Source organism: Schistocerca cancellata, chromosome 8, assembly GCF_023864275.1.
Source record: "Schistocerca cancellata isolate TAMUIC-IGC-003103 chromosome 8, iqSchCanc2.1, whole genome shotgun sequence".
NCBI lineage: Eukaryota > Metazoa > Arthropoda > Insecta > Orthoptera > Acrididae > Schistocerca > Schistocerca cancellata.
The window spans coordinates 10,721,896-11,875,328 of record NC_064633.1 but is presented as its reverse complement, the minus strand read 5'-3'; the positions used below and the strand labels follow the sequence as shown (position 1 = coordinate 11,875,328).

The window sequence follows — 1,153,433 nt, the reverse complement described above, 5'->3', positions numbered from 1 at the left end:
ACGGTGCGTAAATTCCTAGGAAACATCCTTCTTTGCGATCCATTCAAAATTGCCCATGTGCACAAGTTGCTTCCTGTTGACCTGCTAGCAGACCTCTCATGGAAGTGGACAATGATTGGCCGTGGAAGATTTTGTGGACATACGAAGCCCACTTTCATCTGACAGGATACGTCAATACACAGATGTGTCGAATATGGGCAACGGAAATCAACACGCAAATCAACTAGTACCACTTCATCCTGAAAATGTCGCTGTGTGGTGTGGGTTTACGGCATCATTTATCATAGGGTCATATATTTTCGTAGAGACTGGTGGTTCCGGTCCTGTTACCTGTACCGTCACTGGTAAGCGCTATGAGTGTGTTTTGCACAACCACGTGACCCCAGCTCTCCAACAGCGCGGATGTGTGGATGGGATCATTTTTTGCGCAAGATGGCGCACCTCTGCACATTGCAAATACAGTTAAGTAGCTGCTGAAGCGCACTTTAGGAAATGCTAGAATTATCAGCGGTCATTTCCCTATAGCTTGGCCATCCCTATCACCTGATCTTAATTCGTGTGACTTCTGGCTGTAGGGCTATGTGAAAAATGTTGTGTTTAGAGATTCAATTGCAAACTTAGCTGCACTGAAGGTACGCATTGCGCAACACATTCAGAACGTGACCCCGGAAACACTTCGCTCAGTTTTGGAGCATGCTGTTTCTCGACTTCAACTTATTGCAGAGAACGGTGTACATGTTTTTCACCGGTCACACGGAAATTAATAATCCGATTTGATTTTGATTTATGCTCTTTATGCCGTTTTTGACCTCAGGACAGTTAAAAATCGATGTGAGTGATGCTATTTACGCGATTTTTGGCCTCAGGACAATTAGAAAACGATTTGTCCCATCCGATATGACATGACGTTGCCATGGTGGATGGGCTTACGTAACTGACAGTATCACACCTGTACACCAATGCACACTGAGTTGTACAGTTTGTTTGACGTCAGACGTACACGTTAGGCATTGTGGATTATTCATTTGTCATTTGTATTCGACCACTAAATTAGGATGCTTACAGTACCATCTGTTGGTACACTTTGTAACTATTTATTTTTCTTCTGCCATACGTTTTCACCCTTCTAATATAACATTCCGCTGCAATTTGACGTCATTCTGACCAGTGGTGGTATTTCTACAGAGGTTTGAAAGTTTAATCCTAATTGTAATCACCCTGTATCTAAGGAATTTTGTCTTCCCTAGAGATTCGATACATCGAGGTTTGACTGTATTTTGTAATTAAGCCAGAGAAATGTATTGTTGCTATCATTTTGTAACATAATTGTTTCTGCTGAAAAGGGCTGTGATCGAAACCAATAAAAAAAAGAGGGAGAGCAGCAGTCTGCGGCCAGTCACACGCAGCAAACAGAGGGCTGTGTTTCTATGCGTGTATATCGGCACAATCGGGCCGGAAAAATTTGTTTGTGTGGCCGCAGCCGCAACGGAGGTTCAGTTCAATACTGAATCCGTCGACACGTTTCTTTTTTGTACACCCCCTGGAGTCACACTCAGATAGGCCTTCCAACACTTATATTGCCGATCACGGATGAAGACTCACAAACCCGGATATTTGATGAAGTCAGTTCAGTTTCTCTTTCAGTGCTGACAACGCCTCGTACCGATCAGCAGCCATGATACAAATAGGCCTAAAACCATGACGAGTTAAAGAAATCATCACGAATATAAATTACTGAAAGTTGCATAAAGCCTTGTACCTGCAGTGTCGAGATACTACAATCACGGAACGGGCGTGTGGAGTTCAAAAATGGTTCAAAAGACTCTGAGCACTAAGGGACTCAACTGCTGTGGTCATAAGTCCCCTAGAACTTAGAACTACTTAAACCTAACTAACCTAAGGACAGCACACAACACCCAGCCATCACGAGGCAGAGAAAATCCCTGACCCCGCCGGGAATCGAACCCGGGAACCCGGGCGTGGGAAGCGAGAACGCTACGGCGTGTGGAGTGAAACGTTCACTTGCACAATTGGCTTGCTGCACAAGCAACCGTTTAGCTGGGGGGCGGTGGCGCGGCACATTCGACCGTCAACTGTTGGCGACTTCTCATAGATCTCAACACAGAAGTACAGGAAGTGTGTATATGAAAGCATCTACATGTGTTCGCCCCTGGTTTTTTCATACAAAAGGAACGGAGCTACTTTATCACCAGTCCTCATTTAATGACTTTTAACTAAGATTTATTAAAATCTATTTACTTCCAAGCAATCGAAATTCTCCCGACAAAGAAAGGTCCGGCTATACCCCAGGCAGCTTTATAATGCCCCACGTCGTCCCCCAGTCCATATCATGGACGGACGCCGTGAGAACTATGACAAATCCGGGGAAACCCTGACGTAGGGTAGCTCCATTTTGAGGTGAAGAGATCGGTACATGAGATGTAGTCGTAGCCGTTTCCATCAAACCAATAATAAGAGATGTATGTAGATATCGGCATACGATTTGCAGGATTGTAATCGTCTTCCCAGGTTTCTTTTAACCTGATCAGAAATTTTGGTGTGTAAAATAAAATAAGAAAGTGAACCAGTGCAGAATAACATTGCACAATAGGAGAAAAAATGACACCAGTGGCTTCATTGGTCACAAGTGCTGCCTTACGCTGTCTGTGTTGGACGCGGCGTGAGGTACAGAGCGATATGGCAAACGCCAACGGAAGGTGGTATCAAGCTCATTGTGGTTATTGCTATGCTAATTACCACGTGAACGTGTACCAATCACTTCGTCATTAAGATATACTACGTGAACAAAAGTATACGAACACGCCCACAAACATACGTTTTCATATTAGGTGCATTGTGCTGCCACCTGAACCGTGTATTTACTTTCAAAATCTTTTCGTAAAGAATTTACTTTATTTACTAGCGATTTATCAAGAACATTAACACATTTAACCACACTAGGTGAGCGTGGAAGTAGTTGCCAGGAAGTAACTGATGGAAAATTAAATTACTTTTAACAAATGATAATTTTATTCCTAAAAGTTTTATCAGAACTGATTTAAAATTATAAGCAGAAAAGCACCCCCCAAATATCAAGTTACAATTTTATTTAGAGGGAGAAAGAACAATATTAACAGTAGGAGCCTTTGGGCTGAGAAACTTGCCTGCTCCCTCTCAACGCGGTCATAGTCATGACCGCTCACAACAACCTATGAAAGAGTACACTGGTGCAAATCTGCAACCCACCAGATTACTTTAAAGTAAAACAAAAAAATTTTTAACAACTCACACAAACCCCTTAAGAGCGATGGAAATGGTACAACACTCAAATTATTTGCCACCGAATGTGCAATTTTTTTAAGGGCTCTTACGGTGGAAGGGTGGCAACCTCCTAACCTAATATCACTATTTAAGTAAATCCCATAAAATGCAGACTTACATAAAATGTACAAAATGCTCTACATTACACATATACCACCTCGCAAGATGATAGGCAAGATAAAAACGTATTTCAAGAATTCGGCCTTTAAGCAAAAAATTCGTTAACATCGAACCCGACAAACATGACAGAGGCAGCTATTAACGTACGGCAGACCGACAGACAGACACTAACTGCCTAACAAATGCGGACGACAGACCAACGAGCAAGCTGGGGATGAGAGACTGACCGAGAAAACAAATAGAATTTAACTAGTAACTGAAACAACATATAACGCATCACGTAACTTCTAGTAACAGCTATTTCTGGTGAAGACCTGGCGCAGCACCCTGAAAACGCTCTCCCGAACCCTTCGCTGCCAGCCGCTTCAACGGACGCAGGAAGGCGCGCCGATCTCCCGATTCACGGCATCGCAGCTCGACCCGGCCAGACCGATGTCGTGGGTTGACTCCTGTTGCTCTCGTGTCAGCCGCGAAGCCACTACCCCTCGATATACGGCGCGGCCACTGGACTCACGTGGGAACCTCACATGGCGCCGACGCTCAAGGCGGACAAGTCATCTTGTGTCCAAGTGCACGACCGACCAACCGATCGATTTAACCGCCAATGCCCATTGCCTGAGCCAACTCGAGAAGACTGGCGGCCTAACACATACTAGCAATCCGGACGACAGACAAACACTAACCACCTCACCAATGCGGACGAGAGACAGACCCAGACTAACTTGGCTGACCAACTGACCAGACTTGCCAACTCAGACTGACAGACTCAGACTGCCTCCGTGGCTCCAACTGACTTCTTGGCGAGTTTTTTTTTCCGTTTATTGTATTTCGATTCCCCCCGAAGGGTTCTCGGCGAGCTTACAGCGGCCCTTAAATACACATGAACAGGCAACCTTTTCCCTTTTCCACCGGAGGGAGACACCAAAGATGAGATAGCCACAACGGGGCCGCCGCAAACGGGGGGTTACTACTTTACACTAAACGCTGCAGCGCGATCTTCAAAACAGCAAATTTTACCACGGCTCACCACCTTCTGCCAGGTACTCGATATCAACGACCTCATTAGAATGGAATGGGGTGTTCTGCAAAATTCAAAGACTTCGAACGTGGTCAGGTGATGGGGTGTCATTTGTGTCATACGTCTGTACGCGAGATTCTCACACTCCTAAACATCCCTAGGTCCACCGTTTCCGATCTGATAGTGAAGTGGAAAAGTGAAGGGAGACGTGCAGCACAAAATCGTACAGGCCGACCTCGTCTGTTGACTGAAAGAGACCGCCGACATTTGAAGAGGGTCGTAATTTGTAACAGGCAGAAACCTATCCAGACCATCACACTGGAATTCCAAACTGAATCAGGATACACTGCCACTACTATGATAGGCAGGAGGTGAGAAAATTTGGATTTCACGGTCTAGCGGCTGCTCATAAGCCACACATTAAGCTGTTAAATGCCGAACGACGCTTCGCTTGGTGTAAGGGGGGTAAACATTGGACGATTGAACAGTGGAAAAACGTTGTGTGGAGTGACGAATCACAGTACACAATGTGGCGATCCGATGGCAGGGTGTGGGCATGGTGAATACCCGGTGAACGTCATCGGCCAGCGTGTGTAGTGCCAACAGTAAAATCCGGAGGCGGTGATGTTATGGTGTGGTCGTGTTTTTCATGGAGTACCTCTTGTTGTTTTGCGTGGCACTATAACAGCACAGGCCTACATTGATGTTGTACACACTTACTTGCTTCCCCCTGTTGAAGAGCAGTTCGAGAGCCCTTGTGCACAATTTGTTGAACAGTGGTTGCCTGTGCGAGTAAGATTGCCGGTTTTGGAAGCACTTGAAATACTGGCAAGGAGTGTATACCTAAGTGCGTATCTGTGCACTCCGAAATAAGCACAGGTTTGATTTTTTGGCACTTCTTTCTGCGTTTTACTATTATGTGTAATCAACCTGTAGTGGCATTCTTTTGTAAAGTAGAGAAATTTATGACAATGTTTTACATCTTGTATGTAATTAGTATTTAGGGTTATAAGACCGAGTATGTGTTCTGGTTTCTACACACTCTACAGTGTTCTCATGGTGAAAGTTTATGTATCGTAGTTTCTGTGCAAACAGAGTGTGAACTGCTGTTGTAGAAAATGATTGCAGGAGATTTAATTTCTCTGCAAAGACTAATTGTATTTGTGTTTTGCATTTTTTCTAATGTTTTAAGAACTGCGTTACTCTTGATCCTGTACTGCCGAGTTGCTGTGTGATTTTATGTTGGTGTTTCAGTGGTATAATCAGCGGTGAGCGTAGTCCGTTGTAACTGTCGTTTAACTTGGAGACGACGCCTTGGCGACGGCCTGTTTGAATAACTGTAACCGGTAGCGCGGTCGCTGTGTTTATCGGTACACTCCTGTTTTTCGGCGAATTTAAGCTGAGTATTGTATTATTTATTCCAGGTGACACCGCGGTGCCCATCTTTCCTTCTTCACCGTTCCTTTCAGCTTTGATTCAGGCTCGATCTGAGTTGCAGTTTCCGCCCACCTCTGTTGTGCCATTACCTGTCACTGAAATTTTGTAATACCTGGAAGATGCCTTTCATAGTAATGGTTTTTTAATATCTTATTCATAAAGAGAAATTGCGAGTTGTTTCTGTTGTTATATCTTAAAAGGTGTCCTGTTTCTGTGGGTGTTGTTCTCAGAAAGCCATTCATTGTTTAAATGGTTCTTAAAGACGGTTTTAAAATTATTTATTGTTTGGGATGGGCAGACATTTTGTCTGTTTAGTTGAATATCAAATTATAGGGCAGTTATGTATATTATTCTGGGGTAACAGAAGTTTGATATTGTAATGTAATTGTTAAATAAAATCTGTTGAAAATTACGAGCCAGAGTTTGTGTTTGATTGGTAATTATTGCCTTGTCTTTACTGAGTTGAAGTATCTGTAAGCGTGTGTCCCACGTCTCAAAAACTTGTCAGAAAGGCAATAATACACAATAAAAATTTGCAAAAGAAATATGTAAAACATTTTGAATTCATGTAATGCATGTGAAATTGTCCACATAGATATATAATAAGTAAGAAAACATGAAATTTATTCCCATTTAAATGAACTTGTCATAAAACGTGACGACAGTAGGCAATGAAAACCTCGTAACTTCATCTATCTGTTAAGACTTAGTAGTTCCAGTAACCAGTAACTCCATTATCAATAAGATATTTTAAAGCGGATAGATTTGTCAAGTCTGTCAATAACTAGCCTTCTACTATATAGTTATACATGTGTCTGATCACTTTATGTAGTTTCAAAGAAATCGTTTCTGCTTTTCCTGTAAAATTTAACAAAATGGTGTTACGAGGTTTTCATTGCCTACCATCTGTATAAATGTTCGATACCTGGAGGTGGATATGATTAATACTAGAATGTTGTAACCAAGCCTCATAAAAAAAATAAAATTAAAAAAAGAAACTTATGACATGTTTACAAACATCGCATTACTGCAGTAAATTTGTATGGACGTCAAACTGTAATAATACTCTCAATATTTGATAATTCAAGTAATATATATAACCAGTGTGTGTGTGTGTGTGTGTGTGTGTGTGTGTGTGTGTGTTTGCTAAGAAATTCATCAGTGAAGCAGAAGTGTTTTCCCACCAATAGATTTCATAGGCTCTTCTTAAACTTACCTCTATTACCAATTAATGTTTTTATCGCTCCTTGCGAGTTACTAAAATACGCGTTCCTGGCTAATGGATACCTTTCTGGACCAAAGTACGAGTAAGTGAATGTAAATCTTTGTGAATATTGTTCGTATTTCTACTACTGGGTTCATGAAGTTGGATATGGGTTCGAAAAAGAGTTATAATTTTTATCGCTGATTTCATTTGGGAACAAATACGGGCTAGGCCATAAGTTATTTGTCATGAGCAGTGCTTGGAATTTGCTTTGCCTAGCGTAGTGGTAGTTGTGAAGCTGATTGGTGCATAGTACCCATAGGTCAGTTGACACAGCATTTGTGGATACATCGTTTGTTGCCATGTGAGAAACAATTAACAGTGTGTATTTGTGTTGCAAAGACGGAAACATGGAAACGTTTCTATAATTGCAGTGATGTCTATGATTTGTCTGTGGAACTTTTCCCAAGCGCCGAACATATTTCTTCACAAGATAGTGGCAAATTACATACAAGGTCTGAAACGAATGGGTCAGCACCATAGCTTCGTTGTGCAGGTAGGTCTAACTATGTTTGCTACAGAAGAGAATCTTAATGTTGTCACACAGTCACCGACTAAATTCAAACAAAAGCATCCAAGAAGTATGGAATAGCAGGAAAAAACCTACGAAGAATCGAGAAAAACTGGAATTGAGCTCATACAATCCTACTTTACTTCAAAGCGTGCGTGAGAATGATTCGTATAGGCGTACGAGGTTCTGCTACCTGTACACAATACAACAAAAATGTGATAGCAAATTTCTCAAAAGCGTTCTTTGGAGAGACAATGCAGCTTTTAAGGTGAGTCACAGAGTAAATAGAGGCAACTGTATCTACTGCGATGCTACAAACCCCCTGTGGCGGTGGAGACGGGGTGGAACTCACCTGACGTGAATGAATCGGCAGGGATTTGCACCGCTGGGTTAATCGGCCCTTATTTTCTTAACGCTTCTATCACTTCCGTCAATATGCAGATGTAGTTAAAGAAGTGTTTTTAGAAATACAAAATAACCCACTTTTTTAACTCTGCATTAAGATGGAGAGTTCCTGCATCGTGGAACTATTGCAAGAGTCTTTCTAAATGAAAACTTTAAGATGAATTGACTGGCAGACAGGATATCACTGAATGGAATTCACGATCTCCAGATACCTCCGCCTATATCTGTGGGCCATACTAAAAAGTGTTTACAACGTCAAGATTGGTGACGTTGAGCATCTGAAAGAACGAAGCCATTCGGAATTTGAACACCTCTATCCCGGAAAATTTGGGAAAATAGTTGTTAATCTCTGTTTGAAAGAAGGAACAGCATGGAAATCGCTTTGAGCATCCTTTCTGGGTTCAATGAACTATACATATATTACTGTGTGATTATAGATTTGTATTGTATTTTTTTAGCATTATGGCCTCAAACACATTTCTGACAATTGATTTACAGCTCACGTCGTATGTTCGGAAGTAGTAGTTCGTTTCCTTAGTTACCTACAAAGGACATTGCAGAATGTCCTTCAGTTCACATCATAAATAATTCTTGCTGCTCTAGAAGAATAGGAACTGGAAATATCACTCGTCAGAAAATACAGTAATTACGCTGACTTATTGACAGCAAGCTGTCACAGCAGTATTAGTTACTGAATTATTAAATATGTACGAAGCATCCCATAGTTGTTTAATTGTCCGCATCGACAGAGCAAAAATCCTACTGTGGGTGCAATGTATTAAGATACACTCTGCAGTTAAAAATTATTCCAAAAAATAAGACTATAACGACATAAAACATTGTAATGAGAGTTCAACTGGAAATGGCAGTGTTAGAATATTTAAGTGGTTTTAAATCAAAATTTATCATTTTGACGGTTTCAAACTGTTTGTAGAATTAGGAAACGGTACGGAGACACGTATTCCCAGAGTAGCAACGTTTCATTGGCGTGATACTAGACTGAGGGGTCACAGACAGTTGCAGGAATGACTTTAACTTGTGGCTCAAATGGTCGAAATGCACGTAAGTCGACGTGAACCAAAAATACGGATTGCGCTTTTCATGCAAAGCCAGCAGAAAGTTCAAGGCCAACAGTAGAGGCTAATACAAAATCTAGAAGAAAAAGGACACCGAATTTTGAACCATTTTCTTTTCTCCAATCACCATCTTTACAGCAAATGCTCGAAATTCCTGCCTCCAACAAAGTTATAGTGTTGTGACTAATAGCTGGTGAAGTTAATGCTAACAGTACAAACACTATTGTTTCTCCTGCTAGCAGTATAATAGCAGTAATAGTAATAATAGTAATTGCGATAGTGGCAGTTATAGATGTATTTGCGGATGTAAAAATATTTTTTGACGTAGGGAGAGAAATTTAGGCAGATCGCTCCAGCTAAAAGCACTGGAAAATGAGGAAGGCCTGGTGCAGAGAGAGATGTAATGGAACAACGAGTGCGTACAGGATCAAATGTAGACATTAGTATTGCTTCACTAGATATATCATTAACTGCATTTTGGAGTTGGATATGTTATTTTTAGTTCCCTGATATAATGAGGAATGTCCTAGTGGAGCAGAAAGGATTTTGCTCTGATGGCAGCAGGTGTTTCTGCCATGTTGTTCTAACAAGAGCGTTACGAGGCAGAGACAGCAGACGAGACAGAGTGTATGGAAATTTCTGCACTTGTGTGCACGTAGCCAGGTTAGCTATGCACGCAAAGGTGAAGTGTGATCAGAGTCCAACATCACAGATATAACGAACACAGGCGTTCATAACTAGTTCCTGGCGCTGTGAACTCTCCTGAGACATACCTGATAGGATAACATCCCGGTAACCAACAACTGGAGGTAAAAGCGTTTGTATAAGTTTGTTTTTCAGGTCGAAAGTGAAAATGATTCAAATGGCTCTGAGCACTATGGGACTTAACCTCTGAGCCGGCCGTTGTGGCCGAGCGGTTCTAGGCGCTTCAGTCTGGAACCGCGCGACCGCTACGGTCGCAGGTTCGAATCCTGCCTCGGGCATGGATGTGTGTGATGTCCTTAGGTTAGTTAGGTTTAAGTAGTTCTAAGTTCTAGGGGACTGATGACCTCAGATGTTAAGTCCCATAGTGCTCAGAGCCATTTGAACCATTTTTGAACTTAACTTCTTAGGTCATCAGTCCCCTACAACTTAGAACTACTTAAACCTAACTAACCTAAGGACATCACACACGTCCATGCCTGAGGCAGGAATCGAACCTGCAACCGTAGCGGTCACGCGGTTCCAGACTGTAGCGCCTTTAACCGCTTGGCCACACCGGCCGGCTCGCAAGTGAAGAGATCATTATATTTCGTGAGGCATGTAAAGGTACTAATGGCTTCTTGCACTTGCAGCAATGAGTTCAGTGCAGTTCAGATTTTCGTCTGTCAGTATTTCTAAACTCTTTGCTGAGGGAAGAATAAGATTAAAGATGGTAGCGAATCCCGGTGTTTTCGGCTAATGAGACTAGAATGACCAACCAGAACCCCTTATATTCTTTGCCCATTTTGTCAGTGCTCAAGGTCAGAAATTAAATTATCGATAGCTGTGTCCAAGTTTATTGATTTTACACTTAGGTGTAACTCTAGGTCTTCAGCGTACATAGGGTATTTAATCAGTGCTGAAGCGGAAGTTGATGGATTTATTACGCTGCTCTTATAGGACTCGTACTTCGTACTGTACATCAGAGACAGCATCAGCGGAGTGATGAAGAACCGACGCAGCGTTGGTATTGACACAGCGAAGACGGAGGAAACGCATTTCGGGAGCAGCAGGGGTGGGGTCTGTGGGCAAAGGGCCCGCGTCTTCTCGGCTGGAGCTCTGCTTCCTGGCAGCCAGATGAAAAATGACGTCAGAGGCCTTTTTCTGCCGGCGACCGTGCAGTATAAGGTCCTCGCCGATCGTGGAAGTTCCGCGCGGAGCCAGCTGCTGTCGGATCGCGTATGCCAGATGGTACTTTCGGCGCAGGCAGAAGTGGGAACGGAAGGGTGGAGTGTAAGGCAGCAGCTGGTGCCGCAAGCGCTGCCGATCAATGCGCCGCCGGCCGGAGTGTGAAGGGCAGTCACAGGTGGCTGGCGTCCCGCAGGGACCACTTTGTGCCGACTCCGCTCTCTGCACACAGTTTAGTACTCCCTGCCAGGCGGGGATCTACGAGGGATGGTGGAAGGGGGGGGGAGGGAGGGACAACCGGGGTTTCTGCCCAGGGCGGCTATTTCAGGGGGCGCCAAATTCATGTTCTTGAAGAAAAGAATCCCTTGTATTCACAAAGTGCCTAGCATACAGTCGACTTTGAAGCCACATCCCTATTGGTTTTGAACATTTGAGAACACATTCCGAGTTGATTTCTAAACGAACCATGAGTTGATTTTTGAATGCGTACATAGTGCCAGGGGAACCCCCGTCGCACCTAGGAACAAAAACGTGCTGGCATATGCTGACGCCAGCACACCATGCGGCATAGAGATTATGAGAGTATCGACACAGGCCAACGACAAGACTCGCTGGAAACACGCCGCCAACGCCCTCTCATCCGCCAGTATTTAAGATCCCCGCCGTACACCGGAGGGCCAGTTTAGCCTGTTACGTCAGTTCGTTCAGTTAGTTCGAGTGTGTATGTCATGTAAGATAGAGCGTGTCTCCGAGACAGAGTCGCAGACTTAGCCTCAAGAACAGAGGCAGCTCATGGCAACCTTACGTTGAACATAGTGGACTTCTACTTCCACAACATCGAGGCTACGTGGACTATTCAGAAGAGAGCTTGTACCACAGCACATGGAAACTTAAAGTTAACCGTGCTGACCACACCACCAGGCTCCTACGTCTGGACCACACCATATGCCTGAGAAGCCTACACAATATAACTGTCTAATAATGAAAACCACTTAAATAATTACAGTTTCACGATATGGGTTAGGGTCAAATACGTTAAATAACTTTGAATAGCATAAAACCAATGTATATTTCCTCAAAAAACAGCAAAACAAAAAACAACCAAACTCACAAAAATTAAACAATAGTAGTCCGCTACAGTCGCAGGTTCGAATCCTGCCTCGGGCATGGATGTGTGTGATGTCCTTAGGTTAGTTAGGTTTAAGTAATTCTAAGTTCTAGGGGACTAATGACCACAGATGTTAGGTCCCATAGTGCTCAGAGCCATTTGAACCAATAGTAGTCCAAACTTCATAAAAGTAACAAAAATCCAGTACAATATAAAATCACGTACAATTAATAATGTTTTTTAGAACTGAAACCAGTATCACAAAATTCATTGGAATTTTCTCGTTTTTTACCGGTACAAGTTGGACAAAATTTTTTGTGGTGCTCACCACACACTGGCAACTTACGTAAATCACACAACATTTTTTATTTCCTTTGCTTTTTGTAGTCAGAAAACGTACAGTAAGTTCTTTTGGGAATAACTCCTTGCTCAATTTCTTCGCGAGCTGACTCTGCACGTGGCGTCATGTTCATGCATCTATAAATATTGTTCCACAAGTCATGGGGAATTGGTGTGTCAAGCCTAGCCTTCATACGAGTTTTTATAAGCTGTTCAGAAAGCGTCAACATAAAATCAAATCGCGACAATGGTTTTGTTTGATCGTTGTTTCTCTCTTTCCCTTTGTTGTTGTAGAAGTTATGGAGGTACACAGTACAGGTATTTATTCAAGCAATGTTTATCATGTTGTAAAACCCGCATACATTCCATCGACATGTTTTCGGCCAATGTTATAGTACTGACACACTTGATTAAACGCGTCGACACCCGCTTGGGTTTCGTTGCAGTTGACAATCGTATAAGGTTTTTTGGGGTCGGGATATACAGCATCATCTCCATGCATGGTTGAGATGACAGTAACCATTTTATTTTTCTTGAGTTTATATGAAACAGCTGTCATGTCGTCTAGGAATATGAAAAGCGACGTTCCAACTTTGTGGTCCTTATACTTCATATCGAAGAATTCAGTGGGGAGTTCTCGGTTATTTTTATCTACGGTCCGAATGAATGTCAGTTGGTGGGTTTTCAGCAAATCAATGGCAAAAGGAATATCAGTAAACCATTTATCCCCGGTGATATTACGATAAGTACCATAAACTGGTTTGGTCAGTAGTTTGGTAAAATAAACAGCAGCTGGAACACTGGGTGGCGTGGAACCCTTACCCAAGCATGGAATAGCATTTATTAGATATCGAGTTGCTTGATTTCAAATCATTATGGTCTTAAGCCCGTATTTTTGCGCTTCCTAGGTATGTACATTTTGAATGGGCACTTAACCCCAAAACCCACTAACTGTTCATCTGTAGTAAGGTATCAACTTGGTTGATAACCGGTCTTACATTTTTCGGATAGAATACTCGAAATATGATAGATTAACGCGAATTTGTCTATCTTTCTTCTTCTTCCGCCTGGGAACCGGCAAATTGTAAATTGCTACTAATAAAAACAAAGCAGTTGCCAGACAGTGTAGCTTGGAATCTATCTCCTCTTACTGTGCGGTCGTACAGCCGTTTCAAAAAATGGTTCAAATGGCTCTGAGCACTATGGGACTCAACTGCTGAGGTCATTAGTCCCCTAGAACTTAGAACTAGTTAAACCTAACTAACCTAAGGAGATCACACACATCCATGCCCGAGGCAGGATTCGAACCTGCGACCGTAGCGGTCTCGCGGTTCCAGACTGCAGCGCCAGAACCGCGCGGCCACTTCGGCCGGCACAGCCGTTTCATTGGAACATGATTTTTTTTTGTGGCTCCAGACAAAACAAGAAGACTAATAAAAGCTTCTAGCTCTTCTACAACAACTGGTTTGAAGGGAGGCTTGCATTTATTCTCTGCTGAAAAACGCATTTTGTTCTTGACCATCTTTTCATTAGTGTATTTCACTACGAAATGCATTGGGGAATGTGTGAAAAATGCTTTCGAGCATCAGGAGCGGGGCCAAGGGTCTTATCTCTCAGATGTACTGTATTTTTGTTAGTGTCTTCGTCGCGGTTAAAACACGCCATATTACCAAAAAATCATATAGCATAAGTGCCTCTCAGTAGCCATAAAAGTGAAACACTACAAACCAATCACACAGCCGCAAATAACACATGCCAGCGAAACTGTATTAAAAACAATCAACACTGTAGCAATAGAAAGTGGAAAGAAGGATAGGTAGAACATGTATAAATAAAAAATACCACAAAGACGGAGTTAGGAAAATATCTTCAAATGAAACAGCTTATAAGGAAATAGAATGTCTTCAAATGAAACAGCTTGTAAGGAAATAGAGTCAGTGACAAGAACAATGAAAAAGAAATGAATGTCTTTCCCTCGGACGTTTTATGAGGACAACAGGAAATAGAATTAGCAGGAGAATAATTGAGAAGTTATGGAACAGTAAGAGCGGCATTTTCTGGATCACAGCGATCAAGGAGAATGTGATGAAATTACAGATTACGATGGAGCACTAGGAAGGCAATACAGCTTGCTCAAGGTACTTCATGACAAACGTATCACACTACCAATAAAAATTAACAAACTGAGAATGGGAAGAGTGAGTAGAATGGGGAGAAAACAGCACAATCTGGAAGAATGAAAAAGTATTTGGCCAACAAATAACAATAATTAAGAAAAGAGCATAGGAATTGTTAGCACTGTAATTGGAGCATAAAATTATATGTGTCGTTACCTTCACTTGTTGTTATTTTCTGTATAAAAATGGTATGATGCATCTCTCCAGGCTAATCAGTTCAGTCTAAGCCTGTTCACGTTTGCCTAACTGCTAAAACCTCCAGCTGCACGCTTCAAGAAAAGGTATTCATCACAGCTTTACTTCAAAAGTCATGACAGAAAACAAAAGTTGGCTTTCACGCACCTATAATCATTTGAAATGTGTCCATATCACCGAATACTAATAATAACAAAAATAATGATAATAATTGTATCGACAGCGTTCCTGATCAAAGTAAATATGTAGTGGGGCGTCCCTTCAGTGGGATGGAGGCTGGAATTCGTGGTGTCTTATCGTCGATCAGATCAGCGAGCCAGCTCTAGTTCAAATTGCTCCACTGCTCAAAGGCGACTCTGCGTAAATCGCGCAGAGTATGTGGTCATTGTCGACTTCGAAAAACAGGTCGTTTCAATAGACCCGTCACATCTTCAATTGGGTTCATGTCCGGCCACTCCATTCTAGTGATCCTAGCAAGGTGAAGGAGAACAGCATCACTGATAAAGGTACAATTGTCACCTAAATGTTGGAGATGCGGTCGCACTATCGGCTGCAGAATCACGTCCCTCTATCATAGAGGAGTGAGGCTGCCCTCAACAACCAGGAGAAGTGTATTGTGGTCCCATGTAGTGTCACTCCAGAACAATACTCCGTCACTGCCGTGTTGATCATACGTGTTACTGTGTCGCGGGCGTTCTATATTACCGGTTTGTCTCCAAACACGTTGTCTGCGATTATCAAGGAACAAATAGATCCGATTTCCATCCTTAAATAACACAAGACGGCAATCCTGGGCCGTGCATTCTGCATGATTTCTTGCCAACCAGTAATGAAGTTCATGGTGCTATTGTGTGCAACATATTGCTCCAGTTTTCGTCGGGATTGGAGATTCGTATCATGCAGTCGTTTACTAAGAGTCTGATGTGATACATGGCAAGCAGTACCCTCTTCAACCTTGGAATTCAGATGTGGTGCACTCAGCCCGTAGTTCCTTTGTCTCAGACGTTATGGATATCGATCACACTGTGCACCTTTCGAATGTGGATGGCCTGGGCTGTGTTAAGTCCTCAAACTACCTGTCAGCTGGAACCGATTCCATATCCGCACCACATCACCTTGACTCCGGCGCAAGCTCCGTACAGCTTTCCTGATTGACAAGCTATCTACGTGACCCCGATCACTGGTTCGATTGTCTTCGTGGCATTGTTCACTCTCTTGTTCCACATAGGTCTAACGCGTCCCCACTGGTTCAAATGGTTCAAATGGCTCTCACAAGGGAACCTCCCCATCGCACCCCCCTCAGATTTAGTTATAAGTTGGCACAGTGGATAGGCCTTGAAAAACTGAACACAGATCAATCGAGAAAACAGGAAGAAGTTGTGTGGAACTATGAAAAAAATAAGCAAAATATACAAACTGAGTAGTCCATGTGCAAGATAAGCAACATCACGGACAACATCAGTTCAGGAGCGCCATGGTCCCGTGGTTAGCGTGAGCAGCTGCAGAACGAAAGGTCCTTGGTTCAAATCTACCCTCGTGAGAAGATTTTAATTTTTTATTTGCAGACAATTATGTGACGCACATGCCGTCACCAGTGTCGTATAGAATATATCAGACTTGTTTTCCTGTGGAGGAATCGGTTGACTTATGACCTTGCTGTCAAATGTTATCGGTTCCCATTGGAGAGGCACGTCCTTTCGTCTACTAATCGCATGGTTTTGCGGTGCGGTCGCAAAACACAGACACTAAACTTATTACGGTGAACAGAGACGTCAATGAACGAACGGACAGATCATAACTTTGCGAAAAAAAAAGAAGTAAATTTTTCACTCAAGGGAAGATTTGAACCTAGGACCTCTCCTTCCGCAGCTGCTCACGCTAACCACGAGACCACGGCGCTCCTGAACCTCCGCTCTCCATGAAGTTGCTTATCATGCGCATGGACTACTCAGTTTGTATATTTTGCTTACTTTTTTCATAGTTCCACACAACTTCTTCCTGTTTTCTCGATTGATCTGTGTTTAGTTTTTCAAGGCCTATCCACTGTGCCAACTTATAACTAAATATGAGGGGGGTGCGATGGGGAGGTTCCCTTGTCAGCACTATGGGACTCAACATCTGAGGTCATCAGTCCCCTAGAACTTAGAACTACTTAAACGTAACTAACCTAAGGAAATCACACACATCCATGCCCGAGGCAGGACTCGAACCTGCGACCGTAGCAGTCACGCGGTTCCGGACTGAAGTGCCTAGAACCGCATGGCCGCCGTGACCGGCGCCCCCACTGGTCTTGCACTACAACTGTTACACTGCAATCTATTCAAGTACGGCGTTCTAACAGTAGGTCCCGCTCATGGCAGCCGTGTGTATATTTACAAATGACAGTGGTAGCCTTCCGATCGCTAGGAGAACAGACACAACACCAACACACCTGCACGACACATCGGGGAGACGCAACACTTGTTGATATGTGTATATGCACCTGTTTCCAATATTCATACCTTTCAGCTGCCTGTATGATTTATAACCCCCACCGACCAAATCACGCTTCCCTCCATTACCAAACTGACTGTGCCCAATCAATCGATCCCTTCCGCGATGCAGGCAAAGGTGTTTCATTTTTACCAACTTCGGTTCTGTACGTCCTCATTAGCGCCACATTTCAACCGTTTCTATTCTCTACCCATCCGAAACATTTGCAGTCCACGTTTAACTTCCGTACTCTCCTGGACTTCTGATAAATACCCTCAGGAAACACTTCCTAACATTAATTAACATTCGATCTTTAAAAAGACTTCTTTCTCTCGTGTAAATTTACTGTAACTGCTGCTCTGCGTTTTATATCCTCTCTTCCTTGACCAACATCAGTCATCAACTACTTTTATTACGTCATTTGTCAGCTTAATTCCCTAAGAATCAACGGATTAAATTCGAATTCATTAGTTACAGTTATTTTGCTTTTGTACACGATTCAGGGCGCTATTCACTCCGTTGAACTGCTCTCAAATCCTTTGCCATCTCTAACTGAAATACCGTCATTAACAAGCCACGAAGTTTTTATATCCTCATCCTGACCTTTAATACCGTTTATAAATTTGTTTCCTTCACTGCCTGCACGTAACGTTAGGAACAGGCTACGAAACTTTCCCACTACCTTCCCAGCTACTGCTTCTTTTCAAGTGATTTGCCTCTAACACCAGCAGTCTCGTTTCTGCACAAGTTGAAGATATCCTTTCGCACTCTGTAATCCCAGTTACCTATTGAATTTCGAATACTGTATTCCAGTCAACATTGTCAAAAGCGTCCTCTAAATCTATAACTGCTATAAACGTAGAGTTGTCTCGCTTCAATACGCCCCTTCTCCTTAAACCTCAGCAGGAGTCCACGGAGCTGCACAGGCTGCCTGAACTCGCTACAACTACCTTGCTGCTGAACGTTGCACGGAACCGAAAGCACGACTATTACATGAAAGCTGTCGATAGCAGCCGAAGCCTTCAGTAACCCGTGTGCTTCCAAGAAGTGACAGCGATTGTAGGCGTGCGCTACGCAGCTCCACAGGCGTGCTGAGACAATCGTTTCGAGAAGTAAGAAGTAGCCTCGCGCAGAAAAACAGACGATTGTTTTAACTGAACGACTGAACTGATGCTGTGCTTTTTGACGTCAGAAGTGTTGAATATAGCAACTGTACCGTTAATCGAAATATGCTTTACGGTAAAAGGTACCGACATGTATCGCTCACAACATCGGAACAAAGCTCATGGGATCTGGCCTATACTGCACCACACACACACACACACACACACACACACACACATTGTCTCACCCCACGCCGCTGTCCATTGCACCACGCTGACTACCATCATGGGCGTACCCAAACATTTTTCCATGGATGGGAAGTCTAAAACTGCCAGTTACTGTTATATCCCAGAGAAAAGATGATAAACCAATCATTATATGTTATAGGTAGATTACCTTGATACTTTAATAGTATGATTTGATGATTACCTTCAAAGTAAACCTTTTCGTATTATTAAAATGATTATGGATGTGATCAGTGACCTAAAACTATTGCCTTTTACGATTAAATCTGACATATTACATACAACAGTATGATAAATAAGTTAGGAAGTAAAGTAGTAAAATAGTTAGATAATATATATTTATAAATATACCAATAACGTCAACCTGATTGAATGTGAAAATTAGAAATGGGAATACTGTTGGATATAAATAAAAATAACCAGTCATGAAGAACGATTGATTAATCTTCCTCGAAAGTGAAAATGAAGATTCAGATTTTAAAGCTGCTGATAGGCTGTTATCTGTAACTCTGATTACGTAGCCTACATCTACACGCATTCACTAAAAACGCAGTTTCAATCTTAGCAAATGAAAGCTTTTGAGTTACAGTTGAAAGTAATAATAATAAATAATTGTTTTCCTAAAAACAGCTGATGAAGGAAAGACCAACGATGAAACTACACAGAATTTATCATAACACGTAATCCTGTTTGAAGACGATGCTGTTGCACACATTTGTGAAACACCTTTTCTGTGAACAATCACCACGTATTGCTCAAATAACCTATTTTTATTCGTTGCAGAACACAGAACATATTTACCTTAGAATTGTTCAGTTGTACATGTAGTTGCAGGCAAAGCAAGAGCAATTATTAATTTATTAGAACCTTTTTCATGAGAGGAAGAAACTCTGTCTGTTAATCAACAACACAAGTGCTTGATAGATTTATAGGTATTTGTGCTCTTATTGACCAAAAATCCTACCAGTGTGTTGCTTCAGATAAGAAGTTATCAGTATATTATTTTTCAGCTGCTTTGGTCCTAAAATTCGCCGCACTGTGAATTATCAAGTATGTATATCACAGCAAAATAAATCTCATTAGAGTAGTTTCGATGAAAAAAATACCAGTAGCAATTCTGTGCACATCTAATGTCAGGTGTTGTAGAAAATTACGGAGTGAATCTGCCCAGTATTGTGACCTGAGAACCTATAAAATACAACGTACCTATCGTCACCAGAAACAGTATCGACAGTATGGGGTTATTTGTTCTGAAGTAGATATTTTTACTAAAGAGAAAGGGCTACTGGAGAACTCTCCAGAGAGTGTAAAGCTGACTGCACTGCCAAATTCCCATGCCAGAGGTATACCTCCTTCTTCCCCAAAGTGCGAATTACTTAGTAATGGAGTCAGCTCACGACTTGTGAAGAACTGTTCCCTATTTAGAAAATCATTCGCTGACTCCCACCAGGCCTTGCCAGCACTGAAAAATTCCAATGATCGTTGTTTCGGACTTTTGCGTAGTGACGTCCACTGCAATAGTCTTATTTAGATTACGAATAGTTGGACCTGGCAGAAGCGTTGCCTTGTTGTTAAATGGACATGACACACTAAACTAGCTCACCAGGCTTCCTTCCTCATGCTACACGACCTTCCAGCACCATGCAATAGCGTAACGTACTTTTGAAGGCCCCCATGGGTGCAGACCACAAAGCTAATTTGAAATCGATCGTTCCGCCTCAGCACAGCGCACACGGTACCGTTCTTGGCATTCTGCGAAACGAAACAATGCTCCAGAAAGTGCTACGTTCAGTCATTGCCGATTGCCTCGACATAGAGATGGGCAAATTGAAACACGTAATTGTTTCGAAACAAATGAAACAGTACAATGTAATGTTCCGATACGTTGTTTCGAAACAGTGAAACAGTTTGTGTTTTGTATTCTAATAAACCTACACATTTTATCATCTTGAATGTCTACTGTATAAGTATGTCCATATAAACACAAATGAGATGCGAGAGCGCTAATCATGTCGCAGAAAATATGAAACTATCACTTAGGCGTCTTGGCAGTTTCGTATTTCCTGCAGCAAGTGCGCTGCTTTCGTGTCGCGTGACTTTCATACTTTTCAATTGGCTGAGGACAGCCATAGCTGAAGACAGAAGAACCACCAGGAACGGAACTGGAGGTGGGAGCAAACTGCAGAAACACACATTCCGTTAGTATGGGTAATATACCCATCCTGCTAATTTCCATCTACACAAAGGGAATCATTGTGGATAATAGGCACAGTGACTATAGACTCACAAATAACGCCAAATAATTCGAATAAATAACAAAATATAACAGAAAACTTTTTTGTCTTTCAAGGTGTTTCGAACCGTTACTATAAATTCACCATGCTTCCCAGTCCTTCCCGTACACCATTACACTATCAGTGATTTGTCAAACAGATTGCTTGCAATTATACCTACATCAAATTTATGTATATGTCTAATAACTGTCACTCTACGCCTTTTTTTATTCAAAATGTTTTAGGCTTACTTGCGTTTTTTAATATGATTACTGTACATGAACAGAGAAGCGTATGTTATAAAAAAGTGTAATTTAACTGAATGATTTTCACATATTTATTATTTTGAATGTGAATAGTATGCGTTGTTTTATTGTTTGGTTAGTGTTTATAAAGCAGATGTTACGCCATTTCGAAACAGGACAGTCAGCTAGAAATGAAGCTTTATTTTCGGATATCTTAAGCTTCATGCTATTGCTTGTCAAAAAGATTTCGACACTCTTGAAAGAGTTTCACGAAGTGGAATGTTGTGTTTCAGTACCTGTGCCGAGCCCGAATCTCGTCCGACACAGAGTGGAATGAAACATCACTGTTTTGATACAATTAGTCCGTTCCAGGCACAGGTGGACTGAAACAGCCTTATTTTGAAACAACGATACAGTTTCTGTGTCTGGCTCGAGATCGAATCTGGTCCGAGACAGGGGCGGAATGAAACACCACTGTTTCGAAACAGTGAACCACAACCGTTCCGAAACACTGAAACAGTTCCACATATCGATACACTGTATCGAAACATAGAAACAGTGGCCAAGTCTACTCGACAAGACTGCGACGTGCAATTCCGCAACAGTTGGTGTACGCTCCGTAGCTGTCTTCACGACAGTTCTTTGGAGAAGCCAGTGAAGGATGTGGGGTACGGCTCAATAGAGCGACTCTTCCTCCTTCGCTTTGTTCGTTGTACAGTAGCAGCGTGCTCATTGCTATGCAACGGAGGACGACTCAACGAACGAATGAAGCCCGCACTCCGCTATCGGGTGTCTGGGGTTACTCTTTGCAAAGAGAATATGGTGATTGCAATTGTATTTTTTCACTGCGATCAGCTACATAATGCTACAACTGGCTGACGTGTAATAACGGGAAAAATTGGAAATTTGTTGTAGGTACTATGGGACCAAACTGCTGAGGTCACCGGTCCCTAAGCTTACACACTACTTAAATGAACTTAAACCAACTTGGACAACACACACATCCATTCCCGAGAGGGGACTCGAATCTCCGACGGGGAAGCCCCGCGAACCGTGACAAGGCACCTCAAAGCGAGAGGCTACCCCGCGCGGCAGAATCACGGGAAATCACTTCTAGAAGTGTATGTGAATTCTGTAATGAATAAAAACTCTGTACTCAGGATCAGAGGGGGACTGGTGGGGTGGAGGGGGGGGGGAGGGGAAGGGGCTGGTCCAGGACAAGTGCCTCCACTTGCGGACATCTACGTCACACATTGTTACGTTTGCTAGTGCCGGAACCACGGGAAATTATAGTTGCTCGGCGATTGAATACACGTGTATTACTTTAAATCACAGGTGCTGACTTGTTTCCGCTAGTTCAACAAAAATTTTCTGGTAGGTGCCGGAATGCCTTTCGGGGCTCTCCTGCCGAAATTAAGCCCTACCGTCTGCTCTCCAACATTCGAGGAACCATTGTCAACCGACCTTTTTACTGTTGAGAAAAAATTCATAAAATTCGTGATGCCTCCATTAATGTTACATGGAAACAAGCATATTTTGTGCGTTTTGTAATTCTGTGTCCACTGATAGATCATGGTATCTTGTAGTGTCTATATTTTTCAGTTAAACACAATTACAAAATTGCTAAATTACGCAAATTGCGTGTACCAAAGAGACTGTCCTCAAAATATTATTCCATCACACTGTGCACCATACTACATTACATTACAATGGTCGTATTCCAGACAATTTCAAAATGAAGGAATCTTTCTGACGTTCAAATTACTGCATTAAATGCGCTCATTATGACCACAACTCTCTGTAACTATTAGTTGTACGTAATACAATAGTACAGTTTGAAAAGACAAAAGAGCTTCAGATCGACACATGCTGCTGCAGAACTATACGTGTAGTTCATTATTCACAAACTAATTAGTGCGCCTTATAGTCTTATACTCGTGGTGTCTGTCATCTTCGTTCCCTCCTCTCTGTTTCATCGCCTTGTCTGTGGAGATGTGTCACCGAAATCAGTTGTTATCGTAATAACGTTTTTCACAAATTTCATCATTAGCGTCAGTATCTGATATTGTCATAGTTGCACGAAATGGATCAAACGATCTACATGACTCCTCACGGTGTCCAAAAAAATATGTTCAGATCGTTCGTAGCTAAGACTGCTGATATTTTTACTGTAATCCAAAAATGATTCAAATGGCTGTAAGCACTATGGGACTCAACATCTGAGGTCATCAGTACCCTAGAGTTAGAACTGCTTAAACCTAACATCACACACATCCATGCCCGAGACAGGATTTGAACCTGCGACCGTAGCAGAAGCGCGGTTCCGGACTGAAACCCCTAGAACCGCTCGGCCACAGCGGCTGTCCTGCAATCCGATGTATCGATATTTAAAATAGTATCATTAGAGGCTCTCGATATATCGGAGAAGGTACCGATATATCCAAGGAAGAAAATGACGATGTGCCTGCCTACAGAAATATCGGCTGCACATTGTAAATATACTGCTGTTTCAGAGCTGTATATTTAAGTATTGATTTATTATTAGATATTCTGTACATCGACAAGCTAGCAGCCCGGCTATCTATCCCTTTTAGAGTAAGAATTGAAAGGAAAACGATGCAAGTTGACGCTTGGCGATAACCACTTTGCTAACAACGGTAACTGCATGTAAGTGGCACAATAAGAGGCGTCCGATGGGTTCATCGTTCGGTTTCATCGTACATCAGCTTTGTCCTTAGCACTTCATGTGGACTTCCCTGTCTTTTATTTCTGCCAACGCCAGCGAGGTAGCAGTTGTAGTGTCAAAATTGCGTGGTGAAGCTAAAAGTTGCAGTTTCTGTAGGTAACGCCGATTATGTCAGCATTTCCCCTCCACACATCTCCGCCCACCGTAAAGACCTATCTTGCCATTTATATTTTCACTGATCATTTTCGGCAACAGTGTTTGAAGAATTACGATGTGAATAATGGTAAAATTAATAAAATTCCAGTTGATAGAAATAGTGCAATAACACCTCCCAGTTTATTGGGAATTGACCGTAGAATTGCATAAGCAAATAGGAAATGTCATTCTGTTTTGAATATGAACTGGTGTTGCGTTAACAATTGCTTTTCAACGCACCTAGGGTGCTATTTCTTCACATCGGAAATATTGTTATTCCAGTCACACCGCTATCCCCTAATGCGATTTGACTTTTTCTTTTGTGCCACATGTCATTGTTTCACCCAGTAAAAGAGAGAGATTGGACGTGATGACAGCTCAAAAAGTATTAACACTCCTTCACACAGTGGAAGTAAAATTATATTCTCCTAGAGTTTCCTAAGAACAACTTCAAATATTTGCCGAAGATAGAGAAAAAAAGTAATATAAAGTAAAAAATCGGCAACAGATGTTGTCATTTTGATAGTGATATATCTGGCGGAAAGATATTACCAATACATATCGATATTTATTGGGAAAATATCGATATATCAATGTTTTACCATCAGCGCTAATTGAAGCTTAACTTGGAAGCCAGCTTCTCTTGTGATAGGCTTAGTCGTGTTACGCCAAAGCGTAATCCTATGCCAGGGCCGAATGTTCGCCCTGTACTAGTCATCTCGTAGCACCGCCGATTCTGGAAATATTGTGACGACATAACTATCAACGAAATCGTAGTGAATACAGGCATATCAGACGTAAGGTGTGAAGTGTCAGACACACAAGAGCGTCTGCTCTCGCGATACCTTTTAGACCTTCCTAAGGAAACGCAAAGACTACCAAAGTTATATGTGAAGAGCCGTTAATTTTCTTGCCGGAGAACTGTAACACCGAATTCTTAGATTGCCATTCTTCTGTTACGATATCACTGGCGTCGCTAACTTCGCTAATTTCCTCATGGCCTGAGAAAGAAAATAATATATTTGGTATTGTGTCTTCTGTTATGCCTCCTCTTTGTTAGATTTCATTCCATAGCTGGTTTACGATCTCCCTTCAACGAGATCAAATTTTGTCCTGCCTCGTGATCGAAGTAGATGGCTAATTTAACTGAGCGGAATGGTAATGCGCACTGTCTACCGGAACTGACATTTGATAGCAAGTGGGTAACTAAGCAGTCTTGAAAAGGTTCAGCGTTAATTTCTTCGTAGTTGTCTACAGGCTGCATTTCTTTTGACAAAAAAAAAGAACAGCATTGCACCAGACACAAAACAGTTAATAGTGCTAGCATGAGACAGACTATGTCGCTCGCCCATCTCATTGTTCCGTGACGTGTATCGTTTATTCACGTGGCTGATCTTGCATAATGCTCGTTGACCCGCATTTCAGCAGTCTGCATTATATATTCTCTGGATTACTGCAAGCACTTCCCGGAAGAAACGACATCTCCACGCCACAGTGTGACCGCGTTCCTTTACATCTCCACGCCACAGTGTGACCGCGTTCCTTTAATACTTACCAGCCCGAGAAACTTTTGCACTTGCAGCCAAGTTCTCTTAAAACAATGGGTGAAATTAAACTTCCTGGCAGATTAAAACTGTGTGCCCGACCAAGACTCGAACTCGGGACCTTTGCCTTTCTCGGGCAAGTGCTCCTCTGCAAGGTTCGCTTCTGTAAAGGTTGGAAGGTAGGAGACAAGGTACTGGCAGAAGTAAAGCTGTGAGTACCGGGCGTGAGTCGTGCTTCGGTAGCTCAGATGGTAGAGCATTTGCCCGCGAGTGGCAAAGGTCCCGAGTTCGAGTCTCGGTCGGGCACACAGTTTTAATCTGCCAGGAAGTTTTGTATCAGCGCACTCTCCGCTGCAGAGTGAAAATCTCATTCTGGAAACATCCCCCAGGCTGTGGCTAAGCCATGTCTCCGCAATATGCTTTGTTTCAGGAGTGCTAGTTCTGCAAGGTTCGCAGGAGAGCTTCTGTAAAGGTTAGAAGGTAGGAGACGAGGTACTGGCAGAAGTAAAGCTGTGAGTACCGGGAGTGAGTCGTGCTTCGGTAGCTCAGATGGTAGAGCACTTGCCCGCGAAAGGCAAAGGTCCCGAGTTCGAGTCTCGGTCGGGCACACAGTTTTAATCTGCCAGGAAGTTTCATATGAGCGCACACTCCGCTGCAGAGTGAAAATCTCATTCTGGAATGGGTGAAATTGTCGCACTGCCTGTAAACAAACGGCTTTCCGGCAGTGTAGAATTACGCTGTGACAAAACATGCATATAACAAAAGACATAGTCTGCCCAGTAATGCTACGACCCATTTGAACATAAGTTTCCACAGGTCCTGAAGAGTCTTTGCCGTAGTTCGTTTGATCCATTTCGTACAATTATGATGACAGAAGATACTGACGCTGATTTACGTGTAGGGTATGTTATCTTTCCTGCTGTAATGTACTAGGAGTGTTCAAAAGAAAAAAGTACGAAACGATAGCGTGGCTATAAATGAAGTCTGTATTCAGAAGTAATAACCAGCAGCCTGAGTAAAACTACCCTAATGTTTTACGAGCAGGAGGAGTCCCTGTCCTGGGAAAGCCTACGGGTGTCACAGCAGCCAGTCCATCAAGATGTTTAATGGACCAAACACGTGGAAAACAAATTCAGGCTCTAGGGCGGCTACCCACTTCGACTTCGTCGTTTCACTTTGTAATAAGTTTCCTTTGATTTACGTCTATGGTCACAAACTTGTTGTTAACAGATTACCGGTTTCGGTCTTTAATGACCATCATCAGATCTGTTTCATAAAAAATGTCCTGTTTTATGAAACAGATCTGATGATGGTCATTAAAGACCGAAACTGTTAATCTGTTAACAAAAAGTTTGTGACCATAGACGTAAATCAAAGGAAACTTACTACATATACGGTTCACTGTTTTTTCGCGATAATGTCGCAGCTTGTGTGTTTCACTTTGTGTCGTCTTGGAAATGTGTGGCCGCGTGTTATCCGTCCGTGAGCAGCCCAATCCGTTTGCTCGTGATGAAGCTGATTGTCTCACAGTACGCATCACTGTTAAGGATTTTTCCGTAGTCGAGGAATTCGACGAATATCGGATCTCAGACATCGAAAAAGATAGTGTCACCTGGCCTGCTGAGGGTCAGCTATGAATATTTTAGGAGGAGGTAACGACTCATACTTCTATCGCAAGGTGCACCTAGAGGTCTCACGACGTTTCCCAAAGCGGCACATGGAAACTGAAAGAAGTTTAGTTGTTACGACGTTCCGTATCTTATCATTTGAACACATACACAGGGTGTCGTCAGGAATACACTCCTGGAAATGGAAAAAAGAACACATTGACACCGGTGTGTCAGACCCACCATACTTGCTCCGGACACTGCGAGAGGGCTGTACAAGCAATGATCACACGCACGGCACAGCGGACACACCAGGAACCGCGGTGTTGGCCGTCGAATGGCGCTAGCTGCGCAGCATTTGTGCACCGCCGCCGTCAGTGTCAGCCAGTTTGCCGTGGCATACGGAGCTCCATCGCAGTCTTTAACACTGGTAGCATGCCGCGACAGCGTGGACGTGAACCGTATGTGCAGTTGACGGACTTTGAGCGAGGGCGTATAGTGGGCATGCGGGAGGCCGGGTGGACGTACCGCCGAATTGCTCAACACGTGGGGTGTGAGGTCTCCACAGTACATCGATGTTGTCGCCAGTGGTCGGCGGAAGGTGCACGTGCCCGTCGACCTGGGACCGGACCGCAGCGACGCACGGATCCTACGCAGTGCCGTAGGGGACCGCACCGCCACTTCCCAGCAAATTAGGGACACTGTTGCTCCTGGGGTATCGGCGAGGACCATTCGCAACCGTCTCCATGAAGCTGGGCTGCGGTCCCGCACACCGTTAGGCCGTCTTCCGCTCACGCCCCAACATCGTGCAGCCCGCCTCCAGTGGTGTCGCGACAGGCGTGAATGGAGGGACGAATGGAGACGTGTCGTCTTCAGCGATGAGAGTCGCTTCTGCCTTGGTGCCAATGATGGTCGTATGCGTGTTTGGCGCCGTGCAGGTGAGCGCCACAATCAGGACTGCATACGAGCGAGGCACACAGGGCCAACACCCGGCATCATGGTGTGGGGAGCGATCTCCTACACTGGCCGTACACCACTGGTGATCGTCGAGGGGACACTGAATAGTGCACGGTACATCCAAACCGTCATCGAACCCATCGTTCTACCATTCCTAGACCGGCAAGGGAACTTGCTGTTCCAACAGGACAATGCACGTCCGCATGTACCCCGTGCCACCCAACGTGCTCTAGAAGGTGTAAGTCAACTACCCTGGCCAGCAAGATCTCCGGATCTGTCCCCCATTGAGCATGTTTGGGACTGGATGAAGCGTCGTCTCACGCGGTCTGCACGTCCAGCACGAACGCTGGTCCAACTGAGGCGCCAGGTGGAAATGGCATGGCAAGCCGTTCCACAGGACTACATCCAGCACCTCTACGATCGTCTCCATGGGAGAATAGCAGCCTGCATTGCTGCGAAAGGTGGATATACACTGTACTAGTGCCGACATTGTGCATGCTCTGTTGCCTGTGTCTATGTGCCTGTGGTTCTGTCAGTGTGATCATGTGATGTATCTGACCCCAGGAATGTGTCAATAAAGTTTCCCCTTCCTGGGACAATGAATTCACGGTGTTCTTATTTCAATTTCCAGGAGTGTATTTTCTCTGGTCTTTCCGGACGTATGAGCAGGTTCGTTTTTGCAACGCTTTGCTGGAGTGAGACTGTAGTAACACCGCTATAACATGCTTCATGCGACACCCTGCGTCTATGGAAACTTCGATTTGTTTTCCATTGCAAAACAAATCATTTTTATAGCAGAATTTTACGCGCCCAGTCGATAAAGCTGTCCTACCTTAGACTAGTGCGATATTCGTTTTACCTGTGTGCTATACAACGACACTGCAAAAAGAAGAATGAGTAGTACTCCACTGGCGACAGCAACATCGTGGTCCGTGCTGACTGCTACAGCTATGCAACAGCGCTATTCAGTCGCTGGTGGCGTTCTGGTTACTCTTCGCGTTTCAATGTCGTTGTTAATGCATGTCGCGAATATTACTCTAGACTAAACTGGGATTGCTTTATTGAATCGGCACGTAAAATTCCGATTTAACAATCGTTTTGTTGGTGGTGGGGAACAAACCGACGCTTTCTGTCGATAATGGTCATCGCATGGAAAATTTGATGGGTTAACTCTAGCAACACATTACAAAACAGAAATTGCTAATCAGTTCAGAAACGCCAGACAAAATACGAGAGTTGCCCAGAAAGTAATGTACCGCATCTTTTTCGACAATTCTTTATTGAACATAATGAGAATACACGCTCGAAAGAATGGTGTTTTATTGACACTCGCAGTTTTTCCACGTAATCTCCATCCCGTTCTATGGCCGTCCTCCAGCGTGAAACAAGGGCGTGTATGCCCTGTCGGTACCAATCCTTGTCCTGATGGCGGAGCCAATGCTTCACTGTGTGACTCACCTCATCATCGTCCTCAAAATGTCTTCCACGAATGGGGCATAGATCACGGCCGTAGGTTGGATTGGGTAACACGGTCCAATCCTGTTTTGCGACGTATTGAGCAGTTCAAATGGTTCAAATGGCTCTGAGCACTGTGGGACTTAACTGCTGACGTCATCAGTCCCCTAGAACTTAGAACTACGTAAACTTAACTAACCTAAGGACATCACACACATCCATGCCCGAGGCAGCATTCTGCCCTGCGACTGTAGCGATCGCGCGGTTCCAGACTGTAGCGCATAGAACCGCTCGGTCACTCCAGCCGGCTTTTTAGCATTCCTCAGACTTGTGTGGGGCTGAGCGTTATCGCGTTGCAGCAAAAGATCTGCTGGGTTGCTGTGGCCCGAAGTCGCTAGAAGCGCATCTTGAGTTTTGGTAATGCGTTGACATTTGCTGGTGAGTTAACGGTACCGCCTCTTGGCATCACGCCAATGACAATCACACCATCACAGTCCCGGAACACGATCGCCATGACCTTAACAGCGGAAGCAGTTGCGTTGGATTTTTTTCTTCCGCGGGGAGTGCGAATGGCGCCATTCCGTCGGCTGTCATTTTGTTTCGGGCTCAAAATGGTGAATCGAGGTTTCATCACCTGTCACACTCTGGGACAAGAAGGCCTCCGCCTCAGCTTCAAAATGTTGCAAACGAATCAAGACAAATGTTTTTTCTATGCTATTTGTGACCCCCCGTTAGACACCATGGGACCCGTTTTGCACACACTTTTGAATATCCAAGATTGCAAGTAATTGCAGCCTCACTTCCTTTGCTGATTGACAGATGCAGCGCCAACTTTCGAGTCCTAACGTGTCTGGCCTCGCGAATGAAAACATTAGCTCGTTGCAACATGTCAGGTGTGAGAGCCTGTTCCAGCGACTATAATTCTGTCGACAGCAGATCCTCCACAGATTTTGCTCAAACGTTTGTGAATATTCCCCACTGTTTCTTTCTCTGCAGTGAGAAATTCAATGACGGCACGTTGCTTGTAACGTACATCACCTACAGACGCCGTTTTGGAACTGTCCTGCAGCTACGCTATCTGTCGGAAGTGACGGAAACTTGGCGCGCTTACTCAGGAGACTTCAAATAATACATACGTAACGTTACGCATTCGTAGCGCTATTTTCGGCTGAGGAAAAAAAATGCTTTGCTTTCTGGGCAACCTTCGTGCATCTGGCGACTCTCAGGAGGGACGCTCTGTACACGCCGACTGTTGCCTTTCCTTAAAAGTTGCCAACACTTCTCACTTGCCACATTATTCCCCCTCGTCTTTGCTAACGTCACAAGAACAGAGCTTCCAGCTGAGTTCCAACTCTTCTTCACCATTTTCAGTGTCATGCCTGGCACAGTAAATATTCTGAGAGTTTGTACCCCTCTGTCCATTACGCCATAGGCTGGTATCAAAGTATCGCCACTGCCTCTTCCCTCTTCAAAGTAACCCCGTTGTCGGAACGCAAAACCACGTGCTTGACCCTTCACAGATCATCTTCCCCAGACTTTTTCTTTCCTGTGAAACAAAAAGCCATTACCTTAATAATCATCAAGAAACTCATTGACAGAGTCCGTGGAAAACGCCGGCGCAAACTCGAACTGTATGCGCAGAGACCACCTAATGAGAACTCCGGAAACACTGAGGCCTTGCCTTAGAGACATTTAGTAAGTCGTGTTACGTGATTAGTTGAGGCACGTGCGCGAAGCTGCTGCATTCAGCCATCTGCAGTTGTCTGGCAGTTTCTTACGCCGAGGCGGCTATAGTATCATTTGGTTGACAGCATCGCTTATCCTCTGTCACAACGCCTAAGCGAAAGCCACGCCACCATTTTAGAAACAATATAATTAAGGTGCAGTCACTAATACGTAATCAATTCTTTTCGCCACGAGTTACGAATGTACTGAAATAAGACTGATATAAATTAGGATACGTAGAGGATCACCCACGACAATTTGAAATCCTACTGAATTTTGTTTTATATTGTGTCCTCCGTCAGGTATATAGTTTGAAGAAATTTTGTTAATAAAATGTGTATAGCATAATAAAGTATTTATTTACAGATAATCATTATTGTAATGCTTTTGTATCATAATAATAATAATTTATTATTTTCAAGTAAATAAATTCATGTATGTGGAAATGTAAGCAAGAAAACAAGAAAAGTAGAAAAAAGAATGTAAAACGTAAAATAATTCAAAACAATGAACAAATATAAGTAAAATAAATAACTAGACTAACAGTGAATGTTTAGGTATCTTAATAACTTATACTGAAAATACTCTGATAGCACATTACGTACAGTTTATTTTCAGAAGTGGTATTTCAGAAATCAGCTTTATGATGCATGGATGTATGTGTCCTGAAGGCGTTGTAATTTATGTTGTAACAACTGTTTCTTTTCTTCATCATTAATTAATTGGGGTGGGTTATTCTGCAAAATTTCAGATTAATTCATTTATGTTTGCAAGAAAGGTAATTACATACCCACTTTAATAGAAGAAACCTTTTTTTACATATCATTGCCGTGCGGGAGTAGCCGAGCTGTGTGAGGCGCTGCAGTCATGGACTGTGCGGCTGGTCCCGGCGGAGGTTCGAGTCCTCCCTCCGGCATGAATGTGTGTGTTTGTCCTTAGGATAATTTAGGTTAAGTAGTGTGTAAGCTTAGGGACTGAGAATCTTAGCAGTTATGTCCCATAAGATTTCACACACTTTCTTTTTACTTATCATGCTTTCGAAAAAATTCCCTCCAAATGTGTTTTACCCCTTCCAAGTGAAATTGGGCGCAATGAACTAAAATACCTAGTACATTATTTTGCCTCCTCTCCACACACGCAAAGTGTCATCAAGTTCGTTTGTTGACACTTGGGAATGTTCCCTTGTCGCCTGCACCACTTTTTCTTTCTCTATCTCAGATTTTGTTTCTAGCATTTGTAGACTTAGAGAAAGCTTTTGACAATGTTAACTGGAATAATCTCTTTCAAATTCTGAAGGTGGCAGGAGTAAAATACAGGGAGCGAAAGGCTATTTACAGTTTGTACAGAAACCAGATGGCAGTTATAAGAGTCGAGGGGCATGAAAGGGAAGCAGTGGTTGGGAAAAGAGTAAGACAGGGTTGTAGCCTCTCCCCGATGTTATTCAATCTGTATATTGAGCAAGCAGTAAAGGAAACAAAAGAAAAATTCGGAGTAGGTATTAAAATTCATGGAGAAGAAGTAAAAACTTTGAGGTTCGCCGATGACATTGTAATTCTGTCAGAGACAGCAAATGACTTGGAAGAGCAGTTGAACGGAATGGACAGTGTCTTGAAAGGAGGATATAAGATGAACATCAACAAAAGCAAAACGAGGATAATGGAATGTTGTCAAATTAAGTCGGGTGATGCTGAGGGTATTAGATTAGGAAATGAGACACTTAAAGTAGTAAAGGAGTTTTGCTATTTAGGGAGTAAAATAACCGACGATGGTCAAAGTAGAGAGGATATAAAATGTAGACTGGCAATGGCAAGGAAAGCGTTTCTCAAGAAGAGGAATTTGTTAACATCGAGTATAGATTTAAGTGTCAGGAAGTCATTTCTGAAAGTATTTGTATGGAGTGTAGCCATGTATGGAAGTGAAACATGGACGATAACTAGTTTGGACAAGAAGAGAATAGAAGCTTTCGAAATGTGGTGCTACAGAAGAATGCTGAAGATAAGGTGGGTAGATCACGTAACTAATGAGGTGGTATTGAATAGGATTGGGGAGAAGCGAAGTTTGTGGCACAACTTGACTAGAAGAAGGGATCGGTTGGTAGGACATGTTTTGAGGCATCAAGGGATCACAAATTTAGCGTTGGAGGGCAGTGTGGAGGGTAAAAATCGTAGAGGGAGACCAAGAGATGAATACACTAAGCAGATTCAGAAGGATGTAGGTTGCAGTAGATACTGGGAGATGAAGAAGCTTGCACAGGATAGAGTAGCATGGAGAGCTGCATCAAACCAGTCTCAGGACTGATGACCACAACAACAACAACATCTCAGATTTGTTTCAGACTCCTCGTCTTCTCTCGCCAGCCCCTCCTTTCCACACCTTTTCTGAAACACACTCCCTCCAGCAATCCCCCTCCTCCCTCCCGCGCTACACATACTGCTCATTTACTGTTCCCCAGTCCTATAACGTGACATACTCCAATTGACGACGACAACAATATTTTAATTTAAATCTCCAAGATACAAACTATGTCCCGTTTTGATAACTGTTAAAGTAGCTGCTGTGTAGATTTTATATTTCAATATGTGTTTGTAATATCTGTTTGTATATAGGCAGAGTTTAAAATCATTCCCTGATTAAGACAATTTATTTACGAAGAACTATCTTTCATACAGCTGTGCGGTTTGTTGCAGTGTTAACTTAACACATAACTTTTTTATAGATACATTTTTACATGTCTATGCGCTATTTGCAAAGGGTAGTTTTACACTGATAAACCAGAACATTTGACGTGGATAACAGCGGCAATGCGTTGTTGCATGCGGTTTGTTGGAGTGTTAACTTAACACATAACTTTTTTATAGATACATTTTTACATGTCTATGCGCTATTTGCAAACGGTAGTTTTACACTGATAAACCAGAACATTTGACGTGGATAACAGCGGCAATGCGTTGTTGCATGGAAGCGATGAGGCCTCGGTAGGTCTCTGGAAGGAGTTGTCACCACTTCTGCACACACAAGTCACTTATTTCCCCTAAATTCCGGGTAGAAGGGCGATGAACTCTGACGCCACGTTCAATCACATCCCAGATGTATTCGATAGGGTAGAGATCTCGAGAGTTGGCGGACCAGCACTTCAACTGGAACTCGCTGCTACGTTCCTCGAACCACCCCATCAGACTCCTGGCCTTCCGACACGGCGCATTATCTTGCTGAAAAATGCCACTGCCATAGACAAACACGATCGTCATGAAAGGGTGTACGTGGTCTGCAACCGGTGTACGATAACCCTTTGCCGTTATGGTCCAGGGCTCCACTGGACCCTTGGACGGCCATGTGAATGTTTCCCAGCCCGGCAAGTTGTCTCTGTCCCGCAGTACAGGTGTCATGGAGCTGATCCCCTTGAAGACCTCGGATTCGCGTCCGCCCATTAGCATGATGAAGAAGGTATCGGAGTTTATCAAACCATGCGACACTCTGCCACTGCGCCAACGTCCAGTGTCGACGGTCAAGTGCCAGTTTCATGCGTAGTTGCCGATGACGTGGCGTTAACATTGGCACACGCTTGGGTTGTCGGCCGCGGAGGCCCATCGTTCGGAGTGATGATGATGATGATGTTTGGTTTGTGGGGCGCTCAACTGCGTGGTTATCAGCGCCCGTACAATTACCCAATCTTTGCTCAGTCCAATTTCGCCACTTTCCTGGATGATGATGAAGTGATGAGGACAACACAAACACCCAGTCATCTCGAGGCAGGTGAAAATCCCTGACCCCGCCGGGAATCGAACCCGGAACCCCGTGCTCGGGAAGCGAGAACGCTACCGCGAGACCACGAGCGGCGCACATCGTTCGGAGTGTTCGGTGCACTCTGTGTTCAGACGCACTTATACTCTGTCCTACATGAAAGTCTCATGTTAGTTCTGTCACAGTTCGCTGCCTGTCCTGCCCAGCCTACGACATCTGTAATGAGGGGTGACAGCCCAACCCCACGACGTTGGACGTGGTTTCACCGTGGTTTTGCCACGTCTTGACGACACCGTGCACAGCATTCCTCGAACACCCGACAAGCCTTTTGGCTCCCGAAATGCCCGTGCTGATCCTCCGGGCCATCACTGTCTGCCCTCAGCTAAACTCAGATCGCCCGCCTTCCCCATTCTACACAGGGCAACACGTTCACTGATACTACATTTCACAGCGAGTGTTTCTGACTGGCAGTAATTCTTCGCCGTGTACCGCTGCTATCGCGTGGACGGGCTTAATATCGGTAGTATGTAGGTGTTCATTATGTTCTGGCTCATCAGTGTGCATTCATATTCAACACGTTTTCTAGCTCCTTTCATTTCTTTCCTCTCTCTTGCTACAGGCAGCGTAAAGTAAGAATGTTGCTGTCCAAGTGGGGTCTCTGCAGGATAAAAAGCGCAAAGAGGTTTGTGGATTCATGGAACACGGTCGCCTATCACAGTTCAATGACAGCTGCAACGTGCCCGTGTTCAATGTCAGGCAGATGCTAAGAGCACTAAAGGATGGTACCAATAGCGTAAAGAGACTGAGGTGTTGATGACAAGGCAAAGGGTGAGTGACGATGCTGTTCACACTGTGCGTACAGCATTTCAGTGCAGTCCTCGAAAATCAACGAGTCGTGTTTCAAGAGATACAGGCGTACCTCAGACCAGGACTGTTGATATTTTCTAAAATATCTGGAATCCAACATATCGATATTAAAAAAAAATATCATTATCGGTTCACAATATAACGAAGAAAAGTTCGATATATCAATATATCAACGAAGGAAATGTTGACGTACCGGCTTATAGAAACAACGGCTGCAAATTGTAAATATACTGCCGGTTTTAGAGCTGTATTTTTTAACGGAACCACACCCTGCCTATCTAACCCGTGTTAATTTAGGCATGTATTTGACCCATTTCTGAAAAAAAAACTATTTGATGCAGGACTTTAATATTTTTACTGTATGTTATATGATGGTAATAGAGTCAACTGTAGTAAAATCTACTTTATCCATTTTATAGTTTTGAAGAAATATTTTTTTAAATTTATTAACAAAAATATTAAGTTTTTCTGCAGAAAATATTTTTTTGTGAGCTTCCTAATGGGGGAATATTAATGAATGTAGTACGAGAGGTGGCTTTTATGTTATGCAGAGTCTCCGAAAATTTTATTAATTTATGTATGATAGCCTCTGATATAATGGGACATATGTACTGAAAATTTTAGTTTGTGGGAAATTAACTTTAAAGAAAAAGCTATTGAAATTTGTTACTTACAGTCAATTAAAACTGTCCTGCTGCATATGATGGCCCTTCTTTGGCCTCTGGTAGGTCTTCCAGCTTCTTTTTCGCCTTCCTGGATGTTTGTCTTGCTTTCTTGGCCATATCAGATGCAGACCTGTCTGCATCGGCTATCCTCCATTTATCGCAATGTTGCAGCGCAGTGATCATACTTTCACCAGGATTAATTCCCAGCTTTTTCAGTACCCAACACTTTCCAATATTACCACAACTGAATGTAATAACAGCATCATGAACTCCTAGTTTCATTGTATGCATGCCTACAAATAAGGTTTTAGTAAGGCGGTTCCTGGAACCGCAAGACCGCTACGGTCGCAGGTTCGAATCCTGCCTCGGGCATGGATGTTTGTGATGTCCTTAGGTTAGTTAGGTTTAACTAGTTCTAAGTTCTAGGGGACTAATGACCTCAGCAGTTGAGTCCCATAGTGCTCAGAGCCATTTGAACCATTTTGAAGTAAAGCGGTTCCAAATTGTGCTCTTGAAACATTCTGTGTCTGCCCATGCAGACATTTCCTTAGAAGGTCAGGATGAGCCAAGTCTCTGAATCCCGATCGGCTCGTGCCGAGGAAAATGAAACTGTATGTAGGGGTGGACATGGCCCCCAAGAATGAATGCATACTTCTGTTGATTCTTGTGCCTTTCTGAACGACGAGATCACAGAGTTAATGCCACGAAAGCATTCCCCAGGCCAGGGCTTCCCAACCTTTGCAGCTGGCGGACCCCTTCTTCAGTCGAAAATCCATGGCGGACCCCTAGTGAGTCAAGAGCACAGCAACTTTAAATTTCAGAGAGAGCGAAACCCATGGGAACTGAAAGCTGCTTAATGCAAGTGCAATGTTCCCAATGACCCCCCCCCCCCCCCAAAGTATCAATAGTCTTTGGTTTAGAGATGAGTGAAAACAACTTGAAATTAACGATCCAGTTTGAATTCCCACTGTATCCAGACACTTACTAGTGGATTTACTCCCTTTGTTCAACACACTACAGCCTGATTAAAATTACTTGGTAATTGACATTTCACACGTTGGAGCTGCCGTCCTCTAAGAGCAATCAACGTCACGTCCAAACTGTTCGCTGTTGACAAGCTGCCGCTTGTGGTCTGTTCACTTCCACTGTTTGGCTACTGCTGTGTAAGGAGCATGCATATTTCGTAACAGTCGTGTGTGTGTGTGTGTGTGTGTGTGTGTGTGTGGTTTTTCGTGAAATCCGAAGAAAAATGTTCAAATGTATGTAAAGTCTATGCGACTTAACTGCTGAGGTCATCAGTCCCTAGTCTTACACACTATTAACTTAAGTTTAACTTCCGCTAAGGACAACACACACACACACACACACACACACACACACTCACACTCACTCACATGCCCGAGGGAGGACTCGAACCTCCGGCGGGAGCGGCCGCGCAATCGACGACGACATGGCGCCCTAGACTGTGCGGCCATTCCGCGCGGCTGTGAAGAAAAGAGGCAGACCCATGATTCGGGATACAGACACATCACGAAAGAAAAGAGGCCAAGGAAATGCCTTTAAAGGAGTATTGTGACATCTGTTGTTGCAATGTGTGGGAATAGATTCACCCAGTTTACATGCGTCTCCAAAACCGGATTTCGTAAGCAGATGTCCCATTTCCGCTTTTGGTTGGTCAGGTAAACACGTCAATGCTTTTATAAATCCGTTTTCCAGTTCCACAATCGATTTTCGTGCCCATGTTAACAGCTCGGAAAGTCTAGTGATTTTTACGTCTTTGTGTATCAACTGAACGGTAGCTGTCAGTCCATAGCCGGCAGCTAGCAGGCGGCGTTGCAACAGTGTACTGTCAGTTGGTAGATGGCAACTGGTAGGTGGCGTGGCAACAGTTTAGCCACAGCGGACATCTTCAACTACTATTTGGACACAGTATCAACCAAGACTGTAAACAAATTAGGAAAACAAACAAACAGACTCTCTTATTTCTATATAAGAAGACAAAGCATTTCACAGAACGTAAGACTTTTTTTCTAAAAGGAAACAATTATGGCAGAGGAGGTTTACCTTTTACAAGGTGGCACGTGAAAAAGTCCTCATTTGTTTACGCTTGCAGTCAGTTGCCACAATATAGTGTCAGAGTAATAGCAAGTAACTGTAATTAAAGTATAGGCAGGCCATATTTTTAACTGAGAGGACGGAATATATTACAAAGAAAAGAAATTAGCTTTAGAGATCATTTTAATTTTCGCAACAAAAATATCAATCCCAACAGAATTCAATTAATAATTATTTTGTAAATGATAGAAGACAGAAACAAAATTTCTACAGAGTTATAGTTCAGGTACGTTCACTGAGCATCTACGAAGAAAAATGCTTTCTTCTTTACTATAGATGAGTCTGTAGGAATAATAATAGAATCCTAATGTGATGGTTGAGGGTGCTTCTGCTGACACAGTTTTGAAAAGTTGGGTTCAGTTCTTGACAACTGGAGACGGATGTCTGGTTCCGCATCTAGACGGCTTCGGTACTTAGTTTTGTGAGCAGCATAGATCGAGAATCCAGATTCACACATGTATGTTGTGGCAAACGGAAGAAGTACACGTTTTGCCTTTTCAACAAGGGGTAGTATTTCTTGTTATCCAAACGGATCCAAAACTGTGAGTAACCGCCAATGTCAAAACTTGATTTCAAGTAAGGGTCTGTGGCAATTTCTATCAACAACTCATATTCATTAGATGATGGAATGTTCGGCTTTTTGGATAAAGTGAATGGGTTGACCACCCATTCGTATTTCTGCAGCTTCTCATCTTCAGCTGTTGGGAAATAATGCTCCAACAATAACATCAAGCTTCGGAGACGTTCCACGATATGATGAAACAAATTCTTCCCAAGCGCCAATGTTTTGTTTTTCAAAAATTCCTTGAGATGAAGAAAACACTCGACCTCCCCCTCCTCGACACTCTCTGCCAAAACTTGATTTTCCTCTTGAATGCTCGAACTTTGTCGATAGCAGTGACCATTGTTTCACTTTGTCCTTGGAGTGAAATATTCATTTCGTTCATTTCGAAGAAAATATCTGACAAATGGACAAGTATACACTGCCAATTTTCGTCATTAATAAGGCCTGCTAATTTGGTGTTATGCCCCAAAAGGAGAGCTAAGACTTCCAATCTTAATTCGTACAACCGAGAGAGTGCATTCCCACGTGAGAGCCACCTCACTGATGTGTGTAGAAGCAGGAAACGATGAAGGCTTCCCATATCTTCACACAGTATTGTGAAAAGTTTTGACTTAAACGGCGTTGAATGGATTCGTCTGAAACTTTCTTGAACGAAACAGGCATTTGTTTCGTAGTTAAAGCGTATCTGTGGAGAGCACAATGACTACTGCTGCAATTCTTGGCGTTTTCTTTTATTTCCGTTATTGCTCCGACAGTAGGACCAGTCATAGCTTTTGCACCATCTGTGCACACATCTATATAATTATATCATGAAACTTCGCTAGTCCTTAAAAAATCGTCCAATAGACGGAATATTTCAGCAGCTGTTGTGCTGGCAGGTAGTGGTCTGCACAATAAGAGGTCCTCCTCAAAACATCCAGAACATTCATAACGGAAAAAAGCCAATAAAATCGCTAATCCTGCAACATCAGTGGATTCATCTATCTGCAGAGAAAATGAATTTTGTTGGATGCGAGAAACAATAGTGTCTTTCACATCATTTGACACGTCTCTTGACAGTATTCCTTGAGAATGGCACCGAAGATACAAGCTTTACTGCCTTTTCGTCTAGCACGCAAGAAACAATATAATTAACACACTGCTTTATGAGACTTTCTGCAATGGTATGAGCTTTACCTGTTTCTGCCACTCGATAACTAACCAAGAAAGGAGCTTTTAATGAATTTTCATTAACTGTGTTTGAATGAGTTTTCATGCAATGCTGAGAAGCAGCTAGTTCAGCACTCTTCCTTTTGAAAAAATCTATGTGTTTAGCCTGGAAATCCGGGTGAGTACCTTCAAAATGACGGCGCAATTTAACTGGGAGCATTGAACTGTTCGGAAGGACTCGCGCACAAATTACACACTGAGCTTTACCCTCCTTTGTCACCATAAAGCCCATTTCTAAATAGCTTTCGTTGTACTTACGCTTCTTGGTTATTCCACTTCCACAGGATACTGTAACCAATGGAGTACTTGGAGCGTTTTCTTGTGATTATTCTTCCTTTGGTCGTCCTCCCTCCTCATTCATTTCAACTGGAAACTTCCCTTGTTGTGAAGGCGATGGAGAAACTGCATCCTTCTTCAATGGTCCTGACTTCAGCCAGCGATCCACGTTAGAAGTAATAAACTGGTCAAAAATCGACTTGTGAAATAGGTAGTGCACTGACAAAGCAAGTTTAACATTTAATGATGCCTGGGGCCGCATACGTGCCAGCGAACGCTGTGATTGGTCGACAAATCTCGCTCCGCGCATGCAGGTTTCAGCGCATCTAGCGCCGTGAGCCGGCGCACAAACGACCCTCGTACTGTTGCGAAACAGTCGATCAGAGAAGCCGCATTCTCCGGCACTACACTGTGTATGCGTTCTCACTTAGGAACCGCAAAGGCTGCTTGGGAATACGACCTGAAGTACATATGTTTTTCACACAAAAAAAATAGTGATGAATTTGATTTTCACATTTTTATTCAATAATTTAATCATTATTTTACACGATTCGGTGAAAGGTGGCCACGGACCCCCTAGAAAGAGCCGGACGACACGTTGGGAAGCCCTGCCCCAGGCCATAAACTGCAGGGTATTTGCGTTCAGGCGTTTCACGCCGTATTCCGGGGGACATCAAACGTGAAAAGGCCACCTCTCATCTGTCAACGGACGCCCACTTGCGGTACTGGCTTGCGAATTCCAGGCTTCGTCGCCGATGAACTGACTGCAGTCAGCACGTACGCTTCAACATGGCGCCTACTGGCTGCCACCTGGGCGGCCGGAGTGGCCGAGCGGTTAAAGGCGCTACAGTCTGGAACCGCGCGACCGCTACGGTCGCTGGTTCTAATCCTGCCTTGGGCATGGATGTGTGTGATGTCCTTAGGTTAGTTAGGTTTAAGTAGTTCTAAGTTCTAGGGGACTTATGACCACAGCAGTTGAGTCCCATAGTGCTCAGAGCCATTTGAACCATTTTTTGCTGCCCCCTGCTGTATCTTCGCAGCCCTCGTTCGCTCTCGACCTCGGTGTCCCGTTGTGCACCACCGCTGGCCTGGCGCCGGTTTTTGGATCGCTCCGTATTGCTATGCGCTGTTTACTTCGACGACTTCGCACGCGAACAGTTTACGAACTTACCCGCTCCGTAAATGCTTACAACCTTGGCCCCAAAGCCAATAATCGTACCCTTTTGGACATGAGATAATCGTAAATCGCTACGCGCATTACGACACCTACCGCACTGTATTCCGAAAATCGCCGACACTCTTTGTTTTCCCTCTACTACTAGTACTGCCGCCTGCGAGTGATTATGGCACATTGATGTCGTAGGCGGTGATCAGATTAATGTGACTGCTCCCTGTAGTGTAGGGTATAGGTTACACGGTCGACAAGCGCAGATGGGGAGGCACACAGCAGTCATTTCCAACCCTATTAGTTTTTATAATGCTTGCAAATCTAGATTTCGGCTATGAACAGCCATGTTCAGTGTATTTTCGTTATGATTCAACAGTCTCGCAGCAGTTCATGTCACCACATGTTCTTGCAGGTGCATAGGCATAAGGAACTCAACTTCTAATGCAACCGCACGCACGCTCACACACATGCGCCCCCACCCTCCCCCCCCCCCCCCCCCCACACACACACGCACACACACAGGGACACAAACGAGCAAAGTGGCGTACTGGTTAGCACACCTGACTCGCTTTCGAGAGGACCACGCTTCAAGCTCGCGTCCGGCCAACCTAATCTAGGTTTTCCGTGATTTCCCTAAACCGCTTCAGGCAAAAGCCGGGATGTTTCCTTGAAAGGGCACGGTCGACTTCCTTCCCCATCCTTCCCTAATCCGATGGGGCCCATGATATCGCTTTTTGGTCCCCTTCCCCCACATCAAACAGCCTACCAACAACCCCTCCCCCCTCCCCCCCCCCACACACACAAAGTAGCGCACATCACTGCGTAACACCAGCTTACTTATTCATGTTGGAGTGTGTAACGCCCCAAGGACAGAATCCCCAATTAACAAACTTGGTGAAAACTTAAAGTAGGGAGGTGAGTCATCTTGACAGCGACAACAACTATTGGTGATAAAAAAAATTCCACTGATAATGTTTTGAGTAACAACTATAACACTTAAATACTGTGAGTAACATACAGAGGAGGAGTTAAACGGAAGGATTGTCATGCATTATCTTTTAAACATCTATAGAATAAATTTAAATTCATATGAACGAAGGTTAAATCCAAGGAGGTAATTCGGTCAAAGATAACATTTACCATGGGAGAGAGTAGTAACCGCATCGAAAAGGAAATTCAATGCACCTACAATGCAGCTCGAATATGAAAATGTTTAGTTAGTTGCTCTTGAGTCGCTCTAGAGTACTATTACGATAGTCTTCCGGAAGCAAACGCTATTAGTTTGTTTCAGTTGTGAAAGTTCGATAGTTCGTAAGAGAGAGACTAAAGCCATACCCAGTCATTCGACTGAATAATGTAATCTTTACCGTTATCAACGCAACAGTGATTTTAATTGAGTGATACTGATTTACTGGACTTAACCTTCGGACTGAAGAACAGTTGCGAACTTGATAGTAATGGATCAGTGACAAGAAAACTATTTGTAATCTTGAGTAGGACACAATAATACGAAGTCATGAAGAAAAACCAATACGCCGTTCAACGTTACGATTACTGGACTGATGAGAATCTTGAATGACATATCGGTGAGTGTGTGTGATAGGGGCAAACAATTAATTACGAAAAGATTAATAAACTATGAGTCAAGAGATAAATCCTACATGATTGAAGGAATAATATTACGTATGTTCATGCTAGAGATTGAGTCTTTTAAACATTTTAAGTGACTGAGTGAAGACAGGAATAACAGACAGTGAAAGGTGAATAATATGAAAATTAGCATTACGGAGTTTACAAGTACGTTACTTCAACGTAAGTGATCTCTGGAGTTACGCTGGCCGCGGTGGCCGTGCGGTTCTGGCGCTGCAGTCCGGAACCGCGGGACTGCTACGGTCGCAGGTTCGAATCCTGGCTCGGGCATGGGTGTGTGTGATGTCCTTAGGTTAGTTAGGTTTAAGTAGTTCTAAGTTCTAGGGGACTTATGACCTAAGATGTTGAGTCCCATAGTGCTCAGAGCCATTTGATTTGAATCTGGAGTTACGTTGTACCGTTGTTAATATTTAGGCGCAGCAACGGCATAGCAACGGAATTACGAACAGCAATTATTAATCCTCGCTAAGGATGATGTGAAAAACGACCGTAATGATAGGATTAAGAACCAAGACTTCACTGCTCAACGAAACTAACAGGGCATAAGATAAAAGATAAACAACTGCAATTTATCAGTTAACACAAACTAATAAGAATGTTACGGACGAACAGTACAATATTTCTTAACTTCGGGAGGAGCTGTGTCTTACGAGAGTTACAGGTGGTGTTCCACGTCATACTGACGGGGACGAACATAATTACGAGTCGCGTCTCCTCCCGACGTGTGCAGAAGGATGGAAGGAACGTCACAAGTGACCTTCTGCCTACACTCCTGTAAGAACACATGGTGACATGAGCTGCCGCGAGTCAGTTGAACTATAACGAAAATGCACAGAAGATGGCTCTCTACAGCCGAAATCTAGGTTTGCAAACATATTAAAAACGAATGGGATTGCGACTTTGTGCTGTATGCATCTGGTCCCTTACAATCGGCGGTCGCTGTGCACAATAGTTCCTGATGGAATCAAAATTGTTCAACAAAGAGAGTACAAGAGTGGAATGTGTGTTCTTATAGGACAACTATCCAAGGATTTCCACCCAATAATATCCAGACAGCAGACTCTGTACACAATTTATTAAATTGCCAATACTAAACTCTTTTAAGTAACAACAAATTCATATAACCTTCAGAACTCAACAAATGGTTAAAAGAATGAGCTTTAAAAACAATAACGGCTGCTTTCCACCATAAAATCAAAGACCGTTTTACAATAGTGCTTTTAGAGTTTACCCAAGAGACAAAATCCGATAATAAGTTAACTTGGCAATGCAACTTAAGATCATTTACAAAAACCTTTAAGAATAATGACACTTGGTACCATAAAATCGGAAAACATTTATAGCAGTAATAAACTAAAATAATAATAATAATGGCAACTTGGCATGATGAAATCAAAGAAGCGCAACACACAACCGATAAATATAACAACAAAATGATGAAAACGTGATCGTATGGCATTCGATGCAACCAAAGGGCAATGGAAACCCCCAACGAAATCACAGAAGAGCGAGCTCTCAACACTTCGGAGCCTTCCCACTAGAAACGGTCCCCGAAATAAACCGCTGAGAGCTCCCCGGCATGTCTTCCAGAACTGCCCATCACTTACGCAGCTTCGTTATGCTCTGTAACACACGACATATAATATCAACACTTGATAAAATTCAAAAATCAAATAAGAATAAAACCTCACGACAGTACATGACAACCACGGCGCCGTTAACTCGGATGCTCTTAACTAGTGCCGGAAGCCAACACCCACAAATCTTAATAAACAATTCTCGCTTCTTAAAACAAAACAATAAAAGCCAAGCGCACATGAATAGTCAAATGCTGTTACACAAACCAAATTGACGAGATCGTGTTGTTCAGGTCCCAGAAGACCACATATACCAAGCAGCAGTAATTCACTATGCATATACTGACCTAAACCGCCTTTCTTAGGCAGACTTTACCTAACACATCAAATGCCAAATATACCATACATGAACGCAACTCCGGGCAGGTAACAGGACCCACTTACGTGAATTCCTTCAAAAAGGAACAAACAGGCACCACCAAAGGTAACGCTGAGCAGACCGGGTGGGCAACGACCCACTCTGCGGCATAACCAAAAGATGCTCCAGTTGAGCACATAAATTAGTACCAAAAAATATCGTAACGTCCCACACACACAAAGCAAAAACTTCCAACAACGCCGTCCCACATCAGAATGAAGTTCAGAAACCGCTGCTGGAGCACCCAGCGGAAAATCTGACGAGCCAACCGATCCCACAACCTAACTTGGCAGACGACTACAAAATTCAGCAACTAGTTGTCTCCGGGCCAGAGTATCACAGGACCCCACCGGACCTCCACATCAGAAAGGCAGGCAGTACGCCGACTCCAATTAATCACCATCGCATGGCGAGCACAGCGGCGAGTCGCCTCCGCCACAGACCACTCTGCACATATTGCGAGGCTTAACAACCTTAGCGCTAGTCACCAGTAGGTCAGACAGAGCGAACTTCACGGTCTGTGCAATACCCGGAAACAGACTACTCTCTCGCTTTCCGATGGCAACCGCAAACATACACCAGCGACGTAACAGCAAATCACTACCGGAGCGCCACCCGCACCAGAACAGCGAACTACACTACTGGCCATTAAAACTGCTACACCACGAAGATGACGTGCTACAGACGCGACATTTAACCGACAGGAAGAAGATGCTGTGATATGCAAATGATTAGCTTTGCAGAGCATTCACACAAGTTTGGCGCCTGTGGTGACACCTAAAACGTGCTGACATGAGGAAAGTTTCCAGCCGATTTGTCATACACAAACAGCAGTTGACCGACGTTGCCTGGTGAAACGTTGTTGTGATGCCTCGTGTAAGGAGGAGAAATGCGTACCATCACGATTCCGACTTTGATAAAGGTCGGATTGTAGCCTATTGCGATTGCGGTTTATCGTATCGCGACATTGCTGCACGCTTTGGTCGAGATCCAATGACTGTTAGCAGAATATGGAATCGGTGAGTTCAGGAGTAATACGAAACGCCACGCTGGATCCCAACGTCCTCGTATCACTAGCAGTCGAGATAACAGGCATCTTATCTGCATGGCTGTAACGGATCGTGCAGCCATCGCTCGATCCCTGAGTCAACAGATAAGGACGTTTGCAAGACAACGGCCATCTGCACGAACAGTTCGACGACGTTTGCAGCAGCATGGACTATCAGCTCGGAGACCATAGCTGCGGTTACCCGTGACGCCGCATCACAGACAGGAGCGCCTGCGATGGAGTACTCAACGAGGAACCTGGGTGCACGAATGGCAAAACGTCATTTCTTCGGATGAATCCAGGTTCTGTTTACAGCGTCATGATGGACATATCCGTGTTTGGCGACATCGCGGTGAACGCACATTGGAAGCGTGTATTCGTCATCGCCATACTGGCATATCACCCGGCGTGATGGTATGGTATGTCATTGGTTGCACGTCTCGGTCACCTCTTGTTCGTATTGACGGCATTTTGAACAGTGGACGTTACATTTTAGATGTGTTACAACCCGTGGCTCTACCCTTCATTCGATCCCATCGAAAACCTACATTTCAGCACGATAATGCACGACCGCATGTTGCAGGTCAAGTACGGTCCTTTCTGGATGCAGAAAGTGTTCGACTGCTGCCCTGGCCAGCACATTCTCCAGATCCGTCATCAATTGAAAATGTCTGGTCAATGGTGGCCGAGCAACTGGCTCGTCACAATACACTAGTCACTACTCTTGATGAACTGTGGTATCTTGTTGAAGATGCATGGGCAGCTGTACCTGTACACGCCATCCAAGCTCTGTTTGTCTCAGTGCCCAGGCGTATCAAGGCCGTTATTTGGCCAGAGGTGGTTTTTTCTGGGTACTGATTTCTCAAGGTCTATACTCCCAAATTGCGTGGAAATGTAATCACATGTCAGTTCTAGTATACCCGTTTATCATCTGTATTTCTTCTTGGCGTAGCAATTTTAATGGCCAGTACTCCATTCACCGAAACAAGAAACGTATTGTAAACACGGCAAGGCGCGTGACCACAGCGCTCCCGTCGAGGGGTGTACAAGGCAGGGGCGTCAGAAATTAAAAAATGAAAGTCGTGTTTAATTTGGCACCTGAGCATGATAAAGTGATCCGAGAACTACCTACCGACCCCTTGTTTTACATTAAAATTTATTACCACTGAAAAAGAGAAATATTTAAGCTTTCAAGAAAAGTTGTTTTTTCGCGTTACTCTATATTCATCACGCCATATCTCCTTAACTGTATGTCGCACAGCAAAAGAATTTTATAATTGCTTCAGTACTATATGTTGATGACGCCCGCAAATTTTCTGCGCAATAGAGTTAGTAATTGTGAAGTAATAAATTAAAATCTCACGTCTGATGCAGAATTTTTACCAAATCATCATCCGAAATACAGTACGCGACAAACTTTTCCCCTTAAAATTTTTTGTGTGGGTTTAAGCGAGAAAAGTTTCAGAAAGGTTTGAATTTAATTTTGTAGTTTTTTCGAATGCGATGGGTGCAACCATTTGCCCTTTACGAGTGGAAACTCAAATGTGGAAATTAGACTGCATTATAGAGGAGAGAGAGAGGAGCGGTTTGTTATAAACCTCAATGAAAACAGTTCAAGTTAGACAGAGTGAACCTTGTTTCGTCCTTTCTCATTATTATTACTGGTATTGTTATTAAAATTAAGAATTGTGTGTGAATGGAGCGTTTTGTTAGCAACCTGAATGAAAATAAATCTGCTTCGCCAGTATGAACTCAGTTTAACATTATTTTAACGTTATGGTTAAATTTATTTCCTACATTGTTGCCCAGGTTTCTCACGGTCCGCTGTGACAGCTCGGCAGCCAGCCGAACGCCGCCAGCCGCGAAACGTGCGCCAAGGATTTTCCACACCCCTACGTATCACGTGAACAGCGAATGCTTTCTCTGGAAACGAGCGTAGTCGCTCACGTGACACTGTTTATGTTTCGTCCCAGCTCTCGGTGAATAGACTGTACAATTAAGGGGAACAAAAGGTGATACATCGACTGCCAACTCGCAGCAAAACATCGGCAATTTGACACCCTGCGGTTCTTCTGCATCAGCATTTTGTTGTATGAGTATAAATAATGTATATGGGCGATGTGGAGTTTACTAAGTTAGGAAACGTTAATTGCGGACTCCATTTGCTGAACAAATGAAAGTTGGGAGGCGACCGCCGTTAACCCTAGCGAGGCAAACGGCTGGCCGGGCAGCAGTTGTACTGTGCGACAGGCGCAGTAAAAGCTAATGGCCAGGTCGCCGGCGTCTCACAGCGGCCCCTGGTCGGACCGGCCCGGCTCTATGGGGCAAATAGCGAATTAATTAAACAAGGAACCGGGCCCTCATCAAATTAAGCCGGCGCGCGCCCTCCAGAGGCGGAGGGAGAAAGTGGGCGGCGACTGCAGTCGGGGGAAGCGACGCAGGGAAACGCCCTTTCCCGTATTGAAGCCGAGCCTCCGGCGAAAACCGGACAGGGGCTCGGCACAAAGTCACGCGGGCTGCCCGCGGCGGCCTGTCTAAACCTCGTAATATGTATGCATGAGTTCTCGGGGTCACACCGGCCTGTGACCGCTGCACGCGCCGCGTGCCGGCGCGGAGATGAAGAGAACCGCAGCGCTGTTGGCAAAAGAAAAAGGCGGAGGGATTTATTTAAAAATTAATACCTGTGCTGCGTCCATTACGCGTTCTCATTAAATTTTCTCGTTCCGTTGTTCTGTACTGCTTCATCCCCTTGCGCTCTCCGCTGTTGTACTTTGCTCAACACTTTGGTTTGTCGTTGGAAAACCCACTGCGCCACGATTTTCACTGTACGAGTATTTCGCAGAACGCGGTATTTCCATTTTTTTTCCCTTTTTATCGTTAACCCAAAGCTCGCCGTGCTTACTTTCTTTACAGTTCCGCCCGGAACTGCACGTTGTTGCACGGCACCCACGGGGTTTTCTGCAGTAGAGACAGCAGAGAACATGAATGGAATCAACCAACTAATAAAAGTACTTCGCAGCGTACCATTTACTGGACTTCTAACGTCTGGCAGCGACAGCACAGCACGTTTTACTACATTAACTCAACTTCTATGGGAAGCAAGCGAGCTGTCTCTCTCTCACATACACGCACCTACAGACAAACACATACACACACACACACACGAGCCAGCCGCTGGTGGCCGAGCTGGTTCTAGGCGCTTCAGTCTGGAACCACGCAACCGCTACGGTCGCAGGTTCGAATCCTGCCTTGGGCATGGTTGTGTGTGATGTCCTTAGGTTAGTTAGGTGTAAGTTGTTCTAAGTTCTAGGGGACTGATGACCTGAGATGTTAAGTCCCATAGTGCTCAGAGCCATTTGAACCACACACACACGAATGGTTCAAAATGTTCCAAATGTGTGTGAAGTGTTATGGGACTTAACTGCTAAGGTCATCAGTCCCTAAGCTTACACGCTACTTAACCTAAATTATCCTAAGGACAAACACACACATCTATGCCCAAGGGAGGACTCGTACCTCCGACGCGACCAGCCGCACAGTCCGTGACTGCAGCGCCGAAGACTGCTCGGCTAACCCCGCACGGCCACGAATGGTTCAAATGGCTCTAAGCACTATGGGACTTGACATATGAGGTCATCAGTCCCCTAGACTTAGAACTACTTAAACCTAACTAACGTAAGGACATCAGGCTCATCCATGCCCGAGGCATGATTCGAAACTGCGACCGTAGCAGCAGCACTGTTCCGACTGAAACGCGTAGAACCGCTCGGTCACACACTCACACAAAATGTAGTGCATATTGTAAGTAGGCTATTTGGGTTTTTATGTTGGTAACGCCACGCAGCGCTCTGTATGAAAATCACTGACTGTGCTGTGTGCAGTCTCTGGATGGTTGGACTCGTTGGAATATTCCCTTGTGTAGTGTTGGGCAGTCGGATTGGAACAGCACGCAGCATTGCGCAGAAGAAGGTGAGCCGCCAGCAGTGGTGGATGTGGGGAGAGAGATTGCAGAGTGTTGAGAGCGGACCATCTGGACGTGTGTCCGTCAGAAATAGGAAATTTGTATGAGTGGATATCATGAACTAATATATATATTATGACTTTTGAACACTATTAAGGTAAATACATTGTTTGTTCTCTACCAAAATCTTTCATCTGCTAACTATGGCTATGAGTAGTTAGTGCCTTCACTAGTTAGAATCTTTCATTTAGCTGGCTAGCAGTATTGGCGCTCTCTGTATTGCAGTAGTTAGAGTAACTAAGATTTTTGTGAGGTAAGTGATTCACAAAGGGTATAGGTTATTGTTAGGGCCATTCTTTTGTAGGGATTATTGGCAGTATGCACTACTCACAAGTAGTAATAACTATAGTTTTGTCCAATCATACAATAACGAGGCGCTTAAACAAGTGTCAGAAAATTTCCGTTACAAACTTCTAGGAATTGCCCTCCACATGAGTGCTAAAAGGAATCCGTTAAACTTCGATTACACGATAAACCAGTCAAATCTAAAGGCCGTAATTTCAACCAAATACCTAACAATTACTGTTGTGTCTAGGAATCCTACCTACTCGGTTCGTCAGACAATCAAACAACTTGCATTAATGAGTTTTATTACAAGAAGACAATTATAATACTTAACTTTGATATGTGTCGCAAGCAAATGGCGACATACAAAATAATCAGACTTCTTCAGAATAGAGAAACACAAGTCTGTGCTACATAGAGATTCCTAGCATGCACTGGCTAAGGTTCACGCTGCTGTCGAAGTGAGCTGCCACCAGTCGGGCGCAGCGCTTATGCCCTCTTTATGTAGGGGGCACTACTGTCGCCTTGTCGTCCTGGAAGTGAGGTTGGTCATCTTGCGATTGGCTGACTTCTTCTCACAGCCTTCTGTTCCATTTTGTTCCCGACTGGTGTGCCGGCGCTGACTTTACGCCGTAACAATTACAATTACGAACAACTTAAGGGGCTCCGGAACGCCCTATACTTGCAATGTTAAAATAACGCTTATAAATTACATCTTTCCTCACAAAGTATTTGAGGTAGGAAGTTGAGCTTTTTACAGATTATTTATTGGAATATGGGCTACAACTTAACACAGGGATTTTACAAAATTTTAGTTCAGTTATTAAAGATGATTTTTTTCAATTGTAATGAAAATTCACAACATTTTTTTGCAATTTTTTATTTATATATTCAAAAATATACAGTTTTTTGGAAAAAAGGCTGTGTTACATTATGCAGAATGTACTGTATAACATTTACTGATAGTTTGAAACAAGTATGTTTGGAAGATCCTTAGAAAACATGTAATTAGTATGAGAAAATAAAAGTTTTGGGAATCGAGCGACAAAGATTGGATTAACTTTTTAGTGCATTCCAGGTCCATAGGATGGATTATCTTCATCCTCTGCAAATTCCTCCTCCAGCTTCCTCTTGTTCCTCCTCCTGTTTAGTCTTGCTTGTATTTCTAGACTCTTTACAGCCCTGCCTGCAGCCCGAAGGCGTTCCTTGTCTAAAGCAAGCATCGCTCGTACCATGTTAGAAAGTTATTATTTACAGTAATAACACATAGCTTTGGCTTTCCAACATTTCTCCTTTTCTTAAAAGCCTTCAGAGGATTTCTAATAAGTTTACTTTTACTCATTATTATACTTCAACAAAACAGAGACTCAAGAAACAGAATTAATTACGAATATTTTGTAGATAACGACAGAGTAAATAAACATGAAACAATCGACAATCACACCAGCGATATATATTGAACCCTCACAGGTTAGCCACAACACATACTTTATCTCACATCACTAAAATGTACCTGATGAACACGGACGTTAATAATAACACCATTTGACAGCAGTTTAACAGCGCCACAGTGGGTCACGCCCATGTAGAACACATTTTAAAAAAAATTTAAAAATAGTTGTAGTCTTCGGAATTGAATAAATTATATATCTATTAAAAGGTAATAGTCTGCAGATTCAGAAAACGCAAAAAAGTAAAAATTGGACTTTTCATAATTTTGAGCCTTTCCGGAGCCCCTTAAATTGGAAGGAACACGTAAAAAATGTTGTGGGGAATGCTAACCAAAGACTGAATTACTGGCAGGACACGTAGAAAAGATAACAGATCTACTAAAGAAACTGCCTACACTCCGCTTGTCCGTCCTCTTTTAGACTGCTGCTGCGCGGTGTGGGATCCTTACCAGATAGGATTGGCAGAGTACATCGATGAAGATCAAAGAAGAGTAGCACGTTTTGTATTATAGCGAAATAAGGGAGAGAGTCTCACTGAAATGATACAGAATTTGCGGTGGACAACACCAAAATAAAAGCGATTTTCGTAGCGACAGAAACTTCTCACGAAATTTCAATCACCAACTTTCTCCTGACCGGATTGCCTCCAAACAAGTCTCCAACGAATGTCTCGTTGAAGGCGTATGCGACATTCATCGGTGAGGAGAACGTGATGTCAATCCTGAGCGGTCCATTCGGCATGTTGTTGGGCCCATCTCTACCACGCTGTATGGTGTCGTGGTTGCAAAGATGGACCTCGCCACGGACGTGGATTGTGAAGTTGCGCATCATGCAGCCTATTGCGGGCAGTTTGAGTCGTAACACGACGTCCTGTGGCTGCACGAAAAGCATTATTCAACGTGGTGGCGTTGCTTTCACGGTTCGTCCTAGCCATAATCCGTAGGTAGCGGTCATCTACTGCAGAAATCTACCCACAGCCAACGTCTATCTTCAGGAGTTCTGGGAACCAGGGTCATGCAAAACTTTTTTCTGATGTGTGTATGATGCTGCCCTCTAACTTGCAAGGAGAATGACCATGACAACTCTGATATGGGTGGCAGACGTCTGTCTTTATTTAAACGAACACCAAGAAAGGGTAAGGGCTGCCCACACGGCCTCGTGCTGCCTCTAAAAGCAGTCTCAGTGGACAGGCAGCCTCAGGGCGGTTCGGTCTGGTAGCAAACAGCCACCATATCACACTGCACTGCAGCGTGTGGGAAGAGACGTCTGCCCTGTAGGAACAATGCACAGATATGGTGCGTGCAGAATGCCATGGCCGCTAGATGTAGAGACAGCAGGGCACTTGTGGGGAGAGCAGTTGTGGTGAAGGTGAAGTTACAGACAGGTTCTGCAGGGGAAATGCCGAAAGCTGAAGGCGAAGTCCCATTCTAAGCTGAAGCCTACACTCACATTTTCTGTAAAAATCAAGTGAGGCCCTCAACGCCCACAGTTGCAGGTTGGCCCTTTAAATAGTTTTACTGCACCTCTGCTGTGGTTATTATCTAAAAAGAATTTCACCAAAAATGCAGCAATTTTTTTTCGCCTGGCTTGTTAACCATTAGTAAGTTTCAGATAAGCGTCATTGGTGACGAAGTTTGAGTAAAACCTACACATTTCTCTTGTTGCCATGTTAAAATTTGCTTCTTTTGCCAAACAACAGCTGTGTTTATACAGTCTCACGTCACTAACATGTTGTGCAGATGCAGTTGCGAAGGAATTCTTTAAAAAAGACCGGTTTGTTAAAGTGAGGAACTCAGGAAAAACGAGGTCAGTAGCTTCTGAAAAAGAAACTTGTATTGTGTTCACTTATGTTGTTCCGAAACCAACAGCATTTATCATTTCACCAGGTATAGATGGCCCTTAAAAATGGCATTTTTTCGTCGAAAAAGTCTAATTAATGGAATGAAGTTTTGAGTAATAATCATACTGCAAAAATATTATTTGCCAAAATCTCATTTCGATGTCTCAAACAGTCTATGAAATATGAGGAATGATGTCAGTATTTCACTCTAGCTTTATCGCTCGTGCAGGGCGATCGCAAATGAGTGTGCTACATCAGATCAATTTTCTCGAGGCTGGTAATAGGTAGAGACCTCCAGCCAAGTCTAAAGAAAAATTCAATAAGTTATCTAAATTGCATATGCTGCAACATATTATGTAATACGTACGCATCAAACGCAAAATCATAGCGACCTCTATGTTACATTACAAACTTTCTCGAATTCTACTCAGTGTCTTCCTTCCACGTAAATATCACAATAACTGTGAGCATTAACGAAATGATACGCACACGATCATGAACCTGACAAATTAAGCTATAAGTAAAACAAAAATAATTTTTTTTACCAAATAGTTCCTGTAAAATCGTTTGAGAGAGATTGCAGGGCGTGCGCCTCGATTCTCTCATCGCCGACCGTCGGAAAGGCTTCAGACACTGTCGGCCTCCACTTCTGAGCAAAAAAATGAACTCGCCCAGCGCTTTGGACAAAAACTGGTCACTGTGCATCGATCACTGTACCCTGAATAGTGCCGAGTCATGACTCCACACCCCAGTAAGTTGTGTACTGCAAGCTACAGCTATAAGACATGAAGTGCGCACATGAAGAGTTCAGAAATTCCGATTCCAAACGCTAGTATGCTGTTGTGACAGCAGTGCAGCCATATCCCACATGACCTGAATTAAAATAGCATGGAACTAGAAATAATCAGGAAACAAAATTGTGCTGTAAACCAAATGACAGGCAGTCGCAAATCTCATAATCTGAAAATTATCTATGACCTACACAAATGTTCTGCATAGACAGTGAAAAATCAGGAGACAGACATTCGTCCTCCTGAGGGTGGATATCTTTGTGGTGGCTGAATTTCAATTCCCCATCCAGGGCTGGCTGGAAGCAACTTAGGCGCCGCTCTTCAGCCAAGAGAGACTAAGTGCATTACAGGAATACATTTAAAACAGCATAAAGGAGCATATGGCGAAACATAAATATAAAAAAAGGGGGGAAATAATGGAAGAGAACATAGAAAAGGGGTGACTGTGAAAGTGGAGATAAAAATCTAAAAAAGGAATGTACACAAAAAACCACACATTGTGATGGTTAAAAGAACACAAGGAAAAGTGCGGCTGGAGCATGTAAGTTGCGATTGGCGGCGTACTACAGAACAATGACAGACAGCAACACTATGTAGAAGTTCAGCACACGAGTGTAATCACAGCACTTAACGTTACAGTAGAACAGCAGCGAACACAACACTGAGGCTTTCTGCGGACGATGCTGTGGTGTATCGAGAGGTTGTAACAATGGAAAATTGAACTGAAATGCAGGAGGATCTGCAGCGAATTGACGCATGGTGCAGGGAATAGCAATTGAATCTCAATGTAGACAAGTGTAATGTGCTGCGAATACACAGAAAGATAGATCCTTTATCATTTAGCTACAAAATAGCAGGTCACCAACTGGAAGCAGTTAATACCATAAATTATCTGGGAGTACGCATTAGGAGTGATTTAAAATGGAATGATTATATAATGTTGATCGTCGGTAAAGCAGATGCCAGACTGAGATTCATTGGAAGAATCCTAAGGAAATGCAATCCGAAAACAAAGGAAGTAGGTTACAGTACGCTTGTTCGCCCACTGCTTGAATACTGCTCAGCAGTGTGGGAATCATACCAGATAGGGTGGATACAAGATATAGAGAAGATCCAAGGGAGAGCAGCGCGCTTCGTTACAGGATTATTTAGTAATCGCGAAAGCGTTACGGAGATGATAGATAAACTCCAGTGGAAAACTCTGCAGGAGAGACGCTCAGTAGCTCGGCACGGGCTTTTGTCAAAGTTTCGAGAACATACCTTCACCGAAGAGTCAAGCAGTATATTGCTCCCCCCTACGTATATCTCGCGAAGAGACCATGAGGATAAAATCAGATTACAGCCCACACAGAGGCATACCGACAATCCTTCTTTCCACGAACAATACGAGACTGGAATAGAAGGGAGAACCGATAGAGGTACTCAAGGTACCCTCCGCCACACACCGTCAGGTGGCTTGCGGAGTATGGATGTAGATGTAGATGTAGATGTAGACATAGCACACTGATGACGAAAAACAAACTGGGAGGATCTGCCAGGGGTACAGATACGAGGGAGTAGGGAAGAAAGGGCGTCAAGGGGTGGTGCTATAGGGGGGTGCAGAGAAGGGGAAACAGGGTGGGGGGGGGGCGCACCGAAGGGCGTGGGGGGTGAAGGATGGGAGAGGGAAGCAGCCGAGGGGGGGGGGGGGGGCTGCAGATTCTGAGGGGTGCCGGTAAGGAGAAAAAACCTCTGGGGGAAGGAGGGGAGAGAAGAAGGGTGGCCCTGGGAAGGGGGGGGGGGGGACAGAGCCATGAAACATGCAAACGTATACTTACCAGGTATGTAGCAAAAATATTTGAGAGTGAAACAAGCTTATATTATTTAAAAATCGACATATCAGATTTCCATCACACCAATGTGGACCTACTGTGAGAATAGGAGTAGGCCCTTCACTTTTGGAAATCGTCTTATGCCTTTCCTGTAGACAAAGTACCAACATTTTTCTTCCATAATCATGGCTCTCAGCTCACTCTGTTCATCCATGACACACAGAAGGCTGCAGATACAGTAGTTTGGAACTGCTCTATTGATTTTACTTAAACATATGGATCTAAGGACTGTTTGAAAGTGTTAGATCATCATCAGCGCATTTGTACCCAGAAGACAGCAACAGAGGAAGTCTGCTGCATATGCTTGATGTCCTATGTACAGTGTAGGACACTTCTAGTTTTGGAGAGGTTCTGTCAGCTCTCTGAATACGTTTCTCTAGCGATTACCTTGGCAATTATTTTATGAAGGAACAAGAGAGAAATTTGTGGTTACCTACGGTTCCGTTCACGACATTAGTGCAGAATGCAATTTAAGTTCAGATGTCAAACCTACAGTCTTCCAGAGAACCGTGAGGTGCATCAACAGCTAAGTACGTACAAGGATAAAGTATTTGAGAGATGTAGTACCGCTAAACATGTGAAATTGCGTGAAATATATCAAACTGTTACGATTAATATCATAAAAAGCATTCACTGTTGGGACAATCTTAAGCTTCGTAAAACACAGAAAAGCAAATGGAACACTTAGATTTCCTGGGAACATTAACAATCTGTTATATCACTAGCACCAGTATTCGTCAAAACTGTATGTGGATCTTCGTATGTAGAACTCTGAGCTTCGTAGAAGATGTGGTTTTGAACTCATAGCAGAAATGAAATGGCAGTGGTTTTCGATCTGTAATAGAAAAGGAAATGCTGCTGCTCTTTGATTATGTAGTCAGCAAATATTGAAACATAGTATTAGTACTCCTGGCTTCTGGTCCGAGATCCAATTATGAAATACTTACACAGGATTTATGACTGAATTGATGAGCACCTAATAAATAGTATGTTGCTCTTAGCTGCAGAGAAAGTAATTATGTTCGTTCATGACACTGGATTGTTTAACACTTCATCCACGTCAGTATCAAATTTCCACCACATCAAGATGTATCTACAGCCAAAATCAGTGTGTCTAAGGAACACATAAAATTATTATGTTATTCCAAGCTAAGGAGTTTCGCGCTGCTTCTTCTACGCTATAAGCCTTGGTAAAGGGGCTGTCCCCTGCAAGCCTTACTACAAAGAGAATGTGGTCTAATGTCTGGGCTAGCACTGAATTGTTAAGTGATTCATCATGTGAATGATAAGTTATGTACGTTGTATGAGGACATCTAATATTTCCAGCAGATTTCAATCCACTACTCACCCATAGCCTCCCTCCCTGTCACAAACACCTTGTGTGGTTGACCTGTTCATTCATTAATTCCGATTTGTTCCAGTTATACATTGTTGTCATTCACCATATCACATTGTGTAAGATACAGATTAGACAGATGTATACAGTATCAACCATCTACCATATGAATTGCTGTCATCTTGGATTTTGGAGTATACTGTATGTACAAAGCCTTAAAAAATGAATTCACGTTTTGCTTTGTCTATAATAATAAGAAGAAAGTGCAGTTTGCAGTAGGAAATATTAATAAATTACTTGGGATTTTGCCTAACGTTATGCATGAACTGGTGTTTGGGAACAGGCAGACCATGATGATCACAGTCGCTTCCATAGATGTATCGAAGATCCGTCCAAAATTTTGTCACCGGTTCAGGATGAACGCCATTGAATTCATATATGGATTAAATTTCATGAAAAAGATTTTTTGTGGATATTGTATATTAGAACAAAGACATGTCAATTACAGCAAATAATAGAGCTTTTGTTAAAACTCTGTAATTTTTGTTATTTCTGAAACTTAAAGTGTATTGTCTTCTGAACAACCTGTGTCTGAACGCCAAAACTAGCTAATTCTATCTTCTATAGCATCAACTAAACTGTAAAGTCTCTCTGACATTGCAGATATGTAAACTACTGACATATGAACTGTTAAATCTGATGTTACAAGTGTACTGAACAAAATAAATTACAACGTGTAAGAAACTATCATTTATTATTATAGATTTTGGTACAACTTTTATACTCTGTGATATCTGGAAAATAAATCACCATCGTGGAAAACATTATCATTAAATTTTTCCTACATCAGCGCTACTCATCACCATGCAATACTTTCCAATTAATAGTATTTTTGTACTTTGAATTCGGAATGTGTGTCACACAAACCAGTTGGAGCACTAATAGTGTTAATAATGCAGACAGTAAATTCTGCTTGTTTGAAATTTCTGTGCACATGAGTAATACTAGCAGACTTAGGTATAGACTGCATACACACACCACTACACACATTTAATTCGTCATTCTCATCATGAACTTCATGTACCAACACATACTTAGCGATATCGTTGAAGAGCAGCTTAATGTAGCTTCGCCATTGACCGAGTCTCTTCCTGGTGACCCGTAGTGCACCGAGCAAACCATGCAGATTCGAGTCACTACACTTTAAATATAGATACTCTGTTGGATCTTGATATGTTAACTTCGTTGTTTCATCCCCAAATACGAATACGCTGGCGACAGATACACTATTTCTGCAGACGATACTGATGTGAATTATTCTGTTTTCATGCAGTCCTCAATGAATTTGAGCTTGAACTGCACCTTTGCACCCTGACGGACATTCTCTATTTCCACTATATCTTCAAAGTCCATATTGTGTTCTAAAGAAAGATTAAGCTAAGCCTAACGGTGGTAGATCTCTGGTGACTCTACATGATGATGATCAAACTTTCAGTATGGAGTGCAGAGCACAAGTAGTGGCTCTGTTTGATGGCTTGTAAGACTGAGGATGAAGGTGTGGTTAGAAAACTACAGTGCCACTCAATCTGAGATAAGTATTTTGGACTGTGCCCATATCTCTGAGTCAGCATTCTTGGATTTTGATGTCATAGGTGATATTGAGGGTATTAGATTAGGAAATGAGACACTTAAAGTAGTAGAGGAGTTTTGCTATTTGGGGAGCAAAATGACTGATGATGGTCAAAGTAAAGAGGATATAAAATGTAGACTGGCAAGGCGTTTGTGAAGAAGAGAAATTTGTTAACATCGAGTATAGATTTAAGTGTCAGGAAGTCATTTCTGAAAGTATTTGTATGGAGTGTAGCCATGTATGGGAGTGAAACATGGACGGTAAATAATTTTGTCAAGAAGGGAATAGAAGCTTTCGAGATGTGGTGCTACAGAGGAATGATGAAGATTAGATGGGTAGATCACATAACTAATGAGGGAGTATTGAATAGGATTGGGGAGAAGAGAAGTTTGTGGCACAACTTGACCAGAAGAAGGGATCGGTTGGTAGGACATGTTCTGAGGCATCAAGGGATCACCAATTTAGTATTGGAGGGCAGCGTGGAGGGCAAAAATCGTAGGAGGAGACCAAGAGATGAATACACTAAGCAGATTCAGAAGGATGTAGGTTGCAGTAGGTACTGGGAGATGAAGACGCTTGCACAGGACAGAGTAGCATGGAGAGCTGCATCTAATCAGTCTCAGGACTGAAGACCAGAACAACAACAACAAGTGATGTCATAGATTTTAAACTTATAGCCATACAGGTTAGTACCTATGCAGTAAGTTATTTCAAAATAAAAACATTTTAGGTTTCTCTCTCTCTCTCTGTCTGTGTGTGTGTGTGTGTGTTTGTCAACATGCTCTGAAAAACCAGTTGTAAAGTTGGAGGGGGGGGGGGGGGGTTCGTGTGCTCTTGAAAAACCAGTTGTAAAGTTGCGGCTTTCAACTTCTAACTTGTGTCTCCATCTGATGCTCAGCAATTTCTACACAGCAAGTGAGCATTTTTACTCTATCTAACATATTAGCATACATAAAATTCAGACATACATTGTTTGCTGCAGTTTTACTTGTTAGATATCTAATTATTATGGTCATATTTAGGAGCAGCAGGATGTACTAATGGACTACACTGTTTCTGCTCCTTTCACTCACTCACTCTCTCTGAGTGGGGCCACAACATCCAGAGATGACAGTGGCCATGTGTATGTGTTTATGAGGTGTGCATGTATTAGTATGTGTGTTTCTTCTGCTGATAAGACTTTGTCCAGAAACTTAATAATATTGAACAGTGTTGTTTTAATGTGCCTGTCTGCCATTCATTACTTCCCCTATGTGGTCAGCATCAATCTGTTCACTTCAAGTTATTTTGTTATTCCATTCTGGATTTTCCTATCTTCTCTTATTGAGATGGTTTCAGTAGTGGTATGAAATTATTGTTATGTCTGTGTGTCATTCCCATATCTCAGGTAAAACAGGAAATCAAAAATTGTAATTGATTCTTATTTACTCACATTTTGCTATTCTAGTTCTTTTCCTAGAATTAGGGGACCCAAAAGTAATAAGACTTTGTTGTGTAAAGATAGAGAGGTGATAGTGACAGGTTCCTCTTCCAGTCTTTGTTTTGAATTGTGTTGTCCATGGAGAAGTGTCAGTTAGGTCAGTGTGTGCCATAAAAGCCGTAAATCCAACTAAATACTTAGATATTACAATTAAGATCAACTTAAATTGGAAGGAACACATAGAAAATGTTGTGGGGAAGGCTAACCAAAGGCTGCGTTTTATTGGCATGACAGTTAGAAAATGTAACAGACCTACTAAGGAGACTGCCTACACTACGCTTGTCCGTCCTCTTTTAGAATATTGCTGCGCGGTGTGGGATCCTTACCAGGTAGGACTGACGGAGTACATCGGAAAAGTTCAAAGAAAGGCAGCACGTTGTGTATTATCGCGAAATATGGGAGAGAGTGTCACAGAAACAATACGGGATTTGGGCTGGAAATCATTAAAAGAAAGGCGTTTTTCGTTGCGACGGAATCTTCTCACGAAATTTCAATCACCAACTTTCTCCTCCGGGTTGCGAAAATATTTTGTTGACACCGACCTATATAGGGCGGAACGATCACCACGATAAAATAAGGGAAATCAGAGCTCATATGGAAAGATATAGGTGTTCACTCTTTCCGCGTGCTATACGAGATTGGAATAATAGAGAATTGTGAAGGTGGTTCGATGAACCCTCTGCCAGGCACTTAAATGTGATTTGCAGAGTATCCATTTAGATGTAGATGTACCTGTACGATGACATCACAGAAATACCATTTCCCTGCTCATTGGTTAACTGTGCTGGAGTGTCACTTGCGGGTAATGTGCTAGAAACTCTTCTGAAGTGTTCCAATAAATCTGAAACATTTCAAGTCATGTTTAGTGTTTGAGGAATTTATAAGAAACAAGGAACTGACCACTGTTGACTATGTAGTACTACACTCCATACATGTCACTCCAAGAAACATTATTTGAAAATGAGTCCAAACTGTGCCGAAACAACAAATCCCCCCCAACTACAGCAAGGAAAATGCTTGCAAAACTACAACTTCCATCACGATCAGCATTCCATCCTTACAGTGCTAGTTGTCAGTCTGTGAGTTCACGAATGCAGTCGCCTTTTATATCAGGGTGGTCATGGTGGAGCTTGCCTATTGTTTTCCTAAAGATTCCTCCTAATGAGCCTTGCGGTGTTGGGCACCTTGCCACGGTTCGCGGGGCTATCCCCGTCGGAGATTCGAGTCCTCCCTAGGACATGGATGTGTTTTGCTCTTAGCGTAAGTCAGTTTAAGTTAGCTTAAGTAATGTGTAAGCCTGGGGACCGATGACCTCAGGAGGTTGGTCCCATAGGAACTTACCACAAATTTCCAGCTTCCAAACGAATCTCAGCGTGATGTATAATCGCTCCAGGTGGCTACTGCTGAGTATTTTTACAGCGACAGTGTATAGGCTTTGTAGTCGTATTTATGTGTCCTAGTTAGATTTATTTACGTTCAGGTTTCACTCCATTTCGCTAAAGGCTTGATGCAGACATCCTTATCATCTATGAACATCCCACTCCCAAACTAGTTTGTACAAGCCGCTGTACAGAGTGTGGCAGAGGGTGAGTTGATTACCCTCCCATCCCACTCTCACTCACTGATCGAGTAAAAAAGATTGTCTTTTTACCCCATTCTTATAAACTGTAGTCCAGTAACATTATAAACATTTACAGATTGGACATTGCAGTTATCTGTGCTTAGTTCTGAGGCAATAGGTGTTAATCATAATAGGAGACAACTACTTTTATTTCAGAAAATCGTTGATTTTAATAAATTAATGCTTCGATAAACAATTGTTTCCATCAAAGAGCTTGCCTGGAAAAAGGTCGGAATAGTGCTCCAATTTATTCTTGATGGCTATTAAGCCTGAAAGCTATGGTTGTATGGTAGATATATCTAGGGAAGTAACTAAAATCATCACAGGCTGTTACCATGCACAAATACACTCCTGGAAATTGAAATAAGAACACCGTGAATTCATTGTCCCAGGAAGGGGAAACTTTATTGACACATTCCTGGGGTCAGATACATCACATGATCACACTGACAGAACCACAGGCACATAGACACAGGCAACAGAGCATGCACAATGTCGGCACTAGTACAGTGTATATCCACCTTTCGCAGCAATGCAGGCTGCTATTCTCCCATGGAGACGATCGTAGAGATGCTGGATGTAGTACTGTGGAACGGCTTGCCATGCCATTTCCACCTGGCGCCTCAGTTGGACCAGCGTTCGTGCTGGACGTGCAGACCGCGTGAGACGACGCTTCATCCAGTCCCAAACATGCTCAATGGGGGACAGATCCGGAGATCTTGCTGGCCAGGGTAGTTGATTTACACCTTCTAGAGCACGTTGGGTGGCACGGGATACATGCGGACGTGCATTGTCCTGTTGGAACAGCAAGTTCCCTTGCCGGTCTAGGAATGGTAGAACGATGGGTTCGATGACGGTTTGGATGTACCGTGCACTATTCAGTGTCCCCTCGACGATCACCAGTGGTGTACGGCCAGTGTAGGAGATCGCTCCCCACACCATGATGCCGGGTGTTGGCCCTGTGTGCCTCGGTCGTATGCAGTCCTGATTGTGGCGCTCACCTGCACGGCGCCAAACACGCATACGACCATCATTGGCACCAAGGCAGAAGCGACTCTCATCGCTGAAGACGACACGTCTCCATTCGTCCCTCCATTCACGCCTGTCGCGACACCACTGGAGGCGGGCTGCACGATGTTGGGGCGTGAGCAGAAGACGGCCTAACGGTGTGCGGGACCGTAGCCCAGCTTCATGGAGACGGTTGCGAATGGTCCTCGCCGATACCCCAGGAGCAACAGTGTCCCTAATTTGCTGGGAAGTGGCGGTGCGGTCCCCTACGGCACTGCGTAGGATCCTACGGTCTTGGCGTGCATCAGTGCGTCGCTGCGGTCCGGTCCCAGGTCGACGGGCACGTGCACCTTCCGCCGACCACTGGCGACAACATCGATGTACTGTGGAGACCTCACGCCCCACGTGTTGAGCAATTCGGCGGTACGTCCACCCGGCCTCCCGCATGCCCACTATACGCCCTCGCTCAAAGTCCGTCAACTGCACATACGGTTCACGTCCACGCTGTCGCGGCATGCTACCAGTGTTAAAGACTGCGATGGAGCTCCGTATGCCACGGCAAACTGGCTGACACTGACGGCGGCGGTGCACAAATGCTGCGCAGCTAGCGCCATTCGACGGCCAACACCGCGGTTCCTGGTGTGTCCGCTGTGCCGTGCGTGTGATCATTGCTTGTACAGCCCTCTCGCAGTGTCCGGAGCAAGTATGGTGGGTCTGACACACGGGTGTCAATGTGTTCTTTTTTCCATTTCCAGGAGTGTACATACAGCATGATAGGCAAAATCCCAAGCAGTTAATGTGTAAAATGTCTCACATTATTTTTCTACTGCAAACTGCAGTTTCTTCTTATTATTGAGACAATGCAAAATGTGCATTCATTGTTTAAGGTTTTGTACATATACTCCAAAATACAAGATTACAGCAGCTGCTGTGGTATACGATTCATACTGTACATCCTCATCTCATATTCGCCCTGCAGCTTGTGATACGATGAACGATCGTTATTTATAGCTGGAATTATATGTATCGAACAGATAGGAATTAAAGTATGAACAGGTGAATCTAAACAAGGTTTGTGGTAGGATGGAAGAATACGGCAAAAAGTGGATAGAAATCGGCTGGGAATGATAGGTGTTGTATGTACAATGTAAAGCACTTATAATTTATCTGACAAACCACTTAAAATGCAGTTCTATTCCTGAAATTAGATCACAGTCTATTTATGGGAAGGGTCTTTGAAATTTAACGCTTCGTCTACATTGGTAACAAATTTCCATTACACCAAGGCGTGTGTTGGCTCAAAAATAATACTGTCACCCATCAAAAGACTGCGTGGGTCACTGGTCGAGATGGTTGAGAATCCTTGGTTATCAACTACAGCTCACAGAGAATCTACTGCAATCTGAACTAGCCGTGAGACGTTCCGTTTGAATCTACTGAACTTACTGCTGTCAATACAATCGCTAGTACTATACCAACTAAGCCACAGCGACCCACACTGGTGTATGAAAAATTACCTCACTTTTTCGTATACAAGAAACCTTAAAAGTCATCAGAAATCAGAAATGATTTAGAAATCCCTTATAGCATTTGAATTATATGTCAATCTTTAATGTATATTACGATGTAGGATGTTTGCTAGCTGTGTTGTCATCCCGGAAACATAACTCATGTTGACACATTTTCTGGCAATTTGGGAATATTGTACGACGTACCATCTAGTGGGTGGATACTACTAAAGGTGTATGTCGCTAACACTAGTTGGACGTTAAATATTGGAAAACGTCTTGTGTCCTTTCTTGAGACAGAGTAATAACATGTACTCCATAAAAAACTGACTGCCTGTAAGTCAGTTCGCTCTGAGACACAGAAGGCTGTAGATAAAGCAGTACAGAACTTCTGTAATGATTTTAGTTTAACATATGGACCTAAGAACTATTTGATGGCGTTAAATCTTCATCAGCACGTTCGTATTCACGAACAGCACCACAAGAAATTGCTGCGAATGTTGGGTATTCTTCGAACAATGTAGAACACTTACAGTTTTGGTGAGGTTCTGTCAGCTATATGCGTACGTTTCTCCAGCTATTAGTTTGACAGCTGTTGTGTGATGGAATGGGAGATTTTGTGGTAATCTAGTGATTTGTTCACGATATTAGTGCAGGATGTAGTTGAAGCTCGAATGTAAAAGATGAGTACTTCCGGAAAATTATAAGGGGCACATCGAGAGATAAATATTTAAAAATAATGTATTTTAGAGATGTAGTACGACTAAAGATTTGACACTGCGTGAAAAATATCGAACTGTTACGATTATCACCATGAAAACCTTTCACAGTTGGAGTTGAGTCACTCTTTGGCTTCATAAGGTACAGGAGAAGCGGTTGAAAGACTTGGATTTTCTGGGAACATTAACAAGTTCTAATATCATTAGCACCAGTGTTCGTCAAAATTGTGTGTGTAACTTTCAGTTTGGAATAGGGTGGGGCAAATAAAACTGACCCGGACGAATGAATATGATTGGACATACATGCGTGCATATACCCACACCTCATGTACACCCGCCACGTGATCCTCACCAGTTCAGAGCATAGTGCTGGCTGTATCAGTACGAGTGGGTCAGTGCAAAGGGGGCGATGGTATTCACAGTGGAACAACGGGTGCTCGTTATGAAAAGTTACGTGGCAACAGGGTCGTGGAAACGGTGCGGTCAGTTGGTTGCTGAGAAGTTTAATGTGTCAAAGAGTATGATAAAGTGCTCTACCATCTGAGCTACCGAAGCACGACTCACGCCCGGTACTCATAGCTTTACTTCTGCCAGTATGGTAGAGCACTTGCCCGCGAAATGCAAAGGTCCCGAGTTCGAGTCTCGGTCAGGCACACAGTTTTAATCTGCCAGGAAGTTTCATATCAGCGCACACTCCGCTGCAGAGTGAAAATCTCATTCTGGATTATGATAAAGTGATTAGTCCCATGGTGACGTCAGACAGGATCTGTTTGGAACACGTCAAAATACATTCTTAAACGTACCCGCACACCAGAAAATGTGACTGCATTTTACAGAATATGCCTCAGAGTCCTATGAAATGAACCTGACGCCTGTGGCAAGTGACTGGCATATAACGTCAATCATGCGGACGAATACTCCACCTGGACCTGCATGTGCATCCTACCGAGTGCCTGTTGTCCAAACATGAAAACCAGTAGATGCTCCTCGGCGCCTGCCGTTTTGTGAGTGGCTGTTCCCTGAAATAACAAGGAATGGTTTGGACGTAGATAGAGTCTTTATGTCTTATGAAGCCTGGTTTCACCTGAGTGGTTTTGTTAACTCACAGAATCACAGTTTCTGGGCAGCGGAGAATTCGCATAACTTCCACGAAACACCATTGCATCATCAAAAGGATGGGGTCTGGTGTGCAGTGTCTCCACGCCACATTATTTGCCCCCATCTTCTTTCATCAGACGCTGATCTGAGCATGTTACATTGAAAACATTTTAAAACCATTTGTGGCAGCAACAACGGAGGAGAAAAAGACCTACAGTTACTTCCAACAGGATGGAGCAACTGCCCCATAGAGGCAAACGAACCTTGCAGCATATTACACAGTCTTCACGCCTGACAGAGTCGTTAGCAGAGGTCAACCTTGTCACGACTCACGCCCCGTCCTCACAGCTGTACTTCTGCCAGTACCTCGTCTCCTACAAAGTTTGGAAGGTAGGAGACGAGGTACTGGCAGAATTAAAGCTGTGAGGACGGGGCGTGAGTCGTGTTTGGGTAGCTCAGTTGGTAGAGCACTTGCCCGCGAAAGGCAAAGGTCCCGAGTTCGAGTCTCGGTCCGGCACACGGTTTTAATCTGCCAGGAAGTTTCATATCAGCGCACACTCCACTGCAGAGTGAAAAACTCATTCTGGAAATATCTAAAACTGCTGTTCCATTATGTTGTCAGTATGTGCTGGATTTTCTGACTTCTGATTGCTATTAAAAACAGTTCCGTGCTAAAATTCTACATTGACATAATATGAATAAAATACAGAATATCAGACGAGCTTTATTAGTGAATTGAATAGTTCCTAAGAAATATTATATTGTTTTTAATGGGTGGACAACTAACTTTGTTCGTTCATGACCCTGGATGGCGTTACGTCCCGTCTACATCAGTATCAAATTTCCATCACACCAAGGCATATCGACAGCGAAAATCTAAGGAACATGCGAACTTATCGCATTATTCTAAGCTAATGACTTTCACATTGCTTAGGCTAAGGTACCAAGGACTATGTATACTCTGCAAGCCTTCATGCAAGAATATGGAGTATGCTGTGCATCGCTGCTTGTTGTTACTTCTCTCTACCACTGCTAGTCAGCAGGCTCGCCTAACGCACTGCTGTCGGTACCACGGGCCTGTAATGATGGTCACACATGAATCACACACAACACTATGTGTTCGGCTTGCACTTTCACACATCATTCCCATTAACATTAGAACCGCTGTTATTTTAACATACCTAGAATTGCCGCTGGGTCACTAATGGTCTACATATGTTTCCTTCTAATTGGCCTCTGTCAGTGGGCTATTGTTACTACTAATGAATCTCTTCTTTGAAATGTTGGTAATTTTAGTACGAAGTCAGCATATATGAAATAGCTTTCCACGACTTATCATTTAATAAACTAACACTTATTTGCTGGGTGCCTTTACTGGCTACCATAACACAATGAGCACAAATATTAGTCGTTTGATGTACATTTCTTGCAGAGAGTTTTCTTGCACATATGAGACTTTACAAATGATTTGCTTCCTTCAAAATTAGACTTTACGCGGCAAGATGTTCACTTTTATTGCCTCTCAGGAATGTCTTCGGGTATGACAGATGTACTGGTCTTCCTGGATGCTGCATAATTCTCAGCAAGCTCCTTCCCCAGCTGCAGTATGAAGGTTCTGCGTTTCAACTTTTTCTCGTTTAGAGCATTCTACAGTACCGAAGTATTTATCCCAGCCAAACCCTGCAAGTTGCAAAATGTGTGAACAGGCCATCGTCTCAATGGTGCTTTGACAGTGTATTTGTGAGCCATTTTGTCGACCATGGTCACTCCATATTTAGAGCCTTTATAAAAGCTAATTATATCTGGCTGCTTTTTCAGACAATCTTGAATTTTAATATAAGTATGCATAGTGCTGAGAATCAGAAGATGCTCATTGCTCTTCCCCGGATAAACTGATAGTGTGGTATCATTCTTCTTCAACACTTCTTTTGCCTTCTTCATACAGACTGGAATTTCTTTGCGAGATCTATTTATGGTCCGAACTAGCCTTGTATAATTCGCTTTCAGGATTTCAGAGAGATCCAAAGATGCGAAAAAATCATTCCTTCCTTTATTGAGGTAAGGTTGCATCAATTTTTTTCACGACAAAATCGCCAAGACGCTCATCACTCGGCCACGTGTAACCCTTTCCTAGATAAGGGAAGGAATTCATAATATATTTGGAGTACGTATCTACTGCCATCCAATACTTTTGCACGTATTTGTCCGGTTTTGAGGCCATGAACTCTGTGATTCCGCAACAGAACTTTGAAGGAAAAAGCTGTTAGTCGATTGTGATATATGGACCCGGCATGTATCTACGTTTTGCGTTCGCAGTGAACTCTTACCAGATTTATGATACCAAAGCAAACTTGTTTTCTTTCAGTCGTTCTGATCTTGTGGGTCTATCGTCAAACCTGACGTAACGAATTATCTCTCTGAATCTGTCACGAGCCATTGGTGACCTCGTAAAAGTATTTCCCCAATTCATTGATCGCAATGTGTCTAATTCTAAGCTCTTCGATCCTGTAGCACCACAGGCGTAGAATACCGGTATAAAAGCTTCCAGTTCAGCAATGTTCTTAGTCCAATCAACTGAACCCAGTACACGACGTGCATCGCTCTCAGTTCATCTTACAATGTGTTAAAATTTTTTTCCAGGTCTCATTCACGTTTCGCTATGCATGCGGAGATCATCCTCCATGTTCTCTGAAAACATTCTGTTGCCCATGTCTGCCAGCTGAACAGTCACCTATAGCTCCCACTAGGCAGGCCGTTCCATGTAGCAGTTCCGATACCTATACCTGAAGGAAACTGAAGTAGTCCACAACCTTGGTCATTTAGTTGTCCGCGATGCCCATGGCCACAAGCTGACCTAGACTTTACTGTAACTAATATTACAACACATATTGGTATGCAATACACTGTGGAATATTAGAACAAAAAACACACCTTCGTAAATGTCATGTAAGACTTGTAAAAAACTTAAGAAAGCAACACTGTATAAACATAAATGTTGAAATGGAAATCTTTGTCTATGCAGCACATAAGAAACCAATAATTATTGCAAAAACAGCACATCAGTATGTATACCTTCCTTATAAAAAATTGTAAATTTGTGGTAAGATCTTAAGGGACCAAACTGCTTTGGTCATCGGTCCCTAGGCGTTTACACTACTTAATCTAACTAAAACTTACGTTATGGACGACACACCCACCCTTTCCCGAGGGAGCTCTCGAACCTCCGATGGGAGGAGCCACACGGACCGTGTTAAGACGCCCTAGACCGCGCAGCTACCCCGCACGGCTTTCTTTATCAATATTCAGTAGAAACTCCTGAGGAGTAATATCGTCCTGTGATGAAGCACTATTTACACAGTTTTAATGCACTAAAAAAACCGTATTACTTGAAACCTAGCACTGTCTACGGAATACTTGCACATGCGGTCAGACGTGGTACAACCTGTTCTCCCTCTCCTCCCCTGCTGGAAAATTGCAACGTCATCTGGCAAACAGATAAAACCGAGTTTTCCGATTGTTGACCAAACTCAATCTAACAATAAGCATGAAGCTACAGGAAAAGTACGATTGTTGTTGCAATTGAAACAGAGAGGTCAGAACTGACCCGTCCGCGGTTCTAGGTGAACGTTCATATTTCTCTTTTAAAACTTCCCCATAAAATGTAAATTTAAGTATAATCGCTAATTACCTTATTTCATAAAAAGTCACAGACGTTCACCACTCTAGGCAATAATGCAAAAGAGTGGCAAACGAAATAATTAAGTTCTAGTGGTAAATGGCTGTTGGTGGAGGCTCTTGACTGCATATTATGTCCAGTAGATGGCGAGAGTTTTCATCTTAAAATGTGATGTAGGTGCAGGTATTGACCACTACTCTTGCAAAAAATGTCATACTTTCGCATCATATGCATTTGCTGCGTTTTAGATGTTACGATATAACCACCCGCCATTCCACACACAAATCTTTGTGGTGAATTTTACAAGCATAGCACCTCAATCTTTTATTTTCTGCTTTGGAGCCACCTCACAGTTGTCCACCGCCAGGAGGAAAAATGTTCATCTTTTGACCTTTCACTATCCATGCAGAATGTGTGGGAGAATTATAGGCGATTTTCAGCTTAAATGAATATTAACTCGCCGTCATTTGGATCAATGCACAAGTATGCTTCCTGCATTTTTCTGCGTTTCCATTATTTTAACTAAGGTTTTGCAGGCTGTGGCTGCAGTGTTATCAGAACAGTATACCGGCGTTGGGAATCAGCAATTCTATACTCCATTCCACATGCAAACTTGATGTCTAGTGCCTGTAGCTTGCATTTCACCACTAGACAATCTATGGGGTCAAAATGTAGTGCAATGTACTTAGCATTTAGCATTTAGCCATGCAGCTGTTCGCTACCAGACCCAACCTTCCTGAAGTGGCTGGTGTTTGCTGACTGCTCCCAGTTTGCATCATGGGGGCTACATGGTGTGGTGCGAGGATGCCCCTACCCCTCCCCCCGTGTTCGTTTAACCAAAGATGCAACTGTTCCTGCTACACAGCATAGAGTTTGGAATGCGAGTTAGTATGACATTCGTGTTGGCCAAAATGGAACAACTGTTTAAATGGTGACGTCAGAAAGGGATTACTTAACTCATGATAGGTGATCCAACTACTATAAATAGCCCTAAAAGTCTCTACAGGCAAATTATTTCCCTCTGACCTACCATCTTGTATTCTGATGTCATGTCGCTGCGCGAGTATTCCAGGCTAGCCACTCTGGATTCTGGCGTAATAGAGCCTGTTAACTTGCTGCAAATTTACACGTAGGAAAACAGCTCTACGTCATAGGGTTGGGGTGGGGAAGACACACTAGCACAACTGGGTTATTTTTTCAGTTCCCCAACAATAATTACAATTTCCCACCAAAATTTGAATATGCCAACATGTTATAAATAGGGCACTTGGCCTTTCTCAGACGAGTCAGACTGAGGAGAAGAAATGTGGGAAATCTGATGATTCATCGATGACATCATCCATTACGTACCTTGGTGCCGCAACTCCCGCTGTTACACTTCTTATGAAACATGCAACGTACGTAAATCATCACTATCTTGTAAAGTAAAAATAGTAAAAATAATCTGTTAAGTGATATTCATATAAAACGTCGGTCTCTACTGGTATTTTTAATGACTTTATTTGTGCATGGTCAAAAATTCATTTTATCAGAACTTTGCAATTTGGATGTCTCGGTTATGTTTTGTAAGCGACTGAATCCTAATACTTTCCTGTTGTCGACTTATTTCACTGTTTTTCTTGTATGATAATACATTCCAAGTCACACTTTTTATCGCATAGTGATTGTTTGATTCACATAGCTCTTCAGACTACAATCATATCTCTGTCATTGAGAGAAGGCAATGTATATACGCCACACCTTCGCAGAACAGATTAGAAACAAGACTTCATCGAGCGAAGCCATAACTACAAGAAACTTTCGACAAAGACAGCCTCACAACGGGCACGGAAGGTTAATTTGCAACAGCGGGCATATACACTGTTTTCCGGAGTATTGTGGACGGAACAAAATATAGGAGAAAGTGCATGGAAATGAAACAATTTTTCTCACAATATTTTAAAGGGTGCGACAATGGCGTATTGCAGAGACATTTCTAGCAACTCAACTCTTTTCGAGACACAAAGTGGACTGTTAAGTTACAATTACAGTGTGTCCATGTGCCTGTTATTCCTAACAATTATACCAGGACGTAATGGGAAAACAGTGACTGTAGGTTTAGTAAGTGAACTGGTTTCTGTATTGACCACATACTCCGAACTGTGTACCAGTGTCGACGTGTCCTCTGTCTTAAACTGATGTGTCGTGCATAAATATGGAAACACTGCCTGTAAAAAGACAGGTTTACGTAGTGAACTTATTTGAGTAGTGAGTATGTATTTAGAACTGTGTATCATACTCAAAAAATACAACGTTCGAGCAGCGGTTGCAAGTGCTTGTCATATGCACTGACGTTGGCACACGTTAGGTGGTTTAGTAGGGATTACTTTTGTTCTGCATCGTCGACCAGCAGTACCTCAAATCACCACTCCCACCGGAGGTACGAGTCCTACCTCGGGCATGGGTGTGTGTGCTGTTCTTAGCGTAATTTCGTTTAAGTTAGTTTAAGCAGTGGTAACTCTAGGGACCGATGACCTCAGTAGTTTGGTCCCTTAAGAATTCACACCCATTTGAACATTTTTGAACTTCAAATCAACAAGTAGACGGTACGCATTTTTACAGTATCTTCATATTATAATTCTCGGGGCAAAAGCTACAGTTTCAGCATATGGAACTGAATACGCCAGCGAAATTGTATCACACTACTACACATTAACCAATTTGTGAAGTAATAAGACTTTTGAAGCTGTTTTATAGTCTACGTCGGAGTTCGATTCTTTAAAGAAACATGAGTCAAGGTACTGGCTGATATGCTAATGTTCCTTTTACTGGTGAAGGATAGAAGGAGATGGCCATGTAAAAATTTCAGAATTTGATATTTAATGTTCTAAGGTTAAGTAGTAGTACCAAAGCCTAAATGCAGATTCACAGCCCATCTCAACTCCTGTACCGCCAGAGCCTGTCAGAAAATAGTTCTTAATATTTTCTATGCTGTTCGTTTCTTAACCCAAAGCGGCGTCGTCATCCTGTGAAGTACACATTACTTACAGTGGTAGTTCCATTTGTGAGACAATTATATTTTGTGCAGCTCCTATCCCATGACGGAATAATGGCGCGATCAGATGCTCCGAATAGTGGTCTTAAGTACCCCCACTATCTCGCCAACCCACTGAAGATGATTAGTCGAGTGACTGAAATATTGAGCGCCAAAAATGAAGTAATCAGACTTTTGAAGCTTTTTAATAGTCTACGTCGGAGTTCGATTCTTTAAAGACACATGAGTCGAGGTACTGGTTGATATGCTAATGTTCCCTTTCCTGGTGGAGGATAGAAGGAGTTGGCCATAGAAAGGTAAAAATTTCAGAATTTGATATTTAATGTTGTAAGGTTAGGTAGTAGTGCCAAAGCCTAAATGCAAATTCACAGCTCATCTCAACTCCTGTATCGTCAGAGCCTGTCTGAAAATAGTTCTTAATATTTTCTATGCTGTTCGTTTCTTAACCCAAAGCGGCTGGACTCTCGTAAGCTTTGTATCAATCATCCAGGTCTAGAAAGCCTGTGAAATAAAAAACATTTTGTAACTCAAAAACTGCCAGGAACCTATGATGCTTATCGGTGCTTACGCTATTGAGGTGACGAAATAAACGTAAAGAGAACGTGATTTGTTTCAATGTCTTTGCATGAAATTTAAAAATAATCGTCATATCAGACATGAGCAAAAAACTGTGTAAGACACGAAGCCGTAGTGTTGTTGAAACTCAAAAGGAACATACAGGTTATAAAACTTATGAGAGTTTACAGTATTCGCAGATTAATACTGGCGCGTAAGGAGAACAACATTTTAAAAATTCAAATGTGCTTGAATTGCTAAGGGACCTATCTGCTGAGGTACTTCTAGTAACTTAAACAAACGTATGCTAAAAACAGCAAACACACCCACGCCCGAGGGAGGACTCGAACCTCCAACGGGAAAGGCCGCGCAATCCGTGACAAGACGCCTCTAGCCGCGTGACCAAACAACATTATACAGTTCACACTAAGTTCCAGATGAGTATGTAACGTGTAAACACAGAAAAGCAAATCTCTTAACAAGCAAAAGTACTAGCAGAAAAATGAGGACGTGGCGCAGTACCTGATTACTGTTTAGTGGTCTCACGTAGCACATTATACGAAAGTGAAAGTACAGTAGATGTATACACAGCGATCATAGCAAAATTGCAACGCTTTCAAGCACACTTTATTGAACACCACACAATAAGTAACTTTTACATTATGGTTCAAACACAGAGGAACATTATGGTTCTAGTAACACACGTAACATTATGTAACCAATTTGAAAGCAGCTGTGGTGTCACCGCCAGACACCACACTTGCTAGGTGGTAGCCTTTAAATCGGCCGCGGTCCGTTAGTACACGTCGCACCCGCGTGTCGCCACTATCAGTGATTGCAGACCGAGCGCCGCCACACGGCAGGTCTAGAGAGACTTCCTAGCACTCGCCCCAGTTGTACAACCGACTTTGCTAACGATGGTTCACTGACAATATACGCTCTCATTTGTCGAGACGATAGTTAGCATAGCCTTCAGCTACTTCATTTGCTACGACCTAGCAAGGCGTCATGTTCAGTTACTATTGATATTGTGAATAATGTACAGTCAAGAGCGACGTTCTCCAGTTATGGATTAAAGTTAAGTATTCCACCAGCTACGTCCATTTTTCTAAATTCTAATTTCCTTGTCCTGTTCCAGACCTCACGCCAACCTGCGTGAGATGAAACGCCTGCCTTTCGGCTTCCTCTAATAACACGGTGTTGGGTCTCCTGCCAACCCCCAAGAGCAGCAAACTATGACGACGTGAGACTGAAATACAGCCATCTAAAAGAAAAGAAAGATAACTCATAAATCAGCATGAGACCATATCAAACATTGGATGAGTATCGTCTGGGTAAATTTCGCTCCCTTTTAAGGACTAGTTTTTCATGCATCTCAATGTTTATGATGTCAGTAGTGGGGCAAAGAGAGAACAAAGACAGTTATAATTCATTCAAGTTAGCGGACACCCTGCTACCCGTGCACCCTAGTGTAGATGTGGCAACAAGCACATTTATGGTATAAAATTGACATCAAATTAATTGACAAATTAGTTAAATTGATCAATTAATTACTGTGTTCCCCCCCCCCCTCCCGTGGGAAATCCCATCAGGGGGCCCTCTCCCTCTGGGAAATCTCCAGACCTGCCTCTAGGGAGATCAAACCTGAGCGTCAGACAATTACTCGAACCTGAAACCTTTACGTTTGGAAGGTAAAAGAAGAGGCTCTAGCACAATGTTGATATCTAATTAATAGACTCATTAATTATATTGATCAACGAATAACCCCTCCTACTTAATACCCACGCCTGGAAAAATGGCGGGAAGTTCAAAAATGGCTGGAAATTCAATATCGGCGGGAAACTCAAATTTTCGTGGTAAATTAGAATTTTCGTGGTAAATTAGAATTTTCGTGGTAAATTAGAATTTTCGTGGTAAATTCAAGTGCTGATTACATTGTATTGCATAGGACATGATAGTAATAGTAAAAATGATAATTAATAATAATAGTATACTCATTATTTAACAATTTGCATATCGCTGGTGTGGAAGGATGTAGAACCTCTCTTCCTTTCATAAACTTTGGAATACTGGCGCCGTCTAACTATGACGTCGCAATCCAGATGATCGATCCAGTCTGGTACGGTCTAATTCTCCTCCTCCTCTTGGCAGGAAATTGAAAAGTCTGTGGGGAAATCCACATTTTTTCCTGTAGCTGTAAGGCATGGGGAGTTGGGGAGTGGTAGCAGTCATTGATATAACGCTAGAGAGTAGCTCTAGTCAGTCTCATCAGTAATTGCTGGAAGTTTAGAGGATATTTTCGCTATAAGTTTAGAACTAGAGGGCTATTCCAGCTAGTTTAGGCAATCGGAATGGTAAGTAATAGTAATGGGACAGCAAACTACCAGCTTCCTGTTGATCTACAAGTGAACTGCTACTGGAAGGCACATAAGGATGGATAATAATATTAGGACAGCGACCCACTGTCCCAGTACTGCTATAAATCCATGCTCCCTAAACAAGGTGTTGGCGTAGGAGCGTGCAAAAATGTAACAGAACACAGAGAATGCTCCACTAAACAATGTGAGGTACGAAACATGGGGTCAGGGAAGCCAGCTTAAGGAGATACGGAAGTAAATTTGTCTACCACTTCGTTTTCCAGCTTCAATGTCGATGTTCGCAAACATCTCAATGCTGTATTTCCTGGTCGCTGGATTGGAAGTGGGGAGGGTCTTATTCCACGGCTTTCGAAGTTTCCTGAGCTGAATCAAATTTTTAGATGGAGTAATTTCGTCAAAAAACAAAGGTAGTGAACAGTCCCCTTTAAAAGTGTACAACAATATCTCATACAATTGTGTCAGCTACCAGGCCTCGTTCATTTATCTCCCTACTGCAACTTGGTGTTGCATTGTACTTGTTTCGTAAAGTGGTATCGAAAAACATTGTTGAAATTGTCTCGAATAAGGTTTTCTGCTCTTCATATAGCACTGTGAATTTATTTGAGGCTACTGACGTTCAGTTCTGGAAACCAAATGTTTCAAACGGTTCGTTCTCACAGTTCGTTTTCTATAATGCTGACTTTAATATTGCAACAATGACGGGCAAAGGTAAATTGTATACAATGCGTGGAATCATGTGTGCGATTCCTGCTTGAGCGCAGAACATGGGAAAGTAACGAAACTCTGTCTCATGCCGAGCTCTACTGAAACAGCAAGTGGCCAAAAAATTCGTCTGCTAACATTCCGAAGGCAAAATAGAGCTGGAATTAAAGAAATTGTTCTGCAAAATGTTTACTTGGAGCAGTCATTCACTAAAGCAAAGTCATTCACTAAAGCAACCAATCACGATTTTACTTGAATGATGGGAATGTTTTTACAGCTTTCTATTTCTGCATGCCAACGTTTTATGGAGAAAAACACAACTGGAGAACCTTAATACAGAATCAAAAGTGTTAGCGCTTCCATTCATCAACAACTCACCCACTGATTATAGTACTATTTTAACTGCTTTAACTTATGCCATCACGGAGAGTAAGAAGACCAAACAGCAAACATTTATCGTGACGTTTCATGAGCTACTCTACATGAAAGCTAATGATGTAGTTGCAGTGGAGGGAATGAGCTATTTACTGATGTAGTTATTCGATTAGGTGGCTTTCACTTGACAATGTCTTTTTTGGGAGCAGTAGTATTCTTAGTGAGAGACAATTTACTCTCTCAGCTTCTGTTCCCCTTATCTGGCCGTGCATACACAAGGGCACTTCAGGCTCACTCTTCAGTCATGTGTGCCCTTTCCATCATAATAAAGGCTACATTTCTGATCTGAGTGGAAACGTTGCATATTTCGGAATTCTGAAAAAAGATCAAGTGATTGAAGAGCTGAAAAATAAATTTATCAACACAGTGGATGATATTAAGCAAAGAGGGAAAACTTCCCAGTAATGGATACAATACATTCAACTTGTCATCTTGGCATTGCGTTTCATCTAGGCAAAGCATATGGTGAATTGGGAGCTCCATATAGAATGTGTGAGAGCTATGCGCCCAATATTCCATGAAACTGGACACTTTCCTTATGCTAAGGCGTGTCATTTTTACCTCCAGGACATAGAAAAACTGAAAGAAATCATGAAACCCGCGGATTTCGATAACTTCACCAAGGACAGTTTCTTCACGGTTCGACGCTCTGATAAGTATTGGTGTGGAATACGAACCGACATGGCGATAGAACAAACGCTTATGAAGACCCCGAAGAGTGTTGGAGGTGTTTCACATGGAAGAGTTTTCACCGATAGTGTGTTGAACCGATGGATTTGCGGTGTACCAACAGCCCATCACCTATGTAAAGCTATGGAACAGTTCAGCAATTTACAGTTGGTTTTGAAATTGAACTAAGGAATGGGCGGTTTGAAATTGACGAGAAAATTCACAGAACTGTTCAGCTATGGTTGCAACAACAGACTCCATTTCTTTATAAGAAGCAATTTTATTCATTAGGATCTGGATTAATAGCTTCTCAGGAAGTAGACTGTTACAAAGCTATGTCTATTGATGGAGAAGCTATCCAAACAATAGTTACTGTCTCGCCAAAATTTGGTTCTCTGAAGCTTAAGCTATCCAGCATGGTTAGGACAATGTGCATGGCAAGTGTTAGGCTTGAAAAAGAAATATAAATAAAGAAGGTACAACGCAGTTATTTCAGAGAATACTGTGCATGTTTAATTCACCTGATGATTTAAAGGGTTGCTTCACGTACGAATTATCGCGTGTACCCATGTCTCTGTGGACTGATAATGAAAACAGAAAAAGTCGTCACTGCACAATCTTTTCAATTGTGTACCTGAAAGGAATATTGACAATAATGAACCGAGGCTTTTTGTTATAGATGAGGGGTTTCTTATTCACCATGTCTTGCGGCCCGAGAATGGAACTTTCGATGACATTAATAAAATCTTAATAGCCTATATTCAGGGACATTAGAGAGATGATGTTGCTGTTGTATTTTACGGATGTCAAAGGCGAATGAAGCGGACCTCAGGAGATATTTTCTTTAATTACGAGACGTTATGTTTTGAATCACAGCCCGCCTTTGTCAGTAATCTCAGCAATAAGGCAGTGTTTATTACACAGTTTGTGCAAAAACTAGACCGTTATGGTATTGAAATCAGGATTGCGGATGACGATGCAGATGTTGGAATTGTTGCAAAGGCAACAAATATCTCGAAGTATTACCAACAAGTTATTATAGCAGGCCAAGATCGCCCTTGCTCCAGACGGCACAAATATAATCCTGATGAAGGAAAGTAAAGGTAGCATCTGAACAAGGTGTTACAGTTCTAAAGATATACGTAACTCCTCACTCATTCATGAATGCAAGAATTCAATACTATTTCTTCACGCAGTAAGTCGTTTTGACAGCACTTCAGCTGGTATGCCCAACTTAGTAATATTCCAAGGACATTCAACGATCCTGCTTCCACTTCTGATACCATTGCAAAGGCAGGAGAGAAATTTAATCCCCCTCTCTCTCTCTCAACACTAAAACAGCAGAGAATCCTGATGATGACATCTTAAATGTCATTCGAGTTAAATGTTTTAATGTACTTGTGGGTCAGGCAAACAATCCTGTTATACTCTCTCGTTTGCCACCAACTACTGAAGCAGGATGCATACACTCTTGCCGTGTTTACCTACAAGTGCAGCTATGACTGGGGAACTAATTGGATCCCAGAAACGGGGGCTGGAGGGTCTCAGAGTCATCCCTCTCCCCTACTCACATGCTCCACCTGCTCCAGAGAAAATACTGCTACTGATTTCATGCGGCTACACTCAAGGCTGCAGAAGAAAGTGCGGATGTGTGAACAACAATGTCCAAAAACTGTCATGGACAAAGCTGCACTAATGTACCTCGCAGTGATTTGACAAAAGGTTTGGATGATGGTTTTATGTGAAAAAAGATATTTACAAGAATTTATTTGTTTGATAGATATTGTGGTATACTCACTATCTACATGCTGTGCATGTGAGTGTAAATATGTTACAACAAAAGCAATTGTTGATTAGTTTTACAGTAATTCTTAATTTTCATGAAAAATGATTTTCATTACAATAATTTAAGTTGCATAAATATAAAGTAAAAGACTGTAAAGCAATATTGTTCTGTATAAATAAGAGTCTGTTTTAAAAGAGCTTTCCCTTTTGTTAACTTCAGATTTTAGCACTCATAAACTAATTACCTTGCTAGAACATGCATTTGTTGTACTCTGAGTAGAATTTCACTGGAAGTGTTTTCTGTCACTTATATAACTTAGTTAATTGAACCGTTTTTCACAAAGTTTGAGAAAAGGAAAGTAAACTACATTAATTCTACCTTAACACTTACAACACCTATTCCTACAAACAAGCGAACTTCGTCTTTATCCACCTCCGAAACATCATCTAAGCCTCTCTCTCTCTTTCTCCCCTCCCTCGTCCTCCTTCATGGCGCCGCAGCAGAATACCATCTTTCATGCTCACCCTGTCCCACCACAACATGGACAATCTTCAATGAAACTTTCCTTCAACCTTACCACACTGTCTGCACGTATCACTGTGTCCTCTGTTGTACCAACAATGACCACCCCTTAGGGTAAAGTGGGGTTTCTTTTGGGCACATCGTTCATATCCCTGACCAACTACAATCCCTACCTAATGACACCAACTAACAGCTTATCCTCGTTGACTTTCTCCCAACCATGACCATCACCTGTGCCACAGTCTATGTTCATCCTGCTACCACCATCCCATATGACTTCCAGGCTCACACTGATCACACCTTATCTGCCTGTACAGTTGCTGCAGACCTCGACGTCCATAGCCATGATCCCACATACCTCCAGTGGTGGCATCAGTTTATTGACTCCATCAAAGGCGATATTGTCCCCTTTCCCCAGCACACTTGACCCAAAAGTAATACCATCCCCAGTGCCATCTTCATCTCCCTCAATCTCTTTGGACACAATACCATGGAAGTCCTCAACTGCATTGGCAGTGATCACATCCCAGTCCTCCTCAGCGTCCTCTTCGCCCCTCGCCCTTCTATCGCTCTCTGTCCAGACACCCTTCCCAAAGTCGTTCCTGATTTCCTCCTGGCCGACTGGAATACTTAAAGGGAATCCATAGACATCCAGGTCGGAAGTCACCCACTCACCTTCCAATACCCTCATAACATCACCTAAGCTTTGTCCTTCATCCAGAAGACCCTGCCTGTCGCTGTGGCAGTCCACATTGCTACGAAAGCTGTCTGTCCCAATTGCCTTACCCTTCCTCCACACGTGATACTTCCTCTCCATGAATCTTGCCAGCTCTACAATTCCTTCCTCCACACTCGTGACTGGGCACATTCCTCCATCACTGGCAAATACACACACGTCCATAAACTTTTGACCAGAGAAACGCCGAGACTGACCTCAGACATTTACATGGCTCAAAGCCACCGACCTTATCAGCTCCTCCAAGTACTTGTCCACCTTCCATCGCTTTACTGGCAGCAATCCTGCCAGCATTGCTACTCCTCCATAGAAGTCGTCGCTTCCATCGTAACCTCAGAAGGGCCAATCATTTTGTATTCTATCTCTTTGACGTCTTCTCTATCCCCAACGATCCTCACATTCACTACTCCATCTTCCCCACTGTCCATGAATGTACCGATACCACCGTCCTGCCACTTACTCCTAGATTCCAGTAGTTAGACCATATTCTTCAGACTGAATTAAACACTCCCATTACAGCATATGACATTCAACTCATCCTCTGCACCAAATGCAACATCACCACTGGTCACAAATGCATCACCTACCACTACCTAAAGGAATGTCCTTCCTCCATTCTCTCCGCCTTTGCCACTCTGTACAACACTATCCTCTCCTGCGGCTTTTACCCCGATCAGTCGAAGACGTCCCACATCCTGCAGAGAAACCTCCTTCTGATACCTCCTTTCATCCAATGTGCCTCACCTCAGTGCTCAGCAAGGTTTTCGAATCCATCCTCTCCTGCTGTATCCATCACCACTAGATCAACACCACCTCCTCCGGTTACCTAGAGTGGCTTCTGACTCTCCTTCTCTGCCAATGACCAGCTCCTTAAACTCACCCATCTCCTCTCCCTCCAATTTAATCCCCATCGCTCTGCCAATTTTGTTTCCCTAGAACTTCAGAGCTTCTATGATCGTGTATGGCATTCGGGTGTCCTTTGGGGATTTGGCATTAGACGGTTCCTGGCAAAAGAAGGGTCATAAATCCCTGAATGGGGTTGTAACTGCTACTTGTGGTGATAGTGCAAAACTGATAGATGTTGCAATATTATCAAAACATTGTAGGTGCAAAAATAAAATCAAAGGAGTGCACAGTGGAACCTGTGTGGCAAATTTTAGTGGATCAAGTGGAGCAATGGAAGTGGATGGACTGAAACAAATTTTTGAATGTTCGGTTACCAGATACAATGTTAGGTACAAATACTAACTTGGGGATGGTGACTCCGAAGATTTCAAGACTATAGAGGAACTGAAACCATATGGAAATGAATTTGTAGTTGAAAAGTTGGAATGCATTGGGCATGTGCAAAAGCGTATGGGTGCACGGCTTCGAAGTCTCAAACAAACTATGTGTTCAAGTAAGCTCAGTGATGGAAAGACAATGGGAGGGAGAGGCAGGCTTACTGATGAGGTGATTGAACGTCTACAGAGATACTGTGGGTATGATATAAGGCAAAATACTAGTAATGTTAGTGATATGCGAAAAGCAGTGTGGGCATTGTTCCTTCATACTGCCTCTTCCAATGAATACCCTCAACACAGCCTGTGCCCAAAAGATTCCTGGTGCAAATATAATGCAAAAAAGGACTATGATCACAAACATGGTTTGCCAGCAGCTGTGATAAATGCAATAAAACCAATTTATCATGACTTAGCACAGCCAGAATTGTTACACAAACGTCTACACAGAAAGACGCAGCATCCTAATGAGAGCGTAAACAATTTGATTTGGAAAGTGATTCCTAAAAGGGTGTTTGTAAGCATAAGAACACTGCACTTTGGCATTTACGATGCAATAGCATCCTACAACCAAGGGAACAGTGTGAAGTGTAAAGTTCTGAAGGCATTAGGATTTACAGCTGGGGTGAACACTGTACGAGCACTAAGAAATATTGACAGAGAAAGGATAAGAGGAGCAGAAAGAAGAGAAAGGCATATGAAGTATGATGGAACAACAGGCCAGAAAAGAAGACAGAAGAGAAAGCTTTTGGAGGATGAAGAAGAAGACCCTGATAATCCATCCTATACTGCAGCAATGTATTGAGAAACTTTGATAGCCATTTCCCGTAAATTAGAATTTTTCGAATATAAGGAATATTTTCTCAAAATCCACTCAAGCTAGAGAGATGAAATTTTTATACAGCACTCCTAGTGGTCAAACTTACATTGTAACACAGCCATTTGGCAATATGTTCAGTAGTTTCATTTCAGTTTAATTATAAAGCAATTATTTGTAAAAAAAATTGGGTTATTAATAAATAAAATATTTGGAAGGAAACTAGAAAAGATACTCCAAAATCCCTCTGTCATAACTGCAATACTAAACCACTCTATATGTAAAAAAAATTCAAATTTTTCTATTTGGTAGTTTATTATTAAATGTTCCTCAAACTTAGAGATTTTAACATGGGCAGCATAGGCACCTCCGGCTCCCCTTAAGATAAACACTTCCAAAACCCAGGCACCAATCATAAGCCACACCACCCAGCTCCTTGATTTCTTCCTTAACATTTATGTTACTCCTATCAATCTTACTCCCACCTTAAATACCTTAGCCTCACAGATGTCTGCCTCTTACCTGGACTCCCCATCTCCTTAGCATCCAATACAAAGCTCTGTCTTCTGAAACACCTGTCCAGCCGGACTTCGGGTTTCCATCCTACCACCATCATGCATACCTACAAATCCTTGATCTGTCCAGTCATCTGTTATGCCACAGTCACATAGATCTCTGCTCCTCCTTAGTTCTATAAATCCCTCTAGATCCTTCAACGCTATGCTGTCTACCTCACCCTCTGTGTCCATCTTCTGTCCTCCATGAGGATCCCCTATGACCTGATCACCATCAACCATCTCCTTACTTACCTGAACACATCTGCATCACCTATACCATCCGCAAATTCGATCCCTCTCAATCCCTGGTGTCTCCTCTGCTCCAAAACCCTCTTACATTGCAGCACCTATACCACTGCATCCCATACACTGTGCACCTCCACAACCTCCATATTGTAGCTCAAAGGCACTTCACCATCTTCCCATCCCGAATGATGAGCTTCGTTCCAACATCTATCAATCCTTACAAATCTGACCCCAATCCTTCTCTCCCCTCCCTCCTTAGGGGTCCCTCTCCTTCCCTTCCCTTTGCTTCATCCTACCTCCTACCCTCTCCAACCCCCTGTTCTTCTCTTGTTTCTTCCCCTTCTAACCAGATTGCTTCCTCTCCCACCCCCCTCTCCCTTGGTGTGCTCCCAGATCCTGCTGCCCTTCCTGCCTCCCCCTCCTTCAACTCTCCACCCTCCTCATCTCCCTTCTGTTTTCCCTTCCCCTCGCCTCCCCTCCTTTGGCGTGTTCTTCCTGTTTTAACTTGTCAAGTGCTTATGTTCTGCTACGAGTACAGTATTTCAAAATGTTTTTGTGCCATGTGAGTAAATGCTACGCCTCACATTTTTATTATGTTGTAAATGCCACCATTGTTCCTACAATGTCTTCATTCAATGTGGTTTTTGCTTATGTTTTCTGTGGCTTTAACTTGTGACAATGTCTCCCATTTATGTTCTCCTTGTTGTATGTACCTCATTCATATTATATCTCCTTAAAATTTTCATAATATCTCTGTTTTACATTTGTGTGTTTCGCTCAGCTGACGAGTGTCATCAAGTGCCACAGCCAGTCCGCCCCTGACCACTTGGGGCAGGTGGACGAAATTACAATGAAGGAAAAAACACAGCAGTACTAAAACAGCGGGTCACTATCTTATCACTATTACCCATTCTTATGTACCTACCCGCAGCTATTCGCTTGTAAATCATCGGCAGTGGTAGGTTGCTGCCCTATTATTATACGTCCTTCCGAGATAGGGCTATTGGTTGGACTTTAATGCTACACTAATAGTGCTAGACTCAAAAGCCAGCAGTTATTGACAAGACTGGCTAAAGCTACTTTCTAGCACTTCATCAATAGCATCTACACCTCCCTTACTAACTCCCACGCTTCACAGCCACAGGAAACAAATATCATTTTCCCCATTAATTTTCTAATTTCCCATGGATAAGAGAAGAGGAGTTAGACTGCTCCATCATTCTTTGTCGGCTGTCTTGTATAGGGACGTAATAGTTAGACTGCTCCAGTATTCGAAAGATGTTGAAATAGAGTATCCTACATCCTTTCACACCAGCGGTATGAAAATTGAATTTTTATAAGAATATTTTCTATCTGCCTACTCGTCTAATATAGGGTGCCTAGGAAGCTGTTTTCGTGGATCGCTAGACAACAATTCAAGAAAATGATAGTAATGGAATTTATTACAGTAAGTTAAATTGACAATACTTAACTTTGCGTATTCACAAAGATGTGTTGCAAGCAAATGGGAACATGCAAATAATGAGTGTCCTACATTATATACAATTTCAACGCAAGCAAAGCAATACAGTTCATGAGGCACTGCTGTAGCGTGTGTATGACGGCTCTTCTTCACTTCCCCGCGGCTAGGCGGCGCGGCGCGATGTTCTCTTTGCACAGAGGCCGCTCCCGTCTTAGTGTCGTCCTAGAGTAGGTTACGTCAGAGTACTATTGGCTGACGTCGTCTCGCAGTCCTCTGTTCTCTTCTGTTCTTGATAACCTTGCCGGAGCTTGTCGTTACACAGGAACACAATATATTATTATTATTATTATTATTATTATTATTATTATGTCCTCGGCAATGCAATATAAGTATCATTTGAATTTACAGCGATAATTTAAAATTACTACGAAAATTTGAATTTCTCGCCATTTTTCCCACTGGGAAGAGAATGGATAGGGGTGGTTACATGATCCATTTAATTAGTTACTTAATTCATTTGATATCAGATTTGCTTTTGTTGATGTTCATATTAAAAGTAAGTCGAGTGATGCTGAGTAAATTAGACACTTAAAGTAGTAAACGAGTTTTGCAATTTGGGGAGCGAAATAACTGATGATGGTCGAAGTAGAGAGGATATAAAATATAGACTGGAAATGGCAAGGAAAGCGTATCTGAAGAATAGAAATTTGTTAACATCGAGTACAGATTTAAGTGTTAGGAAGTCGTTTCTGAAAGTACTTGTGTGGAGTGTAGCCATATGTTGTTGTTGTTGTGGTCTTCAGTCCTGAGACTGGTTTGATGCAGCTCTCCATGATTCTCTATCCTGTGCAAGCTTCTTCATCTCCCAGTACCTACTGCAACCTACATCCTTCAGAATCTGCTTAGTGTATTCATCTCTTGGTCTCCCCCTACGATTTTTACCCTCCACGCTGCCCTCCAATACGAAATTGGTGATCCCTTGATGCCTCAGAACATGTCCTACCAACCGATCCCTTCCTCTGGTCAAGTTGCGCCACAAACTTCTCTTCTCCCCAATCCTATTCAATACTTCCTCATTAGTTATGTGATCTACCCATCTAATCTTCAGCATTCTTCTGTAGCACCACATTTCGAAAGCTTCTATTCTCTTCTTGTCCAAACTATTTACCGTCCATGTTTCACTTCCATACATGGCTACACTCCATACAAATACTTTCAGAAATGACTTCCTGACACTTAAATCTATACTCGATGTTAACAAATTTCTCTTCTTCAGAAACGCTTGCCTTGCCATATATGGAAGTGAAACATGCACGATAAACAGTTTGGACAAGAAGAGAATAGAAGCTTACGAAATGTGGTGCTACAGAAGAATGTTGAAGATTAGATGGGTAATGAGGAGGTATTGAACGGAATTGGGAAGAAGGGAGCGGTTAGTAGGACATTTTCTGAGGCATCAGTGGCTCACCAGTTTAGTATTGGAGGGCAGGGTGGAAGGTAAAAATCGTAGAGGGAGACAAAGAGACGAACACAGTAAGCTGATTCAGAAGGATGTGGCTTGCAGTAGGTACTGGGATATGAAGAAGCTGGCACAGGATAGAGTAGCATGGAGAGCTGCATCAAACCAGTCTTAGGACTGAAGACCACAACAACAACATCAACATCAGAATTGCACCATAACCTCTTCTTCTACTTCTCAAAATTCAAATGCAGTGGTCCCAGGTTCGATTCCTGATCTGGCATACAGGTTTGATCTGCCAGACGTGAGGTCTGGGCTTCCCCAAAGAGCGAGGGGGGAGAGGAGTGACCCCTTATGGGCTGGGGATTTTGCAGTGAGAAAGGAGTAATTAATTGATAATCTTAATTAATTATCACATTAATTTGATATGAGTTTGATATGTAAGGTGCACTCATTGCCACATCTACACCAGGGTGTAGGGGCAGGCTTGGAGGGAGGTTCCGCCATTTTGAATAAATTATGTCCTGTTCTTCTCTTCTTCACTTTTACCCACTACTGATATCATATCTCATGACCTGTGTCGCAGAATGACGTAATTTTGCCAGAACATTCAGCCTCATGATGCATACTGTCTCTGACGAATGTTGTAAATCGTGTAAGTAACCAAAAAGTAATAAACTAAAACTGAAGTTTTACTGCATGAACAGCACTAATGTACAAACAAATTCGCCTTTCATTTCTTTGTAAGGGTTCCAATGGCAAAAAGTTTCGAGAAGTTTGAAATAATGTATAATTATTCATGGAAGCCGTTAAGTGTTCTCATCTCAAATACTGTGTGAATACAATCTGGGTAACTGTGTACACTGTGTGGCTCATGACATACACGCAATCATTGTCATCGGTACTTGTCTTACATCGTTAAACACTTAACGTAGGACACTAAGTCTTAACGAGTATATTATAATAACATTTGAAGTATTAAAATTTGTTCAGTTATTATATGACACACTGAAACCAAGTTTTGATGTTGCTGGTAGTTGTTAGACAGGCATTCTGCCACTGTGACTGGGCGACTTTAACCATTTAATTCTATAGATAATTTAAGAAATATATTAGATGGGAAAATACAAGAAAAGTTAGGTTAAACAAAGAGTAAATCTGTCAGTGTGTCATGATTAATGAGGTCACAAATTTTACTCCGCTGGAAACCATGAATAAAACATTAACAGCTGTAAAGTAATTCTTAGTAACAAACGGTACTGGTCGTGCGATTTGTACTTTTTCTAGAGCTCTTCTCTAAATTGACACTTTTCAGCAGAATTCATGGTGAGATTAACGTTATAACATCCGTCAGGTCACTGTATCGCAGCGTGTTTATGATTTACATTTTCAAATATTTCTTGTCCGAGTTGGAATCTGTTTCAGCCATCACTTCTTCATATCTAAAGGAGCCGACATTTTGATCCATATCGATTTGTTTAACTGCGCAACATTGCTTCTGATACAATAATTAGCACTGCTTCTGTTGCAGCTTTGGTGTAATATAGCGGAAACACGGAATGCTCTCGAATATCTGGCGGACGTGGGCTTCCGCGCCGGAGCACAGTCTAGTCTTCAGCGGTAGCTGAACAGGACTGCTGACGTAATGAAAGGCTTCGCCCTAGGGTGGAACTAATTTGCCGCCGCTGATTGGGCGGTTGGCTCCCCGGTCACGAGCCTCTAATGCTACCCGTTTCTCCCTTTCTGCCTCCACCGGGAGAGTAAACACAGTTACAGATGCAGGCAACCACCCGACCTCCGGGATCCAGTTAAAACTAGTCGAGTCTCGTTGTCTGTGGTCTTAATGTGCTTTTATTGTTCTACCTCTGTCGAGGTCAGTTAAACAATTCTCTGATTTATGTTCTCTCTCCACCTCTCTCTTTGTCCTCAGCACCGAACCCCCCCCCCCCCCCCCCCTTCGTGGTTCAGTTAGTCTCCGTGTTTCTCTTGCACGTGTTCACTCTTTTGCGACCTCCACCTCTGCCTTCCTTGAACCGCCCTCCCCCATTACATTCGTCATCACTCCGCGTCTGTCTTACAGTTACTGGCATGAGAAATGGAGGTACCTAGATAAAATATACATATGGCTGTTTAACTATATGTTTAAATGCCGAATAGTCGCTTTTACTATTTCCTACTTTTAAATATTGCACACTTTGATCCACACACTGATTAGTCTAACTTTCTTGAAATGGCCCGCAGTCACAATTAATAAAATATTCTGTCAGTCAGTCCTAGCTAATATTCAGTCAGTATACGAAAGGAAAGCTGTCAAACCCAGTTTATTGCATGTTAAATGTTAGTTTATCGTTATTCTGTAGATGAATAACGGAAAACTAGAAAACCGAATGTAATTAGTGTTTTGTGTCTTAGCCATGAAGATTTTACATGCTCAATGTCAAATGAAAAGGAGACGGAAGGAAAAAATAAGTAAGCTGTTTATGATTTCAAAGGTGGTCGCCATAATTCATCCCCCTGTGAGAGAAGACAGTCACTGCCTTCTTGTAAAACTGTTTGCGCTTGCCTATGGAACCACGACTGTACGCAGACGTGCAACTGCTATTCCGAGGAAAATCGACGGCCTCCAACTTATTTCTTCAAAGCTCCAAATATATGGACATCGCATGGGGGGATATGGAGAATGTATAGGAAACGTGTAAGACAGTGTATAGGGAACGTGTAAGACAGTTTTGGGCAGTCACAACAACATTGGCAACATTTGGGCGATCATTATACTGCAATTGAATGACACCGTCTGTGAACATTAGTGGCCGTTCCATAGCGCGCTTAAATTCTTGCAAAGTGTCCGTACTGCTGTGGATCACTTGTGACGCCGTGTTCTAGAAAGTCAATGAGGAGTCGGCAGTCACAGATGAAATTATTCACGACTTTTCCGGAGCTGACATGCCTGTTTTTTCAACTACGCTGCACGAGTTTCGCTGAGAAGCCTTTATACTTCCTTTACACAGTCCCAGTTTCTCCGCATGCGATTTCCATATATTTGTAGCCCTGAAGACAGACATTCGTGACCGTCGACTCGCTTCGGACGAAGGGGTGCTCGCTTGGGCAGAATCCTGTTTCCGTAGGCGATCGCAAACCTTTTTCCACAAAGACGCTGGCCGTCTTGCTCACAATCAGTTAAAACAGCGTGTATCAAAAAGTATCATCCGATTTGGCACGTCTATATTTCTGAAACTAATAAACACACACAGTGAATTTAGTTTTTTGATGAACGAGAAACTCAAGAAGCTTTTTTTCATACCATTTCATAGGTGTTCAATGTGCCACCTTCAGATTCACGGCATGTGTCAATTCCGCATTCAAATTATTCCCACATTGCAGCGAGCATGTCTTGAGTTACAGCTTCCACAGCTGCTGTTATGCGATGTCTCACTTCATTCATTGTTGTTGGTAACGGAGGCACGTAAACAGAGTCTTTTATGGAACCCCACAAGAAATGATCACACACAGTAAGGTCCGGGGACCTTGGAGGCCAGTAATGCAAGACTGAATCATTTGGTCCAGTGCGACCGATCTATCGTTCAGTAATCCTTTGATTTAAAAATTCCCCCACTTTCAGATGCCAGTGTGGCGGTGCCCTTTCCTGTTGGTAAATGAGCGAAGCAGACGTCAGGGGCATGTTGAGCTGTGAAGCTGCACGGCGAAAGAGTTTCTGCGGATTCCTTTTGAAACTATGGAAGATGCGTTTTAGACGTCTGCGTCAGACACCTGGGGACAGCTCGGCGATTTGCCTTTACACAAACAACCTGTTTCTCGGAATTGTTCATGCCGTCGTCTAATGCTGTGTGCTGTAGGAAGATCCACGCCATGCCTAGTATGAAAGTCACGCTGAACAGTTATTACTGACCCGCACTGCGCAAAACGTAGAACACAAAACGCGTTTCTGTAGTCCCGACACCATTTTTGCTAGAACTGAAGTGGGTGCACACTACTGCTACCTAACGGGAACCATGAAAACTCGCGAGTTTGCTCTTTCCAACAGTACTTTGTTCACTCATGTATCTCAAATAATATAACAGCTATCATTTATTTTTAAATTGGATGATTCTTTTTGATACACCCTGTATATTAAAAGTTACGCCGATTACTTTTGAAACAATAAACAGTTTACTTACTTTTTTCACCTTACGTCTTCTTTTGTTTTGAATGCCCCTTTTACTGGGCGATTCAGCTGCCCTTACCGATATCGTTTTGTCCTAATTACAATCTCATAGTCTATCTGTTTTTTTAAAACCCACGTGCGAGATTTTCATGTTCTCTCTCTCGCTACAGACAAACTGTTGATCCTACAGGAAAATGAGCAGGACCTTTTCCGTAGGAAATATAATGTTAAATTTCGTACTGGGATACGTTTCCGATAGAGACCATAGTTTTCGAGTTATTCGAGAAAAATATACAAATGTAACCTTCAAAAGCACCCCCACTCCCATACTCAGCTTCCATCGATCAGGATTCCTAGTATGTTGTTCAAGGCACCTCCTCTTACCACTGCACAAATGTTTGGCAACTGCACAAATGATTTCCCACATTCGACCTTCCTTGTTCTTCATTGACTGGCATTATTAGGTCACCGTCTTAGTCGACTGCTTACAGCTTGTAAAACTCAAGTTTGTGTAAATTTTACCTAAAACTTTTGTTAGTTTTACGGGGATAAAACAAAAAATTACATTGTTGTATTGGTCAGGCATTCTGACTAAGAACTGTGCGTGTAAAGGTTAAGTTTGGATCGAACTGTCGACGTCATTATTTCTAGCATAACCTTTACGTAACATGATTTTCTTTTATTATCCTCACGGGCACATGTAAATTAATAACGATAAGGAAATAATCGAGTGTCCTGGTGGCGTAATACTCCAATCACGCAGTTGATGCTGTGGTCTTCAGTCCAGAGATCTTTGATGCAGCTCTGCATGCTACTCTATCCTGTGCAAGCTTCTTCATCTCCCAGTACCTACTGTAACAAACATCCTTCTGAATCTGCTCACTGTATTTATCTCTTGGTCTCCCTCTACGATTTTTACCCTCCACGCTGCCCTCCAGTGCTAAATTGGTGGTCCCTTGATGCCTCAGAACATGTCCTACCAACCGATCTCTTCTTCTAGTTAAGTTGTGCCACAAATTTCTCTTCTCCCCAATTCTATTCAATACCTCCTCATTAGTTATGTGGTCCACCCATCTAATCCTCAGCATTCTTCTGTAGCACCACATTTCGAAAGCTTCTATTCTCTTTTGGTCTAAACTATTTATCATCCATTTTCACTTCCATACATGGCTACACTCCACACAAATACTTTCAGAAACGACTTCCTGACATTTAAATTTATACTCGATGTTAACAAATTTCTCTTCTTCAGAAACGCTTTCCTTGTCATTGCCAGTCTACATTTTATACCCCCCTCTAGTTCGACCATCATCAGTTATTTTGCTCCCCAAGTAGCAAAACTCATTTACTACTTTAAGTGACTCATTTCCTAATCTAATTCCGTCAGCAACACCTGACTTAATTCGACTACATTCCATTATCCTCATTTCTCTTTCGTTGATGTTCATCTTATATCCTCCTTTCAAGACACTGTCCATTCCGTTCAACTGCTCTTCCAGGTCCTTTGCTGTCTCTGACAGAATAACAATGTCATCGGAAAATCTCAAAGTTGTTATGTCTTCTCCATGGATTTTAATTCCTACTCCAAATTTTTCTTCTGTTTCCTTCACTGCTTGTTCAATATAGAGACTGAATAACGTCGGAGATCGGCTACAACCCTGTCTTACTCCCTTCCCAACCACTACTTCCCTTTCACGCCCCTCGACTCTTATAACTTCCTTCTAGTTTCTGTGCAAACAGCCTTTCGTTCCCTGTATTTGACCCCAACCACCCCAATCTTTACAGTAGAAAGAAGGTCGAATATAGAGAATAGTTCGCGTGGTCAGATTTTTTTTTTTTCAGTGGTAGAATGGAATGCCAGGAACAACACCCTAGAACCCCAGAATGGTGAGGGATGAGTATGGGGATGGAGATATGTTTGATGGTAAGTTTCGTACGCGTTTCTTGATCAATTCGAAAACCGTAGGCTCCAGCGAAGAAGTACCGCAGTACCAAATTTTTCTACTTTAAATTTCCGACAAAAACGTCCTGTTCATTTTTCTGTAGGGTTGATAGTGAACGCATATCGAGCAGGAGAATATGAAAATCATGCGCGTAGTATCTGAAAGCCAGATAATCACTGCGGGTTGCATGAAACGACATCGGTAGGGGCACCTGAATCACCCTATAGTTAACAGATTAAGTCATTTGTAAAGTAATGAGACGCTAACTGTTTTATATATCTAAGTTCAATAATTTGCATTATCGGTGTGGGGTTTACTCGTAGTTCGTGAAGAAACAAGTGGAATTAAACAGACGAAGCTTTTAGTGTGGTTGATATGCACAAGTGTCTACCGTATAGCAAAATGGCTTTGAGCACTATGGGACTTAACATCTATGGTCATCAGTCCCCTAGAACTACTTAAACCTAACTAACGTAAGGACATCACACAACACCCAGCCAACACGAGGCAGAGAAAATCTCTGACCCCGCCGGGAACCGAACCCGGGAACCCGTGCGTGGGAAGCGAGAACGCTACCGCACGACCACGAGATGTGGGCCTACCGTATAGCAGTTAGTGAACAAAGCAAGACGTTATACACCTGTATCTGCAGCCCCGCTGCTGTTGAAGGTAAAATAGCAGCTTTTGTCAGTGGAGCTCTTAATCTCTTTACGGGCGACCGCGTCCCGGGCCAGTGCTGTCTGTTGCATCCACAGCTTACCACTAGAGCCGCACGCGGCGATACACTGCGGCCGCGAAGCGCTGCCACTGGTCGGTTACAGAGTTTGTGCGGAGTTCTTTGTACGCTGTACGCGGAAAGCCACGGCGATCTCTGCGGCAATAACCGCATTATATGGCCATTGTACCTCAAGCTCTTTACGCTGCGGGATTTCGTTTCATGTTTGTGGATTTGAAATTCGCTCTGCCAGCCGCAAAGTTTCCATAGCTAAACCGATTTGCGCCAGTCGCGTATTGCTCCATCGTTTCAGGCTCTATTCAAAAGAAGAAATCTTTACCGCACATGCAACACACTTCCGTAACTCCAATCCGGCTGATGAGCTCTGCTAACTTCGAAAGTCTTCTTCTGTCCATCAGTTATAGCACTTCAGTAATGTGATTCATGTACCGAGAAAGGTAGTTTAGGAAACTGAATACAAATCCCCTTATGCTCACCAGATTTACACTTTTCATGGTTTCTTAAATCGTTTAGCTCTTTACCATATTGGATCTTTCCATGAAAAATATGTGAGCGTGTGGGTGCTATTCTGTCATTCTACGCAACGGATTAATCTGAGATGTACCCTTTACCCTGTGGCTCCTGCAAGATGCAATTTCCACCCCCACAATACTACAGAAGTCAGACAGACGCTCGTAACGTTCTAAAGAGAAATGACTGAAAAAATTTCAGTAATAAATATCTTCTGGAGTCGTCTGCTGTAAGGAAATGACACAAAAATTCACAAAATTTCTTACATTACTAGTAGGATACTTGGGTATTGGACTAGTGCTAGTTAGTGTAAGAAAACTACCGAAAATTATTATTTATTTCGCAAAAATTCTGAGAAATCACAGTGGAACTTTTAGTTAAGAACTGAACAAGTTATTTTCGGGTTCTTTTCGGAATGTGAAGTTACCTCTCAAGGCTGGATTCGCTAATGAAATTTCTATACAAAGTTTAAGATTGTTATTGACTTGGCAGAACGGCTGAGAGCCGCACCTACTCAACTTCAGTAATTATCCATTAGAGTGTTACTAGGTATGCTCGAGGCTGTCGTGTGTGAAATCCAGTGAAGTGTACTGTTGTGGAGGAAATATGGAGCTCGCAAGAGCTGTAGCGCAGAATACCGTAAGCTGCGATGACCGATGTCTGCGCTGCTCACTGCTGACAAATAAGATAACTCTCGTCCTATCTGGATTGACCTTTGCCAATCAAACTCTCCCTACGCCTTGATGAAGTCAAGGACTCCTATTCGCCCCTGGTCTAACTACTGGCGTGGTACACCAGTCAGATAACCAGTCCACCGCGATGCCACTCAAAAATTCGCTTGCAGGCGTTTAACTATAACTCTGCTCCGTTCACACCGCATAATAAGTGTGGCGGCCAACACAGTGAACAACGCTTAATCGCAAGGGCTCAATACAGAGTCGCACTCCGATTCGCTCTCGACAGAGGTGCTCTCCCAGTGAAGTACTGAGGAGAGACTTATTCCTCGCTCTTTGAGTACACGTACAAGCGCGCACGCTCTTGTTACGTGTTCTCGCTCCAAGAGCGACAACGGAACGGCCTCTCTCCATGCCAGACGTGAAGGGGTATATCTTTCGGTCTCTTCCATTACTCCTTCAGCTCAAGGCATCAGAAATATCGTCTGCCAGTCAGCATTGCTCTTCTAAAACGATTCGTTTAAGGTGAACAATCCGGAAATCTGTAACATCGGCATTTGGCATTTGCTGCCTCCCTGTGAAAATCTCTGAAACTGCATGCTATGCCGGCCGGAGTGGCCACACGGTTCTAGGCGCTTCAGTCTGGAACCACGTGACTGCGCTTCAGTCTGGAACCACGTGACTGCTATGGTCGCAGAGTCGAAACCTGTTTTCGGCATGGATGTATGTGAAGTCCTTAGATTAGTTAGGTTTAAGTAGTTCTAAGTTCTAGGGGACTGATGACCTCAGAAGTTGAGTCCCATAGTGCTCAGAGCCATTTGAACCATTTGCGTGCTATGTTGTAATGAATGTGCAGGCTGGGTGCTCCCAGACAATGTAGCGGAATTCGCAATGTAGCGGAAGTCGAACACGGGGTCGTTCGCTGGCCGCGGTGGCCGAGCGGTTCTAGGCACTTCAGTCCAGTACCACGTGACTGCTATGGTCGCAGGTTCGAATCCTGCCTCGAGCATGGATGTATGTGAAGTCCTTAGGTTAGTTAGGTTTCAGTTCTTCTAGAGAACTGATGACCTCAGCAGTCCCATAGTGCTCAGAGCCAGAGCCATGGGGTTGTTCTTCCTTTCACTTGGACAAACGCTGTCTGCTGTATGGGCGGTCACCGGCCGATATAGATAGGCTGCGTTGTCCTCTGAAGGGACCGACCCCCTGGCGTGCAATTTTCGTCTCCTGAACTAAAAGCCCCTGCGACTGTCGTGTCTTGAATGTGTGTATGTGTACGCCAGCCTCGAGTATTTCAACCTCAGAGCGCATTTGCGATTTACTAATTATTTGCACATCGTTTACATGAATTCATACAACATACACTTTATCTTATCGACTTTGGGTTTCGAATGAAGCGTCTTTATGTGCGGAATATGATTGTGAGGGCGGAGTATGTAAGCAACGAAGGTCAGGAGACCATGATATCTTACAAATAAAAAAAAACTGGGGATACCTTTCCCTATCCTCATCTGTCCCTAACGACCTCGCCATCGACAGGATGTTTATTTCCAACTTTCGATGTGTGTTCCATGAAACCAAGCTGCAGTGTACACGAAGATACTGTAGTCCAAAGGGCAAAATTTCTAAGCACTTTGCCCCTGCAAAAAGATGTTTATTTCCTCTGATGTTACGTGTCAATCTGGGTATATGTTTCACTTGACACTTGTTACGGCCAATGTTGATGACTCCTTACTAGTAAAAGTCTAGTAAATTAAAGGTTCAATTCAGCCAATAATTCACTTTCGTTACATATGTCCACTTGCGCAGTGGCTACCACACTGGACTCGCATTCGGGAGGACGACGGTTCAAAGCCGTGTTGGGCCATCCTGATTTAGGTTTTCCGTGATTTCCATTAGCTGGTTCAGTCAAATCATGGGATAGTTCTTTTGAAAGAGCACTAGCGATTTCCGTCCTCATCCTTCCTTAATACGATGGGACCAACGCCCCCGCTGTTTGGTCCCTTCTAGAGAGGGACTAAGGCGTTCATCCTTGGGAACTAGTTCACTGGTGATCGATCTTTTTTGGGAAGCCTTTATATTTACTCGTTCACCGTTCATTGTACTTGGTATATGGTTCTTATGAAAAGCTGAAAATTAGTAGCATAGGTCACTGAAGATGGAAGGCGCCAAGAGGGGGACTAGCCTCCACCCTGGAGTACAGAGTTTTTATTCATACCAGAATTCTCACACACTTGTAATTTTCGTGATTCTGCAAAACATCTCGTTTAGCCAACTGTAGCGTTATGTGGGTGATCGCAGTGAAATAATATGAGGTGGCGCGCGAAAAACCGGCCCCGAGTACAGGCTGCTCGCCAATTACGCATAATTTGTTGACCGCTACGAGCAGAATAGATAAACATGTAATAATTAGGCAGTGAAGATGTTCAAATGTATGTGAAATCTTCTGGGACTTAACTGCTACGGTCATCATTCCCTAAGCTTTCACACTACTTAACCTAAAATATCCTAAGGACAAACACACACCCATGCCCGAGGGAGGACTCGAACCTCCGCTGGGGAAGTGATGAGATAAGAAATACGCTAATGCAAATAATTTCGAAACAATTGTTGACGACTGGTAAGTGACAATGAGCAGTCTAGCTAGTACTTGGGGCCGATTTTTCGTGCGACGCCCTGTGCCACAGAAATAGTATTCTAGGAGTTATCATATCCTCTTTTCAAAATGTGACACCATACACTCGATTACGAAGCGCTGGCTTCATTCGGTTGTAAGTCGGTGTACCTTCCATAACAATGAATAGGCTCTTTTCCTCGTATAAAAAACAGACGGAAAATGGTCACTCGTGTGTGCCTTGCCGACGTCCTTTGCATGTGTAATTACAAAAAATCTTGCCTTGTTACAAGTATTTCGTCTGCTATTTATCGAAAGAGTGAAGTAAGCTAATACGCCGTTTTGTTACCTGAAAAGACGGAAAATGGTCACTCGTGTGTGCCGTGCCGACGTCCTTTGCATGTGTAATAACAAAAAATCTTGCTTTGTTGCAAGTATTTCGTCTGCTGTTTATCGAAAGAGTGAAGTAAGCTAATACGCCGTTTTGTTACCTGAAAAGATGTATGTATTACATACCACGTAATTTTTATGTAGTTGACGTAATTATAAAATACATTTTAATTACCGTTCGTGGACGCTGAATAGAATGCGAAAAGAACCAGAAGTTCAAAGTTCAGAAAAGGTTTCTAACAGATCTAGAATAGGCTAGCGAAGCGAACGAAACGAACAACAACAACTAGAAACTGAACTAACTATGAGCTGTCAGTAGTGGAACTGCGACGAGTTGCCACGCGAAGAAGGACGAGTCCGGCCGAGCGAGACCGAGACAGACGGGAACGGGACCGAGGCTGGAACGAGACCGGCCGACGGGCCGTTCACGAACGTGACCGACCGTTTCCCGTTCGCGGGAACTATAAGTAGAAAGCCGCGACCGAAGTGAACTATGAAAGACCGTTCCTTAGAATTCGTTCCTCTCTCGTTCCGTTCATCTTGGTGAACCGTTCCTTTGGACCCGCTAGTTCTCGAACGACCCATCTCTAGTCCCTCCCCCAAAACCAACCAACCAATGATTTCATACTAGCTAAGTACTCGGCGTTGCTGTGGTATGTATTTATTCCCCCCTTCTGTTAGTGAATCTCACCCTAACCCTCTCTATCCATCTCCTCCTCTTCCCACTCACTCTCTGTACATCTGCAGTTGGTTTCTGTTGACCGATGATATCTCATTCGATGCACATCATATTCGTTTCCATTTTCTCTTTATCCTTGTATAAGTGGTGAACATGTTTGTGATAATCGATTCAGTTCAATTTCGTTTCGCTCTTTGCCTTGAACTGCAGCTCGGTACAATCGGAAATTCGTTAGGTCTCTAGCGTAGTGACTTCTGCGACCTAAATTGCTGCGTCTTATTGGAGGCATTGCCCTAAGATTAAATCGTGTCAGTTCAATTTGTTTGTGTCAATTTTGACCCAAGTGCTATCCGATTGGTTGGTTGGTTGTTTGGGGAAGGAGACCAGACAGCGTGGTCATCGGTCTTATCGAATTAGGGAAGGATGGGGAAGGAAGTCGGCCGTGCCCTTTCAGAGGAACCATCCCGGCATTTGCCTGGAGTGATTTAGGGAAATCACGGAAAACCTAAATCAGGATGGCCGGACGCGGGATTGAACCGTCGTCCTCCCGAATGCGAGTCCAGTGTCTAACCACTGCGCCACCTCGCTCGGTGTGTGCTATCCGAAATTCACAGTTCAAATCAAAATGGACAACTGATTAGTTTCTTGCTACTGTCTGTTACCACAAAATTCACAGTATTTTTAGGCAGATCCGTAATTGCGAAACAACACAAAGTAAAAACAAACTTAATTTTAATTAAATTTAGGCCAGAATGGGTTTTTCCAGATTTTTCTTCATATCTGGACTCGCAATTATTTTTCGATTCATGTCATTCCACTGACTTACATCTATTACGGGGGTACGACGATAAAACAAAAAATAGTTATGCATATATATCATTCTAACCGTGTGTTATGCTCTTGGGTTCATACAAAAATCCCATAGGTAATAGCACTGTCACGTTTTCCCAAATTTTGCAATTTTCCGGGCAACTTTTCCAACTTTTCTTTCTCTAAGAACCTAACTCGGACTATTTCGTATATACTTTTAACAAATTAGCAAGATCGGTCAAACCGTTCTCAACTGATAGGTTTACCAACGAACAGCGTTAAATTTTTCATTATACAGATTTCTTATTTGTGACGTCTGCTATTACTGTTATGCTTGCACAATGAGATGCAGCATTTACTTCGCACGTATACCGACAAAAATTGTGCTAGAATAACCACGGCCAAAATTTTTCCACCTGCGTACTGTCGCCTTTCACAAAGATATTTATTTTTTATCCGAAGATGTAAGACGTACACCGAAGAATGACAGAAAACTATTGACTGTGTAGCATCCAATATTCGTCATTTACTTTCATGTAGATGAAGAGTCTAAACAAGCAGCAGAGAAACTACATTAATTCGATGCCTTCATCATATTTGAACTTCCGGATCCTCCTGCAGTTTGCTGTTAGTTGAATTAGGTCTGTAACTTGTGAAAGATAAGACCAGTAACGGAATAAGCTACATCTGTACCGCGTCAGTACGTAATTATCGCCTCTCGTTATTTACGTAGAATATTCCTCTGGTTGTGAATTAATTTTACATAATCAACGAGAATACTTCAATGTCTACAGGACGCCTTTGTCATTCAGTTCCTCGTACCTGAAAATTGACATCTCAGAACGTCAGAATTTAAGTCAGAATGGGTATCATATTAAATCAGTTTCAAAGCAGTTTAAAAGTTGACGTTTATGCCCAGAAGGTTAAATAGTGGTCAGCGCGTGCTGCAGCTCAAGTATTATTTAGCCGCCGTGGCGTACCGAAGTACGCTGATACTGTATGCAGCAGAGACCTTGCTCACAGTGGAGTTTCATTTGTGCTGAAAGGTGGCATCAGCTGAACTGTAGTTACGTAAAACATCTTTCTGGAGGAGAGGACCCTTGACATTTAGTTTTAGGTGTTCCACCGAAAGCGCTACCTCCGTTGCTATTCGGAAACTGGAGAATTAATGACGTAAATTTGCTTGATACGTAGGCGATGGGTATTCAGATTAATAAACTTAAACATATAAATGACTAAGTTCGTGAGCGTGTAGTCAGGAACACTGATGGTAGCATAAAATTTAAGCATACGCCTAATGACCGAATGGACAGCACGGTCTTAACAGCATACATAGGTCTTGACTTCAGATCTGTGAGAATCCTCCGTTTATCATTCAAAGTCATCATCATCATCGTCATCTTAAATAGTTTCCAGCCCCAGGCTGGATCCGTTTGGAACACATGCCTCGCCATTCAGTCCTCTTTCCCCATCATCTTTTGTGATCACTCTGGTCTAGGATTTGTCTCTTTTTTCAGTACACTCCTTCACACCTTTCAGCGATGTTCCCCTTGGTCATTTCCTTTACATCTTCATTTCACGTATCTTCTAGGAATCCTCTTGTCTTCCATTCTGTTTAAGTGCCGATGCCACCTGAGCCTTGATGCTCGTATTCTGCCCTGCAAGCGTTCCTCTTTAAATATTTCCCTTACCTAGTCATTCCTCATCCTATCTCTCCTTGTTACCCTCATCCTAATTCTGAGGAACTTCATTCCACTTGCCTCAGATCTGCTTACACCTCTTTTCTTAATTAAATATGTTTCAGATAATTTCAAGGTTCAATATCTTCTATATATTACTTCCTTGCTTCTTTGGAGGATGTCTGTATTCTTAAATCTTCGCAGGAATGCTTCTGCCTGTCTGCCACGTTCATTGATGTCATTCTGATTTCTTCCATTTTCCAGTATCACACTTTCCAAGTAATTGACACTTTCCACCTTCTTCAGCTGTTCATCTTCAATCCTTTTTTCCGCAGGTTTGGTCCACCTTTATTTCTAGTTGTAGTGAGGATCTACGAAATTGTGCTCAAAAACATCAGACATTTGATTAATTCATACAAGACGGTTTACAGCGTGAGAGAAGATGTTTGGTCTGGGATCCTGTGGTGTAGTAATCTCGACGGCATTCGAGTAGTAGAAGCAGAATTGTAAAGCACCCTCTTATGTGACTGTATGTGGTCACAAGGCATATGTCGTGTATGACATCCGATTCCGTACATGTTTTACACGCAATTCAACTGAATACTTGAATGATGACTATGGCCATAGACGCTCTGCACAGTTGCCTACTGAAAAAGTCAATCAGCACTAACGAACATCGTAACTGATCTATCAGAGCTGACAGACACTATTATGTATACACCACAGCCTGGAAGTCGGATAAATGTGAATGAAGTATATTCAGAAAATATTGTCGAAGAGAAAGGGAACGGAATGGAGCGAATGGAACTTAAAAAAATGGTTCAAATGGCTCTGAGCACTATGGGACTTAACTACTGAGGTCAGCAGTCCCCTAGAACTTAGAACTACTTAAACCTAACGAACCTAAGGACATCACACACATCCATGCCCGAGGCAGGATTCGAACCTGCGACCGTAGCGGTCACGCGGTTCCAAACTGACAGCTTAGAACCGCACGGCCACACCGGCCGGCAATGGAACTTCCAATATTCCATCTGTCACTGAGGATACTACCAGCATCACTAATAACAACCCAGCGAGGTGGCGCAGTGGTTAGCACACTGGACTCACGTTCGGAAGAACAGCGGTTCAAACCAGCGTCCGCTCATCCTGATTTAAGTTTCCCATGACTTCCCTAAATCGCTTGAGTCAAATAACGGCATAGTTCCTTCGAAAGGGCATGACCGACTTCCTTCTCCCTCCTTCCTTTCCTAATCCGATGGGACTGATGACCTCTCTGTTTGGTTCCTCCCCCCTCTCGCCACTCCCCCCAAAATCAACTAACCAGTCAACAAGCCCTATCAGTACTAACACACGTGATAAGCAACCTAAGAAAGCGGCCATTAAAGTGGAAGAGTATAGTGAGATGGAAGAAAGAGTCAATGAAACTACCACCGAGGCACAAGGGAAAGGAATGCGGAGTGGCCTTGCAGATAATGAAAGTAAATCAATCAGCTATGAGGCTATCAGCATCATTGTGAACATACCAGATGGGGAACATCAGAATGCGGCTGTTGAAGCGGAGAAGGATGTGGAGATGACAGCAAGTGGTGTGTATTCAGTGGATGCAAGGTAAGCATTGCTTATCCTGTATAAACTGGAAACAAGGGCTACACTAATGGAAACAAACTTTTCTAGTATCTTTCACATGAGTCGACAAAAGTGATATTACACAATATTTTGAGATTGGCGCTGCTGATTTTTCTTAATTCTCAAATAAATTCCTAAGTTCGCGCTGACTAGAAGTTACTATTCGGGGAAAAAAGGCAAGTGTAAGCAGCGGCTGGAGCGCCTGGAAGTGCGGCTACCTGCCAACCCCGGCCAACTGGCCCCACAATTTGGTGGCTGCGTGCCTTGACGTGTGGTTGGGTTGGTTGGTTGGTTTGGGGAAGGAGACCAGACAGCGTGGTCATCGGTCTCATCGGATTAGGGAAGGATGGGGAAGGAAGTCGGCCGTGCCCTTTCAGAGGAACCATCCCGGCATTGGCCTGGAGTGATTTAGAGAAATCACGGAAAACCTAAATCAGGATGGCCGGACGCGGGATTGAACCGTCGTCCTCCCGAATGCGAGTCCAGTGTGTGTGGTTGGGACTACAAGTTGTAGTTCACTTTCTGCCAGTATTGAAAACGCCGTCGTGGTAAAGGTAAATGAGTAATTCCACCTGAAGTGCATATTTTACGTTAACTCAGCACCACAAATAGCGGTAACAGTTTACCTTTCAAAAACTGAAGAAAAACGACGCACCACTAAGGAATTATCCGAATGGCATCGAGTTCTGTAGATGTGATGTACATTTACAGGCCAACAAATAATTTTAAAAAAATTTTAAAAAAATTGGATGATTTACTCAAGAGAAAGAGCTTGACAAATTGAGCAGATTGGACCATCTCTGACCCCTTGTGAAAGCATTTATTCGGCTTAACATTGATTAATACACTGTAGGATGCCCTGCTGAGAGATTGGTGGTTCACTGAACCCTCTGCCAGGCACTTTACCGTGAATAGAGAGTAATCACGTAGATGTAGATCGTACCAAATTTTTTTCCAGTTGTCACATTAAATTCTCAAAATTCCGTGCTGCTTGGAGGGCTCTGCCCATAATGCTACAAGTGCTTCCAGTTAGCAGAGATACGGCGACCTTGTTGGCCAAGGTAGGGGTCGGCAAGCAAGAAAACAAGCAGTATAAATCGTCACTGTGTACAGGGAGACATTATGTTGCTGAGATATAAGGTCAGGATGACTTGCCATGCTGGGCAACAAATGGGGCGTAGAATACCATCGTCTACATGCCGCTATGCTCGAAGGGTGCCGCGGATGACAACAGAATGGATCCTGCGATGAAAAGAAAATGGCACCACAGACTGTCACTCCTGCGTGTCGAGCCGTATGGCGGGCAACAGTGAGGTCGGCATCCCACCACTGTCTGGGGCGTCTCTAGACACGTCTCAGCTGGTCATCGGGGCTCATTTCGAAGCGGCATTCATCACTGCAGACAGTTCTGTCCTAGTCGGTGAGCTTCCACGCCAAAGAAGTACTTTTTTCGTGCTTGCCATACCATACACTGGCCAGTAATGTCGCCAGATCTCTTCCCTGCTCAGAACGTTTGGGACGTTGCGAGCAGGGCCCTGCAACCAACTCGAGATTTGACGATCTAGCGCGCCAATTGGACAAAAGATGTATCTCTCAGGGGGAAATCTAACAACTCTACCAATAAATGCGAAGTCTTGCTTAATTCAAAAACTTTCTCGAGAACATACATCAAATTTTTCGAAATTATAATCATTTGTTTGTCTGTACACTTATTTCACATCTACCGATTGAATTTTCATTGGGATAATTCCTGCGTGGTCCGTCCCTTTTTCTGTTTTAGACTGTAATAACCATCGCATAGGCACGCAGCTGTTGTTGTGAAGATAACCAACTGCATTCATTGCCTATTGTATCGCTGGGCGGCGAAATTCTGGAAATGAAAACAGGACAGCGCCTGCCTGATTGTGGGGCACAGTGGCATAACTTTACTGTCTGCCGTTTCCAAGAGGAGAACAACATACCAAATACTGTAACCTATAACTGAATCACACATCGTAACTGTGGTGTCACCGCCAGACACCACACTTGCTAGGTGGTAGCCTTTAAATCGGCCGCGGTCCGTTAGTATACGTCGGACCCGCGTGTCGCCACTATCAGTGATTGCAGACCGAGCGCCGCCACACGGCAGATCTAGAGAGACTTCCTAGCACTCGCCCCAGTTGTACAGCCGACTTTCCTAGCGATGGTTCACTGACAAATTACGCTCTCATTTGCCGAGGCGATAGTTAGCATAGCCTTCAGCTACGTCATTTGCTACGACCTAGCAAGGCACCATTACCAGATACTATTGATGCTGTAAAACATGTACTGTCAAGAGCGATGTTCACCAATTATGGATTAAAGTTCAGTATTCCAGCAGCTACGTACTTTTTTTACTAGTCTCAATTCCTTTAACTGTTCCAGACCTCACGCCAGCCTGCGTGAGCTAAAACGCGTGCCTTTCGGCTTCCTGTCATAGTAGGTTGGCTGTCTTGCCAATCCACAACAGTTGGCGACGCGGCCAATTCGCGTTCGTAACTATACTGCACTGATTTACTCGTGTAATGGCTTCGCTACAATCTCCAGATGTACAGTCCGAATTTTATCGCTTACAGAACCAGCAGACGCAGGCCTTACTGGATGCCCTTGGACAGCTCGTCAAGGGTCAACGTGCAGTGCAAAACGATGTGGCCGCCGCCGCTCCACCGCTCACGCAGCCACAATACGCAGTTGCACCAACTTTTCGTCCTTTTTATGCTGCACTGGAAAGCTGGACGGAGTGGTCACACCAATTTGGATTCCATCTCGCCGCCTACAGAATTCAAGGTAATGAGCGGCAGCCTTATCTTCTTTCCTCCGTAGGCGTCCACACGTACCGTGTGATAGTCAAATTATTTCCCCGACGCGACGTAGCAACTCTGTCCTACGACGAAATTTTGTCTGCGTTAGATGCATATTTCAAAGAATCAGTCAATGTAGTTGCCAAACGGTATATGTTCTTTCATACAAAACGTACGGCAGGCCAGACTAATCGAGAGTGGGTTGCAACTTTGCAAGGCCTTACTAGGGATTGTGCTTTTGAGTGTCAATGTATACTCCCTTATTCAGATACTATGGTGCGTGATGCAATTGCACAGAACATTTCTGATGTTCGTATAAGGGAACAGATTTTGAAACTAGTCAATCCCTCCCTTCAACAAGTGATGGACATTTTGGATCGGCAGGACACACTTGACTTCGCTCAGGAATCATTTGAAACTTCGCCACCCGTGTGTCAGGTTAACCGGCCCGCCGGGCGAGCTGCACGGAACAGTAAACGGTGCTTGCGCCCGGCCGCGCCAAAGCCGCCTGGCTCTCAGCCACGTGTCCTGTGCCAGCAAGCAAATGCAGTGAAATCATGCCCGCGGTGTGCTACTAGACATTCGCGTGAGAATTGCCCGTCACGCCAAGCTATTTGCTTTTTCTGTAATAAAAAAGGACATGTTCAAAGTGTTTGCCAGAAAAAGCTCCGATCAGAAGCTCAAAACCATTCCAGGCCCTTTGCTTCGCGCCGGAATCGAACCAAGGACACTCAGGCTCTCGACGCTTCGCCCATGGAAATTCATATAATTCATGCCACTCCTCCCAGTTCCACTCTCTCTACCAGTGACAGTGTTCGTCCCACAAATAGTGTGCGTCGACATCGCCGGAAATCACGTCAAGTCGCAAGTGATTCTGTACCAGTGTCAGTTCACGTTGCACGAGACAGTCGCTCTTGTCGTCAGCAGGACAATAAACTTTTTGTAGATTTGGACATTAACGGCAAAGTGACACCGTTCCAGCTCGATACCGGAGCTGCAGTTTCACTAATCAATCACGACACGTACAAACAGCTGGGCACACCTACATTGCGTGCTGCAAATGTTAAGTTAAGTAGTTATTCAGGACAAGCGATCCCTGTGTTAGGACAGTGCAGCCTTCTTGCAACATACAAGGAACAAACAAAACTTGTGTCATTTTATGTCCTTCGTTCTTCTGCTGCAGTGAACTTGTTTGGTTTCGATTTATTTCAGTTGTTTAACTTGTCTACAGTAAATCAGGTCCTATCAGTGAACCAGACTGTGCCTTCGGACAGTGTTTCTCAACTATGTGAAGAATTTGCAGACATTTTTGCACCGGGCCTTGGTTGCGCTAAGAACTATACAGCACATTTGGAACTGAAAGTAAATGCGTAACCGAAATTTTTCTGAGCGCGCAATGTTCCCCACGCATTGCGTGATGAGGTCGCAAACACATTACACGATTTGGAATCACAAGGTGTAATTGAACGTGTGCAGGCTTCTCTCTGGGCATCACCCTTAGTAATTTTGCAAAAACCTTCCGGAAAATTGAGACTTTATGTGGACTTCAAGGCAACAGTGAATCCTCAACTAGTGACTGCAACTTTTCCTTTACCCCGCCCGGAAGATCTTTCTGACAAACTGTGCCCGGGTAAATATTTTTCGAAGTTGGCCCTAGCAGATGCGTACTTGCAAACACCGGTGGACGAAGAATCCCAGCGCGTCTTGGTGGTTAACACGCATCTTGGTTTGTATCGATTGAAACGACTGCCATTCGGGTGTGCATCCGCCCCTGCATTGTTTCAGCAATATCTACAAACTGTTTGTGCGTCGGTCCCTACTGCAGCAAACTATCTGGACGATAGTGTGGTCTCCGGAAAGACGGAAGAAGAACATTTAGCCATTCTCAGAACATTATTTCAGGTCTTGCGACAAAATGGTCTTCGCTTCCGGAAGGACAAATGTATGTTTCTTGCTCGTGATTTACCCTATCTGGGACATGTACTCAATGCCCAAGGCATACATTCCAGTCCAGAGCACCTCCGTGCCATACAAGACTTGCTTTCCCCGCAGAATTTGAAGCAGGTACTGAGTGTGCTGGGAAAAATTAATTATTATCATCGCTATGTGCGCCACGCCTCTTCCATTTCAGCTCCGCTTCATCGCTTACGCCGTAAAGGTGTTCCGTTCGTCTGGACGACGGAATGCGAACGCACCTTTCGCCAGTTGAAATCGGCGTTCCTTTCCAATACTTGCCTTACGCCATTCGATCTCCGGAAGCCCCTTTTGTTGATGGTGGATGCATCGGATTTCGGGATCGGTGCTGTGCTTGCGCACAAAGATGGTTGGCACGATCGCCCTATTGCCTTTGCGTCCAAATTGCTCTCGTCTGCGCAAAGAACTTATTCACAGATCGAGAAAGAAGCATTGGCTCTCGTATTTGGTGTTACAAAGTTTCATGATTTCTTGTATGGTCGTCACTTTACCATCGTCACCGACCACAAACCTTTGGCATCGCTTTTTCATCCAACCAAGCCTGTACCTCCACGTGCAGCGCAGAAATTCATTCGCTGGTCTATTTTCCTCTCGCAGTACCGCTACGATATCGTGTATCGGTCCACTGCTAAGCAAGGAAACGCCGATGCGGTGTCCCGTTTGCCTGTTGCTGAGGATAGAGCATTCGATTCCTCCGAACTTGCTTGCATGTTCATTGATTCGGAAACCGATGACGTGGTCCAATCGTTTCCGATTGATTTTCGTCGGGTAGCTACAGCCACAGCTGCCGACCCTGTCCTTGCTACCGTTCTGCGTTTTGTTGCTACGCAATGGCCCTTGTCAAAGTCACGGATCGGGGATCCGTTGGTTCGCCGATTTTTTGCTCACCAGGAGAGACTTTTTGTACGACGTGGTGTTTTGCTGTTGCGTTCTAATAATGATCAGTCCAGGGTCGTGCTCCCACGTTCGTTACAGTCCTCTGTCTTATAGCTTCTCCACCAAGGACTTTCGGGTATAGTGAGAACGAAACAACTTGCTCGTCAGCACTGTACTTGGTTCGGAATCGATGCCGCGATTACGAATATGTGCTCTTCTTGCATGGTGTGTGCCAACCACCAATCAGCACCACCGCGGAAATTCTTTGCATGGCCAAAAGCCACTTCCCCTTGGCAACGATTACACATCGACTTTGCTGGTCCATTTTGGAATGCTCGATGGTTGGTTGTGGTCGATTCATTCAGTAATTTTCCTTTTGTTGTCCGGATGTCTTCCACGACGTCATCGGCCACCATCCAAGCGTTATCCGTTATCTTTTGCATTGAAGGTCTTCCACAGACTATTGTTTCCGACAATGGCCCAAAATTCATCTCCGCAGAATTTCAGTCATTCTGCAAGGCCAGTGGTATTCAACATTTGACGTCCGCGCCGTTCTCGCCTTAGTCAAACGGTGCCGATGAGCGATTGGTCAGGACTTTCAAGTCACAGATGTTGAAGTTAAAAGAGTCGCATTCTCGGGAGGACGTCCAAATTTAAACGCAGCCAAAACCTCTCAGGCAAACAGAAGCTAAACGATGTCAAAGTTGGCGTAAGGAGGGCTATGCGTGAAGCGTTTAGTGAATTCGAAAGTAACATACTAGGTATCGACTTGACAGAAAATCCTAGGGAGTTCTGGTCTTACGTTAAATCAGTAAGTGGCTCGAAACAGCATGTCCAGACACTCCGGGATGATGATGGCATTGAAACAGAGGATGACAAGCGTAAAGCTGAAATACTAAACACCTTTTTCCAAAGCTGTTTCACAGAGGAAGACCGCACTGTAGTTCCTTCTCTAAATACTCGCACAAACGAAAAAATGGCTGACATCGAAATAAGTGTCCAAGGAATAGAAAAGCAACTGGAATCACTCAACAGAGGAAAGTCCACTGGATCTGACGGGATACCAATTCGATTGTACACAGAGTACGCGAAAGAACTTGCCCCCCCTTCTAACAGCCGTGTACCGCAAGTCTCTAGAGGAACGGAAGGTTCCAAATGATTGGAAAAGAGCACAGGTAGTCCCAGTCTTCAAGAAGGGTCGTCGAGCAGATGCGCAAAACTATAGACCTATATCTCTGACGTCGATCTGTTGTAGAATTTTAGAACATGTTTTTTGCTCGAGTATCATGTCGTTTTTGGAAACTCGGAATCTACTATGTAGGAATCAACATGGATTCCGGAAACAGCGATCGTGTGAGACCCAACTCGCTCTATTTGTTCATGAGACCCAGAAAATATTAGATACAGGCTCCCAGCTAGATGCTATTTTTCTTGACTTCCGGAAGGCGTTCGATACAGTTCCGCACTGTCGCCTGATAAACAAAGTAAGAGCCTACGGAATATTAGACCAGCTGTGTGGCTGGATTGAAGAGTTTTTAGCAAACAGAACACAGCATGTTGTTATCAACGGAGAGACGTCTACAGACGATAAAGTAACCTCTGGCGTGCCACAGGGGAGTGTTATGGGACCATTTCTGTTCACAATATATATAAATGACCTAGTAGATAGTGTCGGAAGTTCGCGGATGATGCTGTAGTATACAGAGAAGTTGCAGCATTAGAAAATTGTAGCGAAATGCAGGAAGATCTGCAGCGGATAGGCACTTGTTGCATCAAGTGGCAACTGACCCTTAACATAGACAAATGTAATTTATTGAGAATACATAGAAAGAAGGATCCTTTATTGTATGATTATATGATAGCGGAACAAACACTGGTAGCAGTTACTTCTGTAAAATATCTGGGAGTATGCGTGCGGAACGATTTGAAGTGGAATGGTCATATCAAATTAATTGTTGGTAAGGCGGGTACCAGGTTGAGATTCATTGGGAGAAAATGTAGTCCATCAACAAAAGGAGGTGGCTTACAAAACACTCGTTCGACCTATACTTGAGTATTGCTCATCAGTGTGGGATCCGCACCAGATCGGGTTGACGGAGGAGATAGAGAAGATCCAAAGAAGAGCGGCGCGTTTCGTCACAGGGTTATTTGGTAACCGTGATAGCGTTACGGAGATGTTTAACAAGCTGAAGTGGCAGACTCTGCAAGAGAGGCGCTCCGCATCGCCGTGTAGCTTGCTCGCCAGGTTTCGAGAGGGGGCGTTTCTGGATGAGGTGTCGAATATATTACTTCCCCCTACTTATACCTCCCGAGGAGATCACGAATGTAAAATTAGAGAGATTAAAGCGCGCACAGAGGCTTTCAGACAGTCGTTCTTCCCGCGAAGCATACGCGACTGGAACAGGAAAGGGAGGTAATGACAGTGGCACGTAAAGTGCCCTCCGCCACACACCGTTGGGTGGCTTGCGGAGTATAAATGTAGATGTAGATGTAGATGTATTGCTGTTTTTGTCCTCGTATCGCTCTCAGCCCCGAGATGGTCGCTCGCCGGGTGAGTTGCTTCACGGTCGCCCTCATCGAACCTTGAAGTCTTTGCTACATCCGCCGCATCAGGTTCCTGTGCAGCGGCGGACACCTGCTTTTGCCCCAGGCGACGTTGTCTACTACAGCAACTATCGAGGTTCACGGCGTTGGCTCGAAGGGCGCATTCTTCGCTGCCTCGGCCGTGCTATGTATCTGGGTATGGGGGCCTCTGGTGATGTGCGTCGGCATCTCAATCAGCTGCACCTCTGTCGTCGCACGGGATCTGCCGCTCCCAGTCTGCTTTCAGCGACGGTGCCGTCCGGTCAGTGCCCTGGGGACCCATCTACTGGCTCGCCTCAGCCCCAGGTGTTACCGACGCTGCCTTCCATTTTGTCCCATAGCGACGCGCCGCCGCCGCCTGTTCTCCCGCCGGCGACGCCAGCCGTGGACGCGTCGCTCCAACCGCCGGGCGCCTCCCTGGGCCACGCGCCGCCGATCGCTTCCCGTGACCAGTTGTCCTCCGGCATGGAACTCTTGCCCGCTCCAGACCATATGTAGCCTTCGCCCGTCGGGTGCCCCGACCCGATGGAGGTCGACCCTTTCGGCCCCTCCTGTCTCTCTACGGTCGCATACACCGCATGTTGGCGTGCACCCTGAAGCAGGTTTTCAGGCGTTTCCTAGCTCCCCTCGGTCCGAATGACAGGGTGCGGCTGGCACAGCCTCACCTGTAGTTAGACTCCCCACCTCGTCGCATACGTCAACATGGGGTCCTCCCCAAGGCGGGAGGAAGCCTTATGCCACAACCGTCCGCCGATTTGCGGGGTAGGAATGTGGTGTCACCGCCAGACACCACACTTGCTAGGTGGTAGCCTTTAAATCGGCCGCGGTCCGTTAGTATACGTCGGACCCGCGTGTCGCCACTATCAGTGATTGCAGACCGAGCGCCGCCACACGGCAGATCTAGAGAGACTTCCTAGCACTCGCCCCAGTTGTACAGCCGACTTTCCTAGCGATGGTTCACTGACAAATTACGCTCTCATTTGCCGAGACGATAGTTAGCATAGCCTTCAGCTACGTCATTTGCTACGACCTAGCAAGGCGCCATTACCAGTTACTATTGATGCTGTAAAACATGTACTGTCAAGAGCGATATTCACCAATTATGGATTAAAGTTCAGTATTCCAGCAGCTACGTACTTTTTTTACTAGTCTTAATTCCTTTAACTGTTCCAGACCTCACGCCAGCCTGCGTGAGCTAAAACGCGTGCCTTTCGGCTTCCTGTCATAGTAGGTTGGCTGTCTTGCCAATCCACAACAGTAACTAGACATCTTGCTTATAACGTCTTGATACGCTTCTTTACAATAGCAACGTCTTGGCTGTCAGGATACCGCAATATGCAAATCTCGTCGGTGAATGTTACAAGAAACTGAAACGTTAGATCTGAAGTTTTTCCGGCGTATTTTCAATTTGAACAGTTCTAGGGTATTCGACCGGGTAGCGTCGTAATTTCTCGACAACATTTCAGCAGACGTACACGCCACCATCTTCAGGTGGTTCCTTACGAATGCTGTGCTGTTCCTCTCGGCGCCCTATATATACTACCCATTACCACCTCCACCGTTCCTCTCCTGGTGTCTTCGTTGCGGCCGGCGCGGCGGCTACTGGAGGTGGTGGGGGAAGCGGCGCCTGGGTCCGAACTGGGGTCTACAGTCTCCCTGCTGCCGCCGTCGGGGGCGGTCCTCGATCTCTGGGAGACCTGTTCAAACTGAAACGTGATTTCGAATATTCTTCTCTGTTTACTGGAGAGTAAAAGCTATTGCGGAATATACTGATTACTTCTGTTTCGAACATTTTAATTAAGAGATAACTGAGTCGAATTTTGTATCATTCACTCTGGATGAAGTTACTGAGGTACTAGGTGGTTATAATTAAACTTTCTCCCCATGGAAAACAAGTGAGCGTGGAAAATTCTGTAAGGGCATGCGGCAGAGAAATAACGGAGAAACCATTGAAAGAAATGTGCTTTAATTTCCACATGAGAGGTTAACATCTGTTAATTGCTTATCATGTTTACCTTCCAGGTTACAAACGTTGCTCAATGTGACAACCATCTAAGCTGTCGAGCTCAGAAGCGCGGTAGAGATTGATCTATTACTGCCCGAAACATCTCGCGTGGGACGTTGTCTACCTCCGCCGTTACGTTCATCTTCAGTCTCCAGCTTGTGTTAGTGTCCCGTTGATAAAGCCTAGGCTCCAGGTAAACCACAACGAGAAATCACACTGGTTCAAATCTAGTGATATTGATTGCTACGCCGTTTCGAACAGCTGTCAAGTGATTCGGTTAACTCCATACGTGTTACGGAAGAACCGTGTGACTTGACGAGCAATGTGACGCCGTGCTCCGTCGTGTATTGAACATTTGAGTCTAAAGAACGTATCTCCCGTAGTCCAGGGACCACATTTCGGGAAAACAGATCACACTTTTCGAACGGTTGACCATGGAATGCTTAGCTGTCGTGACACAGTTTGCACTGCCTGAAGATGGCACATTGCTTCCAGCGATCTCAGCCGTGGCAACAGTAACTTGTTCAAAAATTTACGCCGCAAATGGCCGTCGGCCTCTCTCAGGTTCATTTCTCAAATCGGCAGTTAATTCGAATTTCCGATTCATGTTCTTCAACCCCATTGCGGAAACAGGACATTTCCGTATTCGTTTAATGCGCAGATACTCGAGAAAAGCAACAGCAGTACTGCTGTTGTTTGGATAAAACAGCTTAACGGGTAAAACGCTGCTCAATTTTTTCGGGCCCATGTTGACTGTCTGCAACTGTTATGCAAACTGGTGCATGTGTTTCAAATCTACGTTGCCGGTGCGTAACGGCAGTTCATGACATTATCACTACGAGCATAGGTATTCCTGCAGCGTACTGTCTGAACATCAGTCCTACATACGGTAACTAGTTTTCCGTCTGCACTGGCTCACCTAGTGAATCTTTTATTATAACCAACTTGATTGTACTTTCTTGGAGGTTTCCTCAGTGCTTCGCAATGGCACACCTATTGGTCAACTCGATGGATGATTTTTACAGTATATGAACATGCCATGAGTTACGACGGAGCTGCAGTTATGGTTGCTCATTTGAACTGATTGCAATCAAGAGCGATAAACACGTTTTGTACTGCAATGTCAGTTCACCGTTTACTGTTCACCGTTTACTTGTCGACTGAAATCAGTGCTACCAAAAGTAATGTCAAAAGATCGAAAAATGTAATAATTTCTGTCATTATCAATACTCTTACTACTTTTTTCCGAAGTCACCCGAAAGAATTATGACTGTAGATGAGGAAGTAAAGAAATGACTGCCTAAAGGTGCCATGTGGTGTTCTTCATATGCTCTGGTGATAATGTATCACAGCCAACTTCTTTCATCTTTCATCTACTGCTGCATGCTAATTTTGAAATAATGATGCTATTCTAATCCTTTCCCATTAAACTGACTCTAGAGCTTACGACATTGGCTCTTGTGTAGCAAGTACTCCACGAAACGTTGAAAATCACGCTTCAGGTATTCCAAACAGCATGGGAAAGAATCACTAATTACTGACACATGAATGAAATAATAACTGTATGTGCTAGCTATTATGCTGCTGTCAATTTGGAAACAAACGTTGTAAGAATCTTCTGTAAAAATTAGGACACAATGCTGGAGTATTTATAATATAAATTCAGTAACTTGGACGCCGTTATTTTTTAAATTTAAATGTGCATAATGTAAATCAATATTAACAGTGTTTTCCAGAAGTTGTACACAATTAGTAAGAGACTTCTGCGAATGATTTATTGTCCTTTTTTCGGAGAAATGCGTCACAAAATTGTTGGTGATTTATCGAATTTTATTGTTAAGTAGAAGCCAGACTGTGTACAGCGAAAACGTAGTACACTTTCAACTCATCCAATGCCTCAGTTGGAAAATGCTTTTCAACCATAAAAAGGATAACAAGCTATGTACGTGGTTCACAAACTCCAGAATGGCTTACATATGTTGCTGTAGCATCAATTGAAAAGATTCTCCTGAGGCGGGTAAGGTGTGAGTTCCGATAATGAACAAATTCAACAAGAAGTTAATTTCATATTTAAAAACCGAACAACTATGAGTAGCACTGTCGTTCTGTGAGTTTGGTACAAACTTAATTGCGTATATAGTTAATACTATTGTATGGTTCATAGGTCTGTTGCAAGACTTTCTATTGCAGGCGACTTTGGTGGCCCTAACCTACCCCAGTTATTCATTCGGGCAAAGCGGACCAACAATTTGACGTGGAGTGCGGTACCACGTGATGTAGCATCGCGTTTTAGTACCTGAATAGTGTAAATTCGCGTAGTCGTTTGTCTTCTGTTTTTGTTTTGAACGGCCAGTGTCTGTTGGTCAGTCAGTGTGCTCCCTGCCGCCGTTGGATAAGCAGCTGCAGCAGCAAGTCGTATACTCCTAGCTCAATCATTTGTTACATAGTTTAATTCTTAATTTCTTTGCGTGTTTTTGGTACTTGCATTGTTTAATTCATAAATTTCGGGCGTATTATAGTATTTGAGAGTTGTACCATCGCGTTTTAGTACCTGAATAGTGTAAATTCGCGTAGTCTCCTTCCGCCGCCGAGCAGTGTGTCAGCAGTGCACAAGTGGCAGCATTACTGGATTTACTAGGCAATTTCGTATATTAATAACTGTTTAAATTTTGTGTCGATTTGTTTGCGCTCTCTGTAGATTAGTTCAGACGTTCTTTGCACAACAGTTTTTAGCATGGATAGGGACTGCAACTGCTGTGTTCGGATGCAGGCTGAGTTGGCATCCCTTCGCTCCCAGCTTCAGGCAGTGTTGGCTTCGGTCACACAGCTTGAGGCTGTTGCCAATGGGCATCACTGTGGGGGTCCGGATGGGGGTTTGTCGGGGACGGCCAGCTCGTCCCACGCATCCCCCGATCGGGCTACAGCTGTGGTTGCCCGGGATACTGCCCGCATTGAGGCTGATCCCTCACCTGTGGTAGAGTGGGAGGTCGTCTCAAGGTGTGGCAGGGGGCGAAAGACATTCCGGAGGGCTGAACGGAAGGCCTCTCCAGTTTGTCTGACGAACCGGTTTCAGGCTCTGTCTCAGGCTGATACTGATCTTCGGCCTGACATGGCTGCTTGTCCTGTTCCAGAGGTTGCCCCTCAGTCTGCAAGATCCGGGCAGGCGCAGAGGGTGGGCTTACTGGTAGTTGGGAGCTCCAACGTCAGGCGCGTAATGGGGCCCCTTAGGGATATGGCAGCAAGGGAGGGGAAGAAAACCAAAGTGCACTCCGTGTGCATACCGGGGGGAGTCATTCCAGATGTGGAAAGGGTCCTTCAGGATGCCATGAAGGGTACAGGGTGCACCCATCTGCAGGTGGTCGCTCATGTCGGCATCAATGATGTGTGTCGCTATGGATCGGAGGAAATCCTCTCTGGCTTCCGGCGGCTATCTGATTTGGTGAAGACTGCCAGTCTCGCTAGCGGGATGAAAGCAGAGCTCACCATCTGCAGCATCGTCGACAGGACTGACTGCGGACCTTTGGTACAGAGCCGAGTGGAGGGTCTGAATCAGAGGCTGAGACGGTTCTGCGACCGTGTGGGCTGCAGATTCCTCGACTTGCGCCATAGGGTGGTGGGGTTTCGGGTTCCGCTGGATAGGTCAGGAGTCCACTACACGCAACAAGTGTCTACACGGGTAGCAGAGGTTGTGTGGCGTGGGCTGGGCAGTTTTTTTAGGTTAGATGGCCTCGGGCAAGTACAGAAAGGGCAACAGCCTCAACGGGTGCCGGGCAAAGTCAGGACATGCGGGGACCAAGCAGCAATCGGTATTGTAATTGTAAACTGTCGAAGCTGCGTTGGTAAAGTACCGGAACTTCCGCGCTGATAGAAAGCACCGAAGCTGAAATCGTTATAGGTACAGAAAGCTGGCTAAAGCCAGAGATAAATTCTGCCGAAATTTTTACAAAGGTACAGACGGTGTTTAGAAAGGATAGATTGCATGAAACCGGTGGTGGAGTGTTCGTCGCTGTTAGTAGTAGTTTATCCTGTAGTGAAGTAGAAGTGGATAGTTCCTGTGAATTATTATGGGTGGAGGTTACACTCAACAACCGAGCTAGGTTAATAATTGGCTCCTTTTACCGACCCCCCGACTCAGCAGCATTAGTGGCAGAACAACTGAGAGAAAATTTGGAATACATTTCACATAAATTTTCTCAGCATGTTATAGTCTTAGGTGGAGATTTCAATTTACCAGATATAGACTGGGACACTCAGATGTTTAGGACGGGTGGTAGGGACAGAGCATCGAGTGACATTATACTGAGTGCACTATCCGAAAATTACCTCGAGCAATTAAACAGAGAACCGACTCGTGGAGATAACATCTTGGACCTACTGATAACAAACAGACCCGAACTTTTCGACTCTGTAAGTGCAGAACAGGGAATCAGTGATCATAAGGCCGTTGCAGCATCCTTGAATATGGAAGTTAATAGGAATATAAAAAAAGGGAGGAAGGTTTATCTGTTTAGCAAGAGTAATAGAAGGCAGATTTCAGACTACCTAACAGATCAAAACGAAAATTTCTGTTCCGACACTGACAATGTTGAGTGTTTATGGAAAAAGTTCAAGGCAATCGTAAAATGCGTTTTAGACAGGTACGTGCCGAGTAAAACTGTGAGGGACGGGAAAAACCGACCGTGATACAACAACAAAGTTGGGAAACTACTGCGAAAGCAAAGAGAGCTTCACTCCAAGTTTAAACGCAGCCAAAACCTCTCAGACAAACAGAAGCTAAACGATGTCAAAGTTAGCGTAAGGAGGGCTATGCGTGAAGCGTTCAGTGAATTCGAAAGTAAAATACTAGGTACCGACTTGACAGAAAATCCTAGAAAGTTCTGGTCTTACGTTAAATGTGTAAGTGGCTCGAAACAGCATGTCCAGACACTCCGGGATGATGATGGCATTGAAACAGAGGATGACAAGCGTAAAGCTGAAATACTAAACACCTTTTTCCAAAGCTGTTTCACAGAGGAAGACCGCACTGCGGTTCCTTCTCTAAATCCTCGCACAAACGAAAAAATGGCTGACATTGGAATAAGTGTCCAAGGAATAGAAAAGCAACTGGAATCACTCAACAGAGGAAAGTCCACTGGACCTGACGGGATACCAATTCGATTCTACACAGAGTACGCGAAAGAACTTTCCCCCCTTCTAACAGCCGTGTACCGCAAGTCTCTAGAGGAACGGAAGGTTCCAAATGATTGGAAAAGAGCACAGGTAGTCCCAGTCTTCAAGAAGGGTTCGCGAGCAGATGCGCAAAACTATAGACCTATATCTCTGACGTCGATCTGTTGTAGAATTTTAGAACATGTTTTTTGCTCGAATATCATGTCGTTTTTGGAAACTCAGAATCTACTATGTAGGAATCAACATGGATTCCGGAAACAGTGATCGTGTGAGACCCAACTCGCTTTATTTGTTCATGAGACCCAGAAAATATTAGATACAGGCTCCCAGGTAGATGCTATTTTCCTTGACTTCCGGAAGGCGTTCGAAACAGTTCCGCACTGTCGCCTGATAAACAAAGTAAGAGCCTACGGAATATCAGACCAGCTGTGTGGCTGGATTGAAGAGATTTTAGCAAACAGAACACAGCATGTTGTTACCAACGGAGAGACGTCTACAGACGTTAAAGTAACCTCTGGCGTGCCACAGGGGAGTGTTATGGGACCATTGCTTTTCACAATATATGTAAATGACCTAGTAGATAGTGTCGGAAGTTCCATGCGGCTTTTCGCGGATGATGCTGTAGTATACAGAGAAGTTGCAGCATTAGAAAATTGTAGCGAAATGCAGGAAGATCTGCAGCGGATAGGCATTTGGTGCAGGGAATGGCAACTGACCCTTAACATAGACAAATGTAATGTATTGCGAATACATAGAAAGAAGGACCCTTTATTGTATGATTATATGATAGCAGAACAAACACTGGTAGCAGTTACTTCTGTAAAATATCTGGGAGTATGCGTGCGGAACGATTTGAAGTGGAATGATCATATAAAATTAATTGTTGGTAAGGCGTGTACCAGGTTGAGATTCATTGGGAGAGTCCTTAGAAAATGTAGTCCATCAACAAAGAAGGTGGCTTACAAAACACTCGTTCGACCTATACTTGAGTATTGCTCATCAGTGTGGGATCCATACCAGATTGGGTTGACGGAGGAGATAGAGAAGATTCAAAGAAGAGCGGCGCGTTTCGTCACAGGGTTATTTGGTAACCGTGATAGCGTTACGAAGATGTTTAACAAACTCAAGTGGCAGACTCTGCAAGAGAGGCGCTCTGCATTGCGGTGTAGCTTGCTCGCCAGGTTTCGAGAGGGTGCGTTTCTGGATGAGGTATCGAATATATTGCTTCCCCCTACTTATACCTCCCGAGGAGATCACGAATGTAAAATTAGAGAGATTAGAACGCGCACAGAGGCTTTCAGACAGTCGTTCTTCCCGCGAACCATACGCGACTGGAACAGGAAAGGGAAGTAATGACAGTGGCACGTAAAGTGCCCTCCGTCACACACCGTTGGGTGGCTTGCGGAGTATAAATGTAGATGTAGATGTAGATGTAGATGTTTCTGGTGATAACTCACCTCGTTGAAAGGTGAGGCTAAGTTAAAACTAAGATCTTAGAATCGCTGTTCCGACGAGACGCGATCCCACTTATGACTAAACGACCACGCCCAACATGTCCGTTAATGTCTCATGTATAGGTTCTGAAGAATGCGTTTCGAAGTATCAAAATATGTGAATTATTTGGCTGCATCTTTTGATTACACTGACTTACTCAGACAGGCAGACAGAAAGGCACACAAAAAGTGACCTCACCGGAGATTCGTTTTCTCTTCTGAGGCACTAAACCTGATGTGTACATAGTTCCACATAGTCAGCGCGTACACAACTTTCCCAGTTGAGCGTGCAGCGCATGCGCAGCGCTCGTCCGTCTCCGCACTACGAGATGGCGCTGCCATAGAGACGGACCAAATTCGGCTTCCGCCGATCCGCGTATTAATATGCAGCACAGCCAATGAGATTGCTGCTAACGTAGAACCTTTTCTCTTTGCGGATCACACTCGCACAGTGATACATCAACGCTCGAGGTATTATAACGAGTGTACAGACCTCCGAGTAGCCAGTCTGCATCAGTCTGCATCAGTCTGCATTAGTCTATAGTCAAGTTTCAGTCTTCACCTAATGAGATTATCATATTCCTGTACATAGCCATTAAGAGAAATGTATAGACACTTTGTCAAGTATCAGAGATATGTGAGAATAAGATTAACATACCAAGACCAAAGGAACTTCAGATTGTCAATTGTAAATACCATCCAGAATCAAGTTAAGTAAGGTTTATAATTGTTATTATTTTAATAAATGTGTGTGAAAATTAATCAAGTTCTGTTTAAAGTTGGTCACCGTCAATCTGCTACTCTAAGCATGCAAGTGGCATTTCTATCGTTTGACCTAACGGCAGAAGATAAACACGCCACGATAAGACCACGAGACATATTGCTGACACTCGCCTACTTCGTTAGAGCGACAAGTCAAATAGCCTGATGGTGTGTGTACCGAAGGTCTTACAGTACGCACACCACAAAACCCTAAGAACGGCATATTCACTCTTGTAGCCCTCTGCTTGAATGAAAAGTTCTGTCCAAGCCACTGCAGCAAATCTTAGCGAAAACAAAGAGCAATTGAGAAAGGGTGAAACATGTTGTTATGAAAACGCACAAAACAAATACGACGGTAGATATTGGACCTACGATGGCACCATGCTGACAAAATCTGTGGAATGTGAATACGATAGTATAACCAGAGGTCTGTGCTGGTTATTATTGTCAGTTGGAGTCGGTACTCATTTTTTGATTACACTCAGATCTAAAACGTGTCGGGAGACGTTCCGGACGGCGATGGAATACGTAGATGTTGCCTGCCATACGGCGCTACATCCAAGAGTGATGGTCTGGTGTGGTATCGATAGCTACAATGCCACTACTTAGGTTGGCACTACGACAGACACTGACGACAGCGCCACTAGCCCGCGCTGGAGAGCTCTACGAGGAGCGCTACAGATTCAGCCCCTTTTCATCAGACAGCCAGGAAACATCGCTTCAGCTTAGTTTGCTATTGAGACTTTGCGTCAGTCACGATGGGGCCACAACGTCACACCTACGAGTCATCACCCAAAGTTATGTAATATGTTTGCATATGTTTATGCACTAGTAAAGGTGCTTTAATTGTATTTGCAGTACCAACGTGTATTACCTTTTCCTGTTCCTACCCACGCGCGCCTTCCAGGCGGGGTACAAAATCTGGGATGCTGATTTCACGACAAAGCAAACAAAATCCCATTGGCTGTCGTATGCGACACCCTTACAGTACAGCGGTAAGTTGCCAAGCCGTGCAGGATCACCCAACCAGCTCGGGACACAGTTCAGTAGATGCATACAGTCACAAAATACGCATTAGACAGAGAATGCGATCGCATGAAGGGAGACTCTCACCCGTCATTTTGGATGGATGGAGGACAACACGAGAGAGAAAGTAGTGTCATGATATACAGAACCATCTCTTCTCTAGTCTTTGAAAGAAATGGGGCAGGAAATGCAAGCAGAGATTAAGAAGACATGTAGTACGAACAGAAATTAATAAGACACAAGAACCAATAGAGAATATAGGAGAGGGGCAGGAAGAAAAACAGAGGAGCTCGAAAACCAGGTCTTGGTATTCCGACCAGGATTCAAATCAGATGATTCAGACGCAAAAAAGTAAAAGATACGAGAAGCATCTTGCGTGGCGCAAAGCGTATCGCTCAAGAAACTCGATCGGGAATCAGTACTACTGCGAAAGCAGACAAACCTGTTCTTAGTAAGATTCACAATACGGTAAAGAAAATCTACCTTCAGACTTGCTAATGGCTGAAGATCATGACGCAGAGTACTGAAAGAATGAGAAAGCTTTAGGCTACTCCAACGTCTTGGAAAGAAGGAGTCCTCTGTCGGTTCAGGATTCAGGCACACGCAGGTGCAATGTTGCAAATACTGAGACGACGAGCATCGCCCCGCTAACAAGCAATAGCGTCACAGCAGCGGTGAAACAGCAGGCCGAGACAGAATATGCGAAGCTCAGCTCCAGCTGTAACCTATAGACAAGAAACAAAACCGGTGCGTGAGCACTCCACTAGTCAGGAATTACAACAATAGCGTCACAGCAGCGGTGAAACAGCAGGCCGAGACAGAATATGCGAAGCTCAGCTCCAGCTGTAACCTATAGACAAGAAACAAAACCGGTGCGTGAGCACTCCACTAGTCAGGAATTACAACAAATACCGGATTGCGTTCCGCTGAGGGGATGTGACACACATGTGAGCGCGTCACAACAAGCAGTAGAAAGGGCACGAACGGAAAAGAAACGTTCGTGTGAGAGAAATATAATAGCAGAGCGGAACAGGAGATAATACGAACAGGTATTCGACCACGAAAAATATTTGACCATGCAGAAATTTCTACATCATAAAGAGAACAGGAACACACTGCAAATCCAAAACTTTACTGAAAAATTTGACGAGGCAACACCGCCATACTGACAGTAATAAAAGAGAATTATTTTTGTGTGTGCTCAATTCGAAGGCTTCGTGACAGTGACAATGACAAAGACAACACGCTCTTGCGGATCGCATAAAGAATCCAAAAATGTTTTCCTTACTCATTTTTGGTGAGCAAAGGCGCAAGAGAGAATCAAACACGAGTTGATGATGTATCGAGACACGGAGTCACCTCGTTTCGAAAGTGCTATAAAATTCTTTGATCAAATTACCAAGAAAAACCGGTTTTTTGACACACCGTGCTCTGATAGCGAAAAATACGGTTGTGCTACACGAAACTGCCGATTTCATACTGTCAAGCTCTGATAGCAGAGGGTGGCGACCACATAGAAACCTTCCGAAAAACTTTATGAGAGGTGGAATTCGTCATTAATGAAGAACAGACCAAAAACAAATGAAGACAACGCGAGGATTCTTCCAATCAGCCAGACAACAATAATAACATTCATAGTCACAACGAAGGAAACATCAAGAGACCAAATAACTGGAATAGAAACGGAAGCAGGCCACAATACAACTGCCAGAAATTCTGCAACCACCATAATCAGAGTAGTAGCTGGAATGGTGATCGTAGAAACAAAGGAACCCAGTTGGAGGGAAATGGGAATGTACGAGGCAATGGTCAGCAAAGAGATCAAGTTTTAGAAGTTCGTCCACGGGAACCAGGACGAGCAGGGGCCCACAGCGGGAAAGACTGTACATGAACCCACACATGAAATTACAAGCACTAACATGAAATTATTTGATTATGACGATTTAGGGGACATACTGATCGAAGAATCGGGCAACGAGATAGAGATATGAGCTGTATGCAATAGTAGAAATCCTAATAACTGAAGGAAAGATGGAAGCTATCTTAGATAGTGGAAGACAACTGCCGGCCATTTCTGAATAGTTATAAAACTATGTGAATGTGTCAATGTTGAAGGTACAAAAAACCAAAGACACGAGGAGATATCTTGGGGAAAAGCACCAAAGCAGGCTTAAATTTATAACTTAAGAACACAAATATATGGCAAATCTGTTCGTGATGCCTGACTTGGCGACCGGCGACATTCTTGCAATGGATTTTCTGAGCGAATAAAAGGCTATAACGAACTTATGACGAGGCATAGTGACGTTAGGTGAAAATGAGAAGCTACGAAGGGGCGGATAGCTTCTAGCTGCCTAACGTTTCTAGTGGAAAATGCGGGTGATAATTCAAGAGAACTTCATCCACGGTACAACGGAGAGAGCGGCAATGGCAGAAATCAATCTGCGTATTGGCGTGAAATTAGCGGAATTAACAGAGACTGATGATGTAGGTAAAGCAAAACTAGAAGGGGTACATGGATCAGTAAAAGAATTCCAGTACCAGTTCAAAATCAAAGCACACAAACTATTCCGTGTTTCACCCAGTGACATCCCTCTGGCTTATCGTAAGAAATTCACTCTTGAGTTGCAAAAGACGATTGACGGTGGGGTGACTGAACAAGCATCCTCCACTTACAACAGTCCGTTACAAGTCGAAGACAAATGGGACGGGAGTATATGTCTGCTCCTTGAGTCCAAGTAGATCAACATCATCATTGTAGAAGAGACGAAGAAATAAGAAACTGTAAACATAGTGTAGAGATTTCTAAATATTGGAATAGAGAGGAATAATTTGCACCATCACGAAGAAACAACAAACGGAAAGCTTAGTGTCACAGTAATTGTTAAAATGGTTCAAATGGCTCTGAGCACTATGGGACTTAACTGCAGAGGTCATCAGTCCCCTAGAACTTAGAACTACTTAAACCTAACTACCGCCGGCCGGTGTGGCCGTGCGGTTATAGGCGCTTCAGTCTGGAACCGCGTGACCGCTGCGGTCGCAGGTTCGAATCCTGCTTCGGGCATGGATGTGTGTGATGTCCTTAGGTTAGTTAGGTTTAAGTAGTTCTAAGTTCTAGGGGACTGATGACTACAGATGCTAAGTCCCATAGTGCTGAGAGCCATTTGAACCATTTGAACCTAACTACCCTAAGGACATCACAAAGGAATTGTACATCCAATCTTTTTGAAGTTGTAATGAGCGATTTGTTTATCTGTTGGGTTCCTTCTGCCTGTCAGACCGACATAGAAAACCAGAGTAGGACTCATCGCAACTGTTAGAGCGATACTCTGTATTGTGTATAGAGGAACTCGACGCATTGTGCGAGCAGAGGTTATTCAAGGAATCCAGGACGATCGCCAGATGAGGCTGGGGAATGTTGGTCGAAGCTGCAAAGTGGAAAGGTATACTGAACAGAGAAGTTGGAGTAGGGTTTCTTTGCAGCTTGTTTATGATAAAATAACCAGCCAGACACTATCAGACATACAAAAATAAAATACAAAATGTCACAGAGGACGAAGAAGTGAAAATGGCGGCAGCCGATTGGGGACGTCCTCGAAACTGGTGGGGGATATTAACAAAAGAGAGTTAAATAATGTATGTTAGTAGTTTCAACTAACTATAATGGTATGGATAGTAGAATGCATACACCGCGAAACTACCTGTACACTTGCATGCTTACGAAACGATCTCTATAAACACTAAACCACGCTGACATTAACGCGTGTTAAAATAATGGCGTAAAAAAAACTAGTAGAAATTCTTAAGATCTATGGCTGAAACATTTTAAGAATATTAACGTTTATTTGGTAAACCCAAAATAATATATAATGTTAAAATTTAGGTCGTTTTTCCTTATTGCAACGCATTTTACTTTTAATTCAAAATTACTATTCATTATTCTGTTGTAAATGACATTTACGTAAATGTAAAGAAGATGATGCATCATTAGTCATATGTAGTAGACTAGGACTCGTTGTACAGTTTGTGTAGGTAACTGCCGTGCGAACGCTAAGTGCCGGCGACACAGAAGAGCTGAAAAGGATTCGCGACGGGGTGGACTTACGGAGAGGCAATGGCGGGGGCCGATGGCATGCCGTCGCTGACAGGAAACCGGGCTAGCAGCTGGGCCCAAGCTCAAAGGAAAGTGAAGGTGGGGGGGAAGTGGCCTATAAGCAGCCTTCGATGGGTCAGGGCTAACAGTGATGGTGGCGCAGCGCATGCCACAGGCTGAGGTCGTGAAATCGGCAGGACCAGATGCCTAGCCATGCAGACGATCGAACCTGGCGACTGTAGGGGGAGAGACGTGCCATCGTGGGTGCCTCAAGCAGAGCTAATCTGCAAGTAACGTGTCACCTCAGATGTCTTATTTCTCCTCCCAACACATTACCCTGGGCAGCAACCTACTTGTCGTCCGCACCAGCCACAACCACGAACAGCTGTATCCGATGTGCGGTGTACTTGCACCACACAGTGCAATAGCTCCGCATGAGTTCGAGCAACTGCCACACCGGCACAAGACACAACTGCAAGGCAGAGCTTCGGACGTCTGGTGTACTTGCGTCATGCCCTACATCAGCCCTGCCTGTGGTTGAGCAGCCGACGCACCTGCACCATCGCAAATCAGCACGCACTCTTCCGGTAGTGCATAAGCCTCTTGCAGAATCGGGCAAATGCACGGAGTTATACTACAGGACAGAGCAGCGTAGAGAAACAAGCAACGTGGAAACAGGAAGAGGCGTCAGACAAGGGTGTTGTCTATCACCGAATCTCTTCAACCTGTATGCGGAATGGCTGGCGAGAGAAGCTTTGAAAGGATGTGGAAACTTCACGATAGGAGGACGCCTCATCAGTACCATGAAGTACGCAGATGACCTGCTTTCTAAAAATCAAGTGCAACACATGGTGAACCAGTTGGTGGAAACTGGAAGGAAATACGGCATGGTAACCAACATCGAAAAATAAAAAGTGATGTGGATATCAAAAAGGAATAAACCTTTGACGACAACAATCGACAATCGAGAACTGGAGGATGTGAAACAGTTAGATTAGGCTACTTGGGAAATTTGGTGACAAGGGATGCCCAGTGCACTAGTGAAATTCGGGCAAGAATCGCTATGGCCAAAACTGCACTCAATAAAAAGAGGAATCTGCTGACCAGCAAGTTAAGCTTGGTATCAAGGAAGAAACTGGTGAAGTGCTACATATGGAGCATTGCACTGTAGGGAGCAGAGACTTGGATCAGGAGAAAAAAGGAAAAAAAGCCTTTAAACTTTTGAAATATGATGCTGGAGGAGAATGGAGAAGATGAATTGGACCAATCGGGTGACGAATAACGATGCACTGAGAAGAGTAGAAGAGAAGAGAGAGATCCCGAATACAATTCTTCAAAGAAAGGCCATCTGGATAGAACACATACTTAGACACGGAGGGCACATATACGAAGTCAGTTAAGGGAAAATTAAAGGAACGGTAGGACGAGGAAGAAGGATTCACCTTCTGGATGACATGAAAGATGGAAAGAGATACAGCAGACTGAAGGGACAAGCTGAAGACTGGGAACATTTGCATCAGAAATTCTCCGTACGAAGACACAGACCTGCCAGTACGCGGAATACTACGTAACAGTAATAAGACCAGTACAGTGCTGTGAGTAAAAGCCCCTTCTCAAGATACAGTGCCACTCCGGTTAAAATTACAGTTCTTCCCCTCTACACACAGTTTTCTTCCTGTGAAAGCTAGTGTTCCCGTATCAGAAAGTAACGTCAGTTCTTTTAAAAGAAGTTGAATAGTTTATTTCTGAAACAACACTTCTCTACTCAGTCACATTTTCCAGGAAATGACAAAAGAATGTAAGAGATAATCTAGTGGGAGGGGAGGGAGGGGGGGGGGAGCTATGGATTTTTTTTGGGTTATATAATAATGAGTACAAATATTTTTACGTCTCGTCCGATAAAGTGAGACCAATACAAAAGCTTACAGAATTTTTTTAAAGTGATACAGAAGTGCTGTTTCTGAAATAAATGGTAATAACGTAGAAAACAAAAGGCAGTAAATCTGTTTCAACAGTCTGTAATAAATTTAGAAACTATACTTCTCGCTACATAAAAGTTTAAACTTATGACAGGTTCCAGTACACATCTATCTATGCTATGCCAGGGGTTGTCAGTAACAAAGAAATTACTGTTGTTCATGAGTCACAAATTTCGACACAGAATATGTTATTTGAAATGAAAAGAAAGAAGTCTTACGACACTTTTGTTACATGGTAGAGCTACACTGTTAGAAACTGAATAAAGAATGAGAAGATAAAAAAATAAAATCTTATATCTATGTATGGAGCTTTATTAATTTATTTTGTCACCAGCTGTAGCTAGTATTCATTATAAAAGTCACGATATTCTGTTGGTATGTATGGCTCCAATTTCTTTACGTCACTGCATAAGCAGGAGCACATGGCAGCAAACGACGGTCGATTGTGGAAACCAACAGTTTAAAATTACGAACTGCCAGTCCATAACTGAAAGTCTTTCATCCGATGCGATCCTCTTCATATTAAAAATTACCTTTGATGGAATGTTACTATTTCATCTTTTTTCTCTCTTCTTCCCGTTGACTTCACTGAGAGTACCTATTTTCTGAAGTATTTTTGCAACCAATTATGAAAATCAAAAATATCAACTATCTGTACTATTTTAACAGTAAATCGGTTGTTCTCATTCAAATTCTACATATTCACTCAGTGAATAGATTCTGGCTAGTGTGACAATCTTCCTCTCTGTAACACCAAAATTATCATCATATGGCACAAGAGAATGCCCACATACGGGAAAATAATGCTGTTCACGTTGTTATCTTCCAGCAGCATTGAGGATTTAGAGAAATCTAACAACACTGCTATTTTTGCTATGGCCGGGAGACCCATCAGAAGATACGTATAGGCACTAAATAGAACTTGGTAACTTACTATTAATGTCATCTAAGATAAAAGAGCAAACTTCATCCAGGCTTTTCTTAGCCTCCCTCTCAAGTTATATGTATACTTTTGCGTTACTGCCCCTCATGTGAATGCAAACTACATTTTTGGTTAGTTGCCTGTAGTAGAACGCTTCCTATACTGATATCTCACTCAGACACATTTAGAGCAGAAACAGGACTTATCCAGGAGAGGTGTCATTCCTGCACTAAACTGAAATTTTACATCTTGTCTGTCACCCGAATGAATGTCCTAACCAACGTAATGCAACTAAATTCTGATGCCCTACAAGGTGATTCTTGTAAACATTGGTCAGACGGATAAGGTGTCAAGCTCCTTGAAATAAAACAAGTTATTATCGGAATTAATTATTGCTCAGCTAATGAGTAAGCTATGCTTACATGCTTGGCTCAAGATACTGAAGGGAAGAGAAGAACAGTCGGTAGTCGCTTTTTATCGTCCATCAAATATATTAAAGAGTTATACCAGATAAGTCACATCCTTCCTTTGATTTTAATACAATTACAGTTTGGAAAAAATGATAAAACTCATAATTATCACTGTACAGTGCAACACTGACAAACCATGATTTTGTAGAGAAATTTCTATTTGGAGACGTTACACGGTCTCCATGTTTATGCTCTCCATCTTCAGTTACGTTACTGTCCTGATACCAAAACTCAGTTTTCTCTTAGGTGCCTCGTTTCTTAACCTAATTCCCTCAGAATTGCCTGATTTCATCGAGTACATTCCATTACCGTTGTTTTAATTTTGTAGATGTTCGTCTTATAACTACTTTTCAAGGTACTTTCCATTCCGATACATTGCCCTCTCAAGTGCTTTTCTGCGTCTGACGGAATTACAAAATCACCGGCAAATCTTAAAGATTTATATCTTCTGCTTTTATATCTTACTAAACGGTACAAGTACCTCAACCACATAACAGACACTCTCCACTCTAATTGCAAACATCTTCTTAGTGACCTGCACGTCTTGTGCAGACTGAATAACAACTAGCATATGCTACAGCACTGTCTCACCCCATTCTTAGCTGCTGCTCCCCTTTACTGTCTTTCGACTCTTTTACCCAGAGTCTGCTTTCTGTACAAGTTGTAGATAATTTTTCGCTCCCTATATTTTATCACTGCTTCCATCAGAACTGCTTAGAGTGTAGACTTGCCAACATCGTCAAAAGCTTTCTGAAAATCTTGGGCTTCCTTCAACGTATCCTCTGAGGTAACTCATACAGTCGGTTTTGTCTGGAATGTTTCTCTGAAATCCGAAATGATCGTCCACGATGTCGCCCTCTCTGTTTTTTTTTTTTTTTTCCTGTGACACTATCCCATCAGGATGAAATTTTGATTAACGTATCTCACGGGCGTGGAAATTCTGTAGTGTACAGGGTGAAAATTAAAAAAACCGACAAAGTGCAAGGATGGATCCCTGACTTGAAATGGAGGGAAATGGTGCTACCAACGTGTGTTCGGAAATGCTCTGTTCTCATGGTATATGGCGCTGATGAGTGCAAGTTCCTCTGACAACGTGCTGTATGTTCCCTGTTTGTTGCAGGCTGTGTGATTGACGCAGCGTACTGTGAGCACAGAATGGTCCGATGTTCAAGTCGGAACAAGCCGAGCTGACGCCTGTGTACGCCCAAGCAAATGGAAACGATCGAGAGGAAACACAGCTATACCAGAACAAGTAGCCTCATAGACACCATTTACAACACACAACCATCCAAATCCGTTTTTGGGCGGTTGTCTTATCGTGGGTCCCTCCAGACAAACGAACGTACAGGGAAACGGCAGGCTGTGCGTACACCAGGTTTGGAGGACTGGGTTCTACAGATATTGAGATGAACACCAGCAAAGAGTAAGATAAGTGCGTTTATGAGTATGCAGCATTAGAACTGCTTCGATCCCTATCATCTGCAACGAGTGCAAGAATTGTCAACAGCGGATTTCCCTCTACGGGAAGGAATTTGTCGATGTTTTTTGCAGCACATCATCCCAATTATGGGATTTCTGTCATCAGTCCTTGAGCCGTGGCTTGCTTGTGTTATAGTTTGCATTAAACCTTGGTTGCTATTGTGTGATTAGTGTCCCGCGGTTATCGCGATTATCCTGTTATCCTCTCTCTCTCTCTTCGAGATGCAGCTGCAGCAGGTATCGGTATTCCCACCCTTGTACTATCTTTGATCTCACTCTTACACTTTCCGGCTGTGCCGTGTGCGGGCAGTTGATCGGTTGGCATGGAGCAGCGGGGAAGTCTCCGTGGTTCTGTGTCTAGCTGGGTCCGCTGGCGGCGTCCACGTTGGGTCGTAGTGTGAGGGGCTGTTCCCATTACTACGAGGTCCTTGGCTCACCGATCCTGGACACGAAAGTTTTTACTTAATCTACCAGCTAGCCCCAACTGTTCACATTTGAATCTCGTTGTGGGCTGTTGGGACATTCCCGCGAGCAACAACGTGTGTTTTCAAGTTGGCGAAATTCTAGTCGCCCTCCTGTGGAGTTTAACTTGACTATTTCTGAATTGACGTGCACCAGCGGAATCTTCTGCCTTGTGCCCGTTAACGTTCCAGTTACCTGCCCTGGCCGTTGACGTAAATTTAAGCAATGTTTTTTCCTCGGCGTGTTGTGGCTGTCCAGCGCGGCCTGTAGTTTGACAGCTGAATGTGTAATTCGTTGTGGGCGCTGATACCTTCTGCGTTGTTCCATTGAACTCCCTGTTGTGTGCTGGTCAGGTGGAGTGGAAGTTGTCCTGTCGCTTGGTCCGTTGACTGTCTGTCTGTTGGGTTGACGTGAGATCGAGAATTATTGGGCCGACTGCCTGTCTCGCCTAAGTTAGTGTTTGAATTCCAGGCTGACTCTTGGAAACTTCTGAGTGCCGTTTGACGTGCAGGCTTTTCTTATTTGTCCTTGTTGCTTGTTTATGTATGGCTTCTAGCAGATTTCAAATTAAAGTTGTTTTGCCCTTAAGGCGTGAGATTGTTTGGGTCTTCAGCCTAATTTAGAGAAATGTTTTAAGATGAGGCCTGCCTTTCAAAATTCAAATTCTTGTTTTTGAATCTTAAGTGTTTGGCCTTCAGCCGGTTTTAAATTAAAGTTTTTTGCCCTTGAGGCGTGAGATTGAATGTCGCATTTAGTCGGGAATTAAGTTCCAAAATTAATGTTTGGCTTGCTCTGTTTTTAATGTTTTCTTTACTCTTGTAATGTTTGTCATATGAAGAAAAGTAGTATGTTCGAGTGCAACTGACAGCCACTCATTTTGGCCCCTTTCCACAAATTAAACTATCTGTCCCATCCTGCGGGTATAGCAGGGGATCTCAGTCCTCTTTACCGGCGAAGCAGCCTGTACCAGAACTGGCATTATCAATCCGCAGAATCGTCATCTGTGGACAACAGACGTGGCACATGATCAGAGGAACTTTCATTCGTCAGTGGCATCCATCATGGCAACGATGCATTTCCAGACACGTGTTCGTAGGACATTTTTTTCTCTATTTCTAGTCAGGAATCAGTGTCTGCAGTTTGTCGGTAGTATTAATGTTCATCCTGTGTATTTACTGGGATCAAATGGTTCAAATTGCTCTGAGCACTATGGGACTTAACATCTCAGGTCACCAGTCCCCTAGAATTACTTAAACCTAACTAACCTAAGGACATCACACACATCCATGCCCGAGGCAGGATTCGAACCTGCGACCGTAGCGGTCGCGCGGTTCCAGACTGAAGCGCCTAGAACCACACGGCCACCAGCGGCCGGCTATTTACTAGGTTCCTGCGGAGTTGTTGATGGAGTAACATTGAGCCGTGGCAGGGTTGCTAGCATCGCCTTTCGAATTCCTGGTGACACTAGTTCGATATGCAGAGTGATATCCCTCTGGTTTGAGGCCACAAATATCTTTGCTGAAGGCGTGTTGTGGCTTGGCGATTTGGGGAGTGGTAACGAAGCGAAGTCGACGATGTGACTGGTCGAACCGACGATTAAGGCGAGCACCTGCGCAAGCCTTTTGGGCGCGGTGTCCAGCGAGTGGATGCTGGGCATACACTCCTGGAAATTGAAATAAGAACACCGTGAATTCATTGTCCCAGGAAGGGGAAACTTTATTGACACATTCCTGGGGTCAGATACATCACATGATCACACTGACAGAACCACAGGCACATAGACACAGGCAACAGAGCATGCACAATGTCGACACTAGTACAGTGTATATCCACCTTTCGCAGCAATGCAGGCTGCTATTCTCCCATGGAGACGATCGTAGAGATGCTGGATGTAGTCCTGTGGAACGGCTTGCCATGCCATTTCCACCTGGCGTCTCAGTTTGACCAGCGTTCGTGCTGGACGTGCAGACCGCGTGAGACGACGCTTCATCCAGTCCCAAACATGCTCAATGGGGGACAGATCCGGAGATCTTGCTGGCCAGGGTAGTTGACTTACACCTTCTAGAGCACGTTGGGTGGCACGGGATACATGTGGACGTGCATTGTCCTGTTGGAACAGCAAGTTCCCTTGCCGGTCTAGGAATGGTAGAACGATGGGCTCGATGACGGTTTGGATGTACCGTGCACTATTCAGTGTCCCCTCGACGATCACCAGTGGTGTACGGCCAGTGTAGGAGATCGCTCCCCACACCATGATGCCGGGTGTTGGCCCTGTGTGCCTCGGTCGTATGCAGTCCTGATTGTGGCGCTCACCTACACGGCGCCAAACACGCATACGACCATCACTGGCACCAAGGCAGAAGCGAATCTCATCGCTGAAGACGACACGTCTTCATTCGTCCCTCCATTCACGCCTGTCGCGACACCACTGGAGGCGGGCTGCACGATGTTGGGGCGTGAGCGGAAGACGGCCTAACGGTGTGCGGGACCGTAGCCCAGCTTCATGGAGACGGTTGCGAATGGTCCTCGCCGATACCCCAGGAGCAACAGTGTCCCTAATTTGCTGGGAAGTGGCGGTGCGGTCCCCTACGGCACTGCGTAGGATCCTACGGTCTTGGCGTGCATCCGTGCGTCGCTGCGGTCCGGTCCCAGAACGACGGGCACGTGCACCTTCCGCCGACCACTGGCGACAACATCGATGTACTGTGGAGACCTCACGCCCCACGTGTTGAGCAATTCGGCGGTACGTCCACCCGGCCTCCCGCATGCCCACTATACGCCCTCGCTCAAAGTCCGTCAACTGCACATACGGTTCACGTCCACGCTGTCGCGGCATGCTACCAGTGTTAAAGACTGCGATGGAGCTCCGTATGCCACGGCAAACTGGCTGACACTGACGGCGGCGGTGCACAAATGCTGCGCAGCTAGCGCCATTCGACGGCCAACACCGCGGTTCCTGGTGTGTCCGCTGTGCCGTGCGTGTGATCATTGCTTGTACAGCCCTCTCGCAGTGTCCGGAGCAAGTATGGTGGGTCTGACACACCGGTGTCAATGTGTTCTTTTTTCCATTTCCAGGAGTGTATTTGTGGACCAATTTGAATCCGTGGCTGACTTCGAGTTCTGTCTTCGTGCGTAGCCTGGCCAGCCAGGCACACCGATGTGAGCTGAATTCTGGGTCCCCTTTGGAACCGGCGAGCTTCAGCTTCGATTCGTGGACTTCAGTAAAGTTCATGATTTCGAGGTCTTATTTTCTTATTGATACCCTTAGGTCTGTTGCGATCATTGCGATTTCTTAGCTGATCTCTTTTATCGTTGGTCCCTTGAATTGTGGCTGTTGCTTGCTTTTCCTGAGTCCATACTGCCTTGGTTGTTTGTTGACAGAGTATCTTAAACTGAGCCGCAGGGATAACGTGTTTCTTCCATGCTGTGGCCGCAGCCCCTCGTCTTCAGGCACTACCTAGATGATTGGGTTTTAACAGACCTCCCTGCCAAACGTCTTAGAACATCAGATAAGTACCTTTTTCTTGTAGTACGACCGGTTGCCGGTTTCGGTCCTTGCAGACGTCATCGCTCCGTCAATTATATTTGTTTAGGAGCTGCCTGTGTCTCAATATTTGCAATTGCTGAGGCTATATAATTGAGTTAGGCAGCCTAGTTTTCTTTCGGGCGTTTCGCCATCGTTGTAGAGGCGGTGTCTTGCAATGACGCGGGTATACTGTTCGGATAGTTATTGTTGCTTTCACGTAATTAAACTTGGCGTGTTTGTATTTCTTTTCCCGATTTGTACCCAACGAAGGCGGGTCTTCCCGTTGTAATCTTTCTCGACTCTCCTATTTGGTCTTGTGTTGTGCTCCTAGCGTATAAACCTTCTGGTGCACCCCTTGTGAGGAGGCAATGGAAACTCTTGGTTACTTAACGGAAAGGGTTTTTCATTAAAGCCTCGCAGTTTTTTATTTGGTGTTCACTTAACTGAAGGTGTTATTAAAGAAAGCCTGAATGTTGGTATTTGACAATTTTACTTACCTGAAGTTGTCATTATTGAAGGCCTCCCTCTTTCCTATTTGGTAATTTTACATAACTGAAACTGTTATTATTCAAGGTCTGTCTGACTTCTGTTTCTACTTTGTTGAATCTGTTATCATTGTAGGACTGCCTGTTTTCTATTTGGAAATTTTACTTAACTGAAGCTGTCATTACTGATGGCCTGCCTGTTCTCTTCCAATTAAATTAGGAGCTATTTCATAATTTGGGTTAGCCTAAACTCTTATTAATCAAGACCTAGATGTTTTTATTCTCCTATTACTGAGATCTGATATATTACGCAATATGTGTCGTAATTAACTGACATTGTGATTGCCAATGGCCTAACTGTTTCTGAGGTATTTATGTCAGTAAGGTAGTAACAGGAAATGACACATGACGGTACGTTTCGCCTTACATCCCTCTATCCATAATTGTAGGTCTGAGCTGGCACTCCTCGCTCGGATACCACTACCCAACACACCACGCAGCATTACGCCCAATCCACCATGAACAACTTCGAGCAAAGATCTTAGGGGCCACAAAACGGAGGGACATTACAAGACAGATTGAATTCGTGGCACCAGGAATTCGAAAGGCGACCCCAGTAACTACGTCACGGTTCAACATTTACATTTTCGTCAGAGTATTGCCCAGTTTCCTCGAAAGTACACATAGTTTTTACTTTGGGTCGTTATGGAATCAAGGAAATCATCAACGTAGCCACAAGGAAGAGTTGAAGTATTTGTCTGCGGGAAGTCAGACTTCTTTAGACCAGTGCTTGCTTGCTGCAGGGCTTTGCTTCTCATCGTCTGAAGGCTTAAGGGGAGCCGGAGGTGCCTATGCTGCCCATGTTAAAATCACTAAATTTGAGGAACATTTATGAATAAACTAAAAAATAGAAAAATTTGAATTTTTTTTACATATAGAGTGGTTTAGTATTGCAGTTATGACAGAGGGATTTTGGAGTATCTTTTCTAGTTTCCTTCCAATTATTTTTTTTATTAATGACCCAAATTTTCTTTTACAAATAATTGATTTATAATTAAACTGAAATGAAACTACTGAACATATTGCCAAATGGCTGTGTTACAAAGTAGGTTTGACCACTAGGAGTGCTGTATAAAAATTTCATCTCTCTAGCTTGAGTAGATTTTGAGAAAATGTTCCTTATATTCGAAAAATTCTAATTTACGGGAAATGGGTATCAAATGTTCTCAATACATTCCTGCACTATAGGATGGATTATCAGGATCTTCTTCTTCATCCTCCAAAAGCTTCCTCTTCTGTCTTCTTTTCTGGCCTGTTGTTCCATCATACTTCATATGCCTTTCTCTTCTTTCTGCTCCTCTTATCCTTTCTCTGTCAATATTTCTTAGTGCTCGTACAGTGTTCACCTCAGCTGTAAATCCTAATGCCTTCAGAACTTCACACTTCACACTGTTCCCTTGGTTGTAGGTTGCTATTGCATCATAAATGCCAAAGTGCAGTGTTTTTATGCTTACAAACACCCTTTTAGGAATCACTTTCCAAATAAAATTGTTTACACTCTCATTAGGATTCTGCGTCTTGCCGTGTAGAGATTTGTGTAACAATTCTGGCTGTGCTAAGTCACGAAAAATTGGTTTTATTGCATTTATCACAGCTGATGGCAAACCATGTTTGTGACCATAGTCCTTTTTTGCACTATATTTGCACCAGGAATCTTTTGAGCACAAGCTGTGTTGAGGGTATTCATTGGAAGAGGCAGTATGAAGGAACAATTCCCACACTGCTTTTCGCATGTCACTAACATTACTAGTATTTTGCCTTATGGCATACCCATAGTATCTCTGTAGACGTTCAATCCCCTCATCTGTAAGCCTGCCTCTCCCTCCTGTTGTCTTTCATCACTGAGCTTACTTGATCCCAAAGTTTGTTTGAGCCTTCGAAGCAATGCACCCATACGCTTTTGCACATGCCCAATGCATTCCAACTTTTCAACTACAAATTCATTTCCATATGGTTTCAGTTCCTCTATAGTCTTGAAACCTTTGGAGTCACCATCCCCAAGGTAGTATTTGTACCTAACGTTGTATCTGGGAACTGAACGTTCAAAAATTTGTTTGAGTCCATCCACTTCTGTTGCTCCACTTGATCCACTAAAATTTGCCTCACAGGTTCCACTGTGATCTACTTTGATTTTATTTTTGCACCTACAATGTCTTGATAATATTGCTACATCTATCACTTTTGCACTATCACCACAAGTAGCAGTTACAACCCCATTCAGGGATTTATGACCCTTCTTTTGCCAGGAACCATCTAATGCCACTACCAAACCCCTGGAACCACTGTTCATTTCTACAGATTCCTCCACTGCTTCCTTCATGGTTTTCAAAGCCACTTCTTCAACAGAGGATCCTACCAGTTCACAATAGTACCCAAATTTGCTTGGAGGCGATGGCAAGTTCATAATACCACAAAACAGTTTACCAGCAGCAGACCCTTTTCCAATGGTTCGAAGACCATACACAAGTCGAACGTTCACATCAAACACTCTAGATCGTCCATTTTCACCAAAGAGACTGGCAAGTGAATTGTAGAAAGTCCCTTGATACTTGCAACATGCACAGATTATCTTCATCTCACAAGCTAAACCAAAGTGCTTTGTTATCTCTAGTCCCACTTCTACACTTGAACACATTTTGCACAGAACACTTTCTTTCAGCACAGAAGATAATAATCCAATATTCAGTACTTCGTTAATATCATCACTGTCACTAACATATTCACGAAATCTGTCACTTCCACCAGTCAGCTTCTTGCTAGAAGATGTCACAGGGCTATGGCAGGCCATGTGTTGCTTAGCAGAAGAACGCACTGTTTCAGTAATTGTAGTATCGCAACTTGGTATTAGTGTTAATTTTCTTTTCCCTACGTTCTCCCTCTTCTTATATACACGGTTACTAAAAGGTGGCATCGTAACCAGAACAACGCTTTGCACAAGAAGTATAATACTACCAACAACAGGCGCAACACTGAACTAATTCGAAACGGTAAACAGCAAAGAGGCGATGTTCCGCGCTCTTAGCGCTTCATTTCTCACACAAAAACAATGTACCCAACCTTTGCACACTCGCTGTTTGCATAACATAAGGCGCTGTATGCGTAACAGGCCAAGAAAATCCCAAGCAGTTCGCCAGGAAGTCACGAGAGGGTGTTAGATGCATTCAGCGGCCGCCCATTTCCTCTGCAGGCGTGGTTGAAAATGGTAATAACTCCACTTCTAACAAGAAACCTCCCCATCGCACCCTCCTCAGATTTAGTTATAAGTTGGAACAGTGGATAGTCCTTGAAAAACTGAACACAGATCAATAGAGAAAACAGGAAGAAGTTGTGTGGAACTATGAAAAAAGTAAGCAAAATATACAAACTGAGTAGTCCATGTGAAAGATGGGTAACATGAAAGACAACGCAAGAATATGAGCGCCGTGGTCCCATGGTTGGCGTGAGCCGCTCTGGAACTAGAGGTCCTTGGTTCAAGTCTCCCCTGGAGTGAAAATTTTACTTTCTTTATTTTCGCAAAGTTATGATCTGTCCGTTCGTTCACTGACGTCTCTGTTCACTGTAATAAGTTTAGGGCCTGAGTTTTGCGACCGCACCGCAAAACCGTGCGATTGTTATTGAAGTCGCGAGCTATATTTGCTGGATTCATATTGCCCACGGAATACATCTCACGTATTTAATGCACTCTCGTCCAAAGTAGCGAACAGTCAACTGCCAGCCAGGGAGCCTCGTTAGCAGCAATATTCTCTCTTCCGTGCGCTGTAGTGTTTCGATGTTTGTTTGAGTGTGGCGTCCCCATACTACGGCGCAGTTACCTCGCATCGGACGGACGGACAGATAATAATTGTCTGAAAATAAAAATAATAAAAACTTTTCAGTCGATGGACGACTTGAACCAAGGAACTCGCATTCCGCAGCCGCTCACGCTAACCACGGGACCACGGCGCTCTAGAGTTCCCATTGTCCTTGATGTTTGCTATGTTGCGCATTGACTACTCAGTTTGTATATTTTGCTTATTTTTTCATAGTTCCACACAACTTCTTCCTGTTTTCTCGATTGATCTGGATTCAGTTTTTCAAGGCCTATCCACTGTACCAACTTATAACTAAATCTGAGTGGGGTGCGATGGGGAGGTTCCCTTGTAAGGGGAGTAGAACAATAATTCAAAGTTTACATTAAAGAGAAATGTTCCAATTAATTTTCGGTAGCAAAGACAAAATCGTAATTTTTTGGGTTTGACCACCTCCGGCTCCCCTTAAAGTCACAGGCACTCGCTCGCGGGTAGGGAACTGCGGTGATCTTTTCCCGGCTGGTCGAGCGGCATTGCCAGCGGCCGGGACGCGGGCGGGATGCGCATCGGAAACCCGTGGCGGACGCCCGCCTGCCGCCGCCGGCAGATGTTAATAGGGCCGGTCGCGGCACGGCCGACTGACGCTAATTGCATTTACAAGTCTAATGGGGCCCCGCGGCCAGGTGGGCCGCCCCACGCGCCGCCCCCGCACCCTGGGGGTGGCACGGACTACCGCCCCCGGGGACGGCCGATCTGTTACCACTGTCCGACGCGCGGTCCCCATCCGCACTCGTAATTCTGCTCACATCCGGAGACATTTTAGCAGATGCGTTACTATTTTTAGTACACCCATTTCCTGATTAATCAGCTAATTTCCGGAGTACAATCAAACAGGAATATTACGAATCTCGGAAGCGACAAGTAAATAAACAGACATGGGGCCCATACCGGGGAGCGGGGATCATACAGCTATCGCGAAAAGGGAAAAAAAGCATTGCGTAGTCAGGTGCTTTTCTTCTAAGAAAATGATTTAAAAGTGGGTGTCACACAGATTTTTAACGGGATAGGAATTGGAACATTTTATGGATACTTGTAAGTTGCCGCTCGTATTTCAAAATATTAAAAGTACTCCATACCTCAGGGTTTAAGTCCCAACCCCTGTAGATTGTCATGTAGGAGCTCTTACCTACAAATTAAACTTATATGGTATTCCTCACGTATTGACATAGCGTACTATTCTGGTTTTTATGCAGTGTCTCAGATCTGTTTGTACCTGTACGGTTTCTCCCTCTAATTGGATTACATTTCACCCTGCTTTCATTTTGTAGCGTCTTTCCTTAACAGTCGGCCGCGATGGCTGAGCGATTCTAGGCACTACAGTCTGGAACCGCACGACCGCTACGGTCTCAGGTTCGAATCCTGCCTCGGGCATGGATGTGAGTGATTTCTTCAGGTTCGTTAGGTTTAAGTAGTTCTAAGTTCAAATGGTTCAAATGGCTCTGAGCAATAGGGGACTTAACACCTGAGGTCATCAGTCCTCTAGAACTTAGAACTACTTAAACCTAGCTAACCAAGGACATCACACACATCCATGCCCGACGCAGGATTCGAACCTGCGACCGTAGCGGTCGCGCGGTTCCAGACTGTAGCGCCTAGAACCGCTCGGCCACTCCGACCGGCTAGTTCTAAGTTCTAGGGGACTGATGACCTTCGAAGTTAAGTCCCATAGTGCTCAGAGCCATTTGAACAATTTTTTTCTTAACAGATCTTAGCAAGAAACATTCCCCAGGCTGTGGCTAAGCCATGTCTCCGCAAATTCCTTTCTTTCACGAGTGCTAGGTTCGCAGGACAGCTTCTGTTAAGTTTGGAAGGTAGGAGACGAGGTACTGGCAGAAGTACAGCTGCTAGGACGCGGCGTGAGTCGTGCTTGGGTAGCTCAGTTGGTTGGTTGGTCTCTGAATAAAAAAACTGAGTGGTAGGATCAATAAACGAACTTGAACGGATGTCATGCGCGTCCACAACGACCAAAGACAACGATCAACAACGAACAAAATGAAAAAAAAAAAACGTTGGTAGAGCACTTGCTCGCGAAAGGTAAAGGTCCCGAGTTCGAGTCTTGGTCCGGCATACAGTTTTCATCTGCCAGGAAGTTTCAGGTCTTAGTAAGTTTAGCAGCTGAAACTATTTATTTGATTTACTTAGAATCTTTTCACACTGAATGACAATACTGTTTTCTTAAACATTATGTTTCAATAATTACGACCATTCTATCAAATCGAAATTATGTGTTATATTGTACACACGAGGGAATGGAGGTAAGCGCGCATATTTTTTTACGTGGTATCTTAATACGTGCACTCACCGGTGTGATGGTTGTTTTTTTCTCTGTGTCGAACAGTGTCCCCACAAACATATCACAAACTTTACATGACCTTCGTACATCCAGATTTAAATTAGGTGATGGTGGGACATCAGCTGGTATAATTTTTATTAAAAATGAAACTCATCGAAGTGTACGGGCCTGAAGATGGCGTTGACGCAACGTCGAAACTAGTAGCCAAATAAAAATGGAATCTTAAATACTGCTGGAGGTTTCCAATTCTAAGAAAAACTTTACTTGATGTCTTGTGCACCACTATTCCTGTCGGGATAGACTATCCATTTTCCGACCACGCGTCCACACGTCAACACCTGACCTGCTACTCAGGGGAAAATAAGCATTAATGACTTGCTCTTGCCACAGGTAGCTGGAGGTACTACCCCACGCCGCGCGACTGCTACGGTCGCAGGTTCGAATCGTGCCTCGGGCATGGATGTGTGTGATGTCCTTAGGTTAGTTAGGTTTAAGTAGTTCTAAGTTCCAGGGGACTGATGACCACAAATGTTAAGTCCCATAGTGCTCAGAGCCATTTGAACCATTTTTGTACTACCACACGTAAAAACAAACAACAAATTTGTTTGCGTGACCATCCACAGCAGCAAGCATAGAAATATTCGTTCTGATTTCTTGCTGCAACAAGCATAGAAATATTTGTTCTTTTTTCTTGCTTCAGCTTCTTTTTTCCAGAGGGGTTTCGCCTTTTTCTTACTCTAAGGTATCTTCAGTGGGCGCTAGAACGGCACAGTTTTGTTATTTTTACATAAGCAAGCAGTTCTCATCGAGTTTTTACTAATTTACAGAGAAAACGCGATATGAACTGCTTGATAATACAAAAATGACAAATCTGTATCGTTATAAATCTCACTTCAGATGCCTTAGAGTAAGAAAAAGGCGAAACCCGCCTGGGAAAAATAAATTAAGTTGCAGAAAGAAAAAATGAAATGTCGAATCAAATTTTTAATTGCAAAAAGAGACACACTTGATACTTGTCGATTACAGCAGCATCTACCAGGAACAGAAAATAATGGTTTGAGTAAACCGAACGTATTTTTGGGGTGGAATCCGAATGTGTGGTAAAAAAGGGGACAGGGATTTCCAATTCGAAAATGCAAAACCGATCCCACCGGTGCAGGAGGGGTAATTAGGAGGTGATCAGTTGTCGCAATGATAGACGTTCCTTTTACTCTCCTCCCGCATACGCCATGAAGGCCCAAAGGTACCGACCGACCGCCGTGTCATCCTCAGACCACAGGCATCACTGGATGCGGATATAGGGGGCCATGTGGTAAGCACACCGCTCTCCCGGTCCTATGTCAGTTTCTGAGACCGCGGCCGCTACTTCTCAATCAAGTAGCTCCTCAGTTTGCCTCACAAGGGCTGAATGCACCCCGCTTGCCAACAGCGCTCAGCAGAACGGATGGTCACCCATGCAAGTGCTAGCCGAGTCCGGCAGCATAAGGTGATCTGACGGGAACTGGTGTTACCACTGCGGCAAGCCCGTTAGCAAAACAGATACCCTGTGTGCAAAAATCAATTGTGGAACATAGCTTGATTAAGGTTACTTACATCTCCAAAATTAAAAACCCTATTTAACGAGGGATGCATTTCGATTTGTTTCCCATTTGTATGGAGAACATAGAGACAGGTGCACATCCTCCGAGCGACCTTAGCTGCTGTTGACAAAAGTCTGACACCAATCGTAGGGGCCGTAGGTAGCACCGGTACATCACTTAAACTTTAGCAAGACAAGACACTACCAGATATGTAACAGAAAGAATCACTTCTCGATTGTAGGTGGATGGCAATGCAAGAAACAACATTCCTGTTGTTTACATAGGTTCACCCTGCAGACCTGTGTTGTCAGTCGTATTGCTGAGTGAAACAGTGGCGACGATGGATACGCAAGTCGATTTTTTATCGAGTGAATCACGAGGCTGAGGGATTAGCGACAGCTTATTGCTGATGTACTGCTTAAATGAAGTGCCGCATGTAAATTATGATTCTTTTCGAAGAATATGTTTCTCTCAATTTTCAGTTAAGTTCCGCTTACAAGGTAGCCGCAGTGATGTAAACAAATTATTATATGAAAATCCTAAATGTATATTACAAGTAACACTGCACCCCCACTTTATTAAACAATCTAGCTCCCACGCAGCTCTAACCTCTGATTATTTTGTGAATGAGATAATCTGCTGTAAAATTGGCATAAACCAGCAACAGGCTTGTGGATGAAGACAAAAACCGTAATAACGGTAGTCTTAATAGTTTCGGATTATTCAGCTATGCATAAATGAAAATGTCAAAACAAATGTCTCGATTATGTTTAAAGTTTATTTGAAGTCACCATGTGGCCTCATTATCAAGCAAAGGATAAGTACAATCTGGGTAATTTATGCTCGTTTTAAGAAACGTTTGTTTTTCACGCATGTCAATGTTAACGGCATAGTATCTCCTGAACTATTTGTCCTGCGATGGTATAATATTGTGTGTGCATTCAGTGATACACATGAATACTGTCTTCGAAATGTGTTGGGAATATAATTAGTAGCAAAATATCGATCTAAATGTAGTAAGCTACCAACTTATTTCCCTTCGATGATTTACGCGTTATTTCCTTTCATTATTTTGTTGTGGCTGGTGACAGCACAAAAAAGTTGGAAAGATTTAAAATTATGGCCGGCCGCGGTGGTCTCGCGGTTCTTGGCGCTCATTCCGGAACCGCGCGACTGCTACGGTCGCAGGTTCGAATCCTGCCTCGGGCATGGGTGTGTGTGTGATGTCCTTAGGTTAGTTAGGTTTAAGTAGTTCTAAGTTCTAGGGGACTGATAACCACAGATGTTAAGTCCCAAAGTGCTCAGAGCCATTTGAACCATTTAAAATTATGAGTAAAGTTTATTGGGAAGCTATGCCTGTCAATGAGTAGATAACGGCAGCAATTTAAATGTGGTCACTACTTGCTGTTGTCGTAAACTGATATTTTAAGACCTGTCTCTGGGTAAAATGTAATTTCATTCTTTCAGCGAAGAAGACAACAACCTGCCACTACTGTTACTGATATCCACACTGAGGTGATAAGAATCATGCGGTACCTGATGGTATCGTGTCGGAACTTCTTTTGCCTGGCGTAGTTCAACAACTCGACGTGTCGTGAACTCAATAAAGCGTTGGAAGTCCCCCGCTTACCTCGCTGCCTCTATAGCCGTCCGTAATTGCGGAAATGTTGGCGATGAAGGATTTTGTGCACGATTAAATCCCATAAATGTTCGATGGGATTCATATCGGGTGATCTTGGAGGCCATGTCATTCATTCGAATGGTCCAGAACGTTCTTCAATCCAATCGCGAATAATTGTGGCACAGTGACATGGTGCATAGTCATCCATAAAAATTCCATTGCTGTTTGGGAATATGAGGTCCATGAATGGTTGTAAATGGTCTCCAAGTAGTCGAACATAACTATTTCGAGTCAATGATCGGTTCAGTTGGACCAGAGGACCCATACTATTAGCTGTAAACACAGCTTACACCATTATGGAACCACCACCAGCTTGCACAGCGCCTTGCTTACAACTTTGGTCGATGGCTTCGTGAGGTCTTTGCCACACACGGACCCAACCATCAGCTGAAATCGGGACTCATCTCATCAGGCCGCGGTTTTCCATCGTCTAGCGTCCAACCGACATGGCCACGAGGCCATGAGAGGCGCTGCAGGCGATGTCATACTGTTAATAAAGGCACTCTCGTCGGTCTTCTGCTGCCATAGCCCATTACCGCCAAATTTCACCACACTTTCCTAACGTATACGTTCGCCGTACGTTCGACATGGATTTCTGCGATTATTTCACGGAGTGTTGCTTGTCTGTAAGCACTGGCAACTGCTCTCGGCCGTTAAGTGACTGCCGTCGGCCACTGCGTTGTCCGTGGTGAGAGGTAATGCCTAAAATTCAGTATTCAGGTCCGCTCATGACACTGTGGATTTCGGAGTACTGAATTCCCTGACGATTATCAAATTGGATTGTCCCATGTGTCTTGCTTCCACTACCATTTCGAGTTCAAAGTCTGTTAATTCCCGTCACGTGGCCATCATCACGTTGGAAAGCTCTCGACGTGGATCTCCTGAATAGAAATGGCAGTTCTGCCAATGCACTGCTCTTTCATACCTTGTGTATGCAATACTACCATCTTCCGTACATGTGCATATCGCCTCACTGCATTTACGTAAATAGCCCTGTAAGCGGTTTTGAACCGTCAGGATTCACTTCAGCCTGCTCTTCACATCAAGATGCACATTTGTTAAAGTTTACATAAGTTTTTGGCTCTTCATTCTACCCTCCTCTTACATGAAACACTGAAATTCAGTGTATTGTTACCCCTGGAAATCGTTAGATAGGTAACCTACAACTGGACTCTGTAAACTTGTAGCCCTTTAGTAACGCAGATTATTGCTATAATCTTACGCATATGCGCAATGTAACCGTAGGTGGAGGAACAGTAAATCAAGTATTACGAACGGCGTAGGTGGAGTGGGGGAATGCTGGCTGGAGGAGAGACGAGAGAAAATAAGAAACTCTGATCCCTAATTTTCCCTCCGCGCGAGCCACCTACTATGATGGTTAGACACCTTTGACACGGCAGGATGTGGGTCAGGATGCAATAGGCCGCTACCCGCAGGTGCTCTTCGGAGCCCAGCTATGAGGTTTGTATGTTCCAGTTATCAATCTTTCACCACATCGAATACATTCACCGTTTGTTCCAACATTGGAAACGTACAAAATACATCATTACGATATTACTCTGCTATTGTAAGCTACTGCACACGTCCCAGGTGAGATATTAATGATCTATTCCCGTGAAATTCATACTACTAAAATTACAAAATCCATATGGAAATTAATAACTGGCATACTTGTATATTAACAGTCATTTATGGTCAGAAATGAACGCAGGGAAGGTGCCATTGTAAGCCATCGGTTATATACTGTCGAATGGTGATAGCTGAATCTTTAATTGGATATACTAAAATGGCACTGTATAACTGATATAATCATTTTGCTAATGCACCAAAACAATGATCAAGGAATTCGTTATCAACGAAACTGAACACGGATCTCCGATAACTCAACTTACAACACGAAAATGTAAAGTAAATGGTTTAAAACGTTGACAATAACAGGCTGATACATAGGCAAGCCTGGACATGAAACCTGGGAGATGATTCAATGAATTTGTATCTGGATGAATCAGTTACATACCTGTAAGGCAACAACCTGATTGCCGAAGGTTACTGTCTAAAGATAGAAACCACTACATATGGCTAGGCATTTGCATCTAAAGCTGGAGCTGAAAGCATGATGAACCTCTACCTAAATAATTATTCAAAATGAGGACTGGAATAACTAAATCTCGTTAAAAATGACTCGACTTTCCCTACAGTTCGCCTCACTGTTGCAACTGTATGCACAACATTCATAACTTACTGATGTGGCTGAAGTAGCGACCCAGTCAGTCATAGGCTTTGTGCCAACAACTTGCATCTGCTCCAAAGTTGACCTCAGCCAGATGAGAGCCAAAGTGGAGTCTGCCACAGACGCCACCCGTCCACCAAGGCGCTGAAATCATAAGTCCGCCGGAGAATTTATTTCTGCAGTGCCCTTCCGACAAGGAAGACTCGGTTTTATTCGTTTCTCTGGCGTCATGTAATTCTGATTGCCTGAAAGATGTATATTGCGAGTGCTGACCAGTGAGAAACTGTCTTAAAAGAGTCTGGTTTCCTTCCATTATTCTCATTTCAGGTGGTTGCAAAATTCGCTAAAGTTGGTACTCCAAACCTGTATTCTGCTCTCTCCCTTTCTCTTTCCACGTTCACATGCCAGCCCATAAGAGTGGACCTGTGAAAGCACAGCAGTATTTCTTAGTGTCACTTCTCAATTCTTTACATTAACTAATGGTAAATGTTTTTACAGTTCTTTAAACATTTTGTCTCACAGGGCATGACTACGGTGGCTGTGTGCCATAATCTTAAAAGATGACCTAAGCTTTTCTGTGCTCGTTCCGCTCTTTGGGATGTTACCCTACACAGCATGTGTGTGTCCGCATATTATGACTACCTGCCATACTTCCCACAACAAAACTTCTTCTGGGACGCTCCCAAAACAGTATACATCCCCAGACCACACACATCTCGCTAAGAATGGTTTTCGTTGTTCCCGAACAAGTTAGAGATGTAATGTGCATTGTGACATTCAGTGCGTGTGCTCCTACTCGGGTTTCCTGAAATCAGTGTTACCGCGAATGTCCCTCAAATACTTGGGAGCGACCCAGCGCACCTTCTGCGAAATTTGCGGGGGCTGTTACCGTGTCGGCTTTCATGAATCGCAGCACGTCTTGTGAAAGGTGCTTTCATAGATGCTCATTGTTGAGTTGTACATGGTACTGAATACAGGAAATCACTAGTACAGATTCGCATTTCATTTATCAGCAGGGATTAACTTATTCTAATTTGATTTGTCTTTCTTATTCCGGGTTCTACATCTGTTACAGGGCAATTTAGTAATAACTGTTATGTAACAAAATTCCCATCTGCAGTAAAATGTGAAAGCTAAAATTATCGTTGAGGTCATAGCGTTACACATTTCTGTTTACCAACATGAAAGACCTAAAAATCAAATAATAAGGCGCAAGCGTCCAACCGTGATGGCGAAGCGCCCTTGCAGACTGCGGTCCGGTAATTGACTATGCGACGTCGGTGAGGAATATTTTCAAGCTCTTGAAGGGGATTCGTACTTGTAGAATGTTTCAATGTTAACGGCAATAATGAAGTTGCTGTTCTGCTATTGCTGGAGCTTTACTGCTACATTCTGTAACTCTTCCAGTTTTTAAACAGACACTGCTGACTCAAAAATATTCAAGCGACTTCCACATCTAAACTCCTACACAAGTCAAAAAGTGCAATAACATCTTTGTGCAGTTTTCTGTTGAAAATGAGTTCACAGTTTACTGAGTTTCCTCAGAGAAAAGATTTAATCAGAATAAAGCTCCAGAAAGCACACTTCTTTCATTTTGTATGCACCACTATTAAAAAAGGCTCTTCACTGATAGATACACACTATCCTTTCCGGTCAAGTAATTATGCTAGTGCCTTACTTCCAAAAAGCATTAAAATCAGATAACCTACACGTCCCACACATCAGTAACACCACCACCCCTTTTCTGTCAAGATACGAAGATAGTGTTAGTCTAAGTTTATGAAACTTTGGAGAACTTGACAGCATTGAAAAATGTGATTTACAGGAAACTTAAACAAATTCACATAGCTCGCCTTCTGTTCAGCAGTGCTGGGATGTGGTGTGGCAAGGAAGCCAGAACTTGGTGTCAACGATCGTGGACTCTTGCAAGGCAGTTAGCCTTGAAATGTTGTCAGACAAACAGTATCACAGGTATGTAAGTCTGCTGGCTTTCGTGGGCGTTGTCACTGAAGTTCTGGTATTCAGACATCTTTCTTTACTCAGAACAAAATAAAAATACTTTTTCCGACGCAAAACGGATGCACCTGATTGCCTCCACAATGCAGGCGTCTATCAAGTGACATGTGGCTGCGGCAAAGTGTATCTAGGCGAAACGGGAAGAACTGTTAAAGAACGCATTAAGGAACACGAACGGCACATGCGGCTAAAACAAAGTGCAAAATCGGCAGTACCGGAACATCATGAGAACTATGGCTCTGACATCTACTTTAAAAACGTACGTGTACTGGCTAAAGAAACAAACATTTATAGCCGGCCGAAGTGGCCGTGCGGTTAAAGGCGCTGCAGTCTGGAACCGCAGGACCGCTACGGTCGCAGGTTCGAATCCTGCCTCGGGCATGGATGTTTGTGATGTCCTTAGCTTAGTTAGGTTTAACTAGTTCTAAGTTCTAGGGGACTAACGACCTCAGCAGTTGAGTCCCATAGTGCTCAGCGCCATTTGAACCAAACATTTATAGCAGAAAGGTCCGAGAAGCGGTTGAAATTTCTAAGAATGTGTAGTGTTGGCAGAAGGGCCAACACTATGTTGCAAGAGAAGGCCGAAATTCACGCGTCAACTCACGCAGGTGGCGCTAGGTCTGAAACAGGATACGTAATGAATGCTATAAAGAAAAGTACGTAGCTGCTGGAATACTTAACTTTAATCCATCATTTGTATACAGCATTCTTGATGATACAAGTGAGACTCTGTCTAGAAATGGTTAATGGCGCCTTGCTAGGTCGTAGCCATGGACTTATTTCAATAGAGAGGACGGCTATAGGCTTCCGACATCGTGGCTCACTGCCATGAAGGAAGTAAATACGCGGCCGCAGTGTGAGCGGCATAAACAACGCGCTGCAAGTCACCTCGGCGGACAATAATATTTTGTGCAATCACCACGACGAACCACGAGTTGAGACACACACCGTCGACCGATAAGCAATCGGCGAGCAAATACACGTCGTCCGGTAAGACGACCAACCGACGATCAACCAAGACCGTCCCCACGGAAGCCATGTGTATCGGCAACGGTCGGAAGAGTCATGGCTATCCGAAGCTAACTGCCGCTCCAACCAGACCAAACTTCCGCCCCGTCCCAACTGTCCGACTGCGAGGTTCGAACTCCATTGCTGGTGCGTTTCAACTCTCTGGACGACACACGACGACCAGGAAGTAATAGCAGTCCACAAAGATAATACGACAGGGCCTATATCGATAAGCGCTGCTGCTGCCGCTCACCGGTAGGCAAGGCAGCAACTCAGTGACACAAGTAATTGAAAATTAACATAACGAGGCGGCAGTTCGTTAAAAATAGGGTGTTAAATAAGATATAGCACGAACCCGAGCCACACACGGCTCAACGTTGGTAATACACTACTGGCCATTAAAATTACTACACCAAGAATAAATGCAGATGATAAACAGGTATTCATTGGACAAATATATTATACTAGGACTGACGTGTCATTACATTTTTACGAAATTTGGGTGCATAGACCCTGAGAAATCAGTACCCAGAACAACAACCTCTGGCCGTAATAACGGCCTTGATACGCCTGGGCGTTGACTCAAACAGAGCTTGGATGGCGTGTACAGGTACAACACGATACCACAGTTCATCAGGAGTAGTGAATGGCGTATTGTGACGAGCCAGTTGCTCGACCACCATTTTCACGTTTTCAATTGATGAGAGATCTGGAAAATGTGCTGGCCAGGGCAGTAGTCGAACATTTTCTATATTCAGAAAGGCCAGTACAGGACCCGCAACATGCGGTAGTGCATTATCGTGCTGAAATATAGGGTTTCGCGGGGATCGAATGAAGGGTACAACCACGGGTCGTAACACATCTGAAATGTAACGTACACTGCTCAAAGTGCCATCAATGCGGACAAGAGGTGATACGCCAGTATGGCTCACAATGTGCGTTCACCGCGATTTCGCCAAACACGGATGAAACCATCATGATGCTGTAAACAGAAACTTGATTCATCCGAAAAAGTGACTTTTTGCCATTCGTGAATCCAGGTTCGTCGTTGAGTACACCATCGCAGGCGCTCCTGTCTGTGATGCAGCGCCAAGGGTAACCGGAGCCATGGTCTCCGAGCTGATAGTCCATGCTGCTGCAAACGTCATCGAACTGTTCGTGCAGATGGTTGTTGTCTTGCAAACGTCTCCATCTGTTGACTCAGGGATCGAGACGTGGCTGCACGATCCGTTACAGCCCTGCGGATAAGATGCCTGTCATCTTGACTGCTTTTGATACGAGGCCGTTGGGATCCAGCACGGCGTTCCGTATTACCCTCCTGAACTCACCGATTCCACATTCTGCTGACAGTCATTGGATCTCGACCAACGCGAGCAGCAATGTCGCGGTACGATAAAACGCAATCGCGATAGGCTACAATCAGACATTTATCAAAGTCGGAAACGTGATGGTACGCATTTCTCCTCCTTACACTAGGCATCACAACAACGTTTCACCAGGCAACGCCGGTCAACTGCTGTTTGTGTATGAGAAATCGGTTGGAAACTTTCCTCATGTCAACACGATGTAGGTGTCGCCACCGGCGCCAACCTTGTGTGAATGCTCTGAAAAGCTAATCATTTGCATATCACAGCATCTTCTTGCTGTCGGTTAAATTTCGCGTCTGTAGCACGTCATCTCGTGGTGCAGAAATTTTAATGGCCAGTAGCATATATTCGGAATGACAGAACAAGATGGAATGACTATGGTAGAGGACGGTAGGAACGAAAAGAAAGGTGAAACTGGCCAGATTTTTTTCTGAATGTCGCTTTGTAAGTTTTGTTAATGCTAAATTGTGGCTCAGTACGTTTCTGTTAAATACAGGCGAGTTCATAGAATGTAACAACTTTTCTCGGTAACTTAAGTAATGACGTAGAGAAGAATGGATGTCGCAAAATAAAATTTTGCAGCAGTAAAAAGAAGAAAAAAGAGTTGTTCGCCGTATTCCATTAATGGCAGGAACGGGGTTTCCAAATGAGTAGTATTACGGTGATGAAAAAACTGAAATTCAATGGTCGCTATAGCAGAAATGGGACGCGAACATGTACCAACTGCTACCGGCTAACACAGAGCGCTAGTAGAAACGACCCACAGGGTTAAAAGCATTTTTAATTTAGAAATAATGCCGCATGTACAGCGCACAGTACACGGTCGCTTCATTAGTAAGTACGCTTCATTATTTTAAAAGGAGGGCACGCGTGTATTTTTCCATCATAGGATCCAGATGTTAAGCAAAGGAATACTTTTCATGAAATTAGTACCGGGTTGTAATTGAATAAAGTGCTACCATATGTTCTTTGCACAGGTCCCGTCTGCAATATCTGCGCCGATACGCCGCCGGCAGACGTACAGACACACACAGACACATTTTGCGAAGCGAGTAATGTATCAAGTTACACAAAAAAGATGACGCGCTGGAAGCGGGGCGCCATGGCGCACAGGGACTGCGTGGTCGGTGCCTCGCACAGCACGCCACCCCACCTTTAATTAACTCGGATTTGCAGCGCCGCAGAACTCGCCGCGCTGCGAACTGGCGACAGCAGCCGCTGGCGCCGAGCCGCTGGCGCGCTCCGCTGGCGCCGTTCCTCCGGTAATAAATGAACGATCAAATATGCGTTACGGTCCGCAGCGACGCAACATTTCCGGCCCGCTAAATCGCTGCTGTCCCTGGCGATAGCAGCTTATCCCAGTCGGCTGGCTACTCGGCCAGGAGCGAGCTAATACACGATATTGGTCAGGGGAGGGGAGGGGCGGGGGTGCTGGTGGTGTGGGAAGGCTGAGAGGGCGATTTTTCCGGGGGGAAGGGGGCGATGTCTGGCAGAATTATCGCATCGTGCAGTTTGTTTTACAGAGCGCCAGCGCTCCGATACGTTAAAGTGGATCGAAGAGCTACCGCGCAACCCGACTGTAGCGTTTTTCTGCCGTAGCGCTCGTGAAGCGTTGTTGTCAGGGGAAGTTTATGTGAACAGGGAGACATAGACACACATTGTATCCAGCAGTCATTTGTGGCTGCTATGAATACAGACAGTATGACGAAAGGCGAGACCGTATCACAGCCACTCGAAACAACTGCTGATGCGTAGTAGCCTCCATGTTACAGTATGGACAGTAACTCTCTACAAATTTCCCGCACACTCAGACATGTTCTTATGCCAGTAACGGGATAATAAAACTTCCTGGCAGATTAAAACTGTGTGCCCGACCGAGACTCGAACTCGGGACCTTTGCCTTTCACGGGCAAGTGCTCTACCATCTGAGCTACCGAAGCACGACTCACGTCCGGTACTCACAGCTTTACTTCTGCCAGTATCTCGTCTCCTACCTTCCAAACTTTACATAAGCTCTCCTGCGAAACTTGCAGAACTAGCACTCCTGAAAGAAAGGATATTGCGGAGACATGGCTTAGCCACAGCCTGGGGGATGTTTCCAGAATGAAATTTTCACTCTGGTCCCGAATTCGAGTCTCGGTCGGGCACACAGTTTTAATCTGCCAGGAAGTTTCATATCAGCGCACACTCCGCTGCAGAGTGAAAATTTCATTCTGGAAACATCCCCCAGTGTGTGGCTAAGCCATGTCTCCGCAATATCCTTTCTTTCAGGAGTGCTTGTTCTGCAAGGTTCGCAGGAGAGCTTCTGTAAAGTTTGGAAGGTAGGAGACGAGATACTGGCAGAAGTAAAGCTGTGAGTACCGGGCGTGAGTCGTGCTTCGGTAGCTCAGATGGTAGAGCACTTGCCCGCGAAAGGCAAAGGTCCCGAGTTCGAGTCTCGGTCGGGCACACAGTTTTAATCTGCCAGGAAGTTTCATATCAGCGCACACTCCGCTGCAGAGTGAAAATTTCATTCTGGGAACGGAATAATAGGTTGCCAAGCCTTCTATCCCCTACTCCAGCAGTGACCGCACTATCGTGCGCTCCATGCCGCAGCAACAACAAAACAAAATTTACTACATTTTCTTCCTCCGTAGGATGCTAATGTATCACATATTAACCAAAGATACTCTGCAGTTCACAACTAGTGCCTGACAGAAGGTTCATTGAACAGCCTTGAAGCTACACTACTGGCCATTACAATTGATACACCACGAAAATAACGTGCTATAGACGCGAAATTTAACAGACAGGACGAAGATGCTGTGATATGCAAATGATTACCTTTCAGAGCATTCACACAACGTTGGCGCCGGTGGTGACACCTACAACGTGCTGACATGAGAAAAGTTTCCAACCGATTTCTCATACACAAACAGCAGTTGATCGGCGTTGCCTGGTGAAACGTTGTTGTGATGCCTCGTGTAAGGAGGAGAACTATCATGTTTCCGACTTTGATAAAGGTCGGATTGTAGCCTATGTCGATTGCGGCTGATCGTATCGCAACATTGCTCCTCGTGTTCGTCGAGATCCAATGACTGTTAGCAGAATATGGAATGGGTCGGTTTAGGAGGTTAATTCGCAACGGCGTGCTGGATCCCAACGGCCTCGCATCACTAGCAGTCGAGATGACTGTTATTCGCATAGCTGTAACGGATCGTGCAGCCACGTCTCGATCCCTGAGTCAAGAGATGACGACGTTTGCAAGACAACCACCATCTGCACGAACAGTTCGACGACGCTTGCAGCAGCATGGACTATCAGCTCGGAGACCATGGCTGCGGTTGTCCTTGACGCTACATCACAGACGGGAGAGCCTGCGATGGTGTACTCAACGGCGAACCTGGGCGCGCGAATGGCAAAACGTCATTTTTTCCGATGAATCCAGGTTCTGTTTACAGCATCATCATGGTCATATCCGTGTTTGGCGACATCACGGTGAACGCACATTGGAAGCGTGTATTCGTCAACGCCATACTGGCATATCACCCGGCGTGATGGTATGGGGTGCCATTGGTTACACGTCTCGGTCACCTCTTGTTCGCATTGACCGCACTTTGAAAAGTGGACGTTGCATTTTAGATGTGTAACGACCCGTGGCTCTACCCTTCATTCGATCCCTGCGAAACCCTGCATTTCAGCAGGATAATGCACTACCGCATGTTGCAGGTCGTGTACGAGCCTTTCTGGATCCAGAAAATGTTCGACTGCTGCCCTGGCCAGCATATTCTCCAGATGTCTTACCAATTGAAACGTCTGGTCAATGGTGGCCGAGCAACTGGCTCGTCACAATACGCCAGTCACTACTTTTGATGAACTGTGGTATCGTGTTGAAGCTGCGTGGGCAGCAGTACCTGTACACGCCATCCGAGCTCTGTTTGATTCAATGCCCAGGCGTATCAAGGCCGTTATAACGGCCAGAGGTGGTTGTTCTGGGTACTGATTTCTCAGGATCTACGCACCCAAATTGCGTGAAAATGTAATCACATGTCAGTTCTAGTATAATATATTTGCCCAATGAATACCCGTTTATCATCTGCATTTCTTCTTGGTGTAGCAATTTTAATGGCCAGTTGTGTATTTGCTTTTACCGTTCCGCTCTAACAGCACACAGTGAAAATGAACATTTAAATCTTTCTGTGAGTGCTCGGATTTCTCTTTTTTTTACAACAGTGACCATTTCTCCCTCTGTAGATGGGCGTCAGCAGAATATTTTCGCATTCGGGAAAGGAAGTCGGAGATTGAAATTTCGTGAAAAGATCTCGCCGCAACGAAAACGCCGTTGTTTTTATGACTGCCACCCCAACTCACGGCTTTATATCCGTGACATTTTCCCCTGTTTTGTTGTGATAATACAAAATCTGCTGTCCTTCTTTGAACTTTTTCGACTTCTTCCGTTAATCCGATCTCTTGCGGGACCCATACTGCACAGCTGTACTCCATAAGAGCGCGGACAAGTGAATTGTGAGCAGTCTCTTTAGTAGACCTGTTGCCTTTCCTAAGAGTTCTACAAATAAATCGCAGTGTTTGGTATGCTTTCCTCACGACGTTATCTGTGTCATCGTTCCAGTTTAACTTATTTCTAATTGTAATCTGTAAACATTTAGCTGAATTTACAGCTTTTAGATTTGTTTGATCTATTGTGTAACCGAAATTTAGCGGACTCCTTTTAGTACTCATGTGGGCAACATTGCACTTTTCATTATTTACAGTCAGTTGCTACTTTTCACACCACACAGATTCTTTTCTAAATCATTTTGCTGTTGGTTTTGATCATCTGATCACTTTACGAGACTGTATATGACAGCGTAATCTGGAAAATAAGTGAGACAGCTGCTCAGATTGTCTCAAGCTTGAAGAGCGCCAGATGGCACTTCTGTTTGACTCGATGAATTCCCATCGATTACAGTGACATTCACTGGCAGAAGATAACAAATCCAGAACTGAGACGATCCTCCGTAGGCACGCAATTTGATTTGAAATCGCTTGGGGCGATAGGTGTCTAAAGCTTTCCGTATATTTAGAGATATGGAATCAGTTTGAGATCCTCTGTCCACATCACTCATGAATAGAGAGCGATAGTTTCTGAACGAGTGCTGTCTATTTCTCAGTGAATCGTTTCCTTCGAGGTAATTCATAATGTTCGAACACAGCAAGTGTTCCAAAATCCTACTGCAAATCGACGTGAGTGACATGGGTCTGTAATTCTACGGATTACTCCAATATCCTTTCTTGAGAATTGGTATGACCTGTGCAACTTCACGGACTTTAGGCAGGGGTCTTTCGTCGAACGAGCAGTTGTATACGAATGCTGACTACTGTGTGAGCATGCATGTATGTCCTAAGGAACATTGCATCCTATTTCCTAACAACACACACTCTGCATTATCATACACTCCTGGAAATGGAAAAAAGAACACATTGACACCGGTGTGTCAGACCCACCATACTTGCTCCGGACACTGCGAGAGGGCTGTACAAGCAATGATCACACGCACGGCACAGCGGACACACCAGGAACCGCGGTGTTGGCCGTCGAATGGCGCTAGCTGCGCAGCATTTGTGCACCGCCGCCGTCAGTGTCAGCCAGTTTGCCGTGGCATACGGAGCTCCATCGCAGTCTTTAACACTGGTAGCATGCCGCGACAGCGTGGACGTGAACCGTATGTGCAGTTGACGGACTTTGAGCGAGGGCGAGCCAAGACCGTAGGATCCTACGCAGTGCCGTAGGGGACCGCACCGCCACTTCCCAGCAAATTAGGGACACTGTTGCTCCTGGGGTATCGGCGAGGACCATTCGCAACCGTCTCCATGAAGCTGGGCTACGGTCCCGCACACCGTTAGGCCGTCTTCCGCTCACGCCCCAACATCGTTCAGCCCGCCTCCAGTGGTGTCGCGACAGGCGTGAATGGAGGGACGAATGGAGACGTGTCGTCTTCAGCGATGAGAGTCGCTTCTGCCTTGGTGCCAATGATGGTCGTATGTGTGTTTGGCGCCGTGCAGGTGAGCGCCACAATCAGGACTGCATACGACCGAGGCACACAGGGCCAACACCCGGCATCATGGTGTGGGGAGCGATCTCCTACACTGGCCGTACACCACTGGTGATCGTCGAGGGGACACTGAATAGTGCACGGTACATCCAAACCGTCATCGAACCCATCGTTCTACCATTCCTAGACCGGCAAGGGAACTTGCTGTTCCAACAGGACAATGCACGTCCGCATGTATCCCGTGCCACCCAACGTGCTCTACAAGGTGTAAGTCAGCTACCCTGGCCAGCAAGATCTCCGGATCTGTCCCCCATTGAGCATGTTTGGGACTGGATGAAGCGTCGTCTCACGCGGTCTGCACGTCCAGCACGAACGCTGGTCCAACTGAGGCGCCAGGTGGAAATGGCATGGCAAGCCGTTCCACAGGACTACATCCAGCATCTCTACGATCGTCTCCATGGGAGAATAGCAGCCTGCATTGCTGCGAAAGGTGGATATACGCTGTACTAATGCCGACATTGTGCATGCTCTGTTGCCTGTGTCTATGTGCCTGTGGTTCTGTCAGTGTGATCATGTGATGTATCTGACCCCAGGAATGTGTCAATAAAGTTTCCCCTTCCTGGGACAATGAATTCACGGTGTTCTTATTTCAATTTCCAGGAGTGTATTTATCCGCTGACACTAGGCAGTGACTTTCAATGAAAATGTCCTCCCCTGGACGGGAATTATGTAATGTGTGTACGAGTACAGGTTTTGAGGCAGAGACGACGAGATATGGATATTGTGGTCTGGCCGTCAATCATGAACGGATGGCCAAAGCGATTAAGGCGACCGCACGCCCAAAGCGGAAAATTCAGGTTGGGATCCGTTCCAGCACAAATTTTCATTGTCTTCATTCCACTACACACATGATGGTTGTTCGTATTCGCAACTTCGAATGCATCTCGTGTTGTTATTGTTGTTGTGGTCCTCAGTTGGATGGCTGGTATGATGCGGCTTCCCATGCTACTCTACACCGTGCGAACCTCTTCACCTCCGAATGCCTACTGCAAACGACATGCTTCTGAATCTGCTTATTGTATTCATCTCTTTGTCTCACTCTGCGATTTTCACCCACCACACTTCCCCCTCCACAATACTAATTTGGTGATCCGTTGATGTCTCAGATTGTATCCTTTCAACCGATCCCTTCTTTTGATCAAGTTATCTGCTCAAATTTCTTTTTTCCCCAATTCTATTCAGTAGCTTCTCATTAGTAACGTAATCTACAGAACTAATCTTAGGCATTCTTCTGTACCAGATCATTTCAGAAGCTTCTATTTTTTTTGTCCAAACTATTTATCATCCACATTTCGTTTCCATACATGGCACTCCAGACAAATACTTTGAGAAAAAATCTTCATATCTCTTAAATCGATGTTCGATGCTGACATATTTCTCCATCTTCAGAAATGCTTTCTTGCCATTTACAGTCTGCATATTACATCGTCTCTACTTCAGCCATCAGTCATTTTGCTGCCCAGATATAGAAACTTATTTACTGCTTCAAGTGACTCGATGCTTGTATTTGTTCTTCGTACTCCAATTTTTGTTTTGTTTCATTTACTGCGTCTTCAGTGTACAGGTTGAATAACATCGGAGATAAGCTACAATCCTGTCTTACTCCCTTCTCTGCCACTGCTTCCTTTTCATGCCTCTCAACATTTATAACTCGCATCCGGTTTCTGTCCAAGTGGCAAACAGGTCTTAACTCCCTGTATTTTACTCCTGCCACCTTCAGAATTTCAAAGAGAGTATTCCAGCCAATATTGTCATTTATCTAAGTCCACAGATGTTGTAAACATAGGTTTGCCTTTCCTCAACTTATCTTCTAACACAAAAACGGAACACAGATGAAGCATGAAGTGCACTGAACTACGCAGAAAAAGAAAAATAGAAACTGAATGGTCCAACATTAAAAACGTAACACTGAATAGCGTGTTACATCCATGGCGTGGTGGTTAAGTGATCACGATGATGGACTGTGAAGTGGACGAGTCATGTTCTGAACCATTTCGTGCCATTTATTTTTATTTTTTTCCCAACTTTATGAACTGTCCGTCTGACCACTGAAACGTTTGCTCTCTTTCTGGAGTACTGGCATTTGTCATACTATACAATGATTGTAAAACATAGTTCCATGTGGTAAGAATACATTAAAGTCACATGATTGTAAAACATATGTTCATGTGGTAAGAATACATTAAAGTCTCAAATAAATGTCATGAATAGTGAGAGCAGGCGAGATACCACGTAAAATTCTCACAGAAACGTAAATAATAAATAAACCGATGTGAACTACATTATAACAAGAGTTAAATCTTCCTAAACAGATCGCAGCTTCAAAAACGTTAAAACATATGTGTTCACAGAGCGCAGAAAAAACTGTTGACTGTGAAACAGTTGTGTTCATTAGGTGCAGATTATGTGACAAAATATTATTTTTAAATCATTTCCTTCGGACTGATCACATTCACATTTATACGAACACCTAAATACGTCAAGGAGGCATATCTCATTCACTTACTCACCAGACGAACAAATTAACTAGGTCCCATAATATGACACACGTAATATCACTAATGCCGTGTGTGACACACCAGATGTGCTTTCCGGTGAGGATTCTCCTTTTCATCAAAGATTTACGGTTGGAATTCGAGCCGTCTGCTGTGGCCGAGCGGTTCGAGGCGCTTCAGTCCGGAACCGCGCTGCTGCTGCGGTCGAAGGTTCGAAACCTTCCTCGGGCATGGAAGTGTGTGATGTCCTTTGGTTAGTAAGGTATAAGTAGTTCTAAGTCTAGGGGACTGATGACCTCTGATGTTAAGTCCCATAGTGCTTAGAGCCATTTGAACCATTTTAGTTCCCATTCGAAATCCACTTCCTTTCGGCAGTTAACATAGTAGATGTGCTGAATCAACTTTCATTATGGGTCCCTTCCTTAAAGTTTGCTGTTGCAAACGGACTTTGCATCACAACACAGACACAAATTTGAAAACAGCGAAAGAAAAATGATATAAAAAAATGGCGCGAGGGGGCTTTAAACATGGCTCGCCCACTTAGCAGTCCAACACCGTAACCACTTTCTTTCCTTTTTTTTTTTTGTACAAGATCTTTTAGGCAACAGCCTTGCCACAGTGGATACACCGGTTCCCGTGAGATCACCGAAGTTAAGCGCTGTCGGGCGTGGTCGGCGCTTGGATGGATGACCATCCAGGCCGCCATGCGCTGTTGCCATTTTTCGGGGTGCACTAAGCCTCGTGATGCCATTTGAGGAGCTACTCGACCGAATAGTAGCGGCTTCGGTCAAGAGTACCATCTTACGACCGGGAGAGCGGTGTGCTGAACCCATGCCCCTCCTATCTGCATCCTCCACCGAGGATGACACGGCTGTCAGATGGTCCCGGTAGGCCACTCGTGGCCTGAAGACGGAGTACAAGATCCTTCAGGGATCAGGTGATGGGTTGGTGGAGGCAGGGTGGGCAAGGGTCGCAACTTGAGGCCAGGCCACAATGTCTCCTCCATCCCGTTCCTGTGGATGTGGTCCAAGAGATGAAATGGTTTTTTATTATTTATTAGATTAATTTTTTTATTGTTTTTTTTGCATTTTGTAGGTGCAAAGCACAACATACCGAACTAAAGGTGCCATTCAACACAACCAAACATAAAACAGCTCCCAAGGCCGACTAGATTTAAAGAATTCGCCAACAAAATGAAAGAGATACCCTGCAACGGTCCAGTTGGCGTGTATCCAGGTGAGCTTCTCACTAATTTAAAAACGGTATATAGTCCCCTGAGTACATCAGGCATGAACGTAAGTTCCTGAACGTTGAGCTATCTTCTTATTTCATTTCTCGGTACTAGAACATTTAAAAGCTAGCCGCAGGGTCCGTGAATAACAAACCCAAGTAATTTGAAAAACATGTTCAATATTTCACGTGTCGCCGCAGAATCACATGTTGCCCTTGTAGTGCGTTCCAGAAGACTATGACGTACTTGTCATCGCTCCGATACAGATAATTCGTCGCCATCCCCTTTATCCGGTTTACGACGTTTGCCCTGGCGGTGGGAAAGTATGATTTGTCCAGGAACAGTATGTCGTCAACTTTGATCGCCGTGTGCGCCGTACGCCAGAAAAGGGCCTCCATTTTCCTCGTTAGAAGCCAATAGTATCCTAGCTAATTTTAAAGAGGAGGTCAGCACTCGCGAAATGTCTGAAGGCTGACTGTAGTTGTGACGCGATCGTGGCGAGCAACGGCATTATGTATGCCGAATAACCTATTTTTGGTGACAGAGATACGTCGGAAATTTGCGCGCTGGAACATATCTGTGGCGTGCAGTGCGTGTCTTCGTACCACTGCGCAAATCTGTCGCAGTAGATGTCGATTACTATCCTCCGCTGTACGTTGTATGTATCCAAGGAACACTAGTCCCAAATAATTGAGAATGATGACCTGTTCTGCTATTCCTAGTGGCAGCCCTGTGCCCACTTTCATACATCGGGTCTTTCCTAGGTTAATGATTCTACCCGCTACCTTTCCATACTACTGAAGCCATCCAAGCGCCACTTGGATTTTTTCTCCTCGCTTCACCAAATTGTTCAAATGGCTCTGAGCACTATGGGACTTAACTTCTGAGGACATCAGTCCCCTAGAACTTAGAACTACTTAAACCTAACTAACCTAAGGACATCACACACATCCACGCCCGAGGCAGGATTCGAACCTGCGACTGTAGCAGTCGCGCGGTTCCAGACTGTAGCGCCTAGAACGGCTTGGCCACCACGGCTGGCCACTTGACCAAAAGGACGACGTCGTCGGAGTATGGGTGGCATTGGAAAGAGGCGGTCGGTCCTTGGACTCCTTCAAGGCGGCATCGGAGGCCGTGCAGTGCAGGTTCAAGAACGATCGCAAATAAGATGGCCGAAAGGGGGCAATTACGCCGCACTGAGCACTGGATCGTGATACGTTCTAAGCTATCACACTTCACCAAGACTGTATAGTGCTCCCTACGAATCAACCTCAAGGTCGTGTCCACGAACGTAACGGGGATTTCATCCACTCCATGAACGCGCGTAGCAATACATGTTCCATTCGATCGGAAGCGTGATCGAAATCCACTGCCAGTAGGGGCCCTCTTACTCTAAAAGCCGACATCAATGCTATTCCATCCCTGCATGCCCCCAGCGCTGTGTGTATATTGCTCTTCCCACCTAGTCACGTTTGATCTAAACGTATTTAGACCTTTATCGCCGCCTGAAGATGGGCACGAAGAAAACGTGCAAAGATTTTGTAGCTTCCGTTTCATAATGTAGAAGGGCGGTAGTTTTGTGGTCTACAATCATCACTTGGTTTTGGAACGGGTGTCATGACTTGTTTAACGCCCCACACTTCATGGCAGACCATCTATGGTGATTGTAGCCAGAAGGCCGTCCATTTCAATGGGATGCTCGGCCGCTGGCATTTTGCGAAGCACGTCTACTCTGTCCAGCTGGTCTTCCGCATAAAAACTGCAATAGTTCAAATGGCTCTGAGCGCTATGGGACTTAACATCTGAGGTCATCAGTCCCCTAGAACTTAGAACTACTTAAACCTAACTAACCTAAAGACATCACACACATCTATGCCCGAGGCAGAATTCGAACCTGCGACCGTAGCGGTCGCGCGGATCCAGACTGTAGCGCCTAGAACCGCTCGGCCACAACTGCAATAGTGGTGAGCGAAAGCACGAGGAATATCCTTCTGTAACGTGGTACGCGATCCGTCGGCCATTTCGACATCCTGTATAAGTGTACGTAGCCGCTGCCTCCTTTCTCTCACTATATACGCACACCCGAGAGTTCCGGAACCTGTACAGAAAAAACTGGAATAGGGATCAACCAACATAAACATCATTTCCGCCATTTTTATGGCTCACAAAACCTCACATTGCATGTTGTATAATCATAGAGCGAGACCTTCAGAAGTGATGGTCCTGATTGCTGTACACACCGATACCTCCAGTACCCAGTAGCACGTCCTCTTGCATAGATGCGTGCCTGTATTATTCGCGGTATACCATCCACAAAGCGCTGTTGGTCCTGATTGTCCTATTCCTCAACTGCGAATCGCCGTAGACCCCTTAGAGTGGTTGGTGCGTCACGTCGTCCATAAACAGCACGTTTCAATCTATCCCAGGCATGTTCGATAGCTTTCATGTCTGGAGAACATGCTAGCCACTCTAGTCGAGCGATATCATTATCCTGAAGGAAGTTATTCAGAAGATGTGCACGATGGGGCGCGAGTTCCCGTCCATGAAGACGAATGCCTCGCAAATATGCTGCCGATACGGTTGCACTGTCGGTCAGAGGATGGCATTCATGTATGGTACAGTCGTTACGGCGCCTTCCATGACCACCAGTGGCGTACGTTGGCCCTACATAATGCCACCCCAAAACAGCAGGGAACCTGCACCTTGCTGCACTCGCTGGGCTGTGTGTGTCTAAGGCGTTCCACCTGACCGTGTTGCCTCCAACCACGTCTCCGTCGATTGTCTGGTTGAAGGCATATGCGGCACTCATCAGTGAAGAGAACGCGATGCCACTCCTCAGCGGTCCATTCGGCTTGTTGTTGGGCCCATCTGTACCGCGCTGCAAGGTGTCGCGGTTGCAAAGATGGACCTCGAAATGAAGTTGCGCATCATGCAGCCTATTGCACACAGTTTGAGTCTTAACACGACGTCCTGTGGCTGCACGAAAGCATTAGTCAACATGGTGGCGTTGCTGTCAGGGTTCCTCCGAGCCGTAATCCGTAGGTAGCGGGTACTGCAGTAGTAGCCCTTGGGCGGCCTGAGCAAGGCATGCCATCGACTGTTCCTGTCTCTCTATATCTCCTCCATGTCCGAACAACATCGCTTTGGTTCACTCCGAGCCGCCTGGACACATCCCTTGTTGAGAACCCTTCCTGGCAGAAAATAACAATGCGGACGCTATCGAACCGCAGTATTGACCGTCTAGGCATGATTGAACTACAGACAACACGAGCCGTGTACCTCCTTCCTGGTGGAATGACTGAAACTGATCAGTTGTCGGACCCCCCTCCGGCTGATAGGCGCTGCTCACGCATGGTTGTTTACATCTTTGGGCGGGTTTAGTGCCATTTCTGGGAATTAAAAGGGACTCTGTCTGTGATATAATATCCACAGTCAACGTCCATCTTCAGGACTTCTGGAAACCGGGTTGATGCAAAACTTTTCTTTGATGTGTGTAGTTAATGACGGCCATTCGTTGTTTAATCCATCGAACATCCTCGCGCGTACTAACTCCTTCCATCTTCACTGCCGAAGACGCAGCAGTTGTGCTCTCATACATAGGGCAGGCTGCTTACGGTCGAGAAACATTGGCTACGTCGCCAGTTCACGTAGGCACAAAATTCGGAAGTCGTCCGTTGCCAGTGTGACTTATCTTGGCCTTGTCGTGTGAAAGTTCTGCGTAAAATCTGTTGGAATCTGCAGAGGCATCATTTAAGCGTTGAATCGTATGAACGTTGATGCCGTGGACACTGACGCCACGTGTCTTCAATCTCCCGTTCTACATCTAAATCTACATGGATACTCTGCAAATCACATTTGAGGGCCTGGCAGAGGGTTAATAGAACCACCTTCACAGTTGTCTGTTATTCCAATCTTGTATAGCGCGTGGAAAGGACGAACACCTGTATCTTTCCGTACGAGCTCTGGTTTCCCTTATTTTATCGTGGTGTTCGTTTCTCCCTATGTAGGTCGGTGACTACAAAATACTTTCACATTCGGAGAAAGCTGGTGATTGGAATTTCACGAGAAGATTCCGTTGCAACGAAAAACGCCTTTCTTTTAATGATATCGAGCCCAAATCCCGTATCATTTCTGTGTTACTGTCTTCCGTACCTCGCTGCCCTTCTTTGAACTTTTTCAATGTACTCCGTCAGTCCTATCTGGTAAGGATCCCACACCGTGCAGCAGCAATCTAAAAGAGGACTGGCAAGCGTAGTGTAGGCAGTCTCCTTAGTAGGTCTGTTACATTTTCTAAGCGTCCTGCCGATAAAACACAGTCTTTGGTTATCCTTCCCCACAACATTTTCTATGTTTTCCTTCCAATTTAAGTTCTTCGTAATTGTAATACCTACGTATTTATTTGAATTTACGGCCTTCAGATTAGACTGATTTATCTTGTAGCCAAAGTTTAACGGATTCCTTTTAGCACTCATGTGGATGACTTCACACATTTAGTTATTTAGGGTTAACTGTCAATCTTCGCACCATTCAGATAGCCTCTCTTTTCTAAATCGTTTTGTAATTTGTTTTGATCTTCTGGTGACTTTATTAGTCGATAAACGATGGCATTATCTGCAAACAACCTAAGACGGCTATTGTCTCCCAAATCGTTTATATAGATAAGGAAAAGCAAAGGGCCTATAACACTACCTTGGGGAACGCCAGAAGTCACGTCTGTTTTACTCGATGACTGTCCGTCAGTTACTACGAACTGTGACCTCTTTGACAGGAAATCACAAATCCAATGACATAACTGAGACGATAATCCATAAACACGCAATTTCCCTACTAGCCACTTGTGTGGTACAGTGTCAAAAGCCTTCCGAAAATCCAGAAATATGGAATCGATCTGAAATCGTTAATCAATAGCACTCAACACTTCATGTGAATAAATAGTTGTGTTTCACAAGAACGATGTTTTCTAAACCAAAGTTGACTGTGTGTCAATAGACAGGTTTCTTCGAGGTTAAGGGTTCTCATCCCGCAAATGGGTAACGTTGAGCTTCCATGGCCCTCTTCTTCGTAATGTCTTTTGCCGTGGCCGAGCGACCGTGCAGATGTAAGCCTGGTGGTCAGCAAAGGCTGTAGGCCACACCTTGACAGTCGGCGTCAATCGTCGCCGTAAGTAGCACACGTGACACGTACACCATATCTAGTCGACTGGATAAATTGCTTGGAAAGTACGTATATTCACCGCTGTCTCCTTGCGTCATCTCCCGAGTGTCATGCAGTGCGTCTATAGCCACAAGCAGGGGAGGAATTGTGGGCGTTGCTCCTCGGGCCACAGTCACCGCCGAGAATGTACGAGGTGCATTCAAGTTCTAATGCCTCCGAATTTTTTTAATTAACAACTCACCCGAAATCGATGACACTGGCGTTACTTCTCGACGTAATTGCCCTGCAGACGTACACATTTTTCACAACGCTGACGCCATGATTCCATGGCAGCGGCGAAGGCTTCTTTGGGAGTCTGTTTTGACCACTGGAAAATCGCTGAGGCAATAGCAACACGGCTGGTGAATGTGCGGCCACGGAGAGTGTCTTTCATTGTTGGAAAAAGCCAAAAGTCACTAGGAGCCAGGTCAGGTGAGTTGGGAGCATGAGGAATCACTTCAAAGTTGTTATCACGAAGAAACTGTTGCGTAACGTTAGCTCGATGTGCGGGTGCGTCGTCTTGGTGAAACAGCACACGCGCAGCCCTTCCCAGACGTTTTTGTTGCAGTGCAGGAAGGAATTTGTTCTTCAAAACATTTTCGTAGGATGCACCTGTTACCGTAGTGCCCTTTGGAATGCAATGGGTAAGGACTACGCCCTCGCTGTCCCAGAACATGGACACCATCATTTTTTTAGCACTGGCGGTTACCCGAAATTTTTTTGGTGGCGGTGAATCTGTGTGCTTCCATTGAGCTGACTGGCGCTTTGTTTCTGGATTGGAAAATGGCATCCACGTCTCATCCATTGTCACAACCGACGAAAAGAAAGTCCCATTCATGCTGTCGTTGTGCGTCAACATTGCTTGGCAACATGCCGCACGGGCAGCCATGTGGTCGTCCGTCAGCATTCGTGGCACCCACCTGGATGACACTTTTCGCATTTTCAGGTCGTAATGCAGGATTGTGTGCACAAAACCCACAGAAATGCCAACTCTGGACGCGATCTGTTCAACAGTCATTCGGCGATCCCCCAAAACAATTCTCTCCACTTTCTCGATCATTTTGTCAGACCGGCTTGTGTGAGCCCGAGGTTGTTTCGGTTTGTTGTCACACGATGTTCTGCCTTCATTAAACTGTCGCACCCACGAACGCACTTTCGACACATCCATAACTCTATCACCACATGTCTCCTTCAACTGTCGATGAATTCCAATTGGTTTATCGCCACGCAAATTCAGAAAACGAAAGATTGCACGCTGTTCAAGTAAGGAAAACGTCGCCATTTTAAGTATTTAAAACAGTTCTCATTCTCGCCGCTGGCGGTCAAATTCCATCTTCCGTACGGTGCTGCCATCTCTGGGACGTATTGACAATGAACGCGGCCTCATTTTAAAACAATGCGCATGTTTCTATCTCTTTCCAGTCCGGAGAAAAAAAAAATCGGAGGCCTTAGAACTTGAATGCATCTCGTAATTCTCCTGACATCCTTGAAAGAGCGGTGACACTTCCTGTGTGTGGAAGGTTGTGCGTTCGTGTCTCTTTGTCGAGCTAGATGGCGCGTAAACATTCTCCAAGCGGTCATCCAGTACATTCAGGGCAATACCACAAGTCGATGGTTAGTGTTCCACATCTTCCGCCACTATTCCTTTTCGTAAAAGTACAGTTGTGCCACCGCTAGCGTCGTAACCTGTTAAACGAACAGAGGTGTCAGGTCACTCTGAACAGAATTTCGACACAAAGCAGCTCAATAGGCTGTAAAGTGGAAGGGGTAGGCTAGAATAGAACAGTGCTTCACCATTGACTAGACACTCACTTATTGAACACATAAGTCAGGTATTTCCCAAAAGGTAAAGGTAAGTCAGGTATTACCCAGTACAAATTACAAAATAATATTCTTTTCCTTTAAGTCACTCAAACATTTAAACAGGCAAATAGCAATCATTTAACTGAAAGCCTTTTAAGAAAGCATGACTAGAAAATTTGAATGATTAGTTAAAATCATATTTAAATAGGCTCTGACCGAGCACATATTTTAAAACGAAATACTTCCTTTAAGGAACCAGCGATCAGAATTAATTACATAGTCCTCAACAACCATATTATATCCAAGACATTTAAGATTAAACAGTAATATATAACATCAGAGAGCTACAGTCTCAAGTTTTAAGCAGCACGTTTTAGATGGACTCCACTGGAAAAGTACAATACAAGTCCCTCAGAGGATCTCCCCACACAGGAAGTTATTGCTGCAATCGACAATATATCAACATCATTCCATGTACAGACCTAAAACAAACTACAAGCTCTCTTAAGTTTGGTACAGTTAATTCCCTTTCAACATAACATACATCACAAATTTAGCCCTCGAACGGCACCGACACCCCGCAATTTAGCACGCGAAAAACTACAGCGATGCACTCATCACGTATCCTTACAAAATCCAAGAACAGAGAGCCGGCTCCCCAATAGCGGAACATATAACCACGCGTAGCGTGCGGGTTTGGTTCAAATGGTTCAAATGGCTCTGAGCACTATGGGACTTAACATCTGTGGTCATCAGTCCCCTAGAACTTAGAACTACTTAAACCTAACTAACCTTAGGACATCACACACATCCATGCCCGAGGTAGGATTCGAACCTGCGGCCGTAGCGGTCACGCGGTTCCAAACTGAAGCGCCTAGAACCGCCCGGCCACACCGGACGGCCGTGCGGGTTTGTGGGATACTGATCTCGCCCTTAACCACAACACCAGTTAAAATACTAGTCAGCCTACAATTTTTAACCACCATACACATTCCTTCATTACTGCATAGAAAGCCAATGCGATAGGCAAACAGACCAGGATATGATAAAAGCTTAAGCAATTTCCTTACTAGACAACCCTTATGAATAGTAGACGTAATTTTTTTTTAAACGTGAGCACACCCACGATCAAAAGACAAACAACGCTAATCATAAGGACAGTAGCAAATAAGAAAGTAGCAGTGGTAACTTCTGCTCAGATTGGCTAAAAATCAGCGCGTGATTTAACACACCAGAGAACAGTCTTTACAACATAACCATCAGTACAATAGCAAAATACTCACGCCTGTACTCCCCCACAATTTCGATTCGCAAAGCCATAGACAAAACGTGGAGAACGTATTACTTAGACCAACATAATGGTGCTCCCTCAGTTACCCCAAATAACTGACTCCCTTAGTTGCACAGCAAAGAACCAGACGTAATGAAACCACCACAGTTTTCGCCTATAAATTGTCACAGTACGCGTGAGACTCAATCACAAATGTAATTTTACATCACCAGCTCCCATATAGTCAATACAAGCTCTTGATTTTCACCCGTTTATAACGGCAGGCAGCAACATCGTACGGAAAAGAGCGTAGACACAAGCTCTTACCAATTCTCTTCTCCGAAAGCAGCCACCGCACCTCTCGGGAACCACTGGGACATCCAATGCAAAAATCTTTACTCCTTCACACAAATTACAGGATGCCCGCTTCCCGCTGGTTGGTACGGCGCCTTCCGTTCAGGGCCAACTTGTATATCCCCATGCGATAGGTTCGGTCCCACACTCGCTGCGTCAACCCGACAACCGTCTTCCACCACGTCCTGGAGCGCACCCCCCTACAGGACCTCGCCTAGTTACTCCTCGCGTAGGCCCCACAGGGCGCTGCTTACCGCCCTGAGCGTGACAGGAAAGATAAACCACCAGAGTGGCACTGTCGATATGAGCCGCCACGGCTCACAAAACTCAATGGCGGCATCGTTTCGTACCGCCTGCATAAAAACTATGATGACGTCTGCTCGTGGAGTATCATGCAGCATTTCGATCTTTACTGGGGCACCAATACCATTAATGTTAACTGTACCAGTACGGTAGACGTGTGGCATCGTATCGGTTGTGCATTGCTAGAACGTCACTCACGAGCGAATCGGTTGTCTACGGAGCATTCTGCGGCCACACGACGCCGCCGTAGACAAGGTTCCCTCCAGACGGAGCCAATGACGGAACGTGGACCTCCTTCATCTCACCAGTTTGCCCCATTTCTTGTGCCGAGTCTCGTAGTGGGCCGAGCGGTTCTAGGAGCTCCAGTCCGGAACCGCGCAGCTGCTACCGTCGCTGGTTCGAATCCTGCCTTGGGCATGGATGTGTGTGATGTCCCTAGGTTACTTAGGTATAAGTAGTTCTAACTCTAGGGGACTGATGATCTCAGATGTTAAGTCCCATAATGCTTCGAGCCATTTGAACCATTTGACCTCCTAATGAATTGACGAGGACTGTCCATGTTGACGGACGTTCATCTACATCTACATCTACATCTATACTCCGCGAGCCACCTTACGGTGTGTGGCGGAGGGTACTTATTGTACCACTATCTGATCCCCCCTTCCCTGTTCCATTCACGAATTGTGCGTGGGAAGAACGACTGCTTGTAAGTCTCCGTATTTGCTCTAATTTCTCGGATCTTTTCGTTGTGATCATTACGCGAGATATATGTGGGCGGTAGTAATATGTTGCCCATCTCTTCCCGGAATGTGCTCTCTCGTAATTTCGATAATAAACCTCTCCGTATTGCGTAACGCCTTTCTTGAAGTGTCCGCCACTGGAGCTTGTTCAGCATCTCCGTAACGCTCTCGCGCTGACTAAATGTCCCCATGACGAATCGCGCTGCTTTTCGCTGGATCATGTCTATCTCTTCTATTAATCCAACCTGGTAAGGGTCCCATACTGATGAGCAATACTCAAGAATCGGACGAACAAGCGTTTTGTAAGCTACTTCTTTCGTCGATGAGTCACATTTTCTTAGAATTCTTCCTATGAATCTCAACCTGGCGCCTGCTTTTCCCACTATTTGTTTTATGTGATCATTCCACTTCAGATCGCTCCGGATAGTAACTCCTAAGTATTTTACGGTCGTTACCGCTTCCAATGATTTACCACCTATGGCATAATCGTACTGGAATGGATTTCTGCCCCTATGTATGCGCATTATATTACATTTATCTACGTTTAGGGAAAGCTGCCAGATGTCGCACCATGCATTAATCCTCTGCAGGTCTTCCTGGAGTACGTACGAGTCTTCTGATGTTGCTACTTTCTTGTAGACAACCGTGTCATCTGCAAATAGCCTCACGGAGCTACCGATGTTGTCAACTAAGTCATTTATGTATATTGTAAACAATAAAGGTCCTATCACGCTTCCTTGCGGTACTCCCGAAATTACCTCTACATCTGCAGATTTTGAACCGTTAAGAATGACATGTTGTGTTCTTGCTTCTAGGAAATCCTGAATCCAATCACAAACCTGGTCCGATATTCCGTAAGCTCGTATTTTTTTCATTAAACGTAAGTGCGGAACCGTATCAAATGCCTTCCTGAAGTCCAGGAATACGGCATCAATCTGCTCGCCAGTGTCTACGGCACTGTGAATTTCTTGGGCAAATAGGGCGAGCTGAGTTTCACATGATCTCTGTGTTGCGGAATCCATGTTGGTTATGATGAAGGAGATTTGTATTATCTAAGAACGTCATAATACGAGAACACAAAACATGTTCCATTATTCTACAACAGATTGACGTAAGCGAAATAGGCCTATAATTATTCGCATCTGATTTATGACCCTTCTTGAAAATGGGAACGACCTGCGCTTTCTTCCAGTCGCTAGGTACTTTACGTTCTTCCAGCGATCTACGATAAATTGCTGATAGAAAGGGGGCAAGTTCTTTAGCATAATCACTGTAGAATCTTAAGGGTATCTCGTCTGGTCCGGATGCTTTTCCGCTACTAAGTGATAGCAGTTGTTTTTCAATTCCGATATCGTTTATTTCAATATTTTCCATTTTGGCGTCCGTGCGACGGCTGAAGTCAGGGACCGTGTTACGATTTTCCGCAGTGAAACAGTTTCGGAACACTGAATTCAGTATTTCTGCCTTTCTGCGGTAGTCATGTTCAGGTGGGCATGCTGCACAGCTGTATCAATTGCATCTGTTTGGTATTATGGCTCCTCCACGGTCTGTAGCACAGACGTTATGGGTGTGACGTCGATCTGGCCAGTCGGTGGAAACGAATCATGAACAGTCCTACTGTCTTGTTCGTCTTCTGTGGACAGCCGCTGCTTCTTTCGCTTCTTCGACGACCGCTGTTTTCGTAGTCGTGCCTCGACGATGCTGAGGTATGCTGTTCTGTGCGATCCTCTAGCGAATCGGCATCCGTATCTGAATGTGAGTTCGACTGCTCGACTGGAGCGTGGAAGGACTAAGGCACCGCGGCTGTTGTGGGGCGTCTGGCTGACGGCGTGGCATCATCTGCGCCGTCAGTGAAGTGGGATCGGGGGAGGTACTCGTAAATTCGATGGGCGCGTCGCCCACGTGCCCACGTCGTTCCGTAGCGCTTCCTCGAACGTAAGAGGCACCAATGTCATCTGCTGTGGTGGGTGCTGGGTGTTCCGAGGTCGGTGCGGCATGGCCCTCTTGAACGTAGCCAGAGCAGGTTTTCGGTTGACCATCGAATGTAACAGAGGAAAGTCCACTGGACCTGACGGGATACCAATTCGATTCTACACAGAGTACGCGAAAGAACTTGCCCCCCTTCTAACAGCCGTATACCGCAAGTCTCTAGAGGAACGGAAGGTTCCAAATGATTGGAAAAGAGCACAGGTAGTCCCAGTCTTCAAGAAGGGACGTCGAGCAGATGCGCTAAACTATAGACCTATATCTCTGACGTCGATCTGTTGTAGAATTTTATAACATGTTTTTTCCTCGAGTATCATGTCGTTTTTGGAAACTCAGAATCTACTATGTAGGAATCAACATGGATTCCGGAAACAGCGATCGTGTGAGACCCAACTCGCTTTATTTGTTCATGAGACCCAGAAAATACACTCCTGGAAATGGAAAAAAGAACACATTGACACCGGTGTGTCAGACCCACCATACTTGCTCCGGACACTGCGAGAGGGCTGTACAAGCAATGATCACACGCACGGCACAGCGGACACACCAGGAACCGCGGTGTTGGCCGTCGAATGGCGCTAGCTGCGCAGCATTTGTGCACCGCCGCCGTCAGTGTCAGCCAGTTTGCCGTGGCATACGGACCTCCATCGCAGTCTTCAACACTGGTAGCATGCCGCGACAGCGTGGACGTGAACCGTATGTGCAGTTGACGGACTTTGAGCGAGGGCGTATAGTGGGCATGCGGGAGGCCCGGTGGACGTACCGCCGAATTGCTCAACACGTGGGGCGTAAGGTCTCCACAGTACATCGATGTTGTCGCCAGTGGTCGGCGGAAGGTGCACGTGCCCGTCGACCTGGGACCGGACCGCAGCGACGCACGGATGCACGCCAAGACCGTAGGATCCTACGCAGTGCCGTAGGGGACCGCACCGCCACTTCCCAGCAAATGAGGGACACTGTTGCTCCTGGGGTATCGGCGAGGACCATTCGCAACCGTCTCCATGAAGCTGGGGTACGGTCCCGCACACCGTTAAGCCGTCTTCCGCTCACGCCCCAACATCGTGCAGCCCGCCTCCAGTGGTGTCGCGACAGGCGTGAATGGAGGGACGAATGGAGACGTGTCGTCTTCAGCGATGAGAGTCGCTTCTGCCTTGGTGCCAATGATGGTCGTATGCGTGTTTGGCGCCGTGCAGGTGAGCGCCACAATCAGGACTGCATACGACCGAGGCACACAGGGCCAACACCCGGCATCATGGTGTGGGGAGCGATCTCCTACACTGGCCGTACACCACTGGTGATCGTCGAGGGGACACTGAATAGTGCACGGTACATCCAAACCGTCATCGAACCCATCGTTCTACCATTCCTAGACCGGCAAGGGAACTTGCTGTTCCAACAGGACAATGCACGTCCGCATGTATCCCGTGCCACCCAACGTGCTCTAGAAGGTGTAAGTCAACTACCCTGGCCAGCAAGACCTCCGGATCTGTCCCCCATTGAGCATGTTTGGGACTGGATGAAGCGTCGTCTCACGCGGTCTGCACGTCCAGCACGAACGCTGGTCCAACTGAGGCGCCAGGTGGAAATGGCATGGCAAGCCGTTCCACAGGACTACATCCAGCATCTCTACGATCGTCTCCATGGGAGAATAGCAGCCTGCATTGCTGCGAAAGGTGGATATACACTGTACTAGTGCCGACATTGTGCATGCTCTGTTGCCTGTGTCTATGTGCCTGTGGTTCTGTCAGTGTGATCATGTGATGTATCTGACCCCAGGAATGTGTCAATAAAGTTTCCCCTTCCTGGGACAATGAATTCACGGTGTTCTTATTTCAATTTCCAGGAGTGTATTAGATACAGGTTCCCAGGTAGATGCTATTTTTCTTGACTTCCGGAAGGCGTTCGATACAGTTCCGCAATGTCGCCTGATAAACAAAGTAAGAGCCTACGGAATATCAGACCAGCTGTGTGGCTGGATTGAAGAGTTTTTAGCAAACAGAACACAGCATGTTGTTATCAACGGAGAGACGTCTACAGACGTTAAAGTAACCTCTGGCGTGCCACAGGGGAGTGTTATGGGACCATTGCTTTTCACAATATATATAAATGACCTAGTAGATAGTGTCGGAAGTTCCATGCGGCTTTTCGCGGATGATGCTGTAGTATACAGAGAAGTTGCAGCATTAGAAAATTGTAGCGAAATGCAGGAAGATCTGCAGCGGATAGGCACTTGGTGCAGTGAGTTGCAGCTGACCCTTAACATAGACAAATGTAATGTATTGCGAATACATAGAAAGAAGGATCCTTTATTGTATGATTATATGATAGCGGAACAAACACTGGTAGCAGTTACTTCTGTAAAATATCTGGGAGTATGTGTGCGGAACGATTTGAAGGGGAATGATCATATAAAATTAATTGTTGGTAAGGCGGGTATCAGGTTGAGATTCATTGGGAGAGTCCTTAGAAAATGTAGTCCATCAACAATGGAGGTGGCTTACAAAATAATCGTTCGACTTATACTTGAGTATTGCTCATTTGTTCATGAGACCCAGAAAATAGTAGATACAGGCTCCCAGGTAGATGCCATTTTCCTTGACTTCCGGAAGGCGTTAGATACAGTTCCGCACTGTCGCCTGATAAACAAAGTTAGAGCTTATGGAATATTAGAACAGCTGTGTGGCTGGATTGAAGAGTTTTTAGCAAACAGAGCACAGCATGTTGTTCTAACTGGAGAGACGTCTACAGACGTTAAAGTAGCATCTGGCGTGACACAAGGGAGTGTTATGGGACCATTGCTTTTGACAATATATATAAATGACCTAGTCGATAGTGTAGGAAGTTGCATGCGGCTTTTCGCGGATGATGCTGTAGTATACAGAGAAGTTACAACATTAGAAAATTGCAGCGAAATGGAGGAAGATCTGCAGCGGATAGGCACTTGGTGCAGGGAGTAACAACTGAACCTTAACATAGAGAAATGTAGTGTATTGCGACTACATAGAAAGAAGGATCCTTTATTGTATGATTATATCATTGCGGAACAAATACTCGCAGCAATTACTTCTGTAAAATATCTGGGAGTATGCGTACGGAACGATTTGAAGTGGAATGATCATATAAAATTAATTGTTGGTAATGCGGGTACCAGGTTGAGATTCATTGGGAGAGTCCTTAGAAAATGTAGTCCATCAACAAAAGAAGTGGCTTACAAAACGCTCGTTCGACCTATACTTGAGTATTGCTCATTAGTGTGGAATCCGTTCCAGGTCGGGTTGACGGAGGAGATAGAGCATAGAAGAGCGACGCGTTTCATCACTGGGTTATTTGGTAAGCGTGATAGCGTTACGGAAATGTTTAGCAAACTCAAGTGGCAGACTCTGCAAGACAGGCGCTCTGCATCACGGTGTAGCTTGCTGTCCAGGTTTCGAGAGGGTGCGTTTCTGGATGAGGTATCGAATATATTGCTTCCCCCTACTTATACCTCCAGAGGAGAACACGAATGTAAAATTAGAGAGATTCGAGCGCGCACGTTGGCTTTCCGGCAGTCGTTTTTCCCGCGAACCATACGCGACTGGAACAGAAAAGGGAAGTAATGACAGTGGCACGTTAAGTGCCCTCCGCCACACACCGTTGGGTGGCTTTCGGAGTATAAATGTAGATGTAGATGTAGATGTAGATGTAACGATGTCACGACGTCCACTTATTGAAAAGTAAGATAGTACGTGCTTCCGGAGTTCAGTTCTTACTTGGCGCACTCTGTTGAGTACGGGATACGGATTTCGTCTCGAAGCTGGTCCACCACTCTGTAGTATGATTAGGGACCGTGCCATATGGGCGAAGTGTTGCGATAACCGTGTCCGCAGAAACTTCGAACGGAAGTTCGAATACACGTACCGTTCTAACTCTGAGATCGCCATGATCAACAGAAACCACACCCACGTTCCCGTCGGCGTGGCAAAAACTGTAGCCGTCGGTGGATCGAAGAATGAGTCTGTCGTACGCTGCGGCGGCCGCTGTGGCCGAGCTGTTTTAGGCACTTCAGTCCGGAACCGCGCTGCTGCTACGGTCGCAGGTTCGAATCCTGCCTTGGGCATGGATGTGTGTGATGTCCTTAGGTTAGTTAGGTTTCCACTAATTCTGACAGGGTACCGAGAGGAGGGTTTCCATTATAAAATAAATCGTAGGGTATTGCCTGATCTTTCTCAGGTAAGCTTCTACCAGTCTTTCCACTATTGTGTAAAGAATTCGTGTTAATATTTTGCAACTATGATATATTAATTTGTTAGCTGGGCTGTTTTCACAACTGTTTTCTTCGGAACTGGAATTACTACATTCTTCTTGAAGTCTGAGGCTATTTTGCCTGTCTCATGGAGCTTGCACACTAGATGGAAGAGTTTCGCCATGGATGGCTTTCCAGAGGCTATCAGTAATTCAGAGACTGTCGTCCACTCCCGGGGCCTTGTTTCGAGTTGGACCTTTCGAAACTCTGTCAAATTCTTCTCACATATCACATCTTCCATCTCATCTTCATCTACGTCCACTTCCTTTTCTATTGTATTGCTTCGAGTTCGTCTTGTAAAGACCCTCCGGATACATCTTCTGCCTTTCAGTTTTGCCTTTCTTGCTTACGAGTAGTTTTCCATCTGAGCTCTTGATACTCATACAGCTGCTTCTCTTTTCCCCAAAGGCCTCTTTAACTTTCCTATCAGCAGTATCTATCTTTCGCCTGGTAAAATATGATTCTATATACTTACATTTGTCCTCTAGTCATCCTTGCTTAGCCATTTTGCACGTCCTACCAAACTGATTTTTTAAACCTTTGTATTCTCTTTCGCCTGCTTCATTTGATACATTTTTATATTTTCGTCTTTCATCGGTTAAATTCAATATCTCTTGTGTTACCCAAGGTTTCTACTAGACCTTGTCTTTTTAAGTATTTGATCCTCTGCAGTCTCTACTATTTCATCACTTATAGCTATCCATTCGTCTTCTACTGTATTCCTTTTCTCTGTTCTAGACAAGCGTTGCCTAATGCTTCTCTTAAACTCTCAGCAATCTGTAGTTCTTTCAGTTTATCCAGGTCTTAACTTTCTTTCAATTTCTTCACTTTTAATCAAGTCTGGTGCTTAAATCTCTATCTAACAATTATATAATAAATCTGAAACTATCTGGTGACTTCATGCAGCTTCCAGACATACAACTTTCTTTTACAGTTCTTAAACCAAGTGTTAGCGATAATTAAATTATGAGCCGGCCGCGGTGGTCGTGCGGTTCTAGGCGCTGCAGTCCGGAACCGCGGGACTGCTACGGTCGCAAGTTCGAATCCTGTCTCGGGCATGGATGTGTGTGATGTCCTTAGGGTAGTTAGGTTTAAGTAGTTCTAAGCTCTAGGGGACTGATGACCTAAGATGTTAAGTCCCATAGTGCTCAGCGCCATTTGAACCATTTTTGATTAAATTATGATCTTTGCAAAATTCTGCCAGGCGGCTTCCTGTATCATTCTTTTCCCCAAGTCCATATTTATCTACTATTTTTCATTCTCTTGCCTTTCTACTATTGAATTCCAGTCTCCAATCACGAATTTTCGTCTTCTTTAACTATCTGAATAATTTCCTTTATCTCATCATAAATTTCTTCAATCTGGTCGTCAGCAGTGGAGCTAGCTGGCATAAAAATGTGCAGAAATAATTCAAAAGCCAAGATCATTTAAATACTGTTTCATCACACTAAAGGTGCCATCGTCGGATCTGATGTGGTGATGCCGACCGTTGTTAGTCGAGCAGCGGTAATGTACGAAATAGTTTTATCTTGTAACTTCGGTTTTACATATCTTATGGAAAAGAATGACCATGAGAGCTGTTGTTCTTTAATTTTATTTCTACGACAGTGACTTTATATCAGCTGGTATGCCTCATGTATCGTTATATCCAAATGGTTTATAAATTCAGATCCTATGGTGGTATCTTTAGGGTGTTGAGACCGATTATCTAGTAAACACTATTTAAGCGATTTGGCATTTGAATTATTTCTACAGCAGAGTGATCGCCCCACTACGCGCTATGTGTTCACTGCAAAATATAAATTTGTACTACTGTGGTAAACATGAACTCCGTGTCTGTCTTGGTCAAGATAATGCATCCACTATGCTACTAGTAGTAGCTTACCCTCATTCCTGTTTTGTGATTCATTATTAAACCCACTCCCACATTAGGCCTATTTGACTTGTATTTAAAAACTTGTGTTCACCCGACCACTGCATGTAATTCGCTTTTCAAATTTTCTAAACCGCCTGCCCGATTAATGGATCCAACATTTCACGCTCCGATCCGTAGAACGGCAGTCTTATTTCTCCTGATGACGACGTCCTCGTGAGTAGTCCCCGCCAGGAGACTCAAATGGGGATCAGATTTACTTCCGGAATATTTTATCCAAGAAGACGCCCTCATCATTTAACCATAAAATAGAGCAGTATGCACTCGGGAAAAAATTACGGCTGTAGTTTCCTTTTGATTTCAGCCTTTCGCAGTACCAACACTGCAAGACCGATTTGGTAGATCTTACAAGGCCAGATCAGTCAATCATCCTGACTGTTGCCCCTGCAACTACCGAAAAGGCTGCTGCCCCTCTTCATGGACCACACGTTTGTCTGGCCGCTCAACAGATACCCCTCCGTCGTTGTTGCATCTAAGGTACGGCTATCTGTATCGATGAGGCACGCAAGTCGCTCCACCGACGGCAATGTACTGAGTCATGTAATCAAACATTAACTGCAGCCTGACCAAGACAGACTAGATTTCAGTATCTCAAAAGGTCACTCGCAACGGGTGGCAAACGGACTTCATTCTTGACCGACAGCATACCCATCCCTGTGCTTGGAAAGCACCTTCTTGCAACATTAAATTTCCATTATATAACAATAGTAGTTATATTTTATGTATCTGTTCCAACAAACTCTCCCAGTAATTTTTTCTTACATAGCCCTTTGAGCAGTTTATTTTCCTTTGAACTGCAGCTTTCGTAGTGGCTGTACAATTCTATAACACCTTAATTCCCTTGAAATTTGGTACACCATAATCAATTTACGTTCATTTGGGCACCGACCTCTGAAATATTTTTAGAGCTCCATCAGACTCTCTACCTCCATCGTGATCATCATAATTCTTAAAACACTGATGTTCAATTGTACAATATGTCCTTCAGTGTTACCACAGCACAAGCGACAGTACTTTTAGATAAGCACTCAACATCAATAACTTTTCCATTCTCCAGAGAAGTAGCGCTTACAACACCACTCAAGGAACGATGCCCTCGACGTTGCCATGTCCCATCAAGTGCAACAGCAATGTCCCTGGTTCCACTAATATTTACAGTTTATTCTACTGCACGTTTCATAGATGCTTTAGACACAACCGCCAAGGCACCTAAAAGTATTTTTATGTACTTGCTGATCCTACTGGGAGGAGGAGGATGGTCCATCAAACTACAAAACGTTTGAACAGCCTTTTTTCCTTTTCCTATTGCACGGATTGCATACACTAACTTCAAATTCACATCATATGAGCTATGCACAGTGTTCGAAGACATTTTCGAGGTAGATTTATTGCAGGATCTACACAGAACAACTAATTTTGGCGCTAAACCCTGTAAGTAGGCTTCCTGCTACGTTATTGTTCAGTTATTTCCAGACAGCCTACACTATCACACTGTTTACATTTCGCCACTTCCTTTATCAAAGAAGATAAGATGCCCACAATCAACAACAACAAATCCACTACAAACAGCGTCATTGTTAACACAAAAATTTGAATCACAAGGAGGCGTGCCATGTGTGTGTTTCTTCCCTGAAGAACTGAAGAACTGGTATATAGTGTACTTTCAACTGTGTGGCTTGCTTTCTTTGTGAACTGGTTACCACGGAATATCCTTTTACTGAATTTCTTGATGCGTGGCTTAGTTGGTAGTTAATGCATTTTAAAGAATATGTACTTCCACAAATATACCTGGTGATCAAAAAGTCAGTATAAATTCGAAAACTGGATAAATCACGGAATAAAGTAGATAGAGAGGTACAAATTGACACACATGCTTGGAATGACGTGGGGTTTTATTAGAACCAAAAAATACAAAAGTTCAAAAAATGTCGGACAGATGGTGTTTCACCTGATCAGAATAGCAATAATTAGCATAACAAAGTAAGACAAAGCAACGATGATGTTCTTTACAGGAAATGCTCAATATTTCCACCATCATTCCTCAACAATAGCTGTAGTCGAGGAATAATGCTGTGAACAGCACTGTAAAGCATGTCCGGAGTTATGGTGAGGCATTGGCGTCGGATGTTGTCTTTCAGTATCCCCAGAGATGTCAGTCGATCGCGATACACTTGTGATTTCAGGTAACCCCAAAGCCAATAATCGCACGGACTGAGGTCTTGGGACCTGGGAGGCCAAGCATGACGAAATTGGCGGCTGAGCACGCTATCATTACCAAACGACGCGCGCAAGAGGTCTTTCACGCGTCTAGCAATATGGGGTGGAGCGCCATCCTGCACAAACATCGTACGTTCCAGCAGGTGTTTATGAGCCAGGCTGGGGATGATGGGATTCTGCAACATATCGGTGTACCTCTTACCCGTCGTGGTAGCAATTACAAAACCAGAATCACGCATTTCCTCGAAGAAAAAAGGCCCGATAACGGTAGATGTGGTAAATCGAACCCATACCGTGACTTTCTCGTCGGGCAATGGAGTTTCCACGACAGTTCTGGGATTTTCGGTAGCCCAAATTCTTCAGTTGTGGGCGTTGACAGACCCTCGGAGCGTGAAATGAGCTTCGTCGGTCCACAACACGTTACTCAACCAATCGTCATCTTCCGCCATCTTTTGAAACGCCCACACCGCAAATTCCCTCCGCTTCACTAAATCGCCAGGTAACAAACAGTTCATGATGCCGATGGATTTTGTACGGATAAAATCATAGGGTAGGCTTCAGTGCCAACCAAACAGTAGTGTATGGAATGCCGGTGTGATGTGCGACTGCACGAGCGCTGACTTCTCCGTGCATAGACGAACCCGCTACAGTCCCGATTTCTACCTGAACTGTCTCAGCAGCATTACACCTTGTGGTCGGTTGGCCACTACGGGGTCTATCGTCTAAACAACCCGTGGCTTCGAAATTCGAAATCATTCTCGCCACAGCTGCATTTGTCAGCGGACCTTTACCCGTTCGAATCCCCTTCCTATGGCGATAGGATCGTAACTCTGAACTAGCACATTCCCCATTCTGATAACACAGCTTCACTAAAAGCGCCTTTTCAGCTAGCGTCAACATTCTGCGACTGCTGGCGCATCCGATTCTCTCGGTCATTACAGCTCCTTTTATACACGATTGTCATGCGCAGTCACTGACGATTTGCTGTCCAGCGCCATCTGTCGGACATTTTGTGATCTTTTTTTTGTTCCAATAAAACCCCATGTCATTCCAAGCATGTGTGTCAATTTTTACGTCTCTATCTACATTATTCCGTGGTTTGTTAAGTTTTCAAATTTATACTGACTTTTTGATCACCCGGTATGTAGCACTAGGGCAACAAACATTCAGTAACACGTGAACAAACTGCTTCAACCGAACAAAAGTAAATACTAGCATAGGTAATCATTTACAGATACTAGAAACGCGCACTGTTACCAACATATACAATGTGTCATACGTATAATCGCTGGAAACAGAAAGTTCACCGTTCTTTTCGAAATAATACTGGTTTCTGTAACAGAAATAAAGGGGGCGTGGCGGCATACATCACCGTAACTATAAAATTTGGTTTATATAGGTCATTTTTCATTTGAAGCCTTATAATGTATGCATCAATGTAATCAGGAAAGAATACAGAATTTAATAAATTCATAAAAAAATTCGATTTTTCCACCATTTATAAGTACCCTGTATCCTTAATACACTATGCGTATCGCATGGATGCAGCACCACCAGGTATAATTCATTCAAGTGGTTGGCAGAGTCCCTAAAGCTTGAGATTGTCAGTCTGTCAACTTGTGGCGTGGCTGGGTTTGCTTTTGCTGTGTAGGCTGCAATTTAGAAATTCACCTACCTCAGAGCGGCGTCTGCCTGATGTCCCTTCACTGGGCAACAAAGATTCTTACAAGATGATGTAAAAGCTGCGTTAATAAAAAATACCATCTGATATCTACAATTACTGAGACTACGAAGCTCTAGTAATGAAATAAAGTTCTGTAGAAAACCTGTCAATAAAATATTTATCGGACGGTAAGATAATAGATTGGCTTCTGGAAAATAATGTCCGAAATTTTCCCACAAAAATTTTTATTTGTTCTTCTAACCAAAGAAATGGTACTATTCAGTCCACATTTAAACTATTGGTTATTTTCGTCAAGTTCGTAATTCATACACTCATTTCGCACGCACAGTAGCCAGAAATATGTCCAAATACAACCCGAAGTAAACAACGTTTCCAGTCATTAATTCTACCACTAACATGAGTTATTACATTAAGTCCTTCTGGTGGGTTTCAAAAAAGAAACTGCTCGCAAAAAATGCTCAGTGGCTGAATACTTAAACATGCCACACGGATATTATGAAGGCCAAATTTTCAGACGCAAATACCATTCCAACAATATATCCAAACTTTACAGAAGTGTCTGTAACTACATTAGCGTTAATCACGACATGTATAAACTGTGAGGAACTCAATACTCCTTCATTTTACACATTATTTTGACTCGCACTACTAACATGACCGTCCGCATTCAAGGCTAACGAGAGACCCCTTCTTTGTGGCCGCAGTCCCAGTATAACTATCAGGTAATGAGCGGGAACCGTCTCAATTCTGATTGGCTAACCACACTAGCTGCCAGTCAGAGTGCTCGCTCATGATCATACTCGCGCCAAAACTGGCCTGCACCAATCCTTACATACAGACGCATCTACGTCATTCTGATATACAAATATTAAAGTAATGTTTAACAAACGAAAACGAAAAGGCAATAAATCTGGTAATGTCCTTTACATAGAGATTTTACTCCAGCTGACTTTCTGGCTGCTCTCTTACAATAGCAATCACACCTAGACATATGTGGGTAAATTATCTATGCCGATTTTCCCACGACAGGCTTGGGTAACTCTTGCAGGTTACTTAAGACAGTATACAGTGTGAGTCACCTAACATTACCGCTGGATATATTTCTTAAACCACATCAAATACCGACGAATCGATTTCACAGACCGAACGTGAGGAGAGGGGCTAGTGTAATTGCTTAACACAAACCATAAAAAAATGCACGGAAGTATGTTTTTTAACACAAATCTACGTTTTTTTAAATGGAACCCCGTTAGTTTTGTTAGCACATCTGAACATATAAACAAATACGTAATCAGTGCCGTTTGTTACATTGTAAAATGTTAATTACATCCGGAGATACTGTAACCTAAAGTTGACGCTTGAGTACCACTCCTCCGCTGTTAGATCGTGTGTATCGGAGAGCACCGAATTACGTAGGGATCCAAAGGGAACGGTGATGGACCTTAGGTACAGAAGAGACTGGAACAGCACATCACGTCCACATGATAATACCTTTTTATTGGTCTTTTTCACGGACGCACATGTACATTACTATGAGGGGTGAGGTACACGTTCGACGGGCGTTTCCTAGGACGTGGAGGACGCATAAATTGGCCAGCCCGTTCTCCTGATCTTACACCTCTGGACTTCTTTCTGTGGGGTACGTTAAAGGAGAATGTGTACCGTGATGTGCCTACAGCCCCAGAGGATATGAAACAACGTGTTGTGGCAGCCTGCGGCGACATTACACCAGATGTACTGCGGCGTGTACGACATTCACTACGCCAGAGATTGCAATTGTGTGCAGCAAATGATGGCCACCACATTGAACATCTATTGGCCTGACATGTCGGGACACACTCTATTCCACTTCGTAATTGAAAACGGAAACCACCTGCGTACGTGTACCTCACCCCTCATGGTAATGTACATGTGCGTCAGTGAAAAAGACCAATTGAAAGGTGCTAGCATGTGGACGTAATGTGTTGTTCCAGTCTCTTCTGTACCTAAGGTCCATCACCGTTCCCTTTGGATCCCTACGTAATTCGTTGTTCTCCGATACACACGATCGAACAGCGGAGAAGTGGTACTCAAGCGTCAACTTTAGGTTACAATATCTCCGGATGTAATTAACATTTTACAATGCAACAAACGGCACTGATTACGTATTTGTTTATATGTTCAGATGTGCTAACAAAACTAACGGGGTTCCATTTTAAAAAAACGTAGGTTTGTGTTAAAAAACATACTTCCCTGCATTTTTTTATGGTTTGTAGTAACCAGTTACACTAGCCCCTCTCCTCACATTCGGTCTGTGGAATCGATTCGTCAGTATTTGATGTGGCTTACGAAATATATCCAGCGGTAACGTTAGGTGACTCACCCTGAATAATGCAACATAAAAATTTGACGAATGTCCCATTTACACACTCTCATTCACTTACATATATTCAGACAACTATCTTAGACACCAATAATTATTTTATCTGATTTTTACATTACGAAAACGAAAAATAATTAAACTTTTAACTTGGAAATCTCAGTTAATTAATACTGCACCCTGCGCGATCTGTTTATTTTTTTAGATCATACCAAAGGATAAACTATTATATTTCCTAACAAAATTTAGTTCCCTAACTGTCGCATTTTTACTTTTTTTAGCAATTTTTTTTGGTCTCTGAAACTATGGTAGGTATAAAGCTGCAGTTTGGATACAATCTTCTCCTGAATGTCAAAAGGTAGTTTACCGATTTTGAAAATGATTGAATAATATTTAATATCATTTACTTAGGTTCTTATAGGTGGTGAATGTACGCTTCCAGTGAGAGACATTGCATAGCTTTCCCACGGCAGGTAGTGACAGTCGCGCGTGTGTCTCCCGGTTAGACAGGCAGATGTCAGCCTCCGAAATTACAGGCATCTAGCTACCCTAAAACAAACGTTCGCTCGGAACAAACTTTTGACGCTAGATACTCAATACAGATTTCTTTCTCCTGCACCTGTGCAATGCCGATAAATATTACGCCATAGCTTAAGTAATAAAAAGAAAATTTATATTCACGAGGGGCGTTTTATATGTAGTCCAACATATTTTTTTAGAAAACCGTTTTGTGTAATTGCGAATTGCAATACACCATATTATTCCCCACCCTTTTGTCTACAAAACCCTATTTTCAACCATAATCTCCGTTCAGTGGGACAGCCTTACGCCAACTTACTGGCACGTGGTATGTGTTGTGGACTGGCAAGACAGCCAATCCACTAGGAGGAAGCCGAAAGGCACGCGTTTAAGCTCACGCAGGCTGGCGTGAGGTCTGGAAGAGGACAGGTAAATGAGACTTAACAAAAATAGTACGTAGCTGCTGGAATACTTAACTTTAATCCATAATTGGTGAACATCGCTCTTGACGGTATATGTTTTCCAGCATCAATAGTAACTGGTAATGGCGCCTTGCTAGGTCGTATCAAATTACGTAGCTGAAGGCTATGCTAATTTGTCAGTGAACGATCGCTAGCAAAGTCGGCTGTACAACTGGGGCGAGTGCTAGGAAGTCTCTCTAGACCTGCCGTGTGGCGGCGCTCGGTCTGCAATCACTGATAGTGGCGACACGCGGGTCCGGCGTATACTAACGGACCGCGGCCGATTTAAAGGCTACCACCTAGCAAGTGTGCTGTCTGGCGGTGACACCACAGTATGTACCACTCTACTGGTCCACGTTGCAGCCAACGTCTTACTGCAGCCATAACCTCCCCATCATCCATGTTCTGCTTCCCGCGGAGTGCATCGTTCATCCAGACAGACAAATGGAATCCGGGATGTGGGAAATCCGGGCAGTAGGATCGATAATGTAGAACAGTCCTGTGAAGTTCTTCTAGCTCCTCTCGGGTGCACAGAGCTGTGTGAGGACTTGCTTGATCATGGAGAAGGAGAAGTTCGTTTGCATTACTGAGGTGGAGAGCTCGCTGAAGTAGCTTCTTTTATTTCTTGGTGTAGCACAATGCACTTCAGAGATGATCGCTGCACTATGAGGGAGGACATCAAACAAAATAACCCCTTCAGAATGCCAGAACATCGTCGCCGAGACATTACTGGCTGAGAGTGCAGTTTGAACTTCTTTTCCGGAAGATAGGCAGCGTGGTGCCATTCCATGGAATGCCATTTCGTTCGAAGTGATGAACCCACATTTATCACCCGCAACGATGATCTACAAAAAATGTCACGAGCAGCCTCTAACGCGCAAGCAATTTCGCACAGATGGTCCATCGTTGCTTTCTGTGATGTTCCGTTAGGCGGAGAGGAAGCCAGAGAGCACGCACCTCATGGAAGACTGTGTCAGGACTACCAACTGAGACGTCCAGCTGTGCAGCGAGGTTTGTAATTGCGATCTGTCGATCACCTCGAATGAGAGTGTCCGTTCGTTCTAATATAACAGGAGTCACAGCTGTCTTCGGCCAGCACGCGTGCGATCGTCCAAGTTCGCGCTATTTGTTGTGATGATGCCAGCCACCTCGCTCAACGACTCACGGTGCTTTTGTTCACTGCCAGCTCTCCGTAGCCTTTCTGCAAGCGCCTATGAATATATGGGATGCTATAGTTTTCCACCAAAAGAACTCAATGAAAGCTCTTTGCTTCGGTCGTGCCTCCATTACAGATTCCGTTTTGAAAGCTATCTATAGCGCTGCGACCAAACTACCGGATATTCATGAAACTCTAGGGGCTGAAGAGAGAATGTCCCACGCTGTCCTACAACAAATCTTTTATTTTTTCAACCCACATTGGCCGAGAAAAAGAATGTGTTGCATTACTTATTGAAGCGCCTAGTACGAGGTGCATTCCAGTTTTAAGGTCTCCGATTTTTTTTTTCTAATTAACTACTCACCCGAAATCGATGAAACTGGCGTTACTTCTCGACGTAATCGCCCTGCAGACGTACACATTTTTCACAACGCTGAGGCCATGATTCCATGGCAGCGGCGAAGGCTTCTTTAGGAGTCTGTTTTGACCACTGGAAAATGGCTGAGGCAATAGCAGCACGGCTGGTGAATGTGCGGCCACGGAGAGTGTCTTTCATTGTTGGAAAAAGCCAAAAGCCACTAGGAGCCAGGTCAGGTGAGTAGGGAGCATGAGGAATCGCTTCAAAGTTGTTATCACGAAGAAACTGTTGCGTAACGTTAGCTCGATGTGCGGGAGCGTTGTCTTGGTGAAACAGCCCTTCCCGGACGTTTTTGTTGCAGTGCAGGAAGGAATTTGTTCTTCAAAACATTTTCGTAGGATGCACCTGTTACCGTAGTGCCCTTTGGAACGCAATGGGTAAGGATTACGCCCTCGCTGTCCCAGAACATGGACACCATCATTTTTCCAGCACTGGCGGTTACTCGAAATTTTTTTGGTGGCGGTGAATCTGTGTGCTTCCATTGAGCTGACTGGCGCTTTGTTTCTGTATTCAAAAATGGCATCTACGTCTCATTCATTGTCACAACTGACAAAAAGAAATTCCCATTCATGCTGTCGTTGCGCGTCAATATTGCTTGGCAACATGCCACATGGGCAGCCATGTGGTCGTCCGTCAGCATTCGTGGCACCCAACCTGGATGACACTTTTCGCATTTTCAGATCGTCATGCAGGATTGTGTGCACAGAACCCACAGAAATGCCAACTCTGGAGGCGATCTGTTCAACAGTCATTCGGCGGTCCCCCAAAACAATTCTCTCCACTTTCTCGATCATGTCGTCAGACCGGCTTGTGAGAGCCCGAGGTTGTTTCGGTTTGTTGTCACACAATGTTCTGCCTTCATTAAGCTGTCGCACCCACGAACGCACTTTCCACACATCCATAACTCCATCACCACATGTCTCCTTCAACTGTCGATGAATTTCAATTGGTTTCAGACCACGCAAATTCAGAAAGCGAATGATTGCACGCTGTTCAAGTAAGGAAAACGTCGCCATTTTAAATATTTAAAACAGTTCTCATTCTCGCCGCTGGCGGTAAAATTCCATCTGCCGTACGGTGCTGCCATCTCAGGGACGTATTGACAGTGAACGCGGCCTCATTTTAAAACAATGCGCATGTTTCTATCTCTTTCCAGTCCGGAGAAAAAAAAATCGGAGGCCTTAGAACTTGAATGCACCTCCTATATCACTATTTTAGTGGGTATCAAAAGTTAAGATAATGAACCATACAACAAGCTACTCTTTTCTTCGCGTTCTAATATTGTGGAGAGTCATCTTCTGGCATCCAAAACTGTTGGCGGGCCGCAATATGAGACGCAGGCCCGTGAGGTGACGCAGGGGGGCTCACGCCAAATTCCTCACGGCAGCGGTCACGGCGGCAATCATCGCAAAAGTTGGATCGCAGTTTCAATACGCAGTTTGCTGCGGAACTTTGGCTGTGGCGGCGATGGCGACTACTTCTGCTATGTTTATATATATATACTCGGACAACAGTTTCGATTCTATATTGATATCAAAGACGTCGTTAAATCCATCTATTCCGTTTCCACTGGTAGATACAGAGGGCTACACGCTAGTAAGGAATGATACTGTAAGGAACCTAGGCATCTTTTTTGATAAACATTTAACCAGGACAGAGCACATCACGAGAATTTGCTACAGAGTTCTAACATTGTCAATGTAGAATGTTAACAACGAATTACAATGCGACTTACCAATTCGTATGTCCGTTTCCTTGGCCACTTCCTCCCACTTCTCAGCTTTCAGCTTCATTTTCAAGTAATCTTCATGGCTTGTATCATACAGAACTTTGCGAACACGTACGGCTTCCATTAGTTTTTCCTCCACTTCGAACTACCCACAGCCAAAACCACCGTGAGCCTCGCAGTAAACTGCGTACAGGAGACTGCTGTCCGCAGGGTCACCAAGCGCAGGAACAGCGTCACGTCACGCTGCGCTGTAACGTGCGCAGGACCATTCAGTTGCGTGGTTCGCAAAAACTCACCGTGAGTCATCCTGTGTTACCTCACGGACCTGCGTCTCATCTTGCGGCCAGCCTTAAGGGATTAAAATTTTTCATCACTAAGAGACATCACGCTAATACCGTATGATGCTTAGTGTGGTGTCACCGCCAGACACCACACTTGCTAGGTGGTAGCTTAAATCGGCCGCGGTCCATTAGTACATGTCGGACCCGCGTGTCGCCACTGTCAGTACTTGCAGACCTAGCGCCACCACATGGCAGGTCTAGAAAGGCGGACTAGCACTCGCCCCAGTTGTACGACGACATTGCTAGTGACTAGACGTACGAAGCCTTACTCTCATTTGCCGAGAGACAGTTAGAATAGCCTTCAGCTAAGTCCATGGCTACGACCTAGCAAGGCGCCATTAGCCTTAAATAGCAATTGATAATTATCGTCTACAGTATGTCTCAACAAGAACGATGTATACCAAAAGGATGGATTAAAGTTAAGTATTCCCAAAGCAACGTACTTTTCTTATTAGCATTCATTGAGCATCCTGTTTCAGACTTCACGATATTCTGGGTGAGCTTATAGCGTGCATAACGCCCCCCTCAAAATAACACTGTGTCGGCACTTCTGTCGACACATAACACTTAGTAAAGGCAGTTCGGCGGGAATAGAGGCAACATGTTTCTTCAGGTGTGCCATTTCTGTCAGAAGCCACTCATTGAGGATTAGATCCCGTAGAGCCCTTAAACTGCAGGGATGTTGATTGTTACGTCGCACCAGCTGTTTCAAATAGTCTCAGACGTATTATTACTGTTATTAGCCGGCCGAAGTGGCCACGCGGTTCTGGCGCTGCAGTCTGGAACCGCGTGACCGCTACGGTCGCAGGTTCGAATCCTGCCTCGGGCATGGATGTGTGTGATGTCCTTAGGTTAGTTAGGTTTAAGTAGTTCTAAGTTCTAGGGGACTAATGACCTCAGCGGTTGAGTCCCATAGTGCTCAGAGCCATTTCAACCATTTGAACTGTTATTATGACAGTAAACAAAGCTGATAGCGCACTTTGATGGATTTAGTGTTTTATCACTAGTCGGACGCTTCCCAGGTGAGTGAGGTTTCACCCGTTTTATTTTCTGAACCCTACATTTTATTCGGACTGTGCAGATAGCAGACGTAATTCGCTGCCTTACGCAGCGCTGCAGAATGCGTACACATCGAAGCAGAATCTGTTTCCTGTGGTGTCACCGCCAGACACCACACTTGCTAGGTGGTAGCCTTTAAATCGGCCGCGGTCCGTTAGTATACGTTGGACCCGCGTGTCGCCACTATCAGTGATTGCAGACCGAGCGCCGCCACACGGCAGGTCTAGAGAGACTTCCTAGCACTCGCCCCAGTTGTACAACCGACTTTGCTAGCGATTGTGCACCGACAAAATACGCTCTCATTTGCCGAGACGATAGTTAGCATAGCCTTCAGCTACGTCATTTGCTACGACCTAGCAAGGCGCCATTACCAGTTACTATTGATACTGAATAATGTACCGTCAAGAGCGACGTTCACCAGTTAAGGATTAAAGTTAAGTATTGCACCAGCTACGTCCGTTTTTTTCTAAATTCTAATTTCCTTGTCCTGTTCCAGGCCTCACGGCAGCCTGCGTGAGCTAAAACGCGTGCCTTTCGGCTTCCTCTAGTAACACGGTGTTGGCTCTCCTGCCAACCACAACATATCCCACGGCAGCGTTGGTAACAGGTGGGCCATATGACGTGGTAGTGAGTCATTGGACTGGGGAGAGGTACCGCTTGACAAAGAATCTTGCTTGGCAATCGGTACGTTGGTGAAGCACAAGTGTTCTGTTGCGAAAATCAGAAATTTATTAATTGAATAAAAGTTACTAAAGCCGTCTTCCGGCATAGCAATTACAAGCAGGAGCCTACAAGTCATCAGAGTTTTATTACCGTAACAACGCTTTGCAATAAACCAGTTATCTCAGTAGACAAATGACTATCGTTAAATTAACGAAAATGTACGAATGGCTGCAAGATTTTAATATATAAGGAAGAGATTTCGGCTGTACGCGTCTCTCCAGTCTTCGATAAGATGTAATCGCAGCCTTTTCTTATGTGTTAAACAATTTTACTATGTTCTCGATTTTTGTTAAAATTTTGAGAGGAATCACTTCAACCTATTAAATTGTTATTGTTTTATGATGGTTGTTAATAAATGCATCGTAGTGGCATCCTGGGACTTATTTCAAGTAAATTACCCATCCGCGCTTCCACTTATAATCACAGGTAACCTGCTTGTAGTTTCTGAAGAGTCAAGTGCACTACAAGAACTGTTTCGAGGGGCAAAATCCACGAGAGATACAATATACAGCGAAAGGGTTAGCTTGTGTAGCGCAGCCTCGAGTGAGAAGGCATGACCAGTACTACTGTACGTCACATACACCATTTGCTATGGAATCACGGCTAAACTAATAACCTTTTACGAATGTGTAGAACCGGGAGGAAACCTTTAAGATGCCAAGTACCATGTGATGTATCGGCAGATACTTCATGCAAATGCCTGTGTTTAGCAGTGCTCCCCGTGTGCCGAGAACTCCTGGGGCTACATTCACAGGTTAACGCCAAATCGAGTCCTCGTATCTGGCAAGTAGTTCAAATTGTTTCTTCTCGATTCTACTACCATCTGGGATGGCAATGTCACTGATCCAAATTATATTCTTCCCGACAAATGCCATGTGTGGTGCACTGTGCTTCAGCATTCGACGTGCCTGAAGTCGGATGTCCCACAGTAAATCGGCACTTTCATTGTCAACAGATTTTCCTCAGTTGTGGTCCCACAGATCCTAGTTACTGGCGTGTTGTAATTCCACCATTGCGCCCTAGAGGATCATTCGTTCCACATCATTGTGCCTCGGCTTGTAATCATTCTGAGCGATCGCTCTGCGACACCTCTCGATGTATACGTTCTTTCAACAGTTTCTTTGCAGTGATTGCTTTTTTGGGGCTCTTGCTGACTTCGGAATTATGGCTTTAATGGAATTGGTTTTGATGACTTTCTCCCTTGCAGAAAAATCTGTTTTTCAGTCTCCGTCTTCGGGATTCCCCTGATAAGGTTCAAATGGCTCTGAGCACTATGAGACTTAACTTCTGAGGTCATCAGTCCCCTAGAACTTAGAACTACTTAAAACTAACTAACCTAAGGACATCACGCACATCCATGCCCGATGCAGGATTCGAACCTCCGACCGTAGCGGCCTTGCGATTCCAGACTGTATGGCCTAGAACCGCTCGGCCACCCCGGCTGGCCTCCCCTGATAATACCAGGTCTTTTTTTATCTGTTTTGCTGCCAGTCTTCCCCAACACCTTCACATTTCCTTCAATGTGCAGGCTCTCAGTCCTTCACTAGAGCACAGCTTTTCGGTACTGATTCTTGGCTCGCTCTATCTTCAGAAGTTTTCTGTTTTGACTTGAATTACAACTGATTCTCTGCTGTGTTCCACACAATGTGCTAATGCATGCCTCACTTCTTCTACTGTCTGCATACGTGATGACGAGTACGGCTCAGCTGTTAGGAATCTTGATGCTATTGTCGCCGTTCAGTTTGATTTTCAAAATTGTTCTGACTCATTGAATGAAATCTTTGATCATCACATTTTTTACATGACCGTGTTTGATGTTGCCCAACTGAAAAATGGCTACTTATAGGCTTCCGGATGGTGGTACTTGTTGACTTGATTTTCCGATTTTCGATGTCTTCAATTTCTCATGGTTTTGCGTTCTTTCCCCCATTCGGATCTCCGGGTGGGGATTACTCAGGAGGACGTTGTTATCAGGAGAAAGAAAACTGGCGTTCTACGGGTCGGAGCGTGGAATGTCAGATCTCTTAATCGGGCAGGTAGGTTAGAAAATTTAAGAAGGGAAATGGATAGGTCAAAGTTAGATATTCGAATCTCCGGGCGGGGACTACTCAGGAGGACGTTGTTATCAGGAGAAAGAAAACTGGCGTTCTACGGGTCGGAGCGTGGAATGTCAGATCTCTTAATCGGCCAGGTAGGTTAGAAAATTCAAAAGGGGAAATGGATAGGTTAAAGTTAGATATAGTGGGACTTAGTAAAGTTCGGTGGCAGGATGAACGAGACTTCTGGCCAGGTGAACACAGAGTTATAAATACAAAATCAAATAGGGGTAATGCAGGAGTAGGTTTAATAACGAATAAAAAAGTAGGAATGCAGGTAAGCTACTACAAACAGCATAGTGAACTCATTATTGTGGCCAAGATAGATACGAAGCCCACGCCTACCACAGTAGTAAAAGTTTATATGCCAACTAGCTCCGCAGATAACGAAGAGATTGATAAAATACATGATGAGATAAAAGAAATTATTCAGATAGTGAAGGGAGACGAAAATGCAATAGTATGGTTGACTGGAATTCGATAGTAGTAAAAGGAAGAGAAGGAAACGTACTAGATGAATATGGAATGGGGTTAAGGAATGAAAGAGGAAGCCGCCTGGTAGAATTTTGCACAGAGCATAACTTAATCACAGCTAACATTTGGTTCAAGAATCATAAAAGAAGATTGTATACGTGGAAGAAGCCTGGATATCCTGGAAGGTGTCACATAGATTATATAATGGTAAGACAGAGATTTAGGAATCAGGTTTTAAATTGTAAGACTTTCCAGGGGCAGATGTGGACTCTGACCACAATCTATTGGTTATGAACTGTAGATTAAAACTGAAGAAACTGCGAAGAGGTGGAATTTAAGGAGATGGACCTGGATAAATTGAAAGAACCAGAGGCTGTAGCGGGTTTCAGGGAGAGCATTAGGGAACGATTGACAAGAATGGGGGAAAGAAATACAGTAGTAGGAGAATGGGCAGCTTCGAGAGATGAAATAGTGAAAGCAGCAGAGCATCAAGTAGCTAGAAAGACGAGGGCTAATAGAAATCCTTGGGTAACAGAAGAAATATTGAATTTAATTGATGAAAGGAGAAAATACACAAATCCAGTAAATGAAATAGGCAAAAAGGAATACAAACGTCTCAAAAATGACACCGACACGAAGTGCAAATGGCTAAGCAGGGTTGGCTGGAGGACAATGTAAGGATGTAGGAGCATGTATCACTAGGAGTAAGATAGATACTGCCTACAGGAAAAATTAAATAGACCTTTGGAGAAAAAAGAACCACTTGCACGAATATCAAGAGCTCAGATGGAAACCCAGTTCTAAGCAAAGAAGGGAAAGCAGAAAGGTGGCAAGAGTATATAGAGAATCTATACAAGGGAGAACTTCTCGAGGACAACATTATGGAAATGGAAGAGGATGTAGAAGAAGATGTAATGGGAGATATGATACCACGTGAAGAGTTTGACAGAGCACTGAAAGACCTAAGTCGAAACAAGGCCCCAGGAGTAGACAACATTCCATTAGAACGACTGATAGCCTTGGGGGAGCCAGCCCTGAAAAAACTGTACCATCTGGTGAGCAAGATGTATGAGACAGGCGAAATACCCTCAGACTTCAAGAAGAATATAATAATTTTAATCCCAAAGAAAGCAGGTGCTGACAGATGTGAAAATTACCGAACTACCAGTTTAATAACTCACGGCTGCATAATACTAACACGAATTTTCTAAGGCGAATGGAAAAACTGGTAGAAGCCGACCTCGGGGAAGATCAGTTTCGATTCCGTAGAAATGTTGGAACACGTGAGGCAATACTGACCCTATGATTTATCTTAGAAGAATGATTAAGGAAAGGCAAATCTACGATTCTATCATTTGTAGCCTTAGAGAAAGCTTTTGACAATGTTGATTGGAATACCGTCTTTCAAATTCTGAAGGTGGCAGGGGTAAAATACAGGGAGCGAAAGGCTATTTACAATTTGTACAGAAACCAGATTGCAGTTATAAAAGTTGAGGGACATGAAAGGGTAGCAGTGGTTGGGGAGGGAATCAGACAGGCTTGTAGATTATCCTCGAAGTTATTCAATGTGTATATTGAGCAAGCAGTACAGAAAAGAAAGGAAAAATTCGGATTAAGAATTAAAATCCATGGAGAAGAAATAAAAACTTTGAGGTTCGCAGATGACATTGAAATTCTGTCAGAGACACCAAAGGACGTGGAAGAGCAGCTGAACGGCATGGACAGTGTTTTGAAAGGAGGATATAAGATGAACATCAACAAAAGCAAAACGAGGATAATGGAATGAAGTCGAATTAAATCGCGTGTTGCTGCGGGAATTAGATTAGGAATGAGACACTTAAAGTAGTAAATAAGTTTTGCTATTTGGGGAGCAAAATAACTCACGATGGTCGAAGTAGAGAGGATATAAAATGTAGTCTGTCAATGGCAAGAAAAACGTTTCTGAAGAAGAAAAATTGGTTAATATCGAGTATAGATCTAAGTGCCAGGAAATCGTTTCTCAAAGTATTTGTATGGAATGTAGCCATGTATGGAAGCAAAACGTGGACGATAAATAGTTTAGACAAGAAGAGAATAGAAGCTTTCGTAATGTGATGCTACAGAAGAATGCTGATGATTAAATGGGTAGATCACATAACCACTGAGGAGGTATTGAACAGAATTGGCGAGAAGGGAAATTTGTGGCACAACTTGACTAGAAGAAGGAATCGGTTGGTAGGAAATATTCTGAGGCATCAAGGGATCACCAATTTAGTATTGGAGGGCAGCGTGGAGGGTAAAAATCGTAGAGGGAAACCAAGAGATGAATACACTACACCGATTGAGAAGGATGTAGGTTGCAGTAGGTACTGGGAGATGAAGAAACTTGCACAGGATAGAGTAGCATGGAGAGCTGCATCAAACTACTCTCTGGACTGAAGAACACAACAGCAACAACAACAACAACAACATTGCCAGTGAGCTCCATTTATTTAATCCGAGTTCCATGCTGATGTCACTGATGAAGATTCGGACTGTTGTCGTCAGAGACTGGATTTTAGTTTCAGATTTTCCATTGAACTTCAGGTCATCCATGAATATTAGGTGTAATAAATTTTGAAAATTTATCACTTTTTAGTAGCCCTTATTTGTCCTATGTAAGAAAGTCTACTGTCTTGAATTCTATATGATAGAAAAATACGACTCTTCTTCTTCTCATCGTTTCTGATAAGAATTCTATGTTCAGATAAATTGCATCATTTCGTCATTTCCTACCTTCTATATTTTCCGTACGCCTAATATTTTTCTAAGATTTGTCTTTCTAGTATTTCTAATTGATTGAAATTATAATACTCGCTTGCATGTATATATTCCCATTTCGCTTCTGTTATTAGTGCCTTATTTTTGTCTTATCTCACTAAGGTATTTAAATTTTGTAACCATTTCAATTTGCATAGGCTTTTCTCAGGCAATTTTCAGCTGCCGATATATGTTTCAAAAATCTTATTGCACCGAACTGCATTAACTGAATTTTATTAGTTCTACCGGTTTCGGCCGTAAGCCATCATCTGGTTGGAATTTCTCATGAATACTAGAGCACAAAGCACTGAATATATTAATCCACATGAAACGCGAAATAAAAAAAATCATTCATAGCTGCACTTGGAAATGTTATGAAAGAGTTTTCTCATTACGTGTTTGATGTGGATTAAAATTTTCGATGCTTTGTGTTTCAACCCGTGGGGTAGCGTCTTTGATTCATAATCAAAACGCCCTCGGTCCCGGGCTCGATCCACGCCACTGCCTAAATTTTGATAAATAATCAGCATTGGCGGCCGAAGACTTCCGGCATAAGAAGTTAGCCTCATTCTGCCAACGGCCTTGTCAAAGAGAGCGGAGGAGCGGATAGAGGTTCAGGGCACTCTCTTGTCCTAGGGGTGGGAAATGGCCCCTAAAGGCGGAAGAATCAGCAATGATCAACGACATGAGGATGCAGAAGGAAATTGAAGCCACTGCATTAAAGACACGTAATGTGTATCCACAGGACATGTAGCCTGTATTTGAAGAAGTGTCATGCTCATCTCTCCATTGGCAAAAGATTCCGGAATAGTCCCCCATTCGGATCTCCGGGAGGGGACTGCCAAGGGGGAGGTTACCATGAGAAAAAGATTGAATAATCAACGAAAGGATAACGTTCTACGAGTCGCGGCGTGGAATGTCAGAAGCTTGAAAGTGGTAGGAAAACTAGAAAATCTGAAAAGGGAAATGCAAAGGCTCAATCTAGATATAGTAGGGGCAGTGAAGTGAAGAAGGAAGACAAGGATTTCTGGTCCGATGAGTATCGGGTAATATCAACAGCAGCAGAAAATGGTATAACAGGTGTAGGATTCGTTATGAATAGGAAGGTAGGGCAGAGGGTGTGTTACTGTGAACAGTTCAGTGACTGGGTTCTTCTAATCAGAATCGACAGCAGACCAACACCGACAACGATAGTGCAGGTATACATGCCGACGTCGCAAGATTAAGATGAACAGATAGTGAAAGTGTATGAGGATATTGAAAGGATAATGCAGTATGTAAAGGGGGACGAAAATCTAATAGTCATGGGCGACTGGAATGCAGTTGTAGGGGAAGGAGTAGAAGAAAAGGTTACAGGATAATATGGGCTTGGGACAAGGAATGAAAGAGGAGAAAGACTAATTGAGTTCTGTAACAAGTTTCAGCTATTAATAGCGAATATCCTGTTCAAGAATCACAAGAGGAGGAGGTATACTTGGAAAAGGCCGGGAGATACGGGAAGATTTCAATTAGATTACATCATGGTCAGACAGAGATTCCGAAAACAGATACTGGATTTTAAGGCGTACCCAGGAGCAGATATAGACTCAGATCACAATATAGTAGTGATGAAGAGTAGGCTGAAGTTCAAGACTTTAGTCAGGAAGAATCAATATGCAAAGAAGTGGGATACGGACGTACTAAGGAATGTCGAGATACGTTTGAAGTTCTCTAACCCTATAGATACAGCAATAAGGAATAGCGCATTAGGCAGTACAGTTGAAGAGGAATGGACATCTCTAAAAAGGGCCATCACAGAAATTGGGCAGGAAAACATACGTACAGAGAAGGTAGCTGCGAAAAAACCATTGGTAACAGAAGCACTACTTCAGTTGATTGAAGAAAGGAGGAAGTACAAACATGTTCCGGGAACATCAGGAATACAGAAATACAGGTCACTGAGGAATGAAATAAATAGGAACTGCAGGGAAGCTAAGACGAAATGGCTGCAGGAAAAATGTAAAGACATCGAAAAAGATATGATTGTCGGAAGGACAGACTCAGTATACAGGAAAGTGAAAACAACCTTTGGTGACATTAAAAGCAACGGTGGTAACATTAAGAGTGCAACGGGAATTCCACTGTTAAATGCAGAGGAGAGAGGAGATAGGTGGAAAGAATACATTGAAAGCCTCTATGAGGGTGCAGATTTGTCTGATGTGGTCAAATAAGGCAGAAGGGATAGATAACATTCCATCAGAATTTCTAAAATCATTGGGGGAAGTGGCAACAAAACGACTATTCACGTTGGTGTGTAGAATATATGAGTCTGGCGATATACCATCTGACTTTCGGAAAAGCATCAGCCACACAATTCCGAAGACGGCAAGAGCTGACAAGTGCGAGAATTATCGCACAATCTGCTTAACAGCTCATGCATCGAAGCTGCTTACAAGAATAATATACAGAAGAATGGAAAAGAAAATTGAGAATGCGCTAGGTGACGATCAGTTTGGCTTTAGGAAAAGTAAAGGGACGAGAGAGGCAATTCTGACGTTACGGCTAATAATGGAAGCAAAGCTAAAAAAAAATCGAGACACTTTCATAGGATTTGTCGACCTGGAAAAAGCGTTCGACAATATAAAATGGTGCAAGCTGTTCGAGATTCTGAAAAAAGTAGGGGTAAGCTATAGGGAGAGACGGGTCAGATACAATATGTCCAACAACCAAGAGGGAATAATAAGAGTGGACGATAAAGAACGAAGTGCTCGTATTAAGAAGGGTGTAAGACAAGGCTGTAGCCTTTCGCCTCTACTCTTTAATCTGTACATCGAGGAAGCAATGATGGAAATAAAAGAAAGGTTTAGGAGTGGAATTAAAATACAAGGTGAAAGGATATCAATGATACGATTCGCTGATGACATTGCTATCCTGAGTGAAAGTGAAGAAGAATTAAATGATCTGCTGAACGAAATGAACAGTCTAATGAGTACACAGTATGGTTTGAGAGTAAATCGGAGAAAGACGAAGGTAATGAGAAGTAGTAGAAATGAGAACTGCGTGAAACTTGACATCAGAATTGATGGTCATGAAGTCAATTAAGTTAAGGAATTCTGCTACCTTGGCAGTAAAATAACCAATGACGTACGGAGCAAGGAGGACATCAAAAGCAGACTCGCTATGGCAAAAAAGGCATTTCTGGCCAAGAGAAGTCTACTAATATCAAATACCGGCCTTAATTTGAGGAAGAAATTTCTGAGGATGTACGTCTGGAGTACAGCATTGTATGGTAGTGAAACATGGACTGTGGGAAAACCGGAACAGAAGAGAATCGAAGCATTTGAGATGTGGTGCTATAGACGAATGTTGAAACTTAGGTGGACTGATAAGGTAAGGAATGAGGAGGTTCTACACAGAATCGGAGAGGAAAGGAGTACGTGGAAAACACTGATAAGGAGAAGGGACAGGATGACAGGACATCTGTAAGACATGAGGGAATGACTTCCATGGTACTAGAGGGAGCTGTAGAAGGCAAAAACTGTAGAGGAAGACAGAGATTGGAATACGTCAAGCAAATAATTGAGGACGTAGGTTGCAAGTGCTACACGGAGATGAAGAGGTTAGCACAGGAAAGGAATTCGTGGCGGGCTGCATCAAACCAGTCACTAGACTGATGACCGAAAAAAAAAAGAATGCATGACAAATGAAATGTTTTAACTGATTTTCGTACCAGAAGATAGCTTACATCCGAAACCGGCAGAACTAATGAAATCCAATTAATGCAGTTCAGTGTCATGAGTTTTTTGAAACATTTTAATTAGGATATACCTGTTTTTAAGAAATTGAGGTGCTTTTCTAGTGTTCATATCAGTTGTTTCGTTTTCAGGTGACGTTTATTCCAATACTTTTATTTCCTCTTCCCCACTCCATCTACGAAATCTTATATTCATTCATTTTTTTATTCATAATGCTCATTGCTTTTCCTAGAAGACAGTTAAGAAGAACTTGTCGTACACATGTGTCTGTTTCGACTGGCTGAGATATTTCTCCTGTGAATTTCTCCTTAAATTCTGTCTTTGTATTTCATTCATCAGATTTGCTAATAAAGATTCTACACCCAATTCTCACATTATTTTATTTAAAATTTGTCTGTCAACGAAAAATGCCTTTATGAAACCAATAAACATTATTACAATATTTTTTGAATTCAGTAATCTGAGGTGAATGATGGACTTCATACTAATGTTTTTCAGTATATGATCTTTCCCTTCCTAAAACCACCTTAATATTCATCTAAATGAGTGTACAGTGTAGTTCCTGCTCCGTTCACTAAAATCATGGATAATATTTTATATACAACTGATAGCAAAAAAGTTCCTCTGTAGTTATTAAAGCCCCGTTAATTGCCTTTTTTATGTAGTGGACATACGAAGTTTGCCTCCTAGTATCGTTCGATTTTTCTGTGTTTCAGATTTCCCCAAATATTAATTTAAGCACATTTTTTTCCTCAACTTCGGTAGAGAGAGTTTAAAAAGCCCCGCTGTAATATATCGTCTTCTCCACTAGCTTCATTGTTGTTTAAGATTTTAATTACTTCTTCAATTTCTTACGTAGTCGGAGGTAAATCTTCTAGGTTTTCCTGAGAGTTTGAAAATTCCACCTTCGAGGTTGGCTCTGGACTATTAACAAGCTGATCAAAATATTTTGCAAATGTTTTGCAATTTTCAGTGTTGCTTATGCCAAGCCCTCCATTTTCATGAAGAACACACTTGGGGTTTATTATTCATTCAGTTTGCCTTTAAATGTCTGCTTTCAACAATAGGTATTATTGGTTGAGAAGTTGTCCTCAATTTCTGCAAGATTATTCTTTTCAAAACCTCTTTTAGTTCTTTTAATTGGCCTTGCTTTTCCATTTCTTTGCTGTTTAAGTTGAACATAGTGTTTAATTTTTCCTGATTAGTTCCAATTTTTGCTATTTCTTGACTTTTTCACACACACACACACACACACACACACACACACACATATATATATATATATATATATATATATATATATATATGTGTGTGTGTGTGTGTGTGTGTGATGTGTGTGTGTATATATATTATTTTATTCGCAAATCCATGGGGACAGGGGTGGTGAGGAAAGTGAGTGTCTCCATGCGTCATTACGCGCCTTGAGCAATCGTATCTTGTGCTCATGCTCCCTACATGAGATGCGCATAGCTGTCAATTTAATGATTGAGCAATTTTCTTCACGTACAGGTTATCCAAATTCACCCAGCTGGTTTCGCGAGAACTGTGTCGTCTTTCCTCCAGCAATTGTCATTAAAGTTCCACGCTAATTTCTGATAGACATTCGCGGAGGACGTACCTAGGTCTGGTTCCACTGGTCTTGAGGGCATATCTAACAAATTATCCTCGATCTGTTGCCTCCATTTCATTAATACAGTTCTCAGCCAGTGTGATAAAGATCGGGAATACATTATCCCCGTCCTGTGCTTACGTCTGCATCAGGTTCCCGTAGTGAAAAATATCTGGCGACCTTGCGGACTTAACCAGTACGCCCATATCCCGCTCACAAACGACACCCTTCCCTAACGAATCAGTACATGCTGACTGGCCAGAGAGTGCGCAACGTTATACTTCCAACGTCTTTGAAAATTTGACTCGAATTTTTAAGTTCCATTATGTTTCCTCCTCCCCTTCTGTGTGGTTCCTTCTTCTCTTGTTAGGCAGTGCATGAGGCCCTTAGAATTCATTACTAATATAACTGCACCTTAAAGCACCATGGGTCGAATGTGTTCTGTAATGCAGTGTCTGCAGCACACCTTCTGATCTTTACAAAGTAATGGCATTACCGTGCTTAAGCACGGTTTACGCAAGAGTAAAGTTTTACCCAGAATATATCACAGAAAACTCCTGTCTCATGATACCAGCCGCAGACAGGAATTTAAAGTTTACCTAGCTTTGACTATTCAGCTGAAACCATTACCTGCAGCTAATATGGTCGGTGAAAGCGCTCTTTTCTTAATGAGCTACGTAGTGCCGTTACCATATTACGAGCAAGTAAATGAGAATTTGTGAACAGTATCGCGAAAGGCGCTGGCAGCTGGTGGGTGCAGGGTGTTGTCATTTCGGTGATAGCAACCGAGCTGTCGAATTATTGCGAGATGGGCCATTGTCGCTGTGGTGTCTAGGAACCTTGCATGCGCGGTTCGACAGACAAACATGCAGACAAGTCGTATTCATGTGTTTTATTACAATAAGGAAAGATACGATACTTAACTTTTGCAATTTCACAGATGTGTCGGAAGGAAAGGGCGACATACAAAATAAGCAGTCTTCTTCAGTATAAACAATCCCATTGTTAACGCTGCTATCTAACTGGGCCGTCACCAATCGGTCGCGGCGCTTATGTCCTCTCCACATATGGGCCGCTACTGTCGCATTGTCGTCCTGAAGGGAGGCCCGGTCAGTATGCGATTGGCTAACTGGTTCTCACAGCCTTCTCTTCCCTGTCGTCCCCGGTTGACATGCTGAGGCTTCCGTTTACGCCGTAACAGTCGCTGTGTGAAACCTGCCAGAATGGCAGTAATGGACATTTTTTGCATTGTGGGCAAGAGGATTAATTCACTCTCGGGTCTCGGATAGTGCTGCCGAGTGCGTGCTTAGAAACGGCCCTCTGGCATGACAGATCCGCTGCCGCCTTGTATGAAAAGCTGTAATTTTTGTAGCACTATCATTGCCAGCCCAGCTGTCCTATACCAGGTCATGGGGCTACACAAGCTGTCGGGTCAACAAGGAGGCCAGCGGCGGTCACGGGTTCGAGTCTCCTTTGCAGTACCAGTTTCCTGCACTAACTAGAGGACCATCAGACGTATTTATCACTGATTTTGATGAACATTATGTATGTTTCGACAGAACTGTCGTTCGTACCTGGCTAGCGGCTTGTCTTACAACGATCCTAATTTCCAAGAAAATCGACGCTCAATTTTTGTGCGTATCTCCAACATCTGCACGTTAAATGTGTTTCTACAGGGTCAGTCTAGTACAGGACCTAAGGTTCACGAGTACTGATTCATATCTGCCTGTGTACCTTCTTCTTCTTTTCTTCATTCAGTTTCGTAGCACAGAATACCATTAAATAGTATAAATTAGGCAAAATTATTCAAAAGTAATCATTTTTGTCGTAGTAATTTTATTAATAAATCAGTAACCATGTCCATTACAATTATCCGAGCTGTTATGCCGTGGTCGGTTGATGAATACTGTGTCGATTCCCAACGTTTCGTCTCCGACTGCGGGAGACATCTTCAAGGGGGTCTGTAGTTCGATGGAAGGTCCAACACACCCACTGGCTCGCTACTGAAACGTTGGGAATCGACACAGTATTCATCAACCGACCACGGCATAACAGCCCGGATGATTATAATGGACATGATATTTCCATCCGTGAAAGTCTACATTTTACATCAGTAACCACAGCACGCTTTTTTCAAAGTTGTATTCGTTTGGGTTTCCTACTTAAAACTGCAGATAGCTGGTCAGCTGCAGAAAGTTTTCAAATATGGCGAAGTATTGACCGCTGCTGAAAGGTTTTCAGATACCGACGACAGTATTCATCCTTTGTTTTGATCTCCACTGTGTAATTAGTATCGCTCAAACCGGGTGCCAGAACCAGTCGGCCGCTTGGGGAAGAAGAAGCGAAAACGGAGTTGAACAAGATTAGTCCTACCTTCACACAGCACAGCACACCATGACAGCGACAGGAAAGATACTCCGTTACGTATTCTCACCTATGCACCTATGCACCTGTACGTTGTGTAAGGCCTTGTTCAAACAAGAGTTGACGACATGATTCATAAATTACAAAATGTGTTTGTGACTTACACGATATAGCGAAGTTCATCAATGTGCTGCACGAAGAATTTTCAAATCTGTCGTTTTTCCATGCATGAGACAAGAAAAGTGTCATTACATTATTGATTCATTGAGAAGGTAGACTGATAAGACAGTTCAGATCCTTGTAGATGAAGAGAAGCATGTAGCTGCACAATGAAAATTAACCCACTTTGCCAACCGCAGGACGTTTATTTTTACAAGCATGTAAAAATTGTCACAGAGAACTGCAACTGCTCACCGGTTTGCTGAAGTGTAATAGAAAAATCGCTTCAAGAGAAGATTCCATAAACATACATTCTTCAACCCAGCATCGGTTTAGTGCACCTTTATTCATAGTAACGATCAAATACGCTTGGTTCGCATCAAAGTTGATCAAAGACAGAATAGCCCTTTAGAATTTAACAGAACCGTCTTCCCCGGTATTGATTCTGCAAAATCCGAGTGCCTGCGAGGCAGTAGCTTCCATGAAATGTGCGTGGTGTGCTAGGAATTTGTGTTTCGGATGCTTCTGCTGCAAATACCATCCGAAATACTGTTTTGGCAGAGGAAACAATGCAAATGATAGCGAGTAAGACTGTTCAGTAACGTAAACTGAAGAGCCAGGGAAACTGATACACGTGCGTAACATCGTGTAGGGCCCACGCGGGCACGCAGAAGTGCCGCAACACGACGCGGCATGGACTCCACTAATGTCCGAAGGAATGGTGGAGGGAATTGACACCATGCATCCTGCAGGGCTGTCCACAAATCCGTAAGAGTACCAGGGAGTGTAGATCTCTTCCCAGCAGCGTGTTGCAAGGCACCCCAGATATGGTCAGTAGTGTTCATCTCTGGGGACTTTGGTGGCCAGCGGATGTGTTTAAACTCAGAAGAGTGTTCCTACTCTGTAGCAATTCTGGACGTGTGGAATGTCGCATTGTCCTGCTGGAATTGCACAATGAACATGAATGGATGCAGGTGATCATACAGGATGCTTGCGTACATGTCGCTTGTCAGAGTCGTATCTAGACGTACCAGGGGTCCCATGTCACTCCAACTGCACACGCCCACCATTCCAGAGCCTCCACCAGCCCGAATAGTCCCCTGCTGACATAGAGGGTCCATGGATTCATGAGATTGTCTCCGTATCCGTACACGTCCATTCGCTCGGTGCAATTTGAAACGAGACTCGTCCGTCCAGGCAACATGTTTCCAGTCATCAACAGCCCAATGTCAGTGTTGGCGGGCCCAGCCGAGGTGTAAAGCTTTGTGTCGTGCCGTCCTCAAGGGCGGGCCCTCAGCTTCGAAAGCCCATATCGATTACGTTTCGCTGAATGGTTCGCACGCTGACACTTATTGATGCCCCAGCATTGAAATCTGCAGCAACTTGGGTAAGGGTTTGCCGGCCGGTGTGGCCTAGCGGTTCTAGGCGCTTCAGTCTGGAACCGCGCGACCGCTGTGGTCGCAGGTTCGAATCCTGCCTCGGGCATGGATGTGTGTGATCTCCTTAGTTTAGTTAGGTTTAAGTAGTTCTAAGTTATATGGGACTGATGACCTCAGATGTTAAGTCCCATAGTGCTCAGAGCCATTTCAACCATTTTTTTGGGTAAGGGTTGCACTAATGTCGCATTGAAAGCTTCCCTCGTCATCGATGGTACCGTTCTTGCAGGATTTTTTTCCGCTCGCAGCGATGTCGGAGATTTGATGTTTTACCCGATTCCTGATGCTCATGGTAGACTCGTGAAGTGGTTCCGCGGGAAAATCCCCACTACATCGCTACCTCGGAGATGCTGTGTGCCAGTGCGCGTGCGCCAGACCATTACATCAAACTCGCTTATATTTTGATAACCTGCCCTTGTAGCAGAAGTAACGGATCTAACAACTGCACCAGACACTTGTTGTCTTATTGTGGTGTGCGTACTGTAAGACCTTCTGTACACACACCATCAGATTATTTGACTTGTCCTCTAACGAAGTAGGCGAGTGTCAGCAATATGTCTCGTGGTCTTATCGTGGCGTGTTTATCTTCTACCGTTAGGTCAGACGATAGAAATGCCAATTGCACGCTTAGAGTAGCAGATTGACGGTGACCAACTTTAAACAGAACTTGATTAATTTTCACACACATTTATTAAAATAATAACAATTATAAACATTACTTAACTTGGTTCTGGATGCTATTTACAATTGACAATCTGAAGTTCCTTTGATCTTGGTACGTTAATCTTATTCTCACATATCTCTGATACTTGACAAAGCGTCTAGTCATTTATCTTCATAGCTATGTACAGGAATATGGTAACCTTATTAGGCACAGACTGAAACTTGACTATAGACTGGTACAGAGAAATGCAGACTGACTAATCGGAGGTCTGTACACTCTTTATAATACCCCGAGCGTTCAGGTATCTCTGCGCGAGTGTGATCCGCGAGGAGAAAAGGTTCAACGTTAGCAGCAATCTCACTGGTTGCGTTACATATTAATACGCGGATAGGCGGAAGCAGAATTTGGTCCGTCTCTAAGACAGTGCCATCTCGTAGTGCGGAGACGGACGAGCGCTGCGCCTGCGCTGTTGTGCTTAGCGGGGCGCGCTGTATTGGGAAAGTTGTGTACGCGCTGACTACGTGGAACGGAACTACGTACACAACACTTAGGTAGGCGTTGCCGACCGCAGAGCCGTATTCTGCTTCTTTATATATCTCTGTATTTGAATACGCACGCCTATACCACTTTCCTTGGCTCTTCAGTGAATTTTGCAACAAACTAAGTACACATTTGAAGAAAGTGTGCTGTAATGGTTGATTTGTAAACGAAATTACTACAACTACTACTACAAGGTGTACCGGTATGAAATGAGTGTTAAGATACAAATGTGTCGATAGGGAACATTTGATGTGAACGAGCCTTCATTTTTTTTTCTTTGGTTGGTATGATATCTGTCAAAGGTATTTAGTATACATCAAGTCATGGAACAAACGACATCATATGTCTTCATCGTGTTAACAATGTCGAATTTTGTACCAGAAAGTGATGATTTGCAGAAAGCGTTAATTTTCTGTTGTCGTTTGAAAAAAAGTGCTGCAGAGTCACATCGAATGCTTGTCGAGTCATATGGTGATCACGCTGTATCAGAAGCAACATGCAAATATGGTTTCAACGGTTCAGAAATAATGATTTTGATGCAAGAAATGAAGAACGTGGAAGACCACCAAAAAAGTTCGAAGACGCCGAATTGCAAGGAATATTGGATGAAGATGATACTTTGAGTCAGAAGTAAATGGCAGCAATGCTAAGTGTTGCACAACAAACAATTTCTGACCGTTTGAAAGCTATGGGAAAGATCCAAACTGTGGAAAATGCGTGCCACATGAATTGAATGAAAGACAGATTGCTTCAAAGACATGAAAGAAAATCTATTTTGCATCGAATTGTTACTGGCGATGAAAAATGGATTTTTTTTAATAATCCTAAACGCGAAAATTCATGGGTTAATCCGGGACAACCATCAACATCGAATGCAAAACCAGATCGATTCGGCAAGAAGACAATGTGTTTGATGAGACCAGAAAGGTGTGGTGTATCATGAGCTTCTAAAACCCAGTAAAACTAATCGCTACAGACAACAAATGATCAATCTGAACTATGCATTGATCGAAAAAACCACCAAAATGGGCCAGAAGACATGGCAAAATAATTTTTTTACACGACAATGCACCTGCACACAAAGCAAAACTGGTTCAGGATACAATCAAAACACTTGGCTGGGAGCTGCTACCCCACCCGCCGTATTCATCAGACTTGGCCCCTTCCGACTACCATTTGTTTTCATCAATGGGACAGGCATTGGCTGAGGAACACTTCGATCCTACGAAGAAGTCGAAAATTGGGTGTCTGATTGGATTGCTTCAAAAGGCGAACATTTATGTTGGCGTGGCGTCCACAAATTGCCAGAAAGGTGGTCAAAATGTATAGAAAGCAATGGCCAGTACTTTGAATAAAATGTCTTTACTTTTCAATTCAAAATTAGTGTATCATTTTCACAAAAAAACGCTCATTTCGTATCGGTACACCTGGTATTTTTCAATAATTTTGCAAGATCTGTATTGTTTAATGTTATTCTGTATAATCATACTGAAAAAAATTGAAGAAGTAATAGTCAGAGCCAGCGTTTGAAACCAGACCGCTAGTTTGGTAGTTTTAAACCTTAGCCCCAGCACAATGTTCGCTCCGTCAAAAAATTTAATGGTGGCGATATGGTAGGTACACACTCAAATTCAACATCCATTTCCTCAGGAACTTGAGGCTGTCGCATGAATACCAACACGGCAGCGCCCTCCCGGACACGGCCGTCCATCGTTGAATTGGCTACCGCAGCTAGATACCTGTCTGCCTTCGCCTGTCACCGAAGTCTGGCGTTTGCAGCGCAGCTCACTTATCAGAGTGGGACGCTAGGCATAGGCGGTGCTGGATGCGAACGTGTTGCAGCCGGCTGGCCGGGACGCTGGCTGACATCTCGCCGTGGAGTGGGGGTGTGGTCGCTTCCTTGCACCGACCCAGCGCTGACGTACGAGTGGAAAAAAATGGCCTCTTCTCCCTGGTGCTTCACTGACCTGTTACACAGCCTGAACCTGCTGCCACTTGCCATCCTGACGAAGTAGCAACCACTGCACCCCTGGGGTCGGCTGTATCTCGCTAAATTAAATGCAACACTTCTGTTGCATTTATAGGACAATTCCCTTACATCTTTACTAGAACAAGACATTTAGCATTAACATTTGCAATCGCTCTACCTATATGATTAAGATTCATGTTATTTGGATGAATTAATCATACCAATTACATATTTACACACCTTGTTCCACAAGGAACACCTCCTGCACTAATATCATTTATAGTATTAATTGAAACGATTAGAAATGTTATTCGACCAGGCACACTAGCAGTACGGCTGGCAGCAAATATAATTCCAGGACACTTACTATTAACATTACTAGGAAATACAGGACCATCCATAGCAATAAACTTAATTTCACTGCTAATTATTGGACAAATACTCCTATTAATTCTAGAATCAGCAGTAGCAATAATTCAAGCTTATGTTTTCTCAATTCTAAGAACTCTATATTCTAGAGAAGTATACTAAACCTATGTTAACAACTCACTCAAATCACCCATTCCACTTAGTAGATTATAGACCTTGACCATTAACAGGAGCAATTGGAGCAATAGTTCTAGTTTCAGGATTAGCAAAATGATTCCACCTATTTAATATTAACTTATTTATAATCGGATTTGGAATTACCCTATTAACCATAATTCAATGATGACGAGATGTAGTACGAGAAGGGACATACCAAGGGCTACATACGGGATTTGTATCAATTGGATTACGATGAGGAATAATTTTGTTTATTGCATCAGAAGTACTATTCTTTGTTTCATTTTTCTGAGAATTTTTTATAAGAAGACTAGCACCTACTATTGAACTAGGAATACTATGACCTCCAATAGGAATTCAACCTTTTAATCCTATACAAATTCCATTACTTAATACAGCTATTCTTCTAGCATCAGGAGTAACAGTAACATGAGCACATCATAGTTTAATAGAATCTAATCATACTCAAGCATTACAAGGACTATTCTTTACAGTATTACTAGGACTATATTTCACTATACTTCAAGCATATGAATATTGAGAAGCACCTTTCACCATTGCAGACGCAGTTTATGGGTCGACATTCTTTGTTGCAACAGGATTCCATGGCCTACATGTAATTATTGGAACAATTTTCTTATCAACATGTCTACTTCGACATTCAATAAATCAATTTTCACCAAGACACAACTTTGGATTTGAAGCAGCAACATGATACTGACACTTTGCAGACGTGGTATGATTATTCCTATACATCTCTATTTACTGATGAGGTAGATAAATGTTTTTCTAGTATAAATAGTACATTTGACTTCCAATCAAAAAGCTTGATATAAATCAAGAAAAACAATCCTAATTCTATCTACAAACCTTATGGCAGTAGCTCCAGAACGGTGCATTTCCGTCCTATCATTATCTGGAATTTCTTCTCCCTCCACTTCACTATCAGGTTGCTTATCACCCTCTTCTTTACAAGTAACTGAGGCCGCTGGTGCAGATGACACCGTAATAAGAAGAGAATGGAACAAGATAGGCTGGATGGCCTCATGAAACCAGTCACTGTTCTGGCGAATGGAGAACATCCGCTCAAAAAGAAAAATCTGTCGGGAATCATTCAAGATTCAACGGCGAAAACTGCATTTCGTACCAACCCCTGCCTGATAAGTATCACACGCCAAAAGCGAAACTCTACTGTTGGAGGAGACGACAGGTTCGTTTGTTCCTCTAGCACTGATCCTGGAGAGAAAGGTGGTTTTATAGCTCAACGTGGCACCGTGAATCATTTTTAACGCTATTGTCACCGGCGGCTATAAAGTGCCAAGTCTGTTCCCCAATGCCTGCGAAATGTAGTAAGGCACCGTTATTTGTCTCGTCATAAATTTACAGCATCTTGTTTTTCGTACCCACTAAATATGTATTAGCTGTTTACGGTGAAGTGGAGGAGCCAAAATTACATTTCCGGCCCAGTCGTAAGCGGGGCTTTATTGCTGCGTGGCAGAATATTCTACGAAACTACCTGGCCGATGTCCTACTGCAGTACTACAGAAAATTGCTCGGCGTCCGAATAAGACCACAGGCGTACTAAGAATGAACCTGTAAAACCATTAACTTCAGTGATGGTAGCTGTAGGGCGCAATGTGTAAGGAAGAGGATCACAGGTCAATTTTGAACGCAGACGGAATATGATATCGCAGACATACAGGGAACTGCGTAAATGGTGCCCCTGACACTGTTCTGACGCTTCTCCTTTGTTTACTAACCCGGTTCAGTTTCCGTCCCAGTAGAAATTTCCCTCAGCAAGCGAAGTACAGATGTCAAGTGCGGAGGTAATTCCTGACAGTTCTTATCTATAGCGTTAGGAGCATGGAGTAGAGAAGCACTGCCTTCGCATGGCAATATAAGAGCCACAGGCGTGAATCTTCTTGACGTAACGTCTTTCGAATATTTCGTTTTCAATATTCCTCTGTAGTAAGATCACAATGCTAGAATGGATATCTAGTTCTACATATAAACTTGACAAGCTACGTTATGGTGTCTGGTGAAGAGTACTTCGTGTACCATTGTAACTTCTGCGTTTCCTGTTCCAGTCGTGAATGGCCTGTGGCAAGAACGGATGCTGACATCAAATCATTCCGATGTTAACTTCATGGTCTCTTCAAGAGACTACATAAGAGGAAGCATAAATACATCGGCTGACTCTGCTAGGACTGTACGATCTCGGGATTTTAACAGTAAACCACACCAAAGAACGCATCTCTTGTGGAGTCTGCGACTGGAATTGGATGAGCATCTCCGTGACACTTTCACGCTTACTACATGAACGTGTGACAAAACGCGCTACTCTTCTTTGGATCTTGTCTGTTTTCTCTATAAGTCCTACCGTGTATGGATGCCAGAGTGACGAGCAGGAATCAACTATGGCTCTTCTAAGCTGCCCTCTACGTGTGTGGACTACACATCCTGAGAAATATGCCAGTTAGTCTCTGTAGCATCTGCCAGACTTCTTGAGATTACTTTCAAGTCGTCGTTTCACTGTAAAGATCTCCTTACCCATCCTGTAGCTATTTAGTGGGTCTGACTCCTTCCTGTAATTGTTTTTATAATCATGTAATCCTGGAGTAATAGTTTTGTGCTATTATTGCGCAATTCGCTAAATTTGTTTATCTTTAGGGTCAACTGCTAATCCTTGTACCAAGCGTTGATATTTTGCAGATTTTCCTTCACTTCGCAACAATTTTCTAGAGTAGCGCCATTCCTCTATACTTGCAGAATAAAAATCCGCTTCAGTTGCCAGCAATTTCTTCATTTACTCGAAAACCAGTTTTGAAGAGCCGCTCCCGCCAGCGCTGTCAGCCAGGCTGTTCCAACCGAGCTCCAGGGAGCCGGAGCGCTCCGGAGCGCTCACTGTGGCAGCTCGGAGCCCGCGTGGAAGGGGAAAGCGAACTCACTGCCCCCTGGCCGCATGCATCCGCAACTGACGCAATAATCCGTGTTCAATGACAGCGATGATTAGCCGCGGGAGCCCTGTATCTCTATTCGAGGAAACCTTTCTATTCATTGAGAGGGATGGTCGTCCGCAGTGTCTTGTATGTCATAAAGTATTTAATTCTGCGGAGAGGTACAATATACAACGACATTATACACGTCTTCACGCAGCGCACTACGATCAGGTAGAAGGCGTTGCACGCAGAGAACTGATAGCCAGGCTTAGAAACTACATACCAGGGGACGTAAGTTTAAAAACGGTTTCGTAATACGGAGGGTATCAAAACATGTAACATAGTTCGTGTTCTATAATGCGTTTATAATTATCAGGTGAATGAGAGCGGAGAAAACACTACCGAATCTGCAATTCGAGCAAGCTGCAGGGTCGTTCACATCATTGCGGCGAGTGGCAAGCCGTTTTCGGTGGGACCACTCGTAAAATCGTGCAAGGGAGGTGCAGGCAATTCAAGGGGTTTGCCTGTCGAAGCAAACAGTATCTCGTTGAATCCTGGACATGGCAGCGGATTTAGAGACACAGCTCAGGAAAAAGGCGGAGAGCTTTGTTGCATTTTCGCTAGCGCTTGACTAAAGCACCGACATATCTGACTCTTCTCAGCTTGCAGTCTTCGTGTGTGGTGTCGACATGGAGCTGCAAGTAACTGAGGAACTCTTGGATGTGGTACCACTCGATTACACCGCACCAATACGTGACATTTTTGACGTTGTTTGTGAATCAGTGGACAATTTGAATTTGCCGTGGGATAAGCTCCATTCTGTAGCGACAGACGGTGCACCACAAATGATCGGGTGTCACCAAGGTTATGCTTCTCGTTTGAAAAATAAACTCAGCGACGAATTCGGGAAAGACATTTTGACTCTTCATTGTTTTATTCACCAAGAGTCACTGTGCGCTGAAACAGTAGAGCTAGGTGGTGTAATGAAAGATGTCGTGAAGTGTGTGAATTTTGTGCCGGTGTGAATCATCGCCAATTCAAAGGATTCCTGAAAGATATGGAAGCGGAGTATGGGGATATACCTTACCACAGTACAGTTCGTTGGCTGAGTCGGGGAAAAGTTCTTGATGTTTTCTTTGCCATTCGTGAGGAAATAACCCTTTTTCTCGAAATGAAAGGGGAAGAAATGCGTTGTCTGAAAGATATAAAATGAATATCAGAGCTGGAGTTCCTAGCTGACATAACTATGCATCTGAATAATTTAAATCTGTCATTGCGGGGCAAATGGCAGCTAATCGTTGACATGCACGACCAGATCAAAGCGTTCATGCAAAAGTTACGTTTATTTGAGAGGCATATGACTAATGGACATTTAACGTTCTTCAATCATCTTGCTTCTTTATAAATACCTGAAGGTACTACTTTCGGCGATTACCAAGCGAAGTGAAAGCACCTCATCACGTCGTTTGAAACACGATTCCGAGACCTCACTAGTTTGGAAATGGAACTTAAGGTGTTCAGCACTCCTTTTTCAGTTTCCCCCGATGACTTGTCATCACACTTCAATTGGAGATTATTGATTAGCAAAATTCAACTTTGTTGACAGACAGGTGCTTCAACACGTTTGATTTGTCATGATGGTATCATTCATTACAGCAAAAAACATTTCCCAAGCTTCACAACAATGCCGCTCAGATCATGTGCTTGTTTGGATCTACGTATTGTTGTGAGCAGCTTTTCTCAGCAATGAAAAGAGTAAAAAGTACGGAACGATCGTTTCTTCAGGATGCAACAACGAAGGCCATCCTCCGCATTAACGCTGCGAACACTTTGACGCCTGATATTTTCGATCTTGTAATGAAAAGAAAAGTCAAGCTACAGAGGCCCAATAAATTTAGTATGCAATTTCTTGTAAAACAGTTGTTTCTTATTTATTTCCTGAACATCGTATTTCCTGGTGTAGCATGTCACCACGTCTTAGCAGCTAAGAGTATGAGGTTGTCGATCTTGGAAGACGCAGCTGGCACATCAAAACGCTTGCCTTGCCGCCTGCCTCAGCCAGCCGTGCCTGCGTGCCGGCCCACTTGAATAGCCACAGTGCACGACACGGCTCCCTGGAGCAGGGAGCGCTCCGCGGCTCACAACGGAGCCGACGAGCTGGAACAGCCTGCAGTGTCAGCTGGCTTGTGAGCCGTCTTCCGTGTCGTGGTTGCTGGTCCTACGCTCCCATGCATTTCTTTGACGTGTGTTGTAAGCAGGCTGTTTAGGTTTTTATGTTTGTATTGTCATGTAGCGCTCTGTATGAAAATCACTTACTGAGGTGTGTGCAGTCTGTGGCTGGTTTGCTTTTTGGTATTTGCTATTGTAGTGTTGGGCTGTTGAATGTGAACAGCGCGTAGCGTTGCGCAGTTGGAGGTGAGCCGCCAGCAGTGGTGTATGTGGGGAGAGAGATGGCAGAATTTTGAGAGCGGACGATCTGGACATGCGTCTGTCAGAAAAACGAAATTTGTAAGACTGGATGTCATGAACTGGTATATATATTATGACTTTTGAACACTATTAAGGTAAATACATTGTTTGTTCTCTATCAAAATCTTTCATTTGCTAACTATGCCTATCAGTAGTTAGTGCCTTCAGTAGTTAGAATCTTTTATTCAGCTGGCAGTATTGGCGCACGCTGTATTGCAGTAGTTCGGGTAACGAAGATTTTTGTGAGGTAAGTGATTCACGAAAGATATAGGTTATTGTTAGTCAGGGCCATTCTTTTGTAGGGATTATTGAAAGTCAGATTGCGTTGCGCAAAAAATATTGTGTGTCAGATTAAGCACAGTCATTTATAATTTTTCTAAGGGGGCGTTTCACTGTGATCCCCCATGACTGTGTCGCCACACATTTATGTTCCCATAATTATTTGGTGGCACCTGAAGATGAAGCTTTATGCTTCGAAACCAGTCGTGGAATAAATTAAGAAATTACTGGCAAGTGACGCAGATTTTATTCTATGAATATGTTCTTCAGTTGCGGACAGTAGCGGGTCGTGATTAAACAGTCTCGGTATTCACAAATTTTTAGATCGATATAAAATTGAGAGTGTGAAATTAATAGCACCTACTGCATAACAGTTAAGTTTATGAACAACTTTGTACGACTACAGTAACTGCCAATAACAATAATCATAATATGCGCCCGCCTGAGGTTGTTGGGTACTTCATCGGGCGCCTCCCCGGGTGGTGGATGGGGGAAAGCTACCCAGATATGGGTGGTACCGAGGAAATCAAATTAAATATCTAGGCACCTCTGAGTGAAAATCACCGGTACTCTTGCCAGCGTCTGTTAGGTCAGTGAGCTCGGATGAAAATATTATATTCCAAGGCCTCAACGACAGTTAGCCCTATCTGGTCCTGTTATTGACCAGGTCAGACCAGTAAAACACAAGCAGTCATGAACTGTGCAAGCAAATGCAACTTTACTGCAGATGATAGACAATCCACTCGTCAACAGACGGCAACTGGACTTTCGGAGTGTGGGGAGTCCAGACAAGCACAGCAAATAACATCTGGTAAACTTCCGTACAAGCAGAAAACTTTTATTGTAGCACTAAACATCAGTACACTGATTCAGAAATGAAAATTACATAATCTCACTCAAGAAATCGACCGACAAAAAATCCTCATAATTGCTCTTCAGGAAACACGACTGACTGATAATGAAACCATGGATTACGGAAACTACCCATCTTCAGAGCAAAACACAACAGAAAATCGGGAAAGGATCACCAATCTTCGGAATGACCTTTCTTGAACAAAAATCCATCATCTACTCTGATACAGAAAACACACTCATCAACAATCTCCTCATGGTCATGCTCATTCAGAGTGCTAATAAAATATATACGATCATCAATGCGCATGCACCCACCAAAAATGAAAATAAGAAAAATCCAGAAACCATCGAAAGATTTTGGAACAAGCTCGAAAAATCTGTGAGTAAAATTTAACATGACGTGAAAATCCTAGTGGGAGATAGTGGGAGACTTCAACGCACAACTCGGGGAAGAAAGAACTTATCTGAAAATAATCGCAAAAATTCTGCACACCAAAATACTAACACTAATGGCACACGCCTGATTCACATATGCAAACAATTCAACCTCAGAGTTATGTCCACCCACTTCAGAATATAGCCACAAAAACAGAAAACATGGCGATCCCCACCCTAAAATCTTGGTGAGTATCAGATCGACCACGTTGCCATATCCTACGCCCACTACAGGATCATCCACGATATTCAAGTCCGAAGAGGTGCGCGAATATCTACTCGGACCACTACCTCACCTGAGTTAAAGCAAAATTCTCTCCGAAGAGAGTACAATATAAAAACCACATATCCAAAAGTTCGACACATCTAAAATTCAGGAAAAAAAGATCACAGAAGAATGAAAAAAAAACAAACAACTGGACTGACTTCTGTAGTAAAATAAGCAGAAAAGCCAAAGAACTAATCCCATTTCAGAAAAAGGCAGGATTCCAACTGCAACCAAGCCATCATCAGTCGCCGAATCGCCTTTCAAAAACATAACAGCACCAAATCGCCACAAACCCTACAACACTTCCTCTGTATCCGAAAACAGACAAACAGAACCATTAGGAAAACCAAACGCAAATACATCGCCGAACAACTCAAATCAGTTGAAGGCAACTTCAGAAATTACAACAGCAGAAGTTTCTATAGAACTTTCTCTAAAAGAATTAAAGGTTACTCACCACAAAATCTGACCTCCAAGAAAAACGATGGGAACTTGCACTCACCAACCAATAAAACTGCAAAGAACTGGCACACTACTTTTCCGACCTTCTTAATTGCCGTGAACCATCCGAACGATCCCAAGTCACACGAAATCCGACGCCGATCCACTGACAAAAAAAGAAATCCAACTCCACATCACAAAACTGAAGAACGGAAAGACATCAGGAGAAGATGGATTCACCGCAGAATTACTGAAAAATCTTGTAACACGATTATTACAGGAAATCACGCACGCCATTCAGGATATACTGCGAAGCGAAGAACTCTCAGACAACTGGAAATGCGCACTCACCCAAATCTGATGTGAATAACTACAGAAGATTCTCCCTCCTTTTCGTTCCTTACAAAGTCGTCTCCGCGGGCCTCTTACAACGCGCACAACTCGAATGCCTAATAGGTGAATATCAAACAGGGTTCAGACCACCGAACAAATTTTCAACCTGAAGTCTACACTGAAAATTCGAGCTACACGAAATCTCGCAACCAACTGCACATTTGTCGACTTCAAGAAAGCTTATGACTCCATCGATCGACAATCCCTGTTTAATGTACTCAGAGAAAACAGTCTGCATCCAAAAACACAATGGATCATCCAACACACACTAACAGACACAACTTCCAAAGTCAAATTCAACGGAGAAGTCCCGCAACCTTTTTCCATCAAGACTGGCGTCCAGCAAGGCGATGGCCTCTCCCCACTACTTTTCAGCATCGTTTTAGACAAAGTCATCAAAGAATGGGAACAAGAGCTGAAAAATCGAAACATCTGGAGACCCATCAGGCTAGGAAAAGAAAAGGATAACATCGACGTCACATGTGTAGCCTTCGCTGTTGACCTCGCGATCCTTTCTGGTGATGAACAAACAGCAATCCATCAGACTGAAGTCCTCAAAGGATATGCTGAGAAAGTTGGACTATAAAATTCTTTTTCTGTAACAGAATTCATGGCTAGAAAACACACCAAAATATGGCACAGTAAACAAGGTTAACCAAGTACTTAGGTGAAACACTAAGATCAGCACAAAGAACAGGGGACTCAAAATGCGGAAAGGATATGGGAAAGTTGCGAGCAACTACAATAAAAAATGCATAAACATCAACACAAACGTTCGACACTACACGACTGTTATCAAACCTGAAACACTCTACACCAGCGAGACTCTAAATCTTAATTACAAAGGACACCTCAAAAATATCAAAAAGGCTCAAACAAAAATCATTGAAAAAATCTTTGGCCAAAAACTCAAAGACGAAGGATACTATCTACAGTCACACACAGTCACAGAAAAATATTCCAGCGTCGAAATCGATTTCCGCAGACGACGACTGAAATCCTACAGACACATCATGAGACTAGATAACAACCGACTAACATAGAAAATTTTGACGTACTTACAGAAACTGAAAACGACAATAGTCTGGGTAAAACAGGTCAAATTGATCTAAAAATGTCAAAATTACACCGACAGATATCGAAATGTATTCAGAGATAAGGTCTACTGCTGGCTAATTTCCTCAGAAAACAAACCCAAGGTACCTAGAAGAGACTGGTCAGATGAACGTCGAGCTAAGCATAGCGGGATGATGAAACAATTCTGGAAGAACAACAGCCGCAGGCCTGCTTTATGTGATCCTCTATGGGTCTAAACAATATAAATAAATAATAATTTGCATAACTTGCCTGAAAAAGAAAGGATTATTTTGTGGAATTTTGTAGTTTTGTACACGAATAAGTATAGTTTAAGAAAAGAACGAAATAATGTTTAAAGTTTCGCTACACCCTGTTTCGCATTTTTGTGTAAGAGGAGTTTTCGTGCTTTTTTAGTTTTTCAGACAAATCTACAAGGTCCGTAACATATGTATTAGTCCACGAATTAACTTCTGGGACATTCTGACGTTGCACCTACATAACAACTTACGCTTATTAAACACTTCTTCGTTAAATGTTCGCTTGTACTCTCGCTTATTTGATTTCAGCGCTGTCTGAGTCAGTGGATCTAATCTGGAAGGCTTTAGATCCTTTGCGAATAACTTATCCTGGTAATTTTCATTTCTGTTAGCACAAACAGATTCAACAGAGTTCATGATGACACTGCACACAAAAGCCGATTCCACAACAGTAAACAAGCAACTGCGAAATGACGTTTGTGGAAATGATTAAGTTCAGGCAGTAATGTGTAACAGCATTGTCACTTGACCTGAATAAAAATGTTGCCCTGAGGACCATAAGGACCAAAAGCACACCGTCGTCAACCCCACATTTGAGTGAATGTCAGACAAACAAGTGAGACAGCTTTTCATGAATGTTTATATATACAGTGGGCCTTCAGCGCAGATGAACCTCACCCACCATAAGCTCAACAAAAGTCAGAAGCATGAATAAATGCCACACTCTCAGAATCAACGAGGATGTGATCTATGATTCACGGCACCTCAAATGGCTTACAGTCGAGCCGTGGTAAAAATCTCTGTTTTGAAGAGCGCGCCGCAGCGCGTAGTGTGAAGCAGTCGCCCTCCGTTTCTGGCGGTGGCGCCGCTGTGACAATCGCAGCTTTGGGGCCTCCCTCTGGTGGGAAAGGGGAAAGGTTGACTGTTCACGTGCATTTAAGGGGTGCTATGAGTTTGCTAGGAGGTGTCCCTCCCTCTCTCCATCTCCACACCCTCCATCTCCTTTCCCAACACAACTTCCACCGTCTACCCCTCCAGGATGATAAGCTTCGCCCTGACATCTACCCTTCCTACCAACTCTAACCCCCTCTTCCTGCCTCCTCCTCCGGGCTCCCTCTCCTCCCCCTCCCTCCTTCTGAGCGGATTTCCCCTCCTACTCCCCCTCCATCTCTTGTGCCTTCTTTCAGTGTCTCTGCGCTCCCTCCTGCCCTGTCTTCCCTTTTCCTCTCCCGCCCCACGTGTCTCCTGCCTCTTCGTGAACCCACGGTTGCCCCTCCTCTCTTCATCCCGCCGCTTCCCCAGATGCCCCATGCTCTCCCCTCCTTTTCCATCCTCTCTGACCTTTCCCTCGGCAGGTCCCACCTGGTAGTTTTGTTCTTCGTCTTGTGTTCTCCAAGTGGGTTTTAAGTGTGTTGCTCCAGAGTGTTTTTAATACTGTGGCCAACTTTTAACCTGTGCATGGGCATCCAGTGTCTTCTCTGTGTTTTAAGAATCACCCATATGGGGCAGGGGAATGAAATCACAATAAAGAAAAAAAAAACTCGCTAGGAGGCGGAGTATGGTCAGTTGGTCAGCCGGGTCAGTGTGGGGCAGTCAGTGTCGTCCACAGTGCTAGTATGTGTTAGGCCACCAGTATGCTCGAGTTTGTTCAGGCAATGGTCATTGGCGGTTGGATCGATCAGCTGGTCGGTCGCGCACTGGGACACAAGATGGCTTGTCCCTCTTTGAAAGTCGGCGCATGCGAGGTCGACACGTCAGTCCAGTGGCCCGCGCCGTATAGCGAGGGGTAGTGGTTTCGCGGCCGAAACCAGAGCAACAGGAGTCAACCCACGACATCAGTCTGGCGGGCACGAGCTGTGACGCCGTGAGACGGGAGATCGGCGCGCATTCCTGCGTCCGTTGAAGCGGCTGGCAGCGGACGGTTCGGGAGAGCGTTGTGAGCGTGCTGCGCCAGGTCTTCGCCAGACATCGCAGTTTATTAGAAATGGATTCGTGATATGTTGTTTCATTTACTTCTTAAATTCTACCTGTGTTCTCGGTCAGTCTCTCGTCCCCAGCTTGCTCGTCTGTCTCTCGTCAGCGTTTGTTAGGCAGTTAGTGTCTGTCTGTCTGTCTGTCGGTCTGCCGTACTTTAATAACTGCCTCTGTCATATTTCTCGTATTCTGTGTTAACGAATTTATAGGATTAAGGTGTAAAGGCCGAATTCCTGAAATGTTTTTTTATCTTGCCTATTAACTTACGAGGCGGTTTATGTGTGATGTAGAGCATGTTGTACATTTTATGTAAGCCTGAATTTCATGGGTTCTATTTAAATAGTCATTTTTATAAAGTTGCCACCCTTCCACCGTAAGAGTCGTTTTAAAAACAAATTGCACTTTCGGTGGCAAATAATTTCTTAGTATGAGTGTTTGTACCATTTCCATCCCTCTTACGGGGTGTATAGTTAATGTGTTTGTGTGAGTTGTTAAAATTTTTAGTTTAAAGTAATCTAGTGCGTTGCAGATTTGTACCAGTGTAGTATTTCAGAGGTTGTTGTGAGCGGTCGTGACTACGGCCGTGTTGAAAGGGAGCGGCAAGCTTCTCAGCTCAAAGGCTCATACTGTCAATATATTGTTCGTTCTGCCTCTAAATAAAATTTCAACTTGATATTTCGAGGGTGCATTTCTGCTTATAGATTTTAAGTCTGTTTTTGGAAAGGCTTTTATGAATAAAATTCCCATTTGTTAAAGGTAATTTCATTTTCATCAGTTTTTTCCTGGCAACTACTCCCACGCTCACCTAGTGTGATTAAATGTGTTAATATTCTTGATGAATCGCTAGTAAATAAAGTAAATTCTTTGGGAAAAGATTTTGGAAGTAAATTCACGGTAAATAAGCTACTCCGAAGTGACGTTTCTAGAAATGATTAAGTTTAGTCAGTAATGTCTAACAGCAACTTCACTTGACTTGAATAAAAATGTGGCCCTGAGAACCATAAGGACCTAAAGAACACCGTCTTCAACCCCACATTTGAGTGAATGTCACGCAAACAAGTGAGACAGCTTTTGGTGAATGTTTGTATATACAGCGGGCCTACAGCACAGATTGACCTCACCCACCATAAGCTCAACATATGTCAGAAGCATGAATAAATTGCACACTCTCAGAATCAACGATGATTCTTGGCACCACAAATAGCTTACAGTACAATAAAATTCGAAACTTACTATACTATATCTCATTTGGAAACTGACAAAACAGCTTTTTATGTCAGTGTAACTGTAGCATATACTGACATATACTATATAGTGAGTGAATTGGTATATCTGAAGAGTGTGCTACGGTCTAGTGGGATTTAAGCCAAGCGAACCAGAGTAAAAGTCTGCTGCAATGTGGTACCACCTGGTGTCATTGATGTCAACGTGTAGCTAAATGGTGAAGGCTAGCTCTGCACGCCAGGAATTGTGCACATGTATATCAAATCCGTATGTATTTGATCCAAAAGGCAACTACGTTACGACAGTTGCGCATGCACGAGAGCTCCTTGAAACAACTGAAGGTATGGTCTCGACTCTGATGCCAAGTTTCACGAAATCTTGGGTAACAATGTAGCATAACGCAAAATATTTATTGTCATGTATTTCATATTACTGAATCTACGTTACATTTAACATCATTCACAGAAAAATAACCAAAAAATCATCAAGATGTCAAAAGTTAGTGTGTTCACATACTTTAGTGCTGGTTGAGTATGTTCACATGACCAATTTTTTTTTGTGTACAGGAGCATTATCCACAAAAACCTACAAGCAGCTTCCCATGTCACCGGCTAGAATACTTATATACTGAAGGGCCAAAAAAACTGGTACAGGAAAGCGTATTTGTTGTGTACGTAGTTCCGCGTAGTCAGCACGTATACAACTTTCCCACTAGAGCGCTCCCCGCTAAGCACAACAGCGCAGGCGCAGCGCTCATCCGTCTCCGCACTACGAGATGGCGCTGCCTTAGAGACGGACCAAATTATGCTTCCGCCGATCCGCATATTAATATGTAACGCAGCCAATGAGATTGCTGCTAATGTAGAATCTTTTCTCCTCGCGGATCGCACTCGTGCGGTGATACCTGAACGCGTGAGGTATTATAACTAGTATACAGACCTCCAATTAGTCAGTCTGCATCAGTCTGTATGAGACTGCATTTGTCTGCACCGGTCTGTGCCAGTCTATAGTCAAGTTTCAGTCTGCGCCTAATAAGATTACCATATTCCTGTACGAAGCCATGAAGATAAATGTATAGACACTTTTGTCAAGTATCAGAGATATATGTGAGAATAAGATTAACATACCCATACCAAAGGAACTTCAGATTGTCAATTGCAAATAGCATCCAGAACCAAGTTAAGTAATTTTTATGCTTGTTATTATTTTAATAAATGTGTGTGAAAATTAATCAAGTTCCATTTAAAGTTGGTCACCGTCAATCTGCTACTCTAAGCGTGCAAGTGGCATCTCTATCGTCTGACCTAACGGCAGAAGATAAACACGCCACAATAAGACCACGAGACATATTGCTGACACTCGCCTACTTCGTTAGAGCGACAAGTAAAATAATCTGATGGTGTGTGTACTGAAGGTCTTACAGTACGCTCACCACAGTATTCAAATAAAGAGATACGTAAACAGGCAGAATACGGCGGTGTGGTCGGCAACGCCTGTATAAGACAACAATTGTCTGGCGCAGTTGTTAGATCGGTTACTGCTACTAAAACGACAGGTTATCAAGATTTAAGTGAGTTTTAACGTGGTGTTACAGTCGGCGCACGAACGGTAGGACACAGCATCTCCAAGGTAGCGATGAAGCGGCGATTTTCCCGTAGGAACTTTTCACGAGTGTACTATGAGTACCAGGAATCCGGTAAAACATTGCTGCAACCGGAAAAGTATCCTGCAAGAACGGGGCCAACGATGACGGAAGAGAATCATTCAACGTGACAGAAATGCAACCCTTCCGGAAATTGTTGCTGATTTCAGAGCTGGGCGATCAACAAGCCTCAGCGTGCGAGTCTTCGACGAGACATCGTCGATACGGGCTTTCGGAGCGAAAGGCCCACTCGAGTACTCTTTATGACTGCATGACACAAAGCCTTACGACTCGCCTGGACTCGTGAACACCGACGTTGGTCTGTTTGGAAAATGTTGCCTGGTCGGACGAATCTGTCTTCAAATGGTATTGAGCAGGTCGACGTGTATGGGTATGGGGAGAACCTCATAAATCCATGGACCTGGCATGTAATCAGGAGACTGTTCAAGTTAGTGGAGGCTGTATCATGGTGTGGGGTGCGTGCAGTTGGAGTGATACGAGCCCCCTGACACATCTAGATTCGACTCTCAGAATCAACGATGATATGCTTTATAATTCTCGGCACCTCAAATAGCTTACAGTACAATAAAATTCGAAACTTAATATACTATATCTCATTTGGAAACTGACAAAATCGGGGACACATACGTAAGCAACCTGTCTGATCACCTACGTCCATTCATGTCCATTGTGCTTTCTGACGGACTCGAGCAATTACAGAAGGACAATGCGACATCCCACACGTCCAGAATTGCTACAGAGTAGCTCCAGGAACACTCTTCTGAGTTTGAACACACCGCTGCCCACCAAACACTCCAGACATTAACGTTATTGAGCATATCTTGGATGCCTTGCAAATTGCTGTTGAGAAGTGATTACATTCCCAAGTACTCTTACGGATTTATGGACAGCCCTGTAGGATTCATGGTGTCCATTCCCTCCAGCAGACATTGGTCGAGTCCATGCCATGTCGTGTTGCGACACTTCTGCGTGCTCGCGGGGACCCTACACGATATTAAGTAGGTGTACCAGTTTCTTTGTCTCTTCAGTGTGTATAATGTGAATGGTATTGGTCCTAAAACAATCCCGCGCCGTACTCCCGAAGGTACTTTTTATGCCAGAAGACTTCTACATAAGCGACATAATGCGTTATGTTTGCTAGAAACACAACTACGCTCGTATTGTGTTCACTAGGTGTCAGTGCGGAAGTGTATCGAATGCCTTCTGGAAGTCGAGGAATACAGAATGAACGTGGAGGCCTGTACCTGCTGCTTTCTGCGTCTCGTGGACAAACGGAGCGAACTGGATTTCACAAGATCCTTCTCTGCTAACTCCATGTTGATTTCCACGAAGGAGGTTTGCAGTTTCCAGAAATGACATAACAGGCTAGCATAAAATATCTTACAAAATTCTACAACACACTGATGTCAGAGATGCTGGTTTTGTGCATCTGTTCGACATTCCTTCTTGAGAAAGGGTACCATCTACACATTATTCTAGTCACTGAGAACGCATCGCTACTGTAGCGACCTCTGGTACACGGCTGAAGGAGGAGGAGTGTCCCGCCCCGGTCCCCAGCGTGTTGAATGCAATGCGGGAGACCCGAGTTCGGTTATCAGTACTGACATCGATTTTTCCATAGTGAGAGGACTGGAACGTTGTACACTCAGCCATCTGATGCCAACTGGAGAACTTCCCGACTGCGATGTAGCGGCTCAAAGTCTGCGAAACTGCCAATGGCCGGAAGACTAGTGTACTGACCACACGCCATCCCACTGGCAGAGGACTACTCTGAAGGGCTGTAGACGTAGCTTTAACTAGAAGAGCAACTTCTCTCAACTTCTACAATGACGAAGCTTCGACAGAAACTGAAAGACTGACGGCTGTACCCAAATAAACCATACGCACAGACCCCATCCCCAGACTCACGCCTTCTGAAAGGAAGAGACATGGGGTTACAGTGATCAGCAAGGGTTTGCTGCCCAGAGCTTTCCAAGCGCAGCTAAATGAATACCCTGAGGGTTCCTTTTCCAACACGTCAACAGCCATATTTTTTCGTAGAACAGTCTAAAAAACAGCACGTCGTAGGAAGTATGGAATCTAGATGCCTCACCATGTGGATCTTTCTGATTCGTGAGGATGTCATCCAAAATAGCCTCAGATGTGGTACAGTTTCTTAGAACTCCCAGGTGAGTTATGTCCGATGTTTTCTTATGCTTTAAGAAAGCTTTGCCAGTTTTTCATAGTGACCCTCGTTAACAATGAAGTATGTATAATCTTTACATATTATAAATTGAAGGCACCCGCCGCCTGTATGTGAAGACTAATCTCAAGGACTACTGTTAGATTTTTACACGGATTTCACTAATAGAAAACCGATTCATGAGGAAAGTTTGTGTGTATGTATAAGTAGTGGAGACTGAAGTTCCTGGTCGAGTTTTCCTGCCTGTATGTGAAGGCTAGTGTCAGAAGCTGCTGTAGAAGTTTCACCGAATTTCACTAACGGATAGACTGATTCACAGAGAAGTTTACTATAAATGTCATTGGAAAGTTTTCAATTTACTTCAGCTATGAAATGTGTGACTCAAGCCACTCACTGAGGCTACAATATCGCAGCGATCTTGATTTTTATGCCGTACCCGGGATTCCAAATGGTTCCAAACGTTTTCAAGGAAGACAAGAAGTTTTATTCGGAAGAATAACGGTTTACTACAGTATGTCACACCAGGAATGTATGTACGAGGCTTAAGAATGTGGCTGTTATGATCTTTTTAAAATGCAACGTGAACGGAAAGTCCGGGAACACTTTCAATTATTTATTGCACAAGAACCAAACATTGTACAGATATACATATGTATTTTGAAGAGAAACCTTGAAAGTTTTTTTTTATGTATACCGCCACAGCGTAGTTTGGTAATTTGCCGATAGTCAGTTCTAGTCGCGAAAATGGCGAGTTCAGGAGCGGAGAGAGCTCTGTTTGTGAAATGACCTCCCCAATCACCAGGTCTCAAGCCGTGTGACTTTTTTCTGTGGGGACACATTAAATATCTGGTTTATGTACCGCGATGATGTTGCAGAGCACTGGGAGAGAATACGGGAAGCGACTGCCACAGTCGACAAACAAAAAAAAAAGGAGAGACAGAGAGAGAAACTTTCATTGTTTCTCTTCAAAATCTTGTTGTATTTATGACATCTGTACAATGTTTAGATTTTGTGCAATAAATAATTGAAAATGATCCCGGACTTAATGTAAACCCTGTATATGTTGTACAATACGCCTACAGTGTAATCGACTAAGCAATTTTGAGCAGTTATAGAATACTGCACATTATAGTGTGACACAGTTGTATTCGAACTGCATTCCTCACTGTCTGTTCGTTTAAGATAGACTTGTTATGATTATCTGATGGTTTAAACAGGCAGTGCATGACAGAAGCAATAAAGGGTGGACACTAAAATACGGAGTCATTTCTCGTGAACTAATGACTGTAGAATGTCGCATTTCATCCTGAAAGAATACTTGAAGTTTCATCTAGAACTGTCTCATTGAAGGTTTTCGAGGCAACAATAACCTAAAATTGGTTAAGTTACCAAAAGAATGTCATTGTGTGATACGGTAGCCAGTACTTCGCAAGAAATATATTACACATACTGTTTTTCTCAGTTTGTCTATTTGCCTATACTATGCAATATGAAGTGACAGATCAGCGCAAGGAAACTTTGTGGTGAGCCACCAACTATTACGTGAGATACAGCAGTTTGAATACTCATCAAGAGAGCTCAATTCTCACCCCTTCAAGTGTGTCAAGATAAGCGTTCAAGTGGTGTTCGGTGCAGTCAACACACACCCAGCTTATTTCCGGTTCTCTGCGTAGTTAACCTGCTCGTTTGAGTTTGACTAGCCATACTATAAAATACATACTAAGGTAACACACACACACACACACACACGCACACAGAGAGAGGGAGAGAGAGAGAGAGAGAGATAGAGTGAGAGTGAGAGGGAGAGTGAGAGTGAGAGTGAGAGAGAGAGAGAGAGAGAGAGAGAGACAGAGAGAGAGTGAGTGAGAGTGCGCGATTGCGCGAGTGAGAGTGCGAGTGAGAGTGCGAGGGAGAGTGCGAGTGAGAGTGAGAGTGAGAGTGAGAGTGTGTGAGAGAGAGAGATGACACAATTTATTTTACAAATAATATTTGAAAACCTACGGCATTTCGTATGATATACTGTACTTACAGGAAATAAGCAGCTAATTTTTCTGTTTCATTTATATTTTTTCCAACCATGTTTTTGAAAAAATTCCATGTAGTCAAACAAGTTTTCTCGTGCAAACTTCTAGCACCACACCAACGTATTTTAATGCCTAGTGTGCGTAATAACTCGTAGGGCTGATGGGGAATGCTGAAAGTTTAGAGTTCTGGAATTTAGAGGAGATGAAATGGGAAACGCAAAATAATATTTCAGGAACAACGTGCGTGTAGGATTCGGCCGCATAGCGTGCCTGGCAGTAACATATGCTTTCCCGGTACAATAGCGCATTTTAAATGGAAACATTATTTTGTTCTAATTAAAATGCTTAATTTTTTTGTTTTTACGGTTCTGAAAAGCACAGAAATATACACAGATGGTCTGCAAACCATATAATTGCGAGTTTGCTATACTTGTGTAATTTTATTTACATTGTTTTATTTTTAACATTTTTAACAATATTTTATATAATCACTTAACATCCGTACCCATCACCGTATGTTTCCCGAATATATACGAATTCTGCTTTCGACTCTTTAAATGACAAGTTTCACAAACAAATAACTTGGAATACTTATAAACTATTATAATTTGTGGTGTATTACTAACAATATGATCAAAATCCAACAAAAATGTCTAGATGAAAACTACTTTCTCAAATATTTAATTTCTGCAGCAATTTTAGCTGCTTCAGCCAATATTTTTGTTTCCTTAGAGTCTAACATTTTAATTCCTTCTCTGGCGAATTCTTGTTCTTGTAGGTTTTCAGTTTCGCTTAGTTTTTTTTCCCTTTTATCGTCTTTATACAATGAACTTGCCTAGGCGTAACAGAATTAAACTTTTGTCGATTTTAAAATTGTTAACACCGCCAACAGTATGTATCGCAGCATAAATGTGCCTTTGAGCGATAAGACTTTTCTGATTCTCATTCAGAATTTATTGGAAAACCTCGTTCTACAACAGCATTTCCATGCGAAAGTATAAAAATGATTTTGAGAAATTCTGCAGAGTTGTAACACTCTTTTTTTTGTGACAATTTCACCACGTTCATCCAAAATTCATCCAAAGTAGTTTCACTTCTTTTGAACAACTTCATCTCTTTTTGAATTTGAGCATTGCTACAAGTATCGACAAATTCATGTTTAACACTATCTACTTTACGCCAGGTAAACTTTCACAAAAGACAAGAATTTCAAGGCACAGTGTCAACATTTTTAAGGCCATTTCTTCATTTATTACTAACGAAGGGTCCAAAAATGAAATGGCACTTGTAAGTTTATTTTTCAGTGTTGATCTTTCAAGTAGCTTTCGTATCATAGCAACAACACAAGAACGTATTTCTTCTTTAAGCCTAACGATGTCTGTCGGGTCCTTAACTTTCTTTAGGGCATCTTATATAGTAAAATCCAATAGAAAGCATTTTGCATTGATCAGAGTCTTCTTATCCTTCATGTCGATCTCTATGAGGGATTTTTCGTTTACCAAATTGTCTGTTCTGAAACCTGATGCATTAAGGAGGTGGCAAAAGTGAACAATTTTTCGAACAAAAAAGGAGCCACATGAACATCACTTTGGACATCATGTAAAAAATCGTCGAAGGCACGTGCAGTTGCAGTAAAAAAGGCAATTTTGGATCAAAGAATTTGTCTTTAACTGCTTCTAATAGAGTTGTAAAACTCACTGAATTACAGAGACTTTATTTTGATCTGACTGAGAAACATAGTTTCTTAGATATGGATGAATGTTTAAAGATCGTTCGGCCACATTTGTATTTTCGGTCCTCAAAATTGCAAAGAAAATCTGAGGAGGGTGCATATTCTGTATATTGACTCCTTCGTGCAGGTGAACCGTAAAACAAATAATATAAGTATCTTAAAAATTGTTCAAATTCCCAATCTGTTTGTGACATGCCAGTTTTGAAAGCACCATGGACTACATGCTGGTTGCAACTATCTAACTATAAACAGTTCGGTGTTTTCAGAAATATGTTTTAGCTCATTATTCAAGTCCTTCCAAACTTTAAAATTCATGTTTGGTCCATAAATCGACAATTGTAAAATTTTTGGAAGATCTGTAAGCCAAAACATCCTTTCAAAGCATCTCGTACGTCACTGGCACTTGTGCCTTGAATAAAAGCAGAGTCAAAATATCGGGTTGAATCCTGAGACTTATTTCGATCCCAAAATCTAACATGAATGTTGATTTGTGATTTTCGAGAAACAGTGTTTAAACTCCCGTCAGAGTCAATAACAACATTGTTACGCTGTTTAATCATGTCAGTGGTTGTCATGAGCATACGGAACAATACCATAAACAATACTGTATACTATGTTTGTTCTTTAGAGTTGCATTTTTGCCGCAATTTGACTAGCTGGAAAAATTTCCGAAAATGATGGTATGTAAGCAGCGGAACTTCAGAATGGCAAATGATTCTAAATTGTATGTATGCACCACAAAATTTCACCTTTTGTGATCTTTTCTGATATGACTGCACTGAAGACTGTTTAGACAGCCAATTTTTTTGTAGCTGAAGTTGTCACACCTGTTACTGTAGTACCAGTTGCCTTGGAAGAATTGCTAGATGCTGAAATTCTCGTAAAATTTAATCAGTGATTAACTCTTCCTATTCCATAAGACCAGTTACTTGCTTGAATGTATGATTACAATTAGATTTTTTCGTCAATTATTACAAAAATATTGGATTGTTACCACAATGTCCTCCTCTTAAAATAATAATAATTCAATCATTGATTTCTCTCTTAAACTACATTCTTTGGGTCGATGTAAATCGCTGTAGGCAGGGAAACTCTCAAAAAGAATTCTTCTATTAAAAAATGGTATTCTGGAACTCTTAACTGCACATTATAATAAGTCATATAACAAGGCTATCTGACATGCACCTGTAAAAACTGTGAAACACAGCAGAAATGCAACGATTTCGTAAATCAACGCAAATAAATCAAAGATAAAATAAAGAACAGTTTAATTTAATTTAAAAGAAGACTCCAAGTACAATTTGGACGATTGTAAAGAAGGGAAAAAAAAGTGATGATCGAAATAGATCACTGAACTCTAAGGAAAATCTGTTGTTTCGTAATGGATCACGTGAAAGGAGGTTGACGCAATGGCGCATAGAAGTTTCAGAGTATCATTCATAACCCAAGGATGGTTCTAATGAACATCTTCCTCCCCTACATCGGCTCAGGATCTCAAGGAATACAGTTCAGGAAAGACCCCTACATTTCAATTGTTCGTCAATTTGTCTGTTTACACGTCAAGTCTAGTAGGACCAAATTGAGGAGAAATCTCCAAGGTCATGGAACGTGTCAGTACATGAAATTACAACGTAAAAGTAATAACAGATAAATACAAAATGTTTGTGAACCAAAAAAGCCAAGCCATTAGCTTAAGTAAACGCAATCAATAATGCCACAAGAATCAGCATAATTTTTCGGCGAACTCCTGAACAGAATAGAGGGAGTGACCCACGAGGAAAATCTTGTTCTTATTTAAAAGCACATGGATTGCTGCTAAGATTTTTGAAATCCTGTGATAGCTTACTGCAAATGGTGACAGCAGTATAGTGCACACCGTTCTGCACAAGAGTTGCGGAAGTCCGATCCAAATGCAGGTTTGATTTCTCCCGAGTGAAAGCTGCTTATTCTTGGGAATAAGTTGATGTAGTTAACAAGAAATGGCAGTAAAGAATATATATATATATATATATATATTGAGAGGCGAATGTCAAAATACCCACACTTGGGAACAGGGGTCGACAAGAGGATCGCGAACTTACACCACTTATTGCCCGAACCGTCGGTTTCCGAGCCAAAAATATCCTTTTAGAATGGGAAGAGCTACCCAAAAATATAATACCATACGACATAAGCGAATGAAAATAAGCAAAGTAGACTACTTTTCGTGTCGAAAGATCACTTACTTCAGATACCATTCGAATAGTAAAAATGGCATCAGTAAGTCTTTGAACAAGATCCTGAACGTGTGCTTACCACGACAGGTTACTGTCTAAATGAACACCTAAAAATTTTAACTGTTCAGTTTCACTAATCATGAGCCGATTGTGTGAAATTAAAATTTTGTTGTGTTAGAAACCGTAAAAACTGAGTGTTACTGTGATTTAGCACCAGCCATGAACTAGTGTCATGAACTGCACTACTTGAAACCCAGCCAATGTTGCACACAAAATCCTTTACTAGTAACCTACTGCCATCAGCAAACAGATATATTTTAGTTACCTATTTATATAAACAATGGACAGAAGTGGCCCCAACACTGGTCCCTAGGGCACCCCCCATTGACTGTACTCCACTCAGACCCCACATCACAGCCGTTCTCAATACTGTGAATAATGACCTTTTGCTCTCTGCTGCTAAAGTAAGAGGTGAACCAGTTGTGAGCTACACCCCCCCCCCCGCCCCCCCCCCCCCCCGTACTCTGTAATGGTCTAACGTCTGGAGCAATATTTTGTCATCAACACAATCAAACGCCTTAGTTAAATAAAAAAATATACTTAGCGTTCGAAACGTTTTGTTTAAACCATCCAGTATCTCACAGAGAAAACAGAATATAGCATTTTCAGTTTTTAAACGACTTCTAAGGCTGAAGTGTGCATTTGACAGCAAGTTGTGTGATGTAAAATGATGAGTTGTCCTTACACACACAACCTTTTCAGTAACTTTAGCAAACACCGATAGCATACAAATAGGTCTACAATTGTCTACATTATCCATCCCTTTATCACTTTTTATAAAGCGGCTTTACTACTGAGTACTTTAATCGTTCAGGAATCTTACCATTCCTAAACGAAAAATTACAAATATGGCTAAATACAGTGCTAACATGGGCAGCACAGCAATTTAAAATTCTGCTAGGCACTCCATCATATCCATGAGAGTCTTCAGTGATTTTTTGACTCAATCTCCCCTTGTCTGTATGACAGAGGAGTATCTCAGACATCAGTCTCGGAAAGGCGTTTGCCAAGAGAGTTATATGATTCCCTGTAGAGACTAAATTTTTATTTAATTCACCAGCAATACTCAGAAATAGATTGTTAAATTCTGTACATACATCTGATTTATCAGTAACAGAAATATTTTTACTGCGGACTGACTTTATATTGTCGACCTTGTGCTGCTGACCGGACACTTCCTTCACAACTTACCATATGGTTTTAATTTTATCCTGTGAATTATCTATTCTATTTGCGTATCACACACTCTTTGTCTTCCTAATAACATTTTAAGCACCTTGCAGTACTGTTTGTAATGGGCTACTGTAGCTTGATTTTGACTAGTTCTTACATTTTCATGAAATTCCCTCTTTGTTCTACATGATATCCTTATCCCACTAGTCAGCCAACCAAGCTGCCTTTTACTGCGAGTACTCCGATTAGAACATTCAAATGGAAATCAACTCTCAAAGAGCATGAGAGATGTGTTAAAGAAAGTATTATATTTATTATCTATCTTATCGGCACTATAAACATCCTGCCAGTCTTGTTCCTCGAAGAGGTTTAAAAACTCTCTATTGCCGTTGGACTAACTTTCCTACATAGTTTGTAACTATATGTGACATTTCTTTGAGTACAAAAGCCTTTTAGTGTTAAAACTTGCGCATGATGGTCTGAATGTCTAACGCAATGTCCATCTAGTAAGGAAGGATGAATAAAAATATTGTCTATGACTGTGCTACTGTTCCCCTGCACCCTAGTTGGAACTAAAGACAGTCTGTATCAGATCATATGAATTGAGGAGATCTACCAACATCCTTTATCCTGCACCATCATATGCAAAATTAATACTGAAGTCACCTCATATAACTAATTTCTGATACTTCGTATAAAGTGAATCAAGAACCCTCCGTAGCTTGAGCAGAAATGCTCTGAAGTCGAGTTAGGGGACCTATAAACAACAACAATTAGAAGTTTAGTTTCACTAAAGACGATGATATCAGAAAAGACTTCCATTTGTTTGTGAAAAGTTTGTTTTTTGCTGTGAGCTTGGCTGTCCACAGCGCTTTTCCCCATTGTTGAAATATTTATAGCTGCGCTGCATCAAGATCCTAATGCATTCGTTTGTAATTTGGTGTTACGCGTAACCCATGGATAAATTGAGTCGTGCGTACTCTCGTATCGAGTTATACTCCGTTTAGGCGTGACTGAAAAACACTGCACTCTGAAAAAGTCATAAACCTGTTCAAATACGCGTTCGATTCCCATTATCCGTCTCCGTTATTGAAGGTTTCCGTTACATTCTTCCATCTCAGAAAGATGTAGATGGCGCTAGTCTCGCAAGAGGTGTAACCACGGGTTCGTTTAAGTTGCTTCCAGAGCGCTACTTTCAAGCACTAAGGCTTTAGTGCGCATGCGCAGCTGCGATGACGTAGAAACTCGTGGTCTTTGCACTGCTTAAGGGGCTCCGGAACGCCCTATACTTGCAATGTTAAAATAACGCTTATAAATTACATCTTTCCTCTCAAAGTATTTGAGGTAGGAAGTTGAACTTTTTACAGATTATTTATTGGAATATGGGCTACAACTTAACACAGGGATTTTACAAAATTTTAGTTCAGTTATTAAAGATGATTTTTTTTCAGTTGTAATGAAAATTCACATTTTTTTCAATTTTTTATTTATATATTCAAAAATATACAGTTTTTTGGAAAAAGGCTGTGTTAAATTATGCAGAAGGTACTGTGTAACATTGACTGAAAGTCTGAAACAAATATGTTTGGAAGATCCTTAGAAAACATGTAATTAGTATGAGAAAATAAGTTTCGGGAATCGAGCGACAAAGATTGGATTAACTTTTTAGTGCATTCCAGGTCCATAGGATGGATTATCTTCATCCTCTGCAAACTCCTCCTCCAGCTTCCTCTTGTTCCTCCTCCTGTTTACTCTTGCTTGTATATCTAGATTCTTTACAGCCCTGTCTGCAGCCCGAAGGCGTTCCTAGTCTAAAGCAAGCATCGCTCGTACCATGTTAGAACCTATCTTCATTCCCATATTTCTAAATACCTATGGGTTTCCAACATTTCTCCTTTTCTTAAAAGCCTTCAGAGGATTTCTAATAACTTTAATTTTACTCATTATTATACTTCAACAAAACAGAGACTCAAGAAACAGAATTAATTACGAATATTTTCGAGATAACGACAGAGTAAATAAACATGAAACAATCGACAATCACACCAGCGATATATATTGAACCATCACAGGTTAGCCACAACACATACTTTATCTCACATCACTAAAATGTACCTGATGAACACGGACGTTAATAATAACACCATTTGACAGCAGTTTAACAGCGCCACAGTGGGTCACGCCCATGTAGAAAACATTTCAAAAAAAATTTAAAAATAGTTGTAGTCTTCGGAATTGAATAAATTATGTATCTATTAAAAGGTAATAGTCTGCAGATTCAGAAAACGCAAAAAATTAAAAATTGAACATTTCATGATTTTGAGCCTTTCCGGAGCCCCTTAAACGCTTCTCGTCCCATTTCTCGTTAGATTTCCGCGGTCCGCAGCTCGTGGTCGTGCGGCAGCGTTCTCGCTTCCCGCGTCAGGGTTCGATTCCCGGCGGGGTCAGGGATTTTCTCTGCCTCGTGATGACTGAGTGTTGTGTGATGTTCTTAGGTTAGTTAGGTTTAAGTAGTTCTAAGTTCTAGGGGACTGATGACCATAGATGTTAAGTCGCATAGCGCTCAGAGCCATTTGAACCAATTGTTTTTAGATTCCCGCGCATAATGATGGACAAATATCTGATACGCTGACCGTACTATTAACAATGAAGTGTAAAAGTGAAATAGCCTGACGCGGGAACTGCAATAGCGTCTAAACGGCTGAAAACGCGTCACAAACAAAACACGAGTCACGTTAAGTGTACCCCCAGTGTATCCGAGACAGCTATGCGTGTAGGTGAGTCTGGCAACTTGGCAGCGCCAGAAAATTTTTCCCGGCTACATTCCGTCTGCTAGCTCTCACTGCTAGTACACCATCAGGCATAGTGCAAGTAGCCAGAAGCGTGATAAGGTACTGCATACATAAGATTTCAGCTCTGTTCATGCACGACATGCTGTCTAGCAGCATGTACCGTTAAAAAACTTACTGTTGAAGGAATAATTCAGATCTGAAGAAAACCCGCCTTCCCACTGAATTCGTGTATTTTCGTGCTCATGCTCACATCTTTTTTGGCTGATAATCAACATGTTAAAAACTTGCAACCAAAACAACACGAAATTGCGTTTACATTTAACACTGCCAATGTAAAGTCATCCACGGGAACTATATATCATTATTACTAACAAAATATCAATGCCAAATTCTACGAGTTTTTAAATTCGAATTATCAAAATGCTTGCAAGTGAGTGTTTCCTGGAAGAGATTTTCCAACAGAATCCAGAAAAAGAAAACTTATCCTGTGATGAACATATCTCACACTGGGGCGGTGTCTAAGAGAGCTGAAATGCGAGAATTTAGTGTAGACAATTGAAGCCTTTCATTCAAGCTGCGATTTCGCACAGACTCTCCGATAACAATGCGTCTCCTGAACAGAGAGCCACGTCGGGAGAGAAATTACGGTGAGTCGTACTGGTGAAGACACTGAAATGGGAATACTCAGGTTATGTCGAAATACGTAGAGTATTATTCCAGTGCTTCTTAAAACGACCATAAATTGATTTAAAAATGTGTTTGCATACAAAAATGGGGTGATTTTTCAGATCAAGGCTTTTTTGCCGTTTTCAATGTGTCAAGGATTGGTGGCCACCCTGTTACCGAAAATGTTGAAATGAACATCCAAGGTTTATGTTCGAGGTTTCATCAGTTAGTGAGCTCAAGTAGTGGTACAAACACTCCCCAAAACACCACGGAACTCCCACCTGCCGGGACTGCAGTATCTACGCACTTCACCTTCCAGAAACGGTAAATAAATAAATAACATCGCTCTTTTCAATAATTTTGTATACAAGTTGCAACTGGTTTATTGTGTCATATTGTTTTCTTCTTTAATTGTACTGTAACATACCGGGTGATCAAAAAGTCAGTATAAATCTGAAAACTGAATAAATCACGGAATAATGTAGATAGAGAGGTACAAATCGACACACATGCTTGGAATGACATGGGGTTTTATTAGAACCAAAAAAATACCAAAGTTCAAAAAATGACCGACAGATAGAGCTTCATCTGATCAGAATAGCAATAATTAGCATAACAAAGTAAGACAAAGCAAAGGTTATGTTCTTTACAGGAAATGCTCAATATTCCTCAACAATAGCTGTAGTCGAAGAATAATGTTGTGAACAGCACTTTAATGCATGTCCGGAGTTATGGTGAGGCATTGGCGTCGGATGTTGTCCTTCAGCATCCATAGAGATGTCGGTCGATCACGATACACTTGCGACATCAGGTAACCCCAAAGCCAATAATGGCACGGACTGAGGTCTGGGGACCTGGGAGGCCAAGCATGACGAAAGTGGCGGCTGAGCACACGATCAACGCGAAGCGACGCGCTCAAGAGATCTTTCACGCGTCTAGCAATATGGGGTGGAGCGCCATCCTGCATAAACATCGTACGTTCCAGCAGGTGTCTATCAGCCAGGCTGGGGATGATGCGATTCTGTAACATATCGGCGTACCTCTCACCCGTCACGGAAGCAGTCACTAACGTTTTGCTGTCCATCGCCATCTGTTGGACATTTTGTGAACTTTGTTTTTTTTTTGTTCTAATGATGCCCCATGACATTCCAAGCATGTGTGTCAATTTTTACCTCTCTATCTACATTATGGAGTGTTTTATTAAGTTTTCAAATTTATAGTGACTTTTTGATCACCCTGTATGTTTCTCTGTAGTGATTGTATCATGGGTCTTTGAAATTGGACGTATAGTGTGCGCCCTGTCGTATGAAGTAGTTATTAAATTTTTTCAGTGCTCCTCTGCAGCCTCCTTCTCAATATTTTTTTGAGCTTGTAGTACATTATTACGGCTTTAATTACACCGCATGAAATACTCTTATGTTCTCGACCTATCGAATAGCGTTGTGTACCTTGTGGTACACAATCGCCAGTGGAAGTCGATAAAACCATGTAAAAACATGAAACACTTTGTGCAGGGAGTGGATTCCGAAACTCTGGTAATTAGTGAATGCACAAATTTGAATATTAATTTCGCGTATGATTCTTGGGCGGCCGAGCATGATACCGGTCCATGCAGACATTTTATTTTATGTTTTGAGTCGATAATAAAATGGATCGGGGCGGTACTAAGTACCGTCAAAAGGGTGACTTCTGTTAAAGTCAAGGCTCTGAGGGAACTTGAACGCTTCCACACGCTTTGACACCCGGATGAAGTTCGCCGTTAGAAGGCTACACTGCGTTGGTTGTGGAAGGTACCAAACAGCGAGGTCATTGGTTCCACCGGATTTAGGAAGGATGTGGAAGGAAGTCGGGCGTGCCTCTTTCAAAGGAGCCATCCCGGAGTTTGCATGAAGCAATTTAGGGAAAGCAAGGGAAACCTAAATCGGATGGCCGGGCGCAGGTTTGAACCGTCACCTTCCCGAATGATAGTCCAGTATTCTAACTACTACGCCACCACTCTTGGTCCTTCACTGCGTTGCAGCTTAACTTCCCGGTCTGAATTCACCTGAAATGCAGCATAAAACAAGTTTTGGTGGCCACTGAAAGTAATGCCACTATAGTCGGTCGCCTGTTTTATTTAGGCGCAGAAGTATTTAATAACACCCAAGGCGCTAAGTGGTTCTCACTCTTCGAACCGCCGTAAAGAAGTGAATATCCACTTCTGGGGAGAAGAATTTTAGCTCAAGGTCACTAGGACCTGCGGCTTAGGCTCCAACCTGTGATAGTGTTCATGAATACCGGAACCTCAGATGACTGGAAAAGCTCGCATCGTTTTACGAGCCACCCGTTTAAGCACCTCATTGCTTGCTAACATCGTGAGATCTGGATTAATGGATATTGAGAGGATAGTTCTAAAGTACGACCGCAACAGGACTAGGAAACATCAGTGTTGCAGCTATGCCAATGCTTTGTGTGCTTGTCTTCACTTTATCGTGTAACTGAACGATCCCCGTGTTGGAATCTCTTCCTTTTCCCCGATTAGTGATCACCGCTCTAGTGAGGCTGGGGAATTTTCAGAATGCTTTGCGCTGATGGCATTGCTATCATTTCGATTAAGTGATTTCCCCATATTTATGGCAAACTTAGCCACCGCAGTTCGCTCGCATACAGTGTATGGTCTGCAGAGAATTTTTTGTTTTATTTAATGGAATTTTTATGTTGTTCACAAACTGCAAAACGTTCAAAGCTTTTCACGCTAATTGAGGCCATATTAGCATGATCTTTTCCGAGTGTAGTTCTGACCAAAAAGTGGAGTTCGAAGTTTTTGTTAATCATGTCTTTTGGGTTCTTGTGAAGATACTTCCGTTGCAGCTTTCATCCGCTAGCAAGTATTTCTTTTTACTTAACCGAGAAGTGAAAAACCAATTCTCATAAATTTAGCTTTAAAATTTTTTTAATATAACGAAACATTTTCTTACAAGTTTTCATCTCCTATTACACTCCCTTAGGGCTTGAATTTCCAGAAACTGCTAAAACACGATGTTTTTAAATTTCTAACCCAGAAGTCAAATATTGGTTATTATAGATCTAGCCACAAAAATCCTTTAGTAGTATTTTAGTAATTATTTATTTTTAAAAAAATGCCATCCACTGTCTTCCCCTCTTAGTAGGTGAATTTCCAAAATTGCTGAAATATGTATTATTTATTTTCTGACTGCGAAACCAAATACCAGTTTTCGTAGTCCTGGCTTCAGATTGCCTTAATAACGAAATTTTTCAAAGAGCCTTTCATCCCCTCTTTCACATGCTTAAGCGAGGAATTTCTGACAATCCCTTATTAAACGATGCCTACAGTAAAAGGTCCATACCATCTCCAAACTTCGAGTTTCTGTCCTCAGTGGTCTGGGCTGGGCAGTGATGATTCAGTGAATCGGTCACACCCTATTTCATCGCCTTAGGGGTTGAATTTCCTAAAACAGTGAAACACGTACTTTTTTATTTCTAAACGAGAAACCAAATTTAAATCTTCATAGATTTAGCTTTAAAATGCTTTCGTAATAATTTTTTTAATGAATATCCCATCCCCTAAGTCTCTTAGGAGCTTAGTTTCCAAAAACATGGAAACAGCTGTCTTTGTAACCGAGAAGTCAAATACCAATGTACATAGATGTAGTTTTAAAAATACTTTATAGTTTTTTAATATTTTCAGAAAAGGTTTTCATTCACCATTTCACCACCATAGAGTAAAATTTCCAAAAATTCTGAAACACGTATTTCTTTATTTCTGACCAAGAAACCAAACACCAATTTTCATAGGTCCATATTCAAAATTGCCTTAATAACGACGTTTTTCAAAAAGGCCCCTCAGCCCCGAATCCACCCGCTTATGATTGGAATTTCAAAAAAATCCCTTCTCAAACGCCACCTACAGTATAGCATCCACACCTTCTCCAAGTTCCAAGCTTCTATCTTTAGCGGTCTGTGCTGGACGAAGGTGAGTCTGTCAGTCAGTTTACTCAGTCAGAATATTGCCTTTTATATACAAAGAGATTTGTTCAGTATATCTGTTTATTTCATTGTGTCTAGAACTCCTGTTTACTTGTAGTCTCCACACCTGCCCTTAATTTCAGTTAGTAACTTGATCATAAGCACAATGTTTATATAAGAGGTCAAACTGGACTACAGCTGCAACTGTCGAAAGGTGCTGGTGCCTGACTTGCGGTCAGGAGAGGTAACTGCAAGTCAGGTGTCCGTTTTAGCAAGAGCAGGCAGCATCGGAAAGAGAAGTGTTGCAAACTTATCTGCCATGTATGGAGCACCACTATTTCAGTATTAGCGAACAGTTATGTGCGGAATTTAAGACATTTTAAAATTTTTGTATATTTTAAAGTCTGTCTCTAATGAAACTTTCATTATATCTTCACACTTCCTCAGGAAGGAATTTCTAAATAATCCTAATTAGTTCGGTATATTATGTCACTTTCCGAATGTCATTTGCCTGACATTACCACTGTCCCCAAAATAATTGACTAGATGCATTTGAGATTAGCCTTCTTCATACCTTAAATATCATGACCTGTCCTAAGTACCTCCTCTCTTATATACATTGCTGGTCATTAAAATCTCAACTCTGGCAAGATCTTTCGCCTTTTTTAAGATAATGAGCAACAGCTTACTTTAAACAGTAAATCAAATTATTATTTCATCTGCCTCCCAAAGGAATCATAACACAACATTTACGAACATTGAAGAAGTTACTGGCTTGCAATCAGCCGGCAATATATGTTGTCTATTGTACACGCTACTATGTAGTCTAGTGACGTAAAAATATTTTTTAAGGATCTAGCGCATAGTTTTGATAATGCTGCAGCTATGTTTCTTGTACTTAGGTATATTTTATTTTCATTTTACTGGTCAAATATCTGATTCCTTTTTTTTAAATTCTGATGGACAGTACCATTTGTGCTTGGTCCCTTTTTGTTAGTTGGAAATAATATATTAAGAAAGTGAATTTTCGTAAAAGATTGCTTTACTAACAGCATTGTGTAGGGATATTCGCTAACTTTGGAATCGCAGCAGCTAGCTTTTGGAGTGATGTATCGTACAAGAATAGTGAAGCCTCTTACGAAAACCAACATATGCGAAGAATTTCTGTAGCAATGTAAGGCAGGAATGTAGTGAAATCATGATTTAATTTTATGTTCATAGTATTTACCCAATACTGGCCGAGGCTAAACTGGCAGTAAACACAATTTAAATTATTTATTAATGTATGAATCATGAAATAGTTACACAAAATAGGTATTATCTTTACGTAACAAAGCTAGATTTAAAAAATGACGTATCCAGTGTATCAATAACAATCGCACAACTACCATTTTGTATATTACTTATTATTAGGCAACTGGGAGGCTCAGACGCATACTTGCTTCGTGTTTGGGACAGTTGACAACAATGTCTCAGAATAATTCTTATCCCATTATTCTCATCCAGGTTTTCGCTGGGTTGCCCGTGACTGTAAGGCAAAAACCGATCTGGAAATCCCTACTAAACATTCCGAATTGGTACTCCCTCGTGTTCCGCTGCCAGCTCTACTGCTATTTGAGAGAGAGAGAGAGAGAGAGAGAGACACAGAGTGAGACAGTCAGACACACTACAGTGGGACGCACATCAAGCAGTTCGCTCCAACCCGTGGAATAGACAACAAACAAAACTACGCTGGCTAGCGAATTGTGTCGGACGAATTGTTCTGAGATTGAGAACTGGGTCGTCTCAATAGCAGGTAGGGATCAGAACGATCATGTCGGCATGTTGTACATGGAAGACAGTTGTGTCTGGGACCAGCAGCGTCGAGCGTTTGGGCCACCTGTGTCACGCCTGGACAAAACCAGGCCTCCACCAGTGCTGACTGTTAACAGATCTCTTACGGTGACCACTGGACCTACCCCTACACTTCTCGTCGAGTGGACGCCGGGTGCAGCCAGCATGGCTCATTTTGTCAACTGCAGACGCCTGTGTCCTGTGTACTGCGGAGGTGCTCACTTCTAAGCTGCAATATTTAGGAATGCGTAGTGAGAACATTGCGTGATAATGGTGCTTTAGCGCACTATTCTGTTGAATGGTTTTTAACTCTGTTGATGTGTTTTCTTTTTAACAAAAAATCTTTTTGCTCCGATGGAGGCTTTTTGTTTCATATACGGCGATTAATATCGGTCTATTGTAAGTCATCCCTGGATGTAGGATATGGATCACGTAACTTTCCCAATTCTTTAAAATTACTGTGAGGGTCTGAAATTATATTGGGTTCCATGTCATTCTGTTTTTGATAATATGTGGCATTGTATTACCACGTGCTACCTTGGAGGATGTAGGTACTCTTGTTGCTGAATTTTCGTGCTTATTCCTTGAATAATAACCAAGAATTCTTCTACACTCTCTTTATCCATTTTTCATTCATTTATTACGTTTTTCATTCTCATTTACCATCTACAAACGTATCGTTTGTCTAAGTTCATTGTTACTCCGAGCACAAATTATTGAATATTTTTTTGCCTTCAACAGAATAGCTCTTCTCACAAACTGCCAGTCGGACAAATTATTTTATTTCTTTGCATGCGTGCTACATTCAACATAAGGTAGGTCTAAGAGACATGTTGAGACCCTGAATATGTTGAGAAAGCCTTTTGTGCTTCTTGCTTTTTAAGACAGGTACTAGCCCATACAAAGGGCAATCTGTATCTAAACCGCAAGCGGTATCTCTGTAAGAGAACATACTCCTGCATTCCTTAAACACCCGTTAAAACCGAACTTATAATTACCGTCGTACTTTGAAAGTTGTTGTTCAATTATGAGTCAGAATCTTGTTGAAACTTAACCCATCTTAATGAAGAGAACTTTCCACGATAGATAATGCTTTACATTATAATTTCGATGCACCTATCGATTGTGTCACGTATCTGCGAATGCGAATCTCCCTCATTCTCTGCCCACGGTACTTTTCTGTGACATAACGGTTGAGTGAGGGAGAGAAACAGACGTGTTCAGTGATCAGCTAAATGCAGCACAGAATGGTCCTCACGAGAAAACAGGGCGTGTTCGCTATCGAGTCTTATGCGGAATTGTTACCGTAAGAAATAGAAGCACAGTTCGTGGATAACGTATGAGGAATTGTTACCGTAAGAAATTGAGAATGGAAGTTTTTTTGGAAAATCTATGCAAAATTCTCCAATTTAAAACTCAGTGGAAAAGTTGTGCGAAACGGGCTATGAAGCGAATTAAATCCTTAACTACCCGAAAAGCGTTCGAAGACCTGAAAACATATTTACTCGGTTCAAGGAAAGCCTGGAACCAAGTCCGACGAAATATGAACGCCGTTTATCTGTGAAAATGCGATGTAAGAGATCGTCGTGTAGAAACATCATGAAAAAGGATCTGCACTTGTAGGCAATACGTCTACTTAAGAGACTGCTTACACTACGCTTGTCCGCCGCCTTCTAGTGTGTCGCTGTGCGGTGTGGGATAGGCACCACATTTGACAGACGGAGGACATCGAAATGTTTAATGACCAGTAGCTCGTTCTGTATTATCGTGAAACAGCGGAGAGATTTCCACGGACATGCTGCATGAATTGTGGCGGCGTTCATTAAAACAAAGGCGTGTTGCGTTGTGGCAGGATCTTCTCGTGAAATTTCGATCACCAAATTTCTTCTCCTATTGCGAAATTATTGCGTTGGCGCCCATCTGTATAGGGGGAAACGGTCATCATGATAAAATAAAATAAATCACAGTTCGGACAGTAACGTTTTAGTGCTAGTTTTTCCCGAGCGGCGTTCGGAAGCAGAACTCTAAGGCAATGGCATGAAAGTGGTTCGATAAAACCTCTGCCACACAATTAACCGTGAATTTCAGAGTAATCATGTAGATGTAGATGTGGGTGTATCCTTACCAGTTTACTGCCTTGCATGAGTTAAAGATTCCAGACAAACTTTATCATATTTAGTCTTGCCAGTGGCTTACGAGTGGAACGGAAACAGTGCTTTTGGATCCCCAGTTTTTCATATCTTCAGATGAGGCCTGGTTCAGCCTATTAGCGTATGTGAACTCACAGAACGATCGACATTATGCATCAGTAAATCCACATCGGTATTTTGAAGAGAAGTTGTACAATCCCAAAATAAGTGATTGGTGCCCAGTGTCCGGTATCAGCGTCATAACACGAGACTTTCACCAGTCTGTTAATCCTAACCGGTACGTAGAGGAACTGCTTAATTCATATATGGATGAACCACTGTGTAGATATTTTCAGCAAGGAGGGGCAACAGCACACACCACCTTGACAATCTTGTCACAAGTGCATGAGGTGTTCTATGAGGAGAACCAGCGGAGGTAGCGCAGTCTCCTGATCACCTCTGTCACCCGATTTCTCTCCCTGTGAGTTTTACCTGTGAGGCAAATCCAAAGCTCAGGTGTACTCAAATAATCCTCACACGCTGAAAGAGCGACGTCAGAACATTTTAAAACGCTTTTTCAGCTGTCCCTCAGTAAGAACTATATTTTAAATATTTTCTGGGCCACTTTTATTTTGCTGACCATGTATTATGTAAGAGCAGAGTTATATACGGATATCGCTTCTCCAAAGAAAACTAACGTCTCCTCCCTGGATTTGGAGGTCATTCATTGCCACCACAATGACCACCATCGTAGGGAGTCGATGATTCAGTTGCACACTCTTTATAACGATTCGTAGTTCGTCGCTGCAGGTGACGGGTAACAAATCTCAGGTGCAAATTTTGTTTCTCATACATCGTGTTTTGTTATTGGAACGCATAATAATTTATATCCCATTTTTCGACTGTTCATTATCCTCCTACTTCACTTATTAAATTATACAGACGTTTGGGATCTCTGTTTAATGTTAATGGAGTAGTCTACAAAGCCGATATGTAAATATCATTGTGATAAAACAAGTGATGTCCCATGAACGATTACCATTTGCTTTCTGTAGATCCCAGTGAGACGACCTGTATTTTCTATTTGTAATTCACTAGACTGGCAATGGCAAGGGAAGCGTTTCTGAAGAAGAGAAATTTGTTAACATCGAGTATAGATTCAAGTGTCAGGAAGTCGTTTCTGAAAGTATTTGTATGGAGTGTAACCATGTATGGAAGTGAAACATGGACTAAAAATAGTTTGGACAAGAAGAGAATAGAAGCTTTCGAAATGTGGTGCTACAGAAGAATGCTGAAGGTTAGATGGGTAGATCACATAACTAATGAGGAGGTATTGAATAGAATTGGGGAAGAAGAGGAGTTTGTGGCACAACTTGACAAGGAGAAGGGACCGGTTGGTAGGACATGTTCTGAGGCGTCAAGGGATCACAAATTTAGCATTGGAGGGCAGCGTGGAGGGTACAAAACGTAGAGGGAGACCAAGAGATGAATACACTAAGCAGATTCAGAAGGATGTAGGTTGCAGTAGGTACTGGGAGATGAAGAAGCTTGCACAGGATAGAGTAGCATGGAGAGCTACATCAAACCAGTCTCAGAACTTAAGACCACAACAACAACAACAACAACAATTCAGTCTTATTTATACAGATATTTAATTGCTTCATGTTGTGCAGACAATCATTCTTCTCAAAATGCATATATGCTGTCTATAAACTTTATTTGTTTCCCAGTTCGCTAGAATCTACATGTCATGTCCAATTAGTGAAGCATGAATACCCGCTGATTCTCTCACGTCTTATTCTACGTTTTAATGTTTTATAAGGCGTGTCATTAACGTAATTGCATTTTTCCGTTTTATTTCCTATCTTCACCTCTTCTTGAAAGACAGTGTATGGCCTAGGAAGTAGAATAAATTTCACTTTTTTGTCCTTGTTTATTTTCACGCACTATCGTACATCATAGTGCTTATCATCCATAGAGTTCTTCAAAATGAATGGTTTTCAATACGACATAACAAGTAACTCAAGAAAGGGCGTCTTCTCGTCGGGTAGCATACCCTGATCTTGCTTTTTTTTCCCTTTTACACTCGGGATGAAGTATTAATCCGGGATGTGCTCAAGCATGCCCTACGGGTTTTAATTTGAGAGCGAGTGGTGGCTGCGGGAATGAAGAGCCCCCTGAACGCATGACGTGGTGCGAGCACTGAATGAATTTGCTGAGGAGGCGGAACTCTTTTTCGTACCCGTTGGCTTCTGGTCCTCCTTCCATAAGACTTAATTAAGAATCTAATTTGTGTTTTTAATCAGGCCTTGACGGAAGGATCAACGTCTGTGTAGTACGAAATCATCTCAGCACAGCTGCCGTCATACACAGTTCGTCCGCCCTTTATTCAGGGAATTACTTGGTATTCTTATTTCCAAAAACCTACATTATTGTGATTCTTGTGAAAGTGGGTGTTTTAAGATGGAAAAGCTTGTTATTCCACAACGCGTGATATTCCATAGTGATGGTTAGATTAGGTTAGTGTTGTTTAACGTCCCGTCGACAACGAGGTCATTAGAGACGGAGCGCTAGCTCGGGTTAGGGAAAGATGGGGAAGGAAATCGGCCGTGCCCTTTGAAAGGAACCATCCCGGTATTTGCCTGAAAAGATTTAGGGAAATCACGGAAAACCTAAATCAGGATGGCTGGAGACGGGATTGAACCGTCGTCCTCCAGAATGTGAGTCCAGTGTGCTAACCACTGCGCCGCCTCGCTCGGTATTCCATAGTGATCCGCGTTCTTAAGACTCGGTGCTTTCCACACGAAATCTATATATCCTATACTGTATTACCAAAGAACTTCCTCCAGACAAACTACTTAGTGATTGTGGAATTAACCCGACTTACTGCCTCACGTAAAGAAATCAGTTATATATCTTGTCGGATATTTCAGGCGAGTACATTTACGTAGGGATGTAACGTTCCGATTTTCACAATACATACCATGGTGGCTAGTTGAGAAGTGTGTTTCAAGCCAGTTGGCTGAGCAATATGATGTAAAATTCATGTTGTTCAACACTGTGAACTACAAAATTTGTAATATTCTTCTTGGCTCTAAAGTCAAATTGGCTTAATTTTTAAGGGGTGTGCTCTGCCTATACCTACAAATGCATTCGTGCTAATTCTCGCTTGATAATTCTGATATAGTAGATGAAATAGATTTGGAAATTCGGTAGTGAATCTTGTGGTGTCACCGCCAGACACCACACTTGCTAGGTGGTAGCCTTTAAATCGCCCGCGGTCCCCTAGTATACGACGGACCCGCGTGTCGCCACTGTCAGTGATTGCAGACCGAGCGCCGCCACACGGCAGGTCTAGAGAGTCTTCCTAGCACTCGCCCCAGTTGTACAGCCGACTTTGCTAGCGAAGCTACACTGACAAATACGCTCTCATTTGCCGAGACGGTAGTTAGCATAGCCTTCAGATACGTCATTTGCTACGACCTAGCAAGGCGCCATTACCAGTTTATATTGAGATTGCAAAACATGTACCGTCAAGAGCGATGTACACCAATTATGGATTAAAGTTAAGTATTCCAGCAGCAACGTACCTTATTGGCTATATTAATTACATTGTCCTGTTCCAGACCTCACGGCAGTTTGCGTGAACTTAAACGCGTGCATTTCGGCCTCCTCTAGCAACACGGTGTTGGCTCTTCTGCCAACACATCAAATCTGAGAAGAATAGTAAAATTTATTATGCTGGAAAACTCTACTTGCTTAGTGTTGGACTCCTCATTTGAAAAAGATGGGTTTAGTTCCCTTTCACGTCCATGTGCATTTGTATCTTAAATCTATTTGTGATGACCTAATAGTAGGCTATGTTCCTCCTTCTTGTTTTCCCTTTTCTTTGAGACATTCGCTTTACACTGCTGCCAATAAACCACCCACTCCATGTTCTTTAATGAATCGAACGCCGCTATATAAAGCAGTTGCAAACGTTAGGTTATTTTATATTTGAGTTACGGTGTTAAATGTTTGGCGTTAAGCATGTAAATGAAAGAACTTTAGGATGAAGTGTTACCCTAGCTGGTATAGATGTATGTACGTAATATATGTGACACTTAATGTTTGAGTGAAGTAATTAAACTTTGGAATACTAAGAATGTCTAATTACAATGTCTTGTGGCTACATTGATAAAAGTTAATATCTGAACTAAGTAAAATTATTCTAGTTAATTATCCAAAGTCCAAACTAACATACCAAGGCCTAATAGCGTCGCAGAACACAAGCATTAATCGTTATATTTTCTACGAAACTGAGTGATATAAAGTACTGAAGTAAAACTGTGACCTGCCAATAAAAGTAAAATTGCAGTTATGGAAGCTCGTCACTTTCGTAGTACAGAAATAGCCGCCGATTGTCTCCGATCGCTTGTGAATTTACTTTCCATAAGTAGTAACATACGTAGAATCTACGGATATTGATTTGCTGCTGTTCAGTTCGCATTTGGTTATATGATGCGAAAGCCGTGAAGCAGATTTCTCTTACCTGCAGGAAAACACTTCCAGAATTTCCTTGACTGTGATTGCTGATTCACCAGGAAACATCACTAACGAAATTTCCGACGTTGCTATATAAGAGCTTGGCACGAATTCATTTTTTACAGATTAAACTACTTCCAGCTGCTAGAATTTCCTTTTAATATATCAGTATATTCTTGCTGAAAGTTACACCAACGGCTTCTTTATCTCTTTCTCTACTCGTCAAATAATTCAGTTCCAAACTATTTTACAAATAGCGTCTAACAATAGACGCTTCTTAGCCTAAGAATCACATTCATATTCACGCTAGCGTCTCTCGTAACAGAGTCCCCGTGGCATACGAGTTGGGAAACTCCCAGAGGTTCTCTGCAACTTCGCTACTGCAGCGCTGCGAAGCAACTGGCCTTTATAAACACAATATACTGCGAAACGATTGTGCAACAGTGTACGTGTATATGGAAGGGGGAAGCACATTCAAATGCAGTCGTATTTTGGCGCTTATTGAGCCGCTATAAATTGTTACACCAATCAAAAATACACTCCTGGAAATGGAAAAAAGAACACATTGACACCGGTGTGTCAGACCCACCATACTTGCTCCGGACACTGCGAGAGGGCTGTACAAGCAATGATCACACGCACGGCACAGCGGACACACCAGGAACCGCGGTGTTGGCCGTCGAATGGCGCTAGCTGCGCAGCATGTGTGCACCGCCGCCGTCAGTGTCAGCCAGTTTGCCGTGGCATACGGAGCTCCATCGCAGTCTTTAACACTGGTAGCATGCCGCGACAGCGTGGACGTGAACCGTATGTGCAGTTGACGGACTTTGAGCGAGGGCGTATAGTGGGCATGCGGGAGGCCGGGTGGACGTACCGCCGAATTGCTCAACACGTGGGGCGTGAGGTCTCCACAGTACATCGATGTTGTCGCCAGTGGTCGGCGGAAGGTGCACGTGCCCGTCGACCTGGGACCGGACCGCAGCGACACACGAATGCACGCCAAGACCGTAGGATCCTACGCAGTGCCGTAGGGGACCGCACCGCCACTTCCCAGCAAATTAGGGACACTGTTGCTCCTGGGGTATCGGCGAGGACCATTCGCAACCGTCTCCATGAAGCTGGGCTACGGTCCCGCACACCGTTAGGCCGTCTTCCGCTCACGCCCCAACATCGTGCAGCCCGCCTCCAGTGGTGTCGCGACAGGCGTGAATGGAGGGACGAATGGAGACGTGTCGTCTTCAGCTATGAGAGTCGCTTCTGCCTTAGTGCCAATGATGGTCGTATGCGTGTTTGGCGCCGTGCAGGTGAGCGCCACAATCAGGACTGCATACGACCGAGGCACACAGGGCCAACACCCGGCATCATGGTGTGGGGAGCGATCTCCTACACTGGCCGTACACCACTGGTGATCGTCGAGGGGACACTGAATAGTGCACAGTACATCCAAACCGTCATCGAACCCATCGTTCTACCATTCCTAGACCGGCAAGGGAACTTGCTGTTCCAACAGGACAATGCACGTCCGCATTCGTAGTGTAGAGTCTTAACCTGGCTCTTTCGTTCAGCGGCTTCTTGTTCTTCATCAGGTGATATGCTCGGTCCAGTACCTAGAACCTACGTAAGATTAAAAGCCTCCTGTCCGAAAACACTTAGTTCGATTACGTCACCTACGCAACTAAATTTCTTCGTACGATTAATCTACCCTTCGTTTAAAATCATCCACCTATAAACTTCTCCATTCTTTTGCTGCAATATAACGTGTGTTTATAACGCAGATAATTTTCACCAATTATCATATTGAAGGCTACTTTAATGATGTCATTTGAGAGTAGTGCAGTTCCATGTTCTGAACAGTCCACACGTATTATTTTACATGAATAAAATTTTGCTTACAGTTACTCATCTGTTGTGGTGAAATCTGCGTTTCTTCTCACCTGGCGTCATATCAAAGGGCTCACTTCCACGACACATACAAACGAATCGGCACATATTCACATCTACCACTTTTGTTTCCGTAGTTTTCAAACATCTTTTTTGCTTCATAAGTGATCCTTAGTTCGGGTGCTTTTCGAATGATTAGATTAGGAAAAAAAGACTCTAAAATAGTAAATGAATGTTTTTAACTATCGACGAAGACGAGTACGTATGACATGCTTGCTGGCAGCAGCAGCAAGGGCGTTTCTGAAAAAAAAGGGCTGTTAAGATGAAATATCAAATGTTAGATAGTCTTTTCTGTAGGTATTTGGATGGAGTGCTACCCTGTACAGTAGTGAAAGGTATGTGATAAACAGCTCAGACGAGAAGACAGGAGAACCTTCTGCAATTTCGTGCTACAAAAGAATGCTGGAGCTTAAACGAGTAAACGTAATAAGTAATCAAGTGCACTGAGTTGCTTTGGGAGTAATGTAAGACATAACTTGACTGAAAGAAGGCACCAGTTAATGGGACCTGCCGTGAGGCATCAAGGAATCGTCAGTTTGGTAAAATCATAGAAGGAGGCCAAGGCTCGACAGAACGCTAGTTCAAGTAGATGTAGGTTATAATACTTGTGCGGAGTTGGAGAGCTTGAACAGAATATCGTAGAGAGCTGCATCAAACCACTGTTCGGGCTGAAGGCTATAAGAAAGAACACAAACGCAATTTATGTAAAACATTTCACTGATATTCGAGCGAGATTTAAAACCTATAAGGAAGAATACAACCTCATTGGTTCAGGAAAATCTTGATAAGATGGTGGAGTGGTGAAAGATCGTAGCAGCTGCGCCTAAAAAAACACTGAAGTTAGAGTTTTTAAATTACCCATATCTTCAATATATTCTTCCGTGAGACTGATACAATTGTTGTAGCTTTCCTATCTCGGGTCAGTGAAAGTCACGTGATCGGTGGTGAAACCAGCTCTGGACCGGCCGCTGTGGCCGAGCGGTTCTAGGCGCTTCAGTCCAGAACCGCGCTGCTACGGTCGCAGGTTCGAATCATGCCTCGGGCATGGATGTGTGTGATGTCCTTAGGTTAGTTGGGTTTCAGTAATTCTAAGTCTAGGGGACTCATGACCTCAGCCCCATAGTGCTTAGAGCCATTTGAACCATCTGAAACCAGCTCTTCGCAGCCTCTCTGTCACTTCTTTACCCTGAAAACGGTTACCCTGCAGGTGTTTCTTCAAGTTCGGAAATAGATAATAGCCCGAGGGAGCTACGTCTAGTAAGGATAACTGAGTAGTTGGAAGCCCAGGTTCGTCAGTCTGGCAGCCACAACGTTGAACGCGTGCACAGATGCTTCGTCATACAGCAAAAGAACCCGTAGGTTGCTTGCTTGATTTCGGCGAGGGGAAAAGCCGCGAGGTCATCGGTCCCGTCGGATTAGGAAAAGATGGGGATGGAAATCGGCCGTGCCCTGTCACAGGAACCATCCCGGGGTTTGCCTGAAGCGATTTAGGGAATCACGAAAAACATAAATCAGGATGGTCGGACGCGGAATTGGACCGTCGTCCACCAGACTCCGAGTCCAGTGTGCTAACCACTGCGCCACCTCGCTTGGGCAAAAGAATCGGTTTGCTCAACTTTCCTCGGCGTTTATTCTTAGTTGCTTCCTTCAACTGGTCTCGCGAGTTAACATACTATTGTCCATTTGTAGTAGATCCCTGGGGTAAAGAGTCTACCGAAACAATGCCGTCTTTGTCGCACAAAACGGACGCCATCATTGTTTCAGCCGTTTTCTGGGTGCGGAACTTTTTCGGTCATGGGGACGCGCTGCGGCGCCATTTTTTCGAGTTTCCTTGGTCTCTAGGTCATAAATGTGAAGACAGTTTTCCTCTTTCGTTACTATCCTAGATAAAATGGTCTCTGGAGATTCAAAATGGCGCAAAATGGCAATCGATGTCTCAACGCGTTTTTTTCCGTGATCCAAGTTCAAACATTTCGGTAACAATTTTGCTGAAAGCTTATACATATCTCTGGTAGTGATAATGAAACCAACACTCTTCCAGAAGATGTCCAGCCATCTTTTCGTCAGATATTCGTCGGTCCTTAGGAATCAGCATATGGATAGCATCGAATGCTGCAATGTTTGTTGTGATTTGAGATTGAACACTGCGGGACTCGACGTTACCAGTGAAGTGGCCAGTTTTGAAACGGTATATTTAAGTTTTCACAGTACTGCAGGAAACACAGTTCTCTTCCAGTGTTTCTAATACCTCAGTGTGAATATCCTTTACGGACTTTCCCTGGGGAAATAAAAATTTCATGACGGCCTGCAACTCCAATGACAAGTAACTTGCTTCTGGTGCTGCCTTACCGGCCATCACCTGCAACACAACAGATTAAGCGAATAGTGAACGCACGATATTTACCCAGTTACATATAGCGCAACAAAGCCACAAACTTTTCAGGACCCCTTCGTGAAGGCCGTATAACTTTTATTGTAATATACTGTGTTCTATCTATCCAAATCTCTGGAAACGCTGTTTGATTGTTGATTCTCTGTGGTTTAAGATAAAGCGTCTGCAGATTTAACTGTTGAAAAATAATCTAAATACGTACAATGTATGACCACACTTGATCCTCACTTCAGAAATCACTTCCAGGATATGAAGGTGGTTTCAAATGGCTCTGAGCACTATGGGACTTAACATCTGAGGTCATCAGTCCCCTAGAACTTAGAACTACTTAAAACTAACTAACCTAAGGACATTACACACATCCATGATCGAGGCAGGATTCGAACCTGCAACCGTAGCGGTCACGCGGTTCCAGACTGCAGACTGACGCGCCTAGAACCGCTCGGTCACACCGGCCGTCGAAGGTGGTTTGACAACACACTTGAATACGTAGAATTCTGTTACGTTTATTGCTACTTGCATCTCAGCGTTGAGAGTTCTGACAGCTTTTGGGACTGATTCTGGTTCTATGTTCGTGAAGTTTTATTGTTTGCGTATTGCGTTAATTCAGAAGACAAAAACTTTTCGAAATAGTGTGAATAAATTCTTTTTTATATATGTGTGTGAAACTTACCCCGAAATCGTTGAACGGAAACTCAGTCCTCCAGTGAATAAGTGCTACTAATTCTACATCGGTTGTAATGCTGCCGGCTAGAACACAAATTGGGCCACCGACGTATATGCTGTTCGTCACCTTCTACACTCCTTGCAGACTAGTTTTGTGTGACAACAACACAAAAACATCGAAAACAAGCAAAAGTGTTCTGTATCCTCATTAATCATTTTCCATTGGGCCTTCAGGTCACAGAGGATAATCGCTGATACCAGTGCCTCCTCAGAAAGTGAGACAGGGACGACAAGTAAAGTGACAAAAATGCGTAAGACGTTGAAACAGATACGCATGCCGATCCAACGTTTCAAGGGCACTGTGAATTAAATAAGTAACAATTTTTGTCTCAAAGATATCTCAACGATCGTTTTCGCAGTTAAAATTTTACTTAGGAACAAGCAGAACTTTCAGCTCTGCGATTAAAAAGGATGGAATCTCGTTCTTCGCGATGCAAAAGTGCGTGTTTGTCGTAACGACCTGTTGTTTCTTTCTGTGATTTTTGTAAGGAAGCTGACATGATTTTTGTAATGACATCGAATACATTGTGGAGACTTACCAATAATTTAAGTATAAATGAGTGGACTTTTTCAAAGATACTACCAAACTTAGTCTGAAAGCTGTCTTTCTTCATAATCGGACAACAGTTTCCTTCTGAATGCACATGCAGTTAATCTTAACGAGACATTCGACAACTTTCTACCTCTGTTCACCTTATCCAAAACGAAAAACACAATTTTCATACATGTGGAAATCTCAAGGTAATTTCAATTGAATGGTGTATATGAAAGGGTATAAATAAAACACTGATCTCTTCATTTCTAGAGTAACAGAAAGACACAAAGAAACATCTATTGTGAGAAAAACTAAGTCTTCTCAAAAAGTTTTTAAAAACCGTGTACAAATATTCAGCGTAATTTATATCCCTGAGAGGGAAGTTTCCAAGGATAAGAGAAGTAAAAAAGAAGGAAGGAATACGGTATTTGCATGACTGCAAACTGGGGAATCACGCAAAATGGCATAGCTGTCTCTCACAACAAGTACCTGAGAGAACTTTTTATGCAGCCATGGGCTAGAGAACTTCTGAGACCATACCGCCTTATACCGTATATTTAATTTGGCTTGTTTGTGGAAAAATTTGAGGCCGTTAGTGACAAGCATGGAGAACGACTTCAGCAGGAAAATTGTCAATACCGTTATGTCGGACTACCACTGGTCCAATTTTTTTTTTTTTTTTTTTTTTTTTTGTTTTGCACCCATTAAGAGTGGAACAGCACAGAGAGGCTGCTGTACGCATTTAAGCATTTACAAAAACCATTATTGTATAAGATCTGAGACCGGTACAGAATTTCTCAAATTGGGTGTGGTTTCAAACGTGAACTGTCTTGCAGAACCATTGGTTATTGTTCCTGTAGCTGAAATAAATTTCTTTTTATTTTACCATTGTTCTCAGGATACCATATCTCAATTAGCGAACCTAATCTACTACTCACATATAGTTTTACTTTCGTTGTGTTCTAAATCATACCAATATTGATTATTTTTTCTTTTATAAATTTTAGAAACTAATAGAAATTCCCTTTTATATAATTAATTCTCATAGCAAAATTTCTTGGTGTATTACGTATCCCCATAAGATGAGATAGGGGAACACATAATACCCCCAGAAACATTGTCGAACATAATTGTTCTGGCGGTCCTGGTGTTATGGTGTGGAGAGGCATCATGTTGCATGAGCTCAGTGACCTCCAAGTAGCTGAACACGGTACACTCATCGGTCAACGATAGTTGAAGTATACAGGCCAATGCCGCAAGCTGAAGAAGAAGAAGAGAGAGAAGGTGTATGGGGATATTGTAATACAGTATGTAAGGGGGGTCATGGGGGACTGGAATCCAGCTGTAGGGAAAGGAGTAGAAGAAAGGTTACAGGAGAATATGGGCTTGGGACAAGGATTGAGAGGGGAGAAAGACTAACTGAGTTCTGCAACAAGATTCAGCAAGTAATAACGATTACCCCGTTCAAGAATCACAAGAAGAGGAAGTATACTTGGAAAAGGCCGGGAGGTAGGGGAATATCTCAGTTAGATTACATCATGGTCAGACAGAGATTGCGAAATCAGATACTGGATTGTAAGGCGTACCCGGGAGCAGATATAGATTCATATCAAAATAAAGTAGTGATGAAGAGTAGGCTGAAGTTTAAGACATTAGTCAGGAAGGATAAATACGCAAAGAAGTGGGATACGGAAATACTAAAGAATGACGAGGTACGCTTGAAGTTCACTAAGGTTATAGATAGAGCAATAAGGAATAGCGCAGAAGGCAGTACAGCTTAAGAGGAATGGACGTCTTTAGAAAGGACCATCACAGAAATTGGGAAGGAAAACATAGTTACAAAGAAGGTAACTGCGAAGAAATCATGGGCAACAGAAGAAATACTTCAGTTGATTGATGAAAGGAGGAAGCACAAAAATGTTCTGGGGAACTCAGGAGTACAGAAATACAAGTCGCTGAGGAATGAAATAAACATGAAGTGCAGGGAAGCTAAGACGAAATCGCTGCAGCAAAAATGTAAAGACATCGAAAAAGTAATGATTGTCGGAAGGACAGACTCAGCATACAGGAAAGTCAAAACAAACTTCGGTGACACTAAAAGCAAGGGTGGTAACATTAAGAGTGCAACGGGAATTCCACTGTTAAATGTAGAGGAGGGATCAGATAGGTGGAAAGAAGACATTGGAAGCCTATATGAGGGGGAAGATGTCTCTGATGTGATAGAAGAAGCCGGAGTCGATTTAGAAGAGATAGGGGATCCAGTTTCAGAATTTAAAAGACCTTCGGAGGACTTACGATCGGGTAAGGTGGAAGGGATAGATAACATTCGATGAGAATTTCTAAAATCACTGGGGGAAGTGGCACAAAACGACTATTACCCTTGGTGTGTGGAATATTTGGGTCTTATGACATACCATCTGACTTTCGGAAAAGCATCACCCACACAATTCCGAAGACTGCAAGAGCTGACAAGTGCGAGAAATATCGCACAATCAGGTTAACAGCTCATGCAGCCAAGTTGCTTACAAGAATAATAACAGAAGAATGGAAAAGAAAATTGAGGATGAGCTAGATGACGATCAGTTTGGCTTTAGGAAAAGTGAAGGCACGAGAGAGGCAATTCTGACGCTGCGGTTAATAATGGAAGCAAGACTAAAGAAAATTCAAGACACTTTCATAGGATTTGTCGATCTGAAGAAAGCGTTCGACAATATAAAATGATAGTTTGTACTGTTCTCGGGTGTCCAGTAGGGTGCAGTCGTTTTCGAAGCACGGTCCTTGTCGTCATCTTCAGGTGATACTTGCAGACTGGGCGTCTCCGCTGAATCTACTCCTCTTTATACTTTGATCGCTCCCCACCCCTTCCCCCGCATCCTGCCGCACGCAGTGCTGCGTGGAGTTGCGGTGGGGAGGGGCGGGCTGCTGGCTGTTGGATGCGAACTGTGGACCATCAGATGTCCTGTAGCCGCGGAAGTCGCTTTGGATCGGCGCTGTGCTTTTATTTGGCTGAGTGCTGGTTCCCAGGCTTTGCTGAGGTTGAACCCGGCGTTTCTGTGGATCAGCCCATCAGCTACACGTATTTCAATCGCCTCCTTCAGAACACAGTCCCAAAAAGACGAGGCCTGCCGTAAAACTTCCGTTTTCGCATACTCCATAGTATCTCCAGTATCCATGTAATGGTCCGCAACCGCAGATATTGTAAGCTGCTTCAGTTCAGTATGTCACTATACGTGGTTTCTGGTAGCAGTGGCCACGAGAATGTATGGTCGCAAGAAGACAGGGCCCCGGACAGCCACGTATTGGTGCATTGTACTGTATCTGAAGCAGCAGTTGGCACCACAGTAACGCAACGAACTATTCGAATGGGCTGCTTCAAGCACAGCTGCGAGGCAGACGCCCAGTAGCGTGCATTCCACTGACCTCAAAACACGTCATTTTCGACGTCAGTGATGCCAACGGAGATCTTATTGAAGGGCAGAGTGGAGAGGTCTGTTGTGTTTTCTGATGAAAGCTGGACCTATCTGGGTGTCAGTGATGGCCATTTGTGGGCCCGTAACGAACCTGTCTGCGTGCATGACACACTGTACCTACACCTGGAGTTGTGGTCCGTGGTTAGCCCACGTACCATGACTAAAAATTCCTACGCCGGTCTGGTGATCCTACCTGATGTGCTGCCAATAATAAACAGCATTCCACGGAGTGTTTTTCATCAGGATAACGCTTTAGCACATACCGCTGTTGTAGCAAGACATGCTCTCCAGAGCGCCGACAAGTTGCCTTGGCCTGCTCGATCACGAGGTATTGTCTCCAGTCGAGCACATATGGGACATCAACTCCAGCGTCCATGATTGACCGAACAGGTGCAACAGGAGTGGAGCTCCATCCCATAAATGACATCCGGCTCTTGTACAACACAATGCATGCACGTTTTCCTGCTTGTATACATCTTACACCAGTTATTAATTGACCACCATTTCACAAGCAATGGTTTATCTCGAGCTTGCATTAACTTATGATTTGCCCGCATCTCGTGGTCGTGCGGTAGCGTTCTCGCTTCCCACGCCCGGGTTCCCGGGTTCGATTCCCGGCGGGGTCAGGGATTTTCTCTGCCTCGTGATGGCTGGGTGTTGTGTGCTGTCCTTAGGTTAGTTAGGTTTAAGTAGTTCTAAGTTCTAGGGGACTTATGACCACAGCAGTTGAGTCCCATAGTGCTCAGAGCCAGCCACTTATGATTTTGCAATGTTAATCGCTTCAGTATGTTACCTAGACAGATGTATTCAAGTAATTTTATTACGCTACATTAATTATTTTTTAGTGTTGCGATTTTGTCGCGTCAGTGTATTAGTCCCGTCAGTGTATTAGTTAAAAGAAAATGCGGAAAGAGGTTCTAGGCAACAGGTGGAGTAATGGGACCATATGTTTCAGATCAAATGAGGAACTATAAAGAAAGACAGAACTAGTACCGTTATCGACTAAAAATAAAAGGCTGCTGTCCTATGGGCACATGTTCAAAATGCTCGATGTTTGTATAAGATGAAAATCTGTAATTCCATAAAGCCAAAGGCAAAAAGCTTGTTCCAAGAATCTGACAAAGACCTGTCAGAAATCGGTAGCCCATAGCACAGAATCACGGATGGCAATGAGTTCACACAAACTGTGAAAAACTGCAGATATTTTAAGCCGGGAGACAGACTCGAAAGACAGAACCGTTCTTCGTCAGCTGACTAGCACTGAGTCATGGACTCAAGAGGTAGTAGTGGTTGGGCATCAAAGCTGGCAGACGAACAAGAGACAAAAAAAAAGAAAAGTATATTGATTGTTATTCCGTAATCCTTATCAGCTCAGTTCGAATGCAAAAGAATGGGAGACTGGGAGACATTCAGCAAACGTCTTACGACGAGATGTAGAGACTGAAAATGGCGACTTGGCGGGCCACATGAAATGAATCATTAGAAGAAAAATTACCCATCCCCGCCTTCTCGAAAAAAAGAATAATAGCGTGCTTCAGTGTTTCTTGTCCACCTACTCCCCTTATGCAAAATCTCATTCTATTAAAGAGAGTCCATTTTCAAAAAAATGTTCAAATGTGTGTGAAATCTTATGGGACTTAACTGATAGGTCATTGGTTCCTAAGCTTACACACTACTTAACCTAAACTATCCTAACGGCATACACACACACACACACACACACATGCCCGAGGGAGGACTCGAACCTCCGCCGGGACCAGCCGCACAGTCCATGACTGCAGTCCATTTTCAGGAGACCTTCCTTGTAATTTAGTTGTAAGCGTTCGACTGTGGTTCCCCGCAAAAATGAGAGCACACAGAGATGCACAGAGATGTGTTGGTACCTAATGCCAGTTTAAGGCCCAAGCGACACAAGTGGTCGCTTGGTGCGCCAAACGCGCAGTACGGTAAAATTTTTACAAAAGGCGAAAATTAACTACTAGCGGAAAACTAAGACGGATAACAGTTACCGATTAAGGATCACTAAAACCTGTGCGTAAACTTGCCCTCGTTGAGGGATTAGTGAATGTATGTCGTCAAAAATTTTTCCAATAAGATCCCATCTAACTGGGCTGAAATTGCACTTAAAGCTTAGCTTGAAAAGAAATACGATACGACAGTCCCTTATAACGGGACATGTTAGAAACAGCCGGCCGCGGTGGCCGTGCGGTTCTGGCGCTGCAGTCCGGAACCGCGAGGCTGCTACGATCGCAGGTTCGAATCCTGCCTCGGGCATGGGTGTGTATGCTGTCCTTAGGTTAGTTAGGTTTAAGTAGTTCTACGTTCTAGGGGACTTATGACCTAAGATGTTGAGTCCCATACTGCTCAGAGCCGTTTGAACCATTTGTTAGAAACAATTTACACACTCGTATTTCTTAATATTCATCTTCCACGTAGCGTCTTCACATTTGAAGAAAGCTTTATTCTCGCCTCTACAGTGAGATATGAATTATTTCATGCACTCCGGAGTAATCTGGTAAATCTTAACAAGACTGTACATTTGCTGCTGCAGTTTTTTAACCGTATGAAAGAGAGTGCTCTACACTTCACTTATGACGAGAGACAGAACAATCCAAGGATTGAGGTGAGGTTACCTTGGAGACTGTGCTCGACGTATATATCACGCGCCATTCTCTCTCGATACGTGTCATCTTATTTTCAGCAGCAAGCAATTCGTGTGCCCCATTATGCAGGTACAACGTTCCCCGACCTCGCGCCAGGTAAGGTGGACAATGGGAGAAATCTGAGCCCATTTAGAAGGAAATAAATCGAAAAGGTAGCATTTCATATTCATTTGTACTAAAGAGAACAATGTTTTACATTCAAGTCGTCACACATTCGCAACTTTGTCGCAGACCCTACGACTTATCTTAGAAGAAAGATTAACGAAAGGCAAACCTACATTTCTAACATTTGTATACTTAAAGCTTTTGCCAATTTTGAGTAGAACACATTCTTTCCAATTTTGAAGGTGGCTGGGATAAAACACAGGGAGCAAAAGGCTATTTACAATTTGTACAGAAACCAGATGGCAGGTATAAGAGTCGAGGGACATGAAAGGGAAGCAGTGGTTGGGAAAGGAGTGAGACAGGGTTGTAGCCTCTCCCTGATGTTATTAAATCTGTATAGTTAGCAAGCAGTAAATGAAACAAAAGAAAAATACGGAGTAAGTTTTAAAATCCACGGAGAAGAAATAAAAACTTTGAGGTTCGCCGATGACATTGTAATTCTGTCAGAGACAGTAAAGGACTTGCAAGAGCAGTTGAACGGAATCGACAGTGTCTTGAAAGGAGGGTATAAGATGAACATCAACAAAAGCAAAAAGAGGATAATGAAATGTAGTCTAATTAAGTCGGGTGATGCTGAGGGAATTAGATTAGGAAATGAGACACTTAAAGTAGTAAAGGAGTTTTGCTATTTGGGGAGTAAAATAACTCACGATGGTCGAAGTAGAGAGGATATAAAACGTAGACTGGCAATGGCAAGGAAAGCGTTTCTGAAGAAGTGAAATTTGTTAACATCGAGTATAGATTTAAGTGTCAGGAAGTCGTTTCTGAAAGTATTTGTATGGAATGTAGCCATGTATGGAAGTGAAACATGGACGATAAATAGTTTGGACAAGAATAGAAGCTTTCGAAATGTCGTGCTACAGAAGAATGCTGAAGATTAGATGGGTAGATCACATAACTAGTGAGGAAGTATTGAATAGAATTGGGAAGAAGAGGAGTTTATGGCACAAATTGACTAGAAGAAGGGTTCGGTTGGTAGGACATGTTCTGAGGCATCTAGGGATCACCAATTTAGTATTGTAGGGCAGCGTGGAGGGTAAAAATCGTAGAGGGAGACCAAGAGATGAATACACCAAGCAGATTCAGAAGGATGTAGGCTGCAGAACGTACAGTGAGATGAAGCAGCTTGCACAGGATAGAGTGGCATGGAGAGCTGCATCAAACCAGTCTCAAGACTGAAGACCACAACAACAACAACATCATCAATATACAGCGTGATTTTTTTCCACCGTATACAGACTCTAGGGATTGATCAATGAGACTCCATGAGAGGATACGAAACAAAAAAATCTGATGAAATGCATTGTTTCCATGCTAGAGACAGTTTATTCAACCTTACTATGTTACGGAGACCTCGGCCTGATACTCTACTATGCAGCCATAGTTATAGTATGCATGGTTTCTCGTAGAGAGTGGTATTGTTCCTCTTTCGTCACGCTCTAGCACCCTTTCCTGCCATAGTAATTGTTGTGTCCTATTCATTTCTCTTGCTGAGTCATTTTGTAGTAGATGTGATACAGCTTTGCACGCAATGGTTCCGTACTGGAATCGAGAGCTTGCCGATATGATGTTTACTTACCGAAAGGCGAACGGCAATGAGCGGCGGGTAGCAAGTTTGTATCAGGAGACCTATCACCTCTGACAAAAACCACAGAATTCAGTGTTTGCAACAGTGTTTCACCCTTTGTATGGGGCAGAGTAATTTCAGGAAATCGTGAAGACCGTACTCGAAATTTTCGGACGCCAGGCTTGGAGGAAAGTGTGATTTACGCTGTGGAAAGCTTGTAACACCATAGCTCTTATGCTGCACGGATTTATTTTGCTTTTGTTTCATTTAATGTTACATCATTGAGCTTCTGTAAATGTGTTTGATTGAATAGATAACACAGAATTGTATACTCCTTTCTTTGTACAAACTTTGATGTCATGGTTTGGTTCAATGCGAAGTAGTGTATCTTGTCATTTAAATTCTTTGTCCCATTTGGAGGGAACAAAACTTACTGTATATGATTGTAATTTTGTGTGAATAATTTTTGGTAGAAATGTCAATATGTGAAATTGTTCTGTTTTATTTAATGTGTTTGGTTGCTGTTATGTAAACTGCTTACTTCGCTTAGGGTTCTTAGTTAGTTTGTATGTAAATGGTGTAGTAGTTCCCCTCGGGAACGGAACTGTGTAGCGCGCGCAAATTGTGGTTGGCCTAGGTAGAAAAGGTGGAACTGATACTCAGTCGGGGTCGAGCTACGTGTCGGGAACTAGCTACGAGTCTGTGCACTGCCATATAAAATATGCATATTGTGCTGGTTCCGAGAGAGGCTTTGTCTGCTACTTTCCAATGCCTCTGATGGATGGATAAATAGCTGGAACTATTCTGGAATTTGTATCTATCATCGCCACCAAGAAATGACAGAACCCAGCAATTCTACCTGCAATTCCGCCTACCAACATGCAGTTGCCGCCACATTGCGCAATCATTACATCGGAAAGCAACAGTGAAGGATCAGCTTAATGGATGTGTTAGTGTGCTCAAATATAAGGTAATTTATATCTGAATTTAAGTATCTACCTTGATTTTTTTCCTTATCATAACACCTCTCAGGGTCCTCTCCGTTTGTACTAAAGTGATTACCGAGTGTCCCTACTGAAAGAACATTAAAAACGAGTGTTTTTTTCTAATTAATGCCTCTTGAACATAGTAAAGAGAAAGTTAAAGTTAATGTGGCAAGAGAGTGAGTTAAAGTCAATAATGCTTGCTGAATATAATTTTCCTAGTAAAACTGCTTATTAATGTGTTGTTGCCAACTTCAAATTAAAAGTTCTTAAGACTGAGGCTTATAAAGTTTTGCTTATTAAATAATCACATTATTGCCTGTTGTAAATCGCAGAAGGTGAGTCAGTATCTCACATATATGTTAATTTTCTGTCTCATGTAGTGAAAGTGGAAAACTGCAGTGTGAAACGTTGTATACTCATGTCTGCTAAGTGTTTGTCTCTCTTGTGTATTGGAAGTGCATATTAACAATATAACAGGATCCACAGTTTGTCTATTGTGTTAATGCTAGGTAACAAGTAATGGGAAAACCACTAATTATGAAAACCATAATTTCTTTATTTAAATGATAGTGAGAAGCAACCTGTTAGTGGATTCCAGTTAACTTTCATTTTAAATAGTAAAGTATTTAACTGAGAGAGACTTAACTTATATCCAATTAATGATTCCTCAGTGAATAGTAATAATAACGTTATAAAGACCATTCAGTTTGTATAAGCCCTGAAAGTAATAGTGTGTTTCGGTATATGTTATAATTTTGCAATTAGTTTGTGCTGCTCTAACTGTTAGTTTCAATCTTACCGTAAACACATGTATGTGTCAGAGTTCACTGCACTCGCGTGTGACAAAGTATAGGTTGTGTTTATCCATTAAAGTTACTAATAACTATTTTCTCGAACGAGAATGTTAATCATTCTCTTGCCTAGTTAGGCTGGCGACCGTTTTCTTTATCCGTTGAACAGTGCAGATAGGCAAAATTTTATTTGTTACTGTTCAAATATTTACGTAATTCTGACTTTATTTTCCGATAAGCCACCTCCGTTAGGTGCAACACGGTCAACATAACAAAATTCCTCTCAGAGGGTAGCACTGCTCTGTTACTTTATACCATAATTGCTTTAACAAAACAGTTTTATTTCACTACCTGTTTCCAGCTTTAATGTTATGGTACAGCAGCAGCAGACGGTAGTGTTATAAGCTGCCGCCATGTCAGTACCAGGCATGTGCCCCGTTAGTTCGATACAGTTCCCCACAGTCGTTTAATGAACAAAGTAAGAGCATATGGACTATCAGACCAATTGTGTGATTGGATTGAGGAGTTACTAGATAACAGGACGCAGCATGTCATTCTCAATGGAGAGAAGTCTTCCGAAGTAAGAGTGATTTCAAGTGTGCCGCAGGGGAGCGTCATAGGACCGTTGCTATTCACAATATACATAAATGACCTGGTGGATGACATCGGAAGTTCACTGAGGCTTTTTGCAGATGATGCTGTGGTGTATCGAGAAGTTGTAACAATGGAAAATTGTACTGAAATGCAGGAGGATCTGCAGCGAATTGACGCATGGTGCAGGGAATGGCAATTGAATCTCAGTGTAGACAAGTGTAATGTGCTGCGAATACACAGAAAGATAGATCCTTTATCATTTAGCTACAAAATAGCAAGTCAGCAACTGGAAGCAGTTAATACCATAAATTATCTGGGAGTACGCATTAGGAGTGATTTAAAATGGAATGATCATATAATGTTGATCGTCGGTAAAGCAGATGCCAGACTGAGATTCATTGGAAGAATCCTAAGGAAATGCAATCCGAAAACAAAGGAAGTAGGTTACAGTACGCTTGTTCGCCCACTGCTTGAATACTGCTCAGCAGTGTGGGATCCGTACCAGATAGGATTGATAGAAGATATAGAGAAGATCCAACGGAGAGCAGCGCGCTTCGTTACAGGATCATTTAGTAATCGCGAAAGCGTTACGGAGATGATAGATAAACTCCAGTGGAAGACTCTACAGGAGAGACGCTCAGTAGCTCGGTACGGGCTTTTGTCAAAGTTTCGAGAACATACCTTCACCGAAGAGTCAAGCAGTATGTTGCTCCCTCCTACGTATATCTCGCGAAGAGACCATGAGGATAAAATCAGAGAGATTAGAGCCCACACAGAGGCATACCGACAATCCTTCTTTCCACGAACAATACGAGACTGGAATAGAAGGGAGAACCGATAGAGGTACTCAAGGTACCCTCCGCCACACACCGTCAGGTGGCTTGCCGAGTATGGATGTAGATGTAGATGTAGATGTAGATGTAGATGTAGTACAGGGTAAACCAGACGACCGTGTGGAACATTCTCCATGACAGAAGTTACTGACCTTATAACTTACAGATTGTGCAGGAGTTAATAGCGACAGACTTTCCACATCGGGAGATATTTCGTCAGTGGTTTCTGCACCACGCAACGACGATTACGGGATTGGTGTCATCCATCCTATTCACAGATGAGGGCACCTTTAACGCAGTGGTATCTTAAACTTTCTTAACGGTCATCTGTGGAACAGTATGAAGAGCCCCCATGGTACGCTGACAGCGAATCATCGGCATCGGTGCAGCCGGAATGTCCGGGACAGGATAACAGGAAACCGAATTTTGGGACTAGTCTTCCTCCCACGTCACCTAACAGGACGGAACTTTTGGCTTTTCTTGCCTCCCCTGCTGGAAGAAGTGCCATTCGAAGGGTTATGTGGTTGCTAACTGATGGAGCAACAGCCTGCTTCGCTGTTAACGTCCGGACGCATCTCAATGGTGTCTTCCCCGGTCGATGGATCGGACGAGCGAGTCCAGCTGCATTGCCTGCTCGTTCACCGGATCTCAACCCGTGTGATTTATGGTTATGAGGCCATCTCAAAAGTATCTTTTACGCAGAACCCATTCCAGATGTGGAAACACTGGGGCTGCATGCTGCATTTGACAGTGCTCGCATTCAGCCTGGACGATGTGAACGTGTGAGGCGGAATATGCTGTGACGCGTACACACACGCGTAAGGCACAAGGAAACCACTTTCAACACACACTATAACTGCGGCTGCATGGTACAGCACGTATACGGCCGCTGTATCTGTAACAATGTATTATTGAATAAATGGTCTCTAGCATTCATTTCCGAACGTAAGTTTATCACACCTGTTCTGTTCTGTATCCTGTCATCAATCAATCTGTGGAGCTTGTACATGCCCGCATATACATATATTATCACGACATATGTATACGAATGAGTGGTAGGAAATTATGCCGTAGAGGATAAATTGCACCTGGTAATCTGGGAAAGAGTACAGACTCATAAGCAGCATTCGGATCATCAGTTGGGTTGAGGGCGGCGTATAGTTTCGTAAGTAGTTGGAGCTGGTGGGTTGGGGGAGACTTAGAGTTTCATAATTACTTGGAAGTTTCGGATTGGGGATGTAGAGTTTCATAATTAGTTGGAACTAGCGGGTTTGGGGGACATGGTGGCATGAGAGGAGGTGTTATGTACTGGCTTCGGTAAAGAGGAAAGAAAGGCAGAGATCCTGATAAATGGAGGCGTGAATAATCACCAGGATTTTGAGGGGGAGTGTCAGAGGGTGGATCCTGCACGCCCCCTTTTGTAAGCTTACTTCGTTTGAAGAAGTTGAAGACATATTGTTGAAAGTTAAATTTTCTTCCATGTCTAGTTCTTTCGTACGTTGAAGGATTTACATCAAGAAAGAAAGAAAGATTGGCGCCTTCTTTCTTTTGTGAAATCTCACCGAGACGATCCAGGAACAGCTTCTGAAATGTAGTGATTTTTCCTATTGCTAGAATCCTACCAGAACTTCATGGGAGGCTGGCGGGTAATGAAGATACACTTCTTGTTGATCCACTTCGTGGAGGTAGAGCTGACAAGATGCAAGGGGCTTCATAAGCGTTGACGGCATGGTCCCCACTACCCTCTGTTACAGCTGGTGATGGTGAGGTCCGATCCTCACCTTATCCCTAGTCTTCGTCGTCAGTTAAGCCCGATGTGTTCTCAAACGGGATCAACATTTATCTTATTAGACAGTAAGTTAATATTATAGGAACATATCTAGGTACACAGTAATCAAGAATACACGGAAAATTTGAAACCTCAATATTATTACAGATGCTCGCTAGTGAAGAACCAACACATCTCGACTTATTCTTTTTTTCTGCAGCATCCTGTAGAAACTCTAATGCATCCCACCACACGTACTTCCTACTAACTTTCGTCTTCTCTCAGTATGCTCATATATTGATCTCGCACATGCTTCTACTTAATCTTAACACTCTTCACTGTAATGCACGTAAGGATGCGAAGTAAATATAATAATTATGCGTAACTCATGTATAGGTACATGTCAAACGAACATTCTCGCACTAAATGAGAACAAATGAAGGAAATATATAAATGGGAAACTGGTAAGTAGAAGATAATATAAAAGAGATACAGCTGTTATTTATAATTTATAGAGCGCAGCAATCAGTCCACTTTTTTTCTTTGTTAGTTCCCTGTTGTTCTTTGAATACTACAATTCAAAGAACTGCGACTGACGCCCGAACAAGAGGGAACTAACATGCATCGAGGTTAGAAAATAGTGCGTTGATAATGCGTACTAAAAGGTGCAAAAAAAAAATAAAGAAAGAAAGAAAAAGACGACTGATTGCTTGCTGCGCTCTATAATTTATAAACCACATAACAGTCGCTGAGTCTACCACTTTCCTAATGGAAGGTGAACTGATACAGCTGTTATGTTTGAATCTGAATCAAGTTTTCAAATGGTGGATAACATTTACACATTTCGAGACATTCTGGATGCTGGCTCAGATGCATGAGTTCAAAGTTTAGATGTGAGGGATGCTTTTGTTGACTACTTTATTGACCCTGGAGCTTTCTCTTTTCAGCAGATTAACAAGTTTCGAATTGTAATTGTTGCATACCTACAATTTCTTCTTTTTTCACTTTCTTTGCATAATATTTATAGACAAGTAGAATGCTATTATTATTATTGTATTCATTTATAAATAAATGACTCATCTTGATCTATGCTTATTACTTTCTTCCCAGTGTGTTGAGTTCGGAACAAGTGCATTTTTTTCTAAACACTGTAGGACTTAAAAAATAAAAAAAAAATAAAAATACTTTAGGTACGTTAAGACAAAAGCCGACGGCCTTGCCGCAGTGGTAACACCGATTCCCATCAGATCGCCAAAGTTAAGCACTGTCGGGCTTGGCTAGCACTTGGATGGGTCACCGTCCGAGTCTGTCGATTATTATCGGCAAGTGGGGTGCACACAGCCCTTGGGAGCCCAATTGAGCACCTACTTCACTGAGAAGTAACAACACCAGTCACGAAAACGTACAACGCCTGGACCACATGCACCTCCATATCTGCATCCGGCGACCGCTAAGGTCTTAGGATGACACGGCGGCCGGTCGGTACCATTGCTCCTTCAAGGCCAGTGCAGACATTGTTTGTTATTTTGTATGATAAAAGAAAACTGTATTTCTGCCAACATGTTGGTGAAACTCAAGTACCTATGTACCTATGGTATGCTTTCACAATCTCCATAATTAAAAAAATAGTAAAACTATCATAGCTAGGTAGCAGGATTGTCTTCTACCAATGTCAGTAACCAGCAGGTACTAGGTTTTGCTGTTTGTCATTGTTTATTTTACTCCCGACTTCGTGACCATCGAACCTTATGTTAAGTTTCTCTCTGTTCTCATTTCTACTACTACTCATTACCTTCGTCTTTCTTCGATTTACTCTCAGTCCATACTGTGTACTCATTAGACTGTTCATTTCGTTCAGCAGATCATGCAATTCGTCTTCACTTTCACTCACGATAGCAATGTCATCAGTGAATCGTATCATTGGTGTCCTTTCACCTTGAATTTTAATTCCACTCCTGAACCTTTCATTTATTTCCATCATTGCTTGCTCGATGTACAGAAGAGAGAGAGGGGCGAAAGGCTACAGCCTTGTCTTACACCCTTCTTAATACGAGCACTTCGTTCTTGATCGTCCACTCTTATTATTCCCTCTTGGTTGTTGTACATATTGTATATGACCCGTCTCTCCCTATAGCTTACCCTTACTTTTTTCAGAATCTCGAACAGCTTGCACCATTTTATACTGTCGAACGCTTTTTCCAGGTCGACAAATCCTATGAAAGTGCCTTGCTTCCATTATTAGCCGTAACATCAGAATTGCCTCTCTCGTCCCTTTACTTTTCCTAAAGCCAAACTGATCATCACCTAGCGCATTCTCAATTCTCTTTACCATTCTTCTGTATATTCTCCTAGTATGCAGCTTCGATGCAAGAGCTGTTAAGCTGATTGTGCGATAATTCTCGCACTTGTCAGTTCTTGCCGGAATTGTGTGGATGATGCTTTTCCGAAAGTCAGACAGTATGTAGCCACGCTCATACATTCTACACATCAACGTGAATAGTCGTTTTCTTGCCACTTCCCCCAATGATATTTGAAATTCTGAAGGGTTGCTATTATTTGTCCTTTCTGCTTTATTTAACCTTAAGTCCAGGAAAGCTCTATTAAATTCTGATTCTAATACTGGATCCCCTATCTCTTCTAAATCAACTCCTGTTGCTTCTTCTATCACATCAGACAAATATTACCCCTCACAGAGGCTTTCAATGTCTCCTTTCCACCTATCTCCTCTCTCTTCTGCAATTAGCAGTGAAATTCCAGCTGTACTCTTAATGTTACCACCCTTGCTATTAATGTCACCGAAATTTGTTTTGATTTCCCCGTATGCTGAGTCAGTCCTTCCGACAATCGTTACTTTTTCCATGTCTTTACATTTTTGGTGCAGTCATTTTGTCTTAGCTTCCATGCACTTCCTATTTATTTCATCCCTCAGCGACTTGTATTTCTGTTTCCCGAGATATTTTTGTACTTAAGTTTCCTTTAATTTACGTCTATGGTCACAATCTTTTCTGTTTAACAGATTACTGGTTTCGGTCTTTAATGACCATCATCAGATCTGTCTCTTAAAAACAAACTCATTAAAGACCGAAACAGGTAATCTGTTAAACAGAAAAGATTGTGACCATAGCAGTAAATTAAAGGAAACTTAATTACATATACGGGTCACTGTGTTTCTTCGCGACGATGTCGCAGCTTGTGAAACATTTTTGCACTTCCTCCTTTCATCAATCAAATGAAGTATTTCTCCTGTTACCCAGACAGAGATTCCGAAATCAGACACTTTCTTTGTACCTATGTTTTCCTTCCCATCTTCTGTGATAGCCATTTTCAGATATGTCCATTCGTCATTCTATAGCCCAAGAGAACTTCAAGCGTATATCGTCATTCCTTAGTACTTCCGTGTCCCATATCTTCGGTATTTATCCTTCCTGACTAATGTCTTAAACTTCAGCCTACTCCTCATCACTAATATATTGTGACCCCTGGGTACGGCCTACTATCCAGTATCTGATTTCGGAATCTCTGTCTGACCATTACGTAATTTAACTCAAATCCTCCCGTATCATCCGGCCTTTTCCAAGTGTACCGCCTCCTCTTGTGATTCTTGACTAGGGTATTCGCTATTACTAGTTGAACCTTGTTACAGAACTCAGACTTTCTCCTCTCTCATTCCTTGTCCCAAGCCCATATTCTCCAGTAATCTTTTCCTCTACTTTTCTCCTACCGCTGCATTCCAGTCCCCCAGTCGTCGTCATTGTGTTCGTCTTAGTATGACTGACATCCAAAGATTCAGTAAGAAGAGAGACCGTTAAACTGTTCTACAAGTAAGGATTCTGAAATTCGCACTCTACCAGTTTGTTTGTAAATAAAAATAAATGTTATTATTATTATTATTATTAACATTATCAGTAGTATTTCTGGTTGTGGTCGTCATTGCGTTCGTCTTAGTATGTAGTAGTGGAGGTTGTTAGGAACGCTGGTTACGCGTACGTTAAAAGGGAAGGAGAGGGAATTTTCCAGAGTGTGTCCTGGCTTCTCCAGCGTTTAGATCCATGATCCGCCATGCAAACCAGTATGATGTCACAGCCATGTCCATTAATCCCTTCCCGCCACAACACCATAGACTAACGGACAATTTGCCTTTTACAGATAAACTGGTCAATATTTTTATGACATCGTATTGACGATAATTCTGCAGGTTAGCCCGTCGCTGTAGCGTACATTCTCCACATTTGGTACGGATATCACAGGACGCATTCTTTCTCAAAAATGGTTCAAATGGCTCTGTGCACTATGGGACTTAACATCTATGGTCATCAGTCCCCTAGAACTTAGAACTACTTAAACCTAACTAACCTAAGGACATCACACACATCCATGCCCGAGGCAGAATTCGAACCTGCGACCGTAGCAGTCGCGCGGTTCCGGACTGAGCGCCTAGAACCGCTAGACCACCGCGGCCGGCATTCTTTCTCAGTTCTGTCTTAAATCGGTAACATTATTCAATGAATATTACAGTGCGGAGACCTTCGATGCAGTAGGGGTGACCGTAAAGATTTCTGGACGGAGTATAAACCTCTTACTAGCATACCAGGCACCAGACAGTTGTATAACTTGTGAACAATTGCGTGAATTGTTCGACGCTGAGCACCCACAGATGATCGTAGTTGATGTCCCTGACCATCATTTGGCTTTGGACACGGCACATACTGAAGGAACAGGCAGATTAATAGCGGAGGTAATGGAATAGGACGATCTTACATTACTGAACGGTGGTTCACCTACTCGGCTCACAAGGCCAGGACAACGTCCCGCCGCGCGGAGTGGCCGGGAGGTTTAGGGCGCCATGTGACGGATTGCGCGGCCCCTCCCGCCGGAGAGTCGAGTCCTCCGTCGGGCATAGGTGTGAGTGCTATTCCTAGCGTAAGTTAGTTTAAGTAGTGTGTAAGTCTAGGGGCCGATGACTTCAGCTGTTTGGTCTCTTAGGAATTCACACACATTTGAATTTTTTTTTCTTTTTTTTTTTTTACAACGTCCCAGCGCAGTGTACATTTGTTTCTCATTGCCTACCATTTCGGTACCCACCGCTTGGGAGGTACTGCAGGGACCTCTGAGTTCGGAACACCTACTAGTTTCATACACTACTATATCGCGAGCGGGCCTGCAAAGAACAATCTCTCACTTCCAAGTGGAATACTAGCTAAGCGGCCGGCCATAGTGGCTGAGCGGTTCTAGGCGCTACGATCTGGAGTCGCGCGACAGCTCCGGTCGCAGGTTCGAATCCTGTCTCGGGCATGGATGTGTGTGATGTCCTTAGGTTAGTTAGGTTTAAGTAGTTCTAAGTTCTAGGGGACTGATGACCACAGCAGTTAAGTCCCATAGTGCTCAGAGCCATTTGAACCATTTTATTAGCTAAGCTGACTACGAAGCACATCAGGCGAAGACTTCGGGAGCACTGACCTACTATGCTGAACGCAACATCGTATGCGAAGACTATGCTAATGTCTTCAAATGATACCGCGATGCCACCCTGTACCGTACTTCCACCAGTTTGATGGGACGAAGAGTGTACTTCTGTTACTGCGGAAAGGCGGGAAGCTTTAAGAGATTTGGAGATTAAAATATTCAATCTCGCTACGACAACCCTGTGTTCACTAATCCCTGTATCGGTTTTGATGCTCGTTGTTAACTCAGGATTATTTGTTGCTAACAGGTGAAGTGTGTTTTCACTCACCGCTCATGAGCTAACTGCACGAAATTATTTTCAAAAAATTCGTTTAGCACAATTTAGGATGATATTTTAAGTGTACGTCCGGATTTAAACATGTATTTTCGCCAACATCGAAGGTAAATTAAAGTCACCACTTACTATTATCGTATGAGTCAGGTGCATGTTGGAAATCGAACTCAAGTTTTCTTTGAACCTTTCAGCAACTGTAACATCTGAACTGGGAGGTCAGTAAAAGGATCCTATTATTATTTTATTCTGGTTGCCAACAGTGACCTCTGCCCATACTAAGTCACAGGAAGTATCCACTTCAATTTCGCGACTACTTCTAAAAGCAACAAACACACCACCGCCAACCATGTTTATCCTATCCTTTCGGAACACCGTTAGGTTCTTCGCAAAAATTTCGGCTGAGCTTATATCCGGCTTTAGCCAGCTTTCAGTTCCTATAACGATTTGAGCATCAGTGCTTTCTGTTAGCCCTTGGACCTCTGGTACTTTCCCAACACAGCTACGACAATTTACAACTGTTATAGCAATTGTTCCTGTATCTATGTTCTTCCTGTGTTCAGCCTGCATCCTTTGTGACTGAAGCCTTTCTTGTGTTTTCCTGAGACCCTCTAGCCTAAAAAAAAAACAAAAAAAAAAGCCCAGTCCACGCCATACAGCCCCTGCTACCCGTGTAGCCGCCTCCTTCGTATTGTGGACACCTGATCTATTCAGGGGAACCCGAAACCCAACCACCCTTTGGCGCAAGTCGACGAATCCTACATGGTCGCAGAACCGTCTGAGCCTCTGATTCAGACACTTCACTCGGCTGGTACAGAGGTCCGCAAGTGGTCCTGTGGACTACGCTGCAAATGGTCAGCTCTGCTTACATCTTGCAAGCAAGACTGGCAGCCTTTACCACTTCTGTTAGCCGCTCAAGACCATAGAGAATCTCTTATGATCCAAAGTGACACATCATTGGTACTGATGTGAGCAACCACCTGCAGTTGGCTGCTCCTTGTGCTGTTCATGGCATCCGGGGGGACCCTTCCCAAATCTGGAATGACTCCACCCGGAATGCACACGGAGTGCACATTGGTTTTCTTTCCCTTCTTGTTAGCCAAGTCCATAAGGAGGCGTTTAATGCGCCTGACGTTGGAGCTCGCAACTGCGTGAAAATATAATCGCATGTAATTTCTAGTATATTTGTCCAATGAATACCCGTTTATCATCCGCATTTCTTGTTGGCAATTTTAATGGCCAGTAGTGAATATCTGAAAGAGTTTTCTGTCACCGTTACACTAGCCAATCGAGAGATGAAGAGAAGCGTGCTCCTGAATGAGTAATCAGAGACGTTGGGGTTCTGTTATAGAGAAGCAGGGAAACTGTATTGAACGGCCGGCCGGAGTGGCTGAGCGATTGTAGGCGCTACAGTCTCAAACCGCGCGACCGCTACGGTCGCAGGTTCGAATCCTGCCTCGGGCATGGATGTGAGTGATGTCCTTAGGTTAGTTAGGTTTATACTCCCGCGGCCTTGTTTCGACTTAGGCCTTTCAGTGCTCCGTCAAACTCTTCACACAGTATCATATCTCCCATTTCATCTTCATCTACATCCTCTTCCCTTTCCATAATATTGTTCTCAAGTACATCACCCTTGTATAGGCCCTCTATATACTCCTTCCACCTTTCTGCTTTCCCTTCCTTGCTTAGAACTGGGTTTCCATCTGAGCTCTTAATATTCATACAAGTGGTTCTCTTTTCTCCAAAGGTCTGTTTAATTTTCCTGTAGGCAGTATCTATCTTGCCCCTAGTGAGATAAGCCTCTACAGCTTTACATTTGTCCTCTAGCCATCCCTGCTTATCCATTTTGCACTTCCTGTCGACCTCATTTTTGAGACGTTTGTATTCCTTTTTGCCTGCTTCATTTACTGCATTTTGGAGAAGAGGAGTTTGTGGCACAACTTGACAAGAAGAAGGGATCGGTTGGTAGGACATGTTCCGAGGCATCAAGGGATCACAAATTTAGCATTGGAGGGCAGCGTGGAGGGTAAAAATCGTAGAGGGAGACCGAGAGATGAATACACTAAGCAGATTCAGAAGGATGTAGGTTGCAGTAAGTCCTGGGAGATGAAGAAGCTTGCACAGGATAGAGTAGCATGGAGAGCTGCATCAAACCAGTCTCAGGACTGAATACAACAACAGCAACAACAAGTTCTAGGGGACTGATGACCTAAGAAGTTAAGTCCCATAGTGCTCAGAGCCATTTTTTTCTTGTATTGACGAATTTAAAGACATATTGCAGGAGAAAAGCGTCAGTAAAATAAAAATGGTGCGAATTTTATGTGCAATGTCTCTCGTGTTCTCGAACCGGCCGTGTGTGAACCAGAGGAATCTTTTGTGAAAGGCGCGGGCACCACACCGGACCCGCTACGCGCCCCCTCGGAGACGCGTGCGCATGCGCAGCGTGACGCCAGCCGCGGCCCCGCCACACCAGCTGGGCCGCAGTGCTGCTGCCGGGCGGCGGTGGCGGCCCGGGGAACCATCGCAGGCCGCCGGGTCCGGTCGGCCGCCCGAGCTGCACGCGTCGGTGCGCCCCGCCGTAGCCGCAGCGCCTTGCGAGCTCGCACCGAGCCGACGCCGCCGCCGCCGACGCCGACGCCTCAGCGACGCCGGGGGCGCTGGTCGCAGCGCGGCGAGACGGGGGCATGGCCGAGCGCCGCCCCCAGTAGCGAGAGCCGAGCCGGCATGGCGGCCGCGCTGCCGCCGCTGCTACTGCTGCTGCTGCTGCTGCCGCTGCACCCGGCCGCGGCCAACCCGGACGCGAAGCGGCTGTACGACGACCTGCTGTCCAACTACAACCGCCTCATCCGGCCCGTCAGCAACAACACGGACACGGTGCTCGTGAAGCTGGGCCTGCGGCTGTCGCAGCTCATCGACCTGGTAGGTACCCGGCGCCGGCCCGGCTGCCCCGGCGTGGGGTCGCGTCGCATCTGCCCGCCACACGCGCTGCTGCGTCAGCCCAGTCTCCGGAGCGGAGCCCGCGGGGGCGGGGTGAGGCCGCAGGGCCGCCGCCAGCCCTTCGGCGCGGCCCTTTGTCGGCCCTGCATGCCAAATTAGCCGCCCAAACCCGCGGGCGGGAACACCTGTTAAACTCCGCTATTGTCGACTCCCCCGTGCAAATCCGTACACACACAGCGGCGGCGCCTAAGATGAACGTAGTGTTGCCACTCCGTTCATAATTCACGCAGCTATACGGCGTCTTGCCAGTCTCACGCTTCATCTTCACCATCGGTCAATCCATTTCCTTATATTCCCATATTGTGTAGGCACTGTCTGTACAGCGCTTCCTCCAAATCAGTGACGTGTCGTCTGTTGTTGGATCGAAATAAACCTTCTATCACTCCACTTAAAAACACATTAAACGTAATTTTTCCCGTTGAGCCCAAACTGAAATTTTGTGCACAAAATTAGCACGCAGCTATACGGCGCCTTGCCAGTCTCACGCTTCAGTGACGTGTCGTCTGTTGTTAGATCGAAATAAACCTTCTGTCACGACACTTAAAAACACATTAAATGTAATTTTTCCCGTTGAGCCCAAACTGACATTTTGTGTACAAAATTAGGTACGTATAGTTCCGCGGTCTACATTAGCTTCAGTATAATCTTTGTTGGGAGACATCTGGCTTCATTTAAAAAATATTAATTGCCAGATCACTATTTGGGCATATAGCCCATTACCAGTGGCATCTGATAAAGAGGACATTCAAATTTATGTACACATATCAGATCTAAAACATAAGAACATTTTCCTTACATTGTCGAAGAAATATAAAAGACTACTTACATACAGCGTACGTGTGCGTCGGATGTGTGCGCTAATTCTTATGATGCTAAAATTGATGTATGTCAAGTAATAGGAGACCAGTGCAGTGCACGGTCTACAGCAATGTGCACTTCAACAAATACTTTCAAGCTGCAGAGCACCTATCGCACAAGACTTGCCCATATATAATTATTACAGAGGTGTTACTGAGTCATATTGCATACACTGTCATTTTGATAAAAACTACATGCAACTTTTAACACCGTCGCGGTATCACAGGGAGCACTTCAAACAGAGATGTGTGTCTCAGAATTTTCAGAATACCCTCCCATGCCACTGCCACTCCGTTTCTTGTCGGAGTGGCCAATACCTCATTACGGTTATAGAGACACTAAAATGTTTATCCATTACAAAGAGCATTTTCCCCGAGATATACAACACCAGTATATAGCGCCCGTCAGTGTACCTGATCTGTTCTTGACTAAGCTGAACAAACACAGACTTTCCACGCCCATTTATGACAACATAAATGTTGAGAACAAAAACTTGTGCTAGCACATGTAGTAAATACCAATAAAGACAATTTATTCTGTGACTTGAAAACAAAATTACTTATATCTAACTCGTTGAAATTAAGCCTCCAATGCCTTCCTTTTATGTTCACATTCTTCTTTAATGAAACTAAAGTACAAGAGTTTGTCTTCCTCTGCAGAATAGTACTTTCCAGTTCTTGCAGGTTTACTGTACTAAGCAGATGCTGCCCTGCAGTAACAACATATTTACCCATCTATATGTCACCGTTATTTCTTCAACATCGTTTGTGTTTTGTACTGCATTGTTGCCAACTTTTGAACTTCATGTCTCTCGTTTCCTGTCACCAAGTTTACTGAAATTATTTCAGACTACTTAAGATGTGCTTGTACAACCAAAACATACTTAAAATTGTATAAAAATGAAGAAGAAACTGTTAACCAATTTCTCGTATCTCAGTAGCAGGTTTACGTATGTTTCCTTACGTTGGGAACACAAGGAACAAATTACAAAATGTTTTTCTCTCAAGCCACTAGATCGTCTTCCATACACTGTTTTTTTTTCTCCCAGCCGTCATCTTTCCTTTCCCTCATTTTCTGAGTCTCCGCTAACATGCCATACTGTAAACAAAGACTGAGTACATTTTTCTGTAAAAAGACGCTCTGTCGAATTATTTTAAAAACGAAAAGCTCATCTGCATAACGCTCATAAAAAGCCAAATTCTAAGTTCTAAAATGTTTTTCGTTGGTTGTGTTCCACAGCTTTTATAAAGTGTAGAAATTACATTATGTGATATGTAAAATACTGCCTGACGAATCATCGTTAAGATACATACTAATACACACTACCACAAATCATTCTTGTTAACAAATGTGAGATGTTTGTCTTCATTCTCCATACATAAACAATAATGCATTTAGTAAAAATTTAAAACAAGTAAAAACAGACGAACTGAAAAAGAGATGAAATATAATATTAAAATAATGTAGCGTACTGGATGCTGTAAACCAGTGGGAGAGTGGAAATAACACACTTTTGAAAGTGGTCATTATCATGGTGTAATGCAAGTTTCTGATTACAACATTTATGCTGGAAAGAAACATTTAATTATGCAGTTTCGAAAAGGACATGAGAGGAAAATCGCAACAGAACAGAAACATGCATCGGTATCAAAACTTTTGAAATGACCTCAAAAAATGACTAAAAATTTTCTTTATAAAATAAAAATGGTCAAATGTTCTGTGAAATGAAAGTAAGAAATGAAATATATTAGAGAAACGTTTGTCGCACCTTTGAATGATGCTCTAAATCATGTACAGCAAACGATGTACCGATCGAAAAATTCATTTTCAATGTTTTTCTTAGAATCTCTGAATTCTGATGAGTGCTAGACAATATTGTCTGGTAAATTATGTCTTCTCGGCGGTGAGCTGCTGTGTGGACTTGACATATTTATATCATTTGTGCCAAAATGTTTGTAAAATTTATAACATTTTTTCAGTCTCAAAAATTTTCGAGCAGAAAATCCTTCAGATATCAGGAAAGAAAATGTGCATTCTGAACAGGAAACTAATTATCTGGAGAGCATCATTCATTCACGCGCCAGGTATTACCCTAATGTATTTTATTTCTTACGTTTAGACAAATCATTTCACAAAATGTTTGACCGTTCCTTTTTTTATTTATTTTTTGTATTTCATGTTGTGTACATGAAACTGTCCTCGAATTTTTTTCTATGTCCATCCTTGGGACTGACGGGCTGCGAGACTTCGGCCGTTCGCTTGCGTAATAAAACAATACACCTGCAGCCGTCGTTTTGATGTTATTTTATTGTATTACAGGCTGTTTCAGTGACTCAATACACGATCGTCAGGCTTGAACTGACGTTAAGGGGTTGAATTCCAATCGCATGTATGATCCCATCAGTGGCCAACATCTGTGAGCTGGCTTCCGTACAATACTGTAAAAGCGATGTCGCGTCTGTAACCATCAACTACCAACTGAGTTCAACCCATCAGCGTCAGTTAAGGCCCAAAGCTGGTGTATAGAGTCGCTGAAAGTGGTTACAGTATAATAAAAAAACGTCCAAACGACGGTGGCAGGGGTTGCATTTTATTATGTGTTCTCTAAATGTGCTAAATGTAGTATTTGATACGAACGAAGCCGTTGTACAAATCAAATATCACGCCAACGCAATACTTTATACGTTCAGTAGATACACCTGTAAGACACAAACTTTCTCACACCTCAATTGCTTTCTTGGCGTCTTCTGTTCTCGAAATTTTGTCAGCTTAGCCCTTCGTTCGAACGATGCCATTCTGGGAGACAAATATCACGCGAATGCAACTTTTTACGCGCAAAACCGCTAGACCTTAAAGGGGAAATCTTTTTGACACATCATTTAAATAGGTAAAAATGTTTCAGTTTTCATTAGCTGGATGACTGTCAAACACTCAAACCCCTTTATGCAAAACTAGATCTCCCGTTGGTCAGTTTTGTACACCATTTGTCAGTTTCCCAGTCTTCGTTTGGCTACGAAAATTCGGACTGTAATTCATAGTGTAATTTGCCCTGAAAGTGTGAGAAAGTTAATCCGGTTAACTTTCAAACAAGTATACAGACCTCATACGGTTGAATTTGCTTCCCCATTTGTCCACTCCACTCTTAGTTTGTCTATGAAAATTCCGATGGATGCCCTTTGTGTAATTTATAGGAAGTCATGTTTTCGGGTCAGTCAAACATTTGACCAACAGCTTTTAAAAATTCGGAAAGCTTGGGATTCAGTTGTGTTTTATATGTTGTAAATGTGACAGTCTTGCTCCAGTCTTCCCGCTTCGAGATATGGCAAACAAGTGTGGAAAGAAGTGTTAATGTTGTTTCACTTTCAGTCACTAATTATGATGTCTGATCTATCCTGCACTTCACTGAATTTTAACTTAAAAGCATCAAATAACATGGAGCATAATTGTGAGCTGATACAGAATTCTGTTGATAAGTGTCCGTAATAGAAAAGAAAGTAACGCAAAAATACTAACTAAGGTCAGAAAAGTAAAAGAACGTTTAAATTCATCGGTAAAATGCCTATAATTTGATAGATTCCTCTACTAATTTTCTGAAGTCATTTTGTATCAGTTCCGATCTACTGAAGTAAGACTGTTTGTGTGGTACAGCATAAGGTCGACTTTTTCCATTTTTACCTCAGGGTCATTTCGTAAGCTGTATGCTTTCTGATACTCTGTAGAACATACCTCAAACGATATTGACAGTAATACTTCCCGTGATGCATAACGCCTTTCTTGTGGCAGCGCGAGACTTCCTCACACTGAACACAGTTCATACTTCCCTTTCTTTTCTGTCTAGTCTTTTAATCATGCTTACCAAAAGGCCAATATTGACGAGCTGCACTTATATCTATGGAAACGAAGCTTTGCATACTGTCTTGATCGTGTTTGTGTCACTTTTATTGTTGCAATTAGCCTGTGCTTGGCATCAGATTCTCCTACAACAATTTTACTGTTGTCTTTCCAGTTTCAATAGCTCCACATGTATACTGCGTCGTTCTTGCTGTTTCCAGTGATGATGGCAAAGGGAAAATCAAGTATCTAACGTCCCACCCCCGTTCATTTATGCGCAATACGTTTCAGTTTTTGAGTTCAGTGTGACTGCCTGTTCGTGCATTAGGGGTCGATCCTCGTTACACTTTTTGGCATTTCGACTTCCTTATATACGAGACCATTTGCTCTAACGACGCCGTGGGCATTCCAAAAGTATGTGCGTCGATGTGTTTAGAGTACGATTCAAAGGTTGAGCAAAAACTGAAGGAGCTGATAGACGAGTCGAAATCAACTTTGGAATATGGACTAATGGTCGTCGAAGTAGTATTGAGCTGCAGTAAAATCTTTAGAACGTAAGGAACAAGAAGGCACAAGCGCCTTAATTTCAACGAAGACAATGTGCTGTTCACGTAACAATGTTGTACTTTACAGAAGGTGCTCAAAATGGCGAACACCACGTTTAATACAAGCCCTAGGAAGTTCTGGTCTTACGTTAAATCAGTAAGTGGCTCGAAACAGCATATGCAGACACTCCGGGATGATGAAGGCACTGAAACAGAGGGTGACACGCGTAAAGCTGAAATACTAAACACCTTTTTCCAAAGCTGTTTCATAGAGGAAGACCGCACTGCAGTTCCTTCTCTAAATCCTCGCACAAACGAAAAATGGCTGACACCGAAATAAGTGTCCAAGGAATAGAAAAGCAACTGGAATCACTCAACAGAGGAAAGTCCACTGGACCTGACGGGATACCAATTCGATTCTACACAGAGTACGCGAAAGAACTTGCCCCCCTTCTAACAGCTGTGTACCGCAAGTCTCTAGAGGAACGGAAGGTTCCAAATGATTGGAAAAGAGCACAGGTAGTCCCAGTCTTCAAGAAGGGTCGTCGAGCAGATGCGCAAAACTATAGACCTATATCTCTGACGTCGATCTGTTGTAGAATTTAAGAACATGTTTCTTGCTCGAGTATCATGTCTTTTTTGGAAACCCAGATTCTACTATGTAGAAATCAACATGGATTCCGGAAACAGCGATCGTGTGAGACCCAACTCGCTTTATTTGTTCATGAGACCCAGAAAATATTAGATACAGGCTCCCAGGTAGATGCTATTTTTCTTGACTTCCGGAAGGCGTTCGATACAGTTCCGCACTGTCGCCTGATAAACAAAGTAAGAGCCTACGGAATATCAGACCAGCTGTGTGGCTGGATTGAAGAGTTTTTAGCAAACAGAACACAGCATGTTGTTATCAATGGAGAGACGTCTACAGACGTTAAAGTAACCTCTGGTGTGCCACAGGGGAGTGTTATGGGACCATTGCTTTTCACAATATATATATAAATGACCTAGTAGATAGTGTCGGAAGTTCCATGCGGCTTTTCGCGGATGATGCTGTAGTATACAGAGAAGTTGCAGCATTAGAAAATTGTAGCGAAATGCAGGAAGATTTGCAGCGGATAGGCACTTGGTGCATAGAGTGGCAACTGACCCTTAACATAGACAAATGTAATGTATTGCGAATACATAGAAAGAAGGATCCTTTATTGTATGATTATATGATAACGGAACAAACACTGGTAGCAGTTACTTCTGTAAAATATCTGGGAGGATGCGTGCGGAACGATTTGAAGTGGAATGATCATATAAAATTAATTGTTGGTAAGGCGGGTACCAGGTTGAGATTCATTGGGAGAGTCCTTAGAAAATGTAGTCCATCAACAAAGGAGGTGGCTTACAAAACAGTCGTTCGACCTATACTTGAGTATTGCTCATCAGTGTGGGATCCGTACCAGATCGGGTTGACGGAGGAGATAGAGAAGATCCAAAGAAGAGCGGCGCGTTTCGTCACAGGGTTATTTGGTAACCGTGATAGCGTTACGGAGATGTTTAACAAACTCAAGTGGCAGACTCTGCAAGAGAGGCGCTCTGCATCGCGGTGTAGCTTGCACGCCAAGTTTCGAGAGGGTGCGTTTCTGGATGAGGTATCGAATATATTGCTTCCCCCTACTTATACCTCCCGAGGAGATCACGAATGTAAAATTAGAGAGATTATAGCGCGCACGGAGGCTTTCAGACAGTCATTCTTCCCGCGAACCATACGCGACTGGAACAGGAAAGGGAGGTAATGACAGTGGCACGTAAAGTGCCCTCCGCCACACACCGTTGGGTGGCTTGCGGAGTATAAATGTAGATGTAGATGTAGATGTAGATAACATCTTCGTATAAAGTGTTGGAGCACTCTACCAAGTACACCAGGCATCAGCCGCTCCAATTGGACCTCAGTTTCCGATCCAACGCTTGCGATATGTGGCACAGATTAGATGACACACTTGCACATCAGCCTGAGCTGTTCCTCCGTCAGGCTACATCCAGATACGATCACGCATATCAGGTAGTGCTGTCTTCAACAGTTGCTGAACTTACAGCGCGAATGCATTGCTGTCGTTATTGTTTCTGCTGTTCCTAAGCTTTCACTGACTCAGGATGAATTCCAGGACCGTAAGTTCCTGTTCCCATGTTGTAGTATTGTGGCTCATCTGTCAGCTCTTGCAATTTTTCTGTAGGATTTTAATCTCGTTGTAAGTATACATGTCAGTAACAGTCCTTAAGAGTTCCTTAAGACATGTACGAAGCCGCTGCCCCATCAGAAGATTTCTCACTGTTGGAAATATCACGTACTTCTCTATTTTCTAGGATGTTTACAGTTTACCCAGAGAGCAATTCCAGTTTTCTGCTTGATTGTATTTTGTTCACTAGCTGACAGTGCACAGAAGACTCAAATAAATACCAGATACCTACGAATACGGCATCAAGGATGGCGCTCCTGATTAAAAACTACAAACTGATCAAAATGGTTCAAATGGCTCTGAGCACTATGCGACTTAACTTCTGAGGTCATCAGTCCCCTAGAACTTAGAACTACTTAAACCTAACTAACCTAAGGACAGCACACAACACCCAGTCATCGCGAGGCAGAGAAAATCTCTGACCCCGCCGGGAATCGAACCCGGGAACCCGGGTGTGGGAAACAAACTGATCATGTTACCTTCCATTCAGAAGGTTGTTGCATGCAGCGACTGTTATACTGACTTGTAAACAATAGATTTCAGCTATCAGTTGTCCTTTTATAAATTTTATTGGAAGGCCCAGATTTCAGCTAGAAACTAGCCATTCTCAATGAACTATCATTTTTGATCAATGCATGTAACGCCTGTTGGTCGGGCTTCATCCACAGTTCATTGAATACTCAATGAATATACTCAATGACTACTTCATTGAATACTCAATGAACTGTGGATGGAGCCCAACCAACAGACATTACATGCGTTAATCAAAAATGATAGTGCATTGAGAATGGCAAGTTTCTAGCTGAAATATAGATCTGCCAATAAAATTAAAAAAAAATGACGACTGATAGCTGAAATCTATTATTTACAAGACAAAACTACAAATTACTGCTAGACGGGCGCAACTTGTTTTCGTTTTATGTTCGGACTCAAACAGTTATCACATCAGGTTCAGATATTATTTCTCTACCGGGCGGAGATTTTTATTTCAAGTCCTGGAAAAATTATAGGTTATATCTAAGCTACTCACTTGACTACCTGCATATCCGCCAGTGTGTGTGCGCTTAACTTTCGAGGGCAGCAGATAATGAAATGCCCTATGTATATCTATAATCCATGCACAGCTGAGGAAAACTTACGGACGAAAGTAACTTCCACTTGATGTTTCACTACCAACATAAGACTGTAACACTTGGACCACACATAAAATAACTGTTACGTTATAGCGCAGAAGGTAACGAAAAGAAATAAATACTTTACGCAAAGACAATAATTACGCTGAAGTCACCGCGATTTCTGATGATCCCCTGGACATTAGGGAAGATGGGACATGATTCTTCATAGAGTGTGATCATCACGCACGGCATTGCATGCTCTGCAATGTGCTCCGACGTCGCCCACAACGTTGCTAAGGAGTTCCTGTTGTACGTCGCTCTGATACTCCATCAGCGTTGCTGACAAAAATAATCGTCAGTTGTAGAAACTAAATAAGTAATTTTTCAATTCAATAAACTTTACCAACAGCCGTACACTTTAAGATATTTTGTTTTATTTCAAAAGCAACTAGATTCGGAAATTCATTGTGCACAACGATTGGGATTCACGATATCTAGTTTTATAGAGCTATACCTTAAGGTTGTTGATTCGAGAAAAAAATAGCGTATGGGTCCTGAAGATGGCAAAACGAATTGCCGAAACTGGTTGCTTTTAAAATTAAATAATATGTCTGAAAGTGCCCGGCTGTTGGTAAAGTTTATTGAATTAAAAAGTGCGTACCAGCCGATGTCCCCTGGGCGTAATGGACCAACAGAGAAATAAGTCATTACTTTACACTTTTAGGGACAAACAAAAAAGTGAATACTGTCATATGTATTACTGCTACATCATTCCATATTAATGTAATACTGCCGCCTTCTGAAGAAGACAGATTTAAACCTGTCGAAACCTAGGTAAAGATTACTTTATCCATTGCAACTGGTCGGCTGTTTTTAGTCTTATTACGTGGAACCGTTGCTGTTGCGCAGCTATGTTTAAAATACTAACCTAAGGATATCACACACATCCATGACCGAGGCAGGATTCGATCCTGCGACCGTAGCGGTGGCGCGGCGTTGAATTACGGCGATGGAGTCATAAGATTTCATTCTGCAGCTGAGAGGGAATTAATAACATAAGACTGGCATTGCTGGTGATACTGATATTATTTACATCTATACAGGTTCATACGGTTGCTCCAAGAAAGACTGATATTTACCTGCAAGATTCTCTAACTGCTTTCCTTGGAACATAATCTCCTCTGTAATTTCGGTAAGGGAGTCCTTTGGTACGAGCTATCTTTTCCTTATTGCTTTCATAATCTGCACTAATATTCTTCCTTTGTCCGAAACTCGTGGTCGTGAGGTAGCGTTCTCGCTTCCAGTGCCCGGGTTCCCGGGTACGATTCCCGGCGGGGTCAGGGATTTTCTCTGCCTCGTGATGACTGGGTGTTGTGTGATGTCCTTAGGTTAGTTAGGTTTAATTAGTTGTAAGTTCTAGGGGACTGATGACCATAGCAGTTAAGTCCCTTAGTGCTCAGAGCCATTTGAACCATTTTTTATTCTTCTTTTTGGAGCCGTAGTAATACAATCAACTGCCGCTCAATGAACATTAAAAGTGACTGTTAGTGCCACAACAAAAGAAGTGGATAATTTAATCAACAATGTGTACTAGCCTGCCAGAGTAGCCGTGCGGTTCTAGGCGCTACAGTCTGGAGGCGAGCGACCGCTCCGGTCGCAGGTTCGAATGCTGCCTCGGGCATGGATGTGTGTGATGTCCTTAGGTTAGCTAGTTTTAAGTAGTTCTAAGTTCTAGGCGACTGATGACCTCAGAAGTTAAGTCGCATAGTGCTCAGAGCCATTTGAACAATGTGTACTATTGGAGGAAAACAGATTCTGCGCGGAAACGAGCAGCATCTGTTGAAAAGAAATAAGTCAGTGAGTTATTTGCTTTCACCAATAAACAGCGTAGGGTGGACCTTCTTTTCTACCACTTGTAGGAGCGTGACATGTTTCATTTCAACACCAACGACGGGCTATACTCTTAAATGTATTATTCAGTGAAAAAACGAGAATTGAAAATTTTGACTTATTTCGTTTCAACAATTTGCGATTCGCTCGATGTTTATTGTGCATATGGACATGCTTCAGTAAGTCTCTCCAACAAACTGCAGAAGTTCGTGACGGGATTTAAGTTAGGGGAAAGGACAGTTGTTCCACCTACGCTGTTCGAGGCTGTCGTGTTTTGTCACCCAAAAAAGTGAGAGCAAGGCCGAACGCACCAATGAAAAGATGCACAAGGATACAGAGTACAGTATCACAGTGACGTAGATGGGTGAGAGTCCCGTGTGCGAAGATTTGGAAGTCAGTGCTCCCATGCAGCTCTATGCCTACCCAAATCGTAATATCTGGACCACCAAAACTATCACCTTCGACAATGTTCCTGTTTGCGTAACATTACCCCACACGGCGAGAGTTGGGAAAGCTTGTCAGTGCGGAAGCACTTTGCAATGCATACACGGCCGTCCGCGGTGGTCACACACCCTATTAAAAGCCACATTCCATCTTCTCTAATGTCCAGGGGACCATCTTGAATCCCAGTGACGTCAATTTAATTATTGTGTTGAATAAAAGTGTCAAAAAATTTTCAAATGCATATGAAATCTTATGGGACTTAACAGCTAAGGTCATCAGTTCCTAAGCTTACTACTTAACCTAAATTATCCTAAGGACAAACACACACACCCATGCCCGAGGTAGGACTCGAACCTCCGCCGGGATCAGCCGCACAGTCGATGACTGCAGCGCCTTAGACCGCTTTTTTTTTCAATTTGTTCGTTGGTGATCGTTGTGTTTGGTCGTTGCGGACGTCACATGACATCCGTTAAAGTTCGTTTGTTGATCCATCCACTCAGTTTTTTTATTACAGAGGCCAACCAGCTCTCTGAGCTACCGTGCCGACACCAATATTCGACGAACCCTCTTACTTGGCAGTCACATATGCGAAATTTACTTTCGTTTATACGGACCTGTGCATGAACTACAGAACCTACCGCGCTTTTCCGGTCTATACGTTATGCTTAGTCTCGGTTATTTTGATACGGTTTTCACTAATGGAGCTGTTTGTGACGAACGTTTGTGTACGTAATTTATTGCTAATTTGCAAGGTTGCGTTTATTCTGCCACAGAACAGTGTAAATTGTTCATAGTAAGGCAAAAACAATGTGAAGAATACAGATCGTAAAAGACTGCAACGTGCGTAACGGCAGACAAAAATATTGTATGTTTTTTTTCCAGCTTAGTGTATTTCCACACACATTCCGACAACTGATTAATGTGCTCAGTATGGGGTGTGGGCACCTCTGGTACCAATACAGGCATTACCATGACAGGACACGCTGTGAAAGTGTCATCAATGTCATGTTGAGGCAATAGCGCCCATTCTGCCCGCAGAACTGTTCGCAAGTCTTGAAGAGTGGCTGGTGGATGCTGACATGACGCAATTTGTCTCCCTAGCGTCCTAGACGTGCTCAATGGGGTTCAAATCTGGAGAGCGGGCAGGCGACGCTATGCGTGTAATATCTTTCGTTTCCAAGGAAACATCAATCACCCGTGCTCTATGAGGTCGAGCATTATCGTCCATCAACACGAATTCTGGGTTCACAGCGCCTCGGTACAACCGCAGATGACGTCCCAAGATCGCGTCACGATACCTGACAGAGTTAAGCCTTGACGATACACGCCTAAAATTTCGTGTTCGAGTGGGCAACATAACTCCTGCCCACACCGTGAGGGATCGTCGTCAGTATCTGTCTCTGTCCTCGAGAATCACTCTCCAAACCAAACTGAGGCTCATCTGTGAAAATAACATTGGTCCACTATTCGACCATCCAGGTGGCCTGTTGATGGCTCCACTCCAGACGTTCCCTTCTGTGAAGACGCGTCAGAGTTACAGACACAGCAGGTCTCTGACAGTAAAGGCTATTCTGTGGAAGCCTTCTGTACACCGTGTGGCCGCGATACAACACATCCAGTAATCCAGTTGATGCTGTGAGGTCAGACGTCAGTTTCCGTGCAGTACTAAGGCGGTACCGTCGTGCTCTTGCAGGTAACTAAGAGTTCTCTCTTTCTGGTGCCGTGTCCGCAGCTCGTGGTCGTGCGGTAGCGCTCTCGCTTCCCGCGCCCGGGTTCCCGGGTTCGATTCCCGGCGGGGTCAGGGATTTTCTCTGCCTCGTGATGACTGGGTGTTGTGTGATGTCCTTAGGATAGTTAGGTTAAAGTAGTTCTAAGTTCTAGGGGACTGATGACCATAGATGTTAAGTCCAATAGTGCTCAGAGCCATTTTAACCATTTTTTTCTGGTGCCGCACGTAGTCCGCCCTGCCCTCGGCTTTGGGATAAACGTTTGGTCCCTATAACCTGTCTCCACATCCAAGAAAGAAGGTAGTGGTTCACGTTATGCCATCGATCGACATTCGTTTGCGACTGCCCTGCTTCCATTCTTTCTATGACAGTTCACCGCAGAGTGTCTGGTAGGCATTATCTCATTGCCATACTGCACTGTCTGCACACAGCGATTGTTGTTGTGAAACTGCCTGGCGAACACTACCCGTTTGATAGGTGCCCTGAGATCATTGTTGTCGTGGTTGTGCGTAGACGGGAGTGTCATCTTCCATTCAGAACACGATCGTACGAACATCCGTTGACAGTTTGTATGATTATATAGTGAATTAGACACAGGGCGGGGAAATAATGACATATTGCTTTAATTTTGAACACCAGTGTAGTTTTATCTGTTCGACATTTAATTGGCGTTTCTGGTGTAAATTCAAGAACGTCAAGTAGAAACCTGTTCAAGTTTTCACACTGGTTCTCAGTATATTTAGCTCTTGATGAAATTTGTTGCAAATAATATGTCTGTGTTTCCAACCGATAGCTCAATACGTGGTACCAACACTACGAATAAGAACTTACTTAGGTCTAAAAGGGGATCCAGTATTGAGGCACACACATTTTAAATAAATATCCAGCAACCATCATGAACTTGGTTTCAGATGAAGAACAGTTCGTACAAATTTGAAAGACTTTTCAGTATCTATCGCCTTCGACGATGTTCCTGTTTGCGTAACATTACCCCACACGGCGAGAGGTGGGAAATCTTGTCAGTGCGGAAGCACTTTGCAATTAATACACGGCCGTCCGCGGTGGCCACACACCATATTAAAAGCCACATTCCGTCTTCTATAATGTCCAGGGGGCAAATCTTGCATCCCAGTGAAGTCAATTTAATTATTGTGTTGAATAAAAGTGTCAAAAAATTTTCAAATGTATATGAAATCTCTTGGGACTTAACTGCTAAGGTCATCAGTCCCTAAGCTTACACACTACTTAACCTAAATTATCCTAAGGACAAACACACACACCCATGTCCGAGGTAGGGCTCGAACTTCCGCCGGGATCAGTCGCACAGTCCATGACTGCAGCGCCTTAGACCGCTTTTTTTTTTCAATTTGTTCGTTGGTGATCGTTGTGTTTGGTCGTTGCGGACGTCACATGACATCCGTTAAAGTTCGTTTGTTGATCCATCCACTCAGTTTTTTTATTACAGAGGCCAACCAGCTCTCTGAGCTACCGTGCCGACACCAATATTCGACGAACCCTCTTACTTGGCAGTCACATATGCGAAATTTACTTTACCTGTGCATGAGCTACAGAACCTACCGCGCTTTTCCGGTCTATACGTTATGCTTCGTCTCGGTTATTTTGATAAGGTTTTCACTAATAGAGCTGTTTGTGACGAACGTTTGTGTACGTAATTTATTGTCAATTTGCAAGGTTGCGTTTATTCTGCCACAGAACAGTGTAAATTGTTGATAGTAAGGTAAAAACAATGTAAAGAATACAGATCGTAAAAGACTGCAACGTGCGTAACGGCAGACAAAAATATTGTTTGTTATTTTCCAGCTTAGTGTATTGCCACACACCTTCCGACAACTGATTAATGTGCTCAGTGTGGGGCGTGATCACCTCTGGTACCAATACAGGCATCACGATGACGGGACATGCTGCGAAAGTGTCATCAATCTCATGTTGAGGCAATAGCGCCTATTCTCCCCGCAGAACTGTTCGCTAGTCTTGAAGAGTGGCTGGTCGATGCTGACATGACGCAATTTGTCTCCTTTTGGGATGTTTTGGAACGCTGACTTCGTGCCAGGCCTCACCTCTCCTCAGTGAAGCACTCCGTGAAGAATGGGCGGTCATTTTCCGAAAAACCTTCCAGCACTTGATTGAAGGTATGCCTGCGTGTGGAAGCTGTCATCAAAGCTAAGGGTGCGCCAACACCATATTGAATTCCAGCATTACCGATAGAGGGCACTACGAATTTGTAAGCCATTTTCAGCCAGGTGTCCGTACACTTTTGATCACATAATGTATATATTTTATTGCCGCTACGTCAGAATGGTCGCCCAAACAAGCTGAGGCGAGTCACCAGTGAACAATAAAAATATCTTTATTGTGAAATAAAAACGAAAGAAGATAATGCCAGTAACATCGAAATCTGCTTATGGGTAAATTTATATGCTGTCTGGCTCTGCTTTCTACCTTGCTTGACCTATCCTTGGCGAACTGGCCACAAGGCGGTGGAGGTGTTTACTGTGTAACCGCCCGCCATTCACCGCAGAGACCCCTCCAGTGTTTGAGGACGGTCTCTGAGACGAATCGCTGTAATGTTCGACAGGTCCCGATGAGGTATAATCCGTCTCATGTGAGCATGTACTGTATGACATTCTATTAGTCTGATTCTAGCGTCGTGGAGGGAAGTGGTCGCGAGCTGGACGCGGTGTGCTCGTGCATTATCGCTTTGGAAAACGAAACAACAACCTTAATATTTGCTACAGGGCACAACAATAGTTTGGAGGGTCCTCTCCCAGGTACTGCGCAGCCCTCAAACTACCGTCGCCTGTGACATGTGGCGTCCTACCAAGTAACATCGTGCCGGCCCAAGACATCACTGATCCCCTGCCTATTGAGTGTGAAGAACAGCAATATTGAGGACTACACTCTACTACAAATACCGCGAAGAAAAATAAAAATGGTGCGCTTGGCGGCAAAAAGAATGCGACGCCACCGTTTGCGCCGCAGACTTACCGAGTGCAGTTCGCTGCGCGTGGTCTGTGACGACACAGCCTTCCCAGATACTTTTGAAAAGGCAGCGCGCAGTCCATTTACATTCCTCTCTGGGCACATATGAGCTACAGTTTGTAGGTAGAGGTCATTAGCTGGTTATGTTGACCGTCAGCGATCAGTATGGTGCACACTAAAAGCTAACTGTGATCTTTGTAGACGTAACTAGTCAAACAAACAAAAATATGCAAGTTACATGAAACTGACAACAATTGAAGGGCTTATTTCAACAGTAGTGGAAGTCAATTTTTGTTCATTTTGAGATACAGAGTGCTAAATGAGCGCTGAAAAATCTGCAGTTGAGATACCAGAAATATTCAAGCATATGGCTTCTTGCTAGAGATGAACCTTTCTTACTGTTTGTTTGGATCATTAATGTCAGAAGCATTATAGGCAGAAAAGTGGAGGTAATGGACTTGTACCACTATTGAAATAAGCCCTTAAATTAATCTTCGCAAGCATAACGGAAAACAAGTTCAAGTGTCTCAGAAAGAAATAGTTAGACAGTACAGCAAGGGAAATAAGAGGAACTAGGAATTAGGAAGCTATTACTGTAATGGAATTCGCCTCATGCATGTTCTTACGTGCAATACACATGTTTACGGACTTTGCATAATGTTAAACAGTCGTGAACGTTATTTTAACGAAAAAATCTGAACTCTGAACACAGACTGAGAAGATAGCATTTGTTTGAACTTTTAATGAGATCATTTGTCATCAATCAGCTGTACGAGCACTTACCGAGAAATGCTATAATATCACATTACGTATATAAATATATGTAATATTAGCGGTATAGTGAAAGGTTTCAGATATTTGCCAGTTAAGCGGGGTATGCAATAATTTTGTGGTCCGTAGAAGAGTGCGAGTTTAAATAACCACTAAGGTACAGAAGGGATAGAACACTGGAATCGCTTTCGGGGGGAGGGCGGTTCAAATCCCCGTCCGACCCCCTGATTTAAGTTTACCGTGATTTCCCTAAATCGCTTCAGGTAAATGCCGGGGTGGTTCCTGTGAAAGGGCATGCCCGACTTCCTTCCTCATTCTTCCCTAATCCGTACAGGCCCGATTACCTCGCTGTTTGGTGGCCTTCTCCGGATCAACAGAAGGGACAACGAGGAATAACAAATATTGAAACCAGAGTAATTAATAATATGTTCTATTAGAAAAGAACTCAGTTTACAGAATATTCAGATGTATACGGCACTTCTATAATCAGCATTGAAATTTAAACGGATTGTGAACGATCAAATTACGTTACAGTATCTACAAATATTGACATCAACGAGTCAAACTAACTTCTGCAGAATGTGAGGCGCTTTAGTAACTAGAATTATTATATTCAGCTGCATAGATGTTTGGATCCAACCAAGACACTCTAGTTGCACCTGTCCACAAATAAACTAAGCTCCGTTTTCGACTGCAATGCCAAATAATGGCACAAGACTTACCGTGCCTGCGTGAAATTTTGAAACAACCACTTCATGCACAAATGCACCCAGTAGCATGTAACGATTGCAGTAACAGATTTGTAGTAGCGTGATGTAGAACAGCAACCTGCGACAGTATGACGAAGCATACTCAGAAGCAGAACGAGCACCAGAAGTAAACGGAGCTCATGAGCAAATTGGGCATGCGCTATGCAGAGCTCAGTACAAAAATCTCATGGCAAGCCACCTGACTGGCCGCTGTAGACAAAAGAACCCCCTTGAGACACGTTACGCATCCATCCAGGCCAAAGAGCTACATGTGTGCTTCTTTGGATAAGAGAGGACATCGTCAAGTTAACGCGCCAGTGAACGAGTTGTGGTGAAACAGGACTCTGTCCAAGATAATGGTGTGTTCTGTCAGGACAGCAGCTGAAAAGTGGAATGAGGTTCGTAGGGGGTATGCAATTCGACAGGTCACATCTGGGTCCAACAGACATAAGTATACAGAAGTCAGCCCTAAAGAATGTCGAACATGTGCAATGCCCTTCAGTATAAGTTGTTGTTGTTGTTATGGTCTTCAGTCCTGAGACTGGTTTGATGCAGCTCTCCATGCTACTCTATCCTGTGCAAGCTTCTTCATCTCCCAGTACCTACTGCAACCTACATCCTTCTTAATCTGCTTAGTGTATTCATCTCTTGGTCTCCCCCTACAATTTTTACCCTCCACGCTGCCCACCAATACTAAATTGGTGATCCCTTGATGGCTCAGAAAATGTCCTACCAACCGATCCCTTCTTCTGGTCAAGTTGTGCCACAAACTTCTCTTCTCCCCAATCCTATTCAATACTTCCTCATTAGTTATGTGATCTACCCATCTAATCTTCAGCATTCTTCTGTAGCACCACATTTCGAAAGCTTCTATTCTCTTCTTATCCAAACTATTTACCGTCCATGTTTCACTTCCATACATGGCTACACTCCATACAAATACTTTCAGAAATGACTTCCTGACACTTAAATCTATACTCGATGTTAACAAATTTCTCTTCTTCAGAAACGCTTTCCGTTCCATTGCCAGTCTACATTTTATATCCTCTCTACTTCGACCATCATCAGTTATTTTGCTCCCCAAATAGCAAAACTCCTTTACTACTTTAAGTGTCTCACTTCCTAATCTAATTCCCTCAGCATCACCCGACTTAATTCGACTACATTCCATTATCCTCGTTTTGCTTTTGTTGATGTTCATCTTATATACTCCCTTCAAGACACCATCCATTCCGTTCAACTGCTCTTCCAAGTCCTTTGCTGTCTCTGACAGAATTACAATGTCATCGGCGAACCTCAACGTTTTTATTTCTTCTCCATGGATTTCAATACCTACGCCGAATTTTTCTTTTGTTTCCTTTACTGCTTGCTCAATATACAGATTGAATAACATTGGGGAGAGGCTACAACCCTGTCTTACTCCCTTCTTAACCACTGCTTCCCTTTCATGTCCCTCGACTCTTATAACTGCCATCTGGTTTCTGTACAAATTGTAAATAGCCTTTCGCTCCCTGTATTTTACCCCTGCCACCTTTAGAATTTGAAAGAGAGTATTCCAGTCAACATTGTCAAAAGCTTTCTCTAAGTCTACAAATGCTAGAAACGTAAGTTTGCCTTTCCTTAATCTTTCTTCTAAGATAAGTCGTAAGGTCAGTATTGCCTCACGTGTTCCAGTATTTCTACGGAATCCAAACTAATCTTCCCCGAGGTCGGCTTCTACTAGTTTTTCCATTCGTCTGTAAAGAATTCGCGTTAGTATTTTGCACCTGTGGCTTATTAAACTGATTGTTCGGTAATTTTCACATCTGTCAACGCCTGCTTTCTTTGGCATTGGAATTATTATATTCTTCTTGAAGTCTGAGGGTATTTCGCCTGTTTCATACATCTTGCTCACCAGATGGTAGAGTTTTGTCAGGACTGGCTCTCCCAAGGCCGTTAGTAGTTCCAATGGAATGTTGTCTACTCCGGGGGCCTTGTTTCGACTCAGGTCTTTCAGTGCTCTGTCAAACTCTTCACGCAGTATCGTATCTCCCATTTCATCTTCATCTACATCCTCTTCCATTTCCATAATATTGTCCTCAAGTGCATCGCCCTTGTATAGACCCTCTATATACTGCTTCCATCTTTCTGCTTTCCCTTCTTTGCTTAGAACTGGGTTTTCATCTGAGCTCTTGATATTCAAACAAGTGGTTCTCTTTTCTCCAAAGGTCTCTTTAATTTTCCTGTAGGCAGTATCTATCTTACCCCTAGTGAGATAAGCCTCTACATCCTTACAGTATAAGTTACGTGAAGTGAAATATGTAAATGTGATCTACCAGTTGGAACAAACTTCTACATGCGCAAGAACACACGGAGACATGAAAATTACATAAAATGAATACCACTGAAGTTGTGTAGTATGGATATCCGAAATATGGGTGGTAAACATAAATGAAAGAATTGGCTGCATTCGTATCTATATGATAGGCCTAAGGCATAAGATATTTTAAAAATAGGGTAAATGTGTAGGTAATTTACTTACAATAAAAGTGGGTACTACGTATGATCTAAAACTGGTATTAGCGAATAATGCAGACTGATGTAGTAATCGCAGTACTTGTTGCTTTTGTCAGTACGATAATGAATGTGGGTCATTAAATTTTTGCATGGATCACCAACAACAAAATGTCATAATGAGTACATAGGTCACTTAGTTAACATATCGTATTTAGCTAAGCTTACCCTTGGTTTTATTTCTATTTCAAATATTCTCAGTTTAAATTTGTTTGTTACTACTGAGTGGCATGTCGCTGCAAACATGCAGCACCTGTTTAATAGATCGTCCTGTAAAAATATATATTCCCCTAGGATTGGCAATCAAACTTGTGTTATCCGGGAGGATTACTCACATGTCCGTCCGGCCAAATTGCTTTACAATTTCCGTGACTGCCAAAAATCACTTAAAGTGAGTGCCAGGATGGTTCCTTTAGACAGGAACGTCCGATTATTTTCCCTGTCTTCCAACAATCCGAGCTTCTGCTCCGTCTCTAATAACCTCATTGACGATAGGGCGTTAAATACTAATCTTTCTTTTTCTGGTGTGAGCTTAGTTGATGTAAGTTGGGTTGTCTCTCTTTAAGATGTACGAAAACGTTAGCCAGACATGTAAAATGCTTCATGTATCTCTGTGAAAAGATTCCTCATGTATAAGACGCGAAATTGAATGAGGGGATGTTTCTACATCTACATCTACATGATTACTCTGCAATTCACACTTAAGTGCCTGGCAGAGGGATCATCGAACCATTTTCATACTACTTCTCTACCATTCCACTCTCGAATGGCGCGTGGGAAAAAGGAACACCTGAATCTTTCTTATTGCTATTATTTTATTATGATGATCATTTCCCCCTACGTAGGTGGGTGTCAACAAAATATTTTCGCATTCGGAAGAGAAAGTTGGTGGCTGAAATTTCGTAAATAGAGCTCGCCGCAAAGAAAACCTCCTTTGTTTCAGTGACTGCCACCCCAACTTGCGTATCATGTCAGTGACACTCTCACCCCTATTGCGCGAGAACTCAAAACTAGCTGCCCTTCTTTGCACTTCTTCGATGTCCTCCGTCAATCCTACCTGGTAGAGATCACACACCGCGCAGCAATATTCCAGCAGAGGACGGACAAGTGTCATGTAGGTTGTCTCTTTAGTGGGTTTGTTGCATCTTCTAAGTGTTCTGCCAAAAAAGCGCAGTCTTTGTTTCGCCTTTAAAATGGTTCAAATGGCTCTGAGAACCAATCCCCTAGAACTTAGAACTACTTAAACATAACTAACCTAAGGACATCACACACATCCATGCCCGAGGCAGGATTCGAACCGGCGACCGTAGCGGTCACGCGGTTCCAGACTGAAGTTTCGCCTTCCCCACAATACTGTCTATGTTGTATTTCCAATTTAAGTTGCTCGTAATTGTAATTCCTAGGCATTTAGTCGAATTTACAGCCCTTAGATTTGTGCGATTTATCGTACACCCAAAATTTATCGAATTTGTTTCAGTACCCATGTGGATGACGTCGCACTTTTCTTTGTTTAGTGCCAATTGCCACTTTTCGCACCACACGGAAATTCTCTCTAGATCATTTTGTAATTGGAATTGATCGTCTGATGATTTTACTAGACGGTAAATTACTGCGTCATCTGCAAACAGTCTAAGGGGACTGCTTAGATTATCACCTAGATCATTTATGTAAATCAGGAACAGCAGCGGGCCTATGACACAACCTTGTGGAACGCCAGATATTTCTCTTTTACTCGATGATTTACCGTCTATCGCTACGAACTATGACCTCTCTGAGAGGAAATCACGAATCCAGTCACACAACAGACGATACACCATATGCACGCAATCTGATTAATAGTCGCATGTTTTTTGGGCCTGTTATTCGAAATAGGATGTTCACTTTGAATTTTCAATCAAAATGAATACAAGGGACGCTCGAATATCAACTTGGGAATAAGCGGTTCTCAAATGTAAACTAGATGGAAAAAAGTAAGTAAAATGTTTCTTATTTCGAAGGTAGTACCCATAACTGTGAATGCATGTATACCATTGTGAGACAAGACGGTCAATGCCTTTATGGAAAAATGTGTGCGGTTGTCTATTGTATCTAGGTTTGCAAATATGTGATGGGCGGGCCCACATTATGCCAAGATTGTCTTGACAACGCCGTCCAAGTTTCCATGAGGAGCCCTTACACATCTTCCATACAGTCCCGACCTCTCCCCATGCGATTTCCATATTTTTGAAGCTGTAAAGGAGGACATTCATGGCCGACGATTTGCTTCGGACGAGGAGATGCACGCCTGGTGGTTCCGTAGGCAGCAGCAAACATTTTTCCATGGAGGCATTGCCCCACAGTGCAATAAATGCAAAAAATGTTATGACGATGACTTTTGAAAAAATAAACAGGTTACTCACTTTTTTGCCAACTTTCTCGCTTTTATATGATTGCCGCTATATGTACTTTAAGAAAACCGTTGTTTGTACTGAAAAAATTATTTTCTCTTGAGTTACATGATTTTCTGAGTTCCGTACCTCATTCGGTGTAAACGGAACCGTTATAGTATCTCTTTGTTGTCCGTCTGTCCGTCTGTTTGTCCGACTGTTGAAAACACTTTTTCTCGGGAATACGGAGACTTCTCAAGTTAAAATTTAGACCTCTTGCTAAGGCCTACGGTTCCTTGGCAGTGCAAGATACTGAAGCTTCTAGGCCAATCTCATCAAACGATACGGTCGTTTACGTCACAAATTTTCTTACTCTCAAAATAACTCATCAAAATCTTTAGGGTACTTTCTGTTGGTCTGGAATCATTAAATTATGTAAGAAGCAGCCTCTCATTGATCAACTACAACAAAAAAATCCTAAAATAGTTAAATTGTAATTAGTATATCACACGAATCTGACCAGTCTTATGTGTGTTAAGCCCCCTTTCTCTTAGGAACAGATAAACGCATTGAATTGAAATTTATGTCAGAGTCTAAGGTCTATAGCCCCTTGGCGGTGTAATAAATGGAAGTTTGTGGGTCAAAACGTACGGTCTTTTATGTTACATGTTTTGATGCTCGATAACTCCCCGATCAGAATCTATAGGGTACTTCTCGTTGAAGTAGAATCATCAGATTAGGTAAAGAGCGGGGTTTGGCAAAACAAGTAAAGGAAACAAAATCAGAAAAGTGTTAATTTGTAATTATATCACACGAAAAAATATTTCTTTTGACATTTGTTTTGTAACGTTAACCTTGAAATTAAAACGTTCTCGAAAGTTTGGGAACTCCTGGGACCGATATCTTGTGAATATCAATCCGATAACAGGCGAAAGTGGTCTAGATTCTCGATTCCCAGAATGGATGAAGTGTCTATATACGTTATCAAGTGTGTAGGGAAACCTCAGGACTCGAGTCCTACCCGCACCTTGCCAATTCTACATCTACATGGATACTCTGCAAATAACATTCAAGTGCCTGGCAGGGGGTTCATCGAATCAACTTCACAATTCTCTGTTATTCCAATATCGTATAGCGCGCGGAAAGAATGAACACCTATATCTTTCCGTACGAGCTCTGATTTCCCTTATTTTATCGTGGTGCTCGTTCCCCCTATGTAGGTCGGTGTCAACAAAATATTTTCGCATTCGAAGGAGTTAGTTGGTGATTGGAATTTCGTGAGAAGATTCTGCCTCAACGAAAAACGCCTTTCTTTTAATGATGTCCAGCCAGAATCCTGTATCATTTCTGTGACACTCTCTCCCATATTTAACCATAATACAAAACGTGCTGCCTTTCTTTGAACTTTTTCGATGTACTCCATCAGTCCTATCTGGTAAGTATCTCGCACCGCGCAGCAGTATTCTAAAAGAAGACGCACAAGCGTAGTGTAGGCAGTCTCCTTAGTAGGTCTGTTACATTTTCTAAGCGTCCTGCTAATAAAACGCTGTCTTTTTGCGTGTGTTTCTAGTTTGTAAAAGTACCATAACGTGTTAAAACAGTACATGACAAAAAGTGTAGTCTGATGTGAATAACGATCCCAAAAAGCCATGATACAGTGGTGTCCAAAATTTAAGCAACAAACCCACATTTCCGCGTTCTATGTCTAATTCGCGATATAATCGTATAAACTGTTAACGGATGTCCGTACGATCGTGTCCTGCACGTAAGGTGGCACTATGGTCAACGGAGAGCCATGCTAACGATGACGTCAGGCCAACGATCAAACGAAGAATTTTTGCCAGGTAGCTACACATCCACAATGACTGAGCACACAGTCACAGTACGGCTCAGAGAAGACGCCTACCAGGTTTGTTGCGGTGGATGACCATGGGAAGAATGGAAGCAGGACAGTCGCCAACTGATGTGGCCCGATGGCTTAATGTGAATAACTCTGTTGTTTCCCCGATGTGGCGACAGTTTATACAGATCAGAACTGTAGACCGAAGACTAACGCTTGCACCGACCAGCAGAACATCAGAAAGAGAGAACATCTGGCTGTAAGGGCAGGACGCTTCCGCCTCAATATTGCACGGCAACTGGCATCTAACCTCGCAGCATGCACTGGGCGTTCTGTAGCGAGGCAAACGGTGTACAGAAAGTTTCGGCAAAGTGGTCTTTGTAGTCGGAGACTTTCTGCGTGTGTACCTCTGACGCGTCTTCACATGAAGGGAACGACTAGAGTGGAGCCGTCAACGTGCCACCTGGGCGATCGAACAGTCGGCCAATGTTCTTTTCACAGACGGATCCCGATCTGATCTGGACAGACGGATTAGCATCTGGAAAGAAGGTGGAACACGATTTCGGGACCCAACCAGTGCCGAGAGAGACTGATATCGAGGATGATCCCTAATGGTGTGGGCAGGTATTATGTTGACTACTCGAAGATCTCTTCATGGAATTGTACGGTTAAATCGGCAAGGTTTAACTGTTATCAGTTATCGTGACGATTTCTTGGGAGCTCAGGTGCCGTTGTTGCGAGGTGCTGTGGACCCAGACTTCATACTGCTGGACGATAATTCTCGACCTCGTAGAGCACGCGTGGTTGATGTTTTAGTGGAAACGGAAGATATTGCGCACATGGCGCGGTCTGCTCATTCTCCCTGTTTGAATCCCTTAGAGCGCGTGTGGGGTGCACTAGGGACACGGCTTTCATCACGTCAGCATCCAGTCACCTCTCTCCGACTCGTGAGCAGCGCCGCAGGAAGAATGGCTGCTATTGCCTCAACATGAGATTGGCGATATCATTCACAGTGTGCTTGTCGTTTGTCAGGCCTGCATTCCTGTAGAGGTGGTCAAACCCCATACCGAGCGCATTAAGCAGTTGTTGGAATGTGCATGTAAATCCCTTAAGTTGGAAAAAAACGAAGAACATTTTTGCCTATCGTTATGTGAGGTGCACTTGTTTACGTTCTGTAATCTTTATATTGTTTCTGGTTGAGTGTCACCTCATTATACTGTTTTGTGGCAAAATAAACTCAACCTTGCAAAATTTCGGTTTGTTGCTTTAATTTTTGACAGCAGAGTACGTGACAAAACACGTCAAAATATTGTTGTTCCTGATGTATATGCAATTATTGCATCCCTCTCATGTACAACATATACACGTGTTGCATGTTCAAAACATAGAATATTTTAAAATTCTCTGCTGAGGCTCCATTTACCAGAAATGATATTTTCAGTCACCATCCTCACCGCATCCGAGCTGACGTAAATACTTGGGCAGTCGTCAAGGTTCGGTCTCAGTATCAGTTCCACATAATCATTCAGGCAGGAATCATTGACGTTTGCGTACTTGGACCATATAAACTGCAAGAACCGCTATAGGGTGGCAACTACTTGCAGTATCTCCAGATTCTGCTTGATAAACTGCGCTTGGATGTACCGCTACCAACGCGACACAACACGCGGTGTCTTCATAATGTCGGCCCTGCACGTTGTGACCGTCCGGTAGGTCGCTATTTGAGTGAACATAATCCCCAGCCAGTAGATCGGACGTAACGAACCTACTGTATGGTGAGTGCGATCTGCTGGTCTCGCTTTACTTGACGTCTGGTTGTGGGGCAACATGAAAGGGATTCTGGACTGCCGACGACATGGCACAACAGAATATCAGTGCATTGCATTAGTGCAGGCTGTTCCAGCCGAGCTCCAGGGAGCCGGAGCGCTCCAGAGCGCTCACTGCGGCAGCTCGAAGGCCGCCTGGAGGGGGAAAGCGAACTCACTGCCCCCTGACCGCATGCAGCCGCAACTGACGCAATAATCCGTGTTCTATGACAGCTATGACTAGCCGCGGGAGCCCTGTACCTCTATTGGAGGATACCTTTCTAGTCATTGAGAGGGATGGTCGTCCACAATGTCTTGTATGTCATAAATTATTTAATTCTGCGAAGAGGTACAATATACAACGACGTTATACACGTCTTCACGCAGCGCGCTATGATAAGGTGGAAGGCGTTTCTCGCAGAGAACTGCTAGCCAGGCTTAAGAACGACATACCAGGAGACGTAAGTTCAGAAACGGTTACGTAATACGGAGGGTATCAAAACATGCAACGTAGTTCGTGTTCTGCAATGCGTTTATAATTTTCAGGTGAATGAGAGCGGAGAAAATACTGAACCTGCAATTCGAGCAAGCTACAGGGTCGCTCACATCATTGCGACGAGTGGCAAGCCGTTTTCGGTGGGACCACTCGTAAAACCGTGCATGGTAGCAGTTGCAGAATGTTTATTTCCAAGGGAGGTGCAGGCAATTGAAGGGGTTTGCCTGTCGAAGCAAACAATGTTTCGTCGAATCCTGGACATGGCAGCGGATTTAGGGACACAGCTCAAGAAAAAGGCGGAGAGCTTTGTTGCATTTTCGCTAGTGCTTGACGAAAGCACCGACATATCGAACTGTGCTCAGCTTGCAGTCTTTGTGCGTGGTGTCGACATGGAGCTGCACGTAACTGAAGAACTCTTGGATGTGGTACCACTCGATTACAGCGCAACAGGACGTGACATTTTCGAAGCTGTTTGTGAATCAGTGGACAATATGAATTTGCCGTGGGATAAGCTCCATTCTGTAGCGACGGACGGTGCACCACAAATGATCGGGCGTCACCAAGGTTCTGCTTCTTTTTTGAAAAATAAACTCAGCGACGAATTCGGGAAAGACATTTTGACTCTTCATTGTTTTATTCACCAAAAGACATTTTGACTCTTCATTGTTTTATTCACCAAGAGGTACTGTGTGCTGAAACAGTAGAGCTAGGTGACGTAATGAAAGATGTCGTGAAATGTGTGAATTTTGTGCGGCGTCACGGTATGAATCATCGCCAGTTCAAGGGATTCCTGAAAGATATGGAAGCGGAGTATGGGGATATACCTTACCACAATACAGTTCGTTGGCTGAGTCGGGGAAAAGTTCTTGATGTTCTCTTTGCCATTCGTGAGGAAATAATCCTTTTTCTCGAAATGAAAGGGGAAGAAATGCGGTGTCAGAAAGATATAAAATGGATATCAGACCCGGCGTTCCTCGCTGACATAACTATGCATCTGAATAATTTAAATCTGTCATTGCAGGGCAAAGGGTAGCTAAATCGTTGACATGCACTACCAGATGAAAGCGTTAATGGAGAAGTTGCGTTTATTTGAGAGGCAGATGAGTAATGGACATTTAACGTTCTTCAATCGTCTTGCTTCTTTAAAACTACATGAAGGTACTATTTTCGGCAATTACCAAGCAGGCCGGCCGAGGTGGCCGAGCGGTTCTAGGCGCTTCAGAACCGCGCGACTGCTACGGTCGCAGGTTCGAATCCTGCCTCGGGCATGGATGTTCGTGGTGTCCTTAGGTTAGTTAGGTTTAAGTAGTTCTAAGTTCTAGGGGACTGATAACCTCAGATGTTAAGTCCCATAGTGCTTAGGCCATTTGAACCGTTTTTGATTACTAAGCAAAGTTAAAGCAGCTCATCACGTCGTTTGAAACACGAATCCGAGACCTCACTAGTTTGGAAATGCTCAGTAGTTTGGAAATGGAACTTAAGGTGTTCAGCACTCCTTTTTCAGTTTCCCCCGATGACTTGTCACCGTCACTTCAATTGGAGATCATTGAATTGCAAAATTCAACTTAGTTGAAAGAGAGGTACTACAAACCGTTGGATTTGTCACGATGGTATCTTTCATTACAGCAAAAAACATTTCCCAAGCTTCACAACAATGCCGCTCATATCATGTGCATGTTTGGATCTAGGTATTGTTGTTAGCAGCTTTTCTCAGCAATGAAAAGAGTAAAATGTAAGGAACGATCGTTTCTTCAGGATGCAAAAATGAAGGCCATCCTCCGCATTAACGCTGCGAACACTTTGACGCCCGATATTTCCGATCTTGTAAGGAAAAGAAAATTTCAAGCTACAGAGGCCCAATAAATTTGGTATGCAATTTCTTGTAAAACAGTTGTTTCTTATTTATTTCCTGAACATCGTATTTCCTGGTCTAGCAGCTAAGAGTATGGCACATCAAAATGCTTGCCTTGCCGCCTGCCTCAGCCAGCCGTGCCACGTGCCGGCCCACTTGAATGGTCACTGCGAGCGACACCGCTCCGTGGAGCAGGGAGCGCTTCGCGGCTCACAACGGAGCCCGGACCCGACGAGCTGGAACAGCCTGCATTAGTGGCTGCTGCAAATGCGATTAGAGGTATACCATAGATTTTCCGAAGGTCAAACAGTGTTGCTTGAAATGGCTGATCAGTTTGTGAATGAAAGTGTAGGAACTTTGAGTACTTAATTTAAATTCTAAGTGATTATTTGGCGCGGTAAGTAAAAATCTCTACAGTTTAATGGTATTTATAACCTGACTTGTCAGTTTTTATGTGATAAAAAAAACTGTCACGGAAAATTACTCCAGTGTGACTCTTACATTCTTATTGAGGGCATATCCCAGTGTACAATTTTTGAAGTCAACAATTATGCCTCATCTGTAAATGTCTCAACGATGGATAAATTCTGCTTCGCTACAATAATCTGTTATTCTGTTGCTTTCTAACTAGCAATGAATTTAATGATAATAAACATTCCTCAATGAGAGGAAAGATCGGTCAGGGAATGTATTTTGTGTTAGTTAGTATGAAGACGTCATAAACAGTTTATTACAAGTAACTGCGGAGCGTTTGAATTACTAGAATTTTTATTCATTGGCTGCTTCCTGCGAGTTAGCACTTTGTTGTGAGTCGCCACCATCAAGGCAACAGTATTTATCATTTGTTGGCGTTTTGGCTTCCGGTTTAAATCTATCAGTGTTGAATTGAGAATTATTCGGGACCGAACACCTTGTAGGCCAAGAAAAACAACTTTCAAAAGGCATGATTGATGCATATGGAAAAACGGTCCAGTTGATGCGGCACTTGAACAGGCGCGTGGCTGTGGGTGCTTGTTTGACTTTGTTGTCCCGACGGGGAAATTTTTCAGAGGTGGGATTATGCTCGACTGTTAATAACGTTCGATGACAGCTGTTAACGAAATCAGTATGCAGAATAACAACTTCTCTCACTGCGAGAACATTTAGGCCTGGGACCGTATTGACATCAATTTGATAAAGCAATCTGCCCAGATCTCCTCGATTTTAAAGAAATACATGCTTTTGATGGAGCAGACTGGTGAAATCTTGTGACGAAGCAGAAAATCGGCCACAACTGTGCAGCATTTTTGCAGATGAATGGGAACAATCCGTCTTTCTGCATATTAGACCTTAAAGGCAAATTAGCTCCACAGATCGTTTATTAGTAACGATGCCAATTATTTCATACATCGAATGTCCCGTTATAAGTGTATCATCCATTAAGTTGGATCGTAAAAGCTTAAGAACGATAGGCGAGGGCACTTCTACAGTAACCACAGTAGCTTCTACTCCCAGATACTTGCGTGACTGGTGCCTGTCAAATTAGCTGCCGTGAATGTCCAGAGACGCTGAACTGTACAATGTATTACAGCATTTTGCTAACTACGGAATTTTCAGAGCAGGAATGTCAAATCAAACACCTTTCAGCCGTCTGAATTGTTATTTTATTGGGCTAAGTGTTTCGTCGATGTATTACGCCAACTTCGGGCCCCCTGACCGGCATGTAGGAGGATTCCCACCTTTGGTCCAGTCAAAACAGAAGCCAGCAATCAATGCCTGGTATCCGTAGACTTTCTGAGACGGCGATCACTTCAAACATCACCACTTTTCTTTACGGTGCTTTCACAATTCAACAGCAACTTTAAACGAGTCACTAAGTCCAGAATAGAATTTCAATAGTCATTCAAATATAAGAAATTTGAATTATATGTACATTAATGAAAAATATGTACATTAATGAACAATGACGCCGTTTCCCTGGTAAAGTTCTAGAGCATGTTAGTTACAGCGTTGAGAAATATGCTGTTAATATCAGACACAAACATATCTGTGTAATGTATAAAGTCTGTAGCACAACAAATTATAGGAATATTTCAGCAAATACTCTCAATCCTTTTTTCTATGTAGTTGCAACAAAATATCAATTTCGTTTTTCAGTACGAAGAAGAAATAGAAGTATTCCTACGTTCTGATCTATGCGCTTTTGAAAGAAACAAGTAAAGCGAAACACTGGCAGTTGACATATAACACGTAACTCACGTGCCGCACCTCTGAAGACTACGTGGAATGGTAGGTAATTCTATGAGACTTTCGATATGCGGCTTCTGGCTAATCATTACTTTATATGTAAAGACATATCATTGTATCCTGAATATTGATACATCCTTAGTAAAAGAAGTATTTGAAAAACATCCGAAATTTTCTTGTGAGAGGAACCGGTAGTAGTTAGAAATATATTTACGCAACTGTAGTTGCCATTATTGTAATCAGTACAAGTAACAATTACGTATACCATGCGTCCAACATTATCTAGAGGAGGGAAAGTTAAAAAGGTTTTCTGAAAAGAACGAAAATAATAGAGAAAAATGGTAAACGCTGTTATTGATGGGACACATACGAAAAAAATCACCTCTTCTTTCTGCAGCGAACACGAGATCATTTCGGAGACAAGAACGCAGGCAAAGAAAACACAATTATTCTGAACAAATGGGAAGAATTCAAAGCTGGAGACGTTTCCACACACACAGAAAAGAGTTCCAAACCGAAACGACTATGTTCTTAAAACACTTCAAAACCAAAGAAACGTAAGCAGAAGCAACTTTCGTTGCCTGAAGGGAGTAACTTTTAGAAGTAGAGCATTCGTCGAATTGTTGAGTGTAAACAAACAGTCAAACTGATTCTGCCCAAACGACTGTAACGAGATTGTATCAAAGCTGGAACGATGACGAAGTGGTCTAGTCGCACCCTCACTGCTGCAGAGTGCCTTCAAACTGGGAAACTAACTGGCGGCCTACTCACCAAGGTAATACATTTTCCCTGACCTGTTTATGTGCTCAAGATTCGCTTCAACGGACAGAGCACACCAAATTAAAAAGCAGAGTTGTGGAACACGACAGAGACGCATGTAATACGCTTACCCTCTATGCACCGATTGACGTAGGTATCCGCCGTGCGATGGACCGTGTACGTTGATAACTTACTCATGTGTGAAAGCCAATGAAGCATACATAACAGAGAGCAATGGAAACCGCATGGGAGACATGTACGTAGTTCAAAGTGAACGGTCGATTCGAAAGTTTCTTCGGCTAGCAGCCTTCTTATTTCTTTTCCTCCTCTTCGAACCGCTTTAAGGTTTTATAATATTTCGACATTCACACACGTTTTCCCACTTTCACCTTGTCTCTCTTTATTCTATGAACTCACTAGAAATGGTGCATCAAAATTATACACTTTTCTCTTTCGCCATTCACACACAGGCTAACCAAGGCAGAAACAATCTTCCGCAGAGTAACTGTTGCGTTGTTCCAGACACAGGTGGTGATCTTTAACAGTTTTTTAAAAAAATGTGTTCATTAAGAAACTTTTTCGTATGATGCGGAATGTGTGTTTTGTATGTCATTAAGTGAAACAAAAAGTATGAGTTTCTTTTTGTAACAGTCTTGGAACCGATAAGAAGTGCAAAGATGTACGATACCATTAACAGAGAAGAATTATTTGGCCATGTGATAACAATTAACAATAGTAGATTCGCAAAAACGTTTTCACCATGACTTAGAAAGTAAAAATTAGCGTCTGTGAATTCATAGAATAAAGAGAGACAAGGTGAAAGTGGGAAAACGTGTGTGAATGTCGAAATATTATAAAAACTTAAAGTGGTTCGAAGAGGAGGAAAAGAAATAAGAAGGCTGCTAGCCGAAGAAAAAAATGAGATACGATTTGAAGTTGCGCTACGTTATTGGAAAGCAAGAAATGAAGCGGAAAATCGAGGTATATGAGTACAGTGGATTACTGTATGTGATTCCTAATTGAATATAATCGAACAAAGATGAAGGAAAAAGGGTGGATGCCTGTAATTCATGTAGCTAAACAACAAAGGTAAGAGGTTGATATTTGTTTTATGAAATACTCACTTGGTTTTAATTTATTTACCTATCTTTCCTAGCTAGCGGCAAGTATCGGTTTCTCAAAGAACGAAAGGTACACAAATAAAATTAAACGAAGTGAATTTGTGAGACGTCTATTTATAAAACAAGTTAATTGTTGGCTACTGACCCACTAGTAAAAATCTCCTTCAGAACTAATGGAGAAATTCAGGCTTAATAGTCATCATCATGAGAAACTACAGGCAATGCCTTGCTGATGCAGCCATTCTTCTCTGTTCTCGCCGTGTTTACCACTTAATTGTAGCAACTGGAGATTCTTATATAGGTGTCCTGCGCCTTTACCTTGATTTTTTTTATAGATTTTTTTCCTTTAAAGACGTTTTTATTTGAAGCTTTTAGGTCGAATTGGGTGTCCAATTAACTTAGATTTCCTTCTCTTTACCATGTTAATAAAAGCTCTTTTCTCAGATTTCCCTTCAGTCCAGAAAGTATATGTGTCACTGCTCCATATTCTCTATTGCTTCTAATTTTTTTATTGTCTCCTTAGAGTTCACCCTTCATAACCATGGCTTGATGAATTTATTTCTTGTTTTAGTGTTAAGGTGTTTGTATGCCAATGAATTAGTGTGTTACGAATTGAGTCAGTAGTAAAGATATAATAAGTTAGAACATCATACATAATTCGGCAGTTTTCCACGCATATAGCGTTTCCACGTTTATTGCGTGACAGTCCCTGAAATAAGTGTCATATAATGATATAATTTCTTAGGTACACTCAGCAGAAGTGCTGGGGATAGAGTTAGTAGTAAAGAAGTAATAAATAAATAGGTCATATATGATGCCTCAATTTTTCACTCATCTCCATATCTGATATCGCATCTCCTGAACTTTGTGCTATACAATGATATGTTTTTGTAGGTACTTTCAGTGATATATGTGAATACTGACTGCAAAACGATTCGTGAATACAGTTAGTATTAAGGAAGTAATAAATTAAAAGGTCCTACATGGGTGGCAATTTTATTGTATGACTATGCAAATGTAGTAAGCGATAAACTTTATTTTTTCATAGTTTCTGAGGGTAGTTAGTAAAAAAAAAACTTCTTAAAAGTTTGAAATTATGTGTAAAATTTGTTGCAAGTTCGATATAAGGTGACCTACAGAAATAGTAAGAACCCCATACGATGATTCAAGTTAATTCAAAGGAATAATAATACGATATTGCAGTGCCTGTATTGTTTAGAAGTACGATGGAATGTTCGTTCTGATATGAATGCCTGAAGGAACATTGGATCGTACTTCAGAACAGCACTGGCACTGCAATATCGTATTCATTCGTCGACGCGGGGAAGCATCTTTCAATTAAAACGTCTCCCCTATACGGGAATATGCATAACGGCTGTGGTAGAAGCATTGTTGATGGCATGTGGAACTTTGGATCTGGCCGTGAGGCGTCCTCGGATGGTGTCATGGTAAGACGACCGCTCACGATAAGCAGGGATTTCGGGTTCGAGCGCCAGTCCGGTACAACTTGTCACTGTCGTCATTGCATTAGTTAATCGCTGGCTGTTCATTTCTAGTATATTTCATGATGGCTGTAGTCGCCAAATGTAAAGATGGCGCACAAGGCGTCCACCGCCGTAGCACAGCGGTAGCGTTACCGCCTACCACGCAAGGCGGCCCGGGTTCGATTCCCGGCAAGGAACTGGGTGTTGTTGTGTCCATCATCATTTCCATCATCACTGACACGCAAGCCGCCGCACTCGCGTCAACGAAAAAGACTTAAAACACGGCAGCCGAACCCCGAAGGTTATATCCAGGCCAATAAATGTCATACCATCACTTCTTTTCCATGCGAAAGTCAGCGTAGTAGCGGCTGGCTACTCTATAAAGTTCACTACCCTTTCATCACTCAGTTCTCGAATGAAAACTTCCTTCCGTGCAGCCGGCCGCTGTGGCCGACCGGTTCTAGGCGCTTCAGTCCGGAACCGCTCTGCTGTTACGGTCGCAGGTTCGAATCCTGCGTCGCGCGTGGATGTGTGTGATGTCCTTAGGTTAGTTAGGTTTAAGTAGTTCTAAGTCTAGGGGACTGATGACCTCAAATGTAAGTCCCTTAGTATTTGGAGCCTTCCATGCAACCGCAGGGCCCGGCAGCCAGTGTCATTACTGTTCCGTAGCCGAGAATGAAAACACTCCCCAATAGCTTTATGAGAGGTGTTATCATTTAGAACGCGCTGTAACTTGGTTTTTTCTCCAGAACAGAAATTCGCCAGCCAATAATGACAAAGACTGGGACATCTGTCCAGTCAAAACCAAGTAAAGATTTTAAACAAGCTCCCATTCTTGCAGATGTTTTTTTCTTTTTTCAAAATGGTTCAAATGGCTCTGAGCACTATGCGACTTAACTTCTGAGGTCATAAGTCCCCTAGAGCTTAGAACTCCTTAAACCTTCCTAACCTAAGGACATCACGCACATCGATGCCCGAGGCAGGATTCGAACCTGCGACCGTAGCAGCAGCGCGGTCCCAGACTGTAGCGCCTAGAATCGCTCGGCCATGCCAGCCGGCTTCTATTTTCAACCAATAATGCTCTGAGGTGAGTAGGAGGGCAGGAAACCCCTCCCACTACATGGTACAATTTTAGAAGGGAGCTACCATAAGCCCGACTCATCAGCACGGCCGAATAACCGTGTGCACTACGAAAATATACAATAACAACCATCTAGAATGCCAAATTCTGAAAGTTTAAACTGAACGTTATTTTGAGGCATCGTAACCAAAATTCACGCGGTCCTCTGGGAAGCGACAACTGGCAAGATATCTATTATTTTGCTAAAAGGCTTCTGCGAAGAATTTTATGTTCGCCTGGCACAGGGTACCGTCCCATATTCCGCTGGGCGAGCTTGGAGTGAAGGAACGGAATGCTTGTTCGTCTGCCTGCCCCTGGCACTTCGCCTCGGTTTTGGAACATTTTTATAGTAGCATACGCCTTTTGAAATGGTCCTTATTTATCCCTAGCCTGTCCGTATGCTCCGAATTGAGCAGTCTCTACACTGCCCTAAAATGAGGAGTGAAAAGAAGGTAATAAAAGGAACAGTCACTAGAAGTTGGGGAACACATTCACAGAAGACTGACCGCGTAACATTATCCAACACGTCAGGTATAGTTCAAGTGCTTTTTAAAATCTGCTAAGAGGATATCGACTACAGTAAACAAACAGTATTGAAGCTACGAGAATGATTACTTCCACGTGTTCGTAACAACATTACACACTGCTGAATATGTGCGTTACAGCTCTTATAATGTATTCCACGGACCCACAAACTAACACACCGGTCCCGTCGAAATCAAGGTTATTAGAGGTATAGTACAAGCTCAGATTGGGGAGGATATCGGCTGTGACCATTCGGGGAAAGAAATCCCGCTATCTGTCTGAAAACTTTATGAAAATCACGGAGAACCTAAATCTCTAAATCTGTATGGCTGGACGGGGATTTGAAGCGTCGTTCTCCCGTATGCGAGTCCTGTGAGCCGACCACTGCGAGACATCGAGCTTTGCACACGTGCTCGCGTAGTTAACATGAATGGCCGGTTCACTTAACAATCAATTTAACTCCATTTTCCAGATTTCATGAAATTGTACGCACATCTCCGATAACGCTATTAACTGAATAAAACTGTCTATTTAGTTCTCCGAGTCACGTAGCCACGTAATTGTAACTGTGATAACGCAATACATTTACACACTTTCGTACAAAAATTAAATTTTCTTTATTACGTACCCTCACACGTTATTCTAACAAACAACGTTTTATCATCCACCATTTATGTGTTTCGTAGTAATTAGGCTACTGTCTATTCCCTTGAGTGCAATAATAATATTATAGTTCCTGCTGTGATACATTAGTTCATTAGTATCTGTTAGTCGGATGGAAAAATATGCGCAAAGACAGTTGTTGAAATAATTAATCTGGTAACGGCAACCATTTAAATCAATCAAGAGGCGTACGACGTCTTCTTGCAGAGGTTAATCAGGTCACATTGCCCGACACGAACACCACACGTCGTACTTCGCCATGTAAATAGAAGAGAAAGTAACTTAATCGCCGCACCATATTGCTGTCCCACACAACGCATGCAAAAAAAAAAAAAGAAAAGTTAAGCAACAAGTCGGGTAAAACAAAACCTAATGAAACTTTAAGACTTGAGAGGTTACATGACATTACACTGAAAGACAATTGAAAACCGACGCTCCATGAATGGATTATCCTAAATCGAGCAGAAAAATGGCTCTGAGCACTATGCGACTTAACTTCTGAGGTCATCAGTCGCCTAGAACTTAGAACTAATTAAACCTAACTAGCCTAAGGACATCACACACATCCATGCCCGAGGCAGGATTCGAACCTGCGACCGTAGCGGTCACGCGGTTCCAGACAGAAGCGCCTTTAACCGCACGGCCACACCGGCCGGCAATCGAGCGGAAATTCATAGGTGTGCATAGAAACAAATTGTGACAATTCTAGAAAAAAAACTGGCGATTTATTCGACAGAAGAGTTTCAGAAACTGAGCAAGTAACAACGCGTTGATCCAGCCTCTGGTCCTTATGCAAGCAGTTATTCTTCTTGATACTAATCGAGAGAATTGTTGGATGTCCTCCTGGGGCATATCATGCCAAATTCTGTCGGATAAATACTCTCAACGAAACACAAAGAAAGAAATATTTTACAGCTTCCTTCCTTCCCAACAACCTTGTGTACGTTTCACTAATGCTTTCATAATAAAGGCTGATTTCTCAGTTGAAGACATGTGAAAGGGTTGGTATACCCTGTAGTCTTCTCCTGTAATAACAGTATTTTACACTCGCGAGGGCATTATGCGAATTTTTATCTACATTTTTAAAGAGACAGTTTTGCATTTGCTTTTGGTGGATTTCAGTGTGGCGGTATTCACTCTCGCAACAACGACCTGTGACCACTAATTCCTGTATACCTCGAGACGCTGCATATTTGCTTAGGATTGTTTGTATTCCTACTACTTTCAGAATAATTTATTACATACATACATTATATACAAGAAGAATGGAGAGACTGATCGAACAAGACCTCTGTGAGATGAAGTTCTACACCGGAGGAATGTAAGACCTCGCGAGGCCAAGATCCTATGACTTATCTTACAAGGTAGACAGAAGAAGGCAAAGATATGTACATAGCATTTATACACTCCTGGAAATGGAAAAAAGAACACATTGACACCGGTGTGTCAGACCCACCATACTTGCTCCGGACACTGCGAGAGGGCTGTACAAGCAATGATCACACGCACGGCACAGCGGACAACCAGGAACCGCGGTGTTGGCCGTCGAATGGCGCTAGCTGCGCAGCATTTGTGCACCGCCGCCGTCAGTGTCAGCCAGTTTGCCGTGGCATACGGAGCTCCATCGCAGTCTTTAACACTGGTAGCATGCCGCGACAGCGTGGACGTGAACCGTATGTGCAGTTGACGGACTTTGAGCGAGGGCGTATAGTGGGCATGCGGGAGGCCGGGTGGACGTACCGCCGAATTGCTCAACACGTGGGGCGTGAAGTCTCCACAGTACATCGAAGTTGTCGCCAGTGGTCGGCGGAAGGTGCACGTGCCCGTCGACCTGGGACCGGACCGCAGCGACGCACGGATGCACGCCAAGACCGTAGGATCCTACGCAGTGCCGTAGGGGGCCGCACCGCCACTTCCCAGCAAATTAGGGACACTGTTGCTCCTGGGGTATCGGCGAGGACCATTCGCAACCGTCTCCATGAAGCTGGGCTACGGTCCCGCACACCGTTAGGCCGTCTTCCGCTCACGCCCCAACATCGTGCAGCCCGCCTCCAGTGGTGTCGCGACAGGCGTGAATGGAGTGACGAATGGAGACGTGTCGTCTTCAGCGATGAGAGTCGCTTCTGCCTTGGTGCCAATGATGGTCGTATGCGTGTTTGGCGCCGTGCAGGTGAGCGCCACAATCAGGACTGCATACGACCGAGGCACACAGGGCCAACACCCGGCATCATGGTGTGGGGAGCGATCTCCTACACTGGCCGTACACCACTGGTGATCGTCGAGGGGACACTGAATAGTGCACGGTACATCCAAACCGTCATCGAACCCATCGTTCTACCATTCCTAGACCGGCAAGGGAACTTGCTGTTCCAACAGGACAATGCACGTCCGCATGTATCCCGTGCCACCCAACGTGCTCTAGAAGGTGTATATCAACTACCCTGGCCAGCAAGATCTCCGGATCTGTCCCCCATTGAGCATGTTTGGGACTGGATGAAGCGTCGTCTCACGCGGTCTGCACGTCCAGCACGAACGCTGGTCCAACTGAGGCGCCAGGTGGAAATGGCATGGCAAGCCGTTCCACAGGACTACAGCCAGCATCTCTACGATCGTCTCCATGGGAGAATAGCAGCCTGCATTGCTGCGAAAGGTGGATATACACTGTACTAGTGCCGACATTGTGCATGATCTGTTGCCTGTGTCTATGTGCCTGTGGTTCTGTCAGTGTGATCATGTGATGTATCTGACCCCAGGAATGTGTCAATAAAGTTTCCCCTTCCTGGGACAATGAATTCACGGTGTTCTTATTTCAATTTCCAGGAGTGTATAAGGAGGGGTCGAAAAGTTTCCATCTGAGGGCGTTGCTGCAGCGTACATGCGATGTAGCGCAACTCCGACGCGGGTTCATAATCTCCGACATGAAGGATAGGTATTAGTGTGGCACTTGTGACTTTCCGACGTGCGTGCAGCAAATGCGGAAACGTAAACTACGGCGAAGGTATTACCAAATGCGCCCAAACGGGGTCAACGTGTTTGTAGACTCTGAGAAGCTCATCTGCAGAAACCAGCACGGGTTTAGGAACAGCAGTCATGCGAGACAGAGTTGGCCCTCTTTGTGCATGATATACAGCAGGCTCTAGATACCGGCTCCCAGGTTGATGCCATACTTCTCGACTTTCGAAAGGCGTTCGACTCGGTTTCGCACTGTCGTTTGCTACAAAAAGTGCGCGCTTACTGTCTGTTCGATGACATATGCGGTTGGATGGAAAGTTTTTTAACGGGGTGACTTCAACAGAAACAAGAGTAACTTCAGGTGTGCCCCAGGGCAGCGTAATAGGTCCGCTGCTTTTTACGATTTACTTAAACGATCTGGCTGATGGCACTGACACCGAATTAGACTGTTTGCCGATGATGCTGTAGTCTACAGGAAAGTAGTATCACACGAAAGCTGTGAACAAATCAATGAGCATTTGCAGAAAATTAATGTCTGGTGTAATGACTGGCAATTATCTCTCAATACTAGGAAGTGTAACCTACTGTGTATAACAAGGCGAAAATCCCCATTAATGTACGAATACAAAATAAATGACCAGTCTTTGGAAGCGGTAACGTCCGTCAAGTATCTGGGTGTGACTATTCGAAATGCTTTCAAATGGAATGATCAGATTACTCAAGTAACGGGTAAGGCGAACTCTATATTGCGGTTTATTGGTAGAATCCTGAAACGATGCAGTCCTTCAACAAAGCAAATAGCTTACAATATGTTAGTTCGTCCAGTCTTGGAGTGTTGCTCGTCTGTATGGGACCCTTACCCGTTGGGTCTGATTCAGGAGATTGAGAAGGTCCAAAGAAGAGCGGCAAGATTCGTGACTGGTATATTTAGCCATTCCGAGAGCGTTACAAATCTCATAGAAAGTTTGAAGTGGGACCCACTGGCAGACAGACGGCGCGCTAAACAGAAGGGGCTCCTCACTAAATTCCGAAATCCGATCTTCACGGAGGATGTAGAGCACATATTATTACCATCAACTTTCAAATCGCGCAATCATCACCATTCAAAGATAAGGAAATAAGAGCTCGTACTGAGGCGTTCAGTCGTTTTTCCCTCGGGCGATCCGCGAGTGGAAGGTAAAACTGCGACAAGGAAGCTGCTGCTTTATGATAACGCACGTCTACATGTCGCAAATTTCGTAACACAGGCGTTATGCTAATGCAGTTGGGAGGCTATGGAGCATCCGCCCTATAGTTTTGATCTCAAGCGATTATCGCGCCTTCGGTCCAGTAAGAAAGGCTTCGAAGGGTCGAAGATCCATGTCGGACGAGGATTTACAGCGGGCAGTTACAGACTTCTTCACGCAGAAAGTCACGGTGTTTTACCAGACGATAATCTCCAACTTCATCAAATTAATTCACAATTGCGACTAAGGACAACAATCAGCTGTAGAATGGAATTACGACAATGAAAATTTCTGCCTGACCGGGACTCGAACCCGGATTTTCCACATATCGCTAGCTGTCGCCTTACCCTTTGTGTATCCGTGCATGAGTCACGGGCAGACCCGAACATCCATATGTCGTCAACCATGCGTGTACGACCTGTACTCGTATTTTCATTGTCATTCCATTGTGCCGCTGATGGTGGTCCTTACTTGCAACTGCGAATTTATTTGATGTGTTTCGTAACGGCTGCGGTCGCCGCAATGCCTGTTATTTCGGCCATGCGTGAGTGTCCAAAGTAACTTTGCATCGTAACCAGAATAACACCTGAAATATCAAATCTTCAACTGGTGCACCCATGCGTTGGTTGCCTCATTGCTAAAGGTGATTTTCCCCGACTGGCATACCGATTCTGGACTGTGTGGTCTTCGGACGAAAACGTTTTGATCGCCCCTTATGAATTTAGATTAAGCATTTGACGGTTTTAAATAGAGTACACTCCTTGAAATTGTGAACGTAGCCGAAATATAATACAGGGAGTTATTTAAAACTTGCACAGAGGGTAGACGGGAGTTCTAATATCCGAAGGAGATGCAAGAGAATCAGTGGTGGAGAAGGAGTGAGAAAGTGTTGTAGCTTATCCCCGATGTTATACAATCCGTAGAGAGAGCAAATGTTATGGGGAGACAGGGAGCAGTTTGGAAAGGACATTAAAATTCATGAAGGAGACACAAACATTTTGATCTTCGTCGATCCATTATGGACCATGGGACAACGACTGGCAAGTATTTCTTGATGCAATAATTTACCAACAGCCGTATGTATTGTAGAAATTTATTTTATGAACTACTTATGTGCTACCAGTTTCTGCTTTACATTGATGCCATCTTCAGGCCCCACACTTCATAGTCGTAAAATCGCTATACACGGAAGGAGCCATATAACTGTGTCGTCTGGCCACCAAGTGCTGTTGCGGGACGATTTGATTCACGGATCCAGTTATATGGCTCCTTCCGTGTATAGCGATTTTACGACTATGACGAGTGGGGCCTTAAGATGGCTTCAATTTAATGCCGAAACTGGTAGTGCATAAGAAGTTCATAAAATAAATTCCTACAATACATACAGCTGATGGTAAATTATTGTATCGACAAACATTTTGAGGTTTTCCGACGCAATTGTAGTTCTGTCAGAGATATGAAAGCACTTGGACGGAATGGATAATGACTTCAATATCAACATAAGTAACACAAGGCTAATCTAATGTAATAAAATTAAATGAGTTGTTGTAGAGGTAATGAAGAGATCAGACGCTGAAAGTAGTGGATGCGTTTTGTTATTTGGGCAACAAAATAACTGATGGAGCCTGAAATACAAAGGATGTAAAACACTTTTCGGCAATGGCAAGAAACGCCATTCTGAAAGTAGTAGATTTATTGGTATCCAATACGAAATGAATTTGATGAATTGTTTTCTGACGATATTTTTATGAAATGTATCCTTGAACGTAACTGAAACTTCGATGATAAACATCTAGGACAAGTAGAGAATAGAAATTCTTTTATGAAATTTCGGACTTGCAGGCGGTCGTCGTTAATATACTTCATGATATTTGGACTGGGCCGCTGCCACTCATCCTCAGATGAGCCATCGAAGTCTGACGAAGACGTTCTCCGTCCCGCAGTATATAGCGTGCTGCTGAGTATTCCGCTCATGCGCCAAAGCCATGTTGGCAGACGGACGACACTTCCCGACTGCAGCTCCCTGTTTTCGCGCCTTGTTTATAACCGTGGTATCTTTAACAATGCGGTGCCAAAATGATATGACTGCAGCCAGAAATATTGTTCTGACATACACCATTCAATGTACTGTGGAGATGCAATGTCCAGCAAAAGTAGACTTTCTTTGTCGCTAAAGGCACGTGCAGGTTTCACGTTCGTTGCAGCGATCTTGCACGCTGACCATGGTGTGGCTTATACAAGTGACATCACACTGGAAAGGTGGTTTGTAAATTACAGCCTCCCTGCGCCGGCCGCGGTGGTCTAGCGGTTCTGGCGCTGCAGTCCGGAACCGCGGGACTGCTACGGTCGCAGGTTCGAATCCTGCCTCGGGCATGGGTGTGTGTGATGTCCTTAGGTTAGTTAGGTTTAAATAGTTCTAAGTTCTAGGGGACTTATGACCTAATATGTTGAGTCCCATAGTGCTCAGAGCCATTTGAACCATTTGAACAGCCTCCCTGCGATAGCGATCTGCCCTTCACTGACCCAGCAGGTCTGTGGTCTTCGATTGGGGGCGAAAAACCACTTTCACCTGCAAATTCCGGAGGATTCTTGCTATTTCATGCGAAATATTTCGAACGAAGCGAAGAAAAGCTAGAGATTTGGCCGGGTTTTAGCCGACCCTTTTAATCTGGCGGGTAAAATGTCCATTTTTCCTGACCACTGTCTTTCGGGGGGCAAGCGCTTTAGGCAAACTGTCTACATCTCAGAACGTGTGAGTTCTTTGTACGAGCGTTTTAAGCGCATTCGTATTTACGTCGGGTGTTGACAACTTGTTGACTGTAAACATCAGTGTTCCAGAGACCCATCACTCTTTCTTCTTACCAAACATACAAAAAAGGAAGACAATGATATTTCTCTCATTCCATAGTGAACCGAACGTTCTTATGAACGGAGCTGAAGTGATAGAAAAACTACATTAATTTGTCTTCCCCATGAGGGCAACTGAAAGTATCATTCTCATACCTTCAAAATACGTCGTTTAGGGACCACTGATCCAAGTGCTCTCTCCTCTAAATTTTCCTTAAAAAGATTGGCCGCCAGGGGAAAAAAAGGTCTACCCATGACGACGCCGTCAGTCTGCACAAAATAATCTTGGTTGGACATAAAATAGGCGGAGAAACAGCGAGCCAAAATAAAGCAGTGATGTCCACCTGAAACGTATTACCAATCAGTGTCAAAGAATCTTCGAGAGGAATTACAGCAGAGCTGACTAAATGGTCCGAACTGCTTGGAAGGAGGGCTCTCAGTCCACTTATGATAAATACGTTGTGTATAAATGCACAGTCCGGGATACAAGTGATTTCTAGTGATGACTCCTAAGCGTTATTTCGACGCCATGCTCTCCTTGCGACGCGTTAAAGAAAACGAATGAGTTTGTTGAACGTTACAGTGGTCACTTGTATGTAAATGGTGTTGTCGTTCCGCTTTTGATTAAGCTACAATCTCATACGTGTTCAGTTTCATTTTGTATAGAGTTACGTCTAAAATGCCAAGCGACGTAATCGGAGCCACAATATCGCGTTTCACAAGCAGGCATGCTATTTGTGTGTTCGGTCAAATACCACTTTAGTAAAGAGTACGAGAATGATGAGATCCTGTTCCTGTCGATAGGACTGCAAAAGGGACTTCAACACAGTGAGAAGTAGATAGGGACATTATTGTAACTATCAGATGAAAACAAGTTAATGTTACTATTTTTTTTTGAGACCGGCAATGTTGGTGAAGTAGAAGAACAAATTTGTGTGTTGCACGCTGCTAAATGGGATGTTCATCAGCCAAACTCTGTTTCTTGGAAAAAAACAAACATCGATGTTTTGGTAATAAGGTGACGAATAGGTTTTTTCCCGAAATTGTTAAGTTGATCCCTCATAACAGTTTTCACACTGTGAACGGTTACCGTTGACTTCAAACTTCCCAGTCACATAACATTATATAAGTTCACACCTGTGTTTCTCCACTGGAATCTGCATCGCGTACGACATTTGGCCTAACGGACATCATAACTCTCTCTTGTAAGTGAAATTCACCAATTTAAGGTAATTTGAATTGATTCGCAGCTACTTTGTTATAGCTATGGTACACGTTTCCGAAGGAAGCCGAAGTCGAAGAAAGATAATACTGAGTGTGCAAAATCCACTGAAATGCCACCGCTACGGTCGCAGGTTCGAATCCTGCCTCGGGCATGGATGTGTGTGTTGTCCTAGGTTAGTTAGGTTTAAGTAGTTATAAGTTCTAGGGGACTGATGACCTCAGATGTTAAGTCCCATAGTGCTCAGAGCCATTTTTTTAATCCCGCGCGGCTCCATCGCAGTCATAGACACTATACACACGCTGCTGCCCCACAACAGCAACCTGATGATCCTGGGAGGGGGAGAGGGAGAGGGGGGGGGGTGACAGTAATAGCTCCGAGCGAAACATTAGTAATTTAGTGGCCCCATAGTTCGTCAACGACATCAAAGATATGCAGGGAAATGATGGATTTTCAGAAAGAGCTTTGTTATTTGGTAGCAGTGATTCAGAATCTCGTACAATAATTAGCTCCATAATACAATACACCAAAAAGAGTCACCAAAAGAACGCACTGTAAATAGTAGATACTGTAATACAGGGTCACAATTATTGAACTATATGAAATAAATTTAACTTCTGAACGGTTTGTTTTAGGATGTTCAAACTGCACAGTTGACAGCGGGGAATGTTGGGAATTAATATGTGCATATATGGTTTGGTTTAAGGGGCTCCGGAACGCCCTATACTTTCAATGTTAAAATAACGCTTATAAATTACATCTTTCCTCACAAAGTATTTGAGGTAGGAAGTTGAAATTTTTACAGATTATTTATTGGAATATGGGCTACAACTTAACACAGGGATTTTACAAAATTTTAGTTCAGTTATTAAAGATGATTTTTTTTAAATTGTAATGAAAATTCACAACATTTTTTGCAATTTTTTATTTATATATTCAAAAATATACAGTTTTTTGGAAAAAGGCTGTGTTAAATTATGCAGAAGGTACTGTGTAACATTTACTCTTGCTTGTATTTCTAGACTCTTTACAGCCCTGTCTGCAGCCCGAAGGCGTTCCTTGTCTAAAGCAAGCATCGCTCGTACCATGTTAGAACCTATCTTCATTCCCATATTTCTAAATACCTTGCACCTTACAATGTTGCCATCATTGAAAGTCGCAACAGCATCATACACACCAAAGTGAAGTGTTTCTATTCCAACAAATACAGTCTTGGGGATTCTCGACCATATAACACTATTTACACTTTCATTGGGGTTTTGAGTTTTTCCGTGAATACACTTTTTCAACAGTTCACGTGCTGCTAAGTCTCTGAAAATAGGTTTAGCCACAACACATACTTTATCTCACATCACTAAAATTTACCTGATGAACACGGACGTTAATAATAACACCATTTGACAGCAGTTTAACAGCGCCACAGTGGGTCACGCCCATGTAGAACACATTTTAAAAAAATTTAAAAATAGTTGTAGTCTTCGAAATTGAATAAATTATATATCTATTAAAAGGTAATAGTCTGCAGATTCAGAAAACGCAAAAAAGTAAAAATTGAACTTTTCATGATTTTGAGCCTTTCCGGAGCCCCTTAACGACGAAGCCCATTTTTATTTGGATGGATTCGTCAATAAGCAAAATTTGCGCATTTTGGGGGACTGAGAATCCGTACTTCGCGATCGAGAAGTCTCTTCACCCTCAGCAGGTGATTATTTGGTGTGCAACGTCCAGTCACGGAATAATCCGTCAATAATCCTTGATGGCACAGTGATTACCAAACGGTACGCGAAGATTTTGGAGTACCCGCCAGGGTAGCCGAGAGCGCTAACCCACTGCTTCCGGGACTCGGGTACGCGCGCCGCCCCCGGATCGAATCCGCCCGGCAGATTAACGACGAGGGCCGATATGCCAGCCAGCCTGGATGTGGTTTTAAGGCGGTTTTCCACATCCCGCTAGGTGAATACGGGTCTGGTCCCCATGTTCCGCCTTAGTTACACGGCTCGCAGACATCTGAACACATTCGCATTATTCCATGGATTACACTAGACGCAGAGAGCTGGGTTACACTCATTCCGTCCCGGGGGGTACGGGGTGGCGGCAGGAAGGGCATCCGGCCATCCCTTAAACATTAACATATCAATTCCGATTAACGATGACTGACCCTGCGTAACTGCGGGACAAGGCTCAAGCGATAGATAGATAGAACGTGAAGGCTTTGGAATCTCACTCCATCGCCATTATCGAAAGTGTTCCTGATTTCGACAGGATGTAGTCTATGCAAGATGGAGCTCAACCCCATCGATGCAGCAGAGTGTTTGATGTCCTGGAGGAGCACTTTCGGGACCGCATTCTGGCTCTGTTGTACCCAGAGGGCACAGGTATGGGCCTCGATTGGCCGCCATATTCTTCCTTTGGGGGGCTGTATTAAAGACAAGGTGTACAGCAATTGCCCCAAAACCATTGCTGAGCTCAAAACAGCAACTGAGGAGGTCATCGACAGTATCGATGTTTTGACACTTTAGCGGGTCATGCAGAATTTGCTATTCGTCTGCGTCACATCGTTGCCAGTGATGGCAGGCATATCGAACATGTCATAACCGAATATCTGTAGTAACATTTTCATATTGAATAAAGTACGTGCACGCTGTAGTTTGTAACTAATTTATGTTCTTTTCGTCATATAGTTCAATAATTGTCAGCCTGTTTCTGCTCTCCGGGAAAAAGACTCTTCCCTTCGTTCATGGCAAAACTTTCCTTTCTCAGGACAACTGGTCTGTTTCCTGAGATGTGGTACAACACTTAGGTAACAAAGGCTGTTGGTGCAGTACTTTTCTTAGCACAGCTGACATTGGCTGAAACATCGCGTTTGACAAAGCATGGCTCTAAATTACTGCCATAAATATCAATACTTCTTATAACTGAATAATAAATTCTTCATTCTTCTACAGAACAAACGGTTAGTGTGAATAATGGCGTCCGTTGCATACCGTGTAGCAAATTACACTTGCCTCTAAAGAATGTCAGCTACATCTATATTTTCACCACATTGCAAAATACGTGACATATAAATTTTCAGATGCGAATCATGAAGTGGGACTCATTTGGAAATTAGAGAGCCATTTCAGAAACAATAGCCATGGATAAAGTGAAACTAGTCCCCCATGTTTTAGAAATACAACCACCTAGTTGATATTTTTCTTTAACACGGCTATTACCGACTTCAGTAACATTCTTCGTCATGAGATAAAGCAGGAACTACGAGGATTCAAAACAAGTAGCACACATTTATTTTTTGCACATGTTCTACACGTTTAAGACGCAATTTCAAACTTGCTTTCATCCTACATTTTCAGTATCTTTTCGAATACTTATTAGTTTAAAATATTTTCACTATAGGGCACTGTTGTTGTTGTGGTCTTCAGTCTTGAGACTGGTTTGACGCAGCTCTCCATGCTACTCTATCCTGTGCAAGCTTCTTCATCTGCCAGTACCTGCTGCAATCTACTTCCTTCTGAATCTGCTTAGTGTATTCATCTCTTGGTCTCCCTCTACGATTTTTACCCTCCACGCTGCCCTCCAATACTAAATTGGTGATCCCTTGATGCCTCAGAACATGTCCTACCAACCGTTTCCTTCTTCTGGTCAAGTCGTGCCACAAACTTCTCTTCTCCCCAATCCTATTCAATACTTCCTCATTAGTTATGTGATCTACCCATCCAATCTTCAGCATTCTTCTGTAGCACCACAATTCGAAAGCTTCTATTCTCTTCTTGTCCAAACTATTTATCGTCCATGTTTCACTTCCATACATGGCTACACTCCATACAAATACTTTCAGAAATGACTTCCTGACACTTAAATCTATAGGGCACTATGGTATTCAAAACATTCAGCAGCTGAAACTGTCCGTCCCGCAAATGCAGTATAATCATGTGATGATAAACAAGATATTTGAAAGCTGTAATGGCAAGAAATAACGTAAAGAAACGTGCCATCAAGTTAGTGGTTTATGGTCATATTATAAAAGAACTATGAAAATATCGTACTGTCATCTACTGAAAAAAATAGCCTTAAATTACTTTGTGTACAACTGCATAGTAAGAAATATGTGAAGGCAATAGTTACTACAACAGATGGCTGCAAAGGGTGGCTAAGCTTTTTCGGCCCTACTGTTTTGCACCCTCCTGTGGTGCAAAAGGTAATGAGAAGTAGTAGAAATGAGAACAGCGAGAAACTTAACATCAGGATTGATGGTCACGAAGTCAATGAAGTAAAGGAATTCTGCTACCTAGGCAGTAAAATAACCAATGACGGACGGAGCAAGGAGGACATCAAAAGCAGACTCGCTATGGCAAAAAAGGCATTTCTGGCCAAGAGAAGTCTACTAATATCAAATACCGGCCTTAATTTTAGGAAGAAATTTCTGAGGATGTACGTCTGGAGTACAGCATTGCATGGTAGTGAAACATAGACTGTGGGAAAACAGGAACAGAAGAGAATCGAAACATTTGAGATGTGGTGCTATAGACGAATGTTGAAAATTAGGTGGACTGATAAGGTAAGGAATGAGGAGGTTCTACGCAGAATCGTAGAGGAAAGGAATATGTGGAAAACACTGATAAGGAGAAGGGACAGGATGATAGGACATCTGCTAACACATGAGGGAATGACTTCCATGGTACTAGAGGGAGCTGTAGAGGGCAAAAACTGTAGAGGAAGACAGAGATTGGAATACGTCAAGCAAATAATTGAGGACGTAGGTTGCAAGTGCTACTCTGAGATGAAGAGGTTAGCACAGGAAAGGAATTCGTGGCGGGCCGCATCAAACCAGTCAGTAGACTGATGACCAAAAAAAAAGTGGTTTGATCACAGTGAGTGCAAGGGGGGGGGGAGGGGGGGGGAGGGAGAGGCATATTGACATGTGTGGAAATAAAATGGCAGAGGGTCCCTCTACGCCCCATCGCCGGCATGACAGGCTTATCTTACAGTTAGATACCGCATATGGCCAGCAGGCACCAGACCAGGGACGTAGCGCCACTTAGCTCATGGGTGTCCAAATGGTTGCCTTTCACAATGGAACCTAGGAATCAGTGACTGGCTGTCTCCGTACAGCAGCCTTTTTAAATGAGGCAGCAATGATGTACGGGTGGCGCCGATGGTGTTACCCACCTAGGGGGCCTTAGAGGTACCCATTGCCGTGTAATTGACACTTGCGTCACTGTCACGCCCGCCGTGGTCGCGTCACAGTAGGGCGTGAACCACGAGGGCTGGAAAAGCATAAGCACTGTTGGTGGCTTCGAATCACGTTCAAATTCCGTCGAACGGCATTCTACGGGGCCTAGTGGTTCCAACCTGTACAAAAGAGCAAATATTGCGGTCGCACCACACTCGAAAGCGGTTCGGTCACGTTCAGTGTTGCTGCTGTGGCATGATGTCGTTGGAGGAGTTTTGAATCGTCCAGCGTCAAAAGATGTCAAGAACGTCTTGCTGTTACTCATCGCACAGCAAACAAAAGATGTCAAGAACGTCTTGCTGTTACTCATCGCACAGCAAACAAAAGATGTCAAGAACGTCTTGCTGTTACTCATCGCACAGCAAACGGTCGCTATCGACAGTGAAATGTGTAGGAACCGACGCCCCAAGGTAAAGGAAGGGAAGGTAAGGGAAGGGGTAATCTTATTGACGCAATTTGTGCCACACCCTGCCGCTTATTCCTGTTGATATTGGGCGGTGGTGTGTCTGGAATGTTTTCCTCGGCCGCTCAAAGAAAACCGTGTGATTTCAACGCTGTGATTTCAAACCTCTGTCGCAGAGGGCTCAAAGGACGGCGTGAAATGTGGGTGAGAAGGGATGTGAGGGACTTCCCATCGTCTGACACAACGACAGTGACGTTAGAAATAATTGCAGTGAAATTTTATGCCAATGTGACGTCCTTAATCCACCTTAAACGTCACTCGAAATACTTGCTTCTTTTCGCATTTGTCAATATCTTGCTGATTAAAGCATTCACGAGCCCGAGGTGGAAATCACTGGACACCACGGGCGTAAACCTTTACAGAGGAAGGTTGTAGGCACCATTCAGCCAAATTTCATGCTGCTGCGATGCTACGGGACACAATTTTGGGGTTTGAAAAAGGTGACTATGTACGGTTACCGTCTGCGGGGTATAATGGAAATATGTTACATGAATTGCTATTACTCTCTTTCTCCGTCCTGTTTTGCTCTGTATTCATACCTCTACAACATGGGCTTATACCTTTAAATACCGGCTGGTAATTTCTGTGCAAATCTCATCGTCGTACTGTATGCTGGGTTTCTTGGTACAGTGATTTTAAGTCATAGTAACGGACCGACGTTAACTGTTTATTGGTTCTACATAGCACCCAAAATGAAATCGGCTTAACAACGCAACGGATAACGGTAACTATAACGACATATTCAGCAGAGATGGCGGTAACCGTTTGGTTTTTCAGGATCATAGCTACGATTCTAGTGATTTCTGTTCCATTACAGTTTTAATTGTTCCTGTTGCAATGTTTTACTCTGTCCTCCAAATTATCCTTTTCGAGGGGGTCACACACAATCTTTATTTAATGAGGAAAGATAGTGGTTATTTGGTTATATCGACAGCAGAACGTCATTCTTTACACTTATCTCTCTATATTAGTCTAAAACGCAGCTTTCAATATAGGGTTATATAACACTGATTCTCAGTATGGAAGCTACATTTCAAATAATGACAACTGTTAAGAATTTTCCGTTATCTAGTCCCCTAAGGTACAAAAGAAGCTTCGGTCAAGGTGTAGACATGGATTAACTTCAGTGTCATTTGGTGAAGCAACATGCAATATAATATTCACACATGAACACGCAAAAACAATAGAGCAGCGGGTGTGCGCTTGTTTGATATTCCGTCTAGTTGCGCCAGCTAATACTGTCGGAAAGCGTAGCAAAACGGATATTCCTGAAGCGTTTGGAGCAACTGCACGTTGACGAATACATAAATAATGCTTTACTCTATCATGAATGCCACTGTAACTGAAATCGTTCTCGTCAAGAAAAATGGGAAAAGCACCATGCCACAAATGTTAAAACTTTCCTTCTCTCACCGGCGATTAGTGTACGAAGAGACCACAACCTTAGAAAGTAACAGGCTGTAGACGAGGTTTCTCATATTTATAAGCGTGTCTTGCGAAAATAATTAGTTTCAGTGGTACACTGCACTTATGATCTGTCCAGAACGCGTTGTTCAGAGTGTGGTTTACTATGCTACGGTGGTAGGATGTGCGACTTCGGTGTGTAAAGTCTTTGCCAATGAGGCTATGAGCACATAATGGTTAATTTACATGGTGAAAGTATATGTTTCTGTTATATGATGCATGGATAAAATTCGTGTGTAAGTAAGCAAATATTATCCAATTAACGAGAACTAGATTTGTTCTTTCACAGCTGCTCGCTTTATTCTAAAAATGGTGAAATTTATGCAGTAGTGGCTGGATATTCAGATAAATTCTGGTACACTTTACTGCTCTCTAAACATTTACCAAGTGTGCTTGAGAAAGGAAGTAACAATATTCTTGGAGGCAGTATTATTTCAGATTTAGCGTTGCGTTTAAAAAGAAAATCAACCATATCACAGTGCCACTTAGTGTACTGGCGCAGCTCCAGAATTCGGTATAGAATAAATTGAAATTTTCGTAGTACCTTTATTTGCCGTGCAAGAGTGAAAATGTTAGATTTTAAATCAGTGTTTATAGCATCGTAGATAACGTCCAACCTATCACACAAAAACTTTGAAACTGTACTTTTCATAACGTGGTGTGGGCCTAATTACCAGAAAAATGTACTTGACAGACGAAAAACTGTCACTTTTGGTTATACTTGGACCAGAACTGCATCTTTAATGTGATTTTTTAATAGGCATCGAATCACACTTCTACAAGTAGAGGCCTACTCGAAATCTGTTTTGCTGAATTTATTTATCGTTGTGCTTGCATACGTCAATTAAATGTCAGTGAGTGTCATTCAGCATACGTGTGAAAGACAAACGTAAGGTTCAATGTGAGACACTCTTAGCACCTAAAGCACTGAATGTCGATGCACATACGTACACCATATTTGCAAACCACTTCGTATAACAGAATCACCAGCATACTGCCATAAAAACAACGCCAGTAAGCACTAATAACTGTAGACAGCTGATGTGCACCAACCACAACCCAAAACGATACAGTATAGTAACTGTAAGCAAAAGATAAGCCATCCTCGTCACTTGAACAAATTATTTTTCCAGGTTATAATCCACACCTAAAATTTCCGATAAAGACTTAGTCCACTTGTGGTTTCCAATAAACCTGTCATTTACGAACTGTATCCCAGGTATTATATTTTTTGTGCTCAGGATGCCACAAACTCCGCTTTCACTACGATTATCAGTTTCTCACAGTTCATGTTTCATCTCGTGTCGGCCGCTATGTTCGAAAAATAACTGATTTGAATTTCACCGGTTGTCGTCCGAAATATGTACGTTTGGATGATGAGGTTGCTTCATTGTGACAGCGCACGTAGTGTAGTACTGATATGGAACGATCGGCCTTCTGCGGCCGATGTCGGTCCTCGGCGGAATCCACCGACATGGGTGCCACAGTGACCACAGCTTTACACAGGCGCGATATAAGGCGCTGTGCCTCAACATCTTTGCCAGTTTCAGTCCACGTGTCCGTGCAAACTTCCATTCCAGCCAATCCTTTTCTCTCTGCGGACTTCAGGTCCTTCCTCAATATTCATACCTTTAACGCTTCACACTCCAATCGTTCTCCGTCCTCTTCCTACTAACATCTTCCTAACCCGTCATGAATCGGACATAGCACAGGCAGACAATTTTCCTCTCCGAATTCTAAAGCCTCAGGCGAGAATAAGATTTTTTTAAAAAGTCGTGTGGCTTCCAGCCTATGAGATGTGGTGTTGTTTTCAGGCTGGTGCAATTCATTCGCTGTGACGCCACATCTGCGACTTGGTTGCCAGTTGCATTGCACGTCCTGTACAGACAAGTTTTATATCACTTATGCAGTGTGGAACGTCCCCTTAAAATAATTATACATGACTGTGCTTAAACTGACACACAATATTTTTAGCGCAACGCAATCTGGCTTTCAAAAATCCCTACAAGAGAATGGCCCTGACTAACATTAACCTATACCTTTCACAAATCACTTACCTCACAAAAATCTTCATTACTCGAACTACTGCAATACAGCGAGCGCCACTACTGCCAGCTAAATACACTCCTGGAAATGGAAAAAAGAACACATTGACACCGGTGTGTCAGACCCACCATACTTGCTCCGGACACTGCGAGAGGGCTGTACAAGCAATGATCACACGCACGGCACAGCGGACACACCAGGAACCGCGGTGTTGGCCGTCGAATGGCGCTAGCTGCGCAGCATTTGTGCACCGCCGCCGTCAGTGTCAGCCAGTTTGCCGTGGCATACGGAGCTCCATCGCAGTCTTTAACACTGGTAGCATGCCGCGACAGCGTGGACGTGAACCGTATGTGCAGTTGACGGACTTTGAGCGAGGGCGTATAGTGGGCATGCGGGAGGCCGGGTGGATGTACCGCCGAATTGCTCAACACGTGGGGCGTGAGGTCTCCACAGTACATCGATGTTGTCGCCAGTGGTCGGCGTAAGGTGCACGAGCCCGTCGACCTGGGACCGGACCGCAGCGACGCACGGATGCACGCCAAGACCGTAGGATCCTACGCAGTGCCGTAGGGGACCGCACCGCCACTTCCCAGCAAATTAGGGACACTGTTGCTGCTGGGGTATCGGCGAGGACCATTCGCAACCGTCTCCATGAAGCTGGGCTACGGTCCCGCACACCGTTAGGCCGTGTTCCGCTCACGCCCCAACATCGTGCAGCCCGCCTCCAGTGGTGTCGCGACAGGCGTGAATGGAGGGACGAATGGAGACGTGTCGTCTTCAGCGATGAGAGTCGCTTCTGCCTTAGTGCCAATGATGGTCGTATGCGTGTTTGGCGCCGTGCAGGTGAGCGCCACAATCAGGACTGCATACGACCGAGGCACACAGGGCCAACACCCGGCATCATGGTGTGGGGAGCGATCTCCTACACTGGCCGTACACCACTGGTGATCGTCGAGGGGACACTGAATAGTGCACGGTACATCCAAACCGTCATCGAACCCATCGTTCTACCATTCCTAGACCGGCAAGGGAACTTGCTGTTCCAACAGGACAATGCACGTCCGCATGTATCCCGTGCCACCCAACGTGCTCTAGAAGGTGTAAGTCAACTACCCTGCCCAGCAAGATCTCCGGATCTGTCCCCCATTGAGCATGTTTGAAACTGGATGAAGCGTCGTCTCACGCGGTCTGCACGTCCAGCACGAACGCTGGTCCAACTGAGGCGCCAGGTGGAAATGGCATGGCAAGCCGTTCCACAGGACTACATCCAGCATCTCTACGATCGTCTCCATGGGAGAATAGCAGCCTGCATTACTGCGAAAGGTGGATATACACTGTACTAGTGCCGACATTGTGCATGCTCTGTTGCCTGTGTCTATGTGCCTGTGGTTCTGTCAGTGTGATCATGTGATGTATCTGACCCCAGGAATGTGTCAATAAAGTTTCCCCTTCCTGGGACAATGAATTCACGGTATTCTTATTTCAATTTCCAGGAGTGTAAAAGATTCAAACTACAGAAGGCACTAACTACTGATAGGGATAGTTAGCAAATGAAAGATTTTAATAGAGAACAAACAATGTATTTACCTTAATAATCATAATATATGTAGCAGTTCATGCCATCCAGTATTACAAATTTCAAAACTCCGCCATCTCTCTCCCCACATCCACCACAGCTGGCGGTTCACCTCCAACCGCGCAACGCTACGCGCTGTTCACGTCCAGCTGCCCAACACTACAATGGCTGACAACAATGCAAACTAGCCACAAATGCACACAGCGCAGCCAGTGATATTCATACAGAGCGCTACGTGGCGTTACCAATAAGAAAACCTAAACAGCCTACTTACAAGTGGATTCCGTGTTTTGTACCTTTACCACTGTTGATGCTACCACAATGAGCAGATGTTCTCTTCCAAATGACAAGAGGAAGATATAAAACCGTAATTTCAGATACCACTATTTTTTATGATTTGTATAATACAATCAATCGGTTGCAACTAGATTTAAATTGACCTAGTTTCGACACCGACTATGGGTGTCTACATCAGAAAATCCAAAACAGTTGCATATATTGACAGATGAAAGGATTTACTAGCAGTCTTTTCTCATCACACATCTTCATCTACACCTGCATCTACATGTGCGTAGATATTCCGCAACTCAGCGTCTGGTGCGTGGCAGAAGGCACCCTGTACCACTGTTAGTCATTTCCTCTCCTGTTTCACTCTCAAGTAGGGCGAGGGAAAAACGACTGTCTAGATGCTTCTGTGTAAGCCCTAATTTCTCGAATCTTATCTTCGTGGTCCTTACGCACAATTTAGCTTGGCAACAGTAGAAGTAAAATAACTTATTAACTTCTTAACTAAAATAACTTCTTAAAATCTTATGTAAAACAATATAAAAATTTCAGAAATTGGAGCTGACACAACAGTGGTACCTGTCAGTAAAAATTATAGCTACATGACGAAGACCACTGTACGCCGCTTAGGGCTGTAAGATGATTTGCTCGTAAATCTGTTCATCTGTCGCTAAATGTAATTGTCTTGGATTTTACGATAAAGGCACCCATCTTCGGTGTCGAAACCAGGTGAAGTTAAATCTTGCTGCAAAAAGTGTGGCTACATTATACAAATCATATTCTTGTGCGAGTGAAGGGTCAGAGCCTATTTTTTTTTTAAAAAAGAGCGTTTGGAAGTACTGTGCGTGCATTGTGGTCCAGTGAGAAAGCGCATGCCTGGAAACTGAGAGGTCACATGATTGAATTCCGACGGAATAGTGGAAAAGTTTCAGTCTGTGTTTAACCTAGCTCAGTGATTTGAAGCTTATGCCAGGAACATTAAACCGTCGGTCCCCTTTCCCGGCTAATACTACTGGCTAAGTTATGGACGCGCAAATCACAGAGGTGGCGGCCAGTTCAAAGACCTGCAATAGGCTGTGGAGTCACACGCAGTTATTGTCCCCCTGGAAGTTTTCAGTCTTTACTGTAGACCTGCTTCCTTCAATGTTGTGACAGTAGCTGGCAAATCTGTGTTGCTATTTTAAGGTGCTTACCTTAGAGAATGGTGCACACCTAATGTCGCTACACATTTACTGTTCTGAACAACAACCTATGAACAATTTTTCATTAAATCATCATGGCATTTTAAAAAATGAGTCATCTTTCGTTACCCTATATTGATAAAGCACAACGTCAAGCCAAATATACACTTAATGCTTGGTTAAACTACAATCTCCTCGCTTTGTTCTGTTGAAGATACCATTTCGAAGCAACCAGTTTCAAATCCGACTACAGTAATTCAAATTTAGATGTTCCGTTATATCCATGGTCCACCTTACGAAAGAAATATCTTCGGGAAAATCTGTAACCAACATTTGACCAATCTTGTCCATTCCAAATTTCTGTTTAGTGCCCAGTATGCTAGCCACCAGCGGGTCACTACAGCATAGTCTCCTCGTTGATGTGGCACACATACACCTGATGCTGACATGTAGCATGGTACAGTTGCGTGTCTTGCTATTACGTTTGCAAGTAACCTCTCATTTTCAAAGCGAGGCATCAGGTAACTAGTGTTATTATGGCCCTGTTGGGCTTTCCACCCCACTTTCGACAAAAGGCCTCGTGAAAATGACAGCTGTCTATATCGTTGTGTGGGTTTTCCACTTTCCTCCCCTTGATCCTTATAACTCTAGACAGCCTTTAACGTTATTCACTCAGATTGGAAATGTGTTTATATTCCTCGCACACGAAATAAGCGGACAGGACTCCCCACTTCACATTCAGTTTTGCAGGGCTTTTGAGTGTAAGATACCACAGAACGTGTGACGAATCCACTTTAAATTCTCTTCCATTTTTACAAATAGGCATTTCAGTTAATCGTCTGTTATTACTTTTGTAATGGAATTGTGAACACATATATTTCATTATTGCTAACCACCCCTTATTGACGTGGTAATCGAAAACTAAATTGTTGGGTTTGATTTAAACCAAACAATTATCAGTTATTAATTTTGAAATCACCTGTTAAATATCACATTCCCTTATGGCTGAAAAATCATGAAATTAGGCTGGATGTCGCAGCCGTTTGTCGCGTTGGCGCTAATCGATGTTGTCTGCACCTAATGCTCTTCGTAGCGGCGGTCAGCTGGTGGTAGACAATAGTTAGCCAATGGTTAAGACTTCCAACTTCAGTAAATTTCTTTCTCATTTACTAACTTGGGTCGTGGCACGAGTAGATGTGGTTTATCTAAGGATATTTGATATGCGGTGGAATCACCGATAATTTCTTTTGATCTAGGAATGGTACCATTCACCATAACACATACAGTTCATGGTTAGTTCGTTCTCTTACGGAATAAAAAGTACGTCTAGTTCTACTGCTCCACTCTCATAAGAAGCAACGAATCTTGTAATATACAACTTAAGTTTTGTCCTGTAACAAGAGTTGCAAGTTTTAGATTTCCACATACATAAAAACTGAGTATGCTGTAACCTAGTTAATGTAACAAAAGTTACGTGCTGTCTTAAGTTCCTTTCATTTGATTGCATGAAAACCTGGCAAACATCGAAGCTCAGTTCCTACATCGACATCCATGCTCCTCAAACTACCTAACGTTGTATGTGGCGGAGGGTGCTTCTGATGTCCTACCTGTACCTTTTCATCTCCTCTCTGTTCCATCCTTGAATGACCGTCGCTAAAGCTCGTATAAAATCTAATTTCTCTAGTTTTCTCGTTGCGGTCATTTAACAAGAGATATGTAGGCACACACCATACACAATCATTAACCAGGACCCAGGGAGGTAGGGTGCCCTTCCCCATTCCTCCACTGGGGTAACTCCTGTCTGGCGCGTCCACGTCGGGTGGTGGGCATCCTACACTTCAAAGGCCGGGGTGCTAGGATGGCTGAGTTCAGGCAGGGACCCAATCCCGTGGGGTATAACACGGAACCCATGCCCAGGGTTACGGGTGAAGACCTTAATGGCAGCGACGGCGGGGAAGGAAGACTTCGGAAGGGCGTAGCTGGCAGATGAGGCAACCGTCATTTCTGGGGATTAAATGAGAAGGGAACCACTGCCTTGTGGTGGAGAAGAAACTCCAAAGGCTAAGGGACATAATCTCAACAGAAAATCCTTTCTTGCGTTAGGCCTAGCAAGCCAGTAGGAAAGTCTTCATATATTGCTTTCAAAATACAGACGAGCCTCTGAACGAACCACTCATTTGAGTCAGTTAACACGGAAAGGCTTCGGGAAGAAATGAAGAAGACAGATATAGAAGATGGATACATTAATGTAATAAAGATAATGTACAGAGACACAGTTGTAGAATCAGAACACAATTGGGAAACTCTGAATACTTCGAAATAAGACAATGACTTAAGCTAGGAATTATTCTACCTCCTGCACTTTTTAATGTTGTGATGGAGGGAATGAATGAGGCAGTTAAAGATATAGGAAAAGAAAAAGACAAAAAGTTGATTTTTTCAGATGATATGGTAATATGGGGTCACAAAGAGGTAGATATAGAGATACAACTTGATGCATGGAAGGAAATAATGAAAAGGTATGGATTAAAAATAAATAAAGATAAGAGTGAAGAATGGTATTTGGAAGAGAGAAAGGTATCAACGGAAATATTACCTTGAATGGAGAACCCCTCAAAGTGATAGAAAGTTTGGCTAAATGGTTCAAATTGCTCTAAGCACTAAGGTTCAAGTGGCTCTGAACACTATGGGACTTAACAGCTGTGGTCATCAGTCCCCTAGAACTTAGAACTACTTAAACCTAACTAACCTAAGGACATCACACACATCCATGCCCGAGGCAGGATTCGAACCTGCGACCGTAGCAGTCACGCGGTTCTGGACTGCGCGCCGAGAACCGCTAGACCACCGCGGCCGGCAAAAGCACTAAAGGACTTAAAATCTGAGGTAATCAGTCCCCTAGACTTAGAACTACTTAAACCTAACTAACCTAAGGACATCACATACATCCAAGACCGAGGCAGGATTCGGACCTGCGACCGTAGCAGCAGCGCGGTTCCAGACTGAAGCGCCTAGAACCGCTCGGCCACAGCGGCCGGCGGTAGAAAGTTTCACTTATTTAAGGAGTGAAATATCTAGGGATGGAAAAATAACTAGCGAAATTAATAGGAGGTTACAGAAGGGAGGCAATTTCTACCAAACAATAAAACACCTGATTTGCAATAAGGAAGTTTCAGAAAAAGCAAAACTCCTTATGTATAGGAATTATTACTTCCCTATTGTCACCTATGGCGGAGAAACATGGACAATGACAGAAAGGGACTGGAGCAGACCGCAAGCAGGGAAATGAAATTTCTTAGAGCAGTTAAGGAAAAAACACGAATGGACAGAGTAAGGAATGTAGAGATTAGACAGGACCTTAACCAAGAAAGTATGAGAGAAGAAGTTGAAAAAAAAAGAGATTAAGGTGGCATGGGCATGTTAAGAGGATGCATGGGCAGAGACTCCCGAAAATTATGGAAGAACTAAATATGAATGGGAAAAGACCTAGAGGGCGCCCAAGAACACAGTGGAAAATAGGAGTGAGAATATCTGTGGAAAGGAGAGATGTGATCTGGCAGCAAGTGGAGGAAGAAAAGTAGTGGGAGGACCGAGCCAAATGGAGAGGACTCGTCAGCACCCAGACCCGGCAGTAGCTGGAGTGGGATCCGGATATAGATAGATGTAGGAGGAATTAATATTTTGTCCGATTCTTCCCAGAAAGTGAGGTGTCGAAAATTCAACAGCAGATCTCTTGCTGATGTGCAGTGTCTCTCTTGCACTGCCTGCCGTCGGAGCTTGTTGGCCGGCCGCGGTGGCCGAGCGGTTCTAGGTGCTTCAGTCCTGAACCGCGCTGCTGCTATGGTCGCAGGTTCGAAGCCTGCCTCGGGCATGGATGTGTGTGATGTCCTTAGGTTAGTTAGGTTTAAGTAGTTCTAAGTTCTAGGGGACTGATGCCCTCAGATGTTAAATCCCATAGTGATCAGGACCGTTTTTTTTCGGAGCTTTTTGAGTGTTTTCGGTAGCGCGCTCGTGCCGACTAAACGATCCCGCGACGCATTGCGCGACTCCACGTTACAGAGCGACGTGGCGCGCTGGTTAGACCTCTGGGCTCACATTCGGATGGACGACGGTTTAAACTTGGTCCGGCCATCATGATTTAGGTTTTCCTTGATTTCCCTAAAATCGTTTCAGGCAAATGCCGGGATGGCTCCTTTGGAAGGTAATGGCCGACTTCCTTCCCCATCCTTCCCTGATCCGGTGGGACCGATGACCTCGCTGTTCGGTCCCCTTCTCCAAATCAACCAACCAACCACTCCTCATTGGATCTTCTCTAATAACTTCTAGTAACCTAACTTGGTAAAGTGTCCCATACTAAAGATTCGGTCGAGCGTTTGTTTTGTCTGCCGCTACTTTTGTTCATGAATATTTCTCTATGATTCTCCAAATGAATGTCAGTATAGGATCTGCGTTTCCTAATGTTTGCTGTATGTAGACATTGAGAAATTTTAGTTGACTTCGTGTTCTATGATAGCTTATGCGATGATTTAAAAGAGGAATGCTATTATGATCTTCCGTGGTGTAGCAGTTTAGAATGACCGAATTCTGTATGATGGCCTTCTCTGTGTCATCTCCTGTTCCGGCATCAGTACCATCAGTGAGTGACGTAATAGATCATTACATTTCGCTTACTTTTACAAAGGGCCAAAACTTCTTTGGATTTTTTGTCGAGCTGATTGAATTTTTCTGGGATTGCTTTCCTAAATTCACTGTGGCTTCATTGAAAACCTGTTTGACTACCAGGCTGCGCTTGGATCGAAGCTGATACTTTATTTCTGCAGCTGCATCTGACACGGCCATTGAAGTACCGTGGTACCATCCCTCACGACCTTGCTCTATGGCACATTGCACAATGCTTTGAGTTTTACTCCTTTGTGATCCACATCTTCTTCCTCAGTTTTGAATATTTGATATTTCCTATTTAGATACTCTACAGTTCCTGTCACTCTTGCTGACAAATTATTTTTCTACCTCTTTTTAATATTCCTTAATCGTTGATACTGTCGCTGACTTGTCACTGATTCCCTCCTCGATGTTAACTGGTTGGAAACGTTCGGGTCTTTCACTTACCATGACACCTGTCACATTGCCCTCCTGTGTAGGTTCCTTAACTACCTTTTCAAAAAAAAATTTGACCAGACATTTGTCAAGACCTACTTGCGACAACACTTTCTCGAACAGATTCTTAGGAGAAGTATCCTTAAAAGTTGCGGCTCCCACACTAACATCTTTGTGGTCTGGAAGACCTCAACCGCTTTCTGTGTAGCCGCGTGGTCAGAGGCACATTGCCACGGTTCACGCGACTTACCCTGTCGGAGGTTCAAGTCCTTCCTCGGACATGGGTGTGTGTGTTGTCCTTAGCGTAAGTTAGTTTAAGTTAGATTAAGTAGTATGTAACCCTAGGGACCGATGACCTCAGCAGTTTGGTCCCATAGGAACTCACCACAAATTTAAAAAAAAAAGTCGATTTCTTGACCAGCAGTTTCGCCTCCTTCTACAGACATATCTTGGGCACCAACCCCATCCAATGTTCCCAGCCTCACACAGACAAAGATAAGAGCACCTTTATCCAGATAGACCATCCTGAATTTGAGGCCTACATTTGCATACTCCCCAATCTCCTTAAAGAGAGCCTTATGAACGAGCTCCACTTGCTACGAGGTTTGTTGACCAATGGATGTCTTTGTTGGACAAGCGCCATCGTGAAAACCGATACTATTGCACTATAGTTCTGTTTCCCTATCTTGCGTCGGCTTTTCTGGATATATTTATCCTCAGAATAGGTAATATTAGACTCCTCCCTTGTTCTCTTGTTCCCTATGTGTAGAAGAAGTCTGGCTACCCCCTTCACATGACAGTCTTTTTTTTGGAGTTCGTAGGTTCAATAAGTTTCAGCTCCCTCCATTCTTTACCTTACTTTTCTTTATGTTCTCTTCCTAACCAGCCCCAGACAACTCTTAGATCTTGAGCTAATCCAACTTTTCAGCAACAGTTTCCATTTCTTGGACCGGTCTGTCACCCTATCCAACTGCGGAACCACCTTGCATCCTTTCCACACCGATGCTTGGGCCTTTGAGTTCTCATCAAGCTCCTCTGTGTTGGTTTTGTTTTCCGTGTTCCATATTTTGGTCACACGAGGAATACGAATCTGCTCGGTGGACACCATACAGGTTGGTCGCCCAGTATTCATGATGCTCCGTTAATGACGCATATTCCCATGCGCTACGCACCCATCGCATGCCATCGCATAGTATCTGGTGAATCAGGGAAACAAATTGGCGAGGATAAGGGAATTTCTTATTCATCGGCTGAGGCCTGTTGAACATGGGAGACCCTGCCAGTAACAGCTGTGCTACAGCTGGTACAGAGCTCAGCTTCTCGCGAACACGCATCCCTCTCCGCCTGCACAGTAAGTACCTCGACAAAGCGGTGTCCCCAAGAGAGGACTGTTGTTATTGCTGCTATTGTTGTTGTCTTCTGTGCGAAGACTCGTCTGATGTAGCGCTCTATGCTATTCCTTCCCGTCCGAGCCTCTTCACCTCCGAACGACTGCTGCGATCTACATCCTTCTGAATTTGCTTACTGAATTCATCTCTTGGTCTCCCTGTAAGATTTTTACCGCCACACTTCCCTCCAATACTAAACTGGTGATTCCTTGATGTCTCAGAACGTGTCCTATCTACAGATCCCCTCTTTTAGTCAAGTTTCGGGACAAATTTCTTGGCCCCAAAGTTATATTCAGTACCTCCTGATTAGATATGCGACCTGCCCATCTAATTTCAACATTCTTCTGTAGCCCCACAATTCGAAAGCTACTTGCCTCGCTCCTGTCATGTACCTTCAGAGAAGACTTCCAAATACTTAAATCTATACTCGATTTTAAAAAAATTTTCTGCGGCAGAAATGCTTTTCTTGTCATTGTCAGTCTACATTTTACATCATCTCTACTTCAGCCATCATCAGTTATTTTATTTCCAAAATAGCATAACTCATCTTCTACTTTAAGTTTCTCGTTTCCTAATCTAATCCCATCATCTGATTTAGCTCCACTACATTTCAGTATATTTAGTTTGCCTTAGTTCATGCTAATCTTGTATCCTTCTTACAAGACACTGTCCATTCCGTTCAACTGCCTTTCCTAGCCCTTTGCTGTCTCTGACAGACCTACAATGTCATCGGCAAACCTCAAAGTTTTGTTTCTTTTACCTGAACTTTAATTCCTACTCCAAATTTTTCTTTGTCTCCCTTTATTGCTTGTTCAGTGTACGGACTGAACAACATCAGGGAAAGGCTATAACCGTGTCTTGCCCCTCGACTCTCATAACTGCCGCATGGTTTGTGTACAAGTTGAAATGGCCTTTCGCTCCCTGTAGTTGACCACTGCTGCCTTTAGAATTTCGTGGAGAGTATCCCAGTCAACATTTTTATAAGTTTTCTCTAAGTCTCGGAGTGGATCAATTTGTATTCCGGAAAAATATAGCAACAGCGAGGCAATACTGACCGTACGGCTTACCTACTAAGATAAGACGTAGTGTCAGTGTTGCTTCGCGTGTTCCTACATTTATCCGGAATCCAAACTCATCTTCCAAGAGACTGGATTCTGCCAGTATTTCCATTCTTCTGTAAAAAGTTCGTGGTAGCATCTTGCAACCATGAATTATTAAACTGATAGTTAAGTAATTTTCACACCTGTCAGCAACTGCTGTCTTTGGAATTGGAAGTACTACATTCTTCTGGATATCACGGCTAGCTCTCCCAAGACTATTAGTAGTTCGGTCGGAATGTCTGCTACTCCCGAAGCCTTGTTTCAACTTAGATCTTTCAGAGCTCTGTCAGATTGTTCTCGAAGAATTATACCTCCCGTCTCATTTACACCTAAGTCCACTGCGCTTTCAAGAACATTGCCTTCAAGTTTATCTCCCTTGTGTCGATCCTATACGTACTCCTTCCACCTTCCAGCTCTCCCTTCTTGGCGTAGGACTAGTTTCCTATCTGAGCTCGTGATAATCATACAAGTGCTTCTCTTTTCCCAAAGGCCTCTTTAATTTTTCTGAAGGCGGTATCTATCTTTCCCTTAGCGAAATGTACTTCTAAATGCTTACGTTTGTAGCCATTCCTGCTAAGACGTTTTGTACTTCTTGTCAATATGATTTTTAACGTATTTATTACATTTCGCCTATTTCATTTGTTGCGTTTTTGTACTTTCTCGTTTCCTCAATTAAGTTCAGTATCTCGTATGTCACCCAAGGATTTCTACTTGGTCTTGTCTTCTTACCTATTTGCTCCTCTGCTGTCTTCACTGCTTCATCTCTTAAAGATACCCATTCATCTTCTACTGTAAACCTATACCCTGTTCTAGTCAGCCATTACCTAACACTTTCTCTGGTTCTTTCAAATTATCTAGGCCACACCTCCTTAATTTCCTACCAATTGAAAATTTCTTCAATTTTAATCTAAAGATCATAATCCATAAATTACGGTCAGAGTCCACATCTGCCCCTAGAAATGACTTACAATTCCTAAATCGCAGTCTTACCATTATATAATCAATCTGAAACGTCAGGTGTCCCCAGATTTCTTCCATTACACAATCTACTTTAATGTTTCTTAAACTAAATGGTAGCATTGATTAAATTATGCTCTATGCTAAATTCTATCAGGCGGCTTGCTCATCATTCCTTTGCCCCAGTCCGTATTCACAAACTATTTTTCCTTCTCTTCCTTTTCCTACTATCGGATTTCAGTCCCCCATCACTATAATTTTTGTCTCCCTTAACTATCTGCATAATTTCTTTTATCTCGCCATATATTTCTTCAATCTCCTCACCGTCTACGGAGCCAGTTGGCATATAAACTTCCACTACTGTGATATGAGTGGGCTTCTTGTCTGCCTTGGCTACCATAATGCTTTCGCTATGCTGTTCTTAGTAACTTACTCGCGCTCCTATTTTCTTGTTCATTGCTATACCTACTCCTGCATTATTCCTGTTTGATTTTGTATTTATAACCCTGTATTCACCTGACCAGAAGTCCTTTACCTCACTTCACTAATTACCACTACATCTAACACCAATCCATCTATTTCCCTTTCTAGATTTTCTAACCTACTTGCCTGATTAAGGAATCTAACGTTCAACGCTCCGATTCGTGAAATGGCAGTTTTGTTTCTCATGAAGGTGCCACCCTCCTGAGTATGGTCTGCCCGGAGATCCGAATGGAGGACTATTTTACCTCCAGAATATTTTAACTAAGAGGATGCAGTCATCATTTAACCACACAGTAGAGCTGCATGTCATTGGGAAGAATTACGGCTGTAGTTTCCCCTCGCTTTCAGCCATTCACAGAACAAGCACAGCAAGGCTATTTTAGTTGATGTTACAAGACCAGATGAATCAGTCATCCAGAATCTCGTCCTTTCAGGTACTGAAAAGGCTGCTGCACATTTTCATACCCCTCCGTTGTGGTTGCTCCTATGGTACGGCTATGTTTGTCGCTGAGGCACACAAGCCAGCCCAATGCCATGTTGTTTATCGAACAAACGAAAGGATGGCTGACGTAGTGTTTAGTGTATCTCGGATTGTAAGACAGTTAAGATCCTTAGACGCCAGGAAGGCATCTGGCCCAGACGGTATCCCCGTAAGATTTTATGTTGACTATGCAACAAAAATAGCACCATTCTTATCCGTCCTCTATCAGAGATCATTGGAACAGCGGAAAGTTCCATGGGACTGGAAGAAGGCCCAGGTCATAGCAATCTATAAAAAGGGTAGAAAATCGGACGCACATAATTAACGGCCAATTTCACTGACATCGATTTGTTGAAGAATTATGGAAAATTTTGTGATCAGACATAATGAACATTCTATAGTTTGAGAATATCATCTGCAGAAACCAGCAAAGTTTTAGGAAGCAGTGGTCATGCGATACACAGCTGGCACTCTTTGTCCATGCTATACAACAGGCTCTAGATACCGGCTCCCAGGTTGATGCCATATTTCTCGACTTACGAAAGCCGTTCGACTCAGTTCCCCACTGTCGCTTGCTACAAAAAGTGCGCGCTTACGGTCTGTCCGTTGACATATGCGGTTGGATAGGAAGATTTCTAACAGACAGGAAACAGTATGTCGTGCTGAACGGGGTGACTTCAACAGAAACAAGCGTAACTTCAGGTGTGCCCCAGGGCACCGTAATAGGTCCTTTGCCTTTTACGATTTACATTAACGATCTGGTTGATCGTACTGACAGCGGCCTTAGACTGTTTGCCAATGATGCTGTAGTCTACAGGTAAGTAGTATCACACGAAAGCTGTGAACAAATCAACGAGGATTTCCGGAAAATAAATGCTTGGTGTAATGACCGGCAGTTATCTCTCAATATTAGTAAGTGTAACCTACTACATGTAACAAGGCGAAAATCCCCATTAATGTACGAGTACAAAATAAATGCCCAGTCTTTGGAAGCGGTAACGTTCGTCAAGTATCTGGGTGTGACTATTCGAAATGATCTCAAATGGAATGATCAGATTACACAAGGCGAACTCTAGATTGCGGTTTATTGGCAGAATCATGAAGCGATGTAGTCCTTCAACAAAGGAAATAGCTTACTATACGTTAGTTCGTCCAATCTTGGAGTATTGTTCGTCTGTATGGGACCGTTCCTAGTTAGGTTTGATTGAAGAGATTAAGAAGGTCCAAAGAAGAACGGCAAGATTCGTGACCGGTTCTTTCCTAATCACTGACAGAACAATGGGCACAGTAGTTCTAGAATGATTCCGCAAACTTATGACGTCAACAGCATAAACTGAGCAAAAAATGTGTGGTACCTATGATTTGTCTTGGTCTCCAGCTGGGCAACCCAAGTAAAGCTTAAAGCTCCTCTGACTATTGTAGCTTTGACAATTGGGCATAAAATTTCCGCAAATACAAGGAAATACACTGCTCGAATTTGTATACTTTCAAGTAGAGGTTATGTTGAAATTAATACATTATTATTAATTTATTCTTAATGATTCCTCAGTTAATGTCATCAGTAGATTTCACTCGCGCCTGAAGAAGAAAAAAGTCCCAGCTTTTTAGTCACAGCTGTAATTAGGATATTTTAAAAGAATTATAATTCCCAGATATTGTAAAATCAACAATGAATGCTACATGAGACATATCACAAATAAGCAGTCAAAGGTAATCAAAAAATGGGAACAAATGAACAGAAACAATTTGCACTAGCCATAGTGTTGTTGTAGGTGATATATGGACTATATTTAAAATCCTTAAACTCTGCGTCTCTGAAACTGTGGATAAAGGACATGGATGGATTACTAAATAAATGAATTATTAGCTGAATACTGTAAACTTCCGTAACAAATTCTTAGAAACAAAACTCATGTGTCCACAGTGTGTGAACCAACGTTTGGAGATGTTCACCACATAACTGGCATTAAAATATTAAACTGTGACTGCATTCGGAACAACGTCCATTATCAACATCAGCGTGGGGTGCCACCCCACTTGCACGAATACACTCGTCCATTCATTGTGACGTGAAGGTAAGAATGCCTTTGAATGCCATGTTAAGGAATTCTGGTCACATCTGGAACACACCATGTGTCACATCATGTGGCGTACTTGTTGTAGACTGTTGATTGTAACTTAGGAACAGTTATTCTCGGTGTAGCGTAACTGCTTAAATACATCTATACCTACATCTACATTTATACTCCGCAAGCCACCCAACGGTGTGTGGCGGAGGGCACTTTACGTGCCACTGTCATTACCTCCCTTTTCTGTTCCAGGCGCGTATGGTTCGCGGGAAGAACGACTGTCTGAAAGCCTCCGTGCGCGCTCGAATCTAATTTTACATTCGTGATCTCCTCGGGAGGTATAAGTAGGGGGAAGCAATGTATTCGATACCTCATCCAGAAACGCACCCTCTCGAAACCTGGACAGCAAGCTACACCGCGATGCAGAGCGCCTCTCTTGCAGAGTCTGCCACTTGAGTTCGCTAAACATCTCCCTAACGCTATCACGCTTACCATATAACCCTGTGACGAAACGCGCCGCTCTTCTTTGTATCTTCTCTATCTCTTCCGTCAACCCGATCTGGTACGGATCCCACACTGATGAGCAATACTCAAGTATAGGTCGAACGAGTGTTTTGTAAGCCACCTCCTTTGCTGATGGACTACATTTTCTAAGGACTCTCCCAATGAATCTCAACCTGGTACCCGCCTTACCAACAATTAATTTTATGTGATCATTCCACTTCAAATCGTTCCGCACGCGTACTCCCAGATATTTTACAGAAGTAACTGCTACCAGTGTTTGTTCCGCTATCATGTAATCATACAATAAAGAATCCTTCTTTCTATGTATTCAAAATATATTACATTTGTCTATGTTAAGGGTCAGTTGCCACTTAATAAAGAAGAGGTCTTCAGTCCACACTGTATACCACTCAAGTTCCTTTCAGAGTATGCTGATAAATTAGTTCCATACTGATCAATCACATACAGCCGCTCCCTGGTCGAATGATCCGTACCTCAAGAATGCTAGGTTGCACAAGTCACACGAATACCAAAGAAAGTAAACAGAAGTGATCCGCTGAATTACGGACCAATGTCGCTACTGTTGATTTGAAGAAGGATTCTGGAACGCAAACTGTATTTGAGCATTAAGAATTACCTCGAAGGAAACGATTTATTGACAAACAATACGGATTCAGAAATTATTATCCTTGTGAAACACAACTAGTTCTTTATTCTCACAGAGTAATGAGTGCTACCTCAGGAGACGTGAAATTAATTCCATATTTTTATATTTGCAATTGACACTGTTCCTCACAATTCTTACCTTATTGCGTACCTATGGAGTGTAGTCTCAGTTATGCGACATTTACTGATTTCCTGTCAGAACGGTCGCATTCCTAGTAATGGAAAAACATCTGGCGCTCCCAAAGGAAGTGTCATAGGCCCTCTGCTGTTCCTGGTTTACACTCATCAAAAAACGTTTTCCACCACCCCGGTTCCCAGAACTCCTGAAGCTAGACGTTGACTGTGGATATTGTATAACAGACACAGTCATTTTGACTGTTCAGAGATGCCACTAAACCCGCCCATAGATGTAAACAACCATGCATGAGCAGCGCCTATTAGACGGAGGGGATCCGACAGCCGATCAGTTCCAGACATTCCACCAGGAAGGAGGTACACGGCTCGTGTTGTCTGTAGTTCAACCATGCGTAGACGGCCAATACCACGGTTCGATCACGTCCGCATTGTTACTTTGTGCCAGGAAGGGCTCTCAACAAGGGAAGTGTCCAGGCGTTTCGGAGTGAACCAAATCGATGTTGTTCGGACATGGAGGAGATGCAGAGAGGCGGTAATTGTCCATGACATGCGTCGCTCAGGCCGCCCAATGGCTACTACTGCAGTGGATGACGGGTACCTACGGATTATGGCTCGGAAGAACCCTGACAGGAACGCCACCATGTGGAATAATGATTTTCGTGCAGCCACAGGACGTGCGGAATAGGCTGCATGATGCGCAACTTCACTCCCAGCGTCCGTGGCATGCCCATCTTTGCAACCATGACCCCATGTACAGATGAGCCCAACAACATTCCGAATGGACCGCTCAGGATTGGCATCACGTTCTCTTCACCGATGAGCGTCGCATAGGCCTTCAACCAGACTATCGTCAGGGACATGTTTGGAGGCAACCGGTCAGGCTGAAGGCCTTAGTCACCCTGTCAAGCGGGTGGAGGTTTCCTGCTGTTTTGGGGTGGCATTATGTAGGGCCGACGTACACAGCTGGTGGTCATGGGAGGCCCTTAACAGCTGTACAATACTCGAATTCCTTCCTCTGACCGGTAGTGCAACCATATCGGCAGCATATTGGCAAGGCATTCGTCTTCATGGACGGCAATTCGCGCCCCCATTGTGTACATCTTGTGAATGACTTCCTTCAGATTGACGACATCGCTCGAATGGTCAGCATGTTCTCGAGAAATGGACCCTATAGAACATGCCTGGATGGATTGAAAAGGACTGTTTATGGACGATGCGACCTACCGACCACTCTGAGGGATCTACACCGAATCGCCGTTGAGGAGTGTGACAATCTGAAGCAATAGTACCTTGATGAACTTGTGGATAGTATGCCACGACGAATACAGGCATGCATCAACGTGATACTGAGTATTAGAGGTACCGGTGTGTACAGCAGTCTGGACCACCACTTCTGAAGGTCTCGCTGTATGGTGGTAGAACATGCAATGTATGGTTTTCATTAGCAGTAAAAAGGGCGGAAACGATGTTTATGTTGATTTCTATTCTAATTTTCTGTACAGGTTTCGGAATTATCGGAACCGAGGTGATGCAAAACGGTTTTTGATGTGTGTACATAAACGACGTAGGAGACAGTCTGAGCAGCCCTCTTAGATTCTTTGCAGGTGATGCCAAAAATTTACAGCTTTGTAAAGTTATCAAATCAGAAGCAATTACAAAATGATGAGGACAACATATATGTAGAGTTCAAAAAGTGGTATTTTAGATAGTGAAAAGTGTGAAGTCATCCACATGATTATTAGTCAGAATTCGTTAAATTTCAGTTACACGTTAAACCACACAAACCTAAAGCCTGTAAATTCAACTAAATGTATAGGGACTCCATATACAAATAATTTCAATCTCAACGAAGACTCAGGTTTACTGGCATAAAACTTAGAAAGTGCAACAGGACTACTAAAGAGAATGAATACACTGAGGTTGTTGTGGTCTTCAGTCCAGATACTGGTTTGATGCAGCTCTCCATGCTATTCAATCCTGCGCAAGCATCCTCATCTCCAAGTCACTACTGCAACCTACATCCTTCTGAATCCGCTTAGTGTATTCATCTCGTGGTCTCCCTCTACGGGTTTTTATCATCCACGCTGCCCTCCAATACTAAATTGGTGATCCCTTGATACCTCAGAACATGTCCTACCAACCCATCCCTTCTTCTAGTCACTATGTGCCACAAATTCCTCTTCTCCCCAATTCTATACAGTACCTCCTCATTAGTTACGTGATCTACCCATCTAATCTTCAGCATTCTTCTGTAGCATCATATTTCGAAATCATCTATTCTCTTCTTGTCTAAACTATTTAACGTCCATGTTTCACTTCCATACATGGCTACACTCCATACAAATGCTTTTAGAAATGACTTTCTGACACTTAAATCTATATTCGATGTTAACAAATTTCTCTATTTCAGAAACGTTGTCCTTGCCATTGCCAGTCTACATTTTATATCATCTCCACTTTGACCATCATCAGTTATTTTGCTCCCCATATAGCAGAACTCATCTACTACTTTAACTGTCTCATTTCCTAATCTAATTCCCTCAGCATCAACTGATTTGATTTGAGTACATTCCATTGTTTTGCTTTTGTTGATGGTCATCTCATATCCTCCTTTAAAGACACTGTCCATTCCGTTCACCTGCTCTCCCTGGTCCTTCGCTGTCTCTGACAGAATTGCAATGTCATCGCGAAATCTCAAAGTTATTATTTCTTCTCCATGGATTTTAATTCCTACTCCAAATTTTTTTTTGTTTCTTTTACTGCTTGCTCAATATATAGATTGAATAACGTCGAGGATAGGATACAACCCTGTCTCACTCCCTTCTCAACCACTGCTTCCCTTTCATGCCCCTCGACTCTAATTACTGCCATCTGGTTACTGTACAGATTGTAAATAGTCTTTCGGTCGGTGTATTTGACTCCTGCTACCTTCAGAATTTACACTTGAGTATTGATGTGTGGTGTGAGATCCACATCAGATGGGACTGACGGAGGACATAGAAAAAGTTCGTAAAAGGCAGCTCGTTTTGTACTATCGCGAAACAGGGGAGAGACTACCACAGATATGATGGGATGGCGATCATTAAAAGAAAAAAAAAGCCGTCTTTCGTTGAGACAGAATCTACTCATGAAACTTCACATCGCATTCCAGGCATCCTCGGAAAGGGATCAGTACGTTCGTCAAGGTGTTTGTGGTGTGAACTGCAGTGTGGACTCACAAACTAGACTTCTGGAAAACACCTGATATCTTAGTGATGGAGAGAATCGAACACCGTTTATCGTTCTTATCATACACTTGCAAGCACTCGGTAGCTATCACCACATGTCCTGTTGTCACATGCGATAGCTCTCGACACCATGATTTCTGGAGTATGAGATGTGCTGCTCTCGTGAACCACTGCTTCCATTCACTAGGTTGGATAGGGATGTGCTGGCGACTATCGCCACAAACAGAAACTATTCTTACAGCTGGACACCACACAGTGCTACTCGATACCCTAGCAGGATCCGGCTGTTCGCCATGCAGTCTCTGTTGTCTCATGTATGATGTCACTAGTAAACAACTTCCCAGCTCAGGTTTCAGTAATGTGTTCCCAGAGGCTCGTCCTAACACTCTGCCTGTAACCTGTGCCCGCATTTCAGCACCTGTCATCGGCCTATTGATGAGAGCCAAGTCGAACAATCCTACGACCTCCTGGCTGTGCAGTCTGTCTGGAAGGGTCCATCCCTTTCCTTCTTGCCAATCTGTGTTGTTCTGAGACCATCTCAAAAACATTCGTTCTGCAGTCATTGCACCACAGTCGCCCGTGTGTGCGACCGTTCGGTATGAAGCTCCTATGTACCTCGTGCTACTTATCCCACCTTTCTCAAAATCCGAAAGACGGCGACGAACTGTACGTGCGCATTCTCTGGGTCTGCTGTGTTGCGATATCTCCGCCTGCAGTAACGTTGGACATTTCCAATAGGCATGATACATTCACACCGTACTCCATCCACAGAAATGACTTTTTTTCTGCACTGTAAATAGGCCAGTAAAAGGGCGGAAGTTTAACTTTCTCACAGGCATGGAAATAACACAGTATGAGTTTGGTAACCGTGAGCACACTCCATCCTCACATCGTATATGATTTATAAATATTTATTTTCTACACTGCTGGCCACAGTAAATGCAACACCAAGAAAGACAAGAGGCAGCACAACAAATTTATTTTGTAGATAACATGTTGACCAAGTATCAAATGATTACGTTTACAGACGTCTGTGACATGTGGTTCCTGCCAGAATCAGTAGCTAGAGTAGCCGCCATTGTTGGAGATCACCGCTGCCACACGTCTCGGCATTGAGTCAAAGAGACGTTGGATGTGTTCCTGGGGTACAGCAGCCCAAGCAGCTTCCACACGTTGCCAAAGATCATCTGGTGTGGCAGCTGGGGATGTAATCTGGGTCACTCGTTGAGCAACCATGGACCACATGTTTTCTATCGGCGAAGGATCCGGAGAGCGAGCCGGCCAGGGAAGCAATTCAATCTGGTTATTGACGAAGAACCTTTGGACAATGAGTGCCACGTGTGGTCGCGCATTATCCTGTTGAAATAGGGCTGTGGCCGAGCCCTGAAGGTAAGGAAGGACAACTGGCTCCAGCACCTCGGATATGTAACGCCGGCTATTTAAAGTACCGGCAATACGTACTAGAGGCGTGCGAGAGTAATATCCAATACTGCCCCATACCATAATACCCGGTGCAAGACCAGTGTGGCGGTGCATAATGCAGCTGTCCAGCATCCTCTCTCCACGGTGTCTCCACACTCGAATCCGACCATCGTGGTGCTGCAGACAGAAGCGTGCCTCGTCAGTAAAGACAATGTCATTCCATTCTGCCGTCTGTCATCACACCATTGGCGATGGAGACGTCTGTGGTTCTGCGTCAATGATAGACGAAGCAATGGACGTCTTGCGGACAGACCACTCTGCTGTAAACGGCGTCTAATGGTACGCGCAGAAACTGGATGATGCGTTACAGACGCAATGTGCTGTGCTATGGTTCGGGATGTCACTGAGCGATTCGTCACTGCCATGCGCACAATTTGCCTATCAGCACGTGCAGTGGTGCACCGAGGTGAATGCAATCGACCACGTCGGTCCGTCGTACCCTCCTGCATCCAACGGTCACATATCCGCATTACAGTTGTTTGGTTTCGTCCAACACGACTAGCGATGATACTCCACAATCTCGGTAAGCCACTATCCTTCCTCTGTCGAACTCGGGTACTTGATCAAAAGATGTTCGCTGTTTTCTACGAGGCATGTGAAACAACCACAAGGTAAACACACGTGCCGAACGTACACTCGTCGAAATCGCCAAGCCTTAAATGGCGCTATGAGGTGGCGCCACAGGCGCGCGTGATGTGCGTCTGCGCTGAAATTCTAATCAGTTGCGTATCTCATCGCTGCAAACTCATGGTGTAAATTTCACTTGATTCGGATGCTTCCTTCAGGGTGTTGCATTTACGGTGGCCAGCAGTGTATATACACGTTTACTTATTCTTGCACGTCACGGCTGGTCGACATGAACCTACGAGTTGGTTGAAGAACGCGTGAACCTCTGGGTCGAGTGATTATAGATGCGTTCTTGCAGCCTTTAAGGTCTGTGCGGAGGTAATTGTTAGCGGGAGTATGTAGAGCGTCGGCGTTTCATGTATACTGCAGTGTTCGTGGACAGTGTTAGCCTACAGTTTTGTGACGCTCACGTGTGAAAACATAACTACACGGATAGGGTGAAAGAAAATGTAATTATGTACCATAATTACATGTAAAGTTTCATTATGGAAGCTCTGACAATAATAGTCACACACAGAAAGCTGTTGCGTGTGTTAGGTTTACTGTAATTTATCTGGTACTATAAATAAATACTATTTTAAGTTCATAGCGTTTCAAAATTGTTAAACAAAACCTTGCTTGAGGTATTTTCGTTTTAACCATCCAGACGAAAAGAAATTAAATATGAATGATTCATGAGCACGAACTCTGTCGCGACAGCATTGTTGTATAAAACATTCTCGGACTTCTTGCCGTGTCGATTCAGGGTAATTGCTCCTGACGAAAAAGATGGAAGTAATCACTAAAAGGTTGAGGTTTTGCGCTGAACTGACGTGGCAAGAAGTCCGAGAATGTGCTATACAACAATGATTCGTAACTATAGGCAAGAGTTCGGAAAAGTCAAAGTTTTCATAAAAGTTAATTACCGTCTCCAAAGATTATGAAAGGTTGCATTGTCACGCTGATTCAGTCATCGTTTCCGAACTGTTCCTGTACTGTACGCTGTACAGAATGCTGTACGATATGTGTATATCGTTCAGCATTTAGCGGTTTCTCAAGCGTTATCAGGAAAGCATACGCTAATGACGAAAAATAACCCCATACCTTAACACAACGCCCTCTGTTGGCACCACGCATGATAGCAGATAAAGTTCTCCCAGCACTCGCGAAACCCAAACGCTTCCATCGGATTGCCACAGGGTATAGCGTGATTCATCACTTCAAATTACTGTTTGTCGTCATTCACTCTGCCGTGTGTTGTGGCCGTGCCGTTTGAGGCGTCATGTCACAGACTACGTGGCCCCTCCCGCCGGAGGTTCGAGTCCTTTCTCGGGCATGGGTGTGTGTGTTGTTCTTAGTGTAAATTAATTTAAGTAGTGCGTAAGCCTAGGGACCGATGACCTAAGCAATTTGGTCCCTCAGGAATTCACACACATTTGTTTGTCATTCACTCCCTACTGGCGTAGCACTTTACACCACTTCAAGCTTAGCTTCGCAACTGGCTGCAGAAATGCGTCGCTTATACGGAGCTGCTCTTACCACTTTACCCCATTCGGCTTAACTCCCGAAGCAAAGTCATGGCTGCAGCTGGACTTCTGCAGGCACTCAGGAACTCACATGTGGTGTCACCGCCAGACACCACACTTGCTAGGTGGTTGCCTTTAAATCGGCCGCGGTCCGCTAGCGTACGTCGGACCCGCGTGTCGCCACTGTCAGTGATTGCAGACCGAGCGCCGCCACACGGCAGGTCTAGAGAGACGTCCTAGCACTCGCCCCAGTTGTACAGCCAACTTGCTAGCGAAGCTACACTGACAAATACGCTCTCATTTGCCGAGACGATAGTTAGCATAGCCTTCAGCTACGTCATTTGCTACGACCTAGCAAGGCGCCATTACCAGTTAATATTGAGATTGTGAAGCATGTACAGTCAAGAGAGATGTACACCAATTATGGATTAAAGTTAAGTATTCCAGCAGCAACGTACCTTCTTGGCTATATTAATTACATTGTCATTTTCCAGACCTCACGCCAGCCTGCGTGAGCTAAAAAGCGTGCATTTCGGCCTCCTCTAGCAACACGGTGTTGGCTCTTCTGCCAACACAATATCACAAGTGATTCATTCTGCCGATTCCATCAGACGTCTGTAGAAAGAAGTTCTGAAAGAGTGCAGTGCTAGTTCTGCAAGGTTCGCAGGAGAACTTCTGTGAAGTTTGGAAGGTAGGAGACGAGGTACTGGCAGAAGTAAAGCTGTGAGGACGGGGGTGAGTCGTGCTTGGGTAGCCCAGATGGTATAGCACTTGCCGGCGAAAGGCAAAGGTCCCGAGTTCGAGTCTCGGTCCCACACAGTTTTAATCTGTCAGGAAGTTTCCACCGGACGTTCTTCAACAGCCCTCCGCGATATTAGACGGTCTCTGTCACTCGGTAGGTGTACTCTGCCTGATATTCCGTTTAGCTGCCGTTGTTACTTCGCGTTTCCACTTCACAGTCACATTACCAACAGTCGGCATGAGCTGCTTTGGAAGGGTTGAAATTTCACTGGTGAATCTGTTACTCAGGTTACCTCCACATGAGAAGTCTATGAGGTCTCCTGATCCACTCAGCCTGTTGTTAATGCGTCTCTACTGACAACACAATGGTCCCCCACCTCCTCTTATACTGGTGGGTCCGCGTCTAGAGACATCCAATGCTCAGTTCCGCATTTCATACGAGTGTTCGAAAACTTTTCATCAGATGAAATGATAATTAAATCAAGACCCTACGCTGCCGACAGGCGTTGATAAATATCAACCGGGACAGTTGAAAATGTGTGCCCCAACCGGGACTCGAACCCGGGATCTCCTGCTTACATGGCAGACGCTCTACCAATCTGAACCATCGAGGGCACAGAGGATAGCGCGACCGCAGGGATTTATCCCCTTCACGCTCCCCGTGAGACCCCCGTTCCCAACTTAATGTCCACACACAACTTTCTTAGTGCCCCTACCAATTACGCTCATTACTCGCTGCAGACAGTCTTACCGACATTCGGACATGTCCGAAAGAATAGATACCATCTTCATATATTTCATCAGATAGTGTATATGGGGGATTAAAATATGGCTGACAGCTGTTGAAACTCGGTTTTGACTAATCACACTACCCGATTCACGGCTTATGGCTTCATATACAAGCTGCAACCTGCCTATTTAAGAATTGAAATATAAACTGCATTGTAAATTTGTGCTATTATACAGGGTTTTCGGAAATTCCCGTTGCAGATGTCTAGGACTTGTAGAGGGGAGTTAGGACATAACAATTTGAATGGGAACCCATGTACGGAAGCATACCGTTTCCGTTCCACGGCCGTTTCAGTTCACATGTCTATCCCGCACACGTGTTCTAAGAGAAAGAGAAATGTCTCAGAGTTGCTTGTCCTGGTATACAGTAGAATGGAGAGGATGAGGTGCAGTATGTCAGATGGTACCCTGACGTCACTCAGTGTCTGCCTTGCATCTCTACTGTACTGTGCCTGCTGTGAGCTTTTTCGATTTGGAATAATGTAAACACGTAATGCTTATATATTAATACAAACAAACGTACTTATGTGATAAATGGGTGTTACGTTACGTTTGCTTTAGAACTGTTACCTAATAATAGTACTGCATCACGCCTAATTCAGTTCCTCAAGCAGAAGTGGATGAGTTAAAAATCTGAATTGAAACCGTCATAGAACAGAAACGGTTCTTTTCCAGACATGGGTTCCTGTTCAGAATATTATGCACTCACTCTTATTTATAAGTCCTACAAGTCTGTAATGTGAATTTCCGAACATTCTGCTTAAAAATCATTTCGAAACTTATATTAAAATTTCTACATTACTCCATCATAGATGAATCCAACGTCCTTAGTGAGGGTACTATCATTCAGAGAATATTGTTTTGGTGTCACCGCCAGACACCACACTTGCTAGGTGGTAGCCTTTAAATCAGCCGCGGTCCGCTAGTATACGTCGGACCCGCGTGTCGCCACTGTCAGTGATTGCAGACCGCCACACGGCAGGTCTAGTGAGACACTTCCTAGCACTCGCCCCAGTTGTACAGCCGACTTTGCTAGCGAAGCTACACTGACAAATAGGCTCTCATTTGCCGAGACGATAGTTAGCATAGCCTTCAGCTACGTCATTTGCTACGACCTAGCAAGGCGCCATTCACATTTGTTATTTATCTATGGATGCCTGTACCGTCAGACCGATGTTCACCAATTATGAATTAAAGTTAAGTATTCCAGAAGCTATGTACTATTTCTGGGTACTATAATTCCTTGTCATTTTCCAGACCTCACGCCAGCCTGCGTGAGCTTAAACGCGTGCCTTTCGGCTACCCGTCCTAGTGGATTGGCTGTCGGGTCAGTCCACTACAATTGTAAACGCAGTTAAAGGTGGAAACAGTGCTTGATCGTAGGCACCAAGTAGAATAAACTAGGTAGGCCGCTTTCTTAGCATCTCAGACTTGACACGGAAGGTGCAGCTTACGAGATTCGGCACCGTATTCACCGGCCATCAGGAATCACTGAATGACGAGGTAAATAGTAATTATCAAATGGAAACTGTGTTGCTATGTACAGGTGACTAAGAGCGCTGGGTCGCTCCCTTAAAACAGTTAACAGTGGAAGCAATCAAATTTTTCCAAAATATTGCGGTGCTTTAAGTCAATGCGAACATTTGACATGTGTATACTGTCTTTTTCATAGCTAAAACATTCCACTACCTTCAATAGATTCAAAACCTGATTGCTCTGTGAAATGCAATGATTGCCCCATGAAAACTATAGGGCAGACTCGTACGTCCTTCAGTAAAAGTTCCAGGGACATTTTAATTTAAAAAAAAAATCCAAATCTTGATAAACCTCGCCCGCGAGGGATGAAGAGCATCGTATCACAGGTCTTCGTGAAATCCTTGCAATCCTCCAAAAGAAAATAAAAAGGACAGGTTTTGAATCTGTTGTAGGAAGTGGAAATTTCTAGACACAATGAAGGCAGTATAAAGAACCCGCTGAGTAGCCACTTGTATTTGAAGTACTTTTTTTTTTTTTTTTTTTTTTTTTTAGAAGGGTTTTGTGGGCGCACGACAGCAAGGTCTTCAGCGCCCGTTCAGTATCAGAGTGAGACGGGTGTCAAGAAAAAAACTCAGAACATTTACATATAACGGAACATAAAACACGGGGAACAATCATTGAAAAATATGTGCTCACCCACACCGAAGCGTGGGATGAAGCAGGGCGTCAGCAGTAAAACATGGACAACACAGGAAGAAAAAGGTAGAGGGTGCTAAAACAATGTAGCAGATGGAAGTGGCTGGCTGACCGCAAGGAAAAAAGGGGAGGAGTCAGCCACTCTGCAATACACTAAAACCTCCAGCCTAAAAGTTTAGGCCAGAGTCCAGACACATCACAAAACTTAAAAACCCTAGACACACACGTCTCATCGTTAGCTAAAACATAGGGCAGATCCCCATCAACTTGTGCTTCTGCCCTTGCATCACGGTATAAAATGCAGTCTGTTAAAATGTGCCGGACAGAGATGTGCACACCACAAGCATCACAAAACGGAGGATCCTCCCGCCTTAATAAATAGCTATGCGTCAGAGGACAGTGCCCGATCCGAAGACGTGTGAGGGCCACCTCTTCCCGCCTGAGCAGCCGGCAGGAGGAACGCCACGGCCGAGTGGTTGACTTTACCGACCGCAGTTTATTGGCCGTCACCGCCAGCCATTCGTCCTCCCACAACTCCATGCACTTCCTGTGGAGTGCAGCGATGACTGACTGCAAGGGGACAGGACACTGGACCACATCCTGCTCTCTGCAGGCCTCCTTGGCAGCCCGATCAGCCTGTTCATTGCCCAATATGCCGACATGACCAGGCACCCAGCAGAAGGATACCTCTTTACCCCGCCGTTTGAGCAAGTACAGTTGGTCATGTATCAGCTGGACCATCTCCTCAGTCGGGTACAGGTTCTGCAGTGATTGTAAGCCACAAAGGGAATCGGAGCAGAGAAGAAATCGATCGCCCCGAACACGATGCATCTGCTCCAGTGCCTTCAGGATCACGTGGAGCTCCGCTGCGAAAACGGTATATTCAGCAGGGAGGCGAATCCGGGTAACATGATCAGGGAACACCACAGAACAGCCAAGGAAAGTCTCCTGTTTGGAGCCATCAGTATAAACGACAGTAAAACCGTGATGCACATCTAAAATGTGAAAAAAACAGAGATTGAAACGTAAAATCTGGTGTGCCATCTTTTTTAAAATTAGTGAAATCTAAAATAAGTTTGGGTCTCCGGAGGAGCCAAGGTGGAGATCTGCTCCAACCGCGACGTAAAACACGAAGACCAGCCATAGACATCGCACCGAGGCAATCCTGTTCTCGAATCCCATAGGGCTGCGTCGCACGTTGCCGGTTATGAAACAATCGTGCCAGAGGAGGCTGAGCAACGGTACGGTATGCAGGGGTGTATGGTGTGGACAAAGTTTTATACGCCCGGCGCACTGTAAGTAGCCGTCGCCGCATATGAAGCGGCGGTTCACCAGCCTCTGCACAGAGGCTTGGTATGGGGCTAGTTCGGAATGCCCCAGTGGCCAACCGAAGCCCTTCATGGTGCACAACGTCCAACATCTTTAAGTAAGAAGTACTGGGAGACCTTGATTGCTTGTACTGTAAACTGTATTGTAAGGGAACAACCCAACGCTCTTGCTCACGTGTTCATCGGGACACAGCGTCCACGTGACGGTTCTTACCTACCCGGGCAGTCAGCGTTTCCTGGTGGCCGGTGAACGCGGGACCCACTCGCGCAACCTGAGCCCCCCGGGGCTGGTTTGAGATGGGAAGAAAGCGGTCTGCCTATTTTATTCTATTTGGTAGCAACGGTTGTGCACTGTTTCCACTGTTAACTACGTTTGAGCTATCTTCGATATCAGCTTTAGCCTTCAGCACAATTTCATTTCCTTATACACTGAAGCGCCAAAGAAACTGGTATAGGAGTGTGTATTAAGAGATATGTAAACAGGCAGGATACGGTACAGTTGACAGATCGGTTGCTGCTGCTACAATGTCAGGTTATCAAGATTTAAGTGAGTTTGAACGTGGTTTTATAGTCGGCGAACGAGCGATTGGACACGGCATCCCCGAGGTAGCGATGAAGTGGGGATTTTCCAGTACGATCATTTCACGAGTGTACCGTGAAGATCAGGAATGCGGTAAAACATCAAATCTGCAACACCGCTGCGGCCGGAAAAAGATCCTGGAAGGCCGGCCGGTGTGGCCAAGCGGTTAAAGGCGCTACAGTCTGGAACCGCGTGACCGCTACGGTCGCAGGTTCGAATCCTGCCTCGGGCATGGATGTGTGTGATGCCCTTAGGTTAGTTAGGTTTAAGTAGTTCTAGGGGACTCATGACCTTAGAAGTTAAGTCCCATAGTGCTCAGAGCCATTTGAACCATTTTTGAAGATCCTGGAAGAATGGAGTAACGACGACTGAAGAGAGTCGGTCAACGTGATGAGGAACACTTCCGCAAATTCTTCAAAAATTTCAATGCTGAGCCACCAACAAATGTCAGCGTGCGAACCATTCAACGAAACATCATCGATACGAGCTTTCAGAGCCGGAGGCCCACTCGTGTACATTTCATGACTGCACGACACAAGGCTTTACGCCTCTCCTGGGTCAACACCGACATTGGGCTGTTGACTACTGTAAACATGTTACCTGATCGGACGAGTCTCGTTTCAAATTGTACCGAGCGGATGGACGTGTACGGGTATGGTGACAACCTTATGAATCCCTGCGCCGATCGGAGTGGACGCGCAGTTAGAGGCGCCACGTCACTGACAGCGCGGCCCCACCCGTCGGAGGTTCGAGTCCTCCCTCGGGCATGGGTGTTGTTCTTAGCATAGGTTAGTTTAAGTTAGTTAAAGTAGTGTGTGTGTCTAGGGACCGATGACCTCTGCACTTTGGTCCCTTCAGAACTCTCTCTCTCTCTCTCTCTCTCTCTCTCTCTCTCTCTGTCTCTCTCTCTCTCTCTCTCTCTCTCTCTCTCTCTCTCTCTCTCTCTCACACACACACACACACACACACACACCAAGGCCCCTGCATGTTATCACGATTTACGGACAGCCCTGCAGGATTCATTGTGTCAGTTCCCTCCAGCACGACTTCAGAGATTAGTTAAATCCATGCGACGTCGTGTTGCGGCAGTTCTGCTTGGTCGCCGGGGCCATACACGACATTCGTCGGGTATACTAGTCTCTTTGGCTCCTCAGAGAGGATCTTTTACGTGCAGTCAATGGTCAATGTAGCGGTTCGATCTATTCGGAAACATTAGCAGAGAATATCTCACGGACCACTTTCCCAAGTAGCCATAGTTTGTATAGATTTCCTAAGAACAGTGACAAGAGTTTCTGAACGGCAATATCTAGATTAAAAACTCTGGATTCTTATGATGGATTAATTTAATAATTTTTTGTGAGTTATTGAATAAGTCTTCAAATAATCTTTATATAAAAGCACAAATTTGCAATACAGTTTATAATTATATTTCAGTCTTTGGACAGTAGTTAACACGTGAAGATCAGCTGTAAGCCGTGAAAGTGGTGGCATAGTTAATTGAAACGAAGTTTCAGCAGGTGGCACCTACACTACTGGCCATTAAAATTGCTACACCACGAATATGTCGTGCTACAGACGCGAAATTTAACCGACAGGAAGACGATGCTGTGATAAGCAAATGATTAGCTTTTCAGAGCATTCACACAAGATTGGAGACGCTGGCGACATCTACAACGTGCTGATATGAGGAAAGTTTTCAGCCGATTTCTCATACACAAACAGCAGTTGACCGGCGTTGCCTGGTGGAACGTTGTTGTGATGCCCCGTGTATGGGGGAGAAATGTGTACAATCACGTTTCCGACTTCGATAAAGGACGGATTGTAGCCTATCGCGAATGCGGCTTCAAATGGCTCTGAGCACTATGGGACTTAACATCTGAGGTAATCAGTCCCTTAGAACTTTGAAGTACTTAAACTTAACTGACATAAGGACATTACCCACATCCAAGCTCGAGGCAGGATTCGAACCTGCGCGATTGCGGTTTATCGTATTGCCACATAGCTGCTGGCGTTGGTCGACATCCAATGAGTGTTAGCAGAATATGGAATCAGTGGGTTCAGGAGGGTACTACGGAACGCCGTGCTGGACCGCAACGACATCGTTACACTAGCAGTCGAAATGACAGGTTTCTTATCCGCACGGCTGTAGCGGATCGTGCAGCCACGTCTCGATCCCTGAGTCAACAGATGGGGACTTTTGCAAGACAAGAACCATTTGCACGAACAGTTCGACGACGTTTTCAGCAGCATGGACTATCAGCTCTGAGACCATGGCTGCGGTTACCCTTGACGCTGCATCACAGACACGAGCGCCTGCGATGGTGTACTCAGCGACGAACCTGGGTGCACGAATGGCAAAACGTCATTTTTTCGGATGAACCCAGGTTCTGTTTGCATCATCATGATGGTCGCATCCGCGTTTGGCGACATCGCGGAGAACGCACATTGGAAGCGTGTATTCGTCATCGCCATACTGGCGTATCACCCGGTGTAATGGGTAGTATGGGGTGCCATTGGTTACAGGTCTCGGTCACCTCTTGTTCGCATTGACGGCGCTTTGAACAGTGGACGTAACATTTCAGATGTGTTACTACCCGTGGCTCTACCCCTCATTCGATCCCAGCGAAACCCTACATTTCAGCAGGATAATGCACGACCACATGTTGCAGATCCTGTACGGGTCTTTCTGGATACAGAAAATGTTCGACTGCTGCCCTGGCCAGCACATTCTCGAGATCTCTCACCAGTTGAAAACGTCTGGTCAATGGTGGCCGAGCAACCGGCTCGTCACAATACGCCAGTTACTACTGTTGATGAATTGTGGTATCGTGTTGAAGCTGCATGGGCAGCTGTGCCTGTACACGTCATCCAAGCTCTGTTTGAGTCAACGCCCAGGCGTATCAAGGCCGTTATTACGGCCAGAGGTGGTTGTTCTGGGTACTGATTTCTCAGGATCTATGCACCCAAATTGTGTGAAAATGTAATCACATGTCAGTTCTAGTATAATATATTTGTCCAGTGAATACCCGTTTATCATCTGCATTTCTTCTTGGTGTAGCAATTTTAATGGCCAGTAGTGTATTTCAGTTCTTCGACAGTTGTTAACTGGCGAAGATCTTCTGTAAGCCGTGAGAGTGGTACCGCAGTTAATTGAAACCAAGTGTCAACAGGTATATTTTCATTCATTATGATCTTCAGCAGCTGCACATTCCCTGCATGTAAAACTATTTGAGATAGTGCATAGCCTTCGGTCGTTATGTTCGTAGTGAAACACTTCCGATTTCTATCAGCGTACGTCTGATTGAAGTATGCTGATGGTGTTAACCCACTGAATTGCATCGCTTATATAGTGCAGAAAATAAAAATCTTCAGTAGTTGCACCGACCGAGTACTTGAAGTACTCGTAATTTTATGGTCGCTACGGGCAGCGCGGCCGACGAATGGAGAGGTCGCGACCGGCTCCCCGCTGGCGGCGGTGGCAGCGCGCTTGTTGCCTGGCGGAATGCCGCCCCCGCCCGCCGCCCCCGCGCCGCGACGCCGCCGGCCCCCCTGCCCCCTGCCCCCCCCCCCCCCGCGCCCCCCGTGCCGTGCCGGATGATATCGACCTGGCGCCTGCCTTTGAGCCAGACGGCTTCCGCCGCGCCGCCGACGGCACAGCCGTACCGCCGCTCCGCGGGACGGCCGTTTTTGCCGACTGCGGCGCGTGCTGCTGACGTGGACGTAGACGGAGCGGCCCGTAATCTACCTGCTGGCCACCTGTCAGGTCGCGGGGCCTTATCGCCGGCGGCGCCCTCGCGTGCGGGGTATATCCGGGAATGGCTTCGGCTGACACCTGTCACTGCGCCGCGAAGGAACGGCCGCCCTACAACAGAGGGGGAACGGCAGCCAGGGCGCTCTCGAAGAGCGGAGCGGCACGAACGCCTGGCAAACGTCAACCATTCGCTACGTGCACCGAAAAGGAATTTTTTGCCGCACATGTTGATCCTCGTGAACGCTGCTGAATATAGGGTTCGAGCAATAATCAGTTGCGGAGGCATCTACACAGCTGCTTATCAGTTTGCAACGCAACGAACTACATCTACTTATATACTCCGCTAGCTACCAAGCTGTGTGTGGCGCAGGGCACAATTCGCGCTAAAGTCGTATTTCCTCTTTTCCACTCGCGGATCTCGCGAGGGAAAAACGACTCTCTCAACGCCTCCGTACGAGCTCTTATTATCATTATCTTTGAATGATGATCATTATGCGACTTGAAAGTTGATGGTAATAATATATGCTCTGCATCCTCGGCGAAGATTGCATTTCGGAATTTACTGAGCAGCCGCTTCTGTTTAGGGCGTCGTCTATCTGCAAGTGCGCTACACTTCAAACATTCTATGAGATTTGTAACGCTCTCGCGATGCCTAAATGTACCAGTCACGAATCTTGCCGCTCTTCTTTGGACCTTCTCAATCTCTTGTATCAGACCCAACTGGTAACGGTCAGATACAGAAGAACAACACTCTAAGACTGGACGAACTAACGTATTGTAAGCTATATCCTTTGTTGAAGGACTGCATCGCTTCGGGATTCTACCAATAAACCGCAATCTACAGTTCGCCTTACCCGTTACTTGTGTAATCTGATCATTCCATTTGAGATCATTTCGAATAGTCACACCCAGATACTCGACTGATGTTACCGCTTCCAAAGACTGATCATTTATTTTGTACTCATACATTAATGGGGATTTTCGCCTTGTTATACGCAGTAGGTTACACTTACTAATAATATTGAGAGATAACTTGCAGTCATTACACCACGCATTTATTTTCTGCAAAACCTCGTTGATTTGTTCATAACTTTCCTGTAGACTACAGCATCATCGGCAAACAATCTAAGGCCGCTGTCAATACCATCAACCAGATCGTTTATGTAAATCGTAAAAAGCAGAGGACCTATCACGCTGCCCTGGGGCACACCTGAAGTTACTCTTGTTTCTCTTGAAGTTACCCCGTTCAGGACGACATACTGCTCCCTGTCTGTTAGAAAACTTTCTATACAACCGCATATGTCATTGGATAGACCGTAAGCGCTCACTTTTTGTAGGAAGCGACAGTGCGGAACTGAGTCGAATGCCTTTCAAAAGTAGAGAAATATAGCATCAACCTGGGAGCCGGTATCTTGAGCCTGTTGTATATCATGCACAAAGAGGGCCAGCTGTGTCGCTCATGGCCGCTTTTTCCTAAAACCGTGCTGGTTTCTGCAGAAGAGCTTCTCCGAGTCTTGAAAGGTCATTATGTCTGAACACAAAATACGTTCCATGATTCTACAACTGTGACGAGATGAGACGCGCGCGTTGGAGGCCGTATAAAGTCGGAAACAAAGAAAGAATCGTCTGCGAATTAATAAACAGATTCAGGACCCGTTAGTAATGAACTTCCCACCGGCGTACACATAATCAGTTTTGTTTCGAGTGCCTTCAAAATTCAATTCAGGTTACAAAATTTTTAATATAAAAGATAGCCCAATGACAATGATTTAAACATACTCGGGCAACTGAATGTGACAACGCATTTATGTTGCCGTCATTAAAACATAACGGTTTACAGAAAATGGTAGCAAACTACACAGGTCTCGAACGATAGTTCTTCATCCTCATGGAGACATGAGAATTCCCCTTCCGACGTTTGGAATTGAACTTTGAACTGAAAATCTCTGTCAGTCAAAAGACGTAGTCAGTTCCTGTGTCTAAGCACATAGGTTTTGGCCCCTGCTCTCCCACGTAGTTAGCAACAGCTCTGTTTTCTGAGGTTGGCAGCTTTGTAAGACGCAGCTGGGGTTGAAGCTCTACTGAGTCTAATTTGCCACTGACATGCACCGGGTATCCCCACTCCTGGTGCAAGTCCCCCACTACTGTCCAGATGTATGATAATCACTTGCGTTCGAGGTAACGGAGGGAAACTTTTGCTATAAGAGGTACCCTGACGATCATTAATAATTAAAAAAGTGCTGATGGGAGCTATCAGCTGCTGTAATAAAACAAGTATTACAAATCACTCACGCTTACTGACTGCAATTTCAAATGATTCTCCTCAGAAAGAACATTGGATCAAACAACTCTGTACATGATAAGTCTGAATCACTGAGAAGGAACGGACCAGAAATGTTCTAACGAAGTAAAGCGAATGTATGAGACACGTGTCCAGCCATGCTAACTAACCGTTTATTCCTAAATTAAACTCGCATTCGGGAGGACGACGGTTCAATCCACCGTCAGGCCACCCTGATACAGGTTTTCCGTGATTTCCCTAAATCGCTCCCGGCAAATGCCGGGCTGGTTCCGTTGAAAGGGCACGGCCGACTTCCTTCCCCATCCTTCCCTGATCCGATGAGATCGATGACATCGCTGTTTGGTCTCCTTCCCCAAACAACCCAACCCAACCCCTAAATAAAAGCGGTGCTGCTACGGACACACTTATCTGCGTGTGAGAAGTACGGACCATAAATGTTGAAGCAGAATAAACCAAATGGATAAGAGACGTGTCCATTCATGTTGACCGACCATTAATAGCGAAATTAAGTGTTGGTGGTGACTGCATTGGAAAGTAAGTGAGTAAAGGAGTGAGAACCCCACAGGGCAGAAACATGGCCTAGAGGTCACGTTACGATAGACTAATCAGTTAATGTGAAACAATGCGCCTACCATCGTGTGCGATTTTGTCGCCGCTTCGCTGCGATACTTCCATAAATTATGTGACACGAGGTGCGGCGAGGTCACAGGCTGAGACGGACTCTGGTACGGCACGGTTCATCTGCTCTCCAGACAACTGATGACCGTCCTCTTAAACTGCTAAAGCCGGATCGACTGGTCGACTCCAGTTCCAGATGACTGCCTCCGCCGATCTAAACCCGAATCCTCTGTAAGTTTATGCTCCCTGCTACTTTGCGGTATGACCGCATCAAACTTGAAGTTTAAGCCAGTTTGAGACTGCATACCTCATTCCCCAAAACATAAAACATCTTACAATTTTACGCTGTTCTAAAAAGTTTCAGCGGTGACGTCTTGCAAATCGCCGCTCCCAATGTTGCGAGCAGCAACCAGCCAAAAGCCTCCCCACCAAGATATTCTGTAAATTTCATCTCGCAATGTTTACGATTGTGGCGCTGGCAGCCTAACGGCATGAGGTAAGACAACTGCCTGTGGAGGCTTTCTGTGGCTCGTACACAATAGTGAGATGTTATCTTAACAAGGCATGCAGCACTGAAAGGCCGGTCAAAATCCTTTCGAAGAACGAGAGTTGATTATATGGTCAAAGTTGGTTCAAGCTGTACTCAGCGACAGAAAATTGGCTGAATGCCTGCTGCTGCTCCCCGGGGTTAGGTGGGCGTCAGTGTCCCTCTCCCCTCCCCCCCCCCCCCCACATGTCGTGTGTACGGTAAAAAATGAAATGGTCGTATGGCATTGTTGGACGGGAGGCTCCATTCGGGGAGGTTGACCGCCGTTTTGCAATCCTTTTTACTTGACGCCACTTCGGCGACTTGCGAGTCATTAATGATGAAGAACACACAACACCCAGTCCCCTGCCGGGAGTCGAACCCAGATCCCTTGCTTGGTAAGCGGTAACCCTACCGCTACCCTACGGAGGCAGACACTCGCATCATTTCCTGATGCAGGCGGAAACCGTTGGGTCGTAATTCCACTCCCCGCTATCAGAGAAACTGACTCATCATACATTTTAAAATTAAAAAAAGGGAAGAAAATCCTACACAGTTATCACGCATCTCCAATTATAATACAGCACTATTGCATGTTGTTGTTGTGGTCTTCAGTCCTGAGACTGGTTTGATGCAGCTCTCCATGCTACTCTATCCTGTGCAAGCTTCTTCATCTCCCAGTAACTACTGCAACCTACATCCTTCTGAATCTGCTTAGTGTATTCATCTCTTGGTCTCCCCTTACGATTTTTACCCTCCACGCTGCCCTCCAATATTAAATTGGTGATCCCTTGATGCCTCAGAACATGTCCTACCAACCGATCCCTTCTTCTGGTCAAGTTGTGCCACAAACTTCTCTTCTCCCCAATCCTATTCAATACTTCCTCATTAGTTACGTGATCTACCCATCTAATCTTCAGCATTCTTCTGTAGCACCACATTTCGAAAGCTTCTATTCTCTTCTTGTCCAAACTATTTACCGTCCATGTTTCACTTCCATACATGGCTACACTCCATACAAATACTTTCAGAAACGACTTCCTGACACTTAAATCTATACTCGATGTTAACAAATTTCTCTTCTTCAGAAACGCTTTCCTTGCCATTGCCAGTCTACATTTTATATCCTCTCTACTTCGACCATCATCAGTTATTTTGCTCCCCAAATAGCAAATCTCCTCTACTACTTTAAGTGTCTCATTTCCTAATCTAATTCCCTCAACATCACCCGACTTAATTCGACTACATTCCATTATCCTCGTTTTGCTTTTGTTGATGTTCATCTTATATCCTCCTTTCAAGACACTGTCCATTCCGTTCAACTGCTCTTCCAGGTCCTTTGCTGTCTCTGACAGAATTACAATGTCATCGGCAAACCTTAAGGTTTTTATTTCTTCTCCATGGATTTTAATACCTACTCCGAATTTTTCTTTTGTTTCCTTTACTGCTTGCTCAATATACAGATTGAATAACATCGGGGAGAGGCTACAACCCTGTCTCACTCCCTTCCCAACCACTGCTTCCATTTCATGTCCCTCGACTCTTATAACTGCCATCTGGTTTCTGTACAAATTGTAAATAGCCTTTCGCTCCCTGTATTTTACCCCTGCCACCTTTGGAATTTGAAAGAGAGTATTCCAGTCAACATTGTCAAGAGCTTTCTCTAAGTCTACAAATGCTAGAAACGTAGGTTTGCCTTTCCTTAATCTTTCTTCTAAGATAAGTCGTAAGGTCAGTATTGCCTCACATGTTCCAGTATTTCTACGGAATCCAAACTGATCTTCCCCGAGGTCGGCTTCTACTAGTTTTTCCATTCGTCTGTAAAGAATTCGTGTTAGTATTTTGCAGCTGTGGCTTATTAAACTGATTGTTCGGTAATTTTCACATCTGTCAACACCTGCTTTCTTTGGGATTGGAATTATTATATTCTTCTTGAAGTCTGAGGGTATTTCGCCTGTTTCATACATCTTGCTCACCAGATGGTAGAGTTTTGTCAGGACTGGCTCTCCCAAGGCCGTCAGTAGTTCCAATGGAATGTTGTCTACTCCGGGGTCCTTGTTTCGACTCAGGTCTTTCAGTGCTCTGTCAAACTCTTCACGCAGTATCGTATCTCCCATTTCATCTTCATCTACATCCTCTTCCATTTCTATAATATTGTCCTCAAGTACATCGCCCTTGTATAGACCCTCTATATACTCCTTCCACCTTTCTGCTTTCCCTTCTTTGCTTAGAACTGGGTTTCCATCTGAGCTCTTTATGTTCATACAAGTGGCTCTCTTATCTCCAAAGGTCTCTTTAATTTTCCTGTAGGCAGTATCTATCTTACCCCTAGTGAGATAAGCCTCTACATCCTTACATTTGTCCTCTAGCCATCCCTGCTTAGCCATTTTGCACTTCCTGTCAATCTCATTTTTGAGATGCACATTACAAATTATGAAGGAAATTCCCCTATCATATCGAAGAATAAATTTTGCTGGGTGAAAAGAATGAAGAGGATGGCTGCATTTCAGCTTACAGGAATGCAGTAGTAGCTAGAAGGACTCGCCACCGCTACATCCTGCCCCCTCATTTTTAGCTAAGAGACGCATCAGCAGCTTTAGCTTCATCACCATCGCGGAGAGTCTTGCTACAGGCTGTCACTGCCTTGCCATGTTCACCAGCTGGAATACAACATAGCTCTGCGAGTACAATTATCTCACTATACAACCTCAAAATAACCACATGGTAAGATCCACATGAATCTCCTCCTTTGCCACCTTTATCTGTTCTCTTACTGCAGTGTTCTGCGGCTTCATTTGAGTGGTTCCAGTGCATGTGCTCTGTGTCGTTTATCGTTATGTAAAGTCAGTGAAGGCTGCCCTCGCCTAAATATGGCGTTTTGCTTAATTCTGATTTTAGAATCTCCTTTTTTCTTAGCGTTTGTCCAACAAGCTGGGATGGTCCGCTATTTTAGTTCTCTGCTACAGTTTTATCCGGTCTTGTGCCTGATCATGGTGTCTTGAGATCTTCATGCAGAGTGTCCAGCCATCGCTGCCTATATCATCATTTACTCTCAGTCTAAAGCCACTCTTTCGCACTGCTGTTGCGTCTGCTCTAAGAGCATGCCATTACCATCGTAGACGGTTTTCTCTCTTCTACACCACCTTTCCATGAGTTACAAACGGCGTCATTTTGGGAGCAGTGCAATGTCTGCTACTGGGCGTCTGGCTCGGAAGTGTTCCTGAAGTAATCAATTTGTAACAGTTCGTTGTTCTACCAACGGCTGCTCGAATTGTTGCTGCAGGTGCAGTACTATACACCAGATCTATAAGCAGAACGTAGATTCTGGTGACCAACGCTGCGAGCTGTTACGTACCGTGGCTACATTCCTACGAAGTTTCTCTGCAGTATCGCAGAAGGAACATCCAGCTTCTCGTAGCCCTATTGCATGACTTCGTTCAAACTCAGCTGTTGATATTGATTTCTTCGTCGTCCTAAAGACATTCTTCACCAACAACAACCCACAATGTCCAATCGGAAAAATAAGTAACGCCCACGACCGTTAGAGCACGTATTTGAAGCATAGCTGACTTGCATCCTCATATTGTGGCACCTAGTTCCACTCTTACGTAACTGTTACGAAATTGGAACTGACCTCGTCATTCAAATGAATAAGCACGCCTTCCTTAATGTCGCACAACTTCTTCTCGGTGTTGTGATTTTTTTCCGTCAGTGTATTTCGAGTCACCACTTATGTAAGACGTGATGGAATGAGTTTTGTTTCAGTTTACACGTCAGACGTCATCCATTGACTACTAACGGAAGTAAGCTGGAATTGTATCCGCTCAGACGACACCAGACAGTTGGCTGATCGACACAACCGTAATATTTCATATAATTAGAAGAGGCTATACAGTTTATGGAGATTAATGTTGGCTCAAAAATGGCTCTGAGTACTATGAGACTTAACATTTGAGGTCATCAGTCCCGTAGAACTTATAAATACTTCAACCTAACTAACCTATGGACATCACACATATCCATGCCCGAGGCAGGAGTCGAACCTGCGACCGTAACAACAGTGCGGTTACAGACTGAAGCGCCTAGAACGTTGCGGAGTATGGATGTAGATGTAGATGTAGAAGTGGGACTATTATGACACACAATGCACACCTTCTATAATAAGATTCAGCCATGTGGAATGATTACTTCACTGTGTCCAGTTTTCATTTTCTACCAGTTAACTGTACACACAAAGAAATAGCATGTTTAGACTGTTTGCTACAATTTTTCCATGTGGACTTGTAGGCGAGATGGTAATTAGTGCAATAGTATGAATGTTAATAACTCTTGTGACGCTTACACATATGACAAATCCGGGCACGTCACAATTACTCTCTGTATTGACGGACACGCGTGCGGTAACAGCGGCGCACCTCCAACAGACCGTGGCATGAATGCGTCTTTATGAATATTGCAGAACTGTGTTCCATTGTTTCCATTCAACTCGCTGGCGTGCAGGGCGCACCGCGAGCTCAAATTACAGGGAATTTAGTGGCGGGTCGCCGCCAGGCTGAATGCACGCTCGCAATAGGTGCACGCATGCGGGCGGCGGCGGCGGCCCTGCGTCCCTTTGCGGCGGCAGCCCTTTGACTACGCACTGCTGTCCAGACAGCCGAGGCGACCGGAGCGGCGTGCTGTGGACCACGTCCGACTAGGCAACTGGGGCGCGTCATGCGCGGTCCAGCCAGTCGGACACAAAGCAATCCGAGTACGCATCTGTCAGAGCTTCAAAGCGGCCCGCAGATACATATTTCTCGGCAGAACAGCTCCCATAAAAATGCCAGAGACATACTGAAGTGATGCCGACTAGGAACTTAGGCACCAATCGTGAATTTCCTTCTATCTGGTTCAAATGGCTCTGAGCACTATGGGACTTAACATCTATGGTCATCAGTCCCCTAGAACTTAGAACTACTTAAATCTAACTAACCTAAGGACTTCACACAACACCAAGTCATCACGAGGCAGAGAAAACCTTCTATCTGTCTCTATCTTCCAGACATCATTGACGGTGTAAGAAGCAAGGCGTCCTTTGCTACCTCACGACTCCATTGACCCTTCTCTACATCTATATCTACATCCATTCTCTGCAAGCCACCTGACGGTGTGTGGCGGAGGGTACCTTGAGTACCTCTATCGGTTCTCCCTTCTATTCCAGTCTCGTATTGTTCGTGGAAAGAAGGATTGTCGGTATGCCTCTGTGTGGGCTCTAATCTCTCTGATTTTATCCTCATGGTCTCTTCGCGATAAATACGTAGGAGGAAGTAATATACTGTCTGACTCTTCGGCGAAGGTATGTTCTCGAAACTTCAACAATAGCCCGTACCGAGCTACTGAGCGTCTCTCCTGCAGAATCTTCCACTGGAGTTTATCTATCATCTCGTAACGCTTTCGCGATTACTAAATGATCCTGTAACGAAGCGCGCTGCTCTCCGTTGGATCTATCTCTTCTATCAACCCTATCTGGTACGGATACCACACTGCTGTGCAGTATGCAAGCAGTGGGCGAACAAGCGTACTGTAAACTACTTCCTTAGTTTTTGGATTGCATTTCCTTAGGATTCTTCCAATTAATCTCAGTCTGGCATCTGCTTTACCGACAATGAACTTTATATGATCATTTAATTTTAAATCACTCCTAATGCGTACTCCCATATAATTTATGGAATTAACTGCTTCCAGTTGCTGACCTGCTATGATAAGGGATCTTTCTTTCTGTGCATTCGCAGCACGTTACACTTGTCTACATTGAGACTCAATTGCCTTTCCCTGCACCATGCGTCAATTCGCTGCAGATCCTCCTCCATTTCAGTACAATTTTCCATTGTTACAATCTCTCGATATACCACAGCATCATCCGCAAAAAGCCTCAGTGAACTTCCGATATCATCCACAAGGTCATTTACGTATATTGTGATTAGCAACGGTCCTACGACACACCCCTGCGGCACACCTGAAATCACTCATACTTCGGAAGACTTCTCTCCATTGAGAATGACATGCAGCGTTCTGTTATCTATGAACTCTTCAATCCAATCACAAAATTGGTCTGATAGTCCATATGCTCTTACTTTGTTTATTAAACGACTGTGGGGAACTGTATCGAACGCCTTGCGGAAGTCAAGAAACACGGCATCTACCTGGGAACCCGTGTCTATGGCCCTCTGAGTCCCGTGGACGAATAGCGCGAGCTGGGTTTCACACGATCGTCTTTTTCGAAACCCATGCTGATTCCTGCAGAGTAGATTTCTAGTCTCCAGAGAAGTCATTATACTCGAACATAATACGAGTTCCAAAATTCTACAACTGATCGACGTTAGAGATATAGGTCAAGAGTTCTGCACATCTGTTCGACGTTCCTTCTTGAAAACGGGGATGACCTGTGCTCTTTTCCAATCCTTTGGAACGCTACGCTCTTCTAGAGACCTACGGTACACCGCTTCAAGAAGGGGGGCAAGTTCCTTCCCGTACTCTGTGTAAAATCGAACTGGTATCCCATCAGGTCCAGCGGCCATTCCTCTTTTCATCGATTTTAATTGTTTCTCTATCCCTCTGTCGTCTATCAATCATTTTGTCATCTGTGCGGCAATCTAGATTTGGAACTACAGTTCAGTCTTCCTCTGTGAAACAGCTTTGGAAAAGACATTTAGTATTTCGGCCTTTAGTCTGTCATCCTCTGTTTCAGTACCATTTTGGTCACAGAGTGTCTGGACATTTTGTTTTGATCCACCTACCGCTTTGACAAAAGACCAAAATTTCTTAGGATTATCTGCCAAGTCAGTACATAGAACTTTACTTTCGAATTCATTGAACGCCACTCGCATAGCCCTCCTCACACTACATTTCACTTCGCGTAATTTTTGCTTGTCTGCAAGGCTTTGGCTATGTTTATGTTTGCTGTGAAGTTCCCTTTGCTTCCGCAGCAGTTTTCTAACTCGGTTGTTGTACCACGTCTTTTCCTTCTCTTACGATCTTGCTTGGCACATACTCATCTAACGCATATTGTACGATGGTTTTGAACTTTGTCCACTGATCCTCAACACTATCTATACTTGAAAAAAGCTTTTCTGTTGTGCCATCAGGTACTCTGAAATCTGCTTTTTGTCACTTTTCCTAAACAGAAAAATCTTTCTAACTTTTTTAATATTTCTATTTACGGCTGAAATCATCGATGCAGTAACCGCTTTATGATCGCTGATTCCCTGTTATGCGTTAACTGTTTCAAATAGTTCTGGTCTGTTTGTCACCAGAAGGTCTAATATGTTATCGCCACGAGTCAGTTCTCTGTTTAACTGCTAAAGGTAGTTTTCAGATAAAGCACTTAAAAAAATTTCACTGGATTCTTCGTCCCTGCCACCCGTTATGAACGTTTGAGTCTCCCAGTTTATCCGGCAAATTAAAATCTCCACCCAGAACTATAACATGGTGGGGAAATCTACTGGAAGTATTTTTCATGTCTGTCTTCGAGACATCATTGACGGTGTAGAAAGCAAGATTTCCTTTGCTACCTCAGGACTCCATTCACCTTTGTATATTCTGTGCCTCTTCCCTGCTGGGTAGGCGGAACGTAACTAGGCCACAAAATACGAGTATTTCATGCACATCGAGGTAGGCAACACGACTTACCTCATCTGCTCCAGAAGCATATAAAGTAAGTCGGGTTGCCTACCTAATGTGTATGAGTTTGTAAGGGGCTGTCAAATAAAAACGAGACAAATGGGAAAAAAGTAAACTTTTCATTAGTTCAAAAGTAATTGCCACAACTGTTAACACGTTTATCCCACTGAGACACAAGATTGTCAGTGCCTTCATGGAATAATGTTTACGGGTGTCTACGGAACCATGACTGTATCCAGGCAAACACCTCTTCGTCCGAAGCAAACCGGCATCCACGAATGTCTCTCTTGAGGGCATCAAAAACATGGAAGTCGCGTGGGGAGGGATTGCAACTGCATGTGGGGAGTGTAAGGGCATCACAGAGAAACTTCTGCAGCGTAGCTCAGACGCCCAGAAATGGTGACGAACGACAGTATTCTGTTGCGAGATAATGCTCTCTCACATTATGGCCAGGTTGGCTCGAGTACGATTCAGACGTTTCGCTGGGAAGTCCTTGCGGTCCCGATTTCTCACCGTCCGATTTCCATATTTTTGGAGCCCTGAGGAAAGACATTTGTGGCTGGCGATTTACTTCGCTACTCTTAGATACAGTCATGCTTCCATAGGTAACCGCAAGCATTTCTGCGTGAAGGCGCTGACTGTCTTTTGTCACAGTGGGACAAATGTGTTAATAGTTCTGAAATATAAACAGCTTGTGTCCTTTGTTTCCGTCTGTCTCGTTTTAATTTTGTGGTCCCTCTCATATTTAGTACACCCTGTGCAACGCCCCGCTAACCTGCAGGACAGGACAGATGGTATAAATTGTGGAAAGGGGCCAAAATAAGATGCTGTCAGTTACACAGCTACACTCTAACATACAACTTTATTATTTTATTTGATCAAAGATTATGGTATAAAAAAAAATTAAACACATAGCTCCAAACCTTGGGATTTAGTTACCGGCTGAAAGCCATTGTAATTTAATAACGGCTGAAGGCCAATAACTTAGAACGCAAGCAATCAGAAATTTAAAGGCAAGCCTTATCTTAAAACATTTCTTTAGTTAGGCTGAAGTAAAGAAGTTAAATTCAAATCGGCTGAAAGCCTAACACTTAAAACTCCATAATATTAATTTCTTTAAAAATACCAAAGGCCTTACGTGAAACAGTTCTTTAATTTAGGGCCGTGCGGTTTAGACGCTTCAGTCTGGAACCGCGTGACCGCTACGGTCGCAGGTTCGAATCCTGCCTCGGGCATGGATGTGTGTGATGTCCTTAGGTTTAATTCGTTCTAAGTTCTAGGTGACTGTTGACCTCAGAAGTTAAGTCGCATAGTGCTCAGAACCATTTGAACCATTTTTTTTTAGATTTAGGCCTTAAGAGCAAACAACTCAAACTCAAATTCGGCTGAAGACCCAAGACTTAAAAATTCGACAACATTAAAAGTTTTAAAATGTCTAAGGGCTTACGTGAAACAGTACTTTAAACTAGAGTGAAGGCCTTAAGAGCAAAACAACGCTAATTTAAATAAATCGGCTAGGAGCCATACAAGTACAAACAACAAGAACAAATTTAAAAAAATAGGGCAGTACACCCAAGGGCGCTCAGATGTTCAAGGGTCGGTTTGGAATTCAAACACTAACTTTCGATTAGGTGAGACAGGCAGTCGGGCCAACCATTGACGATCCGACGACAGCCCAACAGGCAGACAGTCAACGGACCAAGCGACAGAATAACTTATCTTTCGTGTCCGGGATCGGTGAGCCACGGAGCTCGTAGCAATGGGAACAGCCCCTCACACTCCGACTGTGCGTGGACGCCGGCAGGCACCGGCCAGACACGCGCCACGGAGAGTTCCTCGCTGCTCCACGCCAACCGACCAACTGTCCAGATCCGGAAACGATGAAAGCAGCAAATATTCGTCGGCTGATGAGACGACCAACCGAACGACCAACCAACTGTCATCTCACTCCAATCTTCCTCCGTCGGACAGTTCCTGGATGTCGCCGGCGGTTGGGCGAGCACTGGCTATCGGCGCCTCACCGGCGCTCCGTCCCCGACTTCACTGCTGCTGCGCCCCGACTGCACTGCTGGTCCGTCTTCAACTGACTGCCAGACTTTTTTTTTCTTTATTGAATTTCAATTCCCCCCCGAAGGGGGCGGGCTGGCAGCAGCTTAGTATGCCGCTCTTCAGCCTACAGACTTTGTTAGAAAGATGAACAGAATAAATAATAAAAACAGGCGATAAAATCGGAGACTTAAAGAGTAACATGGCGAAAAGAAATCGTGTAACTTAAAACAAAGAACAGAGGGATGATGATGCTAATAAAATACATACGAAGCAGACAGGTACAACAATAGACAGACAATTAAAAAACACGGCGACAGTCTGGATTCTGTTCGCAAAAGACATAAAATTCACACCTAGCAACACGAGAAAGACGAACAACACTGAATAGTCACGGGAACACTGCACTAAAAAGTTGGCAAATGTGACATACCACAGCGGAGAGCAGGTGGGGGGAAACTGGACAGATGATGGGAAAACAAAAAAAGGGGGGGAAGGAGAGTAAAAGCGAGGGGGGGAACCGGGAAAGGAGCTGATGGAGGATGAGGACCCATAAGAGGGGTGGGGGGCAGACGCGACAGGGAGTGGGGTAGGCAGAGGAGGGGAATACAAAAGGACTTGGGGGGGAGAAGGGAGGTAGGGAGAGGTTTAGTGGGGAGAAAACAATACGGAAGGGGGGAAGAGGGAGCCAAGGGAAAGGACAGAGGAAAGGAGGGGGAGTGAGGATCAGAGTTGATAGGAGGGATAAATGGAGGGAGAGACGGCATCGTCAGGGAGGGGGAGTTGGTGGAAGCCACCTTGGGAAAGGAGATGTAGGGTGTAGAGATGGAGGGTAGGGGGGACACAACGGTGAAGACGTGGCAGGGCGCGGGGATGGGAGAGGAGAGGAGCAACCAGGGGATGAGGGGGTTCAAGACGGTGGGAGGTGTAGAAGATGCGGATATGTTCGAGGAATAGGAGCAGATGGGGGAAAGGAATGAGATCATAGAGGATCCGCGTGGGGGACGGGAGGCGTATACGGAAGGCGAGGCGGAGTGCATGACGCTCAAGGATCTGGAGGGACTTATAGAATTTGGGGGTGGGGGGCAGATATCGAGGCAGGACTGGCATAACAGAGGATGGGACGGATTAAGGATTTGTAGGTGTGGAGGATGGGACTGCCAGACACACGACGACCCGGAAATACTATCGGTCGCTCCAGAGGTGGTACGGCAGTGCACTTACCGATACGCATCGCTGCTGCCGCTCAAAGGCAAGTAAGGCAGGAAGTTAGTGACGCCAGTAAATGGAATAAGAAAATGAGGCGGCAGTACGGTAATAGAAGACGACAAACAATAAATGGTATAAATGCGAGCCGTGAACGGCTAACCCTGTATGTCTGCAATATATAGGGTGTCCAGAAATTCCCGTTGTTAACTTCTAGAACTTGTAGAGGGGAGTGAGTACATAAAACTTTGAATGGGAACCTATGTCCGGAAACGACGCTCAAGTTCGTCAAAGTCATAGGTGCCGGCGCCTGTCAAAGTATGTACATACAGGGTGATGAAGCACATTTATGTGATGGAGAAGGATAAATGAGGTAAGAGTTCATGTACCGGAATGTAACGAGTCGAAAGTTATAAGCGAAAACAGTTTTGATAACTCTGACAATGGAATACGTCTATTCGTACTGTTGTCGCTAAGATTGTAGGGTACGCAACTTTCAGAGGACCAAAACAAGTAAAAAATGTCGACTAAACATCAGCTCTAAAATGCATACCTGAGGAGCTATGCGCATTAGTTCATCTTCGATAATATGAACCAGATCTCCTCTATTCAACAAGTGCTCGTAGGTCAAGCTACGTATTTTAGAGCCCTTGTTTACTAGACATTTTTTCTTGTTTTGGTCCACACTACCACTACACTCTTAGCAACAGCAGCACCAGTACAGTGTAACACTGTCAAAGGTATCAGAACGGTTAACATTTATAATTTTCGACTCGTTCGTTTCCGGTACAGGGTCCCTTACCTCAAATTGATAAATTTATCCTTCTCCTTCATCCTAGAAGGTTTGTAACGTCATCATGGAATGACACTGTATATACATACACTCTGTAGCGACATTGGATGACGTTTCCGGACATGGGTTTCTATTCAAAATATTATTCACTCTCTGCTCTCTCTCCTAGAGGTTTGGAACGGGAATTTCAGAGCACCTGTAGGTAGCTACCACCTCCAGTTTACTACTCTCGAATGTAAATGGAAGGCCTTTACGAATAGACTGATGTTCTGCCTATTAAAAGAAACATGAGGTACATATGGACTCGTTACATTTGTCCTGCCTGATGAAAACATCAAAGATGAGCCGCAAACCTTTGCTATGCTGACGACCTCTTCGGTCTGCGACTGAACGGAGGGTAAAAACTCGCAGAATACGAAAGACGTCTGAATGACTCCAAAACAAACTTCACAACCATAAAGCAAGCTATTTGTGGTCTGGTATTTTTATTTCTTTACAGCAAATCAGTAGAAAGTCTATGGCACCAAGTGTTAGGCAACCAGCTTCTACCGAAAAGTATCTACTCCCACGACAAAAACATTATAACAACTGGTCCCCGGAGTTTTAATGCCGCTTGTGGCATTGTGGGATCGCGACGGGCTAAGGGAATTGCATAGGGTGATTGAGCTGCCACTATGTACGGGATTTTATGAAGCCATCAGTGTTATATCTGGCCTTCAAAAACTAAGCGCGGGATCTGCATATTCTCTCGCTGGCTGCGTGAGAACTATTAAAAAAAATGAACAGGAGCTGTTTTAAGAATTTAATATAGTTAAATTTTGTACTGGGATGTGTTTTCATTGGAGGTCACGGTTTTCGAATTACTCATGAAAAGCGTACAAAATTGATCTTCAGACGCACCTCCACATCCAAACTCATCCCCGAGCTGTCAGGACTTCTCGTGTGTAGTTAGTGGAACTCCCTCCTGCAGCTATACAGCCGGAAGCTGTGGTCGAGCGGTTCTAGGCGCTTCAGTCCGGAACCGCGCTGCTGCTACGGTCGCAGGTTTGAATCCCGTCTCGGGCATGGATGTGTGTGATGTCCTTAGGTTAGTTGGGTTCAAGTAGTTCCAAGTCTAGGGGACTGATGACCGCAGATGTTAAGTCCCATAGTGCTTTGAGCCATTTGAACCATTTTACAACTGTACAAAAATTTCCGACCACGTGAATTATTCCCGATATTAGAACATCTTTGGTCTCTGTTGAATCTTCTATTTCCCCACTATCATAGTCGGCTATTTTGTTAACATTATTAATCCAGACTTTCCCGTGAGGTTAATGAAGGAAAAACGATTTTTGTAAATGTTACCCTAAAACTAATTACATTGACGATTCGAGCTATACTTAAACCTTACACAGTAGTTTCCTAGTCGGAAGGCCTGATGCATACAGCGATGACACATTTTATTTTATGCCGTTTAGATTCTCGAAGTTATTAGTTAAAATGTACTCAAACACCAATTTCACAAAGTTTAAGAGCTTGACTAAGACAGCGACGTGATAAAGCCAGTCAGTGAAGACCAGAAAGGGTTGAATAAGGCTAAAAATTTGTGTAGTCACAAATTTTGGTAGAGTAGCAGGAGGGAGTGCTACGAAGAACATACTTAAAGTCTTGACCACTGAGGGCTGAGTGTGGGAATGGGGTTGCGGTTGAAAATCGTTCTTGTATCTTTTTCTTTTGAATAACAGAATACCTGCGACCTGTACAGAAAACGTATACATGTATAAAATTCAACTACATTACGTATCGTAGAAAAATGTGCTGTCAAGTTTTGCGGTAAGAGTAATAGTTTGCGTTTGGGTTTTGGAATCCAGATATAACATTGCGGACTGCATAAAACGACATCGGTAGGGGCAGCTGAATTACCCTTCAGACTCGAATGGGGAGTCAATATCGGGACAATACTGGTCGGAAATGAGGTAATCCACTGACGTAAGGGACTTTCACTTTGAGTAGATTTTTATGGCCTGGCGCCTGGAAGCGTCCATCCTGGAAATGGTGAAGCTGGTCATTAGTAAGCGTGCTATTGTGGAAAGTAACTCACGTCTTCTTCGACAGCGGTGCCATCTTGCAACAAGATAACTGTCAGTGCCACGAGTCCAGAATCGTGCCACAATGTTTTGAGTGGAATAGCATACCTGGCAACCAAAATTGGCTGATGGATCCCGCTATAGGGTGCCAGCTCAGCTACCACAAACCCCTGGATCCTTATTTCAGTAACTGCCATATGATGGCAAATAATTCCCGAAAGACACGAAACACTTTTGGAATCAACGCCACGCCGAGTAGCTGCCATATCCCGTTCCAAAGGTCGACCCACACGCTATTAACCTTTTGGTCATGAGGTTTTGTCTAATCATTATAAATGCATACTGTGCAAATGAAGGTTGTACTAATACGCTTGAGAGCAGTACCTGTTCACAAGGGTGAAGATGATTCTATATAGACAAGTCGTGCCACTTGCAGGCTCTCCACTCCTTCCTGATTCCATATATTGTCCACATTAAACGATGTCTACTCCTAGTAATTAATAAGCAAGGTAGTTTATGAAGATTTGAGAGAAGCGAAGATTAAAATAACTAAGTTTACATAACTTGTCATGTTGAGATGGCTCCAGTTCTTTATGGGTAGGGCTCTGATTCTTGTGCTGAAAATCTCACATCAGGTCCTCACGGTTGGTTTGAACTAAATAAATCTCAAGATTGTTCTCGCAGCATTTTCTACGTAAATATGCTTTCTCACGTTTTAGAATATCAGACAATATTTTGACTTTCCGAATTAACGAAGCCGAAATTACATTGTTCGCACAAAAATTCAAAACAACGTCCGATCACATGACAGGCAAGCTTACGACTTTTACACTCTGCGGAAATATGAATATTCCAAAGGGTTTACAGTTTTTATTAACAAATGAATTTCTACTAATTTCCGTTACATTATCAATTTCGATTATTATTTCATAAATGAATCCAGAAATAAACATAGTAAACAGTACAGGACTGCGTAATTAATAATAGAAATTTTAAGTGTGTCAATAATTCGTAAATTCAAATCTTTCTAAAAAAATAATTCTAACTGTACATTGAGAACTAGCACTTATCGATTATAACATCGAGACTAAAATATTTTATAAATTCCTTTTCATTTATTTTAGCTTGAAGTATAACAAACTGTGTATAAAATTATATGAAAGTTTTCAGAAAAGCAAATGAGATAAAATTGACATGTCCAAAACTCGAAAAATAATACTGGTATCGACAACAACTGTTGAGGAAAAGTAATGCTAGAGGAGGCTGTCCCATTACATACTCCTGTGTGAGTGTTGACGTTGGACACACGTCTAAAGCCGCCATTCTCTCTTCTGACATGTGAAGAGAAGCTGCAACAATGGTCGGCGTGTTGAACGTCCGCGCTACTACAGATCTCTTCGCATTGTCAACGCGTCTTCCCGAAAACAAGACCATTTCTTTACTCAAGCCGGCCACTGTGGCCGAGCGTTTCTAGGCGCTTCAGTCCAGAACCGCGCTTCTGCTACGGTCGCTGGTTCGAATCCTGCCTCGGGCATGGATGTGTGTGATGTCCTTAGGTTAGTTAGGCTTAAGCAGTTCTAAGACTAGGGGACTGATGACCTCAGATGTTAAGTCGCATAGTGGTCAGAGCCATTTGAACCATCTTTACTCAAGGTACGTGACGTCGATGTACAATCAAGCGTACTATATGCCTGTCCTCTCGGGCACTAGTCGCGTGGGGTCCTTGACATCCTGAATGGCGTCAAGTACGATGCCCCTGAATCCATCGGTTCCGTGCTCACGTGGAATCGCGAACAACGAGGAACGTTAAACAGCAGTTTCCATAGTCCACTATCGTATGTCGAATTGCGACCCGAGCTGGTAGAGGTATTTCATTCCAACGCGGGACGTGATACGGTCTCCTAACAACCAACCAAAGTGCGCGAACGCGACTTGTGATTGAGAAATCAGCAGCGAAGTCTTTCCTTATATGCAGAAAGTAGATCGCCTTTTGAGACCTACCGTGTGTGGTTGCACTGGAATGTTACACATTTGCAAATACAAGCATTTAGTATGGTTCATACCAACTTTTACGTTTGCTACGTGCCGCCGTCGTGGTTTCGCAATTGTAGTAGCCATTGCTGTAGGTCGTATAGAGGCGAAAACTTGGAAAAACTCTAGACGATTGATAATACAGCACAACGCCTATTTTAGGGCCCAACTGTGCGGATATGTGGCTGTTCCGGTCTGGTCAGATGTAGCCACTGTAAGTCATGTACTATTAGGTCTATAACTCTGCTTCCGACGTTCTACAGTAGCAGTAGCGGCAAATGGTGGAGGTGATAGGTTGTGTCACACAATAAGCTTAGGCATTTGTAAACATAATGAAATCAAAATATTGGTCAGTTTGTGATTGTATCATAAAGTTATTCGCGAATGAATGTGTCAACATACGAGTCCACTTCTAGAATTTCCATTAAGTTTTAATTTTCTGGTTTGACATGCAGAAATTTGCGCAGTGGCTCATAAAATGTTGGGTATGACCTGTGGTGAAGCACCTATTAGTGACAGAATGTGCTAAGAGTGGTTTAAGCGCTTCAAGAACGGTGATTTTTACGTCGAAGACCGGCATGGCGGTGGAAGAGGTTTCAGAAGCTATTCGAACAGACAGAAACAATCACAGGAGATCGTTAGCGAAAGCAATTTGTGCGTTTTAGCCGAGCACTGGAAGACAATAGGCCACAATACAACGATAGACATGGAAACGTGATTTTGCAGCATGACACTGCTCGATCCCACGCCGCAAAACCAGTCGAAACATAAATGGAAGCGTTGAAATGGGAAGTCCTACTCCACCCGCCGCAATATCCAGACATTGCTCCTTCTGACTGCCATCTTTCCCGATCAGTTGCAAATGGCTTGGGTGACCGGCACTACTTGTCATATGAAAAAGTGCAAAATTTAATCGATTCATGGATCTATTCAAAAGACGAGCAGTTCTTCCGCAGCGGGATTCACCTGCTGCATGGACGGGAGAAAGTAGTGGCCAGAGGTGGCCAGTTCTTTGAATCGTAAGCATTTTGTAAATTTTTCACAGTAAAGCCTCGAACTTCGAGATAAAGCGGTGGGGCTAAAGTTGTAGATCTAATAATTTCTTCAAAGTTAGCCCACTCGTGTCATTCTCGGGTACTCTTCTATTAGATGTCTTGATCCCAGTAGTATGATAGGCTTGCCACATCTCTCGAGTTCCGCTTCAGGACTGTTTTCGGCCACCTTTCATTATTTTCTGTGCAACAGCCTCTGCTGATTTCCTTCTTAGAGCCTTAAACCACTGTATTTGTCGACTTTGGTCGCTACCAGAAAAAATGTCAGCTCTTTTGCTTCGTTTTCCTGTTAATATAAGCATGGTTCTTTCCAATTTTCCGTATGCAGCTCTCAATTTACCTTTACCATTTTCATTTAATGTCCATATTCCACAGAATTAAGTTAAAACTGGACGGACACATTAGCCGAAAACTCTGCAAGTCCATTGACATACTGAACTTGAGGACAACCGAGTTTATTTCATCCTAGTCTTAAGCGGCACACGTTATTGGGTTTAATTTCGTTCCTGTTACCCATTACCTGACCAAGTTAGATATGCATACTCTTCATCTGCCTCTAGAACGATCGTGTTGACCAGAATGTTTCAATTAGTCCCAGACTTATTATAAATCGTTTTCGAGACGTTTATTAGTCGTACTTTGTTCAACTACTTTCTATTAATTCTGGAATCTCTTTCCTTTCAGCTACATTGGACATTGCTACTTCCAATACAACTTTTGTAAGAAACTGCTTTTTCTGTTCAAAGGCACTGTGTATCTTATGAAATGAGTTTCTAAGGTAAAGCAGCTTGCATCACCATGTGAGAAAACGTTGTTCCTTTGTGCCAACCGTTTTCTTTTCATTGTAGGCTTTAAAAAAGTCTCTTTGACCAGTTAGATTTACTAGAGAGTACTGCTGATTACTTTTCTTCTAGAGTTCTATTTCTTAATATCTCTGTTACTTGATAGATTGAAGACAAAACATTTCAGCAGTGAAAAAATATATCATAAATCTGGAATAACAGAAACTTGTGAAACCTATTCGTTGCCGGGATGTGAACATTATTTTGGAGACACAAGCTGTTGTTGAAGATATCTTGATTAGCCAGTCCATAAATTATGTAGAATCTCCATTTACTGTCACACATACTGCAGAAAGACACGTAACACAGATTAACAATAACTTCAGACTAAAATGTTTTTATATACATTTGATTGCTGATTTCAGATAAAGTACGTATCCACATGTGGGTTTGACATAAATCTGTAAGGTATGCAAGATGTAGCTATGCAATCATCGTAACAATGCCGGTATTGTTTCCTGACGTTTTGCAGTGATACCTGCTACAAAAAAGTTCTTTTATTTCATACTCTGTAATACAGGTTACTAGCTATGGGACAGTCGTTCGAAAATCGAGCACTGTACTCATAAAATCTGGGCAAGTAGAAAGCCTGAAGTTGGAAAGGAGAACATTCTATCCGAATCTTAGCTCACCAAACCTCCTCCCCCTCCACCCTCCCAGCCCACCCCCTCAACCCACCCCCTCCCCCAAAAAAATCTCCTGCCACAACTTTACATAACACTTGAAATTATGAAACAACTTGTTCAAGCCCTATCATAAGACGACGAAACTTTCCAGTATGTGTCGAGTAGGCATCCGAAGCTGTCAGAAGACAAATTGAGTTTCCGTCAGCCCTGTCATTCGGAAACTAATGAAACACGAAACACAATAAAATAAAAATCAGCTTGGATATCATCTAGATAAATTATCAACAAGTTTCTCGACAGCAAACTTGCTGTACAATTCCACACCATTGGGTACCTTCATGAACTCGATGTTGCGTATCCTCGGCTCCCACGTCAGCTATTCTCCAGAAAATGAAGGTGCTCTGAGAGTGTAAAAGGGAGAAAGACTTCATCAGGAGATTAAAGAAGTGGAACGAAGGTATCAGGGACGATGGGATGTCAGCGTGATTGCTGACTTTTGATGGATACTGCACTGGAAATGTCCTCAGGAAGAACATGAAAGAAAATTTTGAAACGGAGTTTTAAGGGATAAAAGAAGAGACGTTATGATATATGTCTTTGATTACTTCTGAAGAACAAAATTCGTTAGGAATGACTTATTTCACCATGATATTTGGACAAAATGTTTTCGACAATGTGGATTACTATGAATCTTTTTAATCTACATATTTACACTGTGAAAAGACCTTACGTGGTAGGGAGAGAGGTAGTCTTTTAATTTCTGAAAGTACCATATCAAAAAACAATCGGATCATATAAATATCTTTTTAAGAATTTGTAGAGTGTACATTTACAGGCCTATGTAATTTCTAATTCAATTTTTGAAGTGAAAATAAATTTTGAATATTTGACGATTACATTTAGTACATTCCACATAATTATTTTTATTTTAATTTTTACCCGAATGACAAGCCAGTTCCTTGATTATTACAGTTTTTATTCCCCGTGGTACTTCAGCCATTTCTCAGAAATAATGGGGGGCGTTGATATTCGTTCCTCTGCTAACTTCACGACTGTCACTCCCTGTGGAGTCAACAAACGACAAACTAAACGAATTTTGTAGCTAACTTTGTCTGAAATGACATTTAATAACTGCCGTCTTCACCGTTACTGAATGAACTAATTCGTCGCAATTCCGTTATGTGCTTGTTCTTATTCGAGGAAGTAAAAACGCACGTGACCCACTTACATCAGATTAGCCAGGAGCATGATAAGTAAAAGGTGCTGAAACAATTTTACGCTAATGAGGTGACCTGAATATGTTTAGCATTTAACAGTCCGTCCATGCAGAAGGTACGTGAACTGAATATGTATGAAGCTTGTTTTACAGCATTTGAATTCCACTACGTTATTACATTACCGCAGCAAACTACTGAGATGAATATTTTTTTTATCCAGAAAGGAATGGCAACGAAAAGTTTCCTTCCTGCGTTTGTCATTGCTTCATGAATATCAGCAAGGCCCTTGCTGCTCCTGTTTGCAAGCGCAGAAATTTTCATCGGCGCTTGAAGGGAATTTTTAGCTATTGGTGAAACGCATGACCTGCATTGCTATACACATTTGTCGTACTATAAAGAGGAACAGCTTCACATAAAACCTAAAAACCATGGGAGTGTCACCTAAAAAGTATGATAGTTCGCTGCCAAACATGGAATGCCTGGAATCATTATCCTGTTCCTTCTTCTCAACCTCTGTCACTGTTTTTCGTCTGATGTCCGTGGGTACTATGCCTATAAGCTGGCAACTGGTAGCAGGCAAAAGAAGAAGAAACAGAAAAATGGTTTCATACATCCCATGTTTCGAAACGAAGCATCATGTCCTAGGCTGAAATCAAGAAAGAGCTTCCTCCGAACAACTGAAGCCATTATATCATCACCTACCACTATCCTAATAGAACTGTGGCGAAACAGGACACTGGAAGTAACAAACAAAACCTAAGGGAAGAAAGCGCTGCTGGCTTCCAACTACGCTACCAGACGTGAAAGACTTTGACCAGACTGTGAAGTGGAGTGACGCGGTGCAAACAAGACTAGAAGCTGTGGGGCTACATTACTGGGGATGAAACCGGCAAATGTAGTGAACTTCAAGACAGTGACCACCTCTTGGTCTACCCGAAGTTGCCTGAAGTCTGCACTCTGGAGGACCTTGTTTCAGCAATCAAAATAGCTGAATTTTAGGCCACAAAATCAGTTTGATATATGAAACGTCTAATGTAGGTGTTGTAGATATTGTATTGTATTATTTCGAATCTATAAACAACCATATTGTATTGTCCTGGACACGAAGATAACAATAAGCTGTTATGCTGCCATTGAACTTGCCGTGCTGAAAAATTTCTGACCACACTTCCTCCCTGTTACCACACATAACCCCATATAAACTATTTCTATGATCTTTTCAGACGGCACTTCGAACGGTAAATTACAGGCCCTCACATATCGAATGCCAAGACCTGCAAAATAACTGATACTGTGCAAACAGATCTATCATTTGCTTAAATTTTACCCTACCATTGGTGCCCTGACTGTTCATTCACAAACATCGTTATATTTTACATTTTGCATATACACTATCCATAGTATTGTCAGTTTGAATAGCTGACTTTTCTACGTGAAGCAACTTTACACTTTATCCACTTCCGAGTAGCGAGAGAGGTAAACTTCTCGGTGTTCCATCCAAAACTAAATGCTTCTCTCCTCGAGGAGACGTGACACCGGGTGGTTATTATTAAAATAACGGTGTTCCAAGCGCTGCAGGACACTGGAACATCATGGGCATTTTCATTAGTTGGTTCGCTCGCGGACTACGCAGAAAAAAATAATAGTTCAATTTTCTGCCACCAGATGAAGTTACGGCGCTATAAGCAGTCAGGATGTGATATGAGCGTAGGAAAAAGATGATCAAACATATGATAACGTTGGTTCTGGCACGTTTATTAGGATGTGGTCAGAAGTTACGTAATGTGTTCATTATGGTCTCCCGACTCAGCAACATGCTGCGGCATCCGTAATACGGCGTGGTCGTCAGTTGCACGCAGCATATCCAGTGTAATCAGAGCGATACGCCGTCGTATGCCTTCCTCCAGATCAGGACGAATTAGGATCTGATAGACAAGATCTTTCAGATATCCCCACAACAAAGTGGTCGGGTATGGGCCAGGAGTCTTGAAACTGCCTTGAGATGTTGTGGTCCTAACAAAAAGTTTCCCGAAGCAAACATTTCACCTAGCAAGCTGCGTTTGGTGTTGCCTCACCTTGCACGAAATTAGTTGCTTGGACACAGTTGCATTCTTAAAAAGCAGCAATCACGTGTTGCACAAGGCAGTCTTTACATCCTGCAGATGTCATTTCACACCTAACAGGCTTACGAGGTATCACCTCCTACAAGAGAAACGGACCGAGAACGATGAAGCTTGTGAAACCACATCCCACAGTCACATAAGCTGGGTGCAGTGGATGTTCCTGCACTGTGTGTGGCGGAATAGAACCTCATATGCGACGTTCTTTGCATTCACGTGGCACCATGCAGAGAACACCGCGCCTCATTCCACCGATGAATATTCTCCGACCGCATGTCATCCATTTCCATGCGTGAAAAAAAAAAATATATATATACGGAGCAAATTGCCGACTAGGAAAGAGACAATTCCTGTGTCACAGCTCGAGCACTGGTTACAGAATTTGAGGCAACTTCATCTGCAACTGCCATGGGAATGGGTCGCCTCTCTCTCTCTCTCTCTCTCTCTCTCTCTCTCTGCTGCACCGTCTACTTCACCTGTTTCTTCAAATTTCTTGATCTTAGCCCGTTTGTTGACATGGTGCCTCTTTGCAGCTGTTTCTGTCGGCGATATTTCTGCAATGCAGCGCTGCTATTGTTACTTCTGATAAAACAACTTTACCAGCAGTGCACGGCCTTCCTTCTCAATAGCCACTGTGTTTCGTGCAGAAAACTTGAACCTTCCTAACCTTTTATAACATCATGGGCAACCTTTGCTGATCTGCGGGATCGATTCACGTACTTACCTAACTTACCTAAGCTGGCGGGCCATCCACAAACTTTGTTGATCAACAAAGCAGTGAACAGTTTTTAATTAGGATTTCTCAGTACTTAATTCAGCAGATTTTTTATTTTATATGGTACTAAAACGTTTTTGTGAAACGATCACCACAGGTGCTCCATCAGAACAAACTCCAGCGAGTTGACTCCACTGCAGATTGAACGTTTCGATAATATTCTTTTTTCTCCTTGAAATACATATTCACCAGTAGTGATTCATATTGTTGTTGTGGTCTTCAGTCCTGAGACTGGTTTGATGCAGCTCTCCATGCTACTCTATCCTGTGCAAGCTTCTTCATCTCCCAGTATCTACTGCAACCTACATCCTTCTGAATCTGCTTAGTGTATTCATCTCTTGGTCTCCCTCTACGACTTTTACCCTCCACACTGCCCTCCAATGCTAAATTTGTGATCCCTTGATGCCTCAAAACATGTCCTACCAACCGATCCCTTCTTCTAGTCAAGTTGTGCCACAAACTTCTCTTCTCCCTAATCCTATTCAATACCTCCTCATTAGTTACGTGATCTACCCATCTAATCTTCAGCATTCTTCTGTAGCACCACATTTCGAAAGCTTCTATTCTTTTCTTGTCCAAACTATGTATCGTCCATGTTTCACTTCCATACATGGCTACACTCCAAACAAATACTTTCAGAAACGACTTCCTGACACTTAAACCTATACTCGATGTTAACAAATTTCTCTTCTTCAGAAACGCTTTCCTTGCCATTGCCAGTCTACATTTTATATCCTCTCTACTTCGATCATCATCAGTTATTTTGCTCCCCAAATAGCAAAATTCCTTTACTACTTTAAGTGTCTCATTTCCTAATCTAATTCCCTCAGCATCACCCGACTTAATTCGACTACATTCCATTATCCTCGTTTTGCTTTTATTGATGTTCATCTTATATCCTCCTTTCAAGACACTGTCCATTCCGATCAACTGCTCTTCCAAGTCCTTTGCTGTCTCTGACAGAATTACAATGTCATCGGCGAACCTCAAAGTTTTTACTTCTTCTCCATGAATTTTAATACCTACTCCGAATTTTTCTTTTGTTTCCTTTACTGCTTGCTCAATATACAGATTGAATAACATCGGGGAGAGGCTACAACCTTGTCTTACCCCTTTTCCAACCACTGCTTCCCTTTCATGCCCCTCGACTCTTATAACTGCCATCTGGTTTATGTACAAACTGTAAATAGCCTTTCGCTCCCTGTATTTTACCCCTGCCACCTTCATAATTTGAAAGAGAGTATTCCAGTTAACATTGTGAAAAGCTTTTTCTAAGTCTACAAATGCTAGAAATGTAGGTTTGCCTTTTCTTAATCTTTCTTCTAAGATAAGTCGTAAGGTCAGTATTGCCTCACGTGTTCCAACATTTCTACGGAATCCAAACTGATCTTCCCCGAGGTCGGCTTCTACCAGTTTTTCCATTCATCTGTAAAGAATTCGCGTTAGTATGTTGCAGCTGTGACTTATTAAACTGATAGTTCGGTAATTTTCACATCTGTCAACACCTGCTTTCTTTGGGATTGGAATTATTATATTCTTCTTGACGTCTGAGGGTATTTCGCCTGTCTCATACATCGTGCTCACCAGATGGTAGAGTTTTGTCATGACTGGCTCTCCCGAGGCCATCAGTAGTTCAAATGGAATGTTGTCTACTCCCGGGGCCTTGTTTCGACTCAGGTCTTTCAGTGCTCTGTCCAACTCTTCACGCAGTATCTTATCTCCCATTTCGTCTTCATCTACATCCTCTTCCATTTCCATAATATTGTCCTCAAGTACATCGCCATTGTATAAACCCTCTATATACTCCTTCCACCTTTCTGCCTTCCCTTCTTTGCTTAGAACTGGGTTGCCATCTGAGCTCTTGATATTCATACAAGTGGTTCTCTTCTCTCCAAAGGTCTCTTTAATTTTCCTGTAGGCAGTATCTATCTTACCCCTAGTGAGACAAGCCTCTACATCCTTACATTTGTTCTCTAGCCATCCCTGCTTAGCCATTTTGCACTTCCTGTCGATTTCATTTTTGAGACGTTTGTATTCCTTTTTGCCTGCTTCATTTACTGCATTTTTATATTTTCTCCTTTCATCAATTAAATTCAATATTTCTTCTGTTACCCAAGGATTTCTATTAGCCCTCGTCTTTTTACCTACTTGATCCTCTGCTGCCTTCACTACTTCATCCCTCAGAGCTACCCATTCTTCTTCTACTGTATTTCTTTCCCCCATTCCTGTCAATTGTTCCCTTATGCTCTCCCTGAAACTCTGTACAACCTCTGGTTCTTTCAGTTTATCCAGGTCCCATCTCCTTAAATTCCCACCTTTTTGCCGTTTCTTCAGTTTCAATCTGCAGTTCACAACCAATAGATTGTGGTCAGAATCCACATCTGCCCCAGGATATGTCTTACAATTTAAAACCTGGTTCCTAAATCTCTGTCTTACCATTATATAATCTATCTGATACCTTTTAGTATCTCCAGGATTCTTCCAGGTATACAATCTTCTTTTATGATTCTTGAACCAAGTGTTGGCTATGATTAAGTTATGCTCTGTGCAAAATTCTACAAGGCGGCTTCCTCTTTCATTCCTTCCCACCAATCCATATTCACCTACTATGTTTCCTTCTCTCCCTTTTCCTACTGACGAATTCCAGTCACCCATGACTATTAAATTTTCGTCTCCCTTCACTACCTGAATAATTTCTTTTATCTCGTCATACATTTCATCTATTTCTTCATCATCTGCAGAGGTAGTTGGCATATAAACTTGTACTACTGTAGTAGGCATGGGCTTTGTGACTGTCTTGGCCACAATAATGCGTTCACTATGCTGTTTGTAGTAGCTAACCCGCACTCCTATTTTTTTATTCGTTATTAAACCTACTCCTGCATTACCCCTATTTGATTTTGTATTTATAACCCTATAATCACCTGACCAAAAGTCTTGTTCCTCCTGCCACCGAACTTCACTAATTCCCACTATATCTAACTTTAACCTACCCATTTCCCTTTTTAAATTTTCTAACCTGCCTGCCCGATTAAGGGATCTGACATTCCACGCTCCGAACCGTATAACGCCAGTTTTCTTTCTCTTGATAACGACGTCCTCCTGGGTAGTCCCCGCCCGGAGATCCGAATGGGGGACTATTTTACCTCCGGAATATTTTACCCAAGAGGACGCCATCATCATTTAATCATACAGTAGAGCTGCATGTCCTCGGGAAAAATCACGGCTGTAGTTTCCCCTTGCTTTCAGCCGTTGGCAGTACCAGCACAGCAAGGCCGTTTTGGTTAATGTTACGAGGCCAGATCAGTCAATCATCCAGACTGTTGCCCCTGCAACTACTGAAAAGGCTGCTGCCCCTCTTCAGGAACCACATGTTTGTCTGGCCTCTCAACAGATACCCCTTCGTTGTGGTTGCACCTACGGTACGGCCATCTGTATCGCTGAGGCACGCAAGCCTCCCCACCAACGTCAAGGTCCATGGTTCATATTAGTGGCTGTAAAGTTAATAATTCTTCCATTATAAGTGCACTCCACGAATCCAAATTGCTAACTCAACTGCGTCTGACAAATCAGTTCTATCTTTCAAGGTGATCATAAATGCTTCGAAGGTGACAGCACGTTCACACAAATTTTTATTAACGTCGTCAGCCATCATGTTCATTTCGGAAAACATATTTGTTTGGACTCTTTTTTTTTTCTTTATCGGGACATAGTGCGTCTGCTAATCCTTTACGAATTCGCTTTTCGCCTTATTAAAAAACTAGCTTTAACCAAATTGTCGCATTGTGTCCTCGGTTTGGGAATTCTACTCATAAAACTAGCTTTAACCGAAGTGTCGCATCGTGTCCTCGGTTTGGGTAAACATTTGTTGTTGCTTGTCCAAATTGGATATTAATTTTTAACTTCGTCTTTCTGCAATTCCCCTGTAAGCTGTTATTGAGGAATGTGTTTCGTAGAAACGTACCGTTTCATATGACTTTCCTTCACAACAGACACCGATTCACTATACAACAAGCAAAGAGGTGTACCTTTGTACGTAATAAATAAGTAATCCTCCGACAGTTTCTCCTGGATCGACGGCTTTCAGCACCTACTTTTCTTATCTTAATGCCGGCCGTGGTGGCCGTGCGGTTCTGGCACTGCAGTCCGGAACCGCGGTACTGCTACGGTCGCAGGTTCGAATCCTGCCTCGGGCATGGGTGTGTGTGATGTCCTTAGGTTAGTTAGGTTTAAGTAGTTCTAAGTTCTAGGGGACTTATGACCTAAGATGTTGAGTCCCATAGTGCTCAGAGCCATTTGAACCATTTGAACCTTATCTTAATGCCAGATATTTTGCGAATGAACTTAGTACAAATGTACCGAAACCCTTGAATGAAATTAACGAAAAGGTCGCACAGAACTTCACTCATAAAGTGGCAACAGATAACTAAATTGCTCACCCCGTTGTTGCCCCTGCTGCCGTTGTCCAAATCTGCACATTTCGCAAGTCGTCGGTACCCCTGAGGCCTTTTTCCCCTACAACCAATACTTACGATGTATCATTGTGTAGCATAGAAGTAGGCAATAAGCAGCTAAACAGTGTGTGTTTATTGTCTGCACTGATCCACAGTTCGCTGCGCACCCCTTCAAGGCAGTGAGCTGTTTTCCCCACTCTCCTCATGCTCATGAACACATGGGCCTTAACTTCCCGCTCAGAGTGGAAAGTATCTCTCTTTGTAGGTAAATCCAGCGACGGTCAGACGGCGCTACACCACTACACAAGCGCTGAGTACAACCTAGTGGCAAAAAGTGGGACTATTATTTTCTTAAGCATACTCTATGAGCGCACCAGTGACTGCACATGCCTACGATGTTTGAGCGTCCTGCGATGTATACATCCCGCACTGTAGCACTCGGAAGAGCGTGAGTTTAATAACACTGAAACGCCAGAGACACTGGTTCAGGAGTGGTTATTCAGATACAGAGATAAGTAAACAGGCAGAATACGGCACTGCGGTCGGCAACGCCATGAGACAACATGTCTGGCGCAGGTGTTAGATCGGTTACTGCTGCTACAATGACAGGCTGTCTAAATTTAAGTCAATTTGAACTTGGTGTTATAGTCGGCGCACGAGCGATGGGACACAGAATCTCCGAGATAGGGATGAAGTGGGGATTTTTCCGTACGACCATTTCACGAGTGTACCGCGAATATCAGGAATCCAATAAAATATCAAATCTCCGATGTCGCTGCTGCCTAAAAAAGAACGGGACCAACGACGACTGAAGAGAACCGTTCAACGTGACAGGAGTGCAACTCTTCCCCAAATTGCTGGATATTTCCCTGCTGGGTCATCAACAAATGTCAGCGTACGAACCATTCAACGAAACATCATCGATGTGGGCTTTCGGAGCTGAAGGCCCACTCGTGAACCCTTGATGACTGCACGACACAATGCTTTACGCCTCGCCCGGGGCCCGTCAAAACTGAGATTCGACTGTCCATGACTTGAAACATGTTACCTGGGCGGACGAGTCTCTTTTCAAATTGTATCGAGTGGATGGACGTGTATGGTATGGAGACAACCTCCTGAATCTATGTACGCTGCATGTCAGCGGCGGACAGTTCAAGGTAGTTGAAACTCTGTAATGGTGTGGGGCGTGTGCAGTTGGAGTGATATGGGACTCCTGATACGTCTAGATACGACTCTGACAGGTGAGATGTACGTAAGCATCCTGTCCGACCACCTGCATCATGCATTCCGACAGACTTGGGAAATTCCAGCAGGACAATGCGACACCGTACACGTCCAGAATTGCTCCAGAGTGGATTCAGAGTGGCCACTCGGAGTGGATTCTGAGTTTAAACACTTCCGCTGGCCACCAAACTAAAAAAAAAAAAATGGTTCAAATGGCTCTGAGCACTATGGGACTCAACATCTTAGGTCATAAGTCCCCTAGAACTTAGAACTACTTAAACCTAACTAACCTAAGGACATCACACACATCCATGCCCGAGGCAGGATTCGAACCTGCGACCGTAGCAGTCCCGCGGTTCCGGACTGCAACGCCAGAACCGCTAGACCACCGCGGCCGGCCAACCAAACTCCCCAGATATGAAAATTATTGAACATCTCTGGGATGCATTACAACGAGGTGTTCAGAAGAGATCTCCAACCCCTCGTAATCTCACGGATTTCTGGAAACTCCTGCAGGAGTCATGGTGTCAGTTCCCTCGACCACCACTTCAGACATTAGTCGAGTCGATGCCACGTTGTGTTGTGAGACTTCTGCGTGCTCGTCGGTGTCCTATAAGATATTAGGCAGGTGTGTCAGTTTCTTCGGCTCTTCAGTGTATAACTAGTTGCAGTTCAGTTGACACTTCCCTGCAGCACAAACGAAACTCTGCACTAAACAAACGCTCTGCTACGCACAGCAGTAGCGGACATCTGCACGCCAAGACAGCCAAACACGAGTTAAGCCAGGAAACCACAGTTCTGTAGCTTTCAGATATGTAACAAGTGGTAAGCATCAGATAGTGATTAAATTAATCAGTAATAATGTCTTCAGCCAAAACTCAGAGAGAGACAAGGGAAGCTCCCTGTGTTCCACCCAAGTACTCAGGGTCATATAATAATTAATTAATTAATCCAAATGAAGTTGTACAGACACTGTGTTTTTTTGCACATTCCTCGTATCCAATAATTTATTCGGCCATTTATTCACATTACAAATTATGAACAAATAGTCGATAAAATTATTGGTCCTCGGACACTGTCATACAGTTGTTGCATGGCAGATACGTGAACTGAGGAGGTGCAAAAAAACAGTAATCAGTTCGAACCCACACAGAAATGGGGTGTGTTGTATCTATCGGGTTTCCTGACCCTAGGGCAAAACGTCACAGAAGTACAGTTGAGAATTAGAAGAAATTGTGGCATACATAGAGAACTTCAAGCATTATTAAGTCACTAGACAACGCTTGGATTCACCGTTATAGCCTGGAAATCATAGCGGCGCAAAACACTTGATAGGCAAAGGATTATAATGGCTGATCTACGAGATTTTCATATAATATTATTTATAATGCAATGAAAGTAATTAATAGTCTGTTGACAAGGTGCAAGAAAATAATCTTTACTGTGAGTTTTACCTAATGTTGTAAGTTATCGTCACACATTCATCCTAGAATGCCATGATAAATTTCTCCCTCTTGACAATACGTGGTTGAGTAGGGGTTCTTTTATTGTAATACAGTTCCGCACCTTATACACATTGAAATAAAATTTATTCTGCTGCACCAGCATCTAGTAAATTCGATGAAATATTGGCCTGCACTGGCAATTTTTCTGAGAGCGGCAGTTTTATGTTATGCATCGAACAGTGGGTGAGTATACTAGGTACTGTGACGAATACGGGAAAATCGAGGTGTTACTTCGCTGCTCGACCTAGACGTCGGTTCGATTCGATTATTCTTTGTGGAAGTAACTAGGTTCGGTAGGACCGTAAATGAAGCGGCTAGTGGATAGGTATTATTATTATTGATGACCAGATTGTGCAAGAGCGTTGTTGTTTTTTTGTTTTTTTTTAATTGTAAATACAAGCCTCCTAGTGCCTTATGTGGTGAGAATGACCTACATGTGTGTTTTTTTTTTTTTTTGGGGGGGGGGGGGCCGTCGTATATGAAAGTGGAGATATCAGAACTAAACGGATCGTTTAACACAATCGGCATCGTAATATGTCGCGATACTCTGAAACGTATATATTGCAGGCGTGTAGCAGGACATTACTTGCATCGGAGCTTTTCGCTGTGTGCGCGAACAGGGCTACTTGTCCAACGAGAGACTGCGAGTGGTCAAAAGACCGCCATACAGTCACTGAGCCGCACGCTTTTACGTTGCGTAGCTATTCTTTCAGATAGTCCATAAAACTGTTACGTAGTGCTTGTTGCTGGGAATGCGATTTGTGTCATCCACATAATGGTACGTTTGCCCAAGATGGTGCAAACAGATATACCTTTACGTAGTATCGTCATCCCTAAAAGTCAGATACTGTCTGATGCCATCGTTCAGTAAATTATAGCGGCCACTGGTACGCTTTCCTCAGGCCATTCCCACGACCTGCTAAGAAGACTGCCGAGGATCAATGAACGCCTACGCCTATCGCAATATCGTGACCCTGCGACTAAGCTATGCACCGCATGCCGTGTTATTCCATCAGTTCTGTGTTGGTATCGGACAGGCCACGTTTCGCTGACGACTAGTGTTTTTACTTGTGTAACTACGTAATTATCCTCTTTCGTGGTGAGGGCGAGACACTGTCGTGCTGTGACGCTCTCCTCGGTCGTAGCAGGATGTAACACGACGAGCTGACTGCTAGCCTCGAAGGTATCGTCTACACTTCTGCTTATAAACCTTAGCTGGGAATCCGACACTAACGAACAATACGTGGCTGTGAGCTGTTATCCCTTGCCTACCTCAGATTCCGGTTTAGTTAAGTGCCAACACAATAAGCCAAGTATTTTGAGGGATCAAATGTTCTTCCAGTAATCACAGAGCTATTTGAACTTGCTTATTAACTATTTTTTATACTCCGTGTGCTTTTGGTGTTTCCAGAAAAAAATATTTGGCTGTGAGCTGTAGATCGGACGTAATACACAGCCAATACCACTGCTTCCATTTTACTACAGTAAGGTACATAAAATAAAATAAAACAAAGTGTGCAACTGGATGTTTCAGTGTTCGCATCAAATGTTTTTTTTTTTTTTTTCTTTATTGATCTCCAATTCCCCCCGAAGGGGGCGGGCCGGCAGCAGCTTACTACGCTGCTCTACAGCCTACAGACTTTTTTTAAATAAAGGAAGAAGAAAGAAACAAGGAAAAACAGGCGATAAAATGGTGATTTAAAGTGAAAAATGGCGTAAAATTGCGGAAAGCTAAAACAGAAAGCAAAGGGGGTTGGCAATGTAGATAAAAGACACAGGAAGCAGACAAGTAACACAGGAGACACACAATTAAAAAAACATGGTGACAGTCTGGTTTCTGTTCGCAAGTAATAAAAAGCACACCCAGCGACAGTATGATGGCTGTTCGCTACACTTCCTAAAAGACACAACACGGAGCACGCACTGGAAAAACACACTGTAAAACACTGCACGAAAAAGGCGGCACAAAGATGGCACTCCCGACCCAAGGCAGATGGGGGGGGGGACCTAGAGTACGGGGAAAAACAAGGAGGGATGAGAGGAAAAAACGAAAAAGGGGGGGGGGAACCAAGGAGGGAGAGGACTAATAAAGGGGGCGACGGGCAGACGCGAGAGGGAATGAGAGGAGGCAGAGGAGGGAAATGTAAAAGGACGTGGGGGAGAAAAGGGGGCAAAGAGAGGGGAGGTGGGGAAGAAAGAGGATGGAAGGGGGGGAGAGGGAGCCCAGGAAAAGGACAGTGGAAAGGAGGGGGAGTGAGGATCAGAGTTGATAGGAGGGATAAATGGAGGGAGAGAGGGCATCATCCGGGAGGGGGAGTTGATGGAAGCCACCTTGGGAAAGGAGATGTAGGGTGTAGAGATGGAGGGTAGGGGGGACACAACGGTGAAGACGCAGCAGGGGGCGGTGATGGAAGAGGAGAGGAGCAACCAGGGGGTGAGGGGGTTCAAGACGGCGGGAGGTGTAGAGGATGCGGATATGTTCGAGGAATAGGAGCAGATGGGGGAAAGGAATGAGATCATAGAGGATCCGCTTGGGGGACGGGAGGCGTATACGGAAGGCGAGGCGGAGTGCATGACGCTCAAGGATTAGGAGGGACTTATAGAATTTGGGGGGAGGGGGCAGATATCCAGGCAGGACTGGCATAACAGAGGATTGGACGGATTAAGGAGGTGGAGGATGGTAGAGGGGTGCACCCCCACGTCCGGCCAGAGAGGAATTTGAGGAGTCGGAGGCGGTGGTGTCAAATGTTCCGCAAAATACGCCTTTTAAGGTACCAACTATTGTATTCAGGCTGAATTTTAATGTTGAGAAATATCTTTACAATCTGAGTAGAAGATGAACACTTTGCAGCTAAAGCTAGTCTAAATTAACCCTGTTTTCTAAAACTATTTTTTTCTCTTAACCCTTTCGTCACCAGTGGGACGTATGTGCCACATACGAATATATTTCCTGCAATTCCCAGGAATATGGAAGTCCCACATCCGTGTGGTGCTGCGATCTAGCGTTGCATGTATCAACACTTTGGAAGCAACAGGCCCATATTTGGTACCTAACGGGGGAGGTGGGGGGGGGATAGAGATTAATTGTTTCAGTTGTGCATTGTGTGCCTAGTGTTTTGACGGTTTCATGTAATTAATTTGACTTGTCTGCAACTGTTACACAGTTTGGAAGAAATATGCAGATCTGTGCACACATTTATTTGCAAAACACACTTAAATTCATATACGTTGGTTTTTCCTTTCGTCTACCTGTGGATTTCTTCGCAATTGTGTCTGAGTTTTTATATTTCTACGAGGGTCACTCCAAAAGAATTGCACACTATTTTTTTTAAATCCATCTTTTATTCTGCATATTTGAAAGTTTTGCAGTGTGAGATACATCCTTTAGGAACAATATTTTCATTTCTTCACATAATTTCCATCCCTCTCAACTGCCATACGCCATCTTGGAACCAGTGCCCGTACACCCGCACGGTAAAATTCTGGACCAACCTGTTGCAGCGTGCACAAGGGACTCATCATTTTCAAACCTTGTTCCACGAAGAGAGTCTTTCAGTTTCCCAAAGAGACGATAGTCACATGGAGACAGGTCAGGAGCGTAAGGCGGATGTTTCAGTGTTGTCCATCCGAGTTTTGTAATCGCTTCCATGGTTTTTTGACTGACATGTGGCCGTGCATTGCCGTGCAACAGCAAAACATCCTGCTTTCGCCGATGTGGTCGAACACGACTCAGTCGAGCTTGAAGTTTCTTTAGTGTCGTCACATATGCAACAGAATTTATGGTGGTTCCGCTTGCCATGATGTCCACAAGCAAGAGTCCTTCGGAATCGAAAAAGACCGAAGCCATAACTTTTCCAGCAGAAGGTGTGGTTTTGAATTTTTTTCTTGGGTGAATTTGTATGATGCCACTCCATTGACTGCCTCTTCGTCTCTGGCAAAAAATGATGGAGCCATGTTTCATCACCTGTCACAATTCTCCCAAGAAATTCATCTCCACCATTCTCGTACTGTTCCAAAAGTTTTTCTTGTTTCTTTGTGAGCCACTGTCAACATCCTGGGAACCCAACTGGCACAAACCTTTCTTAACGCCAACCCTTTCAGTATTCTGCAAACACTTCCTTCCCCTATCCCAACGTTGCGTGATAATTCGTTCACTGTGATGCGTCTGTCAGCAGTCACCAATTCGTTAACTCTCTGCAGATTGTCTGTAGTGTGTGCAGTACGAGGCCTGCCGCTGCGAGGACAATGCTCAATATTGCCGTGCCGGCTTTCATCAAGTAACCTGCTTGCCCACCGACTAACTGTACTGCGATCGACAGCAGCATCTCCATACACATTTTTCAACCTCTTGTGGATGTTTGCCACTGTCTCGTTTTCACAGCACAGAAATTGTATGACGGCACGTTGCTTCCGACGAACGTCAAGTGTAGCAGCCATCTTGAAGACATGCTGTGACTTCGCCACTCACCGTAACTAAGTTTGAAAACAAGCGGGAAGGATGTATCTACACACTGTAACACTTTCACACATGCAGAATGAAAACTGTATTTTTACAAAAATAGTGTGCATTTCTTCTGGAGTGACGCTGGTACATATTATTTGATACTGTAATCTTATTTTATTTCCCGTTATTTCAAATGTTCAAATATGTGTGAATTTCTAATGGACCAAGCTGCTGAGGTCATCGGTCCCTAGACTTACACACTACTTTAACTTATGCTAAGCACAACACACACCCATGCCCGAGGCAGGACTCGAACGTCCCGCGGGAGGGGCCGCGCAGTCCGTGACATGGCGCATCTAACCACGCGGCCACTCCGGGCAGCTCCCGTGATTTCATATGAAACGGAATACTCCTTAATCTCGTGGTGTTTTTTGCGATGAATGCTTGCTCTACTCTTCTCTTTATATTTCTCTCAGCTAAAAACTGCATTACAAAAGCACGGTGAAAAGGAAGTTGCTAAGGTTTCCTCCATCATCACAGTTCCACATGATTATACTGTTTACTACTGCACCATCAAAACAAAATAAGAAAGACGATGCCACCATTTTAGTAGGGTACTGCAACTAGCATTTCCTTCTCTCCACTAAATGAACCGGGCTGCAGCTGCCATTACAGCAGTGTGCTCTGCTATGGATGCAGCGCATGATGTATATGATGTAGTGAAATTTCATTTTTCTTGTGACGAATCGTATATCTTTGAAATGGTAAGCAGTTGACATAACTGTAACTGGCTTATTGTCTTGGAATTTGTTTGACATAATAAAGGTAGTTACATTCTTCTTTTTACAGATTTTAATGCATAATAAAATTTTTTTTTGAAACGGAATGTGTATGCCTTGTGGACTCGAGGTGGATTAAATTTAGGGAGCCATTTATTCCTCCTTGAATACAGTGGGACGTATATATCCATTATAAAAGAATTATAAAACTGTAAACAAAGATCGAAATTTACAAGATTGGCTTCCCTCAGTACCATTTCAAAAACAGAAAATCAATTTTTATCGTAATATGCGAAATTTTAATCAGTCCGGTCATGAAAGGGTAAATCGGCTGTCTTCTGACTGGCTTCATCTGGCCTCCACGAAATTCTCACTTGAAATCAGCATAGCACAAACATAGTATATCCTCACCTATTTTTGCATATATTTCAATCTCTTTCTCTGCAGTTTTTACCCTCTGCAGCTCTATTACCGTAAAAGTTATTTGTTGTAGTCTTAAAACATGTCATATCTTCCTGTCCCTTCTTCTTATCAGTGTTTGCTACATGTTCTTTTCGTCGCTGATTCTACGGAGAACCTCTTAATTTCTTATCAGTCCACCTAATTTTCAACATCCTTTTGTCGCACCACAAATCAAATGCTTCGATTCTCTCCTTTCCTAAGTTTCTCATTGTCCATGATTCACGTCCGTACAGTACTAGGCTCCAAACGTTTATGTTCAGCATTTGTTCCTCGAATTATGGTCAATGTTTGATAACAGTACACTTATCTAGGGCCTGGTATGCCTTCTTTGTTTGCGCTGATCTGCTTCTTATGTTTTCCTTGTTCCAGCCGTCAACTGTTATTTTACTTCCTGGCTAGTAGATGTCCTTTACTTCATCTATTTCATGGTCCCCAATTCTGTTGTTAAAGTTATCACTAATCTCATTTCTGACAGTCCTAATTAATTTTGTCTTTCTTTAAAGTTTAGTCACAAACCGTATTCTGTACTCATTACGTTATTCATTCCAGTCAACAGTATTGTAATTCTTCTTCACTTTCACTGAGGACACAGTGTCATCATCGAATCCTATCATTGACATTCTTTTACCCGAAATGTATTCCCACTCTTCCATCTCTCTTTTATTTCCCTCATTATTTCTTCGATTGATAGATTGACCAGCTGGGATGAAAGACTGCATCTCTGTCTTACACCCTTTTTAATACGAGCACTTCGGTCGTGGTCTTCCACTCTTATTGCTCTATGTTGATTCTTGTTCATATTGCGTTTTTCCCTATAACTTACTCCTTTTTTTCTCTACATACTGCGTATTACCGTCTTTCCATAAAGCTTACTCTTCTTTCTCATAATTTCGTACTTCTTACCATAGATTGTAATGTTGAACGCGTTTTCCATGTCGACGGATCCTATGAAAGAGGAATTTTTCGAGCAGCCAATATTATGTAAGTTTAACAACGTATTTGTTTGGTGATTACGTTATTTCCTCCATCTGACTTACACCGTGTTACACACATTGTGCGTTGAATTAAGCGAGGTGTTGCAGTGCGCTTGCGGTTCGTATTCGCATCCGTCCATCCAGATACCAGCTTTCGTGGTCTCCCTGCACCGTTTCAGGCAAATAGTGGGGCGGCACTTTTGAAAAAGAGACTGTCTGTTTCTGTTCCCGTGCACTGTCCTATTCGAGCCTTACGGCGTCTCTTTATCACCTGGTCGCTGACGGGAACTCGAACTATAATCTTTCTTCTCCCGTTTTTACTGTTTACAACGTGCGTAGTCTTTCACTTTAGCTACGCCAGTCAGATTTCAGTTATATAAATAATCCTGTCTTAGTAAGACATTGTTCAGTTAAATTCATCAGTTCATTTTCTTTTATTTCGAGTGTGCTACAGCCAAAGCGGCCGTTTTTCGTGATCTCTTTTGCAAGCATCCACGTCTAGCCAGTTTCCTTGCATGTATCTTCCTTCCATTACAAAGGTCTCTTGTTTCGACGGGCCTAATCTTGGTCACAGGCTCTCTCATTGCACCGACCCACGTACTCTTCTTGCTCCGTTTCCTGGACGAAGCCACACCGTTCCACATAGGCTCCTCGAATTCTTTGAGCACATCTTTTCTGAATTAAATACCGATTTTTATTTCTTCATTTGTCGTAATTCCAAAATCCTGCATACTGTGAATACGCGACCGTCACGGTGGTTTGTCAAGTTGAAATTCATGTCAGTTGTGAGCGAGACTTTAGGTATGACACCAGTGTTTGTGTTTGCTGGTTCGCGTGGCTATGTCGTGATTAAATGAGTTTCAAAATGGAAACTAAAACCGAGTCAAGTCGGATTCACATAGCGACCAGCGTTTCTACGTTAAATTAAATCTATTAAAGAAACTAACGGAAATTTACAACACTTTGAGAAAGGTGTGTCGAAAAAGTGTGGTGCATCGTAGCACAGTATCACGGACGCCTGCTTATTTCCAAGAACGTCGGGTAATTCCTGAGCATAATCCAAGGAGTGGAACGGACTGCACCTCTCTGATTACTGTTAATGACATTTTGAGAAAACATTCAGGTAACTGCAAATGGGGCTTGAATGTCTGTCACATCCGTTTATAAAATCATGACCGAGAAGTTACAGGTGAGAAGTTGCTGCCAGATGGGTTTGCATAATCTGAGTGACGAGCAGAAAGCAGGTTGCAAGAGAATCGAAGAAGAATTTCTTCGACGCTAGCGAAGAGAAGAAAAAGAACTGTTGCCATAACTTAAGTCTCAGTCGTCACAGTGGGAAACTTCTGACTCTCCACGCCAGATAAAATTCCTCCGCCAACCATCAAAGATGAAACTGACGATAATTTTTACGTATGATATGAATGGAGTCATAGCAACAGCTAGTGCCCCAGTGGACGTCTGCAACAGGCGCCTACTACAAGCTGTTTCTGCAAAATGTTGTGGACCACAAATTCGTCAAGGATGGCCTAGCATGATTGCAGCTGATGTCCTCATTTTGCACGATAATGCACGACCATAATGCCCTACCACTGAGGGAAAGGCTCGAGAAATAAGGATCGGAAATATGTCTGAGCCCATCAGACTTTAATTTATTTCCCGAATCGAAGGGACTACCTCATGGAAACGTTGTGATACAGTTGATAAAGCTTCCAGTGAGATGACCCGAGTAATCAGACAGCTCAACAACGAAGGTGTCCTATCCGGAATATAGAAGTTGCCGAGACGTTGGATGGCTGTCAAAAGCAAGAATGGAAAGCCTGCAAAGTTATGTTGTAAAATAAATTCTTGTCTTTAATTCTACCTTACTGCGCGCAGGACTGTTGAATTGACCCTTGTATTGTCGTTATTCTGCGACTACTAATAAAACCATTTTACTTGGCGTCTAATCTTGTCAAACTACGTGTCACTGTCTGTGTTTCTGTTCCGTGGACTAATGTATCTTTAGTAATTGTCGTTCACAATTATTTCTTCGTCGCCTCCATAAATTACCAGAAATATTAAGGACGTGAATCCATCTTTAGAGATTAACACATGTAAACAGCTCGTAACCACTTTTTTTTTTGCTTCAGCATCTTTCTTCCGCTTCCATACTGCTTTTGTACAACAATCATCATCTGTGTTCCAGTCCCATTTTCCCATGATTCTTGTTCCATTTCAGATTTTCTATTTACTTTTGCTTCTTCATTTTGTGCTCTGCCTTTTGATTCCTGTGTAAGCGTATATGTTTCATAACTGTCCCTTTCGTCGATATTCATATAACAGCCATTTTCCAAGACTGAAGTTTCAACCTAGTTGTACCTGGGGTAACCGCCTAATGACTCCATTTGTTTCCAGCTCTCTAGATACGGACATTCATTTATGAAACGAGGAACAGTGCAATAGACACTCACGTAATGATTTTCTCTTCATGTTTCATATCCTCTTTGTGGAACTGAAATTCCGTCGGTGGTGTCAGTCCGACGCAGAGAGAGGAGGCAGGGAGAAGAGGCAACTGAGTAAAGTTCATAACCACATGACAAAGTGCCAGAGCACTGAAGTAAATTTCAAACCGTTGCTGGCGTCGTGCGTTACTGTACTTCATTGTAGGATATTGAAGCAGCTGCGTAATGTAGCTCTTTGAGTACTGGTAGTTTCTGTCCGAAACCGTCATTTTATTGAACATCTTTCTTAGACGATGGTCAACAGCATAAATAAATTTTAAAAATGCATAAGACTGCACTTTAATTGCATTTCATGACTGTGTAGTCATTCGGACGAAATAGTTCTTCATACAAAATGTTTGGTTAGTTTTTCTGAGCCGCGATAGGCAAATAAAAAGATTCACACAATCATAGCTTTCGGCCACTTGCACACACATCTGCAGTCTCAGAGAGCTGAAACTACACTGCAAGTTGCGCTTGCGTGGGTGTGTGTGTGTGCGTGTGTGTATGTGTGTCTACTGCTGACAAAGGCCTTATTGGCCGAGAGCTATGATTCTGTGCATCTTTTTATTGCGCTTATCGCGGCTCAGCATCTCTGCTACATGGTGAGTAGCAGCTTTCCTTCTCTCGTATTGTTACATTCCATGCTGGATTTTCCATTGTTTGGTTAGTTTTGTCATATGTATAAAATGTTAGATGTTTTGCATCTACATATTCTACATTCTTTCTAAATTTCCTTCACTCCTAAAAATTGCATTTTCTTCTTATTACTTTAATTTCATGTGTATTTTCGTCTGATAAGGCTTTAATGACTTGAATTTTACGGATTGATCTGCAGCTCGTATTTGACATGCTTACGTTTCTTGGATGGACTGTAAAGTATTTTCTATTTTTACATTAATCAATCTTGCTTATCTGTTACTTCATATTTTATTTTTATGGTATTTTCATGTTATCTTAGTAAAGCGGAGAACTGTTAATACTTTAGTTTTGTAATCTAATCATCACATAATTATTTAATGGCAGTTCGATGGAATCGGTCAAGCGTGTCGTCTTTGACCTTGAGGTTCTTTGATTTGTTTTGCTGCATATCACTTGCTGTCCTTGTGTCAATGTGACATCATGTTCATATCTTGTCACAATTTTCGATTTTATATTATCTTGGCAGTTATGGTTTCCTATGATAATTTGTTTTAAAGCATGTGTAACATGTGATATAGATGTGATAATTTTCGTCAGTATTTTGATCGATTTTACACTCCTGTTTTTCTTATTTCGTACGCACATTGTCCAATTCTGTATGTTGTACAGCTGCCGTTGATGATGGTTCTGAACCGTAACGGGTAGCAAAATAAAATCACATTATTAGAGACAGCACAGTGTTATGCATTTTTTAAAATCGACACTTCATTAATATTTTTTGAAGTTCCAGTGCCGTTAGCATGAAACCAGCAATGCTGTCGCAAGACAGAGACCTGTAGTGGTACACTAAGCTACTTCTAGAAATGTAGTGCATTCTACAGTCACTTACAGCGTGCAAAGCAACGGACGGCACGGAAATTATCCTACGTGATTGTAGGCGATTGGTATATTTCGCTTTTTATAGTCGACATATAGCGGAAAACTTTGGCAGTGAATGTTGGTATACAATTTAAATTTGAGTTTTTCTGAGTCATGTCGAGATGAAACGTTGGTCGCAGTATGTAGTTTTGATAAAAAATTTATTAAATTTTAGGCCGTTTTTTCCCGTTGTTTAGGACAATAATTTGTTTCAGCCATTATGAGTTCATGGACTGTGTGTGGATGTGTGACTGTGTCTAGGAAAAATACTAATTAGCTTTCAAATATATCAAATAAAATGATGGGTGGTTGAAAACTATATGTCATAGTGGTTTTGAAGTGTACCCACCTCGTAAAAGCTATTGATTTTTTGCTTTTCGCCAGTTTTTCATGTATTTGTTACTCACTGTGATAGGTTACTTTTGTGAAAAATTGAAAGTTATATTCGTTTTCATATTGTTGGGACCCAAATGTTTATATATACATTCTATCCATTTTAAATTTTATATATTTTCTGTTGACATATATACGAAGAATATAATATACTGAATACTAGACACCAAAGTTTAAAACATTCTGCAATCTTAATTACATTTTTATAAACTGTTGATACTGTTGCAAGCAACGCAGACAACAATTCAAAAACTTCTCTAGGTTTTATCCTGTAGTTATGAGAGATATCTGTCCGGTTGGTGAGAGTTAACTTTTGATCGACTTTTATTGCGTCGGAACCCACGTTTCCCGTCTCCATAACCATAAACGACGAGACTTAATGGCATAATAAACCTTTCTACAGCTGCAGTTTGTCCGAACTGCTTCTAGAGAGCCAAGGATACTACCTGAGGAATCTATGCTGCAGGATCCCAAATGTGCCTTTGTGGCATTGCTTTAAACAACGCTAAGTAAATACATTGTGGATGTGTTCCTATCACGTGCGTACTGGAGGATTTGGATGCTTCATCAGTATGGAGATAGCACGATATCTGTTTGTGTGGAAATATCACCAGACGACTACAATGATATCTCACAATTTTTTCGGACCAGTTTACTCTTTTCCCGGTTATTAGTAACTTCGTGGCTTTAGAGTACCTCTGAAATAATCTTTCTAAAAATAAAATTCTAACAGCCGTTGTTTTTATAGCCTTTCATTTAGGCTACCAGTTTTGATTCCTCAAGAGAGCGTTCTTCATGCATTGTACCATGAACAACAAAATACTCGTACATCCAGCTTACATGTGTGTAACAGGGAACCAATACTTGCATCACAATCAGTACGTGCTCTTCTCTCTCGTAACAAGTGTCGTCATTGCAAGCTGGAGTTATATTTTCTGAAATAGTCGGATAGTGTGATGGTTTTGTTTTTGACAAAAAGTGTACGTCGCTTAGAGTCGTTAGGGGTAGCGCTGCCACCGAGAAATTTTATGGTGAAGAACAAAGCCTGAAAAGCTACATTATTTGGGAAGACAATGGTTGATAGTTTAAGGTAATTAAAATTCTTCTGGTTTCTGAACCGTGTAATTGTATTACTTATTTGAAATATGAACTATACGCTTTTTATATTTTTAAAAATACATATAAAATGACACTTTACAACACTACGAATAATTTTGCTCAGCTTGACACCAGACGCAGAGACCTTCTTAGTTATGCCTGATATTTCACTTCTTCAAGAAAAAAATTACTGTTCTGTTGTAGGTAGGCTCTTTAAGTTTTCTTATTGGTAACGCCACGTAGCGCTCTGTATGAAAATCACTAGCTGTGCTGTGTGTCTGTGGCTAGTTTGCATTGTTGTCTGCCATTGTAGTGTTGGGCAGCTGGATGTTAACAGCGCGTAGCATTGCGCAGTTGGAGGTGAGCCGCCAGCAGTGGTGAATGTGGGGAGAGAAATGGCGGAGTTTTGAAATTTGTAAGACTGGATGTCATGAACTGCTGTATATATTATGACTTTTGAACACTATTAAGGTAAATACATTGTTTGTTCTCTATCAAAATCTTTCATTTGCTAACTATGCCTATCAGTAGTTACTGCCTTCAGTAGTTTGAATCTTTTATTTAGCTGGCAGTAGTGGCGCTCGCTGTATTGCAGTAGTTCGAGTAACGAATATTTTTGGTGAGGTAAGTGATTTGTGAAAGGTATAGCTTAATGTTATTCAGTGCCATTCTTTTGCAGGGATTTTTGAAAGTCAGATTGCGATGCGCTAAAAATATTGTGTGTCAGTTTAAGCTCAGTCGTGTATAATTTTTCTAAGGGGACGTCACTGTGTCACTAAGAGAGGTCTACATTTTAAGAATATATAAAGGACTAAGATAACGCAATTTAATTAAAGTAAATTTAAGTAAATGAAAGTCTAGTTACAATGATGAACATCTCGAAATCTACAAACGTTATTTAAATGGTAAGTTGCGAAAAATGTTAGTCACTAAGTTATTGACCTTGTACTGAAGTGAAAGGTGGAGGATAAAGAGTTCACACGCATACGTGAAGAAAACAGAAGCATCTGAAATGAGTTGCTGCAGGAAAATGATGAAAATGATGTTAGGAGAACTAATGAACAGGTGCTGAATCGAACTAGAGAGAAAAGAAATTCACGTCACAACTGACAGGATGGGTTGACTGAACACACCATAAGCAGAGATGAACAGGCTAATGTAGCATAAATCAACGTGGACAGCTGCATACAATCAGGCTTCGCACTTAAGAGCAAAAGACAAGTTCTTGGAACCATTACTCAGGTTCACAAGCTCCGACATGTTCGCGAATCGAAGAGTGATCCACGAAGTGGAGAATAAAGTACTTTATTTCCGTCTGTGATTACAAATTTGTGAGGTCCTCAAACTACCGGTCCCGGTCAGTAATAACCATCCTTAGATCTGCAGCAACACGTTGGAAAAACACAAATACAAGTGGTGGATTGTCTGCAACTGAAGACAATAAAACAGGCTATAAAGAAAAGTATAGCTGACATACACGTGACAAACATGCGCTTTAAATATGACAATAATAAATACAACATGTCATAATATAATGAAGCCATAGTGACATCGTCAAAAGATAAACACAGTCCCCTCAGCATCGTCACACATAAATGAAATATTATATACACTAAGAGACATTTTGTTAACAGCGTTACGGTTCAGACGAAATTGAAGTACAGTAGCCACAAAATGTTTGTGGCGCAAGGAATCCAGATGTCGCTACTACAGGCGTACACATCTTCTTCATTCATATAATAGTGCTATATGCAGTAAAAAGAAGAATACAGTCGGTAAAGCCTGTAGTAGGCTTACCAGGTATATAACAGTAATAAAATGCAATAAATTAAAGCACGACGAAAGTCAGGTTGCTAAAAAGAAAACGCAATGAACATCCATCTTCAAGCAAGTGTTTATACATATCTTAACTTGACGTACATGTAATTTGTAAATAGCTCTGGGACTTCAGAAAATGACTGCGTGGAATCTACAAGACACACAGAAGAATGACACATATTAGTGGATAGAGCATTTCACCAAGTTTCGATTGGTTGGGTGACCTGTGGCGTAATTCAAATAGGAAGCAGGCGCTTTACAATATGTAAACAAATCATCTGCTCTCATTCGCATCGAGTTAGTTGACGCCTGTAGGCAGGCAGTGAAATGAAAAGATCTTCAAAGGAGGCTCTTTGACGCCTTCCCGGGCCGACATTCACCCGACCGTTCATAGGACCTGTGATGTAATCGAATGCACCTTGATAGTTGTGAACTGTGTGAAGATTAATGTGGACCACCTGCATTTCTTCACGCTTCATGTCTTCTACGACGGCGATGATATCTCTCAGCAACATACCTGTCTGTGTCACAAAGTGAGAATCGTTCTACAGTGCTTTGAGTGGCATGGTGGTGATCTCAAGATATCTTCGCTCAAGGTTTACCCGATCTGAACCCGCCTGTATCCAGCTGGGATACTATCAGGCAGTAACTACGGGGCCACAACAAGTTCGTTCCTAACTTACGTGAACTGCGTGAGCTGTGTGTAGACATCTGGGTCTACATTCCTGCGGAAACCCACCGAGAACTTGCAGGATCCACGCTAAGCTAAGTCTCTGCAGTACTGCGTTGCAAAGGTGGACTAACACACTGCTAAGCAGGCAGTTAAATTGATTTGGCTCACTGGTGCAAATCTTAGGAATTTTTCTCTGGTAGTGTTCTATAGCGTAGCCCTGTACGGTAGTGGAGCATGGACGATTAACGGTTCAGATAAGTTGAGAATAGAATCTATTGTAATGTGGTGCTACAGAGGAACAGCGTAATGTGAAACGTCCCCTTAGAACAAATTATACATGACTGTGCTTAAACTGACACACAATATTTTTAGCGCAACGCAATCTGACTTTCAAAAATCCGTGCAAAAGAATGGCCCTGGCTATCATTAATCTATACCTTTCACAAATCACTTACCTCACCAAAAATCTCCGTTACTCGAACTACTGCAATACAGCGAGCGCCAATACTGCCAGCTAAATAAAAGATTCAAACTATGGAAGGCACTAACTACTGATAGGGATAGTTAGCAATTGAAAGATGTTAATAGAGAACAAACAATGTATTTACCTTAACAGTCATAATATATATAGCAGTTCATGACAAATTACAAGACTCCGCCATCTCTCTCCTCACATCCACCACTGCTGGCGGCTCACCTCCAACTGCGCAACGCTACGCGCTGTTCACATCCAGCTGCCGCTGCCCAACACTACAATGGCAGACAACAATGCAAACTAGCCACAGACTGCACACAGCACAGCCAGTGATTTTCATACAGAGCGCTACGTAACGTTGCCAATAAGAAAACATAAACAGCCTACTTACATAAAGAAAACATAAACAGCCTACTTACATAAAGAAAACATAAACAGCCTACTTACAAATGTAGAGGAGGGGATCGAATAACAATATATATGAAAATGTTATTTTCTAGTCACGAAGCATCGCACAGTGGAACTACCCTGTCCAGTCTCATTAATATGACCACCTGTCAAAAGCCTGCATAGTCTCCTTTTGCATGGCAAGAAGTGCCGGAAGAGAGTCAGTGAGATTCTGGAAGGTCGACGTGGAGCCATACCAATTCCATTGTCGCGACCATCTGTGTTAGGTTTGTCGGTGTGGGGCAAACAGCCCGGTGGATGTGGTCCCACGAGTTGGGTGGCCAGGGGAGACTGTAAACACGTCGTAGTGCTCTTCGAAGAAACATGTACAGTGCGAATTGTGTGACACGTTACATTCTCCTATTATAGACGACATGGTGCGAAGGAAAACGAACTTCCTGTCGGGATGGACATACTTCTCAAGGATGCAGGCATACTTGTGGTGATCCATTGTGCCATAAAAATGACGAAATCACCCAGGGAAGCACAAAAAACATTTCCCAGACCATAAATATCCATCCTGGTTGCAGCGTGTTTCCTTTTAGATGTTTCGCGCCCTACAGTCCAACGGTCTTATGTCCGATGGAACATAAAATGTGAGTTATCTGAATAGGCTACCTCTCGCCACACAGTGCAAGTCCAGATGCACTACAGACGTGCGAATTCCATTGTTCGTCGCCGCTTAACAGCAGTCAGTACGGGTGCATGAACCAGGCACATGCTGCGGAGGCCCATATGTGGCAATGTGCACTGAGGAGCCATTGAGGGGCGCTATGGTAGCCTCTCGGTTCACCTGGTCAGTCAGTTGCTCAACGATTACAAGTCTCCATGACCGTCCTTCACACTTGTCATCTATGGCACGCGTTGTACCACTTGGCACCAGTTGTAGATAGCGCCACTCTGCCATGCACTTTAATCATGGCGACACGCGAACAGCTTAAGAACTTAGCCGTTTCGTTTATCTTCAACCCTCGATCCGAAAGACAACGATCATGTCCTGTCTGACATTAGATAAATCGCTCCATTTCTGCATTCCAATAAGGAGTGAACTGTTTCCAGCATCTGTTCGACGCAATTTACAAGCCCTCCACTGCTAGTGCTGCCACCAGCCTTCTGTGAGTGTTTACTGGCACGTTGACGTCCAACATAGTCGATGGTCGCCATACATACCGGACTGGAATGAAGGGAAGAAATTTACGGCACTATGCGACAAAGAGAAGTAATGACTTGATACGGCACATCCTGAAGCATGCAGGAGTAGTCTGTTCTGTAATGGACGGTAGTGTGTGTGTGTGGGGGGGGGGCGGCGGCAAGAATTGTGGAGGGACTACAGCACTGCACTGCAGTAAGCAGGTTCAAATGGATCTAAGTTGCAGCAGCTATTCCGAGATGAAGAGATTTCCACAGAGTAGGCTAGCATGGAGAGCTAAACAATCTTTGGTCAGAAGAGCACTTCAACAACAAGAGTAGACATGAGTACTGAATCAATTTTTTTGATCCAGAAATATAGTTGAGGGGTGTTGTGTACATAGTTCCGCGTAGTCAGCACGTACACAACTTTCCCACTAGAGCGCGCCCCACTAAGCACAACAGCGCAGGCGCAGCGCTCGTCCGTCTCCGCACTACGAGATGGCGCTGCCATAGAGATGGACCAAATTCCGCTTCCACCGAACCGCGTATTAGTATGTAACGCAGCCAATGAGATTGCTGCTAATGTAGAACCTTTTCTCCTCGCAGATCACACTCGCGCAGTGATACATGAACGTGTGAGGTATTATAACGAGTGTACAGACCAACGATTAGTCAGTTTGCATTTGTCTGCACCAGTCTGTACCAGTCTGCATTAGGCTGTACCAGTCTGTACGAGTTCTACATTTGTCTGTACCAGTCTATAGTCAAGTTTCAGTCTGCGCCTAATAAGATTACCATATTCCTGTACATAGCCATGAAGAAATGTATAGACACTTTTGTCAAGTATCAGAGATATATGTGAGAATAAGATTAACGCTCCAATACCAAAGGAACTTCAGATTGTCAATTGTAAATAGCATCCAGAACCAAGTTAAGTAATTTTTATGCTTGTTATTATTTTAATAAATGTGTGTGAAAATCAATCAAGTTCTGTTGAAAGTTGGTCACCGTCAATCTGCTACTCTAACCGTGCAAGTGGCATTTCTATCGTCTGACATAACGGCAGAAGATAAACACTACACGATAAGACCACGTGATATGTTGCTGACACTCGCCTACTTCGTTAGAGCGACAAGTCAAACGGCTCTGAGCACTATGGGACTCAACTGCTGTGGTCATAAGTCCCCTAGAACTTAGAACAACTTAAACCTAACTAACCTAAGGACATCACACACATCCATGCCCGAGGCAGGATTCGAACCTGCGACCGTAGCGGTCGTGCGGTTCCAGACTGTAGCGCCTTTAACCGCTCGGTCACTCCGGCCGGCCAGCGACAAGTCAAATAATCTGATAGTGTGTGTACTGAAGGTCTTACAGTACGCACACCAAAAGGGGTTAATAAAATTACTTTTATGAAATAATTTTGTGGTGACAAGGACGGAGGGTGTGGAGGAAGAGGAGTTTGTGGGTGGGCAGGGAGCGAATTTTGTGGTACAGGATACAGTATGGTTGTACCATGGCCCGTGTCGCTGGCCCGTATAGGCAACCCGGAGCGCACAGAACTTCAACTTTGAGCGCCCAGAGGTGCCTCACACAGAGAGCATCCCAGAGTGCCCCAGAGGGCTACAACACTAAGAAGAATCGCTTCTCACCTTTTGACAAGATCAATGTGTAGGGTATATTCAATAATAAAGAAATAAATAAAAAAATATTATTTATTCACAGCAATTGAGTCCCATAGGCTATAAATAGCCTGCGCGCAGCGTGTGACGTCAGTGCAGCCGCACGAGCAGCCGCACGAGCAGCCGCTCGATGCCTCGTCGACGTTACGTAAGGAGGAGAGTTAGGCCATCTGTTTTTAAGGTGTGTAAGAGTGTTAATCTTTCACCAAAGTCTACCGACGAGGCTTCTATATTTCAAGGAGCGCACTGATGGATGTGCCGGACACATAATACGCAGAGAATCCCAGGCCCCGCAGCAGCTGCGATACGCGTGGCGGGCGAGCGGCACGGCAGGGGCTGGCTAACGAGGCGCCGCAAATGCAGGCTGACGGCCTCTCCCCAGGGGCCAAACTTGGCCGGATTACGTGACGCGGCGCCATCTTCCCCGCCGCCAGTCAGCCGCTGCCGCGCCTCCTCAGCCGGGGCCGTTCTCTTTGCTCGCCTGCGACGGCCAAGTTGAGCGGAAACTTTGCAGCTGCTGTGAGGTGCTGCCTTCAACTGGCGGGACTAACGACTCGCCTTCTCCGAACACCAAAGCTGTCAAAACTAGCCACATCTGGGATCGTAAGTTCATTCAGGGTCGGTGAAACGAAACTGGCCCGTAAAGTATTCCACCCAGTTTAGGCAACCCGAATTACGTCGTCAGATCCCGAGGTGCGTGATGTAAGACGGGTTGCCTATCTTAAGGTGTATGAAGTATTTCCCAGGACAGCTTTTCTTTGACAATCTAGTGTAAGAAAGTTCAGACGGAAAGAAAGAAAGACTGAGTGACAGTATTTCAGGAACAGACAGGCAATCTGACGATGAAGAGCAGGATGTTAACGAGGTATCAATACGGCATAGCCCATTGGAACCGTTCACGTAAGTAGACTGTCAGGAAACGTTGGACTTATGTCTTTGGATTACGTTTTGATATGCAATGAAGTCATTCATAATGTAGACGAAGCTTAAAATTGTCAACACTGATGGGACAGGAATTCATCCAATTTGATGAAGTCATGCTACTTCATTTTTACCTGTACGCGCTGTGGGTAAGTCGATAAAGACCTTTTACTGAGTTTAACGAAGGCGATGTTGGCCTGATATATTCGACGATGCCCTTTGGCTACACTTACTAAAGGATTCTTCTAAGAAATACCAAATTAGGATAACCTGAAGAGGCCTAACTAAGGCGAAACGCTTCGTTGAAAAATAAAAAAAAAAACTAAAATTGCAACCAAGACAGTTTTTAACTAATACGAAAAAATCTAAATTAGGGATCAGAATCCCTGCCTTGCAGAAACTGCACCAACTTTTTCATCAGGAAACTTCAGTGGGATTAGTTTATATCTTCATCTCAGGGACTTTTCCTGCCCTTCGTCGGCCCTTACTGTGGCGAACAAAATAAAGTTTTTCAGTTAGAAAAGTTATATACAATGTTTCTAGGGGACAATTCACCCCTAAATGCAGATCTAATTTCGCAATATCTATACTGGCCTTAGTTGACATGCAGTTACGATTTTTGTAAATGCTTACAGCAATTTGCGAAATAAACGTGCGTTTCAAAATGACACAACAAAGATTTCCAAATGCAAAAAGGAAAAATTGTCAGAACACAAGTGAATCGGGCAGTAGGTAACCTAAGAGTGAAGAAAAGTAGATGATTTCAGCTAAAAATATTTCCTTCTCGTTTTCCTGCGGCATTTTGCTCTGGGATGTAGCTTCCTAAGAACCAACAATAGTTGGACCACAGGCGGTACTCTTTGCCTTCATCACACTTTTCTGTTTGATAAATTCCCTGGAGGAACCTGTGTCCCCGCAGAATAAGTACTGTTTCTTTTGTTGTACTGTTGAGATAATGCCATCAGCAAATATCTTGATATCAGCTGTTTTTACTAGGCGTCCTTTATGGAACCAACGAAACACTTATAATCACAACTGATTCACTTTAATAAGTTATCTGATGAGGTGTCAGCAGTTTTGCCGGCCAGAGTGGTCGAGCGGTTCTGGGCGCTACAGGACGTGTGTGTTTTCCTTAGGTTACTTAGGTTTAAGTAGTTCTAAGTTCCAGGGGACTGATGACCACAGCAGTAAGTCCCATAGTGCTGAGACCCGTTTGAACCATTTGGCAGCAGTTTTAAAAACAACAAATAGAGAATACATATCCTTAATCTCTTGTTTCTTTTATTATCTTAATACGTACTTGATACAGAAGTTGAAGTAGCATAACTGATATATCCATGAAGATCTTGTTTTATTATGTGAAAAATGTTGTCAAAACTGCCTCATATGAAGCTCTGTTAATGTTTCCTGCTGTCTGATAGGTGCCTTGTATACAACACTCGATTTTTACTATATGTTGTTCTTTGACACTCAGGAATCCTTATATGTCAACTTGTACAGTTGACAATACTCTTTGTAAGTGGTTCATAAGAACCAAAATTTGGTGGATAACCCCAACAAGAATATAATTCAGCTTGCCGAGGAAATTATTGACAACTTTGGATTGCTTCAAAACGAATGTCGTTAAATGCAAGAGATCATATGATATTGTTGATCGCGAGGCGTCATCTGGGGTTGATCGGCTGCTCTATGCAAATCTTAGTATTTGACACCACGTGGGCAACTCGCTGATCTTTGTGAAGAAGACGAGATGAGGTAATTAGTACAACATAAACAGCCAGTCCTCGAATGAACAAACTCTCAGACCCGGCTGGAAATCGAAATCGGGAGCAAGCGTTCTAGACGCAGCGTCGGTAACCACTACACCACAAGCAATCGATGAACAAAGGAGGCATGTCCGATAGACCTCGACGTGAACGTGGTGAAATCTAATCGGTACAACATTTACTTGCGAGTGTGAAGTAAATGGCTATGAAGGTGCGTTGGAAGGCACACACCGACTCTTTAACTCAACCACAGATGGATTAAAAAATATCTGTAATATAGTACCGGTTTATAAGAACCTTTGTAAAAAAAAAATTGTAATTCAGTACAGAGACGAAAGAATTTTGTGGGTAATAAATTGAGCTAGGAATTTAGTATGAAAGTTGCACTGTACATAAACGAGTAAATGAGTAAGCCAGCCCTCCACGGAGGCTTTGGTTTTAGCAGTTCCTCGTTTTCCGAACTGGATGCGAGACAATAGTGCTAGTTTTCTGCCAACGTGCGCTCTGAACCACCTTATGCGACTGTTCCGAGCGCGCCATTCGAACACTGTGCGTTACAAAGAACAGGGATTCCGGCTACACAGCCTAGATCGCGAGAATGGTACCATTCTCTCTCAAACAGAATAAATATCTTATTGTTAGCAGCAATAGAAATCCCGTATAGATGATGGTAAAATCTTTTGTGGTAAAACGGTTGTTAGAGTCGAGTTCTGGGCACGTTGACTGCGAGTGTTTCTGTTTCCATTATTACACGCAGAGTCAGATTGAATTCTTTTAAAGTTTCGCTGGGCACATTTCACCTCTGATGAACTGAAACTTCAGATGACTTCAACATGAATGGGTCGTCCTGAAATGAACGTTCAGCGACACAGAGAACTATGATGACTTCCGCGCCTTCACCGCTGAGTACTTGGATAAAATGTTGTCAGTTAACTTGTTAAGTCAAATACGCATTAAATAATGTGCTTGCGATGATTGCCTTCATCATCGTTGTCGGGGGCTCATTCGGAATAGAGGTTGGCAGATCTGACAGTCGTGGAGGCGGTGTGACTATCAGTTTTATGCCCAGAGCGGGGCATCTGATTGACGCAGTCCAACAAGAAAGGCAGGCCGCTGTGCGTACATCATGAGGGTAGGTCTGAGCTCGTTCGCTCGTTCGTTTCAGCAGCGGACTGCATTTCTAAGCCTGTAAACTCGTAAATTGGTATTTATGTACAAACTACAATTGCATCTTCTACCGTAATCCACTATTATGCAGTCTTACTCAAACTAATACTACAATGACCGGATGTCCATAGGCCTACTACCAGTTTGTTACGACTGTACTAACAAGGGAACATCCCCATCGCACCCCCCTCAGATTTAGTTATAAGTTGGCACAATGGATAGGCCTTGAAAAACTGAACACAGATCAATCGAGAAAACAGGAAGAAGTTGTGTGGAACTATGAAAAAATAAGCAAAATATACAAATTGGGTCGTCCATGCGCAAGATAGGCAATATTAAGGGCAATGTGAGGCGAGGAGCACTGTAGTCCCGTGGTTAACGTGAACAGCTGCGGAATGAGAGGTCCGTGGTTCGAATCTGCCCTCCGCTTTCTTTATTTTCGCAAAGTTATGATCTGTCCATTCGTTCATTGACGTCTCTGTTCACTGTAATAAGTTTAGTGTCTGTGTTTTGCGACCGCACCGCAAAACCGTGTGATTAGTTGACGAAAGGACGTGCCTCTCCAATGGAAACCGAAAACATTTGATCGCAAGGTCATAGGTCAACCGATTCCTCCACAGGAAAACACGTCTGATATTTTGTATACGACACTGGTGACAGTACACTTGGCGAATGGGTGAAAAGTTTCTTCTACCTTGCCGATTTAGGTTTTCTTGTGGATGTAATAATCACTCCAAAAAAAGTGATGAAAACATAAGAGTTTTTCACATAAACTGAAAATAAAATTTAAAATTTTCGGTCGAGGGAAGATTTGAACCAAGGACCTCTCGTTCCACAGCTGTTCACGCTAACCACGGGACCACGGAGCTCCTTGCCTCACATTGCCCTTAATATTGCTTATCTTACACATGATAGTTTGTATATTTTGCTTATTTTTTCATAGGTCCACACAACTTCTTCCTGTTTTCTCGATCGATCTGTGTTCAGTTTTTCAAGGCCTATCCACTGTGCCTACTTATAACTAAATCTGAGGGGGGTGCGATGGGGATGTTCCCTTGTAAGTAAAATACAACTAAAATCGTACCAAAATGATTATCGGTTGTACGAGACACTACAGCTTGTATGAAATGAGGGCTATGAAGCAGAAGCTGTTACAGCATTTATGTCGAGCACACATCTTAAATTACGGCATACTGCAAAGTTCTGTGTTTCTTTGTAGTACTTGCAATCAGTAAGACTCCATAATGACGGATTGCAGTATCTGATGCAATTTTCGTTTGTGCATAGATACCCATTTACGAGTTACCAGGTCTAGAAGCGCGTTTCGTCCGCTGAACTGAGAGAGCGACCTCACGTCTACCGTCGTGACGTTCACGCCACGGCCTGCTTTTCTCGTGGACCTCGCTAATTGGCTATATTACGTCCTAATGACATCACAGAGATGGTGAATGCTGAAATTTCCGGGGAGAGTTGTATTTGCGATAGCACACTGATGTAGAAGTAGTGACAATGCTAGCTGTATATCGCGGCTGAAAGTGAGGCTGTCATCCCTTATTGAGACTTGGTTCATAGTGTAACAGTGCGCGGGTTCAATCCAGGTCTCTAGTTAATGTTTCCGAGTAAATCGCCCAATATTTTGCATAATTTGTCTCGCGCGCTGCACATCACCGAGGAGGAGAACGCAGCAAGAAGCATAACCCAATTTACCGGAAACTTCTCCCAGTGGAATAGGGGTCACAACAAGCGGAGACGTATGCTGGTGTATCCGTAGATGGCTCTGAGCACTATGGGACTTAACTTCTGGGGTCATCAGTCCCCTAGAACTTAGAACTACTTAAACCTAACTAACCTAAGGACATCACACACATCCATGCCCGAGGCAGGATTCGAACCTGCGACCGTAGCGGACACGCGGTTCCAAACTGAAGCGCTTAGAAACGCACGGCCACACCGGCCGGCTATCCGTAGATATTCGATCTTTCTTGAATAAGCGACGCTCAAAGTTTTAGATGTCATTCAAATGCCTTTTATCTCGTTATCATTTCGCCGAATGGTTATACTGTACCAAGTTCACGCTGTTGTGCCCTGTGTTCGAAATCTCACTATCGATTATTTTTTTATTATTTATATACCCATGTCTGTGGAAGGTTAGCACACGAATGTTCCTTATTAAGTTAGGAGATAGAAGGGCGTTGTATAAATCGTGAAATTACAACATTGTCTCAGGTAAGTGTCAGAGGCGGATGTGACAAAAAGTAGCCGGGTAGCGATATGTACATATATAGTCGTCAGTAGTATCGCGTACACAAGACATAAAAGGGTACTGTATAGGCAGAGCTGTCATCTGTACTCGGGTGATTCATGTCAAAAAGTGTCCGACGTGATTATGGCCGCACGACGTGAGTTAACAGTGTGTGTGTGTGTGTGGTTTGAGGTTTTCGGGCGCTAAACAGCGTGGTCATCAGTGCCCAAACGCATAGAAACAGGAACACATGCAGTGAAGGGACGAAGACGGACACCGAACAAGGAGAACGGCTAAAAGACACAGACCTGACGCAGTTCCAAATCCTCACATACAGAGGCAAAACAAGAGGAGAAGAAACGCACTAAAAGAGGAAAGGAAACACAAGGAAAAGAGAACAGATATCGAAGTGAAACAATTAGGTAATCGTGACTGGCGGACCTCTTACCTAAAGCCTGGGTGAGCCAGTCACCCAGCAGCACATTAAAATCCTCTCCCTAAAATCCGAGGCAACAAATTGGACAGGACACAAAACCGTAAGACCTTAACCACAGTCGTTGCGTCGTCTTGCAAAATAGAGGCCAAATCCGGTGGCAAGGAAACCACCGCCCTCTGGTCAGAGAATAAAGGACAGTCAAGTAAAATGTGGCGGACAGTAATCTGGACGCCACAAGCACTGCAGGTTGGGGGGTCCTCCCGCCGGAGTAAAAAACCGTGCGTTAAGGGACTGTGCCCGATGCGGAGGCGAGTGAGGAGAATCTCATCCCGCCTGCATGACTGGTAGGACGTACGCCATGGCCGCGTGGTGGCCTTGACCAGACGCAGCTTATTTTCACCGACTGCCAGCCACTCCTCTTCCCATTGACACATAACACGAAAACGCAAAAGGGAGGTAACAGCATGGAGGGGGACGGCACATTCAACAACGTGAGGGAGGGAACATGCATCTTTGGCAGCCACATCCGCCAGTTCGTTTCCTCTAATACCCACGTGCCCCGGCACCCAGCAGAAAGAAACCTCCTTCCCCTGCCGTTGCAGGTGGTGTAGGGCATCGTGGATGTTCTGGACGACTGTATCCGCTGGGTACAAGTGTTGCATGTTCTGAAGGGCACTCAGGGAGTCAGAACAGATAAGAAAGTTAAGACTGGGAACACATCTCATCTGCTCCAATGCCCGCAAGATCGCAAACAATTCGGCATCAAAGATGGTAAACGCTGCAGGAAGCCGTAACTTGACGACTCGATCAGGGAAAACAACAGCACAATCAACAGAGTCCCCCTGTTTAGAGCCATCCGTAAATACTGGTACATGGTCGGGATGCTGGTTTAAAATATCATAAAATAAGGAAGTAAAAACAAACGCAGGAGTGCAGCTCCTCCGGTACTCTGACAAGTCTATTGAGTTAACAGAATTTCAACGTGGAATCATAGTTGTGGATAGACGCATGACAGTTTCCATTTCGAAACTTGTTACCAAATTCAGTATTCTGAGATCCACAGTGTCAAGAGTGGGACGAGAACCCCAAATTTCAGGCATTACCTCTGACCATGGAAAACGCAGTGGTCGACGGTCTTCACTTAACGACCGTAAGCAGCGGCGTTGGCGTAGAGTTGTCGTAGTTAACAGACAAGCAACACTGCGTCAAATAGCCACAGAAATCAATCCGCACGTACGACGAGGGTATCCCTTAGGACACCGCGGCGAAACGTGACGTTAATTTTCAGTAGAATCAGACAACAGACGCCAGTGCCTTTATCAACAGCACGACATCGCCTGCAGAGTCTCTCCTGGGCATACCGGTTGGAACCAAGACGACTGGAAAACTGTGCTCTCGTCAGATGAGCCCCGATTTCAGTTGGTAAGACCTACTTATAGAGCTCGAGTGTGGCGCAGGTCCCACGAAGCCATGGAGCCTAGTTGTCAACAAGACAGTGTGCAAGGCATTGGTGGCTTCATAATGATGTGAACTGTATTTACATGGAGCAGACTGCGCCCTCTTGTCCAGCTGATCCGATCATTCACTGGACATTGGTATGTTCGTCTACTTGGAGACCATTTTCTGCCGAAAGGATGGAATTTTTATGCGTGACAACGCGCCATGTCACCGGCCCACAGTTGTCCACGACTGGTCTGGAGAACATTCTGTACCATTCGAGCGAATGATTTGGCCTCAGGGACTGCCCGATTTGAATCCCATCGAACATTTATGGGACATAATCGAGAGGTCAAGTCGTATACAGTATCCAGCGCCGCCAACACTTTCCCAGTTATGGACGGCTATAGGGGTATCATACCTTAATATTTCTGCAGGGACTTCCAATGACTTGTTCAGTCCATGGCACATCGAGCTGCTGCACTACACCGGGCAAAAGGACATCCGTACGATATTGTGACGTATCCCATCACTTGTCACCTCAGTGTATATTTCTACATGTGTGTATGGTATTACCAGAGGTTACAAGCTTTTCATATTCTTACATTCTTATTTTTCATTCTTGTATAGAGTGCCATTTTAATTCTTATATTTTAGTCTTATATTTTCCGCCAGGAACATTTGATTCATACATTTATTGTGTTACACATTTGCGTAGTAATTTTACTGGGACGTGGCTACGAATGAAGAACATAATAAAATAAACACAATTATCGGGTTTCGAACACACTCCGAAAAAGTATGAGCCAGCCACACTAGCCGCCATGCCATCGCTTCACTTGATTTTGCTGCGTCCTAAAAGGCACACACGGTACCTTGAAAACTTTGACTGTCATTTGCTCAGAAACGGTCGGGAATGTTTGGATAAGCCGAGATACGTTTTCGCTTATTTTTATACCACTGAGCGACGTCTTGCGAATTCGGGTTATGCCACTTGCCGTGTTGTACGCTTAAGATTGTGCGGATTCTGAGACTTTGCACCACTCCTTGAAGGCGTTTTGGAAAATGTGAAAGTAATGTTTCAGTTGATGTAAAGATTTCTTTGCAAGCACTTGCCAGTACTTTCTTTTCTTTGGACTGCTTTGTATTCTATCGGTAATTCGGCAAGAATCAGTCGACACATATGCATCGTTGACACATAATCATTGAAAATAATATAAAAGTACAGTGCTGAAGGGACAGAGAATTGTTGTGAGCTAATAATGCTCTTTACTTTTACTTATGCGTATTTCAACAGTGAATAAAAATTATGTGCAGCGATCAGCCCTGTAATAAATTTCACCCATAGTATTGGAATAGTCCAAGATGGAAAAAGGAAACTGGAGAACTAGTTGAATTTCAATGAACAAATGTTATGGGATGGCAGATATTTGTAGCGTCAGTATGGAGACAATACTGGCGAATAGTAATATAATTTCGAAGATGCCTCCAAGCAAATGGCCTTACTTATATTTTAAGTGATCATCACAGAAGACCATATGACTACGCGCTATAATCCACTAGGACAGAATTTTATTGAAGTCATTATTCGAGGAGAACAATACAAACTGAACAACATAAAACCGCTAATGCTGAAACAAATTTACGTAACCAACTAAATAGTGGAACATAGTAATGTTCTCCACTTCTTCTTCTTCTTCTTCTTCTTCTTCTTCTTCTACGTGATCAGGCCCAATGGGCCATACGCTGCTTCAAGCTTCCTCCCCCATTGTATTTTGTCCATTGCTGCTATTCTCCATCCGTCCACGTCTATTAATGCTTGGTTTAAATCTTCTTGGAGGCCGTCCTTTAAACGCTTCTTGGGTTTCCCTGGGGGTCTCTTTCCCGTAGGTGTGAAATCCAGGAGCTTCCAAGACCATCTGTGATCTTCCATCCAGGCCACATGGCCGGCTAACTGCATTCGTTTGGCTTTGACAATTCCTGCTATGTTGGGCTGCTGGTATAGTTCCTCAAGCTCTTGGTTGTATGTGATCCTCCATTCCCCTGTGTCTGTATCCAGAACTGGACCGAAGATCTTCCGAAGCACTTTTCTCTCAAAAATGAGAAGCTTCCTGTTTCCGGATACTTCATGTATCACAACCATATAGAACAACAGGCTGGATCAGGGTTTTGTACAGTCGAATCTTGAACTGTCTGGAGAGATATCTGCACCGAAGCAGTTGTACTAGGCTGTGGTAAGATCGGTTTCCTGCTTGTATTGTGGCACTGATCTCTGCTTCACATGACGAGTTCTCAGTGACTCATAATTAAATAGACTTGCAACAAAAGGTTAGTTCTCTATGTGGCGGACACAAAGAAAGGTTTGTTTCTTGATCTGATCTCCTGTGGCAGTCCACATCTTATATTCTTCCTGGTAGAAGTGTGGCTACAGATTACTTGAGTACCTTAAATTATTCATCTTGTCAGGGTGCTACCTTACTATTTGTTTCATTTATCGATTTATTTACATAATCTGATGTGATTAGGGCCATCTTATCATCGGACCAGAGTTTCGCAAATATAGTACGTTTCTTACATCAGAGTTACTTTATAAATGAAAATATTAATGTGGTATCGATAGCAACGATGCCACGGAATAGTTTTTCAAGTTGGCACTACGAGAGACACAGACGACAGCGCCCTTTAGCCAATTCTGTCGAGGTCTACGATCTCTGCGACTGCTTCAGCCCTTCTGATCAGGTGCAGCGAGCCAGGACACTTCGCTTCAGCATCGCACCTATGTACAAAGTTATGTAATCGTTTATCACCTTGTTTCAGCACCACTAAACCACGTTCTTGCAGTACCGACTTGTATTACCCTTTCCCGTTCCTACCCATGCGCCGCCTCCCAGGCGCTACAAAAATTAATGTGACTATTAGTTTTAAAATCATTTCAGTGTCTGCTAGCGTGTCTTTGTTTTGTTTCCTCATTAGACACTGAGTCCAATTTTTTGGTCTAATTTTTTGCTGCTTGCTTTACAGTAAACGTCGGTGTATGAAAAAGTGTGTTGTTTGAAACGTAAAACAAAATGCGTACTTCTGCAAAGCAACGAACAATTAGACCACAAGTATCAGTGTCTAATGAAGAAAGAAACCAAAGACGTTCTAGCAGTCGGCATTTTCAGATGTAGGCGAGAAACCAAGTAGAAATTACTACCACTGATGATGCTTTACATCAAGGAAGCGAAACGCGTCTGGTGAGGAAAAAAAAACCGCATTTTCTTGTAGCTGTAAAGGCGTAATGAAAATACCCTCAGGGACTGTAAAGCAACTACGGACAATATGGCTACACAAATGAAAAATTTAACCCTGTAAGCTGCGGTACTTAGAGATAGTTGGCGGCAGTGTTGCTGCGGAATACTATGAGACTCTTCTGTAGTTGTTAGAAACAAGTAGGCGGCAGTTTCGCATTAAATCTCTACTGTAACTCATATAATTGTGCTCTAATGTTGGACTGACGCTGTTGGGCAAGGGTTTTTTTTTCCAGCGGGCTGTGCATCGAATATGTAGTGAGATAGTTATTTTCTCCCGAAAGCCTGTACTGCGCACTCGAATCGAATATTCAGAGGAAATTAGATGCCCAGCGAGGGACTAATACGCATATCGTGCTTATTTTCATAGGAAATTAGTTCGAAGTGGACTACCTACATTGTTAAAGACGATAATGTATACCGGAATTATTTCTGTAATGTACCATAAACTGTGTAGAGCATATAACTTTTTTTCTGTGTCTTACACATGTGTTTCGTCCCCGTTCGATTTACAGATGCAGCAGTGGAGTATTTTTACCAAATTCGTTGCGCCTTTTTATTCCAATTTGATCTTCACTGTTCGTACGACATCTATATACTATTTTGTACTGAAGACTTCTGTGGTGAGAACCGGTTCTAGGAAATTATATCTTCAAATATTTGCCATTTCAGGCAATGCAGGATGTCTGTTACTTCCTCTCAGCCGTCAAATGTACCATTGTCCTATAAAGCAATTCTCATTTATTCTACAGTCTGAGTTGCAGATTTTTAATTACATGACATGTTTCCGTGTCTCTGTATCACCTTAAAATGTATGCCATTGCGCCAGCAAACCGTTTTGTCTGTGTCGTGACCTAATAACACCCTACAGTTTCTTGCAAAACACGGTGCTCTGATATGAAATTCTGACACAGACAAGAAGATTTGCTGATGCGATCTCTGCAAAACACAGTAGTCTGATATGTGATTCCCCTACAAACAAGACGGGTTGCTGACGCAACTACTTAGATCTGAAGATGATACAGAGACATCGAAAGAAATCGTGTAATTAGACTGAAGGATAAATGAGATTTGTTTTAAATATCGATACAGCTGCTGATTACGTCGGGGCGAATGTAATGCCCGTGACAGTACTCGCTGTCGTTGTTTATGTACGCACAATGTTCCCTCAAAATGACACTAGACACGGATTGTACACATTTGAGCAGTATTGCAGTATAGCTGCGAAAAGTGTTTTGTAACATGCGCGTTTGTTAAAAAACTGCATTTTTTTTCAATTAATTGAAGCCTAGCCTCAGTGCCTGAGACATTGGTGGGGATCTACTTCGCCACGCCATCGATCCAGGCCTGGAGACAGAGTTATTAGCACCTGACATAATTTGAAAAGGTCCTGGTTGTGGGTCTTCTTTTGACCGACTGGCTGAATCGTGCACTATCAACATTTGTGTGGTCTACTAGTGTGACAATCGCCACATGTTGGATCGTTATGAGAGCGTGAGGACAGCCATTGCAAGCGAGTATCGCCGTGCTGTGCACCAATCACGTTCGTACCCCTTTCACATCCCCGCGCGCCATCCGATAACAAGTTATGGACTCCTTGCACCATTCTCTGTGAGCCGACACCATTGGTCAGAGACCAGCAGCAGCGGTAGTCGGCATTTACCGTCCCATTTGCAGGCTGCCATTAAAGCCACAATACATAACATCTATGCTTTTAGAGGTGCTGTGAGTGGGGAAGACGGACCGCTGATGAAAGGCACTACAGTGTGTTCAGTGATGTAGTTCAGCTGTAATCTGGGTGGCCATCGACGGCGAGTATGGTACAGATCTGGAGGCAGGTGCCATTTCTCTATTGTTCTAGAGAGGCACGGCTTCATTACTGCTGGCGTCATGGAGGCCACTGCGTATGACTTCGTGCCATGGCTGGTAGTGGTTGTGGGAGCTCTGACGGTACGCTGCCACGTCACAGAGATCCTGCGTCCTTGTGTGTTATCACCTCATGCGACTGTACCCTACGTCAGTTTTCAACAGGACATGTGAAACGTGTCTGTATGAATTGTCTGTGTGATGTTGAAATACTGTCGAGGCCATGATGGCCCACAGACTTTTGTCTGGTAGAACACATAGGATCACCTCGGACGGCTTCTCCGTTCCAGTGGCAGTATTCGGGGCATCAAGGACCAGTGTGATATTCCTGGCTGTGGCCGCCAGTATTTTATTTTGATAGAAGCTCTCCTTGATGCAGCTTGATATACGCGAAGTAGCATGTGGTAGAACAGTGGTGTGAGGTGCAGATGGTACAGTACGTACCAGTCCCGTGGGAGAGTCCGCATATTGTACTGAACTTGCTTCTAATTGGTTGGCACATTCAGGTGTTAGGCGCCAAAACGCCTAACTTCTCTTATTAATTATTTACATACTTTTCATTGTATTTAACCCAGTTTATAGTATGACAATCGCTCGTGGCTACCTTACGAGTCCATCGTTTTTATTTATTAAATTTCACTAGTTTTGAGAAACGTAAGAGTAACGATATTGCAACCGAAGTGCTTCGGACACTTTCGTGTCGCTTTGGTGCGCCTGGGAGACGAAGTACATTGGCTGCCCTACTCACCTTGTTTCGGCCGTCCTTCACAGACGGACATGTAACTCTGTTTCGGTCGTTCTGGAGGGGCGGGCATATCGTACTCTATATCGGAAGCTGGAGGGAAACGTTACCGTACAGTTAAGAAGCTATGTCGAGCGTTGTGAAAGACAGTGTAAAATGAGTGAATATTTAAAAAATAATCAAACAGGATACATTAATGAGAAGTGTCGCCTACGATCATTGTCGGTAGTACAGATCTTGGCCTCTGTAGTTACAGAAACTAACCTGGGTAAGTAGCATCATACAAAAAGCACAATCAGGTTCGAGATGACAGCACGGCAGCCTCCGCCGAAGAAGATCCCACGACCAACGAGCTGTCTTCTGCTCTGGGGACACAACTTTAGAAGACGATAAGTTGGTTGAAAGAACTGTTAGAGACTCTTACTCCATCTCTCCAGGTCTCTTCAGCTTTCAGATCTGACTTCGAAAGCACACATAACTGATCCCAGTTACAGACGATTTGGGCCATATTGCCTCAGGAGAGGATGGAACGGCTTTCTGATGCCATTCCCAGCCGTATCGCTGCATGCATCCAGGCCAGAGGTGACTCAGTTTCATATTGATAGGTGGGCGCATTCTGCAACATTCTTCATTTGTTTCACTCCATTTAGTAAACACTGAAATACACTCTAAGACAAAAAAAAAGAACGATGCACGAAGGAGGAGTTATGCAAAATGGTCATAAGTTTATAATCAAAATATCCACGGGTGTGCTGCCGGTCTATAGTGTCCAACGGGCACAATATTTCGTCGATCATACATGGCGCCATCATCAGGTGAACTGACGGACTGAGCTCCTGTGAACGTGCCGGCACGGAGATCCGTACGTTATGGCTGCTCAGAGGGAACTGGGTTCGGAGCTCAGTCCGTCAGTTCACCTGATGATGGCGACATGTATGATCGCTGAAATATTGTGCCTGTTGGACACTGTAGACCGGCAGCACACCCGTGGATATTTTGATTATCAAATACGCCTGGAGAAACTCAAGAATCACGTCACAAGTTTATATTCTTTCAGGTACCGACGGAAAAAGCTGATAAATGGCAAGGATAGTACGAGGCGTGTTTTTTAAGTAAGTACCCTTTCGAAGTTAAAAAGAGATGTGCTAAGATATCTCAGTAATTTTATTTTTACATGAAAGCCTGTACATTAATCTACTTTTCTACATAATTTTCGTCAATATTGAGGCACTTGTCATAACGTTGTACGAGTTTTTGAATACCCTCCTCATAGGAGTCTGCCGCCTGACTTGGTAACCACTGCATCGCCACTGTTTTGACTTCGTCATCGTCTTGAAGACGCTGACCGCCCAGGTGTTTCTTCAAGTGCAGAAACTGATGGTAGTCACTGGGCGCAAGATCGGGGCTGTACGGAGGAGTTTTCCATCGAAAAGATGTGATGAGATCTTTGGTCTGATTCGCCACATGTGGACGGGCATTGTCTTGCAGCAAAACGACGCCCTTGCTCAACTTGCCACGTCGTTTGGTCTGAATTGAACGGCTCAGATTGTTCAATGTCTTACAGTAAGCTGCTGCATTGATTGTCTCATTACAAGCTAGAAATTCCACAAGCAGTACTTCTTTTCTGTCCCAAAAAACTCTGCATATGAATTTCCGGGCAGAAATTGTTTGCTTAAACTTCACTTTTCTGGGTTAATCTGAATGCCGCCATTCCATGGACTGTTGCTTTGATTCTGGTGTGACGAAGGCCACCCATGTTTCATCGCCCGTAACAATTTGGCATAAGATATCATCAGCGTCGTTGTGGTACCGCTCAAGGAAATTCAATGCACTGTGTAAGCGTTTGGTTTTGTGCACATCCGTCAACATTTTCGGTACCCATCGTGCACACAACTTTCTGTAATTCAAGTGCTCGGTCACAATGCCATACAAAACACTACGAGAAACATTAGGAAAGTCATCCTGCAAGGAGGAAAACGTAAAGCGGCTGTTTTCTCTCATCTTATTGTTCACATTCTGCACCAAACTTTCATTAATGAGCGAAGGACGCCCACTCCGTTGTTCATCATGCGCATTTGTTCGGCCATCTTTATATGCTCTCACCCACTTCCTTACCATTCCATCTCTCATAATGTTTTCTCCATAAACTTCACAGATCTCACGATGAATATTGATCGCTTTTAGGCCTTTAGCGCTTTATAACAGCCCGAACTTCACAGTCGGCGAGACTCACGATTATCGGAAGCATCTTAAACACTCATTACACAACATCAACAGGGAAGAAGAATCAGACTGTAATGGCGTCAGTGCGTGGACAACAGATGTAGCTACCCTGTGCACATGCGCAGAACGCCGACCGCAGCGCTGCGGCTGCGGCTGCGGCGTGGCAAAACAGTGCTTACTTAAAAAATGGCCCTGAGCGCTATGGGACTTAACTTCTGAGGTCATCAGTCCCCTAGAACTTAGAACTACTTAAACCTAACTAACCTAAGGACATCGCACACATCCATGTCCGAGGCAGGATTCGAACCTGCGACCGTAGAGGTCGCGCGGTTCCACACTGTAGCGCCCAGAATCGGCCGGCGGTACTTACTTAAAAAACACGCCTGGTAAATAGGGTACATGTCATTCCATGAACTCAATTGGACAATAATAAGAGACGCTTGGAAAATGTACATAGATATCAGCATTTGAGAGAAAACGTGTCGTAGGTCGCAAAGAAATCGGCTGGAGTAATCGAAGAACACTCGACATTTGAGTAGAAGCTGTGCCACTATTCGACAATTCGACAGTGCTGCCAGGAATGGGTGAACCACATTCGAACAAAGTGTCAGGAAGGAAGTGGTCGACCTGGAGAGACGACAGAACGTGAAGACCGAGCCGTCGTCAGAGAGGCCCGGATGCATCACTGTCATCGATCTGACGTGCAGCTGGTGATTCAGTAGAGAAAATAACCATTCACAGGCGGAGCACAGAAAGGGAGATGAGCTCACGACACCCCTTGCACCGTCTACCATTGACCTCAGTACACCGAAAAGTCCGTTTGTAATGTTTTGTAATGTTATCAGGCACATTCGGCCTCGAATCTCACTGCTTGCAGTACAGTTGTCTTCAGTCATGAGTCGTTCTTAGAATTGAGCCGCGAGGCCAGCGAAGATGTGTCTCGAGATGCCCGACACGGTGGTTGGATACCAACCTGAATGACGGACGCCATGCAGCCCGAAACTCGAGAGTGATGGTATGGGGTGTCATTTCATTTCATTGCAAGACACCTTTGCTGTCATCTGCGGCACGCCGACGATATTCTTCGCCCGTACGCCGACGATATTCTTCCCTTTCTTTTTCTAGTTTTGCCAATAATGGTAAGCCACTGAGGGGTTACATTTTAGCAACACAGTGTCCGCCCCCACACGGTGAGAGAGTCTACTGCTTGTCTTCGTTCTTCCCAAAAACTCCCTTGATCAACAAGATCGACGGGTCTGTCCCCAGATAAGAACGTTTGGAACATTGTGGACAAGCCCTTCAACCAGCTCGGGATTTTGACAGTCTACGGTATTGATCCGACAGAATTTGGCATGATATGCCCCAGGAGGATCTCCAACAATTCTCTCGATTAGTACCAAGAAGAATAACTGCTTGCATAGGGACCAGAGGCCGGACCAACGCGTTGTTATTTGCCCATTTCTGAAGTTCTTTCTCTCGGAAAAATAGTCCACTTTTTTTCTGGAATTGTCATAATTTGTTTGCCTGCATATGCGCACCACACTTATGGATTTCCGTCCAGTTCTGATAGTCCATTCGTGGGCGTCGGTTTTCAGTTGTCTTGCAGTGCCCGTTTCATCCGTTTTGGTGCTTACCTTTTTTGCCAAGACGTGTATTTAGAGCTCTACCGGTTGACGATATCGACTAAATGGATCATTCGTATTAGTTTTATCTATTACTAATGATGTATTTGCCCGGCGATTCGCTGCAACCAGAACAGCTTGCGTAGGGACCAGAGGCTGGATCAACGCGTTGTTCCTTGCTCACTTTCTGAAGCTCTTTCTGTCAAATAAATCGTCCAGTTTTCTTCTGGAATTGTTACAATTTATTTGTCTGCACATGCGCACCACACCTATGGATTTCCGTCCAGTTCGGATAATCCATTCGTGGGCGTCGGTTTTCAATTGTCTTTCAGTACCCGTTTTACCCGGTTTGGTGCTTAACTTTTTTTTTGCCAAGGCGTGTAGTTAGAGCGCTACTGGTTGACGATATTGATAAAATGGATCATTCGTTTTAATTTTTGTGTATTACTAATGCTATGTCTGGCGATTCGCTGCAACCAGTACAGCCGCCAGTGTTCCACTTCGTTGCCCGGACACTGTGTACAGTGGTGGTTTTAGGCCGAGAATGAAATGGACAGATAAGGAGCGGATCTGGAAAGAAATTCGAGAAAATCGCAGTTTCATTCTGCTCCTTAGACTGATTGTCTGCAGCATCTGCTAACAGATTAGTGCAAAAACCTGAGCTGAGAAGTAACGGCGCCGCACCGAATCTCTAGTTTCGATACATTTTCGTGACGATAGTAAGTGACCTGTGTATGATGGAGTGTGTAACCTGAAACACTCCATATTTCCGAAGAAACATGGCTGCTTTTATCGCGGTACGTGAATACGCAGAACAATCGATGTCGCCGTAATGAAGTGTACACTACGGTGGTTATCGGCCATTCACTTATGCTAGAAAACGTCGGAATTCGGTTCGTGCTGGGAGCATTCAGGTGTGCGAACTTTTCTCTCCGCGTCTACTAACGAGCGCGGGAGGCAGTGGAATGCCGCACCGCTGTTCCAGACCGGCCGTGCTGCAACCGGCCTCCCACTAAACGCATTCAAACGGTCCAGCGGTTCCCTACACCAGGTCAGGCGAGATATTTAACGCCCCCTTTCCTCAAATTCTGTTGCTTCACCGACCGCCATTTCAAATATTTTACTTTTTGTCAACCGTGAAAGACAGACAGAGGGAATATAGCAAGGTCCCGTCAACTGTTCCTCGTGACTTTTCTATTTCCAGTGTTTCTTTAAGTTATTTTCTAGGGGGGGGGGGAGGGGGAATACAATGCTTACGCTTAAAGGGTAAGGTCGTATTAGAGAAAGTTTACAAATGCCTTGAATTTCTCTAAAGTGAAGCTCTTTCCTCTCAATTACTCTCATTAGTTGTCTTGTTTAACGAAGTCTATCTATTTTGATAAAGATTTAACACTTCGTGCAATATTACCAGCGGCGACGGTGCCACCAAAACATGTTAACTGAACATCACGGCTTGACTGCAGAGCTATACAAAACTCGTGACGTCTCATGGCTAAACAAGAAACCACGTCAACAGTGTCTCCAAAATGCGACTGACATCTATCCACTACTACACTTGAGAAAATCAACCAACGTATTCGATACGAAATAATCATTCATGCAGTTTTCGTATGATGTGGCTATTGGCACTACACAACAGCATATGCCCTAGTAAATGGTTGAAACGGTCAACTGGTCACAGAAATCTACTTGCAGGTCGCGTATCTAATAGCTTCCAAGAGGAACAAAATTTTTTTTTTTGCAATGCTTCGTATGGTTACTGACGGAATTTAAAAATTTAAATTACTATCCTGATGACTAATTAAGAGCTATAACCTTACGTTAAAGGCTTTATACAATTAATCAAGTATTACAGATAGACAATATGCATTAATATTAAGCAGTGTGACTCATGCTGCACAAATTACCCAGATACTATTCATCCAGCATTTGAGATTGAGAACACTTAGCTCCTTTCAACAAATTTTAGACATTATCTCGAAACTTTTCGAAACTTTATAACTTCCCACAAAATGAGAATTTTTTTATTGTTTACTACATTTTCGCTGTTCTTGCAGTAGAATTGCGACATCGGGCATGGATTTTTAATTTATTACAGCTTTGATTCTAACTGAGAAATGGCAGTTCAGCACTTTAGCATACCCCTGAGATGCTATACATTCTATCCATCTTGACCTACAGTCATAGAAAGCTCCATATAATTTCATGTGAATTAAAAGTAAACAAGCTCGCGCAATGTATAACTGCTTACGTAATGAATTAAAAAGGTGTGGCTCAGCTAAGCATGAAAGTATTCGTACCGTACTTCACACAGACATTTATAACGAGATCCATCAGACTACGAAAGAAAACTAACAGTATAATTTACTGTTAAAAGACACTAAAAATATTTCACCCACTGAATCAACTATACAATCAATTATCAACAGAACGAAGGATTGGAAATACACTGTAAGGAAAAAAGTGGAAAAAAGCAGTGTAACATGATCGAATTGATGTAATTGGACTGAAAACAATAGGTGTGATGTAAATATACAGACTACGAAATTTTTGCAGTTTCATAAAATCTGGATGATTTAATCAAGGTAAAAAGCTTCAAAAATTGAACAAGTCAAAAACGCGTTGGTCCACTTCTGGTCCTTAAGGGGCTCCGGAAAGGCTCAAAATCATGAAAAGTTCAATTTTTACGTTTTAGCGTTTTCTGAATCTGCAGACTATTACCTTTTAATAGATATATAATTTATTCAATTCCGAAGACTACAACTATTTTTAAATTTTTTTTTAAATGTGTTCAACATGGGCGTGACCCACTGTGGCGCTGTTAAACTGCTGTCAAATGGTGTTATTATTAACCAATTATTAATAATAATTAATAATAATAATAATAACTGAACTGTTGAAAAAGTGTATTCACGGAAAAACTCAAAACCCCAATGAAAGTGTAAATAGTGTTATATGGTCGAGAATCCCCAAGACTGTATTTGTTGGAATAGAAACACTTCACTTTGGTGTGTATGATGCTGCTGCGACTTTCAATGATGGCAACATTGTAAGGTGCAAGGTATTTAGAAATATGGGAATGAAGATAGGTTCTAACATGGTACGAGCGATGCTTGCTTTAGACAAGGAACGCCTTCGGGCTGCAGACAGGGCTGTAAAGAGTCTAGAAATACAAGCAAGAGTAAATAGGAGGAGGAACAAGAGGAAGCTGGAGGAGGAGTTTGCAGAGGATGAAGATAATCCATCCTATGGACCTGGAATGCACTAAAAAGTTAATCCAATCTTTGTCGCTCGATTCCCAAAACTTTTATTTTCTCATACTAATTACATGTTTTCTAAGGATCTTCCAAACATATTTGTTTCAAACTTTCAGTAAATGTTACACAGTACCTTCTGCATAATTTAACACAACCTTTTTCCAAAAGACTGTATATTTTTTAATATATAAATAAAAAATTGCAAAAAAATGTTGTGAATTTTCATTACAATTGAAAAAAATCATCTTTATTAACTGAACTAAAATTTTGTAAAATCCCTGTGTTAAGTTGTAGCCCATATTCCAATAAATAATCTGTAAAAAGTTCAACTTCCTACCTCAAATACTTTGTGAGCGTTATTTTGACAATGCAAGTATAGGGCGTTCCGGAGCCCCTTAAGCAAGCAGTTATTCAGTTTGTTTGATACCCTCCTGAGAGAGATTGTAGCAAATTCTGTCCAATTGGCGTATTAGATCCTCAAAGTCCCGAGATGGTTGGAGGGCCCTGTTCATGATGCACCAAATGTTCTCAGTAGGGGAGAGACATTTCTAGCCAATGTAGGGTTTGGCGTCCAAGAAGACAAACAGTAGAGCCTCTAGCCGTGTGCGGGCGGGTATTACCTCACTGAAATGTAATCCGAGGATGGCTTGCCATGAAAGGCAACAAAACGGAGTATAAATTATCGTCGACGTACCGCTGTGCCGCGGATGACAGGTAAAGGGTCTTGGTATGAAAAGGAGTGGCACACCACACCGCCAGTCCTGGTTATAGCGCTGTATGGTAGGCGACCGTCAGCTTTATGCCCTAGTATCTGCCCTGTCAGAGACAGCAAAGGACTTGGAAGAGCAGTTGAACGGAATGGACAGTGTCTTGAAAGGAGGATATAAGATGAACATCAACAAAAGCAAAACGAGGATAATGGAATGTAGCCAAATTAAATCGGGTGATGCTGAGGGGATTAGATTAGGAAATGAGACACTTAAAGTAGTAAAGGAGTTTTGCTATTTGGGGAGCAAAATAACTGATGATGGTCGAAGTAGAGAGAATATAAAATGTAGACTGGCAATGGCAAGGAAATCGTTTCTGAAGAAGTGAAATTTGTTAACATCGAGTATAGATTTAAGTGTCAGGAAGGCGTTTCTGAAAGTATTTGTATGGAGTGTAGCCATGTATGGAACTGAAACATGGACGATAAATTGTTTAGACAAGAAGAGAATAGAAGCTTTCGAAATGTGGTGCTACAGAAGAATGCCGAAGAAAAGGTGGGTAGATCACGTAACTAATGAAGAGGTATTGAATAGGGTTGGGGAGAAGAGAAGTTTGTGGCACAACTTGACTAGAAGAAGGGATCGGTTGGTAGGACATGTTTTGAGGCATCAAGGGATCACAAATTTAGCATTGGACGGCAGCGTGGAGGGTAAAAATCGTAGAGGGAGACCAAGAGATGAATACCCTAAGCAGATTCAGAAGGATGTAGGTTGCAGTAGGTACTGGGAGATGAAGAAGCTTGCACAGGATAGAGTAGCATGGAGAGCTGCATCAAACCAGTCTCAGGACTGAAGACCACAACAACAACAACAACAACAACATCGACATGTCCTCCGTTTTACTGTCCTTGCCAGCTGCGGGGAGACATTGCGCTGAGGCATCCACATCTACATCTACATCTACGTGGTTACTCTCCAATTCACACTTACGTGCCTGGCAGAGGGCTCATCGAACCATTTTCATACTACTTCTCTACCATTCCACTCTCGAATGTTGCGAGGGAAAAAGGAATACCTAAATATTTCCGTTGGAGCACTCATTTCTCGTATTTTATTATGATAATCATTTCTCCCTGCGTAGGTGGGTGTAAACAAAATATTTTCGCATTCGGAAGGGAAAGTTGGTGATTGCAATTTCGTAAATAGATCTCGTCGCAAAGAAAACCACCTTTGTTTCAGTGTCTGCCACCCCAACTCGCGTATCGTATCAGTGACACTCTCACCCCTATTGCGCGATAACACGAAACGGGCTGCCCCTCTTTGCACCCTTTCGATGCCCTCCGTCAATTGTACGTGGTAAGGATCCCACACCGCGAAGCAGTATTCCAGCAGACAACGTACAGGTGTAATGTAGGCTGTCGCATCTTCTAAGTGTTCTGCCAACAAAGCGCAGTCTTTGTTTCGCTTTCCCCACATTATTATCTATGTGGTCTTTCGAATTTAAGATGCTCGTAACTGTAATTCCTAGGTATTTACTAGAATTAGCAGCCCTTAGATTTGTACTATTTATCGTATACCCAGAATTTATCGGATTCTTTTAGTACCCATGCGAATGACCTCGCACTTTTCTGTGTTTAGTGCTAATTGCCACTTTTCGCACCATACAAAAATTCTCTCTAGATCATTTTGTAATTGGAATTGATCGTCTCATGATTTTACTAGACGGTAAATTACAGCATCATCTGCGAACAATCTAAGGGAGAAGCTCAGATTTTCACCTAGGTCATCAGGAACAGCAGAGGGCGAATGACACTACCTTGTAGAATGTCAGATATCACTTCTGTTCTACTCGATGATTTACCGTCTATCACTACGAACTGTGACCTCTCTGAGAAGAAATCACGAATCCAGTCACACAATGTGATTAATACTCGCTTGTGAGGAACGGTATCAAAAGCTTTCTGGAAATCTAGGAATATGGAATCGATCTCTCGTCGACAACACTCATTACTTAATGGGGATAAACAGCTTGCTGTGTGGCACAAGAACGATATTTTCTGAAACCGTGTTGGTTATTTACCAATACGTCATTTTCTTCAAGGTGATTCATAATGTTCGAGTACAGTATATGCTCCAAAATCCTACTGCAAATTGAGGTCAGTGATATGGGTCTCCAATGGGTTACCTCTACTTCCCTTCTTGAATGTTGGTGTGGACCTGCGCTAGTTTCCAGTCTTTAGGAACACACCTTTCGTCAAGCGAGCGGTTTATACGATTGCTAAGAAAGGCACTATTGTGTCTGCATACTCTGAAAGGAATCTGATTGGCATACCATCTGGACCGGAAGACTTGCCTTTCTCAAGTGATTTGAGTTGTTTCGCAACACCTAAGATCTATAGTTTTATGTCACTTATGCTAACAGCTGTTCTGCTTTCGAATTCTGGAATATTTGCTTTAACTTCTTTCGTGAAGGAATTACGGAAAACTGTATTTAGTAACTCCGCTTTAGTGGCACCATCATTGGTAACATTTCCGTCGCTATCGCGCAGTGACGGTATTGACTGTTTTTTTGCCACTGGTGTACTTTACATACGACCAGAATTTCTTTGGGTTTTCTACCATATTTTGAGACAATTGTTTCTTGTGGAAACTGTTAAAAGCATTTCGCATTGACGTCTGCACTAAATTTAGAGCTACCGTGAAACTTAGTCAGTCTTCGAGATTTTGCGTTCTTCCGAATTTGGCATGCTTTTTTCGTTGCTTCTGAAACAGTGTTCTGACGTGTTTTGTGTACCGTGGTGGATCAGTCACGTCTCTTATTAACTTATGCGGTATGAATCTATCTATTGCTGTCGATATTGTTTCTTTGAATTTGAGCCATAGCTGGTCTACACTTACATAATTAGCTTGGAAGGAATGTAGACTCTCTCTTAGGAAGGCATCAAGCGAATTTTTATCTGTTGTTTTAAACAGATATATTTTGCGTTTATTTTTAGTCGTTGTGGTTGATATCACACCTTCATCCATTAGCTGTCAAGATTTACGGTTTTGCATTTTGCATTGATACATGTATGAATGAAAATCAGTTTGTGAGTAGCTTGCATAACTCCTTCTAGTGCGTGGTTATATTTGTTTTTTCTTAGTGTGTATGTACTTTGACAAGGCACAGCTGGGTTGATACGTAATAGAAGTGTTATAAAAATGTTGTGAATGTGACCAACGAGTGCAGAAAAAATTAATGAGTTAATGAAAGATTCTGAAAAGAAGCCACGAGCAAACACTAGCACCGTCGTCTAAGGGCGTGGTGAGCGGATCTAACTAGCTGTGATAATTAGATCATCAAAACGATATGCAAGATACATGACTTCGCATTCGCTCCTCCTGAGAGGATGTAGCGAAAGCCTATGTTTACCAACCGACTGATGGCTGCAGTGGTATCTCAGGACTTTAGACTTAGCCCCGGCATCTGAATTCAGCGTCAAGTCTGCAGCTCTGTACGATGACTTTCGGGAAAGTGTCTTCTATGACATACTGAGAACAACTGTGTCCTTACTCTCCTCTACAAAACTTAGCTGGTTATGCCAACGATAATTTAATAATCATGCTAACAGTTTCCCTGCCCTTATGGATTTTGCCGTGGTTGATCAGTGAGGTATATCTCTCTATAGGCACCGGAAAGAAGACAGAAATTCTGCCCCACTATGTAACAAATTTCTCTGTATGTCCACGCACACAAGCCTGGGAAGTCTCCCCCATTTCGAAAACAATTAGTGTGAGCCAATCACAGATATCCTCAGTGCATACTGAACACACATTCCTGCTGGCGCCCTCCGGGCGTAGCGGCTGATCCCACCTCCTGGCCTCGTGTTCTCTCCTTTAGATCTCTACGTTTGCTACAACAGATTCTTTTCACTTCGCGCAGAATGAAGCTTTATGGCGGGCTGGCCGCCCTCGTTTACCGCTCCTGCTTTACTCGGTTGGCAGAGGTCTCTCTGCACTTTTATGTGCGCAAGAGTCAAGATTTCAGCAGAAACACCCTTGCGACCAGTGCAGACTCTTCCTCTTCACCAGGAAACTAAAACCACCAAGGCTGCTGTAATTATAAGATTCTTTCACCGTCACAAAAGAAAAGAACTTAGAACTGCAATCATTGGCATTTATTATTGCTAGCTGATTTCATGCACAGCTAGTGATATGAATCGATTCACTAGTCGGATATGCATAAGGAGTTAATTATAAGATTAAGTGACAGCTTTTGGGAACAGCTGCACATTTGCTATAATTGCATTCTCAAAACATTTACCAGGCAGTATACACATGTATCACTGAATGTACCTGAAAATTATATCATTGTTCTATAAGTAGTAGAGCAGATATAATGTCATAAACAGTGACATGCGTGAAAGTAGCTAAGCCGTTTGAATCTGTTATATACAACGGAGTTCGGTTCATCAAAGAATCACGAGTGGAGCGGTTACTGATTACTCGTATAAGTAATTAACTAAAGCAGCTCAGGACAATAGCTCTAGTAACTTAAAAAATCTAATACTTTTTGTCTACTTTCCTCTACTCTAGTAATTGCAATGTTGCAATGAGGTCAGTCCCGTTAAATAGTTAAATTTCGAGCTAACTTCCATATGTCCGATCTCGAATGTACAGGGTGATGTATGCAAGTGGAACACATTACGGCTAAGTGCCCAGTCTCGAATACTAGCTATCGTTTGGCACACAGATATTTCATTTATCAGACTCCGAATTTAATTGCTTTTTACGACACATTAATTCTCTTCTCTCTTTTTTGTTTCCCTAGCTTTTATACGTTTGTAATGGGACTGGTTTTACATTTTCTTTGTTTTTTAACTGTGTGGCGGGATGCCCTTCGCTGGGCTATAGCAGTCAAAATAACCTGAGAGAAAAAGTTGTCTGTGACACCTGTCCGTGAATTGTGTGACCTTTTTTCTGTGTGTTAACGTATTTTATCTGTTTGTCTCTGAGGTTGAATTTTGCGCCATCCCAGCTTTTGTCTAACCGAGAGTGGGAAACAGGCTAAACAAAACGCTCAGCGTGGCCTGTGTACCAGCTCAATGGTTCAAATGGCTCTGAGCACTGTGGGACTAACTTCTGAGGTCATCAGTCCCCTAGAACTCAGAACTACTTCAACCTAACTAAGGACATCACACACATCCATGCCCGAGGCAGGATTCGAACCTCCGACAGCAGCGGCCGCGCGGTTCCTGACTGTAGCGCCTAGAACCGCTCGGCCACCCTGACCGGCTGTGTACTAGCCCACGGTTGTTAATCTATCGTGCTGATTCAGTCCGAGGGCTGGCTCACGTCTCTGTATCACAAGCAAGAGCGCTGTGTGTTGAGCTATACGAGCTTATTTTGGCACACACACACACACAAACACACACACACACACACACACACACACACACACACACACAAACATATTTACAGTGTGTTTTCAAAAGAACTCCCTAGTTTTAATGTGTCCTAGAATCTGTTCAAAAGTGACATACACTATTCTAGATTGTGGTGTTTGATTCATCAGCTCTCCAAGTTTGGCTCCCCAACATTTGGCAGGCCTGCTTGACCTTGAGACGGCACCAATGCTGTTTTTTTCTCTGCTCCCTCAGTTCAGTCCAGGCGAGCAATGCAATCAGAGCAAATCAGCAACAACGTGTACTCCGCAACAGAAAGGGCAATGTGTTATTTGGCTTATGAAAACTGAGTCAATTACAACAGTGCAATGTAATTTTAGACGTCGGTATGGTGGTGAACCACCTACAGCAAAAACTACCTGTCACTGGCTAAGGTCTTTCAAGGAAACCTGAAGATGTTGTTGAACAGGTACGTGTTCCGTGAGTTTGGCCAGATGCAGTCTACAATTAGGAGTGCCTAAAGGTACTGTGTATGATGTTTTGTGTAAAATACTTACGTTACACCATGGAGCCCAGATTTAATCCCATTAGCCTTTTTCTTTTGGGGCCACATAAAAAATGTTGTGTACAGTGAAAAGATCAGAGACACCAGTCATTTATGGGAAGGAATCTTCGCGGTGGTTTGGACAGTTACACCTGAAATATTTGTGAATACGGGGCGAGAAATGGAAAGTCGTCTCGACGTGTGCGGGGCAACAAATGGATCCCACGTTGAAGTCTGGTAACATTAAACAAAACTTGAAGGAATTTTCTTTCATGATATGTACACATTGATGTAATTTTTCATTAATTTCCCCATTAAATCTATACTTAAAACTAGGGAATTCTTTTTCAAACACCCTGAATGTAACACGCAGAATTCAGACACTAAATAAGGCAATATAAACACAGTTACAGATTTCAAATACGAGTATTTAGGTGAAATCCTCAAACTTACTGGAGGAGAAAAGATCTCAAAGGAGACTCGACTACAAAATATGAAGAGAGCTTATGGCAGAATACAAGCCACATGTAATAAGAAACGCCTATACGTTCAAAAAAAGATCAGACACAAGCCTGAAATCCTGTATGTAAGTGAGGTACTAACAATCCATACGAAAAACGAAATGAAAAACATTGTGAACGAAGAGCGCAAAATCGTGAGAAAAATTCGCCACTCAAATCTGACAGCAGAGGAATAGAAATGTCACTCCAGGGAAGATGAAACCTATCAGTAGATGTCAGAAAAAGAAGGTTAATGTTCTACGGCCACATCAGCAGGTTACCACCAAAAAGTCTCACCAACAGAATTCTGACATACACACAAGGGGCCACGTCAACATTACCACGGATCACACAAGACACACTTGATCTAGAAAAAGTAAAAGTCGATTCAATATAAATTCAAGACAGAAATATGCACAGTAAAAAGAAATATAAGAGAAATGTTAGGTCTGAGAATGGAGCGCCAAAGAAATCAGGGACAAAGTGCGCTGAGGATACAAAGAGACTCCACAGAGAAAAAAATGAGAGTATCGTGGAAGACCAGAGAAAATGCTTGAACACAGCAGAATTCTTATCGTGATCCTATAGGAGATTGGGAGTACGTTAATCTCAACTACTTTTCACGTTCAAAACTACAGAATTCTCACTATTTCAAGTTATCTCTTATACAATTCTTCTTTGTTCGCATAACTTATCATTTTGCGCTTTTTATACATATATCTCGATAAAAAGTTTTTCAGACAGATTTTAAAACAGAAATCATTTACATTATTGTATCAATAACAGCCTAATTATTAAGAACAACATAACAGGTGCTCACAATTACGGTATTTTCTATGGATACGGTGGCTGTAAAATATTACTTTATAATTGTGAGCGAAATTTTTTTAATCATTTTATAGTGTGTCAATGACGCAGAGGTGCTGCTGCCCGTAGAAATATCAATAGTTACAGTCCGCCCGTAGGTTTCCTTACAATGTTAGCAGATCATGCTTCCTTTAACTGGTAGTATGTTTCAGCGGCTGTCGGTCTTGTACCCTATGAAGAGTCCGCCCCAGTAGCTGAGTGGTCAGCGTGACGGATTGCCGTCCTCCGGGCCCGGGTTCGATTCCCGGCTGGGTCGGAGATTTTCTCCGCTCAGGGACTGGGTGTTGTGTTGTGTTCATCATCATTTCATCCCCATCCGGCGTGCAGGTCGCCCAATGTGGCGCCGAATGTAATAAGACCTGCGCCAAGGCGGCCGGACCTGCCCCGCGAGGGGCCTCCCGGCCAATGACGCCACACGCTCATCATCATCATCATCACCCTATGAAGAAACTAATAATATACATCAGTTCGTTTTCTTAAACATTTTGCAATTGTTATTCCATTCAAGTTTATTTTTATAATGTTTCAGTACTTAAAATTAGTAAATTATTTCCAAAATGCACTCGACGGTTACTTCTGTAAACATAGGAAATCACTGTAGCACCTCAGGATAAAATGTTCCTGACAAGGTGTCATATATTGTGTTTTTGGGTACAACCCTTGCATGAATGCAAGTAAGGTGGTGAAAAATTATGTAGGCTGTGGTAAGCCGTTTATCTGTGAAATACGAGTACTCTTTTCCAGCGGTGATGATGCCACGAGATGGGCAGGAGACCGTCTGTGATGCCTGGAACGCAGGATAGAGCTACCGGCGAAAGTTATGCTGTGAAGACGGGTCGTCAGTCGTACCTGTACACCTCAGCCGATAAGATTATTGCCCACAAAGCCAAGGTTTGGGGTTTGAGTCCCGGAGCAGTAAGTAGTTGTAATCTTCCAGGAAGTCGAAAAACACAGCACATTCTGCTGCAGACTGAGAGGTTTGTTCTGGATGCATAAAGTTACTCCAAACAAGAGTTGATATTCTTATTTCAACAACAGCTTTAAAAGTAAAGTTAAGATTAATGTATGCTAAAAATGTGGTGTCAGCGCCAGACACCACACTTGCTAGGTGGTACCTTTAAATCGGCCGCGGTCCATTAGTACATGTCGGACCCGCGTGTCGCCACTGTCAGTAATTGCAGACCGAGCGCCACCACACGGCAGGTCTAGAGAGACGGACTAGCACTCGCCCCAGTTGTACGACGACATTGCTAGCGACTACACTGACGAAGCCTTTCTCTCATTTGCCGAGAGATAGAATAGCCTTCAGCTAAGTCCATGGCTACGACCTAGCAAGGCGCCATTAACCATTTCTATAGAGAGTCTCACTTGTATCATCAAGAATGCTGTATACACAATGATGGATTAAAAATAAGTATTATAGAAGCTACGTACTTTTCTTTATAGCATTCATTACGTATCCTGTTTCAGACATAAGCAAGCCTGCGTGAGTTGACGCGTGCCCTTTCGGCTTCCTCGCCCTGTGTCTAGACTGTCTTGTCTAGACACAACAAAAAGAATATTTGTTAACGCAAGAAATTAAGACGTTTTTCTCTACAAAGCCGATTCCTTTGACATTGTATTCACTACGCGCGTGTTGTTATATGCTACGAGAGTGCCATATGGTAGTTAAATACAATACCGGAAAAAATTAGTACACATATTTAGAGGTTTCCAATTCACCCAATATTTACTGTCACAGTGCTTATGGAGTACAAGAAAAAAGTACATTTGTAGATCAATAGCAACAAGCGGTTTTGAGGTACCAGGTATCCAAGCATGCTGAAACATATGTATTAGTACGTGGTGTAGCCTTCACAGGTGACAATGCAGGCGCTGACTCTAGCGTCCAGTTGATAGACCAGTTAGTGAATACTGTCTGAGCCGGGGGTAGCTCGTGTTCCCGTCATTATGTATTTTATACCTTGTTTTTGACGTGCTTCCACCTCACTATGTTAATTTAAATTACTACTGTCACAGAGCTGCTGCTATGTCTGACCGTTTGCGGCGTTAGCAGTGCGTATCGATTTATCCCCTCTCGTAGTATCTTTGCTTGGCTGATATACTTCTCCGTCGTTGTCTGTCGTAAGAGAGTTCACGTCGTCGTCCGCAGCTCGTGGTCGTGCGGTAGCGTTCTCGCTTCCCGCGCCCGGGTTCCCGGGTTCGATTCCCGGCGGGGTCAGGGATTTTCTCTGCCTCGTGATGACTGGGTATTGTGTGATGTCCTTAGGTTAGTTAGGTTTGAGTAGTTCTAATTTCTAGGGGACTGATGACCATAGCTGTTGAGTCCCATAGTGCTCCGAGCCAGAGTTCACGTCGCGAGTTCATGTTGCGAGTTCGGGCTCCCAATCGGGAGCGCAGTCCGGACCTGCCAGTGCGGTCCTAGTGCAGCTGGGTTGGTGCATTGAGATCCGCATCGACATGGCTCGCCCGACCATTGCTGCCACGCATCACTTGAGCTGGGCCACGGTCTTGGTGGATCGTCGGTCGGTCGTCCAACCGGACGACACGTTTTGGCTCGCAAATCGTTCATGAGTCGGCTGTGTGTGTGTGTGTGTGTGTGTGTGTGTGTGTGTGTGTGTGTGTTGTCGTGTGTGTGTGTGTGTGTGTGTGTGAGTGCGAGTGCGCACATCGACTCCCGATTTGTCTTCGTGCATGCTTAGTTACTGGTGTATACCGTTCAGCTCTTCTTGCAAGTGTTTGTCAGGTTTTGTGTGTAGTTCACGTTATGTCTACTGACGACGATTTTAGATGTTGTCGGAATTCCGAGTGGAGTCGGTCGGTTGTTGCGGACGAGGGAAGTTATCTACGCGCGATGCAGTCGGCTGGGGCCGCTGGCAGCCCCTCCGCAGTGTCTGAGCGTGTGTGGAGCTGTGCGAGCGCTAAGAGCTTCGTGGTTCGCTGACTCAGGACGTCAAAGTTGAGTAGTGGTTTCAACTACGCAAGCCACGTCTATTCTTGTTGTGGTGGTTCGCTTTGATGGTTTGCTGTTGGTGAGGTTTTCCGGTGAGCAACACCGAGTGGTTCTACTGCTGAGATTTAGCCACCATGCGGTGCAATTAACTATTTTGGTCGACTACGATTTGAATGCACCACTGGAATTTTCTGGCTTGTGGCCGTTAGTGTTGTGGTTACCTGCCCTGGGCACTGACGTAAATTCAGGCAGTGTTCTTTTGAGCGAGTTAACTATTACCGTGTTTCAAATTCAACTGTACCTGCGAAATTTTCTACCTAGTGGCCGTTAGTGTTCCGGTTGCCTGCCCTGGCCACTAACGTAATTTTAGGCAGTGTCCTTTCCTCATCTGTTGTCGCTGTCCGACATGCTGTGTAATTTTGAAAGCTAATACATACTCTATTATGTATTATCACGTTTGTAACGTTGGCGGTTGGGGTTCACATGTACTGATCAACGGCAAGCAAGTCGTTCTGTCGGGCGGTCCGTGGCTGCCCCCTGGTAGGGTTCCGAGGGATCAAGTATAGTTGCCTCACCTCAGTGAACGAGGCCAGACCGACCGCCCGGGAGGCCTTCTGAGTGCCACCGGTGTTCAATGATCTGTTGTAAGCGATTTTATGTTTTAGGCTTATGGTTATTGTTTATTTCTTAAAATTTTGCAAAATAAATTTTTAAATTCACCTTTCAAGCTTAAGCACTGCGGCCTTCTGCCGTGAAAGATTATGCTAAATTATTTTGAAATTTTGAGGTTTGATGGCGTCCCTCAGCCATTGGTATTGCACCTTGCATACGCTGTTCCGTTAAATAATTTTATTGTTGTCTTAATTGAATTTTTATCTTGTTGATTTTTAAGATTTCTTATTAAACATGTTGGCATTCTGCCTTTAAAGGTCTATGGCAATATATTCTAAAATTTTGGAAATTAATTGTGGCCCTCAGCCATTTCTGTTGCACTTTGGGTATGTTGTTTTTGAATTACTTTATTCCTATCTTAATGGGATTTTTAGTTTGTTAAGATTTCTTGCTCGAGGCCTTCAGCCGTGAAAGGGTTGCTAAGTTACAATAAATGACAATTAGAATCAGAAACTGACCTCAGCCCTTGGCCCTTTCCTGTTCTGCCCAGCGAGTTTAGCGGGCGTCCCACTGTCCTAGGATACGTTACGCCGCGCTTGCTCGACCAGTTCACGTAGTTCTGGTAAGAGTTGTTGGTTGATGAGTTGCACGAGTAATTTCTCGTCGCGTCACGTCTTACAAGTGGTAGATAGGTTGCAAAGATTTTACAACCTAGGGGTGTTGCTGCACGTTCTACAGAGAACTTTGACTTTCATCTGTAGTGTATGTTCCAGTATTATTTTGTTGGAACAGCACCTTATCTTCCTCTTGCAGGAATGGCAAAAGTACACAAAGACAACATTCTGTATTTACCGAGCGCTGGCTAGCGTCCCATACAGAAACCGCTAAAGTAAACTAAAGGGTAACTTATCGACCCATCCTCTGCTTTGTTAAGGTTGTATGTATCTCCGCCCAACAAATATACTACACTCCTGGAAATGGAAAAAAGAACACATTGACACCGGTGTGTCAGATCCACCATACTTGCTCCGGACATTGCGAGAGGGCTGTACAAGCAATGATCACACGCACGGCACAGCGGACTTACGAGGAACCGCGGTGTTGGCCGTCGAATGGCGCTAGCTGCGCAGCATTTGTGCACCACCGCCGTCAGTGTCAGCCAGTTTGCCGTGGCATACGGAGCTCCATCGTAGTCTTTAACACTGGTAGCATGCCGCGACAGCGTGGACGTGAACCGTATGTGCAGTTGACGGACTTTGAGCGAGGGCGTATAGTGGGCATGCGGGAGGCCGGGTGGACGTACCGCCGAATTGCTCAACACGTGGGGCGTCAGGTCTCCACAGTACATCGATGTTGTCGCCAGTGGTCGGCGGAAGGTGCACGTGCCCGTCGACCTGGGACCGGACCGCAGCGACGCACGGATGCACGCCAAGACCGTAGGATCGTACGCAGTGCCGTAGGGGACCGCACCGCCACTTCCCAGCAAATTAGGGACACTGTTGCTCCTGGGGTATCGGCGAGGACCATTCGCAACCGTCTCCATGAAGCTGGGCTACGGTCCCGCACACCGTTAGGCCGTCTTCCGCTCACGCCCCAACATCGTGCAGCCCGCCTCCAGTGGTGTCGCGACAGGCGTGAATGGAGGGACGAATGGAGACGTGTGGTCTTCAGCGATGAGAGTCGCTTCTGCCTTGGTGCCAGTGATGGTCGTATGCGTGTTTGGCGCCGTGCAGGTGAGCACCACAATCAGGACTGCATACGACCGAGGCACACAGGGCCAACACCCGGCATCATGGTGTGGGGAGCGATCTCCTACACTGGCCGTACACCACTGGTGATCGTCGAGGGGACGCTGAATAGTGCACGGTACATCCAAACCGTCATCGAACCCATCGTTCTACCATTCCTAGACCGGCAAGGGAACTTGCTGTTCCAACAGGACAATGCACGTCCGCATGTATCCCGTGCCACCCAACGTGCTCTAGAAGGTGTAAGTCAACTACCCTGGCCAGCAAGATCTCCGGATCTGTCCCCCATTGAGCATGTTTGGGACTGGATGAAGCGTCGTCTCACGCGGTCTGCACGTCCAGTACGAACGCTGGTCCAACTGAGGCGCCAGGTGGAAATGGCATGGCAAGCCGTTCCACAGGACTACATCCAGCATCTCTACGATCGTCTCCATGGGAGAATAGCAGCCTGCATTGCTGCGAAAGGTGGATATACACTGTAGTAGTGCCGACATTGTGCATGCTCTGTTGCCTGTGTCTATGTGCCTGTGGTTCTGTCAGTGTGATCATGTGATGTATCTGACCCCAGGAATGTGTCAATAAAGTTTCCCCTTTCTGGGACAATGAATTCACGGTGTTCTTATTTCAATTTCCAGGAGTCTATAAGTCCCTCCAAATCCTCGAACGCCTTGCACTCCATCTCACTCTCAGCAACCGTTTACTTTCCCACCGCGTGTCACCCACATCGAATACCTTAGCACCGCCTATACTGTTCGCAAAATAGATTTAGTTGTCTTCCCTCTGATCACCTACCCTGATATGCATCACCTACACACACTCCTTATCGGATCCCAACACAACTTCAACAAACTCCCTCTCCCAGACAATAAGGTTCACCCCGGTATATAATTTTCCTCCCAACTCGAACTCTTCCCCGACTATCCCAGTCTATAAAAGGGCTCCTTTCCCTCTCTATCTATACCCATCCCTTTTCTCTCGCAACCACTGCCCCACCCAAGCAACACCTAATTCCACGCCCTCCGTCTTTCCCACCGACTGTAATTGCACTATCCACCCCTACCCCTATGTCCAGTCTCCATAGCTTCTGGCAATACCTCTCACCCAGTGCAGTTCCTTCTGATTTGAAGTGAAGGAGCAGTGCTTCAGCGTTTTTATCAGAAGAACTTCACCTTCCTGCGATGTGCTTTTAAAATGTATATTGTCCCGTTTTTAACTTTCGGTCTTCAATTTTTAATTTAAAATAGAAAAACAGTTCCAAAAATACCGCCCAGTGGGTTCCACACTATGTGGCACTACACAAAACTGGCGCTAATATCATAGGCACGTAGGGAACACACACGACACAGATCTGTAAGTCCACGGTATTGGTAATAAGTTAAGAAAACCGTCCCGAAACATATGTGCTACAAAACGTACTGTTAACTGCTCATGTACCCTGACATCAATATGGGACATGATCACCATGTACACGTACACAGGCAGCACAACGGGTTGGCATACTCTCGATCAGGCGGTCGAGCATCTGCTGGGGTATAGCCTCCCATTCTAGCACCAGTGCCTGTTGGAGCTCCTGAAGTGTCGTAGGGGTTTGAAGACGTCAGCGATACGTCGACCGAGAGCATCCCAGACGTGCTCGATGGGGTTTAGGTCTGGAGAACAGGCAGGCCACTCCATTGGCCTGATATTCTGTTTCAAGGTACTCTCTAACTTTGTGGGGCCGTGCGTTATCATCCATCAGGAGGAAGGTGGGACCCACTGCACACCTGAAAAGGCGGACATACTGGTGCAAAATGACGTCCCGATACACCTGATTTGTTATAGTTCCTCTGCCAAAGACATGCAGGGGTGTACGTCCACCAATCACAATCCCACCCCACACCATCAAACCACGACCTCCATACAGATCCCTTTCGAGGACATTAAGGGAGTGTATCTGGTTCCTTGTTCACGCCAGATGAACACCCGGCGAGAATCACTGTTCAGACTATACCTGGACTCGTCCGTGAACATAACCTGGGACCACTGTTCCAATGACCCAGTAATGTGATCTTGACACCAGGCTTTACGGGCTCTCCTGTGGCCAGGGGTCAGTGGAATGCACCTTGCAGGTGTCCAGGCGAATAAACCATGTCTATTCAGTCGTTTGAAGACTGTGTGTCTGGAGACAACTGTTCCAGTCGCTGCGGTAAGGTCCCGAGCAAGGCTACCTGCCGTACTCCGTGGCCGTCTGCGGACACTGACGGTGATATAACGGTCTTCTTGTGGTGTTGTACACTGTGGACGTCACGTACTGTAGCTTCTGGACACGTTTCCTGTCTGCTGGAATCGTTGCCATAATCATGAGATCACATTTTGTCGCACACGGGAGGCCCGTGCTACTACCTGCTGTGTTTGACCAGTCTCCAGTCGCCCTAGTATTCTACCCCTCATAACGTCATCAATATGTGTTCTTTGAGCTATTTTCAACACACAATCATCATTAGCACGTCTGAAAACGTCTGCACACTTACTCATTGCACCGTACTCTGACATGCACCAACACACCTCTGCGTATGTGGACTGCTGCCAGCGCCACCGTGCGACGACCACAGGTCAAATGCACCGCATGGTTATACCCCGATATGATTTAAACACGCAAACCGCCCACCAGAGCGTTGTTTCACCATGTATTAGCATTATTCTTAATTTATGAGCATGAGTGTGTATATAATCATTAATCATGTGGCGCTCCAGTACGTATATGACCATGTTTGCATTCCAACGCAAATTTGTGTCAGAATTTCAAAATATCAGTGAAGAACTTTTGGAGATTTACGGGTTTGAACAAGCTAACATTAACATTTTTATTTATGTAGATGGAATTAAGCATGATGGGTAGAACGAATACATAAAGACGTTAGCATGACAAGAGGATTGCAGAGAATGCGGAAATACTTATGGCGCAGAATTATTAGTGCTTAACAGGTGGCACTGCAAAGGACGGAAGGCAAAGTTTTCCAGGCATTAGACAAACCCAAAGCCTTCTATCGGATTGCCACAGGGTACAGCGTGATTCATCACACCAAATCAGTCGTTTTCAGTCATCGACTTAAATTGAGTCACTGCTTATTTTAAAAGAGTGATGCATAAGTGCAATACACCGCCCGTGTCGTCTCGTGTTATCAGTAAATGTTAATGGCAGTCTCTGTGTTCGACAATACTACGATTATAGTTATCGGACTAAATCAGAAAAAATTAAGTGCAGCTTCTAACTATGTCACTTATTACTAGGAACACTACAGTTAATTACTGGAATTCACATTTTTCAAGACAGTATACAGTCTACTCTAATGTTTATCTACCACAAATACAGTAATGAAAACTCCAAAAAGTGGTTCAAATGGCTCTGAGCACTATGGGACTCAACATCTTAGGTCATAAGTCCCCTAGAACTTAGAACTACTTAAACCTAACTAACCTAAGGACATCACACACACCCATGCCCGAGGCAGGATTCGAACCTGCGACCGTAGCAGCCTCGCGGTTCCGGACTGCAGCGCCAGAACCGCACGGCCACCGCGGCCGGCAATGAAAACTCCTATTTGGCATAAGTAATTCATTAATTATCGACAGATCCAAGAAAGGTTGACGGTCTACTCAAACGAAAGCAGAAATCACGTAGTAGCGGATTTAACACAGAGGTCACATTGCATTATACCTTTCAAAACGATCAACCTAAGAAAAGTAGGTATTTTCTCGTACAAGTAAGTGTATCTTAATAGTGTCAGCCAAAATCTTTTTCATTATAGGGAGTTAATGGAGGGTAACCGATACAGTATATATTCCATGGCTCTTCGTCGTGCACAGCAAAGATTACAGTAACTGCACAGAGCGCTTCATTGTAGGAAAGAGATGCAGTTTTCTTACAGTATGACGTCACTACAGACTGTTCAGTAGCATTATCCATTATAGCATCTCAAGCATCGCTTATTTTTAACTACAGAAATGTATGGCTCATGAGCAGATATTCAAACATTGCACCCCATTCTTTTTATCACTCTATGCGGGGTGGTCAGAAAATGCCTGAAACGCTTGTAGCGACGCTGCACGGCAGGTTGTACTGACACATAGAAGTTAAGAAAAACATTCAATACGTTGAACCGTTTCTGAGTTACTTAGCATTGAAATTAGCCTATCGGGACGTCGTTCACATTCAAGCGGCCTGCCAGGGATGATCTTGCCCATCAAGTGCTTTATTTACTCAGCTGAAACTCGAATTTGCGCGCAGGGCGATCTGATTGGATAAATTCAGTGCTGAATAACTCGAAAACGGCGCAACGTATCGAATTTCGTTCTTAAGGTTCAGAACAACCTGCCCTGCAACGTCGCTACAAGCGTTTTAGGCATTTTCTGACCACGCTGTATAACAGCCACTGTGCGCCGACTTAATTCGATTTTGTTTACAGTCGCTCTCAGCAATGCTCGTCGGTCTATTTCCCTCTATGCCTCGTCTTTTGGGTGGTAGCCCCTTCGTGCTCCGCTTCACAACCAAATCACGAGCTGAGTGGATTATTTTAGAAGGGCTGAAATGTCCCTGATGGATTTTTTAATCTCAGGTGACTTCCAGTGACTAATATACGATTTAACGCAGTGAACTCTTCTGACTGACACTGTCTGCTGTTACTGCTTCTCTCTGACGGCAAAATACTCCCCGCCTCCTCTTATGATGACGGGTATGCCTCTCGTGATTAATGGCTAATTCCGCTTTACCTGTTCCTGTCGTTATATTTTGGCGAGGTAACCGACTCCGCTGCAGGCATTTTGCTTTGCAACGTTCGCATCAACTCTTAATGAGACGGAAGTAAATTCATTGGCAAATGGATTCACATTTTGTGAATATGTATTATCGTCAGCTATAAATAAAAATTTCTGTCCGACCGGGACTCGAACCCAGATTTCTCGCTTGCCATGAGCGGTCACCTTTACCACTTCGGCTATCCGAGCATGACGCCAGCGATGCTCCCAACCTCCACAGGTCACGTAGCCACTGTCAAAGTGCTCGAACATTCGTGAGACTAAGAATAGGAAGGCAAAAGTTATTTCTCTAGCGTCATTTTAGCCCCTCCAGGCGGATTAAATTATTAATGCCGACAGTGTCTGTGTTAATGCAGCAACGGCATTTACCGCAATACAATGTCCTTCAGACTTACATAAGCACTCTATACTGTGATAAATGGAGTTGGTGCATAAATACAGACGTTTTCGCTAGTTATGGTAAAATTCCTATCAGATCTTGAACAGAATATAATTAGAACCTTGTTCCAGTACATGGCGGGATGATATAGGAACAAATAATAAATGTTTTGAAGAGGAACAGTCTTCGCTGCAAAACAACAAGTACAAATAACCAATATTATTTGCGAGCCAGGATATATAGAACGAAATTTCTTATGTTGAAATGTGTGTGAAATCTTATGGGACTTAACTGCCAAGGTCATCATTCCCTAAGCTTTTTTTTTTTATTTTTTTTTTTTTTTTGGTCATCAGTCTACTGACTGGTTTGATGCGGCCCGCCACGAATTCCTTTCCTGTGCTAACCTCTTCATCTCAGAGTAGCACTTGCAACCTACGTCCTCTATTATTTGCTTGACGTATTCCAATCTCTATCTTCCTCTACAGTTTTTGCCCTGTACAGCTACCTCTAGTACCATGGAAGTCATTCCCTCTTGTCTTAGCAGATGTCCTATCATCCTGTCCCTTCTCATTATCAGTGTTTTCCACATATTCCTTTCCTCTCCGATTCTGCTTAGAACCTCCTCATACCTTACCTTATCAGTCCACCTAATTTTCAACATTCGTCTATAGCACCACATCTCAAATGCTTCGATTCTCTTCTGTTCCGGTTTTCCCACAGACCATGTTTCACTACCATACAATGCTGTACTCCAGACGTACATCCTCATAAATTTCTTCCTCAAATTAAGGCCGGTATTTTGATATTAGTAGACTTCTCTTGGCCAGAAATGCCTTTTTTGCCATAGCTAGTCTGCTTTTGATGTCCTCCTTGCTCCGTCCGTCATTGGTTATTTTACTGCCTAGGTAGCAGAATTCCTTAACTTCTTTGACTTCGTGACCATCAATCCTAATGTTAAGTTTCTCGCTGTTCTCATTTCTACTACTTCTCATTAGCTTCGGCTTTCTCCGATTTACTTTCAAACCATACTGTGTACTCATTAGATTGTTCATTTCGTTCAGAAGATCATTTAATTGTTCTTCACTTTCACTCAGGATAGCAATGTCATCAGCGAATCGTATCATTGATATCCTTTCACCTTGTATTTTAATTCCACTCCTGAACCTTTCTTTTATTTCCATCATTGCTTCCTCGATGTACAGATTGAAGAGTAGGGGCGAAAGGCTACAGCCTTGTCTTACACCTTTCTTAATACGAGCACTTCGTTCTTGATCGTCCACTCTTATTATTCCCTCTTGGTTGTTGTACATATTGTATATGACCCGTCCCTCAATATAGCTTACCACTACATTTTTCAGAATCTCGAACAGCTTGCACCATTTTATATTGTCGAACGCTTTTCCAGGTCGACAAATCCTATGAAAGTGTCTTGATTTTTCTTTAGCCTTGCTTCCATTATTAGCCGTAACGTCAGAATTGTGACTCTCGTCCCTTTACTTTTCCTAAAGCCAAACTGATCGTCACCTAGCGCGTTATCAATTTTCTTTTCCATTCTTCTGTATATTATTCTAGTAAGCAGCTTCGATGCATGAGCTGTTAAGCTGATTGTGCGATAATTCTCGCACTTGTCAGCTCTTGCCGTCTTCGGAATTGTGTGGATGATGCTTTTCCGAAAGTCAGATGGTATATCACCAGACTCATCTATTCTACACACCAACGTGAATAGTCGTTTCGTTGCCACTTCCCCCAATGATTTTAGAAATTCTGATGGAATGTTATCTATCCCTTCTGCCTTATTTGACCGTAAGACCTCCAAAGCTCTTTTAAATTCCGATTCTAATACTGGATCCCCTATCTCGACTCCTGTTTCTTCTTCTATCACATCAGACAAATCTTCACCCTCATAGAGGCTTTCAATGTATTCTTTCCACCTATCTGCTGTCTCCTCTGCATGTAACAGTGCAATTCCCGTTGCACTTTTAATGTTACCACCGTTGCTTTTAATGTCACCAGAGGTTGTTTTGACTTTCCTGTATGCTGAGTCTGTCCTTCCGACAATCATTTCTTTTTCGATGTCTTCACATTTTTCCTGCAGCCATTTCGTCTTAGCTTCCCTGCACTTCCTATTTATTTCATTCCTCAGCGACTTGTATTTCTGTATTCCTGATTTTCCCGGAATATGTTTGTACTTTCTCCTTTCATCAATCAACGGAAGTATTTCTTCTGTTACCCATGGTTTCTTCGCAGCTACCTTCTTTGTACCTATGTTTTCCTTCCCAACTTCTGTGATGGCCCTTTTTAGAGATGTCCATTCTTCTTCAGCTGTACTGCCTACTGCGCTATTCCATATTGCTGTACCCTTAGCGTTAGAGAACTTCAAACGTATCTCTTTATTCCTTAGTACTTCCGTATCCAACTTCTTTGCGTATTGATTCTTCCTGAATAATGTCTTGAACTTCAGCCTACTCTTCATCACTACTATATTGTGATCTGAGTCTATATCTGCTCCTGGGTACGCCTTACAATCCAGTATCTGATTTCGGAATCTCTGTCTGACAATGCTGTAATCTAATTGAAATCTTCCCGTATCTCCCGGCCTTTTCCAAGTATACCTCCTCCTCTTGTGATTCTTGAACAGGATATTCGCTATTACTAGCTGAAACTTGTTACAGAACTCAATCAATCTTTCTTCTCTTTCATTCCTTGTCCCAAGTCCATATTCTCCTGTAACTTCTACTCCTTCCCTTGCAACTGTATTCCAGTCGCCCATGACTATTAGATTTTCGTCCCCCTTTACAAACTGCATTACCCTTTCAATATCCTCATACACTTTCTCTATCTGTTCATCTTCAGCTTGCGACGTCGGCATGTATACCTGAACTATCGTTGTCGGTGTTGGTCTGCTGTCGATTGTGATTAGAACAACCCGTTCACTGAACTGTTCACAGTTACACACCCTCTGCCCTACCTTCCTATTCATAACGAATCCTACACCTGTTATACCATTTTCTGCTGCTGTTGATATTACCCGATACTCATCTGACCAGAAATCTTTTTCTTCCTTCCACTTCACTTCACTGACCCATACTATATCTAGATTGAGCCTTTGCATTTCCCTTTTCAGATTTTCTAGTTTCCCTACCACGTTCAAGCTTCTGACATTCCACGCCCCGACTCGTAGAACGTTATCCTTTCGTAGATTATTCAGTCTTTTTCTCATGGTAACCTCCCCCTTGGCAGTCCCCTCCCGGAGATCCGAATGGGGGACTATTCCGGAATCTTTTGCCGATGGAGTGATCATCATGACACTTCTTCAATTACAGGCCACATGTCCTGTGGATACACGTTACGTGTCTTTAATGCAGTGGTTTCCATTGCCTTCTGCATCCTCATGTCGTTGATCATTGCTGATTCTTCCGCCTTTAGGGGCAAGTTCCCACCCCGAGGACAAGAGAGTGCCCTGAACCTCTATCCGCTCTTCCGTCCTCTTTGACAAGGCCGTTGGCAGAATGAGGCTGACTTATTATGCCGGAAGCCTTCGGCCGCCAATGCTGATTATTTATCAAAATTTAGGCAGTGGCGGGGATCGAACCCGGGACTGAAGACGATTTGATTATGAATCAAAGACGCTACCCCTAGACCACGGGTATACCAGCTATAAGCTTACACACTACTTAACCTAAATTATTGTAAGAGCAAACACACACACCCATGCCCGAGGGAGGACTCGAAACTCCACCGGGACCAGCCGCACAGTCCATGACTGCAGCGCTTTACACAGCCCAGCTAATCCCGCGCGGCGACATTTCTTACATGTTTATATTTTGTGATGTATTTGTGTAGCTCTGAACACGTTTTCGCGTCTCTTGGACTGCGCTATACACCCTACAAGGGGCAGACGCAATGTTTTTAAAATACTGACAACGGTGGTTGCCTGCTAAGGACATTTGCATGGACGCCAGACTATGTGTTTAACGCCTGATACGTGAGCCAGTCTGAAGATACTTAAAGCAAGGCGGAAGAAATTATAGGCAAAATATAAAATAATACGACGTATTTTGCTGTCAAGGCTGTTCATCTCTTCAAAGCAGAATGCGACAAGGCGTGATAGCATTCTGCATCATCTATCGGTTAGGAGCTTCTCACGACCACTCTTCTTATGATGTGTCACGCTGTTGCTAGTGACTCACCATTTCGCGTTGACAAGTAGGACAGTTTGATACATCGCCAAAACAGGTAGCTTCATTCACGGTGTAGTCATGGCGATGTTCAAATGCATGAGTTCCTTTCTGTCAGTATGTCGCGTCTCCTTGTCGACGCATCGTACCTTAAGGTACCGAATAGGTATAATTAAATTGCAGCTAAATAGCTCTGAGCACTATGGGACTTAACATCTGTGGTCATCAGTCGCCTAGAACGTAGAACTACTTAAAACTAACTAACCTAAGGACATCACACAACACCCAGTCATCACGAGGCAGAGAAAATCCCTGACCCCGCCGGGAATCGAACCCGGGATAAATTGCAACTACTCACAGACGTCCAATGTGGGCTGTAATCATTCTGTGGTAGATATGCTAAAGAGTTAATCCGGAACCGATTTTCACTGGAAAAAATTGGTTTCAGTTTCGGCCGCCAGGTATACATTTGACGCTGTACACTATTTGTATGGAGGTATGAGGTTCACACTGTCATCTGACAAGCCATAACGAGAGTAAACAGTATAACTATCGATAAGATAGTTCGTGCATTGTCGGTGAAACTGTTTTCTGTCAACGACAGCAATTCCAGTGCTTCGTTGAGAGAGTATCGTCGGCTCAAGAGATGCCGGCTGTCATAAAATGGTTTAAAGAAGATGATAATAAAATCCGAAAACCTGGGTGAGTTTAGTGTGACACCTGGAACAGAAAGGCGTTCTATGCCAGTGGAAGTTACTGTCGAAGTTGCTCTTGTTGTAGGTGACCATGCAGCACGTGATCCAGGTTGTGCTACTGCACATTCTGTGCCACCAGATTTGTCCATCCCATGGTCTACAGTACGAAAAGTTTGGCTGTTTGTTTTAAACTGGTACTCGTAAAAGTGTTCCAAGCGGTAGACCAACTGAAACCTCATGAACCGCAGCAACGTTCTGCATTTCCTCTTCGGATTCTGACTCTCATCGAAGTTGACGACATGCGACTGAGCAATATTCTACGGAGCGACGAAGCACATTTTACACTACAAGGTGCAGTGAAGCGACGGAACTGCCGAAACTGGTATACTATTAAGCTCTGTGTTGTGCACGGCCGGCCGCGGTGGTCTAGCGGTTCTAGGCGTGCAGTCCGGAACCGCGCGACTGCTACGGTCGCAGGTTCGAATCCTGCCTCGGGCATGGCTGTGTATGATGTCCTTAGGTTAGTTAGGTTTAAGCAGTTCTAAGTTCTAGGGGACTGATGACCACAGATGTTAAGTCCCATAGTACTCAGAGCCATTTGTTGTGCACGAGCAGCCGTTGCACTCGCCATATATGACAGAGTGGTGTGGATTAACGAACACCTTTATTGGTTGGTTGGTTGTTTTTGGGGAAGGAGACCAGACAGCGAGGTCATCGGTTTCATCGGATTAGGGAAGGACGAGGAAGGAAGTCGGCCGTGCTCTTTGAAGGGAACCATCCCGGCATTTGCCTGCAGCGATTTAGGGAAATCACGGAAAACCTAAATCAGGATGGCCGGACGCGGGATTGAACCGTCGTCCTCCCGAATGCGAGTCCAGTGTCTAACCACTGCGCCATCTCGCTCGATAAACACCTTTATTCCGCCGGCTGGTGTGGCCTTGCGGTTCTAGGCGCTTCAGTCTGGAACCGCGCGACCCCTACGGTCGTAGGATCGAATCCTGCCTCGGGCATGGATGTGGGTGATGTCCTTAGGTTAGTTAGGTTTAAGTAGTCCTAAGTTCTAGGGGACTGATGACCTCAGCAGTTAAGTCCCATAGTGCTCTCAGCTAATTGAACCATTTTTGAACCTTTATTCTCATTCCGTTCTTCTTTGAAGTGTATACACACAGAGGGCGTGTCAGGGTTATCATGACTGCACGTTTTGGGGACCTTCTTGTCCAGCATGAGATTCCTGCTTTGGAAGAGCCCAACTGTGTGGAAACCACAGTTTTCATGTAAGATGGACAACACTTCATGCCCTCGCCCAGTGAAAGACCTTCGCAACACTACCTTCCACGAACTTACTATCTCCAGAGATTTTCCAGATGCGCGGTCTGCAAGATCATCTGATCTGAAAAGTTTGACTTTTGGCTTTCGGAATATCTAAAAGAACTTCCAGAATGATATTTTCACTCTGCAGGGGAGTGTGCGCTGATATGAAACTTCCTGGCAGATTAAAACTGTGTGCCGGACCGAGACTCGAACTCGAGTCCTTTGCCTTTCGCTGGCAGGTGCTCTACCATCTTTTTTTTTTTTTCCTCATTTTGTTCGCTGTTGTTCGTTGCATCTGCTCGGCGCGGACGTCGTAAGACATCCGTTTAAGTTCGTTGTTGATCCATTAACTCAGTTTTTTTATTACAGAGGGCAGCTAACCCTCTGACTGAACACGCTGAGCTACCGTGCCGGCATCGAACTGAGCTACCCAAGCACGACTCACACCTCGTCCTCACAGCTTTACTTCTGCCAGTACCTCGTCTCCTACCTTCCAAAGAACTTGTTTACCAGAGCGATGATCTGAACGCCGATATACTAAATCACGTTGCGCAGATTCCACCGGAAATTCTGCGAGCAGCTGTTGATCATGTCTTTTCACGATTGGAGCATCTCGTCGAAATCTTTGGTGCTCATATTGAACAAACTTTGTAAGGGTCGGTTTATAATAATTTCTGTACTATACCTCTTCTGCCCACGTTCCCAGTCCACTACATATGGAAAAAATTTCTATATGTCTTTTTTGAATTAGAAGCGCCATATTACCCCCTGGTGGACAAAAGTGGAACTAAACTTTTTCAAGTGTAAAGCGGTTTCGCATATTGCATTAGAATGTCTATCGAGTTTCCCTGCCGTACGATAATTACCAGTCACATTGGACCACTGTGGGTAGCTGCACGTTAATAATAGCCAGCTGGTAACAGTCGTACTCCGACGTCTTCGTTCGAAGCCAAACAGTCTGGCCTCTTTAAGGGTATAGCGCGCGGGGGAGGGGGGGAGGGGCGACCGGAGTGGCCAAGCGGTTCTAGGCGCTACAGTCTGGAACCGCGCGACCGCTACGCTTGCGGGTTGGAATCCTGCCTCGGGTATGGATTTGAGTGACGTCCTTAGGTTAGTTAGGTTTAAGTAGTTCAAAGTTCTAGGGGACTGATGACCTCAGGAGTTAAGTCCCATAGTGCTCAGAGCCATTTGAACCATTCTGGGGGGGGGGGGGGGGGGAGGTGGATAGGTGGTAAATAATTTCTCCACTGAGGTTAGTTCCAGGTAAACCGCTACACGTAAATCTCTTCTCATAATCAGGAATCAACTGTGGTGAAGTACAGTTCATTTGCATTAATTCCGCCAGTTGCTTCCAAGTTGCATCCCCAAATACACTGTCTGACTTCGCGCTCTCCGTCTTTTCCCCGGCCCCTACCCCCGCCAAGCAACTCCGTGCCTCCGTCCGTGAGCCAGCACAAACTCGGCAACAATTAGACCGGAGTCCGAACCCGGGGAGCAGGAGGCGTTTAGTTCCGTAACGAGCAGCGCTCCAGGAGCGGTAACTAGGCCATTAAGGAAGCCGCCCGCCCGCATGCCGCATTCTGGCGGAGCGGGTCCGGTGTCGACGGCGCGCTGCGGCTTCTCCCACCTGCGGTGTCCGCGCGGCACACCGACCGTAATCTCGTTAGCGTGCGCCGCAGACGAAATTAGCGCCAAATTAATCGCTTTGAGGCGGCAAGACGGCAGGCGCTATGAATCGTTAATTAGCAGCGGCTCCTAGCGTAACGACTTAATGTTTAAGCAACGCGGCGCCAGGGCGCAGTGCGCTACGCGGTGCAGGCAGGGCGTCGTCCGCTATTAAAGTTGGAGGCGTCGCCGGCGCCGGTGAAAGGCGGGAGGCGGCCCGTGTTGACGCAGCAACAGCGCGCGGCCCGCCGGCGGCGGACCCAGCCGGCGGCGGAGGCGCTAAATGCCGTAATCCGCTCTGAATACGCCATGAGCGGCGGCGCGGGCCGATGGCGGCGAAGCGGGGCTGTAGCGGCGCACCGGTAGACTTTGCCGCAGCCTTGCGTGGTACAGCAAAGTTTTTGTGCAGTCGCTGGTAGTCAAAAATAAAAAAGAAATGGAGCAAATGGCTCTGCGCACTATGGGACTTAACATCTGAGGTCACCAGTCGCCTAGAGTTAGAACTACTTAAACCTAACTAACCTAAGGACATCACACACATCCATGCCCGAGGCAGGATTCGAACCTGCGACCGAGTGGCTGGTAGTCACGTGGCGACAACGTGGCACAAGAAGGGACTGACCTCGATATACTCGACACGGTCAATCATGTACCACAGTTTCAATTTAACAGAACTTCGGATGACGTGCGGTGAAATATGACGAAGGCACAGATATTGTCGTATTCACAAAATTTTTATGGCGTCAAACATATATGTGTGGCCTACCATCCAAAGTGCTTGCTCTCATGTGTTGATTTGCTCGCACGCAGCAAGTATGAGCGCTAAACATAGTTTGGCGCCTGCCGCAGTGACCGAGAGGTTATAGGCGCTACAGTCTGGAACCGCGAGACCGCTACGGTCGCAGGTTCGAATCCTGCCTCGGGCATGGATGTGTGTGATGTCCATAGGTTGGTTAGGTTTAAGTAGTTCTAAGTTCTAGGGGACTGACTACCTCAGACGTTAAGTCCCGTACTGCTCAGTGTCATTTGAACCATGGTTCGGCAAAAACCATGGCAATTATACCACGTCTAACAGATATAAGTACATATACTTTTGTATCTGTTACTGTTGTGTGCTACTTCGTTGACTAGGGGAGGTGAACTACAGACTCGTACAGAAGCTGTCTTTGTAGGTGAAGCATCTTATACCAAGGAAGCTAGGTAGAGGAAATTGTTATGTGTGACCAGTATCCTCTTACTGCGACACAAATGCACACGGGGATTATTATGCTTCTTTATTTACATAAAGTATTTACTTATCTCGAATAGAGTCGATGTGTTGTGCTACAAGTGCCCGCATCTCGTGGTCGTGCGGTAGCGTTCTCGCTTCCCACGCCCGGGTTCCCGGGTTCGATTCCCGGCGGGGTCAGGGATTTTCTCTGCCCCGTGATGGCTGGATGTTGTGTGCTGTCCTTAGGTTAGTTAGGCTTAAGTAGTTCTAAGTTCTCGGGGACTTATGACCACAGCAGTTGAGTTCCATAGTGCTCAGAGCCATTTGACTCATTTTTTGTGCTACAAGCTCGTCAATAAGAATCGTTGGCAGACGATGTCGGTAGTCTTCTTATTACAAACCTTAGTCTCGCTGCTAGTCACTACGATTACTATGTACTGTCGTAGCTGGTGATGTGAACTGAGCGCGCTGTGCGAATGAATGACAGATGCCTAACTACACTACTGGCCATTAAAATTGCTACACCACGAAGATGACATGCGACAGACGCGAAATTTAACCGACACGAAGAAAATGCTGTGATATGCAAACGATTAGCTTTTCAGAGCATTCACACAAGGTTGGTGCCGGTCGCGACACCTACAATGTGCTGTCATGAGGAAAGTTTCCAACCGATTTCTCATTCACAAACAGCAGTTGACCGGCGTTGCCTGGTGAAGCGTTGTTGTGATGCCTCGTGTAAGGACGAGAACTGCGTACCATCACGTTTCCTATTTTGATACAGGACGGATTGTAGCCAATCGCGATTGCGGTTTATCGTATCGCGACATTGTTGTTCGCTTAGGTCGAGATCCAACGACTGTTAGAAGAATATGAAATCGGTGGGTTCAGGAGGGTAACACGGAACGCCGTGCTGGATCCCAACGACCTCGTATTACTAGCAGTCAAGATGATAGGCATCTTAACCACATGGCTGTAACGGATCGTGCAGCCTCGTCTCGATCCCTGAGTCAACAGATGGGGACGTTTGGAAGACAACAACCATCTGCACGAACAGTTCGACGACGTTTGCAGCAGCATGGAATGGTTCAAATGGCTCTGAACACTATGGGACGTAACGTCTGAGGTCATCAGTCCCCTAGAACTTAGGACTACTTAAACCTAACTAACCTAAGAACGTCAGACACATTCATGCCCGAGGCAGGATTAGAACCTGCGACCGTAGCGGAGCAGCATGGACTATCAGCTCGGTCTCCCTTGACGCTGCATCACAGACAAGAGCGCCTGCGATGGTGTACTCAACGACGAATCTGGGTGTACGAATGGCTAAACGTAATTTATCCGCATGAATCCAGGTTCTGTTTACAGCATCATGATGGTCGCTTCCGTGTTTGGCGACATCGTGATGAACGCACACTGGAAGTGTGTATTCGTCATCGCCATACTGGCGTATCACCCGGCGTGATGGTATGGGGTGCCATTGGTTACACTTTTCGGTCACCTCTTGTTCGCATTGACGGCACTTTGAACAGTGGACGTTACATTTCAAATGTGTTACGACCCGTGCTCTACTCTTCATTCGATCACTGCGAAACCCTATATTTCAGCAGGATAATGCACGTTCGCATGTTCCAGGTTCTGTGCGGGCCTTTCTGGATACAGAAAATGTTCGACTGCTGCCCTGGGCAGCACATTCTCCAGATCGCTCACTTATTGAAAACGTCTGGTCACTGGTGGCCGAGTAACTGGCTCGTCACAATTACGCCAGTCACTACTCTTGATGAACTGTGGTGTCGTGTTGAAGCCCCGGGGGCAGCTGTACCTGCACACGCCATCCAAGCTCTGTTTGACTCGATGCCCAGGCGTATCAAGGCCGTAATTACAGCCAGTGGTGGTTGTTCTGGGTACTGGTTTCTGAGGATCTATGCGCCAAAATTGCGTGAAAAGTGAATCACATGTCTGTTCTAGTATAATATATTTGTCAAATGAATGCCCGTTTATCATCTGCATTTCTTCTTGGTGTATCAATTTTAGTGGGCAGTAGTCTACAACGTATAACGGGTACATATACTTTTGTATCTGTTACTGTTGTGTGCTACTTCATACACAAGGACAGGTGTCAGACTCGTGCAGCAGCTGTCTTTGTAGGTATAGCACCTTGTACCAAGGAAGCTAGGGAGAAGAAATTGTTAAGGGTGACCAGGATCCTCTTCCTACGACACAAATGCACGCATGTATTATTATGGTTCTATATTTACATGAAGTATTTACTTGAATAGAGTCGATGTGTTGTGGTACAAGCTCATCAATAAGAGTCGTTTGCAGACGATATCAGTAATCTTGCTATTACAAACCTTAGTGTCGCTACTAGTCGCTATGATTACTATATACTGTCGTAGCTGGTGATGTGGACTGAGGCGGCTGTGTGAACAAATGACTATAATGAGTCAGAGTGGCTCTCCAGTCAGCGGCGGCGGCCTAAATGCATGTGTCGAGAAAGTGTTGGCGGCATGTTTCTTGGCAGTGTGTCTCTGTCCTCTCTCATGGTAGGCGCACTTGATTCAGCGCCTACTATAGAATTTCGCACTGCATCTTGGCCAACCGATATGCTGGCAACGGCTTACGTCAGCACAGTAGTGAAGCTGGATATCAGCAGAAATGACTACTGAACAAAAAATACAGTAAAGTGTTTACTTAACTAGTAGATTTCTTCAAACGTTGCAAAGAAACTTTACAGAAGAATAAATAGCAATAATAAGTTCAGCAACTAAAGAGTGTCTTGCAGTGACAGGCTCAGTGCTACTAATGCATGAGCGAACAGTCTACGCCGGCCGGTGTGGCCGAGCAGTTCCAGGCGCTTCGGTCTGGAACGGCGCGACCGCCACGGTCGCAGGTTCGAATCCTGCCTCAGGTATGGATGTGTGTGATGTCCTTAGGATAGGTAGGTTTAAGTAGTTCTAAGTTCTAGGGGACTGATGACCTCAGATGTTAAGTCCCATAGTGCTCAGAGCCATTTGAACCATTTGAACTGTCGACGGTTGAGTAAGACTGAAGACTGTCGAAGATTGTGAATAAGACTAGGCCATGTATCTGCTGCCAGCTATCCTATATCGCAGCACAAGATGGCGCTTATAATCGGACCTGCTGAAGGTGCGGTTCAGCAGGCATGCATCATTGGATCTTCTGGGTCCCCATGCACCTGCTATCAGCTTCTGTCAGACACATGTGTCTTTCTGTGGCCTGCTGTGAGATGCTGGTGAGGGTGGTATTGATCTATGATACCACACGTACCTCAAATGTACACACATGACTGCGTTGGTTGGTTTATTTTCTTGGTCTCAAGTAAACACATCAAAAACTATAAGGCTGGGCGATTTCCGCAGTCTGCCTGTCAGTACAGACTAACCATCTTACCTCCAAGTGTCCAGACTCAAGCATTTTTACGTGCTGCCTGGGGGATAATAATCTTTGATAGCTTGCTCTTGCCACATGTGCTTGGAGGTAGCACCAAACCTACAAACATATCACTTGTAAAAGCTATAACTATAACTCTCCAAATGATGTAGATAGTGGCGTAATTCAGTTCAATGCACTTAGTCACCAGTAGAAATATCTGCGCTGCAGAAATATCAGCAACGGTTTACAGTGATCTGTTAACAGATAATTGTCAATACTTAACTGCGGTGTAAAGATTGTATGTGGCAATACATAGGGCCATGTTCACTTGCACTGGCCTGCCTTTAAACTTGATGTACCCCATGAGCCAAAAATGTTTGCAGACTGGTTTAACAAAAATATGCAAGTTAAGATGGTGAAGTTGTTGCTTCTGGTGTTATACATCGTCTTCCCCCAGTTGATTACTATGCTCGGATCATGCGTATAATCAAGTGAAACTGCCAAAAAAGTCCTTTTGGATGGGGTTCTGCTCACAAGTAATTCTAGAAGGTTGGCCAAAGACAGCTTTTTCAACACCTTGGGAAGATAATCAGTACCAGGAGATGCTGTTTCGACTGCGGCATTTTTGAGAGCCTTGGACGGAGTGTTTCGAGGACTGACACTTATTTTCAAGGGATGTGGAAAAACACGTGCAATGACTAGAAGGCATTCTTAAATAACTATAGGCAGCATGTTTAACATGTAGTGTTAATAAGTGCCATTTTAGTTAATAAGTGCCATTTTACTGAAACAGAAGTAAACTAGTTTGGGCAAATGATTAGCCAGAAAGGAGTACAAACTGATTCATGACTGATATTAGTAGTTCATGGTTTTGTACCACCACTGATTACAAAGCAGTTACTGCTATTTTTTGGCCTCGTAATTGTTGTAGGAAGGTCACTGGCGATTTTTCACAAATAGCCAAGCCCTTGAATAGCCTGTTAAGGAAATGAGTGAAATTTGAAGCATCTGTGCAGTGTCAAGCTGCATTTGCGAAATTAAAACATGCTTAGGCTTCGAGTCCTGTGTTTTTATTTCGTGACTTCAGCCTGAGTTCATCCTATGATGCAAGCAATATAGCCGTTGGTTGTATTTCGAGCAAATCATAGATAACAGGGAACATGCATTGAGACAACTGAACAAGGCAGGTCATAACTAGTGAATGACTGAAAAATAAGTACTAGGTGCTATATTTGGTATTACCTACTTTCACTTTACTTATATGGACAACAATTTAAGTTAGTTAGTGATCATGCTTCACTTAAGTGGTTTTGGAATTGGAAGACCCTTCCAGTAAATTTAACTGGTGAGCATTGATGCTAAATGAGTTTGATTATGAAGTACTGCATAGGCTTGGGAAGACAAACACTAATGCAAACAAGCTAAGCAGGAAAATTGCAGCAGTAGGCAAAAACTTGTCAGTGTCAAATTGTGGAACACAGACAGGGACTTTTGGGCTTTTCAGACACAGCCACAGTTTGTGACACATGACAGCATGCTGTGCAGAAGTACAGAATGCGGAATATGCGTGGTGGATCCCACATCATTCAGAAATGAAATAATCCAACAGACACATAGGCACCTATTGACTGGCCATCGAGAATGTATAGGTGCATAACTGAAATTCTTCCATGGGGAACCAAAAAGCATGTTGTTGAATAGTCTGTGAGAGACTGTGTGTGCCTTGTGCACAAAGTGCAGATCTTGATCTTTGGTATATACCATTGCAAAGATTTTCAGAAATGACAAAACCTTCTGAAATGTTTGTTTTGAATATTCTCGGATCATTTAATACGACAGCAGTTGGAAATATCTACATTCTGAAAATAATAAATCACTCTTCCCTGTTCGTGGCAGTGATAGTGATTCCAGATCAGAATGCAAGCTTGGTCACAAATACGATGATTAATAATTGGATGCTAACATTTTGCATTCCTGATACTATAATTATAGATCAGTGTACAAATTCTATGTCAAGTCTCTTGAAGCGGTTGTGCCACCTGTATTTCTTCAATACATTGTCCCAGCATATAATTCAAAAGTCCAAAGGGATGTATGCAATATTCGCAGAGTACCCAATGGAACATAAATGATGATCTTGAAGGAGTACAGAACCAACTAAACGTAATACAGGGACAGATAGTTGTAGCTAGACGGTTACAGCTTTTGACAGACAGCATCAATGATGCAAGAGTGGATACAGTGAAGTTACAGGAATTATCCATCTTCCATGTTACACATGGGCAATTGTGTGCTGCAGCATTGCCGCCGCAGCAATTCTCAGCTGGACTAAAAGAACTGAGTTATGGCATATAGCAGAATCAACTGAGGGCAATTTGGCGTTAGCTTACCATGTGTCGGTAGTCGAAGTAAAGACAAACGGAGCGAGACTATATGTGTCAGTGCGTTTACCAGTTGTAGATATGGATTCCTGATGTAAATGTTTTATTGTACACCCTTACCTGGTGAAAATGGGTAGAATTGGGAAATTGGCACATGCATGCACTGGTGAAGTACAAATATAAGGAGTTCAAAAAGAAACGAGCCGGAGGCATAATTACCTGTATGTTAGAAGTACTGATTCTGGCTGTCCACACGAGTGCAGGAAAGGTTATGCTGACGTTTTTCTTTGACCAAGATGGCCCTTCTGATTCACTTCCTGCAGCACGGGACAACAGTGAATTCCCAGCGTTACTCGCGAACCTTGACCACCCTCCGCCAAGTGATCAAATCAAAACGACCAGGCAGTCTCACCCGTGGGGTCATTCTGCTCCACGACAATGCAAAGCCTCATATGGCCAACACGGTCACGGCACTTCTGCGGAAATTCTCTCCCTGTGTTATGCACCGAGCGAGGTGGCGCAGTGGTTAGACACTGGACTCGCATTCGGGAGGACGACGGTTCAATCCCGCGTCCGGCCATCCTGATTTAGGTTTTCCGTGATTTCCCTAAATCGCTCCAGGCAAATGCCGGGATGGTTCCTTTCAAAGGGCACGGCCGACTTCCTTCCCCGTCCTTCCCTAATCCGATGAGACCGATGACCTCGCTGTCTGGTCTCCTTCCCCGAAACAACCAACCAACCCTGTGTTATGCAGTTTTTGGTCCCCTTAAAGAGGCCCTGAGGGCCAAACGATTCACCTCGGACGACGACGTTCAGCTGTACGGGGAGAACTGGTTAACATCGCACTGACCGCCTTGTGTCACAATCTGACAAGTGTCTCAACAGCCATGGTCAATACATCTAACACACAGGTACTCGTTTCTGTAATAATGCATCCGGCTCTTTTCTTTTTGAACGCTCCTTATAATTGCACAAAGTATGGAGACTTTTGAGCTGATGTTCTACGAAGAGTTGTGGAGTTGCCAACAAGATACGACGAAGGGAGTATTAACCCCATGCACATTTTCAAAGAATGGGTGTGCACTAGATATTTTCAATATACTGTCCAAAGATTATAATTCTGAACTGTTACAAACAAGGAAAACCATATCACCGAGATGGTGCTAGAAGGCTGTGAATCCTAATAAATAGTACAATTTTTGATATAGCCAGGACAATATGTCACCTACCATTCATAATTCAAACCTAACACTTATAAACAATATTTTGAACTCGGATATCCCTCAATCGTTTGGTGAACTGATAGTATCACAGAAGGGGCGGATTTTCGCGGAAGAGATGTTGCAACACGTCCAACACCACTGTGAGAAGCAGCGTAATATGTAATGGATATAAGCTCTTCAGCTACCATTACTATATCGACTGTGGTCGTCATTAGCACTATTTTCGTTTATTATAGTCGAATAACTATACGATACCCAGAACTACCTGTGTGTCATTTACTTGTAGCTTGGTTTAACAATATAATAGGTAATGCTACGGAGTAATTAAAGCTGAATAGTAAAGGTGAGAACTAAGAGATAAAAGAAGTAATTAGTCTAATTGTTAAGGGATAAAGATTTGTGAAATTAACTTCGATTGAAAAACAGGGATTTCCCGTGAATGGCTAACTAATAAAACATGTATACTATCTAGTACAGTGAAAAAATTTTGGATGAATTTCATAAAGGACAGGGGCAAAACTGCGCACAGGGTGGCAATTAATTGCATAAATAAAATTTTGTTTTAACCAACTGGGCTATGCTAAATGGAGCACGCCTGTCGTGTATACAATAATGGCATTACTTATTCCAGCACTCGGAATAACTGAAGTGCAAATAGGTAGTGAAATTATTGCCTCAGAGTGTGAGAGAAAGAACGTCAGGAACAGCTGTTTCAACACTTAGATGGCAGTCCCGAGGAGACGTAACTCTGTTCTGTAACGGGGATATGTGTAGTAGCTTCACCTAGGGGTGACACAAGAACGCGTTTCAGGGTATACGGAATGCCCTATGCTTACAATGTTAAATTGAGCTAAAAGTTAGGAACATTTTCTCATTTGTCATTTGGACGATACTCTTGATTTTTTCACAGAACGCAGAGATATGTTCTGCTTTTATGCTGAATTATTAATTTTGAAAAAATAATGTATAGTTTTTCGATATTTTATTTTTTGTAAATGTTAAAAAAAGTTATACATTTCAACAAGTATTTTAAAATTTACATCCATTAATACTAAATAATTCCACATATCTTTTAATTCAGATATATTAGAAGGTCTTAAGGAGAAACTACAGAAAATTTAATCTTTCTACCTTATACACAAAAAAACTAAAGTTATGGGAAATTAGCTTCAAAGTTTTTACTTCAGTACAAGCCTGCTCCATAGCTTGTATCATCAGAATCGTCCAACAGCTTCCTCTTGATGGCTCTGCTATGCTGTCTAGCCATCTCTGAATATACTTTTATGGCATTATCTGAAGACCTGAGCCGTTCCTTGTCCAAACAAAGCATAGCTGCGGCAGTTCGTAGTCCTACACAGAGCCCCAACTTCGGCAGAACTTGGCGCTTCGTTATATTGCCCTGATTGAATGATGAAACAGCATCATAAACGCCAAAGTGAAGTGTGTTTATACCCACAAACACAGTTTTAGGTAGTCTATTCCATATCACATGGTTCACACACTCATTTGGATTTTGAGTCCGGCCATGAAGACATTTCTTTAGTAGACTAATATCTGCGAGGTCTCGGAATATTGGTTTTATTTCATCTATTATGGCAGGTGGCAGGTGATGAGGGTGATTGTATTGTTTCTTAGTTACCTTGCCTCTGTTGTACTTGCTCCAACTATCGTCTCCTTTTGGACATAGCCCATGTTTGGGATTCTCATTGTTTGAAGCTGTATGAAAAAAACAGAGCCCAGACTGCTCGTCTCATTAATTCTGCATCTGCTGTATTCTGTCTTATTGCTAGACCATAGCACTTCTGAATATGATCTATTGTAGCATCTGTCAGTCTATTTTTCCCATATAAAATTTTTCCATCGCTCAATTTCTTGCCTTATTTTTCATTTTCTCCTTGCATCTGCAATGCTTGGAAAGTATTGCCACATCAACTACCTTACCAGTGTCCACACTTGTAGCTGTTACTACACCATTCAGAGATGTGTGGCCTCTCTTCTGCCAGCTTCCATCAAAAGCTATGGACAAGTCTCTGCTATTATTATTTTCAACAACTGCTTCCTCAACAGCATCTTTCATGTTTTCCTGTGCCACATCTTCTACAGCAGAGCCTATTCCAATTATGTGTTTGTTAAATTTTGAAGGCGGAGGAGGGAGGTTCATCACACCACACAACAGCCCTGCCCTTTGCTATACACCGTAATCCATAAACCAGTCTAATGTTTATATCGTATAGTTTACCTGTATCTGCAGTAACATGTGAAGAATTGAAGAAAGTAACACTGTGTTTGCAATAACTGCACATCATCTCTAATTCACAAGCAAGTCCTACATGTAAGTTTGTTTTCAATGAAACACCACATTTTCCACATTGTTTGCAGCACACATTGTTCTCCAAAACGTCTGATAATAAAGAGACGTTAATTACCTCATATTTTGTAGTCCCAGCATTTAGTTTCTTGTATTCTTCTTCAATTCCAGCTAGTTTTTTTCTTGAAGCACTTTCCGGTGTAGTGGCAGCAGCATCACTCAATGTATCACTACCAGTGTTGAGGTTAGTCGCTACTGGAACATCAGATACTGATGAAGATGAATCAGACGAATTTTTAGTACACTTTACTTTCTTGCGCCAATGTACACGCTTTCTAAATACCTTCAGACTAGGTCTTGGCATGTTGAAGGCAAGAAAACTCAGTGACTTCTCCACGTTCGACTTTCACAACAATGACATGGATGTACTCACAAAAGAAACAATACAGAATCTGTTGTTCTCAGTTATATCTCTGGCAAGGCTGTCTATATCAGGTATATTTCGCGTCTCATATACAAGGTGCGGAACATCGTGTGTCGAAATTATTTTAAGAAATTATTTAAAATAGTTCTATTCACGTCATCCAAATACACTCCTGGAAATTGAAATAATAACACCGTGAATTCATTGTCCCAGGAAGGGGAAACTTTATTGACACATTCCTGGGGTCAGATACATCACATGATCACACTGACAGAACCACAGGCACATAGACACAAGCAACAGAGCATGCACAATGTCGGCACTAGTACAGCGTATATCCACCTTTCGCAGCAATGCAGGCTGTTATTCTCCCATGGAGACGATCGTAGAGATGCTGGATGTAGTCCTGTGGAACGGCTTGCCATGCCATTTCCACCTGGCGCCTCAGTTGGACCAGCGTTCGTGCTGGACGTGCAGACCGCGTGAGACGACGCTTCATCCAGTCCCAAACATGCTCAATGGGGGACAGATCCGGAGATCTTGCTGGCCAGGGTAGTTGCCTTACACCTTCTAGAGCACGTTGGGTGGCACGGGATACATGCGGACGTGCATTGTCCTGTTGGAACAGCAAGTTCCCTTGCCGGTCTAGGAATGGTAGAACGATGGGTTCGATGACGGTTTGGATGTACCGTGCACTATTCAGTGTCCCCTCGACGATCACCAGTGGTGTACGGCCAGTGTAGGAGATCGCTCCCACACCATGATGCCGGGTGTTGGCCCTGTGTGCCTCGGTCGTATGCAGTCCTGATTGTGGCGCTCACCTGCACGGCGCCAAACACGCATACGACCATCATTGGCACCAAGGCAGAAGCTTCATGGAGGCGGTTGCGAATGGTCCTCGCCGATACCCCAGGAGCAACAGTGTCGCTAATTGGCTGGGAAGTGGCGGTGCGGTCCCCTACGGCACTGCGTAGGATCCTACGGTCTTGGCGTGCATCCGTGCGTCGCTGCGGTCCGGTCCCAGGTCGACGGGCACGTGCACCTTCCGCCGACCACTGGCGACAACATCGATGTACTGTGGAGACCTCACGCCCCACGTGTTGAGCAATTCGGCGGTACGTCCACCCGGCCTCCCGCATGCCCTCTATACGCCCTCGCTCAAAGTCCGTCAACTGCACATACGGTTCACGTCCACGCTGTCACGGCATGCTACCAGTGTTAAAGACTGCGATGGAGCTCCGTATGCCACGGCAAACTGGCTGACACTGACGGCGGCGGTGCACAAATGCTGCGCAGCTAGCGCTATTCGACGGCCAACACCGCGGTTCCTGGTGTGTCCGCTGTGCCGTGCGTGTGATCATTGCTTGTACAGCCCTCTCGCAGTGTCCGGAGCAAGTATGCTGGGTCTGACACACCGGTGTCAATGTGTTCTTTGTTCCATTTCCAGGAGTGCATTATATACATGGTATTAAACGGGAGAGTCTAAATTTTTCGAAAATGCATTTACCCAAAAATCGATTTTTTCATCGAAAAACTCATTCCGTAAACCCTTCAGCCTGCAAACTTTGGAATGCCCCGAAGATAAACACGATAGTAGCCAAGCGCGCTGACAGACTTAGAAGAAATGACTCTAAGCACGATGGGACTTAACATCTGAGGTCATCAGTTGGGGGAGGGGGGGGGGGGAGGTTGTTTGGGGAAGGAGACCAGACAGCTTCGTCATCGGTCTCATCGGGTTAGGGAAGGACGGGGAAGGAAGTCGGCCGTGTCCTTTCAGAGGAACCATCGCCTGGAGCGATTTAGGGAACTCACGGAAAGCCTAAATCAGAATGGCCGGACGCGGGATTGAACCGTCGTCCTCCCGAATGCGAGTCCAGTGTGGTAGCCACTGCGCCACCTCGCTCGGTGAGGTCATCAGTCCCCTAGACTTAGAACTACTTAAACCTAACGAACCTAAGGACATCACATACATCCATACCCGAGGCAGGATTCGAACCTGCGACCGTAGCAGCCCCCCGGTTCCAGACTGAAGCGCCTAAAACCGCTCGGCCACAGCGGCCGGCACAGGCTTAGAAAACGGGAGCATGTTCTGTTCCCCATATGGGCGAATCACGTTATCGATTGCTATAAAACCCTCTCATTCTTTTAGATCACTCTCAGATTCTGGGCTCTCCATCTGCGTCATTGATAGCTAGCTGCAGGATGATCTGGAGAAATACTATTAAGTGTTACCTTCTGCTGCCAGCTTGGCGTCTGCAGCTGTCAGATTTGATAAGAACTCTGTAAGCTGCATTTCTGCCTGTCACAGCTGTGACTGCCACAAATGAGTGCCAGGCTGATCTGCTGTAGATGAAGAACCGATCTGCCCTTACACGAGCTGTTCAACTCGGTATTAGGACCCCAATGCTACCACTCCTGGGCAGTCTTGCTGGCTTTATGCTGGGACGCCATTCGAGCTATCCTTCATGTCGTCGTTGTTGGGTTTAGTGTCTACACGTCATTTTGTCAAGTGACAACAGGGACATGCAGAGTCTGGGGCCGAGACAGTGTGCATCTTGCCTAAACGAGACGGCTGAGGTTCCACAAACGTCCACAGCCGCACCGGGCTGCAGTGACGCACCGGCCGTCATACCTTCGTATGACAGGGGCTGCAGTACTGCCTTTGGAAAACGCCAGGGGCTTGCTCCGGGGACAATTCCAGGGGTCTGCGCCGTGAGATTCTTCTCTGAGCGCCGTGCAACGCAGGGTCAGCACGGCTACCGCCACGCAGCACTGGGAGGAAGACAGAGAGATTGCAAAACTCTTGGAAATAAATGATTTTTAATAGAATAATTGCGACCGGGTGTTCCACAGCAAGACAGGTGAAAAATATACGCAGAGTTGGACGCAAAGAAGGCTGTTGGAGTAATCGGCGAAACCGCTCGACTCGTGAATAGGAGCTATGCCGTTATTCGATGATACTGGCAGTAGTGGATGAACCATGAAGGACGGAGCAATCGTCAGAGAGGCACTCAGAGTGCGGTTTCATCATTACCATCTTTCCGACGTGCAGCTGGTACAAGAAATGTTCACAAAGACCAAACCAGGCTGCATATTTCAGTTCATTTTTAGGATATTGCGGAAATGCCGTTACAAAGGACATTCCTTACATAGCTCTCGTGTAATCAACCTAGAAATGTTGCTCTATTGCGTGAGAACCACACCAGGTAGAGCCATCAGAAGATATTCAGTCTATACAAAGAAGGGCAGCACGTCTTCTCACGTATTTCCTACACATGAGGGAGTGTCTGGAAAATGTTGTAAAACTTGATCTGAGAGACGCTTTACGCTGGATGTAAACTGTCTCGCGAATGAGACTTCCTCACAGATTAAAACTGTGTGCCAGACCGAGACTCGAACTCTGGTCTACGCTTTTTGCGGGCAAGTACTATTCCGACCGAGCTACCGAAGCACGTCTCAGCACCAGCCCCCACAGCTTCATTTCCGCCAGTGCCTTCCTAAAAAGTTTTGGCACGAGCGTTGAGGAATCCAAGAATATAGAGCTATTCATCGATAACGTACAGATTGTGAAGCAAGATTAGCATAATTATAGCGTGTCCTGAGGGATCCAAGCAATCGTTGTTCCCGTTCTCCATATGCGCGAGAAATGGGAAGAAGACGTAGTGTTTAACAAAAAAATTGGCCAAAGAGTCGTACAAGTGAGAAGTTACTTTATTTTCTCCACGAGTTTCTGCAATTCAATATGCCATCTTCAGGCCCCATATGTACCTCTCAAAATTTATCGATATTGGCATACTGGGGCCATCTGATCGGAATGTCGTGAATTCTCAAGTGCTTCCTACAAAGACTTTGCAGTCAAGTCTTCGGACGAAGTAATTGAGAATTCAAGACATTCAGAACAGATGGCTCCAGTACGCCAATATCGATAGTTTTTGAGAGGTGCATATGGGGCCTGAAGATGGCATACTGAATTATCAAAATTCGTAGCGAAAATAAAATAAAATAACTCCTCAGTTTGGACGGCTATTTGACAAATTTCTTGGTTAAATATTTGATCAGTCGCTGCCCTACGTCTACAATGGATTAGCAGATAGCCAGAAGCCATAATATGTTGTATAATGCGACCCATCCTCTGTCAAGTACCTAATAGTGGTTTGCAGAGTAATATTCAGATATAGACACAAAACACCCAAGCTTGTCAACGTTCCCTCCGGATCCACCGCAAGAGATTCTCTCGCCAATGTGACTGGTGACACCTCAAAGTCAGTCTTCGCACATCCCAAGCTATAATCTCACCATGATCCTCCGTCTCCATGACTTCGGCTACGCCATCAGTTTCCATCTCGAAAAACTTAACGTCTGAGGTCATCAGTCCCATAGAACGTAGAACTACTTGCACCTAACTAACCTAAGGACATCACACACATCCATGCCCGAGGCAGGATTCGAACCTGCAATCGTCGCGGTCGCGCGGTTCCAGACTGAAGCGCCAAGAACCGCTCGTCCACACCGGCCGGCAGTTTCCATCTCGTCCATCTTACAAATACCATACAATTCCTAGGACTAACGCTTGACCGCTAACGTATCTGATGAACACGTATAACAACCATCGAACAGAGAGCTTGCGATAGTCTAAAATTACTGAAATTACTAACAAATGTACTTCGGGATTACCTCTACCACTCTGTAAACCTACAAATGTCTTTTCCACCCCATCCTCACAGGGCAGTTTCCTTTTGTTCGATTTTATACAACTGTGTAGTATTGTGCTGCTGATGTTACGTAGAACACACTTAGTAGTACTGTCATTAGCTCATCTTTCAGAAAATTAAAAAAAAATTCTTAGTTATGTTCTAAACAACAGTGAACTGTTTTGCGTGGGAATTCTGCAGCTGTAGATGAAACAGCAGCAATGCCTTATCGACATGATGAATTTCGCTGACTGACCAGTCATCATATGTCTATCTATGGCTGTGTGCGCCGCCATCTTGGCGGGTGACCTTGAACGTGTTTGGCACGGCCGCCGCTAGGCCGCGGAGGATCGCGCTCTAGTTTTAACAGAGCGCGATCCGCTGGAAAATTCAACTTCCGGGGCCGCCATTGCGCTACTCAGCGTGCTTACTTCCGCTGCCACGCCCAGATAAGCTTATCGCTATGACGTCAGTGACCATTTATATCGCTCGTGAGGCAACAGCATGCTCATTCGACTCGAGGCAGCCGCACGCAGCACACCTACCTTTAAGGAGTAAACTGAATATTATCAGAGTCCTTGCAGAACTGATATAATCAGCCTCCTTACAGAACCGCAGCCTCTGAATTTTATTTCATCGTTGAAACGTACTACAGCGGACTCAGCATCAGCATTAAACGCCGCAAGGCCTACTGAGTGAATGCGAAAGAGACGCCAGCATCGTGTGATTGGCTTGATCAATCAGAGTTTATTCTCGAACAGTTCTACTCACTCAGTGCCTATAACCTTATGAATCCCGCTGTCAGTATTAACGTTATTGAATTAATGACGTTCGCACATTCAGCAACATCTGTTTCCTCAGAAGACCCAAGCTGCTGCATCAGCTGTCTCGTCACAGAGGATTCCGTCGTACCTTGATACTGCAGAAAGATACCGCTTGCTGTTGGATGAAGCTGTTTGTGATATGGACGGGCTTTTTTCCTTGTGTCCACTCACTGGGTAGTCCTTAACGTATTCGTGTTTACAACACGTCCAATTGTTCCCTACCACTCCTTCGTCCGTTTTTGTCTCTTACAAATGAGTCTGCCACTGTTATAATAAGAAGTGAAACTTTACAAGGATATTTTATCCTGAGTGTAGTAGCAAATTTACTAATTTATGGTGATAAATTCTTTATAACGAGTAGAACCTAATTAGGAACATGTTGTGCCTTATTCATATTCCTTGGGTATATTCAAGGCCTCTAAGAAAAAGACAATGCCACTATGCCCGAAGATTCTGGTGCTCGCTGGTTACGTAATTTGTGACCAAAATGCTCTTCCACCCTTGTAAGTAGTTAGTGTCTCAGTAGGCGAAAATAAAAAAAAGTTGTAGACATGGAAGAATCCTGAAAATACTAGAAGGTATCAGATAGATTATATAATGGTAAGACAGAGATTTAGGAACCAGGTATTAAATTGAAAGATATTTCCAAATCTATTGGTTATGAGCTGTAGATTAAAACTGAAGAAACTGCAAAAAGGTGGGAATTTAAGGAGATGGGATCTGGACAAACTGATTAAACCAGAGGTTGTACAGAGTTTCAGGGAGAGCATACGGGAACAATTGTCACAAATGGGGGAAAGAAATACAGTAGAAGAAGAATGGGTAGCTCTAAGGGATAAAGTAGTGAAGGCAGCAGAGGATCAAGTAGGTAAAAAGACGAGGGCTAATAGAAATCCTTTGGTAACAGAAGAAATTGATGAAAGGAGAAAATATAAAAATGCAGTAAATGAAGCAGGCAAAGGGAATACAAACGTCTCAAAAATGAGATCGACAGGAAGTGCAGAATGGCTAAGCAGGGATGGCCAGAGGACAAATGTAAGGATGTAGAGGCTTATCTCACTAGGGGTAAGATAGATACTGCCTACAGGAAAATTAAAGAGACCTTTAGAGAAAAGAGAACCACTTGTATGAATATCAAGAGCTCAGATGGAAACCCAATTCTAAGCAAAGAAGGGAAAGCATAAAGGTGGAAGGAGTATGTAGAGGGTCTATACAAGGGCGACGTACTTAAGGACAATAGTCTGGAAATGGAAGAGAATGTAGATGAAGACGAAATGGGAGATACAATACTGCGTGAAGAGTTTGACACAGCACTGAAGGACCTGAGTCGAAACAAGGCCCCGGGAGTAGACAACATTCCATTAGAACTACTGACAGCCTTGGGAGAGCCAGTCCTGACAAAACTCTACCATCTGGTGAGCAAGATGTATGAGACAGGCGAAATACCCTCAGACTTCAAGAAGAATCCCAAAGAAAGCAGGTGTTGACAGATGTGAGAATTACCGAACAATCAGTTTAATAAGCCACAGCTGCAAAATACTAACACGAATTCTTTACAGACGAATGTAAAAACTAGTAGAAGCCAACCTTGGGGAAGATCAGTTTGGATTCCGTAGAAATATAGGAACACGACTTATCTTAGAAGCTAGATTACGGAAAGGCAAACCTACGTTTCTAGCATTTGTAGACTTAGAGAAAGCTTTTGACAATCTTGACTGGAATACTTAAAAAAAAAATGGTTCAAATGGCTCTGAGCACTATGGGACTCAACATCGGTGGTCATCAGTCCCCTAGAACTTAGAACTACTTAAACCTAACTAACCTAAGGACATCACACACATCCATGCCCGAGGCAGGATTCGAACCTGCGACCGTAGCGGTCACGCGGTTCCAGACTGAAGCGCCTAGAACCGCACGGCCACACCGGCCGGCCTGGAATACTCTCTTTCAAATTCTAAAGGTGGCAGGGGTAAAATATAGCGAGCGAAAGCCTATTTACAATTTGTACAGAAACCACATGGCAGTTATAAGAGTCGAGGGACATGAAAGGGAAGCAGCGGTTGGGAAGGGAGTGAGACAGGATTGTAACCTCTACCCGATGTAATTCAATCTGTATAATGAGCAAGCAGTAAAAGAAACAAAAGAAAAATTCGGATTAGGTATTAAAATCCATGGAGAAGAAATAAAAACTTTGAGGTTCGCTGATGACATTGTAATTATGTCAGAGACAGCAAAGGACTTGGAAGAGCAGTTGAATGGAATGGACAGTGTCTTGAAAGGAGGATATAAGATGAACATCAACAAAAGCAAAACGAGGATAATGGAATGTAGTCGAAGTAAGTCGGGTGATGCTGAGGGAATTAGATTAGGAAATGAGACACTTAAAGTAGTAAAGGAGTTTTGCTATTTGGGGAGCGAAATAAATGATGATGGTCGAAGTAGAGAGGGTATAAAATGTAGACTGGCAATGGCAAGGAAAGCGTTTCTGAAGAAGAGAAATTTGTTAACATCGAGTATAGATTTAAGTGTCAGGAAATCGTTTCTGAAAGTATTTGTATGGAGTGTAGCCGTGTATGGAAGTGAAACATGGGCGATAAATAGTTTGGACAAGAAGAGAATAGAAGCTTTCGAAATGTGGTCCTACAGAGGGATGCTGAAGATTAGATGGGTAGACCACATAACTAATGAGGAGGTATTGAATAGAATTGAGGAGAAGAGGAGTTTGTGGCACAACTTGACAAGAAGATGGGACCGGTTGGTAGGACATGTTCTGAGGCATCAAGGGATCACAAATTTAGCACTGGAGGGCAGTGTGGAGGGTAAAAATTATAGAGGAAGACCAAGGGATGAATACACTAAGCAGATTCAGAAGGACGTAGTTTGCAGTAAGTACTGGGAGATGAAGAAGGTTGCACAGGATAGAGTAGCATGGAGAGCTGCATCAAACCAGTATCAGGACTGAAGACCACAACAACAACGTTACGTTGGAAATTTATAACGACAATTTCGCTGTCCAACGATCGGTTCCGTTTCATTTGTGGAACAGCAACTTCAAACTAAACGGTCTTAACTATTATTTAAAGACCATCACCACGTCTCCTGAGGAAAGACACAGGTAGTGGGTTATGCAGATGGCACAAAACACGCCTCACATGTGCAAAGACATACCAACTGTCAGCTTCTCTTCTCTCTGTTATACCCGAATCGTGGCATCAGATACAGCACGCTGATTCGCCTACGTATTTGCAAGTAATTGTTTGACCTCACTACCCTTGAGAAGGATAGAAGTGTTGTCGACAGAAATGTTCTCTTATGTGATGGGCAGTAATAGCCATCAAAGGGCGGCGACTTTACTATCTTCGACTTCGTATGTATTTAGAGGCAGTATAGCGGCCTCATTGTTCTGTGAATTTAACCGTGTTGAGGGAGTTCCATATTTCAAGGTTATTTTTAACAGAAAATTAATAAACATGGTTTAGAGATTCAATCATCTCTTTATGTTTAACCTTGAAATCAAATCTTCCACTGAATAACACTGTCTTGTGTCTTGTCTCCAAGTCACCCAAACCTTCATGACATCCTCTTCGTGCGCCACTGGACTGTATTTCTGCCACCAGACATTGAGCAATGGGTATTGCAGTGCGTGATTGGCCTTAGTCCTCTGTCTTGTCACGTAACTAATCCACCTTCCGTGATATCTTCTCAGTGCCTCCTTGTAGCCAAAACCAACTGTACTGACCACTACACTCACTTGAATTTGTGTGAGGCCAACACAGGGAATTGTCCTTACCAACAATGTGTTCATGGATTTAATTCATGAATCACCTATCCGAAGTAATTTCTAATGTTGCAGTTTGTCTTCAGTACCGATTAGGTACAAAAACCTTCAGTTAGCATCGACGGAGGTTCAATGAATATCCATAGTTCTGGTTTCCACAGATGATGCTCAATACACAAGCTTGTAGAAGACCGAAACTCACGCAGCGTGTCTATGACTACATTCAAAATTAAATTCTTCAAATAAGGTTCTCCTCTTGAAAATTAGTGGCTATTAACCACTGTTATTATTACACTTCAAATTATTTTCCCTTCAACATAATTATGTTTCTTCAAAGATATAATAATACTTTATTCATCGTCTTGATGAAATTATCGAACCATAATATTCTTGCTAACGTTTAAATAAAGTCACTTTCCTTCCAACAGGTACTCATGTTAAATAGAATACCACAACATTAATATATTCCTTATAAATAATAATTTGCTTCACACTGGTTTGTTTCTCTTCAGTGATAGCGTATTACATTAAGCCATGTATTTCTAATAAACAGTTTTACATGACGAGAAGATAGCATGGCGGATGGCAAACGGAGACTGACTTGGATCATAATACTCGTTATTCTTATTTCCCTATGAACAAAATTATTTTCTCTACAAATAGTTAACTCAGAAAACATACCCAATGCCAGCGGCTTATTCCGCCGGGCCATGTCTGTTGGTAGTATGGCAATGAAGTCCAGCTTTCAGCATGCAACAACCGCGTCGGAAACTTATTCCTCATTGGGTCTGCTTGCGCTCGTAGATGCACCAGGCAAAGACAAACCAAACACACTGTAGTATGTGACACTATACATGAACGTATACGTCATTAATATTACTTACCAGAAAGTGCAAACACGTTTACGATGGAGGACGTGCTGTAACCTTAATAAATTTCTGTAATCTTAATAAATATCTGCACAACAAACACTTGCTCTACAAGGCCATTATTTATTCGTGCAGCATTTCAGGGAGAATGTCGGAGACTCCCGCAAGCACAAACTTAGAGGTATCACTTTAAACGCGTGCTTCTTGTGACAAATATTTTGGGTACTATCTTCAGGAGCCCTTTGTAGTATTTTGTATCCGTGATGAAGCAGCTGGTGTGTTACGTACAGTGCACTGTTCCCAGCGTCCCGCAAAGAACTAGTTCGCTCGTGGTCCAGTCCTGGAAGCTGGATGATCCTCGTGCTAGTTGCTCGGATTGTGTGACAAACTGCGACCTATATTTAGATGAGAGAATAAACTAAATGAATTAAATGAGACTTTAGAAACAAGTCTGGAAGGATGGTAGCGCCATTTAACACTTCACCACTTTTAGTGTCACCTGTCCACTGTACCAATCTTGTTCTCTTGCAAATGAATTAGATGAAATATAAAAAATATTTTTTTTGTACTGTGTGTGCCTCAGTTACTGACCGAGGCGTATTGTAAACGGTATAATTCTTAGAACAGGAAATGCTTTGTTCTAGGCGTTTACGCAGCAGGTAGAATTAGCTGCTGAAATACATTTTGGTTCCGTATCTCTTCGCTGCTGGAAATCTTGCGTTCATTGCTACTGACAGTCTGTTTAACAAACTTGTAGTTTAGAGAGGGTAATCTTTTGAAGTAATAAATCTGGCGCAATGTAACAGATACGTTGTTTGTTTATTCAATCCAACTCTGAAGTACAACTTAACAACGCCTTAACACTGCCCTGAAATCCAGTGACAACTCTGCAAACTCCAATGCATAACATTAACAACTAAAGCATATGCCTCGCACCCGCGATCACGTACGGAACATCTCGACAAAGATTGGTTCTTGCACTATTGTTATAGTTAGTACTTTGCACAATTTACAATATGTAAAACCTTATACAAATTATTTGTGACATTACACTTAGCAATGAACATAACATAGTTTTCCTAATTAGTTTTGAAAAAATAGAGGATTTCAGTTTTAAACGTGTCATGATGAGTTTTTTTGACAATATTAGAATATGTATATTTTCATTAGAAATATAAAGGATGTCCCATTTATCAGTGCTAATTATTCTATTGAATATACGCGACCAATATTGCATTTAAAACAAGTTTTAAAACATCTTTACTTAATGAACAATAGTTTATGACATTTTATGGGGCTTGAATAAAAATTCTGTTGAAGTGTTTTCTACATTGTCTGAAAAGCCATTATCCTATAATTAGGGAATTAAAATCATGGCAGGTCCATAAATATATAAACATATGACATAATTACAATGTATCGAAGTGTTCAGTATTCAGCTGTATCGCATACTATAAGGGGTGAATCTCTGTCTGATACATTACGTAACAGAACTGTCACAGACATTTTGGTGTTCTGCATTCTCCTGAGTGATATGACAGTATCTTCGTTTGTTCGACAGTGCTTCGAAAAACAGTTGCACTTAAATGTCGACTTATCAGAAGTTATGGTGTATTGTAAAGGTATCTAAGGTAATTCGTGCAGAACTAATTGTACACTGTACTACTGTTCCTCCATATATGGACACTATTAATGTAACTGAAGAGGATTTTCAGATCTCAAACGTCGACTGTTTAGCATTCAAATAATACAGTCTAGTTTCATTTTCTACTTCTCTTGAATCAGAGCTCAGGCACTTTCGCTAGTACTGAAGTGGCGCAAATACTTTTTGGAGCTGAAACTTCAAACTAAATCTGCGTGTCACATGGGGACTCGAGCCTGGGACCTGACAATTCATAGGCAATATCGTTACCGGCTAAGCTATCCCCTCACAACTCAGCACTCGCCGTGGTAGGTCTACATGTGCCAGCAACTCTTCTTTTTGGAGCTGTTTATTTCTTCAGATCATTGTACACTGCGCAACACAATGAAAGGATCACTTTTTCTAAACCCATTAATTGCTTTCCATTGCGACGCATAAGTTTGAAATTTGGCTCAAATGTGCCTACACCCCTCCTCTGTAATGGTGCAAAAGTGTGGAGACCTGATTTTTGAGTGACATGTAAATTATGTTGATGATGTTACATTTGCACCATATTTCTCCACAATTCTACCCAACGCCGCCATAGGCGCGCCTCGCTATATAAAGTTTGTCATACGGCCGCTTATCTACGTTTCATCAGTTCTTTTGCCTCCTCTGCGATGAAGTCAGAACAGCGACACTCAGAGTTGGAAGCACACGGTCTTCTAATGAGTGGCCGAGGAAAAACATTCCAAACACACCGCTGCTCAGAATCGACAGGACAAGGCCTGAGGGTTGGCATAAAGGCCGTCAAGGAAATGACGCCTTTACTTGGGACGTTGACTCCCACGCATTTCGAGGTCAAAAACGACAGTCCGCAGTGCGAAGAGCAACTGCAAGACTTTCTTGAGAATCTCTGGTTCTGTTGACATCTCTCTGGTGCTTCAACCCTTCTCTAAGGACGTCGTGCCTGGCAATCCTATTGAACATGACCTCACCCCTTTGGAGTGCAGTGCGACCGTAATTTTTGCTCTGGTGTACAGGATGGAACAACTAGGGATCGCTCAAAACATTTCGACGAAATTTTCACGTGATCCAAAGCAGCAGAGGGTACTGTTATGTGTGTCGACAGAAGTGCCGACACAGTTTTATTTAGAAGGGCCGAATAGGCACGCTATCAGCTCACCCAGAATATCGTGAAGTCTGAAACAGGATACTTCATAAATGCTATAAAGAAAAGAACGGAGCGTCTCATATACTTAACTTTATTCTCTTGTGTGGTACATCTCTATGGTGAATACAAGTAAGACTCTCTCCAGATATGGTTAACTGCGCCTTGCTAGGTCGTAGCTATGGACTTAGCTGAAGGCTATTCTAACTGTCTCTCGGCAAATGAGAGGAAGGCTTCGTACGTCTAGTCGCTAGCAATGTCGTCCGTACAACTGGGGCGAGTGCTAGTCCGCCTCTCTAGACCTGCCATGTGGTGGCGCTAGGTCTGCAAGTACTGAGTGGCGACACGCGGGTCCGACACGTACTAATGGACCGCGGCCGATTTAAGCTACCACCTAGCAAGTGTGGTGTCTGGCGGTGACACCACATTCCTCCCCCGCAAATCGGCGAACGGTCGTGTTATAAGGCTTCCGCCCGCCGTGGGGAGGGCCCCATGTTGACGTATGCGATGAGGTGGGGAGCCTAACAACAGGCGAGGCTGTGCCACCCGCACCCGGCCATTCGGTCCGAGGGGAGCTAGGAAACGCCTGGAAACCTACTCCAGGGTGCACGTCAACATGCGGCGTATGCGCCCGTAATGAGACATGAGTGGCCGAAGGATCGACCTCCATTGCGTCGGGGTATCCGACGCGCGATGACGCCATGTGGTCCGGAGCGGGCAAGAGTTCCATGGCGGAGGACAGCTGGTCACGGGAAGCGATCGGCGGCGCGTGACCCAGGGAGGCGGATGGCGGCTGCAGCGAAGCGTCCTCTGCGGGCTGCGCCGGCGGCGGCGGCGGCGGCGGTGCGACGCCATGAGGCAAAATGGAAGGCATCGTCGGTAACACCTGGGGATGAGGCGAGCCAGCAGATGGGTCCCCAGGGCGCTGACCGGACGGCTCCGTCGCTGAAAGCAGACGGGGAGCGGCAGAACCCAGGCGACGACAGAGGCGCAGCTGATTGAGATGCCGACGCACCTCACCAGAGGCCCCCAAAACCATATACATCGCGCGGCCGAGGCAGCGAAGAATGCGCCCTGCGAGCCAACGCCGCGAACCGCGATAGTTGCGATAGAATACCACGTCGCCTGGAGCAAAAGCAGGAGTCTGCCGCTGCACAGGAACCTGATGCGGCGGATGCAGCAAAGACATCAAGGTTCGATGAGGACGACCGTGAAGCAACTCAGCCGGCGAGCGACCACCGCGGGGCTGAGAGCGATACGAAGACAAAAAGAGCAACAACGCGTCCTCCCGAGAATGCGACTCTTTCAACTTCAACATCTGTGACTTGAAAGTCCGGACCAAGCGTTCAGCGGCACCGTTTGACTGAGGCGAAAACGGCGTGGATGTCAGATGTTGAATACCATTGGCCTTGCAGAATGACTGAAATTCTGCGGACATGAATTGTGGGCCATTGTCGGAAACAATAGTCTGTGGAAGACCGTCAATGCAAAAGATAGCAGACAACGCTTGGATGGTGGCAGATGACGTCGTGGAAGACATCCGGACAACAAAAGGAAAATTACTGAAGGAATCGACAACAACCAACCATCGAGCATTCCAGAATGGACCAGCAAAATCTATGTGTAAGCGTTGCCAAGGGGAAGTGGCTTTCGGCCATGCAAAGAATTTCCGCGGCGGTGCGGATTGTTGTTCGGCACACGCCATGCAAGAAGAGCACATATTCGTAATCGCAGCATCGATTCCGAACCAAGTACAGTGCTGACGAGCAAGTTGTTTCGTACGCACTATACCCAATGTCCTTGGTGGAGAAGCTTTAAGACAGATGACTGTAACGAACGTGGGACCACGACCCTAGACTGATCATTATCAGAACGCAACAACAAAACACCACGTCGCACAAAAAGTCTCTCCTTGTGAGCAAAAAATCGCCGAACCATCGGATCCTCGATCCGTGACTTCGACAAGGGCCATTGCGTAGTAACAAAACGCAAAACGGTAGCAAGGACAGGGTCTGCAGCTGTGGCTGTAGCTACACGACGAAAATCAATCGGAAACGATTCGACCACGTCATCAGTGTCCGCATCAATGAACATGCAAGCAAGTTCGGGAGAATCGAATGCTTTATCCTCAGCAACAGGCAAACGGGACAACGCATCTGCGTTTCCGTGCTTAGCAGTGGACCGATACAAGATATCGTAGCGGTACTGCGAGAGGAAAAGAGACCAGCGAATGAATTTCGGCGCTGTACGTGGAGGTACAGGCTTGTTCGGATGAAAAAGCGATGTCAAAGGTTTGTGGTCTGTAATGATGGTAAAGTGACGACCATACAAGAAATCGTGGAACTTCGTAACACCAAACACGAGAGCCAAAGCCTCTTTCTCTATCTGGGAATAATTTCGTTGCGCTGACGAGAGCAATTTGGACGCAAAGGCAATAGGGCGATCATGCGAACCATCTTTGTGAGCAAGCACAGCACCGATCCCGAAATCCGATGCATCTACCATCAACAAAAGGGGTTTCTGGGGATCGAATGGCGTAAGGCAAGTATTTGAAAGCAACGCCGATTTCAATTGGCGAAAGGCGCGTTCGCAGTCCGTCGACCAGACGAACGGAACACCTTTACGGCGTAAGCGATGAAGCGGAGCTGAAATGGAAGAGGCATTGCGCAGAAAGCGATGATAATAATTAATTTTTCCCAACACACTCTGTAGCTGCTTCAAAGTTTGTGGTGCAGGCAAGTCCTGTATGGCACTGAGGTGCTCTGGACTCGGATGGATGCCTTGGGCATTTATGACATGTCCCAGATACGGCAAGTCACGAGCAAAAAACACACATTTGTCCTTCCGCAAGCGAAGACCATTCTGTCGCAAGACCTGAAATAGTGTTCTGAGATTGTGTAAATGTTCTGCTTCTGTCTTTCCTGAGATCACTATATCGTCCAGATAGTTTGCTGCAGTAGGGACCGACGCACAAATAGTTTGTAAATATTGCTGAAACAATGCAGGGGCGGATGCACACCCGAATGGCAGTCTTTTGAATCTGTACAATCCAAGATGCGTGTTAACCACCAATACGCGCTGGGATTCTTCGTCCACCGGTATTTGCAAGTACGCATCTGCTAGGTCCAACTTTGAAAAATAGTTTCCCGGGCACAGTTTGTCAAAGAGATCTTCCGGGCGGGGCAAAGGAAAAGTAGCAGGCACTAGTTGTGGATTCACTGTTGCTTTGAAGTCCACGCAAAGTCTCAATTTGCCGGAAGGTTTTTGCAAAATTACTAAGGGTGAGGCCCAGAGAGAAGCCTGCACACGTTCAATGACACCTTGCGATTCTAAATCTTTTAATGTTCTTGCGACCTCATCACGCAATGCGTGGGGAACATTGCGCGCTCTGAAAAATTTCGGTTGCGCGTTGACTTTTAGTTCCAAATGTGCTTCATAGTTCTTAGCGCAACCAAGGCCCGGTGCAAAAATGTCTGCAAATTCCTCACATAGACTAGAAACACTGGCTGAAGGCACAGTCTGGTTCACTGAGAGAACCTGATTCACAATAGACAAGTTAAACAATCGAAATAAATCTAAACCAAACAAGTTCACTGCAGCAGAAGAACGAAGAACGTAAAAAGACACAAGTTTTGTTTGTCCCTTGTACGTTGCAAGAAGGCTGCACTGTCCTAACACAGGGATATGCTGTCCTGAATAACTAGTGAGCTGAACATTTGCGGTACGCAACGGCGGTGCGCCCAGTTGTTTGTACGTGGCGTGATTGAGCAATGAAACTGCAGCTCCGGTATCGAGCTGGAATGGTATCACTTGTCCGACAAAGTCCAAATCTACAAAAAGTTTATTGTCCTCCTGACGACAAGAGCGACTGTTTTGTGCAACTTGAACAGACACTGGGACAGAATCACTTGCGACGTGACGGGATCGCCGTCGACGTCGACGCACACGTTTGGCGGGACGAACACAGTCACTGTTAGAGAGAGGAACACTAGGCGGAGTGGCATTAACTACATGAATGTCCATGGGCGACGGTTCCCGAGCCTGAGTGTCCTTGGTTTGTTTCCGGCGCGAAGCAAAGGGCCTGGAACGGTTGTGATTGTCTGATCTGAGCTTTTTCTGGCAAACACTTTGAACATGTCCTTTCTTGTGACAGTAAAAGCAAATAGCTTGGCGTGACGGGCAATGTTCACGCGAATGCCTAGTAGCACACCGCGGGCATGATTTCACTGCATTTGCGGGCTGGCGAGGCACACCTGGTTTAGAGCGCGGCGTCAGCTGCGTCGAAGTGCGCGAGGGCCGGTTACCGGGCCGCGCAGCGCGTCCAGCGGGCCGGTTAATGTTACACACTGCTGGCGAAGCTTCAAAAGATTCCTGAGCACAGTCAAGCGTGTCTTGCCTATCCAATATGTCTATCACTTGTTGAAGGGAGGGTTTCCTTATGCGAACATCAGAAACGTTCTGTGCTATTGCATCACGCACCATTGTATCTGAATAAGGAAGGCCACAGTCACATTCAAATGCGCAGTCCCTAGTAAGGCCTTGCAAAGTTGCAACCCACTCCCTATTAGTTTGACCGGCCGTACGTTTCGTACGAAAGAACGTATACCGTTTTGCAACCACATTAACTGTTTCTTTGAAATAGGCATCTAAAGCCGACACAATTTCTTCGTAGGACAGAGTTGCTACGTCGCGTCGGGGAAACAATTTCACTATCACACGGTACGTTTGCACGCCGACACAAGACAATAAGTGAGGCTGCCGCTCGTTACCTTGAATTCTGTAGGCGGCGAGGATAAATGTTATGTGTGTCGACAGAAGTGCCGACACAGTTTTATTTAGAAGGGCCGAATAGGCACGCTATCAGCTCACCCAGAATATCGTGAAGTCTGAAACAGGATACTTCATAAATGCTATAAAGAAAAGAACGGAGCGTCTCATATACTTAACTTTATTCTCTTGTGTGGTACATCTCTATGGTGAATACAAGTAAGACTCTCTCCAGATATGGTTAACTGCGCCTTGCTAGGTCGTAGCTATGGACTTAGCTGAAGGCTATTCTAACTGTCTCTCGGCAAATGAGAGGAAGGCTTCGTACGTCTAGTCGCTAGCAATGTCGTCCGTACAACTGGGGCGAGTGCTAGTCCGCCTCTCTAGACCTGCCATGTGGTGGCGCTAGGTCTGCAAGTACTGAGTGGCGACACGCGGGTCCGACACGTACTAATGGACCGCGGCCGATTTAAGCTACCACCTAGCAAGTGTGGTGTCTGGCGGTGACACCACAGGTACTTGTGGTTTTTCAGTGCTCCAGATTCACACCTTCCTGTGGTCTGAACATGGAGGGGGGCGACATTACGTGTCAATGAACTGGCAAAGGGTCCTTCTAAGGCCCTCTAGTTCTGCAAAATGCTCGTTGGCACATTCTAACGTTTATCGAGAATTTGAAAAATGTGTCTTTACAGAGAAAACCTGCAAACAGCCCTAGGCGCCTTGCAGGCAGGCAACCACATGACACACGTCCGATGCCAGCTGCCTCCGTTTCAACTGCAGACAATTAGAGGGTCACGTAAAAGTGTGCCTGTAATTCTGTAGCTCAGTGTTGTTTGCCTTTTTATAATGTCCGTTATCTGATGGCGCATATCCAGTGCCAGGGCTCCAGTCGGACTTCGGAAGCTAGCTGGAAGTGGCGGAGGCAGCTGACGCTCGTCCACCGGACGTCAGCGAGAGAGCTGCCGCCGCTGCGAGTTATTGCATTAGGAGGAGGCCGCTTTTGTCTTTGATACGGCCGCCGCCTTTGACGTCGTTACGGCCGACAGAGGCTCTTCTGCGCACCTAATTGGGTTTCCTCAGGCGCCGCTCCAGTCGCTTCGTTGTTGCTACGCAGTCCTGCTGCACGTCGTATCCGAGGCCGTGCCTGTTGTTCAGCAACTTATCGCTGCGGATACTGGTATTCACTAACATCTCTCGGTGTAAACAGACATAAATTCCATCAAGAGACTACAGGATCCCGCGTAGAAAGACTAACCAGCTGAGGAAGATCTTCCAAAATTCATACATGTTCCAAAAATGGACGTACATATAATGCATGTATGTGTGTGTGTGTTTGTTCCATATCTCCTCCTACACCCCTCAATCCATTTCGGTCAAGCTTGGTACACGTGTCACTTACTGTCTGTAACTCATCGCCATGGGGTCAAGAACGGCCTACCTCTCGAAGGGATGTGGCTGGGCAAAAGCAATGTAGTCTATTACGTGCGAATGCCATAATTTACTCACCCGGTATTTGAAAATGACAGCAGTTTTAGACTTGCTATAAACTTACACAGAATGTCAATCTCTTGCCGAATTCTTTCTAGTTGACGACCCCCAAAAAGGAAAACGTTTATCACTTACATCATTTTCGCATTTCATGTAGTAAAACTTCACATGAGTCACAATATTTTAACATATTACATCCTTACTAATAACTGTATTCAATATAGGTTTTGCAGGTAGTATTCAAACGTCTCACTGAATGTAACTGTTGATATGACGCCATAAACACTGAGATGAAAAACTGCCGCATCATGCACTACATTTTAATTTATTATGTTTTTGCTACCAACTCTATTCACAACACATATCGCAGACAGTATCCAGCTGAATATGTGTAGAAAGATATATCTTTGTACAACCCATAGTTCAGACGATATGACGTTCTAAACAGTATATCGGAGAAAAACTGCCTAATCGTGCATGATATTTTATTACTTCTTCAACTACTAACTTTATTCACAACACATTTCGGAAAGTAGCTCCATTTTCCAGTGAATGAGCCTGCTAAATTATATCGTTGTACAGCACATTGTTCAGGAGCTGTTACGTCATAAACATTGAAGTGCGTGAAAATGAAACCACAGGGTGAAATTTGCTAGAAATACAGGTGAAATATGTGAACTAATACGTATAAAATATATTTAAAAAAATGAATATATACTGATGTGTGCATATACCGGCAAAGCCATAGGTACAAAGGCTTATCCTAATTCCCTGGAACGATTTCATCTAAATTTGGTACACATATAGTATACAGTCTGGAAAGAAATGCTGAGGGAGTATGAAACACCATATACCTGCTGCGATGAGCTTGATAACATTGAGAGACAACTGGGCAAGAGGAAATGGGGACAGTGTGGGAAAGGAGGAGATGGACAGAAAGAGGGAGATGAGCAGGTGGACAAAGAGAGGAGGGAGCTGGAGATGGGATTAGAGGGGCAAGGAGGAGATAGACAATGACAGGGCCACGAGGGGATGGAAAGAGCACTGGGGGGAGGAGGATGTTAACAGAGTGAAGGGGTGGAAGAGATTGACAGAGAGGGGGTGAGGGAGCAGATGGAAAGATGGGAGGGGGGGGGGGAACTAGGAGATGGACCAATAGAATATTGGAATCAATGCATACCCGAGCAATGCTGGTGGTGGAGGTAAGTTCCTATGGGACCAAACTATAGAGGTCATCAGTCCCTAGGCTGAATCTAACTTAGGCTAAGGACAACACACATACTCATGCCCGAGGGAGGACACCAACCTCTTACGGGGAGAGCCGCGCGAGCCGTGACAAAGCGCCTGAAACCGCGTGGCTACCCCGCGCGGCAGTGTCGCTGGGTATTCAGGTAGTGTGACCTATAAAAAGCTAAGGACCGGTGTGATATGGTCATGTATGTATTGGGTTTTGTTTCATAAGGTCATGGTAGTTGACGTGTTTGGCACGTTCTTGGTGAATCGACTGGTAACTCGATTTCAATTGGCTAATTTAACGAGCGTCCACTTAAAGGAACCGCTTTCGTTCGCTTGTTATTGTCATTGTTTGTGTGTGTATATATGTGGACTGTGTCAGTCTGAAGGCTGAAACACATGTCTCATGTACAGTATAAAATAAAATTAATTTTAGAATGAGGTTTTCACTCTGCAGCGGAGTGTGCGCTGGTATGAAACTTCCTGGCAGATTAAAACTGTGTGCCGGACCGAGACTCGAACTCGGGACGTTTGCCTTTCGCGGGCAAGTGCTCTACCAACTGAGCTACCCAAGCATGACTCACGCACCGTCCTCACAGTTTTACTTCTGCCATTATCTCGGCTCCTACCTTCCAAACTTTACAGGAGCTCTCCTGCGAACCCTGCAGAACTAGCACTCCTGAAAGAAAGGATATAGCGGAGACATGGCTTCGTCACAGCCTGGGGAATGTTTCCAGAATGAGGTTTTCACTCTGCAGCGGAGTGTGCGCTGATATGAAACTTCCTGGCAGGTTAAACTGTGTGCCGGACCGAGACTCGAACTCGGAACCTTTGCCTTTCGCGGGCAAGTGCTCTACCAACTGAGCTACCCAAGCACGTTTTGTAGAGCACTTACCCGCGAAAGGCAAAGGTCCCGAGTTCGAGTCTCGGTCCGGCACATAGTTTTAATCTGCCAGGAAGTTTCAAAATTAATTTTTATGATGAATTTCAGATAACCAAGGTAGCCACGCTTTTAATGTTAGACATCTTTTTGGATGATTATTGAAAGACGCGGATAGCTCTTTTCTAATACTGAATCAAGAGATTCCATGATGAACTACTCTATAGCAGCCTCATCAAACAAACAGACACTTTACTCAGTGTAGCCCAGTGCACATCTATCTGCAAAAGTGCTGCCACTTGCAGCTCTATGCTGACTGACGTTGGTGCTTACGTTGTTACATAGTACGCAATTAATTTATGATGTAGCAACAGTCCTCGAGTCTGGACTTTTTTCTGAAGTCTTTATTTCTTTACCAACCATGGAAACCACAAGCAGCAAGTCAGATGCCTACGGTAAACGCGACAGAAGCACTTCCGTGACCGTAATCTATCTTGATCTTCTTATAATGATGTGCGACATCTTAAAATTTTTCTCTGGCCGATGCTACATCCGTATTTTCTGCCGGCACCATTTGTCAATCTGAGTACACCTCAGTACTTGTCTTATATTATCAATGTCTTCGTGCATAATTAATGGGCTGTGTCGCCATTTTACCACTGGCGGGACATTGTCGAAACGGGACCGTGGCTTTTTGTTACGTTTACTTCCGGTCCGAACGCCTTATGGTAGGGTGACAGCAGTGGTACTCGCACGTGGTAACTGTAGCTTCATCTGCTCTGTTTATACAATCCTCGTGTACAAGGGCTTAAAAGCCTGTATGACCAATGCTTAACTTTTGTTGGCCTTTAGATGTGTTGGGGACGCCTATACACCTGTCACATTGCTTTGTCATGCTTCTGTTATGTTAATTTCCAATAAATTAACTTAATTTCAGACAGGAATGTGTTGGTAATACGAATAAATTTTCCTAACACTGACTAGGTATTGTCCACTAAAAAAATATTTATCTAGCGCGTATGATTCAAAATGGTTCAAATGGCTCTGAGCACTATGCGACTTAACTTCTGAGGTCATCAGTTCCCTAGAACTTAGAACTACTTAAACCTAACTAACCTAAGGACATCACACAAATCCATGGCCGAGGCAGAATTCGAACCTGAGACCGTAGCGGTCACGCAGCTCCAGACTGTAGCGCCTAGAACCGCTGGGCCACTCCGGCTGGCGCCTGTGATTCCATTTGTCTTCCAGCCAGTAGATCTTGCTGTGAAGATAGCCCTTATCGCCATATAACTGTTTAGCACCAACCAGGGGTCACCTGTTGGGATGTGCTAACGACGTAGCTCTTGCAGTTCAGCAAAAGGAGTTCAAAGTGCTGAAAACAGTATAACTGATGATTCCAACCTATTGTATAAGTACAGTATTTCACCATGTGGGGCTCATACTCACTCTTTCTAAAACCGAAGTCAGCAGTTCGTATTTAAACAACACTGTAAACAACACATTGCTTCCCTTCCAGAGCCACCTAAATTGTCTTGTAATGAGACTGAAAGAGACTATGTTTTTCAAGAAAGATGTCGAAGAAACTTCTTGGCAAATAAATACACGAAGCTGCCTTAAGTGGAAACGCCCTGGTAGTGACTGGGGAGTGTCAGCGTATACACTACGAGGTTCTTCGCTCAGGATAGTGCTTTCTACGTCTGAACGCTGTACTCTGGCGTGCTCGAACAGCTAAGATAGACTCTCAGCTCAATATGATCATAAGAGTTTTCTGTGGTCGCATAAGAGCTGCTTCATTATAAGGAGGGCCCGTTGAAACGCTATTCAAGAATAATGAATGACATTCAACTTCCCATTTATGCAGATATTCCCACGTTGACAACAAGCAGACTTTATTCCAGACATCCAACCCCGCGAATAGTGCAACAGCTTGCTGAAAGCTACCTTACCATTGAGAGAAAAGGGCACGAAATCTAAATTATAAATGGTTCACCTGAAGTGTTTGAACCCGTGTCCGCGGGTTTCGACGAACGGAGAAAATGATGGCGCATCAGTCACCTCTGCTCACTGTGAAAATGGCTGGGCGGTATACAGCCGAAATGTTAGAAGAAGACGTGAAATTTAAGCGCCTGCACGCCCGAAGTTGTATGATACAATCATATTAATCCATAGCAATAATTTACAGTTGATTGAACCAAAATTTTAAGGTTAAATTATTCAAAATTTGTAAAAAAGTAGGCGTGGTTTACGACATCCCAGACACCACTAGCGTTAGAATTCCTGGTCACACCACTGCCGGGTTAAGGCCTGGCCAGACAGAATACAGCCCGCCTTTAGAGCGGGCGCACACGGTAGACTTACTGTCGCGCAAACATTTCATCATTGTTGCTTTCCTGTTGCTTCGGTTTTTGACAGCGTGCACATGATGAGCAACTATTTCCTGACAGCGGACCCATTTTCAAGAGTGTTTGTAGTGCAGTCCACCAGTGCACAGAGACGGATTGTTATGAGACTGCAGTGGTATGTGTTATTATCATCTGACAAAGGACGAAACAACGGCAACGGAAGTACTGTATTCACCAACTTATGTCTGAAACACTAAAGGGAAATATAATTTAATATTTCAAGAGCTAAGATGTTACCCAGAGAAGTTCTTCAGTTATTTCCGCATGAGTGTGACGTCATTTGACGAGCTAGTCACAATTCTGGGACCTGCCACTACATACCAAAATACAAATATGCCACTGACGCATCCACCACAAGAGAGGGTCGCTGTCACATTAAGGTATGTTGCATGAAATTACACATTTTTTATTTAGTTTGATATTATTCATTATTCGAGAAAACCAGTTAATAACAGTAATCGTTACATTTTGTATAAAATATATCTAAAGCAACTGATTGAAACGACAGAAAATGAGTGCAACTATAAAGTTTAAAGACTGTTGCGTGTAGTGACATCGTACATAGTTTGTGATGCACCTGAAGGCACAGCAAAATTGGTCAGGTATGAGTTTACACAGACGCGATCATGAGGAGAAGTAAGGAAGGTGTACGAGCTGTTTCCAGCGGTAGGTTGATTGTAAGACATATACGTTGCAGTAAACACTCGCGCAGGGTTGGAGAAGCTAGAATACCGAACGCCACCACTGAAACTATCACATGTGTCATTTGGTAGACACGTGTTCTGGAAATGTCTTCTTACCTGAAGAATCTCAATTTGTGCATCGATCATTCGGTGAGTTGGTATCGCTTTCAGCATAGGTGCAAGAGACAATGCAAAATGTGTTGCAGGGTCATCCACTGATGAAGCAGTTTCTTTCTTCTCTCGAAGTCTATCGAGTAAAGTTTCTGTAAACAGATACAATTCCTCCCGGTGGGGGATGAACTGCGAAAGCATGGTTGGGGGTTACACAACGGCGACTTGACATGATTCTTAACCAGCGAAGTCACTGTTAGAGCTGATCGTAGTACTTTAAACGTTACACAGTCGGCGCGAATTCAATAGGCACGCTGCGGCCCTATTCAAACGTGCGCGCGCATTTCCCCTCCCTCCCTACTCCGCGACCTTGCACGTTCTGGCGAGCACGTGCCTGAGCAGACGCGAGTACTCGCGCTCAAAACCGCCCAGTTGTTAAGTCCTGATTTAAATCGTCGCTGCAGTGCTCCCCATTCACGCATTGTTAGAATTTTGAAATACTGCCACTGTACAGATCTATCTTCAAGAGAGTAGTTTGCAAATCATTCTCTTCTTAATGCGGCCTGCTTCGAATAATTACTGCTGTTAATGTTAATAATCGTTACTGTTAATAATTGTAGGTGTTAAGAAAAAGTGTCATCACCAAATACAACAGCATCTTATAGCATGACGAGTGTTCTTGATTGTAATGCATGCAATGTGATATGTAATTTCAGTTCTGACGGCAGTTCTTCATGCATTACAATATCTTTATTCCTTATCGCATAATTAACTCAATTTAGAAGAAGCGTTAACAGTTCTGGTGACATTATAAGATAACTAAAAGAACTTCTTTGGTCTTCCATCACAAATTGTTTCATCAAGGATGTTGAGCAATAGAGCTGATGTCTTTTCTTCATCCAGTCAAACATGGAAAAATGTTTCTTATTTTTTTCTGATGCAGCGATTCCATCACAACTCGTGCGACGTGCAGCTGGCAAAAATTTCATTTCAGACACAACTTAGGAACCCACAAAACGACGAAACTGAAGTGTATACTGGTTCCGCCGAGTCTGCAGTCATACAGGGTGTTACAAAAAGGCACGGACAAACTATCAGGAAACATTCCTGAAAACAAATAAAGAAAAGATGTTATGTAGACATGTGTCCGGAAACGCTTACTTTCCATGTAAGAGCTCATTTTATTACTTCTCTTCAAATCACATTAATCATGGAATGGAAACACACAGCAACAGAACGTACCAGCGTGACTTCAAACACTTTGTTACAGGAAATGTTCAAAATGTCCTCCGTTAGCGAGGATACATGCATCCACCCTCCGTCGCATGGAATCCCTGATGCGCTGATGCAGCCCTGAGAATGGCGTATTGTATCACAGCCGTCCACAATACGAGCACGAAGAGTCTCTACATTTGGTACCGGGGTTGCATAGACAAGAGCTTTCAAATGCCCCCATAAATGAAAGTCAAGAGGGTTGGGGTCAGGAGAGCGTGGAGGCCACGGAATTGGTCCGCCTCTACCAATCCATCGGTCACCGAATCTCTTGTTGAGAAGCGTACGAACACTTCGACTGAAATGTGCAGGAGCTCCATCGTGCATGAACCACATGTTGTGACGTACTTGTAAAGGCACATGTTCTAGCAGCACAGGTAGAGTATCCCGTATCTTGCAGTGAATCGAGGAAGTACAGTACATACTGACGAAACTAAAATGAGCTCTAACATGGAAATTAAGCGTTTCCGGACACATGTCCACATAAGATCTTTAGCCGGCCGCGGTGGTCTAGCAGTTCTGGCGCTGCAGTCCGGAACCGCGGGACTGCTACGGTTGCAGGTTCGAATCCTGCCTCGGGCATGGGTGTGTGTGATGTCCTTAGGTTAGTTAGGTTTAAGTAGTTCTACGTTCTAGGGGACTTATGACCTAAGATGTTGAGTCCCATAGTGCTCAGAGCCATTTTAACCATTTTTAAGATCTTTTCTTTATTTGTGTGTGAGGAATGTTTCCTGAAAGTTTGGCCGTACCTTTTTGTAACACCCTGTATATGAAACCATTTGCGTGGAACTCATTCCCCTCAACGAGTGCTGCAACCCAACGTCGTCGTGTAAACTAGGCTTAAAGTACACAGTTTAATCAAGCTCCTTCCATATCACGTTCATTTAAATTCGATTGAGGTTTATGTGCTGAAAAAAGAAACCATTGCAAATGTGACCACACCACAGGGCAAGTCTCGAGTTGTCAGCCATACCAAGTAGGTAGTTGAAGAGAGATGGAATGGTGAACGACTATGACGAGTTTTGAATAATACGTAATTTCTCTTGCTTCAAAGTTGAAATATGTTTCTTTTGCCAAAACACAGCAGAGTTTACAAATATTCGTATCACCAACATTCCAATGCAGTTGAAACTGCGACAGAAACCTGAAATAGTGTGTCATTAAACTAGTAACTGGAAGCAAGTCATGCCAATAGTTTATGAAAAAGCCCATTCTCAGAATAAAAATAAAAGTTTAACTTCTTCACTTACATTGTTAAAAAACTCACAGCAATTTGCATTTCACCAGCTATTGATGGTCCTTAAAAATTATATTATTTCATAGAAAAAAGTCTATAGTTGTTTGAATATCACGAGAGATACAGTAGTTTCGTACATTAACCATTTCGCAAAATACTTTGCTCTTTGTGTGCTGCCATTTGCATAAATCTTGTTTCGATACTTCGAAAGCTTTATGAGATATGACCGATTTATTAGTACTTTTCTGAGACCTTTTCGCTGGCATGCGCGATCGTGAAAGAGCGGTTTACATAAATTCCATTTTCTGGAGACTGGAGACAGCGGCCGGCCGAAGTGGCAAGGGTTTACCAGTTCCTAGGACTACTCCCGACTTCTCAATGGTGTTATTAACTTCATTATGACGTTTTCATTAATTTATGTACCTGTGCATCTCTTGTTATCCGTTTGTGTGCTCCAAATGACTCTGAGTTTGGACGGTTATGAATCAAATGACAGAACTGTCATTCCAGTTAAGACAATCAATTATATATATGTTTGCGTTTCGGATCTATGTCTCATGTCTGGACTGAAGAGGCTACTATTTATGTTCTATTTTGTAAGCTTACAAATGGCACTATATTGAAATGTGTTTTTCAGTCTATTGTAGGATACAATTCGTGTTGAATCAGTTCCAGCACTTCAATATTTTGTTTTTGTGTTTATGAACATATATGGTTGTTTTAATAAAGGAAAAAAAAAAGTGGCCGTGCGGTTAACGGCGCTGCAGTCTGGAACCGCAAGACCGCTACGGTCGCAGGTTCGAATCCTGCCTCGGGCATGGATGTTTGTGATGTCCTTAGGTTAGTTAGGTTTAACTAGTTCTAAGTTCTAGGGGACTACTGACCTCAGCAGTTGAGTCCCATAGTGCTCAGAGCCATTTGAACCATTTTTTGGAGACAGCGATATCTCTCCAAGTTTAAAGAATAGTTCTATACGTTATGTACGTTTCATATGAAGCAACATATGACTTATGCACCAAACAGCAGTTCAGAGCGACCCTTATTTTTCACTGCAGACTTTAAGAATTTCTATCAGAAGTTGACTTAATATTGAAATATCACTATTACTATCAGTATTAACGAAATTATAGGCGGTTCATCATGAAGCTGACGAATTAACCCGCAAGATCTGTGAGAATCAGGTGATTTTAGTTAATAGATTCTTTACAACCGTTTGAGGACGATAGCAGATCGGCCAGCTAGCGCTGCTTGCTGCTCATGGAGTCGATTGGCGTGGCATTGTGGTCCTTTGTTGACGCACTCAGCTCATGCTGGCAACTTTGCTTCCCTCCACTGGCTCCGTACTCAACTGTCAAAGTCGTAACTAATTTTTAACGCAGTAAAAGTGCAGTGCTGACTTTCCGACACCTGTTGGATGTCTTACTCGTGGCTACGTGGGCAGCTGGCGTGTAGTCGGAATTAACGCCCAGTTGTGAGATGACAGATGGGCACGGCAACGCGCTTGCTAGTTGCACAGGTGGCAGTACCATCTCCGAAATGGTTGGAAGACCTGGATTTAAGAACGGCTGTGCATGATGCACACCATCAGCGATGCCAATGAATACTTTAGCACACGCGAAACGTGGATAGGTCGGAGACGTCACGCTCGTTTGTTAACATACAGGGTGACAATTATTCAGCTACATGAAAAGAAAGAGAACGTAAAGTAGTTACAAACTACGACGCGCACTCACTCTATTCAACTTGTAGACGTCACTACAGATATTGTGATTTAGGATTGACAGGGATCGGTTGGTAGGGCATATTCTGAGGCATCAAGGGATGACCAACTTAGTATTGGAGGGCAGCGTGGAGGGTAAAAATCGCAGAGGGAGACCAAGAGATGAATACACTAAACAGATTCAGAAGGATGTAGGTTGCAGTAGGTACTGGGAGATGAAGAACCTTGCACAGGATGGAGTAGCATGGAGAGCTGCATCAAACCAGTCTCAGGACTGAAGACCACAACAACAACAACAACAACAACAACAACAACAACAACATGTTCGACATGCGTCCCATCATTGGCGGTAATGTGGCGCAGATGAATAGCGAAATTCTGCATGACCCGCTGACATGTCGGAACATCGATGCTGTCAGTGTCAGTGAATGGTTGTTTTCAGCTCAGCAATGGTTTTGGGGCTATTTTTGTACACCTGGTCTATAATATGGCCCCACAAAAAGGAGTCGCACGTGTTCAGATCCGCAAAATATGGCGGCCAATCGAGGCCCATGCCAGTGGCTTCTGGGGACCCGAACCCAGAATGCTCTTCGAGGACATCAAACTCTCTCCTGCTTCGATGGGGCCGAGCTCCATCTTGCATGAACCACATCTTGTCGAAATCATGGTCACTTTGGATAATGGGGACGAAATCTCTCTCTACAAATTTCACGTACCATTCGGTACTAGCCGGCCGCGGTGGTCTAGCGGTTCTAGCCGCTCAGTCCGGAACCGCGGGACTGCTACGGTCGCAGGTTCGAATCCTACCTCGGGCATGGATGTGTGTGATGTCCTTAGGTTGGTTAGGTTTAAGTAGTTCTAAGTTCTAGGGGACTGATGACCACAGATGTTAAGTCCCATAGTGCTCAGAGCCATTTGAACCATTCGGTATCAGCCTGCCATCAAGGAAGATCGCACCGAATATTCCGTGGCTGGACATTGCACTCCAAACAGCCGCCTGGAGAGCGTGAAGAGACTTATCGTTCGCGGAATGCGGATTCTCAGTCCACCCAATGCCCCAATTTTGCTTATTGACTAACCCATCCAAATGAAAGTGGGCTTGATCGCTAAACCAAACCATACAACGCATACTAATTCCCATCATGCACCGCGGCCAACCGTGCAGTTTGAACGACCTGACACAATCTGTTCAGAATTATGACGATTTTATTTAATGTAGCTCGATAATGGTCACCCTAACAGCGGATACCAAAGAACCGCGTCGTCCAGTGCGACAGCGGGCTGCGTCGCCTGAGCATCACTTGAACGCGCACCGAGTCCAGGACACACGTTCGGCAGCGGGTTGGCCACCTAGACGAATTCAAGAGAGGCCACATTGTCGAGCTCCGGGATGATCCTGTCTTCGCACTGCGCGCCACGAGCTCCCTTACGACACCAGTATTGCCCGTTGTTTGCGGCAACGGCTATCGGAAGGCACGCATGTACTACATAAAGATTATGGACATACAAGAGGCACCACAAGAAGCAAGGAGCTACGGATTGCTTCCACGCGCGAACAGATCTGACGGCAACAATGTGGTCCGTTCAGTGGGCTATACTGTCTTCCACTCCCCGCAATTCCTATTACCGTCGGCCAGCGGTTGCACGACGCACATCTCGCTGCACATCAACCATTATTGCGCTTGTCATCCACCCAGGGAGTGTCTCACGCGAGTCGCTTCCTGTCGGGAACGACGCCCGTGGAGGCCTTGCAGACAGGCAGCGAGTCATCTTTAGTGACGAGTCCCGTTTCTGCCTTGGAGACAACGACCACCGTGTTCGTGTCTACAGGCGCAACTGAGAGAGGCACAAAGACTGGTTTGTCGTCACCCACCACACGTCGCGACAGTCTGGCGTTACGATCTGGAGAGCGACGTCCTATGGTGTCCACTCACCGTTAGTGTTCCGAAAAGGCTCCGTGACGGCCTCACAGTGTGTGGAAAAGTTCGTGCAAGCGATGGCCCTACCTTTCGTGTGCACCCGCACAAATGCCCTATTTCAACAGGATAACGCTCGTCCTCATACCGCTGCCGTTGCCCGGGCGCGCCTTGTAGCTGAGGATACTGTGCCATGGCCAGCCGCTCTCCCTATTTTATCCCGGAACGAACGTTGTTTGGAGAGCTATTTGGCCTGCCACAAGGACGTCGCCTCCACCCGCCAAATTGTGGAAACTGCGCTCATCCAAAAGTTATGGTGCACTGTGCTGCAGCCCGCATCTCGAGGTTGTGCGGTAGCGTTCTCGCTTCCCACGCCCGGGTTCCCGGGTTCGATTCCCGGCGGGGTCAGGGATTTTCTCTGCCTCGTGATGGCTGGGTGTTGTGTGCTGTCCTTATGTTAGTTAGGTTTAAGTAGTTCTAAGTTCTAGGGGACTTATGACCACAGCAGTTGAGTCCCATAGTGCTCAGAGCCATTTGAACCATTTTTTTTTTTTTTTTTTTGCACTGTGTCTCGACGATTGTATTCAACACTATTGAGATCGGACGCCATACTAACAGGTATGTTTTGGCACCAAGGGCGCAATAAGTTGTCGGTCCTTTAAAGTCGAAAGTGTAATTGTTTTGTTCGTAGGGTACCGTGTACCTGCCCGACAACAAAGATCCCAATCCGTCTTGGACTTCTGGTTCTCATAACTTTCAGTGTATTTTCACAGAGCAGATTAGTTATACTTCCAAAGTCCTAAAGATATTTCTTACACTCTACGATAATAGCGAAACATTATCATTTTGTAATATTATTCTATATCCAGAGGCACAACTAAACATTCAAGCGTTCCACATTGACATGTCTTCCAATTGGTGTTAGCAGCAGGCTCAATCATCGCGCTAATTCCTATTTGCCGGCCGCGGTGGTCTAGCGGTTCTAGGCGCTCAGTCCGGAACCGCGCGACTGCTACGGTCGCAGGTTCGAATCCTGCCTCGGGCATGGATGTGTGTGATGTCCTTAGGTTAGTTAGGTTTAAGTAGTTCTAAGTTCTAGGGGACTGATGACCACAGATGTTAAGTCACATAGTGCTCAGAGCCATTTGAACCATTTTTGAATTCGTATTTGATCGTAAGAAGTTTTCACCATTTTATTGATTTTTTTCTTTCACGAAATTAACTACAAATGACCCTCAAAATTCGTAATCTAGAGCATTGTACTAAAAGATTCCTTTTGTGTATTTTACGAAGCGATGGTAACCCGTTTTTAATTTAAAATTAAAGGCCTCACATGTAAACAATGCTAAGGGACAATTCGGTTGTTTCCAGAATTTGAGCGGTAATGTTTCAGTAAAATCTTTAAACTAAGATATTTCAAGTAAATCCATTGCGATTTTTGTTGTTGCGATAAGTCATTGTTTTCATATATTTCTAGAGGAACTACAATTTTTAAAATTGTAAATTGTATCTAAAATTTCATTCTGAAAAGTATATGGTGTACTTGCAAACGGACTGCACTTAAAATGGATTAGCATTGACTTGCCCAGTGTTTACTTGCTGGTCAAGTTGACAAATTAACACTGTGATACTTTACAAAGATGGAAATTTAAAACAGCCAAACTGTTTCAGCTTATGATGCGAAGACTTGCATTATCAGTTTTTGCTGTAATTAACAACAACAATCTTAAAAAATAATCTGTGATGCAGCTGGACATAAAACTAATTTTGACACCTCACTACGCCGCGAGGCGCCATGTCATGGATCACACGGCCCCTACGCCGGATGTTCGAGTCCTCCCTCGGTCATGGGTGTTTGTGTTCTTCTTATCATAAGTTAGTTCAAGTAGTGTGTAAGTCTGAGGACCGACAACCTCACCAATTTTTTCTCCTAGGAATTCACACATATTTCTTCTCACTACGGCACATAAACAATGTCAAGGATGGCTCTTAACACTTCTGCCATCACACTGTCATGTAAACTCTCATGAACTGTGTTGACGCACACAACATACATGTGCATAATTAGTCATTTAAATTTACCTGATTAGCAATAATTTTAAACCCATTTGCGGCTGGAATGTATTCAGGGTCATCATCTCAGCCGTAGTTATCAAAATCATCATCGGATTTCCACAAGTCGCCCCATAAAAGCATGTATATGGAGCTAAAACTGAACACTGTACCGCTGGTGACAGTTGTGTTTCTGGCACTTACCACTATTTACTTGCAGACATTCTGTCGAAGTTGCCATTAGTAAGAATGTGAAATTACACATAGATCTGGCATTTCTTGTTTTATCGTGGAAATATAAAACGATACGTATAAAGCACATCGGGCACCGTGTTTTACAAGCAGTAACTCTGTTTCTTATCGACTGTCCCTTACCACTGTTTACAGTCAATGTCTGCAGCTATAAACAGAGTCTCATCTCCTGTTGTGTATTTGCAGCCTCTTTCCCACCGATCGATTGTGGTTCCCTCTGCTGCTGCACCTCTATCTCACTCATCACCGGCTGAGGTTATAACTCACCTCCAAACCTCCCCCTGCCATCTTTTTTCAGCACTTCTGAAATTGGCTTTACACTGTTTACAAAATTTCCAAATTATGTTTAAGTGCCAGAATGAGATTTTCACTCTGCAGCGGAGTGTGCGCTGATATGAAACTTCCTGGCAGATTAAAACTGTGTGCCCGACCGAGACTCGAACTCGGGACCTTTGCCTTTCGCGGGCAAGTGCTCTATCATCTCATGATAGAGCACTTGTCCGCGAAAGGCAAAGGTCCCGAGTTCGAGTCTCGGTCGGGCACACAGTTTTAATCTGCCAGGAAGTTTTATGTTTAAGTGGTTCGTCCAGCATAGTGAGATCGTTCCGGACATGCTCTCCAAAGAAAGTTTTGAATTTGGAAGTGGAATAAATTCTGAAAAAATGCTGCTTTTTGCATGAAACTACCCCTCTTCTCGACAACGTAGCCCTATGTGTTCTTGTTTTGTCATAAATCTAAAAATCGTTAACTAATGATAATGTAGGCACTAGGGTTAACATTATTTACTGATAATTCTATTATACATCTGCAATTACTTCTGAAACAAATAATATAAACTCTCATCTTTACAAAGACAGATATGACGTACACAATTAACATGACATAATATTGTCTGCTACACAAAGACCGTGGTTCATCTTCAGTGTACCCAGATTTTCATAGAAATGTATTCGCAAGAAACAACTAAACCTTTGGCACTTTACTCGATTTTGATTTTTTTGTTGATCAGTGACCATATTAAAATCATAAGTAATGCATTATTACAGCTTTTTTCGTCCCTGCATCTATTAAAAATGTAGTCGGTCTGGTGGACGTCAAATGACTTTCAGCTGCTACGATGTCACCTTTATTTTTCCATTGGGCTACAATATATTTTAGTAATCACTGCTTGTGCTTCGTCAGTTCTCCGTCGTTCACTGTCATTTGTACAGATTCCCTTGCTTACAAAAACCTGAAAATATATTTGACGATTTCAGTTTAATTGGAATGTGAGACAGATTACAGTTAATCAATGTCATATACCACTCAGCCGTTTCTGTACACCTCCTGTAGTCACATACTAATTGGAGATGTGAGCTCTTTATTACAAATGTTTGTTTACTACAGCTGACCTGTTGGGTGGAGCTTTTGGCTCATATGGTCATTAACAGCTCGATCTGTGACCACCTAAAGGATGTGCGCTAATGGCCCCTATGTTCACATTTACGAGAACTGCATTTTATTTCAGCCGTCGACTGGTCGTGACATGGAAACCACAGTGAAAATCCGGTGAAACTTTGGACAGATGTGTTGCAAGGTGTCCCTATTAAGCCAGATTTCAGCGTTAAGTCGTTTGTTCCAATTCTGAGTGCACACTGAACACATCAAAAGAAGCCTAGAAAATAGTTTCTCCCGCCAGCACAGAAATCTTGCTGTGAGGTTACGCTCGATTCCTTGCAGCCCTAGCGGAGAGCAACATAAAGCTAAATCTCCTACATCGCCCAGATGCAACTGTGCATGTTGCAACCATACTGCTATTTTCCGGAAGGAGTAACTTACCTTCTTGAATCTTACTTTCTTAAAACTTACAGATACGTTGTAACAAAGTATATCGCATTGATAATGCATATACGTGCGCAACAGGTCGAGTGTTAACATATTCTCAAAGACAAATGTAAACTGGTGACAGAAAACCTCTATATGGGCCCTCAAGTCTCGAAATGCATCTTGTCCTTGCTGATATTCACGTGTACGGTATGAACTGCTATTGTTTTTGGATGTGCAGTTCCTGATTTTGGCCGACACTCGTAACACATGTTACCCTCACCGTGATTTCTCTATTACGCTTGTCCCTCTAATGGTCTGCCTTCTCTTGCATTCATTCCAGTACCAAATCTCTTATGTCTTGTACTAACGTATTGGTCCTTTATGGTATGGGTGCTATTTAAAGTAACTTTGGGAGTCTTTTCCCAGTTAAAATTTCTTGGGGAGATGTTACTGTGGTGCTACAAATTGGCTTAAATAATTATTGCTCAGTTGTTCACTTTTTTCTGAATCCAATGTAATACTAATTTCGCTTTCCATTGTTTCCTTTTTACTTGTGTGACTGGATACATATTTATCCTAAAGGGTCAATGAGATGTTATGTAAGATAGTATTCACATCCTTCGATTAAAAGTGAGTGCTGTCCTCTGCCTTCTGAAGTCCTTTTCTAGTAGTTTTCATCTGGTTCAAACCCATCAATTTCTACTACATTCCACCTAATGTATGCATCACTGTCTTCGCTTTCCATCTTTTGACCCTCGTTAATGCTTTTCTGACTGTGGTTACTCCGATCTGTATTTTAATAATCAAGTATCTCGTACTGCCCGTTAGCATTACAAATCCACCAAAATCAATTAATTTCTCTGTATCCTGCCTGCTCGTTAAATATGGGGTGCCTAGGAAACCTGCTTTCTCGGGTTGCTAGGCACCAATTCAAGCAAATCGTATTAAAGAATTTTATTACGAAATGAATCAACGACAATACTTAACTTTAACGATAACACAGAAGTGTCGAAAGCAAAGGGTGACACGCAAATACAAAATCTCTTCAGTATATACAATTCATTTACAAGTGAAGTAACACAGTGGATACTTCTATCCAGATCGCTGGTCTTGACGATTCTGTAGAACTGGGCCGCAGTCAGTACTATACTGAAGCAGGTAACTTTACAACAATACTCGAGATTAAATTCTTTCCCATTAGTGGGCCACAACAGTTTTTTCGAAAATAATAGTTGGTGAATTCCTTATATAGTTGTCTGTCATTGTTCATAAAATTCATCCGTTCAAATACGCTGCATCTCACGCTATTCTGCGCACCATTTGACCAACTTCTGTTTTAAATCTATGTATAATGCTCTTTCTCTCATTAGTCTTCACAGAAAATTTCCATCTGATCTACTGCTGATAGAGCTAGGCAAAATTTCTCACTAAGTTCGCGCAAATAATATTGATATTTTACGAACGCTGACTTCTGATTGATGAAATAGGCCTCATTTGCTGTCGCCGATGTTTACTACATATTCAGACGCTCTAAACATGATTTTGATTCATGTTATTAAGTCTGAGCTAAGCTTTTATCGCTGCAGCCTAGAAGACAAGAGATGTTCAGTGATTTTTGTTATAAATTCTATTAACAAGGTATAAATTTAATTGATGACTATAGCGGCATCGAAATTTAAGTTGTGATTTCCCTAAATCGCGTAAATCAATCACCGGAGCGGTTCTTTAGAAAAGAGCACAGGTAATTTCCTACCCTCCTCTCTACTTCTGCTGCCTCTCCCGGTTTTTCTTATCAGAGCTTGTGGTTCGTATATCGTAACGCCCACTCATTGGGACGCTACACACATGTCTTACTTCCATGTTCAGTTTTCCAAAGCAGGTGTGACTGTCTAATTTACCTAACTGCTCTTACCAATTGACAACTGCTGTATCCCAAATTTTTCATCTTTATTTACATTATGGAGTAGAAGTTCCTTAAATTCTTCATCCTTTTGGTATAACTAGTACAATAACATAGTATATATAATTAGCAAACAATTTTTTTTTCATATTGTAGAAAAGAGCGAAAACAGAATTTCCGTTCAGAGAAATTAACAAGTATCCTGAAAGAGGAAAGGACCAGTTGTCAATTCGTGACATAACTCGTAAATACAAATGTCGATAGTAGCATTTCGCCTCACTATATGCTACATCATTCAGAACATGTCTTGTTTTCGATGAATGTTCAAGCATATTGCACTCATCAGTAGATCGTGTGAATTTGAGAGGTACAAATAAAATTGTATTTTTATGGTTGTGGATTTTACAATAACATTTCATATTGAAGTTCATTCTGCAGATCCCGTTTCTCGTGGTTTTTGATTCTCAACCAATATTTTTGACTATACCGTCGTTTTCCGTCCAAACAAAATGAATAAGCCGTTTGAATACTCTATTATTCTATTATTTTATTCATCATAGTATACACTTCTCATATTACTGTGAACTAGATTACAGCTGCAAGTACTACTCTCTGACTGCACGAAAGTGTCTCCTGAATCGTTTACAGTAGGTTGCTATAAATAAGGCATATGTAAACTGTAATAGTTAAAAATGTCACTTACATCTTACGTAATAATACGTAATATTACTTTCAAATAATTACAACTGACTTTGTTTATGACTGAAGTTTTACCATTGACTTCGAAAATTACGAGTTTTAATTTCTAAGAAAATAATTTGATCACTTCTATTGCCACGAACATTTTCCCTCCAGCTATGAAGTTTGTGCTACTGAAAAAATAAAGTTGATTAATCTGCAATGAAATTTTTGCCAAAGATTTGCAATCTATTTAGTGACACTAAACATAAGAATATTCCCCTCATTAACATTCATAATTTAAATAGTTTCATGAAACCTAGAGCCATACAGAAGCTGTCTCTCAGATAAGAAAGTTCTATATTAATTTCTGCAAATAACCCGTTAAGGCTCATATCCGCAACAACACCTACTATCACATCACAAATAATTCCAATTCTAGTTTCACAGTGATTGTTATCAAGCAAATAAAATTTCATAGATGATTTATAGTAGTTGTTCTAACGCAAATAAAATTTCACAGTTGATTCATATTGCAGCAATAAATAACTTTGTTGTTGTTGTTGTGGTCTTCAGTCCTGAGACTGGTTTGATGCAGCTCTCCATGCTACTCTATCCTGTGCAAGTTTCTTCATCTCCCAGTACCTACTGCAACCTACATCCTTCTGAATCTGCTTAGTGTATTGATCTCTTGGTCTCCCTCTACGATTTTTACCCTCCACGCTGCCCTCCAATGCTATATTTGTGATCCCTCGATGCCTCAGAACATGTCCTACCAACCGATCCCTTCTTCTAGTCAAGTTGTGCCACAAACTTCTCTTCTCCCCAATCCTATTCAATACCTCCTCATTAGATACGTGATCTACCCACCTTATCTTCAGCATTCTTCTGTAGCACCACATTTCGAAAGCTTCTATTCTCTTCTTGTCCAAACTAGTTATCGTCCATGTCTCACTTCCATACATGGCTACACTCCATACAAATACTTTCAGAAACGACTTCCTGACACCTAAATCTATATTCGATATTAACAAATTTCTCTTCTTGAGAAACGCTTTCCTTGCCATTGCCAGTCTACATTTTATATCCTCTCTACTTCGACCATCATCGGTTATTTTACTCCCTAAATAGCAAAACTCCTTTACTACTTTAAGTGTCTCATTTCCTAATCTAATTCCCTCAGTATCACCCGATTTAATTTGACTACATTCCATTATCCTCGTTTTGCTTTTGTTGATGTTCATCTTATATCCTCCTTTCAAGACACTGTCCATTCCGTTCAACTGCTCTTCCAAGTCCTTTGCTGTCTCTGACAGAATTACAATGTCATCGGCGAACCTCAAAGTTTTTACTTCTTCTCCATGAATTTTAATACCTACTCCGAATTTTTCTTTTGTTTCCTTTATTGCTTGCTCAATATACAGATTGAATAACATCGGGGAGAGGCTACAACCCTGTCTCACTCCTTTCCCAACCTCTGCTTCCCTTTCATGCCGTCTGGTTTCTGTACAAATTGTAAATAGCCTTTCGCTCCCTGTATTTTACCCCTGCCACCTTCAGAATTTGAAAGAGAGTATTCCAGTCAACATTGTCAAAAGCTTTCTCTAAGTCTACAAATGCTAGAAACGTAGGTTTGCCTTTTCTTAATCTTTCTTCCAAGATAAGTCGTAAGGTCAGTATTGCCTCACGTGTTCCAACATTTCTACGGAATCCAAACTGATCTTCCCCGAGGTCGGCTTCTACCAGTTTTTCCATTCGTCTGTAAAGAATTCGCGTTAGTATTTTGCAGCTGTGACTTATTAAACTGATAGTTCGGTAACTTTCACATCTGTCAACACCTGCTTTCTTTGGGATTGGAATTATTATATTCTTCTTAAAGTCTGAGGGTATTTCGCCTGTCTCATACATCGTGCTCACCAGATGGTAGAGTTTTGTCATGACTGGCTCTCCCGAGGCCATCAGTAGTTCTAATGGAATGTTGTCTACTCCGGGGGCCTTGTTTTGACTCAGGTCTTTCAGTGCTCTGTCAAACTCTTCACGCAGTATCTTATCTCCCATTTCATCTTCATCTACATCCTCTTCCATTTCCATAATATTGTCCTCAAGTACATCGCCCTTGTATAGACCCTCTATACACTCCTTCCACGTTTCTGCTTTCCCTTCTTTCCTTAGAACTGGGTTGCCATCTGAGCTCTTGATATTCATACAAGTGGTTCTCTTCTCTCCAAAGGTCTCTTTAATTTTCCTGTAGGCAGTATCTATCTTACCCCTAGTGAGACAAGACTCTACATCCTTACATTTGTCCTCTAGCCATCCCTGCTTAGCCATTTTGCACTTCCTGTCGGTTTCATTTTTGAGACGTTTGTATTCCTTTTTGCCTGCTTCATTTACTGCATTTTTATATTTTCTCCTTTCATCAATTAAATTCAATATTTCTTCTGTTACCCAAGGATTTCTACTGGCCCTCGTCTTTTTACCTACTTGATCATCTGCTGCCTTCACCACTTCATCCCTCAGAGCTACCCATTCTTCTTCCACTGTATTTCTTTCCCCCATTCCTGTCAATTGTTCCCTAATGCTCTCCCTGAAACTCTCTACAACCTCTGGTTCTTTCAGTTTATCCAGGTCCTATCTCCTTAAATTCCCACCTTTTTGCAGTTTCTTTAGTTTCAATCTGCAGTTCATAACCAATAGATTGTGGTCAGAATCTACATCTGCCGCAGGAAATGTCTTACAGTTTAAAACCTGGTTCCTAAATCTCTGTCTTACCATTATATAATCTATCTGAAACCTGTCAGTATCTCCAGGCTTCTTCCATGTATACAGCCTCCTTTCATGATTCTTGAACCAAGTGTTAGCTATGATTAAGTTATGCTCTGTGCAAAATTCTACAAGGCGGCTTCCTCTTTCATTCCTTCCCCCCAATCCATATTCACCTACTATGTTTCCTCCTCTCCCTTTTCCTACTGACGAATTCCAGTCACCCATGACTATTAAATTTTCGTCTCCCTTCACTACCTGAATAATTTCTTTTATCTCGTCATACATTTCATCTATTTCTTCATCATCTGCAGAGCTAGTTGGCATATAAACTTGTACTACTGTAGTAGGCATGGGCTTTGTGTCTATCTTGGCCACAATAATGCGTTCACTATGCTGTTTATAGTAGCTAACCTGCACTCCTATTTTTTTATTCATTATTAAACCTACTCCTGCATTACCCCTATTTGATTTTGTATTTATAACCCTGTAATCACCTGACCAAAAGTCTTGTTCCTCCTGCCACCGAACTTCACTAATTCCCACTATATCTAACTTTAACCTATCCATCTCCCTTTTTAAATTTTCTAACCTACCTGCCCGATTAAGTGATCTGACATTCCACGCTCCGATCCGTAGAACGCCAGTTTTCTTTCTCCTGATAACGACGTCCTCTTGAGTAGTCCCCGCCCGGAGATCCGAATGGGGGACTATTTTACCTCCGGAATATTTTACCCAAGAGGACGCCATCATCAATTAATCATACAGTAGAGCTGCATGTCCTCGGGAAAAATTACGGCTGTAGTTTCCCCTTGCTTTCAGCCGTTCGCAGTAGCAGCACAGCAAGGCCGTTTTGGTTAATGTTACAAGGCCAGATCAGTCAATCATCCAGACTGTTGCCCCTGCAACTACTGAAAAGGCTGCTGCCCCTCTTCAGGAACCACATGTTTGTCTGGCCTCTCAACAGATACCCCTCCGTTGTGGTTGCACCTACGGTACGGCCATCTGTATCGCTGAGGCACGCAAGCCTCCCCACCAACGGCAAGGTCCATGGTTCATGGGGGGGCATAACTTTAATCGGATTTAATTATGAGAAGGAATTGACCGTCCAAAGTCAGCTTACTAAAATTATATTAATTTGAAATGATGGTCCCTGTTGGAAGGAACACTTTGTACATGCACCAGCATTACAGCGTGAGCTAATAACAGTTTTCATTATTTTTATGTAGTTAGAAGGTCAGGTACGACCATTACTTCACATTCTCCACCATTCCTGTTAGTAACTTCTAGAGGTTGTGAGAATCAGTTCTTTATTTGTTTTACATATCTACAAATAGCTATGACTCATGGTACAACTTTTCTAAACTCTCATGTCATGTATGATCAACAACATGTCTCAAATTTCATGAACATAGCAAAATATTTTAAATCTTGTAACTAATGATTATTTTCACTCATTTATTTTGGGCGCACACTAGCCATACTAGACATTCTTCGAATATATACAGATGTCACAACCAAAAATTGTCATTTAGACACACTCAACATAAGTCGAGGTCGAAGATTTTGACGTTGAGGCAGTTGGTGTCCACTTGTCAACCAAAATCAAGTGGTACACACATTTTATCTCGGAAGAAAACTGCACAATGTGTCTACGTGACGTCGTTTCGAGGTCGATTGCAACAATACATTTTATCATATTAACAAAATCTTCCGTCGGTTCTTGGCAGAACAACATTATAATAAATGAGAAGCACCAGTTTGCTTTTGTTCTACAATATTACTTTTATTGTAAACCGGTTTTCGGCTTAAAGGCCATCTTCAGACACTTACTGAGTATTATCACCAAAGAAGTTAAATGTTAGCAGACAACATTGGAAGAGAAGTAACACATCTAGACTGATGTAGAAACATACAGTAAGTAACATCTTTGCAATGGAAAAGTAAAAACTGAACTGTACATGAATAACAATGGAGTAGACAGGAAAAACTTTAGCACAAAATAGTAATAGCATGCCTACATAACAGTTTCTATTAATAAACAAAACTAATAAAATAAAATAAAATTAGTACTAGACAAGCCTTCACCAGGAGGTATAAAACATCGAGAGTGATACACAACGAATTAAAAGAAGAGACAGTTATCAATGTAAATAGAGAATAATGAAATTAAGCAATATCAATAAGATAAACAGAAATAAATAAATGAAGGAAAATATAGGTGTTTGAGGGAACCTACAGTCTAAGAATGTGGTGGCACTACTGTGGTGTCACCGCCAGACACCACACTTGCTAGGTGGTAGCCTTTAAATCGGCCGCGGTCCGTTAGTATACGTCGGACTCGCGTGTCGCCACTATCAGTGATTGCAGACCGAGCGCCGCCACACGGCAGGTCTAGAGAGACTTCCTAGCACTCGCCCCAGTTGTACAACCGACTTTGCTAGCGATGGTTCACTGACAAATTACGCTCTCATTTGCCGAGACGATAGTTAGCATAGCCTTCAGCTACGTAATTTGCTACGACCTAGCAAGGCGCCATTACCAGTTACTATTGATGCTGTAAAACATGTACCGTCAAGAGCGATGTTCACCATTTATGGATTAAAGTTAAGTATTCCACAGCTACGTCGTTTTTTGCTAGTCTAATTACCTTGACCTGTTCCAGACCTCACGCCAGCCTGCGTGAGCTAAAACGCGTGATTTTCGGCTTCCTCTCATACCGGGTTGGCTCTCTTGCCAATCCACAACAACTACATTTTAACATTAACATTATAATCAAAGCAGTGGCGGTGTAACAGTTTTCATTAAATAAATGAGCAAAGTAAAATATGGACAGTATTTGAGACAACTACAGGGGGTGTTAAACATGTACAGTAATGCAAATACCAGTTAAAAGAAAGCCTTAATTATTGAAACTACAGTCTATGTGTAATACAAAGACAACTTCAACAAAACAAAACGACTTAATGAATACAGGAAAATGGGAATATGTAGGAAGAGTGGGAAGTAATGAACAACAAAGATGGTTATATGAAGTTTAGGAGAGGGCAAGTGTTGAGCAGTGTCTGGTCATTTAGGATGAGACCTGGACTGTGAGCAAGAGTTTGTTAAATTAACAATATTAAATGCCAGAGATCAAAATTTCTTCTGCCGTACTATGAAGCGAAACCCAGATTGGCCCTGCCTGTCGACTGCAGGACACGTCAGTTAGCGCTGCACGGTATACTATGGAGTTAGCGCAGCGGGCGTCGGGACGCCAGGGCGCCGCCGCGAGCCCTTGACACCATCGCAGCTAACGCGATTAGTGTCGATCTGCAGCGCGCTGACACTCCACGTAATTGGATTCTGCCGGCGTCCGCATGCATTAGGATTTGTGGGGAACCAATGCTCGTCCCACTCCCGGGTCTCACCTCCCAACACCTGCCGAAGCCCCGAGTTTCTGCACGCAGTGGCTTTCCGTAGTAACTCGATAAAACCACTTAGCTGTGAAAGCTGAACCAGAGCTGCTAACTGATGTTTTGTTTTCAAAAGATAGGTACGCTGCAACAAGTTGAAAGTCAAGCGAGGTCCAACGTGGAGCAATTAATGAAACTTTCATGCAACTTAGTACAGGATTTCTAGTGGTTTTTCTGTCTCTCTGCTTCCAAAAGGCATTTTATATGCGTTTCTATATGCGTTTTAATACCTGTAAGTCGTTGCAATATGCGACTTGTAACAAATTGAACCATGAATATGAAATGACAGACCAAATTCTACCTGTCATATTTCTTATCATTCTCTGTTAATTCCAACTGTAGCACTTGTTGAAACGAACACCTTACCATCATATGTATTGGACAGCAAAACGTGATGACAATCAGGTAGAACAGATCGACACTGTTGATTTCTTATAACTAAACCTGAAAATGAAATTTATTTATGAGGTGCACACCACAGAAATCCTGAATCACCTAAACCAATTATTTTTTGCAATTATATTTTGTCAGTCATAAGTGATACAAAAAAGAAAGCTTTCAATTCCTAGTGTGATAAACGAAAATTTTTTGATACAACTTACGACAACAAAGTAAGTACTATGGAGTCCACAATCACGTTGTTGTTGTGGCCGTCGGTTTGAAGACTGGTTTGATGCAGCTGTCCGTGCTACTCTATCCTGTGCGAGCCTTTTATCTCCAAATAACTACTGCAACTTCTGAATCTGCTCATTGCATTCAACTTTTTGTCTCCCTCCACGATTTTTGCCACCCACACTTCCCTCCAGTACCAAACTTGCGATCCCTTGTTGTCTCAGAATGTGTCCTATCCATCGATCCCTTGTTTTGGTAAGATTGTGCCACAAATTCCTTGTGCCCCAAGTTCTTTTCGGTACCCCCACATTAGTTACCTTAATGACCCATCTCACCTTCAGCTTTCTTCTGTAGCAGCATATTTCAAAAGCTTCTATTCTATTTTTATCTAAACTGTTTATCGCCCATGTTTCACTTCCATACATGGCTACACACCAGACAAGTACATTCAAAAAAGATATCCTAACATTTAAATTTATATATTGGATGTTAAAAAGTTGCTCTTCTTCAGAATGCTTCTGACGCTATGGCCAGTCTACATTTTATATCCTCTCTACTTCGTCCATCTTCAGCTATTTTGCTGCCCAACTAGCAAAGCTCATCTACTGCTTTAAGTGTCTCGTTTCCTAACCTAATTCCCTTAGCATCACCTGATTTAATTCAACTATATTCCATCATGGTTATTTTGCTTTATTTGATGTTCATCGTATATGATTCTTTCAAGATACTGTCCATTCCGTTCAACTGCTCTTCCCAGTCCTTTGCTGTATCTGAAAAAATTACAATGTAATCGGGAAACCTCAAAGTTTTTATTTCATCTCCCTACACTTTAATTCCCACTCCAAATATTCTTTACTGCTTGTTCAAACATCGGGGATAGGCTACCTTTTCAAATACTGCTTCCCTTTCATACCTCGATACTTGCCCCCATGGCGCCCGTGCAAACAAGATTTTGCCGCCTCCCCCCCCCCTCCCCCACAACTTACTTTTCACACCCATATTAAAGAGCTGTTGTCAGTATTTTCATGATACAGAATTCCTTTAATAATAAGTTTCACAAAAATAAAATCCATTTACATACTAATTCACTGACTATTACGTATAAATGAGGATCACTGTTGACAAATCCAAAAATCCAGTTCTAGCTTGTTTGCTGACTTGAGTGAACTTTTGTTGCTTTCATAACTGCGAAACCTTCTATTATTTAGTATCTAAAATGTCTAAGATCTTGTGTTCTATTGAAATAATAGCCAAATTTGTAAGTCTCTGTTGATCCATTGTTGATCTTAAATAACTTTTTATACTTTTTAATTTCGAAAATGATCTTCCACCAGATGCAACTGTGAACAGCAGAGTAAGAAATATTCTTAGCGCTATTGCTGTGAGGGGAAAAGTTGTTATTAAATCATTTTTGAAAAGATATTGAAGGATCGTATATGGATCGCAAGAGTGATTTTCTAGAAAATGCAACCTTAAAGCGTTAATTTTACGGTACAAATCAGTGCCGTCAGTGTCGGTTTCATTCCTTGAATGGCCTTTAAGTTTCATTTGCAAACATTTACAACGTTAGAGTAACTAAATAACGTACTAATGAAAAAACGAAAGTCTTTAAACTCTTTAACTCTTCAAATCTGCTTGTTAAAGAAATTTATGTCTGATCTAGAAATGGGAAAGAAATCTACTTTGAAATTCATTTTGGGGTCTAACAAAACTTCGTCACGATGTTCATACTGAAACTGAGTCGGTTTTCTTCTTCTACGATGTATATTTATTGGAGGGAAACTTGCTTCAGCATTTAGTTAGTTTGCCGCATTGGTAGCTTCCTTTGAAATTATTTCAAAGCTTTCATCTATGCGATATTTTGTAAATTTGTCAATCAAGCTCCTTAACAAATTGCTTCGTATCTGAGTATTAACTGTCAGATTTTGCATCATTGTACTTAAAGAATTAATTTCGCTCAAAACATCGTACCAGATTACAACAGAACAAATGAATTTATAATTTTGAATTTTTAATGCAAGAGACTTCGCTTTGAGAGTGGTGCTACATTCCCCATTGGAAGAGGCTTCTGAAGTTTCCAACAGAGCGTCAGATACGTTTCCTGTGTAGAACCGTAAGGGCTTGATTGGTTCAATTCTGCTAGACCATCTCGTAGCACATTAGCTTTAATTGTATTAAATATGGCAAATTATTGGCCACCTAATTGTTGATGATGGAAAGAAGACGTAACTTTCTTGAATTAGGCTGAAAAAATTGATGGCCTCGTGAGAAATATTTGCTGCACCACTTGCCACTAAATTTAAGCTTTGAGCTGAACATGGAACCTAAAATACAGGCTTGTTGATATCCGAATTTCTTTTCTGCAGTCGGTTGTTTCTTCCACGTGTGTTAGAGCCATTATCAAATTTTGAATGTCCAGGTTCAGTTCAGAAAATAAATTCAAAACGAAATTTAACAATCCCTCGCCAGTTTCTTGTCTGTGTTATTTAGGTAAACATGCATAAATATTACTGTTATGTATTCTGTGTGGCTTCTTCAGGTTGCACTCTAGTATGATGGAAAAGTGTTTAGATTCTCTTACTTTTTATCATTGTGCCTAGTAAATCAATAATTTCTTTTTAAATGTGATTTCTTCGTGTTTTTTTCGGAAGGATCACAAAAAGCCAGACACTGTCGCTTCAAAAGTTAATAACAGCAATAATCCTTTCTAGCACATCGCACCAGTGCTTTTTTCCCTTCTCCATTAGTTTCAGTTGCATCTGATTTACAGTGTTCTTTAATAGTAACATATTATTCAGTTTTACCAATGACTTCCAATTTTCATTGTGGGAATCATTTGTTTCATGTCTTTTCGACGTTAATGATAAGTACCGTCAGTTTTAAACTCCATTCATATCAGAGAGACTACCTACATTTTTGCCAAGCGTTTTACAGTAGAAACAGTACATTGAATCCCTTGACAAAGAGTAAAGAAGCCAGCCTCTTTTAACGTTTTCGCCGTTAGAAATATTTCTGTAATTGTAAGTGCCAGCCAACTTCCTTCCCTCGTCATTAATGAGGTAGGTATGATTGAACAGGCCAAGTTTAACTAAAATATTAACAAGATCACTATTAATTTTCAGAGGCCACAGGCTTGGGTCTTCGCTAATTGTCAAACTCCCACGAACTACCGCTGTAATGCTTGAAGATCCTTCAGCAGCAACATCACGTGTGTCAATGTTTTCGTTGAGATCACCAGAGGTAGTAGGAGAGCAACGTGTCTTGTTTCACTTGCTTCCATAGTTTCAGATCCAGACGTCGAGCACGTGGCATAGGCAAGAGTTTCTTGACCGTCGTTTACAGATTTGGTCAAAATTTTCGTAATAGAACCTGCCAGTTTTTCTTTTTACCTATCTTCTTTCGTTTCTGATTACGAAACTAAGCCCCAAAAGGTTATTTTTCTTTTCTGTGGTTCCTGAAACAATTTTTGGTGGAACGAACGAAATTGTTTGTTAGTGTTTGGTTGAGTAAATATACAAATGAATGAAATGCTCCCTCTTCTCTTCTATAATATTTTATTTGTGTTACTGTAGTCATTTTAGAGCCCATATATATTTCCTTTCACTTCTGACACTCTCGTTGTTTACTGGATGTATAAGTAACTGCTGAATACAGAACGTGGTCGATAACGATACGGTATGTCTCTTAATTTTTACGAACAGTTTATTAATTTAGCTTACAAATGGCAACAGAGCCAGTAAGGTAGAGCGAATTAATCTGTCTAAATACAAAACCAATTTCATGTATGTTAATTTAAATACTGAATGTACTTACAGTACTTTTTAACATTAGTAAATAGTGTAGCCAATCTGTTGGGAAATGAGAATTTGCTTTTCGCTAACGTTGCATCCACGTACTGTGGGGTTTAACAGTGAGGATATAGGTGACGTACTGGAGATGGTAAGCAACCAGTCAAAAGCGCGACATAGTGTTTCTGTGTTGTTAATCGTTTGTTACGGGAGTCAGCTCTCCTCTGAATGCGCTGCTTCAACATGAGACTATAGCCAGTGGCGGCTGGTAATCATGTGCGACTGTGCTACAGCACTCTGTAAGTGTTATAAGAGAATTATATCATTTATCTGAGAATACAAGCCGGAAGCCGCAGCAAACTTACGTCATTTCTCCTCGATTGTAAGCCCGAAATCGCACTAAAACTACAATTCTTTTCCAGTGCGTGTTGATATGTAAAAAAAGATGAGAAAAACTCGTTTTCGATCTGATTTAATCTATTATAAATAAATCCTCTGCTAGCAGTCACGATTTTGTTTCTCCTGATGAAGCCATCCTCCTGAGTAGCCATCCCCTACCCGGAGCTCCGAGTAGGGGACTGTTTTACCTCCGGAATGTTTTACCCAAGAGGACGCCATCATCATTTAATCTTACAATAAAGCTGGATGTCCTCAGAAAAAATTATAGCTGTAGTGTCCCCTTGCTTTCAGCCGTTGGCAGTACCAGCACAGCAAGTCCGTTTTGGTTAATGATACAATGCCAGATAAATCAATCATCCAGACTGTTGCCCCTGTAACTACTGAAAAGGCTGCCGCCCCTCTTAAGGCGCCACACGTTTCTCTGGCCTCTCAACAGATACCCCTCTGTTGTGGCTGCACCTACGGTACGGCCATCTGTATCACCGAGGTACGCAAGCCTCCCGACCAAAAGCATGGTCCATTGTTCGGGGTAGGGGGAGGGGGTAATTCACGTAATATAAGTTATTGGTTATGAGGATTCAAGAACGTCTACAGACATCTCTTCAAGGAACTGGAAAGGCTACCTTTGCTTCACAACATATACACATTAAAAAAAGCTTTGCGTCACCTCGTTTCCGAGAGTTCCGGAACCTGAACAGAAAATTGGAACAGAGATCAACACATAAAACATTTTCGCCCTTTTCATTGATCATGAAAACCACACATTGCATGAATGAGATTTTCACTCTGCAGCGGAGTGTGCGCTGATGTGAAACTTCCTGCCAGGAAGTTTCATATCAGCGCACACTCCGCTGCAGAGTGAAAATCTCATTCTGGAAACATCCCCCAGGCTGTGGCTAAGCCATGTCTCCGCAATATCCTTTCTTTCAGGAGTGCTAGTTCTGCAAGGCTCGCAGGAGAGCTTCTGTAAAGTTTGCAAGGTAGGAGACGAGATACTGGCAGAAGCAAAGCTGTGAGGACCGGGCGTGAGTCGTGCTTCGGTAGCTCAGATGGTAGAGGACTAGCCCGCGAAAGGCACAGGTCCAGAGTTCGAGTCTCGTTCGGGCACACAGTTTTTATTTGCCAGGAAGTTTCACATATTGCATGTTGTACCACCATACAGCGAGTCTTTCAGAGGTGGTGGTCCAGTTTGATGTACACGCCGGTACCTCCAATACCCAGTAGCACGTCCTCTTGCATTGATCCATGCCTGTATTCGTCGTGTCATACTATCCACAAGTTCATCAAGGCAATGTTGCTCAAGATTGTCCCACTCCTCAACGACGATTTGGCGGGGATCCCTCAGTGTGGTTGGTGTGTCACGTCACCCATAAACAGTTCTTTTCAATCTATACGACGCATGTTCGATAGGGTTCATATCTGGAGAATATGCTGGCCACTCTAGTCGAGCGTTGTCTTATCCTGAGTGAAGTCATTCACAAGATGTGCACGATGGGGGCGCGAATTGTCGCCCGTGAAGAATGCCCCGCCAATATGCTGCCGGTATGGTTGCGCTATCGGTCGGAGGATGACATTCACGTGTCGTATAGCCGTTACGGCGCCTGCCATGACCACCAGCTGCGTACGTCAACCCCACATAATGCCACCTCAAAACAGCAGGCAGCCTCCACCTCGCTGCACTCGCTGGACACTGCGTCTTGTACCAACACCGACTCAAAGGAGGGCCTCAGCGCTTGTTGGTGACGTCGTGTCAGCTAGGCAGGGCGAACGCCAGGTCTGTTGTAGGCATACTCATAATGATGGTGTCTCCCTCCCTGACACAGGAAAACGTGAAACTATTGGCGGTAGTTGACCAACACACATTGTTCTGAGAGATTTCTGCAATCAATTAATTGTGCAATTCATTACACTTCTTAACCAATAGTGTACTCCTGAACTTAAATTTCCACCTGTTTTAAGGATTGACATACTAAAACAACTTCATGGTCCAGCAGCAACAGAATTCGTGCTTCTTTACCTTATGTGTAAATCTGAGGAAGTTACGTTTGTACTGGTTTGCTTTTACAAGAAACTGTGAGCATATTGGTGCTCTTCTTTAGGTATCTTGGTTGACTATGGGCTGAGGAGCACTGAATGTTAATGAAATACCTTGCGATTGTACACGTTGCGTGAGGGGGTGGGGGGCAGAAGAAGGGACATAAGAGTGATACTTGTTTTATCAAATAAATTTTTTTTTATCTTATAAAGTTCCTCCTTTCAGTTGCAAGAGGGGATTGTTTACCTTTTCTATTGTGCATGTTTAAAATAGTTTAAGCTCAGCAGTATTTTCGATGTATGAAGCTATTTTGTTTCCTGTTTAGAATTCCTTTCGTTGAAAACGACTGTAATCTAATGACTGGCAACAGTTGGACATTTACACTTGTAAATTAGTTCACATTTCCAGTGACGATGTCAAACGAAAATAAATAAATAAATAAATGAGTTCATTGTAAGGTGGTTGGGGTAAGTTTCGATAACAAAATGAATCAAGTAAATATAGTTACTTGAATGTAAAATTTTCGAAGCTTGCAATGGGGCAAAGCATCTTCTCATATCAATCTACGTTTGTTTCGACAGGATTCAGTAATACACAACTATTATCTTCATTTGTAGCTTTACGATAGTAAGAAAATCCTTCATCTAAATAAAACTGCAGAATCCAAAACAATATCTAAGATTTTGTCCAAAAATAAGAGATTTGTAGTGATAAGCACGCCCATGCGTTTCTGCCTGCAACAGACCTGGCGTTCGCCGTGCCTAGCTGACGTGACGTCACCAACAAGCGCCGAGGCCTTCCTTTGAGCGGTGTTGGTCTAAGGCGTTCGGACTGACTGGGTCTGGATGAAGGCATATGCGACACTCATCAGTGAAGAGAACGTGATGCCAATCCTGAGCGGTCCATTCGGCATGTTATTGGACACAGTTGTATCGCGCTGCACGGTGTCGTGGTTGCAAAGATGGATCTCGCCATGGACGTTGGGAGTGAAGTTGCGCATTATGCAGCCTATTGCGCATAGCTTGAGTCGTAACACGACGTCCTGTGGCTGCACGAAAAGCATTATTCAACATAGTGGCGTTGCTGTGAGGGATCCTCCGAGCCATAATCTGTAGACAGTGGTCATCCACTGCAGTAGTAGCCCTTGGGCGGCCTGAACGACGCATTTAATCGACAGTTCCTGTCTCTCTGAATCTCCTCCCTGTCCGAACAACATGGCTTTGGTTCACTCCGAGATGCCTGTACACTTCCCTTGTTGAGAGCCCTTCCTGGCACGAAGTAACAATGCGAACTGCAGACAATACGAGCCGTGTACGTCCTTCCTGTTGGAATGACTGGAACTGAGCGGCTGTCGGACCCCTCCGTCTAATAGGCGCAGCTCGTTGATGGTCGTTTACGTCTTTGGGCGGGTTTAGTGTCATCTCGGAACAGTCAAAAGGACTGTGTCTCTGATACAATATCCACAGACAACGTCTGTCTTCAGGTTCAAAAATGGTTCAAATGGCTCTGACCACTATGGGACTCAACTTCTGAGGTCATTAGTCCCCTAGAACTTAGAACTAGTTAAACCTAACTAACCTAACGACACCACACACATCCATACCCGAGGCAGGATTCGAACCTGCGACCGTAACGGTCTCGCGGTTCCAGACTGCAGCGCCTAGAACCGCACGGCCACTTCGGCCGGCTCTGTCTTCAGAAGTTCTGCGAACTGGGGTGATGCAAAACTTTTTTTTTTTGCTGTGTGTATTTAGTCGTTACCTAATTTTGTGATAAATAATATATCGCTTCTTCAAATGGTTCAAATGGCTCTGAGCACTATGGGACTCAACTGCTGTGGTCATCACTCCCCTAGAACTTAGAACTAATTAAACCTAACTAACCTAAGGACATCACACACATCCATGCCCGAGGCAGGATTCGAACCTGCGACCGTAGCAGCAGCGCGGCTCCGGACTGGAGCGCCTAGAACCGCATGACCATCGCGGCCGGCTTCGCTTCTTCAGACCAGCCACTCAATTCACGGAATATTAATAATCTAGATAAACACCAAAAGTAACGTATTTCTCTCCGTTATTCAGAAACACTATTGAAATTACATGTAGGTAGCCATATTTATCACTAATATTGAATAACGTCTGTGTTACGTGAAATTTGACTTCTGCTCATCTTTAGAACAATAATAAAATGATCTGTATCAGTACACGCAGTAACGTGTTTTCATTTTGATGATTCTTGGCTACAATGACTTACAAATTATGTTAAGGACTTCAGCATTATTTGCAGAGTTGTGATATGCTTGGTGAGGCCATAATGTATTTCACATTTTTTACTTATTCCACACCTTTGAGGACCAATTCATATACAATCTGTTGAAGGAATATTGGTATACCTCCTTTTTACAAATACAGACTATGTATTTAGGTACTGTAGCTAATTTTAAAGCTCTAAGGATATCTTAGCTATTGTTCTGAAGGTCGAGTATTACACCTAAATGACAATAATTCGTGTTCGGGATTTATATCGTCGTACTTACTATGGTCCTCTATTTGTAAGTAGTGAGATTTTCGAGTAATTTGATGCTTCACCGCTTTTCATCATCTATAACGTTAATCTTTTCATCTCTACATACCCACAGTAATTCCGAGAGGTAATCGGCGTATTTAATCTTCTTCTGCCTCTATGTGTAGCTATATTTACATTGAGCGCCTCAACTTTTCTCTGTCTAAATTTGTACTGCCTGTCTGCGTTCTCGTCTGGCTGCGTTTTTCTTTATTCTGTGAAAGTTTTGTCCGCTACTGTTTTACTTCTCACATAGCTTTTTCCGGCTTTTTCTTCTTTTTTCTTTAATCCTTGCAGTATGTCTTCATACCTGTTGTGATAACGCGAATGGCCTGGCCGGTTAGCTTAGCGCCGTATCGAATCGAGGCGAGGAGCGGAGAGCAGGGAAAGATGATTCGTGAGGGATGGACGGCGCCGCTGAGTGAACAGGCGGGCAGAAGCCCGGCAGTAGAACGGATGGCGTGAGGGCGCTGGGGAAAGCCAAAGGGTAGCACGTCTGGCGGGAGAGCACTCGCGCTGTGGGTGGACTGACGACAAGATGACCTGATTACAGATAGTGCTGTGCCGAAATCGTCGAACACTCACTCAGACAGTCAAAACCACCTACGGCTGAGCTACAGACAGTATACGGACATGTTTGAAGCAAACAACATTGTCACCATACAGGTTCGACGTTGTGTTTAGAAGTTCGTATTGTTTAAATGTTTATTTATTTGTAAGAAGAAAGTAACCAATTGCAGACATATTATTAATACACATAACACATTAGCGGTTGGGTCACGGCCCCAGCTACGCTACGAGCAAGCACGGTGTTGTCATATGCGCGAAATTGACACGAGGACCTTCATGCCCATCTTTTAAAAATATTGTAATCTAGTCATTTACATTCTTTTTTCAAATTCTGAGAAAAAATATTGTTTCTAGTGATCAATTCTACTTGATTCCATATATGTTTTCGATTTTTCAGTTAAACTTAACTCAAAAATTTATGTCTTAATAGTAGATGTCGCATTCCCCGTTAAATTTCATACTGAATATTTACAGGTTCAGGACCTTACTTACACATCAATGTCGCTTTGAAAAGTATACTGTTAAAAACAGTAATTACCTAAATCTGTGTTTTTAAATTGTTTGACTGTGGGCATAGGGTACCGCGGACTTGGTAGCACTTGTTGATATAGCTAAGAGTATACTATAAGATATTTTCTGGCTGTGGATCATGCTTATGCATCATTGCCTTTTCAAAAAGCGTGTTGTTAATGTAGGTCTACAGCAATTAACGAATTTTGTTTTTATTAAGTTTGTTTCTTTGAGTGGGCAAAACGTATATCCGCTCGCGTCCTTCGTAATGCGCGTTAGGGAAAATGCGTTCGTACTGCTAGGGTTAAATTGTGAAACGAGTTATTTGTAATATCTAATTCACCAGCGCAAACAAAAAGTTCCCACATGCTCTCTGTTAGTTAGCTTCACCATACTGACGCAGCAGTAGCGACTGTGATGAAATTCAGTCATCAAAATACATGTGTGTATACGTGTGGTCCCCTGTCTCGTCCTAAACCACTGGACCTATTTCAATCAAACTTGGTACACATATCACTTACTGTCAGGCAACAATCACTGTGGTAGTAAGAACCACATACCTAACCATTCTGGAGGTAGGGCTTCATAAACAGTGAGACGAGTGAAAAAGACACGTAGTTCAAAAGATATGATCCATAAACACTGAAATGCGTCAAAAAAATGCCACATCACGCCGGAAGTTACGATACATTTATTTTTTATTTCCAAGACACTCCCACTTTCGAGTCAACTTACAGAAATCCCTGACACCTGGCAGCGCTTTTGACAGCTTTCAACAGCGAAGCGCAAACGGCTGTAGGCGAAAACATTAGCTGTCTGTGGAGCTGTGAAGAGGCGTTGCCACACAGACGTATACAAGACTGCCTTGTGTACATGCGAAGCAGCTACGCCCACCGTACAGAAAGTTACGGTATATTGTACTTATACACTTATGCATTGTGCATTTTTCTTTGTATTACTACACTACACTTTCAAAGATATTTTCACGAATATATGTCAGTGAATTTTTATCGGTATTGCACTATTTCACTTTTTTATTTAATTTCTCATAGGAAATTGGCACACTGACTGTTCGTGCAATGCCGGGTTTGTCAGCTAGTAATTTATATAAATTTGAATTTTTAAAATTTTTAAGGATTTAAGTGGGTCACATAGTACGACAATAGCCGGTAGAACACCGACATGTGCATCACTAGATTCTGTAACTTCTTTCTGAACGACTGCAAGTTAATACATTAATAGGGTAAGGCATAGATATTTAGATACAAGACAACATTTAGATTTATGGAAAATGTTTATTTAATATGTACGAGAGCTATTTCTGTTCAAGATAGGATCGGTCGCGAAATGCAAACCATAGCGAAACAGAAAATGTTCTTTAGCAACATTTGGCTGAAACTTCCAATTACTTCCCACTGTAGTCCTTGTTCTGTCTTGGACATTCTTCGTAGCGTCGCACCAACTTTCCAATACTCTCATCACTGATACCACCCACCTGTGCTTTCAGCCAGATCTGTGCAGTTCCTTGTCTTTGATAAAATGCTGCCCCCCTAGGCAGCGTTTCAAGTGAGCAAAGGGATGAAAATCAGAGGTAGCAAAGTCCAGGTTGTGTGGTGGGTAATCAAACACCATCTAAAACGCTGCAGGAGCGTCTTTGTGGCAGCTGCAGTGCGCAGCCGAGATTGTCATGAAAATCGACAATTCCTGAGGACGATGTTCGTCTCCGCTTGTTCTGAATTTCTGCTCGTAGACGCCGAAAAGAGACACTGTACGAGGCTGCAGTGGTCATTGTACCACGTTCCATGAATTCCATCAACAAAACTTCTTTTCGTCTTCAGAACACAGTAGCCATACACTTTTTGACGGAGAAAGTTCGCTTGCCCTTGTCTGGGTTACTCGGGGAATGATAACGTTTCCATTGTTTGGGTCACTTTTTGTTTCTTCGAAATGGACGTACATCTCGTCCCTGTGTCAATTTGTTCAAAAAATATTCCTCTTATTTGTGTTAGCGCTGGAGAAATGTTAAGGCGCAGCCCATTCGCTGTGTTTTGTGACGGTCGTTCAACAATTTGGGAACCCATCTCATACAGAATTTGCTGTTGTGAAGCCTCTCACTCACAATGGTATAGACGGCTGACCTCCAAATTTCAGCAAAAGTACCGCTTAACACGGAATTTGTGAACCGTCGCTTTTCCTGAGTCGCCTGATCCATTCACTAAACAAGATCAACCGTTGACACCCGCTTTCTTCACTGACCACTTGCATCGCGAGCGTCTGTACATGGTAATTCAAAGAACAACTATCGCACTTTCTTGTGACTGATGAGAGTTTCACAAGGTATATTACTCATTCTTCGAAGAATTTCGGCTGCATTGCACCCCTCAGCACGAAGAAACAGAATGGCAGCTCGCCACACACTTCATACTAGTTGGGACATTCTATCGCTCTAGGCGTCTTTACGTGCTCATAGCGTCTTCAGAACTAACAAATGCGACCTCACTCGATCGACGGGCGTACTAGAGAGACTGTCCCATACATGAACGCAAAGATTCATCTGATTTTCAGTGTGGTTTTAATACTGCGGCCGATTATATCTAAAAAAAAAAGAAAAAAACAACACTCGTGTAAAGTAAAAATGTATTGTTTCGGTAAGATGCGGAGGGAATGTAGTAGTCTCGATAGCTTATAACATTCCTACCTGTTTGCTACCGTACCATAACCTCTATGCTAAAAGCAGGTTGTAACATAAAACAATTTTGTAAAAGCAACTATGGTATAAAGCAACAGAGCAGTGTTACCCTCTGAGAGGAATTTTGTTAGTTTGACCGTGTTGTTCCTAACGGAGGTGGCTTATTGGAAATGAAAGTAAGAATTACGTAAATATTGGAATAGTGACAAACAAAATTTTGCCTAGCTATACTATTCCTAGAATAAGGGAAACGGTCGCCAGCATAATTAGGCAAGAGAAAGATTAACATTCTCGTTTATGAAAGTAGGTATAAGTAACTATAATGGACAACACAACAGACACAACCTAGACTTAGTAACAGGTGAGTGCAATGAACTCTGACGCACATATGTTTTAAGATTGAAGCTAACAGTTAGAGCAGCAGGAATTATTTTTAAAATTATAAGAGGTACAGAAAAACACTATCACTTTCAGGTTTTACACAAACTGAGTGGTCTTTATACTGTTAATATGCACACAAGAGAGACAAACACTTGGCATACATGAGAATGTAACGTTTCACAACTGCAGCTTTCTCACTTTTACTACAACGAAACACAATGTTGACAAAATTGCAAGAAACTGACTCACCTTTTAGAATTTACTACAGACAACAATGTGATCATTTACTTTATAAGACTCAGCCTAAAGTTTGAAGTTAGTAACAGCACTTTAAATAGCAGTTTCAATAGGAAAATTATTATTGGACAAATAACATTTGTTTTAACTCACTCTGTTATCACATTAGCTTTAACTATCTTTTTAATAAGTTCAAGAGGCATTATTTAACAACGCTCTAGGCTTCAACGTACTTTCAGTAAGGACACTCGGTAATCACTTTACTTCAAACGGAGAGGACCCTGAGAGGTGTTATGATGAGGAGTAAAATCAAGGTAGGTAAATAAATTCCCATATGAATTACCTTATATTTCAGCACACTAACAAATCCATTAGGCTGATCCTTCACTGTACATCAATATAGTATTACGTTACAGTGATTGCGCAATGTGGTGGCAACTGCATGTTGGTAGGTGGAATTACAGGTAGAATTGCCGGACTTTATCGTATCTTCATGGCGATGATTCATACAAATTCCAGAATAGTTCCAGCCATTTATCCACCCATCCGAGGCATTGGAAAGTAGCAGGAAAAGCCTCTCTCTGAATCAGCACGATATGCACCTTTACAATGACAGTGCACAGACTCGTAGCTTCTTTCCGACTGGTGGCTCGTCTCCGACTGACTGCTCATCTCCGACTGACTGCTCGTCTCCGACTGACTGCTCGTATCCGACTGACTATCAGTTCCACCTTTTCCACCTACAGATTTCCGTTCCTGAGGGGAACCACTACACCTTTTATATACAGAATAACTAAGAGCCCTAAGTGAGGATCTACAATTTACATAATAACAAATAAATACATTAAATAAAACAGAACATTTTCACATATTGACACTTCAACAAAAAATTATTCACACAAAATTACAATTACATATAATAAGTTCTGTTCCCTCCAAATGGGACAAAGAATATAAATTGCAGATACACTACTTTGCATAGAATCAAATCATGACATCAAAGGTTTGACAAAGAAAAGAGTACACAATTTTATGTTATCGATTCAATCACACTTACAGAAAATCAACAACGTAACATTAAATAAAGGAAAAGCAAAATAAATTCATACAGCATAAGAGCTGTGGTGTTACACATGCCCCATGTTTCGTTGAAGTTTCCTGTAAGGTATACTTCAAGGAAACATCTATAACACCTAAGTGGTGCAGGCTGCAAAAAAAAAAATTATTCCATCCAACTTCAGTTGGGAGAAAAAAAAACATACTATTACAAATATACAGTATATACACTAAGAAATTGCATACATTTCTTCCTAAAGATTTTCAAAATAAGACATTTACAGAAATTTTCACATTCACACTGGTTTAAGGAAACTAATTTTGCATCATTACACAAGATATCTTCAAGCATGTTCTTTCCATACACACACAGTTCAATTAATAGGCAATCAGTACAAAATTAATCTGCATATTAGTAGAATATGGTATAGCCTTCAAATAAAATAAAGAAAATACACATATACAACAACACAGAACATTCTAACTTAGCAAAACAGAAGTTTGTCTCTCAATAATTTTAAAAGGAATGTAAGTTTCAGACACACAAGTAGAGCCATGATCACAGTACATTTTACAAGGTTCAGCAATTAATGAAATATTGAAAATATCAGTTTGCATTCACATATGCACAAATATTTACACAAACAACTATAAGAACCTTTTTCCAACTGACGCTTTAAATACCAAAGTAACTTTGCAAGGTTGTTTCAAAATAATTAACTTTAAAGCTGCTCTTCATTAATAGCAGTCCAAAATATTTGTTGCACACGAACACACTAAGAATTCAGAGCCTATGTTTAATCATCACTGCTATATTTTAAAACAAGGCAGTCCAAAACTTTACGTTATTTCAAAAAACCTAGTATCAAAACATCTACATCCATTTAAATTAGAATGCATATATATTTTATAATAACTTTTCACTGACTTCAATAAGAATAGTCAGTTCATAACATATTGCTCAAAAAAACCTAACTTAGTTCACTGCTTGCCTCAGCACTAGCAGTCCATGTTACACATTCTGCCCATTATTGGTTTAGCAGTCTTTTTACATACACATTTAAGCACAAATACACAATTTAGATTAAGAACACTAAATTACACATTTTTTAAATTGACACACTGCCCCATCCTCTAGGTTTGGCAGTTCGTGATCACTTATCAACTTCTTGCCCCACAATGGCAAGTCCTTTGGCTATTGCTCACATAGCATATACGGTAGTCCTCAACTTCAGGACCACAGCATTTTTATTATTTTGTCTTGTTCCGCTGCCCAACAACATATTTTTGAGCAGTTTATTGTCATCATCTTTAAGCTTTTTCATCATTATGTCACATCTTTGGTAAAATTTGCTTTAATGGTATAAAACATAAAACCTGCAACTTTGAAACAGTAATTAGACACTGGCAACAAAACCATTTCTTTTCAAATGACAACATTAGGTAACATATACATTAATCAAGAAAACTTTAAATGTCATACTTGGGCTCACGTTAGGATTAAGAATTTCTTACTACTCCTTTACCATTGCTTTTTTCACACACAGTTAGGTCATTACATACATCAAGATCAGGACAATAGTTTCATATCCAATTGCAAGTGATTTCTGCCAACCCTTTTGCTGGCACTAGACACATACCTCTCACACCTATTTCACATACATTAGCCAGGTTCATCTCCTCAGTTTTAAATACATATTCTGTTTTTCAACACCATATTTGCCCCTTTCTTTTTCAAAAACATTTACATTTAATTATATTATAGTATTAATTTACCTTTTCTTTTCAATATTCTTACCTTTTCTCATCCATATTTCTCTTTCCAATTACTTTTTCATTACATTTTCTCTTTTACAATACCCACTATACTTTCATTGTTCTTAGTCATTTTCTTGTGTATCCAATGTAATTATTTATTTACTTACCCACAAACAATACACAATATCTTACATTATTTCTACACTTTTCACTCTATTCTGATAGAGAAGAAGGAAAGAAGATAGTAAAAGTTCTGAATGATGAAGAGGAAGGTTGGCAGCACGAAAAGAAACGGAAGTAGTGCTAGCAACGACTCGGGTCCCTGATGCTCGTCAGGCACCTGACAATGCAAAGAGTGCATTGCCCCCTGAGGGTTAACAACCCTCATCTGAGGACATGTACCTTCAAATACACAACATGGTGCAAACTTAAGCCTTTTCTGTTCTTTAAGTATATTAGAAATTAATTATTATCTTGTGGAGTTCTTTGCACTCTCGTTAAGTCACTATAAACGTAATAATTTTTAAAGTTTTCAGGCTTCTCACACTACATGGCCCTGTCTTCATAATTAGACTGGCAACAGTAAGTATTCAATTGAAAATAAACAGTTTCTAAGCAAAGTTAAACAGTGCACTACAATAAATAAGCAACAAACTGCCACCGGCCTCAAGATCAACAAAACAATAATCCACTTTCAGGTAACACTCAGATACAATATTAAGTCATGCATTATATTAACAGTGTATGTACATACAATGTCCTGCCCCCAGTCTCTTTATTAACAAGGCAGTCTTTTATGGTTCATAAACAGTCACTTAAATCTGGTGACTTTTTAGGCCTCCTATCTTCTACATCTTTCACTAACCCATTCAGATATTGCCAACGTTTTGTTTCATCAGGTGGCTTTTTAGGTTTTGGAATTTCAAAGTCTTTAGCAAGGTACAACATTTCCTGTTCTGCTATCCTTTTATCAGGTGGTTCTTTTTGTTCCTGCAATTCACACCCATTCAAAACATTAGTTAAGGCTTGCCCCAGTATAGTATCATCTGGAAGTTCCTGCAAATTATGCCCCTGTGTTACATTACTGAATAATTCATTCGGTTTTGGCCCAGTTCTACTTTCTGTATCTTGCTTTGGAAAAATGTCTCTAATTTTCTCATACCCCCTTTCAGTAAAAGTATATGCACTTTCATCTACACCTGAAAATTCATCTTCACTGGAGTCATCACTACTCTCTTCCTCACCATCAGATTTACTTAAGTACTCGACTTTTGAACAACAGAGAAAGTTATTATATTCATTCTTATCTGTATTCATATACCCTTCATCATCTGAACTATCACTGATTTCATTTTCGTCATCAGATTCGAGCAATAAGGCAACTTTTAAACAGTGAGGCAGATTATCACTAGATGGTTCAGCCACTTCGTTTTCTGACTCCTTTTCTACATAATGCACATCGTTTGGACAGTCAGGCACTTCTGTTATATCACTTTGAACGATTTCAGCCTTAACTTCATACTTAGTATAATAGTCACATACTTCAATAACTTTCATTTCATTTTCTTCCATGCTGTCATTTTCAGGTAATTGTGCGAAATTCCTACTAGACTCTTCTGCATTATAATCACAGAACACTTTTCCATCAACAACAATTTCATCTGCACTGCTCATAATGTCATGATTACGAACGTCCTCCTCTACCTCATTTTTACCTATTATTAATTGTGCACACGTCTTTTGCGTGGCATATTCTACCTCCCTTTCCTCTTTATTCATCACAACCTCCCCCACATCTACGTCTTTTACTTCATACACATCATTAACAGTGCCAATATTTCCCTTTTCACTCGCCTTTTCTGGCTCCCTTTTACTTTTTAATAAAGTCTTTTCGCACGATTCCGATACCGAGTTATCTTTATCATATGACATATTAACTTTATTTTCATTTCTACATTCATCTACTACTGAAACCGGCCATCGGAAGTGTCCGATCCCGCCTCTTCTGTCTCTCTCTTCGGCAGCCATCTTGTTCTGACGTCTGCCATTTGTGTCTGCTGCCAAGTGCAATGTATGCTGCTTCGGTAACCGCTGGCCCGAGCACGAATTGTCACGTGACTTCGCACTGGGAACGCCACTATGTATCATTCCGCGCCCGTCTGCTATAGGCGCGCCCTTAACCTTCCTGCCCCGTAGTTCACGTCTTTCCTTCTCGAATCTAATATTTGGCATCTTTTCTTTGGGCCCAAAACCGGTTTCCGCGTGAATCCGGCCCGTAACACACGCGGTCTTTAGTTTTCCATTTCGTCTCTAGTTTGGGAATTTCGTGCTATGTATCCTCTGCCGCGCGTCGTATAATTTCCCCTGCCTCTCGCACGACCTCTTTGAATCGCGTTTACACGATATCTTTCGTTTTCAGGTCGTTCATTTTGGTCATTACTTTCTCGTAAATAATTGTTGTTATTGTAAGGACGAGATTCGCGATTTCTTCGCCAGTGATCTTCATCCTCGACCCTTTCCAAAAAACCAGAAAAACTTCTATGGGTACTCCCAACATATCGTTTCGAATCCTCAGGCAGTTTCTGCCAAAGAACCCAAACGATCTCAGCTTCAGTTCTTCTAGCCTTCAAATGTATCAGTTTTCTGTACCATGATTCGCAGAATTCTTTCATGGTTTGTTTACCTCTGATGTCATACAGTCTGGCCATTAGAAATTCACGCCACAACTGGTCTTGTTTTTGTTCTGACCAGTATTCGTCAATAAATTTTTGTTTAAAGGTTTCAAAAGACATCTGGTTAGTATCAAGATTCAACCCCCACCTTTTTGCTTCTGCCGTTAATGCACTGATTACAACATTGATTTTTTCCTGGTCAGACAAATATTCAGGAAAATTTCTTTCACAATTCTTTACAAAGTCTAAGGGGTGCCATCCGTTATGCCTCTTTGCTGGGTCGAATTTTTCCTCGCTCTCTAATATTTTACTGAAGGGAATTTTTTCAGTAAAATGTGTAGGTACTAATTGTATTTTTCTTTCCAAGTCATACATTTTGACTTGGATTTGTGAAGTGTTATGTTCACACTTCTTTTCGCAAGTAATAATCTGTTTGGTTAGAGCTCTGCTTGTTTCTGTTACAGATTGTTTAATCTGGGCAAATTCCGGGTTACATTCTGTTTGTATTTCGGATTTAATACCGAATACCTTTTCGTCTACTTTAGTGACGACTAAGGGTTCTATTTGATCTTGAATTTTAATTACTTCAGTGTCAAATCTTTCGTTAATGTCATCAATTTGTCCTTGTACATTGGCAATATTGCCATTGATGACAGTAATTTCGCTTTTAATACTTTTGATTTCATTACTCACTGTTCCTACCCTTGAGTTGACTTCTTCAATTTGTTTACTAAGTCTGGTACCCTGCTCTTGCATTTGTTTACTAATATCACTACCCCGTATTGTAATTAAATGCCCCTGTGCTGCAATTAGCTGTCTTTGTTCTACATTTTGTTGCCCTAGTGCTGCAATTTGTGTATTAATATTGTCATTTTGTGCAGCGTTTTGTTGCCCCTCTGCTGCAATTTGTGCAGACAACATTTTTAACAAATCAGTTACATCTGGTGTCTTTTCACTTTTAGATTCTACTGCCTTTTCGTGTTCAGATCCTACACCCCTTTCTGGTTTTGGTGATTCAAACATATCCCTTGATTCATCAGCATAGCCACTGTCTTCGACAACATCGCCTACATTGTCTTGCTTATTACGCGCTACACACATAGCTTCGATCTGTTTATTAACGTCTGCGTGATAACGTACATAATTTAACTCGCGCGTCATGCCATCTGTTGGTGTGCTGCCTGAACTGCTCACGGTTGCATTTTGCTCTCGCGTGTCTGAATTTATTTCTAGTCTCTTGTCCATTTTAGCTATTATTAAGTACTGATACCTTTTATTAATAATTTAAACTGAACTTTCACTACTAGTTCTGTCAACTAATGTACAGGTTCGTGCCGCTGGACGTTTTATGTTCACTCTATGTTCGTAAAATGCTAACTACTTGTAATTTTTTCCGTCTGTAGGTGCAAACTGAACAACGTCCTGTCACGCGGCGCCACGTATAACACTACAACAGCGTTTACGTAGCTTACGTAATCAATTACCAAATTTGGTTTCTTACGTAGTATGCCCCAACAGAACAAATAGTCCTGTCACGGAAAAGCCACGTATAACATTCCTACCTGTTTGCTACCGTACCATAACCTCTATGCTAAAAGCAGGTTGTAACATAAAACAATTTTGTAAAAGCAACTATGGTATAAAGCAACAGAGCAGTGTTACCCTCTGAGAGGAATTTTGTTAGTTTGACCGTGTTGTTCCTAACGGAGGTGGCTTATTGGAAATGAAAGTAAGAATTACGTAAATATTGGAATAGTGACAAACAAAATTTTGCCTAGCTATACTATTCCTAGAATAAGGGAAACGGTCGCCAGCATAATTAGGCAAGAGAAAGATTAACATTCTCGTTTATGAAAGTAGGTATAAGTAACTATAATGGACAACACAACAGACACAACCTAGACTTAGTAACAGGTGAGTGCAATGAACTCTGACGCACATATGTTTTAAGATTGAAGCTAACAGTTAGAGCAGCAGGAATTATTTTTAAAATTATAAGAGGTACAGAAAAACACTATCACTTTCAGGTTTTACACAAACTGAGTGGTCTTTATACTGTTAATATGCACACAAGAGAGACAAACACTTGGCATACATGAGAATGTAACGTTTCACAACTGCAGCTTTCTCACTTTTACTACAACGAAACACAATGTTGACAAAATTGCAAGAAACTGACTCACCTTTTAGAATTTACTACAGACAACAATGTGATCATTTACTTTATAAGACTCAGCCTAAAGTTTGAAGTTAGTAACAGCACTTTAAATAGCAGTTTCAATAGGAAAATTATTATTGGACAAATAACATTTGTTTTAACTCACTCTGTTATCACATTAGCTTTAACTATCTTTTTAATAAGTTCAAGAGGCATTATTTAACAATGCTCTAGGCTTCAACGTACTTTCAGTAAGGACACTCGGTAATCACTTTACTTCAAACGGAGAGGACCCTGAGAGGTGTTATGATGAGGAGTAAAATCAAGGTAGGTAAATAAATTCCCATATGAATTACCTTATAGTTCAGCACACTAACAAATCCATTAGGCTGATCCTTCACTGTACATCAATATAGTATTACGTTACAGTGATTGCGCAATGTGGTGGCAACTGCATGTTGGTAGGTGGAATTACAGGTAGAATTGCCGGACTTTATCGTATCTTCATGGCGATGATTCATACAAATTCCAGAATAGTTCCAGCCATTTATCCACCCATTCGAGGCATTGGAAAGTAGCAGGAAAAGCCTCTCTCTGAATCAGCACGATATGCACCTTTACAATGACAGTGCACAGACTCGTAGCTTCTTTCCGACTGACTGCTCGTCTCCGACTGACTGCTCGTATCCGACTGACTATCAGTTCCACCTTTTCCACCTACAGATTTCCGTTCCTGAGGGGAACCACTACACCTTTTATATACAGAATAACTAAGAGCCCTAAGTGAGGATCAACAATTTACATAATAACAAATAAATACATTAAATAAAACAGAACATTTTCACATATTGACACTTCAACAAAAAATTATTCACACAAAATTACAATTACATATAATAAGTTCTGTTCCCTCCAAATGGGACAAAGAATATAAATTGCAGATACACTACTTTGCATAGAATCAAATCATGACATCAAAGGTTTGACAAAGAAAAGAGTAGACAATTTTATGTTATCGATTCAATCACACTTACAGAAAATCAACAACGTAACATTAAATAAAGGAAAAGCAAAATAAATTCATACAGCATAAGAGCTGTGGTGTTACAAGCTGTGATTGGTCACTTGACCGATTTCTGGAATAAGAGAGAAGATCATGCCTCATGGTCTTTTGTCGGGTCTTCTTGGTCGTTAAGCTTGGTAAGATTGAGTAGTTGTCGACCAGCACCAGTCAAAATTGATCATTAGAACACGTGAGGCAATACTGAGTTGGGGTTGGGTTGTTTGTCCGCAGCTCGTGGTCCTGCGGTAGCGTTCTCGCTTCCCGCACCCGGGTTCCCGGGTTCGATTCCCGGCGGGGTCAGGGATTTTCTCTGCCTCGTGATGACTGGGTGTTGTGTGATGTCCATAAGTTGGTTAGGTTTAAGTAGTTCTAAGTTCTAGGGGACTGATGACCATAGATGTTAAGTCCCATAGTTCTCAGAGCCATTTTTTGGGTTGGGTTGTTTGGGGAAGGAGACCAGACACCGAGGTCATCGGTCTCATGGGATTAGGGAAGGATGGGGAAGGAAGTCGGCCGTGCCCTTTGAAAGGAACCACCCGGCATTTACCTGGAGCGATTTAGGGAAATCACGGAAACCCTAAATCAGGATGGCAATACTGACCTTACGACTTATCTTAGAAAAAATATTAAGGAAAGGCAAACCTACGTTTCTAGCATTTGTAGACTTAGAGAAAGCTTTGACAATAATGACTGGAACGCTCTATTTCAAATTCTAAGGGTGGCAGGGGTAAAATACAGGGAGCGAAAGGCTATTTACAATTTGTACAGAAACCAGGTGACAGTTATAAGAGTGGAAGGGCATGAAAGGGAAGCAGTGGTTGGGAAGAGAGTGAGACAGGGTTGTAGCCTCTCCTCGATGTTATTCAAACTGTATATTGAGCAAGCAGTAAAGGAAACAAAAGAAAAATTCCTAGTAGGTATTAAAATCCACGGAGAAGAAATAAAAACTTTGAGGTTCGCCGATGACTTTGTAATTCCGTCAGAGACAGCAAAGGAGCTGGAAGAGCAGTTGAACGGAATGGACAGTGTCCTGTAAGGAGGATATAAGATGAACATCAACAAAAGCAAAACGAGGATAATGGAATGCAGTCGAATTAAGTCGGGTGATGCTGAGGGAATTAGATTAGGAAATGAGACACTTCAAGTAGTAAAGGAGTTTTGCTGTTTTGGGAGCAAAATAATTGATGATGGTCGAAGGAGAGAAGATATAAAATGTAGACTGGCAATGGCAAGGAAAGCGTTTCTGAAGAAGAGAAATTTGTTAAGATCGAGTATAGACCTGAGTGTCAGGAAGTCGTGTCTGAAAGTATTTGTATGGATTGTAGCCATGTATGGAAGTGAAACATGGACGATAAATAGTTTGGACAAGAAGAGAAAAGAAGCTTTCGAAATGTGGTGCTACAGAAGAATGCTGAAGATTAGATGGGTAGATCACATAACTAATGGGGAGGTATTGAATAGAATTGCGGAGAAGAGGAGTTTGTGGCACAACTTGCCTAGAAGAAGGGACCGGTTGGTAGGACATGTTCTGAGGCATCAAGGAATCACAAATTTAGCATTAGAGGGCAGCATGGAGGGTAAAAATCGTAGAGGGAGACCAAGAGATGAATACACTAAGCAGATTCAGAAGGATGTAGGTTGCAGTAGGTACTGGGAAATGAAGAAGCTTGCACAGGATAGAGTAGCATCGGGAGCTGCATCAAACCAGTCTCAGGACTGAAGACCACATCAGCAACAACAGCCCTATTAGAGATTTCTATGTGACTGCATGGAACAGTATAGAACTACACGAGCGAGGAGTAGAACTGACTACAGTGACCAAATCATCTTGATTCTTTAGTGAATTTTGTATGGAACATTTGCGATCATTGCAGTTTATGAGAACTGTCGGTTATGTTTTACGAACTGGGAGACTATTTAGCATTCTGGACTTTCGTATGTCGTTCTGCGCGCTGCCGCTGAGGTTATTTATATAATTGCAGGAAATCCTTTTATTATTGTACAACCACCTTTTCTTAACTGCTTTTTATTCTTTTACTTGTAATAAAGTTACAAGTTGAATACAAAACTGTGCATTAGGCTACATTATTATCCTTCGTGTTCCAATACTACATTTCATTTTTCAGTCCCCTCTGATTTCTCATGCGTTTTGATAAACCTATGATTAACATATTAATATTTTAGTATTTACTATGTTAAGCCACATCAATGTCTAAATGTTATTGGGCCAAAAGGCACAAACACACAGCTGACTCTTAGATATAGTCGAGCTAAAATTATTGTTACGTGCTTACCCAATTACCGCATGTTGCATAGTGAGCATGTGTTCTTGAACGGATCAACGTTTTGGCGATTTGACGATTACAGAGTCTCATTTCCTTGTACGCACTAATTTTTGCTGTTTCATCTCATGATAACTGTTTTCCGCGTGGCTTTCTCACAGTCGTGATGCGTGTACACACCATACACTGCCACTACTGGTGTCTGTTTCCTATTTGCAAAAAAAGATGGTTCAAATGGCTCTGAGCACTATGGGACTTAACTACTGTGGTCATCAGTCCTCTAGAAATTAGAACTACTTAAACCTAACCAACCTAAGGACGTCACACACATCCATGCCCGGGGCAGGATTCGAACCTGCGACCGTAGCGGTCACGCGGTTCCAGACTGTAGCGCCTATAACCGCACGGTCCTATTGGCAGCAATGGCACATATGCACACATCAACACCGCACAGAGCGGACTGCATTTATTTTGAGTTTCCCCCTCTACACTTGAATCGATGTCATGTTATATATTTACTACAGACATCACAACCGATACCTTTTGACTGCATATTTGTCAGTATACTGGATCTACTGCAAATTCACTGTGCACATCTATTCTAATGTTAATTTTCCTAGAACTGTCTATACTTTTATACTGATTTCCACTACTACAGTTTAACTTGCTTCTTGCAATTCACATGATACACAACGAATTGTCTTATGGGGGTTCGGTCGAAATGTAGCTTGCACTCGTCAGTCGACTCTACTTCGGGGAAGGTCTTTGACGCGACCTGTCTCTGCAATGTAATAACAGACTTGAATTGTGCAGACCTGAGGACAAATTGCGCATTCCCTGCTCGGTCGCCGCTTTCAACAAAGGACCAAGAAAGGGACTTGGAGAGGTGCTAAACGTTTTACAACGGTTAACGATTAACTAGCTCTAACAGTTTGCTTGCTCTATTATTTCAGTTGGTAGCAGGACTTTAAGAACACACTACCTTTCTTCGACACCTCCGTTTCTTTCAGCCAGGAGGGTCATGTATTTTACGAATGTTAGGATTTATATGTGATAGATTAGTTCCTTTATGATCACTGCAAAACTGTTCCTTTATTTTCTTGCTTCTTTGACAAAAGTCACAATGAGCGGCAGACTCTACCTTACACAATGGTTTACACGTTTGAAGCTGCTGGTGAACATCTGTGACCAATTAAGCAGGATTCAGTGTTAAGACTGCTGCCCGAGACGATGTTACTGCATAGATGGATCATCAATATTTCTAGGATAAGCCGACATTATTCATTCGAAAAGTGTTATCATGTACTGCAGGCCCACGGAAGCAGTTGAAAATATTCGTGTATTGCCACAAGGCATCCATATGAATAACTTAATTGAATGATTTTTTTGCTGGAGATGTGCTGCAGCTATGATGGTACTCGTGATGATGTATTTGGGCTCTCTACATCTTGGTCTCTTGCAAAAGAACTGAATGAGCTTGAGATGATAAGCGTGGTCAAAAATTCACATGCCGCTCAACACAAAGTAAACTGTAAGCCTGGGTCTACGGAGTTTGTTAGAATCTTACATAGAGTTGGATAAAGTAACAATAGATAACAATGGAGCAATAGAATGTGAGGGGACTATATCACATACTGAAGCTGGATTATCTCCATATATAGAGGGTAGGTTCGCTTTATACACTCCTGGAAATTGAAATAAGAACACCGTGAATTCATTGTCCCAGGAAGGGGAAACTTTATTGACACATTCCTGGGGTCAGATACATCACATGATCACACTGACAGAACCACAGGCACATAGACACAGGCAACAGAGCATGCACAATGTCGGCACTAGTACAGTGTATATCCACCTTTCGCAGCAATGCAGGCTGCTATTCTCCCATGGAGACGATCGTAGAGATGCTGGATGTAGTCCTGTGGAACGGCTTGCCATGCCATTTCCACCTGGCGCCTCAGTTGGACCAGCGTTCGTGCTGGACGTGCAGACCGCGTGAGACGACGCTTCATCCAGTCCCAAACATGCTCAATGGGGGACAGATCCGGAGATCTTGCTGGCCAGGGTAGTTGACTTACACCTTCTAGAGCACGTTGGGTGGCACGGGATACATGCGGACGTGCATTGTCCTGTTGGAACAGCAAGTTCCCTTGCCGGTCTAGGAATGGTAGAACGATGGGTTCGATGACGGTTTGGATGTACCGTGCACTATTCAGTGTCCCCTCGACGATCACCAGTGGTGTACGGCCAGTGTAGGAGATCGCTCCCCACACCATGATGCCGGGTGTTGGCCCTGTGTGCCTCGGTCGTATGCAGTCCTGATTGTGGCGCTCACCTGCACGGCGCCAAACACGCATACGACCATCATTGGCACCAAGGCAGGAGCGACTCTCATCGCTGAAGACGACACGTCTCCATTCGTCCCTCCATTCACGCCTGTCGCGACACCACTGGAGGCGGGCTGCACGATGTTGGGGCGTGAGCGGAAGACGGCCTAACGGTGTGCGGGACCGTAGCCCAGCTTCATGGAGACGGTTGCGAATGGTCCTCGCCGATACCCCAGGAGCAACAGTGTCCCTAATTTGCTGGGAAGTGGCGGTGCGGTCCCCTACGGCACTGCGTAGGATCCTACGGTCTTGGCGTGCATCCGTGCGTCGCTGCGGTCCGGTCCCAGGTCGACGGGCACGTGCACCTTCCGCCGACCACTGGCGACAACATCGATGTACTGTGGAGACCTCACGCCCCACGTGTTGAGCAATTCGGCGGTACGTCCACCCGGCCTCCCGCATGCCCACTATACGCCCTCGCTCAAAGTCCGTCAACTGCACATACGGTTCACGTCCACGCTGTCTTGGCATGCTACCAGTGTTAAAGACTGCGATGGAGCTCCGTATGCCACGGCAAACTGGCTGACACTGACGGCGGCGGTGCACAAATGCTGCGCAGCTAGCGCCATTCGACGGCCAACACCGCGGTCCCTGGTGTGTCCGCTGTGCCGTGCGTGTGATCATTGCTTGTACAGCCCTCTCGCAGTGTCCGGAGCAAGTATGGTGGGTCTGACACACCGGTGTCAATGTGTTCTTTTTTCCATTTCCAGGAGTGTAATTTAAATATTGTTGTCTCGTCAGAATATAAAATGTACTGCTTCAAGTGCTGCGTCCTGAGATGTGTACACTAAGGTAATAATGAGGCACACAATACTGAAATCAAGGAGGACCCTTAGAGTCAGTGATGCTTAAGAGAGGCAGAGTGGGAACATGCGAACAATGTGACAGATGTATATTCTAAATTTAATGAGTTTATCGGTGGACGTGTATCAGTCCTAACCAGCTGCTTTCGCGATGGAACCACAAATTATGATCTACATAGACAGTTTCTGTAACTGGTAGGAGAACCAGCACCACAAGTTGATGATATCACCAACTGCAAATTTCTGTCCGTTATTGCCAGTATTCATTCTTCCATCGAGACATGACGGTTGGGTCCATAGTGATGCAAAGTCTGGCAAGGGAGTACCCTAACTTAGAATGAGCCCAAAAAGCTTCCTAGGCTACAGGGCAAGTCTTCCAGTCCGGACTATGTACCTATTAAGAAATTTCGGAGTACTCATATGTAAATTCTCTATATTTAGAAATCATATACAACAGCTCGCTCGACAGAATATTCGTACCTAAGGACTGGGAAACTGTGCATGTCACTCCAATACAGAAGAAAGAATACAGAAATAATTTGCTCAATTATTGGCCCACATCCGTGACATCAATGGGTACTATGAGTTTCAAACAGATATTGTGAAGAAATGTTTCAAATTCTTCGAAAAAACAATATTGTTCCTGTGAAACAGAACAGGTTCATTATTCACTCGAAGGTATGAGAAATACCGACAGAGGAATCATGTTAATTTTATATTTCTAGATTTCCAGAGCGCTTTTGACACCATTCCCCTCAAGCGGATTTTGATTAGATTACGTGGTAGTGGAGTATCGCTGTGGTTCCACGACTAGTTTCGTGATTTCCAGTCGGAGAAATCGCACTTAGTGGTAGCACACGGAAGTCATTAAGTGAAACGTGATGTATGGTGCTCCTCAAGGAACTGTGTAGGCTGTCTGCTGTTCTCAATATTTGCAAACGATTTAAGAGATAATCTGACCCTCCCTGTCATATTGGTTGCAAACGATATTATCGTTTAGCGAAGAGTAAAATCATCAGAAGATTTTAATATGAATTAGACAAAATAACTGTATGTTACGGAAAATGGCAACTGACTCAAAGCCTCAAAAAATGTCAGGTCATCCACATGAGTACCAAACAAATCAGTTAAACTTCGATTACATAATAAATCTCTTAAAGTTAAACGTTGCTCATGCAACCAAACACCTAGGGATTACAATAACGAACAACTTAAATTAGAACAATCATATCTGCAAAACCTCATGTGTGTTGATGGTGAAAATTGAACCAAAAATTTAGGCACGAAACGGACACATTCCCTTAAGAACCACGCTAATTACTGTACATGGACGGATTGAAACGAAATTAGAATTAAACGCCCTAGCTATGGATCCTAAAGGAGGGAATTGAGCAGTATCAGAATGGAAATACGTAAGGTGAACACAGAAACACAATTTCAATCAACGTTAGTTTACTCAACCAAAGCTCAAATAAGGTTGCGCATCTGACTACTTTGTCAATAAAAGTAGTAAAGAAAACATGTGATGTAATAAGAACTACCAACAGAATAAATACCTCCTGTTGGCAGAATCACTTCAAACGTTATGGGGGCAGTAATAAGTGCAACTGGCGTTACTGAAATGTCTCACGATTTGCTACTGATCGGTTACAGAGTCTGCTTCGCTGAATGTTAAACTGAAATAGACGCATTCTTGCACCAATGGACGTAGAACAGATGATTGCAATTTTCACACTGAATTATGATCAGGAACTGTCCTAACGTGCTGGTGCTGCTCTCATGCTCACCATAAATTAACAGTGGAAAACGAACAGCGTATTGTGTCCGTCTCCGGCGCTCTTGAGTGGACGCTAGGAACGCGGTTCTGTCAACTCAAACACTGGACTTTCAATCGGCTGTTGCTCTGGGGACCAGAGGTGGCAGAGGTGCTTTAGGTCCAAGCTCTTTCCTTCCCGCCATGACAAGATAAAGAACAATCATTCCCTAAGCTATCTCTGTCCGCCAATGGCGTAGGCGAGATATGGGTACGTTGCAACATGGGTACGTTCCGACCTCTGAATTTTTTCATGAATTATCCCATCACGTGCTGCCATCGTGTGGAGGCGTCCTCAACTGCGTGGTATCCTCACCGTGACGGTCGGAGTTGGCGTTAGAAGCCTTTTTTCTTTATGTTCTCATTCTTTGATCAAAATCGTCATTGGTGCGTAACACTTCATAGTTTTAAAAACGTTGTACATATATTCACACATTAAATGATATACACTAATTTTCAGAAGTAATAATCAGATCCATTTTGTAGTTTAACAATGTAATAACTGATTTAGTTTAAAGTGATTGTCGGGAAGTTGACGGTGGGCGAAGTGGGCATGTTGCAACACAGTGTTACAACCTATCATGCTCTTCGTCAAGTAGACTTTTTATGCCTGTTGTATAATGTAATGTTCTTATTTTCCTTCTTCTTGTATTTTATGTCCACTCAAAGTTTTTGCTCTGAGATAAACAAAATGCGTCATTACAAACGTAAAACAGAAAACGGCTTGATACCTTTAGATGTGATGCAGAGAGCTGCCACTTTGGTTGCGAAAATTGGACGAAAGGCCGATGACTCTGTTTCAGAACTTGCAAAAGATTTTAGTTACTATACATTCTTTCGATTCGTGAAAACTGGAAATGCGTCCGTTAACTGTGCAGCCTCTTCAAGTTTTTTTGAGAAAGTTAGAGATGTTCATCTTCTGAAAGCAGTATTCTAAACGTGGCAGAACGCCGCCCATTTGCTGATACAGGTTATTCTGGCATCCCCCTGCTATGCTTCCCACACCAGGGTGGTGACTGGAGGCGTAAATCTTGCAGAAGCTTGCATCGGCTGGATGCCGTTCGGACACGCAACTTTCACGCGGATGGTATTTCTTATCTACCTGTGGCCAAGCCCTAGCTCCGTTCACACGAATATTGAATACCTGCTGCGTGCCAACACTTGTTTTTCTGTCGGTTTCCGCAATGACTGACCAGAGTCCGTAAGCGGTGCAATTGTCTAACTGTACCAGTAGAGCAAGGAACAAACCCACAGCATGTCAAATCGGAAAAAGCTAATTAAAACAAAAAGTTATAAAAAAGTCAGCATATACGGTCATAATAATCATATTTACTCACTAAAGCTATTGTTGTTCGATCACGTGTCGTCACTATCCTGTCATTGAAGTTAGTAATGGTACTGATTTAAAAGAGCCTAGCGAAATGGATTGCCATCGTTGAATATAGAGGATATTGTGAAGAAAGTGAACCAAACATTGCTTTTTATTGGCGTAACATGGAGAACATGTAACAAATGTACTAAACAGGATTCATACATTACGCTTTTCCGTCCTCTTGCAGACTACCGGTGGACTGGGTGGGACGTATACCCGATAGTATTGATGGAGTGCATTGAAGAAGTTCAAAGGAGGGCAGCTTGTTTTGTATTTTCAGGAAACAGGGGAGAGAGTGTCTCGCATGTGATATGCGACTCGAGATGGCAATCATTAAAACATCGGTGTCTTTAATTGTGGGCTGACCTTTTCACTAAATTTCAAAAAAGAACTTTCTCCTTCGAATGCGAAAGTATTTTACTGACTCCTCCCACTTAGGAAACATAGGGTGCGAAATTTTAACAAGATAAGACGAATCAGAATTTGCACTAAAAGATTTAGGTGTGCGTTTCCCCACGTTCTATTCGATAGCGCAATGGCACAGAAATAATATTAAAGTGGTCATATGAATCCTCTGCCAAGCACCTAACTGAGAATTGCAGTGCAGTCATTTAGTTGTAGATGTAAACGTTAGCTTCCTTGTTATTCTGGATCACAGCCGACACTGGTACCCAGACGAACTCCCAGGACAAGAGAGTATTTCTCTGATGGAGACACTTGTTCATTCTCTCAGAGGACGTATTTAGCAGGAGCAAATGTACTTGTGCCAGGATCGTTCAGCTGTAAAGGAAACGGCGGAGTTCGTTCGCCAGCATTCTACAACCGGAACTTGAACTCCGTCCGTATATACTTCGTCGTCCATGAGGTGCTACACCACAATCTTCCCACCTTTGGTTACCCATCTGTTTCTCCAGTGCCCTCAGCGTTCAAGGTAGTAAATAATAAATTTAGGTAGTACGTCCTGGGAAGCCGGCAGAGCAAGAACGAAATTCACGTTACTTTGACTTAACGCGCTGTGTTAACGTTGTAGTGCGTGGCTAAGATATTATAGAAATACGCCAAACAAACAACTTCAGGTGTATTTCCTTTTCAAAAACAAACTTTGTGGATCTGAAATAGCTCAGCGCCTCATGTTAACCAATGTACGAGTAACTGGTACGAGCAGATTTCAGAAATTACACATTATTGAGGCGGGACACACAAATTTCATTGAATGCTGCGCTACACTTCAACGTAATATAGGTACATCACGCTGTATTTCAGTCCTCAAGTCTATGCAAACAATGGTCGGCAAGTTCTACAAATCCTTCATTTCGTTGACGACAGAAATTCGTTCCTCTCTCACGATGTTTTCTTAAAGATGCTGGAAACATGGAAAATGTATGGCGCAGGATCTGAATTGAATGGTGCATTCTCCCTGACCTTCTATCTGAAACGATGAAGCATAACTTGCGTTGTCTGTTGTGTGTGGGGTGTTGTATGTCGTACACTGAAGCGCCAAAGAAACTGGTATAGGCATGTGTACGCACATACAGCGGTATGTAAACAGGCAGAATACGGCGCGGGCGGTCGGAGATCTCACTGAGTACCATGGATGTCATGCCCAGATGTCTTAACTGATGTCCTATCATCCTGTCCCTTCTCCTTGCCAGTATTTTCCACATATTCCTTATCTCTACGACTCTGCGCAGAACCTCCTCATTCCTTACCTTATCAGTCCACCTAATTTTCAACATTCGTCTGTAACACCAAATCTCAAATGCTTCGATTCTCTTCTTTCCCAGTTTTCCCTCGGTCCACGTTTCACTATCATACAATGCTGTGCTCCAAATATACATTCTCAGAAATTTATTCCTCAAATTAAGGCCTACGTTTGATAACAGTAAACTTCTCTTGGCCAGAAACGCTCTTTTGCCAGTGTCAGTCTGCTTTTGATTTCCTCCTTGCTCCGTCCGTCATTGGCTGTTTTGCTGCCTTGGTAGCAGAAATCCTTAACTTCGCCTACTTCGTGACCATCAATCCTGATGTTAAATTTCTCACTGTTCTCATTTCTGCTACTTTTCATTACATTCGTCTTTCTTCTACACTCCTGAAAATGGAAAAAAGAACACATTGACACCGGTGTGTCAGAACCACCATACTTGCTCCGGACACTGCGAGAGGGCTGTACAAGCAATGATCACACGCACGGCACAGCGGACACACCAGGAACCGCGGTGTTGGCCGTCGAATGGCGCCAGCTGCGCAGCATTTGTGCACCGCCGCCGTCAGTGTCAGCCAATTTGCCGTGGCATACGGAGCTCCATCGCAGTCTTTAACACTGGTAGCATGCCGCGACAGCGTGGACGTGAACCGTATGTGCAGTTGACGGACTTTGAGCGAGGGCGTATAGCGGGCATGCGGGAGGCCGGCTGGACGTACCGCCGAATTGCTCAACACGTGGGGCGTGAGGTCTCCACAGTACATCGATGTTGTCGCCAGTGGTCGGCGGAAGCTGCACGTGCCCGTCGACCTGGGACCGGACCGCAGCGACGCACGGATGCACGCCAAGACCGTAGGATCCTACGCAGTGCCGTAGGGGACCGCACCGCCACTTCCCAGCAAATTAGGGACACTGTTGCTCCTGGGGTATCGGCGAGGACCATTCGCAACCGTCTCCATGAAGCTGGGCTACGGTCCCGCACACCGTTAGGCCGTCTTCCGCTCACGCCCCAACATCGTGCAGCCCGCCTCCAGTGGTGTCGCGACAGGCGTGAATGGAGGGACGAATGGAGACGTGTCGTCTTCAGCGATGAGAGTCGCTTCTGCCTTGGTGCCAATGACGGTCGTATGCGTGTTTGGCGCCGTGCAGGTGAGCGCCACAATCAGGACTGCATACGACCGAGGCACACAGGGCCAACACCCGGCATCATGGTGTGGGGAGCGATCTCCTACACTGGCCGTACACCACTGGTGATCGTCGAGGGGACATTGAATAGTGCACGGTACATCCAAACCGTCATCGAACCCATCGTTCTGCCATTCCTAGACCGGCAAGGGAACTTGCTGTTCCAACAGGACAATGCACGTCCGCATGTATCCCGTGCCACCCAACGTGCTCTAGAAGGTGTAAGTCAACTACCCTGGCCAGCAAGATCTCCGGATCTGTCCCCCATTGAGCATGTTTGGGACTGGATGAAGCGTCGTCTCACGCGGTCTGCACGTCCAGCACGAACGCTGGTCCAACTGAGGCGCCAGGTGGAAATGGCATGGCAAGCCGTTCCACAGGACTACATCCAGCATCTCTACGATCGTCTCCATGGGAGAATAGCAGCCTGTATTGCTGCGAAAGGTGGATATACACTGTACTAGTGCCGACATTGTGCATGCTCTGTTGCCTGTGTCTATGTGCCTGTGGTTCTGTCAGTGTGATCATGTGATGTATCTGACCCCAGGAATGTGTCAATAAAGTTTCCCCTTCCTGGGACAATGAATTCACGGTGTTCTTATTTCAATTTCCAGGAGTGTATATACTCTCAATTCATATTCTGTACTTATTAGACTGTTCATTCCACTCAGAAGATAATGTAATACTTCTTCACTTTCACTCAGGAAAGAAAAGTCATCAGCGAATCGTATCATTGATATTCTTTCCCTCGAATTTAAATCCCACTGCTTAATCTTTCTTTTATTTGCATCACTGCTTCTTCGATGATCAGATTGAACTGTAGGCGCGAAGGACTACATCCCTGTCCTACACCCTTTTCCATCCGAGCACTTCGTTCGCGGTCGTCCACTGTTATTATTCCGTCTTGGCTCTAGTGCATGTTGTATATTATCCGTCTCTCCTATAGCTTACCCCTATTTTTCTCAGAATTGCACCATTTGACATTGTCGAACGCTCTTTCCAGTTCGACAAATCCTATAAAACTGTCTTGATTTTTCTTTAGTCTTGTTTCCATTATCAACCGCAACGTAAGAAATGCCTCTCTGCTGCTTTTACCTTTCCTAAAACCAAACTGTTCGTCATCCAGCACATCCTCAACTTTATTTTTCATTCTTCTGTATATTATTCTTGTCAGCAACTTGGATGCATGGTCTGTTAAACTGCGATAATTCTGGCACATGTCAGCTGTTACTGTCTTCGGAATTATGTGGATAATATATTTTCGAAAGTCGTATGATGTGTCACTGGACTGATTCATTCTACACACTAACGTGAGAAGTCGTTTTGTTGCCACTTTCCCAAATAATTTTAGAAATCTAATAGAATGTATCTATTCCTTCTGCCTTATGTTGGTTTTGTTGCCACTTCCCCAAACGATTTTAGAAATCTAATGGAATGTTATCTATTCCTTCTCCCTTATTTGATCTTAAGTCATCCGAAGCTCTTTTAAATTCTGATTCTAATACTGGATCCCCTATTTCTTCTAAATCGAGTCCTGTTTTTTCTTCTATCACATCAGACAGATCCCCCCCCACCCTTCATAGAGGTTTTCAGTGTACTTTTTCCACCGATCCGCTCTCTTCTCTGCATTTAACAGTGGAATTCCAATTTCACCTTAAGTGTTACGACCTTTGCTTTCAATTTCACCGAATGTTGTTTTGACTTTCCTATATGCTATGTCAGTTCTCCTGACAATCAGTTCTTTTTCGATTTCTTCGCATTTTTCATGCAACCATTACGTCCTAGCTTCCCTGCGCTTTCTATTTATTTCATTACTCAGCGACTTGTGTTTCTGTATCCTGAATTTCCCTGAACATTTTAGTACTTCCTTCTTTCATCCGCCAACTGAAGTATTTCTTCTGTTACTCATGGTTTCTTCTCAGTTACCTTTTTTGTACCTATGGTTTTCTTTCCTGCTTCTGTTACTGCCCTTTTTAGAGATCTCATTCCTCTTGCACTCTACTGCCTGAGCTTTGCGTGGCTCCTGTTGCTGCCATCATGTATTTTACACCCTGTTTTTAACGTACTTCCACCTCACTACATTAATTTAAATTACAACTGTCACTGACTTGCTGCTTTGCCTGACCGTGACCAGCGCTAGCAGCGCGTATCGGTATGTCACCTCTCATAGTATCTTTGCTCGACTGCTATTACTTCCTGGTCGTTGTCTGTCGTAAGGAGTTCGGCTCGCGAGTTTGGGCTGCTAGTCAGTTGCAACGCGACTGGAGCGCAGTCCGGACCTGCCTGTAGGGAAGTTGCAATCCGGCACTAGTGCAGACAGGTTCGAGCAGTGAGATCTGCGTCGACATGGCTCGCCCGACCATTGCCGCCACGCTTCACTTGAGCCGGGCCACGGTCTTGGTGGATCGTCGGTCGGTCGTCTTACCGCACGACGCGTTTTGGCTCACCGATCGTTCATGAGTCGGCTGTGTGTGTGTGGTGTGTGTGTGTGTGTGTGTCTGTGTGTGTGTGTGTGTGTGTGTGTGTGTGTGTGTGTGTGCATCGTCTCCGGATTTGTCTTCGTGTGTGGTTAGTTATTGTTGGGTATCGTTCAGGTCTTTGTGCAATGTTTGTCAGGTTGTGTGTGTGGTTGGTGTCAACTGACAACTCGTTTGAAATGTTAACAGTGTACTGGCAGTGAGTCGGTCGGTTGTTGCGGAACAGGGAAGTTATCTCAGCGCAGTGCAGTCGGCTGGGTCCGCTGGCGGTCCCTGCGCAGTGTCGGAGCGTGTGTGGAGCTGTCCGATCGCTACGAGCTTCGTGGTTCACCGACCCAGGACGTCAAAGTTGAGTAGTGGTTTCAACTACCCAAGCCATGTCCATTCATGTTGTGGTGGTTCATTTCGGTGGTTCACTGTTGAGGAGGCTTTCCTGTGAGCAACACAGAGTGTTTCTATTGCTGAAATTTAGCCGCCATGCGGTTTAATTAACTATATTGGTTGACTACAATTCGAGTACACCAGCGGGATTTTCTGCCTTGTGACCGTTAGTGTTCTGGTTACCTGCCCTGGCCATTAACGTAATTTCAGGCAGTATCCTTTCCTCACCTGTTGTCGCTGTCCAACAAGGTGTGTAGTTTTGACAGCTAATACATACACTCCTGGAAATGGAAAAAAGAACACATTGACACCGGTGTGTCAGACCCACCATACTTGCTCCGGACACTGCGAGAGGGCTGTACAAGCAATGATCACACGCACGGCACAGCGGACACATCAGGAACCGCGGTGTTGGCCGTCGAATGGCGCTAGCTGCGCAGCATTTGTGCACCGCCGCCGTCAGTGTCAGCCAATTTGCCGTGGCATACGGAGCTCCATCGCAGTCTTTAACACTGGTAGCATGCCGCGACAGCGTGGACGTGAACCGTATGTGCAGTTGATGGGCTTTGAGCGAGAGCGTATAGTGGGCATGCGGGAGGCCGGGTGGACGTACCGCCGAATTGCTCAACACGTGGGGCGTGAGGTCTCCACAGTACATCGATGTTGTCGCCAGTGGTCGGCGGAAGGTGCACGTGCCCGTCGACCTGGAACCGGACCGCAGCGACGCACGGATGCACGCCAAGACCGTAGGATCCTACGCAGTGCCGTAGGGGACCGCACCGCCACTTCCCAGCAAATTAGGGACACTGTTGCTCCTGGGGTATCGGCGAGGACCATTCTCAACCGTCTCCATGAAGCTGGGCTACGGTCCCGCACACCGTTAGGCCGTCTTCCGCTCACGCCCCAACATCGTGCAGCCCGCCTCCAGTGGTGTCGCGACAGGCGTGAATGGAGGGACGAATGGAGACGTGTCGTCTTCAGCGATGAGAGTCGCTTCTGCCTTGGTGCCAATGATGGTCGTATGCGTGTTTGGCGCCGTGCAGGTGAGCGCCACAATCAGGACTGCATACGACCGAGGCACACAGGGCCAACACCCGGCATCATGGTGTGGGGAGCGATCTCCTACACTGGCCGTACACCACTGGTGATCGTCGAGGGGACACTGAATAGTGCACGGTACATCCAAACCGTCATCGAACCCATCGTTCTACCATTCCTAGACCGGCAAGGGAACTTGCTGTTCCAACAGGACAATGCACGTCCGCATGTATCCCGTGCCACCCAACGTGCTCTAGAAGGTGTAAGTCAAGTACCCTGGTCAGCAAGATCTCCGGATCTGTCCCCCATTGAGCATGTTTGGGACTGGATGAAGCGTCGTCTCACGCGGTCTGCACGTCCAGCACGAACGCTGGTGCAACTGAGGCGCCAGGTGGAAATGGCATGGCAAGCCGTTCCACAGGACTACATCCAGCATCTCTACGATCGTCTCCATGGGAGAATAGCAGCCTGCATTGCTGCGAAAGGTGGATATACACTGTACTAGTGCCGACATTGTGCATGCTCTGTTGCCTGTGTCTATGTGCCTGTGGTTCTGTCAGTGTGATCATGTGATGTATCTGACCCCAGGAATGTGTCAATAAAGTTTCCCCTTCCTGGGACAATGAATTCACGGTGTTCTTATTTCAATTTCCAGGAGTGTATTTCATTGTGGATAATCCCGTTGGTAACCTTTTGTGTTTGAGTTCTCAGGTACTGACTGGTGGCAAGCAAGTCGTTGTCGGTCGGCCCGTGGCTGCCCCCTGGTTGGGTTCCGAGGAATCAAGTGTAGTTGGGCTCAGCACCTGTCTCACCTAAGTGAACGAGGGCAGACCGACCTCCCTGGAGGCTTCTGACTGCCGTTTTCTTTATTGTCCTTCTCACCGGTGTTTAATTGTCTGTTTGTTATCTATCGTAGCCAATGATTTAAAATTTTTGTTTTTACAGGACTTTATGTATTTTTTGAATTTTGGAAAATCAATTGTGGACCTTAAGCCGCTTAAAGCCTTATTCTTTAAATTACCGTTTAAGCAAAAACATTGCGGTCTTCTGCCTTAAAAGATAATGGTTATATATATTAAAAATTTCAAATTCATTTGTGGTCCTCAGCCGCTTGTATTGCATCTTGTATAAATTTCTTCTACTTTTGTCTTGAGGCTTTCCAGCCTAACTGTGATACCATACATATTTTAATTATTTTATTTGGTATTTTAACTGCATATTTATTTTGTTGACATTTAGGATTTCTTATTTGGAGGCACTCAGTCGTGAAATATTTACCTTTTTGAAACTCGTGGTTTTAAAGGTTCGGCTATGTGACGTTTTGGTTTAAAGATGTTATTAAATTACAATTTTGAGTGAACCTGACCGATATCTTAATTGGCCCTTTCCACAATCCTAATCACCTGTTCTGCCCTGCTGGTTTAGCGGGCGTCTCACTGTCTGCTGAGCTATTCCTTATTGCTGTATCTATAACCTTAGATAACTTTAAGTGTGTCTCCTCATTCCTTAGTGCTTCTGTATGTCACTTTTTTGCGTATTCATTTCTTCGGAATAATCACTTGCCGGCCGGAGTGGCCGAGCGGTTCTGGAGCTGCAGTCTGGACCCGCGCGACTGCTATGGTCGCAGGTTCGAATCCTGCCTCGGGCATGGATGTGTGTGATGTCCTTAGGTTACTTAGGTTTAAGTAATTCTAAGTTCTAGGGGACTGATGACCTAAGCAGTAAAGTCCCATAGTGCTCAGAGCCATTTGAACTAATCTCTTAAAGTTCAGCCCAATCTTTATCACTGCTACAGTGTGATGTGAATCTGTATCTGCTCCTGGATACGCCTTACAATCTAGTATCTGCTTTCAGAATCTCTGTCTGGCCATGGTGTAATCTAACTGAATTCTTCCCGTATCACCCGGTCTTTTCCTAGTATAGCTCCTCCTCTTGTGATTCTTGAACAGAATATTCGCAATTACTAAGTGCAGTTTATTAGAGTACTCAGTCTTTCTCCTCTCCCATTTCTTGTCCCAAACCCATATTGTCCTGCGACCGTTTCTTCTACTCCTTCCCCTACAAATGCATCCCAGTCGCCCATGACTATTAGATTTCCATTTCCTTCTACGTAGTGTGCTACCCTTTGAGTAGCCTCATATATTTTGTGTATCTCTTCGTGTTCAGCTTGCACCGTCGGCATGTGTATACCTTAACTATAGTTGTGGGTGTTGATTCGCTGTCGATTTTGTTATGAACAACCCTGTGAGTTAACTGTTCACAGTAACAGTCTCTCTGTCGTACCTTCCTATTTGTAGCGAATCCTACTCCCGTCATACCATTTCCTGCTGCTGTTGATATTTTCCAACACTCATCTGACCAGAAATCCTTGTCTTCTTTCCACTTCACTTTACTAACCACTACTATATTTAGACTGAACCTTTGGATCTCCCTTTTCAGGTTTTCTAGCTTCCCTAGCACGCTCAAGCTTCTGCCACTCCACCCCCTGACTCGCAGAGCGTTACCATGTCGTTGGCTATTCAATCTTTTTCTCATTGTCACCTCCGCTTTGGCAGTCCCCGCCAGGAGATCAGAATGCGAGATTATTCCGGAATCTTTTGCCAATGGAGACATCGCACGGCAGTTTTTCAGTTATAGGCAACATGTCCTGTGGATGCAAGTTATGTGTCTTTAATGCAGTGGTTTCCATTGCCTTCTGGATCCTCATGCCGTTGATCATTGCTGATTGTTCTGCCTTAGGGGCAGCTTCCCACCCTAAGGACAAGAGAGTGCACTGAACCTCTCCCCTCTCCTCCGTCCCCTTTGACGAGGCTGTTGGAAGCCTTCGGCCGCCACTGCTGGTTATTAATAAAAGTTAATGAAAATTGAGCGGCCGAGCGGTCTCAGGCACTGCAGTCGTGGACTGTGCGGCTCGTCTCGGCGGAGGTTCGAGTCCTCCCTCGGGCATGGGTGTGTGTGTTTGTCCTTAGGATAATTTAGGTTAAGTAGTGTGTCAGCTTAGGACTGATGAACTTAGCAGTTAAGTCCCATAAGATTTCACACACATTCGAACACATTTAAAATTGAGCGGTGTCGAATTTTGAGCCTGGTACCGAAGACGTTTTGATTATTAATCTAAGACTCTAGCACTAGACCACTGATCCATACACCGCCAGATTTTCAAGGTGAATTTGTGTGTAATTTAGGCCTTTAGTCCGCAAGAACCGTACCGTCTGGTGTATTTCGACTTTGGAGTACGTTTCCAGTTGCCGCGTCATTGCCGTTACACACTTTGATTCACCTGTTAACCATCCCATAGTAGCACTCTTTGTGAGCATACTTAGCGCGAAAGTACAGGGTTATTACAAATGATTGAAGCAATTTCACAGCTCTGCAATAACTTTATTATTTGAGATATTTTCACAATGCTTTGCACACACATACAAAAACTCGAATAGTTTTTTTAGGCATTCACAAATGTTCGATATGTGCCCCTTTAGTGATTCCGCAGACATCAAGCCGATAATGAAGTTCCTCCCACACTCGGCGCAGCATGCCCCCAACAATGAGTTTGAAAGCATCGTTGATGCGAGCTCGCAGTTCTGGCACGTTTCTTGGTAGAGGAGGTTTAAACACTGAATCTTTCACATAACCCCACAGAAATAAATCGCATGGGGTTACGTCGGGAGAGCGTGGAGGCCATGACATGAATTGCTGATCATGATCTCCACCACGACCGATCCTTCGGTTTTCCAATCTCCTGTTTAAGAAATGCCGAACGTCATGATGGAAGTGCGGTGGAGCACCATCCTGTGGTACGTTTAGCTCCCTGCTTGCTTTATTCGTCGACTTCCGCGGGCTACGCGTGAAACTTGCCCGCACGCGTTCAACCGTTTCTTCGCTCACTGCAGGCCGACCCGTTGATTTCCCCTTACAGAGGCATCCAGAAGCTTTAAACTGCGCATACCATCGCCGAATGGAGTTAGCAGTTGGTAGATCTTTGTTGAACTTCGTCCTGAAGTGTCGTTGCACTGTTATGACTGACGGATGTGAGTGCATTTCAAGCAAGACATACGCTTTCTCGGCTCCTGCCGCCATTTTGTCTCACTGCGCTCTCGAGCGCTCTGGCGGCAGAAACCTGAAGTGCGGCTTCAGCCGAACAAAACTTTATGAGTTTTTCTACGTATCTGTAGTGTGTCGTGACCATATGTCAATGGATGGAGCTACAGTGAATTTATGAAATCGCTTCAATCATTTGTAATAGCCCTGTATTTGTTTCTGGTAGCTTTTTGCACGAATCATAACCGGCCTTGTTTCTAGCAAATGATATTTAGAATGCCCGTCCTTGCGAGAGCAAGAAGCAATTTGCTGAGTACTGTAAAATTCAGAGGTCCACCACAACGTTAGAGGCAGCTGTCTGGCTGACGGAGGGTGGGGTTGGGGTTGCAGAGGACTGGCCCTAAAAGACCCTGCGGCCTGTCTGGCTTCCCTCTGCTGAACTGGTACGATCCTTTAGCTACGGTGGCCTACCAGCCACGTACTTAACGTAATCACAAGCAAGAAAGGGGGTCGCAAAAACGCGCTGTAAAACTGGAGCTAATGAGGCGCGTCTCCTCACCATGTGTTGTGATAAAAGCGCTTTAAAGATCGACTACTTTAAGGGACAGTGCATTCAGATGCCTCAGATGTTGCAACTAAGTATGTGGTACGGAAACCAAAAAATTATTTAAAGATTGTAATTGCATCCTGTCATTATCATCACCGGAGGGTTAAAAATATTACGTTCACGCCTGAAACCAACAAACAGAGGTAAATAGAAAATAGAAAACCTATCTTATCCTCCAATTCCCAAGTCCTTGGCAGTTGTATTGTCGCTGTTGAGAGAACAGAGCAATATTTGAAATTTGCACTCCCCACGAAGAGATTCTTAGCAAGAACCATTAAGATGTATTTAAAATATTGTTATACCCCAAATTCAAACACAGCGACGGTTCTTTCATATAATACGAAGAGATAGGACGTCACAAACTCGATACTGCAACCAAATAATTTGTTAGGCCTGTTCAAGCTCACGAATATGTTTATTAAGTCATTTCTTTGGAGCAATGCCACTGGTGTAATCACCGCCGGCAGGATAACATAATCAACTGAGATATGGTATCTTTTTAACCCTCACTGAAAATGTCTCTGCATTCTGTACCTCAGTGTTTTGCCCATGCAGTGGTTGAGGGCACACTGAAATCGATTCTTGGCATACATACCAGTGTAAGAGGAAAATTTAAACAGTGTCTCTCCAACATTCAGGAAATTTTCATTTATGAAATTAAAAAGATCGAGCTGGATATTATTGACGTCTCCACTAAGGGTATCAACGTGCTGTAATAAAAAGAGAAGTCTTAAGGGACTGTAGATTGAGAGACACCGAGGGATAGTTTCAGCATAACTAGAATGGATTTATTTTTCCGTATACATTCACCCTTATCCACGCGATGGATGAGACGTATCTTAAGGGTGTCTGTTGTTGGGTTTTTCATTTCCTTTTTTTTTTCATTTCGGCTGCAATCAGTATTCAGAGTCGTTGCATGCGGCCTGCGACGAATTCTGTTCTTAATTCCGGTGAGATGTGATCACGAAATAAGTACTACCCGTACTGTTCTCGTAGTCGTACTATAAGTGAAAACAAATATGGAATTATCTGCGAGACTTATTTTCCACACGTACTGAGAAATACTTATACGTATTACCATGACTGCATTTTTATATCGAGAAGCAAAATTAAAGCACTAACTCCTGACTTTCGATTCCATTAAGAAAACATCTCATGTATCAAAAAGGCTTCAAATATATGAGTACTTTACAAATAAGTTAATGCGTGAAATATGGAGTGTTAAAACAAGCTATGTTCTACCCACCTCATTTTTGTGGCATCATGTCTCCTAATATAACTGTTATACAATGATGAACATTTTTAGGGTCAATCAATGGATACTGTCTGCAAAATTTGTTGTGATTAAAGTTAGTGGTACACAAATAATAAATTAAGACATGATGTCTGATGTTGAAGTTTTACTAAATGAAAAGCGAGAATATATTAAGTGATAAAATTTTTTGCCTTAAATTGTTTTACGGGGGGGTGTGACTCAAAACAAGTTTCGAAAGGTTTGAAATTATGTACAAAGTGTATTAGAAGTCGCGAAGAACTATCATTCTCATATAATCTATAATACTTCGTAATGTGTGCACCCTGATTTATACTGGCTGGAAACATACACACAGTCTCTACATTTGAGATCTGACTTTGAGTTAAACTTTTAACACAAAAGTAGACGTGTTAACGAGTAATTCATGATGGCTGTTTAAATTTTTAATTTCCGTGAGTTTTCACATGGGAAACACCGAAAATAACATTTTTGCATCCTCTTGTGGTCGTTAGGCAAGCTGCAACTGTCGTTGGATGAACGGTGGTTGTTTAATGGAGGAGAGTATTATAGTTAGGTATACGTTTCAGATTTTCCGCTCTAGCCCGCTCTATAATAGACGTTTTGTGTATTTTCTTATTCCATTTTGAAATGATAACATTAAGTTTACATATATGACAGCCTTTTTGTGAAAAGTAAGGTTTCTCCAAATGAGAAAATCTGTTCAGAGGTAGAATACAGCAATATATCTAGAAGCAATATTATATTCAAGTTTAAAAATGTTGCAATCGAGTAAATTCTGTCAGTACTGCACTTAATAATTAATCTGTTACATTTTTACTCTACTACGCACTTATAACAAGTAACTAAAATTAAATTAAATTAAGTATCATCGAAATGCAGTTACATGTTTGAAAACATTTTGAAATAGAAGCATTTGGAATTAAAAACAAATATCCATTTACAAGACACGGTCCATTGTTAAGACGTTAACGAAACCCCCTTCACTTATAAGTATCGTTCGTTCCATGCTAAAAGACCACCTTCTGTTCAAGGTACAATAGTGTGTATTACCGGCGAAGCACATATTACTCAAACGCGGACACGTTACGCAAATAGTTTTAAAAATTTACTGAGTTTTACTTATGTTAAAACTCTGTAATCGAGGAACAAACGATATCCTGCAAACAGTTTTAACATACTACTACATTTAAATATGTAGAGCTTGTAATACTGACAAGGACTGCACAATACTGAAGCTAATGTCAAACAGGAAAAAAAGCAGTAGATAATGTCATAAACTGCTAATGGCGAACTGTAGTGTGCATTCCTAAATTCAGTCACGAGATTGAAACAGACATTAGGGAACATCATGTGTACCTACGTACACCATCCTCCATGTTCAACTCTTTCCCCTAATACAGATTGTCGTATGTTGATATCGGCACTTCAGTAAAAACCGTGGTGAATCTATTCCAGAACCAGGAAGGGGCCACACACACAGAGGAAGGAATTCCCGCGATGTAATGAAATCCGGCGCTGAGGAAGGGCTGCGACGAGGAGACACGGGACAGTTCGTCGACCCTCGAAGCAGAGCGGCGTCCAGCCGAGATTCCGATGCCGACTGCTGCGCTGGAGGAGGGGTTGGTGAGGGGGTGGGGGAGGGGGAGGGGGGGGTGGGAGAGGGGGAGGGAGGCAATCGATAGCAGCCGGAGGCCGAGGCCGAGCCGGAGCCGGGGGCGGCGGTCGTCGCCGCATCCCAGGCCGTCAACCCTCCGGCGCTCCGGTCCGGCCAACATCCGCCAACGCCACTCCAGCAGGCCGCGCGCGGGGCTCAAACGTCGAGCCTCGGATCGGTGTTAACCGCAGCACACGGCCAGGACGGTCAGAAACTGACAGCAGTCCAGGACAAACAGAGCCGCTTGTATCCCGGAAGTAGTGATATCCATAAATTACTATAGAATCCGGTAATTCTTCGCAATTACAAAATATGTATGGGTCTGGATTCACATCCTAAAGTCCTCCCCCCTCCCCCTCTCTCATCCTTCCTCTGTTCCGGCTCTAAGCACTATGGGACTTAACATCTGAGGTCATCAGTCCCCTAGACTTAGAACTACTTAAACCTAACTAACCTAAGGACATCACACACATCCATGCCCGAGGCAGGATTCGAACCTGCGACCGCAGCAGCAGTGCGGTTTCGGACCGAAGTGCCTAGAACCGCTTCTCTGTCCTCCTGCCCCCTCCCTTTGTCCAACTTCTCCTTCATGCCTCCCTCTCTCTGTGCATAACCTCCTCCCCCTCTCTGTGGCCATTTTTCCCCCACCTCCTGTCCTGTTACCTCTTCTCTCACCTTCACCCTTAATTATTCTTTGTGAAAACGAGATATTCATTGTTAACTGAAGTCGCTTAACGCTCTAACGGTAAGGTTGGATCCGACCCCAGAGAGTCTGTTTTGTTTATAACTCCCCACTCCGTTTTCTGAGGGCGCTGTGGTTCCAGTTTCCCTAGCAGCCAGTCGTCCCGAGAACACCGAGGAGGCCACGTCAGTCTGGTGAGTGACCTGCAGCTACCCTCTCTAACCGAAACCTACATTACCCGCGCTCGAGTTGGATCCGACCCCACCTTACTGTTTACGTCACACTTATTAGTTTCTTTTGTAGGGAGGATACAACCCCATATTAATATTTATATTACATCAGAGTTTTGTTTTCTCTTCTAGTATCTTACTAAAATGGCGCATCAACTCCTTAGAACTCCTGAGGAGATATACAACGAGTTTCTCCGATGGGAGGCTGAGTCAGAGGATGGCGACAATATCGATGCAGAAAACTGTTCAGAAACCAAGGATGATGTATTATCTGATACTCATGGCGGGGATGATGTATTTCATTGTGCGGCAGGAGCAGTCGAGTTTGATAATTCTCGTCAGATGTAGATGATGAGAGAAATTTTGAGCTAGGTAAAGACTTAGAGACAATATGAACCAACAAACCCATCCATTCAAAATTTTCTAGGACACCAGCGTCAAATATTACTACTCTTCTCCCTGGTCCACGTGGGCAAGCAATGGGGGTCACTAGTGAACTGCAAATATTTTTATTATTTATACATTCGAAAATTATAGAAAAAAATGTTTTGTACATAAATCTTGAAATCGAGAAATCTAGGTAAAAGTGCAATACGGTCCAGTGGTTTCAGTCACCAACAGAGAGCGTTGAAATAAAAGGGTTGATGGGCCTTCTCTTCATGAGTGGTGTCCTACAAAATTCTATGCTCAGCGTAGATGAGATTTTCCCAGCATCCTATTGACTTCCGGTATTCCGTTGCACTATGTGCAAGAATAGGTTTGCATTTCTTCTAGAAAACCTTCGCTTCGATGATAAAGCCACCAGAGAGGCCAGAAAAATCAACGACAAATCTGCGGCTTTCAGCGAAGTGTGGGACATGTTTGAATCTAACAGTGAAAAAAATTGTAGTCCATCTGAATATGTTACAGTAGATGAGACTCTACTGAGTCCATTCAAAACGTATATCCCATCGAAACCCGACAAATATGGGTTGAAAATAATGTCTCTATGCGACGCAAGGACATTCTATTTTTTGCGCGGCATTCCATACACTGGCAAAGACAACAGAATAAAGAGGAGACCTGGAGATTTGCCTTTACCTGCCCAGTATGTTTTGCGCCTGACGGAATCTATCAGAGGTTCTAATAGAAACATCACAGCTGACAACTGGTTCTCCTCACTGGAGGTGACCGACGCCCTCCTCCAAAAGAAACTCACATTTGTGGGTACACTGAGGAGGAACAAACCGCAAATACCACCATCAATACTGCTTTCCGCTCCAGTAGGCTCTTCAACGTTTATGTATGAGGACGACAAAACTCTGGTGTCATTTACCGCAAAGAAAAATAAAAAAGTTTTACTAATATGGTTTATGCACTTCTCTGGAGAGATAAATGAGAATTCAAATAAGCCTGAAATTGTGGAGTTCTATAATCTAACTAAAGGAAGGTTCGATGTATTAGAGATGCTTTGCCACAGCAGGACCACAAAAAGAAACCGAGAAGATGGCCCATGCGGTACTTTTACGCTATTTTAGACATCGCTGCTATAAATAGTTTTATCATTTACAAAATAAATATCAAAATGGACAGCTTTTCAAATGAAGCGAGAATATCATTTCTCAAAAATCTGGCGCTCTCTTTGGCAAAACCTCTTACGGAAAAGAGATTGAATAACACACATCTTCCCCGTGAGCTCCGTTCGTCTTTTGGAAAACTTTTAGAAGAAAAGAACCAATCGAATTAGACAAGCCTACCCAAGCACAGCCACCAGAGAAAAGAAGATGTGATTATTGTGACAGATGAAAAGACAGGAAGGGGAATGCTTTTTGTAGTAAGTGTAATCGTTCTATATGTGGGTAGCGTAAAATTATTATATTCCCTCGCTGAAAAGGAACTGAGATGTTATAAATTGTGCCAAATATGTATTTTCAGGGCTGTATGTGATAGTTTCCAGAATAACATTATACATTTATTATTTGTTCCTATTACATTATGTGTACAAAGACATTTATTATTGAGAACTTTATATTTCGAAACTGCTGGCACTATAATTATTTTCTGCAATTGAGGCACTCGGTCGTAAAGCATGGTATCTAACAATTTTTGCCAATTGGCGTTTTTGTCAAAGTCGGACTCCTTACAGCTGATTTCATAGGTTGGCGAAGGGATCTGTGGGAGATGTGTACGTTGTAAGAAATTATGTTGGTGTTATGTTATGGTAAGTGAGAGCAGACTGCAGGTAAAACATTGTAAGCAACAAACATGGCGGCCCGACACAGTCTGTTCCGTAGTGATGAAGAACTTGAATCGAAGGTTTCGATAGCTAAATATAATTCTGACTACAGTTCTTCCTGTAATGACGAAGTTGAAAGCCCAGAGTATTACCCTGTTTATGACTACAAAGAAATCGGATGCAAATTACTCCTTAAAAAGAAGCCTTTATTTCTTAATCTGTTTGAAGTAAACGATGGTATGTACTGCACTTACCAAGTTTTACTGCCTGTTCCGTATTGAAACTTTTCTGAAATGGAAATTCTGAAGGTTCCTTTCATCAAATATGAACTGAGTACGTGGTGACCAAACTTCGTAAAACATAAACACAATGCATTATATAGAAATAACCGAAATAGCTTCCATTTTGACTCGCAAATTATAAATACGTGCGATGGTTACCACGGTATCTACAAGAGTTACCATGTTTTACACCCACTAGGTTAAATCACTCAGGATTTTTTCTATTATCGTGGTGTAACTCAGCTCTTTAGAAGAAATGTCTACCTGAAACGTAAACACAACACTTTTACCTTTCGTCCCGTAGTGTAGCGACTTAAGCGCTTGACTACCAAGCCAAAGACCACGAAATTGAATCCTGGTCGGATCACGAAGCGTTTTCAGTTAATCTTCGGACCGATCGTTTTCAATAAGATACGAATTACGCCAGATACAGCCGCGGTTCGGCTTTCGCGATGAACTGTAGATCCCTTCTCTTGCAGGTTGGGGATACGGGAACCTCCCAAGTGGCTTCGAGTTGATAGACTAGCAACAGAATCTGGAGGCACACGAGATTTTTATTATTATCCCTTGCACTATTTTTTTTTTTTTAGAAAGAAGGGTAACGAGATTTTCGATACAAGTATTCCTTGTTTTGTTTCAGAAATCGACCGCGCTCAATATCAACCCGGATTGTGAATCGGAACCATGTACCAATAGGTCTACAACCAACAGTCATGATGAAAACAAAGCGGATGTAAGGTCACCTACTGATTCTGAAAAATCGAATCCGCCTAGTAGAGTCCGTTATGTAGGATCGTCGGTAACTCTTTAACAAAAGGATACTGTAGATGTCAGGAAAAATCAAACAAAAAAGATAGAAAAAGGAAACGTGGGGTAAACAGGAAAAAATTAAAAAATTAAGAAATTTAGATAAAAGCTATTTGTCTTATCGAGGAAAAGGAAATCCACAAGCACCTCGAGAAGCAGGCCCAGATTGCCTTTGTAAGAAAAAATGTTTTTCAAAGATTGATGCTGACGAACGACACTCGGTGTTTGAAGAGTTCAACAGAATGGGAAACTACAACATCCAAAACGCTTATCTATTTGGTCTAATAGATGTTAAAAAGACTGCCAGAAGTACGGAAAACAGTGGAAGTCCCTCTCGAAGAAAATTTACCATTAGTTACAATATCTTGGTTGAGGGGCAAAAAGTAGAAGTATGTAAAACTGCTTTCCTCAACATCCAAGGATTGCAAAAAAGTAGGGGCAGAGTCGAAATTTTGGTTTAAAAAAAAACCAATGGCGCTCATACTCCACCATCAAATAAAAGTGGTGAACATGGGCACGACAAGAAAAAGTATTCAGAGGACGATGTAAAAAATATGCATACTTTTGTATCAAAACTTCCCAAATACGAAAGTCACTACACCAGGCGCAAAAATCCTTATAAGATGTTTATGTCTATGGAATACACAGTTAAACGTTGTTTTGAAGAATATACTCAGTTATGTTCAGAAAGTGGTAGCAGTCCTGTATCTTCAGACAAGTTCAAAAGCATATTTACGGAAGAATTTAACATAGGATTCAAGTCTCCTACGACAGACACGTGTAAGGACTGCGACTCAATGATAATTGAACTGCAACAAGCCGAAAACGATAAAAATGACGCTTAAGTCCAAGAAATTGGACACAAAATCGAGACACACCACCTACATGCTGCTGCCGGCCAAAAATTTTTGCAAGTTGCCCCAGAGGACAAAGAAGCCCTTGTTCTAACATTTGATTTCCAACAGGCGTTGCCCATTCCAAAATTATCCACTGGACCTGCATTTTACAAATGAAAATTGTTTTGCTACAACCTCAGCATTCATGATTGCTCGAATAACGTAGGGTACTTGTATTACTGGGACGTGGCTACTAATAGGAGGGGAAGTGATGAAATTGCACGTTGCATATTGAAACACTTCACCGTGAATAACATACACTGCAAGAAACTGATAGTAATATCAGATAACTGCTGTGGTCAAAATAACAACTGGACAATAGTCGCTCTCTGGCTTAAATTATTGGCAAGTGGACGTGTAAAACGTGTTGAACATGTTTTTCCAGTAGTTGGACATACTATGATGCCATCAGATAGAGCAGTATTTCGGCCGAGTAGAGCAGTATGTGAGGGATCACATTCAGTATGTGTACTGCCCGGAGGAACGGGGACAGATCTTGAAAAACGCCCAACGCTCACCTCCCTTTAATGCGTACAGAATGCAGAAGGGAGATTTCTTTCAAGTTTCTTCACTGAAGGCATTGTTTAGAGCACCCAATAACGTAATTGCTGTGTCTGTCAAACTTATGTTGGTTCGCGAAGAAAAACGAACCAGATTCTCTGACTGTTTATAAATCATATTTCGGATCTGGTGAAGAAATATTACTGAAGCTGAAAGGTCGTCCTTTTAGAGAAGACTTTCTGGGGAAATATAACGCACCTCTTCCACTTTGGTTCCAGAGAAATTTGCGCTGAAACGTTTAAGTGACCACCCTGTATATTGTTCCTCCTTATTAACAGTTTCAATTATTGAATACACAATAATGTTTATTTATTTGTTCCTTGTTCCTTACCATCGGTCTTGCAAGAGACAGGATGATGAAGATGGTGTTTGGTTTATGGGGCGCTTTATACTTTCATTGGTATAAATGTAAGACATAGATTCATGATTCATGAAAATAAATACTATGAGACATTCTAAAACGTAAGCAAATATTATTTTCAACACAAATGGCCATCTCGTATTATTTCTTACGTAATTATTAACATGAGAAACACAAAAAAGTTGCGTTGGCTGCATCGCAATACGTCGCTTCCATGCCGAGAAATTGCGAAGGAAGTTGACGATTTATATAATCGAAACGCGCAGCTACTGCACAATTCGGGATGCAAGCGTGAATCCCACTATGTTCATAAAACGGATGTGATTGGCATATGCAATCTTACTTTCATTGTTGTCAAGAGGTCCGAAAATAAAAATGGGGTTTCCTGCCAAAAAGGGATCACGCTTGCATCGCGGGGTGTGCAATAGCAGCGCGTTTCGTTTGTTTCAAACGTCAACTCCCCATAGCTACACTCCTGGAAATTGAAATAAGAACACCGTGAATTCATTGTCCCAGGAAGGGGAAACTTCATTGACACATTCCTGGGGTCAGATACATCACATGATCACACTGGCAGAACCACAGGCACATAGACACAGGCAACAGAGCATGCACAATGTCGGCACTAGTACAGTGTATATCCACCTTTCGCAGCAATGCAGGCTGCTATTCTCCCATGGAGACGATCGTAGAGATGCTGGATGTAGTCCTATGTAACGGCTTGCCATGCCATTTCCACCTGGCGCCTCAGTTGGACCAGCGTTCGTGCTGGACGTGCAGACCGCGTGAGACGACGCTTCATCCAGTCCCAAACATGCTCAATGGGGGACAGATCCGGAGATCTTGCTGGCCAGGGTAGTTGACTTACACCTTCTAGAGCACGTTGGGTGGCACGGGATACATGCGGACGTGCATTGTCCTGCTGGAACAGCAAGTTCCCTTGCCGGTCTAGGAATGGTAGAACGATGGGTTCGATGACGGTTTGGATGTACCGTGCACTATTCAGTGTCCCCTCGACGATCACTAGTGGTGTACGGCCAGTGTAGGAGATCGCTCCCCACACCATGATGCCGGGTGTTGGCCCTGTGTGCCTCGGTCGTATGCAGTCCTGATTGTGGCGCTCACCTGCACGGCGCCAAACACGCATACGACCATCATTGGCACCAAGGCAGAAGCGACTCTCATCGCTGAAGACGACACGTCTCCATTCGTCCCTCCATTCACGCCTGTCGCGACACCACTGGAGGCGGGCTGCACGATGTTGGTGCGTGAGCGGAAGACGGCCTAACGGTGTGCGGGACCGTAGCCCAGCTTCATGGAGACGGTTGCGAATGGTCCTCGCCGATACCCCAGGAGCAACAGTGTCCCTAATTTGCTGGGAAGTGGCGGTGCGGTCCCCAACGGCACTGCGTAGGATCCTACGGTCTTGGCGTGCATCCGTGCGTCGCTGCGGTCCGGTCCCAGGTCGACGGGCACGTACACCTTCCGCCGACCACTGGCGACAACATCGATGTACTGTGGAGACCTCACGCCCCACGTGTTGAGCAATTCGGCGGTACGTCCACCCGGCCTCCCGCATGCCCACTATACGCCCTCGCTCAAAGTCCGTCAACTGCACATACGGTTCACGTCCACGCTGTCGCGGCATGCTACCAGTGTTAAAGACTGCGATGGAGCTCCGTATGCCACGGCAAACTGGCTGACACTGACGGCGGCGGTGCACAAATGCTGCGAAGCTAGCGCCATTCGACGGCCAACACCGCGGTTCCTGGTGTGTCCGCTGTGCCGTGCGTGTGATCATTGCTTGTACAGCCCTCTCGCAGTGTCCATCTGACGTCGAGTTCGCGATGCCGAAGAGCGAGGACAATGCGCGCGCGCCCGGGGCAGCCGCCTCGGACGCGCCGGAGTCGGCCGCTGGTCGGTCGGTTGGGCCTGGCCCGCCGGACGCCCCAGCGGCCGCTCCACACAGGACGGATCCCAGGTTGACGACCCAGGCTACGGCACCGGTTTATGACAGGATAGAACGACGATCGACAGGCGCTATTCGACCGCAGAAGACTACACACCGCACGACGAAACCGTATTCGGACGTCGGCCATGCATCACATCACGACGGACGCAGCAATGAAGACGACCGCCAGGACTACGCCAGAAGACTCGATATATGTCGGGAGGAGGACAAAGAAAAGCTGAAGGACATACAACGCCTTATCCGCTATTCACGGGAAACGCAAGAGCAGGATAACGACACCTGTCTGGCATCTCTATCTGTGGACTCAGATGTCGAATCACAGCACTCCCACCAAACGGTAGACGACGCGGAGATGGCAGCGGCCTTTCCAGCAGAAAACGACAACGACTCCCCACACGCAGAGGGGGACTTTACGCTTGTACACAACAAACGGCGCAGAAGCAACGCATTAGCCAAGGACTTAGCCCACAACGAACCGATTCGCCCCACTGACACCTCAAGCTGCGCCTCCATCAACCACCAACAAGCCGCAGGCACAAACTTCTAATGCCGCAGAAGCCGTGGACAGAGACAAGAATGTGCTTCGCAAAGTGCCCCCAGTCACAATTTATTACACAAAGGATTACGTTCACCTCAATGAAACGCTCAACGGACTTCTAGAGGGCACCCTTAAAGCTATATACCAAAAGGACCGCATCAAATACCACTTTGAGTCCTTCGAAGACCAAAGGCGTGCAATAAAATACTTCACGAACCACAGCTTCTCCTATTTTACGCATCAAGCACCAGACGACAGGGAACTGAAAGTAGTTGTCAAACGCCTTCCGGCGGAAGTTACCGAAGAACAACTTTACTATGCCCTCAAGGAAAAAGGCTTCAACGTGCTACAAGTCTACCAATTTAAGGAACGCGACGAGAAGACGAAACAATTGATACCGCAACCTGTGTACCGAGTCACCCTCCCATCCGGAAAAGACAGTGACAAGATATATGATGTCAAATACCTGCTCTACACACGAGTGATAATAGAAACCTATAATAGTAAAGAAGGACCAGTCCAGTGCCGACATTGCCAACGTTTCTAGCATACAGCGAACTACTGCAGCATGCCAGCACGCTGCGTCCGCTGCGGTGGATCCCATAAATCATCGAATTGTACCCATCCTAGGACGGCGCCCCCAAAGTGCGCCAATTGTGAACAAAAACATCCAGCGACCTTCCGTGGCTGCCCAAAATTTCAAGAACTCCTACGGCAATATACTAGAAGGACACCAAAGAAGTCGACCCCACAACGGCCTATAATTGCTAAGAACTCGGCTATGGCAGCGATTCCGGCCACCCAACAACAAGCGGCACCTCTCCCTGTGGAAACACTCGCCTCTCGACCGCAACCGGCACCCAGAGCGACTCTCCGACAGACAAGACAACAGCGCTCGTACTCCGAAGCAATACGTGCCCATCCACCGACGCCAACACCAGCGGAGACACCATCTGCCTGGTCGACCACTTTTACACCAGCGTTAACAGATATTCTTCAACTACTCACCGCCCTCCAGCAGAAGCTGACGTCTATCCTCTCGCTTGTCGAAAGCGTACTGACAGCTTTTCAAACACCCTAAATGGATAGACGGCATCACACGAGGCATCTTAACTTCTGCATTTGGAATGCCAACGGCCTGAAACTGAAGAAAATAGAATTCACGGACTTCTTACATCGCCACAAGATAGATGTAGCATTTGTCTCCGAAACACATCTCCGCGAGTCAACCGACCTCCGCTTGAGGAACATGCACATCTACCGGACGGACAGACGGGACCAACGGGGTGGAGGGACCGCAGTTCTGATCAAAAAATGTATTCGTCACCACCAAGAACGTTTACCCCCACTCCAGACTTTAGAGGCCACGGCAGTAACAATCCACACGACGCTCGGAAACATTACCTGTATTGCGGCTTACCTTAGCCCAAAGAAGCCTCTCCACCCAGAAGATCTTTACTCCGTTACAGAGGGTTACGACAAGATCCTCCTTGGAGGGGATCTTAATAGTAAACATGTTGCCTGGAATTCCCGTAAGACTAACCCAAAAGGACATATGTTGTTTGCACTGGCTGAGAATTTACATATCTCCGTCCATGGACCACGGGAACCGACGAGGATACCTTACGTCCAGACACAAGACCCTGATGTTCTAGACATCGCCATAATCAGGAACATCAATCCGAATCTCCATCTGCGGACGCTATATGATCTTTCGTCGGACCACAGACCGGTGTTAGGACTCATAGAGAGGGCTACTTTGCAACTCCCACTGCCGACGACAAGAACTTACGACTGGCAGCAGTTCCAAGCGTACCTCAACAACAATGTGCGACCAACCCAGGTTGTTACTACCAGAGAAGCGATTGATGTGGCAGTCGCAGTACTCACAAAGAAGATTAACAATGCGAAACAACGAGCACTCACGGAGCACCTGCAACCAGAAGTCAATTATGACGAGTTTCCACTACCACTGCAGGAACTTAAGGCAAGGCGCAATCGATTTCGAAAACGATGGGTCCGCTACCGCCATCCGGACGATAGACGGGAGACTCACAGGCTAACCCGCGAACTCCGGCGGAAGTTTCAGGACTGGAAGCAACACACGTGGGAACTCAAAATGGACAACTTTCTATTACGCACCAAAGATGAATGGCGAATAGTTAAAAGTCTCAGACAACAACAGCCCCCCAAAAGGGCAATTCGAGGACCCTATGGCCCCTTGTACGACTCACTTGCGCAGGCGGAGCTGTATGCGGATACATACCAACAACAGATGACTACGCCCCCCACGGAGGATGGAGATGATGCACTCCACCGTGCAGAGGAGGACACAGCGGCGGAATGGGAAGCTATTCGGGACGCCCCGACTACCGCTATGCCCCGGCTGACAACGCCGGAGGAAATTAGGAGGATTATCAAGTATAGTAAACACACCTCACCTGGAGCAGATAGAATCAGCAATACGGAGTTGAAACACCTCCCGAGAAAGCCTGTTGTGCTTCTCACCCGGATAGTGAACAGCTGCCTCAGGACTGGATACTTCCCAGAGACATGGAAGACTGCCAGAATAGTGCCAATACCAAAACCGGGCATACCCTGACAGCTACAGACCCATAAGTTTACTGCCGACACTGGGAAAGGTACTGGAACGTGTCCTACTGAAACGCATGCTGGACATCCTTGTGGCACACAACATCATCCGGCCGGAGCAGTTTGGCTTCCAGGCGAAGCTATCGGCTGAGTTACAACTACTGCGCATCACGGAATCTATCCAAGACAATTTCAACAAGAAACGACATACTATTGGAGTCTTTCTCGATATAGAGAAGGCTTACGATAAAGTATGGCGACGCAACTTGATCGTCAAGCTCCGACGTACCACTCCCCTACCAGTCTGCTATTTAAAACTTCTCGACAATTTTCTTCAGGATCGCAGATTATATGTTCGCATTGATGACAAAAATTCATCAACACGGCCTGTCCTTGAAGGACTTCCACAAGGATCGGTCATCTCTCCACTGCTGTTTAATTTATATATTAACGACCTCCCGACGGTGCCACATGTTACTGCCAGTTTCTATGCCGACGACACAGCGCTCCTGACTGCAGGCACCAGAAAGGACCACCTCGTCACACGGATGCAGCGCCAACTAGATTTAGTGGACCACTGGACCCACATGAACAAAATAACGGTCAACGCAGAGAAAACCGAAGTTATTGTCTTCACAAGTCGGAGACCCATCGTCAATGAACGCCTACGGATATCAGACCAGCCACTCCCCTGGGCAACAATTGTAAAATACCTGGGAGTGCATCTGGACGCCAAACTGTTGTATAGTCATCACATTATGGAGAAGAAGACGTCTGGTCTCAAAATGCTGGGAGCTCTCCTCCCATTTCTGAAGAGCTCATACCTCAGCCAACGCACGAAACTCCAGTTGTACCATGCCACAGTCGAACCATCTATTTTGTATGGATCGACCTCTTGGGGTACTACGTGTGCCACTAACTACAAGAAGTTACAGGTTGTACAAAGCAGATGCCTACGATGGATCACAGGAGCCCAATGGTGGATCCGAAATCATGACATTCATCGAGCCTTAAGCGAATCTTACCTCTCAGACAAGGTCAAGGAGAAGGCACGAATCTTATTTCGGAAGTTGGACATGATACGTGACAGTACACCACAACTCACCACAGTAGGTACGGTAGAACCCTTACGCAACCACAAATATAAAGTACCGAAGGCGATAGTATTTGAGCCTCCGTAAATGATATCCCTATGTACTTCTCCATAATTTAAGGACATATCGTCCTTTAGCACTTCTCCACACTTGTTTTCAAATACACACCAAAAGCAGCGAGTTAAAGGACCCTTCTGTGTGCCCAAACTAAAGCTGAAAGAAGAATAAATAAATAAAGAGAAAATTTTTACCCCTTCCATTCCCTACAGAAGTAAAAATCAACGAAGTTGATCAGACTTCAGCACCACCACATATAAAAAAAAATAAAAAAAATCGCAGTGTCCGGAGCAAGTATGGTGGGTCTGACACACCGGTGTCAATGTGTTCTTTTTTCCATTTCCAGGAGTGTATTTCTCGGGAAGTACAGTCGTTTCCACAAGAAAGTGTCCGCTGTTATCTGTATGAAATAGAAGACACTGTTACAAATATACACTTACATGTTATTGGCTTCAAATGGCTCTGAGCAATACGGGACATAACTGCTGAGGTCAGCAGTGCCCTAGAACGCAGAACTACTTAAACCTAACTAACCTAAGGACAACACACACATCCATGCCCGAGGCAGGATTTGAACCTGCGACCGTAGCGGTCGCGCGGTTCCAGACTGTAGCGCCTACAACCGCTCGGCCTACATGTTATTACTAATTGCACAGTTACCAAATTTTTAATCCAACAGCCGCCATTGTCGATTATAGCTTGGCACCTTAGCCCTCGCTCCGCAAAATCATCCACGTTTCAAACCTCTAAAAATAGTTTGACTCACTTCGTAAGAAATGTCTTTGACACTCTAAGAAATTTAGCAGCAGCTCCAGAAGAAAGCTTTCGTCCCTTTTGATGATTTACAAGCAACACAGCTTCGCGACGCTTCATATATTTTGCACTCATTTAAAACTGCAACGGGTAAAACGAAACATTGAACTCTTACACGGAGTATCTCTACACTGTGCAAAAGTTCACTGATTACAGATTCGAGACCACTGCCGGAGATATCGCTGTGGACGTTACATTTAAAATTATGGTGTACACTTTTTTGTGGAACTGAATGTAATTGACGTACTGCAACCCAAGTAACTCCAGTATTTTTGTGATTTTACATGTTATTGATTTTTGAAGAAATATGAAATTTATATTTGCTTACGCTTCCCGGCCGGTGTGGCCGAGCGGTTCTAGGCGCTTCAGTCTGGAACCGCGCGACCGCTACGGCCGCAGGTTCGAATCCTGCCTCGGGCATGGATGTGTGTGATATCCTTAGGTTAGTTAGGTTTAAGTAGTTCGGCGTTCTAGGGGACTGCTGACCTCAGCAGTTAAGTCCCGTGGTGCTCAGAGAAATTTCAACCTTTTTTTTTTTTTTTGCTTTCGTTTTAGAAGTTCTCACAGTATTTTTGAGCAGTGCGTGGCTCACGTTTGTGCCATCTATTATTTAACATCTTGTTTTTACCGTACGGCCGCCTTGTCATTTTAATTTCAATTACTGGTGTCGCTGGATTGCTGTATTGCCTGCCCGTGAGGGCCAGCAGCAGCGCGTATCGATATTAGCTCTGCCGTATCATCTTTGCTGGACGGCTATGGCTTCCCGGTCGTGGTGTGGCGTGGAGAGAGATCGGACCTGGAGCGGTTGGAGTTGGAACGCGGCAGAAGTGCAGTCGGGACGTAGCAGCAGTCGGGGTCGGAGCGCTAGGGAGGCGCGGACAGCTAGTACTCGCCGACCGCTCGCGACACAGGATGAACTGTCCGACGGACGGAGATGGCAGCGGGATCGACCGTTGTTCGGTCGTTCAGCTGGTCACCTCTTTGGGCGACGAGTGTTTCGTCTTTTGGCTATTTATGGGTCTCGTCACTGAGTCATCTTGCTGGACTTGGCTCGGTTCCTTCTTGTGCGGAGACGTCGTGGCCAACGGGCAAGAGTTACCTCTGCACGATTGGGTCCGAGCCAGTATGCCCGGATCGCCATGTCTCCCAATTCTCGACGGACAGCGGACGCACATGGTTTGAGGACCAACGATCTTGGTTGGTTGTTTGTCGGCCGCCTGGTCAGACGACGTGTCTTTCGTCACCGACCGTTCTTCGGTGTGCCCCAGGGCTCTGTCCTCTCCCCTCTCCTCTACCTCCTGTACACGGCGGATATGCCCCAACCCCCCCCCCACCCAGTACACCTCTTGCAATATGCTGATGACACCGCATTCCTCGCCCTCGCTCCTACCCTCCAACGGTCCCAACGCCTTCTCCAGAATCACCTTGACCTTTTTGCTGCATGGTGTAACCAGTGCCTCCTGAAACTCAATCCTTCCAAGACCCAGGCAATCAACATAGGTCGTACCACTCGCTCCTTCCGGCTCCTGGATTTCTCCCTTACTGTCTGCGCACGTCCTGTCCGCCTCACCCCCACCCTCACCTACCTTGGCCTCACCATTGACCGTCACCTCACCTGGATACCTCATCACCGCTCCATCCAATCCAAAGCCCACAACCGCCTCCGACTCCTCAAACTCCTCTCTGGCCGGACGTGGGGGTTGCTCCCCTCTGCCATCCTCCACACCTACAAATCCTTAATCCGTCCCATCCTCTGTTATGCCAGTCCTGCCTGGATATCTGCCCCCCCCCCCCCCAAATTCTATAAGTTCCTCCAGATCCTTGAGCGTCATGCACTCCGCCTCGCCTTCCGTATCCGCCTCCCGTCCCCCACGCGGATCCTCTATGATCTCATTTCTTTCCCCCATCTGCTCCTATTCCTCGAACATATCCGCATCCTCTACACCTCCCGCCGTCTTGAACCACCTCACCCCCTGGTTGCTCCTCTCCTCTCCCATCCCTGCCCCCTGCCACGTCTTCACCGTTGTGTCCCCCCTACCCTCCATCTCTACACCCTCCATCTCCTTTCCCAAGGTGGCTTCCGTCAACTGCCCCTCCCGGACGATGCCCTCTCTCCCTCCATTTATCCTTCCTATCAACTCTGATCCTCACTCCCCCTCCTTTCCTCTGTCCTTTCCCTGGGCTCCCTCTTCCCCCCCTTCCGTCCTGTTTTCTCCTCACTAAACCTCTCCCTACCTCCCTTCTCCCTCCAAGTCCTTTTGTATTCCCCTCCTCTACTTACCCCACTCCCTGTCGCGTCTGCCCCCCACCCCTCTTATGGGTCCTCATCCTCCATCAGCTCCTTTCCCGGTTTCCCCCTTCGCTTTTACTCTCCTTTGCCCCCTTTTTCGTTTTCCCATCTTCTGTCCAGTTTCCCCCCACCTGCTCTCGACTGTGGCATGTCACATTTGCCAACATTTTAGTGCAGTGTTCCAGTGACTATTCAGTGTTGTTCGTCTTTCTCGTGTTGCGAACAGCAACCATGCTGTCGCTAGGTGTGAATTTTATGTCTTCTGCGAACATAATCCAGACTGTCGCCGTGTTTTTTTAATTGTCTGTCTATTGTTTTCCCTGTCTGCTTCGTATGTATTTTATTAGCATCATCATCCCTCTGTTGTTTGTTTTAAGTTCCACGATTTCTTTTCGCCATGTTACTCTTTAAGTCTCCGATTTTATCGCCTGTTTTTCATTATTTATTCTCTTGAACTTTCTTGCAAAATCTGTAGGCTGAAGAGCGGCATACTAAGCTGCTGCCAGCCCGCCCCCTTCGGGGGGAATTGAAATTCAATAAAAAAAAAAAAAGTTCTTCGGTTTGTGTGTGTGTCCGCCGGTGTTTGTTCTAGTTGTTCATCAGTGAATTGTTTTACGAGTGTTCGAGTTTCTTGTAGCAGTCTTTCCAGCAACACTGTGTACTCTTTGTCAGTTCGACTGAGCAATGCTTTAAATGCTGTAATGCTGTCTGCGTACTGCAGTAGCCAGTTGGTTGGTTGCGACAGAGCAGCGACTGAGTGTTTTCTTACCGTGTTGACGCTGTCCGCCACGGCTTGTAGTTCCACAGCAGTTGCGATGGTCATGTAGGCCAGTAGTTATTGTGCCTTGGCTTATTAACAAACCAATATTTGAAGACGTGTGTTATTGGTCTCTTCGCGTCGCTGGTATTTTAGTTGTAGTGTTTTTGGTCTGCTCACCGAAATCAGGTAGTTGGTTGGTTCGTCGGCTATCTGTCGGTTGGGTTGCCTTCCGATTTAGAAGTTGTTGGTCAGGCTGCCTATCTCGCCTAAACGGGCGTTAGTGTTACAATTCCAAGTCGACCCTGGGAAACTTCTGTGCGCCGTTCCGTGGTAAGACCTTCTTCCTTTAAAATTGAAACTTTTCTTTTAAGGCTGAAGCCGTTAAATTATTTGCTAATGTGTGACCTTCAGCCGAGTGTTGATATCTCTTAAATTAATGTTCTTGTCTTGCCCTTAAGGCACACGATTGTGATGTTTCGTATGGGGCCTTCAGCCGAATTTGCTCAAATTGTTTTAAGATATGACGTTTGATTGAAATACTTCTTATTGCTTGATATGTGGCCTCCAACCGAGTTCCACTAAAATTAAAGTACTAAGTCCTTCAGCCGGTTAGAGTGAAGATTTAGAAAATTTTCTTGGGTGAAACCACCTGAAGAACCTTTTTGCTTAGTCCTTGTGTCTTCCATTTTAAATGTGGCCTTTAGCCGATCTAAGGTTAGTTAAGGAGGTCGATTTAAGTTTAGAGTGTTTTGCATTCTTGTTGTAATATTGTGTGTGGATAATAAAGTTTGTATTTTGAGTGCAACTGACAGGAACTAATTTTGGCCCCTTTCTACAACCTAACACTTTCTGGCCTGCTAGCCCAGGCATTCCAATTTACTTTAATGACCCTCTGCCTTACACGCATACCGTTAAAGTCGTTTTTCAGTATTTATTATAGTAGGCGTACTAGAGATATTTGCGCTGAAACGTTTAAGGGGGCCACCCTGTGTGTGTGACAAACAATTTATCTAATCGTTTACATGGCTTGCTATCGTACTTGAAACGGTTTGCAAGAAAGAATACCAAACCGCACATATTCACAGCACACGGCAGCATTTTCTTTATTACATTCGGTTCTAACACAAAATTTGTCTGATAAAAAAATATGTATCCAATGTCAGACTGAATGTTTATTATTCTGTCATATAATGATTTGAAGGAAATCGGTCAAGAACTTCTTGAGTTTTTTGTCAACAACGTTTCCCCTTTATATACTAGATATATGTTCTTGTAATATATATACTAAAATATATACTCTTTGTCCATCCGAATGTTCATTAGAGCATCCTGTAAAAACTTGACATAAATCGATAAAGCACTTACACAGACTTTTTATATCAGTGTTAAACTACGATTTGTCTTCTTACAGTAGTATAGGCAAAAGAAGCAGCAAGATAATCATGTGTTCTGTTAAGTCTGTGTCTGTGTGAAAGTAACTGCACAGACGATCACCTGCAGTATTTCAGAAAGCTGCAGAATACCTTCATCTGAGCGGACGAATCAGGCTGTGAAATTCTTCCGCTTTTACAAAGGGTAGTCATTCAGTTCCCATGTCCGCCTGCTTAACTGGAGCCGGCACGGTAGCTCAGCGTGTTCGGTCAGAGGGTTAGTCGCCCTCTGTAACAAAAAACTGAGTAAACAGATCAACAATGAACCTACATGGGTGTCATGGGACGTCCGCCCCGAACAAATGGAACGAACAATAAAGAACAAAATAAGACAAAAATAAAAAAATAAAAAAACTGGGTGCTAGCCTGCTCGCCTTCCATGCTGCGGGCCCGGGTTCGATTCCCCGCCGGATTGGGGATTTTATCCGCTCGTGGACTGGGTGTTGTGTTGTCCTCAGTATCATTTTATTCTCATCACCGGCACGCAAGTCGCCCAGTGCGACGTCGTCTGAAATAAGACTTGCACTCGGAGGCCGAACTTCCACGAATGGGGCCTCCCGGCCAACAATGCCATACGCTCATCTCATTTCATTTCATACAGTTCCCATTATCCCCTCGAAAACGTGAGAAGAGCGAAAACAAACCAGTGGAGCACATCGATGAATTCCTTTAATGGCGACTTACAGTACTGCACCCCCAGTTTTGCAGTGTGTACAAGAATTGTCGTCCAGTACCTGGACACGAATGACACATTACACGAAAGCGCCAGAGAAACTGGTGTAGGTATGCGTCTTCACATACACAGATATTTAAATAGGCAGAATACGGCGCTAGTGTCCGCAACGCCTATAATAAGACAGAAAGCGTCTGGTGCAGTTGTTAGATCGGTTACTGCTGCTACAATGGCAGGTCATCAAGATGTGAGTTTCAACGTGGTGTTATAGTCGGCGCACGAGCGATGGGGCACAGGATGTTCGAGGTAGCGATGAAATGAGTATTTTCCCGTACGACCATTTCACGAATGTACCGTGAATATCAGCAATCTGGTAAAACATCAAATCTCCGACATCGCCACTACCGGAAAAAGATCCCGCATGAACGGGGCCAACGCCAACTGAAGAGAATCGATCTACGTGACACAAGTGCAACGCTTCCGCAATTTTCTGCAGATTTCAGTGCTGTGTCAGCGTGCTAACCATTCGACGAAACATCATTGATTTGGGCTTTCGGAGCCGGAGGCCCACTCGTTAACCGTTGATGACTGCGCGACACAAAGTTGTACGCCTCGCCTGGGCCCGCTAACACAGACATTGGACTGGTGATGACTGGAAACATGTTGCCTGGTTGGACGAGTCTCGTTTCAAATTGTATCGAACGGATGGATGTGTATGGGTATGGAGACAACCTTATGAATACATAGACCTTGCCTGTCACCGAGACTGTTTAAGGTGATGAAGGCTCTGTGATGTTGTGGAGTGTGCGCATTTGGTGTGATATCGGATCCCTGATACGTCTATAACGACTCTGACAGGTGACGCGTACGTAAGCATCCTGTCTGATCACCTGCATCCATTCATATTCGTTGCCCATTCCGACTGAGTTGGGAAATTCCAACTGGACAATGCGAAACCCCATTGCTACAGAGAGGTTACAGAAACACTCTTATGCGTTTACACACTTCCGCTGGCCAACAAACTCCCCAGATATGTACATTATTGACCGTATCTGGGATGCATTGTCACGTGCTGTTCAGAAGAGATCTCCAGTCCCTCGTACTCTTTACGGATTTATACGCAGCTCTGCTGGATTAATGGTGTCAGTTCCCTCCAGCACTACTTCAGACATTAGTCGAGCCCATGCCACAACGTGTTGCGGCACTTCTGGGTGCTCGCCAGGGACGTACACGATATGAGGCTGGTGTACCAGTCGCCTCGAGTCTTCAGTGTAACTCTGTACCATTATTTGTTCGAGGCAATAATTTAAACGTTATGAATGCTGTACCTTACAAGCACACCATATTCTCGGAGACCTTAGATGTCACCTCGCATTTTTAGTAACGCTTGTATGGCTTCAATTCTTCTATTCCAATTCGCCCCTAAACTCAGTGAACGTCTGATATGGCTGTTTCATGACATAAATGCCCAAAAGAAAAAGATTTGTCCAGAAGAGTAATGGAAAGCGCAGGTTTTCGTATTTTGAACCCCTGCGTGATCTTACGGTGCGAAGCAAGATGACGCACCTGGGAGAAGGGACGCTAAGTAGTGCCAGTGGGAAGGGAGCAGTGGGGGGAGCGACAACGAATGACGTCATGATTGGGTCACAGTACCGAATTTCAAAGAAACACTAGTGTTTTACGTGTAAAACAATTACGTAAGTACAGATGTAACGTCACGGTGCGATGAAACGTCTAACATAATTAATCAAGGTTCTTCAATCGGTAGTAGTTTTATATATTAACAGTTCGCGCCGAAAAAGCAAAGTGAAGAATGATAATTTACAACACAAATGATAAGGGGGAGTTAAGTGAAAAGAGACAACAGAAAATGTAAGTAAGCTGTTCATTAATTCGAAAGTAGTCACCGTAACTGTTAATACATTTATGCTGCTGTGAGACAAGACGATCAATGTCGTCATGGGAAAATATTTGCGCTTATCTGCGGAACAACTGATTGTACCATCCGCTCACGTCTTCCTTATGTACGCTGACAGCCAAGAGTTTTCTCCAGGGCTCCAGGGCTTACGGAAATCGCATATCCACCTTGACGCTTTGGAAATACACATGAGCATCATCAAGTTCGATGCCCAGGACTGTTGACAGAGGGCATCATTGTGTTGCCAGCCCACATACTGCTAAGCTTGTTTCGGATGCGCTGCAGAAGTTTCGCTGGGAAGCCCTTACGCATCTCCGTACAGTACCGATCTCTCCCCACGCGGTTTCCATATTTTAGAGACCTGAAAATAGACATTCGTGGTCGTCGATTTGCTCAGGACGAAGAGATGCTTGCCTAGGTACTATTAGGGTTACGTAGGCAAAAGCAGAAAGGTTTGCATGAAGGCACTGACCACCTTTTCTCACAGTGGGATAAATGTGTTAACAGCTATAACGATTACTTTAGGAATGATGAACAGTTTATTTACTTGTTTCCATTTGTCTTGCCTCGCCGCCATGTTGCAGATAAGAGCACATTATTGGCATGCCGCGGAAATCAGCTCTTCAGGAGAAGAAAGCGGATCACGACACAGTTTTGCACAGCTGGAGTGTGAGATTCAGTGCTCGAGATTAAATATTGGATATCGTAAATTCTCTGACTAACATTCCCCTTTGCCGTCAGACTGCATCATACATCGTTCCGCAAATTAAAAATTATAAACAATTGCAGAGCATACACATCAATAGACAGTTCCTATAACACAATGTAAACATTCATAATTGACGCAGTTAAATAGCCATACACGAACTGCAGCAAAATTTCACATGGTGGTAATCTTATATGTATATAGTAGGATGTCGTAGAATATGGGATAGTAGAATTCATAATTGATCATTTTTTCATGTTTTATTGACTGCTGTTTGTAGATATTAAATAGGATCGTGAGGTATCACTTTCCACCGTAGCTTCTTCATAGTTGACATTAGAGTAAAAGGTTTTGCGTATACAGTGTTATGTGGAACGACGTAGTGACCTTTTGGAACAAACCTCCTGCAAGCGCAGCTCTGAAAGACAGTGTGTGAAATGCTTAGCGAAGAATCGCATTGACCAGTTACACTCCAAGTCACATGAATGCACCTCACAGTGTGCCTTTCGGGATTCCGAAATCTGCCTCCACCGTTTGGTACATTTCCTGAGCTCATTAGAAAATCGGCCAAGTTACGTAATTTCAACAGCTAGTGAAATTTGACTCTGTTGCGTGCTTATGATTGGAAATACCGAGGGGGCATGTTGGAGGGCAATTCGTGGTTATTCATAAACGGTGTCACTTGAAAAGTCCTGCCAAATAATAATTCATAAAACGGATTCATGAATTGTAAAACTCTTAATACGCTGTCCCTAAAGGTGAGGCGTCTTCCCTACAAAAGACTAAAAGCAACATACTGGCTGCAAAAATTACGTGATATATCTAAACGTAGATATTTCTAAACGTAAACTTTTATGGTTTATTCGTTGTTATATGTGTCAGTATTAACGCTCAGTCACTTAGGTGCACAGGCCGTGAAACAGATTATTTCGAATCCAATGAATCACAGAATTCCTCTTAAATTTTTGGGAGCTGTTAACTCCGTCTTCAGAAATATGTGGACTGGTTTTTGAATTTAAGCTAGTGGCTAATACTGCCAGAAGTAAAGTCGTCCTTTGCAGATTCGGTTTGCGTCCGGTATCTATGTTTTATCTTCTCTGGTTTATCTCCTGTGAGGCATGTTACCTGCCGTAGTACTTCGAGGAGCTTTTAGACAATCGCTGTTGAGAGTTCCTAGTGGTACTATTCGTAGCCTTTAAGAGCGGCATAGCGTGTTTTGCTTTTGCATGCGAAGTGGCGCGCTCACAGCGATAAATAACTGACCCTCCGCGCTCGGGGACCTGGACTTGCGCTTTTACTCCGAGTTCATTTAGACTCAACCACTTATCGTAAATCGCTTCGTGGAGCACGAGAAAGAGAGTAAGGTCAAGGACATTCTGTTCTGGAAGAATTCCGTCGATATTGCTGTAAAAACGTTGCTAAAGTCAGGCTGTCTAGTGGAATACAAGGTCCGGCGACCACGGTAAAGGCAACTGACGATTACCAGCTATTAAGGCACGTCACCTACGAAATGCCTAACATTATGTTAGAGGTCACTGTGCGTGTCCTGAGAGAAGCGCAGATGATATGAAAAATCTGACTGTACATAGCATTCGCAGGAATGTGGAAAAGGATCAAATGGCTGATAATGTCGTTAACATCTTGCACTCCACATTCTTCGAAATGAATTGTGTTGTGCTAAATCAGATTTACCAGGTTAATATGAAAACCAAGAATCAAGTTAGTACCACACCTGTGCGTACTAGAGGGCCTATAGGGCACTTTGAATGCCTTAAAATGATGTATTGGGTGATATTCAGGTGGGATCTCGACCTGAGTCTGAGCCAAACTAGCAGCTCTCGATTCCATTTTTAATCCTCAGTCCTTCACTAATTTCTTCTATCTCTTGCCCTGGAGATGAACAGATTGCGCTCCAGACACCCCTCTTTAAAAAAGGCAAAAAATACGCATCCTCTCAACCCGGATTACGGCAACCTCTGGAAAACGCGGTGGAGAGAATCTGTGCCCCAAAACCTGCAGAATATGCCATGTATCAATGTCCAACCACCAGGATTCAATTTGCCAAGGAAAACTTGGACGACCTTGAATCGAATTCGGACAAATAACGGCAGATGTGCAGACAGCCTCCACAGGTGGGGTAAAATCACCTCCCAGAGATGTGACTGCGGTGCGGACCGGCAGACGATTCGTCACATCGTGGAAGATTGCCCTCTGAGACGTTTTGCAGGAGACCCCAATGAGTTTCTGACCGCGACTGAAAGTGCAATAGACTATGTCACAAATCTGGATGTTTGTTTGTGAACTTTTGTTTGTTATATACACTATTTTAAACACTTTTATATCTACAACTATATGTTATACACTGTGACTACTCTTTATTTCTGTGTCTTATGATTTTTATGTCTTTTTTATATGATGTGTTACATGCCATCTATCTCTTCCAAGTACCCCTGTTGAAAGTACAGAATGACGATAGTTTCCAGCAGAAATGGAAGTGGCTTACAAAAAATTTCGCTGATGCGAAATCCACCGTAACGATGCACACATTATATGTTATAGATATTAGTCCATGTTTTTCTTGATGTAATTTTTAAAAAGGGTTGATATACTTTTAAGATAGTGCGATACTTCCACTGGTGATCACTTTCACCGATGCACAGCTCCAGCAGCCAATGGCGAGGGGTAAGCTGGACGTCATACAGCAAGTGCCAGAGATGCATTGCGGCGGGTGATGGAGGGTGGGAGGGGGGGGAGGCAGTAGGCTGGCAGATGTCTTTGGCTCGCTTAAAGAACGGACACGCTTTGCAAAGTGCCTCGAGGACCGTGTGAAATGTACAGACAATTTGTGGACCCCTGCAGACACTAAGATCGAGCGTAGACACCAAGCGTCAAGGATGCACATGTGGAGGCTTGTGAAACTCGTGGATGCCTACAGCAGTTTATGACTGCGTTAAAGAAAACAATCGAGAAATATGCCATGGAGCCATTCAGGCACTGTGAAGGAGTGTAGACGCAAGGCACCAAGAATTCGCACAGGGAGGCGTGTGAAACTATGGAACTGCGGAAGAAGGCAGGCTGCTTCTTTAAAAAGAATGTTTACCAGACAGAACGGACGTTGCTAATAAATCACGAACGCCAGCATATTCCAGCAGTCAATAGTGAATATTTCACTGGCATGAAATAAATGTTTGTTAACCATGTAGATCACGCTGATAACGAAAACTAAAATAAAAACCTCGAATTAGCTCTCGTTTCCAAGTTATTTTATTACCATCCATTGTAAGTCTCTTCCCATACAGGCCTCGAAATCTTTATGATGGGAGACAGAGTTGTGACGTTTCAGGTAACAACAGATGTATTTTGTCGGTGTTTTTAACCCGGGCTTGTAGCAACAAGCGGCAGGGAAAGAGGAAGGGAGGAGCGTAGCATGTTTCATTTCAGCGTAGTCTCATTTTGCTACAAGCTGTGTTCTGTTCGTGTGGTGAACGAAAGTGCTACTGAAGTGTAGTTAGTGCGTGTGGTCGTTATAACTCCTGTGGTTCAATATGCTCCGCCAATACAGAAACAGTGCTGCCAATTTTTGCTACATTTGCTACACTGAAATCGCAAAGAAGGCCAATAACGCCACGTTTTAGGAAGGCGTGCAGACTGTACTTTGGCTGTAAAGTCGGGTACCAAGACAAGCCCTGCGCTCCTCAAGTATGATGCATATCTTGTGTCTAGAGCAGGGGCGGGCAAACGTTGCACGCGGCTCATGAGCGCACAGCGCTGCACGTGTGCTGCTTGCCTGCAGGCGTCGACCGCGGCTGTGGCGACAGCCGGCAGGTTGTGGCAGTGTAGTGCCATGCTAAGCTGCGGACGTTGATGCGAAGCGAGCACTATGTAGTGAACGTTGTATTTCAAGAAACGGAGAAGTGGAGATTTGCTATCTTTTAAAAAATAATGGGAGTTCATTTTTTCTTTGTGCAAAAACGTGAAAATTCGAAATGTTTAATATGTGGCAGTATTCTCGCTGGTCAACGGAAGTTTAGTATTGAAGGCCATTATAATAAATTTCACAAGGACGAGTACAATTTATTGTCGGATTCTGAGCGGATGGGGAATTGACTGAGCTTAAGAAGGGCGATCTGACGATACCAGATGAATCTGTCGTAGTTGGCCGGCCGGAGTGGCCGAGCGGTTCTAGGCACTAAAGTCTGGAACCGCGCGACCGCTATGGTCGCAGGTTCGAATCCTGCCTCGGGCATGGATGTGTGTGATGTCCTTTGGTTAGTTAGGTTTAAGTAGTTCTAAGTTATAGGGGACTGATGACCACAGCAGTTAAGTCCCATAGTGCTCAGAGTCATTTGAATTTGTCCTAGTTGCTGTTGTCACGAGAGATCTGCGACTTTCTCTCGTCATGTCTCTCATCTAACTGATTTAACATTTTATGGAGCACTCTTTTCAAGTTTTCAGGACGACAACAATAATAGCCCAGCGGTATGTGCAAGTTATAAGACTGCACTTAATATAGCGAGAGCTGTAAAACCATTTGCTGAATTAATAAGTCTCGGTTAAGAGCAAACATCAGTGATGAAAATTGACGTAACTGCTTGTGTTTGTCTGTATGTAGAAATTTTGTTTCAGATATTAAACGTATTGTAAACTCCACCTGTGATAATTAAATAAAACGTATCGTAGGTTATAGGTACTCTTTCAAACCATGATTTCTTTCAAGCACTCCTACTAACCTTATTGATTCACTCAATAAAGCAAGCTAGGAAACAAATCGCATTACAGAGGAAGGAGCGGACAGAAGGTATGGTGGGGATGGGAGGTAAGCGGGTGGCCAGCTTGCCCCTGTGTGCACGCAGAACACCTGTTAACTGCACGCGTGCAAGTGCACCGCACACGTGCAAGATTCCTGCCCGCCCTGGTCTAGAGTCTTCACTCGTGGTTGAATCGTAGAAGATTTCCATAGGCTTCGCTATACCCTAGATCTGGCGACAATCATCAAACAGTGTGAATGATTGTTGCTTTCGTATGAGAACTTCATTAACATATGTTATTTCCAAGAAGAAAAGGTCTTCCTAGACATACCGTGACATACCGTCGACCCTGCGACCTGTGCCTCACAGAGACGGACTGCCTCTTCCCGTCCCATGTGACTGTGACAGTGTCGAGGGTGTTACTGAAACTAGTGCTACACCATCACTTTCAGACTCCAGTTCCTCAAGATACCCTGATTTCTTGTGCAATGATGAGTGTACAGAGATTCACAAAATAACACAATGTGAACTTATTGACCTAGTAAGGCATATGCAATTGCCGAAAGATCAAGTTGAACTGTTGGCATCAAGACTACAACAGAGGAATTGTCTTCATAAGAAAGTAAATGTAACTCCTTTCCGTAATCGCAATATTTCATTCCTTCCGTTTTATGAAAGTGAAACGAACTTGAATTTTCTAGTGATGTACAGGGGCTAATATCATCTATGGGCTATTCTATGTTTCTATCGCTTGAGCCTTGTCCCGCAGTTACGCAGGGTCAGCCATCGTTAATCGGATTTGGCATGCTAATGGTTAAGGGGCGGCCGGATGCCCTTCCTGCCGCCACCCCGTACCCCCCGGGACGGAATTAGCGTACCCCAGCTCTCTGTGTCGAGTGTAACCCATGGAATAGTGCGAATGTGTTCAGATGTCTGCGAGTCGTGTAACTGAGGCGGAACATGGGGATCAGCCCGGTATTCACCTAGCAGGATGTGGAAAACCACAGCCAGGCTGGCCGGCATATCGGCCAACGTCGTTAATCCCCTGGGCGGATTCGATTCGGGGCTGGCGCGCCTACCCGAGTCCAGGAAGCAGTGGGTTAGCGCTCTCGGCTACCCTGGCGGGTTAATATCAGCTATGGGCATTGACCATGAAAGTGATCAGAGTAGGTTGTTCATCAAGTGTGTGCTACTGCATAATTCCAACGCATTGCTGTAGATTCCGATTGAGCATGCACCTTACATGGAAGAAATACACGATAACATGAAACAATTGTTATTGCGGTTGAACTATGACAAGTTTAAATGGCAAATTTCCGAGGATATGAATTTGATAGGCATATTACTTGGACTACAGCAGGATTACGCCAAATTATGTTGCTTCCTGTGCCTCTGGGGTAGCCGTGACAAAGCACTTCATTATAAACAAGAAAATTGGCCTAAACGTCGATCAGTTGAAGCACAATCTCAAAATGATATGCTCGAAGCACTTTTCGAATCGAAGGACATAATTCTCCCTCCGCTTCATGTAAAATTGGACCTAATAAAAACCTTTATGGCCACGGACAAAACTGGGGAAACATTTCTCCATCTGCGCGAGAAATTTCCACGTCTTCGTGAGGCGAAAATAAAAAAATAAAAGAGGCGATTTCTGTGGGTGTCATATAAGCAGATTCTACAAAGATGAGCTTCTCGAGACCATCCTGACAGGTGATCGAAAGTTACCTTGGGATGCCTTTGTTGACGCGTTAACAAATTTTCTCGTAAATGACAGGGCAGAGAACTATAAGGTTCCTGCGGCAAATCTTCTTCCCTGCTACAGTAGATTGAGATGCAACATGTCCTTGAAGTTACGTTGCCTAGATTCCGAGTTTGTCTTCTTTCGCGACGACTGCCGTGGTGCAACCGACGAGCACGGAGAAGGCTTCCAACAGTGAATTTCGGACATGGAATCGAGATAGGAGGGAAAGTGGAGTGGGTCAATGTTGACCGATTACTGCTGCACAATAATCAGGGAATCACCACAGAAAACTAAAAACACCACGGAACGTGGTTGTGTCTTTATTGACCTTCCTCCGAGGGATAATACCAAGCTAAATACGCTGATCAACCAGAACGATACGACCACCAAACCACTGTATATACAACCCGTCCACGCGATAGCAACGTCACCTGGCGAGGAATGACTGTTAGTCAGGCATAAGCACGGTGCAACTAGTATCAGTAAGCGTTCTGTCCGTGTGTAGAATGAAGGAAGCAATGAAGGAACTGATAAGGATCAAGGGATACAGGTGGGAGGAGGTTGGCTGGGAACTGGCAGGTGGTAGGAGGATAGGAAGATAGAGAACGCGATCTGACAGTTTTATCATAAGCATCGAAAACAGGTATCTACCGCTGCCAGAGTTAAGTGGAGAAGAGCCTCAGGTAGAACGAGAAGCAAGAAATGTGCAGCACACTCCAACTGAGGCCATTAAGCCTAGGAATGTACAAAGAAGAAAGAGCTGATGCTAGGTAGTAGCCATGGGCCAGGTGTAGGCCCTCACTTACAGGAAATTGTAGGAGCAGCGTACCAGCCCACCAGTATCTTCAAGCAAACTGCAGGGCTAAGTCCTGTGATAGAAGACTTAGGGCCTTTATGTAAGAACTTTACAATACAGGACCATGTAGTGATAGTGGGTGGGGCGGGAAACAGTTTGGACAGGGATGGGGCATATGACATAGGTGGTGATCTGGACAAGGTAGCTTCTGTGACTCTTGGCGCCAACGTACATATTGTTGAGCTGTTCCGAAGTCATAATGGACCACAAGTTGATGGAGCTGTGAGGCGAATCAATGTGGGGTTAGGGATGGCTCTGAGGGCAGCCAGTTTCGCTCATGTATCTCCGATGCCCGTCGGGACTATAAACACAAGGGGTTTCACTAAGCATGGCCTACCTCTAAACAGGACTGGAGAGGGAAGATTCCTACAGCTGATTCATGAAGGTATAGGGAGTGGATCTCGGGCCACATATGGTCAAATACCTGTTGTCATGGGATGGAAAAATCAGTCGTTTTTAGGACAAATCCAGACAACAGGTTCCCCTGCCTAAAGAGTATCTCCTGCTGATTAAAAAATACTGGAACAACCACTCACAAGACAGATTTTAACACTCCAAATGTCACACATACGAGATGTCCCAAAGAAAAACAAACCATTGGAGAGAGTAACATGGAGCATTTCACACACTTATCAATCCTCCATCAAAACATGCTATCAATAAAAAATAAAATACATTTGTTAGAGGTTGAGCTCCAATCTTTGAACTGCACAGTAGTTTGCGTTACCGAGCACTGGTGTAGAGACACAGAAATCCAACATATAGTATTATCACTGTATGAAAGGGCAAACGCTTACTGCAGTACTGCTTCAAGGGACGGAGGATACGCATTTATATCAGAAAAGGAACTCAATTCAAATTGAGACATGACTTCATTACACTTTGAAATATCAATTTTTGAATTAACAGGGGTTGATATTACCAAGAAATAAATCATTTTGCGTGTGTATAGATCTCTCAGTGTAGTGTGGACACTTTTTTCAATAAATTAACAGAATTAATGGATAAAGTCTCAAGTACAAAGATCAACAGAATTCTGTGTGGGAACATTAACATCAACACTAATATCATATACGAATCCAGCAGCACCCTCATAAATATCATTCAAAGTTTTGGCATGTCGCTATTGGTCAATTATGCCACAGTGGCTACTACAACGACTGCATCAGTAATTGATCATGTGGCCACAAATATGGACAGGGAAAAGTGTGATGCAGCTATAAAAGATCTCGGACTATCAGATCATCTTTGTCAAATAATATCAGTAAAATCAGGCCTCAAATCATTCCCTAAAGTACAAGCCTACAAACGGTATGTATCAGAAATCAAAATAAAAGATTTTTCAAAAGAATTAGCAAAACACAGCTGGAATGAAGTGTATAAGCAAACCAATGTGAATATGAAATTCTCTAAATTCTCCACGTTAGTTAAATTGAACTTCGAAAAGGATTTTCAAAAGTATGCACGTCTGTATCAACGTCTCACAAAAATAGATGAAAAACAGCAGGTGTTAAGAAGTCCTCCCAAACACTAAAACACCTCAGATCCATGAAAAAGAGTAGCAATGATCCAGGTTTCTTAAATTTCTATCACGGATACAAAAAGACCTATAGGTCGGTGCTGATTGCTGCAGAAAAGTAGTTTAATGACAATATAATATATAATGCAGAGAATAAAAGCAAAGCAGTCTGGGATGTTATAAGAATAACGAAACGGGGAGAGGCAAACAAACGCAGAATAACGTACTGCTAAGGGAAGGGGATAAGATAATAAATGGCCCACAACATTAAGCAAACTATGTAAACGAGAATTTTTCAAGGATTGCGGAGACATTACAGTAAAAATTCCCTAAAACAAATATAACGCCTGTAAATAATGTTGCACTAAATACAATGATGTTACTTCCAACCACAGAGAATGAAGGCAGTAAAACTGTTCAAAAAATAAAAAATTAAATATCAGTAGGCTTAGATGAAATACCAATGTGTGTACTGAAACAATGCATAGAGACAATGCACAGCCCCTTAACAAATATAATAAATGAATCTTCACATCAGGGACATTTTCAGAGCAGTTAAAACAGGCAAGAGTTGTACCTTTGCTTAAGAAAGATAATGCAGAAGACATGGAAAATTACTGGCACATTTCCATGCTGTCACCACTCTCAAAAATAATAGAAGCAATTATGAAAGACAACTAATGAATTGCCTGGATAAATACAACCATTTGAGCGAATCACAGTTTGGTTTCCGAAGTGGCAAAATACTGTGTCAGCCATTGTAGAATTCACAAAAGTTGTATTTGATGCTCTTGACAAAGATGAGGAGTGTGTCACAGGCATATTTTGGGATCTTTCTAAGGCCTTTGATATAGCCGACCGCAAGATTCTATTAAATAAATTAGAAGCATTAAGTGTAAGAGGCGTAGCTAATGACTGGTTTCGATCATACCTATCAGACAATGTACAAAGAGTAGAGATAACACATACTTCAAATACGTCCAAACATGTAATAAAACACTTATCAGAACCAAAATACATTAATATATGGGTTCCGCTAGGTAGCATATTAGGACCAATACTATTCGTGATATACATCAGTGACTTTCCCAGTAATGTTACTCATGGTGAAAAAATTCTCTTCGCTGATGACAGCAATGTTGTAGTCACTGAGAAAACAAGAGAACTCCTCGCATAAAAATCAAATGAAGGCTCAAGGAAGTTTACGATTGGTCAATAAGCAATAAAGTGACGTTGAACACAAAGAAAACTAATTCCATGAATTTCGGTATAGAGGGAAAATGACAATGTTAAATTAAATGTAGATGGCACCTCTATAGATTGTGTAACAAATGCAAACTTTCGAGGAATTAATATTGACTCTCAGTTGAAGTCGTGTGAACACACAAAGGTACTTGCAAACAGACATGTTACATCAGTATAACATGCAGTGTCTTTTAGTTACATACTATTCATATGTGCACTCAATTCTTAGCTATGGCATTCTGTTTTGGGCAACAAATGCACAAAATATGAACACAATTTTCAAACTCCAGAAAAGAGCCATAAGAATAATAACCAAAAATAGTAGTCGAGGGCATTGTAAAGATCTGTTCAAAAGACTGAATACATTTACCAGTCAGTTGTAAACATCAAAAATAGCATTTGTAATTACTGGCACAAACAGCTCAGTCAATGACCTTGGAACAAGACCTAGACTCAACTTATAGTTACCAAGAAAAAATAAACTTAAAACTCAAAACAGCATTTTCTACCGAGGAATAAAACTGTAAAATAAATTACCAAACAAGATTAAAGAAATTGCAAAAATGCACTTATTTAAAAAGGCACCTAAAAAGTATCTGTTATGCAATACATTTTATACATCGAAGGATTACTTAGATAAAACGGAGTACAGATTTGGTAAAAAAAGTTATACAAATAAATTATAATAATGATTATAAAACATCCAACATTCCACATAACACCTTCACACTATGATTTTTTTCCTTTTTTAGAAGAACTTAGCCCCAAGCTACGCATAACACAAAACTAACGCCTCTTCCTCTTCCTGAGCTCAACATCTCACTCATTATAGAGGAGTGCTGACTTAGTTTTTCAGGATAGCAAATGGGAAATTGCAGTACAGAAAATGGGCCAGAGATCACCAGTGTGTGTGTTTGTGTGTGTAGTGGTTCAAATGGCTCTGAGCACTATGGGACTTAACATCTCAGGTCATCAGTCCCGTAGAACTTAGAACTACTTAAACCTAACTAACCTAAGGACATCACACCCATCCATACCCGAAGCAGGATTCGAACCTGCGACCGTAGCAGTCGCGCGGTTCCAGACTGAAGCGCCTAGAACGGCATGGCCACCGCGGCCGGCTGTGTGTAGGGAGTGAAGTGTGATGAAACAACGTGTGTATAGTGTGTGGAGTGACTGATAGTGAGATGTGAGTGAACGGCGTGGCGTTATATTATTTAATAAATTGTTTGTAAGAAAAGGTATTGTATACCAGGAGTAAATATAATAATAGCCTCTAACAAGAAGTCTGTAAATGTATGTGTATACGAATTAGCTTATTTTAAATTGGTGTACACTTGTAAATACTTTGACATGTCCTACCTCCTTGTAAATAGAGATCTGTGGATGGAAGAAGCTACTGCTACTACTACTACTAGTATCTGAGTTTGATCGAGGACAGACTGTGATGGCCAGGAGGCTCGGAATGAGCGTTTTGGAAACTGCAGGGCGTGTCGGGTGTTAGAGGAGTGCTGCTGTGAGTGTCCTCAACACGTGGCGAAACGAAGGTAAAACCATGAGCACACGTCGTGAGTTTGGGCGGCCACCCCTAATTACACACGTCAGACGCCGTAGGTTGGGCAGACTGCTGAAGCAGGACAGGCGGCGAATTGTGGTGGAACTAACTTCAGACTTTAATATCGGGCAGAGTACAAGTGTGTCTGAAGACATTGTAACGAACACTTCTAACGGTGCGCCTCCGCAGCCGACGACCCATGCATGTGCCGATATTAAACCACGACATCGGCAACTACGACTGAAACCGGCACGTGACTATCGGCACTGGACGTTCACTGATTGGCAGAGCGTTGCGTGGTCTGATGAATCGCGATACCTTCATCATCATGCTGACTGGAGGGTGCGAATCCATCGTCTTACAGGGGGACAGCTTCTTGACACCTGTACTTGGCGACGGAGACAAACGGGAATAGCTCCATTATGCCCTGGCGAACATTCACTTGGGAATCCATGGATCCAGTGGAGCACGGGCAAGGCGCCATGATGGCCAAGGACTATCGTACATTGGGGGAAGACGACGTACGCCTCTTCAGGACGACCATGTTTCCGGACGACAGTGGAATTTTTCAACAAGATAATGCGCCATGTCATAAGGCTACGAGTGTGATAGAGTGATTCGAGGAAAACAGTGGCGAGTTGCATTGATGGGCTGGCCCCCCGACTCATCAGATCTGAGCCCTATGGAACACATCTGGGACGTGACTGAACGGGGCGTCAGAGCTCATAACGTCACCCCACAGAATGTATAGGAATTAGGTTACTTGCGTGTGCAAATGTGGTGCCAACTCCTTTCAGGCCTCATTGCTTTCATGCCACGACATTGCCGCTGTTATCCGTGCCAGAGGTGGACATACAGGCTGTTAGGTAGTTGGTCACAATATCCTGGGTGATCAGTGTACATGAATAAGTCTATATAGGCAACAACGTAAGGCTATTACAACTTGAAAAAGCGTTCTGATCTTGGATTTCTATTAACATTTTCGCAATCAACACACCCGAAAACATGAAAGTTAGTAGTTTTTGTGCCGGTTACCAAAAAAGTAAAATCTTGTTGGCTGGTGTTCTTAGACGAAGCGCAAGCATGAGACTGTCCAGGCCTCATGCAGAGACAGCCGTTACATAGAAGTGTTGTGACCGTGTGACTGCTTTCACAGCAACTAAGCAATGCGGAAAAACATTGGAAATGAGCGGCAAACACTGGTAACAGTCCCGATAGTGAACACGCAAGAAGAAATCATTAATGCCGTGGGGCACCAAAGGGGGCAGCCAACTCGCGACCACACAGTCCCGAAGCCACGCGCCGTGGCGTTTCCTGCCCACTTCACCATACGACAAATGACTACGAAAACTGCGAGCTGATTCATTTCCCTCTCTTTCCCCTTGCCAACGCCCAGTCAAATCGACCTTGAGAGCTGTAATTTAATGTAGAAAAAGTACCTTAATAAAAGCTAATATTACGTGCTTTAATCATCTAAACAATCTGTTCCATTCACTTATTAATCAGTTAATGTCATAAACTTTTGGTGTTTGATTTCACTTAACTATCGATGTCACTTAATTATCGGCTCCCAACTTGCGGCAATCTCATTAGTAAGTTGCATGCCGTGTAATATTAAAGACGTTTGAAGAATTCATTAGTTTTGACGCCGACCGTTCAGCGATCTAATTGGTAATTTATATCACAGAGTTTTGAAATATTCATTACAGTATTTCCAAATTTGTGGCCCAGAGCCATGATTGTCTTTAACAGCGTGAAAGACGGAAAGTGGAAGGAAGCTGATAGTTTAATGTCTCATAGACGTCGAGATCGTTGTTGACAGAGGAAAAATCACTCTTACAAGACTCATCCTACAAAACTATTTAGTTGTCGCGATTCCTACGAACGACATAATACAGAAAGACAGAGTGTATTTCACAATGCTCACTACAGGTTTTACAGGTTTTAGATGGAAATTAGTAGACAAAATTTTGATAAGGAACCCATACACAGAAATGTACACTTCTTAAGATCGAAACACTTCCAAATCTCCCGCATCACTGTACACGTACAAACTCAAGTTGATGGTGCCGCCACAGTAGCTGTTGTAATTATGACCTCACGTACTACAACAGGGTTTGCGAGAAACCGATACGTTCGGAGCTTGGAGGTTTTACTGTGGTGACCCATGGACCCCCCACACTCTCGTCTTTGAAGAAAACGTCCCTTAGAAGAAACCCGACGACGAGTATTCGGAAAACATCCCGTGCCACTCATGTGGAGCACACAGGACAGAGGTCATTGTGCGTAACGCGAAGCTGTAGATTTTAAAGTGATCCCATCTTCAAACTTATTTTCCATCCAAACGTTATATTTCTCTCTGCCATCACTAGAATTTCGTGATAAGGATTTTGAAACACCCTGTATAGTCTTCACTGGGCCCAGAATACACTTCAAAAAACATTACTTTTAGTCTGGGATCATGGAAAGCGATGTCCCAGAAAGAAGAATGTGTGAAATTCATCAGTTTCGACCTAGGAAATCAGGTCTTTTGTTCGTTATCAGGCGAATACTGGAATCGCCCAGTTGCCACCAAAGTTTTCAAGACATATTTCCTTGGTTGTCGAATCAGTGGCATAACTGGAGATACCTTCCAGTAGATCTTCTGCATTAGGCATGTATTTTTAATTTGTAGCTTCTTTGCTACCAGTTCTACTACTAGCTCTGTTCGCAACTATGCAAAATTATGACCATGAATGATGCATGCTTCACATAGCTGTTCGGAAAACTTATCACAAATTACCCAGATTATACTAACCAGTATTTGATAACACTGGTGGTGGGATTGCTGATGAAGTTCTACTCAGACCCATCCATTCTCTCTCGTCAAGTGAATTAATATTGTAGAAAAAGGCCATCATACAACGATGGCACATTGTGAGACAATGTGGAACATTTTCCCACACACAAATTAAAAATAGTTGTAATCTACCGATTCCGTTATAAGTTCTTGGAAGGTTACAAATGACGGAACTGGAAATCCCTCCCATTCACTCTCAACTGGAAATGTTTTGCACAACTATCTGCTCGCCTGGTGTTCGTCTCGCAGTAATCAAGGGTCAAGAATGTTCCAGATCCCCAACTAACTGCTATGCCAATTAGAATAGAGAAGGCGAACGAACTTACACGTATACAGGGTGGGCAAAACATAACTGACTCACAAAGTATTTGATGCTCCTTAAGATCGCCAACCTAGCTTACATCATCAGCTCCGGTTGCAGGTGATATAAGTAGTGCTGCCTATCTTAAGGAGCATCAAATATTTTCTGGTACAGTTTTATTTTGTCCATCCTGCACTAGCCTTCATTTGATGTACGCGACACATAGCTTCAAAATTAAATAAAAATAGGATTTTTCACTCCTCGTTTCTAATCAAGATTTTCTGGAGTTATCTCTTGGTTGGAAGGCAAATTCCAGAACTGAAAGTCCCTTCTAGAATGTACCCTATTCAGATACCCTGTGCCACATTACCAGATTGCTTGGCATTTGGCTGCCAAGACGTTGACTCTTCATTTGATCAGATCTCAGATTACCTCTTTACCATTAGGTGTAAGCAATGTAAAAGAAGGAGAAACCGCGTGCATGCTGTCCAGATAAATGTCGAGCAAGGTATACTACGACTCCAGTTATGTGATGTAGGATTATTACTGCAGGTTATATACAAATAATCAACAGCATCGCATTTGAATGTCTTTACTCTGTGGCATAAGAACTGTTTACTACTGTCTAGAACCAGTAAATGTTAATTTGTTTAATTTTCTTTAATATTCACTGCAGTACTATTTTTCTGTAATATAATGTGCATACAAAATGAAACGTTAGTCAGACAGCCTGTGAAATGCTAATCCGTCATCTATACTTGAAGAGTTGATTTCCAGAGCATTCCAATAGTGTGCTCTGTTTCACCTCCAACATGAAAGCGGACCTAACATGAGTGGGGAGTCCTTTCCTTGATGACGTTTTATGGAAAATAATCAAATTTAAGGAGAAACCAACAATTAGTCTTTTGAGTTGTAAATTGTCGTTGTTCACTTTCGTTTCTCGACACCAACTGGTAATATACAAACGTAGTACCTATTTTACAACCTGGACTAATCATATTAAACATTTGATTGTACCTGGACGTAACATCTGTACTTATTTCACTATTTTACGCGTAACATTCGCGTGTTTCACCCTCGAAACTCCATCACACCTTTCACACACTTTTACCTCATGTGTCATCCCTCCCTCCTCCCCACATCGATTTAGCGACCCTGCACCAGGTCCGTGTACCTGCATCGCACGATGAAGTCAAGTGAACAGAACATAGGGGCTGACCACAACAAATTATGAGCTTGTCGCGTGATCCTCAGAGAAATGTTATGTTCTTCTGGACAATTCCTTTTCCCTATGGAACCTTTAAAGCAAACAGTTTTATCAAATGGGCACTGAGTTCATTCGCGCAATTATGTATTCCCTTGCACATAAACAATTTTAATTATCTTTGCATTAATGAAAATGTGAAGCGAAATATTAGTTATGCGAGAATGTGATCACCTTACTAAGTTATCGACTACATCGTGTTAAACAAACATACATATAGTCTCATCAGGATCCTCATATTCCTCCCTGTGCCGTGTTGTACCAGAAATAAATTAAGAATACGCCAAATACCTTTTCCCGACCAAGGTTTTTAGGAGGTTTTCCTCGGTTGTAAGGTAAATTTGGAAACTGTATACCCTGTCTCGAAATATCCTTATCTGGAGCCACTTCTACCTCAGTAATAGTGAGCCTGCTATTTCACGCAACACAGCTGGGCTCTTAAATGTGATTGTCCACTCTACCTTTCGTAGAGAATGATAGGTATTACCTAAAAAAAATAAACATACCTTACTTCAAAATTTTTCAAATGGCTCTGAACACTATGGGACTTACCTGCTGTGGTCATCAGTCCCCTAGAACTTAGAACTACTTAAACCTAACTAACCTAAGGACATCACACACATCCATGCCCGAGGCAGGATTCGAACCTGCGACCGTAGCGGTCACGCGGTTCCAGACTGTACCGCCTAGAACCGCACGGCCACTCCGGCCGGCATACCTTACTTAAAAATCGTTATATTTGTGACAAAGTTACGTGCTGGCGACACAATTCTAGTACAACTTTATGATGAATCAAATATCCATATTGTAACAAACCACAAAATGTGCGAGTAACAATTACAATATTAGCAAGTCTCAGAAAATTGGAAAACTAGTGACGAGGTAGTTTCGCTGGAGAGATTGCAATAGGCTACATCAGAAACAGCGAGTACACTGGAATCTAATTGTACATTTAGGCGAAGATTGTACATAAAGATTTCGCAAGGATCATTCGAAAATATGACCTCACGCGGAAATTAAAAAGATTTCTGTGATGAAACAATAAGAAAAGAATGTTGAACCAACCGACTGGAATAATCAGACTCGTATCAGTAAGTAAGACACTCAGCATTACTTATATGTAAAAATGAAATGTGCTAATGCTCGCACACGAAAAAGGCAAAGATTAACAATCAGACAAAAGGCTATCACATGAGTATTTGCAGCTACCGAAAACAGCGGACACATCTAAACAGCAGTCACGTGACGTTGATCGAATACATATCGTGCTAAACAGTCATGTTTTTTAAAGACACGGATGGTTCATGGGACGGTCTTTATCAGCCCCATCATGCGGTCGCTCTCTAACGACCTTGTCAAAGGGCCATTGAATTCTAATCATGTTTTCTTCCGTTAACTGACGGAAGCACGTAAGTGAAGATGTTATGCTCTCAGCCACCGCAGTCTGTGTTACGATGTTGTGTCTGCAGGAAATGTACACGACGAAATTTTTCAAAGGACAAAATTGTTTTGTGGCGTTTCTCCAGCCTGGGGCACACAAAACAGCTCCAACTTGCTTAAAAGTCATCATATAATGATAAGATTCCAAGGAAAGAGATAGGGAACAGTAAATTAATACGAAACTGAAGTAGGAACACAAATACATTTCTGCATATAGTTATTTGTACTTCAAGGACTGAGGAGGATAGTAGATTTTCCCCTAGTGTAAGTCCATCTGCTCTGATTGGGGGAACTGAAGGCTACATATAACAGGATAATAGTATAAAGCTTGTAATTATGAAATAGCTAATATAGGATTAATTGTGAAAATATGAAGAGCTATATTTCTGACTTAAATGCTGGAATATTCATACGGTTGTGCAGTGTACTGCAGACATCAGTCCGCCAAATCAATACACAGCTATATTTACATGAGCGACACCTCTCTGTCCTACTCAGTTGTACCATGACGAGTTAGTATGTATCAAATTCAAGTCTACACAGTAGTACACAAAAGCTGGTTTCACTTAGTAATGTAGTTCGACATAAATTAGTATCTCATTTTCTTGTGCATTTTATACACTCCTGGAAATTGAAATAAGAACACCGTGAATTCATTGTCCCAGGAAGGGGAAACTTTATTGACACATTCCTGGGGTCAGATACATCACATGATCACACTGACAGAACCACAGGCACATAGACACAGGCAACAGAGCATGCACAATGTCGGCACTAGTACAGTGTATATCCACCTTTCGCAGCAATGCACGCTGCTATTCTCCCATGGAGACGATCGTAGAGATGCTGGATGTAGTCCTGTGGAACGGCTTGCCATGCCATTTCCACCTGGCGCCTCAGTTGGACCAGCGTTCGTGCTGGACGTGCAGACCGCGTGAGACGACGCTTCATCCAGTCCCAAACATGCTCAATGGGGTACAGATCCGGAGATCTTGCTGGCCAGGGTAGTTGACTTACACCTTCTAGAGCACGTTGGGTGGCACGGGATACATGCGGACGTGCATTGTCCTGTTGGAACAGCAAGTTCCCTTGCCGGTCTAGGAATGGTAGAACGATGGGTTCGATGACGGTTTGGATGTACCGTGCACTATTCAGTGTCCCCTCGACGATCACCAGTGGTGTACGGCCAGTGTAGGAGATCGCTCCCCACACCATGATGCCGGGTGTTGGCCCTGTGTGCATCGGTCGTATGCAGTCCTGATTGTGGCGCTCACCTGCACGGCGCCAAACACGCATACGACCATCATTGGCACCAAGGCAGAAGCGACTCTCATCGCTGAAGACGACACGTCTCCATTCGTCCCTCCATTCACGCCTGTCGCGACACCACTGGAGGCGGGCTGCACGATGTTGGGGCGTGAGCGGAAGACGGCCTAACGGTGTGCGGGACCGTAGCCCAGCTTCATGGAGACGGTTGCGAATGGTCCTCGCCGATACCCCAGGAGCAACAGTGTCCCTAATTTGCTGGGAAGTGGCGGTGCGGTCCCCTACGGCACTGCGTAGGATCCTACGGTCTTGGCGTGCATCCGTGCGTCGCTGCGGTCCGGTCCCAGGTCGACGGGCACGTGCACCTTCCGCCGACCACTGGCGACAACATCGATGTACTGTGGAGACCTCACGCCCCACGTGTTGAGCAATTCGGCGGTACGTCCACCCGGCCTCCCGCATGCCCACTATACGCCCTCGCTCAAAGTCCGTCAACTGCACATACGGTTCACGTCCACGCTGTCGCGGCATGCTACCAGTGTTAAAGACTGCGATGGAGCTCCGTATGCCACGGCAAACTGGCTGACACTGACGGCGGCGGTGCACAAATGCTGCGCAGCTAGCGCCATTCGACGGCCAACACCGCGGTTCCTGGTGTGTCCGCTGTGCCGTGCGTGTGATCATTGCTTGTACAGCCCTCTCGCAGTGTCCGGAGCAAGTATGGTGGGTCTGACACACCGGTGTCAATGTGTTCTTTTTTCAATTTCCAGGAGTGTATGATCTTATAATGACTGTCAAGCAAATCAAAATTAGTTATGTTACCATTTATATGACCTGAGAGTAAAAATATTATATAAAAGATTTCTAGTTCCAAAAGAGTCTCTACATTTGGCCTAGAATATATCAGCATTTACGTCATTCTCTGATTGATACCAAAACAGAATCGTCAGTAGTAGCAAATTTTAGCTTAAAAACTTTACACACAATGAATGAGACAGGTTTGAAAAGTCATTAACAATTACATGCATTCATAATTTAAATCCTTCATTTCCTCTAATATTTATATATATATATATATATATATATATATATATATATATATATATATATATACAGGGTAGTCCATTGATCGTGACCGCGCCAATTATCTCACGAAATAAGTGTCAAACGAAAAAACTACAAAGAACGAAACTTGTCTAGCTTGAAGGGGGAAACCAGATGGCGCTATGGTTGGCCCGCTAGATGGCGCTGCCATAGTTCAAAAAGATATCAACTGCGTTTTTTTTTAAATAGGAACCCCCATTTTTTATTACAAATTCGTGTAGTACGTAAATAAATATGAATGTTTTAGTAGGACCACTTTTTTCGCTTTCTGATAGATAGCGCTGTAATAGTCACACACATATGGCTCACAATTTTAGACGATCAGTAGGTAACAGGTAGGTTTTTTAAATTAAAATGCAGAACGTAGGTACGTTTGTACATTTTATTTCGGTTGTTCCAATTGCGAACATATAATTTCTGAGAACGAAAGCTGTTACAGCGTGATTACCTGTAAACACCATATTACTGCAATAAATGCTCAAAATGATGTCCGTCAACCTCAATGCATTTGGCAATACGTGTAACGACATTCCTCTCAACAGCGAGTAGTTCGCCTTCCGCAATGTTCGCACATGCATTTACAATGAGCTGACGCATGTTGTCAGGCTTTGTCGGTGGATCACGCTAGCAAATATCCTTCAACTTTCCCCACAGAAAGAAATCCGGTGACGTCAGATCCGGTGAACGTGCGGGCCATGGTATGGTGCTTCGACGACCAATCCACCTGTCATGATTATGCTATTTAATACCGCTTCAACCACACGCGAGTTATTTGCCGGACATCCATCATGTTGGAAATACATAGCCATTCTATCATGCACTGAAGCATCTTATAGTAACATCAGTAGAACATGACGTAGGAAATCAGCATACATTGCACCATTTAGATTGCCATCGATAAAATGGGGGCCAATTATCCTTCCTCCCACAATGCCGCACCATACATTAAGCCACGAAGGTAGCTGATGTTCCACTTGTCGGAGCCATCGTGGATTTTCCGTTGCGCAGTAGTGCATATTATGTCGGTTTACGTTACCGCTGTTGGTGAATGACGCTTCGTCGCTAAATAGAAGGCGTGCAAAAAATCTGTCATCGTCCCGTAATTTCTCTTGTGCCCAGTGGCAGAACTGTACACAGCGTTCAAAGTCGTCGATTTACATTAATTCGTGGTGCATAGAAACATGGTGCTGGTGCAGTCGATGTTGATATAGCATTCTCAACAGCGACGTTTTTGAGATTCCCCATTCCGGCGTAGTTTGTCTGCTACTGATGTGCGGATTAGCCGCGGCAGCAGCTAAAACACCCACCTGGGCATCATCGTTTGTTGCAGGTCGTGGTTGACGTTTCACACGTGGCTGAACACTTCCTGTTTCCTTAAATAACGTACCTATCCGGCGAACGGTCCTGTCACTTGGATGATGTCGTACATGATACCGAGCGGCATACATAGCACACGCCCGTTGTGCATTTTGAATACAATAGCCATACATCAACACGATATCGACCTTTTCCGCAATATGTAAACGGCCCATTTGAACACGCGTAATGTATCACGAAGCAAATACAGTCCGCACTGTCGGAGTGTTACGTGATACCATGTACTTATACGTTTGTGACTATTACAGCGCCATCTATCGCAAAGCGAAAAAAGTGGTCCAACTAAAACATTCATATTACTTTACGTACTACACGAATATGTAATAAAAATTGGGGTTCCTATTAAAAAAACGCAGTTGATACCCGTTTGTCCTATGGCAGCGCCATCTAGCGGGCCAACCATAGCGCCATCTGGATTCCCCTTTCAAGCTAGACGAGTTTCGTTCTTTGTAGTTTTTTCGTCTGATGCCAAATATCTCACATTTGGCCCGGTCACTATCAATGGACCACCCTGTATATATTCTCTTCGAGGTTTCTAATTCACTCAAGATTTATTGTTCCAACAGTGCACATGTGCACTTGGAGTATAGGAAATGATGACATTTACAAATCATTAGCACACGTTTGTTCTGAGGTACCAGGCATCGGCCCATGCTGAACGACTCATATTAATGTGTGGTGTAGCCTCCACAGGGGGCAGTGCAGGCGCTGACTTTGCCATCCACTCAATCGTACAGATGGAGAATACTGTCCTGGGATCGTGCTCGCCAAGAAGTTGTTGCACATCTTGCAGAGCATGCTGACATCCACACGCAGTACGCAGGCGAACATTATCATGTTGGAACGAGACATCACCTTCCTGTTGCAAGAAGGGCAAAAGAACCTGCGCACGTACCAGGCGCTGGTTAGCTCCCTCTCCAGGAACACGAAAGGTGAACGAGAGTTACAGTTTATCGGACCGCACATCATAAGGACTGAGATGGAGCCAATGTGTCTTGGACGAATGTAGTCCATGTGCCAAGCGCCCAGTCGATCTACGTAGTACGCGCAGACAACCCTAACGTGCGTGCAGGCGGGATCTGCTTTCATCGCTGAAGACCACGGCGTGCCATTCCATCTTCCAAGTGATCCTCTTGCGGCACCAATCGAGTCGCGCACGTCGATGCTGTGGCGTGAGTGGAAGAGAGGCTAGAGGTGTGCATGCCCATAGTCCCTTTGCTGACAACCGGTTCGCAACAGTTCATGTTGACAATTTTCGGCTCACAAGCAGTCTTATCCGTGCTGTGGTAGCTGTACCATCTGCCACTGTCGCCCTCTCAATTCTGGCGGACATCTGTGCTGTGTGGACGTCTAGATCATCGTGTACGGGTGTGAGAATGCTCATGTGATCATTGATACCAACGTCATTGTACAACTGACGCAGCTCGTCCAACTTGTGTGGCCATCTCTGAAAGGAACATCCCGCCACTAGGAAGGCCATAATTTGAACCCTTTTCAAACTCGATCAGATGGCTGTAGACAGCTTAGTGCATATCCATTGCATATTTGCCTGCTTGCTTCGCACGTTGGAACCACACAGAGCCTTCTGTCTGTGAACATTCCCTATTAAAGGATGGACACCAGTGGCGCTCCTAGCGATGCTGTGCTTTCTTTTGGTGGACGACGTTGAACTCATTGTCAGTGCATCAACTGTCCCCCGGGTGGGTTATGCCATCATAGGATCAAAATCGACTTTGTCGTCCCAGAGGAGCTAATTTTTTTCCGTGTGTGTCTTCAGTTTGTCTTTTCAGCACCTTTTCGAGCTTTCTGGTGACCCGACTACCTCCCTTGAATTTTGCAATCTGTCTTACAGACATTCGATCTTCTCCCAATTTTTCCCTGTAGGGGTACGTCTCCATACCTTCTTTGGTCATCTATTGGCGTCCTTTCGTTCTTAGTGCGAATACCGTAGTAGCCCATTCCTTTAAATACCTTTCGTCATGTTCCTTTCTGCTCATATATTTCTTCTGAATACTTAGTTTCTGATGTAGTCCAATCTTGAACCTCTAGCTGCTCATAAATACTAGTAATATGTTTCCATGAATAGCAGTTACCCGTTTTTTCTTTCTAATTTCCTTAACTTATGAAGCATATAGAGATGTGCTTTCTCATACTGTATTATACAAAATCTTTTTAATATTTACTCCAAATAATTTAATTTGCTCATCGAATAACACGTTTTCCTTATCCAATAGTATTTCTGATACTTTTAATCTCTTTGTATTCGCAAATAAACATTCACGTGGATATTAAAAGGAACAACAATCCGCAACACCTAAATCATGCTGTTCATATCATACATTCGTGTTTCTTTGTGTTTACCTTCCGGTCACCTATGGCCATTTCTGGCAGTACCGTACGACGGGAATTGCTTTCCAAACACATAATTAATATGATATTTAAAATGGAATTCATCCTTTGATCCAAGTTTGCGGCTTTTGCTTGTATTGTTTAATTTTATTATCAAAACATCCTGGTGACGCGTTCAAAGAGCGAATATATTTTGCCATTTTTCGATAGAAGCTTCAAGAGATCTTTTCAGGCGGATCACTATCCACCACAACGCTTCCGTCCGCTAATATAAAATCTTTTCCAACAGGTGACCCATGTGCCTGACTATCTATAAAAACGACTACTTATTGGTTCCCAATTGCATCCTTCTTTGAATCCGCTGCTCGTTAAGATTTTGTAACTCGCAAACAAATTTAATATTAAACTTCCTGGCAGATTAAAACTGTGTGCCCGACCGAGACTCGAACTCGGGACCTTTGCCTTTCGCGGGCAAGTGCTCTACCATCTGAGCTACCGAAGCACGACTCACGCCCGGTACTCACAGCTTTACTTCTGCCAGTACCTCGTCTCCAACCTTCCAAACTTTACAGAAGCTCTCCTGCGAACCCTGCAGAACTAGCACTCCTGAAAGAAAGGATATTGCGGAGACATGGCTTAGCCACAGCCTGGGGGATGTTTCCAGAATGAGATTTTCACTCTGCAGCGGAGTGTGCGCTGATATGAAACTTCGACCGAGACTCAAACTCGGGACCTTTGCCTTTCGCGGGCAAGTGGTAGAGCACTTGCCCGCGAAAGGCAAAGGTCCCGAGTTCGAGTCTCGGTCGGGCACACAGTTTTAATCTGCTAGGAAGTTTCATATCAGCGCACACTCCGCTGCAGAGTGAAAATCTCATTCTGGAAATTTAATATTGTTTGTAATGACGTTCGGTGTATGGTGACGATAACAGCCCAGTTTCATTACTTACTTTCCTGTATGACGAAATTTACCATTATTTAGTCGGTTGCCTTCCTTATAGTGGACTTATCACTTCTACTTTGTGGTCTTTAGTTTCATCTTCTTTGTTTACTGCCTGGGATCTATATCACTTAACGGTTAACTCAGTTCGTTGTTTATGGTCCCTGCTGGAGGTTACCATTTGAATGGCTTCGAAGGGCAACAAAAATTTACTTAATTACTTGTCTAAACTGAGATAATGGACCTTGAAGATCATTCGCCTACCTTACAACTGCGTCCACCAGATCCAGTCCTGTGCAGCTTTAGTTTCTTTTGAGTCCCAGTTATTGCAAGTCTTATCGTAGTCCATCCTTCCATCTTGTTCGTGGTCTTCACCGGGATCACTGCCCCTTTTGCCTTCCTACCAACACTACTTTAGGGGTAACATCACCTGCCATCCTCGTAACATGCCCAGCATACTGTAGGTGGTTGAACTTTGCTTTTTGTACAATACTGGGCTGGTTCAACGTACATTCCCTCACTTTTCAGTCTGTTCAACCCTGTTATTTCACTGGCCTGCGTCCATGATGATTGTCTCAAACAGCATCAGTTTTTTTCTTGGTGCCACTCAGGGTTTCTATAACAGCACTGGAGAAATTACTGTATTATATGCCTTCATTTTAACTTTCGTTGAGAGTGTCTGGTAGTATCGACAATTCATTAGTTTACTTCCAGCTGGACATTATTCCTAGAGTTGGAGTATGGTCCCAAGTATCTACATTCTCAATTACATTCAACTCAATCTCTCTTAGCCTTAAAATTCCGATGTACGTTGTGGTTCCTCCTTGCCCTTTGTTCCATTTCATGTGCCTTTTCTAGGTGTATTCTCAAGCCCATCTTCTCTACACTACTGCTCAAGTTCTCGACCGTTTTTATTTATTCTTTTGATTCTGATATGGCTGTCGCATGAATTCCATCTTAGCACTTGCAGATTTCCATTCAGACTGAATGGATACCTCGGGGAAACTTTTTCAACTACAGGGTTAATAATATGGTTCACAATGCGTCACCCTGTCGTACCGACTTCGTACTTTCATTTCGTTTGACATTCCTCCTAGATGTCTTACTCTAGGCATCACCAACATAGTACATCTACACTCTTCTACCAAGTTCATGTAATTTCTCAGGTACTCTACACTCCCTAATGATGGAAATTATATTACGCCTTTGAGAAATTTACGAATGTGTCGAATAGCAGTTTGTTAAATTCCCCGTATATTTCTCATACCTGACTCAGATTTTTCTGAGCTGAAACCTGCTTGATAATTCCCTACTACTTCCTCGGTGCATGGCTAAGGATGTTGGAATATTATGCGGGATAAGACCTTACAGCTGATATACAGCTGGCTGTGAGATCCCTCTATAGTTATTACAGTCTCTCTTGCTTTTCTTCTTGTGGATTGGCACAACGACAGTTTCCATTCTGTTGATATCTCTTCCTTCTTCCATATCATCTGGATTAGTTTGGTCACCTCTTTAACGGGGTCTTCACTTCCTGTCTTAATATTCTCTGATGTTATCAGATTATCGACTGCCGCCATCTTCCTCTTCGGATTGTTTATACCTTTCTCACACCCTCCTCAGTAACGTCAATGGTTTCATACTTCTTTTCTTGTTCTGTCTGCTGAAACATGTATTCTGGGTCTCCCGCATTTAAGACTAGCAAAGTATTCTGCTCAGCTTTCGATGATCATTTGTTTGTCAGCGATCATCTTCCCATCTTTATCATTTATGACTAGAGACTATCCTCTTCTCCCACTTTTCAGTTGCTTGATATGTTGGAACACTTGTCTGTCTTCCTATCTTTATCATTAACTACTAAAATCTCGCTCTTATCCCACTTTTCACTTGCTTGGTGTGTTGTAACACTTGTTACTGTTATTTCTTTGACCTATATTCGCAATTTATTTAGCACAGAAGCCAGATGTGTACTCTTTTCTGCCCGCAATGTTCTTGTAGTCTATAGTTTCTCTTTCGTGTTTTATTCATGACAATGTTCATTGTTGTTAGTCACCTTTCTCTTGCTTTTCTTCTCCGTTTTACTGCTTCTTCGGAAGTTTGACCAAACCAGGTCCTTTCTTCTTTTACTTTTCGCCTATCACGTCCTTCGCTGCATCTGTCACCATTTCCTTTATTCTGGTCCGTTTCAAATTAACGTTCACCTCACCGCTATTCTGATCCTTTAGGATTCTCAAAATTTGTTTTGTAATATTTCATATATTAATTGACCGAACTTATTAATTCAGAATACAGTCATAAACCACTCATTAAGAGGTATAATTCTTTGTTAAAGGTTTAACACAATAAAACAAATATTACAGATAGAAAATGTATATATGCCGTGAGGCGTAATTTATGGGGCGCGAAAACCCAGAAATTATGCGTCAAGAATTTACGAATGACAGAATTTATTGATTTACAACAAGATTTACATGTAACTTCAAACACGAACGAAAATTTTTCTCACTGACATCCTCAGCAAAGTCATAAAAGGAAAAACGGTTACTGCTGATTACACTTTCGCTCTACATGCAGTAATACTGCTACATCAAGCCTGACGTTTTAATTTGTACTTCTTTACTACCAACACTATTCGGAGCACAGTTTGCATACCTCTTGAAGTACCTACATAATAATGTCATTATACGACTCATAATTCTGGAGATATTATGCAATAAAGACTGATATTCGTAACAACTAACTTTTATTAAAATGGAGCGCAAATTATCTAGAGTCTATTCTTCCAGCTTTTGATGATGAGAGCACATAGAAACTTTCAACGAACTTCGAACCAAATTTATAACCTTTTCTAAAGTTTTTCTCACTTTAAAGGTTTAGACGCTTAACTTTAACTATTTAATACATTAACTCATTTGTAAAGTAATCAAACGTCAGAAGCTGTTTTATACACGGGAGTACCATTCTTTAAGGATTCACGACTGTTGGAAGTTGCTCTGTTTAGTACTGCCTCACAACAGTATTATAACAGTTTTTACATTCCTGGATCCTAATTAGGGCTAGTCCTATTGTATCCTTATTTTGAATCCTAAGCACTTCAGTAGCGAAATGAGAAGAAAACTTAACGAGCTGAAACTAGCTAAGCATAAATGTTAACAAGATATTTGTATGAAGGTAAATAGCTGTGTCAGGAATAAAAAAGAGAATAAAGCTTGGAAACCCAACAAAAAATGATTCGCAAATTGTCTATTAAAATATATGTAATTGCGTCTAGTGTTTCTTTGCTCCGACGTATTTGCTTCGTTTAATTTTTCGACTGCGAGTAAAATATCGTCGTTGGAACGGAGCAATCTGAGTAAAACGCCGTCCGCGGGGCGTTGTCGACGTTTTGCAATAACCTCGCGCGGGAGATTGATTGCAGGACACGGCCGGGCCATTAAGGAAATGAACACAAGCGATGCACTCCTCAATATGTCGCAATGCCACGAGTGACACCGAATATTGCGGTTCTCTGGCCTGCTTGATGGACGTTTGTGGGAAATCACATTCCATTTGTATGGACACGGGAAGCTATAACAGCACACGCCTAGATAACAGGCTTCTCTCTTGGTGTAACAAATCTACTCAAATCTCTGCCACGAACGAAAATACAATGTTCATGCATTTCCTGTAAAAAAAATTACTGTTTGCTAGTAGAAATAGTGAGGTCAGTATGTGTATATTCTGTATACAGGGTGAAAAGTATTTAAACCGATAACCTCTCGGAGGTTGTAGGGGACATCAAAAAAAAATATTTTTCCCTAATGTAATTTTTTTCTATGAGGATTATTTAAACCGGTAGAAGCCGTATTACACTCTTCAATTGTTAGAGGGCGTATTAGGCTCTTCAGTTGTTAGAGGCCGTACTACGATCTTCAGTTGTAGGCAACTGCTGTCCACCAGTGTAGTAGTGCATTGTCTCTCTTTACAATTGGAGCGATACACCTGGAGTGAATACACTGATATGGTCGGTGCGTACTATGTAGCGCACCACAACGGACTAGCTGCACAGCGGGTTTATCAAGGACAATATCCTAATCGCCATATCCCGCATCAATATACGACCTTTGCTACTGTGTACCACCGTCTGCGTGAGACCGGGTCATTTTGCAGATTCCCTGGACAGGGACGCCGTCTCACGGTAAGAACGCTGCAATTTGAGGAAGCCGTCTTGCAGCATGTGGAGCTGGATCTTTCTGTCAGCACTCGTGCAATTGCACGTAACGTGGAGACGAATCAGACGAATTTAAGAACAGTCCTTCGAGAGCAATTGTTACGTCCATTTCACAAACAGCGTGTCCACAACCTCGAACCAGTTGATTATCCACCCAGAGCACAGTTTTTGCAGTGGTACCTGGAACTGTGTGAAATTCACCCTACATTTCCATCCTCTGTGTTGTTTACCGATGAAGCAACGTTCGGGCGTGATGGAATCTTCAACATGCACAGTTCGCATTTTGGAGTGAGGATAACCCACATGCCACAGTTACTAGCGCTCATCAAGTGTGGTTCTTCGTTAATGTGTGGGTCGCTGTTGTTGGGGACTGTTTAATTGGGCCGTATCTGCTACCTAGACCATTAAATGGCAGGCACTATTACAGTTTTATCGCCAGAGGATTGCCAGAATTGCTGGAAGACGTCCCGCTACCTACAAGACAACGTATGTGGTTCCAACAAGACGGAGCGCCGGCACATTTCAGTCGTCGTGTGCGTCGATTCCTGGACCGACTGTTCCCAGAAACGTGGATTGGCTGAGGTGGTCCTGTACCATGGCCTGTTTGATCCCCAGACATGTCCTCTCTGGACTTTTTGTGTGGGGAGAGATGCGCAACCTTGTTTACGCAACTTCTGTTGCATCAGAAGAGGAATTTGTTGCCTAGATAGTAGCAGCGGCATCAGCAGGAACAATTCAGTGTACTCCTGGGGTTTTTGCCCGTGTCGGACAGAACATGATCCGACGGTGTAACCTTTGTTTACGTGTCAATGGAGGCATTTTTGAAAACCTACTGTAATTGAAATTAGGTTGCGTTAATGTGTTGTCTCTTGGTCTTACAAAAATGGATAAGTGTTTGTTGGTTTAATTAATTTGCCGCCAATGAAATCTTCCTGTACCGGTTTAAATACTCCTCATAGGAAAAAATGACATTAGGGAAAAATATTTGTTTTGATGTCCCCTACAACCTCCCAGAGTTTGTCGGTTTAAATACTATTCACCCTGTATTCTAAAAGCTAGACCTTTACTAATGCATAATAATCTTCGATAAATGTTTCCACCAAACCCTTAGCACAATAATTCAGCGTAGCAGCAAACGTTCAAACGTTACATGAGTTTGCTGTAATGTGAGTGATCCTAACTATTCAAAGGCACAAAAAGACGCCATATGGAAGTGTATGTGATTAATACAGTGAGATGACAAAAGTCGTGGGAACACTCCTAATATTCTGTCGGACTTTCTTTTGCCCAGCGTAGTGCAGAATCTCGACATGGCATGGACTCAACAACTCGTTGGAAGTGCACTGCAGAGATATTGAGCGATGCTGACTCTATAGCCGTCCTTAATTGCGAAAGTGTTGCCGGTGGAGGATGACCCCTCGATTATGTCTTATAAATGTTCTGTGGCAGGGCTTCCCAACCTTTTCAGTTGGCGGACTCCTTCTTCAGTCGAAAATCCATGGCGGACCCCTAATCAGTCAAGAGCACAGTAACTTTAACTTTCAGAGTGAAACCCATGGGAGCTGAAAGCTTCTTAATGCAAATGCCATGTTCCAAATGACCCCCCCCCCCCCAAAGTATGAATAGTCTTTTGTTTAGAGATGAATGACAACAACTTGAAATTAATGATCCAGTTTGAATTCCCACTGTATCCACTGATATCGTTGCTTGGGAACAAGAAGTCCATGAATGGTTGCAGGTGGTCTCCGAGTAGCCGGACGTAACTATTTCCAGTCAGTGATCGGTTCAGTTGGAACAGAGAATCCAGAAAATTCCATGCACACACACACTCTTATGGTTGGTTGGTTGGTTGTTTTGGGGAAGAAGACCAGACAACGTGGTCATAGGTCTCATCGGATTAGGGAAGGATGGGGAAGGAAGTCGGCCGTGCCCTTTCAGAGGAACCATCCCAGCATTTGCCTGGAGTGATTTAGGGAAATCACGGAAAACCTAAATCAGGATGGCCGGACGCGGGATTGAACACACCCTTATGGAGCCACCACCAGCATGCACAGTGCCTTGTTGACAACTTGGATCCATTGCTCAGTGAGGTCTGCGCCGCCGAGTCAGTTCTTACCAACTGAAATCGGGGATCATCTCATCATGCCATGGTAGTCTAGTGTTCAACCGATATGGTCAGGAGCCCAGGACAGGCCCTGCAGGCGATGTCATGTAGTTCGCAAGGGCACTCTCGTCGGCCGTCTGCTGCCGTAGTCCCATTAACGTCAGATCTTGCCGCACTGTTCTTACGGAAACTTTCTTCCCGTTTCTGCGGTTACTTCACGTAGTGTTGCTCGTCTGTCAGCACTGAGTACACTACGCAGACGCCTCTGCTCTCAATCGTTAAGTGAAGGCCTTCGGCCACTGTGTTGTCCGTGGTGAGATGTAATGTCTGAAATTTGGCGTTCTCGGCATACTCTTGCCACTGTTGACCTCTGAATGTTGAATTCCCTAACCATTTCCGAAATGGAATGTCCCGTGTGTCCAGCTCCAACTACCACTCCGAGTTCTGAGTCTTTGGTGCGGCCATAATCACGTAGAAAACCTTTCCACATAAATCACCTTGAGTAAAAATGACAGAAATGGTTCAAATGGCTCTAAGCACTATGGGACTTAACATGTTGGTTGCAGAAGAGCGTAGCGTTTCAAAGGATTGGAAAAGGGCACAGGTCATCCCCGTTTTCAAGAAGGGACGTCGAACAGATGCGCAGAACTATAGACCTATATCTCTAACGTCGATCAGTTGTAGAATTTTGGAACACGTATTGTGTTCGAGTATAATGACTTTTCTGGAGACTAGAAATCTACTCTGTAGGAATCAGCATGGGTTTCGAAAAAGACGGTCATGTGAAACCCTGCTCGCGCTATTCGTCCACGAGACTCAGAGGGCCATAGACACGGGTTCACAGGTAGATGCCGTGTTTCTTGACTTCCGCAAGGCGTTCTATACAGTTCCCCACAGTCGTTTAATGAACAAAGTAAGAGCATATGGACTATCAGACCAATTGTGTGATTGGATTGAGGAGTTCCTAGATAAGAGGACGCAGCATGTCATTCTCAATGGAGAGAAGTCTTCCAAAGTAGGAGTGATTTCAGGTGTGCCGCAGCGGAGTGTCGTGGGACCGTTGCTATTCACAATATACATAAATGACCTTGTGGATAACATCGGAAGTTCACTGAGGCTTTTTGCGGATGATGCTGTGGTGTATCGAGAGGTTGTAATAATGGAAAATTGTACTGAAATGCAGGAGGATCTGCAGCGAATTGACGCATGGTGCAGGGAATGGCAATTGAATTTCAGTGTAGACAAGTGTAATGTGGTGCGAATACACAGAAAGATAGATCCTTTATCATTTAGCTACAAAATAGCAGGTCAGCAACTGGAAGCAGTTAATACCATAAATTATTTGGGAGTACGCATTAGGAGTGATTTAAAATGGAATGATCATATAATGTTGATCGTCGGTAAAGCAGATGCCAGACTGAGATTCATTGGAAGAATCCTAAGGAAATGCAATCCAAAAACAAAGGAAGTAGATTACAGTACGCTTGTTCGCCCACTGCTTGAATACTACTCAGCAGTGTGGGATCCGTACCAGATAGGGTTGATAGAAGATATAGAGAAGATCCAACGGAGAGCAGCGCGCTTCGTTACAGGATCATTTAGTAATCGCGAAAGCGTTACGGAGATGATAGATAAACTCCAGTGGAAGACTCTGCAGGAGAGACGCTCAGTAGCTCGGTACGGGCTTTTGTTAAAGTTTCGAGAACATACCTTCACCGAAGAGTCAAGCAGTATATTGCTCCCTCCTACGTCTATCTCGCGAAGAGACCATGAGGATAAAATCAGAGAGATTAGAGCCCACACAGAGGCATACCGACAATCCTTCTTTCCACGAACAATACGAGACTGGAATAGAAGGAAGAACCGATAGAGGTACTGAAGGTACCCTCCGCCACACACCGTCAGGTGGTTTGCGGAGTATGGATGTAGATGTAGATGTAGTACATCTGAGGTCATCAGTCCCCTAGAACTTAGAACTATGTAAACCTAACTAACCTAAGGACATCACACACATCCACGCCCGAGGCAGGATTCGAACCTGCTACCGTAGCAGCAGCGCGGTTCCGGACGGAAGAGCCTAGAACCGCTCGGCCACAGCGGCCGGCAAAAATGATAGCTCCGACGATGCACTCCCTTTTCATTTCAGTGTACATTTAAAGATCTCTCAGCGTATCAATGTTTAACAAACCTTAGGTAAAGTTATCAGATTCATTTTTAAGGAGAAAGTGAAATACAACCATTCACTTGCAGAGTGTCTGCAGCTGATTGACTGCATTTCACTTTGTCCTTACGAAGATTCATTCTACAGATTCTGCCTCCAGCTATGATCAAGATAAAAAAGAAGCTGTCTTTGGAAATTGGAGCAAGCCGCATTCCAGTGTACCGTTCTAACCAAATTATTGCAGTCAGCTTCAGGCAATTGTATATTTCTACATGCACAAAATAATTCAACAGTTACTGAGAGCCAGTGAGAGCGTAAAATTCGAAATATCGTCATATAGCAGTCCGCAGCCGCGAAAAGAATGATGATGCTATGCTTTCCTCTGGGTGAAATCACATTCACTGGTATAAAAACCAATATCGCACTAGCAGCCCATTATGAAGTGACGATATACGATGTGACAATAAAGTATGTGATGACTCCTGATTCACACTGACGGAAAAAGTAAGTTTCATAGTTGTGGACTGTGTGTAATTGACACAGATCAGTATTCTCCGAACAATGTTTTCACTTTCTGACGTCAGAGATGTCGAGAACAATGTAAGAGATAACAAATTCTAAATGCTAGTAACTGGTGTCTCGTATTTTAAGTCTTCATTTCAGGTTAAACCTGAATAGCTATCTATCTATGTCGAGTGAACAAAGCATGGGAGTGTGTTTTACCCACTTTTCTTCTTCTTCTTCTTCTTCTTCTTCTTCTTCTTCTTCTGCTTCTCCTTCAGCCGCATCGTTCCTGCGACCAAAACGTAAGCAGTTTGAATAAAGTAAAATTATGCGTGAAACGAATAAATACCAAACTTGCACACCAAGAATTACCTTTCACCGTTGCAGATTAAAGTGAAAATCTCTGTTGGTCCATCACTGACAGGGGTCATCATCTGGTTAAGTAATTGTCAGTACCAATGACATTCTCCAACAGCCGTGTAACTAAGATGTTATTCTATTTTATTTTGACGACAACCAGTTTCGGCATTCCACTATGGCATCTTCAGGCCTCATATGTATCTCTCAAAACAAACGATAATCCCATACAGTGCCATGTATCCCTGGATTTCGTGAATTCAAACCGTTTCACAAGTGCTTCATTTGAAGACTTGGTAGTCGAGTTGGTGACTTGCTATCAAGCCTTCGAGTGAAGCACTCGTGAAACGGTTTGAATTCACGAAATCCAGGGATATATGGCACTGTATGGGATTATTGTTTATTTTAGGAGATGCGTTTGAGGCCTGAAGATGCCATAGTGGAATGCCGAAACTGGTTGTCGTCAAAATAAAATAAAAAAAAAACTTCTTAGTTACACGGCTATTGCAGAATTTTATTGATATTGACAATAAAGTGAAAGTGTCTGCTCGTGCCTTCACCGTGGTACGAGGAGAGGGGGAGGGGGAGGGGAGGGGGAGGGATGGGGGAAGATCCCATCGTCCCGCCCGGTTTCTCATTCTGGGAAAGATACCCGGTACTCACTTTGATAGTGGACTGAGTGGACCTTGGGAATCTTGAGCGGGCTGGAACGAAAAAAAAAAAAAACACCGTCCCTATTTGGGATTGAACTTGGGATATTCAGTGCTGGAGTGTAGTGCTTGACCTGCTTTCTTATCTTTTCTTTTTTGGTTGACACGTATGCACTTTACCACTTCCTTTTTACTACAAAAACGTTTTCCATTAATTTCATGAGAAACTCCCATAAGCATGTAGGAAACATGAAAGTGAAAAAAATATATATACAGGGTGTACATAAAGACCGAGAACACTTTCAATTATTTATTGCACAAGAACTAAACGTTGTGCAGATATCATTAATATTCATTTTGAAAAGAAACTCTGAAAGTTTCTTTTTACACACATTCGTTACGCGAACTATGAGTGACCCGGCAGACGTCCGTTCGGTAGTCGAATTCTTACCATATCCGTCCCAGCATGGCATCGTCAGCTGTGGCAGTCGCTTCCCGTATTTTCTCCCGGAGATCTGCTACATCACGTGGTAGAGGCAGTACATACACCAGATCTGTAATGCGTCCCCACGGAAAAAATCACGCGGTGTGAGACCTGGTGATCGGGGAGGCCATTTCATGAAACAGCTGTCCCCTTCTGTAGCACGGCCGATACATCGATGCGGCAGCTCCGTGTTCAGGTACACAGGAACTTCATGATGAAAATGGGATGGAGCCCCATTCTGCAGAAAGATGAACGGAGAGTCCAATTGCATTTGAGGCATCAGCCATTGCTGGAACATGTCCAAGTAGGAATATCCAGTGACAGTGCTCTCGGCGAAGAAGAAGGGCCCGTACAGTTTTCGACGTGACAAGGCACAAAAAACATTTACCTTTGAGCAATGACGGCCGAATTCAATGCATTCGTGTAGATGCTTTGTATCCCAGATTCGACAGTTATTTCTGTTCACTTTCCCATTAGTGTGAAAAGTGGCTTCGTCGCTAAAAATTAAACAATCAACTATGCCATCCTCATTTTCTTTCAGTCGTTGCAACTGCGAACAGAACTCAGAACACTTATCTTTGTCGTCGTCATTGAGATCCTGCACTAGCTCCAATTTGAATGGTTGCATAGACAGCTTCTGCCGCAGGACTTTCCACACAGTCATTGGAGCCATTTCGAGTTCACTGGATGCACGACACACAGATTTGTTTGGACTCCTTATGAATGTCTCTCGTACGCCCTTCACATTCACTTCACTCACACTGGGACGTTCGCTCCTGTTTGTCGGGCAGAAGCAACCCGTCGTAACAAATTTGTTGTGCCAGTGGTAAATGGCCTACCTTGTTAGTGGCTTCTTACCGTTCTTCGTTCTAAACATCTGTTGAACAGCTGTAACACACTTGTTTTTGTCAAACTCCAACACACAGAAAGCTCGCTCCGCACCTGACTCGCCATGTTTGCTACTAGCGCTGACTATCGGCAAATTACAAAACTACGCTGTGGCGGTATACATGAAAAAAAAAAAACTTTCTGGGTTTCTCTTCAAAATTATATATGAATGATATCTGTACAATGTTAGATTCTTGTGCAATAAAGTCCTTGGACTTTATGTACACCCTGTATTTAATACAGCGAGTCCGCAATGTAACACCTTTGCTAACTAAGCTGCATTGAAAGTTTATATGTGTATAAACTGCATCTGTACCGTAACGTTTCCACTACACATCAGCCATTACTGCTATTCTAGTCCTTTCTCATATGAGTGTTGTTATGCGTTTGTGCAACATATCAAGTACCCGACAACCATGTCCGACCTCATTCAATGCCCCGCCTTTAAAACGTACAGGTGAGCATGTTCGCAAAAGAAAATGGGGCAGTTCCCCACTGCACCAGTATGCAGAATGCAGAATGATCAAGCAGGAACGTTATTGTTTTAGACGTTGCTCTCGGCAAGAAAAACGAATTTGGATGCCGCAGAACAGTATCAGTGATGTAGACGATGATAACAGGTCTGATAAGGAAAGCCAGTTGTTTCCGGAGACAATACCACTTCGCCAAGTGCCCACAGCAGACTAAATCGATGCTGGATGGTCCCAACAACAGCACACGTACTACTTTTGTCAGTGTCAGTAAACCCAGTCCGATGCAAACGGTCATCAGCGGGGATCAAATTATTACAAGAAGAGGCGAATAACATGGTATTAACCTGGAGCGTAACATTCTCGACCCTGTCTTCCAGGGGATCCCGCGGCGACAATAGTTCTATGGCACTGGGACAGATCACACCTTCCTAGCAAGCCGGCCGTTGCAGTATATGGGCACCCAAACAGCTCACGGCAAGGTAAAATTCTCTGATGTGCCGTTGTTCAAAATGAAGGCGACCAGCATTAACGGGCGGAGCAAGACTCAGCGAACGCCCAAGTGTGAGCACCCGAGCTCTAGAAGTATGTGAGGCCCTGGCAATAATCAAAATCGTGCTCCGAATGTATAAAGGAGAAGCTTTGGTATTGACAGCACACAGGCCCAAACCCCTAATTTACGTGGTTTGGTCGCATTGTTGCCAGAAAAACCTTCCAGTCAATTACTGCAGTTCTTCTGCCATCATTGCAGATAGTGAGAGCCATTAAGCAAACTGAAATTTCTTACACAACACGTACGTATCGAAAATGTGAGCTTTCTAGAAAACTGTAAGTCAGTGGCGCTAGTGTTCCCGTATGGCCTCCCTAGAGTTTGTCAGTTTCAATTTTCCAGTTCAGTATCGTCATTCCAAGAGGGCAACTATCGACGATATCCTCGAATGACATATGCCGGTCTACAGCAGTAGCCAACAGAAGTATGCCCGCATCTCGTGGTCGTGCGGTAGCGTTCTCGCTTCCCACGCCCAGGTTCCCGGGTTCGATTCCCGGCGGGGTCAGGGATTTTCTCTGCCTTGTGATGGCTGGGTGTTGTCTGCTGTCCTTAGGTTAGTTAGGTTTAAGTAGTTCTAAGTTCTAGGGGACTGATGACCATAGATGTTAAGTCCCATAGTGCTCAGAGCCAACAGAAGTTCATCTTCGAAGCACCGTAGTGTAAGAATTTTATTTTTGACCTCATTCATCCTTGCACGAGACACTAGACAATAATCATCTAACTCTATCATTAACAAGGGAAACTTCTCATACGCCAGAACTTTTGAAGGCCGCACTACAAAGGGTCATTCCTCGTGACGGAAGTGAGAGACGACGAAGCAACGGTTCTAGAGAGTGGACAAATAAGGACATGGTAAGCGGGCTGGCCTGCGACACACACCGACTAAATCGCGATCGGCGGCGCTAGCTGACCGTTAACAAGTATCTTCGTTGCGATGTCCTGAAACATACTGGGAAGAACTAAACGATCCTGAGGGGTAAAAACAATCACCTCCAACACATGGGTCAAAAAACTATGAGAAACATGGACCAATACTTTGTTAAAATAAAAAAAAGCAAGGGGACAGTAGACAGAAATGACTGCAGCAACTTAATTCAGATCCCAGTACTGGAATCAAAATCGAGCGACCAGGAAAGCAACTCTGACGCCCTCGAGGTCACGTTGGCCAACAGAGAAGATAACCTCCTATTGACTGCCTACACAACAGTTTTATAATCAAAATTAAACAAGACGAGAGGACGAAAGAAATCCACAGTAACTTGGTCAAAGTGTTTCGGTATTAATACCTTTGTAAAACTTTCTGGTAGATTAAAACTGTGTGCGGGAGAGAGACTCGAACTCGGGACCTTTACCTTTCGCTCTACCAAGCAAGCACAACTCACGACCCGTCCTCACAGTTCCAATCCTGCCAGCACCTCGTCTCCTACCTTCCAAACTTCGCAGAAGCTCATTCTGGAAACATCCACCAGGCTGTGGCTAAGCCATGTCTCCGCAATATCCTTTCTTCCAGGAGAGCTAGTTCTGCAAGGTTCGCAGAAGAGCTTCTGCGAAGTTTGGAAGGTACGAGACGAGGTGCTCGCAGAATTGAAGCTGTGAGAACGGGTCGTGGGTCGTACTTGGTCGGTAGAGCAATTGCCCGCGAAAGGTAAAGGTCCCGACTTCGAGTCTCGGTCCGACGAACAGTTTTAATCTGCCAGGAAGTTTAGTATCAGCGCACACTCCGCTGCAGAGTGAAAATCTCATTCTGGAATACCGTTGCAATCTCCTTGAAGGCTGCGGTTTTCCCCCGCATAAAATCATTTAATATTGCTGTGAACGTCGCACCCAAGTGAGTCCGATAGCGGTCACAAAACTCCATAGTGAGACCATCCGGACCGGGAGACCTACGAAAGGGAGAACAGAAATAAGAGTAACTACCTAATATGCATGAAATATTGCCAAAAATTCAACGCTCTGAGGAAGAGTGATTCTCCCACTTAGGGCTCCAGCATTATCGGCACAGGATCTCTCATCGTTATCCACTAAATGCGTATCTTCACGTAGTATTGGTGGAGCGCGCGAACAGTGCCACTTTTACCAGTCATTTGGTGGCCTGCAGTAACTCTTAGAAACGTAATGAAGAACAGACAACGTCGCGACTGATGGTGAAGCAGGTGGTACTGTGGTATCAGTTCCCACTCAACAAGCAACTGAGGCTTGGACTTGACCAGTAAACACGCCATCTGAAGCCGCTTGAGCTGCAGCAGTTTTGCTTTAATTCGGCGAACGTCTTGGATCTGTAGACGCGCGTCATCCGCTCGTTCGTCTAGTTTGCGCAATGGAGAGTAATAACATTTCTAACTGCCCGACTAGAGCAGCACAGTATGATATTAAGGGCTGACGGAGCTTCTGCTTCGTTAAATCCGTCCACGAATCCATCGGCGAAGAATGAGGAGGCGTCTCTTCCACACGGCGCCCACTACATATTGAGAGCTCTATCCATGAGGTGGGAGGCGTTCAGCATCCATTGTGCCGGAAACAGTTTCTTAGGCTGCCGTTCAAGGTTTACAGTAGCCGCCGGAGCACAGCCGTCAGGTAAGGAAACGGGGATAACGTCAAACGCAAGAATCCTATCACAGGAACAATGAGATAAATGTTCCCTGTGCATACGACTATAACAGCAGGCAGTAAGAAACGTCTATCTAACCAAGATGGGATATTTCTGCTCGCTCATGTCACGCAAAAGCATCGAATGAACCACTTCGCTTCGTTAACAACAAAAATTATAATGTGGGGACTGACCTCTAGGACGTAAAACACAGTTAAATCGCCACGTAATACGAGACACCAAACACTCTTGCGTAAAAGAGAGACAAACTCCTCTTCGTAAAACCGCGAACGCGCCTCTGTATGACTCGAACCAGACGTGGCATACAGAACAAGAAGGGTGAGGCCAAAACCAAACACCCTACCCTCCTACCAGAATCAAGTATTTCAGTATCGGCAGCGGGAATACCGACACGAAAGACACGTGTGGTACCCTTCGCACGTTCAGGAACCACATTAAAAACAATGTGAAATCCAGGGAGAGCAAAACTGCTGAATAAAACTTCTTGCAATGCATAACACCATCACAGGAATTCACGAATATATGCAAATATTTTAATATGTTATTCTACAAGTAAAACTAAGCAAAAAAAATCATATAAACATAGGTCCGCAAATGTTTAGTTACAGAGTTACAGCTAATAAAATATTTTGCCTGAAATTTAGCAACATGGCTAATATGAAGCCATGGAAGATCTGTACGAGGTTAAGGCAAAGTACAATTTCCATTTATCTTGTTGTTATTGGTGTGATGAATCTAATAAAACATATCCCAGACGTGTATCTGCAGTAATTTTCCAGAACATTCAGAGAAGCAAATATTATTATACAAGTAAATTTGTTTGCTTTCCATTAAGAACGCAGAGACGTTTATGTCATTGTTGGCAAGCGTTAAAATGAACAGTCGTTTCCTAACCTTGAAACGAGTTAGTTTTGTGTATTGTTCAGTCAAAGAACATAATAGAAACAGTGTATCTAACTGAAGTTTAACATGAATTCACCTGTGCTATGGTATTAATAAAAGCAAACTGACACATTCATACAGTTTCAATTGTTATAACATCATTTTTCCAAATTTAAATTCTCTACAGCTTCTGTTGAAAAGTTTGTGCCATTATCTGGAGTTAAAAAAAAAAAACAAATTGGAACAAGTAGTTAATAAATTAAAAGCTTTACGAAATTACTTCTTTGCTTCTCTGGATGTTCTGAAAAACTACTGCTTATACACGCCTGAACATGTTTTATTAGATTCACCGGATCAATAACAACAAAGTAAATGGAAATCGTGCTTTACTTTAACCTTGTATAGTTTTTCGATGGCTTCATATTAGCGAATTTGTAAATTTCAGGAAATCTTTTATTAGTCGTAGAATAACATATTAAAATACTTGCATATATTCGTGAATCACCCTGTATATACTGACGTAACGAAGCTAGATGTGAATCCGATTCAATTATATTAACATTTAGGGTAATGAAGGTTGGAGCACCCCCAACTCTCTTGTGGTTCCCTTTTAAGGTACTCCACGTCGACGTCTGCTCGTAGATACGTATCGTCGGCAGGTTTTTCGGCTTTACTTCCCGACGTGACAGCGACCAGTCTCCGATGAGGTGCGTGCCTTCTGTTTTGATATTAGTCCGAGTCTTGCCAATATCGCTTTTATGTAGTAATTTTCCCGGCTAAAACTCTCCCCTTTTATGGTTAAGACAGCCTGCACCACCTTTCGGAGGGAGTGGGGTCGTCAAAGAGTCACAAAAGTTCGTGTTAAGCAGTCCGTAAAACACATAAACGTTCACTTCAGTTAGCGTGTTAGTTAAAGCCTACGATTTCCGCTAGATGGTGCTCACTTACTGCTGAATAGCTTTGGTTCTGTAAAACCTTCACTGATTAGTACTAGGTAAATGAAATAAGTACAACACTCTTGTATTTCACTTTCACTCTATATTCAAGGATTAAGATGGTGATCGATGATGGTCTATTTAAAAGGTTCCTAGCCTGGAGGAATCTAAATAGTCCGCAAATGCCAATATGCACGCGCTCTACGTCCAGATTCGCAACTAACGGCACACGACAATTTCAAAAGTCCACACGTTAATATTTGAATGCCGGTACCTCTGAATTCACTCGTATCAGCAGATAATTTGAGTTTCTGCGGTCTATATGTCCGTAAAGTTCCAATCTAGCACTAAAGTCCTAAAATTCCCTGAATACTCCGTTGCTACCAACACACAGAGATCGTACACTACATGACTCCGTAATATTCTAACAGTTTATCGTAAATCTCAACACGATAAAGTCCAATCTAATAATTTTCTCGCTGACTGACACGGGTTCCCCGCCCTTTAACGAAACAATCAAGGAAAAAAGGCCGCAATAATGACGATCTGGCCTTTTTATAGGTTTTTCATCACAAGAGTTTAACGTCACTGCCTTCTCCATGACGGAGCTTCCGTGGCTTTGCTGTACTTAGACGTTAAACTACTTGCTGATATACTATAATTTTGATCTGCAATTACCGAACTCTGATTCTACACTATTTTCCCCTCTAAAAATTCTATTCTTAATTTTAAATTATTCTTTCTATAGCTTTTATCACTGTAAACTGAACTGAGGTGTTACAAGGTGTAGGTTTGAGACATCAGTCACAATAGGAACAGATAGAAATGGCAAAAAAAGAGAAAGAGAGACTTATTCCACCTCCCGACCGCCACAGTGCATCGCCGCATCGATGGACGAATCTGAGGGAGGGTGCTGCGTCCTGCCGAACCTTTATATTTCTGCATTTTCTTTGCAACAGCAAGATGCGGCTGGATTCGTCACTTACTCCGGTCGAATGGCGAGTTATCCTCCACGGCGGAGAGGTGGGGGGGATTTTTCCAAAGTCACTGAACAGGAAGCTGTCTGCACAGGAGGAACCACTAGCGAAAGCGACAGACCCAGGTCAACAAAACAAGCAGACCACAGACCGGGCGTCACAGAGGGCACATCATGTGAAACTACCCTCGATTCCAGCTTCTGTACAAACAAGGAAATACCGTCGCCGTCGAAAGTACTAGGCAAGGGAACAGGAAATGCTGTGACTCAACAGATGGAACGAACCGAACAGCACGGCACGTATTCCGACCTCACGAGAGGTTCTGAGCGAACATCTGCGGAAATCGAAGGAACACCAGAGCCCTCCATCCCAATTCTGAGGTCCCTAAATCGTTTCAGGCAAATGCCGGGATGGTTCCTTTGAAAGGGCACGGCCGATTTCCTTCCCCATCCTTACCTAAACCGAGCTTGCGCTCCGTCTCTAATGACCTCGTTGTCGACGGGACGTTAAACACTAACCTCCTCCTCCCCAATTCTCAGGTCAGTAGTTTTTGACTCCACCCATACCATCTAGAGAATAAGCACATACACAGGTTCAAGAGGGGTGGAGATGGGGTTGGGGCCGGGGATGAGGGAGGGTGGAACGACATCTTGTGTGCGGTGTCTCTTGTTTTGGATCACTTCAGCATCGCATCGGAAATCCTCTTGGTTCGTTCTGGTGGAAAATCACCCGCAACGAAATTCAAATCTGTCAGGTGGGTTTCACTGACGTAGGTTTGTCGAGCCCCAGATTCAGTTCCACTGGGGACTAGGTCAGCTACCGTTAACTTAAGCCGCGATTCAAGAGAAGATCGCAAAACAACAGCCCTTCTCGGACAACTGGTACGAAGATGATCACTTTCGTTACACCACGTTACACACCACACTGTATGCAGTGTAATACGAGGTGCATTCAAGTTATAAGGCCTCCGATTTTTTTTCTAATTAACTACTCACCCGAAATCGATGAAACTGGCGTTACTTCTCGTCGTAATCGCCCTGCAGACGTACACAATTTTCACAACGCTGACGCCATGATTCCATGGCAGCGGCGAAGGCTTCTTTAGGAGTCTGTTTTGACCACTGGAATATCGCTGAGGCAATAGCAGCACGGCTGGTGAATGTGCGGCCACGGAGAGTGTCTTTCATTGTTGGAAAAAGCCAAAAGTCACTAGGAGCCAGATCAGGTGAGTAGGGAGCATGAGGAATCACTTCAAAGTTGTTATCACGAAGAAACTGTTGCGTAACGTTAGCTCGATGTGCGGCTGCGTTGTCTTGGTGAAACAGCACACGCGCAGCCCTTCCCGGACGTTTTTGATGCAGTGAAGGAAGGAATTTGTTCTTCAAAACATTTTCGTAGGATGCACCTGTTACCGAGTGCCCTTTGGAACGCAATGGGTAGGGATTACGCCCTCGCTGTCCCAGAACATGGACACCATCATTTTTTCAGCACTGGCGGTTACCCGAAATTTTATTTGGTGGCGGTGAATCTGTGTGCTTCCATTGAGCTGACTGGCGCTTTGTTTCTGGATTGAAAAATGGCATTCACGTCTCATCCATTGTCACAACCGACGGAAAGAAAGTCCCATTCATGCTGTCGTTGCGCGTCAACATTGCATGGCAACATGCCACACGGGCAGCCATGTGGTCGTCCGTCAGCATTCGTGGCACCCACCTGGATGACACTTTTCGCATTTTCAGGTCGTCATGCAGGATTGTGTGCACAGAGTCCACAGATATCCCAACTCTGGAGGCGATCTGTTCAACAGTCATTCGGCGATCCCCCAAAACAATTCTCTCCATTTTCTCGATCATGTCGTCAGACTGGCTTGTGCGAGCCCGAGGTTGTTTCGGTTTGTTGCCACACGATGTTCTGCCTTCACTAATCTGTCGCACCCACGAAGGCACTTTCGACACATCCATAACTCCATCACCACATGTCTCCTTGAGTTGGTTGGTTGGTTGGTTTAAGGATTAAAGGGACCAAACTGCAGAGGTCATCGGTCCCCACATGTCTCCTTCAACTGTCGACGAATGTCAATTGGTTTCACACCACGCAAATGTAGGAAACGAATGATTGCACGCTGTTCAAGTAAGGAAAACGTCGCCATTGTAAGTATTTAAAACAGTTCTCATTCTCGCCGCTGGCAGTAAAATTCCATCTGCTGTATGGTGCTGCCATCTCTTGGACGTATTGACAATGAACGCGGCCTCATTTTAAAACAATGCGCATGTTTCTATCTCTTTCCAGTCCGGAGAAAAAAATCGGAGGCCTTAGAACTTAAATGCACCTCTTACGTTAACCTCATACTTCTAAATGTGAAGGGATACTCTGTTTCAGTCGCATTTCTGTGGAACGTATTCCGCTGTGCCGGCTGGACCATCGCTCGAGGCGAATGTTTTTGACCTCATCATACTAAAGCAAAACGTCTTTAACATAAACATTATCTATCTCGGAAGACACGAACACTCGTGTGGTCCACGTTAGCGTTGACAAGCAGCAGACTATTAGCTGAGTCATCTGTGTGATGGAAAGGAACCTTGAGCACGGCGTTTAACAATCCAGTGGTCGCGTGTGATCTCTCAGATACAAAACTACGTATTCTCATACTAGGCGGCCCACGTGTGTGCAGACCAAGCTCCCCCCTCTTCTATTCTACTACCTAGTTGCGCGACGAGTGCCAGTCGTACGGTGACCTTGTGCGCTTCAGTTTGATGGGTGTGAGGCCGTTTTATATCGCAGAGATACCACGCGACTATATTATCACGTAAGTGCATTGTGTCTGCTTTTCGATTTTCGTGCTTGATGTAAGTTTCTCACTTATAGTCATTTACTCGCCGATACAATACCGTAGATAAATAAGTACGCGTATCTCACAGATACAACGCGACTACATATGTTATAAGTGATATATGTACTGTCTTTCCGGCTATCTATGAATGTATCTGGATGATAGTATACTATCGTCGTCTTGCTACAGGTCATTACGGACACTGGACCAAAATCAATAATCCGTCTGACATCGAAAATATTCACGAACTCCTATTTGACGGATGTGTCATGAGTCCTAATCACATTTCAAGTTTCTCGGGTTCCGCACCAGGTCCTTCAGTCCTGGTACCTAGCCTACGACACACAGTGTGCGTTGTACCAGAAGACACGGATGCGGAGGAAATCATCGACGAACGTCAGGACAGTTCCGAAACGGAGCAAAGCGACGCGAATCTTTCATCTGAGGGCGAAGAGGACGATGAATTCTATGTTTGCCATAAAAAGAAGGGCAAGAAAGTCATCGACTCCATTTCCTGCAAACAAATCCTTATTGTTCGTCGAAAAGGGGGAAACATAAGCTACTTAGGAAAATCCTGGGCCCGATTGGTAGAGCTCGGGAGATACATACAATTTTAGACACGTGGGCATGTTTATTTGATGGCAACATTTTGGACATCTTTGTACGTTTCACAAAACAATATCTCGATTCCTTGAAAGATCACTATTCACTGGAAAGAGACGTCAGACCCACTGATCGAACAAAGGTGAAAGCGCTTATTGGGTTTTTATTGCTGGGCTCCACAAAGCTGGAAAACTAAACATCGAGGATTTACTGGCTAACGACGGATTCGGCATTGAGATTTTCCGACTCACAATGACTCTCGTGCTGTTCCGTTTCTGACTTCGGGTTCTAAGATTTGACAACAGAGAAACAAGAGAACAGTGAAAAGCTCTAGATCGTCTTGCCCCTATTCGGGACACTTTTCATAAGTTTGTACTGAAATGCCAACAATGTTATTGTGTAGGAGAAGATGTTACATTGGACGAAAAGTTAGAGGGATTCAGAGGCAGGTGTAATTTCATCCAGTATATACCGTTCAAGTCCGCAAAATACGGGTTGAAGATACTAGCTGCAGTAGACTCAGGTGTGTGCGACACATGGAACATGGAAATTTATGCAGGAAGGCAGCCCGACGGTCCTTTCCAGGTTAGCAACAAACACGTAGAGGTGGCTAAACGTCTGGTTACTCCTCTAGCTAACTCTGGCCGAAATATGACTGCTGGCAACTGGTTTAGTGACACCACTCTTCTTCACGACTTGGCCGCGAAATACCACCTTTCCAACATGGGAACATTCAAAAAGAACAAATGGCAAATCCCCAATGAATTGAGAGACATAAAAAGGAGAGAACCGTTTTCTAGTATGTTTGCATCCCGCAAAGACGGCACTAGGGTGTCGTATGCGCCCCAAAATAAAAATAATAAGAAAAACGTCATTGTGATTTCTGGCATGCATTTGAATGGAGCGATCGACGAAGTAACCGGAAGTGTTTACCCATTATCATCGCCAAAATATAAGTGTGGACGTGGTCGATAAAATGTCTTCTCTGTACATTGTTAAAAGAGGCACAAGACGTTGGCCAATGGTTACTTTTTACGCGATGTTGAATGTTACTGGCATAAACAGCCAGATCATACGTCTAGGAAACGAAATCGAAATGCCGACCCGCCGAATCTTCCTCCGTAATCTGGGAAAAGAACTAATAAGAGGCCATATGCTAAAGCGTTCGCTGCTGCCCCGCTTCCCTCAGACCATTTCATTCCGGTTTCGGGAACGTCTTCCCCAAAATGAAACACCTGCGACAGTCAGTAGCACAACTGCCGAGGGCACCAAAACGCGAAAGCGATGCCAAACATGTTGGACGGACAAGACTACAAGACTCACTCAGTATATGTGCGAAGGGTGTGGTCAATATTTGTGCCTGCAACACTGTGAAATGTTTTGTCCCGATGATTATGACGTTGGTGAAGACATCGGAAACGATGGCTGATGAGACATCTTCCGTTTTTACTTCCCTTTCTCTGAGAGGGGCGTTATTTTCCGTTAATTTCCTATATGTTTCAAAATGATTCAAATGGATATAAGCACTATGGGACTTAACATCTGAGGCCAACACTCCCCTAGACTTAGAACTACTTACAACTAACTAGCCTAAGGAAATCACAAACATCCATCCCGAGGCAGGATTCGAACCTGCAACCGTAGCAGCTGCATGGTTCCGGACTGAAGTGCCTAGAAACACTCGGCCACAGCAGCCGGCTCTACCTGTTTCATTTCTATATTCTATATACAAATAAATTTTCTATTTCTGAAAGGTTTAAATGTGTGTGAAATCTTATGGGACTTAACTGCTAAGGTCACCAGTCCCTAAGCTTACACACTACTTAACCTAAAATATCATAAGGACAAACACACACACCCATGCTCGAGGCAGGACTGGAATCTCCGCCGGGACCAGCCGCACAGTCCATGACTGCAGCGCCTTAGACCACTGGGCTAATCTCGCGCGGCTCTATTTCTGATTTTCGTAAATTAATGTTGTCTTACTAATACTTAATACGTGTATGGTTTGTTCTGCATTTTTTTACTTATTCTCTCCAAAATCTGGGATTAATTGAAGCCGGCCGCGGTGGTCTACCGGTTCTAGGCGCTCAGTCCGGAACCGCGCAACTGCTACAGTCGCAGGTTCGAATCCTGCCTCGGGCATGGATGTGTGTGATGTCCTTAGGTTAGTTAGGTTTAAGTAGTTCTAAGTTCTAGGGGACTGATGACCTAAGATGTTAAGTCCCATAGTGCTCAGAGTCATTTGAACCATTTTTGATTAATTGAAGATAATGGTGAAACGTTGGTCCTGTTTATAACGCAGATAAAATGCGACCTCCAATGTTCCTCTTAGTGACGCGACAAGTGGAGTGTTAAGCAGTAACTTTTCGACTTATAACTGATTGACACAATTTAGTAAAGAAAATAGAAGATTCCGTGTCAAAATACGCTGTGTATATGGCTTGGCTCTGAGCACTATGGGACTCAACATCTTAGGTCATAAGTCCCCTAGAACTTAGAACTACTTAAACCTAACTAACCTAAGGACATCACACACACCCATGCCCGAGGCAGGATTCGAACCTGCGACCGTAGCAGTCCCGCGGTTCCGGACTGCAGCGCCAGAACCGCTAGACCACCGCGGCCGGCACGCTGTGTATACCTGACCCAAAATCAGACCAAAAGTATCAACCGGTCAATGGTGAATTTCCAAAGAACTGGCCTGCACATGACGGGTTGATTTATCGGAAGAAAAATTCACTGCACCCTTTCGTGGAATAGACCTGCAAGCCATGGAAACAAAAGATGCTGACAACGCCGCTGTCAAGAGCGCGCTTAAACGTACACAGATGGATTCGGCGTAGGGTATACGCTTACAAAGCACAAGACCTCACGTAAATCTTCCTTGCAACACTCGTAGCGCCGTGACGGAACGGAAACAAACAACGACCTCCGCGTACGGCGTCGCAAGCGGGACAGGCTGCTAGACCAGACGGACACTATACTGTAAGTGTGTCGGTAATTTATTTTACTTCCTTATTGAAGTTCTGCACTACTTACCTTTCCTTCCCTGAAAAGACAGCGTTCTCAATGCACATACAAAGTTCGTGCATCAGTATAAGGTTATATACATCTACATAGATACCTATATTCAAACTGTGCAAATCACTGTGGAGTGAATGGCAGAGGCTAAGAGTTATTAGGAACTTCTTATGCCATTGCTTACTCGAGCTTCTTGCCATTCCATGCACGGATGGAGAAGAAGAATGATTGTTCAAAACCTTTCCCGTGAGCTGCAATTAGTTTAATCTACCTTTCGTGATTTCTTTCGGGAGTGTTATGTAAAGGGCAAAATTGAACTCCTCTGGAAAATATTTTTAAGATTGACGCGGAATTAACACTTGTTGAAGAACATGAAGACAGAAAATGCAAGAAAAATGCGGAATTAACACTTGTTGAAGAACATGAAGACAGAAAATGCAAGAAACCGTAATGTTTACCCACCACTCACTTGATGTCACATGTCTGCACAAGTGCATCTCCTGAACTGTACGACACGAGAATTTTGCTGCGTCTGTACAGGGTGTTACAAAAAGGTACGGCCAAACTTTCAGGAAACATTCCTCACACACGAAGAAAGAGAATATGTTATGTGGACATGTGTCCGGAAACGCTTACTTTCCATGTTAGAGCTCATTTCATTACTTCTCTTCAAATCACATTAATCATGGAATGGAAACACACAGCAACAGAACGTACCAGCGTGACTTCAAACACTTTGTTACAGGAAATGTTCAAAATGTCCTCCGTTGGCGAGGATACATGCATCCACCCTCCGTCGCATGGAATCCCTGATGCGCTGATGCAGCCCTGGAGAATGGCGTATTGTATCACAGCCGTCCATAATACGAGCACGAAGAGTCTCTACATTTGGTTCCGGGGTTGCGTAGACAAGAGCTTTCAAATGCCCCCGTAAATGAAAGTCAAGAGGGTTGCGGTCAGGAGAGCGTGGAGGCCGTGGAATTGGTCCGCCTCTACCAATCTATCGGTCACCGAATCTGTTGTTGAGAAGCGTACGAACATTTTGACTGAAATGTGCAGGAGCTCCATCGTGCGTGAACCACATGTTGTGTCGTACTTGTAAAGGCACATGTTCTAGCAGCACAGGTAGAGTATCCCGTATGAAATCATGATAACTGGCGGTGAATCGAGGCAGTACAGTACATACTGACAAAACTAAAATGAGCTCTAACATGGAAATTACGCGTTTCTGGACACATGTCCACATAACATCTTTTCTATATTTGTGTGTGAGGAATGTTTCCTGAAAGTTTGGCCATACCTTTTTGTAACATCCTGTATACACTGAAGCGCCAAAGAAACTGGTATAGGCATGCGTATTCAAATACAAATATGTAAACAAGCATAATACGGCGCTGCGGCCGGCAACGCATGTATAAGACAACAAGTGTCTGGCGCAGTTTATAGATCGGTTACTGCTGCTACAATGACAGGTTACCAAGATTTCATTGAGTTTGACCGTGGTGTTATAGACGGCGCATGAGAGAGGGGACACAGTATCTCCGAGGTACCGATGAAATGGGGATTATGCGTACGACCATTTCACGAGTGTACCGTGAATATCAGGAATCTGGTAAAACATAAAATCTCAAACATATCTGTGGCCGGAAAAAGATCCTGCGAGAGCGGGACCAACGACGACTGAAGAGAATCGTTCAGCGTGACGGAATTGCAACCTTTCCGCAAATTTCTGCAGATTTCAATGCTGGGCCGTCAACAAGTGTCATCGTGCGAACCATTCAACGAAACATCACGGATATGGCCTTCGGAGCCGAAGGCCCATTCGTGTACCCTTGATGACTGCACTACACAAAGCTTTACGCATCGCCTGCGCCCTTCGACACCGACATTGGACTGTTGATGACTGGAAACATAGACCTGCTTCGACGAGTCTCGTTTGATATTGTATCGAGTGGATGGACGTGCACGGGTATGGAGACAACCTAATAAATCAATGGACCCCGCATGTCAATAGGGGACTCTTCAAGCTGGTGGAGGATCTGTAATACTGTGGGACGTGTGCAGTTGGAGTGATATGGGACCCCCGATACGTCTAGATACGAAACTGACAGGTGACACATATATAAGTATCCTGTCTGATCACCTTGTCCATCCATGTCCATTGTTCATTCCAACGGGAGTTGGGCAACTCCAGCAGGACAATGCAACACCCCACAGATCAAGATTGCTACACAGTGGCTCCAGGAATACTGTTCTGAGTTCAAACTCTTCCGCTGTCCACCATACTCCTCAGACATGTACATTATTGAGCATATCTTGTATGCCTTGCAATGTGCCGTTCAGAAGAGATTTCCATCCCCTCGTACTCTTACGGATTTATCGACAGGCCTGCTTTATTCATGATGTCACCTCCCTCCAGCACTACTTCAGACATGTCGAGTCCACGTCGTGCTGCGGCACTCCTGCGTGCTCCGGGAGACTTACACGATATTAGTCAGGTGATCAGGTTTCTTTGGTTCTTCATTGTATGTGGTGTTTGTTGTTACGGACATGTCAGAAAGAACAGATGCCATTTTGATTCTGCAGCCACTATGAATCAAGACACAAAGGAATTAATGACACTGATTGCAAGGGGGCATTGATTTACATGGACGGGGCAAGCTGAGAATCCCGAGTATTCTGCTTACAAGGCAGAAAACGCTGACCACTGCGCCATCTGACACAGTTGGCACCACAACCGCACGAACTATAGTAGCACGCCTCACGTCAGACTCAAATGCTCAAATTATACCACACAATATTGGTTGATTGCCGATGTTCATCACCCTTATTACTCGTGGCGTCACGTCGATTCCCAAAAAGAGTTCGAGCTTTGTGTGTTCTGGCACTGAAGGGATCAGTGATCCCCATCGCCTTACGTGTAAATGTGTGGTGTCTGTTCTTTATACTTACCTTGTTAAATAGAGACTAAAAGTTAAAATTTAATCGACATTCAGGGGCAGATCATTTTGGATTTAGGGGAAAAAGTAAGTGATGTAATCATGGCACTCCGAATAACCTAAGAAAGAAGAATTGATATAAACAGGCAAATTTATGCCGCAATCATTGACCTAGAGAAGGCTTTTGGTAGAGTGAAAGATACTGTTTGAAAAACTGAATAATGCTCGAACAGATTAGAGAGATAAAATATTGATTCTCAATGCACAGAAAAACATGAGTGCAGTCATAGACAGCAAGGTACCAAGAAAACCGGTAGGATGAAAGGAGACGTCCGACAAGGCTGTATTCCGTTGACAGATTTCTTTAACATACTTATTACATTGGCCGGCCGTTGTGGCCGAGCGGTTATAGGCGCTTCAGTCTGGAACCCTGCGTTCGCTACGGTCGCAGCTTCGAATCCTGCCTCGGGCATGGATGTGTGTGATGTCCTTAGGTTAGTGAGGTTTCAATAGTTCTACGTTCTAAGGGACTGGTGACCTCAGACGTTAAACCCCATAGTGCCCAGAACCATTTGATCGATTTGAACTTATCAAATGTGCAATACAAACAACGAAAAGCGGCTCAAAAAGGATGGAATTTATTGGTAGAGAGATGCATTGTATTCGATGTACTGATTATACAGTTGTCTTAGCAGATCCTGGAAATGACACGAGAAAGATGGCAACATCAACAGTCGTTGCTTTCAAGTGCGTTATTGTGATAATTATGATGATTTTTGTCTGCTTTCCTTTGATCAGCAACTTGTATACGTTAGCTGTGAAACTTCTTCTACGATATTCGGCAAACGTGTTTGGTAGTCCGTTCTGTCGCTCCTGAAAGGCTGATACCGTCTTTGAATGATAATGTTTTTCAGCATGTTATAGAACAAGAATTTGTAAACAGACTAGAGAGTAAATAAATATTCGTCACTGGGTTAATTCATTATTCAAATTTTAACCGTTGTCATGTAATTGTTCATGATAAATGTTTTATTTTACCCACTATCAAAATTGTTGATTTGAATATTTTGGTCCGCAGCTCGTGGTCGTGCGGTAGCGTTCTCGCTTCCCACGCTCGGGTTCCCGGGTTCGATTCCCGGCGGGGTAAGGGATTTTCTCTGCCTCGTGATGACTGGGTGTTGTGTGATGTCCTTAGGTTAGTTAGGTTTAAGTAGTTCTAAGTTCTAGGGGACTGATGACCATAGATGTTAAGTCCCATAGTGCTCAGAGCCATTTGAACCATTTTTTTTTTAAATTTTTGTAAGAGCATTTTTCACTTTGTCACTAAAATCTCAGATATACTAATTCTTGTAAAAAGTAAGGGTATACAGTGAGGTGTGTGATCTCCTTTTGGCCATCGCTATGCAGCAACTCCACATGGCACTGACTCAACGAGTCGTTGAGAGTGCCCTGCAGAACTACTCAGCTTTGCTGCCTCTATAGCCGTCCATAGTTGCTAAAGTGTTTTCGGTGCAGGATTTTTTGCACAAAATGACCTCTCGATTATGTCCGATAAATGTTCTGTGAGATTCAGATAAGTCGATCTGGGTGTGCAAACCATTCGCTCAAATAATCCAGAATCTTCGTCAAGTCAATCGCGGACAATTGTAGCCCGGTGACATGGCGGATTGTCATCCATAAAAATTCGATCGTTGTTCGGAAACACGTAGTTCATGAATGGCTGCAAATGGTCTCCAAGCAGCCGAACATAACAAGAGGGCCCAGTCCGTTCCATGCGAACACAGTCCACACCATTATGGGGCGACCACCAGCTTGCAGAGTGTGTTGTTGACAACTTGTGTCCATGGCTTCATGGGGTCGGCGTCACAGAAGAATCCTACCGTCAGCTCCTAAAGCGTGTTTCAATAATGACCGGTATATTTGAAACGGCAATAAAAACTAAACGAGCAGCGATAGAAATACACCGTTTGTTGCAATATGCTTGGGACAACAGTACATTTTCAGGCAGACAAACTTTCGAAATTACAGTAGTTACAATTTTCAACAACAGATGGCGTTGTGGTCTGGGAAACTCTATAGTAAGATATTTTCCACATATTCACCATGCGTAGCAATGATATGGCGTAGTCTCTGAATGAAATTACCCGAAACCTTTGACAACGTGTCTGGCGGAATGGCTTCACATGCAGATGAGATGTACTGCTTCAGCTGTTCAATTGTTTCTGGATTCTGGCGGTACACCTGGTCTCTCAAGTGTCCCCACAGAAAGAAGTCACAGGGGTTCATGTCTGGCGAATAGGGAGGCCAATCCACGGCGCCTCCTGTATGTTTCGGATAGCCCAAAGCAATCACACGATCATCGAAATATTCATTCAGGAAATTAAAGACGTCGGCCGTGCGATGTGGCCGGGCACCATCTTGCATAAACCACGAGGTGTTCGCAGTGTCGTCTAAGGCAGTTTGTACCGCCACAAATTCACGAAGAATGTCCAGATAGCGAAATGCAGTAATCGTTTCGGATCTGCAAAATGGGCCAGTGATTCCTTTGGAAGAAATGGCGGCCCAGACCAGTACTTTTTGAGGATGCAGGGTCGATGGGACTGCAACATGGGGCTTTTCGGTTCCCCATATGCGCCAGTTCTGTTTATTGACGAAGCCGTCCAGGTAAAAATAAGCTTCGTCAGTAAACCAAATGCTGCCCACATGCATATCGCCGTCATCAATCCTGTGCACTATATCGTTAGCGAATGTCTCTCGTGCAGCAATGGTAGCGGCGCTGAGGGGTTGCCGCGTTTGAATTTTTTACGGATAGAGGTGTAAACTCTGGCGCATGAGACGATACGTGGACGTTGGCGTCATTTGGACCGCAGCTGCAACACGGCGAACGGAACCCCTCGGCCGCTGTCGGATCACCTGCTGCACTAGCTGCGCGTTGCCCTCTGTGGTTGCCGTACGCGGTCGCCCTACCTTTCCAGCACGTTCATCCGTCACGTTCCCAGTCCGTTGAAATTTTTCAAACAGATCCTTTATTGTATCGCTTTTCGGTCCTTTGGTTACATTAAACCTCCGTTGAAAACTTCGTCTTGTTGCAACAACACTGTGTTCTAGGCAGTGGAATTCCAACACCAGAAAAATCCTCTGTTCTAAGGAATAAACCATGTTGTCTACAGCACACTTGCACGTTGTGAACAGCACACGCTTACAGCAGAAAGACGACGTACAGAATGGCGCACCCACAGACTGCGTTGTCTTCTATATCTTTCACATCACTTGCAGCGCCATCTGTTGTTGAAAATTGTAACTACTGTAATATCGAAAGTTTGTCCGCCTGAAAATGTACTGTTGTCCCAAGCATATTGCAACAAACGGTGTATTTCTATCGCTGCTCGTTTAGTTTTTATTGCCGTTTCAAATATACCGGTCATTTTTGAAACACCCTGTATCAACTGAAATCGGGACTCATCTGAACAGGCCACGGTTTTACAAACATCTAGTGTCCAACCGATATGGTCACTAGCCCAGTAGAGGCCTGCAGGCTATGATGTAATGTTACCAGAGGCGCTCGCTGCCATAGCCCACTAACACCAGATTTCACCGCACTGTCCTAAGGGATACGTTCATCGTGCGTCGCACATTGATTTATACGGTTATTACATGCAGTGTTGCTTGACGGTTAGTACTGGCAATCCTACCCAAGCGCCGGTCAGTAAGTGAAGGCTGTCGGCCACTGCGATGTCCGTGGTGAGCGGTAATGCCTGAAACGGGGTATTCTCGGCACATTCCTGATATTGTGGATCGCGGAATACTGAATCCCCTAATGATTTTCGAAATGGGATGTCCCGTAATCACGCAGCAGCGCTTTCACACGAATCACTCGAGTAAAAATAGCAGCTTCGCAAATGCACTGCCCTTTTATACCTTTGTAAGCGATACAGACCGCCGTCTGTACATGTTCATATCGCTATCACATGTTTTTTGTCACTTCAGTGAATATTTGACAGAAAAACTACTGTTTCATTCGAAATAAGGAAAAGGAAGGTACAAATGTTACGCAAGAGCTTCTTATATGTCTGCCATTTCTGTGAAATAATAAAATGAGAAAGAAGTTATGGAAATACCAATAAATTAAAAACTTGACATTCATTCATATTTTGTAATAAAAATAGAAATTAAGCGATCTGCTGCCTGTGTCTAGATAATGTCCCTAATCTGTTTGCAATCCTTGGAAACATCTTAAGACGAAAATAGAGTTGTCAAACTTCAGTTTTCATGCTCAGTTTTCAGCTCTAACAGTTTATAATCCACCATCATGATACGATCCTAGGTTACAACGCGATTTTCTACCAAAGGTATAAAAGATTAGAATTAGTAGGTGAATTAGAATGAAGTTTTTGCCGTCGTCAAATTGTCGTTACTTTTTGAGAAAAGGGGTGAATGATGAACGCATTAAGTTTTCTTTTATTTATATATTTTATTTTATATGTTGACGCCTTGTATCTTGAAACGTATAATGCAGAAATCTCAGGGAGTCGTAAAATTTTCCTATCTTTGTGCGACGTCTACGTTGATTGTCGGAAATAACAGCAATAAAAAATTGAAAATCGGTTACCACAAAAACTGGTTTATCTCGAGGGGTCTTAACAGTGACAGTAACAGAAACCGGTTTAACTGAAAACCGGTTGTTCCAGCGACAACCGCAATGCCCCTAATACACAGTACTTGGTGCAAGTACAGTTGCGAGGGTAATCCCAAAAGTAAGTTCTCCTATTTTTTTCTTAGTACATATATCTGTTTATTTCTGCAATGGTTTACATAAGTTTACAGCTTGAAAATTGAGCTATTTGTCGACATAAACACCATTTCTGTCGATGCATTTTTCTAGACGCTGTGGCAGTTTTTGTACGCCATTGTCATACCAGCTCGCATCCATGCTGTTCAGAAAGTTATAAACCTCTTCTTTCACCTCGTCATCGAGCTGAATCGCTTTCCGGCCAAACGTTCTTTTAACCTAGGGAACAGATGACAGTCACTGGGCGCCAAGCCTATTGGGTGGATGGGTGATTATGTTCCACTGAAACTGTCGCAGGTGAGCAACGGCTTGCCGAGCGATGTGGGGCGAGTGTTGTCATGGAGATTATCTACGCCGTTGCCCAACATTCCTCTTCTCCGGTTTTGAATTGCCCGTTTGAGTTCTTTTAGATTCTCACAGTACCTGTCAGCGTTTATTGTGATCCCAGTGGGCATTAAGTAGACCATGGCTGTTGATATACTTTCCGGGATGTGAGGTCGTGGTCCAAGAACTATTCTACTCCTTACGTTTCGTCCAGAACTGCTCTGGACTTCCTCAGAGGCGCTGCTCCGTTGAGTCTTGCCGACTGACTGGTCGGGTGTCTGAGAGCGACTTATATATTGTGAGAAAGGAGGGCGTGGTTCAGGTGACACGTGATGAGCAGTGATAATCCATAGCAAAGATAAGGTTGACTATCGATTACCACCTTGTCAAAGATAAAAATTGTTAGCAATTTTGTAGAGCCACTGATAATCCATAGCAAAGATAAGGTTGACTATCGATTACCACCTTGTCGAAGATAAAAATTGTTAGCAATTTTGTAGAGCCACTGTCCATATATCGCTAAGTTTCATAGCCTCCTCTTTCCTATTAAAATTATCGTATTGTTTATAAATTTCGATAGCTTCTCTATAAAGTCGTGGATAGTAATTTAACGTTGTAGATAAAACTTCGGTATCCGAATACTTCACTTAGTGGTTGCCTGGTTTAAGAGCATGTTCCGCTACAGCTTACGTTTCTATTTTTCCAAGTCGACAAAGACTTTTATGGTCTTTCAGTCGCGTGTTTACGCTTCTTTTGGTAGTACCAATGTAAACTTTACCACAGGTACATGGAATTTTATACACACCACATGTCGACAGGGGAGGGCGTTTATCCTTCACAGATCGTAGTACTTGACTTATTTTCTTTGTTGGTTTAAAGATCGGTTTTATGTCATGTTTTCGTAAAATCTTACCGATCCGATCTGTTACTTTTTTAATAAAAGGGAGAACTACTGTATTTTTCTGTCGTTGTGGTTCATTCTTATCTTTTGGGTTTCTGTTCCTTGGACGCAAAATTCTATTTATCTCTTTCCTTGAGTAGCCGTTTTTTCCAAAAGCCTGCTTTAGATGTTTCACTTCAGCATCCAAATGTTCAGGTGTACATATCCGTTCCGCTCGATCGACAAGACTTTTTATGACACCTCTTTTTTGTTGAGGATGATGATTAGAACTTTTATGTAAATATCTGTCCGTATGTGTTGCCTTCCGAAAAACTTTATATTCCAAGCTTCTATCGGACCGTCTCATAACTAAGACATCCAAGAAAGATATTCTGTTATCCTTTTCTATTTCCAGGCAACCACCAAGTGAAGTTTTCGGATACCGAAGTTTTATCTACAACGTTAAATTACTATCCACGGCTATATAGAGAAGCTATCGAAATTTATAAACATCACGATAATTTTAATAGGAAAGAGGAGGCTATGAAACCTAGCGATATATGGACAGTGGCTCTACAAAATTGCTAACAATTTTTATCTTGAACAAGGTGGTAATCGATAGTCAACCTCATATTTGCTATGGATTATCAGTGGCTCTACAAAATTGCTAACAATTTTTATCTTTGACAAGGTGGTAATCGATAGTCAACCTTATCTTTGCTATGGATTATCACTGCTCATCACGTGTCACCTGAACCACGCCCCCCTTTCTCACAATATATAAGTCGCTCTCAGACACCCGACCAGTCAGTCGGCAAGACTCAACGGAGCAACGCCTCTGAGGAAGTCCAGAGCAGTTCTGGACGAAACGTAAGGAGCAGAAAAGTTCTTGGACCACGACCTCACACCCCGGAAAGTATATCAACAGCCATGTCACCCGGTCGTGAAAGCCTTCATTCTAGAATCATAAAGTAGATCAACAATATCCCTTTCCGATACCGAAACGCGGTTATCATGACTTTACCGACAGACTGTGTTTGTTTGAATTTCCGCGGCTTTGGCGAAGAAGGATGCCGCCATGGGCGTGGTTGTTGCTTGGTTTCTGATGTAAAGTGATATGCCCAGGTTTCGTCACCCGTGACAATTGAGTCCAGAAAGTTGTCCTGTTCTGCTGCAAGGCGGTGGAGAATTGCGCGGGAAGCACCAACACGTTGCCGAATGTGGTCCTCAGTCAGCATGCGTGGCACCCATCTTTCGCACACCTTCCGGTAGTTCAATGTTTCCGTTAATATTCTGCGAGCGGTGCTTCGGGAAACCTCAGGAACCAACGTGCAGAGATCATCCAGGGTGACCCGCCGATCTTCACGCGTGGTTTGCTCAACCTTCAACCCTGTCTCCTCAGAAGTTGACGGTCTCCAGCTCCTTTGTTCGCCGTGAATTTCCGTCCGTCCAGCTGCAAACTCTCTACAGCACTTTTTGACATCCATGCACGACTCACCATACACTTCCGTCAATTGGCGATGGATTTCAATCGGCGCAGTGCCCTTTTAGTTCAAAAACCGAATAACTGCACGCAATTCGCACTTGGCGGTAACATCCAACGGGAGTTCCATTCTCAACGGCTGCCAAGGCAAGCCAGAGCGCCTCACCGCGACGTGCGCGTGTTAACACACAGCGCATGAAGCACTCTTCGTAACAGGGTGACCAACTGCCACACAGAGTCCTGTACTTATAAAAAAAATGGGAGGCCTTACTTTTGGGATTACCCCCGTGTTTTGTTCCGCGGTGGTGGAGCGAGTCTGGGCCAGCGGAAGTCAGTGAGGTAGCGAGGGCCGCGTCTGATCGCCCCAGACGGAGCGTAATCAGTTTGGCCGGTCTGCGGTCTGCCTGGACCGGGCCGCCACTGGTGGCGGGGCGAGGAGGCGGCGGCCGCTGCGTGAAATATTCAGCCCGCCGCACTGCGGGGGCGGCGCGGGCGGAGGTGGACGGCCGCAGCCACAGCGGCGGCGGCAGCGGTATCGCGCGCCCGCTCTGCAGGCAATCGGCCAAGAGTGTGGCCGGCCAGCAGTCAAGAAAGGAGCAACGCGAGAGTGTACTGACAAGGGAACCTCCCCATCGCACCCCCCTCAGATTTAGTTATAAGTTGGCACAGTGGATAGGCCATGAAAAACTGAACACATACCAACAGATAAAACAGGAAGAAGTTGCGTGGAACTATGAAAAAAAATAAGCAAAATATACAAACTGAGTAGTCCATGGGCAAGATAGGGAACATCAAGGATAGTGAAAGCTCAGGAGCGCGGTGGTCCCGTGCTTAGCGTGAGCAGTTGCGGGACGAGAGGTCCTTGGTTCAAGTCTCCCCAAGAGTAAAATGTTTATTTTCGCAGTTGTGACCTGTCCTCTTGCTCATTGACGTCTCTGTTCACTGTAATAAGTTTAGTGTCTGTGTTTTACGACCGCACCGTAAAACCGTGCGGTTAGTAGACGAAAGGACGTGCCTCTCCAATGGGAACCGAAAATATTTGATCGCAAGGTCATAGGCCAACCGATTCCTCCACAGGAAAACACGTCTGATATATTCTATACGACAATGGCGACGACATGTGCGTCACATGACAGGAATATGTTGTCGACCCGCCTAACTTGTACACTTGGCGAATGGGTAAAAAGTTTCTTCTACCTTGACCGATTTAGGTTTTCTTGTGGATGTGATAATCACTCCCAAAAAAGTGATGGAAACATAAGAGTTTGTCACATAAACTGCAACAAATGAATGCAACAGTTTCACAGTCGCACAGTTTCGGTTCAAATGGCTCTGAGCACTATGGGACTTAACAGCTATGGTCATCAGTCCCCTAGAACTTAGAACTACGTAAACCGAACCAACCTAAGGACATCACACAACACCCAGTCATCACGAGGCAGAGAAAATCCGTGACTCCGCCGGGAATCGAACTCGGGAACCCGGGCGCGGGAAGCGAGAACGATACCGCACGACACACAGTTTTCGCTGTGCTCTGTCAAAACATACGTTTTTAACGTTTTCAAACTTTTCCGTGTGTAGACTGTCAAATCCTGCATATGTCCAAGCAAATTTGAACATGTCCTGAAATTTTGGAGAGCGAAGTTGATTATGTGTCAGTGCCTGAACTCAGATAATTGTCTGAAAATAAAAAAAATAAACCTTTCACAGAAGGGAAGACTTGAACCAAAGCCCTCTCGTTCCGCAGCTGCTCACGCTAACCACGGGACCACGGCGCTCTTCCACTCACACCATCCTTGATATTGCTTATTTTGCGGATGGACTACTCAGTTTGTATATTTTTCTTATTTCTTTCATAGTTCCACACAACTTCTTCCTCTTTTCTCGATTGATCTGTGTACAGTTTTTCAAGGCCTATCTACTGTACCAACTTATAACTAAACCTGAGGGGTGTGCGATGGGGAGGTTCCCTTGTGAGTACGCCGTGTTCCGACTACACTGGCCGAGGAGCCACATAACCCCACAACCTCGACTCTGCGGAAACCGACGCGTGTACGGAAGCCAGCTCTTCGACCAGTTAGTTATACGACTACTACAGGGCTGGTATTTTGCAGTGTGGTTCGGGTGCAGGAGCTTAGAAATTCTGAAAAAAATCGAGTAAGCTACGGGGAAGGAAGGGAAATAGTATGTACAAAAACCAAGAGGAAACAACGAGATTGGAAGGCCAAGAACGAAGTCCACAGATTAAAATGGATGTTGTTGTTGTTGTGGTCTTCAGTCCAGAGACTGGTTTGATGCAGCACTCCATGCTACTCTATCCTGTGCAAGCTTCTTCATCTTCCAGTATTTACTGCAACCTGCATCCTTCTGAATATGTTTAGTGTATTCATCTCTTGGTCTCCCCCTACGATTTTTACCCTCCACGATGCCCACAAATACTACACTCCTGGAAATTGAAATAAGAACACCGTGAATTCATTGTCCCAGGAAGGGGAAACTTTATTGACACATTCCTGGGGTCAGATACATCACATGATCACACTGACAGAACCACAGGCACATAGACACAGGCAACAGAGCATGCACAATGTCGGCACTAGTACAGTGTATATCCACCTTTCGCAGCAATGCAGGCTGCTATTCTCCCATGGAGACGATCGTAGAGATGCTGGATGTAGTCCTGTGGAACGGCTTGCCATGCCATTTCCACCTGGCGCCTCAGTTGGACCAGCGTTCGTGCTGGACGTGCAGAGCGCGTGAGACGACGCTTCATCCAGTCCCAAACATGCTCAATGGGGGACAGATCCGGAGATCTTGCTGGCCAGGGTAGTTGACTTACACCTTCTAGAGCACGTTGGGTGGCACGGGATACATGCGGACGTGCATTGTCCTGTTGGAACAGCAAGTTCCCTTGCCGGTCTAGGAATGGTAGAACGATGGGTTCGATGACGGTTTGGATGTACCGTGCACTATTCAGTGTCCCCTCGACGATCACCAGTGGTGTACGGCCAGTGTAGGAGATCGCTCCCCACACCATGATGTCGGGTGTTGGCCCTGTGTGCCTCGGTCGTATGCAGTCCTGATTGTGGCGCTCACCTGCACGACCATCATTGGCACCAAGGCAGAAGCGACTCTCATCGCTGAAGACGACACGTCTCCATTCGTCCCTCCATTCACGCCTGTCGCGACACCACTGGAGGCGGGCTGTTGGGGCGTGAGCGGAAGACGGCCTAACGGTGTGCGGGACCGTAGCCCAGCTTCATGGAGACGGTTGCGAATGGTCCTCGCCGATACCCCAGGAGCAACAGTGTCCGTAATTTGCTGGGAAGTGGCGGTGCGGTCCCCTACGGCACTGCGTAGGATCCTACGGTCTTGGCGTGCATCCGTGCGTCGCTGCGGTCCGGTCCCAGGTCGACGGGCACGTGCACCTTCCGCCGACCACTGGCGACAACATCGATGTACTGTGGAGACCTCACGCCCCACGTGTTGAGCAATTCGGCGGTACGTCCACCCGGCCTCCCGCATGCCCACTATACGCCCTCGCTCAAAGTCCGTCAACTGCACATACGGTTCACGTCCACGCTGTCGCGGCATGCTACCAGTGTTAAAGACTGCGATGGAGCTCCGTATGCCACGGCAAACTGGCTGACACTGACGGCGGCGGTGCACAAATGCTGCGCAGCTAGCGCCATTCGACGGCTAACACCGCGGTTCCTGGTGTGTCCGCTGTGCCGTGCGTGTGATCATTGCTTGTACAGCCCTCTCGCAGTGTCCGGAGCAAGTATGGTGGGTCTGACACACCGGTGTCAATGTGTTCTTTTTTCCATTTCCAGGAGTGTATATTGGTGATCCCTTAATGCCTCAGAATATGCCCTACCAACCGATCCCTTCTTCTAGTCAAGTTCTGCCACAAATTTCTCTTCTCTCCAATTCTATTCAATACCTCCTCATTAGTTATGTGATCTACCCATCTAATCTCCAGTATTCTTCTGTAGCACCACATTTCGAAAGCTTCTATTCTCTTCTTGTCCAAACTATTTATCGTCCACGTTTCACTTCCATACATGGCTACAATCCATACAAATAGTTTCAGAAACGACTTCATGACACCTAAATCTATCCTCGATGTTAACAAATTTCTGATCTTCAGAAACGCTTTCCTTGACATTACCAGGCTACATTTTATACCCTCTCTACTTCGACCATCATCAGTTGTTTTGCTCCCCAAATAGCATAACTCATTTACTACTTTAAGTGTCTCATTTCCTAATCTAATTCCCGCAGCATCACCCGATTTAATTCGACTACAGTCCATTATCCTCGTTTTGCTTTTGTTGATGTTCATCTTACACCCTCCTTTCAAGACACTGTCCATTCCGATCAAAAATGGTTCAAATGGCTCTGACCACTATGGGACTGAACTTCTGAGGTTATCAGCCCCCTAGAACTTAGGACTACTTAAACCTAACTAACCTAAGGACATCACACACATCCATGTCCGAGGCAGGATTCGAATCTGCGACCATAGCATCAGCGCGGTTCCGGACTGAAGCGCCTAGAACCGCTTTGCCACAGCGGCCGGCCCTGCCATTAATACTGCAGCGTCATTAAAGATAGTAAATAACAAAGTGTTAGTGGCTGAGTGACAGGAATTTTCGCCTCGTAGGAGAGTAATCAGTGGGTGTCACTGTTATGCGGAGGAACTGCCCTTATTTCCCGCGACTGCCAGAGATGTTTGCTGGTTTGGAGGACTGGGACAGTGTCCACTCAACCTCGTGAGGCCAACTGAGTAACTACTTCAGTGATAAGTAGCGGCTCCAAACTTTAGACTACCAACAATGCCCTGGAGTGCCATGCGCTGTCCCCATGAACCTCAATATTGAATCCTAATGACGCCGAAAGGCGGGCTATGATATGGCGTTCGGTGAGTTATGAGGAAGGAATTGAATAATTCAGTGAATGGGACGACATGAAGCAAAATATAGCGAAACGGGCTCAACTATGGGGAAAGAAAGAAAAGAAACGGAAGAAGTGGTGGTGAAACAAGGAATGTGAGGAAGCGGTAGAGACTCGCAGGAAAGCCTGGAGCAGCAAGAAGGACCCGGAAAAATGGGAAGTTTTCTTAGGAGCAAGAAAGGAAGCGGCCCGAACAATAAGATGGGCCACAAGACAGAAGATGAAGCAGGAACTGGAAGATATTGAGTCCAACTTAAGGAAAAACAACAGCTGACACCTTTTAGGAAAATTGAAAAAGAGTCTGATTGGATACAAGGGTAGAGAACTGTTTATAAGAGATAAGAAAGGGGAGCTGGCTGTTAGTGCGAAGGAGAACTGTCTGATTTTTGCAGAGCACTATCACTATCTGCTAAACTGTGAACCACCTGAAGAAAAGCTGGAACTGGGGACTGACACAGAAGAGAGAGAACCACTCCCTCCAACCTGGGATGAAGTCGCACATGCCATAAGCGATCTAAAGAATAATAAGGCAACTGGAGAAGATGGTATAGCAGCGGAGATGATAAAGTTGGGAGGCAACAAAGCAATAGACGACATGACCAACATAATTCACCAGATCTGGAGAACAAAGATTTTGGCAGAAGGATGGATGAATGCAATTGTAGTACCAATACATAAGAAGGGGGACAAGAGAGATGCAAACAACTACGGAGGAATATCGCTACTAGAGGTCGGATACAAGGTGCTGTCAAAACTATTGCTCAAGATAGTAGAAGAACAGGGAGAATGTACAGTTGGTGACTACCAAGCGGGATTCAGGAAGGGAAGAGGTTGTGTAGAACAGATATTTACCCTGAAGCAACTGATAGAACGTAGGGCCTTAAAAAACAAAACGACAGTAATAGCCTTCGTGGACTTCACAAAGGCATATGACTCCATCGACAGACAGATTCTTGTTAGGATCCTGAAGAACAGAGGACTTGCTGGAACTACACAGGAACTCATAAAAGAAATTCTGATAGATACAAAAGCAAGGGTGAGATTAAGAGGAGCACTGTCAGAAGAATTTGAGATCAAGACTGGTGTTAAACAGGGAGATGGATTGTCACCATTGTTCTTCAATATAGCACTGGACTAAGTGATCAGGCAGTGGAGAGCAATAAACGAGGAAATGGGAATACCAAAGACCCATGTGGGGCACATTAAGGACAACAGGGCTCAAGTGGACTTTGCAGACGACATAGCAACAGTAAGTGAGACGGAAGAAGACGCAAAGACACAACTCGACAACTTAAGTAAGGTAGCCAGAATGGTGGGAGTGAGGATCGCCTATAACAAGATAAAGACATTAAATACCACTGCCGACTGGGAAACACCGGAAGGCACTGTGCAAGTGGTGGACAAATTTAAATACCTGGGAGAATTTATAACAGGAAGGAACAGGAGCAAGGAAGGAATAACAGAGAGGATAAAGAAGATGAGGTCAGCCTTCTGCATGACGAGAGAGATATTCAATGAAAAGAATGTATCCACAGAAGCAAAGATGAGCCACTACAAGGCAACGGGGAGGAATGCAGTATTATATGCTGCTGAGACGATGACACTAGGAAGAAATGGGGCAGAACAACTAGAGAAAGAAGAGAGAAAAATACCGAGAAAAATACTAGGTCCCAAAATAGGTGGAGAGAGGTGATTGCGAAGACCTAGGGAAGAATTGCATCGGATCATGAGAACAATATCCGGGGAAATTAGACTCAAAAGGGCAAGGTTTTCTGGACATGTAGATAGGATGAGTATGGACAGAATGACGAAGAGAGTGTGGGAAACAACAGGGAGGACAAGGGGAAATACAGGAACCAAGTGGGTTGTTGAACTTCGGAAGGACTGGTTGGAATTGGGGATCAAGGTCGAAGGAAAGGGAAATTGGAGGAACAAATATACACCGACCAATATGCCGGAGATCAATGACAGAGAAGAATACAGGAAAAGATAAGAGTGTCACCAGTGGAGCCGACATTTGAAACGGAAATTGAAGATCTCGGAAGAAGAGCGGGAGAGAAGAAGTGAAAGAATGAAGAGGTTCTGGGAGAAGAAGAGGAGACTGCAGTCCACGAAGGGGATACCCGTGGTCCTACAGAGGCCGTAACGCAAGAAGAAGAGAAAGAAGAAGAAGAAGAAGTAAGTGTTTTGTGAGCATACTTAGCGCGAAAGTAAGTGCAGAGTACTGCCACCACTAGCAGCAACAATCGTTCTTAATCCACTTGGTTCTTCGTTGCAGTGGACACCAGCGCCCAGTTTTTCACTCACACCAGCAGGCTACCACAGGCAGCCTGGCGTACTTTCGCCCTTCGAGTCTCGAGTGTTTTAATGGTTTCCCCTCCACCCCTGCCTACGCATTCCTTGTTGACTGGCCAACGACAGATCTTTGTGGTAGTTCAGAGCTTCAGGTGGCCACTTGTGGCATTAGCGGATGACTTAGTAGGGTATCATATCTCAGCATTGTCGTGTGTTATCAGTGGATGTGTACACTTCTTATTAGCTCCTAGCAAAAGGCGACACTGTACCTCACAGCTAATAGAAGACCGTTACGTGTCTAAAGCAATTTCAGTGCAAGGTATGGAAAAGTTCTTTCAGGGAGTCACTATGTAGGCCTACGACTACTGTTAATCATACTCTAATGATCCCAAACATTATCACCAGCTGGTGTATAGCGCTTCGGTCCACTTTTGGAATGCAGTACAGCAATGCGGTAATTCTACGTGGCAGGCATTCGACAAGTCGTCGTAATATTTCCATAGGTATGTGGCACCATAGTCTACGCGCAGGCCACGCTATGCCCATAAATTATGGATATGTGGTTTGTGATTGCATAGATAACGCCTCGTAGCTTCCCAGATGTATTCAATGAGTTTCAGATCCCGTGAAATTGGTGGTCGAGTCAACAGCATGTGTTCGCTATGTTAAACCTCGAACGACTGTAGCAGGACGCTGGTCGTGTGACAAGGGTAACTATCCTATGAAAAGGTTTTTCAAGACACCGCTACCAGTCTCACGTCTTTTGCTTTACGTAAATCATTTAATAGGCAGCATGCTTCGAGGCATAAACCTCACCTTCAGGGTACAATAGCAATATAAAAACATTTAGCACAAAGATATTAAACTTATTGTTTGCAGACTTGGATTGAGCTTTGGGAGTATTTTTGAATATGAAATGGCTGTCTTCTTGTGGTGTTTCGGTTACATTAATTGCTGTGGATCTCGCTGACCACGGCTTATAAACTTACAAAGGGCACTTGAAACAAGATCCATGGAGCCGTAGCAATGTAAGTGAGCACACCACAAGCAGACAGTCATTTCGTATGAACAAGGATGTCCACAGAACAAGCCGCGTTTATAAAGAAAAACTTTATTACGTAAAGATTTTTTTAAAATTACCGCTACCATTCACGAACTTTGTCAACTATTGTATTTCTTATTTACTTAGCGACATGTTTCGAGGGCTATACCTCATCTTCAGGCTAAATGGCATTACAAAAACAACTTTACAATAAGACAATGCCATTTAGCCTGAAGATGAGGTATAACCTTCGAAACATGTCGCTAAATAAATAAGTAATACAACAGTTGACAAAGTTTGCGATTGGTAGCGCTCTTTACAAAAAACTTTTACATATTTCACAGTCACGGTCGAAAAATAGTCAAAATGGCTTTGAAAACTTTATTACCTGGCCATGTCTACTTCAGTTTTATATTTTTGTATTACAATCTCAGCCTGAATATGAGGTCTCTGCCTCGAAACATGTTACTTCATCAAATAATTTCAATACATCAGAAAATTTTTTTTACTGGTAGCAGTTCCTGAATAAACATTTTCATATTTTAAAACAGCCACTGTGGGATTAACAGTTAATACCGCTTTAGACACTTATCCTGCTGAAATATATTGTCACCATTGTTGAAGACATCAGGCATGATAGGATGCAAGTGGTACTCCATAATGTCACGTAGTCCACAACTGCCATGGTGCCTCCGATTACTGTATAACAGGCACCATGCAGGACCGGGTGAATGTCACCCGTAGCATTAGACACCTCCCCCGACCTGCGCCAATGCGGCGGCGCATGTTTCAAACAGCTGTTCGCTGCCATGATGTCGTAGGCTAACATGTGTCGACTTTGTGTGAAATTAAACGTGATTCAGCCGACCAGGCTGCGTTAGGCAGCAGCAGCCGGCTGAGAAAGACGCAGCAGCAGGGAAGTAACCGATTTTGTGACTTTTACAAGTTCCTAACCAGGATAGAATTTTATAATATCATCTGTGTGCTTTAATAGTTTGGTTTCTTGAGTTTCTGCGTGTTAATTTAATATCTACGAGAGTGAGTCAAATGAAAACTTAAATTTGTAATAACAAATCGAAATTTCGCGCCGTTATGCTGTAAGTTGGTAAGCGCGCTACAAACAGCATGAAGAATGGCCTGCAGGTGGCAGCATAGTGCAGATGCACACATACCATAGCAGTATCAGCATAAAGTTGGTCGCCCCACTTGCGACTTGCACCAGGGTAGAACACCGTTCTGTTATTCGGTTTTTGCGTAGAAAAGGTGTGAAACCTATTGAAATTCATCGTCGAATAACGGTTCAGTACGGTGATGCATGTTTGACACAGCAGCATGTCTACGAACAGAGTAGGAAGTTCGCAAATGGTGTGACTTCGGTGGAAGTTGCTCCTCGTCCAGGTCAGGCACAACGAGTTGTGGCTCCACAGAACATTGCAGCAGTTGAAGCCATAGTGATGGAAAACCGCCGAGTAACACTGAATGACATTGCAGCATGTTTACAGATTAGTCATTGGTCAGCACACCACATTGTGCATGACGTGCTCCAGTTTCACAAAGTGTCTGCAAGATGGGTGCCACGGCAGCTGACTCCTGAAATGAGAGAACGACGTGTTGATCCTCGTGAAGAAATTCTTCGGCGCTTTGAACGAGAAGGTGATGGCTTCCTTGCAAGAATCGTTACTGGGAACGAAACCTGGGTTCACTTCCACCAACCGGAAACGAAGAGAGCGAGCAAGGAATGGCGCCATTCCTCATCACCAAGTGATTTCCATATATTTGGGCACTCAAAGACGCAATGGGAGGAAAGAAGTTCCGTTCTGATGAAGAGGTACGCCACGCGGTGCATGAGTCATTGCGCGGGCTACCAAAAGATTTTTTTTCTAAAGGAATTTATGCACTTTGTAAGCGCTGGAGGACTTTCATTGAGCGTGCGGGAGATTATGTTGAAAAGTAATACAGCTTTGTACCACTTCTGAACAAAAAATAATATTTAAAAAAATATTTAATGTTTTCATTTGACTCACTCTCATAATAGCCACAGTTCTCGCGTTTTCGTTTGCGTCAGAAAGTAAACCGATTTTGTGACATATTATAAGTTCCTAATCAGGGGCGAATTATTTAGTTTCACCTGAGTGATTCGGTAGTTAGGTTTTTTAATCTAATTTATTAGACACAGTTTCTGCGTTTTCGTCAATGTCTACAGCAGAGTTCCGTAGCATGTACCGATAGTAAGTCTTGTGGGTTGGCAGGAGATCCAACACCGAGTACTAGAGGAAGCCGAAAGGCACGCGTTTTAGCCTACGCAGGCTGGCGTGAGGTCTGGAACAGGGCAAGGAAATTAGACTTTAGAAAAACGGACGGAGCTGGTGGAATACTTAACTTTAATCCATTAATGATGAGCGTCGCTCTTGACGGTACATGATTACAGTGTCAATACTAACTGGTACTGGCGCCTTGCTAGGTCGTAGCAAATGACGTAGCTGAAGGCTATGCTAACTATCGTCTCGGCAAATGAGAGCGTATTTTGTCAGTCAACCATCGCTAGCAAAGTCGGTTGTACAACTGGGGCGAGTGCTAGGAAGTCTCTCTAGACCTGCCGTGTGGCGGCGCTCGGTCTGCAATCACTGATAGTGGCGACACGCGGGTCCGACGTATACTAACGGACCGCGGCCGATTTAAAGGCTACCACCTAGCAAGTGTGGTGTCTGGCTGTGACACCACAGTAAGTTTATCTGGGTAGTTTAGTTTTCCACCGTCTTTAGTATGGATAGGGACTGCGATTGTTGTATGCGGACTCGAGCCGAGTCGGTGAAACTTCGCTCTCAGCTTCAGGCTGTGATGGCTTCGGTTACACAGTTTGAGGTTGCAGTGGATGTGCACCACTGTTGTGGACTGGCCGTGGGGATACCCACGGACGTGCAGCACGTCCGAGTCATCCGATCGGTCCTCACCGGTGCCCAGCCCAGTTACTGCTCGCACTGCGGTTGAACGCTCACCTGTGGTCGAGTGGCAGGTCGCCCTGGGGCGTAGCAGGCGGCAAAAGACTTCCCAGAAGGCTGCACGTAAGTTCTTCCTGGTTATTCTGGCAAACAGGTTCCAGGTGCTGTCTGTGGCTGACACTGTCGCTCAGCCAGTGCTGTCCTGTTTCAGAGGAAATCTTTCAGCCTGCAAGATCTGGGCAATCACAGAGCGTGGGATTATTGGTAGTTGGGAGCTCCAACATTAGGCGCGTTATGGGGCCGCTAGGGAGATGGCTGCCAAGAAGGGGACGAAAGCCAATGAGCATTCCGTGTGCATACCATCTGCAGCATAGTCGACAGGACCGAATGCAGGGTCTGAATCAGAAGCTCCGACGGTTCTGCGACCGTGTAGGCTGCAGATTACTTGCCTTGCGCCAAAAGGGTGGTTGGGTTTCGGATTCCATGGAATAGGTCAAGAGTCCACTACGCAGGAGGCGGCTACACGTGTAACAGGGGCTGGGTGGCGTGGATTGGGCGGTATTTAGGATAGAGCGTCTCGGGAAAACACAAAAAGGGCTTCAGTCACAAAGGGTGCAGGCCGAACATCGGAAGAACGTAGTTACAGGAACCATTGATATAACAGTTGTAAATTGCCGTAGCTGTGTTGAGAAAGTACCTGAGCTCCAAGCGCTAATAGAAAGCACTGCTGCACAAATCGTTATAGGCACTGAAAGATGGCTAAGGCCAGGGATAAGCTCAGCTTTAATTTTTGCGAAGAACCTGACGGTGTTCCGAAGGGATATGCTAAACACAGTTGGCTGTGGCGAATTTGTTGCTCTTAAAAGTAGTTTATCCTGTCGCGAAACTGAAGTTAATAGTTCCTGTGTGTTAGTACAGGTAGAGATCAATGTTGGCTACCGGAATAAAATAATAATTGGATCCTTATACCGACCTCCCCATTCAAATGGTACAATTGCTGAAAAGTTCAAAGAAAACTTGAGTTTGATTTCAAACACGTAGCTGACTCATACGATAATAGTTGGTGGTGACTTTAATTTACCATAGATATGCTGGCGAAAATACATGTTTAATTCCGGAGGAAATTGTGCTAAATGCATTCTCTGAAAATTATTTCGAGCAGTTATTTCATGAGCCCACGTGAGTAGCAAAAGGTTGTGAAAACACACTTGACCTCTTAGGAACAAATAATCCTGAGTTAAGAACGAGCATCAAAACAGAGACAGAGATTAGTGAACACAGGGTTCTCGTAGCGAGACTGAATATTGTAACCCACGAATCATCCAAAAATAAAGGAAAAATATACCTACTAAAAAAAAGCAGATAAAATTCACTTGACGTCTTCCTGAGAGACAATCTCCACTCTTTCCAAATTAACAATATAAGTACAGACCAGATGTGGCTTGAACTCAAAGAAATAGTATCGGCAGCAATTAAGAGCTTTTTACCAAATAAATTAACAAACGACGAAGGTGATCCTCCTTGGTACACAAAACGTATCAGAAGAACACTGATGCACAAAAAACGGAAAAAACTTTTTTTTGGTCATCAGTCTACTGACTGGCTTGATGCGGCCCGCCACAAATTCCTTTCCTGTGCTAACCTCTTCATCTCAGAGTAGCACTTGCAACCTACCTCCTCAATTATTTGCTTGACGTATTCCAATCTCTGTCTTCCTCTACAGTTTTTGCCCTCTACAGCTCCCTCTAGTACCATGGAAGTCATTCCCTCATTTCTTAGCAGATGTCCTATCATCCTGTCCCTTCTCCTTATCAGTGTTTTCCACATATTCCTTTCTTCTCCGATTCTGCGTGGAACCTCCTCATTCCTTACCTTATCAGTCCACCAAATTTTCAACATTCGTCTATAGCACCACATCTCAAATGCTTCGATTCTCTTCTGTTCCGGTTTTCCCACAGTCCATGTTTCACTACCATACAATGCTGTACTCCAGACGTACATCCTCAGAAATTTCTTCCTCAAATTAAGGCCGGTATTTGATATTAGTAGACTTCTCTTGGCCAGAAATGCCTTTTAGCCATAGCGAGTCTGCTTTTGATGTCCTCCTTGCCCCGTCCGTCATTGGTTATTTTACTGCCTAGGTAGCAGAATTCCTTAACTACATTGACTTCGTGACCATCAGTCCTGATGTTAAGTTTCTCGCTGTTCTCATTTCTACTACTTCTCATTACCTTCGTCTTTCTCCGATTTAATCTCAAACCATACCGTGTACTCATTAGATGTTCATTCCGTTCAGCAGATCATTTAATTCTTTTCACTTTCACTCAGGATAGCAATGTCATCAGCGAATCGTATCATTGATATCCTTTCACCTTGTATTTTAATTCCACTCCTGAACCTTTCTTTTATTTCCATCATTGCTTCCTCGATGTACAGATTGAAGAGTAGGGGCGAAAGGCTACAGCCTTGTCTTACACCCTTCTTAATACGATCACTTCATTCTTGATCGTCCACTCTTATTATTCCCTCTTGGTTGTTGTACATACCAAATTTAAACAGACCCAAAATCCTCAAGATTTGGTATGTTTTATAGAAGCTCGAAATTTAGCGCGGACTTTAATGCGAGATGCTTATACTACACTCCTGGAAATTGAAATAAGAACACCGTGAATTCATTGTCCCAGGAAGGGGAAACTTTATTGACACATTCCTGGGGTCAGATACATCACATGATCACACTGACAGAACCACAGGCACATAGATACAGGCAACAGAGCATGCACAATGTCGGCACTAGTACAGTGTATATCCACCTTTCGCAGCAATGCAGGCTGCTATTCTCCCATGGAGACGATCGTAGAGATGCTGGATGTAGTCCTGTGGAACGGCTTGCCATGCCATTTCCACCTGGCGCCTCAGTTGGACCAGCGTTCGTGCTGGACGTGCAGAGCGCGTGAGACGACGCTTCATCCAGTCCCAAACATGCTCAATGGGGGACAGATGCGCAGATCTTGCTGGCCAGGGTAGTTGACTTACACCTTCTAGAGCACGTTGGGTGGCACGGGATACATGCGGACGTGCATTGTCCTGTTGGAACAGCAAGTTCCCTTGCCGGTCTAGGAATGGTAGAACGATGGGTTCGATGACGGTTTGGATGTACCGTGCACTATTCAGTGTCCCCTCGACGATCACCAGTGGTGTACGGCCAGTGTAGGAGATCGCTCCCCACACCATGATGTCGGGTGTTGGCCCTGTGTGCCTCGGTCGTATGCAGTCCTGATTGTGGCGCTCACCTGCACGACCATCATTGGCACCAAGGCAGAAGCGACTCTCATCGCTGAAGACGACACGTCTCCATTCGTCCCTCCATTCACGCCTGTCGCGACACCACTGGAGGCGGGCTGCACGATGTTGGGGCGTGAGCGGAAGACGGCCTAACGGTGTGCGGGACCGTAGCCCAGCTTCATGGAGACGGTTGCGAATGATCCTCGCCGATACCCCAGGAGCAACAGTGTCCCTAATTTGCTGGGAAGTGGCGGTGCGGTCCCCTACGGCACTGCGTAGGATCCTACGGTCTTGGCGTGCATCCGTGCGTCGGTGCGGTCCGGTCCCAGGTCGATGGGCACGTGCACCTTCCGCCGACCACTGGCGACAACATCGATGTACTGTGGAGACCTTACGCCCCACGTGTTGAGCAATTCGGCGGTACGTCCACCCGGCCTCCCGCATGCCCACTATACGCCCTCGCTCAAAGTCCGTCAACTGCACATACGGTTCACGTCCACGCTGTCGCGGCATGCTACCAGTGTTAAAGACTGCGATGGAGCTCCGTATGCCACGGCAAACTGGCTGACACTGACGGCGGCGGTGCACAAATGCTGCGCAGCCAGCGCCATTCGACGGCCAACACAGCGGTTCCTGGTGTGTCCGCTGTGCCGTGCGTGTGATCATTGCTTGTACAGCCCTCTCGCAGTGTCCGGAGCAAGTATGTTGGGTCTGACACACCGGTGTCAATGTGTTCTTTTTTCCATTTCCAGGAGTGTAGTTTCCACAACGAAACGTTGTCTCGAAACCTGACAGAAAATCAAAGGAGATTCTGGTCGTATGTGAAGCAATGCAAATAGCTCTTTACTCGCAGGAAGTTTTGAGTGCTATTGACAGGGGATTTCAGATTTATTAAGTAATTTGGATTTCCGGAAGGCTTTTGACACTGTACCACCCAAGCGGCTTGTAGAAAATTGCGTGTTTATGGAATATCGTCTGAGTTATGTGACTGGATTCGTGATTTCCTGTCAGAGAGGTCACAGTTCGTAGTAACTGACGGAAAGTCATCGAGTAAAAGAGAAGTGACTTGAGGCGTTCCCCAAGGCAGTGTTATAGGCCCTCTGATATCCCTTATCTATATAAAGGATTTGGGAGACAATCTGAGCAGCCGTCTTAGGTTGTTTGCAGATGACGCTGTCGTTTATCGACTAGTAAAGTCATCAGAGGATCGAAACAAATTGAAAAACGGTTTAGAAAAGATACCTGCATGTTGCGAAAATTGGCAATTGACCCTAAATAACGAAAAGTGTTAGATCATCCACATGAGTGCTAAAAGGAATCCGTTAAACCTCGGTTACACGATAAATCATTCAAATCGAAAGCGCGTAAATTCAACTAAAAACATAGGAATTACTATCACGAGCAACTTAAATTGGAAGAAACACGTAGGAAATGATGTCCGGAAGGCTAACCAAAGACTGTGTTTTATTGGCAGGACACTTCGAAAATGTAACAGATATACTAAGGAGATTGCCTGCACTACGCTTGTCCGTCCTCTTTTAGAATACTGCTGCGCGGTGTGGGATCTTTACCAGATAGAATTTACGGAGTCCATGGAAAAAGTTCAAAGAAGGGCAGCACATTATGTATTATCGCGAAGTAGGGGAGAGAGTGTTACTGAAATGATACAGTGTTGGACGTAATTAAAACAAAGGCGTTTTTCGTTGCGGCGGGATCTCCTCCGCATTCGAAAATATTTTGTTGAGAGAAACGATCACGATGATAAAATAAGAGAAAAGAGATCTCGAATGGAAGATATAGGTGTTCGTTCTTTCCGCGCGCTATACGAGATTGGAATAATAGAGAATTGTGAAGGTGGTTCCACGAACCCTCTGCCAGGCACTTAAATTTGATTTGAAGAGTCCATGTAGATGTAGGCTACAGGTTTCCATCGATCCATGGTCCATTCTGGACGATCCTGTGCCCAATGAAGTCGCAATTGAAAATGCCCTTAGGCCAGCACGGGAAGAGGTAGAGCTCGTCTTCTGGGGAGCCCCATGTTCAAGAATGTGCACTGAAAGGACTTCTCCGAAACATTCGTCCCTGCTTCGTACTCTGCAGTGAGACCTACCACAGATCGCCGCCTACCCTTCTTTTGCCGGCCAGTGTGGCCACGAGGTTAAAGGCGCTTCAGTCTGGAACCGCGCGACCGCTACGGTCGCAGGTTCGAATCCTGCCTCGGGCATGGATGTGTGTGATGTCCTTAGGTTAGTTAGGTTTAAGTAGTTCTAAGTTCTAGGGGACTGATGACCTCAGATGTTAAGTCTCATAGTGCTCAGAGCCATTTGAACCATTTTTGAACCCTTCTTTTCAGAGCGGAAAAGCCTCCAACCTCCAGTTTCTGTGATGGGGCGAACCTCTTGTCGCTAGGTCGTGGTTCCGGCGCCCCCCAGCCACTTTCGCAGATGATCACGTCGAGGCTGCATCACCCCTCAACAGCTTCCCAATGATGCTCGCGACACTAGCACGCCAAAAGCCGACCGCCTTCGCCGTTTCCGAGATGCTGGTTTCCAAGCTCCGAGCCATTACAGCCTGCTCTACGTCATAGTCGCTCATATTAGTGGAAACCGCCATTTACGGCCCGCATAGCTGCTAGAAGATCCACTTTTCGTCTCCACTCCACTCAGCGTCATGTACTCGCATTGCCACCATGCTGGATTCACTCTCACGCTGATCACAACTTCTTTCTCATCTGTGTATATGATGTTTAATAAATTTCTCCCTTTATAGGTCGTTCTCGTATTTCTATCACCTTCAGTCTATATATATATAGAAAGAAGTGTCCTGACTGACCGACCGACACATCGTTCACCAGAACAAACCAATAAGGTTAGAAACCGGAATTTGGAAAGGGTGTTGATCTTATGCTGTAGGAGTCATTTAAGATCGAATTTTTCGAAATTCCAACCTTAATAGGGGGAAATACCTTTCGAAAACTGTAGCTATTAAGGCTATTTTAAAGCTAGAACTCTGACAACTGGTTTCAGCATTTTTGGTAATTCAAAATCATTAATGAAGTAGGCCTTAATTACTGAGTGAAATTTGTTTGAAAATAAATCGTTATCACTATACGACTAAAAAGCATTTTTAAAGTTATGTCTAAGAAAGTAAGTATTTGATTTTTCAGCCGGAGTAAAATAAACGTTTGTCGCTGCTTTTGGGAACTGGGTGTCAAATATTGGATGAAAATAGTTATTATAATATGTCATTGTAAAAGCATTTTCAAAGCTAATTTGTATTTAGTTCTCGGTGTTTCAATATTTTTGGAAATTCAACCCGTATGGGTGTGAAACAAGGGATGAAAATTTTTACAGCAATATTTCATTATGAAAACAGTTTTGAAGCTAATTGTATGAAAACTGGTTTCTTAGTCAGAAATATTTCAGCATATTTGGGCATTCAACTACTAGGAAGGTAAAATAATGGGTGAAAGATCTTTTTGAAAATAAATCATTATTAGAGGACTACTGAATCATATGAAAAACTTCATCTTTGAAAACTGCTGTTTCACTTCTCAGTTAGAAATAAAAAATACAAGTTGCAGTGTTTGTGGAAACTGAACCCCCTAAGGGAGTGAAATAGGAGACGAAAAGTTTTATGCAATTATGCATTATGAAAACGTTTTGAAAGGTAAATTTGTAAAAAAAAATATATTTGGCTGCTCAGTTAGAAATAAAAAATTGATGTTTCACTCTTTTTGGAAATTCAGCCCATAAGGGGGTGAAGTAGGGGATCAAAATTTTTAAGAAAATATTTCGTTGCGTTAAGAAATTTATAGCGCTAAATCTATTAATAGTTGGAATTTGACTTCTTCGTTGGATATAAAGAAATATGTGTTAGGGGATGAAAGTTTCTACGGAAATATCACCACAAGAACCCAAAGGGATGATTAACAGAAACTTGGTAGTTCAACTATGAGAATAGCTTTCTGGTTAGAAGTACATTCGGAAAAGACCATGCCTCAATGGTCTTAACTAGCGTGAAAAGTTTAGGTTTTGCAGTTTGTGAGTCACAAAAAAATTCGAACACAAAATGTCTCCGCAGAACATACAGTCACGCGAACGAAACAGAGGGCACTAAGCTAGTTACAGATATAGCCAGAGATTTTCTCCACTCATCTAGAATTCTGAGGCATCATCAGCACCTATTAAATAGGTGCAACAGTACTATCAGTTTAAAAGGTGTAGTGCCGTATTTCTGAAGTTCTCCATTTATTCCGTCCAAGCTACAAACTTTTCTTAAGTTTTTATGACCTCAAGCGCGCTTTCTCCGCGGCCAGAACCGGAATTCGACACTCCATGGTAGCCATGCTTAACAAGTTGTCTGGTTAACCTCCTGGACGCTGCCGGAGCGAAACTTTGGTGAGGCATCAAGTAGCGTCGTTAGCGGAAAGGCGCGCGCCGCGGCGCATGGAACCAGCAGGTGTGTGGAGCCGCGTCGCGACGGCCATTACCGGCCTTCGTAACGACGCCTGTAGCCGCTGAATTAATGCGGAAACGGATACCCGCTCGTCCATTACGCGGGTTTTATTCCGCCTCCTTAATGAGGTCCATTTATTCGGGAACCTGCCGCTGTCGAATCAGTTCTCCGCACTCCGCCAATTATATTATGTAAAGCGCAGCGGCGCAGTTCCTCAGCGCGGCTGGGCCAACGGCCGGCAAGAGGCGATCATTAGAAAGAAAGGAAGAAAGGCGGCCGCTGTTAATTGTCAGCAGCGTGGCAAAGTGAGAGTTCATTTACCTAATGAGGCTTTCGCAATAGAATATCGTCATTATGACGGCGCTGCCCACCAGAGAGGAGTGATTATTTCATGCCTTTCACGAATCGCTTTTTACCTGCCTGTTTCGGTGCTCCATAACCATCTCAAGTCGTCGGCAGAGAATGAAACATCGTCCTGCACTGGATAGTGCTGGCGAATTTGCTACTATAAATTTCAATAATTAACTTCTTCTTTCCACTGTACACGTAGTAGTTCCTGCAGAACACACGTGAACGCAGTTATATCAAAAGGAAAGAACAGATTATTTCAGTAATGTGCTGCAACGATTTCTTACCTGTTAACAGGCCACCTATCGTCTTACTGGGCAATGATCAGACTGATGACTGCGGAAACTGAAGTGCAGGTAAGAGCAGGTCTAATAGGGGCATTAAAAAGTAAATGTCTGCGAACTTGAGCGGGCTGACATACAGGGTAAAATAATAAGCTGTCAGATATGGATACCTAAAAACAGTGGGCGTTGAGATCTCTAACAAAAAATGTAAAATAATTCGGCTTAGGAAGGACTGGAATGAAGGGCTCGAACAGCAACACATGGATAACATGATATGCGGCAGCCAATTCTGCATTCAGGATACATAGAATTAAAATAGTAAATTAAATTAGCAAATAAAAGCAAGCTTAGTCCGTCCACCATTCGGTAGTTGAAAACAAAAAAATCACCAGTATTCGCCTACTGATTCTAATTTCTAGAAAATGCTCAAATATCACGTTGTAATCGAGGATCATACCACCTTTTGAGCAGTGCTAAAGAGAGAAAACTAAGGTTTGAGAACTCTGCTTTTCATGTATGACCGTTTGCAAGCGCCACAATCAGACAAATGAATACAGTGTAGACACAGTCAACAGATCAGTAATTTTCTATTTTTATTGTAATCTGTAAATGAATTACTAGGTTTCAAGTATTCCACTTATACGTCGATTGGATAAAGAGCAGTGCCAATATTATTATAATTCATACCATACTTTATCAACAGACGTTCACTGCATTACGTTCCCTCAGAACGAGGTGCATTCAAGTTCTAAGGCCTCCGATTTTTTTTCTCCGGACTGGAAATAGATAGAAACATGAGCATTGTTTTAGAATGAGGCCGCATTCATTGTCAATACGTCCCAGAGATGACAGCACCGTACGGCAGATGGAATTTTACCGCCAGCGGCGAGAATGAGAACTGTTTTAAATACTTAAAAAGCGACGCTTTCCTTACTTGAACAGCGTGCAATCATTCGTTTTCTGAATTTGCGTGGTGTGAAACCAATTGAAATTCATCGACAGTTGAGGGAGACATGTGGTGATGGAGTTATGGATGTGTCGACAGTGCGTTCGTGGGTGCGACAGTTTAATGAAGGCAGAACATCGTGTGACAAGAAACCGAAAGAACCTCGGGCTCGCACAAGCCGGTCTGACGACATGATCGAGAAAGTGGAGAGAATTGTTTTGGGGGATCGCCGAATGACTGTTGAACAGATCGCCTCCAGAGTTGGCATTTCTGTGGGTTCTGTGCACTCAATCCTGCATGACGACCTGAAAATGCGAAAAGTGTCATCCAGGTGGGTGCCACGAATGCTGATGGACGACCACACGGCTGCCCGTGTGGCATGTTGCCAAGCAATGTTGACGCGCAACGACAGCAGGAATGGGATTTTCTTTTCGTCGGTTGTGACAATGGATGAGACGTGGATGCCATTTTTCAATCCAGAAACAAAGCACCAGTCAGCTCAATGGAAGCACACAGATTCACCGCCACCAAAAAAATTTCGGGTAACCGCCAGTGCTGAAAAAATGATGGTGTCCATGTTCTGGGACAGCAAGGGCGTAATCATTATCCATTGCGTTCCAAAGGGCACTACGGTAACAGGTGCATCCTACGAAAATGTTTTGAAGAACAAATTCCTTCCTGCACTGCAACAAAAACGTCTGGGAAGGGCTGCGCGTGTGCTGTTTCACCAAGACAACGCACCCGAACATCGAGCTAACGTTACGCAACAGTTTCTTCGTGATAACAACTTTGAAGTGATTCCTCATGCTTCCTCCTCACCTCACCTGGCTCCTAGTGACTTTTGGCTTTTTCCAACAATGAAAGACAGTCTCCGTGGCCGCACATTCACCAGCCGTGCTGCTATTGCCTCAGCGATTTTCCAGTGGTCAAAACAGACTCCAAAAGCAGCCTTCGCCGCTGCCATGGAATCATGGCGTCAGCGTTGTGAAAAATGTGTACGTCTGCAGGGCGATTACGTCGAGAAGCAACGCCAGTTTCATCGATTTCGGGTGAGTAGTTAATTAGAAAAAAAATCGGAGGCCTTAGAACTTGAATGCACCTCGTATAATAATCCCCCGTTCGATGACCTCCTTCCTGTCACGTTGGAAGTCGTCGCACACAGACAGCGCGTCCACCTGTGTCGATGTCCCGCAGGGACTATCCTATGCCACGGATGAAGTCTTCTCTTGTAGTATAGCATATGCCAAGACTCCATTTTGGAGTGTAATTCGTAATCACATGTAATCATACCGGGTGAATAAGGTGATGTTGCAGTATCTCCCAACCCAACATACGAAACAGCTCCAGCCCGGGTTCATTGTGTGGAATCCCTTTTTCTTTCTTTCTTTTTTTTTGTTTTTTGTTTTTTGACTTTTATGCGGACTGCCACAAATTTTCCTATGCCAACCACTTCATCTCAGAGTAGCACTTACAACCTACGTCCTCAATTATTTGCTGGATGTATTCCAATCTCTCTTCTTCCTCTACAGCTTTTGCCAACTACAGTTCCCTTTAGTACCATGGAAGTCATTCCTTGATGTCTTCACTTTGTCAGTATCTTCCACATATTCCTTTCCTCTCCGATTGTGCGCAGAACTTCATTCCTTACCTTATCAGCCCATCTAATTTTCAAAGTTCATGTGTAACACCAGATCTCAAATGCTTCGTTTCTCTTCTGTTCCTTTTTTCCCACAGTCCATATATCGCTGCCATACAATTCTGTTCACCACACGTACATTCTCAGTAATTTCTTCCTCTAATTAAGGCCTGTGATATCTTTTGCCACTGCTAATCTACTTCTGATGTCCTCCTTGTTCCGTCCATCATTGCTTATTTTGCTGCCTAGGTAGCAGAACTCCTTAACTTCATCTACTTCGTGACCATCAATCCTGATGTTAAGTTTCTCGCTGTTCTCATTTCTGCTGCTTCTCATTACTTTCGTCTTGATTCGATTTACTCTCAATTCATATTCTACACTCGTTAGACTGCGTATTTCATTCAGCAAATCCTGTAATTCTTCTTCACTTTCACTCAAGGTAGCAATGTCATCAGCGAATCGTACCGTTGATATTCTTTCACCTTGAATTTTAACCCCACTCCTGAACCTCTCTTTTATTTCCATCATTGCTTCTTAGATATAGAGATGGACTACATCCCTGTCTTTCACCCCTATTGGAATCGTGAATTGTCATAAAGGATGTGCAGATGCAGCGCCATCAGGTGAGGTCGCCTACTTCTTAGTGCGGGAAGAATGTGACGTCACATAAAACTGCAGTAGTAGACAGCAGGCTGCAGTGACCGTCTGTCCCTGCGGTACAACGTGATGCAGGACTGGCCCATGGATATCGTAATCCGCAATAGCCATCACTTTGGTACCGGCTGGCTCACGGCGCACGTTGGGTGGGTGAGTAGAACCAGAGCGTTTCCATTAATTGTCCTGAATTACATCCCTGCCATCCAGAAACACTATCACCCATCTCGCTACCGAACGATATGGCAATGTTCCATCGCCACACGCCTCGCGCAGACCCTGAAAACATAGTTGTGCACCCAGACCAAGTACCATTTCAGTCTTGATTCACGCACGGTTTTCGTGTTTCCTAAACATACTGTTAGGGTGCCTGAAAGGGCCACCCGCACTTTCAGACGGTAGAGACTGCAACGGGCACAAATACAGCCGTCACGGCTGACTGCACTATTTCAGCTGACCTACTGCTATCAGCTAGACGTAGCGTGCATGACGGTGTTGCCGCTAAGTTTTATCCAACCCTAGCATTATGTCGCAAGTTTGTTGTGGCTCCATCCGTTCTCAGTCTTTTAAAGTAAATGGAGCATAGTTCTTCGTTGATACCGCGCTTCGCAAAATACTTGCAGACTAGGGATGGTGCCCTTCTGTAATACAACTGATGCCCGAATATGGAGTCGTAAATCTAACATATAAACCAGATGGGACAAGCACACTGCATGGACACGCATACTATCCAACAGGCCATGTCATATGGTAACAGGAACATTATTGACTCGAGAATGCTGCACCTATTCTTGTGCCGTGTGTTTGCTGCTCCTTTCTGTCAGCATTGTTATTAAAATAACAGTGATCACGTTACCTCCTCCTGTAATAACGCAATGTACCAAAACAATGGAAATTTTACGAATAAGAATTATCGTTTTGTAAACAAGAACAGCCTCTTGTTGAGGGTATTTTTGTACTGTCGTAGCACCTAAAAGAAATGTGTGATTTTTTCACCAGACGCGTTTCCTGTTATTGAGGTAAAGCATCATCTGTGGTCTGTCATTAAGTTATTTACATTTTAATTTGCTTTAAGATCGGAAAATAGTTTCGATCTTAAAGCAGATCAATATATAAATAACTTAATGATATACTGCTGATGATGCTTTACCTCAGTAGAGCGAAACGTATCTAGTGAAGAAAACCAAGCAATTTTGTACTTGAAACGACAGGACAAAAATACCCCCGAGAACTGTAAAGCAACTACGGGAAGTATAGGCACACAAATGAAATAAAAAACAGCCTTTTCTTGCTGCAATGTATTTTATTTCTCCCAGACGCGTTTCGACTTTTGCACTTTAAGGAATCATCAGTGGGATCGATAATGATACAGTTTGTTATCTGTAGATTGTAAAACTTATCAAGTCTCATTTTTTATGTAAATAAGTGATTACTTACAGTTCTTCGCGTTTATGGTTGGCTTTTGCGTTTCCTCTCATCTGGTCACATACTTGAGATCGCGAGAGAAAACGCAGATGCCAACCAAAAACGCGAAGAATCGTGAGTAATCAATTATTTACGTAAAGAACGAAAAGTGTACTGTTTTATGATCTGCGAATAACACATATAAAAACAAAACTGTTTCATTCTAGATTCCACTGATGATGCCTTAAAGTGGAAAAGGCGAAACGCGTCTGGGAGAAATAAAATACAGTGCATCAAGAAAATGCGGGTTTTATTTACAAAACAAATATTTCTGTGCTTGCTGCGGAGAATGGCCACGCAAACAAATTCGTTAAAAATTGCCATTAAAAAAAGTTTAGTTAAATCCAAAAATTTTAGCACTAATGTTATCGCTAACTGATATTTTGTTCTTTTACCCGCTTATTATTAAAAAATATAAAAAAACGTCTTTTACTACCGAGACCAAACAAATACCGAGGAATACCTGTTATTCAGAAATAAAATACAGGTATCAGTTTATTAACTGGTTAGTTTTTCCCGCCACTACTTCAGATTCTCAGACACATCCTGCACTCATCGGTTAAGGGAATCCACCACCCTGATACAGGTTGATTTCGCCTATTGCCCACCTCCTTCGCATAGCACAGTTCAAGGCTAAAAGAACGCATCGAAACGAAAGTAGGTTGGAGAGAGTGGCTTTGTGTGTTGGGTGCCACAGCCCTCCCAGTTGCACGGATCTACGTATTGCCCTCTCCTCGGGGTTCCCACGAGCCATAATTGGTATGTAGCGGCGATCAACTGGTGATGTTGACATCTCATCGTCGTCTTGAAACATTCGCTTCCAAGTTTATTTAAAATTCTGAAAAACTTTTTCAGTGATTTTTAGCCAAATTTCAGGTAGACTTGTTTGATAACGCAATATGACTCAAAATACTTAGTGATAATTCTTAAACTTCCGCAAACTAACTAAACTTCGGTTCATATGGTTCACAAGGAAACTAATTAGATAATACTAGCGACCCTCCTCAGCTTCGCAATTATTATATGAATATACACTAACCTTGTTCGTAAATTAGTCAACGTATTAGTGAATATCCTATCAGAGTCCCTGCAGTACGTCCTGAGATTCGCCTGAACGTACAGACGAAAATCTGGTTTTTAATTTATGATATGTTTAGCATGTGGTTACAAGAGCGAGAAAAGAAGCTTCAAAATAGTAAGTAGGCGGATGTAGATTTTGTTGCAAATACAATATAATGTTAACTGTTTCAGTTACATAACATAAAACCTTACATAAAAGACTCAAGCAGTTCCAAGTACTTTATAAAGTGGCACGATGTTGTGGTCTTCAGTCCAGAGACTGGTTTGATGCAGCTCTCCGTACTGATATATCCTGTGCAAGCTTCTTCATCTCCCAGTACCTACTGCAACCTACATCCTTTTAAATCTGCTTAGTTTATTCATCTTTTGGTCTCCCTCTACGATTTTTACCCTCCACGCTGCCCTCCAATACTAAATTGGTGATCCCTTAATGCCTCAGAACATGTCCTACCAACAGATCCCTTCTTCTAGTCAAGTTGTGCCACAAACACCTCGTCTCCCTAATTCTAATCGATATCTCCTCATTAGTTACATGATCTACCCATCTAATCTTCAGCATTATTCTGTAGCACCACATATCTATTCTCTTCTTGTCCAAACTATTTATCGTCCATGTTTCACTTCCATACATGGCTACACACCATACAAATACTTTCAGAAACGACTTCCTGATACTTAAATTTACATTCGATGTTAACAAATTTCTCTTCTTCAAAAACGCTTTCCTTGCCATTGCCAGTCTACATTTTATATCCTCTTACTTTGACCATCATCAGTTATTTTGCTCCCCAAATAGCAAAACTCCTTTACTACTTAAAGTGTCTTATTTCCTAATCTAATTCCCTCAGCATCCCCCGACTTAATACGACTACATTCAATTATCCTCGTTTTTCTTTTGTTGATATTCATCTTATACCCTCCTTTCAAGACACTGTCCGTTCCGTTCAACTGCTCTTCCAAGTCCTTTGCTGTCTCTGACAGAATTACAATATCATCGGCGAACCTCAGCGTTTTTATTTCTTCTCCATGGATTTTAATACCTACTCCGAATTTTTCTTTTGTTTCCTTTATTGCTTGCTCAGTATACAGATTGAATAACATCGGGGAGAGACTACAACCCCGTCTCACTCCCTTCCCAATCACTACTTCCCTTTCATGTACCTCGACTCTTATAACTGCAATCTGGTTTCTGTAAAAATTGTAAATAGCCTTTCGCCCCCTGTATTTTACCCCTGCCACCTTCAGAATTTGAAAGAGAATATTCCAGTCAACATTGTCAAAAGCTTCCTCTAAGTCTACAAATGCTAGAAACGTAGGTTTGCCTTTCCTTAATCTTTCTTCTAAGATATGTCGTAGGGCCACTATTGCCTCATGTGTTCCACGGAATCCAAACTGATCTTCCCCCAAGTCGGCTTCTATCAGTTTTTCCATTCGTCTGTAAAGAATTCGTGTTAGAGTTTTGCAGCTGTGACTTATTAAACTGATAGTTCGGTAATTTTCACATCTGTCAACACCTTCTTTCTTTGGAATTGGAATTATTATATTCTTCTTGATGTCTGAGCTTATTTCGCCTGTCTCATACATCTTGTTCACCAGATGGTAGAGTTTTGTCAGGACTGGCTCTCCCAAGCGTGTCAGTAACTCTAATGGAATGTTGTCTACTCCCGGGGCCTTGTTTCGACTCAGGTTTTTCAGTGCTCTGTCAAACTCTTCACCCAGTATCATATCTCCTATTTCATCTTCATCTACATCCTCGTCCATTTCCATAATAATGCCCTCAAGTACACCGCCCTTGTATAGACCCTCTATATACTCCTTCCACCTTTCTGCTTTCCTTTCTTTGCTTAGAACTAGGTTTCCATCTGAGCTCTTGTTATTCATACAAGTGGATCTCGTTTCTCCAAAGGTCTCTTTTATTTTCCTATAGGCAGTGTCTATCTTACCCCTAGTTAGAAAGGCCTCTACATCCTTACATTTGTCCTCTAGCCATTTTGCACTTCCTGTCGATCTCATTTTCGAAACGTTTGTATTCCTTTTTGCCTTCTTCATTTACTGCATTTTTATATTTTCTCCTTTCATTAATTAAATTCAATATTTTTTCTGTTATCCAAGGATATCTACTAGCCCTCGTCTTTTTACCCACTTGATCCTCTACTGCCTTCACTACTTCATCCGTCAGAGCTACCCATCCTTCTTCTACTATGTTTCTTTCCCCCATTCCTGACGATTATTCCCTTATGCTCTCCCTGAAACTCTGTACAACCTCTGGTTTAGTGAGTTTATCCAGGTCCCATCTCCTTAAATTCCCACCCTTTTGCAGTTTCTTCAGTTTCAATCTACAGTTCATAACCAACAGATTGTGGTCAGAGTCCACATCTGCTCCCGGAAACGTCTTACAATTTAAAACTTGGTGCCTAAATCTCTGTCTTGGGGTTATATAATCTATCTGATACATTATAGTACCTCCAGGCTTCTTCCATGTACACAACCTTCTTTCATGATTCTAGAACCAAGTGTCAGCTATTTGTGGCATAATATATCAAATTTTTCTAATGTGCAGTATGTAGCCACCTTCTCTGAATTAATTGAAGCATCCGAATGTGACGTAAATTTTGAAATGTGGTAAATATCTCCCATTAGCTAGCTGGACGTTATGTGTCTACCATAAACAAATGTTTTGAAAATGTTTCCACTTACCGATTTTGTGAAGTGATACATTCAGTGTTTCATTCCGGTATTTGAGCGTATGACTGCCGCACACGCTGATAGTAACATATGGTATACAGCATCTATAAACATAAAACACTAGTTACTGTATATACCGATGAATCCAGACCTCGGGATCGTCTCCGTTTAGTCTTGTAAACAGTTATCAGCTGTTCAGTTGGCAGTATGTAGCGTGTAAGTGAGTATTAATACAAGATGACGGTACATTTTTGCTATTGATAATGTAACTTACATAGCACTATATGACAATAGGCAGCTCGGAATAATTGCTAGGTATCTAGTTATTTCGTAGTATGTGTAGACACAGTCTGTTACGTTACTTCATGTGTCGCGTCTACATTTCCTCCGACGAATTTGTTTTTTTTGTTATTTGACGCCATTCATTGCACATGGCCTTGTTTGCTGTTAAAAGTAGCCTCTACCTGATGCTATTCAATCTGTATATTGAGCAAGCAGTAAAGGAAACAAAAGAAAAGTTCGGAGTAGGTATTAAAATCCAAGGAGAAGAAATAAAATCTCTGAGGTTCGCCGATGACATTGTAATTCTGTCAGAGACAGCAAAGGACTTGGAAGAGCAGTTGACCGGAATGGACAGTGTCTTGAAAGGAGGATATAAGATGAACATCAACAAAAGCAAAACGAGGATAATTGAATGTAGTCGAATTAAGTCGGGTGATGCTGAGGGAATTAGATTAGGAAATGAGACACTTAAAGTAGTAAAGGGGTTTTGCTATTTGGGGAGCAAAATAACTGATGATGGTCGAAGTAGAGGGGATATAAAATGTAGACTGGCAATGGAAAGGAAAGCGTTTCTGAAGAAGAGAAATTTGTTTACATCGAGTTGTGATTTAAGTGTCAGGAAGTATTTGTTTGGAGTGTATCCATGTATGGAAGTGAAACATGGACGATAAGTAGTTTACACAAGAAGAGAATAGAAGCTTTCGAAATGTGGTGCTGCAGAAGAATGCTGAAGATTAGATGTGTAGATCACGTAACTAATCAGGAGGTTTGAATAGAATTGGGGAGAAGAGTAGTTTGTGGCACAACTTGACTAGAAGAAGGGATCGGTTGGTAGGACATATTCTGAGGCATTAAGGGATCACCAATTTAGTACTGGAGTGGAGCGTGGAGGGTAAAAATCGTAGAGGGAGACCAAAAAATGAATACACGAAGCAGATTCAGACGGATGTAGGCTGTAGTAGGTACTGGGACATGAAGAAGCTTGCACAGAATAGAGTAGCATGGAGTCCTGCATCAAACCAGTCTCAGAATTGAAGACCACAACATCAACAACATGTGAGCATGTGAGATATCATTGTACTATGTGAGTTTTCGTAAACATGTACACGGTAAGGAGTATATAGGCGGTTGTGTCTGTTACGCTTTCCCTGTTTTCTTTCCATCGGAGAACAGGATACATAGTGCGTGCGTGGACCGAAACTGGCAGTATAGATCAAAAATTTTAGTCAGCAGCTCTCAATGGATGAATCATCACGTTTACCAAACTTGAGCGTAGCATCTGTGATGATTTAATCTGTGTTTAAGCAACTACTAAAATATATTAGTAATCTGCTTATTTGAAGCGAACATCTTTGAAGGTCAGTCGCGTCTGCGCTGCCGAAAATGTCCCCAGCAGAAACGCCGGGCCAGGAAACTTCCGGTATGGTCAACCAAATACTAGGCTAGGGGGAAGACTTGACGTGCTGTAAAACCTGCGGGTCGCCAGAAATGCGCCGACAGACTGATTAACTGGCGAGTTCGCTGAACCGTATTGGGTCCAATTATGCGATCACACGCCGAAATATCATTTCATGAATTACGGGGCATTCTGCTAATCAGCATTAATAATTTTCCACGCGGGTATGAGTGTGTGTGTGTGTGTGTGTGTCTGTGTGTGTGTCTGTGTGCGTAATGTAGTTGTCAGTCGAACCCGCCCAATCGTGACTAACGTACTCGAAATCGGATTACCGCGAGCTGTGTGCGATGTGTCACAATGAGTTTAGACGGAAGTGGAGTCGAGCATGCAGCCGCTCTTAACGCAATAAATATAGTATTGCGTCAGTCGTTCGAAAGCTATTGATGGTGTATATGAATCGCCGTCGTGTATCAGCAACGAAATTTAGTGATTGCAGGATCTAACGGATACCATCTTTAATAGACCACATAGGCCTATTACTAAATATCTCATCCAAATAATGAAGTGATAACTTAATTTTTTTTATTTGCAGGTGCATTTCTTTGTTTTCCATCCCGCCTGGATGGCGGCGCGTGCGTCTGCTCCTGCAAACTGAAGGGTAGGCCGAATGTAGGAAGTGAGTAGGAGCAGCAAAAGGTGAAATGCTTCGGTACGGCGTATAGGTTATAGCTCTTTTACTAGTGTATGATATATACAACTGATAATACTTAACTTTGGCTGAGATGAGCACGTAGGTGCGAAGGGTTACATCAATCAAATCTAACAGCTACTAGTAGTTGGACAAACTATCATTGAAGTAACTGAAGTAACAAAGTGTATTGGCTAACTCCCTATGAATTAGAAGCTAAGTTGTTTGGTCGTCGGCTCGGAACCAAATGGGCTGAATCTGGAGCGGCGCTCGTAGAGCTACATAGCGCCGGCTACAGGACACTGTCGTCAGTGTGTGTCGTAGTGCCAATCTAAGAACTTGCACCCACGCCGTGGCATCGTAGCTATCGATACCACACTTTAGTCATCGAACACACTGAAATCCGCATGCCACAGAACCGCAGCATGCCGCTAAAGGAAATGGGATGTGCTGTGGCGTGGAGGGGGGGTGGGGGATATCAATATTTTCGATAATTGCAGGCATGTACCAGAAGAAAACATAACTTTGTGTTTTCTGGTTACGATTAAAACTTCATGAATAGCTCTTGTACTACACTCCTGGAAATTGAAATAAGAACACCGTGAATTCATTGTCCCAGGAAGGGGAAACTTTATTGACACATTCCTGGGGTCAGATAAATCACATGATCACACTGACAGAACCACAGGCACATAGTCACAGGCAATAGAGCATGCACAATGTCGGCACTAGTACAGTGTATATCCACCTTTCGCAGCAATGCAGGCTGCTATTCTCCCATGGAGACGATCGTAGAGATGCTGGATGTAGTCCTGTGGAACGGCTTGCCATGCCATTTCCACCTGGCGCCTCAGTTGGACCAGCGTTCGTGCTGGACGTGCAGACCGCGTGAGACGACGCTTCATCCAGTCCAAAACATGCTCAATGGGGGACAGATCCGGAGATCTTGCTGGCCAGGTAGTTGACTTACACCTTCTAGAGCACGTTGGGTGGCACGGGATACATGCGGACGTGCATTGTCCTGTTGGAACAGCAAGTTCCCTTGCCGGTCTAGGAATGGTAGAACGATGGGTTCGACGACGGTTTGGATGTACCGTGCACTATTCAGTGTCCCCTCGACGATCACCAGTGGTGTACGGCCAGTGTAGGAGATCGCTCCCCACACCATGATGCCGGGTGTTGGCCCTGTGTGCCTCGGTCGTATGCAGTCCTGATTGTGGCGCTCACCTGCACGGCGCCAAACACGCATACGACCATCATTGGCACCAAGGCAGAAGCGACTCTCATCGCTGAAGACGACACGTCTCCATTCGTCCCTCCATTCACGCCTGTCGCGACACCACTGGAGGTGTTGGGGCGTGAGCGGAAGACGGCCTAACGGTGTGCGGGACCGTAGCCCAGCTTCATGGAGACGGTTGCGAATGGTCCTCACCGATACCCCAGGAGCAACAGTGTCCCTAATTTGCTGGGAAGTGGCGGTGCGGTCCCCTACGGCACTGCGTAGGATCCTACGGTCTTGGCGTGCATCCGTGCGTCGCTGCGGTCCGGTCCCAGGTCGACGGGCACGTGCACCTTCCGCCGACCACTGGCGACAACATCGATGTACTGTGGAAACCTCACGCCCCACGTGTTGAGCAATTCGGCGGTTCGTCCACCCGGCCTCCCGCATGCCCACTATACGCCCTCGCTCAAAGTCCGTCAACTGCACATACGGTTCACGTCCACGCTGTCGCGGCATGTTACCAGTGTTAAAGACTGCGATGGAGCTCCGTATGCCACGGCAAACTGGCTGACACTGACGGCGGCGGTGCACAAATGCTGCGCAGCTAGCGCCATTCGACGGCCAACACCGCGGTTCCTGGTGTGTCCGTTGTGCCGTGCGTGTGATCATTGCTTGTACAGCCCTCTCGCAGTGTCCGGAGCAAGTATGGTGGGTCTGACACACCGGTGTCAATGTGTTCTTTTTTCCATTTCCAGAAGTGTAAATGTTGCCTTTTTACGTTGTTTCGGTCTTCAGTTGGAAGACTGGTTTCATGCACCTCTACACACTAGTATGGGATTAGGCCGTATCTATGGGATAGTGTGCCGAGAAACATACGATGTTTTTTTTTGTGAGTACTTCAGTAAAGTGACTGACATTAAAACTACTACCTCTTCAGGCCACAAGGGGCCCATCGGGACCATCCGAACGCCGTGTTATTCTCAGATGAGGATGCAGATAGTAGGGGCGTGTAGTCTCCCGGTCATTGTGATGGTTTTCTTTGACCGGAGCGCTACTAATCGGTCGCGAAGCTCTTCAGTTGGCATCACAAGGTTGAGTGCACCACGAAAAATGGCAATAGTGCATGGTGGTCCGTGTGGTCACCCATCCAATTGCCGCCACGCCCGACAGCGTTTAACTTCGGTGATCCGACTGGAACCGGCGTATCCACTGCGGCAAGGCCGGTACACTGACTGATATTAGACTCACATGAAAGAATGGGCACTGCAGAGTGCCATAAGCAGTTTCTGCCACTTTCTACAATTTTTGTTGCTGGTAGACGTGATATCTAGTTTTTTTGCAGTATTTCTAAATTTTCGCATTCTACACATTCAAGAGCAGCATAATATATTAATTACGGCCTTGCCGCAGTGGTAACACCGGTTCCCTTCAGATCACAGTAGTTAGGCGCTGTCGGGCAAGGCTAGCACTTGGATGGGTAACCATCCGGTCTGCCGAGCGCTGTTGGCAAGCGGGGTGCACTCAGCCCTTGTGAGGCAAACTGAGGAGCTACTTGATTGAGATGTAGAGGCTCCGGTCTCGGAAACTGACATACAACCGGGAGAGCGGTGTGCTGACCACATGTCCCTCCATATCCTCATCCGGTGACGCCTATGGTCTGAGGACGACACGGCTGCCAGTCGGTACCGTTGGGCCTTTTCGTTTAGTTTTTATTTGCAAATCAATATTAATCCTACAGATAAAGATTTTTTATGACCACTGATACTCTATATACTTTTAAAACTAGTTATATAACATGTGCACAGTTGGAGCATATTTCGTCGGTTGTGCACCAGCTTGCACCTAGAAACAGAAGACGATTTTTACCATGGAACCTATGATACTCGCAAATCAAATGGTTCAAATGGCTCTGAGCACTATGGGACTTAACATCTGAGGTCATCAGTCCCCTAGAACTTAACACTACTTAAACCTAACTAACCTAAGGACATCACACACATCCATGCCCGAGACAGGATTCGAACCTGCGACCGTAGCAGTCGCGCGGTTCCAGACTGAAGTGCCTAGAACCGCTCGGCCACAGCAGCCGGTCTCGCAAATCAGCTGAGTGTCTTAATGTCTCAATAATCTCATCTGTTCTGAAAATGAAAATAATTTATAGTTTCCAATCGCTTCCATTTCAAAATACACTGGTAAACCAAAACATTGTGACCAGTGGCCACCGCGGTACTGGATACCGCCTGGTGACTCTGGGGGAACGTGATGCGGTACAAGAACGTTTGTCAGCGGAGCATACACGGACGGGGGTGTCCCAAGCGAAGATATTGGTTGCAAATGGGGAAATCCATTGACATAAGGGAATTTGACAAGCCTGTGAATGTGTATCTCGGAAACGGTGAAGCTGCTTGAATGTCCACGTATTAGTGTCGTGAACATCTTCGGAAAGAGATAGAAGGACAGTAAAATACCACCAGGCGCTAAATGTTTGGATGTCCACGACTCTTCACTGAATGTCGGGAGCGGAGGCTTGTCTGCTCTATAATGTAGTATAGATGGTGGTCTGTGGCATCTCTGTGGAAAGGCCACGGTGCTCGTGCACGCAGAAGTCCTTCAGAGCATACCGCTCATTGTACATTGTTGAACATGGAGCTCCGCAGCAGACCACCCATAGATGTTCACATGTGCACCTGGTTACGATTGAGCTCGAGACTATCGGAACTCGACTGTCGATCAATGGAAACGTGTGGACTGAACGGATGAATCACATTTTTGCTACACTAAGCCGATGGTCGTCTCTACAAACGCCGACATCGAGTTGAACGGGAGTTCGGAACAAGCAGCGTGCCACGGACGCAGGCTGGTGAGAGCAATATTATGCTACGGGAGACGTTCTCATGCGTTTGCATGGGACCTGTGATAGTAATCGGAGATACGCTGACAGCTGCGAACCAGCTGCATCCTGCCGGCCGCTGTGGCCGAGCGGTTCTAGGCGCCTCAGTCCGGAACCGCTACGGTCGCAGGTTCGAATCCTGCCTCGGGCATGGATGTGTGTGAAGTCCTTAGGTTAGTTAGGTTTAAGTAGTTCTAAGTCTAGGGGACTAATGACCATAGATGTTAAGTCCCATAGTGCTCAGATCCATTTGAACCATTTTGAACCACCTGCATCCCTTCATGCTTGGTGTCTTCCCCGACGGCGTTGTTATCTTTCAGTAGTCTACTGTACGTGTCTGGGAGCCAGAACTGTGCTACAGTGATCTGAGGAGTGTTATAGTGAACTCACATTGATGTTTCGGTGACCAAATTCACCTGATGTATGTCCTATGGATCCCATATGGGTCGTCATCGGGCGCCGCCACGACATACGCAAATCAGCGGCCCGTTATTTGCGCGAATTACATGACCTGTGCACAGACATCCAGGGCCACAACAGTCCACAAACCTCCCAGTAAATTATTGGATCTCTGATACGCAGAATCAGTGATGTATTTTGGTCCATAGACCGACAAACAAGCTATTAAGTAGCTGGTCATAATGTTTTGGCTCATCAGTGTATAGTTAACTCTGGTTTACAGTAATATTTCTGCTCTGCTCGGTTTTCTTTACTGATTATTAGTGTGTAGTAGAGCAATGATTTAACAGGTAGTTTATTAAACGCAGTTGAAACAAGATATTCTCTACTGAAATGCTTTTCTGTTTCTTAGAATATTTTTTCGTAGGCAGAAGCCCATGTTGTACCTTGGAACATGTTTTCACATTTGGAAGATCATAGTTTTGCGAAGTAATTTTTGTAATTTAAAGAAGTACTGCAGTAAATAAACCGTGAATGTCATGAGTTACAAAGAGGACATGAAAATTAGTAAACTTTTGTTACAGGGCTGGGTAGAGGCGAAAGTTAGAGAAGTGTACCACAGACCGACACTCTCTCCTAGCTCCTAAGGAAGTGTCCTTTACTCGGCCTAAACAATGCAACCTACATATATTTGACCCTGTTTAAAGTATTTTCGAGTCTTGTTCTCCCTCTATAGCTTCTGTCCCCTTCCCCTCTCCGACACGCAGACACACACCAGACACACACACACACACACACACACACACACACACACACACACACACACACCTGCCACCTTTGCAAAATCGACGATTCCTTGAAGCCTCAGGGTAGGTTCGTATGAACCAACCACTTCTTTTGTCAGGTTGCGCCGTAATTTTCTTGTGTCCCCAGTTTCGTTCAGCACTTGCTCTTTAGTTATTCAATCAGTCCGTCTTTAGCAATCTTCTGTAATACCACATTTCAAAAGCGTCTGTCCCGTTCTTGTCTAAACTGCACATTGTCCTTGTTTCGCTTCCATGCGAATACCTTCAGAAAATAGTTCCTAACATTTAAATTTGTGTTCCATTTTAACAATTTTCTCTTATTCAGGTGAACTTTTTTGCTATTGCCGGTCTGTATTTTATACTTTCTATACTTTGAGCATCATCAGTATTACGTTGCTTAAAAAGCGTTCCCTAATTTTACCTTTAGAAAATTCTAAGTTTCAATGAAGTGATACATAACATAATTTTGGCCCCACAAACATCAAAGTTGACGACTTAAATAAGAAAGGTAAGAAGGAATACGCACATTTCCTATTGACACTCTTCGAGATTACTGTGTTTTACATTTGCCATCTAGTTTTTACTCACTGCAAGAATATTCACCATACTGGCGACCACCTTAGGAAATATTCGGAAACACATGAGTGAACGATGAAACAGGACGTCTCGATTTTGTGTTTGGGTAGTATCACAACCTCACTTGTCGGGATTCACTAAGTGATGGCGGTGGAGTACACCTCAGAGTCGTCAGACACGTTGCTATTCTTTAGGCAGCTCGATGAAGAACATAAGTCTTCGTGACATTAAACTAGACACCTCAATCATTAAAATAATGAAATCATATGCAGTGCGGGATGGAGGGTGGGGTAGAGAGGTAGAGAAGAGCTTGGAGTCCTGCATCCGCCTTCCTAACCAGTGGTTGTCACATAGCCAGTCTGAGACATCGCACCACCTCGACGATGAATACGCAAGCAAACAAGCTCAGTTGTTGTAACAGTACCTCAACATCCTGGACACTGGTAGTGGGACAGAGCTGACGTCGAAGATGGACCCACACATGCTCTATCGGGAACAGACCTAGCATGCTTACTGCCCATTGGTGTACCTCAGAATCGCGCTCACAGTTGTCAGAGCCGGCCGGAGTGGCCGAGCGGTTCTAGACGCTAGAATTTGGAACCGCGCGACCGCTACGGTCGCAAGTTCGAATCCTGCCTCGGGCATGGATGTGTGTGATGTCCTTAGGTTAGTTAGGTTTAAGCAGTTCTAAGTTCTAGGGGACTGATGACCTCAGCAGTTAAGTCCCATAGTGCTCAGAGCAATTTTAACTATTTGAACAGTTGATAGAGTCACGTCCCATGTGTGCATGACTATTGTCCTGTTGAAAAACGGGATCATGTATTGTTCGAAGAGAGATAACACATGAGTATGCAGAATGTGTGTGACATACGACTGTGGCGTCAGAGCAACCTAAATACGAACCAGCTGTGACCTGAAGTCACATCCGATTTCTGCCTACTACATGACTCCAGTATAATACCTATGTACATCTCCGAAACACTGGAAGAATAGGATCTGAAACAGGTCACCTCTACTCATCGAGGATGGCCGTCTGGGGTAGAGAAGAACCTCAATTCAGCACTGAACTTCTTGCAACGCCATTATTCAGCAGTTAATTCTTCCTGGTTACAGTGGTTTCAACGGCAACCTGAGCATGGGACGATAATTCCACAGTTCAGCTGTTGCCAGTCTGTGACCAATGGTGTGAGATGACACAGAAATTTGCATGGCGCCCATTACTTGCTCTCGTGTGGCAGGCGTAGATGTGAATATGTTACGATGTGCTTCGTGCCCAATAAGGCAGTTCTTCCTTGTGGTGGGCAGACATGGTCAACTAGAACCTTGACGACGAGTATGCCTTGCCGGTCTACATGTTCCCTCGCAGTCTAACATCAGGCCTCTGTCACGTCCGAATGCCCTATAAACCTGGATAGTGAGCGATTCGACCAGCTGGCCAAATGGGAAGCCACAATGAGACCCCTTTCAAACTCTTTCATATTCATTCATGTGTTTCTGATTATTTCTCGAAATGGTTACAAGTGTGGTGAATATTCTTGTCACGAGTGAACAAAAGTACGTGGCATCTCCGTGTGCTTCGTAGTGAACACTCAACATAAGACGCTGTCCACGCCCCTTATGTTCTCTCCCACTTCAGTAACAACACTGTGAACTTACGGCTGAGCAACTGACATATCCTTGTGGATTTGAGAAGGACATGTAGCAGATATTCTTACTGATAATGAGATCATGCCCTGCTGTAACCAGGGATAGCACAATAAATAATAGCTCGCGCTATTGGTCCACGAAACTCAGATGGCCATAGACACGGATTCACAGGTAGACGCCGTGTTTCTCGACTTCCGCAAGGCGTTCGATACAGTTCCCCACAGTCGTTTAATGAACAAAGTAAGAGCATATGGACTATCAGACCAATTGTGTGACTGGATTGAGGAGTTCCTAGATAACAGGACGCAGAACGTCATTCTCAATGGAGAGAAGTCTTCCGAAGTAAGAGTGATTTCAGGTGTGCCGCAGTGGAGTGTCATAGGACCGTTGCTATTCACAATATACATAAATGACCTGGTGCATGACATCGGAAGTTCACTGAGGCTTTTTGCAGATGATGCTGTGGTGTATCGAGAGGTTGTAACAATGGAAAATTGTACTGAAATGCAGGACGATCTGCAGGGAATTGACGCATGGTGCAGGGAATGGCAATTGAATCTCAATGTAGACAAGTGTAATGTGCTGCGAATACACAGAAAGATAGATCCTTTATCATTTAGCTACAAAATAGCAGGTCAGCAACTGGAAGCAGTTAATACCATAAATTATCTGGGAGTACGCATTAGGAGTGATTTAAAATGGAATGATCATATAATGTTGATTGTCGGTAAAGCAGATGCCAGACTGAGATTCATTGGAAGAATCCTAAGGAAATGCAATCCGAAAACAAAGGAAGTAGGTTACAGTACGCTTCTTCGCCCACTGCTTGAATACTGCTCATCAGTGTGGGATCCGTATCAGATAGGGTTGATAGAAGATATAGAGAAGATCCAACGGAGAGCAGCGCGCTTCGTTACAGGATCATTTAGTAATCGCGAAAGCGTTACGGATATGATAGATAAACTCCAGTGGAAGACTCTGCAGGAGAGACGCTCGGTAGCTCGGTACGGGCTTTTGTCAAAGTTTCGAGAACATACCTTCACCGAAGAGTCAAGCAGTATATTGCTCCCTCCTACGTATATCTCGCGAAGAGACCATGAGGATAAAATCAGAGAGATTAGAGCCCACACAGAGGCATACCGACTATCCTTCTTTCCACGAACAATACGAAACTGGAATCGAAGGGAGAACCGATAGAGGTACTCAAGGTACCCTCCGCCACACACCGTCAGGTGGCTTGCGGAGTATGGATGTAGATGTAGATGTAGAATATATCAACGTTCTATGGTTCATTGATACAACACTGGTAGAAAATAATTGTGTTACCAAGCGCCAAGTTGTAGATGAACACTTCATAGAAATTATACCAATGTTCAGGAAGTACAAGTGAAATACCGGGAGCCGGCCGGTGTGGCCGAGCGGTTCCAGGCGCTTCAGTTTCGAACCGTGCGACCGCTCCGGTCGCAACTTCGAATCGTACCTCGGGCATTGTTGTGTGTGATGTCCTTAGGTTAGTTAGTTTTAAGTAGTTCTAAGTTCTAGGGAACTGATGACCTCAGATGTTAAGTCCCATAGTGCTCAGAGCCATTTGAACCATTTTTTTGAAATACCGAATTCCAGCGGAATTCGGAAGTCCGACGATATATTAAGCCTAGTGAACGTTGAAGTCCGATAACATTCGGATTCCGAGTCCAGAGCGCAGCCAAATCAACATCGAACAGCAGGTCCAGCGCAGAGTAGCACTTCCTAGTTGTGGAGTAGAACGCAGCACGATGAGAACTGGCTTGTAGCCGTCAGTAGCTGCGTTAAATAAGGCTCCATCGTTAATGCAGCCAGCTGCTGCAGTTGCTCTATATTCTGGGTGGCCAATCGCTGAGAGTTATGGATGGTCAATCGCTGTTGTTTCAAGCGCGCGCACTCGAGTGAAGGCGTTCTGCGATGCTAGATAGCAGAGAAGTGCGGCCAACGATGAGTTTCTCTGCCGCCTGTAATGCAGCGCGCCGCTACTCGGTGCAGAGATTTAATAGTGGTGGATACCACACTCCCCATAGGATCCCATGAATTAAGTTACAAAGTTACAAGTGCCGCACAACTGTAAATTTAATGAGCTGAATTTATCAAACAGAGGTTGTCCTAGCGTACACGGGTGCTGTAACAAGATCATAAAAATTACTGGTTCATAAAATTGCACGAAAGAAGCTATGGTCGCTGTTAAGTGCCACTTACTACGAGTTCCTGTATACCTCAAATTAAACTCAAGTGCCCAAAGACATGAAAGCTTTTCATTCATTAAGTATTAACACAGATTACAGTGCAACGCAAGTATAAACACTTTGGCAAAGATCGGATAATGGGTCAGAGGTGAATACGTTGAAAGTGTACACAACATGTGTACACTGATTAGCCTTCATAATTACTAAACAGTCAGGACTACAAAAATGGGTTTACAAATAAATAATTTTACGGTGATAGGTGATCTGGATGTAGCTTTAATAACGTACTGAAGTTGTATACGGGTGGAAATAAGTGCTGATGATGCTTATGAAATTGTCCAACAACTTTCTCTCACTTCGGGTTAATTTATTTATGTGTTCTGTACAAAATATGATCGATTTTTATCGATGTATTGTGGATCGAATTAGTTTACATGCCGTACGTACTTGATTTGTTTGTGCGAATGAGAGTGTGCTGGCCATTTACTTACTTATCACTACATAGCACAGCACTTTGCATTTAATAAACATTAAAATATAAAGTTTTGTTACTACGCATGTTACAAGTAAAATACAGATTTAGCTAAGTAACTACATGATTTTTGCTCTGCTATGCATGGTAACATGTCGTGTCCTGACATAGGTAGGAGAGGGAAAAAAAGGGTTTGCTGCTCAGTCTGCGCTCCCGAGCGGTACAGAGTAGAGGGCAGAAGAACAATTCACAGTGAAGGCATTTGATTGTTTTCTTCTATCTGAGCCAACACTGGTACAGGCATTTACTAGAAATGCAGGTGGTGAGACTCGGTAGGGAAGTCGTTGTGAAGACTCTTGGACAAACAGAGTTTTGAAATAGTTGTTTATTCCAGACAGGGCTGACCAATGCACTGGAGGCTAGTTCTAGGGTTAGAAAAACATGAATAACACCGTTACAACAGAAAATGGTTCAAATGGCTCTGAGCACTACGGGACTCAACATCTTAGGGCACCAGCCCCTAGAACTTAGAACTACTTAAACCTAACTAACCTAAGGACATCACACACATCCATGCCCGAGGCAGGATACGAACCTGCGACCGTAGCGGTCGCGCGGTTCCAGACTGTAGCGCCTAGAACCGCATGGCCACACCGGCCGGCGTTACAACAGAAACCAGTGCAGACGTCCCAGGAGTGGATGCTAACCACAGCAGCAAACACTACCAGCACCTCAAGGCAACAACTTAGTTGCAAAACAAAACGTACTGAACGTAACGCTGTTCACTGAGGCACTCCAAGTGAGAGATCAGACTTACGCGGAGCTGGACCGAGGCTGGAGTCGACGGACGCGGATTCGGCGGCCAAATCGTCTGACTGAGAACTCCGCCAAAATGCGGGATCTACGGGTTTTAAAGAGGCGCGTGGGGTCACTGTTTTTCCCACTTAAAGCCACCCAGCCAATCTCGTAGGTCTGTTGCAGGTGCCTGCCAATCGCGGTTTAGTTAGGTTCCCTCTACTGCTCCTAAGGCGGGGATGTTAATGCAGTTGCACTAGGTCCGTATTTCGTATGAACATTGTTCAGCTGAAACGTAACTCCGCTGCCAGGTAAGGCTTGCTACATTATTGATATACGTCATTTAGCATCGCCCCTTCGGCCCCCCGGAGTAGGGACTGCTGGGTCAACAGTGTTTGGCGTTTTCGCTCTCTTTCTAATCCCTGTGAGCCTACTGACGTTGCTGTTCTCAGGGCTGGTATCAAGCTGGCTTTATACGCTAATAAGTGCCTGTTGGTTACAAAGTTCTACGGTGGCAACCTACCACAGCGTCCAGACGACATATGAAGTTACATATTAATTCCTTGAAGGGTAACTACCTCCCTGGGACCGCGTATGGGGGCGTCTGCATTTTCGCAAGGCTCTCCCCTTACGGTTTACTTCATGTAACAATATCTCTCCTAGTTTCGTCTGTCCTCAGCATTGTCTCTGCTTCCGCGCCCTGGAGCGCCTGTCCCTCTTTCTCACAGCTTCAAGATAACACTACAGTAGCAAAGAGTAATCAATATATTACAAACAGTCTTTTTGATAAATACCAATAAACGCCTAACTTCTTAAGGAATCGATCTCTCTGTGTATAAAACAGCTTCACATTTCCTAATACTTTACAAATATAGGTCTACAGGCTGCCTGTCGAGGCGTTGCTATCTTGAAAAATCGGGTTTTCTGCCCGTAATCTGCGTCATATTTGGGCGATATCTCGATTGCGTAACTCGCAATCTTCATCAGGTGCTCCTTGCAGCTGCAGTTGCTGTCATGTCTTCGAAATAAATAGTTCACAAAAATTCACGGGATCCAGATGCTGATGGCTGTATGCATACATTGATGTATGTGATTGTCTATACATGGAGTGCATAGGGGCCTGAAGATGGTATTACTGAGATGCCGAAGCTGTTCTTCTAAATAAAATAACTTCTGCAAGCATACAGCTGTTTGGTGATTTCTCTTTGGTAAAAAGCTGACCATCCCTTGTCCCGTATCCACGGCGGATCAACAGAGGTAAGTGAGTAATGTTGACAGCAGAAAAACTTAGTAATTTTATTCAGTGACATAAATCGGTCTTGATCGTTTCCATTTCCGTCCGGTAACCTGGTCGCTATTGACCAAACTGTTTGTAATAAACGATTCGAAAACATGATATTCTTGCCGTTTTGTCAGATGACCACCCTCTGCTTCATCTGATTCCCTTATAGTCAGCCTATTACTATAAAACAGAGAAACAATAGTTTTACATGATGTTTGCTTTAACATGAGAACGTACTAACTGTTCTTTTGTTGGTAGGCGAAAGAGTCATTTCACTGTACTCGAGTGGAATATTCAGGAGAGGTAACTCTGAATTGCAAATGAACGTGCTGCTGTGTCTCGATATAAATATTGATGAATATGAAAATTTAAAAGTTCCCATGGCTCGAGGGACATTTACCTTCTCTGCATGTCATGTGGCAAAAGCGTTTATCAGAACTCACTGACAACATGAGAAATGACATCCCATTGGCGTACATAACTTCGATCCAGTGACTGCATCAGCACACTTGACGTCTTTATCATATTCATTCATACTTCACGCATAAATAAAATAACTTCTCACACATTACAGATTTTATAACTGTGGAAGTACAATAATTAGTGCATTACTTGTGCCATAACACTTGGGATCTTCTCTTAAATTGGGTAATAATAAATTCACAAGCCGTCCATCCATACAAGCTTGCTGATCAACCAGCTATCGCCAATTTCCAAAGTGACCCTGACGTGTCTTTGATTATTATTATTTTTTATCTGCATCCTCCTGTTAACAATGAATTTATCGGTAAGTTACATCGTACTTTACAGTGACACTGAGCGTTTGTTGAGCACTAGTTTACGAATGCCTATGGTTGATAAATGCTCCTCGCCTGATGCAAGTAGACGCTAGTACGATCCAAGACGACTGGCCCAGTTCATCACCAAATACTAGCCTTTTCTCCGCTGTTTCGCCCGCGTAACCATTCGACGCATATATTGCACACGTCTCCTCATCTACCCCTTTCTCTGTGCACATCTTCCGTCCGCTGTCTCTCTGTGCAACAGATACGAAAAATTTATTTCTTACGATCTGAAACTGTACGTGAAATAATGTGAATTGTCTTTGCAGTTCCATTTGGAGAAAATGGTGCTGTGCTGACGACTATCGTCCTGATTTTGTAATCAACAGCACTTTGCAGTTGAAAGCTGTACGAAACGTTCCCAAATGTGATTACTTCCTTAGCTTTTCTTATGCTGTACCGACTATTGGGGCGTATTGTCGACGCGTTCCGTGTATCCATGGTGAACCGCACGTCTAGCCAAATCCTCCTCCTCCTCCACATCCCCCTCCACTGTCTCTCTTCTCCACTTCTTCGTGTCCCGTATCTCTATCCATCTCATCCTTTCACCCTCTGTGACCACCTAACCCTCATCCCTCTCTTTTCACCTCCCCGCCCTTCCTCTGTCTGTCCATCTCCTTCTCCCCCTACCGCCTCTTTCATTGATCATCTTTCCCTGTACCTGTCGATCTCCACCTCCCAAGTGTCTCAGTCTCTCCATCTTCTCCTCAAATTCGCTTTTTGTCCCACTCCCACCAATCTGTACATCTCCTCCCCCTCATACTTTTTTAATCCATGATAGGAAATAACTCCTGATAGTGATGAGGTACAGTAAAATGTGAACAGATGTGAGTGACAAGGAGGGTCACGCATTGCTACTAACAGCTGTAACCTTGAACGTGATTTTCAATGTGATTTAGAAAATATATAGTGATTTTTTAAAAATGGGAACCTTATTACTTTGTTTAAGATTTGAAAAGATCGGGGGAATTTCCATCTAAATTATACATTATACAAGAACATGGAAAGGTTGAATGAAGGTCAAATGAGCAGATATGTTTTTAGTTCTAGTAGGGATGAAATCGGAACAGAGAAGTGATACAGGAAAATACAGTGTTAGAATCATATTGGAATGGGCATAAGGGGTCACCTGTAATCACCAATAACCATGATCTTAAAGATAATTACCGAAGATAATTCGAAGGTTGAATTTTGGTTCATGGGAACCGCTATTCGTGATTCTGGATTTGGAAAGAGTGAATAGAGATTTTGAACTTTAAGTTTCAATTAACGTGTTAATGGACAAAAATAAATACACCACAACGCATAAATGTTCTCTCGCATCTACAAGAGAGAACAATCATAAATCACACGTATATCATTGCTTTTGAAATCAATGAGAGGGTCCCGTCGTCCCTCATACGTTGGGGTGCTTGATTCAAACCGTACATATGCCTTCCACTTTGTACCTGGAAATTAACCATTAAGCATTAGCTCAAAATGACCACCATTTGCTGTATCCTTCCTCTGTTTAGAGTTAATCTCTAATAGAATTAAAAACATATTTGCTTATTTAACTTTCATTGTATCTTGGCAAGACCTTGAATAATGTATCACTTATACTTAAAACCAGCCGCTGTTTTCAAATCTTAAATTTAACATCAAAGTTACCATTTAAGAAAATCCCTTTAATCTCCAAATCACTTGGAAAATCAAATTCAAGGTCACGGACATTAAAAGCAATGCGTGGCCCTTTTCCCATCTACAGCTTTTTTCTAGAACATTGTGATGTACCTAATATTTTTCCTGAATTAATCTCCATTACGGGTTAAAATGTTCCGCACAATATACATTTATACAATGATCGTGCAGAGGATAATGAGCACCGACCTACTATCGATATAAATCCGTCCAGGCGATGGCAGCGTCACCTGGGGAGGAATGATTGCTAGTCAGACAGAAGCACGGTGCCTGTAGTATAAGTGAGCACGCTGTCCATGTGTAGAATGAGGACGGCACATGATCTGAGTTTGACCAAGGGCAGATTATGATGGCTCGGAGGCTCGCCATGAGCATTTCGGAAACTGCGCGACTTTTTGAGTGTTCGAGGAGAGCTGTGGTGAGTGGCTTCAAAATGAGGAGGAACCAAGATCAAACCACGTCCAGACGTTGTGGGATTGGGCGACCACCACATGTCGCACGTTATGGGCTGGGCAGACTGGTAAAACAGGACAGGCTGTGGTGGAACTAACATCAGACTTTCATGCTGGGCAGAATACAAGTGTGTCTCAACACACAGTGCACCAAACACTCCTAACGATGGGTTTCCAAAGCCGACGACCCATGCATATGCCGATGTTGACACCACAACATCGGCAAGTACAACTGAAATGGGCACATGATCATCAGGATTGGACGTTGGCGCAGTGGCAGAGCGTTCCATGGTCTCATCAATCCCGATACCTTCTTCATCATGCCGATGGGAGTGGGCCAATCCGTCGCCTTCCAGGAGAACAGCTCCCTGATACCTGCACTCCAGGATGGAGACAAGCTTGCAGCGGCTCTATTGTGCTATGGCGAGGATTCATGTGGGTATCCATGGGCCCAGTGGAGCTCATGCAAATCATTGTGACGGCCAAGAAGTATCGTACACAGTTACATACCACGTATGCCCCTTCATGACGACCATGTTACCCGACGCCAGTGGCATTTTTCAACAAGATATTGCGCCATGTCACCAGGCCAGGAGTGTGATGGAGTGGTTCGATCAACATAGTGGTGATTTTCAATCAATGTGCTGGCCCCCCAAATCGTTCAATCTGCACCTGAACATAAAACTTGTTTTAAAATTGTAACACATCCTAAGTATACTTTATCTTCGATAGGCTCTTAAAGTGTGAGTACTAAAGGGACATAGTAGTTAATAGTCTTGATACAAATACGTGTTTCCAGTTTCAGAAATATCTGGCTTCTGTAAGTTGACACAAATAACATTATATCCACTATAAATCCTCCTATGAATCATGAATCTTGTCAATGCGTTGTCTCTAGCGTGCCTCGACGATACAGATACCCATACCATAGGTGGAGCCATACTAGAAGTATCTGTGGAGGAGGCAAACTATTTCGTGATTCCAGAAGAGGATCAGCAGCCTTTTCGAGTTTTGCAGGACAATGTAGGATGATGAACTTGTCTGGCTTTATAACAGTTGACAAATTCGCCTTGTTGTGCTGGTACTGCGAACGGTTGAATGCAAGAGGAAACGTGTTACGTAATTCGTTTTACTGAGGGCGTGCAGCTCTACTGTTTGGCTGAATGATGATTGCATCTTTTCTGGAGGTTAAAAATTCCTCAATTCGGATCTCCAGGCAGGGAATACTCAGGAGGATATTATCATCTAGAAAAATACAACTAGCGCTCTGCGATGATGATTGCATCTTTTCTGGAGGTTAAAAATTCCTCAATTCGGATCTCCAGGCAGGGAATACTCAGGAGGTTACTATCATCTAGAAAAATACAACTAGCGCTCTGCGGCATGGTGCGTGAAATTCTTGACCCCTTATCGGGTGGGCAGGGTAGTGAATTTAAAAAGAAAAATGGATAGGCTGAAGTTAAATGTAGTGGGAACTACTGTAAATGTAGTGGGAACTACTGATGTGCAGGAAAAACAGGCCTTCTCGTGACAGCAGTACAGCTTTATCAACACAAAATCAAATAGGAGTTATGCATGAGTAGACCTACTAATGGGTAAGAGAATGAGAATGCCAGTAAGCTACTACGAGCAGATTAGTCAACATCTTACTGTAGCCAAGGTCGACACGTAGCCGACATCCATAGCAGTAATACAAGTACATGCAAACTAGCTCCGTAGGTGAAGAGGTTGAATGTATGCATGATAACATAAAGGAAGTTACTGAAATAGTTAAGGGAGATAAATGTCTAATTGTGATGAAGGAATGAAATTCGCTAGTAAGCAAAGTAAGAGAAGGAATAGTAGTAGCCGAATTTGATATGGGGAAAGCAATGAAAGAGTAAGCCACCTGGTAGAATTCTGCACAGATTATAATTTAACCATCGCTAACATATGGTTTAAGAATCATGAGGGAAAGTTATGTACCTGAAAGAGACCAAGAGACACTGAAGGGGTCAGACTGACTCGATAAATCTGATATATAAATTTCGAAAACAAGATTTTAAACCATACATTACCAAGGGAAACAAGTGCACTGTCATGATGATGTACTCGCTATGAAGTGCAGATTAAAACATGAGCAACTGCAAGAGGTGTGAAATTAATTAGGCGGACTTTGATAAACTGAAGAAACCAGAGATAGATGAGAGTATCAGAGGGGGAATTAGGCAACGGTGGTCCGAAACGAATGTAAGAAATATAAGAGAAGATGAATAGGTAACTTTGAGGAAGGAGACTGAAAGGGCAGCAGGGGATCACATAGATAAAAACGTAAGGCCTACTAGAAATACATTTAAATGATGAAAGGGGGAAATATGGAAATGCAGCAGAGCAAAATGGATGCAGGCGTCTAAAAATGAGATTGATAGAAGAACAAAATGTCTAAGCAGGAATGGCTAGAGGACTATTGGAAGTATCTAGAAGCATGCATAACTAGAGGAAAGGTAAGCGCTGCTTGTAGAAGAATTAAAGAGATCTCAAGCCAGTGCTAAGCAAAGAAAGGAGAACTGAAAGATGGAAGATATATACAGTGGTTCCGTATAAGGGAAACATACCTGTGGACAATATTATGGCAAGAGAAGTGGAGGTAGATGAAGAAAAGATTGAGATAAATTGCGAGAAGACTTTGACAGAACGCTGAATTATCTAAGTGGAAACAAAGCCCATGGAGTAGATGACATTCCCTCACAATTTTTGAGATCGTTGACAGAGCAATCCATAGTAAAATTATGCCATCTGATATGTAAGACACATGATGAAACGTTAGATATGAGGTCCTATCAGGTGTGAATACTACCAAAACAGTTTTTAATAAGACATGGCACCAAATGATAAGTAAGAATATTAATATGATTTATTTACGAAGAATGGGTAAACTGGTAGAAGCTGACATAGGGAAAGATCAGTTCGGGTTCCGGAGGGATTTACGGTCATGCAAGGATATACTTTCTTTATGTCTTTTTTAGAGGGTAGGACGAATGAAGGCAAATTAACAATTATGTAATTTCTGTATCTCGAGAAATGTTTCAACAGTGTTACCTGGACAAAAGTGTTTGAAGTTTTCAAGGCCGAAGCAGGGATAAAACAGAGAAAGCGAGGGGCGTGAAGGAAAGCCGTAGATGATAAGGTCGTGAGATGGAGTTGTAGCCTATCCAGAATGTTATTCTATCTGTAGTAGAGTAAGCTTTGAAGGAAACAAAGGAGAAAATTGAAAAGGGAATTTAGAAGAAATGAAAACTTTAACGTTTGCCGATGACATTGTAATCCATCCAGAGACAGAAAAATCAATTGGAAGACCAGTTTAACGAAACTGATAATATTTAGAAATTTTCGTAAACACAACCCGTTTCCTGCTTTTGCTTATGAAATCAATGATGGAGCAAGTGAAAGTTATATATATTTAACGCCACCACACCAAGAAGTGTTTGTAATATGATTATACATTCTTTATGTTTACTCGGCAAACAGAATGTTTCATCATCTGTCGGTGGTGCATTATGGATACTTCCGGTACTTCGAATGTTAACCGTGCAATTTTCTATAAGGCGAGTGGGTGACTGAGTTGAACCACCTGACACAATGATATTCTTTATATCTACGTCTATATACATACTCTACAAGCCACCATACGGTACATGGCGGAAGGTGTTTTGTACCACTCCTAGACAATTCCGCCGGCCGGGGTGACCGAGCGGCTCTAGGCGCTACAGTCTGGAACCACGGGACCGCTACGGTCGCAGGTTCGAATCCTGCCTCGGTGTGTGTGATGTCCTTAGGTTAGTTAGGTTTAAGTAGTTCTAAGTTCTAGGGAACTGATGACTTCAGTAGTTAAGTCCCATAGTGCTCAGAGCCATTTGAACCAATAGACATTTCCCTTACTGTTCTATTCGCATGTGGGGCGAGAGGAGAATGACTGCCTGCATGCGTCCATACGAGACGTAATTTTCTTATCTTGTTTTCGCGGTCCTTATGCACGATGTACTCTGGCTGCAGTAGAATCGTTTTTCAGTCGGTCGCAAACACTGGTACACGAAATTTGATCGATAGTGTTACGCGAAGCTAACCTCATCTTTTTTTCAGGGATTCCCATCTGACTTCACGAACCATCTCCATAATACTCACGTGTTGATCTAACTCAAAGTTTCCATACTGTGCTGCACGAGTTATTCTTTCTCGATATTTTGACGATACTAACTACTTTCAAAAAGTTTTATTGTCATACATGTGTTATTAGTTATGATATAAAATTGAAGTAATTACTGAATAAAACAATTTTTTCTCATTTTTTTAAAAATTTCATGAACATGCAAAATAACAAGGTGTTCCATCACAGTACGAAGATTCTCAAAGTGTTTCGTTAGACGAAAAGTTTGGGAACCCGTGACCTGATCCACCGGTAAAGAAATTTAACTGCACGTTTCTGAATTTATTCGGTGTCCTGCTTTAATCCGACCTGGTTGGACATCCAAACACTCTAACAGTACTCGAGAATGAGTTTATCTATTATTCTTCGGTATATTTGGAGAAGTCTAGGAAAGTGTAGTTTTTCGATAAAGAACATCGTATATAGGATAGATATCCCTTATAGAAAAACTACACTTTCCTAGACTTCTCTCAAAGTACCGAAGTCGACCACTCGTCTTCATTACCACCGTCCTTGTGTGTCGTCTCATTCTATATCACTTTGCACGTCTCACCTAAGTATTTAATCAACGTGAATGTGTTAAGCAGTACAGCACTAATACAGTGTTCGAACATTACAGTATTTATTTTACTTCTCTTCCCTATTAATTATATTTGTCTGATATTAGAGCTAGCTATCTTTCAATGCACCTTGTAGGAATTCTGCCAAAGTCCTTCTGTACCCTATTACTGTCAGTCAACTGCGTCACCTTCCCGTATGCTACAGCGTTATTAGCAAAAAGTCGAAGGTTTCCGTTCACACTATCCGTCAGTTCATTTATACATACAGAGCACAACAGAGGTCCTATCGCCCTTCCCTGGGGTCCCCTAACAATACATCTTCCTCTCATGTGCTCTCGCCGTCCTGAACAGCGTACTGGGTTCTATTAATGAAGAAGTCTTCGTGCCACCAAAATATGTGGGAATCAGTTTCGTATGCTTGGAACTTTGTTAACAGTGTGTAAAAGGAAAAAAAATTGAAAGCGTCACAGATAAAACACTCAACACAACGGCGCCTCTCACAGATAAATCTGATCCTTGTCAGAATAAAATATAGTAAATATAGTAAGCACGAAGTTCGGATATACACAGTGTTTATGAATAAAATGGTTGGAATGTGTAAGAATGTCAGACAGCGAACAGTCAGAAATTAACTCACCCGAAAGCGCTAACGTGAAACGAGTCGCATCTTTGAACTGACGAGTTAGAAACACTTCCTTGTCTCTGTTGAGCAGATCGTCTCCAACGAATTCATTGATTACTGAATCATCATCGGATGACGCTGTGACCGGTATCATGACTTCCGTATTCAGTAGAATGTCGAGTGGAACTACAGTTCAGTCTCTACAGATTTGTCAGTTAGTTGAAGGCAGGTGTGTTCTTGGTTTTGCACCATTTGTGTACAGTGCATCTTGCTAGTTATAAAATTCCTTCTCAACAGCGAATTCTGTTACATGATGTATGTTTTTATTTCACAATAACGACGACTGCCACAGATAATTAAGGTACTGCGCACACCTGCACACTATTACATTAAAAATAGCTGCGTTACTTTCACTGATCAAGCAGAACACTATGACCATCTAACATAAGACCGATATGTCCGCATTTGGCACGGATAACAGCAGCGATGCGTCATGGCATGGATCCAGTGAGACCTTGCTAGGTCACTGGAAGGAGTGGTCACCACACCTGCACACACAAGTCACCTAATTCCCGTAAATTCAGGAGAGGGGAGAGATGGGCTCTGACGTCATGTTCAATCACGTCCTAGATGTGATCGCGGGTTCACATATGGCGAGCTCGGGGCCAGCACATCAATTGGAACTCGCCACTGCGTTCCTCGAAACACTCCATCGCACTCCTGGCCTTTTGGCATTGCGCTTTATCTGGTTGAAAAATGTCGCTGCCGCCGGGAAACATGATCGTCATGAAGGGGTATACTTGGTCTGCAACCAGTGTACGATGCTATGTGGCCGTTATGGTGCCTTGCACGTGTTTCACACGACCCAAGGATTCCTACGTGAATATTCCCTAAAGCATAATGGAGCCGCCGTCAGTTTGTCTCCGTCCCGCTACCTAGGACCTGTCCCCCTGTAAGGTGATGGATTCACACCCTCCCGTCGGCACTATGATGAAGCTATCGGGATTCATCAGACCATACAGCGCTCTGCCACAGCGTGAACGTCCAGTGGTGATGGTCACGAACCCATTTCAGTCGTAGTTGCCAATGTCGTGGTGTTAACATTGGCACATGTATGGGTCGTCGACTGCGAAAGCGCATAGTTAGGCGTGTTCGTTGCAGTGTGTCTTCAGACACACTTGCTTTGTGACCAGTAGTAAAGTCTGATGTTTGTTCCGCCACAATTCACCGCCTGTCCCGCATCAGCAGTCTGGTCAGCCAACGACATCTGTCATCTGTAATGAGGCGTGGTCGCCCAACCCTAAGACTCCTGGACGTGGTTTCATCCTGGTTTCGCTACGTGTTGAAGACACCCACCACAGCACTCCCCGAACACCCGACAAGTCATACAGTCTCCCAAATGCTCGGGCCGAGCTTCCGAGTCATCACAATCTGCATTCGGCCGAATTCAGATAGATCGCGCGCCATCCCCATTCTACACACGAACAGCACGCTCACTTACACTACATGCACCGTGCATGTGTCTGACTGGTAGGCATTCCTCGACCAGGTGACTCTGCTACCGCCTGGAAGTGGATTACATCGGTGGTCATAATGTTCTGGTTGATTAGTGATCAGTGACGTTGATCTGTTCATTTGGATGCGGTTTTAAGTTCAACGAAACTGTTGTCGCCGTTTGATCAGATTTGCCTGTCCATTAAGAGTCACACGCTTTGGAACTGATCATTGGTTAGCAGTTTCAGTCGTTAGCAGTTTTTTTGTTGCAAAAACTTTTTTTCACATATATCCTAACGCAGAATAATAGTGATAAGTGAAGGAGGGTATGGCTGCTGCTGATGAACAGAAGGAGAAAGGGAAGAACAATGAATCGTCGTTCAACGGTTCTGTATTGATGGTGCATGTGATTCTCAAACAAAATTATTGACTGATGCTCTAAAGTTGTCCATTATTGAAAAATAATACCTGTAGCAAAATTAAGTCTAAGGTGTTTTCATTTACTACACGTGGTTACAGATAGAAATTCCATGAAATCTTTTACGTGATACAGCAGAAGACGTATCCGTCTTTTTCTGGCTGTTATTTTGCCGTTCGCTGCGGATGCACTGAATTATATGTGTAAATTTGAATTGATTCATGAGAATTTAAAGATATTTTTCTTTTCTTTTCAGAATCTGAAGGATCAGATCCTTACCACCAACGTCTGGTTGGAGCACGTAAGTAAACACTGTTCTCTACTATCTCGTAACTAATGTCCATGTCAATTACTTTGGATAGATAATGAATTCTGGTGGTGGTAAGTTCCTATGGGACCAATCTGCTGAGGTTATCGTCCCCAGGCTTGTACACTACGTTATCTAACTTAAAGTAACTTACGCTAAGGGCAACACACACACACATGCCCGAGGCAGGACTCGAACACGAACCTCCGACGGGGGAAGCCGCGCAAACACAGGTGACTCGGCCAATATCTTCATATACTTTCTCTATCTCTTCATCTTTAGCTTGCGACGTTGGCATGTACATATGAACTATCGTTGTCGGTGTTGGTTTGCTGTCGATTCTGATGAGAACAAACCTATCACTGAACTGTTAGCTGTAACGAATCCTGCTCCCGTTATACCATTTTCTATGTTGTTGATATTACCCTACACTCATCTGAGGAAAAATCCTTATCTTCTTTCCATTTCACTACACTGACCCCCACTACATCTAGATTGAGCGTTAGCGTTTCTCTTTTCATATTTTATAGCTTCCCTACCACGTTCATACTTCCCACATTCCATGTATCGACCCGACAGAGCGTCATCCTTTCTTTGGTTAAGCAAACTTTTTCTCATGGTCTTGGCAGTCCCCTCCCAGAAATCCGAATGGGTGATTATTCCGGAATATTTTGCCACTGGAGAGATCATCATGACACTTTTTTCAATTACTGGCCACACGTCTTGGGGATACACTTTGTGTGTCTTTAATGCAATGGTTTCCATTGCCTTTTGCATCCTCAAGCCGTTGATCATTATTGATTCTTACGACTTTATGGGCAACTTCGGATCGCAAGGGCAACACAGTGCCTGAACCTCTGTCCGTTCCTCCACCATCTTTGACAATGATGTTGGCAGAGTGAGGTTGACTTCTTTAGCTGATGATTTTTACGCAAAGTTTATACGGTGGCTCTACCCTTGGACCACGGCCGCTCCTTATAAACAGACCGAGGTGCTAATTTCTGAAGTAAAGTTGTAATTTTTTACTTTCGTAGTCTTCGAATTAAAAATACTACCGTGGTCTTTAGTTTTTATTTACATTATAACAGAGTTCGGAGTACTGAAAGATTTTTTGAAGCACAATTCAGTTGCGTGACATGTGTGCAACTTGATCAAAGAATAGAAAGTTTTCTGCGCCACAACTCACTATTATATCCCACCGTTGGGAGGAGAGCTCTTACAAACTCCAGTCTTAATCTCTGAAATCCAAACAAAGACGTAACTTGGGTACCATTCGTCAGTTTGTTATTGTGACAGTATTGTCAAGTGCTTAATATATCCGTCTCCAGCTTCGCCGCCCTTTTTGTAGCTCATGAAAAGCACACATTACATGTTGTACAACCATACAGCGAGACCTTCAGAGGTGGTGATCCAGATTGCCGTACACACCGTTACCTCTAATACCCAGTAGCACTTCCTCCTGCATTGATGCATGCCTGTGTTCGTCGTGGCATACTATCCACAAGTTCATCAAGGCACTGTTGGTCCAGATTGTCCCACTCCTCTAGGGCTATTCGGCGTAGATCCCTCAGAGTCGTTGGTGGGTCACGTCGTCCATAAACAGCCTGTTTCAGTCTACCCCAGGCATGTTCAATACGGTTCATGTATGGAGAACATGCTCGCAACTCATGTCGAGCGATTTTGTTATCCTGAAGAAAGTAATTCACCAGATGTGCACGATGGGGGCGGGAATTATCGTCCGTGAAGACGAGTGCCTCGCCAATGTGCTGCCGATATGGTTGCACTATCGGTTGGAAGATGGCATTCACGTATCGTACAGCTGTTACGGCACCTTCCATGGGCGGCCTGAGCGAGGCATGTCATCGACAGTTCCTGTCTCTCTGTGTCTCCTCCATGTCCAAACAACGTCGCTTTAGTTCACTCCGATACGCCTGGACACTTCCCTTTTTGAGAGCCCTTCCTGGCACAAAGTAACAACGCGGACGCGATGGAACCGCGGTATTGACCGTCTAGGCACGGTTGAACTACAGACTACACGAGCCGTGTATCTCCTTCCTGGTGGAATGACTGGAACTGATCGGCTGTCGGGCCCACTGGGTCTAATAGGCGCTGCTCATGCATGGTTGTTTACGTCTTTGAGCGAGTTTAGTGGCATCTCTTAACAGTGAAAGGGACTGTGTCTCTGTTGCATTATCCACAGTCTACGTCTATCTTCAAGAGTTCTGGGAACCAGGGTGATGCAGAACTTTTTTGATGTGTGTACGATTCCAGATGGACAGTGTGACTATATGAATTTTACCTGAAGTCACTGAAGAACAGACTCGTAGTTCTATACGGTATTTCATTTTTTCGAGAGTCGTCGATGCCTTTTTGCAGGCCTTGTAACGAAGCAGGTTCCTCTCTAATATTAATATTATGAGAAATGCCAGTGTTCACGTAAAATTTACGTAACGACATAATAATGCCTTTTCAAGTTAAATCAGACTCTGACCAAAAATTTTAAAGATGTAGAAGGTACCTACAACTCACGACTGCTGTGATTAAAGACACCATCGTACGCTGTAGAAAATACGAATATGACCAAAATTCACTGAACGTTAGTCACGCTTACAGTGACATTATTAGTGGTATTCGCCAAAAAAAGTGATCTAATTTCGGTATTAGGTTTGGATTCCTACAGCATGATGGGTTCAAAGATGTGAACAGACTCCAATCTACAGGTATCAATTACATTTAAAGCTCTGTGGCGGTGCAAATATAGTATTTTACCTACTGTTATTATTGAGTGGTCCACTCTAACTCGCATAATAACCCATGCGACAACCTTATTTTACCTCCACACTGCTAAAAAATTGGTTCAAATTTCTCTAAGAACTATAGGACTTAACATCTGAGCTCATCAGTCCTCTAAAATTACTTAAACCTAACTAACCTAAGGACATCACACACATCCATGCCTGAGGCAGGATTCGAACCTGCGACCGTAGCAGCAGCACGGTTCCGGACTGAAGCGCTCAGAACCGCTCGGCCACAACGGCCGGCTGTTCACCGATGAAGCCACATTCAAAAACGAATCATCAAGATTGTCATTATTGGTCACCTGACAATCCACATGGGCACAGACCCGTTGACAATCAACACAAATGGTCTTTAATGGTCTGGTGTGGAATTTTAAACGGTTACTTGATAGGACCGTATTTCTTTGACCGAAATGTTACTGGTGAATCTTATTTACAATTTCTCCGCGATGATTTGTTGAAGCGAATGGAAGATGTTGATTTAGAAACTAGGCAACGAATGTGGTTCCAACAGGACGGAGCAGCTCCCCATTATGCTAAAAATGTGCGAACGTTTTAAATTTACGGTACCCTGGTCGGTGGATAGGACGTGGTGGACCAATTCAGTGGCCTCCACGTTCACCAGACCTAACATCTCCTGATATTTTCTTGTGGGGTTATTTAAAAAATATTGTTTTGACATACAGCCCACAAACCGAAACGATGTAGAGCAACGCATTTGAAGAGCGTGTTTAGCCATACCACGGGATGTGCTGCTGAAAACTGTGGACAACTTTCGCAGACGATTGACTTTATCCATTGAAGGAAATGGGGCTAATTTTGAACAATTTCTTCGTGGCTAATGTCATTTATTAAGCACCCCAAAATGTGAGAGGCAAGAGGACTCACACTAATGAAGCATCCGAACATGTGAGAGGCAAGGGGACTCACACTAATGAAGCACCTCATGGGAACATGTCTCTACTACGCCCATGTCGTTATTCCTGGGTAACGCTAAAAATAGGATACAGTACATTTTGTACAGAAATAGCTTAATTTGGCGTTATCGAAAGAATTAGTGCGCATTTTTTATTGATTTGCTGCGTCTTTCGCGGATAATTCTAAATAAATCAGAGTTCTTCCCCAATTTTACGTATTTCTTGATTTCAGCGCCATCTGTCAATGATTTAAGAAAATATTTCAGACAAAACTTGATTACTTTTTTTATGGAGAATCCGAATCTGCAATAAAAAATTGGCGTTTGCACTTAAGAGTTAAAAGTTGCTCCGCGCCACAACCAAGGGGGTGGGGGCTGGAGGTCATGTGTAGTATCATTTGATGTCCCCCTCTCAGAGCTTAAGAACTTGTCTTACCCTCTATTTTCAGCCGATGTATAGTTTTCGAGATAATCTCATCGGAAACTTGAGATGGACCACCCTGTATATTACTTCGAAAATTATTTAACGACAAATTTCTTTTGAGTTTAGTCATTTGAATTACAGAAAGCGATTGAGAAATCAGGGAACATGCTTACGTAGGACAGGTGGAAACAATAACACCTCGCACACGCCAGTTCAGCAGAAGATTCTTACATTTATTAATTACACCTTTATTCACGCAGATTATGAGAGGAGAGAGTTTCCGATGAAGAAGCACTTAGCAGTCTGAAAATGGCGTGTCGTTATTCCACTTTGGCAGCCAGTAAACTTCGTGCAATGGTTTTCGACTGACATGCTGCCCCATGCACATTCTTCAGTCTCTAATAGTTGTCTGCCAGTGTTTTTCTTCGGCAGACGATGCGTTTGATAATAACTTTGCCATAGTTCACATCAGAAAGATATGAATGACACACAAATTCCATACCTGCATGCCAGAGCCTGCAAATCGCAGTGATCTGCATACACGCTTCGGCAGCGCCCTCAAGGGAAAACTTTTTGATTGATCGTTTTACAAGGACTTTTATAATTCGTTTTAGAGTGTTCTATGGGTTGTAGAGAGGACTTACTGGATAAGGTTTCGATAAGGAACCCTTGCACACATGTGCTGCCTGGATGTAAAATGAGTTCGAGGATAGGATCACTTTCAAATTTCCCACTTCATGGCCCGGTACTTAATGATACAGATGCACATCGAGTGCATCGAAGAAGTTTCCCCGGGGGCCTCATCCAACACGGACCATTTTCATCCCACTAAAACAACGTCTGCGAGAAACTGGTACGTCCGGTACTAGGAGAGCTGCCCGTTGTACTTCACGGACGCGAACCACGTTCGTGGACCGTGTCTGTGGAAGCATGCGTCACAGATACGCCTTGTGCAACGTGCAGCAGGGTCACTACATGGAGCAACTCCAGTAGACTGTACAAGTCAAGGCCCAGTCACGTCCGTGTGTGTACCGTGAAGCGAGAGATTTGGAAGTGATCCGGTCTTCAAACTTACTTCACATCCAGAAGGTACATCACCAGACACGAATTGCTTATCAAAACGTTATCTACTAGGTCCTCTCTAAAACCCCTAATAGGAACTGTAAAACGCCTGGTATGAAGGTTTCCGAAAAAGTAGAAAAGATACTGGGAACAAATATTAATACAAAACAAGGCACAAAATGGTAGGTTTATTCTTTTATCTCAGCAGCCTCTTGTTTTAATGTTCACAACAGATAAAAGTCCTGCTGTGTTATGGCAAACTAGCAAAGGCATTTTGTGTTTTCTGAACAACTGATCCAATACTCTCCAAATTTTTTTGTTAAAGTCTGTAATTATCCGTGGGACACCCGCCATATTAGTGTCAGAGCACTCGAATGCATCCGATGTAACACTACAATAGTTACCGATGGAAAAGGGATTTGTTACTTTCGGATATTATCAAAGGGCACATTAGAATCAGCTAAAAAAATGGTTCAAATGGCTCTGAGCACTATGGGACGTAACATCTTAGGTCATCAGTCCCCTAGAACTTAGAACTACTTAAACCTAACTAACCTAAGGACATCACACACATCCATCCCCGAGGCAGGATTCGAACCTGCGACCGTAGCAGTCCCGCGGTTTCGGACTGCAGCGCCTAGAGCCGCACGACCACCACGGCCGGCATCAGCTAAAATACTGCTCTCAAAAATATTTATCCTCGTAACGTGGTTCGTTAATAGTAAACAGTCTGTTAGCACTTGCTTGTCCCATGTCTGCATAACTTGTAATTACGCTTGCTTCTTTATTATGTTTTTTAGTACGAAGTGAAAAGTGAGTGCTTGAAAATGACAAACATATTTATACGTATAGAAAAGGCACGAAAAGCAATCCTAATTGCGCAAATACGGTTCGGTTGTTGGTAAGCGAAGGCCAGTTTATCAATGTATTTTTCATCGAAACGAGAGTGTTTCGGCACCGGTGGAAAGAAACGCCACCTGTAAGGCGCTGGTACTGTCGACTAAAGGTTTGTTCAGTTCCAATACTGAAATACAATTTGAAACTTTAAGCACCCTTTTTTTATCAAAATGACTTTTTTCAGCATGGTGAGAGCAATAACTCATGAAATATGCATGCAGTTACATATATCTCTTTGCATCTTGTGAGTTGGCGTTTTTCCCTCTGTAGCATCCAGCATTTTGGGATATATTTTAAGTTCGATTTTTGGGTGCACGTTTTATAATGAATTTTTTTGTCTCAAACATTTACGTTCATTTCAGAGTGTCGCCATTTTCTTAAAATCACTTTGTAAATATTCCCACGTACTGCTTTAGACAATATCGTCACTTTGCAAGGAGATTATGTAATTTTGTTGTAGGTTGAAGATGGTGGCGTACAGACCTCCCGCTATTCGCCCTCCCGCTCCGTGAAGGTCTTTCGTCCATGTTGTCTAGTGTACTCTAGGTGCAATTTTGTACTAAATACACAATACAGTCTTAAAGATGTACGATAAAAGTCTGAAGTTAGTTTTGTAATTTGGTTTGTTAATGAAAAGTCGGTTCTAGAGTCGGGCGCCACCCTGCTCTACTCACTCAAGGTGATGCCTGTTGTCTACAAATCGCTTACTTCGCAGTTTTCTTCATTAACCTCATTTTCTCATTTTGCCACAAACTCACACGTGTAAATCGGGCAAGCGTAGAAACCCACCAATAAACACGTGGTGGGCACTGATTTCAGATGGCTTCGCAAACCAAAAGAATTTTTTGTTAGTTATCAGATACACGACAGAGAATGACAGTGCTCTGGAATACCTTTATGGACCATTTAATGCTACTGACAAGTCGAACAAGATCGACAGCATGACAATTAATATTGCGAGTATGAAAATTCCTGGCAGATTAAAACTGTATGCCAGACCGAGACTCGAACTCGGGACCTTTGCCTTTCGCGGGCAAGTGCTCTACCAACTGAGCTACCCAAGCACGACTCACGCCCCGTCCTCACATCTGTACTTCAGCCAGTGTCTCATCTCCTACCTTCCAAACTTTATAGAAGCTCTCCTGCGAACCCCTGCAGAACTAGCACTCCTGAAAGAAAGGATATTGCGGAGACATGGCTTAGCCACAGCGCGGGGGATGTTTCCAGAATGAGATTTTCACTCTGCCAGGAAGTTTCTTATCAGCGCACACTCCGCTGCAGAGTGAACATCTCATTCTGGAAACATCCCCCAAGGCTGTGGCTGAGCCATGTCTCCGTAATATCCTTTCTTTCAGGAGTGCTAGTTCTGCAGGGTTCGCAGGAGAGCTTCTGTAAAGTTTAGAAGGTAGGAGATGCGATACTCGCAGAAGTAAAGCTGTGAGGACGGGGCGTGAGTCGTGCTTGGGTAGCTCAGTTGGTCCGCCGGCATGCTAGCTCAGCGTGTTAGGTCAGAGGGTTGCGTGCCCTCTGTAATAATAAAAAAAAACTGAGTTAATCGATCATCAACGAACTTAAACGGATGTCTTACGACGTCCGCCACGAACAGAGGCAGCGAACAAAATGAGATTAAAAACAAAAAAAAACAAAAAAATGTTGGCAGAGAACTTGCCCGCGAAAGGCAAAGGTCCCGAGTTCGAGTCTTGGTCCGCCACACAGTTTTAATCTGCCAGGAAGTTTCATATCAGCGCACACTCCACTGCAGAGTGAAAATATCATTCTAGAAATATTGCGAGTATTGAGCAGAATGTTGATAGTGGATGTTGTCACATTTTCGCCGACTGCTACGAAGTTCGATTCGGCAGTCGCGTATTTCAGTCTTGTTGCATACCTTTCATCTCAGTGTAGCACTTCCACCCTACAGGCTCAATTATTTGTTGAATGTAATCCATTCTGTACCTCCCACTACAGTTCTTATCCTCTACAGCTACCTCGTGTACCATGGAGATCATTCCCTGATGTCTTAACACACGTCTTATCATCCTGTCTCTTTTTATTGACAGTGCTTTCCGTATGCACTTTTCCTTGCCAATTCTGTGGAGATCCTCCACATTCCTTTTCCCCCACCTAATTTTCAATGTCTTTGCAGCACTACATCTTAAACGCTTCTATACTGTTCTTGTCCGGTTTTCCCTCAGTGTATGATTTACTACCATAGAATGGTATATCAAAGTTAGAAACTGTTTATATTTCATGCGGCAGCATAGCACACCACGTGAAAAGTAGCCATACTGTATTCATCCAGTATGTGAATGAGAGCACTTAACTACCTCCATCAAACTTTACCCATAATTCCTTCACTGTTCGAAACTTTTTCTCACTGACGTCATACACCCAATAATGAAAAGAAGTGAGATTATCGCTTACTACATTTTCACTGATATGCAGCAAAACTTTCAGCAATGAGCATGACATCTTAATTTATTTCTTCTTTGCTGTTAACTGTAATGGCTGCACATTTTGGAGATATTAACACTGAATTTACGAGCAAAGTTATGTCATTGTACGACACATATTTGAAGAGATATAACGTCATAAACAATGAGACTGAAAATTTAATTCATTTTAAAACGAAGCGCAAATATACCCGGACTATAAATATCTGGTGATTGATAATTTGAATTCTTAGCGGCAAGTTTCTATTTGATGTTTACATTAGCCTGTGGGTGAATAATTCGAAACTAAGAAAACCAACATATTTAGGAAATAGCACCTTCAACCATAAAGGAGTTTTTATGCTGTTGTTGTTGTGGTCTTCAGTCGTGAGACTGGTTTGATGCAGCTCTCCATGCTACTCTATCCTGTGCAAGCTTCTTCATCTCCCAGTATCTACTGCAACCTACATCCTTCTGAATCTGCTTAGTGTATTCATCTCTTGGTCTCCCTCTACGATTTTTACCCTCCACACTGCCCTCCAATGCTAAATTTGTGATCCCTTGATGCCTCAAAACATGTCCTACCAACCGATCCCTTCTTCTAGTCAAGTTGTGCCACAAACTTCTCTTCTCCCCAATCCTATTCAATACCTCCTCATTAGTTACGTGATCTACCCACCTTATCTTCAGCATTCTTCTGTAGCACCACATTTCGAAAGCTTCTATTCTCTTCTTGTCCAAACTAGTTATCGTCCATGTTTCACTTCCATACATGGCTACACTCCATACAAATACTTTCAGAAACGACTTCCTGACACTTAAATCTATACTCGATGTTAACAAATTCCTCTTCTTGAGAAACGCTTTCCTTGCCATTGCCAGTCTACATTTTATATCCTCTCTACTTCGACCATCATCGGTTATTTTACTCCCTAAATAGCAAAACTCCTTTACTACTTTAAGTGTCTCATTTCCTAATCTAATTCCCTCAGCATCACCCGACTTAATTTGACTACATTCAATTATCCTCGTTTTGCTTTTGTTGATGTTCATCTTATATCCTCCTTTCAAGACACTGTCCATTCCGTTCAACTGCTCTTCCAAGTCCTTTGCTGTCTCTGACAGAATTACAATGTCATCGGCGAACCTCAAAGTTTTTACTTCTCCTCCATGAATTTTAATACCTACTCCGAATTTTTCTTTTGTTTCCTTTACTGCTTGCTCAATATACAGATTGAATAGCATCGGGGAGAGGCTACAACCCTGTCTTACTCCTTTCCCAACCACTGCTTCCCTTTCATGCCCCTCGACTCTTATAACTGCCATCTGGTTTCTGTACAAACTGTAAATAGCCTTTCGCTCCCTGTATTTTACCCCTGCCACCTTCAGAATTTGAAAGAGAGTATTCCAGTTAACATTGTCAAAAGCTTTCTCTAAGTCTACAAATGCTAGAAACGTAGGTTTGCCTTTTCTTAATCTTTCTTCTAAGATAAGTCGTAATGTCAGTATTGCCTCACGTGTTCCAACATTTCTACGGAATCCAAACTGATCTTCCCCGAGGTCGGCTTCTACCAGTTTTTCCATTCGTCTGTAAAGAATTCGCGTTAGTATTTTGCAGCTGTGACTTATTAAACTGATAGTTCGGTAATTTTCACATCTGTCAACACCTGCTTTCTTTGGGATTGGAATTATTATATTCTTCTTGAAGTCTGAGGGTATTTCGCCTGTCTCATACATCGTGCTCACTAGATGGTAGAGTTTTGTCATGACTGGCTCTCCCGAGGCCATCAGTAGTTCAAATGGAATGTTGTCTACTCCCGGGGCCTTGTTTCGACTCAGGTCTTTCAGTGCTCTGTCAAACTCTTCACGCAGTATCTTATCTCCCATTTCGTCTTCATCTACATCCTCTTCCATTTCCATAATATTGTCCTCAAGTACATCGCCCTTGTATAAACCCTCTATATACTCCTTCCACCTTTCTGCCTTCCCTTCTTTGCTTAGAATTGGGTTGCCATCTGAGCTCTTGATATTCATACAAGTGGTTCTCTTCTCTCCAAAGGTCTCTTTAATTTTCCTGTAGGCAGTATCTATCTTACCCCTAGTGAGACAAGCCTCTACATCCTTACATTTGTCCTCTAGCCATCCCTGCTTTTATGCTAAACGTCAAATATTTGGAACTTTAACTCATTTCGGCATGTGGGGATTACACATGGCATCTAAGCATGAATGTCTCAGCCTGTATCCTCCCTGATTTAGACTAAACAGTATAATCGTGCCATGGCTGGTAAAACAGTAATCCCTCGAAAGATGCTACAGTCCCGTCTCTAACCCTGCTGAAAAGCAGACCTGTTTACAGTCCCCCTCCAGCCATCATCCAGGATTATACATTTCAAAATTTCCTCTACCTCCAGTCCGGAAGTCTGCAAGGTTTCAGTCACTCTTGCTGCGTACAGTCATCATTCTACCCTGCGTGAATAATCTCTGTCAGTCGTCTGCAAAGATTAGTATTACTTTCTTTTCTAGAGCGAAAGACCAGATTTTTGTCGTAAGTTTCCGTTGTTGATACATGCAGACCATAGCAAATCGTTAAGGAGGACCCCTGTAAATCAGCTGAAGTTGAGAACTCTGTGACGATTTTTGGTTAGACTGCAAGGAATAAAGTGCAGGATTTAACACCCTGTCGATGCTAAGGTCAATGAAGATGAAGGTGATACTCGAATAGGACAGGATGAGGAAGAAAACCGGATGCGACATCTATAGGGGGAAATATTGTAGCCTCTCCCTTAATCTATTGAGAAAAAACACAGAAACCTAACATGGCGTGGCACGAATCTGAACCCCGATAATACCATATGCATGTTCGATTAAACCAATTTTGATCCTTTGCCAATATTCTATTTATAGTTTCGCCTCCTCATCCCTCACAAAACACATCCAACTCATTCACATTTCCCACGAATTCATTGCATGCTACTGATTCGATTCGCACGCCTCTGCAACATCGTTTTCCTCCAGCCTGAACTGGCCAGTGTTCTTTAAAATCAGCCCAGCTAACGTAATTTTATGCTTCAAATACCCCGCATATAATCTTTTTAATCATCCTGAATGGCTTTTTCACACATTTTCAAAGTTAAATTCGTCATTTAAAATTAACTTTATGGCAGCTTTTTGATCTTATTTCTGTGATTTGTTGCTACAGTATGGGCTCCTCCAAACTCCTTGACTACATTCAACTGAATACCACACAAACAATACTTGTTCAAATTTGCCAATCGAAACGAGTATACAGGGTGAGTCACCTAACATTACCGCTGGATATATTTCGTAAACCACATCAAATACTGACGAATCGATTCCACAGACTGAACGTGAGGAGAGGGGCTAGTGTAATTGGTTAATACAAACCACAAAAAAATGCACGGAATTATGTTTTTTAACACAAACCTACGTTTTTTTTAAATGGAACCCCGTTAGTTTTGTTAGCACATTTGAACATATAAACAAATACATAATCAGTGCCGTTTGTTGCATTGTAAAATGTTAATTACATCCGGAGATATTGTAACCTAAAGTTGACGCTTGAGTACCACTCCTCCGCTGTTCGATCGTGTGTATCGGAGAGCACCGAATTATGTAGGGATCCAAAGGGAACGGTGATGGACCTTAGGTACAGAAGAGACTGGAACAGCACATTTCGTCCACATGCTAACACCTTTTTATTGGTCTTTTTCACTGACGCACATGTATATTACCATGTGGGGTGAGGTACACGTACACAAGTGGTTTCCGTTTTCAATTATGGAGTGGAAAAGAGTGTGTCCCGACATGTCAGGCCAATAGATGTTCAATGTGGTGGCCATCATTTGCTGCATACAATTGCAATCTCTGGCGTAATGAATGTCGTACACGCCGCGGTACATCTAGTGTAATGTCGTCGCAGGCTGCCACAATACGTTGTTTCATACCCTCTGGGGTTGTAGGCACATCACGGTACACATTCTCCTTTAACGTACCCCACAGAAAGAAGTCCAGAGGTGTAAGGTCAGGAGAACGGGCTGGCCAATTTATGCGTCCTCCACGTCCTATGAAACGCCCGTCGAACATCCTGTCAAGGGTCAGCCTAGTGTTAATTGCGGAATTTGCAGGTGCACCATCATGCTGATACCACATACGTCGATGCGTTTCCAGTGGGACACACTCTATTCCACTTCGTAATTGAAAACGGAAACCACGTGTGTACGTGTACCTCACCCCTCATGGTAATGTACATGTGCGTCAGTGAAAAAGACCAATAAAAAGGTGTTAGCATGTGGACGTGATGTGCTGTTCCAGTCTCTTCTGTACCTAAGGTTCATCACCGTTCCCTTTGGATCCCTACGTAATTCGGTGCTCGCCGATACACACGATCGAACAGCGGAGGAGTGGTGCTCAAGCGTCAACTTTAGGTAACAATATCTCCGGATGTAATTAACATTTTACAATGCAACAAACGGCACTGATTACGTATTTGTTTATATGTTCAGATGTGCTAACAAAACTAAAGGGGTTCCATTTTAAAAAAAACGTAGGTTTGTGTTAAGAAACATACTTCCGTGCATTTTTTATGGTTTGTATTAACCAATTACACTAGCCCTTCTCCTCACGTTCGGTCTGTGGAATCGATTCGTCAGTATTTGATGTGGTTTACGAAATATATCCAGTGGTAACGTTAGGTGACTCACCCTGTATATCTATCCATTTCGTACCCAAACAGTGAACTCTCTCGTATCAGTAAGTATCAGGCGCTGTTCGTCTCCTTTAATGACATAACATCCTTAGGATAAAAGTACGGCCGGCCGGAGTGGCCGAGCGGTTAAAGGCGCTACAGTCTGGCACCGCACGACCGCTGCGGTCGCAGGTTCGAATCCTGCCTCGGGCATGGATGTGTGTGATGTCCTTAGGTTAGTTAGGTTTCAGTAGTTCTAAGTTCTAGGGGACTTATGACCACAGCAGTTGAGTCCCATAGTGCTCAGAGCCATTTGGACCATTTTTTTTTTTTGGATAAAAGTACCTACCCCTTTTGAATTCTAGTGTACGAAATTTTGCTCTCCCACAGTATGACTCTATAGTGTCGTTGATACTGTAAATATACCCATGTATCCGGAATCGCTCCGCAATTTCTGATCTGTGCTGCCTTTCAACATTTTTATTTTCTCCCCACAAGGAATCTTCTTCTCTTTTACAGAGCTTTCCTTTCTTTCTTTCTTTTTTTAAAAAAAAGCACGTTCCACCTGGAACTTACGAGTAGTTTCAGCTACCTGATCAGACAAGTAAATATGACTTCTCTTCGCAGGTGTTCCTGCAGTGCCTCTTTGATTGCGGAAATTTTGTTTCTCACAACTTCTTTACGTTTTTAGCATCAAAATCCTTTACTTAAGAGTACTTGGCTACATTATTAATTTCCTCTCGTACACTAGCTACAGTTGGCTGTAATTACTGATGACATGTCTGAAAGTCTTTTCTTGAATCTCGTAATAGGGTCCACTCCCAGCTTTTCACTACTAGATGCCTAGGTTACACGTACCTGCGTCGCTTGTGGAGTTACCTTGCCTTCCAGAATATCAGCTAACTCCTTTGACCTTTCTCCGATCTCTGTACCTGCTTTAAGAGTTAAGTCTTCACCTGTTTCCACGATCAAAACCATTCTTTGCCAGTTTTTGATCTAACGAGCATTGCATGACGTAGACATCGTGTCTGTAGATTGCAGTTTTACGTCGTAAGCAACCAGTTCCGGATCGACTGCCGCCAATTATAACAATTTTGACTCTTATAATACGATCTGCTACAATTATGAATTAAAAGCCCAATACTGTGGACGTTATACACTGTTATACACTGTCATAAAAGACTATCATGAGACTTAAACTGTGTACCCAGGATAACAAAATAAAGTAACACTACATAAGATACAAAATATGATGGAGCAGTCGGGTAAAATGATCAGCCGAAGACTTTTTAGAGAGGTTAGGTACGGTTAGCAGCTAGAGTGGGGTCGTACCAACACTGACTGTCATGCAGTCTAGTTCTGACTTACAGCTTAGATATATTCCATACTGATTTGCGTGCTATACATTTATTGAACACAATTTTTGATTAATTCGTGTAGGAGTACGTTTGAAATATTTCGAACTGGAAAATGTTGTATCAGTTGTGAATGCAATCGAAGCCACGAAGAAAAATCGTACATATGACATAATATAATATGTATACATGAATTTAGTCATGCGCGTAAGGGGACCGATGACCTCGCTGTTTCATTTCCTCCCCCAGACCACCCAACCAATCATGCGCGTAAGTAGAGCGCAATTTAGTCATAGAGTGACTGCGATTAGTAGATAAAATGTTCAGAACATTGATCTGAATGTTTTTTGTTACCTGTCAGTTATCTCCTTATGGGAAGAACAATACATTTACTCTCTTACATAAAGATTTTGATATGGTCAAAAGTATGAAAATTGGAATTTCGACGGCATTATTCTCACAAGACATGGATTTTATTCTGAAGAACTCCAATAATTACTTTAAATGGAGCTGTATTGACCTATTAGCAACAGAATAAACTTTGCTCAGTCAGTTTAGAAATGCATAGAGCTGTGTCTGCAGCTGCAAATATAAATGCTATCTTCTTGATGTTGCAAAGAATCCAAAATGTTGCCGAAAAATCAGCTTCATTTTTCTGTTTTCTGTAAGGTGGCTACAACGCGCTTGATATTGAAAATTCTAAGTCATCGATACATTAATATAGAGAACAACTCCAAAGCTTCAGCAATAATATTTTCAGTCTTGTTTTACTTGTAAATGTCCACCATTAAATTTTTTCAAACCTACCAGCCATTTTTAAATTCAAATTAATCAGATACTGGGGAGATAGCTTCAGCCATGTCGCAGGTTAAATACAACTGCACAATTGAAAACATCAAGCAGTAGAACACTGTTAACGACAGCGCAGTTCGCACTCATCTTAAAAGGCTTTATTCTATGGACGCGGGAAACTTCTGCGGAAGTTGGATATGAAAATATTTAGGGTAATATATTGTCATCCTTTTATTCCCCAAATATCAAATAAAGTTTGGAAATTTACAACGCCAACGCTTTTCTTTAATTTCTTCGGTGAAACAGCACTACGTCTTCCAAAAAAGGGTGGTCAGAAAAATTTATAATATCACTGTCTAATGTTTTTAGTGGTACATTGACAAATTTGGCAATATTCGCTAATTACTTTAATAGCGTTCAAAAATATATGGTGACAGCACAATCAGTAGTATTTATACTCTAGCTCATACACCATTTAATTGCTTATTTCGTATTTCGTAACATTCTGTTATTTCGTGAATGTATTGGTGACTACCCCAAAGAAATCAGCTTTCGACCCTGCAACATTGGTTTTTTTCTACATATGTACACTCCCTTGCGACACGATTTTCCCAGCAATCGATGATTTGCTGGAGACCTTGGTGGTTCAACTATCTCGTCCTCCTTCGGAAAATGACCAACAAACAGTGATTCCTGTCTTCATTAGAGGTAAGAGGAAAACGTGACTGGCTGTCATGTGAAGGGAATGCGTCTTTGTGTGAGGTGTCTGTGTGGGGTGGGGGAGGGGGAGACAGGGAGAGTCAGGCAAAACACTTACAGCTCACAGAAGCAGCAGGAGTGACAGTTTCATGTGCAGAATGAACTGGGACGTGGAAACTTTGGGCGGCGACTTCTGTCGTCGTGTTAGCAAACCGATCCATTAGTGACCATTTCTTCCAAAATTTCCTCTATTGGAATACGTAGGGATTGGAGCACCTTGCCCTCGACTTTCCTTGCTAATCTCGGTTCTTCACAGACGAACGGTTTATCACTACGTTGTTCGTAATTTACACTTGTTTGCTCACACCTGGCAGTGTCTTCGCCAGCTAGCCACTACGTCATATGACGTCACACTGTTGCCGTACACTTCCAGTAATTGAGCATCAATTGTTTCAGGTTTTTGTACTTTCATCTGTTATTGCCTTTGTTTTCTTCAGTCCGAAGACTGGTTTGATGCAGCTCTCCATGCCACTCCAACCTGTGCAAGCCTCTTCGTCTAAGAATGACTGCAACTTGCGTCCTTCTGAATCTGCTTACTGTATTCATCTCTTGGTCTCCCTCTACGAATTTTACGCTCTACACTTCTCTCCAATACTGAACTGATGATCCATTGATGTCTCAGAATGTGTTCTCAACCGATCCGTTCTTTTAAAAGGGTTGTGCCACAAATTTCTTTTTGTCCCCAATTCTAGTCATTGCCTCCTCATTAGTTATGTGATCTACCCGTCTTCACCATTCGTCTGTAGAACCACATTTCAAAGGTTTCTACTCTTCCTTCTTCAGTAGAAAACCAAGTTTCATGCGATAGTACACACTACCAATGGAATACGTCATTTGGTTTCTGCCCCTCTAGTGGCTTTCTACGGTACCGCAATACTGGCATTTTTGTCTGTACTAGGACTGCAGACATGTACCGGTACTTGGCGACACACGGTGTAATTATTACCGGCAGATAAATTTGTATTTTTGTAGATGGCAAAACTATATGACTGCCCCACAGAAGATTTTCGGATGTGGCTTTTAGATCTCATGGAGCAGCTTCTAATCAAATATCTTTCAACCACAGAACATGTTCCGCTATATGATCGTTTATGTTACATATGGCAAGTGCATAGTCAACCACACTCCTGCTCTACGCGCTTCTTCCGTTTCCCTATGACGAGCGCTCTGTTGGTCCGTCTGGGGTTGATGTTCATCCTGTGTCTGTCCTCCCAGATGTTGTCACTCCACCTCATTCTCGCGCATCTTCTTCTTCTCGTTCTGCATACCAGCCTGCAGAATTTTACTGCAGGTGGTCTAGTGTGTAACGTTCTTCCTAAGTGACCAGCCCAGCTCAGCCTTCTCTTCTTTAGCACTCCAACAATGTTATGGTATTTGTACAGCTCCGGTAGTTTTTCACTTTTTTACTATCCAGCATTCCACACTATTTTCATCAATTACAGGTCCAAAAATATTCCCAAGTGTTTTCCTTTCGAATTTTAACAGTTTTTCTTAATATTTCTTACTAAATATTAAGGTACAAATGATTCAAAACACTATAGGACTTAACATCTGAGGTCATCAGCCCCTAGACTTAGAACTACTTTACCTAAGGACATCACATACATCCATGACGAGGCGGGATTCGAACCTGCGACCGTAGCAGCATCGCGGTTCCGGACTGAAGCGCCTAGAACCGCTCGGCCACAGTGGACGGCGTAAATATTAAGGTCTCATGTCTGTATATTATCACTAGTGCCGTAGTTGACGGACAGAAACGTATTTTGAAGTTAATGGTTCAAATGGCTCTGAGCGCTATGGGACTTAACATCTGTGGTCATCAGTCCCCTAGAGCTTAGAACTACTTAAACCTAACTAACCGAAGGACATCACACACATCCATGCCCGAGGCAGGATTCGAACCTGCTACCGTAGCGGTCACGCGGTTCCAGACTGAAGCGCCTAGAACCGCACGGACACACCGGCCTGCTGAATTTAATGCTAAGTGAAATTTGCGTCATATATTGATACAACCAACAACTTTATTTTTGGCTGCTGCGAGAAGGGCATGTATTTCTGTATTTGTTTCGTTGTCTTTACTAAGACGACTCACTAACTGCCGCGTTGTTAGAGTTACGGTGAAGCTACTCCTGGATATCCAGTGTGGGCTGTAACTATCGTACGGCAACGAAACTTGGTCGATATTCTAGTGTGTTAATGCTAACCGATTCATGCTGGAAAAATATTAGTTCTAATTTTGACCACCAGGTGCAAATCTGGTGCTGTACGGCATGTCTTCGACGTCTTTGGGGCTTATATTGAAAAAAAAAAAAGTAAATGTGTAAGTGGTGGTCAGTAATGAACTCAACCCTATGCGTTTCTCAGTTGTTTGCCATGTCATGTTCCTAATCGATCATGTATGGAAATATTTCTATACATGTTTCTTATATTCACAGCGCCAGATTTGCACCTGGTGGCCAAAATTGCGACTAACTTTTTTTCCATTGTAAATTGGATCCACTTTAATGTATCTGAATATATACCACGTTTCGCTGCCATACGATAATTATAGCACACACTCGACTTTTATGAACAGCTATACAGGGTTATTACAAATGATTGAAGCGATTTCACAGCTCTACAATAACTTTATTATTTGAGATATTTTCACAATGCTTTGCACACACATACAAAAACTCAAAAAGGTTTTTTTAGGCATTCACAAATGTTCGATATGTGCCCCTTTAGTGATTCGGCAGACATCAAGCCGACAATCAAGTTCCTCCCACACTCGGCGCAGCATGTCCCCATCAATGAGTTCGAAAGCATCGTTGATGCGAGCTCGCAGTTCTGGCACGTTTCTTGTTAGAGGAGATTTAAACACTGAATCTTTTACATAACCCCACAGAAAGTCGGGTTAAGTCGGGAGAGCATGGAGGCCATGACATGAATTGCTGATCATGATCTCCACCACGACCGATCCATCGGTTTTCCAATCTCCTGTTTAAGAAATGCCGAACATCATGATGGAAGTGCGGTGGAGCACCATCCTGTTGAAAGATGAAGTCGGCGCTGTCGGTCTCGAGTTGTGGCATGAGCCAATTTATTCGTCGACTTCCGCGGGCTACGCGTGAAACTTGCCCGCACGTGTTCAACCGTTTCTTCTCTCACTGCAGGCCGACCCGTTGATTTCCCCTTACAGACGCATCCAGAAGCTTTAAACTGCGCATACCATCGCCGAATGGAGTTAGCAGTTGGTGGATCTTTGTTGAACTTCGTCCTGAAGTGTCATTGCACTGTTATGAGTGACTGATGTGAGTGCATTTCAAGCACGACATACGCTTTCTCGGCTCCTGTCGCTATTTTGTCTCACTGCGCTCTCGAGTGCTCTGGCGGCAGAAACCTGAAGTGCGGCTTCAGCCGAACAAAACTTTATGAGTTTTTCTACGTATCTGTAGTGTGTCGTGACCATATGTCAATGAATGGAGCTACAGTGAATTTATTAAATCGCTTTAGTCATTTTTAATAGCCCTGTATTTTCATTAGAACCATCTGGTACTTGTGCCAGTCAACTGTAAATCCATCTATTGGCTAACGTATGTATATGTTAATGGAAAACTGTTTTACGTATGATATGATGTTTCACAGTGCCGTTTCCACTGCGCCATTTCGTTCGGTGAGCTTTTGGGTATTTCCTATCCCCCCCCCCCCCACCCCCCACCCCAAAGCTAAAGCTCAGCTGCAACTGCCCTGATCGTGTTCCGCCGAGTCGTCTTTCACACAAACGCCCTTCTCTCCTGAGCAGGGCACTCATCTATTCTCCGAGCGTCCAGGAGCACTAGGGGGCTATCGGATGGCAGCTTCGGCGCGGTGTTAACGGCTGATCGATGCTGCCGCTGAGACCCGGAAATTCCCTGTTACCGGCCGGGACTCGCCGGCGCCGGCAGTAGCCGCGCAGCCCCGCTGCATTCTCGGAATCGCTGCCCCCACTACCTCCCCGTCCCACTGCCCTCTCCCACGGATCGCCAGCACGAAGAACTTAACCCTGAAGTAGACGCGGAACACGACTGGGTGAATGTTTGCGCTGCACTGTGTGTGGGTGTGGTTTGAGGTTTTCGGGCGCTAAACAGCGTGGTCATCAGCGCCCAAACGCATAGAAACAGGAACACATGCAGTGAAGGTACGAAGACAGACACCGAACAAGGAGAACGGCTAAAAGACACAGACCTGACGCAGTTCCAAATCCTCACATACAGAGGCAAAACGAGAGGAGAAGAAACGCACTAAAAGAGGAAAGGAAACACAAGGAAAAGAGAACAGAAATCGAAGTGAAACAAGTAGGTAATCGTGACTGGCGGACCTCTTACCTACAGCCTGGGCGAGCCAGTCACCCAGCAGCACATTAAAATCCTCTCCCTAAAATCCGAGGCAACAAATTGGACAGGACACAAAACCGTAAGACCTTAACCACAGCCGTTGCGTCGTCTTGCAAAATAGAGGGCAAATCCGGTGGCAAGGAAACCACCGCCCTCTGGTCAGAGAATAAAGGACAGTCAAGTAAAATGTGGCGGACCGTAATCTGGACGCCACAAGCACTGCAGATTGGGGGGTCCTCCCGCCGGAGTAAAAAACCGTGCGTTAAGGGACTGTGCCCGATGCGGAGGCGAGTGGGGAGCACCTCATCCCGCCTGCATGACTGGTAGGACGTACGCCATGGCCGCGTGGTGGCTTTGACCAGACGCAGCTTATTTTCACCGACTGCCAGCCACTCCTCTTCCCATTGACGCATAACACGAAAACGCAAAAGGGAGGTAACAGCATGGAGGCGGACGGCACATTCAACAACGTGAGGGAGGGAACATGCATCTTTGGCAGCCACATCCGCCAGTTCGTTTCCCCTAATTCCCACGTGCCCCGGCACCCAGCAGAAAGAAACCTCCTTCCCCTGCCGTTGCAGGTGGAGTAGGGCATCATGGATGTTCTGGACGACCGTATCCGCTGGGTACAAGTGTTGCATGGTCTGCTAACTGTTACTTCACTTCAGCAGTATGCGCTGACAATCTGATTCAGGTTCTCGTACTGTTTCTGAAGAGATAAAGACAAAACTTGAGTGGGTCCTTCTCGATCTTTTCCGTTCCTCACCTTGAGCTCAGCATTTAATGGCCTCTGCTGTGTCGCACTCAGGTAAACGGTAACAAGGAGTTTATTTGACAATAACGTCTACTTCGATAGTAGTAAACACAGGCCAAGCATAAATAACAGGAGTAGCATAATAGGAGTAAAGCTACTGGCATAGATACTCAAAAAAACTTCGGAACACAATAAGGCCAGAGTGACAGTAAGTGCAAGGGCCACTTGATGACGACGAATTTAACAGAGAAAACACTGGTGGAATGCTCTGTTTGGAAATAAACAATGGCTGGAACTTATTTGGGGGTGAGCACTTGCTGGATGCTAACTACATGGTCTGCAGTCTGAGTCTGACGACTGCTATACGTTAGGTTTAATAACATGACAATAAGAGTCTGGGCGGAAAAGGTGGACGTTCGGTTCAGAATAACGTCACTAATGATTTTTCTTGTTTTGTTTTAGGGTTTAAGAACAGCTAGCGTCATACGCAGCCATGTCAAAACTGTAAAGCACGAATACAGAAAGAGGAGTAAAAACGTCACATGTCAATCCCAACTGACGGAAGAGAAGACAGCTAAAAACAGGGACGTGGAGAAAGATCTGTAAAATACGCCATAGAAAATCGGAGGTCACGATCGAAAAATTGAATGGCCTTCACCATATTGCTACTACGGATAAAAAGTAAAACAAGGTCGGCAGACCGCGCGCCATTCGCTAAAACGGACGATAGCTCAGACGAATGTAAATGTAAATGTCGAGTGACAAGGGCCTCCCGTTGGGTAGATCGTTCGTCGGGTGCAAGTCTTTCGATTTGGCGCCACTTCGGCGACTTGCACGTCAATGGGGATGAAATGATGATGTTTAGGACAACACAACACCGAGTCCCTGAGCGGAGAAAATCTCCGACCCAGCCGGGAATCGAATCCGGGCCCTTAGGATTGACATTCTGTCGCGGTGGCCACTCAGCTACCGGGGGCGGACACCCAGACTAATGATGAACACATTATTCGGCTGCAGAGGCTAACATTCTAAGATAACAACCAGTGTCAGAGTCGGGAAGAAGTACTGACGATGACTTCTGACTGTGGCTTTTGTCCCTAACGATAGACTTCTAGAGACAACCTGTTTGATGGGATAGCATGGGATAGCTCCCGTTTGGACCAGGAGAGGCTCTCGAAGCCAGAGTGACTCGTCCTGTCCAAGCGCCGGCTTATACAGGGCTATTACAAATGATTGAAGCGATTTCATAAATTCACTGTAGCTCCATTCATTGACATATGGTCACGACACACTACAGATACGTAGAAAAACTCATAAAGTTTCGTTCGGCTGAAGCCGCACTTCAGGTTTCTGCCGCCAGAGTGCTCGAGAGCGCAGTGAGACAAAATGACGAGAGGAACCGAGAAAGCGTATGTCGTGCTTGAAATGCACTCACATCAGTCAGTCATAACAGTGCAACGACACTTCAGGACGAAGTTCAACAAAGATCCACCAACTGCTAACACCATTCGGCGATGGTATGCGCAGTTTAAAGCTTCTGGATCCCTCTGTAAGGGGAAATCAACGGGTCGGCCTACAGTGAGCGAAGAAACGGTTGAACGCGTGCGGGCAAGTTTCACGCGTAGCCCGCGGAAAATTGGCTCATGCCACAACTGGAGACCGACAGCGCCGACTTCATCTTTCAACAGGATGGTGCTCCACTGCACTTCCATCATGATGTTCGGCATTTCTTAAACAGGAGATTGGAAAACCGATGGATCGGTCGTGGTGATCACGATCAGCAATTCATGTCATGGCCTCCACGCTATCCCCACTTAACCCCATGCGATTTCTTTCTGTGGGGTTATGTGAAAGATTCAGTGTTTAAACCTCCTCTACCAAGAAACGTGCCAGAACTGCGAGCTCGCATCAACGATGCTTTCGAACTCATCGATTAGGACATGCTGCGCCGAGTGTGGGAGGAACTAGATTATCGGCTTGATGTCTGCCGAATCTCTAAAGGGGCACATATCGAACATTTGTGAATGCCTAAAATAACTTTTTGAGTTTTTGTATGTGTGTGCAAAGCATTTTGAAAATATCTCAAATAATGAAGTTATTGTAGAGCTGTGAAATCGCTTCAATCATTTGTAATAACCCTGTAGTGTATGTAATGGCTGTAAATGCAGATTTTTCTATTGGTGACTGAGAACGGTGTACTGAACAACATTACATCGGTATTTACGTGATTTACAGACCAATAACTGTAGCTATTACAAGTCGTGTGGTGATAACTCTGCCGGGGTCCACCGCGAGGCGCTACCTTCGCCGACTCACAGCGCCAGTGGTCCAGGAGAAAGCTGGACCCCAAGCGGCGAGTGCCTGAGATGTAGTCACTGGAGTCATGACGAGATGTGAATGGGTGTCATGTGAAAAGAATGTGTCTGTGTGTGACGTGTGCGTGTGTATGTGTGGGGGGGGGGGGGCATGGAATGTTTGGCAAAACACTAACGGCCCACAGAAGCTGCATGTGTGACTGTGTCATGTGCAAGAACGGTTGTTGACTGGGTGTTGTGTGATGTCCTTAGGTTGGTTAGGTTTAAGTAGTTCTAAGTTCCAGGGGACTGATGACCATAGATGTTAAGTCCCATAGTGCTCAGAGCCATTTGAAAAGTTACTTTTTTTATGCAAGAACGGGCTGGGCAATTGAAACCAGTGGGCAGTGACCTTACTCCTTGGTTAGGGAACTGATCCCTGGGTAATTTCCACTTCTCCCACTATTTGCTCGATTGGGATACACCGGACACCAAGCACCAGGGCTTTCACTTCTGTTGTTAATCCCAGTTCTTCTTAGACAGATGTATGTCACTTTGTTCTTCGCCATTTATAAACTATGTGAACAAAAGTATCCAGACACCCCCAGGAACATACTTTTTTCTTGTTAGGTGCTTTGTGCTGCCACCTACTGCCAGGTACTCCGTATCAGCAACCTCAGTAGCCATTAGACATCGTGAGAGAGCAGAATGGTGCGCTCCGCGGAACTCACGGACTTCGAACGTGGTCAGGTGATTGGGTGTCACTTGGTCACTTGTACCTTAAGTCTGTACGCGAGATTTCCACACTCCTAATCATCCCTAGGCCCGCTGTTTCCGATGTGATAGTGAAGTGGAAACGTGAAGGGACACGTACAGCACAAAAGCGTACAGGCCGACAGAGACCGCCGACAGTTGTAGAGGGTCGTAATGTGTGATAGGCAGACATCTATCCAGACCATCACACAGGAGTCCCAAACTGCATCAGGAGCAACTACAAGTACCATTAAAGGTAGGCGGGAGGAGAGAAAACATAGATTTCATGGTCGAGCGGCTGCTCATAAGCCAGAAATCACGCCTATAAATGCCAAACGACGCTTCGCTTGGTGTAAGGCGCGTAAACATTCGACGACTGAACAGTGGAAAAACGTTGTGTGGACTGACGAATCACGGCACACAATATGGCTATCCGATGGCATGGTGTGGGTATGGCGGATACCCGGTGAACGTGTTTAGTGCCAACAGTAAAATTCGAAGGCGGTGGTGTTATGGTGTGGTCGTGTTTTTCACAGAGGCGACTTGCACCCCTTGTTGTTTTGCGTGGCACTATCACAGCAAAGGCCTAGATTAGTCTTTTAAGCAACTTCTTGCTTCCCATAGTTGAAGAGCAATTTGGGGTTCGCGATTGCATCTTTCAACACGATCGAGCACATGTTCATAATGCACGTCTTGTGGTGGAGTGGTTACGCGACAATTACATCCATTGTAATGGACTGGCCTGCACAGAGTCATGACCTGAATCCTATAGAACACCTTTGGGATGTTTTGGAACGCCGCCTTCGTACCAGGCCTCGCCTGCCGGCATCGATACCTCTCCTCAGTGCTGCACTCCGTGATGAATGGGCTGCCATTTCCCAAAAAACTTTCCGGCACCTGATTCATCCTATGCCTGCGAGAGTGGAAGCTGTCATCAAGGCTAAGGGTGGGCCAAAACCATATTGAATTCCAGCGTTACCGATGTAGGGTGCCACGGACTTCAAGTAATTTTCAAGCAGGTGTCCGCATACTTTTGTTCACATAGTGTACTTGTTGTACCACACAGGCAGCGTCTGAGGGCCGTAAACACTGTGTCTTATGATGCCACACTGTTCCCGAACACTTTCACTAATTAGGCATGGACTGTTGTAGCGTTGGTTTCTTTCAACAGCAGAAAACCAGTTACCACGCGATACGACACGTTATCAATGGTATGTGTAATCTGCTTTCGGTTCCTCTAGAGGCGTGCTACGGTACTGCATTGCTGAGATTTCATTGCGTACGAGGACTGCAGATGTGCACTTGGTAGCAAACAATACAGGGGCTACCGGTAGGTAACTTCATGTTCTTTAGTTGACAAAACTATATGACTGTCCGACATCGGACTCAGGAATGGGCCTTCCGATTTCGGGGATCAGCTTCTTAATAAACATCTTTGAAGCACAGAACACATTCTCCTTTATGTGTGTTTACGTTACATATGGCTACTGTCTAATGAACCACGCGCTTGTTATGCGGACCTTGTCCGTTTCTTAATGTCGAATGCACTGTTGGTCCATTTGGAGCTGATGTTCATCCTATCTGCGTCCTCCCGGATAATAACTCTGTACATAATTCTTGGCCTTCCTCTCGTTTCGGTTATTGTCCTGCAGAATACTATTATAGGTTGGGTGTTCTCCAACGTTCATCCTATGTGATCAGCACAGCTCAGACTTTTCTTTTTTACCACTTCAATAATGTCAAAATTTCTTACATCTATCTCAGTTCTTCGAAAGCAGGAGTATGCCTTTGCCTCACTTAAGTATGAACACCTTGTGAAGAGCCTGCCGGACACTGAGAAGTGTGCCGAAAACTGATGGACCCCGGAATCGAATGGCATGGTGCATGGACACAAACGCGTCAAGAATGCACACGTGAAGGCGTGTGAATTACTCTAGCTGAGAGGAACCGCTTTGATCTGCCTTAAAAAGCGAGAACCTGTCGAGAACTCAAGCACACGACAGGCTCCGGTAGAGAGCGTGGACACAAAGCACCAAGAAATCGCACAGGTATTTGTGTGAGACTAAGGCAGCACACAAGTAGTCAAACTACTTAAAAGGATGTGATATGAAAGGGAAGGACATTGCTCATAAGTGACGAATGCCAGCAGATGAACATTCAAACAATGTGCGAAGAATGCTGTGACAGTGAAATCGCGAGAAAGGCGCGAATTCCAGAATCACACACCAGCCCAAGCAAGGTAGAAAATTTACACCTTGCACTGGGAGGCGTGGTCATGAAATGGCTACACAGACGAACAATGAAAATGTTTCGAGCTCAAAAATAGTTCATTCGTATGTATTTTCATTTGCCGAATTAAAAACTCACCATAAAAATGACAGATTAGATCCTGCTATGGAGATAAAGTGACATTTCATTTATATAGTCAACATTTTCAATTTGGGGGAAACTTAGTTTTCGGAGTTGGCACACATGTCCAATAACAAAACCACATAAACTCTTAAGCTGTTTTTAAGTCATAAACATGGATACTGTTGCTGTGACTGTGAGTTTAAGTTAGTCTCTGCTGTAATTAAAGCAGAGTTTCTGGTTTGTGGGTGCTTTAGTAGTGTAAAATTCGCAAAAAAAGTGCCATGACAATGTAACTAAGATGAATAATTTTTGTTACATTTATAGTGGAATAACATTTTCCTCCCAGAAACGCAACCTGACGTTTATTGTTAAGACTGCCTATCAGCATTATTCCGGTATGAAAGTAGGGGACCGGGATAAGCCTTGGGAACCACATACATGCTGCAACGCATGTTCACTTACACTGCGAGAATGACTGAAGAAAAGAAACGATCTATGGCTTTTGTTGTTCCTATGGTTGGCGGAAGTCTACAAACCATACAGATTACTGCTATTTGTTCTTGACTCCACCTATAAAGGCAGGATTCTCTATGAAGAAAAAAGAAATGTTCAGCACCCGAATCTTCGATCTGCTAACAGACCCATTCTGCATTCACGTACTTTACCAGTTCCTACTCCACCCGAAAATTGTGTGTTTGAAGTAGAAAATGAAGACAGTGTGGAAGAAGAGGAGGAAGAAGAAGAACCAAATAAGCGTTCCACATCCAGTGACTCGGACTTTGAGGGAAAAGATGATAAACCACACAGACTGAGTCAAGCGGAGTCGAGCGATCTCATGAGAGACCTTGGCCTGTGAAAGGAGAAGGCAGAAATTCTCGGATCTCGACTACAGCAATAGCCGAGCTGTTCTAGGAGCTTCAGTCCGGAACCGCGCGACTGCTACGGTCGCAGGTTCGAATCCTGCCTCGGGCATGGTTGTGTGTGATGTCCTTAGGTTAGTTAGGATTAAGTAGTTCAAAGTTATAGAGGACTGAAGACCGCAGATGTTAAGTCCCATAGTGCTCAGAGCCATTTGAACCATCTGACTACAGCAATGGTATCTTCTCGAAAGTGACGTCAGTCTCACAGTGCAGAAAACGTCACATGGAACTGTTTCCCTTTATGCAAAAGAAAAACGACCTTGTTGTTTGCTGCGACAGTAATGGCCTTATGAAATCTTTGAGTTTAACCAATGTCGAACTAAATGGAGGCTATTTACAGACTCATCTAAGCTTAGTTTGAAAGCAACAACGGCAGCTGTTTTCCTGGTCCTGCAGGTCACATGAAGGAGACATATGCAGATATGACAACACTCTTGGACTCAATCAAATATCATGAACACAAATCGAAAATCTGTTGTAATTTGTAAGTCATTGTCATTCTCTTAGGAATGCTACTGGTGTCCGCAAAACATTCCTGCTTCTTATGTATGTTGGACAGTAGGGATAGTAAATCGCATTACATTGAAGCAGATGGCCTGCAAGAAATCTTAACCCTAGTGAGAAAAATGTCGTTGCCAAACCTCTCGTGGACCAAAAAGATGTTCTTTTTCCTCCTCTGCATATCAAACTGGGTTTACTGAAAAGTTTTATCGACGATATGAACCAAGAAGGACAGGCCTTTAAATACATAAAACAGAAATTTCCAGAATTAAGTGATGCAGAAGTTAAGGAATGTGCTTTTATTGGGCCACAAATTCAAGAACTTGTAAGGGATCCTGCGTATGGCCAAGTTTTGGACGGGAAAGAAACGGAAGCTTGGAAGCCTTCAAGGGAGTTGTTCGTGGATATTTAGGCAACAAAAGAGATTCAAAATGAAATGTTCACTCTGCAGCGGAGTGTGCGCTGACATGAAACTTCCTGGCAGATTAAAACTGTTTGCCGGACCGAGACTCTAACTCGGGACCTTTACCTTCCGCGGGCAAGTGCTCTACCACTGAGCTACCCAAATACGACTCACGAGCCACCCTCACAGTCCTACTTCCTCTTGTACCTCGTCTACTACCTTCCAAACTTCACAGAAGCTCTCCTGCGAACCTTGCAGAACTAGCATTCCTGGAAGAAGGGATGTAGCGGAGACATGGTTTAGCCACAGCCTGGAGAATGTTTGCAGAATGAAATTTTCACTCTGCTGCGGAGTGTGCCCTGATATGAAACTTCCCGGCAGATTAAAACTGTGTGCCGGACAGAGACACGAACTCTGGGAACATCCCCCAGGCTGTGACTAGGTCATGTATCCGCTATAACCTTTCTTCCAGAAGTGCTAGCTAGTTCTGCAAGGTTCGCAAGAGAGCTTCTGTGAAGTTTGAAAGGTAGGAGACGAAGTACTGGCGGAAGCAGAACTGTGAGGATGGGCTCTGAGTCGTGCTTTCGTAGCTCAGTGGTAGAGAACATACACGCGGAAGGCAAAGGTCCCGAGTTCGAGTCTCGGTCCGGCGTACAGTTTTCATCCGCCAGGAAGTTTCAACAAAAGAGATGATTACTACACTCAGTTGGTGATAGTGCTCCTGCAAAAACGCCATGTACTTGGATGCAACGTGTCACTTAAAATCCATTTTCTCCACTCCCACCTAGACTTTTTCCCCCATAAATGTGGAGCTGTCAGTGATGAACACAGAGAAGGATTCCATGCGGACATTTCTGTTATGGAACAAAGATATCAGGGCCATTGGAACGAAGAAATGATTGCAGATTACTGTTGGTCTTTGTGTAGGGATGCTCGGGAACTCCGTTACAAGAGGCAAGCTAAAAGACGACGATGTCATGTAGCCGCCACATGATTTTCTTCAGACCAAACCATCTGCGAGATATTCTTCCAGCAATGTAGGACTCTTAAAATGTACCTACCACTTAGAAAATTCAAATACACTCTCAATGTTGTTATTATATGTAATTAAAATGTTTCTTTTTCTCTTAATCCGTTATTATGAAAAACTTCCACGTCGTATGTGTCACAGAAACTAGAGCTAATGAAAAATTTTCATTCTCATATTCGTTTTTCTTGATCCAAAATTAGTACCAATTGGCTCATGAAGTCAGGAAACATTCAAAAATGGTTTTTCTGTTGGGCAGTGGAATCAGTCATTTGGCGGCGTTGCAAATCTAGTTCACCAATAACAACGTCGAGAGGAGGAAAATTTCGAAGAGTCGTTGAGCTTATGGATGGAAGACGTGACTATGTTAAGTAGGACGCTACTAATGCTGTATCCGAACATCACAGTTTTGCTTTTCATACTCAAAACCTAAATTTTTGTACATTTAGAGTTAGCTTCCATTCATCAAGCCAAATAGAAATTTTGTGTAAGTCATTTTGTTACCTTCTAGAGTTACCCAACTTCGACAGCTTCCCGCACACCAAAGCATCATCAGCAAACAACCGCCGACTGCTACCCAATCTGTCGCCAGATCATTAATGCATATAGAAAATAATAGCGGTCCGGCCACACATCCTTAGGCCAATTTCGTAATTACAGTGTTAAGCAAGGTAGCAGCTGTTCAGTGTGGTACTTTGCGCTTACTGTTTTTACAGTTCACTTAAGTCGTACGATGACAACTACTAGCCCCGGAAAGATTTAGGCTGATGGAAAACAAAGTGTATTAAATTTTCAGTCGTTCCTGTTGGTTAACTGATTTGATTCTATTGTTTTGAATTTCATAAAAGCTTACGCGAGGAGCTGCTATGAGGATCTTATCTTTCACGCAAAATTAATATTCGGTGCCATAGATAAATCGCTGGAATGCTCTCTTGTCTCTACTGGTATTCTCGCTGTCGCAGATGAACTCTGCCATCATTCTGTCGCAGATGTTTGAGGATTCACAGGAAGAGAACAGGACGATGAATGCTATTTTGTCAATGAAAATTCATTTCCCACCGTCACTTGGATGCGTCGTCCAGCTAAGGAAATCTCACTGTTAAACTTCCGAATTTTGTTAGAACAAAGTGGGGGATTGTATTATGCTGGGATATTACACAGACACATTTTTACGTACATTCAACAACGGAAGACGAAGGACTAGCTGGTGTATCGTCGCTTTATTAGTTACCACGTTCAATCAGGCAATCCTTAGTTCCGCACAGGAAATAGATTAATTTTGACAAATACGTTCACATTTCGGTCTTCTCATTCATGAAACAAATGATACCAGTCACTGCTCAAATCAAACTAATAACTGTTCAGTGCTTAGCCACAGTGAAACCACGGTAGACTCTTCCACATTCTTCAGTTCCTGTTGATTTATTAGTTTCGATCTCCCGTTGTCTTCTCTACTGATTCTTGCAAAATCTTTTACTTTGAAAATCTTGCTGCTTGCTTATTACTTTTCGAAAAATTCAGGCCACGTTCGTGTCCGTCCGCTATTGCGTCACCCAGTCCAAGCACTAATTTCTGTTAGCTGTTACTGTCCTGGTAACAAAGTTTTTAGCGCAGATGAATTTTTTTCTTTCGGACCAAAATGTACAAAGGGTGTAAATGATATAAGTGCAGATCTTTTTTATATCTGGTATCTTTATATGTACACACTTCAGCGTGTTGGCTGTTTCTTCTCTAGGTCAAACATTCTTTTCACAAACACGTCACGAACATTGTGCACTGATGTTTTCTGTATGATCCTTGCAACGTGCTATTCAGAAGTGCTCTCCACCCCGTCAGTTCCCTCCAGCAACACTTTAGACATAAGTCGAGTCCATGCCAGGTAGTGTTATGGCACTTCTGCGTGCTCGCGGGGGTCCTACACGACATTAGGCAGACGTACGAGTTTCTTTGGCTCTTCAGTGCAGTTCTGCGAACATTGCCACTTCTTCAATATTTTTCTTATCCTTTTTGAGAAACTAACTTATATTTTTACACGAAGAGCTAACAGTTTTATGTAGTAATTCTATAAGGAAATGAAACATTAAAGGTCGACAATGGCTGGAGAAAAGAGAATGCGAAATGTAGAGTGGCATAGAAAAATAAGCGTTTATGGAAAATGAGAAATTTTTAACTTCGAAGATAAATTTAAAGTTTAGTAACTACTTTGAAAAACTATTTGGAGCATAGCTTTGTACGGAGATGAAACACGGACGACAAGCAGTTCACACAAGAAAAGAATAGAAATTTTTGAAATGTAGTTCCACAGAAAATGTCGAAGTACTTAATCGAACTGGGGTGGAAACAAATGTATACTAAATAAATGTGGTTTCGTTTATAAGATACATTCTGAGGCATCAAGAAGTACTTTATTTGGTAACGGAGGAAACTGGAAAGGGAGGTTTGACTGGATTGTGGAGGAGGACGAAGACTTGTTTTCTGCAACCACGTTCAATTGGATGTAGATTGCCATAGTTATGTAGAGATGAACGCAGCTGCGCTAGATAGGTTAGAGCTGTATCAAACCAGTCGTCGGACTGAAGGTCACAACAACGTATTTTAATGAACGTGCCGATTTATTCCTGTATGGAAACATTACGCTGAAAACGATGTTAATCTGGATTGATTGAAAGCACGAATCAGACCAACGCTTGTTATTACTATGCTACTAACACAGAGTGGTTTCGATTAAACTGACCTCGTTCTGCATGATGCAGTGCCAGCTGTATACATTGAAGGGATATTCATTAATTGGTGCGCTTGTGGAATATGCTGAATTAAAAAAAAAGTAGCAGCGTTGCACTCCCGGAATATCGCCGACAGAAACAGCTGTGAAGATGCCCCATGTCAATAAATTGGCTAGACAATATGATGAAGAATTCTGAAAAACAGGTTAGTTAGGCGGTGCAGCAAGGACAGGGAGGCGGCTCATTTGTATGGCAGTCGTTGCTGTTGCTATAGCTGTTACCCTCTGTACAACACATGCCTCGAATTTTGGAGCCAGTCCTCGAGCTGTGTCAAGGGTACCGTCTCTCTCCTGGTCAACAGTGCAAAAGATTTTGCGGCGCATTTTACACTGGTACCCATAGAAGATTCTGAATGTGCACCAAATGAAGCCACAAGACAGCCTACAACACCGTGACTTGGTCCTTCTTTTTTTTTTTTTTTTTCTTGCACACACAGAAATGGATGAAATGTGGCCGGGGTAGATTCTTTGGACGTACAAGGCACATTACGCTATGCACGGTGCCATGAATGTATAACTGCACCACTAAGTGAATTACGCCTGTCTATATAGACTAAATATTTTGCCTCTACACATCGTAACTTCAAAACCTTACATTCTGCCACGGAAAAATAATCATTAATGGCTTGCTGTTGTCACATGTGCTTGGAGCTGCTATTCAATCTACAAACATACGATTTACAGTAGCTGTAATTGTTGGTCTGTAAATAACGTAAATAATGATGTAATGTTGTTCAGTACTCTGTACCCGGTTAACAATAGATGTATCTGCATTTCTACCCGTTACACATTGTATACTTTACAAGTAAATTAGGTGCAGCTAAATTTACAACATATTCGACCGGTATATACGTTTAATGCATAGTGCAATATCAAACAAACAAATAGGAACGAAAAAGAAATTACGATAAACTATTAAACTTTTATCCAAAATGGTGTTCCGTTACTTTGTGATAAAAAAAATATGGCTATTCCACACTGCTTAACGCGACATTGAATGCCACCTGGTGGTGTTGTAGACACGTGGTGTGGTAAGGAAAGTAGTTGCAGAGGACGATGAGGAACCCTTCTAGCAACGTTACGGGTGACTAAAGGAGAAGTCCACTGGCATCAGCGATTTCGTCAAACGTCAGATGCTCATGGCCTCGCAGTTTGGAATGAGCATCTCCGAAATAGCGGAAATGGTAACCCGTTCACTTGCTGTTGTCTTGAGCATCTATGGAAAGTGGTTGCAGGACGCTGAAACTATAAGTTGCGCGCTCTGTGGAACAGGAGCGGCGGCGATCTGAGGCAGCTCTGACATCAAAGCACAGTGCTGGTGTGTAGGAGCACACAGTCCAGCGCACATTCTTGACAACGGTGCTCAAAAAAATGGTTCAAATGGTTCTAAGCACTATAGGACTTAACTTCTAAGGTCATCAGTCCCCTAGAACTTAGAACTACTTAAACTTAAGGACATCACACACATCTATGCCCGAAGCAGGATTCGAAGCTACGACCGCAGCGGTCGCGCGGTTCCAGACTGTAGCGCCTAGAACCGCTCGGCCACCCCGGCTGGCTACAGTGCTCAGCAGCAGGCGAGCAGCCGTTCCCATCTCGACGCAACGACGTAATCAGTGGCGACTGCAGTCGGCCCAGGATCATAGAGATTGGATCAAAGATCCAAACAACTTTAATGGGGAACCACAGCTGAGAGCCGTTGTGAATAAAAATGAAGAAACACTCAACACCCAATAACCATATAAATCATCGTATAAATTCATAACAACCGAAAAAGTCGGGGATGATGAGGTATTTCCAAAAGCTACATAGCAGTGTGAAGGTGCTTTATTTCCAGCTGCCAGTTCCGCGTCAGTGTAGACGCATCTTCAAGGTTTACTGTCAAGGATACAATACACTGTGGTAAATTTGGTGAAATGATAGATAGTATCAGCGTTCTACAAAAAAAACAATAACAAGTATTCACAGTGGCTATATTTTCATGATGCACAGCTACAGAGTCCTATAGTTAGAGAAGTTATACACGATAAAAGACAAATCATACTCTTGGGCTGTCATAAAACAAATGAGTACAAACGTAAGACGTTTGTCAAAAGCATGACTACTAAATGAGGCAGGCCTTCCAAAAAATCGGGAAAAAATAATGAATGGGATACTAATGCGTAAAAATTAAGTAACGTCTAGGTAAACTACTACGTGTAGGCGGGAAAAGAGCGTCAAAGATTAATACTGTAGTATGGAACTACAACGTCGAGAATGGAAGAAATGTGAAAAATAGCATGCTGCGTAACATCCTGTAGGGTATATTACAGGAGTCGGTAGACAGCAGCTGTATGTAACCGAAGTAAGTAAAACTTCAGATTTTACACAGGGTGAAAAGTATTTAAACCGACAAACTCTGGGAGGTTGTAGGGGACATCAAAACAAATATTTTTCCCTGATGTCATTTTTTCCTATGAGGAGTATTTACACAGGTAGAGGAAGATTTCTCTGGCGACAAATTAGTTAAACCAAGAAAAACTTTTCCATTTTTTATGACCAAGAGACAACACATTAACACAACGCAATTTCAATTACAGTAGATTTTCAAAAATGCCTCCATTGACACGTAAACAAAGGTTACACTGTCGGATCATGTTCTGTCTGACACGGGCAGAAACGCCAGGAGTATCCTGAATTGTTCATGCTGCTGCTGCTGCTATCGGGTCAACCAGATCCTCTTCTGATGCAACAGGAGTTGCGTAAAGAAGGTTGCGCATCTCTCCCCACACAAAAAAGTCCAGGGGGGTCATATATGGGGATCGAACAGGCCATGGTACAGGACCACCTCTGCCAATCCACGTTTCTTGGAACCGTCGGTCCAGGAATCGACGCACACGACGACTGAAATGTGCCGGCGCCCCGTAATGTTGGAACCACATGCGTTGTCTTGTAGGAGGTGAGACATCTTCCAGCAATTCTGGCAATGCTCTGGCGAGGAAATTGTAATAGTGCCTGCCATTTAATGGTCTAGGTAGCGGATACGCCCAATTAAATAGTCCCCAACAACACCGATCCACACATTAACGAAGAACCGCACTTGATGAGCCCTTGTAACTGTGGCATGTTGGTTATCCTCACTCCAAACATGCGTATTGTGCATGTTGAAGACTCTATCACGCTCGAACGTTGTTTCATCAGTAAAAAACACAGAGGATGGAAATGTAGGATGCATTTCATACTGTTCTATGTACCACTGCGAAAACTGTGCACTGGCTGGATAATCAACTGGTTCCAGGTTGCGGACACGCTGTAAGTGAAATGGACGTAACAATTGCTCTCGAAGGACTGTTCTTACATTCGTCTGATTCGTCCCCATGTTACCTACTATCGCTTGAGTGTTTATTGAAGGATTCCGCTCCACATGCTGCAAGACAGTTTCCTCAAATTGCAGCGCTCTTACCGTGCGACGGCGTCCATGTCTAGGTAATCTGCTAAATGACCCGGTCACACGCAGACGATGGTACACAGCAGCAAAGGTCGTATGATGCGGGTTACGGCGATTAGGATATTGTCCTTGATAAACCCGCTGTGCAGCTAGTCCGTTGTGGTGCGCTACGTAGTACGCACCAACCATATCAGTGTACTCACTCCAGGTGTATCGCTCCATTAGTAAACAGAGACAATGCACTACTACACTGGTGGACAGTAGTTGCCTACAACTGAAGAGCGTAATACGCCCTCTAACAACTCAAGATCTTAATACGGCCTCTAACAACTGAAGAGCGTAATACGGCCTCCACCGGTTTAAATAATCCTCATGGGAAAAAATGACATTACGGAAAAATATTTGTTTTGATGTCGCCTACAACCTTCCAGAGTTTGTCGGTTTAAATACTTTTCACCCTGTAGATATACGTACACCCGCCGTATTGCTTACAGGCCATTGTGGTGAAAGCAGTCTCTGGAAGACAGCAATGCAATCGAAGGCGCAAGGCCACGGTTCCGAAGAGAAGAAAAAAAGTAAACACATGAACAGCTGAAAGGAGGAAGTCATAACAAGGAATATAATCGAAGGCTGGGAACTGCACACTACCTTTCGGTTTCTTGAATACCATCGGCAGATTATTTTCGGGTCTGGAAACAGAATGGTGTTTTTCTTTTAGATGAACTGGGATAGCTGATTTGGAGCAGGGGAGATATACGTGTTCTTTAGGTCGTATATTAAAGTTGAGTCCAGTCTGACCGACACATTTCTGGAGGCAGTCATTGCATTCGGCCTTTTCATTATACCTGTATCTATTGCCAACGTTCCTTGAAACAAAGAATGAAGAATGGATATTTTTCTTCTTTGAATGTATGCCAACGTACTCCGAAACACTACCGAAATACGGCACTCTGTAATAACTTAGCTTGACACTATTTTGATAGCCTGGTAGCATAGCTATGGCCGAACCAACAGTGCTTACCGAATGGGTGGAACGAGTGTGCCTTCTCTTACCGAGAACTGATGTTCTCCACAAAAATACCATCGTAATCATGTGATGCAACTCTAAACTGAATAGCGTGGTGTTTTCTAGATCAATGGATAGACGTGCCAGTAATAGCAAGCTTATGAAAAACATCAATTCGGAATGTAGCTCGTTCCATAGTTACACGTAGGTCCAAAATTGGTAAGGAGTTACACACACTGTGTTCGACTGAAACCACAGATCAATGGGAACTTGTCGCCAACTCAGATGAATCAAGTTCCGGAAGACTTCTCGTATGCATACCGGTGTGGGCAGTGTTATGCTGTGGAGGACTCGCACCTGCGCTTCCGTGTGACCTATGGTAGTAACTGAAGGAAAGCTGACACGTGTAGACTACGTGAACATTAATGCTGACCATCTGCATGCTTTTATGTTTGTTGCCTTCCCCGACAGCCACCGTGTCCTCCTGCAGATACATTGCCCAGAACAGCGTTACAGGGGTTTAGGGAGAACGATAGTGAACTCCCGTTGACGTCATTGTCACTAAATTCCTTACGATATTAGCAGCATATGCGCATCACAGCATAATTTAATTATTTAGTCACAATTACTTGTAACCACTTAAAAGACCAAGCATGCAAGACATGTTGCTAAAGTCTTAGCTAATATGAAAGACAGAATTAATCTTACAATGAGGCATGTACCTAACAAACAAGTACAATATTGTACTTTTCTGATACCTACTAGTTTCCGATGCTGTTATAGTCAATGAAGTAAAATTAACTAAGTACAGGTCAGTGGCAAGTTTTTACCTGCCCACAGTACTGGGCACTATGCAGGCGGGGGCAGTCTGCTGGAAATCAGAAGTTCTGCTGTCAGAGACCGGAGATAAGCATCGATTCATATAGAGATCAAACGTTTCGTCTGTAATTCGCCGCCCATTAAGGGCTGCGGCTGATTATGGTATCCGTTCAATAACTAATGCAATACATTTCATTTCTCGGCCAATTTCGGTTGAAAAATTACGGAATTTGTTGTAGGACATCGTGGAATACTACCGCTTCAGCCCCTACAGTTTCATGACGTTCCGATATGTGACGCAGCCTTTAAAATGGCATCTGTGACAGAGGTTCGTTCCAAGTAGAGAGCTGGCATTGAGTTTGTTTTGGATGAAAACCAGAGCATTGCAGATATTCATAGGCGCCTGCAGAATGTCTAGGGGACCTGGCAGTGAACAAAAGCACGGTGAGTCGTCAGGCGTGGGGTCTGTCATCGTCACAACAAGGTCGAGCAAATCTTACCGATCTCCCGCGTGCCGCCTGGCCGCACACAGCAGTCAATCACGCAGTGTTCGAACGTGCGGACACTGGACGTCTCTAGTGGTAGCGCTGGGGTGTTAAAAGGTACGTCCCCGCCGGGTTCATCGCCACGTAACAGAAGACCGTGAAAAGCAACGAAGGACCATCCGTGCGGAATCGCTTGCGCTTACGAAGCTGATCGTGACTTTTTTTTTTGGTGAACGTCGACACAGGCGGTGAAACATGCGTTCATCACTTCGAACCGAAAACAAAACGGCACTCTATGGTTTTGCGCCACACTGCCCCTCCTCAGAAGAAAAAGGTCAAAACCGAACCATCAGCCGGTAATGTCTCCGTGACGGTCTTCTGAGACTCTGATGGGGTTATTCAGTTTCGTGTCCTCCCTCATGACGCAGCGATCAACTCAAGTACATTGAACTACCCACAGGAAATTGGACAAACGACTTTATCGTGTTCGACGTCACAAAAATGTAAACGACCTTCTCCTTCTGTATGACAACGCAAGGCCTCACACAAGTCTGCGCACAGTGGAGCAGCTCTGCTCTTCCTCGTCCACCCTGCACCTGCCGATTTCTACCGCTTTGACCCAGTGAAGGATGTATCCCACGGGAAGCTGTACGTAGGTGATGGAGAGGTTATTTGATGCAGCAATACGTTGGCTCTGACGTTGAACAGTTGAGTGGTACCATGCTGGCACATAGAAACTCAGAATAGGGCAGCGTAAGGTCGTCGCATTGAGAGGACATTATGTTGGAAAATACGGTTTTGTAGCCGAACGAGTGGGGAATAACACACTACTGGCCATTAAAATTGCTAGACCACGAAGATGACGTGCTACAGACGCGAAATTTAACCGACTGGAAGAAGATGCTGTGATATGCAAATGATTAGCTTTTCAGAGCATTCACACAAGGTTGGCGCCGGTGGCAACACCTACAACGCGCTGATATGAGCAAAGTTTCCAATCGATTTCTCATACACAAAACAGCAGTTGACCGGCGTTGCCTGGTGAAGCAATGTTGTGATGCCTCGTGTAAGGAGGTAACGATCACGTTTCCGACTCTGATAGAGGTCGGATTGTAGCCTATCGCGATTGCGGTTTATCGTATCGCGACATTGCTGCTCGCATTGGTCGAGATCCAGAATATGGAATCGGTGGGTTCAGGAGGGTAATACGGAACGCCGTGCTGGATCCCAACGGCCTCGTATCACAAGCAGCCGAGATGACAGGCATCTTATACGCATGGCTATAGCCGATCATGCAGCCACGTCTCGATCCCTAAGTCAACAGATGGGGACGTTTGCAAGCCAACAACCATCTGCACGAACAGTTCGACGACGTTTGCGGCAGCATGGACTCTCAGCTCGGAGAACATGACTGCGGTTACCCTTGACGCTGCATCACAGACGGGAGCGCCTGCGATGGTGTACTCAACGACGAACCTGGGTGCACGAATGGCAAAACGTCATTTTTTCGGATGAATGCAGGTTCTGTTTACAGCATCATGATGGTCGCATCCGTGTTTGGCGTCATCGCTGTGAACGCACATTGGAAGCGTGTATTCGTCATCTACTGGCGTATCGCTCGGCGTGACGGTATTGGGTGCCATTGGTTACGCGTCTCGGTCACCTCTTGTTCGCATTGATGGCACTTTGAACAGTGGACGTTACATTTCAGTTGTGTTACGACCCGTGGTTCTACCCTTCATTCGATCCCTGCGAAACCCTACATCTCAGCAAGATAATGCACGACCGCATGTTGCAGGTCCTGTACGGGCCTTTGTGGATACAGAAAATGTTCGACTGCTGCCCTGGCCAGCACAGTCTCCAGATCTCTCACCAATTGAAAACGTCTGGTCAATGGTGGCTGAGCAACTGGCTCGTCACAATACGCCAGTCACTACTCTTTATGAACTGTGATATCGTGTTGAAGTTGCATGGGCAGCTGTACCTGTACGCGCCATCCAAGCTCTGTTTGAGTCAATGCCAAGGCGTATCAAGACCGTTATTAAGGCCAGAGGTGGTTTTTCTGGGTACTGATTTATCTGGATCTATGCACCCAAATTGAGTGAAAATGTAATCACATGTCAGTTCTAGTATAATATATTTGTCCAATGAATACCCGTTCATCATCTGCATTTATTCTTGGTGTTGCAATTTTAATGTCCATTTGTGTATGATGTAGTGGAATCATAAGTAAAACCACCATGCTTTCAGAAATAATATGTTGCATTAATTATTGAACTTCCCTTGTAGAGACAAAAAAGTTATTGGAACAATGCTTCCATCACTTAATGAATGAAGCAGTCTACCAATAACTTTTCTATGTAATCCATCTTGCGCCCTAGCAACAGTTACGAATTTACTAATATATCAAGTGAGTTTATTGAAGGAGGTTGGGAAACGGAAGAACTTGAAGCTGAAACTATTTAAGAGTACTCGAGCTTTAATTGCAAGAAAGAATGCACTAAAACCCGGGGGGGGGGGGGGGGGGGGGAGCAATGTGTTATAGCTAGAGGATGGCGCACCAAGTAACACATGATCGTTTTTTGTCGGTACTACAGTCTAGCTACTATTTTAAGAATCACGTGAAGGAATAGTCACTACAAACAGCTATAGGCAGTTTTCGACATTTGCTGCAGTTTTTGGAGGGTGTTGGACGTAAGGTCCGCTTCAAGGTCACCCGCCTAGCGAGCAACCAAGAGAAGCACAGCCTCCAAGTTATAAGTGAATAATGTTTTTAGTCTTTTTAAAAAAAAATCTCACGGGGTAGATAAGGATGGTTCTCGGGTAAGTGGATCAATCTTTATTGTCTATAATACAACATACAGTCACCAGTAATCTTTATTTTACAGTTTCCATTGCCAACTTTAGCCCATATAAACAGGTACTCGTCAGCATTTAATTTCTTCTTTCTTCTGGTACTCAACACAAATGGCATAGATGGAACAAGTGTCCCATATGGAACTTTAGCTAAGAGTCCTCTTGTCTCAACTATACTCCATGTTTTCCAACATAAAATGTTAGCATCTGGAAATGCTTCAAGGCCACCATAATCACAATGGTTGCCCCACACTACAGCAAGTAAGAGTACTCGAGCTTTAATTGCACGAAAGAATGCACTAAAACCCGGGGGGTGGGGGGGGGGCAATGTGTTATAGCTAGAGGATGGCGTACCAAGTAACACATGATGGTTTTTTGTCGGTACTACAGTCTAGCTACTATTTTAAGAATCACGTGAAGGAATAGTCACTACAAACAGCTATAGGCAGTTTTCGACATTTACTGCAGTTTTTGGAGGGTGTTGGACGTAAGGTTGCGTTTTGCGCAGCATTTGTAATTACTTCGCGTTCTAGACATTTCAGAGCTGCAGAATATATTAAAGCTTTTTGGAATATACTGTTAATTCTTGATGTAAAGAATTTTGTAGAACTATTTAAACAACATGAAGCCATAGTTCATCCGTCGTTCCCCATCTCGTATTTCGAAGCAGAAGATCTTTTATTGTGGAACACATGATTTTGACAATACTTCTGCTTGATGTCATTTCATTTACTGATCTCTGTTGTGTAGTAGAGTAATAATGTCAAAGATAGACGACTAAATGCCAAACGTCTGTTTCTATGTGCAGTACATGACCATGTAGTACTCTGGAACATGCTTTGGAAAAACCATAATTTTCCGAAGTAATTTTTCTAATCTCAGAAAAGACTGCAGCGCGAAAAAAGTGAATACCATCACTTCAAAATTTAGTAAACTTAAACTACATGGCGGTATAGGGGCAATAATCTCAAAAGCAAACTAAGGTACAACTTTCTCTCTGCATCAAAACTAAAATTCTTCGCACAAGGACGGCATTATGCCCTCGGACTACGGAGGTTGAGTGGGTCCTGAAACCTGAAAGAAAGATACGAAAAAAAAAATTTAAAACTAAAACTAAAAAAATTGTAAAATCGATCACTCATGTGAAATGTTACCCTGTATTGAAAGAATGAAAGTTATTTTATCAAATTATATTGAAAAAGGGATTACAAATCATGTAATCAGCTTTAGCTAAGAGACGACATAGTTTTCAGTACGTCTCTGTACTCGAAAGCAGAAGCAAGCGCAACACGCTCAGTCTATGATCAAAGAAACTTTATATGTCATTGAATTTAAAATGGTTTAAATTAATGAGACGTTTAGTGATGATACTCTTTACAGTAAATATTGAATGCTACGATTGGCAGCAGCCAGAAACAACTGGATATCAGTCCCAAGTGATACACAGCCTTTCGAAAAAGCTACTCCCGCCTGCCACTGTTCCGAGGGTGGCATCAGAGTGCACAAATAATACTTGTTTCATCTGATCGGTGGTATTCGGAGGCGAAGAGGTCATCTGAAGATGGTACCCACTCGTACCAAATACTAATCACCGATATGGAACACAGCATTTATTCGACTTCAGCTAGCACATGAAACTGCGTTCAGTGCGTCGATGTACTTGCGATGGATATAAAACGTAGCATTAAAAAATACGGCTCATTGTTATTTTCCGCACAACATGATTTGATAGCCGAAATTGTTAGAGGGGACAATCAATGTACTAGCAGCTCGAATTCCCGCCGTTTCTCTCGGTTCAGTACTATGGAGACGAGAATCCAAGACAATTTGGGAGCAAAGACGAAAGCTGCTCCATGTCATTGCATTATACGTAAACAGAAACAGTAATTTAAAATCACATTTCATTCCGTTGATAAGACACTTGACATAATAGGCAAGTTATAGTTCTAAGGAAAGTACACCTTAATGTTTGAATTTAGTCAAAAATAGTTCAAATGGCTCTGAGCACTATGGGACTCAACATCTGAGGTCATCAGTCCCCTAGAACCTCGAACTACTTAAACCTAACTAACCTAAGGACATCACTCACAATCATGCCTGAGGCAGGATTCTAACCTGCGACCGTAGCGGTCACACGGTTCCAGATTGTAACGCCTAGCCTGCCGTAGTGGCCGAGTGGTTATAGGCGCTACAGTCTGGAACCGCGCCACCGCTACGGTCGCAGGTTCGAATCAAATGGCTCTGAGCACTATGGACTCAACATCTGAGGTCATCAGTCCCCTAGAAGTTAGAACTACTTAAACCTAACTAACCTAAGGACATCACACATATCCATGCCCGAGGCAGGATTCGAACCTGCGACCGTAGCAGTCGCGGGGTTCCGGACTGAAGCGCCTAGAACCGCTTGTCCATCGCGGCCGGCGTTCGAATCCTGCCTCGGGCATGGATGTGTGTGATGTCCTTAGGTTAGTTAGGTTAATTAGTTCTAAGTTCTAGGGGACTGATGACCTAAGAAGTTAAGTCCCATAGTACTCAGAGCCATTTGAAACATTTCTTGTAGCGCCTAGAACCACTCGGTCACCCCGGCCGACTGAATTTAGTCTCCAATCGTCATAAATACTTATAAAACGTACTTTTTCTTACGATATGTCGTTGGAAAAAAAAGGTGTTTCGAGACACCGCGGTTACGGTATGAATGGATAAAAAATGGAAATTTGTGGTAAGGTCTTATGGGAGCAAACTGCTGAGATCATCGATCGCCAAGCTTACACACTACTTAATCTAACAAACTAACTTATGCTAAGGACAACACATACACCCATGCCCGAGGGAGGACTCGAACCTGCGACGGGGGGAGCCGCGCGGGCCGTGACAAGGTGCCTTAGACCGCGCGGCTATCCCGTGCGGCCAGTATGACTAGTGTATAAAATCAGATTACTCTGAACATAACTACGGTGTATTACACCATATTTATTACATTTAAATGCGTGTGAGTACTTACGTTGCGCGTGCGCAGAAAGTGCTGTTGATTGGACGCCTGTGTTTAGGGTGCTACAGATTGGCGGATCTCAGACTTACAGTGATGGAATACCTTCTGACGAGTGCCGTTGGTCCGTGTTCTCATCCCATTATGCGGTTTCCTTGAGATTTCGCTCGCTTCGGACGATGACGTTCTTGTTCCTCATTTGCCGCCTCGTCACAGACTGCTGCTAAGCAACGATGTTCCTGCTGCACGGACGCCTTGCATTGTTGGCGACTGCGTCACGTCGCAATATGTTTCTTACTCCATGACAGGGGTGTCCATCCTTTTACCTTGCAGGTGCCACATTCGAAGAAGAGGAGTGTTTTTCGGCGCATAAGATACTTAAAGCTAACAGAATTACTGCTACCAATGAACGAATAGCATCGCCTGCCGGAAGTTTCAGACTGACAGTATTCTGTTTCGGGATATGCGGAAAATAATCGCTGCACAGTTAGGGAAACTATCTGAGGATAGTAACAGAGCCGTTACTACGCGGGAACGACCAACGCAAGGATCCGTAAGGCAAAGTGGCTCTCCAGTTTAAATAAATAAATAAATAAAAACATAAAAGTACGTGCGAGAAGGTATCACGCACAGAGGATTCCGTACAGAGTCAGTTATGTATATGAGTAGTTCATCCATTCCTCTAATCGAGAATCTCCACAATTTTGGCTATTATCTACATTGGTACTGACAAGACATCGGTCCTGTGAAATACGACATTTTCTAGATTGTTTTAATTTTTACTTTGAAGTCGGATAACAAATAAAGTGTTTTTTGCAGGTGATATGATCACAGATTAACAATTTTCGGATTTTTTCCTTTGTATGTACTGTGAAACCTTGCTTCGTGCCAAATTACATGATTCTTGGTCAAAGAGACGTTCCCTATGAGTTTTTATGAGTGAGTTGTGCAACTATCAAACTATGTGATATAAATGTCTGTATCTTTTGGTTGTATTGTCTTAGAAGATGATGTTTTTCTACACCGCTAAGGAAACATAGACCTTTGTGATATATCTACATGTCCCCGAGATAAAAACGTCGTAACAAATCTTCGGACAGACAGACAGTCGAACAACATATGAAAAGAAAAGGCTTTCGAGAATGTTTTAATCTTTAGCTTGAAACAGGATAGCAAATAACGAAAGAAATATTTATACGCATGATATAATTACAAATTAAGAAGTTTCGGATATTTTTATTATCCTTACTTTGAAGCCTTTGCTCCTTGGCAAATTTCGTGTGTCTAGGCCAACGTGAAGAACCATTCAGGTTTTGAGGATTGACTCAGCAAATATCAAATTATGGAACGTCTGTGGCCGTATCTTTTAATTAATTGACTTATAAGATTCCATTTATTACACTGTTATGATAATCATTTTGTGGGACCCGCTTCAATTGTACAAATTATTTCTTAAAACCAAGACCGGGTCCGAGTTTTAAAATTCCATCTTCAGGTTTATGAAATTATTGTACTTCGTAATACATACTGTGCGGTCGAGCCAGTCAGTGCAAGAGCTAGAGTCACTGCATGTTCGCCGAAATAGAAAAAAAGGGGAGGGCCGAAAAATCAAGCTGACCTAAAAGTGGAACGTAAGGGCGAGTGTGGGACGAAGGAAACTGAAACAGGGATCAAGTACTGCCAGGTGACCTTAGATCTTAGTGTGCTACACAAATATCAGTTTGATACGTCTTCCCACCACGGAAAAATCTCTGGCAGTACCGTGAATCAAAATCGGGTCTCACGCATGTCAATCAGCGGCGCTGACCGCAGAGCTACGGAGAAGGACAAACTGGAACGGAAAAGTGGAAAATTTACTAAAATCGACGAGTGGATAACGGACATTTGCTATGTTAAAATAAAGATGGACTGTTTAGGAAATCATTCTAAGGTTGAGATATATGAATCAGTTGACATACTTATTGAAGTCAAAGATGAATCTACTTCAGGATATGAACGTAAGTTACCTGAATATTCATGGCGGTCCATCCATCGTGACCCGGCCAAGTATCTCACGTCAAACGAAAAAAATACAAAGTATGAAATTTGTCTAGCTTGAAGGGGAAAGCCAGATGGCGCTGTGGTCGGTCCGCTAGATGACGCTGCCATAGGTCAAACGGATATCAACTGCGTTTTTGTAAATGGGAACCCCCATTTTTATTACATATTCGTGTAGTACGTATGGAAATATGAATGTTTTAGTTGGACCACTTTTTTTAGCTTTGTGATAGTTGGCGCTGTAATAGTCACAAACATATGGCTCACAATTTTAGACGAACAGTTGGAAACAGGTAGGTTTCTTAAATTAAAATACAGAACGTAGGTACATTTGAACATTTTATTTCGGTTGTTCCAATGTGATACATGTACCATTGAGAACTTACCATTTCTGAGAACGCATGCTGTTACAGCGTGATTACCTGCAAATTCTACATTAATGCAATAAATGTTCAAAATGATGACCGTCAACCTCAATGAATTTGGCAATACGAGTAACGACATTCCTCTCAACAACGAGTAGTTCGCCATCAGTAATGTTGGCACAAGCATTGACAATGCGCTGACGCATGTTGTCAAGCGTTGTTGGTGGATCACAATAACAAATATCCTTCACCTTTCCCCACAGAAAGAAATCCAGGGACGTCAGATCCGGTGAACGTGCGGGCCATGGTATGATGCTTCGACGACGAATCCACCTGTCATGAAATATGCTATTCAGTACCGCATCACCCACGCGCGAGCTATGTGCCGGACATCCATCATGTTGGAAGTACATCGCCATTCTGTCATTCAGTGAATCACATTGTAGTAACATCGGTAGAATATTACGTAGGAAATAGGCATGCATTGCACCATTCAGATTGCCATCGATAAAATGAGGGCTAATTATCCTTCCTCCCATAATGCCGCACCATACATTAACCTGCCAAGGTCGCTGATGTTCCACTTGTCGCAGCCATCGTGGATTTTCCGTTGCCTCATAGTGCATATTATGCCGGTTTACGTTACCGCTGTTGGTGAATGACGCTTCGTCTCTAAGTAGAACGCGTGCACAAAATCTGTCATCGTGCAGTAGTTTCTGTTGTGCCCAGTGGCAGAACTGTACACGACGTTCGTAGTCGTCGCCATGCAATTCCTGGTGCATAGAAATATGGTACGGGTGCAATCGATGTTGATGTAGCATTCTCAACACCGACGTTTTTGAGATTCCCGATTCTCGCGCAATTTGTCTGTTACTGATGCGCGGATTAGCCGCGACGGCAGCTAAAACACCAACTTGGGCATCATCATTTTTTGCAGGTCGTGGTTAACTATTCACATGTGGCTGAACACTTCCTATTTTCTTAAATAACGTAACTATCCGGCGAACGGTCCGGACGCTTGGATGATGTCGTCCAGGATACCGAGCAGCATACATAGCACACGCCCGTTGGACATTTTGATCACAATAACCATACATCAACACGATATCGACCTTTTCCGCAATTGGTAAACGGTCCATTTTAACATGGGTAATGTATCACAAAGCAAATACCGTCCGCACTGGCGGAATGTTACGTGATACCACGTACCTACACGTTTGCGACTATTACAGCGCCATCTTTCACAAAGCGAAAAAAGTACTACACGAATATGTAATAAAAAATGGGGGTTCCTATTTTTAAAAAAACGCAGTTGATATCCGTTTGACCTATGGCAGCGCCATTTGGCGGGCCAACTATAGCGCCATCTGGTTTCCCTCATCATGCTAGATGACTTTCGTTCTATGTAGTTTTTTCTTGTGATGCTTATTTCGTGAGAAATTTGGCCCGGTCACTATCAATGGACCACCCTGTATAAGACAGGAACGCAGTAAGTTATGTGACACATTTCATTTCTCGGCCAATTTCGGTTGAAAAAATGCGGTATTTGTTGTGGAAATCGTGAATACTACCTTTTCAGCAGCTACAGTTTCGTGAAATGCAGATGTTTGTTGGTGCTACACCTAGCCTTCAAAATGACGTGTGTAATGGAAGTGCTTTTCAGGCACAGAGCTGTCACTGAGATTCATTTGGCGGAAAACCAGAGCCTCGCAGATATTCATAAGTAATTGCTGAATGTCTGCGGAGTCCTGGCAGTGAACAAAACCACGATGAGTCGCTGGGCGACTCATCGTGGTCGCGCATATCTGACCGATCTCCCGCGTACTGCTGGCCGGCCACGCCAAGCTGTGACTCTTTCGGTGTGGGAACGTGCGGACACTCTCATTGGAGGATATAGAAAAACCACAGTCAAATACTTCGCTGTACAACTGGGCGACTCTGTTGGTAGTGCTTACACGCTAGTCCACCAGTTGAGTACTCAAAGGTACGTGCCCACTGTGTTTTTTGTCGCCTAAGCGAAGACAATAAAGAGCAACGAAGAACCATATGTGCCGAGTTCCTTTAGCGTTACGAAGCTGATCGTGACGGTATTTTGTGGAATATCGTCACTTCGAACCACAAACAAAATGACAGTCCATGGAGTAGTACCCCGCCACCTACACTACTGGCCATTAAAATTGCAACACCAAGAAGAAATGCAGATGATAAATGGGTATTAATTGGACAGATATTTTATACTAGAACTGACATGTGTTTACATTTTCACGCAATTTGGGTGCACAGATCCTGAGAAATCAGTACCCAGAACAACCAACTCGGGCCGTAATAACAGCCTTTATGCGCCCGGGCATTGAGTCAAACAGAGCTTGGATGGCGTGTACAGGTACAGCTGCCCAAGCAGCTTCAACACGATACCACAGTTCATCAAGAGTAGTGACTGGCGTATTGTGATGAGCCAATTGCTCTGCCACCATTGACCAGACGTTTTCAGTTCGTGAGAGATCTTGGGAATGTGCTGGCCAGGGCAGCAGTCGAAAATTTTGTGTATCTAGAAAGGCCCGTACAAGACCTGCAACATGCGGTCGTTGATTTTCCTGCTGAAATGTAGGGTTTCGCAGGGATAGAGCGAAGGGTAGATAAAAAATGACTCTGAGCATTATGGGACTTAACATCTGAGGTCATCAGTCACCTAGAACTTAGAACTACTTAAACCTAACTAACCTAATGGTATCACACACATCCATACCCGAGGCAGGATTCCAACCTGCGACCGTTGTGAAGGGTAGAGCCACGAGACGTAACACATCTGAAATGTAACGTCCACTTTTCAAAGTGCCCTCAATGCAAACAAGAGGTGACCGAGACGTGTAACCAATGGCAACCCATACCATCACGCCGGGTGATACGCCAGTATGGCGATGACGAATACACGCTTCCAATGTGCGTTCACCGCGATTACGCCAAACACGGATGCGACCATTATGATGCTGTAAACAGAACCTGTATTCATCCGAAAATATGACCTTTGGCCGTTCGTGCACTCAGTTTCGTCGTTGAGTACACCATCGCAGGCGCTCGTCTGTGATGCAGCGTCAAGGGTAACCGCAGCCATGGTCAGTCGAACTGTTCGTGCAGATTGTTTTTGTCTTGCAAACGTCCCTATCTTTTGACTCTGGGATCGAGACGTGGCTGCACGATCCGTTACAGTCATACGGATAAGATGCCTGTCATCTCGACTGCTAGTGATACGAGGCCGTTGGGATCCATCACGGCGTTCCGTATTACCCTGCTGAACCCACCGATTCCCTATGCTGCTAACAGTCATTGGATCTCGACCAACGCGAGCAGCAGTGTCGCGATACGATAAACCGCAATCGCGATAGGCTACATTCCGACATTTATCAAAGTCAGAAACGTGATGGTACTCATTTCTCCTCGTTACACGAGACATCACAACAATGTTTCACCAGGCAACGCCGGTCAACTGCTGTTTGTGTATGAGAAATCGGTTGGAAACTTTGCTCATGTCAGCACGTTGTAGGTGTCGCCACCGGCGCCAACCTTGTGTGAATGCTCTGAAAAGCTAATCATTTTCATATCACAGCATCTTCTTCCTGTCGGTTATATTTCGCGTCTGTAGTGCGTCATCTTTGTGGTGTAGCAATTTAATGGCCAGTAGCGTATAATCCGATGTAACAGTTCAAAGCCGGAGTTTCAGCCGGTGAAGTCAATGTGACTGCCTGGTGGGACACTGAAGGAATTATTTTATTTACTGTCCTCCCTCATGGTGCAACGATCAACTTTTAAAGTCTATTGCGCTACCCTTAGGAAACTGAAGAAACGTGGTGTTCGTCCCCACAAAAATGCAAATGAATTTCCCCTTTCCATGACAACGCAAGACATCGCACGAGAGGAGGTCACAGGACTTCGTTAGACTGTTGTTCCTTGTTCATTCCACAGCTCGGATCTCGCATCTTCCGACTTTCATCTGTTTTGACCAATGATGGATGCATTCCGCAGGAAGCAGTATGTGGATGGTAGGATGTTTGTTGGTGCAGCAAGACGTTAGCTCCGACCTCGCCCATTAGCGTGGTACCATGCGGGCATACAGACCGTCCCAGTAACGTGGCGTAAAGTCGTCACCCCAAAGGGAAGTGATTTGGAAAACTGTGTTTTCTAGCCAAAAGAGTGGAGAATAATTCGATGTGCAGGTATCCTGAAAAAAACCAACCCGCCTTCTGAAGAAAGTGTTCATTACATATTGAACTCCCCTCGTAGAATAAAAGGAGCTAGGTGTGAGCACGTGTTTTGGCTAAATCGTCAGTCATCCGTCGCGTAACAACGATCGGAAGCATGGGTCAAGTTAAGATTTCAACTTGTTCTTTAAAGCCGCTGTAGAGGCTAAGACGCTAATCAGGAAACATGCTGCCACAGCTTGCACTTAGCACACCTGATCCATTCCCCTTTCTTCACAGTTCTAGGGAACCATTAGGGATGTTGTATTCTTCCAACTCAGCTTCAAGTAAGACAAATATGAATTATGTTCTGTATTTGTGTTGCTTGAGGCTTTCCCGACGGACATGTTGTATATATGGTTATCGGGCGAGACGTCGGATGTCATAGTGAAAACTCCACAATATTTCATCAGCGCAACTGGCCGACATCTTCAGGTGCGATGAACAAACTGCTAAGGCAGGACCAGAGCCCCCTATTTACGCCAGGCTTAGGCAGGAAGTGCGCATGCGTGGAGGCGCCAAATTCGATGGTCAATAGCGACGATATCAACCGATAGCTGGAAGGATAGCAACGCCACCTACAGGATGAAGAACCAAAGACTTCGGCGCACGCACGGAGGCTGCCTCTGCTGCTCTGCGCTGCCATCGGCCGCTCCAGCGGCCTCTGTAGGGAGCCGCAAGCAAAAGTGCGCGTCCTCGTAGGCGCGTGACTATCCTCCAGTTGTCAACAGAATATTTATGTTGCTGGTGAATCGCCATCCGTCGTATGACCAATAGTACTCCTCTCTGCTCGATACGACTTCAATATGGCCACTGCTGGATCCCAAGCTGTACCGAGCTGAAAGCCCGTGTCTCTGTTTACAAGATTTGTCGAGCTACGTATTTCCACTGCATCCTTAATAACACTGTCCCAGTACGAACTCGTCGGTGCGAGAATTTTGGTGTGTTGATAATTCATAGAATGGCCTGTACTGAGACAACGCTCGGCCACTGCAGACTTCGGTGTTCAGTACATCTCTCTTCTACAGTGCGACAAGTTTGTCCGATGTACGACATGCCGCAGCTACAAGGAATCTCGTAAACACTGGCTCTTATTAGGCCAAGGCTGTCCTTAGATGAGCCCAAGACAGCTCTGAGTTTTTCCAGTGGACGAAAGACACATTTAACGTTATGCCTCTTCAATAATCTTCCTATTTTTGAAGAGACACCGCCGATGTATGGCAAGATGACCATTCCCCTCTTTTCTTCGCCTTCTTTCAGTTCCTCACGTTGGGTAACTCGCTTCGGGTGTAAGGCACGGTGAATCTCCCGTTCGGAGTATCCATTCTGTTAGAAAGTGGTACGCAGATGGAGTAGCTCATTGGATAAGCTGTCTGAGTCTGATATGGCTCGTGCTCTGTGAACCAACGTCCTAAGTACGCCACTTCTGTTCTGTATTTGCTGTGGAACATCCAGCTCATTTCTGCAAACCTTGACCTTCTCTCTTTGGAAGTTTTCAACTGCGATTTTCTCTTTCCTCTTGTAGGACAGAGATGAACTAGTGAAATCAGATGGTAAACCTAATTATTTTCACTCTTCGTACGTGTCGTAACTAATGTTTCCGTTGGGGTTGTCAAAACAGCAGGAAATGATGGTAGTGATGATGATGATGATGATGAACTATGAGCTACGGAATTTCTTGGAGGATTACGAAGAGTTGCGCGGTGTAGGTTTACTTCTGAGTCTGTGGTAGCGGAGCGGGACTCATCATTCAGAAATGTGGACGGAGGAAGGAATCTATGCGATGATATTTTGTTGGAACTGAAGGGGTAAATTCTTGCGTTCTCAGATCCCTTCACAGCATGTCCTACATTGCCTCCACGTCTGCAGGCCACGTTGAAAATTTTACCAAAAAATTGCAGCAGAGGATGGGTGATTATTGTGTTTAATTAGGCTACGTATTACGTATTATATTTAGATTGAGATTCAGAATGCTCCATGACTGTTCACACAGCCCCATCCCGTTACTGTTTTTTTAAACATCAAAAAATGGTTCAAATGTCTCTGAGCACTATGGGACTTAACATCTGAGGTCATCAGTCCCCAAGAACTTAGAACTACTTAAACCTAACTAACCTAAGGACATCACACACATCCATGCCCGAGGCAGGATTCGAACCTGCGACCGTAGCGGTCGCGCGATTCCAGATTGTAGCGCCTAGAACCGCTTTTTTTTATTCACCAAAAACAGTAACAAAAAAGGCTACACTGAAATGACATAAATAAGGTGACAGATAATTTCAGTCATAAATTACAGCATTCAAAAAATGAGTCTTTAGCAGTAGCACAATTTAGCGCCTTCACTGTCACCTTCAACTGGTGGCAGATCAGCATGCACATTTTCTTCTTCTGCAGCCGGTTCCTCATCATCATTTCCCAGACCCAAATTAATCATTCAGTAAATCCTTGATGTGTGTTCCTTCCAGGGTAAATTAATGGACAGAAGAGAAGTCTCGAACAGCGACATCGTAAAATATTTCACTGCCTTGTTTTTGTCAGTTCCAGCCTTCTAAACGCATCTATAGGGAGTTAAAGATCTTCCTTTATATCAGACACCAGATGTTTCTCGCCATAATCTTGTATCTGCTGTACTACTGATTTATTTTTCATGTGTGACTTGCAGGTGAGGTTAGGGTCGGGAACGTGCCCCAATCCATTCCCTCTCTACTAGGAATCCAGTTCTTAACCTATACCCATTGGGTGAAGACAATTAGCATGTTACCATATTTCTTATTGTGATTCTGATATTTGAGTATTTTCTCGAATTCATTTTCCATATACATCTTGTATTCACGGCCACACCGGCCTTTTAAACATCAGCAGTTGCTCAAATCTGCAACACATGTCGCTCTTCTTTCTATTGACAGACCTGGTGAATGCTATACAAGAATAACGGAAAGATTTGTAACTAGAATTCGCGTATTTTAACAATAAACCTTATTGTAAACAGACTTAATATTACATAGCGCATTAGTATAAGCAATACCGCCTTACCTCTCCTATTTTCTTCTTGATTTTACTATCTAAATATGCTTGGAAAGAATATCTTGCCGCCTGTGCAGAACTTGTACAACAACGGTCCTGTAACATAATGAAGTCCGAGTTGCGTCCAAGGGTGAGCAGCAGAAACTTTTCTTGTTTCTGTCCACATAACCCCGTGGTTCAGAATATCCCACCATATCCTATCTACCGTGTATGACGAATATTTCGAAAAGCTCTTAAGTTTCTCTTTGATAATCTGACACAAATTTCTCTTCTTGTTCTAAGATAGCTAATATTGATAAGAATTTTGTTAATAAACGTTCTGATTCATCTAACAGAACCCATCGCGGTTGCAAAATCTCCGCGCTCTTTTTCCGACTTAAAAATATTTGAAAACAATGGTGTTTCTCCAGTGAATGAGAAATCGTTATCCGGTTTGGAAATGCCATCAGTAGAAACAAGGTGATGCGAAAGGTCACAGGTTTCTTTGACTAAACAAAGTGTATAGCAGAAATAATGGAAATTCTTAATCTGCAGAACTCTGAGTAATATGCCGTACATATGTTACCAACGTACTTGGAAATCTTCGAGACTAGTCTTTCAGCGTAGCAACCAAGTATTTTCTTCAGCCTTCTACGTGTCCGCGCTGTATTAAATAATGTTATGGATCTCACAACTCGAAGAGGATCGCAGAAACACCTGTCCGCTAATGTAAGAGAAACAGTAGAAAGCATATTCTGCAGCGTAGTTTACAGTAATTTTCGATATGCAATGAATGTATAAATGTACAAGTAACGTGAAAAACAGCACAAAATACTGATTTGTTTCTAAACTAATGGAGCAGTTCGGACGCAAGGAGCGAAGGAAAACTCATGTAAGTGAGACAGGGTTTGAGATCACTAAGCAAATAGATTCCATTAGCAGTTTACATTTTTACCTGATCATTCACACTTAAGTACTTCATTGAAACTATCTTTTTCTTGTTTAGTATTGCACTACAGTACTAGAAATTATTGCACTAATGTAACATTACTAAGGGTTCTTTGTATTTATTCTGAATGTAAGAAATTGTCTTCTCAGTTAAATGAAGATACTAGTAAGAAACTTAAATGTCCTTTGGTAGTGTGCAGTATTTATGTGCAGTGAAACAGGGATGAATAGCTGTTTGATGTATGGATAAGTTTGGGAAAAATTGTAGAGATTACATTTCGCCTTCACCAATATGTTTACAGCAAAAATCTACGTTTTTAGTTTTTCTTACTTATTTTACTTAAATGGCAGGAGATCGGTTGTGGTAATGGTGTAAGATAGTGTGCGTGTATGTGTAGAGAAATGGGGAGGCTAGATGTGGGAGACGATATGTGGGAGGGGAAGGGGGAATAAGCTAGAATAGGGGGAGGTTGCTCTCCTCGTCTGCTTGCCCCTAGCCACAAGACTGCACATACGGCCCCTGGTTCAGAAATAAGAACATGGTTTGTAAAGAGTGCACCCACCGAATGGTCTGACCTGACATCTAAAGTAAAATCTATCGCGGTTAACAGGAAAACGAACACCAACTCAAAACTGCACAGCATACATTTAACCGATCCACCGACGTGTTGCATATGTAGTTTAACAAATAATGCAGAGCATAGATTTGTAAGGGAAAGCGACAACCGCAAAAATTCTTACGCACCGACCTCCTTAATTATTGTTGTACTCCTTAATGGGAACGTTATTAAAGAGTAAAAAGTGAAGTTCATACACAATTATGGCACATCACTTTCCAATCTCACTGCGTTTCCTTTAATGTGCTGACAAGCGCCATTTATGTGTAATTTGTTGTTGTTGTTATTGTTGTTGTGGTCTTCAGTCGTGAGACTGGTTTAATGCAGCTCCCCATGCTACTCTATCCTGTGCAAGCTTCTTCATCTCCCAGTACTTACTGCAACCTACATCCCTCTGAATCTGCTTAGTGTATTCATCTCTTGGTCTCCCTCTACGATTTTTACCCTCCATGCTGCCCTCCAATGCTAAATTTGTGATCCCTTGATGCCTCAGAACAAGTCCAACCAACCGTCTCTTCTTCTTGTCAAATTGTGCCACAAATTCCTCTTCTCCCCAATTCTATTCAATACCTCCTCATTATATATGTGATCTACCCATCTATTCTTCAGCATTCTTCTGTAGCACCACATTTCGAAAGCTTCTATTCTCTTCTTGTCCAAACTATTTATCGTCCATGTTTCACTTCCATACATGGCTACACTCAACACAAATACTTTCAGGAACGACTTCCTGACAAATCTATACTCGATGTTAACAAATTTCTCTTCTTCAGAAACACTTTCCTTGCCATTGCCAGTCTACATTTTATATCCTCTGTACTCGACCATCATCAGTTATTTTGCTCCCAGAATACCAAAACTCCTTTACTACCTGAAGTGTCTCATTTCCTAATCTAATTCCCTCAGCATCGCCCGACTTAATTCGACTACATTTCATTATCCTCGTTTTGCTTTTGTTGATGTTCATCTTATATCCTTCTTTCAAGACACTGTCCATTCCGTTCAACTGCCCTTCCAAGTCCTTTGCTGTCTCTGAGAGAATTACGATGTCATCGGTGAACCTCAAAGTTTTTATTTCTTCTCCATGGATTTTAATACCTTCTCCGAATTATTCTTTTCTTTCCTTTACTGCTTGCTCAATATACAGATTGAATAACATCGGGGAGAGGCTACAACCCTGTCTTACTCCCTTCCCAACCACTGCTTCCCTTTCGTGACCCTGGACTCTTATAACTGCCATCTGGTTTATGTACAAATTGTAAATAGCCTTTCGCTCCCTGTATTCTACCCCTGCCATCTTTAGAATTTGAAAGAGAGTATTCCAGTCAACACTGTCAAAAGCTTTCTCTAAATCTACAAATGCTAGAAACGTAGGTTTGCCTTTCCTTAATCTTTCTTCCAAGATAGGTTGTAAGGTCAGTATTGCCTCACGAGTTCCAACATTTCCACGGAATCGAAACTGATCTTCCCCGAGGTCGGCTTCTACCAGTTTTTCCATTCGTCTGTAAAGAGTTCGCGTTAGTATTTTGCAGCTGTGACTTATTAAACTAATAGTTCGGTAATTTTCACATCTGTCAACACCTGCTTTCTTTGGGATTAGAGTTATTATATTCTACTTGAAGCCTGAGGTTCTTTCGCCTGTTAGATGAACTAATTAACACAAAAGTGATATTTTAGTACTACGCTTCTTAAAACATACAGCGTAACCCGTACATGTATTTTCACGCCTGAACCATAATCACGTCGATATCTGAAGTCAGGGTCATTAATCAGCATCACCGCAGTGTGTCCACCAAAGTTCGCGGAAATATTAACTAATACGTAGATGCCTACATGTATATGTTTTAATGATATTTGTGTTTGTAATTTCCGATTTTTTAAAGTATTTCTTCCTTTCGAGGCAGTTTATTGTTGGTAGAGACTGCGTTGTTGTATAAAAAATTGTAACTCAGTACTCATCTACCAAGCGATTACTCAGCTACCAACCGATGCATCATATGTAATGATAAGACTGACTCTGAAAACATATGTTACTTTCAGTTGATTATGATGATGTTTGGTTTGTGGGACGCTCAACTGCGCGGTCATCAGCGCCCGTACAAATTCCTAATTTTTACACAGTCCTATGTTTTTCACAGTACTAACTAGACAATCTCGCGAATGATGGGAATGATGATGATGAAATGATAAGGACGACGCTAATACCCAGTCCCCGGGCAGAGAAAATCCGCAACCCGGCTGGGAATGGAACCTGGTGCAGCAACGCTAGCCACTTTTTTTTGTTTTTTAGGGATTCGAACTCGGAATCTGCTGCTTAGCAAGCAGTTGCGTTAACCATTGCGTTTTTTTTTCCTACGAAAGCAGCTTGCATATGGTAGACCACCACGTTACCTCGGTGCTGTCTTTTTTTTTCACTCAAATGGCAGTGAGTTCCTTCAAAAAACGAAAATATTCACTCTTTTTTTTCCAAAGCACTTATTGAAGACAATCAATTAAAACTAAACAAAGGAAGTCATTTCGACAAAAACAAAAGGGTGAAATCAGAAAAACGTATATGAAAGAATAGGGTGTTAATTTTAACGTGCCCACACATTCGTTCCTCCGCATCTTCTCCATCGTGGAACATCTAAATCTATGCAAGACTTTCCATAAAAAAGGGAGGAGGGGGGGGGGGATTGTCAACCCATCCAACGTGTTGTCGATGAAAAACAAGATTCAACATTATAGAAAAAATTCACGATAACGGGGTATCTTGAGCCACGTCCAATGGGCGGTGGCCATATATTGGGAAAAGGCACAAGGATCTACGTCATATGTACTCACCATCACGTAGTGGACATAATGTCCAACAAGCCACATGACAGTATTGTTTTTCGATCGGAGAAAGAAGGCTGAATCAGGACGCACGGGAATCTCCCCCGAGATAGCCGCCTCAGACACTCTGAGGAGAAAAGCCAGGTGCCGGCGAAGCAATCGCCAATGGTCATTACCGCAGGAGATCAAATGATGATATAATGTATCAGTTTCATGGCAACGATTGCAGCTATCCGTTACACTGAGGCCAATACGAAAAAGTCGCACGTTGGTAGGTACAGTATCATGAACAACTTCATACCACTAGGACGCCACTTCTATCGGGAAAATCAGGAGGCTGATGTTAGACCAAACAATCTTCCAATTCGTTTCTGGTGACAGGGCTTCCACAGAGGGAATGCTATGAGGAATTGGCCAGCGGCTTAACAGCATATTTAGGAAGAGATTCGCTAGGGAAAGGATATTTACTCCTAAATAAATGACCTCAAGAATAAAACTCCTTAACGTACCGTAGTTTATAACTAAACCTACCAATATCTACTATAGGTGTTGAATGAATAAGGCAGAAGCCTTTACTCGAATATCAGGGCGGCCGAACCTCCCAGCAGACGGGGGCGCGCCAAGACCCCATAACGCACGCGAAATACAGAGTTACGCCAGATAAACCTGCCAGATAAACTTTGCAACTTGCGGGACATCATCGCAGGAAGTGGAAAGATTTGTGCAGTAAAATAAGCCTTACTTAACACATACGTTTCCATGGCCCGGACCTTATGAAGAAGTGACAGGGAGCAACGTTGGTGTTCAGTGATTGCTCCTTGAATCTTATCCGTGACAGACTTCCAGTTTATCATAGCCATCTTTAGCTGACAACTGTCAATTGTAACAGTTAACGATCGATATCGGGTGACCATCAAAGCCCATGGAATTTAAAGAGAGTCAAATCGTCGCAAACTGAATAAGCGACATTTCTGCTCATTAACCCACGCTCCCACAAGACGACAAAAAGCATCCAAAACTTCCTTCAGCAGTGCTATATCATCATTGGTACAGAGAAAACGATAACGTCATCAGTATATGCACGAACGGTAAACCTTTCTCAAAGCAGCGACCAGCCACCCTAACCAGCAGCTGTAGCTCGCAATAACGGTTCCAGAAACAGCACGTAGAGCGACATAAATAATGGACTTCCTTGAAGGACGTTCTGAAGGACGTTATGGGGTAAGTAAGACGGCCATTTACGTCAATGGACGCCCGAATTCCAGTGATTAGAGAGCTAAACAGCCGTCGTGCAGTATCGTTAAAACCAACAGTCGTCAATACTCACATAAGGAATCCATGATTAACGCGGTCGAACGCTTGGTGAAAATCAATGAAAAGCAAAGGGCTTGGCACGGGAATGGTAGAAGCAATCGAAATTACATCACGACATTCAGCAACGGGAGTCACGAGAGTACGACCCGGAAGACAACTTTGATGGCTGGCGATGATGGTAGTCAACAATACCGATAGTCCGCTATCGACCGCTCGCACCACTATTTTATAATTATAGTTGAAGAGGTTTATCGGGCGGACCTGATCCCCATGCAAACGTCCCGGGTTTTTGGGGACCAGAACAAAAAATGGTTCAAATGGCTCTGAGCACTTTGAGACTTAACTTCTTAGGTCATCAGTCCGCTAGACTTAACTACTTAAACCTAAATAACCTAAGGACATCACACACATCCATGCCCGAGGCAGGATTCGAACCTGCGACGTAGCAGCCGCGCGGTTCCAGACTGTAGCGCCTAGAACCGCTCGGCCACACAGGCCGACTGACCAGAACAATTTTAGCAACCTTAAAGCTGGGCGGGAGAAGGCCTCCTTCGAACACTTCATTCACCATGGAAGTAATCGTATCTCCTGTAAGGGGCCAAAATCGAATTTTTGGGAAGGCCATCGGGGCCAGGCGATTTGTAGGAGGGAGAACGAGCCACAATATCAAGTATATCATCGCCATGGAATATAGAGAAAAACTCATCCTGGAGAGCTGGCGTAACAACACTATCAAGGAGTGAGGTGAAATCAACAGACGGTGGATCCTCTGAATCCATTTTAGTATAAAGTTCGGAGTAGTACTGGCAAAGTTCAAGCGTGATATCAGATTGGGAGGACCACTCACGCCTATCTAGAGAACGAATGATAGAAAGACACGTCCTTTGAGATCGCTTGTGAAGCCGGAGAAGATGATAGAGGCCAACTCATCCTGTACGAGTGAACGAGGCTTGGAACGCAGTCGGACACCATACATTTGCCTACGTTTGAGTTGGAGAAGTTTCGCCATTACACGGTGGACGTCGACGACTCAAGGGGGTATCACGAGCATTATCGTAAAGATCACGAAGGACTGCATAATAAAATTCCCTAGTGCGCCTTATTTCAGCCGCTTTTTCAGCGCTAAAATGCTTGAGGCTATTTCGAATCCTGGGTTTAGCAAAGGTAACCCACCATTCGAGAAGTGAGGAATAACTTGCCATACGTCTGCGATGATACCTTCCAGAGAGGGGTCCGTGAGACAGAGGGTTCAGCTTCCATAAAGGGCGCGAAAGATGGACCCGCTGTGGGACGTGGTTAAAAGCCATTCAAACAGCACAGTGATCACTGAAACTGGCAGGAATTACATCAATCGATAGAAGCTGACTACATATCGGGGCAGAAAATAGAAGGCGGTCCAATCGGCTACTTGAAGTAGATGTAAAAAACAAACCGCACCAATGTAGGATATCTGCAAACCCAAGCATCACAGAGATGCAAGGATGAAACCATATCATTAAGTTCACGACAAAATGTATAATTGGGGGTCTGATCTAGACGGCGTAAGACGCAGTTAAAATAGCCCCCTAAGAAAACCTTGCGCGGCTTCCGTCGGAGTAAACAAACAACTTCTTCCATATAAAACCGCACGCGATCGGTCGAACGACCGGATCCAGACGGAGCGTAAAGAAAAATTATGGTGAGGTCATAAAAACTACAGCGTATACCGCGACCACCATCTAGCGTTTCGAAGTCCGTCAGCAGAATTCCATCTCGATAAAGCAAAGCCATACCGGTAGAATTTTCAGGCGCGACATTGAAAAGTAGAGTATCCAGGAAGACAAAACATATCAAATAATACCTCTTGTAAACAGACGATATCAACTTGGGAATCGTAAATAAACCGGCGTGACGCAGCAAGCCGTAATTGGCAACGTATCATATTAACATTGAGGGTTAGAAATGTATATGCCTGCAACCGTTGGCACATGTAAGGTCAATGAAACAACACTAAGTAAAATGCACTCATCACCTCCTTGTCTCTTCAACGTCCGGAGGCGGTGGAAAGAAGGTATAATTCTAATCCTCCCCGTAGGACGACGAAGAATCCTCTTTTTCTTTTTACGACACGCCGCGGCACGGACAGGTTGAAAGCGCTGTTTCACACAACTCCGTGAAAATATACACTCTTGATGTGGAGGGGTTGGGGGTGCGTCAAGTTCCAATTAGGACAGAGGAGCCATCGCCACTGCCCTCATCGGAAATCGAGGAGCACAACTCAGGTACAGAAGAGACAGGTATTGCAGTGCCGGCATCTCGTGATCTTCAGGAAGAGAACCCGTACAAACCTGTTGCTCGAACGTCTCAGCGTAGAGGAGGGGTGGCGCTGCACTGGAACACTGGAAAGACTGACCAGCAGCGACGTCTCTGCGGGAACATCGGAACTCACGGAAACCGCAACGTCGACGGGTGAAGTGGGGGGCGCAGATTCTGTGGTGTCACCGCCAGACACCACACTTGTTAGGTGGTAGCCTTTAAATCGGCCGCGGTCCGCTAGTATACGTGGGACCCGCGTGTCGCCACTATCAGTGATTGCAGGTCGAGCGCCGCCACACGGCAGGTCTAGAGAGACTTCCTAGCACTCGGCCCAGTTGTACAACCGACTTTGCTAGCGATGGTTCATTGACAAAATACGCTCTCATTTGCCGAGACGATAGTTAGCATAGCCTTCAGCTACGTCATTTGCTACGACATAGCAAGGCGCCATTACCAGTTACTATTGATACTGAATCATGTACAGTCAAGAGCTACGCTCATCATTAATGGATTAAAGTTAAGTATTCCACCAGCTACGTCAGTTTTTCTAAAATCTAATTTCCTTGTCCTGTTCCAGACCTCACGCCAGCCTGCGTGAGCTAAAACGCGTGCCTTTCGGCTTCCTCTAGTACCCGGTGTTGGCTCTCCTGTCAACCCACAACAGATTCAACGTACATTTCAACATCAACAGAAGGAGCTACATCCTCTCTGTAATACTGGAATCACAATTAACATCATTAGACAACTCATTACTTCCAGAAAGTACACCCTCTGTCAACGCCGTATCAGAAGAACGAGACTGGAGTGGGGCGTCCTCGAAATCTGTACCGTCCTCAGTCCGCCGGCGTTTCACTTGCGCTGCAGGAGCCGTCGTCCTCTCATGGACAGAGGGGGCACTGGCACGCGCCGGTAACGGTGGAATTTCGCGAGGAGTAGGGGGTAATGTTGCCCCTACATCGCTTAAAGCTGGAGACTGTCTGGCAGCTGACTGCGAAGATACTATTTCTACTAACGTTAAAGGAAGACGTTTTTGATAAGACGTCTGAACTGTAGTACGGCGCCGACAATCAGATCTGAGATGACCGGTTTCGTTACAGTCAAAACATATTCCTCTTAGGCTTGCGTAGGTAACATGGATTCGGTAACCACAAACAGTTAAGTGGGTAGGAATATTCTCTTTAACGCACATGTCCACAGTCCGGATACCATTATAACACTGGAAGCGAAGTTGTGCTGACCAGCGTTCCCATCGAATATGCCGTATGATTCTAAACGGAAGCAACGCTGTTTTAAGAAACGAATCGTCGACTTCAGGAGGAAGGTTATAAATTCTAACCGGAGTATACTCGAGTGCCGCATTTCCAAGGAGGACATGACTAACGGAACGCCGGCCGATGTGGCCGAGCGGTTATAGGCGCTTCAGCCTGGAACCGCGTGACCGCCACGGTAGCAGGTTCGAATCCTGCCTCGTTCATGCATGTGCGTCATTTCCTTAGGTTAGTTAGGTTTATAAAGTTCCAAGGGGACTGATGACCTCAGATGTTAGGTCTCATAGTGCTCAGAGCGATTTGAACCAGTTTTTGCACTAACGGAACCATCGTGATGTGTTAACAACATTTTAGAACCAACCCGGGAGAGAAGTCGTCCTACTTGAACAGGATCATAAAACTTCACAAAGAATGCATACAAATCAGAATCAAAGTAAGCAGTATCTGCCTGATCGGGTATAACACGGATAACATCAGCCAACCAATCGTGAATTTCTAAGGAGCCAAGCTGAAACTAACAGTAGCTCGACGAGCAACAGATTTAGGAGACTCGACAGATACCATGGCGCGGGCAGAAAATACCGCCACCAAGGGGAAAACGACAACAAACTCCACTACGCAACTACGACGTGACTCCGGCCGATACACCAACAAGACTGAGTTGCTTCGACACAAGCGGCGCTGCGGCACAGGCGGAAGTTAACTACGACCTGCTCGCTCGACGCGCAAGGCGACACTGTCGCCACTAGACCACGAGCTGCTGACGTTACGTTCAGTGTCCTGATTCCTTAGTAATTATCTTTGGTCGATATATGTTAATAACTGTGGTGTATTTTAGTTTTATTCGGCAACTAAGTCATAGTGTGAAATTCTTTGCACTGACTTACTCACCTGTTTTGTGTCTCGTCTTCAACAACTCGCATTGTTAAGATCAGCTGAATTTATACCTACATCTACATCTACATGATTACTCTGCAATTCACATTTAAGTGCTTGGCAGAGGGTTCATCAAACCACAATCATACCATCTCTCTACCACTCCACACCCGAACAGCGCACGGGAAAAACAAACATCTACACCTTTCTGTTCGAGATCTGATTTCTCTTATTTTATTTTGATGGTCATTCCTACCTATGTAGGATGGGCTCAACAAAATATTTTCGCATTCGGAGGAGAAAGTTGGTGACTGAAATTTCGTAAATAGATCTCGCCGCGACGAAAAACGTCTTTGCTTTAATGACTTCCATCCCGACTCGCGTATCATATCTGCCACACTCTCTCCCCTATTAAGTGATAATACCAAACGAGCTGCCCTTCTTTGCACCCTTTCGATGTCCTCCGTCAATCCCACCTGCTAAGGATCCCGCTCCGCGCAGAAATATTCTAACAGAGGACGAACGAGTGTAGTGTAAGCTGTCTCTTTAGTGGACTCGTTGCATCTTCTAAGTGTCCTGCCACTGAAACGCAACCTTTGGCTCGGCTTCCCCACAATATTATCTATGTGGTCTTTCCAACTGAAGTTGTTCGTAATTTTAACACCCAGGTACTTAGTTGAATTGACAGCCTTGAGAATTGTAGTATTTATCGAGTAATCGAATTCCAACGGATTTCTTTTGGAACTCATGTGGATCACCTCACACTTTCCATTATATAGCGTCAGCTGCCACCTGCCACACCATACAGCAATCTTTTCTAAATCGCTTTGCAACTGATACTGGTCTTCGGATGACCTTACTAGACGGATAATTACAGCATCATCTGTCAACAACCTAAGAGAACTGCTCAGATTGTCACCCAGGTCATTTATTTAGTTCAGGAACAGTAGAGGTCCCAGGACGCTTCCCTGGGGAACACCTGATATCACTTCAATTTTACTCAATATCTGAAAGTAACCTAATCGGTATACAATCTGGACCTGAAGACTTGCCCGTATCAAGCGATTTGAGTTGCTTCGCAACCCCTAAGGTATCTACTTCTAAGGAACTCATGCTAGTAGCTGTTCGTGTTTCAAATTCTGGAATATTCCATTCGTCTTCCCTGGTGAAGGAATTTCGGAAAACTGCGTTCAATAACTCCGTTTTAGCGGCACAGTCGTCGGTAACAGTACCATCGGCACTGCGCAGCGAAGGTATCTTGCCGCTTTGGTACTTTACATACGACCAGAATTTCTTCGGATTTTCTATCAAATTTGGAGACAATGTTTCGTTGTGGAACCTATTAAAGGCATCTCTCATTGAAGTCCGTGCCAAATTTCGCGCGTCTGTAAATTTTAGCCAATCTTCGGGATTTCGCGTTCTTCTGAACTTCGCATGCTTTTCCCGTTGCCTCTGCAACAGCGTTCGGAGATGTTTTGTGTACCATGGGGGATCAGTTCCATCTCTTACCAATTTATAAGGTATGAATCTCTCAATTGCTGTTGCTACTATATCTTAGAATTTGAGCTACATCTCGTCTACATGTGCATAGTCAGTTCGGAAGGAATGGAGATTGTCTCTTATGAAGGCTTCTAATGACACTTTATCCGCTTTTTTAAATAAAATTATTTTGCCTTTGTTTCTGGTAGATTTTGAAGGAACGGTATTGAGCCTAGCTACAACGACCTTGTGATCACTAATCCCTGTATCAGTCATGATGCTCCTTATTAGCTCTGGATTGTTTCTGGCTAAGAGGTCAAATGTGTTTTCGCAACCATTTACAATTCGCGTGGGTTCGTGGACTAACTGCTCGAAATAGTTTTCTGAGAAAGCATTTAGGACAATGTCGGAAGATGTTTTCTGCCTCCCACCTACAGTCCAAACAGGTGGCAACACGATCAACAGTCGGTACTACATCATTACAATCAATTCTTCGCAGCTCACTACCGTGACCTGTGACACGCGACTCTCTTGCAGCAACTGCCACTGGGGTTTAGCAATTCTTCAGAGCTCTCGCTGTTAATAAACAATTCTGTGACAACATTCACCTCTTCGCTGGATCTAAAGGTACCAGAATGATGAACAGTACTCAAGCGTTTAAGAATCCACTACTTTTGTAGATGGGTTAAGTTTCCTTTTATGTTTTCTGAGGTTTTCAGCCTGGCATCTGATTTTGCTACTGTTCGTCTTATGACGTCATTTCACATTAGGTCGCTCTGGACGGTTACTCAGAGATATTTTACGGTACTTATTGTTTCTGGTGCAATAGTGTGATAGAACACAATGTTTTGCCACTTCATTAGTCAGTGACCACATGATATCCCGTATCGATACTACCCCAAGGGTGTCAGAGCAACGGAATTGCAAGTTCCCGTTGTAATGGTACTTGAATTACGTAACCATTACGGCACCTCAACTCAACCTCTCGATACTAGCAATATTCTAATGTGTTTCTGTAAAGTAGTTGACATATTTCTGAGACAGCATTCAGATTTGATTTCATTAATGTAGAAGTACTTTGGTTCATCGATATGTTTGTATTGCAATGATATTATTCTTGTGTGTACTCTTTCTTTTGTCACTATGATCTTTGACGTACTTGTAACTCTGATTTTTGGGTGCGTAAGCGGTTATTCGTTAGTTGTTAGGGAGTCGGGCCTTTAGAAAGTCAGGTCTTGGATGTCATGTTGGAAAGACGCATATTGTAGTCAGCTTATAAAATGTGAACTTTAACAGTGAGGAAGATGTTTTCAAGTATGTTTTGTATTGTGAAGTCATGTTTTGTGTGTTACGTGATATTGCAACAAAAGCAATGAAATGGAAGTGTAACTTAAATTCGGAGTGCTGATTTTTTTTTTCATCACCATTGTGCTAACTTTGAAAGGTTTAATCTTCAAGAATGGTTTGTGAAGCGCATCTACAAAACTTTTGAATATAGCCGAACGAAACCGAGGTTGGAATCATCACCACCTAGATTTTCGACGATTGAGCCATGATTTTACGAGACCAGCGTGGGAAACACGAAAAGATGAGTGCCTAGTTTATTCATTATTACATGAAATGACTTTATGAACTGTGCTCTAATGGCACCTGCCACATAATAACTATGTTGTTGCCCGAAAATGCAGTATTAAGCAGCGTGAGCAACACCGCAATGATTATTAAATTTTGACCTTTGTTGTGGTAGGGTATTTAGACCGTGGACGCCAATAGTGGTCGTGCTGGATCCGGCGGACCCAGTGGAGCACTCCCGCTGGGTCACACTCTGAAGACTTGGTACCAGGAGCGACCTCTGCCGTCTACATATAGAATGGCCAGCGGCTGCAGCTTGGCCACACATGCGCTTGGAGCTACTGCGCTGCGACACCTTCGTTCGTGCCTCAACCTTGTTTATTAATGAGATAGCTGGACTCTGTTTCTTGGTGTAATGTTTGTAATGCGTCTTCATTCACTGTCCCTGTGTGTGTGAAATCTTATGGGACTTAACTGCTAAGGTCATCAGACCCTACGTCTTCATTCACTATGATTCATTTATTTAAGCGTATGGCTAGGGCACCCCGTCGGGCAGACCGTTCGCCGGGTGCCGGTCTTTCAATGTGACGCCACTTCGGCCACCTGCAGTCGATGAGGATGATAGGATGACGATGGGGACAGCACAACACCCAGTCCCTGGGCGGAGAAAATAACCCGACCCAGCCGAGAATCGAACCCGGGCCCAGAGGATTGACAATCCGTCACGCTAACCATTTTTTTCTGTTTTTTCTTTTTTTTTCATTTTATTCGTTGTTGATCGTTGTGTTTGGTCGTTGCGGACGTCGCAAGACATCCTGTTCAAGTTCAGTGGTTGATCCTTCCACTCAGTTTTTTTATTACAGAGGCCAATCGGCTCTCTGGCCAAACACGCTGAGCTACCGTGCCGGCAACCATTCAGCTACCGGGGGCGGACATTCAGTAGGAGAAATGTAATGAAGTAAATCTGTTTGTTGTGTTAATTACCTGCAAAACATTTGTGCTCCTATCCAGCTTTCCTACGACGGCAGTTGCCGCACCACTCTGTAGCCCACCTCTCCTTACCGTTGTGAACGAAGTCATACACAACAGATCGTACTTTCATCACTGCAAAAGACTCCTGAAGATGTTTTTTTGTGTCATATCTACGGAAACGCTCCTGAGAGCTCAAAAGCGGTGGCTCGTTTTTATTTTACAGGTTACTACTCCTTGCTGTAGGGGCTGTGATTTTTAATATTTTGTCTAAACCAGCAAGGTAAAACAGAGGCCACTACTTCCACCACATCAAGTGGATTTAGTGCTCACGTACTCACACTGAGCCGTGCACACTTCCCCGTTTATCAATGGGGAATAACTGAAATTGATCATTACTGTTATCGGTGCCATGCGTGCAATGGTCGTGCCAGGCGCGCGATATTGAATCTTTATACTATCGTCAATGACGCGAGACCTGCACGACCTTACAGCAACCGTTATAGTTCTGCATTATTCTGTTACACTAGGGGTGATTTCACGTAATGAAATAGAGCATGTAAGATTAACGGACTCATTTATTAAACAGTTGAGAATCGAACAATAATACAGAGTTCAGTAGCCTGCCACAACGTACGTTCATAACAGGTTACGATAGCAGGAGAAAAGAAATTTTTGGAACGATCGCTGTATTATCAAATAGGGTCCAATTTACTAAAGGAAGAGGTTGCAGGCATGCAAAGACCACCACCATGAGTCAGCCAAAGACTAAGAAAGTTGCTACTTGCGTGAATCGTTAGGTAGCCTCCCGTACTAAAGCAATAAAACCCGCAAGACGCGAAACTATTCAAATTGACCTATCAGGTTCCCTCTGGGCCGCAGGGCGCGAATCTACAGTGCACGTCGGCGCTCATGCTTACCGAACTTCATCTCCTGGAAGCAGCACCTCCGGTCTCCGGCAAGGTCACACTAGAACTGCCCTACTGCCCCTTTGTCCACCATCCACCCGCGGAGGGCGGTTGGCGCCTACCGGCGAAAATCGGGCGCGCACCTGAACTGGCCAATCATAGCGCCGGAATTTCACAGGGAGGCGACCTCGCGACGTTAAAATCGAGCAGAAATAGCGGCGGTTACAAGGTCGGTAAGGCAGGTTGAGGAAATGAGAACAGGAGAAACTTTGGCCACTACTGAACTTTCAAACAACACCACGTGCTACCCTGGCGATCGGAAAAGGGATGGGAAACGGGAAGCCATCATGGCTGCTAGGAAGACTGCTGCCCTCGCCCATAAATAAAGAAAATTCCTGGCGCCAAGCTTCTCTCACAGGTCAGTGTGAGACAAACTGTAAAAATCGTCAAATAAATCAGGCAACCCATAGAAATGATTAATATTACCTGAATTATTATTTTACCGAATACGAGAATGCTGGGATTAGAAATATGAAATGCGAGCACTGAATGGTGAATGCAGTGCACGTCTTTCAAGCTCTTCGGTTACTATTCCGACCTGGTGCAACAAGTTGGTCGCTACTATTTTGTAGCCTTTCTATTCTAATTAGCCAACAAATGTGACTGTCAGTACAGAAAATCTAGTTCAAGGTGACAGGTCATTCCAAGTGACCAGTTACCCAGACCAGGAATTGATGAATGATGCTGGACGCAATGTTCATCACTAAATTACTTGACATATCGTCAAGACCTCATGTCAGTAATCCCAGTTTATTCACTGAGACCATAAACAAACTACATGCCAATGCTGAAATTAGTATTGCCATTACATTTTATGCGTAACGCTAACCTCTGGCACACCATCCGAACGCGAACTTCATCTTCTGTAAATAATGAAAGACGCTGGACATCTGGTTTAGGCTCGCATCGCATACACACACACACACACACACACACACACACACACACACACACACACAGTGTCGATGTACTGCTTGTAACTATAAATAAATAAATGTCTCAGGTATTATAATGTGTGCTTCAGTTACGTGACTCTGCCGATATGGTAGCTACGGTACACTCATACAACTTATTCAGTAATAACAATCTTCTTGCCCCTAGCGACGGAGGGCTTGCGGAAACAACGGGCGAATTACATTCCATGTGCTGGATCTTTAATTCATTCACTGCTCTGGTGGGTTGGATTCTTCAGTTTTGATAGGCCAATGACATTCGCTCTGTCGCTTTGCACAGCAGTAAACACAGAGTCCAACCCTGCTATACACCGACGCCTCCCCAAAAATTTATTTAGTCTTTCATGAATATCAACTACGGTCAATTCAATGCTCATGAATTACATGACGTCCTGTTGCCTAATACGCCTGTTCACATAAGCAATGTATTTAATCACATCACGGCGGACACCTGTTACTGGAACATGGAGCTCTCTACATTACTAAATGGCTACAACAGTTCTCCAGCCACAGTGCACCATTACAGATTCTATATCTACCCTCTTTCCAGAAGCAACAAAAAAGTGAGTTGCGGTATTTTATGCAGTTATTGACGGAAATTAGTGATTTATAATGTTATTATAACCTTCTCAATAAAAGGTATGAACTTACGTTAAAGTTTAAGCACAGTAAGTCAAGCACACTACTCTCCATTAAAATTGCTACACCACGACGATGACGTGCTACAGACGCGAAATTCAACCGGCAGCAAGAAGATGCTGTGATACGCAAAGGATTAGATTTTCAGAGCATTCACACAAGGCTGGCGCCGGTGGCGACACTTACAACGTGCTGACATGAGCAATGTTTCCAACTGATTTCTCATACACAAACAGCAGCTGACCGGCGTTGCCTGGTGAAACGTTGTTGTGATGCCTCGTGTAAGGAGGAGAAATGCGCACCATCTTGTTTCCGTCATTGATAAAGGTCGGATTGTAGCCTATCGCGATTGCCGTTTATCGTATCGCGACATTGCTGCTCGCGTTGGTCGAGATACAAAGACTGTTTGCAGAATATGGAATCGGTGGGTTCAGGAGGGTAATACGGAACGCCGTGCTGGATCCCAACGGCCTCGTATCACAAGCAGTCGAGATGACAGGCATCTTATCCGCATGTCTATAACGGATCGTACAGCCACGTCTCGATCTCTGAGTCATCAGATGGGGACGTTTGTAAGACAACAACCATCTGCACGAACAGTTCGACGCCGTTCGCAGCAGCATGGGCTATCAGATCAGAGACCGTGGCTGCCGTTACCCTTGACGCTGCATCACAGACAGTAGCGCCTTCGATGGTGTATTCAACCTGGGTGTACGAATGGAAAAACGTCATTTCTTCGGATAAATCCAGGTTCTGTTTACAGCATCATGTTGGTCGCATCCGTGTTTGGCGACATCGCGGTGAATGCACATTGGAAGCGTGTATTCGTGATCGCCATACTGGCGTACCACCCGGCGTGTTGTTATGGGTTGCCATTGGTTACACGTCTCCGTCACCTCTTGTTCGCATTGACGGCACTTTGAACAGTGGACGTTACATTTCAGATATGTTACGACCCGAGGCCCTACCCTTCATTCGATCCTTGCGAAACCCTACATTTCAGCAGGTCCTGTACGGGCCTTTCTGGATACAGAAAATGGTAGACTGCTGCCTTGGCCAGTACATTCTCCAGATCTCTTACCAATTAAAACGTCTGGTCAATGGTGGCCGAGCAACTGGCTCCTCAAAATACGCCAGTCACTACTCTTGATGAACTGTGGTATCGTGTTGAAGCTGCATGGGCAGCTGTACCTGTACACGCCATCCAAGCTCTTTTTGACTCAATGCCCAGGCGTATGAAGGCCGTTATTACGGCCAGAGGTGGTTGTTCTGGGTACTGATTTATCAGGATCTATGCACCCAAATTGAGTGAAAATGTAATCACATGTCCTAGTATAATATATTTGTCCAATGAATACCCGATTTTCATCTGCATTTCTTCTTGGTGTAGCAATTATAATAACCAGTAGTGTACTTGGAGGGAGACACTATTGTTCTAAACATCTTTAAGCGCTCACCGTGCGCTCAGAACTGAAAAGAGCGACGTGACGCGATCGACGGTCATAATAGAGACACTGCCCAACATATCTGTGCAAAGCTTCACCGGATTTTCACTGTGGTTTCCATGTCGCACCCCATCGGACCTTACTATCCGAAGAACTCTCGTACAACCAGCTGCATTTCTAGGTTATTCCTTCATTGTGACAAGTTATCGTTGTGTGCAGTGACCAAGCACTATTTCAGCAGTTACGGGCCAAAGTAAAAACTTTCACGGATCCCGTGTGTCTGCAGTTGCCAGCTAATCAGGGATGAACGAACTGTTTGAGATGTGAATCAATGTCTGGTCCTTATAAATCACAGCGAGTCAACGTTGTTATGCTAGCAACTGCAGAGTGAAAACTGCTGCAATACATAGAAGATTCAGCGACGTAGTGTACGAGGCGCTACTAATCGACCATACTCGCAGTACAAGGAAAGCAGAACCATTTCTTGCTTGAGAGAGCAATGATTTCATGAGGAAGTGAGTCTTGTGTTGACAGAGATATTTTGTTACTCAGCAAGGTATTTCCACAGTATCAGATCTTGACCTGTTTCATGGGTAACTAAATCCGAAATCTTGAAGCAGTCAGTTGTACAACAATTGTATTTGTCCAAACAAAAACTGGTCAGGGATAGGTTTTGAATCCAGAGGGTCTCGAGAGAGAGAATCGATATCTAGGTGGTGAGCGGAAAATCTGTACTGGTATTTGGGGATGAAAGCAGTCATACGTTTCAGATGTTGTGTCGTTTTGTACGAAAAAGACATCGCGAGGGCCTAATAATGTCTACAAAGGGTTACGGTTAATTACAACTTGAAGAATGCAAGAATTGACTGAAAAATCTATCTGAATAGCGCAGAAATTCAGCGGCCTGCCAGGGCAGCCAAGAGCGCTAACACGCTGCTTCCTAGACTCGGGTAGGCTCGCCGGCCCAGGATAGCATCTTCCCAGCGGACTAACAATGAGGGCTACTGTGCTGGCCAGCCAGGATGTAGTTTTTAGGCGGTTTTCCACATCCCACTAGTTGAATACTGGGCTGGTCCCCACGTTCCGCCTCAGTTACACGACTCGCAGACATCTGAAACACGTTTGCACTATAGCATGGATTACACTAGACGCAGACTAGATGCAGATGGGGTACACACATTCTGTCCCGGGGGGGTATGGGTTGGCGACATGAAGGGCATGCGGCCACCCCCTAAAAATTAACGCGCTAAATCTGGTTAACCATAACAGCAGACCCCACAAGTCAGGATAAAAGCTTGGAAAGAGAGAGCACAGAATGGCAGCAGGAGGCCTCGTAATTCAGAAAGGAAGATACTGATTCAGCAGCGGACACAGAAGAGTGTTGACTACAAGAAAACATCGTGACTCTGCATGAATCAGAATTTAGATGTAAGTGCCTGAGAATCCTGTTTCAGTACAAAATTCAAATCTTTTTAAGACCCAAAACTTGATCTTCTTTGCTTGTGATTAGGCTCGAGTCAAAGGTAGATTCAACTTCACATTTAAATAAAGCCTCCTTGCTTGCGTAGTATACTAGACCACCAGAAAAGCATACATGACTGACAACCCTTGAATGAGTTGATTGGTGACTTTGGAGACCTGCAGCTGGTGTAGGTCTGGTACCAGGATGTCATCTCACCTTCTGTGTCTGACATAAGTCATAGAAGTGAATGGGTCACTGTAGGCCATTCGGTTGTATGGAATCGGTGCAATAAGAGGAGTCGACTTAGATATGTAACAGTTTGGTATATTCAGGCTGTCGTGTTTGGATGTGCCCGTGGATACAAAGTGAACCATATTGACCGATTTGTTTTCCTACACACAGCTACCACAGATTCCGTAAATTCTGTGCCCGTGGTTCGTAAGGGCGGATTTGGTGCCAGATTACGTCCCAGATGTCTTCCATTGTATACAGACCTGACGTATTTGTGGCAAGGATATCAACATCAACACTATCATGCTGGCCTTCTGACACGGACAATTCCCTGCTGGAGGATCCCATCACTGTCGAGGAAGACATCAACCGCGAAGGGACGTGTGTGCTCTTTAATAATGTTCGTGTAGTCCATAGCTATTACTGTGCCTTTAATTACTAACACGCCTTTTTGGAAGCACAAATAATTGTCCCTAAGGTATGATTCTGCCTTCGCCGATCTGTGACCCGCAACAAAAGGACCATAGAATGGTTCCATTCAAAAGCAATTACCACAGGCAATAAGACATTTATCCCACTGGGAGACGAAACGATTAATTCCTGTTTGGTACATCGCGGTCATCTGCTGACGGATCCACAACTGCACGCACTCTTGCATTTCGTCGTCCGACTGAAACCAACGTCCACTCATGCCTATCTTAAGGTCGACAGAGATGTGTAAATCACACGGTGAAAGACGAGGGCTGTACGTGCTTCAGGCAAATATCGGGATGGTTCCATTGAAAGGGGACCGATGATCTCGTAGTTTGGTCCCCTCCTCCAAATCAACGAATCGGCTAACCAACGGATGACGATGCAGCGTTTAACAAGCAAATCAATGAAGCGTAGCCTTCGTCCGACTTACAGTGCAAGGGAGGGCGTTACCGTGCGACGGGATGATTCTGTGTGATAACACTCCGGCAACCCGAGGGCTAACGCAATGCCAATAGTAGCACATCTCCTTCGCTAAAGAAGCCCAAAGTTGTTCACACAAATTCCAGTGTGGTCATAATGACCTTCTTCGATTGGAGGGTTCTTTGCTTGTCCATTTCATCGATAGTAGAACGATAATCAATGCACAGAAACTACGACACGCGTTAAAGTCAAAACAGCCATGAATGCGGGTGTTCGGTTTTCATTTGACTGCCCCTCGTACTTGCGCCACCAGTCTTCTCTGTCGTCTGTTACGTCTCATCTGCTATTGATCGCTGGCTCTCCTACTTTACGGAGCAGGGATGAGCAGTGGAGATCCAACACCTTTCGAATTCACGTCGTGCTACCGTCCTCGAACTACTTTCCATCGATTATCTCGACGTTAGCTGGCGAACAAACGACCAGCTTCGCCCTTTCCGATATGCAGGACCCGGACCATAAAAATTTACCAATTACTCGTTTATGTCTATGGATTTCCCTATTTCCACCACGTAGAATCATTGGAATGATTCCAAACTCTGCTTGTCAGGTCGTACTTGGTCCAGAAATATGTATCAGTTTTTCTTTGCATCTTTCTCTTTTCAGCTTATCATTAAGGCTAGCACCGCCAGTATAACGGCCGTCCATTCGTCTCTGCTGAGTTTATGTGCTGTTGTACAACGGTGGGTTCTTTACTTAATCCGGGAGGACACCGAGTGGATACTACAACAGACCAAGTATTAGTTCACTTTATTACAACATAGACAAGAAGAATTATTTAACTTTGTACAATCCAATTCCACAAGAATGTCATGGGTATTTACAACTGTGTCCCAACAACAAAAAATGTTCAAATGGCTCTGAGCACTATGAGACTCAACTTCTGAGGCCATCAGTCCCCTAGAACTACTTAAACCTATCGAACCTAAGGACATCACACACATCCATGTACGAGGCAGGATTCGAACCAGCGACCGTAGCGGTCTCGCCGTTCCATACTGTAGCGCCTAGAACCGCACGACCACTCCGGCCGGCTGTGTCCCAACAATAGCGTATCACTCTATACGGACGAGAATACAAATTTCACATTCAGACTACATGTAACAACTTTCACTTACAGTTCTGCCTAATAAATTGATCACACAGCTCGCTTACTAGAGGACGATTCTGTCGTCTTAGTCAATGATCTCAGGTTGGGCAGAGCTGTGCTGTGTTCGGCCGTAAGTAGAACATCGGTTGCGGCCGCATAGCGAAACGTTTCGGGGGGTAGTTACGCCGGTGTCGCTCATTCGTCGATGCGGTTTGCAGCGACTGTCTTTTTTTTGTGTTTGCGTTGCGAGATACCAACTTTGCTGTGACACCTCGCTCTTCGTACGACACCACTTATACTTTCTTCATCAAGTCACTTGCCCGGAAAGTCAGCAGATGGCACCCAGCGTCGCGGGGATCGTGGTCACAACGTTTTGGCTCCTTATTCTATGTTACCTTGTAAAATGTAATGTGCTCACGCATCTGATGATAAAAATTTCTACACTTTTAATCGCGAATTTTGTATAATCAGTTGTGTGTTTTGTCTGTGATTACGTATGTTGATACAGTATTGGGTAACCTTTCATCTGATTCATCAGCAAGAGACTCACCACATATTGTTATTTAACCTCCCATTTGTAAACTACTCAATCTGAGGATGCACTATCCACAATGTACATTAATCTTGAATGAGTTTCTGGAAACGGTAAACCGGCCGGGGTGGCCTGGCGGTTCTAGGCGCTACAGTCTGGAACCGCGCGACCACTACGGTCGCAGGTTCGAATCCTGCGTCGGGCATGGATGTGTGTGACGTCCTTAGGCTAGTTAGGTTTAAGTAGTGCATTACACATTCGTATTGTCCTTCAGAATGTAGCCTTCCTGTCCTTCACCACACCTCAAAGGTAAAAGTATTTCCTTAGTGATGGTAGCTGTGAAGACCGCCTGCTCGCGGTAATGTACGTGTTTCCTCTTTGCAGGAATGGCAGGACCACAAGTTCCGGTGGGACCCGGCGGAGTACGGTGGCGTGACGGAGCTGTACGTTCCTTCGGAGCACATCTGGCTGCCCGACATCGTCCTGTACAACAAGTAAGTGTTCAGTGATCTGCTCGCACCTGCCTCTCTGCTAGCGATCCGCCCTGCGCACTGATCTGAATTAGAAATGAGAGTTTGGCACCATTGGCCGGGAGGTCGCATACGGGGCAAGTCCGGCTGCCTTGGTGCAGGTCTTTTTTTCATTCCACAACACATTAGGCGACCTGCGTACCGGATAGGGATGAAATGACGATGAAGACAACACAACACCCAGTCCCTGAGCGGAGAAAATCCCCGACCCAGCAGGGAATCGAACCTGGGCCGGTAGGACGGAAATCCGTCACGCTGACCACTCAGCTATCGGGGCGGACGCTCACTGATCTGACAGCTTAGCACTGTTTCCTTCTACAGTGTGTCCATAATTAAAGTTCCAGTTTCATAACGCTGTTGAAAGAGCTCAAAATTACATCACATTGGAACAGCCTGTTACTACCGCAGGGAGAAATGTCATGTAACAAAAATCTGACGAGTGGCTGACGGATGTAGACGTCAGAATACGCACACCAACAGACGCGCGGTTCACTGCTGTTCGCCAGTTTAGAACCGAGACGTCCAGTATGACTGGCTCCAAAATAGGATCGCGCGCTGATGGTGGAGCTGTTTTACGGGAATGGTGAGTGCGCAAATAGCCTTGCAGAATTTCCTGGCAAGGATAAGAAGTAAGGTTTTGGTCCAGCGTCTGGTTAAGGTCTGGAGAAAATTATTAAAAAATTCTAAAATACAGGTTCCTTCGAAGTGTAGTGTGGTAGAGGAAGGAATGTACTCTGAAGTGCCAAAGAAACTGGTCTCGGAATGCATATTCATTTGTAGAGATACGTAAACAACATGTGTCTGGCGCAGCTATTAGATCGGTTACTGTTGCTGTGTTATCGATAGCTACGATGCCACGGCGTAGGTGCAAGTTCGTAGGTTGGCACTACGACAGACACCGGGGACAGCGGCCTCTAGTCGGCGCTGTGCAGCTCTAAGAGCGCCTTTCCAGATTCAGCCCATTTGATTTCGAGTACACGACCAAGCAACATTGTTTCTGTTTCATAGTGGGCGAGCCACTACAGGTTTTGCCTTTGTAAATTCTAGCCGCTGTTAGAGTTGATTGATGAACGGCTTCGCACCTACGTGCTCGTCTGTACGCAAAGTTAAGTATAAGAGCTATAACCCATACGCGATACCGAAGCATTTCACCTTTTCCTCCTCCTACTCATTTCCTACATTCGGCCTACCCTTCAGTTTACAGGAGCAGACCCACTCGCCACCTTCCAGGCGGGGTACAAAAGTTGCTCAAATGCGAGACTGTCAAGAGTTAAGTGAGTTTGAATGTGTTATGCTCGGCACGCGAGCGATGGGACACAGACTCTCCGAAGCAGCGATGAAGTGGGGATTTTCCAGTATGACCATCTGTCGAGTGTACCACGAATATCAGGAATCTGATGAAACATGAAATCGCGGACATAGTTGCGGCCGGAAAAAGATCCTACAAGAACGGGACCAACGACGACTGAAGAGAATCGTTCAACGTGACGGAAGTGCAACCCTTCCACAAATTGCTGCAGATTTCAACGCTGGGACATCAGCAAGTGTCAGCATGCGAACTAGTCAATTAAACATCATCGATATGGGCTTTCGGAGCCGAAGGCCCACTCATGTTCTGTTGATGACTGCACGACACAAAGATTTACGCGTCGTCTGGGCCCGTCAACGCTGACATACGACTTTTGATGGGTGGAAATATGTTGCCTGATCAGACAAGTCTCGTTTCAGATCGTATCGAACAGATAGACGCGTCCAGGTATGGAGACAATTTCATGAACCCATGGACCCTGCATGTCAGCAAAGGACTGTTCAAGGTGGTGGAGGCTCTATAATGGTGTGGTGAGTGTGCAATTGGAGAGGTATGAGGCCCCTGATACGTCTAGATACGACTCTGATAGGTGACACGTACGTAAGCACTCTGTCTGGTCACCTGCATCCATTTATGACCTTGTGCATTCCGACGGACTTGGGCAATTCCAACAAGACACCACGACATCCCACACGTCCAGCATTTCTACGGAGTGGCTTCAGGAACAATTTTCTGCTTTTAAACAGCTCCGCTGGCCACCAAACTCCCCAGACATGAACACTATTGAGCATATCTGGGTTGCCTTGCAACGTGCTGTTCATAAGAGATGTCCACCTTGTAGTATTCTTTCGGATCTGTGGACAGCCCTGCAGCATTCACGGTGTCAGTTCCAAAAAAACGGTTCAAATGGCTCTGAGCACTATGGGACTTAACATCTATGGTCATCAGTCCCCTAGAACTTAGAACTACCTAAACCTAACGAACCTAAGGACATCACACAACACCCAGTCATAACGAGGCGGAGAAAATCCCTGACCCCGCCGGGAATCGAACCCGGGACGTGTCAGTTCCCTCCAGCACTACTTCAGACAATAGTTAAACCCATGCCACGTCGTGTTGCGGCACTTCTGCTTGCTCGCGGTGGCCCTACACGATGTTAGGCAGGCGTACCAGTTTCTTTGGCTCTTCGATGTAGCTGACCCAACGTCTGCAGAAGATGTGGCCACACAACTGCAGGAGGGGTCGAGCGGTGGTGGGCAGAAATGCTGAGCACGCGGAATTGCCCGAACGTTGGACTTGCCTGGGAACTCGGCGCATAAAATCCTCCGGAACATCCTGCATTATTATACGTACAAAACCACCCATGTTCATGAGATGCTTCCTGCTGACCGGCCAGAGGGCGCACCTGTTGCCTCTACTATTACTGCGACCGCTATGAGATTCTTTTGCGAACCAACGTCATTCCAGCAGTTCAGTAATGTGGATGTGTGCCAGATGGCGCTTCTCCGCACATTGCACAACAGATGAAACTGCTGCTGCATAGGCATTTCGGAAGTGCTAGAACTATCGGCCATCATGGCCCTACAGTCTTGCCGTTCACATCGCCTGATCTTAAACCGTGTGCTTTCTGGCTGTGGATTATCTGAAAGATGTTGTGTTCAGTACTCCAGTTACGAACATAGCTGTATTGAAGGCTCGCATTACGCAACCCATACTGAACGTGACACATGACACACTCCGATCTATTGTGGAATATGCTGATTCTCGATTTCAGCTGGTACCTGAAACCGATGGTCAGAGTACTGAACAGGTCTTGCGTCATTTTTATGACTATTAGAAGCCTATTTCACTTTGCTTATCAGGCAGTAGGCCACAGGGCAATTAAAAACGAATGTCATTTTGCTTTTTATGCGATTTTTGGCCTCAGGACAATTGAAATAGTATTCTTCCCATCCGATGTGTTACGATGTTGCCATGGTAGATGGGCTTACCAAACTCGCAGCGTCACTAGTGTTGACTGCCGAACGTGTGAACTCATTTACATTGAACAGTAAAATGGTGTAATGTGCAATTAAAAACCACAGCTGTCGTATTGAGATTCATCTGTCATTTGTAGCTGACTCCGTTTACGTTAAGTCTCTTACAGGTACAATCAACAGCTAAAATTTCCATTTCTTCCTTCCATGTTGTTTCCCCCAGCGTCAAAAATATGTTGTTCAAATTTGGCGCCATTCTGGGCAGTAGTTCTCTTTCTATAGCGTTTTGAAACTGGATTTTTAAGTATGGACACTTTGTGTTTTAGTCAGCTGGTTCCATTGTCCAGAGATAATGGTGTACCTTTCGATAATACTTGTGTTATCTGAAGAATACAGCAACCAGTACCTCTTTATACTGCGTGAGAAAAATATTTCATGCAACTTAAGCGTCGGTTAGACCAACATTGAGACAACACAGTGTGTTCCTGTTACAGATAACGGTGACTACACCGTTCGATTACGACCTATATTCACGAGCTTCAAACAGGGCGATTCATTTTCAGTTATTTTTGTGGATACTAGTTTAGTTCTTTAATTCCTTGCGTGTCCGTGTGGTTGCTAGGCACAGTCTTCCATTCTTATAACCGTGTAGTGCACTGGTTTCCTTATTTTGGTACGGAAACAGAGATTGGGCGCTGTATTCAGATGCGAGCTGAGTTGGTGACACTTACCACACAGGTCCCGGTAGTGTAGGCCTTGGTTACGCAATTTGGAGCTGTTACCAATTGGCGTCATGTTGGGGGACCGGACGTTACCACGCCAGGTACTTCCCACAATGAAGTTGATCCCTCAACTGTGGTCGCGTGGAAGGCCTCTCCAAGGCAGCGAAAGACTTTCTGCGAGGCCGATCGGAGGCGCTCCCTGCCACTCCACCCCCTCCCCCTGGCCACCCAGACTTCGTCTGACGAACAGGTTTGGGGCAAAGTTTGTGGCTATCAGAGTCCATGAGCCAGATGCAGTCACTCGCCCTGTTCCAGAGGAGTCCTCTCGGCCCATAAGGTCTAGGCATTACAGTTAGTTTGGAGGTCCAGCATTACGAATGTAATGGTTCCGTTTCGTGATGTGGCTGCCAAGGAGGGGAAGGGAACCAGTGTACACTCTGTGTGCAGACCGGGAGGAGTTACCAGATGCTATGAAGAGCACATGGTGCAGCCATCTGCAGATGAGGGCCCGTGGCGGCACTGACGGTGTGTGTCTTTGGATCAGAAGAGATTCTCTCTTGTTTTGTGCAACTGGAGTAATTAGCGAAGACCGCCAGTCTGGCTTGAGAGATGAAGGCTGAGCTCTCCATATGCAGCATTTTTGATACAACTGCTTGTGGTCCTTTGGTGCAGATCCGAGTGGAGGGTCTGAATCAGAAGCTCAGACGTTTCTAGACCACGTTAGCTGCAGATTCAAAATGGCTCTGAGTAGTATGCGACTTAACTTCTGAGGTCATCAGTCGCCTAGGACTTCGAACTAGTTAAACCTAACTAACCTAAGGACATCACACACATCCATGCCTGAGGCAGGAATCGAACCTGCGACCGTAGCGGTCACTCGGTTCCAGACTGCAGAGCCTAGAACCGCACGGCCACTCCGGCCGGCAGCTGCAGATTCCTATATTTCCTCCATGGAGTGATAGGTTACCAGGTGCTGCTTGATAGACAGGAGTCTACGGGAAGCAGCTACATATGTAGCAGTGGCTGTGTGGAGGGAACTGGGCGGTAATTAGAAGGTCTCTAGAAACTATAGACAGGGCGTCAGTCTAAGAGGGTGCAGGAGAAACACAGGGAGTTAAACCTAGAAACAATTGGTATTGTAGTCGTAGATTGTCACGGATGTGTAGAAAAAGTACCAGAGCTCCAAGCACTGATAGAAAGCACTGAAGCTCAAGTCGTTATAGATACGGAAAACTGGGTAAAGTTGGGAATAAGTTCAGACGAAATTTTTACACAGGACCAAACCGTATTCGGGAAGGATGGATTAAATACAGTTGGTGGTGGAGTGTTCATTGCTGTCATAAGGAGTTCACCATGCAGTGAAACTGAAGTAGATAGTTCCTGTGGGTATAGGTTGACAACAGGAGTAAATTAATTATTGGTTCCTCCTAGCGACCCTCGACTTAGATGATACAATTGTTGAGTACTTCAAAGAACACTTGTCTCGTTTCAAAGAGATACCCCAATCATTCGCCGGAGGGCGTGGCCGTGCGGTTAAAGGCGCTTCAGTCTGGAACCGCGTGACCGCTAAGGTCGCAGGTTCGAATCCTGCCTCGGCCATGGATGTGTGTGATGTCCTTAGGTTAGCTAGGTTTAAGTAGTTCTAAGTTCTAGGGGACTGATGACCACAGATGTTAAGTCCCATAGTGCTCAGAGCCATTTGAACCATTTGAACCCCAATCATTCAATGACAGTTGGCGGTGACTTCAATCTACCCTCGGTATGTTTGCTAAAATATATGTTTAATGTCAGTCGTCCGAAATCGATTTGAATGTTTTCTTAGAAAATTATTTTGAACAGTTAGTTCAGGAGCTTACTCTAAGGGTAAATGGTTGCGAAAACGTACTTCATCTCTTTGCAACAAGTAATCCGAGGAAATAGGGGGCATCATGATGGATACAGGTGTTAGCAACCCCGAGGTTGTTGTCAAGAGAATAGATACCGTGACATCAGAAACCTCGAAAAATAAACGCAAAATACATCTATTTAAATAAGCACATAAAAACTCTCTTGACGCCTTCCTAAGACACAGTCTTTACTCCTTCCAACCCGATTATGTGAGTGTAGACCAGATGGTTTACATTCAAAGAAATAGTATCGACGCCAGTTAAGAGATACATACCAAATAAACTAATAAGAGATGATGGTGATCCCACATGGTATACAAAAGAACTCAGAACAGTGTTGCAGAAGCAACGAAAAAATCATGCCAAATTTAGAAGAACGCAAAACCCCCAAGAGTGGCAAAGTTTTACAGAATTATTATATAATTTCTATCCAGTTGGGTAATCTTTAGTACCATATTGCTACTGGCCTGCTTAGATGTCATGAATTTCTCTTCCAGTTCCTTCCGGATTCTTGCAACTTCATCTGTGTCATCGGCATAGTCGAGTAGTTGCACTGATTATTAAAGGTTGTTCCCTAGCTCAGCTGGTCTGCATCTCTGACGACGCTGGCCAAGGAAACGTTAGAAAGGGCACACCCCAGTGCCCCTCGTTGCGTTACACCATCTCGCATATCTGTTGGGTTAGAATACATGCCTACAGTTCTTCTGATAATCTGTACCTGCTTCGTTGGCATTTTCACAAGCCTTAAAAGGATTCCGGGAATTCCTAGTACAGTCACAGCATGGTAAAGTTTCTCTCTGTCTATGTCACCATATGCTGATTTGTAGTGGAGAAAGTGGTGAGACGTGTGGCCCAAATTAAACCGTCTTTTCTCAAATTTGCTTTACGGTGAAGATTTGATCTATTGTTGATTCCCCTGAAGAAATCCACGTTGGTGTGAGCCAGTCTCTGAACAACTGTCAGGAGACGTTCAAACCCTATGTTGGGGAATACTTTATATCTCAAATTCAGCAGCGTATATGCCTCCTCGATATATATATACAGGGCGGCCCATCTGAAATTTCGAATGAGATTATCTCTAACACTATACATCGGTAAAAGTAGTGGGGCAGGGGCAACTTTTAAATCTTAAATGGAAACACCGATTTTATATTGCAGATTCGGATTCTCCATAAAAAAGTAATTAAGTTTTGTATGAAACAATATTTAAACCATTGACAGATGGCGCTGAAATCGAGAAACATTAAAATTCGGGAAGAACACTGCTTTATTTCGAATTATCCGAGAAAGTCGCATCAAATCGTTAAAAAAAGTGCACCAATTCTATCGTTACACCAAAGTAAGATATTTTTGTACAAAATGTACTGTATCCTACTTTTAGCGTTACCCGGGAACAACTACATGGACGTAGTAGAATGATGCTCCCATGGGATGCTTCACTAGTGTGAGTCCCCTTGCATCTCACATGTTTGGGTGCTTCATTAGTGTGTCCCCCCTTGCCTCTCTCAATTTGGGGTGCTTAATTGATGAAAGTAGCCATGAAGAAATTGTTCAATACACGAAGTCAATCGTCTGGAAAAGTTGTCCACAGTTTTGAGCAACACATCCCGTGGTATGGCTGCACACGCTTTTCGAATACGTTGCTCCATATCGTTTGGGGTTGTGGGCTGTCTTTCGTAAACAATTTAATTTTTAACCCACAAGAGAAAATCAGGAGATGTTAGGTCTGGTGAACGTGGAGGCCACTGAATTGTTAAGCCGCGTCCTGTCCACCGACCAGTGTACCGTAAATTAAAAACCTTCCGCACATTTTTAGCATAATGGGGAGCTGCTCCGTCCTGTTGGAACCACATTCGTTGCCTAGTTTCTAAATCAACATCTTCCATTAGCTCTAACAAATCATCGCGGAGAAGTTGTAAATAAGATTATCCAGTACCATTTCGGTCAAAAAAATACGGTCCTATCAAGCAACCGTTTAAAATTCCACACCAGACCATTAACGATTATTTGTGTTGGTTGTCAACGGGTCTGTGCCAGTGTAGATAGACAGGGGACCAATAATGACAATCATGACGATTTAATTCGCCATTGTTTTTGAATGTGGCTTCATCGGTGAACATAATGTATCTAAAAAAATCATTGTCACCTCTTATCATTTCCAAGGCCCATTCACACAAATGCACGCGTATTTGTATAGCTTTCGCCGTTAATACCTGTGGCTGTGTGATATGATATGCATGATCATTTATGTGCCTTCAAAATCCTCAAAACAGTTGAGTTCGGAATTCCAGTTTGTCTCTGAATGGCAGGACTACTAATTTCGGTATCCAGTTGAACACAGGCGAGAACGGTAAGGGTATGAGCGTCATTTTCACTGTATTCGTGATGACGAGGTGGACGGTGCATGTATCCATTTGGAGCTCGTTGAGCGCAAATTCGAATAATGTTTTCGCTTGGATGCCGTCTGTTTGGGAAACGATCCGCATACAACTGCACAGCTGCAGCGTAACTATTATGGCAGTCTCCTAAAATTAACATCATATCAACAATTTCTGTAGGAGGATAGTGAGCCGTGTTTTGCAAAAGAATAATTTACTTTCGTCAGTTGATGTTTACGGTTCACAATATGAAAGTGAAGTGACGTCTGATCGCATTACACCGACCTTTATACTGAGCCATATTTCGCAGTTTGGCCACGGTAGCGCTACAGTCGGGTGAGTAATGCAATTCTGAAGAGTTCCCTAACGAGATTTTAATACCATTCCACCTCCCATCATCAAAAACTGTGAACACATTTTGTAACAAAATAGCTTAATTTGGCGTAATGAAAGAATTTGTGCACATTTTGTATCGATTTGATGCGTCCTTCTCGGATCATTCTAAATAAATAGGAGTTCTTCCCCAACTTTAATGTCTCTCGATTTCAGCGCCATCGTCAATGGTCTCAAAAATGTTTCAGACAAAACTTGATTACTTTTTTTATGGAGAATCCGAATCTGCAATAAAAAATGGGGGTTTCCATTTAAGACTGACATGTTGCCCCCCACCTCACCCAAGGCGGCATTGGCTGGGGATCATGTGTAGTATCATTTGATGTCCCCCTTTGAGCTTACGAACTTGTCTTACCCACTGTTCTTACCCGATGAATAGTTTTCGAGATAATCTCATCTGAAACTTCAGATTGACCACCCTGTATATATATACAAAAAGGTACGGCCAAATTTTCAGGAAACATTCCTCACACACAAATAAAGAAAAGATGTTGTGTGGACATGTGTCCGGAAACGCTTAATTTCCATGTTAGAGCTCATTTTTGTTTCGTCAGTATGTACTGTACTTCCTCGATTCACCGCCAGTTGGCCCAATTGAAGGCAGGTAATGTTGACTTCGGTGCATGTGTTGACATGCGACTCATTGCTCTACAGTAATAGCATCAAGCACATCAGTACGTAGCATCAACAGGTTAGTGTTCATCACGAACGTGGTTTTGCAGTCAGTGCAACAATGTTTACAAATGCGATGGTTGGCAGATGCCCATTTGATGTATGGATTAGCACGGGGCAATAGCCGTGGCGCTGTTCGTTTGTATCGAGACAGATTTCCAGAACGAAGGTGTCCCGACAGGAAGACGTTCGAAGTAATTGATCGGCGTCTTAGGGAGCACGGAATATTCCAGCCTATGACTCGCGACTGGGGAAGACCTAGAACGACGAGGACACCTGCAATGGACGAGGCAATTCTTCGTGCAGTGGACGATAACCCTAATGTCAGCGTCAGAGAAGTTGCTGCTGTACAAGATAACATTGACCACGTCGCTGTATGGAGAGTGCTACGGCAGAACCAGTTGTTTCCGTACCACGTACAGCGTGTGCAGGCACTATCAGCAGCTGATTGGCCTCCACGGGTACACTTCTGCGAATGGTTCATCCAGCACTGTGTCAATCCTCATTTCAGTGCAAATGTTTTCTTTACGGATGAGGCTTCATTCCAACATGATCAAATTGTAAATATTCACAATCAACATGTGTGGGCTGACGAGAATCCGCACGCAATTGTGCAATCACGTCATCAACACAGATTTTCTGTGAACATTTGGGCAGGCATTGTTGGTGATGTCTTGGTTGGGCCCCATGTTCTTCCACCTACGCTCAATGGAGCACGTTATCATGATTTCATACGGGATACTCTACCTGTGCTGCTGGAACATGTGCCTTTACAAGTACGACACAACATGTGGTTCTTGCACGATGGAGCTCCTGCACATTTCAGTCGAAGTGTTCGTACGCTTCTCAACAACAGATTCGGTGACCGATGGATTGGTAGAGGCGGACCAATTCCATGGCCTCCACGCTCTCCTGACCTCAAGCCTCTTGACTTTCGTTTATGGGGGCATTTGAAAGCCCTTGTCTACGCAACCACGGTACCAAATGTAGAGACTCTTCGTGCTCGTATTGTGGACGGCTGAGATACAATACGCCATTCTCCAGGGCTGCATCAGCGCGTCAGGGATTCCATGTGACGGAGGGTGGATGCATGTATCCTCGCTAGCGGAGGACATTTTGAATATTTCCTGTAACAAAATGTTTGTAGTCACGCTGGTACGTTCTGTTGCTGTGTGTTTCCAGTCCATGATTAATGTGATTTGAAGAGAAGTAATAAAATGAGCTCTAACATGGAAGGTAAGCGTTTCCGGATACATGTCCACATAACATATTTTCTTTCTTTGTGTGTGAGGAATGTTTCCTGAAAGTTTGGCCGTACCTTTTTGTAACAGCCTGTATATATATATATATATATATATATATATATATATATATATATGCCCCATCAGCGGAGATACGCTATTATATGCCCTGAATATATATATATATATATTCAGGACATATAATAGCGTTTCTCACCTGATAGGGCATTTCTTTCTCATCCCATACTGAAACGGCTCGTTTTTGGAGAATTTCTTCTGGTTTCCAACTTGCTTGAAAAGTTCCATTCGAATATTATCTTTTTCTGGAAATGAATGGCGTTTCAGTAAATATGATTTCCCCTGTGGTTTCATTTGACGATCTGGACAGTCTATGTGAAGTGTTACCATCTCTCTTAAATACCGGTCGTGATTGCGTCACTAATTAATTGTCTGGTGCACGCTGAAATGGATCTAACGACCCCTCGACCTTACTTTCGCTCCAACCTAATAGCTGTCGCACTTCACGAAATGTTCGGCGCCGAAAAGGACAGCCTCTAAGAGTTAGGCATATTGACTCCAGGCACTACATGTCTATGGGCTAATTCACAAGTGTTTCTCCGGAAGCCTGAAGGGAGAATTCGTGTTTGTAAATATTTTAAACCAACTGTACATAATCAGTCGTGGAGACTTATGCCATTCCTCGTCGAGAGGAACCTGTGTATAAAGTAGCAGGAAGAAAATATTTTTCTAGCATTTATTTAGCAGAGGCATGTCTACAGTTAGCAGTTCATGGTGTCAATTTTCCCTTCAGCCTGTATCGCTACATTCGCCTCCTTTTCAGCATGGCTGCTGCCCCTGCAATCTTTCAGCGTTATCTAGAACATTCTATCCGTCACATTCCCAGCTGCACTATCCTGGATAACATTCTCGATACTCGTGAATGGAAGAGAACACTTCTCAATAACCTTCCCCTTCTTTTCAAACTTTGCAGCAAAATGGATTTCGCTCCATATTGCATAAATGTGATTTCTTCAAGCCAGAGATTGTCTATCTGTCTCAAATTCTTAGTATTCATGGCTTGCGCCCAACAAATGCCAGTATCAGAGCCATCATCAAGTTCCCTCCTCCAACCAATCTTAAATAACTACAATTCTTTTTAACCAAAATTAAACATCAATGGAAATTTATCTCCCAGGCTTCAGATATACCCAAACCTCTCACCTTTCTGAGGCAAAAAGCTGAAAAATTCCAGACGACCACTGTTTGCTGTTGATTGTTTAAATCGCGATCTTCGGGATGCCGCTTGCCTATCCGCATTTGACCCTAGTAAATAACTGGTCCTTTCCATTGATGCCTTACACACAATACAGGTGTAGTTTCTTAAAAAAATGTCGGTTGCACAGGACATCCTATTGTCCATGCCTCTAAAACAGTAAACACCATTCAACGATAGCCAGATAGGGAACTTTTGTCTATGAAGCAAAATTTCACTTCATTATTGACAACAAACTTCTGGTAGCCCTCTTCGTCCCTCACAGCCATACACAAGAGAAAAAACACATCAGCAGCTACAAAGGTGGCCTCTATTCCTAAGGAAATACTACTACTACATCCACTATATATCACGTATTGGTCCTGTTGGTCTAGTGGTAATCAGCGTGCCTGGAATCTGGAAGGTCACAGGATCGAATCCCAGTTGTATTTGTGCCGTCTCATGTAGCGTCTCTTACAGAGCGTGTTATGGGGAATAGGGAGGTATTTTATACACTTTCAAAACGTTCAAATGTGTGTGTAATCTTATGGGACTTAACAGCTAAGGTCATCAGTCCCTAATCTCACACACTACTTATCCTAAATTATCCTAAAGACAAACACACACCTTTGCCCGAGGAAGGACTCGAACCTCCGCCTGTTATACACTTTCTTAAAGTGTAAAAAAGTAAAAACAACAGTGCAAACGTAACACTGGAAGTATAAGGAGAAACTGTAATTCGCCAAGGACAAACCTGCGTTTGATCAATAATGCCATAGTTACAAATGAAACAATAAAATTCCGTCTGTAGAATTGAGAAAATGTTCACGCAATTCTGAACGATCTCTGGGCGGATTTCTATTTCCTCATCGCAAATGGAACAAAGCCTAAAAAACTGAAAATTAAGAAACAGGTCCAGGCCGTAGTGAGTATTGGGGACTCTCAAGCTTCTTGGGCCACTATCATCGTATTTAATATGTAATGAAAGAGATCATATGAAAAGCTAGTTAGTCTTATGGAAACGTTTTGAACGCAGTCTAACTAAACATAAACCTTTACTTTCTGACCTCGTAGTATTGAAAAGTAGTAAACCAGTAGCAAAAGGAGCTACTATAGTTGACAGTAATTCAACTGTACTTAGTGATGCACCGACTGTAAACATTATGTTTTTCAGAGTAGATTTATTCGAAATGTTTTACGAGTACAAGCATCTCCACCATCGGGCACGGTCGGTGAAGTCATGACACTTCAGAAACTGGAAAAACTGATCTATTAGCTAAGTGAGGATCTCAGCGCAATAGAGTGAAAGAAGACACGTGTAGTAGATCTAGATTTAAATTGGAGTTCGTGAACGTATTCTTACAGATCCGCTCTGGATTGCATATATATTAGAGAAGGATGCACAGATGTGAGCGTTAATACACTTTTGCATAGAGAGGAACAGTGTGGACATGGTAAGCTTCTCCCTCTAATGCAGAGCACCCATAGGAAAAGTTAGCCTTAAAATTCGGACTTCCTAATTTACATAGCTAAGGCTAAAGGGAATAATGAATTCTTCAATATCTCATAAAAACAGCTGTCAGTCAATAAATATACGGGGTCCTTCATACAGTTTCACCAAAAACAGTTTATTTTCCAGTGGTTGCAGTACATTTATGAACGTGAGATGACTCAACTGCTTCGTGCGTTTCTTAGTGCCATTCTTCTGCTGAAATTGGCTAGTGTTTCAAAGATGTGAACAACTATGCAGCACAATACTCACGTTACCTATCACCTTCAATAACCTTCACCTACACAGTCGCAAACGTTTTAAAATAAATGCCAAGAGGAGCAATAGATACTTATAAATATAAAAATTATCGTTCTACTATGTGGTGGTTCAAACAGATAACACAAAGATACGAGGGCTATTCGCAAAGTTAGAAACAATAGGTCGCGAAATGGAAACCACAGTGAATATCAAAACTGTTTTATTTGAACGGTTAGCTACACCTTCCAGCTACAAAATCGCCGCTCAGACGTAGACAGCTGTCGTAGCGTTGTACTAACTTTTCAATTCTCTCTTTACAGAAGACAGCCGCCAGTACTTTTCGACAATTTTCTATTCTGCACTGCAGCTCGTTGTCTCTGCCAAAATATTGTCTTCATAGCCAGCGGTTCATTTGAGCAGAGATGAACCTAGGGGTAGCCAATCACGGGCTGTATTGTGGGTGATCAAACACTTCGCATGGAAAACGCTGCAGGAGCATCTTCATTGCCCCTGCAGAGTGCGGCCGAGAATTGTCGTGTAGAACAAACCGCATGACAGTTATGTGGATGGCATAGCCTACTTATACTCATACTTGGCGGGAGAGGCTAATTTCTAGCCATAGTTAGGTTCTCACTGTGAGCTCAGAACTGAAAAGAGCGACATGATACGATCGGCGGGCGTAGTAGACATAGTGCCCAACGCAACTGTGCAAAGTTTCATCAGATTTTCACTGTATTTTCCATTTCGCGGCCGAACCTTTCCTTACTTTCTGAATAACCCTCGTACTTCTGCTTGAATATTTTATCTATGAGTCCTTGCCATTGGGCTGTAGACGCGTTGTATCTGTTCAAATCTTGTCAGAAGTATGTTTTTCTTATATGACATTAAGACTCTTACTTTCATCAGAATATTTGTGTAATGCACGCATTGAATAGGTGTCAGAGTTTCATTATCAGACTCTACCGATAGGGTAGAAGATCACCGCTAAAGAAATAGTGCGTAAGTACATTTTTATAGCATTAGTGCTATGTGAATGTCTCACTACCTTTCGGTTTTCCTCCGTTGTTGCCATCGTCATCACGATATTTGCAGATGCCGGGTTAAGTGAAAATGAAGACGACGGTATTCGTAGTAGCAACAATAGTGAACAAAAGTTTAGAAGTCACTGCATTCTTTTCCCAGCAACTTTAAAATATCTAACACTGTATTCCGGGACGCTTTCTCTAGAGCAACGAAACATATCGGTTGTACGCACTGAAGCTCATTTTTCATCTCCATCTACATGTTTACTCGTCACGAATGGCACTCAGAAACAACAGGTCTCGTTAAACTTCAGTAAGAGTTCTAATTTCTCTGGAAATACTCTCGTCGCGGTCGTTTGGACAGGCCTAATTTGGAGGAAGATTTATGTTGCTCGGTTCACCTTAGAGCTCTCTGATTTTTAGTAGTTTTCCACTAAACGTCTCCATCAAGCTCAAAGCCTCTGTTATAGCGTCTGCCACTCGAATTTATGAAAGCATTTCCATAACGATTGTTGGCACAGTTAACAACGCCGTCATGAAACGCGCCACTTTTCACTGGATCTTGTCTGTCGTTTCTATTACTAAACCTTATAACGGTCCTGATGTCATGAGCAACATAGAAGAATCGGTCTTACAAGTTCTTTTGCAATCAACTTCTCTTATGGATGAATTAAATTTCCTTTTCATCCTATGTATCTCTACCTGGTGTTTGCTTTTCGTATTTTGGGAGCACTCCACCTGACACAGCACCGAACGATTAGTAGTAGGTGTTTTACTATTGGTACTGTTTTCAGTGATTTATCGTTGAAAGCAAAATGAACAATAGTGGATTTCTTCTCCTACCCTGTTCGTGCTCAGCTGACAGTCATCTCCGAGTAATCAAAATGTTCTAGGTCTTCCTACGTTTCACTATACTCTCCTGCCGCTGTTACCTTTCTACAGCAAAATCACCGTCCATAAACAGCCCCACGGCGCTTCTAATCTTACCCATTAGAAACTTCCTGGCAGATTAAAACTCTGTGCCCAACCGAGACTCGAACTCAGGATCTTTGCCTATCGCGGGCAAGTGCTCTACCAACTGAGCTACCGAAGCACGACTCACGCCCGGTACTCACAGCTTTACTTTTGCCAGTATCTCGTCTCCCACCTTCCAAACTGTACAGAAGCTCTCGCAGCTGTCGCGCGGATCCGGACTGTAGCGCCTAGAACCGCTTGGCCACCCCGGCCGGCGCCAGCAACAGAAACAAAACACATGACATAAGAATTGGTATAGCATTGCCGAGACAATAATGTCCCCGTTGCCAGACACGCGTGTACGTGCAGCGTGCAACACCTGCCCCACTTGTTCCGTACGGTAGTTTCACGCTGACGTCGCCGTAGATCCGTTCTATTGCAGAATGGCACCACACCTAGTTTCGGAATATTTTTGTGAAGTGATATAGCAAAGAAGTACTGTGCTTCATTTGATTTCAAAGATTAATCTGCCATTTTTATGAAATAATGAAAGTAGAAAGAAATTATGGTAACGTCAATAAATTAAACACTTAACGATTCAATCGTACGTAATATACAAAAAATTGAAAGCATCAGATTTGTTGTAGTGTCTACATAATACATCTTTTTCTGCTTGTAGTCCTTGAAAACGGAAAAACTAACATGAAAAAACTTACTCGTCTTCAGTTTTCCCGCTGTAGCACTGACTATTCGTAATTCCCAAATAGAGGTATGACCTCTGATTACAATACGACATTTGAGGAGCGTTTCAAGAAATTAGACTCAATAGTAGAATATTCCTGACTTTTTGTAGCATTCAGTCATTTATCACTTTTCGAGAGAAGCAGCGAATGGTGGGCGGACTGAGATTTTTATAAGCCTATTAAATTTAATATCTTTATTCTATGTATCTTGATACCGAGTGAGCCAAAATTTTTCAGTCTTTATTGGATTTTTGCGTTTATTACAGGAAATAAAAAAAATTAGTTATTTTACACAACCGGTTATTCTGAGCGGTTTTAATAGTCAGGTTAAACTGGAATGGAAAAACGTAATATAACCGAAAACCGGCTGTTACAGAAATAACCGCCGTTCCTATTGTGCACAGTTACGTTCCTCAAGACTACCTTAGGATTTAGCATACCAATCTCTAGTCTCCCCTACAGCATAGAACGCGAAATACAAGTCAAGTAACTTCCAGATAAAAGGTAAAATGGCGACTTATTTGGTAAGCGTGATAGCGTTACGGCGTTGTTTAGCAAACTCAAGTGTCAGACTCTGCAAGAGAGGCGCTCTGCATCGCGGTGTAGCTTGCTGTCCAGGTTTCGAGAGGGTGCGTTTTTGGATGACGTATCGAATATATTGCTTCCCCCTTCTTATACCTCCCGAGGAGATCAGGAATGTAAAATTAGAGAGATTCGAGCGCGCACGGAGGCTTTCCGACAGTCGTTCTTCCCGTGAACCATACGCGACTGGAACAGGAAAAGGGGTAATGACAGTGGCACGTAAAGTGCCCTCCGCCACTCACCGTTGGGTGGCTTGCGGTGTATAAATGTAAATGTAGATGTATACTTCTTTCTAAAATTATCCGGAAAACAAGTTTATCCATCTGCGGTAAATGATTTACTGTATCCGTGCAGTATTTAACACAAACTGTCTTAAAACAGGAAATATAGAACCATGTTTGATACACTTCATTGTTGGAATTAGAGCTAGGGACATGTTTAAGATTTTGAGAATGTGAACGATACTAATAAATCTGTTGTAACAGTCTTTGTTTGATTTAAACTTTTTCCAGATATATATTTATCACGTATGAGCCATGGAAATGGAAAGACAAATATTAGAGAATCTCTGCTATGCCACAAGAAGTTCCAAAGACTATTGGTGGCTTGCGTTTGTTTTAAAATCCTGAGTAGAACTGTGAACATTACTGAAGCACAATGACTACCAAAATATGCGACATTATTTATGGGCCCAAGTAATACCTCAAAGAACCCAGAAAAAACATGTTAGCATGGAGTGCTCTAGCTTGCAAGATGGGAAACTGAGGCGCTACAGGTCCGTCCGTCGCACCAGTGATGATGATGAGCGTTTGGCGTCATTGGCCGGGAGGCCCCTCGCGGGGCAGGTCCGGCCGCCTTGGCGCAGGTCTTATTACATTCGGCGCCACATTGGGCGACCTGCACGCCGGATGGGGATGAAATGATGATGAACACAACACAACACCCAGTCCCTGAGCGGAGAAAATCTCCGACCCAGCCGGGAATCGAACCCGGGCCCGGAGGACGGCAATCCGTCACGCTGACCACTCAGCTACTGGGGCGGACGTCGCACCAGTCAGCGTAAGCGTTAAATTTTAAACGTCTTCTACACTAATCTGGATTAATACAAGTCTGATTTCTCATCTTAGAGCCAGAAAAGTTACACAAAGAGTTAAACGTCAAATACGTACACAATAATTTTCTTACGCTTCACGCACACAGGGTGGACAAAAATATGGTAATAGCCGGCCGCGGTGGTCTAGCGGTTCTGGCGCTGCAGTCCGGAACCACGGGACTGCTACAGTCGCAGGTTCGAATCCTGCCTCGGGTATGGATGTGTGTGATGTGCTTAGGTTAGTTAGGTTTAAGTAGTCCTAAGTTCTAGGGGACTTATGACCTAAGATGTTGAGTTCCATAGTGCTCAGAGCCATTTGAACCATATGGTAATACCAAGACGCAACACATTACCGTCCCGAAATACGTTTAGATATACCGTAGGCATTCAGAGCATATTCCAGCCGTCTGGGAATAGCTAAATACAAGTCCTGTATGATTTCTGGAGGAAACCCTATACCACTCTTCTTACAACGTAGTGGCAAGTTGAGAAAAGGATGATACAGGGGGATAGCGATCACGCTCCCTTCTACGCAAAGTTGACTACCAGCGCACAAGAATATTCCAATATGATGAATATGACGGCCAGGGAAAATGCGATAATTCATTCCCATTCCTGGACGATGAGAGCCGTGTGAACATGGGCCCTGTCATCTTGGAGCACTACATCACAATTTGGGACGAACCGCATCACCCAAATTGGTCACATAATTCGTAGGAGTGATCTTGCAGAGTACCCACAGTGCGCATATCCCGCCCGGCTAGCCGCGCGGTCTAAAGCCGTCGGCACACGGACCGTGCTGTCGAACGTTAACGTTGAGCGTGCCAAGTTCAACGTGCTGCTGAACGCTCAGGAATGATGCGACTTGTGCATACGGTACGTGGGCCCCAACGTGGTATACGCGATCGCAACGCACTCCAGCGGCAGTTGAGCGATGTTTCTAGTTCGTAAATCACACTGTTTACTCAACGGGCGCGCGTAAAATTCCCACGTTAACACTATTAAAACGCACATTTCCTCCATCGTCCACGAAAAGGAAAGTACCATGTCCAATCAATAAGGACAGAGACATATAAAAGTTACATTACAAACAGTGCGGTACAAATTTGGAATACTTCTCCGCATAAGATAAACATTATTTCGTCATTCTCACATTTTATTAAAACCCCAAGGTCAGTCTTACTCAATCACTGTTCCTACCCAATAGCAGAATCTTTGCAACATGTGAATTACGAAGCGAAAAAGAAAATGAGCAAAATATCGTTATGGAAGTAGCGCAAGCTGTCCTGTAGATTACGCCAATCGACCAAAGGCACCCCTCAAAACAAAAGGTGAACTTATATTTACATAATATCAAATATCATAGTATATACTTACATTAAACTAATAATAAAGTATCAGAACCTAATAAAAACGCTAATGTTAAGAAATAAACAAAGTGTCACGACGCGAACCACCGCCCCAACTATCAACAAAATACGAGACAGTTATGCTACTCATTACGCTAATCCAACAACACGCGGATTCTTCTCTCAAGTAATCCAAGTATGTTACACGTTGCAGAAGACGTTATCGTAGATACGTTACTAATTGAAATTTAACTATAACAAATTGTAGAAGAACAATGCGTTTTGGGTGGATCATTTCTTGTGTCACTGCCTTGAAATAGCCTGCTCTCATAAGACGCAAGTTACAATAATTCTTTTGCCATGAATATGATGTTTCTCATTATTTTATTGGAACGAATTACAGAATTAACAACGGGTTTTCCAATGATTCTCAATTTGCTGGTGCTCAGAAACGGTATATACACTCCTGGAAATGGAAAAAAGAACACACTGACACCGGTGTGTCAGACCCACCATACTTGCTCCGGACACTGCGAGAGGGCTGTACAAGCAATGATCACACGCACGGCACAGCGGACACACCAGGAACCGCGGTGTTGGCCGTCGAATGGCGCTAGCTGCGCAGCATTTGTGCACCGCCGCCGTCAGTGTCAGCCAGTTTGCCGTGGCATACGGAGCTCCACCGCAGTCTTTAACACTGGTAGCATGCCGCGACAGCGTGGACGTGAACCGTATGTGCAGTTGACGGACTTTGAGCGAGGGCGTATAGTGGGTATGCGGGAGGCCGGGTGGACGTACCACCGAATTGCTCAACACGTGGGGCGTGAGGTCTCCACAGTACATCGATGTTGTCGCCAGTGGTCGGCGGAAGGTGCACGTGCCCGTCGACCTGGGACCGGACTGCAGTGACGCACGGATGCACGCCAAGACCGTAGGATCCTACGCAGTGCCGTAGGGGACCGCACCGCCACTTCCCAGCAAATTAGGGACACTGTTGCTCCTGGGGTATCGGCGAGGACCATTCGCAACCGTCTCCATGAAGCTGGGCTACGGTCCCGCACACCGTTAGGCCGTCTTCCGATCACGCCCCAACATCGTGCAGCCCGCCTCCAGTGGTGTCGCGACAGGCGTGAATGGAGGGACGAATGGAGACGTGTCGTCTTCAGCGATGAGAGTCGCTTCTGCCTTGGTGCCAATGATGGTCGTATGCGTGTTTGGCGCCGTGCAGGTGAGCGCCACAATCAGGACTGCATACGACCGACGCACACAGGGCCAACACCCGGCATCATGGTGTGGGGAGCGATCTCCTACACTGGCCGTACACCACTGGTGATCGTCGAGGGGACACTGAATAGTGCACGGTACATCCAAACCGTCATCGAACCCATAGTTCTACCATTCCTAGACCGGCAAGGGAACTTGCTGTTCCAACAGGACAATGCACGTCCGCATGTATCCCGTGCCACCCAACGTGCTCTAGAAGGTGTAAGTCAACTACCCTGGCCAGCAAGATCTCCGGATCTGTCCCCCATTGAGCATGTTTGGGACTGGATGAAGCGTCGTCTCACGCGGTCTGCACGTCCAGCACGAACGCTGGTCCAACTGAGGCGCCAGGTGGAAATGGCATGGCAAGCCGTTCCACAGGACTACATCCAGCATCTCTACGATCGTCTCCATGGGAGAATAGCAGCCTGCATTGCTGCGAAAGGTGGATATACACTGTACTAGTGCCGACATTGTGCATGCTCTGTTGCCTGTGTCTATGTGCCTGTGGTTCTGTCAGTGTGATCATGTGATGTATCTGACCCCAGGAATGTGTCAATAAAGTTTCCCCTTCCTGGACAATGAATTCACGGTGTTCTTATTTCAATTTCCAGGAGTGTATATGTATAGGCTTGAAATGAACGCCAATATGGCGCCTCACAACTCTGTACTGAAGGGAGACGGCGTGCGTGTGACGTAGGTGGCGTTGTGCCATCTCATTGGTCAACGCTCGGACGCACGCTCAGAATATCTGACATGCCAGATATTGCTCTGCACGTTCGGAAAGACTCCCGAATGTGCTATTCCACGCTATGACGTCAGAAACTCGGCACGCTCAACGTTCAACGTTTGGATGCACGGTCCGTGTGCCAACGGCTTAACGCACTACTTCCCCCCGAGCGGGAAGGCGTGCCGGTCCCCGGCAGGAGTCCGCCCGGCGGATTAGTGTCAAGACGCGGTGTGCCAGTCTGTGGATGGGTTTTCAGGCGGTTTTCCATCTGCCTCGGCGAATGTGGGCTGGTTCCCCTTATTCCGCCTCAGTTACACTATGTCGGCAACTACTGCACAAACACTGTCTCCACGTACGCCTACACCATTACTACTCTAACACGCAAACATTGGGCCTACACTCGTCTGGTGTGAGACGTTTCCAGGAGGGTTCACTGGGCACAATAACCCTGGGTTCGGTGTGTGGCGGCGGTTGCGTGAGTGGACTGCTGTAGCCTGTTGTGGGGTTGTGAACGACTGAGGGCTACGGCGGAGACGAAGCCTCTTCGTCGTTTCTAGGTCCCTGGTTCCGTACGATACAATACAGTACAATACAATACAATACAAGGGACTTCATCAAATAGTCTGAAGATAATAGCGCCACAAATTACTCTCCCGCCGTTACGAGAAGAGGTTCCACAAACGTCTGTCCTATTATACAGAATGTTAGAAGACACGTAACTCAGGTAAGGTTCTTGCATTCACCTTCCTGGAGCCCATCAGTCTGTGTTCTGCTGTTGTAACAATTAGACAACCTGCTGCTAAAGCCATTGAGACACTCGAAATGTATACCGCAGTCGAAAGAGTGGATATCGTTTATGGCGAATGTCGCCATACGACTAGACCAGCAGTGCTGCTGTATACTAAACAGTATTTAAATCGTGCCAAGCACTCATGATCTGTCTTTGCAGACATCATAAAAAAAGTTTCTAGAATCTGGAAGTGTATAGAGTAAAATACGCCAAGGAAAAAGAAGAACAACCTATGAACCAAAAGAAATTAACATTTAGCAACTGTAACACACAATGGAAATGTCACTAAGAGGTATCTCGGAAGTACGAGAAAAACCAAGTAAACGAGTATTTTACGAGCACTACATTCCATCTTATTCCTTGCTTTTCACATTTCGTTGCATCTATAAACTCATGACAATGACTTCCGGAATAATTTACTATTTTCCAAACTTTATCTACGATAAGTGCAAAGTAATGCTGTGTATCTACTCAAAATTGTGTTGGAAACCTCGTTTACAAACCATGGGGGGTAAGTCAGTCTTCGCAGTGTGCACTAATCGTCAGTTGAAAATCCACACTGTCTCAAAGAAATTGATATAGACAATTCTCTTGGTCAATTAAGGTTTGGTGCGATTTTTTCAAGCCCCATATCATTGGCCCCTGTTTAATTGATGGGAATGAAAGTGAACTCAGATATCACGAGCTCCTCAAAAATGCTGCTGCCGCAGTTGTTGCCCACTGGACGTAAGCCCATCAGTCTCGTACCAACATGACGGATGATGCCCCCCCCCCCCCCCCCCCAACGCCCCGCCATTCCGGACTGCGATGACAGAACCTCTTAAGAGAAAATTTGGTCACCATGGGAACGGCCTTTCAGGAAACGCAAAATGGTCAACACACTCACCAAACTTAACACTTTTATGCTTTTACTGGTGGCGAAATTTAAAACAAGAGGTCCATTAGCAATCATCTACGACTGCAGAAGGCATGGAATGACATACAACACTAGCCTGTACTGATGTTAGTTCCAGGTAAAATTCAGCGTGGAGTACTGTTTCTCCTGAATCATTTTCTGGCATGTAGCAATGCCGAAGGTAAATATCTTGAGCATTTGGTATGACAGCCATAATAATTAACAACAGAAGTGTACACGAGCTACAGGTTTGCTTACATTTCGTATAACAGGGCAGATGTTTGTGGAATCTCACCTCCTGACGGCGGAACAGAGGTTTGTGGCCCTGTTTTGTTGATACTATTTGATCAATTCCCATACATTTTAATGACATGATTATTACGAATATCATCCACCTACACTGCTCTTTAAATGGTTTTTATTTTATGAATTTTTAACGATGAGCCCATTTCGGCAACTGAAATCATCGATGCTTTTTTAATACGTAAGTAATCGATGGTCTTGATATAATAGCCTGTAACAAAATCAGAAAAATTATAATATATCGTTAGGTGTTTTTGCCTTACATGTAATATCGTTACCGTCATGTCCTGTCTTTTTTAGAAGCTTCTTTCAAATATCACAGAAATAGATTATATAGTTTCGTTAAAGAAAAAAGGTGCCGTAATTTGGCTAGTTCAAATGGTTCAAATGGCTCTGAGCACTATGGGACTTAACACAAATGGTTCAAATGGCTCTGAGCACTATGGGACTTAACATCTATGGTCATCAGTCCCCTAGAACTTAGAACTACTTAAACCTAACTAACATAAGGACAGCACACAACACCCAGTCATCACGAGGCAGAGAAAGGGACTTAACATCTGAGGTCATCAGTCCCATAGAACTTAGAACTGCTTAAACCTAGTTAACCTAAGGACATCAATACATCCATGCACGAGGCAGGATTCGAACCTGCTACCGCAGCGGTCGCACGGTTCCAGACTGACGCGCCTAGAACCGCTCGGCCACACCGGCCGGCAATTTGGCTAGTATAAACGATAAAAATTACTTGCTAACTTCAGGAAATTCGCCTTCTTGTGCGCTATAACTTGGCGAAAACCGCGCATCGATATATGTATTCGCTCTGTGTATATGTGAGAGGGTGGGGTGGGGGTGGGGGGAAGCATTCCTAGCTCGCACGTACTGTTTACGTACACAATGTATTTACAGGTTAATGTCTACATTTGACAACCGGATCGGAGCTGTCAATGTCACTTAATACAAATCTTCGAGGCCGCCTTTGAAAGCGTAGAGCAGGTATTTAGCCAGAAATTGTCTTATTGTCTATTCCCCAGCACCACGGTCGCACGCAGCACTCTGACGAGGACCACACCTCCACAAGACGTTGTCACATCTGTCGTGTCCCGTTTGAATGTGGCTGAATCTCAAACATTCGCGACCGTTAAGGGCGGACAGTCCAGCATTCGTTCAAATGGCTCTGAGCACTATGGGACTTAACATCTTACGTCATCAGTCCCCTAGAACTTAGAACTACTTAAACGTAACTAACCTATGGACGTCACACACATCCATGCCCGAGGCAGGATTCGAACCTGCGACCGTAGCGGTCGCGCGGTTCCAGACTGAAGCACCTACAACCGCCCGGCCACACCGGCCGGCCCAGCATTCGTCTTCGAGTGTTAAATTAGGTGGTTATTCTGGGGTAGATGTTCATTCCAGCATCAAAAATGACCGGTATATTTGAAACGGCAATAAAAACTAAACGAGCAGCGATAGAAATACACCGTTTGTTGCAATATGCTTGGGACAACAGTACATTTTCAGGCGGACAAACTTTCGAAATTACAGTAGTTACAATTTTCAACAACAGATGGCGCTGCAAGTAATGTGAAAGATATAGAAGACAACGCAGTCTGTGGGTGCGCCATTCTGTACGTCGTCTTTCTGCTGTAAGCGTGTGCTGTTCACAACGTGCAAGTGTGCTGTAGACAACATGATTTATTCCTTAGAACAGAGGATTTTTCTGGTGTTGGAATTCCACCGCCTAGATCACAGTGTTGTTGCAACAAGACGATGTTTTCAACGGAGGTTTAATGTAACCAAAGGACCGAAAACCGATACAATAAAGGATCTGTTCGAAAAATTTCAACGTACTGGGAACGTTACGGATGAACGTGCTGGAAAGGTAGGGCGACCGCGTACGGCAACCACAGAGGGCAACGTGCAGCTAGTGCAGCAGGTGATCCAACAGCGGCCTCGGGTTTCCGTTCGCCGTGTTGCAGCTGCGGTCCAAATGACGCCAACGTCCACGTATCGTCTCATGCGCCAGAGATTACACCTCTATCCATACAAAATTCAAACAGGGCAACCCCTCAGCGCCGCTACCATTGCTGCACGAGAGACATTCGCTAACGATATAGTGCACAGGATTGATGATGGCGATATGTATGTGGGCAGCATTTGGTTTACTGACGAAGCTTATTTTTACCTGGACGGCTTCGTCAGTAAACAGAACTGGCGCATATGGGGAACCGAAAAGCCCCATGTTGCAGTCCCATCGTCCCTGCATCCTCAAAAAGTACTGGTCTGGGCCGCCATTTCTTCCAAAGGAATCATTGGCCCATTTTTCAGATCCGAAACGATTACTGCATCACGCTATCTGGACATTGTTCGTGAATTTGTGGCGGTACAAACTGCCTTAGACGACACTGCGAACACCTCGTGGTTTATGCAAGATGGTGCCCGGCCACATCGCACGGCCGACGTCTTTAATTTCCTGAATGAATATTTCGATGATCGTGTGATTGCTTTGGGCTATCCGAAACATACAGGAGGCGGCGTGGATTGGCCTTTCTATTCGCCAGACATGAACCCCTGCGACTTCTTTCTGTGGGGACACTTGAAAGACCAGGTGTACCGCCAGAATCCAGAAACAATTGAACAGCTGAAGCAGTACATCTCATCTGCATGTGAAGCCATTCCGCCAGACACGTTGTCAAAGGTTTCGGGTAATTTCATTCAGAGACTACGCCATATTATTGCTACGCATGGTGGATATGGGGAAAATATCGTACTATAGAGTTTCCCAGACCGCAGCGCCATCTGTTGTTGAAAATTGTAACTACTGTAATTTCGAAAGTTTGTCTGCCTGAAAATGTACTGTTGTCCCAAGCATATTGCAACAAACGGTGTATTTCTATCGCTGCTCGTTTAGTTTTTATTGCCGTTTCAAATATACCGGTCATTTTTGAAACACCCTGTATTGTACCACAGTTTACCCTGAATTACAGTAAGTTAGTAAGATGAGGAAATTAATACCTAATTCATTACGACAATAGAGTGATCTGTGGCCCGTACGTTTCACTCTTGTCGCACTCTGGTATGTACAAAAGATCACCACCCTGTCAACGCTATTGTTTCTGTGCTGTCCATCTCTCTGCTACGTTGTAAACGCTCCCACACACTCACATATTCACTCTCTCGCTCTCTCTCTCTCCCTCACACACACACACACACACACACACACACACACACACGCACACACACAGCAACTCCGTCGCCATTTCCGGCTGATGAGGGCGACGCTATTAAAATGCATGCTGCGATTTACATTCTGCATTTATCTAATCCCGCAGGCAGGTTCCGTCGAAATCCGGCTGACGCAGCCGCATATTAAATCGCTCCTTTGTTTACAGGCTCTCGAAATTCGCCCTCCGTGTACCGGAACAGAGTCCTCCGGAGCCACGTTGTGGTAATTTTGCAATTATTCAAATTCGGACCGCACATAGGTTAATAATAATGGATAGATTTAAGAGCAGTGCGCGCGCTGAAAAGGTAGGGAGAAAAGAGGCGAAAAGGGACGAAAAAGGGCGCTAGTTTTTCAGGAGACGGGCGCGCTGCGCTGCATAAAGAGGGCCCCCAGGCACCATAATAGGCCATGTTAAACATCCCGGCCCGCTGTGCACACTCCACAGCTAATTGGATTTTGCGCTCACGAGCGCATCGTCCGGCCGGGCAGCGAACTATGGCGCGCTGCAGAGCTTACAGATGGCTGCGGCCCTTAATACCACGTGTGCTATACCGCTTTACAAAGTGCCCGAAAAAGAAAAAAAAAACACCTGTATAGCGAGAGGAGGGTACATCTCACAACACGTGTCGTCCCATCCATTCTGAAAGGACACCTCCGCATTCAACAAATATTCGTCTCCTTTGTCTGAACTGCAGCGCGAATAAACTTCTATTTCCTGTTAATATTTTCTATTGCGATGATGGAAGCATTGTTATGAAGCCGAGCAACGACGCAGCAACAGAGAACTAAGTAAATGGTGCTTTTTGTGAAAGTTAATGACTAGTTTTGCATAAATCATGTAGCATTAATCTCTGAAAAAGCACACAAAAACAACTAAAATTTTTTTGAACTGTCAAAATGTCTCACATCATATTAATCAAGTATACCAACAAGAAATATTGAATAGCACATAACCTTCTATGTTCTTAGGCTTGCATTTTAATGAAAGCTGCTCGGGGTAGCCGCGCGGTCTTAGGCGTCTTGTCACGGCCCGCGCGGTCCCGCCCCCTCCCCCTCCCCCCTCCTGTCGGAGGTTCATCCTCCCTCGGGCATGGGTATCTGTGACGTCCTTAGCGTGAGTTAGTTTAAGTGAGATTAAGTATTGTGTAAGCTTAGGGACCGATGACCTCAGCAGTTTGGTCCCATAAGAACTTGCCACAAATTTCCCAATTTTTATGAAAACTTAAACTGGAAAGCTATAAAACAGAACCGCTAAAGCGTTACGGTTGGACTACTTTTTCCATAAGAATAATTTCCAGCGTTTTGTTTACAGAAGTAAGGAAAAAATAGTTTGCTCATTTACTGATGTCTTACAGGATACTATTCTTGGGCAACAAGTATTCATTGTACAAAACAAAATGCTTAGTACGTGTGGAGTTTACATACGTACTTATTTCTGCCATATAATTTGTTGTGTACAGTTATTTATATATGAAATTCGCCGTCAAGAATCAAGCTGATATAATGCTCTGCATTATACTTAAACAAATCTAAAGATATAAACAATGAAACCACAGTCAAATGGAATACGCATTTTAATTAATTATATAGAAATAGGGTTCTTGAAATGCAGGGCATTTCTACGAAACAGTGTGCAAACACGTGTGCGCGTAAAACCCGAACGATGAAACATTTTTGCAAACCCTTGTTATAACTATCGTAAGAATACAATTTTTTACTATCACCCTTGTCAGTTTAAACCGTCGCAGCAAGTGTGATTCTCGTAAAAAAGGATTTTACGTGCGTTTTACGAGCAGCTTTAGACAGCAGCATTCTGGCAGAGGATAAAACTTCCACAAACAGCTGGACGACAATTAATTACACATATTTGCCTACATCATTCTTGCAAAATTTGAATCGATACGCACGAGCTGGAAACTTGAAATGGCGCGCCTGTTTTTGTTTTTGCAAGTAAAAGCCGAATTAAGTTAGATTTTTGAGACCGAGTTTTCAATTTTATCGGAAGAATGCGTTTGTTATTAATCTGATTCGATTCAGGAAAGAAAGAAAAGAATTTTACGTGCAATGTTTAGCACGAATTTAAACCATATTATTTCGACAACGGATAAGGTTCATTGGATAAAAATAAATTTCGTTTTTACTTCATTCGTTTACCTACTATCGTGCAAGGTGAGAACCGATTCGTACAAATTTAAAGTATTGAAGTGGTGCATTTCAAAAACCGCCCAGAAAAACGAGCTTCTTGTTCTTAAAATCCAAACGAACCAATAGTTTCTTTAACGGTTAAAAACTTTCTTATACGAAGGTCCGATACAGCGATGGACCAAATTTAAACAATCTCTCCACTCCGGAGTTATTTTAGGGTGACTGTTTTTGCATGTAAAATCCGAACGACAGTGACTGCTTTTATACGTAATATACGAGCGCTGCTCATACAAAACGTACCACTAGCTGAGTATTTATTTCGGCCCAATTAACATATTTTGATAAGGAACTAATCGATGTGCATAATTTGCCCGGGTGTCACCTCCGGTTCGTCGTTCAAAGCTTCCTTAACATATTGTGACTTAGCTACGGTAAGACAGATGTTCGAATAGCTACACAAATAGCCTCCGGTCAAGGCTAAACCAAAACCTCTGTACCGCGTGTTCCTCGCTCAAAACGGAGCTCAGCACCAAAACCCGAAAACCGCGATTCTGCACTCAAACTTTTCATACAGTGGTTCCATTTTGTAACAATTTAAACGAAACTTCCGTTGATTTGGCAAAGCCCTCAAAGAACAAGCGAGAGAAGAGTGAGCGACATCTCAACAGGACATTATCGAAAAAGCACAGTGGCAGATAAGTATGAACCGATTGCTCCGATCTTGCCAGAAAGATATGTGAAATGCAACAGCAAATGACAAAGCACGTCCGATCATAGATGAGCTCTGAATACCTGACCAGAAGCTACATCACGTGAACTAATAAAGTTTAAATGCAACGCTCCGAAAAACGCCTTTCTCCTTCCAAAGGATAAAGTTTAAATGCAACGCTCCGAAAAACGCCTTCCTCCTTCCAAAGCACGTCCGATCATAGATGAGCTCTGAATACCTGACCAGGACCGCTACGGTCGCAGGTTCAAATCGTGCCTCGGGCATGGATGTGTGTGATGTCCTTAGGTTAGTTAGGTTTAAGTAGTTCTACGTTATAGGGAACTGATGACCGCAGCAGTAAGTCCCATAGTGCTCAGAGCCATTTGAACCAATACCTGACCAGGAGCTACATCACGTGAACTAATAAAGTTTAAATGCAACGCTCCGAAAAACGCCCTCCTCTTTCCAAAGGAAGCCTGTGCTGCCAACTGCTGATCGTCACCCTTTATACGGTGGGCTTTACGTCAGGTATGCTGGTCTGCCGTCTATTGCGTCTCTAAAGTCTAAGTGTCCTCTTCCGTGTCTCTGTCCCAGAGCATCTGGTTCTCCACATCTGTGTCAGCTTCCGTGTCTTTATGCAGTATCGTCTTCAACATCTCTATCCAGAATGTCTTAGAAATTCCATTTTACCTCTTTTCTCTGCACGAAACCCGCACAAAAGATACCTCACCTTGAGCAGACGCCGCCTACCACTGGCCAACGATGTTTTTTTTCTTTTAAAACACCAATCCAACGCCCCACTTATCAAACGTTTTATAAAGTTATCCGGCGAACTGCCTTCCACATATACAGCTGTCAGAAGACCACTGCTTACATGTCTCTTTACGTCACACAGTGGGCTGTTTCTTCACGCATGAATTTTCTAGAAAATTGGGTCCTGAAATTATACTTACAGATATTTTTTTTAGATTACCCAGTTCGTTACGTTACTACCTTTCAAGAAAGAGAAATTCTCATTCCATGCGGAGAAGAGAAAAATGCTTCGAGTTTGCAGCGAAAAAGTAGAGATGAGTATATCTCGAACAGCCACGCAACCTCCACTTTTGTAGATAAACCGTTAGTGTCGAAAACGACATCTCACCATGCTGTTCTTTGGGTAGAGAGACCGACTCGTAAAAAGTAATTTGTTCTTCACTGGCCGGACGTGTGACACGGTTCATCATAACCGGCTTTCTTACCAGAGTCCCCGATTGCACAGCACGTGGCCGCAGTTTGTAGAATCTTGGGGGTAAGCCTCTCACTGGCACAGAAGCCGAGAATACAGGACCTGTACACGCATACCTGTTGGCCAGTGCCCTGGTCGCCGTTCCCTGTTCCAACCTTACAAGGGAAACTCTTCATCGCAGGCCGGCCGCGGTGGCCGAGCGGTTCTAGGCGTTTAAGTCTGGAACCGCGCGACCGCTACGGACGCAGGTTCGAATCCTGCCTCGGGCATGTGTGTGTGTGATGTCCTTAAGTTAGTTAGGTTTAAGTAGTTCTAAGTTCTAGGGGACTTATGACCTCAGATGATAAGTCCCATGGTGCTTAGAGCCATTTGAACCATTTTGAACCTTCATCGCAGCTCCCTCAGATTTAGGGGTAAGATGGCCCGGTACATAGCCCATCAAAAATTGAACACAGATCGAGTATGAAAATAGGAAGAAGGTAGCCTGGACTCTGAAAAAAGAAGCAAAATTAAAACAGTGAACTGTCCAAACACAAGATGTGTAATTTCGAGAATATTTGACTAGCCGCTGTGTCGTGGTTGTGTGGTCGCGGCGCTGGATTCCACAGGGGGAAATCCAGGTTCAGGTCTCACTCGTGCCACAAATTTCTTTTTCGCAAAATTAAGAAATTTCCGTCCGGTCATTGACGTGTCTGTTCGTCGCATTCAAATTTGTGTCTGTGCCTTGGTGCAACGTCCGTTTGCAATAACGAGGTGTGCGGAAGGGACCTCCAGACGTACTTCCCTACTACTTGTTGTACACGTGTACCACATTTTATGAGTCTTGCGTACCGTTGTGAAACTTTTGTCTTTTAAATTTCTTTTTTTTTAACATAGTTCACACCCGTTTATTTACTGTTTTCGTGAGACGTCTATACGGGATCTTGCCTGCTTTCACTATTGGTCACAGTTTCTTGCCATGGTAATATATTGCTACCACATGACTCATATTCTGTAACCAGAGTGTAGTATGATATTTGCCAAGACTATAGAAGGAGAACAGACACGGCAATGACGGGACGGAAAGTTCATAATTTTGTGAAAAAAATTGGGATTGAGGAAGATTTGAACACTGATCTTCCGCTTTTCATTAAAGCACTACGACCACTCAACCACGACGGTGCGATTCTTGCAGTTCACTCGATGTCGTTTATTTAAGCTTGGAGCGTTCTACTTTGTATCTTTTTTCAAAGCTCAATACACCTTCTTCCTGTTTTCATTATTCATCTATGTTCAATTTTTGACGGTCTGTTCACTGGGCCATTTTTATCACTAACTCGGAGGGTGTAGCGTGAAACATGGCGGCGTGTAACGTAACTATGTCGCTGCATGGGAAACAGCGCGCTCTATTCGAGTTTCGACCTTAAAGAGTTGGTCCACACGTGGCGCACCGTAAGACTACACGCGATGGCTGCTGTAACTGCGACAAGCCGAAGCGTTGGGTTCACTGTCATCGTTTGTCCTCCAAACAGTCCTGACTTGGCCCCATATTTCCAAAAACTTAAAGAAAGCCTCCGAGGACTTCAGTCCGTTGTCGTGAAATGGTGCTTGCAGAGGTGAGGTTGCAGCTCCTTCAACACAGACAAACATTTTACAGTATCTGTCCTTGGAGTATTTCGCGATAGCATACATGAATAAAACGTTCTCGGTCTTCAAGCCGCGTCAGTTCGAATAAAATCCTCCAGCTTTCGATGAACATCTCCGCCATCGTCGTCAGGAGTTCACTGACTGCCGGGGATTTTTTTTTTCTTCTTTATTGAATTTCGGTTCCCCCCGAAGGGGGCGGGCTGGCAGCAGCTTAGTATGCCTCTCTTCAGCCTACAGACTTTGTGAGAAAGATCAAGAGAATAAATAATAAAAAAACAGGCGATAAAATCAGAGACTTAAAAAGTAACACGGCGAAAAGAAATCGTGGAGCTTAAAACAAAGAACAGAGGGATGATGATGCTAATAAAATACATACGAAGCAGACAGGGAAAACAATAGACAGACAATTAAAAAAACACGGCGACAGTCTGGATTCTGTTCGCAAAAGACATAAAAGTCACACCTAGCGACAGCATGGTTTCTGTTCGCAACACGAGAAAGACAAACAACACTGAATAGTCACTGGGACACTGCACTAAAAAGTTGGCAAATGTGACATACCACAGTCGAGAGCAGGTGGGGGGAAACTGGACAGAAGATGGGAAAACAAAATAGGGGGGAAAGGAGAGTAAAAGCGATGGGGGGAACGGGGAAAGGAGCTGATGGAGGATGAGGACCCATAAGAGGGGTGGGGGGCAGACGCGACAGGGAGTGGGGCCGGGGCTGTTTTTTGTTTTTTTTGTTTTTTCCTTTATTGAATTTCAATTCCCCCTGAAGGGGGCGGGCTGGCAGCAGCTTTGGACGCCGCTCTGCAGCCTACAGATTTTCTGACAAAGAGCAGGAGAATAAATAATAATAAAAAACAGGCGATAAAATCGGGGACTTAGTGAGTAACAAGGTGAAAAGAAAACGGGGAAATTAAAACAAGCAACAGCGGGATGATGAAGCGAATAAAAATACATATGGAGCAGACAGGGAAAACAATAGACAATTAAAAAAACATGGCGACAGTCTGGATTCTGTTCGCAAAGTATATAAAATTCACACCCAGCGACAGCATGGTTTCTGTTCGCAACACGTGGAAGACAAACAACACTGAATAGTCACTAGAACACAGCACGAAAAAGTCGGCAAAGGTGACACCACAGTCGAGAGCAGGTGGGGGGAAACTGGACAGGAGATGAGAAAACAAAATGGGGGGAAAGGAGAGTAAAAGCGAAGGGGGGGGGGGAACTGGGAAAGGAGCTGATGGAGGATGAGGACCCACAAGAGGGGGCCGGGGCTGCTACGGTTTCTCGCTTATATAGGCATGATGACATCAGCAGCAGCCAATCAGACAGACCCTCTGTGTCACGCTTGCGTAAGTCGACCCGGGCAGCTAGCGGAGCTATTGCCCGTGGCAGCCCTGGAGACGTCAGATGGAGACAGGGGCAGGCGCCACGTTTGAAACAGCCGCTCCATCGTCGCGCATCTGTCTTTGCATTCTTTCGGTGTCCAGCGTCCGCACCCATGCACTGCTGAGTGTGTACCCCTGGTCTCTGTTGAAAATTCTGTTATTTAAACGAATCCCGGCCTCTTCCTTTATAACGGAATCGCAATATGTAGATGTATAGGCCAACACTTATGTATTTTCGAAGTGTATTTTATGTCCGTTTTCTGGGCAATTCTCCGCTATGGCCGACTTGTCAAGCTCCCTTTGTTTTATATGGCACTTGTGCTCAATACAACGCTCCGCAACCGTGCGAATTGGTTGTCCGATATACATTCTGCCACATTCACAGGGCACACCATACGCGCCGGACACTCGAAGACCAATGTCGTCTTTAACAGGGCGCAACATATCTCGTATCTTCGGGGCACAAAAGTGTTGGCTCAAGCATCTACATATTGGGACTCCGTTATAAAGAAAGCGGCCGAGATTCGTTTAAACAACAACGATTTCAACGGAGACCAGGGGTACACACTTAGCAGGGCATGGGGCGGGCGTTGGACATCGAAAAGAGGGGAAACGGTAGGAAAAATTCCAAATGTTATTTTTCTACAAGTTTTCAACTTAATTACAGCATGCAACAATGGAATTGTAATTTCAACAATGCGCTTTGGTCTCACAATCTGTCTATGTGGAAACGTTCTACCTTTTATCGACATATAATAACTGTAATCATTTTGGGGTTGTGAAGACCCTACACATATAATACGTTTTTTCCAGAAGTGATACCATGTAAGATTCAAACGACTATGTAATGCTCTCTCGCCGACTAAACGATTCCGTGACAGAACGCGCCACTCTTCTTGCGAGCTAACATCCACAAAGATGTTCGGGCTCACATGCGGCTCCTCTTCGTGGAAAAGTCTTGGCTCAAACTCGTCTAGAGGGTGAACCGCACGTGTCGCATTATACGCCCTAAATTAGACACTTGTGACCCTTTGATTAAATTAATTGCCTGGTTGATAGAAAGTTTGCGAAATACAAAGTTAATATAACATACAGTAAGAGTAATAATGATGAAACTTCCTGGCAGATTAAAACGGTGTGCCCGACCGAGACTCGAACTCGGGACCTTTGCCTTTCGCGGGCAGGTGCTCTACCACCTGAGCTACCGAAGCACAACTGACGCCCGGTACCCACAGCTTTACTTCTGCCAGTATCTCGTCTCCTATCTTCCAACTTTACAGAAGCTCTTCTGCGAACCTAGCAGAACTAGAACTCCTGAAAGAAAGGATATAGCGGAGACATGGCTTAGCCACAGCCTGGGGGATGTTTCCAGAATTCGAATAAAATCCTCGAGATTTCGATGAACATCTCCGCCACCGTCGTCAGGAGTTCACTGACTGCCGCGGCTGTTTTTTTTTTTTTTTTCTTTATTGAATTTCAATTCCCCCCCCCGAAGGGGGCGGGCTGGCAGCAGCTTAGTATGCCGCTCTTCAGCCTACAGACTTTGTGAGAAAGATCAAGAGAATAAATAAGAAAAAACAGGTGATAAAATCGGAGACTGGAAGAGTAACATGGCGAAAAGAAATCGCGGAACTTAAAACAAAGAACAGAGGGATGATGATGCTAATAAAATACATACGAAGCAGACAGGGAAAACAATAGACAGACAATTAAAAAACACGGCGACAGTCTGCATTCTGTTTGTAAAAGACATAAAAGTCACACCTAGCGACAGCATGGTTTCTGTTCGCAACACGAGAAAGACAAACAACACTGAATAGTCACTGGAACACTGCACTAAAAAGTTCGCAAATGTGACGTACCACAGTCGAGAGCAGGTGGGGGGAAACTGGACAGAAGATGGGAACACAAAAAAGGGGGGAAAGGAGAGTAAAAGCGAAGGGGGGAACCGGGAAAGGAGCTGATGGAGGATGAGGACCCATAAGAGGGGCAGGGGGCAGACGCGACAGGGAGTGGGGTAGGCAGAGGAGGGGAATAAAAAAGGACTGGGGGGGGGAGAAGGGAGGTAGGGAGAGGTTTAGTGGGGAGAAAACAGGACGGAAGTGGGGTGGGGAAGAGGGAGCCCAGGGAAAGGACAGAGGAAAGGTGGGGGAGTGAGGATCAGAGTTGATAGGAAGGATAAATGGAGGGAGAGAGGGCATCGTCCGGGAGGGGGAGTTGATGGAAGCCACCTTGGGAAAGGAGATGTAGGGTGTAGAGATGGAGGGTAGGGGGGACACAACGGTGAAGACGTGGCAGTGGGCGTGGATGGGAGAAGAGAGGAGTAACCAGGGGGTGAGGGGGTTCAAGACGGCGGGAGGTGTAGAGGATGCGGATATGTTCGAGGAATAGGAGCAGATGGGGGAAAGGAATGAGATCATAGGGGGAGTCGCGGCTGCTACGGTTTCTCGCTTATATAGGCATGATGACATCTTCAGCAGCCAATTAGACAGACCCTCTGTGCCACGCTTGCGTAAGTCGACCCGGGCAGCTAGCGGAGCTATTGCCCGTGGCAGCCCCGGAGACGTCAGGTGGAGACAGGGGCAGGCGCCACGTTTGAATCAGCCGCTCCAGCTCCAAATGAAAGGCAAAGGTCCCGAGTTCGAGTCTCGGTCGGGCACACCGTTTTAATCTGCTAGGAAGTTTGATATCAGCGCACACTCCGCTGCAGAGTGAAAATCTCATTCTGGGAACATCCCCCAGGCTAAGCCATGTCTCCACTATACCCTTTCTTTCAGGAGTGCTAGTTCTGCTAGGTTCGCAGAAGAGCTTCTGTAAAGTTGGAAGGTAGGAGACGAGATACTGGCAGAAGTAAAGCTGTGGGTACCGGGCGTCAGTCGTGCTTCAGTAGCTCAGATGGTGTTTCGAGACGCCCACCGACGTCTCTGGAACACATCCCACCTCCGATGTCACATATCGGCCGTTTCTTTTTGGAGTATAGCTACATATGCACCGAGCTCCCCAGGACCAGGCAGACGACCACCCGGGACATCTATTGCCTTCTCCGAAAGTGTCCACCACGCAACCCCGTCGAAACACGTCACCCCCAGGTTTCATGGCCTACAGTTTGGAAAGCGATCCACCAACCATATCACACCACTGACACCACCTCTATGTGGTACCTTCTCGTCAACGGCAAGTACACTACAAGACAGAAACTGCATCGCATCGCACTGGTGGACTCACCCCTGTGCCTCAAGTGCAATGTCGAAGATACAGATCTACATCGTTTTGAGTGTGGGTCAGCAGCAGCTGTCTGGACCCTCGCACAGAGGATTGTGGCTTTCTACCTCCGAGTACCACCACATCACGTTTCTCCTACCATGATGATATATCCCGACTCGACCTACTTTCCATCGGCTAAGTGGCACGCCATCACATGGATCAGTGGCATGGCTGTCAACTACCTCTTCCGCGACGACATTGTCGATCCGGCGGACTTTTGGACGCGCCTCCAAGTACGTCACCACACCCTTCGCCGACGTCGACACTATCGGGCCACTTTCGCGAACTATTTACAGAGTATTTTCACCAACCCGCCTCAAAGCTGGAATCTCAACGAACTGTGCCAGCCAAGGCTGGACGATCCCACGTTCCCCTTTCATGGTCAATGATAGAATGCATTTTGTTCTGATGGCGCGCCAAAGTGGAGCATGGAGCGGAAAGTATTCCTCTATTATTTCACTTCTCTTTTCTCCTCCTCTTCTAAGTTTTTTTTTCCTTACACATGTAACAAATAAATAAATAAATAAATAAATAAATAAAAGAAGGCCGTTGCGGAACTATAGCTACAATGTTTTCCGTTTTCAAAGGATATTGTATTATTTTATGAAGAATGTCGTCTTTATTTTCATACGCAAGAGGTTTTTATTTGTTTTCTCCTTACCTGCAAAAAAAAATACATAAAAAAATTTGGTAGGGCACTTGTCAAAAAAAAAGAAAAAAAGTTGGTAGAAAAAAAAAGATGGTAGAGCACTTGCCCGCGAAAGGCAAAGGTCCCGGGTTCGAGTCTCAGTCGGGCATTAAAAAAAAAAAAGTTGGTAGAGCACTTGCCTGCGAAAGGCAAAGGTCCCGAGTTCGAGTCTCGGTCGGGCACACAGTAAAAAAAAAAGAAAAAAAACAAAAAAAAAGTTGGTAGAGCACTTGCCCGCGAAAGGCAAAGGTCCCGAGTTCGAGTCTCGGTCGGGCACACAGTAAAAAAAAAAAAAAAAGATGGAAGAGCACCTGCCCGCGAAAGGCAAAGGTCCCGAGTTCGAGTCTCGGTCGGGCACACCGTTTTAATCTGCCAGGAAGTTTCATATCAGCGCACACACCGCTGCAGAGTGAAAATCTCATTCTGGAAACATCCCCCAGGCTGTGGCTAAGCCATGTCTCCGCTATATCCTTTCTTTCAGGAGTGCTAGTTCTGCTAGGTTCGCAGAAGAGCTTCTGTAAAGTTGGAAGGTAGGAGACGAGATACTGGCAGAAGTAAAGCTGTGGGTACCGGGCGTCAGTCGTGCTTCTGTAGCTCAGATGGTAGAGCACCTGCCCGCGAAAGGCAAAGGTCCCGAGTTCGAGTCTCGGTCGGGCACACCGTTTTAAGCTGCCAGGAAGTTTCATATCAGCGCACACTCCGCTGCAGAGTGAAAATCTCATTCTAGTAATAATGATATCTGGAACTAAATTAACAACGCGTAAATCATGTAGGCCAGACAGTTGTTATTTTGTTAGAATAAAGTTTATTCAGAAAGCGAACTAAGAGCTAAAGTTGTCGTATTTAGAGTTACTGTTACATTCGAGCGCATATCCATTTGACCCATTTGACTCATCGCGAAACACAAGTCCAGTATTCCACCTCGTTATTTTCACGAAAACTTAGAGTTCACATAAGGCGCGCGGCTGCTCACCTATCAGAGACTAAGTCCCACGAACACTACACAACGCGAAATTTTCAGAGTCGTTTCACTTCCTAGCTGTATTCTTTGCTGTCTAGACCAGAACTGTCCCTCTCTGACCGTCTCCGACCGCGTTTCCCGCGCGCCGAACTTCTTCGTTGAACTGACAAGCGCAGTTCCCTTTCCTGAAGCCGTCCATCTGATTGACTACAGTTTATTCCACATTATTTCACATTTCAACATATTTAATTTATTTAAGATCGACCACTTTAGCGTTCTAAAGAAATCAACAATAATATCCATTACATAATAAACGTTAGTTTCTTTTACATAAAACGAATACAATTTCCTTCTTAGCTTTCAATGCCACGGCTAGTAGCCTTGTACCTGTGTGCTTTCTGATAAGTAAATAATGAGCAAAAGTAACAATTATGCACTAAATATTCTATTACCTAATGATTCAATAAGATGTCATGCTGTCATCGTTCAATGTGTTTTGTGTGGAGGAAATGATGATCTGATGCCTAACTGAAAATACTGATAATTTAAGTTTACTATATCTTTTAAATAAATAAAGTTACAGAGTTAATATATACAACATTTGTCATTTTAATGATGCGCTTCTATGAAATGTCGACGTTAAGATCGACTAAACCGTTCATATTTTAGCATTCAGGCCTTTTTACAACACTTTTGAATTTCACTTTAACAGTAAATGCTAAACTATTATAGATATGATCAATGTTCAAGTTTTATTGGGATCACCATGAAAATATATGGAGGATGACAGATTAAAATTACTGTGTCTTTATTCCCTAAATTACTACTGAATAAATAGTTTTCATAAATGTTTCCCTTTATGGGCAATATTAGGTACTCCATATTTAACACTACTATGTCTCCTTTGCCACAAAAACCTTCTGCTGGGTTTCCCTATGACGTAGGTTCTCGAGAGCGCAATGCTCGTTAACTCACATTCTTTGTATCTTCTGTATATCTTCTCTATATCTTCTACGAGTATTAATCTTACCTGGTAAGGATGCAAAACTGAAGAAAAATACTGAAAAGTCTGACGAACAAGCGACATGTTATCCACTTTCTTCTTGGATGAGTTAAAAAAATGGCTCTGAGCACTATGGGACTCAACTGCTGTGGTCATAAGTCCCCTAGAACTTAGAACTACTTAAACCTAACTAACCTAAGGACAGCACACAACACCCAGCCATCACGAGGCAGAGAAAATCCCTGACCCCGCCGGGAATCGAACCCGGGAACCCGGGCGTGGGAAGCTACCGCACGACCACGAGATGCGGGCTGGATGAGTTAATTTGCTTATCATTCTTTCTATGAATCCCTGTCTGGCATCTGCTTCTCCTACTGTGTGTTTCATGTGGTCACTATGTATGCGCAATATTTATCTACGTTTGCAGTGAAATGCCAGACCCTGCACGTTTAGCAACCTTTTGCTGGTCATTATGCAAATCAACACCGTCTTCCGGCGTTCCTATTTTCTTATAGACAATCGTATCATCGGCGAAAAGTCTTAAAGAGCTTTTTGAATGAATAAACCGCCAATCGACTATGTATTACTGTATTTCTCTTCTGTACTATCTAGATTTCGGCCTTTATGCCTTTATTCTAAAAGTTCTTACCCCATTAACAAGTCATATCTGTTAAGGCAGTCCAAAGTAGGTCAGGAAATAGTTTTATATATCGACCCCGTCTCTTAGCTCGAACGTTTTACTGTAGGAATATAATAAAATTTTCCTACATACGAGCTGACAAGTGCGAGAATTATCGCACAACTCATGCATCGAAGCTGCTTACAAGAATAATATACAGAAGAATGGAAAAGAAAATTGGGAATGCGCTAGGTGACGATCAGTTTGGCTTTAGGAAAAGTAAAGGGATGAGAGAGGCAATGCTGACGTTACGGCTAATAATGGAAGCAAGGCTAAAGAAAAATCACTACACTTTCATAGGATTTGTCGACCTGGAAAAAGCGTTCGACAATATAAAATGGTGCAAGCTGTTCGAGATTCTGAAAAAAGTAGGGGTAAGCTATAGGGAGAGACGGGTCATATACAATATGTACAACAACCAAGAGGGAATAATAAGAGTAGACGATCAAGAACGAAGTGCTCGTATTAAGAAGGGTGTAAGACAAGGCTGTAGCCTTTCGCCCCTACTCTTCAATCTGTACATCGAGAAAGCAATGATGGAAATAAAAGAAAAGTTCAGTAGTTGAATTAAAATACAAGGTGAAAGGATATCAATGATACGATTCGCTGATGACATTGCTATCCTGAGTGAAAGTGAAGAAGAATTAAATGATCTGCTGAACGGAATGAACAGTCTAATGAGTACACAGTATGGTTTGAGAGTAATTCGGAGAAAGACGAAGGTAATGAGAAGTAGTAGAAATGAGAACAGTGAGAAACTTAACATCAGGATTGATGGTCACGAAGTCAATGAAGTTAAGGAATTCTGCTACCTAGGCAGTAAAATAACCAATGACGGACGGAGCAAGGAGGACATCAAAAGCAGACTCGCTATGGCAATAAAGGCATTTCTGGCCAAGAGAAGTCTACTAATATCAAATACCGGCCTTAATTTGAGGAAGAAATTTCTGAGGATGTACGTCTGGAGTACAGCATTGTATGGTAGTGAAACATGGACTGTGGGAAAACCGGAACAGAAGAGAATCGAAGCATTTGAGATGTGGTGCTATAGACGAATGTTGAAAATTAGGTGGACTGTTAAGGTAAGAAATGAGAAGGTTCTACGCAGAATCGGAGAGGAAAGGAATATGTGGAAAACACTGATAAGGAGAAGGGACAGGATGATAAACCATCTGCTAAGACATGAGGGAATGGCTTCCATGGTACTAGAGGGAGCTGTAGAGGGCAGAAACTGTAGAGGAAGACAGAGACTGGAATACGTCAAGCAAATAATTGAGGACGTAGGTTGCAAGTGCTACTCTGAGATGAAGAGGTTACCACAGGAAAGGAATTCGTGGCGGGCCGCATCAAACCAGTCAGTGGACTGATGAAAAAAAAAAAAAGTGACTAATCATACCAAGATATATTTAAGAAAATTGTGATTCAATGTCATGGCCAGCAGATTGGTTATGACGAAGTACACGGTACAGTCACATTAACATGACAACCGCCTATGTTCGACGTCAACATGCAAGAACGTCTCACAGACGGAAAGTGGTAGCACTGCCAGCGGAAGGTATGCAGGGAGAAGAAAACTTCGCGCACTCGGACTGTGGAGTGCGATTCCTCACGTCTTAGCAATACAAAAATGTGTATCACAAAATTTCGCCCTGCGCATATTTAGGACGGTAAATGGACACTGAATATTCTGCGTTAATTAACTCTGTCAGCATACATCAATAGTTCTGTGCAATTGGTGGGTTACCATGCAGGAGGTCTAGTGTTCAATTCTGGTCGAGGCTTATTTGTTTTTATTTTCTACATTTAGTCTGTGCAGTCTTAATCGTCATATAGCAATTACAGTTGCTCTTCTACAAAACATGTCCGCAGCTCGTGGTCTTGCTGTAGCATTCTCGGTTTCCGCTCATGGTGTCCCGGGTTGGATTCCCGGCGGGGTCAGGGATTTTTCGTCCCTCGAGATGACTCGGTGTTGTCTCGCCTTCATCATCATCATTTATCACCATTACGATCAGAGGAAGGCAATGGCGAAACCACCTCCACTAGGAGCTTACCCAGCACAGCGGTGCAGGTCTCCCGCATCGTCCCCTCCGCTCCTCATTGTATGGGATCTCATCATGACCTACAAAACATTTGCAGTTACGTACTATAAACACAGAAATGGAAGTACAGTGGTTTTTATTCGTAAGCTATTAAAGAAACTTTTTGTATGTCGTGGACGCGAGCTGTTTCGCACCACTGCATCTACTACATTCCAAACTTGTTTTGTGTGCTGCCTCCTCTAATGGTCTCAACGGTAGTATGTCCACACTCACATGCAGCTTGTTTTTCCTCGATACTATGTCCCCTACCAAAACAACAATGCAATTTTTCATCTCTCGCAGTGTGCGTCGGCGGTTCGAAGAGTACCAGGATTAGTTTACCACATTCTCATGGCCATTAGACTTCCTGGATTTAAACTGAATCGAGACTCTGTGGGAGCACCTCGATCGGGTCCCCGCGCCATGGACCCTCAACAGAGAAACCTGGCGCAGTTGGCTATGGCACTGTTGTCAACATGACTGCACATCCTTGTCAGTAGCTTCCAGAACCTCACTGTCTCCCTGCACACCTCGCATGGCTTCGTACTGCAAAAGGTCGTCTTTCAGGCTTTTGCAAGGTGTTTACAGCCGGCCTTGGTGGCCGAGAGGTTCTAGGCGCTACAGTCTGGAACCGCGCGACCGCTACGGTCGCAGGTTCGAATCCTGCCTTGTGCATGGATGTTTGTGATGTCGTTAGGTTAGTTTAAGTAGTTCTAAGTTCTAGGGGGCTGATGACCTCAGAAGTCTAGTTCCATAGTGCTCAGAGCCATTTGAACCATTTTTTGAACAGGTGTTTACATTAATAGGCAACGGCCTTGCCGCAGTGGATACACCGGTTCCCTTGAGATCACCGAAATTAAGCGCTGTCGGGCGTGGCCGACACTTGGATGGGTCACCATCGAGGCCGCCATGTGCTGTTGCCATTTTTCGGGGTGCACTCAGCCTCGTGATGCCAACTGAGGAGCTACTCGACCAACTAGTAGCGGCTCCGGTCAATCAAAACCATCATAACGACCGGGAGAGCGGTGTGCTGACCACACGCCCCTCCTATCCGCATCCTCATTGAGGCTGACACGGCGGTCGGATGGTCCCGATGGGCCACATGTGGCCGGAAGACGGAGTGCTTTTTTACATTAATGTGAGTGGACATTGTGTAAGTGGATTATGGACACGACAGTACAACAGTACACCCAGACTACTGGCTCTCGATCTTCCACCATAATCGAGTCCATCAACATGAGGTGGTAAATATGAGATAGCCAAGGAGGTAGAAACGTGGGCTCTACTATGCCAAGACTGCTTGGTAGCTACAACAGAAAAACACAATTAATTAGCAGGAGTGCAAAATAAGAAAGTATTTTTTACTTAACTTTGCTTTAGTCCATGATCAGTTGGTTGACAGTTATAGAAGACGCGACTAGACTAAGCGTCTGTAAAATGACATAATTTACAAGTCACAAATCTTGCAGTGAGTAATTAATCTCGCGTAATCTTGAATGTCGAATCCGGTGAAGTTGAAGACTATCTTGGGACGGAACTACAAAGAATTGATGGCAGCAATGACTGAGCTGCAGACGATGACTATCATCGGCGCTGCCTGACCACTGAGCGCGGCTGCGAACTGTAGACTAACTGCACTGCTCTCCTGCTGCACATGAAGTGACCTAGCGGCTTGGCTGCCAACTGTAGACTAACTGCACTACTCTCCTGCTGCACATGAAGTGACCTAGCGGCTTGGCTGCCAACTGTAGACTAACTGCACTACTCTCCTGCTGCACATGAAGTGACCTAGCGGCTTGGCTGCCAACTGTAGACTAACTGCACTACTCTCCTGCTGCACATGAAGTCACCTAGCGGCTTGGCTGCCAACTGTAGACTAACTGCACTACTCTCCTGCTGCACATGAAGTGACCTAGCGGCTTGGCTGCCAACTGTAGACTAACTGCACTGCTCTCCTGCTGCACATGAAGTGACCTAGCGGCTTGGCTGCCAACTGTAGACTAACTGCACTACTCTCCTGCTGCACATGAAGTGACCTAGCGGCTTGGCTGCCAACTGTAGACTAACTGCACTGCTCTCCTGCTGCACATGAAGTGACCTAGCGGCTTGGCTGCCAACTGTAGACTAACTGCACTACTCTCCTGCTGCACATGAAGTGACCTAGCGGCTTGGCTGCCAACTGTAGACTAACTGCACTGCTCTCCTGCTGCACATGAAGTGACCTAGCGGCTTGGCTGCCAACTGTAGACTAACTGCACTGCTCTCCTGCTGCACATGAAGCGACCTAGCGGCTTGGCTGCCAACTGTAGACTAACTGCACTACTCTCCTGCTGCACATGAAGTGACCTAGCGGCTTGGCTGCCAACTGTAGACTAACTGCACTACTCTCCTGCTGCACATGAAGTCACCTAGCAGCTTGGCTGCCAACTGTAGACTAACTGCACTGCTCTCCTGCTGCACATGAAGTGACCTAGCGGCTTGGCTGCCAACTGTAGACTAACTGCACTACTCTCCTGCTGCACATGAAGTGACCTAGCGGCTTGGCTGCCAACTGTAGACTAACTGCACTGCTCTCCTGCTGCACATGAAGCGACCTAGCGGCTTGGCTGCCAACTGTAGACTAACTGCACTACTCTCCTGCTGCACATGAAGTGACCTAGCGGCTTGGCTGCCAACTGTAGACTAACTGCACTGCTCTCCTGCTGCACATGAAGTGACCTAGCGGCTTGGCTGCCAACTGTAGACTAACTGCACTACTCTCCTGCTGCACATGAAGTGACCTAGCGGCTTGGCTGCCAACTGTAGACTAACTGCACTGCTCTCCTGCTGCACATGAAGTGACCTAGCGGCTTGGCTGCCAACTGTAGACTAACTGCACTACTCTCCTGCTGCACATGAAGTGACCTAGCGGCTTGGCTGCCAACTGTAGACTAACTGCACTGCTCTCCTGCTGCACATGAAGTGACCTAGCGGCTTGGCTGCCAACTGTAGACTAACTGCACTACCCTCCTGCTGCACATGAAGTGACCTAGCGGCTTGGCTGCCAACTGTAGACTAACTGCACTACTCTCCTGCTGCACATGAAGTGACCTAGCGGCATCTCGCGGCGAGCCTAGCCTCTTTTACACGCTGGACTTTCTTGTCTCAGTTGGCTACTTGAGACAAGCGTGTCTACTGCAACGCCCCTGGCGTTGTATTCCCGTACTCACTCTGGTCTGTTTTGAGTAGTCATTTTCATTTACACGTTAGTACCAAAATTGCCGGTGTCGTCATAGCTGTCTGCTGTGCAGTTTGACATTTGAATGGTGAAAGTGGGGTTCTGAGGGGCCATTCTTTTTACAAAAAAGTCGAAATATAGTAACAAACTGTAGGAACAATCAGTGACAACAGAGTTTCATCAGCTTACCTTCCATTCGGAAAGTGGGTGCACTCAGCGACTGTTATGTGATTTATAAATTATACAGTGCAGCAATCATTCGTCCTTCTTTTAGATTTTATTACGCAAATCCAGATTTCGACTAGTAGCTAGCCATTCTCAATGCACTATTTTCTATTCTCGACTTACTGTGACTGATGCCTGAACAACAGGGACTTACTTGCATTGAGAATAGAAAATTGCGCAGGTCGCACCATTATTAAGGAGGGTAGTGGGAGTAGTACATCGAGGTACAGACCTATGTCATTGACGTCGGTTTGCAGTAGGGTTTTGGAGCATATATTGTATTCAAACATTATGAATCACCGCGAAGGGAACGATCTATTGATACGTAATCAGCATGGTTTCAGAAAACATCGTTCTTGTGCAACGCAGCTAGCTCTCTATTCGCACGAAGTAATGGCCGCTATCGACAGGGGATCTCAAGTTGATTCCGTATTTCTAGATTTCCGGAAAGCTTTTGACACCGTTCCTCACAAGCGACTTCTAATCAAGCTGCGGGCCTATGGGGTATCGTCTCAGTTGTGCGACTGGATTCGTGATTTCCTGTCACGAAGGTCGCAGTTCGCAGTAATAGACGTCAAATCATAGAGTAAAATTGAAGTGATATCAGATGTTCCCCAGGGAAGCGTCCTGGGACCTCTGCTGTTCCTGATCTATATAAATGACCTGGGTGACAATCTGAGCAGTTCTCTTAGGTTGTTCGCAGATGATGCTGCAATTTACCGTCCAGTAAGGTCATCCGAAGACCAGTATCAGTTGCAAAGTGATTTAGAAAAGATTGCTGTATGGTGTGGCAGGTGGCAGTTGACGCTAAATAACGAAAAGTGTGAGGTGATCCACATGAGTACCGAAAGAAATCCGTTGGAATTCGATTACTCGATAAATAGTACAATTCTCAAGGCTGTCAACTCAACTAAGTACCTGGGTGTTAAAATTACGAATAATTTCAGTTGGAAAGACCACATAGATAATATTGTGGGGAAGGCGAGCTAAAGGTTGCGTTTCAGTGGCAGGACACTTAGAAGATACAACAAGTCCACTAAAGAGACAGCTTACACTACACTCGTTCGTCCTCTTTTAAAATATTGCTGCGCGGTGTGGGATTCTTAGCAGGTGGGATTGACGGAGGACATCGAAAGGGTGCAAAAAAGGGCAGCTCGTTTTGTATTATCACGTAATAGGGGAAAGAGTGTGGCAGATATGATACGCGAGTTGGGATGGAAGTCATTAAAGCAAAGACGTTTTCGTCGCGGCGAGATCTATTTACGAAATTCCAGTCACCAACTTTCTCTTCCAAATTCGAAAATATTTTGTTGAGCCCAACGTACGTAGGTAGGTGTTATGTGTCGACAGAAGTGCCGACACAGTGTTATTTAGAAGGGCCGAATAGGCACGCTATCAGCTCACCCAGAATATCGTGAAGTCTGAAACAGGATGCTCAATGAATACTAAGAAAAGAACGGAGCTTCTCGTATACTTAACTTTTATTCTCTGATGAATACAGCGTTCTTCTTGAGACATTTATACTATAACTCTCAAAGTAGGTAAGGCTAATGGCGCCTTGCTAGGTCGTAGTCATGTGCTTAGCTGAAGGCTATTCTAACTGTCTCTCGGCAAATGAGAGGAAGGCTTCGTACGTCTAGTCGCTAGCAATGTCGTCCGTACAACTGGGGCGAGTGCTAGTCCGTCTTTCTAGACCTGCCATGTGGTGGCGCTAGGTCTGCAAGTACTGATGGCGGCGACACGCGGGTCCGACATGTACTAATGGACCGCGGCCGATTTAAGCTACCACCTAGCAAGTGTGGTGTCTGGCGGTGACACCACAGTAGGAATGATCATCAAAATAAAACAAGAGAAATCAGAGCTCGAACAGAAAGGTTTAGGTGGTCGTTTTTCCCGCGCGCTGTTCGGGAGTGGAACGGTAGAGAGATAGTATGATTGTGGTTCGATGAACCCTCTGCCAAACACTTAAATGTGAATTGCAGAGTAATCATGTAGATGTAGATGTAGATAATGGCTTGCCACTAGCCTACATTTGGATTAGCGTAATAAAATTTAAAAAAAAGGACGACTGATTGCTGCACTCTATAATTTATAAAACAATAGAGTTTATTAATGACCAAAGCAGAATTCACAGTGGAAGTTCTTGGAAAAAGTCGTGTGGTAAATTCCCTACACTCCTGAGAACTTAAAGAATAGAAAAAGTGTCATCCAAACATTTCAGAACATATACGTGTGAAAATAAATACTTGCAAACACATCAGACAATATGTAGAAAGCAGTAAATAGTGCCCTTTTGTGTTATTCTGTGTATCTTGTTGTCTTGCTAAGTGCCAAATAACAACGAAAATTATTTTTCTCATCCAATAACTGTGACTGTTCACAGTTGAAATAATTTTCGTTAAAACACGTATGTACTTACATTCTTATCCATGCATAGTTGAGCTTTTTCTCTGTAAAATGTAAATGCTTTTTAGGGACCTTATTATTAGAATAAATGCACCAAATACCTGCTTATAATAAGTAATCTTTATTAGTGACAGACTGTTTCGGTTTTATCGCCATTTTGAAGTACCTGCATTTCTAATTTTGGTGAGAACAGGTATGGATGCAAATGTCATTTGTATTAAAGTAGCTGTATTGTATTCACATCTAGCTTGATGTGAAGTCCATATTACGTCGTTATTGGACTGTTTTACAACTGTCATTGCCTTAATAAGATGGTAAATGATGTCAAGATGATGAAAATAAAATGCTTTTAGCTTCCTGGTATTTCGTCTTCCTTGTAGTAGAACACCAGCTGGTAGGAAATGCTATCAGAATCTTGTGTAACTTTTTGGTGTGCCACAAAAACAAAACAAACAATAAACAACAAATTTAAGTAGACACGAAAGCACATAATCCGTTTCTATAATAGGAGTGAGCTCGACGAGAATAGGTCATAACTTCGGATGTTAGCAGGTGCAGCCATAGTCCTTTGCCTCTGCGCATGCGCAGCGTGCAGCATACTCGGAAATTTAGAACTCCGCACAATCTATAGATCACTGACGTCATAGACATACTCCCGTCGCGTTTGGTTGCTGATTTACACATAGGCACGAAAGGCGCACGCACTTCGAGTAGTCGATTTTGACCAGAAAGTCATTCGTGTAAAACGAACTTAAGTACTGCGACTGGCTGTGTACTCTTTGGCTAACACAGCCGTTCTTCTGTTCCGTTTATCGAGAGAATCGCATCCGGCGGATCGATCTCTCGGGCGGCGGTGTGGTCACATGACTGACGACATCACACAGACGAATCGTGGACGAGACTTTATCAGTTAGTTTTGAAATCAATACGCGATTCTATATCCTGCAAGCTTTTATGTACATTATCCAATATAATTTCTCCGTTGCCACGCAAGTTAGCTGATGGTACGGAAGATTAAACCACTTGCAAATAATGTTTCTTTATCAGCATGTGGAAGTGGTGCATAGTACTTTTTAAAGATATTGACAAGTTGTGGGGCACCACATGAATAAATTATATTGAATAGGATGCATACGTAACAGATATTCCAACTGGTACCTGAGCCTTCCAAGTTCGGATGATGCTGTGTGTGTGTGTGTGTGTGTGTGTGTGTGTGTGTGTGTGCGTAAAGCGAATAAAACTTAACAGACTACAACCCAAAGTGACTGTAATTATTTCGTAAACGTTAAAACCGCCGCGAGGCTGTTCCAGTGTGCGCTGTCGTCACTGACACAGGCGCAGACGCCCCACTGAGACACTTGTGTGTCCGCAGCGCTGACGGCGAGTACGTGGTCACGACCATGACGAAGGCGGTGCTGCACCACACGGGCAAGGTCGTCTGGACGCCGCCCGCCATCTTCAAGTCGTCCTGCGAGATCGACGTCCGCTACTTCCCTTTCGACCAGCAGACGTGCTTCATGAAGTTCGGCTCCTGGACCTACGACGGAGACCAGGTGAGTCAACTCATCACATGTTGAAACTCCGCCGCAGAGTGAAAATCTCATTCTGGAAACATCCCCCTGGCTGTGGCTAAGCCATGTCTCCTCACAAGGGAACCTCCCCATCGCACCCCCCTCAGATTTAGTTATAAGTTGCCACAATGGATAGGCCTTGAAAAACTGAACACAGATCAATCGAGAAAACAGGAAGAAGTTGTGTGGAACTATGAAAAAATAAGCAAAATATACAAACTGAGTAGTCCATGTGTAAGATAGGCAACATCAACGAGAAACTGAACTGAGAAGCGCCGTGGTCCTGTGGTTAACGTGAGCAGCTGCGCAACGAACGGTCCTTGGTTCAAGTGAAAATTTTCGAGTGAAAATTTTAATTTTTTATTTTCAGACATTTATCAAAGTTCAGGCACACACACACTCTCCACACTTCGCTCTCCAAAATTCCAGGACATGTTCAGATTTGCTTGGACATATGCAGGAGTTAACGGTCTACACACGGAAAAATTTGAAAACGTTTTGACAGAGCAAGGGGAAAACGGTGCGACTGTGAAATTGTTGCATTCATTTGTCGCAGTTTATGTGACAAACTCTTATGTTTTCATCACTTTTTTGGGAGTAACTATCACATCCACAAGAAAACCTAAATCGGGCAACGTAGAAGAATGTTTTTACCCATTCGCCAAGTGTACAAGTTAGGTGGGTCGACAACATATTCCTGTCATGTGACGCACATGCCGTCACCAGTGTCGTATAGAATATATCAGACATGTTTTCCTGTGGAGGAATCGGTTGACCTATGACCTTGCGATCAAATTTTTTCGGTTCCCATTGGAGAGGCACGTCCTTTCGTCTACTAATCGCACGGTTTTGCGGTGCGGTCGCAAAACAAAGACACTAAACTTATTACAGTGAACAGAGACGTCAATGAACGAATGAACAGATCATAACTTTGCGAAAATAAAGAAAAAAATTTCGCTCTAGGGGTGACTTGAACCACGGACCTCTCGCTCCGCAGTTTCTCACGCTAACCACGGGACCACGGCGCTCCTGATCTCGGATTATCCTTGATGTTGCCTATCTTGCGCATGGACTACTCAGTTTGTATATTTTGCTTATTTTATCATAGTTCCACACAACTTCTTCCTGTTTTCTCGATTGATCTGTGTTCAGTTTTTCAAGGCCTATCCACTGAGCCAACTTATAACTAAATCTGAGGGGGCTGCAATGGGGAGGTTCCCTTGTCAGTATCCTTTCTTTCAGGAGTGCTAGTTCTGCAAGGTTCGCAGGAGAGCTTCTGTAAAGTTTGGAACGTAGGAGACGAGGTACTGGCGGAAGTAAAGCTGTGAGGACGGGGCGTGAGTCGTGCTTGGGTAGCTCAGATGGTAGAGCACTTGCCCACGAAAGGTGAAGTTCCCGAGTTCGAGTCTCGGTCCGGCACACAGTTTCGTATCAGCGCACACTCCACTGCAGAGTGAAAATCTCATGCTGCAAACATCACATGTTGATAGTAACTTGAAACTTTTTCACAGATTATGCAGTTATCTATTAAAAATAAGCTGCTCAAGTATTCAGTCAGACCTCGATAAGATTTCAAAGTACTGCAAACATTGGCAACTTGGTTTAAGTGTTCAAAATCGTAAAAAACTTCAAAAAACTAAAATAATCTAGTATTCTGTGATCATCGTTCCACGGAATAATGATTGGAGACTGTGAACTCCCACCTTAATGTACGTGTATGAAGTGGGACTGTCACATTTTCTCAGTCGTAGATAAAGCAGGTAAAATAGGTAGTATTATTTTACACAGAGCACGCGTAGGAACTTGCCCCCCTTCTTGCAGCGGTGTACCGTAGGTCTCTAGAAGAGCGTAGCGTTCCAAAGGATTGGAAAAGGGCACACGTCATCCCCGTTTCCAAGAAGGAACGTCGAACAGATGTGCAGAACTATAGACCTACATCTCTAACGTCAATCAGTTGTAGAATTTTGGAACACGTATAATGTTCGAGTATAATGACTTTTCTGGAGACTACAAATCTACTCTTTAGGAATCAGCATGGGTTTCGAAAAAGACGTTCGTGTGAAACCCAGCTCACGCTATTCGTTCACGAGGCTCAGAGGACCATAGACAAGAGTTCCCAGGTAGATGCCGTGTTTCTTGACTTCCGCAAGGCTTTCGATACAGTTCCCCACAGTCGTTTAATGAACAAAGTAAGAGCATATGGACTAACAGACCAATTGTGTGATTGCATTGAAAAGTTCCTAGATAACAGAATGCAGCATGTCATTCTCAATGGCGAGAAGTCTTCCGAAGTAAGAGTGATTTCAGGTGTGCCACAGGGGAGTGTCGTAGGACCGTTGCTATTCACAATATACATAAATGACCTTATGGATAACATCGGAAGTTCACTGAGGCTTTTTGCGGATGATGCTGTGATATATCGAGAGGTTGTAATAATGGAAAATTGTACAGAAGTGCAGGAGGATCTGCAACGAACTGACACATGGTGCAGGGAATGGCAATTGAATCTCAATGCAGACAAGTGTAATGTGCTGAGAATACATAGAAAGAAAGATCCCTTATCATTTAGCTACAATACAGCAGGTCAGCAACTGGAAGCAGTTAATACCATAAATTATCTGGGAGTATGTATTAAGAGTGATTTAAAATGGAATGATAATATAATAGTCAGTAAAGCACATGCCAGACAGATTCATTGGAACAATCCTAAGGAAATGCAATCCGAAAACAAAGGAAGTAGGTTACAGTACACCTTTTCGCCCACTGCTGGAATACTGCTCAACAGTGTGGGATGCGTACCAGATAGGGTTGATAGAAGAGATAGAGAAGATCCAACGGAGGGCAGCGCTCTTCGTTACAGGATCATTTAGTAACCGCAAAAGCGTTACGGAGATGATAGATAAACTTCAGTGGAAGACTCTGCAAGAGAGACGCTCAGTAGCTCGGTACGGGCTTTTGTTGAAGTTTCAAGAACATAACTTCACCGAGTACTCAAGCAGTATATTGCTCCCTCCTGCGTATATCTCGCGAAGAGACCATGAGGATAAAATCAGAAAGATTAGAGCCCACACAGAGGCATACCGACAATCTTACTTTCCACGAACAATACGAGACTGGAATAGAAGGGAGAACCGATAGAGGTACTCGAAGTACCCTCCGCCACACACCGTCAGGTGGCCTGCGGAGTATGGATGTAGATGTAGATGTGGATAGCAGGAAGATGCAGTGAATCTACAAAGCACAGTGCTTACAAAACACTCGTGCGACCCATCCTAGAATGCTGTTTATGTGTGTGTTGCTCGTGCCGAATGTGACTAATCTACATCCACAACATACTCCGCAAGCCACCTAATAGTGCGTGGCGGAGGGTACTTTTTGTACCACTAACTGAGCCTTCCAACTGTTGTGTCACCGCCAGACACCACACTTGCTAGGTGGTAGCCTTTAAATCGGCCGCGGTCCGCTAGTATACGACGGACCCGCGTGTCGTACTGTCAGTGATTGCAGACCGAGCGCCGCCACACGGCAGGTCTAGAGAGACGTCCTAGCACTCGTCCCAGTTGTACAGCCGACTTTGCTAGCGAAGCTACACTGACAAATACGCTCTCATTTGCCGAGACGATAGTTAGTATAGCCTTCAGCTACGTCATTTGCTACGACCTAGCAAGGCGCCATTACCAGTTTATATTGCGATATTAAAACATGTACCGTCAAGAGCGATGTACACCAATTATGGATTAAAGTATTCCAGCAACTACGTCCTTTTCTTACAAGACTCAACTACTTTACTGTTCCAGACCTCACGCCAGTCTGCATGAGCTTAACGCGTGCATTTTGGCCTCCTCTAGCAACACGGTGTTGGCTCTTCTGCCAACACACCACCAACACTGTCTCACTCGTCAATACCGCGTGGGAAGAATGATTGTCAGCAATCCTCTGTGTTGGCTCTAATTTTGTGAATTTTCTCCTCATTGTCATTACGCGATACATATGTAGAGCGAAGTGGAGTGTTGTCCCACTCTTCCCGGAAAGTGCTCTCTCGAAATTTCAATAGTGAATCTCTCCGTGATGCACGACGCATCTCTTGTAACATCTGCCAATGGAGTTTGTTGATCATCTCCGTAACGCAGCGTGTCACATAAACGATCCTGTGACGAAACGTGCCGCTCTTCGTTGGATATTCTCTAACTCTTATATCTGTGCTATCTGCTAGTGATCCCAGATAGATAAACCGTACTCAAAAATGGGACAAACAAGTGCCTTATAAGCCACATGTGGCGGGGTGGGTTAAAAAAAAATCGTCGTACTGTTCAAAATAAACGTCCTCCTACCTCAGGCTTCTGTTCGACGCCCCTTCACTCTGCAAGCGTAGATACTTACTAGACGGCGAAAAAGCAGCGTTGAAGAAAACGCCGCCTAATATCTGTCCTGCAAAGTCCGCATAAACTCTAGTAGTATTTCAGTTCCTGCAATCTCATATATATTAAGATTTCGGGTAGGGATATGGTGCATTTTTTTCTCACAGCAAATGTTCAAAAAAATTGTAGATAAACCTTTTTCTTGCTTCTAGCACACATGAAAATCGGCTGTCAAGTCCACATTTATCTAACTAACGTATCTATAGTTCTCTGTTCACCGTTCATACAACCAATTTCACACGCAAAGCAGCCAGAAATTTACACAAATCCGACCCGATTGATGACGCGATCTCACTGTCACAAATCCGCTACTATAAATGTGTTTCACATTCGGTGCTTATCAGTGGGTTTCTTTAAAAGAAACTGCTCGCCAATATTCAACTGAATACAGAATACGGCACACGGAATTTTCATAAAGGCCGAAAGTTCACACGCGTCTAACTTTCCAACAAAACACTCCCGAAACTCCAAACTTTCGTCAAACTGCTCGTAACTACATCAGCGTTAGTCACGTACTAAACGCAAGGAACTCAATATTCCTTCATTTTACACATAATGAGAATCATCACGTTTAACATGTCCTTCCGCGTCCGTAGCTGGCGAGCAACTCTCTCTGATCCTTCGAGATCATTCTGGTGGCAGAACTCGCCCAAGCCGATCACTATTCAGAAAGTAATTTACGTCATCCAAAAATGCAAATACTAACACAATGTTTAATAAAACAAAACGAAATAAAATTAATCTTGAAAATAAGTTAGAAATCGATTGCACTTTAAAGTGATATTCCGGCTGCCTTCCTACAAAATCAATCACCCCTAGACATATGTCATCAACAATGTGGGCAAATTGCATCTTTCCCACGTTCCAAATACGTAATATTGTCCATAACATAATACTGAATTTTTTCGTATGCCCCACAATCACCCTCTCACTCATTCTCATTTGATCACACAACAACATAATAAACAGATACTATTTTTTTCAGAATTTTTATACTACTAAAATAATTAATGTTTTGAAAATAAAAATCCAAACTAATTGATTTCATATACTGAGAACTGTGAATGATTTCACATGGCAACAAAAGACAAACTGTAATCGTTCCTAACTGAATTTTTCACCCTGAGTGTCGGTTTGGTGGATCTTAGGTAATTTTCTGAATCTTCAAAACTATTATATGTACAGCTTTGAAATTTGGAGGAGATTGTCTTCTGAATAACAAGAAACAGTATACCAAGTTTGAAAATAATCGGTTAATATTTAATATGTGTTATTTGGATTCGTAGGGGGTATAAATGTTTTATGTCGTCATTCCACTTAAGGTCGTTCTGTATAGTTACACGTAGATATTTTACAGCAAACGCTGTCTCCATCTATTTGTCATTAATAGTGTAGCTGTACAGCAGTGGATTACTTTTCCTATGTATGCGCAGTATGTTACATTTATTTACGTTCAGGGTCAACTGCCACAGCCTCCACCCTTCCTCAATTCTCTAGAGGTCATTCTGCAAATCGTTACTATTTTCTGCCATTGCTACACCGTTATAGACAACTACATCATCTGCGAACAGGATAAGAGAGCATCCGACACGTTTTAGTAGATCATTTATATATACTGTTAACAGTAACGGTCCCGTAACACTTCCTTGGAGTACACTGGAAGTTACCTCTACATCTGTCGATTATGTTCCGTTAAGAGCGAGGTGATGAGTTCTGACTGCAAGGAAGTCTTCAATGCAGTCGCAAATCTGCTCCTGTACTCAAAACTCGTATTGTTTTTCCACTAAACGGAAGTGCGGGGCTGTTTCAAATGCCTTCTTGAAGTCAAGGAACACGGTATCAACCTGAGCGCCATTGTCAGCGGCACTTTGGATCTCATGGAGGAACAGAGCCAGCTGAGATTCGCAGGATCTCTGTTCGAGAAATCCATGTTGATTTTTATAGAGGATATTTTCCTTCTCTAAGAACGTCACAATCCTTGAGCACGAGACATGTTCCACAATTCAACAACAGATTGGCGTCAACGACATACACTCCTGGAAATTGAAATAAGAACACCGTGAATTCATTGTCCCAGGAAGGGGAAACTTTATTGACACATTCCTGGGGTCAGATACATCACATGATCACACTGACAGAACCACAGGCACAGAGACACAGGCAACAGAGCATGCACAATGTCGGCACTAGTACAGTGTATATCCACCTTTCGCAGCAATGCAGGCTGCTATTCTCCCATGGAGACGATCGTAGAGATGCTGGATGTAGTCCTGTGGAACGGCTTGCCATGCCATTTCCACCTGGCGCCTCAGTTGGACCAGCTTTCGTGCTGGACGTGCAGACCGCGTGAGACGACGCTTCATCCAGTCCCAAACATGCTCAATGGGGGACAGATCCGGAGATCTTGCTGGCCAGGGTAGTTGACTTACACCTTCTAGAGCACGTTGGGTGGCACGGGATACATGCGGACGTGCATTGTCCTGTTGGAACAGCAAGTTCCCTTGCCGGTCTAGGAATGGTAGAACGATGGGTTCGATGACGGTCTGGATGTACCGTGCACTATTCAGTGTCCCCTCGACGATCACCAGTGGTGTACGGCCAGTGTAGGAGATCGCTCCCCACACCATGATGCCAGGTGTTGGCCCTGTGTGCCTCGGTCGTATGCAGTCCTGATTGTGGCGCTCACCTGCACGGCGCCAAACACGCATACGACCATCATTGGCACCAAGGCAGAAGCGACTCTCATCGCTGAAGACGACACGTCTCCATTCGTCCCTCCATTCACGCCTGTCGCGACACCACTGGAGGCGGGCTGCACGATGTTGGGGCGTGAGCGGAAGACGGCCTAACGGTGTGCGGTACCGTAGCCCAGCTTCATGGAGACGGTTGCGAATGGTCCTCGCCGATACCCCAGGAGCAACAGTGTCCCTAATTTGCTGGGAAGTGGCGGTGCGGTCCCCTGCGGCACTGCGTAGGATCCTACGGTCTTGGCGTGCATCCGTGCGTCGCTGCGGTCCGGTCCCAGGTCGACGGGCACGTGCACCTTCCGCCGACCACTGGCGACAACACCGATGTACTGTGGAGACCTCACGCCCCACGTGTTGAGCAATTCGGCGGTACGTCCACCCGGCCTCCCGCATGCCCACTATACGCCCTCGCTCAAGGTCCGTCAACTGCACATACGGTTCACGTCCACGCTGTCGCGCCATGCTACCAGTGTTAAAGACTGCGATGGAGCTCCGTATGCCACGGCAAACTAGCTGACACTGACGGCGGCGGTGCACAAATGCTGCGCAGCTAGCGCCATTCGACGGCCAACACCGCGGTTCCTGGTGTGTCCGCTGTGCCGTGCGTGTGATCATTGCTTGTACAGCCCTCTCGCAGTGTCCGGAGCAAGTATGGTGGGTCTGACACACCGGTGTCAATGTGTTCTTTTTTCCATTTCCAGGAGTGTATTTGTATAAGTGTCTTACGGTCCTTCTTAAAATCGGATGTGACCTGTACTTTCTTCCAGTCGCTAGGTATCCTTCGTTGATCAAGCGATTTACGATAAATTACTGCTAAACGGTGAAAGAGTTCTTTCGCATAATCTTTGTAGAATCTCATAGGTATCTCATCTAGTCCTGACGTATTTCGACTACTAAGCGACTGTAGTTCAAATGGCTCTGAGCACTACGGGACTTAACTTCTGTGGTCATCAGTCCCCTAGAACTTAGAACTACTTAAACCGAACTAACCTAAGGACATCACACACATCCATGCCAGAGGTAGGATTCGAACCTGCGACCGTAGCAGTCGCGCGGTTCCGGACTGAGCGCCTGAACCGCTAGACCACCGCGGTCGGCACGCGACTGTAGTTGTTTTTCTATTCCGTGGTTGGTTATCTGAATGCCTGCCATTTTGACGTTCGTACAACGATTTAAAGGAGGAACCCTGTTGCGATCTTCGCGGTGAAACAATTTTGGAAAATCGAATTCAGTATTTCAGCCTTCTCTCTGTCATCTTCCGTTTCGGTGCCAATATGGTCACTGAGTGAATGAATAGATTATTTTGTCCCACTTACTGATTTTACATACGATCAAAGCTTCTTATAGCTTTTACTCAGATAGATTGACGAAGTTTTACTTTCAAAGTCATTGATTCCTTTGAATTTTTTCTATTTGTTTTCTACATCTTTGTCCTCATCACTAACGGTGGTTGCTGAACCTACACTCAGAAGGGCAGTACGAAAGTTCACTGCGTTTTTTGACCCGTTGGACAGTGTCACAGCGATGCTTGAGAAACTGAAGTGCCAGACACTGGAAGATATTCGCAAACTACCCCGAGAATGTCTATTTACGTAGTTAAAACAACCACCTTTAAATCGTGAACCTAGAAGTATACTGCAACCTAGTAAGTATTTCTCCCACCATCGATCGTTGGAACTAGCTAACTTCCATCGCGCACAGTGCCATGTAAACATCCTTACCGCACTCCGTGTGTGAATGTTATGGGAGAAGCCCTAATAACGGGTACAATGGAAAACAGCCTTTACCATACACTGCATACAGTATGGATGTAGATGTAAAAGTAGCTGTAGATAGGTTAACGTTGTATTAACTGTGGTTGCACTTCATGCCATTTCTTTCTCGCCTTCATAGTCTTTCTGCAGACTGTACTGAGCTTTGTTTACAAACATTGCTTGTATAAAGTGATAATTAGTCCCTCTTCATGGCGTCTCCATTATGCTGTTATAAGAATAAAATCATTCTACAGGCACTACACATGACGATCCCAGCCTCCATGAACACAGACAGCCGTTGAAAGGGAACACTGAAATCGACTACTTTCGCATTTTATACTTCGACTATAATCAATTCTGTAGGGTGATCAATCGCAGTTCAAGGGTAAAGTTCGTGTGGAGAGAAGTCGCAATTAGTTCTCCTCTGAGAAGCAACAGCAGTGACTTCCGGAAGACGTATCGCACAGAAGGAGAAACGTAATGTCTCTAGCTGGTGCAGAGACGGCACCACATCTCCCCCTCCCCCCCCCCCCATCTATCTCCCAATCTCTCTCTCTCTCTCTCTCTCTCTCATTCTCTCTCTGAATGTGTGTGTGTGTGTATTGTTATAGGCACCGCAAGACAGCGTGCAAAGAAAGGAAAGAGGCTATAAAATCGAGCCGGCCGGTGTGACCGAGCGGTTCTAGGCGCTTCAGTCTGGAATCGCGCGACCGCTACTTTCGCAGGTTCGAGTCCTGCCTCGGGCATGGATGTGTGCGACGTCCTTGCGTTAGTTAGTTTTAAGTAGTTCTACGTTCTAGGGGACTGATGACCTCAGATGTTAAGTCCCGTAGTGCTCAGAGACATTATAAAATCAAAGAAGAGTAAGGAAAGTACTAGTAATTATAGCCGTTAACGGTAGCTGGAATTTTATTATCGTTTGCAATGCTGGGTGTAGCATACGGTTACTGTCATCAGCATTTTTGGTACTCTGTGTAACATTCCAATGCATAAAGCAAACTTTGTACTTTGCTTGAGTAGGAGAACAAATAATGGCTAATGTTTTATTAATTTTCGATTTTCTTTTAATACTAAGGAACGTTAGTCACAGTTGTAAGAACTTAATTTTTTATTGAAGGAAACGATCGAACGAATAAAGTTATTTTTACGTGATTTGAGGTGTGTGTGTTCTGTTTTGCTGATATGATAAGCTGGATACAATCACAGAAAGTACGTCTAACATAAGTTAACACAAAAAGAGGCTCAAACGGTAGCTGGAATTTTATTATCGTTTGCAATGCTGGGTGTAGCATACGGTTACTGTCATCAGCATTTTTGGTACTCTGTGTAACATTCCAATGCATAAAGCAAACTTTGTACTTTGCTTGAGTAGGAGGACAAATAATGGCTAATGTTTTATTAATTTTCGATTTTCTTTTAATACTAAGGAACGTTAGTCACAGTTGTTGTAAGAACTTAATTTTTTATTGAAGGAAACGACGGAACGAATAAAGTTATTTTTACGTGATTTGAGGTGTGTGTGTTCTGTTTTACTGATATGATAAGCTGGATACATTTACAGAAAGTACGTCTAACATAAGTTAACACAAAAAGAGGCTCAAAAAATCGAAACGTGGAATGGAAGCTATGCGTTTGCAATTACCGTTATAGCAGTAAGTGGAACAAAATGGCAACAGAACACCGAATTCAGTTCATCATTAAGCGTTCATAGTCATTAAAGTAGTTGTTTATGTCTAGCAGTACCGACACGCACAAGTTTCCGTTTTAGTTCGCCGTTCTGTATCGTTCTATTATTATTCTTCGTGCTGTTCTAAAATGTACAACGAATTTTGCCCTTCTTTCACCCTACGCGAACATATTGTTGGTATTGTATCCATAGATATTATAAGAATGATTTTCCACATCTCCTCCTAAACCAATAGACCAATTTTAGCCATAATTGGCACACATGTCACTTTTTGAGTGTAAATCGTTGTTGTGGGGGTAAGAAGCACCTATCTATCATAGGGGTGGAGGTGCGTGCAATAAAGTAGTGTAACCCACGACGTGCGAGTACGCTTACATTAGTCATTCAGTGTTTAAGAATGAGAACACTTGTAGACTTGCAACGAACTTCACATATAATTACAGAACATTACGAAACTTTTCCTCGATGAACCACCACAAAATGATGAAAGGAAAAAAGTTTATCGCTTACTATATTTTTGCTGTTGATGCAGTAAAATGCATGAATCATGACTTTTTAATTTTTTAGTTCTCTATTACGAACTTTATCCGCGATAAATTTTGCAGACAGTATCCACGTATTCCACTGAGTGTATAAGAGAAGAAGTATATCACTGTACGACACATGGTACAGGAGACATGACGTCAAACACTGAGATGCGTGAAAAACTGTTGCATCACGTATGAAATTTTAATTTGTTACTTCTCTACTCCAAACATTATTCTCAACACGTTCGCAGACAGTAGCTACATACACCATTGGATATATCTGTGAAATTAAATCACTCGACAGCACATAATTCAGGAAATACAACGTCATAAACATTGAGCTGCTTAAAAATGAAATTACTCGGCAGAATTCGCTACTGATACAGATGGCATACGTGAACAAATACTGGTGAAATAATTAAAAATACCGTATGTGAAATACATTGATGATCCAAAATATTATGACCACGTGCTTAACAGCTTGTTTGTCCGTCTTTGGTACGGAATACATCACTGATTCTGGGTATCAGGGATCCGACAGTTTGTCGGTAGGTTTGTAAATAACGGGCCGCTGATTTGTGTATGCGATGATGGCGCCCGATAGTGAGCCAGATGGGTTCCATAGGATTTACTTCAGGCTAATTTTGAGGCCGAGAAATCAACCTGAGTTCACTATAATGCTCCTCAAACCACTGCAGCATGGTTCTGGCTTCGAGGCAATGACAATTATGCTGCTGAAAGACGACATCACTGACGGGGAAGAAGTAGAGCACGACGGGATACCAATTCGATTCTACACAGAGTACGCGAAAGAACTTGCCCCCCTTCTAACAGCCGTGTACCGCAAGTCTCTAGAGGAACGGAAGGTTCCAAATGATTGGAAAAGAGCACAGGTAGTCCCAGTCTTCAAGAAGGGTCGTCGAGCAGATGCGCAAAACTATAGACCTACATCTCTGACGTCGATCTGTTGTAGAATTTTAGAACATTTTTTTGCTCGAGTATCATGTCGTTTTTGGAAACTCAAAATCTACTATGTAGGAATCAACATGGATTCCGGAAACAGCGATCGTGTGAGACCCAACTCGCTCTATTTGTTCATGAGACCCAGAAAATATTAGATACAGGCTCCCAGGTAGATGCTATTTTTCTTGACTTCCGGAAGGCGTTCGATACAGTTCCGCACTGTCGCCTGATAAACAAAGTAAGAGCCTACGGAATATCAGACCAACTGTGTGGCTGGATTGCAGAGTTTTTAGCAAACAGAACACAGCATGTTGTTATCAACGGAGAGACGTCTACAGACGTTAAAGTAACCTCTGGCGTGCCAGAGGGGAGTGTTATGGGACCATTGCTTTTCACAATATATATAAATGACATAGTAGATAGTGTCGGAAGTTCCATGCGGCTTTTCGCGGATGATGCTGTAGTATACAGAGAAGTTGCAGCATTAGAAAATTGTAGCGAAATGCAGGATGATCTGCAGCGGATAGGCACTTGGTGCAGGGAGTGGCAACTGACCCTTAACATAGACAAATGTAATGTATTGAGAATACATAGAAAGAAGGATCCTTTATTGTATGATTATATGATAGCGGAACAAACACTGGTAGCAGTTACTTCTGTAAAATATCTGGGAGTATGCGTGCGGAACGATTTGAAGTGGAATGATCATATAAAATTAATTGTTGGTAAGGCGGGTACCAGGTTGAGATTCATTGGGAGAGTCCTTAGAAAATGTAGTCCATCAACAAAGGAGGTGGCTTACAAAACACTCGTTCGACCTATACTTGAGTATTGCTCATCAGTGTGGGATCCGCACCAGATCGGGTTGACGGAGGAGATAGAGAAGATCCAAAGAAGAGCGGCGCGTTTCGTCACAGGGTTATTTGGTAACCGTGATAGCGTTACGGAGATGTTTAACAAACTCAAGTGGCAGATTCTGCAAGAGAGGCGCTCTGCATCGCGGTGTAGCTTGCTCGCCAGGTTTCGAGAGGGTGCGTTTCTGGATGAGGTATCGAATATATTGCTTCCCCCTACTTATACCTCCCGAGGAGATTAGAGCGTGCACAGAGGCTTTCAGACAGTCGTTCTTCCCGCGAACCATACGCGACTGGAACAGGAAAGGGAGGTAATGACAGTGGCACGTAAAGTGCCCTCCGCCACACACCGTTGGGTGGCTTGCGGAGTATAAATGTAGATGTAGATGTAGAAAGGATGCAGGTGGTTCGCAGCTTTTCTTCGGTTACTACCACAGATCCTATTCAAGCGCAGGAGAATGTGTCCCATAGCATGCTACTGCTCCCAACAGCCTGTGTACGTGGAGCGCTGCACTTTTCGAGCCGCAGTTCACATCGATGACGGCGTCTGTGGAGACGAACATAGACATAGTGCAGCAAAAATGCGGTTCCCCGAAGAGCCGACACGTTTCCATTGATTGAGCATCGAATGTCGATGGTCCCGTTCCCACTGCAATCTTTAGCGACGATGTCGTTTCGTTTTGTCAGTTTGTGAACACGTAGGGGTGGTCTACTGCGGAGCTCCATTTCAACAATGTAAGATGAACGGTGCGCTCTGAAAAACTTGTCCGTGCACCAGCATTGTGCTCTTCCGGCAGAGATGCCACAGGTCACTGTCTGCCCTACTTTACACTGCAGTCAAGCCCCCGAACTCCACGTTCTGTGAAGAATCGTGGACGTCCAAACATTTAGCGTGTAGTGGTAGCTTCACTGTCCTTCCAAATCTTTCCGTTGATGCTCACAAAGGTAGCATGTAGACGGTCGACCATCTTCGTCGTTTTCGAGGTACTCGCTCACAGAGTGTTCCCTTTGTCAATATCGCTTGTCTCAATGGATTTCCCCAATTTCAGTCAATATCTCGGCTGGGGTGTTCCCCTGCCCGTGTCTGCTCCACTTACATGGTTTTGGAGCAGACACGTTCCCACAACGCCACCAGGTGGCATCCATCGTCACGGTGTCAGTGGTCATAATGTTATGGATCACCAGTGTATACTTGGCATATGAATACGTGGACAAAGCCATTGGTAAAAAGTTCATCCTAAACCTCTAGAATGATTTCAGTCAAATTTGGTACACATATTAGATACAAACTGGTAAGAAATTCTGTTGGTAAAAGCACCAGCCACCGACTGGGGTGAGCGTGACAAGCAAGAGAACAAGAGGCAGAGGAGGTGGACGGAGAGCGTGTGGGAAAGAGGAAATGGCGACAAGAAGGAGATGGACAGAAAGAGGGAGAGAGGGAAATGGAAAGAAAGAGGGAAAAGGTGGAGATGGATAGCGGTGGGGGAGGATGGGAGAATAGCAGCAGGTAATGAACAGACGGATGGGAGGTAGGCAGTGGACAGAGAAAGGGAAGAGGAGGAGATGGACAGATAAGTGCAAATGAGAAGATGGACAGAGGGAGGAGACTAAAAGAGATGAAGAGGAAGATGAGGCACGATGAGATGGGCATAGAGACGAGATGGATAAAAGCAGGGGGCTGATGAGATAGGGGCAGGAGGAAAGGGGTGAAGGTAGAAGGATTAGTCGGACAGAAGGGGGAGGAGTAGTTTGCCAGAGAAATGGTGTAACACCCCATCTGTCACTTATCTGGTTTTGGCGTGCGTTCGCCCCAGCTAATTGACTAACAGATCAACAGAGAGTGCAAAACAGCCACAATATCGGATAAGCCAAAAAAAGTAATAAGGCCCTGTGACTCCTGATTGAACTAAGGTGGCAGTGTTGACATTAATTGATTCAGAATTGATCACTTTTAATTAAAAAGGGGGTGCACATTGATGTTATATTCAGCTATTGAACACCAGATGCAAATGTTGAACATAAAATTAAGTAAGAAAGTGACTTGGGATTTCAACTACTTGATTGAAAATAGATGCAGTCGATTAGCACATATTTATTTTAACTCACGACCTTCAATCATCACATTACAAGACTCTCCTACCAGGCAGTGGTAATAAATTGCGTTTGCATGGAGTAAAGCACGATAACTCAAAAGTAATTCCTATCGACTGACCCAGGCGTAATGCGAAGTGCGAGAAGAATTCTACAATACATGGCCCATGAAACCTTCGAGGAAAGTTTGCCGACGTGATCCAACAAATTAATCAGTGGCCGGAGCGGGCGCAATATCACCCAATACAGCGTGGCGGAGTGGCGTCGTTGTGCTGACGTCGGCCGACCTCGTGGTGCTGCAAGGCTGCGCTCGTCTATTCACTCCTAGCTATCTTGCTCAGAACATAGCTGAACCAAAACTTCCTGTCTCCAAGCTCAATCGTTCCATTTGCTAAGTCCTAAACTGCAGAAATGCTCACTCTTTCTCAGGCAACCTGAGTAAAGAACGCCACGTCTGCACTCTCAGCAAGCTGGGAACGTAAGACCACTACAGGGACTTATCCTAGTCCGCTCTTCGCCTTGGTTTCCCCTCCAGCAAAATCACTTACGCCAATTGTAGTGCAAGTCGCGTTAATTATGCGTCACGTCCCAGCACCGACCAATGCCTGCTCTGGGAAGTGAACAAATTCCCACAAAATTTCCCTTCCTCTCAACTACTATTATTTAGCTCCTCCCAGGCCACCCGTCGAGGTTAGCATCTGCACACAATACCAATTTTCCCAGAATTCTGACTCCCAGGAGAGTACTTCAAATTCCTTGGTCCTACGTTCCCATCGGAGACCGGTGTATTTCATTGTCACTCTTCAGACTCTGCAGACCGTGAATTCATTGTGAAGTTGCTATAGTCATGAACACACATATTTTGGGCTCTGTTGACCGCTCCACCGCAGCTTTGTGCAGCTTTCTTGCATGTTTCACTGAAAGCAGGACGACGGACATTTATCAACAGGCGTACAAGTTCTCCGACTGCTTCCTGGTACACCAGCATGGGGTCAACCACCCACTCACTGTCACTCATCTTTAGGCAGATGGAGGCCACGCCCCGTTACTGCTTTCTCAGAGCTTGAGCCACCCTAAGCTGCCTATTGTTGCTTCCCTTCACCACTCCCCCGCCGGCCACGGTCAATAATGAATACTTCCCTGGGATGAACTAGCCTCCAGTAAATCGACACGTTTCCAAAATGTTTTCATGTCGTGTAAATTACTTTCAAACCATCACCCAACATTAATTATTCCAATACGTCCATACTATACCCTCTACAAGATGAATTATGCCTTGTCAGTTATTTTTGTTCAGCCCTACTGTTCGCTCAACGTGAGTTAGGTGATCTTTAATGACTTCGTGTAAGGGGCATAGTTCTTGCCATCTTACATAGCCCCTGTCTTCAAATCAATTTTGTAGTACAGGTGATGACTCCTATGGTGATACCACCTGTGGTACAAAAATAATATCTCTATAAGTGGTAGTTTAATCTGTTCGCGTGATTAGTTATGGGCGAATGATTAGCACTGCCTCCTCTCTGATGCAAACTCCCACTCATTCATAGGGTACTTGCCTTCAATGACTGGATTTACTGTTAAAGACGTGGTAATTATTTAGTCTAATTTTAATTTAACCTCTGTCGATTCCTGAGACAATTATTGGTCAGAGTACTCAAAAGAAAACTACAATTATTAGAAGGACGCACATCGCAAAGTGAAAATACACATGTTTAAGCACCTCTGTGATTGTCATTTGAATGACAAGATCCGCAATTATAACTTAAGGTCCATTCACTCTCAATTATCCATCCCTACTCGACTTAAATTACTAAAAACATAATGAACAATATTCGTGTAACATTTTGTGAAGTTGATAGCGGTTGCTCTCATTCAATTATATGTGAACACCCGTTTGACATTTTATAAATAAAGGTTTTTTTTGTGTCTCACTCTCTCTGGACGTTTATATTGTGCATTACACAATTCAACAAGGTCTGGCCCAGTCCAGTGTCTGTTGTGTATTTGTAACAAGGTATAAGTGTGAAATCTTATTCTAACACAAAGAGACGTGGCATGACAAATATATGACTTTTTAACAAATGGAACATTTATAAAATCATTACCATCTTATAACATAATTCATAAACAGAACAAATGAGTACTTTACGTTCGTTGAGGCGAATGTTACTCCTCTGAATCCACACACACACACACACACGCACACACACACACACACACACACACACACACACACACACACACACACACGGCACAAGTTTCTTGCAGGAACAGAAGTGACATTAGTTCTGACTAGCAAGTTGAGGGATGGCTAACGGCTGAGAAGAGAGCTACGTCGATTACCGAGATGGCGCCACAGGCACCCGCATCTTCTTGCGGCAGGATGGCTCTCACCTAAGAGCTCATTGTTGACGTCTTGTTCGACAGGTCCAAGATCCCATCGGTGCATCTATGATCGGTGACCTCTCGCAGCTCAGTCACAGGTCATTGCTCCTTCTATAGATGCTTTAGGGCAAGGGAGGGACCGTGATCAGACGAGAGTCTATTTTTAGCTCAGGTCCTCAAAGTTGGTGTCATTAGGCACAAAAGGTCAGCTGGGCTGTCGCTCCCCCTGACGTGGCGAGCAACAAATATAGAAACCTTCTTGGACCTCTTCATTGCTGGCCCCGATCCGCACTGTGTACAGAGACCAGGACCAACCTCTTTGTTGTACACAGTGGTGCTGGGTCTCACCTCTCCTTGTCTGCTGAGTTGACCCCTGGCCCGTCGATTCAGGGCGTGTTCTGCAAGCCACCACCATTGTCAGCTGTGTGCTCCCCTCATTGCTGTCGTCCTCGTTCCTTGTCAGCTCGTGTGTGGTGTGCCAAGTGTCGTAGCTTCAACCCCCTCTCTCTCAGTTACGCCACCTTAACAAACTAAGACAACTAATTTTTAGTACATGGAATGTGCTAATGTTTAACCATCAGTACCAAACATTTTTTTTCTGAAGACAATGAAATTGTCTCATTACAAAAGGAATGATTTTCTTGTTTGTAGAAAAACTTCAGGATCAATTAAAGTTGAAATGTAACAGAACTTTTTTTATATACATAAACATAAAAAATGTACAAGACAACTTGCTTCACAGTCGTTCACACACACACACAATCAAGGGATAGGGAATCAAGATTATCTGGACAGGATCCCATCACCATTTCTAACCACCAATTCCTACGACTAACACGGTGTTGGCCAACCCGACTACAAATTTACTATTTACTACTTTTTATCTCTAATCTTGTTTTTTCTTCTGAGTTACCTATGTGGCAGGCGTCCCTCTTATTGTGCTTGCGAAGATGTTTAAAACACAACAAACTTAGACATGTGTCAGTCTTACCAAGATTTTAGTTGGAAGTTTGGAAAGCGTCCTTTATCGTGTTCTATTGCGACACTTCTTCTCTCCTCTATTTTCTTCCCGTTTTCTCCTTTTGTCACGAATGGTTTTATAAGGCCTGTGAACATGTTTCGGATTAGCAATGTCATAATGGCACAACACAAATATAGCTCACTGCTCACACTCGCAGTTGTTACACTGTCTTGGTATCAACAAGTATTTCTGGCGTATTAATGTTTAGGCACGGTACGGGACTATAAGTCCCACCGCCACACCTTCACCTGCACATGTTAGGCAATAAATTCTGCCTGACTCATGTAGTACTATCACCGTCAGAGGGTGGTACGGGACCACGAGTCCCACCGCCACACCTCCAAAGTGAATTGCAGTGACGCAGTCACTGCACAGTGGAAATTTACTGGCTCACCAACACGGTTAGACCGCAATAGACCGGTGATGCTGTATTGTAACCTATCACCCCGGACTACAAGTCCATTTATAAAAAAAAAAATGTTTAGGGTGGACTACAAGTCCCACCGCCACACCTTCACCTGCCCATGTTAGGCAATATTTTCTGGCTGAGTCATGTAGCACTATCACCGTCAGAGGGTGGTACGGGACCACAAGTCCCACCGCCACACCTCCAAAGTGAATTGCAGTGACGCAGTCACTGCCCTGTGGAAATTTACTGCCTCACCAACACAGTTAGACCGCAATAGACCGGTGATGCTGTACTGTAACATATCACCCCGGACTACAAGTCCATTAAAAAAAAATAATGTTTACATCCGGTTCTTCATGTCATGCACGGGGTGCGCTAATTCACGCAACTGCGCATAGCAGTCCACCCCTTACGTATACAGGGGCATACGAGATGCGTCGGTGCGTCCTCGTAACGACCTACGGGACTGGCTACCCTAAATATGTTCTCCAATGACGGAGATACAATTAAGGGGAACTTTTCTGTCATTTGTAAATTGCAGAAAAGTTCTTAATCTATCTTTTTCTAGGGGTACGCCCAGAAATACTTGTTTCCCATTCTTTAATCATGTGTTTTTAAAAAAATACTCTAATGCACTTTACTTTCACGACATCGAGAGGCGAGATATTATTGATAATAAAAACGCAAAATATCGGCACATATAAACGAGCCATTCTACCACTAAGATCAGTACATACACAAACAGACACTTTAACAAAAATCCTTATTCTAATCCTATATTTACTACAATTCCATGTACAACGTCTGCAGTTCATCATTCCACAAATACCTTTACATGTGCTATCGGATGAACTCCCAGCGAGTTTCCTGTTTTTATGGATTCTACTTCCAATGCGTTGGCATGCGCTATTCTCCGCACGCGCACAGGCCCACTACACGCGGCGAAGAATTTGTGGCACAACTTTCATTGCTTGTTTGACAGTCGGTGTGTCTTAATGAGTACCTTTTCCCCAACCACAAATTGTCATACTCGCGCCCCTTTATCCGCTCCTGCTTTGCGCTTCTCACCCCCACGTCGGATATTTTGTAGGGCTTCCTCCACGACGCTCCCATGTCGCTGACGTGTTCTTGGAGGAAACTCCACTAACTGACGGAGCCTGACGGGAGCGGGTCCCGGTTCTTTAGTACCGTAAGTGGAGCTAACGGTGTGGTGCTGTGCGGTATCTCATTAATTACTTCCTGGAAATCTTTGATGAAGATGTCCCACGTGGCGTGCTTCTTACTGCAGTACAATCTGCAAAGGTTTCGTATATCCTTCACTGTTCTTTCATAGGGATTAGAACTGAGGTGGAAGCGGGATATGAAAACTGGTTTAATTCCATGACTTTCAAGTGTTCTCTTCCATACCTCCGACCTGTACTGTGGCCCATTGTCTGACAAAATATACTCTACTGGCCCTACCTGTGCCAGGAAATCTTTACGTAGCGCCGTGCTTACCGTTGTAGCGGTTGCTCTTTTCAATGATGTCAGGGTGACGTACTTAGACGTTAATTCTAAGACCACCATGCTGTATCTGTAACACCTTTGTGTGGTTGGTAACGGACCCATCAAGTCCGTCGCCGCTGTTTGTCTTAATTTCTCCGGAATAATGGGGTACAGAGGCGGCTGCATGGCTACAGTACTTGTTTTCGCCTTCTGACACTTCTTACATACCGCGAGAACCTTGCGTATTCGTCTCTCCATGTTTTTGAAGTGACAGATGCTTATTAGTTTCAAGAAGCACTTCCTGGGTTCGAAGTGAGCATAACTGAGATGTGTATACCAGATGAGCTTGTTTATTACTTCCTCTGGCACACACACGACCCACAACGTCTCACCCGGATTTCTTCTGTAAAACAGGACCCCCTTTCTTAACAGATAATGCTGCCTAACCCTGGCTTGTGTTTTATCTTTCCATTTTTCTTTTATTTCTCTCAGCACAGGACCTTTGTCTTATTCTCGCCCAATATCACGCATTGTCACTGTGATATAATTTTCAAATGCCACTTTTCGTAGATAGAACAAGGAGAAATGTTCTTGTTCCAGTTCTTCAGCGTGATAATCATTTATCCCAAGAGGGGAACGGGATAGTGCATCCGCTATTACATTTGTGGGTCCCGGTACGTAGACTATTGTGAAATTGAATTCCTGGAGGACAGCAACCCATCTCGCAAGCCTCCCATGCGTTAATTTGGCCGTAAATAAGAACTCCAGAGCTCTATGGTCGGTATAGACATGTGTCTTACGTCCGGATAAAAAGTACTTGAACTTCTGAAACCCCCACACTATCGCGAGGGCCTCCAGTTCGGTTACTGAGCAGTTCCTTTCGCTTTTACTCAGCACCCGACTCCCGAACGCGATCGTTTTGTGTATCTTTACTCCATCTTCTTAATATTCTTGGAAGACCTTTAGGCCTAGCCCGGTTTTCGCGCTATCCGTGGCCATACAGAAGTCATGCGCCAGATCAGGATGTGACAGAATCGGAGCCTTTACCAGAGCAGATTTTAGCATACTGAATTCGCTTTCTGCATCATTGTCCCATACCCACGCCGCATTCTTTCCGGTTAATTGACACAGTCGTGGTGTCGCCAATATCTCTATATACATGAATTTTTTGTAAAAATTCACGACACCGAGAAGGCCTCTCAGCTGTTTCCTTGTGGTAGGCGCTGCAAATTCTGCGATTGCTCTCATCTGCTCTGGGTCTGGCATAATTCCTTCCCCTGAGATGACATGACCCAAAAAATGTACTTGTCTTCCTCCAAAACAGGACTTTTTTTATATTTACCGTCACCCCATGTTTTCTTAATTTGTAGATCACTTCTTCTAGAAGATTGTTGTGATATTCCAATGTCTTTTCCGCAATGAGGATATCATCAACGTAACATGTTATTCTCTCCCTAAACCCCTCATCCAAAATTGTTCCTAATCTTCTTGTAAATGCTGCAGACGAAATATTCAGGCCAACGGGGAGTCTCTTAAATTGATAGCATCTACCAAATGCGATGAACGCCGTGTATCTTCTACGTTCTGGATCCAACTCGATTTGCCAGAAGCTGGATTTCAAATCCAGAGAGGAAAACACCGAAACTCCATGGAATTTCTGCAGCAACTCATCGAGCCTGTCGAGTCTGTCGGTTTCCGGAACTATGATCGTATTGATCTGCCGGGAATCTAACACAAGTCGAATTTCCCCGTTCCTTTTGTCTACGATCCTGAGGGGGCTGTTATATTGTGACTTTGCTGGCTCTATCACATCCTCCCTCTGCATCCGCTGGAGTTCGATAAAAACACGATCTCGGTACGACCACGGAATCGGGTACGGTGGTACTCGAAACGGTTTGTGCCCCTTTTACGTCAAATTTATATTGATAGCCCTTTATGGAGCCCGTCTTGTGGAGAAAAACTTCAATATTCCTTCTTAGCACATTGTCTAACCCTTCTTTGTCTGCGTCTCTTATGACCTTTATGCCCGGCAATTCCTCGCGTATTTCCTTATGTATTTCTACTAACTGTGTTTCTTTCGAAGTACTATCTCGGTTGTCCTGTCCGCCGTCGGCTTCACCTGTTGACTCCTCATGGTTCGGAAACTGTAGTCTGAGACAGCTCTTTTGTACCTGCCCTCGGATTGCCTGTTCATCGAAACGAAGATGGATTTTGCCACCCTCTCCTAATGTGACTTCTCCTCGACCCAAATCGATTACGGCTTTGTTCGTTGATAGGAAATCCATACCAATGATAATATCGGTGGACAGTTTAGGAATGACAAAAAGATTAGCAGTCAACTGATGTCCCTGACATTCGAAATCGAAACGTGTCTGTTGAGATATTTCCATACTCTTTCCAAGTAATGCACCCCTGACCTTCGTCTTTTGTGTGGCAAAAGTCGGTGGGTTCAGCACATTCTTACATACCTCTTCTGAGATCGCTGAAAGCTGGCTTCCACTATCAATTATAGCGGCCACCGTTAAGTCACCTATTTTGATTTTGACTACTGGGTATATTTCTTTATTTTGTTGCCCTTCCTTTTCTTCGAGGAGTAACTCGGTGACATCCTCGTATTCGATAATGTTTATGTTACTGACTAGTTCCGAGGTTACGGACGTTTTGCAACTCCTGTCCGCGCTCTGGTCTAGTCATTCGTAATCCTGCCCGTTAAGGTCGGATGGACCAGGCTTCGTAGGGCGGACTTAGACCTCTTCCTGGTTGTTACTTTGGTAACCATAATTCCTGTTCCTTCTCGATTGCTGATTACCGCCCCAGGTCCTTTGAGATTTACTATGTTGCACCGGAGAGTGTCGCTCTTCTTCCGTGTACCTTCTTTTAGAGTTGCCATTACTCTTATTTTGATTGTGGCCGTTGTAGTTCGGTGCTGGCCTACTATTCCACTGGTGTCCATTATTGCGACGGTTGTTATTTTGTTCACGCTGTCGGCGTTTCTCCCGCGCCTGTTCCTCTTGAAATGCGAGTTCCAGTTCGTGCAAAATGCCCTTAAATACCTCAGTATCGCTACCACAACGACAGGCAAGTCGTTGTTGATACGAGATGGGAAGTTTCATGTAGCATAATCTGATGATTTCCGCATGGATACATGGGTTGTCTAGGTACTGCTTCCTTTTTGTCATATTTTCAAAAAATTAGACCGGACTCCGGTACCCTGCCCCTTCCATATCTCTGGACATCATAATTTCTTGTTTGATCTTTTCTTGGGTTTCTTTAGACCAATACTTGCCCAAGAAGGCATTTTTGAATTCTTCGAACGAGGCGCTCGTCTTCGCTACATTTCTCATGTAATCAGCGGTCGCGCCCTCCATGTGGGAGCACACAACATCCAGCTGGTACATCAGTGGCCAGTGTGGGGGCAAAGATAACTCGAATTGTCCCATCAAAGTTTTTGGATGCAAGCTATTACCTTCGTCCTTGTAGCGATGGAACTTTCGGACTGATACAAAATACTTGTAGTCAAACCGGTCATCATTCCAGTTGTCATTTCGCCCGTTCATACGATTCGTATGAACTTCGGGACGTGGACTAATTCGTTCCGACACGCTAACGTCATCTCTCACCCTTAGTATGTTCGACAGTTGTTCGGTACATCTAATCAGCTGACAGCAATTGTGCTCACTGGACTGCTGCGCGCTGTCTGTGTTTACCTCGGTCGTTGCCTCAGAGCTGTGAATCAAGACGTGGCTCCCGTTGCTTATAGTGTCAACTTTGTCACACCGTGAAGCGGTTATGGTTATCTGTGTTCCGGCAAGTGACGGTTCAGTCGACGCAGTAATTACATCCTTCTCCTTTCCTGATGTTTCTGTAATGAGACGTTTTACCTCGTCCTCTAAATATTTTAATATCGCTACCTCCTCTTTCAACATCTCTTTAGGCCCTGTGTCCGGTTGCTCTTGTTGCTTTTCTTCGACACGTTTTATCCGGCTTTCTAGCCTTGATAACATGACCTTTCCTACTTTTGCCGTGCTTTGCGTGGAGTCCCGAGCTTCTCTCGCATATTTTCCTTGCACCTTTCGCAATTAATTTGGCTTCAGTTGCCGTTCGTTTGCTGATGGCAATCTCTTTCTCTATTTTGACGCCGAGATTCTTTACCTCCCATTTTTACTTGCTCTTTCAACTCCGAATTCGCCTTTTTAATTTCGGCATTAAGGTTGGCGCTCTGCTCTAAGTTCACCGTTTGAATCTGTTGCAACAGGTCCGTAATGTTTTTGAGAGTAGCCGCATTTTGATCCTCGTCCTTTTGTGGTTGAAAATGCGACACTTCTCCTCTGTTCTGAGGAACTCTTCGATATCTAGACAAGTACCGTCTCCGCGCCCCCGTCGGATCACTTGTGAATGAATCGTTTGATAATGGTCGGACACGGTTTTGTTCCAACACACTCTGGCTTCTTAAGCTGTACTCCCTGCATCCCCCGAGCTCTCAGTATCACTGCCTGAATCAACGTCCTTGCTATTCAGCGGACTAAACCAGTCGTGAGACGCAGTTTCGGGAAGTTCCAACTCGCGTTCGTCACGCTCATCGGTAGAGCTTTCCCTACTATCACCCATGTTCTCCCCAGTAACAGTCTGATTATATTCTGCTGTTGTCTTGGCTTTTCTCCTCGTTATCATTTGCACTTTTATGTTACACGAAAACTCAAAACCCAGGTACCCCTTACACTTAATAATTAGATAACGCAAAACATTTATCAGGACAAAACTTGATACACTGGGTGTGAGCAGTGACCCGACAAACAGATCATGAAGAATTCCCCAAAAAGGCTTGTACCAATGATTGTGTTCTGTGTGCTCAGCATCGGCTGATTACGGCACTGCACATCATAAGTACTCCAACAAATCACAATACAATGCACAGGCACCTATAAATGTCAGTTTGAAAGGACAGCACATGAAGAAGACAATGTAACTTATTGTTACTAATGCTACCCGTTTTTCAATTAAAAAGGGTTAAGCAATGGATCACGTGCAAAGATTTCCTTTTTCAAGACTACTTCCTAGCAAATCCCGAAGTATCGTATCCTGGCATGGGTCAGCCATATGTAACACCCCACCTGTCACTTATACTGTTTTGGCGTGTGTTCGCCCCAGCTAATTGACTAACAGATCAACAGAGAGTGCAAAACTGCCGCTATATCGGATAAGCCAAAAAAAAAAAAAAATAATAAGGCCCTGTGACTCCTGATTTAACTGCGGTGGCAGTGTTGACATTAATTGATTCAGAATTGATCACTTTCAATTAAAAAAGGGTGCACATTGATGTTATATTCAGCTATTGAACACCAGATGCAAACGTTGAACATGAAATTAATTAAGAAAGTGACTTGGGATTTCAACTACTTGATTGAAAACAGATGCAGTCGATTAGCACAAACTCCCGACCTTCAATCATCACATTACATGATTCTCCTATCAGGCAGTGATAATAAATTGCGTTTGCGTGGAGTAAAGCGCGATAACTCAAAAGTAATTCCTATCGACTGACCCAGGCGTAATGCGAAGTGCGAGAAGATTTCTACAATACATGGCCCATGAAACCCTCGAGGAAACTTTGCCGACGTGATCCAGCAAATTAATCAGTGGCCAGAGCGGGCGCAATATCACCGAATACAGCGTGGCGGAGCGGCGTCGTTGTGCAGACGTCGGCCGACCTCGTGGTGCTGCATGGCTGCGCTCGTCTATTCCCTCCTAACTATCTTGCTCAGCACATAGCTGAACCAAAACTTCCTGTCTCCAAGCTCAATCGTTCCATTTGCTAAGTCCTAAACTGCAGAGATGCTCACTCTTTCTCAGGCAAGCTGAGTAAAGAACTCCACATCCACACTCTAGGAAAGCTGAGAATGTAAGACCACTGTAGGGACTTCTCCCAGTCCACTCTTCACCTCGGTTTCCCCTCCAGGAAAATCACTTATGCCAATTGCAGCGCAAGTTGCGTTAATTATGCGTTGCTTCCCAGCGCCAACCAGTGCCTGCTCTGGGAAGTGAACGAATTCCCACAAAATTTCCCTTCCTCTCTTCTTCTGCTATTTAGTTCCTCCCGGGTCTCCTGTCAAGGTTAGCGTCTGCACAAAACACCAATTTTCCCAGAATTCTGACTCCCAGGAGAGTACTTCAAATTCATTGGTCCGACGTTCCCATCGGAGACTGGTGTATTTCATTCTGTCACTCTTCACCTGATTTACTTCAGACTCTGCAGACCATGAATTCAGTGTGAAGTTGCTATAGTCATGAACACACATATTTTGGCCTCTGTTGTCCACTCCACCGTAGCTTTGCGTGGCTTTCTCGCATGTTTCACTGAAAATGGAATGACGGACATTTATCAACAGACGTACAAGTTCTCCGTCTGCTTCCCGGTACACCAGCATGGGGTCAACCGCTCACTCACTGTCACTCATCTTTAGGCAGCTGGAGGTCACGCCCTGTTACTGCTTTCTCAGAGCTTGAGCCACCCTAAGCTACCTGTTGTCGCTTCCAGTCGCCACTCCCCCACCGGCCACGGTCAATTCTGAATACTTCCCTGGGATAAACTAGCCTCCAGTAAATCTAAGCGTTTCCAAACAGTTTTAATGTTGTGTGAATTACTTTAAAACCATAAACCTGACATTAATTATTCCAATACGTCCATACTATACCCTCTACAAGAAGCATTGTGCCTTGTCTATTATTTTTGTTCAGCCCTACTGTTCACTCAACGTGAGTTAGGTGATCTTTATTGACTTCGTATAAGGGGCATAGTTCTTCCCATCTTACAATGGGGAGTAGGAGATGGACAGAGAGAGGGGCAGGAGATAGGCAGAGACTGGTGGTGCATTAGGTGGACAGGGAGAGTGGATGGAAGAGATGAACGGAGAGGGGATGAAGGAAGAAAAGGACTGAGGGGGAAGGGGTAGAGGGACTAATAGAAGCCTTGACTAAATACATACTCGAGTAATTCCGGTTACTCGATTTGCTGTAAAATAAAATTTTGTGGATAGTATGGGACGTTTGATGTCTAGCTAATGCGAAACAGTATCGTAGATTCTCTTTCTAGACATATACTTTTACTATTGCAACTTATAGATGAACTCCACATGGGTTTTACAGAGTCAAAGACGTATGCGTGAGAGTTACAGGATGGAATTTTCCGCGTCGAGGTATTAATATAATGACGACAGCTTTGTGTGCAATATTTGCACGTCAATAACAGTTCGCGGCTCTGGTACTCTACCGGGTTCCGATAATGACTGCGTAACTAGCCTAGATTTCCCTTTAGAGCTTACAGAAGAAGCAACTTCCAGATGAAACCGAACTATCACGTAGCACTCCTGCGCCAGAGAGTTTTATGCTCCAGTAACATATTTGCTAGAAGTTCAGAGAGGAAGAAACTGAGCAAGCTGAATTTCGTGGTTGATGAAAAGATGTGAGGGATCATCAAAGGGGAAAAGATGAAATAACCTTCTTTTGGAACAAAGTTAGTTTTGTTATTAGTGAAAAAATTCAAGCTAGATAACTTTCACATGGACATCAGCTTTTCACACTTGCACAGTAAAAATGTGCATTGACAATGGTCTGAAAAACGTACGTGACAGTTACAAGCCACCGACAGCCTAGAAGTTTTACGAACAAGAACATCAAGCAATAATTAGCCGTCTCAGTGTGAACTTCCTAAAAGCGCTTTTCTTTTTGGTTTAAATGTTGTACTTGATGAGAAAGTTTTTATTTCGATCACACGAGATCCATCGGCATCTATGGGGAAAGAGAGGGCGGGTTCGATGGAGGAGTCTCTCTCTGTTCTCGCCTCTGCAATTAACGAAGCCTGGTGCTTTTAAAAGGGCTCCATCAGCGATTCGCGAGCAATTTAGCACTCCAGCCACGTATAATTCAGCTCGCCCAGCGTCCCGGTCTGATGACTCACCAAGTACCGCCATCTATCGACTGGCAGCCACGGCCGCAGCTTGCGACGCAATGGCGCTGCTCCGCCGATCCGGTCACGTGAGATCGCCCCATCTCTCATCTTATGGACATATTTGGGCTGCGAGATCTATAACCTTGAATGCCGGTTGGGGAAAGAGCGTATGACAGACACCATTTAGTGCTTGGCGGGGCAAGATTTCATTGCTAAGAAGCTGGTGAATTTTGACCGTTCGTATCCTTCACTAACTACAGCATCCTGTCCGCCGCTCGTGGTCTCGCGGTAGCGTTCTCGCTTCCCGAGCACGGGGTCCCGGGTTCGATTCCCGGCGGGGTCAGGGATTTTCACCTGCCTCGAGATGACTGGGTGTTTGTGTTGTCCTCATCATTTCATCATCATCCAGGAAAGTGGCGAAATTGGACTGAGCAAAGGTTGGGACATTGTACGGGCGCTGATAACCACGCAGTTGAGCGCCCCACAAACCAAACATCATCATCATACAGCATCCATGACTGCGCCGCCATTTCACTAAGTGTGCCTCTGAATTTCCGTATGGTAATAATGAGTGAATTTATGTACCTGATATGATTATACCGATAGCTTCATTATAACCCCATTTTTATTCACTATAACTATGTGCATGTGCTTCTATAGAGTGCTTACCACCTCATGTCTGTTGATAATAAAATTCCCGACCCAGTAATTCGATCAACGGCGCATCTCTTTCGAAGCATGTGGAGTAGAAACGATTCACTTTATAGCCTTTCAACGCGTGATTAAGATTATGTGAAAAATTAACGTGAAACCTAACAAGAACACTTAAGAACTCAATGAAATAGAGGAACTCGACTGAATAAGAACTTATTGTTTCAACAGTAACGAAAGCAATCATGCTCCCAGAGAAATCAAATATACGGAGTAAATTAGAAAGAAATTTCGCTGCTGCTCGTAATAACAGAAACTTTCAAACGAAACTTGAGCAACTTCAGACTAAACGGAGAGGCAGTAACTGATTCCACAAGAAGGAGATGTAGTGCATCGATGAGAGAAGTCAAGAAACAGTCACAAAGGCTCAAATATGTTTAATCCGCTTACTTACCACAACCTTATCTATACTGATAAAGCAACATACAAAGATAGCCTAGCTTCCCATCGTTTAGTACCGTTACACCGTTGTGCCATGGAAAAACTGTCTCTGGCTGAGTAAGTGGAAAAATTCTTATAACAGATAATGTTGTATTCAGTGAGAATGTAATATGGAATGAATGGAGTGGTGTACTTATCGAGTATTCTGTTATAACTCTCGTCATCAGTTGTTATGATAACAGGTGGCCAATGCTAAATAGAAAAATATAATGCAGGTTTGGTAGTGAAGTCGGTAAGGAGTTGGCTGCATCGTCTGTATCTGCAACTGCTGAAATAATTAGTAGTCGTTGGTAAAAAATAATATATATTGTACTTAACTTGTGTTACAGTCTTCTTCATATGCTGCATGCATATAATTACAAACATATCTAGAGAGGCATTACTTATGCCATACTTGACTATGCGCCTTGTCAGAGGTTGCTTCCTATCAGCTGAAGGCTATACTACATTCCTAGTTGACGTCCCGAGCAAGAGTGGCCAAGAGCTCGCCATATACTTGTCACAAGCCACGGAGCGGTGCTAGCGGCAACTCGCGGGTCCAGCGATATGTATTACGGACCGCGGTCGATATCTGCAACCCCTAACAAGTGTGGTATCGAACGTTGACACCACATATTCTGTGAAACTAAATATATAAATATTCCATGCATGACCTGTAAACGTTACCTAACAGGACGTGTAATTAAAATATCGCTTAAAATGGAAAAAAAAATCAACGATAGGAAACCATGTTTGCTAACGTCGCCCAACGATGCAACTGAACGTCGAAGTCGTATGCTCCGGCAGCTGCCACTTGCCCTCCCTTCCGGAAGCAAACGTGACTTCGTAAGCTGACGGGCCGTAGGCGGAAAGTCTCGCAGTGTTGTTTGTTCCTTACAAGGGAACCTCCCCATCGCACCCCCCTCAGATTTAGTTATAAGTTGGCACAGTGGATAGGCCTTGAAAAACTGAGCACAGATCAATCGAGAAAACAGGAAGAAGTTGTGTGGAGCTATGAAAAAAATAAGCAAAATATACAAACTGCTTAGTCCATGCGGAAGATAGGCAACATCAAGGACAATCTGGGCTCATAAGCGCCGTGGTCACGTGGTTAGCGTGAGCAACTGCGGAACGAGAGGTCCTTGGTTCAAGCCTTCAGTCGAGTGACAAGTTACTTTCTTCATTTTCGCAAGGTTATGATCTGTGCGTTCGTTCATTGACGTCTCTGTTCACTGTAATAAGTTTAGTCTCTGTGTTTTGCGTCCGCACCGCAAAACCGTGCGATTAGTAGACGAAAGGACGTGCCTCTCCAATGGGAACCGAAAACACTTGATCGCAAGGTCATAGGTCAACCGATTCATCCACAGGAAAACACGTCTAATATATTCTATACCACACTGGTGACGGCATGTGCGTCACATGACAGGAATATGTTGTCAACCCACCTAACTTGGCGAATGGGTGAAAAGATTCTTCTACCTTGCCCGATTTAGGTTTTCTTGTGGATGTGATAATCACTCCCAAAAAAGTGAAGAAAACATAAGAGTTTGTCACATAAACTGCAACAAATGAATGCAACAGTTTCACAGTCGCACAGTTTTCCCTGTGCTCTGTCAAAACATATGTTTTTTACGTTTTCAAATTTTTTCCGTGTGTAGACCGTTAAATCCTGCATATGTCCAAGCAAATCTGAACATTTCCTGGAATTTTTGAGAGCGAAGTTGATTATGTGTGAGTGCCTGAACTTTGATAATTGTCTGAAAATAAAAAATCAAACTTGTCACTCGAGGGAAGACTTGAACCAAGGACCTCTCGTTCCGCACCTGATCACGCTAACCACGGGACCACGGCGCTCATGAGCCCAGATTGTCCTTGATGTTGCCCATCTTCCGCATGGACTACGCAGTTTGTATATTTTGCTTATTTTTTCATAGTTCCACACAACTTCTTCCTGTTTTCTCGGTTGATCTGTGTTCAGTTTTTCAAGGCCTATCCACTGTGCCCACATATAACTAAATCTGAGAGGGGTGCGATGGGGAGGTTCCCTTGTTAGTGATCGGTAGTGATTGCCACGATCACCTGTGGAGACGACGGAGCGTGTGGCTGCATTCATAGGAGACGCTGCAGCTAGTTCCATCGTCTCTGCTGGCGATCGTGGTAACCGGTCGTGATCACTGAATGGCAAACAACACAACGAGACGCCAGCGTTAAGTCACGTTTGCTGCCGGAAGGGACGCCTAGTGGTAGCTGCCTACGTCTGCAACTTCGATGCTCTGTAGCGCCAGTGGATGAAGCTTCCGACACAGATTCCTGTCCTCGATTTGTTCCTCAACACACCCTCTAAAACCCCTCCAAGTCTGTCACAACATTTCCGGGACACCCTGTATAGCTAACTAATATCATCTGAATAACTGTGTAAGGTGGCTATAATTTCTCACGTTACAAGAACCCATCCACATTCTTTGCCATGATCTACAAACACAATTAGGTATCATGTCATAGGTTGTACACCGTATATATATATATATATAAAAAGGAGACTGACATTGTCACGTATGCCTTGTAAATAACTGTCAACGCTTATTGCACGAAAGGTGACGGAGTGTCTTTTTATGATAGTAGTACAGGTTGGAACGACAGCGAAGATGAAACGGCAGGCAGAACTCAAGCTCTGGGTGGAAAGCCCGCACGGGTTTTGGTCCTGCTTTAACACAGGAAGTAGGTAGACGGACGTCACCTGAGCTCTGGAGCACAGTAGGGTGACGGCCGGCCGCTATTGCAGTAGGGCCAAAAGGATAACCGGATAATACTTCCGAACTTTGCAAATCTTGGACGCAGGTGAGAGGAACGAAGAAGCTTGTTTTTACCCAGAAGCGTACCATTGTACGAGTATAGGTTTTTCCTCGCAAACTTTCCGCGCTGGACGACAAAATGCTAAAACATGGTTGGTCGGCTTTCGGAAAAATCTGTAGAGAGGGAGGAGAATATTCCATGGTTTCGGGAATATGATTCGTTTTTGGAATTACGAGGGTGGGGAGCTGAGCCTTGCTGGGAGGTCAATGGTGGAGAGACAAGGACTTCCGTTGTGAGCACCTGTATGTGACAGTCGCTCGATATCAGCTTTGTTGGTACATACGGACTTGCTGTTTTTGCTCTCAGGAGAGTTTATAGTTAGTACAGTTAGGCACTGTACTGTTTGCGAATCTATACGATTCTATACTTCACCTCCGGGTTCGAAGTCGTCGTTGAGTACGTAGCCTTCAGTAATTATCTAAATTCCGTCCTTGTGATTGGGAGTTCGCGTTTCTCGTCTGTAGAATACAGAGAGGAGAAGACAGAGTTAGAGGATATAAGTCAGAGGACCGCCTTCTGCCGTCCTACAGTTTCAAAGAGTTTATTTAAAGGGCTCATTTCAATAGTGGTACAAGTCAATTACCTCCACTTTTCTGCCTATAATGCTTCTGAAATTAATGATCCAAACAATCAAGAAGAAAGGTTCATCTCTAGGAAGAAGCCATATGCTTGAATATTTCTGGTATCTCAGCGCTCATTTAACTTTAGGACTCTGTATCTAAATATGAACAAAGATGGACTTGTACCACTATTGAAGTAAGCCCTTCATTTGTGGCTGGAGTTCTTCCTCGTCGCAGGCGAGTACGAGAAACATCACTTCGACGCACCGGACGCAGAACATACGGTGATATCGCAAGTTGCTTCAGCTTATTAGGGCTATATAAGCTAAACAGCTGTGATCAAGTTAGTTAATTCCACTGAGGTTCCACACCACCGTAGATCATCTTTGAAAGTAGTGTCTTCTAGTGTTTGGTACGTAGATGATGTCAGTCATTTCGCGTTATTGATATTACACAGCGTAGTCATAATAAGGGGCAGAGTTGGGCAATTGATCAGTAATTTTACATAGGAAATGTAAACTTTGTAATTTAAAGGTTTTTTAATCTACAATAAATATGTAAACAGGAACAACGTTTATGATTTAGTAGGATTAGTTGCCTTCATCATTCATTTATGTTTAGATTGTAATTCATAGAATTAAGAGATCCTAAGGTCTGCTTCAGGGGGCCAAATCTTCATTTTATCGTTTATTATTTTCCGTTGCGCACATTCATTTTTATACACGCCTGGAGTAGCATCTTGGAACTGGTGCTCTGGTGCAGAATTGACAGCTTCATACAAACAGGGACACATATGATTTAGTAGCTAATAACTGGAAATGTAAAGTCTTTCATATCCCCATCTTACTTCCCTGAACAGAAATGAATAGATATACACCTGTTTATGTGTTGTTAAAAGAGTTTCTAGTGGAAGAATTGAATAAAAGTGGATAATGGCTTAGAGACGCAAAAGCATAGATGACGTTAAAGACTGTAGAGTGATGGAAATGATGCCAGTCTTGGTGTATTCGCCTAAAGTGATTTAAGGAAAGCGCAGGAAATCTAAATATTAATCAGTAAGCGAGTGTTTGAGCCCCTATTTACCCAAATAAGAGTCCAATGCCTTAAACACATCACATCAATAGATACTTTGAGTGCTAGTTTGCTTTTGTTTTAAAGTATTACTTTTATTATGTTAACCGGTTTTCGGCCTACAAGACCGTCTTTAGACGTTTACTGTGTACTGTCACCAAAGAAGTTACAATGCTTTTCATTTATTATAATGTTGTTCTACCAAGATTCAGTTAACAAGGTACTTTGAGCATATGTCGAGGATGAACGGAAAATTGAACATATTTACATGGTACATCGAACACAATAAAGAAAATAAACAAATATTGAGAAAAAAAGACATTGCTAATAATTCCTTCCAATACCTCAAATATTATAAGACGTAAACGCGTGGAATCATTAACTGTCTGCTAAAAGAAAAGAAAGCCTATATATATAAAATATTCATAAGAGGTACATGACTTGTACCAAAACTGTCGAAGAACAGTTATGTTTCGAAATGGTTCCAAGTGGAAAATAAAAACTGGACAAGTAACTGTCGTGATAGCACTGCTTCCTGTGTCAGCATAAAATCTGCCGTGCCTCATATTCCGGGGTTCAGTATTTTCGCACTTTCACGCTACAGTACGTAAATATGTTATAAAATTTTTTGTATAGCCTAATAAAGTTACTGCCTCTACCAGTTTGTGATAAGCAGCTACAATGGGCTTTTTATTTTTCTACTATTCACGACGGTGTCAATAGTAAAGTATCTTTTCCACGAATAAATCAAGAACAATCCTAAAGACATTATCACGTCGTATTTCTCTGCCCACCGTTCTGGAGCCCATGTTTCAAACCATTGCAGTGCAAAACGTAGTCCCTGGCGATACTATTTATGCAGATTCTGCATTTATAATGTTCTACTACTTGTTAACGTCAGGTGTTGTGTGAATGTGTTCTCGAAAATTTGTATTTTAGCTGTTTCCTTCTGATTTCATATTTTGTTGAATTTAAATACATGTCTTCCCTAATCAGAAATATGCCACTCGTCTTTATTACATTGAATACTATGCATTTTAACTGTTTGCCTGATTGATCGTGGTCATCTCACCAAATGAAGTTGACACACTGAAGAAATTGGTAACTGGGAATGTGGCCACTTATTTCGTATTTTTCTGAGTTGTTTTCGGGAATATACGCGCAACGTTACTCTCAAAAAAAAAAAAATTAAAAAAATAAGTAAAAAAGGATCAAATGGCTCTGAGCACTATGGGACTCAACATCTGAGGTCATGTGTCCCCTAGAACTCAGAGCTACTTAAACCTAACTAACCTAAGGACATCACACACATCCATCCCCGAGGCAGGATTCGAACCTGCGACCGTAGCGGCCCCGCGGTTCCAGACTGAAGCGCCTAGAACCGCTCGGCTACTCCGGCCGGCGATTATTCTCATCTTTTTGTTGATTCACACTCTACTTTTCATAGTAGACTGATGCATAATTTCTTAGCGTTTTTGTTTTGTATGTTGGTATTCCGCTTGCTATGGGGTTATTTATCCTTTATTTCTAATTAACTCTTGATACTCTAGGAAATAGAGTGGCCAGTGGAGAAATCGGAACATTTCCGACATTTTCTTCTGTTTGAGTTCAATAGAGAGGTGACAGCAGCGCAGGCAGCCAGAAACATTCTCGCCGTGAATGAAGCTAATGACATTGGACAGAGCACTGCAATAAAATGGTATTTTCGTTTCAAGGAGGACTGTTTTGAAGTTAGTGACGTTCAGGAAGAACTTCGGGGTGTAATGAAGACCGTTTGAACGCATTAATCTACAATGATCCGCATCGGTGTACTCGACTACTGGCAAATGTGATGGACTGTGATCATTCCACCATCGTCTGGTATTTGCTTACAGTGAGGAAGGTTTCAAAAATTTGGAGTATTGGTGCCACAAGCTTTAAGCCAAAATTACAAAAATCTTCAAATGGCCATATGTGCATCACTGCTTGTTTTTCATAAGTTATCTTGTGAACAACAACGACCATTCGTATCCTGTGTCGTTACTGGTGACGATAAATTGTGTCTTTATACTAACACAAGGAAAAGAAAGAAATGGTTAAGCCCAAACAAAGCGGCAACCTCCCGCCCCTCCCTCCCCCGCCCCATAGAGACCTGCGCGCAGCCCGCATCTCGTGGTCGTGCGGTAGCGTTCTCGCTTCCCACGCCCGGGTTCCCGGGTTCGATTCCCGGCGGGGTCAGGGATTTTCTCTGCCTCGTGATGGCTGGGTGTTGTGTGATGTCCTTAGGTTAGTTAGGTTTAAGTAGTTCTAAGTTCTAGGGGACTGACGATCTAAGATGTTCAGTCCCATAGTGCTCAGAGCCATTTGAACCATTTGAACCTGCGCGCATCAACGAAAGGTAATGTTATGTATCTGATGGAACAGTGACGGTATGACATACTACTACCAATTGCTTCAATGAGGTGTCACCATCACTGCTAAAATTTATTGTCAGCAACATACACTTCGTGGAGAATTCAGTCCAAGAACAATGACCAGAAAGACTGCGTGAAGTGATGGCATTGTAAGGTAACACCCACCTGCATTATGCTAGCCTGACCAGAAAGCTCTATGCGGGAGTTGTGTTTGGAAGTCATTCCACATCCACCTTGCTCATCTGATCTTGTGCCCTCAGATTTTCACCTCTTTCTTTCTCTATCGAATAACCTTTCCGGATGAAACGCCTGCCTAGCTGGGTACTAACTTGCTTGCCTGCCACACAAACGAGCCCGGGTTAGATTCCCTGCCGGGTTGGAGATTTTCTCCGCTCGTGGACTGGGTGTTGTGTTGTCCCCATCATCACTTCATCTTCATCAGCGGCACGCAAGTCGCTCAATGTGGCATCGACAGAAATAAGACTTACTTGGCGGCAGAACTTCCCCAGATGAGGCCTACCGGCCGACAATGCCATACATTCATTTCTTTTTTTTTTTTTTTTCTGGATGGAAATGCTCTCCTAAGTAAGTTTCCCGGCTCAAGAACGCGTGATTTCTGCAGTCGCAGAATTTAAAACTTACCCTCACTTCGGCAAACTTTTGTGAACAGCAAAGGAGAACATACTATTGATGACCGAAAGCTCTGTTACGTGTATGTGTTGTGTTCGTTAAACTTATGGAAAAACGCTACGAACTTACACACCAACCCAATACAGGGTGATTCAAAAAGAATACCACAATTTTAGGAATTTAAAACTCTTCAGCGACAAAAGGCAGAGCTAAGCACTATCTGTCGGCGAATTAAGGGAGCTATAAAGTTTCATTTAGTTGTACATTTGTTCGCTTGAGGCGCTGTTGACTAGGCGTCAGCGTAAGTTGATGCTAAGATGGCGACCGCTCAACAGAAAGCTTTTTGTGTTATTGAGTACGGCAGAAGTGAATCGACGACAGTTGTTCAGCGTGCATTTCGAACGAAGTATGGTGTTAAACCTCCTGATAGGTGGTGTATTAAACGTTGGTATAAACAGTTTACAGAGAATGGATGTTTGTGCAAAGGGATGGATCGGCCGCCAGGCAGCCCGTGACAGAGCACTTCATCACTGGCCTCCAAGAAGCCCTGATCTTACCCCCTGCGATTTTTTCTTAAGGGGGTATGTTAAGGATATGGTGTTTCGGCCACCTCTCCCAGCCACCATTGATGATATGAAACGAGAAATAACAGCAGCTATCCAAACTGTTACGCCTGATATGCTACAGAGAGTGTGGAACGAGTTGGAGTATCGGGTTGATATTGCTCGAGTGTCTGGAGGGGGCCATATTGAACATCTCTGAACTTGTTTTTGAGTAAAGAAAAACTTTTTAAATACTCTTTGTAATGATGTATAACAGAAGGTTATATTATGTTTCTTTCATTAAATAGACATTTTTAAAGTTGTGGTATTCTTTTTGAATCACCCCGTATATTGTTCCACGGTATTCTACCGTATTCATTATCTTTTAACTACCGCAGGACGGTACAAATGTAAACGTTTCTTTGCTCACAACGCACACAGCTGTGATGTTAACAGTACTTGTGACGCTGGGTGCCTCGTGTGTCAGCACTACGCATTAGGTAACCGGTGGCGATCGCCGATATCTGCAGTTATCGGAAGCGACAATTACACCTGGGTCCGTGGAGGATGCGAAGCGAACCGGCGTCAGACGGGCAGCCATGGCAGCAGACACGTACTGCGCGGTATCCAGAGATGATATGTCGCCGGTATTACGCCCCCCTAACGCCGGCTACAGTTAGCATAGATTTCCTCGACGGCCACCTCGATTAGCACCGCTGGTCGTGATAGCGTGTAGCGTGCTGCTCCCCCGTGCATTGATTCTAATCGGCGCCGCCGGCGCGACCTGGCGTCTACAACAGCAGCGCTCAACGTCGGATCCCATAAGACGGCTGTACCTGACAGGTGGAAAATACCGCACGCCGTGTCAGTTACGACGACGCGGATTTGATGTATGGGTCGGTAGGGAACTGAGAACTGGGAAAAAAGTGAATGTGGACATTATACCGAAGTACTGTACAAATGCTATTGTAATATTGATCCTACGGTGATTTAAGGAGATAGTCATTTCAGGTGAATGTCGCTGTGTAAGGAAACCGTAATGATGCAAAAATTGGGATAAACCCACTTAGGCAACACATACTACGTCGGAATTACATCGATCACGTGAAACGGCTGAATAAAACGTTTCCCGTCTCCCATTAGCTGTCCAGAGCCAGTCTTTATTAGGAAAGATTGCCTTCCCTGGCCTCTGATTGCCTACCACTCCAACACAGAGGTTCTAGAACGGTCTGATTCGAAAGAGCGCCGCCATTCTGAGGATGAACGTGCATGGAGAGAAACATGCATAGCGTGAGAGTGTGTTTGTATTTCAGTTGCATCTCATCGTTTTGCTCACTGCTAATGATAAAATGTGTTACACAAGCACAAATACACCTCTGCTGTTTAGTAAATATGTTACGGAACGACTGAATAAAATGATAAGAGCATCAGATAAAGAACAAAAGAATACAATGGGTGGGCCGTGAAACACCAAAAGCCCGCCAGGCAAATGTCGGGATGGTTCCTCTGAAAGGGCACGGCCGACTTCCTCCCCACTCCTTCCCTAATCCGATGAGACCGATGACCACGCTGTCTGGTCTCCTTCCCCAAACCAACCAACCAACCAACCAAAAGTCCTACTGGACGACCAAGGCAGCGCTGGCTGGACGTCCTGGCGAAGGACCTAGCAGCCCTTGAAACTGAAGACACCTGGAGGAACCGGACCCAAAACAAAAAGGAATGGAGGCAGTTTGTGGAAGCAGAGCGTGGTCTACAGGGCCTGTGATCGCTGAATATCTATCTGTCTATCTATTTATCTGAATAAAATGAATTGTTATTCAAATTAGTCCAGCAGTAAAATCATAATTACCCCATTTGAAGTCAAGGTTAGTAGTTTATGAATGCCAATTCCGGAACATTACATTCTTATCATATCTAGTGACAGATTATACACCTGGCATCAGGTTACACACTCGGTCGACTTACATCCAGGGTCACTTCCGACTCCCTCCACCTGGCCAACCACCAGGAATTGATCAAGGTCACCCAATGGAACCTCATCACTCTCCTCTCCCTCCCCTCATCCCCTGTCACCCACACTTCTACGAGTGAGGATCAGGGAACCTCTCCTCTTTCCTCGTATCATCATCTTTTACAACTGGGAGGGATCCATTCTGGAGGTAGACAGCGTAGGGAGAGAATCAGGCTGTGTCTATTTCATAACAATAAATCATGTTAAGTCACGTCACTTGAGGTCCATTTCTTAATGACAGTTTAATATTTCGTCATTCGTCGCACCAGCAGATATCACACCCAGAACGATAAGTAAGCACTCTCATCCCTCCCATTTTGGTATTTAAATACTAAGTTAAATATTTTTCCCACATTTTTCCAAATTTTTTTCAATTACTTGAGTTCCATTCCACTGCTCCCGATGTTGTGTCGACATTATGAAGCTATCAACAAATGACACTGTAGCATTACCCTGACTTCATCATTGCTAAGGTATCGTTTCATTTACTAGTGTATGTGAGGCTACAGTATGTGTTTTAGAAGCGAACTCATTGGCAGAAATAATGACCTCATGTTATATTAATAACGTCACAGCAAATTATCGTACCCAAGTTCAACCAAAGATATTGTGCATGTAAGAGATACCACGCAGCTAAAGGTATCAGCCTACTAAACCGCGGCTATATTACTAGATCGTATGACATCATATCTAAATTCTGATGTTTTCAACCGAAGATACTGTGTGTGTAACAGAACACTACAAAATATGCAGCTAGAGAGTTGACCAGTAGCTGAAACAACACCCGCAAAAAGCATGTCATTTGCAGGAGAGCCAACACATCGAACTCTGCCTTGTGGGGTACAGCCGCGGGCACCACACTAGCAGTGGCCGAGAGAAGATGCACAATCATAGGTGCAATCATCTCCAGCATGTTGGCTGATGCGAAAGGCACTGCTGTGCAGATATAGTATTCTGGGAAGGAGCTTTCCACCAGAGCAAACCCGTTGCAACTCGCTGAGGCCCTTGCAGACAAGCGTTGCTAACAGTTTAAGTGTCAATCAATCCCCTCCCCTTCAATGCTCTTCAACACAACAAACACCCTCTTCTCCTATAAGCATCATGGTTCTAACACTAGCACTTATAAAGTACAATTAAAGCAATAACAGACCTCGGTCGCAAAAAAGAAGTCTTTTGACCTAGGTTTAGGCACTACTATGAGTGCCTTCACGAGAAGTAAAACACTCAAATTGGCCTATAACATAAATAGAAAACTATAGAGCAAAATCGGTTAATTACTGACTTCTTTTTTGCGGCCGAAGGCTGTTATTCCTTTCATTTTACTTTATAAATGGTCGCTGACCACGCAGACAAGTTCAGCCCTTTAAAAAACTAGCACTTACGTTTGGGCGAGCCCATTTTCAGCCAGACAGCACTGCCATGTGGAATGAAGATACGCAATTATTAATTCGACATCCAAACAAAATAAACCCTGCAATATCATTAGCATATCCAACATTACTATAAGTCTCATATATTGAGTACAGGAAACTTTGTGTCCATCGCTATTAACGTAATTTCGACTGATACGTAGAATCCTAGCACACCACTGTACTTAAAAAGAATTATTGCGATAAAAATAATATATGTGAATTAATAATGAGTAACGTTTCATACATGCACATGGATTTAATAGTAGAAAGCCAGTTCATTACCACCAACATGCCACAAAATACTTTTCTGATGGTACACATCTCTCTGTGTACACATTACAGAAAATGCATTGTTATTGCTAAGATTGTGCTAAAAGATGTTTACTGGACCCTTTTTATATGTCAATGCCTAACTAAAAAGATCTCTTCCCCCTGTAAAAAAATAACGAAATTTGTATATTTTTTTATTTTTTTGTAGTGGACACAATGAACCCTTCTCCTCCTCATTGGAAGTACACGTTCTAGAAAATACGTTGGTATTGGTAGAGTTAAATGCTTACGGATAAAAAGATTACAAAAGATAATACATATATATTTGCAGATTGAACTTACTTGGAAGTGTTTGAATAAATTGCTCTGCTTTGAAATTGTAGATTACGAGAATGCTTTATTTACTTTGTCAAAGCTATTGAAAAAGTGGCATCAACCTGTTTTATTATTCTCGCTGAGTAGATTTTCTATCAGTTTCTGTCCCCCCCCCCCTCCCCGCAGAGTTTGCTCCAATACTCAACAGGTGATCCCTTGATGTCTCAGAATGTGTTCAATCAACCGATACCTTCTTGTAACCAGGTTCTACCACAAATTTCTTTTCTCCTCAATTCCAGTCAGTACCTCCTCATTAGTTAAGTGATCGACCCATCTAATCTTCAGCATTTCTCTGTAGAACCATATTTCAAAAGCTTCTATTCTCTTTTTATCTAAACTGTTTATCGTCCAAGTTTCACTTCCACACATGGCTCTACTCCAAATACCTTCAGAAAAGACTTCCTATCACTTAAATTTATATTCGCTGTTAACAAATTTCTCTTCTTCAGAAACGATTTTCTTGCCACTGGCAGTCTACATTTTGTATCTCCTCTTCGTCGAACATCATCACTTATTTTGCTGCCCAAATAGCAAATCTCATCTACTACTTTAAGTGTCTCTTTACCTAATCTAATTCCGTTACTATCAACTGTTTTAATTAGACTGCTTTCCACTATCCTCGGTTTACTTTCATTGATTTTCATCTTATATCCTCCTTCCAAGGTATTGTCCATTCCGTTTAACTGCTGTTCCAAGTCCTTTGCTGTCTTTGACGGAATTACAATGTCATCGGCAAACCCTTAAAGTTTTTATCTCTTCCCCCTGAACTTCAATTCCTACTCCCAATTTTTCTTTGCTTTCCTTTATTGTTTGCTCAGTGTATAGATTGAATAGCATCAGCGACAGACGACAACCCTGTCTCGCTCCAGTCTCAACCACTACTTCCTGTTGATGCCCCTCGACTCTTATAACTGCTGTCTGGTTTGCACACAAGTTGTAAATAGCCTTTCGCTCAATGTATTTTACGCCTGCTATCTTCAGAATTTCGAAAAGAGTGTTCCAGTCAACATTGTGAAAAGATTTCTCTGCTATAAACTTAGGTATCCCTTTCCTTAACCTATCTTCTAAAAGAAGATCGTCTTCTACTAGTTTTCCCATTATTCTGTAGAGAATTCGTGTTAGTGTTTTGTAAAGATGACTTATTAAACTGACAGTTCTGTGATATTCACACTTCTTCGCATCTCCTTTCCTTGTAACTGAAGTAATTACATTCTTTTTTATGTCTGGGGGTATTTCGGCTGTCTCATACATCTTGCTCATCGGATGGAAGGGTTTTGTCGTGGCTGGCTCTCCCTGCGTTGTCAGTAGTTCTGACGGAATGTTGTTTACTCCCGGGGCCTTGTGTCGACTTAGGTCTATCAGTGTCAGATTCTTCTCGCAGTGTCGTATGTCCTGTCTCATCTTCATCTACGTCCTGTTTGTTGTGCCTTGGCAAGACAGCCAAGTCACTATGCGAGGATGCCGAAATGCACGCGCTTAGCTCACGCAGGCTTGCGTGAGGTCTGCAACAGTGTAAAGTAGTTAATATAGCAAATAAAGTACGTAGTTGATGTAATACTTAACTTTATTCCATAATTGGAGAACATCGGTCTTGATGATAGATAAGTGCAATCTCAATATACTGGTAATGGTGCCTTGCTAGGTCGTAGCAACTGACGTAGCTGAAGGCTATGCTAACTATCGTCTCGGCAAATGAGAGCGTATTTGTCAGTGTAGCTTCGCTAGCAAAGTCGGCTGTACAACTGGGGCGAGTGCTAGTACGTCTCACTAGACCTGCCGTGTGGTGGCGCTCGGTCTGCCATCACTGACAGTGGCGACACGCGGGTCCGTCGTATACTAGCGGACCGCGGCCGATTTAAAAGCTACCACCTAGCAAGTGTGGTGTCTGGCGGTGACACCACACTGTTCATTTCTGCAATATTGCCGTAAAGTACATCTCCCTTGTACTGATCCTCTACACACTCCTTCCACCGTTCAGCTTTCCTTCTTTGCTTAGGACTGAGCTCTTGATATTCATACAACTGATCGTCTTTCCTCCGAAGACCGCTTCAGTTTTCCTGTAGGTGGTATCTATCTTTCCCCTCAATGTACAATTCATTAAAACAGGGTACGTTGGTCTGTAAGCAGGGCACTTACATGTTAATGCTCTCTGCCCTTCCGCAGATCGACCTGAAGCACATAAACCAGAAGTACGACGACAACAAGGTGAAGGTGGGCATCGACCTGCGCGAGTACTACCCCAGCGTCGAGTGGGACATCCTGGGCGTGCCCGCAGAGCGCCACGAGAAGTACTACCCCTGCTGCGCCGAACCATATCCAGGTGAGCAAACTGAAAGCAATACTGTACAAAGCCGGCCGAAGTGGCCGCGCGGTTAAAGGCGCTACAGTCTGGAACCGCACGACAGCTACGGTCGCAGGTTCGAATCCTGCCTCGGGCATGGATGTATGTGATGTCCTTAGGTTAGTTAGGTTTAAGTAGTTCTACGTTCTAGGGGACTTATAACCACAGCAGTTGAGTCCCATAGTGCTCAGAGCCAATAATGTACAAAAGCCTGTGGTGTTCGGGGATGAGGAACTTCTGAGGGAAAGAATTTAAGTAGGTTTCCTGATCTTTAGTACACTAAGACTGTAGTGGACTGACAAGACTGCCAGTCCACAGTGACGGGTAACCGAAAGGCACGCATTTACACACGCCGGCTGGCGTTAGGTCTGAAACAGGATACGTAATGAATGCTATAAAGAAAAGTACGTATCTGCTGGAATACTTAACTTCAATCCATCATTTGTATACAGCATTCTGGATGATATAAGTGAGACTCTCTCTAGAAATGGTTAATGGCGCCTTGCTAGGTCGTAGCCATGGACTTAGCTGAAGGCTATTCTAACTATCTCTCGGCTAATGAGAGAAAGGCTTCGTCAGTGTAGTCGCTAGCAAACACGTCCGTACAACTGGGGCGAGTCCTAGTACGTCTCTCTAGACCTGCCGTGTGGTGGCGCTCGGTCTGCAATTACTGACAGTGGCGACACGCGGGTCCGACATGTACTAATGGACCGCGGCCGATTTAAAGCTACCACCTAGCAAGTGTGGTGTCTGGCGGTGACACCACAAAGACAGTATGCGTTGATTGGCTGCGGTGTTAAACTGACGACTGTGACCAACAAACATTCATTGTAGAATATGTTACAGTCTCCGCCCTTCTCGTAATTCAAGGGTCGTTTGCGACCAGCCGATCTATTCCTGATGTGATACTTCACAAAAAGAGACTCTTTGTTCGTCGTATCCAGAATTTTCACGCAATAACTTTCGGCCCTGATGTAACACTACCGACTTTTTCGGCTACTATATACAATTGTTTCAAATTATGGTCTCTTTCCATATCGCACGTTTTGCTTGGTTTACTTTGGTGACTTTGTTGGTCTGATTCATCATTTTCGTATTTGATTGCTCTTTTAGAAATTAGACCCAGAATACTAATCTGTAACGGTAGCTAGAACTACGTCTTACTACCAGTGACCTAACAGCTCTTGTTGGTGATAGCTTCCACATACCACTGCTGCAAAGCCTGATGTGGGAGCCCTCGGCCCGGCCGAGCGGTTCTAGGCGCTTCAGTCCTGAGCCGCGTGGCCGCTGCGGTCGCAGGTTCGAGTCCTTTCGAGTCCTCCCTCGGGCATGGATGTGTGTGATGTATTTAGGTTAGTTAGGTTTAAGTAGTTCTAAGTTCTAGGGGACTGATGACCGCAGATGTTAAGTCCCATAATGCTCAGAGCCATTTGAACTTTTATTTATTTATTTTTTTTATTTTAATTTTTTTTGAGCTCTCGGCAACTTCCTTTTCAACACATTCTCTGAAAAGTACTCTGAAGTAAATCAAGTATGTACAAGGTCGAAACACCTCGACAAAGATAATTTTTTCTTCAGAATGAAGATTAATTACTTTAAGCATTATGTGACTGGGTAGACAAAAAATCTACTGACGACGAGTGTTTCTCACCTGAGTCTTCGCTAGACATAATTCCCCCACTAACCTACTTCAAAAGCAGCTTACACAGACCATCACATCCAATGCTGGTACTGCTGTTCCCTACAAAGGCAACTTCCGATTGCACTGTTGTCACTCAGTATTGTTCTGGTCTTGAGTGAACAAGTATTAATCAGATACTTCGACAAAGCTATAACTTGCTACATTCATGCCCTCAGATCAGTTTTGTTCGACATTTTGCCCACCATACCCAGAACAGCTTTCCGTCGCCCTCGCTACCTCCGCAATATCCTTGTCAGACCCCGTGTCCTTTTTGCACCCATCTCCCGACCCTGTCCCTCATACTCCTGTGACCGTCCTCCCCTCTGCCACTTGCCCTATGCACCTTCCTACCACGACCTATACCAGCCCTGCGACTGGCAAAAAATACGGTATCAATGTCAGAGACATCACTGAAACGATACACGCCATGTACCAGAGGTACATTGGTATGCCTACCACCCGGTTCTCAGTTAGGACGTATGGGAACAGCCAGAGGGCGTATACTGGCAACACAGAGTACCCCATCGCAGAAAAAGGTCTACAACGTGTCAGTCGTAACTTCAGTGACTGTTTCTCCACTCGTGCCACCTGAATTCTGTCCCAAAACACCAGTTCTTAAGAACTCAGTAGATGGGTAATGCGTTACAACATTTCCTTGGTTCAAGCTACCCATCTGGCCTTAATTTGCGTTGATTTCTTCGGTTTCAGTATTTTATCGCAGTAACTATTCCATTTTCGTGTCTTTTTTGTTTACTGTGCCCATTATTTTTCGATCTTTCTATTTTTTCTCCGCCTTTCCCTCCCCCCCCCGCCTCCTCCCTATCTCTGTCACATGCAGTGCACTTTCCTCTCCGCTCTTATTAATTGGTGGACAATGTTTTGTGAGAAATCTTTGTTTTCCTACATACCGTATCTTCCACATTTAAGCTCTCAGATTTTCAAATGCCGTCCATTGCAGTCTCCATCGATCAATCATTCGTTGTCATCTTCTCAGGAAAGTCTGCCCTAACACGGGGTTCTGGGTGAATTTTCCGAACATCAGGACATCCCGGGTTCGAGTCCCGGTCGGGGCACACATTTTCAGCTGTCCCCTGTTGGCAGCTAAAGTTTTCGATTATTATCATTTCTTTCTAGAGAAGCTGCATGGTCATCATTGTTATCTGTTCTTTCGGAACAATTACTATCTTCATATAGTTAAAGGCTAACTGGCCATTTGTGCGAATGCGCACACTTTGCCCGAAATCTTGAGGTGATCGTCACCTTAGTTGGCGCGAGTAATGAGTGAATGGACAAATATCCTATAGGAACATTACGAAAGTAGATTGTGGACAGTTGGGAATGTGGGTCTCACGGGAAGCGTGCAAGGGATATGTCCCTGCAGTCGCGCTGTCCTCTGTGCTCTCGGTGGCTTGGATGGATAGGGCGTCTGCCATGTAAGCAGGAGATCCCGGGTTCGAGTCCCTGTCGAGGCACGCATTTTCAGCTGTCCCTGTTGAGGTACATCAACAACACCTGTTGGTAGCTGAGGGTTTCGATTAATTAGCATTTATTTCTAGCTTACAAACTTCTGTATGTTTATATGTATTTTCTCCTTGTAACCTCCCCCTCACTTGCCGACCTTAATGACAGTGAAAAATGAAACCGCGTGTACCTAATGGGAGTTTTGGAAAAGCAATCGTCACCGAAGTTAACCTGTCGGTAAAGAGGGAGGAAAGGGTTACATCTAAATGAAAGGAAATGTGCTAATGAAACTGTTGGAAATTAATTTTGAAAAGGGGTAAAGTTAATAAAGAAAGGAAATGTGCAGCCGTTACGTTAACAATTAACTAGCGGTAATTAGGTATTTGAGATTTGGGGGAAATCACGGTCGCCAGTCCTAAGGACAATTACTATAGTAACGGAAAAAGAAAGGTTATTACACATATAATTAGCACTAGAAGCGTGGCAACTGAAGGTTGACACGTGTAGTGTGAAAACTGAAAGTTTGTCAGAAGTAATAAATTTCGCTACACCCTGACTTAATTTAGCAAAAGAATTAATAAAACCGGAAAATCGAAAGTTAATTTAGTGACTGAAGTTAATAGTGAGCTTTCTTTCTGAAGCACATCGAAATTCAGTAAAATACGGTTAGTCTTGGACTACCTCAACAATCATTTCAAAAACTACTTGAATCTACGCAATTTAGAAATAAGGGATTTAACTTTGAACTTGAATTAAATGATTCTGAACAATTAACAATAGTAAAATTTAGTATGTACCAAGCTGAGCTGCAGTCAGAGGTAAGCTAAAATATGGTAACAAAACTCGCACTCTTAATTTGTGCTTGTGTAATCTGAATATTGTAGCCAGCTAACTGAACTTTGAAATTAAAGCAGTGAAATAGAATTAGCTATATTACTTTAGTGCTGGCGTTTAAATTTCAACGACACTCGGGTTCATTCCGGAAAAGGAAGGGACTCTGCTTGGTAATGCAATTGGGACAATGAGCAACAAAAGTTCATGCTAAGTTGCTGTAATTATATTGACGAAAATGGAACAGTTTGAAAAGCTGAGGTCTGCCATACAGTTCTAAAACTTTACGTGCTTCCAGTCTTCCTTGTTGGTTGATTGAAGGTTTGAAGCCGTCGGTCGAGGAGGTGGCGACAGTCACTCATTGTCGGCCGTCGCTGTTGCAGAAGCTGGATGTTGGCGCGCCTTCTTCTCGACACGGTCACCAGACGAAACGGGCTCTTGATGTGCGCTAGTTAATGTTTCCCGTCCGCGACACCATGTCAGAAACTAACATCGCAAGTCGAGCGCAATTACATGCTGCCAAACCCCGAAAGCGCGGCAACTCGCGGGAGCGTCACACAACACACCTGCTCCACTCGCTACTCCCGCCACACTCCTTCTCCCTCTCTGCCCGCGCTCCACGCGACAGAGTTAACACTACCAAAGATCCTACACACTTTGATTCTTCACACGACCTATCGACGTAATCGTTCGATAGCAGTCTTCCCTAGGCAAGACCCAGCGTAAAATACAAATAATATTTACGAAACAAACCAATTATACATCGACATAAATGTATAAATATATATATACAAACAGTGAAACAATTACAATATACAAAGAGACAGAAATGTCATATCTTGAGGTAACAAAGCAAGGAAAGAAAATAATACACAATAGATGGAAATAGGAGGATATGCATTTCCGGCGTTACACGTGCCCCACATTGTCTGAGGATGTTCGTGTAACGTAAACAGACTCAGAAAATGTCCCAAAAAAGAAACAGCGGAAATGCATATGCTCAAAACATCAAAAAAATTTAGCATTCGTCTAATTAACCATAAACCAATTTTTAGACAATAATAATTGAGTGGAGACACTCCTAATCTTTTTCCCCTCTGTCATCTTGCACAAAATAAAACAGGTTGACAACATATCAAAATTCATAAAAAACATAGAAAATGGTTTAGCTATTCCAAAATCATTAAAATTCGTAACACTATAAGAAATGGAATACTATTTGCAAAATTAATCAGAGTACATGGTCATAAAAAACAGGTATATCAAAATACGCAAACTAATAATTAATTACATAGAATACACATTTTTATGTAACCTTTTCATAATTAATATTCTCGTCATGTCCAATTAACGCTAAACAAGAAAATAATATACAGCAGATAAAATAAAACAAATATTGACAACAGAATTCTTTCACATCAGCTGTCCGGGAAGAAAAACTACTCCACATTCCGTACTCGCGAGTACAAAGGATGCCGACAGCGGCACAAGAGCCGACAGCGACACAAGAGCCGACAGCGGCTCGGTCTTTCCATTATTGTTGCGCCCGCCGGTGCGGCACGCTTGATCTCACTCCCCCTTGTAACGGCGTTTCCAGAACGTCCGTTTGACTGAATTCTTTCGGAAAAACTCACTCCCGAGTAATCTCAAGGAGTCCATAAACACTATCACAGCGGATAACTCAACACTGTCCATCATGACACGCATGTACTAGCCTGAAACTTAAAACAGCGTCTAAGTACATCGGCAATGACTAATGAAACACACATTCATGAAATCTGACAGCTAGTTACAAAAGCATATCTACTTTCCTTAATCTACTGTGACTCAGCTGAAAACTGGCAGCTTGGATTTTTAAATTGATTAATATTCAGTAACTCCTAAATAATTTAATCAACATCAATTACTTATTAATTACAACTTCTTTAATGACCTCTAGGTCAGGCAAAAGCATCGTAACATGGGACATCCTTAAATCTTACACTCTATATTTACATACTGTACAAGTTACCCATTGTGTGGTATTAATCGATCCTAGGTTGGTACAATTTCAAGTCTACAATATTCCGTATACCTAATCGTTTTCCAGAGCTTGGATACTCTAAGCAATAAGCATTTGTGTGAGGTATACCAATGACTTTATATGGTCCATTATAAACAAACTTAAATTTAGAGATTTCATTGTCTATCTCGCTCGATTTCTCATGAGCTTTTACAAGTACTAAGTCTCCGATTGCAAACTTAGCAAAACGCGCTTTTGCGTCATGACGACGTATGCGAGCATCGGCTTTTAGCTTCATTATTTCTCGCAAACGATCTTTTTTCACACCAATACTAATGTCAATCCGTGGAGGGAATTTGATTATCTCTTCCAATTCACTTTCTACACTTTTGTCACTTCCGAGATTCCTCACATTACAGTAGTTCAAATTCATACCTACGTCAATAGCATCCGGCCAGTTAACAATGTGTATAGGCTGGTATTGCCTATGCACACCGTCTCCTGCCTCGTCAAAACTAACTACTATTGTTTTATTTTGTGACGTACATGTCAAAGTTTTACTTTCGCAATTAATCACTGCACGGTACTTTAATAGCCAATCTAACCCGATAATTACTTCCGTAGTCAAGTCTGGCACGACGACAAACTCTTGTTCAAATCGTGCCCCACATATATCGAAGTTGACAAAAATCTGTTTTGTGACCGGTTTACTGGCCTTCCCAGTAGCACCGATAATTTTCACTCCTGCTACTGGCATAACTACGATGCCAGGTCTGTCTTTCAGTAACTCAAATATTTTCCCAGATACAGCACTCAATTCTGCACCGGTGTCAATCAACACGTTTAGTTGTAGGTCATGCATATTAACAGACACTACTATCTGTCTACACTTGTCCTCGGCTGTTTCTTTATTTTCCCACAGTAAATCCTCGTCTATATCCAGGTCATTCCAGAAAAAACCATCCGGCTTTGACCCTAAATCCGGCTTATCTGGCGGCTTTTTCAGCCTCTGTTCACATACAGTTTTAATTTCAACTCGGTTGTCCTGAGGCTTAGCCTGTAGCTTCGCCTCCAATACCGAAACCTTTTCCTGTAACTCGTCAACTAGTGAGTGTTGCTTTGCTATCAATTCATTAATCGTCACCTTCGTTGATTCCACTTTGGTCAGATTAATCTCATCCGCCAATCTACCTGGAGGAATGTGTCCAGTAGTTTCTGCAATTACTTCCGCTAGATCTGCGCAACCCACACTGCTATCGTCTGACAGTATAATGTCAGCTCTAACCTCATACACGTTGTAATCTATGTGCTTTTCTACCAATCGTGTCCGGCTATCACTAAAATTTTCGCAATCTTTCTCCTTAATACTCTCGCAATGTTTAAACTGGAGGTTTGCGTCGGATGGGTCGGTTACTTCTACCACTGAAACTTTCGGTAAGGTCTGCCGGTTAGGGCCAGAACTTTCCGTTACTACTTCAACATCTAACTCCTGCGGGACGAAACACGACGAATCTTGCTCGTGCTCCCCCTTAACATCAACTATTTCTAGTAAAGTCTGCCGATTAGGGCCAGAACTTTCTATCATTTCACAAACACTATCTTCCTGCGGGACGAGACGCGGAAAATCCTGCACGCGCTCCCCATAAACACTTCTCCCATACAGACCCCTATAATCTCTTAGTTCGTCGTATAAGCGACCGAACTGCCTTAACCAGACCTCATCCCTCTCTGCATCCCCTCGCTCGATGACGGACGTGTTATCCGACATCTGATCTTCTCTCAACAATTGCGAATCATTCTTAAACTCAATCTCCAGTTCCGCTGTGGGTATTACAGCTGCCACTTTATGATCGATTTCCGGAACACTACTTAAATTGTTCTCACTGACAGTGAATGTATTTTCTACTGCCGTGTATACAGCTGATCTACTACTTGTGGGCGCACTCTTTTCTCTTAACACTGGCACACCCTCCCGCCGTTGATTATTCCATACGGAATTTTCATAACGGCGATACCTGGGTTTTCTCCTGTTATTGGGCCGCCAAAATTTCTCCACGCCCGCTCGGCCCCTCACCGGCGCGGCTAATGGTTTCCCTGTCTCGTCCCAGCAGATACGCTCCCCGGATGCTGCTGAGGCGGCTGATCACACCCTCTGGCGTTATTACTATTCTGTGAAGCCCGTATCACGTTAGTATGATTCTGGTTTCTGTCATTCCTGTTTTTATTTGCATTGTACCGATTGTCATTACGGCCCCAACCACTATTGTTATTGCTGCCAAGATTGCGGTATGCATTATTCCCATAGTTATCATTGTTGTGGTTGCTGTGGTACTCGTTGTTGTTACCACGGCCCCTACCACTGTCGCGATTATTGCGCCAATTGTCCTCGTCCTCGTCCTCAACTCTTTCCAGGAAATCATTGATTGTCCTGTGATTGCTTCCTACGTAGCGTTTTGTGTCATCTGGAAGCTTCCTGTAGAGTTCCCAGACTATTTCGGATTCCGTGCGGCGATCACGCAAATATTCCAATTTGCGGATCCAGCCCTCACAAAACTCCCTCATCGAACCGCGCGAATTCGCATCGAAAGGCCTCGATACGACAAATTCGCGCCAGACACTTTGCTGTTTTTGCTCTGACCAGTATTCAGCCAGAAACAAATTTTTAAACTCGTCAAAAGTCAGGTTCGTAATGTTGAGGTTTAAGCCCCAACGCTTGGCATCACCAGCCAGCACATCAATAACCGCATTAATTTTTCTCTCATTAGTCCATGATCTGGGTAAAACTCTTTCACAATTTTTAATGAAATCCGTCGCGTGTATACCGCCTTTTTTCAAGGGGTCGAACCGCTCCTCTTTCGTCAACAATTCCGAACTATGTGCACAGATTGGCACATAGCTCTGTTTTTCGTCAAGTTTCTTTTCTAATTCCGACACTCTCGTAATTACTTGGCAAGTGGTTGCCGCAAGCGTTTCCACTTCCCTCTTTTTCTCTTCGCAGGTATTAGCCTGCTCCGTCACTTTAGTGTCTACTTCGGACACTAAAGCCTTTAAAGTTTCCACCTTCTGTTGATCCTTTTTTTTCACTAATTGAATTTGTTCCGTCACCTTATTCTCGATGATCGGAGCAACTGCTTCTCCTACACTTTTCTCGATTCTGCTAATTTCGGAATCAAAACGAGTATTTATGCTCGCAATTTCCGCCTGAACGCCTATCATTTCCTGTTTAAGATTGCCGATTTCGGTATTAATTACAACATTATCTTCTTTGATTTTATCAACTTTTGTATTAACAACTCCAACATTGTTGTTAACAACGTTAATAGCTTTGTTCTGATTGTCTAGCTTGGCCGATTGACTCTTGATTTCGTTAATCAAAACATTCAATAAATCAGTTAAATTCCCGGAAACTACCGGTTCCACTTCCGTAGCGGCTTCCTCTTTAATTGTCCCCCCGTATTCGTCATAAAGGGATTCAGGTTTGATTTTCACTTCCGATTCCGAAACATTTTCTAAAGTTTGGAATTCCATTTCTGCTCTTTGTTGCGTTTCGGCGGTCGCGTCTTTCATGCTAGCCGCCTGCCCCTGAACAATGGGTACCGCGGTGCGCGTTTCCCACTGTTCGACCGATTGTTCCGTATCCAAGACTACCAAATTTTGGCAATTGTTGCCTTCACTCATTTTAATAATTTTCAATATAAATGCCAAATCTCAAATATAATTAGGATTACTCCCACTACTTATTCTCGCTGACGTAACGGCCTGTACGTAACCAATACTTTGTTACGAGATTTGCACAATGCAAAATTCGTGTCCAGAACAACCTCAAATCTGAAGATTGTCCTGTCACCAGGTCGCCACGTGTAACCTCCCCCTCACTTGCCGACCTTAATGACAGTGAAAAATGAAACCGCGTGTACCTAATGGGAGTTTTGGAAAAGCAATCGTCACCGAAGTTAACCTGTCGGTAAAGAGGGAGGAAAGGGTTACATCTAAATGAAAGGAAATGTGCTAATGAAACTGTTGGAAATTAATTTTGAAAAGGGGTAAAGTTAATAAAGAAAGTAAATGTGCAGCCGTTACGTTAACAATTAACTAGCGGTAATTAGGTATTTGAGATTTGGGGGAAATCACGGTCGCCAGTCCTAAGGACAATTACTATAGTAACGGAAAAAGAAAGGTTATTACACATATAATTAGCACTAGAAGCGTGGCAACTGAAGGTTGACACGTGTAGTGTGAAAACTGAAAGTTTGTCAGAAGTAATAAATTTCGCTACACCCTGACTTAATTTAGCAAAAGAATTAATAAAACCGGAAAATCGAAAGTTAATTTAGTGACTGAAGTTAATAGTGAGCTTTCTTTCTGAAGCACATCGAAATTCAGTAAAATACGGTTAGTCTTGGACTACCTCAACAATCATTTCAAAAACTACTTGAATCTACGCAATTTAGAAATAAGGGATTTAACTTTGAACTTGAATTAAATGATTCTGAACAATTAACAATAGTAAAATTTAGTACGTACCAAGCTGAGCTGCAGTCACAGGTAAGCTAAAATATGGTAACAAAACTCGCACTCTTAATTTGTGCTTGTGTAATCTGAATATTGTAGCCAGCTAACTGAACTTTGAAATTAAAGCAGTGAAATAGAATTAGCTATATTACTTTAGTGCTGGCGTTTAAATTTCAACGACACTCGGGTTCATTCCGGAAAAGGAAGGGACTCTGCTTGGTAATGCAATTGGGACAATGAGCAACAAAAGTTCATGCTAAGTTGCTGTAATTATATTGACGAAAATGGAACAGTTTGAGAAGCTGAGGTCTGCCATACAGTTCTAAAACTTTACGTGCTTCCAGTCTTCCTTGTTGGTTGATTGAAGGTTTGAAGCCGTCGGTCGAGGAGGTGGCGACAGTCACTTATTGTCGGCCGTCGCTGTTGCAGAAGCTGGATGTTGGCGCGCCTTCTTCTCGACACGGTCACCAGACGAAACGGGCTCTTGATGTGCGCTAGTTAATGTTTCCCGTCCGCGACACCATGTCAGAAACTATCATCGCAAGTCGAGCGCAATTACATGCTGCCAAACCCCGAAAGCGCGGCAACTCGCGGGAGCGTCACACAACACACCTGCTCCACTCGCTACTCCCGCCACACTCCTTCTCCCTCTCTGCCCGCGCTCCACGCGACAGAGTTAACACTACCAAAGATCCTACACACTTTGATTCTTCACACGACCTATCGACGTAATCGTTCGATAGCAGTCTTCCCTAGGCAAGACCCAGCGTAAAAATACAAATAATATTTACGAAACAAACCAATTATACATCGACATAAATGTCTAAATATATATATACAAACAGTGAAACAATTACAATATACAAAGAGACAGAAATGTCATATCTTGAGGTAACAAAGCAAGGAAAGAAAATAATACACAATAGATGAAAATAGGAGGATATGCATTTCCAGCGTTACATCCTGCCGCCACTTGGTGTATACAGTATATTACCTACCCAGTTACAGTATATTATCAAACACTGACATAAAACGATGAAAGGAAACGAAGGTGGATGTAACCTATTATGCAGTACACTTTTTTTTCTGGGGAGATAGCTGAAAGACACAGTCAGCAATGAATTACTAACTGCACTCGATGATATGCAAGACGTATTACTTCAGCCTGCTCGAACATCTCCTCCGAAACGCTAGCACGCGTGAGCACTCGTTCAGTACCAGACAGGAAGCGTGTCTTGCCGCTGCCGGTGGTGATTCTAAACACAACCTGTGATGGTCATTTGTCTAGTTGCTGGTCAGAATCCACGAAACCCGTGTGTGCAGTGTTGTTGTCTTTTATTGTGTGCTGCCGGCCGGAGTGGCCGAGCGGTTAAAGGCGCTACAGTCTGGAACCGCACGACCACTACGGTCGCAGGTTCGAATCCTGCCTCGGGCATGGATGTGTGTGATGTCCTTAGGTTAGTTAGGTGTAAGTAGTTCTAATTTCTAGGGGACTTATGACCACAGCAGTTGAGTCCCATAGTGCTCAGAGCCATTTGAACCATTTTTATTGTGTGCTACCACAAATATTTTACAAGTGTCGCTGTGGGAACTTTTGAAAATACATCTCGTTAAGGACTCGCATTAGAATCTTTCAACAATTACCGCTGACATTCTAATTTACAGTACTTTTAGTTTGTCAATGTCAGTGGCGTCGCTCCATTTAAAGAAAATATTTTTACACAAGAGGTAAATTTTCTAAGTATTATGACAATAAATTAAATGGCTAACAATACGAGCCCCTCACTGCCAGTCTATTCCGTAAGAACCTTACATCATGAGCACTCTCCATTCACGCAATATTTACGGTGCACGGTTTAGGTAATTCACCCCATATATTTGTATAGGTACACGTTTGATTCATGTAGTTCTGACACTGGACTTGTCTGACTCCAGAGGAATCACGCCACACGGTAACATAGTAAAAGACAGTTCTAGAGGGTACTTGGTTAGTTTTGCCACTTACTAGCAATGCGAAGATTCCGTTCTATTAAACCGCACCGCAGCATCGCTAACTCTGATGGAAGAGGAGTAATGTATTTTTTTGTGGTGTACAATAAGAAATAACCACTTCAAAATCATTGTTCCTCCTTTCGACGATCTAGAATCGCTTCAGACATTATATGAACAAATCAAACTCCAAAATTTGTGGCGCGTCCCATTCTTGAACGTGAAGCTTGAATTGACTTAAAAGTTATTCAGTCACGAGTGCTAAGGTCAGTAATAATTTATTTCTTGCAATTCTAAAGAACCGCGGGTGAAAAACTGTGGTAACGAGCCTAGGATAAAAAAAACCTCAGTAAAATATTAAGAGATTTTTTGTTTACTTGTGTGTGTGTGTGTGTGTGTGTGTGTGTGTGTGTGTGTGTGTGTGTGTGTGATCCGTCTTATGACTGGTCTGATGCAGCCCGCCACGAATTCCTCTCTTGCACTGACGTCTTCATTTCAAATTAGCACTTTCAACCTACGACCTCAGTTATTTGCCGAATCTATTCCAATCACTGACTTCTCCTACAGTTTTTACCATCTTCAGCTACTTCTAGTACTATGGAGCGTAATCCCTGATACTTTAGCTGGTGTCCCATCAGCCGGCGTTGTGGCCGAGCGGTTCTAGGCGCTTCAGTCTGGAACCGCGCGACCGCTGCGGTCGCAGGTTCGAATCCTGCCTCAGGAATGGATGTGTGTGATGTCCTTAGGTCAGTTAGGTTTAAGTAGTTCTAAGTTGTAGAGGTCTGATGACCACAGATGTTAAGTCCCATAGTGGTCAGAACCATTTGAACCAGGTGTCCTATCATTTTGTCTTTACTTCTTGTCTATGTTTTCCGATACTCGAGACAACTTCCTCATTCCTTATCTTATCAGCCCATGCGATTTTCAACGTTCGTCTATAGGACCTTATCTCAAACGCTTTGATTTTCCTCTGTTCCGATTTTCCCACTGTCCGCGATTCAGCACCATACATTGCAGTGCTGCAAACGTACATTTTAAGATATTTGTGGTTTTAACTGAGGATTATATTGGACGCTAGTTCTCTTGGCCTGGAACGTCCTCTTTGGATGCGCTTGTTTGCTTTTACGTCCTCCTTGCGTCGTCTGTCATGGTTCCTTAGCTTCGTCTACTTCGTTACCACCAATTCTAAGTTTCTCGCTATTCTTATGTCTGCTACTTCAAATTACTTTCGTCTTTCTTCGATTTACTCTCAATCCATACTGTTTACTCATTAGAATTTTCACTCCATCCAACAGATCCTGTAAATGCTCTTCATTTCCCATTTCTAAGCCTTTCCTTATCAAATAAGGTACCAGTGTAAGAATGACAACTGGGACTTCAGATTTAGAATTTGACTGTTTTGAAAATTGATTGGCGACTCCATGTTGTCTTGTGCACTACGACCAGATAACAGGTATACTGTCTCTTTTTTCAAGTATACCTGTTTTGAAAATGTTCTACCACGGACTGTCAGTGGGTAGGTAGATCTCAGAAATACACATTTAAACAATTCTGTCCTCTGAATTTGCAGGGAGACTCAGAACTCCAATCGACGAGTTACCAGAAATTGTTCAGGGACAACTTCTGAGTATTTCGATGTGAGGGGCCCACAGTCTCAGGCTGCTCGTCACAGAGTAGCTAATTTTTTCGTGTTGGTTGCCCCAGTTAGCTTTCTATCTGTACTGCACTTCAGATAATGCAGAAAGTGCAGATGTCGACGGTATGTGCTGTGCATCTTTAAGAAAAAATCTTCTTTGATACGGTCACGGTACCACCTGTAGCCAACGGTAGCCATTAAAATTGCTACACCACGAAGATGCCGTGCTACAGACGCGAAATTTAACCGACTGGAAGAAGATGCTGTGATATGCAAATGATCAACTTTTCATAGCATTCATGCAAGGCTGGCGACGGTGGCGACACCTACAACGTGCTGACATGAGGAAAGTTTCCAACCAATTTCTCATACCCAAACAGCAGTTGACCGGCGTTGCCTGGTGAAACGCTGTTGTGATGCCTCGTTTAAGGAGGAGAAACGCTTACCATCGCGTTTGCGACTTTGATAAAGGCCGGGTTGTAGCCTACCGCGATTGTGGTTTATCGTATCGTGACATTGCTGCTCGCATTGGTCGAGATCCAATGACTGTTAGCAGAATATGGAATCGGTGGGTTCAGGAGGGTAATACGGAACGCCGTGCTGGACCTCAACGGCCTCGTATCACTAGCAGTCGAGACGACAGGCATCTTATCCGCATGGCTGTAACGGATTGTGCAGCCACGTCTCGATCCCTGAGTCAACAGATGGGGACGTTTGCAAGACAACAACCATCTGCACGAACAGTTCGACGACGTTTGCAGCGGCATGGACGATCAGCTCAGAGACCACGGCTGTTGTTACCCTTGACGCTGCATCACAGACACGAGCGCCTGCGATGGTGTACTCAACGACGAACCTGGGTGCACGAATGGCAAAACGTCATTTTTTCGGGTGAATCCAGGTTCTGTTTACAGCATCAGGATGGTCGCATCCGTGTTTGGCGACATCGCGGTGAACGCACACTGGAAGCATGTATTCGTCATCGCCATAGTGGCGTATCACCCGGCGTGATGGTATGGGGTGCCATTGGTTATACCTCTCGGTCACTTCTTGTTCGCATTGACGGCACTTTGAACAGTGGACTTTACATTTCAGATGTGTTACGACCCGTGGCTCTACCTTTCATTCGATCCCTGCGAAAACTTACATTTCAGCAGGATAATGCAAGACCGTATGTTGCAGGTCCTGTACGGGCCTTTCTGGATACAGAAAAATTTTCGACTGTTGCCCTGGCCGACACATTCTCCAGATCTCTCAACAACTGAAAACGTCTGGTCAATGGTGGCCGATCAACTGGCTCGTCACAAGACGCCAGTCACTACCCTTGATGAACTGTGGTATCGTGTTGAAGTTGCATGGGCAGCTGTACCTATACACGCCATCCAAGCTCTGTTTGACTCAATGCCCAGGCGCATCAAGGCCGTTGTTACGGCCATAGGTGGTTGTTCTAGGTACTGATTTCTCAGGATCTACGCACACCAATTGCGTGAAAATGTAATCACATGTTAGTTCTAGTATAATATATTTATCCAATGGGTACACGTTTAACGTCTGCATTTCTTCTTGGTGTACCTATTTTCATGGCCAGTAGTGTATTTGTCCTTAAGCTTGTATTCTGTCCCCCTCGTTTTTCTCTTGGGCTTGATTCCAGCAATATCAGTTGTTCTTTAACAGTGGTACACAAAGAAACATTTGGCCGATATGCGCGTCGTGTCCAGGTTCACTAAATGCACGGGAACGGCGGCGCAATAACAGTACGCTGCTCCGTACCTACGGCGATGAGAAAAACATCGCAGCACGTTTGTATCAGACGAATGTTACATCACTCTGTCTTTATTGCTGTACGTTTTGATTATTGCATATTATACGGTTTTTCACTGTTGTGAAGGTATTTCCACAGAAGCAGAGATAATTGTTGTAACAAACGGAGTAAGTCACAGCTGCCTTAATGCTCTGTAACGAGCCGCCGGAGGCCACACGTCACTTGTACGGATGTACACAGAACACATCTGTGAAGAGCCTCTGAAAGTTTGTCGATGGATTTCTGGGTCATTCTACGTATATTGGCCTTCTTTTTGATTAGTGCGAGGCCTGTTCAGAAAGTAAGGTTCGATCGGTCGCAGACTGGAAACCACTGTGAAAATCAAAAAAATGTTTCATTTGGAACACTTAGTTACACTGTCCAGCTACTTTTCTACAAAGTTGCCGCTGCGATTTACACATTTGTCATAGCCTTGTACCAACTTTCCATTACCTTCGTCATAGATGCAAACCGCCTGTGCTTCCCGTCAATTCTCTACGCTGGTCTACAGCTCATTGTCTCTGCAGAACGTTGTCTTCATAGCTAGCTGTTCATGTGAGTAGATATGAAACTCAGGGAGAGTCAATTACGAGCTCGATTGCGGGTGATCAAACACTTCCCATCGACAACGATGTAGGAGCTTCTTCATTGCTCCTTCAGAGTGCGGCCGAGAATTATCTTGCAGAAAGAAACGTATGACAGTTATGTCTTGTGGGCTGCATGACATCAGGCAAAATCTCTCACTGGGCCCTCGTACTTGGCGCGAGACACGATTGTTCGTAACATCTTTACGTGCTCACTGTGAGCTCAGAATTGGAAAGAGCGATGTAAAGCGATCGGCGGTCATACTAGAGACACTGCCCAACATACCTGTGCAAAATTTCATCGGATTTTCACTGTTGTTTCCATTTCGCATCCCATCCGAAACTAAAAACAGTCATGCCGCTTGCAATCAATTTTGCTTTCTCTTGTAGTTAAAGTAGTGGTACATAGCAGAGTTATACATAACATTAAATTAATGCGTTACGCAAGTTATAGGATTCGGTTTCTTAATCTAATGACGAACGTAGGCAGGTGCAGACAGACAAATTTCTACTACTTAATTAATCACTTCCATACCCTTCACATTTATCCTTTACCCTAACTGATAACCATTTCTAATTGAAGGTTTCTTCCATACTCAACAGCTCTTTAAAGAACTAAGAACAATATTAATATAACATTCCGGAATCAACAGTTTACGCCAATATCATATACAATACTACATACAAGCAGAAAACCAGTAAGCAAAAGATCATAAAGTGAATAAGACTTACAGGAGAGAATGCTGAAATGACATTTCAACCAATGTACATATCTAAAGAACGAGCAGAAATTTTCACCGAACTAACGTTGAAATGTGCAGATCTCTACTGTGCGTGACACGATTTTTGCGTCACAAGCAAGGAAACAAGCTGTTCCCTTTACTGCAGGACGTTTTCAAGCGTTCGTACTCTTCGGGAGTTCCATTTTTATCCTGAGGTACACGTCAATATAGTTTATGTTTGCAATTTTTATCCTGAGGTACACGTCAATATAGTTTATGTTTGCAATCAGGTATGAGTGACTTCCTGGATAATGGGCGCCTTTCTTTATCAGTATATTTCGGGTTAAAAAATTTTGCCATCTTACGGTGTTTTCAATATCAATTCAGTTGCCGTTTGCACACTGGATAAATTGATTTTGTCATAGACCGTGGGGCAATGAACGTTACTTCGTAACTGAAACCGAAAAATAACACAGGTCATTCACGCTTTCAAAAAGGGCCGTAGGACTTGCGCACAAAGTTATAGGCCTACATCGCTAATGTCAGCCTGTTGGGGATTTATAAAACACGAATTACCCTCACATTAGTATGACGGTTTTGGAGAAATCTTGAAAAATAATCCTCAATACCATAGACAAAGGCGCACAGGTTGACACCATGTGCCTCGACTTCAGGAGAACGAACGATTAAAGTTCCAAATTTTCATTTTGCGTATGAAACGAGCGCCTAGCGAGTATCTAACTGGTTTGTGATTGGTTTCGGACTGCCTTGCATGTGGAACCCAACAGGTCGCTCGCAACAAAATCAACAAATGTAAAGGTAACTTTGGGTGCACAACAAGGAAGCGTATTGTGACCGCTACTTGATAGTAATACTGATGATATGAGGTAATAGCGAATATTTTGCAAAAAGTTTTGAATCGTGCTGGAGATGCTATTTATCGCAGATGGACACATTGTTTTTTGTTAGTAGATGATAACAAGCTGTAACTTGCGTTGTTAGTGAGTGGACCAATTTCAAGCAAACTTTAATTTTGATTACCGTCATTTCTGTGTCTACATCTTCTACTTTTAAGAAGTGTTCATCTGCACATGAGCAAAATCTCTCTGTGTTACCTCCAAGATGATGGTGACATCTGTTTCAGTGGGTCGATATTTCCTTGCCATTGTTTCACCGGTAAGAGTGTAAATGAAATAATTGACATAAAATAATTCCTATTGAGAAATTATTTATTATTTAATAATCGTTTCCAGCATCAGTTTTTGTCATAGAACGTTACCGTTGGTAGCACCTCATGACTTCAGTCTACGCATCGCTTTGATAAAATGAAACCTGTTCGAGATTCCTCTTACTCGATAGTCAAACCCATCTTATGCCCTCAGTATTCAGTTTAAATTGTTAAATATCCCAGTACCTCTACAGCACTCCCATATCTTCCTTACGTGTATTTACTTTCTTGACAAATGCAGATAAAATTGCGGCTCACTTCAAGGTGAGTTTTACTGCTCACTTACCTAGCCCAAAATTTGAATAGTTTTTCAGTGAATAAAATGTGAGGAGGCATCGAAGATTGGTCACCTTGGTACGGATGGTGAACTACTGTTGACATGCTGCGTGTATGTGATTACATTTGAAATGCAGAAGGTGAAATAATTTACCCACTCTGCAGCCTATAAGCTATGAAATTACTTGCTGAAACAGCAAACAAATCATTGGTCATCCTTCTGAAGTAGACACCATCCTGGAACGCTTCGGGATGATCCTGAATAATGAAGAGGGTCATCCATACCTGTATTATAATTGTGAAGTATCAAGGATTCGTCCGTCCTTATGTCGAACAGTTTTCAGAGATGATCAGTTACATCTACCCGCTACTGTATAAGCAATGACGTACGTGAGGAGCTGAAAATGAAAACAATCGGCATGTCTACGTGGCAGTGAGATCTGTATCATTTAAATTTCACGTGTTTTCCTGCACTTACTTGTAGGTGAAAAGTGACACGTCCACCACCTCCCCTCCCCGCCTCTCCTGTTAACCACCTTACACCATCTTTTGACTCGCCTGCTGTCGAGGTCAGAACCGCATCACCCAGCGTTCGAGCCCCCTGTTTTCCTTATGGGTGCCTTAGGAAGACATTTCAGACACATCGCCGCTCAGAATAGACCCAAAAAATAACTCAGGGGCTAACATAAAGAATATCAAAGAAACCATCCCCTTCCCCTATGGTGTTGAATCGCACACATTTCGCGGCTGAAAAGAAAGTGCACAGAGCTATGAGCAACACATAGACTTTCCTCACGACTTTCGACACTGCTGATACCGTCAGACATTTAAACCATCCCCTAAGAGCATTGAGGGGCTGCATCCTCATTCAACGCGATCGCTACCCTTTGCAGTGCAGTGAGACCACGATTTTTGCTGACATGTACAGGTTGGAACCACTAGGGACCTTAAAACCATTCGACAAATCTGGGCACGATTCTCCTATGACGTGATAAGGCGGGAGTACAATATTAACATGTGCGTGAATAAGACGACAAACGGCCGATCTAAGACCTTCTCCCGCACTCCCGCACTCCCCCCCCCCACCACCCCTCCCTCAGCTCACCTATACCTTCAGTGCCACTCACGCACGTTTGTTAAGTACGTTAGAAACTCCGACACGAAATCAGAGGCTGTTCTAGCTCCTGGGCGTTAGCCAGATGTGTGGTTTGCCTACCTTCAGAGGATAGCGCAGCCGCCAGTATGAATTAGTGTCGAACTTTCTGACACATACGTTTGTAACGTGACAGACAAAATTGTATGGCAGCACATTGCCGAGCTGGGTGGTGGGGGTGGAGAGGGGGGGTCTTAGAGAGACATTTTTCCGGCCACACAGATGTTAATGTTGCACTCCAGCGTGATCACGCCACACGAAGGCAGAAAACACGAGGGCTAAAAAAGCATAACTATACTTTGCTGTTTCGGATCATGTTCATACTCGTTAAATGATTTTGAACTGTGACTTGTGGTTGCAACCTGTACACGAGAGCAAAAATTGCGGTCACATTGCTCTCCGAAGGGATGCGATAATGTTCAGTGGGGTTGCAGCCGATTAATATCGGTGGAGAATGGCTGAAAAGTCCCTGCTATCAGTGTCAAAGGTTCTCAAGAACATCTTTTTGTTGCTCATAGCACAGCGAACAGTCGTTTCCAGCCGCGCATTGTGTGGAAATTAACGTCCCACGGGAAGCGGTGGTGTCATTGCCGCCCTTTATGCCACTCATTGGGACCTTTCCGTGTGGATTCTGAGCGTCGGTGTGTCTGAAATGTTTCCCTAGGCCTCCTGTAACAAAACAGAGCGACTGCAACGTTGAGTGTCGCGGTTTTGACATCCACCGCATAGACATCAAAGGCGGATGTGAAATGTGGGTAAGAGAGACAGTGAAGACCTTCCCACAGTGTGACACATTTACGGTGCCGTTGGGCAGAATTTTTGCGAAATTCGGTGCTAATGTGACATCATTAACACACCTTACTGTTCACTTGAACTTCTGAACTCTGCTCTCTTTCGCATGTGTCGACGCCTTGCTGTTTGAAGCATCGCTGAACCCGAGGGAGATTTGATAGGGCGCCACACGTTTGCACCATTACAGAGGAATGTTGTGGGGACCTTTGAGTCAAATTCCGAACTGATGCACCGCAATGGAAGACAGTTACGAGATTATGAGAAAGTGATCCTTCAACTTTGTTGTGCAATGCAGTTCCTCGCTTTAGCAGCTTATAAAGCCTCCACGAGCAAACGCCAAAGCAATGTGTTGCTACAAAGATAGGGTAAGTTATTGTAAATGTATCCATACTGTTTCCAGAATGATACTTTCCTTTTGCAGGGGAGTGATCGATGCAACGACATTTCCAGGCATTTCAACCCCTCCACTATCAATGGGACATTTGATCCCCATCATGCGTTATCGGGGATCCGGTGAAAACTCGCTGCATGATATTGATATTATGTGTCAGTGTTCCGTGGGTAAAGAGAAGCCTAATAATGGTTGGCAGAGTTGTTATAATTACAGCTTGCGCCTGTAGGATGAGCTGCCTTCAAGTTTCTACGTTTAGCCTCCAACGAATTACTTCGCGACTGCAAATAGGCAACCATCTGCACAATTAGAACGCGTACAGCATCGTGCCTTATAGGACAAGTCTTGCTAATGAATTGCACGTACTTACCGACGTTTCCCGTGCCTGAAAAGGTACCAATACTGTACACCGATAATGAGAGTCAATGTCTGAAGAAGTGATCTATCCACTGATGAGCGTTTTTTTTAATTGAATGTGTTGTAGTCATTAAGCAGTCGTCTTCTGAATCCCCAGGATATTGTCAGCTTTGTTATGTCTCAAATTTCGTCGCTTTTGAAAACGATACATGAAATATTATCTGGGCCAGTTTTACACAATCTGACAATTGCTGAGAAACAACTGAAACTTGTTATGGAACAACTGAAAATTGCTATGGAACAACCGACGATGGTTATAGAACACCGGGCGACTAATAGTAAAAGCAAGTATAGAGGGCAAGGCGTATTACTAGCAACTCTGTGTGCATTCGAGAATTCATGTAGCATGGTATTTGACGAAGGTTATTGCGGAACCGATTAGTGCGACATTATGTGTTGTACGGCAACATGTCAGCAAGACATCATTTCAGAGCTTACAATCGTGCACAAGCATTTGGACGGTTCGAAGCCGGTCAAAGTGTCACTGCTCTCGCCACAAGTGTGTACGAAAGTGTCAAAAATGGTTCAAATGGCTCTGAGCACTATGGGACTTAACATCTATGGTCATCAGTCCCCTAGAACTTAGAACTACTTAATCCTAACTAACCTAAGGACAGCACACAACACCCAGCCATCACGAGGCAGAGAAAATCCCTGACCCCGCCGGGAATCGAACCCGGGAACCCGGGCATAGGAAGCGAGAACGCTACCGCACGGCCACGAGATGCGGGCTACGAAAGTGTCATCTCGCGGTTATAAAAGTCCGCTGAAGATGGAAATGCTACCCTACAGCATGCCGGTGGCTGCAGACAGACCACCGCGTCGATATGTACCCCTAGTGGCGAAAAGGAACACATGTGTCACTCCTAGGCAGATCTCTGCAGACATTGTAACCGCTACCGGTACACGACTCTCTTACAGTACCATTTCGCGGCTATTAAATCAGGCTAGTTTGTATGCGCTAAAGCCTATTAAAAGCCTATTAAGTGCCTCGCACTTCACACCATTGTCAAGAAAGAGTACGTCGGTGTAGGGAGCATGTTGTTTTCAGTCACCGACGGCAGTCCAGAGTGATGTTCTTCGACGAATCCCGTTTTACTGTGACATGTGGTTCTGGCCACCACAGGGGAAGACGCTACACACCACAGAGTGTTCATGAACATCACCGGTATGGTTTAGGTGTTATGGTGTGGGCAAACATTAAGTACCATGTCTGAACGCCGCTGCATATCTTCGTGTGCGGTGCCGTTACGGCACAGCGGTATCATCATCATCATCATCATCATCATCATCATCATCATCATCATTTAAGACTGATTATGCCTTTCAGCGTTCAGTCTGGAGCATAGCCCCCCTTATACAGTTCCTCCATGATCCCCTATTCAGTGCTAACATTGGTGCCTCTTCTGATATTAAACCTATTAGTTCAAAATCATTCTTAACCGAATCCAGGTACCTTCTCCTCGGTCTGCCCCGACTCCTCCTACCCTCTACTGCTGAATCCATGAGTCTCTTGGGTAACCTTGCTTCTCCCATGCGTGTAACATGACCCCACCATCTAAGCCTGTTCGCCCTGACTACTACATCTATAGAGTTCATTCCCAGTTTTTCTTTGATTTCCTCATTGTGGACACCCTCCTGCCAGTGTTCCCATCTACTAGTACCTGCAATCATCCTAGCTACTTTCATATCCGTAACCTCAACCTTGTTGATAAGGTAACCTGAATCCACCCAGCTTTCGCTCCCATACAATAAAGTTGGTCGAAAGATTGAACGGTGCACAGATAACTTAGTCTTGGTACTGACTTCCTTCTTGCAGAAGAGAGTAGATCGTAGCTGAGCGCTCACTGCATTAGCTTTGCTACACCTCGCTTCCAGTTCTTTCACTATGTTGCCATCCTGTGAGAATATGCATCCTAAGTACTTGAAACCGTCCACCTGTTCCAACTTTGTTCCTCCCATTTGGCACTCAATCCGTTTATATTTCTTTCCCACTGACATTACTTTCGTTTTGGAGATGCTAATCTTCATACCATAGTCCCTACATTTCTGATCTAGCTCTGAAATATTACTTTGCAAACTTTCAATCGAATCTCCCATCACAACTAAATCATCCGCATATGCAAGACTGCTTATTTTGTGTTCACATATCTTAATCTCACCCAGCCAGTCTATTGTTTTCAACATATGAACCATAAATAATATGAACAACAGTGGAGACAGGTTGCAGCCTTGTCTTACCCCTGAAACAACTCTGAACCATGAACTCAATTTACCGTCAACTCTAACTGCTGCCTGACTATCCATGTAAAGACCTTTAATTGCTTGCAAAAGTTTGCCTCCTATTCCATAATCTTGTAGAACAGATAATAACTTCCTCCTAGGAACCCGGTCATATGCCTTTTCTAGATCTATAAAGCATAGATACAATTCCCTGTTCCACTCATAACACTTCTCCATTATTTGCCGTAAGCTAAAGATCTGATCCTGACAACCTCTAAGAGGCCTAAACCCACACTGATTTTCATCCACAGCGGTATTGCAGGGAGATTGTTCTTGAACTTTTTTTTCTGTTTAGGGGTGCGGTACACCGACTTTCTGTTAATGGACGATAATGCTCACGCACACAAGATCACCGTGGTGCAAGATACACTGGAAAGTATAGATATTGACAGTATGAAATGGCCTACGGACTCCCCGGAACTTAAACCGATTTACAATTATAATCAGAAAGCACCCTCTAAATATCAAGTTACAATTTATTCAGAGGCAGAAAGAACAAATTTTTGACAGTATGAGCTTTCGGGCTGAGAACCTTGCCGCTCCCTTCTGACATGTCCGTAGTCCCGACCACTCACAACAACCTCTGAAAAACTACACTGGTGCAAATGTGCAACACCAGATTACTTTAAACTAAAAATTTTAACAACTCACACAAGCACATAACCTATGCACCCCGTAGGAGGAATGGAAAAGGTACAAAACACTAACATTAAAAGATTAACTTGCCACCGAAGGTGCAACTTAAAAAAGAGTACTCTTATGGTGGAAGGGTCGCAACTTCATATACTAAAATAACTATTTAAATAAAAACCCATGAAATGCAGTCTTACATAAAATATACAAAGTTAGCCAAACATTCTCCACATTACCGATGTACCGCCTCTCAGGATGATAGGCAAAATAAAAACATATTTCAAGAATTCAGCCGTTACACTTCAAGCAATAAATTCGTTAAAACCGAATCCGACAAACATGGCAGAAGCAGCAACTAACGTATGGCAGATTGACAGGGAGATTACTGAACAACCCGAACTGCTGGTTGCTCTAACCCGCCCCTACTCCACAAGGGAAAAACGGACCACACAATTCATAAATAACCACCTTCCCGCGGGTGGGCGAACGGAGAAGAATGGTGGGACGACCACAAAACTAAGCGGCTGGTGACTTCACCAAGAAAACGAGTAGAATTTAATAGATAATGAAACAACATATCTGCAATCACTTGACTTCTAATACACTGCGATTTCTGGCGAAGACACGGCGCAGCACCCCCGAAACGCTCACCCGAACCGTCCGCTGTCAGCCGCTTCAACGGACGCAGGAAGGCGCGCCGATCTCCCGTCTCACGGCGTCGCAGCTCGCACCGGCCAGACCGATGTCGTGGGTTGACTCCTGTTACTCTCGTCTCGACCGAGAAGCCACTATACCTCGCTATACAGTGCGGCCCACTGGACTCACATGGCGACCTCACATGCGCCGACGCTCAAGGCGGACAAGTCATCTTGTGTCTCAGTGCTCGACGGACCAACCGATCGATCCAACCGCCAATGACCGTTGCCCGAGAAACTCGAGCAGACTGGCAGCCTAACGCACAGATGCAGGAACTAAGCCCCGACCGGGCGACCACTAACTGAGTTCCGTTACTGGCGGAGTGGCAAGACTCTGATTTTGCCGGCTATAAAGTTTGATCCAAACGACAGACATACTAGCACTCCGAACGACAGACAGACACTAACTGCCGCACAAATGCGAACGAGAGACCGACCAGCAACTGGTGACAAGTGACTGACCCAGACTCACTCCGACTGACCAACTGACCCCCTGGCGAGCTCATAGCGCCCCTGAAATGCACGTGAACAGGCAACCTTTCCGCTTTCCCACCAGAGGGAGACACCAAAGTTGCGATTGCCGCAGCGGCGACAGCGCCAGAAACGGAGGGCGACTTCTTCACACTACGCGCTGCGGCGCGCTCTTCAAAAGAGCAATTTTTTTCACGGCTCACGTTGTATATCTCTGGTATTCTGCTTCCTCTTAATTTCAAGTCCGTATCACTGTTCGTTACAAATATACAGCTCCACCTGTATTAGGTATGTTCCGTGTTTCATATTGTCCATAACTACCTGTGATTATTCCTGTCTGCTCCTTAGCAGTAGTCGAGCGGTGTACACTACTGGCCATTAAAATTGCTACACCACGAAGATGACTTGCTACAGACGCGAAATTTAACCGACAGGAAGAAGATGCTGTCATATGCAAATGATTAGCTTTTCAGAGCATTCACACAAGGTTGGCGCCGGTGGCGACACCTACAACGTGCTGACATGAGGAAAGTTTCCAACTGATTTCTCATACACAAACAATAGCTGACCGGCGTTGCCTGGTGAAACGTCGTTGTGATGCCTCGTGTAAGGAGGAGAAATGTGCACCGTCACGCTTCCGACTTTGATAAACGTCGGATTGTAGTCTATCGCGATTGCGGTTAATCGTATCGCGACGCTGATGCTCGCGTTGGTCGAGATCCAATGAGTGTTAGCAGAATATGGAATCTGTGGGTTTATGATGGTAATACGGAACGTCGTGCTGGATCCCAACGGCCTCGTATCACTAGCAGTCGAGATGACAGGCATCTTAACCGCATGGCTGTAACGGATCGTGCAGCCACGTCTCCATCCCTGAGTCAACAGATGGAGACGTTTGCAAGCCTATAACCATCTGCACGAACAGTTCGACGACGTTTGTAGGAGCATGGACTATCAGCTCGGGGACCATGGCTGCGGTTACCTTTGATGCTGCATCACAGACAGGAGCGCATGCGATGGTTTACTCATCGACGTACCATGGTGCACGAATGGCAAAACGTCATTTTTTCGGATGAATCCAAGTTCTGTTTGCAGCATCATGATGGTCGCATCCGTGTTTGGCGACATCGCGGTGAATGCACATTGGAAGCGTTTATTTGTCGTCGCCATACTGGCGTATAACCCGGCGTGATGATATGGGGTTACACGTCTCGGTCACCTCTTTTTCGCATTGACGGCACTTTGGACGTTGCATATCAGATGTGTTGCGACCCGTGGCTCTATCCTTCATTTGATCCCTGCGAAACCCTATATTTCAGCAGGATAATGCACGACCGCATGTTGCAGGTCCTGTACGTGCCTTTCTGGATACAGAAAATGTTCGACTGCTGCGCTGGCCCGCACATTCTCCAGATCTCTCACCAATTGAAAACGTCTGGTCAATGGTGGCCGAGCAACTGTCTCGTCACAATACACCAGTCAGTACTCTTGATGAACTGTGGTATCGTGTTGATGCTGCATGGGCAGCTGTACCTGTACACGCTATCCAAGTTCTGCTCTGTTTGACTCAATGCCCAGGCGTATGAAGGCCGATATTACGGCCAGAGGTGGTTGTTCTGGGTGCTGATTTCTCAGGTCCTATGCACCCAAACTGCGTGAAAATGTAATCACATGTCAGTTCTAGTCTAATACATTTGTCCAATGAATACCCGTTTATCATCTGCATTTCTTCTTGGTGTAGCAATTTTAATGGCCAGTAGTGTATTTTGACCACCCTGTGCATGGGGCGCACAGTTTCGTGATTTGGTCGCCGCCGTTCGTAATGCCAGAGACAGCCTTTCCAGCAGCCGTGCACCGCGGCGCTGGAGCCGACACCTGCGGCCCGCCCCCAGCTACGGCCCCCACACGGCGCCGCTTGTTATCGACTGCGGCGCTGCTGCCGACAGGTGTCTCGCCCCGTTAACAAGCCCGCCCCTTCCCCCACCGCTCCCCGCAGCGCCCGCACTCCTCCCTTCTGGTAACCACACGTGCAGACCACCCGCAGCTGCGCCACTGCCGCCTCTTTCAAACTAACTCAAACTAACACGGCGCGCTACAGCATTTAGTTTCCCTCTGGAGCGACGCTAACTGAATGAGAAAGTCTCGTTCCGTGCTGTGCCTGACACAATAGCCTGGTCCGTAGGAAACGCAATAGGAGCAAAAAGATTTTATTTTGGCAGTCTCTTTCCGTGTACTCCTACAAATATTTCCTCGTTTATTTTTCTTTCCACATTCGTCCCGCATTGCGACGTTCTGAATATCACACATTTTGTGCGGACTCAAACACTATTTAAATTCATTCACAAGTTTCTGAAAACGTGTTTCGCGACGAGGAGCAACGTAGAGTGATTTTTCATTTCGTACTTTACGTATAGCCAGCAAATCTGTTCATGCATATATAGCTTCAGATGTGTCTTCTCAGATGCATCATTCCCGCTGTCCGGCTTACTCAAAACACATTCTTCCAGATGAAACATATGTATGCGGCAGATGGCATGTTTCACACATACTTCACAGCTGTCTATGGAGCATTCGTGTATTTAATTCTGAAACCGAGTTCACGCAATCGCCATGAGAGTGACAAAGAGATAAAAACGGAACACGTACGTGAGCTATCAGGTGACTAAATGTCAACATTCGTTGAACTGACCCGTATCTCTGTATAGGAGAAACACCTGCAACTGTTTTTCAATGTGGTAACTTGTTAGATCACTAAAGCTGTAATACGTGGTGTAATTATGCATTAATGATTTTGTAAATGACGCTTACAGTAAGGAAAAACACAGTACTACTACATGACTAGAGCTCATTTCTGCAGGTGTGTCTCCTAAATCTGTTACTTTTGGTCAGTCTTGTGCAAAAATGGCCTTCTTTAAAAGGGGGAATACTGGAAAGAAAAAACTGCTTAGCAATAAAACATTGAAATATTTTATCGTATCCGTCAACAATTTAACAAAGGGACAGGGGAGGATAATAGTCCCCTGCTGATTTATGCTGATTTTCAGTGAAAGAATGAGTATCTAGAACCTTGTCAAACAGCCTAACCTTAGAACTTGGTCAGGGCATTGGCTGCGACAGTAATACAATATAGGCGAATTATGTTGGCTAAAGCTTAGTAACAACTTCCGTGACCGATACCTAATCCTCCCACTAAGTCACAGTCAATCCAACATCAGTTCTTGAATGTCAAGTCAAAAAAGGTGCCATCTTTCCGTGTGTCGAGGAACCATCTCTTAGACATACTTAAAAAACAAATTTCACCTTTTTAAGTGAGACGAAATTCTACGCATAGAAATTAATATGTAGAGATAGTGATTTTTTTTCACACCAACAAATAAGACATATCATCATGCTTCTCTTACCGAAAGGTAATTGGGAAGTATATAAATGCTGCCTACTAACAAAGGTAAATAAATCGACAAAATCTGACTGCAAGTTTAGTCGTGAGCGCCTTGAGCAAGTCATGTAAGTATATACGAGTGACTTAACATGAAATGGGTGCCTCACATAATATTCGTATTAGGGAAGCCGAATACAAAACTGCGATTTGCTGGAAGTTCCGCGAAAAAGCAATGCGTCCGTAAAGGCAGCTTTTCTATAATATCAGTATCTCTGTTCATCTGCAACGTACGCGGTGTATGCTGGCTAACTAACAACAACGAAATAGGAAGGAATGTTGAAACACTATACCTAGCTAGAACATCCGCACTTGCACTAAAATATACTAATCAGCATGTGGATAATGTCGTAGGGACATAGTAGTAGTACACACAGTTTACAATAAAATAGTACATGTATTCTCCTATAACACGTAGAATTTCTTAGTCGGAACAACCCATCATAAAAATCTATCAGAATCATAACAGTCTCTCAGTTGAATAATAAAAATCTAGTGAAAGTTGAAGAAAATGTTTACTCGCCCTAAAATACCAACGCTCACAAATGTCTGAAACGCAGTTGTACTGACATTCGGTTTTCATAGCAAGGACGGAATGTTCAGAGAGCCGCACCTGAGCAAATTTAATCACAATTATTCAGAGTCGTAACTTGATTTAATTGCTCAAAATCAACGTGCATAAAACACGTGAAAGTCCAAGTTCGCAAGCGTAGTTCGCGCCACAGAAATACTCTGTCTACATTCGTTGCAACTCTCCAGAAGCAAAGTCAGAAACCTGCCATAAAATTTTCAAAGTAGTTTTCAACAGATAGATGCCGGACCGAAGTCATTCTATGTCCCTAAAATTGTAACTTTCAGTGGATCTGTGAAGCAAGACTCTGCACAGCTGACTGTCGAATAAATCCATTGCTCAAAACTCACGTTTTATGCAAAGTGATCCAGAAATGTGGCGACGGGGTTCGAATGGACTGTGGATAGTGTCTTGAGGAACAAGTCGACAACAGCAAACCGTGTCCAGGAACATCATCCAACGATGCGACAGAGCGTCGAAGTTACAGGCGCGAACGGCCTGCGACTAGAGGAACCTTTCAGCACCAAACGTCACCTTGTACGCTGACGGACCATAGGCGGAATGTCTGACAGTTTTTTATTATTCAGTGATCGCTACCGATTTTCATGGCCGCCAGTGAATAAGATTGAATTAGGTGCTGTATAGACAGGCTTTGTCTCCTATCAATGCGATGCTCTATTGCCTTGGTGGATGACAGTTTCAGATAAGGGTTTCCATCTGTAGTTTATATTTATCCTGTATACCGAAAAAATCTAAGATTTTTAAGGGATCCAGGGGAAAAATAAACTGTGGGTGGAAACCCGCGTCCGAAACAGTCATCCACTGGAGCAGCATGTCATCGCATTTACGCGACAGGGCTTTTCAGCGCAGCAGCTAGGCCCACCTTCTCCACTGACGGTCGTGGCAATCAGTCGTGACCATTGAACAACAAACGTCATTGCGGAAACTTCCTGGCAGATTAAAACTGTGTGCCAGACTGAGACTCGAACTCGGGACCTTTGCCTTTCGCGGGCAAGTACTCTACCAACTGAGCTACCCAAGTACGACTCACGCCCTGTCCTCACAGCTTTAATTCCGCCAGTACCTCATCTCCTACCTTCCAAACCTCGCAGAAACTCTTCTGCGAACCTCGAAGAACTAGCACTGGGGGGATTGTTTCTAGAAACAAACACCAGGCTATGGCCAAGCCATGTCTCCGCAATATCCTTTCTTCCAGGAGTGCTAGTTCTGCAAGGTCCGCAGGAGAGCTTCTGTGAGGTTTGAAAGGTAGGAGACGAGGTACTGGCGGAATTAAACCTGTGGGGACGGGGCGTGAGTCGTGCTTGGGTAGCTAAGTTGGTAGAGCACTTGCCCGCGAAAGGCAAAGGTCCCGAGTTCGAGTCTCGGTCCGGCACACAGTTTTAATCTGCCAGGAAGTTTCATATCAGCGCACTCTCCGCTGTAGAGTGAAAATTTCATTCTGTCATTGCAGAAATTGGCACCTATAGTTTGTCAGGGTACCAAGTCGCGAATGCTGCCGAAGGGGTGGCTTAGTGGCAAGGAGTGCGTGCTTATAACTTCGACGCTCTGTATCCTCGAAGAATGACGTTCCCGGACACGGTTTCCTCTCCTAGATTTGTTCCTCAAACGTTCTCTAGATTTTCTCGAAGTTCATTTCTTGGACAGCCGGTGCATCTGATTGGAACAGACTGCATGCAAACCGCTTGTAGATTTTTAACACTTGTAAGACAGGCGTCCATCTGATAAACCATTCAATCGCTGCCCACTGCCCATATCAGAAATATACCACCTTCCTGGAATTATTCCTTAAATGAATATCACGCACTTTCTTCTCATTCCAAAATGTGTTTTTAAAATATACATGCAGGAATTTTTGTAACTTGTTTTACGAACTTAACGAAACCATACGCCCGTTGTAACCAGTCCCGAAGATCACATTCTTGGCACAGATACCCCATCTAAATTGTATTAACCATGATACTAATAACTGATGTTACATAATCTGCAAATAAATGAAAACGGAAACTGAAAAATTTCTGCTTCGTTCAGAAAACGATTCCGACCCCGTGAATACGACGTCTAAACTTGGCCCCCGTATGAAATTTTATTTGCGGCTTGAAATTACTGGATCGTACTTCCGGTCAAATTTCAATAAAACTCTAATAACTCCAAAAATATTGCTCACAGAACATCAAACTCCTGATTGTCAGGTGTTTAGACACCCTTAATACAGCCCCGTAATCAAAATAATAGGACATCTTAAAATACAGTTTAAATAACAGAAAAATATTTTAACAAGGGATATCAGTGCTTGGTAACGTCGGTCGGTAACTCATTGAGAGTACTAATGTCCAAAAAGACTTCGTATCCCTACAGCACTTCCAGGACTGTAACAGGCCGGTGTAGCCTATACGTAAGTGCAACAGCAATGCTCGTGGAAGTTGAGTAGCATCCTTGGAATGAAGACGACGCAGTTCTCGGTGATCCTTGTATTCGAAGAAATCAACAATAAGATAAGAGAGGCATACAGAGAGTTATTCCTCTCTCACTAAACATCGGTTGTATCATGAACAAAATCGATGATTTTAGTTCTAAATACCCTCCACCTAGCACATATAGTGGTTTGTGTGGTATATGGGTAAGGAAATGCAGATATTTGCTCAATAAAAACGCTGCAGTACACTAAAATACAATGGAAATGGTATATGAAATATACATAATCAAAATAGGAGCGACACTTGCTATGTCCCTTTTTTCCGTTAGTTGTCTGAGTTGGAAAAATGTGTTAGTAATCATCTCATTATATCTTCCGTAAGGAAACACCTATTGTTTGTCAGGAAAAAAACCGAGGAGTCTGTGAGGCATCGGCAGGCACAGTAAAACAGGATTAAATATTGCCTCATTTATTTCTCTGAATACATTATGTGATCAAAAATATCTGGACACCCCCAAAACATACGTTTTTCATATTAGGTGTACTGTGTTGCCACCTACTGCCAGGTGCTCCATATCAGCGACCTCAATAGTCGTTAGACATCGTGAGAGAGCAGAATGGGGCGCTCCGCGGAACTCACGTACTTCGAACGTGGTCAGGTGATTGGGTGTCACTTGTGTCATACGTCTGTACATGAGATTTCCACACTCCTAAACATCTCTAGGTCCACTTTTACCGATGTGATAGTGAAGCGGAAACGTGAAGGAACACATACAGCACAAAAGCGTACAGGCCGACCGCGTCTGTTGATTGACAGAGACCGCCGATATTTGAAGAAGGTCCTAATGTGTAGTAGGCAGACATCTATCCAGACCATCACACAGGAATTCCAAACTGCATCACGATCAACTGCAAGTACTATGACAGTTAGGCGGGAGGTGAGAAAACTTGGATTTCTTGGTGGAGCGGCCGCTCGTAATCCACACATCACGCCGATAAATGCCAAACGACGTCTCGCTTGGTGTAGGAAGCATAAACATTGGACGGTTGAACAGTGGAAACGTTGTGTGGACTGACGAATCACGGTATACAGTGTGATGATCGGATGGCAGGGTGTGGGTATGGCGAATGCCCGGTGAACGTCATTTTCCAGCGTTTGTAGTGCCAACAGTAAATTTCGGAGGCGGCGATGTTATGTTGTGATCGTGTTTTGGATGTGGGGGGATGCACCCGTTGTTGTTTTGCGTGGCACTTTCACAGCACATCGATGTTTTAAGCACCTTCTTGCTTCCCAGTGTTGAAGAGCAATTCGGGGATGGCGATTGCATCTTTCAACACTATCGAGCACCTGTTCATAATGCACGGTTTGTGGCGGAGTGGTTACACGACAATAACATCGCTGCAATGGACTGACCTGCGCAGAGTCCTGACCTGAATCCTACTGAACACCTTTGGGATGAAACTTCCTGGCAGATTAAAACTGTGTGCCCGACCGAGACTCGAACTCGGGACCTTTGCCTTTCGCGGGCAAGTGCTCTACCAACTGAGCTACGGAAGCACGACTCACGCCCGGTACTCACAGCTTTACTTGTGCCAGTACCTCGTCTCCTACCTTCCAAACTTTACAGAAGCTCTCCTGAGTACCTTGCAGAACTAGCACTCCTGAAAGAAAGGATACTGCGGAGACATGGCTTAGCCACAGCCTGGGGGATGTTTCCAGAATGAGATTTTCACTCTGCAGCGGAGTGTGCGCTGATATGAAACTTCCTGGCAGATTAAAGGCAAAGGCAAAGGTCCCGAGTTCGAGTCTCGGTCGGCCACACATTTTTAATCTGCCAAGAAGTTTCATATCAGCGCACACTCCGCTGCAGAGTGAAAATCTCAATCTGGAAACATCCCCCAGGCTGTGGCTAAACCATGTCTCCACAATATCCTTTATTTCAGGAGTGCTAGTTCTGCAAGGTTCGCAGGAGAGCTACTGTAAAGTTTGGAAGGTAGGAGACGAGGTACTGGCAGAAGTAAAGCTGTGAGTACCGGCCGTGAGTCGTGCTTCGGTAGCTCAGTTGGTAGAGCACTTGCCCGCGAAAGGCAAAGGTCCCGAGTTCGAGTCTCGGTCGGGCACACAGTTTTAATCTGCCAGGAAGTTTCATATCAACGCACACTCCGCTGCAGAGTGAAAATCTCATTCTGGAAACCTTTGGGATGTTTTGGAACACCGACTTCGTGCTAGGCCTCACCGACCGACATCGGTAGCTCTCCTCAGTGCAGCACTCGGTGAAGATTGGGCTGCAATTCCCCAAGAAACCTTCAGAGGACGTGATTGAACGTATGCCTGCGAGAGTGGAAACTGACAGAGACCAAGGGTTAGCCAACACCGTATTGAATTCCAGCATTACCGATGGGGGCGACAAAAAATTGGAAGTCATTTTCAGCCAGGTGTCCGGATACTTTTGATCACATAGCGTACGTCTCTGGTGGCTTAGGAAGCAGGCATTTGCTGATTCCAGTGGCCGACTCATGCTGCCATATGTCGTTGCATCAACCCTGTTGCCAGGTAACGTCTAATCAGCAGGGTTCGACCTTGGTGAGGAAAGCGCATCTCGTCGGAAGCTCTGCTCAGGGAAGGAGTGACCACTCCACGTGTGTGCCGTCTCTCAAACGTCATTCTGGGCGTATACTATCCATCCAAGGTCACTGCCCGTGTTTTCCCATCATATGGATGGCGATGTCTGATGCCGTGAAGTCATGCTGAGTGCCGATCCTGGCCTGCCGATATGGTTGGCCGACTGACGCAAGCGATGCTGGAGTTCAGAGCAGTTTGTGCCCCAGGCTGACACAGTGTTGTGGGCTTCTGGGCTACCCGTCAGTGGTGGCTGGTACTGGAGGGTGTCTCTTGTCATCCATGGCTACGGATCGGCAGGAGTATGGCCGTAAATGGAACAATCTGACACAAAAGACGTGCAATACAATAATAGGAATAAGTGTGAGCTTCTTGAACACTATTGATCTTACTGATCGACTGTCTCTAGCATACGAGGTTGAGCATTTATGGCATCAAGGAGTGCGCTTTTTGACGTCATTTTTCGTGACCGAATCGCTTCTGCTCTTTATCCACTTTACAGGGTTTCTTTTTTTGTTGGGGGGGGGGGGGTGGGGGAGGGGGGTTCCTCTTCCTGCAGAATTTCAAAGCAGTGTTGCTGAGCTGGACCTAAAATTCGTCATTTTTTAGCAACTTTGAACACATCGGCGTGTTAGCATGCTGCTTTCTTAAGATTGTTTCTTGCTCTGGGTTGTACTTGTAGCCAGCTTCTTACTAGAAACTGGTCGCTCCCACACTCTACACCCCGTGCTATCTTTACATCCGTCAGCCAGTTGCTTGCTTTGATGTCAACTGCAATGCCATATATCTGATTATGTGTTTTACCATCTGGTATGACCCAAGCTACTGTCGATGAACATCCCTTTCGATGTTGCAAAGGTCAGGAACCTTATGTAGTTGTCATTTCTGATTTCATGTAAACTGTATCTTTCTATTTGTTGAATGGAATACATCTTCTCTTCTCACTTAAGCACTCCTATCGCCCAGTAGGACTCTACAACTGCTGTTGCAAATGCCATCCATGACACGCTCAGATCCCGCATAGAATTCACTCTTCAGTTGACATGTGCTTTCTTCTATGAGCACATGGCAATTCACAAATGACACTTTACAGATCGTGATGCTTATTGCTAATACTGTTATTCTAAAGGTTAGTGACCAATCCCACATGCGTTAGCAACTATAAGCTTACTCACACCAAATCCTACATCTAATTTGTGTCCTCCCTCACAGCTTCTATAACAGATTGTATACTATTCCACATCGAGGGTACCAGTATCCTCTCAACAAATCGGTTGTAAAGCTATTACATGCATGTTACATCATTCGATCTCCTTGATTAGGCTGACTGAGACAGCTGTTTTGTAAAAATTACAAATATTCTACGTTCCACATCGTATACGTCGTTTTCACATTGTCTTAATTTTGTGTTATCAAATTCGAGGTTCCCTTGTAGTAAGCTTACAGGTAACAAGTTTTCTGTGTTGGGGTGGTAACCCATCGCCAACCCCCAATCTGGATGCCTTGAAAGGATAAGTTTTCACTATTGACAGCGGTGGCGATGGCATGAGGGAAGTCAAGCGCAAACACTTCAGCGACCCGTAACGAGGAAATGCTGACCTGTGACGTTTGTGTTATGTGCTGAGTTACAAAGTCATGTGATGCCTACCAATATCGCGTGGAACCTGCTTTTGCCCGGCGTAGTTCAGTAGCTCAGCGTGTCATGGACTCAAATGAATGCCGAATATCTGATACCGTTGTTGCGCTATTCTAGGAAAAGTACCTGTGAGGTCTGTAGAATGCAAAGTGGAAATGAACATATAACTTCGTGTAGGTAATTCTGTTTCCGTTGCTACAGTACTTGGCCAGGGAGAAATACGTGAAAGGAATTAAAGCTCTCAGAGAAGGAATGAAAATCTTTGAGGGCGTCGATGTCATTCATATTTCGCCAAAGACGTAAAAGGCCACAGAAAAGCACTTCAGGGGAATGGATAGGGGCTAGAAGAATAATATAGGATAGAGATCAAGAAAAGTAAAGGAACTGTAGTCGAATTAATTTAGGCGGTGGTGACGGAATTAGATGAGGAAATGGGACACTAAAAGGAGTAGCTGTCTTTTATTATTTTGGCAGCAAAATAATTCATGATTGTCGAAATAGAGAGTGTCCAAACGTTATCACATGAATCACCTGAGTACAAATGACAGCTTCACCTATGCAGTGCCATTGTGTACCTTCTGTACGCGATACTACCATCATCTGTATAGGTATATTTCGCTACTCCACGACTTTTGTCACCTCAGTGTTTAACAAAACTATTTCTTTTTATCTGCTCTAATGACTCTACAAATCTGAATTTAGTTTGTATAGGAACATTAGTTTCAGGGAAAGTTCTCCCAAGTGTTGGATGGCTACGGCTGGGTCAGTACCGTGGTCACGGCGTCCTCCAGACCTATGGATTTCTTCTTGTGATCGGAGATGAGATGGTTGCTGTACGAGGCGCATTCGTGAGACACCTGGCTATTTTGAGCTCAGTACTCTGTCGCCAGTTGTGCACTGATGTAAACGGACGGCATTTTCAGCAACATCTCGAAAACAATATTCATCACAGAGCAATGTGACGAACATCTCTGAATGTCACTAGCGTCAAAACTGTCATGGGCCAGGAGCGGTGAAACGGTACACCCATAAAATTTTTGTCATATAAAACAGCGATTCCTTATCTCCTCTCAACGTCCTAAAATTTTATCCACTTATTTTTTTTTACAAATTGTGTATTGTTTAGTATTGATCACAGGAGCCACAAAAATAGGTGACTGTCACGAAGACAATAATCGTTGGTCTTCGCAGTTATTTGGATGGCAGCAGTTACCAAGTTATAGATCGATGGAGTTTGTTATTTTGGAAATCCCGTAAGTCATGTAATTGAAACTTGTGTGAACACAGAGAGGAATGAACTATAAACTATTTGTAAACTGTTGCCTCTGAGGATTAATACTTACGGAAAGAATCCTGGAAGGACCATATGAATTTTAATTATTTATTACACTTCGCAGTGGATAAGTTTAAAACTCCATGACTTATGTGACTTTAAAAGGAAATGAACAACGTTTTATATTACCGTCTTAAATAAAAAACAAAACTGATGCTCATATGACATCCTGATGTGTGTATCTACTTTATTTCAGTAAAAAAATTAACGACCACATCACCAATAAACTGCGCGCAAGTTTCACAAGAAAGTAATTTCAATACTTGATGACACATGGAACTTGCTTCTTAAATGAAAATGAAAATAAAAACTCCCAGTTCACGTCTTGTCAGTGGTACTCCAGTTATATTTAGTATTCCAAAAACTTAATTTCCTCTTCATTAGACAGGTATCCATCCGCCTTTCTAGGACACACCATTTTCTTTATATCAGTTGCAATACTACAGGACTATATCGACTGGCATTGTAATGGTGCTGCGATCGCAGTTTAGAAATATGAATGTGTGACGCACATGGCCGTTAATCCACTGACTAGCTCAGACTGCACCAAAATGATCCGTCGAGGAAGAAAAATGTTTATATTGTGATCATTTCCCAACGCGAGGCACCGCTCTACAGTGGGATTCAACGGAGAGGGCAGATTTCTTGATCAACGGAAGCCATCAGGTTTTATAAGCCACAGTACTGTTACGTTCTTGAACACTGAATGTGAATCTGTTCCTGAATGCATTAGTAACCAGCGACACATACTCCATCAATATGTAGACATTATTACATTTCCTCTCACCTAGTATTAGGAACAAATAATTACATCATAGGTTATCTTAATTATGAAATGGGTTACATTTCACCAATCCCAACATTAGAAACCAAAAGGCTGCTATAAGTTAGTAGTTATTTACAATTAACATCATGTATCATTAGTAAGTAAGTACTAGGCTAATAAGAAAACTTACTTGGAACGCAGATTCCAATTTTGTCGATATACTACTTAGTTTTATAGTGGCCTACATACGGAGTCTGTTTGATTCTCGCTGTTTTTATTTAATTACACGTATGTACATGTGTATTTTGTAATTTCTTTTTTTCCATTTTTGACACTCATCACTGTCGTCTGAAGAAGTCGTGATTGCACAGTCGAACAATCAGAGAAGAATCTATAACGAACGCGAAACAGCAAGCTTCCCGCGTTAATAAAATTCGGATGACCAACAGCTGATGCTAACGACATTCTGTAGCGGTAAAATGTTCTGTGGTTGACGGAGTTTCAAAACCAAAGAAAATATATACGGTCTCTTCACGGCCATCTTACAAAGCACAGATAAGCGACTTCTACAGTTAATGACGTATCTACCCTTCAACTTTCGTTTTGTGACGGAAAATAGAACTGTCAAAAAGAATGATTTGGGAGGCTTTTAAAACTAACCGATTTCAGTTCGCTTCGGGGCAGCACACTGTGCGAGTGATGGTACAGCGCAACACGGGGCGGAAAGTTACTGCTGTTAGCGGAGACTCTGGCGTGCCACAGGGGAGTGTTATGGGACCATTGCTTTTCACAATATATATAAATGACCTAGTAGATAGTGTAGGAAGTTCCATGCGGCTTTTCGCGGATGATGCTGTAGTATACAGAGAAGTTGCAGCATTAGAAAAGTGCACCGAAATGCAGGAATATCTGCAGCGGATAGGCACTTGGTGCAGGGAGTGGCAACTGACCCTTAACATAGACAAATGTAATCTATTGCGGATACATAGAAAAAAGGATGCTTTATTGTATGATTATATGATAGCGGAACAAACACTGGTAGCAGTTACTTCTGTAAAATACCTGGGAGTGTGCGTACGGAACGATTTGAAGTGGAATGATCATATAAAATTAATTGTTGGTAAGGCGGGTGCCAGGATGAGATTCATTGCGAGAGAAAATGTAGTCCATCAACAAAGGAGGTGGCTTACAAAACACTCGTTCGACCTATACTTGCGAATTGCTCATCGGTGTGGGATCCGTACCAGGTCGGGTTGACACAGGAGATAGGGAAGATCCAAAGAAGAGACGCGCATTTCGTCACAGGGTTATTTGATAAGCGTGATAGCGTTTCGGAGATGTTTAGCAAACTCAAGTCGCAGACTCTACAAGAGAGGCGCTCTGCATCGCGGTGTAGCTTGCTGACCAGGTTTCGATAGGGTGTGTTTCTGAATGAGGTATCGAATATATTGCTTCCCGCTACTTATACCTCCCGAGGAGATCACGAATGTAAAATTAGAGAGATTCGAGCTCGCACGGAGGCTTTCCGGCAGTCGTTCTTCCCGCGAACCATACGCGACTGGAACAGGAAAGGGGGGGTAATGACAGTCGCACGTAAAGTGCCCTCCGCCACACACCGTTGGGTGGCATTGCGGAGTATAAATGTAGATGTAGATGTAGATTTGGAGCTGCTACAGAGGGGGCTCGCGCGCTGCCGCTGTTGCAGACATCTTCTTCAACATCACGCTGCGGCGCAAGACGCTGTTCTACACGGTCAACCTGATCGTGCCGTGCGTCGGCATCTCGTACCTCTCGGTGCTCGTCTTCTACCTGCCGGCCGACTCGGGCGAGAAGATCGCGCTCTGCATCTCGATCCTGCTGTCGCAGACCATGTTCTTCCTGCTCATCTCCGAGATCATCCCGTCCACGTCGCTGGCGCTGCCGCTGCTCGGCAAGTACCTGCTCTTCACCATGGTGCTTGTCGGGCTGTCCGTCGTCATCACCATCATGGTGCTCAACGTGCACTACCGCAAGCCCAGCACGCACAAGATGGCGCCCTGGGTCAGAAAGGTGAGCCCCTGCCTGCTCTCCGTTCGATACGGTACCGACGTACTATTTGGTACATTTCATTCGAACCTGTCAAACGTTCCCAATTGGGAAAAATCTCTTTAAGTTCAGAAATTAATTTATACCATCACTCACAAGGGAACATCCCCGTCGCACCCCCCTCAGATTTAGGTATAAGTTGGCACAGTGGATAGGCCTTGAAAAACTGAACACAGATCAATCGAGAAAACAGGAAGAAGTTGTGTGGAACTATGAAAAAAATTAGTAAAATATACAAACTGAGTAGTCCATGGGCAACATAGGCAACATCAAGGACAAAATGACCACAGAAGCGCCGTGGTCTGGTGGTTAGCGTGAGTAGCTGTGGAAAGAGAGGTCCTCGGTTCAAGTCTTCCCTCGACGGAAAATTTTACTTTCTTTATTTTCGCAAAGTTATGATCTGTCCGTTCGTTCATTCACGTCTCTGTTCACTGTAATAAGTTTAGTGTCTGTGTTTTGCGACCGCACCGCAAAACCGTGCGATTAGTAGACGAAAGGACGTGCCTCTCCAATGGGAACCGAAAACATTTGATCGCAAGGTCATAGGTCAACCGATTCCTCCACAGGAAAACACGACTGATACATTCTATACGACACTGGTGACGGCATGTGCGTCACATGACAGGAATATGTTGCCGGCCCACCTAACTGCCGGCACGGTAGCTCAGCGTGTTCGGTCAGAGGCCTAGCTGCCCTCTGTAATAAAAAACTGAGTTACTGGATCAACAACGAACTAAAACGGGTGTCTTTCGACGTCCGCCCAGAGCAGATACAACGAAGGAAAACGAACAAAATGAGATTTAAACAAAAAAAAAAATTGGTACAGCACTTGCCCGCGAAAGGCCAAGGTACCGAGTTCGAGTCTCGGTCCGGCACACACACACAAAAAAAAACTTGTACACTTAGCGAATGGGTAAAAAGATTCTTCTACCTTGCCCGATTTAGGTTTTCTTGTGGATATGATAATCACTCCCAAAAAGTGATGAAAACGTAAGAGTTTGTCACATAAACTGAAAATAAAAAATTAAACTCTTCACTCGAGGGAAGACTTGAACCTAGGACCTCTCGTTCCGTAGCTGCTCTCGCTAACCACGGAACCACGGCGCTCCTTGACTCCCAGTGTCCTTGATGTTGCATATCTTTGCATGGACTACTCAGTTTGTATATTTTACTAATTTTTTTCATAGTTCCACACAACTTCTTCCTGTTTTCTCGATTGATCTGTGTTCAGTTTTTCAAGGCCTACCCACTGTGCCAACTTATAACTAAATCTGAGGGGGGTGCGATGGGGAGGTTCCCTTGTCAGTAATAGTCATTACACGTCACATTAACTGAATTGAATATGCAATCAAAATACCTATGGTTATTGGTTGCTTAAATGAATTTTCTGTGTGGCAGAATTTCGCATACAAACCTCTTATTTTGTATGTCGGTAAGCTCTTCTATTTTCGTAACTGTTTTACACTTTGTTTCCCCTGATAGATCATTGGTTAGAACGCAGCATACTGAGCGTAAAGTTACGTACATTTACCCAAGGATAAGAAAGATGCCCCAGATTTTCTGTACGTGGGTACGAATCATCCGTGAAAGATAAAAACGTGATGCTCGTAACTTCATGAAGTAATATAACTTTAGATTGGAAAGCAATATATAAAAAGTATTGTTACTACGGGCTGTCACTATCCCTAACTATCCTCAAAATGCTTCCGCCATGAAGCCCACCCCAGCTGCAGATATTGTATTCAAATTCGCGTAGATCCTCTGTATAAAGAATAAATGTGGCGCTTACTTACTCTCAGACCCCTGAATGTTTCGGAAATAATGACAGCAATTTTTTTCAAACAGAAAGAAAGAGAGCTCAATTAAGGAACGAATGGAACGAACGCTGCTATGTTCAAGAGTAAATCAGTGTCTCCATTCCTGTGTTGCTAATCGTAGATAAATTACTCGACAAATTTGCGTCGTTCTTCAGCTTATTTTCCTTTGAAGTATTTCCAGAGTATCAAAATTAACAAAATATTACTCTTACATGACGTAGGACTTTTTTATCGTGGTAAGATAAAATTATATGTAGTTGTAAGACAGTAGGGAAAAAACTGTAAGTTTTATTTGAATTAAGCTATAATAATGTAGACTGTCAATAAGTTAGCACTACTACTATGCCGTATTAATGGTGTATTACGAATAACGGTACGATGCTAATGCAGTTATCAAAACGTGGGCCTATCATAATGCGCAACGAAAGTAAATCGCTCATTTAATGCTCATATTACAGCGTGGTGCGTTTAATTTTGCCATACACGTCAACTGTTTCCTTAGTGATGCACGCTGTACAGCTTTTCATTACTGCTCCATCCACTGCCATTTAGCCATGTCCCACTCCTTGTGAGTTGCAGTCGTTTTTTTTGTAAACGGCTTTATTCGCCTGTGGCCTGCTTTAATTGTTAAATTTTTATATTATTCCTTTCATCAGTTGTATTCAGTACTCCATACTTCTATGGAACTTCGTTCTTTTGCCAGTTTGATCCTCTGCTACCTTCACTCTCATGTAACTCGTCTTCGTTGTACCAGAGGCTCTCCGCCCCCATCTATATAAAACAGAATGTTTAAAGTTTAATAGAAATCGATAAATTCTGTAGTTATGAAATAGTATGCAACAGTGTATGAGTATAGGCTGAGGAATTAGTACTCCATTATAAGAAATACTACTTTTTACATGCTTCAATTGAAGTCAGAAGATACTGCCTCTTCATTCGGCCAGAAGGAAACCTAGGAAAGGCTAGACCAATGGGGACTTGACACTGGTCATTCATTCATAGAACGTACAAATTTATTTTACACAGGCTGAATTACATCAAAAGTAACTGAGAATTTAATTAAACAACGATTAATATGAACACTGAACAATAATCAGTAAAGGCAGCAAATCCCAGTTATAACTAGCACGCAATAACGGTTTGCCTGGCAGTAAGAATTAAGACTGATGATACAATTTTCGAGCCAAATTTAAAGAGCCGTAAAAATTACCAACACTTCATGATGCGAAGACGCCAATAAAAAAAATCTAATAAAACTGAACAGGCCACTTAATAGAACACAGCAAAAAAATTTTTAAACTATATTATAAAATGGTCAAAGAAGGAGAAAAAAAGATTTAAAACCTCATAAAACAGATATGGTAGCAAGGCTTATAGTGTTGCAGAATAATATTCAAATAATTAAAATTAACGTTAAATATGAATGACGTTTCAGATGTCAGCCGCTAGTAAAAAGTTTAAATAACGTACGCAGTAAGTTTATAAAAAGGAAGCCATTTAATTAACGAACAGAATGCCTCCGAATTGCTCTAAAATTTCAATATAACTTTAAACAGCAGAGTTAAAAATCACGGCGTGAGTGGTTGGTTGGTTGGTTGGTTGGTTTGGGGAAGGAGACCAGACAGCGTGGTCATCGGTCTCATCGGATTAGGGAAGGATGGGGAAGGAAGTCGGCCGTGCCCTTTCAGAAGAACCATCCCGGCATTTGCCTGGAGTGATTTAGGGAAATCACGGAAAACCTAAATCAGGATGGCCGGACGCGGGATTGAACCGTCGTCCTTCCGAATGCGAGTCCAGTGTCTAACCACTGCGCCAACTCGCTCGGTAAAAAAAAAAAAAAAAAAAAAAAAAAAAAAATCACGGCTGCCCTTGGAATAAATAACACTGCAGCAGAAAGGGCAGCTCTAGCTCTCGTTGTCCAAGGCTTGTGCACAGCATCGCATAGACAGGTGGACGCAGAATGAGTGGGCCTAACAAGGTTCTGTAAACAGCACCGACGCCAGAGCAGAAGCAGTCTCAACAAAATTCTCTATAGCTCAAATAAATTCCAATAAGTGAAAGCTCAAGTCACAGCCTATAATGACTACGCTCTCATTAGTTGATGCAATTTCTTACAGAGCGATATTCGAAATTTAACAATCTTCTAAGACTTTAGTAGAAAATTTGAGACACCACTTGCAGGTGACGTACGGAATTTTCAGAATTAAATGGTGGTAACAAATCCTGCTGGAACAATGAGTAAGCCAACTCTGAACCAATTGCCTTAAATTCTACGGCTCCTGGGCACGTAGACAGTCCAGGCCAAGCTGAGACAATGTGTCCTAAAACGAACTAAAATTTCCATATAAACCACATAAATAAAATAAACACACGATATACATAACCTAAAGCAGAATACGCAATACGTTAACCTCAAGGAATAAGACGTAGTAGAGGCAAATCCAGAAAGACAACTACAGACTGAGCACAGTATTTACCCAAAATGTTTAAATTAATCATAAGTCACACGATTCTTAATACTAATCCTGATAACATTCGCGCAACACGAATGTCCCACTTTCACACCACGGAACAGACAGTCTGTGATAATATTAAACATCCACCAATACCGTGAGCCAGATCTAATATCAGCTGATAGTTATTAATAACAGTCAGATAGAAGCACTTAACTATACTGCTAACGAACTTCACAACAGACTTCTTTGTAGAGGCGGACACTAACATTAACCCAAATTAAAGGCGCCAAGTACACTTACGTTTCACAGTTCAGACTTCCAGTATAATGAAATATACAAACATCTAATTAAAATATTAAACAGATTTTTTTAACACTCAAATCCTCACATAATTCAGCCGGTAAATTCCATGCGGGCGTGGACTTCAGTAGCAATAAGCAGAATCTGAGGATTCAACAATTTCGGTAAACACGTTCTGACAGCTCGGCGGGGTTTCAGTAACCCACTCCTGAGGATCCCCGGCACTACACGCCAGAAGAAGCGATCACGACCCCTGTTTAACCTTCCCAGATTACGCCAACCTAGAGACAGGTGGGGTAGCGACAAGAGACCTCATTTCCGCTTGGTTGCTCTACGGATACTCCTCTCATCATACTCGCTGTCATGATGCCAGAGGGAGCTGCTATCGCTGTGCAACATCTCAGACCCAAAGATAAGAGCATATCGATATCGATACAGTACCACAATCAGCCACGGCTCGTCAATGTATACGACGTCGTATCTCCTGAACTATGTGCCATACAGTGATATAATTTTGCAAAAAAAAAAAAAAAATAAAATAAAATAAAATAAATAAATAAAAAAAATAAAAATAAAAAAACAGTTATTTATTTTGATTCTGTCTGGAAAATGTGTTTCTAGTAGATTTACTAGAAAAGATGTAATAGATTAAAAAACAGTGCCTGATGCTGAGGTTTTACTGCGTCAACAGCGAACATGTAGTAAGCTATATCTTTATTTCGTTATTTTGTCGGGGTCACATGGCGAAGAGGTTTGAAATTACATGTACGGTTTACTGGAAGTCGGTAAATGGTCTCATTCTCAAATGCTGGATGAATATAGTGTGGAAAATTTGCACGCTGTGAGTTCCACTGCCTCAACACAAGTACACAGTTTCTAACTTCAATATTTTAATTAGGGTGTTAAATCTTTATTATTATATGAGGCGTGGTCAAATAAAAACTAGACAGGTGGGAAAAAAGTAAACAAACCGTTCATAACTTGAAAAGTAATGCCCATAACTGTTAACACGTTTATTCTACGGAGGCAAGACGGTCACTGCCTTCGTGTAAAAATGTTGTGTACGGAATCGTTATAGTATCCAGTTGTACACCTCGTCGTCGAAGTAAATCGACAGCCGCGAATGTTATGTATTTTTTTTTCTTTTCTTCCGGGCTCCAACAACATGGAAATCACATAGTGAGGTATCTACACTACTGGCTATTAAAATTGCTACAGCAAGAAGAAATGCAGATGATAAACGGGTACTCATTGGACAAATATATTATATCACAACTGACATGTGATTACATTTTCACGCAATTTGGGTGCATATATTCTGAGAAATCAGTACCCAGAATAACCACCTCTGGCTGTAATAACGGCCTTTATACGCCTGGGCATTGAGTCAAACACAGCTTGGATGGCGTGTACAGGTACAGTTGCCCATGAAGCTTCAACACGATACCACAGTTCAGCAAGAGTAGTGACTGTCGTATTGTGACGAGCCAGTTGCTCGGCCGCCATTGACCAGACGTTTTCAATTGGTGAGAGATCTGGAGAATGTGCTGGCCAGGGATGCAGTCGAACATTTTCTGTATCCAGAAAGGCCCGTACAGGACCTGCAACATGCGGTCGTGCTTTATCCTGCTGAAATGTAGGGTTTCGCAGGGATCGAATGAAGGGTGGAGCCACGGGTCGTAACACATCTGAAATGTAACGTCCACTGTTCAAAGTGTGGTCAATGCGAACAAGAGGTGAACAAGACGTGTAAGCTATGGCTCCCCATACCATCACGTCGGGTGATACGCCAGCATGGCGATGACGAATACACGCTTCCAATGTGCGTTCACCGTGATGTCACCAAACACGGATGCGACCATCATGATGCTGTAAACAGAACCTGGATTCATTTTCGATTGTTGGCAAGTCCGGTTATCTGGCGGGTCAAGGCAAAAGCTTCGTGCAGCAACATGTGGTCGTCCATTGTCTTGGTGAAAAACAGGCATCTGGGATGTTGTGCGGAAAGGGCATTGCTAAGGGTCACAGGATGTCATTCACGTAGGTCACACTAGACGCAGTACCCTGGACACATGCCAGCTGTGATAATGATGTTTGGTTTGTGGGGCACTTAACTGCGCTGTCATTAGCACGCTGGCCGGAGTGGCCGAGCGGTTCTAGGCGCTACAGTCTGGAACCGCCCGACCACTACGGTCGCAGGTTCGAATCCTGCCTCTGGCATGGATGTGTGTGTTGTCCTTAGCTTAGTTAGGTTTAAGTAGTTCTAAGTTCTAGGGGACTGATGACCTCGGAAGTTAAGTCCCATAGTGCTCAGAGCCATTTGAACCATTTTTGTCATTAGTACCCATACAAAGTCGCAATTTTTTCACACTCTAATGTTTTTCGCAGTCCATTCTAGCTACAATCACGAATAATGATGGTGATGATGGAAGGATGAGGACAACACAAATAGCCAGTGCCCGGGCAAGGAAAATTCCCCAACCCGGCCGGGAATCAAACCTGGGTCCCCGTGATCCAGAGGCAGCAAAGCTAGCCACTAGACCACAAGGTGGGGACCACACCAGCTGTGATTTTTCGTTGTACCCAATAGCATCCTATGATTTGGTCTTGTGCAAATTTAGTCAGAGTGATGCCACTCCCCCCATCTGCGGCGAACCGAAATGCTACCTTAATTTTAAAACAAACGGAATCTGGATTCGTCCGAAAACACTATCTGTCTCCAATGACGTCGTTCTATACACCATTGCCATGTAGCATGTATCTGGACATTCGTTAACAGTGGTCGGAGAAGTGGACGACGCGCACGTAACCCATGCCATAATAAATGGCGACGGACTGACACACCTAATACTGTATGATGTGTTACACTTTCCCAATGTTGCGCCAGAGCCGAGGAGGACGCACATTTGTCCTGCAATGACATCTGAATGAGATGTCGGTCTTCTCGGGGGGTGGTCCGGGTAGTGGGTCCTCAGCCATTTCGTCGTGCTCTATGGTCTTCCATGAACCATTCGGAACACACCCGTTGCCGTCCCGAAGGACTTTGTCCTAGAAGAGCAGCAGTTTTCTGGATGGATGAGCGAGGTGGTGCAGTATCAGCAAACTGGACTCGCAATCGAGAGGACGACAGATCGAACCTGCGTCTGGCAATCCTGATTTAGGTTTTCCGTGATTTCCCTAAATCGCTTCAGACAAATTCCCGGATCGTTCCCGTGAAAGGGCACGGCCGACTTGCTTCCCCATCCTTCCCTAATCCTATGGGACCGATGGCCTGGCTGTTTGGTCCTGTCCCCCGAATCAACCAACCAGCCAACTGAATGGTTACATCATATTCTATCATGACAATAATGTGCCTTCTGATTTGACGGTACGATTCGCACATACGTCTGCGAGGTATCTTGCACATTTTCTGTCATCACACTGGTCGATTACCTTCGGTTTATAACAACGAGAGCTGGAGGCACTTTTAATCGGTAGGTGTTGTTGCACCGCGATATGGATGTTGACCTTGAAACTGCAGACCAACATGGTTCAAATGCTAATCATTTCTGCAGAACATACTAATGTGCTGGTTATTTGAATTACCTCTAGTCGTTCAAAGTGCTTTTTTTTTAAGTTAGTGTGATGTAATATTTCCACTACGGTGCTCGCTAGAGTCTGAAAAGCATTCCATGATACGATATAGAACACTTTAGTTTTCCCTGGAAACCGTTGTGTAGGCAACCTGTAAACGGGAACGGGAGTCAGGGTGAAAAATTTCCTTTTATTTTTCTTTATTGTACTTTCAGTTCCCCATCTGGTGCGGGCTCGCTGCAGCATAGGCCCTGGTCTTCAGCCTAGAGACGTTACAATTCTACAGGAGGACATTTAAAACAATAAAAGGGAGAAACATGGTTCAACATAAATATAAACGAGGGGGAACATAATGGTTCAAGTGTCTCTAAGCACTATGGGACTTAACATATGAGGTCATAAGTCCACTAGACTTAGAACTATTTAAACCTAACTAACCTAAGAACATCACACACATCCATGCCCCAGACAGGATTCGAACCTGCGACCGTAGGAGCAACGTGGTTCCGGACTAAAGCGCTTAGAACAGCTCGGCCACAGCGGCCAGCGAGAACATGATGGAAGAAAGTATACAAAAAAGGGGGTGACTGTAAAATGGAAGCCGGCCGTTGTGGGCGAGCGGTTCTAGGCGCTTCATTTTGGAACCGCGCGATCGCTACGGTCGCAGGTTCGAATACTGCCTCGGGCATGGATGTGTTAGATGCCCTTAGGTTAGTTAGGTTTAAGTAGTTCTAAGTGCTAGGGGACTGATCACCTCAGCAGTTAAGTCCCATAGTGCTCAGAGCCATTTGATCCATTTTTTGTAAAACGCAGATAAAAAACAAGAATGTATTTTACATAAAAATTCCGCACATTGTGAGAATTACAAGACACAAGTCCAAGTATGGCAGGAGCATAAAAAGTCACAGAACGCTTGAAACAGCCACGTGATGGGGGGCGCAGCTCGGGAAAACCACGGACAGCAAAATTACACTACTGGGCATGAAAATTGCTGCACCATGAAGATGACGTGCTACAGACGCGAAATTTAACCGACAGGAAGAAGATGCTGTGATATGCAAATGATTAGCTTTTCAGAGCATTCAAACAAGGTTGGCGCCGGTGGCGACACCTACAACGACCTGACTTGAGGAAAGTTTCCAACCGATTTCTCATACTCATACAGCAGTTGAACGGCGTTGCCTGGTGAAACGTTGTTGTGATGCCTCGTGTAAGGAGGTGAAATGCGTACCATCACGTTTCCGACTTTCATAAAGGTCGGATTGCAGACTATCGCCATTCCGGTTTATCGCAACGCGACATTGCTGCTCGCGTTGATCGAGATCCAATGACTGTCAGCAGAATATGGCATCGGTGGGTTCAGGAGTGTAATACGGAACGCCATCCTGGATCCCAACGGCCTCGTGTCACTAGCAGTCGAGATGACAGGCATCTTATCCGCATGGCTGTAACGGATCGTGCAGCCTTGTATCGATCCCTGAGTCAACAGATGGGGACGTTTGAAAGACAACAAACATCTTCACGAACAGTTCGAGGACGTTTGCAGCAGCATGGACTATCAGCTCGGAGACCATGGCTGCGGTTACCCTTGACGCTGCATCACAGACAGGAGCGCCTGCGATGGTGTACTCAACGACGAACCTGGGTGCACGAATGGCTAAATGTCATTTTTTTTTGGATGAATGCAGGTTCTATTTACAGCATCATGATGCACATTGGAAGCGTGTATTCCTCATCGCCATGCTGGCGTATCTTTCGACGTGATGGTATGGAGTGCCATTGTCTCGGTCACCTCTTGTTCGCATTGACAGCACTTTTAGCAGTGGACGTTATATTTCAGATGTGTTACGACCCGAGGCTCTACCCTCCATTTGATCCCTGCGAAATCCTACATTTCAGCAGGATAATGCACGACCGCATGCTGCAGGTCCTGTAAGGGCCTCTCTGGATACATAAAATGTTCGACAGCTGCCCTGGCCAGCACATTCTCCAGATCTCTCACCAATTGAAAACATCTGGTCAATGGTGGCCGAGCAACTGACTCGTCACAATCCGCCAGTCACTACTCTTGATGAACTGTGGTATCGTGTTGAAGCTGCAAGGGCAGCTGTACCTGTTCACGCATTCCAAGCTCATGTTCCCAGGCGTATCAAGGCCGTTCTTACGGCCAGAGGTGGTTGTTCTGGGTACTGATTTCTCATGATCTATGCACCCAAATTCCGTGAATATGTAATCACATGTTAGTTGTAGTATAATATATTTTTTCAATGAATACCCGTTTATCGTCTGCATTTCTTCTTGGTGTAGCAATTTTAATGGCCGGTAGTGTATATACAAGTCGAGCACATAATTACAAACCACACCACTTGACGTCATTGTAGAACTGCACCGAACAGAACACTGACACAGCACACTTGAAGATGAATAAAAAACTGGGAGGATCTGCCAGTTATGGGGATACAACAGAGAAGGGAATGGGGCGAAGGGATAGTGTTAGGTGGGGGAGAGAAGGGGGATGGAGGATGGGGTGGGAGACGCACCGTAGGGGTGGGAAGGAAAAGGACGGGAGAGGAAAACAAAATGGCTTGGTTCAAATGGCTCTGAGCACTATGGGACTTAACTTCTATGGTCATCAGTCCCCTAGAACTTAGAACTACTTAAACCTAACTAACCTAAGGACATCACACAACACCCAGTCATCACGAGGCAGAGAAAATCCCTGACCCCGCCGGGAATTGAACCCGGGAACCCGGGCGTGGGAAGCGAGAAGGCTACCGCACGACCAAGAGCTGCGGACGGAGAGGAAAACAGCCGAGGAGGAGGAGCAGAGACTCATGTGGAGGGTGGGGGTGGGGGGGAGAGGAAAAACGGCTTAGCGGAGAGGAGAGAATAGGAAAGGGTGAGCTGTGGGGAGGGGGGGCGGACAAGGCCGGGCTACAGTTGGTAAAAAGGGTGGACGTCACGGTGAAGTTCATTATCGGGGATGGTGAGGTAGGATGACCAATTTTTTTTTTTTTCCTTTATTGTGTTTCAATTCCCCATCGGGGCGGGCTGGCAGCAGCATAGGCGCTGCTCTTCAACCGAAAGACAGAACAAAACAATAGAAGACATTAAAAAACAGCAAAGGAGAGAATAAGGTGAACATAGATATAAAAAAGGGGGAACAGCATGGAAGACAAAACAAAACAAAACGGGGTGACTGTAAAATGGAGATAACAAAAAAACTGTTTAAAAGTAGCACATATAAAAAGCCACACACGGCGACGGTTAAAAGAACACAAGGCACAGTATGACTGGAGCATAAAAGTAGCGACGGATGGCATAGCACATAACGTAACACTGATGGCGAACCTCAAGGCAGGACACAATTAAAAACACATCTCTTGACGCACACGAGTAACAGCACTAAACACAACACTGATGTGGCACACTGATGATGAGCAATACAGAGGATCTGCCAGGCGCTAGGAGATGAGGGAGACCGGAAGAGGGGAGGGAGTGGAAGAGATGGGGGAGGTGAGCAGGGGGCGCACGGGAGAGGGCCAGGTAGGGTGGGAAGGAGAGAGGCAGGTATGGGGTGCAGGGTCTCAGGGGAGGGGGGACGGAGGGAAATCCGCTCTGGGAGAAGAAGGAAAGAGGAAAGGGGGCCCTGGGGAGGGGGGGGGGATGACCAATTCAGACGTTCAGTAATAAAGATTCGTTTCCCCCGTTTCCTGACGTGCGCACTGTTTGACGCGAACGTCGAGTGAGTGCGGGCTCTGACCGCGTGCGCTCGGCCGGCCGCAGGTGTTCATCCGGCGGCTGCCGAAGCTGCTGCTGATGCGCGTGCCCGAGCAGCTGCTGGCCGACCTGGCGAGCAAGCGGCTGCTGCGGCACGCGCACAACGCCAAGCTGAGCGCGGCGGCGGCGGCGGCCGTGGCGGCGGCGGCCGCCTCCTCCTCGGCCGCCTCGTCGCCCGACTCGCTGCGCCACCACCACCTGCACCAGCACCAGCACCAGCACCACCTGCAGCTGCACCACCTGCAGCGGCCCGGCGGCTGCAACGGCCTGCACAGCGCCACCAACCGCTTCGGCGGCAGCGCCGGCGCCTTCGGCGGGCTGCCCTCGGTCGTCGGGCTCGACGGCTCGCTCAGCGACGTCGCCACGCGCAAGAAGTACCCCTTCGAGCTCGAGAAGGCCATCCACAACGTGCTCTTCATCCAGAACCACATGCAGCGCCAGGACGAGTTCGACGCGGTGAGTCACTGTGCGACCGCATGCGTGCTCGCAGAGTTTTATAACAGAGCAAAGTAACCCCCTTGCACTACCGAAATTTAAAACGACACTGGCAAGAATAAACCACATCGACAACGCCTCACTCGTTTTCTCAAACTCCGACTTCTCTGCAGTTTTTGCGGTTAAAAGGTAATTACTTTTGAAGAAACAGTCACGACCACACAATATCAGTTATTTAAGATGACCGGTTTCGGCACACACAGCAGGCCTCCTTCAGATTCACTGCACCATTTGCTGGAGCTGGCGACGTGCTGAGCAACTGCATATTCTCAGGCTAGTAGCTTATCTTCTTGACAATGTCCAGCTGCTCAGCACGTCCGCAGCTCCAGCAAATGGTGCAGTCAATCTCAAGGAATCCTACTGTGTGTGCCGAAACCGGTCATTTTAAGTAACTGATATTTTGTTATCGTGGCTATTTCTTCATATTTAATGATAAGAAGTACGTTCATTGACACTCACATCCATGTTGGTTTAAATCGGGATTAAGAAATATTACATAGCATTTGTTTCAAATTGAACACCTTCTATCTATCTAATTTCCAACGCGTTTTAGAGTTTCAGTATGCCATCTTCAGGCCCCTGACCGGCGTGTAGGGAGATTCTACCTCGATTGTGTTCAAATCAGGGGTCACCAACACTGATAATAGTCGATTTTTGCTGTAGTGATCACTTTAACATCATCCGCCGAGACGCTAGAAAACTAGACGGCTGGAACGTGTTTATTTTGACATCCTGTATCGAACAGCCGCGTTCCGCAACCGTCTCTAGAAAGATGGTCATACAAAGACTGTTCCTATCTGAGTCGGTTTCTTCGCCAGTCACAAACAATAACTTCACTGTACTCCAGAATAAGGTTGTTTACTCTTTCTCCTTTCTCAATTCGTTACAGCGCATCTAATTTAACATTTGAAGTCACGAGTTTCCATTCCGTTGTTACAGCACTCAGTTTTAGTTGTATAACCAAATACATTCAACAAATAAAACGCAACACAGCAATGGACTGCACCGACCGACAATAACAAACCTAAAACAACCCGTTTGAATATAACTTTTGCTTCTGTAAACATATTAAAATCCGGTAGAGGACTATGTGTGGGCTCACTGACTCTGTCACAACAGAGAAGAGTGAGTGGTTTGATAGGAGATGCGCGATGTGTCAGTGCGAAAAACGGATCAAGTAACGATAAACTGTATACTATTTAATTTTTATTTTGTATGTGGCTTGAATTTAGAGGAAACGCCTAAGTCCCACACTCGAAACATCGAGACTCTATTGCAGCAGCGAATCTAGAAGTGCTTTGTAGTTGTGCATTTTCAACTTCTCGCGGCGTAATGAATAATCCACTAAATTTCGGGCATGCAGCCGCGCAAATAAAATTTCCTCTACTGATATTTCGGCCGCGTATCGTCCGGCCATCTTCAGAGCGAGTCACAGTCTTGTGACTCGCTCTGTAGATGGCCGGGCGATACGCGGCCCAAATATCAGTAGAGGAAATTTTACTTGCGCGGCTGCATGCCCGAAATGCAGTGGATTGCTTTGTAGTTGCTAATTATATGGTACAACAGGCATAAATGCAGATATTTCTTTTGTACAGAGGACGGGTAACTGAACACCATTACATCAATGTTTACCTCATTTGCAGAGTAATAGTTATAGCTGTTATTAGTAGTATGTTTTTAGGTTGGTTAGAACGTCCAAGCACATATAGCAACATCAAGGCTATAATGGCTTCCTTTCCGGCTGGCAGCAGGTCAGGTGTTGAAGTGTGGAAACAAGAATGCAAAACGACTAAATGGAGAGAAATAAACAATCATCACACTGATGTGTGCATATAGTAAGGTACCACATATAAAATGTCTGTATTTATACCCGTTACATCGGGTATGTGTGAAATTTGATTTATATCCTAAACTCCTTGCCCTTTCTGCCTGACCATCTTCCTTTTCCCCATCTCTTTGTCCAACCCCTCCTCCTCCAATGTTTCTCTATGCATCACTACCTCCCACCGTATCTGTCCATTTCCTCATCCCCTACGCCTCTCAATTTCTGTCTCCTCCCTCTCTGTTCATCTCCTCTGTCTCCCTCTCCATTTCCATTGCCCCATCAGTCTATCTCCTTCCATCCTCCCCCCACCCACCCCACCCTTCCCTCGCTCACCTTGAGCCTTGTTTATTGAAATAAAAAAAAAACCAGTCCTAGAATGGGAATTGAAGTCGCATGAAACCAGTGGGTATAACGGTTAGTATCATTAGTTTAGTGTGTATGACTGAGACGTCCCGAGATGCTGTATCTGTAACATTAATAGCTTCAATGTCGATATTTTGCACAGTTTTAATTTCCGAATGAGTAGGACTACACAGTTTTGGACGATTGAGATTACATAGCTACAGCTTTACTGTTTTCTGCAAAAGCGATGGAGAGTGAGAAAACAGAAGAGAAAATTATTGTGCATACAATTTTTTAAAATGATGTAGAAAGAGAAAGAATATACAGGGCAAAGAAAACATCACGCACTCGGGCTTCGCAGCGCGATTCGTCAACAGAAAAATGTCTTTCACAAAATTTTATCCTGCCCATATTTGCGGCAGTGAACGAATGTTCGTGACAGGCAATCTCGCAACACTGTAATCATATGTACGGTAACTACCTCTGTCAGCATGCCTTTAGGATTGATATTCTCTCGCGCTGACCACTTTTTTTTTGCGACGACCGTTGATACATGTCAACGGGGACAGGTGAAAATGTGTGCCCCGACCGGGACTCGAACCCGGGATCTCATGCTTACATGCTAAACGTTCTATTTTTTTTTTTTTTTTTTTACAATTGTGCTGTCCTAGGAATAAGCAAAGTATCGAGACAGCAAAAACAATTTGGAAACCATAAAATCAACGTAAAGGCAGCCCTTTTTTTTGACATGAATAAAGTAAATGACAATCCAGTCACGGGTGGGAGTGAAAATGAAGTTATCATCTGCATCACAATCCCTGCAGCACGCGGTGTCGCATCATAAATCTGGCAGGAAGCCATATAATCTTGACCATTTCTGCCATTGTGGGCGGCAATTTTTTTGTTTGTTTGTTAATATAATCCAGTCATAACTGGCGCCAGCAGGTGGGGGCTAGTTTTCCTCTCAGTGTGATATATGCCAATATAATTGAACCGCGCAGTACTGTCTCTAGTCGTTCTGCTGCAGGTGTCTTCTAATTGCTGGGACACCCCAGCTGTCGGGCGGATTGTGAAAAACACTTCCTAAAAAATTGGGAAAGTAAGTCCTGTATTTCGTATGACTCCGTATGAGCTCGTGTTGTTCTTGTAAATACATCCAATAATCCATCACGGACTTAATATCGTACGAATACTAATATTTCCTCGCATGTCCAGCGGTAAAATTGACCGCATACGTCTTTTGTTTGGGAGAAAAGGTCTTGTCCGGTAGAAAAAATACATCCGATGTGATTTCTGTGTAGTTAGTGCACCGAAGGAAGGCCAGTATTCGACACGTCAGCATCCAGACGTCCCTCGCTGCGCCACACACTAAACCATGTTCTACCGTTGCTAACAGTCCACAGTTTGTGCAAAGAGGAGAATCCACCATATGAATTGTATGTAATCGACTCCTGGTCACAAGTTTACGGTTTATAAGAATATACCACGTCGATCTGGCTGCTGTTGACAGTAATGGAGTATGCACTGCACACCAAATGTGGTTCCACGTTCTCGACGGGTATTTGAATTCTATTATGTTGCGGCCACAGTGATCCATCAAGCACTTATATATCTCCCGAGTCGTGGGTATTCTCGTCGAAGGTACTTTCAGACGAACATAACTATAATCAACAAGAAATGAGGCAATATGTGCAAGAGAAGGCGAAATGTTGCCCACCGCTATAGGGGGTTCGAATGAAGGCGGAACAAGCACTTCTATCAGAGCTGACGTTGTGGTATGCTTTCGTTGTTGCCAATTTCGTATCATCGCTCGCATGTAAATCGCCAAAACTTTGTTTCGCACGTTTGTGAGGTTGAGGCCACCGTTCCGGAACTGTAGCGTTAATGTGTCATATTTTATCTTAAATAACATCCCAGTACTAACATAGTAACCAAATTCAGCCATGAGGTGGTCTGCAATACCCTTCGGTATTGGTAGGATCTGCGCAAAATGGGGCAGTCGTGACGCTATGTGAACGTTGGTGTATGCCACACGTTGGATCATGTCAAAGGCTCTCAGTGAGTTGTTGCGTATCGTCAGACGAACATTCTACAGAAGATGCCGAGAACTCGCCGCCGCTGACCACCGAGGTGAACGGGTAAATGTGATCCCCAGACACCTCAGCCATTCCACCGTCTGAAACGGTCCCGGTACGTATTCCAGATGCCGTCCAATGTGCATAATTTTGGATTTCGTCAAGTTAACGACACTGCCTGCCGCTGTCCCGTAAGAGTCTAGATGTTCAACAGCCTGACGCACTTCATGTCCTGATCTGACAAGAAGGATCATGTCGTCCGCATATGCGCGACAAACGAAAGAGTTACCATTAAGCGCTATCCCAGTAAGTGAGCGCCTCGTAACGCACATCAGCGGCTCAAGCGCTATCGCAAACAGCATCATGGAGAGTGGGCACCCTTGTCGGACTGAGCTGTTAATGGGAATCGAGCCCGCTTCCCGATCGTTTACAATCACCTTCGATGTAGCCCTCGTATTAGCCTCATAACGATGGAGATGAAAACAGGTGGAATCGCCATTCGGCTCATGACTGACGCTAAGAAGTCATGGTTGATACTGTCGAACCCACGATCGAAGTCCACAGATATCATCGCTGCTCGCAGTTACACGTCTCCGCAAGGGCGATAACGTCACGGTATTCACTTAACGCCGAGGAGATGTTGCTTCGCACCCCTAGGTAAGCCTGATCAGGGGATATTGTCCTGGATATCGCCAGCTTGAGACGAGACGCTAGTAATCGTGCAAAGATTTTATAGTCGGTGTTTAGCAAAGTGAGAGGCCGATATTGATTAACACTGCGACTCCCCGCCATCTTCGGAATGGGAAGAAGAAAGCCCGTCACAAAATCCGACGATAGGCGCATGTCCGGATGCATCACCTCATTGTACATCGACACCAGCTGTGGCATCATCATGTCCACGAATTCTCGATAAAACTCTAACGTAATCCCTTCTGGCCCTGGCGATTTATGGGCCGCTCCTTTTGTGAGTGCCACCTCTATATCGTCTTCTGTGAGTGCTGCCTTATCCGTCTCTGTCAATGTCGTTTGCAGATGTTGCAGTATCTCTTTCCCCACTCGACGGTCCGTCGGTGTACCGGCATAGAGGTGGCGGAAATGCTCTAACAATTCATTTGCAATGTCCTGTTGTGTTGTCAGTTGACGGCCATCTAAACCGTGGAGCACTGTTACCAATGCCCGGCGGTAATGTTTATGTTCCCGCGACACATGGTGCATCGAGGTACGCTTCCCAGTGATGGTGTCGAGACATCTTGCCCGTATTCGGATGCCACCCAGTCGTCGTCGCGTGATCGATAGGATTTGTGCCTTGACACGATGAACTTCCGCCTGATGTTCTGCAGACGGCACCTGGAACGACAGCTCACGAAGCATGGCGTAACAATAATCAAGAGTGTCTCTTTGCCATCTCGCCATATCCCGACCATAGTGTATGAGAGCTCTTCTTATTGCCGGCTTAGTACACTCGAGCCACCATTGAAGCACGGAGGTATATGTTGGTGGACGGCGTTGACATATGGCCCATACCTTCTCGACACTCTGACGACATTCGGGGTCCGACAAAGGTGACGAATTGAGCTTCCATGTCGCGCGGCTTCTCCACACACTTTGCCTAGGGAGGGATATGGTACAAATGTAAGCCAGATGATCAGTAAATGCCGCAGGCCATCGTTCCGCGTCGACCACCTTATCCTGTAGGCCAACCGAAACATAAATGCGATCGAGTCTGCTCGCCGAGTGACTGGTAAAAGAAGTATATCCCTCACGGTTCCTATGAATCATGTCCCAGATGTCGCTTAACTCCAGATCCCGGGATAGCTCATGCAATTCACGACAGGTATTTTAATGTGGTGTCTGCTATTTTTGAGCTAAAACACAATTGAAGTTACCACCTATAATGAAATGATCGAATCTGCCGGTAAATAAGGGCACAATCTCTTCTGAATAATATCTCGCACGCGCCCGTCTGTTGTCTGTGCCGGAAGGGGCATACACATTGAGAATGCGAATTCCATTAACAGTTATCGCCAGTCCTCGTGCCGAAGGCAGATAAGCCAGGTGGCGAACCGGAGTCCCGTCCCGGACCAATATCACCGTTCCATTGTCGTTGTTCGAGTGAGGAGATGTGAAGGAGATATATCCATGTACTTCGTGGAACTCAGGAATGTAAATTTCCTGCACCATCAGTATATCCACATCCGATGCGTATATCACGTCCCTAAACAACTGCTGTTTCACGGGCGATCTAATGGTATTTACATTCACTGTCCCTATTCTGTATGCCTGGGGTCGAGTAGCTGTCATCTCCACATGATGTTAAAACGACAAAGTTTCACCGTATCGATATTTCCTTTGCACATCCGCAGAGGGTCGCCCGACGGACGTGTCCCTGCGGTATTAGGTTTCTTGAGATTCGGACGGATGCGAGTCCCCACCAATAGAATGGTCCGCATCGGCGATTTCGTCGTCCTCCTCATACCAGCTTATATTATTGTGGTGCTCCAAATTTCCCCGTGCGGCATTGATGTGTGACATCTATTGTTCTTTCGCAGCTTTAGACTCAGCCGCAGAAGGAGTGTCAGGCGGATGCGTCGTCTGAACGACATGACATCTTTTCACTGTCCGAATTCATATGGTCTGCGACATCCGAAGCTTGTGGTTCCAAGTCAGACAGGTCCATAGTGTTAGACACATCTGGGCTCCCAAGAAGAGAAGGAGGCGTCTCCGCAGAGTTTAGTCGGCGCTTCTTGCGGCGCTTTGGCGAGCGTTGTTTGTTGGCCCTAACCTCGGCCTCTGGTGTCGGCGAATCTTGTATCTCCTGCGTTCTCGCCGCCGCCACATTGCCCTGGGGCCGTTCCATTTCAGCTTCCATGCCTAGTGTGATGCTGTCATCCTCTTTCTGCACCACCTGTAGCGTCTGGAATTGGAGGTTGGTCGGAGCCATGCCTTCTTCAGTGGGGTCCGAAGGCGCCTCAATCAACTGCGGCGTCGGTTCGATAGTGCGCTCCGACCTCGGCGTCACCTCCTCGCGAAGCGCCTTCACGTAAGTCATCGGCAGTGACGTTGGTGTAGTAGGATTCTGTAAGTCTCCGCTGGGGAGTTGCACGAGTCTCCTCTGCATACACGCAGATCGAAGATGTCCTTCACCACCACACCTGGAGCATGTCCGGGGCTGTCCATCATAGATGACAATAGCTCTACAGCCACCGATGTTTATGTACGATGGCACATGTTTCGTAATGGCAATTCGCACCTGTCGCACACCATTGAGCACTGGATTTGTGCTAAAACTTGCCGAACGTTCGGCCGTATGACTAATAACTCTGCCATACGGCTGGAGTGATTCAGTGACCAATGATTCGGGTACTTCGAAAGGCAGCTCGAAGACCCGACTCGTACGTACGACCAGGCCCGAATGAGCTACTAAAACTTCGCCAATATGACCATCGGAGTGTCGGAACTGGAATCTTCGTTTGGCGGCTTCCTATCGCATGCTGCGTCGTCAATCATCTTTACGTAAAGAGTGCTGATCGATTGATAAATGAATTCCAATAATCTCCGTGTAATTAAGATGCACTTCGTCCTACAAGAAACGTTCGATTTCGAAAGCCTTCGGTCTTGCATACTCGTTACAGAACGTGAACTGTATCGTGGTTTTTCGGAAATTGTGTGCCATTGCGTACGATTCAAACAGTAACATACACGAGTGACGACGGTGTAAACACCGCTTCTTCCGCGAACGTTCGCAGTCGGGACGTAAACAAGTCCGAGCTGCTCCGCGGCTAAAGGCGGACTGGATTCTGGGAGGAGGTGTCTTTATTTTTATTTGCCAATTTAATTCTGCGATAATACTGTAGTATGCACCGTTTCTTAAGCCACACGTGTCAGACATTACTTACGTAGTATAGCGTTTTGTAACGGTGAACGTAACAAAAACGTGGTCAGCCAAGTCAGTAATGGACAGTTGAAACAAATGACCTGTTGTAGGACAGAATAATAACAAAAACGATATCAATTTCGGGATGCTGAAGACAAAATGTAAATGTCGTGTGCCTAGGGTGCCCGGTTAGGTTCGCCAGATGCAAGTCTTTCGATTTGACGCCACTTCGGCGACTTGCGCGTCGATGGGGATGAAATGATGAAGATTAGGACAACACAACACCTAGTCCCTGAGCGGAGAATCTCCGACCCAGCCGGGAATAGAACCCGGGCCTTTAGGATTGATATTCTCTCGCGCTGACCACTCAGCTACCGCGGACGGACGATACTGAAGATGATTGCAGTTAAATAACTCAACATCTACTAATCGTCTGTACTACATGTAGTACGCCTGCTCAGATGTAACACGTTAGCAATTAGTAACAGTAACACTTTCCATATGAATGATTGCTCGACTTGCTGGATCATACTGCTCTGGACTCTTCGCAACGTGGCTGCATCCACAGATACAAGAGCAGTATGAACACGTGCCGTCACTTCTTCCACATGTGTCGGCGGTGTGGAATACACCTGCTCCTTCAAGTGTCCCCGCAGCGAGACATCCATGGGATTTAGGTAAGGTGAACGTGGAAGCCATACAACTGGACCTCCCCGTCCGATCCATTTCCCTGGAAATGTTCTGTCTAAATACGTTAACACGTTAATTCCAGTGTATTGAGGTACACCATCATGTGAGAACCATAACCTCTGTCGAACATGAAGCAGAACGTCTTCAAGTGCGTCAGACAAATAGCTGGAGAGGAATGCATGATGACTTAGTGCAGTAAACCGGCAAAAAAAAACTAGGAACCCAAACTCCTGTCACCCAGTATTCCGGCCCAGACATTGATGCGAAAGCGAACCTGATATCCGCGGGGGACGTGTGGGGTAACGTCACACCTGCACTGCGCATGTTGAAGACACACTCACAAGTGAATGCTGCTTCATCCGATCATATTACAATGTTTATGAAGTTGGCTTCCTGTTGTTGCTGGAACCATTCACAAACTGCATCCACAGACGGAGGTCTGCGGGATGCAGGTGCTACTTTAAATAATAATGATAGGGGTGTATCCTATTCTCATGGAGCACGTCAACGAGCATGAGTTTCAAAACATGCAGGTGGCTTGCTACGTTACGAGTAATTTGCTCGGTTTCTTGGTGTATGAGCTCCAGAATAGCTCTCTCAGTTGCTGGAGTCCGGCGGCTCCAAGGACGTTCTCTGTCACGCGTTGCTGGGAGGAGAGAACCTGTCTCCCGAAGTTGAAGCTCCAGACGGTGAAACACATTTTTGTCTGTATGATGTCGACCAGGATAATCAAGAGCAGCAGCACAAGCCCAGTTATCAGATGCACCAAGTATTAGAAGCATATCCACGTGTTCATCGTTTGTGTGTGCCATGTCATGCCACCGTGTTTTAGAGTAACACAAGAAGAAAATGCGATAGGATGTGTTTACAAACGCACATGTGTCTGTCACGGGGCTTTACTCCACTAGCAACTAGTCGCTGTTTGATGAGCAGCGCATACAGTACAAACACCTCATTAATAGCAGCGTGCTGTTTCATTTAATGCGCATCACCTCTCGCGTTTTTTTCTGCATGACTCATCCCAACACAGATAATTATGGAACGTTCGTTTTCGAGTTACAATCTCTCCCTAACGGTAATGGACGTCCTGTTTCCACATCCCCATTGATGATAATAATAGGACACTGATCGCGCCAAAGAAAATGTTTTAGATATGCATATTCAAATACAGAGTTACGTAAACAGGCAGAATATGGTGCTGCGTTCGGCAACGCTTATGTAAGACTACAAGTGTCTGGCGCGGTTGTTAGATCGGTTACTACTGCTACAATGGCAGGTTATTAAGATTTTAGTGTGTTTGAACGTGGTTTATATTCGGCGCACGAGCGATGGGATACAGCATTTCCGAGGTAGTGATGAAGCAGGGATTTTCTCGTACGACCATTTCACAAGTTTACCGTGAATATAGAGGAATCCGGTAAAACATCAAATCTGAGACACTGCTACCGCCGGAAAAAGATCCTGCAAGAACGGGACCAACGACGACTGAAGAGAATCGTTCAACGTGACAGAAGTGTTACCCTTACACAAATTGTTGCAGATTTCAACGCTAGGACATCAACAAGTGTCAGCGTGCGAACCATTCAACGCAACATAATCGATATGGACTTTCGGAGCCTAAGGCCCACTTGTGTAGCCTTGATGACTGCACGACACAAAGCCTTACGCCTCGCCTGGGCTCGTCAACACCGACTAAGGACTGTTGATGACTGTAAATATGTTGCCTGGTCGGAAGACTCTCGTTTCAAATTGTTTTTTTTTTTCCTTTTTTTGTTGGGCGTTTCAAATTGTATCTAGCGGATGGACGTGTATGTGTATGGGGGCAACTTCATGAATCCATGTAGCCTGCATGTCAGCAGGGGACTGTTCAAGCTGATGGAGGCTCTGTAATGATGTGGGTCGTTTGCAGTTGGAGTGATATGGCTCCTGATACGTCTAGATACGACTCTGACAGGTGACACGTACGTAAGCATCCTGTCTGATCACCTGCACCCATTCATGTCCATTGTTCATTCAAATGCAAATGGCTCTGAGCACTATGGGACTCAACATCTTAGGTCATAAGTCCCCTAGAACCTAGAACTACTTAAACCTAACTAACCTAAGGACATCACACACACCCATGCCCGAGGCAGGATTCGAACCTGCGACCGTAGCAGTCCCGCGGTGTTCATTCCGACGGACTTGTGCAATTCAAGTAGGACAATGCGACATTCTGCACGTCCAGAAATCCTAGAGAGTGGCTCTAGGAACACTCTTCTGAGGTTAAACACTTCCGCTGGCCACCAAACTCTCTAGACATTGACATTATTGAGCAAATCTGGGATGCCTTGCAACGTGCTGTTCAGAAGAGATTTACACCCCTTTTTATTCTTACGGATTTATGAACAGCCCTGCAGGATTCATGGTGTCAGTTCCCTCCAGCACTACTTCAGACGTTAGGCGAGTCCATGCTACTTCGTGTTGCGGCACTTCTGCTTGCTCGTGGGGGCACTATAAGATATTAGGCAAGTGTACCATTTCCTTGGCTCTTCAGTGTAATAATAATAATAATAATTCGTGGACATACTTAATAAACAGCATGCACTTACAAGACTCAGTGTTAAAAGGCATCATTAGTGGTCCATGGCGATAATACATGCAAATGGTGACCGGATCTGGAAATTATTTGTAAAGTACGTTGCTAGCCCAGTGGTGCCGTACGGCCGTAACGAAATATAATGGACCTGAAAGTTGGAGGATTAGTTGTTGGTACTAATCGATGGGACAATTGGGGGAGAGTATACAGAAAACAAATCGTGCGAAACAATTCGCATCCACGACGTGCAAAAGGCCTCTTTAAAAGTTGACAATGAAAACGGTTGTACTTCCATTTCTGGAGTCTGGGAAAGGTAGTTACCGTACATGAGATTATAGTGTTGCCAGACGGCCAATCTTTAACGTCCATTTACTTCCGGAAATATGTGCAGTACGAAATTTTGTGAATTACATTTTTGCATTATTAGTACGTGAGGAATAGCGCTGAGAAGTTCGAATGCGCATATTTTTCTTCATCCTGTTTGTGGGAGAAACAATTCCTCTTAAGGGTTTACATGCCCTGCTACCGTAGTTAAAATTGATTGTAAGAAAGAAATAATACCACATATTTTCACAGCACAGCATTTGATTCCTTGCATTCGTTTTTAAGAGAAAACCTGCACACTGTTTTTTAAAACATCTATTTAGTCTATTAGCCCGCCTGGTTGGCCGTGCCGTCTAACGCACGGCTTTCCATAGTGGGAAGGAGCGCCTGGTCCCTGGCACGAACCCGCCCGGCGGACATGTGTCGAGGTCCGGTGAGCCGGCTAATCTGTGGATGGTTTTTAGGCGGTTTTCCATCTGCCACGGCGAATGTGGGCTGGTTCCCCTTATTCCGCCTCAGCTACACTATGTCGGCGATTGCTGCGCAAACAAGTTCTCCACGTACGCGTACACTACCACTACTCTACCACGCAAACATAGGGGTTACACTCGTATGGTGTGAGACGTTCCCCGGGGGAGGGGGGGGGGGAGGTGTCCACCGGGGGCCGAACCGCACGATAACCCTGGGTTCGGTGTGGGGCGGCGGAGGGGTGAAGTGGACTGCGGTAGCCGTCGTCGGGTTGAGGACCACTGCACATGTAAAATTATGTAGCCTATATGTGTATAAATATTTATTAGAATAACATGTAAAAATCTGAATTAAGTGGATCAACAACTTTTCGAGATTATTGAAACAACGTAACAAAATAGAGTCTATGTCATTCATAATGTTTATTACCGCATCTTTTAGGCATCCAAGGTAAATCTGTGAAGTACTACTTGAGAATTTTGGTAACAACGTTAAACAACAGATAGGCTTTATCGCCGTAATTGTATAACACATCGACACCTAATATGCTTGAAAATAGCCTGTGAGACCGAAATTGGCCGGTCATGTAAGGTACAATGAACTGAATAGTTCGGAAAAAATAGTCGAGGTGGAGTGCTTGAAAACGTCCTGTAACAAATACAGTATACTGCTGTTGTGCCAAACATGAAGAAAATGATCGACAGTCCACACTTGATGAACATTAATAAAACAAACTGCTGAGACGAGTACCTGACTGGAAATGGAGGGAAAAGGTCCTATGAACAGTGTCCGGAAATGGACGGTGTGTGTACAACGACAACAAATCTTCTCGGAACGCAGTACACATAATCGTGCTTTGGCGTACACTAAGATGGCGGGCCACTTGCCTGGGGCTTATCCTAGGGTTCGTTTCAATATGCCGTAGAACCTGGTCCTTCGAGTCTGGTGCACGCACAGTCCGCCGCCTCTCTGCTCGTTCGTCTCTCTGGAAGGATCCATGATCACACAAACGCCCAGATAGGGCTTGAAATATTGTGGTGTCTGTGAGGGTACTGGTTTTGTCCTTGCAGTCTTTCGACCGTTTCCATGTGATTAGCGTGCACAAACACCATCTCGGTTCGTTGCCGACTTGAAAACCGGACCAGTCTGCTGCTTACAGTGCTCTGCGTCAATTTCATAGCCTCAAACACACAAGAAACACGTGGTCAGAGGAAATGTCATTCGTCAGCGCCATCTACCTTGACAACGATGCATTTCTGGACACATGTTCGTAGGACCATTTTCCCTCCATTCCCAGCCAGGAATCCGTCCCTACAGTTCGTCGGTTTTATTAATGTTTGCCCTCTGTAGTATAATTCGACGTCTGAGCAGGACTCTTGAGGACATATAAGGCATATAAGTTTAAATATCAGGGCCCTGCAGTAAATAATTCCGTAATTTTTATACAGCCATTAATATACATAACGGACAAAATAAAGCGACCAGGAAAAATGTTTCACGGACCTTAAGATAGGCAATCCAACTTACATCGTCTGCCACGGTCACAGATGATATAATTTGGGTTGGTCTGTCTTGCTTGTAATATTTTTATGCCCAGTTTTATTTTTCCAACACTCATGATAGCAAAACAGCAGCTTAGGTGCTTCAAATTTGATGTTTGTTCTGCCCATGTGCGAAGAATAGAACAAATCCAACCGATGGCACAGCCGTAGTGAACCCTCAATATGGCGTCTACTACGAGGTGCGACAATAAAGTAATGAGACTGATGTGAAAAAAAAACGTTGCTTACCGTTTTAGTCAAGTTTAGTGTTGTCTCCTTCAACGTCGTTCCCTTCTGTTTGCATACAGTTTTTCCAGCGCTTCTGCTATTGATGGTAACATTTCTGGAACTCATCTTCTGTAATATCCTCCAAGACCCTTGTCACAGCTTTTTGTGTTGTTCGAAAATGGTGTCCCTTGACCGCCGTTTTGACTCATGCAAATAGAAAAAAAGTCGCACGGCGCCATATCTAGTGAATAATGTGGCTGTGGTAGTACTGAAATTTGTTTTGAGGTTAAAAATTGCTGTACTGACCTAGCAGTATGGCATGGCGCAATGTCGTGATGCAGAATCCAGTTATCAGCAATGTTGGCACGGACACGAAGAACTCTTTTAGGAAGTCTTTCTAAAATTTCTTTGTAGTAATATTGATTAACTGTTTGTCCAGGAGGCACCCACTCTTTATGAACAATTCCCTTGGAATCAAAGAAGCACAAAAGCATGCACTTCAATTTTGACTTTGACAAGCGAGTTTTCTTGGTCTGAGTGATCCCTTTGAGCACCATTGCGAACTTTGGCGATTTGTCTCTGGATCGGACTGAAAAAAAAAAAACAATTTTCATCACCACTGATAACAGGGATCAACAATTCGTGATTGATTTCCGTTCGCTCTAACAGATCGGCTGCCACATTTTCCCGTGTTTCTCGCTCTTGTGGTGTGAGATTTTTGGGGACTATTTTTGCACAAATCTTTTTCATACCACGATCTTCAGTTATTATTGGACGAACCCTTTCTCGATTGATGTTCAGTTCTTCTGCAATCATTTTCACGGATAATCTTCGATGGGATCGTAAGAGTTCACGCACGCTGGCCAAGTTGCCATCCGTCCGTGAGGTTGATGGTAATCCACTGTGGTCTTCATCTTCAGAATTCGTCCTGCCTTCACTAAAAATGTTATGCCAACGAAAAACTTGAGCTCTTGACATTACCTCCTCTCCAAAAGCCTTCTGAAGCTTACTGTAAGTTGTCGTCGCGTTTTCGCCCAATTTAACGCAAAAAGAAATGGCATACCATTTCACAATACTATGCGGTTCCATTTCCATGACAAGAGACACAAACACGTGTTAACGTATTACAGCACAACTCACAACTGAGCAGTAGCATCAATGTGCCGCTTGGACTAGAAGCAGCTTATAGACCAAGGTCAAAGATATTGTGCCTACGCAAGCCCGCGGGGTTGCCACATCTTGTAAAGAAAATCAGTCTCATTACTTTATTGTCCACCGTGTAAGACACCCGTTACAAGCAAGGTGTTGTAACTCAGTTCTCTGCTGCAGAAGTGGGTTCAAAAATGGTTCAAATGGCTCTGAGCACTATGGGACTTAACTTCTGAGGTCATCTGTCTCCTAGAACTTAGAACTACTTAAATCTAACTAACCTAAGAACAGCACACACACCCATGCCTGAGGTAGGATTCGAACCTGTGACCATAGCGGTCGCATGGTTCCAGACTGTAGCGCCTAGAACCGCTTGGCCACGCCGGCCGGCTACAGAAGTGGGAACCATGGTGAACATCTATAAAGTTTGTCTGCTGTGTATGCTGTTGAACTTGCTGATAGGGGTGCTGTTGTCCTGTCCTTGCAAATCGTGCAGGTGCCATTATTGGCGCAACTTAATACATTAGAATTAGGCAGTTTACTTGATACCTGTACAGTGGCCATTCGAAGTGCAATGGCTGAGATATCCATATGTGTGCTCAAGATGGGTCCCATGAATGCTGACTTCAGACAAAGAAATGACATTTCATCTGCACTGTCTGAGCAGTTTGATGGAGAAACGTTTTTGTTATGAATCGTATGAATAGATACAGCTGACGAAATCTGAGCTGGAAACGAAAGGGTAGTCGCAGGAGTGACACCATTGCAGTCTCCAAAGCGGGACAAATTCCAGCTCCATCTGCTAACGAAGTCGTGATGTCAGTCATTGGGATAGTTTGCTAGAGTCATCAGGCATTATGTCATGACTCTGAAATCAGGAACAGTTTCTTAGAAGTCGGTCTGACAAGAATCCAAAACCGACTTCCCAGTATACGCCAAAATACGCCGGAACAAAAGTCTCAGACTCGAAAACACATCACCAAATTGGTTTGTACATCATTTGCTCATCCGCCATATAGGCCATATGGCCCACTTACGGATCTCTGCGTGTATTACACTTTAAAGACGATGAGAGCGTAATTAATGTAATGGAAACGTGGCTACAAACGCAGGACACTTTTAGTAAAAACTGAAGTGAATACATGTTCTTAAATAACGCTGATGTAGGTCTTAGAACGAAATGGAGACTATGTTAGGAAATAGACGCTCGTATAAGTGCGGTCCAGTATATTGTAAGTCACTATCAATATAATATTACAGTTTTCTCATAGTAAAATATGACGTGTTCCTCTAACAGAAACAAATGTAAAAGCTATAAATTATCTAAGCTCTAAACGATAGCGTTACAGTTAAACATGTCGGCAAACAGAAACAGATGATTGACCAGACGTAGAAGTGGCTGTCATACGTCGTTGCATCTAAAAACTGTAAAGGCTTTCGTGGCCACTTGTTGACAAACTGTTGGCTTCTGTCTTGGGTTATTCAACTCGCACGAGCGACTGACTTTGTCAAAGCCTCAGCTATGAAGTTTTCTGAATGCCAGCAACTTGTCCTGGCGAAATGTCAGAAAACTCATCAAACAAACGTCAGCCGAAGATCCCGAGACCAACATCCCGTGTGGCATCGCTGCATCTATTTTGGCAGCCGAAAAATATTTCATTTACAACCTCTCCTTTACGGTGTGGCCGTGCGGTTCTAGGCGCTTCAGGCTGGAACCGCGTGACTGCAACGGTCGCAGGTTCTAATCCTGCCTCGGGCATGGATGTGTGTGATGTCCTTAGGTTAGTCAGGTTTAAGCAGTTGTAAGTTCTAGGGGACTTATGACGACAGATGTTAAGTCCCATAGTGCTCAGAGCCTCTCCTTTACAGCCGTCGCAGAGTGGGGATGCGTACAGACGAATATTCTGTAGATGATTCCCGTAACAGCCGCGGTTGAAGCTGAAACGGCTGATAGTGTTCTTGACTCTTCTGGAGCATTATCTTGGCAGAAGTTAAAAATCACACACCAAGTACACTCTGACATAATCCTTGACTTTCACTTTGGAGACCTCTTGCCATTCTGTATCCCGCTTCTGCCTGATTGTTAATTTGATAACTTTTAAAACGTATATAGCTGGTATTTCCACATTCTCCCCATCCCTGTCATAGAAGATTGCTTTGTCTAGCTTGTCTACCATTCCGTTGTCAGCAATGTCAGAGAGAGGTTTTACCCGGCACATTGTAACCTCCGGATTCCCAGTTGTAATCTGTAATATCAGATTCTTTCTCTCGTTTCTCATATGTAGTTTTCCAGCATTTCATCTCTCCTGGCCCCCTTACTAGAGTTGTGCAGCTGTAGTCGGATACTCGAGCTGCCGCTTTATGGCCTTCTAACCTGGCTGATTGTCTTGTATGGGTATGCTTAGCTAAGGAAACTTGTTTCGATACGCTTCTCGAAAACCACTGCTCTATGGGAGCAATGAAAGTGGAAGTACATAATCACATAAACGAGTTTAAGCAACAACATAACGATGCTATTTGTTGATAATCAAGTCCGCAGCTCGTGGTCGTGCGGTAGCGTTCTCGCTTCCCGCGCCCGGGTTCCCGGGTTCGATTACCGGTGGGGTCAGGGATTTTCTCTACCTCGTGATGACTGGGTGTTGTGTGATGTCCTTAGGTTAGTTAGGTTTAAGCAGTTCTAAGTTCTAGGGGACTGATGACCATGGATGTTAAGTCCCATAGTGCTCAGAGCCATTTGAACCATTTTGATAATCAAGTTTTATTCTCGAAAAGTGGAGATATACAATACTCTGTAGTATACAGAGAAGTTGCAGCATTAGAAAATTGCAGCGAAATGCAGGAAAATCTACAACGTATAGGCACTTGGTGCAGGGAGTTTCAACTGACCCTTAACACAGACAAATGTAATGTATTGCGAATACATAGAAAGAAGGATCCTTTACTGTATGATTATATGATAGCGGAACAAACACTGGTAGCAGTTACTTCTATAAAATACCTGGGAGTATACGTACGGAACGATTTGAAGTGGAATTATCATATAAAATTAATTGTTGGTAAGGCGGGTGCCATGTTGAGATTCATTGGGAGAGTCCTTAGAAAATGTAGTCCATCAACAAAGGAGGTGGCTAACAAAACACTCGTTCGGCCTGTACTTGAGTATTGCTCATCAGTGTGGGATCCGTACCAGGTCGGGCGGACAGAGGAGATAGAGAAGATCCAAAGAAGAGCGGCGCGTTGCGTCACGAGTTATTTGGTAAGCGTGATAGCGTTACGGAGATGTTTAGCAAACTCAAGTGGCAGACTCTGCAAGAGAGACGCTTTGCATCGCGGTGTAGCTTGCTGTCCAGGTTTCGAGAGGGTGCGTTTCTGGATGAGGTATCGAATATATTGCTTCCCCCTACTTATGCCTGCCGAGGATATCACGAATGTAAAATTGGATTCGAGCGCACACGGATGCTTTCCGGCAGTCGCTCTTCCAGCGAACCATTCGCGACTGGAACAGGAAATGAAGGTAATGGCAGTGGCACGTAAAGTGCCCTCCGCCACACACCGTTGGGTGGCTTGCGGAGCATGAATGTATATGTAGATTAGACGTAGGGATGTCTATGAACTACACAGAATATGTCACCTATATATCCCGTCACTTTCAACAAAAAACAAAAACCATGGCTTTCTTCGGGTAACAGCCAGCTGGAAAGAAACAGTAGCCTAATAGAAAACAGTACCATAAACCAAAATTTGCAAGTTCATTTACCAAAACGATACCATCAGAATATCACTTCAAAATAAAATAGGAAGAGAAATGTATTTAAATTTTATGAAGTTATGTCGGTACCAAAATTTTAGAACGGGAGTGAATCTTGGATAATAGAAAATAGATAAAATAAGAATACAGGCCAATAAAATACATTTTCTCAGGAACATAGCAGGATAAAATTCAATTATAAAAGAAATGTAGGTATTGGGACGAAACGAAATACACTCCTGGAAATTGAAATAAGAACACCGTGAATTCATTGTCCCAGGAAGGGGAAACTTTATTGACACATTCCTGGGGTCAAATACATCACATGATCACACTGACAGAACCACAGGCACATAGACACAGGCAACAGAGCATGCACAATGTCGGCACTAGTACAGTGGATATCCACCTTTCGCAGCAATGCAGGCTGCTATTCTCCCATGGAGACGATCGTAGAGATGCTGGATGTAGTCCTGCGGAACGGCTTGCCATGCCATTTCCACCTGGCGCCTCAGCTGGACCAGCGTTCGTGCTGGACGTGCAGACCGCGTGAGACGACGCTTCATCCGGTCCCAAACATGCTCAATGGGGGACAGATCCGGAGATCTTGCTGGCCAGGGTAGTTGACTTACACCTTCTAGAGCACGTTGGGTGGCACGGGATACATGCGGACGTGCATTGTCCTGTTGGAACAGCAAGTTCCCTTGCCGGTCTAGGAATGGTAGAACGATGGGTTCGATGACGGTTTGGATGTACCGTGCACTATTCAGTGTCCCCTGGACGATCACCAGTGGTGTACGGCCAGTGTAGGAGATCGCTCCCCACACCATGATGCCGGGTGTTGGCCCTGTGTGCCTCGGTCGTATGCAGTCCTGATTGTGGCGCTCACCTTCACGGCGCCAAACACGCATACGACCATCATTGGCACCAAGGCAGAAGCGACTCTCATCGCTGAAGACGACACGTCTCTATTCGTCCCTCCATTCACGCCTGTCGCGACACCACTGGAGGCGGGCTGCACGATGTTGGGGCGTGAGCGGAAGACGGCCTAACGGTGTGCGGGACCGTAGCCCAGCTTCATTGAGACGGTTGCGAATGGTCCTCGCCGATACCCCAGGAGCAACAGTGTCCCTAAGTTGCTGGGAAGTGGCGGTGCGGTCCCCTACGGCACTGCGTAGGATCCTACGGTCTTGGCGTGCATCCGTGCGTCGCTGCGGTCCGGTCCCAGGTCGACGGGCACGTGCACCTTCCGCCGACCACTGGCGACAACATCGATGTACTGTGGAGACCTCACGCCCCACGTGTTGAGCAATTCGGCGGTACGTCCACCCGGCCTGCCGCATGCCCACTATACGCCCTCGCTCAAAGTCCGTCAACTGCACATACGGTTCTCGTCCACGCTGTCGCGGCATGCTACCAGTGTTAAAGACTGCGATGGAGCTCCGTATGCCACGTGTAACTGGCTGACACTGACGGCGGCGGTGCACAAATGCTGCGCAGCTAGCGCCATTCGACGGCCAACACCGCGGTTCCTGGTGTGGCCGCTGTGCCGTGCGTGTGATCATTGCTTGTACAGCCCTCTCGCAGTGTCCGGAGCAAGTATGGTGGGTCTGACACACCGGTGTCAATGTGTTCTTTTTTCCATTTCCAGGTGTGTATATTCAGTAATGATAAGTTTGCCATTGTATACATAGTTGAACGGAAAAACTGGTGGACGCATGTTTCAGGGAAGATCAGTCCAAATTCCGGAAAAATGTAACAACATAAGAGGCAATACCTACACCACAACGTATGTTAGACGGTAGGTTTGAAAAGATAAACGGTACATTTATCATAGTTGTAGAAGTGGAGAAAGCTTTTGACGAAGCTGACTAGACTACTCTCTTTGAAATTCTGAGGAGACAAGTGATACAATACAGGGAGCGAAAGACTTTCTATAATTTGCAGATAAACCACACTCAAGTTACAACAACCGAAGGACAAGAAAGGGGAAGAGGTAGTTGAAAAGGGAGTGAAACAACGCTGTAGTTTATTCCAAATTTTACTATGTCTGTACACTGAAAATTCTGTGGAGAAAACCAAGAAGAAATTTGTAAATTAGAGTTCTGGAAGAAAAAATAAAAGCTTTTTAGTTACCTGATGACACTTGTTCTGTCAGTGACGGCAAAGGGCTTGGTAGAAAGTTAGCTTTTTTAAAAGAGACTGTACGATGAACATTTACAAAAGTAAAAGAAAGAAGTGAAATGCAATCGAATTAAATCAGATGACGGTAATGGAACTAGATTACGAAATTTTGGAAATTTGTGGTAAGTTCTTATGGGACCAAACCGCTGAGGTCATCGGTCCCTAAGCTTACACACTACTTAATGTAACTTACACTAAGGAAAACATACACACCCATGCCCGAGGGAGGACTCGAACCTCCAACGGGGGAAGCTGCCCGAACCGTGACAAGACGCCCTAGACCACGCGGCTACGGCGCGCGGCCTAGATTAGGAACTGAGACGCAAAGTACCAGATGAGTTTTACAATATGGATAGCAGTAAATTGATGCTGGCCGAAGTACAGAGGATACAGTATGCAGACTGGCTGTAGTAACGAATATATCCCTGAAAAACGGAAATTTATGAACATCTAATAACGTTAAGAATTCTTTTCTGAAAGTATTGGTCTGCAGTGTAATCTTCTACAGAATTCCAACGTGAAGACAATTATTCCGGGAAGGTAAAAGAAGTTGTCTAAATGCTGTTGTATTGAACAGTACTGAAGATTAACTGGAGAGATCGAATAACTAACGAGAAGATACTGAACGGAAAAATGAAATTTACGACACGACTTGACTGCAAGAAGGGATCGGTTCATAGTACATTTCTTGCCGCATCAAGAGATCATCAACTTGGTAATGCAGGGAAGTACATAATGGGGGGGGGCGGAGGGAGGAGGTAAAATATTTGACGGAGGCCAAGGCTCGAGTAAAGTAAGCCAATTCAGTTGCATGTAGGTTGGAGTAACTACGTAGAGATGTTTGCACAGGATAGATCAGCATCGATAGTTGCAGCAAATCAGTTACAAGACTGAAGCATAGAATAGCGACATACATAGTATGTAAATATAACATTGTTATACTGTCAGCACACATAACCATTCAGATGAAGCCGTCCCTTAATCCTTTGGGACTTTTTCATCTATTTTAACCCTCCGGTCCGACTGTACGTACGTCTTTAGCATGTAATATTTTGTCAGACGTTAATCCATAGTTGTTAAACTGCAGAAAGTAATTGGACTGCGTTTAATGATATCCTCATGGCCGATATTCCTTCAAAATGGTTCAAATTGCTCTGAGCACTGCGGGACTTAACATCTGTGGTCATCAGTCCCCTAGAACATCGAACTACTTAAACCTAACTAACCTAAGGACATCACACACATCCATGCCTGAGGCAGGATTCGAACATGCGACCGTAGCGGTCACGTGGTTCCAGACTGAAGCGCCTAGAACCGCACGGCCACACCAGCCGGCCGATATTCCTTGCATGTGTTTTATGCCGACGAAGAATGGACATGGTGCCCATCGATCGAAAGATTTCGCATACCCAAAAGTTTATGTAAAATGTATTCACAAACCCTCTACGTTTGATTCAGTTTCAGGACGTCATAAGCACTCATTACCTTCAAACGACGCATAGTGATGATGATATTCAGAAAGCAACACCGTCACCATCGAGTGAAGAACGTAAGTCGTCTAGGAACTAAACTAGCTAGTAGCTCTATGCCCATAACAAAGACGATATTCAACGTACCATGTGCGTGATCAAGTGTCATACACGATGAGATATGGCATAGCAACGTTGTGTGTTTTGATTTCTGCTTCTTTCGTACTTCACGTCGGTCCTGTGTGATCGTTTTTAGAAAGCAGACATCAGTTTGTCCCGAAATATGGTGCATCATTTAGCAGTTCATAACTGAAGATGAGAACGAAATTCAAATGAAGAAAATGTTTCGAGGAAATAGGGTGTAATTTAAGACGCTGTCGTTTTCATCAGTCCTTCTTAAGACTTCGTCATTCTAAATTCGTCCTGTTTAGCTTCTCTTCTCCGTCCTTCTACATACCAGAATTTCGAATTTCTTCACCTTTTACTCATCTTCTTTCCTTAACAGCCCTGTTCCTGCACCATGCAAAACCACACTCTACAGAAAACATTTAAACAATTCCTCAGTAGCTCCTGCTTCCCTCTGAATGGTTGCTTGGGCATTGGAATTATGGTATTAGTTTCTTGAGCTCATATCATTTCCTCCTACATTAAGGTGCGCAGTATTTTCAGTTGTTTACTTGTTCATCTGTGTGCTGTACTCATCTTACTACTAAGTTCTTTTCCACTACTCCAATGAACAAAATACTGATTATTTTACCAATCAAGAGGAAAGCACTAATAACAGTATAGTATGACGCTGACAAGAGAGTGGATATATCGAGCGTGAGGAATGATGGGTTTAGGACTCTCACATTGAGATATGCATAGAGACATTAGAACAGAAGTGTTGGAATACCAGCATTGGATCGCATGCTACCCAGAAATAGCTCTTAGGCCTACATCGATGAAATGTGTTTGACTTTGCGAATATGTACAATCATCAGCTGTATAATGGAATGACGACAGCCAAAATATATGCCCGACGAGTTGATGACATATGAAAGTTTGGGGGTGGCAGTGGACCGTGTTCGAGTAGCCTAATTGTAAGGCGACCGATCCCCATAAGCGGGAAATCCGGCTTCGAGTCTCGGTGCAGCACAAATATTCATTATCGTCATTCCAGTACACAGCTGATGGCTGTCTACATGCGGACAACAGCTCTAATCACACATTCCCTGTTCCTTCAGACATGAAGGCGTGCATCGTAGATCTAAACAACACGGGCATTGCAAAATCGTATAACTGTTAAGTCATTCATAGTATCCTTGTTGAGGGGATAGAGGATGTAATGACTCGGCATAGTGTGTGTAAGTGGGCTGTGTCTTCTTGAATGAGTAATGGATGATGGATGGGGGGCACAGAGCTACCGAAGTAATTCTGTGTATTTTGGTCGGAACTGAAATCTCATACCGGAGCGCATCTTTGTAGAGTATCTCTGAGGCGGACCATCCATCACCTCGCTGTCGATAAACGATAATGCGTAAGCTAAACTTGAAACTTGATGATCTGTGTCGTTACGTATCGGATGAATCGAAATCTTACGAAGACCCACAAGGTAATGTCTCAATAAAATTTTCCGCAGAGATGTATTTAGATTGGTAATATATGATAGTATCAATTGTAGAAGACACCTGCGTTCTTCTCTAGTGTTGATGGAATACTGAGAGATAAACAGAGTCACTTTCCTGGCCTGTTCAGTTGACTACATAACGAATTCAGATAATCTAATAACGACTTACTATGACGTGGAAACTCCTCGTGGTACTGTGTGAGAATTACGAGGCTCATAAACACAATGGAAGAATTTCATTAACTGGCGATCTCTTGGATTTACCTCAAGTATTATAGCCACGCCCTGTATTTATAATATATTTCTGGGATACTCCATGCCAGACAGGTAACAGGTACTTTTTAAAATCATTAATATATTTGATATGTTTCAATTACTGTAAAGGAAAACAACTTTCGTGAAGCTATCTTTCAAATATTTACTAACTTTCGAATTAAAAGTCGGTAAATTTTCTTTATTTTCCGACAGAAAAAATTTCTTTACCGTGTAACTCAAGAATCTTATATCGCATGTCAATGAACTATGATTCATTTTGAAGTTGACTGTCTATTATTGATGAACGTGGATAACAATAACTTTTTTCGGGCACTAAGCATAGAGACAGTATTCACAAAGAACATAATTAGATAGATTTGAATCTCTTTTTATTACAAATTGAATTCAATTTTCAGTTTTATGGAGGGCCTTGTCTTGAACTTGGAAGAAAATAATTAAGTAATATAAGTTTAAGTACGTTCTGTACTAAGTTGGTGTTAGGCCACCGTAAAACATAAACATCAGGCGATCAACAACAGCCTCGTCAAGATTCGTGGGTTCTGTCGCTGGTTCTGCTCGCACTTACTTTTTATTTCTTCTACAGTTCTGCATTGATAATACACATACAAGGGGTTACAAATATTGGTTTTAATTCCAATGCTAAATAGTATGGAATAATTTTAATTCCGTTTAAAATTGTGTTTCTCGTAAAAAATATCGAACATGGTGAAAATTACATTAAATTTAACTTCTAAAAACATCACAAAGATACCTCTTCAAACTACACAGTATTACCTTCATTCCGAATTTTATTTGACAATTTTACATTGAACGGTTTATGAGTTATGAGTTTCAGAATCGTGTCATGTCGTTAAACTAAGATAACTTTAACCTTCAGCACTTGCTTAACACCACTGCGAGGTTGCAAATGGTGTTATCTGAACGCCTACTTTAGATGACAGAAAACAGAACCTCCATAAAAAAATGCATTGTTTGGTTGATTTGGCGGAGGGGACGAAACAGCGAGGTCATCTGTCCTATCCGAGTAGAGAAGGATGGGGAAGGAAGTCGGCCGTGCCGTTTCAAAGAAACCATCACAGCATCTGTCTGAAGCGATTTACCGAAATCGTGGTGAACCTAAATCATGGTGGCCGAACGCGTGTTTTGAACCGTCGCCCTCACGAATGCTAGTCCAGTGTGGGGGTACCACTGCGTCACCACGCTCTGATCCAATGTTTCCTGCTGTCCGAAATGAAATGGGCTATCCCGTATATGAAGAATGTGTGTTATCTGCATAATAGTCTGTAGCCGATGCCGATCTCGAAACATGCAGCGCACCGACCCGCTGCTGATAGTCTTCTTAAAATTTCTAAATGTACAAAAGCGGATCAAAAGTACACGGACGTCCGTAAGTAGTGTGGAATTGTTCAACAGATGTCACTAGAGGGAGACTTGTCTGTACAAAAGGAGGCGAGGAGAATTGTGTTATCAGTAAGGAATCAGTAAGTGCTATTGACAAGGGATTTCAAATCGATTCTGTATTTCTGGATTACCGAAAGGCTTTTGACACTGAACCACACAAGCGGCTCGTATTGAAATCGCGTGCTTATAGGATATCGTCTCAGTTATGAAACTGGATTTGTGATTTCCTGTCAGAGAGGTCACAGTTCGTAGTAACTGACGGAAAGTAATCGAGTAAAACAAAAGTGATTTCTGGCGATCCCCAAGGTAGTGTTATAGGCCCTTTGTTCTTCCTTATCTATATAAACGATTTAGGAGACAATCTGAGCAGCCGTCTTCGGTTGTTTTCAGAAGACGCTGTCTTTTATCGACTAATAAAGTCATCAGAATACCAAAACAAACTGCAAAACGATTTAGAAAAAATATTTGAATGGTGTGAAAAGTGGCAGTTGCCCCTGAATAACGAAAAGTGTGAAGTCATCCACATGAGTGCTAAAAGGAACTCGTTAAACTTCGGTTACACGATAAGTCAGTCTAATGTAAAAGCCGTAAATTCAACTAAATACCTAGGTATTACAATTACGAACAACTTAAATTGGAAGGCACACATAGAAAATGTTGTGGGGAAGTCTAACCAAAGATTGCGTTTTATTGGCAGGACACTTAGAAAATGTAACAGACCTACTAAGGAGACTGCCTACACTACGCTTGTCCGTCCTCTTTTAGAATACTGCTGCGTGGTGTGTGATCCTTAGCAGATAGGACTGACGGAGTACATCGAAAAAGTTCAAAGAAAGGTAGCACGTTTTGTATTATTGCGAAATATGGGAGAGAGTGTCACAGAACTGATACAGGATTTGAACTGAAAATCGTTAAAAGAAAGGTGTTTTTCATTGCGACGGTATCTTCTCACGAAATTCCAATCACCAACTTTCTCCTCCGAATGAGAAAATATTTTGTTGACACCGACCTACATAGGGAGGAACGATCATCACGATAAAATATGGGAAATCAGAGCTCGTACGGAAAGATATAGGTGTTCACTTTATCCGAGCGCTATACGAGATTGGAATAATAGAGAATTGTGAAGGTGGTTCGATGAACCCTCTGCCAGACACTTCAATGTGGTTTGCAGAGCATCCATGTAGATGTGGAACAGCAGGACGAGTCTTTCAGCAGAGCACGGACTCGTCGGTGGGTGCCACCTCAATAACAAATCCATTCGGCACAACTTCCAAAGCTGCCCACATCGACTGTTGGTGAGGTGATTGTGAAGAGGAAACACTAAGGAAGAACCACAGTTAAACCAAGACAGAAGCTGGTGTACTGCCGAACACAGACTATTTACTATCGTATAGTTCAGTTAGCACAATGACTGCAGTGGAGTGAAAAATAATGGGTTACAATGTTAGAGCAGCCCCTCGCAAGTCATTTATCTCTGCAGTCAATCCAGAACTACGCTGGTGGCAGTTTAAAGAGCGACATCACTGGGAAATGGATGATATGAAACGTGTGATTTGGAGTGACGAATCACGCTATACCCTGCGTCAATTCGATGGAAAATTTAGGTTTCGTGAGCGCCGGGAGAACGTTGCTTCCCACCAAGTGTAGTGCCAACAGCGAAGCACGGAAGAGGTGATGTTATGGTATGCACGTGTCTTCCGTGATTAAAATGTGATCCCCTCATCGTACATAAGAAATCGCTAAATTCTGAAGGATCTGGACACATTTTACAGCAATCTCTATTGCATACGGTTCGAAGACGACGACGGTATTAGCACAACAATTCACGCTGCCATGTACCTGAAGGTGTTACTCGGAAACTGCGAATATTAGCGCCCACTGTTCTTCATCTAATACCCTCAGCTGGGTCGCCAAGTGAACGGTAGATCTTATGTGGATGGTATTTCTATCGGAAAATGATTTTAGGCGGCGTCGCTACGTGAAGGGTATGAGCTGTATTTTAAGATGACTGCTATTAGCAATAAAAGCATTTGAACGTAGCTGTCAGATAAATTGATTAATTTATGGTTAAGTACAGGTGAGTACTCACGTCTCTGATTATGTCACTTGCGCTGCCTAGCGTGCTTCCATTGCACAATGAATGATAGCGCGACGGACGTGGGCCAACAAAATTGTATATGTAATATTCGGCACAACGGATAACCAAAAATTACGTATGCATGTGAGTAAAGGTAAAGTACTGACATACATCGCATCCACATCTCTCATTCGGAAAAAAAGTGCAAGACAAAGGATGGAAAGCGGAATGGATGTTGACAAGTTATTGACGGACGCAGTGAGATTATTTCATCATGAACGGTGATGATTTATTTAGATGAAAATTGGAGCTATCGACAGTAACAGTCTGATGTACATAAATTAACCAAAATCCTTGTTTGAAATAAGAGAACATGCTCATAAATTATAACTAGGTATATAACGCCAAGCTGTGGTGCTACACCTGCAAGGGTCATTGAGATCTCATTCAGATTCGCATCAGAAATACCAAAGTTCAAAAATTTGACGCACATTCTTACAACGACAACGTGGGCAACGATTTATTCCACGCGCAAGTACTCTTACTACTACTATTACTACTAACCCAAGCAAAGAGTGAATGAACAAGTCCGTAACTGAAGTTATACAAAGTAGGAAATGTGTCAAGCATTCTATTAAATATCAGAAAAATCGTTAACAGTAATACTTCTCCTTGGATGTAGGGATTTATGCAGGAGAGAATCTCACGAACTACAAAGTCGATAGTAGCAGTATGCAAAAGCTGCGAGATCCGAAAATGTGCAGAAATGGTCAAAGGCCGTGATGTTAAACACAAAAAATGACCGATTAAAAATGGTATTAACTTCATACACGATGGATCATTATGCCTGTGCGGCTGGTCCCGGCGGAGGTTCGAGTCCTCCCTCGGGCATGGGTGTGCGTGTTTGTCCTTAGCATAATTTAGGTTAAGTAGTGTGTAAGCTTAGGGACTGATGACCTTAGCAGTTAAGTCCCACAAGATTTCACACACATTTGAACATTTTTTGGTCATTAAGCAAATATATTTAATCAAAGATCGAGCCCACAGTGCTTAAGGACCAACTCTGACTATGCGATTTGATAATTCATGTCTGAACAAAGCAACGACCATCAAATTACTTCCACCCATAAAATTAAATGACAGGACCAACCATGATATGGGATATCGAAACGTTACCATAACATTACTAATGCTGCAATAGAACACGTTAAACAGTACTGCAAGTTAATTAGTACATTCAAACACACGCAATTGAACGAGCTAGATCAGGAGAGCAGGGTCGCTCAATAACTCTGGCGCTGTCAGAGTGGAGAGAGAATGATGTCTAACTGCAAAACGGCACCACTTTCAAATCGGGTAGAGGGGAGATAGGTCCATTACATATGAGCTATTACCACACACCAAAGTTTGAACCTTATGTTTGTCTTTGGCTCTGCTCTGAATTTTCCTTTGGTTGGCGTCGGAATAACTGGGACTGGTGACATGCACATATTCACCCATTCATGATCAGCTTTCTGACACGTAGGGACACGTAAGGATTTTTATCGAGAATAATAACTGAACATATTGCTTCATTCTTCCTCCAGATCCTGATGACAAAGTGAATCAAGTCATGTGCATCGTGAAAACCAGCACTTCAAGTACGGGAGATGTGTCAGGAACGCGACTCCTATGAAATGAATAAGACTGAGCTGTAGCAAAGCAGCATCCCAAGGGGCAATGGTTTGTGGACAGTAACATTCCTGAAATGGACTGCCTGCCCACATTCCCGACCCGATCTCCGTGTAACGCCTTCGGGATTACTTAGAACGACGACTTCAGTCCAGATCCCGTCGAGCAACATCATTATCGTCTTTGGTTTCGGCTCTTGAGGGAGAATGGGCTGCCATTCTTCCATAGTCACTCGAGAACCCCGTTACAAGTGTTACAAGCAGAGCTCATGCCGACATAAAGGTGAAAGGTGGAGACATCCTATATTAATATCCACTAATAGGAGTCCCAACAATTTGACCAGACAGGTATTTTTTTTTTTTAATTCCACTACTCATGAAAGCTGGTCGAGTTGATGCAGAACTTTGTTATTTTCAGCCGCACACCCAGTCGGTTGCGAGTAAGGCTGACGGATCCCCTCTGGGATTATTTTAACAGGGGATTTCCAATTCAGGCATTCGACTGAAAACCTAGGCCACTGTCTCGGAAAACTCAGCCGATGTTGGGGATTGGAATGACTTTAACTTATGATGCAAGAATTCCAAGATCGTGGTTTTAGTTCTTCTCCTTCTCTGTCCCAGAGGGTAGAGTGAGCCGTTGGGAGGCGATTGCCTCCTGATTCAAAACCTTGGGGAAGGGGGGGGGGGAGGATAGGGTACGGAAGAGACCGTCTCTAACTCTGTCAATATGTACCACACAAAAACTTTAATGCCTAGTGTGTTGAAGTGTATTTCGTTATGAGCCAATACAGTATGAAGTCATTACGTGCCAGTGTCGCTACGGACCAGTAAGAAATCCGTGGTGGTGGTGATGGTTTTGTGTGTGTGTGAGTGATTTTCTATTTTTTATTACCTACTACCCTAGATTTTTTTTTACGCTTTTCATTCTCTACCCGTCAAATTAAGAGTGAGATATTCGAGTCTTGACTGACTGGACACTGGGACTTTGGAACCAAATACCAGGCGAGATTGTAGTGGGGCAGAGGGTGTCCACGTTGGGAATCTCCGGTTCAGACATTTACCTTAAAACCGAGAGAAGCCTCGCGATAATACTTGATGATAGAGGTTCAGGGAGGGGGTGGGGGGTGGGGGAGAGACAAAATGTTTGGCATGTTAAGCGTACCTATTGTGACGCAACCATTTTTCTCTGAAACTGTCTACTAGCGTGTTTCAGAGGATGATATGCAAATTCCCATGGTCAAGTAGTCGTTCAGTTACGCTGGTCTGCAATTGCAGATATGGATTAGCTTATCAGTGGCTGTTTCGTTTTACGTTTTGTTTTCCTGCATTTATTATCTAGATGGCGGCGGTTTCGAAGACTTGAAACGTTACAAGTTTGATGCACGAAATAAGAGCCCTTTTAAGAGGGATTTGCCTCCATAAAACTGACCGCAGGTAGCCAGACTGGCATCACCGTCCATTCTCGTTCCCACAGCTCACTCTCCAGGAGGTTTCCGGGACACTCTTTTTTTGTCAAGAAAACGGGCAATTCTTCACAGAAGTCTTTTGGCTAGAAAGAGATCCCTACGCAGGTGTCTCTTCCGTCAGGACGTGTGAAAGTTCGTTACAGAGCCTCGGTATAACGTTCGGCTTAAGCTTTCAGAACCCAGCTTGCTGATTGGGTCATACTGTCAGTTTCGGAAGAGTCCACGTGTTTTTGGTATGTCTGCCTGAAAAGCATCGGATAGGCCCTGTCAGAATTGTACCGTGGAATGGGACAATTTTTTTTGCCTTCCTCCACGACTAAGAACCCTACTGCTCAACATACAGAAAATTTACGAGAGTGGGAGAACTTTTAACATCTCCAGCTCAGTTTTGCTGGTCAGCACTCAGGATTTGTGCCAGCAATGGCCAGTGAGTTTCTGCTGTAACGAAGGACAGTAAATTTCCTGAGCGGGAAGAAGGAGAACACTTCGTAAAGTACACACTTCTCGTTAGGCTTTTGTTTAGCAAACACTTGGGTTTTGGCTCTTGAAGACTAAAAGACTTCAGGTTAGTACAGAAGAGATGCTGACAAGATGAGGCTTGCTGCCACTGGATGGATTTCTGAAGTGAGGCACTAACTACAAAGAGAGGGCAAAAGTCATATTCTCCAGCAGGTGGTGCTGCCTGATTTCTTATTCGCGTTTCGCGTGGTTCGGAAAGATGGCCCATAATTACACGTGCGATCGTCGTCCAAATGCAACGCTAATTCTCTCCATTCCGGTGCCGAGTATGCGATCATAAAGTCACACATTCAACTTGCTGCTCTCAATAGGAATTTTGGCGGTATTATGGTGTTTGCTGATACCTTTCCGTGTACGTACTACTCTTACTACTTTTAACTAAGAACTTAACCACTCATTGGCCATGTCCACGGTTTATTAACCTTACTGAGTTTCATTCTCTCCATCCGCCTGTGATAATGTTACATCCTTTGTCCGTTGGTCAATGGTTCTTTATGAAAATCTGGGAGTTAACGTTTACATACAATAAATCTAATTGTTATAGTGACGATTTGTTTTCATTCGTAGCCAGAAGTTCCCTCCTCCCAATGATATGTCTACGTGAGTGCTGTGGTACCCATTAATTTCGTGCTTAACCAGGCCGCTATTATTAATATTCATTTAAATATTTTTTTCCGTTGTGTGGTAGTATCCTTGTTTTAAATTAATTTTCGTGATCATATCTGTTGGATTCTTGCTCTTTTAGTCACCACAGTTTGATCCTGTGCGGTATATGGGTATGATCCAACAACAGGCGGCACCCTACACTATGCCCAATGCATCGGTCATCGCTGGTGCCTCTTCCTAGAAGATCCACACCTGATATAAACCTCAGACTGCGTAGATGGAATGCAAAAACTGTTACTATCTCGAACAAAATACGGACTTCATTTTGTTAAATTTTTTATTTATCCACAATGCACAATGAAATGTAAGTTAACGTGTGATGTTTTCCCTTGAATGTTTCATTTCAATGACCTGTATTTTATTTATTTATTTATTTATTTCCATTTCCCACTCATCAGGACTAGATGACCTTTTTCTGCGTCTTTCATTTTTACTCATCAGGACTGACTGTCCTGTTACGGAAGGTCGGTCGTTTCAACCAAATTTCCCTGTAGGTTGTGAGCAGGACAGGGCAGAGGCTGAGGGATTCACAGCTGAGAGTATTTAGGAAGTAACTTCCGGTTTCGGCATTCATTTGATAATGAGGGAAATCTCCCAAAACCTTGGTTAGAACTGCGGATTGGAACTATTTTAACTTATTTCTGGGGCAATACTATCAAATGACGAAAACAAAAATTAAAAATTAATTTCTGTGTGTGTGTGTGTGTGTGTGTGTGTGTGTGTGTGTGTGTGTGTGTGTAGTGATGATGAGTATTTCATTTAGTTTTGCCACACGTAAGTAGAAAAACTTTCACTATCTGACTATGGAAGCGAGCAACTGACGACAAAAACTGCAATCAAAGCTACCATTTACATGATAGAATTATTGCTAAAATATGAGTTTATTGTTACACACAATTTCAGTCGAATTAAAATGTAATTAAGTTGCTGTTTTCTTCAATAAAGTCGTAATATAATTACGTCAACATTGTCAAACCAAACGGTAGTTCATATTTAGCTTAATCATGTGATACCCGTTTGTTTGAATTTAATCCCATTTCGAGGAATTATCGTTTTCAAGTTATTATGAACGAGGAAGTGGGAATGATTCTGGAAAAGAGCAACATCGATTACAGCTCACCTGCCTTCTGCAGAAAACAAACCTGTTCACGTAATTGACGCAAATTCGTCTGCGTTCACTGTGGAACGCAGCGCTGCAAAAACATTAAACACCTATGTGAGTGTATCGCTTTCGTGCCGAGCACACGATTCGGAAATACGGCGGTGTGGCAGCTGGGTTTGCGGAACAACACAATTAGCTGAACGCCGTATAGAGCCCGTAATTAACGAAAATATTTCGGTAATAACTCTGGATAATTAACGTCCCTGAGGCTAAATATGACATCGAAGCCAGACACTACGCTGATATAAATTGGTAATTTTGGTGACGGTTGCCAATATTTCCCGTTTAACTGCTGCAGATTGCGGCTCTACACGAATACCGATGTAGCGCTATTCCTAGGAAAAGCACCTGCGAGGTCTGGTGGAATGCAAAGTGGAAATGAAGGATTTCCTGTAGGTAATTCAGTTTTGCTTATTCTAGTACTTGGCCAGTGTGAAATAAGGAAAAGGAATTAAAGCTCTGAGAGAAGGAATAGAAACCTTTATGTCTGCTGATGGCATTCAGATTCCGCCAAATACGTAAAAGGTCTCAGAAAAGCTCTTGTACGGAATGAGTAGTGACTAGAAAAAAGGAGTGTATGAGATAGAGATCGACAAAAGTAAAGGAGATTAATGGATTTTAGTCGAAGTAATTGAGGCAGTGCTGACAGAATTACATTGGGAAATGGGACAGTAAAAGGAGTAGACAAGATTTGTTATTTTGGCAGCAGTATAACTACACTCCTGGAAATGGAAAAAAGAACACATTGACACCGGTGTGTCAGACCCACCATACTTGCTCCGGACACTGCGAGAGGGCTGTACAAGCAATGATCACACGCACGGCACAGCGGACACACCAGGAACCGCGGTGTTGGCCGTCGAGAGGTGCTAGCTACGCAGCATTTGTGCACCGCCGCCGTCAGTGTCAGCCAGTTTGCCGTGGCATACGGAGCTCCATCGCAGTCTTTAACACTGGTAGCATGCCGCGACAGCGTGGACGTGAACCGTATGTGCAGTTGACGGACTTTGAGCGAGGGCGTATAGTGGGCATGCGGGAGGCCGGGTGGACGTACCGCCGAATTGCTCAACACGTGGGGCGTGAGGTCTCCACAGTACATCGATGTTGTCGCCAGTGGTCGGCGGAAGGTGCACGTGCCCGTCGACCTGGGACCGGACCGCAGCGACGCACGGATGCACGCCAAGACCGTAGGATCCTACGCAGTGCCGTAGGGGACCGCACCGCCACTTCCCAGCAAATTAGGGACACTGTTGCTCCTGGGGTATCGGCGAGGACCATTCGCAACCGTCTCCATGAAGCTGGGCTACGGTCCCGCACACCGTTAGGCCGTCTTCCGCTCACGCCCCAACATCGTGCAGCCCGCCTCCAGTGGTGTCGCGACAGGCGTGAATGGAGGGACGAATGGAGACGTGTCGTCTTCAGCGATGAGAGTCGCTTCTGCCTTGGTGCCAATGATGGTCGTATGCGTGTTTGGCGCCGTGAAGGTGAGCGCCACAATCAGGAATGCATACGACCGAGGCACACAGGGCCAACACCCGGCATCATGGTGTGGGGAGCGATCTCCTACACTGGCCGTACACCACTGGTGATCGTCGAGGGGACACTGAATAGTGCACGGTACATCCAAACCGTCATCGAACCCATCGTTCTACCATTCCTAGACCGGCAAGGGAACTTGCTGTTCCAACAGGACAATGCACGTCCGCATGTATCCCGTGCCACCCAACGTGCTCTAGAAGGTGTAAGTCAACTACCCTGGCCACCAAGATCTCCGGATCTGTCCCCCATTGAGCATGTTTGGGACTGGATGAAGCGTCGTCTCACGCGGTCTGCACGTCCAGCACGAACGCTGGTCCAACTGAGGCGCCAGGTGGAAATGGCATGGCAAGCCGTTCCACAGGACTACATCCAGCATCTCTACGATCGTCTCCATGGGAGAATAGCAGCCTGCATTGCTGCGAAAGGTGGATATACACTGTACTAGTGCCGACCTTGTGCATGCTCTGTTGCCTGTGTCTATGTGCCTGTGGTTCTGTCAGTGTGATCATGTGATGTATCTGACCCCAGGAATGTGTCAATAAAGTTTCCCCTTCCTGGGACAATGAATTCACGGTGTTCTTATTTCAATTTCCAGGCGTGTATGATTGTCGAAGTGGGAAGGATATACATCGAGGTCACAATACTCATGGGATACCGCCTAATACCGTGTTGGACATCCTTTTGCCCGGCGTATTGTAGCAACTCGACGTGGCATGGACTGAACAAGTGGTTGGAAGTCTACAGAAATACTGAGCCATGCCTTCCATAATTGCGAAAGTGCTGCCGGTGCAGGATTTTTGTGCACGAAATCATCTCTCAATTATGTCCCATACATTTTCGATGGAATTCATATCGAGCGATATGGGTAGCCAAACTGTTCGCTCGAATTGTCCACAGTGTTCTCCAAACCAGTCACAAACAAACTGCAGCCAGGTGACATGTTTGGGTACATGAAGTCCATGAATACTTGAAAACTAACAGTCAAGCTTAACCATTTCCAGACAATGATCGGTTTAGTTTGACCACTGGCCCTTTCAGTTCCATGTAAACACAGCCGACACGATTATCGAGCCTCCACCAACTTGCACAATGCCAATTTGACAGCCGGAGTCCTCGATTTCGTGGGGTCTGTGCCACTCTCGATTCCTACCAACAGATCTTACCAAGTCGAGACTCATCTGTCGAGGCCACAGTCTAGGATCCAACCAACATGGTCACGAGCCCAGGGGAGGCGCTGCATGCGATGTCGTGCTGTCAGCAAAGACACTCGGCTCGGACGTCTGCTGCCATAGTCCATTAACACCAAACTTAGGCCGCACTGTCGTAACGAATACGTTCGTCGTGCATCACACATTGACTTATGGCGTTATTTCAGGGAATGTTCCTTGTGTGTTAGCACTGATAACTCAACGTAAACTCCACTGCTCTCGGTCGTTAAGTGAAGGCCGTGGACCATTGCTTTGTCCTTGGTGAGAGGTAATGCCTGAAATTTGACATTTTTCGCACACTCTTGACACTGTGGCACTCGAAATACGGAATTCCCTAACGATTTCCGAAATGAAATGTTCCATGCATATAGCTCCAATTACCATTCGGCGTTCGAAGTTTCTTAATTCCCGTCGTGCTGCCACAATCATGTCCGAAACCCTTCCAGATGAATCACCTTATTGCAAACGATAGGTCCACCAATGCAGTGCCCTTTCATATCCTGTGCACGAGATGCTAACGCCATCTGCATATGTGCACATCGCTATCCCGCGACCTTTGTAAAATGCAGACCGGTAATAGCAAGCAATAAATTTCTGAGAAAGTTTAATACAAATTTGAGTGTTGGGAAGTCTTTTCTAAAGACTTTTGTCCAGGGCTGACACAAGCATCGACTTAAAGTTAAAATCTCCCTCTGCAGAAAAACTAAGGAGACTGTTCCACTCCAATGATACGAGTTTAACACCACTGGACCCAACTCATCACACGCCACACAGCCATACACTCATCGATATAATAGCAACAAAGCGACCAGATAAAATAATTCGCGCCAATCAGACATCCGCTCCGGGACTCTCTGCTCATGACATGATATTCTTAAATTACTCAATGCATACTACCAAAGAAAAATCTCACCTGGTAACCTACAGAAACCTAAAAAATGTTAACCATGACGCTCTTCAAAAGGATTGCTCAGACATCCCTTGGCATGATATAAGCAATGAACCGACTTTAGACGGAAAAATTCGGGAATTATGTCGCAAAATTATTGAACTGTATGATAAACATGCTCCTCAACGCACTGTCAAGGTAAAGAGAGCTCCCGCTCCGTGGCTCACCACTGCATTACGCCAGTTAATGAAAAACGTGATGCTGCACATAGGGACTTCAAGCGTAACCCAACTCCCGAGGTGTACAAAGCTTATAGGAAACTCCGAAACAGAACCAAGCAAAGCGTGAGGAATGCCAAAATCAGACATGCCCACTCTGTCGTATGCGGCATATCAAAACCTGCTGCACTGTGGAAAAAGCTGCGCAGTTTCGGTATAAGGAAGCGAAGATCTGACGCTGTTTATCAAGCGTCTGTAGAAGAATTAAACGATTTCTTCTCAACAGCTGTAAACTGCCACGCAGCGACAAATTAGCAGCCCCAAGATATCAATCTCTCGAGAGATAAGCTTTTCCTAAAACATGTCACTACCGGAACAGTACACAAGGCAATTATGAGAATCTCCTCCGAGGCAGTAGGAAATGATGGAAGGAGCATTGGCATGATTAAGAACGTCGTAGACGGAGTGGAAGCAAAGTTTAATTCAACCTATACCCAAGACTGACCACCCTAAGTCGCCAGGTGACTACAGGCCGATCACCACACTACCTGCAATATCTAAAGTCCTAGAAGTCCATGAAAAGCTGACGGATTACCTCAAAACTCATAACATCCATGACAAATATCAGTCAGGCTTTCGAAAGCACCATAGTACAGCAACTTCATTAATCAAAGTAACTGATGACATTAAACATGCTATGGACAGACGTGAAGCTACCATCCTAACACTGCTTAACTTTAGCAAGGCTTTTGATACAGTTGACTTTGATATATTACTAATTAAAATGAAACAACTGAATTTCTCAAACAGCGCAATACACTGGTTCGACAGCTACCTCAAAACAGAAGTCAACAAGTCATTTGTGGCTCGGAAAAGTCATCATGGAAAAACGTGCGCTCTGGAGTTCCCCAAGGCTCCGTCCTTGGTCCATTACTCTTCTCACTGTCCATTAATGATGTTTCTTCAGTGATTCACTTCTGCAACTACCATCTATATGCCGACGACATCCAACTGTACGTAAGTGCAAGCCCCAAGAACATTGCTGACGCAGTAGCGAGTATGAACGCAGATGTTAGCTCTGTTTCTCGATGGGCACAGAGGTCTGAAACTAAACCACAAGAAATCCCAAGTCATACTTATATCTCATCCAAAGTTAATCAGCAGGTACTTTCGCGAAACAGTCCCTCAAATACTCCTCAATGGTACCCAACTACGATACCAAAACACAGTAAAAGACCTTGGAATAATCTTGAATGAACACCTAAACTGGGAAGAACAAACAGTCACAGCTTGCCGGAAATCGCTCTCCTCCCTACATGCAATTCAAAAATTTAGAAAAATATTTCCAACCCATGTTAAACAAAAATTAGTCCTAACATTAGTCTTGCCTAATCTTTACTACTGTGATGCAGTTCAACACGGCACAAATAGTGAAAATTCGAGATGCCTCGAGCTAGTGATGGATGCTTGCGTTAGATACGTGAGCAATATACGGTTGTATGATCATATCTGTCCTTCATACTCCCAGCTAGGTTGGATACGCCCACATAAGGCACGCGATCTCCACACAATGTGCTTAGTTCATCGATTTCTTAGCCACTGGTGCCCCCAATACTTATCTTCTCACATTAAACACCTATCATCATTCCACAACCGCAATACCAGATCGGATACGTCTAGCATCTTGGCTCTACCTTTACATAACACAAAATCTTTCTCCGTGTCATTCTCCATCTCAGCCATATGACTATGGAACGCGCTCCCCTGTGATCTGTGTCTTATTCAGAACCACTCAAGAGGGAGCTCAAAACTTACATATTAGGGACGGTATAGCCACCATTGTTGTGCCCCTCTTATCTCTTTGTTTCTCCTTTCCATCATAGCTTCGAATTTTACTATTCTATTTCTCTTCCTCTAACCTATCTACCTCTTCTATATCTCTTTCACCCCATTCTATCGTCTTTTGTCTCTGCTCGATGAGAATAACTCACAAGCTGCAAGAACATAACGAGAAAATTCCCAACTAGCAATAGGACTGACATTCATAAAAGAAAAATATGTTTACTTTCATATACATAGTCATTACTATTATTATTATTATTATTATTATTATTATTATTATCCATTGTTATAATTATTTTTTGATTGTTATAATTATCATAGTACTACTCTGTTGTAATCTCTATTTTCTTCAACATTAATACTGTATAACACGTTATATGCCCTTAATGTTCTGTAGAAACTGTAATTCATTCAATCTGAGTATGCCTGGTTAGGTGTAAGAGAGGGCCTGAAGGCCCTAATCTTGCCAGGTAAAATAAATGCATAAATAAATAAATAAATAAATATACGAAAATGAAAAGTGTGCGATAAGCAGTTCAGACAAGAAGACAGCAAGAAGCTTCTGTAGTGTCGTACTTTAGACGAATGTTTATATAGATAAACTGAATTACTAATGAGGAGGTATTAAATTGTTGGGGGAAACAGACTTTTATTGCACAAATTGTCAAAAACAGCGATCGATTGGTAGGACACGTGCTGAGCAATAAAGAAATCGTCAGTTTTGCAATTTAGGTAAGTGTGTGGGATAAAAACTGTAGAGTGAATCCTTGAAGGGATGTTAGTTACAGTAGATAAAGAGATGAAGAGGCATGTACTGTACAGACTACCCTAAAGAGCTATATTAAACCTTTTAGGCTACGAGACTAGAAAAAGTAGACTTCGGGAAAAGATTAGTGACGTGGGATTTTTTTGTATAGTGGTGGGAGGGAGTGCCATGAGCAGCACACTTAATATCCTGACAGGTGGAATGAGACCCTGTGGGGTAGGGGGGGGGGGGAGAGGGGACGATAAAGCACACTTTTTTGTTTTTGTCTTGAATAACAAGGAAAACGAGACTTCGAGAGGAAATGTTTCCCAGAATAAAATTCTACTACATTCAATTTCCTAAAAAAATTTACTATTATTTTTTTCTCTTGGACTAAGAGCTCTTTTGATCCACAGGATGGAATAATCGCTTATTATTAAAAGTATTTGACATAAAAGTCTCCTGAGTATCGTACCACGTCATAGTGTAAAAAATACTGTACTGGAGAAAGCAACGTTCTGTCACGGCATTCTTCTGGGTCTACTGAAGACCAAGAAAAAGATCATTACAACCGTGGCGGAATGTTGCTTTCTTCAGTAAAGCGTATTTTACACTATGACGTGGTGCGATACTCAGAAAACTCTTAGGACAACTGACTCCGCGAAAACTATGCAGTTATATTAAAATAGTGTCTAAACAGTATTACATTAACGTCTGTTGTTAAATGGCGTCGATCAAGGATAAACATTAAACGTGTGGACCACCTGTAAGTGCAGTAGAACCTTTGTATGGGGCAGATTGTGTTCCGGTGGTTTACTGGTACTGGGAGAGCGTAAGATGCGGAGTAGACGCACGAGGGAAGACAAATCGCCAGATTCTGTGCATGCACTTCCTTTCTCCATAAGTCTGTAAACTGAATAGCGAATAGGCTAATTCCAGACCTCTCTACTGTACCACGCCACATGGAGTAACTAATGGATGTTACACAAAGTTAAAGCGACAATTTCGCAGTCTACCATACGAATAACAGCAACGCGCTGCGTAGCCATGTCCGCGGGATGTTTATTTACCACAAAGTGCCTTAAGACAACACGGAATACGACGTACTAACACATACAAACAGAATCTATGTAAATCTTTCCCTGTGTTCAACACTGCTAGAGGCAAATTGATTCTCAGTCACGCTGTAAGACAGCTGCTGCGTTCTTCCTTGAAGGGCGTTTCACCACCACGAACGCTGTTCGGTTTTCAGTAAACAGACAGTTCCTATCCAGTTCTTACGCAAGTGGACAAAATAACCTTACTGCGAGGGTGTTGTTATAGCGAAATTATTGTCACTCTATTGAGTACTTATTTGGAGTTGTTAAGTGATAGTAAGTGAGGTAATGCAAGTGAAATATATAGTTTTGGCGGGACAGGGATTGCATTGTTCAATGTTTCACTTCCTGCGCTGTCTAAGGTGTCTTGCAACGGTTCGCGCGGGTCCCCCCCCCCCCTCCACCCGGAGGTTCGAGCCTCCCTCGGACATGGGTGTCAGCAGTTTGGTCCCGAAGGAACTTTCCACCACCACAACGTTTCACTTCTTGCTGTCTATCTTCGGCAGCGTAGCCACATTACAAAGTCGTTCAACAATATGGCATTCAGTTTCGGCTTAAGTACTGAAGATACTTACTTTATTTCTCTCACCAGTTTTTGTACATAATAGGGCACGTAACGACTGCAGACAAGTACTCACTAAAGCGAAAATGACCCCACTATATAAACACGAGCTCAGTGAATTTATTTTGTCTGCTCACATAAGAGAACTGGGCGATAAATATTGTGGAAGCTTGTTCTGTCTGTAAACAGACTAGTGAGCAGCGTTCATGGTTGGGGAAATTACCCTTCCTGGATGACCACCATAGCTGCTGTAAAGGATGACTGAGAATCCATTTACCCTCCGGCAGTGTACAACATTGAGCAGAGCATTCATACATTCTGTCCATATTCGTTTCTTGCGTTAGTTCTTTTAGGAAAAATTGTTCAAATGGCTCTAAGCACTATGGGACTCAACTGCTGTGGTCATAAGTCCCCTAGAACTTAGAACTACTTAAACCTAACTAAACTAAGGACATCACACACATCCATGCCCGAGGCAGGATTCGAACCTGCTACCATAGCGGTCGTGCGGTTCCAGACTGCAGCGCCTTTAACCGCTCGGCCACTCCTGCCGGCAAATTTATATTACTTGTGGTATTAACGCACTTAGTTTAATTTCCAAATCCAAAGACGTAGATGGAAAAACCGGAAGAATGGCCTCCCACTAGTAAGTGTCCTACCTTCCAGTCTTTTCAACATCTACAACAATGACCGACCCTGACCAGCATGAACCAAACGATTTATCTGTGTTGACGACCGCACAATACCCGCACCAGAGACAAGTTTCGAAGATGTTGAAAGGAAGCTGTCACACTCTCCAAAAGACCTTAGTTATTACTACCAAGACAACTAGTTAAAACCCACTCCATCAAAAACACACTTACACAGCTTCCACCAAAGAGAACCCCTACTTGAACACCAAAAGAAAGGTACCAGGAAGAAATAACGTGCTCTGCAAACTAGCTCGTACAATTTGGGGGATATAGCCGCGTGTTCTGAGAACATCAGATTTAGTTCTATTTTGCTTTGAAGTAGAAGTTGCCTGTCAGTTTCTGTCATGCCAGGCAGATTGACGTATCCCTGTACAAGATATGCAGAAACTTCACAGGCTACCTGAGATGAACTACACTCCGAAAGGTCTACTGTCTAGCCTGTATCTCACCAATGCAGATTCGGGCGTTAATCGACAACTGAACTAGAAAAAAATAAAGCAATACTTCTAGAAACACATTTTCTGGTGATTCAAATCAAGAGGATGTTTCCTTCAAACTACAGAAAGCCTCACTGAACATCATGTAGCATCCGGACTAAATTCCTGGCTTAAGCGAGACAGCAACATCACGGATTAGATGGTACCACATGACAACTTACCTTCCGGACATGACGAAAGCTGGCCAACAGGGAAAACGCTGAACAGGCCACATTCTCGAGATTGCAGGTTTAAGACCAAAGTGAAGAAGTCTGGATTTTCTTGTGACACCATTCTGTGCGAATGCGGAGGAGAGCAAACCATGAATCATTTCCACATCAGTTGTGTCCAACTACTGGTTGGTCATAATCGAAACGTAGCTATTCATTCAGGTCCAGCCTGGGCTGTAATTAGCGTATGGCAGCGAAACTTCGTAAATATTTCAATCCATTATTGCAGAACCAATTTACGCTGGAAAAAATTAATTCAAATTTTCCCACCAGATGCAAGTCTGGTACTGTGAATTCAGGAAAGACGTATAGAAATATATCGATATGTAGTGGATTAGGAACGAAACTTGGAACGAAAAGGTCACACAACTGAGAAAGCATAACGTTGTTTTCTTTTATTACCGGCAGGTTATACAATTTGTTCTGCATGAGCGCCCGAGGCGTCGACGCGAAACGGCGTGATCAACAGTTGCTTGCAGCAGTTCCGGTGGAGTCTGAGCAAAGTGGACCTGTGTACTGGCTTTCAGATCAGATAGACCCCGAATGTATCCATGGTAAAAGCGACGTTTTAGGTATCACCAGAGCCATAAGACACATTGATTGAGGTAAGTTGGTCTCACGGGAGCTAACACAAAAATGGTTCAAATGGGTCTGAGCACTATGGGACTAAACATATGAGGTCATCAGTCCCCTAGACTTAGAACTACCTAAACGTAACTAACCTAAGGACATCACACACATTCATGTCCGAGGCAGGATTCGAACCTGCGATCGTAGCAGCTGCGCGGTTTCAGACTGAAGCGCCTAGAACCGCTCGGCCACAACTACCGGCTGGAGGTAACACACTCGTCTTTCAATAGACGAGCGATATGAGTTGTTTCCCCATCTTGCATGAAAACAGTGGTTTCCAGAACAGGAATCGCGTGCCTTACGAGGTGTTCTCGATAACATTCAGACGTTACGGTACACTCGACAGATCCTCTAGGTGTATTTTCTTCAAGGAAGGACGGTCCGAGAGTAAAAGTGCTCGTGAATCCACGCCACACAGTGCAGTGGCTCATGATGCACAGCACGTGGTTCAATAGTTTTGTGTATGCACTGCACCCTGTAGTTTAAAATATGCCTCGTCTCTCCATAGAACTTGCTCGGCCATATGTCATCAAAATTGACTCGTGCCAGAAAGGAAAGAGCACACTCAGAACGTAGCTGCCTACCATGAGTTTCAATTGACGCACCATCTGGATCTTGTACGGGTACCTTTGTAAAGTAGACCCCAGATCTAGCCGGCCGTTGTGGCCGAGCGGTTCTAGGCGCTTCAGTTTGGAACCGCGCGGCTGCTACGGTCGCAGGTTCGAATTCTGCCTCGGGCAATGTGTATGATGTCCTTAGGTTAGTTAGGTTTCAGCAGTTCTGAGTTCTAGGGGACTGATGACCTCAGATGTTGTCCCATAACGCTCAGAGCCATTTTTTCCCTACTGTTGGCAGTGGGATGGACAATTCTTGTGACACTGCGCGGGCACTACCACGTGCTGCATAATCAGTTACAGCAATAGCGACCTCGTCAGTAAGTTCCACTGGGATAGAACGCTCTCCTCTTCCGGTTGCCACACCAAGCTCACCTGTGTCTTTCGGATTTCATCGTGATCTTCTTTAAATTATTTCCTCGGGTCTCTTCTCAGACCTTTCATTCGGCTATACTCGTAGCGCAGCACGGAAATTGCTGCTGTTCACATAAAACAATTTGGCAAATAGCACATGGCCTCTTTTCTCGATAACCATACCGTTCATTCACGTTATGGGTTATCAAATGACAGTATGGATGTCATACAAAAAGTGTATAATGCCAAACTAGTTCAAATGGTTCAAATGGCTCTAAGCGCTATGGGACTTAACATCTGAGGTCATCAGTCCCCTAGACTTAGAACTACCTAAACTTAAGTAACCTAAGGACATCACACACAACCATGCCCGAGGCAGGATTCGAACCTGCGACCGTAGCAGCCGCGTGGTTCCGGACTGAAGCGCCTAGAACCGGCCAGAGTAGTACCTGATGGCCAAAGTAGGAACTAATTTTTTCCACCGTAAATCGTTCTGCATCAACGCACTATCATATCTACGAAGTTTTGCTGCTGTACCGCAATTATAACCCGCACTTAGCCTTCGTGATCATCTGCATTTTAATTACAACCACCAGGTAGATGCTCGCTAAAAAGATGGTGCCATCTAACCATGAAGCTGTAAGGTGGCTAAATGTTGGTTACAGGGCATTCAAAATGCATGTTGTTATCTGTCATCTGTTCTAGAAAACTGGTAACGCTTATAGTACAACAGTGAAATTATTGTTGTGAGTGTATGATAAATATTTTTTGACGCAACTAATTAAATAAAAGTACTTGATGGAAAATAAACGCGTCCCATGCATAATTATACACCGGGTCGCATGTAATTCAGAAGGCGCATTACGAAAAGGTCGGTATAACTTTGTTGTGACGTTGAGGGGCGGTGCAATTAGGGACTCGCCCTGCTCACTCTTCAGTAGGCAGACCTTCGAAGGAGGAAAGAGTAGACGATAATCTCCAGCGATTTACCTTCCCTCACGCAGCAACTTTTCACCAGCCCCCTCCCGCTCCCCTTCTTCAACGGACCCTGCTACAGCGCCAGAACGCTGTTTATCCCTCATGTTATATTGCGCAAATTTAACATTTCTTCTTGACTCTCATCATTTAGCAATAAACCTTAATTTTATATCATTAAAATACTATTTTAATAATAACACGTTTCTAGTAGTGGCTGTTTTCGCAGCAGCTGTATATAAATTGCAGTTTCTTTAAAGGAAATGCCTACACTGCACAAACAGGCACAAACAGTGACAGAACAATAACGACACAAAGAATACAGGAAAACAAGAAACAAGATCAAGATGGTACACAATCACATACAAGCACAAACTCACACATGGAATAACAAATATTTTCAAAAGACAAGGGATAAACATAGCATTCAGAACAGAAAATTCAATCCAAAGGCACAGTCCAAAAATAGCAAAAAACACAGATATCTACCAAAAAGCAGGAATATACGAACTACAGTGCAACACATGTGATGGAAAGTATATACGACCAACCAGCCGAACATTTGACACCTGGTACAAAGAACATATCAGAGCATGGCGATATGGAACGAGCCATTCAACTTTTGCAGAACATTTGAGAGAAAACAACCACAAACCAACTACAAGAAAAAAGGATATGAAAATAATTGGAATAAATAATGGAAGACATCTCCTAACATTATAGGAAAATTATCATATATACAAAACAAAGGCTAAAAAGAAACAACTAGTAAGTGACCAAGTAAATATGACCACCAACTCACTGTTTACTCTGATTGACCGTATAACAGACAGAAATCCCAACAAATAATTACACATGTGATTCCTCTCATAAGTATATACCGGAAAATATAATAATAATAATAATAATAATAATTTTTATTATTTAAAAAAATCTCTCTCCCTCTCTAATACGCACACACAGACACACGCACACACACACACACACACACACACACACACACACACACACACACACACATTTACAAAACAGTTGGTAACACGTAGAGAAACAGATGAATCTCTGTATTAAGAAGATAGCAGTTCCAGTGACGTGTAATGAAAACAGTGAACTGAAAGTGAAGTGTAAGATGTCCACCTGGTTGCCAGATGAGAAAAAGCAAGCAGTTTGCTTCGATCCATTGAATTAAAAGTTACCTGTAAGTACCTTCACATTTCGTAAAAAAACGTTAAGGAACTGTTTTTAAATCTATGACCTACATGTGACACCATAACCTCTGTGTAAAAATCACAAATCATCTAACATTTTAGGATACCCACTGAAGATGCCTTGTAAAAAAAGCGAAACGCGTCTGGGTGAATAAATTAAAATACAAATTTTATGTGCAGCATGCAAAAGGCTTTTCTTTGAAAAGACTGCAATTTATTTTAATAATCTCCAGCTCAGACAGGATACTTAGCTACTGCTGTACAAAAATTTGCTACTACACGAATTACTCACCCTGACTTTATTTCTTTTTTATTGGACTATTTAGACTGATGACCGAAGCAATATCATTACTTGACAGGACTAAAACGATATTTGACTAGCCTAAGTTTTCTGATATTAAAGCTGTGTGGCAGTCCGTGACTGGTGCCAGGACCCTTGCATATTGTGGGCGACACTATTACTTGCTGAGTTATCCAGACACGTCCCACGAACATTCTCGTAGCTTCTGTGTGTCCTGCTTCACAAAATTCACAGAAGCTGTCGCACTTATCTCACTCTACTAGCAATAACGGATGATAGCTTTTTGGATGTTAATGGCTGGAACTTGACGGCAGAGGCAGGTACTGGAAAACTAATAGTTTGAGTTTTGCCGGAAGTTGCAACCGCATGGCTCAGCAGGAAACAGCTTTGCCGGCGAACGGAATGGGTCGAGAGTCGAGCAGAAGTTCATTATGCAGGCTTAATGCCTCACGATGGTTCGTTCCAACAACCAACGCAAATTAGAATATCTGGTGTGTGTATTTTTGCCCCTTAATCTCTGAGGGCTTTAGGAGACTACAGTCCCTTTCAGCGAGTATAGTCAAGCCTCGATATACTGAACCTCTAGGGAAGGCAAGATTCGTTCGATACATCTTTCTGACTATCTGACGCTGTCAGGTATGACAGCAGCTTTCGTATTTTTTGGTACGTTATGCTGTAACATTTAGTTTTGTCTGAAGAAGGTGTCCCTTGTGACAGCAAAACCTAGCACACAAATTAATTGTGTTCGCGACTGAGGGCTGTGTTTTTCAAAATTTCGTATTATACAACAGCCATGTTAAAAACCTTAACATTACTGTACTGTGCTTTGTTTCGCGTGTTTGTGCGATATAGGCCTATGTTTAGTTCTGGTAATATAAAATACACTGAAGAGCCAAAGAAACTGGAACACTTGCCTAATATCGCCTAGAGTACCCGTGAGGACGCCGAAGTACCGCAATACGACTTGGTATGGACTCGATTAACGTCTGAAGTAGTGCTGGAGGGAACTGACACTACGAATCCTGCAAGGCTGTGCGTAAATCCGTAAGAATACGAGAGGGTGGGGATCTCTTCTGAACAGCACTTTCCAAGGCATCCCAGATACGCTCAATAATGTTCGTGTCTGGGGCGTTTGGTAGTCAGCGGAAGTGTTTAAACTCAGAAGAGTCTTCTTGGAGCCACTCTGTAGCAATTCTGGACGTGTGGGGTGTCGCATTGTCCTGCTGCAATCACCCAAATCCGTCGGAATGCACACTGAACATGAGTGGATGCAGGCGATAAGACAGGATGCTTACGTACGTGTCAATTGTCAGAGTAGTATCCAGACATATCAGGGGTCCCACTCCAACTGCACGCGCCCCACACCATTATAGAACCTCCACCAGCATGAACAGTCCCCTGCTGACATGCGGGGTCAATTTATTCATGAGGTTGACTCCATACCCGTGTACGTCCAGCAGATCGATACAATTTGAAACGAACTAGTGCGACCAGGCAACAAGTTTCCAGTTATCAACAGTCCACTGTCGGTGTTGACGGGCCCAGGCGAGGGGGAAAACTTTGTATCGTGCAAGCATCAACGGTACACCCGTGGACCTTCGGCTCCGAAAGCCCATATCGACGATGTTCCGTTGAATGGTTCGCACGCTGACACTTGTTGATAGCCTAGCACTGAAATCAGCAGCAATTTGGGGAAAGTTTGCACTTCTGCCACGGTGAACGGTTCTCATCAGTCGTCGTTGGTCCCTTGCAGGATCTTTTTCCGGTCGCAGCGATGTCGGAGGCTTGATGTTTTATCGGATTCCTGATATTCTCGGTACACTAGTGTAATGGTTGTAAGCGAAAATCCCCACTTCATCGCTACCTCGAAGATGCTGTGGCTCGTAGCTCATGCCCCGACTACAACACCACGTTCAAACTCCCTTAAATATTGATAACCTACCACTGTAGCACCAGTAACCTATCTAACAACTGCCCCAGACACTTACTGCCTTATATAGGCACTGCCGACCGCAGCGCCGTATTCTGCCTGTTCAAATATCTCTGTATTTGAATACGCATCGGTGCACCAGTTTGTTTGACGCTCCAGTGTTGAATTCATGGGAGATTTTTATGCTTATCGTCTCATTTCTTCTGAAATAGACAACAGTTAATAAGTTGAAAATAAAATACTTTTTACTATTAAAAATTAAATCCAGTAAAAGTGCACGCAATGCATACATAAACATTTTCAGAAATCATTGGGTATAAATGTAATCCGTAATTTTGGGTTGCTTCAAATTTTTCATCAGCTGTGAGTCATCCCCCCCTACCTCCTCACCCTCCTCTGATTGGTCTGGCTGGCCGTCTCTGGCGGTGCTTCCTCGACCTCCCCCTACCCATCTTCCCCTTTCTCTTCGTCATAGTTGCTGCCTTCCTTTACGTTCGCTGTCTTCACAGGGTCCACAATATCGGCTTCTGCTAGTCAGTCTGCGACTCCCACATCGATGTCCACATCCAAGAAACTTCAAAATGAACGTTAGCGGTGTTAAAGTGAGTCACCACTTTCGTTCATTCAGACTCAGGCGGTGTCTCCTGTAAGCATTGAATAAATAAAAACTTCCGTCAGAATTACCATTACCCAGAGTCAGAATCAGACTAAGATTTTACATGCTTAACTATAGGTGAATATGGATTGGGGGGCAGGAGTGAAAGAGGAAGCCGCCTTGTAGAATTTTGCACAGAGCATAACTTAATCATAGCCAACACTTGGTTCAAGAATCATAAAAGAAGGTTGTATACCTGGAAGAATCCTGGAGATACTAGTAGGTATCAGATAGATTATATAATGGTAAGACAGAGATATAGGAACCAGGTTTTAAATTGTAAGACATTTCCTGGGGCAGATGTGGATTCTGACCACAATCTATTGGTTATGAACTGCAGATTGAAACTGAAGAAACTGCAAAAAGGTGGGAATTTAAGGAGATGGGACCTGGATAAACTGAAAGAACCAGAGGTTGTACAGAGTTTCAGGGAGAGCATAAGGGAACAATTGACAGGAATGGGGGAAAGAAATACAGTAGAAGAAGAATGGGTAGCTCTGAGGGATGAAGTAGTGAAGGCAGCAGAGGATCAAGTAGGTAAAAAGACGAGGGCTAATAGAAATCCTTGGGTAACAGAAGAAATATTGAATTTAATTGATGAAAGGAGAAAATACAAAAATGCAGTAAATGAAGCAGGCAAAAAGGAATACAGACGTCTCAAAAATGATATCGACAGGAAGTGCAAAATGGCTAAGCAGGAATGGCTAGAGGACAAATGTAAGGATGTAGAGGCTTGTCTCACTAGGGGTAAGATAGATACTGCCTACAGGAAAATTAAAGAGACCTTTGGAGAGAAGAGAACCACTTGTATGAATATCAAGAGCTCAGATGGCAACCCAGTTCTAAGCAAAGAAGGGAAGGCAGAAAGGTGGAAGGAGTATATAGAGGGTTTATACAAGGGCGATGTACTTGAGGACAATATTATGGAAATGGAAGAGGATGTAGATGAAGACGAAATGGGAGATAAGATACTGCGTGAAGAGTTTGACAGAGCACTGAAAGACCTGAGTCGAAACAAGGCCCCGGGAGTAGACAACATTCCATTTGAACTACTGATGGCCTCGGGAGAGCCAGTCATGACAAAACTCTACCATCTGGTGAGCACGATGTATGAGACAGGCGAAATACCCTCAGACTTCAAGAAGAATATAATAATTCCAATCCCAAAGAAAGCAGGTGTTGACAGATGTGAAAATTACCGAACTATCAGTTTAATAAGTCACAGCTGCAAAATACTAACGCGAATTCTTTACAGACGAATGGAAAAACTGGTAGAAGCCGACCTCGGGGAAGATCAGTTTGGATTCCGTAGAAATGTTGGAACACGTGAGGCAATACTGACCTTACGACTTATCTTAGAAGAAAGATTAAGAAAAGGCAAACCTACGTTTCTAGCATTTGTAGACTTAGAGAAAGCTTTCGACAATGTTAACTGGAATACTCTCTTTCAAATTCTGAAGGTGGCAGGGGTAAAATACAGGGAGCGAAAGGCTATTTACAGTTTGTACAGAAACCAGATGGCAGTTATAAGAGTCGAGGGGCATGAAAGGGAAGCAGTGGTTGGGAAAGGAGTAAGACAGGGTTGTAGCCTCTCCCCGATGTTATTCAATCTGTATATTGAGCAAGCAGTAAAGGAAACAAAAGAAAAATTCGGAGTAGGTATTAAAATTCATGGAGAAGAAGTAAAAACTTTGAGGTTCGCCGATGACATTGTAATTCTGTCAGAGACAGCAAAGGACTTGGAAGAGCAGTTGAACGGAATGGACAGTGTCTTGAAAGGAGGATATAAGATGAACATCAACAAAAGCAAAACGAGGATAATGGAATGTAGTCAAATTAAGTCGGGTGATGCTGAGGGAATTAGATTAGGAAATGAGACACTTAAAGTAGTAAAGGAGTTTTGCTATTTAGGGAGTAAAATAACCGATGATGGTCGAATTAGAGAGGATATAAAATGTAGACTGGCAATGGCAAGGAAAGCGTTTCTCAAGAAGAGGAATTTGTTAACATCGAGTATAGATTTAAGTGTCAGGAAGTCGTTTCTGAAAGTATTTGTATGGAGTGTAGCCATGTATGGAAGTGAAACATGGACGATAACTAGTTTGGACAAGAAGAGAATAGAAGCTTTCGAAATGTGGTGCTACAGAATAATGCTGAAGATAAGGTGGGTAGATCACGTAACTAATGAGGAGGTATTGAATAGGATTGGGGAGAAGAGAAGTTTGTGGCACAACTTGACTAGAAGAAGGGATCGGTTGGTAGGACATGTTTTGAGGCATCAAGGGATCACAAATTTAGCATTGGAGGGCAGTGTGGAGGGTAAAAATCGTAGAGGGAGACCAAGAGATGAATACACTAAGCAGATTCAGAAGGATGTAGGTTGCAGTAGATACTGGGAGATGAAGAAGCTTGCACAGGATAGAGTAGCATGGAGAGCTGCATCAAACCAGTCTCAGGACTGAAGACCACAACAACAACAACAACTATTAAACCCTTAAACGCAGCAGCTGCTCATTTTAACCTGTTGTAGAAAATCCACATGCTCGGATGCAATTGACTAGTTTGCTCCTTGAACCCTTGACGTTACTCCACGTTTTACCCAGAATACTCTTACAGCTTACACTCGATCAAATAAATAAATAAAAATAAAAATAAAAAAAATAAAAACACTGCCTCAAATAAAATCGCACCTGCACAGAGTGCGAGGGAACTGTAACGCTACACACAACTCAATGACGCATCTCATCGACGCAGTGAGGGGATGGGCTGGGATTCCCCCATTTGCGCACACTTCGATATACATAGAGGTAACTTCGATATAGGGCTTTTATCCACTGAACGTCGATATGTAAAAATGTGCCCTTCTCGAACCTTCCAAAAGCTTCGATATTAACGACGAGTTTTCTTCGAATTATGCAAAGGTTTTGGGCTTACAGAGGGAAGGGAGGAAAAACGAAATTCGATTTAGACAAGCCTTTGTATAATGAGGTTCGATATATTGAGATTTGACTGTACTTGTAGTCTTTTCTCTTGTGACACAATTTATTTAGAGTAATTGGACGCTTATTTAATTTTGTAAGATTTTTTGTTAGAGGTGAATCGATAGATGGCAGGATGATGTTATCTTTTCTTTATTCTAAATTCCGCCATTTCTCTAAAATGTAAATGTCGTGTGACTACGGTGTCCCGTCGAGTAGACCGTTCGCCGGGTGCAAGTCTTTCAATTTGACGCCACTTCGGCGACTTGCGCGTAGGATGGGTATTTGCCTTACGGCTGAGGGAAAAAACTTCCGGTCGAAAAAACCTCAGCTGTAATTGTCTGCCTGTTGTTCTGGCTTATGTATCTTATTATTACCTATGTAGCCTTGATACTGTAACATTCTGATCTTGAAGAATTTTGTAAGCGTAGGCTTCCGCGGCCGTTGTCATCTTCAGTAAAATTCTTCAGGGTATCAGACCGCATCGTCATAATTTAAAATGCGCCAACGTTTCGGCCAGCGTTGCAGCTAGCCTTCATCAGGGCCTTACGTTAAACTGCTAAATGAAACACACTTGGTTCCTTAAATAGCTGCACGAGAAAACCGTGTCGTTACTTGATTGGCTGTAAAAGGAGGAGGAGGAGGGGTGAAAGGTATGCTTTATCGGTGTTTCCTTTATTAACTGTCATTGGCTGAAATAGCTGTTTTCTATTGGTCTTTATATTAATCCACCCCATTGGAGGAGACGGACGAATAGCGAACAGGTGATGGCTGTGACGTCACACTGTTTACATGCTATCCAGAAGCTGACTGCGGCGTGCCATTGCTTTGTGTGCTCGCGACCACTACTGCGGCTCTCCGCGTGTCTGCATGGGCCGCCACGGCTCTGCCGCCGCTCCGTAGCCCTGCTATTGCAGGCAGCCAAGACCTCGGAAGCTTGTACCCGTCCTCTCTATTCATGTTGGCGGGTCTTTTGGCTATTTCTATCGCCTCTCTAATCTTTCTTTTGAAAGTGAGAGGCTGTTTCGCCAGGACGCGGGCTTCTTGAAAAAATATTGGTTTCCCGCACTCGTCTCGGTGTTGCGCCACTGCTGACTTAGTGTGTTGTTTCAGGCGGATATATCTTTCATGTTCCGAGAGCCTTGTGCTAATCGGACGTCCCGTCTCACCTATATAGACTAATCCACACGCACAACCAATTTCATACACGCCAGCTGTGTGTAGTTTGTCAACTGCATCCTTGGTAGAACCGAGCATGTTTTTTTCACGCAAATAATTTTTGTCCCATTCTGCGAAAGCTTAAATCTTGGAAAATATTGCCGATCTAGAGAACTTCGTCTCCTTCTGCAGAAACTGATTAGAAGTTCCTTCTGCAGAAACTGATTACAGTACTATCGCTCATTCAGTAGTTTTTTTTTTCTGTATCAGGCTACTATACCATCCCAGATCCTTGTAGGTTCGTTTTCCAGAGGACTGTGTTGGTGTGAGTCCGATACTACTTCGGGAATTATGTAAGGAGGCAATGCCTGCCGGCCGTTGTGGCCGAGCAGTTCTAGGCGCTTCAGTCTGGAACCGCGCTGCAGTTACGGTCGCAGGTTCGAATTCTGCCTCAGGCATGGATGTGTGTGATGTCCTTAGGTTGGTTAGGTTTAAGTAGCTCCACATCTAGGGGCATCCATCCGTGGTCTAGGGGCAGTCTGCTTTGGGCCGGTGAGCGGCGAGGACGTCTTGTTTACGTCCCGTCCGGAGAGTCGCGAGCGCGCGTAGTTTGTTTACTTTCTCGCCGCAGCTAATACTCGCGTCCGTTAACACTGAGTCGCCATGGCTCATTCGTACAGAAAAGCTACCATCAAGATTAGCTTCCAGCCCGACTACGCACGACCACATGCCTTTGAAGTCGAACGATTCATCCGTGACGAAGTTCAAATACCAACGCAGCACATCATCGGTATCCACCTATCCATCACAAGTAGCGTCGTTTACGTCAAGATGACGAGTTATGCCACGCAGTTGTGAACAGATGCGCGAACACTCTCAAGTTCAAACACTCCGATGGTCACATCGGAGAGGTTACTGTTGACCAGGCTGGACTAGGATTACGCGCACTAAAAGTCTTCGAACTCCCTTTCGAAGTACCGCCGGACGTCGTTACCTCAGCTTTCCGCCCTTATGGGACGGTAATTAGCCACGTGGCCGACAAATGGAACACCTTCGAGACGTACCAGTTCCTCAACGGCGTCCGACAACTTAAAATTGAATTAAAGAAATATGTGCCGTCCTACTTAGTCATAGGTGGCTGTCGAGCAATAGTATTGTACGACGGACAACCTCGTACTTGTTCTGGTTGCGGCCAGGAGGATCATGTGCGCTCGGCGTGTATTCAACGTCGGGTTACACAACTTCCATTGCATGACACGACACCAACTCCTACGCTCACGGCCCTCCCCCTCAATTACGCAGAGGTGACACGATCGACCGTCATGGCAGACGACAACCCCCCCGGAAGACAGGAAGCGTTAGAATGCGCACCTGTCGCCGGTCCTGGATTGACCAACACCATTACGGTGTCTGCAGAGGTTGAAGAACGCCGCACATCGACTCCACATGAAGATTCGAACGAGAGAATGGAGCTCGACGCTGGGGTTGTACCGACCTCTGCCTTTCTACCTGAGGGGGATGCTATACGGGAACCACAAACTCTTTCGGACGCAGAAACCCACGTCCGCAAACAAAGGTCACCGAGAAAACATAAAAAGCGACGTCGCACACCCTCCGACGATTGCCTCCAGCGGACGTCTTCTCCAGTTGACGACCGGACGGCCAACGAAACGACGAGGAAAATGGATGACACGAGATCGCCCCCACCTGTCACTTTGTCTGATTTTGACAAACCCGATTGCGCTCTCTCGGACAAACGGATGGCCAGCACAGCGCCCGCCGTTGGTACACAACCGGAAACAACTGCGGATTCACCCTTAGTGACAGCCCACAAGTGTTCTACCGCAACCACCGTTAACTTACGGACCTTGGGCGGATGACACTGAAGACGATTCTACGCCCGCTGTGTTGGATGAGGAGAGGGAGGGGTCTCTCCTCCCACACCTCGGCCCCTCCCGAGTAGCAACAGATGACGGCGCGGACGCGGCCAGCAGATCACAGGCCCCACCTTTTACGGCGACACTGACGGCGGCCCCCACCGCAGAAGACGATCTACAGACCTATCGCTTAGCGACCATCAGCATTAACACCATTCGGTCACGTACGAATTTGTCGCTGCTCCAAAACATGCTCAATGCAGCAGACGTTGACATTGTCTTTCTCCAAGAAGTCTTCATCGCCGATTTCCCGGATATGTATGGTTATACGGCTCATGTGTCCCACGCCTCGCCAACTAACAGTGGAGTCGCAGATCTCCTCAGAGAGGGCCTTGAGGCGGACGAAGTCCGATATCTCCCCGACGCTAGAGGAATGGCAATAACGGTGCAAGGCGTCCGGTTTATCAGTGTGTACGCCCCTTCCGGAACGAATCGCCGTCGTGACCGATCGTTCTTCTTCGCAGAAGGAATAGCACCGCTTTTTCAGGGCAGGAACGATGACTTGATATTAGGGGGCGATTTCAATTGCACCCAAGCACCTAAAGATCAGCTGCCAAGCCATTCACCGTGCCCCGAACTTGGGACACTCATCGGCTATCTGCAGCTGGTAGATACATGGGAACATGTCCGAGGAAATAGACCGGGATATACCCATTTCACGAGTCACTCGTCTAGTCGCATCGATAGGATTTACGTCTCCCGTTCTCTCGCGGCAACAGTGAGTGACGCGGGGGTGTGGCCAGTAGCCTTTTCTGATCACGAGGCCTATATATGTGCCGTCACCCTTCGTCGCCAACGGGTGTGGCGCAGCCGACATCCCTGGAAATTAAACCTTGCTCATCTCGCTTCTCCGGATTGTCGACGCGCCATCGAAGACACGTGGAGTTTGGGCGTCCGTCCCCTCCCAACGTATCCTACGTCGATTAGTTGGTGGTTAACCTGCGCCAAGCCGACCCTACGGCGAACCTTTATTACGTATGGTCGTGAGACTGCTGCTTGGAGGCGTCAGACCCTTGATTTTTATTTCACCGTCCTTCGCGAATGCGCCTCCTTGCCACCCACACCGGAACGACAGTTGACAGTTCAGCGTGCGAAAGCACAGATCGTAGCCCATATGCGCCGACACCTCGAAGGGACGATCGTCCGAGCGCGAACACAAGACAGACTCGCAACGGAACGACCCACCATGTACCACGTCATTCGAGAACGTACACTGCGAAGACGGGCGCTGATACATGCCGTCACCACTGAGGACGGCCGTCATCACACCACACAACGCGATATCGCTGCAGCCTTCTTCGACCATTACGCACGACTTTATTCTGCTCAATGTTTCGACCCGACGACGGTGACAGCAGTCTCACAACTGGTTTACGGCATTGTCCCACAGGATTTACAATCTGAATTATTGAACGACATTACGGAAGACGAAGTTATCGACGCCATCGGTAAAGGAGCGGCGAATAAGTCTCGTGGCCCCGACGGGCTCCCTGTGGAGTTTTTTAGAACTTTCCAGTATCTACTGGCTCCCAAGTTAACAGACGTCGGGAGCTTATGTCCCCCGCGGTGCCGCTCCCTGCGACCTTCGTAGAAGGAATATTTATGCCGGTTCACAAACCTAAAGGTGGGGCTCGAATACAAGATTACCGCCCGCTAACACTCGTCAACTGCGACATGAAGATATTCACCAGACTATTAGCAAACCGTCTACGACCGACCCTACCTTACGTCATCTCGCTAGATCAGACTACCCTAGGGGGTATCAACAACATCCACACAGCACTGTGTCGATACCGTGACTTAATAGCAATTGCCAGGGCACGAGCATCCCGGGAGCGCTGGCATCATTAGATTTTAGCCAAGCTTTTGATCGAGTGGATCACGCGTACCTAACGTCCGTCCTCCAGCACATGCAGTACCCATAGCAATTCACAGCCGTCGTGATGCGCCTCCTCCGAGGAGCGACTTCCAAAGTGCTCGTTAACGGGCGTCTCTCGCATTCCCTCCCGATTTTCCGCTCCGTGCGTCAAGGCTGCCCCTTGTCGACGTTACTATATGCTCTGGCCCTGGAACCACTCCTCTGTGGTCTCCGTCAACGCCTCACCGGTCTCACCTTACGTGACGTCACGTTTCGCTGTACAGCATATGCAGACGACGAGGTTCTCGTGTTCCGCAATCGCGACGATGTAATCAGCGCATTAGAATGGATTACCACGTACGGTGTGGCTTCCGGCAGCTGTCTCAACGTCGCCAAATCGGTCGCCTTGGCCATAGGAGATGGCCTGAGCCCAGCGTGTGTCGAACCCCTACAGCTTCGTGGCACTATCAAATGTCTCGGAATAGAGTTTCACGACGACATACGGCGCACTGCGGCTCTTAACTACCGCCGCTTATTACAACAAATTCGGGTCCAGATCTTCAACCTTCGTCTGCGGACCCTCGACATTCTTCAAAGGACACACTTCGTCAATGTTTACCTCGCATCGCGCCTTCCAAACATAGCACGTGTTCTTCCAATACCGTTACTGATAGCTCGACGTCTGTTAGCGGCATTCGGAGCCTACGTCAGTACAGGCATGCTCTTCAAAGTCAGTTATGAGTCACTGACCCTTCCTCCAGAAAGGGGAGGTCTTGGTCTAGTCCATGTCCACGACAGAGCTGTGGCCCTGTATGTCAGCTCACACTTCAAGCTGTGGCGCCACCACCCGGAAAGTTTGACAAGTTTGCTGTTGAAGTCCTTAGCTCCGCCCTCCTTTATGACCCCACTGACGACGCAAGACATACCCCCACCCTTCTACTACTTCGGCAACTTTTACATTGAACACAGCTATGTCCGTATCGCAGTACCACCGACGAAACAGGCGTCGGCGCGGGATATATATCATGTCCGTCAGCAGAGGCGCCCACCGAACATCGTGGAGACCAAAAGCCCTAAGGTTAATTGGAAGGTGGTGTGGAAGACGATTCACGCGGTTACACTGGACACATCCGTCCGATCCACATGGTACATCACAGTCAATGGTAAACAGATCACCCGATCACGCCTCCACAAGATAAACATGGCGGAATCGCCTCTATGCGTAGACTGCGGGATACCAGACACGGACGAACACCGTATCACATGCGGCGCGGCAGAAGACGTATGGCGCTTGGTGCGACAAATTTTGTCGTATTTTCTACGAGTGACTCCGGAACACATTACACCTCGGTTTCTACTATTTCCGGATCAACAGTATTTCCCGCACGCCAAGACCTACGCTGTCACGTGGATCCGTGCGCATGCGGTACACTACTTATTTCACGATGGACCCAAAGATGTATTCGACTTTTGGAACTACCTACAAGAACGTCATTGCAAGATCGTACGAAACCCAAAATACAGACAGTATTTTTCTAATTACTTAGGGAGTGCCCTACGCGACCCTCCACGCAGCTGGATCATCAACAGGTAGGAGAAGACACCCATTGAGTGAGCTGACAAGACTAAGTTCGATTTTCGGTGGAATAACATACGTGAAGACGTACCTGGATGATGAAGCGTAAGGAGAGTAGCGACACACCCTTCTGCACCCTGTATGAAGCACTTTTTTTTCGTTTTCCCCATATACTTTGCCTCGGTGTACGAACGTGCCGAGATATTGTTTTCCTTTTCTCAGAGCACGATGCGGTGCTAGATACATTTATTTTTGTTGTGGTATAAAGTAAAATCACATTAAGAATATATTAAAAACAGTAAATAAAAATTTAAAAAAAGGGTTAGCGTCTTTGATTCATAATCAAAAACGTCTTCGGTCCCGGGTTCGATCCTCGCCACTGCCTAAATTTTGATATATAATCAGCATTGGCGGCCGAAGACTTCCGGAATAAGAAATCAGCCTCATTCTGCCAACGGCCTTGTCAAAGAGGGCGGAGGAGCGGATAGAGCTTCAGGGCACTCTCTTGTCCGAGGGGTGGGAAATTGCCCCTAAAGGCGGAAGAATCAGCAATGATCAACGACATGAGGATGCAGAAGGCAATGGAAACCACTGCATTAAAGACACGTAACGTGTATCCACAGCACATGTGGCCTGTATTTGAAGAAGTGTCATGATGATCTCTCCATTGGCAAAAGATTCCGGAATAGTCCCCCATTCGTATCTCCGGGAGGGGACTACCAATGGGGAGGTTACCATGAGAAAAAGATTGAATAATCAACGAAAGGATAACGTTCTACGAGTAGGGGCGTGGAATTTCAGAAGCTTGAACGTGGTAGGGAAACTAGAAAATCTGAAAAGGGAAATGCAAAGGCTCAATCTAGATATAGTAGGGGTCAGTGAAGTGAAATGGAAGGAAGACAAGGATTTCTGGTCAGATGAGTATCGGGTAATATCAACAGCAGCAGAAAAAAATGGTTCAAACGGCGCTGAGCACTATGGGACTCAATATCTTAGGTCATAAGTCCCCTAGAACTTAGAACTACTTAAACCTAACTAACCTGAGGACATCACACACACCCATTCCCGAGGCAGGATTCGAACCTGCGACCGTAGCAGTCCCGCGGAACAGCAGTAGACAATGGTATAACAGGTGTAAGATTCGTTATGAATAGGAAGGTAGGGCAGAGGCAGTGTTACTGTGAACAGTTCAGTGACCGGGTTGTTCTGATCAGAATCGACAGTAGACCAACACCGACAACGATAGTTCAGGTATACATGCCGACGTCGCAAGCTGAAGATGAACAGATAGAGAAAGTGTATGCGTATATTGAAAGGGTAATGCAGTATGTAAAGGGGGACGAAAATCTAATAGTCATGGGCGACTGGAATGCAGTTGTAGGGGAAGGAGTAGAAGAAAAGGTTACAGGAGATTATGGGCTTGGGACAAGGAATGAAAGAGGAGAAAGACTAATTGAGTTCTGTAACAAGTTTCAGCTAGTAATAGCGAATACCCTGTTCAAGAACCACAAGAGGAGGAGGTATACTTGAAAAATGGCCGGGAGATACGGGAAGATTTCAATTAGATTACATCATGGTCAGACAGCGATTCCGAAATCAGATACTGGATTGTAAGGTGTACCCAAGAGCAGATATAGACTCAGATCACAATATACACTCCTGGAAATTGAAATAAGAACACCGTGAATTCATCGTCCCAGGAAGGGGAAACTTTATTGACACATTCCTGGGGTCAGATACATCACATGATCACACTGACAGAACCACAGGCACATAGACACAGGCAACAGAGCATGCACAATGTCGGCACTAGTACAGTGTATATCCACCTTTCGCAGCAATGCAGGCTGCTATTCTCCCATGGAGACGATCGTAGAGATGCTGGATGTAGTCCTGTGGAACGGCTTGCCATGCCATTTCCACCTGGCGCCTCAGTTGGACCAGCGTTCGTGCTGGACGTGCAGACCGCGTGAGACGACGCTTCATCCAGTCCCAAACATGCTCAATGGGGGACAGATCCGGAGATCTTGCTGGCCAGGGTAGTTGACTTACACCTTCTAGAGCACGTTGGGTGGCACGGGATACATGCGGACGTGCATTGTCCTGTTGGAACAGCAAGTTCCCTTGCCGGTCTAGGAATGGTAGAACGATGGGTTCGATGACGGTTTGGATGTACCGTGCACTATTCAGTGTCCCCTCGACGATCACCAGTGGTGTACGGCCAGTGTAGGAGATCGCTCCCCACACCATGATGCCGGGTGTTGGCCCTGTGTGCCTCGGTCGTATGCAGTCCTGATTGTGGCGTTCACCTTCACGGCGCCAAATACGCATACGACCATCATTGGCACCAAGGCAGAAGCAACTCTCATCGCTGAAGACGACACGTCTCCATTCGTCCCTCCATTCACGCCTGTAGCGACACCACTGGAGGCGGGCTGCACGATGTTGGGGCGTGAGCGGAAGACGGCCTAACGGTGTGCGGGACCGTAGCCCAGCTTCATGGAGACGGTTGCGAATGGTCCTCGCCGATACCCCAGGAGCAACAGTGTCCCTAATTTGCTGGGAAATGGCGGTGCGGTCCCCTACGGCACTGCGTAGGATCCTACGGTCTTGGCGTGCATCCGTGCGTCGCTGCGGTCCGGTCCCAGGTCGACGGGCACGTGCACCTTCCGCCGACCACTGGCGACAACATCGATGTACTGTGGAGACCTCACGCCCCACGTGTTGAGCAATTCGGCGGTACGTCCACCCGGCCTCCCGCATGCCCACTATACGCCCTCGCTCAAAGTCCGTCAACTGCACATACGGTTCACGTCCGCGCTGTCGCGGCATGCTACCAGTGTTAAAGACTGCGATGGAGCTCCGTATGCCACGGCAAACTGGCTGACACTGACGGCGGCGGTGCACAAATGCTGCGCAGCTAGCGCCATTCGACGGCCAACACCGCGGTTCCTGGTGTGTCCGCTGTGCCGTGCGTGTGATCATTGCTTGTACAGCCCTCTCGCAGTGTCCGGAGCAAGTATTGTGGGTCTGACACACCGGTGTCAATGTGTTCTTTTTTCCATTTCCAGGAGTGTAGTAGTGATGAAGAGTAGGCTGAAGTTCAAGACATTAGTTAGGAAGAATCAATACGCAAAGAAGTGGGTTACGGAAGTACTATGGAATGACGAGATACGTTTGAAGTTCTCTAACGCTATAGATACAGCAATAAGGAATAGCGCAGTATGCAGTACAGTTGAAGAGGAATGGACATCTCTAAAAAGGGCCATCACAAAAGTTGGGAAGAAAAACATAGGTACAAAGAAGGTAGCTGCCAAGAAACCATGGGTAACAGAAGAAATACTTCAGTTGATTGATGAAAGGAGGAAGTAAAAACATGTTCCAGGAAAATCAAGAATACAGAAATACAAGTCGCTGAGGAATGAAATAAATAGGAAGTGCAGGGAAGCTAAGACGAAATGGCTACAGGAAAAATGTGAAGACATCGAAAAAGATATGATTGTCGGAAGGACAAACTCAGCATACAGGAAAGTCAAAACAACCTTTGGTGACATTAAAAGCAACGGTGGTAACATTAAGAGTGCAACGGGAATTCCACTGTTAAATGCAGAGGAGAGAGCAGATAGGTGTAAAGAATACATTGAAAGCCTCTATGAGGGTGAAGATTTGTCTGATGTGATAGGAGAAGAAACAGGAGTCGATTTAGAAGAGATAAGGGATCCAGTATTAGAATCGGAATTTAAAAGAGCTTTGGAGGACTTACGGTCAAATAAGGCAGAAGGGATAGATAACATTCCATCAGAATTTCTAAAATCATTGGGGGAAGTGGCAACAAAGCGACTGTTCACGTTGGTGTGTAGAATATATGAGTCTGGCGAAATACCATCTGACTTTCGGAAAAGCATCATCCACACAATTCCGAAGACGGCAAGAGCTGACAAGTGCGAGAATTATCGCACAATCAGCCTAACAGCTCATGCATTGAAGCTGCTAACAAGAATAATATACAGAAGAATGGAATAGAAAATTGAGAATGTAGTAGATGACGATCAGTTTGGCTTTAGGAAAAGTAAAGGGACGGGAGAGGCAATTCTTACGTTACGGCTAATAATGGAAGCAACGCTAAAGAAAAATCAAGACACTTTCATAGGATTTGTCGACCTGGAAAAAGCGTTCGACAATATAAAATGGTGCAAGCTGTTCGAGATTCTGAAAAAAGTACGGGTAAGCTATAGGGAGAGACGGGTCATATACAATATGTACAACACCCAAGAGGGAATAATAAGAGTGGACGATCAAGAACGAAGTGCTCGTATTAAGAAGGGTGTAAGACAAGGCTGTAGCCTTTCGCCCCTACCCTTCAATCTGTACATCGAGGAAGCAATGATGGAAATAAAAGAAAGGTTCAGGAGTGGAATTAAAATACAAGGTGAAAGGATATCAATGATACGATTCGCTGATGACATTGCTATCCTGAGTGAATGTGAAGAACAATTAAATGATCTGCTGAACGGAATGAACAGTCTAATGAGTACACAGTATGGCTTGAGAATAATTCGGAGAAAGATGAAGGTAATGAGAAGTAGTAGAAATGAGAACAGCGAGAAACTTAACATCAGGGTTGATGGTCACGAAGTCAATGAAGTTAAGGAATTCTGCTACCTAGGCAGTAAAATAACCAATGACGGACGGAGCAAGGAGGACATCAAAAGCAGACTCGCTATGGCAAAAATGGCATTTCTGGCCAAGAGAAGTCTACTAATATCAAATACCGGCCTTAATTTGAGGAAGAAATTTCTGAGGATGTACGTCTGGAGTACAGAATTGTATGTTAGTGAAACATGGACTGTGGGAAAACCGAAACAGAAGAGAATCGAAGCATTTGAGATTTGGTGCTATAGACGAATGTTGAAAATTCGATGGACTGATAAGGTAAGGAATGAGGAGGTTCTACGCAGAATCGGAGAGGAAAGGAATATGCGGAAAACACTGATAAGGAGAAGGGACAGGATGATAGGACGTCTGCTAAGACATGAGGGAATGACTTCCATGGTACTAGAGGGAGCTGTAGAGGGCAAAAACTGTAGAGGAAGACAGAGATTGGAATACGTCAAGCAAATAATTGAGGACGTGGGTTGCAAGTGCTACTCTGAGATGAAGAGGTTAGCACAGGAAAGGAATTCGTATCGTGGCGCGCCACATCAAACCAGTCAGTAGACTAATGACAAAAAAAAAATAAAAATCTAGGGGACTGATGATCTCAGATGTTATGTCCTATAGCGCTCAGAGCCAGGCAGTGCATACTTGAATTTCTTCAAGTTAAACATTGCAGGATTGTGCTGCAGGAGTTATTTTGTAAGCCCGTTGTGACGCAGTCTTTTGCGTCCGAGTCGTGATTTGTTCGTGTATTCTAATTGCCAAGTTTCTGGTGTTAGGTGTTTTGTAAAAGTAATTTGTTGGCGAGTCATCGCATAGATCTCCAGCAATTCTGCAAGGAGATGAAGTATTCCGCTAATATTTATAAAGTGGATTTTGCTGTGAATACTGGTTGGGGTTCGCAACAGTGTAACTGTGGCGAGAAAAATGTCCATAGTTCTAATACGAGGAACGTACACTAATATGACAACATATTAGATACGGCCTAAATACAAGCTTATTGCAGTTGTCATATCTGGTACTATGTAGTCAGTTCACTGGTAAATGGGTCCAGCTTTCTTTCCTCATTAACTTAGTACCATTATTCCTCGAATTATGTTTTACTAAAATTGTTACATTGTGTTATAAACCAAGCTTTTCGGAGCGGTTTAGACGCAACATTCTGCATGTAGACCTAGCTGAATTAGTCGACACTGAAAGGAAATGTTAAAAAGGTGGTGATTGAATACTTAGGTAAACACGCAGTCATAGACACAAATTAAAAGTATATCACGACAACTCAGTGCTTGGTTTGAATTTTCTTTTATTGGTTATTTGTCTTTTAATTAGTGTGGCTTTTTTAACTTTATTAGAGCGAAAGGTTACATAGTCCGTACACACACTGTTCAACATAAACACTCACATAAATACTTATATACATGCACATGTATGTACATAATTTTTAACTATTTTTTTGACAATGTGTAATACAGCCACAGAAACACATGAAAACTAGTGAAATGCACTAGCTTCGCACATGTAGCAGTATGTAACTATGCGCACACCACTTGCCTTGCACAGCTTTAAAAAGTCATGAACAAAAACATTCTTCGGAATTAGTCTGTATTTGTCCATGAAAACCTTGTCAACGTCACTATGTTAGTTGCTGAGAATGATCATACACAGACAGAAAAACGCGACGAGGGACTTTATTTCAGCTATTTTGCACGAAATAGCTATAAATTATAAACACAAATCATCCGCGTGACCATTCTGAGTACACATATCATTTACTGCCTGGAAATCATGGCTGTGAGGTTAAGAACTACCTACGTACTAAAGGGGTGGGGATGGGGTGAGAAAACAGTGTAGCCAACGATGCGGGAAAACCCAACTTTCAATTACCCAGCATTTGAGAACGTGAAAACTTAGTGACTTGTTACAAACTTTACACATCATTTCAAGCCTTTACAATACTTTTTCTCGCTGCCAACCCCCACAAACTGACGAGAGGATTTTTTTTTTTTGCGTGCCATGCTTTCGTACTTGACATAGTAGAGCAAGATGTTTTAATTTTCTATTTCTTTGCTGATAACCGTATTCGCCATACAATTTCTATCATTGCACGAGGCAAAGTTCAGGAGAAATGACGTCAAAAACACTTCAGTGCATGAGAAACTGCTGCAACATACACGTCTTTTTAACTTATTACTTCTTAGTACTAACACTATTCGCAACACATTTCATGGACGGTAGCCACATGTACAACTGGATGTATGTGAAAGATTATATAACTGTACAGCGCAAAGTTCAGGAGATATGACATAATAAACATTGAGCTGCGTGAAAATGAAACTGCAGAGGGAAGTTGGCTAGAGATACAGATGTAACACGTGGACAAATACATTTGAAATGAGTTAAATATGTGTGAAATATATTTGTCATGTGCTTACGTAGGCAAAGTCATGGATAAAATGCTCATCCTAAACCCCTGGAATGACTTCAACCAAATTTGTCATATTGATGTCTATATGGAGTGAAATACTGTGTGGGTGAGAATCAGCAGCATCTTATTGTGATGTTGCGATAACGTGGAGAGCGAAGGGGGAACGAGGAGATGGACAGACAGTGAGGGGGAAGGAGGTGATAGACGCAGACAGGGGAGGAGGAGATTTGCAGAGAGAGGGGAACGGAGAAGGGGAAATGGACCGAGAGGAGAGGAGATGGTAGACAGAGAATGGAAAGAGAAGGAGATAAACAGAGAAATGAGGGGAGAGGAGATGGGCAAAGAGGAGGGAGGAGATGAACAAAGAGAAGAGGAAGAGGAGATGGGTTTAGTGGGGGGACGCGGACAAAAGCGGAAGGAGCAGATGGAAAGGCATTTGGGAGAAAATGGATTGAGACATGAAGAGTGGGAGATGGACGGAGAGGAGATGAAGCAGGAAATGGTGTAATGGCTAGATAGAATATGTACCCGGGCGACATTGGGTATTCCGCTAGTTCCGACTAAATGAAATATATAGTACTGGCCATTAAAATTGCTACACCAAGAAGAAATGCAGATAATAAATGGGTGTTCATTGGACTAATATATCACACCAGAACTGACATGTGATTACATTTTCACGCAATTTGGGTGCATAGATCCTGAAAAATCAGTCCCCAGAACAACCACCTCTCGCCGTAATAACGGCCTTGGTACGCCTGGGTATTGAGTCAAACAGAGCTTGGATGTCGTGTACAAGTACAGCTGCCCATGCAGCTTCAACACGATACCACAGTACATCAAGGGTAGTGACTGGCGTATTGTGACGAGCCAGTTGCTCGGCCACCATTGACCAGACGTTTTCCTTTGGTGAGAGATCTGAAGAATGTGCTGGCCAGGGCAGCAGTCGAACATTTTCTGTATGACCTGCAACATGCGGTCGTGCATTATCCTGCTGAAATGTAGGGTTTCGCAGGGATCGAATGAAGGGCAGAGCCACGGGTTGTAACACATCTGAAATATAACATCCATTGTTCAAAGTGCCATCAATGCGAACAAGAGGTGACCGAGACGTGTAAGCAATGGCACCCCATACTATCACGCCGGGTGATAACCCAGTATGGCGATAACGAATACACACTTCCAATGTGCGTTCACCGCGACGTCGCCAGACACGGATGCGACCATCGTGATGCTGTAAACAGAACTGGAGTCATCCGAAAAAAATGGAGTTTTGCCATTGGTGCACCCAGGTTCGTCGTTGAGTACACCATCGAGGGCGCTCCAGTCTGTGATGCAGCGCCAAGGGTAAGCGCAGCCATGGTCTCCGAGCTGATAGTCCATGCTGCTGCAATATCGTCGAACTTTATGTGCAGATGGTCATTGTCTTGGAAACGTCCCCATCTGTTGACCCAGGGATCGAGACGTGGCTGAACGATCTGTTACAGCCATGCAAATAAGATGCCTGTCATCTCGACTGCTAGTGATACGAGACCGTTTGGATCCAGCACGGCCTTCCGTATTACCCTCCAGAATACACCGATTCCATATTCTGCTAACAGTCATAGGATCTCGACCAACTGAAGCAGCAATGTCGCGATACGATAAACCGCAATTGCTATAGGCTGCAATCCGACCTTTATCAAAGTTGGAAATGTGATGGTACGCATTTCTCCTCCTTACACGAGGCATCACAACAACGTCACCAGGCAACGCCGGTCAACTGCTGTTTGTGTATGAGAAATCGGTTGGAAACTTTCCTCATGTCAGCACGTTGTAGGTGTCGCCACCGGCGCCAACCTTGTGTGAATGCTCTGAAAAGCTAATCATTTGCATGTAACAGCATCTTCATCCTGTCGGTTAAATGTCGCGTCTGTAGCACGTCATCTTCGTGGTATAGCAATTGTAATGGCCAGTGGTGTATATCCAGGTGACTCAGCTAGTTCCGTTAACGTATGTAAAATGTCGTCTTCGTTGAGAAAAGACTCACAATTAGGAGCGGTTATTTATTCTAACTAATATGGTTTGGTCTCAGCTTGTTTTATAGTTCAAATGGTTCAAATGGCTCTAAGCACTATGGGACTTAACAACTGAGGTCATCAGTGCCCTAGACTTAGAACTACTTAAACCTAACTAATCTAGGGACATCACACACATCCATGACCGACGCAGGATTCGAACTTGCGACCGTAGCAGCAGCGCGGTTCCGGATTGAGGCGCCTAGAACCACTCGGCCACAGAGGCCGGCCGTTTTATAGTTTTTAGCGTCCCCTATGTCGTATCTTGCCACCCTATCGGAATGGCACCTGTAGAGAGCATGACGAAAGGCGATAACTCAACTGAAGCGTTGTCGTTGCAGGAGGACCAGGACTGGGGCTTCGTGGCGATGGTGCTGGACCGGCTGTTCCTGTGGATCTTCACCATCGCCTCCATCGTGGGCACGTTCGCCATCCTGTGCGAGGCGCCAGCTCTGTACGACGACACGAAGCCCATCGACATGGAGCTGTCGTCGGTGGCCCAGCAGCAGTTCCTGCCGGACATCGACTTCTAGTGGACGGCCGGCGACCCCCGACCGTCTTAAGGTGCGGCCTCCACGAGACGGGTATCTGCGACGAGCTGATACCGCCGAGATCTGGGATCACGACGAGGGCGAACGGCACCAAGATCGAAAAATAACAGCTGTCTGCTTTTGTGCTGAATCTGTCTACATCAGCTGATCGTAGTAATGTTAGTGGACTCTGCTACCAGTTCACGCTGTCGTGTTGACTAGTACTTCAGTGAGTGAAGCGTCGAGCTGGTCATCTGACACTCTGGAGCTTAATTCAGTAACCTCCATCGGAAACCAAAGATATTTCATTAATGCGAGATGCTGTGTCCCATACAACTCCGTAATTCACAATATACGAAGAATCACACCACTGCTGTGTTGCAAGATAGAACAGTAACTTCAAAAATTGTTTACTGGTTGAATATGAAAACCATGCGGGTAAAAGGTCCTTAGACTTTTGACATCAGTGAAGTTTCCTTCCACTGGGAATATGTTAGATACCTGCTGTATCTTATAACAGCTACAAAAGAATATTTTACAATAACTACAGTTATGGACGTCGTAAATAGGTACCAGTTTTTAAACTGTAACCTCCCGCTAGACATACCCCCTATTCAGAACTTGCTACTGAATTTCCATATCAGAATTACTTTGAGAGATGAGTTTTTTATTGCAAATATAGAATGAATGAGCTTTATACCTGGGCTTCTGAATTAATGGATCCGTATGTGACACAGGATTGCTTAAAAGGTAACCGAATGGTACATAAATAATTTAATAATTTTCCATACATCATCGTCGTCGCCCATGAAATAGCTGTTTATGGACTGAGATGAATGAAAGGTATTATGCACATTCAAATCTTGGCTGCGCGGATATGTTCATGAAAATCCAATGCGTTCTCACGCACTGATCAGGAGGAAATATTCTAAAAAAACTGTATTTTACATTTATGAACAACAAGTACTTCAATTTTTTTAAAGTAGTTAGTAATCTTGACGTTAAGAGTGTATTCTTCAGATAATCGCAGATATGAAGTATAAACGCACACACGACTACGCCACAAAACATCGAAAGATCCGGAAGCAGCTGCAGGACGATAACTGTAACACATTATGATAATGTTAGTGTTCGTTAATGGATCTACATACACTTAGGCTGCGCTGTAACAAATGCATTTATTGATGGTATTACGAAGAGATACGTATTGATACTGAAGGCATGTCGACTGCAGTATTTATCATTCGTCCAAATTTCGTAAATCTGATGCCTTACTTGGCAAATGTAATGTGAGATGAGCACGTAAGTTACTGAATGAATCTAATAACAACATTCCGCTATAGATCTACATTTTGCCCTTGTAAGGGCAGCTCATCGCACACTTCCTGCCAAAACCACCGCAAAAATGCTTGAAAGCTGTGTAAAATAAAATTTTAGTCAAGTATAAGACATATATCACGCGGCTCTTTTGTTTTTCGATTGAAACAGATTTTCTTTTATTTGCATTTAACGTGAAACTGAGGAAAGCCTCATTCTCTTTCTTCACACTGTTCCGCGAGTAACAGAACTGGAACTTGTAGATTCAAAGTTCGTCACTGAAATACGACGTATTAGTACTACCGAACCGCACGTGTTGCAGGATATAACATTAGGTTGACGAATGTGGCCCACGAATCACGAGGTATTGAATCATAATTCCAAAGTATTTAATCATATTTAATATTTGTGAAAAATTGTGGACAATTCACGTGGTAGAAAATTAAATCAGGAGTGTTGAAGATAATAGCTATGTTAAACAATTTCACTAAATGAAGTAACTAAAGTTTGTAAGAAAAATCATTGTCCGGCGCGGTCATTAGGTAAACTGACATTTTAAAATTCTTATGCCGTTCTACTGATGGGGTGTCGATTATATCAGCTTTCACAATGTCTGTGGTTTTTGGTTCTGTAGTGTGATAAAATGAAAGAAAACGGTTGTTCCTCTTCTCCTCACAGCTACATTTCATATTTAGGCGTTATCCATTTCAGTTAGACATAACAGTTAATCAGCTTGATGTTAAGTCGATATCCCATCTCCCGAGGTGTAATTTAACAATAAACGCGTTACTAAAAGAAGGGCAAATAAATAGATATACTGTTCATTATAGTTCTAGCGAAACAATTGGAGATGGGTGTATGCGTGTAGGGGAACGTAATTACCAAGTTTAAGTAGTACAATTCCTAGACATCTGGACAAGAATTAATTCACTACTTAATGATTTTTTTATTGTTCTGCATCTAACTAAAAGTGAGTTGTGAATTAAATTTCAGGTATCTGAATTTTTTATTATTGTCACACTTTACGAAAATAGTATGATTTATAACTCATCCTCTTTGCCTCAGAGAGTACGACTGAGTTCTACACACATTCATTTTTCAGGGCAAAAGAAAAAAAAAGTATTTTCGTAGCGCCACAGATATAAAATGCTTTGGTAGTCCAAATTGAACAATTTCATTTGAAATACGATTATTTGTTGTTACATGAAAGTCTCTTTACAATTGTGGAGCTGCCATATATAAAAGAGTTGAAAGATGTAAAGTTTATTACTCACACTTTATGGAAAGTTGTATTTTCTTTAGTTCCTGTTTGGTCTTTCTTGCCAGTAAACAATACTCCATATACGGTCTAAGTTGTACTCATGTATAAAATAAGAGTTTTTTCAAGACTGATACAGCTCTGGTTTCCTCTACGAAACGTTTGTAGTCGGGGCTAGAATGTCTTACATGTTCCATTTCATCAATTATTAACGAAAAATATAATTTTTAACAGTATTTATGCATAATTATTCTGTTTTATGTTCTCAGCATTCTGATTACTGTACAACTGGTTTCTTCAGTAGGTGTTCATGATTAACAAACTAAAATATTGTCAACATTTTGGTAAATTTTTGCATTTTCCCATGGTGTCGTGCCAAAGAGACCGGTATGAAATGTCGATTTTTTCGGTGTCATTTACATACAGGTGTGTGTGTGTGCACTATACTACATATTTTTGTAATGTACTGTGTAATATTCTTGGTGGATAAACTATTACATAAGAGGAAACTTTTAGTGTTGTTCTCTATTTTCTGCTGGCTGTACGCACCATGATTTTCCATAAATTTACTACATATCTGTAGATGCAAACATAATGTACTTTGTTACTATAATGTTCCGTTCATTTATTTAGAAATCAACTTATTACAAAATTTTCAGTAAGAGGGTGAGGTTGTGATATTCACAAAACTAGGAAAGAAATTACTAGCAAGTGTTTTAACCCACTAAATGTAGCTGCGATGATGTATACGATTGAAAGTTGCTCAGTTAGTGTAACAAGAAATTTTCAGGCACATAGTTACAAGTCATATTCGCTATACACAGGGGAGACAACTTACACGCACGTTTACTCTGGAGGATAAAACAGAAACTGTAAACTCCAGTGAGGAGAGTCCACTAAACGATTGGGCTACCCCAGAGTAATGAAAAGCGCTCTGTAAAAGAGTCCATAGGACTGCCGACCAAATCGCCGTGCAGGACTTCAGTGCGTAAACTGACTCACATTCAGACCAGGGGGGACAGCCTATAAAAACAAAGGGAGGTAAGTACTGTTAGGGAAACATACATGTGTATTGGTTCAAGAGCATCAGTTCCCTAGTCGCAGTATAGTGAAACGATCGTGAAAATGAAAAAAAAAAAACGTCTTATGTGAGTAAGGATTAATTTGAATGTGACTTACAGGTGTATAAAATGGCAATAGACACTACATCCATTATTGCATCCAACTCATCTTAACATAGCTCTGATTATAGTATGTTCACGGATATCTTCTGGGTATTTTGGTAAGGTACCCCACAGCCTCAGGTGGCTCGTTACACTTTTCGTCTGGTTCCTTGCTCCAAATAGCTCTTTATCTGTATTACACTGAAAATAGTGCACAGCAGGGCTAATATCGACGGCATGCGCTGGGTATCTCTTACACAGACTCTGACGGTACCTGCCTTTGACAACAGAAGTAGACGTTATACCATGGCTTCACAGTAAACGTGTCCCGTGAGCAGAATCAGAGCTCTTGCCTGCGAGCAGCGAGTACTTTATCTCCGCCGTATCACAGAGAATATGGTGGGCTGCCGTGTGGAGACTTGTGTAAACGAGGAGATCGATCCTGACAGAAACGCTTAAATAACTCTGTACTGTTTTTATATTTGGCATTGCACTGCAGATGAGTTATTTGAAGTTGTAGACCAGTTTTTTTTCGTGTTCCCAATTTATCTGTGCTACGACTCGCGACTTATTTCCCAACGTGACTGGCGCTAATCCGTTTAGACACATTATCTAATATATCTCATGACACGACTAAATTTTCTACATATTTCTTCAACGCTGCTATGGATGTCATGTGCATGACACCTACACCTCCATAAAGTGCTAAAGAATATGTAAAAAATCTTTACAAAGGCTTAGCAAGCTGGTTCAGGACGTTGTCTGACATAACTGGGCGGACACATGATTGTCGTGTTTGATAACATCACACACTGTTTTACCTGAAGTGGACATAAATGTTCAACAGCAAACCACCATGTTTTCATTTATTACCTCACCGTCCACGAAAGAGCGCAAAGACTTTACTGAAAGCAGAGCAATTTTGTAGGTCGTTCGTTCGAATTTTCTTCCTTTTCATCATAGAGCTACCTTTTACGTTTTACGAGGGACGTTTGAAAAGACCATGCAAAGTCCGAGAGATGGCACCACTGGCGTGTATCGAGATCATGTTTAGTCAGTAGTATCTTTGGAAAGAACACACACCAAGTTTCAGCCATATTGGTCTATTTCTTTGTGTTTGGCATTCGTGTGAATCAAGGAAGTCGAGTGATTGTCAAAAAATGGACGAAAAGTAGTTTAGTGTGGTGATTGAACATTACTTTATGAAAGGTAAAAACCCTCAGGAGACTAAAGAGACGCTCGATAAACATCATGGTGACTCTGCACCTTCGATTAGAACAGGTTATAAGTGGTTCCAAAATTTTCGGAGTGGCGATATGGACACAAGTGACGTTGAACGATCTGGACGCCCTGTGGAGGTTACGAGTCCAGAAACCATTGATAAATTCCATGATATGGTTCTGGACGGCAGAAGAGTTAAGGTGCTTGAGATTGCTAGTGCTGTGGGAATCTCGAATGGACGGGTTCACAATATTTTGCATAAATATTTGGACATGAGAAAGCTTCTTCAAAATGGGATCTGCAATTGCTCACGCTTGAAGTGTTGCAAGGATGGTTTGCAGCTGTTCAGGAAGAATCTGCAGGACCTAAAGCGTCGTTTCGTCACTATGGATGAAACCTATTACTCCTGAGACCAAAGAAAAATCTAAGCAATGCGTTACCAAGGGAGAATCTGCACCAAAAAAAAGCGAAACCATTCCTTCGGCCGGAAAGGTTATGGCTACTGTCTTTTGGTATTCGCAATGGATAATGATCATCGACTATCTGGAAAATGGGAAAACTGTAACAGGTGCATATTATTCATCGCTATTGGACCGTTTAGAACCCGAGCTGCAAGAAAAACGCTGGCGATTGGACCGCAAAAAAAGTTCTTTTCCATCACGACGATGTACCAGCACACACATGAGCATTTGTGGTCGCAAAATTAATGGAAATAGGATTCCAACACGTTTCACATCCCCCTTATTCTCCAGACTTATCTCCCTCGGACTACTATTTGTTCCCCAATTTTAAGAAATGACTTGTGGGACAAAGATTTTATTCAAACGAGGAGGTGATTGCTGCAACTAATAGCTATTTTGCAGACTTGGACAATTCCTATTATTCGGAAGGGATAAACAAATTAGAACAGCGTTGGACGAAGTGTATAAGTCTAAAAGGAAACTATGTAGAAAAATAAAAAAGGTTTACCCCAGACACGTAAGTAGTTTTTACTTTGCACGGACTTTTCAAATGCCTCTTAAAATCTTTTTTACACGCTCAGATCCTTCAGATATTCCGCATCCGTGTTCTTTGATGTGGCACGAGATGTCGTGCTTTCGTAAACTGAACTTCTTGAAGGTATTTAGTGTAATACGATACACTAAATACAGTCTTTTTGTGTAAAATTACTTCTCGCACGGCGGATTGTAGGAAGACATTGTCGGTGTTGCAAAATGCCGACTGGACATTGCTGCTATTAGAGGGCACTGCTGTGAAAACTGAGCATCCCCTATTGCACAGCAATTTGCGCTCCGCCTGTACTATCGCGACAACATGGTGCGCTCGAATTTCCCTCAGTCCCCAACACGCCGTAATTGTTCTGCTCGCGAGCAAGAGCGTAAACAGACGCCAGTGCACCTCCTATAGGGACTCACTGACTGCAACGGAACAGTGACGCAACGACGCTATGCTTTGTTGCTACCGCAGCGACGCATCCACATCACGGCACAGTATTTTGTCTGACGGTGTTTGCATTACTCTGGACTGTCCCTTACAGCAAAATATTCGAAAGATGTCCCTGAACAGCCTCTGAATGTCGGTGGAGTGAGAATCGCCAAGTAGTTTTCTTAGACTCCCTGAAGTAGGAGGAAGTGAGATATATTACTGAGCGGTGACAGATTCCACAATTGGGGGAACAATGTATCACCTTGGATGAACGACTCAATACTGACGAGAAGTGGAGACAACAGAGTCGATAAATTACAAATATTTGTTTATGTGACTCACCGCTATTCTGTGGATTTTGCATCACCTAATCTTCTGAGATGCCTAGATTCATATTCGGCAAGCGATGCTCCTTGATAACGCTATGATATACTGGAAATATAATGATCCACAGTCCACTAACTTATGGTAATGAGGATGAAACTTCTTTACTGTGCCAGTGGGGCAGTTCCCTGTCAATCGTTGACGATGTGCTCTGTGGCGACCGCGGTAATCTCAACAATGTCCACAACTTGCTCATCTGCCCACTACCTCTTCAAGATGCATCACGCCACTGCACTCATTACCCCATGCGGGATAGTTGACGTACAATTTACAACCCACTGAGGCAAATCAATTCCCAGAATTACTTTTCAGTTGTTTAATTTCCTCGTTATTTGGGCAGCACAATAAATATTTAGTGTGTTTTCCACCATGCCGTTCCCTATTGGCCTCTTTTCCTTCTTATGATCTATTCCAACTTCTCTTAATCTCATCATTGTTGGATTCACTTCAGCAGTCTGGTGCCCGGCAATAATTCAAATAGCTGACAAGACAGGTGAGTGACAATTAATTTGGAGCCAAATGTGAGTCCAGTGCAGTAATCGTTACAGCATGAAGGAATATTCGAACTGTAAGAGCGAAATCAAGCAAGATAAGAAGCTGCCTCTTATTATACTGTACTATTTCTGGCAGATGCGCTGGCGTACGTGTTGTCGCTAACACACGAATGTAAGATGGAACGCGGAAGTAGCCGTTTCGAATAGCGGTGGTGGAAGACATTGTCATCGACAGTATTTCGCCAGAAAAGGGAGGAGAGTTTGTGGAACAGAGTTAACTGAGCACCCGACAGTATGCCAATGCCGTGCATTAATTTTCAAACTTCTCTTCAGAGTCTCACGGAGTGAGGGCAAATAGTAGTCCTGAACGTGTTGGCGCGACGGTATGCTTGGCAACCCTCTTTGTGCCGTTCGAGTTAAGCATGCTATGCGACGGCACGGGGTAATCTGTCACTGACACCTCACGATAGTCACACCCAACCATATACATCCACCTAAACTTAACACAAACATTCAATAGACAGCTCTTACTCATCGCTAAGATAGAGACTACCATAGGCACTTTCTCATCAAATGGCCGAACGTTCTTTTCGTGGTCTTCCAGCACACAGTGCCACACGTCTGCATATTTTCTTTTAATTCGCTAAGAAAACTTCAATGTAACGTTACGCGAACTGCTGTCAAGGATTTGCACCTAACATTTTGGTAAGAACGCTTAGCTAAAAATATCTGTTCCATAGATTTAATTTTTGACATACTTGTAACACGAAGAGGTACTGTTTGCGCCGGGCAGTGTGGCCGAGCGGTTCTAGGCGCTTCAGTCGGGAACCGCGCGACCGCTGCGATCGCAGGTTCGAATCCTGCCTCGGGCATGGATGTGTGTGATGTCCTTAGCTTAGTTAGGTTTAAGTAGTTCTAAGTGTAGGGGACTGATGACCTCAGATGTTAAGTCCCATAGTGCTCAGAATCATTTGGGCCATTTGAAGTACTGTTTGCCTGAATAAACAGCATGGACTGAAGATAAAAGTATATCCTAGTCATGATCCTATTGGTTTTGGTGCCTCCGTTCCGTTCTTGCTATGCGAAATGGTGTACTTGCGCGTTACGAGGGGCGCTCATTAAGTAATGCTTCGTTTTTTTTTTCTCTGGCGGTTTCGATTGAAAAAAATGCGGAATTTCTTGTGAAACATCGTGGAATATTCCCGTTTCTGCCCCTATAGCTACACGTAGTTCAGATAGGTGGCGGTGCTATATGTAGCCTTCAAAATGGCGTCCGTAACGGAGGTGCGTTTCAACCTGGCAGCTCTCATCGAGTTTCTTTTGGCGGAAAACCACAGCTTCGAAAATATTCATGGGTTCTTGCAGTATGACTACAGACACCTGGCAGTGAACAGAAGCACGATGAGTCGTTGGGGAGGCGTCTGCCGACATCGCAACATGGTCGCTCAAACCCGTCCTGTCAATCGCGGGACGGGCGACCGCACACAGCTGTGACCCATGTAATGTTGGAACGTGCGGACACTCTCATTCTTGGTGATCGACGGATCAAAATCACCCTCCTCGCTGCTCAACTGCACGTCTCTGTTGGTAGCGTTGAGACACTCTTTCACCAACTAGTGTACCCGAAGGTGCGTGTGCCCCAGATTCCTCGCCACCTAACAGAAAACCATAAAGAGCAACGGTATTCTAGCCCGTGTGGCGTGGAAAGAAACTATTTATCGTCACTGGCTGCGGTTGGTACACCGAACCATACGGAAATTAACATACATTCTATAGTATATGAGGGGAAAATATCATACTTCTTACTTCTACATGCGATGGCCACTCCAAAAGAAACGCACACTATTTTTTTAAAAAAATCCATCTTTTATTCTACATGTTTGAAAGTTTTACAGTGTGTAGATACATCTTCTAGGAACGATATTTTCATTTCTCCACACAATTTCCATCCCTCTCAACTGCCTTACGCCATCTTGGAACCAGCGCCTGCACAGCAAAATTCTGGACCAACCTGTTGGAGCCACTGTTTGGCAGTGTGCACAAGGGAGTCATCATCTTCAAACGAAGAGAGTCTTTCAGTTACCCAGAGATATGATAGTCACATGGAGCCAGATTAGGACTGTAAGGCGGGTGTTTCAGTGTTGTCCATCCGAGTTTTGTGATCGCTTCCGTGGTTTTTTGACTGAAATGTGGCCGTGCATTGTCGTGCAACAGCAAAACATCCTGCTTTTGCCGATGTGATCGAACACGACTCAGTCGAGCATGAAGTTTCTTCAGTGTCATTACATATAGATCAGAATTTATGGTGGTTCCATTTGGCACGATGTCCACAAGGAAGAGTCCTTCGGAATCGAAAAACACCATAGCCATAACTTTTCCAGCAGAAGGTGTGGATTTGAATTTTTTTTTCATGGGGGAATTTGTATGATGCCACTCCACTGATTGCCTCTTCGTCTCTGGTGAAAAATGATGGAGCCATTTTTCATCATCTGTCAGAATTCTTCCAAGAAAATCATGTCCACCATTCTCGTACTGTTCCACAAGTTCGCTGCATACCGTTTTTCTTGTTTCTTTGTGAGCCACTGTCAACATCCTGGGAACTCACTTGGCACAAACCTTTTTTAACGTCGACACTTTCAGTATTCTGCAAACACTTCCTACCCCTATCCCAACGTAGCGTGACAATTCGTTCAATGTGATGCGTCTGTCAGCAGTCACCGATTCGTTAACTCTCTGCACACTGCCTGGAGTGTGTGCAGTGCGAGGCCTGCCGCTGCGAGGACAATCCTCAATATTGCCGTGCCCGCTTTCATCACGTAACCTGCTTGCCCACCGACTAACTGTACTGCTGTCGACAGCAGCATCACCATAAACCTTTTTCAATCTCTTGTGAATGTTTCCCACTGTCTCGTTTTCACAGCACAGGAATTCTATGACAGCACGTTGCTTCTGACGTTCGTCAAATGTAGCAATCTTGAAGACATGCTGTGGCGGCGGCACTCACGGGAACACATTGAACTAAGTTTGAAAACAAGCGGGAAGGATGTATCTGTACACTGTAAAACTTTCACAAATGCAGAATGAAAACTGTATTTTTACAAAAATAGTGTGCATTTCTTTTGGAGTGACCCTCGTAAAATTATGATGGAGATTTTGAGATTTTCAAAACAATTTGATAACACATGTTTTGTAAGGTTTCTTCAAGCTGAAAACCTATAGATATCATAAAATCACAACTTTCTTGTCAAGTCGCAATCTCTTTTACGTGATGGACTAATAGACATCTCACACCGAAGGTAGGGGTGGCAAAATATATTTGATACCAACTACAATTTTGGTATATATTTTGCTACCAAATAATACAAAATAAAACTTTGCACTCCAATTACCTACCTTCCTACGTTGACTCTACTGTTGTACGGCACAGTCATTATACAGCGTGAATTGAATTATATGTAAACAACGTAAATTAGTTACAACTTACAAAGTCCACACACTTTATTAAACGTGTAAACGACACTACAGACATTTGGATTTAGGTTATGACATGTTCGATATGCCTGCCATCATTGGCGATGATGTGGCGCAGACGAATAGTGAAATTCTGCATGACCAGCTGTGTTGGAGCACCGATGCTGTCGGTATCTTCCTGAATGGCTGTTTTCAGTTCAGCAATGGTTTTGGGACTATTGCTGTACACTTTGTCTGTATTACAGCCCCGCAAGAAGGAGTCGCATGTGTTCAGATCCGGAGAATATGGCGGCCAATCGAGAGCGATGCCAGTGGCCTCTGAGTAACCCAGAGCCAGAATACTGTCCCCAAAATGCTCCTCCACGACATCAAATACTCTCCTGCTTCGATGCGGTCGAGCTCCGTCTTGCATGAACCACATCTTGTCGAAAGCAGGGTCACGGACTTTTATCCTTTAAGAAAAACTAATGGCAAGCCACTTATTATTTATACAGCGTGTAACCGTTATACTGTATGAACGGTTTGCGTGAAGCTGAGACACTACCGTGGCCACCAAGATCAACATACTTGTTCACGATAAAACAAATGTGGGATCAGGTTAGGTGTCAACTCAGACCCAGCGCCAGCTGTCAAGGATCAATTACAACAGCTGAGAGTCAACCTGCGTCAGGAGATGATAAAACGGCCTTATGACATCCTTATAGCCCAGTCACTGTGTGCATCCACACCACATGGGATGTAACGCCGTACTGATCAGTGAGCTAATACTGCAAAGTTCTTTGTGAATTTCACGTGATACTACAATCACTGAAATATCATCACCTACCCCCTCAACCCACGGAAATTCATTTCCTTTCTTCCTCCACGTCTCGGTGATCCATTTTTCTTCAGTGTTAGTAGCTTTCTGTATCCAACTCACCACCTTTCAATATACAGCCTTCATCATTATTTCCTTTATATGGCCCCTGTAAACATTCGTTCCCGCTTTCAGCTTTCCCTTTTTTGGCTTGTATGCATTTGCTAACTGAGCCATTAATATCCATGAAGTTGATCCTCCACTGGTCAAACGATTTTTTTAATTTTCTTTTTTTTAATTTAATTTTTCTTTTTTAAATTTAATTTTGCTTCTCTTGAAGCATATGTTTGCAATGATTAAAGAATGAAAAGTCCAAAATTTTACCAGGCGACTTCCCAATTCTTTTCTAACATGGCAGAAGGTAGTATGCGTGGAAGAGTCCTGCAAACACTGGAAGATTTCAGATCGATCATGTAATGGTTAGACAGAGATTTAGGAACCAGGTTTTAAATTACAAGACATTTCCAGGGTCAGATGTGGACTGTGACAACAATTATTGGTTATGAACTGTAGATTAAAACTTAAGAAATTGCAAAAAGGTGGCATTTTAAGAAGATTTGACACGGATAACCTGAAAGAACCAGAGGTTGTAGAGAATTTCAGAGAGAGCATTAGAGAACGATTGACAAGAACGGAGGAAAGAAATGCAATAGAAGAAGAATGGGTAGCTTTGAGAGATGAAATGGTGAAGGCAGCAGAGGATCAAGTAGCTAAAAGATGAGGGCTAGTAGAAATCCTTGGGTAACTGAAGAGCTGTTGAATTTAATTCATGAAAGGAGAAAATATAAAAATGCAGTAAGTAAAGCAGGCAAAAAGGAATACAAACGTCTCAAAAATGAGATCCACAGGAAGTGCAAAATGGCTAAGCAGGGATTTCTAGAGGACAAATGTAAGGATATAGAGGCATATATCTCTAGGGGTAAGACAGATACAACCAACAGGGAAATTGAAGAGACCTTTGATGGAAAGAGAACAAGCTGTATGAATATAAAGATCTCATGTGGAAAATCGGTTCTAGTTGAAGATGGAAAGGGAGATGCATTACGCGTGAAGAGTTTGACAGAGCACTAAAAGGCCTCAGTCTAAACTAGGCCCCCGGAGTAGACAACATTCCATTGGAACTACTGACGAACTTGGGAGAGCCAGTCCTGACAAAACTCTACCATCTGGTGAGCAAGACGTATGAAACAGGCGAAATACCCTCAGACTTAAAGAAGAATATAATAATTCCAATCCCAAAGAAAGCAGGTCTTGACAGGTGTGAAAATTACCGAACTATCAGTTTAATAAGTCATGGCTGCAAAATACTGACACGAATTCTGTATAGACGAATGGAAAAACTGGTAGAAGCTGACCTCGGGGAAGAGCAGTTTGGATTCCGTTGAAATGTTGGAACACGTGAGACAATACTGACCCTATGACTTATCTTAGAAAACAGATTAAGGAAAGGCAAACCTACTTTTCTAGCATTTGTAGACTTAGAGAAAGGTTTTAACAATGTTTACTGGAATACTCTCTTTCAAATTCTGAAGGTGGTAAGGGTAAAATACAGGGAGCGAAAGGATATTTACAATTTGTATAGAAACCAGATAGCAATTATGAGAGTCGAGGAGCATGAAACGGAAGCAGTGGTTGGGAATGGAGTGAGACAGGGTTGTAGCCTATCTCCGATGTCATTCAATCCGTATGTTGAGCAGGCAGTGAAGGAAAGAATAGAAAAATTTGGAGTAGGAATTAAGATCCATCGAGAAGAAATATACGTTCGAGGTTTGCCGATGACATCGTAATTCTGTGAGAGACAGCAAAAGACCTGGAAGAGCAGTTGAACGGAATGGACAGTGTCTTGAAAGGAGGATATAAGATAAACATCACCAACAACAAATCGAGGATAATGGAATTTAGTCGCATTAAATCAGGTGATGCTGAGGGAATTAGATTAGGCAATGAGACACTTAAAGTAGTAAATGAGTTTTGGTATTTGGGAAGAAAATAACTGATGATAGTCGAAGTAGGGAGGATATTAAACGTAGACTGGCAATGGCAAGTAAAGTGATTCTCAAGAAGAGAAATTTGTTAACATCGAGTATAGATTTATGTGTCCGAAAGTCGTTTCTGAAAGTATTTGTATGGAGTATAGCCATGAATGCAAGTGAAACATAGACGATAAATAGTTCAGACAAGAATAGAAGCTTTCAAAATGTGGTGCTACAGAAGAATGCTGAAGATTAGATGGGTAGATCACGGAACTAATGAGGAGGTACTGAATAGAACTGAGGAAACGAGGAATTTGTGGCACAACTTGACTAGAAGAAGGGATCGATTGGTAGGACACGTTCTGAGGCATCAAGGGGGTCACCAATTTAGTATTGGAGGGAAGCGTGGAAGGTAAAAATCGTAGAGGGAGACCAATGGATGAATACACTAAGCAGATTCAGAAGGATGTAGTTTGCAGTAGTTACTGAGAGATGAAGAACCTTGCACAGGATAAGGTAGCATGGTGAGCTGCATCAAACCAGTCTCTGGACTGAAGATCATAACAACAACAACAATACATACGAAGACAAAAAAGAAAAAAAAATAAAGACGTACCTCACCGGAATTGTCACAATGTGACAAAACTCTGTAGATGTGATGTACATGTAGAGACAAACAAATGATTCGGATTTCAATTAATTGGTAGATTTTTTGGATGTCCTTCTGGGGAATATCGTGCCAAATTTTGTTCAACTGGCTTATTAGGCCGTCAAAATCACGAGATGGTTGGAGGGTCTAGGCAATAATCCTCGGAACCGTCTCAATTGAGGTGAGATCTGGTGGCCTTACTAGCCAAGGTAGGGTTTGCCAAGCACGAAAACAAGCAGTAGACACTTTCACCGTCTGCAGGCGGGCATTATCGTATTGAAATGTGAGGCTGGGATGGATTGGCATGAAAGGCAACAAAACAGGGCGTAGAATATCGACCAGAGACAAACCAACGCGTTACTGACTTTATCAGCTCGTGAAGTTCTTTCTCTTTAACATATAATCCAATTTTCAGATATCGTAATCATTTGTTTGTCTGTAGACGTACATCATATCTACCGATTTCCGTCCCATTCGGATAATTTCGTCGTTTTTCTATCTTGGTGTGTATATTAGGAAGCGAGCTATCGCAGTTTTGAGAATATTCGTGAGATTTTCACGACCGAATGACCTCGACAATCACAGTCGTAAAAGTAGTTGTTCGTCAGCAATAAACGTACATCTTTGATCAAGGTCGGTAACACATGCACGTTTCTTGGAGATCGACTGGGTGAAAAGTTGTTGTTTGTAAGAACCCTGACAAAAGAAAAATTTCCACCACTCGTATTTTCCCAGCAAGAGCAGGAGACGTGGTGGCTCAAAGTCCCTGATCGTGATACCTTGCGAAAATGTACTATATTAGTTTCAAAACCCGTCAACTGTGCTTCAAGGGGCTAGAGCAAATGACAGTGCTGATGGTAATCCTTCGCTCTAATGCATCAACAGTGCTTGAACCCTCCCGTCAGAATGTGTCTGTCAACAATGCCATACAACTCATTGTTAATTTCGTTGCTAATAGTAAGTGCACAGCAAAATAGAAGAATGTCATCATTACAATTCTAAAGAAGGCAAGAGGCGGTTGTGCAAATACTACAGAGGAATTAGTTTAAGAACGTACGGTTTTCAAAATTCTGTCTCGAATTATTTACAGATGAACGGAGAAACCGGCAGGAATTGACCTCTACGAAGGTCAGTTTGGATTCTGAAGAAACGAAGCAACAAGCGAAGACAAAGTTTAAACCTATATTTATAATTTGTGTAGGTCAAGGGAAAAAATGGTTCAAATTGCTAAGCACTATGGGTCTTAACATCCAAGGTCATCAGTCCCCTAGAACTAGAACTACTTAATCCTAACTAACCTAAGGACATCACACATAACCATGCCCGAGGCAGGATTCGAACCTGCGACTGTAGCAGCCGCGCGGTTCCGGCCTGAAGTGCCTAGAACCGCTCGACCACAGCGGCCGGCGGTCAAGGGAAAGTTTTGATAATTTTTACGGAAATACTTTCACTGAATTTCTGAAGGTAGTAATGATAAAGTACAGGGAACGAAGTGTTATTTACAACATGTACATAAACCAGATTGTAGTTACAGGTGTTAAACAATACGAAAGGAAGCAGATTTTCAAAGAAGAGTGAAACATGGTTATAGGCTATCACCGATGATATGCAGTCTGTACGTTGAGTAAGCAGCAAAGAAAATCAAGGAGAAATTGGGAAAAGGTATTATAGTTCTCGGAGAAGAAAAAAAAATCTGCCTCCGATACTGAAATTATGAGACAAGCAGCAAAAGATTTGGAGCAGCAGTTGACCGGGGTGGAGAGTGCCATCGGAAATGTTTATAAGATTAACATCAACAAAAGTAAAAGAAGAGTAAAGTATTGCTGAAAAATTAAACTAGGCCATGCTGAGGGAAAGAGACTAGGAAATGAGACACTTAAAGTAGAAGATCAGTTTTGTGATTTGGAAGGTGAAATAACTGATTAGAGCACTAAATGGCTGTAACGAGAAAAGAATTTCAGGGAGAAATGAGTTAGTTAAAGTCTAATATGGAACTGAGTGTTGGAAAGTCTATTCTGAAAGTATTTGTCTGAAATGTAGCCCCGTGCGGAAGTGAAAGGTGACATAAGCATTTCAGACTATAAAGGAATAGAAGCTTGTGGTATATGGCACTGTAGAAGAATGCTGAAGATATTTATAGCACAACCCTTGACTAAAAGAAGAGTTTTGTTGATAGATCATGTCTTAAGGCATAAAGAAATCTTAAATTTGGCAATGATTTAAAACTGTGTGGGGTAAAAAGTGGAGAAAAGGCGAAAAGAGTACTCAGGTTGAAATAAAAGTAGTTTTCAGCACTTACCCTGAGATACAGAGGCTTCATCTGGATAGACTAACGTGGGGAGCTCGTGCAGACCAGTCTTCGGACTGAAGATCACAACGACAGCGCCGTGTTACCTCCCTACTGACCCTATTACGGAGTGGTAATGCAAGATTATCTTAGCGCATGCGGCAGTGACATATTTATTAGACACATCCATTATCATCAGTCTTCGAAAATTGCACCAATGAGCAACATCTCTTATTTGACTCTACGTTAATTTTATTCTCGAATTTCAGTTCCTGTTATGGGATGCCTCAATATAGGGTGATTTTTTCCACCATTTACAAACTCTAGGGATTGATCGATGAGTGGAGACGGAACAGAAAGGGTCTAATCAACTTACGTCCGGGAATGCATGGTTTCCATCGTAGAGACCATTTATTCAATCATACATGGTTACAGAGACTGAGGTCTAATACGCGCTGTACCATGTAGCCACAGTGACAGTATGTGCTGAAAATGGTTTCCATGTGCCTCGACTTATCGGTGTACGCGCCGTAGAATGTCTTGTCTCACACATTCACATCGGCCAGGCTGCATCCGAACAGTGTCAAAGGCAGCAGGACTACGCTGCTACAGTGTCTCCACATCTGGAATGGGCTCTGCATACGCGATGCTTTTGAGATGGCCCCCTAGCCAAAATCTCACGAGTTGAGACCCGGAGAATGAGCAGGCCATGCACCTGGACCACACCTCCGACCCATCGACCAGGGAAGACACAATTGGGGTACGTCTGGAGCACCATCACGTAGCAGCCACACAACCCTTCTAATTATCAATGGCACTTCTTCCAGCAGGGGAGGCAAAGTCAACCGCAAGGAACGCCGATTGTTCCGGCCTGTTAGGCGACGTGTAATGAAGATTTGTCCCGAAATAGGTCCCCAGTTATCCCGGCCCACACATTCCGGCTGCACCGACGATGATGATTCACTGTCATCATACTATGGTGATTCTGCATATTATCCCACAGATGACTGTTATGAAAGTTGAAGGTGGCTCTGTGAATGAGATGGATGACACAAATCCCGGAATCTTGCTTTGCTTGTGAAGAAACCGGTGACAAAACTGCTCCCGATCTGGAAAGTGTGTCGCTAGAAAGCTTTGTACACGCTGTAAGTGATCAGAGTGGTAAAAATTGTCATGGAGAACGGTCCACACGGTCTTCTGGCTTACCGTGTACTGGCGGGCCAGCTGTCTAGTACTCACACAGCATCCGCCTTCAACAGTGTTCATCGCAGTTTCCTGCAAGTACGCTGTCCGAACATTTCCGGTACTTCCTTCATGATTTCCTGCTTCCTGAAATGACCCTTTCTCAGACAAGCGGCGAAATACCGTTGCAGACATTGAACGCTGTGGTTGTTGGCGGGGATAGGTCTCCTCATACAACCTGTCCGCCGTCCGTTGCTATTTGCCTTTCCTTAAGTGAAAACCATGTCGGCAAGCTTCCGATTTGAATGCGGAACCACCGTCTACAACGCTGTAACATATCCACTACAAGGTGAGTCAGGAAGAGAAGCAAATCCGACACAACTTTACCTATTACTACGGCAGCGGAGGGCGCTATGGAGTGACTTATGTTGGAACAGTACCACCCTCTAGGAGGAAATCATGCATACTGTAACTGTGGCTGCATGGTACAGCTCGTATTAGACCGCAATCTCTGTAGCAAAGTGTGACTGATTGAATGGTCTCTAGCATGGAATTGCATGCATTTCCGGATGTAATTTCATTAGACCTTTTTTGTTCCGTATCCTCTCATCGATCAATCACAAGAGTCTGTGCACGGTGGAAAAAAATCACGCTGTAGATTCCTGTGGTAATGGTTTCGACACGTTAGGTCTTAATATACAGGGTGGAGAAAAACTGTGTCACGAACTTTGAACCCTGGATAGCTGATGCCAGTAGGAACCAAAATTACTGATCTTGTGTAAGTCGACAACGCACCATTTTTAAACTCCGATTGGCCGTGGGCTTGCCCTGTTACCGTTCGTCGGTTGACGGGCAGCGCTATGGTTGTCGGTTCACACATTCAAACGTCCCTCGCTCCGTCACTCCCCCAACTTGATACGCACACGTGTCGAATAGGTTTTGCTGTTTGTCTCCACCTCACGTCAGATGCATGCATACGTAAGCTTCGCTTCGGAGCACACAAAAGTCATCTGCGGTTTAGTCATACAGCAAGACTGGCGGCACAGTATTCTTTTGAAGAACAACGAAATATCGATTTTATTTAGGGGCTAGCCGAAGGTAAGGCGCATGTAGCTCGACGGCTGTATTTGGAACGGTACCCAGTGAGACGCCACCCACACCCGGAAACGTTTACAGCAATTCACCGGCCACTTGCAGAAACAGGCTTGTTAGCGGGATATCATGGTGATGCTGGAAGACCTCGAACACGACGGGATGCTGCATTTCAAGAGACTGTTCTCGAGCGCTTCGAGGAAGCTCCTACGACAAGTTGAAAGGGTACAGTACCGCCCGACATTGAAAATAGGTACAACATACTTCATTATTTTTGTCAGAACAACACATTTTTTTGTAAAATAACTCAATTTCAATTAATACAGCGAAGCCAGATACCAGTGTGGGAAAGAATGACAATTTATTTATTTAATTGATCACATGTGCACTCCCACAAAATAAATCCCTACATCCAGTTTGATGAGATCTGTGAAATGAATGAATGTATGGTCGTCTGCTAATCACAGATAGTGAATGTGAATATATGATCATCTTTGAGACGATCCTTTGGCCACCTTTGGTGGGACCAAAGAGATGAAATTTACCTGAGCTCTGAGCGCCTGAAATGTGGCTGACCAATACAGTAACAAGGTGCTCCCCCACTTCGGCAGAGGTGCGAGAGGACCTGAAGAACGGCCATGTTTCAGCACTCTGCCGCTGGATCTTGTGCTGTTAAGACCTGTCTTAGTTGTTCTCCGTAAAGACAAAAGAGTGGAGACATAGTATGCATGTGGAATATTTAAGAGAATAATTTCTCTATTTCAGGAACTTTTGTAGGGAGAATTAAATGTCAGGCAGGTAATATTAATGGGATCGTAGTAAACTTCGGAAGTGACCAACGGTCACAATGAAACTACGTGTAGCAATAAGTTGAAATATTTCCGTGTGCTTAAGTTAAGCTGAATTACTAGCGTGTGTACTATAAGTTGAAATATTTAAGAAATAGCGTGTGCAGGACTTGAAATTAGAGACGAGTACTTCCACGTGGTGAGTACTGTGTGAGTCTCAATCTGTGTATGAGACAAAGGATAAAGAGAAGTACTCGTCCATGGTATCAGTTGAGGACTCGTGTGTGTCATGAATATGTTCTTAATATTACTTTGTGAGATATGTTTCCGTGTGACGCTTGATTCAAACTATAATACTCTGAGAGAGATACAAGGTGAGTCAGCCGTCTATCCAGCAACGCCACTTGGCTTGCATTGCACAGGAAGACGTGCATATATCTCCAGAGTTCATAGTAGGAAAGTAGAATTACGAAGTTGGGCAGTGTCGTGTGAAACTGGGATAAATATTAATTGAAATGGGAAAGCTGAAAGTGATAATGTTGTGACTATTGCCTGTGTTGTATTTCATGTTGTAGTGTGGTGTACGTCATGTAATTTAAGTATGTGTTGTTTGCATGGGAGAGTAGCTAGGTAGTTTCAGAGGTAGTGGGTTATGCGTGTTCCTTTTGTACTGCTCGGTCTGGAGGAAAGTTTCGTGATGATGATTGTGAGAGTCGAAGTGTTAGAAATAATAAAAGATCCACCATCCTATCCAAAAAGTGCACTGTAGCGTTAAATAATTACGAGACCATAAGAGAGATTCACCAATGTAAAGCCATGCCCATTGGGCGGAATTTCACATGTGTTATTGTTATAGGTTATAGAATTTGTGTGTTTAGGTTATAGAATTTATCGGAATAAATAAGATAGTGAAAAGAAAAAGATTGGTGGCCTTTTCCTTCGAATTGTATGTTGTCGTGATATCCAGAATTTATAATGTGTGCGCCACTCATATTCAGTGCGATGGCCACGTGCTGATAAAGCCGTTAAATAAAAAAAAAAAAGAAAATGTGGTATTGCCAGTCCGTAGTGAACAGTCAGAGTTCTGTAAATTACTGATAGTCAGATGTGCGTTTCCGTTGCGTATTATTCATACAGGAGGGTAATTTGTAACTTAATTGTGAGTACGAGAGTTCATATTACTCGACAAATAAGAATGAATCCACTCGCTTGGCAGACCACTCATCTTGCAGGCCTGACTGCTTGATGCCACAGTATGAGCAAGGCATGTAGGTGCCTCTCAAAGTACTCGAGCGGTTGGACACATGGGGGTCATTCATTGGTTAGGAAGGGATGGATGTTTTGAGGGATGACGGCCAGCATCCATTTAGTTCCCACATTGTCCAAGACCTAAATCTCAGAGGTTCACCAGTTCGAGCACCTACTTTAAGCAAACAATGTCCTAGCTACAAAAAAAAAAGCCCATTTCAAGGCTGACACAACCTATAAAAGACTCTGTACGCGAACTAACAGTTGTTGATGGGTTTGTTCCCGGTACTTCTTATCATGAAACTGCAATGGATGTGTCAGGACCCCGGCGGATTCGCTGCCAAGCCGCCAGTGGCCAATCGGAGCGCGTGGCGCCATGTTTCCATAGTTTAAAAATTGTGCGCTGTCGATCTACACAACATTATTAAAAAAAAATGGTTCAAATGGCTCTGAGCACTATGGGATTTAACTTCTTTGGTCATCAGTCCCCTAGAACTTAGAACTACTTAAACCTAACTAACCTAAGGACATCACACATATCCATTCCCAAGGCAGGATTTTAACCTGCGACCGTAACGGTCGCGCGGTTCCAGACTGTAGCGCCTAGAACCGCTCGGCCACTCCGGCCGGCCAACATTAGTAATTTAGATTCCTATTGACATCATCTATCCAGGATAAAAATTTCGTCACACAATATTTCCCCAGCCGGTATATTAGTGAATGACAATGTTGTTTCTTTTACCTTTGTCACTGAGAGAGAGACTTGATAAGATTCTGCACATTTTTACAAGATTTTTCTAAAATATTCACATGCGATACATCTAGTCTTCCCGTTAATCAGCAAAAGTTTGGAATGATTAATCAGTCACATGCTCTAACTCAAACCAGAAGCGGTAAGCCGTTTTAAATTCAACCGATTGTGTATGACGAATAACAATGTTAGGCAACATAGGCCTTCGCATGTCTGTGACCACCACTGCCGTCGGAAGAATTGATTTTCTGTTCAAACATTAATGCAGTTCGAGAGAGTCAGTGATTGCTGGCAACAACAATCTATTGATCTCCCGCCACTCGGCTCACTAGCAGTGGAGAATTTCAGTCTACAGATGGACATCTAAACGGTGAAAATAGTCTCACCAAGTCGCCTAAATCTCTGAAGTCTAGATTCTGAGAGACACGAACCGTTGAAGTAATGGCGTGCGGAACCTACTATCATCAAATCTAATCTTTAAGGCAGACTGGTGCTCTTATAGCTGTAAATGAGTTACTAGACACAGCTGTCTTCATTGTGAAAGAAAATGTCCTTAAATTTTTGGACACAAAACTGGAAGTACCCACAGTCTGTAAAGACCAAAAGGTACATGAGATGTTCTGTGGTCTTCTGTCTGATTTACAACTGTGGTAAATAGTATGTGTTCCGAATAGGTAAGACATGAAATTGATCCGATGTGTCAGAGACGACGGTATATGATATATTCATCGGATTATAAAGTGTCACACGAACCACTGGTGTTCACTGCTGTTCAAATGGGGTAAGTGACATTGGTGTGGATAGAAAATCTCTTGCTGCTTTGGGGAATCCATTTTCTCAAGCAGCTCCTTAAGACAAAAATGCACCCTCATGGATCGTGGGCGCAAGTACACAGCTTTCCCAGCTTAGCGTAGAGATTTGTTTGTCTCTGAGGCTGTCACCTCTTAACCGTCGAAACGACAAGCTTCGTGCTTCATTATTTTTTCACAAGCGAAAACTTGTAAATGTGAACTACTCATTACACAGTAACTTATCGCAGACAACGCAACATCTTCCATTAATTATTAGTATTACAGTTGGTAATGATGTACTGATTAATTATGAAAGAGAGATGCTGACTGGAAAGGTATGGAAGTTCCTTTCTCCCAAAACACTGAACTACGTTTCATGTGCAGTAGATCGTCATCAGAATTCGGGTATTGCGAGATGATGGGGTACACAGGATATACTATCCTTTAGAAGAGTTGTTCCAGTCCTAGTTCTCGAAAAATATGTGTCTAATGTCTTTCGGTCATGAAGCAATTTTAGGAAATCTTTAACGACGGTTGAAATGTGTGCCTTGCATTCCTTGGAATATTTTACAAAATGACGAAGAAGAACTCAATTTTGAAATTTAGAAAGGGGGACTGTAGTTTGGGGCATGGCTTGTCCTCATGTAATGATTCTTTATCACGCCACACTGCCAACGTCCTCATGTAATGACTCATTATCACGCCACACTGTCAACGTCCTCATGTAATGACTCCTTACCACGCCACACTGTCAACGTCCTCATGTAATGACTCCTTACCACGCCACACTGTCAACGTCCTCATGTAATGATTCTTTTCACGCCACGCTGTAAACTTCCTCATGTAATGACTCGTTACCACGCCACACTGTCAACGTCCTCATGTAATGACTCGTTACCACGCCACACTGTCAACGACCTCATGTAATGATTCTTTTCACGCCACACTGTCAACGTCCTCATGTAATGACTCGTTAGCACGCCACACTGTCAACGTCCTCATGTAATGATTCTTTTCACGCCACGCTGTAAACGTCCTCATGTAATGACTCGTTATCACGCCACACTGTCAACGTCTGGAGCGGTTCGGCGGCCTCCTTGCAAAAGAACTGAAATGCCTGAAATAATGTAAGTATGAACACTCTTAAGATAAAGATTTCTGTCCCTTTGAATCTGCTTGTTCGCTCCAGGCAAATGCCGGGATGGTTCCTTTGAAAGGGTACGGCCGAGTTCCTTCCCTGTCCTTTCCTAATCCGATGAGACTCATGACCTCGCTGTTTGGTCTCTTCCCCCCAAACAATCCAATCCAACCAATGTTGAAATACAGTTATTTAAGTTATGTAACACTCAATTTCCACCAAGCAATATTGTTATAAGCATCATCGTAACCTTGCATATGTCCAACAGTAGCACAATATATGCAGATTTATGACGCAGTATCTTGTTGCAATCAGAATCCTGTCGTTGTGTGTATTTTATTCTATTTACTACTCGTTTACAACGTCGTGACAATATTTGGATTTACATAATCACACTTTTAGTAGCAGCGTTACATATACTTTCACGTTGCATCACGTGTTAAAATACTACGCCCTTCTGAAAGGCAAATTTATAGACAACCGTACAGTACACTTTAAGAATCACAAAAAGGAGAAGTGGGTTCTCTCTTCTTATTTCTTCTATCGAAGTGGTTACCACTACTGTCCGACACTTATTTAAGTTATGAAACATTCAATTTCCACCAAACAATATTGTTATAAGCACCATAGTAGCAGAGCACATGTCGAACCGTAGCATAATATGCACAGATTTATGACGAAATGTCTTGTATTATCATAATCACGTAACTGTGTCTGTTTCGTTTTGTTTACTGCTCATTTATCGACGTCGAGTGATTTACATAATTATCCGTTTGCTAACAGCGTTACACATACGTTCACCCTACAACACTTGTTAAAATTCGAAGGGAAATTTATAGGGAGCTCTAACCCCACATATCTGGTAATTTAGTGAAATCCAGATTTAGGCCTAGAGAAATGTGAAATCTTATACGATTCAGTGTCAAAAATTGTAAACTCTGCTGACGTGCAATTACATAAGAGTAAAACTGTGATTTTAAATGAACACGTGAAAGTGGTTATAGCTTGGCATCCAGTTCCTCTAGGGGTTGTGGGTGTGGTGCACACAGGATAAGTATACTGTACACACCCCGTGAAAACATTATGTAGTGAGATAATGGTGCAACTACAATGAAATACCCAAAACGTGAATTAAAAAAACAAATATTACCACAAATGCGATACAGAAATAAGTAAGAGTAGCGTTTAACATAACGTAAATGCGTTGATGACTTGTTGAGAAAAGGTGTTTTCTGATGTCAATACGGTGCATTTCCTTGTTGGTATATGAAATGAATGATCCAGGATAAAGCCATGCGGAAAAATGTCACTTGGAATTCCAGATCTCGAGACTAAACCGAAGTAAATGTTTCGGCTTCTTGGTAAAAGGATAAATTCATCCCCTTCTGTTCGTATAGAGATTCGTATTTTCTTTGCCATCACACCTTCGAAAATTCAAGGGAAAATGTGGGATTTGTTGACCTTTGTCGGTTTTTTACTCTTTACGTACTGGGATGTGAAGAATGAGCAAAACAGCAGTTTGAAGTAGGGATCCAGTAATGAATTGAAAGTTGTGAAATAAAATACGTAATCTGAGACAGAATTTGGACAGACTTTGCAAGACAGAACACTAGGTCAACAAGAGATGTAACTGCGAGGGAGTACTTTGAGAATGTTCTGCTCTCCATTGCAGAAAACCAAGTCCACGCAGTAACAGTGAAAAAGGTGAGTAATTACTTTCAATAAATATCGAAGCTAAACGTTCCCTTGTTTCGCAGCATCCGTCAGGGATAATCTGTGTAGCGATTCTCACTTTTCAATTGGAGACAGCCTTCAGTTCCACAAACGTCTTTACTGAGAGCTATGCAGATGAAGTATCGCAATGTAGAAAGACTATTTTATTTAATAATAATAATAATAATAATAAAAAATCGGGCCCATACGTTCTCATGTTGGTAATAATTTCTCTTTGATCTGGTTTGATGATTTCATGTTACCTGTGTTTACCAGAATATTCACAATTTAAAGTTCAGTCGAAGTTGTTTATAACATAGATTAATTAACACACAGAAACAATTGAAGTTATGTTTAAAAGTAATTATGTGGCTCTCAGAAGATTACTTATTATTTATTTTGTTGTATTGGGTGTTGGTGAGTAGATCTTCAGGAATTTAAGTGTTTTTCCTTAAGTCAATACAAATGAAAACAACGAAATAAATTTATGAGTGGAAACGCCTTATGTATGTCTATTTATTTGGCTTTTGAATGTGTATGGGTATAAAGATGAAATATGGTGAATTATTATTTCATCGTAATTTTACCAAATATTAAAGATAATAAACTTACCTAATACTAGAAATCACAGTGCCATAAGCAGTCTGTCCTTAACAGTAATGGACTTTGGCACAATATGGCCTTGCTTAGCAGTTTCGGGTTCTGTTTTAAGGAGTCTTTCTTCTGTTTCCATCGCTGTGATTCTCGAAAAATTTCGATGTTGGTGTGGATTTTCCATCACAATGCTCTACAATGAGATTCTTGCATGCTCCAAAATCATACATCCACTTAATTCACTCAGTCATGCAAAACGAACACGGTGGTCTACGTTTTTTATTTGCCACTAAAAGTATTAAAAGTTCAGCTGCAGCCCGACAGTCTTTCATCACACCTTTTCCATCATGCATACAATAACGACAGAAAAATGTTCACGGTAAATGATAACAGCCAAACAGTTGCAGGATAAAGACTTATTGAAATCCTTGACCACGGTTTCGGAGTATCTAAATATACCTTCATCAGAAGCAAAAATACACCTGGACAGGGAGATACCTTCATTAGCAAGAAACTTAGCAGCATAACTGAGATAGAAGAAAAAAAAAGAAAAATAAAACACTATTATCTTTAAGTACACTGTAAATTATGAAAGCACAAAAACTTTTTGTCACTTACTAAAATCACATGCAGCGGTGGAGGTGCATAAAACAATCGTGCCAAAGGCATCGTCAGTAATTAAAATTAAAATATCACCCCCATTTGTACACCATATTTATGAAGAGATGGTCGATACGAACACGGTATACTAACAGTACTTAGCCTGTAAACTAGCGAGAAGAGGGTGTGGAAACAGTAAGACAGACAGTTTCACCGAGAGAGGGGACATGTGGTATGCGAGACACTCGTGGGCATTAAAACCCGGGATACGTACTCATGTGCGTCAAAAATTTGAAAGGTTATGCAAACCCTCTGTCTTAGTAAATAAAACATATCAGAACCATTTAAAACACATGCATACAATAGAAAATATGAACACCAATTTTCCTGTGTCATAGTGTCAAGCAGGTGAAGCTTGCGCTAAGAAACATATCCAACGAGAGAGGGCACTAGTGTTTTGCGCGAGAATCTCGTGCAAACTAAAGGCGAGGATACATTCTAGCGAAATCGAACAAAATGTTGTAGTAAATAAAAACCATCAGTCGTCATGAATAAAAAACATAACAGAATCATTTAAACCAAACATACACATCAAAAGCCGTGAACAACAATCAACCAGAATATGTAAAATCCCAACAACACAGGAAAGGAGCATCTCACCAGCATCAGCAAACAAGAAAACTAGCTTCTAGTCAGCCGGTCTATATTACGTTAGAGCATAAAGGGGTTTGAAACTATCCAAAAAAAAATTCTTTCCAAGCTGCAGCTGTTCGTTAAGTATAAATCCATCTTTTCGAGATAGATATTTGAAAATTTCTAATTCCTCAAACAGGTCCAGTTTGTAACCCTTACTGTCCGCAGCTCGTGGTCGTGCGGTAGCGTTCTCGCTTCCCGCGCCCGGGTTCCCGGGTTTGATTCGCGGCGGGGTCAGGGATTTTCTCTGCCTCGTGATGACTGGGTGTTGTCTGATGTCCTTAGGTTAGCTAGGTTTAAGTAGTTCTAAGTTCTACGGCACTGCAGACCATAGATGATAACCCTTACTCACTTCATGTAGCAATTCTACGTCATCCAGTTTACGTGGCGTATGTTGTAAGAGCAACAGATGTTTAGCAAACGTGGAACTGCACACGTTTTCCCCATTTTTACCTAGCATGTTCTTTATAACTTACTTTAATGGGGTCTACCTGTCTGCTTCTGATAAAGATATATTTAGAATACCGAAACTGTAGTCAAGCATTTCAGTAAATCATTATCGTGCAACTGTTTTTTCTGTTATCATTTACGGTGAAGATATTTCAACAGCTGCTGCTGCAGCCATGTGTATAATTTTGAGTCAGAAAAATATCGCAGAGAAAGATCGTTCAGCTCTCACACCCTCTCTCACACTGCTGCATGTAAACGCTTCCGATATCAGCTCTGACAAGACTCTCAGACACTTGTAGAAAATACTCACAAGTAACTATCAGCGAAATTTCAACTCTAGTCAAACGACTCTGCAAGTACAATCTGAGAGTACCACAGGACTGAAGACCATAACAATAAACAAATGAACGGTATGCCAAACTAATATCTCCAACCAAACAAAAAACTGGAAGAACAAAAGGCAAACTTAAGAATGACGTCATAGTATTATCTGGATGTACTTGGCTCATCCTCGGTTGCTCTTTGTGAACACGGAATGAAACAGTTCTGCTGTCAGTAATATTTAGAAATATTCGTGCTACAGTATTTACATAATGCATCATTAAACATTGAGCTCAACGTCCGATCTTCTTTTTCAGAGCACTTTTATAGCATTGTTTCTTAAATGAGACAATGTAAGGTCTCAGATTTCTGTAAGAGAACGCCAGTTCTACAAATTAAGAATTTAGTGAGCTATCTTTCAACCGTAGCTATAGCAAGGAAAGCTGTGGTTTGGTTACTCATATGATTTTTACAAAAGAGTTAGGAAACAAATTCGGTCATTCATTTGATTTTCAATTCTATATTGTGTGAAGATCTATTTTTCTTCATCAGACACGTGTTTTTATGAAAAATCCGTATAGCTTACGTTGCGTGCCAGTTCACGGACGTTGAGGAGGTACCTATCAGAATCGAATGTGCGTTCTGGATTACCGACATTTTGTCTATTACACGGAGCACTACACACAACCAGTTAAACATGATGACACCCAGGACACAGGTCACACTATTCACAGATGCATCATACGATTTTGCCAACTGTTAACTGACGATTGTTGCTCTAGGAAAGCCATTCAGCTACAATGTAACAAAAGTAAATAATTACCACATCATGTAATGAAATAAAGCCGGCAGGTGTGGCCGTGCGGTTCTAGGCGGTCGCAGGTCCGAATCCTGCCTCGGGCACGGATGTGTGTGATGTCCTTAGGTTAGTTAGGTTTAAGTAGTTCTAAGTTCTGGGGGACTGAGGGCCACAGATGTCAAGTCCCATAGTGCTCAGAGCCATTTGAACCATTTTTTTATAAAATAAATCTCGTGACCACTGGAAACGATAGGAACAATAAAATGAAAAATGCCTTTAGATGAGTGACGTTTCCATATTTCATTAATGTATTATTAATTCGGCTATGGAGGGAAAGGAAACAAATGTATTCACCCAACGCCGTCGAACAGCAGCACTTGTGACCTTGACTCCAGTTGTGATAGGAGACATGATGCTGAAGCCTGAGTGAAATATGTGGCGTAGTCCGTCATTGCCTATGGTGTGCTCCTTTGTCGTATGTACATAATTGCCCGTTTGTATACATTTATGCGTTCGTTCAACGAAAGTAATTGTGAGTCACAACAAACGTAACACGAAAACAGAGGTCCTCGAAATAGATGAAGTTAAGGAATTCTGCTACCATGGAAAGAAATACCAACTAACGCACTTACAAGATGAGTCAGCTGCCCCTACCGATTCTTTTTATGTAACCCGCACAATGTTTCGGGAACTGTATCCAGACAGGCGACAGCCACGTTATCGATACAAATTCTTTCTCAGAACTTTGGCCAAGGGTTACATGGTATGTTTGGAACAAGATGTACTTTACCTCTGCCTTACTTATCCAAGCGTCTCCAAACTTTCTTTGTGTAATTTGCGGCGTAATCATACAGATTTTCGATGTCTCTGTAAGTCCATTCCGTTTATGTTACTTCATCTTTCGTAAATGGTTCAGAAACGTTACCTAATAAAGTCGGTTTAGCCAGCGGAAACAACGAAATTAACAACAGTACATACCCTCCGAACAGTTTATGAATGATTAAGTACTATAAACGGAATAAACTTACAGAGACATCCTAAATCCGTATGACTGTAACGCTAATTATGCAAAGATTGGAGAAACATGGATAAGTGTGGCAGAAGTAAAGTATATCTCAGTCCAAAAATACCGTGTATCCCATGACCAGTCCTCATCTGCATTTTTTACAGTGTCAGTCCGTTTGCTACAGCAGCCTGTCTGGGTACCGTTCGTGGCAAAGACATAATGCGGATTGCATAAAACGAATCTGTAGGGGCAGCTGAATCACCCCACCCACTCACGCACACATACACACACATGGGGCGTCTCTCCTAAAAGTAATCAGTTTCTGGTGTTTCAGCAGATACCTCACAATTTCGGTTTGGCACTGTGTAGCTGGCGTCAGTCGAGAAAATTACTGGTCGTCACATCTTTCGTGTGACACCCAGCGTCAACTGAAAGCGTTGGTTTGTTTCTCGCTACAAAGAAAGTATTTTTAAATCGGAATTTTACATGTTCATTAGATAGAGCGCTCCCGAATTGCTATAGTCCCACGTTTATTATTTTATCGATATAAGTTAACAGGGACAGCAAAACACGAAGAATCAACAGCACTACAGCATCAACTCAGTTTATTGCTGCGTGCTTGGCGGTTGCAGTCAGCTCTGGCCAGGACATAAGTGTCGCTGCTGGACTCTTGTTTTCTTTTCAAGTTTTAATCTCCCTGTTAATACATATCGATAAAACAGTGAAGTGGCTCTCAGATAGGAGCTCGACTAGAGTGGCCAGCATATTCTCTAGACATGAACCGTATCGAACATGCCTGGGATACAATGAAAAGGACTGTTTACGGATGGCGCGACCCACCAATCACTCTGAGGGATCTACGCCGAATCGCCGTTGAGGAGTGGGTCAATCTGGACCAACAGTGCCTTGATGAACTTGTGGATAGTATGCCACGACGAATACAGGCATGCATCAATACAAGAGGGCGTGCTACTGGGTATTAGAGGTACAGACGTGTACAGCAGTGTGGACCACCGCGTCTGAAGGTTCAAAATGGTTCAAATGGCTCTGAGCACTATGGGACTTAACATCTATGGTCATCAGTCCCCTAGAATTTAGAACTACTTAAACCTAACTAACCTAAGGACAGCACACAACACCCAGCCATCACGAGGCAGAGAAAATCCCTGACCCCGCTGGGAAGCGAACCCGGGAACCCGGGCGTGGGAAGCGAGAACGCTACTGCACGACCACGAGATGCGGGCGTCTGAAGGTCTCACTGTATTGTGGTACAACATGCAATGTGTGGTTTTCATGAACAATAAAAAGGGCGGAAATGATCTCTATTCCAATTATCTGTACACGTTCCGGAAGTTTCGGAACCGAGGTGATGCAAAGCTTTCTTTGATGTGTGTGTATACACACATCTCGTTCCAGGTTTTTTTTTTTTTTTTGTTTTAAATGTCTTTACAGCACAATTGTCGCTGGCAGGACAACGCCCCCCGAAATGTTCGTGGCACACCAATTTTTTAAAATTGTTTGTCACTAACATTTCCTTCTGTGCGTCCACATCACTCGCACACTTTGTAAATTCTTTCCTGTTCTCACTTTATTAACAGTTTCAACATCTTGTCGAATTTATAAGTTCTTTTTGTTTTCATTTTCATCCGTAGTCATTGAGACTAAACATGAAATTACACAGTATTTCAATAAGATAAACGTCACGTACACTGGTAGTGATATTACAGTGAATAAATATTCTGTGGCATGGTTTTGTAAAACGATGTAACTTTATTGCTATACAGAGGTCGAATCCTACTTTGGTTGCATGACTTTGGCTGTTGCAGCTCAGTTTGTGCTCACAGACACTCATATATAGGATAGTCTAAGATTTTGCAAATTCCCAGGGATCGCTCCCCGTTTGGCAAGGCCTGAGGGAAAGCCCGGGTGAAAACCTAGGCGGAGCGATAGACTGACCCATTTTCATAGTTACTGAACTACTGCTTATTGCAAGATTTCGGTAATAAAATGGGATATGTCTGATTTTTGCAATGATGTTGGTGAATGTGAAGTTATGTATGACAAATAGTTCATTCGTTGCGGAGAAGGCTGTCCTGCGTCGTGTTGTTGATACTGGTTCCTGGCGGCGGTGGTAGGCACTGGCCGGTAACCGTTGGAAGTGGAGAGATCGACGCCCGGTTCGTGCGGGCGCAGCTCCCCTTGGCGCGCCGGTTGTGGCCAGCTGATGCAGCGCCTCGCCCCCGTCATCTGTCGGCAGCTGGGCGAGTCGGACTGGAGTGATATACGCCGCCCCGCTCCCTCACAAGACTCCGCACAGCAACTCGTCTCTTTCAATGTACAGTCGTGGACAAAACGAGCGAGACCCCTCGCCTTTTCGATATGCTGATCCGCACAGCTTTAAAGTCTGCTACACAGCATGACAGGCAAGGCGACGAAGTGCTACCAACATACTATGCATAGGCGTAAAACTGAAAAACTATGCGAACTTTGTCAAACTGTTTTCAATCATGTGATTAGTGTGTTAAACACAACAAGTAAATACAGGGTGTTTCAAAAATGACCGGTATATTTGAAACGGCAATAAAAACTAACGAGCAGCGACAGAAATACACCGTTTGTTTCAATATGTTTGGGACAACAATACATTTTCAGGCAGACAAACTTTCGAAATTACAGTAGTTACAATTGTCAACAACAGATGGCGCTGCGGTCTGGGAAACTCTATAGTACGATATTTTCCACATATCCACCATGCGTAGCAATAATATGGCGTAGTCTCTGAATGAAATTACCCGAAACCTTTGACAACGTGTCTGGCGGAATGGCTTCACATGCAGATGAGATGTACTGCTTCAGCTGTTCAATTGTTTCTGGATTCTGGCGGTACACCCGGTCTTTCAAGTGTCCCCACAGAAAGAAGTCACAGGGGTTCATGTCTGGCGAATAGGGAGGCCAATCCACGCCACCTCCTGTATGTTTCGGATAGCCCAAAGCAACCACACGATCATCGAAATATTCATTCAGGGAATTAAAGACGTCGGCCGTGCGATGTGGCCGGGCACCATCTTGCATAAACCACGAGGTGTTCGCAGTGTCGTCTAAGGCAGTTTGTACCGCCACAAATTCACGAAGAATGTCCAGATAGCGTGATGCAGTAATTGTTTCGGATCTGAAAAATGAGCCAATGATTCCTTTGGAAGAAATGGCGGCCCAGACCAGTACTTTTTGAGGATGCAGGGACGATGGGACTGCAACATGGGGCCTTTCGGTTCCCCATATGCGCCAGTTCTGTTTATTGACGAAGCCGTCCAGGTAAAAATAAGCTTCGTCAGTAAACCAAATGCTGCCCACATGCATATCGCCGTCATCAATCCTGTGCACTATATCGTTAGCGAATGTCTCTCGTGCAGCAATGGTAGCGGCGCTGAGGAGTTGCCGCGTTTGAATTTTGTATGGATAGAGGTGTAAACTCTGGCGCATGAGACGATACGTGGACGTTGGCGTCATTTGGACCGCAGCTGCAACACGGCGAACGGAAACCCGAGGCCGCTGTCGGATCACCTGCTGCACTAGCTGCGCGTTGCCCTCTGTGGTTGTCGTATGCGGTCGCCCTACCTGTCCAGCACGTTCATCCGTCACGTTCCCAGACGGTTGAAATTTTGCAAACAGATCCTTTATTGTATCGCTTTTCGGTCCTTTGGTTACATTAAACCTCCGTTGAAAACTTCGTCTTGTTGCAACAACACTGTGTTCTAGGCGGTGGAATTCCAACACCAGAAAAATCCTCTGTTCTAAGGAATAAACCATGTTGTCTACAGCACACTTGCACGTTGTGAACAGCACACGCTTACAGCAGAAAGACGACGTACAGAATGGCGCACCCACAGACTGCGTTGTCTTCTATATCTTTCACATCACTTGCAGCGCCATCTGTTGTTGGAAATTGTAACTACTGTAATTTCGAAAGTTTGTCCGCCTGAAAATGTACTGTTGTCCCAAGCATATTGCAACAAACGGTGTATTTCTATCGCTGCTCGTTTAGTTTTTATTGCCGTTTCAAATATACCGGTCATATTTGAAACACCCTGTATAAGATATAAACGAAAGAAGAAACGCAAATTAGTATGAACTGTACTAATAAAAATGAATTTCAGCTTATCGAGTTAACAAAAATGTTTTAGTAAGACAAAACACCCCAGATCGTTACGAATTAGCAAAATATTTTGCGCAATCGGCCGCGATACGGTCTGTGTAAACGTTCAGATCAGTCGTACTGGATGACCGCTGCTGACCTACCATGAAAGTGTGCAAATTTAGCAGTGCGTGAAAATTTATAACGAAATTCAGTTAAAACTCATTCAGTGTCACACTTAAGTCAACTTTTATTGACAGAAGCGGAAGAAGTAGGCAGTAACAAGTATGAAATTCTACAAGAACTTCATATTGACATCTACAGTGTGCCGGTACAGAATAAATGGTTCAAATGGCTCTGAGCACTATGGGACTTAACATCTATGGTAATCAGTCCCATAGAACTTAGAACTACTTAAACCTAACTAACCTAAGGACATCACACAACACCCAGTCATCACGAGGCAGAGAAAATCCCTGACCCCGCCGGGAATCGAACCCGGGAACCCGGGCGCGGGAAGCGAGAACGCTACCGCACGACCACGAGCTGCGGACGGTACAGAATAAAGGTAGCAATAAAACGTATTGGTGGCGCGAGAATTTTTTAAAATTGCTTTACTGCTAGTCTATCTGCCTCCATCGCGATTAGATCCGAAAACAAAACAGACCTCCCTTGCAGTAGCAAACACCTTTCACTACGCTAGCAGACAACTCAGACGAACAGCCCTCTATTATTACCCCACACACGAATAAGCCCGCAATTCGCAATGAAATTGGCAAAATGAACTTCAGTTTCTGTTGCATAGAGCTTTCTGGACATGAATTTTCTATCTTTATGCCACCGCTTGTGTGACGATCATTCCCGATCTTTATCGAAATAACAAAATACTGTTATTAGCGAGTAAATTTAGTAAGATAATTCTGCACCACCCCAGGAAATAGACGGCGACATAGCTGCCAAACGTATTCTACAATGTTTCGGATTCTCCATTAGACTCACCACAGCTAGAAAACGTTCATTAGCCGAAGTGTTTCTTCAGCTAGCTAGCAATGGAAATGCTCGCACTTCTAAAATGCGGTGGCATTAATACTGGGATTTGAATTACCACGTGTATAGTCAAATGGATTTTATCTGCATTCCTGTAAACGTGATTTGGATCGAAAGCGTAGCTACGATTAATATGCTGATGTATCGACTGCAACTAGAACATTTCGAATTAAGAGTGGGGGGAACTATTTATGTGGCCCTCATCTTCAACAACTGTTGTAGCTATTTTCGTTGTTAGGATTTCGTCACCTAAATCGGTCAAAATGGAACCCTACTAGTCTCATTTTCTTGACCGTCTGTCTACCCAACCCTTAAAACCCGTTTACCTCGAGCACGGGTAGACGTAATAAGCGGAAGTGTATCGCACTTCCTGCGGTATACGGTCCCTTGGTGGTGTAAAAAAGTGAGCTTCTATGTCAACGCAATGTAAAGATACGGAATTCACGTAAAGAAAGTTTAAGCGAAAGGTAAAAAAAAATGGCTCTAAGAACTATGTGACCAAACTGCTTAGGTCATCAGTCCCTAGACCTAGAACTACTTAAACCTACCAGCCCTAACACACATCCATGCTCGGGGAAGGATTTGAATTTTCGGCGCAATCAGCCGCGCGTTCAGCGATATGGCGCCATTTGAAGCACGGTTAACCCGCGCCGGCAAGCTGTTAACATCATCTGGTGTTGCAAAAATGTTATTCATTTCTGGTGAATGAATTTCTGGGCAGTTCATTTAAGATAGAATAACTAAAATTTATTTGATGTTACGGAAGTGGAAGGACGCCTAATTCATTTCCCCTTGTCTTTATTTATGTTGTTAGATCCGCAATCTGAGCATACGTACTATCAAAAACAAATGTTCAGATGTGTTTGAAATCTTATTGGACTTAACTGCTAAGGTCATCAGTCCCTAATCTTACACACTGCTTAACCTAAATTATCCTAAGGACAAACACACACACCCATGCCCGAGGGAGGACTCGAACCTCCGCCGGGACCAGCCGCCGTACTATCCATAACCACAATTTAGCGCCAAGTCATAGTCACAGGTATGCGAATACAACACATTGTCTTATACTTGAGGTATTTCGCTTCCCACGAAGTGGTAGCAGACGATGCTGTGGCGTCTTCGAAGCGCGAGCTTCGCCAGTGCTAGCTATCTCGGCACATAAGCTGAGCGAGCCTTTTCTTCCTGCTGCTAGTCTAATGGACAGTGGCAACAGCGTAGAATACGTTCGACAACTATGTGAACATCGATTTACGTTCTTGAGTGGTTCGTAATTATGTTAGTAAATCCACTCGATAGTTTTGTCCTTGAAATTACATTTGCAACATGATTCGCACTGCAGACGTAGGAAATTTATGGTATTTGGTCGAGGAAGCACATCGCAACAGAAATTGCTGTTTACATTGACAATTATGTTACGAATTAGTCGTCCTATCCATCACATGGACAGCGAGGATTCTATGTTCTGCTACAGTTGTTTCATAGCTTAGTGGCACTGTGTGTTGTGGAGTTGCCAGTTTACGGACTGCACATGAACACACAATAAAAGCGTTTGATGCCTACAGTGATCAGCCTAATTGAAAAACGTTTATTGTCATCGTGATTTATGTAACTTGCTCTTCGACTTCCAGTTTGACAATTTGTGGAAAAATGTTTTACCTTGCTAGTCCTAGTTCCAAACATTGTCTGACTGAGAAAACGTAGGCATGAAGGAGTCGGTGAAAACAATTATTCGCTATTATATTAAACTTTTGAATCCACTGGACTCTTCAATTCAGTATATTTATTCTGAGAGTTTTGTTATTTCTCTTGTTATTTAGTGTCTCAGTGTCATCCGTGAGAAAGAAATTAAAGACAGTGGGATTAGGTTCCTGATCTATGTACTGTGTACTAATATTCTGTGCTGCTACGTAAATTTTAAAGGTTATATTATATTCTTCACGTAAAACAGAGTATAGGTTTCAGTCCTAGGATCGACAATAAACTTCAGAAATACAATTACATAACAGTCGCATATCGATTATGGCTCCTCACCGTCAACAATAGTTGTTACCCACAGTTTTCTATTTTATATTTGACCATCGTCACCTTTTAGAGACCAACCTAATGTTTCCCCAATGTCATTTTTGACTTGCTTCTTAATATGTCCTATAACTACAGATTTGTTGAAAATAGTAACTTTTAAATATGCTATTCCACAAATTAAAAAGTTCCAGTTATTCTTTATATCTTGAAACTTATTACCGTTCACTATCACTGATGAAAATATACATACTAATAAAATGAAATCATCGATTAGAATCTCAAAGCATACTGTGAATGGTTAAAATGAAATGAACTAAAAATCATATTCTTGTCTAAAACACGTTACTGTTCCAGAGAACTTCGGCACCTCTCAAAATTTTTTACAGCTCTGATGTTTAACTACATGTGGAGAAATAGTGAGTCTCATGAAGCAGCACTGTTTAGCTGTCACAAAATAAAGCCTCAAAAATCAGTAAATGAAACTATTCTTCTACTGTTGCTCCGAATCGCATACACCAACCGCCCTCTGCTGCGACAAAGACTCGAAGTCTATTGCGTATTTGATTTTTCTCTTCTTCTTCGGGCCTCCTTACGTCCCCTTCCAGCCCAACCTTCGCTCTCCAATCACTCCTTCATCGGCGAGCTTCTCCTCAATATTTTTCATTTGTGCTGAATTGCTTTTTACCCTTCTTGCTTATACACGTGTGTAATGTATTATTTAGAGACTGCATGAATATATAACGTATTTCTTCTCTTAGCAAATTAAATATTACATATCTCGTTGTGAATTAATTTGTTTGTCCAGATTACAGTTAATGCGTTTCCTTAAAATTATATAAAATGTGTGTCTGTAAGGAAAAAAAACTTGAAACATCTATTGCAGCTGATTAAGGTCTGAAAAGAAAACATATCTGCTGATGCTGCTTAGTATGGCGTGTAGCCTCCTTCGGCTTCCACAACGGTTCGAAGTCTGCTGGGCATTGAGCGCACAACTCTAGCCACATAACTAGGAGATTCAAGTAACGCGTTCTAAGCGTCATGAATCACATCAGAAAGCCGTCGGCGGTGACTGTCCCTTTTTCCGTATTACTCTGACCACTTCTGCTCAAATATTCTCAATGAGATTCATGTCAACTCCTTTAGGTGGCCATTCCATTACAGTAATATTACTACGGTCGTCGGACCACCTCTTAGCCAAACGTGCCATACGAATAGACGAGCAATGTTGTTGGAACATGATCTGATCACCGCCAAATCTTGCTGTCACAGAAGGCAACATCACGTTCTCCACAACTGATATGTAATTGCGAGCATCGAGTCATCTTTCCACTTCCCACACTTCGGCCGATATCCATGCCTATACCGTTACCGACTCCCTGCCACTCCTTCGGCAGCTGTAGATATGTTTTGGATTATACCTAACACCTTTTGGCCGGTAAACAAGTAATTTTCAGGTTGATGCAGTAGAGAAAACCTTTTCATCCGTGAAAATCATATGCCTCCAAACCTGCCAAACCTGGAGAGGTTTGTCGACATTTTCAGCAGCAAAAGCAAGGCGGCCTTTTCTGTGGGAAACAGTCAATGTCTCTTTCACAGGAGCGCTTCTTGCTCTCAGTCCACCTTCCCTTAGACGACGAGTACTGTCTTACTGATAACATTGAGACACAAAGTCTGCTGAATTTGTCGTGCGTTGACAAATGGGTGGTTCTCACGGAAACGGCGTATCTGCCGATCCTGAGATGCTGTTGTTTTGCGGTGACGGCCATGAGGCGTCCCATTCGGGTTACCACCCTCTTCCTTTCGTCTAATCCACCTGGCTACCGTCGACTTGTGAAGACACACAGTTCTTGCTATATAGCCATGTGAAAATCCCTCTGCATGGAGTGCTATTATAGCGCCCTTGTCTGCCTCAGTCAGATGTGCCATTTAGCGTTGACTGAATGATTCGTCGCTGTTAATATCTGCTGCGAAAAGAGCGTTAGTAGGAAACAGACTGCCTCTTAAACGACTGCAGCCACAACGCAGTGGCCAAGTACGTGTAACACGGAAATCGATGGCATAAACGAGAAATCGCAACCCGTACCCGTGTAGTTACATAGAGGAGCAACTTAGAATCTGTAATTTTTCTCAGAAGTGACTGGTCCCCTCTTGTCATGTCTTATACTGATGAATATTACATGAAACGCAAGAAACACTTCTGAAATATCTGAGGCAACCTGAAGAACACTCCGTGAATTTTAGCTGTAGAAGGTAGCGTTATAAGAAGGAAATCGTGTTTACCCTCGCTCGCCGTATTTCCAAGTGGCGCAGTTTACTCTGAGGCATACATAGTTCTCGCCGGGCGTAAGAAGCGACTCGACTAACGAGGGGAACTCGCCACAGGTGCCATACGCTGATTGTCCGGAAACTTCGCTCAGTGAAGGAGAGGACAAAATAAACGGTGTTCAGCTTCTCTGCAGAAACTCGACTGTTTCCAAGAAAACGACGGTCAAAGCTACTAACGCGCTGTTACTCTTGTGTAGATACCTTTTGCGCCTGAGAATGCAATTGAAGCGGTGGCTCACAGTCTGGCTTTAGCTGTCGCAGCGGTCGCACGCTCCTCAAGTTTGCTCCGTGAACGTTCAGTGTTTACGCCAGTGTTTTCGTGTTTCGTGATCGTTTATTGGCGTTTTGCACGTGAATTAAGCGTTATCAATTGAGCATTTGGTATTCGTTCGTGTCGTCTTTCTACGTAGTGCCGTTGGGATTTCGGCGTTGTCCGAAATTTCTTCGCTGCAGAGCACCGTGACAAACTCTGTGAGAAAAACCACCGTGATTTTCACCTTCGACAAGTACACCCGTCGAGTACAGCCCTCTGCACTTGAAATACACGACTGGATTACCGGGGTAGTTGGTCTTCATTCTGAATCTGTTCATACCATGCAGCTAGACTCTGGTGAATACTGCATTTTTGTAAAGTTTAACGATTCCGTGAGTGTAGACCGCTTTCTGGAAAAATTTGTTTATGAAACGGAATTTATACACCGTGATGGTACTAAAAGTACTGTAAAACTCCGGAATTCCAGGTCTGTAATTAGGAATGGTAGGGTTTTGAATATTCCCATTGAAGTAGACAACTCGAAAATTAAAGATGTCCTTTCAAAGTATGGGGTTGACAGGCAAATAGTCAACGAAAGGTGGGCTTCGCATTTCAAGCTGCAGTGCTTTAACGGCATTCGCTCCGTGGAGATGGAAGTGGAGGCAAACATTCCCTCCCACATCTTTGTTGACGGGCACAAGGCGCTGTACTCAGGGCAAACGCCTACATGCCATGTATGTAACGAGTCTGGTCACCTCCGCCAGGACTGCCCTCGCCGTGTTTTTGTGCTAACAAATAACCTTACGCAACGCCGGAAATTAACACTCAACGATTTGTTGCCAGCCAGTAATACAACAGAGCCCGCGGCTGTCGTGGATCATATTACTACCTCTGAAAATGTAGCACTTAATGTTAATGACTTTCCGTCTTTAAAACCTGCATTAACTGCTGAAATTCCGTCCCGTGACAGCGAGATTCCCACTAAAAAGCGTCCTCTGGAGGACATTGAAAAAAATGTTGATGAGGACTCTTCCTGTGAAACACCCGTTGCCAGGAAAGCGAAGCCCAGTCCTGAAGATCTGTTGGAAGTGGAAAAAGGAGATGAAATGCAGGTCGATGTGGCTCCCACTTCCGCACAAGGACTTATACCGCCACGAACAGATAGTGACGCAGCTGGTAGCGACCTTTCACGGAAATGTGAACCTGAGCATGAGGTCACAGCTGCAATAACCGCATCAAGCGCACAGCCCATACAGTGCGAACAGTATGAAGTACCAAGTAAACAACCTGCTGACTCCGAAGCGCAATGCCGCGCCGAAGGGGGAAATAAACAAGCATCACCGCCTCGCCAGCAAGACAACACAACAGACACCACGCCGGAACCAAATATTGACGACTCGCAAGCCACCACCGTTGCGCCAGACGGCCACCGCCGGCGGCTGCGACCGAAACCGGGTCTTGCTGTCACGCGTCATCAAGCGAAAGCCACACCAGAGAAGAAAGACATCAAGAAAATATTAAATATGAAGTCATCGGGGCCAACACTGAAGAGGAGAAAGAGAAGGGCCACAGTGACTTATAGCAATGCATTGTCAGGATTTCAGGATACTTCTCAAGCACTTTGTTTAAAAGCAGTGAAAATTTTTCTAGGAAGTTAGTACATGTAACGGGCACACAGCTTGTAAAGATCGTGACTTGTAGAGAAGCACGTTGCTGCTATAATCATACCGATCCTCATCCCAAATAGATTCTTCCGATATGTCTTTGATGCAAGCATTTAGCATTACTACTATTAACATAAATAAAATACAGTCACCCTTGAAATTGGCAGCACTAAAAGAATTCTTGTTCCAGTCTGGGACAGATATCGCATTGCTACAAGAAGTTGCGATAACGGAATTTCGGATCCCAGGCTTTTTTGAAATTGTTAATGTTTACTACGGAAGCCAATATCGGTACAGCCATTCTTATAAGGGAAGGCATTCCGGTGACTCAAATCGAACGATTAGAGTCAGGAAGAGCCATAGGCATAAAAATTTTCGATGTGACAGTGCTTAACCCTTACTCCCCATCAGGAAACTCCCACAAATTGGATCGTGCAAAGTTTTTTCAAGATAAACTGATTTATTTATTGAGGAAAAATCCGTGTTCTCCTATACTAGGTGGAGATTTTAACTGTGTTTTAAACCAGAAAGATCAACAACCCAATTTCAACTACTCGCCACAGTTAAAAATGTTAGTAAGTGATCTACACCTTAAGGAAGTGTTGGAGCTTCATCACCCGACGTCAGTCGGGTTCACGTTTATAACCAGCCATTCCCGCAGCAGACTAGATAGAATTTACGTGTCACCAAATTTGCAAAATTATTTATTAAACGTTAAAACTATTCCCGTGTATTTTAGCGATCGCAGTCACTTGTAACTTGCTTTAATTTAAGTGTACAGCCAACTCATCGATTCAGAGGGCAATGGAATTTAAAAATCTCTGTTTTAACTCACGAAGACCTGGAACAGGAAATAAGAGTAGCGTGGACTATGTGCCTCCGCACAGTAGACAAGCACCCAACAGTCATTGACTGGTAGACTAGGAGGGCTAAACCAAGGCTGCGGAAAGTTGTCATGCAGTTTAGTTGGCTCTGAGTACTATGAGACTTAACAGCTATGGTCATCAGTCCCCTAGAACTACTTGAACCTAACTAACCTAAGGACATCACACAACACCCAGGCATCACGAGGCAGAGAAAATCCCTGACCCCGCCGGGAATCGAACCCGGGAACCCGGGCGTGGGAAGCGAGAACGCTACCGCACGACCACGAGCTGCGGCCTTGCAGTTTAGTGCAGCGAAACACAGGGAGTTGAGGAATACAATGGAGTTTTATTATAAAGTTTTAAGAGACTTATATCAACAGGCCCATCATGACGTAATTCGTCTGAATGATATCAAAAAAATAAAATCCAAGTTATTAAGCAGTAAACGGCAACAGATGGAGGGACTAAAAATTAAATCGAAAGCCACATCAGTCGTCGCAGATGAAACAGCTTCTCTGTATCACTTGGTGCGGCATGCTAAAAACAGACGTCAAACTTTTATTGATGAAGTCCAGACGCATACTGGTACGAGGCTCACAGAAATACTGGACGAAGTCCACAGGTACTATGAAACCTTATATGCCCCTACCACAGTGGAAGATACAGCTCTCGAGGACTTTCTCACTATTTTAGGTCCACAATTGTCTGGAACAGACAACGCTGACATCCTGTCACCTATTAGTAAAGATGAAGTGCATGAGGCAGTGCGTAACTCACCTCTCAAAAAATCTCCGGGACTTGATGGCCTCCCTGTGGAGTTTTATGCCCGCTACTGGTCTATAATTGGGGACAAGATCACTTCTATGGCAAATGGGGTCCTGAACGGAAAAACAGTCCCTGCAGAGTTTAAGGGAAGTAAAATAATACTGATTCCTAAGAGTAAAGGCAAAACAAACTTAAACAATTTTCGGCCTCTTTTGCTACTAAATTCTGATTACAAAATAATTTCGCGTATTATCAACAAAAGACTCTCTGCCTTTTCCAACAAAATATTGAGTCATCATCAATCTTGTTCTCCGACCAGAACGATATTCGAAAGTCTATCTGCATACAGAGACGTCACTGCAATTACCTCAGTGACAAGTATAAAATGTTGCTTTAATCTTTATAGATTTCAACAAAGCTTTTGACCGCATTAGTCATAGATACCTCTTTGCGACGCTATCAAGAATGGCTTTCCACCTTCAGATTGTCAACATGCTAAGAAATATTGCAACAGGTATAAATGCGAAAATAGCAATCGATGGCCAAACTTGTAAACCCATACAGATAAGGCGAGGGGTTCCACAGGGCAGTCCCTTATCTATGTTTTTATTTTCCGTATCTTTAGACCCCTTCCTCCGCATTGTCCACGCAAGATTAAAAGGCATAACATTGAGTGGTGAGAAAACTGTCATACGAGCCTGTGCTGATGACGTGGGCGTTGTAATAAGGAATAAGGAGGAGACAGTTACACTGGAAAGAGAAATCCAAAGGTATTGTCTAGCGTCGGGAGCGACAACAAATGAAAACAAAAGTAAAATATTGAATCTACGAGGCCTAGATCACCTCCGACTGGCATTGGAAAAACACGACAACAAACATAAAACTTTGGGAATAACTTTAATGGCATGTCCGATGAGGATGGCTGCTTTTAACTGGACGGAAACTTGGAGGAAAGTTCATGGTGCTGTAATGGAGAACATCCATAGAACTGTGGACCTGGTGCAAAAAGTCAGATTCATCAACTCCTGCGTTTTATCTAAAGCGTATTTCACTGCGCAGGTATTTCCAATCCCTAAACTAGTAGCGAAAGGGATCATGTCCACTGTTACCAATTATTTATGGCGAGGAGACATATTCAGGGTTGGTGCGACTATCGTTGTACTGGATGTCAGAAACGGAGGCCTCGGTTTGGTGGATATTCGCAATAAAGCGTCTGCTCTGTTCCTCAAACGGACTTTCCATATACTCAGAGAACTTCCACAATGTATAACCGCAAAGCTCTTTGAGGCTGTGACACCCCATAGCCTGCAAGCACCGATTGATGTGCGAAGGATTAATGCCCGTCTGCAGTATGTGAGGAACTTTTTCCTCGAAGCAAGTTATCTTAGTGACGAAAGCAGAAGCAACACATGTATCACAGCGCGCGACATCATACTTGAAAGGAAGTTAAATGAGGGCAGAAACAAAATTGAAACGAAATTCCCAAATTGTGACTGGAAAGCTGTATGGCGGAACATCGACTATGCCGGGCTCTCTACAGACGTTATTTCCGCATGGTACAAAACAGTTAACAATGTCATCAGCACCAAAGAGAGACTATATGGGATCGGTTTAAACCAGAAACACCTTTGTGGAAAATGCAATCTGGTGGATTCACTCATCCACAGATTTACCTCTGGTGGCAATATGCAAAACTGGAATTGGATCAGGCAACAAATCGCCTTTCCCACCAGATCCTCTACGGAATATATAACGCCATCGCTCCTCCTGAGACCAGACATGACATACTTTCCGAAATTAAAAACCAACGCCATTATCTGGTTACTGGGAAAATATGTTAGTTACGTTATCCACAAACTTGGGTCGGACAATGAGATAGAATTCCGCGTTTACATGAAGTGTGAATACGTAAAAATCAGCACGTATCGCAACCACAAGAAGCACTACGGCAACATGCTGAAGATCATTTTTGACAGAATAGGTGTTGATTAAATATGTGGAACCACTACAACACCTTGAACGAGGACGAACAGAAGAAAATTAAAAGTCACTTGGTTTCTTATTATTATTTACTATTACCTTGCTTCCGGAACCTCTATGTTACACAAAAAGTTTTTTTAACATTTTGTTCAGAATTACTCGTATTTGTGTGATTCAAGAAGAATTGATCAGTTAAAAAAAAAGCGGCTACCGTCGTTCCTTCGTAACTTTGATTGCCGAGTTCGAGACCAGCGTGGTTTTTTTATTATTATTTCTTCCTCCCTCTCTATCAGAATTATCCACGAATATTTTTTCCAATTTATGTTGAAATAATGTTGTCGTTATTCGTCAATTAACTTTCTGTGTAATTAATGAAGTAAAAAAATAATAAACGAATAAGAGAATAACGTAAAATATTTTTGAACTGCCTTACAAACTGTAAGGTTGCAAGGACATTCACAAATATTTCACATCATTTTCTAATTCGTTTATTTTTTTAACTTCTTTCATTACATAGTAAATTAAGTGACGAATAACGAGAACATTGTTTCAACATAAATTGGAATAAACATTCGTAGATAATTCAGAGAGTGAAGGAGGAAAAAAAGGAACAACCAGGTTTCGAACTCCCAGCGCAAAGGTCTGAAGTCACGACGGTAGCCGTTGAGTCACCGCTTCAATTGAATCCTTACACGCTAATAGGTGTCCACACTATAGCAAGAGCCCATTGAAAACTTTGACCGTCGTTTTCTCTGAAGCGGTCGAGTGTATGCAGATAAGCCGAGACACGTGTTCGCTTATTTTGCCCCCTCTTTCACTGAGCGAGGTATCAGCAAGATCGGGGAATGACCCTTGGAGTGTCCCCTCGTAAGTGGCGTGCGTTGCGATTCAGTAGAAACAATGCGCCCACTTTCCTCGACTACTCATTACCATGTTTGGAAACTTTCGTTCTTGTAGTGGCAGTTTGCATTATGAGGGCTGGTTTTCCTTATATCGATCTACTTATGGACTTTGCTCCTAATTTACGTTACTGTGTACAGACCTACTGCAACGACATCAACCGGAAATCTTTGTTTATTTGGATAGTCCCCTTCTTAGTTGCCATATTTCGCTATAATATTTTCCTTTGTTTCAAAACGGCAAGTTCAGATGACCACTGCAACTCGGTCAAATCAGTAACAATTTAATACTTTGAAACAGTTACGTGCGGTGTACTAGGAGGGTACTCTGTTGTATGAGGAATACATTAAACACGAAAGCTGCGTCCAGTAACAATAATTAACTATCTATTAGATGACAAAACACAAGTCGAAATACTCCAAATGCATCTCAGTACCCAGTAAAACTTAAACTGGAACGATCGCAAACATACTTTTGTGGGGAAGGCAACCGAAAGACTGCGTTTTATTGGCCGCACACTAAGAATACGCAACAGGTCTACTGAAAACATTGCTTATACTACGTTTGTTCGTCCACTGCTATAGTATTCCCACACGGTGTAGGATCCATGACAGACGTGATTGACGGTGCACGTCAGAAACGTCCAAGTAACGATAGCTCGATTTGTAATGCCACGAAATATGGGAAAGAGAGTCCCAGATATGATAAGCGAGTTGGGGTGACATTCACGAAAACAAAAGCGTTTTTCGTTGCCGCGAGATCGTTTCACGAAATTTCAATCATCAACATCTGTTCTGAATGCCAAAACATTATTTCAACTGGAACTTATACGGGAAGAAATGACCATAGTAATAATGTAATTCAGCGCTCGTAAGAAAATATTTAAGTGGTCCTTTTTCCCGCACGCTGTTAAAGAGTGGGACGGTAGAGAAATAGTCCGAAGGTGGTTCGATGAACCCTCTGCCAGGCACGTAAGTCTCGATTGCAAAGAAATCCTGTAGACGTAGTCATGTACATGTAACAACGAAATTATGTTTTAATTGCGACATGTGCTTTACATTTGATTTGAACACCGAAGTTGTTTGCTGTTTATTAATTTTTTGTTCACTATTTTCAGCCATAGATAAACAACTATATGCGTTAAATTGATACTCAAATAAAGTGTCATGCATGGACCAATAACATTAAATTCTTAACTACTTGTTATGGTACTGCAGTATCTGCCAGCGTCTTCATAAGTGGATGTCGCATGCGACGTTCCTAGGGTGTTTATAAGTGGGCATTGCAAACGACTTCGAACAAAATTTGAATGTAGCTTCGTAAAAATTCCGTGATCAAACGATCTGAGTTGCTGTCGAATACAGTTTATCCTCACTAGACGGTATTTATTATCATTATACATGAGCTGAAAAGGGTTTCGCCGAGTGCGGTGGCCGAGTGGTTCTAGGCGCTTCGGTCACGAACCGCGCGGTTGCTTCAGTCACAGATTCGAATCCTTCCCCGGGCATGGATATGTATTAGGTTAGGTATGTTTAAGTAGTTCTAGGTCTAGGGGACTGATGACCTAAGCAGGTTGGTCGCATAGTTGTTGGAGCCATTTTTTTACCTTTCGCGTAAATTTTCTTTACATGAATTCCGGATCTTTAGATTGCGTTGACATAGAAGCTCACTCTTTTACACCACCAAGGGACCGTATACTGCAGGAAGTGCGATACATTTCCGCTTATTACGTCTACCCGTGCTCGAGGTAAACGGTTTTTAAGGGTTGAATACACAGACGGTCAAGAAAATGAGACTAGTAGGGTTCCATTTTTACCAATTAAGGTGATGAAATCCTAACAAGGAAAATAGCTACGGCAGTTGTTGAAGATGAGGGCCACATAAATAGTTCCCCCCACTCTTAATTCGAAATGTTCTAGTTGCAGTCGATACATCAGCATATTAATCGTAGCTACGCTTACGATCCAAATCACATTTACAGGAATGCAGATAAAATCCATTTGAATATACACGTGGTAATTCAGATCCCAGTATTAATGCCACCGCATTTTAGAAGTGCGAGCATTTCCATTGCTAGCTAGCTGAAGAAACACTTCGGCTAATGAACGTTTTCTAGCTGTGGTGAGTCTAATGGAGAATCCGAAACATTGTAGAATACGTTTGGCAGCTATGTCGCCGTTATTTCCTGGGGTGCTGCAGAATTATCTTACTAAATTTACTCGCTAATAACAGTGTTTTGTTATGTCGATAAAGATCGGGAATGATCGTCTCTCAAGCGGTGACATAAAGATAGAAAATTCATGTCCAGAAAGCTCTATGCAACAGAAACTGCAGATCATTTTGCCATTTTCATTGCGAATTGCGGGCTCATTCATGTGTGGGGTAATAATAGAGGGCTGTTCGCCTAGAGTTGTCTGCTAGCGTAGTGAAAGGTGTTTGCTACTGCAAGGGAGGTCTGGTTTGTTTTCGGATCTAATCTCGATGGAGGCAGATAGACTAGCAGTAAAGCAATTTTAAAAAATTCTCGCGCTACCAATACGTTTTATTGTTACCTTTATTCTGTACCGGCACCCTGGGGATGTCAATATGAAACTCTCGTACAATTTCATACTTGTTACTGCCTACTTCTTCCGCTTCTGTCAATAAAAGTTGACTTAAGTGTGACACTGAATGAGTTTTAACTAAATTTCGTTATGAATCTTCACGCACTGCTAAATTTGCGCACTTTCATGGTAGGTCAGCAGCGGTCATGCAGTACGACTGATCTGAACGTTTACACAGACCGTTTCGCGGCCGATTGCGCATAATATTTTGCTAATTCGTAACGATCTGGGGTGCTTTGTCTTACTAAAACATTTTTGTTAACTAGATAAGCTGAAATTCATTTTTATTGGTACAGTTCATACTAATTAGCGTTTCTTCTTTCGTTTATATCTTATATTTACTTGATGTGTTTAACACACTAATCAGCGTTAATATAGTGTTACACATGATTGAAAACAGTTTGACAAAGTTCGCCTAGTTTTCCACTTTCACGCCTGTGCATAGTATGTTGGTAGCACTTCGTCGCCTTGCCTGTCATGCTGTGTAGCAGACTGTAAAGCTGTGCGTATCAGCATAACGAAAAGGCTAGGGGTATCGCTCGTTTTGTCCACGACTGTACATGGAAAAACATACATACAACGTAACACTCGCTTCCCGCTACATACGTTACAGACGTTAGTGGGAAAAGGACGAATCTGGCAGTGAATGTGAAGCTTTCACCGGTCTTGAAAGTCACAAGCCGGGATGTTGTGACAGAACTCTTAACATGTTTTGTTTCGACACGCAGTTCACACGTCATATTATTTTCATGCAGACTGCTCACTACACTTTCGTGAATGACACTTTATTGCACATGTCGCACTCGAAAACACATTTTAGCGTCCAATGACGAGTACGCTACTACTTACCAAGCATTCGTAGCGCCTCTGCTTTCGCTGTATATCTAACCGTCCGCACATAGTAGAGCAAATGCGAAATGAAAGTATAGTCTGTCTCAAAGACATTGGTCTTGTGTTCGTTTTGTGTTAAAAGTTTCCACACTTTTACAGAACACACACACGATATTGTCGTCTTCCGTGTCTTTTCACTATTTGACGTTCAGTATCTGCACTTCACTGCCTACAATAAAAAGCTTAACTTTCACAGTTTCACATAGTTCAAGGTTAATTGTATCGGCTAGCAAATTCGTCACTGACATTTTTAAATTCAAGTCAGTCTGTTTTTCAGTTCACTCAGGGTTCTACAGTTCTTTCCTTTACAAATTACATTTCATAATTTTGTTTGCATTTATACAGAATGTCTCCAACAGATGTACTGTATTTTCGTCCTATCTGTGATGAATCCCACGTCATGTCTGCACTATTTGCCCACTTGTCTATGTATTTTTCATTCAACTTTTACGTCCAACACATTCATAAAGGCTCAGAGTGTAAGCTCCTATGTTTCTCACTGCCTAACGAATTGCAAATCAATCATAATTATTTAAAGAAAAAATGTTAGTATTTTCAATCAAGGTTGCGTTTTACAAGGGCCTATCTTTAGACTCGTATGTTAAATGCGTAATTTCCTGCACACACGACACAAGAGGTATCGTTGGTGTCTGCGCGCCCTACTCTCGTGAACGCCTCTAAATCAGTCGTCACACATCTCCCATTTTTTTCAGCACATATCCTAAGGGCATAATACACAACATTTGTATCTCTATACTTAATTCCTAACAAGAAATAACACTTTTTCTGGACACTAACGGCAAATTCAAATTAAAATTGCCGACGCACCTGTGTCCACCATCATCTGTATCGGAATGCCGTAGATTTATGCTTGTAATTTGGCCTGCACAACGTCTTTATCACGTTTTTGACACTTCTGACGTACGTTCGTTAATCCATCCTCAATTTTAACTCCATTATTGTACCTCAGCATTTTTAGATTTGCGTCTTGCGTTTGAAATGTGCCCTCACTACACCCTCTCACAGCCAGCAATGGAGGACCGACTGTGGCTGGTTTTAGTTGGACACGTCGGTTATAGTGGGTTGACAGTTAAAAAGTGGCTCTTGCTCTATGGGACATCTGAGGTCATCAGTACCCTAGAACTGCTTAAACCTAACTAACCTAAGGACATCACACACATCCATACCCGAGACAGTATTCGAACCTGCGTCCGTAGCAGCAGCGCGGTTCCGAACTGAAGCGCCTAGTTACCGCTCGGTCACAGCGGCCGTCGGTTGACAGTTGTCGGTCACCTCCACTATCCTCACGTTATGATTTTGATTATTATGATTGTTGGGTCGGCTGTTTTGCCTGCCCTGTGGTGTAGTTTGATAAGCCGTATTATTTTGATATTGTTGTTGGTTGCTGTAACCAGCTGTCCTATTCGGAGGTTGGTTAGAATTCTGTGCTCATTGTGGTGCCGTATTTGGTTTTCAGTCCGCTGGTTGTCCAATGTACTCGCGCCCTTGGTTACCGTTACTCCGCTACTACGGCCTGCTGTTACCATTGTATCCGTAGTTCATGCGCCTGTCCTGACATCTTTTCCTACATTGATTCGTATACCCATTACCATCATTCGGCCTCCGATTCGGTTGCCTTCATTCGTTACGGTTATTGTTACCGTTAGATATTTGGTGAATACTGTTCCAGTTGTTTTCAGTTTTTGCTGGCTACAGCCTGCGTGATTAAGTTTACGTTCACTTTTCAAGTCTTCGATAAACAAATCTACGGCATTAACAGCCTCATTAAACTGTTAACTGTCATATTTCGGTTCAGTAATAAAGTACTTTTTATGTCACTGGGTAATTTCATTCTAATTAGCCTCATTATGTCCCGATCAGACATTGGTTTATCGCAGTATCTAGTCTTATTAATATACTTTTTAAAATACTAGCGGAGGGTTTCCAGTTTTGGATTGAACATATCAGAACTGCGCAACTCCTTCCTTAATGTTTCCTGTATACAATTGGACCAAAACTTTTGTAAAAATGCGTACTCAAACTGCTACATGATATGACATCTCTCGGACGCGTCTGTTACCCAGAATGCCGCGTCACCTTCTATTAGTGATACAATGAATTGATTTCTTTGCCTTTCCGTCCACCCCGCGGAAAAACAGATTGGAAAAAAAAATGGTTCAAATGGCTCTGAGCACTATGGGACTCAACTGCTGAGGTCATTAGTCCCCTAGAACTTAGAAATAGTTAAACCTAACTAACCTAAGGACATCACAAACATCCATGCCCGAGGCAGGATTCGAACCTGCGACCGTAGCGGTCTTGCGGTTCCAGACTGCAGCGCCTTTAACCGCACGGCCACTTCGGCCGGCAAACAGATTGGAAACTTTTAATGAACACCGCGGGGTTCACGGTACGATTTTCATTGTTGAACGTTTGAAACTTCCTATGTTTAATAACATTATCCTCTTTGTGGTACAGTGAATTACCTCTGTCCATTTCTATCCTTAGATCCGGCGGTGAACAGTAAGTCATTCCGAACTCTGATTTGCTGTTGTCAACCGGTGGTGCATGCGCGTAATCGCTCTGCCCATTGTTTATGTTATTGCTCATTTCCAACCCAGGAACCTGACTAGCTACCGGTCTTCGACTGTCAGCTTGCCTTTCCAGTTCGGTTAGTCTCCGAGCGCCATCTCTTTGCCAAACGGGCAACTTCGCTGTTATACGTGACCCTAACTGAACAAATGCTGCTTGAATTGCGGCAGCGCTGGTGTCGGTTTTCGCGCTCAGATCCGCTGTCGCTTGTTCAACAGCTGATTTTGTGCTTAGTTCGATCTTGGATGAGATTTCGCGATCCTTTACAGATAGCCACTCATCAAACTCTTTTTCGACCTTTAGTGATTGGACTTACAGATATATGTCTCTGTTCTGACGTACCTCAAGCTCTATATTTTAGACACGACTTACCAAGTTTTGAACCTCCACTTTAAGGTTAGTGTGAGCTATTTGTAAATTTTGCATCTCACTATTTAAGTTTTGGATTATATCCAGTATTTCTCTGCATACACCACGCATACCCACAAGTTCGGAATGTATGCTACTCAGTTTTTTATTCTTTAAAATTTGTTCTCTTTGTTCAAGTTTCCTATCACACTCGTGTTGCTTTTACTCTAAAATTTGTACTTTTTGTTCAAGTTTCCCATCACCCCCTTGTTCACGCCCATTGAGCATTTTAAATATCCCTTGTTCTCTCTCCCGCTCTTTCTAATCGAGTCATCACAAAAATTCTGCGAAGGGGTCGGCAATAGGTGAACACACCGGTGTTCTACCAGTCCTACCACTTGATCCACCCCCCTGCACATGCAGAGGAGTTATAGGTCTCACTTGTTCATTACTCTGTGAGGCATTATGTGGTATCCACAAAGCCTCGCCCGCCGCTTCGGACGGTATATTTTCCGATGCGGTGGCATGGGTTTCATTTCCATTTTGAACATTGTTATCTACTTCCATATCGAGCAAATGGTGCTCGTCAGATACCTGTGCCTTTGCCTGACCTACTTTACCCATCATGGATTTAATTTGGCGCAACTAAAAGTTCAAACACAAAAGTACATATATCCCAAAACAAAACACGCAAATACATACACAAATGCACTCACTACACTGTTAGCACTGCTTATCTCTTTTACCAAGGATTCCTCGTGTCGGTATAGCCTTGATATTTCGCATAAGTTTTTACAGAACTATTGCACTTTAAGTCTTACGTGTTTGTTATCCAGGTTTTGCTGTTTCAATTCGTTTCGTTTCCTTTCTCAAGAAAATCGTCTTTCTTTCATCTCAGGGTGCTGATTGTGTGTATGAAAAAATTTTTACATACGCTTTAATATCACACAATGGTTATGTAAGTGCACAAAACACATACATATACCTATATAAATTTTCATGCTCCAAAGTTGGGCGCTGAATGAAGTGGCTCTTTTTGGCCCCACATCGGGCGCCAGATGAAGTGGCTCTTCGAGAGGAGTGTATTTGTTTATTTATTTATTTTTTTCTCATTTGTTCGATGTCTAAAAACACGCGTGAATTTAACTGTGTGATCCAATATCCAAAAATTGTTAGATGATTTTTACTTGAAATCTATCATTCAAAGAGATTTAAATACACACTTCGATTTTTGGCGTCTGAGTTATTTATCTATTTTAGAAAATTATTTCAGAATTGGTTTTACTTTTACGTAACTCACAACTGAGCAGTAAAATCCCCAAACATAATGGACTGGCTTGCTTCCAAGAATATTACTTGAGAACGAATATCCTCGGCGTATTTGTACTTTAAGAGCATATTGAAATTATTGTGGACCAACACAGTACTCGAAGAATACTTCTCTTACCGTCACATTCAGGCTGTGCTAGTGAAATCCTGACTGAAAAGTAAAATCTCAAAACTAACGTTGCTCTGCGCTGCGGCTCATTGCTGTGAAAAATGTTTGTTTAACGTTAAAGCGGACGATCTTTGCGCTTCCGCTATGATTTCGCTTTTTAGGTCGACGCGTAGTGGCGTCCGTTGAAGCAGCGGCCGCTAAAATTGTGGAACTGTAAACGTCTTTAGAAAAATTAATTCAATGCAAGGAACATGACGGAGGGCTAAATGTACATCTAAATAGCTCACATATAAACTTTAACGTACTATAGTAACAAGGTTAACAGTATAAATGCTTACGTTATTTTCGTGGTACAAGATGTCTACTTCTTAATACTAAGAACAAGCGAAGAGAGAAGAAGAGAAGAACAATTTAGGAGCGTTCTTCTCCCTTATTAATAGCATAGAAGTTATTACATTTAAAGGGTTTACTACTTGAAACTAAGATTAAATTTAACATTTACTATAAAGCAGGCAAATTTTACGTCGCCTTTGTGATCGGTGGAACAAACAAGATTCGTGTACTTTTTTTTGTTTTAAGTATCTTTACGATACGATTGTCACTGGGACGGCACAACAGATATTGCGCTAGACTAATCTGGGACTGCTCTATCGAAGGGAAGAAAATTCAGCTTTACTTTTTTTTTTTAACTGGAAACAAACAAACGCTCTCAGTCGACACTGGGCATGATGAGGAGTATTTGTTTGGGCTGACTCACGCTACACAATGCAAAAACTGCATAGCAGATGTGTGCTTAAACACCAGAGGAAATGCACCTAACGACTCACAGGAAAAACACCATACACGTAACACCCCTTTTATTACGCGAACGGTTGCACAAAGCGAAACGCGGTTTCCGGCAAATGTTAGAGCACTGAGGATCACGTATATTTTGTTTGGTTAATGTTTTTAGCACTGATATCAACTGAAATATTGAAGTAAGTAGGATTTTTTAAGTGTAACCGAGCACTTTTTACAACAGCATTCGATATCTCTTGAGAAGAAAATTAAAGTACATAGCGCTTGTTAATGTTACCTTGAAACCTGTCGTCAAAAATTTCGAGAACCATTTTAGAATGTGAGAGCACGGTGGCCGAGAAAGGCATTTGCTGTGCAAAAATTGTCAAGCAGGCTTGTCGGACCGGCTGTGTACTTGTACACCGTAAGGCAAGCCTGTGCTACGAGAATAAAGTTATTTTTCCCCTTGAACCAACTTACGAAGTAGATACAGGTCACCTACGATTGTTGTGTTTGGAAATACGACATAGTCTAGAATCTAGCTTATCACAAAAGGCTTAGGAAAACTGTTTCACATTTGTGTATCCTCTCAGATTAACGTTGCTGAAACAGAGAAATTAACTGTTGCAAAAGGCAACTACTGTATTAAATATCTAAATGTTAGAAGGAAGATTTAACCTATCTGCAGGATGGGGTGGCCGAGCGGTTCTAGGCGCGACAGTCTGGAACCGCGAGACCGCTACGCTCGCAGGTTCGAATCCTACCTCAGGCATGGGTGTGTGTGATGTCCTTAGGTTAGTTAGCTTTAAGTAGTTCTAAGTTATAGGGGATTGATGACCTCAGAAGTTAAGTTCCATTGTGCTCAGAGCCTTTTGAACCATTTTTTGACCTATCTTTTGCTTACGTGGCTGTGTGCTTCTTTGAGGTAACATACATGCTGTCGGACAACTGTCTCTACCTACACTGCTTTAAATTAGGTTATATGTGAGACATTCGTTGAACTAAACATTTGACTAAAAACACTTTCACGACCACCTGGACACCGCAAAACAAATATTCTTCTTAACGAAACGTCGTTCCATGCCGAATGTAAGCGAGTAATGACAGTGTTACCAGCTACGTGCAATACACGCTGTCGACTTATTTGACATTGCAGTGCACTTTCGAAGACACGTAAATGAAATAAACAATTTACTAAAAATGATTCGGTAACCACCTAAATCATGTAACATTTGTCTTCCAAAAAATAACTTTATCCTTTATTTAAGCATGTTTTCAAACTGTTGACCTTGAACAGAAAGGCATATTTGCAATCGCAGTTCTAAAGAACGATAAACATATGTAATTACAGTGCTTATACGGTAGAGCATGCACCGGAGATTCGACGACACGTATCGTCTGCCGTAGTTGGGGCATCGCCATAAATTTCGTCTTCAAGTGTTCCCTATAGAAAGAAATTAAAAGGAGTCAAATCGGGGGACCTCGCAAGCTATTTGACAACACTTTCTTCCTATCCTACGTCCAAGAAAGTTCTCATTTAATATTTGCGTTGCAGCATGGGACAAGTGAGCTTGATAGCCGTCGTGTTGCAGCCACGTACACTGTCGCACACCCAGGCAGAGAACCGGCAGAACGTTCGTCAGAAACTGTGGGTAGGAATATCAATTTAGAACGTCTGAGATGAAGTAAGGAGCGCCGTAACAAAACCTGATATATCCACTTTTGCTGTATTTGCGTGTTTGAGCTGTAAGGGGGAGATATGCGAGTAATAATACATGGTGCCACAAAATAATTTTTAGCACAACGCGACATCAAGTGTTTTATGGTGTGTTTCTTCTTTTTATAGCTTGTGGAGCCATTTAGAGATCACTATTTGTTAGTTTCTGTATTAACAGCAAATGCAGATTTATCGGTTTTTGTTCCGGCGCTTCTGAAGTAAAGTCCTACAATGTAATGTCATACGACACCGCACCATATGTTTACGCCTCACGGCAGTTAATGTTGCACCTGACGAAGCCAGTGTGGATTTTCGGCTGCCCGGTATTATATGTTATGCAAATTTACACTAGCTTGGTTAGTAAACGTTGCTTCATCGGTAAAAAGCACACGTTGGAAAAACGTTGGGTCGTCCCTCAGTTGCTGATGGGCAAACATACAAAAAGTAATCACGGTCCTTGAGTACGTGATGTAGTGACCGATGATGGGGATGAAAATTCTGTCGTAATTCGTGTAATTGCTTGGCACACCAGACTCTAGCGATCGACATACATACCACTGTGCCGCTGTACTGTTTTTACGGCATTTATTTTACATTCGTTACATAAAAGCATTATATCCAATTTCTCCTCATTGGTGTACAGGTCAGCAAGCTACGAGTGTACATGTAGAAATGAACGGCGCCACTGCAGAGAAGTAAACAGGCAAACATGTTGACATTCGTTCAAATTGCTCTGAGCACTATAGGAATTAACATCTTAGGTCATCAGTCCCCTAGAACTCAGAACTACTTAAACCTAACTAACCTAAGGACATCACACACATCCATGCCCCAGGCTGGATTCGAACCTGCGACCGTAGCTGTCATGCGGTTCCAAATTGAAGCGCCTAGAACCGCGCGGCCACACCGGCCGGCAATATGTTGACATTCGGAGACAGCGTAGTACGCGAGTTTTGTTTGGCGGTGTTTGGACCGCTAATGCCAGTACCGGCCACCGTGCTCTCAAATCCTAGGAGATTTCTCAATTTTTTTACTACAGGTTTCAACATCTACATTAACAGAAGCTTTATCACTGTAACTGTCTTCTCATGAGCTTTCGAATGCAGTTATAAAAAGTATACGTTTCCATTTCTAAAAGGTACTTTCTTCAATATGTCCGTTGATACCAGCGCTAAATACATTTACAAAAAGAAAAAAAATACGTGCCCTCGACGCTCTAACAGTTGCCGAAAACCGCGTTCCGATGTGTGTGACCGTTCATGAAATATTAGGGGTGTTACGTGACTCATTCTGTATGCAGACTCTTTCAGAAGTGATGGTAAATCTTTAGGGATATAACAGGAATGATCATTCGAAACAGAAATGTCAAGTAAACATGGGCTCTGAAACGCGTACATTAAGAGCTATAAGCAATTCTTGATTTTCGATACTGTGAAACAAACTTCTTCTACTGCAAGCTCTTTGCTTTCCATATTTTGGGAAGAGGTATAACGGACAAAACAAGAAAAAAATTTCCAGTAACGATGTGTTCTAGAATGCATACCTTAAAAGTTTTGAGCACTTGTTCATTAGAAGAGTTGTGTTTCAAAGTAGCGAAGATGAACAAGTGCTCATATCATAGCTCTTAAGTTATACGTTTTAGTGCCCATGTTCCCTGGATATTTTTTTGTTTTTTTTGTCCATACTACCATTTCCCAAAAATATGGAAAACAAAGAGCTCGCAGTAGAAGAGATCTGTTTCACGGAGTTGAAGGTCAGGAATGGATCATAGTTCCTGAGTTGCGCGTTTTAGGGCTCATCTTCACCTCACTTTTTTGTTTCGAATGCTCATTCCTCTCATATCCCTGAATATCGACCATTACTTCTTCAAAACCCTGTTTTTTTTTAGGGTGATCAGAAATGGTCTGAAAAGCTTTTAAGCTTCTTGCATGATAGATGGTGCTGAGAAATAATTGTTAAGAAAGGATTCGATACGTTCCTCCGTTTCCGAATTAATTAGCACTGACGTTAGCCAATCCGGATGTTGCCCACGAAGATACAAGCGGCCTGCTCGAGATGTTGTCGCTAAATGTTTTCTTCGTTTGATTTCCCAAGATCAGACAATAGAGTTGATAGAAAACTTGGACATGGGACGGTAGTAAGGATCGAACCCAACCCAAAGCCTGAGCAGTCTAGTACGCTGTCATCTATCAGTAATTGTTCGCAGTTGAAATTACGACAGCCTGATTGGATAACTTAAGTGCTAATTAATTCGAAAACGGCCCAACGTATTGAATTCCATTTTCTTAACATTTATTTCTCAGAAAAATCTATCCTGCAGCATCTTCAAACATTTTTTTTTCTGCACCACCCCCTGTACATATGCACTATAAGAAGAAAATGAAGGAAATATGCGAGTGGAAGAGAAATCGATAAATGTGACGCACATGTAATATTTCGAACGTTCTCAGTTCGGGAGAGATCCGGCGACCTTCTTGGCCAAGTTAGAGCTTTGCAAGCCTGAACACAAACAGAGTTCCTACTCTCACCTAGTGCGGGCGGTCATTATCTTGAAACTTCCTGGCAGATTAAAACTGTGTGCCGGACCGAGACTCGAACTCGGGACCTTTGCCTTTTGGGGGCAAGTGTTCTGCCAACTGAGCTACCGAAGCACGACTCATGCTCCGTTCTCATAGCTTTACTTCTGCCAGTACCTCGTCTCCTACATCCCAGACTTTACAGAAGCTCTCCTGCGAACCTTGCAGAACTAAAACTCCAGCCCAGGATAGCTTTCCATGAAGGGCAACAAAATGGGGCATAGAATACCGTCGATATATGACTGTACTCTAAGAGTACATCCGTGCTGGAGACAAGAATCTGGCTGGTATCTGAACACTGTCTGGGGCGTCTCCTGACAGGTCTTAGAGGTGGAATTCATTGGCTGAAGCGGAATTGTCTTCAGTGATGAGAACCGCTTCGAACTGAGTCCCGATGAGCAGCGAAGACGTATCTCGAGACAGCCGTGTGATACCAACTTGGCTGTCGCCCACCACACGGCCTGACGGCCAGGATTGATTGTCTGGGATGACACAGCTCGGGTTTTCATCTGGGTGACCCTTACAGCGCAGCGGTAAGTCGACGGTATTCCACGCTCCGTTGTGTTGCAAGCCATGCTGGGCTTAAATTTCAGCAATATAATGACCATCAGCACTCGGTAAGAGTTGCTTGTGCTTGTATTCGTGCTTGCCAAACCATTTCTTGTCCAACAAAGTCTTCAGATCCCTCCCCATTAGAGAAGGTTTAGAATATTAAGGGCAAGGCTTTCCAACCAACTGGAGATTTCGATGATCTAACGCGGCAGTCGTACAGAATTTCGCACATCACTCAGGAGGACATGCAACAACTTTACCAAACAGCACCAAGCCGTGCAACACGTTATGGACTTGCTCAATTTGTGAAGCTCTTTCTCTTGAATAAATCATCCAATCTTTCTGAAATTGTATTCATTTATTTGCCTGACATGTAGGTCACGTTTATCGATTTCCTTCCCATTCTTATAACTGCTTCGTGGTGCGGTGATAGCTTTCTTTCAATTTATTTATTTTTTTTTTTTTTTTGGTTCTGGAGTGTATATTACTGGACGTACCTGCAAAATTATATTAATGTATAGTATACTTTCCTGGTGACATAACGTCATAAACATTGCTATATGTGTAAATCTGGCTACCTTGAAAAGGAGTGTTTTGCACGCTACCTTGAAATACTCAACACGTTTATTCCTTTGTAAATTAATCACCTGACTGAATCTATTCTATACATGGGAGGTCTATACTTTAACGAGTCAGGGGTGGAGTGTTAGTGGTTTGTATGTTTTTACATATTTCCCTCCTGAAGTCAATATCAAGAAAACTGTGTTGAATACATCAGGAACCAAATGCTGTAAGAAAATTTCAACCATTACCGGAAGATGCTTCATATACACAGAAGCTGGTAGCAATGATACAGAGTGATTTCAAATAACCTTTACAAACTGACACGGCACATCGCGCAGTAATTATATAGGAACTGGGGGTCCCAAAGACCATCTGGCGCTACCAAGTGACGTTGCAGTTATTTCGTCACATGCTAAAAATGGACTCCCAGTAGAGAAGATACTCAAAGTTTTGTCAAAAAAAAATGGTTCAAATGGCTCTGAGCGCTATGGGACTTAACATCTATGGTCATCAGTCCCCGAGAACTTAGAACTACTTAAACCTAACTAACCTAAGGACATCACACAACACCCAGTCATCACGAGGCAGAGAAAAGCCCTTACCCCGCCGGGAATCGAACCCGGGAACCCGGGCGCCGGCCGCGGTGGTCTCGCGGTTCTAGGCGCTCAGTCCGGAGCCGCGCGACTGTTACGGTCGCAGGTTCGAATCCTGCCTCGGGCATGGGTGTGTGTGATGTCCTTGGGTTAGTTAGGTTTAAGTAGTTCTAAGTTCTAGGGGACTGATGACCACAGATGTTAAGTCCCATAGTGCTCAGAGCCATTTGAACCATTTTTTTTGAACCCGGGCGTGGGAAGCGAAAACGCTACCGCACGACCACGAGCTGCGGAAAGTTTTGTCTATACGTACCGAGTTACACCTGAAATCGACGCTGTATTGAACGGCTCACCATCTCAAAGGTACCTGCTGTATTTCAAAAATATCTTGATGCTGCAAACAATGCTCTCCACTAGGTCCTCCACCGACGTAAGACTCTTCAGTTACAGCACAAGGGAAAAAAATAAAAGATTGGGGACAGATCGGGTAATCGTGGTGGGCATGCGACTGGCCCACCGCGACCAATCCAGCGATCGAGAAAGGTTGCCGGCAGATGCACCACGACTTGTCTACTTAACTGCCCGGGGCCTCTGTAGTGCTGAAAGCGAATGCGGCGACCAACAGGCACGGGAACATCATCCAACATGTCCGGCAGGACCTCTCGCAGGATTGTGTGATACGTACTAAGATCATCTCGACCCTGTAGAATGTACGGCTCAATTAAGCGCAACGCCCTGCTGTAACCCTAGCGCCCTCTCGTGGTGTTTGCGACCTGGTTTCCTATGTGATTACTGAACCTTCTTGTAGACCCAATGTGCCTCGTCAGTTTGCAAACGATTTTTGAATCACCCATTGCAAAGAATTTACACCAGCTGATTGCGTAGCTACAGAATTGAGAGGAAAGCCGTCTTGTAAAAGTACTCATATTTCACCCCTTCTTCATCTCTAAAGAAGTATTGTGCACAATGTCAAGACCTACCCGTATGTAAGCGTTACCATAAAGTAACGAATGGATGCGGTGCTGTCTGTGAGAGTAGGAGAAGCGTCGGCCTGCTGTTTGCTGGGAGGGACGCTGCAGCATCGGTCACGGTCCTGTGGAACCGCCGAGCCTCGCGAGGCGTGGAACAATGGACCGCAGCCGTCCCCCATCGCTCAGAGGCGCCTCCCGGCGGCAAATACCGAACACCAAACACCCAGCAGCGCGGCAGCTGCCCTCCGCCCCACCGCGCCTCGTGCAGCGCCGCGTCCGCCAATAAACCCGCTGTCCCCGTCCGTTACTGTCATCCTGTACACCTCCTGCAAACTCGATCCTCCTCACCCGCTCGTCTCCCCGCTCCTCTCCCACGCCCGCCCACTGCCGCGCCTGTATTCCCACGTCCCACCCGGTCTCCATCTCTCCACCCTCCTTACCCTCTCCCAAGGTAGCTTCCGCCAGCTCCCCCTCCCTGATGATGTCCTCCTCCCCTCCATCTACCCCTCCTAGCAACTTTGATCCTCCCTCCCTCTTCCTGCATCTGTTCCTTTGGGCACCCTCCATCCCTCCCCCCCCTCCGCCCCACTTCTCCCCCGGGCCTCCCCTCCTCTGTCCTTCTACTCCTCCTCCCCTCTCCTCAGCCATTGGTATCTCTGTTCTCCCCTCTTCACCCTCTCCACCCACCCTCACCCTGCTTCCCCACTTGGCAGGTCCCCGGACTCGCACACGCTACGTGGACTTTCGCGCGCCGGAGATCTTCGCCATCTGTGTCTCATGTGTGTGACGTCGTTTAGTGTTTTTAGTGTCCGCCGTCACGCTTCTCCGTTCACTTGTGCCATCGGATTCATCAGTGTTCTGTGCGCCATGTCAACGTGTTTTCAGTGTCTTTTTCGTCGATTGTGAACGGCTCCGTGTTTTTTGTGTGACTGTGACCACTATTTTTTGCCCGTCACTATGTTCATTTTCATTCTCCATTTTTTGTACTGTGATTGTCAACTCTCTGGCTGAAGAGCGGCGTAGCATGCCGCTGCCAGCGTACCTGTTTGCTCAGGTGTTGAAATAATAATAAAGTAAAAAAAAAAAAAAATCCGTTACTGTCCACACGCGTTAGTGCACCTCTGCTGTTACGTGCTCTCCTGGTACCCTGGGAAATTCTCAGCCAGTCCTCTTACCATCTCCTAGTAGAACATCAGGCTGAAGCTATACATCAGCACCGCAGCGGGAAGCTATATGTTGGTATTTACTTGTTCTTCAACAAAGCTGGCCGTTAAAATTACAACAAGCCCAAAACCACAAATTGCCTTACACGTTAGGATACGTGACTCAATAGCACATAACGTAAACAGCTCAAAGTAAGAAGAAGTAACACCTTGTTGATGGGTTATACTAGGGGGGAAAAGAAAATGGAAACAGGGAAAGAAGAAACGACGCACCAAAAAGGAATTATATTCGAAGCATACGAAAATCGGTATATGTGGTGTTACGGCAAGAAAAAGGAATAAAGTGAGATAGTGTTAATACTTTCATCCTTCTTTACCTCCTCTGCATCACTGCAAATGACGTTTCACTGAGCACATTTGTACTGTGCATGTAGTACACGTGAGGTGCCTAGTTGTTTCCACTGCCCTGCATGGAATACATTAGTTCTTGTACACTTCACTAACCTGCTGTCTTCGTGATGATGATGTCCCCAGCGCAGAAAAACAGCACGCAGGTCGTGGATTCTTTTTGTTGAGGCTGAAATTAACTGCGCAAGGAACTGCTGCTACGAATAACCTATAGCTCATTTGGGATGCCACTCGCGTTTTTATTGATATAGACAGGAGAAACTATTCTTGATCACGACGTATTGAACATGTCTTTCCACAGTCATATCTGGCTAAAATAACATGAAATACATCCTGCCACAGACAACATGTCTGTCTACTGGAACCGTCAGAACTGGAGAATAAAATTACATGAATCAAATACTACTATTACATACAACATGTCTGTACCTAGCGACGGTCGGAACTTGCAGTAAATAAAATTGCATGAAACAAATACTGCTATAACAGACAACATGTCTGTCTACTGGAACGGTCAGAACTGGAGAGCCGGACTGCCCGAGACACTTCGCGCGCCAAACCAGCAAGATGTGAACCGAACGCCACCGAAGTGCATCGGCAGTAATATCGTCAGTCTTTTGTTTTAGTAATACTTTGATTTCAATAATTTTGAAATGACATTGAGCTGGCTGTTGAGAGATGTTTATTTAAAAAAATGAAGGAATTTGGATGACAGGTTTAATTAATAATAGCAACTAAAGTTTAACGTTTTGGCGCCCTACCGCCGAACACAGCAGCCAATCACAGAGCAGCAGCATCATGCAGGCGGTCTTTCTCACGGGAATGGTACCGAATCTAACATCTGTCACCGGTACCTCATCCCACACTGCGTCATCTCTATGCTTCTTGCATCTCCACTGCCCTGGGAATAGCTTCCTGGAGCCTAATATGATGGCTGAATAAGCCAGAAATATTACAGTGTACATGTGCAGACACACAAAATTGAGATCGATAATTTATTCAAGAGAAAGAGCTTCACAAACTGAGTAAATCAATAACGCGTCGTTCCAAAAAAATGGTTCAAATGGCTCTAAGCATTATGAAACTTAACATTTGATGTTATCAGACCCCTAGATTTAGAACTACTTAAACCTAACTAATCTAAGGACATCACACACATCCATGCCCGAGGCAGGATTTGAACGTGCGACCGTTGCAGCAGCGCGGTTCCGGGCTTAAGCACCTAGAACCGATCGGCCACAGACGCCGGCCGCGTCGTTCCACCTCTGGCCCTTACGCAATCAGTTCTTCGACTTGGCGTTGATTGACACAGTTGTTGGACGTCCTCATGACCAATATCGTGCAAAATTCTATCCAATTGGTGCTTTGGATCGTGAAAATTCCGAGATGTTTGGAGGGCGCAGCCCATAATGTTCCAGACGTTCTAAACTACGAAGAGATCTGGGGAGCTAGCTAGCCAAGGTGGGATTTCACATGCACGAAGACAAGCAGTGGAAGATTTTGCGCTGCGCGGTTGGGCAATATCTTGCACATATGTAAGCCCAGGATGGCTTCCCATGAAGGGCAACAAAGCGGGGCGTAAAATATCGTAGACGCACCGTTGTGCCTTAAGACTGACGTGGATGACAACCAAAGGAATGGCACCCCAGAACATCACTGCTACTTGTCGAGCCGTATGGTGGGCATCGAAGACATTAGTATCCCACCGCTGTCTGGGGTGGCTCCAGACACGTCTTCGTCGCGGAATCTCATTGACTGGAGCAGAATTGTCTTCAGTCATGAGTCCCTTTTCGAAACGAGCCCCCATGACCAGCGAGGAAGCGGTGACGCCCTGGACAGCAGTGGAAAACCGACCTGACCGTCGCCCGCCATAGGAATTCTTTACATAGCAGAACTCTTCTGGTTGTTATACTTACAGCAGCATCCTTAAGGGGAGGCGGAGGTGGTCAAATCCAAAAAATTACGATTTTTTTTGCTACCGAAAATTAATTGGAACATTCCTCTTTAATGTAAACTTTGAATTATTGTTCTACTTGAGCTAGAAGTGGAGTTATTACCATTTTCCCCCACGCCTGCAGAGGAAATGGGCGGCCACTGAATGCATCTAACACCCTCTCGTGACTTCCTGGCGAACTGCTTGGGATTTTCTCAGCGAGTGTGCAAGGGTTGGCTACATTGTTTTCTATGACAAATATTACCCGTATATCCTTACAGCTTACTCCTATTTTCCTCAGAATTTCGAACATCTTGCTCCATTTAATATTGTCGTACACTTTTGTTCTGGTTACGATGCCACGTTTTAGTAACCGTGTATATAAGAAGAGGAAGAACGTAGGGAAAAGAAAATTAACACTAATACCAAGTTGCGTTACTACAATGAATAAGAGCGCGGAACATCGTCTCTTTGCTGTTTACCGTTTCGAATTAGTTCAGTGTTGCGCCTGTTGTTGGTAGTATTATACTTCTTGTATAAAGCGGGTAATATGCAGTATGTACAAGAATCAGGAGGGAACAATAAAACCAATTTTTCATGACTTAGCACAGCCAGAATTGTTACACAAATGTCTACACGGAAAGACGCAGAATCCTAATGAGAGTGTGAAACAATTTGATTTGGAAAGTGATTCCTAAAAAGAGTGTTAGTAAGCATAAAAACACTGCACTTTGGCATTTATGATGCAATAGCAACCTACAACCAAGGGGACAGTGTGAAGTGTGAAGTTCTGAAGGCATTAGGATTTACAGCTGGGGTGAACACTGTACGAGCACTAAGAAATATTAACAGAAAAAGGATAAGAGGAGCAGAAAGAAGAGAAAGGCATGTGACATATGATGGAACAACAGGCCAGAAAAGAAGAAAGAAGAGGAAGCTTTTGGAAGATGAAGAAGAAGACCCTGATAATCCATCCTATAGTGCAGGAATGTATTGAGCAACTTTGATAGCTATTTCCCGTAAATTAGAATTTTTCGAATATAAGGAACATTTTCTCAAAATCCACTCAAGCTACAGAAATGAAACTTTTATGCAGCACTCCTAGTGGTCAAACTTACATTGTAACACAGTCATTTGGCAATATGTTCAGTAGTTTCATTTTAGTTTAATTATAAAGCAATTATTTGTAAAAAAATTGGATCATTAATAAAACAATAATTGGAAGGAAACTAGAAAAGATACTCCAAAATCCCTCTGTCATAACTGCAATACTAAACCACTCCATATGTAAAAAAAAATTCAAATTTTTCTATTTGGTAGTTTATTCATAATTGTTCCTCAAACTTAGTGATTTTAACATGGGCAGCATAGGCACCTCTGGCTCCCCTTAAACCCAGAGGTACACTCCTGGAAATGGAAAAAAGAACACATTGACACCGGTGTGTCAGACCCACCATACTTGCTCCGGACACTGCGAGAGGACTGTACAAGCAATGATCACACGCACGGCACAGCGTACACACCAGGAACCGCGGTGTTGGCCGTCGAATGGCGCTAGCTGCGCAGCATTTGTGCACCGCCGCCGTCAGTGTCAGCCAGTTTGCCGTGGCATACGGAGCTCCATCGCAGTCTTTAACACTGGTAGCATGCCGCGACAGCGTGGACGTGAACCGTATGTGCAGTTGACGGACTTTGAGCGAGGGCGTATAGTGGGCATGCGGGAGGCCGGGTGGACGTACCGCCGAATTGCTCAACACGTGGGGCGTGAGGTCTCCACAGTACATCGATGTTGTCGCCAGTGCTCGGCGGAAGGTGCACGTGCCCGTCGACCTGGGACCGGACCGCAGCGACGCACGGATGCACGCCAAGACCGTAGGATCCTACGCAGTGCCGTAGGGGACCGCACCGCCACTTCCCAGCAAATTAGGGACACTGTTGCTCCTGGGGTATCGGCGAGGACCATTCGCAACCGTCTCCATGAAGCTGGGCTACGGTCCCGCACACCGTTAGGCCGTCTTCCGCTCACGCCCCAACATCGTGCAGCCCGCCTCCAGTGGTGTCGCGACAGGCGTGAATGGAGGGACGAATGGAGACGAATGGAGCGATGAGAGTCGCTTCTGCCTTGGTGCCAATGATGGTCGTATGCGTGTTTGGCGCCGTGCAAGTGAGCGCCACAATCAGGACTGCATACGACCGAGGCACACAGGGCCAACACCCGGCATCATGGTGTGGGGAGCGATCTCCTACACTGGCCGTACACCACTGGTGATCGTCGAGGGGACACTGAATAGTGCACGGTACATCCAAACCGTCATCGAATCCATCGTTCTATCATTCCTAGACCGGCAAGGGAACTTGCTGATCCAACAGGACAATGCACGTCCGCATGTATCCCGTGCCACCCAACGTGCTCTAGAAGATGTAAGTCAACTACCCTGGCCAGCAAGATCTCCGGATCTGTCCCCCATTGAGCATGTTTGGGACTGGATGAAGCGTCGTCTCACGCGGTCTGCACGTCCAGCACGAACGCTGGTTCAACTGAGGCGCCAGGTGGAAATGGCATGGCAAGCCGTTCCACAGGACTACATCCAGCATCTCTACGATCGTCTCCATGGGAGAATAGCAGCCTGCATTTCTGCGAAAGGTGGATATACACTGTACTAGTGCCGACATTGTGCATGCTCTGTTGCCTGTGTCTATGTGCCTGTGGTTCTGTCAGTGTGATCATGTGATGTATCTGACCCCAGGAATGTGTCAATAAAGTTTCCCCTTCCTGGGACAATGAATTAACGGTGTTCTTATTTCAATTTCCATGAGTGTATGTCTACGATATTCCACGCCAAGTTGTCCTTCATGATAAGCCATCCTGGGCTTACATTTCAGCAAGGTAAAACCTGCCTTCAAAAGGCGAGAATTTCTACTGATCGTCTTCCTGTTTGCCAAATCCTACCGTGGGTTGCAGGGCTGCCGAATCTCTGCATAGATGAGAGCAGGAACCTTCAACCAGCTCTGGATTTTGACGTTCTAACGTACCAATTGGACAGAATTTGGCATGATATCCCACAATAGGCATCCAACCACTCAATGTCTATGTCAATCCGAATAGCTCCTTGCATAAGGGCCAGAGGTGGTCTAGGGCGCTATTGGCTTGGCCAATTTGTGAAGTTCTTCACGAATAAACGTTTGTTTCTCTGTACATGTACATCAAGTCTACCGATTTCCGTCCCATTCGGATAACTCTTTCGTGGTGTGTCGTTTGTTTGTTTTTTTTTTTTTTTTTTTTTTTTGTCTCGGAGAACAGTTTATTTCTCATGAAGCTGAAACGTTTGACAGCAAGTATGGCAAACCGACAATAGCAGAATAGCGACTTGTCGATAGAGCTCTCTATCGTTCCATTACATTGTTGCTTACGTAGATCTGACTCCCACGACTGTCATGCGAATACCCAGTCTATGGATTTAAGAGAAGGATCATGCAAGGCTCCATGTGCGACTTCGATAGCCCCATGAGACTAGCATCCGAGGGTAAGGAAATAATATTTTTCCTTTGGCTATATAGAGCCTCCATAATTGCCTAGATTCACGAATTTTGCAGAAAGTCTAGTATACACACAGAGGTCTGCAATCAGTTGTCACGGCGATATTGTTGCGACTGCCATTTGAGTTGCTCTATCCAAAACAGAAGGGGGTATTTGTGAGGATGAAAAGGAAAATGCGGTACTATGAAAAGAATTTAACACAGGACTGAAAGACGTAAAGCGAAACAGTTGTAATCGACCTTCCCTCAGCTTTTCTGAAATCCTTGGGAGATCCAAACTTCACAAAGCTATTCCTTCTGGCGTTCAACCTATATCAGACAGGCATTGTACACTCAAGACGCCTATAAGAATGTGATACACATTACAACAGGGAAACTAATTATCATACGAGGGCCAAACTTGGAAGTATTATTTTCAAAGACACGGAGAACGGAAATAATGCAGAATCAAATCCATTGAAACGCTTTTAATGTCCTGTTACGGTACCTCATACCATGACATACTGGTAGTATTATTGCTAGAAAAGGGGTCAATATGGCGCCTATCTGTGTCCGGAAGAGTCTGAAACTGCAGAATTGCATTCTGCACGACACAACGGTACATGCCCTTACGCATGCTGGATACCTCTCTTGATATGCTGGGCTCCAGATCAGCAAATGTGTGAATGTTCGCCTGGTAAACCCTGCCCTTCAGGCAGCCCCAAAAACCAGAAATCACAGGCGGTGAGATTAGGTGATCGTGCCGGCCAAGTATTTGGAAACGATCGGCTGATAATTCGGTAGCTGCCAAATTTATTTCGGAGAAGCCGGTGAACTTCACGAGCTATGTGCGGTGGAGCCCCCTCTTGCATGAAAATTGTTGGGTTCAGTGCGTCTCTCTCCTGAAGAGCGCGAATTACATGCTGAGGAAACATGTCGCAGTGACGCTGGCCAGTCACACCTGTTCCAAAAAGAATGGGCCAGTGATGAACGTAGCTTGAAGCCTCAGCATACTGTGATACATTGACCATATAAAGGTGAAGATTCCCACACTCGGCAATTTTTGTGTTCACCTCACCCGTGAGAGAAAAATGGGCTTCCTCTGTCCATAGGATGGTCGACGGTTAGTCTTCGTCGGCTTCAATCCTTGCGACAAAGTGCACGGCGATATGAACACGTCGTTGTGCGTCCTGTGGTGCAGGCTGCTGTACGATACGGATCTTGTACGGATACTATTTGAGAATGGTTCGAAGCACCTTCCACACAGTGAAGCACGGGATGTTCGACTGTCGTGACACAGCACGTGCACTCCCTGACGATCGGGAATTGCGCGCAGCGTTGTCTGCCGTAGGAACAGCGATTTCATCGACCACATGTGGTGTTACTTGTCGTCGGCCTCTTCCCGGAACGACGCCCAGTTCTCCAGTCGATTCGAACTTCTTCATCATGCTCCGCCAAGCCGACTGAGGAAAAGGACCCTTCCCTAATCCTTTCAGCCGGCAATATTCTCGAAGTGCGGCTGCAGCATTACTGTTGTTTCGATAATAGAGCTTCACCAATAATGCCCTGCTCCTTTCGTCCAAGCTCACGTTGACACTTCAACAAGAGCACTGCGAATCGTCAGGTGTGAGAGACTATGAATCACGATGACTGATCACGGCTCCTGGTTGCCATAGTTGCAACTGGCTGTGACGCTGTGACGCATGCACCTCATACTCTGGACATTAATGGTGCTACGTTTGGTACTCGCACGATAGTAAGTTTCCGTGTTATGACGTGTTAAATAAAGAAAATTTAATTATAACCACCTGGTACACACTTTCTAACTGTATTTGTCTAACTGGATTAAACCTTTAGCGTATATTAATGAGGTAATTAAGACAGGATTTTATAGATTTAACATCTGCCAATAATTGTAAAATAATTAATGCACATGTTACTAAACGGCCAAACTTGTCATCTAGTCACCAAAATCAGTTGCAGGATGCCTATCTAACAGCTTTCGGTATCAACACGTAGGTATTTTACGCTGCTTGACAGACTTACTAGGATCGCCTGTCTGTGTTATGACTGTAGACCACATTTGGTAATACCTTTAATTGTCAGGGTTTGTGTAAAACCTCAATAGCGAGTGTTAGTAAGATTTTATTCAAAAAATGTGTGTGAAATCTTACGGGACCTAACTGCTAAGGTCATCAGTCCCTAAGCTTACACACTACTTAACCTAAATTATCCTAAGGACAAACACACACACTCATGCCCGAGGGAGGACTCGAACCTCCGCCGGGACCAGCCGCACAGTCCATGACTGCAATGCCTAAGACCGCTCGGCTAATCCCGCGAGGCAAGATTTTACTGTTCTATACGCTGTTCTAAGATTTTACTGCTCTGTGCATATATAGAGCTTCCACAACGTTTATGTCCCCGTGGCCGTTTGTCATTGACTGATACCTACGTCGTATGCTCCGTATAAGTCTACGGAGGTCATCGTGTGGTATCAGCTCCCATTCTTCAATGACAGACTATTAGCTCTCTTGCAGAGTCTGTGGTGGTACACGACGACCAGGACACGTCTATCAAGCATGTGCTACATATTCACAATGGGGTTCAACTCCAGACGCACGCTTCGCGAGACATGTCTGCTGACGCCAGCCACATAGGCCCTGGAATTAGAAGGAATTCAGGGCCTCCACCGTATGTAGCAGCCACCACAGGTTCGAACAGGATCTGTTTCATGTGCTGTCTGGCGCTGAGGCGACGATGCGGACGATGGGAAATATGTGATCCAAGATCCATATGGCTGTCAAGACTGAATCCTCTGCATAGCATCATAGAACTTTGTAAATCCATCATTTCCTGACCACGGGTTTCCACACACGAACACGGCTATCACCATTCGTCAGAGGATATCTGGACTCGTCTATGTATAACACGTTTCGCCAATTGAGATGGCAAAGGCAGAATAAAAGGCGACCTACAAAGCGTTGAGGGGTTCACCCGGGTTCTGTAAAAGGGCGTCTGAGTAATAACGTCCCTGTAACCTGGTTATTGCCGTGTGAGCGAACACAATGGCTCCCCTGATACTTCTGAGGTGGTCTTGACGTACTCTGCCGGTATTTGTACATGGCCGCAGCGCAGAAACGATCGGATAACGATCATTACATCGGGATGTAATCAATCTCCTTGTGCACTGACCAGTCTCCTTGTAGTATGTACAGAACCGACTAACGGCACTTGGAGAGGCATTGGTCTCTGCAGCACCACGAGTGAACGTCCATCCTTTTTCAGATCAAACTGACGACCTTTGCAATTTGCGCTGTATTCAGATGTCGCATTGTAAGTGCTTGGTTATACACAAAGTCCACAATAGTTAACTGCCCTCTATGTACCTCACTAGAAAATACTGGAACATCAGTACGCACTTGATTGTGAGCGCTCACCTGACTCTAAAATACGTAAAACAGCCAACAGATGGCGAATGATTTTAATTGTTGCTTGCACTGAAAGCGAAGATCTCAAGTCATGCAATAACGCAACAGGTATGATACTAATACAATGGCGTGCTGAAAATTAGTGCCTCCGATTTTTTATGTGAAAATTCTTGAAGCTTTCTTTTTAATGAAAGGAACATCATTAACACGCTGCACCTTTATTCCTCATGTCTGCATATTTATTTCTGGCAGCAGTCGAGACGAACACTGGCGACTAACACAATCCTCCCAATGTGGGGTCAGTTTGTTGGTGCGGTCACTGCATAATATGTGACTTTGCTGTCGGAGCCATAAACTTACCTATGCTCGCACTGCTTCGCCACTATCAAAATTAAAAGCCCTTGAAAGTGTTGTTTAAGCTTTAGAAACAGATGAAATTCGGATGGAACCAAGTCGGGGCGGTATGGAGTACGATGGATGATACCACAACAAAACCAAGGAGTTCGGATTCATGCGGATGTAGCTGCGCCCGTGTGGGGCCTAAAATTGTCATGCTGAAGGAGAGAGTACTCCATGCATTGATGAACTATTTGAATTCGTGCTCACAGTTTTCTAAGAGCGTCGCAGTACCTTACGGAATTTACGGTTGGGCCTTTAGGCATGAATTCCAAATGCACCACACTTTTATTATTCCAGAGCTGACTGATCGCATAGTACTGTGCTTTTTTGGCATTGGTGACATTCTGTGGCGGACCTCCATTGATGGTCCGTTGTTTTCTCGGTCAAAATAGTGAACCCATCTTTCAAAATCTGTCAAATGGATCAAATGGCTCTGAGCACTATGCGACTTATCTTCTGAGGTCATCAGTCGCCTAGAACTTAGAACTAATTAAACCTAACCAACCTAAGGACATCACACACATCCATGCCCGAGGCAGGATTCGAACCTGCGACCGTAGCGGTCACTCGGCTCCAGACTGTAACGCCTAGAAGCGCTCGGCCACTCTGGCCGGCCAACATCTGTCACAGTGTTGTTAAGAAAATCATCACCCTCTCGCTCGAAACACAAACGAAACTGCTGACTGATGTTCACTCTCCTTTGTTTCACGTCTGGAGTAAGAACTGTAGACATACACCGTGCTGACAGTTTTCTAAACTGCAGTTCTGCGGTGACGGCGTCTACATGCTCCCTGTGATACGCCTCACTTACCTGAGAGCTTGGTCTAGGTTGCCCGACAATGCATCAACCAGAATGAGATTTTCACTCTGCAGCGGAGTGTGCGCTGATATGAAACTTCCTGGCAGATTAAAACTGGTAGAGCACTTGCCCGCGAAAGGCAAATGTCCCGAGTTCGAGTCTCGGTCGGGCACACAGTTTTAATCGGCCAGGAAGTTTCATATCGGCGCACACTCCGCTGCAGAGTGAAAATCTCATTCTGGAAACATTCCCCAGGCTGTGGCTAAGCCATGTCTCCGCAATTTCCTTTCTTTCGGGAGTGCTAGTCCTGCAAGGTTCGCAGGAGAGCGTCTGTAAAGTTTGGAAGGTAGGAGACGAGGTACTGGCAGAAGTAAAGCTGTGAGTACCGGGCGTGAGTCGTGCTTCGGTAGCTCTGTTGGTAGAGCACTTGCCCGCGAAAGGCAAAGGTCCCGAGTTCGAGTCTCGGTCGGTCACACAGTTTTAATCTGCCATGAATTTTCAATGCATCAACCAGTTTCTGATGAGGCTCGTCGGTTTTCGAACGCGTAGCCACTCCTAGCTTTGACGCACATGTTGATGTTAGTACCACCGTTTCCTTAATTACGAGTATGATCGACCCAACGAAGCACATTACTCGTGTTGACACAATCATGACCGTACACAGCTTTTATTCTTCTGCGGATTTCACCTGCAGTTAGAAACTCGATTACGGCACGTTGTTTCTCACGCACGGACACAGTGCCGTTACACACCGCCATGTTACACGTTGCTACTAATCGGTGCCCCCTAGCGGCAGAGGGTTGCAACTTCTATCAATAAAGCAGCAATGTCTACCAAGTAATATACATGTAAGACAGTATAATACCGCAAACGATATTGTGAACAAAACTAAAAATAGGAGGCAATACTTTGCACTACATCTTCGTAACTACGAGGGTGAGTCAAATGAAAACCTTAAATATTTTCAAAAATATTATCGATTGTGCAGAAGTGGTACAAAGCTGCATCACTTTTCAATATAATCTCCCACGCGCACACTGCGAGTCCTCCAGCGCTTACAAAGTGCATAAATTCCTTCAGATAAAAATTATTTTCGTAGTCCGCGTAACCACTCACGCACTGCGTGGTGTACCTCTTCATCAGAACGGAACTTCTTTCCTCCCATTGCGTCTTTGAGTGGTCCAAACATACGGAAATCACTTTGGGCAAGGTCTGGTGAGTATGGTGGATGAGGAAGACACTCAAAATGCAGGTCTGTGATGGTTGCAACTGTTGTACAGGCAGTGTGGGGCCTTGCACTGTCATGTTGCAAAAGGACACCTGCGGACAGCAATACACGTCGCTTTGATTTTATTGCAGGCCGCAGATGATTTTTTAAGAGATCTGTGTATGATGCACTGGCGACAGTGGTCCCTCTAGGCATGTAATGCTCCAAAATGACGCCTTTTTCGTCCCAAAAGAGAGTGAGCATAACCTTCCCTGCTGATGGTTCTGTTCGAAACTTATTTGGTTTTAGTGATGTGGAATGGCGCCATTCCTTGTTCGCTTTCTTCGTTTCCGGTTGGTGGAAGTGAACCCAGGTTTCGTCCCCACTAACGGTTCTTGCAAGGAATCCATCACCTTCTCGTCCAAAGCGCCGAAGAAGTTCTTCACAAGCATCAAAACGTCGTTCTCTCATTTCAGGAGTCAGCTGCCGTGGCACCCATCTTGCAGACACTTTGTGAAACTGGAGCACATCATGCACAATGTAGTGTGCTGACCCATAACTAATCTGTAAACATGCTGCAATGTCATTCAGTGTCACTCGGCGGTTTTCCTTCTCTATGGATTCAACTGCTGCAACGTTCTATGGAGTCACAACACGTTGTGCCTGACCTGGACGAGTAGCATCTTCCACTGACGTTACACCATTTGCGAACTTCCTACTCCATTCGTAGACTTGCTGCTGTGACAAACATGCATCACCGTACTGAACCTTCATTCGTCGATGAATTTCAATAGGTTTTACACCATCACTACGCACAAACCGAATAACAGAACGCTGTTTTTCCCTGGTGCGGCCATCTTTATACTGATACTGCGACGGTATGTGTGCATCTGTACCATGCTGCCACCTACAGGCCATTCGGCAAGCTGTTTGTAGCACGCTTATCAACTTACAGGATAACGGTGCGAAATTTAGATTTGTTATTACAAATTTAAGGGTTTCGTTTGACTCACCCTCGTATGAAGAAACTAGTGAGGATCGTATTTTTCTTACATAAATCATCGAAAACTGAAAAGACTGGTTTTGTCCACAGGTATGATCCAGTTCATTACTAACGTTGAATGTAGCTCAAAAGGATGTAGCACTATCTGTTTTATTGTCACAGTTAGCTTTCTGCAATATTTCTGTTTTAAACACGGAGATTTATTAATTATTGTGTAGAACTGGCTAATACCTTCTCAAAGAATGCACAGATATAATTTAAAATGGCATAGATGCTGGATAAACACAATATATATGTGTTGCATCTATCATTCTGTGTGGTGCGTGAAAATACAACAGATTTTTACACCAAGTTTGTCGGCAAACACCGGGGGTGCTTAAAATTCCCTCCTCTTTTCTTCTACCTCAGTGAACTGAGTGAGGACCCAAGCCGGTTCATTAATGTTGCAAAGCCCATTTGCGGAATGACTTAAAAGAGATGTAAACAGAAACAGCCTGCCTTTTGCATAATGTTCCTTGTGGAAGACAAACGCTAATGGAGTTCAGCTCTCAAGAGCTGACAGAAACTAATTTCCACTTTAAAAAGTTTAGGTTAACTTTACTTCTTCACCATTTAAACACGGAATCGCTGGTGTACATAGATTACTTAATATGAACAAGGTTTATTTCGTAGAAATAGAAATACATGGAAGGATGGGGCAAACTTCCATGGATTATTATCTGTAGCTTCCGTTTTCCGAGAAATCCTCCTTTTCACATAATAAAGTATTTTATGTGACAGGTCCCATTATTTACAGATAAATTCACTGTACAACGATTTTTCGTAAATCCACATTTTGAACGGATTAGGAAAGGGCGTACTATAAACTTCCTACTCTTAACAATAAGATATAACGGCAACAGGTATCTCGACAGTGTTATAGCTGAAACATAAATGTAAGACACTTAAACGATCAAGAGAAAATGAACCAGTTTTCTTCTATGGCAAGCCTGGTGAAGTCGTCTAAAACTTCTAGCTACAGTTAGTGTCACTGGTCAAGTCACACATTAGTGCAAATAGAGATGATATGTGACAACGTCAGGCGCGGCTCGTTGTTTCCACACTGGGGAAGACTGCGACATTTACGGATCGGAACTAACCTAGACCTCGAGCTACAATGCAGATCAAGAGGACTGTGGTGGTGGGGCGGTGTGAGAGGGAGAGGGGGGGGGGGGAGAGAGGGGGGGGGGGAGTGGGAGCAATATCATAACGTAACCAAACGTTTACGCACTGTATCCTCTTCCCGTTTCATAATCAACTGTTAAATAACATCAACAGTTCACTGCAAGCTAAAGTGTATAGGTAGCTTGTTTATCCCGCAAAGTTAAATTTTCCGACGGTTTACCGTAACAAATCACACTAATAGACAGGTTTTGGACAGATCTTTAATGTGGTGTATGTTACCTTTGGTGTAAGCTTAATGTTTTTGGAATTTTCATTTCTAAACTTGAAATGTTCAGTGTTTTGCGTGCTCACCACGGCGTTTATGAGTTTGCGTGACGAAACAGTGATGTTTTCATTATGACACGGATCTTGTGCTGTGATTGGATGACATGAGCAAGCCTAACAACCTTTATGGTAATTTACACATCGTATTTGCCGTATCCGTAGTTAAGTATTACAAAAAATGCACTTTTAAATGATAAAGCGCTAACAACCAGTGAACTGCATTTTTCACTGCTCTGTTAAAATTGTGTGTACATGTATACCCTCGCTTGGAATTACACAGCGCTTATTCTTTATTCATATTTACATCGGATCTGGAGGTACCAAGTTCCTTTTTCTTTCATCCTAAGGCATGTTCCACACTTTTCCAAGATAAACTACACTCTGAACTCATATTGTGCTGTTTACGACCTCGTGGAATGCCGTTGTTAGTCACAAAAACGTGACACTCACTAAATCGATGCGTAATGCACCAACAAAAAGTGATTTTTTAGTAGTACACATTATCCACAGTCAGCAACCAAGGAAACTAAAGTAACGGAACATATTTCGCTCACTGGACACATATCGCAGCCCTTTTCGTCTAATAATTCGTGAAACTCTCGCTTGGTGGTGGTATGTAATGTTACCGTGCACTCTGGCGAGGTATTTGCAAACTTATTCCAGCGGTGGATGGGAGATAGGAAAAAAACCAAAACACCATATAAACAATAATACTAAACGTCGATACCGCATATAACGCAGTAGAGATATACAGAGACAGGGATTCAATAACGAAGTTTCAGAAACTTTGTTTATTCCCCTCTGATGTAAGCAGTGGAACATGAATATTGTGTGGAGGTTGGTAGAACACCCTTAGGCTGAAACACCATAGCCTTTGCAACGCCCATAAGAACTGTACTCTGAGGAAGCCACGCCCCCAAACCTTTGCTACATAGAGCTAAGTGGCATTTGAAGACACAGCCTTAAGACTAACTACTACCTGTTTGAGAAACACCGCTTTGGATCACATATTGCGAGCCCCGCCAGAACGTCATTGATGGAATTATTACTTAGTGCTTGAAAGCTAATGAAGTACTCAAAATAAAATCTTTTTCAATGTTTTGAAGTGTTGAGTTTACATAACAAACGGTTTTTGACTTCTTACATCACCATAAAGTTACAGCTAATACTGCAGACAGTACGAAATTGGACAGTTAGAGGTGGTACATGTTACGAGAGTTAGGACATTTAGTACTATTGGTTCGGTGTTAAATATAAATTTGGTACTGAAAGTCGGTATTTTAGGAATCATATTCTGCTTGAAGAGGACCATCAAAAACTGAAAACCAGTAGTAAGTGGGTCAGCTGGGTGCACTCAGGGATAATTTACTAAGCAAACCCAATCCACCCACAAAAATAAGATATAAAAAATAAGATAATATATAAACAATAAAATCAATAAGAAATTAATCAAAAATGATCCCTAGGTTGTGAAATACGTAATCATCATTTTTAGCTCACTTCAGTCCATTATACTTTAGTTTAATATCACCATCTTCAAGATATTCAAAGTCCAACTGACTTATTGCTTTATTAAACCTGGCTAGCAAAATAATTTTAAATTTACTATCAAGGTTCAAACAATTTTTTCCATATCTAGTATTTAAATATTCAGATCCTGTAGTGTAGTATAATTTATTTTCCACTAGCTCACCAATCTTTATAAACAAATTATAATTTTTTGCATTATTTACCCTCTTCAGTAGAGAGTCCATTTATGTACAATAAAAAATCAACAATATTAAATCTTTTCCCTCAAAATTCTATGCTGAGCCTCAGATGTTAAACATTTCTTACCATATATGACTATTTAGGCAACTATATCTTCTGGAATTTTATCATTAAAAGTGTCAACTAATTTCATTGCAGTTTTCTGTGGCTAACACACAATTCTTCTACATATATTTATAACAGAAACAGGATAATTCTCAATAAAACTGAAGGGATTTGCACTGACATCGTCATTCAATTGAGTGACTCTTAAAATTGAGGAAAGCATCATATGCTTTCAGATAATTATTTGATGGATCAAGATTCCATAATTTGTGAGGAGAAACTTCATTTCTTCTATTTTCGCATAGATATTTTGTAATTTAACATGATAGAATAAAGAGGAATCAATTAGTTGATTAGTTTGGAAAACAATGAAAATAAAGTAAGGGATGTCAAATTCTGAAGAATCATAATAATTAGTAACATCTTTTTCCTTCTATTCTGGCTACTTCAATTGTTTTTGGTTCAAAGAAAGAAACTGGAATTTTGGGATGTTTTAATTTTTCTTTTTCTACCTCTAGTGAATATTCTTGTTCATGCTTTACTACAGGAACTCGAATTTCCATCGATTCTACTACAATTTTACCTACTTTGGGATGTGTATCTTTTGTTTCAATTTCAGCATCTAATTATAGCATCTCCAGTACTTGAACTCCAAGTAGATATCTTCAGGTGAAGATGATGGAGATACATTCCATCGAAACGTTGCAACGAGATGACGATGCTACTCAGATGACAACCTGTGAAGACTTCATATATCTCCAATATTTCTATTAATCTCTGTGTTCTTATTGGGGACATTTAGATTATTTTTAGTCTTCTCGTTCACAGCGAATGCATAAAAAAGATAACTATCGATTATGTTGAAAACTTAATAACAATAAAATTTACTAAGACATTTCTAGGACAACTGTTTCATAAGCATCATTAACGTCAATAAAATTGTCATTTTCATCAGTTATAGTTCAGAGGGACATTTGAAAACACCGTGCAAAAATAAAAACTACTTATGTGTTTGGGTAAACCTTTTTTATTTTTCTTCTGTCTCCTTTTAGACTTATACACCTCATCCAACGCTGTTGTAATTTGTTGATCCCTTCCAAGTAATAGGAATTGTCGAAGTCTGCAAAATAGCTGTTGCTGCAATCACCTCCTTGTTTGAATAAAATTTTTGTCCTGCCGGTTATTTCTTCAAATTGGGTAACAAATAATAGTCTGAGGGAGCCACGTCTGGGGAATAGGGGGGATGTGAAACTAGTTGGAATCCTGTTTCCATTAATTTTGCGACCTCAACTACTGAGGTGTGTGCTGGCCCATGGCGTGATGGAAAAGGACCTTTTTGTGGTCCAATCGCCGGCGTTTTTCTTGCGGCTCGGTTTTCGAACTGCCCAATAACGATGGATAATATGCACCTGTAATAGTTGTAACCTTTTTCAGATAGTCGATGAGGATTATTCCTTTCGAATCCCAAAAGACAGTCACTGTAGCCTTTCCAAACGAAGGACTGCCCTTCGACTTTCTTGGTGCCGATTCTCCCTTGGTAACCCATTTTTTAAATTGTTGTTTGGTCTCAAGAGCACAGTAATGTAGCCATATTTCGTCTAAAGTGGTCAAACGACACTTAAAGTCCTGAGGGTTCTTACTGAACAGCTGCAAACAATCCTTGCTACACTTCACACAATTCTGTTTTTGGTCAAGTGTGAGCAATTGCAGATCCCAACTTGCGAATAGCTTTCTCATGACCAAATGTTTATCGAAAATATTATGTACCCATTCATTCGAGATGCCCACAGCACTAGCAATCTCACGCACCTTAACTCTTGTGTCATTCATCACCATATCATGGATTTTATCAAGTTTTCTGGAGTCGTAACCTCCACAGGGCGTCCAGAACGTTCAGCATCACTTGTGCCCATATGGCCACTCCAAAAATTTTAAAACCTCTTATAAACTGTTCTGATCAAAGGTGCAAAGTCACCATAATGTCTCTGTAGTCTTCTGAGGCGTTATGCCCTACATAAAGTATTGTTTAATCACCACACGAAATTTTTCTTCGTCCATTTTTTGATAATCATTCGACTTCCTTGATTCACATTAATGCCAAACACAAAATGAAATAGACCAATATGGCTGGAACTTAGTGTGTGCTCTTTCCTTAGATGCTACTAACTAAACATGACTTCTATATGTGCCAGTGGTGCCATCTCTCGGACTTTACACGGATTTTTCAAACGCCCCTTGTATTTCTTAATTTTGAATTGGTCCAACAGTTGGAATATATACAGGGTAATGTGGTTTGTTAATTATTAGTCCACCATATTCTGAATTAGGTTTGAATGAGGCGATAATTTTAGGTTCTTGATGGGAATGATCAGTATGCTTTAAAAATGTCCACCAGTCTAATTAAAATTTATATTTATTAGTTCAAATGGAATAATATTAGGAACATTGTTAAGAACAGTCTTTTCATTAGCTTCAACAATTTGGTTACTAAATCGAAACACACTGCCAATACTATCTCTTGTATCCATATAGAATTTTAAATCACTCTCAATAGTACATTTAAAATTTCATCTGCTTTATGTGAAGGTTAGGGATTGTTGAAGGAGTACATTTTTCCAAGTCTTTCAAACTATACTGACCAGTTGGAATTTCTATTGTTTCTCGAAATAATACTTGGAGATAGAAAAGTGCAACATTACTACGGCTGCCTTGTATAGGTACAGTCTAACATTTTTGAGAACAGATGACTTGTCACATAGTTGAAATAATCTCCTCATTTACTACTAAAAAATTTATTCCATAAAATGAATAATGATTGGGAACCAAAAATAGGAATTCCAGAGAAGAAATCAAAAATTAAACATGGTAAACTTTTACCAAATTCTATTTCATGTTTCAGAAAAACCACATTAATGATCGATAATCATCTTCCAGCACATGGATGGTTGAACTGGAATGAAATTAAACGTTTGTACATTTATTCTAAAAGCTTAAATCAACCAAAATATCAAGAATTTATAAAAAGATGTGAAAAAATTGAAGAAAAGTATAACAAAAAAATTATTACTTTCATTGAAAATAATGACAAAATGATTCCATTAGATCAATGTCAGGAAAATTTAGTAGTAGTATCTGACGACTTCATTCTTGAAAATCAGGATATAGTTAGAGAATATTTTACTAGAGGAAACATAAGTGACTAGACTCCATTTATGTGGCTCAAATGTACTGAAAAATACTGAACAGTTAGTCAGAGATATTCTTATTTTTAAAATATCTTGGTTCAAGATGATACAAATTTTAATCATATTTATCATGAATTTGTTGGTGGCAATTTAAAGTGTGATGATTTTGAAGAAATGTATAGTAAATGTTGGAATGATAAATTATAATTTTTATGATAGACATGACTGGAAAAGCGAATGAAGGAAAATTCAAAAATAAAACGCAACGTTTCATAACAACATAACCATTGAACATAAATGTAAAAAATGTTTAATCAATGTTTTTTCATATTTTATAAATGTTTGCAAAATATGATCAAAAAGTTGTTAAAAATCTAGGCGAAATATAACAGTAAAACGAAAGTCTAAAGTAGAGTTCAAGAATGGAAGAAACTACCAAGAACAGATTATAAAAAATATAAAAGAAAACAGTTATCAATGCAATTGAAAAAGTTGAACTAGGTATCAAAGGATTAGGTGATAATGTTTTGAAAACTTTTGAAGAAAACAGAGAAGTAGAAAACCAAATGGTTCCTTACTCTCATTAACGGAATTTAACGACATACCCCCAATTAAACAATATGAAAGTTCACTGTGTGACTATACTTTAAGTGAATCAGAAATTCCAGATTTATTGTTGAAGTGTGAGGAAGAGAGAAATAAGGATAAAAATGTTTAAAAAATAAATGTAAATTAAAGAATGTTACAATATTCTAATAATAGAGAAGATAAAGTTTTTTGATTAAGGTCTGTTTGTTCATTTAAATTCGTTGGTAAATTATCAGTAAAATTTGATGGAGATAAATTAACTATTGATGATAGTACATTTGAAGGTGCAGATGAATTAATGAAACTCTTAACTAAAAACAGATAACTATGAAAGACATGAATACATTATTTTGTGGTTCTGAGTTATAAAATTATGGAGATATATTATACAATTCAGGAGCATTATATTATGATAATAATCCAAATAAAATAAAATCGAGTAGAGGAAATAAATACGAATATTCGATAAAGGAAATTCTTGATGAAGTTTTTCCAGCACTGAGACAAAAGATTTGGATGATTCATTGGAAAGTGAAGGAGAAACATGTGACGATTGCTTGATAAAAAAATATTCATAGAAACCAATCGAATATGTCTGGATGACTGATGTGCATTAATTAATTGATAGATTAGGTCATACATGGGGAATAATTAGTGGGAAATAAAAATTATCACAATAATGGAAAGGTGGACAACAAATTTAGTGATAGTGTCGTCAACAATCCAAAAGGAATTCCGTATTTGATCAGAATGTTGAATAATCTTCCTCACACGTTTCATAAAAGTGAAAAACATGGAAAAGGATTAGTCAATTGGGTTTTAAATAATGTACAAATGCCTGAGATGCGTGTACCAGGATTTAATTACTGTGGACTGTTCACTAAACTTGAAGAAAGGTTAGCCAGAGGAGATCAAAGAATTAATCCATTAGATGAAGCTTGGAAAGAACATGATATTGCCTATAGAGATACTAAAAATTTAGAAAAAGTCATGAAGTAGATAAAAACTTCAGTTAGCTCCAAAAGAAACAATGTATGCAAGTGATGCAACATTACGAGGAATTAAACTGCAATTAAAGGCATCATGTATGGAGAACGAAAATTAGATATGGTGTGGATGACAATGGTTGGGGAGTGTAAAAAATATTATTCCTTATAAACTGTTTAATCTATATGAATGAATAACTATTCAGTCGATTATACTTTGCTACCAAGTGGAGAGATTAAACAAAAATCTTTTAAATTTAAATTGAATAATGGTAAATTAAATAGTAATGAACCATTTTTAACTGATGCATGAAAACAAAGGTAGAGGAGGAAACTGGTGGTAATTTATTCATTACACAAGGTATCCCTCTTGTGAAAACGATAATTGAATATCTTACAAAAAGGAACTGAGGCAGTGGATTAACAAAACGTGAAGGCAGATTTTTTCCAATACTTTTGGCAGCATTACCATACCTAAGCTATTGGTTCACTTACTGGTGGATCTGCACAATTTCAAAGCTGATGTGGAATTGGCAGAACAAAAATTACATAATGCAGCAATGGAAAACGAAAGTGCAAGATATAGAAAAGAACTTGAAAAAGTAATCGATTTTTCATAATGCATTAAGTTAATTAGGTATAGAAGAATTAGTTAAGCAATTAAAGCTCAAACATTTTCATGATATTTGTATGATTGATATATTAGAAGTCATCCTAGAGAATACAGTATTGGAATAGTTAATTTAGATACATCTGATCATTTAGGTTTTTATTTGATTTATTATCATAAGAATAAAGATACGTTTTTTATTTATTTGGTGGTAATATAGCAATTAAACTAGTCAATTATTTGAGAAAAAAAGATCTGTACTACAATGCTGAGAGAATACAAAATTTTGATGAAGTATTTTGTGATCACTTATGTCTATTTGTGTTATAATTGCTGTCAGTTCACTACAAGTTTAATGATATTTTCACTTTAATAAGTGGACATTTCTGGAAATATGATAATAACGATTTAGAGTTTCAACAAAAAATAAATCATCTAATTGAAAAATTTGATAAAGAAATATATGCTAATTTTGAAGTAAATAGAGGCTATATTGGCATTTCAAATTTAAATGACCCAACTAATGTAAAGGATGTAGTGAACTAACATTATTTACTGAATGAGTTATCAAATGTTGTTACAAACCCTGAATATACAAGTTTTACCCACAGTTGAATAATTATGTCAGTAAACCTATCCTAACTATTTACAGTATGAAAAAGGAAATAGAAAAAACTTTTTCAGATTTTTCCTCAAAAATAGATTTAACTCCATACTGAAATGATTCAAGTATTCTTAAGAAAATGTATATGATATACAAATAACGGAATTTACATTTATGACTGGAGGTGAACAAAAAATACACAATTTTTAATATGCTTTCAAGCTGAAAAGAATTATTGTTGTTGGTAGGAATGTGAACAAAGATTTAAAATCTGATAACCCTGGCATCACTGTAAGTGTGGCTGATAAACTATGCCAAATAAATAATAGTTATTCATCAATAGTGGTAAACAAATAAAATTTTCTCACCATAAGGTTAACAGATTCTGTTAAAACTGTTCCAGTTGATGTAAAGTTAAATATATTTGATGAAATAATTTAAATCTTATTGAATTCATATGCATTGTAAATGGATAATCATAATCACATCTACTGTTTGAAGTGTAAAAAGTTTATTGAGACTCATAATCCTCACAGATTAACAGCTAAAACTGGAGGACAAAGAATTGAAGGTCTTTGTACAGTATGTAAAACTAAAAAGAGTAAATTTGTCAAAAAAAATTTTGTTGGTGAGAGGAATGGGAAAATTCTACTCTCTAATATTCGTGAAGAAATCATTAGTAAATTACATAAATCAATGAGAAAAATTTTTGAACAAAGAAATGTAATTTCTCCCAGTGTTGATGATCTATGGCTAGCCGATCTAGTCGAATAGTTTCTTGCAAATTGAAAGGAATTTCGAAGCTAAATCTAAGATATAAATATTTATTAACTATTATTCATGCATTTTCTAAATTTGCATGGGCTATCTCAGTTAAAGACAAAACAGGTAAGAATGTAGTTGAGGCTTATGGAAAAAACAAAAAAAATTAAAATCAGATAATACAAAGAATTCTACAATAAAGAATTTAAAGAATTGGTAAAGGGATGTAACATTAATCATTATTCCAGTTTTAGTGAATTAAAAGTATCTGTGGTTGAAAGATTTACCAGAAAACTTAAAGAAAAAATGTGTGAAAGATTTGTTCTTCAAGGAAATTGTAAGTGGGTTTCTTGGTTAAAAATTTAGTTGATGAATACAATAACACAAAACATTCAACTATAAAAATGAAACCAATAGAAGTTAAGAAGCAAAATTTGATGCCCATCTGGGAGGCAGGACTAGTATCTCCAAAATGTAAAAAAGGAGATAATGTTAGAATGAGTAAACTTTATGAAAAAGGGTACACTGCCAACTGGTCAACAGAAATTTTTGAAATTGAAGATGTTATTCATACTAATCCAATCACATATAAATTGAAAGATATCAAACGAAATTTTTATGAGCTACAGAAAACAAAATATCCAAATGTATATCTCATTGAAAAAGTTATGAGAATGAAAGGAGATAAAGTGTATGTTAAATGGCTAGGTTTTGATAATTCACACAATAGTTGGGTAAATAAAAATAATATAATTTTTTAATGACGTATGTTACATTTCTTATGGTGCTCTATTTAAAACATTTTAATACATATTATACATTTTTTAAAGAAATACATTCATCTTCATCAACATTAATTCTGATAGTCACTCTTTAATTCTATATAATTTTTAGACCTTGTAATTCTCCAGGGTTACCAGGAAATGATACCTCCATTAATAAATTTTTTCTATTAAATGGCTATTCTAAGGATGAAAAAGTGTCGAATTTCATTCTTTCTAGCTGTATGTTACCCAACTGAAGAGACCTCTGAATTCATAAACCAATTAACTGATGAAAGTGTGAATTACTTGTTCAGTCTCAAATTTAGTCGAAATTTGTATTGTTTATGAATACTTTAAAAACAGACTTACATTAATTCACTCTGATTAAGACTCAATATATTATTCTATGTTATAATTTATCAAAGATCTAATTAAATCTCAGTTGACATTTTTAAAATTTTCTGTGTCACTACTCTGCACCTCTGAAATTCCATACTTATTTAATGATCTGTTTTAATACTCATTATCCCTCTCAAAGTTATTTCCATTTCTGGATAATCTACTTGTAATTCATTCAATGTAGTATTAACAGATTAATTTTTAGTTCTTGTAACATAATATGGAATTCCCACATGTGTTTTTTCTTGATTAAAAAATTCACTATGTTTATCTCAATTAATGGTTGGAAGAGTGGTATGATTGTCAATGATTTCATTGTTCTCTTGAATTATATATGTGGCAGTATTTAAGATATTTCTCATACTTTTAACTTTATTTTCTAAATCCAGGGAATTCAAAATTTCGTCATAAATTTTTTTCTCTACTCATTTCATCAACAATATCGTTCGTTTGGTCATATAGTTTCTTAACAATAAAAGACAACCTGTTGAAGTGTGTATTGCATATTTCTTTTCTGTTGTCTTCTCTGTGAATACTAACATAAGTGTTCTCTACTAATTCGTAATCTGTACATTTATATTTTCTGACATAAAATATTTTGTCGTCGTTAGGTCTTCCACTATTATAACAGGCTAAACTTCCTGGAAGATGATTTCCAGATAATACACTACCAACTTTGAAATACTTTTTCTTGGCATATTGCTTGAATGTGGCAATGTACATAACTTGATCTTTCATGATCTGTACTACATCAGATATTATGTCCTTTAATTTTTACATTATTTTTCCTTTTCTTTTAATTCTTCATCTTATGCTTGTATTTCTGTTGCTAGCTGTTCATTAGTTTTCTGAGATTGAATGGTACTATATTATTTTGTATAATTAACATAATAAAAAATATATCTTCAAGAGCAATATAGTAATCTTTAATTTCTTTAGCAATCTTTGTTCTTAAATTCATTACAGGTTTTGTGAAATCTATACAGATAGTAATAACCAAGTTTTTTGAACTAAGTTATTAGCTGTTACTTGTTTAGTTTCATTTTGAATATATTGATATCCTAAAGCAACTGGATAATCATATTTAATTTCTTTGCATTCAAGATTGTGGTTATTGAAAGAAAAAATGAAATCTCCTTTTACTCATTTAATGTTTTCAGAGTTGATGCTCATCGACCCTGTAATTTCATACTTAATAATACACAAAATTTCGTTTGTGGTCAACACACTTTTCTCTTTAAATTGTGGAACCCAAGTATCTTTAAAAGAATTGCCTAAATCTAACTGCAATTTTTATTGTTAATAAATTATTCATGATAGATGATTAATAAATACATTCATGATAGATGATTCAACAACAGTCATGGATGTATCAGCTGTTGATGGAATCAATGCCATGTCTATAAAATAAAAGTATATTAAAATGCCATGATGATGATGATGAAGTCCCATACTTCTTTACAGAGCATAGGGGAACGATGCAGGAGACCCACGAATCCTTACTAGGCAATGTCCTAGTGTAGGTGATTTGCCATTGCCTTCCTCTGACCGTAATAGGGATGAATGACGATGGTGAAGGCGACACAACAACACCCAGTCATCTCGAGGCAGGAAAAATACCTGACCCCACCAGGAATCGAACCCGGAACCCCATGGTTGGGAAACGAGAACACTACTGCGAGACCACGAGCTGTGGACTAAAATGTCATAGCAATCTGTCATTTTTCATGTGGTAAATGTATTGTGCCTGGAATTTCATCTCAAATTTAGTTCTGTAATTTCCATAAAAGTGTGTCTTTATAGATAACAGTTTTTTTTCATGAAGTGTGTCTTGTACTGCAAACTCATAAATTGGATTAAAAATACACTGTAAAATATACTAGTGATAGGAAGAAAATTAAGAGTGTAAATTTTTTATCTATACAGCTATCAATACCACAGCAACAAGATAGAGGATTCATTTGTTAAGAAATAATTTTAATTAATCTAATGCAAAAATGTCTCAATAAATGGAAGGGTAAGAGAAGTGTAAAAATGCACAATGTAGAAGTAAATTGATAACTTCTATTTGCATCAATATACAAAGAATAAACCTTCACATATGTGTAAAAAATTTTACAAATGCTTAGAAGAAATACATATAATAATAAAAAAAATCGTTTCGAACAGCTTGTATCTAATTATAAGAAACCTTCGGAAAAATTTTAGGACATGAAAGATTTTCTTTGTTTTTACAGTCAACAGTAATTAAATAGAGAACAAGAATGAAGCACATTGTAAAAAATGTATTGGTTGTCAAGAAATTAAAGATTTTAGTTGTTTTTCTTAACTCATACATCTAGGAACAAGCTCTCCAAGTATATGCAAGACATTTCAACTAGAAGATAAATGAAAAAAGAAAATAGTGTATACATGTGGGTAAGAAATAGTTAAAAGTGCTGTGACTAAAGCAGTTACAGACAAATCGGCACATCAAAATAACTGAAAGTGAAATCACTACATTTTTGCTAAGCGAATGTTTTCTCTCCTTAATAAATGGAAGCCTCTCTGAGAGAGTTTACTGTCGCTCAACTCTGTGATTATTACAGAAGGAATAATTTATGAGTTTATAGCAGATTAAAAAAAGATGACTTAATTAATGTAATCATTTCGAATAATTTACATCCTCCTACAAGAGCTCCAAAAATTTGAAAGTAAGTGAACTCAAAGCTAGAGCTAAAAAATCTTGGTATTACAGGATACATAAATTGAAGAAATCAGAGTTAGTTAATTTTATTGAGTTACAGGAGTTTCAATATCTTCCAGAACTATTGATAAAAACTAGATCAATGGCAAAACAAGTAGCTAATACCGTTTATTTTTACAGATTTGATGATGATATTGAAAAACCTCCACCACTGAGACTAGAAAAAATATTCAAACTAGATCAAATTTATCTATTCAGTAGTAAACGATTTGAGCAAGAAAAAGAGACTGAGCCATATAAAAAGCATTTATTTGCGATTAAACAAATTATATTGAGATTTAATTAAATATTTACAGCTTCGTCTGTTGACTACCAAATCGTTTTTAATGATGTCAATATTTCCAAACTCAGTACTGTCAGTGATAAAACAGATTATATAACGAAAGCACTGAATTCTATGGTAGATGTAGCTAAAAAGGGAACTAATTTCAGTAAATGAGATAAGGTGAATATAACAACCAACAATCCATAAATGTTTATCCAATTTCCACAAAATATAAAGCATGAAGAATCTCTTCAAGTCTTGTGCAATAAAATTAGATATATATTAACATCTGATGAGACTACTGTTAAGCAGATACATCATTTAATATTCAAATGATAGCATTTCCTAGAGGTCAAGATGGTCAAGGTAAAATAATAATAAACCTATCACAAGAATCAATAACAATAACAATTTGTGTTGTCCTAGAGCAGTAATTGTGGCACTAACATACCATAGAAATAACATTTTGGGCAGGGAACTAACTACTAACGAGATTAAGAAGATCAGAGTACGTGGTAAATACAAATTACAAAAAGAGCTAACTGACTTACTATATAATCAACTGAGGGAATACAATGAAGAAAGGTTTACTCTAGAGGACATTAAAAATGTTAAAATTAAATTAATAATGTTGAAGAATTGTTGGATATCCAAATAAATATTGTATGTGCAGAGAATTTCAATTCAGTTATATATAGTGGTCCTGAGAAAGAAATAAAGATATATCTATAAAACGATCACAACTACTTCAATGAAATTAACAGGGTGACTGATTTCTTGGGATTAGTATATTTCTTTATTAGATATACTGTGAAAAGTGCTAAAGATACTTTTATAATGATTAATGCTTCAAAAATCACGAAGAAGTTTGTAATACAGCTTGTGAATCTAAAAGGTGTAAAAACATTTGTTTGATGTCTAAAGAACATAAATGTGGCTTAGAACTTTGCAGGAATTGTAAACAAGCAGTGAAAATCGGAAATCATCAATGTTACATCCAATACAATTTGCAAAAAGGTGGTACTTGTGAATGAAACTGTTGTGAAGATTTTATAGTGCAAGGTTGCCCCAATTCTAATAATCGAGGTTGCTGCATTAATGGAGACTTCAAAGATAACTATGTTTATCAATGTTTCATATGCTGTAAAGTAGTTAGTGGCAAACAGTTTCAATGCTGTGAAGATAGATTCCCTAAGAGAGTATGTTGTACCTATGCAGAAGGATACATGTGGTTTGATTATAGAGCTCAACAAGAAACTGGTATACATATTCTAAATCTCACAATTGTTCACAATTTTAAGGGAGATACTGTTTACAAATTTCAGAGAAATTAATTCTGTAGGTTGCTGATATATGAAAAAAAAACAGTTATCACACATTCATAGCTCACTATGCATGTGGTTTACGATTCCCAATTCGTTTTGAAGTACAATGTTGAAAATACAACAAAGCCATATACCATCTACACAGGAACTAAACTGTTGTTATTGGAGATCAAAAACTTAGGTCTAAAAATTATAGATAGTAGTAATTTTGTACAAGGTCCTCTTAGTAGTTTTCCAAAATCTTTTGATTTGAAAGAATTGAAGAAAGGCTACTTCCCCATTTTGGCCAATACCCTAGAAAATTAAAATTTCATAGGACCTATTGCAGATACTCATTATTATAGTGTTGACACTATGAAGCCAAAAGATAGAGAAGCATTTTTCAAATTGCATAGTGTCAGAGTCAAAGAAAATTATGCATTCAGCATGAAGAAAGAAATTGTTGACTACTGTAATTCTTATGAAGATGTTTTGAGAAGAGGTTATTTAGAACACAGAAAACAATTTCCTAGAAATAGGTAATATTGATCCATTCTCCTAGTTAACATAAGGTAGAGTTTGCATAGCTATTTACAGATCTAAATATTTGCCTGAAAATACAAAGGTCATATTGAATAAAGAACAGAAAGAGAATTATAGTAAAGAATTCATAGCTTTGTTAAACAGTTTAAACTATATCAGTATCTCATAAGCTCCTAAAGGTGGTGATGTGAGAATAGCTGCTGCAAAATTAAATGAATTTTATAAAGAAACTAATACTGTTTAGCAGTACTATGGATGTTATTGGCACAGTTCTAAAAAAATTTTAAAAGAGAGACAATTAACAATAAAAGTAATGAAACAATGGATGACCTTTATCAAAAGACCTTAACAAGATGTGCAGAAATACGATATGTTGGATACAATTTAGTGGAACTGTAGGAATTTGATTGGCTTACCTTTGCAGAGTATGAAAAGCTTAAGAAATTAAAACAGTTACCTGAAATTGTTGAACGATCGAATCCAAAGGAAGATTTTTAAGGTGGTCAAACAAATGCAATAAAATTAAGACCTGAAGATGATAATGTTAGCGCAAAAATAAAATTTATTGACGTATGCAGTCTTTATGCTACTGTGAAATATTGTGAATTTTATCCTGAATAACATCTGATAAAAATTTATTCACCAAGATATTATTCGAAATATTTGTATGGTTAAAAAAATGTAAAGTATTGGGGCCTACAGGATTGTATCACCCTGTTTTGCCTGAACATGTACAATTATGTAAAAATGAGAAACTGTTGTTTCCTTTATGTGTCAAATGTGCCAAGAATAAATAGATAAATGCAATCACAGTAAAGATGAAAGAAGTTTTATTGGAGCTTGGACAACTGATGGAGTGAAGAGAGCTGTAGAAAAAGAACGTGAAATTTTAAATGTGTATGAAGTTTAGGATTTGAAAAATAAAAGCAATATGCTGTTTAAAAATTATGTGAAAGAATTTCTGACGATAAAATTAGAAACCAGTCTACTTGATTTTGAAACTGGTGAAGTATATGCCAAAAGACATAAAGCGAAATTAGATATTGACATAGATCCTGATAGCATAAAGGAAAATCAGGGAAAACAAGCTGTTGCTAAAATGTCTTAATTCATAATGGGGGATATTTGGGCAAAGGCAAAACATGTGTCAAACAAAATATGTAACAAATTTACAGCGTATTTATGAGATACTATTGGTTGACCGATTAAAGAATACTGATATAAATTTTCTTAACAACAATATGGTTCGGTTGAAGTTCAGTTTCGAGGATCATTGTGGGGATAATAATACAGCTACAAATACTTTTATAGCTGAATTTACTACAGGAAATGCAATGCTTAGATTATATAATGTTAGATAAACTAAGAGAATCCATTATATATTTTGTACCGATTCTGTAGTATATACAGATGATGGTGAAAATACTGTGGAAACAGGTTGCATGTAAGGTGAATGGACTGATGAATAAGGAAATAGCTGGATTACTGATTGGACTTCAACTGGGCCAAAAAGTTACCACTATCAGAAAAATGATAAGAAATAGAGACAAAAGTAAAGGGATTCACTTCAATCTATAAAAATACCTAAAATCTGAATGGCGAATATATGATTAGATTAATTGAGAGTGAAGTGAAGGAAAAGGTACAGCTAAAATGCAGCCAGATTACTAGATATAATGATACTAAAAATCTGGTCAAATCAGACTAAGAAATAATTCTCATTTCAGTGCGAGAAACGAGTGGTTCCAAAATATTATGATACAATGCCTTATGGATATTAAAAATTAAATAAATTTATCTATATCTTCTAATGTGAAGAAAGTTTCATACCACATTCCTTACACAAATAGAATAAATTAATTAGTTGCCTTTTGTTGTATTCTCTGATGTCTAACTTCTTTATTATAGAGTAAATAACTTTTAAAAACAATGAGTAGGCTTTAATGTAATTTTGTAATATTTTTGAAATTATTTATAGGTAAATTATGATTTGTTTTTACTTTAACAGACATAAAAAAGAGAGAATCTGAGTTGTCTATTTCCTCCCATATTTCTATATTGCTGATATTTTTCATCATGGTTCCATCTCAAAAAATGTTTTATGTTTAAAGATGGTTTAAAATATTCGTTACAAGTATTGCATTCAACTTGTCTCTCTTGCTGTTTATTATTTCTATCGCCAAAAATGTCAAATTTACATTCATCCCATACATTAGTCATATTTATAAGATTAAAAATTTGAGAGATCATTAATTTTATTCTATATAAATGGATACTCTACTGCAGCATCTAAATAACACAAGCAATTATAATTTGTTTAAAAAGATTAGTGAGCTAAATGTAAATAAATGGTATTACATTACAGGTTGTGAACATTTAAAAACTATATATGAGAAGAAAATTTGGTTGGAGCTTGATGATAAGTTTAAAATTATTTTGCCTGAAAGGTTTAAAAAATAATAACTAACTGTGACTTTCAATTTTTTAAAGATGGTGATATTAAAGTAAAATAAAAAAATAAGAAGAAAAAAAGGATAATCAATTTTCCAATCTAGAATTCATTGTGTGATTAATTTTTTACTGACAATTTTTTATATCTTATCTTATTTTTTATACCCTATTTTTGTGGTGGGGTGGTTGGGTTTGCTTGGTAAATTACCCCCTGAGTGCACCCAGCCTATCCACTTGCTACTGAAACCATGTTTATGATTCACCACATAACATTTTCAGAGATGCAGAGCCAGAGACATTAAAAAAACTGTCAGCATACGGCAGAAACAGCAGCCTGAAATGAAACAGTGAACCCTTCCATTCAGAATGTAACACTTTTTGTGTAAGATCTGTATTTAGAATCAACCTCACAACTCTAAACTTTGCTTAATTTTTAGTTTTCTGGAAGTCTAGCATTTACCAGTAGTTAAACCCGATTTATCAAATAATTTGGTTTAAACCAAATTCAAGCATATGTGTTTACAACTACAAGACACACAGAAATACATTCTGATCAAAGATATTTCCATTAATCTTTCTTGTTTAAATTTCTAATAACCCTAACTTAAACTACTTACCAAATGGGAAAATTTTCTCAGCTTGTCCCAGCTTAATGCGAGACGAAATTCTCGTCAGTACCATCCCTCGTCAAGTATCGATTTCACGCTTTCTCAAGGGGACTTGCCAAGAAGTGTGAGATCGCAGACTTTCATTATTTTCTTGTCACACGCATGGACACACATTTAAATGTTCAAACTCTCTTCTCTGCACTCCAGATACTTGGTGACATACCAATAAGAAATGTTTCCGGTGAGGCAGCTTAGCAGATTATGTGATAGTGTCCTGTGTATCTACTCTGCAATTCACATTCGAATGCCTCACTAAGGATTCATAGAACCACTTTCGTCCTATTTCTCTGCCGTTCCATTTTCAGACAGAGCACTGGAGAAACAAACACTTAAATCTTTCACTGTGAGCTCTGATATCTCTCTACAGAGGTCTCTACCAATGAACCGTGAATGTGGCAGGAAAATCTGTGCGTGCTAGAACTTCATACGAAAGTAATGCCCTTGTCTGAATGTTTACCTTGATGTGAAGGAGTTCTCATTTTATGTCTTGCGTGCTTTCCCAAAAAGTATTTTTTTGTAATATTACCGTATGGGTTTTATAACAAAGGCGTTTCACTGGTAACGATGTGGAATATAAATTTCATACTTCATCGCGAGTTCTTCGTTACGTTTCCGCACTTAGTACTGAGAGTTCAATAGGAAACTTACGTTTAATTTTAAACCTATCATATGATTGGTAACAGATGGAAACGCATTGCTTAGCTTTAACTGAGATTTGCATGTGATAATAAGCAGTTCGTATGGCATTCCACAGACAGGGGACAGGGGATAGACTTTTATGGAGAGGATCATGCGCCCAATTGAGCGCATTGGCAGTCCATTTTGACGGCTGTCGGGAAATGAGCTGTGGAGTCGCCCGACATGTGTGACGCAGCGTCCACATTTATTGCTCTCGCGCATAATTCAGGTCCGCAATAGCAGCGGTGGGCAGCAGTGGGAGCAATAGGCTGCTGAAGCGGAGAGCACAGACACTCACTGGAAGCCTGTCGTATCAACGACAGTACACTGGCGAGTGTCAGAAAATGTACGAAGATGGAATAAAAGACATATAGGTATGTGGAAGTATGATGGTGTTACGGGACAGTTAGTTTATGTGTCCTCATGGACATCATACGCCTCAAAGCCAACCATTGGTGTGTGGTGCAGGGTACTTCGTCTACCAGTAAGTGATTCCCCCTACCCTGTTCAACTTACGATTGGTGCGTGATTCTCGGTTAGGTCTAATTTTTACGAATTCTCTCGTCGTGGTCATTCCGTGAAATGTATCTGGAAGGAAGTAATAAACTGTGCGACTCTTCCCAGACATTATTCTCTCCAAATTTCAATAGTAATCCTCTAAGTGATGCACAACTCCTCTTTTGTAGCGTTTGCCACTGGAGTTTGTTGAGCATCTCTGCAACACTGTTGCGCCAACCAAACGATCCCGTGACGAATCGCAGCGCCCTTCGTTGGATCATTTTTATCTCTTCTATCAGTCCTTAGAAGAAAGATTAAGGAAAGGCAAACCTACGTTTCTAGCATTTGTAGACTTACAGAAAGCTTTTGACAATAGTAACTGGAATACTCTCTTTCAAATTCTGAAGGTGGCAGGGGTAAAATACAGGGAGCGGAAGGTTATTTACAATTTGTACAGAAACAGATGACAGTTATAAGAGTCAAGGGGAATGAAAGGGAAGCAGTGGTTGGGAAGGGAGTGAGACAGGGGTCTAGCCTCTCCCCGATGCTATTCAATCTGTATATTGAGCAAGCAGTAAAGGAAACAAAAGAAAAGTTCGGAGTAGGTATTAAAATCCACGGAGAAGAAGTAAAAACTTTGAGGTTCGCCGATGACATTGTAATTCTGTCAGAGACAGTAAAGGACTTGCAAGAGCAGTTGAACGGAATCGACAGTGTCTCGAAAGGAGGGTATAAGATGAACATCAACAAAAGCAAAAAGAGGATAATGAAATGTAGTCGAATTAAGTCGGGTGATGCTGAGGGAATTAGATTAGGAAATGAGACAAAATAGTAAAGGAGTTTTGCTATTTGGGGAGCAAAATAACTGATGATAGTCGAAGTAGAGAGGATATTAAATGTAGCCTGGCAATTGCAAGGAAAACGTTTCTGAAGAAGATAAATTTGTTAACATCGAGTATTGATTTAAGTGTTAGGAAGTCGTTTCTGAAAGTATTTATATGGAGTGTAGCCATGTATGGAAGTGAAACATGGACGATAAATAGTTTAGACAAGAAGAGAATAGAAGCTTTCGAAATGTGGTGCTACAGAAGAATGCTGAGGATTAGACGGGTAGATCACATAAGTAATGAGGAGGTATTGAATAGAATTGGGGAGAAGAGGAGTTTGTGGCACAACTTGACTAGAAGAAGGGATCGGTTGGTAGGACATGTTCTGAGGCATCAAGGGATCACCAATTTAGTACTGGAAGGCAGGGTGAAGGGTAAAAATCGTGGAGGGAGACCAAGAGATGAATACACTAAGCAGATTGAGAAGGATGTAGGCTGCAGTAGGTACTGGGAGATGAAGAATCTTGCACAGGATAGAGTAGCATGGAGAGCTGCATCAAACCAGTCTCACGAGTGAAGACCACAACAACAACCATCAGTCCTGCCTGGTAGGGAGCTCATACTCATGAGCAATATTCAAGAATCGGTGAAATTAGCCTCCTGTAAGCCATTTCCTTGGTGGTTGAGTTATATTTCTTTAACATTCTTCCTGTGGATTCTTCCTGTGAATCGCAGTCTGACATCAGACTTCCCCTATTATTCGTTTCGTGCGGTCATTCCACTCAATGTCGCTCAGGCTAGTTATACCTAGATATTTTACGTTAGATGCTGTTTCCAGCAATTTGTCATCAATAGTGTAGTTGTACAGTAGTGGATTTATTTCCCTATGTATGCGTCATATGTCACATCTCCTTACGTTCAGCGTTAACTGCCAGAGCCTGCACTATACACCAAACCTTTGTCGGTAGTTCTGCAAATCGATACTGTCTTCTGGCTTTGCTGCTTTCTTATAGACAACCACACAGTCTTAAGGAGCTTCCGTCGCATTCTATTAGATCTTTTACGTATATTGTAAACAGAAACTGTTCTATCACACTTCTTTGGAGTACTTCCGAAATTACTTTTACATCTCACGATTTTGTTTCTTTATGCGTGACGTGTAGACTTCTGTATGCAAGGAGGTCCTGAAGCAATTACAAACCTGGTCGGATACTCGGTAAACTTGTATTTAAACGAACATGCGGGACGATGTCAAATGCCTTCCTGAAATCAAGGAACTCGACATTAATCTGAGAGCGGTTGTAGCAACGAAGAATTTCCCGAAAATCTGTGAATAATAAGCAGTTAACCTGAGAAAATGTGGTGCAATGCACATATGTAGGTGAAATGACCTGATGTTGTTTAACATCGCCAGTGGGCACCAGTCAGGGAGATAAATCACAACTTTCGAATACCTATAGTACCTGCTACATTCTCCTCTGTTGCACCATTATTTGGCAGTCTCTTAAAAATATTTTGATTTTAAGCTGAGGAATCAAGTACAAATGTGTTTTAAAGCGCTGAAACGTAGCGTAACTGGTCTTGCAAGTGGTTACCATTTACATTTGCGAATAGCGTACGTGTCTTATATTTTTCAGCGATGGTTTTGTGCATACTCGCGTATTACTAACAGAACTGTCTTTAATGTATTCCTATGTACTATAAACATGTTGTTTTGGATAAGATGTTTATATACTTCGACAGGTGGGAGTATGAAATATTATTCTTTCTCTGAAGTTATGAACATAGTTTATAAAGTTACATTCCAAACAGTTACAAGGGTAGGCTTCAATTTTTTAAATAAAACACTATTGTTTTCTGACGTGCGTCTGATGTATGGAAACTCACTCTTGACAAAACAATTACTGTCAATTTTCGGTAGGCAGCTAGGAACTTTTAAAGATGTAGGTATGGATGCAACAAGCAGAACATAATTTTCTGTGTCTAGATGGATGTTCTGGTGGCGGTATTTTCAGGTAAGTGACATATTCAAATGAGTTCCGATTTTAGAGACCATCTAACACCATAGGCCTCCTAAACGACATGCAGGCGAGATCTGGGCTTCCTGATATCGTGGAGTGCCAAGCTCCTTTGATGTTCTATTTGAAATCGCGTTCGGTTATATCGTAGAATGTATACTTACGCTGTCGTATACAAAGCCAGTCGTAGTGTATAAAAAGGTACGGAAACTGACGTAAAGTAAGCGAACCCCAGATGGCACAGCACAACGAAGAAGCTTATCGCCCCGTGAAATCAGCAGCTTTGCATCTCATCCGCAAGTCGTTTGCAAGAGCTATGCTTTCGGGATGGTTAGCATTCGTTTGAGTATGTTGTGGTTGGCAGGAGAGCCAACACCGTTTTACTAAAGGAGGCCGAAATGCACGCGTTTTGGCTCACACAGGCTGGCGTGAGGTCTGGAACATGACAAGGAAATTAGAATTTAGAGAAACGGACGTAGCTGGTGGAATACTTAACTTTAATCCATTAATGATGAACGTCGCTCTTGACGGTACATGATTCACAATATCAATAGTAACTGAATATGGCACCGTGCTAGGTCGTAGCAAATGACGTAGCTGAAGGCTATGCCAAACTATCGTCTCGGCGAATGAGAGCGTATTTTTTCAGTGAACCATCGCTAGCAAAGTCGGTTGTACAACTGGGGTGAGTTCTAGGAAGTCTCTGTAGACCTGCCGTGTGGCGGCGCTCGGTCTGCAATCACTGATAGTTGCGACACGCGGGTCCGACGTATGCTACCGGACCGCGGCCGATTTGAAGGCTACCACCTAGCAAGTGTGGTGTCTGGCGGCGACACCACAGAGTACGTCACTTAAATGATAGTTACGTACAGCGTTATGTGTCCACAGCCAGAATCTGAACTTTTCTAACCCCAGAGTCGGCATCGGCTACATGATATAAAACAACAATGTTACATTTACAAAATTGTAAAATGTCTCTGTAAGTCTCCGGAAAATATAAAGTATGTTCGTGACTGCACAGGAAGAGGAATATTTCTTATGTTTATCTGTCTACCTTCATATTGTTCACTTTATATATTTAAGTTTTGTGAGTTAGACAGGGAGAGGGATAGAGAAAGAGAGAGGGGAGAACAAGAATGGCCCACGATCCTGTCATAATACATCCTGACGATACCCCATTGTCTCGTAAACACTAGCTTTCAAATGGTTCAAATGGCTCTGAGCACCATGGGACTCAACTGCTGTGGTCATCAGTCCCCTAGAACTTAGAACTACTTAAACCTAACTAACCTAAGGACATCACACACACCCATGCCCGAGGCAGGATTCGAACCTGCGACCGTAGCAGCAGCGCGGTTCCGGACTGGAGCGCCTAGAACCGCACGGCCACCGCGGCCGGCAAATACTAGCTTTCGAGAACGTACTGGGTATATAGTACTCTCATTTCTGTGTTACTATTAATTAAATACACGGGTAATTTCTGTGTTGCGAGTAAGAAACTAAATACCGCATGCTGTAATAATAATTAGGAAATTAAAAAAGAAATTGCGTCTCTACTCAGAATATAATTCATGAACTCTACCCACTTCACTGGCTGGGCAGTGGAGATATACGATAAATAATCAAAATTCTAGTCGCACACGTGATCACAATGTTGCTAAACTGTCTTTATTTGACGTCGATTTTATGCCGAAAATATGCATGGGATGAAATTTTGTTAGGGGCATTTGCTCATTGTTGGTACATGCTGTGGTGCAAGGGGATCGGATTTTGGTTCATCCTGTATACTTGTTCCTAGTTCCATATTAAACGGAAAACGGTGCTGTCTCGACACTGGAACTTGCTTATCAGAATGAAACGTTATGTTACTAGGCCACCACGTCTAATGTGTGCTTAAATGTATTGTCCTTGATGGTGGTTTTGTGGCTGTTCATCAGATAGACAACAATGAAGACGTTTAGTGTTTCTGCTGTACGAAGTGACAGGTGATGTAAACAGTTTTGCTACAGAAGACCCATCTGCCAATAAGGAAAATGACGCTTTTTGAACTTGACTATAGAGCACTGATGAGTCAAATCTCTGTAACAGTCATCCCTCGGTTCAGGATTTTTACTGGGTGTGGAAACTGAGTTGACAAGGTGGTGATATCACAAGTGCAGGAGGCCAAGCTTTCGGCTAAGATCGACCTGCTGCGCACATGATATGTGGTTTCGAACATACTGATCCACACCACGTTTTCTCAGACTGCACCAAAAATTTTTGGCTAGCCTTCTGTCCTCCACTCTCTGATCACAGTAATGCAACAAGAAATGGTCATGTGTTTTTTACAACACTTCGTTCCTCAACAGCAATGGGAGCATTTCGCGTTTTATGCATTTTGTTGAGTTGCATGGTAAACCCACACGCATTATGAACTGCAGCTGCGTCCTAAGTTCTTGAGAGTATGTCTGATTTGCCTGCGAATTATGGGGGTCACTCACGCTCTTCCCAAGCGGTTGTGGCACTGCGACCTTGAATCTCAAAGTATCCATGTCTGTGTGGTTTTTGTCAGGTTTGTGAATGTAGTCGAAGTCCACATTATGAACCGGCTAGAGGGATCCTTAAAACCTAAATAGCATTTCAGTTGAGGATATTCAGATACAACTTCGAATTTCTGTGCGTACAGATAACATTGGGAATATATGTTCTCACAGATCACTTACATCATCAGCTTCTCTGTAGTAGAGTAATAGCTTTCTGTTGTGTTTTTCTGTCACAGCGCATATGCTTCGGATGCTCCTGATGATTTGCATCCAGAGAGAGAAGCAAACAAGAACACTATTCTGACGTCACAGGAAAGAATGAATTCTTTGTCAAAACCAGGAAACACCAGTACCAGGTCTATTATTAATGCTAGTCTCGATGCATAAAAGGCACACTCAGATTCTGGCAACCATTCAAATTTAAAACCTTTCTTCAGCAAAATAATTCATGGTTGAGTAATCTGTATGGAGCTTTTACAAATTTGAGGTTAACTTACGGGGGCCCAGAAAAGAGTACAACTGTTTTCTTGTTTGAGGGGTTGGAAATTTAGAGGCTGTGGACACTAAACGGCGATCAATTCGTAGACATTCAACTCTAATAACATAGCCCAGATAGTTGACTTGAGTATGTGGAAAATTACCTTTTTCAATTTTTTGTGCTAGACTTGTTCACCATAGTCTACTGAATAGTTCCTCCAACAATTTTACATGTCCATTCGTAGCTTCTCAAAAAACCGGAGTATCATCAACCCGTACTATGCATTTTATGTGTTTTAGGCCACGCAAAACTTCGTCTAGCAAACTCTGAAATGTAGCTGGTGCATTTTTAAGCCTCAGTGGATACTGAAATATTCAAGATGCCCCCATGGAGTCGTGAAAGCTGTTTAAGGTCCGTCCTCTGACACCAACTTTATATGGAGATAATCACTCCACAAATCCATTGTGGAGAAGTATTTCAGTCTGCCTAAGTTATCAAGAATCTCCGTGATATTGGGTATCAGAAAGGCATCGGTGCTCGTTCGAGCGTTTAGGTATCTATACCCGCTACAAAAGCGATATTTTTTGGTGCCATCTAACGACTGTTTTGGGACCAGGGACATGGGTGTCGCACATGGAGTACTTCTGGGTTCTATCATCCCTTCTACCAGCCAGTCAATGAAATCTTCTATGAGTGGTTGTAATTTGTTTTGGTATATAATACAGCTTCCCATAAAGAGGAGCATTAGTTTCTGTCAGTATGCAGTGTTGCATGACCAGGACCATCGATAAAGAACACCATGCATTAAAGAGATTCTTAAATTTCAGCAGTAGTTCTTTCATAGCTCTCCGCTCACTGCCCCTACTTAGTAATGTAATGCAGAAACATTGATAGAATGCTTATGGCTGCGGTCATATGTGACCTACTCAAAATGGTTCAAATGGCTCTGAGCACTATGGGACTCAACTGCTGTGGTCATAAGTCCCCTAGAACTTAGAACTACTTAAACCTAACTAACCTAAGGACATCACACACATCCATGCCCGAGGCAGGATTCGAACCTGCGACCGTAGCGGTCGTGCGGTGTGAACTACCTATTTCCTCTTCATCCAAAATATCCAGTGTGACTATTATTAAGCCCTTTCGTCGACACGTATTATCCACTGTCCCGGCTAATCGGAATTATACTTCGACCAATCACATTAGTAATGCATGTTACACTTCTGCAAACAAAACAGTGCATAATATCCAAATGTTTGTTATTTTAAAGTGGTTGAACCACACATAACATCTCCTGTGGTACATACGTACTCACAGAGACCCAACCTACTTTCATGGAATCTTACAGTAAATTATCATGAGGAGATATCCAAGTGTGCTTGCATGCCATGCAGATACCAACACAGTCATGACTGTGCACCTTACGAGATTTTCTGACTTGTGACGGTATCACCCTGCTGAAAAAAAGCTACTCCTAGCTCAGGTGTAAACCGTGAAGTATCGATTTTAGCACGATGTTTAGTTAGGAAATCAAGCCAGAGAATTGCAGAATACCCTTCACCAACCCTTGGCAACCAATACGTGTGATCAGAAATTGCACGAGACCCAATGTTAAACTTGAGCATTGTTTTTCCCAGTGACCTTACAGTATGCAGTTATAACACAGGCCCCCTAATCTTTCTTCTATCCAAGAGATCTAGCGCGACGAAGATACATGTGACCCCAGATCTCGCCTGTATCTACTAAAATCAAACTTCCACGAACAGCATTTCATCTCACTGCTGTTGTGTCTACGAATTCTGCCTACTCTGTTCACTAGACAAACAATAAAACAACTGGTGTTAATGAGTTTTATTACAAATTACAGATACCTAACTACGGAAATTACTCAGATGTGTCGCAAGCAAAGGGCGACATACGAGTTAAACAGTCTTTGCATTGACTGCTGATCCCTAATTTACAGAAGAGTTTCCTGAACTGCTATCGAAGTGCCTAGTGTTGGCGCTGTTGCCCAAGTCGCTATCGTTGAAGCTGCTATAGAAGTGGGCTGCCACCAGTCGGGCGCGGCATTTATCCTCTTCACCTAGGGGCCGCTGCTGTTGCGTTGTCGTCCTGAAAGGCGGTCGGTCAGCGTACGTTGGGCTGACTTCTCACAGGCGTCTCTTCTCTGTCGTTCCCCGCCTGGAATGCTGACACTCGACTTTATGCCGTAACAACTACACTTTATGGGGAACATTTTTCGGCACCTGATATGCTTCCATTCGTATTTAACAAACGGTTTTGCTATTACCGATTTTCCTGTTTCTTACTCCTGTATTCCCGTGCTTTGTGATTCACTTCTCCACAGTCACAGCATTCCGGTTGATTGACAGTGTTGTTGAACATGGCCCTCACATCCACACCTACGATGTCTTGGTTGGTTGGTTGGTTGGGGAAGGAGACCAGACAGCGTGGTCATCGGTCTCATCGGAATAGGGAGGATGGGATAGGAAGTCGGCCGTGCCCTTTCAGAGGAACCATCCGCGCATTTGCCTGGAATGATTTAGGGAAATCACGGAAAACCTAAATCAGGATGGCCGGACGCGGGATTGAACCGTCGTCCTCCCGAATGCGAGTCCAGTGTCTAACCACTGCGCCACCTCGCTCGGTATGATGTCTTGTTCCTAAAGAAGAAATATGGCAGTCACCACTTGCACTAGTAACTGTATCTATCGCTTCCAACTGTGTGGCGATTCTACAGCTGCAGCCAAATCAGGCAGATTCTCTAGCCTAACTCTAAGTGACATTTCAGCAGGAATACCGCCCAAAAATACGTTGGGAACCCCATTATGAGCGTAGCACTATCTGAAATCCGTCCTTCTACGTTTGATCTTGCGTTTTTACGTTGATTTTCGGATCTGGGAATGATTCAACAGATTCATTTTGCTTCTGCTTTAACGTTTCCAGTTGCTCCCAATAGAAGCGAATGTTGTTCTGCACACTACACCACTGTCATAAACATTCAGTTAACTATGTGAATGTTTGCGCAATCCGCAAGGTATCATGGTAAGTAAAGTAAGCCTTGACGTCTACAGTCAACCGAAAATTGGACATACAAACACAAATTTCGACAGACGAAGCCCCCAACCTGTCTGTAGCTTAGCTAAGACGTCATCAAGAAAAGCGGATATCTCCTCTGTTGTCTTGTCAGAAAAACACGATATCAAATTTGGTACAGCTGGATCGAAAGGAAAGAATACATACACTGAGTGTAGTCTCAGCTTCCTGGTACCTGTTGCTTCTCAGCACACGGGAGCTCTGCCTAGTCTTTATAACAGTGTAATTCCCCAGCTTCCTGTTCAAAAACTGCTTGTAGCCGAACTCTTTGCTCTTTCATAGCAGAAACAGAATCACCTGTATTAGTGCTTTGTGTTCCTATCAGCATATTTCAGACTTTGCTACTAGTCAAAAACAGAGACTTGTAAACTGAAGGGCCAAAGAAACTGGTACACCTGCCCCATATCATGTAGGTCGCTGCATGCACGACGTATCGCAACAGAACGTCTAATGTCTGAAGTAGTGAGGGGGGAACTGACACCATGAATCCTGCAGGGCTGTCCACAAATCCGTAAGAGTAGGAGGGGTGGAGATCTCTTCTGAACAGCACGTTACAAGGCATCCCAGATATGCTCAGTAGTGTTAATGTCTAGTGAGTTTGGTGGCCAGGGAAAGAGTTTAAACTCAAAAGAGTGTTCCTGGAGCCACTTTGTAGCAATTATGGACGTATGGGATGTCGCGTTGTTCTTATGGGATTGCACAAGTCCGTCAGAATGCTCAATGAACATGAATGGATGCAGGTGATCAGACAGGATGCATACATACGTTGTAAGGTGTGAAACAAATAACACTTCTTACACTGAATTCCTGAAGCAATTCCAGTTAAATCGATACGCCACACAGCATAGTTACGTGAAAATGTACGAATTATTGATAGACAGAGCGAATAAACAAGCCAGCATTTCGTGAATATAAACCACTAACATTTCCACTAGTCATTGCATGCAAGTAATTTCCCAGACCCAAGCTATAAGACGCAGTTGTGAGGGAAGGAGAATTTTATGACAGCAACGCCCATACCAGTGTTAGGCTGAAACCCTCTTAGCTGGACATCTAGCGGACACAATGAGACGCCGGAACCAGCTGCAAAAGCTGCCCTTGTCCCTGCTTTTAACGTCGACCCTTTCGACAGTCACACGGCTGGAGAGGGCAGATAAACGACCGGAGAAACCCTAGCCACTGTAGCCACCTGTGTTAAAACTCGCAAAAAACCATAGGCAGTTTATCTCAGTATTACGTAGCAGAAGTTAAACTCTGCCCTACGAAAGAAACGACGCCTGTGATATGCTACAAAAGCTTTAGTGCGTGCAGTTATAACAAGTACGAACGCTATGATGGCCAGAAAGAAAACGTGTGGCCACCATCTTTGATATAGGCAAATGTAGACAGAGAAATTCGTTCTTGCTCTTGCAGAAAATCATTATGTGAACACTCGTTCACAGGCTCATCTTAACTCGTAAGGAGTTAAACTGCAAGGTCTCCTCGCATGGAGACTCGTACCGAGCACCTACAGTTAACAGTTGCGAGCAATTTGAGGGCAATGACTTCAGCGCTATTCCAGCCAAATACAATGCTAATTAACTTAGCTAGGCAACAACTAGCAGTCACGGCTTCACCGAAGGCATAGGAAATGTATAAAGACTGGTGTTAAACAGTCGAGAGAGATTCAGAATAGATTCTCCGGTTTACAGCTTGCGCCAAATGGTGCCTCTGTCGCCGTTGACGAAAGATAAACAAGCGTATTCGTCTTACGCCAGCAAGTGGTATTCAGACAATGAGAACTGCGGTCGTTTCTGTCTCTCCTATTTTTTCATACAGTCAACCATGTCCTGTAGTTAAACATATTCACGACTGCCGGGCTTAATTGAAGCAGAAACGCTACATATCTGATCCAACAAAAAGAACTGATCAGCCACTGTAGCGTGCTTTACACTCTGAAGCTATTGATTTTTTTTAAATTATGTACTTCGTTTTGATTGCTCTTTACTGACTATTATCCATTAATTGGTTATTTCTATTGTGCATTCTTAGCTAAATTGATATCTGTTTCTACATCTACATCTACATCTACATCCATACTCCGCAAGCCACCTGACGGTGTGTGGCGGAGGGTACCTTCAGTACCTCTATCGGTTCTCCCTTCTATTCCATTCTCGTATTGTTCGTGGAAAGAAGGATCGTCGGTATGCCTCTGTGTAGGCTCTAATCTCTCTGATTTTATCCTCATGGTCTCTTCGCGAGATATACGTAGGAGGGAGCAATATACTGCTTGAGTCTTCGGTGAAGGTATGTTCTCGAAACTTTGACAAAAGCCCGTACCGAGCTACTGAGCGTCTCTCCTGCAGAGTCTTCCGATGGAGTTTATCTGTCATCTCCGTAACGCTTTCGCGATTACTAAATAATCCTGTAACGAAGCGCGCTGCTCTCCGTTGGATCTTCTCTATGTCTTGTATCAACCCTATCTGGTACGGATCCCACACTGCTGAGCAGTATTCAAGCAGTGGGCGAACAAGCGTACTGTAACCTACTTCCTTTGTTTTCGGATTGCATTTCCTTAGGATTCTTCCGATGAATGTCAGTCTGGCATCTGCTTTACCGACGATCAACATTATATGATCATTCCATTTTAAATCACTCTTAATGCGTACTCCCAGATAATTTATGGTATTAACTGCTTCCAGTTGCTGACCTGCTATTTTGTAGCTAAATGATAAAGGATCTATCTTTCTGTGTATTCGCAGCACATTACACTTGTCTACATTGAGATTCAATTGCCATTCCCTGCACCATGCGTCAATTCGCTGCAGATCCTCCTGCATTTCAGTACAATTTTCCATTGTTACAACCTCTCGATACACCACAGCATCATCTGCAAAAAGCCTCAGTGAACTTCCGATGTCATCCGCCAGGTCATTTATGTATATTGTGAATAGCAACGGTCCTATGACACTCCCCTGCGGCACACCTGAAATCACTCTTACTTCGGAAGACTTCTCTCCATTGAGAATAACACGCTGCGTCCTGTTGTCTAGGAACTCCTCAATCCAATCACACAATTGGTCTGATAGTCCATATGCTCTTACTTTGTTCATTAAACGACTGTGGGGAACTGTATCGAACGCCTTGCGGAAGTCAAGAAACACGGCATCTACCTTAAATGTATTTAATTTATTTGTACTTTATCGACCCCCAGACTTCGTCATCAACCATCTTACTGCTAAGGAGCCTTAGAATAGTTAGAAATTTCCCTTCATATTGGGAACACTCAATGTCAATATTTTACCATCCTGTATGTACTATAATTATGATCTTATGAAGTCATACTTAGAGAAAAAATAAACCTTGATTACAAAAATCTAAGATTTTCCTCTTTTGCTAACATATAGTTCCACCTGAAAGCGTAGACTAATGTCTGTTAGCCATAAAGTTTTTTGTACAGGGAGTGCAGTGGAACTGACACTGAGCTCATTGTCTGCTTACATCATTTTCCCTACTGCTGCGCTTTTCTGAACTCTGCATGCGTGAGATGTTATCTTCCTACCTTTCAGGCCATAGGTTCAACACCAAATCCCTAAATCAATCATTGAGCGTTCTTGCGCAACAGTGGTAGGAAGACAGATTAGAACCAATCTCACACATGTTAGAACGTGTATCTAGACGTATCAGAGGTCCCTTATCACTTGAACAGCATACGCTCCATTACAGAGCATCCGCCAGTTTGAACAGTCTCCTGCTGACATGCAGGGTCCATGGATCCGTGAGGTTGTCTGCATACCCGTACATGCCCATCTGCTCGATACAAGTAGAAGCGAGACTCGTCTGGGCTGGCAACATGTTTCCAGTAGTTAGATGTCCAATGTCAGTGTTGACAGGCCCAGGCGAGGCGTAATGCTTTGTATCGTGCAGTCAGCAAGGGTATGCGAGTGGGCCATCGGCTCCGAAAACCCATGTTGATGATGTTTCATTAATTAGTTCGCATGCTGACACTTGTTGATGTCGCAGCTTTGAAATCTGCTGCAATTTGCGGAAGGGTTGCTCTTCTATCACGTTGTCATTGGTCTCTTTCTTGCAGGATCTTTTGCAGGCCGCAGCGACGTCGGAGACTTGATGTTTTACCGGATTCCTGGTACTCACCGTGCACTCGTAAAATGGGCGTACTGGGAAATCCCAACTTCATCGCTACTACGGAGATGCTGTGTCCCATCGCTCGTGCGCCGACTATAGCACCAAGTTCAAACTTACTTAAATTTTGATAATCTGGCATTGCAGCAACAGTAACCGATCTATCAACTGCGACAGACGCTTGTTTTATATAGACGTTGCCGACCGCAGTGCCGTATTCTGCAGGTTTACATATCTTCGAATTTGAATACATATGTCTATACCAGATTATTTGGCACTTCAGTATATAACACAAAAGGGAACGAACCAGCTTCATAGTACAGAATACACAATACACAACAAGTTATTCTAGTTCTTACAGCGTGTCATAGCCCACCTACACTTGCTACACTCCTGGAAATGGAAAAAAGAACACATTGACACCGGTGTGTCAGGCCCACCATACTTGCTCCGGACACTGCGAGAGGGCTGTACAAGCAATGATCACACGCACGGCACAGCGGACACACCAGGAACCGCGGTGTTGGCCGTCGAATGGCGCTAGCTGCGCAGCATTTGTGCACCGCCGCCGTCAGTGTCAGCCAGTTTGCCGTGGCATACGGAGCTCCATCGCAGTCTTTAACACTGGTAGCATGCCGCGACAGCGTGGACGTGAACCGTATGTGCAGTTGACGGACTTTGAGCGAGGGCGTATAGTGGGCATGCGGGAGGCCGGGTGGACGTACCGCCGAATTGCTCAACACGTGGGGCGTGAGGTCTCCACAGTACATCGATGTTGTCGCCAGTGGTCGGCGGAAGGTGCACGTGCCCGTCGACCTGGGACCGGACCGCAGCGACGCACGGATGCACGCCAAGACCGTAGGATCCTACGCAGTGCCGTATGGGACCGCACCGCCACTTCTCAGCAAATTAGGGACACTGTTGCTCCTGGGGTATCGGCGAGGACCATTCGCAACCGTCTCCATGAAGCTGGGCTACGGTCCCGCACACCGTTAGGCCGTCTTCCGCTCACGCCCCAACATCGTGCAGCCCGCCTCCAATGGTGTCGCGACAGGCGTGAATGGAGGGACGAATGGAGACGTGTCGTCTTCAGCGATGAGAATCGCTTCTGCCTTGGTGCCAATGATGGTCGTATGCGTGTTTGGCGCCGTGCAGGTGAGCGCCACAATCAGGAGTGCATACGACCGAGGCACACAGGGCCAACACCAGGCATCATGGTGTGGGGAGCGATCTCCTACACTGGCCGTACACCACTGGTGATCGTCGAGGGGACACTGAATAGTGCACGGTACATCCAAACCGTCATCGAACCCATCGTTCTACCATTCCTAGACCGGCAAGGGAACGTGCTGTTCCAACAGGACAATGCACGTCCGCATGTATCCCGTGCCACCCAACGTGCTCTAGAAGGTCTAAGTCAACTACCCTGGCCAGCAAGATCTCCGGATCTGTCCCCCATTGAGCATGTTTGGGACTGGATGAAGCGTCGTCTCACGCGGTCTGCACGTCCAGCACGAACGCTGGTCCAACTGAGGCGCCAGGTGGAAATGGCATGGCAAGCCGTTCCACAGGACTACATCCAGCATCTCTACGATCGTCTCCATGGGAGAATAGCAGCCTGCATTGCTGCGAAAGGTGGATATACACTGTACTAGTGCCGACATTGTGCATGCTCTGTTGCCTGTGTCTATGTGGCTGTGGTTCTGTCAGTGTGATCATGTGATGTATCTGACCCCAGGAATGTGTCAATAAAGTTTCCCCTTCCTGCGACAATGAATTCACGGTGTTCTTATTTCAATATCCAGGAGTGTATAATCCCATACCAAATAACGCCAACATCGATATGGTTGACCACAACCTTCGCTCATGGCAAATCGTATCCAGTAAGGTTTCAAAATGTACACATGATTGGTGTTGAATATGACACACTACAGTTAGCCTTAAAACTACACAAGTCATGATGTTCACTTGCTGGTACAAGAGTTATTGTCATATTAAAACGAATGTCCCAACGATTCAACATCGTCAATGACACAATAAAAATTGACAAGTAGCAGTTAAACAAAATACTTTTTGATTAGAGTCCTGCTTTATATGAAACGTTGATTCTCAGCAAAGCAGCTGTGCTGATGACGATGACGTCAGAAGCTGGCGCTGATTGCAGCAGTGGCAGTGTGAGGGTATCTGTTGAGAGGCCAGACAAACATGTGGTTCCTGAAGAGCGGCAGCAGACTTTTCACAAGTAGCAGGGGCTACAGCCTGGATGATTGACTGATCTGGCCTTGTAACACTAACCAAAACAGTCTTGCTGTGCTGGTACTGCGAACGGCTGAAAGCAAGGGGAAACTACAGCCGTAATTTTTCCTGAGGGCATGCAGCTTTACTGCATGGTTAAATGATGATGGCGTCCTCTTGGGTAAAATATTCCGGAGGTAAAATAGTCCCCCATTCGGATCTCCGGGCGGGGACTACTCAAGAGGACGTCGTTATCAGGAGAAGGAAAACTGGCGTTCTACCGGTCGGAATGTGGATTATCAGATCCCTTAATCGGGCGGGTAGGTTAGAAAATTTAAAGAGGGAAATGGATAGGTTACAGTTAGATATATTGGGAATTAGTGAAGTTCGGTGGCAGGATAAACAAGACTTCTGGTCAGGTAAATACAGGGTTATAAATACAAAATCTACTAGGGGTAATGCAGGAGTAGGTTTAATAATGAAAAAAAGTAGGAATGCGGGTAAGCTACTACAAACAGCATAGTGAATGCATTATTGTGGCCAAGATAGATACGAAGCCCATGTCCACCACAGTAGTACAAGTTTATATGCCAACTAGCTCCGCAGATGACGAAGAGATTGATGAAATGTGTGATGAGATAAAAGAAATTATTCATATAGTGAAGGGAGACCAAAATTTAATAGTCATGGGTGACTAAAATTCGATAGTAGAAAAAGGAAGAGAAGGAAACGTAGTAGGTGAATATGGAATGGGGTTAAGGAATGAAATAGGAGGGCGCCTGGTAGAATTTTGCACAGAGCATAACTTAATTATAGCTAACACATGGTTCAAGAATCATAAAAGAAGGTTGTATACATGGAAGAAGCCTGGAGATACTGGAAAGTGTCAGATAGATTATATAATGGTAAGACAGAGATTTAGGAACCAGGTTTTAAATTGTAAGACATTTCCAGGGGCAGATGTGGACTCTGTCCACAATCTATTGGTAATGAACTGTAGATTAAAACTGAACACATTGCAGAAAGGTGAGAATTTAAGGAGATGGGACCTGAATTATTGAAAGAACCACAGGTTGAAAATATATCAGGGAGAGCATTAGGGAACTATTGACAAGAATGGGGGAAAGAAATACAGTAAAAGAAGAATGGGTAGCTTTGAGAGATGAAATAATGATAGCAGCAGAGGATCAAGTAGGTAAAAAGACGAGGGATAGTAGAAATCCATGGGTAACAGAAGAGATATTGAATTTAGTTGATGAAAGGAGAGAATACAAAAACTGAAGTAAATGAAGCATGCAAAAAGGAATAAAAACGTCTCAAAAATGACATCGACAGAAAGTGCAAAATGGCGAAGCAGGGATGGCTAGAGGACAAATGTAAGGATATAGAAGCATGTGTCACTAGGGTTAAGATAGATACTGCCTGCAGGAAAATTAAAGAGACCTTTGGAGAAAGAAGAACCACTTGCCTGAATATCTAAAGCTCAGATGGAAACCCAGATCTAAGCAAAAAAGGGAAAGCAGAAAGTTGGAAGGAGTATATAGAGGGTCTATAGAATTGCGATGTTCTTGAGGACAATGTTATGGAAATGGAAGAGGAGGTAGAAGAAGATGAAATAGGAGATATGATACTGCGTGAAGAGTTTGACAGAGCACTGAAAGACCTAAGTCGAAACAAGGGCCCAGGAGTAGATAACATTCCATTAGAACTACTGATAGCCTTGGGAGAGTCAGTCCCGACAAAACTCTATCATATGGTGAGCAAGACGTATGAGACAGGCGAAATACCCTCAGACTTCAAGAAGAATATAATAATTCCAATCCCAAAGAAATCAGGTGCTGACAGATGTGAAAATTACCAAACTATCAGTTTAATAAGCCACGGCTGCAAAACACTAACACGAATTCTTTACAGACGAATGGAAAAACTGGTAGATGCCGACCTCGGAGAAGATCAGTTTGGATTCCCTAGAAATGTTGGAACACGTGAGGCAATTCTAACCCTACGACTTATCTTAGAGAATAGATTAAGGAAAGGCAAGCCTACGTTTCTAGCATCTGGAGATATAGAGAAAGCTTTTGACAATGTTGATCGGAATACTCTCTTTCATATTCTGAAGGTGGCAGGGGTAAAATACAAGGAGCGAAAGGCTATTTACAATTTGTACAGAAACCAGATGGCAGTTATAAGAGTCGAGGGACATGAAAGGGAAGCAGTGGTCGGGAAGGGAGTGAGACAGCGTTGTAGCCTATCCCTGAAGTTATCCAATCTGTATATTGAGCAAGCAGTAAAGGAAACAAAAGAAAAATTCTGAGTAGGAATTAAAATCCATAGGGAAGAAATAAAATTTTTGAGGTTCGCAGATGACATTGTAATTCGGTCAGAGACAGCAAATGACCTGGAAGAGCAGCTGAACGGAATGGACAGTGTCTTGAAAGGAGGATATAAGATGAAAATCAACAAAAGCAAAACGAGGTTAATGGAATGTAGTCGAATTAAATCGGGTGATGATGCGGGAAATAGATTAGGAAATGAGACGCTTAAGGTAGAAAATGAATTTTGCTATTTGGGGAGCACAATTAATCACGATGGTCGAAGTAGAGAGGATATAAAATGTAGACTGGCAATGGCAAGGAAAGCGTATCTGAAGAAGAGAAATTTGTTAACATCGAGTAGAGATTTAAGTGTCAGGAAGTCGTTTCTGAAAGTATTTGTATGGAGTGTAGCCATGTATGGAAGTGAAACGTGGACGATAAATAGTTTAGACAAGAAGAGAATAGAAGATTTCGAAATGTGGTGCTACGGAAGAAAATGGCTCTGAGCACTATGCGACTTAACTTCTGAGGTCATCAGTCGCCTAGAACTTAGAACTAATTAAACCTAACTAACCGAAGGACATCATACACATCCATGCCCGAGGCAGGATTCGAACCTGCGACCGTAGCGGTCGCCCGGTTCCAGACTGTAGGGCTTAGAACCGCACGGCCACTCCGAACGGCTATGCTACGGAAGAATGCTGAAGATAAGAGGGGTAGATTACATAACTAATGAGGAGGTAGTGAACAGAACTGGGGAGAAGAGAAATTTGTGGCACAACTGGACTAGAAGAAGGTATCGGATGGTAGGTCGTATTCTGAGGCATCAAGGGATCACCAACTACTGGGAGATGAAGAAGCTTGCACAGGATAGAGTAGCATTGAGAGCTGCATCAAACCAGTCTCTCGACTGAAGACCACAGCAACACAACAACAACATGAAGGAACATAATGCAGGGGCTTCGAAAAGGGTAGATAATAATGCACATGGCGTAGACAATTTATGAATTCTTTTAGGAGAAAATTCCTTTAATACGACCTCCAACGTAGGGGTAGATGTACAGTAACAGAGTACGATCTAAGCAAGATTAATGATTTTGTATAGTTCAGTTGCAAATAATATGGCAAAAACGGGTCACTAAGTTACATGTTTTCCGAGAATTGATTTAGATCCGGGCCGTTGGGTTGCGACTGTTCAAATGTTCAAATGTGTGTGAAATTTTGTAGGACTTAACTGCTAAGGTCATCAGTCCCTAAGCTTTCACACTACTTAACCTAAATTTTCCTAAGGACAAACACACACACACATGCCCGAGGGAGGACTCGAACCTCCGCCGGGACCAGGACTGTATCCATTTTAGTGGCTAAGTGCAGAAAAAGTTTCTCACCGTAGGCAGATATTGGTATTGGTTGTAGGAATGTCGCACATAATCGGCTCGCGTGAGTGATGTTTTGCTCAAGCAAAACCCTTTATGTGGACGGGAAGTGTCTGGGTACTGATAAAATGTTGCTCCAGAACAATTATGGTAAACCAAGTTTACTATAAACGTGCAGGCAGAGAAGATCGTCAAGAGTGTGACATGGTATATAAATCGTTATAAGTGAATAATGTATGTCACTAAATTGTTTAAGAAATGGATGTCACTTAGAAGCGTAAAACTATTACTACGCAGGTGTAAATAAAAGGAACATAGTCACACGTAACTGAAAAACAAGAGGGAAGACGTGGCTAGCAAATATTATAGCTTCTCGCAGCTGGAGCAGTATGGTGCCTCGCGACTCCTCCGGTCGCACATTCGAATCCTGCCTCGGGCATGGATGTGAGTGATGTCCCTGTGTTAATTAGGTTTAAGTTGTAAGTTCTGGGGGACTGATGATCTCAGAAGCGAAATCCCATAGTGCTTAGAGCCATTTGAACAGATAGACCCCAGTATCATCATAATTAAGGTTTAAAGTGATTTCATTGCGACTGAAACAACATACTGGCCATTAAAATTGCTACACTAAGAAGAAATGCAGGTGATAAACGGATATTCATTGGACAAATATACTCGAACTGACATGTGATTACATTTTCACGCAATTTGGGTGCATAGATCCCGAGAAATCAATACCCATAACAACCACCTCTGGCCGTAATAACGGCCTTGGTACGCCTGGGTATTGAGTCAAACAGACCTTGGATGGCGTGTACAGGTACAGAGCTGCCCATGCAGCTTCAACACGATACCACAGTATATCAATAGCAGTGACTGGCTTGTTGCCACGAGCAAGTTGCTCGGCCACCAGTGACCAGACGTTTTCAATTTGTGAGAGATCTGGAGAATGTGCTGCCCAGGGCAGCAGTCGAACATTTTCTGTATCCAGAAAGGCCCGTACAAGACCTGCAAAATGCGGTCGAGCATTATCATGCTGAAATGTAGAGTTTCGCAGGGACCGAATGAAGGGTAGAAAATGGCTCTGAGCACTATGGGACTTAACAGCTGAGGTCATCAGTCCCCTATAACTGAGAACTACTTAAACCTAACTAACCTAGGGACACCACACACATCCATGCCCGAGAAAGGATTCGAACCTGCGACCGTAGCGTTCGCGCGGTTCCAGACTGAAGCGCCTAGAACAACTCGGCCGCTCCGGCCGGCTGAAGGGTAGAGCCACGGGTCGTAACACATCTGAAATGTCCACTGTTCAAGGTGGCGTCAATGCGAACAAAAGGTGACCGAGACGTGTAACCAATGGCACCTCATACGATCACGCCGGGTGATACGCCAGTATGGCGATGACGAATACACGCTTCCAATGTGCGTTCACCGCGATGTCGCCAAACACGGATGATGCTGTAAACAGAACCTAGATTCATCCGAAAAAATGACGTTTCGCCGTTCGTGCATCCAGGTTCGTCATTGAATACACCATCGCAGGCGCTCCTGTCTGTGATGCAGCGTCAAGGGTAACCGCAGCCATGGTCTCCGAGCTGATAGTCCATGCTGCTGCAAACGTCGTCGAACTGTTCGTGCAGATGGTTGTTGTCTCGCAAACGTCCCCATCTTTTGACTCAGGGATCGAGACGTGGCTGTACGATCCGTTACAGCTATGCGGATACGATGCCTGTCGTCTCTTCTGCTAGTGATACATGGCCGTATTACCCTCCTCAACCCACCCATTCCATATTCTGCTAAGAGTCATTGGATCTCCACCAACGCGAGCAGCAATGTCGCGATACGATAAACCGCAATCACGATAGGCTACAATCCGACCTTTATCAAAGACGGAAACGTGATGGTACGCATTTCTCCTCCCTACACGAGGCATGACAACAACGTTTCACCAGGGAACGCCAGTCAACTGCTGTTTGTGTATGAGAATTCGGTTGGAAACTTTCCTCATGTCAGGTCGTTGTAGGTGTCGCTATCGGCGCCAAACTTGTGTGAATGCTCTGAAAAGCTACAGATTTGCATATCACAGCATGTTCTTCCTGTCGGTTAAATATCGCGTCTGTAGCACGTCATCTTGGTGGTGTAGCAATTTTAATGGCCAATAGTGTATGTATAGACCATACTGGTTTAAACAGTGTCTGACGTAAAGAGATCATTGCCCAAGAGGGAATGAAAATTATTATCCCATTAGTAATATTACATTTAGTAACGAATTAAATTAGCTAGTGCGATATGTGGTTGTGCTGAGGGTGGCCTATGCGCTGATACAGGGCTGTTTAGAGTATCAGTTACGCAACAACAACTTATGGCAAGTATCCGCCTAAACTTATTCATGTTAGCTATGGTATAACACAGAAAATCTTGTATAAATTATGTTAATTCCTTTTTTGAAATATGCAGATATGCGTGTTTCTTGTTTCTTATGATTCATGAGCGGCGCAGCAGTTAAGTGGCAGCAGAGGGAATCTTCCATCTGCGTCGGAGTGTTGAAGTCGCAGGACGCAGACGTCAGAGAAAAAAATGGTTCTTAGCACTATGGAACTTAACTTCTGAGGTCATCAGTCCCCTAGAACTTAGAACTACTTAAGCCTAACTAACCTAAGGACATCACACACATCCATGCCCGAGGCAGAATTCGAATCGGTGACCGTAGCGGTTGCGCGGTTCCAGACTGTAGCGCCTAGAACCACTCGGCCACCCCGGCCGGCAGACGTCAGAAAGCCGAAGGCTGTACTTAGGAAGCAGATGAGGGAAGCTTACCTTAGATGCTGTGGCCGTTGTTTTAAACAATGAAATTATCTGCCATAAACAAAAATGTTATGTTGTAATTTTAGTTTTATGTCAGAGTTTGATGTTGGCTGACAGGAAAGGGCCACGCTTGATGGCAGATGTACACTGAAATGTTTACGTAGCAGTCATCTGTGTGTGGTACTATGCAATAAAACGTTTTGTGTCTTCTAAGAACAAAAGTGTTACAGAAGTAATTATTTTGTGATTTAATGACTCCGGTTTATTTATACTGAGATATGTGTCAACATCTGGAAGAGTCGCAATTTTTAGTGAATGAACTATCGTGTTTACAAAAAAGATGAAGTAAACTGTGACTCTATAAATGATTTTCAATGCATAGTGATCTGATAGATTATATCACTGAAACATTATCGGTTTTATTGTTCAAGAGGCGTCTAAATTTAACACAAATTACAAAATTCATAATTCACTGCCAGAATTAGATTTTCACTCTGCAGCGGAGTGTGCGCTGATACGAAACATCCTGGCAGATTAAAACTATATGCCAGCCCGAGACTCGAATTCGGGACCTTTGCCTTTTGTGGGCAAGTGCTCTACCATCTGAGCTACCCAAGCACGACTCACGACGCGTGCTCATAGCTTTACTACAACCAGTACTTCGTCTCCCACCTTCCAAACCTCGCAGAAGCTCTTCTGCGAAACTTGCAGAACTAGCACTCCTGGAAGAAAGGATATTGCGGTAACATGGCTTTGCCACAGCCTTGGGAATGTTTCCAGAATGAGATTTTCGCTCTGCAGTGGAGTGTGCGCTGATGTGAAACCTCGTGGCAGATTAAAACTGTGTGCCGGACCGAGACTCGAACTCGGGACCTTTCTTCCAGGACTGCTAGTTCTGCGAGGTTCGCCGAAGAGCTTCTGTGAGGTTTGGAAGGAAGGAGACGAGGTACTGGCCAAAGTAAAGCTGTGAGGGCGGGTCGTCAGTCGTTCTTGGGTAGCTCAGAGGGTAAAGGACTTGCCCGCGAAAGGCAAAGGTCCCGAATTCGAGTCTCGGTCCGGTACACAGTTTTAATCTGCCAGGAAGTTTCAATAATTTACTGCATTTGAAAATTTTAATATACTTACCAGAGATATTGTGCTTACTGGTATTAGTGTCAATAATCATTCTTGGTTCGCAAAACAATGGGTAAAAGAAAATAAGAAGATTGTTGGTTTCAACACACGTTGTTTCGCCAAAAGATGATTTTTTGAAGCATTTGTACTATTCGACGTCCACAATTAGACCGCTACAGCGTAGTTGACCTAGAGCAGACTGAACCTGTCTAAATAATAATTTTACTGATCTTCGTATATATAGCGATGTGGTTCTCTGTGAAGAAGGTACCGGTTTGCCTACGAGCTACGTAAGATAAGCTCGGTCAGGGGATTCTTCAACCTTCTGTTCACTAATATACCTATACACAGATTGCTACCTGAGGCACCCTAAGATAATTACACCTCATGGTACTAAAACGGTCACAGCTATGATTACCAAGCTCATAAAGGATGAGGAATGGCAAAAACACGAAAGATAGTAATATCACTTATTTTTTAGAGCTCTTTCGTCTTTGTTGCATGTGGGAGCTTGCCTGGATCAAGTTTGAACACCTGTCAGCACTCTAGTAACCGATAGGTTTCGGCGTGTCGCTGGCTCGGGTGAATCACATATTTTGTTACGCGGTATCGGTGGTTGTGTTTACGAGGAGCGTTTGAAAAGTCCGGGCAAAGTCCGAGACATGGCACCACCGGCGCGTATTGAGGTCATGTTTAGTTAGCAGCATCTTTGGAAACAACGCACACCAAGTTTCAGCCATATTGGTCTATTTCTTTGTCTTTGGCATTCGTGTGAATCAAGGACGTCGAGTCATGGTCGAAAAATGGACGAAAAAGAATTTCGTGTGGTGAGTAAACATTATGAAAGGCAAAACGCCTCAGGAGATTAAAGAGAAGCTTGATAAACATTACGGTGACTCTGCGCCTTCGATTAGAACAGTTTATAAGTTCTTTCAAAATTTTCGGGGTGGCCATATGCCCACAAGTGATGCTGAACTTTCTGGACGTCCTGTGGAGGTTACGAGTCCAGAAGTCATTGATAAAATCAATGGTATGGTGATGGATGACAGAAAAATTAAGGTGCGTGAGATTACTAGTGCTGTGGACATCTCGAATGAACGGGTACATAATATTTTGCATAAACATTTGGACATGAGAAAGCTATCCGCAAGATGGGTTCCGCGATTGCTCACGTTTGACAAAAAACGGAATCGTGTAAAGTGTTGCAAAGATGGTTTCTAGCTGTTGAGGAAGAATCCGCAGGACTTTAAGCCTCGTTTCGTCACTGTAGATGAAACATGGATACATTACTATACTCCTAAGACCAAACAACAATCTAAACACTGGATTACCAAAAAAGGCGAAGACCATTCCTTCTGCCGGAAAGGTTATGGCGACTGTCTTTTGGGATTCGCAAGGGAAAATCCTCATCCACTATCTGTAAAAGGGTAAAACTATTACAGGTGAATATTATTCATCGTTATTAGACCGTTTGAAAACCATACTGCAAGAAAATCCCGGCGATTGGACCGCAATAAAGTCCTTTTCCATCACGACAATGCACCGGCACACACCTCAGCCATTGTGGTCGCAAAAGTAATGGAAATAGGATGCCAACGCGTTTCAAATCCCCTCTTATTCTCCAGACGTGGCTCCCTCGGACTACTATTTGTTCCACAATTTGAAGAAATGGCTGGCGTGACAAAGATTTTATTCAAACGAGGAGGTGATTTCAGCAACTAGTAGCTATTTTGCAGACTTGGACAATTCATATTATTCGTAAGGGATCAACAAATTAGAACAGCGTTGGACGAAGTGTATAAGTCCAAAAGGAAACTATGTTGAAAAGTAAAAAAGGTTTAGCCCAGACACGTAAGTATTTTTTTTTTTTTTTTTTTTTTTTGCATGGACTTTTCAAACGAGCGTGGTTGATACTCTTTTGGCACGCCTCCTGAAAACGTACACCATGATAACAACGAAGGCTAATGTGGATAGTATTACGCTATGGAGGCTTTCATCTGTGTTTCATTGGCATTTGTGATAACAAAGAGAGCACAGCAGCTGTGAACCGGCGACTTGCATTCCTTCATGCTTGATGCCTTCCCCGAAATCTTGCAGCAGCATAGCTGTCAGTGTCGCAAGACCAGAATCTGGCTGCGGTGGTTTGAGGAGCAAGGTAGTGAAATCAAGTTGATCTCTTGCTACGAAACGCCCCAGATCTGAAATCGGTAGAACACGGTTGTGACGTTATCGTACACCAGCTCCGCGCTAAAAAAACCACTGACCTCGTATTGCACGGGAACTGTGTGATCTGTGCTTCGACATATGGATACACATAGCTCCAGAACGTACGAAGGACTTGCCATATCCATGCCACCCAGAACAGCTGCATACCAACACTCTTTTAGGCAGGTTGATTTGATTGATGAGAGTATACAAGATGAACATCGAAAAACCCACAAATTGCAATGACGAATTCTTGATTCGAAATGGAAGAAAAAACTCCCATGAACATATGTCCGGAAATGCATCGTTGCCACGGTAGATGGCACTGACGAATGTAAGTTCCTTTGACAATGTACCGCGTGTTCCTTGTGTGCCCCAGGTTGTATGATTGACGCAGCGTGCTGTAAATCAGCAAAATAATCGGGTATTCAATTTGGGAATAAGCCGAGACAGTGTTTTAATAAGTCCAAGAAGATGGAAACGATCGAGACGCAGCGCGGATATACCAAAACAAGTACCCTCACAGAAACTAGCCACAGCACGTAATATTTCAAGACGTTTTTTGGCGTTTGTGTGATCATGAGTCCTTTGAGACAGACGAACGTGCATGGAGGCGGTAGATGCCGCGTACACCAAATTTGGAGGACCGGGTTCTACTGGATATTGAGATTAACCCTACTACAAGCTCCAGGCGAGTGCCCCGGCAACATGATATAAACCAATGTACGTGTATGTGTGTCCTCCATGACAGCCGCTGTTATCGCTATCACCTGTAACGAGTGCAAGGATTATCAGCAGCGGATTTCCCTCTGCGGGAAGAATTCTGTAGATGGTTTTTGTATCAGACCATCACAGTCTCGGGCTTTCTGTCATTGGTCCTCTTTACCGACGAAGCAACCTTTACCGGAACTGGCCTCATCAAACTGCATAATCCTATTCTGTTGGCTACAGACAATCTTCAGGGTATGGATGAGTTGTCTCATCAGTATCGGTTCAGAATCAATTTGTGGGTAGGGATTCTTGGTGGCCACAGACTTGGACTCATTATTATTCCACAACGCCTCCACGGAGGAACGTACCTAGGCTTTCTGCGGAATACTCTGCCTAGGATAATTTAGAACGTCCCTTTGGCAATACAACAGGATATGTGCCTTCTGCATGAAAGATCACCATCCACTTTCGCATTACGGTTCGCCGACACATCAACATTTTCCCCAGACGTTGGATAGGACGCGGAGAACCTGTAGCATGGCCTGCTAGATCGCCAGACTTAAACCCTCTGAATTCTTGCCTCTGAAAAGCGTTGTGTCAACTGGTCCACTTCTTGATGTGCACAACCTTCCACATCGTGTTCGCGAAACCTGTGACAGTATTCAGAGAGAGAGGCCGGAACGTGCGAACGAGTGCAGCAATCTATGGTGCCACGTGCGAACGTGTGCACTGCATCCCATGGAGGCCACTATGACCATCTGTTGTGACGTGGATGCGATGCAGCTCTGTACTGCGTTCCGGAACGATTTGTTGTCGTTGCACGCACACCGTCCATTTCCGGACACATGTTCATACGACCATTTTCCCTTCATTTCCAGATAGGAATCCGTTCCTGCAGCTTGTCGGTTTTATTAATGTTCACCCCGTATTTTGTTTGTGAATACACCAAATCGAATTCCACGTCGGCATCAAACATTTTGTCTCATATCATGTAATTAAAAATTAAATAAATGCCGCTATGTACGTTGCTGTTACAGCCTTTGTTGGAAGCTACCACTGAGTGGATACAAGGTTCTGGTTTACACACCTGCAATGACATTGATGTGAAAGGAGGCGCAACAGAAATACAAGGATAGCTACTCGCAGAGTCAGAACAATGTTACAAGCAGGAAAACTATAAAACCTTAAAAGAGAGATGGAAAAGAGTGATACGAAGCTGGTCAGAGTTGCTGAGGTAAGATGAGATAGATATGGAAAGTTGCAGACGAATACGTAATATACTGATCAGGGCAAGGGAAGGAGTAGAGTTCGAGTGATTATGACAAAGGAGTTGGCTAAGAATGTGGAAAAGGTAGAGTATGCAAGTGGCAGGGTTATATGTGTAGGAGTGGTTAACTGAGAGACGAGAATTAAGGATGCTGCAAAACAGTAATGCACGAATGGAACGCCATTGTGGGAGAAGGGAAGCAGGGAACAGTAGTAAGCAGTCATCGTCTTAGAAGGAAAACTTCTACACGGGAAGACTGCTGGCAGTGACAAATACGTGGTTAAAAAATCACAGGAAGAGGCTGTACACTTGGAAATTGCCAGGGGATAAATATAGGAACAAAACTGATTCTATGTTGGCGGAAGAAAGGTACAGAAATGGAATTAAGAAGGTGACCACATTACCAGATGCAGACATGAATAGCTGAAATAATTTATTTATGGTAGTATAAAAATAAAAATGAAAAATCTGAAGAAAGCGGCTGGGGTGAAGAAGTGGGAACTAAAAAGATAAGATCTGGGAGAGAAATAACTACAGATATGCTATCACTTCAACTTACTAACACATTACGAAGCAAACAACCCCCTGATTGTATCAACTATTATTGCAATATGTAGAAAGAAGAAATCGTGAAAGCAGGACAGAAAAGTGTAGTATATATAAACGGCAAAACGGAAAAGAAAGCGGCAGATTACATAGGAAATTATTTAGGAAATGGAGAAGACAATAAAATTCAAAAATAAATACGAGGATGCAAGAGAAATGTACCTAGGCTGAATATTAAAAACAAAACAGGCCAGGAAAAACGGCTAAAAGAGGACAGTCAATAAAATTCTTCTGGATTTGAGGCCGCATTGTCATCTATAAAAATCCGACACTTCGGCGACTTTGCCAAGGCGCCTTCCTCAGGGTTAGCAATACACCCTTGCAACAGTAGCCGAAACGTCAGAATTTTACAGATGACAATGCGGCCTCAAACCCAGAAGAATTTTATTGACTGTGACAACGGGCCTCGGAAGCCTACGTTTATGGCTAAAAGAGGAGTCTGAGTCAATTGAAGAACTGAAGAAGAGGAGAAATTATTATTTCTGACAACAGAGTAAAGACTACAACATGTGATCAAAACGAACTCAGAAGTGCTGCTAGACGAACATTTAGTGTACAAAGATCGAGTGGACATCTTACAGCGATGGAAAGACGGTTTAAAAGTGCTGTATAACGCAGATCACAAACCAAAAACTGCGGAAGTTGAACCCGTGAATAGAAATATGATGAGAAAGGGCTCACAGGAATCATGGAAGAAGTAAAGAGTGCAATAGCTGCAATATAAAATGGGAAAGCAGTAGGTACAGATACAGTACCAAGAGATATACTAAAATGTTTGAACCAAGAAAGTGTAAGAGAAATATTGAGGTTATGTACCAAAATATATTATAGTGGTGAAAGGCCAGAGGACCTCCTAACAATAATAATGATTCCAGTACCAAAGAAAGAAGGAACCAAGATATGCAGCGAGCACAACGCAACTAACTTCATCCGATAAGCATCGAAAATCATAACAGTAATTATTAACAAAAGACTGGAAAAGGTGATAGAAGAGAAACTGGCTGATACAGGCACAATACGAGTCTTGCGAATTTTGGAAGTTTATTGAGAAGGGGTGTTACAGACTTCGAAAAAGCTGTTGATAATGTGGCACGGGATAAGCTTGCAACCATAATGGGGAAAAGAGAGTACTCTCGAAAATCAGGCGAATTATACTTAAATCAAGAAGTATCAGTGAGAGTGAGAGGAGAAAGTGCCAACTGAATAGAACAAAGAAAAGGAGTAAGTCGAGCATCTTTTCAGGCTATAATTAGAAATAACACTGTCCACTACCTTACAAGGGGTTAAAAACAGGAGCAAAAGAAAGGGGTCAAAAGAATTCAGATCATGGATGATGTAATGGACGGCAAGACACACACCAGCGTAAGTTAGAGACACAAAGGAACTGTTAATTTAGCAGAAAACTGATGATGATACTGATGGATGAAACTGCGTGAATTTTGTTAAAAGGTAACCTTGTAGTAGACCCTTCCTGAAATTAAACACCAGGTCGATAAAGAAAGTATCCGTCACCAGATATCTTGGCATCTTGGATGATCGACTAAATTATGATGCACATATTGAAAAACCGAGTAAGAGAGGCAGGAATATGTTGAACAAAATTATTACTCTAGCCAGTTAAGATTATGAACTACAATTGCAGCCAGTAGGAACATAGCATAACGATAGCCTAATTATTATCATGGGTTACTGTGCGACTGCATAGGCCTACAGACCTCTTCTCCTAACAACAGCATTGATTCTTAATAGGGTGCAGTGTGGAATATTTCTCTGCTTGACCAGAGCTTTTGGTATTGTAAGAAGTAGTAGTATATTGGCTCAAGAAAGAAAAACATCATGTAGCGGTGAGTTTGGTAGGGACACTGGCCACAAGCAAGCAACAAATTCACAGTCACGTTCTCCACCTGTGCCAGAAACAAGGGGTGATTCCCAAACAGCAAGGTGCGGCTATGGTTTTCTCCCAAATATAAAACAGAGACTGGGAATGAGGCATGAGAGTCCTTCAGGAGGCCTGACAGTTTTTGACTATGTGCCTTAAGTCATCTATTGCCGTCGAACAGATCGGAATCTCTAAACCTCTGAATGTGCCTGTTGTGAAGAAGGCACACCAGGTCATACTGTCCAGAGATATCCGTAGTGTGTGGATTTAGCTGATACTGAACAGCAGCAACTGAATCGGCACAGAAGACTCGATGTCAAGGCTATGCTGCGTTTCGGGTTAGAATAAGAGATCCGGGACAGTAGTGCCAACCCCAGTCCAAGGAAAGCATGTGTAGCGCTTTACCTTGTCAGTCAAACCCGTCTACTGAACTGCGAGAGGTCGCGAAAGAAGGTCGAGAAGCACCGCATTAAATTCAGCTGAGGTCAACTTTCAGCGGACGAACAGCCAACAATGCACGCACGGCGATTCTAAGAACAGCACAGGAGCTGAGGAGCAGGCGTGGTCCGTTTCTCGCCACCCAAAGAACTGGAGCTGGGGTGATGCGGGCTAACAAGTGGCTGCAATCCTCACCGACAGCAACAAAGCTCCCTCGGAAAAGGGGAGTTGTACCCTGCAGCCAGGAGCCGACAGACAACATAAGAAGCGGATGCAGCCATAACGCACCCTGCAGGTCTCAAGGAACCGGTAGGATGTGCCCAGAGGATGGGGAATGATGGAGTGCGTCGTGGAACATGATAGGTAAGATCTGATGTTATTACCGTTTATAACCTGTTTCAGTCGGTTGCATACTGGTATCAGGCAACAGGAAAAGACGTTCTAAGTCAGTGACAGACACAGTTAGATATGGTAGCAGTTGCAGCCTTTATTTACATTAGAATAATTATGGTGGTGGATAGTACCGTGGTACCCCAGACATCAGGCTCCGACGGCACCACACACGATTTACTCTTCGTGTGAGTTGTAGTGACCTCAGCCCCTACAGCGCAGGGAACTTGGCAACTCCCGGAATGAGCGACCAGACCAGCAGAGACGTCAACAGCAAACTGGCCGGATTATCAGGCAGCGTACATGGCAACAGCAGAGGTCGCTGGCAAACCGCCCCTCTTCGTGCATCCGCCATGTCACGTGCCAAGAATAGACCCACACATGTCCATCCATGAGACAGCTATTGAGGCCAGTGCACGAGCTCCGGTCAGGAGTTCTGTCACAACCAGCGACCTGGAGATCTCTATTACGCTAAGCCAAGGAATGGATCATTTTTTGGGCAGAACATCGCCTCCTCAGCTGGGACTCTAAGTGATCAGTGACTTGGCACTTGGTACGATGGTACTATTGTTCTTCTAGCTGACAATATAGCGTCAGATTTAAAATTTCTGTCCTTGTCGGACTTTTGAGCTCTCTATGTTCCTTTAACGAAGTTCAACCAGAAGAACTGTTAAGTGTTTATTCTTGTTCACTGAGGATTGGATCTGTAATTTGGTTTCAAACTTGAAACGAGACACTTATTTTCCTGTTTTAACCTGTATTTATTAGTACTTCAAGACTATGCTCATTAAAAAGCACGTGACTACAGAATCTTGATTCACAATCTTTAGCATAAATCTCTTACGATTTAAAGACAGTGTTGACTGATGTGTGTGTAACTCTTTCAAGTGTAACAAAACTTATTTTTTTACTTTCTGATTCTGGAAAAATCTAAGTGGCTCCGTCATTTGTTTTGTTTCACTTACTGACGGACTAGTATCTGTTTTATTTCACTTATTGAAGAACCATCCTTTCTTTTGTTTCACTGCGGAGAATATTTTTATTGAAGTTTTCTTCAATGAACTTTTGCTTCTTCGCCACAGCTGGGTGTTTAGTTTGCCGGGGGCATTTTGTTGGATGTAATATTGCACATTACATCACTAGTTGCTGATATGCTGGGTGTCTCATACTTTTTGTGTGAAACTGAAACAGGTGATTGTGGGCCCACAACCGATTATAGGGAAATAGGAAACCATATATCGGAAATGCCTACTTATTGTGTTATGGACATAAACGGCGTACACCTCGTAATGACAACAAGGCTAATAGTAGTCGTTGATAGCAAAGACCACCAGTGTCAATGCGTTCATGGCAACGGCGCATGAAGATCTCCCGCACTCTCTCAAAGACCCGTGGTGTCTCTTGTACTAGGAGACAGGCAGTTTGGACTCTACAAGCAGGTCTTCAATCGTTTTTACGGGATTTCATATACCAACGCCTTGATGTAACCCCAGAAGGAAAAGTGCCGCGGAGCCAAATCCAGCGATTGCGCAGGCCATGGGCCAGGGGCTCCCCTTCCAGTCTGGTGATGAGGGAACGTGTTTCCAGAATGAGATTTTCACTCTGCAGCGGAGTGTGCGCTGATGTGAAACTTCCTGGCAGATTAAAACTGTGTGCCGGAGCGAGACTCCAACTCGGGACCTTTGCCTTTCGCGGGCAAGGTCCGCAGGAGAGCTTCTGTAAAGTTTCGAAGGTAGGACATAAGGTACTGGCAGACGTAAAGCTGTGAGGACGGGGCGTGAGCCGTGCTTGGGTAGCTCAGATGGTAGAGCACTTGCCCGCGAAAGGCAAAGGTCCCGAGTTCCAGTCTCGGTCCGGCACACAGTTTTAATCGGCCAGGAAGTTTCATATCAGCGCACACTCCGCTGCAGAGTGAAAATCTCACTCTGGAAACATCCCCCAGGCTGTGGCTAAGCCATGTCTCCGCAATATCCTTTCGGGAGTGCTAGTTCTGCGAGGTTCGCAGGAGAGTTTCTGTAAAGTTTGGAAGGTAGGAGACGAGGTATTGGCAGAAGTAAAGCTGTGAGGACGGGGCGTGCGTGAATCGTGCTTGGGTAGCTCAGTCGGTAGAGCACTTGCCCGCGAAAGGCAAAGGTCCCGAGTTCGAGTCTCGGTCCAGCACACAGTTTTAATCTGCCAGGAAGTTTCAGGGTACGTGTTGTTAAGAAGCTCACAGATATGAGCATCAAAGACTGCTTGTGCACCGTATTGTTGAAATCACATCCTTTCGTGGACCACAAGTGGTACAGTCTCCAAGACCTGTGGCGGCATATCCTGGAGGAACACCAAATAACGTTAACCAGGTAAACGGAGAGGCAGCAAATAAGGCCCCGTTAAGTAGTCTTGGACAATGCACTTTCACACGTTGACATAATCGTTATTGGTGTTGTCCATCGATGTGGATGGAGTGCGGATTGTCCTCACTCCAGACATGGTTGTTTCAGGCGTTGAAAACTCCAGTATGGTGAATGAGACCTCATCAGTGCGCAGTAAAAACTGTGCGAAGCTCAGCACTAAAGCGCGGAGCCCAAAATCCGTTGGTTCCAGTGCTTGCAAACATACTTTGTGAGAGAGGTGTAACACCCGTTCCACTAGAACTCTACACACTGTATCCTTCAAAGCGTGCGTTTCACTGGCAATCTGACAGGTGCTTATTGCTCGGTGGTCGACCACACGATCTCAAAGTTTTGTTTTCGGGCATGTCCCTCGCGGGAACCTTGTCCGGCTCTCTGTGGCGTGAACGACTCCGTCTCTCGTAAGTTGGTATCCATGGTAATGAACTTCCTCCAAGTAGTATGACGCCTGTTGGGAAAGCGGTCTCTGTACATTCGTGTTGCTTTACGTGCCGTACATCTCGCCGCATCCTACATTAAATGCATGTCTTCCATCTCCCGCAACGAGTAACGTTCCATCTTTTACCACGCTCGTGCACTGTAGACAGTAACACACCTCACCATGGACACATCACAAGCTGTCTGATTGCAATGGATAACTGGCACGAGAGATAAGGGTATGCGTGCGGCACACATTAATGCGCCGGCGCTATGCATGCGGTCGTCACATGACAGAGTGCTATGAGGTAAGTTGTGGACCGTATGTCTGTTTGACGGTCAGAGACTACCTGTTCCTGTCTACAATAGACATTCGGGATCTCTGCGAGAGCGCGGCGGAGCTGCATGCGCCGTTACAATACATGCACTGAACTGTTGTTGATATCTGGTGTACGTCGTGTATGTCGTAGCACAATAAATATGCGATTCCGACCATTGGTTCCCTATCTCAGTGTGGTGTGCGTACTGTAAGACCTTCGGTACACACACCATCAGATTATTTGACTTGTCGCTCTAACGAAGTAGGCGAGTGTCAGCAATATGTCTCGTGGTCTTATCGTGGCGTGTTTATCTTCTGGCGTTAGGTCAGACGATAGAAATGCCACTTGCACGCTTAGAGTAGCAGATTGACGGTGACCAGCTTTGAACAGAACTTGATTAATTTTGACACACATAGATATTACGTAACTTGATTCTGGATGCTGTTTAAATTGACAGTCTCAAGTTATTTTGGTCTTGGTACGTTAATCGTATTCTCACATATCTCTGATACTTGACAAAGTGTCTATACATTTCTCTTCATGGCTATGTACAGGAATATGATAATCTTATTAGGTGCAGACTGAAACTTGACTATAGACTGGTACAGACAAATGCAGACTAATGCAGACTAATGTAGACTGGTACAGACAGGTGCAGACTAATGCAGACTCGTGCAGACTAATGCAGACTAATGCAGACTGACTAATCGGAGGCCTGTACACTCGTTATAATACCTCGCACGTTCATGTACCACTGCATGAGTGTGATCCGCGAGGAGAAAAGGTTCTACGTTAGCAGCAATCTCATTGGCTGCGTTACATATTAATAGGCGGATCGGCGGAAGCAGAATTTGGTCTGTCTCTAAGACAGCGCCTTCTCGTAGTGCGGAGATGGACGAGCGCTACACCTGCGCTGTTGTGCTTAGCGGGGCGCGCTCTAGTGGGAAAGTTGTGTACGCGCTGACTACGCGGAACTACGTACACAACACTCAGTGTAAACGGTTGTGGACCCATTAACACCTGTTGCAATTTAACCCAAAAGGTTTGAGACGACCCGAACAAGAAACGGAGTGCTGTTGATAGTAATTCTCATAATTAGTGTGAGAATGGTTACGGCATTTGTTTAACTTATAACTAACATACTACAACGTAATAACCGAATAAAATAAAGCTGCAAATTCTATTCCATACTTGTTAACCAACTTGTTGCAGAATGTCGGCAGAAGGTGCCACTACCTTACGACTGTAACACTGAGCGTGTTCCTTTTTGGAAGTTGCTGATGAATTATTGAGCGCAGCGGTAATTGCTACGGGGAACGGGATGCGCGATTTCCCCTAGGGCCTGGCTCGCCTCTCGCCGGTGGAGTCGCGCGCGCGTTGCCGAAACCCCGGCCGGGCCTCCTTGCCTGAACAAAGACCGTCATTACGACTCCGCGAGCTGCTAATTAAGAGAGTGACGTCACGGGGCCTGGCGGCGCCGCCCCCGGCGGCACTGGCTGGCGCAAACAGGGCGGCCGAGGGCTCTCGTAGCCGGGCTGCCTGCGTCGTGCGCGCAGAAGAGCAGGTGGGGTGGCCGGCACAAAGGGACTGCCTGCGCCTCCAGGAACACGCGCCGTCGTCTCTGCAAAATCGCCACGGCCGTTGCCAGCTTAGTGCGTACTCAGAGGAGACGTGCTGCCTTTGGGAAACACAGTCGTACAGTAACAGCAAACAATATAACCGTGAGCATATGCCGCAGCCTCTTCAGTTCACGAGCTACTGTGGACCATTTTCAGACTGTTGGTAATATATGAAGGTCGTATCTGTTCTTTCGGACATGTCCGAAAGAACTGATACCGTCTTCATATACCGGGTGATCAAAAAGTCAGTATAAATTTGAAAACTGAATAAATCACGGAATAATGTAGATAGAGAGGCACAAATTGACACACACGCTTGGAATGACATGGGGTTTTATTAGAACCAAAAAAATACAAACGTTCAAAAATTGTCCGACAGAATAGCAATAATTAGCATAACAAAGTAAGACAAAGCAAAGATGATGTTCGCCGACCGAGGTGGCCGAGCGTTCAAGGCGTTACAGTCTGGAACCGCGCGACCGCTATGGTCGCAGGTTCGTGTGGTGTGTGTACTGTAAGACCTTCTGTACACACACCATCAGGTTATTAGACTTGTCACTCTAACGAAGTAGGTGAGTGTCAGCAATATGTCTCGTGGTCTTATCGTGGCGTGTTTATCTTCTGCCGTTAGGTCAGACGATAGAAATGCCACTTGCACGCTTAGAGCAGCAGATTGACGGTGACCAACATTAAACAGAACTTGATTACTTTTCACACACATTTATTAATAAAATAAAAGGATAGATATTACGTAACTTGATTCTGGATGCTGTTTACAATTGACAATCTGAAGTTCCTTTGGTCTTGGTACGTTAATCTATTTCTCACATATCTCTGATACTTGACAAAGTGTCTATTCATTTATCTTCATGGCTGTGTACAGGAATATGATAATCTTCTTAGGTGCAGACTGAAACTTGACTATAGACTGGTACAGACTAATGCAAACTGTTGCAGTCTAATGCAGACTGACTAATCGGAGGTCTGTGCACTCGTTATAATACCTCGAGCGTTCAGGTATCACTGCGTGAGTGTGATCCGCGAGGAGAAAAGGTTCTACATTAGCAGCAATCTCAGTGGCTACGTTACATATTAATTCGCGGATCGGCGGAAGCAGAATTTGGTCTGTCTCTAAGACAGCGCCATCTCGTAGTACGGAGACGACGAGCGCTGCGCCTGCGCAGTTGTGCATAGCGGGGCGCGCTCTAGTGGGAAAGTTGTGTACGTGCTGACTACGCGGAACTATGTACACAACAGTTCGAATCCTGCCTCGGGCACGGATGTGTGTGATGTCCTTAGGTTAGTCAGGTTTAAGTAGTTCTAAGTTCTAGGCGATTGATGACCTCAGAAGTTAAGTCCCATTGTGCTCAGAGCCATTTGAACCATTTGAACCAAAGATGATGTTCTTTACAGGAAATGCTCAATATGTCCACCATCATTCCTCAGCAACAGATGTAGTCGAGGAATAATGTTGTGAACAGCACTGTAAAGCATGTCCGGAGATACGGTGAGGCATTGCCGTCGGATGTTGTCTTTCAGCATCCCTAGAGATGTCGGTCGATCACGATACACTTCCGACTTCAGGTAACCGCACTGACTGAGGTCTGGGGACCTGGGAGGCCAAGCATGACGAAAGTGGCGGCTGAGCACACGATCATCACCAAATGACGAGCGCAAGATATCTTTCACGCGTCTAGCAATATGGTTTTTTTTTATGCTCTGATAAAACCCCATGTTATTCCAAGCATGTGTGTCAATTCTTACCTCTCTATCTACATTATTCCTTTGTTTATTAAGTTTTCAAATTTATACCGACTTTTTGATCACCCGGTAGTTAAGGCTAACCGGCCATTGACCTCCTCCTTCTGTTCTGGATGCACAGGCATTGCCCGAACTCTTACGGGACTCGGTAAGATGGTTTGCCACGAGTAACGAGTGTAAGGGGCACGGGCACTACGAATGTAGTGTGTGGACATTAAGTTGGGAATGTTGGTCTCCTGGGGAGCCTGCAAGGGATAAATCCCTGCACCATCTTCTGTGGCCTCGGTGGCTCAGATGGATAGAGCGTAAGCAGGAGATACCGGTTTCGAGTCCCGGTCGGGGCACACATTTTCAACTGTCCCCATTGATGTATATCAACGCCTGTCGACAGCTTAGGGCTAGATTTAATTATCGTTTCATATCAGTTGATGAGTTCTTAACCCCAGCAGTTCCAGCAATACCAATGTATTTTTCATAACACGTATCATCAGAGGCAGGAGGGGGGGGGGGGGGGATGGGACCGACACTTAATGTCCACCATAAAACAAGGAAAATATTAATTGCTGCTGACTTACAATAACAACACACTTTTTAAGGAGGTGGTAATGTGCTACAATACCATTTAGCACACTCTTAGCGATATCAACACGTTTTAAATAATGTGTATTAGCTGAGGGTTCTTTATGGCAACTAAAAAATAATGACAAACTTCGTTAACTGTAGTTGACTTTTACTCACAATATACCTTATAAAGAGGTACTGATGTGTGAGTGAGATCCTGAACCTGAAAACATTCAAATATTTCTGGAAAGTGACATCTACTGCAAAGATTTAAATTCATGCGTTAAGTTTAACAGAAAAATGTATAGAATTCATGGCATATAGTAGTAGAATTACGAAGAGCGTTTCAAAAGTCCCTGCATAAAAACTACTTACGTTTTTGGGGTAAACCTTTTTTATTTTTCCACATAGTCTCCTTTTAGACTTAAGCACTTCGTCCAACGCTGTTCTAATTTGTTGATCCCTTCCGAATAATAGGAATTGTCCAAGTCTGCAAAACAGCTATTAGTTGCTGCAATCACCGCCGCGTTTGAATAAAATCTTTCTCCCGCCAGACATTTCTTCAAATTGGGGAACAAATAGTTGTCCGAGGGAACCAAGCCTGTAGAATAGGGGGGATGTGAAATGAGTTGGAATCCTATTTCCAATAATTTTGTGAATTGCAGAGGTGTATGCTGGTGTATTGTCGTGATGGAAAAGGACTTTTTTGCGAGACAATCGCCGGAGTTTTTCTTGCAGCTCGGTTTTCAAACGGTCCAATAACGATGAATAATATGCACCTGTAATAGTTTTACTCTTTTCCAGATAGTTGGTGAGGATTATCCCTTGCGAATCCCAAAAGACAGTCGCCATAACCATTCCGGCCAAAGGAATGGTCTTCGCCTTTTTTTGGTGCAGATTCTGCCTTGGTAACCCATTTTTTATATGGTTGTTTGGTCTCAGCAGTATAGTAATGTATCAGTGTTTCATCCACAGTGATGAAACGACGCTTAAAGTTCCGCGGATTCTTCCTGAACAGCTGCAAACCATCCTTGCAACACTTCACACTATTCCGTTTTCTTCGAGTGTGAGCAATCGCGGAACCCACCTTGCGGATGGCTTTGTCATGTTCAAATATTTATGCAAAATATTATGTACCCATTCATTCGAGATACTCACAGCACTAGCAATCTCACGCACCTTAACTCTTCTGTCATCCATCACCATATCATGGATTTTATTAATGATTTCTGGAGTCGTAACCTCCACAGGGCGTCCAGAAAGTTCAGTATCAGTTGTGCCCATATGGCCACTCCGAAAATTTTGAAACCACTTATAAACTGTTCTAATCGAAGGTGCAGAGTCATTTTATTCTTTGTGAACCTTCTCCAGTCTCCTGAGGCGTTTTACCTTTCCTAAAGTAATGTTTAATCACCACACGAAGTTCTTTTTTGTCCATTTTTTGACAATCACTCGACTTCTTTGATTCACACGAATGCCAAACACAAAGAAATAGACCGATATGGCTAAAACTCGGTGTGCGTTCTTTCCAAGGATGCTACTAACTAAACATGACCTCGATACGCGCCGGTGGTGCCATCTCTCGCACGTTGCACAGACTTTTCACACGCCCCTCGTAATCAAAAAATAAATATGTTTTCAAAATTTTAAAATGTTAATTAAGTGGCTGGATTTCAATCTTTTGAAAGGTGGACATAATTTACCCCCATGCCATCCTGCCCTACCCTTCGCATTGCGTGGGTTAACGTGTTTTACTGTTACTGTTAGCATATATCGATAAAACAAATAACATATTACACTAATTTCGAACCAATATATCGCATAGGTAAGTAAAATTGCATTTGAAAAAAAAATCATTTTTAAAGGGAAACAAACCTACACCTTCCCTCGTCACTGATTGTGATGAGAAGGATTTTCTTTGGCTGTTTCCAGCTGCACGTGCAAAAGCGAACTTGCAAGTATCTGCAGAAACACCAGAGAAAATGCGACTGAACCACCCGGTATATTAATAAAACAAGCATCTCACGCTGGAGAAATTTCTTAAAACGTTCTTTTTATATACATTAATAAAACCAGCATTTCAAATTGGAAAAACTGACAATGTAAATTCCTTCATAAAATTTTCAATTATACATAGTCATTGATACGTGGTACTTGCTGGAGTTAAGGAAAACGTGGGAGGAAGGACACACCAATATAACATTCGTTTCACACAACCTGTTTATTTAACAATATATAAGCTGTGTTTTACAGATAATCGAAGCATTCAACCATAAAATTTTCGTTAACAAAATAAGCAAATTCGCAAAATTCTTTTCACCTTAAACCTTATGTTGAATAATCTCTTGCAAAAGAAATCTGAAGTGCTGTATTGAAAAACAGCAAACACTATGACAATGATTACAAGACGGCCCCACCTGCAGCCCGCCTGTTATCGGGTGAAACAGTGGTGTTTACTACCGCGCTGGACACAGTCCGTCTTATTAAATGCCCTTCTGCACGACATAAAAACTATATAAGCACCATTGATGTCAAGAGGGATTCAATTACTCAAAACACATGACTTAACTTTTAATTTGATAGCTGTATGTAGAAAGGTTGGGGATTAAGATGCGCAGCTGTGCTTAAAGGTTAAACAGATTAGGAAACAATATGACAATGATAAGGCTTACTTCAAACCAACCAACCTCTTAATTTCAATCGGCAACCTAGGTGCGACTGGATCCCAACCCGTCCCTTCTGCCATTTCTTTATTTTTTATTTTTTTTAACTAAAGCCCTGGACACAGTTGGCAGTTAAACTGAAACTTCCTGGCAGATTAAAACTATGTGCCTGACCGAGACTCGAAGTCGGGACCTCTGCCTTTCGCGGACAAGTGCTCTACCATCTTAGCTACAGAAGCACGACTCACGCCCCGTACACGCAGCTTTACTTCTGTCAGTACCTCGTCTCCTACCTTCCAAACTTTACTGAAGTTCTCCTGCGAAACTTGCAGAACTAGCACTCCTGAAAGAAAAATGCGGAGACATGGCTTAGCCATAGCCTGGGGGATGTTTCCAGAATGAGATTTTCACTCTGCAGTTTGGAAGGTAGGAGACGCGGTACTGGCAGAAGTAAAGCTGTGAGGACGGGTCGTGCGTTGTGGTTGGATAGCTCAGATGGTAGAGCACTTGCCCGCGAAAGGTAAAGGTCACGAGTTTGAGTCTAGGTCCGGCACACGGTTTTAATCTGCCAGGAAGTTTCTTATCAGCGCACTCTCCGTTGCAGAGTGAAAATTCATTCTGGCAGTTAAACTGATCGTCAGTTATTACGACCGCTCTGAAGGAAGGTCTTAAAACATTACTTGTGAACACTTATTACAAAAGAACTAACTTGACGGAACCACAAGACACGAATAATGACTTGGTCTTTCAAACGCAGAAACGAACAGCTTAGTACCACAGGTTGTTCAGATTATAACTAATGACTGAGAAATGCTATTAAAATCAGAGAGTTGTACCGGTTAACTGCTAAATCTAACCACAAGGACCTTCTTTTGTTTAACGGTAAGCTGTGCCTTAGTACAATTGTTCCAGCTGTAATTACGACCAAGAGCTGATTAATTAGAACATTAATGATTAGGGTACACACCAGAAAGAAAAAGCAATGTAATAGCGGGACAAATTTTCAAACGACAACCAGTGTCTTAGTACAACACTACGACCTATATTTGCTACCAAAGAGCCGACCGAGTAAAACTCTGAGGGTCGGGTACAAGCCAGAAAATAATAATGAAACAAATGACCATGAGGATTACAGATAGTGGCTCCCCTTTATCAGCAAGCAGTTCCATGGATCCACGGCGCGTCGCAGCGGTTACTGAGTGGTGAAGATGAACGCCAGGTAGAAGAGGGCAGCCAGGCCACGAGCGGTCGTCCGACAGGAATGTTGCCAACCAGCTGACGGGATATCGCCTGCTGCTTGTAGTTGTCGCTGACCCCGGTGGAGTACTCCGGCATCTTCGCTCTGCGCAGGCCCTTTTTGCGCAGCTCGTGGCTTCGGCCGCTAGGACCTCGTCACCACCTCTTCTTGTGCGACGCTACCGCCAGTCCCCAAACTTCGTGCGTCTCTCTCGGACTGGCAAACCCCACATATATTTGAGCAAGCAAAGACCTTATAAGGACACAACCAACAGGTACCAACTCTTCCTGCCAGCCGGCGTGGCTGAGCGGTTCTAGGCGCTTCAGTCTGGAACCACGCGACCGCTACGGTCGCAAGTGTTTTAGTTCTAAGTTTTACGGGACTCATGACCTCAGATGTTAAGCCCCATAGTGCTCAGAGCCATTTGAACCATTTTGAACCAACTGTTCCTCATAGATATTGGCAATGGGGCCGCCAGAGCGGTAGGGGATACTTTACCTGAGCCAGTGGCTCCAGGCAGAACAGTCTACTAATTCAATGGCGCCACGACTCAGTCATAATATTGCTGAATAACCAAGAAATAGCTGACGTAAAACAGATCGTATTTTCATTGCTTGTACTATCGCAGCAACTGAAACGGCTAATGATAAACGTTTCGTGACCATTCATATAACTAAACCTCAAAAGCAGTCACATGATTCTCGTCGCACTTGCCTATCTAACGACTTCCAAAGGAAAAAAACTGTCATTATTTAATGCAATTATTGACCAAATGGAAAAATTTGCAGACTCATCATTTAATAAAATTAGTGAGACTGATCTTATGCTTGGAGCATCGATATTTTTTGACGTATTGAAACCTGGCGAGCTAATGAGAGACAAACACGCAACCTTACAGTACCCATCGTTGGGATGGACTGTGTCAGGAAATATCTTCAGTCCATTAAGTCCGATACGTGAAGTGTAGCTACTGCTATGTCTCGCACGCTACGACAACCTTAACATCGCCGCACGGGGTAGCCGAGCGGTCTCGGGCATCTTGTGACGGTCCGCCTGCTCACCCGTCGGAGGTTCGAGTCCTCACTCGAACATGGGTGTGTGTGTCGTTCTTAGCGTAAGTTAGTTTAAGTTAAATTAATTAGTGTGTAAGCTTTGGGACCTATGAAATCAGCAGTTTGGTCCCATAAGACCCTTACCAAAAATTTCCAAAATTTTTCGTTAACATTCTGGTCGAATGGTTCAGACAACAAGAAGAAATGACTCTGCTCCTGTGCGCAGGAGAGAAGAGTAATTATGTGAGTAGCATTTTCCGAAAATGATTCAATGAAATGCAGATGGCAGATTCTTGGTGAAACTACGAGTGAAAATTAATCATGCAGGCGATACCATAAATAATGCTACATGCTGCTTAGAGAGAAGGCTACAACGACAGACAAAATTAAGCGCAATGTATGTTCATTTTATGAGAGAATATGAAAATTTGGATCATATTGGACTGGCAACCATAGAGGCTGGAACTGTATGTATTACATGCCACATCACACATTGCTTAGAGAACAAGCAGAACTACTAAAATTCGCGTAGTGTTTAAAGCCTCAGCGAAGAAGTCATCGAACACTTCTCTCAGTGACATCTTAATGATAGGACCAACAGTACAAGATGACTTATATTCTACTGTGCTGGTATTCCGCACACACAGATATGCATTTACTGCTGTCATTGCAACAATCTCTACAGAGACTGAGATCAGAAGGGCAGATCAAGATGTACAAAGAATTCATACTGTGTGAGTATCCCAACGAACCAATAAAAAAAATCGTTCAAATGGCTCTGACCACTATAGGACTTAACATCTGAGTTCATTAGTACCCTAGAACTTAGAACTACTTAAACCTAACTAACTTAAGGATATCACACACATCCGTGCCCGAGGCAGGATTCGAACCTGCAACCGTAGCGATCGCGCGATTCCAGACTGAAGCGCCTAGAACCGCTCGGCCACGACGGCCGGCGAACCAATCAAAGCTTGTTGTTTGACAATAATCACATATGGTACAGCAGCTGCGCCCCTTTTATCGACAAGATACCTATTACAACTAGCAGAAAATGAAAGAACAACACTTCCGTGGGCTGTAAAAATATTGCAAAACAGATTTTTATGTAGACGATATTCTGAGCGGAACAGACACCACAGAGGAGGTACTCAATCTGCAGGGAGAGGTAATTAGATTACTTTAGAGTGGAGAATTTTCCCTTCGTCTATGGTACACCAACGATTCTAGATTGCTTTGAAACATCCCATCTGACACGTGCATATCAAATACCAAAGAGTCTGGGAAACGAACAGCAAGAAACAGTCAAGACTTTTGGTCTATTGTGATATCTTCATAATGATACTTTCCAATTCCTGGCCATTGATAGAGAGAACATTGATGCAAGCTGGACTAAACGACGTCACCTTTCTGGAATTGCCTCCACATTCGACCCGTTACGACTTCTTGGACCAGTGGTAGTGCCTAGGGAAATGTTTCTGCAACACTTTTGGCTAAAGCAAATGTAGTGGGGTAAGCCGTTACCAGATGGCCTGTGGACGCAGTGGGAGGAGGTGAATAATTGTCTGTCGTCACGGATAGCATTCGGATCGAATGACGAGAGACCAGCAACAGAGTAAACTGGCTGTAGCTGCAGGGATTATCAACAGCTTCCCAGCGATCGTATGGAGCCTACATTTATCTTTGAAGTGTCTGTGAGGAAAGCAATTTCTGTAACGTTTTTAAATTCAAAATCCAGAGTCGCAACAGTCAAGCAAATATCAGTGCCAAGACTCGAAATATGTGCAGCCCTATTAGTGGCTAGGTTAGTAGAGAATATTAAAAGTGTGCTACACTTAGATATGGCCAAAACTTACCTTTGAATAGTACTGCTGTCTCAGCTCTGTTGGCGAAAGAGCCAACGTCGTGGAAAACTTTTGTTGGAAATCGTGACTCAGAAGCCCACCAATACTGCAGTCAAGCCTTGTCTAGAAATAGGTTTTCTGATATTATTTTGGGAAGAATCGTAGAGAAATGTCTTGGTGACAGTAAGCTATGGTGGATAGGTCCTTGCTGGCAACACTAGCTATCGTGCGCATTTCTTTTTAGCACCATGAATTATGCAGATGAATCGGCTGACATACCAGGGAAACGTAATCTATATGTTTGCTTACTGGCTGGTACTTGCATTGTGAACAAAGTTGTCCAACATTAGTCCAACATTACTCGTCATGTTCAAAATTGCGAAGAGCTATGGCGTATGTGTTGACGTATATAAACAACCTTAGCCGACAAACCACCGAGAGGCACAGTGTAAACTTCACACAGCAGTTCACACAGAATTTCACACAGCATCAAAGGCAGTCATTCATATGGTGCAACAGCAAGACACTGAAGAACTACAACATGGCAGAACATTTCCCATGAAAACAAATTGGACTCACTTCATCCCTTTCCGCACGAGGAACTTCTAATACTTATAGCTGAAATTGAAGTGTGTTTGAATTCCAAAGACATTACGCAAATTCCAGATCTTACTACAGGACATATTTTTATCGGTGACCCCTGGACAGTGAAGCCACGATTGCTTTCAGAACCCAACATAATTAGGGTTTTGCTTTTCCTTTACCATAAGTTATACGATTAAGTTCAAATATGTAACATATAAAAAAATAGTATCACGTTATTTTGTACAACAAATATATTTGATTTGCAGTAATTTCAAAATTTGAACTGTGACTGAAAGAAAATATGGTTTTCGCATCAGATATAAATTTTGCCAAGCAGTTTCTGTAATTTTATGTAAATTACTATCGCACTGGATCATGTCATGTAGGGAAAAGTTAGGGAAGTTTATGTATGTTTATGTTTCTCAGTTAGGGTAACAGTGCCTCTGAAAGTTGATATGTTGCATCAGTTTTGACCTCGTTCAGCATATAACAGTGCAACTGCATTTACGTAGCTTGTGCAATCAAATACCAAGTTTGGTTTATTGCATATCGTACTCCAACAGAGCAAATAGTCCTGTCACGGAAAAGCCATGTATATCACTTCCGTCTGCTACTGCTGTACCATAACCTTAAAGTTGGAGGCAGGTTGTGAAATTAAACTATCTTATTAAAGCAATTACGGTATAACACAACAAAGCAGTGTTACCTTCTGAGAGGAATTTTTTATATTGACCGTGTTGTACCTAACGGAGGTGGCTTATCGGAAATAAAAGTCAGAATTACGTAAATATTCGAACAGTAACAAACAATATTTTTTCCTGTCTACACTGTTTAAAGAATAAAGAAAACGGTCGCCAGCCTAATTAGGCAAGAGAATGATTGACGTTCTTGTTCAAGAAATTAAGTATGAGTAACCTTAACGGACAAACATAACCTATACTTTGCTACACGCGAGTGGAATTAATTCTGACACCTGCATATGTTCACGCTAAGATTTGAGCTAACAGAGCAGAACAAACTATTTGCATAAATATAACAGATAACTAAACACACTATTATTTCAGGGCTTATTCAAACTAAATGGTCTTTATAACATTACTATTAATATTCACTGCAGAATCATTAAGTGGACATAGGTTCAGTATTATTGTTCAAATATTTTCCTAGCTGACATAAAATTGTGAATGTAGTTCACTGAACAATTATGAACTGGTCACTTAAATATCTCTCAACTAAATACTATTCTATTTAGAATGAAAGTTAAATGGAATTCACTAACAGGTTACTTCTCACTGTCTTTTGAGTAAAGAAATTATTGTTTTCATAAATAGTGGTAAAGGATAACCTGTGGATCTTATTACACTATTAATATGCACTTTCAATACCCAAAAGAAACAAGTGCTTAGCAAGCATCCAACTTTCCACAACTGCAATTCACGACTTTTACTGCAGTGAGACACGATGTTGACAAATTTACAAGAAACTGACTCACCTTTTAAAATTTACTACAGGCAGCACTATGATCATTAACTAAGCAAATCTTTATAAGCCTCAGTTTTAAGAATTTTAATTTTTAAAAGAAACAGCAAATTGTCCTTATTACCACAGTCTTCTACTTTAAAGTACATGATTAAATAGGTGACTTTGAAACTCCAAAAGACTTTAAATTGGACTGTTTCCATCACTGGGAGGCTTTCACAAGACTACATTTACTACCTCCCCCAATCCGACCAAATCCACAGTAAATCTGAATACTTTCTTCTTACCAAAGATCAGACAACATCACTTGATTAAATATTTGGCTTTGAGGCTTTCGTTTTTCCACAAACTAGGACAATCGGTAATCATAGCTCATATGGAGAGGAACCTGAGAGGTGTTGTGATAGGAAAAAGAATCAAGGTAGGTACATGAATTCAGTTATGTTACCTTGTGCACACTAAAACATCCAATGAGCTGATCCTTCACTGTACATTACTATAGTGCTCCATTATAATGATTGCGCAATGTGGTGGCAACTGCATGTTGGTAGGTGGATTCGCAGGCAGAATTGCTGGACTCTGTCCTTTCTTGGTGGCGATGATGGATACCAATTCCAGAATCGTTCCAGCTATTTATCCATCCATCCGAGGCATTGGTAAGCGACAGGAAAAGCCTCTCTCGAAACCAGCACAATAAATAACTTTTACATGGGCAGTGCCCAGTTTGGTAGCTCGTTCGCGACTAACTCTTTGTTCCACCTTTCCTACCTAGGCCAACCACAATTTTCGTACGCTACTAAGTTCCGTTCCCAAGGGGAAGCACACTACCTTTTACAGACCACATAACTAAGAATCCTGAGTGAAGGTCAGCAGTTTACATAACAGCAAACGAACATTTGAAATAAAACAGAACATTTGCACATATTAGTATTTCTACAAAAAATTATTCACCCAAATTCCAAATGTATACAGTAAGTTTTGTCTCCCTCCAATTGAGACAAAGAATTTAAATGACAGATATACTACATTGCATAGAATCAAATCATGACATCAAAGTTTTAGCGAAGAAAGGAGTATATAATTTTGTGCTGTCGATTCAAACACATTTACAGAAGCTCAACGATGTAACATTAAATAAAGCAAAAGGCAAAATAAATCAGTAGAGCATTAGAGCTATGATGTTACAAGCACTCCACGTCTTGTCAGGATATAGGGCGTACGAGTGTATTGTCATTGTGAGGCCCAGTCATGTTTCCTAAGACACCGAAGGACAGATGAGTTAACACGAAGTATTTCATATTCTGGGCAATCGTAGCTGTTAAAAGACATGATGTTTATTAAAACACAATCGGTTTCGCAGCTTAAAGCCGCATCATCAGGTGCAACAATGTTAAAAGATCGCCGGCAAATTCAACGCTCCTGGTAAAATGTACTATTTACTAATTACTGTTTCTATCGGTATGGAGTTAAAAATATTCTCTGAATAGTAAATTTTGACTAGGAACGGTGTGTTACGCCTAAGATCTTTTAACGCTGTTGCAGCTTGTGATGCGGCTTTAAGCTGCGAACCCGTTGTTTTAATAAACAACTATTTTGCCAGCTATAAGAGAAATTCTTCCTAACATCATGCAGACGAGTTAAGTTCCCAGCAACATCAAGAGCCTGCCTTCAACCAGAGTATTGTCGTCATGACTGGAGTACTTGCAGCAGCCGGCCGAAGTGGCCGTGCGGTTCTAGGCGCTACAGTATGGAACCGAGCGACCGCTACGGTCGCAGGTTCGAATCCTGCCTCGGACATGGATGTGTGTGATGTCCTTAGGTTAGTTAGGTTTAATTAGTTCTAAGTTATAGGCGACTGATGACCTCAGAAGTTAAGTCGCATAGTGCTCAGAGCCATTTGAACCATTTTACTTGCAGCATTTAGGCAGACGTCGTCTCAACTGCATTGACGATTTGTAAGACTGTTCACACCAGAGTAGCTCAGAGCCTTTGTAAGGCATAACCAGTGAGTCCCATTGAGATGTCAAAAATGACGCTAATCATGTTAAGTTCTAGGTTCTCGCCCTCTTTGTTCCCTGGGCTATGACAGTGCCCTTTTCCTATTGTATCGTTGATGAATAGTCAATCTGCCAAAGGCAAACATATTTCAAAATTTATGCCATTTTTGTTTTGTTAGGAAACAAACTAATATGTTAATAAAGTTCCAGTCAGCTAGTCAGTTCGGCAAACAAATGAAGACAATAACGATCACTATAATGTCTATGTAAGTGCTAGTAAAGAATAGTAAAATATTATACGTGAAATAATGCTGGAACACTAAAACTGTACTTTGTAACTTTATTTTATTTTCGTGAGTGACATTTTGAAAGTTTTTTCTTTTGTTTGTTTGGGGTGTGTATTTCGGTGTTGCCAATGTGTTGAATTTTGATTGCTGTAGTTTCATGCAAATATTTCCAAACTGTTTAAAACAGCGCAGTTCTATAATCATTATTTGTGAAGATGATGGGTTGTACAGGTACACGTAAAAGCTATTGTTACAGTGAACTCAGGCTGTTTAACTATTTCACTCAACGATATCTGCATCTTTTTTTAAATTATTGCAGGGGCTTTCTTTCGAAAAACATACTTAATATTTCTCTTAGTTACTTACATTTGTAAAGTTATTCTGTTTTTCCCGTAAGTGAACTACTTCTTAAGCACACGTTTCTTCAGATAAGTTACTGCTCCATGTTATTTAGTTAGTGACTCGTTCCATATATCTTCATCTTTTATCGAAATGATGAGGAACGAATGGCTGTACAAGATATGTATTTATGATTCGCGTTGAGTTTAATGAAGATAATCTTTTGAGTCCTACTCATGCAGCTACACAAGAAACTGGTTTGGGTACAGGCTACCTGATATTAAATAAAAAGTCGTCCATGGAATAGAACGATTTGTCCAGGAAAAATGATTTTTTGTCACATTTATAACTTGCGTCAGCAACTATCAGACGTTTTATGTTATTGGGCAAACGAATAAAGATTGACGGTGCTGCATATTGAATTCGTTTCTGACTCGTTCCTCACATCCAACTGGTTAATGAACAGAATTTGTCTAGTTGAACTGGCGAATGAATTTAAAATTAGCTTCATTCATTTGCTGCGGGTTCCTCAAAATGTTGTAGTATTATTCGTTGTGTTTGGTGTGTGTGTGATTTGCACTACTTTTTACTGCTCTTTCAGAATGTATGTAAAAAGAAGAAGGGGTTACGTAATGGTAAAATAACTTGTTTTACGCTTTCCCCGTTAATCAGTAGAAATTTTGGAAACTATTGCCGCAATTTCTAATTAGACTCACGATGCTGGTCATTTGCTTAGTCAATTAATGAGAAGAGGGTTGCAATCTGAGGTTGAAATACGTAATAACAATTGATATCTATTGTTTTTATACACTATTGTCTATTCAGTCATTCTCTATCCGTTGACTGTAACAGGTCAATGCACTCGATCTTGGAAGGATAACTTACGCTGCTCATTGCAGTTATAGCTCAATTGTGCGAGGATAGTCGTAAGATTTCAGTTGTCAACTAGACAAAGTACACTGCATAAAAAAAAGCATCAGGAAGAAATTATCGGAATGGGACGTAATTCAGTAGATGTGATGTACCTGTACAGACAAACAATGATCACGGTTTAAGAAAAATTTCATTATTTATTTAAGAGGAAGAGCTTTACAAATTGAGCAAGTCCACAACGGTTTGGTCCGCCTCTGGCCCTTGTGCAACCATTTATTCGGCTTGGAACTGATTGATATAGTTGTTGGGTGTCATTCCGGGGAATATCATGCCAAATTATATTCAATTGGGTCGTTAGAGCGTCAAAATCACGAGCTGGTTGGAGGACCTTGCCCAGAATCCTCGGAATCATCTCAATTGGGTAGAGATTTGGCGTCTGGAGACCTTACTAGCCAAGGTGTGGTTTGGCAAACACGAAGACAAGCAGTAGACAACCTTACGGTGTGCGGGCGGGCACTATCTTGCTGAAATTTAAGCCCAGGATAGCTTGCCACGAAGGACAACAAACGGGTCATAGAAAATCGTCGACGACCCCCGCACTGCTGTAACAGTGTCGCAGGAGCCCTGCTATGAAATGAAGTGGCACCCCGGACCATCACTCGTGGTTGTCGGGCCGTATCGTGGGCGACAGTCAGGTTGGCTTCCCACTGGTGTCCAGGGCATCTCCAGACACGTCCTCGCCGGTCATCGAGGCTCAGTTTGAAGTGGAACTCGTTACTGGAGACAGTTCTACCTCGATCAATGAGATATCTGGCCGAGTGTGCCCGACACCACTGCAGATCGGCAAGTTGCTGTACACGTGTCGATGTTGAGTGCCCCAAGGTCTGCCGTGAGCTCAGACCCCTATCTGTGAGCCGCCTCTTAATGATCCCTGTGGTCCAGTTGGATGTCTGATGTCACTAATGAATCCGGGCTCTGAGTACCTCTCCGTCGTTGCTCCGTCCTCACGTCTGTCTAGGTCGACCGCTTCCCTCCTTCCTTCCAATGAGTACGTGGAATGAAATTCGCAAAGATTTCGTGCCCTGTTGTCGACATGCGCCGTGTTCCCCGTTTACTATCCTTGCTAGCTTGAAATTGCCCTGCAGCGTCATACACTCATCCATCAGCCGCCAGCGTTTACAATTTTGCATTTTCCGTCGGCATCTGCATGTGACAATGTTACATAACTCTTTCCCACTGGGTCGTTCCTTCTTTTTTTCTGTTTTCTAGACAATAAATTTCTGTAACTAATAACGTAAATCCAAGGTTCTCAATTAGACTAATTGCCTAAGCAACGCAATCGCGAGCGGCTTAAATTAGAACCATCACATAGATATTTTGTGGAAATTCACCCAAAAGACTGGACTTTATTGCCAGTGCTACTGTAGTAAAAGACTGATGAGGGTATAAAGAGGGCAGGTGTAAGTAGACTACCTGTATGGGTTGTGGTGCCTTGGGTAGTTCATTGCAGTGCAGCAGATTCGGTGACAGGTGGATGTCCACCGATAAATCACCGAAGCAGTACAGTTTAGGATATTCGACACTACTTAAGATGCAGCGTTAAGGTCGTTGTCTTGCTGCGCTCAGAGTGCAGGCACAGGTGCTGGCCCAAGTGTGTGGAGAGGGTGCTGACCTCCACATGCGGCCTTTGGAGGCACAGCCGTATCGCAGCGTAACCTGCCAGACAGGCAGGACGTCTGCACTCTGGCGAACCGAAAGGCGCAGCATCGGGCCCCGTGCAAGTGGCCAGCACGTAGTTACGATGGTCTCTGCATAAGCGACGTTGGCTGGTGCAGATGTGAGGCAATGTGTAAGTACACGAGCATGCATAGTTGAACCTAAGTCTAGTGTAAGTGGCCTGAAGAGGTAAGCACGCATAAGCCGAGAGTGCCTACACAGTGTATGCGGCGGCTTAATGGGTGTTTAGGACGAGGTGTGAACCTTGGACCCTCCCTAGTTGGCAAACTGAAGTCTGCAGAAGTCGGTTGGCAAGTGGTCCTCCGACTGAAAGACATTAGTGCAGCTCCCGGCGTCAGCAGACACAGGTGCAGCCCACAATAGTGCCAGTGTTGGCGGCATCCACAAACAGCAGCTAAATGATGTTTTCAGGTTGATGACTGTCATTGAGCAACTCAGTTCACTGCTTGGCAGTGGTATCGACGAGGAATATGCAATAACATGCTCTACTGTAAGGCCTATGCAGAGAATCGTGCTGTATCCACACAACCCACATGTAAATTCTTGCGAAAGATCATCTTTAATGGCTTGCGTCTGCTTCGCCTCTGTAAGACTACTTGTGATACGCTGGGGTGACGTTTTCTTTTAACTCAGCCATGGGTTTCAACTGCCAAGTAAACAGGCAGTGTGGAACACTTCTCTGGAAGATACAGTCTACTGGATGGCAGACTGGCAATATTTCTGAAAAGGTACAGATAACACGTATTACATTTTTGTATGGATCTACCTTTCTTTTCACTAATAATAACTAAGCTTGAACCACATCATTTGCAGGATGTAATGCTGCTCAATAACTATTTGCTAAGATGACCCAGACCCACTCAGTTGGTATTTCATGGACTGGGAGTTCACCTACGGGCAGTTCTCCACGCTAAAAGATTTAAGCTACACAGACAAGTGTCGAAAGCAAGACTGTACTTCAGGATGGAATGCTTATTGCCACGTCCTTTAATGATTATTACAGTGATACTGCTGCAAGCGCTGAAGCATTTGTTCTCTACCAATACAGCTTTTCTTTGCATTGCTATTACTTCACTGACATTTCCTCAGTTGCTATGCATACCCATCACAACAATGAATCATCACAAACTAATAATATTGCATAATTCTTCCTCCACACTGATTTGGTCATGCCTTACATTTACCCATGAAATCGATCCCTATAACTACGCTCATACATAATCCAGATATGATCCTAGAAGTGCTCCCTAAGATAATATGACTTACTTCCCTCGCTTATACATCTACATAGATAACCCGCAAGCCACCGTATGGCGCATGACGGAGGGTACCCTGCACCATACTAGTCATTTCCTTTCCTGTTCTACTCACAAATAGAACTGGGGATAAACGACTATCTACATGCCTCCGTGTGAGTCCTAATTTCTTGTACCTTACCTTTGAGGTCCTTGTAGGCAATGCATGTTGACGGCAGGAGAACTGTTCGGCAGTCCGCTTCAAATGCCGTTTTCCTAAATTTTATCAATAGTGTCTCTCAAAAAGGACGTCGCCTTCCCTCCACCGATTACCGAAGCATCTCCGTAACATTTACATGTTGTTCGAACCTACTGGCAACAAATCTGGCAGCCTACCTGTGAACTGCTTCAATGTCTTCCTTCAATCTGACGTGGTACTGACACGAAATACACGAGCCCTACTCAAGAATAGGTCGAACCAGCGGGCTATATGCCATCTCCATTACAGGTGAACGGCACTTTCCTAAAATTGTCCCAATAAACTGAAGTCGGCCGTTTGCCTTTCCTAGCACAGTTCTCACATGCTCGTTCCATTTCATATCAGTTTGCATCGTTACGCCCAGATATTTAAACGACTTGACTGTGAGAAGCAAGGTACTATTAATATTGCATCCAAACATTTCAGGATCGATCTTCCTACTCATCCACATTAACTTACCTTTTTCCACATTTAGAGCTAGTTGCCATTCAGAACACCAACTGAAAACGTTGTCCAGGGGTAGCGTCTTTGATTCATAATCAAAACCGTCTTCAGTCGCGGGTTCGATCCCCGCCACAGCCTAAATTTCTAAATTTTGATAAATAATCAGCATTGGTGACCGGACACCTCCGGCGTAAGAAGTCAGCCTCATTCTGCCAACGGTCTTGTCAAAGAGGGCGGAGGAGCGGATAGAGGTTCAGGGCACTCTCTTGTGGGAAATTGCCCCTAAAGGCGGAAGAATCAGCAATGATCAACGACATAAGGATGCAGTAGGCAATGGAAACCACTGCATTAAAGACACGTAACGTGTATCCACAGGACATATGGCCTGTATTTGAAGAGGTGTCATGATGATCTCTCCATTGGCAAAAGATTCCGGAATAGTTCCCCATTCGGATCTCCGGCAGGGGACTGCCAATGGGGAGGTTACCATGAGAAAAAGATTGAATAATCAACAAAAGGATAACGTTCTAGAAGTCGGGGCGTGGAATGTGATAGGGAAACTAGAAAATCTGAAAAGGGAAATGCAAGGGCTCAATCTAGATATAGTAGGGGTCAGTGAAGTGAAGTGGAAGGAAGACAAGGATTTCTGGTCAGATGAGTATCGGGTAATATCAACAGCAGCAACAAATGGTATAACAGGTGTAGGATTCGTTATGAATAGGAAGGTGGGGCAGGGGGTGTGTTACTGTGAACAGTTCAGTGACCGGGTTGTTCTAATCAGAATCGACAGCAGACCAACACCGACAACGATAGTTCAGGTATACATGCCGACGTCGCAAGCTGAAGATGAACAGATAGAGAAAGTGTATGAGGATATTGAAAGGATGATGCAGTATGTAAAGGGTGACGAAAATCTAATAGTCATGGGCGACTGGAATGCAGTTGTAGGGGAAGGAGTAGAAGAAAAGGATACAGGAGAAAATGGGCTTGGGACAAGGAATGAAAGAGGAGAAAGACTAATTGAGTTCTGTAACAAGTTGCAGCTAGTAATAGCGAATACCCTGTTCAAGAATCACAAGAGGAGGAGGTATACTTGGAAAAGGCCGGGAGACACGGGAAGATTTCAATTAGATTACATCATGGTCAGACAGAGATTCCGAAATCAGATACTGGATTGTAAGGCGTACCCAGGAGCAGATATAGACTCAGATCACAATATAGTAGTGATGAAGAGTAGGATGAAGTGCAAGACATTAGTCAGGAAGAATCAACACGCAAAGAAGTGGGATACTCAAGTACTAAGGAATGAAGAGATACGTTTGAAGTTCTCTAACGGTATAGATACAGCAGTAAGGAATAGCGCAGTAGGCAGTACAGTTGATGAGGTATGGACATCTCTAAAAAGGGCCATCACAGAAGTTCGGAAGGAAAACATAGGTACAAAGAAGGTAGCTGCGAAGAAACCAGAAGAGAAGAAAAACTTCAGTTGACTGATGAAAGCAGGAAGTACAAACATGTTCCGGGAAAATCAGGAATACACATATACAAGTCGCTGAGGAATGAAATAAATAGGAATTGCAGGGAAGCTAAGACGAAATGGCTGCAGGAAAAATGTGACGACATCGAAAAAGATATGATTGTCGGAAGGACAGACTCAGCATACAGGAAAGTCAAAACAACCTTTGGTGACATTAAAAGCAACGGTGGTAACATTAAGAGTGCAACGGGAATTCCACTGTTAAATGCAGAGGAGAGAGCAGATAGGTGGAAAGAATACATTGGAAGCCTCTATGAGGGTGAAGATTCGTCTGATGTGATAGAAGAAGAAACAGGAGTCGATTTAGAAGAGATAAGGGATCCAGTATTAGAATCGGAATTTAAAAGAGCTTTGGAGGACTTACGGTCAAATAAGGCAGAAGGGATAGATAACATTCCATCAGAATTTCTAAAATCATTGGGGGAAGTGGCAACAAAACGACTGTTCACGTTGGTGTGTAGAATATATGAGTCTGGCGAAATACCATCTGACTTTCGGAAAAGCATCATCCACACAATTCCGAAGACGGCAAGAGCTGACAAGTGCGAGAATTATCTCACAATCAGCGTAACAGCTCATGCTTCGAAGTTGCTTACAAGAATAATATACAGAAGAATGGAAAAGAAAATTGAGAATGCGCTAGGTGACGATCAGTTTGGCCTTAGGAAAAGTAAAGGGACGAGAGAGGCAATTCTAACTTTACGGCTAATAATGGAAGCAAGGCTAAAGAAAAATCAAGACACTTTCATAGGATTTGTCGACCTGGAAAAAGCGTTCGACAATATAAAATGGTGCAAGCTGTTCGAGATCCTGAAAAAAGTAGGGGTAAACTATAGGGAGAGACGGGTCATATACAATATGTACAACAACCAAGAGGGAATAATAAGAGTGGACGATCAAGAACGAAGTGCTCGTTTTAAGAAGGGTGTAAAACAAGGCTGTAGCCTTTCGCCCCTACTCTTCTGTACATCGAGGAAGCAATGATGGAAATAAAAGAAAGGTTCAGGAGTGGAATTAAAATACAAGGTGAAAGGATATCAATGATACGATTCGCTGATGACATTGCTATCCTGAGTGAAAGTGAAGAGGAATTAAATGATCTGCTGAACGGAATGAACAGCCTAATGAGTACACAGTATGGTTTGAGAGTAAATCGGAGAAAGACGAAGGTAATGAGAAGTAGTAGAAATGAGAACAGCGAGAAACTTAACATCAGGATTGATGGCCACGAAGTCAATGAAGTTAAAGAATTCTGCTACCTAGGCAGTAAAATAACCAATGACGGACGGAGCAAGGAGGACATCAAAAGCAGACTCGCTATGGCAAAAAAGGCATTTCTGGCCAAGAGAAGTCTACTAATATCAAATACCGGCCTTAATTTGAGGAAGAAATTTCTGAGGATGTACGTCTGGAGTACAGCATTGTATGGTAGTGAAACATGGACTGTGGGAAAACCGGAACAGAAGAGAATCGAAGCATTTGAAATGTGGTGCTATAGACAAATGTTGAAAATTAGGTGGACTGATAAGGTAAGGAATGAGGAGGTTCTACGCAGAATCGGAGAGGAAAGGAATATGCGGAAAACACTGATAAGGAGAAGGGACAGGATGATAGGACGTCTGCTAAGATATGAGGGAATGACTTCCATGGTACTAGAGGGAGCTGTAGAGGGCAAAAACTGTAGAGGAAGGCAGAGATTGGAATACGTCAAGCAAATAATTGAGGACGTAGGTTGCAAGTGCTACTCTGAGATGAAGAGGTTAGCACAGGAAAGGACTTCGTGGCGGGCCGCAGCAAACCATCCAGTAGACTGATGAAAAAAAAAAAAAAAAAAAAAACCAACTCGGCTTGCATCTTTCTGAAGTCACTCAACTTTGACGCCTTACTGTACACCACGGTACCGTCAGCAGATAACTGCCCACACTTTCCGCCTAATCATTTATGTATATAGAGAACAACAGTGGTCCTATCACGCTTCCCTGGGACACTCCCAATGATACCCCTGTCTCTGATAAACACTCACCGTCGAGGACAACATACTAGGTCCTATAATTTAAGAAGTCTTTGAGCCATTCACATATCTTTGAACATATTGAATATGCTTGTATCTTTTTTAACAAACCGCAATGGGGCTCCGAGTCAAATACTTCCTGATAATCTAGATATACGGAATTGCCTGTTGCCCTTCATCCATGGTTCGTAGTATACCATATGAGAAAAGGGCAAGCTGAGTTTTGGACGAGTGATGCTTTCTAAAACCATGCTGATTCATCAACATTAGTTTCTAAGTCTCAAGAAAGTTTATTACATTCGAACTGAGAATACGTTCAAGTACTCAGCAGCAAATCGAAGTTAGGGATATTGGTCTGCAGTTTTGCGGGTCCATTGTTTAACCCTTTTTATATACTTGAGTCATCTGCGCTTTTTTACAGTCATTTGGGATTTGTGCTGGGCGTGCGATTCTTACCATGTCGTTCGTACGGTAGTCTCTCAGATTGTCAAATGACGTTATGTTCGTACGGTTCTCCCGTGTGAACGATTTCTTGAACGTGAAACTTAAAACTTCAGCTTAGTTTTGCTGTCTTCAACTGCCATACCACACTGGTCAGGGGACTGAATGGAAGTCTTAGACTCGCTTTGCGAATTTATGTAAGACCAGATTTTTGTCAGGTTCTTTGCCAAATCTTCTCCTAAGGTGTGACGGTGGTAGTTGTTGTATGCTTCGAGTACAGATCTTTTCCAGTTGCATGACTCTCTATTAACCTCCACTTGTCGTCGTTTGTCTATTCCCTTTGGAACGGAGAGCGCAAAAGCTCTGCTTCTTCAGCATCCTCCCAAATTCGTTATTAAAGCGTTGTGAGTCTTTTGCATCCTTTATCTACTTACTAGGCACGTAACTCTCCAGACCACGAGTTAGAGTCTGCTTAAACTTTGCCCGTGATTCATCTGTATCCATCTTACAGGAAGTAAGTGACGGCATTTCACTCTCTAAGTGAGATGTTGACAACTGCTCATCGTCTCTATCTAGCAGAAACACTCTCATGGACTTCTTGGCTGATTTATTAACTTTCGCAATCATAGTTGCTACAATGACCTCATGATCGCTTGTCGTTGAGTTTTTGCATGTTTGTTGTTACAAGCTCTAAGATATTTCCATTCCGTGTGGGCTGCAGAGCTAGCTGCTGAAGAAAGTGTTCAGAAAACGTGTTCAAAAGTATTTCGCATGACTGTCTGTCTGCACCTTCTCACTATATCTATAGACATCCCTGTTTAAAATCGATAGGTTAAAGTCGCCTCCAACTAGTACTGAATGAACTTGATATTTACGCACTGCTAACCACACAATTTCTTTGAATGGCTCCAGAAATGTCACAGCAGAATAGGGTTGCCGATAAAAACATCCAAAAATTAACTTGGTTTCACCTACACATGTTATAAGCGACCAGAAAACTTCACTGCTACACTCAACTTCAGTGTCAACAGAGACTATTTTACGTCATCTGCAATGAACATGCCCCCTCGCGTGGCCCCTAATTTATGTTTCCGTTATATGTTCCACGACTCGCTAAATATCTCAGAGCATTCCACTGCAGGTTTCAGCCAGCTCTCGGTACCAAAGGAAATTTGAGCGTGACAACTTTCCTGGAGGGCATTAAATTCGGGAACTTTATTACGAATAGTTCGACAGTTTACTGATAAAGTTATGACAGTGGAAGTGTCTTTATTCTGAACGCTTGCTGCATATCGATTGGAGATTGTTCATCAGAACTACTCAAAATGCCGCCTAGCCTAAAAGACCCTCATGTGCACTCTGTAAGTACTTCGCTACCCGAGCAGCTGCTTCCTTTGTGTAGTGACCCCTGACCTATTAAGGTGAGTCCTACAAATCCCCTCACCATAACTTGCCTAGAAATCTGCGACCAAGACAGGCACAGAATCGACCCTCCAATCGGCTCCAAACCAAAGGACCCCGATCAACTCTGGGAACAATGCTGCGTATTGCGAGCTCTGCTTGCACCCTGCCCGCGAGGCCAGCAGTTTTCATCACATACGCAAGCCGCCTATACGAACTGAGGATGGCCTCAGAACACATGCGACAGGCATCTTTGGCGCTGATATGAGCCGCAACTTGCAGAATACTGCTCCCGGCACGCTCGACAGCTGCACGCTAGGCCACCTCCATATATCGAGTGATGCCTCCTCCCTATGTGGTGTAACGACGCGTATGGCTCAATGATTTTTGTTTGAAATATGACCATGTGCAGACTTTGTCACATACGTCGTTTACAAAACACTTCAAAAAAATTATTTAAATTATTTTAAAGTTCTCTTTAAAGATATTCTTGAACGAAAATGTAATTAAAACACCTTCAGTTGAGTCGTTTGTGCAAAATTACGTCACTCAGTCCAACTGGTTTGCGCAAACTTTTGAAATTTAGATGTCGTTTGCTTCTCCTTGGAAATTATATTCTTGCAAGTTATCTTATTTTTGCCATATTAAAATCAGACTGTAAAACTTTTAAGATTCATAAATCGAAATCAAACTCTTCTGAAAATTAATATCCTGGAAAAATTCAGTAATAATTATTCCTCAGTATAACTCTTCATAAATACCCTCCTGGAAATTGAAATAAGAACACCGTGAATTCATTGTCCCAGGAAGGGGAAACTTTATTGACACATTCCTGGGGTCAGATACATCACATGATTACACTGACAGAACCACAGGCACATAGACACAGGCAACAGAGCATGCACAATGTCGGCACTAGTACAGTGTATATCCACCTTTCGCAGCAATGCAGGCTGCTATTCTCCCATGGAGACGATCGTAGAGATGCTGGATGTAGTCCTGTGGAACGGCTTGCCATGCCATTTCCACCTGGCGCCTCAGTTGGACCAGCGTTCGTGCTGGACGTGCAGACCGCGTGAGACGACGCTTCATCCAGTCCCAAACATGCTCAATGGGGGACAGATCCGGAGATCTTGCTGGCCAGGGTAGTTGACTTACACCTTCTAGAGCACGTTGGGTGGCACGGGATACATGCGGACGTGCATTGTCCTGTTGGAACAGCAAGTTCCCTTGCCGGTCTAGGAATGGTAGAACGATGGGTTCGATGACGGTTTGGATGTACCGTGCACTATTCAGCGTCCCCTCGACGATCACCAGTGGTGTACGGCCAGTGTAGGAGATCGCTCCCCACACCATGATGCCGGGTGTTGGCCCTGTGTGCCTCGGTCGTATGCAGTCCTGATTGTGGCGCTCACCTGCACGGCGCCAAACACGCATACGACCATCATTGGCCCCAAGGCAGAAGCGACTCTCATCGCTGAAGACGACACGTCTCCATTCGTCCCTCCATTGACGCCTGTCGCGACACCACTGGAGGCGGGCTGCACGATGTTGGGGCGTGAGCGGAAGACGGCCTAACGGTGTGCGGGACCGTACCCCGCTTCATGGAGACGGTTGCGAATGGTCTTCGCCGATACCCCAGGAGCAACAGTGTCCCTAATTTGCTGGGAAGTGGCGGTGCGGTCCCCTACGGCACTGCGTAGGATCCTACGGTCTTGGCGTGCATCCGTGCGTCGCTGCGGTCCGGTCCCAGGTCGACGGGCACGTGCACCCTCCGCCGACCACTGGCGACAACATCGATGTACTGTGGAGACCTCACGCCCCACGTGTTGATCAATTCGGCGGTACGTCCACCCGGCCTCCCGCATGCCCACTATACGCCCTCGCTCAAAGTCCGTCAACTGCACATACGGTTCACGTCCACGCTGTCGCGGCATGCTACCAGTGTTAAAGACTGCGATGGAGCTCCGTATGCCACGGCAAACTGGCTAACACTGACGGCGGCGGTGCACAAATGCTGCACAGCTAGCGCCATTCGACGGCCAACACCGCGGTTCCTGGTGTGTCCGCTGTGCCGTGCGTGTGATCATTGCTTGTACAGCCCTCTCGCAGTGTCCGGAGCAAGTATGGTGGGTCTGACACACCGGTGTCAATGTGTTCTTTTTTCCATTTCCAGGAGTGTAATTCCCGAACACGTATTTCAGCTTTAGAGCATACACTGATTTATTGTCTTCGTATACGCTACATACAGATGTGAACATCAGACTCGACAAAACAGAATTGAACAAAATACAACATGAACTAAACACTCTGTGACGTCATTACAATGGAAAATTACAAATTTTTATTTATTTGACTGTTGGAGGTTCGACGCAACAACCCGGTCACAGGATCATCTGGTGCTTTTTGGCCGTTGACCCGCGACGTCTAGTGGCCAGCAATTTTCTTTCTGGTTCCGGCAGTGAAGATGCTGTTTCCGTGAGTTGCGCTGCTCTCTCCAAACATGAAACATACAAAAGAAAAATACAAAACTTTAAATATTTTACAAACATAACAAAATATTACAAATACATAAACAAAATACTAAACTAAACTTATATTTACCTGCAAACTGAGCTGATCCTTCTGGATGGGTGATGTTGTGGGTTGGCAGGAGAGCCAACACCGTATTATTAGAGGAAGCCGAAAGGCAAGCGTTTTAGCTCACGCAGGCTGGCGTGAGGTCTGGAACAGGACAAGGAAATTAGAAAAACGGACGTAGCTGGTGGAATACTTAACTTTATTCCATTAATGATGAACATCGCTCTTGACGGTACATGATTACAGTATCAATAGTAACTGGTACTGGCGCCTTGCTAGGTCGTAGCAAATGACGTAGCTGAAGGCTATGCTAACTATCGTCTCGGCAAATGTGAGCGTATTTTGTCAGTGAACCATCGCTAGCAAAGTCGGTTGTACAACTGTGGCGAGTGCTAGGAAGTCTCTCTAGAGATGCCGTGTGGCGGCGCTCGGTCTGCAATCACTGATAGTGGCGACACGCGGGTCCGACGTATACTAACGGACCGCGGCCGATTTAAAGGCTACCGCCTAGCAAGTGTGGTGTCTGGCGGTGACACCGCAGGTGACGCTTTAGTTTCGTGTCCCATTACACCTAACACACTGAGTGCTCATTGGCGTTCTTTCCACCCCTGAATGCTATCTGCCTACGGTGCTCCTTAACGCGCCTAACATTGGAGCTCCCAATAACTGGTAAATCCCTCCCCTGTGTGCCTGCTCCGACTCTGCTGAAACAGCGGCCACCTGTCCATCAACAAGGCGAATAGATGAGGCCAAGCAACTACATTCGCCCACCGCCTCGTGTGACACGAATGCATTCTACCCGGCACTCACCTTGCTATGAGGGCGGATCCACGACGTTGTCTGAATTAGGAGGTACTTGAAAAGCAGGTACTTCAAAAGCAGAGCATGGGACACCTGAGGTGCCCCATGCGATGCCCCGGACTCTCCGCCACCGCTACACCCCGATCAGCAGCCAGAAGATGACTGACCCTGGTCAAAAGCACATTCAGCTGTTGACGGAGTGTGGCCAGGTCCTCCTGCATCAGTAAACAGCACGTACACATCCCAAGCATTCTAACAAGGCTACCTGAAGAAATTAACTACAGAAGCACTCCAGCGCTTTCGTATCAATTAAAGGTTGAATCCTTTCTGTGCTGTTATGTAGTACGAAGAGATACATAGTCACACGAATGGACCCTTAGTGACTTTTTATGCATTGTAACTAGATGGCCTTACATTTTCTCTTACCACCAGGCTGTTTCTGATGGAGTGCTGCTGACACCAGTGTCAATGAATCTGTGCATCTTTTATGATTAAATGTGTCTGCACCCTTCCGTAATTTGCAACAAAATTATTTCTTTATTTTCTACTTACGTGCTGTCAGTGTGGGTGTCATTAGATTTCACATTTCTAACGTTAGAGGGTAGCCTGATGCTCTTCCTGTCGCCACCCACTTACCTCTCTGAGGTGATCGGGGGGGAGGGGGGCGGAGGGGGGACTTGTGTACACAGCTGTCTGCATCTCATGTTTCTCATGTCAAAAAGTGCCAAATTTTTCTAAATGTTTGCGAATCATCAGTTGAGATGGGATCTCGGCAGCAGTCCACTATTTACCTAACTGGATGTGGGAAGCACCTAAACACCTAATCCAGGCTGGCTGGCTAACCAGTGCATATAGTTAATCCACCAGGTGGATTCGATGTGGAGCCAGCGGACCTGCACGGATGTGGCAGCTATTTGAAATATACACTCCTGGAAATTGAAATAAGAACACCGTGAATTCATTGTCCCAGGAAGGGGAAACTTTATTGACACATTCCTGGGGTCAGATACATCACATGATCACACTGACAGAACCACAGGCACATAGACACAGGCAACAGAGCATGCACAATGTCGGCACTAGTACAGTGTATATCCACCTTTCGCAGCAATGCAGGCTGCTATTCTCCCATGGAGACGATCGTAGAGATGCTGGATGTAGTCCTGTGGAACGGCTTGCCATGCCATTTCCACCTGGCGCCTCAGTTGGACCAGCGTTCGTGCTGGACGTGCAGACCGCGTGAGACGACGCTTCATCCAGTCGCAAACATGCTCAATGGGGGACAGATCCGGAGATCTTGCTGGCCAGGGTAGTTGACTTACACCTTCTAGAGCACGTTGGGTGGCACGGGATACATGCGGACGTGCATTGTCCTGTTGGAACAGCAAGTTCCCTTGCCGGTCTAGGAATGGTAGAACGATGGGTTCGATGACGGTTTGGATGTACCGTGCACTATTCAGTGTCCCCTCGACGATCACCAGTGGTGTACGGCCAGTGTAGGAGATCGCTCCCCACACCATGATGCCGGGTGTTGGCCCTGTGTGCCTCGGTCGTATGCAGTCCTGATTGTGGCGCTCACCTGCACGGCGCCAAACACGCATACGACCATCATTGGCACCAAGGCAGAAGCGACTCTCATCGCTGAAGACGACACGTCTCCATTCGTCCCTCCATTCACGCCTGTCGCGACACCACTGGAGGCGGGCTGCACGATGTTGGGGCGTGAGCGGAAGACGGCCTAACGGTGTGCGGGACCGTAGCCCAGCTTCATGGAGACGGTTGCGAATGGTCCTCGCCGATACCCCAGGAGCAACAGTGTCCCTAATTTGCTGGGAAGTGGCGGTGCGGTCCCCTACGGCACTGCGTAGGATCCTACGGTCTTGGCGTGCATCCGTGCGTCGCTGCGGTCCGGTCCCAGGTCGACGGGCACGTGCACCTTCCGCTGACCACTGGCGACAACATCGATGTACTGTGGAGACCTCACGCCCCACGTGTTGAGCAATTCGGCGGTACGTCCACCCGGCCTCCCGCATGCCCACTATACGCCCTCGCTCAAAGTCCGTCAACTGCACATACGGTTCACGTCCACGCTGTCGCGGCATGCTACCAGTGTTAAAGACTGCGATGGAGCTCCGTATGCCACGGCAAACTGGCTGACACTGACGGCGGCGGTGCACAAATGCTGCGCAGCTAGCGCCATTCGACGGCCAACACTGCGGTTCCTGGTGTGTCCGCTGTGCCGTGCGTGTGATCATTGCTTGTACAGCCCTCTCGCAGTGTCCGGAGCAAGTATGGTGGGTCTGACACACCGGTGTCAATGTGTTCTTTTTTCCATTTCCAGGAGTGTAGTTAATATCACCAATCACCTCCACAGCATCCTTCACAGTACCTACAACAAAACTGTCACCTGGAGTTACCATCTGCATAACACAAAAATCGTTGGCACGTGCACTTGCCTGTACATGCCCATCAGGAATATATCTGTCAAAGACTCCGCCGGCCGGTGTGGCCGATCAGTTCTAGGCGCTTCAGTGTGGAACCGCGCGACCGCTACGGTCGCAGGTTCGAATCCTGCCTCGGGCATGGTTGTGTGTGTTGTCCTTAGGTTAGTTAGGTTTAAGTAGTTCTAAGTTCTAGAGGACTGATCACCTCAGATGTTAAGTCCCATAGTGCTCAGAGCCATTTAAACCATTTGTCAGAGACTGCGCTACCTTCATACAACACACACCAACCCTGGGTGCAGTAGCTGCCGCTGCACCTAATCTGTGTTGCTATCTGTATTCTCACTCGTCTCAGCGCAGCACACATTTATTAATTGTAAGTCTGGCGCTACAACTGATTTCGACTCTTGATTCACACCAGAGATGACAGCTGCTACTCCTACATTATTTTCTTCAATTTGCATGGTCTTACTATCTTCCAAATCCATTTAACTCCCAGTACCGACTTTTTTCTCAAGACTCTCTGCTTTTGCACAAGTATTGCCCTTCTTTCATTTTCTCCTATCATTATGCTTGAAACAACTCCCTCCTCCCATGCACTGACAGTTTGCCTGTAATGTTTAGCTATCCATGTATAATACATTCGAGAGGATAAACTATGGTACCGGCAGTTGAAACTAAGGAGACAACAGCTAAACGTGACAGGACTCTGCTCCTTTTACAGCATTACTGCTTATGCAGTTCAGTATTGTCTCTTCACAAGTGTGATACGCTCTCTAATGAGGACTGTACAGCTGGCTGAGTGGTAATCCCTCTGATCTCGGCTCAGTCATTACGATGCCTCGATCCAACACACAAGAAAAAATAACAGAAGAAACAACTAATGGGGAAAATACACTCCTGGAAATGGAAAAAAGAACACATTGACACCGGTGTGTCAGACCCACCATACTTGCTCCGGACACTGCGAGAGGGCTGTACAAGCAATGATCACACGCACGGCACAGCGGACACACCAGGAACCGCGGTGTTGGCCGTCGAATGGCGCTAGCTGCGCAGCATTTGTGCACCGCCGCCGTCAGTGTCAGCCAGTTTGCCGTGGCATACGGAGCTCCATCGCAGTCTTTAACACTGGTAGCATGCCGCGACAGCGTGGACGTGAACCGTATGTGCAGTTGACGGACTTTGAGCGAGGGCGTATAGTGGGCATGCGGGAGGCCGGGTGGACGTACCGCCGAATTGCTCAACACGTGGGGCGTGAGGTCTCCACAGTACATCGATGTTGTCGCCAGTGGTGGGCGGAAGGTGCACGTGCCCGTCGACCTGGGACCGGACCGCAGTGACGCACGGATGCACGCCAAGACCGTAGGATCCTACGCAGTGCCGTAGGGGACCGCACCGCAACTTCCCAGCAAATTACGGACACTGTTGCTCCTGGGGTATCGGCGAGGACCATTCGCAACCGTCTCCATGAAGCTGGGCTACGGTCCCGCACACCGTTAGGCCGTCTTCCGCTCACGCCCCAACATCGTGCAGCCCGCCTCCAGTGGTGTCGCGACAGGCGTGAATGGAGGGACGAATGGAGACGTGTCGTCTTCAGCGATGAGAGTCGCTTCTGCCTTGGTGCCAATGATGGTCGTATGCGTGTTTGGCGCCGTGCAGGTGAGCGCCACAATCAGGACTGCATAAGACCGAGGCACACAGGGCCAACACCCGGCATCATGGTGTGGGGAGCGATCTCCTACACTGGCCGTACACCACTGGTCATCGTCGAGGGGACACTGAATAGTGCACGGTACATCCAAACCGTCATCGAACCCATCGTTCTACCATTCCTAGACCGGCAAGGGAACTTGCTGTTCCAACAGGACAATGCACGTCCGCATGTATCCCGTGCCACCCAACGTGCTCTAGAAGGTGTAAGTCAACTATCCTGGCCAGCAAGATCTCCAGATCTGTCCCCCATTGAGCTTGTTTGGGACTGGATGAAGCGTCGTCTCACGCGGTCTGCACGTCCAGCACGAACGCTGGTCCAACTGAGGCGCCAGGTGGAAATGGCATGGCAAACCGTTCCACAGGACTACATCCAGCATATCTTCGATCGTCTCCATGGGAGAATAGCAGCCTGCATTGCTGCGAAAGGTGGATATACACTGTACTAGTGCCGACATTGTGAATGCTCTGTTGCCTGTGTCTATGTGCCTGTGGTTCTGTCAGTGTGATGATGTGATGTATCTGACCCCAGGAATGTGTCAATAAAGTTTCCCCTTCCTGGGACAATGAATTCACGGTGTTCTTATTTCAATTTCCAGGAGTGTATATTGCTAACCATAAAACTGAAACATTGCTCTTAGTCTTTGCACCTCATCATAATCCATTTAGATTTACGGCACTGCCTAGCAAATGCCGATAATTACGGCATTAGAAAAATTCAATGGGGCTGATTCCAGGCAGACTACACTCTGGCCTAACAGATTACATTTTGTGTATCTCACACGCATACAGTATTCTTTTATGTGCCCCTAAATTAGTGTAAATCTAATCCTCATCCACGCCGGCCGCGGTGGCCGTGCGGTTCTAGGCGCGTCAGTCAGGAACTGCGCGACTGCTACGGTCGCAGGTTCGAATCCTGCCTCGGGCATGGATGTGGGCGATGTCCTTAGGTTAGTTAGGATTAAGTACTTCTAAGTTCTAGGGGACTGATGACCTTAGCTGTTGAGTCCCATAGTGCTCAGAGCCATTTGAACCATTTTTTTCCTCATCCGGCCTATTGAATTTAACCGTACAATCCATACGCCAATCCAGGTGTTGGGCCATCACACTTGCAAAGGAGAACTAACAGGAAAGAGAAGAAATACTGTTGTGGTTGGCAGGAGAGCCAACAGCGGGTTACTAGAGGAAGCCGAAAGGCACGCGTTTTAGCTCACGCAGGGTGGCGTGAGGTCTGTAACAGGACAAGGAAATTAGAATTTAGAAAAAACTGACGTAGTTGGTGGAATACTTAACTTTAATCCATTAATGGTGAACGTCGCTCTTGACGGTACATGATTACGGTATCAATAGTAACTGGTAATGGCGCCTTGCCAGGTCGTAGCAAATGACGTAGCTGAAGGCTATGCTAACTATCGTCTCGGCAAATGAGAGCGTATTTTGTCAGTGAACCATCGCTAGCAAAGTCGGTTGTACAACTGGGGCGAGTGCTAGGAAGTCTCTCTAGACCTGCCGTGTGGCTGCGCTAGGTCTGCAATCTCTGATAGCGGCGACACGCGGGTCCGTCGTATACTAACGGACCGCGGCCGATTTACAGGCTACCACCTAGCAAGTGTGGTGTCTGGCGGTGACACCACAAATACAGTCACTGGACTCACAGTACTGGGATAATACTTGCGACAATGGCCCAAATACAACTGCTACTTCTGACGCCAGTTGTCAGAGGTCACTTCAGTCCCTTGTTTTAACACACCCACTGGCCACTTGTGGCACTACTTGTCGTAGATCCCCTTGGCCACTTCTGATGGCAGCTGGAGCACGTTTCAGGACAGCAGGTGTAATTACACTCCTGGAAATTGAAATAAGAACACCGTGAATTCATTGTCGCAGGAAGGGGAAACTGTATTGACACATTCCTGGGGTCAGATACATCACATGATCACACTGACAGAACCACAGGCACATAGACACAGGCAACAGAGCATGCACAATGTCGGCACTAGTACAGTGTATATCCACCTTTCGCAGCAATGCAGGCTGCTATTCTCCCATGGAGACGATCGTAGAGATGCTGGATGTAGTCCTGTGGAACGGCTTGCCATGCCATTTCCACCTGGCGCCTCAGTTGGACCAGCGTTCGTGCTGGACGTGCAGACCGCGTGAGACGACGCTTCATCCAGTCGCAAACATGCTCAATGGGGGACAGATCCGGAGATCTTGCTGGCCAGGGTAGTTGACTTACACCTTCTAGAGCACGTTGGGTGGCACGGGATACATGCGGACGTGCATTGTCCTGTTGGAACAGCAAGTTCCCTTGCCGGTCTAGGAATGGTAGAACGATGGGTTCGATGACGGTTTGGATGTACCGTGCACTATTCAGTGTCCCCTCGACGATCACCAGTGGTGTACGGACAGTGTAGGAGATCGCTCCCCACACCATGATGCCGGGTGTTGGCCCTGTGTGCCTCGGTCGTATGCAGTCCTGATTGTGGCGCTCACCTGCACGGCGCCAAACACGCATACGACCATCATTGGCACCAAGGCAGAAGCGACTCTCATCGCTGAAGACGACACGTCTCCATTCGTCCCTCCATTCACGCCTGTCGCGACACCACTGGAGGCGGGCTGCACGATGTTGGGGCGTGAGCGGAAGACGGCCTAACGGTGTGCGGGACCGTAGCCCAGCTTCATGGAGACGGTTGCGAATGGTCCTCGCCGATACCCCAGGAGCAACAGTGTCCCTAATTTGCTGGGAAGTGGCGGTGCGGTCCCCTACGGCACTGCGTAGGATCCTACGGTCTTGGCGTGCATCCGTGCGTCGTTGCGGTCCTGTCCCAGGTCGATGGGCACGTGCACCTTCCGACGACCACTGGCGACAACATCGATGTACTGTGGAGACCTCACGCCCCACGTGTTGAGCAATTCGGCAGTACGCCCACCCGGCCTCCCGCATGCCCACAATACGCCCTCGCTCAAAGTCCGTCAACTGCACATACGGTTCACGTCCACGCTGTCGCGGCATGCTACCAGTGTTAAAGACTGCGTTGGAGCTCCGTATGCCACGGCAAACTGGCTGACACTGACGGCGGCGGTGCACAAATGCTGCGCAGCTAGCGCCATTCGACGGCCAACACCGCGGTTCCTGGTGTGTCCGCTGTGCCGTGCGTGTGATCATTGCTTGTACAGCCCTCTCGCAGTGTCCGGAGCAAGTATGGTGGGTCTGACACACCGGTGTCAATGTGTTCTTTTTTCCATTTCCAGGAGTGTAGATTCCCCACTACAAGTTGTGATGACTTGGGGAGTTAATTAGCAGGGCAGTAGGTTCATATAGCCAGGCGGATGTCATGTCCGCCGATAGATCATGGAGGAAATACAGTTTAGCGCATTTATTCAGTGTGTGTGGTACAGTGGTTACTTTCTTGTCTTCGTGTGGTCAGTTGCCAGGAGCAGATGTTGGCTGAGGTGTGTGAAGAGGGCGCTGCAATCAGGACACGGCCTTCAAAGACGCGGCCGACGCGTGGCGTCGCTATGACAAGTGGGGACTGCGGATTACAGTCAGGCCGTCAGCACTGTGCTGAGCGGTGGAGTGCAGCGTCAAGCCATAGGCAGCGATCGGCACGCAGCTGCGATGGTCTCTGCAGACGTTGGTCAAGTTGGCTGGTGCACATGTTTGGCACAGTGCATAGAGATGAACCAAAGACCCCAGCTTAGGACAGAGCGTCAGTATCTTGCAGTGGCAAGCTTGCAGCGGTGGAGTGTGCCCACACTGGGCAGGCAGTGGTACTTCTGGCCTGGCGGCAGTCATTTTATCTGCCTTAGAAAGCAGGGATATGCCGACAATTGCAGCACCCCACGGGCACAGGGAGAAGCGTGCAGAAAGCGCGGGGAATTGGCGCAGGGAGGCTTGTGAAAGAAGCCAGCATTCTTAAGAAGATGTTTTCTTCGACAGTGAGGACATTCCTTGCTTTCGAAGGACCGCAGGTGTTTCCATGAATCCAAGTGACGAGAAAACCGACTTGTGAGTCGGAAGCAGGGGAGACTGCAGAAAACAGCGCTTCCTTATGCTGTTTATGAGGTTTGAGAGTGAGGTTGGGATCTTTTAACGCTCGCAGCCTAAGAGCGTGCGTGACTCAATAGAGTACTGTACAGCAGTAGTGCTGTAGAAAATTGTAGCTGTCTGTTGACAACAAGCTGTATCTTGTGAACAGACTTTCCGTTGTGATAATTAACACGTAGTTTCTGTGATTACATAGTCATATTAGAGTGTGTCTGGACTGTGAACCACTTGGTGTAAGTATGGAGGGATGACATGACGGTTGGATATGTATGTGCCTGGGTTCCGTGCGCTGTCGCGACGCGCAGTGCAAGGCTAAGATGAGCCGCTCGCATTTGGACAGAATGACACTCCCCATAGCGCGGGATTATCATGCAGCTCACACAAGCGCATTGCCTTGTCATTCAATTTTTGTTTGTTTATGTGATGTATATCTTTAATTGTAATGCAGTGCGATGGATCCTTGTTTTTATTTTATTTAATGGGAGGTGTTCAGTGTAATGACTCTAGCGTGAAAGGTGAAAACCATACATGCATATACATATTTGATGAGATTTCTGTTGCAGCATACAGAGCCATACCAAAGGTACCTTGCAGTTGGCGAAGAAGATGTTTTTACCTTTGCGAAATAGTGCATGAAACGTTTATTGAAGCATGTTAGGATTATTTTGCATGTTAGAATTTAAGGGTTGGGTACAAAATTGCTAGTGTACAAAGTACCGTACAGAAAAGATTTTTTTAGATTAGAGAGAATCCAGGTGTCGGCACGGCTCGCGCAGCTGACACTATAGAATTTAGTTAAAAAATGCTTGCTTAAGTTAAGGGAAAGTTAAGTACAGAAACAATTTTTTTCTGACATTTGAGTCCGTCCACGCGCCGCGCACAACTGAATCTATGCAACCTAGTATGAGAAGGAGGCCTTCCAAAGATCAGTGATGAGTTCTTCATACATATTGATTGTGGGTCCCGAGTAAGCAGAAAAGGTACAAATCGTATTTTTGTACATCGTACAAGGTAACAAAACATTGCATGGGTGACAAAAACGTGAAGGTGCCACGCATCCCATCGTATCTATTGTGTCCTTATCA

General features: G+C 43.6%; 1 protein-coding gene, 2 non-coding genes and 1 pseudogene across 3 annotated transcripts; 2 read left to right on the top strand and 2 right to left on the bottom strand.

Annotated features, from left to right (window-relative positions):
• Window positions 1-160,836: 160,836 nt before the first annotated feature.
• LOC126096137 (5S ribosomal RNA) lies at window positions 160,837-160,954 on the top strand (annotated as a pseudogene).
• Window positions 160,955-276,421: 115,467 nt separating this feature from the next.
• Window positions 276,422-989,489, top strand: LOC126094963 (acetylcholine receptor subunit alpha-L1). Its single transcript, XM_049909618.1, has 8 exons — window positions 276,422-277,021; window positions 694,758-694,802; window positions 771,116-771,225; window positions 820,788-820,968; window positions 864,684-864,840; window positions 904,921-905,264; window positions 917,233-917,682; window positions 986,217-989,489. The coding sequence occupies exons 1-8, from the start codon at window positions 276,422-276,424 to the stop codon at window positions 986,406-986,408; spliced, it is 2,079 nt and encodes a 692-aa protein (XP_049765575.1). The 3' UTR covers window positions 986,409-989,489.
• Window positions 354,559-354,633, bottom strand: Trnat-ugu (transfer RNA threonine (anticodon UGU)). The gene has a single exon. It is a non-coding gene; the product is annotated as a tRNA-Thr (tRNA).
• Trnas-cga (transfer RNA serine (anticodon CGA)) lies at window positions 701,896-701,970 on the bottom strand. The gene has a single exon. It is a non-coding gene; the product is annotated as a tRNA-Ser (tRNA).
• Window positions 989,490-1,153,433: the final 163,944 nt, after the last annotated feature.

Excerpts from the sequence above, each read along its gene's own strand:
- LOC126094963 (XM_049909618.1), top strand. The coding sequence starts at position 276,422 with ATGTGCAATGTCTCTCGTGTTCTCGAACCGGCCGTGTGTGAACCAGAG. Across the intron at positions 694,803-771,115 it reads CCAACGTCTGGTTGGAGCAC|GAATGGCAGGACCACAAGTT; the intron begins GTAAGTAAACAC and ends TCCTCTTTGCAG. Across the intron at positions 864,841-904,920 it reads CTGCGCCGAACCATATCCAG|ACATCTTCTTCAACATCACG; the intron begins GTGAGCAAACTG and ends CCGCTGTTGCAG.